The following is a 1,153,433-nucleotide window of genomic DNA, read 5'->3' as shown; positions in this document are numbered from 1 at the left end:
CAGCATTTCCCGAAACCAACATCAGCATCTCCTGGGAATTTGTTAGAGATATAGCCTCTTAGGGTCCCACCCAAACCTGCTGAGTCAGAAAATGAATAACAAGAAATGCCCACATGATTCCTATCTGTGCCCCTCAAGAGAAGCACCATTTGATAATCACACACACACACACACACACACACACACACACACACACAGAGAGAGAGAGAGAGAGAGAGAATCCCGTTACAACAAATTTTCACTGCAGGCAAAGTGATCCCTGAGGCTTTAGTGGACTTGGACCCCCCACTAAAGAGCAAAGCTGTACAAGCCCAGAAGATTCCACAGCACATCATTGTCAGAGGTCTCTTAATGAGAGACAGCATGATCATTTAAATGCCAAGACCTACCTTAGATTTGTAAATGTGTAAATATTTGGGCATCGTTGAGTTTGAAGATGCCAGAACCATCCACCTAAAAGAGGTCCATGTTTCTAAAGAAACAAAGAGTAGCTCCTATGTCTCCTGAAGATAAGCTAGACCAAGCTGGAGAGGTGACTTTGAGAAAGAAAGCAGAGGCAGGGCATACACTATGGAGGTAGAAAAGGAAAGTCTGCCACACTGGGCAAAGGCCAGGCTGCAGCTGAAGAATGGGAGAGAAAGGAGTTGGAAAAGAGCAGCGAGGTCTCAGATGACAGTCAGATGACCCAGAAGGCATGCACTGCCCAGAGTGGCTTCCTGCACTGCAAAGTCGGAAGCACCTAACATGAACTAACTGAAAAAAAAAAATAGCAGAAGACACCCCACTTCCTTCTTATGCACACATCAAATTTATCCCATGATGATAGAAGCTAATTAGATACATGGCCTTGTCGTTTTACTCAGATGAAAAGAAAAAGAGGTTGTATCATGTGTTAAGGGTGGAAACCACTGTTTCTGCTAATGTGTGTTTGAATCTACATTATCTGTAAAATATTCGTAAATAATCAAGCGACTCCATTCATCAAAATATATGGGCCTGCATGACTAACGGAGACCACTTCCTTCTGATCTTATAAACAAATCATTTTCCCTTCAAAGAAGCAGACCACAGAAATGACATCTCCTGATCTACTGTAGTGTAGAAATGTCTTCACGTGGGGGAAGAAATACTTGTATAAGGTTCAGGGCCAGGGATTGGAGAAAGGGCTCAGTGGTTAAGAGTTCTTACTACTTTTGCAGAGGACCCATGTTCACTCCTAGTACCAACATAACAGCTTACAAACTTCTGCATGTCTAGTTCCAAGGCAACTTCAGTTCCAGTGCCCTCTTCTGGCCTCTGCAGACACTTGGCATGCATGCAGTGCACATACAAACATTCTGGTAAAATACTCACACACATAAAATAAAAATAAATCCTAAAAGGAAACATAGTGAGACCTGTTTTATTTTTTTTAATTTTAAGTATAATTGTTATTTATTGCTACTTATTAATTATTGCTATTGTTGTCTTGCTATTAATATAGAATAGCAAGAAAACTTGACACAATCATTACAAGTAATGAAGTTTCAGCTTTATACGGGACAGGAGGAAAAGCCCCAATAATTGATGATTATTAATGAAAATAACTGATAATTATAATTTCAGTTGGTAGTTTTCAAGGCTAGTTGTACCTCCAAATAATGTGGGAGACATTGCTAAACTCCCATCCTCTGCCCAAGCCCGAGAGCAATTGATTTAACTGCAACATCTCCATATTGTGTGAGAGATTCTCTGTGATTTTTGAGATGTAGTTAGGGCTGAGAACCACTGAGCCAATACTGGAGGGCCCTTTCCCTTCTGCAAGGGAGGAAAACGGTTCTTGATGCAACAGCAGCCTTAATCTTAGACTCCATGGCTTGTTTTTCTGATTTCTGACATCTGTTTATACCTGGGCATGGAAGTTAACACATAATAAATGTCTTAATCCGCCAGTTTTACATGGTAGTGAAAAAGCTCTGTGGGGTATGTGGAATGGTTGATTCCATTTCTCCCAATTAAACTCCCAAGTGAGTTTAATTACTGTGCACCTGAGATCCTAATGAACCACCAGTCTGGATTGCAATTAGCTTGTCAACAAAGGCCCTTCGATTAATCTCAGTGTTGTAAAATGTGGACTTGGCAAAGGAAGAACAGCGCCCATGTAACAGTTTACAACCTCCTACATCTCTAGTTCCAAGGAATCCAGTGCCCTCTTCTGGGTTCTTTACATAAGCACTAGGCATGCATGCAGTGCACACACATACATGCAGGCAAAATACTCATATACATAGAACAAAAATACATCTTAAGAGCAAACATAGTGAGACCTGTTTTATTTTACATTTTAATTTTTAAAAACAGAATTAGTACCCCCCTTTTACTGCCTCCTGTCCTCATCTGGAGGCTGAGGGGAAAAGGAAACACTGACTGAAAAAGATGGAGACAGAAGCATGCTCCACCTACTGACTGCCTACTACCTCCTAAAAGTCCAGCAAGGCATGGATCCTCAGAGCTTTCTGTAGTATCATGGATATATATCATTCACAGGAACTAGATGCTATAGATACAGTGATAGCATTCTAGTGTCACTAATTATTATTATATTGTGGTGAGAGCCTGTATTACCAAGAGCTCACTTGTGCCAGGCAAAGTTATATGTATATGCCCCCTGTTTTATAGTTGGGAAAGTAAATCATACCGCAGTCTGTGTGAGCTTCTACTCTAGGGCAGAAGAGATGCCCACAGTGGAATTCTCATTTACAATATAGTGGTCCCCAAGACCTTGGATTTGCTTTAGAAGAATCACCAAAGTGGGCCAGTTCTTGGGGCTTACCTTATAAATTTAAACCCAGAAACCCAGTGCTACTTCTGGAAGGTGCTTATGGTTGGAATGGTCAGATGTGAGCCTCTTGCCCTACTGTCACGGGGCCAGCTCCTGGAAAATGACACCTGGTGATGTGAAAACTAAAGCCACAGAGAGAGCTGAGGTAGGTCATCTCTCAAGCCTTTGGTAGGTCATCCAGGACACCACTGCACATGTAAACCACAAGACCTTTGGAAGGAGATAAAGAAAATAGCCCCAGAGCAGAAGGGGAGTGGCCCAGCCATGACTATGTCAGGCCCCTCCCAGAAACTCTGCCTTCTGAAAGGGAGGAAAAGAGAGGAAGGAAGGAAGGAAGGAAGGAAGGAAGGAAGGAAGGAAGGGAGGAAGGAAGGAAGGAAAGGAGAGTGGAATTTATTTTAGTTCAACTTTTAAGGAGACAGTCCATCATGGTGGGAAAGTCATGGGGACTGGGCACAAAGGCAGGATTGAGTCAGGACGAATGCCAGTGCTCACCTTGCTGTCTCATTTTTATACAGTCCAGGCCCTCGGCCCATGGAATGGTCCTACCCACAGTTCAGGTGGCTCTTCCCACCTCAGTTAACCTAATCTAAATAACTCAGAGGCTTGTCTTCTAGTTATTTCTAGATCCTGTTGTCTTGACAACATTAACCATCATGAGACCAAGGTCTCAGACACAGCTCAGCAATGTAATAGCCACCATAGAAGCGTTCTTCCCATAGCAGTCATATTCAAGAAAACAGTCCCACCAACATTTAAAGCATCCCAGATAGGTCCAGATGGTCAAACTAGGTCAACTGACTAAGGAGATCCACAAAGGACCTCGCCTTGGTGGAAGAGAACGAAGACAATGTGAGATAAAACAGGTAAGATTTGAATAGGTCACCCGAGCCCACAATACAATGTAAATTCTATTAGGAACGAGCCACTTAGAGTCCCAATGAAGACCCTAGTAAGGAGGGTGAGAAAAGTATGTGTACATAAAGAGAGGTCCAAGTCACCAAAGATGACTTCATCGGGAGCACAAGACAATCATAGCATGGATCTACCAATTTTAGCACAAAACAGCCAGCAACTGTGACAGCTTTAACTAGCCACAGGTGGCTGAGTTGGTTCTGACAGCAGCCAAGAGAAAATCAGACAATCTCAGACTTTTGTCAAACAATGTATTAAGGAAGAAGAAGCCTTAGGAGGGAAGAAAGTCACTGGTGATGATGAATAACTTAAGTAACAATTTGAGACCATGCCCCCAGGCTGGTGAAGCAGGATTTATAGGCATCTTGTAATTTTGCTATGAGGGATAGGTAAGTCAGAACTACCACGCTGTTCCCGGTTCCCTTTGCCTGGACTGCTGTGGGAGACAGCCTGGGAAATACAGGTTATAGTGACTCTCTCCTCTTTTAGAAATGCCTTGTCACTAGGTGTGGTGCACACCTTTAATTCTGGTGCTCAGGAGGCAGAGGCAATCCATCTTCTATGATGTGAGTTCAAGGCCAGCCTGCTTCACATGGGACATTGCAGGACAGGACAGGACAGGCAGAGCCTACACAGTGCCTTTGTCAATGAAAGAAAGAAAGAAAGAAAGAAAGAAAGAAAGAAAGAAAGAAAGAAAGAAAGGAAGGAAGGAAGAAAGGAAGGAAGGAAGAAGAGGAGAGGAGAGGGGAAAGGAAAGGAAATAAGCTATATGCTTTTTCTTCTTGAACAAAAACTATCTTGTCCATTTAATACAGAACATCCATATAAAATTTTTATAATACTTTGTGAAATTTCACCATTGTGGCTCTAAATGAGACCTAAGAACTTGGTCCATGGGCCAAATGCCTTGCTACCCCACCACTCTCTTCCCTGTGATTTTTTTTTATGCTTTTTTTTCCCCTGACATTGTAGATGCAGACAGGTGCATTTTGCCTAAACATCGTGATGTATTTTGAGTGGGAAGAGAATTTATACTCTTTTGCATCCATAATTAAAGGTAACGTCTGATGTGAAAGCTCAAATAATTTGCCCTAAAAATAGCTAAGGGCTGAATGGAAGTGGGGGCAAAGATTAGTGTCGGCTGTGGTTTCATGTATCAGAAAGCTGAATGCCAAAGAATTCCCTTTGCTCGACCTTGCTTTGCCCTCTCTCCTGCCCTGCAGGGTCGGCGTCAGTCACAGAGAGGCTTTTTCTAATCAACACTAACCCATATTAATATACACGACGCAGGAAAACCTCAGTGCAGAATTAATTATCCTTAACAATGTTTTTCTTTCAAAATTGGCTGATTTTCTTTGGGAAACATGACATGATATGATTTTGTGGGGACTTATTATTTTTGGAAGCAAAACCAAATACTAATTATAGGCTTACTGCCAACAAACCCAATGTAACCTGCCGCATCTACTTCTTGTGGAAATGTTTCAATGATTTGGGCTAAATATATGCTGGTAAATGAAACCTTAAGTTTCCACGATGCAAATAGCTCTCTAAATCCTTCTCTCTATCTTTTGCAAAATTGGAGCACACATGCTTATTATTTAAGGAAACTGAAGAGCTGCATGAAACGCCCTGCCAAGGCATTCAGTACATATTATCATTCAGACTTAGCTAAGGTAAATAGTATGGGTTTAAAAGATTTTAATAAAGGCTGGAGAGACAGCTCAACAGTTAAGAGTAATCGCTTTTCCTCCAGAGGACCAGAGCTCTGCTCTCAACACACTCATTCGTTGTCTCACAATTGCCTGTGATTCCAAGAGATACTATGCCCTCCTCTGGTCTCCACAGGTACCCTTACACACGTGGTGTGTACACACACACACACACTCACACCACACACTAAATTTTTTTTTTTAATGTATCATTACATGCAGAGATTTCAGTTCTATTTCTAGCAGTAAAGTTATTTATCTCCTGGCGGATGTAAAGGTCATGGTTCTTAGGAAAGAACTTTAACCTAGCAGTTCATTTTGCCACTGGTAGAGGCAGGCTGGAGACACAGCCCGTCTTAGTTAGGGGTTTAGTGCTGTGAGCAGAAACTGTGGCCAAGGCAACTCTTATAAAGGACAATATGTAAATGGGGATGGCTTACTGGTTCTGAGGTTCAGTCTATTATCATCAAGGTGGGAACATGGCAGCATCCAGGCAGGCATGGTGGAGGAGGAGCTGAGATTTCTACATCTTCACCTAAAGGCCTCTAGGAGAAGACTGGCTCCCACATGGATAGGAGGAGAGTCTCAAAGCCCACTCCCACAGTGATACACTTCCTCCAACAAGGCCAGACCTTCTAATTGTGCCATTCCCAGGTCAAGCATATGCAAACCACCACACAGCCTATGATGCTCCCTCCAGAAACACAAGGCATTCTATTCAGAGACCACAGGCTAATGCCAGATCCTTTGCTGTAGAAATGAACTTTAGGACAAGCTAGTATAAGGTAGATTTGACATTTATTAAAAAGTGAGTTTCAATATAGATTTAAGCAAAAGGGTTAGTAGAGAGGTGTCGGGGAAGACGAGAGGATGAGTTGAAGCCTCCCAAGGGAAAGCCATACGTCACTGTCTTTACCACAGCCGTAAGAAGGATTTGGGTGGGTTTGGAAGGATTGTTAAGGAATGTAATGAGATCCTGGTGGTTTCTGAAGACTATTGACTTGTGATGAGTAACATCTTAGAGAGGAAAAAAAAAAAAAACAAAAAAAAAACAACTCTGTGAGGTGAGTCAGGATATCTTAACCATTTCAAAAGAAGCTAACCATCTTGACTGTAAGATTCTCAGGAACTATCTGGGAAAAATAACTAAGTCGCATATGTTTGGGCCTTCTGCATGGTTCGTTGCTATTTTAACATTCTTATCTAAATATCTCTGTATAAAAGAGATATTGTCTCTATGTAGGCAATCTTTACAGGCAATATTGGTAATTGTGCAGGAATTTTTGACTCTTAGCTGGGAGAGCCCTTGACTAGACTCCAGAAGGAGGGGCTTCTTTTCTTTCTCTTGCCACCGTGTCTTTTATCTTCCTGTCTTTTCTCCTGCCTCAATTTGAGTAGAATAAACGTCTTTGGAGAATTCTACTCCTGGTAGCCAGCTAGACATTAAACCAGGTACGTCATTAACTAAGTCACTCTAATAGCAGAGGAGGGTCCCAAGGTACATTTGCGTGGAGGTTAACATGTGGGAAGTAAACATACTTTTCAGCAGCGTTAACCTGCTCAGAGCTCAGGGGTAAGACACCATGTGAGAACGAACAGGTGTGTGACCCTCTTACTTTATAAATAGGAATATTCTAGCTGTTTTCCAGGTGCATAGACACCAGCTGCCAAGATGAACTCTACTGTCAAAATCACCAGGATTTGCGATTAAGGGGCTGAAAGTCCAGCAGGGCAGTAGTGGCGCATGCTTTTGATCCCAGCACTTGGGAGGCAGAGACAGGCAGATTTCTGAGTTCAAGGCCAGCCTGGTCTACAGAGTGAGTTCCAGGACAGCCAGGGCTATAGAGAGAAACCTTGTCTGGAAAAACCAAACCAAACCAAACCAAACCAAACCAAACCAAACCAAACCAAACCAAACCAAACCAAACCAAACCAAACCAAACCCAACTACAACAACAAAGGGGCTGAAAATCCAGCATCACAGCCTGGACATTTCTAGAGTCTCCATCTGCAAAGTTGCTGTAATCCGGGGTTTAAGTTCCAGTAGCCATTTCACTTTTATGATGATTCTTAACTTTAATGATTACCCATGTAGATGATTTAAGATCAACATAATGCCACCTAGCTATTTCTTCAGTTGTGATAGCTTTGATAAGTTAATAGGAAGAAAAAATAAAGCAATAAGATAACTGAAAGAGGCAAGCAGTTTCTTTTGCTTGCTTAATTTCTGAGACAGGAGCTCGTGTAGCCTAGTATGGCCTAGAGCATACTATGTAGCTGCAGCAATCCCTCAGCTTCTGATACTCTGACTTCCAGCTCTCAAATTCTGGGATTATGGGAACATACCGGGCATATTTAGGTCAGCTTCATTTTTTTCATATTATAATTTTGTCAAGGGCATGATTTGAAACTAGTAAGTGTTATGTAGGTTTTCAGGTGTGTGTGTGTGTGTGTGTATGTGTATACAGAACCTATTCCACCTTAGAGACCCATCCTAGTTTTTTCCCTTTCTAGGCTTGGGCCTCACTGAATCCTCTGTGGAGAAAAAGATGAGGCAAGGATAGCCTTAGCTCTCACTTTTGCTCTTCTTTCCTATCTGGTGTAGTCTCTCTGGGTCTGACAGGGAGAGAAGACAGGCTGAGGTAAACTGAAGGATGTGTTACTTAACTGGGCCTGTGATAGAGTCCTCTGCCCAGAGCCTCAAGATTACCCTGCCACCCTGTCCCTCCAGGCAGTTTCCTGCTCTCCCTCTCATCTCTCAGCCTCTAGGTGGAAATGTCCTTGGTCAACAGACAGCCCTCTGAGAGTACTGTATCAGAGATGCTACCCAAGGCTCTCAGTGTCCCCACGAGAGTGTAAGATATCCTTGAGTCAAGAACCCTAGGCATTGAAATCAATCAGTCGCAAATCCATCAGACTAAATAAAGACACAGAAGCAGACATGATAAAAGCCATGGGGCATCATTAAGGGCTTAACTGAATTTTATGCACATGAGAAAGAACTTGGCTTGATGATGGATGTCCCCAAGCTAGATTATTCAGTTTAAATCCAACCCAAACAGCCATGCACTACAACCGTGGATTGAGGTCTCAGAAAGAAAACCGGCCATGGAGGTATCTGTCAACATTTGGAAATTAAAGATGTACATCCCCCAAATATACCTGTTTATTTATTTTATTTGAAAAAGTGTGTGTGTGTGTGTGCACGCACATACATGTGCATATACCCCATATGTGCTGGTACCCCCTTGGAAGCCAAACGAAGGCAATGGATCCTCTGAGGGTGGTTTAAGCCACCCAATGTGAGTGCTGGGAACTGAATCTAAGAGTCTTTTGGAAGAGCAGTTAGTACTCTTAGCCACAGAGACATCTCTCCAGGCCCTAAATATACCTGTTTAACTTCTAGTGTAGATGAATAGGATTATAGGAGCCTGGGCTTTGGGCCTGGGAATAGAGAATCTTCTTCATGGAGAGGATGCAGAAAAAAAAGTGTTCTTCCCTTTTTCCTGGACCCAAGGCCAGCTTTACTTGGCATCCTCTGCTCTAAGGACTTTGCCTCTTCATTTGCCGGAGGCACCTACACTTTGGTGTGAGTGCCCTGCCTTTTCTAGGGCTCAACCCGTCCCCCACCCCCTTTCCTTATCTACTTTCCTATACCACAGTCCTTCATTGAGATTCAAAACACACTGAGAATGAATTAGCTGGATTTTTTTTTCTCTCTTAAGAAAGGGTCTCACTATGAAGCTCCAGTTGACACTGAACTCTTAATCCCCCTGCCTCAGCTTCTGGAGTGCAAGACTGCAGGCATTGGCTACCACAGGTAACTCTCCTCTTTGAGGCCAACCTGCTCATCAATCCTGACAAGGACCATATACTTCCCAAAGAATTCCCTTTTGCTCAATTTAGCCAGAGTCCTTTAGTTGTGTGAGATACTCACACAACTAAACTGTAACTGAGTTCTTACTCAGCATGTTACAGCTTCCTGCCAAGCCATCTTGCCAGCCCTTAAACAGATTAAAAAAAAAAAAGTGACAAAAAGTTAATGTCAGATAATGTAACTTCTTAAAAATCTGTTGTGTGTTCTTTATCAACTTCAGTTCAGTTGTGATTTGATATATTTGAAAAGTCTAATTGTTGGAATCTACAAAGAAGAGAAGGAGGTGGAAGGGGGCTCTCTTGAGGCCATCTTGGAGGGATTATCTTGTTTAACAAAGCTGCTGTTCCTCTGATGCCAGCGGTTGCTTGCTAACCTTTCCCTGTCAGCTCTCTGGCGAAGTCCTCAGGCTCTGTTGAGACAGGCATAGCACTGTTTAGCATTCTCCTGGAGCGTTTGTGTCACTGTACAGAGATGCTCTAGGGAAAGCAATGAGAATCTTTAGTTTTTCATGGTGGTAAAAATGTTCACACTGGAGATATATATATATATATAACTTGACATATTGCTGATTGTATACACTTCCTATTTGAAATGTATGATAATGAGCCAGATATGGTAGTGCATACCTTAATGTCAGCACTTGGAAAGTGGAGGCAGGAGGATGGGAAGGATGGAAAGTTCAAGGTCATTCTCCAATTCATAGTGCATTTGATGCAGGCCTGGGCTACATGAGATCCTGTCTCAAAATGTAAGCAGACAGGGCCTGGAGAGATGGCTCAGTGGGTAAGAGCATTTATTCTTACAGATGACCCTGGTTCAGTTCCCAGCACCCACACCACAAGCATCTGTAGCTCCAGGTGTAAGGGCTCCAGTGCACTCGTCTGGCCTCTGTGGGCACTGTGCACATATACTGTACCTAGATGCATGCAAACAAAACACTCATATACATAAAAATAAAAGTTACTTTTAAAAGAAAAAAAAAAGCAACCACCCAACAAAACAAACCAGAAATGTGTCCCCAGCCTGGGATTCTCAGCATCATCCCAAGGGCTGAGGGGGGAAAGGAAAAAGCCAATGGACCCATAGCATTTTCTCCTTTCTGCTACCTATTCTTCCAGGACGCCACGCCTCCCTCACCATGGGGTGGGGGTGGGGGGAAGTAACACAGTGGGGGAAGGGAGCTTGGGGAAAAGCCAATCTGAATTTCCAACCAGGCCGGGTGGTGGTGGTGTATGCCTTTAATCTCAGCACTTGGGAGGCAGGGGCAGGCGGATCTCTGAGTTTGAGGCCAGCCTGGTCTACCGAGTGAGTTCCAGGACAGCCAAGGCTATACAGAGAAACACTGTCTCTAAAAACCAAAAAAAAAAAAAAAAAGAATTTCCAACCATTTGATATCTTGATCACCAATGAGTTTATGAGGTCCCAGGTGAGTCACACAGCCACTCTGACCGGTTCCTCATTTGCAAAACAGGCACAATAATACCATCGTGAGGAAGTTTTGGGAGATAAACTTTTTACCTACACAAAGATAAAGACATTGGCCTGTAATATAGGACTGTGTGGGAGTTACTCTTAAAATTAGTCACGGATTTTGGAAAAATGCAAAGATAAATTATGCGAATGCTAAGCCGCCCACAGAGCGGATGCTCGGCTCGTGTCCAGGATTAGCTAGGAGCATCTTTCAAGACATAAGCGCCGCAGATAAAACACTCGTGCGCCCCAAGAACCTCCCAAGCTTCTCTTTCCTGATTTCCGGTATAAACTGGGTAACAAAGCATTCCTTTGTTTTGCATGCTTCTTTTTCTTTGGATTTTATTTATGTTCGGTGAATAAATACACCCGGAACATTGTCTGCACTATTGATAATTAAAGCTACTGGGAGAGGAAGACAAGAAGTAGGCGCTGACATAAGGAAGCTTCTAAGGCAACTCAGGAGAAGCTAACAGGCACCAAAAAGGATATGGTGTAGTTATTTCACCCTTCTGCTAAATCAAAATTGGAGAAATTATCTAGGGCGTTTGGCTAATCTCTGGAGGATGTAACCATTTCTTAATTACCCAACTAGAAAATGTACGCGCCCCTGGAGGGTTCTCGGGAAACATTAGGGAGAGTTTATGTGAACAGCTGCCCCAGAGTGATTTCTCTCACCGGAACTCAGCCTACAGATTTAGATGGCTCCATTTCTTCTCTCAAAGCCTTTGAGCTGCTCTGCTGGGCCTTTCTTTGACCAGTGGGTGCAGTAGACAGCATCCGAGCTCAGAACATGGAGGTAGGTTGAACTTGTAAAAAAAGAAAAAAGTTACTAAGTACCATGGTTAGGTGTATTTGTTCGTATCTAATGTGCATTTAGTAAGGACCTATGATGTACCAGGGACATGGAGTCACACAGAGAAGGGAATGTTAAAATTTTCCTGGAGCTGGCAAAAAAAAAAAAAAAGAAAGAAAGAAAGAAAGAAAGAAAGAAAGAAAGAAAGAAAGAAAAGAAAGGAAAGGAGGAAAGGAAAGGAAGGGAAGGGAAGGGAAGGGAAGGGAAGGGAAGGGAAGGGAAGGGAAGGGAAGGGAAGGGAAGGGAAGGGAAGGGAAGGGAAGGGAAGGGAAAGAAGAGAAGAGAAGAGAAGAGAAGAGAAGAGAAGAGAAGAGAAGAGAAGAGAAGAGAAGAGAAGAGAAGAGAAGAGATGGCCTCTTCCTGGGAAGTTGAATGGGGCCAAGGCAGGTGGAGTTCCCATGGCCTGCTGAGATGGTGGTTGCTGGGATGGTGGTTGCATGGAGGACTGGTGACTGAGAGTAGTTTGTTAAGGCTACCAGTGCCCAGGCTCTGAATTGAAACTCTGGTAACTTGAGTCTGCAGGCAGCTCAGAATACACCCTTTCCCCTTACACAGGTTTGTCCTCCAGGGTCAGCCTGGAGGTCACTTCCTCTGAGAGGCATGGTAGTCCAGACGTGCTTAGCCTCACCATTCACTCTCACAACACCTCATAGCCTTCTAATTCACACAAAAACCAAGTGTACCTGCAAACTTTAAGGGTGGTGAAAGAGGACTCATATCTGACCCGTTCACATAATGTTCGCAGAACAAAGTCCTACACCAGATAAATATACATAATTTGAAATACTCATGAATAACTAAGGATGGGTGTGACCATATTACTTTAGGCACTCTGCAAAAACATTCCAGAATTCAGAATGTATTCTCTAGTTCCACCGGGGCTATTCCTAGCTTTGCCTAATGGCAAACAACTTGATGGGACTCCCTCACTCTCCTTAATAGACACATACTCAAACACATACAGACTTATTTACAGACCATCCATACTCACAGGCTCACAGATGCTCACATATATACATACTCACTCTCACATACACGGTTGTAGAGATTCATGTTTGTCTTATTCCTTGTATGAAGCTGTTTCATTACACAGACCTCTTGCCCCTGCCTCAATTCCTCTGTTTAAATACAGAGCTCATAACAGTACCCCAAAGAGAGACTTAGGGTTACTGGTTCTTTTCCTGATGTGTTCATTAAACCTCTCTCTCTGGTTTTCACCACGTAATTCAAATGAGTTCTCAACAAGACTTCTTAACATCTTCAACTGGGCATCATCTGTGATCTCTCTCTGTATCCCCTGTCGTAGTTCCTCCTGCCCATCAACAAATCCCGTTCTAGGATCTTCCCAGTGTACCCAGATACTCTACTCGTATGTCCCGATCTACGATATCATTATCTCTCTCATATTGTTGATGGCTGTTTGGACGGAGGTATTGATTTCTGTGATATTAAAGCACGAAAAATCTGGCTTGGACGTTTGTGTTTCTCTAAAATTCACATTAGGTCTTAAATCCCGTGGTCAGGGTTTAAGAGAACGAGAGCTTTCAGTGAGGGTTGGTCATGAGGGTCTCCCCTTTATGAATGGAATTATTGTTCTTGTAAAGAGGCTGGAACTAATCCCAGCACTAGGAAGGCCAACCTGGGCTGCACAACAAAATCTCAACACAGAACAAACAACAAAGAAAACACACTTGTTAGAACACTGCCCCTCTTAAGAAAGTGAGAGGCCAGATTCTCCCCCCACCCCCAAGCCTGGAGGGCATCAGGCCACGCCCACTGCAGTGCTCCCTCTAGGATTTGAGTTTAGAATCTTTCAATTTACAGTCCTAAACAGTACCCTCTCTTCCACGCTTTCTGTCTTGTAGTCTATATTGAACTAAATCACGTGATCTGAAACTTTCTGTTTCCGCATAGGTTATAAAAGTTAGGTATTTTCTTTGTTCTAAGGATTTCTCTGAAGGTGCTTTCTCTTCTGCACCCCCCTCCCTGCCCTCCAACCACCGACCTCTTGTGTTCACCCCAATGAAGTTCTTTCCCAAGGCTTTAAGAGAAAGTCTTTTCCTTTAAGGCTCCGTTATGCTGTTTTATATGTAAAGGTGCTTTTTTTTCTAATGCTTTCACTCCCAGCTTACAGCCCAATTACAGCTTCAAGGTCATTTCTCCTAAAACACTTATTCCTGAGGGTAGTTCCTGAAGGTAGCGTCCTTTCACAAACCAAGACACGCACGCACGCACGCACGCGCACAGACAGGTGCAAGCACACACACATACAAGTACGTGAACGCACACATGCACATGCATGCACATACATGCACACATGCACTCATGCATGGATGCACGCATGCACAGCCACACAAGCAGACACACACACACACACACACACACACACTAGGCAGGGAGGGGCCTAGTGAATCTGGTCAGTTTTTAAATTTTGATATCACTGAAGTCAACATTCCTTTAACCATCATGAGGTTAGGCAACTTCTTTTTTTTTTTTTTTTTTAAGAATTTATTTATTTATTTTGTGTAAGTACACTGTAGCTGTCTTCCAACACCCATATGAGGGCATCAGATCTCATTATGGATGGTTGTGAGCCACCATGTGGTTGCTGGGATTTGAACTCATGACCTCTGGAAGAGCAGTCAGTGCTCTTAACCACTGAGCCATCTCACCAGCCCGGTTAGGCAACTTCTATGATGTGGCAGTCATTGCCTTCACATGAACATCAAAAAGTATTAAACTGGGGTAGAAAAATGGTCAGTGGTTAATAGCACAGGCTGCGCTTTCAAAGGACCTGGGTTTGATTCCCAGCATCCATATGGTCCTTAGAACTTTCTGTGACTCCAGTTCTAGGGGATTTGATGCCTTCTTGCCTCCGCAGGCACCAGGCATGCATGGAATGCACAGACAGACATAGACAATACATATACAATAGCAAAAATAATTTTTAAAAAGTCAAATGCCTAGGGAATATATTCCAGAGACAAGACTGCAAAATACTTTAAATTTTATGTGTCTGGGTGTTTTGCCTGCATGGATGTCTGTGTGCCATGTGCACACAGGGCCCTCAGAGGCCAGAGAGGGTGCTGGGATCCCCTGGGACTGAGGTTACAGATAGTTGTGAGCCCCATATGGGTTCTGGGAATTGAAGGATAGTTCTGTGGAGAAGCATCAAATCAAATGTTCTTAACTGCTGAGCCATCTTTCCAGCTCCTGGGACATTTTATTTTACATCAAGCTTTTTTTTTTTTTTTTTTTTTTTTTTTTTTTTTTAAAATAAGAAATAGGCAAAGCCAGCTTTCTTTAAAAAAAAAAATATGGAACACCTCATGAATTTGCATGTCCTCCTTGCACAGGGGCCATGCTAATTTTTCTGTAGTTCCAATTTTAGTGTAAGTGCTGCCTAAGCAAGCCCTGGAACATTCTTTTAGAAACTATCTTGGTTCAATTTCTTTTTAAAACAGGGCCTCATGTCTCCTAGGCTGCCCTTGAACTTGTGATATAGCCAAGAATGATCTTGAACTCTTGATCTTTTTGTCCCCACTTCCTGGGTGCTGCAGTTATAAGTGTGTCCCACACACCTAATCTTACACAACAATGGAAATCAAACCCAGGGCTTCGTCCATGCTAGGCGACCACTCACCCAAGTAGGCTGGACCACTCTGGACTTACAAGCATGGAAATTAATCATTATGAGTATAAAAAAAAAATCCTGAAAAACTGGATTCTAAATGTGAAAGAGGTTTGATTTGTTTACTTATTTATATGCATATATAAGCAACACAAAATAAAATCTCACCAAAAAACATCTTGAAAAGCCATCTCAATAAATATGGAAGGAAAATCCAAGTGGTTACAGCATGTTTGTCTCCATGGGACATAAACGTAGTCAATGTCAGGGTTAATCAAATATGCTAATTCTTTTCTAAATATTCTTAAACATGTATATCCTTTTTAAAAAGTACCCAGAGCTTCAAACATTTAAACTTTCACAACTTCTTACTTTAGTTTTGAGACAGGGTCTCACTATATAGCCTTGAACTTGCTATAGCCCAATCTAGCTTTGAACTCATACAAACCTACCTGTCTCTCTCTGTGCTGGGATTAAAGGTATGTGTCACCACACCTGACTACAATTTCTTACTGAAAAGTAAGTCTACTTCAACTTAGTATCTTTAATAAATGTTTACCAAAAACTTACAAAAACCAAAAGAGGGTACATACATAAGTCCTTTCCCTAAAAGAACTTTGAAAATCTGGCTTAATGATATTTCTGGACTGCTGGGTTGCAGTCACTCAAATACTTGGTTGAACAATGTATCAGAGCCTTCATTCATTCTCCACCTTGGTGGAAGGTGTCCCTGTAAACCAGAAACCCAAACCAACCCTTTCTTTTCTACTTCATTGGTGACAGCAAAAAAAAATCAACCAATGTGTATTTGCATCTTAGAATCTATGAGAAAAGGAATTAGAATGAAACACCCATTGTCAGGATATCTTTCTCTTCTCTCCTCTCCTCTCCTCTCCTCTCCTCTCCTCTCCTCTCCTCTCCTCCCCTCCCCTCCCCTCTCCTCTTCTCTCTCTCTCTCTCTCTCCTTTCTTCCTCCCTCCCTTCTTCCTTTCCTCCCTCCCTCCCTCTCTCTCTTTCTTCTTTTCTTCTTCTTTTTTTAAAACAGTATCTCACTGTACCTGGTTCTCACTGATTGGCTAAGCTGGAGAGTCAGTGAATCCCTGAGAGCCTCCTGACCTGCCTCAGCCTTCCTGCACTGGAGTTACAGCTCTCCCTTTTGTTTTTGCATTTATTTATTTATTTATTTATTTATTTATTTATTTGTGCACGCATGCATGCTTATATTTCCATAACACTGCACACAGCACACTCAGATGTTATGTGGATGCAGCAACTTGTTGGTTCTTGACGTCCACCATGTAGGTGTTGGGGATCAAACCCAGATTGTCAGACTTAATGGCAAGTGCCTCTACCTTTTATGTGGTCCTAGGGACCTAATCGTAAGTCTTTATGCTTGTGAAGTGCACTTTATCAACAGAACCGTCTCTCTAGCCAAAGAAAGCTTTTCTTACTTAGATGTGGCACACAAAGACATCCTGGCTCACAGGGAGATATGGTTTTTGGCCTTTCATTAAAACTTGATTACTTTCATAACCATAATCATCAGCCATGTGGATCTATTGCAGGAATATTCATAACATTAAAGACTGGACACAATTTAAATACTGCCAACTCAGGAAAAGCAAACCTTTCCATTTTGATGACTGCAGTCCAAGGGTATTGGGTTAAAGTCATTCAAACCGCAATGGTCTTCTCTTTATCTCTTCAGCTAGGAAGTAATTTCTACAGTTATTGGTCATTAAAAAGATTTTAAAGGCCATTTTAAAATTTGGTTTTTCATTGTAGGGTAAAGTCTGCCGAGCATAAAAACACACACATTAAAAAGTGTAAAATCCCAGTGGCATTTAACACAATCAGAGAGCTGTAGAACTGTTTCTACTGTCTAGTCCCCCAAACTTCACTGTCCCCCAAAGACACCCATGCCCTGCTCCCAGGTCTTCAGTAATCCCTTTCTTTATAAAATTGCCTGTTTTGGATATTTTCTATAAAAAATCATACAGCACAACATTTTATGTCTGTCTTCTTTTATCTTGTAGCCTGTGTCAATGTTTTGGGTTCAGCGATACTCCTTTGTGCAGACACACAAGCTTCTTATGCATTTGGGTTGTTGTTATCTTTTGGCCGTTGTGTCTAGTGTTCATGTTCAGGCTTTTGTTTATGGATCCGTTTTTCATTTCTTTGTGTGTGTGTGGGGTGTACATACCTAAGAGTAGAACTGCTCAAACATCTAGTGATTTTATGTCTAACTTTTGGAAGTAATGCCAAACCGATTTCCACAGCACTTGCAATGTTTTATAATCTTATTAGCTATGCGTCAGGTTTCAGTTTCAATGCATCCTCCTCATCATGAGGTATATTTCGAAAAGTTTTCCCAGAACTCTGAGACAGCTCAGGATACTCTAAATGATCAGGTTGCTCAGATGTCATTTTTACCCTCAACTTGGAATCACAGAGCTGTTAATATAGAGCAATGTGACTTAGTCAGGGTTTGTATTCCTGCACAAAACATCAGGACCAAGAAGCAAGTTAGGGAGCTAAGGGTTTATTCAGCTTACACTTCCACATTGCTGTTCATCACCAAAGAAAGTCAGGACTGGAACTCACACAGGGCAGGAACCTGAAGGAAGGAGCTGATGCAGGGGCCATGGAGGGATGTTACTTACTGGCTTGCTTCCCTTGCCTTGCTCAGCTTGCTTTCTTATAGAACCCAAGACTACCAGCCCAGGGATGGCACCACCCACAATGGGCTGGGCCCTCCCCCTTGATCATTAATTGAGAAAAATGCCTTACAGCTGGATCTCATAGATGCATTTCTTCAACTGAGGCTCCTTTCTCTGTGGTAACCCCAGCTTGTGTCAAGTTGACACACAAAACCAGTCAGTACACAGTGTTTCCCTGTCTGCACTGAGAATAATACCAAACACCCATTTATCCTGCAGCCACACCTGTTTAACTTTACAGCTGGCTTTTATGATCCATTTCTCTCCCTCCACCACGTAATTCCAATCTTGTGAAAAGTCCCATTTGCTCTTATCATTTCATAAATCTCAAATTTGGACCAAAATGTTCATAATAAGAGACAAGACTTGAACGTAAGTGCATTTGTGTGTATTGTTTTCATTTTTGTGATATCTAGGAGTTCATGAGTTTAGAGTGTAGAAATCCAAAGAAGTGGAGACTTGCTCTCCCACTCAAGGGTAAAGGGGTGCTCCATCTGAATGGGTTCCCCATTCACTGAGAAAGGCAAGCGTTTTAAACAGTGTAGTTAGTCTCCATTGTCACCAGAGGGCAGGCCTCAGCAGCCTGAGAGCTGGTACCCAGGATACGGTCTTGACACTTCATTGCGTCTCTGAGGGCCTGCAGGGGGCGCTGCAGCTCACATTAGCTGCCAAGGGCGTCGTCACCAGCTGCTGGCGGCTGGCTTTGCTGCGGTTCCTCACAAGAAGCTGGTGGGAAGAGTTCATCATCTGAGAGGCTGAGAGAGCAAAGGGCGCGCTGCTGTCTTCCTCGAGACACTGGCCTGCTGCAGACACCCGGGAGTTTACATTTTTGGAATTAAATTCGATAATCTGAATTTATCATGGCTACAAAGAATATAAAGTCAAAGAAAAAAAAAAAAAGAAAAAAATATGTTAAAGTTTTCCAGTGGCAGTGTACTTTTCTGAACACGGAACTAAAAAGAACGAAGAGTCGCTGGCTGGGGACAAGGTTGAGTGACCACCCCCCCCCCCCCCCATCAGCACCGCCAAGGGACCGTTTTCTTGCTGTGAGTCCCTTTCTTCAGGGAGAGCAAGAGATGGAAACTCCATTTGACGGACCGGATACCAACTTCGGAGTTTTAAAAGAGAACTCTGACACGTTTGGGCTAAAAGCCTTCTACTAGGAAGCGAGATTCCCAGCTCTGCACCCAACCCGCTTTGGTTCTGCAGTGCAGAGGCACACACTGGGGACGATTAGTTGCTTGGATTTTTAGGGTTTCTTGAGGTTCATCCGCATCTGTAACTAGTGTGTGAATTGTATTATTTCTTGGCCTATCATGTCTATACGCAAGCTATTCTGTTATAATAAATGAGGCTATTTAACTTCTTTTTTTTCTGTTTGCTTTTTTTTTTTTTTTAGTCTTACTCTTTAGCTCAGGCTGGCTCCACACTCTGTAACTCAAGCTGTCCTCAATCTGCTGACGCCTTCCCCCTCAGGGCTCAACCTCCCTAGTACTGGGCATATACTACATCCCCCTAAAGAACTTAACACTTCTGAGGAAGTCTTTATGTTCCTTGTTTTCAAAATAAGAAAGCTACAGCTGGCAAAGTTCTAAGTCACATAGTGAACCCCTGACAGAGGAGAAAATGCCACAAAATGGCTAATCTCCCTTCAGAGCTGTTGGCAGTTAGTGTTCTGGTATCAGACGATGTAATCACATTCCTCAGAAGAGGGCTGGCAGGTGAAAGGCAGGATACCCATTTACATTTAGATTTCTGGCAAAGAGAAAATACCCTTTAATCACACTCAAAATATTGCGCAGAACATGTGCACTTTCTGCATCCCAGTAGACAGTTGTAGAGGGCAAGACTTCCTCTCCCATCACTAGATTCGGAGCAGAGACAACAGATTAACAAGAGACCAGCATAACAAGTTGACTTTTTGTGACATGGAAGACTAGAAACAAAGGTCCAAAAAATGAGAGAAACTGCATTTATGCATGCTTCTGTGTGTGTGTCTGTTTGTCCGTTTCTGTCTGTCTCTGTCTCTTTGTGTGTCTGTCTCTCTGTCTCTGTCTGTCTGTCTGTCTCTCTCTCTGTTTCTCTCTGTCTCTCTGTTTCTCTCTGTCTCTCTCATTCTGTGTGTGTGTGTGTGTGTGTGTGTGTGTGTGTGTGTGTGTGTGTATGTGTGAAGGCAACTCTGAGTATCCAGTTGCCTTCTGAGGAAGGCAACTCTATTGCTGCTCCATTTTACTTTTTTGAGACAGGATCTCTTCACCAACCTGGAACTTGCTGTTTAGTCCAGATTAGCTGGATGGCGAGTCTGCATCTAGGTGAGATACAGATGCAAGAGATACGACCTCAGGCCCTCAGGTTTGCTTACTGATCACTTTATCCACTGAGCCACACCTCCCCCCCCCCCCCCCCCCGGCACTGAGATTCTGTGATCTTGAGAGCACTCATGCAGAGGTAAGATTGCTCGAAAGGATGTGATCTGACTGAGGTTGATAGGTTGACAGAACTCAGACACTTCTTAGTGGCCCTGGGGCTTCAGAGAGAAGGAAGAATGCCTATCAAATGAGGGTCTTCAGACCTGTTTCAGGGTGGAGGGGGTCACAGGGGAGAAAGATCTTCCTGTTCATGTTAGTTACTTTATCATTGCAGTGGCCAAATACCTTCTGGAAATAAAGAAGGAGGATTTATTTTGGCTCATGATTTCATAGGTTCCAGTCCGTACTTACTTGTCTCTGTCATAGCACCAAACACTTGAACATCATGTACCAGGAGTAGAGGATATGTTTACACCACAGAAGCAGCAGTAAGAATGTACCTGGATTGTGCGTGGCAGCTCATACTTTTAGCCCAGCACTTGGAAGGCAGAGGCAAGCAGATGCCTGCGAGTTACAATCCAGCTTGATCAACATAGCAAGTTCAGGTTACCCAGTGAGCACCCCCCTAAACACGCACACTCGCGCGCGCGCGCACACACACACACAACCAGAGATCTATATCCCCGGTGACCTATTTTCTTAGCTAGCTTCCACCCCTTAAGTTTCCACCTCTCAAAAAAGCTCCATCATTTATGGGCTGAGCATGCAAATCACTAATCTGTATTGTATGGGAGATTTCTCCATCAAACGATTTCTGTTGTTTTCTTAATGCTAAGATGCTATATTTTGTTGTTATGTCCTGAGCCCCATCACAATCCTACCTTAAACTACGAACCTGGGGTGAACCCACACTGCTCTTAAAATTCTACAGTGAGGTACCCTATGGGTCTATGATTAATTTATGTTGGAGAGAGATTCCTGAGAAAGGCCAAGGTTTCCAAAAAACACTAAACAGTTTTGCAATGAAAACAATTATACAGAAACACGAAGCAAATCACAAAGGAGAACAACGGAGTTGGTAATATGGAATTCGGTGGCGTGGTGCTTGGGCTAGCCAGGAGATACGGTGGCGTGGTGCTTGGGCTAGCCAGGAGATACACATATGGGGGCTTTGAAGGCGTAAGTAACAGGACAGTGAACTAAATGGGGCTTGTTCTGTTTTGGATGTTGAAGGTTCTCTAACAGGCTCAACCATGGCAAACATGGCGGCCCCAGGTCTTGCCCTCTCTTCTTCCCTCTCCCTTGTTTAATCTTTAGATTACATTCCTAAAGCCAGCCCCCAAGGTCTAGTTCCTTATTTGGCCACTGACTTATTCCTAAGACTAAAAATTACAGTCTAGCAAATCAAGATTTATTATTTGGCTGCCTTGGCTAATCTGTCCATCAGGACTCAACCAACGTACCTTAGCACAAACTTCCTCTTTTATCCCCCCCCCCTTTCCCATTCCTTCAAAAAGCACTTCCTCATCCCCCCACTCCCACCCCCCCAAACCTGGCTTGTACCTCTGGAATAATAAATCTCATTTGTGCTGAGATTTTGGTGTCTGGGTGTGTTCTCTACCAATTTTGAGGGGGTCCCTTTACAGATGTAATAATATTTCCGTGCACTTTTTGTGTGTATATTTTGTTGAAAGCAAAATGTCTAACATGGCTGGCTCAGTCGGTGAGGGCGCTTGCAACTAATGCTGACAATCTGGGTTTGATCCCTGGGACCCACAGGGGAGGAGAAAAATGATTTCCAGCAGTCATCCTCTGGCCTCCGTACACATGGTCCCTCATCAACACTCACGTTAAAATAAATAAAGATACAACAAGCATGCCCAGATCCTGGAACAAGACAGACACAGAGGATCCCAGCTCCAGCCTCTTGGATCTCTGGTTTCTTCATCTATAGAATGGGAATAACAATATGTAATTGGTAGCAATGTTGTGTGCTTTAAAAAGAAGTTGCGTTGATAACGGTTTTGGGGGTGTCAGAGTCTGGAGGAAATGATATTGATCTAGTCTCTGTGGGGTGAAGTATAAATTGCTTCTGGACTCCTGCATTCTTTTTAATAAAACGAGGCCAGGCATTTTTGCTTCCGTTGTCTGTGTTTGCTTAGCCACATCTGTTATTCATTAGTGTGTATTGAAAACCTGAAGAAATCACCTGAAACTTTATACACTTTGAATGTTAAAACTAAATTGCTGCCCTTTGAGGAAGCAAGTCTGAGCGAGTGGGTGATGCTTGAAAAGAGGAGTGGCAGAACAGAGAGACGAGCTGCTGTTATTGTCACAGCTAGCTTCGAAGCAAGGACAACGCGCAGAAAAACTGATGAAGAGCGGGCTCCTGATTGGAACGGGTGATAGTTTGCATTAACATGAAAAAATGCAGATTCTTTCCCCTAGTTGAACAGTCTCCAAAACCCCAACAGTATTTTAGCAAAATTTTGAGCTGTGGTTTTATTATTTATTTATTTGCTTTTTTATTATTTTTTATTATTTTTCCAGCTTACCCTTTAAAAAATATTTATTTATCTGTGTGTGTTCATGTGTGGTCAGAAAACACATTTTGGGAGTCCATTTTTTTTCTTCCTCCTTCTAAGTTCTCGGGTGATTTCCAATGATTGAACCAAGTTTTCAGGCTTGGTGGTGAGCACCTTAGCTCACTGGTGCCTTTGGCTGGCCCTGGTGTGTATTCTAAATTCTCTAAGCTCCTGAGTTATGGCACACTCCTGAAAACCCGGCGCTAGGGAGGTGGAGGATGACAAGACCATGCCTGAGAAAGAAACAAAAATCAAGAATGGCAATCACACTAGTATCTAAACCATCACTGAGGTTGGAGAGGTGGCTCCTGGATTAAGGGTTCTGGTTGCTCTAACTCAGATTCAATTCCCAACCTCCACATATCGGCACAGGACTTCCTGAAATTCCAGATCTCCAGGACCCAACACCTCTTCCGACCTCCACAGGCACCAGACAGGCGGGTGGTGCACATACATGCAGCTAAGACACTCATACACATGAAATAAAGTCAATAAACGTCAACACCCACTACAACAAAAGATCAATTATCACTGAGTCAAGAATTGAAATCTTGATGGAATATTAAAAATAAACTCTACATAAGTTACCATGTCAACTCAGAGGAAAGCAAACGTTTCTGCAGAAAAAAAAAAGATGTCGTATACGTTTTACATCAAGAGTTATCATGCCTGGGAACTATGCTTAAACTCACAAGTAACCTAATAACATAAATCAAAATATTTTTACCCTAAAATATCCACGCCCAGTGTTGCGCACCGCACAGTGAAGAGGGCACCTCAGCCCTGTGTTAGAAGACTAACCTGGAACGGCCTTCTGGAACGCCATTTGTTAGTGTGGGCTAAGAGTTCTAAACGCACTCATGTTACGCAGCCTTGTTCTATAGGACAAGTTTAGATGATATTTTAGGTCTCCGTTAATAGGAAACTAATTCCCATGTCACTTTGTGAGCCTGGGCCCACGTTCAGTGTACTGTGGATGAATAGTGATGAAAAGTGGATGAATAGTCATCCCATGTTTGGTTCCTTTTCTTTTTTCATTTTCATGTGTGTAGGTGCGCATGTGTGGGACTGCACATATGAGCGTGCGAAGGCGTGTGAAGGCATGTGAAGGCCTGAGGTTAATGCCAGCATCATTCTGGATCTATCCTCTACCATACTCATTGAAGCAGGGGCTCTTAATCAAATCCAGAGCTCACTGATAGGGCTTGTTTTGCTACCCAGCTTGCGCTGGAGATTGCAGTTCCCAACTTCCAAGGAGGCTGGAGTTACAGGCAAGCAGCCACAGCCACCTGGCATTTACTTGGGTTCTTGGAGATTCATAGCGCGCTCCCTAGCCACTGACTGATTTCCTAAGCCTTCTTGATTTGCTGTTTTTGCAGTCCTGGTAGTTGGATTCAGAGTAAGAACATGCTTGGCAGGAGCTCTACCATGGAGCTACATCCCCCAGTCATCATCATCATCATCATCATCATCATCATCATCATCATCCTCTTCCTCTTCCTCTTCCTCCTCCTCCTCCTCCCCCTCCCCCTCCCCTCCCCCTCCCCCTCCCCCTCCCCTCCCCCTCTCCCTCCCCCTCCCCCTCCTTCTTTTTTTTTCTTTTCATTTTTTTTTTTTTTTTTAGTTTGAGACAGGATCTCATCAAGTTGCCCAGACCGGTCTTGGATTTCTGATCCTCCTCCCTCCACCTCCACAGAAGCTGGGATTCCAGGCTTATACCATGATTGCAGGTAGGTAATGGTAGAAAATCGAGATGTCTAAATGTCCATCAATAAGGAAGGGTGCAGTAACTGACATGAGCTCGTACTGTAGAAGACACAGACATCGAAATTATGTTTACCATGATCTGAATAAAAACAGGAAGTACGCAAAATGCACAGGCTTACATTAATAAAAAAAAAAAAAGCTGTATATGAAACTATCCCAACTCTGAGAAATGTGCTTATAAAAACAATGGAATAAAACATAGCAAGTTGCCGGGCGGTGGTGGCGCACGCCTTTAATCCCAGCACTTGGGAGGCAGAGGCAGGCGGATTTCTGAGTTTGAGGCCAGCCTGGTCTACAGAGTGAGTTCCAGGACAGCCAGGGCTACACAGAGAAACCCTGTCTCAAAAAAACCAAAAACCCCCCCCCCCCCCAAAAAAAAAAACAAAAAAACAAAACAAAAAAAAAACATAGCAAGTTATTAACAGTTGTGAGCCAGAGAAATAACCCAGTGGGCAAAGGGCATCTGTTGCCCACTGAAGACCAGAGTTCCATCTCTGAGCCCCTCAGCGTGTGGGGAGAGGACTGTCTCCTTCAGGTTGTTCTCTGAAATCCGTGCCATGCTATGGAAGGTGCAGACATGTGTAAACATGTTCTCTCTCAACACACACTCACACACACACACACACACACACACACTGAATATGTATAGTATAAAATTGAAAAAGAAAAGAAGTATTAAAAGGGGGAGATCTTTTAGATTGTGGGATTTTAAGTGATTTTTGTTTGAGTTTTTCACTTTTTGTGTGTGTCTCTATTTTCTCCGATAAACACAATTAACATCATAATAATTAAAAGGGCATGCTACTGCCTGGGAATTCTTTAGTGTATTCCCATGTTGGTTATCTGTGGACTGACCTGTGTGCAAAGAAGAAAGGGATGCAATGACATCCTCGTGACAAACCATTTCATTTCCTCAAAGCTCACCAAGTGCAGTGCGAAACTGGAGACTTTCAATGTATTTAGAGAGCTCCAGTTGCCTGAGTTAAACAAACAAAATCATGTTTTGCACATTGGTGTGTGAAATGTGTGAAATTTTACGCCCTTGGGAGAGCATGCAATTCACAGTGTCTATTATTTTTACGTTACTAAACCCATCTTTGTTAATAAGATCTATAATTATCAGGCAGAAAGCATAATGAAGTTGGCTGGGTACAATGGAGGCCAAAGCCAAGTTCTTCCAAGTGTCTGATGATTCCTGGTGACAGCCATTGATTAGAGTCTTGCTTTTTTAAAATAGTTTTAATGAAAAAAGGAATGCTTATAGAACATTTATAGATGAATTTATATTGCTGAAAAGTTTTATAGTTCCTCTCTCTCTCTCTCTCTCTCTTTCTCTCTCTCTCTCTCTTGCCCCCCCCCTCTAGGGTCTCATTTTGAGCTCTGATTGGTCTGGAACTTGCTATGTAGACCAAGCTAGCCTCTAATTTATGAAAATCTGCCTGCTTCAGCCCTCTGAGTGATAGGATTAAAAGTATGTGCTCCGCTTGTTTCTTTTCTTAAATTATTAGTGTGTGTGTATGTGTGTGTGCCTGTGTGTGAGAGAATGCATGTGTATGTGTGTGTATGCGAGTGTGCATGTGTATGTGTGTATGAGAGTGTGTGTATGTGTGTGAGCATGTAAGTGTGTGTGAGAATGTGAGTGTGTATGAGAGTGTGTGAATGTGTGTGAGTATGTGTGTGTGAGAGTGTGTGAGTGTGTATGTGTGTGAGAGTGTGTATATGTGTGTGTGAGTGTGTGTGTGTGTGTGAGCGTGTGTGAGAATGTATGTGTGTATGTGTGTATGTATGTGTGAAGTCAACCCTGAATATCTTACTCCATCCTGCTTCATGTTACTTTTCTGAGTCAGGGTCTGAAGGTCAGAAGACAGCATCTGTGGAGGTCGGAGGATACCTGTATGGAGTCTGTGCTCTCCTGACCCCTTTCCCGAGTTCCAGGGAGAGAGCTTGTGTGGCAAGCACCCTCCCTCGCTGAGCTCTCTCACTGGCTCACTTTTCTTGTTTCCTATACAAAGTATCTTGCAAGTGCAACTTAAGAAAGGAAGTATTCATTTGACTCATGGTTTAACAGTCTATCATGTCAGGGAAAGTGTAGTGACAAGACTGTGAGGTGACTGGTCACACTGTGTCCACAGTCGGGAAGCAGAGAACAGCCAGGAAGTGGAGTCCGGCTATAAAACCTCAACTTACCCCCACTGTGAGCTCCCCATCCTTTATAAAGATGCTACAACTTTCCAAGACAGCGCCACCATCTGGGGACCAAGCGTTCAAGCACATAGCCGGTGTGTAGCATCTTACATGTAAATCACAGTGGGGTGGGGTTCTAAGTTTCCATGGCCGGATCTTGGTGCCCCAGTCACGGGGCACTGAACTGGGATCAGAAGACCTGGAAGAGAGAACTAGAGGACAGGTGACACAAAGAACGAGCGGCTTGTCTTTAGGCTGATCAAACCGCTGATTTTACTTTTTTTCACACAGGGGTTATATACACAAAAGGGCAGGATGTGGGGAAGGGGATGACGCAGGAGCATAGGTGTTCAGGGGGAGTACAGATATCTTCCAAAACAGAGTGTCAGCTGGGTGAAGGTTCAGGGGACAGGTCACTATGACTCCGCCTATGATTTACTTGTCCTTATCTAAGTTGGTACTATCCACCACGGCTACCCAAGGTCTATGACTGTCCACAAAACCTATGGCTACTTTTTCCTATCCAGGCTGGTAAATTTCCACCAAAGCTGCTTGTTTACAATATCTTATAGGTATCTGTTTCAGTGTTTTTCCACAGAGACCCAAGACCTGTGTTAGCAGGCTGACTTAGTTAGGCCTATGGCTGACTTTAGGCCTTCAGTGTATAAGCAAAGCTGCCCCTGACATCTTGGCATAGGCTATTGGTTACATGTAAGACCATTTGCAACAATAGATTCAGGCTAAGAAAGGCCAATCAGTGGTCAGCTAGGCAGACATACATGAGGGAAATATCACAGCTAATTTCCCCAGATGGTTTTCAGCATATGACATTTACTATCCCAAACAGTTTACTATTAATGGAAACGGTCATAAGGCTTATATGTTTATATATCTGTTCCTGCCATCTTTTGATCCTAGAATTGCCACACTGGTATATACCAGGCTGGCTTTGAACTCACATATCTTCCTCTGCCTCTCCAGTTCAGGGGACAGAGTGCTGGGATTAAAGGCTTGTGTCACCACGACCAGCTTAACAATTGCAGGAAGGTGTTTGTTGTGGCTTCTTTCTCTGTGTAGCCGTGGCTGTCCTCGAACTCACTCTGTACACCAGGCTGCCCTCGGACTCATACATCTGCCTGTCTCTGCTTCCTGGGTGCAGAAGGTTGAGTGCTGAGATCGAAGGTACACCACCATCATGCCAGGCTTTGATAGGATTTTAAACAGAAGAAAAAAAAGAGAAAAATTTCAAATTACAGAAACCCTCTCATCAGAACAAATTATATTTATCTATCTATCTATCTATCTATCTATCTATCTATCTATCTATCTTTAGTTTTTCTTAGTGTGAAGGTCATTTGTATCTAATTCTTATTATATTACTAGTCAACTAAGTTTACTTAACATAGTTCCTGTAACATAATACAGAATATCAAAAATGCTATTAATTTGGCGTGCCATCAGAATGAACCTGTTAACGAGACACTTTACACACACTGTTTTAATACCAAATCTGGAACCTGACACTCACAGTGTGGTCATTTGAATGAGAACTGTCCCCCATAGACTCAGGTATTTGAGCAACTGGTCCCCATTTAATGACACTATTTGGGAAAATGGTGCATTCAGCCTTGCTACAGGTGTATGTCACTGGGGCGAGGCTGTGAGAATTCATACTGCCAGCTCACTTCCTGTTCACTCTCTTGGCTTCCTGTGCGACAAAATGTGATCAGCTGGCTGGCTTTCTTCTCTGGCTCCCTGCTGCCATCGAACTCTGCCGTTACGAGACTCTCCTTCTGGAGCAATAAAACAAGAGAAAGTCATTCTTCCATTAGTTAAGTTGGTCATGGTTTATCACAGCAGCCAAAGATAGTAACTAAAGCACCTTCCAGTTTAGACTAGTCATATTTGGTACACACAGACATATGTGACCAGAGGCTGAGATAATTTAACAGTGTGGTTCTGTAGTTTTATGTAAATGGAGTTATGAAGAAAGCAGTCTCTTTGGTCAGGATGCTTGGTTCACAGGCTATAGTGGTATTGAAGTGTCTATGCTGTGGCCTGCTTTGGGATTGCCTTACTGTGGCTGCTGAATGGTCTTTTCTTGTCTGACGGGTAGATTCCTCTATTCCTTTCCTGCTTGCGGACATCTGTTGTGGTTTTCCTGAAAGGTTTTGGCTATCATAAATAAATCTGTTATGAATATTCATGCATGGGCTTTTGTGCAGATGTATGTTTTCACTTCTCAGAGAGAAATGCTCAAGGATGGGATGGCTGGGTCATCTCATGTATGTTTAACTTTTTACAACAGTGTCAAGCTTTTCCAAAGCAGCTGTACCACCTAACATTCCCACCAGCACTGGAAGGAGAGTGCTTCAGGTCCCCTTTAATACTTGGTAATGTGAGCCTTTTCAAGCTTAATTACATTTATCTGTGGTGTGTGCTTATGTATGTATGTGAGCACATATAGCTTAGAGGATATATTTGCCCGAGTCAGTTCTCTCTTTTCTTCAGGTGGGTCCTGGGAGTTGATCTCAGGTCATTATGCAGCAACCACCACTGAGCCATTATGCCAGGGCTTTTTTTTTTTTTTTTTTTTTTTTTTTTATGTTTTTAACTATATTAGTAGATGTGTAGTAAGTAGTAAGATTGTGATTTTAATTTTTTTCCTAGTGACTAATGATGCTAAACACTTTCACAAACTCTGTGGCTCTTGTGGATCACTTCAGTGTGTCTGCACCAATCATTTGCCATCTCACTAAGGTGCTTACTATCTTGTTCTAAGAATCGTTTATCCATGCTAGACCTCAGTCTTTTGTCAAATATTTTCTCCCAGTTTGTGGCTTGGGTTTTCATCTGGGGGAAGAATTTTAAATTTTGACAGACATACACTTTCATTTATAGTTACAACTTTTTATGTGTTAAGACACATAATATATATATGTAATATTTTGATTATTATAAGGCCAATTTAGGTAAAATATATCCCAGGCCAATCTTGAACTCATTATCCTCCCATGTAAGCCTCTCAGCTGAGATTGGAGCTATGTAAATTTGTTCTACAACTTACTCTGGAAATCAGGAGTCCCTTTTTCTTTTTAAATTTTTATCTTCTCTGTGTGTGTATGAATGTGGGCACGTGGGGGTCATGGCATGTGTAAGGAGGTTAGAGGACACTTTCAGGGGTTGGTTTTTGCTTTTCACCTTGTTGAGACAGAATCTTTCTTGTTTCTGATGCTGTGAGCAAAGGCGCTCGCTGCCAATCTCAATGATCTGAGTTCAATCCTAGAGACCTGCCTTGTGGAATTCTACATATATGACATAACATGTTGTCTTAGTTAATGTTTCTATTGCTGTGATGAAACACCATAGTCAAAAGCAACTTAGGGGAGAAAAGGGTTTACTTTGCTTACACTTTCATATCATGGTTCATCATGGAAGGAAGGCAGGGAAGAAACTCAAATAAGACAGGAACCTGGAGACAGGAGCTGATCCAGATGCTATGGAGGGATGCTGCTTACTGGCTTGCTCCTCATAACTTGCTCAGTCTGCTTTCTTATAGAGGCCAGGACCCAAGTCCAGAGCTGACCCCAGCCCTAATGGGCTAGGCCCTCCACCATTAGTTACTAATTAAGAAAATGCCCTATGGACTTGCCTACAGTCCAATTTTAGGGGGCCATTTTCTCAACGGAAGTTCTCTCTTCTCAGATGACTCTAGCTGTGTCAAACTGACATAAAAATCAAATGGCTTACATGTGTACACATGCAGCCCCCACAATCAATCAGTCAATAAACAAACAAATAAATAAAATGTATTTTTTTTAAAGGATGAATTAAGCATGGTGGAACATATCTTTGACTTCAGTACTCAGATGGCAGAGGCAGGTAAATGTCTGGGAGTACAGGGCCAGCCTGGTTTTACCTAGTGAGCTCCAAGCCAGCTAGGGCTACATAGTGAAACACTGCCTCAAAAAAGATTGCAGAAAGATCAAGAAGCAAGACCCAACCCATATGTTATCTACAAGAAACACTGTAAAGACACAAACTGTCCTCATTAGGGTTTTACTGCTGTGTACAGACACCGTGACCAAGGCAATGCTTATAAGGACAACGTTTAATTGGGGCTGGCTGACAGGTTTAGTTTTAGTCCATTATCATCAAGGTGGGAACATGGCAGCATCCAGGCAGGCATGGTGCAGGAGGAGCTGAGAGTTCTACATCTTCATCTGAAGGCTGCCAGCAGAATATTCACTTCCAGTCAGCTAGGATGAAGGTCTTAAAGCCCACACCCATGGTGACACATCTACTCCAACAAGGCCACACCTACTGTAACAGGGCCACATCTTCTAATAGTGCCACTCTCTGGCCCAAGCATATACAAATCATCACACAAACAGATTAAAAACAAATGGATAGAGGGAAAGGATACCATGCTGACACTACCCGGAAGAAAGTAGTAGTAGCTGCATTAACTTCAAACATCAGAATTCAGACCATTGAGAGTTACTAGGGATTCCAGCAAAGGAAATTGAAGTTCTTAATAGTTTGGGTTTTTTTTTTTTTTTTTTTTTTTTTTTTTTTCCTCCTCACAGGTGAGTGTAGCTTTCACTCTTTCTCAATGAAGCTTCTTTGGGCAGGATATGGCGAGCACAGAAGACCACAGCTGATCAAAACACAGAGAACAACTGCTCATGGTGTGCTTGTCCCCACTAACACATTTAAGACATGACCCCTATACTTAAGGTCAGGGAACACAGAGGAAGAGGGGGCAGAAAGACAGTAAGAGCCAGAGGACCAGGAAGTTGGCTGAGAGTTAGAGGACATGACAAAACTGGGTAGTGAAGACCTGGGAGGAGTTTCAGGGAGGACTGGGGAGTAAGTATAATCAGAATACATTATATGAAATGCTCAAAGAATTAATGGAAATATTATACCTATTTTTTTCAGAAGGGGACATTTTAAAAGGATCAAGGTATCAGTTTTCCAAGAAGATATAACAATCCTTAATGTGTATGGCCCATTATAATAACAGGAGCAAAACAGTGAAGCAAAAAAACCTAATAGAATTACAAGGGGAAACAGCTAATCCACTAATTAAAACCAGAGATTTTAATATATTTCTGTCGGTAATTAATAAACACAGCCAGCAGAGGACAAGAATAAAAAATGGTGTTCTATAAAACCAAGAGAGAGACGTTAGCCAATTGTTATAGTGTAGTAGGTTTATTATAGGCAGAAGGTTTATTATGCATTTCCCACGGCATTCCAGAGAGTATTAAAAAGTCATGTATTCAACGATGGAAATGTAATAAAATAAGTGACTTTTATTGCATCGTCAAGAGTGTTGTTAATTGTGACTTTCTCCTATTTCATTTCCTCTGGGCAAAAGTGTGGTCGTGAGGAACATGAAAACTGAGAGGTTGGATGGACCTGCCTTGATTTGCACTAAGATGATTTCTTACCTGTGTCAAGTCAGTGTAAAAGACAAATAGCATCTCAGTATTAATATGAATATCCTTACTGTAGGCGCTCTGTAAGAGTTTCAGGGGTAGCTCCCTATCCCAACCTCAGGGTTCTATGATCCATACTTTAAGGACAGTGGCCTGCATTCCTGGAAGGTGTCACTGAGAGAGAGGGGGAGGCTTACTTGGGGCTTAGTGGACACATGTGTAGGGAGGTCTGGCTCTGTGTCCAGGTAAATATCCAAATGTGCAAAGCAGGGTTCCCTCCTCACTTTTTCTTAAGCAATGCCATATGTAGGCAGGGGGTGGCGTTTACATGGAAAGACCTGAAGAGGGCGCTGTATGCATGAAAGGAGCTGAGAAGTTGTTCAAGTTGCTCAAGATGGCGTACAGTGTGGAATAATACAATTATTATTGCCTATTAGCTCCAGCACTCCAAGAAAAGTACGCCGAGTGGATTTTGGAGGCTTACATAGAATAAACGGCTGCTAACTAGACAACCTCACCTGTCAAGGGAAGAGATGATTTAATAGAGCAGATGGCCAACTAATTAAACACCCAGGTCACCGTCCATCCAGTCAGTCAGAATGGTCACCCTGGTGCCGTGTTTGCTCAGGGGACACAACTTTATGTCACCTTTAATTATGGATGCAGATGAGGACAAAGAAAGAAAGAAAGTAAGAAAGAAAGAAAGAAAGAAAGAAAGACAGAAAGAAAGACAGAAAGAAAGACAGAAAGAGAGAGAGGGGGGAGAGAGGGAGGGAGGGAGGGAGGGAGGGAGAAAGAAAGGAAGGAAGGAAGGAAGGAAGGAAGGAAGGAAGGAAGAAAGAAAGAAAGAAGGACAGAAAGCAGTCTTGAAGAGTATCAGACTTGTGTTGATATTGTCTGTGTTCAAACACAACTTCCCATGCCCTCTGTTCTGGTTAATCAGTTCTTAACAGGGTTGGGAGAGCAGAGAACAGCAGTAGCCATGAGTTTAAAAGATGTGCTTAAACGTTTACTGGATGTGTCTGTCTGTGTGCATGTGTACACACACATGTATGTGGCCCTATGTAGTCTTGTTTTCTACATGTAAACATTGACCCTTGCTGCTATTTCCTATTCTAAGTCTCCATCAACTGTTGCCTGGATTTGGGAAAGGGCTCTTTCATTTTCCCTCTAATATATTACATCCTGACCCTAGTTTTCCCTCCCTCCACTCCTTCTAGTCCCTCCTTCAAGCTCCTCTTTCCTCCAAATCTACTCCCTCTCTGTTTCCAAAAACAAAAACAAAAGCAAAAAATGCAAAAAAACAAAAAAACAAAAAAACAAAAAAACAAAAAAAACAAAAAACCAAAACCAAAACCAAAACCCAAACCCAAACCAAAACCAAAACAACAACAACAAAAGCAAACCAACCAGGCTTCCAAGGGATATCCACCAAACATGGTATAACGAGATACAATAAGACTAGGCACAAACCCTCATATCAAAGCAACCCAGGAGGACAAAAGAGTCTCAAGCACAAGCAAAAGTGTCAGAGACACCCCCACTCTTACTCTTGGGAGTCTGACAAGAACGCCAAGCTATACAATCAAGAGATATATGAAGAAATATAGCTCACATCTCTAAAGGGTCTGTGTTTATTGCTTCAGCCTCTGTGAGCCTCTATGAGTCCTGCTGAGTTGATTCTGTGGGCCATGTTCTTGTGATGTCCTCTACTTCTCTTCCTCCCCCTCTTCTGTGGGGTTCCCCTGGCTCTGCCTAGTGTTTGGTTGTGGGTCTCTGTATCTAATCCTAACAGGCCAGAGGACTTCCCTAGATGACAATTGGGCTAGGCACCGATCTACAAGCACTATAGAATATTGTTAGGAATGGTCTCATTGACACCTCTCCCCAGACCAATTAGACTCTTTTTTTTTTTTTTTTAAATTATCATCTTCAACACATTTTATATCCAGTGGCCACACTGACTTTTGAAAAGTATAAATCAGATACATGCCTGTTTCCTACCTTCCAATGACTGAACATTCTAGATAGAAAAGCCCTCACAGATCCTTACACTGTGCTACAAAGCCCTAGTAGTTGGACTTTGTCTCTTTGACCTCTGCTAACTCCCCTTCCTTAAAAACTACAGTCAAGTCACTCTGAACTTGTGTTCCTATCTTGGGGCCTTTGTACTCTCTGTTGTTCCTGGAAGGAATGCTAGTCACCCAATATTCAACATGTCTTCTAGATTCCAGCCAGTTAGGAGACACTCCTGGGGTGGTCTCTCTATGACTTGCTGTCATTTTGTCATTTCCCCCACCCCCCCTTTTTTTTTTTGTCTTTACCATAGTCTTTAGCTGTAGTAGCACCTGTAACATGGCTGGACACATAATACAACCCCATCAAACAGTTGTAGACTAATAAATTGATAGGTGAATAATGGTTACTTTCTAGTCACCATGATAAATTCTAACAGAGAAAATTTCAGGGAGGAAAGATTTCTTTTTGCTTCACAGTTTTAAGCTATCATAGCAAAGATAGCAAGGCAGGGTTCATGATATTGGAGTTTGTGGTTAAGGTCCCTTGGTGGGTCAGGATGCAGAGAGCTCAGACCAGAGGCATAGCTGAACCACAACCATCTAGGCCTGTCCCTGTATAACATTCTACCTTTGCCAGCCAGGCTCCATCAACTTCCCAAACGGTGCCACCAGCTGTGGGCTATGGGAGCAGGCATTAAAACACATGCATCCATGGGATACTTCAGATCCCTGTCATAACATCTAGCCCTTAACCCTAATTGGCTCTTGGTCTTCTCATCATGAAAAATGCATCTGGCCTAACTTTAAGAGTCGCTGTAGTCTTCAGAGTGCCAACACTACCCAAGTATCTGAAGTCCAAAGTTTTTCCTGAGACTCAAGGCATGCTGTTAGCTGTGATCCTTATACAATGAGAAGGCAAGTTACATACGATGTACAGTTTCACAGAACAAACATTCCCATGCCAAAGAGTGGATAACAAAAATATAGCAAACCAAAGCAAGACTGGAACCCATTAGGACAAACATTACATCCTGTAGTTCCATGTCTAGCATCTGGAACGTGTGGCCTTGTATGTGCTCTAATATGCTTGTGTAGGTTCCCTCTAATACATGTGGCCTCTCTCTTGGGCCAGCTCCACTTGTGCCTCCTGCTTTTGTCAGTGACATCTCATGTTCCTGGCGTTTCCAATATCTTGACAACCTAGGTTACCTTCAAGCACAACTCTCCCCAGAGATCCATACAGAGACTCTATTCTTGCTGCACATTGCCAGGCCTCTTTGAATTTTTCCTGGAACCTTAGTACAAGGCTCAATGACCAGAGGACTCTTGCATTCTGCATGCCTATACAATCAGCACCACATAGACAACACTAGGCTCTGCTAGCATCCTGTGATACATCCTGGTCCCCTTTCTAAGCACAGTGGTCTCTGAATTACAGCATGGCAGAACCTGAGGCAGCATTTGCTTACTGATCAGTGAGCCCCAGGCCTCTCCCCATGTCTGTTTCCTCAGCTCCTGGATTATATACACAGTCTTCTATGTGTGGCTACCTCTTTTTATGTAGATTCTGAGGACCGAATTGAGGAAGCTATACAGCTGCTGCTCTGCTGGTGAGCTATCTCCCAACCCCTCTCACCGTCACTCACAGAGTTGTAATAACAATGATGTTATTCTGAGAATTAGATTAGCACAAACACATCCATCTCATGTCCAATGGGTTGCACGCATCCAATGATATCTATGAATTTGGTCCAACATGTTTGTAGATGAGTCACACTGTAATGCCAAAAGTGTGGACATTCCTGATTTAGAGTTGTTATTTTTGGAGTCAATTTTCCTTCCCTTTCTCCACTTATCCTTTCTCATTTTCTTCTTCTCTCTCTTTTTCCCCCTCTCCCTCTTCCCCTTTTTTCCTCTTACCATCTTTGTCTCTCCACTTTATTGTAGGTTAGGGCTTTACTCCTTCTGAAAATGTATAGTGAAGATTTAAAATTACATGAAGTATGTGGATTTTTTTTTATAATGTTGAATGGTATTCCACGTGCCCAAACTTATACGTTAAAGTCCTAATACATTAGAATGTGACTTTATTATTAAGAATAATAGCTTTGTTTTGTGCATAGAATTGAGAAAAGTCATAGAAAGACAGGTAGTCCCTAATCCAGTGTGACTTTATTAAATGTGCACATTTATTAAATGTGCATCTTTATTAAATGTGGACATTTGGCTACAGGCACACACATTGAGAGGTTGCCACATAGAGATGAATAGAGATGGGCTTATAATCTCAGCACTCTTGATTCAAATGCAGGTGAGTTCAAGGACAGCCCGTCTACATAGTGAGTTCCAGTTCAGCAAGGGCTACATTATGAAACCTTGTCAGAAGGAGGAGGAGGAGGAAGATGAAGAGGAGGAGAAAAAAGAAGGGAAGACAAGAAGGAGGAGGAAGAGAGAAGAAGATGAGGAGGCAGAATGGATAATGCATTTTTGCATCTTTAACTCAAAGAATGGGGAAGATTCCAGGAAATTGCCAGTAGCATGATAAAGTCATAAAGTGAATTCTTCCCCATGATCCTCAGAAGAAATCACTTCTGACATCCCAACTTTGAACTTTTGGGCTTCAGGATAATAAGGCAGGATGACTCTACCAGGTCCTGGTGGAGCTTTTACTTAGCATGTGCAAGGCTTGGTCTTCACACCACATAAAGCCAGGCATGGGGGCACATGCCTACAGTCCCAACACAACAAGTTGGAATATCATTCTTGGCTGTAGAACAAGAGTGTGGAGGAATATCAGAAAGAAATTAAAGAAAGAGGGGAAGAAGAAATACTCCCCATCATGCCTTGTTCACTTTTAATTTTCTAAATCTGAAAGCTCACGGCAAATCTGCTGCTGACTGCCTCTGGCATCACTGAGACCAATAAAAACTATGCCACAGCTATGTGGAAGGACCCTCTTACCCTTAAATGGAATGGCCCAGGCCCAGTTCTCATATGGGGCCGAGAATTGATACACCTGTTTGATACCACAGAAGGCACAGCTAAATGGCTGCCAAAAAGATTAATGAAATTAATAGATAACCCCACAAAGCCAGGCCCAACTATAAATAAGATGAATAACAATTGACATCCAGGGAAGAGAAATCTCCCTGGAAATTTCCTTCTTTTCCCTTTCCAGGTAAGAATGAATCACCCATGGTGTCTGCTGTTAGAAGTTCTAATCCTGATGCTGGCCTCCAGACTTATACTACTCAGACCTTCGATGGGCCATTGACAAGGACACCAAACAGCTAGAGATTGACATCACTAATCTGAAGAAATCCCTCGTTTTGTAAGGCCCGACAGGTAGGGAGGAACTCCCTCCCTGCTCTTGGGAATTCACGGCCACCCCAATAACTGCAAAGACACTGAACTTGATGTAACAGCAAAAGGTATATTTCAATCAACGCGTTGAGGTCGCACTTCCAGCCTGTCCTACGCAGAGGCAAGCAGTGAAGTACGACCCCCACTTAGGGAAAAGATAGAGTTTTTATAGTAAGAACCGCAACCCAGGGAAACGAGGGGGAAATATCAAACACTATTCAATTTGTCTTGTGGTTCGTTTTGTTCCTGGTATCTAGGATGTATGGGCACACTGAGAACTCCCAACTCAAACTCTCCTGGTATCCAGGGTGCACAAGAACGCTAACTTGAACTCTCAGCTCAAACCCTATTCAATTTATCTTATGGTCACTTTTTAGTTCCTGGTACCCATAGCACTTGGTCACGCTATCTTGAACTCCCAGCTCTGAACTCTATTCAATCTATCATCTATTTTGTCTTGTGGATAGCTAGTTTCCTAGGACCCAGAACGCAGAACAAGCTGATCTGCACTCTTGACTCCATCTGTGGAAGGTTTAAAAATTTTTAACCCTTTCAGTTTCACTGTCTGAAGTGATCTCCAAAAATTGCAAAGGACTTTATTGGCCTTGATTTACTCTTTTACAATAGAAAAGACTGTGTACAGCTCTAGACTGTGTACAACCCTTAAAGAAGAATGTTGCTTTTACATAGACAAGACAGGGATGGTTAAAGAGAGCATGAAAAAGGTCAGAGAAGGTCTTGAGAAAAGACAGAGAGAGAAAGAGAAAAATGAGAGCTTGTACAAGAATTGGTTTTTAACCTCCTCATGGTTGTCAACCCTACTTCCTTCCATCTTGGGACCATTAATTGGGTTATTTTTGCCTATTTATTTTGGTCCCTAGGCCTTAAATAGGCTGAATAATTTTGTGAACAACAGATAGATAATTTGGTAGCAAAACCTATCCAGATACATTATCATAAGTTAGCTATGGAAGACCATGAGACTCAAGATGAGGTTGTTACTCTATCCAGGGTGTTCCCAAAACCCATCTCCACCCAATCTAAAAGAGGGGACTTCCACCCCTAGACCAAGCAGAGAGGGGCCACCCAGAACTCTCTCTGACTGGCAATCTGAATTCTTGCTTAGGCTGTGAGGCTAAGCATTGCAAGGGAATATAAATAAATGTTAAAAATATGTTTCTGGGTTCCCTGAGGGACAAGCCTGACTGCATAGGGGTTGATGTCAAAAGTATCCCCTCTCCAGGAAAAAGACATCGAGATGGGTATGGCTCTCATGCCTCACTGGACAACGACAGGAGGACCAGAGCCATCACAAGGTCCCCTTTAATTACTGGAGGTCAGGCCTCTATTCTCGCCTTCCCAAGATTAGAATCTCAACGGCCCTTCTATACTTGGAGAAGGGAGGAGATGTCAGGGGCAGCCCTGCTTATACACTGAAGGCCTAAAATCAGCCATAGGCCTAAAATCAGCAATAGGCCTGATATACATGCCTGCTAACACAAAGTCTTGGGTCTCTGTGGAAAAACACTGAAACAGATGACTGTTGTAAACAGTCAGCTTTGGTGGAAATTTACTAGCCTGAGTAGTCATAGATCTTGTAGATAGGTAGCCTTGGTGGATAGTACCAACTTAGATAAAGACAAGTGAATCATAGGCAGAGTCATAGTGACCTGTCTCCTGAACCTTCACCCAACCAATACCCTGTTCTGGAAGATATCTGTACTCCCCCTGAACACCTACACTCCTGTGTCATCCCCTTCCCCACATCTTCCTTTTTTGTGTTTATAACCCCTGTGTGAAAAAGTAAAAATTACGAATTGATAAAAAATTGATAAAAAAAGAAAGAAAGAGGGGAAGAATAAAACATATATCTTATAATATATCTTAAGAATTATCACAAAATGTAACCAAAACTATAATCAAGATACAACATGTTTAGGGGGACACAGAGGCAGGAGCCATGACCATGGAATTCTGGAAAAGCATGAGTGAAGAGATGACAATTAATATGTGACTTGTGAACAATTTCTAGTTGAGAGAAGAAAGAAAAAGACATGTTAGGTACATGGAATAGATTTTGGAATTTCATCTCACATGTAAAGAAAAGTATGTTCTGATGAAATAGGCATGTAGAATCACTATCCCCAAGATTAAGCGATTGAATTCTATGAGCCCCTCAGTATGTTTCTTACCCCATTACGAAACTAGGAAAGTGGTGAGATCATTTTCCCTATAAACTAAATCACAGGTAGAAATGTGATATTTGATAAAAGTACAAGTCTCTGTGGGTAATGTGGCACAGTGGTCTTCTATAGGGGGGCTCCTTGATCTCATTTTTCCTACCATGTAGGTAGATGGGCCACTTTAGGACCTAGAGCTATAAAAGGAAACAATATTGATGCTGGGTATACCTCATCTGTAAGAACGTTTAGTTAGCATGCATGAGGCTGCGACTTTGATCCTCAGCATCACGTGTAGCACACGCCTACAATCTCAACACTTGGGAGGTGGAAGCAGAAGGTCAAGGTCATCCTTGGCTACATAGCAAGTTGGAGGCCAGCCTGTCTCAAAACATAGCAACAGCATCAACAACAACATCAGCAACAATAACAGCAGCAACAACAGTATCAGCAACAACAGCAGCAACAGCAGCAGCAGCAGCAACAGCAGAAACAACAGCAATAACAACAGCAGCTACAACAGCAACAACAATAATAGCAGCAACAACAGCAACAATAGCAACCACAGCAACAAGAGCGACAGCAGCAACAGCAGCTACAAAAACAGCAACAGCAGCAACAACAATAAGAACAACAAAAACAATAACAACAGCATCAACAACAGTAACAACCACCACCAAAACACATTGCAAAAATCACTGCCTCTTAATCTGTAAGCAAGTGAGATGGGTGCTACTTGTCCCCAGCTTCTTTTCCCACAGCAGGGAGCAGGTGACAGACTGGAATCCCCACAGTTCTGAGTCCCTGTCCCCCCATTGGCTTCCATGGCTGATGACAGAGTGTCCCAGGGCTGCTCCTGCAGACCTGCTCCCACAAGTTAGCGGATTTGCTGGTGAATGACTGGCTCCAACCTGGCAGAGGTCACCTTGGTACTGGGTTGCTGAGGAGAATCTGGCTGCTTTGCTGCTTTTCAGTCTCCTTCCCAGCTCTCCTTAGCACCTTGGGCTCCCCCACTCTCCCTCCCCCTCACTGGCATCTCCTTCCGAGAATCCTGACTAATCCTGTCTTGGCATCAGGAGAAAATACAAGCTAATGAGGAGCTCATGGAAGGGAAACAAGACATCTCCATTATTCACATGGTTGTTTATTTCCAGATTAACACAAGCCTTCTAAAGTACATTGATATTGGTCCCATTTCAATAAGACTCATGGGAAGAGGACAGGATTCAGAAAGGGACCCCAGAGGCTCTGTTATATGCTTTTAGTCTACAAATTGATCAATGAAAAAGTAACAAAAATTGAAGTATGGACAGATGGAGATACTTGAATAGATTTTAAACAGCCAAAGAGGAATCAGAGAACAGTCCATGGAGACTGTTTTTACACCCACACAACCTGGCAGATCATTGCTTATACCATCTTGGTTGCAAAAAATACTACAAAAATATGGTTCTTTGAAAACATCTTCTGTCCCTGTATAAATGACATAAGATCCAGAGGCATTTCTGCAAATAATATGTTTTCTGATGCCAGTATATAAATAGCTTGGAGAACTGAGATAATAAGAAAGTTGCCAAGAGTCTTGCTACACTGACAAGAGAGGCAGCCGAGTTGGAACCTGCTCCGATTTTTGTGGCTAGTCTTGAAGTCTAATAGACAGAACACAAGGCTGGTTTCACCCCACCAGACATGAAGGAGGAAGCTGCTATCTTTGGCGATTGAGGCAAAGGCCAGCATGGGGTTTTCTCAACTTCCTGGCTCTTTCTCTGAGTTCTGCTTAGGAGATACGTACTTTCCTTCCACTGGAAAAGTGATTGATTGATTGATTGATGGATGGAGGGATGGATGGATGGATGGATGGATGGATGGATGGATGGATGGATGGATTTGTTCATTTATTGTGTTGGGGATTGATTCCAGGCATTTCACAGTGCAGATTAGCACTCCACACTGGAGATATGTCAGCCCAGTTTCGAAATGATGACTAGATCCAATCCTCACTGGCTTTGAGTGGATAACGCAATAACTCATTCATTGCCAGTGGTCCTCTTAGATTCGACTGTTCTCTCTTGACCTCAGGGTTTTTTATTTTATTTTATTTTACTTTCTGCAAAGACTTGTAAGAAGACACAAAAATCTTCAGAGATTCTCATCAGTAACCATCCCAACACCTGACTTTATGCCAGGATCCTTCTAATAAATTTGGACTTCCCACTTACCATTTGCAGGTGGTAAGTTTATGTGTTGGTGAGGCCAGCAAGATGACTCAGTGTCTAAAGACTCCTGCTGCCGAGCCTGAGGACCCGAGTTCAATCCTTAGCACCCACAAGGTGGAAGGAGCGAACCTATTTCTACAAGTTGTCTTTTGGCCTACACACACACACACACACACACACACACACACACACACACACACACACACTAACCTGGCTCTATCTGTGTGGGTTAGCTTTCTTCATAATGGTCTTACATACTTTTTAGTAGGCTACTTCTTGGCATCTGATATTTTTGGTGCGATTACACATGGGAAACTACCAAATTATTTTTTACTTTATATATTTGGATGTAAATATTTGTATCACACAAACATGTTAAACACTAGTTCTTACAATTCTCCTATGAGTTCTTATGCTCATCAATTAGATGCATTCTGTGACAGTTTCACGTGTGCTTGGTATGTTCTGCTTACTGTCACTGTGACCCTCCCTTACCTCCCCACTACCTCTGTCACACGCCCTCCTTCCCACCAGTTTTCTTTTCTCATACTTTCCTGTTTTGTTTTTCGACCCACTGATTTTAACCAGGATATCTGTGTGGCCACACACTTGGGACTACCCACTGAAGCCTTGTGGGCACACCATCTGAAACACAACTGATGGCAATCACTATCCCTCTCTAGAAACCATCAGTTTCTAATAATTCAGTGGGGAGGACTACAGTCCTATGATCTCCTTGCTGACACATGGCTTTCTGGTGAGACCTCATCTTGCTCAGGCCTAGTCCAGGCAACTGCGACGGCTTTGAGATCATGTTTTCAGCGGCTGTGTGATTTTCTGAAGACAGTATTTTGCAACCCTTCTGGGTGCCTCTTACAATCTCGCTGCCACCTCTTCCACAATGCCCCCTGAGCTTTAGAAGGTTTATAGAAGTGTCCTGTTTAGGGCTGGCACTCAACTGCTATTTATTCTTAAGCATCTTGAGCAGTCGTGAGTCTCTGTGTTCACTGCCATTAACTGCAAAGAGAAGCTTCTCTGGTTAACCTGAGAGTAACGTTTGTCTACGATTACAAACACAAGTATTTAGACTGTAGTTCAGTGTGTCAGTGTGTCAGTATGTCATGTTAACTCAGCTAAACAACAGTGGGGCCCATAACCTCCAGAATAAATATATAATTCTATTATGTGAAAACAATAATAATCTTTGCTTCTTTGACACCTCTTTAAACTTAAAAAAAAAAAAATACTATTCTGGTTAGGACCTGGTTTAATTTTAATATTTAGTAATGTCACCCAAACTGCCTACCTTGTTTTTTTTTTTTTCCTCTTAAAGGAAATACTTTTAAGATTTTTTTTATCGTCAATGTGAATTTTCCCCTGAAAATATTGAAAATAGGTAAGGGTGTGTGTCTGTGTGTGTGTGTGTGTGTGTGTGTGTGTGTGTGTGTATGAGAGAGAGAGAGAGTATCCACAAATGTGCGAGTTTGTCTGTGTCTCTCTTTCTCTCTCTCTCCATGTGTGTGTGTGTGTGTGATATTTAAGTAAAATGGATGTGTCCAGATTGCTTTTCCTGAAGATGAATTCATTCTCCTTTCTGTCAGTGTTTCAGCCAGTAATAAGCTTTACACACATTAAAAAACCCTCTATTTACTATATAGTAAGGTATAAAATGAAATCTAATTATTATTTTAATTTGCATTTTCTCTACAGCTCATAAGTTTCATCATCCTGTTAGTGATTTGAATTTGCCTTTTTGTTTTCTCATTCTTTTTTTCAACTTGGAAGAGATTGTTGTTTTGAACAAATCCCATATGTTTATATCTCTACATTCCTCATTTCTTAAAATTTTCCCCAAGACTGCATAGTTCCTATCTTCATTGTGAAATTATTGTCCTTTGTAAGTCCTTCCTTAATCGGGCAGTCTGACCTCATTTCCTTACTGATTCCATTTCTTCCTTTGGTAGCGTGGCGTTTTAGATTCTCTAACTCAGTGTTTATGTTGGCTGTTCCATTTCCTACTCTTATTTTAATTGTTCAAATTTGCAACATTAAATAATGTCAATGTACATGTCTAGTTCTTGATTTTAATAAAAAATAGAGCATTTTATCTTGTAGGATAGTATCTAGATTTTTGGGAATTAGTCTTTATTATATGTATTTCTTTTTTGATTGTCTTCTGAGGTTAACTGATAAGTTTTACCAATTAAGCTTCTCCATGTATTGGCATAGACTTTGGTTTTTCCTTTGAATTTGCTCATACAGTAGATTGTGTCAGTAGAGTGTGAGTAAACTGGCAAAGCCAAACTTAAAGCAACTGACAAAAGGACAGTCAGCCAACAGAAAGCTAAGTGATAAATCAGAGACCTCACACTCTGGCAGGAGGAGGTGATTGTTAGCATTATCTTGTCCTGTCAAAAAGAATTTCCACCTTTTTCAAAGGTGGAGAGAGAGGGTTTGGAGGTGTGAACAGACAGGAGAGTCATAGCTGTCTTGCACTACAACCCCCCCCCCCCCCACAGCATGCTTTTATCTTATCAGCTCCCCCACAGTGGCTTTAAACACACAGCCTGTCCTCCAATCGGTATAATCTCTGGCACAGCTCTCCGTGCATGTTTACATGCTGGACACTATATTCTCCACAGCACCCACAAGGTTGCTATTCCTACCTCACTATTGCCGACAATGAGAAAAGCCAAGGTTAGAGGAGGCGATTCAGCTAACTGCAGCCAGACAGCATGCAAGTGATGCAGCCAGAATTAAAAGATTCCTGCACGGGTAAAGCCTATATAGCTAGTGTGTGTGTGTGTGTGTGTTGTGAACATGTGTGTGTTGTATGAATGTGTGTGTGTGTGAGTTTTTGTGTGTGGTGTGAATGTGAGTGTATGTGTGAGTTTGTATGTGGTGTGAATGTATGTGTGTGTATGTGAATTTGTGTGTATGTGTGTCTGTGTCCATATGTGGTGTGAATGTGAGTGTGTGTGAGTTTGCATGTGTATATGTGAGTGTGTGTGTGTGTGTGTGATGTAACTGCAGCAATCTTGGGAGTCAGTTCTGCTCTCCGACATTTTTGAGAGAGGATTTTTCTCTTGCTATTTGCAGATGCTTATGCCAGCTGGCCAAAAAGCTTCTGGGAATTCTCCCATCTCTGCCTCCCAGCTTGCCATAGGAAATTACAGATAGATACTACAGCACCGTATACACCCAGCTTTTCGTGGGCACATTCAGCTTTGCATGCACTCTGGAGAATTGAATTATGGTGTTCACGCTTGTATGGCAAACACTTTATCCACTTGCCCTAATAGATATGTCTTTTATATCTATGTTAACCGACCAGAGGTTACCAGACTTCTTGGACAGGATCTTAGCCAATACAAGACAGGTGTCTAATAATATTTGTAGTTCTGGACTGATGGATACATTTTTTATAGCCCACATTATCCATCTTTCCTCACATGGAAAGGCTACCTGTCCTTTCAGGAGCTTCTTAACTCATCTGTGTTTTACAGACTTTCTTTGAGCAAGCAAACTCCTTCAGAATAAGTTAAGTCCCATTTAACATATAAACTTCTGTCCCCTGTGCTCAAGGAAATAAGTAGTCGTACAGAACCAGATGGTCTGGCTGAAAGACACTGTGAGCTCTCAGCCTCTGCTCCAGCGCCATGTCTGCCTGCCTGCTGCCATGCTCCCTGCCGTGATGATCATGGACCAACCCTTTGAAACTAAGCAAGTCCCCAGTTAAATACTTTCTTTTCAAAGTTGCCTTGGTCATGCTGTGTCTCCTCACAGCAATAAGACAGTAACCAAGACATGGCCCATACAACCTTCAGACTATGCCGAGGTGGATGCTACTGCCAGTGGTGAGTTCTGCTGAGCTGAGGGAGAGATAAGCACTAGAGAAAGATCATTGCATACCTGAGCTCCGTGAAGGTGTGTGAGAGAAGACAGAAAGGAGAAGAGAGAAGAGAGGGGATGCTATGATCTCTGGTTTCTAGAAGGCTGAGAAGTTCTTATTCTGATGCAAGTCTTTTTGAGGAGGAGACGAGGGAAGAGATGGAATTAAGTAATGCAGGATCTGGAAATGACTTTCTAAAAGGGATTGAGAACACGGAGAGTAACATATATAACAAGTTACAAGAAGAAACTAATATGTAATGAAGGACATGAGCAACAATACGAGCTTGACTAGGAAGCCAGACGTGAGGGAGGAACATAGAGAGCCTGCCATGGGGTTACAGACACTGGCTTGCAAGGGTCAAAGCTGTAGTTCAACAGAATAGTTCTAAGGACAAGAATGCAGACATATCCTAATTCAGTTTGTCCACGAGTGCTTGCACACTGAAGTAGCATAGAATAAAAATAAAGTTTTATTCTCTCCATATGATGGGTTTTAAAGAGTTCAACCTGATTTTGACCTGTGTTACACAAACTTTATTAAGTACTGCCATAGACCACAAAATAAACTTTACACTAGCACAGTAGACTATAACTCTATTTGAGAGAAATCTTTCTCAGACGTCCCAGTTTTCAAAAATTTGTATGTGTGAGACATTATTGAACTACGTGTTACATGGCAACATTTAGCTGGGCAGCTAAGGAGTGGAGAGGAGCATTTGAGACAACAGTGAGCAAAAGGAGGCTGGCGTGTTTCAGTTCCATTTCTGTTGTTGTGATAAGATACTCTGACAAAGACACCTTAGGGAGAGAAAAGGGTATATTTCAGCTTACAATTCGAAGCTATAGAATCTATCATTGTAGAGAAATCAGAGCAGGAACTTTCACATACACAGTTAAAAGAGAAATGAAAATGTCTGCTGCTTGTTTGTGCTCAGCTTGATTTCTCCACTTAAACACAGATCAGGATCCATTCAGAGCATGCCTAGGGAATGGTGCCACCCACAGTAGACTGAGTCTTTCTATATCAATTAATCTAGTCAAGCTAATTCCCCTAGACATTTCCACTGGCCAACACAATGTAGACATTCCCTTATTGAGACTCTCTTCCCAAGTGGCCCTATATCATTTTGACAATTAAAACTCACTCTCACAGGGGTAGGGGGATGGTTGGAGGTTGATAGAGTGCAGGCATACATCTGTTTTAGGCCTAATCATTTGTGGCCTAATCAAGATGCTTCACATCCCAAATCCATTTCCCGACGAAATGAGGATAGTATTTACTTTATAATCCTACTCTACTGGAGATGATACAGGCAAGAGTATCAGGAGCTCAAAGTCATAGTAAGTTCCAGGTCACCTTAGAAAAATCACACACACACACACACACTATAAAGCTAGGATGTAGCTCAGTAGTAGACTACTACATGAGTTCCCAAGTTCAATTATAAAAAAAAAAAAAAAAAAGAAAAGAAAAAGAAAAAAAGAAAAAAGAAAAAAAAAAGACTCTATTCTGTCTGTCTACACACACACACGAGAGTGAAGAGAATGCCTGGTCACTGATGTTGTTGACGAAACACCGTAGATTTTTGTCTATATTATTAGCTTATTCTTAGATCAATTTCTTATTGCTGTTGTCTCCTTAACAGTGAGACTGGTTCTAAGTGTTAGTTGTAACAGCATCTATTTCCTTTGTGCAAAGAACCATTACTCTATATTATATATTGGGTCCCCAGAGTTTTGTGAGCAAAATACCTGTGTGACATTTCCTGAGGATTCTATTTCTATTCACCAGGAGGTGCAGCAATGACAGACTAAAAATTAATTTTGTTCATATCCAACCTAACAGGATAACGTGTTTATTGGGGTTACATACAGGAGCATGGGTGAGGGACACTACGTGATCAGAAGCATCACCCAGTTGGTTGGTTGCCCCATTCTGGCACCCTGATAAGTCATGGAAGTTAAGGATCATCAGAGTTACAGCCTGGTGATCCTTTTGCCACCTGTATACCAGGGCAGGATTACATGTAGCTCGAGCGAGCAGCTGGTCGAGAAGGGCTGGAATATCTGGCGATGATCTGATGACCATGGGCCGTGTCACCCCTGGAAGTCAGAATTCCACAGTGTTGGTTGGGCACTGTCCTTGGGATAAGCATCTGTGAAAGGTGTGTCCAGAGGGAAATGCCAGACTTTTACAACAGCTTCACACCAGCCCATCCTCCTGGTAGTACAGGGGATTGGGGTGGCTCTTCAGAATGTTCTAGACTGGGCTGAGGTGGCCCAGACTGTATCCCACATCACAGTCCACTACACTGGGAAAGGCAGTGACTGTGTGGCTAGTAAATCCCACCAAACCACATCTTTCACAGAGTGGAGGTCTGGGCAGCATGCAGGGTATATAGCTCATATACCCTGTGAGAAATGGGCTTTTTTTTTTTCTGGTGGCCTCCTGGCTTCCAGACACAATGTGTCAGTATTGTTCACTTCCTTCTAATTCTTTTGACAGTAGTTTACATGGTAGTTAAGAGAGACCAGGAACAAAGGTCTATAACCATTTCCAAGGGGTCTGAAACTTTCCTTCTGTGTTCTCTGTAGCTACTCCTGGTCTTGTTGAGAGCTTTCATTAATCAAAGGCAAAGCACAGAAAACAGAGAGGAGTCACATGGTCCTGACCAAAACAAAACCAACCAATCAACCAACCCTGAACTGAGGCGTGGGTGGGCCGGTGGGAAAATGCACACCACGCAAAGACTGTGAGAGAGTTGGTGTCCATCAGTTTCCATAGGAATGGCCACATCTCAGCCGTCTTAAGATAACCTGACCAAATGTCAGCAGAGACACGGAGAGGACCCTTGAGCTTAGGAATTCAACTATAGACAGTACCCAAGTGGCAGAATACCAATAAAAAGACCTTTTCTGTAAAGGAAATGCTTTTTAAAAACGGCACAGGGGTTGAGAGGGGGAAGGGAAGATGCCTTCTTCTCTAAATTCTCCCTTCTAAAAGAAGCATAGTGCATTTTAGTCCCTGGAGATATTATTCATAAAACATACCTACTGTCTTCATCTTAAATCAGGCGAGCCCAAGGATGGCTCACACAGCTATGGTCTCCTGCTAAACTCATCTTATATCAACAAAAAGCAAGGGACATAATTCTCCTCAGGGTGTCACAGCTGAGGAGAACAAGCATACGGTGATTCCCCACAGAGGCTACTAAATAACGCTCCAGGGATGCCCACAGAACTGCTTGGGGAGATAGATGTTTCCATCTAGCCAAACCCACAGGGTCATCAAATTCCTCAGCCAAGAATTTATTTGAATGTCCATTTCAAGGCTGAGAAATCAATAATTCACCAGAGGGAGGAAAAGGGATCATAAACCATTTAAATCACCCTCTGAGATGAAATGCCACAGAGGGCTCTTGGCTTCTAGAACAGGGTCAAGAGTCTTTGCTAGGATTTGCTACTTTGAGCTTTTGACTATCACCACTGGTCAGCTAGTCTATCCACTACGTCGGGTTGGTAATTATGCCGTGTAGGAGAAATTCAGAGAGATCTGACAGAGGAAACAGTAGACTAGGTCCTGCCAACCAAATTAAGTGGCACCTGTCAAAACAACAATTTGTGTAAGACAGCAAAAGAAAATCTAATATAAGGCCTGTCAGCACACATCCCGATGATAGCGAGCTCACCGCAACCCCAGTGCTTCGGTTCATGCTTAAAATACCCATGTCTGGGAACGCAAGAGAGGTGCATGTTGAACCAGACCTGCCACGCATGCCACGCATCTGAGTTCCAGTTCGTGACAGACTAATCATGCACTTAACATGCTGCTTGTTCTACACAGACAGTCGTGTTCCTACTGTGCACCGCCTGTCATCACCGGCATGCATCCAAAGTGGAGGGGGTTTATTTCATTCTATTTGGCGGCACAGCAGTACTCTCCAGGCACCAGGACCATCTCTGCTTTACTCATTAAAGTATGTCCCACCAAAGGCAGGAGCCTCGAGACCACGTGACCCTGGACAGATACTTGTGATATAAGCAAAGTGGAAGGTGAAGAGAGTTTGAGATAGATTCTGGACTCGGGAGACAAAGATGCTGCCGATCCTGTTTTGATCCTGGAGGGTGGAGGAACCAACCAGCTGTTGAAGCTACTGAACAGGCAAGTTTGGGCCATTGGAAGTTTGTGCATTTTGTTTCTGGAGCTATCACATGCTCTCCAGAGGCCTAGTTAATGGAGAAACAGACACCTTGGAGACCTTTAGCATCATTCATTAACAGGAAAGCACAGGCACACACACAGGCACACACAGACACAGACACAGACACAGACATACACAGGCACACAAAGACACACACAGATGCACTCACAGACACAGATGCATTCATACAGTTACACATATACAGATACACACAGAGACACACAGACACACACAGACACACAGACACACACACACACACACACACACACACACACACACACACTGGTTCCTTGCCATATTCAAGTGGCAGTTTTTATCTGTTGAGCCTGCCAGGATTGTCAACACCCCACATCCTTTCGACTGTGTAGATGCAGCAAAAACGCCTTCACACATTTCCGGGGAGGCTCCAAAACTCTGCTATTCTTAGTCCCTTCCAGCTTCACTGCTGCACGCTCCCCTAAACACAATAGCCTCTTTCTCTACAGAATAATCACACAGACAGTCAGTGGTCCAAGATGAACTTCTGAGCAGCAGGAGGTGGAACTGCATTCAGAAAGGAATTGCTTTTCAGGGAACCATTTTTGAGAGGCACCACCAGCACTGGCTACTAAAGAAGTCCAAAGAACTTGAAAGGAGCTGAAAGACCTGGATGGATGTTTGGATTGGACAATTTTTCAGAGCAGAGGATTTCACATGTTTAAGCTTTGGTGAAATGCCAAGTCGGAGAGGTGCCTAGTAAAATGGAATCTTCCAGAACTGCAAGCCCTGGGACACAGCAGTTATTTCCTGCTTCCCAGAGGCAGGCCATCTCCCTGACTCAGTCTCCTCTGGACCCATTGGGTTGTTTTTCTTAAAAATAAGTAATACCACAAAGACTTTTAAGTCCACACCTAGGGAGTTGCAGACAGATTCATGGATCTTCCAGTAGGTAGCAACCCTTAAATATCAGCGATTCCAGTGGTTAGTCATGGACATGTGTGTGTGCCTATGGGTCTGTGTGTATACCTGTGTGCATGCACGTGCACGCACACGTGCGCGCGCGCGCGCGCACACACACACACACACACACACACACACACACACACACACACACACACACAGAGGCTAGAAGACAACCTTGGGTGTTGTAATCTATATTTTGAGACCCAACCTCTTGCTGGCCTGGGACCCATCAATTTGTCTGCATGGCCAGCAATCCCCTGGAATCCCCCAGTCTCTGCCTCCTGCCCTGGGATTGCAAAGATATGCTATAGCAGCTGGCTTTTTACATGGGTGCTGGCGATTGAACCCAGGCCCTCAAGCTTGTGCTATAAACAGTGCACCACTGAGCTACCCCGCAGCCCTTCAAATAGGTTTTTAAGGCAAAATCATCCTCATGGGCCATGAAGATCACATTCAGGAGCTCCAGTTTGGGAAACAGCTAATGAGTAGTAGAAAAGATTGGTGTGGAGGTTTGAATAGGAAATGGCTCTAATAGACTCATGCATTTTAATGCTTCATCCAAAGGGAGTGGCACTATTAGGAGGTGTGGCCTTGTCAGAGTGGGTGTGGCCTTGTCAGAGTGGGTGTGGCTTTGCTGGAGGAAATGTGTCACAGTCAGGGAGGGCTTTGAGGTCTCAGATACTCACTCACTTCTGTTGCTGCTGCGGATCAAGGTGTAGTAGAACTCCCAGCTCCTTCCCCAGCCCCATTTCTGCCGGCATGCCACCATTCTTCCTGCCATGACGATAATAGACTCTAAACTGTTAGTCAGCCCCAATGAAATGTTTTCCTTGGTAAGAGTTGCCTTAGTTGTGGTGTCTCTTCACAGCAATAGAAACTCTAATTAAGATGACCGGTGAACCCTGATCCTGAGAAATTCCGGCGTTTGTACTGCCATCAGTACTTCTTGCCCAGGCCATTGTCACTTTATTGTTATCTGTAAATGACCTTGGCCACAGCAGAGGTCATGGGCAGGTGATTTAACTCTTGAGACTTGGGAAAAGGTAGGAATGAACAGTGAGTTAGGCCTTTGTACTGGGCTGGGGAAAGGTACCCGTGTATCCATTCTTTATGTGAGATTCTAATAGAAGCCCGGTTCATCTCTCTAATGTTCAGCACTGACTGATTAAAGTGCTTGTGGCACAAGCATCAAGACTTGAGTTTGGATCCGTGGCACCCATGTAAAAGCCAAGCAGTATGTTAAGTGCCTACAAGCACTGAGTGGAGTGGGCAGAAATGGGTGGATCCTGGAGGCTTGCTGGCCAGCCAGGTGAGTGGAAAGGCTCCAGGTTCCATGAGAGTTTCCCCCCCCCACCCCCCCAATAAGGTGGAAAGCAATACAGGAAGACACCAGATGTTGATTTCTGGTTTCACATGCAAGTCCTCTCTCAACCTGTGTACACACAAACATATGTCTCCCTCTCCCCCTCCCAAATGCACACACACACACACACACACACACACACACCAGTATGTCTGGGTAATTTCTCACTACACTCAATTACCAATGGAAAGGCTAATAGCAAGACCATAAATGTATTCAGTTGTTCCTGATTTATCTTAGAACTGCAGGACTGTACTGTGTCGCATTACACTATTATGCAAACTTGGCCATGTTATGGGGCCAGATTGGTCCCTTGAAACATTTAGTAGTTAGGTATAGAAGAAGCCTTTTAAAAGCAGTGAGACTGATTCCTCCAAACCAGACTCACAAGGGGATTCACAGTTAGGTGTGCTAAAGGAAAGGGCTCAAAAGAACAGCCCACTCCCAGCACTGCCTATTTGCTTCAGGGACACAGCCCCACCTTCGGCCACTCGATCTCGAGCGTAGCTCAGGAGGGTTGGTAAGTGGTTTGGTTGCTAGATGGCTTTGGGTCAAATCCTGAGTCCTCAGTTTACTATAAGGGCAGTGGTTTAACAAGATCTTTAAGCTCGCCTTGCCTCAGTAGAGCAACTTGTAAAATGGGAATGATATTCACCCGGTGCCATTACTGTGCACTTTTGAAGAGAGAGGCTTGGGGTCTGGCACAGGATGAAGATGGACAGATGTGCATCATTCCTCAAGCAGGTTAGAGTTCTCACCCTTCTGACTTATTCTCCTACATTCGTATGTGTAAAGCCTATGGGATAAACAGGATATGTTGGCATCCATAGGTAGGGAGTTTGCAGAGGCTACGGAAGTCATTCAAGGACATTTAGCAAGTATTGGAGCCCATGGTCAGAGAAAGTACTTAAATCCACATTTTCCACCTCAGGATTCCACATCGTTTCAGACATCCGTGATGCTTTCAGGAGCCTCTGAGCAGAAAGAAGGCCTACAAACTGTTCCAAGACTTGGTGCTCAATATGCATGCATATATGATTATTTATGTGTGTTTGTGCGTCTGTTTGTGTGTGTGTGTACATCTCTCTGTGTGAGAGAGGGCACATGTGTGCCATAGTGCACATGTGGAGGTCAGAGAGCAGCTTGCAGGAGTCAGTTCTCTCCTTCTACCATGTGGGTCTTGGGATCGAACTCAGGTCATTGAGGCTTGGTGGCTAGCTCCTTTACCCACTGAACCATATTGCTGGCCTCCAAGGGAGCAAGTAGCCTGGAAGGAGTTTGTGCTCAACTTGGGACATAGCTAATGTGGTGGCAGCAGCAGTGGAGGCTACTTATGTGGAAAGTAAGGGGACTTCACTCTGGTCAAGTTATGACTATGTCCTGCTTTTATTCGTGGGAGTGGCCAGAAGACTGAGATGCAAGAAGGGTGTGTGACTATTCCAGTCGTGAGAGTTAGTGATTTGCACTCTAAATCACTGCTTTGGATGCAGAAATTTTATATTGGAAGGAGGCTCTATAGCAAGCTCATTGGGAATTGATCTTGAGTCATTTGTTTAGGACTGTATCTTAGTCTTAGAGACACAAATAGAACATTAGCTGGTCTGGATGGGCACCATTCCAACCTTATTGCAATCCAAATGTGCCTTCAGCTGCATTTGATCTGAGGTGTGTGTGTGTGTGTGTGTGTGTGTGTGTGTGTGTGTGTGTGCACATGTGTGTGTGGACGGACCCCTTTGCTCTGTTCCTTATATCATGGACCATTTGTTTTTCCTCTGGCACCCAGTCACCTTCATTCCTTCCAGCATCTGCTTACCCCAGGCTAAGGGCTTACTGAGCCATCTTAAGGCTGAGGTAAACACTGCATTAAATATCTCCCACAATCGTTTAAAGGGTTTCATTTCCTGGAGCCTTTCTATTGTCCTGAGGAGTGCTCTTCCTGCTGTCAAGCCGTGTTGGCAGGGGGGTGTGAATATGGGGTGGGCAAGTAAGTTTTGAACCATCTAATGTGAGATTATGTCCTGCCAAATCCTTCACAAAGATCCAGTACAGTATGTTAAAACACTTATGTATTGCTTTCCCTCCCTGCCAGGAGTGCCAGGTAAAACACAGGACGTTCGGTTAAACTGAAACATCACAGAAATGATAGCCATTTTACAAAGACAAACGCATCCCAAATATTGCATGTGACCTTATTCATACTAGCAAAAACTTCCCCATGTATCTGAAATTCAAATTTGACCATGTGTTTTGGGTTATTTTTCTGGGAAGTGTAGTAATTCTGTGTCCATAGAAAAGTGTCTGTCTTGGTCCAGTGAGTGGTGACAGTCTTAGGGTTTTCATCTTAATTGAGGTACGTAATAAATAGTAACAGTAATTTTTTTTTTTTAAAAAAGAAGAAATTAGTGTGTATAAGGCTAACTGTGGCTGAGAGAAAACAGCCTTCATGTTATATATTCTCTTTACAGTTTTGTTCTTGCCCATTTTCATTTTTTATAGCTGCGATATTGGAACAAAAACCCTGAGTTAATCCTTCACTTTGTTAACATTGCCGCAAGTACTTTTATAACGACTTTAAATGTCATCCACAGTGTTTTATTTTATTATTTATTTATGTGTGTATAGGTGTACATGCATGTGTGTGAAGCCACCTGGGGGAGGTCAGAGGGGTTTTTGGATCCCCTGGAACTGGAGTTATAGGAGGCTGTGAGCTTTCTGACTTGGGTGCTGGAAATAAATCTTGGGTCCTCTGGAAGGGGAGCAGGTGCTCTTAACCTCCGAGCCACCCTTCTACTGTTTCCACTGTTCTACTGTTTCCAGAATTACCTTCAAGGAAAGTATGATTTTCTACAGAATGGAATAAAATATTGGGGAAATTTGAAGTTTCCACTGAAAATCGGCTGGGATTCTGATGGATTTTCCTTTATTTGTGACTTGTGGCTTTTCTCTTGTACCTTTCAACACCCTCTCTTTCCTTTAAAAATTTAATTATATGTCATGGGGGATTCTTTTCTGGTTCTATTAATGTAATAGTCTGTGTGCTTCCTTTGTCTGTATGGGCACCTCATTCTTTAATTTGGGAACATTCATCTTGTGTGCCTATGATTTGAATATTGGTCTTTCCACAGTGTCCCATGATCCTTATGTGTTTAAGGTTTTCTTGAGTTTTTTTTTTTTTTTTTTCATATTTTTTGCTTGCATGGTCTAATTCTTCTGCTTATCTTTGCATCCCAGTATTTTTAATTTTACTTGACCCCTTCTACTTGTGAGACTGCTTAGTTGGGTTGTGTTTTTAATTCTGTCTTTATTTAGGCTTGGGTTCTCTTCAGTATTTTTGTCTTTGCAGCATTCCGTTTTCAAATTTCATTAAGCTGTATATTTATATTTTCTTGGTCATCACTCAGGGATTTATAGCTATTCTCTTTAAGTTCATTGAGTTGGTGTGTGTGTGTGTGTGTGTGTGTGTGTGTGTGTATTCTGTAAACTCTTTGAATTCCTTGATAAAGTTTCTGATTGTTCCTTTAAATTCTGTGTCCTGGGGATCATGCAAGTAATTGTAACTCGGGAACATTTCTAGAGGGCTGGTGGTTTTGGGGTGGGGACATCCTGTCCTGGCATTTCGTGTTGTTTGTGTCTTCTCTTTGTGACCTGGGCATGTGGACTTCTCTCACTGATGTGTGTCTGATGTGACTGCTTCAGGCTGGACCAGTGCAGGAGCTGTGTGTTAGGGTCCAGGCCTTGGAGTATGGAGGTGGCTCGAGAAGGCTGGGCTCTGGGGCATTCACGGTGTAGGAACAACAAGACTTGGGAATATGGAGATGCTGTGGGCAGGATGGCTCTGGGGAACTCACTACAGATCCTGACCCGTCTGTGGCAGGAATCTGAGAAAGTGCCTGAAAGGGGATGTGGGAATCAACTAGAAAAAGCTTCTAATTGAAATAATTTAAGCTAAATATTAATAATGATGGTATTATAACTTACAAAGTATATTATCTATGAATTTACACGGACATAAATAACTAAATAAACAGGTAGACAGCATCAACGGGGAGCTTTTCTTGGAGAGTTCTGATTAAATGTGGAGGAAGTGGAGAAGAGCAGTCACTAGGTAAACAGTATGGAATAGTTATTGTAGGTCCACGGATGGATGCTTACATCAGTGGGCGAAAGTTTGAAGAGGGGCTGGAATTAAGGGCACTGCTGCTTTTGCAGAGGACATTGGATCAGTTCCCAGCATTCTTGCTAGGTTAAAACTTTCTGCAATTTCAGTTGTAGGAATCTGACCCCCTCTTCTGACCTCTGCTGTACATGTGCTGCATAGACCAACGTATAGTCACACCTGAACACATAAAGAAAATTTTAAAAGTTTGAGGAATTGCAGAATATTATTCTAGACTTTAAAATTTCCTGTCAAGAGGCCCTGCCTCAAACAAGTTGGGAGGCAAAGATGAGCCCCATTCCCCAAGGTCCTCTGATTTCCACACATGTGCTCTGGTGTATATGTGTACACCCCCACATATGTGCACACACGTCACACACACATACCTCCTGTTAATTAAACATCAACCACAGAGAGAGTTTCCCAAAACATTGTATTTATCTAGTGTTACAAGAATTGCTTCCATGAGGAGACGTGAGCAACATCTACCTGCCACCTTGCTCCTCATCACATATCATAATGACAAACGAAAGTGTGGTCTCATCCAAATTCATCCCCTGGGAACTGGAGAAACGATTGGGCTTAGTTACAAATCATGAGTGAGTGGGTCACTCAGGAGGGGGTGACCCCAAAGTATCAACACTGCAAAGTCTTCCCCCAGGACAGATAACAGGTTCTCTGTAGTAGGATAGACGGATCCCTGTTTTTGTAACCTTTACCATATTCTGGCAGCTCCAGAGACCATGTGAAATTAGGGCAGAATGGCATTCAAATAGCCATTAGGAAGCCCTAGACTCTCAGGGGAGGGTGCAGTGTCTTCCCTATGTCCTTCGATGTAAGAATGTCAGTGGTTAACTAGCCCTGTCGTGATTGATGGACTCTTGCAGTCAGGCACAGCTGTTCTGATGAGGATGGGGATGGTTTTGCTTGCCCCACTATACTCTATCGCTTTTCTGGGGAGAGTCAATGATGTTGCCATGGGAACACACACGCCAAGGTACACTATGACAAGCGTCAAAGAGGTGGAGGCAAAGCGAGTCTTTTAAAGACAAGATCTGCGAATAACCTCATAAGATATTTTGAAACAATAATATTTAGCCACAGAGATTAAGAGCCCCAATCTAATCATAAGAGATGAGAGGCACTCGTGTGAAGCCAGCCAGCCAGCTGTGGGCAGAGGTCCTCGAGGAAGTAGCTTTTGTTCAGAGCTGTGGTAGCTGTGTAGAAGGCTGTAGCTTTGGAGGAGTCTTCTCTGGTCATTGCCGTTAGGCAGCCATATGTGAAGCTCTTTCCTTCACAACACTGTAGCTCCATCTTATCTTTCTTTATTGTTTGGAGATGACATATTGACTTCATTTTGATTCTGACAGTTTTCACACTACCCTCAACTATTGATCAATTATAAAGAAAACCAACTAGTGACTTCGCAGTGGAGAAACTTTCCCTGTGTCATCGAAGACAAGTGACCGGTATTTACATCACAAGTAATAAGATATTAACCTCGCATGGCCCCTGGTATAATGCATCGAGAAGGACTAGAATAATCACTTTTGTGATGATCTTGTCAAGAATTTAGAGCTCCAATCTAATCATAGGAGTCCATCAAACTTCGAAGGAAAGACATGCTGTAAGATTACAGACCAGCTTCCATCAAGGGTGCCAAATCTCTGAGAAATGAGGACTGTGGACCCATCTTAGATGCCAAAGAGTGAAGACAGTAAATGCTACTGAGAATTCTGGATTAAACAATGGAACAGAAAAAGGGCATTGTGGAGAGAAGGTGTGAAATTGGAATAAAACATGTTGTTTAGTTCATAATATTGAACTAATGATAGTTTCATTGCTTTAACAAGTATAATCTGATTTTCTAATTTGCTACCATTAGCGGATTTATGTGTATGAGTGCCATATGCATATGAGTACTGTATTAAGGATTTGTGTGTGTGTGTGTGTGTGTGTGTGTGTGTGAGTTCCCTCCTGTATGTGTATATGATTGTATCTACACATTCATGTGTGTAGATGCAGGTGCATGTGTGCCATAGCATGTGTTTGGAGGTCAGAGGTCAAACTTGTATGCCAGTCCTTGTCTTCCCATCTGTATGAGACAGGGGATTCTCTTCTCTCCACCTCCCATCTCTCTTTAGAAGTGCTGGATTATAGGCACTTATACTATGTATTTGAACTTTGATTAGATTCTGGGGACCCAGAGTCAAGTCTTCATGCTTGTACTTTTATCCAGTGAGCCATTTTTGCAGGTCTGTATAGGATATATTTTTTAAAGAAATGATTTGCACAATTCAGATTTTTTCAAATAAATTTATTTGTGTATATTTGGTGTATCTCTGTGAGCATCTGTACGTATGTGTGTGTACATGAGTGTGTGCATGTATACTATTCATGTGCGTACATGTGTATGGGTGTGTGTGCACATATGTGGGTATGTGCTAGTACACAGAGGCTAAAAGAAGAGTTCAGTTGTCCTTCTCCATCACTCTTCAAATATTCTTCTGAGACAGAATCTCTCTCTTGCCTGGAGCTCACATTATCTCAGCTAGCTGGAAGCCAGAAAGTTGTAGTCATTTTCCTGGCTTGATCTCCCAATTCCTAGTTGAGTTACAAGTCTGCACTGGACACTCAGCATTTTTATATGAGTGCTAGGATCTGGTTTCCAGTCTTCGTGATTGTGTAATAAGAATTCTTAATCTCTGAGCCACATCTCCAGTCTCTAGACGTCTATAAGTATATATTTGTACTGACGATTTTCCCTGAGAAGTTACTCTGCAGTTAACAGAAATGTGCTCAACAAAAATTTATTGAGACCCGCAACAATTAAAATGAAACCAGCATCTGTGAAATTTATTTTTACATGATAGTCCTGTGTTTTACGCCATTTCCCTTCCCTTCCTCTTTTTCTCTCTCCTCCCCTCCTTTCTTCTTCACTTCCTTCCCCTCCCTCCTTCCCTCTCTTTCTCCTTCCTTTCCTCCTTTTCCCTCTCTTTCTCTTCCTCCCTTCTTCTCCTCCCTCCATATATACGTATATCTTGAGACAAGATTTCACTTTATAGCTTAGGGTATGAACTCAGTGTGGAGCACAGGCTAGCCTCATGTTCTCATCCTCCTCCCCACCTTCCTGGGTGCTGAGATGATGAATGTGTGCCACCTTGTTCTGATCACCTTCCTCTGTCTTATTATTCAAAGCAGAAGTCATTGTGGTACCAAAGACTGACCAAAATCTTAGCACACTGAAGGTATTTATTCTAAGTCTTTTGTGTGTATCAATTAATTCTCTCCAAACTATAGCATAATAGTTAGTTGTTCTACCAAATTTATTTAGTTTTTAAAAGATTTATTTATTTATTTATTTATTCATGTGCATGTGTGCTCATATTCATGTAAGTGTCTGATGAGGCCAGAAGAGGGCAGATCCCCCGAGGCTGAAGTCACAGGTGGCTGTGAGCTGCCCTACAATGTGCTGGTGATTAAACTCCAGTGCTGTGGAAGAACAGCAAGTCCTCGTAAGCCCTGGATCTTCTGCCCAGTCCTTTCACAGAACTTACTGTGTCAGAAATGTTAAGCTCTTGTATGAATGTGTTTAACTCACAGGTTATCAAGTCTTTCATGAGTGACAGAAGAAAACAAGCCCCAGAGACTTTATAGAACTTGTTAAAGACCACGGAACTCAGGATCAAACAAAATTGAGGTTTTGGGAGATAACTGCTTTATCACTTTGGTTTTGACTGTTACAGGTCTTTCTTAATTATGTGTCTGACACAAGAACACTCCTTTGAATTCAAAGTCCTAACATCAGAGATGCCAGGCATTAAAGGAGGGGGGCTTTAAATCACTAGCATAGAACCACTGAAGTCATTGTCTTGTCTTTAGATAGTCTGTCTGTCTCTCTGTCTGTCTGTCTCTGCTTCTGTCTCTGTCTGTCTGTCTGTCACACACACACACACACACACACACACACACAAAGAGAGAGAGACAGAGAGAGAGAGAGAGAGAGAGAGAGAGAGAGAGAGAGAGAAACCTGAACCTACCGTAGCCATCCTGTACTCAAAGGGAGATGACTAACATTAGAGTCTGATCTTCAGTGATGTAACAGAACAGGTGAACTAATAATATGGAATCATCATAACCCTGTAATTGAAGACAGCTATCTTGCCATATAAGCCATTTGCAGTTTGGGTTTCTATACTTAGAGTCTGAAACATCCTTACCTAGACATACTAAAAACTCCATATTTTAAATATATCTTTTGTATTTTCCTTCTTTTGTTCTTTTTAGACTGGGTCCCGTGACTGGGTCTGGTAGTCAAGGCTAGCTCCGAGCTCACTATCACAGCAGAGGATAAGCCTCTTCTTCCGATACTCTTGCTCTGATTCTCAAGTGCTGGGATTAGAGTTGTGTCACCACTCCTGGTATCTGTTTCTGTTTTTTTTTTTTTTTAATTAAAAACAAGTCTCAACAGATAATTGAAACTTGAATATTAGATAATACAAGATAGTTGAAATGGCACCCTGCATTTTATCTGACCACCACAGATGAAAGGTGAACATCACCAACAACAGAAACAAGGGAATGCTTACAAACTCGTGGAAAATGACAACTCAGTACAGACTGAAAAAATGAGTTAGATCAGAAATTAAGAAAGAAATTTAAAACTTTTTAGACTCGAATAAAAATGAAAATGCAACAAACACAAACTTGTGGGACATAATGAAGGCAGTTCTAAGAGGCAAGTTCATAGTACGAAGTGCCTACATTAAAGAAATAATCAGAGAGATCTCATATTAGCAACTTAACAGCACAACTGAAAGCCCTAGAACAAAAAGAAGAAACCACACCCAAAGGGAGTAGATGGCAAGAAATAGCCAAATTCTGGATTAAATCAATAAAATAAAAACAGCTAAAACAATATAGTCAATGAAATGAGTTGGTTCTATGAGAAAATCAATAAGATTGATGAATTCTTAGCCTAAAACAAAGACTTGTAATATTTTCCTATTGTCATTCCTTGGCATGTAAGTACCAAGTTAGTATATCTTTGGATTGTATTGTGCTAGAATGTTTGTTGTTTGAGTTTCATAATGAATTGTCATATGAATTTTTACTGGGTCAGAATTTCCAAGAATTTCTAAAATGAGTGTAAATATACCACTACCATTTTGTAATACATATTTATGTAAAGTGTGAATCTCAGCAACGATGATTACAAAATCAAAATATCAGTCAACTCTGAAAAATGTTGAAGATTCTCAATGTCCTGCAGTACAAATATACTGATCAAGACTTATTCTTTATATAAAAATAGAGAACATAATCTCATTAGTATGTAAAGTTGGTTTAATAAATAGTAGAACTTATAGATAACAAAGAATTGTTTTAAAATAAGTTTCTTGAGGCCAGAGGGATGGCTCAGTAGATAAGAACACTTGTTGCCCCAGCAGAGGAACCATGTTAAGTTCCCATGGGGGCTCACAAGCGTCTATAACCCCAGTTCCAGGGGGTTGACCTATTCTTCCAACCAGGCATGCACATGATACACATACACATATGCAGGTAAAATTTTCACACACATAATAAATAATCTAAAATCTTTTCCTTTAAAATTTATTATCAATAATTGATTTTATATATGTTTTATATACCCAAACACCAAAGGTCACATAAACAGTTCTTGAGTGGAGGCTCTAGAAATGGCTCAGGGGTTAAGAGCACTTGCTGCTGCTCTTCCAGAGGACTTGAGTTCAGTTCCCAGCACCCACATTGGGTGGCTCAAAACCCTTTATAACTCCAGCTCCAGGGGATCTGACACCCTTCTCTGATCTCCATGGGCAGTGTACGCTTGTGCGTGTGCTCATACATAGATATGCACAGACATAATTAAGAATAAAACACACCTTTAAATATTTCTTGACTGAAAAAGGGTTCTTGATAGGGAAAGTGTATGAAGCCCTGTGTTTGATAACAAGGGACCAGGCTCACCTCTAGCAGAGGGAGATCAAAGGAGAGGTGGCAGAGTTAGCAGTCAAGCTGGTTCCTCAGGATTCTTGATCTATAGCTGATGGGTGGGAGTGGGAGTGTCGTGGAAGTGGAGGAAGACATTCTATTGACTGCTTTTGGATGCTTGCCTTACCAAGGAGGTAGTGTTGGGGCACATAGCTAGGCACCATTTTGCTGAAAAACCACAGTTTCTATTTCCTGAATTTATGAAGCAAATTTCTTTTTCTTTTCTTTCTTTCTTTCCTTTTTTTCCCCCCTTTTGAGACAAAGTCTCATTAAGTAACTCTAACTAGCCTGGAACTCATTACATAACCTATACTGCCTTGGACTCACAATGATCTTCCTGCCTCTTCCACCATGCCCAGGCCCAGCAACAAAGCAATTTAAAATGAAACTATACCTTCTCTCAGCACAAAGAGTGTTGAAATTCACTGGTGACATCTACCAATTGAGTTTTAAAACTATTTGGCACCCCTGATGTGCACCCTGATGAAACATCCTTTTTCATCAACTTTTATGGAAGAGGAGATATGATATGGAGTGAACCACTTTGCTGCATGTTATCCAAGCACAGAACATAGTAATTCCATCTTTCCCCCAGTTCTAGGAGGGCTGAGACCATGCACCTGTCTTCCCAATGGTTTCACCTTCCTTGTGTTGCTGATGTCCAGGTCTGATCTTAGGCAGCAGAGGAGGGACTTGGTACTGTGTGTACTATATGAAGGCCGAGTTGCCTATGGCAATTCCTAACATGTTCCATTGCCTTGAAATAGCTGGAAAAAGAACAGAGTGTAGCATTCTTCTACTGAGACTCTCTCTCTCTCTGTATGTATGTATGTATGTATGTATGTATGTATATACACATGTGCTCAATTACAGAAGTTGGCCAAGTCATCTTCCTAGGTTCTTTTCTTGACTGAGTAATGCTAAATTCAAAGTTTGTGAGCAGAAAGTCAGGGAAGGGAGCTTAGAAGAGCCAGTTTGAGAACCCCATAAGGTCAGGGTGAAACTATTATGTTGTTTTATTCTTTTAACCTTGATGGAAAGGGTACAGAAACCAAGGTCTTATACCATACTGCTGAATAAGAGCAAACCTTGGGGCTAGGTCAGTTGGTAAAGCACATTGCTTTGCAAGACAAAGACCCTGGTATAAGCCTAGCACTTGGGGACATGAAGGGAGAAGTATCCTTGGAACTTGCTGGCTTGCCACTCTAACGTGATTGATGAGCTCTAGGCCTGCAAAAGACCCTGTCTCAAAGGAGGTATATAATTATATAATTTTGTGACAGTCAAGGATGTGACCTGAGGATGACAGTCAAGGTTGTCCTTTGACCTCTGCCGCCCCCCCCCCCCATTAAAAAAATAAAACATTTAGCCCAGGGAATTCAGAGAACTGCAGGAAGGTAGGTAGGAAATGGTGGACAGAAGCAAGTCCAGCTAATGATAAACATCAAAGACATAAATGTGCGAATTAGCAAAGCAAGTTTATAGACTTACAAAATGGCTGCCTTTCTCCACCTCTGGGTGGGTGGGTGGGGGGAATGTCCTTCACTCTATCTTAACAAAAAACATAAACAAAATAGGATTCTGGGAAATGTAGTCTGGCCTCTCCAAGTTAACACAGTACAAAGGCAGGGCAATGGGTGCTGAAAAAGTCCTCTCTAGAGTCCTTGCTCTGCAATCCTAGAGTTGTGACTTATAGCCCACAAAGTAAAATTGGTCTTTGAAGGAATATCATTGTCCTCACTTCCAGCTGCCTTTCTGCTCCTCCTGGTGGACCTGTACTTATTTAGTTTAGGTCTTCTGAGAAGTAAGCATTCACAGCAGTTAAATATGCAAGACATTAATTAGGGGGAAGCCTGTGGAAGGACTGGTGGGAAGCTGAGAGGAGGAGGGAAGGAGTCTAACACTGGAAAAGGAAGCTTCGAATGTTGAATAGGAGTGGTTCAGACTGTTGTGTAAAGCTGCAGGGAAGAAGCCTGGAGACAGGCCTGCCTCACTATGCCGGCAGCTGACAGCAACCAGTGCCCTGTAAGAAAAGTGGCACAGAGGGCTTTGTTAGGAGACCAGAGTCATTCATGCTGGACTGAATAGTGGACAGAGCAGGTCCAGCTGTAGACAATCATTTTCATCAAGTCAGTAGTTTTTTTTAAAATCTCTTGCTCAGAATAAGAGAGACCTAGCCTGCCTTCTTCTTTTGCAGGGTGAAAGTAACTATCCTGAGGCCAGAGCCTTTGTGGATGGGGACAATAGAAGGAGAAGACAGTTGTGGGTGTTGAACAGAGTCAAGAACTGCTGCAGCCTTAAAAATGTTTCTACCTTGGTTTGGAGAGATGGTGCTGGGCTTATGAGCCTCGCTGTTCTTGCAGTGTTAGGTCCAAGTTGGGCCCCCAAAATGGCAGTGCTGGTGGAGACATCCTAAACAGCATTCCAGAGTGTGGACTACAAGGATTGGTATTAGGTAAGCAGAAACCTACACTCAGCATTCCCCAGGGATCTCCAGGCCGGTGGTTTCTGTTTACCGTGAAAACCACCGCCTCTATTATTTCCCTCAAGGTCAACTACCTTGGGCAAGGGCATCTAGTTCCCAATTAATCCCAGTTAATGCCACACACTGAGTCAAATCTTGCCATTGCTACTGCATGGTAATGTGACATAGACTTGGAGAGGATAAGGCAGCCTTTTAGGTCAAGCCAATGTAAATTCATTCATCGGTAGATGTATTAGATGTCACGGTAACTGAGAATACGATCCGAGCAGAGGCAGAAGGGCAAGGTCCTGGAGTGTGAGAATCCTTAAAGTGGGAGACGGTGAAGAAAGATTTTTCTGATCAGGGTTTTACACAACTGGAAGCACTTGGGTGCACTCGGGAGATGGTCTGCCTTACACACTGCATCAGCTCAGGGACCCCCCACCCTGACCATCATGTAAATTGTGTCTGCTTTCCTGCCAAACTAATGTCTCTGTTCCCCAGAGACAGCCCTGTGATTTGATTCGTCAGGTAAACTTTTTTTTTCTATCCAGGGAGTGGTCAAGTCCACTGGTTCTACTGTACCCTCCCTCTCACAGAGGATCTGAGTTGGTTCCCAGCACCCAAGTGGCAGTCAGCTGTAACCCCAGCTCTAAGAAATACATTGCCCTCTCCTGGACACACACACACACACACACACACACACACACACACAAATAAAATAAATTCAAAGTCAGCTGTAAAAGGGGGGATGAGTTCCAAAAATTCCAGATGTCTGCTGATTTACTACATTTCTTGACAAAACAGAACACAACCTGGGAAATTGATGTGAAGAGAAGTCTAGGATTTACTCTAGTTAGAGATTTGCAAAATATAGGCTGAGGCATTTTCCACAGCCTTTTATTCATATGTGTCTGTGCATGTGTATGTATGGGGAAACGGAGTAAGGCATAGTACCTTTTACCACAACCTGTTACCACTGCCTTCTGTTTATAGCAAAATAAATAAATAAATAAATAAAAATATATCCATAGGTTCTTCTGCCAATCTTTGTTCTCAGTTTCTAGCTGTAGGGACAGATGATGCATTTTTAATAAGCATTCACAGAATTATTTTTTAATTAAAGATAACAGGAGTGGTCTGATAGATCAGGAAGATCCTGCCTAACAGGAAAACTCAAAGGCACTACACACACACACAACACACACACACAATACACACACACACACACACACACACACACACACACACACACACACTGTATAGGCATTGGAAAGTTAAGAATTTGGTAAAACATTAACTTCTAGAAGGCAAGGATTTTTTCTTCCCCTCCTGAAACCATGACACTAATATACAACCATACAGAACAGGATTTAGAAGTTTTTTTAGTGACAAGTCTCTTGAATTTTGAGTTTTTCTAGAACTGCATAGCAGCTCATAAAATAAGATAAAATAAAAACCATACTGTTCCCTTAGAGTCAGGGGATGGGGTAGAACATAGTACCCCTTTACCCTAGCCTGCTACTGCTATCCTGTGTTTATAGCAAAGAACTCCCCATATTCCAGTAAGAGCAAAGGGTACTTGGACAATTCCACTCTGATGCTCGTCAGAGAGTTTTCTAGTGAAAACACAGAGGCCCGTGGGGATTACAATCCAATATAAAGGATGTATCTTAGGCTCTTCTGCCAATCTTTGCTCTCAGTTTCTAGCCATAGGTCAGATGATACACTTTTAATAAGCATTCATAGAATTACTTTTTTAATTAAAAATAACAGGAGTGGTGTATTAGACCAGTGAAGCCTTTATAGTATCTAGTAAATATATGATTAAGGATCATCAAGAACTTCCCTCCTGAGCCAGGCATAATGGAACACTCCTTTAATGTCAACACTTGAGAGGCAGAGGCAGGCAGATCTCTGTGAGTTCAAGGCCAGCCTTGGTATACATAGTGAGTTCCAGGACAGCTAGGGCTGTTGCACAGAGAAACATGTCTTGGAAAACAAACAAACAAACTAACAAACAACAAACAAACATTAGATTTCCCCCCTGGCCTTCCTGCCTAACAGAAAAACTCAAAGGCACATTACCTTTATGTCTTGCTAAGCCACGTGAGAGAAACAACAGTCCTTTGTGACTGGAGAGCCTGGAGACCATCGCATCTATCTCTAGGTAAGTAAACCCCACATGCTACTTAGGACACTGACCTTCTCAGACTTCCAGGTACTGAAAGACAACCATTCCTGACTTGGGCAATAGCTGTCTTGAAAAAAAAAAAAAACAAAACATCAAAACCAAAAAACCTGTTTTTCTCCTAATTTAGATCAGTCCCCGGGGCTTAGGGCTGTTTTCAGTAGCTTGGTAAACAATCTGTGCTGACACATTGCAGTTGCAACAGCTTCACATGGGGATCCTCACCAGGTCTAAAGACTGAGAGGTGAGTTCATTAGCTTCTCCCAGACAGAGCCCTGCACTGGTGCTGCAGTGTCAGGGAATGAAAGGAAGAAAATTTCAGAAACCTGATGAGAATGTCCACCTCGGTGCCTTGGAGAACTAGCCTTTACGGTCTGTCTTTTATAGTAATATCTCTCTTTACACAGTGTTGCTAATGTTTTAGCCTTCCTGACTAGGCCCCTCAGTTTTGCCTGTCACACAGTCAGGGCTTCCTGAGTGTGCTAGCTTGAGTCCAATGGCTGTAATAAGCATCGTATCCAAATACTGCTTGGGAAGGAAGGAATACATTTCAGCTTATACTTTACATTGAAGGGAGTTAGGGCAGAAATTCAAGCAGGGATAGCAGCCAGAACTGTGGAGGAAATTTTCTTACTGGTTTGCTCCAGGCTCATGTTTTACATAGCCCAGGCCCACCTGCCCAGGGACAGCACTGTCTTCAGTGTGCTCCCTGCCCCATCCTCCAGCAACTGAGAAAACACCCAACAGACATGGCTGGAAGGCCATGTGATAGAGGCTGTTTCTTAACTGATGTTCCTTCTAGGTGTGTCAATGGACAACCAAGATTAACAGTCACCCTGAGGTAGGTTCCAGTACTATCCCCATTGCTAAATAGCCACTGCTTAATGCTTATCTACAACCTTACACACCTCTGAGACCTTAGTTTTTAGCCATAGTATTTGAAGGTCTAAAATTCTGGCTGACTTGAACTTGGGACCTTTGGATGTTCCAAAATATGATTAAGCTAATGCTTTTGAGATGAAAGATGATGCTGGATTGTCTGGTATATTCATTACTTTTAAAAAATTGCTGTGACCAAATACCCAAGAAAAAACAACTTTATAGAGACATGGTTTATTTTTGGCTCATGGTTTGGGAATATTCTCCATCATGATGGAGAAGGCATGGCAGGGAAGTGGTTCTCAGCACTGGTGCTGGAGTGTGAGGTTGCATGTTTACACCTGAGTGGACCAAGAATCAAAGACCAGACATTAAGCAGGGATGGACTTCCTCCTGTGAAATGTCAGCCTAGAAGGGCTCTATAACCTTCCCAAATAGTGCTCCTTTCTGGGGACCAAGTGTTCAGCACATAAGCTTGTGGGGGTCACTTTACATTCAAGTCACACATCTGAGTAGACTGAATGTAGTCATGAACCCCTGTAGGGAGGCAGAGGGAGATTAACAGATGACATAGGGGAGAGAAGGCAGAGAGAGAAATGAACATAGAGATTTGTGAGTGTTGTACTTGAGAACCAGAGTGATATAACAACAAACCAACAACAAACACAGCCACAAGAAGGTGAAAGAAGCAAGAAGAGTTTCATGCCTGCAGCCTCTAAGGGAACAAAGCTCTTGATTTCAGACTCATGGCCTCCGGAAATGTTAGAGAATAAATTTATGTTGTTTTCAGCCACCCAGTTTGTGGTAAATTGTCACAGCAGCAGCTGAAGGAGCTAAAATGATACCACTCACCAAACTGTGTCAGCCTTTCAGTTAGCTTCTTGCTAACCCACTCTGAATGCAAAACTTTCCCAATCGTCTTTTGCATATTGTCTTCAAAACTTTGCATGATCTAGTCCTTTCCTACGGGCACATCTTCAGTCTCCATAAGTATTGATAATTATAGTAATCACTTAATGGAGTGCTGAGTACTGTGTTGAACAATTTACTGGTAATGTTATATTTCATTCTTGCAAAAACACATAGGTTAGCATTATATGATGAATCCATGGGTGAAAAAACAGGCCTAAAGAAAAACAACAAAACTCTGGAGATGCTTTCACCAGCTACGGTCTGTCCTGCCTTTCTCATCATTGTTATAAAACATCTGACAGATGCAACCTAAGGGAGGAAGGTTCAGTTTGGCTCACGGTTTGAGAGGGTTCAGTCCCTGGTTCCTTGCCCCCATGTTATTGGGAAGAACATCACAGCAACAAGAATGTGTGGCACAAGAATTTCTTTGCCTCACGACAGATAGGAAACATAGCCAAGAACAGAGCAGAGACCAGGCACAGCTTTCAGAGACACTTCCAGTGACCTACTTTTTCCTGAGTTGGCTCAGCCTTCAAAAGTCTCCTAAAATAGTGCCACCATCTGGTGACCAAGAACTCAGTGCATGAGCCAATGAGGAACATTTCACACTCAAACCTCAGCATCGTTACTTGAACATTCTTGTTCACAAGCTTTAATAGTTAACTTTAACACTGTTATTCTTAGTCTTACCTGGTTTTCCAAAACCTACCACCCTTTCTGGAATCAGAATATGGATTTCTTTCTTTCAAAATTAAATTCAAAATTAAGACAATAAAATGTCTTCTGGAGCAATGTATTAATTATTTTTCTTATTGCTGTGACAAAATACGCAACAATAAACATTTTTTTTTAAGGGAAGAAGGAGGCATCCTGGCTTACAGTTCAAGGGGATACAGTCTATCCTGGCAGGGAAGTCCCGACGGCTGAAGTTTGAGATGGTTGGTCACATCACGTTCCACAGTCAGGAAGTAGAGATTGATGATTGCTGTTGCTCACCTAGCCTTATCTCTTTTATCCAGCCCAGGACCCAAGGCCAGGATGCTGTCTTTTGACTTCCATGAGCCTAATGATGATAATGCCTTATAGGCATGTCTCCTCAGAGATTCTAGATCCGGTCAAATTGATAACATTAGCATCACAGAAGATAATAGCATGGCTTGAATGTGAAATGCTCCATACACTCTTGCATTTGAAGAACTGGCCCCCAACTGGTAGTAGAATTTTTTGAAGTAGGACCTGGTCAGAGGAAGTAGGTCACTGGCGACAGGTCTTTGAGGGGACTATTATTCTTGGTCCTTTCCTATCACATTATCTTTGTTTTCCTGGTCTTACTGTGGTACAATATGCTCTGTCACATGCTACTGTCACCATGTAGTTGCCTGACCATGATGGACTAACCTTCTGAAACTGTGAACCAAATAAATCCTCCCTCACACACATGCTGTCAGGTGTTTTGTCACAGGATACTATAAAAGAGCAAGATGTTTCTTCTTGATTTTTCAAGGACTTTCCAGTCACTGTAGTATATATATACATACATATATACATATATAGTTTTTATATTGTAAATATAATATTTTTAGGGAAAATATGGGAACCAAAAGCTTTCTTGTTCTTTAACATCTGTAGTGCCTGATCTTTTTCCTGTTACCTTTACTTTGAGTTACCAGACAAAATACAAAATTGAAAGTTTTTTTTTATTGTTTATGTCATACATGATTGTAATGTTTTAACAAATTTATCCAATTTTTCCCTTATCTCCTCCTTCACTTTCTCCTCCCAACTTTGAGTGCTTTAAAAAAAATCCACTGAGTCCATTTAGTGTTACTTGTATGTGCATGGGAGTAAGACAGTCTGCTGGAGCATGGGACCATCTCTTGGGTTTTTCTTCCCTTAGTAACCATCAACTGTAGTAACTCCTCAACTAAGAGTGGATTCCATAAGTCTCTTTCCCACCCACTTCCATGTTTTCGAGTTTGATCTTGTGCAGGTCTTGTGTATGCAGTCACAGCTGGTGTGATTTCATGTATGCTATGTATGACCCAGTTATGTTGGATGCACGACTTTCAGGTAAACAATGAAAATGCCTTAGAGTAAGTTTTCTCCACACAATATTTGAGACATACTGTCTTAGCTAGGGGTTTTATTGTTGTGAAGAGACACCATGACCACTGCAGCTCTTATAAAGAAAAACATTTAATTGAAGCTAGCTAGAGTTTCAGAGGTTTAGTGCATTATTGTTATGGCAAGAAACATGGTATACATGCAGGCAGACATGGGGTGGAGAGGGGATGAGAGTTCTACATCTTGGTCCAAAGGCAGCAGAAGGAGACTGTGTGCCTCACTGGGCATAGCTTGAGTATAGGAGACTTCAAAGTATACCCTAGAGGGACACACTATCTCCAACAAGGTCATACCTCCTAATAGTGCTACTCCCTGTTGGCCAAGCATTCAAACACAATAGTCTATGGGGGTCATTCCTATCAAACAACCACACATAATTTTAAAATATACTTTATTTGAAATTCAGAATCGGTTGCTTATTTGCTCTGTACTTTTGTTGGTTCAATTTGTCAATTTTACTTTACAGCAACTTGGATAGAAAAAGCCATAAGCCATTGATTGCCCCTGTCTTTTAATTCCCTGCCTCATTTTAGAGACAGTGTGTCATGTATACTAGGCTGGTCTAGAACTCACCACTTAGATGAGAATGACCTTGAACCCCTGATCCTCCTGCCTCTACTTCCCAAGTTCTAGAACTATAGGTACGCATCAACATGCTAGGCTAAGATGAAACCGTAGCTATTTCTGAATGATCTCTGATTCATTTTCTCCAGTGTTTGTCTTCTGGCACGGACCACCATAGTTGGCTCGAAACTCCTAAGGATAATACACCATTTTCTTAACTCACTGTGGAGTCTGATTTGTATTCTTTGGAAACAGTTACATTTTCTATCCTCCTTCATATTACAGATATTTTTTTCTTTATTTTTGTAACTTGAAGTATTTCTAAAAAAGTATTTTTAGGATTTTTGTTCAAGGCTCTCCCAAAGCTTGAGAAACTCCTGACTTCATAGCATATACTGGCATCCAGCCTTTCAGACTTATCCTCGGCTCTTTTCCTGTCCTTCTGTCCTTCCTGTCTGAGTATGAACTTCTTGAGAATATCAGACGTGCATTTATGTCTGTGAATATATAATCTGCAGAATAGTGTGTGTGTGTGTTTGTGTGTGAGAGAGAGAGAGAGAGAGAGAGAGAGAGAGACAGAGAGAGAGAGAGAGAGAGAGAGGAAGAAATGCTGGCTATAAATGATTGCATTGGGGCTGAATGCTAGGACTGGTCACAGATTTTTTTTTTTTAAAATCTCATGCATAATATTATTAAAACAACACACAAGAGTTGGCCGGGGGAAAACACCCCTCAGAGATAAAGATAATCTCTGTGATAAAGGTCCTCTCTGGGACTAGTTCCCTGACTTAAGGAGTGCTAACAAGACTGGAAGCATGAACCTTGATCTCAAGGCATGGTTGGACAATGGGTAGCTCGTAAAAATTGATCTCAATCCCTCGTATGAAGAAGACGATGCAGAAAAAAAATTCAATTAAGAAACACAGACTAATAGGCTTTTAGTTACTCAGAAGCAGGGTGAGACTCGTGTTTCATTTTGTCACCCTTGCTGAGAAGCCTGGGAGCATGAGAAAATAATTTTTCCCACTTTGCAACGAGTGACAAGGGTCCCCGCTGTTCAGAAGAGTAATGTGCCATCTTTTCACAGAGGCAAGAGGCCAGCGAAGGCTCCTTGGACTATATCCAGAGAGACTGCTCCAAGACAGAGTCAAGACAGGTGACTGACTTTGAGGCCAGGGGCCTGTTGTAGAAGGACTGCATTGCTCTTTGATGTGAGCCTGCAATCCAGTCACAAACTATCTCTGAAAACAAATCACAGTCTGGCTCTGAGGCCTTCACCCTCTGCAGAGCCAAGAGTTTGTCTCCTGTCATTTTCTTACAGTCTCTCCCTGCTCCTCTATAATTGTGACAAATAATTTACACATCTTAAACAGTTCTAGAGGAGCTGTGAAGAGATTTTCTTCCCTAACTGATTATATTTTAACTCAAACTTGTTTTCTTTAGGGCATTAATATAGTCTTTGAATTACCACCTTTTAGTTTTTTAAGTTCAGTCACATTTCAGGTGATTCTAATTACTTTCCTAACTTTCTTGTCTTTCTTTATCTGCCTATTAATATTTATTCAACCACTCGAGTCTTTCTTGCCATCTGCTTTCCTATGAGATTTGCTAAGAATTAAGCCACAGAAAATAGGAGACCAGCTCTCCATTTTTGAGAATATTATTTGGAATGACTTTCCCTGGAATTATTTTCTTTACTTGAACTTGAGTTCAGCCCCATCCCGGATGTTTAGTCTTTGGACAATGGTTGCTACCTCAAGGAGGTGCTGAGCTTCTCTGATAATTAAAAGGTCATGTGGTTTGAGGGTCTCAAAAGGACTTTCTCACCCCTGCTGGTAAAGTGCTTGCTTCGCATATGTGAAGCTCTGAGTTCAATGTTTAAAGCTACCATAAAAGGCATAAGTGAGTTTTTATAATTTCCCTATCTTATTGAGTGGAATAAATAATTTAACACTTGATTCTGGTTGGGAGAGATTATGTGAATTATGTGGTCCTAGATCACTTTAACATTGATTGCTGTCTTTCTTCCCATTGCACTCTCTGTGATTGTTCCTGTTGAGAATAAAATACATGCACAACAGAAAACTGATTGTATATGTATCTTAGCTCTAACCATCAACTTGATGCAGCCTAGAAGTACCGACAGTCTCAGCTGAGGGAACAGTTGTCCGGATCAGGTTGGACTGTGGGCATGTCAGTATGTGAGGTGCTGTCTTATTAATTTCTGTAGGAAGGCATAACGTACAGTGGACAGCACTATTCTCTAGGCAAGTGGCCATGGTCAATAAAAAACGCTAGCTAAAGCATGGGTCTTCAAGCAAGTCAGTAATCATGTCCCCCCATGGTTTCTGCTTCAAGATCCTGTTTGAATTCCTGGCCTGTCTTCTCTTGGTGGTGCCCTGCAACCTGTAAGATGCAATAAATACTTTCCTCCGAATAAATTATGTTTGGTCATAGTTTTTTACCACAGCATCACATTGTACCTGTATTAGTTACTTTTCTGAGTCTGTGTGATGACAACAACCTAAGGAAATATGAGTTTATTCCAGTTCATAGTTTTGGGGTACAGTCTAGCATGATCGGGAGGGTACATGGCAGCAGGGATATGAGGCAGCTGGTGGGACACATTGCATCCCAAGTCAGGAAGCAGATATCTGAAGTCAGCCTTGGTTAGTGATTTGAAGCCTGGTTAGGTTAGTCTGCCTGTCTAGTGAGCTCTCTAGAGTCCACCAGGTTCTGTCTCACCAGTACTGGGATTATGTGGATATACCACCATAAACACTTCTTAAGACATTCTGGGGCTCTATCTCAGGTTCTTTTCTTGCACAAGAAGACTGAGTTACTTCCCGAACCACTAGTTGGCTCTTTTAAAGACAAGTCTTACTATGTAGCCGAGCTAGTTTCACCTTCATTATCTTCCCTGTGGAGGATTACAGACATCACGCCTGGTGTATCGGCTTGTGCTCTCATGATAATTATGTTATCCAAAAACCTGTCTGCAGTGTCCCACTCATACCACCAAAGGAAGCCTGTCCCCAGTTGATCTTTGACTGGTTAGTAAAGTTATTGGTGGCCAATGGCTGGGCAGGGAAACAGAGGCAGGACTTTTAGGGTTCCCAGGAAGGGAGCACACTGAGGAAGAAGGAAGAGGAGATTCTGCCATGACAGGGGTGTAGGAGACAGACCATGCTGGAAAGGTGCAAGAGGGTGAAACAGACCACTTGTAGGTGCAGGGGGAAAGTGGCCCCAGGAGGGCTGCCCAACAGGATCCAGGGCAGCAAAGATGAAATATAGATTTAGTAAGTATTAACTCAGGAGTATAGGAGGGGAGTGTGTGTTAGCCACAGGGAGTTAGGGAGTGGCCCAGCCATTGAGATTTTGTTGTTGTTGTTTATAAAATAGATGACAAGTACACTGTAGCTGTCTTCAGATACACAAGAGAACATCTGATCCCATTATAGATGGTTGTGAGCCACCATGTGGTTGCTGGGAATTGAACTCAGGATCTTTGGAAGAGCAGTCAGTGCTCTTAACTGCTGAGCCATCTCTCCAGCCCCCATCGAGTTGTTGAAGGTATTTAAAATCTAAGGCTGTGTATGTGGGTCTTTCTTTAGGGAATCCAGAACATTGTGGCTTTAGTGAGAAGTGTGTGTATAACCACCGGGGAGGTTATAGCAGATTAACAAATTACTGCAGCACCAGGTGTAAATGTTTATAGTGTTCTTAAAAAGGAAATGTCTAACAAGAAAACAGTATTCTATATTCTATCCATAGGACAAAGTGTCATACAACTATTAATATATTTAACATTTTTTTAATAACACGATAAGATGCATTAAATGAGAAGTGGGGATCAACTCAATATGATTACAACTCTGCAAAAATGTGTATAAGAAAAACCCGAAGGGGATTTATCAAAACATTAATGGCATTATCTTTGGACTTGGGGACAATTGATGGCATTTTCCTTTATGTGTCTCAATCTTAAAAACAGTTATTATGAGCATATTTATTTTTCTACATCTTTCTTCCCCCCCCCCTTTTTTTTTTGAGCCAGGTCTTACTCTAGTCTAGTCCAAAGACCTAACTTTGTAGTCAATACTCTCCTACCCTAGCCTCTCAGGTGTCGAGATCACAGGTATGAGCCACGATGCTTGGTTTTAAACTATCTATCATCTATCTATCGATCGATCTATCATCTATTTATCTATTTATCTATGTGGGGTGTAGCTGTGCGTACACATGTGCCATAGCAGAAGTGTGCTATGCCACCTGGCCGTATGTCAACCTGACACATGAACTAGAGTTATCTGAATGGAGGGAAACTCAATAGAGAAAATGCTTCCATAAGTTCTGGCTGTAAGGCATTTTCCTAAACAGTTACTGATGGGGGAAGGACCCAGCCAATCCCTGGGCTGGTGGGTACTGTAAGAAAGCAGACTGAGAAAGCCATTGAGAAGCACCCCTCCATGGCCTATGCATTAACTCTTGCCTCCAGGTTCCTGCCCTGTTTGAGTTCCTATCCTGATTTTCTTCTATGATGAGCTGTGATGTGAAGCATAAGCCAAATAAACTCTGCTCCCACACCAACCCCAACTTGTTCTTGGTGATGGTGTCTCATCACAGCAACAAAAACTCTAAGATAAGTTGGTATCAGGAGAGGGGTAGTGCTGTGACAGACCTGACCATGTTTGTGGGAGAATTGTGGAAGGAGTTTGGAACTTTGAGCTAGAAAGGCCATTGGGAGTGTTAAGAGCTCTGTGGGATGTTCTGTAGGAGCTTGGAAGATAATGTTAAGAACAGTGCAGAAGATGGAGGTCTGGCTTGTGAAGTTTCAGAGGGAAGCAAAGACTCTACTGGGCTTTTGTGTGAAGAATCTGAGGTTCCGGTTAACTGGGGCTGAAGAATCAGCTGTGATTAACAAGATATCAGAACTACTAAAGTGAAACCTTTGCTTTGCTGGCACAATTGATGCTGGTTAGCTGGAGGTAGGAAATTCATGGTGGCTAAGAAGAGACCAGCATCACTGAGGCGAAATCTTCTGGGAACTGTTTACTGAGAGCACAGAGAAGGTATGTTCTAGAACTGGCAAAGGTTTTATTTAGTGCTGCCCACTGAACATGGTCGTGTAGGAGTCACCCAGGTGGTACTGGTTTGGAAGGCATGAAGGAATTATGGAGAGCAGCTGAGGCTTGACACTGTGAGGGGCCAGGAGAGGCCATTGGAGAAGGTGTAGCCTCATTGTACATTGAAGGCTAAGGATTGAAGGGGTCATGCAAAAAAGTTGAGGCTTGGTGTCATGACAAGAGTCTGTGTGAGCCTATTAGTGAAAGTCAGCCCAGTTGCAGCTGAAGACCTGAGCATTTTGGAGATGCCAGTACCATGGGATGATCACCAAGAACAACAGCAGCAGTGGAGTGGAGTCAGCAAGTGCTTAGAAGACAAGCTGTGTGTGTGCAGAGGGAAGAGCTCATTGGAGGAACTCCAAAGATTGTTGAGTGAATCCCAGGTAATTGGACACTGAGTTGTTTATACTGAGTTTGGTTTGGCTTGGTTCAGAGTGTGACTGTGCCCTGGCTCTTCCCTCTTTAAGAAAGGTATTTAATTTAATTTAATTTTGAACTTTATAGGAGCCTACAGCTGAAAGACTTGGATTTTAAAAGAGATTTTTGGATTTTTAAAATACATTGGATATTTTAAAGAAACTGAAATTTTAATGTGTTTGGATTTATAAAGACTGTGGGACTTTTAAAGTTATTTATGTTTTAAATTCGAGATCATGGTGATGAAGAAAGGTGTGGTCTGAGAGTGAAGTGTTCGTGTGCCGAGCTGACAAGGGGTCAGTTGTGCCGTCTGGTCTTATGTCAACTTGACACACAAACTAGAGTTATATAAAAGAAAGGAACCTTAATTGAGAAAATGCTTCTATAAGTTCTGGGTGAGGTGTTTTTAAATAGTGATTGATGGGAGACGGGCAGTTCATTGTGGATAGTGCCATCCCTGGGCAGGTGATCCTGGGCTCTATAAGAAAGCAGGCTGAGCGAGCCATGATGAGCAAGCCAGTAAGCAGCACCCTCTACAGCCACTGTATCAGTGCCTGCCTCCAGGTTCCTGCCCTGTTTTAGTTCCTGTCTTGACTTCCTTCAATGATGAACAGTGATATGGAAGTGTAAGCCAAATAAACCCTTTCCTCCCCAAGTTGCTTTGTGGTCATGATGTTTCATCGCAGTGATAGAAACCATAACTTCAACAATCAAGCTGGCTTTGAACTTGGGGCAACTCTTCTGGCTCTACCTACTGGATGTTGAATTTGAGGTGGGGTCTGTTTCTGATGAGAAAGGAAAAGCTTATAAATAAAACGTAAGAACTTTCATTAGAGTATCAAAAAGGAAATGTATACTGAAAAATCATCTATGACTATTAGAAAGTTTTATTTACCCCAACGATAAAATGGAAGTGAATATGTTTTAATTTCAGCCATGTGAATATTGGTTACATTTGCATAGATGTGTATACCATCTTGCAAAGCATTCTCAGTCTGCGTCTATCACTTCATTTGATCCTTTTTGTTGTCCTTTCTTTTATTTTTATGTGTATGGGTGCCTTTTCTTCCTGTATTGAGTACTCCAGAGTACTCCCAGAAACAAGAGGAAGGTGCTGAATTTTCTGGAACGGGAGTTATGTAAGGTCATAAGCTGCCATGTGGGTGCTGGGAACCAAACTAGTTTTTTTTGGTTTGTTTGTTTGTTTGTTTGCTTGGCTTTTTGTTTTGTTTTGTTTTCCCCTGGGTGAGCAGCAAATGCTCTTAACCACTGAGTCATCTCTTCAGTTCCTGCTGTGTGTGTGTGTGTGTGTGTGTGTGTGTGTGTGTGGGCGTGTGCGAGTGCGCGCGCGCACATGATGCAGGTACAAAGGAGAAGTCAGAGCACATCTTGCTGGAGTCTGTTCTTGTTAGGTCCCAAGCGCCCCCTTCCAAACCCTCCAGTGTCGGCACCACTGTCATTGCTGTGTGGTGGATTGCTGTCTGGGCTCATCTCTGGTTGGACTCTGACTTGGGTAAACATTCCACACTCCTCAGAGACCTGCACAGCAGGTATTTGTCTGTCAGGAAGGGTTATCAGTTCCCTAATCTCTCCCCACCTCTGGCAAATGGGGCATCTAGTTCTCTATGAGTTATATACCTGTAACACAAAGGTTACTGGTCTCTGCTGGACATTTCTGGCTTTCAAACCTCCCCTCCCTCCACTGCCCTGAACTTTCAGAGTCTTCTGGATAGCCAGCTCCTGACCCCCGGTAGTTACCTAACTCTTTTTAAATCCAGCAAGGTTTTGCCTGCCTCTTGCTGTTTTCTCTCCTTCCAAGAGCGAGCCACATGGCTGTTTCATTTCCCTGGTAAACCTTTCTGCCCACGGAGTGGCCTCATTCGGAGCCTCATGCTTACAGGTCCCTCTTTCTACCATGTAGCTTCCAGGGACCACACTCAGGTTATTAGCCTGGCAGCAAGGGTTTTCATCCTCTGAGCCATCCAGCTGGCCCCATTTGGTTTTTCAAACAAGCCTATCAAGTAGGGTGATGTTTTATGGGAAACAGTTCTGACTTCCAAGCGCAGTGAGAATTACACATAGAACTGAATACTCAGGCACCTCAGGCCCCAAGTGATACCCAGGCTTTGGCTTTCCTGTACTCAGGTCTCCTGCTCAAGGTCCCCCTTCCCTCACCTTGTAAAAAATAAAGGTCCTTTCTGTTCTCTAATCCCATGATCCTCAGACCCAGGAGGTCTCGAGAGACAATGAATTGCCTTGGAAGTCTTTAACCTTCTGATCCCCTAATTGCTCTCCAGAGATAACGGTATATATTTAAAATATTCTCTCCTTGTCGTCACTGGGCCCGTACCGTAGTCCCTGCAATATCTTTTTTATCTCTTTGGTAAATCAGCAGAGCTCGTTCCCCCTCTGCACAGTGGTGTGGAAACATGAGCACCTTCGTGAGTAAGGACTTACCACAGTGCCTCACTGAAGGGTCCAGAGCCAAGAGGAAAGAGACTCCCTGGTCTTCTCTCTGTTCTCAAGGCCTGACAAGATCTCTTCTGACAGCTGCCCTGCCAAATGGCTGCCCCTTCTCCTCCGTTATCCAAATACAAGAATCATAAAATCAAAAATAGACTAGAAAGTACCAAGGTGGGTTAGTCAGCTCCATCCTGCCCTTAGACTCACATTATCTTTAAGTCACCTCAAATGTCTCCCCCCTGTAGAAGTCCTGTTATTTGACAACCAATTCCAGAACCAGTGGAAAAGCCATTGGACTAGAAAGCCAGGGTCCCTCCCCACAGCCCGTTTGTGCCTGAGTATAAATTATGAAGGGCACTTTAATTCTGTGCCCCAGTTTCCTGCCGTACTAGGCCTCTAATGGATTCAGCTGAAATTACATTACCTCTGGCCCCATCACTTCTGCCCCGCTTCCACAAAGCTTGCCCAGAGCAGGCTGATAAATCGAGTTCTGCCAATCAGATCACTCCATGGGCTCAAGGGGACCTTTTAAGGGGCTTCTCTAAAACCTCATGTTCATTCCCAAGCATTAATTATGGACTTTTAAAGTGTACAGCAAAAGCTATGGCCCTTCCTTTCCCTTTTTCTCTCGTTTCACAGATGCTGATGCTCCCTACTTAGGGTGTGACAGATGCAGTTGAGACATGATGACGAATTACGGAGAACATCTGCCAAGGAGCTCACAGAAGTAAACATCAGGCCTCATGGGAGATGGGAGAAAGAATACAGACTTGCAGTTGGAACCACCGGGTGTGGCTCTCTGGCTGTGGTCCTTTAGTGGTACGACCTTGTGACAAGGTGTATCGTATTATTGTTCTGAATTATTTCCTTATGTGAAAGCTGGGGGGGGGGGCTGTGTTTGTGCATGTGTGTGTGCACATGGTGTTTGTGTATGTGTTTAAAATCCCCCTCAAAGGGAACATCAAGATGAAATAACATCACATGCATAAAACTTCTAATACAAACCTTGCTCACAAGTTGGTGCTCAATAATGGGAGTTTCCTTCCCTCTCTGGTAATTACAGTACAACATCTGCTCAACCATTTGTTATACCATAGTTGCCCAAGTAATCGTATTCTGAGTTGTATTATGTCTAGAGCAAGAGAAAATTAAGGCTCTGACCTTCTACTTCTTCAGTGTCTTGGGAGCAGTGTGGGGGGGACAATGGGACCATAGGATGTTAATGTCATAGGGTTTCATTGAGCTTACACGGGCAGACTCCATGAAAAGATTAGCCTCCCTCTATGGCTTCACACTAAGACTAAGCGATTCACGCACTGTCCTTGAGGGATAAGGAACCCACTCTGAGAGAAGTGACAACCTACGCTTTCAGTTTGGGATTTTGGCTAGTGATCAAGAAGGAGGGTGTTTTTGAGGTGGGTGATCAAACTGTCTTCTAGTGTCATCTCCTGAATTTGACAGGTCCTCCTGGAGTGAGTGAGCTCTAAGGATGCCAACAGTCACAGGGGATGCTACTGGAACTCCTTCTGTGGCCCAGTGGGATTGAGCATGAATTAGAGGAGAGTATACTTTCTCACACAAGTAGGAATGCAGGCTGGGATAACAACAGGGAGGTGATAGGTTGCTTCTGGGCACATCTATCAGAACGCTGAGGGAAGGAGCCTGAGAACACTATCTGAGAAGGGAAGGGACATCTATTTGTGTAGTTAACAGGGAGCCTTACACAGAGCTTAAAGACAATGCGGAGAGAATAAATGTTGAGAAAGAGGAAAGCATAGACCATTGTGGTTCCTTGGGGACACATTACAGGTACACAAGCAAGTTCTATAGGCAGAAGAAGGCAACAGAGTGAACCCGGTGAGCCAGTATCCTAACTATAGCTCTAGTCAAAGCTGAGGAGTCCTCTGAGGCCAGAGTACCTGCCCTAGGAGAGTCATGTGTGAAGGCTTTCCTGGGCTTTCCAAGGTGGCCTGGCAACCAGACTGTGTTGTTGACTATGTGTGGGACATAGGTATTTGGTGGAGTAGCAAGATAAAGATACTCAGAGAAGTGCCACTCTGAAGCCTTGTCTCAACATCTTAGTATTCCTCTATTTTCTAATCATCTGCATGCAAACCCCAGCATTCACTCCATGAAAACATATACCCATTGCTTGTCACTAGTTCTGCATAGTTCTGTTCTAGTCCAAGAGGCCATCTTCTTCCTACACTCTGAGTTAGCCATCCAAGAGGTCCCCAGACTTGCTCCTCATAGTCTTCTCTGTGTGCTTCTCTATTCAGATTCTTCCAATGGCATCACATCTCAGCCACAGCGCAGACCAAACTGTGTGGCCCGTGAGCCTCTGCATGATCTGGCCCTCTGTTAACTTGGATCTCTTCTCTTCTCACTTTCCTGTTCAGTCATGCCAGCTTCTCTGCTTGCTATCCTGCTTCAGGGCTTTGACACCTCATCTCTACTTAGATTATTCTTTGCCAGACATTAGCATGGCTCTTTTCCTCACTCTGAGTCCCTGACCAAATGACCATTCGTAGGGAGGCATTTCCTGACTATCTTATTTGAAATACACCTCTTTGTGGTTCTCATAGCTCCAATCCATGTGCCACTGTGTATGAATTTTATCATTCAAATGCATTGCCAGACTATGCACGTAATGAGTACTTGGCTTATTCACTATTATGTCTAGTTGCAAACTATTATTTACCATAGAACATATAACAACTCTCCCTGTTAGATCCATAGAATGCACCATGGGAATCTGCTTTAGACTTTTAGTGTCTGTTTTTGGGCAGGTTACTAAAGACTTCTTCCTTGACTCATGGGTTATTTGACACTTTCTATTGATGATACTCAACACATGTGTCCATACATGTCCATGTATTCATACATGTTCATTTTATACTAATGATACTCAAGACAAATATATATATACATATATATATGTGTATATACACACACACACACACACACACATATATATATATTCATACATGATATGGCCTGCCAGTTAATATTTACTGAGGCCCTATTACGTGTTAGGAACAAAGGTTTGAGAATCTGTGAAGTTAGTACTCTGGCTTGCTCTGAGCTGCTTACTCTCCAGGGACAGTTTGTAGTTAGAGGTAGGAGATGCCTTTATCATTTACCTGAAGGCCCTGTGTCTGGAAAGGGTAAAAATGCTTCCTGTCAGGTGGAAGAGCATAGTTAGAATACACTAACTGGGAGACGTTTAAAAAGTGGAGGTGTTGGGTCTCAGGTCATGTACTTACTAAAGGAAGGCGCTGAGAGCATCATACTGAGATTGCAGGCTTGTACCTCTCCTCCCCAGGATTCCAAAGTTCATTAACCTTATTTGAGCTGAGATGTAAGACAATCGCCCCGAACTCCAATCTTAGCAGCAGCACAGGTTCCAAGGCATCATTCTGCTACTCAAAGTTTCCAGCCACCTTTATTACTCCTTATACATTCAATTTGAGGTTTTGTTCTTGATGTCCTCTGATCTTCCTGTTATACTACACCCCCAGGAAATGGAGAAATTGTTTTCTTCTTCTTTTCTTCTTTTTAATGAGAAAGCTAACTTTCAATTTTCAGAGTTGAAAATGTTTTTTATAAAGTTCCCTTCGTAAACACATAGCAATACCCTTGACAGAACCTTAGCTCATTACGTACTCATGAAAGGAACACAGCATCCTGAGTGAGTCAAAATCGAAGATGCCAAACTATGATACGTGAACTCTTAAAGGAAAGTCGGAAAACTGAGCCAACTTTGCACCCTTGCTATTTAAGAGTGCTGGAGGTTATGAACATTGCTTGTTACACAAGGGAGGGAGTGGGGTCACACGTGCTCCCAGTTCTGGTTTACTGGGTTGGGAGGGCTTATGAAATAGAGGTGGAAAGTCTCCTGGTGGTACTGATGTCAAGTGTGCTTGGTGCCTGTGACTGACTGACAGGTGCCACCCAAACTGGTATGCAAGTGTAAATGAAGGTTAGTGTTTTCTTTAAATGCATGAGACACTTTGATGATTTAAAGCAGAATAACAAAATGTGACTTCAGCATTCAGAAAAACTTCCATCTGCCCTTGACCTCTATCTTGACTGCCAATATTTCAGTAAGTGTTCTTTCTGATTACAAAAATACTGGGGTAGGGACTTTGCCTTTTCCTCCATCTTTCCCTTCCTCTGTGGCCCTCCCTTCCTTCTTTTTGTTTCCTCCTATTAGTATATAGGCATGTGGAGGCCAGAGGTCAACACTGAATGTCTTCCTCAATTGCTTCTCCACTTTATTTATTTATTTATTTATTTATTTATTTATTTATTTATTTATTGATACAGAGATCACTGATTGGTAAGGTTGACTGGCCAGTGAGCTTCGAGGGTCCTATAGAGTGAAAAATTATAAAAACCATTTTATGAAATATATATAGGCTTTTTCTTTACCCTAAACCTGAGCAAAAGAATGCAAGTTCCAGAAAGCAGAACTGGATGTAAGATTTCAGGCTTTCACTGTCCTGGGACACATTCCGGGTGGAGGGCATTATCCCTAAATCAGAGGATACTTGCTGGATTAACATTTCTCTAGCCTCAGGGTGGGGCTATGGCAAGTGAGAAATAGTTAACTTGAAATAGTTGGTAATGACTGGGTAGGACACAGTGACATGCAAAAACTACATTCTTGAGAAGAATGAGTGTGCAGAGTGATTTTCACATGACTCTAAATCATTTAGGATGAAAATATTCCTCTGAAATGTTCCACTGTTCTTGGTTACCCCCCCCCCCACACACACACACTTGAGGTTTTTCCAGTGTTACAACCTGCTGATGTTCAAAATTTGTAAAACAACCAATCACGTGTAACCGTGCGAAAATTCCTTCCTTTCCCCACCCCATGCTATAAAAAAAAAAAAAAAAAAAAAAACCCTCAGCTTGCTGGCCTTTTGTCAAAATTCTGTTCCTGCATGGACGAGCAGTTTTGACCTTGGCTAGCCAACTCTCCCCAATAAACCTCTGCTGATTGCATCCAGGTATGGTTTCTTGTGATTTTTGGGTGGTAGTGATTTCCTGAGACTTGAGGAAGGGTCTCCCGAGTCTGGGAGTGTTCAGTCCTTCTGTCTACCTCTTCCAGTGTGTGATTACAGTTGCCCTCCATTGCATCTGTTTTTCTTGTTTGTTTGTTTTTGTTTTATAATATGGGTACTAGGAATCCAAACTCAGGTTCTCATGCTTGCTCAGCAAAGACTTTACTGACTGAGCCAGCTCCCTATCTCTGATAGGGGCTTCTCTGCATTCTCTATATCATGGCTAAAATGTAAAGGATTAAAACTATACACAATCAATTTGCATTTATTAACAATAATCACAATATCATGTACTACTTTCTCATGGCTACTCTAACAATTCAGCTGCTGAAAACCAGAGAACTTGGGTTTATTACAGCTTGGAGCTCCTATCAGGAGTGCTAGGGGAGAGTTGTTTTTTTGCCTCTACCGGTTTAGGTGACAATCAGCACTCCTGGACTTGAGCCCATGACATCCCAGTGTCAACGCAGTGAGCACATCACCTCCACTGCCTGTCTGATTTCCTCCTGTTTTTGTTTTTTGTTTTTCTTTTTTTCCTTACAAGGATACTTGCCAATGTACTCAAGTCTCAGCTTGTTCATCTGGAATGATTCCATCACCTCAAGATCCTTAACTGAAGTTCATCTGCAAATGTGCTTTTCCAAAATAAGATACATTCTCAGGTTCTAGGCGTTCAGTTGGAGGTGTGCCTTTATAGAGCCTATGGAGGACTACCGTTCAACCCGCTCTTTGCCTGCTATTTATTGTTCTCTGCGTTAAATCCGCCTTGCTAGTTGTTACAAAGATTTTCAAATTAGCATTCCACATGGAACCTTCAAGAATTATCATTTTCTTTGAGGACAGCTGCCAAAGGCAAGACTAGATTAAGATACTAAGAGAAGAATGGTTTATAGAGGGAATGAGAAACTCATAATCGACTGTTGAATCAGAGTCAGATGTTGAGCATGGGTTAAATTACTTCTGCCCTTTACTTTCCAGCATGGTCTTGTTTATTTCTCATAAGCTGGGGGTGTGGCTATTCATTTTTCTATCTTTTTCATGGTAGGACTTGAACCCAGAGTCTTATACATGGTAAACATTCAACTACCAAGCTACACCTACAGCCCTAGTTTTTGAGACAGAGTCTCACTATATAGACTTGGCTGGCCTCAAACTCATGATCTGCCTGACTCTTCCTCTTGAGTGATGGGATTATAGGCACATGATACCATGCCTGTCACTATGACATACCCATTTTAATTAATATTTCAATAAATAGAGAGACAGAAGCTCTGGAAGCTAGGAAGTATTCTCCAATCCTACTTCCTAGTAAAGGCAGAGTCAAACTTCCAAGCCAAATCCCAGTCCTTTTGTCCAAAATCTGTTTCCCCTTTGGCCACAAGAAAAGATATTTTTTGTACACCTGGGACCTTGGAGTTAGGTGTTCCTATCCTATGCTGCAGTTCTCAATGGGGAGAAGAACAAGGAGCCCCTAATGCTTTGGCTGACACTGAGTTCTCACTTTAGGCTATTTCTGAATTCTATTTTAGGGCAGAAGAAGTAAAAGAATGAGCAGTCTCCTACCATTTATAATCATTGTTATTATTTGGCAGCACCACTGCTGTATTTGAACAGGTATGATAGATCTGCAAAATTCAAACATAGTTTTTCCAGGGTGGAATTCTGAGCAATAATGTTGGAAAGTTCTAACACTATGCCAACTTAGTCACAGCAGGACAATCCCAATAAATCTCAAAAGCAAGTCCCCAAGAGGCAGTAAATGTGTCTGAAGACTAATCATGAGACTCAGAATTAAAATTGACTTAAAAATAGAAATTGAAAATTCAAGTATGATTCTTGATTCTCTCTTTGATGGAAAAGGAAGCTTTTTCATTCAACGACATAGAACTAGAAAATTCCTTCTATGGCCATAGGTACCCATTTTCACAATCCTTTTCACTTTATCTTTAAAATAATTCAGGAACACCAGTGTTCAGTCATTGGGAGATAGTTTCATTAGCAGAACAATACCAGTGCATCTTGGGGACCTAGGTTTAAAGAGAAGGCCCTGATAGCCCAGTGCTCCATTAGGGCATATCTTCCACTGAAGACAGAGGTTAAATGTTAAGAATTACTCAACAATTATCTCCTTTGCAACAGTCATTAAGCAGAGTAGCAGATTTTTAATTAGACTTCAATGGGTGAATCACTAATGGTTTAATGACAAACGTAATTTAATAATCAGGCCCTTCAAGTGTTCTGGAAAGCCCTGACTGCTCCTGGCATCCTCAATTCAGGCATTTGAAAGGGTGTCAGAGTTAAGATCTTAGAGAGGCTTTCCATAGAATTTTCTAGACATTGGCACAATTCATCTTCTATGTTTATGTACACATGGGAAGGGCAGTGGCTGGTGTCAGTGTTTTCTCCAATCTTTCTTCACTTTATGTTTTGAGTCAGGCTCCCTGTACTGAACTTGGAATTCACAAACACAGCTAGACTTTCTAGTCAATAAGCCTCAGAGAGACCTTCTTGTGTCTGGCTTCCCAGTGCTGGGGTTATAGATATGTCTGTGTGCCCTCACTCTGTGTGAGTTCTAGAAGACGGAACTCAGGTTCTCGTGCTTTTGTAGCAAGCACTTTAGCGGCTGAGTCACCTCCTAGCACCCGAATGGCTCTTTATGGGTATGATCCAGTGCTGATGCTTAAGTGGGTAGAGACCAAAACTAGGACAGAGCTGATAGGTTGGTTCCATTGCCTGTTCCCTTACCGCCTAGGTCTTACCCCTGAAAGCTTTGGCTTCTCATGTGGATGCTTGGAAGAGATGTTAACCACAGATTAGCCAATTAAGGTGGCAATTCATGTTGAGTGTCTAATGTCTGGGGCCCTCCAGGTATATTTAACTCCCACCAATGGATTCTTGGGGAGCAAGGACCTTTGAGAGGCAGAGATGAAACAGCACCAGAGGCATGACAGATGTGGGGTCATTACATTCTGGCAGGAGAGTCTGTTTGCCACATCTCATATGTCTTCCATGAAGGCAGGCTTTCGTTTTTTTCTCTAGAAACTGACAGCACTGCTGTTTGCAGAGCAACAGCCATGGCTATGGCTGAGATGACAGTTTCCTACATGCTCCGTGTATAGAGAACACTGCTAATTCAAGTCAGCTTCACACACAAACACCAGTGTCTACAAAGCCCAAAGACAGATAGTACTTGATACTATAGACCTCCCATTCTCTGTAGCTTTAGGATTTCTAAAAATCACTCAGCGTCAGACCATCTTCATTCTAGAATTTATAACTGTCAGCTCAGATGATGGTATCTTTCCAAGATGGAAAAAAAAAATGTCCTTTGGACAGTAGCCACACCTTTTAAATAGACAGTCCAGGCAGGTGTGTTATAAGAAGGCCATTTGCATTTAATATGGGTACATTTAGTGATTAAAAATAGGCAACATTTATGGAGAACTTACGGGAATTTATTCTTCCAACAACTCTATGTAGGAAGGGTTATTAACCCTATTTTGCAGGTAAGGAAACTTCGATGAAGACGAGTAACTGTGGATATTCACATAGCTGGCCAGTGTCAGAACTTCATCCCAAAGCCCACGCATTCAACCATAAACTAAAATCAACATGAATAACCCAGGTGCCCCTTTCAGTCACATGGATGAAAATACCGTGAACAAGGAGGGCATTCCGAACACCGGGAAGGGGTAGACTGTGCCAGTCCAAACACAGGCTCCTGAATCAGTTAGAAATAAGGACATACTGAGGCCCCTCCCTTCTGCCCAGCTTGGACAAACTTGCTGTCTGGAGACCTGTTTCTTTACCTGAGAAATCAAGACAATAATAGTACCTAACTCATAGCATTTTAATGTGGTAGCTATGACAACACCTACTCGTCAATACTTATTTTCCTCTCTACTGTGAGATACATGGGTGTGGTTAGCTTTGCTCTTTGCACACGATAAACATTTACAGTAGCTATTATTATTATTATTATTATTATTATTATTATTATTACTATTACTGTTGTGTGACTATGTGTCAAATCCATTCTGACAAACTTTAAGAGCAAATGTCTTTTGTTATACTGGAATTCTCTGACCTACTGAGTCCAGCTTGACATAGGCAGGTTACAGATACAGCCAGGAAATCTCTTTTGATATAAATAGAGTTTCACTTATAGTTTATTTTTCATTCAAATCTAATGAACAACTGGACTTGCTTTTAGAATACCACATTATATATTGTTTGATTATTCTCAGAAGCACTTCATCTTTGTCATACAGTATTACTGGGTTTGGCTAATTCTCCAACTTCTAGATCCTGATAAGCAGGCTCCCTTTTCTTCACAGTGTAATGGAGAGAATTACCTCAGAATCCAGATTTTTATCTGCAGTTTAGAGGAGGGAGTGTAGTTAAAGAAACTCATGATCAGTCACAATCCCCTCCTCACCAAAATGATGAAGGTGACACAGCAGTCACTGGTTACTTATGATCTGCAAAGCCATAGTGGAACTAACATGGCTGATTCTCTAATCCATTTCTCAAGCCATCCTTGGCAAGAGGCACTTTCTACCTTCCCACTGTCAGCTGCCTGGGCTGAGCAAATTGGGCATGGCTTTTTGATTGCACATTCGCTTCCTTCCCAGCTTAGAAAGCGATTTTACATTCCCAGCAGGATGCGTCAAGGGGAGAGCCATCTGAAGGCACCAGCCTGCATTATAAAGGTACATTAGGCTGGAGTCTGAAGCTCGGAAGCACTGCAGGCTTTCTGACAACACAGGGTGAGCCTGCTATTACCCATGCTCTAGATACAAAATGTGTGCTTGTCTGGTTGTCTCAGGACCCCGTGCCAATAGCCCACTTTATATCAGTGGGTGGTGCCTTACATTTCCAGGTCAGGAAGCCCAAATTTTGTGTTTATAGAACTACATATATTAACAAAAAAATCTAGGTTATTGTCACTATGATCCCAATTGGATTTTGAGACACCTAAGAGATCTGTAAAGCACAGTTCTGGGTGTGTCTGGGAAAGTGTTTCCAAACACAATTACATCCTCAGGTCTTTAGCCTAATGAATGGTTTAACCGTTCATGAATTCAAAGTTTAAAGACTCTCAGGAGGTGGTAAAACCGTGAACAGTGGGGCCCTGGATGAAGGAAATGATTATTGGAAATGTGTCTTTAAAGTGTGCATCCTGACTCTGTTTCCTGCTGTTTCTCTGTGCTTCTGGCTGCTCTGGAGTGAGCAACTTTTCTCTGCCATGTGCTTCCCACCATGATATACTGCCTCGACCACAGCCCCCCAAGCAACAGTGCCAATCCACCCCAAAGTGGAAGCCCTGAGACCGAAACAAACCTTTCCTCTTTTAAGCATTTGTTACAGAGGCAAAAATCCTGCTGAACACACTAACCAAACAATCAAGAACCATCTCATGATCAGAATGAATCTGAAGGCAGTAAGCTGGATTAATGTTAGCTGGCCTCCTGCTAATTAGTGCTTCTGTCCCCTCTGTTGGTTTGCCTGAGGCATAATTTGCACTCAGCACCCAATTCTTCTCAATTCCTTCTAGCAAAACCAACTTTCATGCCTTTTAATTAAACACAAGCATCATAGTACTCTCTACCTAAGGGTTCTACTGTTGGTCTCCTAACTCCTTGCACTACCTCAGAGACAAAATCCTTGAAGAAAGGGTCAAGATTCCAGTTGATAGAAGAACGTTGGATGAGCAAATTGGAAGTTAAAGGATTGGAATTTAGATGAGCTGTCTAGCAAGAACATAACTCACCCATCTGTTCTGGCCTCAGATTCTTTATTTGTTAAATGACGAGAACCAAGCCATTAAAAAAAAGCAAGCTCATCCGTGTCTGTGCCATATGCACATATGATGGAGGGTTTGCTGAGACCAGGAGAGGGATCGCCTGGACTTAGAGTTACAGGCAGTTGTTACCTGTGTGATGTGGGTGGTAGGAACAAAACTCCAGGTCCTCTGGAAGAGTAGCTCGTGCTCTTGCCTGCTGAGTCATCCTTTCACCCATTACAATCTAGATTTTTATATCTCAGGAGCTCAGGGATCATGAGTGATAGCCATTTGGAGAAGACAATACTATTATACCACCACCACAACAAAAACAATACAACAATAACAATGATTACTACCACCACCATCACAACCCCTCTATCTCTGAGGTAATGCAACTCCCAATATCGAGAAGTTGAATGTAAATTCACAGGGAGTCATTTTGACGGTGTCTCTCACCATGCCTGGGTATGTGCCTTACCACAGAGGGGTAGGAGGAGCTGGTGTGAGTTCAGTGTCTTCTGTGAAATGCACTTTCTGATATCTAAGATTCTCCCCACTGCTTCCCCCTCTCCTTCCATCCCTACTCACCTTTGTTAGTATTTCTTCTCTTCTTCTTTTTTCATCTCCTCCCTCCCTTCCCTTTCATTCCCTTCCTTCCTCTCTTTGGTTCTGGTGATTGAATCTACAGACAACAGTCAAGTGCTTATTGCTGGACAGCACCTCCAGATCACTCCTGATTTTAAAAGGAGCTTTGTAATCAAGGATTCAGGAAATTGAGCCTAGAAAGGACTTATGGAAGGCCACACAGATAGAATATAGTAGAGTGTATCAATTTCTCTAATGAGGAGGAAGACCCTTTTCATAAAATTGAGTGAAGAATAATTCCCAGGATTCCCGAGAGGAAAGTCTCAGCTGCTATACTTAGGTGTTTGCCAGCCTCTCACATTCTTTAGTGTTCAAAGAACCTGGGATTTTCTAACCTCCTAGTTTCATTCTGTTGCTGTGATAAAGGCCTGACAAAAGCCAACTCAGGGAGAAAAATGTTTATTTGTTTATATTTCCACAAGACCATGGAGGAGTGCTGCCAACTGGCTTGTTCTCTGAGGGCTATTCAGCACCATGACGCACATCTTACCTGGGTCAACTTCAGTTATAGATGGGGAGTAGACAATCAGCTAGTGTCATGAAGGAGGACTGGAAATGTACAGGGTTGGGTTGACACTCCACCTCTTCCCTGCTGGTCTCACCAACTTGTCCTAATTTGCCAAAATGGTCTTGGCTGTAAAACTGAAATTCCCAAGTCCAGCAAACCTAGATAGTTGTTTACCTGGAATTTCTATAATTAGGGGAATATAATTTCTATTCTATACAGTATAAAAATAAATTGCCTTTTGTTGATGTCACCTTATCAGACTTGGAAGTTATGTTTGAGATAATTTGATGTCTATGGAGAATTCAAAATTTGTTTGCAGACCTGTGGATAAGGAGACTTCCAGATGTCCTGAAACCCAGACACGGTAGGGAATCACTGTGATTATTAGTTGGGGGAACAGCGATATTCTCAAGAGCTAAAGCAGTGATCAATGGTTTCAGACCAGTTGCCAATAATGCTCCAAATTGCCGTGTTGATTTGAAAGCAAGCTAAGACTGAATGAGAACCAGGTGATAGTCACAGAGAGTTGTTAGTTCACCCAGGAACTATAGTCAGAAGTTTTAGCCAACCTGAAAAAAAATCAGTGCAAAATCTAGCTTAAAGGTAAATACACAATGCATAGCAACACACACAAACAGAATGGTTAGCCATGCCCTTGTTCTGAGAGAGGGAGTAGAGAGTATCAGTATTCACTCAACAGAAATGAGAACTTGAGAGAGGAGAGGAGAGGAGAGGAGAGGAGAGGAGAGGAGAGGAGAGGAGAGAGAGAGAGAGAGACAGAGAGAGAGAGAGAGAGAGAGAGAGAGAGAGAGAGAGAGAGAGAGAGAGGAGACAGAGAGGGAAGGAGGAAGGGAGGGAGGAAGGGAGAGAGGAAAGTGAGAAAGAAGAGAGAGGGAGGGGGAGGGGACAGGGAGGAAAGAGGGAGAGGAGATTATAATACATCATTTAATTTGGATTTCTTTGAATCTTCCTTGTAGTTGCTGTTCCCCCCAATACCATGGCCATTGTGTAGATGAAGAATCTGAGGCTCAGAATTATGTAAAGGTTTCTTCAAGTTCATGTGGCTGTCAAATGTTATCATAGTTACTTTTCTATCGATATGATAAGATACCATGCCGAAAGTAACTTATAGAAGAAAGAGTTTCCTCGGGGGCTTACAGCTTCTGAGGCTTGGAGCCCATGACCACCAGCAGAAAGAATGGCAGCAGGCAGGCCTGGCACTTGAGCTGACATCTCACATCCTGAGATACAACCTTGAGGTAGACACAATTGGGGATGTCATGGGTTTTTTAAATCTCCAAGTGTGCTTCCAGTGATACCTCTCCTTCACAAGGCCACATCACCTAATCCTTCCCAAACAGTTCTACCAACTGGGGGCCAAGTATTTAAATATAAGAGACTATGCGGGCTATTCTCATTCAAACCAGTACAAACACCATGATTTGACTACTGCAATAACTGGAGGCTGGTTGGTGGACAGAGTTCAGATTTCTTCAGTTTTTCAGAGGCAGGCCCAGGGTGTAAGATAACTATTAATTCTTATGACTAGGCAAGTCTATGACGGTAGGAAGACTCTTTAGCACAGCACTCTGTCGGGGGGTATACCATACGGATTCACATGTGGACACCAACGACCAAATGTGCTCAAAAAGCACCTCAGAATATCGGACAGTCCAAGAATCAGACTTCAAAGGTCAAGCAAAGTTTATGAGGCCCACAGACAACAGTAGGGGTTTCGGAAATAAAAGCGACTATACAAAAAAGAAAGGAAGGGGCTAACGTGAAGATCCACAACATATGGAGAAGCTCCTGACACCAGCACTCATCTTCACCATACACATGGATGTGTGCAGAAATGCATTCTGAGGGAGTGGCCAAGGGAGAACACTGAAAACCAGCACAGGAGGCTCTGGTTTCTTCTTGTAGGACTCGGATACTCAGGGCAATAGCATATATGAAAAACAAAATAGCCATTCTCCCTTCTGTAGGAAGAGGGCAAACAAGAGTCCCAGCAGACTTGTCAGCTGGGATGCCAACAATCCCAGCTATGGAAAGGTTCACATCATCACTGGCTTATGGCTCACTTTGCTCCCCCAGATACACACATCTTACTGTAGGAATATTACAAACACACACACAAAAAAACCATAACAAAACAAGGTAATATACCTGCAAATGATAATAATCTTCTAGCAACAGATTGCAAAGAAATTGCAACAGATGAAATGTTAGATGAAGCATTCAAAGGAATAATTATAAAAAGCTCAATCAATGCAATCCGAGAGGATGCAGTCAAATTGGTACATGAAATTAGCAGAACCGTGTAGGACCAGAATGAGGCAACCTATAGAGAAACTGAGGAGGAAATGAAGAACGCACTTAAACAGTGCGATAATAATTCAGTTGAAATCCTTCAGTAACCGTCAGATGGAAGAAGGAACATCCAAGCCTGAAGACAGGACAAGCAGCAACAAAAAGAAACATGAAGAGTCAAGGTCTTCAGGACAGAGCCTCTGAGATGGCTCAGCAAGGTAAGGCACCTGCTACCAAGCATAATGACCTAAGTTTGATCCCTGGACCTCACAGTGTGGAAGGAGAGAACTGATTCCTACAAATTGTCCTCTGCCTTCTACACCATGGTAAATTACAGCACCCCACTGTAATCAATAGACAGAGCATCAGCAAATCAACACCAGAATGAAAGTAGGTGGTAGGTTACAGGGGCTGATCAGACACTTAGAGGACCTGCACATCCAACAGCTGTGTAACATATGTTTTTTTCCTCAGTCCATGGAACTTGCCCTAGTTTAGACCACGCACTGGGCCATAAAAGTCATCCTAACACATTTTAAAGGAGTGAAATTTTATCTTGTATCTTTTCTGATCACAGTGGAATGCCATGGGAAGGGCATTTATAGAAGACTTTAGAACTTATACAAACCCTTGGCAACAGAACGGCGCTCTGAGAACCTTTTATTTTGTTATTATTGTTCTCTCCCACACATGGGACCTCAAAGTAGTCAACCAGAAAGAAGAAAAGTGTTCATGATGCATTGGGAAGGATGCTGTGGGGGTGGAGGTGAGTCTGGGGGAAAGGTGGCTGGGTGTGGTCAGTGTACAGTCTATCCATGTAGGGAAAGAACATACTGAATCCCATCAGGGTCAACGTGTGTTCGTTTGAAAAGGGGCAGAAATGGCCTGTCCCTGACTCTACCCTTAGAACTTCTGATTTGGTGAGTTTGAGGCAGGGTAGAGAGGTAAAGGTGTACCTGATCTGCCTGTTGCCTTATTTGGAAACTATGGACTGAAAAGTAAACCACAGAACCAAGAGAGTGAAACTCATTCTAGTCCTTTCTCAGCCACGGACTCACTTTCCCAGGACAACTCTTAAGAGCCATCTGTGGAGTGCACACAGATGAACTGCCCTGTGGTATCGACAGCATGGCCTGTCTTATCTCCATGCCTTAATTTCTCTAAATGCACAGGGAAGTGCTGTCTGAAAACACTTCCCAGAAACTGTGTGTGCTGAGGTTATTAAGTTAAATGCCTACATACAATCCTATGAGCTTTCTTCAGAAGAGGAATTTTTCTTCTTTGTTATTAAAACAGTCGATGCCTTGCTGAACCGGAAAGACGAAGTTCCTCTGGTTCTGGTTATCTCAAGAAGAAGATTCAGTTCTTCAGTCATACGACCCATGAAAATCTCTTTAATTACTGATCTGAAAATCACCCTGAAGCATGAGCATCCTCTTAAACTCAAATAGGAGAGCAGCTATGGAGTTCTTCCCCAAACACAGACTCGCTACATAGCTCATGGTTAGAGTCACCAACTGTTAGGACTCTTGAGCTCTGTTTCTCTCTCAGTAGCTCATTCACGTTAACAGAATCCCCTCTGCCTGACAGGATTCATTTCCAAAGTCCATTTGAAACCCAGAAAAAGAAAATACGTTTAAAGTATGGTCAGTTTACTCCCCCTCCCTGACATCCACCAAACACCATTCGTCCTGAGAGATACCCTAAAGTGTCAAGTGTAGGAGGTGATAGAACATGGCAATCAAGTTTAGCATTGTTTTTTATGGAAAATACATACACCCAAACAAATTTTCTCTCCTTGTGGAGAGATTTGGGTTCTAGAATTCCAGGCTCCCTCTAGGAAGAAGAGTGGGAACATGGGTAGTGAGTGTGTGGTGTTGTCCTGCCAGCTTAGGTGGTGAGGGTGGTTGAATCACGACGAGTAACCAGGAGACAGACTTCGGAGATCAGCATGGGTGGAGATCTAGTTCAATGTGAAAGTTCACTGGCATATATATGTACACCATCCAAGCAGCTAAGGACACATGGTGCTAATATCCAATGAGCCCCAATGGTGTGCAACCCAAGTCATGTGAAAGTGTACATGAGGAACAGCGTGTCCTGCAGTGTGTCTATGGACAAAGGGCAGGAAATAGGCAACGTTCTGGGCTGGTACCATTTTGTAGGTCTCTGGTGTGCTGGGACCCCATTATGTGTTGTCTAGGATACTAGAGACTCAGATCTGCTTGAGCAGCCTCGGGAGGCTTTGTGCTTCTCATGTTTCCTGTCTAAGTCTTAGAGACACCATCTGGACAGAAACTGCTCCCTCACAGTGGGGGAGAAGGACACTGTGCTTTGCAGAAAAGTCAGTTCCCCTTCTTACCTGGCTAAATTGTTCTGGGTTTTGGTGGTGAGATTAGAGCTTAGATTATTGGGTTTCCAGTTTGGGGAAAAAAGGCTTTCAGATCAGATAAAGTGATGCCCCAAGAGATGGGACTGGAATCCTGGGTCAAATAATGAATAATTTCATGGAGACAAGCCCAATGGAACCTGTCAACGTGAGATTATTTGGAAACGTTGTCTCTGTAGATGCAAGTTAAGGACGTGAAAGTCTCCTGGTTTAGGGTAGGACTTAACCCCAATAACAAGTGTTTGTGTGAGACAAGAAACTAGAAGAAGACCCACAGGAGAGGGTTTTGCATTTTATAGTTGCTTCCACCAGGCTAAAACATCTTCTCATGGGAGAAGAGGGAAGGGTAATGAAACTTAAAAGAAACTTAGAAGATGTATGGGTCCCCTCGGGGAGTTATGTAAGCAGTAGGCCAGTGCTGGAGGAGAGTCTTCAGAGGTATCACTGCCTGCAAGTTGCCCAGGGTACTCTCATGATGCAGTTACTCAAGTCACCTATGCTCCTGTAACACCCGAGAGATTCATTGCCTCACCAAGGTGGACTTAGATAAAATTATTCCTTGGGTCTAAGTGAGCTCTCAATATGAGGCGAATAGATATTTGTTCACATTACCCCAGGAAACGTGAACTACTGCTCCCAGGTATACCGGAAGCTGGACAGAGTCAAGGAAGGATCTCCCCTATGGCCTTTGCTGGGAGTGCTGCCCTGCTAAAACCTCAGCTTTGTACTTGAAGCTTCCAGCACCGTGAGTTTCTACTGTTGTAAGTAGCCTAGCTTATTAGTCTGTCAGCTCTGACAAGCAAATGCACAGTGGCGGGGGCAGAGGCTCCACTGATCCAATGCCACGAGACCCACTCACTCTCATCTTCAACTTCCCTTATTCATTTGTAAGAGCTACCTGCAAGTCTCTAGTGTGGTCAACTCTGCATTTCTAAAGCACCCGTCTTTCCCCTTGGAAGCACAAATACGAGAAGTGTGGTTATGCTTGTAAACCCATCCCTCACCCTTTCTGTTTTCTTTTAATAAGAAAACTGTGCTTGAGAATTCTATTATTTGTTACAAAGGTCACTATAGTGTCTTCATCAACCATCTCAAAGGACTTCTTGCTTTTTCTATTTAATATCTGAAGGACTTATTTTTATACCCATCTTTTAAAAAACATGCATGTGTGTATGCATGTGTGTGTGTGTGCGCACGCGCGCGCGCGCGTGTGTGTGTGTGTGTGTGTATGTGTGTGTGTGTGTGCTTGATTGGTGCCAATGATCACAGTGTTCTCACACTCTCTCTCTCTCTCTTTTGTTTTGTTTTTCTTATCTATTTTGAGAGAAGGTCTCATGTAGCCTAGCCTGACCTTGAACTCACAATGTAGCTGAGTATGTTCTTGAACTTTCAGTCCTCCTGCCTCTTAAATGCTGGGATTACAGACATGTACCACCATGCCAGGCTTCACCATGTATATCTCCTAACTAGGTTCCCAGGGATTCTTCTATGCCCTTTAACTTTCTTCCCACCCATGCTCTGGCCATATTCTCTGCTTTGTAGTTGTATCTCACTCTACCCAGCTTCAATCTTCCCATGTAACTTTATACTTTCTCTTCCTACACTGTTGGGTTTCACTTCAAGCAAATGACCGCCATGTTTCTGCTTGGAGTCCTAACTACCCCATGTCCACTTTCTCCCAGATATCTTCTTTTAGATTTATTAAGGGCCTCCTGAACACAACATTCCCTACCTTGAACCTCTTTTCCACCTACCCTGGTCTCCAATTTATTCATCTGGCTGAATGCTCCACCAACTAGTAAACAAGCCAGAAATACAGAAATGCCATCTTGGAAACCCTTCCCCCTTTTCCACTGTCACCAGGTTTAATAATTCTTTCCTCCAACCTAGTCTTATATCTATTCTGACTCAAACTCCTATTCTTTCCCATCTGGACCACTGGGATGATCCCTTAACTGATTTTCTACATGTTTAGAAAATTCTTTCCCTAAGGACAAGTAAACAGAATCCATCCCCTCTCCATAAGGTCCCAATGACCAAAGTTTGATTCTACCAAAGCTCGATCAAGGAACCAGTGTGCTTATCGGTCTTACATACAGCGCATGAGTGAAGGGTCGCTGATAGAAGTGTGGTCGACTCTATAGTAGCCACACTAGAAGGTCTTCGCCAAGCACGGATGATGGTTTCCTCGTAGCTATACAGATTCAGCCTCCTTTCAGTCAGTGCCTCTAACTTACACATTCCAGCACTTCCCGAGCCCAGAGGCTACATGTAGTTAGAGCAGAACTGAACACAGATGGCTGGAGGGGCAGCCACTTCAGGATATATCCCTCTACCCCTAACCCCTGCAAGCTTTCTATGTTGTCACCAGCATCTCACAGCTGCTAAGAGCAGCTGGAATCTCAGGTAAGGGTCAAAGGATCGTCCCCACCCTTCCTTAAGTAGAAACGTGGGCTGTGAGGGACTGTGGGAGGCAAGCTCTGCCGATCTGGTGAAGATGGGGGCTGTTTTGCACTGTACAGTAGCGTATCACTCCTCCCATCCCCCAAGAGTGATCATCCTGCAAGACAAAACTCCAGATCTCTTCTTCAGGTTGAAAGCTTTTCATGAGATTCTCTTTGTTTGAAGCAAGCAAGCAAACAGAATGTCCTCAACAGTGTTGTGACGTGCTGAATGGGTCCCCACACCCCAGCCCTCTTAGACCGTGCTCTCTACTCCTGATACTTATGGACTAACCCTGACTTCTCCTATTTACCACAGTTCTTTCTGCTAGAAGGCCTTTGCAAATGCTCCCCTTGCCCTCTTTTGACTTAGCTGATGACTATTTATCCTACAAAGACTTCCCTTTTCTACCTGACAAAGCAAATCCCTATTTAGTCAGCCCGGACTGCTGAAACAAAGTAACAGCCACTACATGACGCATCAAGAGTTCTTGAGGCTAGGAGGCCACCGCATCCCAACTTCCTCTTTCTGGTTGCAGCCAGACAGCATCTCGTGTGTCTTGTGGTAGAAAGAGAACTAGGCAGCTTGTTGGTGTCAAGGAAACCTTCTGGAAAGAAGCTGTGTCTTCAGACACTGATTGACTATTTAGAACAGCAGTGATGTGGAAAGACTGAGCTGCTGACAGTCCAGCCATTATCCTTCAAATCTGGCTTGAGAGGCAGCTCTCTCTTAGTCCTTAAAGGTTAGAGAGTTGACATCTTTATATAAGGTCACCAGTCCCCTTGGAAAGTCTTCACCATCACCAGAAGGTTCCACCCCCGAAATATCACAGCGGAGGTTGTGATTTCCACATAGGAAATGGTATAATCCTCTCTCTCTCCTTTAACCTTCTATCTGGCATTGCAGATACTTCTTTCTTAGCACAGGTGAGCCTTAGACACATTAAAGGGAACCTCACAGCTTACTGTAATCAGTGTCACTTCATAAACACACCATGAGGTGACTTTGGGAGGTTTTGTTGATGTGGGCCTGGAAATCACCACACCATTTCCCCACTCCCACCCCTCTAACTTCCTCTTTGGTATTCATAGAGACCAAATGGCATCCAGTTAAAACCCTGTGAGTTCCTGAGATGAAAGTCCAGAGAGTCATATTTGGAAGGAAGGTGCCAAACAGCTACAGACAGTTCTTCTGTACTCTTCCTTGTAGATGGGAGAGCTATGTAGGTTAGAGTTACTCAGGTTAGCAAAGAGAAAACTCCTCTCCAGAACTCAGACCCGTTGGCACGTTCAGGAAAATCATTATAATCAAGAAAACAAGCTCTAGCCCACACCCTAAAGCTTGGAAAATTTGAAGTTTGATGGAAAACTTTTTCTAATTTTATGTTTCTGAAAATTGATGTGTCCATAGGATATGGTCAGGCCATTTACAAGAGCACCATTCTATTTTTTTATATGAATGATATAATTTTGATTTAATGGACCCTGTCCAAGTAGAGTGAGGTGGTTGCAAGCCTTTTGGTGTTTAGGGGGTCTGTCATGGTTAGAGACCATCAGGAAGCCATCCCTTGTGAACAGGGGTAGTAGAGGCAAGCTAGGCATTCAGTGACTGTGCAACTATATCTTTCTTCCTAGACCTCACAATATGTCATCTCATTTGTGTCTTTCCTCGTCATTTGTGGTTTTGCATTTTATTTTAGTGTGTGTGAGGTATACACTTGTTTGATATGCATGTGTATGTGTAGGTTTGTGTATGTGTCTCTGTGCATGTGTATGTGTAGGTTTGTGTATGTGTCTCTGTGCATGTGTATGTGTAGGTTTGTGTATGTGTCTCTGTGCATGTGTATGTATGCCATGAATATGTGTGTGCTTGCATGTTCTCATGTGCATGTACATGTGTGTACACATGTGTGTGTGTGCCTATGTGCATGTGGAGGCCAGAGGTTGCCTTTGGTTGTAGTCCTTGGTAGCCCTTCACCATATTTTTGAGATAAGGATCTCGGTGAACTGGAGCTCTTTGATTTGGCAAGGTTGTATGTTCAATGAACTTCAGGAATCTGCCTGTCTCTATCTAATACTGGTTACTGATTTGGATCACTGTGCCTGGCCTTTTTGTGGGTGCTGGGAACCCCAGCTCAGATCCTTATGCTTGAATAGCATGCCCTACTGACTGAGCCATGTGGGTCTCCCCACTCTTGTGAATTGTCGGCTGATACAGTCCACAGAAGCCCTGTGAGTAAACCACTCCAGGATCACAGTCAGTAGGCAGATCAACTTTACTTCAGGTGATTGAAGGCTTATAAAGTTTTGGGGAACTGAGGATAGGGACATCCAGGATTGGCCAAGGTCATTGGCTGGGGTCTTAGGGTACCTGGAGTGCCTCATTAGCATAGGGAAGCCTTTCAGTAATCGCAGGTGCTGGTTTTGTCAGGGGAAAGGAAATTGGTCCTATAATTTAACTGAAGCTACATGACATTCCTCAGGAAGAGGCAAGTGTGGGGGTTTAGAATCCCCCAGACAAGGTCAGAGAAGGAGAAAACCAGCTAAAGAAGGGGATCCCCATATTGTACAGAGCCCAGAGGTCACAGGCAAACTGTGACCATAACTAACAGTTTTCCCACAGAGGCATCTCCCCAGCCTTTTGCATGTTGATCAAGTTGTTCCTTGCATTTCTTTTCCCTGCCTCCGAAACTATGTATTTTCATTTCCCCCTGGCATTTAATGTGGCAAAGGCTTTATAAGTAACGTAATGCCTTCTCTTCTTGCCCCCACCCGAAAAAAGTATATTTGGGGATAAGATGATTCCATTTCTGCATACTTACCTCAAAGATTCAAAATATTTGAAATCAATATGTAGAAAAGATAAGGGTACTCCTATGTTCTTTGTGGCTCTGCTCGTAACATTTATGGCGTTAACCTCAGTATCTATAATCATATGAACCGATAAAGGAAATGATACACACACATTCAGCCTTATTAATCTATCATTACAAAAGTGTGGAAGTAATCAAGGAACAGTATGTAAATGAAATAAACACACAGAAAGACAGTCACCACACCCTCTCATTTGCATGTGGTCCTATTGGGAGCTGGTGAAAGGTAGGAGTTAGGTAGGGTCTAGTTGGAGGAAATCATAGGGGATGTGTCCTTCCGGTGACATCTTACCCTGGACCCTTCCCAAATTCCTTTTTTCTGCTTCTTGTCTTCCATGAAGTTAACAGCCTGTGCTATAGGCTCCTGCTGCCACGTTGTTCTGTCTCGCCAGAGAACTTGCCATCATTGATGGATGCTATGAAACCATGAGGCCAAATAAGTTGTTTCTACTAGCATATGCTCTCTCTTCTCTTGATCGTAACAAACCCAAAGCCAGAGGCTTACAGATAGGTTAAGAAAGGCAACATAATGCAAGTTCCATGATAATCAGTCAATAAACAGAAGACGGAGCAACAAAGGCTGGTCAGTTAAAACTGTCGTCATGTCTTTGACCAGAACCAGTATCTGGTTCTCGACTATAGTTGCATAGTAGAACTACCCTTGAAGTTAAAAGATAAATCTACCACCTGAGCTCCAATCTATGGAACCTCAGCATGGGTGTTTTAAAGTAACCCTCTGCCTTGTTCTAATTATTATATTTTATCTCCAGAGAGGAAAATCCCCATGTTAGAATAATCCTAAAGCAAACTTCAGAGAAGGCTGAAATCCATAGTCAAAGACAGCCCGCTTGTCAGTTCAGGGTGGCTGAGTGCTCTAATCTCACATCTGTCTCCTCAGTTCCTCAGGACAGGCTTCAGTGTGCATGAAGCTATCGGAGTTTTCCAGTGGTTTTCCCTTCCCACTGCACAGTTGTTTCAGAGCTTTGCTAGGCCTCCCCATCACGGACTCTCTAGATCAAAAATCTGAAATCGGTAGTCAGCTACCTTTTCCAGTTTCCTCTTCCAAACCGTAACTTAGTAGGCTATTACCACAGAAACAGGTATGTCTACTTGAGATCTTGTGTCTTCAATCTTTTTCTTCCCCGAATTATTTTGGGTCTGGAGAAATGGGCTCAGTAGTTAAAAGTACGTTGCTACTCTTGCAGAGGACCCAAGTTGAGTTCCCAGCATCTACATAATGGGGTACACAACTGCCTGTAACTCCAGCTCTGGGGGATATGGCTCCTCTGTATGGCTTCTATGGCCATCCATATCCGTGTGATGTATGCTCAAACACACACACACACACACACACACACACACATACACACACACACGCATGCATGTATGCATATAGACATTTTACACATATGCATGTACACATACAGACATTTTAGGAATTTTTTACATGTGTGTGTATGTGTGTGTGTTTACCTGACTATGAGTGCATGCCATGTGCAGGTATGTGCCTGCAGAGGCCAGAAAGGGCAGTTGGGATCATTCTTAGGGGCAGTGCAGTGCTTTCTCTGAATTTGTTAGGGTTCATTTGTTGTAAGATACTTGTTCCTTCCTGGGAACAAGGGAACAAACCCTTCTTTGCTCAATACCAGGCAGATGTGATTTCAAATATGAAAAAGGATGCAGTCATTTAGATTGCTCAGTCCTCCACTTCTGACTGCTTCAGAAGCTGCTGGCAGCCCCGGGTAGGGGTCTGTACTCTACCAAAGAGCCATAGCCCAGAACCCAGATGGCTGGTCTTCGGGGTCCTTCTGAGCTCTCAGTTTTAACAATTTCAGAAATGCTTCCAGTGATTTTGCACTTGGGCCCAGAGTGACGGTGGAGAAGATGGAAATGAAGCAAAAAAAAAAAAAAAAAAAAAAAAAAATACCTGAAAAAAAAACCAAACCAACCCAAAAAACAACAACAACAAAAATCCACCAAAACCCAAGACCAAACAAACAAAGTGCTTGATTGCAACAAAATAGAAAAACGCAGCAAACAGCGAGGGGCGGGGCCTCTGAGTGACAGACAGGACTCACCGCCTTCGAAAGCAAAACTCAATTTTATTCCTAGTCCATACAGATGATTCACACTACCTGTGAGCTTATTCCCAGCATGCAACGGGCTTATGTTTTCTCTTGCGGTCTGGTCTCTCGGCCATTTTTCTAACTGCTGAGCTCCCAGGTGTCTGTGTGAGTCTGTCATTGCTGAACAATCTCCTCAGCTCTGCAAAATCCGCTGGTGCTGGGGTTGATGAAGGTACCCCTGCCAACAACAGCAAGCCATCCGCTCTTTCCTCTTAGGAATGATCTCCAACATTTTTCTCCTTTATGGTGCAATACATTTAGACCATATTTTTCTTCTGGAATGTTCTTTCTGCGTTATAGACTCCTGCTTTATAATCTATAACCAAGATGCATATTATTGAATAAAATATTGCCTCCATTCAGTAATGTGTCAAGATCTCCAAGCTCAGTCACGTGTGCCAGTGAGTGAACGTCCCCTGTCTATTGAGCTCTGCAGTAGGGAATGTGACCAGTTCAAAGGCGCTGAGGACAAATTCCCAACTTTCAGAAATCTCACCAACTGGGACTGTACTGGCTGGTTTGTGTGTCAACTTGACACAAGCTAGAGTCGTTAGAGAGGAAGGAGCCTCAGCTGAAAACAATGCTTTCCTGAGATCCAGCTGTAAGGCATTTTATCAATTAATGATCAATGGAAGCGGGCCCAGCCCACGGTGGGTGGTGCCATCCCTGGGCTGGTGGTCCTGGGCGCTATAAGAAAGCAGGCTGAGCAAGCCAGGGGAAGCAAAGCTTGTAAGCAGCACCCTCCATGGCCTCTGCATCAGCTCCTTCTTCAGGTTCCAGCCCTGCTTGAGTTCTAGTTCTGACTTCCTCCAATGATGGGCTTTGATCTGGAAGTGTAAGCTAAATAAACCCTTTCCTCCCCAACTTGCTTTTTGGTCATAGTGTTTTGTCCCAGCAATGGAAGCCCTGATTAAGACAGGAACCCATGCATAGAACTGGCTATGTACATCTCAAGGTCAAGGTTGAAGTGTGAGTTTACATGTGATTTAGCTCCTTGGCCAGAAGAACAGAAACATTGAACTGTTGGGATGTATGAAGATTTAAATAGCTTAAGTTTTGTCTACCCAGGGCTATGGGCAGCCGGGTGCATTCATAGAGCTTAGTCTCTTAGTGTTTATGTTGTCTAAGTGTTTCTGATTAATTCTGAATGATGTAGACACGACACAGAAATGGAAGTCAGCCTCCATTTGCTATCACAGCACTTCTATGTAAGTCGTTCTGGATTCCCTTTCTGAGTCCATGATGAGCCTCTCAGCGTTGCACATGGCAATGACAGATAGTACTCAGTGGTGATACAAGTGTTTGGAAGGAGTTGAAAGAGATCTAGCTGTGGGGTCTGTTGGGTGGGCTGACCGCTGTGGGATTGTGGGATTCTGTCTACTGCCTGAACATCTTGGCAGTGGTGGTGGTGGTGGTGGTGGTGGTGGTGGAGGTATCATGTCGACTTACCAAGTACAACCTACCAGCTACAAGAACACTTTAGAGAGTAATTCACAGGGAAGGCACAAGGCTATCATTAGTGTCTATTGACGTCTGGTGCTACGATTTCATTCATATATATATATATATATATATATATATATATATATATATGGAGAGAGAGAGAGAGAGAGAGAGAGAGAGAGAGAGAGAGAGACAGAGCTTGGCTTCATTTACCAGAAAAATAAAAAAAAATGCATTGATAAGATAAACACATACATACATACATACACACACATACATATCATTTCTTACATATTATGAAAAACAATCTGAAAGCTGTTGAAGGTTCTGAGTAGCATAAACCCGGACTATTTTAGTTTTCTGACCCACTCTACATAGAAGCCAGGTTCGCAGGGTGACAAGGCAGCTGCTCAGAGGAAGAAGAAGCCACAGGAAGAAGACAGAACTGAAGGCAAGAAGGCAGGTGGAAGCTAACATGGCTTCTCACTTGTAGTGCTTCATTTTAGGTGCTAACTTGACTAGGCCATGGGGTACCCAAATATTTGGGCAGATATTATTCTGAGCGTTTTTGTGAAGGTGCTTTGGATGAAGTCAGCAATTGAATCTATAGACTGAGAGAATCACAGTGCCCTCACTAATGTAGGTAGGCTTCTGTCAATCATCAGAAGGCCTGCATAGAGCAAAAGTCTGATGCTCTTTTGAAGTAAGAAATCATTTTCCTTCCTGGGGACGACCTTCAACCCCCATTCCCTTGTCCTGCCTTTGCTTGAATGAAAGCATCAATTCCTCTTGACGCCGAGGGCCTGCCATTCAGATCGAGACTTACAGCGTTATCTTTCCCACTATGATAACAAATGACTGCAGGCAGCAAATTCAGTTTGCCTCGGCTTGCAGTGTCAGAGCTCGCACCTGTGGCTGCTTGGCCTGGTTGATTTGGGGCAATAGATCATAGAACAGAAAGTATTAGCCAGGCAAGCTGCTCTTCTTGTGGCAGCTGGGAACCAGAAAGAGGAAGCGAACAGAACTGGACACGGTGGTCCACACTTAACCCCAGCACCTGGGAGGCAGAGGGGGTTGGATCTCTGTGTTTGAGATCAGCCTGGTCTATGTAGTGAATTCCAGGACAGTTAAGGCTACTGGACAGACTTTATTAAAAAAGGAGGAGGTGGAGGGACCAACAACCAACCTCCCACAATCCTCTTCAAGGGATGCCCCCAATGATATAAGAGTAGGAGACACCTCTAAACACTCCTCTGCCTCCCAATAATGGCAAGCTGGGGACTAAGCCTTTAGTCCATAGTAAATCTCTTTTACTATGTACATGGCTTCTCACTTGTAGTGCTTCATTTTAGGTGCTAACTTGACTAGGCCATGGGGTGCCCAAATATTTGGGCAGATATTATTCTGAGCATTTTTGTGAAGGTGCTTTGGATCTGAGCCATAGTACAGGGTTTCCAACTTGCTGACTCTAGGTCTCAGACTCTGTCAGCTCTCATGAGCCAACTCCCTAACTGAAGTATCTTCCCATCTATCGTCTATATATAGACAGACACATATCCTATTGATTCTGTTTCTATGGAGAATGCTAATATTTAAGGGAAAATTTTTCAAATGTACTGCTTAGGAAAACACTTCCAGATAAAAATCAAAGATGTTCAGTTACATTGGAATTGCAGATAAACCATAATTGTTTCTCATGGACTATTTGGAACATATTTATACTGAAAAAGTTATTGTTTTTCTGAAATTCAAATTTATCTAGGAATCTTATATTTTTATCCACTAATCTGAGAACCTTATATCTTAGGCTTATAGTGTTTCTGTTTTCATACCACTTAACAGATATACACCACGGCCTTCATTATTGGCAAGGAAGGCTGGGAGATAGGATGGCTTTAGCTGGGAATGCTGCTGCAGCCAAGAACACAGGCATCCTATTGATAAGGAAGATGGCGGACAATGGAGTTTGCATAGGGAATTTTTATCAAGACCAGGTAACCCTTTCAGCTCCTGTGAAATGAGAAGTAGGTTTGCAATGATAATATTATTATTGGTTATCATACATTGGTCTCAGGCTTTTTATTATTCATACATCATGCTAAAACCTTTATATATAATTTCTTTTCTAATCTTTAGAAGTCTTTTTTTTTTTTTTTTTTTTTTTTGTGGCAGAGGAGAAGCCTGGCACCAAGGGCAAGTCTAAGAAAAGCTTAGGAGATGCCTGAAGCCCCACAGCTGTTAAGGCTTTGGAGTCGGAGCTGGAATTCACACTAATCGATGGCAAAGTTAATGCTTTGGGTATTTTATTTTTCAACATCTGTTCTGATATAACAGTGAAGAGAAAAGGCAATGTCCTTGCCATAAGGGTTAACCTCTGTTATGGACTGAATTGTCTTCCTGAAACTCATACATTGAAGTTATAACCTTTGATGTGGCTGTATTTGGGGAAAAGAGCTTTCAAGGAAGCATTAAAATCTAACTGCTATTGTTAAGGCAGGGCCCAATGTGGTAACTGATGTCTTCATAAGAAAAGAGTATTCTCTTTCTCTCCAAAGCTGACCATGCAAAGGCCCTTTGAGAACACAGAAAAGTACCCATCTAAAGCGCAGAAGAGAACCTTCTCCAGAAACAAATCCTGATAGCGCCCAGACCATGGACTTTTGGCCTTCAGAGCTATGAGAAAAAATAAGCATCTGTTTGTTTGTTTTTTTTTTCAAAGTACCTTTGGTCTATAATCTTGTTTTGTCAGTTGGCACTAACTACTATTCTTCCCTACCCGTAGAGAAATAAACAAAAATGAGCCAATATATGATACATCAAGTAGGGTATTAGATAAGAGTAAGAGGAAAGAGGACACCAAAGATGGAGACAGCTCTTCAGGAAGGAACCTCAACACAGTGAGATGAGGCACGGCACTCAGCATCAGCGTCTCTTGGCACTCGACTGTCTATGTAGGAGGGTTATGAGCAGGAGTGCAGGGCTGGAGGACAGGTCCCAGGTGGAAAGAAAGATAAAGGGAATTGGGCTTTCATTAGCTATTTCTGCATCACTGTGATAAAATGTTGGGCAGAAACAACTCAAAGGAGGACATATTTATTTCCATTCACTTTCAGAATGATTTCCATCATGGCAGGAAAGGCACGGTGGTGGGAGTGGTTCTGTCCAGGCTGGTGGGAAGATCTACCAGAGAATCTCCACATCACAGTTGACCAGAAACAGAATACAAAGCAAAGGCAGGAATAGCCCTCAAATACCTGCTCCTGGTGATCTACTTTTGACACCCAAGATAGATATACTTCCTAAAGATTCACAGGCTTCAAAATAGATTCCAGAAGTTGGGGACTGAGCATTCAAAATCCAGTCAGGCTGCAACAGCATTCTATGTATGATGGGGGCATCAAGGGAAAGTTTAGGGCAGGGGAATGACGTGGGCTGATATGCACGTGTAAAAGATACGCCACTTCCATGTACTGTGAGAAACAAATGGAGCAGGGGAGCTGGGGAGACTGGGAGCAGGGAGACCAGTCACAAAGTTACTTCAGCAGAGTAGACCAGAGATAATGAAACTTGAAATAGCCAGATAGATGTGGAGGTGGTGATATATTTAGAGAGATATTTAGGGTATACTTTTAGACAAAGCAGCCAGTAATGATATGAGACAATAGGAAAGGAGAAATTATTGTGTACTTAGAAGGACTGGAGAATTGTGTTCAAAGACAGGAATTAAGAAGTTTGCTCAGGATACTGGAGAAGGCTGTGAAGGGGCCCTCAAAAGCAGAACCCCTCTTCTTTGCTCATGAAACAAAAGCAATAGAGGCTCAAGTCACATATTTACTATATCCAGAAGACAATTGGAGGTCATAAGTGACAGAAGGAGCAAACAGTCCCCTCCTTGAACTCAACAGGCTTGCATTATCACCCAGGGGCAGGCAATGTCATGTGGGGCAAGCCTAGTGGGTCCTAGAGTGCTCCCTGTGTGCTCCCAAGTGAGCATTCCTGAATTGTACTCATCAGAATGGTCAGGTGATGAAGGACTGAACTATCAAACCAGAAAAACGAAGCTTGGAGATCTGCTGACTAAACCTCATTTGCAGGAAAAGAATTCCAGGACTAGAAGAGTCATATTTTCTGATGAAATATGTATTAGTATCCAAGTGGAGGAGTGTTGGCTCTTTAAGTCTGGTGTTATGGTGAGTAACTGGGTCCATGCTAAAGACTTTGGACTCATTGTGACCTCTTGTTATCAAAAGTCCTGGGAAGAGGTTAAGAAACCAGGAAAGATTCTGGGTATTCTTACACCTAGAGGCCAGAAGGAGGCTTGAAGCTCAAGTGACAAAGAAGTGGCACAGCCAACGAGGCAGGAGGACAGCAGCAAAGATCAGTGAGAAGACACCAAGAAAGGGTGAGCCATTGTGCGCAGTGCTGCTGAAAGGTACAACCCCGTCCTTTGGCTCCGCGGCAAGGGGACTGTTGTAAAGAACTTGGCTGTCTTTGCCCCTGTTTCCGGGAGGGGTATTCTAACTTTCTGGAACTCCCAAGGAAGGAAGTGACTTTTACCATTCATGGGCAACCCTGTCAGTTATTACAAGAGACTATAGGAGATGTGATGAGATGACATTGGCTCAGTCAGTGTACTAAGGATAGTATGGGTCTATGTCTCCTGTCTTGCTACAGTAGACATGTGCAGAGCATTTGTTCCAAGACCCCAGTGAGTTCCTACACCCTGCATAGTACCAAACTCTATATACAATACTGGTTTCCCCATACATGCATACTTATGATAAAATTTAATTGTAAGTTATCTTCATTAAGGGATTGACCATGCTAATTTACTTTATACATTTTAGTGACTTCAATATCTGGTCTTGTTTTTTTTCCTCATTAAGTTGAGAACTTACTCTCCATCTTTGTTTTTTTTTTTTGTTGTTGTTGTTGTTGTTGTGGTACTTAACAAAGGAAGCATTTTATTGGCTTCTTTTTGGTGTGTCCAAATTGCCAGAAGATCACCTTAATTTAAAAAAGGTTACTTCGATACCAGCACTTCAATATCATGGGAGCCAATATGAGGTCAAGGAAGGGATAGCATACACATTACAGATACATGGGACAAAGGGTTGATCTAAATCCTGGGCACCATATCTCATTGTGCTACTCACATAACATACAGATTAAAACATATTGTGTCCCTGGCTTCCTTGACCAGGACACTATGAAACAAGACTCAGCAGATAAGAAGGACTATTGTTCTTAGTACGACTAGGTTATTACTTATTAGAGAGCACAGACTCTGTGGATGCTCCCTGAATGAATGATGCACAGAATGAATGATGTACCGAATGAATGATGCTTTGCTGATGCTATTCATTTGTTTTGTTTGAACCCTAAATGTCTCAAACACTGTATCTTAAGATCACCAATGCAAGATCTAAATGTCAGGACAATTGAGATTGGATATGGGAAGAGTTTGTGACTCCAAGCTGGAAGTCACCTTTGAAAAAAAAATTCTGAATAGCAAAAGCCTCACATGTTCTTGTCAACATAAGAGTCTTTGGCCACATGATCCTTAGAAAAGTCAAAAAAAATAATAGGTATGACCATAACTAGAGTGTCAGTGATTAATACATAATACTGACTGTCCCTTGGTGCTGAGATAGACAGTTGGATGCAGATGCATTAATTTCATTTAATAATGCATGTGAGATGTGAGATAGGTTTTGCCCATTTGACAGATGAGGAAACTGAGGTACAGAAAGAGTAACTTGGCAAGGATGTCCAGCCATTCTTGATAAAGTCTTAATGTTCACCATGTCTTAACTTCTCTGTCAGCTGTTTCTAAATATGGCTACACATTTAAGTCACCTGAAAGAGATTCATTCATCCATCCGTCTGTCCATCCATCCATCTATCCACCCATCCACTCAATTTTTATGCTGCTAGTTATCAGATTCAAAGGTTTACAAATATGAAGCACACACTTTCCCACTGGGCTTATACTTACCCATCCAGTGGATGTATAAATTTTCCCATAGCCGAGTTATACTCCAAGATGAATTAAATCCAGATGTGGGATGGGAGACAGGTGCCATTAATTTCAAACAGCTCATTTCAAACTTTGAGAACCAGTTCCTAGACTCCATTGTTCACTGTTGCTCAGACATCAGAGCATAGTCTACTTGTTGAGAGGTTGTACAGGGGAAATTACCCACCTTTCCTGCTTGCCTTGGAGGTACCAGGGCAGAGCATCCTAGATGGGACCCTCCTGAGCTGAGACGAAGGCCTGTCCTTTAACTACAGGTTCTCACAGATCTGGATGAGGACAAGCTGAGTTATTACAGAAGGGATGGCTACACCAATGTGATTTATTGTCACCACACTACAATTTAATTCTCCTCTCAATACTTATGTTCATTTTAATAAACTGAGGAGTGCTGTGGGAGACGGTTCTGCAACTCCCAGCGACTTATTAATTCATTGTTAACTGCCTAGACTGGGAGGGAAAGAGAGCACACGACCTTCGTTTTCACAGTAATCATTCTTGCGGGGGAAATTCCTGGGCATAAAGCTGGGTATTTCTGCCGAACATTTAGCCCATAAACCCAACCTGTAATTTACAGAGACCCTAGCAGGAGAAGCTGTAAACGACTCTCCCTCCATCAGCATGCGAGTGTGGGAACTTGAAGAATAGAGCCTGTCTTGACTTGGTGTTGTAGCAAGGCCAGGCCATCAATTACAGCCAATGAGAGGAAGAAAGTGGCAGTGTGAGAGCCCTGGAAGTTAAGAGCCAGTTGGTCAGCACCTCCTCTCCTCTCCTCTCCTCTCCTCTCCTCTCCTCTCCTCTCCTCTCCTCTCCTCTCCTCTCCTCTCCTCTCCTCTCCTCTCCTCTCCTCCCCTCCCCTCCCCTCCCCTCCCCTCCCCTCCCCTCCCCTCCCCTCTTCTTCTCCTCTCCTCCTCTCCCCTCCCTTCTCCCTTCCTCTTCCCTTTTTCTCTTTTCTTTGTCTCTGTCTTTTCCTTTTCTCTTTCTTTCCCTCTCTCCTTCCCTTCCTCTTTCCTTCTCTCCCCTCCTTCCTTCCTAATGGTGGCGTTGCTATATTTCTGGGACCTTCTTTGACAAGGTTAAGAATAGCAGTGAATGACACACATCTGTAATCCCATCAAGTGTTACATTGAGGCAAAACAATTATTGCAAGTTCTAGGCCAGCTTTTTTTCTTTTAAGTGAGTTCTGGGTCAACTTGTTAAGACTCTGCCTCAACCAGCGACATCAATTAACAATAAAAACAAACAACATGTGAGAACAACCTAGGACCTCAATCAGCTCACTGGACTTTGAGTTCAAAATGGAACCTGATAGCAATGGCTGATTGTGGGGTAGCACAGCACTTAGAACCTCTAGAAGAAACACACATATAGTTCTGTGGCAGAGGTATGCTCCCTTCCCAACCATGAAGATAAACAAAACCGCATCTCAAAGCCTCTCATTGTTTTCTGGATATAAATACTGAACTACATCTATAGTTCACAAAGGCAAGTGTTAGCCAGTCAGGAACAGGCATGATTAAATTCCTCCCTTATGTAAAAGTGATCAATCAAAATTCAACATACTTGTATCTGCCATTTAAAATTTTTCATTATCTTTATTTTATGTGTATGAATGTTTTGGCTGCATGTATGTCTGTGTATCATTTGCATGCCTGGTGCCTGAGGAGTCCAAAATAGGGGCCTAAGATCTCATCTAACTGGAGTGACAAATGTCTGTGAGTGGCCACATGGGTGCTCAGAGTTGAACTTGTGTCCTTTGGAAGGGTATCCAATGTTCTTAACTGCTGAGTTATCTCTCCAGTTCTGCAGCTGTCATTTGTATAAGGACACTGGAGTCCGGGTAAGAATTCCCTCAGTAGAAGCTACCAGATATTTGCACGGCTATAATCTCAGCAAAAGAAGGATGGTAAGTTCAAGGCCAGCCTGGACTGCCTAAGGAGCTTACTACCTCACCGTCTTTCCATCCCAAAATACAATAAAAATTGTTGCAGGATATTTGATCACATTATGAACGCCAAGGCTGTGAACTGGAAAAATCTCGTTGTGGTGTGGCTCAGCCCTAGCACACACCTTTCACCCAAGAGCTAAATAAAGACAACCCTAGGTCAAGAAGCAGAGCAAGCAACCAGTTGACAGGGAAGAGAACATAAAGAAGGAGAAAGGAGAGAGATTGAGTTGACGGGTATTTAAGACAGCCCAGAGAAGTAGAAGGAACTTTTTCCTTTTGGGACATGAGTGGAGTAGGAAGGTCAGCTGGGTATTTTCTCTGCCTTTCTGAGCTAGCAGGTTTTCACCCTAGCATCTGGCTCCTGAATCTTGTTTTAAAAACAACAACAAAATGCCCAAAGATTTCTGAGCTCCACCCCCACAGTCTGATTGGTCAGATAGGAGCTGAGAATCTGCATTTCTAATGAGGTCCAAGATGGTATGGATGCTGTGGATACAGAAACCACTACTCTGCTCTGTATCATGTGTTTATTCATCTGTGGGAAGTTCTTGCAAAGGGTTAATAAAACATCAAACTGTTAGTAATTTTACAGTGGACACTGATGGATTTGGCCCTGGAGAAAGTTCACTACAGTGAAGAATGACTACCAAGAGGAAAGGGCCAGGGAATTTTTCTCTAGGGTCATCAGTGACAAAGATTTTAAGATGATTATAATCGGGGAGGAAGCCATTTGCCTGTCTGCAACCTTTTTGTATCTTTAGGTTGACAACAGGGCAAAAGGTAATACCCTCAGCATTCCCCAACTTGACTTGGAAGTGATTAATTCCCAGGGCTCTTGGAATGAAAAAGCTAGGCCTGAGAGATGCAATTAAGACATAGAGAAGAACAAGATGCCGAGCTCGGCAGCGAGCTGGGATGCTGAGCTAATCAGGAAGAGAATACTGTCTGTCTCTTCTACAGAGACCACTTCACTTACAAGACACATCTGCCTTTGTGGTTCTGCCAGGCTCATAAAGAACAAGAGGAAAGGTGCTTACAAAGGCTATTTCCAAAATGTGTCTGTTTCTTTGTCTCCCTCTAGAAAGACCCTTCAGGAGTTACCAATAATACCAATGAGGATTTCAACCAGTAAAAAAAGAAACTGAGATTGGGTTTAAAGCCAGACATGTCTGGCTCGCCTGGTAATTGATTGAAGAAGGTAAAGGGCGTGGAGGAGATAGATACTCAGTGTGATTCATGAGTCTTATGTGGAGTCTGAAAGCATCCTGAGTTATATACCATCCAACCCTGTAGGGTCGGGGAAAGTAATTCCTGGTGCTATGTTCTAGGATCCTTCTGCTTTTCCTGAGTCTCCTCCCTCTGTGGCTAGGTAGATGCTCCAAGACATCAGGAAATGTTCTTAAACCTTTTTTTCTGCCAAATGAGCCATTAGATGGTTTAATACACACACACACACACACACACACACACACACACACACACACACGAAAGTTATTTAACTCCAGTAAATAATCCTGTAATGTTGGAAGAGAATGGAGGGGCAGAGAAAGAAGCTCTAGATCTGTAGATCTGACTGTCTACTTGTAAAAAAATAAAAACTAGTGGTCCATTTTCAAATGTGCTACCAAGTCAGGTTAGATCCAGCTACCTAGGAACAAGAGAACTGAGTCCCTGCTAACACCTGTTAGCTACCCTGCAACCCGCCCCCCGCCCCCCGCCCCCCAACAAGAGACCTTTAGAATATAAAGTATTAACATCCAGGCTTGCCTAGGAACTGAAGACATGATAAGATTGTGTGCCTGAAAAGCATTAAGATAAACAAGGTATAAAATGTAGAGATAAACCCACACAAAGGGTTTATCACTTAAGTGGCAGACGACAGACATGTAAGATCGTAAGCTCTACAGTGCAACTACTCAGCTAAGGAGGGACCCATATTCAGGGATCTGAGAACTGTTCTTTGAACTCCTGGAGTGCACGCTGACATTTTAAATCTCTGTTCGTGCCTGGGGTCTCAAGTCCTAAAGGCAAGTTGTAAACTTTCTCAGTTTTGCTGAGTTTCCAGTGCTTGTCGTGAGCATTGGTGTGTGTGTGTGTGTGTGTGTGTGTTCGTTCAGTGTGTGGATGACTCATAGGCAACTGTCTTAGGTTGACTGGCATCTTCATTTGTTTACTTGGCACACCTTGGAATCAAAGAAAGTAAAAGATACTAAATTTTGGTCCCAAAAATCATAGAAAAAAAATGTAGGTCAAGTTTAGAGCTGAGAGACACTTAAGAATAGACAGGCAACGGTCCATTTTGAGCCCATGTAGTTAGTTTAGTGTGTATACCATTTGCAGCAGAGCCAAACTTAACTGGGACCTAAACTGAGTACTGCTTCGCTCCAACCTCAGATCAACAAATACCGTTTCCCACGTCTGTCCTCTGGAAAATGTGTCCCTTCTCTACTCTCAACAGCTTTTATCGATTACATAACAATAAAACATCTAGCTTCAGAGGTTAGGGGGGTTAGCCCAGTGGGAAAGTATTTCCCTAGCATGTACAGGACCCTGGGTTTGATCCTCAGCACTGGAGAAATAAATATATAAGTAAATAAAAGGAAGGAAGAAAGAAAAAAGAAAGAGAGAGAGAGAGAGAAAGAGACAGAAAGAAAGCAGGCAGGCAAGGAAAGAGGAATGATAATATTCACTGGTTGTTTATTCTATACCATGTGCATAAATAAATATTTATAAATACCACTTCATATAATCCTTATTTTAATTCTATTAAGTAATATTGTTATCACTAAGTTGTAGGTGAGAAATTGAGGCACACAGGAATTAAGTAATTTCCTGAATTTTATGAGTGTCTATATGAATAAAGTCTATGACTCACACTCTTAATTTCTACATTGCATTTACTAATCAGCTCAGCTCTCTAGAAGGGGAATCAACTCATGGAGGCACCAGAGAAACACTGTGCCAGGCTACGGCACTAAAACCGCTAACTTTTCCACACTTCTGCACACACATCTTGAATGTGGGGTAGAGATAGTATTAGCCACTTGGGGTTGGTGTTGAGGACTGAGTGAAATAAGTTGTGTATGCCACAAAGCATCATGAAGGTCACACAGCAAATGCTATGAGATTCGAGAGATGGCTCAGGGGTGTAGAGCTCCTGCTGCTCTTCCAGAAGCCCCGGGATCAGTTCTCAGCTCCTATGGCTCTCAACCACCTGTAGCTAGTAGCTCCAAGGGATCTGACGCCCTCTTCTGTGCTCTGCCTGCCCACCCCCCCACCCCACAGAAATAAAGTTACCTATTTAAAAATTGTCATTTTTTTTCTTTGGGGAGTGTGTGTGTGTGTGTGTGTGTGTGTGTGTGTGATGCTATCATACACATGTGGAAGTCAGAGAACAACTTACTAAGTGGGTCCCAGAGACTGAACCCAGGGCATCAGTGTCTTTATGTGCCACTAACTCATGGTGGCAAGTGCCTTTCCATGCAGAGTCGTCTTGCCAGCCTGAGAACTCATTCTTCTTATTGTCAGCCAGTGAATTTTTGGTAGTTTCTTGCAGTAGCGATGAGAAACGGATCTGTTGCCCACTTGTAGTGACTTGACCACTCTCTACTCCCATTTTGATCTTCATTCATAACCCACTTCATCACACACATCAGATGACATTGTGTTCATCTGCTGGTCTGTCCGTTGCGAGCTATTGTCTTCAGTCTTCAGATGGGGTCTTGCTCTGTTGCCTATGCCAACTTCAAATTCCTAGGCCCAAGTCCTCCTGGCTCAGCCCCCAAGTAGCTAGGAGCATAGGTGCCTGCCACTGTGCACAGCTTCTCTCCACTGTTAGATGGAGTTCATTCCTTATGATGTCTCAAGAGCTCCAGAGCCTATCAGAGGACTTAGCTCATTATAAGTCACATAAACAGGGCCAGATTGAACTCATGTATGAATGGACATAAGTGTTTGTCCCAAATTATCTTGTACCTAACAGAAAATTTCTTACTCATCTTATCTTAAAAAACATTAATGACTGCCAAGAATACAGGACTTTAACCCTCTCATTTTACAGCTATGTCATGAATCCCTGATGTCATTGGTATGTTCTTGGTTCTGGTCAAAAGTCAAAGCTCTTCCATGCCATTGTAAATCTATGGAGAAGGATAGGAAGAAGAGAGAAAATGCATATATCTCCTTAGAGAAGAGAATTAAAGCCAAATGTAATTGAAGTAAGAAGCAATCAGAACATGCAACAACTGTTATTTTAAGAAAAATAAATTCATGAGATTCAAATCTCAGCATGACAGGAAAAAAAAAAAGGATTTTTTTCCTCTCACATTTTCCACAAGATGTTCAGCAAGATGAATCTGTCAAGAAATGGGGGTGGAGGGGGAAAGGTCACATGAAACCTGACAGGAAGTCATGGATGGAATTCATTCTGTCACGTGGAATCATCTCAATTAAAATACAGCTGGAAGATTGTCATTGAGATTCAATGTCTTCTGGGGATCTTTTATATGGAGCATTGACAGGGTTTGTTTATTTCATAGGAGCTTCTGAAATATTCCATTAGCCTGAGATAATTAATGTATGAAATGGTCTGTTGGCTTTATTTTGACAGGCGCTGTCTCAGATATATGGAAACTTGATCATAAATTCAGCAGTGAGTCCCTTGGGAGGTCTAGGGTCTGCTTTAGTCTACTGGATAGTACCATGTATAGGGTCCTGTCATCTGCCACACTGGGTAACAAAGAGCTGGAGGCCAGAGACCTAGGTGAAGACTCACCCAAGTGAAGGCCCAGCAAGAAACAACTGGTTGTTGGTAAGAACCGGAGAGGGTGTTATTAGTTATTATTCTTGCCTCTAAGACTAAATTCCTGACAAGAAGAAACCTAAGAGAGGTAGGATTTAGTTTGATGCATGTTTTGAGGTACAGTTCACTGTGCCATGGAGAGCATGGTGATGGGTACAGGCCTTCTCTGTGGCAGTAGGAAGCAGAGAGGGGGTTGCAGGCTCCTAGCTCATTTCCCCCTCTTTCTTTTTCCACAGTCAAGAACTGCAGGCTGTTGCATAGTACTACTTATATTTGTGGGGATCTTCCCCTTTGTTAATTTTCTCTGGAAATACCCCCACAGGCACAGCCAGATCAGGCTTGCCTCAAATTCCTGGGCCCAAGCAATCCTCCTAATGTCCTGGAAAGTCTGCCTGTCTGTCTGTCTCTGTCTCTGTCTCTGTCTGTCTCTGTCTGTCTCTGTCTGTCTGTCTGTCTCTCTCTCATTTTCTTTCCTTTTTCTTCTTTCTTTCTCTTCTTTCTTTTCCTTCCTTCCTTTCTCTCTCTCTCTCTCTCTCTCTCTCTCTCTCTCTCTCTCTCTCTCTTTCTTTTAAAGAAAATTTGTTGTTGTTCTTATTCTTATGGGGACAGTGTCTCTCTATGTAGCCTTGCCTGTCTTGGAACTGAACTTGCTATGGAGACCAGGCTGGCCTTGAACTTACAATGCATTTTCCCTTGCCTCTTGAATGCTGGGACTAAAGGTGTGAGCAACCACAACTGGCTAAAAAATGTTTCTTAATTTGGTCAAAGTGACAACCAAAATTAGTCATCATAAACAAACGGCTGGCACAGACAAATCATGTTCAGATGAGAGGTGAGAGTGTTGAGCATGGTGGAAGGCTGATCAATCTGTCCTTGTGGGTAAAGCTCTGAGTCATTAGCAGTGGTCACCAGTTGCCATTGTGTGGAACATTTCTGCCATGGTTGGTTGATTTCAATTAACTATAAAATATTTGATTCTGTGTACAGCAGGGTGCTGGGATCAGGCCAGTGTGTATTCTGGGAAAGCACTGTAAATACTAAGTTACTCCTCAGCTGCTGTGTAGTTATTATTTTAATTAAAGCATTTCTTTCTGAAAAGAGGCTTCTTAAGACTCAGAAAGTAAAAGAAACTTACAAGGCTTAGGAAAGCCCTGAAATATACAAGATTCACAAAGTGGTAGCAAGTGCTGGAGGGAAAGCACTCTCAGACAGGCAGTGCTGTCTAAGTGGTTTAACTAGTTCTGGGGACTTATCACCTATATTAAGGAGGGATTTTTGGTGATGCATTCACCTTTGGGTTACTCATGATCCTAAAAGGAACCCCTATTCATATTCCCAGAAGTAAACCTGAAAATTCACTCTTTCCCCAAGGCTAGTTGAGGTGCCATTATTTCATTGATCTGTTGCTGTTCTTGACCTATGGAAGTAGATGTTTGTTCATATCTCCTCAGAAAAAGTCATGTAACGTTGGCCCATATTTATTTTATTTTTGAAAATTCAACCACCAGCCATGGCAAGCCAGTACAAACAAGCTTCAATATGTCACTTGGTAAATAGATATTGTTCAAAACAGGTATCAGGGATCCGAGTTAAGAAACTGCAGGAATAGACTGTAGGCAGGCATGGAACCTAAGCTTATCTGAGAAACTGATAGCAACTATCCCTTCTTAAAAAATAACATCAGGAGTTTGGAGAGATGGTTATCTGGTAAGGGTACTAGCTGCTAAGCCTGACAACCTGAGTCCAGTCCCAGGATTATACACATGGTAGAAGGAGAGAACAAACTTCTACAGATTGTCCTCTGACCTGTACACGCACATCATGGCATCTATACCCCTAAGTTCTATACCAATACACACATACGCACATGCACACGCATGCACAACTATCTATCTATCTATCTATCTATCTATCTATCTATCTATCTATCTATCTTAAGATCAGGAATGAGCACTGTATTTATTTATTTGCTTACTTACAACTGTATCTGTGCATATTTATTATTTATTGCACCTGACAGGCAAGTGAATAACATATAACTAGAATTCCTGGAGAGAGTCAGGAAAGAATATGTAGACTGAACAGTAATAGTGCTGACTGATTTTTGACATCCTATTATGTCAAACATTGCATTTATATGCCCTACCTCTGACCTGCAGGTTGGGCTAAAGGGGAAGGAAGCCCATCTGACTAGAATGGGGCCTCGCATAGATTTCTGTGTCAGAAAGGGATAGAATTGGTATGTGAGAGCAGGTCACAGGAATGGTGGCTACAAAGTGATGGCTGTGTGGGTTTTCTTCAGTCAGCTTTCTTTGCTCAGTGTATTGAAGCTTGTTGTAAGGGAGCTGTAATGGAGACATCCTGAACTTCAATAATTACTTTAAATCATAGAGAAATGTGACATGTGATTCAGAGTTTGGCGTTTGTCTAGCTGGTTTTCTGTCTTGCTTTGGGGATTTCAGTTAAGGGATTGGATTCATCTCAGAACAGACTTTGAACTATGGACGTTTAACATTGTTGAGACTGTTAGAGACATGGGATGTTCGAAGTTGGACTAAATGTATTCTTCATTATGCTATGGCTACCTATGGCGTCCATAGACTCATGTGTTTGAACAAGCCTATAGGGGCCAGGGAGTGGGATGTACTGGATTGAATATGCTTGGCCCAGGGAGTGGCACTATTAGGAGGTGTGGCCTTGTTGGAAGAAATTTGTCACTGTGGGAGTGGGCTTTAAGACCCTCATATTAGCTGCCTGGAAGCTAGTCTTCTCCTAGCTGCCTTCAGAACAAGAGGTGGAATTCTTAGTTCCTCCAGCCCTGGGTCTGCCTGGACTCTGTTGTGCTTCCGCCTTGATGACAATGGACTGAACCTCTGAAACTGTAAACCAGCCCCAACTAGATATTGACCTTTATAAAAGTTTCTTTGGTCATGGTGTCTGTTCACAGCAATGAAACCCTAAGACAGCATGCTTATAAGGATGCTCGGCTTTGAAACAGCCCACGTCAGAATGAGATTATCCTCTGTATTATCTACAGATTGATTGCCAAAAGGGAGTTGGCTGACCAGTGATCCGCTTATCTTTGCTGCCCCCCACCCCCTGCTCCATGCCCTCCAGCTCCCCCAGTGCTAAGACTGCAAGCTCCCTGTCACCCTAAGACAGGCTTTCTCTGTGTAGCTTTGGCTATCCTGGAACTCACTCTGTAGACCAGGCTGGCCTACAGAGATCCGCCTGCCTCTGCCTCTCGATTGCTGCAATTGAAGGCATGCACCACTACTGCCTAGAGATTGCAAGCTTTTTAATGTGGGTCTTGGACTGTATACCAGTGGACAAAGGGAGCTAAGTAAGAAGCATGCATGCATTTCTCTTGACTCTTAACTGTGGTGGTTGTGATATGACCAGCTGTTTCAAGTTCCTGCTGCTTTGACCCTCCTGCTGTGATGGACTGTAACCTGGATTTATAACAATAAACCTCACTTCAAAGCACAAAGCCAGAGGAAAACCTTTGGAAAGGTGTACTTTCTTCTGAGGCACACCTTCAACGGGAATGGACGTCTTATCTCATTAATGTCTATGTTTAGTTAACCACCTATTCTTGAGGTGCAGGACATTAGTGGCAACCGACAGAAAAGCCAAGGTATTGTAATCCATAATGAAGACAACATAAACAGGGCAACTCTGGGTTTCCTCATTTAGCAATGTTGGCAAAGCCAGCACCTGAGGAATGTCCTCACCTCTGCTACCCTTAACAGGTACTCTTGCTTTCAATCTCCTGGTCTCCATGGAGATGGTAGCTGAAAACTCCAGACACCACCTATTCACCACAACAGCCAGAGGCAGAGAGAGACATTTTTTCATGAGTCTTCAAATTTAATCAGAAGCCTCCATAACTCTGCATAGCTCATGGATACAACAGCATCATATGTTCATGAGGACTCTAGGCACAGACAAAGGTGATCATCGTGATTGCCTGACATCAGTCACCCCTTGGCCTGTATTTCATGGGGAGGAGTAGATACTAAATAAAATGGAGCCTCCCTCAGGAATTAAGGAGATAATGACCTTTTACTCACTATCAATATTATCAGCTACACAAGGGCTCCCTGGGTGTACAGGGATATAATACAGGCATACAAATCCACCATTTGGTGATAATAAATAAAATAAATTTTATTTTAAAGTAATTCTTTGATTGGCATATAATCTACCATTTACTAAAGACGAAACAAATTTGCCTACTAAGGAGATAAATATACTTGTTTATTTTTATTTAAAGAATTAAATCTTAGTTGAATATTGGGTACTGTAGAACATATAGTGTCTTCGATACTGACTTGCACTTTTATTTTCTAAAAATGAGTGCTGAGGTCACCATGTCACATGAATACCTAGTATAAAGCAGCAGAAGTGTAGTTGGGGACATTTTGGATACTGTATCTTACTCCCTAGCCAATATTCATTTCATGATTTTTTTTTTTTTTTTGGTATGAAATTAAGTCAGCAACACAAACATCAATTTTTAGAAGCAAACACCCTAACACAACACAATGGAAATATAAGCTCATTTGATATCACATACTGAGGAATGCTGCTGGGAAAATATTAAGAGGTTTTGTTCCTATAAGAACAAGAAGCTTCTTACGTATAGCAGAAAACACTGCAATTCATCATGTGCGATGGTCTCAAACCAGAGCCAGGCCGTTTCAGATAGCAGTTGTTGGCATGATGACACACACAGCAAAGTATGCACGTTGTATGTTCAGAACATCTAAGTGCTTAGGGGCAGAGAGGCATAGAATGCCCGGGAGAAGAGGTATTTAAACACTCTGAGCTGATTCCAAATGGTGCATCTCCAGCCAAAAGACAGGGACCTGGAATCTTTGTGGCCCCAAAGGTAGATTAATAGAATGCCCTCTAGGAAACTGAGGTGACCTTGCTTGATGCCACATGATCCAGTGCTGCCACAATCACCTCAGATTCTTCCTGAATTTGATTTTAAGATTTTTTTTTTTGGTCATCTTGTTGGGGAACTTTTTATTACTCGTCCATTTTTACTGTCCCACATTTCGTTATGGATCCCAGAGTTTAAAGAGCTGCTTGCTACAACATGACTCTAGTATATAAAATTCTAGTTTCTAGCAAAAAAAGTGTAGAACTTTTTGAGATCTTTCCCAAGGAGCAAGTGAACCTTTTGCATCTCTCAGGCACATTAATTTAATACTGAGGCATTAAAATTAGTGACTGTAAGAACATCTCAGGACTGTAAGGTCCCCTTGGGTACATGAGGTACATGGTAGCAGTCATTAAGGCCTAGCCACCCATCTGTAATGCTCCCCCACTCACTGCTAGGTGAGTGCATGTCCATGGGGGCTAGGACAATCATTTCCTAAGTGGCTTGAATTGACACAAATGCATTATCTTACAATAGGGAGGTGGTGATTTAAAATGAACCTCTGTGGGCTAGAACTGGGGTATCTGTTGGACTGTGTCCCTCCTGGAGGCCCTAGGGGAGAATCTATTTTTTTCTTTTTTTAGCTTCCAGAACATTCTTCAACTGATAAGCCCTTTCCTCCATCTTTAAAGCTATCAAGTCACTTGCCACCTCGAACTGCTCTGATCTTGTCTTCTGTACTCCTGTACTTTGGGGGAGGGGGGGTCCTTGTAATTCCCATGCCCCACCCCCAGATGGACAGCTCCCTCATCAGAAGGCCACCTGATTAATGATCTTAATTCTCCTTTGTCATAAGAAACTCATAGCTCCTGGGATTCGAACTCAGAAATCTCAAGAGCAGGGAACAGTAGTCTGTCTGTCATAGCAGGTAGGAAAACAATTCCCTTTGCCTCTTCTGTAATCTTTTTATTTAATTGTACTATGGTATAGCATTTGGAACATTTCTGACCTCAAAATAGTCCTGCCTCAGTTTCCTAGAAACCATTTCATTAATCTCCCATGGCCTACACTGACTATCTGCTTCTGGTTTTGTTTTTTGTTTTTTCCTCTGAAGATGCACCATTGGGATCAGATCAAACTGTGTGAGCACCGCTTTTCCCAGGTTTTCTAAGCCTCCCTGTTCCTAAGCACTGAGGTTTCTATCCAGTCTTTTGTTATCGCCTCTCCTTTCCACTGCACTCCTTAGGGCTTGGACTATATGTGTTCATTTCTCTTTCGTGTGACTCCCTTGTCAGAATAAATCCATCTTGAAGCAGAAAGCATGGAGATTTTTTTCTCATGAATCTATGGAAACCAGGTGCTAGGATGCGATTATCCCAACTCTCTGCTCTGACAGGCTATATGAGATGCTGTTTCTATTATTACAGATTGTCCTAGGTTATTTCAGCAGGTTAAGAAGTGATCCTCTGGCTGGAAAGATGGCTCAGAGGATTAAGCACTGACTGAACACATGTAAGGACTTAAGTCTGGATCCCCAGAACCCACATAAAGCTGGGTATATTAGTGTGTATGAGTGATCCTAACACTTTTGAGGAACCCCAAGTTTGGAGGTGCAGATGGAAGAATCCCTTAGTCAGCCTGCCATATGCCATGGTAGATAGGAGGGCCTGTCTCAAGGAAGGCAGAGGTAAGAACTGTACCTGAGGTTGAACTTAATCTCTACATGCATCATATGTCCAAACATGCCCACAAACACATGCTGATACACACACACACACACATACACACACACACACACACGCACGCACGCACGCACGCACGCACGCACACACACACATATATAGTGATTCTCTTTCACATCTCCCCAACCTTTCTCACTCTCTGCCTTATTATTATTCCATAATTTAAACCAATCACAGTGAGAAAACTGAAGACTCAGGAAGGGTGCCATCGGGACAGCAGCTCATAAAGGGACTGAATACAGAAGGAGACTGTGAACAATCTGGCTCCTGCTCGCAGATTTTTCACTTGGCCTCTGTGGATTAGTGTTGGTCCAGAATATCTCTAATGATGTGGATACTTCCCTACTTGAGATGAGTTTGGTATTAGCCCTTAGGCACTTAAAACTGTCCACACAGAAGCTCAGTAAACTTGGACCTTATAGTTCGGTCTAAATATTCTTGATCTTTAGATGACTTCTGTTTAGCCAAATGTAGCTGCTTTGAAACTGACAATATCACAGGAAACCTCGTGGCCCTCAAGGGATGTGCAAGATGCAACTCTGATTGGAAATATATTTGTTTAAATTATGCTGATTTACCTGTCTCTGCCTCCCAAGTGCTGAGATTAGAGGCATGTGCCACCACGGCCGGCCGTTACTTCTATGCTCATGTGGAGAATGTGGGGAGATTGGGACGAGGCTGTCTTGTGTTTCTTATAAAGGTAAATATCCAGTCAGGAGGGATCTACCCTCTGGCCTCATCAATTCCTGATTAACTCCTTGAGACCTCATTTTTTAACATCAACAATAGCAGGTAGCATTTTAACACTAATATTTTGGGAGAACATTGGGTCCATGACAAGGTCAATGCATTTTTTTTTTTCTTTCCTTCCCCATCTTCCCTCCCTTCTTTTCCCTCCCCTCCCCTCCTTTCCCTTCCCTTCCCCCTCACTTTTATCTTTCTTTCCTTTCTCTCTCTCTCTCTCTCTCTCTCTCTCTCTCTCTTTCTTCTGTCTCTCTCTCTTTCTTTCTTTCTTTCTTTCTTTCTTTCTTTCTTTCTTTCTTTCTTTCTTTTTTCTTCTTCCTCCTCCTTCCTTTCTCTCTCTCTCCTCTCTCTCTCTCTCTCTCTCTCTCTCTCTCTCCCTCTCTCTCCCTCTCCCCCTCTCTCCCTCTCCCCCTCTCCCCCTCTCCCCCTCTCCCCCTCTCCCCCTCTACCCCTCTCTCCCTCTCTCCCCCTTTCCCCCTCTCCCCCTCTCCCTCTCTCCCTTTGTGGTTCTACTTCCTGAACTTACCAACCTCAGACTTCAGGGATATCCCGGGTCTCTAAAGCTCATTTCTAGCCAAACAGGAAAGAAATCACTTCTGGTCCCCCCCCCCGCCCCCCCCCCCCCCCAAGGCTGAACAAGGGTTTGAAAGGAAAACTCTAGATGGAGAGCAAGGGCGCTGGCATAGCTCTGAGCTGTCAGTCAAAGCTGTTCGAGCATTATGTTTATCATGTCCGCTCCACCATCTCATTTCTGAGAGCCCCGTAATTACACAGCCGTGTGCATCCAAGCTGTCAACAGGATCTTCCGAGTGAAACGTAGCTAAATAAGTGTCTGTAAATGAGGAGAGGCCCATAATCAAAGGTGGGTCTCAAGCAATCTCCTCCATCCTCTGGCCTGCCTCCTTCTCAGTAGACTGCTGTGAATCACTGTGATTTTTGTTCCAATGGGGGAGAGGAGGCAGAGGGAAGGGAGGGAGGGGCACTCTGCACTCACCTGGCCGTTTAAGTTAATCCAGAACCACAAGGAACCCTGTGACTGTGCTCTGGACTCAAGCTCCCTCACACAGTGGAGTCTCTCTGCAGCACATTTGTCAGAGTGATTTCTTTCATTTCCAAAGCTCATAAAACACAGTCTTGTTTGCCGGTGGATTTTGTGGTTTTCTGAGCTGTCACAACCTACCTTGCTGACGCAAAAAAGATTACTCCCTGTTCCAGGTGTGTGGTAGGTGGGATAATAGCCTCTCCTAGATGCTCGCATCATAATCCTCTAAACCCATAAACATATCACTTCACTGAACAGAAGGGATTTGCAGATGTGCTAAGGATCTGTAGATGTCCAGGAATCTGAAATCAGGCCCTTGGAATCATGAGGGTCCTTATAAAGAAAGGGGGCGGGGCGAGCCTAGAGTCAGGGAAGTGATTGACAGAAGTAGAAGTTGCAATATTGCAAATAGAGGTTCCGTTAGGCCTTTCTAGAGTGGAAAACTCCTGCCACCTCCCACCCCTTCCACCCCCGAGCCTCTGGAAGGCATGCTGCCCTTCTGACATTTTGAGAGTAACTCAGTATAACCATTTCAGAACCATACATTCACAACATTGTGTTGTTTAAAGTCTTTTATAGGTTGAATCAGATCTTTACCACCCAAATTCCTGTTGGGGTTAAATTCCTATTGTGTATTAGGCATAAGTGTCATCTGATGGTGGTGTTGAGAGGCGGGGCTAAGTAGCATAGAAAAAGTCATCAAAGTGTGTAGACTCCCAAGAATGAATCCCAGCGGGCTTTGAAAGGAGGGGTGGGGGTGGGGAAGAGACAGAGTAAATTAGTTTTTTCTTTTATGTACTTTATACCTTTCTTTCCTTTTCTCTCTTTCTCTTTCTCTTTCTCTTTCTCTTTCTCTTTCTCTTTCTCTTTCTCTTTCTCTTTCTCTTTCTCTTTCTCTTTCTTCCTTTTTTTCCAACAAGGACAATATCTTTAACATTATTGAATTAAATTTATTTATTTAATACTTAATTTAAATTTCCCACCAGTGAAAAAACTGCATGCTCTGTTCACTGTGAACACAAACTCTTCAGGTAGTATTTGTATCCCCTGGGACCCTGAGAGTTACAGCTTGGGGTATTTTTCTATATGGTTTTGGGGGGTTGAAGAGGAACCCTTTACCTTCTAGGCACACAGTCTACCACTGATCAATACCTCCAGTCATAACTCTGATTTTTAGATCTGACTTTAGTGGTTTGGAAATTTCTGGTCTCTTGGAATTCCCAACCTGAACCCACCCTCAAACCCCCCCCCCCCCCCCCGATAGCTAAGTATTTCCCTCTTTTGCATGCATGAGTTTTGAAAGTATAATTTGTTTTCTCAGCTTTCTGCTTCCCCTAAAGTGTCCTAGTTTCCAATCTGAGGACTTTAGTTTTTCTCTTAGCTGTTCCGTTTCCATCTTGAAACTGCTCCTGTGCTTTGGGGCATTAAGGATTCTGAGGAGAGGCTAAGGGAAGATTCTGTCCAGCTCTTGAACTCTGACAGCTTCTTTGTTCTAAGTCTTTGTCTCTTAAGGTTTTGCATTCTCATCCATCTTAAAGGTTACAATGACCTTCAGATAACAGCCAGCAGGCCAGTGAGCGAGTGAGCGGTGTTTCAGTTCCTTTTTCCAGCATTTCTTTATCTGAGCCATAACCTGAGTATATTGCTATGTTGTACCAGTCATTATTCTGTGAAAGTAAACATCAGGAAAGCCGAATTCAGTGGAGACAGTTTCACTGTGACTGTAAATAGCCATCCACAACCCAGGCTTCTCTTGTAAAGGACTTTGAAGTCTGTTCTGGGGAGACTAGCCTGCAATGACCTTCACATCCTGCTCCCTCCCTCCTTTCTTGTTTTGCTTCCCCTAATGTTAAATATGTCTCTAGACTTTTAATGGATTCTCTTTGTGTTTTGGGATAATTTTTTTTTATATCCTTCCATACCCCAAGAACATGCATAGTTGAAAACCAACTTTGAACTCATGAGAGCACTGTGTCTGGGATTTAGACTTTTCTGCTTTGCTCTTTTCTCTAGGCATTAGCAAGCCAAGGCCACCAGCTGACCCCAGAATGATCCTTTGTCCTCTCCAGGGTCAATACCATCATTTCATAGATAGGGAGGAAGATACTGGGAGAGTCAGGCAGACTAAATCTTATGGACGAATGGAAGTCTGTTAGCCGCTGGTGCATGAGCGTTTTCCTGGGGAGATGTGAATGGTGTCTACCCATCTCAGCTGGGGAAGTTCCTATTACAGGAGCACAAGTGGCCAAAATATCTGCACCACTGAAGCATCACCATATAATTGTGGATAGCAGCTACCCCATGGCTGTGTAGATGGAGTCCCGAATTTAGTTAATCGTCCGCCCTCTCTCTAAGCTAACACCATCTAGGGCCCCATGCAGCTGGGGCTGAGCTGGACACATCTGCAAGAGGGATGCAGGAAGGAGTGGCTGGGATCCTAGGCAAGGTTTTGGGGACAAGCCCGCTCTTGAGCATCTCTTATGGGTAGTCACAGTAGCTCTGTTATAAATGCTAATGGCTGTTATATTCAGAAGAAGCGATCCACAGCAACAGCCTACTTGCTCTACAGAGTTGAGGACCAGTCGAGGTAGCAGAGTGGCAAACACAAGCAGCTTTATGGATAGGATAGCATTATCGAGACAGTACATCTATTATTGGAGAATTATGCATGTTTGCCACAGCGCAGCTTTGTATAGATTTTCTTCTCATTTCTAATTTAAGAGCTAGAAACTCGGCTTTATCTTGGAAGATTGCGTGCTGTATCAGAAAGAACAAAACTGAGACTTAGGGGATGTGGGTACGTCTGGCTGACTTCATGAACCATCGTGTGCCGTAGTATGAGTGTGGTTGTTACTGTTACTATTAACAACAATAGCTGGGAAGCACATTCAGTTAAGTTTGTACTGTTTGTCTCTTCAGTCCTCATGATGACCCTGTTATTATCATCTTCATATAATAGGAAGAAAGTGAGGCTCTGAACTCAACCTCATATCTGAGTGACGATCAAACTCGGGTTTGTACAATCTGAGAGTGGACGAAAACAATCTCCAGTGATGTTAACTGTCATAAGGATGAGAGCAGTGTCTACACATTCCCTTGGTCATCTACTTCATCCCTCTCCAAACCGACAAGACCAATCATTTAACTCGAGAGTGAAAAGAAATCAGAACAGTCACCTAGTTCAGCCCCTTAATTTTCAACTATCAAAACAAAAGCCCCCCACTGTACCCTGAAAAAAGACACACTTTCAGCCTGAGTTGATGCCTTGTAGCATCTTGGGTCAGATGACGGCAGGCCTCTCTGAACTTTTAACAGAGACCAAATGTTGGATTTACATTTGAGGGTTATGTTGGTTTATTTGAGGGTTAAAGAGCATACTAACTAAGCTTCTACCACATAGTAGGTATTTCATGAGTAACACACCCATACACGTGTGCGCACGCACACGCACCCCATGTTTTTCTTAAACATTTATTTCTTTTTATTTTATGTGTATGAGTGTTTATTCATGTATACGCATGTGCACTATTGTGTGTGTAGTTCCTATGAAGGCTAGAAAAGGGCATCAAATATCACAGAGTTGGAGTTACACGTGGTTGTGAGCTCCTGTGTAGGTGCTGGGAACTGAATCGGAGTCCTCTGAGAGAACTCTTAACTGCTGAGCCATCTCTCCAGCCCCACATACACACTGTTTTAAATGAAGGAGAAACTAAGGATATTTCTTTGATGATATCATACAAATGTTAATTCATATTAAGTTAATTCTGTTTTCTGAAAAAAAAAACCGGAAATCTGTTGGTACAAAAATATAATAAATGGAAAATCAGAATAAAAAGTTACCAGCATGTTAAAAACATCCTAAGCAATTAAAAAAAAACAGACACATCAACACACTAATAGTGTTATATCAATTCAATAGAATGATAGGTTTTTATCATCGTGTCACACATATAATTGAAACAATATTTTAAACATAAATGTATGGAAAAAAGATTCTAAGATGGCTTTTAAAGTTTTCTCTTTTCTAAGACTTTATTTTCTAAGATTTATTTTATTTTTTGATTTGTGTGTGTGTGTGTGTGTGTGTGTGTGTGTGTGTGTGTGTGTAGGTACTCTTGGAGGTCATAAAGGCACCTGATCCCCTGGAGTTGGAGTTACAGGTGTTTGTGCACTGCCCACTGTGGGTGCTGGGATCTGAACTCAGGCCCTCTGACAAAACTGTAAGCCTGCCTAACCACTGGGCCATCTCTCCAGTACCTCCTTTTCCTCTCCTATGGCCACAGCGAGAAACCTGTTCCTGTCCTTTGACTGTCTGGTTTAGATTCACTGAACACTGAACTTTGTGACTGTCTTTGGTTTTGTGTCCTTTGACACATTTTCAGACGTTTTCCCCTTAGAGTTTCTCTCGCCTTTGTGCACACACTGGCCTTGACGTTAGTGCCTTTCTCTCTCCTCTGCACATCGACAGAGTCAATATTCCCTGCAGGCCTCTCAAGGGTTCCCCAGACTGGTTTTGTGGCTTAAATTGCCTGGCATTGATTATATTCCTTGCATCCACTTCGTATCTTCTCTTCCACAGTTGCCCATCAATCTTGTGTACCTGAAGGCTGAGAAAGACTTTCTGTTCATTAATTAATTGTCTTACATTCACCCACTCTCCTCTTGTCTGAACAAAACATTTACCCGTCTTTACACATCCTTAATAAGAATATTAAATACCCTCTGATTGCAGGGAAGGCTGAGCAGCAGAGGCAGAAGGCAGCTGGGAATCAACGGTGGCTTCAAGGTCATGCAGCAGAGACAGACTGAGGATGATGGGTGGACCTAAACTTTCTCTGTGCTTGTATTCTAGGAGAGGGTCAGGGTTGAGGGCTGGGGATCTAATGGCCACACCTAGCTTCTGAGCTCACACCCTCCTGCCATGGGTGGTGTGTGTGTCAGATCCCTGCTACCATAGTGAGAGCCCAAAATGATTAATTTACAAAGAGAAACCATTTGTTTTGGCTGACAGTTTGGGGGTTCTGTGATTAACGGGCCCATTATTTTAGACCTGGGGGGGGAAAGGTCACTTTGTGATACGAGTTCATAGAAGACCAAAACTTTTCACTCATGGTCAGAAGCAAAGAGAAAAGAAGGGGCTGGGGGTCCTACTATTCCCCTTAGAGCCTGTCTCCAATAACCCAAGGCTCTCCAACAAGGCCTCAGCTTGATTTTCACATCCTCTCGTACCTTGGGGAACCAAGGATTTTGTATAAGCCTTTGGGAGATCCAGTATCCAAACCACAGAAGATGGGGCATAGGCTTCCATGGAGAAGAGAGTACTGTCAAGACACATGCAAAGGACTGAGGGCCCCCACATAGAAATTAAATTCATGTCAACAAAGAAAGACAAAGCCAGTGTCTTCTGAACCTTTCGGGATAAGTTCCCTGAGTCACCCACACGTCCTTGGTATTGCACCATTATTTGATAGAGCACTCTGTCAAGTGGAATTCACCTACCCAACTTTGTGTTCAAGGTAAGATGGCAATGCCCACCTTCTCGTTTCTACAGCGACCTTGGCAGGGAGCTAGTGTGGAACTCTTCCAACTGTACTGACCTGGCACGTGTGAGGGTTAGCTTTTCTCTCCCCATAGACCTGCTTTTTCTGCACATTTTTCCTTCAACTGCTGATTCTCAGTCATGTCTCCCTTCTTGTCTTCTGTCAGTCCCAACCCAGCACACGTACTACACAGCTTAAATACTACCTCACCCAACTGATTTTCCCATTAAACCAAATGCTCCTTAGGTGTGGGCATTGTCTCCTGTGACACATTTAATACAGGCCAGCTGAGGGCAAGGGTGGGCATGTAGCACTTCTCTGTCTGTCTGTCTGTCTGGTGTTTTAAAGCAATCCTATGTTATGTATTTTCCAGAAGGTTTTTTCTTTTCAATAAAGACTGCTCATCAGCTGTCTGATAGGATTCATTTCCCGATGTTGTATATAAGACTTATTAAATCTGGGATGACTTTAGCAAATCACATTCCAATTTTAGTTCAGTAAAAGGCAATTTCTATGACTATTACCAGAGATTGTATATTAGTAAGGGGTCTCTAGAGTGGCAGAACTTACAGAACTCATGGAATGAATCTCTTAATACACACACACACACACACACACACACATATGTATGTGTATATGTACATATAAAAATCTCTTTATATATACATATATGTGTATGTATGTATGTATGTATGTATGTATGTATGTATAGAGAGGAGGCTACAGTCCAGCAAATCCAACAGTGGCAGACTATAAACAGAAGGTCCAAGATTCCAAAAGTTGCTCAGTCCACAAGGTAGGCACTGGAATTCTGAAGACAGGCTCTTATGCCAGTGAAGGAATGGACTTACTAGCAAGGCCAAGAGAGCAAGCAGGCAAAGAGCAAAGCTTCCTTCTTTTGTGTCCTTATAAAGTCATCCAGCAGAAAATGTAGCCCAGATTATAGGTGTGTCCTTCCCTCCTCAAGATCTGGTTCAAAGGCTTGTGTCTTCCTACCTCAAGCATCTGAACTAGAAGTGGATTCACTCACTTCAACTCCAGCAAAAATAATATCTCACAGGTGTGCCCTCCATTTCTGGATGGTAGCTTATGCCAGATGTAGTTAAGCTGACAACCTAGAATAGCAATCACAGATAGTCTACAGTTCTTGAGATACTATAAAAAGTCACCTGAGAGCCAATTTCTTTTCACAAAGATAAAAAAATAAGCCCCCAAGTGGATTTTTTTCCCCTGGCTAATTCTCTGTCTGTGGTATCATTTTAGTTTGGGGCATAGATGTCAGTAAGTGGGATTTTCAGTGTATGCAAAGTGTGAGTCTCTAGTGGTAGAGCAAGGTCTTTCTGCTGACTGCCCAGCCCCTCCTCACAGCCCCTCCTTTACAGAAGCCACCACTCAATTTCTGCCAAAAGCATTTTCTGATCTGAAGATTCAACACTGGGACCATTCCCAAGTCAAATAATAAAAGTGGCACCTCACCACTTTTTATAACAAAATTTTATAATAATCCTTTTACGCTTCTGAAAGGAAATGCAAAAGAAATATATAATGTACCTATACATATGTTCTTTTTTTTTTTTTAAAAGGAAAATAATATTCTAATTAAAAGATAAGGAAGCTATACAACAAGGAAGACTAGAACACTACCCAGGAGATCTGCATGCTGACCATGATTAATGTGAAAACCCCAAATCCTCTAAAGTTCAAACCTTTTGAGGGCCAAAATGATGTCACAAGTAAAACTTTCCACACTAAAGTTTATGTGAAGACTCATATTAAAAATTATTCACAGTCTTATATAAAATTATCTTTGGATGATGGCTCTAAATTATATGTGAAAGAAAAATGAAATTCTTTTTGTATAGACTTTGGTTCCAGTCCCAAGATATCTCTTTCTGAATATGTAAATATTTTACCTCTTCTGTTTAAAGTAACCTCCAAATCTGAAATACTTCTAGGTTCAAGCATTTTTGATTGATGGCTACTCAACATGTATCATAACACACACGGTACATTTACATTTTTAAATATTATTTCACCTCATTTTAGTTTTGGGTAGTAGAGGTTGAACCCCAGGACCCACACATGCTAAGCGTATAGTTTACCTCTGAGCTACATCTCCAGCTTTGTGCATCTCAATAAGAAGTGTGAAATGCTCACCACAGCCTCTGGGAAGACAGCATGGCATCATCAGATGCCTCACCTGTAGCATGTTGGTGTGCTGTGTAGGAAACAATAACTAACCCCGTTTAAATCCCAAATGGAAGAGGGTAGGAACTCCTCTGAGTCATGCAGCAGCATTGCTGGGACGTCTCCAATTGAAGACCATGTCAAACATTTGTCATGGTAACATGAAAAGTGAACAGCCCATCATGGATTCAGCGATATGTTTCAAAAGCCAGGAGGGATGTGGGTGTGAGTTCGGCTTGGATATGGAGTATTTCCTGCCCACTATGGGATGCTGGGCATTCCTGGGCTCCGTTTGCTAATGGCCAGGAGCACCTATACACAACAACTCAAAGCTCCAGTATCAACTCCAATGATGCCATTACAAACTTCTGTTTCAGATCCTATAAAGCTCACCCTTGGGAATACAAAATCCTTTTCAGAGTTGTGTCTAGATCCTGTGTGACTTGACTTGTGTCCTTGCCTTTGCAGGATTGTTCTGAGCAGTCTCCCATTTACCCATACGGGACCTGTCTGGGACATGGGACTTCCAGAAGGACATGTCCGGAAGCCATCCCCAGAAGCCGCTCATTAGAAACACTGTATGAGTGCCGGGCTACACAAACTTTCCACCAGATGTTTTCTAAGGACGCTTGGAAGAAATGGCTGCCTTGTACCTACCAGTCGCAGGAGGCATTCGATGTCCCTTGTCATTGTCTGTGAATAGAGCATGTCACAAACTTGATCATCATAGAACTGCCACATGGCCAGGTAAACACACGCAGCTCCCAGTTGAAGCACACGATGTCATCATTCATCTTTTATGAACAAATTTGCTTATTCTGGGGGTCTTTCTTATTTTACTATTTCCTTGAATATTTTCAATCATCTTTGTCTTGTTTTTTGGCTTCCTTCCTCCCTTTTCTTTTCTTTTCTTTTTTTTTTTTTTCTTTTGGTACTAGGGTTCAAACTCTTTACGTGCTTCACAAGTGCTCTAACCCATATTCTTAGCTTTTTTTTCTTTTTACCTTAGTGGGACTCTAATTTTTTAAGTTGGCAATTTTCTCTTCTTCTTTCTCCTTCTTCTTAACCCCTCTCTACCTCTTCCTTCCTCCCTTCCTCTTGTCTTCTTGTATCCTCTCTCTCTCTCTCTCTCTCTCTCTCTCTCTCTCTCTCTCTCTCTGTACTGGGGACTGAATGCAGGCCTTGTCATGCTAAGCAAGTGTACTAGTCCTGAGCTGTATCCCCAACCCTCTCTTCACTTTTATTTTGTTTTGTTTCCAGATCTATGTAGCCCAGGCTGGCTTCAAGTTTGCTATGTGAGCAAGAATGACTTTGAACACCTGTTTCCTCCTGCTTCCACCTCCCAAGGGCTGGGTTTGCAGGCATGAGCCACCTCTTTACTTTTTATGGTGAGACAGAGTTGTCCAGCATCGTGACTTGTTCCAAAGTTCAAAGCTTTGAACTTGCCATCTTCCTGCCTGTGCCTCTTGAGTGCTCTGTACCACTAGGCCTGGCTTCTAAGTTGCCTTCAGGAAAGAATTTAGCTTTGGTCTCTCAGGATTGCTGTTGGGATGTGTGTAAGGAGTCATACCTTGGTTGAAAGAGAACTGTATTAAGCTATATAGTCTCTGTATCCTGAATTCCTTTTTCCACCTATGTATCACTCATGTTAGTCAGGATTCTCTTGCACATATGTTCTTGTCAACTGGAAGTCCTGAAACTCAGCCTGTTTGGCTTTATATGAGGGCTTTATTATATTTATTATATTATATTATATTATATTATATTATATTATATTATATTGTATGGTATGGTTGACTAAATCATTCCATTGGCGACCAACTCAACCTTCGAATCTAGCTGACTCTCCTTTCTCCTCAGTCTTTCTCTACCTTAGCAGTTTTCCTTCCTCCTCTTGACTGTCTGGCTCTTTTGTTTTCCCCCACCCTCCCTGGCCTGGATGACTTGAAAGCCTTCCATTCATTTACAATATGACTTGGTTGGTTTCTTGTAACCATGGTATTTTTCTGGGAATACATTTCTTTTCATTCTCTCAACAGTTTGGTAATTGGACCACAAAACCATGGCGGCAATTTCTTGGTAGGTTTTTTTTTCCCCCCTAAAAGTATCTGTTCTAATATGTCATTCCTTACCTTGTTTCCAAGTTACATTTCATCTTCTTCAAGCTCAGAAGTCTGGAATCCTGGAGTAGCACTTGCAGCAGTCCCCGGGAGCTCACTTCAATGATACTATTGAATAAATGTCTCCCCTATAGAAGAGGGGCACTATATTTAAAACAAAAGAAGATGAAGAAGAAGAAGAAGAAGAAGAAGAAGAAGAAGAAGAAGAAGAAGAAGAGGAGGAGGAGGAGGAGGAGGAGGAGGAGGAGGAGGAGGAGGAGGAGGAGGAGGAGGAGGAGGAGGAGGAGGAGGAGGAGAAAAGGAAAAGCTTCCAGGGGAGGAGAAAATCCTATTCCTCAGTGGTGTAGAGAAGGTAAGTTGCCCTTGTTCAAGTAAATGACTCCCCACCCAGGCTCATGCAAACAACACTCAAATTTCTCCCTCAAAGACACAGAAGTAGGAGGGCCACCTGCTGGGAAGAGAGGGCTTAGTGGGAGGGAAAGGGAGAGAAATATGATTATGAGACTGCTGGAGACAATCAATACGTGCTCTGCTTGCTTATGAAACTGTGAAAGAATAAATTAAAAAACATAAAGATACGTTCCTTATCTTGAGGAACGTAAGGCCTTGAGGAAAGTGAAACAGCCAAGTAGCTGCTCTCATTTTGCAATGGGGGAAGCTACCATCACTACCATGTTATGTACTAAAACGTCCTTCCTTGTAGATTTTGGTGGTGGCACATTAATGACTTCCAGGGAGGGGTACTGAGGACCGGATCCAGAGCCTTGGACATGCTAGATAGACATTCCATCACTATACTGCCACTGCCTTTATGTTTCATTTTGTGATGTTTCATTTATTAGAGATGTAGGCTAGCTCTGTTGCCTAGGGTAACTTCTAACTTCTGAGCTCAGGTGATCTTCCTGTCTCAGTGTCCTGAATAGCTGGTATTATACAGGCCTGGGCCATCATACCCAGCTTCTTTGACATCTAAGAGCCGTTTTGTTATGGTTCGGATATAAAGTCTCTGTCCAAAAGGCTCATGTGTGGGCTGTTGCTATTTTGAGAACTTTTAGAACTTGTAGGGGGTGGAGCTTAATAGGTGTTTGGGCTTGTCCCTGGCCCCTCTCTCCGTCTGCCCCCGGCTGCTGTTATGACGGGTTGCTCTGTCTAATGCCTTCCATGGCTTGTGGAGTCTTCTTTCTGATGCTCCATCTACCACCATGAAATGAAAACCCTGAGACAGCAAAACAACTCTTGGCTAACACTGCTTATGTCAAGTGTTTTGATCATGGCAACTCAAAGTCAGACAGACACACATCTGGTCAGCACTATATTCTTTTGCCCTGTATTTTTAAGAGCAGAAGAGACTTTAGTAACTTAAGCCATGCCAGTGAGAGACTTCTCTAAAGCCACATGAGCAATTAGAAACAAACCCAGGAATGATATTGGGTACATTTATCTGTATTTCAGGGTCAATGGCTGAAATATTTACTTTGTTTTCATGTCTGAGTTTTAAAAAATTCCTCCTTTTTAATCTTGGGATTAGCCTTTCTTTTTTAAACTCGAAGTAGGGTCTTGGTATACTGAAGACCACATTTTGACCTTCTAAAATGTAAGAGCTGTTTAAAGGAAAGCAATGTTTGCTGATTCGACACTGGAATCCTTGCAGCTAAAGAGATGCCTCAAAACAGCACTGAAGTTGAAGCCGGACTGTAAGCCCTGCCTTGCTCATTGGCTTGGATCCTGGAGATGGTCTGGTTTTATGTTATTCTGAGGTACTTGACCAATGGATGACTTACTTTTCTCCTCATGCTAGTATAGGGGGAATGAAGAGAAGAGTTGAGATTCTTGGTGTGTGTGTGAGCGAGGGCTTCCTCCTTCTCCTTTCCGAGAGGACGCCTGGCCCTGTGTTTAGCTTCACACCTCAGGAGAGACACCAATTCATAATCCAGAAGTCCACTGTCTTACCCAAGTACCACCACTCTTAGTTGCCCAGAGGACCCCTTAGATGACACCTCTTTCAGTGGTCAGCCCCCTCTCTGACTTTGGTAGCTCTCTAAATGTTGGCTCCAAAAGCAAACAGCAAGCCTCTTCTTCAAATCCCACTCTAAGCAAGGAGAACACCAAAAACCCGAGTTGGCACAGTTAGCGGTTCATATGAGCTGCTAGCTTTTTATCTAAGATGGGATCTAAACGTTTTCTTATGATGTTTCTTCCTTTAGGCTCCGGGAAGTCTTACTTTCAAAGACACCAAGTTCGTTTGTTTTCCAAAAATAATGGGAGGATCTTGCTATGTAAGCAATAAAAAATATTTTCTGAGAGTGATTAATTCTAATACTGTTTCTAGGGTAACCAGGACAGTAAAATCAAATGAAGCATCAGCTGGAAAACTGGTGTGAAATTCTGTGTATTTCTTAAAAAATACCATTATCTTTTTTAAATTATAAGCTGAAAAACAATTGTTTGGCATTGGAGAACTTAACCCTGGATAATTTATTGTTGCTAGTTTGATATAAAAGGGAATATAAATTGGAAAGCTATGGAAGCAGATTATAATGTCTCTCCTTTTCTAAGCATTAACTTCTGTTGTAGCAGGTTATGCCAAGTTTCTGTGTCAGCTACCCTGTCCTTGGGCATGTTTTAGGGAATTATCACTTGAATAATACAATCTTCTTCCTTTGGTTTTTAAAGAAAAGAGCCAAACAATGGCTTTTGAACTTAGCACGTGGAAGGTCCAGTTAGGGAGAGTGTGAGTTCCAAGCTAGCTTGGGCTACCATGTGCCAGCCTGGGCTACAGTGTGAGACACTTTCAAAAACATATTAACCACATTAAAACTTATGAATGTTAATTTGTATGCAGGATTCTTAAAGCACACAAACACAATAGTTAAATGTAAAATGTATTAATAGATTACAGGTGGCATTAAAGGACTCGTCCATTTACAGTGAGTCAAATTCTTTTTTTCTTTTTGTTTATAAATTGGCTTTTCATTCAAATCATCTGTTGTCTTTTACTGCCTCTACAGATCAGTTCTCTCAGCTGTCTTTCTCCAGAAGGTGATCCGTGTGGGGTGAAACCTGTGACTTTTTTAAGTCTTTTCCAGATATTTCCAGGTAATGAGATAAAGTCCTGTGGTCACAATCAGGAAAGAAGTCCCGTTCTATGTTCTACGCAAAGACTCAGCCAGTGGCTCTGGGTTAGAAATCAGAGAAGGCTCCTCAGACAACACCAGGTTTCTCTGGGGTTGCTGGCAGGGAAGGAAAGAGTCAGAAGCCTGAGGGTTAAATAAATGCGGACTGTGTTGATAGAGTTCCGGTGCTTGTGTCTCCCCACTGCTCTGACTCTTCTGGTAACTCTCGTTTCTAGTTTCACAAATGTGGACAAAGCCTTCTCCAGCTGGGTGCCCATGAGTATCCCTTAGGCCCCGTTACCTGGAGAGCCACCGTCTCTTGTGGTGAGAGGCTCACCTGGCCTCTCATGCTGACCCAGCCCAGTCCCCTTCTTCAGAGTCATTCTCTCCCCTAGGGGAAACTCTGGCATTCTCTGCTCACTGAGTCATTGCCATATCAGCCAGCTTCCCACCCCCACTACAGCTACCTACCAGCCCCTTCATCCCTCTGATTCCAAGGTCAGAAAGAAGCTCTCAGGGTGGCCTACGTTGAGCTTTCTATGTCAGTGACTACTCTCAAATGACTTTGGAAAATGTTCTTCTGCTGACTACAGTGGTACATTTTCTATACGTTTGAAATCACCACATTTTAAAGGTACCTTTGTTGATCATTTTAAAGACATAAATGCAAAGCCAGGCACTGGATATGCTTATAAGCCTATCGTTTAATTGCCTAAGCTTCTTATCTTGTATTTTTAGGTCATTTCTATGCCCCTTAAAAAAAATACAATAGTGTTACAATAGTGAAATACAATAGTGAAAGAAATAAGTTTGAACCATTGTTATCCATAATGAAAGCTAGAGGTTTGGCTTTTGCGCATGCTCGCTAAGCTGCAAGAGAGCCCTTTGCTGCCTGTCAGTTATGGACTATTACTCCGTGAAAGCAAAAGAGGATTGATTTTTTTTTCTCTGCCTCAGAGTTCTTTCTAACCAGGCCCTCTAACTTTAGACGTGACATCTAGACGCTGACTTTTCTTCCATTTAAAAGTTCAACACAAAGTTTCTTCGAATGGTGTCAGGGTGCATTAGACCAAGAAAACAGTCATGAGGTCCATGAAGGGGCGTGGCTGATGGTATGAGGTTGTTACGAGGAGACAGAAATGGCAGCCGACAGAGCACTCGCACCTTCAGTGCGTTAAGGGAACTAACTTCTAGGTCTTTAAGAAGTTATCGTCAAATTCTTTCAAATAGCAGCATTCAACGATTGAGACGTTGGGTCCAAGTTACAATGTCAGTTAAAACGTCATTACATTTATCCAGTGGCTTGTATGTGTCTTTCAGTCTCGTACTTTTATTGTCTAATCTGATCCTCACAAATGATACTCCCCAAATGCATATAGAGTTCTGTTCCTTCCCAAGTTAGAGTCTTTTACTTGCCTTCCTATGAACCCAAAGTTTTCATCCCAGACACTAATATTCTAAGCCCCGCTGAGCTAGCTTCTGCCTCTCTCTGACTTCTCCCATCTCTCACCCACGCCTGTCTGCTCCGTGTCATAGCTGTGCTTGGCTTTCCCTCTGTTACGAGAGCTTGTCATGAGAGCACCCCTGTTCTAGGGCGACTCACAAACCGGTGCCCCATCTTCTTGCTGGCAACCCCTCCCCCCACCATCCAGGGCTTTGCTTGCCCTCCACCCTTCTTTAGTGCTCAGTCTGAAAGGAAATTCTGTCTGGCTCTTCTACCTTGCCTCATGTGACCTCATCATAGCCCCCTTCATGTTTTAACTCAGTCACTAAATACTGCTCCGTGTATTTAACTAGCATTTACACACTTTTACGAGGAGCCTGAAGTGGCGCTGAGTGTTTTTGCAACATTGGCCTTCCTATACTTCCTTTAGGCAAAGAAACGGTGATGTAAAAAAAAAATACCTTCAAGGTCACTTACTGCAGAAGGGCATAGACGCAAAGGTACTTGCTTTTGTATGAAGGTCTTTCTATTCTGTTGAACACCAAATGTTCATCATATGGAATAGTGCCTCATACTTAGTAAGCGCTCAATTAATGTATGCTGAATGACAGTGACCCCGAGTCTGACTTTCGGTTAGGTTATCCTGCATGTACCCTAGTATCTATATGACCCTTAATGTTACCCAGGAGCTGTCCTGTCTAGCATGTCCTGAGATATTTCGATGTCTTTAACCAGAAAAATATTTTAAGTGAAAACTTTCATCCACCTGGGCTCGCCACAGTTGCAACTAACACCCACGGGGTAAATGTAATGTTTCTATAGTACTTTCTGTATGTGTCTTGTCATATATGGAACAGTAACACAAGGAGAGAAATTATTCCTAACCCCTTCTAGAGATGGAAGTAGTTACTGCTGTTAGCACTCAGAAGTCACAGGAACTTGTATCTGTCTTAGTAACAGTAATTTTGAGTACAGCTGGATCTTACTGAGAAATCCATGTATGAGTTAAGAATTTTTTAAGGTGGGACAAGTTAGATTTTTTGGGGGGGGCAAGACCAGGTAAAACCAACTTAATCAAATAATGATGCTATTTTGATTTTACTGGGCTGGTAGGGCAGTTAAAAAGTAGAGTGTATATTAGTATGTGTGAAGTCCCAGGTTTAATCCCAGAGCAATAAGAAGAACAGATTGTCTCAGTCTTTTGGTTCTTTGTGGATCACTCCATGACAATGCTAACAGCTCACTGTAACTTTAATCTTTTCAAATCCTATTTTTAATGATGGTTCTTACGTGCTTTAACCTTCATTGTAACCCACCACCCACCGGGGTAGTGGAAAAGAAAGGATACAGGAGAAGTAGACCTGTTTAGAAAGGTTCTCTGCAGTAAATCCCATCTGTGATGCCTGGAAATCAGCAGTTCAGTTCACAGGTTAGCAGGTAGCAGCAGCTCAATCCACTCACAAACACCTCATGAATACATCAGCAGACCAGTTCGGTACAGTCGGGTTAGCAACAGCAGTGACACAACCTAGCAGAGACAGCCAGGCCTCAGCCTCAGCTCAAGTCAGCAGGAGGGACCCAGAGAGACACCAGGAGAAGTTCTCAGCTGGGCAGCAAAAATCAGCAAAGATGAGAGACCCACAAGCATTGCACAGCTAGCTGTACCAGCAAGCCAAGCTCTGTCTCTGTCACTCTGTAGAGTCCTATTTAGACACTCAAAATATCACATGTCCTCCACGTGCCTTGTCTCAGCACGTGCGTCCAATCAGCCTGAGTCCTTGGAAGCAGCAAGAAACTGCAGCACACCACTAGAAGATTTTTGGTACACTTCTATGGCATCCAGACAAATACAGCTCAACTACTCAATGTAAGGTGGATCAATACATATGTGTCATTAGCAAAGTATTCTTCATCACGTGTCCTTTCACGTGCTTGCTTTAGCAGAACATCCTCTTCTCTCCTGTGTCCCCTTCAGTGAAAGGTTCCTTCATGAGTCTGCCTTAGCTTTTCACACCTGTGTCCACTGTAATGATACATTCCTTCATGTGTTTGCTCCAGGAAAACACCATCCAACCGACTTTCCAAAGAACCCTCAAGTTCCCACTTCAGCTCACTCTGGCACCTTTCCCTTATTTCTCTTGATCTGACTCAAACATTTCCAACTGCTTCTCTACCCTCAGAAGCTCCCTTTCCAGTGCCCATTTACCTCATGGATCTGTCAAGCTGTCTGGAGATATTGGATGTGTTTCCTCTCTGTGTTGCTTGCACCAGCCAGCCTAGAGGCGTCTGAATTGCTTTGTGTCCAGTCTACAGCCTTTCTTCTGCTTATACACAGCTCCATAGTTTAAGCTGATATTGTGAGAGCTTAAAGGAACTCGCTTTGCCTCTCCAAGATGCTGAGAATAGTTGAAATACAATACATACTTGAGATGCAATTGATTCCTGGAAGTCATAAAGACATCTCTCATTCCACTGTCCTGAACTCATCTTCCTTTCATCTGAACATGGGTTGGCCATAGTTAACTGAAACTGTAGGGTTTTAAAACTTCTGGGCAAAGGGGAACTATGAGCAGTTTTGTTGGCACGTAGGAGAGTGAGAGACCTAGGAAATCTGTGATGGTTACAGGTGTCAGGCTCTTAGATGTCGGCAATTTTATACTCCTGGCTCCTGCTGCTCAGCCTTGGCATACTCTTTTGGACAAGGTTGCTCCATGCATGAGTCTGGGGAGGCTCTGGGGGTGGACAATGGCTAGAGAGCCTCCTATATCATCTCTCAGCTCTGTATTCTGTCTCTCTTCCCCATGGCCAGCCGACCACATGCTGTGGCAGCTATCTGTCATATTTAAAATGACAGCCTTGCAAGATAGGAAGAGCTTGGATCACTAAGTTATTGGGTAAAAGAGAACATAAAAGATCAGTTTCATGACCTGAACAGACTATTATTAATTAATTAATTAGTTAATTAATTAATTTTTGTAGTACCGGAAATAAAACCTAAGGCCACGTGCATGCTAGATGAGTTCTCTTTCAGTGAGCTACATTCCCAACTCTTATATTTTTAAAAACCTTTTTAGATTTTTTTTTACTAAGTTGATGGCATTAACTCTCAGTATTCCTGCCTTAGCCTCCTATGTATGGTAGTTTGAATAAAAATGCCCCATAGGCTCATAGACTTGAATGCTTGGTCACCAGGGAGTGGCACTCTTTGACATGATTAGGAGGTGTAGCCTTGTCAGAGGAAGTGTGTCACTGGAGATGGGCTTTGAAGTTCTCAGATGCCCAAGCCAGGCCCAGTGTCTCTTCCTTCCAGCTGCCTGTGGATCTGGATATAGAACTCTCGGCTACTTCTCTAGCATCCTGTTTTCCTGTATGCTGCCATGTTTTCCACCATGATGATAGTGGACTAAACTCTGAAAGTGTAAGCAAACCTCAATGAAAGGCTTTCTCTTACAAGAGTTGTCACGGTTATGGTGTCTCTTCACAGCATTAGAACACTAAGACATAATGCCGTCAGGCTTGGCTAAATCTGTATACTATTGAACAGTGGAGACCTGGGGATTATGTCTTATGGCAAGCAGTTTTCATGAATACAACTGATGTAAAAGGCTGAGGAAATGAAAATGGAGACTCCACTGTACATTTTTTCCCTTTTCCTCAGATACAGCAACTGGTCCCTAGTATCAGGATTTGCACATGTTTCATGGATTGGTTGTACAGCTCTTTGTTTGAAGTTAATGAATAGGAGAGAAGGGTACTAGGTTAAAACTCATGAATGGAGCATTCTTGTCCAGAAGCTATCCCTAGGCAGAGTGGTGGTATCCCAAGAGTATAAAATTAGTTACACCTAAGACCCTAACAATAGTAACAACCAGGCAACTGCTCAAGTCTCTTGCTCTCCCAAGTTCCAAAAGAACTACACACAGTTTTCCCTTATCCACAAATCCTAATTTCCTACAGTTTCAGTTAACTATGACCAACCCATTGTCAGATGAAAGGAACATGAGTTCAGGACAGTGGTATCTATTTTGAACAATCGAGCAAGGTAGTGAAAGAGAAAGAGTGAGAGAGACAGACAGACACAAAGATACAGAGAGGCACAGACAGAGAAGAAAGAGACCATATCCACATCCACATAACTTTTATTACTATATATAGTTACATATACTCTAGTTTATTGTCGGATGTTGCTGCTCTCTTACCATGCTGCATTTATGAATAAAACTTTATCTAGATGCAAAATATAGTAAAATGTATAGCATGTATAGGATTGGGTGCTTCCTGGAACTTCAGGCATCCACTGGGGTTCCTGGGGCTCCTAGAACAGGTTCCCTGCATATAAGGAGGACAGACTGTATTCATGTCCAATTCCCAAGAGACCTCCTTCCCCATTCCCATTTACAAAGCCCCATGTCAGAAACAAACATCAAACATGAGAGAGTTAATATGAGCCCCAAGAGAATGCTGGGAGTTTAAATGAGCTCAGAAGTCTCATCGAGACAAGGATTTTAAGTGTGTCTTAAAGCACTAATAAGGTTCTTAGCAAGTAATGAAAATGAACCCAGTCCCCACAGCAATGACCTAGAAGTGTGTCTTTGTTGTTTAAGTTATGATTACAATGTCCTGGGTTTTGCTGCATTTTATTAATGAGCTCTAAATGGAAGTGTTTATCTCAGGAGGAAGTACTGTTTCTTCCTCTTGTCCCCGGTGCCACACTAAACATACTAATTGATGAAAAGCTGATGTTTTAGGAGACAGGAAAGCCCCAGGGCCTTTGTCACATTGACAACTATGGCTAGAGTCATTTCGGGGCTTGTCAAATCCAGGATGGAAACAGACAAGCCTCATTTCCCAGCATCCCTGAGCACAGAGCTTTGCATGATTTGCCAGCCACTCTGTTTGTAGGAAAGAATATCCTTTCTTTTCTCAGGTTTGCCATTGAGTAGGGACCTCATGGGCCACTAGAACGTACTCCACTTCTTGCCATCCTATGAGAAATTTCCGAGTGCTTTATCATCTCCAAGTTCATCAGTGAAGAGAGACACTGACCGAAACATCAATCACCTCTTCAAAACTATGGTAAACTAGAACTGGGGTTGTGGCTCAGTTGCAGAATGCCAATTGAGCAATGCACAAGGTCATGGGGTCAATCTCCAGTGCTGCCAAAATATAAAATAATAATAATAAATAATAATAGTAATAATAATAGGTACAACTTTAATGGAAGACAAAAGGTTTATTCCTAATGCACAAGGAAAAATACCTGAATCAAGGACAAAATACTGAATAAGGTAATTGAAAATTCTGAGGACACTGAGATTGTTTCAGTGTGTCAAGTTGCCAAACCTGAGGACCTGAGTTTTATACATAGAACTGACATGATGGATGGAGGAAACCAACTTCCATGAGTCATTCTCTGACCTCTGTATATATCCCACATGTGTGTGTATGTGTGCACATACACATCTATCTACCCATCCATCCATCCACCTATCTATTCATTAATGTATTCATTTACTTGTGTGTGTATGTACACATGTATACACGAATATGCCTGCAGCATTCTGCAAGAGCCAGAAGAGGGAGCTAGGTCCCTTGGAGCTGGAGTTAAGCCTGAAGTAGGTGCTCTAGTCCGAAGTCTTTTGAAAGAGCTGCAGGTGTGTTTAACTGTTATGCCATCATTACGCCATCATTAACAAACATTTTAAAGTCCCTCCCCTACCCCTCAAAGTAAGAGGCAAACACAGAAATGTGAAATACCAGTGGATGTCTTAAATTAGCTTTTACAACAAGTAAAAGAAAATATGAGGTATAATATACACAGCACAAAGAGAAACAGCTCTTCATCTCCAACCAGATTAAAAGATTTACTTCTTATAGTAATGCTGCATGCAAAGCAGAGATCAGACAACTCTTTAGAAATATTTATCTGAGATCTTAAAAAGTGTTACTACATAGCATCCCTCCTAGAGATGAATTTCAAGGAGTCAATATGAGTATGTGTAAAAATTGATGTGAAGAGCACTTAGGACCGAATTATTTAAAGCAGTAGAACTGGAAAGTACCTAAAGTCCAACAGTAGGGAATGGGAAAAATACACAGGACATCTCCATAGACTCTAGTACAATGTGGACATGGAAAGCTGTGTTTTAAAACACATCAAGACAGGGGAAGCCTTTCTAATACAGGGCTAAATAAAGATGGCAGGTCATGAAACATGTTTGTACAATTTTAAAAAATAAAAAGCAAGCAAATATATGTATGTGGGAAAATCTTTAAAAAGGAGTGTCAAAATATTTAACGGTTACTATTTAAAAAAATAAAAATCATGTATGGCCAGTAAACCTATGAAGGGCTGTTTGATTTTACTGTAATTATAAGGATATACATCAGTCCGCCACAGAGATGCATAACTAAGGATGCCAACAACAAGCATTATAGGGTACAGTAGAACTCCCATACATACTGGTAAGCATGGACATACTCTGGAAAGCTGTTGGCATTACCTTGGGGAGTTAACTATTCACATACTATATAATCCAGCAGCTCTGCTCTGATGTACACCCTTGTGAATGTGTCTTAGGGATTCTATTGCTGTGAAGAGATGCCATGACCATGACAACTCTTAATAAGGAAAACATTTAATTAGCTTAGAGTTCCAGAGGTTTAGTCTTTTATGGTCATAATGGGAAGCATGGTGGCAAAGGAGCTGAGAGAATTCTATATACAGATTGTCAGACAGCAGGAAGAGAGTGATATTGGGCCTGGCTTGAGCTTCTGAAACCTCAAAGCCCCACCCTGGTGACACATTTCCTCCAACAAGGCGGCACCTCTAATAATGTCAGTCCCTATGGACCTGTAGGGCCATTTTCATTTACATCAGAATGGCAAGTAAGAGAGCAGGTAGGAAGAAGCTGAGTGTGGAAATTCAGGCATCTGGGCAGTGAAGATGGAAGATCAGACTTCAAGGCCAGACTTGGCTATATGGAAAGTTTGAGACTAGCCTTACTACAAGGTACTGTCTCAAAACAACAAACAAAAGACATAAATACTTTATGAATAACTTTGGGAATAACCCAAATGACCACTGAATGGAGAATAAATGTAAGGTGTAAACACACAGTAGAAAATTACATGCCAATTAAATAAATGAACCACACATAAATATGAATCTGTGCAATTTATTATTCGGTATAAAATGGTGCACCATAGAATATTAATTAAAGTATGTTATCCTTTTTGGCTATCAAGAAAATGTCCCCTGCCCCCACAGACATGCCACAAGCCTGTCTGATGGAGGAATTTGTCAACTGAGGTTTCTTTTTCCCAGGTGTTTCAAATTGACAACCAAGATTAGTCATCACAGTAGGTAAATACATTAAAAAAAAAAAAAAAAAAAAAACCTGAAGAGAGCCATGCTTGAACTAGCAATGAGGGTGCAGTAGAGAAAGAATGTTATTTTAGTTCCCTGCACCTGTGCTCCAAAGTCAAAAACTAGAGTAGGAAAAAGAAGGCAGGGAACTTTGGTTGGGTTTCTCTTCTGTTGCTGTCGTAAGAGATCAAGCCCAAAACAATTTAGGGGAGGAAAAGATTTATTTGGCTCACACTTCCAGGCTACAATCCAACATTAAGGGAAGTTAGGGTAGAAAGTCAAGATGGAACTTGAAACAGAAACTGTGGAAGAATGTTGCTTGTTTTATATAGTCCAGGACCACTTGCCTAGGGGTGGTACCGCCCACAGTGGGCTGGGACCTCCTGAGCCAATTAATAATCAAGAGACTCCACCACAGATATTCCCACAGGCTGATATAACTAGGCAACTCCTCAACTAAGGATTCCTCTTAGATGGTTCTAGGCTGTGTCAAGGTGAAAATTAAGGCTAACCAGGACAGCTTTTAAACTACTTTTGAGATGGCTCAAACATAGGTTCTGCCTGCCAGCAACTTAGAACCTCACCAAAATGGAAAGAATATAAAGAACACTACATGTTCTTCTAGCCACTCTCTTACCCCACAGAGAACCCAGAGACACCATCGGTATGAGTTCCTCTTCAAAGACAAATCCATTTAGAGTAGAGTCTTGATCTACAAGAGTCTTGACTGTTTTGCTTATTCCAAACAATTCATATTGTGCAGGAGCATTTTATTTTAGGAGAGAGCAGTCTGTTTCAGGTCTTTAATTCTAGGTAACAGCTCCACCCAGCTACGATTAGAAGCCCCTGGGTAATTAGCACCCCTTGAGAAGGCAATCAAAGCATTTAGAGGCAGTGCATTTCCCAACCCTAGAGGTTCAAGAACCAGAATGAAGGAGACATATGGAGGATGCTACTGAGGAAATTTGAGCCAGATAACCTTGAAGGTCTCTTCCAACCCAGAGAAGAGGTGGGGGTGGGGGAGCAGCTCAGGCTCCATTACCTTGGATGGGCCAATTAGAGCAGTGCCCTGTCTATTGGTTTAAGTGACAATTTAATTCTGTCCATTACCTTGCAGCAATTTTGTCGTAAGTTAATAGCCTGTTCATTAACTTAGATTGCAACACTAATTAGGTACCTGGCATATGGATATTTATGAGCCCTGAAAACAGAGGCCAAGAAGTCATAAGGCCCAAAACATTGCATGAGCACCCCTCTTTCCCTATTAAAGATTCCAACATTAACAGAGATAAAGTAGAAAGAAGAAATGTGGTCAGCATTCTTCATGTCTGTTATTATCTCTGAAGATAACAAACATCTTTAACTGATCTTGACAGCCAGAGAAAAAATTCATTCAATATATTTCATAACATTCATTTGATAGTTTATCAGAATTCCAGGCTTCTGCAGATGACCTTCTGATGAGCTGACTGACCTGGGGATATTGGTTACTAAAATTAAATGTATAAAGAGCTTTGGGTATTTTGTATTTTATTTGTTGAACAGAAAGTTCATGTCAATGGTCTTATTTTTTTAATTGATTCAGTTTTTTGTTACATACAAGTTTAAAGATGAGTCTCCAAGGATGTGGTAAAAGATATGTTTTCTATTTTAAAAGTTAATTTTGGAATATAGGGTAATTCAATGAATGTCCACTGGGAAGAGTGATTTGACCCATAAGAAAAGCATGAAATTGTCTCTGTTAGCCACTTGGAAAAAGAGCCAAGATTTGGGAGAGGAAGAAGGTATACATAGGGTTTAGATAACCAGTATTTCATGTCCATTTGAGACCTATCATTCTCTGATACTATAATGTTATCTTCAGGATTGAAATTCAGAGTGAAATCTGCTTTCATTTTGTTTTAATAAATTCATTCTGCAGACTCCTTAGTGACTGTTTTAGTTACTGTTCTATCACTGTGACAAGACACCATGACCAAGGCAACTTATAGAAGGAAGAGTTTATTTGAGGTTTATAGTTTCAAAGGGTTAGAGTCTGAACATCATGTCAGGGAGCATGGCAGCAGGCAGGCAGACATGGTACTGGATCAGTAGTTGAGAGCTTACATATTAAGACCCAACCATGAGGCAGACAGAGCTAACTGGGGGGTGGTGAGAGTCTTTTGAATCCTCAAAGCCCATCCCCGACCCTCCAGTGATATGACTCCTCCAACAAGACCATACCTCCTAATCTTTCTCAAAGACTTCCATCCATAGAGGACCAAGCATTTAATTGTGTGAGCCTATGGGGGAGGGGCATTCTCATTCAAACCACCATAGTCACTTCATATAAAGATAAGGTTCTGAGCCCTGAGGCTGACTGTAAAAAGATTGAAGATGGTTGTAGAAACAGAGTCTTGGATGCAAGCTACCTAGGAACTGAATGACAGTTTCAGTACATCTAGAGAAGGCAGGCATATATGAGGTGCTGCTAGGAGCCAACAAGCAGCCATGGAAATCAGACAAGACTTAGCCAGAAGGTTCAAAATGCTATATGAGAGGTGACGTCAAGAAAGTTTTTGAAGGAGAAGAATGGAGTAATAAACCACTTTGAGATTTCTTGCTGCTTCAGCGGGAGACAAAAAAGAAATAATTATGTGTATCCAGGCAACAGAACACATACTTCAAAGTGTTCTTTAAATGTCCTCTTATCCCTGATGAGTGTGCTCCAAGACCCTTACAGGCTGCCTAGAGCGCGACAGTATTGAGTTCTCTATATCCCATGTGTTCCCTGCCCCATGGACCCTGCAGTGTTGTCCAAGTATCAGAGTTAATATCTCCTCTCATATTTAATGACCTTGGTGCCTCTTTTGAATCACTATCCTTGTGGTTTGGAGCCATTATCAAGTAAAAATACGGGCACCTTAACACAAGTACTAGAATATAGAAATAATTGACCTGATACCTTGTTAACCAAGATGAGGACTGAATGACTAGTGGGTGGGTAATGTATACAGTGTGGGTTCCTGGTACAAAAGGATCACTCCTTAGGTGATATGGAATAAAAAAACAAGCTCATGACACTTCTCAAAGTAGCCCATGCCTTAAAAATGACAAATTGTCTGTTTCTTGAGTGTTTTCGGGTGGCAGTTGACTGTAAGTCACCAAAACCGCAGAACATCTAACTATGTAAGAGGGAAACTGACTGTGGTGGGTCATATTGTTTAAAGCCATTGAATTGATTCACACTCATATTTACATTGCTCTTGAGGTCTTCAGTATAACTGGTGAGATAACAAGAGGTATTTTATGTGGTAGCCTTAAGGCAATAATGTTTAATTTTTGTTTTCGTTTGGTAGCTGTTAGTCATATTTTGAAGGCTATCAACATTGGAACCAATGTCCCCTTCTCTATACTATGAGAGCTGAATGATTAAATATGGCATCTATGCTGACCACCGTCACCTCCTCTGAGGCCCTGCGGCACTTCCTAGGGACTCTTAGAAATAGGAGTATGGCAATTGGAGAAGCGCTTTCCTGAAAAACAAAATCTGCTGGTTTCCTCTGGAAAACAAAAGGACTGAATAATCGTTTTTTCTTCACTGAAGTCACAGGAAAGTCTCACGTCCGTATGCTCAAAGGAAGCATAAGCCTGTAATTATAGATGAGCTGGGAGCATAAATTTTAAAGTATTAAAACAGTTAATGATTAATGACTTGATTAGGGACAAATATTTGGTTTCTTCCAAAACCCCAAGCCCGATCCCATAGTGGATCAAAAACAAACAAACAAACAAACAAACAAACAAATCAACCAACCAACCACAAAAACCTTTCACAGAACAGCTGGTTGAAGGAGGGAACAGTTAGAAAGACTATTGTCCCCAGTGATTCTGAAAATCAGGTGTACCATGGTAACTGAGTCCAATTAAAATGAAAAATGGCAGGTTGTAAAAATATTTACTCTTCATAACAGGATAGAAAGAACACTTTAGAAATGGCTATGGTACTGGCTAGTTTTATATCAACTTGACAAAACTTAGAGTCATCAGACCAGGGAACCTCAATTGAGGAAGTATCTCCATAAGATCAGGCTGTATGCAACCCTGTAGGGCATTTTCTTAGTTAGTGATTGATGTGGGAGGGTCCAGACCATTGTGGGTGGTGCCATCCCTGGACTGGTAGTCCTGGGTTCTATAAGAAAACAGGCTGAGCAAGCCATGGGGAAGCAATCCAGTAAGCAGCACCCCTCTGTGTACTCTGCACCAGCTCCTGCCTCCAGGTTCCTGCCTTGCTTGAGTTCCTGTCCTGACTCCTATCCATGACGAACAATGATATAGAAGTGTAAGCCAAATAAACCTTTTGGTCATGGTGTTTCATCAGAACAGCAATAACGCTAACTAATAGAGCTACCCTTGAACTTTCCCTGTTAGCCATTTAAGGAAGTAGGTTTGCCTGGATTCTGCAGCCAAGCTTAGACCCTGTAATCAGTTTTTGTACAAAATCCTTGTGAACACATTGTAACCAGTCTTTGCTACTTTGTGGGTTCTTCTCTTCCCACCGTTTATCCCCTTGGTGCCACCCCCATCAAAGATAAAAGAGAAAGAAGGATAAAGGGCAGAGAGGTAGAGATCTGTGAATCAGATTTCTTTCTTTTTGTTTCTTCTTTGAGCACAACTGTTAACAAATCACCACCAACCCCTTTGAACCACCAACCACCAACCTCTCCTGGGGTTGCATTTATGTACTCTCTGAAAATTTCCCAGAATTCCAAATGTCATACAACCCCAGAAGCTATCTGGGCAAAACCATGCCTCTGCTAGAGCACGAGGCAAATCCTAGTCAGCTGCTGTGAAGTGGCCTTCTGTCCCCACACCTAGGATTAAAATGAGAACATAATATTTCTGTAGGGTTTTTTTTTTTTTTTTTGAAACCAGAATTCCAGAATTGTCACTACAGATATAGATGATAAACATCAAGATGGCTCAGGGAGGGGTTGGGGAGGCACCATGCAAACCTGACTGGGACCTTAGTTTAATTCCTATGACCCATTTAAGGGTGGAATCAGAGAAACAGCACAAAGATGTCTCTGACCTCCACACACATATATACCGCCATGTGCATATCCTCTGCACAAATGATAGTTTAAAGCATTTAAAAACATGTTAGATTTAGAAGCAACTAATTAAAAAAAAAAAAAGATGTTCTAGCTTGCCTGTTTGTTTGCTTGCTTGCTTGTTTATGTCTTCTTGCTATGCAGCCCAGGCTGCCCTGAGCGTACTTATAACCAGAGCTGGTGTAGACTATGAAATCGTTCTGCTTCAGCCTTCCAAGTGCTGAGCCTTTAGGTATGTGCCTCCATGCCTGCCATTTATTTTCCTTTAAATTTTGTTCACAACTACAAATGTCTCCATATTTCCATGTATCAGCTAAAGTGTATGTATTTAGAGGAACTGTCACTGTCAACTATTTAACTTGACATCGGCTCATTTTGAAATTATACTAGCCAGAACCTTGAGTCTCTAGCTCGTCAATATTGCTTGCAATACTTTCAAATTCATGGGTGCAGCTATTTTAGATGTGATTTTCCCCCCCTTAGGTTGAATTTCTGCTATATTTTAAGATGATTTTATTACATTCTAATTTATTTCTCTCTGTATACACATGTATGTGTACTTGTGTGTGTGCTTGTAGCTGTGCATGTTCTGTAATACTCATATGGAGGTCTGAAGATAACTTGTTCTCTCCCTGCATCAGTACAGTCCCAAGGATCAAACTCAGGTCATCAGGCTTGGCAGCAGATGCCTTTCCCTGCAGAGCCTTCTTTCTGACTTTCATCCTTTAAAAAAAATTAAATTTCTGTTTCTCCTCCCCATGCTGCAATCAACACAATGATATGGTTATAAGCATTATTATGCAGCTAATGATCTTATAACACAGTCATACTACAGTACAGTTGTACTAGAAAATTTAATTATGTCATAATCATGATCTCAGAGTCTTAAACTGTATTCAGAAACACTGGCTGGGGATTGATGTGCTCTTGGAGTGACTTACAAACCCTTTGTGCTTCAGTTTCTCTCTAGCTATAAACCAGAGGTTAATAGTATCTACCTTCATGCTTATTAGGAGGCATAAAAGGGACAAGGTGTGTAACAATGGCAATAAACTCGAAGCCCTATAAAAATGAATGGTGGGGTTATAAAAGCAGACACAAAGGCAAGTCAGGTAATGGCCACTCAGAAAGCCCCGTTGTCTTTGCTCTCACAGAATCTTACTATTCTGGCTCAGGTTTGGGTAACCTTAACGAAATGTGTGTGAGCAGATGAACTGGTTCCTGTGGTTTTGAGTGTAGCTCTTATGTCTTCTGCAAATGAGCAGCTTAGGAAAGCCTAAAACGTCCAGAATGGGTTTCTAGACAAAGTGTCTGATGTTTTACAAGCTTTGTGTAATAAACGCACACTGTTTCAACACAAACAGAACAAGCCACAATTCAATTTCTTTAGACTACTTTCCAGGGAAACACAATAAGCCATCTTCTGAGATTTTTATATAATGTCAATAGGACTGTCTCTCCCTTTCCCACCCTTTTTGGGCTGGCAAGAATAATGTCTTGGTCTGTGAAGCAAAACAATATTATTGACTTAATGTCAAGAATTCTGGTTTCTAATGTTTAAGATGGTTTTGAGTGGTCAAGGTAGTATAAACTGGGATCTTTTAAGAGAGTACAGGATGGCAAGAAATGAAAATAGAATAATAATCATATAGACGAATTGAATTCCCAGGCCTCTGTGTGTGTGTGTGCATTGCAGTGCATTCACAGGTGCACATGTATGAAGAGTACAGAAGTCTTCTTTGATCTCAGTCCACCATAGTTTGAAGATAGGGCATCTTGTTGATTTTGGAATTCATTGACTCATAAGGGCTGACTGGCCAGTGAGTTCTAGGGATGAATACTCTTCTGTCTCATTACAGTGGCTTTGCAGATATGTCAGATATCATGCCTGACTTGTTTTTGTTTTTTAAAAAATATATGTCATAGCTGGGGATTCAAACTCAGCTCCTCATGCTGTGAGGCAAGCCCTTTACTTACTGAGCCATTTTTCCTCCAAGTCAAATTTCCTGAGTTACAAAACCCTTGAAGCAGAGGCTAGGGTGCAGTTGAGCAGTAAGGTGTTTGCCTGACACAGTTCTGCTTCCCGTCACTTGCCCCTAGACTCAGAAAGCTTTAAATTTATTTATAGTGACTGTGGTGGTTGTCATGTAAGGTGGCTGTGGTCCTTTTTAGAAGGAGTGTGACTAAATTGGCCAGTCACTCTTAGACCCTTCATCATCTCTGAGTCTATGTTCCTGCCGTGCAAGCCTCCTCTTGCCTTCTCTACCCAGGAAAATCCTGCTATAAGACTCCATGCCAGTTTTCCCTGTTAGGACCACATGAACCAAGCACGGTCTCAGCTGTACTTAGAGCTGGGTGTGGTGGTGCATACTAGAAACTCAAGCACTTAGAAGGTTGTAGCAGAGGATCCTGAGTTTGAGGGCTCTGAGCTACATGGTGAGTGTCTTAAAATATCAACTGATGTGACCTAAAGGCTTGCCTTGCCTTGGTGTTAGACTTCAGAGCCACAGGCTTTTATGTTAAATAACACAAGGTGGTATCGTTTGGATCTGGGGTGTCTCCCCCAAAGACCTATGCTAAATGTCTGCTCACCACTCCCGTGATGCTGTTGGGAAATAGTGCAAGTTAGGAGGCAGAGTCTAGTGGCAGGAAGTTAGGCTGTTAGGAACTTGCCCTTTAAGGAAATACTGGAATACTGGCCTTCCCTCCTCTTGTCCCTCTCCCCTCTCCCCTCTCCCCTCTCCCCTCTCCCCTCTCCCCTCTCCCCTCTCCCCTCTCCCCTCTCCCCTCTCCCCTCTCCCCTCTTCTTCCTCTTCCTCCTTCTCTCTCTTTCTCTCTCCCCCCATCCTTTGTGGTCATCATGAGATAAGCAGTGTTCCATGCCAAGATCTGCCTTTCCATAGGCCCAAAGCAACAGAGCCAAGTGGTCACAGACTGAGATTCCTGATAGCATGAATAAAAACAAACCCTTCATTCTTTGAGTGTCTTGAGCATTTTGCTATAGCAATGCAAATACTAACTCAAAAGGTTCATTAATCCTCTTTGTTTTTAATTTTAGAAAAATAACTTTAAAAAAACAAAGCTGTTGGGCTGACATGCCAAAGCCCCCGGGTCTGACTTCCATGTTCACTGTTGAATTCCACCTTAAGTTTGCGAGCAGGTTGGAGTTAAAACTTCCAAGGCAAGCATTTTTCATCACTCCCATTCTGGTTCATAGGATGATAAAAACTAGGGTACTATAAAACACACCCCAAAATTAATTGCAACAGGGATATTTCATAGTGTTATTTTTAATCAAAGAGTTTAGGGAGAGCTTCTAAAAATCCCTGAGACTGTGAAGGTGGCTCCTGACAGGGGGCACAGGCTGTGCTGTGGGGAGGTGTGGTCAGCAGACCTGGATGGACACAGCCTGTGTCTTCTCCAAGTAGTAGCTGGGTCACCCACTTCTTACTTTTCAATCATCTTTTAAATTTATTAGTGTGTATTATGTATATGCCTATATGTCATGTAACATGTGTGTGCCTGTGGAGGCCAGAAGAGGGCATTAGATACCCTGGAATTGGAGTTACAGGCAGTAGTAAGTAGGCCACCCAACACATGTACAGGGAACCAAATTTCAGGACTCAATGAGCAGCAGGTGCTCTTAACTGTTGGGTCAGCTCTCCAGCCCCTTTGAAATTTTTTTTTTTTTTTAATTCTGCTGTTTCCTGATGCTCTTCCAGTTCCCATTTAAATCCAGATTATTTTTACCTTGAGGGTAGCTGTGTCAATATATTCAGCTTTCTGCTTTTGGAGAACTCAGTTTTTTTTTTCTTGCTTTTCAGATGCTACAGTTTCTGAGTCCGAGAATGGGAAAGGATTGGTTTTATCCTGCGTGATGATGTAGTCCTCCACCTATGGGGGCGGGGGGTGTGTGTGGAAACAACCTGTCCTGTTGTATTTAGAATCAATATTCTCCAGGATAGAAATGTTTTAAATAGACAAGTAGTGAGAGTCCTGAAAGAGACGGAAACTATTTTCTTCTTATAGTTTTTTTGAGATTATAATACAATTATATAACTTGGCATTTCACTTTTTTTTTTCTGTCTCCAAAGCTTTCTACCTAATTCTCCTCTCAAATCCATGGTCTCTTTTCTTTGAGTTGTCGTTACATACATATGGAGCCTACATTTATAAATACAACCTGCCCAGTCTGTACAGTGTTATCTGTATGGATGTTTACAAGGCTGGCCATCTGGTATTGAATGACCAGTGGTGTGCTTTGTCCTGGGGAAGACTACTTTTCCTGAGCTCAGTATTTCTTAGTTGCCTGTGTGTCTAGGGTTGAGGCCTCGTGAACTTTCCCTTAGCACGTTTGTTGATGTAGTCCTTGTTCAGATCATGTTTAGGCAGTCACGTTGGTGAGACATCATGTATGTGGCTTCTGACGTTTCCAGGGGACACAATCTTATAGCAAACTTCCTGCTCCTCTGGGAAGTCCTTCTGTCTCCCCCTCAGTCTTCACATCCTTAAGTCTCAGGTGTAGGAATTGTGTTACAGATGGATGAATTGGGACTGAACACCGAGGTTCCACATCTTAATCAGTTGTGACCGACTGTAATGGTTTTCATCTCTACAGTGAGAAGTTTCTTTGATGAGGGGTAAGGACTCCATGAGTACAGTGGCAAATATACAGGATGATCCAGGTAGGGTTTTGTACTTTAAGAATTCTCCCCCTCCTCGCTCCCCTTGAACACCATTTTCTTCCTAACTCCTTTTAAAACTTTAGTGCTCTGCTGTGTTTTCAAGATTTTCCAGGTCAGAAGATTTCACTTCATTTTCTGTCTTGGTTTTGATGCTCGCTAGTCCTTGAAATCAGAAAGTGATGGGGGGGCTCGAGCTCTTGCAGCCTGCCGGTGCCTGACCCCACTTGTCTCAATCCAACAGGGGCCTGGAATATCAATCACCCATGAAGATGCAGCTCATTTGTAGGAATCTCTAGGGGTTGATAAACTCTGCTGTGGGCCACTTTGTTTGATCTCCCTGTAGGAACGGAGTGACTTTCCAGTTGTATTTCCCATCTTGCACTGCTCCAACCTCCAGTCTGGTTTGACTGTTTCCGTCCTTGGAACATCCATCTCTTTCTTGTCCTTGTGCTATGTTCCTGCTGTGACTCCATCTGCATGCCCTACTTTATCTGGCCATCCAGATGTCAACTCCAAGAGTTTCCAGGCAAAAGAAGGACTCTACTTCTTTTGTCCACAGCTGTGTCATGAAGCGTGTCCCAGCTGCACCGCTAATAGCATATGCCTAGGACAGCATCAGGCCTACATTTATAGATGTGGATTAAGTGACATTGATAATGACTATTAAAATCTACCCAAACTTCAAAGTTCCTCCAGGGAAAGAGAAGGGCAGAGCCCATTATTCCTTCAATACAGTTGAATGACTATCTTTACCAGTCAACACATTTGCTCCATCATATGTGGGTGCTGGCCCCAAGGCCTTACTAATACTGAAATGGATGAATCCTCAGCTCCTCATACAAAATGGCATAGTGCATGTTACCAATAATACCCTCCCATATACCTTAAATCACTTCTAGATTATAATACTAAACACAATGTATTATGCAAGTAGTGTTATACTGTATTATTTAGAAGAGACAAGAAAACAGAATCATGTGTGTTTATTATTAGTATAGACAAATTTGATTTTCCTTTTTCTCTTTTGAGACATGATCTTGACATGTAGCTTAGGCAAGCCTTGAACTTGAAATCCTCCTCCTGCAGCCCTCCAAGTGCTGGGATTGCAGTCACTAGTGCTTGGTTGAGTCTGCTGATGCAAAGCCCCTGGTGTAGAGGTTGACTACTATGGTCCTGTATTTATGCTTCTGCCTCTGTTGAGTTGTTCCCGTGTCCACATTCATTATCTCCCTGAGGTAAAGACTGTGCATCCTGCAACTGTTAATGAGTGAAAACATGGAAGGCAAATCCTCTCATTGCAAACCCAGGTCACCACAAAGTAATACCTGCTATGAATATGAGTTTGGTCCATTTGGCAGAGCTGATTGTGGACCAGGTCCTGTCTTAAGGCTTCTATACATCTTAACGCATCAATACTCTTTACCCTCATGTACACTGGATGTAATCATTATCTCTGTTTTGTAAGTATGGATACATAGGAAAAGAGATCAGATAACCGGCCCAGCTAGCAAATAGTCACTCAATTAGCAGACCCAGGAGGATCCAGGCCTTGTCTAGCCTATGCTTTGGCCTCTCTGTCACATTTGATTTTAGGTCTTCTGTTCCTCTCATCTGCTTTTCACTGGAGGGCATAGCCTCCCCCTTCTACTTTTACTAGAAGACCATTCTATGTGCAAACACTGGTATTAAAAGTGAAAATTTCAATTATAAAAAAAAAATAAGGCAAAAGTAAACATTTTGACTGGGCGATGGTGGCACATGCCTTTGATCCCAGCACTTGGGAGGCAGAAATAGGTGGATCTCTGTGACTTTAAGGATAGCCGTGTGTACAGAACCAGTTCTAGGATTACACAGAGAAACTGTCTCAAAACACACTCCATTTTTTTTTTTTAAACTTAAAGGTTGTTTCCCTTCTGAACTCACACTCACCATGTGTCCTGATTGGTTTTTAGCATCAGCTTCCCACAACTTGAAATCATTTGAGTAGAGGGAACCATACAACCTGGAGTCATTTGAGTAGAGGGAACCACAAATGAGGAATTGACTCAGTCAGGTCGGCCTGTCATCTTGATTTATGATTGATGAGGGAGGGCCCAGTCTATAGTGGGTGGCACCATTCCTAGGCCCTGGGATGTGTGAGAAAGCCAGCTGAGTAAGCCAGAATGCAGTCCAGTAAGCAGCATTCCCAATGGTTCCTGATGTACTTTCTTGGCTGTGAGTTCCCAAAGTCTGATAACTCTTTGTGGAATAGCAAGCAGTCCTGCCTCAGGATCCCGCTTTGAGCTCCTGTCCTGACTTCTGTCAATGATAGCCTATGAACCGGAAGTAAAAGGCAACTAAATCCTTTCTTTCCCAAGTTGTCAAATTGTTTCATGACAGCAAAGGAATGAAGCTAAACCAGAAAAAGGTCTCTAAATCCCTTGTTTATGTCATACTTTCCTTTCTCCCTTTGTGTGACAAACACATCTGTTTTCCCTGTTAAACCGGAAACAACTTTAAGGAAAGCAAATAGGACTTCCTCATTTCACCTGTTCTCCCATGTTTTTTAAAAAAGAATATTTATAGACTGTTATTTTCTTTCAAAGCCAGTCTGCTCATAAAACTGAAAAAGTTTAAAATTCATCTGTCATATCGGAGATAGATTGTAGGAAAAATCAATAATCTGCCCCAGCAGTGGGAGTCGAATCCTGGAGGAGCAGCTGCAGAGCCCTTGAACGTTAAGGATAAGAAATCTCCAACATGTAAGGAATGTTGAAATTTTAGTGGCACAGCAGCCATTGGATAAAATGCTGTATTTTGGGAGAAAGACGAGTGTAATTTTAGAAGTTGGCTTCCTTTGTGTTTGGTTTTTACTACAAAGGAAATAAGATTTTTTTAGATATATTTATTTATTTAATGTATATGAGTACATTGTAGCTGTCTTCAGACACACCAGAAGAGGGCATCAGATCCCATTGCAGATGGTTGTGAGCCACCATGTGGTTGCTAGAAATTGAACTCGGGACCTCTGGAAGTGCAGTCAGTGCTCTAAGTGGCTGAGCCGTCTCTCTAGCATCAGGAAATAAGACTTTATGACCTTTGTATGGGAAATGCTATCTCAAAATGTCTCTTATCAGTTAAAGATGGTCTCAGACTCTTTACAATTTCTCCTTTGAGTACGGGTCTATTTTCTTTCTCCCTGAATCTGGGCCTGGCTTAATGAACAATAGAATACAGCTAAGCTGTGCTGTATGCCCAAGTCAGGAAAAGACTGTATGCTTCTCCCTTGACCTCTGGGGACACCCCCATTTGTGGTGCCTTCAGAGCTATGTCATGAAGAAGCTTAGATGGTGCATGGAGAGGCTGGTATGGTGAGGAACCCAGGACTTTGGTTGAGAGCCAGAGCTGAGGTCCTGGCCCATAGCCAATGCAAACTCATTGTTATGGAGGAGAGTCAAGGTAGAGTGGACCTTGCCTCCCAAGCCAGGCTATTTCAGCTGATACACATGGACTGCACATTGCATTTTCCACGGAAACATCTAACAATGCTTGTGTCAGAATTACTGTCAACAAAAGAAAGTTGTTTTAAAGCCACAAGCGAAAACATAGTAATAGGTATCACAACACTGTCAGAGAGTTGCATATACAGCCCAGTTAAGATATATATATATATATATATATGTATATATATATATATATATATTCCAAAACACACCCACTGTTATTACATATTTCTCTTGCCTCCCACCTGTGCCATGTGATGCTTTAGAAGAAAACTGGGGGCAGGGGGAGAAGTAGACAATAAACCAGAAGCGTATGGTCATTATTTTGGTTTCATTATAAAGAATTCAAATATAACAGTTGATTCTTAACAAAACTCAACACACATTCCAGGGTTTGATTGAAATCTTGAAATCTAGATGAATATGCCTAGATTAAATTGTTCCCAGACACGTACAGCTGCTACAGGCCCATCCTGGTTGTCTTCGTCATTGCTGTAAAGAGACGCCATGACCAAGGCAACTCTTATAGAAGAAAGCATTTCACTGGGGCTGGCTTCCAGTTTCAGAGGGTTAGTCCATTATTATCATGGCTGGAAGTACAGCAGCATGCAGGTGCTGGAGAAGTACCTAAGAGTTTAGCATCAGGATCCAGAGGCAGCAGGGAGAGAGAGAGAGAGAGAGAGAGAGAGAGAGGTGTGAGTGTGTCTGGGCTTTGAATGGGCTTTTTGAAATCTCAAAGCCAGTGACACACTTACAGGTAAGTCATCCCCATGATGAGACTTTCCTCGACACTTCCAAGCAGGGGCAGTCTTTCAGTGACAGAATCTCAGGCTGCAATCACAATTATAAGTAATCATTTTAAGGTAGAAACCGAACCTCCCTTCAAACAGTGATTTTTCCAGGACCTCACAAAACCAGACAAGAGCTAATAATCAACCAGACCACAGTTCAACCGAAATTAACTAATTATCTATTGTTCTTGCCATCTTCTCTTACATCTTCATTTAATTAGCTTACCAGAACTTATTTATAGCCTGTTTTAATTTGGGTTTTATTGCTGGGAAGAGACAACACGACCACGGCAAGTCTTATAAAGAAAAACAATTAATTTGGAGCTGGCTTACAGTTTCAGAGGACTCCATTATTGTCATGGTAGGAAACACAATGACACGCAGGCAGACATGGTTCTAGAAAAGGAGATGAGAGCTCAACATCTTGATCCACAGGCAGCAAAAGGAGACTGCATGCCACACTAGGTGTAGCTTGAGCACAGGAAACTTCAAAGTCCGCCCAAACAGTGACACACTTCTTCCAACAAGGCCACACCTACTGTAACAAGCCCATACCTCCTAATAGTACCCTTCCCTTTGGGCCAAGCATTTAAACACATGAGTCTATGGGAGCCATACCTATTCAAACCACACATAGCCTTATCATGATTTTAGTTCTTCAAAGGCGGGGCACATACACTGCTTATCTTTGTGTTATCTGTACTAGCTGGCTTTATATTCTATAATGAAATGCTGAGACATAAGTTACATAGGTGTCATAGCTTAGCTGTTAAATGTCCTGCATAGACTCATGTGTTGGAATTCTTGGTTTGTGGGCAGTAGCATTGTTCTGGTACAGTGTAGAACTTTCAGGGTAGGTGGTCTAGCTAGCAGAAGTAGTTTGCTTCAGGGTGAACCTTGAAGGCTATATCTGATTCTGGTTGTGTTCCAAACTCTCTCTGCTTCCTTTTTCTTTTCTTTTCTTTTTTTTTTTTTTTTTTTTTTTTTTTTTTTTTTTTAAGATTTTTTTATTGAATGTATATGAGTACACTGTAGCTGTCTTCAGACACACCAGAAGAGGGCATCAGATCCCATTACAGATGGTTATGAGCCACCATGTGGTTGCTGGGAATTGAACTCAGGACCTCTGGAAGAGCAGTCAATGCTCTTAACCATTGAGCCATCTCTCCAGCCCTCTCTGCTTCCTGATATGCCAAGATCTAAGATGTGGCTGTGGCAAGCTTTTGCTGCCATGGAGAGAGCCACTCCTCCATGCCTCCTTCACCATGATGTACTGAAACCATGAAGCATAATCAATGCTTCTTCTAAAAGTTACTTCTCTCAGGTATTTTGTCAAAAGCAAAAATGAAAAGAACTAGCGAAGTAGAGAGAGTTCTCATTTAGCTCACGCACAGCTTAGACGGCTCAGAGTTCAAGACTAGGAAGGGGAAGGACATTTGCTTAGTCGGTGGCAAAGATGTGGATGGTGACACATCATGACAGGAATCCTCGGGGAGGCAAACAGTCTCATCTCAAGCAAGAGCAGAAAGAAAGAAAGAAAGAAAGAGAGAGAGAGAGAGAGAGAGAGAGAGAGAAAGAATGAATGAATGTGTGGGGCCACCCTTGTTTGTTTCAAATCAACCCTCTTGAGAGAATTAGGGAGGTCACACCAATGCACCCTTTAGTCACAACATACTCTTGGGGACCAACTACCATGGCATCATAGAACTTGTTGGCGGTTCATTCAGTAGATTCAGTAGATGAATATGTAAGATGCTATGTGCAAGTATGTTACTAAGACAGGGTCTAACTTCTTGGGGTGCTTCTAAAATCAGGATGACAAGATATATAGATATGTGAGGTGGTTCAGAAGTGCCAAGAGTATATGCAGGAAATAACTGCAGGAGGGTGCTGGCCATTTTCCTATGAGGAAGGCCTTGAAAGGCAGAAAGGATCTTAGGAGCCAAAGAAGATGAAAGAAACCATGGAAAAATAGTGGCTTAGGAGATGTGTCAGTTGGTAAATTGCCTGCCATGCAAGCGTGAAGACTTGAATTCACATCCTCAATGCCCATGTTAGAGTTGGGACGGTGGTGTGTATCTATAACTGCCATGCCTGTAGAAGGAGGACAAAGACATGTACGTCCCTAGAACTCGTTGGTCAGCCAGCCTAGACAAACTGATGAGCTGTAGATCCCATGAGAGATACTAGGTCAAAAAATTCAGTGGAGGGCAAGAAGGGAAGTCACCCAATGTTGACGTGTAGCTTCCACACACATGTGTGCATGTGTGCATATATGTACCAACATGAACATGTACATACAATACACACAGAGGAAATAAATCACAAGAAACAGGAAGGCATCCATAGAGTGGCCCAGCACCATGAAAGCAATTAAAGTTGACATAATCAGAGGAATCAAAGTAAAACCTAGGTTTACTGTGTTTCTTGTTCTTGTCCCATTGACTGATCAGAAAAATCACCCTTTAGCTCATCACATTTCACACCTTAATGTAATTTCCTGGACCAATCCTTCCCATATAATATAAACAAGTGTTCATTATCACTTAGACTTTACACTCTATAGGATACAGTCTTTCCAACTTACTGGGGAGTTTTGTTTAGATTATTATTATTATTATTATTATTATTATTATTATTATCATCATCATCATCATTATCATTATTATTATTAGTAGTAGTAGCAGCAGTAGCAGTCTATTCAGTCCTTCTGTCAGCAACTTAAAATCTGCCCCACTCAGCTTTTTGCTTAAGATCAAGGGGAAGTCATTAGCACCCAAGGCTTTCTTCTCATGAATTACTGTTTAATTTTAACAATTATGTCTGTTTATGGAACGGGCACTTCAAAGGGCTCTCATCCATCTCTCATTACAGGAAACAGAGGGGAGGGAAAATATCTATTAACACAAAGGATTGACGGTCCAATCATTCCAGGCAAGGCTGGTGGCTCCTTAAGTAGTGTTCCATGATGGATTCCTTGCACATATCAATAGAGCCAGGCCAAGTTGGCCATCCTTCGGGAAGTAGACAGATAAGGAGATGCTTGGGGAGGGTACGAGGTGTTAGGAAGGGAGTGGATAACGTGTCCTGAGTGTCTGGGAGGGACTTAGGAGGAACTGGTCCAGATGCCTCTTTCATGTTACATCTCCATCCCCAGCATCTAAGTGCCCACTGGACTCTCAGCTTTATTAAGAAAGCTGTGTTGGATGTGCTGTTGATTGTTAGGCAAAGATAAAAGACAGGAATCACTTAACACCCAAAACCTATAATTTTGCAAACTCTTTAAACAATATTTGTATGTTTCATGTGTGTGTGACTGCACATGCATATCCTTAACATGTGAATGCACACACATGTATGGGAGCCAGAGGCCAACCTTCTGTGTCACTATCCAATCTGTTTTCTGTCTCTTTTATCTGAATAGCACCAATCTGGCTAGTCTGGTTGGAGGTGGAGCCTAGGCATCTGTAATGCCTCTAGTGCTAGGATTATAAGCAAGCCCTCACACCCTGTTTCTTTTTCTTCTTCTTCTTTTTTTAATGTGGGTTTTGGGAACAGAACTTGTCTAGCAAACACTTTGCCTACTGAGCCATCTCAGCCCTGGAAGCCCTATATACTTTCTAGTCTGTTCTTCCATGCACTCAGAATTCAGACGCATCCAGATTCTTCCTGTGCCTGCCTGTCTTTGACAACATGCTTGCTTCCCACTCATCTGGCCCTCAGCAGCCTGCTTTATGCTGAGTGTCATTTTCTCCAGAGGGCATCTTTCCTTCCCTGAAGGCCCCAGGGTCCTGCTTCTCCATCTACATGAAGCAGTGTAATTATTATGTTTCTCCGCTCAGTCACCTCGCTAATGAAAGCAGTTTTCTTTTCTTTTCTTTTCTTTTCTTTTCTTTTCTTTTCTTTTCTTTTTTCTTTCTTCCTTTCTATTCACTTCCCTTTCCCTGGTAGATAAGACTGTCTGCTGCATAGTATCTCTCCAAAGATATTTGCTGTTTGAATGGATGGTGAGGAATGGATGAACAGAGAGCAGACGCCCTGTGAGCAGGACTTGTGTCACTCTCTGTGTCTCTGATGCCCTGCCTTGAACTCTGAACAGAATTTAAGCTGTGTGCTCTCTTTCTTTATTGGAACTGGTACTTGGAGGAAAGGTTAGGTGTTCTTTTTTTCACTTTCCTCCTTCCCTCCCTCCCTTCTTCTGTTTTTCTTTCTATTGCAGGTACCACTGAGCTACACTAACTAATCTTAAAAAATTATTCTTTGAGACAGGTTGTCATTCTGTGCTGGGGACAGCATACAATGACAGGGACTGCCTGCAGTAGGCTGGGATGGAGATATCTCAGTAGCCTGTGCAGCTCTTTGTAAAAAACAGTTGTTCCCATTTCTCCTAACCTTAGCCCTGGATAACAGCTGTATACATTTCATTTGTGGATGACTTGTTCAGTTGGCCTTGGTGTGCATCATTATTCTATTATATCTGACTTTCTTACTTCTTTCTCCTTCTGCTCTGGTGAATTCTGTGAAACTAGATGTTCCTTGATGTAATGACTCTTAAACAATTAAAAAGTGAGGCACGGGGCCCAGAACAGCACAGTCCTAATAGCCCAGGTGCATGCTGTGTGTTCTCATCTGGGAAACAATGCAATAACTGCACAATGGTAGTTCCAGATTAATGCTTGACTTGCAAAGAGAGTTTGAAGAAATTATTAGAAAATGAAATAGAGCCAACACTGGGACCCAGAGAAAGGAAAAAAAAACTATTGATGTTATGAAAGAAGTTTTGTACAACATTTAAGAGTGGTTCCTGGATAAGGAAGTATAGAATGCATAAAATCTTATACTAGTAAAACTAAGTCAGAACACTGGGACTCTTAGAGTCATTGTGTGCAATGTATAGAAGCAGAAAGTTAGCAGAACTACTGAATTAAGGGTTAACTTGATTCTTTCTGGCCACTGCCTTGCAGCTTTGCCCATGTCATTTATCATCAGAGCTTCACAGGAAAATGCAAGGAGCTGACCTCGGAGCTCTGAGCTCTGAAGTATAATAAGTCAGAAGTTAAAGTTTAAATAATGATAAGTTTGCAATTGTTATTATTTTGGCTACAGGCCTGGGGATACAGGAAGTTTGACTTTGGGGAGCAACTGTAATTAATTCTTTGTGGGATGCAGTTATTCTTTTGAATTTGATTTGGCAATGATTATACAATGTCTTTTTTTCTACCTGCTTTGGGAGTATCAGTAAAAGACTGGGGCAAGAGAAAGACGAGAGAGCATGAGAAGAGCATGTGAGGAGTGAGTAAAGAGAGAATGTGAGGTGTGTATGGAGAGTGTGTGAGTGAAAGGAGAATGCATGTGGTGTGTGTGAGGTGTGTGTGAGAGTGAAAGGTGTGTAGGAGTGTGAGAGTCCAAGAAAAGCACACAGGGGAAAAGCAGAGTGGGCAGGAGAATGCAGAGTGTGTGCAGCCTGAAGCCGCGAGCAAACAAGCAAGAGAGAAAGAAAGCAGAAAGTGAGAGAGAAGAGAAACTTTAAGCCTTGAAAAGTTGCCTGTCAGCTTGTACCCAAAAAGTAGTCTGTGTATATTTATTATGTGCCTTTTAGATATCTCTGCTTCCAGCTGAGAACTCTGATCCTGTGTCGAGGCTGGACCCGGACAATTTTGTAGCACAGGCTGGTCAGGTACTCACTGTGCTGGAGCCCAGGCTGGTCTCAAACTCATGGCAACCCTTCTGTCTCAGCTTTCACATATCTAGGACTATAAGATTTGTTTCTTTATTAGTTGTACCTAGCCTCCCTCCCCCAAAGAGCTTAAAGTAAATGAACTAGGCTTGGTTTCCTTTTTATTCTTTTCTTTTCCTTTTTCTTCAAACCTTGCAAACTACAGATGGTTCTTGGGCACTCTGGGAAGGCAGCTGGGTTGGTTTCCGTTTTCATGAGAAGGCCCTTTATGGAGGAAAGGTAGGTGCAGTGTTTGTAGGATTTAGCTCTGGCAGCTCCCCAACATGAACATCAGATGACCTGGTAGCTTTTAACACTCCATCACAACTGCAGCTCTAGCTGGACACTCAATTAAAATATAATAATTGTTTGTTTTTTGACCCACTTCTAGCACCAGCATGCACTTCCCCTGTGAGTTTCGATTTATGGGATCACAAGGCAGGTCTTCCTGTGCCAGAGTTGGATCCCCCCTTAAATCAAACATTCTGATTTCAGTCACTAGCGCTGTCCCCTCCCCAGCAGCCGAGCCAGGACTTCCTCGGTTCACACCCCTGTGCAATTCTATTCCTCCATTTCACCCTTCCCCCACCCTCCTTTTTATCTCCATCCCAATGAAATCACCCTTTTCTCAAACAACCACCATGGAAAAGTCGTCAAAGTGGCCATATTTCACTTTAAAGATCACCCAACCCCGGGACACCCTGCTGTGTAGGACCAGATGTGCTGGCCCTGGCCGGCGCCAGCTCTTGCTATCACTCCTCCAAGGATGTTCTCACCTCTGAGTTTGTCACATTTCAAGAAGCTCTTTCCAGAGAGTTCTCTTACTGACATGGAGGCGGGAGGAGTCTCTTCATTTGTGCCTTCTCTGTCCTTTGATTTTAAACATCACGTCTGAAGGTGGGTGACTGGTGTTTTGTACTCTCAAAAATCAAATTTTTTCATTTTCTTTGTGTGGGAGGGGTGGTGGTGGTGGTGTGTGTAGGTATACATGTCTGTGTAGGTGTGAGTGTCAGTGGAGATCAAAGGACAACCTTAGCTACTGTTCCTCTTCCCTTCTTGGTTGTTTGAGACAGAGTCTCTCGTTGGTCTGGAACTCAGCAAGTAGTCTAGAGAGTCAGTGAGACTGTGGATCTTCCGATATCTGTCTCCACAGCAATGGGGTTAAAAACACACACCACAATGCCTGGCGTTTTCTACATGTGTTCTCCGGTATCGAACCCAAGTCCTCAACTGAGCCATTTCCCCAGCCCCAAGTTCCCATTCTCTGTCTTACTGGGATATGCCTAGATAATTCTGACCACTGTAAAGTGGATATAAATTGACCCTTGACACTCCTTCTAGCTGGGAGCCATCCTTCCTCAGTACCCATGCAGGGTTCTCCCAGCTCTCTGCTGTTACAGGATTGTGTGCTGGAGGGGAAAAAAAAAAAAAAAAAAAAAAAAAAAAACCAACTCTAATCTTTGTAGCTACTTGGAGGAAAAGGGTCTGTCAGAGGTCACATGAGTGGTCCTAATGCAACCCACTGGTCTCCTTTAAGACAGTAAGAGACAGAGATGTGCCCAAACAAAGCTCACAGGATGTGAATGCATATAGGGGGAATGGAGGGAGATGCTAAGAAACAGGAGCATGCAAACAGGGATTCACCCCAAGAACCATAATAAAGAATGTAGCAGAGATCTTGATTTTAAGCTTCCAGGGTCTAGGACAGTGAGAGAGAGAGAGACAGACAGAGACAGAGAGAGAGAGAGAGAGAGACAGACAGACAGACAGAGACAGACAGACTATTAGGTCATCTGGTCTGGTCTTTGGCTCCTTGTTAAGTAGCCTCAGGAAGTGAACACATCTCCACCGACCCAGACCCCCCTCACCACAACAGTCATGGCCCAAGAGGCTCCAAGATTGTGTCGCCCACCCGCCCGGAATCACACTTCCAAGGAAGGTCCTGGGGTCGATTTCCAACAGTGGAGTTTGAAGTCTGACAATCTCTGAGGTTCTTTTTTTATTGGGAAAAAAAATGGTGGAGGCCTTTCTATTTATTTATTTATTTTTAACAAGGAGATTAATTTTCTAGTTATCTGTTAAAATTTGTTTTATTCAGGTTAGTGAAGACAATACAGGTTTTAAGATGATGTTACACTTTAAATTAAGTCACTCAGGTGAGGGTTTGCAAAATACATTTTTCTCTTCACACAAAGGGCGGTTCATTTCCTCTGGATAACATCTGATTTTTAATGTGTGCATGTGTTATGTGTGCGCACACATGTGTGCATGGACATGATATAATGCATGTGGTGGTTAGAGGGCATCATATGAGAGCCAGATCTCTCCTTCCCTGTGTGGGTTCCAGGATTGAACTCAGGTCATCAGGTTTAGCTGCAAGCACCTTTACTTACTGAGCCATCTCGTCTGCCCCCATTCCTTAAAATCCTGAAGGAGATAGATGGTCCGAGTAAAGCCTGGTCCAGGAGGCCCTCTGGTCGGTAACTGCTGTTGAATTCCATTTCATTTGCTGTTCAAATCTTTCTGCTCACTTAAAACAGCTTTTCTAAATACCACTCTTCCTCGTCGTCCTCTGTAGAGCAAATAGACTCTGAGCTACTTTAAAAATCAATTATTCAGAGTCTTGGAGGCTAGAAGACTCAGCCAAGTCCTTGGGAGTATTCTGAAGTCAGCATCACATCAGTAATGAAGAGTTCTTTATGAAGAGGCTGGGGAGTGGGGCAGACACTGTGGGGATGGGCTGGATTCCAAACAGCTTCTCCCTGTCTGGACCATCAGGAAAATTAATTCTCCAACAGGGGTCTCGGTTCACCTGCTGGGAAGGCTTGTGGGAATCCTTAAAGAGGTTTTGGATTCTTGGCTCTGAGTCTGGTAAAAACATTCTCTGGTAAACATTTGTGTGTATCTCGTTTGGTTTTGTTTTTCATACTATTGAATGTAGAACACAGGGCCTCGTGTGTGCATGTAGGACTGTGAAAGGACAGCATGGTTTCTGGCTGAGCACAGGCTGGAATAGCTGGAGACCCCAGGTAATTCAGAGGGGCCCCAAGTGGGACCCAGGTGACCCTAAGCAACCGTAGGTGTTCACCACGCTCCCAGACTCCAGGCTCCCAACACAAGGCTGCAGATCTCCATAGAGTGGGGTCCTTCAGTCAGGTAGGACAATGGCCCCTACCCCCTCCACAGATAGAGGGCATGACTACAGGCCACAGAGCCTCAAGATAGATCTCCATATTAATGAGATACCTAAAGGCCAGAGGGATGTAGCCAATTAAACATTTCTTTCCAGACCTCCTCCTTGCAAAAGGTATTTAACCTGAGACCCACCCTGAGGGAAACGGGTGTACTTTTCATTTACTTACTGCCATGACAATAAACATCTTAAGACCATGGGCAAGTTTTTCTTCTTTGGGACCCGCCGTGGGGAACAGTGGAGCAGGTCTTCATCTACAGAGATGCCTGATCTCCCCCTGATGACCTCTCTATATTTCCAGCCAAGGAGACCACCAGCCACCAACCCAAGCAAGCAAGCCAAGCCAGCCAAGTGAGACTTTTATCCCTGCAGGATGCAGCAGGAGCTCAGCTCTCCCCCTCTCCCCCTCTCCCCCTCTCCCCCTCTCCCCCTCTCCCCCTCTCCCCCTCTCCCCCTCTCCCCCTCTCCCCCTCTCCCCCTCTCCCCCTCTCCCCCTCTCCCCCTCTCCCCTTCAGTTGCAGGCAAATCTAGTCTGTACATCCCCACTTCATTCTTGGCCCTTCCGAGGCCCCCAGCAGTGTCAGGACTGGGGTCCAGGGGCCCGAGAACCAGCAGGTTCCTGGCTGCCTTTTGGCCTGGGGACCCCCAAACCAAGAGCTCCGGCTCCCTGTGGAACCTCGGACTGTTCCCTCACCCCTGGAGCAGAGTCCCACGGCTTCACATAGCCTGGCGTGGGGAGAACACAGTCAACTTCCTGGCCTCTGCCTCTCTGAGTAGCAGCCTTAGCCCCTTGCGGTGTGGGGGTGGGTGAGGGACCCACACATCAACCAGCACACACTACAACCCAACACATGCGGGGCAAGCAATCCATTTCTGAGCTACATTCCCAGGCCCTGTATGTATTTCTGGGGAAGACTGTGTTTCCCCAGGCCTTCCTCCCACCATCTGGTCATCATGCAGCACTAAGGAAGATTTGCTCTCTCAGTTAAGACCGCACTGAGGGAGGTCCCCACGGTGGGCAGGGCCCAAGAAGGTAGGCCCACCTTTTATAGGCAGAGAGCCTTCTGCTGGCTGTCTGGCCCTTTCAGGGCTCACCCAGAGTGGCAGGCTTCATAACTTCTAAGAGCAAGGTTTATGTGACTAGCAAACAGTTCATAGAACAAGAAAGACTGTCTCAAGTTGTCCTTGGAGAGCAACATGGCTAGCCCAGCATTTATAATTAGCGCCCTCTGTTGTTTGGATTTCCAATACAGGCCGTTTCTGCTTCCTCTCTTTTTTATGTGCTGCAGAGGCCCCTCTTTTGGGTGTGGCAGCCATTACCAAGTTAATCAGAGCAGCTCTGGTGACCTGCAAGCAGCTCTCAACAAGGTCAGGCTTGGCTTGTTGAGGTTCCTTCATAGAAGGAGAGGTCATTCTCTCCTGTGTGCCCCTCCCAGCTCTACAGAATCCCACCCTGTTTGTGCCTTGTTTAGGGAAGATTCTCGAGTTTTTAGAAGGTGGAGACTTAGCCAGAATCAGGTGGGGCGGGGAGAATTACTTGGTGACTCCTTTCGTGCAGCTATGAGGAAGTTGGTATCCACTCTGGAGGAGACTCTTCAGTGAGGAAGTGGTTTGGTGTCTTCTATGGTTCTGAAAGGGACTCTTCATTCAAATTGCTTTTAGGTTACCAAATGAGTGCATTTGACCACCAGGCTAGACTTGAGTTGAATCTTTAAATTAGCCCACTGTGGGCTATCTGGAGTGAGTAGACATATGCTCACATCTCCCCCAGAAAACTGTAATGCACCATCTTCATGGGCAGCTGTGGAAAGTATAGCCAGCCGGGAAAGGACCTTAGGGGATAGAAAAGCTGTTAGGCTTGGCTGAGGGAGCAAGGTCACATCATTTTTGCCAAGCACCAGAGGGATCATTATAGGCAGGTACACACAAAGTCCTCACAGTGTGTATTTTTAAAATAACACATGCACACGATGAATTTATAGCATATTAAAATATATTCAAAAGCCAGGTGTGCTGGATACTTGAAACCACAGCTACTACGAATACTGAAGTAGAAGGATTGTGAGGTCAAGGTCAGTTTGCACAATGAGACTCTGTTAGAACAAAACTTATGCATGAAGAAGTAAAATAGAATGCCTTTCAGTAAAATAATTGCATGAAACAAAAGCAAACACCCAAGCTTTCCTTCCATGTGAGACTCTCTTCAGAGATGACAGACACGTCCTTCCAAATAATTATCTATGCACCGGCAAACCTAGCTATCCACCAGTAATCATATACTTGGCATTTTTATTACAGTTATTTAATGCATTTATGTGTGTTTATGTGTCTGATGCTGTGTGGTGGACAGAAGACAATCTGTGGACATGAGTTCTTTCCTTACCTTTTTTTCCCCCTTTCTATTTATTTATTTATTTGTTTAGAAACAGGGTCTTACTCTGTAGCCCTTGCTAGACAGGAGCTTGCTGTGCAGACCCACAGTGATCTGCCTACCTTTGCCTCCAAAGTGTTGAAATGAAAACTATGAGCTACCATCCCTGCCTCTGAGTGCCCCTCTTACGCCTGCACAGCATGAGCTGATATGTTTTAAAAGCCTTCGTCTTCTGGACACTGCTTGCACACTGTGCATACACATCTCTTCTCAGGCGAGCAAGCTTATTTGTCAAACATAGCTGTAAAAGAGGTGGAGCCATTAGTTCAAAGGTGTGTGCATCCTTCATTGAGATCAAGGCTGACAAATTGCTTTCTACTGAGAGAGAGCATGTCAGCTCTCCATCCCCCTCCCCACCTGTCTCTCAGCATTCTTGGCTAGATGGTGCATGTTTTTTGACTTTCTGAATTTTGCCAAATATGGAAGAAAACAAATACATCTCTCTTGGTTCTCTGCTGTCCAGCCATTCTCCCCTCTTCCTTGCAGTGGAACTATGGATATAACCCCATACCTCAGGCATGAGATTCTTCCTACTCCTGCATTTCTTTCCCCTCCCCCTCCCTCCTTCTATTTCCCCCTCTTTATCTTCCTCTTTCCTCCCCTCTCCTTCCTCCTTCCCCTCTTGCTGCTGCTGCTACTGTGGTTCATCTTACTTGCCATCAACAGAGTTGAAGAGCTTCCGAGTCACACGTGACCTGCCTTAATATTGTGACTGCAAGGTGTACGAGCTCATTCTTCTACAAATGATCAGATTCAGTGACTGAGATCTCATTCCTGACACCGATTTTTACAAATTAAATGCTACCACCTACTCGAATTAAATACAGAAGCATATCACTCATGGAATTTAGATCAAGATAATAATAGTAACTGCAAGTTAATGAGGGCTGACCATGGGCCAGACACACTGTGGATTTCATTACTGAGCTTCACCAGAATTCTGCAAAGTCGGGGATGATTACTTCCATTTGCAGATGAGGATGTGAGGTTTAAAGGGTAGAGGATTAAATCAGAGTCACTAAGTTTGGACGTGACAGAGACAGTTTTGGTCTACCGCAAACTCAAGCTTTGTTCCCCCATATCAGACAGCATCTCAGATAACGGCAGAGTGCAAGACACAGCATAAAGCCTTTAAAAAGAGTTTCCTTTATCTTATTCTTTAAATATGCCCCAACTCGTCATTTTAAGGAATATTTTTCATTAACTCTGAGTTGTAACCTTTGACACTTTAAACACAGTATTGAATATTATCAAGGAGTGTAGAATAGGAAGCTAAAGAGAGGGTTCAGTGGTTCTAGCATATACTAACTACTCTCATAGATGGTAGAGGGATGGTGTTTCAGATCCCAACACCTGTGTTGGATGGGTCACATCTACCAGTAATGTTGGCTTTACACACAGATACACATATAGATGCAAATAATTTTAAAATAAGGCAAATCTTAAAGCATAAAATACAAGGAAAAGTGAGTGCTTAAGGAAAGAGTAAGAGGGGCAAGCTCTATGTTTCTTTGAAAGAGGAGTGGGGAGGCGTATCTCTGGTGAGAGGATGCTTAAACATGGGGAAGGAGAGAATTTGTGGCGGTATCAGGGGTGGAAGCTGGGGTTTGTTCCTGGGCCAAGTGTTCTTGGCTCTGTATGAGCAATAATGCTGAATTCCAAGTAGATTTGAGCTATAATTTGAGTTGTTATTTATATTTGATAATGGATTCCTCTATATTCTTCTTAGAATGTTTATTATTTTTACTTTTAATTATGTGCATGTGTTCATGAATACAGTTTTCCTTGGAGGCTGGAAGCCTGGATCTGTAGTTACAGGGAGCTGCAAGTCACCTGGGTTTTGGGAATTGAGCTTGGGTTCTCGGCTCTTCGTGGCTGAGCCATTTCTACGGCTTTTCCTTTACATCTTAGAGAAGATATTAGCTTGGGCAAATTCCTTAGGCATACTTCTTGGGCTACTTTGTTGGTTTTTTTTATATCTACTACCCTTTCAACCTTTATTCCACCCCAGTCCCTTTCAATGCAGCAACACTAGGTAGGAGAGAACAAAGGTTAGAGAGGAGAGGAGGTGGGGGACTCTTTAGATTAGTTCTTACTCACTGGTGGTGTCAAGTTTCCTGGGGCAAGTCCAATCTTCATTGTTAGACTAGCTCCAACCAGCAATCCAGCAATAGCACGTACATACAGCAACAGGAACGGGGCAGCCACAGACCCGCTCAGAGCTTTCCCATATATACCTTCTCTAGAGTTTCCCAGAATACAGCTGGCAAAAATCACTCCCCTCCAGGAGCACGAGACAGTCTTAGTGTCCGGCTGTGGACAATCTCAAACAGCTCCATAGCCCACACCTGAGATAAAAACAGAAAAACATTCACACGACGTAACTGGGTAACTGGGTGGTTGTTTTGTTTTGTTTTGTTTTGCCAAAATTCTCACCCCAAGATAGATTCCCTTACACTCTCAAAGCCAGTGGTCTCTCTGTGGTTGTGGTCAAGGCTCTCTGTGCACCTCTGCTTGGCTCCTATTGACTCTGCAGGAGGTGCTTCTTCAGCACTTTCCCAGAAGCAGCAGCAGTGATGTGCAAGTGAAACTTGCCTGGGAGTGTACTGCTCTTCTGGGAAGTCAGGGACATTCAGCATGGACACAATCACATAAGCAGAGAGACCCAAGTCTCTTGTGTATTGGAAACAGGGTTCTATTGAACTCACATATGTATTTTTATATCACTCAGGGCAGGCTTGGGGCCTGTTACACCAAACACTTCACTACAGGGGACTACAGGAGATTTTCTAAGCACATAGAGGGGGTGGGGGAGGATGAGGAAGAGAGGGGGGAGGAAAGGAGAGAGGGAGAGAGGAAGTGAGAGAAAACAAGAGCAAGAGCGCACGTGTGTGCGCTAGAGAGAACCTCTGTTTTGTCTGAGAGAAGCCCATCAAAGACAGACAGCTGTAGGGACTGACTGACACCAGAGAAAGGGTACAGGATGGGTGGAGGACAAGAGAGGGAGAGATTTAGTGGACAACAGACAAACACAGCTAAATGTGGAATAGCACAATATAATGAACAAAACAGAGAGTTTGCCGTGCCAATGTGAATAAGTATCAATAGACGAAGGAAGAAATGGCAAATGGATTAGGATAAGACAGAGATTCTAGATGTACTAAGAGGGTCTAGAGACATGGCTCGGCAATCAAGAACTCTTCTTGCTTCTCTTAGCTAGGGTTTCTATTGTGATAAACACCATCATCAAAAACAACTTGGAAGGAGAAGGGTTTATTTCATCTTACAGCTTGTAGTCCATTATCCTGGGAAGTCGGGTTAGGAACTGAAGCAGAGGCCATGGAGGAGTGCTGCTTCCTGGCTTACTCTACCCCACAGCTGCTGTTCTCCTTGGTGGCCATCCCATACTACTGGCATCTCCAAAATGCAAGAATCTCTTGCAAAATACTGGCATCTCTTCACTGCAAGTGGGTTGGAAATTTCCCAATAACATAGTGTAAGCCTCAAGTCTTCTCCATGATCCCTTCGTTCCTGGGGCTTCCACTGCAAGTAAAACTGTACCTTTAGCAGTGGTATCTCCTGGTGTCAAGCCTCAGGTGCTCTCCTCCATCTCATTCATGCCTTCAAAATCAGAACCACCCGGTAAACCCTTATTCATCAGCAAATTTGGCTGTCAGAATAAGGTAAGGCCTTGAGCACTTCTGAACCATGACTTATACGTGCTGACCAGGAGGAATCTCTTCCCAGAGGATTTTGGCCCAATCATGTTTGTCTCTTCTTAATTACTGGTAATTCTCTTCTTGCAGAGGACAAGAATTTATTTCAGGCAGCTCCCAACCATCTGCAATTACAGACCCAGGGGCCTCTGATACCCTCTTCTGACTCTTCTGATCTCCATGGTACCTGCATGCATGTGCACATAGACTCTGCCCCCTCACACACACTTAGATTTTTTTTTTAAGAACTCTAAAAGATCAAGAGTGAAAAGAAGTATCACTCAAAAGGCTGTGGTGCGTTACCTTAGCTTTGGAACAGCCAATAGAACTAGAGAGATGTGTGGTTAGGGTGGGGGGAATTGCCCCCGCCCCTAACAGCCAAGCCTGCAGAAATAGAAGTGGAGCCAATAAGTTAGACCCGAAAGGAAGTTAAGTCACAGTCATGTTTTGTCAACTTGTTGTGTGCTGCTTCAGTTTAGCCGTATGAAGCAAGTACCATCTTCTGCAAGCAGCATGCTGCTCTCTATCCAATTAATCACTGAGGTGTTCTCCCAGGGGAACCATCTGTCAGGAAGATACATTTAGGGTGATGGGAGAAAACCACGGGCTATTAGCCAGTGGACGGATGTGAACTTTCAACTCACATCCAAGGTCTGAGAGAGCCACGCTTCAGACAGACTTGACGCATCTCACTTTATTGAATCTCTCTCTTCTTTTCACTTTGCAAACTTTATGGAAAATTTGCATAAGTTTTTATATGTTTATGGATTCTCAAAAAAGTTTCTCCTGGGCTATGGTTGACATAAACTTAGAGTATGCTATAGATGGAGACAAATCTGATAATAAAAAGTGACTCCTAGTGTTAGCATAGGTCATGCCATTGTGGCTTATATAGGCCTTTTCATTTGTGTGTGCAGCTATTTAATCATAGGATATTTAATTATCATGGCTGCAGCTCATGAAGGTTGAATTAGGTAGAGGTGAATTGGACAAATGTAGGAATTGTTAATTCTGTGCAGTACTGTGCTCTTTATCTTTCTTAGCTTTCTTTTCTTTTGCCAAGGAAGAATGTTCAACACTTCACACTGACCCTTGCTCTGTTTTCTGGGGGACCAAGTATCGAGAGCCACTAGCTTTCAGCCCCCACATGTTGTAGTGGTTTGAATAAAAATGGCCCACATAAGCCCATGGGGTGTGCCACTATTAGGAGGTGTGGCCTTGTTGGAGTAGGTGTGGTCTTTTTGGAGGAAGTATGTCACTGCAGGGTAGGCTGTGAGGCCTCAGATGCTCGAGCCTGGCCAGTGTTTGCACTCTTTTCCTGTTGTCTGCGGATCTGGATATAGAACTCTCAGCTACCTCTCCAGCACCATGTCTGCCTGCATGCCACCATGCTTCCTACCATGACAATAATGAATTAAATCTCTGAAACTATAAGCCAGTCCCAAGTTAAATGTTTTATAAGAGTTGACTTGGTCATGGTGTTTCTTCATGGCAATGAAAACTCTACTAAGACACATGTAGAACTCTAAACCACACAAAGACTCAATAAAAAGGAGGATTTCAGACCAATGTCCCTTATTAACATTCATTCAAAACTACTCAATAAAATACTTACAAATGGAATCCAAGAACAAATCAAAAACATCATTCACCATGATCAAGTAAGCTTTGTCCCAGGGATGTAGGGATGGTTCAATATACAAAAATCGATCAGTGTAATCCACCATATAAACAAACAGAAAAAAAAAAAAACCCACATGATCATCTTATTCGATGCTGAAAAGCCTTTGATAGAATCCAACACCCATTCATGTTGAAACTCTTTAAGAGATCAGGGATACAAGGTACATATCTAAGTACAATAAACACACTATACCCCAAGCCAATAGCAACATCAACTTACAGGGAGAGAAACTTAAAGCATTCCCACTGAAATCAGGGACAAGACAAGGCTGCCCACTCTCCCCATATCTCTTCAATTTAGTACTTGAAGTTCTAGCTACAGCAATAAGACAACTAAAGGAGATCGAGGGGATACAAATTGGAAAGAAAGAAGTCAAAATATTGCTAGTCACAGATGATATGATAGTATACCTAAGTGACCCCCAAAATTTTACCAGAGAACCCCTACAGCTGAAAAGCACCTTCAGCAAAGTGACTGGATACAAAATTAACTAAAAATCAATACTCTCTCTTAAAAAAGCTAACAAGGGTCCCATGAGAGCTGCATCTCTCCCAAGAGCATTGGTCCCAATGACTTAACTGCCTCCTGCTAAGCTCTACAGAATCCTCTGCTTTTAAAGATTGCCACACCGAGAAATAAGCTTCAACACACGAAGCCTTGAAGGACACTCTCAAACGATCCAAAGCAAAGAATGGACACAAAGCACACTGATATGCAAACGAGCCTTTCTGAGTACTGTGGAACACACACACACACACACACACACACACACACACACACACACAGAGAGAGAGAGAGAGAGAGAGAGAGAGAGAGAGAGAGAGAGAGAGAGCGTGATTTTGAGTGAAACTCAGGTTATTTTGATCACTCCGAGGAGTTGTGAAGAAAGTAAAGCTACTGAAGATAGATGAGATGAGTCAGGAAATGTGTGTTGCTTAGAAACCTTGAGGACGAGCAGTCCTTAGTGAGGTATAGTGAGCAGTCAGGTACAAGTAGGGCTAATAACAGCTACTATTACAACACTTTCCCCATGCCAGGTTGTCTTGTGTGTGCCCTACCATTACCTCACTTAATCTGTGCACATTGGGACGGTGCAACTGTCACACCCAGTATCCCATAAGAGAAGACATGATGAGTAGTCAATGGGGTGGTGCCTCTTAATTTTGGATTATAGAATCATGATTTTAGACTTAGAAGAGACTAGAAGTCATTAGTGATGGTTTGGGAGAATAACTCAACAGTACAACACTTACCTAACACGAACCTGGGCCTGGGTTCAAGCCTCAGAGCTACAAAAATGAAGAAAAAAAGATAAATGAAGCTAAACTATATTCTCATGGGCAGAGAAGGGAAGGATAGCTGTGAATTCAAAACCAGCCTAAGCTACATAGAAAACATCGTATCTCAATAATAAATAAGTAACATAAAACAAAACAGAACAGGGATGTGGCTGGGTGGTAGAAAGCTTGTTCAGCATGGATGAGGCCCTGGGTTTGGGCTGCAGCCCCTCCGAACACAATTCTTGTAATAGAAGATTTCAGTACTTAGGGTATGCCTAAGATTATTCAAGAAAATGCCCCCACAAAGTTGCCTATTGTACCAATCTAATGAGGCAGTTTTTTTCTCTTCTTAGACAAGAAGCTTGTATCAAGTTGACAAAAACAAATAAATAACTCCCCCCCCCAAAACAAAACCAAAAACAAACAAAAACCAAAACCTAGGACATGTTTATGAGGTAATACAACTTAGAATGACCAAGCATGTCAGTTACAAAGGTTTGCAGGAGTCTGTCATTGTTCCTTCATTTATGGGGCAACTATGCATTCTGTAAAGTAACATTTACCGAGCAATCGCTGTGTGATGCATGCTGTAATCTGTACCTGGATTCTTCTTTAGGGGTGAAAGACTAATAATAACCAGTTGTTGAAAATTCTCTGGATAAGGAGCCTTCAACTGTAGTTTTTCCTAAGGAAATTCCTCTAAAACCACATGATTATGCTGTTGAAGGTTTACCCACCCATCTCTCCAATGGCTGCGGTCTTCTCACAATGCATTAAGCAGAGACATAATTCCTTTTTGCCAACACATGACAGTTCTGAAAGCTCACCCCAAGCTCAGAACTCCCTGCAGGATCAGCCTTGGCTTGTAGCCTCTTCCCTATCCCTGTTCCCAGTATATTAAGTCATTCAACAAATATTTATTAGACATTTTAAATGTGGCAGAGTCTTCAGGCAAGAGCACATTGGATATATATATATAGTCGATATATTCTATATCATGTCTATATATCATGTTTATGATATAAAACATGTCCTCAAGGATGGAAAGCATCTAGCAAAATATCAATATTAATTTCTTCCTTAGATGTCTGCCAAGGAAAAAATGTAAAGACTCTCATTAAATTCTTATTTGATAGGAAGAAATACTAGGAAGAAATAGTATTAAATTAAATTAGTTCCCTTAGAACTAATGGGAAAAGGAGTTGATAGATACCATCCCTGAGATCTAATGGACTCATTTAGTTGATGTCCTAGATAACATTTGAGGTCTTCTATTTGCGTGGTATAAATCTTTTTGCTATATCCTATAAGAATGATTACATGGCTATTTCTAGCACAAAGTCAGAGTCATCTGAATGCTTATGTGAGCATATGAGGGGGATGCTGTGTGCTGTATGAATCTACAGCAGAATTAATAGTGAAACATGCCTGCATATGGTATGCATACCAAAATATTTTTAATTAGGTTATACATATTAATAATAAAAGGTAAATTCGGGTACAATGGCTCATGCTTGTAATCATAGCATTCAAGAGGTTGAGGTAGGAAGATTGCTAACTGAAGCCAGCTTGGATGACAGGTGAACTCCTGTTCTTCCAAGGCTACTGTGGTGGCTTTCACATTTATCCCTAATGTTTGTGATGTCCAGGCAAACTTGAGGTCAGTATGGGTTTCAGTGTGAGTCTTTGTCTCAAAGTACAAATAAGGGACTCGAGGTGAGATGGATCCTCGGATGAAGATGCTTTGAGGAGCCTAGTGACCTGAGTTTGATCCCTAGGACCCATATGGTGGCAGGAAAGAGCCAACTCTTGTCTTGTGGCCTCCAGTTGTATGTGGCGCACTTACACTCCTACACACACACCCCAAATAAATAAAATGAAATGCAAATTTAAAATAGAAACAAAAGCAAAATGAGTGGATGATAAAAATACGCTGTCTTTGAGCAAATTGTTTGCCGAAGGATAATGTCTTGCAAACATCCATGATCTTTTCCTGTCGGGATCCAGAACTAACTTTAGGTATTAACTTTAGGTTTTGTGGGTCACATCTGCATTGTCCTGTGAATGAATGCATGCCACTAGTGTGCACGAAAACTCATGTACACACACACATACACACACAAGCACACACACATACATACACACACAAATACACATACATGCATACACAACACATACACACACACACACACACACACACACAAGCCCATCCTGGATTTGACCCCTGGACTATAATTTGCTGATCTCTGATTTAAGTAACAATAGCAAATACAGTTGCCTGGAGTGTAGCAGGTTGACTTAAGTCTAGTGAGCTGGGGGAGCTCCTGTCCCTCTTGACACCACCTCAGCGTGTAATGGCCCTGGGAAAAAAGTGAGGCTTGTATAGCCTGATCTTTCCGGTTTTTCAAAAAATTGCCAGAGACCTGGATTTTCACCTCCTGGTTTTTAAACTTGCACAGTTAATTCACACAGCAGTGCCACACCTAGGGACTCCAGCAGAGCGACTTGGCAGATGGCTTTCGACCCTGCAGTGTAGCTTGTGTTACACAGCAAGGTTTTAAAATCAGCTCGTCTGCTCCAGAGACAGATGGGAGATTTCTGTCATCAATCTAATATAAGCGAATACCAAGCCGTGCTTACGTGGGAGGCATAGCTCTGGGTGTTTTGTATGTGGGTATTCATGAATTATCCTCACAGTAATCTTGCAAGATAGTGTACTTATTATTTGTATTTGTCTCATTGCTGTAAAGGAGAACCTGATAAATCAACTTAACTCAACTGAAGGAATAGTTTACTTTGGCTCATGGTCTATGGTGGTGGCAGGCGTGGGAGTGGCTGGTCACATTGTGTCCACAGTCAGGAAGCAGATGGGGAGATGAATGCTGGTGTTGAGTTAGCTTTTCCTCTTTTTATTCAGTCTGGGACCCCGGCACATGCAATGGTGCCACCCGTGTTACGGGTGGGTCTTTGTGGCTTCAAGCTTTCTGGAAACATCCACCCACCTGCTAATTCCCACACTCACCCACCTACTCCACCCTACCACACACACCGCGTGTGTCTGGATGACTAGTAATCCACTATCAAACTGATAATGAAAACATTGATCGGGAAAATTTACCAAATTACTTAGTACAGAGAATGTGCGGCAAAGCTGGGCCTCGAACCCAGGGAGTGATAGGTAGTGTCCCTCCACTGTAAAAGGCTTCCTATCACCGGCGTCTTTCCTCCTTAAACCGGCACTAAGTGCCAGCAATCGAGTATAAACCACAGACTTGTTCTGCTCCTGCCCCTCTTGGATTTGAGTTCCAGGATCACGGCCCTTTCCCTTCTACTTGTCTGTGGGCTCAGCTCTGGACTTGATGGCTCTGGGGGAAAGTCACGCTTGCTTTCTTACTTACTGAGAGGCAAACTCCGGAGCAAACGTTGGGTCACAGGTCTTCATCATTATGTCTATATGTGTATTTATTATAATTAATTATTTCTGGTAAAGCCCAATGCTTTGGAATTTACATTAGCTCTACATAACAATATATGGCTTAATTATTCATCCTGTTTTTTTTTTTTTAAATTTGTCCTAACAGGCTTCAAGCACACAACTTTAGATATATGTAACTTTTTTTTTCCTCTTAGAGTCACAGCAGCAATCATGGAAAAAGGAAATCAAGCAGAAATTAGAATTGGTTCGGAAGGACAGCGAAGAATCCGAGTCTAAGTTTGGGAAGGCGCAGTTTTTCGAGGGAAGTGGAAGTTTTTATTTTCTCTAGCCAACTTAAAAGACATGACAAATGAGGCTAGGGTTTGTTTTTCTGAAGTGCAGCTATGAGTTTTACTGTTGGTTTTGAAGATAACTCTGAAAAAGCAATTTCAGCTACAAAGGAAATGAAGAAGGCAAAACAAATTACGGCTTTTCTTTTTTTTTAAAGATGCAAATACCTCAGGGAACCCATGGAGCTGCCGGTCATGCTCAATTCAAGATGCAAGACTTTATTCAGCAATATTCCCTTTCTGATGCTCAGGGAAGCTGGTTCCTGCTGGGGAGGGAAAATCTGCCGTTTTGGAGCTCCGGGGTCATGTGAGGTGTGAGGAGAGAATGGATGTGGACTCGGGAGAGAAAGGTTTGCTTAGAATTGTTCCAGTTTCAAAGCGGTCACAGGAATGTCCTTAGTGTCAGACAGACCGGGGCACTTGGTGACCCTAAGTTCTTTGGACCGCTTCAGGAATCCCTTCTTTCTGTTCACACTTGCTCCATTAGTCTAAGCCTTCTTCATTTCTAGGAAGGTGGGTGTGGCTTCGGGGTTTTGGGCAGTCTCTTTAGGTGTCTTCTGCATTTCCTGAATGTTCCACAGGACCTAATTTCCCAGCATCCCCTGCTTCACATCCACAACTTTGGAATAGCTCCTGGGAGGCTGAAGTTCACCAAACCCAGGGTCGGGAGTCGGGGTGGGGGTAGAAGCGGGGGTTGGGGGCTGCTAGGGTTGGAGAAGACTGTATGGCAGAGACTGGCGCTGAAGACAAAGCAAGACTGAAGGAAGGCTGAGATAACAGGCTGAGAACCGGAAGAGTCATTTCAAAGCCCCTTCCCTGTAAGGCGAGTTCAGGCAAACAGAACAGTAGAAAAGTAACAGAATGAGTTAACTATTTAAGGTGATTCGCCACGGGAGGGTCAATCAGAAGAAAAGTCCTTATCATATCAGTTGGCTGGGACCAGTTCTACTGGTCTATTGTCTTTCTGTTTCTCAGCAGGTCGGTTGGAAGATGAGTTACTGCTTGATAACTGTTTCAGGGTTTCTAGTGTGACAGAACACCAGGACCAAAAAGCAAGTAGGGGAGGAAAGGGTTTATTTGTCTTATGCTTCCATATTCGCTTTTCATCACTGAAGTCAGTCAGGACAGGAACTCAAAGGGGGCAGAAGCCTGGAGGCAGGAGAGGCCATGGGGAGGTGCTGCTTACTGGCTTGCTTCTCATGGCTTGCTCAGTTTGCTCTCTTACAGATGCTAGGACCAATAGCCCAGGGATAGCACCACCCACCATGGGCTGGGCCTCCCCACATCAATCACTAATTTTAAAAAAATGCCTTACAGCTTGGTTTTATAGTGTCATTTTCTCAGCTGAGGTTCATTCCCTCCTAGCTTGTGTCAAGTTGACTTTGACATAAGACTAGCCTGCACAGTGACCTTTTAACATGAGTGACTGACTCCTTTTTTTTTTTTTCTAGTCCAAAAGAGCAAGCCCCAGGGAGGAGCTTCCTCCCAAACAAAGGCCTCTTAGAGTTTCATTAGCAAGCTTGGTCAGTCAGCAGTAGTCCACACCCAGACTCTCTGTTAGCCTCTGGGCTCCCAGAACACTCCCTACAAAGCATGTCTGGAGACTTCTACCCAGAGTGGCCATTTAACGGGGTCTGGTGCTTCCTGCCCTCCTAAATCTTTGGGACCAGCTTGGCCAGGGGGTTCTAATCATCTGTCACTGTTCTCTAACAGTGCCTGCCTGTCCGCCTGGAGCCAGGAGCTGATGCAGACGGCTGAGGGCACCCTGTCCCATTGCCCTCTGCCACTGGAATTGCCTCTGGTCACCCTCCACAGGCCAATGAACGTCACCCTTTCTGCCCACAAGAGATCCTACAGCATGAGAGGAATGCAAACTTCGACGATAGCCTGGGTGGGAGCCCTAGAGATGACTGCAGAGGCTGAAATCCCCAGTGCGACCGTGGCCTTAGTTTCTTAATCTGAAAAAGGGGGGCTCATCTAGTTTTCATTTCAGTGTGTGGTTAGAAGGACTTGAGAGCACTGTCTGACACATACTAAGCCCTCTGTAACTGCTAACTACTAACTCATCACTAACGTTCTTATTGCTGTGATTATTATCTTTAGCAAGAACTATGTGGAGAGAAAGGAAGAGATATGTCTGCTTATTATCTACCTGCCTCTATCTATCTATCTATCTATCTATCTATCTATCTATCTATCATCTATCTATCTATCTATCTGCCTAACTTATCTATTCATTCATTTACTTTGAAAGAAGGTTTCAGACAGGCTAGAACCTGGCCTGGCCCTAAATCATGGCAATCCCCCCTGCCTTCACACTTCCAGATGCTAGGTTTATAACAATGTTTCAATGATTTGTATGGGATTTCCTCTGTATCGTGAATTCTTATTTTGTTTTTATGAGATTGGGTCTTCACATTGTATATAATTGCTAATTAAATAGTTTTATTATGTAGCCTGGGCTGGCTTAGAACTTTCTATGTAGCTGAAGCTTCCCAGAACTCATAATTCTGCCTCTAGCCCTTACCTGCTGGTGTTACAGATGTGACCCATCATGTCTGGCTTGCACTTTGGAGTTTTAAATTAACGTCTCTTTCTTCTTCATGTCCATATCCTTCCTCACCAAGCCATAAGATTATAACAGCCATTGTTTCCAAATGAACACTGGTCTGCATGACCTGGCCTTACAGTGGGAAGGCCAATGATACCAGTGGGGCGTTGACTGTGCCTTTGACTTTGCTTAGAGGAGGAAAATTGGAGGCTAAGAATGTCAGGTAAAAATACACTGGGGCCTGGAGAGATGGCTCAGAGGTTAAGAGCATTGGCTGCTCTTCCAGAGGTCCTAAGTTCAATTCCCAGCAACCACATGGTAGCTCACAACCATCTGTAATGGGATCCAATGCATTCTTCTTGTATGTGTCTGAAGATAACTACAGTATACTCATATAAATAAAAATAAATACATCTTTAAAAAATGCACTGGATATAGGGAAGTGTTTTCAGAGGAAGGGGGTATCTATAAGCCCAGTCTCCTTTTCTGTGGTAAATATATTAAAAACCACAGGAGCTTGTTGTTCTTAACTAACCTTATATATTGAGCCCCAACAGGCTAAACACCAAAATGGAGTCATTCATGCCAAAGTCCCTTCTCATGAAGAAGGGACACACACTTTAAACCTGACTTCCTGAGAAGTTAGGTAGGACTAGAGAGGAAATAGACAAATGTCCCAGCAGGCCAGTATCATTCCCCATTCTAACCCTTACACAAAAGCTAACCCTTTCCTCCTGTCTGTCTCCCTGTCCCTGCCACACTCTCAAGTTTACCAGAGTTTGCTCTCTATCTGGAGCCAGTTGGATTGCTGTGAGCCCAGCCAGCACTTGGAAGACAAGGCAAGTGGACTGGGAATTCAAGGTCACCTTGGGAAGGAAGGAAGGAAGGAAGGAAGGAAGGAAGAAGCAATCTGTTTTTTATTGCTTGTTTCTGCTTTCTTTACCCACCCCCATTTTCTTTTCTTTAAACTCAGGCACAACCCATCCCCTAAAGCTTACTGCAACACCTACTTTATAGAATGAAGGCTGGCCTGACTCTAGAATAGAAAAACAAAGCCCGTTAAGATCTTGAAACAAAATTGTCATAATTCTGTCCTTTGACAAATCTCAATAGCCAACTTGCATCTGGATTTCAGAGATAGAGCCCATTGCTATGACAACCCCTGGCTGCGTCATAATTTGTCCCACGTCAGCGCCGGCATACTCTTCAAAGGGAAAAACACATTTACATGAAACAATTTATCTTTCATCTCATATCAAAGAAGCTATGCAGATTATCTTTGCCGGAGGAATCTGTAATTGGAGAAACCATTTTTCCTTTTAGCCTCTGCTCACTGAAAAACATCTTGTTTATGGTACTCACATGAAAGGCAAGGCCCTCTGCACATGAAGGGAAGCCCACTACCTCAGCAGAAACCCCTCAGAAGTGTTCAGACTCAGGAGGACAGACAGGCCCTTTGCAAGGTCAGGAGAAAAAAAGAGGGTCATCCTCACTGCTAATCCAAGAATCTCCTCATATGCACTCCACATTTAAACATGGTGTTGAGTTTGAGCCAGAAAAACCACCCTACCCCATAATGTTTATGTGTTTAAATATTTGGTCCCCAGCTAGTTGTGCTATTTGAGGAGATTGTGGAACTTTTAAGAGGTAAGACCTTGGGGCTGGGGAGATGGCTCAGTGGATAAAGCATTCATTTTATACTCCGGTATCAAGACCAACATTTGCATCCCAGTGTATAAATGCTAGGCCAGCATGGTGATCTGCCTGTAATTCCAGTATTTTGTGTATCTGCACATGATGTGAGCCCATATACATGCAAACACTCATGCACATTGCATGCATATCATACACAGACATATGCCAAGAAGGAGTGAGGCCTGCATGCAAAAATGGGTCACTGGGTCTGAGCTCTTGAGACTCTAGCTCAGGGACTAAAGAGATAGCTCAGCCAGTAAAGGCGGTTGCCACCAAGCCTCGTGGTAGAGGCAAAACCCAAATTCAGAAAGTTGTCCTGACTTCCACACACCCTTTGTAGCACCCATTCACCCCCACTTACACAGGCACATAACGGACTCTAATAATAGTTTTTTTAAAAAAATTCAGAGAGTGATAGCCCTGCTCTAGTTCTTTCTTGAAGTCCATCCTCCCCATTCACCAAAATCTTGCTACTATGGAGCCTGCCCTCCCTCCTGCCCCTCCTCACTGTGATGGATTGGTCGAATCCCCTCAAAAACCATGGGCAAAGATAAATCTCTCTCCCCTTCTAAGTGGCTTTGTCACAGCGAAGACAAATGTGACTGACATGCCTGATGTTACCATGTTCTTGACTTGACCTTCATCAGAAACATTTCTAGTTTCTAGTGTTTTCATGTCATAGCTGGGATTGCATGGGCATTGCAAGTGAAGGGCTGAGATACATCCATTGTAGCTCATAACTAACTTTCTTTCTTTCTTTCTTTCTTTCTTTCTCTCTCTCTCTCTCTTTCTTTCTCTCTTTTTTTTTTGTTCTTTCTCTTGATGAACCTTCAAAATAAAAATGACAGCTAATGCCAGTTTGGTAGGAGATTTTATTCATTTTTCTCTTTTGTTCATTTGTTTTATTTTAAAACAGGGTCTTGCTATGAAGTCCAGGCTGGCTGGTCCTCTTGTCTCAGCCTACCAAGTGCTAGGGTTTCAGGCATGCTCGACACTGGGCCTGAGGAAGCCATGGAGGAGATGGAAGAGTTTGGACTCATTGTGTGATGAGGCCTGGGAACAACACAGATTTGCTCTACTTCAGGTCAGGTCTCATGGATGGGGATACAGTGGCTGTCATGTGATACGGATGCAGTGGCTGTCATGTGATAGGGATGCAGTGGCTGTCATGGATGGGGATGTAGTGGCTGTCATGTGATAGGGATGCAGTGGCTGTCATGTGATAGGGATGCAGTGGCTGTCATGGATGGGGATGTAGTGGCTGTCATGTGATAGGGATGCAGTGGCTGTCATGTGATAGGGATGCAGTGGCTGTCATGTGATGGGGATGCAGTGGCTGTCATGGATGGGGATGCAGTGGCTGTCATGTGATAGGGATGCAGTGGGTTCATGGATGGGGATTCAGTAGCTGTCATGGATGGAGATGCAGTGAGTTCATGGATGGAGATGCAGTGGCTGTCATGTGATAGGGATGCAGTGGTTGTCATGTGATGGGGATATAGTGGCTGTCATGGATGGGGATACAGTGGCTGTCATGGATGAAGATGCAGTGGCTGTCATGTGATGGGGATGCAGTGGCTGTCATCAATGGAGATGCAGTAGCTGTCATGTGATGGGGATACAGTGGCTGTCATGGATGGGGATGCAGTGGCTGTCATGTGATAGGGATGCAGTGGGTTCATGGATGGGGATTCAGTAGCTGTCATGGATGGAGATGCAGTGAGTTCATGGATAGAGATGCAGTGGCTGTCATGTGATAGGGATGCAGTGGTTGTCATGTGATGGGGATATAGTGGCTGTCATGGATGGGGATACAGTGGCTGTCATGGATGGAGATGCAGTGGCTGTCATGGGTGGGGATGCAGTGGCTGTCATCAATGGAGATGCAGTGGCTGTCATGGATGGGGATGCAGTGGATGTCATCAATGGAGATGCAGTGGCTGTCATGTGATAGGGATGCAGTGGCTGTCAAGGATGGGGATGCAGTGGCTGTCATAGATGGGGACATAGTGGCTGTGTTCTAGGAGGAAATGCTCACAGCTCTGCTTGCTGTTCATGACACTCTTGTCAGTAGCTCACTAGCATTGGGTGTCTTTGTGCTATGCAGTCAGCTGTCTTCCACAGTGCCCTCCCCTTCCTCATGGTCCCACTGGAATCAGAGCACTTGGTTGTAGAGTACACTTTCTTCCTGTTTCCCTTGGTTGCTAGATTCCTTGCTGAAGACAGCTAGAGTGGACACCAGAGGATGATGGACTGGATAAGGGGAGTCAGGGTAACAAGAAAACACCTCAATCAAGTGGTCTTTTACAGGGTTCTCTCTGTTTCTGCTTAGGTGTGATTACCAAGGTCCAGCTATCAAAGAACTGAAGTCCAGTGATCAAAAGCCCCTTTTGGGTCACCTAATTAACATGCCCAACTAAAATTAAACACCTCATCCTAACACGGAGTCTCCCCCTTTACCTTAATAAACAAACTGCCATTTTCCTATATGCATTTCTGTCTCCTCTCTATCCAGAGGCAGTTCCTTGTTCTCCAGGACAAATGCCCCTTCCCCCCTTTTCCTTGTTCCTTTCCCCTTCTCCTTTGTTCTCTATTCTGTTCCTCTGGGCAAACAAATCTCCTTTGTGCTGAGAACTTGATCATGGGTGTCCTGAGATGACACTTTTCCTTTTGGGAAGAATTCCTAATGGGCTGTCATCTGATTATTTTGAAATCCACATACCCTGTTGCCAACTCTATTCTACCCTTGCTTGGATGCAAGCTCCCCTAACCCTTACCCCAGCTGTAGCGAGCCCAGGAAGCTCACTTAGTGCTTAGAAAACTCCAGAGAGAGTGAGCCCATGGGCAGACAACGGAGTATACACAATCCCAGAAAAAAAAAAAATCTCTACTGAACTCCAATCCCTTCCAGGCCAGACTTCCCTGTTGTGAAGTATCAGGCTACATGACTGAATCAGGAAAGGGTTGTTTTCATCCTGGAGCCTAATATGTGGAAGGGAACATACAGAAGAACAGAAAACAGGAAAGAAACCTCCTGCCACCAGTAGCCGAGTTTACCTTAGCCACTCCACCACAGTTAGCTTCCATCCTGGGAGTTTTAGGATGGAAGCCTGGACCTCGGTATCCCCATCAGAGTAGCATAGCTACCCATCCCCAGTTAAAAACCCAGGTAATGGTTCAAAATAGAGAAGGGGAAATCTATTCAGTGTGGTCACATTGGAGAGAAGAACCACAAAGGAATCTGGGAAAGTATAAGTCCATCTTCAGGGGTACTGGCATGGGGTTCAGGTATGGAGAAGACAAGAGATCGGCTTAGTTAAGTAGTCTGGTCAGTGTGGTCCTGCCCACCATTGACCCGCCTCACCACTGCTCTGTTCTGTCCAGTAAACCGCTCAGTACCATCTCTTCCTGGAAAAGGGTGCCTTCAAGGCAGGCACCAGGCATTCAGCATGGACTCCTGGGAAAGAAGAATTATTTGTGGCCAAAAGACTGGGCACCTAAAAATGCCCCCCTCCTGCCAGAATGGGTACCGTTCTTAGTGGGAAGCTGTAAGCTTTCTTTTCTTCTCCCCTCTCTTCTATGCTATAATGTGTGACAGTGACTAAGATTGCCATGCAGGAATTTGGGGTGCTCTTCTGAAAAGACATAAGCTCAGACCAACAGGAGGGGCTTCCACCCAGCGTCTGGGGTCCACATGGAGACTATCATTGCTTGACTCTCCCACAAGGATCTTTTTAAAATTTCAATTGCATTCCTACACTTCATTTTATGTGTGACTGTTTTGCCTACTTGTATGTATTTGCACCACATGCAGGTTTGGTGTCCAAAGAGGGAATTAGATCCTGGAGCTGGAGTCATGGATGGTTGTGAACCCCATGTGGGTGTGTGGAATTGAATCCTAGTCCTCTGCAAGAGCCACAGGTGCTCTAACCACTGTGCCATCTCTCCAGCCTCTCCCGCGTGGTTCTCAAAGGTCTCAAACCTCCAATCTTATGCTGATTCAAAGAATTGTATATTTTTCTTTTTCTTTTTGCCCTCTTTATTTTTTGTTATTTTATTCTTATTTATTAAGTTTTTCTGCTATGCCCATTTTACTGCAAACGGAAATTTTTAATAGGGCAGAAATCAAAGCTTGACTTTACTTTGAAGTATATGTGGTCAGAGAGGTCTGAAAATGTCCCCAGTTAGTGGACAAAAAGGAAATAGGACAGGCAGGCCACAGGGAAACACTCCTTACTTACTCATGGTCACGTCGCAGAAAGACTCAATCTGTTAGAAAGGATAAACAGATGCTGGAATGGATTGGAGATAAAGGCCATAGCAATAAACACTAATAACTGCATTTCTGTGGTTCTGAGCTGGGCACATTTTCTTAAGGTTTCCATTCTCTCAGAGATAGTGGGAAGATGCTTGGCTAGTCCAACTGGACTGAAGGTCTTTTCTTGAAAAAGAGGAGCTTAGGAAGGCAGATAAATCACCATTTTGCCTGGTTACATCAGGCACCAGAGCCGACTTTCCCTATCAGAGCCATATAGTGCCTAGTAACCGTGGGGTTGTCTACTATCGTCTATGTAATACCGTATACATGTAAGACCTCATTGACTCTCCCGGGCTTGGGTGTGGCTAAGCAACAGCTCTTCACATCTAACATTTGACCCAATCAGTTGGGAGTCAGGAGACTACTCTGGTTGACTAATTCAGCCAGCGACTTCTTAATAACAGAACTCACCCACTCATTCTAGAAACATCTGCTGAAGTTCTGCTGAGTGCTGGATGCTATGACTTGCCCCTGAGAGCTCACCTGATGAAGAAGACAAACCCAGACAATAAGGGGAAGCATGGCAGGGGGAGACATAGGCATCCCCAGAGGATCCTCTGATTCACCTAGGTATCAGTGTCAGGAAAGATGAAGGGGTTAGTGGTCAAAGCACCAGGGATGGGTATGCATGTGGTATGTGAGATATGAGTGTGTGTGTGTTTTGCAAGGTGTGGGCATTTATATGGTTATTTGAGGCATATCTATGGTTTATGTGTGTCTTTTATGAGGCCCATATATTTATGTATTTGTCTGTCTATATGTATTGTGTATATGTATGTGTGGTATGTAAGGCATGTGTTTATGTTTTTCAGAAGTGTTTGTGTGTGTTTCTTTGAGGTGCATGCTTCTCTGAGGTGTGTATATTGTTGTATATATGGTGTGTGTGTGTGTGTGATATATGTATGCTTCTCTGAGGGATACAGGTGAGTGTGTATGTGGTCAATGTGGCAGTAGGTGACATCTAGAGATGCTTACAGCCAGTATAGGAAGTGCAAACATGAAGGGGGGAAGAGACAACCCAGTCAATATGGAGAAGGAGGCTGTGTTGAGATGATGTTTCTCGGGGACCAACTTTCATCAGATGAAGAGGGGGACATTTCTTATCTCTGATCATGAGAGCCCTCCTGGAGTAAGGCAGGAAGTAGAGTAGGGTCTGGAAATTGTACAAGGGCTTCAAAGCTGAGCCAGGTAAGAAGGTTGAAGAGGGCTTTGGGTTACTCAGTCTCAGGCTGCCCAGTTAGAGCATGCCACGGCTGCCCTAGCAGCAAATGTGACTGGGAGAAGCTTCAAAATGTGACTGAGAGAAGCTTCGGGAAGCCCCAGGGAGCAGTTGGTCTTCAAGGCAGCTTTGTGATTCTCTTAAGTGCAAGTCCTACTCCCTGCACTTGTTGCCAGGGTGATCTGGGCCATCTCGTAAGGGTCTGTGAGAAGAAAAGCCAGCCAGTTATTGTCTTCGGGTGTTCTCCAGTGTGCATGTGTCGGAGGGTGTTGAGTGGTTAGGTTAGGTTCTTAAGGTGTGATTAGGTCATCTCTCATGGGATGGTTGATCGTCATCATCAACCTACTGGGTCTAGGATCGCCTGAGTTTGGTTTCCCCAATCCACATAGCAGCCTGCACCTGTTAACTCCAATTTCAGGAGATCCGATGGCCACCTCTGGCCTCCATAGTAGCATATGTGTGCAATGCACACACACATACATACAGCCAGATGCTCATACACATTAAATAAAAATACATGTCAAAAGAAACAGTTTTAATCAACATGAACTTAAACATATATAGAAATTTCTAGTCCAGTGGCACATTTTAAGCTTTTAATACATTTTTAAAAGTAGTCAAAAATCCACCGTTCTTCACACCCAAGTCATTAAACAGTTTGGGACTATTATTCTGGAGTTTCAGAGTAATGAGATTTGAAGTATTTTATGCAGAGCCAGAATAAGACTAATACTCATACATTTAGGAGATGCTTAGCACAGATTTCCCTAAGAAAAAATGGGAGGTTTTTTTTTTTTTCTCTAATAAGTTATCTGATTAGTTACTTTGAAGAAAGATAAGGAACCACGCTGCCTGGAATAAGACATTGAAATTACAAAATTCTGTTCGAATTTTGATATTCTTTGAAAAAGGCAATTTATCCCCAGAGAAAAGATAAATTTGGAGTGCCTTCTGGAAAAGGGCTGTTCTCGCTAACTGTGAAGGCCGCGCCATTTTAAGAAGAGTTGCTTTACTTCACCATGGCATGTGATTGACAGTTTGTTTAACAGAGAATCAAGCTGGGTTCGGAAAACAGCCTGGCATTTCAGCCTAGCTGGTTAAGCACCTACCGTGAGCCAGGTTATATGTTTAACCAAGAACATCAAAGGGTTGTGTTTACTACGGACTGCAGCAAATCATCCCCACATTTAACAGCTTATAGCTGTTCGATTAGATTAAATTATTGTGTGCCGTCTCCAAGGGTCAGGAATCTGGATGGTGTTTCTATCAGTGTTTCTCAGGATGCTGAGGTCCAGATATTAGTGTAGGGCAGAGCTTCCATTTTCTAGAGGGTTTCTAGGGGGCTGGAAGGTCCATCTCCCTGGTTCCTAGTTATTCAGGTGGCTGCTAGCTGCTTGAGTTAGATCATAGTTTACCTCCCAAACATACATGGTCTCAAAGTTTGGTCCTAGTATAAAGTATTGTTAGGTGGCAGCACTTTAAGAAGTAGACCACAGTACAGATTTTCACTCTCAGGAGTGAATTGTACTTTTTTTGATCCTGTCTCACACACATGCTTTTCTTCATGTGTCTACTTATCAGCCATGTCATACCACAGCTAAAGAACTCTTGCCAGACAGTACTATGTTGTTTCTACCTACTGGAATAGTTAGCCAGGACTTGGCTGTTATAATTGTCATCTGTGATGGCTTTACTTGCCAACGCACCACAACTTAGACTCACCTGGGAAGATAGTCCCCTTTGAGTAATTGTCTTCATGAAGTTGGGTCTGTATGCCTCTATATTCTTGATTGTGGATTGTACCACTGTGGGTGGCACCATTCTCTAGGCAGGATGCCTGACCTGCATGAGAATAGAGAAAGCTAGCTATGCATTGAAAAGGCAGGCAGCACCAGTGGGCTAATTTTGCTAATTTCGCCCTGCTCTTGACTGTGGGTGTGACTAGCTGCTTCCTTGATTTCCTGAAAATAACCAACTATGACCTGGAATTGCAGCTGAACAAACCTTTCCTCTGCTATACTGCTTTTTTTTTTTTTTTTTTTTTTTTTTTTTTTTGTCAGTAACAGAAATAAAATTGCAACAACACCCTGATGGATATGAGGTGGCATGTCATTGTGGATTTGACTTGAGTTTCCCTAATGCTTAGTGATATTAAACATTTTTTATTTCTTATGTACTTTCTGGCCATTTGTGACTCTTCTTTGGAGAAATGTTTAAATCCTTTGTCATATTCTGCCTTTTAATCATGTTGATTGAAGGAAGGAATTCTGGGTAGATTGGAGGCATTAAACCTCTTAGTGTTTCTGAAAGTTTTCTCTTATTCCACAGGTTTTCCCATCTTGATTGTGCTCTTTGAAGCACAGAAATCAATACTTTTGACATCCATGTGACCCTTTTTAAGGAAATAAATATAAATAAGCATGTTTGCACTCACATTCATGTATCTAATCTAGTTTAGAATATACCTACTTTACTGAGAGTCATGGGTAAAAAGCTGGAGCCATACACAAATAATTCAAGGCAGTGATTTTCATAAGCAGGTCGGCAAGAGAGAGAGTGAGGACGGACTCAAAGAATGGAGACCAGACAGAGTGTGTTTCAATCCCGTTTATTCTTCAGTCTCTCTTCCTCTAAGTGTCCCAAGTCCTAAGTTCCTAGTCCCTAGTGCCTCCAAGTTCCAAGTTACTTCTTCCAAGTTCTCTTTCAAGTGCCTGCTACCTAATGCCTAATTCCTACTCCAAGTTGTACTCCAAGTTGTACTCTCTGAAGTATCTCCTAAAAGTGTCTGATTCTCTCTGTCTGCCTCTGCCTTTTATATGTCTCACTTCTAAGCCATGCCTTTTGGTCACACCTTTAATCATGCCCTTAGGTCTTGTCTCTAAATCTGATCTCTACACTTCTAAGTCACACTCTTAAGTTACACACTTTTAATCTCACACACCTTTAATCTCACACACCCAAGGTAGCTAAACCAAGATTATCAGAGTGTGCTCAGCTGTTGTAGGCTATTGTAATCCAAGTTGCATGTCAGGGTATATGGCTCAAGATGGCTGCAAAGCTGATAGCCGCTTTCTGCTAAAAGTCGGCCCCCAACAAGAAGGTTTCACTTATCAGGTGCTACTAGACACATGTTCTCTCTCCAGTTTCCATCTAACCAAAGACAAATAAAGAGAAAACAAAATAAAGGTAGATGAGGCAGAAGCAGAGTGGTGTTTGTGCTGGCCCTGATCATGTGATCTTCTAGACAGGAATTGGGCCAGCTCCCAACAGGGCCCCAGCTGCTCAAGGTGAAGGACAGGCTACCTAGCTCTGAGTTTAGGTATAGGCTGAGAACACCTGATCTCAGCCTCCTCTCTAATGATTATCTTGTAAAACTTGCAAGCAAGGGCAATCCTTCCCTAGTTTCTCTTCTCTTCTTCTGAAATGTAATAGACTAAAGTGTTGTTTCTTTTATTGTTTCTCTGTTGTCTCCTGGCCTCTGGATGGGACAGTGGTTTGAAACAGTGATCTGGTTTCACTGCAGGGAAGGTAATTATTTCAACACATCCTACTGAAGTGCCATTTGGTGCCTTGATAGGCAGGCTTTTCCTAGGATGGCAGCTGTTAGTCCCAGGGCTATTCCCCAAGGGCAATCCCAGAGCCAGCTGGGAGTCATTCCTCTGTAACATTCCCCTCCCATAAGGCCCAAACCTGTTGGCACCTCTTAGAAGATTCAAATTTCAAAGACAGGAAGGCTTTCTGTCCTTAGGCAGCTCACCCCCAATTCCAGCCTCACCCCAAGCCACTTTTTCTGTGGCATGTGGTACTGAAGCACCCATGGACTCACAGGAGGCAATGGCACCAGTGCTATGCTAGGGGCGTGTGATGTTTGACCGGGCTACGTGACCTATCAGATTATACCACTAGTGTCTTGGGAGCAACAGCAATCCAAGTTATCAGTCAGTGCTACTATCACTTTCAGATGGAGATTGTAAAAGGAGGCTCCCAGAGCCAGGGAGTTCAAGGAACTTGTAAGCCCACCCATTGAGTTGGAGCAAATGCTAGAACTTGTTTCTGAGCCAAAGCTAAAGGGAAGCAGGAGATTAAAAGAATTCTGAGGATGTCACTCACCCACAGAAGGGAAGAGCACAGCAGGAAGACCTGGTCCTCTACTGGGAAAACAAAAGCCTTAAGACCACAGCACACTTTCTTCATTCCATCCACCCACATGCAGCTGGATAAAAGGTCTTCTGTTGCACAATCATGTTTCAGGGATCCTATATTGTGCTAAGGAGCCAGCACCCAAGACCTCAATTGATCCCTCATCAGACTCATTGGGTCCCATGGGACACTTTCCCCTGTACTCTTAATAGATATTGGTTCATCATCATCATCATCACCACCCATACACACATAATGAGGAAGAATTAGAATGGTTAAGGAAGTATTTGATCAATTGTATCTCCTATAATAGGACTGCCAGACTTACAAATAAAATTACAGATGTCCACTTAAATCCTAATTTCAGGTAAAGTGAAATAATTCTTAATAAGGGTATATTCTAAGTATTTGTATTTTTAAAGGCAATTTTCTTCAAGAAAAATAAGAACAGTAAACATTCTGGGGTGTTGGACTACTATAACAGTGATTACAGAGGAAGGTATGTAATAGTTTTCAGATTTGGTTCCTAAGGAAGAAAAAAACATATATATATATATATATTTGTCATTTTAGCTATGATAAGGTGGCCTTAAGTTTCTGATAATTAAGCTGAAACTGAAACTCTGATCTTGTGAATTCAGGTTCCAGCTTATTAATGACGATCTCTTGTACATCTGAATTAATTGACTATTAAATTAGGAGGAGGGCAGTTAATTCATCAAGAGAACTATAATTTCATTGTTGAAACATCTGGCATCTGGCTCTTTAAACACAGTTCTCAGGATTCACCTCTGCTAAGATCAAAACGTCCCATGCAAAAAATCGGGGAATGAAGCTGCCTACGAAGATTAAGAGAGACAGAAATATATGCTGTTTATACAATTAAGTGAGTTCTATGTGATCATCTCTATGGTAACCAGGGCATCCAGAGTGAGGAAAGAGCAAAGATTAGTGTAATAGAAGGTTTACATATGGATGTTTAGAAAAGGAAACTTGAATGCAACTGTGGTGTCTCTAATGGAAGACAGGAAGGCACGTAAGTATACTCAGAGAAGCATAGCTCTAAAGTGTTCAGCGAGTAAAACCCAAGTTTTCCTTAAACCTCGAGACAAGAAAAGTTCAGAGGATGCTGGCAGAGTATAGGTGATACCCAGAAGATCAGAGAATGGCTTTAAAGCCTGGTGTTTTATGTCATGTCCTGTGGGCAACTCAAAGGTATCCATCCAAATTGTACCAAGGCAATATACACAGCCATGGGGGAAGGTGTTGCTTTCTACCCAAGTGTCCTAATTAACTGTAACTGTTAACCTAACACAGTCTAGAGTCACCTGAGTTTCATTTGAGGGACTGGCCAGATCGGTCTGTGGACATGTCTGTGGAAGACTGTCTTGTTCACTAGTTCATTGTGGGCGGCCCCATGCCTAGGCAGGTGGTCCTGGGCTATGAAAGACAGCCAGCTCAGCAGGAGCCAGTGAGTCGTCAGTCAAACAGCGTTCTTTCATGGCTCCTGTTTTCTGGTTCCTGCATTTATTCCCTCAGCGATGGACTGTGACCTGAACTGTGTTAGATGAAGTAACCCCTTCTTCCTCTAGGTTGGTTCTGTCAAGGTATTTTCTCACAGAGAGGAGAGTGGAGGGAGCATCAGCTACCACCTTTTATTGCAATCTTAAGACCAGATGGACTTCACTCCAGGTTAGGGGAACACAGCAGGGAAACTCCACTTTGGGGAAGCAAATCAACAAATTGAATCAGTGTAGCCATGGAGACAGAGAGGGCTATCATTGGGCCACCAACAAGGTAGTGGAGATTCATTGATTTATCAAGTCAACAGGTATTCATTCAGTCCAGAGCCTCTGGGCTGGAATTTCTTTGTTCTCCTAAAAACTACAACCACCACCATCACCACCATCACCACCACCACCATCACCACCACCACCACCACCACCACCACCACCATCACCACCATCACCAAAACAAACAAACAAACAAACAACCTCCCTCCCCCCAAAACTCAGCAATCAAAATCCCTGCTATGGGGGAGGGACCACATTCTAATGAAGGGAGGCCAAGAGTCTAATTATTCAGCTCTTCACTTGGTAGCAAATAGTTCTTGGACCCTGTGTGCCAGGAATTACTATAGACTGGGATATATTACTAAGCAAAACATACAGTAACCCCATGGCATGGTGGATATAATACAGAGGCAGGAGATGGGTGAGAATCTTAACAATTTAGTAGGCAAATTCTGTATTTGTAGGTAAGTGCTGTTAGGATAAGGGAAGCTGAGTGTTAATTGGAGGTGGATGAGGGGATAAGTTTAGGTAACAGGCAGAGAAGCCTCAGTGAGCAGCAAGCATTGGAGTAAAAACCTAAGGAAACCAGGGAGGAAACCTCAGATTTCTTGGGCCTCTACCAGTGCTTACCAACAGGTATTACCAGAAATGTTGGGGAGTTCCATCAGTCACCCTATGATCTAAGGAAAATTGAGGTCCCCTCTTGGGGCTCCATCATACTAATGAAAGAATTTAAGAATAGACTCAAATGGGAACTCAGAGCAATTCTATTTGCATTTAAGAGAAATTCTCCAGGGCAGGCAAGGTGCAAACCTTGGAGGAGGAGAGGAGAAAAAGAAAAGAAGCTATGGCATGGGCTTGAGTCAGCTACAGGTTAAAAAGCTGCTCCACGGGAGAGTGGAAGCTCACAGTACCAGAGGAAAGCACACCAAGGCTCTGGCCGGCATGCAAAAAGCAGACTCCCCCCCCAACCCCCCACACAACCCTCACCACCCCCACAAAGTTCCTTACACTTTTTTGAGTCAGGATTCAGCTTGTTGGGAAAAGGAAAACCCCAGACTCTCATTAAAGGGCTATTTCTTCTACCTCTTTAGCTTGGCTGAAAGTGAACATGATCCAGATGGATGGTCCTTTGGCTGGTTGATTGGCTTGCCTGACTCAAGTAACTCTGTAAGGGAGGAGACAATGTAGCTTTCAGTACTTAATTAGCCTTCAGTACTTGAACTAGGTTTGCCAGCTAGGTGAAGCCAACAGGACTCTCTTGATTCCAGATTTTATAACCTAGGCTGACTAAACCTGCCACTTTTTCCCCTCTTGCATGAAATTAACCTTAAAGAAGGCCATTGTTTTACCCTAAATGTTTGCACAATACTCACAACAGACCAGGCTAATTTCAAAACAGAATCCCTCAGGCTAAAATTTCATCTTGGTGAAGTTGAAACTAAGCTGCTTATCTGACCAACCCTGTCAGAAATCAGGAGTAGAGAGAGAGCAACCAACTTTCCCAACAGACAAAATGAGCTGAGAAGGAAGCTTCCTGTTCCTTGGCCTTCATAACGACTCCAGGTGACCAGTGGAACCTACCTGTAACTGGAGCAGGCCAAGGCAGTGTGGCGTCGAGTTCAAAGCCAGCATATTGAGGTCATGTCTCAAAAATAAAACAAGACAGGTAATCGAAAGTAACCAGATGTTGACAAATCCTATTTTCCTATATTTCTATCTATCCGCATCTTGTAAGGAAAATAACTTTGAAATAGTTAATCTGCATGTGTTTTGTTTCTGCCTACAAATCAGCTTCAATAGCAATGAGAAAGCCACTCTAAAACATAACCATAAACCACCACCTCTTGGCTCAGCAACTCAGAACAGTTATTCTGTAATGTGAACTAGGATATTGCTCAGTTCTAGAATAAAAATAAAACCAGTCATGACTAATAAATCGTGTTATTGGCTTTTTCTCTTCTCTTTGTGGTGCTAGGGATCAAGCCTATGGCCTTGAAGATGCTAGCTCTTGTCTTACCACTGTGCTACGTCCAACTTTCTAAACGGCTGTGATTTTGTCCTGGGATGCCTAAAGCTACTGGGAAGTAAAACTTGGAGCTGCTAGCAGTCACACACGCCTTCTTTGGGAGAAAATAAAGTGGACTCCTGGGAATTCCAAGTCTACCTCCATCCTTTCCAGTTCAGTACTGGACCCTGCATTTTTTTTTTCGTTTGCTTTGGTTAACTTTGGTTGTGTGTTGTTGAATTTCAGACAAAGATGGTGACCCCAGAAAAAGAATTTCCAGCTATTCTGGAAGAGGGAGCCAGTGACACTAATAGTCTTTGTTGGAGATATGCCCATTAGTGTTCTTATGCCAATAAACTTTCTGTGCCTTGGATCCTGGTCACCCATCTTCTATTCGCTATGTGCCTGTTTGAAATCTACCTGACGCAAGCACCATTAGTGTTCTTTTTAATATTTTTAAAAGGAAGATAGGGATGACTTTATTCAAAGGGAGTCAGGGCAACAGGTATAGGAACCCTGCAATGGGGTCTCGAAGTATGGGAGAAACACAGGGTTCTGCCCCTCCTTCCCTTTACCTCTTGGATGCTCTAACCCACTAGCCTATTTCTGCAGACATCTACTCTTTAGTAGCTAGGAGAATGGAAAAGGCTGTAGGATGGACAGAAGAGAAATATCACCAGGAACTTGGCAATCGGGTGAAGATGGCTCTCTCAGTGTTTGTGTGACTTCATTTGCTCCATGAACTGTAAGGTCTGAAAGGGTGTGTGTTGCTCCTCTCCCCCCAGTGAAGTGTGAATGACTCATTCCCCTCTTCTCTGTGCGGTGCATGCTTTGATCAACTTACATATCACAAGGGCTCTAAACCATTGCTCATCCTCACTTTTGTTTTCCATCTAAGGAACAGGCAGTGGCTTCAGGTTTTCCATCTGTATAATGGGCTTTCAGTGCCTTTGTGCTGTCGGGTGAAGACTAGAGTGGTGTAATGGTAAAGCCCAGAGAAAACCTAACTAAAGCTTCTAATTGTTTCATGAAGAAGCTGAAGCCCAGGAAGCTGAATTACATCTTCCGGGCTTGCCCAGTAGAGAGTAGAGAATAGGATTATGTCCATCTGTGCCCCAACCTTACATCTTCTGATGCACATATTGCTGTGTGACAGTGGTTCCTCCAACCTTTGTTGTACAAAGAATTCCACAATGACAGTTACTTCAAAAGCTTTAATAAAGGATGGATTAAATAATGCCCCAAATTGCTGACTTGTCCACCTTCTGCTAACCCTCCACTCCCTCATGAACATCGAAAGGAATTCAGTGTTCTCTTTGTTGTCTCTATCAGGCAGGGCTATCTGAAGCAAGGGTTTTTAAATGGTGGGTCATGACCCCATATGGAGCTGTACAAATGAATTTGAGGGGTCATGAAAACTTCAATAGTAAAAGATTTCTGAACATGCCATCGCCAAACATTAATTCAAAGTCTAATGTGTAACTACTTTAGGGTGTTTCCAGCAGCTCTCCCTCTGTCTTGTATCGTGTGACTTATCTGCAGCCTTGGCTCTCAGTGGCACACTCACTCTGTACAGAACACGCCAGCAGGCCTTATTATACTGCAGAGAACTGTCCGAGACACCAAGGCTCAGATTTTGAGATGGCTGTTATAAACATCAGGGCTCTACATACAAGTTTTCTGTTAAAAGCATGGTTTGAATTGCTGATTTGAGTTTCATAAAACAACAACAACAACAACAAAAAAAACCCAGTCAATTAATTTGAATTAGGAATTAGGACTGAATTCCCAATAAGCTCTGAAATGTCCCTAAACCATTCTGTCTAAGTTATTTCTGCAAAGTGGCATGCTCAGTATGGATGAATATAAAATCAAAATGCCAGTCAACGCTAAAAAAAAAAATGTTGATGTTGTATGTCCTGCAGTATCAAATATTTGGTCAAGATATAAATCTTTAAGTTAGAGTAAAGAAACACACTTATCCCATTAGTATACATGCAAATTTGCTTTTGTCTTCAATAAATGATAAAATTTTATGTATATATACACATCCAAACAATTGCTTTAAAATAAATGTTATTATGGCTTGTTACCACTAAATGTGTGATTTATATTTATACATTATATACCTTATATATTCTGTCCAAGTTTTCCATGAATCCCATCCATGTTTCTCAGGTAAACATCCTTGAATTGCATGCAAGAGCCAAGAAAGTGGTCACAGAGGGAGAAAGAATAGAAATGGTAACCCAAGTCTGGGTGGTCTCTAGTGGGAAAGGTCCATGGAGAAGAGAAGACGCCATAACACTTCCTGGAAGTGGTGGGCCATGAGGTAGAAATCCAGAAGACTGGTAGCTAGCTGGATGGACAGAGGAATTTGTAAGTCTGTTTTGTAACAGTTTGCAGAAATGAGTAGCAGGCCAGCAACCACTCTAGAACAGGCAGGACTGAGAATCCATGGCTGTCCCAGGCCCCTGAGAGCTTAGGGCAAGGATGCTACGCTGTTAGGTTCAGATGAGGAGCATCCAGGCGGAAGCTGCTTATGAATTTATACTTTGACCTTTCCTAATCAGGTCGGACCTGGGGCTAGCAGGCTATGTGCAAGCAAGGATATATCAGAAACCAGACAGCTTCAGAGGAAAGGAAAAAGTTAACATTTGGATTAAATGCTCATCTCAACTACAAGATATTAAACTTGACTCCCCGTGCTGCTTGCTAATGCCTAAGTATCTGTCATCCCCAAATCCCCAAATGCAGAATTCTCAGTGGTCTAAGCTGTTTCTCCCAGAAGGACGTCGGGAGATGAAGGTCAGCCTCTCTCCTCAGCAACGAGTTATGTTGGCCTTCCATCTTCTTCCCTCATTTGTAAGAAATGGAAACTTTCACAGTGTTTAATGGGCTTCTTCACATGTTATTTCACGGACCATTAACATAACTGGATAATAAAATTGATGGTTAAAATCCCCTACCTACGTCATACAACGTGTGAATGTGCAGTGACTAACCTAAGTCAAAGAAGGGCGGGGCGGAAGAAAAGCCATTGGACACAAATTGAGGGTGTCTTTGAAGCACAGTGAACAGCTACCCATTGCTGGGAGGAAAATAGTAATAAAGTAGCTATGATGTATGTCCTGTCCTCATGGCTTTCCATCTTCCCATGTATGATGAGACGCACTGTCCTCACTTGGAGAGAGAAATACTTTTTAAAAGGTTTATTTATTTTTTTATCTATGTGAGTACACTGTAGCTGTCTTCAGACATACCAGAAGAAGGCATCAGATCCCATTGCAGATGGTTGTGAGCCACCATGTGGTTGCTAGGAATTGAACTCAGGACCTCTGGAGGAGCAGAGGTCCTCTTAACCACTGAGCCATCTCTCCAGCCCGAGAAATATTTTTTAAAGGCAGAGTCTTATTTTACCATGGAACTCAGATTGTCCCTGAATTCCTGATTCCCCCCTCCCTCAGCCTCCCAAAGACTGGGATTATAAATGTATGCTACCTCACCTGGCTCTGAGAGGAATCTTAACTAAATAGAATTATTACGTATCTTTCTGCCAAAAAGCATGTGTTTGTTTTATCTTTGGAGATTTTTTCCCCCCTGAAAAAGGTCCTAACCCCCAGGACCTACCTCAGTGTGTGAGGAATTAGGAATTGAAGGTAGACGTTACATAAGTGGGTCATGAGGGGAAGGCCATGGTGCCATGTCCTTAGAGAGAAAGCTACTGAAAGAAAGGGGAAGATAATTGTGCATGGTAAAGAGATGGCCGGCTGCATGCTGCAGAGAGCGGTCTGAGAAGAAGCCAACTTCCTAAAGCTTTGGTCTTAGACTTCCAGCATCCCGAACTGTGAGAAAATGGTTTCCATGGCAGCCTGAACCAATTAGTCAGGATACCATGTGCTCAGTAGGTAGCTGCTTGGAGGCCTCTGTGAAGCTGGTCTGCTTCATCCTCTGCTAAAGAGGTGGGGCTGAGATAATCATGCCTTGGTCCCTTTACCCATCTCTCCTTGTCCTTCTCTGATCAGGGGAGGTTGGCAGGCTCACAGCAATCAGATCTGTCTTTCAGGTTTGTGAATAATCAGAGAGCTGAGATGTGGAAGTCAAAATGGTAGAATGCCAGAGAGGTCTGAGGCTATCCCCATATTGGTCTGTGCCTGGAAAGTACAGCTCAGCCTTCTCTCTGGTGGTACAAGGGATTTGCCAAAGGAAAAAAAATGAATATATATTTATGTGAGAGAATGAAAGAGAAGGAAAGAATCTGGGAAGGTCTGGGTTTTGTGAGATATTGTTCAGCTTCTGGCCCATGGATCCTGGGGGCTTCTTTGTATCTTTCAACAAAATTTCTTTTACTTGCCTAGTTTGGATGAATTTCTTGCTTGCAACCAAACTGAGCCCCTTTCGTGGTTTGTCAGACTATTTGTGGCTGTGACATACTATTTCACACAAAAATTTAAAGGGAAGTGTTGATCTTGGGAGCCGACAATTTTAAACATATTCCTTGGAAGTTTACATTTAGAACCCCCAGAAGCAGTGGAGGTGTGTGCCAGTACCTCCTCCAGGAAGAGGGGACAGAAGTCAGCCAAGAGACTGGAGATCAGGGCCAGATAACCTTCAGAAGCAGGTCATAGAAGTAATTCATCTTTTTCTGGTTTGGCCCCACCTTCTGAAGTTTTTAGTATTTTTACAAAATTGAATTTCCAGCTGGGACCAAGACTTCAACAATGAGTTTTGGGGAAAGACATTTCACATTTAAATCGTCCAGGTTCTTCCCCTTGTGTTTGGTATGCCAATGGATGTCGCCAAAGCATGTCACAGCCTGGCGACATTCCTGAGTGCACAGGCTCAGCCTCATTCACAACATCTACATTAACTCCATAAATAATACAGATAAACAAGGAGACAGGGTTCTTTTTTACAGCTGAACCAGGAGGCAGGCTTAGCTCATCTCAGTAGGAGTAAGCTCTGTTGGTGAGCTGCCTTCAGGCCATAAACATCCAGGGGCGGGGGGCGGGGGGGGGTGAAGGAGAAAGCTATGGTGGACATTTTCTGCATATACTATCAACATTTACACTTGAATCAGGATGAATGCTTTGACATTTTCCCAAGGGTCTGAGGCTGTAGTCCTTGGCATGGTCACTCTTATGTCAACCACACACATCCATTCAAGACTTCGAACACTCAGGGTTTCTCCACTACCCACAAGTTGACTCCAATTAATTGGAAACATGGTGATCACATCCACCAAGTACCTTAGAAGAAATAGGCCAATGTTTGACTGAGCGGACTCGGTCCTATGGCTTAGCCCCATTGGCTCATAAGAATACTCATCCCCATGGCCCATGGCCTTCTGCTTCTAAGGAACCAGGGACAAGCTGATTGATAATGATTCTGTCATTAAGGTGTCCCCATCCAGGGAGGTGAACTCCAGTCATCACAGACTAGGAATCAAGGTGCTAATCACACTTCACAGATCAAGGGAGGAGGGTCAAAAAGAAAAGGACAGAATGTAAGTCAGACTTCCAAGGATCTAGAGAATTTTGGTGCAAAGAGTAATGGAAAGGAATTGCCAGAGAGAGTAGGCTGGGCCAGAGGATGTGTCTTCTTAAAGTCAAGACAAGTGTGAACCTGACTCTGGGAGCATCTGTACAAGCTCAGAGGTTTCTAAGAGAGCAATAGGTATGCCAAGAGCTGTGCTTGGTGCCCCTAAGAGAGGCAGTCACCAGGCATAGGCAGGGTTTAGGGTTAAACACTGTGGTAGCCAGATGTATCTATCCCGTACTTTTCTCATGGCTGTGACCAAACATCTGAGAAAAAGCTTAAGGAAGGAAGGGGCAACTCTGACTCACATAAATTTGAAATAATAAGATCCATCAGCAAGGGGATCTTAACCATCAGCATGGTGGCAGGAGGGAGTGATGGCTGATCACATGGCACTGATCACGTGGCACCCAGTCAGGAAGCCAAGGGAGCCGAATGCTGTTGCTCTATCTTTGGTCTCTTTATTCAACCTAGGACCCCATCCTAGGAGACGGTGCCCCACCACCACCACTTCCCACCTCAGTTATATCTCTCTAGAAACAAATGCCCAGAGGTGTGTTTCCATGGTTATTTTAAATCCAGTCCGTGTTTCCATCATTCATGTTGGCAGTGAAGAGTCAGTACTACAGAGCTATGCCTGATCAAAATGAGCCTGGAAATTAAGTGAGTTGGGCCTGAGGCATGGGTGAGACAGAACCCTCTCCACTGGGGATTGCGGACAGCTTATAGGACCCTGGGTTTAACAAGCAGCCTGTTGAAGAAAGATCTAGTGTTTGCAGCCTGGGGCTTAGACAACTTGAGTTATCCTTCTTAAGCAAAGAAGGAGGAAGTAGAAATATGGTGTAGGCAGAGGCTCAAACTAGTGGGGTATTCCAACATTTCATATTCCTACCCTGAAAGTTCTACTCTGAACACATAAATGTGTTCATTATTAAATGTGTCTATTTGCCTAAGTTCACAACACACACTACACACACACACACACACATACATGTATGTATATATATATATATACATGTATGTATATATATACATATATATATATGTATGTATGTATATCCATATATATATATGCTGATTTGGACAATTCTTGAGTTCTCTCTTGAGAAAATTCTGGAAAGTAGAAGCTTGTCTAGTCTGTGTGTTATGTACTAGTGGTTATGTGGTCATCGTCATCCTCCTCCTTATCATATCATCACCACCACCACCTCCACCACCACCATCACCACTACCGCCTTCGACATCGCCATTACCATCATCATCCTCATCATTAGTGTTAAAAGATAGGCAGGGGTTGGTTCTATAGGTTCTTTCTTTCTCCCTTTTCCTGGGTTCCTGGGATCAAACTCAGGTTGTCAGGCTTGCTCTGCAAGAGTCTTGCCCTCTGAATGATCTTGCCCACCCTACCATCTTGGTTAATAATCTGCAGAGTTCCTTTCTTATAATGACCCTTTAAAACAGGCTTGCAGAACCTGTAAAGCCCTGAACCTTATGAGAGGAATTTGACTGGCTACTGAAGACCCATGGCAATGGTGACAGAGGCAAGGGCTGCCAACGGGAAAGGAGACAATGACAGACAAAGGGCAGAGGAAATCGGAGTCAGCAGAGGGGACGGGAGACAATTCAGTCCACGTGAAGTTGGTCTAGGTGAGCTTTTTCTGCATTAGGTGGAAGATGAACCTTGAAATTAGGTAAATCCAGTTACAGGAGCTTAAATAGCTTCCCGTTTCTTGCTCACTCAACCTTAAGGCTTGTACCTGCTCTGTGTATCAAAATGATGACCACTTGTGTCAGGCGCCAGTACTGGGAGAAGGCAGAGATGACTGCCCAAGACTCCAGCCATCACACTGGAGACTGGATGAGTACATCATACGACCCGCTGGCTCATTATCAAAGCTGTGCCTGCATGCTCTGTGCCCAGCAGTGTGCTGTGTTTGAAGGGGGCAGGAGCACATTCAGGCAACAATCTGAGACAACTAAAAATGAGAAGGAGGGATGGAGATGTGGCTCAGCAGTGGGGAGTGATTACTTCACAATCGTGAAGACTAGGGTTTGGGTCCCAGTATCCACATTACAAACTGGGTCTCCCATGCACATCTGTAACATCGGCTCCATGGCAGGTAGAGACAAGACTCTGGCTGGCATTTGCTGGGGTGCTTCCAGTGTAGCTGAGAGAACCAGAGCTTCAGATTCAGTGAGAGACACTGCTTCAAAAAGTGAAAGGGGAGAGAGATAGAGGAAGACCCTAGGGATCTGTGTGTTTGCGCACGCGTGTGTGTGCACACGTGTGCATGCCCATACATATGTATGCATGCCTTATGCATGTGTGATGCCCATGTGCATGTATACATAAATAAATTTAAAAGCCCAAGTCTTTAGAGAGGAAAAGGAGAGAGAGAGAGAGAGAGAGAGAGAGAGAGAGAGAGAGAGAGATTTTGATTCTTTCATTTCTTATTCTTGGTGGGTTTGGTTGAAAGTTTGGTGCAGCCATTACCTGACCCCCTGGGGGGCATCACCAACATCTGGCCTTTGGTATCTGATCATCTTCCTTTATGGATACCTTATCATCACTACACTCTCCTCCTACTCCTCCACCCCATCCCCATCTTCACATTTTCTCCACTTTCTCTTTCCATCTGGTCCCTCACCGTAACTTCTTAAACAACCTCCAATGCAGCCACACATTGCACACACACCCGGGTGTCTCCTGCCATCCCGCCTTTGCTTACTCTGCAATCGTCTCTTCTAACAAGTCTGGCTTTCTTTTGCTTCTCTCAAACTCAACATCCTATTGCCAGCTGCCAGTAAAGCTCACATCTGGAGCCCAAGCTACTTTTTCCCTGTGCCTCCTTATGCTTCATAGGGTGTGTGTGTGTGTGTGTGTGTGTGTGTGTGTGTTGCTGCAGATGGAACCCAGGACCTCTCTCATGCTAGGTGATAAAGTGCTCTACCACTGAGCTGCCTCCTCAGGCCCAGATCTCAAACCTGCCATGTTCTTACAGTGTCTCAGCAAAACCACCCTGTCCAACTTCAGACTCCTTGAAAGAAAGGATGTTGTCTCATTTAGATTTAATATCCTCCACAGCCTCTCAAAATGACAGACACTCAGTACAGGACAGGAAATTTAGAAAACTTCCGGATACATAAATTGCTAATGGCATTCGGAGAAGGAGCAGTAGAGGCCCACACCAGGCAACAAGGTGACCGTGGCCATGAATTCTCGGGGGAGTGGGAATTAGTGGTTAAATATGATTTTAGATCTTGGTTTGCGAGATGTATTCTCTAAAGGCTGGATAGCAAATATTTTAAGATCTGTTTGCCATTCCGTCTCTGTCTCAGCATACCCAACTCTGTCCTTGTAACCATCCTGGAAGGAATAAGGACACTCTAAATAAACAGTCAGGAGCTTCCCTTTGCTCACCAGACTATTGAGACAGTAGACCCCTTCAAATTAGAATTTCTCCAGAAATTTCATGCTGGGGGTTGGGGGAGGAAGAAGCTGAAGCCCTAATGCCAGTCAGGGGAGGAACTTGTTTCCAGGAAGAGACACAGTTCTCACAACTTGTCAGAAGACCTTGCAGGAGAGCCTGGCACTGAGACAGTGAGGTAGGGCGGGGTCACACCCTGACCTTTAGCTGTGCACACCTTGTGCTTTCTATCTACTGCAATCTAAACTGTATATCAGCACCCAGAAGACAGGTCTTGGGGACACTGAGGAGGTCATCGGACCTCTTCGTTCCTCTTCCCAGCATGGCCACATTGAATACAATTATTTTTTTTTCCTGCTTTTCACTATTATTCCAATTGACTTACTGGGGATAGATGGCCAAGCCCAACTTGTTAGAGATGCCAGCGTCTAAGCTCTGACACTAACTCTGGCTATGTCCTTGCTGTCTGAAAGCTGTTGGAGGTAACATGGAAGCTGTAGCCATGGTTGTGCTCCAATGCAACTTTATATATACACGCTGGATTTTGAATGTCATGCAGTTTTACGATATCACAAAATATTATACTTACAATTTTTTTTTCCTTCACCACTTAAAAACTTTGAAAACTATCATTAGCTCACTGGCAGTAGAAAAGTGGGTGGGTGGATTTGGCTCGCAGGCCAGAGTTTGCCAAACCCTTATTTAGAGCAACAATTAAAATGTTGCAATTAAAGAAGATTCACATCAAAGTTTTTTATGTTGGTCAAAAGGACAGTGATTGAGTAAATTATGGTACAATTACTTGTGAAAATTCTTTATAGCCAATTAAAATAGTAGAAAGATTGTGGGGCAACATAGAAAATGCCGTGATAAATTGCAAGTTGAAGAAGCAGACTCCAAAATTATGTGTGTTCTGATTCTAACTATGTTGAATGAATCTTAAATAAACTCTGTGCAAATTATGTATTCGCAGGATTGAAAGGGAAAATGAAAGCTGTTTGATTTGTATGGGGTTGGGACTGTGGGGTAATTTGTTTTTACTTAAGCGTGAGTATCAAGCTGCCTCCTGAAACGCTCAGGTTGTATGATGTGATTTCCAAGGACACTCAGCTCAAGTTATTTCATCTGGCAAGGAAGGAAGAGGACGAAATGTAGGCTGGCTAGAGGTCAGATGGGTGGGAAGTGATGTTGCAGTTCACCATTGCTATGTGATAAATGGTCCCACACTTAATGTCCTAAAAGAACAGCACTGTGTGCAGTATGTTCTGTGCATTAGAAATGCAATCGGGACCCAGGAGCGATGTGATGTTGGCAGCCTCAACTGGAAGGACCTGACTGTCTACTTTATCAGGTGCCTGGACAAGGAAACGCCGGGATGGTGCGTTCCTTTCCTAAGGCTGTGAAGATGAAGTACCACAAACCAGGCAGGTTGACGCAGAGGCTCCGAGCTCTGGAGGCTGAAATCTCAGGTCAGGTGGTTGGCAGAGATGGTTTCTTCCTGGCCATGTGGGGACAGTGTGTTCCAGGCTTCTCCTTAAGCTCCCGAAGCTTGGCTGGTGAACTTTGGCATGTGGAGGCACCTCCCTACTCTCTGCAGTTGTTTCTCCAGGCTGCCCTCCCTGTCTATTTAGTTAACTCAGTATCCAAATAACTAAGTAATGTTTGGTCTTTTGGGATAGGTTCTCAACCCGTAGCCTAGGTTGTCATGAAACTCAATATATATAGTTCAGGCTTAAATTAATAGCAAGCCTCCTGCCTAAGCCCCACACCCAAATGCTGGAAAGACAGGCGTGGGCCTTCACACCCAGCCTAATTCCACCCATTTTATAAGAACACTGGTTATATTGGATTAGAATCGATGGTAATGACCTCCTCTTTACTTGATCTTCTGATACGTCTCTGTTTCCAAATAAAGGCCACACGCACAGTGAGATGGTTAATTTTTGCTGTCAACTTGATGGGGTTTAGAATCTCCTAGGAGACTGAGGCACATCTCTGGGTATGTTTATGAGGGTAACTTGGAGAGTCACTGAAGGGTAAGACCCATCAGAATGCATGAGGAGCCATTCCATGGGTTGAGCGCTTGGGTGGAATAAAAAAAAATGGAAAGAAGAAAGTGAACTGGGTACCAGTATATCTCTGTCTCTGTCTCTGTCTCTGAATCTCATCTCCACTCATCTCCTCTCCTCTCCTCTCCTCTCCTCACATCTCCTCTCCTCTCCTCTCATCTCCTCTCCTCTCCTCTTCTCTCTCCTCCCCTCTCCCCCCTCCATCCTGGCCTATGAAATGTGAACAAGCAGCTACTGCAATCTCCCACCTTAACACCAGGCCTTCCCAACATGGACTGTATCCCTTAAAGCTGTGAGCCAAAATAAATATTCCATAAGAGTGCTTTGGCCAGCAGAAAGGAAAATAGCTGGTACACATATAGGTACTGGGGATTTGGACAAGCATTTTAGGAGATTCAATTAACTCTATATTAGCTAGGCCCAGTGGAGATGACCCAACAGACTATCTGTACAGGCTGTGTATGCAAACTGAGGCCTTTGTCTCTCTGCCTGGCATAAGAACTTTTATGAGCTATCTTCTGAAGCTTTTACTCAACTGATAGAAAAGTTTACAAGGTTGTCCTGTGTTTCATTCTGTCTCAGTGATTAAATACTTTAACCAAAAGCAACTTGGGAGGGGATGTTATTGGGCTGCTGCTTCTTCTGCTTCTCCTCCCCCTTCCCCTCCCCCATCCAATCCCCTCCTCCCCTTCCTCCCTCTTCTCCCTCTCCTCCCCCTCCTCCTCCCCTCCTTCTCTTCTTTCTTCATCACAATCTATCACTGAGGAAGTAAGAGCAAGAATTCAAGGCAGGAATCTAATGGCAGGAACCATAAAGCTTGCTGGCTGGCTCTCTGGCCCCCTCATTGCCTAATTCTTAGCTGGCTTCTTAAAATATAACTCAGGACCACTTGCTCCAGAATAGAGCACAGCCCACAGCTTGCTGAGTCCTCCTGCATCTGTAATCAAGGTGGTCCCTCACAGACAAACCTGATAAAGAAGTCAACAAAGACTCTTTTCAAGTTCTTCTAGATGGTGAACAGTTAATACTTACTGGGAGATCCTGATTCAAGATGGGGGGCATTAGCCTCACCTGTGCATACAAGAATCAAAGTATTTTGGACATTTACGTTTTTAGAGCAGATTTAGGCAGGCAGCAAAATCTAGAGGAGAGTACGGAGGTGCCCATGTAACCCCCACATTCACTCTTGCACTGCCTCCTCTACAATCAACATCTCCCACCAGAGTGACACATTTGTGAAGACAGATGAACCCAACAGGCCACTGTCCTCACCCAAACCCTCAAGCTATTGCTTAGGCTCCATCCTGACGTCCATTCTTGGCATAAGGACAAGTGTGTAATGGCACGTATTCACCATTACGGTGCCCTATGGACTCGTTCCACTGCCCTAAAATATTCCTATTGGCAGCCATCTTTGGAAACTGCCACAAGTAAAGATTTTTATCCTAGAATTTATGAGTCCACTGGGAACCCATGGTTGGCTTATTAAGCATCTGTGAAGCCACGGGAGCTAAGCAATGCTGTCTGCAACCGTGTCCTTTGTTTCTGTGGTACCGGCCCTCATATGGCATTGTGTGTGCTCTGAAGGGTCTTTGACCCACAAATGATGGAGTTCTGAAAAATTGAGTCCATCTGCTGCTTCCAAACAGAACAAGACATGCCTTCCTGTAACTGGGGAAAAAAACATTTTCTATCTAGCTTGGCATCAATGATGGCCTTTCTCCTCCCCGCAGGCAGCTCCTACCATCTGGCAAATGGCATTGTTCTGTGACCCCAGTGTCCTTGAAGCCATCCAACAGCACAGAGTGGTCCCAGAATGCTCTAGCTTCTCAGTGGACAGTAAAGGAATTAAAAGGATTCTTTTTCCCCTCTCACTCTTCAGATTTAGGAAGCTGTGTGGCACCTCACCTACTTCCTAGAGTGGCCCTGGAGAGCCAGTGATCCACAACACTCAGTCAGTCCTTCCTGTCTTGATCACAGATTTAATTTATTTGTGTGCCCGACAATCTCTTCTTCTGCCTATCAAATGCCCCAGAGAACAACTATCTATTATATTTCTTCTTTTGTTAAAAATATCCAGTCTCGTTTTTGGGATAATTCATAATATGGTTAGTACTTTACAAACATCAAAACCAAGCTGTTGCAGGTCAGCTCAGATTGCTAGTACCCTGGCACTAGTTATTATCTACACGGTTAGAAACAGGGCCTTGGTAAAAAGGTCTCACTTGGGGGACAGTATCAGCTACAAGTGGACGATAATGGGATAAGTAGATTGAGAGGGAGACTGGGGGGGGGGGCTGAAACCTAGAGACCTCACATTGTCACTAGCATTGATGGGACGTTGGTCAAGATATTTCCGAGGACATTATAAAAGCTGAATGTGAATCATGGCTTGCATGTATTAGCTATGAGAGGGGTAGTCAGCAGACTGGGAAGGTTGCTGGCCCTGAAATCAGACTGTTGGGGTCTAGCTCATCCTCTGGCTGCCTGTGTGACTGTAGGCATTTATAAGCCTTTCTGGACCCCAGCTTCCTCTGTCAAGCACCAACACTCTGCATTCATCAGCCTTTCTTCAATGTGCTTGCACATGCCCAGTCCTGTTACAGGTATTGTGCCAGTACTTGGACAGGCCCTTAACGGTGTTAAGTTCTCTGTATTTGCACAATCCTCGTGACCTTATCGTGATTCTGCACAGAGGTTGTACTACACCCCATTCATCAACAATACAACTGAAACACCCAGCAGGCTAATTCTCTCATGATCATTTTATTGCCAAATGGTATACACCTGGGATGCAAAACAGGTAGTCTTGTTCCACAAGGTAAGCAACTCCTTCTTCTGTATGCAGCCATGGGATGAACACTCTAAAAATATGGATCAGAACCAAGCTCCCTTTGTTTCTGTCAATGATCACAGCTATATAAAAGAAGAACACACACAAAACGTAGGCACATCTGTGTTCCTAGTGTTGGCTTCTTGCTATAACAAGTGGATAGAGGAAGCCATTAGAGATCAAAATCCTACCTCTTTCTCTTCCTTCTTCTCTTTCTTCTTTTTAGCACCGAGGATTGATTTCAGAGGCTCCTCAAATTCTAGGGAAGTGATCTACCACTGAATCCAAACGTCTGCTCTTACTGCAGGCAGCGTCCTTCTTAGCCAGGGCAAGCAGCTGCTGCATAGGAAGAGAGTGTGCCTGACATCAGGAGAGTAACTAACTGCAGTGCTTTTCTTCTTAGATACCTGGGGAGAAGCAACTTAAGGATGGACAGGTTTATTTTGTCTCGTGCTTTAAGAAGGGATCTGATCTGTCATGGCAAGGACTGGAGGCAGGTGTCTCTTTGTGTCCAAAGTCGGGGAGTGGGGAACTAGAGAGGGGACAGGAAGCAGGGCAGGCTATAACAATTTAAGGCTCTCCCTCTGTAACCTGCTCACTCCAGTGAGATTCCATCTCCTAAGGATTTGACAACCTTCAAAAACAGTGCCACCAGCCAGGGACTAATTTCTGGAACACACAAGCCTGTGGGGGGACATTTCAAGTTCCAAGCACAGCAGGAAGGCTGCAGGTTTCTTTAGCATCCTTCCCACCTGTACCTGCTCTCTTTGCCTCCTCATGGAATAACGTCCAACTGGAAGCCCAAGAGAGGCACGAAGAATCAATTGGCAGAGATTCCATTTGAGAGGCTGTTGAGCATGACGAGGCCCGCCGGTACCTCTCCCCCAACCCAGGGAAGTCAGGGGCTGTATATCCATACGCCATCTTTAATGAGGTCAGTAAAATCCAGGGGGTGGGGGAGGGTGGAGCAAAAGTTTCAGAAGCCAGAGAAGCCAGAGAGACTCTTACAGAATAAAAGCAAGGTTAATCCTTGAATGGACGTTCAAGTTGTAACAAGAAAATCGCAATCGGCAAGAGGTGAGAGTCTAAAGGAAGACCACAAAGGTTTCTTTTACACCTTTGAGGAGAGTTTTTTTTTTTTTTTTTTAAAAAAAGATGGTGTGGGAAGAAAAGAGGCCAGGTGGAAAGATAAAGACAACGTATGTTGGTCAACAAGACCCAGCACTTGCCTACAGGAGAGGGCCCCCCCCAGTCAAATAAAGAACTTGTGTTAGATGAGTTAAACAGAGAAGTGCCACATTCCCATCTTGGTTTGCTCTGGCTTTGTTGCAGAAGCTCCAATACAAAATGGCTGCAGCTCAGGGGAAAGGCGACGTAAGAAACGGAAAGCAGAGAAGTGATTCAAGAAAAAGGTGTTTAGAGGTGAACCTGGCAGGCTTAGGTAAGGACCAGAAGGGACCCAGCCAAGGACATCACTCTGTTTCAGGTTTCAGCAACTGGGTACACAGAAGCTGTGGAACAGATGTGAAGAACTGGAGAAATGTCAGTCTGCTTTAGATGGTGGGGGATATAGTGGAGTGACACTGCACTTAGTGGCACTTAGGGGTCCCCAGCTAGTCACACACTTACAACTTGAGACCCAAATGGCTTTGGTTCCTCCATCAGCTACACTCCTCAGACTCCTGATTTCCCAACTGAGTCAAGCAGGGTGAGAAGAGGCAGAGCCCGAAGCCTCTCAGTGATGATGTTAGCAGATGTTGCTGACTCCGGGCACCAGCTGTCCCAGCCAGAGCTGTTCTAGTGCCACATCTGAACCCAGCCCCTATTATCAGGTTTTTCATCCTTCAGTTTTCTGCTTATAGTAAAGAGAACATTCCCCTTCAAGGGTAAATTCTGTAGTACTGTTCTGAAGTTTATTCCTAGATGAAGCCTAGGGCTTTCTTTATTCTTTTCAACCAGTTTTAAACACGGGCTTCCCCAAACACCAACAGAAGTCACTTTATATATGTTAAAAAAAAATGCCTAGAGTGGTCTGTGCTATTGATAACTCAAACTCAAGAGATACACCAATTGTGAGTTTGGTAGAATCTAAGACAGTCTGGTGCAAACCCAAGGATGATAAAAGGATCTGATTTGGGAGAGAGGACTGGGATGGCAAGTGGTAAAGTGTTAGCACATAGACTCTAAGGCTTGTGGTCATCCCCAGAGTGATATAGCCAGTGAAGGGAGAGAAAAGGATGACTGTCACCATGTCACTGCTAAGACTCAACCTGGATCCTCAATAGGAGGGACAAAGGCTCTAACCACTGAACCACTGCTTTCCAAACCTGTTCACAGATTTTAAAGTGATAGTCAGAAAGGCAAAGTAGCCATGGCAGGAAGATGGTCACATGCAGATGGTAAAATGGGGGAGGGGTGTTAATATCATAGAGATTAGTGGTAGCTTGTGATTCTCTAAAAATGGATCAATACAGCAAATGCTTCCAAGAGGTCAGGCAAGCTGAACACTGGTCATGCCCACATGATCCCTAGGAAAGAGCAATTCTGATTCGGCGATGACAACAGGGTTAAGATAAAAAACAAAAAGATCCCTCAGTATGAGCGAGATAATGAGTAGAGACCACGAGGGAAGACAGCAGAGGGACTTGACGGTCCTTGGAGGTGATACAGGATTAAAGGAAGGTCGTTTTATTTTTAAATCCTTAGGCAAGCTAAGCCACACTCCAGAATGAAGCATCAATAAGGAGCTTGGGAAGTGGTTTATAACATTTTACCCAAACAATGAACTTCTTTTATGTGAGAGAAAGAAGCGTCTGTTTGAATGAGGATAATATGAATCTAGGAGGCAGGAGAGAGGGAAGATAACAGAGACAGAAGGTTTTCATGCTATGTTTGTTGTAGGAGTTGGGGGCAGGAACACAGATGGGGGTGTGGCTTTAGACAGGGGAAAGAGCCCTGCTTTTGCTGTCACAAGAGGGAAGATGAGGCACCGAGAGCAGGTGTTTCAGGAGTTAATGGGCAGGAGTTTGAAGATTCACAGACTTGTGGTACCCACTCTTTTCATGTTGGAATAGAGTTTTCTTTCTGGGTTTATGTAGGATAAAGATCAGAGCTTTCTGTGGAGTGGAGAAGGTTATAATGGCTATACTAGGGACTGGAAGAGCAAACTCGTTAGATCACCACCCATGTTGGGGATCGTCTGGGGACTAATGAGCAGGACTTGGTGACAGCATCAGTCTGTCGAACTGTGAAATCATTCCTGGCGACATAACAGGCTCTTAGGGGGAATGATTTCTAAAGTCACCATCTCCTCACTTGGGCCCACAAGGTACTTAAGAAGCAGGGTGAAAGCTGTCACCTCTTGCCTTCGTTTGGTGTCTGTCGCCTTTGCTTTGCCTTAGATTCCTGTGTGGCCCTGCTTAGGCTTGTTCGTCACTTAGGGAACATGTGCCTGCTTAATCTATGCCATCCTCCTTCAAGGCTGAAAGCACAGAGATAAGCTGTTGTCCTAAATGTGAAGTCACCCTGGATGGAAGGGACGGCAGAGCCTTGTAGGACAGGCCACTGCTGAGAGAAAGGCACTTGTCTATGAAGGCAATCGTTACCTTGAAGCATAAATAGTTATCTTACCTAAGCTATCTCGACCTGGCAAGTAAAAAGGATTTCCTCAAATCACTTTTACATTCAGAACCGAGACAGCGATTATCGGACTACCTCAAGCAGGACTGTTTAAGTATGCATTCCTCTTGTTCCTTGTCCCAGTCTTCCCTCTACTTAAACCTAAAACTCATGTCATTCCCCTGAAGACAGACTTGGGGCTGCCGAACTCCCTTTATCTGCTCTTCCAAATAGATTGAGTAAATCTCCACATCTCTCCATCACTTACCCCTTTAATTGATGTCTCATGGTAAGTGGGCAAGCCTAACCTGTTAGAGCCACTGGAGTCTAGGCTTTTGCCCTAAAACTGGTGACAGCAGGATCTGGTACCTGTTCCCTGGCAGGGAACACCGGTGGTCAGTTCCAGTCCTCAGGCTTGGGGTATGTTCAGCTTGCTATGATGGAAGGACAATGGGCATATGTAAGTGACAAGAGACTAATCCAGATGTTCTATGGGTGTGGAGGTTGGAAGCAGGTAAGGCTGGTTTTTGGTTGTTACAAGGATCCAGGACAATATTTGGGTCAGGGATGTGAATTTGCCTGTGGTGTTTAGAAAGGAACCTCGTTACAAATAATCATCCTCAGCTATGTCAATCACAGTTCCAGATGGAGAAACCTCGAGCTGTAACTAGGCCCAATAGAGGGAAGAAAATCAACAAGAGGGGAATTGAGCAGGTCAAAGGACAGGAGGAACTGAGCCAATTCGGGAGAGACTGGACCAAAGATGAAAGACTGGGTGTGCAAGACTGCTGAAGTAAACATCGTGACCAGGTAGATAGTGGGTATCTAAGTCCTTGATGGCAGAGGTGATCTGTTCTTCCATGAAGGGAGACTCCCTAGTTTAGTCCTCTGAGGATAAAAGCCAAGATGATCTTCCATGTGCAGAGTCTTCACCTAGAGCAGACAACACAGGAGGGTGCATCTAGATGAAGGACTGACTCATTGGAGAAAGGAAAGGGAAGGCAGGAGGGCTGGGCAGGAGTCCCAGAGCAAAGTCCCTAGGTGCCACTGGAGTCCCATTGAGGGCAGGATGGCCAAGCTCTAGGTATCATAAAAAGGCATCAGAGTGAGGTACTTCCAGGGCTGCCACATAAGGGTGGCACAAGGCTCTAGGCTTACACAAGATGTCCAAGCTTCAGGAGAGAATGCTGCTGGACATTCAGGTCCAGAAATTCCTTGCCTCAGTTTCTCCATGTTCCAAAGATATTAAGAAACAGAGATTGTTAAACAAATAAACAAACAAAAACAATGTAGATATATTTCCAGTTCAACCAAACAAGGAAGTCCAATTCCTACCTCATGGCCCCTGTTCCTGTGGCCATCTTATGATTTATAAGAAAAACAGTGTTAAAATTCATGTGGTTACATGCAGAATAGTCGACTGATTATATCTGCCTAGACAGAGTAATCAGCCCTTAATAATCCTGCATCACTAAGGTCTGTCAGATGACTCTGGGCCAGAAGGCTGAAGATTTGATGCTCCAACGTTCGGTAGTATAGGGGCTTTTCAGGTGTTCAGCAGTCTCTATAAATTGGCTAAGTTTTAGAAGCTACGTTTAGTGCTTCCCATAACTTCAGTTAACTCTGTCATTCTGGATTTCTGATGGGGTTGAAGACCCATAGTCTCATAGCCAATCCTGTTTATTTACTTTGAGAGAAAAGATCTGAGTAGATGGTTTTCAGCTGACATTCATTCTAAAGCCAAAAAAAAAAAAAAAAAAAAAGCCAGGATCAAAAGTAAGTGTTTTAGTTAGAAGAGATGACAGAGGTTCTGGTTAGTCAACAAAATGATGGACTGGATATTAGGACTATCTTGTATCTCACTGGTACAATTAGGAATAAGTATGCTCTAACTGTATTTTGAGAGAAAAGTTTTACTTTAACAGGAAGAGTGATATGTAGGAGGAGCTAAGTGGGAAGGAGTATTGAGAGGAAGAGATGGAGTAAGGAGAGAAGATGAAGGAGAGGAGAAGCTAGGTGATAAGAGAGAGAAAGAGAGAGGGGGCATGGAGGCAGATGTTCACAGGTCTCCACCAGTCAAAGATAGTTTTTATATCTAGGTTGGGTATTGGGTTACGCCTCTGATTGAACATTATCAAACTTATAAATCCTTTGATTAACATTTAAGAAAAATTGTATAAAAGCAAAAAGGAAAGGGGGGCATGGGACAGGGGTTTTCTAGGGAGGGGAAATGTGGAAAGGGGATGGCATCTTAAATGTAAATAAAATATTAAATAAAATTTAAAAAAAACAAAACAAAACAAAAAAAACCAAAACAAAAAAACAACAACAAAAAAAGAATTCATGTGGTTGGTTGTGAGCCAGCTAACAAGCATGCTATTATACCTTCTGATGTTGCAAAAGACATTCTCTACAAATTTTTTGCTCAAGAGATGATCAGGCATTAAAGAATTATTTGAAAAAAAAAAAAACTCATCATGTTTTAGGTTTCTGTTTTGTGTCAGGCCCCACTCACAACTCTCCTGAGCTACTCAAGGCTTTAGCAGCTGGGCTTTTAGCAGGTCTTTTCCTGGAGGAAGGTGACTTTGGGTCCCAAGTTCTCAGCTCTCCATTATATTTTTAATTCAGTTCTGGGTTGAGAAAGAAAAGAGGGCCTCTAATATCTTCCTTAAAAAAAACAAAAGAACATTTAAAAAATAATGTTAGATCCTTATCTACTCTGGATATGGCAGAGTTCTTTATTCATGGGTTTATTGAGTGAAAGATTTGGAACAGGGGCTTCTGAATCTTTCCTTTGGACTTCACCTTCTGGCCTGCATTCAGGTTAAACACACTAAGCTATCTCACAGCTAAACCTACATGCATGCTCATGTTTCCTCATGATTTTCTTCAAATTATCAGATGGCCACAGGCATAGTAGACTTGTAATTCAACCCCTGTCTTCTGTCTTGGCTGAACTGTAAACAAATCCATGTTCCTTTACCATCACTGCTTTCTAATTTCTTTGGGAAATTCATGGGGAAACTGAGGCACAGGGTCATCGATTTGCATGTCGAGCAGTGTTCTCTCTTGGGTCTCGCGTCACTCACATGCTAGATCAGACACTCCTGTGAGGGAGCCCAGCATGTGCAAATGGAAAGGTGCAATCCTGTGATTGCCGAAGGGCTGGGAACCGGCATCTCTTTAGAATGTCTCCTCCCATCAGGGCTCCAGCCCGAAATCACAGTGAAAAGAAGGGATATTTCTGTGTCATAGGTCTTTTGCTATTTATAATATTGTATCCTTATCATATTGTATTAATGCCCCGTATTTACTGATCTAGTTGGCGGCATGAACCTGGGAAAGTGGGGCCTAAAAATGAGGTGATCTAATATCTCATGCACTTGCCAACTTTATTTAGAGCATCAGACAATTTATACTCTGAGGGTTAAGACGAGCCACCTGAAGAAAGTATATAATCACAAGGACATGAGTTTTCCATCGGCATATAAACAAATCACAATAGCCAGCTGTAATGATTAATCTGAAGTAAACCCACTTCTATCTTCTACACCTGGGAGGCACAAAAGCCCACTCCAAGAACAACCTGTGTTATGGAGGATGTGTTTACAAGACTCATCTGTTACTTTTCTCACACAGACCCAGAAATCTCCTCATAGAGCTTCTTTCATGGACCACGTTCTGACATCTTGTCCATTCAACCTGCCATACCCCAGTTTGTGAGAGAACCGACGTGTAAATATCAAGAAGCTATCAATAGCGCGGCCTCAGGTAAAGCCTCCCTCAGGGTCAGAGTCCAGCTGCATCGCTCACTGAGTAAGGTAGGGAAGTCATTGTTGGACCGGAGTGACGAGAAACGGCTCCCATTCTGTGAGCCATTTATATAACGTTTCAGGAGGAAGGCTGAGGGTCTGCAAGTGGTATCTGGTCCATATTAATCACTTCTAGTGTGATGATCCTGTCCCTCCTCACCGATGTCAAGGGGAACAGAGCTGTGCTCTGCCGATTGTACTACTTTCACTTTCTGTGTTAAACTCATGGACCCCCACAGTGATGAATCCTTACTCTTTTTGCTTTGAAAATATTTTTATTATTGCTTAATTGCTTAATTGCGCGTGCGCGCGCATGTGTGTATGTGCGCATGTGCACGCGCGCATGTGCGCGCGTGTGCACGTGTGCACGTGTGTACATGCACATATGCACAAGTTTAGGTCAGAAGACAACTTGGGGGAGGTTGTTCTCACCATGTAGGTCCCAGGGATTGAATGAGGACATCAGGGTTGGTGACAGGCACCTTTATCCTCTGAGCCATCTTATAGGCCCATCTTGCTCTATAAATCTCCCAGCACCATGGTGAGTGTTCAATTACTTCCATCATCCAGGCAGATAAAGGTGAAATGAGGCGACAGCTACCCTACACACAGCGACTCGGCTACGGCTTCTTGGGTGAAGGCGAGAATGGGAGTGAACTCAGGCAGGAGCAGTCTGAGTCTCACCAGTCTACATGATTATTACTGAGGATCCATGCCTTCTCTGCCAGGAAGCAGCAGCACCAGCAGCTTGCTTTCGTCTCGGAACAAAGCCTGTGCTTGTGTGAATGTCTCCAGAGAGAATGTGTTTGTACATTAGACTGGTAATTAAGGGCTCCCAATAAACCCAGTCTCATTACTCAGCTTAAGGAGCTGCCTACATGGTGTCTGGCACTGTGTCAAGTGTCTGCTTGTGTAACACTGAGGTTGTGTCTGTGTTGCCACTGGGGGGGAGGGGACAGTTGGCTTGTGGGGACCTCTGCTTCTGGGTCTTGTGTACAGTGGGCTGAAGGGACAGGAGCAAGTCTCTACACCTTTCAGGTTTTATTATTCTCTTATTCATATACTTGATAGGCTTTTAAGATAGAGCTGGGTCCACCGTCTGGTTCACTGAATATTGCTAAAGTTAATTGTCAGGATTTTGAAAAACCACAATCCCCAGGCAGGTCACACTCTTTCAGCCAGGGAGGAAGCTGCTACCCATTGCTCTTGTCAGGATGCAGAGTCCATCTGAGCCAAGATCAGCTAAGGACAAGGTGATCACCCTGGTTCCTTCTGCACAGAATTAAATGTGGTTTCTGCTTTATTTATTTCTACAAATAATTGCCTTTTTTCTTTGATTCTTTGTTTCTTTTTTTCTTACTTTTTTCTTTACTGTCTTATCAGGATTAATCGTAATATTCATGGAAGCCATTGCTACCACCAAAGAAGCTGATTTTTACTGACTTTTTCTTTTATTTTGTTATACCAGGAATTATTTTAGTTGAACTGAGGGGACAGAGAACATAGAGAAGCCAGAAAAGAGCACAGTCCAGAGTCTGCTCTGAAAATATTGCATTACCGGGGTTTTCCCCGGGGGAACTCATTTTTTTTCCAGCTCCTGGTATCTGAAAGCTGATTTTGGAGCTGGAGCAACGGTTTTTGCCAAGGACTGAGGCGAGTTCTCAGCATCTATGTTAGGCAGCCTGCAACCTCTCCGAATTCTGGTTCCAAGAGATCTGATGCCCTCTTCTGGTCCCCATAGGTACTGCACTCACATGCACACCTCCCTCCCCCCACCCCCTACATATAAGTATACTTTTAAAACAAAATCTTCTTTAAAAAAAAAAAAAAAAACTGATTTCAATTTTCTCTGTTTTAAAAATGGTTTTCAAGGCTTTCTGTGATTTTTTTCTATTCTCTCACATCATTCTGAAAGGGTGACTAATCATTAACACCAATGGGTCACAGCAGGTACCAAACCTAACAGAAAACCTCCAGCTCACTTAAACTGTCTGAACAGCCCAACAGGAAAGGATGCAGTTGATATTCCTGTTCTCTACAGGGGGCTGAGAAGATGACCTAATGCTCTGCCGGAGAGCTCAGAGCTGCTGAGTGGTGGGCTGAAAATCTAACCCAGTGCTCCTGGTCTAAGTCACCAGATGGACACCACATTCTTCTTGTTCAGCTTAAACATGAATTGACTTCAGCCATCCCAAAACCTCTTTGCTCTGTGAGAAAATATGAGACACTCAAAGAGGCCAGGTGGCCTCCTAAGGAAGCCATGGCTTAGACTTCAGTGTCCATGTTGACAACCTAAGTCCAGTGTAAAACAACCAAACCAAACCAAAACACAGCATATCAAAAAAGGTATCTATACAGAATTAAATATACTTAACATCGTCACTCAATAATTACATATGCTCATTGGAGGTGTGTGTGTGTCTTTTTTGAGACAGTCTCACTATTTAATCCAGGATGACTTCAAACTCAAGATCCTCTTGCCTCAGCCTCTAGGGTTTTGGGAATACCAACACGTGCTACCACTCTGACCTGTGTCTGTTCTTAACTGCTTTTTGCAGCTAGATAGCCGATAATTAAATTCCATTATTTTTTTCTCCATAGAAAGCTTTATTTTTCTATATAACCCAACAGTCTCAATTGTTTAATCTTACCAATTGGCCAGCTGTTCTCTGGGCCTTTGAGAATTTGCCTCCAAAGGGTGGAGCCCACTTTTCTAAGGTCTGCCTATACCTGGGCTGCCTGCCCTGTGCAATCTATTAGAATTGTTTTACAATTAAAAAAGACTCTGGGAGAGAGGGCTTTGCTTGGGAGCTCGAGCCTGGGTAAATGGACCGAGTTCTCCTATCTATGGCTTATTCTGGACAATAGAATGCAGTGTTATACTAAACAAAACAATGAGGCAACATTTCTGACATCAAAGACAAGTTGCTCAAGCTGGGGCTTTCTACAAGCTTCTATGGGAATCTAGATTATGAAACAAGATTCATGGCATTATCCCTGGAGACTATATCATCCACCATCTATCTGTTTTGAGAGAGAATCTCAAGTATCCCAGGCTAGCCCTCAATTCTATGTAGCCAAGGAAAACCCTGAACTTCGAGTTCTCCCACCTCCGGCTCCCAGGTGCACTGCCACACCTGGGTGATGATATGAGGTAGGGCTAGAACTCATGTTGAGAAGACACTACCAACAGGGCTTTACCCCCACATGCTCCCAACCCCACCCCTCACCCACACACACCATTTTGTGGACATGGCTGAAGCTTTATTTCTAACCTAATTAGAAGAAACATTTTGTAAATCTGCAGGGAAGTGACCAAGGTCTTTCCTTTTTATATAGAGAGGAGGATGTTCTTTTCCTGCACATCAGAACAACCAATCACATCCACCGAGGTTGCTTATGAACTGTTCAGGAAGTCTGGCCAAGTGCACATCCACGCGCCACACCGTACAAAGGCCAGGCATGTTCATATGGTCACATTTAATATGGCTGCTGAAGACATGGTGTCTATGAGGCTTGAAATGCCACAATTATTTCAGTGGTCCTATGAAAATAATCTTGAAATCACACATGCCAGAAGGGAGCCCGATTCCTGCGCCAGCGCATGCGCGCATTGCCACTCACATACATCGTAATAGACACAGATACCAAATCTCCAGAAAGCACCAGCACACTGTACTGTCTACAACTTTATTTGATCTAAAACCTGTCCGTTCTCCACCCAGACTATAGGTAACACCTCCCTATTCCCCACACACCAAGCTCCGATACCCAGTACCCTGGGAACTGAGAAGAAATTGGTTACTCAAGGATGGAGACAGGTTCTCTTTGTGAGTGTCCTAGCTATTCTAATTAGCACTGTACACGCAAAGTAAATGTTAAATTCACAGACGGAGGGCGAGTAAGGTCAGGCTTGAGTAGATCCCGTTGTTTTGTAAAAGGTTTGAGAACAGTGGGGGCGATGATGAAGAGCTCTTTATAAACGAGAAGTTCCAGCCAAGTGCTGTCTTCCCACCTCCTGAGGGTCCCAAAGGAGTCACCGTACCTCTCAACTGGCTTATAATCCACACAGGGGCCTCTCTGCTGAAGAAGGGAGAGAGTACTGAGTTGATTATTTTATAATTAAAGAAAGCTCTAGGGGAGAGATTTTGCCCAGGAGCACGGCATTGCAAACTGGGTCACCATGAGCGGAAGTTCCCATACCAGGCAGGTCCAATGTTCTTCTTTCTTTACTTCCCAGTTGGCTTTTACAGTGAGTTGTTAGCATCCAGAGAAGCCCCATAATGCCTCTTGTTTACACCCGTCCATGTTTCCCAGCTACCATGCTGGGGTGAGAGAAGAACACACACATCAGGGAAACTTCTGGATGCCTGTGGTTCTCAGTCCCGGAAATCACCCCGGAATCCTCCCAAATCCCATGTGCCTGGCTGAGGCTACGTTGAATTACATCTGACTCTCCGCTTTCTTAGCGAGAATGGCTGGTGGAGAATGTAATGTACAGCCTGGGCTTCTGCTTCCTGGTCCAGGATCTGAAAGTCCGGTTCTGACCCATCATTGCCTGAGAATTTGTTAGAAATGTAAATTCCCAGGTATCACCTGGGCACATGGAGTCAGGGAATGTGGAGTTGCCTAGCCTAGCAATGAGTGATCCTGTTTTGCTTTAATTTTTTTGTTTGTCTTGTTTTTCAAGTTATTAGGCTTAACAAATCTGAATAATTCTAATTATTCCATAATGTCTGAACTTAGTCACAGAATGGAATGGGGGGTGGTGTGGGAGCGGGTGTAGAATCATCTGGCAGTTACAAATTATTATTATTTAAAAAAAAAAAAAAAAACCTGACTCTTCACTTGGGCCACTAAGTGAAACAAGATACAGCCTGTTCTCTCTGCCCCCATTTTTATATCTGCTTCCTTTACCTGCTTACCTCTGCAAGCAGGAATCTTTTTGGTTTCTTATTATTTATTATTTTTAATCCTGTGTATGTGTCCATGTGAGTGCAGATGCCCCCACATGACACCCAGAGTCATTAGACACCCTATCCCCTAAACTGGGGGCAGCTGTCAGCTGCCCAATGGGGTTGCTGGGATTTGAACTCAGATACTCTGTAAGAGCAATATGGCTCCTAACCCCTGGACCATCTCTCCAGCCCCAGGTAGGAGTCTTTATCATTAGGGAGTAGTTCTCTAAAAACTAGTGCTACCCCTTCTAGGGTAAAGACACAAAGATAAGCGTAATTGAGGCATCTTACTGTCAGATCCTTACAGTGTTCTGCTGCATATCCTTCCCCCAGAGGCACAAAACTCCAGTGGTGTCTTAGACTGATGTTCACTCTGAATTCCAGGAATAGCCAAGTATTATGGGGCAGGTCACTTCCTAGACGAGGGCAATTATCTCTTATCTATTCCACCCTGTAGCAGGAGTTTCTGAGGCTCCAGCCATGTCAGGGATGAAAGCATTCCTAAAGGCCACCAAGTACTTGACAAGCTTGGCTGTTAATGTTGTTTTTTTATTTTTTATTTTATTTTTTACTCTAAAGTTTTAGGTTTCTTGGGGGTGGGGTAGCAGGGTAGGTGGATCATTGGGTATCATCAGGGGCCCAGTGTTATCCTGTCCATCTAAAGCTGAACCTCAAGGTACTTTTGGAAATGGACCATGAGTTTTTATTTCTTACAAGCAATAAGGATTTTTAGCCACCTGGTAGAACTAGACCTGAGACAAAGATCAAGCAGACCGCATTGAGTGGGACTTTTAAAAACATAATCAAACAAACATACAAAGAAAACAACCCTGTACTTATGTGTATGTACCTGTATGCGTTTATGGGTACCACCTGCATACTGGTGTCCTTGGAAGCCAGAGGGTCACCTGATATGGATGCTGAGAACTGAGCCGTGTCCTCTGCAAGACCAGTAAAGGGCAGGAGGGGAGTTAGTGCTCTTAACTACTGAGTCTTCTTCCAGCCCCTGACCAGGACTTCTTAATTACACCTGCCTCTTGCTCCACACCCTGGTTCTTCTTGTATTTAAATCCAAAGTGTGTATAGTGACCAGAAGATGAACTTGGGAATCAGTCAAGCCTTTTGCATGCTCCTCTTAAATCTCTTGACTCTGCTTTTCGCCATGACTTGTCTCTTTTAGTGTACTGGGATGGAAGCTCTCTGACTTCCCTATCTCTCCCTCTCTCCCTCCCTTCTTCCCTCCCTCCCTCCCTCCCTCCCTCCCTCCCTCCCTTCCTCCCTTCCTCCAGATATACACAGACATTAAGTTGCTGTTTTTTTCTTCCAGTTTCCTCAACAGCAGAAAATCTCAATTCCCACTTCCTGCCTCACCTGGGATATAAACTCAAAAGCCAAAGCCACTTTCTCACCCTCCACCCACCCCCCACCACCACCACCACCAAATGAAAGAACCTTATGAAGCGATGAAGCTGAATGACGACTCCCCTATAATCAGACCTGTGCTTTGGCATTGCTTGCTGGGGGTGAACCTTTCTAGTCTTTACCTATTGTTTCTCTATCTGTTTAGCTTAAAACTGCCAGGAAAAAAAAAATTATACCCCAGCAAGGCTTAATTAGATATTAGGTTGGAGTTCCCTACAGAGCTATGATACTATGGGATAGATGTTTTTTATGTTGAAGTGAGGACAGACACCCTAAGCTTCCTCTGACTAAACAGAGCTGAGGTAAACACTGGAGGCTGGTGGAGGAAGGCAGAGCTAAATCGATGTTTGGCAGCAGTTTGCGTCAAGAGAAGTCAAAAGGAAGATGACCTGCTGGCCTCTAACCTCTGGGGAGTTATTAAAGTTTCGGGAACTGAGATCTTTGGGACCAGGAGTTCCTGAGAAACGTTGATGATTCTTTTTTTTTTTTTTTTTATCAAGGGAACTCAAAGATAGGTCCTCTGCTGTTCTTCCTTCTGCTAAAAGAAAAATTCCTGAGACCAGTTAAATCCAGTAGTTGATTTGATGGAGCAAAAACAGAAACAATGGATGAAAGAATTGTGGCCCAGAGAGGGTTTCTGGAATTCCAACCAACTGTATGACCAGTCAGCATTTATAGAACAGGGGAGACAGAAGCTGGAGAACAGTCAACCGGCTACAGCTTCCCCGTCAACTGTTTACAGCTTTATCAGCGCCTTGCCTGCAAAGCTTCCTGCCACCAACCATACCCAGGCACTGTGAGGAAACTCCTCAGTGGTTTGATCTCTCAAACCCAGTGCAGGTACCCAGTCTGAACCCACAGCCAACTGTAAGTCTTTCTTAATGTCTTCAATTTTCAGAACTAAGTCACAGAGAAAGGTGAAAAAAAAAAAAAAAAAAAAAAAAAAAAAAAAAAAGGACTGGATTTTGCCATAAGTCTCTTATAATTTGGTTACCCAGGATGCAGTTTTTCCAGAGTCAGTAGAAGAATGATAGGAGACACTGCTCACCCAGAACAGCTGCCAGCACCAGAGTTCTCTCTCACCCAGGGACCTCTGTATATGTGAGGCTGGATCCCTGCCTCTGAAGTCAAAAAAGAATTCAGGATGAACCTGGATGAGCAGAGTTTTTAAAAAGGAGACTTTAAACACAGATTTAAACAGTAGCCAGATGTAGGATTGACCTGGGCTCCAGAGATACCTCTTCAAAGGCTTGCTAAGGAGTTCAGATGAGCTAATAGAGGGTTTCCTCTGGTTCTTTAGATAGAATTACAGTCTGTAAGACGATATCACAGTTGTTCAGGAAGTTAGCATGTTTCCATTGTAAACAAGCTAATGGTTTTGTTTGTGATGTAGCCAGAAAATATCTGGGAAAGGAATAAGGCCTTATATGTTCAGTCTTGACTCCTGGTTTAATGCAATTTAGCATTTAATACCACTATCAGAAGTACTGTCCCTATGTAGGCAACCTTCACAGTGCACGGTATTTGTGCTGAAATTCTTGACTCTTAGCATTGTGAGGTGTCAGACAGGACTCTGGACTCTAGAGTGAGGGGCCCCCTTTCCTTCCCATGTCTCCCTAAGTTCCTTTGCCTTTCTATCCTCCAAAAACCAAGCATGTTGGGTCTACCAGGTGGTAAAGTAACACTTGATGATATTTTAACATTCAAGGGATTTTAATCCTTATAACAATACTGCGAAGAAAACATCTTTGGTCCCCATTTCCAAATAGAAAAGTGAAGGCCAAGTGGTTTGCAAGCAGATTTCAGATCTGCAAGCTGAATGACAGACTCAAGTTCTAAAGAAGATGTCCTCAGCTTTAAGGCCTTAGTGGGCTCCCTTGGTGAAGTAGGACACACCTTGGAGCTTAGACTTAATGTAATCAGCCAGCAGCTTTGTGTCCAACTACACACAGATAGGTTGGGATGCTCTATCAGCGGCCAATTCTCTGTGATGTCTTCTACATATCTCATGATAGCATCTATCCCAGATTACCTTCTTTAAGAAATATTTGTGTAGTGAGCAACTGTGGAGGAGAAATGTCCCTAGTGAAGACAGCAGAATTTTTCCTTCATTAAAATGGAAATGTCACCATCAACAACATCATAATCTTCTACTCTAGAGCAAAAGCAGGGCAAGCTTGGTCAGACCTCTATCATAAGTTTGAAGGCTTTGTCTTGTGGTTCCCTAGGCAAGACATAGACATGCCATGCACAACGTCCACCCTCCTGGGCCTACATCTTCCTTGCCCACACAGGACTTGCTTAGCAAGGGGAGCCAGTGTGACTATGAGTAGTCATAGCCTTTACCTCTGATCTAGGTGTCTCTCATCTTCTACCAAAAGCAATAGAGCCCCATATCAGGTTCAACAGGGAAGGAGAAGTCTCTGAGCTTCTACAGCTTTACCAAACCAGGCCTCACACCTTTGCATGCATGCCAGCATGGCCTATTCCCTTGGATATCTCAGCTGTCTGCACACTGACCCAAGGCACCCAAGGCACCTTGAGGAACAAAAGGAAAGCCACTGTAAGTAGCTTTAGATATGTGAATGTGGCAAACTTTTTAAAAGGACATTTTGTCATTAACATCTCTTTGATGGACACTCCTACTAAAAATCAAAATCAAATGACTCAGGACTTTCCCCTCTCCGCCCTGACCCCCATCCATCATGATTCTTCTCTCTAAGGATGTACACACTGGGATAAACCCCCACCCCCTTAGTTATCATTCCCCTAACTGAACTCTGATAGCCCCCAGTTGTTTGGGACTAGACTCCACCTCCCTTTAAGCATGACAACCAGACCGGTCACATTCGTAGGCATTCTTCATCTCTCAGTTCTTTAAAGATGAGTTTGGACCAGGTAATATCCCCCATGCAGTACACAGCTCAGAAGAGACAAATACATGTCCTTCCCTCAGGGCTTTCCATTGCTGCCTCCTCCCGTCCCTCTCAGCATCTATCTCCTTCCTTCTGAAAATGGTCTTTACAGGCAGAACACACAATATACAAACAAAACCTGGCATCATTTACCATCCCAAAACCAGCTCTGTGATTGTTCCCTTTTGGCCAGTCTGTCAGGAGAAGACATTAAAAGGTCAAGTTTTAGCCTCCAGGTCAGTGATTTGCCTCAATTTCCCAGCCTGGCTCAGATTACAATGTCTAATGAGCAGTCTCTTGTAACCGCTGTTACAATCGGCCATTGGAGCCTCTCTGCCCATGAGCTGTGGCTAGGTCCAGTCTTATAGCAGAGTGCCGTGTAGCTTGTTAAGTGAACTAGCTTATAAAGAATGGGGGAAACTATCAGATGTGTCCAAACTGAAAACATATCACAAGGCATCACTACACACTGCTACACAAGGGGCGGAAGGGAGAAAAATAAATACATGTGTTCAAACTATCCTCTGATGCATGCCTCTAATCCCAGCACTGGGGAGGTGGGGGCAAGAGGATCAGGGGTTCAAAGTCACCCTTAGCTACATATGACTTCAGAGCCAGGCCGGACTACAGGAGACCCTATCTCAGAAACAAGCAAACAAACGAACAACCCAAAACAACAACAAAGGCTAGCCTCAAACTTTCAGAATTTTAACTTTGGCTTCCTCAATGCTGGGATTGCAGGCTGCAGCCACCATGCCTTGGCTGCTACACATTTTTATATCTATAGATAAATAAAGGGCTTCAGATGTTTTTCAAGTGAATGGATGACAATATCAATGTCTGCTAAGGCCAGAGATATTGGATCCTGTGAGCCACCAGATATGGCTGTTGGGAGCCCAGCTTGGGTCTTTTGTAAGAGCAGTACACACTCTTAAGGTCTTAAGAACTGAGCCATCTTTCCAGTCATGGTTTCTTTAGGGTGAAGTGTGGAGCTTCAAGATAGGATTTTCCTGTGTAGCCTTAGCTGTCCTCATCCAGGAACTGCTCTGTAGACCAGACTGGCCTTGAACTCAGAGGTCCCCTGCCTTTGCCTCCGGTGCTGTGATTAAAGGTGTGTGCCGCCACCACCCAGTCCTGGCTTCTTAAAGTTTACATGAAGTTCATTGTTACCTTTGCAACCTCTCTGTTCCCCCGACTCTACTTCATATCAGCTGAGATTCAAACTGAGAAACAGAACTGCCAAGGTGACACAGACTAAGGGATTTGTTCTAGGGACTTGGCTTTTGGCTCTTGTAGGCATCTGGTGTTTAGAGTCTAATGATTTTAGGCTAGGTCAGAGTGGCAAGATACAGAGATATGGAGAGCAGGGCTGCCTGGAATCTCCGTCCACATCACCTTTTCTACTAATTGGAGCCTCTCGTGGCCAGGTTTTGAGAGCAGCAGCAGCAGCAGCAGCAGCAGCAGCAGCAGCAGCAGCAGCAGCAGCAGCAGCAGGCATCTGGCTGCTATCTCTAGGAGCTAGCAGACTAACAATGGAGCACAGTTGCCATGGTGATTCTGCTCCCACCTTTAAATCTGCCCCTTCTTAAATCTGTTGTAAAATGTCTCTCTGGCTTCCTTTGTTGAGCACCAACCAGGAGAACCAGGAGGAGTTCAAGGCCAGTATGTCTGTGTGTGTCTACTCAGAGAATCAGAGGCTAGCCTCGACTATCTAAGACCCTGTTTCAAAATAACAAAGACGATTTATAAAAAGAATGTTTTCTGATAAGGTGGGACAAACCTCATCATTTGAATCTACAAGAACTTTCTCTAATTGGCTGTGCCCCAAGTTTGTATGGGTAAAGGAGTGTGGAGGTGAGGAGCAAAATTGGCCAAATGCTGTAGAAATCCAGGTAGGTTGAACCTGGAGCAAACCCAGGCTGGAACAGAGTCCCTAGATGATGCAGATATTACTGTTCAGGTGGAGGTTCCTCTAAAAGCCCAAGGTCAGGAGCTAATGGGGTCAGGGGACTGCAGGTAGCATTCTAGGGGAGGTCAGTTTTATTGCTGGATCTTCTTGACTCCCTGTACCCCACAAAGACCTTCCTTCAAGATATATGAGATAGATGCCCCCATCCATTGTCCAATCACAGGAGACAACCATCAGCTCTTAGTCTGATGGTGTCTTCATCCTTTATCATATTTGCAAATCCCAAAGGAATAAGAAAAAAGCCCTTTACAGCACTAACACACACACACACACACACACACACACACACACACATTTACACGTTGGTTCGGGCAATTGGTCATTCTTGATGACCCTCAAATGACCTTAATACTAACCATCCAAGATTCTCTCATGTCTTATTGTTGACTAAAAACTAATTGCTAAAGAAATTCAATCTGCTTGGCACCTTTGCCAGGGAATCTTGTGATAAGACAGATATGGGGGACTCCTATTAACTTCAACCCTCCTTTCTAAAGGCTCAGCTGTCTGAGACCCAGTGCCAGCTGTTCCCTTTGTTGAGGTCTGAACTGAACCAAGAAAGCTGTTTCTCCAGAGCTGCTCTGCCTACATCTTTTTACACCACTGTACTAGAGCCTCAAGGCCCGATTCTCTTGCTCAACCTGCCTGGTTGACCCGATGTGTTAGATAAGACTTATCAGTGCTTCTTGCAGCAGGCCCAAAGTTAGTTTTTACGTAAGGTTCTAAGGTAAATCTTTGAAGGATAAAGAACAGGGAGGCAAATGAGAGAACACCAAAATGAGAGCCTCCTGGTAGGGACACAGTCTGTCAGAAACTTTCATCTTGTTTTCTTAAAGTCAACAGCCAGTATATTTATTCCTGTTCATCCACAGGAGAAAACTGAGGCTTTTCTTTGAGATCCAGGACTAGTCTGTAAATTAATTGGCTAATAGTTCTAGGGTCAGAAAAACTGACAGGGATTGGAGCAGGTCTATCATAGCATTTCTCCTGCACTGATGCACATGCCAGTCTTGTGGGAGGTCTTCTTTAAATCATGCTTGTGCTGGGGTCCAACATTCTCCATTTCTAACAAGCTTCCAAGGAACAAAAGTGCTGTCTGTGAGCTCAGGGAGGGGGAAGGACATGTGGCACCCGAGTAAATTTTAACCATTGGTGGTTCTATCAGGGCCATGGCCATTGTTAGTCACTGAATTGATGTTTGTGTCTCCCCAAAATTCATATATTCATTTACTGAAACCTTAGTCCCAGTTGTGGCTCTAAGTAGTTAAGGTTAAAAGAGATATCAGAGAGAGCACACTCCCCACCCCCCACCCCCGCTCGTGTGCGCGCTCGCGCGCGCGCGCGCGCTCACACACACACACACACACACACACACACACACACACACACACACACACAAATGCAATTTCTTTTAAGAAAAAGAAAACACCCATACTCAGTTCTCACTTCTCAGAGTTTAGCCAGACTCTCTTGCAATGTAGCTTAGGATAGCTGTGAATATGGCCCAAGACAATATTGTAAACCTAATACATTGTGAGGGTTGGTTGTCTTTGTTTGGGGAAACTTGATTGCCTAGTTCTTGAGTGTGGACTCTGCTGATGCTAATGCCATTTTGCCATGTCAAAAGGTTGGACAAGCCTGGTAAGGGTGGCCTGGTGTTTGGCTCATCTTACAGCTGATTTCCAAGCTACCAATAGCCAAGACAGAGAATGATTGCCCAAAGTAAGTGTGTCAGGGACATAACAAGGGGAAAGATCAATGTGCTCATCTCATTGTGTGTCTTTGTAGATGTTAAAAGGCTGTCAGTAGCAGAAGAAGGTCTGCTGACAATAGCTCTCTTTTTGGAGATGAAAAGGGACTTTTAGTTACGTTATCTGCCTGTAGATGTCCTGACCCGATGTGGAGTCCTTCACTTCCATGCTATGTCCAGGAATCTGCAAATCAGGCTGTAGAACACACTTTTTAGGTGAAGAGGATGAACCTTCTGGGGAATTCAAACCAGAAGTAGAGAAGACTCCCCAGAGGTTAATGTCAGTATCCAGATCTGCAAACTCTTGTTGTCTTTTCTTGAACTCAAATATCCCTGCAAAGTGCTGAGTTGAGCTAACGATTTCAGTCAGCAGTGCCTTGCAAGTGTCTCTCTTTGGAAACCCGAGTTCCCTTTCCCTCTGCATCTCTACTCAGAAGCCCCTCAAAGAGGAAGTCTGAGCAGGCAAGAGTCAACGGCATTGTCTCTTCTTCCTTCAGGTGTTCGTCTAGTTTGTGTTCATTTTTGTGGTTGGTGTTAAGCTCCATTCTTCTGATCTTGTCGCAGTATGCTCTCTTCTGGAATTGTGCTACAGTTTTAGCCATGATGTATAGGAATCCAGTAGCCATTGGTGAAGACTCTTGCTCCCTATTTAATTTAACCAATCTACTCAAAGTCCTTAGATGCACACGGTCATGGCCAGTGGTGCTGGGTGAAGCCAAGCATCTAGGTGGTGGACCTGTCACTGAACAGAATCAAAGACTTAACAGCAGGAGGCATCTCTGATTCTAAGGCAGTTTACCTCCCAGAAATTATATATCTAACATCAGATATTGTAAACAGTCTACATATTCTATCCAACTTGGTTCCTCTAGAAACCCTGTAAGAACAGATGTTCTTTAAGAACCAGGTTCTGAGATAATTGGTTCAAGGTCTGAGCAGTGTTAGGAAGGAGACTTATACTCTAGCCATTCTCGCTACTGCTGCTGGGAAAAGTCTGCTCATTTCCATTTTATGAGAGCTAGAATGAGGCTGGAGTCTAGTTAACCTGCGGGAGGTTTCTGAGCAGGAACATTGCACAGCTGGCTGGCTGCTCTATGTCTCCCTACAGACCCTGTTTTGTTCTGTTATTCCTCTTCAAGACAGTCATGAGCCTCATTGCACCTGGCCAGCATCCTATCATCTGTGTGATCTCTTAGTGCTAATGAATTCATTTCTGGGATTCCCACAACCATTGTTGGGCTTTAGAACAGAGACCCCCTTCCTATTTCTTTTCTTCCTTCAAAGACCTTTTTAGAAAGCAGTTAACCACCAGCCTAAAATTACATAGGCTATCAAAGGGCTTTCATAAAGATATGGGTTTTTCTCCTTTTCTTCCAGAATTTTTTTCCCTTGCAATTTCCATCTCTCTCTCTCAGCAGCCCCTAATAATTTGTATTAACACGTGGGTGACTGGAGTTTCACACTAGCTCATCATCATTGCTGTCTAAGAACATACTAAAAGGACAGTGATCATAAGGTCATGTTACCTAGTAAAGGATGGTGTTTCCATCCATGAATAGACCTCCTCAATCCAGTGCCTTAAGGGGATACTTGACTTTGCTTAGGCTGTAGCTGGTGGGTTTTGAGTGGCCTCTGACAAGATATAAAGTCTAGAAATAATAGACTGGGGTCAAATTTAAGTCTTGGCACATTAGCAATATAATTGGTTTAATGCAGTTAATCAGTGGGTTTTGTCCTAATGAAATTGGGACCTTCATTTTGTCTCTCCTCAACTCCTCTGACTCCACATATTCGATGAAATTCTCTTCAGCATCTGTTTGCAAAGGCTTCTCTGTGGTTTCCACTTTTTTTTTTTTTTTTTTTTTTTAGCATTCCCTCCAAGGACGGAGATAGAGTTCTGTTGAGAGGGTCTAAGGAAACTGTCAAGATGCTTTTCATCAGTATACTCTAATTAATGAGAGTGGGCTTCCTAACTTTAGTTATGGTTAGCAACAGTCACCTTAGTAACCCTAGCAATGGTATTGTGAGTTGAAATGCTTTCAAAGACTCCTGATACCTAGTACCTGAAAATAGGGCCATATTTGGTGATAGGGTCTTTGCAGTTGTAACTAAATAAAGATGATGTCATTTCAGAGCAGACAAAGACTTAATAAGATTACAGTTTCATAAGAAGAGTGGGCTCAGTTGGTAAAGTGGTCAAATTCAGATCCTCAGAAGCCACATAAAAGCCAAGTCTGGTAGTATGCTCCCGTGGCCCCAATGCAGGGGCTTGTCAGGGAGCAGAAGCAAGAGGATCTCTGAGGCACCTTGACTAGCCAGTTTGGCCTTATCGATGGGGTCCAAGTTCTGTGGGAGACTCTATCTCAAAAACACTAGAGTAGAATGACTGAAGGAGACACTTGACAATAGCTTCTGGCCTCCATACCTGCTTGCACTTATGTATGCATGCAAATGTACACCCCCCCCAACAAAATACCATCAACTATACACATATACCACACACACAAAGTAAGAAAGTGTGTGTGTGTGTGTGTGTGTGAGTGTGTGTGTGAGGTGTGTGTGTGTGAGTGTGTATATGAGAGAGGTGGGGGGAAGGTATATAAACTTAGAAAAAAGCCATGTTGTATCTGAGGCAGAACTATATCCATAAGCCAAGGGATGCCAAGGATTCCTGGCAACAACTAGAGTTAAGAGAGGGCATAGAATAGGTCCAAGACTATGAAAGAGTCCATTACTGTTGTTTTTAAGCCACTCAGATGAGGGCAAGTCATTATATCTGGTCTAGGATATCCATGCAGATGGGAGAGAGATGCTGGCCCTGGTACACAGACTCCAGGCTTCCATGGAAGTGGAAAGCAGGATCTGTCTGCCCTGTTGGCTGTAGAGCAGAGGCATGAGCCATCAGTATCTCCGTTTAGCTAACATGTCCTCCCTTGTGGTCATTCCACCTGAGGGAAGGACCTGGGAGCTAGCCTGAGTTCTGTCAGTGCTGTTACCCTAAAGATCAGCCTGGGATCACTGAACAGAATTGCACTTTGAAGAATCAGGTGCTTGCTTGGCTGAGTGCCAAAGAAAGAGGAAGCATTCCAACTTCTGCTCTTTCACAACTCCACCCAGAGCCAGTTTCCCTAACAGGAGGCAACACATATTAGCTCTTTCTTATATGCAATGCAGAAACTCATTGCCCAATGCCTGCTCTTGCACAACCCTTCCTAGGGTTCACTGCTGATTTTTTTTCTGCCTTAAGCTTTGCCTGCTTTCTATGCTTATTACTTGCCAGGAAGATAATTCAGGGAACCAACCTAGTTGCCTTTCATCTGCTAATCCACTGGGTACTCAACAAAGGTTGATACATAGATTTTTTTTTTTCTCTGCAAGCAATGGGGGATGCCATATAGGAAATTCCCAAGACTTGGGTACAGATTTGTTCTTTTTGGTTCTGGGAATGTTATCCACAAAGACTTTTCTGGAGCCTTACACTCTCTAGGCTACCCACGTTTCAAACGAACTGCTTTAGCCAAAGTGATGTCTTCCCTGGGCACAGCCTTCATTTAATAACTGCTCAATGTACGAAAGGCCTCGCCCCCTCAACTCTTATCACGGTATCTCAGAGAAATCACCTAGATTCAGAACTTTAAACATGATTGATGAGGTCTCTGTTATACCTGCATGGAGTGTGTGGTTGGGCTTCTCCACTGACTAATCTCTGTCCCATCATGTCAGTTTTGGTGTTAAGAATTTTTACATCCCAGCAAACATCCTGCACACAATCTGTTTGAGAATCTAATTTCCAGGCATCCTGACCCAGATGCTCTTCCACCTGATGGTATTTAGAAGAGAGATACACCAAGCACATTTCCATACACTGACAATGAATCTGAAACCCGTGGAGCAACATGTAGAGAAAAACAAAGTCTCTGTGTAGGCTGGTGGCCAGGTCATTGAAGACTCACGAGTATCATTCATTTCCTATCAGCCTTTCATTGGATAAGGTCAGAGATGTGGCCACGGAATTTGACTTGGTCCCGGAATGAGTAAATTGAAAGAATTTCTTCCTTGTCTCTAATAGGAAGAATGGTCTTCGTAGAGTGCACGAGCTTCCTTCTCATTGTTGTGACAAAACAACCTGGCGATTGACTTAAGGAGGAAGCGATTATTTGGGCTCACATTGTGAGGGTAAAGGTCATCATGATGGAAAAAGTGTGGTGTCGGTGGCTTTAACTGTGGCAGCAGGATAGTGAGGCAGCTGGTAGTTAGGGAGCAGAGAGCCAAGTGCTGATACTCAGTTGTCTATTCCTTTTTCTTCAGTCTGGCACCCCAGCCCATAGGATGGTGCCACCCACATTGGAATTGGTCTTCCCTCTTCAGTCAAGCCTCTCTGGGAATATGTCACAGGCAAGCCCATAGCTGTATCTCCATGGGGATTCCAAACCCAGTGGAGAATGAAGATGAGCCACCGCAGTCATGTTCATTAACTATGTGCGTCTTGGTTATGCGTTGGAAAGGCACTTGGCCTCTGGGGATCTTCCTCACAAAACTTCTAAGTGAAAGGAAAGCCCAACACATCCCAACCAAAGGACATTGTACAAGCTACCTCACCAGTTGTCAATCCTACCGAGGCTATCAAAAACAATAAGCCTGAGAAAGTGTCACAGCCAAAAGAATTCCAAAGACAGATGACAACTAACTGCAGTACCCTGATGGAACCCTGGATAAAAAAGCGGCTACTAGGTAGACACAAAGGAAATCCAGGCAACCAAATTTAGTTCATAGGAATCATCAATACTGGGTCAATAACTGCTCTAAGTGACAGGGCATGGTGGTGGGTACCTGTAATCCCAGCATTCAGGAGGTTGCAAAGAGAGGATTATGAATTCAAGGCTAGTCTGGACTGCATAGTAAACTCAGTACCAGTGGAGGTTATATAGTGAGATTCTGTCTCAAAAACAAGCAATCAGTAATAGTAATAAGTATATTACCCCCATCTAACTTAGTCACAGTTAAAACTAGGAAAGGGATACATGTAAATTCTGTCTTTGTATTTTTACATATTGAAATTCATCTACAATAAAAAATATTTAAAGTTTGAATTTAAAAAGGTCAACCAACTTTCTACAAGCATTAGTGGTTCTATCTTGGGCTCAGTACACACACTTGTGTCCTCTCTGGCCTTTAGTTATCAAAGTCCTAAACAAACACTGGAAAATAATTATGGCAAGTACAACACGCCTTTGTCTTTAATCTATGTCTCTAAGTCATTGTTACTTACATGCTTGAGATTTTTTATTCTAGGCATACGTTTAGCCATCTCTCTGTCCGTCTGTCCATTATACATGCATACATACATAATACATACATACAGTGGTCCCCAAGCTTCCTGAGTCTAGATAGCTCTACAAATCAGTTCTTAGCTTAGCATCATATGGAATTACCTTGAAAGGACTTATCTATCAAGCCTCACCTAGCTGCCCAGGTGACCCCCTATGCAGCTATGTGCTTCACCCAATGGCTGTCAGCTATGATATGGTTGGTCCTAGTTACAGATATTATCACCTCCAACTCTGCCCTATACTAAGTGATTCTCTTTTTTAACAACTTGAGTATAGAATCCCCCTTTCCCCTTTAGCAGATAGTTTTACTTCACAGCTATTTGAGGTTGAAAGGCAGAGAAGGGTTTCTGTAAAACGTTGTGAAGCATAGTTAACCACTCTGTGCTTCCTATTCTGGGTCATATGCACGCCTGCCCAAGAGCTACCTGGATTCTTAAATGAAACACACACACACACACACACACACACACACACACACCAGTTAATCTTAAATGTCTTGGTTAGCTTAATGCCTGGGTGTTTCTAATCCTTCCCACTGCTAGCAAACACTTCCCTCTGGTACTCCGGCATTAACATCTTTTAAAATCTATATTTCATCTTTGCAACCCCAAACACAATTGGGGAAGTGGCCCAAGGTGGCCACATTCCCTGATTCTTAAATGTTGGTGGCCCTTTAGGTCTGGTCTTCCTTCTTCCCTGTCATGGCGATCTCTGCCTCCTTCCTCTCTCTGGGTTCCTCATCCTCGAAAATCTCAGTCCCAGTTCAGTCTACCTGCCTAACCATTGACCATTGGCTCTTCACTAATTGATCAAAAACCAATTGGGGACAAGGACCTTCACCATTTGGACACACAGATTCCAGATTTTGGGGGCCAGATAAATTCAAAACATTAGAACCAATCCCCAATACTCTGTTTATCTCCAACAGTGATCAGTGATAATCGTAACATGTAGCAAATAGCAGCACTGACCAGGCAGAGCACTGGTGGGAGGGATACAGCCGATAGGTGCTTATTGGCTTAATATCAATCCTGCCTTTTCTTTCTCCAGCTCAGTTTAACTATAGAATAAAGAGAAGTACGTGTGGGGAGGAAAGGAAAAAAAAAGCATCATTTTTTCCCCCTGAATTTGTTTTCAATGTACTGGGAGCTCTGGGCTCCCTCAAGGGAAAAACAAGAGGTCACCAAGTTATTTTGCCCTCTACCAGAGGGGCTATGTTATAAGTTTTAGGGAGAAAGCTCAGTGTCCAGCAACCCCAATGAACTAGAACAGGAATAGATACAGGGGTTCAGTAGCTCTCAGCTTCATCTTCAGGATACCAGCACGATAGAATAAGAATTGGGGGAATAGGGAAAGAGATGCATAATTAAGTAGTTACGGTATAAGAGCAGTAGAGTCTGGTTGATCATTTCTCAATTCTAATTCAAGAAAATCTTTCTTGCTTCTTGAGATGGCCATTCTCTGAAGAGGGAGGGGTCCTGTCCTTCAAGGCTCTGCTGTGTATGGAATTCAAAATGACCACATACTTAAGACAACCCCTAGAGGCATTTAGATGCCTTTAAGGGGTTCTAAAATAGACCATTATAAATAGTTGACAATAAGAGGTCTCAGGTCTCAGTTACTCTTTGTGCTTTCGTCTTTGAAGGGGAACGAGATGGGTTATATACAAGCAGTTTCCAGAAAGACACTAATTTAATAGCATGCCCATATACAGAGATGAACAGCTAATCCCTAGTAAAGCAGGCAGATACAAAATGAAGACAGAGATGCCAGGCTCTCACCTTGCTCTTAGTTACCTCATGGGCACAAGAGAAGGAGCTATAGTTCTTAGCAAAAACGGCTTCTAAGAGCCTGTCACCCACCATGGGGCAACTGGTGTGACCTCAAAATTTTAAGAAGGAAACTAGACAGAAGCCACCCCACCCTGTATTAATTCTTTCAAGGTGTTCTTCCACAAGATAATAATTTCTGCCTCCTTGAAAGCTCTTGTGTAATTGTTGTCTCCAGAAAATGAATCTTTCAAAAGTCACCTTTGCTGGGTGACAGCATACATGTTGAATGCAGAGACTCACCAGTTTCCCTCTCTAGTGCAACACAGGAATAAAGAGGTTCAGAGGACAGGTCTTGAACTTTTTAAAGCTGGGCCGCAGAAGCCAAAGGGCAGCTTGCACAGGCTTGTCCCTCACCATTACTGGTCAATTGCTTTGACCTGTTGACTTTGCAGCTGGCCAGGCGCTCCATTACTGCGCAGGCAGGAACAGCATGCCCCAACAGAGCAAATGTTGACTTAACCTATTGGTCTCCTGATGCTGTTATAAAGTCCACTCCATTGGAATGTTTATTCATCACTATTCAAAGAGTGTTTGTACAGCACTAGAATAGTGTCACTCCATGGGGCTCAGTATACATTGGGAGTAGGGAAAGTACATTTTAGGAAAGGCTGATGCTCCAATCCTCACCATTGTTTCCTGTTACATATTTAAGGTATTGTTCTGCCCATTCACTTTGCTGTGATATAATATATACCTTAAATAATAAAAGCATATATTAATTGTACCTACATAATAGCTTTTTTTTTTTTTCTATTTCAAAGGGTTTCCTTTTTAAAATGACACCTCTCTGGGCCAAGACTTGTTCTGTTCATCTCTCTTCCCTGGAGCCTTCTTAAAATTTTTGATGAAATATAAATATGCTTCAAACATTAAAAATTCTTAAAGCTCTAAAATCTAAAATGAAGTATGCCAACAAGCTAAATATATCATTTGATCCACTGGGGGGGGGGTTGTTTGTGTATTTAAAAAAATGAAGTCAATCCCTGGTTTCAACCCTCAACTCTGAAAAATAAACTAAGTGGCCAAGGGCATAGTTTAGTCATAGAGGGCTTGTTTAGCATCTGTGGAATCCTGGATTTGATTTATAGCAACATGGAGAAGGGAGACGGGCAGGGAAAGGAGAGGAGGCGAAAAATGAGGAAGAGGAGAAGGAGGAAGCATGAGGAAGAAAGGAAGGAACAGGAGAGAGGAAGAGGAGGGAGGAAGAGGGAGGCATTGGTGGAGGAGGGGTAGTTTCCATTGTCATCTGAACAACTGTAAAAATGGCAACAACTGGTAGCCTGAACTTTTCAGTATCTCCACCACTTGCCTGAACATGCCTGCTGACCTGCTGACTATAGTTGATAGTAATATTAATATAGTTGATAGTAATAGTAACTCTGATTATCACACAACTTTTCTTTCACTCATAGTTTTAATTTGGAGAAAGAGCACTTTCTGTAGCAGAAGGACAGTGACAACGTATTTGCATAAAACTTGTGTATCTTCTATTTCATAGTGACTGTCTCTGCAAACTCAGCCAGCGGCAATCTTTTTACTGTCATTTGCTAGTGAGTCTTTGAAAAGAAGGAATATTTGGAGAAGTGATTATTTATGTGAGAAATTGGTTGTTCAGAGCTCTCTGGACCTGTCCACAAAATGGACTATTACTTGGCTATAGAGAAAAGGACATAAAATTTGCAGGAAAATTTATGGGCTTAGAATGTAAAATATTAAGTGAGGTTGCCAAAACTCAGAAACCAAAACAAAGCTTGCATTTTCTTCCTTCATATGTAGATCCTAGCCTGTATTGTATACATGTAAACAGGTGTATGCATGGTGCATTGTAACATGTACAAAGGACACCAAGAAGGGGTGCCTTGGTGATGAGAGGCATGGGAGTAGGCAAGGAATCCATGAGTGTGAACAGGAGCAGGAAGCTAACTATTTTTCTGGTTTCTGCTCTGTCATAGTTTTTCCTTGGTTATGGTGGATGCATCCACAAAATTGAAACTGAGAATGAAAGTGTAAACTGTAAACGAGGCTCCACACCTGGGAAATGGCCACTCATGGATGCTCACTGAGGTTTAGATTCTGAGTCTGGACAAGTGTTTAAGTGGTTGCCTTGATCTATCTCCATGTTATTTTCATTTGTGAGTCCATTACAATCAACGTTTGTTTGTTTTTTTAAAGAAAACTCACAATATTGTTTACCATAAATGAACCATTTATTTTTCTTTTTGCATATGTATGTGTGTATGTGTGTGTATGTGATGTACATGTATGTAAATACACCTGCAAGTGGGAGCATGTATGTGCACAGCTGCTAGTACACAGGGAGGCCAAAAGTTGACATCATGTGACTTCCTGAATTTCTGCCCATCTTATGTATCAAGTCAGAGACTCTTACTTCTACCCAGAGATCACTGATTTGACTAGCTAGATAGCCAGCTAGGCAGATAGATCCCTTGTATCTGCCTCCTGAGTGTTGGGATTGCAGACAAGTAGCCATACTTGCTTTGTTTTATGTGGGTACTAAGGCGTATAGGTAATGGGTTACTTACAGAATTATGGACAAGTTAAAGACAGCTACATTACTCATATCAACATAAACAACAACTCATGTAAGCTGGAACCCTGAAGGTCTTACTCCAAGATTTGCTGGCAGCTTGGCAGTTGGAGAATCTCACCTCAGCAATACTTACTGCTTATGTAACCTTCGTGAGGGAGTGGCCCTGTACATCTGGCCAGCTTCAGGGACTTCCTGAGACTTCTAAGTTGTTTACTCCCCAAGTTTTAATGCTCCCCCTTTAGAACTACTTAAACCCTCAAGATTTTACCTGTGGTGGAATGTTTTATATTACCACTATACAACAGTATGCTCTTGGTTCTATATATGGCTCTTATTAATGTTTCCATATATGTTTTAATATGTCTGTTTATGTATATGTGCATATTTAGGGGAGGAGAATTGTAGGTTAAAAGAGAAGTATATGGTATATGAGGTTTCTTTTAGTCCATATTCAGATAAATTTGATGCTGATCTGTCTTGTCAGTCTTTGTGGCCCTTTTGTGAGATGTGTAGAGATGTATTTTGGGTTTAATTCGAATTTCTCTGGTAACTTGCAATACTGATCTTCTTTTTATATATTTATTGGGCACTTGTCCTTCCCACATTCTGTGAAATGTCTGTTCAAATCTTTTGTTTTTTTCCCCTGCAGTTTGGAATATTTCTTCCTTAATATGTATAATAGACTTTTATGAGCCAAGTATTGAATTCCTGTATTAGTTAACATTTCAACTGATGGGATAAAATACCACGAACAAAAGCAACTTATGGAAGAGTTTATTTTGGTTTATGGTTCCAAGGGGATTAGAGTCTATTATACTGGGGATACATGGGAGCAAGCAGCAGGCATGTGGCCAGAGCAGGAAGCTCAACCACAAACTTTCAGTAGAGCAAACTTAAAGTTGAGCAAATCTATGAACTCTCAAAACCCATTTCCAGTGCTGACTTCTGTGGAGAGTTGGTCTGGTGCTGCCATGTATCATCTACCTTCTCTGACTGGTTAAAGTAGCTGGCAGGCAATTACTGGGTAGATGGGGCTCCAATTAGCATGCTGGAGATCACAGATAGGGACCACGAGAAAGTGAGAGAATAAGAGGGGGGCAGGAACTGTGTGAGTTAGGTGTGGTAGTGCATGGCTTTAATTCCAGAGGTGAATGCCAACAAGAACCAAAAGCATAACTGGGCATGGTGATGCTGTCTTTAATCCCATGGCGGCAGAAGTAGAGGCAAGTGAATCTATGTTAGTTTGAGGCCAGCTGGGCTACATAGCAAGTTCCAGACCAGCTGGAGTCATACAGTGAGACTCTTGTTTCAAACCAAGCAGCCAAGCAGCTAAGCAGTCAAGCAACCAAACCCACCGATCCACTTACCCACCCACTCACCAACCAAACAATCAACAACCAACCATCTCATCCACCCACCAGCCAACCAAGCAACCAACCAACCAAACATAAAACCCCAAAAGGATTATTATACTCATGATTCTGTATCATTTTGCTATGTCAGTAATAAAATCGTTTTAATTTTTAAGATTTATAAAATTTACACTTTGTTTTATATCATTTACCATTCACATAGTTGATATTTAAAGCTCAAGTTAATGAAGAAGATAGGTTTGACACTATGAGGGACTATATTTCTAAAAAAAAAAAAAAAAAAAAAAAGCAACAAAAAATAGCTTAAACCCTATATTCTTCTAGAAACTTGTCACCGTTCCTAGCAAGGATTGGAATCATATCAATTTTCTTTGAGCCTCAAAGGGATTTTGTTGACTATCCTGCTTGATGGAGTCCGGAAATGATGCTTTCTGTCTTCTTACTCTAGGTCATAAGAGCAATTTAGCTTCTACCCTATCCATCCTTGGGAGATAGAGTTTTGGAGCCCTGAGCCATCATAGAGGAAGTCCCACTAGCCTGAAACTGTCATTCTGGAGAAACCATATTATCAGGTCACACCGATGTGGAGAAAGTGCCCAAAGCTACCTAGCTCTGTAGTCTTCCCAACACCGGCACCAGATGTGTGAGTGTAGGAGCTGTTTGATTAATCTAGGCCCTGCCACCATTTAACTCCCATATCACTTTGAGTCAGAAACACAGTTGAGCTGTTTCCAAATTTTTTTGGCCACAGAAGCTATGACCAAGAGTAAATAATTCTTGTTTTAAGCCATTACATTCTGGGGTGATTTGTCATGTAGCAGGATTGCTAAAACACTTACTGTAAAACCAGTTAGTGTGATTGAGTCGATGGGGGAAAATAAATGAACCTAGTTCTATTTCATTAAGCGTGTGCTCCTTAGAGAAAAATATTTGCCAAATGAAAGCAAGGCCATGTCTCACTCCAAGTACTCAAATCTCTACCATATCTTAGTATCTTAGAAGAATTTTGTGCAGCTAGATTGTTTTACAGGCATGTCTGTGCAGAAAACAACCTATAGTGGACCGCCCAGTTCCTTCCTATACTAGCTCAGTGACATCATCAAAGGGTGATGACCCAAAGCTCGGTGCCTCAGCCTCTTATATATATGATATATATATATTGATATATATATATATATATATATATATATATATATATATATATGATGGGACTAAGCACACAGTCCTCATAGCATCTTTTGGTAAGCAGATTAAACAATCTATTGATGGCCACTGGTAGCAACTGTTCTGGGACAGTCACCTTGTTATTTTGTCCTTTCCCAGATAATGAAGTTTTAACCTGAGTTATGAGGTGTTTATAAGTTTGAGTTTTATTTGCATAACTTTCAATCCTAGCCTCTGCCTTAATCCTAGCCTCTAGATTTCAGGGAGCATGGCAAAGATTAGAGAGTACATTAAAAAAGACAGATGATGGGCTAGTGTGACTATAACCATGCCCTATACTCTTACAGCAAAGATTTTACAGCCTTTTTTCATTTATTCCTTCAAAACATTATGCTATATGCAGTTTATGTGTTTATTAGACATTTATCCAATAAACTTCCCTCCACATCCCTGCTATGGGCAGCAATGAGAAACACAGAAATTATTATACAAACACAGATTGGAACTGTGTTCCAGTCCAGTCAGGACAGGCTTCATGAAGGAGGAAGAGATTGAACTGAGTTCCAGGATTGATGGGATGTCACCTTATTTGGAAGAGGTCCACATCAACCCAGGACATGAATGAACAGGATGGTTACAGAATGCCAGAGGGAGGACTCTGGCTATACACAAGGTACTGACATGCTGAAAAGCAGCTCAGTTACCTCAGATACTGATCTCCGGCAGTCCATCGCCTCACCCCACAGACTTATGTTTGGACTGCTGAGGACTATCATTTCAGGTGAGATTCTGAATGAGATTTCCTCACAAATCTCATTGAAACATTGAAGTAATAAGACAAGGAGTCATATGCAGAGAGAAGGCAAGAAAGGCAGAAAGAGAGGCCCATGCTGGGAGAAGGCAAGAAAGATGAGAAGAGAATGTTTGGTGACCACTGTGTAAGATGGAGACCCAAGGCCTACTCCAGTCTCACATCATTTGGAGCCTATGGAATCAGGCTCGGCCAACGGAATCTGGGAAGAGCATTACTTTTGTGTGCAAGAGTCTTTGAAAGATGGTAACTGCCTTTGGTATGCCATGATGAACAAGCTTCTTCCACTGTGCTGATTATTTTTTGTTGACATCATAACTGGGTGCCTAGCTAACTTTCTCCCCACCTCACCCCCTTTTTATTCAATCTATGACCAGAGCTTCAGGGGATACTGTGGACCACCTCCAGGGGGTTCTTTCCTTCTCAATCCCCTCTGGATATACCTTCAGACACACTCAGAATGAGACTGTTCCTTAGGAAGGAGAAAAACAAGGAAAAATCCCTAATAGGTTGTAGAGCTGTGTGTAATAAATGGAGCTGTTCATTTTTCTGCGAAAATTTGGGTGAGTTTCTGACTTCTTAGTTGGAAAGCCTTTCTGTGACTCAATATAGTAAAAGAAACGATCAATAAGCCTGTCTAAGGCTACATGAAACCATTTTCAGTGGCAAAATATGCCACAAGCAAAGTCAGGAGACAAATGACCAACTGGGAGAAGCATTTGCAACTTTCATCAGGGAAGGCTTGAACTCTCTCCCAGTTAGGTAACACTGTGATAATAAATCAGCAGGCCTGATAGGAAACGGGCAAATTGTGTGTGTGCATGCACACACACACACACACACACACACACACACACACACACACAGAGAGAGAGAGAGAGAGAGAGAGAGAGAGAGAGAGAGAGAGACAGAGAGAGAGAGAGAGAGAGAAACAATTCACTGGGGAATAGGAACTAGCTTTTAAGCAAAATTAAAAAAAATTCAACTAGACTTAGAGGAAGAATTCTGATTAAAAATATTCTAATCTATTTCTCACTCACAGACTGGAAAACAATTCCGAAGATGAACCAGCCATACATTCTGTTGGCTCAGACACTTCACATAAGGATCCCATAGAGATGGAGACATAAAATCTTAATGCATTTGTGGTGGTTTGAATGCAAAATGTCTTCTATACATCATGTATTTGACTTGGTCCTGAGTTGGTGCTGTTTTAGCTCTGCGGACACACACACACACACACACACACACACACACACACACACACACACACCCCTCTGCAAACATCGGGTGAGGCTACCCATAAGAACAGTGTGCTAAGTAGAGCAGTGTCCCAGGAACATTTGCCTGGGGACCTGGAATAGAAACCTAGTCACCTCTGACCTATATATCATCTCTCTTCCTCTTCCCCCGACCTTTATGGGAGTCATCAGAAACTATTGGGAAGGAGTTTAGATTCTTGGCTTGCTTCTCTTGTGTTTAATTTAGTTTTTGAGTTTTGACTAAGAACAATGATTCTCAGTCTGCAGCAGGGAAAGAAACCTGCTCAGAAATTTTCCCTGAAGGAAATTCAAGTCTTTGAGCTCACAGGGGCTGTAACTAGGGACTAGACAAAGTTCCTCATGCCTGTGATTTTTGTCTTAGAGAAAGGCAACGTGACAGAGTGAGTCACTTGGCCTATGAGGGATGTATGCATGTAACTCAAGTGTATGTGTGGGGATGCATACAGAGGCTGCCCACTGGTCTTGGTTTCAAAGTCACTTCCAGGCTGATAATCAACTTGTAGATCTATTTAACTTATTAAGATAAAATGAGACAAGAAAAAAAATTAACCCCTACCCCATATCCACCTTCAAATCTGGACACAACTATGAAATGTTTAAGTAACTCTTTCCTTAAGCCAGGTCATTTCTTCCTTCCTTCACACACTCACTCACTTATACCACCAACTCTCACACAGTGAGCACCCAGTACACTAGCCTGTGCTCCAGCCACAGAGAAAAAAGGGAAGTGTGACCTTGGCAGCCTGCATGCTTGAAAAACGAGTCAGAAAAGCTCTTAAGTCTCAGGGTCATCTTAGGTCAGCCTTCAGGCTGTAGATCAAGGAACCATATCCAAGACCATTCCTCCCCCAACTACAGGTCAGCTACTTCAGAGCGGACCCAAGAAGAAGCTCTGGTCCTCCCTCACCAAATCCAGTACCATTTCCATTATAAACTGCTGCTTCTAGATCCCTTCTGCAAAGTGTGGATGAGCAAGAAGGCTGGAAAACATGTTCTACCCAGAGAAGTAAGCTGATGACTTAATTTTCCTATTTAAGATGCTGGAAGAAAAGCATTCTTCGAGGACAGGTGCTAAGTGGGTGAGGAAAATGCATTTAATTAATCATTTTGTGATTCACTCGCAAATATGGGCTTCTTGGGATAATAGCCCGTAAGATTTTGAAGGAAGCCTCCAGCATGCTTCTCTGTGCTAATAGTGAGAGATGAGTAACTTTACTGTCTTACATATTGGTCTCCTCTTCAAAATATGTCTCTGAATTTAAAAGGCCTTGCTGTCGTAGCTGAACTTGGATTCACTTGGTCTCTATGGCAACTGTGAGCGAATCCCCACAAGTCACAAGAAAAGGGCACTTGACATCTTGAAGCACAAGAGACAGGCCCATTAAATCAGATCCATTGCTGTCGAGGTTGCAAGGTAGAATAAGGGTGGGTGTGTGGGGGGGGGGGGACATCATCAAACACACATTCCAGAACCATAGGACTAAATCTCACTGTGCTTGGCCTGAGTCTTTGTGCTGCTGCCGAGGTCAAGAGCCATTCATAAATACCACCGCCTACAAGTGACAACTCTCCACGATCCTTGACACTCTTCTTGCTGTACTCACGCCCACGCAGAGGAAAGACCCACTTGTCTCCAGATGCATCCGACACTAATCTTGCTCTGCTCTATGGATGATGCAAATGAGCAGTGGCTTCAACAGTCTGTGTAAAATGTCCAGGGGAAGGTAGCCCTGTGCATCCATGGAAGCTCCCCAGAGACCCCAAGAAACAGGATTCCTTCCAATAAAGTACTCCACCATCTTTAGGGGATGGCTTTTTGCCATTAAAGCCCCATTCCACGTAAGAGAAAGAATGGTGCAGAGGGAATTACCTCTCAGGGAAGCTGCTGCATAGCATTTGTGCTAATCACCATCATCATCACCACTACCACCACCATCATCACCACCACCACCATCATCACCACCACCATCATCACCACCATCACCGTCACCATCACCACCACCATCATCATCTCTAGAACCTGATCCCAAAGTCTCATGTGTGTTAGGGTAAGCCTTCTACCTCTGAGCCTCACTGGACCATCAGTAGGAAAGGCAGGGGAATATAGTAGTCCTTATGCCTGATGGCCATGTGCACCTTCCTATAATCTCTGCACTCTGAGGGCTGAGGTAAGAGGATTCCGAGTTTGAGGCAGCCTGTGCTGTGTGATGAGAATCTGTCTCCAAAATACTAAAACTGAACAAAAAGTAGGAGTTTTCCTGTGAAATTTGAAAGGGGGGGGGGGGGGAACTGGAGTTAACTTTTAATGACTCTCTCAAACCAGGCTATCATTTGATTTTGGCTCCTAGCCTACTGGCTGAAATGAAATATTTCCTTATGGTAGTGGACCAATGATCCTGAGGCTATATAGCATTGGTGGAAAGAGAAGCCACACAGAGGCAGCTGTATAATGACGTCAACCAAAGGGACCTGGGGACTCAGATCATGAGTATGTACTGAGAACTATGGAAAGATGTTTCCAGATAGATGTGGGCTCCTTGTATCTCAGCATGCAGGGAGCAGGATGGAGCAGGATGGAGCAGGATGGAGCAGGATGGAGCAGGATGGAGCAGGATGGAGCAGGATGGAGCAGGATGGAGCAGGATGGAGCAGGTTGGAGCAGGATGGAGCAGGTTGGAGCAGGATGGAGCAGGAGGATGGAGCAGGTTGGAGCAGGATGGAGCAGGATGGAGCAGGATGGAGCAGGATGGAGCAGGATGGAGCAGAAGCAAATATGGTACAAAGCGGAGGCCGCTGCCCACTTTGTGTGGACATACTGCTGAAGCCGCTGGGTGTTGGCTTCCATGCCAGCTGCAGGGAAAGTTGCTGAGGCAGCTGCAAGCAGCTCCTGAAGGCCTGCAGTGAACCCAAAGGCTCATCACATTCATGGCAAGTTGCATGCAGGAACATCTTCCGTTACATATAACTGCTAATCTCACACCAAGATTAGAGCCAGTCATATTTTTCAGGCAGTCTAGACGCAAGGCCTCAGGGAAAGAAAACTGTGGAAGAATGACTTCAGATCAGAATATCCCTTGTAGCTTAGGAGGTTCAGAAGAGAAGTTTGAACTCTGCGCAGATATAATGGGTTATCAGAACCGGCTTTTTGTGCCTTGGTGCCTGGCTTTGGGGCATTAAGAAGAAAAGGTTCTGCATTAAGCATAGATTTGAAGGAAATGCTTCAAGGTTAGGAATCAATGTTTCTGGTGCTTATTCCCGTCTGGGGTCAGAGCCGAGAGCAGCCAGTAGAGATGGTGACAGTGGGGTGGCCCTGCTGCCGTGGGCTCAGTATTGATGAGAGGCAGGGTGCCATGATTTTGAAGTTCAGGACCCTGCATGGCATCAAAGACTCTGTTTTCTGTTCTGCTGTGACCTGGGAGAAGAAAGGAGATCTGACAGCCTTGTGCTCAGAGAGGTGGACCTCAGATGGTTTTGCATAAGCTCCCTGGAGCCCACCAGTAGAGCTGAAGGATACCAGATGTGTCACCCCAAAACATGCTGCACTGGAAAAATGATTTCATTTTGCTGAAGGCAACTGAGGACCAGAAGTGAAGAGAAGGTGTCCTTGAACCAGAGGTGGAGTGGGATGGGGTTTCACGATTGGGACGGCACACAGTAGCTACATATGCTAGCCTTACTGAAGTAAATTTTTATCTTTCACCTGGCTCACCTCACCCCATGTCCAATTTATCTGCCTTCTCATATCTACCTACCCTGGAAACCCTATCCCTTTGTCTCATCTCATTCCCACAATACATTGGTTGCTCTTTCTTATAAGGGTATCAAAGCACCCGAGTCTCACCACTATTTCGCATTTTGACTTCCTGTTTTAAGAGACCCTAGTATACCCATACGAAGTATTAAACTATGAAAGTCAAAATGAGTATGGTCACTCTTGTTGATCTCTCTTTGGTCCATCTACTTTGCAGGGCCCCAATTACTAAGAAAATAGCCTAAGGGATGCAGTTCTTCCCACAAGACAGGACAAGGACAGTGGCATTTGCTTGGGGACTTCAGAATGGACAAAGTAAGAGGCTGAACGGTGGAGGGTTGGAGACCATGCAGTAGGGACATGGGGAGCGCTGCAGTCAGCAGTTCACTGGCAGGTGAACTGGCCAGTGTCAGCCTGCACACAGGCCAGTAGGTGTGTGTGAGTATTCTCTAATTCTGCTAATTTAGCTGGCAGGCTGAAGTCTTAAATTGAAAGCGTTCGACATTGAAGACTGAGAAAACTGTATAAACAAAGCAAGTCATTCCAGTCTTGGAAAACATTTGGCCTGAGCCAAAAGCGAGTCCCGTTATGAAAACACAGAGAATGTTACCAACTTGGCGGCCTTGGATTCATTTCTATAAACTACATATCAACTTAGCAAAAATGAAAACAAAGGTATTGGACTTTCTATGAATGCACCCATCAGAGATGTCTAGGAGATCTTGTGAGTAGAGAGAATTACTTCTTATAAATAAAAATAATCTTTTATTGACAGTGGGCCACATTGATCTCATGCTGTTTAATCTGACCTTATTAATATTTATACATGAACAACCACACAGAAACCTTTGTTAGATGGGGATCTTCCAAGGAAGAAATAATGGGCTTATCATGGTCTCCCTGGAGAAGTGTTGTCTTCCCTGCATCTCTTTTCCAATCATCCCCAACCTTACTGGTTGTCTCCCATGACAGGTTCTACTGTTCTTCCTGGAGCTTCTAGGAGTCCCCACAGTTTGATTCTGTTTGTCCTTCACAATATCTTGGGAGAAGCTGGGTGCCAGTCCAACAGGATGACTATGGACACAGTGTTGGAAGATAGTCTTACTGACCATGTGCTGGTTCCTCACGGTGGTACTGTCTGGCATTCTCTAGCCAAGCAGTGAGTGAAGATTCTCACCTGGTCTTCCATGACCTGAGGACTCTGCCCCTGGTCACTTAGTTAGGAATGGCTCTTCCCTACTCACTGGCTGTGAAATTCAGGCCTATAATGTCACCTCTTTTAACTTCTATCTTCTCAAAGCATAAAATTGGGACATTCATATTTCTGCCCAGAAATGTCATAAGAATTGATATAAATTATTATTCTTTCTTTATTTGGGCACATGTGGGGAGGTTGGAGGATTGTTTGTAGGAATGAGTTTTCTCCTTCCTCTATGTGGATCTCAGAGACTGGCACCAGAAACCTTTGTCTGTTGAGACTTCATACAACTTCCATTATTCTTTCTTTATCCCTTCCTCGATACTTCTGGAATGAAGTACCCTTGAGAGTCTCCTCTACTCCCAGCTCCTATTGGGATATCTAATAGAATTTTCTGAGGGTCAGCTATAACTGGTGCTGCCTTTGGTCACCCGCAAACTCCTATATCCATCCACTGATCTTTATTTTTAAGCAGTCTGAACATTTGACCTCTCTTCGGGAGGAATATTGGGAGGACTTGATTATCTCAAAGGGAAAAAAAAATGATCTGTCAGCCAGATAAGTGTGTCTAAGTTATAGAAAATTGAATTGACACACAAGAGCCCATTGTTTCTATGGTAGGAATTGAATTATGTTAGAGAAAGATCAGAGAGCTGTTGCTGACTTCCCAGTGGATGCTAAAATTAGATAAGATGCCGCAGTTTTGTTATCTGGCGCAGGGGTAAGGAGACTTTAAAGAAAGCATCTAGCTGGGGCCTATTCAAAGTCAATCAAGGTTTACTTAAACAAAGGACAACTAAATGTAATGAGTTCATTGAAAGGCAGAGGGAAAATAATCAAAATCATTTTCTATACTGGCTATTAAAGTGAAAGACATGGGGCAGAAAATGCCATTCAACAAATACAACACAGAATAAAACCAGAGGCTGTAAAATGTTGATTGTCTTGGAGTCCTTTAGAAAGGAGTCAGTCATTGACTTTATATTTTCAAGCAAAGATTTTCTTTTAAAAAGGATTTTAAGTGGATGGTTTCTAAAATGGTTGCATTCTTTTACAAATTCTCAGAGTATGAAGAATACAATTTAACCCCTTTCTGACTTGGGGTGTCAATGAAATTATATTACTGTTAGTTGTTGTAGACTCTTCTGTTGATATGATAATGCCCTGCTTAGGTGCTTGGAGCTGAGCTAACTGGCTTTAAAGTGGCCCCAGACGTCTGTGGGTATCATTTCTCTCTCTCTCCCCAGATGCTGCTCCTGACAGCCATCTGTCTCTAGTGTCCTTCATCACTTGCAGTGATTGCTAAGTCAGGACCAAGTTTTTACAAAGCTACTTGTAGACTGTTACATACAATCTGAATGTTAACTTGGCCTCACAGGTTTACACATTTAAACAATTGGTCCCCAAATGGTGACACTGTTACAGGTGTCTGTGAAACCTTTGAACATGTGTCCTGGCTAGTACAAGTGGGCCACTGTGGGTGATACCCACTTCTGGTTCCAGTCTGAGCGCTGACTCCTGTCGAGTGCTACAGTGTGACCAGCTACCTCATGGTCTCATTGCCATGGACGGGAGCCAGTCCTGGTGGCATGTCTTCCCCACAATGATGTACGGTACTCTCTAACTGTGAGCTGAGATCAAACATTCCTTTCCCTGGGTCACTTCTGTCACACATTTTGTCACAGCAATAAGAAAAGTTATGGATATATAAACTAAATTCTAAATGAACATTTGAGGGTTTAGGTAGAATAGATATGGGACTTCATCATTTTTTTAAAAAAAGATATTTCAGTTATTATCTTTTTATTCTGAACAATGCCTATATTAGAAAGAGTATTCCAAACATAACCAGTAGATGAATATCTACTAGAAGGGAATTTACTAGATTGGTTTGGGCTCTATGGACTAGGTAGTATCTCACACTGGAGAGATCGAGAGCCAGGTAGCTTCTCAGTCTAGGCTGGGTGTCAGCAGTACTAGCATGACACTGCAAGCTTGGAGGATTCCTGAAGAGATCCTGGTCTTTAGTTCACATTGGACACTTGAAGAAGCTGGACTCTGAAGTCAGCAAAGAAATGCAGCAGCTGCAATAGAGCAGTTGAACTTGCCAGCAAGACCAAAAGCAAGCAGGCAAAGACAAAGCTTCCTTCTATAACCTCTTTGAACCTGCCTGACACCAGAAGGTACTGCCCATGTTTAAGTAGGTTCTTCCCACTTCAGGTAACCCGATAGGGAACATCTCTGACAAGTGTGCCCAGTAGCTTACCTCTTAGTTGACTCCAGGTTAAGTTGACTACCAAGATTGACCACCCCCATGCTTTAGTATCAAACAATGCCTCATATAAACTTTCCACAAACTATAATTGTTATTCAAGTATGAAGAAATGTGGTATTTTCAGGGATGGCCATCTTCAGCTGGCACATCCCTCTACACACTGGTTATCTTTATTACTGGGTAAACTTGGGGAGATGGCGCTGGCAGTGCAGAAGATACTGAACCTGGATCCTAGGTCTTCTATTCAGGAGTCAAAGTTGCCTAATGACTATGTTTTGCAGGAAGTATAGTAAGTCAGCTTGCCTGCTCAGCTGGCTCAGACACCAGGCTCACTGGGCAGGTTGAAGTATGTATTCACCCAAAACTATATAACCTTCCTGGAGGCCAGTGGGGCTTGGGATACCTGACCTTCAGGCCAGTCTTCTGCCATAAGCAGGCTCTGTGTTTTATCCCAGTCTGCTCTCCAAGTCTCGTTTCTATGTGTGTACACCATGGGATAAAGAATACTGACTAGCCCTGTGTTGGGTGACATACTGAATCATAAAGTCATGCTTACGGCTGTAGGCAGCTCATTTCCCCTTCAGCTGTTATTGTTAGATATGCTTTGCTGAGAGTGCCATACAGCTGGGTGACAGGAAAGTTTGCTCTCATGGAGCCACTAACCTGGATCTAGCTACTTGGCTCTACTATGAGAAACATTTTAAAAGGTTCAATTTACGAGTTCAAGTTGTGTCATATATATATAAATTTAGTATTCTGGAATGGAGGCAGAGGTAGGAGGATCACCAGGGCACGGCCAGTCTGGGTTATGCAATGAAACCCTGCTTTATTTTGTTGTTGCTGTTTTGAATTTTTTGTTTTTTTTTTTTGTTTGTTTGTTTTTTTTATGTATTCGTTCAATGTTTCGTTATGGAGCACAGACCCTGGGATAAACTCTGAGACACCAGAATGAATAACATGGGCAGCCCGCTTCAGTGAACTTTGAAGGTACAGAGATAATCACAGCACAAGGCAACGATGCGAGCACCTCTTAGTTCTGACCTTCAAAGTGGAAAACCCTGTCTAATCCTTGATCTCTGGTTCCAAACAGGACACTAACACAACCTGGCTGAGGCCTCAGGCTCTCTCATCACTTCCTGGAGGGTGTGGGGAGGGAGAGGGATTTCGTGTATCTTCATTAGAGCTTACTCACTGGACAATCCCCACATCCTGCCAGCAACCTTCAGTGTGGGGCTCCCAAGCTGCATTGACAGCTAACATTTCCCCCCCACAGCCACAGGGCAGACTTGTTGATGGTGCCTGTCATCCCGACGCTTTAGATAAGAGGATAGACACAGAGCATAGTTGTTGTGTCTTTCTGAGCCAAAACATGTGCTTGGCAGCTTTGTTTGCTCTCCACCAGGACAACATGCCTCCACAGAAGACTTTCCTCTCTGATGGAAACCGAGACTGTTGTTCAGAAAGTTCAAGAACGAGAAAGATGGAGTCTTAATGTCTTTTCCCTCAGTATGTTGTAAAACGAATAACTTCTGACCTACAAGAATGGAAGGAAGTTGAGCATGTAAACAAAGCCACGTCTAAGGAGGCAACATGATTGGCTTGTTTTGAAAATACAAGAACGTTCTGAGCTTCCAGAGGAAATGCCTGTGTACGCACAATTTGAAGAGTGTCGTTTCCTTCTTGGACGAAGTGATTGGAAACTTCATTCCAGAGAAACTTAAAAAAGCTTTGTCTCCCCGATACCTGTCATCTTCAGAGTTAGTTGACTCAACTTCCTATCCAGTAAGAACTACAAGTAATGCTGGCACGTTTGTCAGGAACCGTAACAGATGTCTTGATACATTATCTTATTAATCCAAACTAGAGTGTGATTATTGTGAGCCAAATGTTATATTTCTTGTGTCTTTCTCACAAACATATTTTATTGCAGGATAAAAGATTCAAAAGATACAAAAGGAAGACAAACAAGCTATTTCCTAGTGCAGAATCTGCCATCATGGGTTGTCCTGGTAATTATCTGAATGGAATGACTACCTTTGAAAACATGCTCATTACTCTTCTGAACAGGCATACTGAGAGTCCACGTGACCCAAGATTGGAAAGCATGTTTGTCTTTGTTCAGATCCTGCTTTATGGGGCCCAATATCAAGGCAGCAGTGAACTCAGGTCTCCCAGGCTGAACAGAGTGTTTTACAAGATGAAGATGTTTCCTCATTGTGAAAAGAATATCATAGTTTTGCCGTGAGAATTTTGGTGCCCGGGATATCAAAGTAGAGGTCTTCTTGGATCAGTGACTACTCCATGCATCCAAGGGTTCAGGGAAAGCTCAAAGGCAAGAAGGCAGCTGCAGTAGTCTGCCTTTTCTCTGCCAGGGTAGCCAGCTTCATGCACATTGATCCCATGTTTGTCCTTTGGAAACTTCACCTTGTCATTTACTTCAGTGTCTTTTCACCTGTTGTAACCTCTGCCTAGAATTTCTTCTGCCTCAGCTCATCTTCCTTTTCTTTAAAAAAAAAAAAAAAACAAAAAAAAACATAATTATTTGGTTTGTTTGTTTTTTTATTTGTCAGTGTGGGGGAGGGTGTGCCTGTGAAGGTCAGAGGACTGTTTCTGTCAGAATGTCCTTTCCTCCTTCCATGTGGGGTTCAGGCATTATCTCAGGTCATCAAGCTTGTCAGCAAGCTTCTGCCCCCACTGAGCCATTTTTCTAGCCCATCAGCTTTTGTTCAGCCTGTTCATTCTCATATTTTCTCTGTCTTATCCATGGCCGACTCCTAGTGGTCTGAGCATCTATTCTAATCCTGTGCGTTTATACTCTCCGACTCCATTGCCTGCATGTTATGTTCAATGACATTGGGGAGAGTCTGTGTCCCTCTTGGCCTGGATGGTTTCCTACTGCACATGGTCATAGCTCATTGGATATATGTTGAGTAATTTGAATAATTAATGAATGGGTAACACTAAAATGATTCTTGTCACCTGTCTTAGTTACTTTTCTATTGCTAGGACAAAGCACCACGACCAAGGCAACTTTTAGAAGAGAGCATTTAATTGGGGGCTTGATTACAGTTTCAGAGGGTGAGTCCATGGCCATCATGGAGGGAGCATGGTGGAAAGGTAAGCATGCATGGTGCTGGAGCAGTGTCTGAGATCTTACAGACTGATCTGTAGGTAGGAGAGGTGGGAGAGGGGGAAGGATAGATGGATAGATGGATAGAGGGACAGGAAGAAAGGGAGCAGGAGAGGGAGAGGGAGAAGGAGAGGAAGAAGGAGAAGGAGGAGGAGGAGGAGGAGGAGGAGGAGGAGGAGGAGGAGGAGGAGGAGGAGGAGGAGGAGGAGAAGGAGAAGGAGAAGGAGAGGGAAAAGGAGAGGGAGAGGGAGTGGGAGAGAGAGGGAGAGGGAGAGGGAGAAAGACTGGGCCTGGCATGGGTGTTTAAAACCTTAAATCCTACTCCTAGTGATACCCCTCCTTCAACAAGGCTACCCCTCCTAATCCTTCCCAAACTGTTCCCGGAAGTGGGGAAAAAACATTCAAATATGTGAGCCTGTGGGCACCATTCTCATTCAAACTCACCAAGTTAAGAAAATGAGATAGTATATAATAATATATGATCCTTAGTACTGTTGTTTCTCAGAAGTATGTCCTCTGAGAACGCAGTATGTGATGAGAAAGTATAAAAATGAGTTAGGACATAAACAGCAACATGAAATCCAGATGTGTTGGGGCCATACCTGCAATGCCTGCCAGCACTGGGAACCTAAAACAGGAGGTTCATAGCTTTGAGGCCAACCAGCTTGGGCTACAAAGAAGACTCAATCTCAAAACCAAATGTATCAATAAGTAAGTAAATAAATAAAAAGCAGAAGTAACACTGTGAAGATAGTTCATTTACCTTTGAAACAGGATAAGGAAGTCTGTCTTGAGTCATCTTTAAGTCTTAAAAATATTTCATCTACTAAAATCTTGTCAGTCTTCAGTTGTTCCCCCAAGTCAGTCTTATCTGGAGAAAATAGAAATGTCCACCCACATTCCTGATGGCCTCATGTTTCCCATAAAAATTAAGGCTGGAGAGACTGCAGAGTGGATGTGGGGAGAAGGTATTTAAAGTTTCTTTCAAAAACTGTTCTCAGGGGAGAAATTCCTGTCCCCAGTCTTAGACTTTGAAGTCTACAGTGATGTGCGACAACTTCCAGGAAATGAAGCCATGACGTATAATTCTAATTTGGATGGAGTCAGGGGGTTGGTTTCGGAGCTCCCTGTGGGCTGTAAGATTTTTGTCAGAATACAGCAGAATCTGGGTGATGAGGGGAAATGTCATGAGCCTGGAGGAAAATCCCCTTGGGATTGTGAAGTTGAGGGGAAGAAAGGAGTGCAGGCGGCACTGTTCTTGGAACTCCCTTTCTTGGACCCCAAGCTGTAGCTAGCCTTTGGAATTCTCCAGAGCTTGAAGATAAGAGGTGTTGCTGTCCAGAGTAAGAAATGGCCCCAGCTGTGCAGAGAGGAAGATGCTGGTGGTGTGGAAAGTCCTTGTCTCCACCTGGATAAGGTGGCATGTGACTCTCTGCTACCACACCTGCCTTCTCTGGATGTTGGGGTTCCTCCTGTCCCTTCCTCTTCCTCTCCCCTCTCCTATCCCTTCCTCTTCTGCTCCCCCCTCCTGTCCCTTCCTCTCCCCCTTTCTTCTTTGGTGAGGCTGGAACCTATGGCTATGCACATGCTAGGGTTCTTTATTCTACCATTGTAATACATTCTCCATTCTTTCTGCATATTGTAATTTTGAGACAGTATCTCACTGACTGGCCTAGGCTGCCTTTGAATCCATTCTGTGGCCTAGACAGACCAGTACTGGTGATCTCTTTCCCCAGCCTCCCAAGTGGCTGGGTCTGTAGACCTGTGCCACCAGATACAGCTCTTGTCTCTCCTTTTAAATGGCTATACTTTTCAGTGGAAGACTCCTGTAGACCAAGGCATCCTCTCAACCAAAGTGGAAAGGAAGCTAGAGACCATTACAGTCAAACTAGACGAATGGTTTCTCTCCTCTTACCTCCAAAATGGGGGCCAGATTATGTCCAGTCTTCTATTCAAGGGTACTGGCTTACAAACTCCAACAGAGAATAGGAAGATGAGTATCTCTCCCTCCCTGGCTGATTTTCCCCCACACACCCTTTCCCCTTCCAATTCTGTGCCAGACGTAGAAAAAAAAAAAAAAAAAAAAAAAAAACCCAACCCCAAACCAAAAGCCAACCCTAAGCTATACCACCCCATAGCTTGCTGGCGTGCATGTTGGTGGTCAATGAGAGCAGGATGGAGTCTTGCTTTATGCATCCACGAGCAGGTCTTGTAACCCAGGTTCCTGCTCAGCAGGTAGGTGCATGGGACCTCCTCCAGCCTCGCTATGATGCTTTTTGCTGATGAAGAGACTAAACTCTAGACAATAGAGGCATTGCCCCCATAGATACACAGTAACAGAACAAAGACTTGAGGCCGACGTGAAGGACTTATAGGGGAATCTGAAAGGGAATCTCTACAACCCAGGAGAGGGGTCTAGGCAGCGGGACTTTCAGCTTTGCCTAAGTGAATCACCCAGGGAGATTTTTTAAACTCTCAGGGTCTGAGTTAAAATGGCTTCTCTACAGGTGAGACCCAGGTACCAGGATGTCAGATGGTGTACCCAGGTACAACTTCCTAGGTGATGCCAGTGTGTAGCCATGGGCTAGCGGCAAGCTCAGTTGTAATTGTAAAAAATAAAAACGTAGTCTCCCTCTCTCCCACCCCTCACCCCCCCCCCTCGCTCCACAGTACTGGTAATTTGCTATTTATTTCTTCCTTCCCTGACCACTCCAGAACAGTCGTTTTTTTCAAGATAAGAAGTAGGGTTAAATGGGTCTAAAAACATGAATAAAATCGAAAGTAAATTGCCAAGTGAGAAATAAAAGCTATGAATAATGTAAAGAGGGGAAGAGCTGGAACAAGTAGGGCAGAAAGCAGGTCCATGAGAAGATTATAAGCAGGAGGCCACTTGGGGAAGACGCTGTGGGGTTGGAATACAGATGCAGGAAGGAAAGCTGATGTACAAACCCTGCCTCTTTTGAAACGCAGGAGCAGTTAAGTACCTTGGACACCTGGGGGATTTCAGCTCTTACAGATGATTGGCAAGCTCTGGCCACAGGCAGCCCGAGCCTCCCCAGGACCCTCAGAGCCTTGGTCTGCTCAGCATGTTCAGAACCGAGAGGCAATGTCACGAGAGCAGGAGGACTCAAGAGTCACAGTCCTTTGCTCAGCTGGGAGGTGTAGAGGAAGGCAAAGGTATCAGAATCCCTTGTCAGTTTGGAGAAACTGGTGGTTTGTCAGGCTTCTTGCTCTTGCTTTTACTTCCGGGCCTCGGCTGCTAGGATAAGAATTACTGTCCTTACAAGACCACCCGTGAGGTGGATCAGCTTCTCTGTAGCTCCCAGGCCACCGGAAGTCACATGAGCAGCATCTTCCTCATGCTTTCTAGGCAGTTATCTGAGTGAAGACTGCCCCTAGACTTGATGGTTGGAAGAGATGGCAAATCTCTGTCACCCCATGACTGTCACTGATCTCCGTTACAGTTGCTAGCGAACTTCCCAGGAGCGATTGTCTGGTCGTGCCTTTTGATTGACAAATACTATTTTCCCCAAGAAGATTTGCCTCGAACCAAATTCTCAGCAGTCTTGGGTGGAGAATGATGGATTTATTTTTTTTCTTGTAAACGCAAAATATTTCATCTAACAGTACCCGTGATTTTGCATAATGGTTTCAGGATAATGCATTCTCTCTTAGCACACAGCTTGGTTCTAGGCTACAGGCTGAAGAGGAGCATGCCCCTGCAGGTGTTTGTTTGTGGGGCAGCTGGCAGGTACTGAGTGACATCTGTGAAACTACGCTTGACCAGGGTCAAGGCAAGTGGCCCTTTGACTGGACTGTTTGCTTTCTGATTTTGTAAAAGCTAAGAGTGTGGGCTTGCCCATCTCGGTGTATTTTCCCTGCAATATCCTTCTTGAGAACAAGGGAGTTCTAAAGAACAAGTAGACACAGCGTTATCAAAAGCCCTGCTCTGAAGATTCTGGTTTCATTTCTGTGGTGATGAAACTGACTAAGTGCTACTTAGAAGAGGACATGTAATTCCAGGTCAGAGTTCATCACTGAGGGAAGTTAAGGTAAGGAGTTTGAAGGCGAGTCTGTTTGCTATTTCACACAGCTTACTTCCAACCAAGGGACTCACTTTACAACCAAAGAACTACAGCAGGAGCCGTAGGGGATGTTGTTTGCTTGTTGGCTTACATGTGGTTTATTTTCAGTTTGTTTTTGTTTAGGACCATCTGCCTAGGGATAGTACCTCCCACAGTGGGCTGGATCCCTCTAATTAACAATCCTCCATAGACAATCCCACAGGGCAATCTGATCCAGGCAATTCCTCAATTGAAGCTCTCCTCTCAGAAGAGTCTAGGCTATGTCAAGTTGACAGTGAACTCTATCAAGGGCATTTAATTATAGAATAAATGGCTATTACATGAATATGTGTGAAAGGGAAACATTTGCATGGAAGATTCTCTCTTTAGTACATTTCCATTCACCCTTAAGTACCATCTTTCTATGCTTTATGAAATGAAATATTCTAGAATGTTCCCAAAGCAGTGACTAGAAAAGCAGACATCATTATCAGGATGTCCAAACAGATATCCACCCTCTCGTTGATGCAACAATGTTACTATGGCTTCCTGAAAGAAGAGGAAAAAGTTCTAAATTTGTAGATTGGCAGATATCATGTATAATGAGGTTACTTTTTGTTCGCCCAGGATAGCAAACTTGCGATGTGATATGAAATGTCTTTCTGAGTGCCTTCATACCCGTGAGTGTGTGAAGCAATGTCCTGGTTCCAGGCACTGTAGAAATTGCCGTAGGCACAAAACTCCCAAATAACTCTACCAAGCTAGGCATAGTGTTCCCATTGAATAGTCTTAAATGAGTTCTCTCTGTGTTTGACACAAAATTAGTCAAACTCCACTTCTGTGTGATTACATCTCTGGCAGAGCTGCCTCCAGAACTAGCGTACTTTCTCAAGCATGGCTGATGGTGTGTCTTCACTGATGGGAAAGAACACCTTGAATCTCTTTAAAACACGACCAGGTTGGAAAAAGAAAAAAACAGGAAGAAAAAAAAAGTTGATTGCCAGACAGATAAAGAACAAGTCAGAGAGTCAATAGCTTGAAAATTTGGCCACACCCTGGCATATATAGAATTTCATAGCAAGAAAAGTCAGAGGGTTTGGAGAAACAGAGCAACTGTTAAGTGCATTTAGCTCTTCTGAAAGACCCAAGTCTAGTTGCCCAAACCCATGTACAATGAGTTCACAACTACCCATAATACTAATTCCTGGTGTCTACAGGCATCCCAAGAGAGGCACAAATGTGTGTATGTGTGCATGCACACACACATACACACCACACATACATGTACACACACACCACACATGCACCTATGTACATACACACCACACACACGCACACACACACACACACACTATACATAGCTATGACTGTACTATAACTCACTTTGTAAACCAGGCTGCCCTTAAACTCACAGAGACACACCTGCCTCTACCTCTGAGTGCTGGGCTTAAAGACATGCACCACCACTCCCTGTAAGACAGAAATAATTTTTAAAGGAACCACATGGTAAACCTTGTTTTAAAAACCTTTGTAGATCTATAATGTTTATTGCAACAACTCAGTTCTGTCATCAGGGCACAAAGGTGGCCACGGGCTATATGGAGACAATTGGAACTGGCCCTGTTCTAATAAAACTTATAAAAAAATTTATAAAAATGAGATGAATGCTAAGTTTACCATGGGCTGTAGTTGTCAAAAGCCTCCCTTTATAAATATAACTGAGAGTGATGTGTATGCATAGAAAACAGGTGACCAAATTGTAGAGCACAGATTTTAGTGCCTGTCTTAGTTAGGGTTTTACTGCTGTGAACAGAAACCATGACCAAAGCAACTGTTACAAGGACAACATTTAATTGGGGCTGGCTTACAGGTTCAGAGGTTCAGTCCATTATTTTCAAGGCAGGAACATGGCAGTGTCCAGGCAGACATAGTGCAGGCAGAGCCGAGAGTTCTGCATCTTGATCTGAAGGCTGTTTGGAGAAGACTGACTCTCATGTGGCTAGGAGGATGGTCTCAAAGCCTATCCCCACAATGACATACTTTTTTCCAACAAGGCCACACTTACTCGAATAAGACCACACCTCCTAATAGTGTCACTCTCTGGGCCAAGCATGTACAAACCACCATAGGGCCCATTTAGAATGTGAAGAAACAGATTCCAAACTCAGATTCTGACATTTCCAATTGATACCTGGGTAAACTTGAGTATTTTGTTAAACATTATTTATATTCATCTGTAAAACCTTGTTTGGCTCAGCTATACAACGACCAGTATAACTCAATGTAATATGTTGAGGACATTACAAAGAACCCTGAGGAGAAGACTTCTGTGCAAATGGTTTCTTCGAGATGAGATCCCAACATTTATTAATGTAAAGGTCACATTCGTTGACATTTAAACACATTTCACCCTGGCATGGTTTGACACAGTAAGTAGGTACAAAAAAATATCCCACTGCATAAACTATTTTGTGTGCCTATAGGGAAAGAGGGAAGGAGGAAGGGAGGGAGGGAGATACTGCATGGTTGAAATTCTGAGTGTATTTTGGTTAATATGAGCTGACCATGTCAAGGACCAAGGAGTCTGACCCATGGGAAATGGGCAAAGCCTTCCTCTCCAGCTCAGGTTCAGAAAGGTGAAACCCTCCTCTGTCCAAGCATGAGTGTTTGTGAATGAGTGTGTGTGAAAATTAGCAGCTGCAGCTTCCTGATCTCCAATGTTCACAGCCTGAGACTCACTCACCTACAAAGACCTCCTACAGGGAATCCTCTTCTTGTGCTGTACCTAATAAACATGCTGAGATTCCAGGTTGATGTGGCTGCATCAGAGCACACATAGCTCACCTGATGGCAGCTTTTCCAAGTCCATGTGTCTGATCTTTTTGCATTTCCTCAACCCCCTCATCAGGGTTCCAGATCCAAGCCTCATGGGTTGAGACTTGTTTCTCAAATTCTACCAAATGTTTCTTCTTCTCACCTGTGCCTTCTCCTGGATGTTGGGCTGGAAAGAAGTGGATTACTTTCCTCAAATTGCTGTTATATCCCTTGGAGCCCAACCTTCCCTATTTACAACTTTCCTGAGACTAATGTCCATTATTCTTAGCTGATCAGGTATCTGCCACCATGTTTCTACTGTCACATTTACATGTGGTTTAAAAGCTCATATGCACATTTCTCTCTCTCTCTCTCTCTCTCTCTCTCTCTCTCTCTCTCTCTCTCTTTCTCTCTCTCTTTTTTTTTTCCTGGATGGTCTGCCTGCTGGCAGGCACAGCCTTAGCAATGTATTGTGAAAGACAGTAGAGAGTAATCTCTGATCCCAGGTAACCCAGACAAGGCAAAAACATAGTAACTCTGAGGGCTGGGTCTTTAATGTCTAAAAGTTGCAGGTGGGAGATGAACCAAATGACTTACCAGGGCACGGGGCCGCGAAACAATAATGGCCAAGCAGGTTGCTTCTGGTTTCAAGGACTCCTTTGTGAAACCCTCACAAGGATCCTAGGCATGGATCAGTTGCTGGAAGAATATACCTGCCAACCTTTTCTGAGGGATCAAGGGAATTATTCCAAGGGGTAAGAGGAAACACTGTATCTCCTATTTAACCCCACCACATATCCATGTCACTAAAGTAGAACAGTAACACGTGTCTCACTCAAGATGAATTTTATCTATAAGAATTAACTGAAAGTAACTGAAAATCAAAGGGAATTAAATATTCCCAGAAGAAGACTGCTAAATCTACGGATTCAAAAGATCCAGGATCTAGACTCACTCTGTTCTACCAACCTTCATGTACCACCTCTATCTCCAGCTGCCAGAGCCTCCCTTGGCTGAAGTTGGCTGCTCTCTTTCTTCACCCACAAACTCAGCCACAGCAGAGGAGGAAGAGACAATGTCTTCATGGAGGTCTCTTTCAGGGGTGAGGACCTTTCCCAAAGTCCTTCTGGTGTTCTTGTCACAATTCCTTAGCTGCCAACGATAGCAAGTTCAGTCCAACACTGATCCCAGGCAAGAGGGAATAAGAAGGACCACCATGTTGGCCTAGATGGCCTAGAGTTAATCCCGGAGTTTAGCTGGAAGTAATGTTGACCTCGTTGTGTCATTTGAGGAGGGTGTAGACATCAAGCAAAATCTGGAGCTATGCCAACAAGGAAGACAATACTTAGGATGTTGGCTGACAATCAACAGCAGGCGTTTGGAGATATGGTTAAAGCCCACTTGATGCTCTTAACCTTCCCCTCCCCCACCACCTTTCCTACCAGTCTTCGGTAGGCAGATGCCTGAAACTCATTTGTAAGGATAAGAGGCATCATATTTCCATTTCAACTGCAAAGCACAAAGATATAAGGATGGTTAAAAAGTGAGAAGTGACTGAGTTTCTCCTAACCTGGGAAGCTCTTTGTAGAAAGGAAAGGGATAAGGATCAGAACAGTATGTGGGATCCAAGCACGGTGCTATAGACATTATGTACATAAATACACTATAGTAATTACCTTGCACTGTGGATCTTTAAGTATATGACTCTTGCCTACTCTATTCTGAGCCTGCTGTAGGCAGAAGACTCTACTATTCCTCATAGTATTCCAGCAACCAGGGTAGGGCAGTATCTTTTCCTGTCTTGCTGCACAACCCTTATGCTCACTTTGGTAGATACTACAACAAAATCACTCAGCTCAATCCTGCTTTCCAGAGGTGAGTCTGGCTCATGGTGGTCCAATGGTTCCCAAGCAGATTAAGGACCCATTCTTGGTCCCCATCCTTGAAAATAGTCTCTTGAAGGGGGGAGACAGGGAGGCAGATATTCATGTATCTCTACCAGTCAAAGATAGTTGTTATATCTAGGTTGGTCAGTGGGTTACACCTCTGATTGAACAATTCCAAATTTATAACACTTATGATTAACATTATTTTAAAACAATGTATAAATGCAAAAAGGAAAAGGGGACATGGGATAGGGGTTTTCTAAGGGGGGGGGAATGGGGAAAGGGGATGGCATCTGAAGTGTAAATAAAATATCTAATAAAAAAAATTAAAAAATTAAAAAAAAAAAAAAAAGAAAGAAAATAGTCTCTTGAGAGGATTGGTCAGTTCTGGTGACCCTCCCTCCACATATGCCTGACCCTGAAGCATTCAGTTGTTTCTCCCCAGCACTTTCATAGTCTCTCATTTTAAATCTCCATCCAGCTTGAAGTTCAGAAGACATTTCTCTGCTTTGTCTTTGATCAAATGTCGGCCTATAGATGCTTTTGACACATAATACCACAGTAGTGTTTGCTTGGAGATGAGTTTGTCATTTCTTCTTACACCTTTCCACAGCATTTTCCTCACCCCTCCTGACCTCAGATCTCCCTCGTCCTGTTTCCGCCAGTTGTCCCCTTACAGAGAAGCAGCTACCAAACTCCAGTTCCCATCAACATGCAGAAGATGGTTTATGTATCCAGGAAAAGGGGGACAAACACAAAAGCGCCTGTCCTGGACTTGCAAATGCTTCATACAAATGGCCAGTTTTACACTATTCCTCTTCGCCCACTACCCCTGTCAGCATATAAACTAGGAGGCTACAAATTGCATAAATCCAACAAATGCTTGCAGAGGCCTGCCAAGTGGAAGCCTAGTGCTCGTTTCCCTTCTACAGCCGATCCTCATTTGTACCCATGCAAATGGATGCTGGTATTTATATAACTTTAAAAGACTTAGAAAGTCCACAAAAGACTCTGACACTCAAATTAAAGTGGGATCCTTAGATCACCTCACTGTGCAAAAACGGTTGGGAAATATTTGGTGAAGTGAATCCCCATTTGGCCACATCCACAGTAGCTAACCAGAGCAGGAGCAAATGAGAAGCATAAATTCCAGGCATGCCTTATTATTTATTTGATATATGCGTTTTAAGCTAAAGCCTAAGCATGCACTATATATTTGATTTTCAAAATAGGCTCTGGAAGAACAAACTGAATATGGCAGCTCCATTGCTGTCTCTGGGGCTCCTGGATTCTCAGATTCTTCTGCTTTTTTGTAGTCACATGAGGTTAGATTATATATATATATTTTTTTTTTTTAAATGCTCTGTAATAGTGCATTTATGTGGTAGGTACTTTTGACCTCATTTCAAGGACCATGATGCAGGCCGTGATGACTGTTCCCAGTGATTCCTTTGGGACCTGAGATAGCGCAGTGAACAGAGATGGGGTGTTGGCACAATTTTAGGGTTTAAAACCTAATAGTGAGAATATGTGTTTACAGGAATACTTAGTAGTGCTCCCTATGGGAGTCATTATAGGCTGCCATAGATGCTGCTTTATAACCTGCAAGGTTGTGGATTTTTAGAACCACCTTGGTCATGACGGATGTGCCTAATTCTGCCCTGGGTTTACAAAAGACCCATGTCCAGCATTTGTTGCATTGGTTTGAAGTTCAACAAGGGCAGAAGCTCCCTGCCCTTGTAGAGGAGGCATACCCACCAATTCCTTAGAAACGAGGAAAAGAAAGCCCATCCTCTCTGAAACCTTAAGTTGAGCTTCCTTCCCCCACTTCCCCCACACACACACTTTCTTTTATTTTCCCTGAGATGGGGTTTCTCTGGGTAGCCCTGACTGTCCCGGAACTCTCTCTGTGGACCGGGCTGTTCTTGAACTCAGAGATCTGCCTGCCTCTGCCTCCTGAGTGCTAGGATCAAAGGTGTGAGCTGCCACCGCCTAGCTGAAGCTGATCTTCTAAAGGTCAGTGCTTGCACTGGGAAAAGCGTGCACTGGGGAAGCCTATCTAGAGCGGTTCCAAAGCAAATGACTGGGGCGAAATGGGAACTAACTACAGGATAATGTAATGATGCCTCGCCAAGACAACAGGGGCATAAAAGGGAACCGTGGACTCATGAGCGTAGAGCAGACTCTGCTCTTTAACTGAAAAATGAATTTCTAATGAGTCTCCATGCTATTCCAGTATTCCTGGCATTCTACAATAAAGCAGGGGGTATTTTTAAGTTTGCCTTTACACTGCAAATCTCTCAGGGAAGTTCTCGTGAAGGGTTTCATGATGCTAGTGAATGGGTGCTGATCTGTCGAGGGAAATACTGACTGGATATTCAGCAATGTCAGGTCTTAGACACCAGCAGCAATAGTCACGAAAGTAACGTATCTCGATAAGACTGCCTGTCTCCCCTGAGGCAGGAAGAAGCAGGGTGCTGTGGGTTGGGTAAGAGAGGAGGGCTTGCTCACCCACTTATTCCGTCAACAAGAATCCCTGGGCTTTGCGGAGTGTTGTGTTTAGAGGATACAACCATTTTTGAGTGTCAAATGTTTCCCATAGGCTCCCCTGTCTGACCACTTAACGGCATAGTGGAACCGTCTTAGGAGGCGATAGAACCTTTATGAGGTAGGACCTGTAGATGGAGGAAGTGGGTCACTGTGGGGTGGGTTATGTGGCTTGTAGCCCAGCCTCTGTTCTAGCCTGTCTTAGTTAGGGTTTTAGTGCTGTGAACAGACACCATGACCAAGGCAACTCTTATAAGGACAACATTTAATTGGGGCTGGCTTACAGGTTCAGAGGGTCAGTTTATTATCATCAAGGCAGGAGCATGGCAGCATCCAGGCAGGCATGGTGCAGGAGGAGCTGAGAGTTTTATATCTTCATCTGAAGGCTGCTATGAGACTATTGGCTTCCAGGCAGCTAGGAGTGAGGGTCTTAAAGCCCACACCCACAGTGACACACCTACTCCAACAAGGCTATACCTACTCCAGTGAGGCCACACCTTCTAAAAGTACCACTCCCTGGGCTGAGCATGTACAAACCATCACACAGCCCAAGCTCCCTTTGCCTACTACTCTACCTAAGTTATTTCCATCATGTTTTCCATCATGCTGTTAAGAAATCTGACACAGCAATGAATAAAATTGTCCTGAGGATATAGTCCATCGGTTGAGTGCTTGCCCACTGTGTACTTGGACAAGGCCTGGGATTCATCGTCTGGAACTTCAACAGACAAGCAGGTTCATTTCCTTACTCCTATGGGGCTTAGCATCTGGCAGAGAGGGTGGATAAGTAAGTAAGACATGGCAACAGAATGTGAAAATTTACAAGCAGGCAAGTCCAAAGTGTAAGGACCACATGGAAGGATCATCTAATTCAATCTTAGGGTGGTGCTAAAGCAAAGACCAGAGGGATGAGGAGTGAAGCAACTATCAGGGCTGGAATGGTTGCCTCAAGGACGTGGCTGCAGACAGGGAGGAATAAGAACACTAACGGAGTCTTGCTGTAAACTGGGAGGTGGATCTGAGCATTCAGGTCATATTCCTAGGGCGATCGGACAATAACCATTATCCTGAGTGGTGATAAATAATTGAAAAGGCCGCCAGAAGAATGAGGGCACGGAACACACGGGATGCATCGCCTGTAGTTTGGGTTATTCATCTCATTACCTTAGGCATTCCATTTGCACTTGAGCCTAGTTTACTGCATGAAGCAAATGAAATGTACGTCATGATACGTGCCAGTGACCATAAGCATATGCCTAGTTTACTACTGAACTACATGGCAGCTGAGCTTCAATAACTACAATCCACTGTGTTTTCAGAGTTAAGCCAGTTTTTTTTTAATTCTTTTTGTGAGCACCTAAATATCTATTATGGTTGAAATACCAACATCACCTTATTATGTTAAGGTGATCTCAAGCAAATCAGAAGACAACAGCTCACTGCTTTCTTTCCCAGGGCGGAAAGCTCCTCATAACCCTCTGCAGGAGATATCCATGCTGGACTAATGTGTATGTAGATGGCTCCAGTACACCACGTGAGCACCGTGTAGCTCAGTGATAAGTAGCCTGAGACAATGGCAAGTAGACAGTAGGCACCAGTGCTTTGAAGGAGTCATGTCTGTGCTAGACAGTATAAGAACAGCCAAAGAAGAAAGGGATTCCAAGGAAAAGGTGACCAAAATGCCTGACAATGAGCAACTTGGTGAAGGGAGATTTCTTTTGGCTCATGGTTTGAAGAGATACAGTCTGTGATGGCCAGAAGGCACAGTGGCAGGTGGGCCCATGGCAGTAGGAGCTTGCAGTAGCTTGCTCACATCTTGACAGATATCAGGAAGCAGAGAGACTAGAGTTGGTCTGTAAACCACAAGGCTTGCCCACAGGCAGCCCACCTTCTTCAGCTACCATCACCTCCTAAAGAGTTTACCATCTCCCAAAACAGCATGACTAGCCGAGGACCAAGTGTTCCAACACATGAACCTGAGGAGGATAGTCTTCAATCAAAGCATCACACCCTTCCAATGAAAACAGGATTTACATACTAAGGAGCCTTTGTAGCCATTCTGTCGGACACAACTTCCCTTTTTGTGGTCACTTTCACACAAAGAGAGTTAGTTGTGTGAAGCCTTGGCTGCCTGATCTCACAGAGCTCTGCCTGCTTCCCTGAGTGCTGGGATCACATGTATGTGTATGTACCATGCCTGGCACCCCTGATGATCTGGTTATACTGTGTGAATGGCAACACCAACACCTGTCAGAGAAAGTATTTCTTGCCTTTTTTTTAAAAATCAGTTTTACTCAAGGCATGGGTTGTACATCATGGGAAAAAATGTTCTAAATGTAGACTTTTGGGTCTACTTTTGTGTTAGATCCACTAACACAAGCCTGTGTTTTAACAAGATCCACCCACCACTGGTTCCTATGCTGTGGAAAAGCCACTCTTAAGAATCTGAAGTGTCTAAGTGACTCAGAGAAGTACCTGTCGTCACCTTCCAGGATGGAACCAGGAATGAATTCTCCCTGCCTTCAGGACACTGATCACCACGGGGGTGGGGGTGGGGGTTGGGAGGACAGCAGCATGGAATGAAGTAAACCAGAGAAGAAACTGGAAAGGATGTGGAGAGGACCCCAGCACACTCAGAGGCTGGCTCCCCATGAACTGATGGGTGAGCCAGGGGGAAAAGAGCACTTACAAATGTTCTCTGGGCTCTGTGACAATTTGTAGTGATGCTTTTGTCTACTTTATGTCACCAGGAGGCCCAACAGATTGTCTTTTGAGCTTGCTGGAGGTAACTTAGCTTTGGTTACAAACGACTCTTTGATCCTAAGAAGTTTATACTTTTTTGACTTTTACCACTGCTTCCTGTTGAGGAATGTCTTAGTTAGGGTTATATTGCTATGAAGAAGCACCATGAACAATGACAACTTTTATAAAGGACAACATTTAACTGGGGCTGGCTTACAGTTTCAAAGGTTTAGTCCATTATTGTCATGGCAGGAAGCATGGTAGTGTGCAGGCAGACATGGTGCTGGAGCTGCCAAGAGTTCTACATCTTGATCCACAGGCAGCAGAAGGAGACTGTGAGCCACACTGGGTGTAGCTTGAGCATAGGAAACCTCAAAGCCCACCCCCATAGTGACACACTTCCTCCAACAAGGCCACATCTCCTAATAGTGCCACTCCCTATGGGCCTCAAACACACGCATCTATGAGGGCCATTTCTATTCAAACTACCACAAGACCCAAGTGTCCCTCATTTTTGCTAGAACAAGTTGCAAGTTTTATGTGTACCCCTAAACCATTTTTATGTGCCATTAATGAGCTCTCTGTCACCCTACCTGGGCAGAGCAACTAAATTCTAGGGACGGTAACCTTGCTGGGTCCACCATGCTTGGGGACACAGTGGCTCTCACTGATCCATCCTCCCTATTACTGCTGATGCCTCTGAGCAACTGAGTCAGGTGAAAGAGGTGTTCTCTCTGTCAAAGAGCTAGGAGAGATTGCTTAAGGCCACATCGCCTCCTTGGAGATACGTATTCTCTTCTACATCAAAGAACACTCATTTTGGCCTTGGCAGGGTTAGTGGCTCAGAGGGAGGACTGGTGTGGTCATGTTATTTACTGTGAATACATTTTCATGGGTTTTGTTTGATGAGGTCTAGAGAGCTAGCCCAGTGCTATTTGATCTAAGAGTCTGAGGATTTCTGATGGCGGCAGGATATAGGCTAAGGACGATCCTATTGTGACTTCATGTGCCTGATTGATCACCAGCACTGATAGGGCTGATCCAAATGACTTTGCTCATTTGTCTCTATGAGACCATTCCTATTTACAAATGACAGCAATGAAGGGAGCAGATCCTTGCCCAGGCTCTTTCCTGGCCTTTCTGTGCCCTCTTCCCTTTGTATCACCTGCACAGATTTGATTCCTTTGATTGCCTGACACAAGTGTACATGTCATACACACACACACATCCCCACAGAATTGCCGTTCATTGACACAGGTGATTGCGCTTTTATTATTACCAATCAGGCATGGAAGTTTGACAGTGACGTTTCAGAAAGCTCATACGCAACAGTGGTGTCGCTTTCTTCTGATTTCAAGCTCCAATTTCCAAACATATCATGATGTCACAGAACAAAATATCGGTATCACAGTCAAGTATAAAACAACCTAGGAAGATGGCTCACAAGCTCGAAAAACTATCTGAATTTATCGAGAATCATGTCCATGCACTAACTAGGTTCCCTTCCACATTTTCCGGCTTTTCCACCCAGCCCTTCTCTGTTCTTCTTCTGGTTTCTGTTCTGCAAGATGATTGGGCAGAGACAGGAGTATTGCCCATCTGCAGCTCGGTTGTCCCAAATTCCTCTACAAAATTCATCAAGGAAGGTCAGAAGAAGGCTAGGGCAACAGTGAAGTTGTCTTACTGAGGTTATTCTAGAAGCTGTGAGTCATAACTGGAACATTTGGGAAATGTGCTCCATCTTTCTGAGCCTGAATTGCTCACCTAGCAAAAAAGGGATCCTAGTATCACTCAAAAGGGATCCTAGTATTACTCAACAGGGTTTAAGGAAGGGTGTAAAATAGTGCTAAAAAAAAAACCCAAAAAACAAAAAACTAACTATTGCCTGGTTCTGATGCCACATTATTTGTGAGAATTCTCTCTTGCCTCTTAGCCTATGTGTATCGTTATGACTTGGTTATTAAATATTCCCCACCAAATAGTGTGTAGATGGTTTGGTCCCCACCGGAAGCAGCACTCAGGGGTGGGGATTTGGGGGAAGTGACTGGATCATGAGGGCTCTGCCTTTGCCAATGGATTAATTCATTGGTAGATTAGACTATTGGGTGGTGGGAGAAACTTGAGGCATAGTTAGAGGAAACAAATTACTGCAGAGGCGACTTTGTAGGGCATGTCTTTGCACTAGCTCCTTCTCTCACTGCTTCCTGTCTGGCATGAGGTGAAGTCTCCCTTCTCATGTGTCCCTGCTGCCATGTTCTGTCTCACCACAGCCCTGAAACAAAAGGAGCCAGGTGACCACGAACCAAAACCATGGAAACAGGGAGCACACACACACACATCCTGTCTCCTTAAGTTGTTTCTCTCAGATATTTGTCATAGCAAGGAAATACTGCCTAACTGATGTGCACATGGGCTTACCTATATACACACATAATGGCATTAAGTACAATATATATGCTATACATGTAATATATATGATTATATATGATAGTAAATCATGCTGTACTATATTATGAAATATAATATTATGCTATATTATAGTTCAAAGTGTGTAATGTTGTATTATATAATATTAGCCCATTTTCTGAACACCATAGACTGGGTATATTATAAAAATCAGATAGTTGTTTACCTCATGGTTCTGACGGGAGGCGTCTAAGAACATGGTGCTAGCATCTGCTTGACAACTGGTGAGGGGACCCGTTCTGTATCATAGCGTGGCAGAGTGCACCACATGAGGAGTCTGAACAAGTGTGTCAGAAATGGCTCCCATACAAGCCATCCCTGCAATAGCCTGTTAATCCATGAATGGTTAATCTACTCATGAGGTCTGTGTTACTATGACTCGGGAACTTCCCACAGGTTCCACTTCTTAATACTACTCCATCGAGGACCAAGTTTTCAGCACATGAACCTTGATGGACAAATCTAAACCATGGTAAATATAGCACTTTCCTATGGCATGCTTCATTACTTAGTATGCTTGGCTGTTATAATCTATAAACTAGAAATATCATGTCTGTATTTGCACATTCTCATTCTTCCAAAGGTCTTAGTCCACAGACTCATAACTGCCAGTATTTGGTAAGGGTATATGTTGAGGCCCACACTCTGCCTCAACGCTTTTGCCTCAACGCTTTGGGGCTAAGTGCTCTGGTCAAGAGAGAGAGTGGGGCTCTTGGAGTAAGAGACTCGAAGAATGGAGACAAGACAGGGTGTGATTCAGTCTCTTCTATTTTCTCAAGTCTCCCTTATTGAAGGGAATTCTGAGGTATTTATATACACAAGCAGGAGAACACAGGTGAAAACACTTTACCACGTGCACCATACAGCTGAGGTCACTAAACAGCAAAACAAGCTATGTGGGATAAACAATATATTTATCAGAGTGTGCTTCAGCTGTTATAGGCTTTTGACAACCAAGTCTTTCATCAGGGTATATGGTTCCAGATGGCTGCAAAGTTGATCTAGCCGCTTTCTACTAAAGTCGGCTCCCAACAGGTCTCCCTTTTTAAATTTTTTTCAAAAGGGAAGGCTGGGAAAACTTACGGAAACCATGCCTGTCCTAGGTTGGAGCAAAGGACCCCAGCCTCACTTAAGATGGTGAGGCCTCCCTTATTTTAGGGGCAAGGGTCTTGATATGCTCTCTTACCCGTCATTGGCTAACCGGCTTAGCACGCAAGTTAGGGGTTAATCCTCATCAGTCTTGATGACAGAGGTTTCAGAGTCCCCTACTTCCAGCCTGTAATAGCGGACCTGTATGGGTTTCATTTGTTATCTGTTGCCGTACCAAAGCCATCAGTTTGAACAGCATGAACCTGAGAGACAAGAGACTTAATATCTAAACCGTTGATATAAAAGCAACACTCTTTAAGGCAACACACAACTTCCCCTGTTGGAGAAGTGAAAGGTCTAAGCCTTGTACCCACAAATTTATACCAATGAAATCCTTGAATTTTGCATCAGCTTAGTAACAATTATACAGATAAAGACAGCCTAATATTAACCACCTCAGTCCCCAAGTCCAGGGAATTGGGGCACCGACTCTTCATTAACTTCTTCAAGCTGAACATGGGCGTTGACTTTTAGAAGAGGAATGAGGGGAAGGGTACATTGATAAGCATCTGAAGTCTGTCTTAACTGCATCCAGCTGGAAGTCCAGGGCATCAGTGAACATGCAGGTGATAAGATTCATTCTCCAAAGCTGTGTATTCTGCAATATACAAATCTCAAAACAAGGTTTAGTATCAAGATAATTATTTTGATTCTCTGAAATCTAGTGTTCTGGAGGCCTACCTCTGTCATGTCTGATCCATATAATTCTGGAAGACATAACTACTACCTTAATGACCTCATCAGAAAACACATAGAAAAACCTTTTTTTCCAAATTAGCCTTTCCTTAAGCCAGTAACCAGAAAAACCTTTACATTGAGTTTTTATCCAGAAAAATATAACTATATAACTCAGAATCACACCCATTTTGAAAGTTAAATCAATTAACATTATCATTCTGCTTAGCTCTCTGTCTAGAGCAGCCTTCTATTTATTCCTCGCGTCTTTAAAGCCTTTTTCATCTGTTTTTACTCACTTATTTCTTGCCCCATTTTCGTTACTATAACCTTTATCTATTTATCTGGCTCTCTTGACTCAGAGCAGCCTGCAATTTACTCCTTGCATTTTTAAAACTTTTTTCATCTATTTCTGCTTATTTTTTTCTTGCCCCATTTTTGTTACTATAACCTTTATCTATCTGTTTGGCTCTCTTGACTCAGAGCAGCCTGCAATTTACTCCTTGCATCTTTAAATCCTTTTTCATCTGTTTCTATTTACTTATTTCTTGCCCCGTTTTTGTTACTATGCAATCACCTTTGTTTTACTTCCGAATTCAGCCAGCTCCGTCAGTCGACTGGTTCTCCAGCGCAGGGTGTCTTCCACTGTATCCTGCTTACTGGAGTTCAAACGTTGAGGCTCTGTCAGTCGAACTGGTTCTCCAGCGCAGGGTGTCTTCCACTGTATCCCACTTACTGGAGTCCCTGTTCGGGCGCCACTGATGTTGAGGCCCACACTCGGCCTCAATGCTTTGCTTCAACACTTTTGGGGCTAAGTGCTCTGGTCAAGAGAGAGAGTGGGGCTCTTGGAGTAAGAGACTCGAAGAATGGAGACAAGACAGGGTGTGATTCAGTCTCTTCTATTTTCTCAAGTCTCCCTCAAGTCTCCCCTTTGAAGGGAATTCTGAGGTATTTATATACACAAGCAGGAGAACACAGGTGAAAACACTTTACCACGTGCACCATACAGCTGAGGTCACTAAACAGCAAAACAAGCTATGTGGGATAAACAATATATTTATCAGAGTGTGCTTCAGCTGTTATAGGCTTTTGACAACCAAGTCTTTCATCAGGGTATATGGTTCCAGATGGCTGCAAAGTTGATCTAGCCGCTTTCTACTAAAGTCGGCTCCCAACAGGTATAGGATGGAAAAATAACTAACAATACTTATTTCAATCTTTTTTTTTCTTTCCATAAACAGAAATAAAATGGCCCCCAAATGAGAGATTTGGGGTACACTATAAGAATATCTTACCACTGAAATATAATAAAGCCCTTTACTTAAAAAACAATCTTAAACTGATCCAACCAGAAAAATTCTGCATCTAATCCTACTAAGCTCCCCAGCCAGGTCGCCCTAAGCAAGTTTAATCCAAATAAAATTGGAAATGTAAAAAGATCGGTGCATAATTTTAGTAGTTGGTAATCAAACTATTACTTGACTTTAGCCACAGGATGTTTTATTTTGTCCAAAATCTAACTGTGAGACTAGCATCCCTTTTGGACTCTGTTCTTTTCCCTCGTGAGTGCGTGGTAGAATGAACACACTTTTCTATGAGGTCCACCCTTTGTACCACATCTGGGCTTCTGTGATCTTCTGACAGACAAGGCATGTGTTCCCTCTCTTTGTAAATACACTGAACCCCCGTAACCAAGAGTCAGCTCTAAATATCTTATTAGTTTTCTAGGGGGAAAATATCTGAACTCAGGAATGTTAGTTATACAATCAAGTAAAAGAAGGAAGTTGTCCACTTTTGCCAGCCCTGCCTATTCTGCCTCCTTATTTGGAGTTCCTGGTGTTTCCTGGGAGCAGAATAGTCCAGGTTGCTCACCCACTGATACCTGATTTTCCCCAAATCCCCATGACCTTTGTCTAGGGCATACATCCAGAAGGCCATAGGGTGGTATTTAAGTGAATTTAAAGAAACTGGAATGGCAGGCGAAAAGTCCCTGGTCTTCACATTTGAGAATAGCTGCTTGCTTTATTTCCTCTTTCTACATTAGAAAGAGCTATAACCAACTAACATTTTAATTTCAATTGAACTAATGATCCTGTTCTCAACCTTCTATGCAGAGACCTGAATAATGAGGGGTTAGCTTAGCTATGAATATAGCCATTCGCTATAGCCATAACTAACATTATAGTCTCAGGGGAAAGCACTAAAAATCAAAAAGAATGTAAGGTCCATGTGTAGGGACCGAGACATAATTCTGTGGGATGGATTAGGTGTATGTGTGTATGTGTGTATGTGTTTATGTGTGTATTCATATATTCATATATTTTCTGCCTGGAAAACTGAGTTAGAGAGCAGGCATTCAGGGGGTCTTACTTCCCAGTGGACTTGAGTTTCACTAGTCTGAGCATAGATGTCTCTTGTCTCCACCAATGTTTCCATTCCAATTACCATCCCTCCAAACTTACCACATCTGTCTATTCTGTTTAATAACAATGTTCCATATTTTCTAGTATTTGGATCTCACAATGTTGATGAAAGCACCTTTTGATGATTCCTCCAAGCCTTTAAAAGGATATGGAACATTTATCTGGGTGTGGTGGCACACCCCTGTAATCTCGGCACTTTGAGAGCTTTGCTAGAAGGATTGTGAGTTCAAAACTAGCCTGGGCTTCTAGTGTGTTCAAGATCAGCTTGGGCTATATGACATGACCCTTGCTTGAACAGTAAAAATGAGATAAAGGAAGGAAGGAAGGAAGGAAGGAAGGAAGGAAGGAAGGAAGGAAGGAAGAAAAAAGCCAGTCCCAAGAAACATGGAAAATTTCCTGAAAGGCGAAATAATTGTAAGCTGCATGTTTTAAATGATCATAATAAATAAAATGTCATACACACAAGTGCATGTGCATGCTCGCATGCACACATACACACATACACAAAGGAATTTTTAAGAACAAAATTATGACACTTGTGAAATGGGTAGAACTAGAGACTATAATGTGATGTGAAATAAGCCAAACTCTGAAAGAAAAGTCTCTCTAGTTTCTCTTGTATATGGAATAATGTATATGTATATGATATATATGTATATATATGGCATCCATGTATAAAAATGTCATAGTGAAGTCCATCCTTCTGTACAATTTTGAGACAGTTTAAAATATTTATTGTACAATAAGGATGTTGTTTTCACCCTGTTGAAGAGAGACGGAAGGTTGGTAGGAACATAGTGTGGGAATGGTTGGAGACCTTGGGGACCATCTTAATCACACAGATGTGAAACTGAGGTCAGCAAAGCACTTGTTAACTGTCAGAATCACAACTTTGACCCCAGATGAATGGGTGATTCAGAAATAGAATATACTATTATTATATCATGTAATGACTGATCTGTGGATATTGTTTTAACAAATCTAAATTTATTGGCTGTAAGTAGCAATTAGTAAATGACATGAGTTACCTTATATGCTTTGACAAGACTAAAAGCTCAAAATCTGCATTATCACATGAAGGCTTCCTTCTGCTCAGAAGTCAGACCTGGCTGGACAGATCCTCAGCCGTTGGCTTCTCTTCATGGTCAAAGCAAGCAGAAATGTCCAGCTGCTTAAAATAGCACACCATCTTATTTGTTTTGCAAAAAATAAATTATTTATTGAAGTAACTTACCAGAAACTTTTTCCACATCAAGATGTCACCTGTACAGATAAACTGTTTTTATAAAGAACAAATATTCAAAATACTAAATTTGTAGACTTCTACTTACTATTACAGGACATTTTTCAGAACTCTGAAAGAACAGAATGAAGGCTCCCCCCTCCCCCCGCCTCCACCTCAAATCTGGAGAGAAAATTTCATTTGTCCCTTTCATGAAAGCTATAAAGTATTTTAAAGGTTTTGATTGTCTCTGATGAGGAAATGAGGTGACCCATGGAGGGGTAAGTGATGGGTGACACCCTAGGAGTGTAGGGGAGGAACAGAGGGTGGAACATGGAGCCGACCAGCAACAGCTCAAGGGCTCACAACATGGCTCCCCTTAGAGGAAGCAGGGTTGGGGTGCGGCTGAGAGGCAGGAACACAGGTTCCCCGGACCTCAGCTCCAGCTCCTGTTCTACTATCTTGGGCAAAGCCTCCTGACCACAGGTTCTAGTCATGCACGGCAGGGTTGACGGGATGTTCTGTCCATGCCTCCAACCCCTCAAGCTACAGCTCTGGTTCTTTGTTGCCTGTTTTCTTCCAATAATGGAACTATGAGTTTGAGGCAGCTGGGAGATTAGGAGGTAGAGCTAAGGTTTGACTAAGCCTTTCATTTAAAAAATTATAACAAAGGCTGCCATGATGAGAGTCTCTGTGAAGGTGCTGTCGAACTCCCTGTTGGAGAAGTCTGTCTAGTTTTAGGGCCCTTGCTTTTAAAAGGGGGAATCTATGCTAAACATTCAAAAGCCTTTCTAAGTTCTGAGGGAGCTTCTTCTCTCCTCTCCTCCCTTCTCTCCCTTCTCCCCCTCCTCACCCCCACCACTCTGATTGGCCATGATTTTAAGCAGCGGAGGCAGCAAGGGAAGTGGCTGCTATTTTTAGAGCAGAAGGAGACATGAGAGTTTTCTGCTCTGTCCTCTGTGATGTAAAGATGAGTTCGTGGGAGCTCCTGAATTACAGTTCAGAGAACGATTCAGTGTCCTCCTCTAAGCTCAGTGTCACTATTGCTGGTCCCGGGCACTTTTCCATGTAAATCATGGTTCCACTGATCACTAACTCCTGGGTGTCTGGAACATTTGTGGGTGGGCTCTGGAAGAAACAAACTTCCAAATACTCCGCCCCATTTTTTATTCTCATCTTAATGTTAAGAGTTGTTTCAGAGCTTGAGGAAGTTGTGAGCCATCATCAATAAGGAGTCTCGAGGCCCAGATGTGCTATCATGAAAGTTGTAACTGCGGACATCCGGAGCTGAAAAGAATGTGACAGAAATGAACTGGACTTGGTCTCTCAGCTTCCATACTCCCTAGAGACCATCAAAGGAAGTGAAGTCAGGTGTTAGACCTTCATGTTGTCAATTTCAGAAATATAAGAAAGCCTGATATTGTCCTTTGAGAGCGTGTTTGGAGGTTCTAGGAAGTGAGTGCACCCCTCGACTGAAGGCTGATCCTCCTCTATTAGAAGAAGGTCATCCTCTTCAACTGAGGGCGTGGCTTCAGAAGGGCAGTACGTGGAGCTTTGAGGGTGGAAGGGAACACCCACCTAGCCAGCTAACCAGCCTAATCAACCCAGGTGAGGAATCCTGGGGTGGCAGCAGATGCTGCAGCCTGATTGCCGTCACATCCGAAAGCTTGACATTGTAAGATGCCGTAAGATGTCTGTTCCCTCCAAATTTGTCTCTAGTTTAAAGTAACCCCAATCAAAATCCCAACAAGGTTTGCTGTCTTTTGATGTGTTTTTAGAAGAAAAGAAACATACTGACTCTCAGAGTCTGTTAGCAGATGATAAACATGGGCAGCTGAGGAAAACTTTAAAAATGTAAGCGTGGGTAGGCCCAAGCCACCGGACATCAAAGCTGAATGTTAACAGAAAGAATGCGATGTGGAAATCTGAAAGTGAGTGTCAAACCAACGGAACACAATAGAACCAGGTAAATGGCCACTTGAGTTTTAACAAAAAATAACTGCAGAAGAGTAGAAAAAGATTGGTCATTTCAACAAATTATGTTGTCTCAACTGATGCCCATTTTAGGTTGTAATATAAGCTGTTATATAAAAATTTTCAGCCACTGATTGTACTGAGATCCTGAACCAACCTCCAACAGAAATCAGACCACAATGGAGTCACTTGAATTGAAACTCCTTATCACCAAAACAACTCCAGGTTGTTTATTTGATCTCTTGAGAAACCAGGGAAGGGATAACAACTCAACCAGCTCGATAAATTCCCTCTACTCAAACGCAAGTGGAACCAAAGGAATGCAGTCCTAGCTGACCCAATTTCTGTTTCCTGAATCTGCTTTCTTTGGTGTATGGGTGTGCAAGAGCCGGTAGAGTTCAGAAGAGGACATCGTATTCTCTAGAACTGTTGTTAACGATGTTGTGAGCTGCTACAGGGTTGCTGGGGACTGAACCTGAGTCCTCTGCAAGAGCAGCAGGTGCTCCTAACCACTGAGCCACCTCTTCAACCTCCTTTTCTGCTGTTGAAACCAACTTTCTCTGCTGAGCTCATGGGAGTCTCTTTTGCATTTGTAGAGGAGATTCTGTAATTCATGAGTTGCAAATAAAATCCAATTAGATGATTTCACCATGTTTGCTGCTGCACAATTTTTGTCTCTTGAGAAAAAGCAAAAATAAAGACAACAGGTCTTTCAGGTTCCTCCAACAGAATGCAAAAAATACAGCAGACAGGAGGAAGAATGAACTGAAGGAGCAGGCTGGTGTAAACGGGAACTTACCTTCATCACAGGCTGCAGCGGAGGGAAAGGCAAGTGACAGTGTCAGGGTGTATGTGTGGAATCCTGACATAGATACAGTATCTTCAGCCCCTAGAAGAAGACAGGACAACTGTCCAGTACATATGGGGACAGACATATTTCACTTTGGTGGCTAACCAATCTCCTCCCCCAGGATCTGCTCACTCATGAATTTAAGTATTATGTTTGAAACCAAGAATCTGAGCTCTCACCTATAATCCCAGCATCTCAGAAGTAGGGGGTCTGAGGGTCAGGAGTTCAAGACTGACCTGGGCTACATGAAAACCTATCTCAAAGGTAGAAAGAGACTTTGAACATGGAGAGAAAACAAAGACAAAGAAAAAAGCAAAACAAAGCCCTCAAGTTACTTCCACCCTCCCGTTTTACCACCTGGAGTTTTATTTCTGTTCAAATTTTGAAACAATGAAACGGAATGCTAACGGAGAGGTGTAATTTTGTTTGGTAAGTACCAATTTTACTTCATGCATGAACTATTTTTATTGTTATAATAACATTTTAGCTCAAATTTATAATTTTTAAACAAAGGACATATAAGGAAAATGATGTAATTACTTTTAAAATCAACCAGGCCACATAAGCAAAGTGCCATATGAACATCTCTAGAGAGGGAATACTTTCAATAAAATCACCTCTACCCAAAATATTATAAATTTTATTGAGAGACATTATAGACTAGAGTAAGCAGAGAGACATTGTGTTAAAAGATTGAAAGACAGTTACAGTAAAGCTAATTCTCCCCAACTTAACTCAGTCATAAGAACAAATCAAAATACTAAATTCTTATTTTTATTGATTGATTGATTGATTGATTGATTGATATGGGGTCTCTCTGTGAATCTCTGGGTGGCCCAGAACCTGTTATGTAGGCTACACAAACCTGGTGACCAGAGTTCAGTCCTTAAAACCTGTGGTAGAAAGAGAGACCTGATAGGTTATTTCCTCGACAGTGAAATGAGCCAGTTCAAGCCAGATTAGATTATATTAAATGCAGGGCTTTTGGAAATGCGCTCTTGGGTGAGTTCACTGGCTCCCAAGGACCAAGGCCAGGGAAATCATCATGGGGAGAGAAGTGGGAAGAAAGGAAATGAGAGACAGAAAGGACATGCACAGAGGGAGACGTGAGAGGGGAAGAGAGCCCAAAATGTCTAGAAGAGCCTCTGGGTGAAGGCAGCTCAATTCCTGGGCTGGAAAGTTCAGGTTGGAGGCAGGGTATGCCATGTAGGGACTGAGGAATGCTGGGTGTCTTCATTAGGGTTTTACTGCTGTAAACAGACACCATGACCAAGGCAACTCTTATAAGGACAACATTTAATTGGGGCTGGCTTACAGGTTCAGAGGTTTAGGCCATTGTCATCAAGGCAGAAATGTGGCAACATCCAGCCAGGCCTGGTGCAGGAGGAGCTGAGAGTTCTACATCTTCATCTGAAGGCTGCTAGCAGAATACTGGCTTCCAGGCAGCTAGGGTGAGGTCTTATAGCCCACACCCATAATGACACACCTACTCCAACAGGACTTCTAATAGTGCCACTTCTTGGGCTAAGCATATACAAACCATCACACTGGGAAAACCTGGAGGCCGGGTCTGCTTTGATATGTAAAATAGTCTCTTATCCCCTTCCCCCCCCCCCCCCCAAACCAAACAAGAACCAACTCCTGAAACTTGTCCTCTGGCCTCTACATGTATGCTGTGGATTCAATTTCACAAAGGCAAGAGAGGCTTTGAATGAAGTTCTCAACATCCTATATGGATGATGCATTGGATAGACATTGTCTGGTCTAATGGGTTGCAAAGTCTAAATTCAACTAGATGCCCTTTAAAACTATTAGCTCATGAAACCAAACATAGCAAAGATATCCAAGTCACTTTGCAGGAACATTTTGAAGATGAATTCCCATTTTTAGCAATTGTATGAGCAGATTTTATTTAGTGTTCATTAAGTTTATGGACTAATATTATTTATGTTTGAGAAGAGGTAGTATAGGCGATTATTGCATCTAAAAATGTGTATGTCATAATAAAAGCTCATAAAAATCACCTTGTATACCTCCCATCAGTTTTTCAGTCTGTTTTATTAGAACGCTTCGTATTTTCCTATAAATAAAAACCTATCCCTTTCCTCTTTTTCTTTTTCCACATCAAAATCTACTTCTTCTGCATAGATGGAATGACCTACTTCGGGCACTTTAAACAACCTTGAAATTTTTATATTGATTTTGTGTTGATTTTATAAATGGCAAATGACCATAGTGTTTGGGACACACACGACTCAATTGTTGGATGGGTTGTTTTAATCCAGTTTCCAGTTGACATGAGGGTTTTTTGGCAGAATATAAGGGGTAGGGGTATGAAGGACTCTTGTTAAATATTTTAGTCGGGTCTCAATAGTATGTGTGTGAGCAGCACAGCAGTGATAATAATGAATGATTAAGGCCGTTCTCCAAGGACTTAGTGTAGTGGGTCATTTTTCATCTTTATTAAATCTTTTGTCATTTCTTTAAAACACACACACACACACACACACACACACGGTGGCTTTTCATGTTACTTTATTTGAAATGTTTTTCCCTTAAGATTTCTGGGCTGCTGCTATAGCAAAAAATACTGATGAAGTGAAGCTTTACCTAATGTTCCTTTGCTCCTGAATTTCAGATGAGGAGCAGTGGGTGGGGCCCTGTCTGTGTTTCTCATGCTAACGGCAGCCGAGTGTTCATGGGAGAGAAGATGGTCTATTTATTCCAGACATCACTGATTTTGCAGCTGAACTCCCACCTCACCGTTCCTTCCTTCCATTTCCACTGAAGAATAAAGTTTGGAGCTGAATTTAGATAGTGCTAGTTAGATGCTATTTCTCCTAAATCTGGCCCATGCCGTCTGCAGAGTGCTTAGGAATGCCATTACAGGGTGGGCAAGGAGAGGTAGCAAGGGTGTTTCTCGCGCGTGTATCCATACGTTCCACACCTATTTGTTGTTGGTATGGTTTGCTAGGCTAAGGGTACGGTGTGGTAGAGAGAGTTGTTGGGCCATGCACTCAGCAAAGCGAGGGGTTCTTGTTAACACAAAAAAATTATACCAACCAATTGCACCAATGTGTTACAAAGGAGCAGAGCCAGGTACTATGGGAGCATACTTGCTTTGGGTTACAAGAATCATAGAAGGCTTCCTTTAAAATAGATGGTGGCTAAGTCTGTTCCAAGGCCCAGAACCCAGGAGAGAGGATCAAATGCTTCCTCTGGAGGGTGGATGTCAGGGAAAATATGATGCAGGGGCAGTGTGCAAGATGGGGCTAGAAACATGGACAGGAGCCAAGGGCTGGATTTTGAAGGAATTGATTATCTGGGTGCTAGGAACCCCTTGCAATGTTTTCCGAACATGCACCTAAATTTGCTGGGTCTAGAAGTTGATCCTGAGATACAGAGTTCTGCTGAGTAGAAGTGACTATCTAATTCTCACCCCACTGGAATCCATATGTCTACCACTCAAAAGCTTTTGAATATGCATTACTGATTTAGTGTGTGTGTGTGTGTGTGTGTGTGTGTGTGTGTTTGTGCTTAGGGGGAGGAAGTTGTACATGTGTGTACATGTGCCCAGGTATGTGGGGGGGGGGTCACAGATTAACCTCACATGTCATCCTTCAGGCTCTATAGAACTTGTTTTTTGAGATATGGTGTCTCAATAGCTCGGAGGCTTGCTAATCAGTCTAGGCCAGCTGGCTAGAAAGCCCCACATACACATCTATGTGTCCCTTTCACTACAGTGCCAGGATTACAATTGCACATACCACATCCACATCTTACGTAGACTCTAGTGATTGGATTCAGGTCCTGACACACGCATGGCAAACACTTCATTCGCTGAGCCATGTCCCAAGTCCCTTCTTGATGGATTCAGCTGGTGGAAGACCCTGTGGCACCCTTAGCTGATGGCTGGCATCAGAAAAGGGCTGGGTAGTGGCCAACATGACTTTGGCACTCTTTGTCTTTGCTCAACTGGAGATGATCTTTGACGCTCATCTTGAGAGTGAACTTGGAAGATGGAAACGAATTATTTGGCTCTGTACTAGGAAGTTCAGTACACTGGACAAGTTGTTCTTCTTGAAACATCACTGGAAGCTGCTAAAAATAAGATCAGAATTTCAAAGAAGGGGGGAAAAAGCTCTTTGTACAGCTTGCTTGCTTTCAGTCTCCTGATACTGAGTGGACAAATGGTATGAGCAATGAAACAGATTGATTTGTCCTTGTCTATTTTCCCATGGATTTGACTATAGTGAGATCTTCACACAGTAAAATGAACCATGGCAGTGATGGGCTCTGCTTTTAAAAATATGTAGTATGGTTAGGACTGAATTTAATGAAGAACTTAGTCTTTCTCAGCTTGGATAACTCTTCTCTCTGAACTCCAAAGAGACAAACTCTTCCTGTGACATTATTTGACAAGCCCTGTTTCTCTGAGGCCTGTTTGACTCCCCAGATATGACAGATCCAGTGTGCCTCCCTCTCCATGATTGGGAAGAAATGTTGTGACTTAGGCCAACAGCTTCCATCCCACATACCATGGGGCATTGTGATGATCCAGGAATGAGTGGGCCTTTGCTCTCTCTGAACTCTCAGCATCTGTGATTACACCAGAAGATTGGGTCCACTAATATTCATCATTGGGATTTTCTCCAAGGACATACAAATAGTTAACGATCTCTAGGGTGGAGTAGACTTTTGTTTTCAGAAATGTAACTCTCTCTGTAAATTGTCTACGTTCCTATAAATAACCTCTCACCCATATTCTGTGAATGACTCCATGAACTAATTCGCTTGCCAGTTGGATATGCTGCTTAGCTTTTTGTCAACTTGACAAACAAAAGAGAGTGTCCTGGGAAGAGAAACCATCAGTGTCCCTCAGGCAAGTCTGTGGAAGCATTTTCTTGATTAATAATTGATGTGGGGTAGCCCAACCCAGTGTGAGCAGTGTCATCCCTGGCCAAGTGGTCCCAGGGTGTTTAGTAAAACAAACTGAGCAAGCCATGAAGGTAAGCCAGTAAATAGTGTTCCTCCATAGCCCTTGCTTCAGTTCCTGCCTCTAGGTTCCTGCTTGAGCTCCTGCCCTGGCTTCCCTTCTTGATGTGTTACATAATGTCTGGTGAAATAAACTAGCTCCTCTCCATGTTGCTTTTGGTTGTGGCATTTATCACAACAGAAAGCAAACTAGGACCCTAGCCTTGGTGGAATTCTGTTCTGTTGTTGGTGCCTGTATTGAGTATGATGATATTATTTCCTTCAGCCCGGGAAAAGTTAACATGCGTGCTAATGGTGCTTAGAAAGGAAAGGGGTGTATTGGGGAGATGGCTCCGTGGATAAAGAGCTTGCTGTGTAAGAATGATGATGAGCCTTCAGAGCCCACATCAATGCCAGGTAGGCACGGTCGCCTGCCTGTAATTTCAACACAGGTTGGAAAGACAAAGACAGGCTAGCCAGGCTAGCCAAATCAGCAAGCTCTGGGTTCAATTAAGAGGGTCTGCCCTAATGAATTGAGTAAAGAGCAATGCAGAAAGACTCCCTTTATTAAACTTGGACCTTTATACATACTAAATGGCACACGTGTTATTTTTTTTCACACACGTGTGGAAAAAAAAGAAGGAATTTGACAATGATGAAGGTTAATGACACCAGCAATGGGAAGACAAGATTGTCATACTTTAGGATCTGGGTCCTGTTCACACCACTAAAATGTGTGCGATTTTAATGGTAGGTGTGGGGAAAAGCATGGTGGGGGCAGGGAAGGAGCTGTACAACGGGTGTGACCACTGGGAGTGAAGAAGTGTGAAAGATGAAGAACATCAAATAATATGAACATTCATAATTCTCTGCAAGCTCCTCACTAAAAATGTCCAGAAGCAATTATTCTAGCTTGTTTTTGTTTTTTTTTTTTTTTTTTTTTTTTTTTTTTTTCTTTACTTAAATCTTTCTCCAAATCCTCTGTCCTCTCTTTCCAGGAGCTGTGGCAGACAGTTCTTCCTGAGGGTGTCATTTTCCTCACAGAGAAAGCCCGCAGTTTCTAGTAATAGCCGATCACAGGCATTCGGGATAACCAGCCTCAGTGTCTACCCTTGGACTCTCTCTAATTAGGTGATCACAGCCATCTCTCTTGACAAGTCTGTGAGGCACGGGAGCCACTTGGCAACAAACCTGTCAGTCACACAGAGAGCACAAATGGGCTAGGTCAAAGGCAAACCTCGCCTTTATTCCATATGACTTACCCAGAAGACACAAAATGTCATCAATATATAATGCATGGGAGGCTTTCTGTATTGTATTCTAGGTTAAGAAACTTGAAATGTGAGTTCTTCCACAGTAATAAAAATGACAATGTCCACAAGAAGTACCAAGAGAAGATATAAATAATAAATTCACAAGGTCAATATTATTTCGATGTGCTAGAGTAACTCATGATTTTTTTTTTAATTCTGAAGCTTATACCTGTACTATGAGAAATTCAGACATTTCTGTACATTTTAAGTTGTTTAACGATCTCAATATCCCTGGAAGTTGTACGCTCTGACCACGCCGTTATATAAAACTTCTTGTGGTTTGGGCAGTGGTTGTTGCTCTCATCTGCCTTCCCCGGGTCAGTTAAGCTGCCACAACAAAACAGAATGAACACATAGTAGGAAAACACAGTGAGGAACACATAGGGGGAGCACATATTGGGGAGCACATGGGGGAACATATAGCAGGGAACACATAGCAGGGAACACATAGCAGGGAACACATGAGGAAGGCATGGGGGAGCATATAACAGGGAACACATCGGAGAACACATAGGGGAACATATGGCAGGGCACATAGCAGGGATCACATAGCGGAGAATGTCCTACTTAACTATCTCCGGTTAGGGCTCCGTTATGCCACAGCAGTTCCGTCCACAGGCAAACCACACACAACAACCAGAGATGGTCTGTATCCAGGGTTTCGGGATGCAGAAGATAGTGAGGTCTCTAGGCCACGTAGGCATGAGCCACTGACGTCTTCTTCCCATCAGTAGAGGTATTATTTTTCCAAGTCAGGGCATTTAAGAATGTTTCCTTCCTGGGAGCACTGCTGGGGAGAGGATATTTCTTGATAGCCAAGACACTTTAGGCTCTAAAGCATCCTATAGCAAGGTCAACTTCTTTCAGAAACTCAGAAACAGGGAACATAAATGCATGCCCAAATCCCGCACAACTTTGACTTTCAAAGAAAAGGAGTAACAGTGTCATATAGAGCTGTCGCCACGCCAAGGCTGCAGCTCAAGTCACACCCCCGGGCCTATCTAGCCATGCTACGGTGGGTATTGTTGCAAACGGGAAACTGGAGGTATTTGAGGTTAAACTATTGCTCGTAGTCATGACTGCCCTGTGATAATGGTAGAATTTTAACCTAGGATCTGGCTGTCGGGATGATGCTCCAAAATTTTATAAGTGTATTGGAGCTGGCATTGAATGTAGTTGAACTCTGAGCAGGTTTTCCTGTTAGATCCCTTCCGAGCGTTCTGTATCCTTATGAAGACCCCAAAGGCTTGCTAAAAAAAAAAAGTGTGTGTGTGTGTGTTGCTTTTTCACTCTCCTAGAATGCACTGCAAAGTAGCAATTGCTGCTCCTCTCATAGCCTATTTGTGTCCCCTGGTTTTAAAGTATTCTTACTCCTGATGGAGTCTTCATTTTCATCTGTCTGGAGGCAAGGAGATGAGAAAGGATCCCCTGCTGATGCCTGTCATCATCATTATCCCTTGCTACTTTCTCAGGTCTCTAAATTAGCCTTTAAGAAGAGCAAAGAGATTCCAGGTACAAAGAACGTTCCTTCTGATTCCATTTTTTTTTTTTAAATAAACCAAACAACTGTGTAGTATCAAAGCATACTAAAATGCGTTCTTAAAATGTATCGTTAATGTTTGATGCTTCCTTGGGTACCATTATTATGGCACACGACGCTTCGAGGTGAATACAATCCCCGGTCTTCTCAAAAACACACAAGTGGTCTCAGAATGCTTCTTGTGCTCAAGCCACTAGGGATGCAAAGATGGATAGGAGATCAACCTTCACACTGTCAGAGAGAAATTAGTAGCCACTCAACTAGCTAACAGTGCAACAGATATACTTTCATTTTTTTAATCTTGTAATCGTTCCATGTTTATTCTTCCCCCAACTCCCCCTACCCTCCTTTACCAGGCACACCTCACCTTTTCTTGCACTCTGTGTGTTTGGAATGGCTACAGCCTTTCTGAGCTTCCCCTGTCACTTCCCATGAAGACTTTGATTGTTCTACAGCATCAAAGTTACTGAGCTTTCTCAGTATCTGCGTCCCCAAAGGAGCAGGTCTCATCCAAAGCAGTGCATTGCTGATTGTATTAGTTACGTTTATGTTGCTGCGACAAAATACTTGAAAGAACTTAGGATGTGAAGGTTTGTTTGAGGTCACAGTGTTAGAGGATTCTCTATCATACAAGGGATGCCAAGGCAGAGCAATTAAGTTTATATTGTGATGGGCCAGAAAGCAAAGAGAGGATAATCTTGACCCTCCCACCCTGGCTCTCTCCTTTCCTTCCCTTTGCATCAGTCTCCTGCTGTATTCAGGGTAGATACTCCCTCTGTGTTCGTGATGTCTGCAAAGGCCTTCAGATAAGCCCAGAGCTGTGCTTCTATCTGCTAAGTGATTCTAAGTCCGGACAAGTTGGTAATGGAGGTTAACTACCACATTAACACAAATTGCTTGTCAGCAATAACCCACATCAGCTAGTATTTTACAGGTAAGACTCTGAATTACTGCTGGAAAAGGCAAGACATTGAGGGACATGGACACATGGGTAAGAAGCTGATATCTGCAAAAACTGTTTCTGCGTGGGCTTTGTAACACAGGGCTTTCAATCACACAGTTTCTAATTTGAAATGGCCACCATTTATCTGGGCCTTCTGGAGTTTTCTTCACTCTGAATGTAGTTTAGTGAGGGATTCTATTTTCCTCCATAAAGATTGATGTTGTTAGTCAAAAACAGCAGCAGCAAGTTTAAATTTGCATTTTAAATTTAGGATGATTCATTTTCAATGAAAAAAATACATGGCTGGCTGCCCCAACAGTTAGCCCAACTCTGACTAAGAAATTACAGATTGATATTGAAAGATTATCAGAAATGTGGGCTTCCCTAGAGATGGAAGAATGGTAAGTTTGGCTTCATAATTTTAAAAAGCTGCGTATGGTAAAAGATACCATCAACAAAATGACGTGGTAAAAACAGATGTTAAAAACAACAACAACAAAAATAATTGCAACACACATAATTAAAGATGTGTTACACAATGCTAGCTAGCATCAGGTTTCCACACGCTCCTAAAACTTACAGAACACAAAGAAAAGCACCTGACACATACGGAAGAAACAGTTCCTCTTAAGTCTAGCTTGGTGAAGCAGCGAGCTTGATTAGATTTACTTATGGAAACACAAGTAAGGGATTGTTCACACAGCCACGGGCAACTTACAAGTACCTACAACAGTGAAGAAGGTGTCTCTCTTTTGTCCAACAAGTGTTAGCTGCTCATATATCCTCAGGGAGGGGTGGGGCTCCTGAGCAGCTCCCCACTTTCATGGTGGAATGTTAATTGGCCCTTGTGCTTGTCGCCTACAGGCAAGCACAGCTGCTCAGTGTTCAAGAGAATAACAACAGTGTCATGGCCTCAGGACAGCATTCCAAAACAGTGCTCAACACAAGGCCAACGCCAGTTACAGAATTCGGATGTCCCCAGTGGGGTCAGGAAATTAAACGTTTATGTCAGATGCTCTAAATTATAATCTTGTATTTTACATTTTTGTGTGTGTATCTTAAGTGAGTTTTGCTGAATATTAGTTGGCTTTAAAAATACCACATACACTTCAGAATTCTATGTGAGAGTCAAGTGTTACAGTTTGGATATAAAGTTTTCCCCCAAAGGCCCACATGTTAAAGGCTTGGTCCTCAGCTAGTGGAGCTAGTCACTGAGAACAAATTGGTCATGAAGTCTCTGACATAGCCAATGCATTAATCCTTCGGTAGATTAATGATATAATAATTGGGAGGTAGAAGTCAGTAGTGTGTGGGCCTAGCTGGGTGAAGAGGGTCACTGGTAGTGGAGGGTTAGAATGCGGGGGTGGGGGGGTGGGGGGTGGGGGGGTGGGGGGTGGTAGTTGTATGAAGGTTGTCTTGTTCCTGACTGTCTTCGTTAAGGTTTTACTGCTGTGAACAGACACCATGACCAAGGCAACTCTTATAAGGACAACATGTAATTGGGGCTGGCTTACAGGTTCAGAGGTTCAGTTCATTATCATCAAGGTGGGAACATGGCAGCATCCAGATAGGCATGGTGCTGGAGGAGCTAAGAGTTCTACATCTTTAGCTGAAGGCTGTTGGTGGAAGACTGGCTTCCAGGCAGCTAGGATGAGGATCTTAAAGCCCACACCCACAGTGACACACCTACTCCAACAATGCCACACCTACTCCAACAATGCCACACCTACTCCAACAGGGCCACACCTTCTAATAGTGACACTCCCTGGGCCAAGCTTATACAAACCATCTCACTGACCCTTACTTGTCTCTTTGCTGCTTGGCCACAATGAAGTAAACAGAGGTGCCCTCCTGTCACCATAGCAACAGATCAAGGTAATTAGGCATTGAAACCTCTGAGCTCATGAGCAAAAATAAATACTCCTATTTAAACTCTTTATTCTAGAAAGCTGAGCCACCCATGAGAACTCTAGCATATATAGATAAAAAGAATAAAAAGTGCAGGAGGGGATTGAGTCACCAAATCTAGGATGTGTGAGCTGACTGGAAAAGATTAGCATCTGGTGTTAATCTTGACAAATAGCCCTGTCAGGGTAGAACAGAAGCCTTAACTGGCCTGATTCTGTAGAACAACTCAATATTTATCAGAAATATGTAAAATTGTGTATTTCTATAAATATATAGTTATATAAATATGTCATTGTATAAATTATATAATATACAACTGGATTATATAAATTTCTTTTGACTCAGTAAATTTTCCAAGGATCTGGAAAGCATAAATATTTGAACAGTGGACAAATGTATATTCAAAAATCTTAAAGGCAGTGTTGTAACAAAGAAATCTGGGGAGCCATCGCATGATTCCTCAATGAAGTGAGGAACATCCATATTGCAGACACACAACACCTGAAAAATAAACACAAGTATTTACATGAAAAGCTGGCATCTCCCTTATTTTTAAAGTTCTAGCACACAGTCAAAAAGCACACTATTTACATTTTTTATTACTTTTATTTCTTTACAGTCCAGTCTTTGCACCCTTCCCACAGTTCCTTATCCCATTACTCCTCCCTCCCAACCCTCCCCTATTTCTCTAAGAGGATGCCCCCCACCCCTGCCAGGCCTCCCCACTTCCTGGGGTCTCAAGTTTCTCAAGAGTTAAGCACATCTTCTCCCACTGAGGTCAGACCAGACAGTCTTCTGCTGTATATGTATTGGGGGCCTTGAACCAGCTCTTGTATGCTGCCTGGTTGGTGGTTCAGTGTCTGAAAGATCTCAGGGGCCCAGGTTAGTTGAGGCTACTGGTCTTCCTATGAGGTCTCCCTCCTCCTCAGCTTCTTCCAGCCTTTCCCTAATTCAAGCACAGGGGTTCCTGACTATCTCAGTCAGCTGCTTGGTGGGCCTCTCAGAGGACAGCCATGCTAGGCTTGTCTGTAAGCACACCATAGCATCAGTAATAGTGTGTAAAGAATTTTTATTCTGCTCCTTACATAGTGTCAGACCTTGGAGCCTCCCTTTTAATCCACAAAACCAAAAGCTGGTTTTTTGAGAAAATCAACAAGATAGATAATCCCCTAGCCAAACTAACTAAAGGGCACAGAAATAGTATCTAAATTAACAAAATCAGAAATGAAAAGGGAGACATAGCCGGGCAGTGGTGGCGCACTCCTTTAATCCCAGAACTTGGGAGGCAGAGGCAGGCAGATTTCTGAGTTCGAGGCCAGCCTGGTCTACAGAGTGAGTTCCAGGACAGCCAAGGCTACACAGAGAAACCCTGTCTCAAAAAACCAAAAAACAAACAAACAAACAAAAAAAGGGAGACATAACAACAGACACTGAGGAAAAACAAAAAGATCATCAGATCCTACTACAAAAGCCTATACTCAACAAAATTGGAAATTCTAGATGAAATGAATGACTTACTATTTACATTTTAAAATAATCGGAAATGCCATAAATACATATGTGGATATAGTTGTTAAGTGAAAATAAATCGATGATTCAAAGGAAGTAGTTTGGGGTTGAAGTTGGGAAGTGTGTCCGTTTTAATTTTTATTAATTTCTAAGTTATATTTTAAGACTCATCCTCATTATTAACATAATAATTTTCTCAATTTCATTTTCTGTGACAGAATATGTTGATGAAAACATTTAGCTGGTAATTCCAGGTTCCAAGCAATCTTTATGTGGAAGTCCAGGCACCAGGTACTTGAAGTAACTAGTTACATCACATCCACAGTGAAGAGCCTCAGCCCTCTTTCTCCACTCTCCTATAGTTCAGGATCCTCTGCCTAGGGAATAATGCCACTCACAGTGGGCATATCTTCCCACCTCAACAGATGCAGTCAAGATAACTCTCATAGACATAATCTCAGGATAACCTGATCTTTGTAATCCTTCATTGAGAAATCATTCATTTCTTCCCAATCATTCTTATGTCAAGTTGACAACTAAGACTGTCAGACCAAAAAAGACAAGAAACAGTTAAAATGATTTTCATGAAACTATGTGCCAAATAGCCACATTCCATTATGATGACGTTGTTTTCTGGAAAAACTTATCTATTTAAATGCCTCTGTTCATAGTGGACGTTTATTCGAACTTCCCACTGATTACTTAAAAGTCCAGGAGGAGCACCATCTTAAATGTTGGGAGTATATGAGAGAGCTTGACAGGAGGAAATGGAAGAGGAAAATTTTGTAATTATAATCTCAAAGGTTTAAAAATGTTGGGAAATGTAATTCTAGTTCCAACTGTGTTAGATTCTTTATGTCTGTCTGCAGACCATAGTTTTACTTCTGTTCACATCTAGAAAGTGGAAATTGGCAAGATTAGTGGTTTTCTAATTCTTCTTCCTGAAGATGCAAGGATGTGTGTTCAGACCCCCCAGCTACCCACCTTCCTGCTTCTCAGTCACAGCAGTGCTGCTTCCATGCTTTGACTGTCTAGCCAACCAATGGTTGATTTCTGGAACAAGTATCAGGTGAACACATCCAGTCAACTTTATTTGAAGGTTCTTTACAGACCAGTAATTCTTGAATCTGTAAGATGTAGGCTTTGGTTAGAGGGTAAAGACCTTTCTATTAACCCTAGCTGGAAGCTGAAGTCACCTGTTCTCTTCCTGGCCAGAAGAACAGATTTATATTTTCTCCAAGGCATAAAGTTGTGTTATCCAAAGCCACCATGGAGATGAATGAGAGGAACTGAGTGTACGTGTCAGAAAGCCAGAGAGAAGATGAGCGGCTGGAGGAAATGGAATCCTTGATCATCACATTTTAAATGGCTATTGAGCCAGGTGACACTTTGCAACAGGTTTATTAGAGGGTGAAGGTTTCTCTGCGGTTCATGTCTCCTTGAAGGGAGACTTCAACTGAGTGAAACAGAGTTTAAGCAGAAGTTTATCTAGCAAAGCAAAGGACAGTGTAGGATTGTGGGGATGGGTGGGAAGAGGGAGGGAGTGGGGAGAGAGGGAAAAGGAGAGAGAGAGGGAGAGGGGTATGAGCAGGCTGGCTGACCCCTGGACAAGTAGCAGTTTATTGGGTTCTCCACTGTTAATTTTGTGTTTTTATAAATATTTATAAGGTGGTTGTCATTCACAGGGGTACAATGACTTCTGTTCTCCTTAGAAAGTCACTATGAATTTGATCTCATGATCTTCTTGAAAAGTTCACAAAGAGTGAGACTCAAAACCGTAACATGAATGAATGATATTTTTATTATATTTTTAAAAGTTATGTATATGTGTAAATCTATGTGTGGGGGTTTGTGTGTCACAGCTCATGTGTGGACATCATAGGAAAACATGTATGAGTGATTTGTGTCCTTCCACCATGTGCACTCAAAGATAGAACTTGGGTCATCAGGCTTGGTAACAAGTGCTTCCTTCCACCTACTTTGTTATTTCCCAGGCCTACACAAATTACAATGTAATGAAGACACAGTAGCTTGCACTTGTATTCTTTCTGTTGGTGCATATATTTGGACATTGGGAAGGCATGTTGATATTTGGGTTTCTGATATAGTGTGACAAACCTACCTCAGCTTCTGTTACTAAGGGACATTCAGACCACCTGGTTACACAGCTACCAAGATACATGGTAGTTTCTTTGGCTCCCTCATGTCTAAATTCCCTGTGTGATCAGGAGACAAAGATGCCAAAATTCAATGCCTTGGCTACCTTGTATCTAACTCATTGTCTACCAGATCTCAACTTTGCTTTTGCTTATGGACATATTCTTTTGAGAAATAACAGTTGACAGAATGGCACTGAGAATATTTCCACAAGGAATTGCAATCTATTCCATTCTGTAGAAGCTCAGACTAGAAAACCACCCTAGAACTTAAGCTAACAACTTCACTGGCAACCAAAAGAAAACAACAAACAAGGACTGACCTCCTCTCAGCATCAGTCCAATGGAAACCTTGTATTCTGAGTCACTACTGCTCACCTTAGGAAGGTGGGTGCAACCAAACAGTATGGCCTTTTCTTTGATTTAGTGGAAAAGTAAAAGTGAGAGCTTCCAGGGAGTCCTCACAGATAGCAGATACTACAGAATTAATCTGGGCATGACTATGTTGTTTCTAGCTATCCCACCTTCCAGTGTATAACATACTAAATACTTTTTGTAACATTTCTGCTGCTTCCCAACAAGATGCAAGTCATCATGGGTCACACTTCCATTTCATAACCCAGCCACAAGCTGAGGAGAGAAGCACATCAACCAGGCATTTAGTCTGTAATTACACTTTCCCCATATGGAAACTCTTAATACCATATTCAGATATCACAGACCAAAGCTATGTGACTCCAACCTAGTCCTTGAAGTGAATTCTTATCACTCAGGTATACGAATCAGAGGGAACTCTGTCTCCTATTTCTTTTATATCTCCTTTGAGACCCAAGTAAAGTGCTAAAAGGAGACTAAATGTGGCTGATATTCTCTTCTGTTAAGGAGACTAGAAGCAGTGTGGATGTCATTTGAAATGTGGCAAATTGAAAAATATACACATTCATTTAATAGTGTACCTATGTTAGACACCACCAAGTAAAAATTCAAAGAAAGGGAAGAATTGATAGATGGGCAACTGTCTCTTATTTAAATAAAAACCAATTTGAATCATCAAATGGCTGCAGTAAACAATTTTCAAACGCCTCCTATGTGCCAAGTTCTGTATAAGTTACTGACATGATAACACTGGAGCATACGTCCCCATAACTCAGTGGCCTAAGTAAGACATTGACATTTAGTGCCGTGGTCGGAAGATTAGTGATGTGGATGGGTTCATGTGGGTGGCTCTTTTCCTTGATGCCTGACCCACCCTTCAGTCTGGAGGTTCACTGTTTGTCAGCCGTCTGCTGGGATGTTCAAGGTTAACTGGGATCTACATTTTCAGCCTCCAGAAGGCTAGCACCAGCACATTTTCATGGTGTGCTGAAGACAGAAGGGAGGCAGAACAAGTCCCAGTGTTAGTTGCTTTGCAATCCTCTGTCTCAAAGTAAGTTTCCTGGATGGACCCAGAGGTAGAGAGTACGAGGGAGCATTGCAAAGCTGCAAAGAACATGAATATTTGAAGAAATAAAAATTTCAGGCTGTAAACACCATCTTCTCACAGGTCGTGTGCCAATTCAATAAGTGCTACCTCATGCTCATCGAACCTCACAATATCATAGAAGTCATTACTGTTGTACCTATTCAATAGTAGTGAATATTACTGACCACAGGGGAAATTACTAGTGAGCTGGTAATTAGCAGAATTAATAGTTCCTATATTATAATGGACTCCCATGTCCAAATGGTTTTGTGGGTTTTTTTTTAACATGCATGCCTCTCTCTCTCTCTCTCTCTCTCTCTCTCTCTCTCTCTCTCTCTCTCTCTCTGTGTGTGTGTGTGTGTGTGTGTGTGTGTGTGTGTGTGTGTGTGTGTGTGTGTTGGAATCCTCAAAAGACCAGAAAAGAGTACTAGATACCCTGGAGAGAGAGAGAGTTACACAGAGCTGTAAGCCACCAGATATGGACTCTAAGCCTGAATCCTCTGGAAGACCCATAAGTGCTCTTAACCACTGAACCATGTCTCCAGCTTCCATTCACTCGTTTATAAAGATATGGAAATTTTTGAGAGGGTTTGGAAAAGAATGGATGGAATATAACAAGAAAATAATTTGTTCTTATTCTACTTAACTCTGTCCATAATTCTTTTCCAAAAGAGATGGGTCTACCATATTTCAGTTGTGCCCAAATAAAAATCAAAATTAAAAAAAAAAAAAATTAGTCTTCCTGACTCAAATACATATGTGTGCACACACGCGCGCACACACACACACACCTTTGAAAACTGGGATGGAGAAGAGCTGAGATCAGCCTACAAAACAAAAGGAGAAAAAAGAATATTCAGGAATATATTTTGGGAAAAAATCAGAGTACCGGAAGATTATTTGTCTTTCCAGATACCTCCACATTTTATAAAAGAAAAGTAACTAAAAGAAGCCAACATTGTCACACAAATAGACACATCGGCAGAGAATTAGACAATAGAGAAGTAGGTCAGAGTCCATCCAAGAATGCATCCTCTCATTACGGTGACAAGTCAGGTCAGTAAAGAAACAATAAGGTCACTTAACAAACAATGTTGATATGCCCAAATAATCACCTAATAGGTTACTATATGCTTTCAATAGCCTATACTACAAAATTCCACATCTGACAAAGATGTAAAATCATAAAATTAGGAGAATAAAACATGAAAATACTTTAAAAACTAATTATAAAATGGAGGAAGATTTCTGGTCTTATGCAAAAAACCATGTCTGAACAGGAGCCAGCTGAGAGACAGGAATGTGGCTCACAGTTGTCCCATTGAGGGGAGGGGAGGCTAGCAGGATGAGGAACTTCCTGAGAACTGCGCTTGTGGAGGCTCCTCCCCGGGCAACAATTCACAGCTCTTTGACTTTATTAATTCCTTCACAACAAGCTGAGGGACCAGGACAGCACTGGGGCCATTTGATGATTATGGAAGCAAAGCCTTCCTGTATATTTCATTGGGTGGAATAGTGAGAGACCACTCTCCTTCACAATGCTTGGCTCTGTATTTATGAAATTCAGCCAGAGGAGAAACAGTACCACGCAATGGCCTTTTTCTTAAACTCTAGGGGACATATTTTAAAATAATCTCCCAAATTAAAGAAACTATAGACTGTCATCCAAAGCTATCTTACCATGCTTATGGTTTACTTCCCTAGGTGATAGACTTGAAGTAAAGCCAGTGAAAGGCAATGTTGGAGAAAAGCTTCAGATTTTTTTTTTTTTTTTTAATGATGAGGGTCAGAGGAGAGAGTTGCTTGAATTTCTTTTTGGACAGTTTTAATTACACTTATCTTATTTGTGTATCTGTCTGTCTGTTTTTGTGGATCAAAGGACAAGTTCTGGGTATTGGTTCTCTCTTTCAACCATGTAATGCTCTGGGCTCCAACTCATGTCATCAAGTTTAGTGTCAAGTGCCTTTACCTGCTGAGTCATCTTGCTGGGGCTTCTTGAATTTCAACTTTGCTCATACTCAGCACCTTCTCTATGTAGCCCCGGACTGCACTCATGAGGGTTATATGGCCATAGGTGGAAGCATTGTGCTTCTTTCTTAACAGAAAATGCAGAGTAGCAAATTGCTTTTCACTTTGAAAAGGATACCTTGAATACCTTGGCCTCTGAATTTTCATAAGAACTACCATTCACCTTCTGATGCAGATATGGTTTACACAGATGTCTGTTACTGGCTACTCTTTGGTTTGGTTTGGTCAGCACAGTGTAATCAACATAATGGAGCTGAATGATGACCCACAGAGTGATGAACTGATCAAGTCTCTATAAAGTAGTTTTGTTTGTTTGTTTTGTTTTGTTAAAAAAAAAAAACAACAACAACAACCAGGAAGGGTGCCTGGCATTGAACCCAGGGCTTGATGCATGCTAGGCAGTAACTCCACCAACTTAACTACACCCTCAGCCTCACATTCCATGTTCTCTTGTTACTGTCACACCTTGGCCAAGGCAAAGGGGAAGAAGTCAAATGCAGCTTAGAAAGCATGGCTGCTTCTTTGCACTGTCTGTTCTTGCTAGGGTTTAATTGGAGCCCTAGACTTTATGAAAATGGGACTCTCCAAGAGAGTTGTTGACAGTTAACACAGAGCCTTTAAGGGAATGGGAATCAGAGTATTCAGTGGAAACAGGAAGAAAGAGTGGGTGGAAGGGGCATCCTTTAGATGGCCAGTCACCCTCATGTATTAAGTCCATTCTCGAAGATGAACAGTTGCCATGGCATTCTTACCGCTATCTGTCAGTCAAGTATGCCTTGGTCAGGAACTTCACCTCCTCTGGCTTTGTATCTTTCTGAACCTTAATGCATCTGTAATATTGGAAGGATGTAATTTAAGATATGTAACCAAGAATGGAAATTTTTTTTCTGGCCCGAATTCAAGGAGAAGAGAATGGAGAAGCTGCTGGAAGGAAGAGGGTTCTCTTGGAAAAAGAATTTAAAAAGCATTTTTAGCAAAAAGATCCATGTGGGGTGCTGAAAGTGGATGACTTAGGAAATTCCGGGTGTTGTGTACAGTGTGTCTCTTTATACCACTATCTTTGTTGATGTTTCAGCAGAATCCATACTGCACAGATTGGCACAGACTCATAAATATGAGTAGTTTCTCTTTGTCTCTATGCTGCAGTCACCCAAAGAACTTCTAATCAATGGCCACTGTGCTGGTTCAGACCCCAGGTCTTCTGTGTCTTAAATGAGGCTTTAGCTGCAGTGTGCATTAAAAGTTCTCCACGTGATCTGAGGCTTTGAAACCACTGGTCCAAGGTCTGGAAGAGTGAGTTTCAATCACCTGGTCTAGCACCATTACCCAGGGAGCTCTTAAGGATTTCAGAAGGACCCACCCCCCCAGGTCAGACCAATTTGTTTAGAATCTCTAGTCGTTGGCAGTTTCTAAAAACTTTCCCAGGTGATTCTGATGTAAGCTCAATTTCAAAAATCACCATTGCTAGAGGAGACTGATACCAACACCATATTTACACCTTAAGAGACAGAGTGAGAAACATGAAGACTGTTTCTTAATAGCAGCCAGTAACCAGTTTCCCATAAAACCTCACTCTCAGAATATATTTACCAGATTTCATTTCCGTGCTAAGGCAAAAAACAACAACAACTAAAGCTGCCCAAGGCTAAAAGCCATCCTCTGAATGAAAAAGGAATAAGGGCCGGAAAGTTGTCTCAGTGGGTAAGGATGCCTGCCACCAAGTCTGATGACCTAGGTTCCATCCCTGGGACTTATATGATAGAAGGAGAGAAGTTAATCCCAGAAGTTGTCTTCTACCCTCCACAAGAACATCATAACACACAAGCACACACACCCACACAAATAATAATAATAGTATTAATAAGAATAACAATATAATAAATAGTTTAAATTTTCAAGAGGGAGTGATATGTGTTTGGATAAAAACATTTAATACAGCCTTTACTTATGACATTCATTGGTTTAAATTTAGATTTGCTAATTAAAACATTTCAAAATGGGAAACCCTAAGAACTCTGATTTAGAGTCATATAACATGGAAAGAAGAAATTGTCTAATGGAAAACCATGAAAACTATCACTCTTCAGCAAAAAACAAAAACAAAAACAAAAACAAAAAACAAACCCTCTTCCTATCTTATCACACTAGTGTGAGGCATTGTTCCTTGCTGACATGTTATAGGCTAAAGTTTATACACATAGAAATGTACACATATACGCACACACAAACTCAAAGCATGTGGAACACCTGTGCATATACAACAGTGCACACACATACAAAAACAATTTCTTGGCTATATGCACATGTATATGAACACATGCAAGTGCTCACACATATAATCTATTTCAGCTGATCCTGCATCTTGTCATGTTCCTAATATAAGAGAGCAGCTGACCACAGCTACAGAGACCCTCCCAATGATTAGGGCAACGGCATAGGGTGCCTACAAACCGTAAAGGCTCACTAACTTAAATGCCAACACTTTGGATTTGGGTGAGATTAGTTTCCTACTTTGTGCAGGGCCGAATGGCCATGATTTAACACCCCTGTCTTTTTTTTTTTTTTTTTTCTTGCTGAAATCACAGGCATGCAATGCACTTAAGAAAGTAACACTGGGCTCAGGAGGTGGCTTAGTGGGTAAAGTGTTTGCTTTGCAAGCATGAGAACCTGGGTTTGAATTCAGAGTACCCACAGCAAAACCTGGATGTGGTGCTTTGCTCCTGCAATCCCACAGCTGAGCAGTAAAGACAAGAGGATCTTGGGAGCTCACGGACCAGCCAGTCTGCACAAAGACAAGATCCACTATCAGTAAGAGATCCAGCCTCAGAAAGTAAAGGTTAGAGAGCAATAGAGAAAGGCACCTGCTGTCAATATTTGTCTGTTAAGTACACACACACACACACACACACACACACACACACATACACGGTGGAGGTGGGGTGTTGGGGGAACACAATCTTTCAAATGCTTGAATTGGAAGGGAGGATGGGTTCAAAAATTTTCATGCTCTCTTTTTCAGTGTGAGAAACAAAGCAGAAGTTAAATCAAGAGCAAGAAAAACAAACAAACAAACAAACAAACAAACCAAAGCAGTTAAATCAAAGAAGTTAAACCAAGAGTCTAACTTTGAGAGCTGAACAGAGTGGGAGCCTATGGACCAAGAGCCAGAGCAATGGAGGTCGTCGCCATCATCCTGGGGAATCCTGGGCCCATCCCAAAGACCAACCCCCCTGGTCACAATGGTGCTATCAAATGACTGGAATCTGAAAAAATGCCTTTCTATTGACACATGGAGGATAATTCAGGCAGGGTTTGTTTTGTTTTATTACAGTGTAACTAAATAAAATGAAACCCTTCATTATGATACCAACTGCCAGTATAGACTTTTTAATTGGTTAGGAATATAATGGTGGAGTTTTATGCTATATTTTCCCCCAGACACTGCCCATATTAACTCAGCGATTAGGGCGGATTTGTTTCCAGCACTGCTGTACTTTCCCTTTGCTTCTGTGAGTGAGTCAGAAACAGACAGCGATGAAGTCAGCATCAACTCATTCAATATTTACTGACTGGGCATCAGGGAGAGGGAACTGGCGTGGAGGTAGGGATGAGCACATCCATGTGGAAAGCAACGTGACGGGGGCCCTAGAGAGACCTGGGACCTCCTGCCAGAGATGCAACTCTGGAGAAGAGACTGGGTTTGTATCTACCAGGGTAGGCATTAGAAGGACCAAATGAGTTAGCGCATGTGAAGTGCTTAGCACGGCCCTTGATAAACGTTATTTTCTCTTAGTCATCTTTTGTCTGCTTCCTCCATCTGGCTCCCTGCCAAATCCCATGGATTCCATCTGAACAAGATCTTATCCATGGATTACACCCCTGCTCTCCATGCCTGCTGCTGTCCTGTACTGTAGAAACTCTCACACCGGCCTCCTCACATTCTCTTTTCTGTGTCTTCTATCTATATTAAGACAAAATTCATTTTCTGGAATTGCACTTCAGGCCATGTCAATGTGCAAAGCCCTGTGAGGGCCTAGTTATTGCCATACTGGTTTATTTGCTGGTGGATGTGAATGCATACACTTTATTCGGGATGAACTGGGGATTAACTACCTTTTGCAGGAAGGAATGTCTAGGAAGGGAAGCTCATTGGTTGAATGCTTGGGGCTACCTAGATACCTCGTTAGCATAGAGAACTCCAGGTGTTTATGTTATGTGACCCAGTGCACATGGTCCTCAGTGGGTTGTTGTGGTTATGTGTTCCAGAGCAGGTAGAAACAGGTAGGGAATAGCTCCACTCCTGACCACTCTCAATTCTGAGATTCCCAGAGTTTGAGTTCATTCGGCCTTCCCATTGTTACTGCTTGTCTGGTAACCAGGTCCCACATGCCCTACAAGAGGTGCTTGAAATGAAGTCTTAAAACATGGGAGGCTAAGACTTAGAATTTGAGAATGAGAGGGATAAAAGAATATAGATGTCATCAAGCACATTTTATGTGTGTGAACTTGTGAAATAATAAATCATTTGAGAATGGATTTCAGCACTGACAGTGCCTTTTGGCATGTGTGTTATTGTGTAGGCAGTGTGTGTGCCCTCTCAAAGCATATGGAAGGTATCCCTTATGGAACTCTCTGTCCTTTGTCCTAATTAGTAATGAGGTTTCCTGGGCATGTGTGTTATTACTAGAGAGTAGACTGTTCATTAGCAAACCCCTGTCTTCAAAAAAAATGCACACTGGCATTTTCTTTTCAGTGGGCTTGTTAAGATCTCATGTAATCCAGGCTGGCCTAGAATTAGTCAAGGATGATTTCGAACTCCTGATTTCCCTGCCACCAAGTACTAGGTTACAGGTACCTATTACCATGTCCAGTGATAAATTAATAAGTTAATAAATAGATGTTTGACTTGGAAATCAATAGGATGTAGAATCCTCTTTAAGGTCCTGAACCTTGCTGGTGAAGTGCCAAAGACTTCTAACAATACAGATGGCTGAGACTGGGTTCTGTACTAAGGTCCCCTCAAAAGGCCACAGAAGGAAAACTGAGAGACCTGAGCCAGCCAACAGGTGGGACAAACACTCTTCAAGGGCCCAACTGTTGTCTTCAAATAGGTCCAACTGCTTCCTTGTGATTTCCTGACTCATTCCTCTCCTTCTGGTACCATCTCTCCAGCCTCCTGGACACTGCTCAGGGTTTGGTCTGAATCTACAGGAGAGTCCGTGAGAGTGGCAGCCTGTTTCTGCAGGTTATAAAAAGCAAAATCTAATGAGTACCCTCTTCCCCCCTGTGCCTCCTATCTTTTTCTTAAGAACTTAGGGCTTCCTCCTGTTCCTCCTTGCTCTGATGGAAACTTCCCCACTGTCTCCCCAAGCTTGATTTGCTCCGGTTAGAGCCTGAATGTCAGCCGTGTGTATCTCCACGCATCCGGCTCTGCTAAACTGTGCTGTTAAAGTTGTATATATCAATATGCAAATTTATGCAACAACTAATGCATAACTTAGCATTTTTCCTTTTGAACCAAATGATGAAGCAGGATTACTCCTAACCATTTGGTGTTCCCCCCAGGAAGTTTTGGTGGCATAAACATACATATTGACAGCATGTCTGCTTAGCCACTGTCTTGGTGGCTCTTGGGGCCACTAGAAGGAAATCTTGGGGGATGTAACCAAAAGGGTAGAATATCTTGGAACTAATTATAAAAAAAAAAAGCAAAAAGAGAGGTGTGCAAACTGCTAGCATATGGAAGCCAAGACGAGAAAGTCGAAGCTGAAGTCAGCGAGCATAATCACTTTGAAATGGCATAGTATGAGCCAGAGGATGTTCTGCTAACCAGTCTTTAGAGAATTGCACTTCACACAAGAAATGAGGAAATCAATAATCTTCAACGACCTGAGAAGAAAGCAAATATGTGGAAACACTCATACACCCCATAAAATTAATGAGGAAAGCAAGCTCAATTTTGCTATATGGGTCTACACATGCTTAGAAGAATAGATTTTTCATGAAAGTAAGGTCATGGTATTTCCTATTTATTTTATTATACAATAAATCAAGAGACATAAAGGGGCTAGATATTTGGGAGGGGGATTATATTATTTAAGAGATACCAAGAAGGTTCTTGTTTTTCTATTTTCTGCCCTTGCTTTTCAAAGATGGTTAAGGTCATTTCTCACTGCTAGGACAGCCCCACACTGAGTGGTCAGACTTGTAGGTTAATAACTCAAAGGTTATCATTTCTTGTCAAGCAGCTTCCAACTCATGTTTTAAACTGTTCTCAGAAGTCTTACTATTTGAGCAATATGTTTAGAGTCCTCAAGGAAATTAAGCAGAGGCCCAGAGATGCTTGAATATAGGGGTTGAGAGAGCCTCAGATTGCCTGGCTATATTCTTATAGATAAAGAGTAAGAGAGAAAGGAACACGAGAGGGGACCTCTGACCATTGTGCAGGCATCACTGCCTCCCCTTCTGTTCTTGGCCTCGAGAGGTGCTCAGTTCTGGTGGGTGCCAGGGTTGTGTTGGGCCACAGTGTGTCGTGTAAGATGACTATGGGTCACATGACAAAAAGCCATCTATAGAGGCTTTAGCCACCTTAGGCTTTAACCCTGTTGTCTGAATAAAAAGTCCAAATGCTGCCAGAGCAGAGAAGAGATGGAGATGGTGCCAAGGCTTTTCAACCAAGATCTTTCCAACTTCTTACCCTATGGTTCTTGCCAGGTACTTGGCCATGGTGGTTATAAGAGGAATATTGTGGCTACTTCCTGTAGTCGATCCTCCTAGCAGGAAAAGAATGTTGAAAGGAGTGGAATGGGCACACAGTCTGCTCTTTAATGGGATGCACAATAACTTTCCTGGAATCCCCTTCCACAGTTCACAATCATGTTGTCAGGCTGGTCACATGGCTACTCCTACCTGCATAGAGCATCTCCTACTGAACAAATTCACTTTCTTTTTGTTAAGAGAAGAATGGAAGGGTAGGAGACGGAGGATGAAGGAAAAAAAGAGGAAAAAAATAAAATATTGACTTAGGGACTCAAGATGGCTCAGTTCGTAAAATGTTTGCTATGCAATCATGAAGACCCCAGTTTTAATTCCCAAACTCAGTGGAAAAGCTAGTAGTGACAGTGTGCTTATCATCCCAGCGGTAGAAGGTGGAGACAGGCCCCGGAGCTCACTGGTCAGCCTACCTAACTGATCTTCAAGCGCTAGGTAAAAAAGTGAGAGACCGGAGTGCTAGCATGAGAACCAGAGTTTGGATTCCCAGAGCCAACGTAAAAGGCACGTGTGACAGCTCTGGGTAAACTCAGGTAAACTCAGCACTCAGGAGGTGGGAAGGACCTTCAGAACAAGATGACTAGCTAAACCAACTAAACTGGTGAGCTCCTAGTTCAGGGAGAGGAGCTGCCTCTTTGAAGTGTGATCAGGAAAAGCACCTAATGTTTAGTTCCAGCCTGAATTCACACACACACACACACGCACACGCACACGCACACGCACACGCGCACGCGCACACACACATACACATACACACATACACACGCACACACACACTCACACACGGGAATGTGCATGTATATGTTCATGTCACATACACACATACACACACACATGCATCCACACACTTGGGATTGTGCATACATTTGTGCATACCACACACACACAGACACTTACTTACACACATATATCCACACACTTGGGAATGTGCAAACACACGTGCACATCGTACTCACATACATGTGCAAAAAAAGTGAGGGACTTTGTCTTAAAAATATGGAGTATAAGTGAAGAAGATATCTGAGGTTGCCCTCTAGCCTCCATTCCTATATGCACACACATTCGCAGCTCAACATACATGTGCATCCGCACACACAAACAGACCCAATTTCCCCTCCCCCACAAAAAAAATCCAGTGTCTTAGGATTTGTACAATTTGATGCTTGTAGTTGGCATCGGGAAGTCTCCAACTTTGAGACAAAGAGATGCAGCATGGTAAATTGGCCTTCTCAAGTTGTTTAAGATGTAACTTCAGGAGCGAAATATTATGGAGTTTGATTCTGCATCTTGTCCTGATCGAAAGTAAAAGAAACCAGTAACAAGTGCTACTTAACATCCTGTGGCAATTATAATAGAGATATGGCATAATCACACATTCACAGTAGAAGTCTCAACCCAGCATGGTTATTCAGACTCTGCAGTAAGGGCTCAGTCATTTACACCCCACTAATTCAAGGTGGAGCTGAGCCTGTACCTCCAGTGAGGAATTTATGAATGAGGCTTGGGGTGGGCCATTTACCTTCTTAAGAAGCCACCATTCCTTAGAAGCCCCAGTCTCGTTTCATAGGCTAATTACAGTAAAGCTTGAAAACTTCATTCCCTAAAACTGCTTATTTTATTCTTAGTAATTTAGTGTGGAGGGAGCATACTCATGTTGTGGGACTTGTGTGTGTCGTCAGAGGATGACAGAAAGCATACAAGAATTGGGTCCTTCCTTTTACGTTTCAGATTCTAGGGATCAGATTCAGGTCATCAGGCTTGGCAGAAAACACCCTTAACTGCTAGGCCAGTGTTTCTCAACCTGTGGGTTGCGACCCCTATGGGATTAGATGCCCTTTTCCTGGGGGTCGCCTAAACCAAGCAGAACACACAGAGATTGAGGTTACGATTCATAACAGTAACAGTTGCTACGAAATAGCAACAAAAATAATTTTAAGGTTAGGGGGTCACCACAACATGAGGGACTGTATTCAAGGGTCGCAGCATTGGGGAGGCTGAGAATCACTCACTGCTCTAGGCTGTCTCACCAGCCAATCGTGGCTCAATATAAAACACGGTGTCTAGTGAGTCAGAGCTCACTGCTCCGTTTGAGATTCGTGAACTTCATATTTTATAAAGATCCAATTTGACCTCATGGTTTTGACTTTTTGACTTTGCCTTTCTCTGGGGACTAGGAATTCCCTCCGCTCTGTTGTTCCTATGTGCCCATCATGAGAAGGGGCTCGCTGGCCGGGGATGGCCTTTGAAGCTCTAGTTTGGGCTCAGATATACACAAGAGAGAATCAGATTGTGTCGTGTGGGTTCACTGTCCTCAGAACAATGCTGATCTACCTGTGATTTCTTCTTGGGCCAACTTGCTTACAAAATGGCGTGCGAAATTCTCTACTTCCAGCACATCTTTGAAGACGACTTCTAAGAGCCTGGCTCATAGCAACTGTCAAGCTCCCACCTGATATCTGGCTCCTTGGGCATCTGTAACTGATTTTAAGCAGCGTTGTGGATTCTTCCCTCCCAGTCCCTGTGGCACCAGAGCTTGTGGGTTTTCCTGAGTACAGTTCACAAGCAGGCATTTGCTCTGTTGTAAATCTGCTGCACCATTTGGTCCCCTCTATCTGACACTGGCTTCAACACTGAGTATGTACACCCTGCACAGTGATGGGGCTAATCTAAGAGGAACTCTGGAGCTAATTGCCCACTGGGCCTCAGAAGCTGGCCAGTCAGCTCTTTTTAAATGTCTTTGATGATGACTGAACTAAACGGCACCCACAATCATAGTGGGGCCTCAAAGAGAAGAACAAAGGCATGTTACATCATCCTGTGAGTACTGGGTAAGAACTAAGTAGCTCATAAAATCAAAGGCCATCCCTGGGAAGCAAACCCCTTCTTATGAGAGCATACACGAATAGCATCCTGCAGGGAATCCCTAGATCCCAGAGAAAGGCCAATCAAAAACACAATGAAATACCTTCCCACAGGCAGGGAGAGGGATGGGAGGGTGTGGCACAAGAGAGGAAGAGATGGGGAAGGGTATCTAACACTAACCATATCTGGAAAAGCCATACGGAAACCTACTGTTATATAAGCTTCCTATATACAGAGAGAGGAAGTGGGAGAACCAGAATGGGCATCAATTGGAGTTATCCAACACAGAAGACGACATTCCTTCAACAAAACCAAACCAAAAGCTTAGTGCCAAATGTGGGATACCATAACTCCTTAATCTGTGGGTCAGGTTTGTTCACCAGAACTTGATGGAAAAATCAAATTGCTGAAGACACCACATACTTTTGGTTACAGGACGTGAGGACACCAACCTGCAACTAACCAGGAAGTTTCCTCCCTGCTGGCTGGCTTTTATAGCACTAGATTCTGGTGACTAGAAGGTCTGTGCAGACTACTGTGGGGGAAAAGTCATGAATGGCTTTACCTGCCCATGAACTCTGGCAAAATAGATGCCAGTGGGCTAGCCATCTGCTTTCTGCTTGGATTTAAGGTCCACTCCTGTAGGTAAAAAACTGGCTGGTGCAGAATGCAGAGAGATCCTCTAGGACAGGCTGTTGGTAGTCGGCTGGGAATGCCCTGGGTTCCTCCAGCTGGAAGTTAGGCCCGGCTGCTCACTAACTAAAGGCCTCTCCACGGTTCCTCACGGCTCTGCCCCAACACACGAGGAAGTCCTTGGGTTTCCAAAACGGGTTTATTGGCATGACGGATGGCAGATGGATCTGGAAGTGCACCCCCTAAAACCCAGGGCAGACCTGAGTTAAATAGGGAAGGGAGAAGGGAGGAAGGGCTGGGGAGGAATACTTAATTGACTCCACCCTCTGGCCTTCAGATACCTCATTAGTATGTAAATCTCTCTAGGGCCTGGGGCCTGTTCACACCCTTCACCTGTGTACCTGACTGAAGGGTAAAGGTAGAATGGAGATTAGACCTCGTGTTAGGCCCGAAACACACTCCCCAGGAGAAAATGAATTTCTGGTTCTGAAGATCTGAACAAGAAACCATGACTTTGGAGCTCCCTGGCCAGCCCCAGGGGCAAACTTACTACCACTGTTCTGCTACAAAGACAGAGCAGTGAAGTACAATCTATCATCTCTATACCCATTGAGTAGTAAAAGCTTCCTCATTAGAGCAAGTTTCTTTGTGCAGTAAATAGCGCTTCACAGAGACTCCTAACCGGTGAATACCTAGAGAAGAATCATGGGAGTTCTCAGCCGTAAGTGGGACATCTACATCATAGTGTTCCCTCACCCCATCACCCAGACTCAGGGAGCATCATGGAAGAGAGGACAGTTAGATTATAAGACAGTCAGATGGAGGTCTTGGAGGACCAGGATGTTTTCTGAACAAGGCAGAACTGCTACACTCATGAATTTACAATAACCATGATCACCTATCTGCTCAAGGTCAAGGCAGTCAACATTCTAGCATGGCAGGGCAGGGTCGCAACCCCCACCTCTAACCAAGGAGCTACCAACAGATGATGGCTGCTGGGGAAGAGAGTCTGTTTACATTAAGAGCACAGCCCCAAGTAGGTCAAGTAAGCTCCAGCGGATGTCCCCACACCCATGGGTATCTAGAAAGCACTAATTGAACCCAGAGGGCTATATAAAAAAAAATAGCAGATGAAATTGAAAGGGGGTGGGGTGGATATGAAAGGAGTTAGGGGTGAATGTGATCAAATATATTGTATGCATATATATGTATATGCATATATGCACATGTTCATACACACACATATATATATGTATATATGTGTGTGTGTGTGTGTGTGTGTGTGTATATATATGAAGAGAGAGAGAGAGAGAGAGAGAGAGGCATTGTGACACATATCTTTAATTCCAACATTCTGCCACGAGGTGTATAACAAAACACATGCACACACACACAAAAGGAAGGAAGGAAGGAAGGAAGGAAGGAAGGAAAGGAAAGAAAGAAAATGAAAGAACCCCTTTAACCCCAGCACTTGGGAGGCAGAGGCAGGTGAATCTCTGAGGCTTCAAGGCTAGCCTGGTCTATATAGCAAGCCCCAAGACAGCCAGGGCTACATAGAGAGACCCTGTCTCTAAAACCAAAATAAATTTAAAAAAACAAAAACAAAAAAATGAAAGAGCCAGTGAGTCGACACTGTAGCATGGAGTAGGAGGGGCTGAAAAGCCTCCACCCTTAATCTGAGAGCTAGACTGGCCAGTGGCTTCTGGGGGAGGGGTCAAGAGTCAGTGTTCTTGAAGGGTGGGGCTCCAGAGCTCCAGAGATGTCCCACACTCAGAGGGACAGAGGCAGAGCAAAGAGGAATCAATGGCTATTTTTTTTAAAAAAGAAGACATAAAGTTTGGAAATAGGGAGGTGGGGGATGGATCTCAGAGGAGTTAGGAGAAGGAATATGGAATCAAGATGATCAAAATACATTGTATTAAATTCTCAGAGAATTGACAAAATGTTTTATTTAAGACAGAGAGAATAAAAAGAGATACCGTTTTATACTCTTTAGGAGCTATATAGAAAAAGCAAAATGAAAACTACAGCTGACTAGATGGCTCATTGAGTAAAGGAGTCAGCCTGAGGAGCTGAGTTCGATTCCTAGCACCCGTGTAGTTGAACTGACTCCCCCAGATTGTGCTCTGACATTCGCATATGCACCATGTCAAGCATGTGGCCACACATGTACACACTAAGCAAACAAACAAATGAATACATGTAATTAAAAAAAAACAAACGAGAGTAGTTAGAGTTAGCCAGGATGTAGACAAATTGGAATCTATAAGCATTGCTGTTGGGCATGTAAAACTGTGTTCTGGAAAAAGAACTCAGGATAGTGAATGACTCAAAAACTAAATGCATGATCCAGTAATCCAACCCCTGGGCACATACTCCCCCAAACTGAAAGAAGGACATTCGTACATTAATCTCAAAAGCCCTGTTATGCACAGTAGCCAAAAGACAGAAACAAACAAATGGTTGGATGGACGGAACAGAGCATATGCTGGCGATGGAATGTTGTCCAACACTATGTAGAAATGAAATTCTGGTCCATGCCCCACCATGAATGAACTTTGGAGACATTACACTGACTGAGAAATGCTGCCTGATTCCATGGTTGGAGGTACCTCAGTGGTCAGATTCACAGAGACAGGAAGTAGAAGTAGAGTTAGTTAGGCGGTTACAAGGCATATAGAGAAGAATGAAGCTGCATAGTTTAATGTGTACCGAGTAACAGTGTGGAATGATAAAATGTTCTAGGCATCGGCAGATGGTGGTCATGAAATAATTTTAATGTACTTTGTGTACCATTAAAAGTAGCTAATGTGGTCAAATTGATAATATGGATATTTTACCACAATTCAAAAGAATACAGGGTCAGGGGGATAGCTCAGGGCTAGTGGTATATCTCAGAGAACAAAGGTACCTGCTGCCAAGCCTGGTCACCTGAGTTTGATGCCAGGAACCAATACAGTGGTAGGAGAGAACTGACTGCCACAAGTTGTCCTCTGACCTCCACATATGCTATGGGATGTATAATGTGAGAGGGGGGGAGGGAGGGAGGGAGGGAGGGAGGGAGGGAGAGAGAGAGAGAGAGAGAGAGAGAGAGAGAGAGAGAGAGAGAGAGAGAGAGAATGGAAAGGGGAGGAGAGGAAGAGGGAGAGAGAGAGGGAGAGGAAGATAAAAAAAGGAGGAAGAAGAAAAAAAAGAAAGAAACCTCTTTAATCCCAGCCTCTAGGGGCAGAGGCAGGCGAATCTCTGAGTTCAAGTCCAGCCTGGTCTATAGAATGAGTTCCCAGACAGTCAGGGCTATACAGTGAAACCCTGTCTCCAAACAAACAAACAAACAAAACAACAAACAAAAACAAAAGAAACCATCGAGAAGGCTTTAATGGGATTTACTCCCTTTGCACAAAGGCAGCCACAAGACTGAAATGCCTCTTATCTGTTTCTTAAAGAAGTGAAAAGCTAATCTCCATTTTACCTCATTAAAAAAAAAAAAAAAAAAAAAAACCTCCCCACATGTATGTTGAATCACATCTTATAAAATTAAGTGGAACTATCTAGAATTTCAGAACATTAAAGTAAATTGCATACTATCACGACAGAACAAGTTTAAACATCAACTGTGCCGGATGGTGTGAGCCTGCTCTCAGGGGCAGTCACCTCCAGAGGAGGAGGAAGAGACAACACCAAGCCAGGAGACCAGGGCTGTGCAGAGCTGACCGTGGTCTTCCTGGGCCAACCTCCAGACTTGCATGGAGTACAGGAAGAAAACAGACACAGACCTAGTACCCAGAGAAGGACCATAATGAGGGACACTGTGTAATTCTGGGGTGTCCCCGGACTTCTCTGTTAGGAAAGGCAGACCAAGAATAAACTTCAAGGGAAAATGCTGTCTCCAGCTTGACTCTGAGTCTCTCAAGCGAAGGGAAGAAAATTATAGTTGAAAGCTGACTTTTGTGGAATTCCTGCCAAAAGCCCCTCTCCTTTGCTATCTTTAACCTTCAAACTAATTAGTTTTAAACCGCTATGATGTGGTCATGCTTCCAGGAGCCTGGAAGAAGCCAACACATTAGCTTCAATTCTCAGTATCACAGAAGAACGGGGGGGGGGGGGGGGGAGGAAAAAATAATTTATAGAAAACCCAGAAGGAATTACCCATCGCTCCAAAAAGAATTACTACTAGTGACTATGAATTTGAGTCACAAGCCATAAAGAACAAGCCACCACACCCAAGTACCACTAGCAACAAGGCCTAGAAATGTCAAATCAGACTATGTTTAAGCATCGGTGACACACGGGGGAAAAAAAAGCGTAAGGTTTAATTCTTTGAGGATATAAAAGAGAGATTTAATATCTGAATACAAGAATAAAAGTAATAGACAAAGGCAAGAAATATCTCAACTCCTAGAAATATCATAAAACGTGAAGGCATTCCAAACTGCAGCTTAAGCCCCAATTTAAAATGGAAACTAGTGAGCTGAAAAATTGATTTGAAGAACTGACTCCAAATGCAGAACTGGGAGACAAAGAGATGGAAACTATGAGAGGTTAATAAATGTCCCGGAGACTGGGGTGAGGGGTCCCCTCTACATTGCATTGCAGATTATTAATAGAGAGAAGAGAGAATGGGAAGATTTAAAGAGATACACCTCAAAATTGTTGCAAGGTACTCCTCCAGTCAGACACCCAAAGGCAGCGTGGTGCACATGACTGAGATCCAGTTTGTTCTTGCCTGCAGCGTGAATGCAATGTGCCAGCCATTGTAATCCTAGTTTATAGAAGGCAACCTGATTGGTGAGATAGGCAAATGTGTGTAAGAGTTTTACACCTTTGTAAAACTCAAGGTGACATCCTTCCTCTGTGCCGCATTCTGATACAAAGCCTTCGTCTAGCTGCTCCAGGAAGGACTCAGTTCATTTGAGTGACTTGTGAGTCGATTCCTGTTTATAATTTGGGTCACTTTCAGGTTGAAATTTCTGTCTTGATTTTTTTCTCCAGCCCTTCTCCCCAGAAGTGTCTGTGGGGAGGGAGCCATTGGCTTCTGGAGATATATAGATATAGATATAGATATAGATATAGATATAGATATAGATATCTATATATCTCCAGAAGCTATATATATAGATAGATATCTAGATATCTAGATATCTATATCTATATATCAGCAAATATCCCAGAGATTGGGATTTCTACGCAGTAGCAGCAGAAGCTGCCATGGTGCTTTTGGAAGTTGCTCAAGGCCAGGCTTCTCTCATATACATATACTGTACATGTATGTATATAGGATAGATAAGAGGCCAGACATCTGGTTTTTGCCGTGGCTGTGGTTACAAAAACATAGTATATAATTACCTGGCATTCCAGATTCGTCTAGTTTTTACAGTCACATGAGAGTATCAGTCTCTAACCCACAATTCAGATGTGACTCACAGATCTTTCCAGCAAAGCATGATGGTCTGTGTTAGAAGCAACTGGGAGATGGAGACAAGGACCAGGAGTAGCAGGCCAGCCTTGGCTACATGAGAACTTGACCTTTGTTAAAATTTGTAGAAACGATTTTCCAAATCGTGTTCTTTGGGTTGTTTGAGGCAAGGAATGATACTGGATCATTTCAGCTGTCTATGAAGGCTCTTGTTTGAGGGTGAATGATATAGTACAGCGAGAAGAGGTGGGGAGAGGGAAAGGGTTTTCATATTCCAAATATAATGTGAATATTCTACAAAGAGAAAATTCATATCCTCCTGAAGATCCACAGGAGTCAAAACCCCAGTCTTCAAAGTGGAAGTTCTGGAGTGCATCTCCTTAGGAGGAATCCCATCTGCTGGAGGGTACTTTGCTGTGCTCATTTCTTGCTCAGCCTGGGAGGACAAGCAGCCTGGTGAGGAAGCTGTGTTGCCTTAGGGACTCACATTTAATTGCAGCAGACAGCAGAGCTTGCCTAGCTCACGAAAGTTGCTACACTGTCACATAGCAATAGAGATGGCTTTTAATATAAGTTTTCATGACATCAGAGAAATAATTTGGTCACAACCTTCTCTTTACTACAATGCACTAAGGGTTTTTATTTTTATATTTACTTAATGTATAAGAGTGTCTTTCTTGACTGAAAGAAGAAGAAAGAAACCTCTTTAATCCCAGCCTCTGCACACTGCATGCATGTCTGGTGCCTACAGAGGTTAGAAGAGGGCATCAATTCCCCTGGAACTGAAGTTATTGTTGATTGTGAGCCATCACATGGGTCCTGGGACTCGAACCCAACTCTTCTGTCAAAACAACAAAGGCTTTTAACCACTGAGCCACCTCTCTCGCCCACACCAAACGGTTTTGAAACGTTCAAGATGAATATTTAATGTGTTAACATTGCATTATGATCATGGTTGGGTCCCCTCCGTGGTTATGGACTGGGTGGTTATGATGTCACATGTCACTCATATGTGTTATGATCAAGAATGATACCTGAAAGCTGGCAAAGAGATGCATCCTCTACACTTACATCAGAGAAATAATTTGGTCACAACCTTCTCTTTACTACAATGCACTAAGGGTTTTTATTTTTATATTTACTTTACTTAATGTATAAGAGTGGGCGATGCAAGAGTTCTCAATGCCCTTCTTCCATGGTCATGCAGCTTTGATAAATGCATGTCATGATCAAGAGATTTCCTTTGGAGGAATTAAAGAATTTTCAAGCGAAATGAAAACAAGCAGGTGTTAGTGCCATGGGCACTGATTGGCATTTAGAGTCTGAATTAGTTTCTTTTCTCAGCACTGGGACAGACTCCCTGGGAAGAGCATCTAAAGGGAATAAGGTTTATCTTGGCTCTAGGTGAGGGAGGCGTGGTGACAGCCATAGGAGAAGCAGCTGGTCACACTGTGTGGCAGCCAAGAAACAGAGAAAGGTAAATGCAGATTCTCTGTGGGATTGCTCCTTTTGTGTATGTCTGGCCCCTAGCCCAAGGAATGGTGCAACCTCATTCAGGTTGGGGTTTTCCTCCTCAGCCCAATGTCTCTGAAAACATTCTCACAGACGTGCCTAGGGGTTGTCTCCTAGGTGGTTCTGAACTCTGTTGAGGTCACGATCTGGATGACTCAGGAGAGATGACAGAAGAGAGGTGGCGAGCTAGCTACAAACAGTGAGACCCTGAGGCTATGTGATAGGCCCCTGCCCTTTCCTACATTAAAAGCTAGAAGGAAACACAGACCGACTGCTGTTATGGTTGGTGAACACTTCCCAGGCAGCACCTCGAGAAGATTAAATGATTCACAGCTAGATAGAAGAACCGCAGCACACCCGGCCTCCATCACTGTGAAACCTATATGCTTAATTGTGACAGTTCCATCATGGCTGCCATACTTTCATATACGTCCTCTACCTACACTTACTGCAATGAATTGACGTTGTCTACTTATACTCCCATGTATTCTCCTAGAATGTAGGCTCAGGAGCGACTGTGGTGCTGTGTTCTCAACAGTTAGAGCTGACTCCTGTGCGGAACATGTGCTGGAACAAGGCTGGCTAAATAAAGGAATGAGGAAAGTATGCTTTCATAATGAAAGCTAAAACTGGATGGACTACCCCTTAGGATGCTCTCATCGTCCTATCAGAAAGCTGACCTTCAGGAAGCTCCCACGTTGATCAACGGAGAATACCCTTGTGACATAAGATCTCACTCTACCCGACGTGGTACTGAAGGCAGCCTTTTCAAGGTTTCAGGGGGAGCATCCCTGGAGGAAAGATGGCTGCATGGTTTCCAGCTTAGCTTTGGAGAGAGAGAAAGCATATCAAGAGTTTCTTTCAGCCTGACTGGGCCAGGAGGCACATGCCCAACCCTTGACCTCTCTGGGAAAACTTATGCCTATGTTCCTATAGCAACTACAAACCAGACAGTAGAAATGTACAGGGCAGATGTGTAACTGCTTTAAGCTGACCAAGGCCAACTGTGCAACAATGACCAACTCTTCCTTCCTCATCCCTCTTACGCAATGGAAGGATGAAGTTGAGGAATTGGCCACAAGCTGCTATAGAGATTTAGATGGGTCATTAATTTTAAATTTTAAAATAACTGTTGATGTGCTTTTATTCTGTCTCTGGTATGGCTGGAGTGTCTTTTTAACTATAAACAGTATCCATATCAAATACCTGCACAGCTAGTATCTATATCTGCCTCATATCCTCTCTTTGTCTCAGCTACTTGGGGATAGAGGCCATGGCCAGACTTCATTACTATTGGTGTTATGTCTGGAGCACAGAAACCAGGTGTCATTTCATCAATAGATACAGAAAAGCTAGAGGACAAATATTCCCTCTAACAGTTTGTCTAGATCAGCAGTTCTCAACCTGTGGGTCGCGCCCCCTTTGAAAGTCAAATAACCCTTTCATGAGGGTTGCATATCAGATATTCTGAATATCAGATATTTACATTATGATTCATAACAGTAGCAAAACTCAAGCTATTAATTAGCAACAACATAATTTTATGGTTGGGGGTCACCACAACACAAAGAACTGTATTAAGGAATTGCATCATTAAGAAGGCTGAGAACCACTGCTCAGGATGGTCAATGTTGAGCAAAGAACAGTCAGATAAGGACTCTGTAGAGCAAGCTCAAGAGGAAAGCTTGGTTCTTGGAGAAAGGTATTCACAATGACACACACAGGAGAGAGGGATGGGCAGATCCCTGTAGTCCCAAGGAGCCTGTAGCTGTCATGTCTGAAACAAGGAGTCCCAGAGTAAGGTGGCATCTGGCTATCTCCCTGTGAGCACACCAACCTGCCCATCCATAAAAGCAGCCTGGGTGTGTGTATGTCTCACTGCACACAGAGATGTGAACAATGTCTCCTCCCTTATAGAGTGGGCACAGAAAGTCTTCTCCTTAACACACATTTTTAAGTGTCTGAGAGATATTACAGATTAATTAATACTTAGCACCTAGTCATCTATATTAACATACACACCCTCGTTTCTCCCTACCACATTCTGCATGCAGGGACTAAGACTGCCCATTTTGTACATGGAGAAAGCAAGTTCCTGGGCAAGCCTAGTTCTACACATTTCACAAGCATATGCTTTTGTGTCACTATATTCTGAAGAAGATAACCAACTGTCCACATTTGGGATGGGGCAGGAGAGATGGCTGGGTCAGTGAAGTGTTTGCCTTGGCAATCATGAGGTAATTCCTGAAATTCACTTAAAAAAAAAAATAAAGTCAGGCATAGTGGTGAATGCCTGTAATCCCAGCCCGTTGGCATGGGGGTGAGGAACAGGGGTAGGGGGATCCCTGGGGGCTTCTGATTCTAGTAGAACCAACAAGTTCTAGGTCCAATGAGAGACCCTCAAAATTACAAGAGAAAGAAGCTGACCACAAGGGTCACCTTGCCTGGAAGCCAGCTGCTCAAAGCCACACATATGGACCAGCAATATCTGTGTCACTTTGGTAACACTGTGGCACCTCAGACACTACCAGACCTAGTCAGTCTGAATGTGAATTTTTGTTTGTTTTGGTTTTGGTGTTTGTAGATACAGAGTTCCCATTCAGTAGCCCAGGTTGGGTTGGAACTTACCATATAGCCCAGGTTGGCCTTAGAAGTTGCAATATTTCAGTCTCTGCCTCCCAGAAGGCATCTGAATGTTAACAAACTCGTGAACTGACCTGACATCACATGCAACTGTGGGAAATACCGAAACGTTGGTCTGCTTGGAGCATGGCATCTACTGGAGACAGGGACGAGGGCCATCCAAGAGGTAGAGCATACTGCAAGGATTATGTATTGGTGACCTTGAAAATTAGGTGGGGACCGGAAGTCTGTGATGGTCACTCTTAGAGAAGAAGGCCTCCTGTATCAGGGTTCTCCGTGGCCAAGAGCCTCGAGCTGTGGTTGTTGCCTAGGCTGACAAGCACTCCCTGCAGAAGGTCCCTGTCATGCTGGTGCAGGGCTGGCTGGGTCTAGCTCTTCAGGCTCTTTTTAAGTCCTCAGCCTTTCTCATGCAAAGTCCTTCACTCTAGAGGAAAAAAAAAAATTTGTAAGGATCAAATTCTGAGAAGCAGCTAGAAAAGATTTTAATTTTATTTATTTTTAAGAGATGTATCTTACTCTATTGTGCAGGCTGGTCCCCAAACTGGGCTCAAGGAATCCTCCTGCCTCAGCCTGCTGACGGGGACAACCCAAGTATACTGGACTTTTCTAAGGAAAAAAAAAAAATATTTAAATTTCCCCAACCCTAGAAAATGTTTGATTTTTTTTTATTAATTTATTTTCTCATAGTTTATACCATGCAGTTCCCCCCCCCATCTGCTCCCCACCTCCTCCTCACTTCCCGCTTCTTTTCTGTTTCCTATCCAAAAAAACAATGGCATCAACCAAACAAGGTTGCAATATGATTAGGCTCCTCCCCTTATGTTAAGGCTAAATGAGGCAACCCAGTATGGAGGACAAGGGTCCTAAAATCAAGTTACATGTCAGAAACAGTTCTCCTCTCCATTCCCCCTCCCCCGCTCTGTTAGAAGTCCCACAGAAGAACCAAGCTACACAACTACATATACAGAGGGCCTAGGCTAGATTGTGCAGGTTCCAAGATCACCCATTCAGTCCCAGTGGATCCCCTATGATCCTGGCTTACTGATTTTGCAGGTTTTCTTGTAGTGTCCTTGATCCCTCTGACTCTACAATCCTATCCTTCCTCTTCCTCTTCCTCTTCCGCAGGTTTCCCTGAACTATGCCTAATGCTTGACTGTGGGTCTCTGCATCTGTTTCCTTTAGTTACTGAAGCCTCTCTGAGGACAACTGGGCTAGGCAGCAATCTATGAGTCTAGCAGAATATCATTAGCAATCTGTCCAGCCCCTGGTTTGTAGCCCTCCAAGCAGTGTCAGTGGTAGGCTCCGTCTCATAGCATGGGTCTCAAGCTGGACTAGTCATTGGTTGGCCACTCCCACAATTTTTGTATCACCTTTACCCCAACACAACTTGTAAGCAGGACAGACTGTAGGTTGGTGGTTTTGTGACTGGGTTGGTGCCCCACTCACTCCCTCCACTGGTTTTGCCTGGTTACAGGAGATGGCTGGTTCAGGCTCTTATCCCTCATTGCTAGGAGCCTTAGCTAGGGTCACCCTCATAGATTCCTGGGAGTTCCAATTGCTTCTCTCTTGCCTCCAAATTGCCCTGGAATCCAGTTGTTTCTCCCAGTACTCTCTCCCTCTGTCCTCTCTCCTAGGGAGAATGTTTTTATATCCCAGGAAACTTACAGTATACAAAGTAGACAGAGAAAGAATACTAAACATGAAGATAAGTCTTGCAAAAAAAATTGATTTTTAATCTGTGTTTTGTAAGGCTGGCACCGTGATGCAAGGCTAGCGAGGACCCACAGAAACCAGTGAACCAGAAGCTAAGGAGTACTGAGTCTCCTCAGCTATCTTCTACCTCACACCAAGAATTGTCTCTCTCCTTCCTTCCTTCCTTCCTTCCTTCCTTCCTTCCTTCCTTCCTTCCTTTCTTTCTTCCTTCCTTCCCTCCTCTTCTTTCTCCCCTTCCTCTGTCTCCTCTCCTCTTCCTTCTCTTCTTTTTCTCTCTCTCCAAGCCATGTGACCCTGAGCAACTGATTTATTATCTTAAATACAACCCTCTTAATCTTTCTTTTGTATTTTATAGTTTTGTGCTTCAGGGAAAAAAAACTCTTAGAAAAGACAGATTTTTTTTGTTGTTGTTGTTGTTAAATAAAGAAAAGTCTTCTTCCAGTCAAAGCTTTTCCCTTTTATTTCCCTTTCACGGTGCTCCTCACCCTTCTGTGCCTTGTCCTAAAATCTTATAAGCCAAGATTGGGCTCTTTTATAATTCATGGCATGTGATGCTCTGAGCCCTTCAGTTTTCTTTAGAAGATGAATGGCCACACCACTTATTTTTCCGGCATGGGGCAAGGCATCTCTACTTTCTATGAAAGCCAGGGATTTGGGCTTTTTTTTTTTTTTTTTTTTTTTGGATCAAGTCAGATGTCTGTGTACTGCTGTTTCAGAGCAGAGCCAAGCAGAGAAATGTAATCAAATGTCACTTTTATAAGAACTAACTGGGTGTGAAGCCAGACTAAATCAATGAAAAGTTTTGAGTTATGGACTCCACTTCAAAGAAATCCAATTTTTACCTCTTTCCAGTCTACAGGAACTCAAGATAGGCCAATCAGGTGTTGTATGACAAAGGCCCTTTGGGAGTTTCCTTTAGCAAATAAACAAAAGTAATTATCCCAGTTGGCTGACTAATCAATATCCTTTGATACCACTGATTTGTTAGCTCACCAATACCACTAGGTTTATTTCGGTGTGGATGTGGGGGGCTCTGCCCCCACACGTCTGTACATTCATCTGGAAGCCAGAGGTAACCCTCAGGTGTCTTCCTCAGTCGCTCTCCATCTTGATTATCCACACAGGCTGCTTTTATTTGGACCTCACAGATCACATGACACTGGCTGGCTGGGAGCCCCAGGGACCCACCCACCTCTGCTTCCCCAGTCCTAGGATTGCACTGCACAACCCCACACCAGCCCGTTTTCCCATCTGCCTTCTGGAGATGGAGCCTTTGATCCTCATGCTACACCCCAAGCAGGTCAGCAGACTGGCCAGGTGTGGTGGCACACACACCTTTATCTCCAGCACTCAGGTGGGTTTCCGTGAGTTCAAGGCCAGCCCAGTTCACTTGGCAAGTTCCAGGCCAGCCAAACTGTCATAGTCTGAGATCCTTCTTAAACTAAGCAACCTGAGCTGTCTCCCTGTCCCCCTGACTTCTTTTCATTTCACAAACGATGCTCTTACAGCTGACTTCCCAAGTTTATTCACTTAACCAACTTAAAACCCACAATTGGGTCTTCTTTACATTTTTCGACTTGCTTAATAAAGTTCAGATTCAATCTTATTATCTCAGAGCCAAAGTTTAGAGAAAATCCAGGATGAGCAAGGTCTGAAGCTAAGTGAGACCTAACTGTCCCAACGATCCCTTGCAATCAACTCTGGTTTGGTGAAGAAATAAAATTAAAAGAAGACCAGGATCTGGGCTGAATGACTTCCCTTCTGAGATAGTTCATTTTGGTTCTCAATTTGATTAAATTCAGAACCGCCTGGGGCCTGTGAGATGGTTCAGTGGATAACAGCACTTGTCACCAAGCCTGATGGCATAATGCCCACATCGTGAAGGAGAGAACTGACTCTTGAAAGTTGCCCTCTGATTGCCAAACTTCTATGTGGGCACATAATAATAATAATAATAATAATAATAATAATAATAATAATAATAATATAATGTGTGTGTATGTGTGGTATAGTGTGTGTGTGTGTGTGTGTGTGTGTGTGTGTGTGTGTGTGTGTGTCTGAGGAGTTATTTCCAGAAAGCATTTATTGAGCCAGGAAGACCAATTCTGAAAGTGAACAGCATCATCCTGGTAAGCTATAGTTCTGGACCAGATAAAAAGAAAGACATGAAAAAGCCAGTAGTATGCCAGCCCTCCACTTCCTCTATTTCCTGATCCACCAAGATGTGAGCAAGCAGCTTCATGATCCTCCTGTCTGAGAGCCACCCACAACATGCCTCCCTCACCAAGATGACTCTACCCTCCAGCCCTGGGACAGAACAAATCTAGTTGCTTCTTGTCAGGCATTTGGCACAGGGATGAAAAAAGTCACTACCACATCCTCCCCTTTTCTTTAGATTGGGGTCGGTACATACTGAAAAGATAGTGTGACAAAACAGGCTTTGCAGGATGTGAGCTCCTGAGTTCTTTGTGGACAGCAACATTCTTGCTTACGTGGGGTATGGATTTTTCTGATACTGGAGTAATGAAGCCCATGTTAATGAGATGAAGACTTTTTTAAATGTATTAAAAGAATTTGTTCAGTCAGATTTCCTCTGAAAAGTATCCTGCTTTGTGAATGAGGAAGGTCACTGGAAGTCCCTAGAGTTTTGGTCTGTTTGAAAAGTACAATGTTTATTAAAGAAAAATTTACCTCTACTTGGGGATCCAAATTAAGATGTGCTTCTTCCCAAAGGACCTGCTATGGTTCATCCCAGTGGTTTCCCTGTCTCCTCTCATTGACTGGAGCCTGTCCCTGGATCAAATTTGCAGAGTCAGCACTGAAAATGCCCCAAGGTGAAGATATTGGGGTACACTGGGGTAGAGTGGAAGGGGACAGGATCCAAGGTGGGGGGGAGCATCAAGGACAAAACCTACATAGAAAATCTATATGGTATGTCTGGGGAGTTGTCTTGAGACAACTAGAAGCAGGAATGGGAATTTGGTGTCTGTGCCTTCCTTTAGTGGCCATCCATCTCCTTTCTTTCTGCTGATGTCATAGAGGTAGGGAATTGTCCTTAACCTGTCCTCTTCAGTCACCTTGGCTTCTCAGAGCACCCAAACCTCAAAGGATTGTTCCTACACTTTCCCAGAGGAGACAAATTATCCATGAGGGAGACAGTTTCATCCTAGAGCAGAATTGTCTGAGAATCAGCTTGTCCTCTCCGGCATGGACTTCTTTAGGCCACCCTGAATGCCCAGAGTCAAGACCATGGTCATCAGACCCGACCTTAGCCAGGATTGCTAACTATGCACGGCTCCTCCACCTGTCCCAGCTCTTCCTTTACTTAAAGTTCATAGAGGTACCCTGAAGACAAACTTGGGGTCACTGCACCCATTCATCTGTTCTTCTTCCCAAGAAGGCCACATTGGGTAGTCTCCATTATCTGCTTCTCACCAGAGTTGACTCTCTAATTTGCATATCAGGACAGGTAGGGCTGCCAGAGCCCAGGATTTTGCCACAAAATCTCCAGTTACACAGTGAGTCTCTCAAGTATGTGTACTACATGTGTGCCTGTTGCCCACAGAAGTCATAAGAGGAAATCAGATCCCTAGGAAGTGGAGTTGTTGGGACTTGAACCTGGGTCCTCTGCAAAGAGCAACTAGTACTCTTAACCACTGAGCTATCATCTATCAAGTCCAGAGTCATGATAGATGAGGGACATGTGTTGAACAAGGCAGTAGAAGAGACAAATAGTACTGACTAGAGCATAGAGATAAAAGACTGGGTGCATGGAAGTGGGAGGTTCTGACCCGGAGCAGCAAAGTATGCTTCTCGAAAGAGAAGAGATTATTGTAAGCTGTCTCAGGTTTGGAGAAGGGGTGGCTTTGGACAACACAGGGTTGATCAAGGAATCTGAATCTGAATCTGAATAGATATACAATAGGGTGCCCTAATGAACTGAATAGAATTCTGTATCCCTAACCTGAAATATAGTTAAAACAAAAGCAAAACAAAAAAATCCAAACACTATTCTCCAAACTTGGTATGGTGACTCATGCATGTAATCCAGATAATTTGGGAGGTGAAGGCAGGAAGATCAGGAGTTTCAGGTCATCTTCAGCCACATACCAAACCGAGATCAGGCTGGATATCTGAGACCCTGTCCTGAAAAACAAACAAACAAACAAACAAAAATGCTGTTTTTTTACTTAAAACAACTCAATCCAAATTCCAAGACTAAATCCACTAAGCAATTGGAAAATTCCATTGAGGCCATGAACAGCCAGTTCCTCATCTCTAGTGATGCTTATGGCAACCACAGAAAATGGAGCCAAAACCTCTGTCTGCCAGTCAGTCACAGTCCTCATTGAGAGCCATGGCTTGTATGTCTGAGTAGCCATACGATGGCTTTGTATTTTCTAGTCAAGAGTAAAGACCTTGTCTTGTTTCCTTGGCTGGGCACACCAGGGCTGGTGGTCAGCCTTTGTGCCACCTCTCACCTTCATGCAGTTATTTCTCCTGGGCCCCAGAGCTTACCTGGGATATAGGTGGTATTCTATATATAGGACATCTATCTCCTTTCCATGTTGGGAAAACCACCCTTCTACCCTTGGATGCTGTAACCTTTCACCCTCCGCTGCCTCCATTATTCCCTTATCTATCTAGACTGCTGTAGCAGAGTAACTTAAGCAGGAGATACTGCTTTCCCCACAGTTCTGAAGTCAGCAGGTAACACATAAGGTACCAGCACTCTAGTCTTCCATGAGGTACATCTTGCTTTCCAGCTTCTAGGTAACAAATCTCCTTGTCACTTACTCACATGGCCTTTCCTGACTGAGCCATGCTTGCAAAGGAAGAAAGCACCACCATAGCAAAATCAATTGTTTCTTTGTGTTCTCAGAGAAGGTCCTAACCTCATAATCTCCTTTCAACCTAACTGTCTCTCAAAGGCTTCACTTCTGAAGACCATCACATAAAGGTTAAAGATGTGAAGCAGATGTTGGGGGGGAAGGGGCAGAGAGCTCTTCAGCCCCCAACAGTGATATATGCAATAAGCATGAGATTTTTGTAAATGGCAAGAATGCTCTTGACCTTGCAACCAACAGTGAGAGGCATGGCTCTCTGTTTGAAATAAGTGGAAGGAAAGGTAGAAATAGAAATCGAAACTCAAGAATAATAGCATCTTATGACTTCTCGGATAACTGTATCTCCGACACCTCTTTATTTGGGTCTGGTTTTCAACCCTTCTCTATCGTGGGTGTCTGGAGGCCAACCAACCAGTGTGGTGTTACATCATTTTAGATAAATTTTTAAATAACATTTACACTTAGGCAAATTGGATGATCAGAGAAAGCACTCAGAAATACTTGGTGAATGGCAAGAAATGAATGTTCTCTAAGACCATGTAGCTTACTTCACCAAGTGGAAGGGAGTCCATGGCTTCTTGTGAATAAACTAGTCCCAATCATTGGAACACATGTGCACGCATAAATATGCACATGGAAGCATGAAGCAGACATTCCAACACACACACACACACACACACACACACACACACACACACACTTCAAGGACTACATAAGACCTCAAGATCCCAGGAGACTTTTGTGTAGAAACTGGTTTTTTGTTGTTGTTGTTGTTGTCTTTGAGTGTTTGTTTGTTTGTTTGTTTTTACTACTGGGTGATGGAGAATTTGTCAGGCATTAACACTGCAGGAAGTTGCAGTTTTCTGTGTGACCTTCTTACAGGCAACTTACCCAGTATATGAGACATTGGATATGGAAGAAAGGCAGCTTCTCATAAGCCACACTTCTACAGGTTGGTGTAGTTGAGAGACATGAGAAGGCAGCAAGATGGAAATGTCTTCATCATCATTATAATCAAGCCAAATGGACTGGGAATGCAGCTCTTGGGGTAGACTGCTTGCCTGGTGTGTGTAAGGCTCTCAGTCCAGTCTCTGGCACAGGAAACGAAGGAAGGCAGAGAGGGAGGGAGGGAGGGAGGGAGGGAGGAAAGAAGGGAGGGAGGGAGGAAAGGAAGGAAGAAGACAGGGGGCAGCAAAGCTTCAGTAGTGCTGCCATGGCTTGAATGATAATACCCCTCCATAGACTTATATATTTAAATGCTTGGTCCCCCTGGACCTGGTAGAACTGTTTTAGAAGGATTAGGAGGTGTGGCCTTGATGGAGGAGGTGTGTCACCGAGGGCAGGCTTTGACATTTCAAAAACCTAAGCTGTTCCCAGTTAATGATCTGTCTTAGTTAGGGTTTTACTGCTATGAACAGACACCTTGACCAAGACAACTCTTATAAGTACAACATCTAGTTGGGGCTGGCTTACAGGTTCAGAGATTCGGTCCAGTGTCATCAAGGTGGGAACATGGCACAGTCCAGGAAGGCATGGGTCTAGAGCAGCTGAGAGTTCCACCTCTTGTTTCAAAGGCAGCTAGCAGAAGCCTCCCTTCCAAGCAATTAGCATGAGAGTCTTAAAGCCCACACACCCACAGTTACACACCTGCTCCAACAGGGCCGCACCTTCTAATAGTGCCACTCCCTGGGCCAAGCAGATACACACCATCACATGAGCCCCACTGCCTGGTACTTAGGGTCAGATGCAAACTCTCAGCTACTGCTCCAGTGCTGTGCCTGTGGGCCTTGCAGCCATGCTTACCACCATGATGGTCACGAACTCTAATCCTCAGGAACTGTGAGCATCCATTAGAGGCTTTATTTTTATAGGTTGCCTTGCCCACAGTGCCCGTCACAGCAGTTGAAAAGTAATCAAGACAAGTTTCATAAGCAGAAGCAGATGTATACACACATGGAAAGGCTAGAATCCTGCAGGATTATTAGTTTCCTGTGGCTGCTATAATAAATGACCATAAACTTGATAGTAGCCGAATTTTATCCACTCAGTTCTGAACTCCAGAGGCTCAAAATCAGTATTGATGAGTCAAATCAAGGTACCATGAGGGCAAGGTTTCTTCGGCTCTAGGGCAGAGCCATCCTCTCTTATTTAGCTGTAGCTCTAGGTTGCCTAAACTTGTAACGTCATCACTTGAAGCATGGGCATGGCCAGCATCTTCAGATCTCCCTCTGCTTTGTCATCCTGCTTACTTCTCCCCTTGAGAGTCAACGCTCCTGCCTCCTTCAAACAAACAAACAAAAAAAGTACAGATAAGCACACTTGTGGTTTACTTAGATGCTCTAAGGCGTTTTCTATCTTAAGAGCCTCAATTTCACTCGCACCCCGCCCCACCCGCTTTGCCCCACACTTACAATCCTAGATTAGGGCCTGGAAAATGGCTGATCTTGGTTGTCAGCTTGGGATGGTGGGAAGACAGCTCTGTACATGACAGCAAAGGTGTTCTCAGAGAATTTCAGCTGAGGAGGGAATGTGGATAGCACCATACCATAGGCCAAGGCCCCAGGCTGAATTTGAAGCTGAGTGTTAGCGTGCACCACTCTCTGTTTCTCGGCTGTGGACACGATATGGCCAGTCATGTGATCTCCTGCCACCATGACTCTGGGAAAGTGACCTAACTCGACTATTGGGAAGGGACACCATTCAGCCTACGGTAGAGCTGTTTTTATTAACCACCTCTGATTGTGAGTGGATGGCTGTCTACCAGATACACTACTGGGGGCTTTAACTTTCTTTCTCTGATTTTTCTCTGGCCTATTTTTGACCTCATTATCCTAGGAGTTGAGAAATGAACTCGAAGAAATCAATTTAACAATTACCGGCTCTGGCAAAAGCTGATGAGGAATTAATTAATTGACTAAAAGGAAAATAATATTACCTGGGATTTGTTTATTCCTTGCCCAATTTAACTCAGATAATCAAAAATCAATAATATATGGAGAGTAAAGAACCCAGGGGAAGATCAAATGAATTCATTTTCTTTGGGCTTTTCTACCTCCAGTTTAACAAAGTACAGATGAATGACCCGTGCAGAAGTAGATTATGAAATCTGACCTGGCAGGCTCTGCTGTTTCTCACTGTATACACCGGATTCATTCTGCCGGTCACTTAATTTCACTGTGGAGAGACCGAGACGTGGGAAGAATGATGACTTCATTTTGTACTAGGATTCTTTTAAGATAATGTGTCTACGGACGCACTCTGGAAAAGGTGTGCAAGGCAGGTTTTCACTTCTTTTTCTTTTTCCAATGAAAAATTTAAGACTGCAACTCTGTTTCCAAGGTCACACAGTCCCTTATCTGTTCATTTGTCAACTATTTATCATTTACTCGGTGCCAGCCGTCTGTCTGGGGCTGTTGGGGTTGCAGGGCCACCAGAAGTGAGAGCCAGCATAACATAGCGCTCTTAGGGCATATCATGAATGCCTCAAAATCTAATCTAATTACAATAACTTGATTGGTCTTCTGATGCCCTAAGGAGGAGGGTATTAGAGACATGAGGATCAATACTGGTCCTCAGGGGCTCTCCTGAGTCCCAGGTAGCCCTGGCTATGCTGTGGTGTGGACTCAAGCAGCTTTTTGCAATTCCTCCTTAACCTGACTTATCAGAGAAACAAAGGCTTTAGGTCTGCGGGTGTGGTGGTTTTACTAGGAATGCCCCCATAGACTTCTGTGTTTGAACACTTGGCCCCATAGGGAGTGGCACTATTAGGAGGTGTGGCCTTGTTGGAGGAAGTGTGTCTCTGTGGAGGCGGGCCTTGAGGTCTCCTATGCTTAAGCTACACCTAGCGTGATTGTCTCTTTCCTGCTGCCTGCCCATCCAGATGTAGAACTCTCAACCCCTTCGCCTGCACCGTGTCTGCCTGCATGCTGTCATGACAATAATGGAATAATGTCTGCTGTTTTTCATTTGTATACACTGGATTCATTCTGCCCATCATTTAATTTCACTGTGGAGATCCTCTGGAATTGTAAGCCAGCCCTGGTTAAATTAAATATTTTCCGGTATAAGATTTTCTGTTACTGTGGTGTCTCTTCACAGCAATAAAACCCTAAGACAGCCCTATCCCCAACTAAAACATAGACTAAAGGCACTCCCTCCCTCTGATATGGAAATAGAGGAAATAAAGATCTGACCAATTAGGCAGCTGATTAGACTGGTGAAATTGTTTATAAAACCCTCCCTCATTGTAGAAAGAAATTCTTTTTTACTTATTACTCGTTAACATTCTCTGACATGTGTATAATGTATTAAACATTTTCACCTCTATATATTTCTCTCACTCCCCCCCACTCCCACTCAGTTTGAACGCCTTCTTTCCAACCACCTCCCCTCCTATTTTCATATTTCTGTTTGTGATCCACTTAGTTTAATTGGAGTTGCTTGCAGGAGCATGCGTTTTCTACTGGAGCACGAATCAAGAAGGAGGTGCCAGGACTTTTAGGTTCAGGCAGAGTTGAGTGGGGGATGTTTCCACCTGTTAATATTACATAAAGAACGCCAAAATATTTCACCCACTGAGGCCTGCCAGTTTCTCCTTTGAGAACTTCAGAGGGGGTGGGGGAGGGAAATACTGTGTTCCAGCACAGCTGCGGTGGATCTGCTGGGATTTCCTCCCTGGTATACCCCAGGCACAGCAAGTGGTTACTTAAGGAGTATATTAGGGATATTTCTCTTTTTTTGTGTCCAAATACCCGGCTGAAGCAGTTAATGGAAGAGAGTTGGGCTCATAGTTCCCGGGAAATGTTTCATCCTGGTGTGGTAAGCACCATGATTTGGTTTATGGCCATGGCACAGCATGAGGCAGTTGGTTAAATCATGGGGGGTTGGGGGGGGAGGGGAGCAACCAAGAAGCGGAGAACTCAGGCTTAAGGGGTAAGGCTGTGACGCTCTTGAGGCCCCATATCCTGCATGTTCCAAAGCCTCTCAAAACAGCCCCACCAGATGGGGTTCACGCCTTCAAACACATGAGCCTGTTGAAGTCATTACATATTCAAACTACGACAGGTGGCATCGTTTTTTGTGTCCTTTTCTTTCAGCCCCTTATAGATAGCTGTCTGTGTCTGTGTATAAAAAGTACAAAGAAGAGGTGAGCCATGGGTTTTATGGAAACCTTTTCTCTAGCAAGCCTACCCTTCTCTAGCAGCCCCACCCCTTCTCTAGTAACCCCACCCTTTTCTAGAAGCCCCACCCCTTCTCTAGTAACCCCGCCCTTTCTCTAGTAACCCCACCCTTCTCTAGTAACCCCACCCTTTCTCTAGTAACCCCACCCTTTCTCTGTTAACCCCACCCCTTCTCTAGAAGCCCCACTCCTCTAGCAGCCCCACCCCTTCTCTAGTAACCCCGCCCTTCTCTAGTAGCCCCACCCCTTCTTTAGTAACCTCACCCTTTGTGCTGAGTTAGCTTCCCTCAGTGAATTCAGCACAGACTCTGCATTTTCCTTCTAACAATTCCATAAAGGCACACACTTTGCCTCACTCCTCTTTATAGTGTTACTATCTTACCTAACACCTGACAATTTATAGTTGTTGTATAAGAGTACATAAAAATAAAATGAAATAAAAGAATGAGATACACACTAGACGGCTAGTTCTCTTTTAAATACAAATATAGTCGAAGTTATGCATTCATGCATGTATCAATTTTATGTTGAGAACTTTTAATATGAAAGGATCCACCCCTTTCTCCTAAATTTCAAATACATAAAATCGTCTGGTGAGCTGATGAGGAAAAATAAAATTGAATTTTAAAGTGACCTGTCTATGGTAATTAGGCATTTTAAATGCCTCTTGTTGCAGATCGATGCTTTGTCTGTCTGTGCACAGTCCTGCGCAGATATGAATGTGTAATGATGTTTCAATCAGTAACTAAATGTTTCAGTCATGTATAACTGTGTTTCTAAGGACTATAATACTCCATTCCCCTGTGTATAACTACACCCCAGAATGTCTCAACAAGGTCAAACTTACCTAACAGCATGTTTCTCAGAATGTGTCTGTCTTGTTAGGGAGCATGCAACTCAGAAGACTGCTTCAGCCACTCTATGTTTAGATCCTCCAGGAGAAAGCCTCCTTTTGGGGAGACACTACCCTCTGTTACAAATGATAAATAGTACCAGCGATAATAATAGCAAAACTATAAAATGACTAATACTTCCACAACACCTACTGTGTGGTATTATTCTAACCACTATCTACTCAGTAAATCACCTTGACCCAATGAGGTAACTAGTGGCATGTGACATCCTGACTTGTAGATGAGAAAACCAATGTGAAGTGGCTTGGTGGGAGAGCCACATGGGATGAGCAGAGGATCGGGGGTTTGAACTCAGGCAGTTTGTCCTCAGCATCAAGGTGCATACCAGCCACACTCTAAAGGCTCCCTAGCTTCAGTGCTGTAACCAGCATTGAGGAGGGAAGCAGCACATGCCTAGTGAACACCCTCAAAGTAGGAAACCTTCTTAAATAGGAAAGGTGGACAGCGACACCCTCATGCCCCTAGCCAGTCCACCTCCCTTTGATGAAATAAGAGACTATTTGATAATTTCATTTTACTTTCTTTATATATCCTTTGGTGCACAGAAGAGTGATATTCTCAGGGCACAAGCGTATACTCCACAAATGGTATTACTCATGGCCTCTTCACTTTACATTGGATTGTTGAAATTTAAGTAGGTGTCTGGTACAGTTTGACGCTCAACCGCTCTCCTCCTTGGTTAACCAGTATAAACCTAGCTGGAGTCACACAGAAATCCTTGCTTCCTGTGTAGACAATACAGTGACTCGGTGTGGTGATGCCAGTGTCATGACTTCACTCTCTGTTACCTAAACACTTCAGCTTCAGTTCTGTCTTGTAGATGGTTGTAAAGCCAAATGAGATGTTGTCTGTGCATGGCTTTCTCCTCTTGGATAGAAAACTACATTATAAACAGTAGGTCATCTAACTACACATCATAGCTTGTTGCTGCTACGGAGCTCAAGATTACCCTACATGGACTATGATTTGACTGTCTTTGCATTTATTTTTGGAAATGGCAACCTTCTAAAGTTATAAATAGAAGCTGATTGGTAAGAGTAGACTGATAAAATAGTGTTTTCCTTTATTTAAAATTCTTCCCCAAACTAACCCCATCTGTCTGTCTGTCTGTCTCTCCCCCGGCCCCTGTGTGTGTGTGTGTGTGTGTGTGTGTGTGTGTGTGTGTGTATGTGTAATCTATTTCTTGTAATTCAAACCCATGACTCCTGATTTCAGTAACAGTTCAATCACTCTATGACCAGGGAAGGATGGCTTGCGGCTATTACATCTGTGAGGTGGCTGTGTCTAAACCACTATGTGTTTCAGTCATGTGCCACTGCCCTTCTAAAGACTGGATCACCTCAGGTTTTATAGCCATCTCAACATATGTAAATATTGCTACCATGACAAGTGATCTGTTCCCCCAGGTTCAGCCTATATTTTCAAGAGAAATTGATGAGTAAGCCAAGGTTTAGGATAGCAGAAATTAAAATAGTAGCACAAAAGCCTTGTAACTGTCTAACCAAATCAGATAGGCAAATTGGTAATTGCCAGCCACTGTTGCTGGGCCCACTGAGCCAAGATTGTTCAGTACCCTAGAGACAATGTCTTGGGCATGTGGCACAATTGACATGACTGGCCAGTCAAGGAGGCCCTGGGATGCCTTATCAGAGAATGCTGAAAGTGGGAAAGTAAAATATGTACCATCCATAGTGAGCAAAGGCCGGTCATATAGAAGCCCGTATGGATTCAGTAGATATTCTGTGGCCATGCCGGCTGGCTGCTATGCCTACCTGTTCATGTAGAGTCATTCACTCCTTAAACTCGTAAGGAGCCACTTGACCTTGACCTTTGGCTAGATTATTTTGGGCAAACAGAAGCAGCTGTATAGTCATGTGTCATAATCATTCACATATGCTATATAATTAAATAATAACAATAATGTCATATAGCTACATAAAATCTGGGATTTAATATTTGTTCAGGAGACATAAGTTATCATACCTGCCCTCCTGGGATTTTTTACATCGATCTCTCAGTTGATTTTGTTTAAACAGAACCAAGGCCACCTCAGGTAGGTCAGAAGAGGAAGCTGACAGGGTGAAGTTTATCTTGCAGATCTAGCAGGCCAATGTTGGTGACACTAGCGAGACAGTCCTATCTGCAGGCCAAAGGTCTCTGTGTGTAAGCTAGGGAGTCCTGGTACTCAGTATGGGAGGCTCAGAGGAGTAAGAGATTCCAGCAGAGCTTGGTCAGCAAGAAAGGTTATTGTATCCTGTTCTCAATTTGAGTCCAGATCCAGAGGTTATAAAGAAGAAAAATAATGAAAGATAAAAAATAAAAAGGTATGGATGGAGCTAAGCCTGAAGATTATAACTCTGTTGTCTCCTAATAAATATAGACTGTCTTACTGGAATTCCCAGGAGGAAGAAAAGAAAGAGGGTGACGTGGACCCTAAACGTTCAGATGGTTTCATTTTATAGAATAAGGGTATTTAGTTGAACACTGTGAGATTGCCATCATGGCTTAAATTATGTTGCTTAAACTCACGTTTCTATTTAATGCTGATATTTAATCATATCAATATTAACTTGCTTGTTATACTAGAAAAAGTGAATATATGTATATATATATATGGGGGGGGGGGAATAGACGTAAGCATATGGTGTTTCCGACTCAAGGGAATTGTTAATAGAATGACTCCATAAAGTCACCTCCTGAAGCCAGGCAAAACCACATTGAGAATTAACTACTCAGATAAATATAATTTAGGGTATGCTTAAGAGCACAGTCCTGAAAACATAAAGAAAGGGTAAAGCTCACCCAGTTCTGGGATCTTTCACATGGCATTTCTTAGGAGCCATTGAGTTCAAATATGTCATTAGAAAGCCATTTGTATGTCATAGAAACTTGCCAACTAAAAGGAGCCTCCCGGTGATTGAGAGAGCAGATGAGACACTTGTTTACTTTGGATCCAGAGCAGGAGAGAGGCAATCACTCTGTCTTTGAACCTAAGGAGTCCTTAACAAAACAACTGTTGGTAAATTAAACACTCGCTTGGGAGGAAACCCAAGGGAGACTCCTGGCAGCCTCAACCTCATACACTAGGACACGTGACCAACTGCAGCTAAATGGCTGCTGCAGATGGCCTGGAGTCCTTCCAGTGTGTTGACTCAGGACTCAGTCCAGCTCAGCCCTCTCTTTCCAGCAACTGGAAGGAAACCTGCCTGAGTCGTCCATGTTCTTTCTCTTCTGAGTCCACACTTGGCCAAAGCGTGAACGCCCAGATCCCAGCTAGACTCTCATCAGAATACCCACAACTCTGCCAGAGTGTAGGGCCGCAGAAATTCTGGAAAATGGCGTCTGTGGTCGGAGCAGGAGCTGTGAGCCCATGTTAACCTTTTCTCTCATTAGTCATTTCTGTCTGTTGAATTTAGTAACAGGGATGAGGAAAATAATGACTAAGGAAGCCCTTTTCCATGACCCCATCGCAAAGGCTCTGCAACTTCCCAAATCCAACGGGGTCAACTGAGGACCAGCTATTCAAACTCTTGAGTATGTGAGGAACATTTTCACTTCAAACTGTAACTTCTCCTGTTACCTCAACGGACTGTGCTCTGTGAAAGTCTCAGACAGACAAATGGCTGAATTGGTTACTGCGGTGGTTTGAATACACTTGGCTTAGGGAGAGGTACTATTTGGAGTGGGTGTGCCCTTGTTGGAGAAAGTGTGTCACCGTGGTCATGGCTTTAAGAGCCATGTCCTAGCTGCCTTTAGAACAATTGGTGGAACTGTCAGCCCCTCCAGCCCCTTCTCTGCCTGGATGATACTCCTGCCTTGATGATAATGGACTGAATCTCTGAACCTGTAAGCCAGCCCCAATGAAATGTCCTTATAAGAGTTGCCTTGGTCATGGTGTTTGTTTACAGCAGTAAAACCCAAATTAAGACAGTTACCTCTCAGGGGCCCTCTGATACTTCCAGACAACCTTGGATACTAAGGCACAATTTAAAAGGGGGCCAGGACAAATAAACAGACAGTCAGGTGCCTGGGATAAATAGACTTGTATTTTCAATTTAGGGAATTAGAGCTGTCTCAGCAGTTAAAAGCACTGGCTGCTCTTCTAGAAAACCCAGTTTTGATTTCCAGCATCCACATGGTGGTTCAAAACTGTCTGAGACTCCAGGACTCCGGTTCCAAAGGATTTACATCCTCTTCTGGCCTCTGAAGGCTTTGCATGTACATGTCACGCAGACAGACATACAGGCAAAACACCCATACACATAAAATAAAAATGATAAAGAAATAAACACTGGAACATAAATTTCCCTGGTAGCTTGCTCCACTGTGGCATGGTTCTGTATTCTTTAACACGTATCATGACTCCACTTTTAATGTCTTTTGTTCCCATACATATAACTTGCCATGTTTATTACCCTTGTCTCAAAATGCATGATGAATATGGTTTCAAATTATGAACTAGAGTTTTCAGAGTATGCTTCTTATGAAAGCACAGATCACTTCTCTTGTGGACTGCAATCCATTCTCGTGAAGGTGCGGGGGGAGGGGGTCTGTTTTGTACTCAGAATGAAATCCTGTGAAAATGATGTATTATAAATTCAAACAGAGCTGCTGCCTGGCTTTCACTGGGCTGACAAATGCTCCTTTTACTTCTTCCTGCATGTAAATTTTTATAGGAAAGAGGGAAAAACAAAACTTAAGACCTAAACAAAACCTTAACTAATTAGTAGCTTAAGTGATTTTGTAACTGGTTTTAAAAATATTTACAATGCTTGATTAGTCTCTCCAAGACTCCAGGAGTGTGACTGTGAACAAAAGGGACGTGGAAAGCACACACCCGGAATCCTAATATCTGGGCAGCTGAGGCGGGAGGATCGTGAGTTCAAGGCCAGCCTGGGCTAAATAGGAAAACTCTGTTGCAGAAAGGAGAAAGAAGCAAGGAAGGAAGGAAAGAGAGAGGAAGAGGGGGAAAGAAGAGGAAGAAAGAAAGAAAAGGGGGGAAATGAAAATAAGGGAGAAAGGGAAGGGAGGGAAAAAGAGAGGGAGGAAGGAAGGAGGAAAGAAGGAAGAAAAGAAAAAAGCAGGCTGGAGAGCTGCTTTCACCATTGCTGTTGTTTCTCTTACACTAGCAGTTTCTATCCATGTTGTTGCATTTACTAGGGGCTGGAAGATACCTGGCATCAGGGTGTGGCAGTTTCTAAATAGCAAGAGTGATGACAGGGGCAAAGCCACTGAGCTGCTAACCACAGTCCTTGGTTCCTCTTCACCTGCTCACTTACATTCAGAGACTCCATGCTTACATTCATAGATTGCCTTCTGAGGGCCAGACTCCACGGCCCCATGGCCATCATACTGTTGTGAAGAAGATGAAGAAGAATTTAAATAAGTGAGTTTTAGAGACAAAAGGAAGGGATTTGAAGCAAAACACACCCAGGTACACAGGACATTGATTTAGGGGGTGCACACTCATGTAATCTTACATGTCACTGAAGTAGAGTGTTCAGCAGAAGATGAGGCTACTAACAGTGTGTGTGTGTGTGTGTGTGTGTGTGTGTGTGTGTGTTATACACCCGTTGGTGATCATGTGCAGGTACACACAAACCTATGGAGGTCAGAATCGTTCTTCCACCATTTTTTATTGACAATTTTTGCATACAGTATATTCTGATTATGGTTTTTCCTCCCTCAGCTCCTCTGAGATTCTCCCCAACTCCCTACCCACCCAAACCCATCTCCTTTCTCACCGTCTCTCATTAGAATAAAACAGACATCTTAAAAAATAATAAAATAAGATAAAATAAAAGCAAACAAACCACAGCAGGACAAAACAACAACAAGCAAACAAAGAACCAAAGAAAAAGCAAAAGAAACACAAATAGAGGCTGAGTTAAACATTTGTACACACAGAACACCCATAAAAACAAAATAAAAAACCATAATACTTAAGCAAAAGATATTTAAGGTAAAAAAAAAAAAAAAAAGCAAATAACAACAAAAAAAAACCTTCCCAAAATATCATTGAGTTCATTTTGTGTTGGTGTATTGATGGTCATGGGACCTGCCCTTAAGTGTGATTTGTACACCCAGTGAGACTCCATTGGCAAAAAGTAATGTTTTTCTTGGTGAGCAGTTATCAGTTGGAAATAGTTTCAGGATGATGGATGGGGACCTGTGTCTCTTCCTCTCTCCTTCCCCTCTTTCAATATGGAACCTCTCTCGTGGGAACTGTGCTTGCTCGGTGCAATCTGTCCTAGAATAAGCCGGTTTTAACTAACAGCTAGGACTGTGGCAAAGGAGAGATCAAGCATCAGCTACTCAATGGAGTATGGACCAGCCATTTTCTCACAGAGCATGGCTGAAGCAATTAGTGTGGTAGAAAAGTGGGGTGACCTGAAGCAGTTCCAGTCCCTGTCTTTTATCTAATATGGTAGGCTAGCCTCACATTCCCCCACAAAGCTGTAAGTTTTCTAATTTCCAATAAGAGAAAAAACAATTTGGGACCCCCCTCCCCCATGTGGTTAGAATGTCTCTTACAACCTAGACAACTCCTCAGGGGCCCGTCAGTGTTTAGATTGTTTATTCCCTGCCAGGTGAGATAAATCAACCCAGATTGGTTATTCTCTGTTGGATGACATAAATCCCCCCATCGTACTTACATGTTAGCATACAGACTTTTATTTTAGTTACTGTTCAACTGCTGTGAAGAAACACCATGACCAGGGCAACTGATAAAGGAAAGCATTTAACTGGGGCCTGCTTACAGTATAAAAGACTTAATCTATTATCATCATAGCAGGGGGCATGGTGGCAGGCAGGCAAGTATGGCACTGGGGCAGTAGCTGAGAACTTACACCTGATCTGAAAGATCACACACAAACACACACACACACACACACACACACACACACACACACACACACACAATTTAAAACATTGGTGGGATTTTACATTTTATTATTTAATTTAGTGAGCAAGTTTGTGGGTTCTGGGGTGCATGCCAGAGTTGTCTTTTTCCTTTCATTGTGATTTCCGTGGATCAAATTTGGGTCTTTAGGTTTGTACCACAAACTCTAACTGATGGATCCATCTTGCAGGCCCAAGTTTACAATTCTGTGTTTGGCCGTATTCATAGCTGGCCTTGCCATATGCAGCCCACCAGCCATAGGCTAACACACCTACTACAACCTCTAGCAAAAAGAAAATAAAATGAAGGAAAAAGCTTCTTAAAAACTGGACCCACAATTGCATCTATACCTCCTCTGCTAGAACTCAGTGATGTGACTTTGCCAAGTTGCAGAGGAGCCTGGGAAATGTAGTTCAGTGATATAATGACACTGAAGAGGAGCCTGGGAAATGTAGTCCAGTAATTTAATGAGCCTGAAGAGACATGGATATGAGGGAAACATTCCACAGATTATACCACATAACTACTCCAGATGATACTCAGCCAACAAGCTACATAATTTTATCCATAGAATGTGTTCAGTCTGCGATTGCAATGCAACCAAAGACACCACTCAGGGAAGCTCAGAGTTTTACCTAGTCCTAAATTCCAGCAAACTTCATTGCTCTGTTTAGCTTAGAAATAGTTCAGATACAGCAAAGACACACAATTGTTGCACAGGACATTAAATACAGGCTAATTAAATTCACAGAGGTTACTGTGTGCATCCACCTGGCCACCCAGAGGCAAAATAGGACTGGTTCTTACTGCAGTAGAAGAGATGGTTTTCAGGCCAAATCTTACAAGCTCTATTTATACACTTACGGTTTTGGCGTTTTGGCTTCATTTGGCAGGCAAATGCACTCAGAGTTAGAGGCACCTTCAAGGGAATATCAAATTGATTGTTCTTTTGAAACTTATTAGGGGCTTGATGAGAGTCTAAGACCATCTGCAACGGAGGCTGAGCATCATTCAGGGTTCAATGTGTCAGATATTTTGCACTACATTGGTTTACTGCCCCCATAGCCTTTTGAGTGGCTTTTCAAGTGTTTCAGTGAAATCATTCACATCTCACAGAACATGTATTGGGTGTGATTTAAAATGTCATTCAAACAAAGACATGGAAACATATCACCATAGTTCTCTGAGTCTTCCTCATTCCAAATCAGATTCCTCATTTCCTTCACCATTTTTTTCTGTTTTCTCTGAAAGTCCCTAAAAAATAGTCATGCTCTGACACATACCACACACACACATACACACACACATACACACACATATACACACACACATACATACACAAATACACACACATATACATGCACACACACACACACATACACACACATATACACACACACATACATACACAAATACACACACATATACATGCACACACACACACATACACATATACATACATACACATACACACACACATACACACACATACACATGCACACATACATACATACATACACACACATACACACACAAATACACACACACATATACATGCACACACACACATACACACACACATACATACATACACATACAAACACACATACACACACATACACATGCACACATACATACATACATACACACACATACACACACAAATACACACACACATATACATGCACACACACACACATACACACACACATACATACATACACATACAAACACACATACACACACATACACATGCACACATACATACATACATACACACACATACACACACAAATACACACACACATATACATGCACACACACACACACACACACACACACACACCTCAAAACAAATATAGAGGAGAGAGCGGTGGTCTGTGGAAGCACAGAGCTGGAGTCTCTACCCAAGCTATGCCTGCTGTGACCGGGGCACACTGCTGAACCCAAGCCCTAATCTACTCTTCCAGGAGATCTGGGCAGCTCTACGGCCAGGCACAAAGCACATGCTCAAAAATAATGTCCCAGTGTCACCAAGACTTGTGACCTATGGACAGACTTTAGTCTCTTAATTCCACCCTTTGATCTGTAAGCATCAAAGAGAACTGTTCATCACTGTCCTCTTCCTTGCTCTTCCGTGGGAAGAGGGGAGCTGCAGAGCCTGGCCTCAGCCTGGCTCCAGGGCAGGGTGGGTTCACTGCCTGCAGTTGCATAGCAAAGCAGCAGAGGCTAGGTGACTTCAAAGACCAGAAGTCTTCTCTCCCAGCCCTGGAGGCTGGAAGGCCAGGATGAAGGGCTTGTTTCTACCTGAATCTCTGAAAGGAAATTTGTTTTGGGATTGTTTCCTGGTAGCTGCTGCCAGGTGTTGGCATCCTCAGGCTGGTCACCACACCATCTTAGTTTTTGTCTCCATCTTCCCATGGCGTTCTCCCTCTTGTGTGTCTTCATTTTCTCTTCCTTTAAGACCAACAGTCATGGGGGCCAAAGTCACAGTCATAGGACAGGGGTCAAAGTCACAGTCAGGCTCTGTATAGCTTCTTTTCAAGACCTGAACACAGAGATGGCAAAGGCGTGGCCATGTTTTCTAAGTGATTGATATTCCTCAGTGCCTGGAATTGCTTCTCCTGTTTGCCTTTGGACAGGGTGTGACAGAAGAGAACATAGGGCATGAAGCTGAGGGCATAGCTCCAGTTGGTGGCATTATTTGCCTAGCGTTCATCAAACCCTGGGTTCGGTCCCCAGCACCCACAATTGGGGAAAATGCCTCCATAAGATCGCTGATAGGCAAGTCTGTGGGGCGTTTTCTTGAATGGTTGATGTGTGAGGACCCAGCCCAAGTTCTAGGTGTAAGTAGGGGGCTGCCTCCCCATGGCAGAGAGCAAGCCTTAAGGAGCAAACCTGTAAATTAGGACTCCCCTGGTGGTCTGTTTCCATTTTTTATCTCCAGGTCCTGTCTTAAGTCCCTCCATTTGACTCACCTCAGGGACTGGATTACAACCTGAGAGTTGTAAATAAACTGAAATAAACCCTTTCCTTTCCAAGCTGCTTTTGTTTGTGGTATTCTATTACAGCGATAGAAACCTTAACTAAGACAACCCTGTAAATTGGACACAGTAGCCGGTGACTGGGGGAGTGGTAGCATCAAGTGAGTATTTCCAAGGAACCTGTGATCACTTCACCCTTAACCCACAGGCAACGTCACTAGGGCCATTTCCCCTTTAAGCACACAGCTGCCCCTGACCATGTCTTAGATAAGAATGTGTTCTATTTTGCCTTGAGAACTTTGAAGAGGAACCCAGTGTCCTCCATGGACTATCTCCACATCTCTCTATGTTCAGTCTAGACTCTATCCCAAAAGATTGTGACAAGAACAGGTAGAAAACTGTCTCCACAAAATAGCTAGCTGCTTTCAAGTCTGCCCATGGCAGCTAGGGAGGCAGTCAAGGGCTTTAGTAACATGGTATAGATATAGAAGCTTGTTCAACTACCCAAGCTAAAATGTTAGGTCAGAATGGATAAGATTTCTTGGTTATACTTATTAACACCCCATAGTTTAGGGTGGGCATGTGGCCTATAATCTCAGCACTTGAGAACCTGAGGCAGGAGGATTGATAATCTGAGGACACAGTTAGTTATACAGCAAGTTATGGAAAATCCTAGACTATAGATGAGACCCTATTTCTGAAGGAAAAATAAAAACAAAAAAACAAAATCCCCATGGTTTAGTTACATTGCCCTACATCAGTTCTTATGTCTTCCTCATGGTCTGTTAGACTTTTCTGTGTTTATCACGAGAAATAAACATTTGGAAGGAAAGATATACAGAACATTAAAAGATAAGGTTATTTGCATGCATGGGTCGTGTCGAGGAATGGTTTCAATTCCAAAACTGTGAGCCTATTATGATACCCTGGGATGGGAAACAGGTGCTGGCTCCAGCTGTTTCCCTTCTGCCAACAGCAACCGCAGCTCAAAAGCCCAAGACCACCATGCTCCCTGCAAGCTGTCTGATATGATAAGGAAGTAAGAGGGGCCACTCCTCACATTCACCGAGGACACTGTTTAAATGGGTTTTGACATGCTTCTCTGTTCCAGATAGCCAATGGAAAGGAGACCCTGGTTTGCCTTCCTGGTTTGCTCAAATGTATTACCTGCTTACCCTTTCTTTATGTGTTTGAGGCAAAAGTTGAGGGCACAAGGTTTTGGGAAACAATGATGCCTGTGTATTTCCCATGTACTAGATTATTCTAAATTGCTCAGAACTGAAGAGGGGCCATATGCATGTGCAAACATTTTGACCAAATCAAGGCCTAATGCTCTATACTTGCTGAGTTCTGTCAAACAAGAATGGAGTCAGCCTGTACTTGGTTAAAGCCTCCAGGAGCACAGCTGCTTCCAAGGTCAAGCTGAAAGGTTAACAAGCCTAATCTGACAAGGTAAAGGGCTTGAGATATATAATATACGGTGACAAAATATTTACACATACATTTTTATACTTTGTTTATATGTCTCTGTGTGTGTGTCTGTGCATATGAACACTTTTGTGTGGTGGGTGACTGTGATGGTTGGCCAGAACAGGGTGTGTCCAATTCCCTGGAGCTGCCAAAGTTAGAGGCAGTTGTGAGTTGTCACCTGATGTGGATCTTGGGAAGGCGACTCAGGTCTTCTGGAAAAGCAAGTACTATTCACTACTTAGTCATCTCTCCAGCCCCAGGAACCCTTTGTCTAAGACTTGTCCCTGCTCAGGTTCTCCTGTCTTTGATGACTATAACAATAAGATCTAAAAGTGGAGTTTCCACATTGCTATTGGAAACTTCTTGGGAGAAGTCTCTTAACTCTATTTTAACCTTCAGAGATTTTAAAATATAATACTAAGCAGAGGTTGGTGCCTTACACCTGTAATCCTGACACTTTGTGGGTTGAGGCAGGATGAATACCATAAGTTTAAGGTTTCACCTGGGCTCCATCGTACATACATGATGAGTTCCAGGTCAGCCTGAGCTACCAAGTGAGACTCTCCCTTAAGAAGATAATACTGGTGGCTTTGTTGTTTATGCCAACGTGGGATGCTAATGGGAAGAATATTAAATCAAGTTCTGTTTGGTACAGAGGAGACTAGACTATTGTTGTGTAAGATGTTGGAGCATGTAAAATAACAACTTTTTTTTAAAAGGAACAAGTGGTTTCTTCTGGCTTCCATTTCAGCAGTTCATTCTGGTGGGGAAGCCGAGGCAGCATGAACTTGAAGTATTTGGATACACCACTTCCACAGTCAGGAGCAGTGAACCAGAGATTAATGCATGCACACCAGCGATCAGCTATCTCTCTCCATTTGAGTGTATCTAGAAACTTCATGCATGCATTCTATATGTTTTGATCATATCCACTCTCCTCTTTCTACTCTCCAGCTCCCCAGGCCTCAGCTCCTCTATGCATCTGCCTCCTAACTTCATGTCCTCGTAAAGAAAAAAAAAAATCCCTGATTTGAATCAGTGCTTCTTACATGTATATGAATATGGGACCATCCGGTGACAGTAGGCAACCTACCATTGGTCACACCCTCAGCAGCCATCAGCTGCTAATACCTTCTCGGTGTGAAAGGCCTGGGACTCCCCAGAAAGGAGGTCCACTTAAGTCACAGGATAGCATGCACCCAAAGGACACACGAGAGACCGTCTTGCTGTAAAGCACATGAGGTGGTTTATTAAATCAGAGCTCTGGGCCAGCCCATATCCCCATATCTCACATAGGGGATAGAGGGACTGACCTCGTGGCTCAGTGGTCTAGAGCTTATATATGGGCGGGGTGGGAAAAAAGCAAACTTTCGAGTGGGTGCACAGGATTGGTTGTTTTACTTTTTTTTTTTTTTTTTTTTTTTTTTTTTTTGAACACTAGTAGGCCGTACCATGGGGGCAGAGTATAGTTCCTCTCTTGGCCAGTCAGTTTCTGGGATGTTCTTAACAGGCCTTTGTCCTGTAACTCCCCCTCCTCTGTAACTAATTAGATGGACCCAAACCTGCTGGCAGGTGCTTTTCTGCCCAAGGTCTAAGGCGAAAAAATTTACACATATTTCATAAAATGGCCTTTATAATTTTTCACTCTACAGGTGCAGGGTGAGGCCTCCTAGTGAACCTCTTCTCCAGCCACACTGGCATGTTGACTGATTTGACCTTGTGGTTGCAACCGCAGCTGTTGTGGGTTTACAAATGTAAGTTTACATGTGGTTTCCAGAGCCCAGCACACCTCCCCAACCTCTGTCTCATTCTTATTCTTATTCTTACTCTTATTCTTATTCTCTTATTCTTTCTTACTCTCTTATATTGTTTCTGTTCTTTCGTCCTCAATCCTGCCTGAGCCTGGGAGGGCAGGGATTTGATCTAAATGTTGTGTTTAGGGATAAGTATTCATGGTTGTTTATTCTTAACATTTTGACTACTTCTAAGTCACTATATTAACCACAGCCCACTGTAAAAAGAAGTATTTCTGGCTAAGGATGACAAGCTTCACTAATCTGTGGGTATAAGCTTAAATATTTAGAAGGCAATTTGACAGCATGCCCATTTACAACAGTAGTGAACTATCCCCTAGGTCCTATGGTCTCTCCAGCCATGGGGTTTCGACAAGGTTTACAGAGTCAGACATGAATTCTCCTCTTTTGGGCAGGCCTCAAATTCATTCAGAAAGTGTTTGGTTCCCCTTATGACAACAATGCCACTATCACACCAGTGAGCATATTTCGCCTGGCAGGTTGGTGTTGTAGCAGCTGTGGGGAAAATCACTGATGTCTTTTCTCTCCCGGTGGTCTCCATTGTACCTTCCATCAGTATGAAACTAGCCAACAGGGAGGACGTTTCTTGGTCAGTTCTAGTCTGAGTTCTCCATGTCCCACAACCAAAGTGTATGATGTCTTTAGCAATTGGGTCTTTGCATCTGGTTAGAAATCATACGGCTTATAAGTAATGAAGTAATGAAGCATTTAAAATCATAAACACCTCTTCCCTTTAAACTTTTTAATACTAAATTAGAACACTGGACTGTTTCCTTAAAACTGGATTGCAGGCTGGAGAGATGGCTCAGCTGTGAAAAGCAAGGATTACAAACGAACAATAAAATTGAATTGCTTCCTTTTTCAGTCTAACATATCATTGGTAAAATTTAAGGTAGAACAGGCTAAAAATTAGCATGCAGAAAAGTATGAAGCCTTTTCATGTAACATGGTGTATGCCCAAGTGCACTTGCCAGGTATACATATTTGAAGGCCAGAGGTCAGAATCTGGTGTCTTCCTCTATGGTTCTCCACCATATTCTTGAAGCACAGTCTCTCACTGAGTCTCAAGCTCAATCATTTGGGTAAACTAACTGTCCCACAAGCCCCAGAGATCCATCTGTCTCTACCCCTTCACTGGTGTTACAAACGCACACCACTGTCCTTGGCTTTGGCGTGGGTGATGAAGATCTGAACTCAGATCCTCTTGTGTTTTCATGGCAGGCACTTTGCCCGATGAGCCATCTCCCCAACTTACCCCAAATATAAAATAAGCATTTAAAACTTGCGTAAAGTTTAAGCATTCAAAACAAGCTTTTAAAATGTAGGCACCAAGTTTTCCTGAGTGTTTGTGTTTTCTGTAACAAATATATAGTGATGTATCACATGGTGATAAGCAGTCAATGAAGATAACATTGTATCTGTATTAGCTTTTATAAGTTCTCTCAATGGTGATTTCATTATAACAAAATTGCCTGATAATTAATTCATTAAAATGTATCTCTGACACTAACCTATATGTGGTTATAGACAGATAGATCAGTGCTATTTGATGAAGTAAACATTCCTACCTGAGCATTAGATACCTTTAATTTGCTACGGACTTGGTTAATGAATTATAAGTATCAGTATTTTCTGATACTATAATAGAACACCTGAGACTGAATAATTTACAAAGAGAAGAGGTTTATTTTGGCTTATAGTTCTGGGGGTTGGGCTGTTAAGCTGTACCTGGCAAGCCTCCTAAGTTGCATTATCATGTGAAGGATGGATGGATGGATGAATCATTTGTGAGGGTGGGAGTGGGCATGTGCAGAAGAGCAAGAGAAGACAAAGGAGCTGACCTACAGCACAGCAACCTGTTCCTTTGAGTATAAATTCATTTCCTGGAGATATAATCCAGTCTCCCAAGAAAGCCATTCATCCTTTTTGAAGGTTCACCACCAACTAACAGTGCTATATTGGCAAACATAATTCATCATGAGTTTCAGCAAAAACAAAATCACAGCACTTATTTTATCAACCATCACAATACCTTCCGTGTCAGTTCTGGGAAAGGCAGAAGAAAATCTTTCTTTAGTCGTCAATGGTCACAAAATGCCAAATAGTTCTTCTGTAGAATGCTGCCTTCTGAGTGCCATTCCAGGCAGAGCATCTCTGATTACCTACTAGAAAGCCTAAGGTGGAGCCTAAAGACATTCTCTCATAACAGGAGAGGATGCAGATGGCCATCAGACCCTCACCTGAGATGTCAAACACTCCTTCTGTGCCCCAACCCCAAGCTGTGTGTAGTTCTTCCCCGGCTACATGTGGTCTCAGGAGCTGATGTAGTCTATAAAGGATGGGAGGTTAAATGAACTGGCCAGGACTCCACGGATGCAGCTGAGGGAAGTCACCCTTCATGTTGGGTCTGATAGTTTGGTGATTCAGCTGTTTTGAGCACATCCATAATCCTAAGTGACCTCAATACATTCTTGGGTTCACCAAGCTAGACTTGGATGGGATCACTGGTCTGTCCTTGGTGCTCCAAGTGGAGTTTATGTCTGCCCAGGAAAACTACTAATTATAACAATTACTCGCCTAACAACTACTGTCAGCCAGAACTTGTGATACAAGTACCCAAACACGAGAAGTGCACCTTACTTATTTCCGTTTCTCTTTTCTGTACTGTTGGTGGAAAGTAGCAGCCTTGACAGCCAGCCATCCCCCTCTGACCTCCATTCGCAGATAATCACCAGGCATCTGGAATAGCAAGTGACAAGCCACTTGCTACTCAGGAAGCATGGTCTGACTTCCAGTGTCTCTCTGTGTGTCTGGGCTCAGCTCCTAGGAGCAGGCGATCAAAGAGTCTGGTCCCAGTGGGATGCAGTTTTGACACCAGATGCTGGCATTGTTCCTCTACAGCGTTTTATGACTTGCCATATCATCTGGTAAGCCTTGCAGTTCTTCTCAATAAACAATAAGAAGCTTCATTTTATTGCTGGCCATTTGAAAACAATACTACCTGTCAAGAAATCCTCTCCTTCATTCCAGCCAGTTCATTTAAGTATCTGTAGGTGCTAACCTCTTTAATTAAATACAAACCATATTGGGGAGTAACAAGGATAGAATCCTGATGAATCCTTTGAGTCCAGTAAAGGAAATCCAGTGAGAAGACACAGACATCATGCCAGAAACCTGATAGGATTGAGGAGCCCTCTGTGACAAGGATCAAGGTTTTTCCTGCCAGACCCAGTGTCCCCTAGATAAACACAGATTAATGAAGTAGTGCACAGGACAATTTGCAGAAAGGCACCAGCCTGATTTGTCCATGGTGGGAAGACTGAGTGTGGCCTAGATTCCAACGTGAAAGCATAGCTTTGCTTATGAGCCACTTAGATTGGGCTCTCTGAAGACTAATTTGCATCCTGTCCATAGTGCTGGGAGCAGTAGGCCTTCTGCTAAACTGCTAAGGTCAGACTCATATGCACAAATGAAATGAATGCACAAGACAAGTTGGACGTCACCACCCATTTGTGTAACTTTTACTGTGGAAACAAGGAAAAATTCACCCCATTTAGATTCCAAGGACAGGACAAAAAGGCAATTCCCCTTAAGTTTGGTTTGGTGAAACTCAGTGAGTTTATTAAGGTTACTTACAAGAGCACAGGTTAAAATAGGAGGTGGAGCTGGTGGGGTGGCTCAGTGGTCAGGAGCGCTGGTTGCTTGTAGGAACTGGATGTAGTCTCCAGCACACACATGTTGGCCACAACTATCTGTAACTCCTGTTCCAGTGAGTCTGGTACCCTCTGCTAACCTTTAAGGGGACCAGGCAAGCACATGGTACACAAACAAAATGCCAGCAAAACACTTATGAATATAAAATAAAAATAAATATTTTTATATTTATAATTTTTTTTTAAAAAAAGGAGAGAACTTTAAACCTTTTCTAATTCTCTTACTGTTTGATTTTAGACTCCAGTAAGCCAGCCTTCCATTCGCTGGTCTTATAACTTGAGAAATGATCTGAGCTTCAGTTTCCAGGTAATTCTGACCTGAGAAGTCTCCCTGAAGTCTTGGTCCTGTGAATGTGGTATTATATTGAAGATGTCTGTTTTCGCCACGTCTGGGTTTATGGGCCTAGGGATTCCCATCTCCCAGCCTCACACAACTCCAGGAAGCTTCTAGGTGCGAGCTATGGTTTCCTCTTCTCTTTTGATCTTAAGCAAACCAAAGCACTGGTGACAACTATTTATTTCCAATCCCAGCATACCTAAATATGGTGCAGTAAAAATATTTAACGTGTGTGTTTGTCACAGTATCTGTTATATCAGCCCTCAAGTTATATTGAGCATCTGTCACAAGTCACATTTGTTTTTCATGTAAATGGAACTTAGTAATGTGCCTGTTGTGTATCAGTCACACTCAAGGTGGGTCTTCCTGTCTCAGTCAAACCTGTCTGGAAGCACCCTCACGGACACGCCCAGATATTGTCTTTGAGGTGAGTCTAAACCCAGTCAAGTTGACAGGGAAGATTAACCATGATACTTTTGAAGTAAAGTTATTTTAAACCTTGACAGTTGTGTTATTTACCTGTTATAGAAGTGCTTATAGTAGTCCCTTGTATAGTTGGAGTACTTTGCTAGACCATGGATATTTATAAAAAGAGGAGAGGAAAGATGAAGGGGAGGCAGTGGGAAGGGGGGATGGGGAAGAAAGAGAAAGAGGAGAAGGGGAAAAGAGGGGGAAGGGAGGAGAGGAGAGGAGAGGAGAGGTAAAGACAGCTAAAGGCTTTCTCAAGGAAGCTCTCTCTGATAGGCACTCACTCTGTGTAATGTGGCTTCCGTCCCATTTCCCTCAGAAGCCCATCCTAACTAGCAGGATGCAAGGAGAGTGTGAAGCTCTCTCCATGTCTTCCCACCAGGCTGGGCTGCATTCAACACATAAACTGTGTTGATGTGGATGGCTAAGGTCAGATCGTAAAACTGTGATTCTGGCGTGTAAAAAAAGGAAACATTTTCTTTAATTGGTCTTCTCTTGAGCACTTAGAATGATTCATTTTTGTCAACTGAAAAGTGACAAATCCCTTTAGCGCCTCTTGCAGAAACGAGAGCGTTGGGCCCGAGAGCGCTATCTTTAGTCAGGCCTACGTGCAAGGCTAGCCTTTGGCTAGAGGCTGAGAATTTGGATGTGGAGACAAGAACAGTTCCCTGTGCCTAAGCTGTTAGTGCAAACAATATGGTCCGTGCCAAGCACCTGCCTTCCTTCTGGGGTCTGAAAGTTTTATATGTGCCAGGCAGAGGTGCCTGTGTGACCAGATTTCTGCATAAACTTTGGGTTTCCCCCAAGTCCTTAATGAGCTTTCCTAGTGAACAACACTAACATTGTGGCCATACTCATTGCAGGAGGAATCAAATATGTCCTGGGTGAGTCCAGCAGGAAAGGCTCTGTAGGAGCCGAGCATGGCTGCTCTGGTCTGGACCCCTGGTTTCTTCATTCAATATGGGTTATGTTCGGTGCCCTCCTGCAATAGCAAATATCCCTGGACCAAAAGTGGCTCCGGAAGTCCCAAACATGCTCATCGTCACTCACGAGCTTCCATGTGCCAAGCACTTCCCTAGGAGTTTTGCATATATTGACGAGCAAAACCAAGTTCCTGACACATGGACCAGTATTCTCTGGAGGACAGGAAGGAACCAGGTAACACAAATAAGTCAGTTATGCAGTGTGCCTGATGGTGAGAAGGGCTTTGGAAAAAACTGAATCAGACAAGGAGGTATGGAGTGCTGGGTTGGGGGCTTGACATTTTACACAGGGTTTCTTTATATGTTGCTGTGATAAAATACTCTGATTATAGCAACTTAATGGCCAGTGAGATGGCCCAGCAGGTGAACACCCTTGCTGACAAGTGTGACACCCAAGTTTTATCTCCAGAATATACATAATGGAAAAAGAGAACAGATGTCCACTGGTTGTTCTCAGACTACAAGTGTGTCATGTCACACACACACACACACACACACACACACACACACACACAGAGAGAGAGAGAGAGAGAGAGAGAGAGAGAGACAGAGAGACAGAGAGACAGAGAGAGACAGAGACAGAGAGACAGAAAGAAAGACAGAGAGAGACAGGAAGACAGATAGAGAGAAAGAGAAAAAATAAATAAAATGTGATTAAAAAAAATCAAAGTAAGCAAAGGTTTATTTTAAATCACACGTTCAGTCCATCCTGGTGAGGAAGGCTGAGGAACGGAAGTCTGAAGCAGCTGTCACCTGACATCCACAATCAGGAAACAGAAAGATGTATACAGTGTACGCAAGGCGTAGTTCAGCTCTGCTTTCTTTCTTCACTTACACAGACCAGGACCACAGCTCGGAAGCAATACCGACACAATGACATTAATGCAATCAAAATCATGTGCTTGCATGCCCAGAAGCCCATCTCCCAGGCGAGTCTAGATGCTGCCAAGGTGCCAGCCCTAACCCTCACAGTATCTTTCATGCTTAATCTTTGCCAACTTCCTGGACTAGGAATTACCTAGGAGACGCATCTTTGAGGTGTACCTATGAGAGTGCTTTTGGGGGTGTTTAACTCGAAAAGAAGTCTTTGGCGGAACCTTCCCCTAATGAATAAAGATTACAAGGGACCAATCACTAGGCGAGTAGGCGGGACTTCCTAGACAGGAAGAGAAAGAGGGAAGGCCAGGTAGAGTTTCGGAGCTCTGAGTCGGAGTCAGCTGAGCTGAGAACAGGCAGGCCTGTCAGCAGTGCTCAGCCGGCAATATCGTGGATTTGGTTTTTTAATATTTCTCGCAACAGAAGTCCTGCCTCAAAAGTGAGCGGTGCCCTCCCTGAGGCTGAGGTCTTGGAATGAGTAACGATGAAAAAGAAGAAAAGGTGAACTGAGTTTGAACACTGGTCTCTTAGCAATGACTCCTCCTAACATTGACCACAATGGGCAAACTGAAGAAGGAGGGAGAATCAGGAGTTTGGTTTTAAATATGCTGAGATGCTTAATAGTTTCATGAAAACATACAGTCGACATTTCCTTCTCATAAGGAACCTGGGGCACAGAGAGGTTAGATGGTTTGCTGGAGGCCACGTACGTGAATTTCAAATGTCTTGGTCTAGAACATAAAGGCATACTAAAAGAAGGATGGAGACGTGTAAACAGGACACAAGGAGCAGCGTGAAGAGTGTCCATCCGCCAAATCTCATACAACGTAAACATTTACATAAATAATGAGCCAGACACTCTGGTAATGCCAGCACTCAGGATGCTGTGATAGGAAGACCATCAGGTTTGTGCTGGTCTGGTGGACACAGTATCTTCAATAACAAACAAGCAGGTAAATAAAGCAGCAAACTAAAGTTCACTGAACAACATAAGAACTCATAGTGGTTTTTGTCATCTCGTCCACAGATCCTTGCTCACCCGTGTTCATTACCACTCTGTTCACAAACGCCAGGAAACAGAAACAACACAAATGTCCTTCAGCTGGTGAATTAGTAATGAAATTGTGAAATACATACACCATGGAATTCTATTCAGCTATAAAGAAAAAATGAAATAATAGTGCTGGGAAGATGTCTCTGTGGTTAAGAGCATTTGCTGCTCTTCCAGAGGACCCAGGTTCAAGTCCCAGCACCCACATGGTAGCTCACAACCAACCCCTTATACTTCAGTTTGGTGGGGGGGGGGGGGCTCATGCAATTTTCTGGCCTCTGTGGGTGCCAGGCATGTACATGATGCACAGGAATACATGCAGGCAAATCACCCATACTTACAAGATACTTTTTAAAAGAGATATGAAGTCATAAAATTCCTGGTGAAGGGATGGAACTAGAAAATATCATACCAAGTGAGGTGACCCAGACTTAGAAAGAGAAACTCTGCATGTTCTGTCTTATCAGTGGGCCATAACTCCAATTCTCTAGATGTGGAGAAACCAAGAAAGTAAAAAGGGACCACGGCTGAGAAAGAAGGAGCTCTGGAGAGGAGGATAGCAGGGAAAAATGGGAAGATGGGAGGTTTCACTGCCAAAGAAGGAAGGAAGGAAGGAAGGAAAGAAGGAAGGAAGGAAAGAAGGAAAGAAGGAAATAAGGCAGGCAGGCAGGCAGGCAATGCAGAGGGAGAGCAAGAGAGGGAGAATAAAAAACACTAATGATATTTGAAAAAGCCACAGGGAAACACTTTATGTTTACTTTAAAAATGCATATATAAAAATACATATATAATATTTATGAGTGTACATGTCTATATACATATAGTTTAAATGAAATAATGCCATTTGGGGTACTAGTGCTCCCCAAGAGTCGTAGGCTATCTAAAACACCCCAGTTCCAGGCATGGGAAACTTCCCTTTGTGTTGTTTGGGAGCCAAAAGACTCCCAAAACAATAGACCATTACAATTGCCTTTGGTTTTCTCCAAGAACTTGAAGGTAAAACCTTATCGCTGAAGACACCACACACTTCAGAGACAAGGCTTGAAGGACTAGAGCTGAAACTGATCTAAATGTCTCCTCCCTGAAAAGCAGCTCTGAAAGGTGCAGTGCAAACTGCAAAGCCAGACAATCAATCGATAGTCCTACCCAGCTCTAAAGCCTATAGGCCTCGACAAAGACCAGTCCACCCAGATATCCCCAGGGGTACAGCAGCACCTGGGTCTTAGCGCCAACCAACAGCTGTCTAGTTGGACTTAAGGCCCACTCAAAAGAGGGGAATTCCTGCCGGGTACTGTATCCCTAACTAGCTAGCTATGGCTGGTGAGGTCAAGGACCCTAGAGAAGAAACCACCATTTTAACTTTCCTAAACCAGTATAATTTCTAACACCATTCTAAAAACTTACCCTTATACCCACAGAGAACTGGCATCTATCCTCAAAGAAGCTCCTGTCTACAACAGATGGAGACCATTACTAAAACCCACATCAGGTCAAAATTCAGAGAACAACAGATTGTGGGGTGCTCAACCTCAAGATGCAAGTCCTTCTTCACCTAAGGCTCAGGGAACATCTCAGAAAAAAATGATGGAAGGATTGTAAGAGCTGGAAGACCAGGATGCCTGCTACATGAAGGAGTCTTTTTCACATGACAGGGAAGCCTCACCCGTGAACTCTCAACACTATAGCTGCCTACACAAGACCTACACAATGACAACACCAGTTGACACACCAACTCAGATGGGGAAAACATCACAGGGCCCTACCCCCTAGATGGAGAACCACAGGCAGCTGTTTGTTGCTGCCTTAGTTAGGGTTTTATTGCTCTGAAGAGACACCATGACCAAGATAACTCTTATAAAAGAAACCATTTTAATTGGGGCTGGCTAACAGCTTTAAAAACTCATTCCATTATTATCATGGCTGGAAGCATGGCATCATCCAGGCAGACTTGGTGCTGGAGGAGCCAAGAGTTCTACATCTTGATCCAGCCAGGAGGAGGGTCTCATTCCATACTGGGCAGAGCCTGAGCATAGGAGTCCTCAAAGCCCACTTACACAGTGACACACTTCCTCTAACTAAGCCACACCTCCTAATAGTGCCATTTCCCATGGACCAAGCATATTCAAACCACCATAGTTGCCTAAGAGGGAGGAGAATCAATATCCTCCAGGGATGAACCCCTGACAGTTATCTAAACCCAAGTAGTCAGTCCTAAATACATCTGCGTATGAACAACACTAAATGGGCTCAAGCAGACTCTGTGTGTGTGTGTGTGTGTGTGTGTGTGTGTGTGTGTGTGTAGACACACAGATGTGAATGTAATAATAATTGAAAGGAAGTGGGGAGACAAGAAAATATGGACGGGAGAGAGGGAAGAATGGACTGACTGATGAGAACATATTATACATGAAGGAAATTACAGCCCCACACAATTTTTTAAATTTAAATTTTAAGAATCATAAAAGAGAAAAATGCTTTTTTCTAAATCATAGAAGAGGAAACGCTTCTCCCTAAAGTAGACCATCAATAGATAAGTGGGGAAGAAACGGTGGCGTTAAGAAGTCCGCTCTTGACAAATAGCACATTTGTGACTCATCGAGCAAGGACTAGCAATAGGACGTTAAAACTAATGGGTGAGACTGTGTTTCTATAGGTCGTCCTCAGTGGAACTGGAACGACTCCGCGGGTCTCTGGTCCTACCAGAAATTGCTGAAGTGTTACAGTTCTCAGAAGGGAAGCCCACTCAGGACAGATAGCCGGGGTCCCAGGTCTCGCCTGCTACCTTGGCAGCACCAATGTTAGTAGCAGGAGCAGCAGCGACGGTGGGCTTCGGTAGTGGCTATGGCAGTAGGCAGCTGGGGTATGAGCTGGTCGAGCCAGGCAGGTCCAAGGTCCAGCGATGAATGCTTGGGAGAGAAAACTCTTCCCCAAAGCGTTCCAGCTCTGTAAAACAACTACTCTCAGATGATTCTCGGCGAAATAATGTGTGCGCTGTATTCCATGTGGATCGGGGACTTGATAAACATTGAGAGGTAGGGTGGGATCCAGGGGTAGATGCTTCCATTGGCTCAATTTGAGATGCTAGTGATGCTCTATTTGCATGGGGAAGGGCTCAGGTGTTTTCCCCATGTGACTGATTGTCTAGGTCCTCTCAGTGGGGTGTCGCGGTTACACATTCCATAGCAGGTAGAGTTAGAGTTAGGCAGGAGTTGGCCCCATTCTTACCATTCTCAACTTTGAGTTTCACGTGGTTTGAGCTCACTCAACCCTACCAGTTCTTTTGTCTGGTGGCATGGTCCACTTGCCCGACATCTATACGGTCCCCACAAAGTACTTAGTAGTGACAAGGAGTGAAAATAGATCTACAGAGGAGAAAACAGCTAGATACTACCTCAACTAATTGACTTGAGCTACCATCACCCACAGTGGTATAAACTAACATTCTCTCCTCTGATTCAATACACTAAGACTACATTGTATCCCTGCCAAACATGTAGGGCTGTGCAATTGAATATGAATACACGTTAGTCATCAATTAAGAGATATTTTATAAAAATAAATCATCTAGACTTGTCAAAAACATCAAGGGTGTGTGTGTGTTATTATAAGATGCTAAAGAGATTTGGCAATGTGTGATCCTGAATGGACCCTGCACCAAATTGATTTCTTCCTGTATTTTATCTTAGTTTTGTCATAAAGGACGTTATTGAGGAAATTGACCAAGTTTGAATAAGGTCTGTAGATTAGATAATAGTATTTTATCAGCACTCATTTCTGTTTCAATGGATTATTGTGTTGCTATTTTAAAACAATGGCCTGTTGCTGAAAATGCACCCTGAAATATTTAGGGCTGAGGCAAATAATCTGCAATGTAATCCCAAGTGGCATAGAAAAATATCACATGGCAGGAGCGTAATTGTGATAAAATGTTAATGATTGAAGCATTTGAATGCAAGGCCCACAGAAGAACTTCTGTCCAACCTGCTTTTTGTACTATTCTTACAGCTTGCTGCATATCTGAATTTTCTCAAAGTGCTACAGAAGCAACTTGTGTTTATTGTAGAAAAGCACACACACAAAAATAAACATAAAATTCACCATGAAAAAAAAACCCCATAAAATCAACCACATCAGTTATCTTTCAGAGTAAAGCCAAGCAGTGGCGAATACATTCACATTGTTATGCAATTGATCTGAGTATTTTCATCTTAAAAGACTGAAACTCCATATTCACTAAATGTGAACTCTTTAGCTAAACCCAGCCTAGCTTCTGGCCACAGGCTATTTCCTATGTCTATAAGTTTGATGTATTTAAAGACCTGATGGATATGAAGCCAACTACCTTTCTCTTTGGGGGTGTATGTTTGTGTGTTAGAAGTAAGTGTACAGGTAGACTCACCAGTTGGAAGGCCATCTCTATTAGTCTCCGCCTCATTCCCTAGAGTCAAGGTCTCTCATTAAGCCTGAAGCATGAGAATCTCGTTGTTTGAACTAGACTGGCAGCCAGCAAGCTCTCAGGGTCCACCTGTCTCCACCTCCAGGGTTGTTTCTACATATGCCATGACTTTATTCTTCTTTGTGGCTGAATAAAATTCCTTTGTTTCTGCCTACCATGCTTTCTTCATCCTATCGTGTGTTGATGGACATCTAACTTAGTTGCACTTACTAGCTACTGTGAGTACTGAAGCAATAAACACGGTTGTGCTTGTGTCTTTGTGGCAGGACTTAAGAGTCCTTTGGGCACATGACTGGGAGCAGTACGCTGGGTAACACGTAGCTCAATCCTTAGTTTTGTAAGGAGTCTCCTTTCTGATTTCTGTCATGGTTGTGCCAATTTGTAATCTTCCCAGCAGTGGATACAGGTTCTCCTTTACCCACGTCCTCTCCACCATGTGTCAACATTTGTTTTCTTAATAACAGCCATTCTGACTAGAGTGAAGTAGAATCAAGTCATTTTCCCAATGGCTGAGAATACTGGGGACGTTTTTTAAACATTATTGTCTATTTGTGATTTTTTTGAGAGCCATCTATTCATTTCTTTAGTTTGTTGATTGGAGATTTATACTTTTGGTATTTGATTTTTGCAGTTTATATATGTACTAGATATTAACTGTATCTCTGATTTTTTTTTTTTTTTTGCCCGCCCATTCTGTAGGCTCCTTCTTTATTCTGTGAAGAAACTTTCTAGTTTCATGGAACACCATTTATCAATTCTTTGGGTTAGTTCCTGATGTATTAGAGTCTTTTCCAGAAAGTTTGCACCTATACCCATATCATGAAGTGTTTTCTCCTACCAATTCCAGTATCTCAAGTCCTACATTAAGGTCTTTGAAATGTTTTTCATTGATTTGTGTGCAGAGTAAGAGGTATATATCTAATTTCATTTTCTGTGTATGGTTACCCAGTTTTCCCAACACAATTTGTTGAATGGGCTGTCTTTTTCCCAATGTATGTTTAGACAACTTTGTCAAAAATGAGATGGCTGTAGTTATGTGAGCTTCTTTCTGGGATCTATACTCTATTCAATTGGTCTATGTGCCTGTTTTTGTGGTGGTACCATCTGCCTTTGTCACCATGGTTCTGTGGTCTAACTCGAGGTCACATATGGGCTCTCCAACATGGTCCTTTCTACCCTCCTGTTTTGGTCATTTGGGTCTTTTGTGTTTCAATATAAATTTAAGGATTGTTTTTTTTTTTTTTTTTTTTAACTTCATTTTGTGAAGAATGTCTTTAGAATGCATTGGGGAATCACCTTGAATCTGCAGGTTATTTTTGGAAATATACCCATTTTCTTGATACCAATTCAGCCATCAGTGTGAGACCTTTTTCCATTTTCCTGTGACATCTTTAAGGACTGCAACCTCAAGGGCAACCTCAAGGCCTGTCTGAGTTACAGAATAAGCACAGCTCAGTGATAGTGTTTGCCCAGGGGCGGAGGCTCTAATTTCAATCCCTGGTACTACAAACACACACAGACACATATGCATACACACATGCTCACACACACACACACACACACACACACACACACACACACACACACACACGTATGTGTACAATGGAGGGGAAAATTTGAAAACTGTGGCTGAAAGTATAGATAACAAAGCTATAGACACAAAGTAATGGTCATTAATTGTTCCATTCAAGACCCAAGTTCTGAAGAATATTGACTATCATGATATTGAATGGATGACCTGTAAAAAAACAAAAACAGGCTGAGACCAAGAAGAGAAGGCCCTGTTTATTGACCATTAGGTTCTATTCACAAAGTTAGTAGAAAGCAGGATAGCTCCTTTAACCCCATGTGACCATCACAATGATCAAATGCCATGTTTTCTCTTGTGACTTTAGACGGGATGTCAGTACAGCCTGTAAAAAGCCCAGACAATGCATAATCAAAGTCTCTGCCAGGAGGGTGGAGGCCTAAACAGGAAGCATCATCCTTTCATAAGATAAAAGATGAAATATATAAGTATATATTATAAAACTGTACTTTATCTTAAAATCAGTTCTGTGTGCTTGAGGGGTTAGTTTGGTGCTGACTGCTAATGTGTGGGGTGCCTTTTTCTTTTCTCTTCTGCTTGTTTGTTTTTTAAGATAGGAGGCTACCTAAAAACAAGGGTCTGAAATAGCTAACATGACAGCTCAGTGTGTTAGTATTTAGATAGTAAAAACTAATGCCATTAGAAAGACCCCTCGTTAGGGCTGCCATCTTCCTTGCTCATCTCCAGGCCTCACAATTGAGTTATGTGTTCTGTGTATATCTGCATGTGTTCTTCTGCCAGCCCCTACTGCATTCTGAATAGGAACTCCCCAGACGCTCATGTGTTAGATAATTGATCACCAACTTTGGCACAACTTTTGGAGGTGATGGAAACTTTAGGGTGATGGATTCAGGACCTAGGTCCTCTAATTTTGGGAACGAGGAGCATGAACAATTTTCTACAGTACTGTACAGTTGACATAATTGTATTTTTAAAAGCCTTATTTTAGTCAATTAACTGATACAAATTTATACTCCCAAATCTTATGAATTCAAAATTTAAATCTCTCCAACCTGGAGTTAGAGAAGGGGTAAAGCATCAGATGGAGAAGTGTGGGTTAGCCGCTCAGCATGGGAAGAGGAGGCATGTCTGGAAGTGGGCGGCACTCAGAGGCAGCTGTGTTCTGAAGCAGAGTTGATGTTATGAACCCTTCTCTGTGAACAGGCAGAATGCCACTGTCATGGTAAGAAGATGGGAGTCAAGGCTTGGTATAAAAGGAGTTAGGATTTCACCAGGAGGAAGAGGTCCACACAACCTCTTCTAGAAAAATACCAAAAAAGAGATTCCTTCCCCGCTCATCCTAGAGACCAGTATTACCCAAGCCAGATAAGAATGTCAGAAAAAGCCGATGGTCACTTGGCTTTATCTGTGTGTATAAGTCTGCTTTTATTTGTTTTGAATTTTCTTTTTTATTGTTTTCAATACCTACTCCCTCTTTTAAATCATCTGTACAAGTTTTTTTTTTTTTCCCCATTCACATTGATACATGCCTATAGTTCCACCTGAGGTGGGGAGGAATTGTAAGTTAGAAGCTACACTGGGCTACATGATCCTGGGGGGGGGGCAGGGGAAGTCACAAGCAACAAGAGCAACAGCGATGAAATACCGTATTCATGTCTTCTATGATGTAGCCCCCCCCCCCCATTTGCTTTGAGCCAGTGACAAGAGAGAGGCAGGCTCTTCCTGTCATGGCCTTCAATGTTGCTATGTAGCTGAGCAGAGCTGACAGGAAGGGCTTTGCATTCTCTATGCAATTCTTTGTAATTGTAAAAGATTTCTTTTAATTTGAGCATCCAGTGTAGGGTCAAATCATATATTATAGACTAACGATAAGGTCTGGAAAAGTAAAAGATTTATACATTAAGGCTTATCTCATTATAATTTGCTCTTTATGAAATTACTCCTTCCAGCTGGCACAGTGTCACATGCCTGTAATCCCAGCACTAAGGAGGGTATAACTGGGGACCAACCTGGGCTACACAGTTAGACACTACCTTTAACACACACACACAATATACACATATATACACATGTATTCATGTATATACACATACATAGGCATACAAAGACATACTCCCACATGCACATATCATACATACACACACACATATATATACAGACATATACACATGCATTCATATACATACATACAAATATATACACACATACTTGAATGTACACACATGCTCATATACACAGACATACACACACATGAATATACATATCTCACTCTTGCAAGCAAAACAAGATCTTTTGAAGACCTTATCACTATGGTAACAGCTGAATACTAACTACTATTTATGATATTTATAAAAAGATGAAATAACAAGCACTTACATTAGCATGTCAAAAGAATAATCCCCAAACTGTAATCCATATAAGTATCACATAAACAAGTTTAATTACAAGAGACTTTAACTTACAGCCAAGATGTAAAAAAGCATTCTTAAGCTAATCACCCCAGGTTCATTTAGACAGAAAATAGCACTAAAAATACTTAATATTGTTCAAAGGATAATTTTCAAATATAAACCCATGAAAAATTAGCAACATATATGGAAATCAGATGATACAAAAGTTGAATGCAGCCCATACTGGTCATTAAAGCTGTAACCACGTTCAAAAATCACGGGACAAATAGTGCTAAAAACAGTGCCATTTTTTAGAGGCAGGACACTCAATAGCAGTATGGATAAGAAGTTATATGACTTTTAAAAGAACAATCCATAGATTTTGATGCTGTTGCACAGGGAGTAATTTTAACAGTTATATCCTTTTTCTACATTACATACTTTAATCCTCTAAACTTTAATAGAAAATCATGTCCTCCATTGCATGCTAAGCAAAATCTGTTACAGATGTGGATGACGGTGTCTGTTACCCATGCTAGTTCTGTCTTCTAATAACCCAGTGTATACAAAAGATAGACAGTTTCCCACTTTACAAGTGTTAATGTTGAGCTTCTGGTTGATACTTGTCGCTGACACCTTGCCAGGCCAGCACTAGCTTTTCATGTATTGTCTTTTGCTCCGTGGTAACGTTTGGGTTTGAACCCACAACTTGACACAAGTTAGACAAATGCTCTACCACTGAGCCACAGCCCTCAGCCCTCAAAAGACCATCTATCAATCCATGAAGGCATTTGTGGGATCCCTTGAGCTTCAGTTTGGAAACTTACAGTGATCAAATTTCCATTAGCCTTAGGGTCAGAGTAGGAACTCTTGAGGCTGTAAACAAATGACCTCCAGTTTAATCTCACACCTAAACATTTAGAAAAAGCATTATTCCATTTCTCTCTTGAAGCATCTCAAACATTATCATGTTAATAAAAGTATGCCTCATTTGCATATGTAGAAAGACACACCCTTCTGGTTAAAGGGGGAAAAAAGTCTTTGGCATGACAGAACTTGTTCTGGTTAAATTTGTTCCTGTCTGGCTACCTGAAACACTAGCCTGACAGGAGAATAAATGTTAAGTAAAGTTTCACCTTACTGTTTGCCTGGGGCTGTGGGATGGCATTATTCTAATTAGCCATGTTCAAAGGGTTTTCAGTTAATTAGAATGTACAGTGCTTAGAAAAACAAGAAACAGGCATTTAGTAAAATTTAAAGTCAACTAGAGTTCCTTAGTCCGCTTCCAGTAATCTGCTTGCCCAAATAAAACTACCTGCTCTACATGATTTAGGAAAATCACCTGGATACTTAATTAGTACCTTAACTTGACAGAGTGGGAGGAAGAGTGTTCATCCTCATTCTTTGAAGTGGAGCTAATGGGGCTGCCTTCCACTCACTCTGGAGTGCCCTGTCAAAGTTTAATTCCATTGGTTAGTTTAAAATAGCTCATTAGTATTTCAAATAACGCTCAAGAAATAATGCGTTTGATATTTTTTTCCAGAATTATTTTTAGGCCCATTCATTAAAATAAATTTGTGATATTTCAAAAGCAAATCAAGTGATTCTTTACCCCCACCCCGCCCTGTCTCTCAGGGAGGCCAAGCAAATGACACATCTCCAGTGCCTCTATTTTTTTTTAATTGCTTTTATAAATGTCTATGGGTCCTAAAGAATCTCAACCAACATTTTAGACCATTCCCTCCAGGGTTATTCTTATGCACAGATGTGGTGTGTGTTTTACGTTTCCTTAATAACACTCTGGTGGCTCTTAAATTTGAATCAGAGGACAGAAAGAAGATAAATGGCAATATGGCCCCTGGGGCACCTCAAAGATTCTCTCAGCTTGCTGTTCTCCTCCCGTGTGATTTTGGGTAAGCCTGGAGGAAGCTAAGCCTCTGCTGATGCTCTCCCCAGAGGTCCGCAGGAGAACCTGGCTCTTGAGTGACTCATGGGGACAAAGGTTGTCTAATTTGCAGTAAGCACCTAAGCACCAGAAAGAGTGACTGGGCATCTTGGTCTGAGCTACTGTTGCCATGAAGAAACATCATAACCAAAAGCAACTTCGGGAGGGAAGCATTTATTTTGCTCACAGTTCCATAGAACAGTTCATCATCAAAAATACTGAAGGGAGGAACTCAAGCAAGCAGGGCAGGAACCGGGAGGTAGGAGCTGAGACCCTGGCCATTGGGAGAGGGATGCTAGTTACTGGCTTGCTCAGCCTGCTTTCTTATAGAACCCAGCACCACCAGCCTAGGGCTGACAACACCCACATGGTCTGGGCTCTCCCCCACTGATCACTAATTAAGAAAATGCCTTAGAGCCAGCTCTTAGGGAGGCACCTTCTCAGTTGAAGCTCCCTCCTCTCTGATGACTCTAGCTGGTGTCAAGTTGACATCAAACTAGCCAGGACACTGAGTGAAGGAGTTTGAAAGCAGCCACACACAAGACTTGTCTCCTTAATGACATTGGTTCTCCCTGCCAGTGAGTCAGAAGGACACTTACTTCATTTTCCATTGCCTCAAAGGGCAATGGGACTGAAAGTGGAACACAAACAAGGAAGCTGAACAGCAGCCCAGGGTGGCATCCACTGACCAGACCCTCATGCTAGAGAGGGCAGGAGGGCTGTTTGTTTAACCAGGATCCCTTAAGCAGGTCCCTCTTATTAGCCCTTTTTCTATGTGATTGGGGGAGGGGAGGAGTGTGTGTGTGTGTGTGTGTGTGTGTGTGTGTGTGAGAGAGAGAGAGAGAGAGAGAGAGAGAGAGAGAGAGCCTGGGCGGGGGTTGCATGCACATGAAATGTGTGTATATGTAGCAGCCAGAGAAGGATGTCATATGATGTCATCTTCCTTGTCACCTTGAGATGCTCTCTCACTGAGCTGGGAGTGCACATTATGGCTATGGTGGTTGGCTAGGGAGCTTCTGGAAGGGTCGCTCATCTCTGCCTCCCAGTGCTGGGGTTAGAAACTCGCATGGTTACACCTGGCCTTTTACATGGCTGTCGGGGAATTTTAACTCAAGTCCTCATGATACAGAGTGAGTGTTCTTAGCCACTGAGCCACCTCCACAGTTTCCCCTTTTTAAAATTAGTTTTTTTAAACATTTATTTATTTGAGGTGGGGAGAGGGAGAGAGAAGAGTGTGTGTGCTTGTCACATGGCACAAGTGGAGGTGTTAGCTTTCTCCTTCCAGTGTGGGTTCAGGGGACTAAACTCAGATGTTCAAGTTTGAGTCATTTCAAGGTCCCTAGATGCCCAAGAAAATTTTACATGACTTGTGTCTAGCTATACAGATAAAACGTTTACTGATAATAAATCATAAATAAATTCTGCTTAGAATAATTCTTTGGTATACATGTAATTTTATCATTTATTTACAATGAATACAAATCTGTATGCTAATGAGTGGTTATGACTGTTTATTTTTAAATAAAGAACTAAATCTTGGCTGGATATTTGATGCTACAAGACACAAAGCATATTCAGTGCTGCAGAGTTGGTGGGTATTTTGGTTTTATTATCATTAATGCTGAGAACCTCACTTCACATAAAAACATTGTACAAAAGGCAGTGGTATAAGACTGTTTCAGAATTTGTTGAAATTCTGTCCTAATCCCAAACCAAAATTAATTTGCTCACTTCCTTCTTATGAAAGTCAAGGCATTCACTCAAACAGAAATTTTGAAAAATCAAATGTGGTAACAATTCAATCCAAAAGGATGCTAATTTGATATTTACGAGAGAGAGAGAGAGACAGACAGAGAGAGAGAGAGAGAGAGAGAGAGAGAGAGAGAGAGAGAGAGAGAATATGAAAATTCTTTGCTTTCCTTAACGAAACCATTACGTTTCTATGAGAGCAGGAAGAGTTCCCTGGACCGTCCAGGTACACTGACACTGTGTGGCTTGTCGGCATGAGAAATGCAAAATGCTCATGTTGTTTGTTAAAAACTAGTTGTAGTGACGTCTTATGAGGCAACCATAGTTGTCTCAGTGAAAAATGTCCCCCACTGGTGCCGTTTGGGGAGGTTTGAGAGGTGAGGTCACTAGGGACCAGCTTTGAAAGCTGTGGACCTATCCTTGCTCTCTCTGCTTCAAACTTGCTTTTAAAGCTGTGAGCTCTCAGCTTCCTGCTCCAGCCACTGACCCCTGCCACACCTCCCCGTTCATAAGAGACCCATCCTTCTGGAGCTGAGAGCCCAAGTAAACTCTTCCATGAGTTGCCTCAGTCATATTTTTTCGCAGCAACAAAGAAGTAAATAATACTGGAACCCAGGATAGCACTTCCGGAAATCCCTTGGGTTCTCTGTGCATCAGAGTTTGAGTTAACTTTTGGTTGCTGTACATTCATAAACTTTCAGTCCTGCCGAATTATTTTCACAGCTCCCATACTCAGTTATGAAACCCTCTGTGGGGCACATGACCCATAGTTTAAAAAGCTGTGGGGGAAAAAACTGTGATGGAAATAGAAAATAGAGAAGCAGGTTAGCGACACTGATGGGTTCTAGAGAACGAGGAAGGGAGTGGCAAAGGGTAGATTTCCTAGTTTCATTCATCTAGTGTCAGCATACACCAAGGACATGGAGCCTTGAAAAACCTGCAGCAGGAACGAAGGCTCAGCCAGAGGGGAAGGGCCAGCATCAGCAAATCGGCTTTCTATCCGGATCACTGGGGTAGAAACGGGAAGGGGAAGATGGTACTGCAGCTAAAGGCACCAGTGCTCTTCTCCGTATGACCTCAGGATACAGTTCCAGCTAGGAAAGGCACATAAATGATCATACAGACACAATATACTTTGATGCTTCCCCCGTTATCCTGTTATCTGTCCCCTCCCCCGCCTATCAAATGCCTTCTTTCCATCAATCTCCCTCCGACTTTAATGTCTTCCTCCCCCTCCCCCATCCTGCTGTAGCTGTATTTTATTAGTATTGCTTGTGTTAGAAGGAGTTTGAGAGGAGATTATTTACTCGAACAAGGGTAATTTTCCAGTGACTACACCACTGAGGAAGATGGCTTCTCCTCTCCCAATAACCAGTAACTGACTATGGCTTCTCAAGAAGGCACCCAGTCTTACCTGCGATGGGTTGTTAATGGGCTGTCTTGTGCAGGTAGCCAGTACTGCTGTAGCCCCGTATCCTCCAGCTCTTAAATTCTTTCTTTTCCCTCCTTTAAAATGTCCTCTGAGCCTTGGAGCGGGTGAGCTAGATGTCCCATTCAGGGCTGAGCCTCGACAGTCACTTATGCTCAGCGCATTGACCAGTTAGAAATCCCCACATTGACCGTTGCACACAGCAAACAGGAGCTTCTCAGACCAAGACTGAGGGCTTCTCCAGTGCATGGGCATGAACATGGCTACTCAGAAAGCACTTTGACACTGTGTCTACTTAGGAACACAGTACAAGTAGGTTACTCCCATAGAAGGAGGTTTGCTTCCTTTAATCAGCCTGTTCGCTTTTGTTGTTTGTTTGTTTGTTTGTTTGTTTGAATAGACATGTTACACGGCTGTATATGTCTTTGCTTAAGATGATAACTCTATAATTCAGAGATAGACCACAGAAATTAACTCCTCAAATGCCAAGGCCACTAAAAGCAAAGACCAGATGAACTGTCCCAGGTTAAGGGATGTTAAAGAAACCTGAACACAATATTCAATAAGGGTGGGTTTTTTTGGTTTTTGGTTTTTGTTTTGTTGTTGTTGTTGTTTTTCTTTTGCAATAGAAGACATTAATGGACCCACTGGTGGAAAATGAAAAAACTAAAATATGAATAAATATTATATCAATGTTTATTTCCTGATCATGCTAATTATTTAGGATTCTATAGAAAACATCTTACTTTTAGATTTATAAATTAATACTAATCTTGAAACATCTGGCTTCATGTTTAGGTTTCATGCCTAAAATCTAAACATTTCAGAAAAAAAAAAAGGAAAATCAACATGATAAAATGTTTGTGGTTGAGATCACCAGTGTAAAACTACATAATTCTTTGGGATATTGTTTTCCATGTTGGATTAAAAATTAATAGTGGAGGCTTGGCATTTATTTCAGTGATAGAACTCTTGAAAACACGTGATGTCCTGGGTTCAGCCCTAATGTACCACAAAACATAGTAATCATTGGATCCAGTGTCTTAGTTAGGGCTACTATTGCTGTGATGGAACACCATGACCAAGAAGCCACTTGGGGAGGGAAGGTTTCTTTGGCTCACACTTCCACAGCTCCGTTTATCACTGAGGGAAGTCAGGACAGGAACTCAAACATGGCAGGTGTTGGGAGCTGACTTTAGTAGAAAGCGGCTGGATCAACTTTGCAGCCATCTGGAACCATATACCCTGATGAAAGACTTGGTTTTCAAAAGCCTATAACAGCTGAAGCACACTCTGATAAATATATTGTTTATCCCACATAGCTTGTTTTGCTGTTTAGTGACCTCAGCTGTATGGTACACGTGGTAAAGTGTTTTCACCTGTGTTCTCCTGCTTGTGTATATAAATACCTCAGAATTCCCTTCATAAGGGAGACTTGAGAAAATAGAAGAGACTGAATCACACCCTGTCTTGTCTCCATTCTTCGAGTCTCCTGCCCCAAGAGCCACACTCTCTCTTGACCAGAGCACTTAGCCCCAAAAGTGTTGAAGCAAAAGTGTTGAGGCAGAATGTGGGCCTCAACATTAGTGGTGCCCGAACAGGGACTCCAGTAAGCGGGATACAGTGGAAGACACCCTGCGCTGGAGAACCAGTGGACCGACAGATTCTCAATGTTTGAACTCCAGTAAGTGGGATACAGTGGAAGACACCCTGCGCTGGAGAACCAGTCGACTGACTGAGCTGGCTGAATTCGGAAGTGAAACAAAGGTGATTGCATAGTAACAAAAACGGGGCAAGAAATAAGTAAATAGAAACAGATGAAAAAGGATTTAAAGATGCAAGGAGTAAATTGCAGGCTGCTCTGAGTCAAGAGAGCCAAACAGATAGATAAAGGTTATAGTAACAAAAACGGGGCAAGAAAAAAATAAGCAGAAACAGATGAAAAAAGTTTTAAAGATGCAAGGAGTAAATTGCAGGCTGCTCTGAGTCGAGAGCCAAACAGATAAATAAAGGTTATAGTAACAAAAATGGGGCAAGAAATAAATGAGTAAAAACAGATGAAAAAGGCTTTAAAGACTCGAGGAATAAATAGAAGGCTGCTCTAGACAGAGCTAAGCAGAATGATAATGTTAATTGATTTAACTTTCAAAATGGGTGTGATTCTGAGTTGTATAATATTTTTCTGGATAAAAACTCAATGTAAAGGCTTTTCTGGTTACTGGCTTAAGGAAAGGCTAATTTGGAAAAGGTTTTTCTATGTGTTTTCTGAAGAGGTCATTAAGGTAGTAGTTATGTCTTCCAGAATTATATGGATCAGACATGACAGAGGTAGGCCTCCAGAACACTAGATTTCAGAGAATCAAAATAATTATCTTGATACTAAAACTTGTTTTGAGATTTGTATATTACAGAATACACAGCTTTGGAGAATGAATCTTATCACCTGCATGTTCACTGATGCCCTGGACTTCCAGCTGGATGTAATTAAGACAGACTTCAGATGCTTATCAATTTACCCTTCCCCTCATTCCTCTTCTAAAAGTCAACGCCCATGTTCAGCTTGAAGAAGTTAATGAAGAGTTGGCGCCCCAATTCCCTGGACTTGGGGACTGAGGTGGTTAATATTAGGCTGTCTTTATCTGTATAATTGTTACTAAGCTGATGCAAAATTCAAAGATTTCATTGGTATAAATTTGTGGGTACAAGGCTTAGACCTTTCACTTCTCCAACAGGGGAAGTTGTGTGTTGCCTTAAAGAGTGTTGCTTTTAAATCAACGGTTTAGATATTAAGTCTCTTGTCTCTCGGGTTCATGCTGTTCAAACTGATGGCTTTGGTTCGGCAACAGATAACAAATGAAACCCATACAGGTCCGCTATTACAGGCTGGAAGTAGGGGACTCTGAAACCTCTGTCATCAAGATTGACGAGGATTAACCCCTAATTTACGTGCTAAGCCGGTTAGCCAATGACGGGTAAGAGAGCATATCGAGACCCCTGCCCCTAAAATAAGGGAGGCCTCACCATCTTAAGTGAGGCTGGGGTCCTTTGTTCCAACCTAGGACAGGCACGGTTTCCGTAAGTTTTTCCAGCCTTCCCTTTTGAAAAAAATTTAAAAAGGGGGACCTGTTGGGAGCTGACTTTAGTAGAAAGCGGCTGGATCAACTTTGCAGCCATCTGGAACCATATACCCTGATGAAAGACTTGGTTTTCAAAAGCCTATAACAGCTGAAGCACACTCTGATAAATATATTGTTTATCCCACATAGCTTGTTTTGCTGTTTAGTGACCTCAGCTGTATGGTGCACGTGGTAAAGTGTTTTCACCTGTGTTCTCCTGCTTGTGTATATAAATACCTCAGAATTCCCTTCATAAGGGAGACTTGAGAAAATAGAAGAGACTGAATCACACCCTGTCTTGTCTCCATTCTTCGAGTCTCCTGCCCCAAGAGCCACACTCTCTTGACCAGAGCACTTAGCCCCAAAAGTGTTGAAGCAAAAGCGTTGAGGTAAAGGCCTCAACAGGCAGGAATCTGGAGACAGGAGCTGATGCATAGACCATTGAGTTGGAGGGGAGAGGATGCTGCTTATGGGCTTGCCCCCATGGCTTGCTCAGCCTGCTTACTTATATAACTCAGAACCACCAGCCCAGGGGTGGTGCCTCTTACAATGGACTGTGTCCTCCCCCACCAATCACTAATAAAGAAAATACCCTATAGGCTTGTGTCAAGTTGACATAAAATTAGGCAGCACACACAGATATGGTGTGTGCTAGCACTTCCTGCAGAAGCTGGAAAGATGCCATGGATTGAAAGCCAGTCTGATTTACATAGTGAGATTCAGGTCAGGCTGGAGCTACATAGTGAAACTCTGTCTCAAAGATGCAAAAATTAAGGCTCTGGGAATGGCTTGTGAATAAAGTGTTTGTTGCTCAAATGTGAAGAGGTAATCCCCAGCACAATAAAAAAAAATCAAATATAATATCATGCCTTTATAGCATCAGCACTAGGAAACAGAGACAGGTGGATTCCTGGGGCTCTGTGGCCAGCCAGCCCAGTCAAATTGTCAAGCTCCAGGTTAAAGAGAGAGACTCTCAAAATACAAGGTGGACTGTGTCTGAGGAATGACATCTGAGGGTGATCTCTGGTCTTTACATGCACCCACATACATGCACACACACAGAATCCTACACACTCATACACACAGACTCACACACAAACATACAGATACTCACACATACACTTACACACATATACTCACACACACATACACACAAATACACACACTCACATAGACATGCACACACATACTCATACACACTCACTAAATTTATACACGCAGTCACAAATATCTCTTTCAGGTATATGTACACACAAGTATATATAAACATACAAAATTTTAAAACCTAAAATAAAAGTAAACATTAAAAGACAGCTTTTTTTAGTGTTACTATGTAAGGTTATTTTGTTACTATCACATAGAGATATAAGCAAATACTTAGCACTCTTTTTTAAGTATTGATAATGTATGTTTTAATTTTAATGACACATACAAAATCTCTAATGGAAAAATATTTTATATTTTTATGGGGTGATCTAATTGATCTATCTCATAATATGTCACTTGGAGTGGTAAATTTTGCCAGTCATCCTCCAATGAGATTTGTCCTGGAAGAGAACTGAATGCCTCTTAAGTGAGCTGACAAGGAGGGTCCACAGCACATGTGAGCAGTTATAGAGGGAAACCATAGTCTTACCACAGTTCATTTTCTCGGTATCTTGCCCGAGTTTTCTTTCTATATTTTGCCTGTGTACACCATTTTAGTCTTGCAGTTTTTCAAGGAAACATTCGCAGCTTGATGAGATCCTTAAAAAAAAAAAAAAAAATGAAGCTGGTTAAAAACAACCACAATCTGAAAAAGACTTCTTGTTGTCTAAAGTGGGACTAAAAAGTAGGAGAAGGATTTTATTATTCTTCAAAGTACCCAGAAATGTTGACTTGCTTAATTGATATAGACCATGATCCTCAAATCTAAAAACTGCCCCAAGCAATCTGTCAGTGATAAATCTAAGTATCGTTTCCTTGTGACAAGAAGACTGATAGCGACCCAACTGTCATCTTGTTTTCCTGAGTATGTATTTGTCCTAATCATTTATAGTTCAGCTAATTATAGCTTCGTATTACAAGACTTTCCATCTAATTCAGGCTCCAAGATAAACAGATTTGCTATTTGTCTTCCTTGTATATATTTAATCTGGTTGATGAGTTATTAATAGTCTTTTCCCCCAAGGACAGTAATATATATTTGAACTTGCCACTGAATGGGAAATGCAATAAGATAAAAAAACTGAGTATACATGTGTACAAATTTGCTGTCTCCCAGGGGAACAAAATTAAAAACCAGATCATTCAAGATGAGAAAGAAGAGGTAACCAATCCTGAGTTTATTAGGTGGGCTTCTCATCTTGCTTTAGAGTTATGCTCTAGGTTGCTGGGCATGGCAGCTCACACTTGCAATCTTAGAACTTGAGAGGTGGAGCCAAGAAGATCAAGAATTTGGAGGTCATATTCAGCTACATAGCAAGTTCAGAGCAGCCTGGGACCACAGAGACTGTCAAAAACAAAAACAGAAGGGAGAGAGAGGGGAGAGGAAAGAAGGGAGGGACAGGATGAGGAAGGGAGGGAGAGACAGACTCTCCTGGAGTTATTTACCCTCTGGTTTGAACCTTCAGATTTCTACTTACTTTAAAACTCATCAGGGCCTTGAAGCCAGTATTCACTTACACTATGCACATAAAAGACCAATCACTATTCGGCTGTTTTTACCAAAGACAAAGGGCTAGCCAAATATAATAAGGCACGAATCTGCTGTTTGGCTATGCTTTGCTCTCCTATGATTCCTATGATGGAAGCTTATTCTCCATGGTGGTTTGAATTTGTAGAACCTTTAGCAGCAGAGTATATTAGAAGGTGGTTATGTCTTGGAGTCACCATCGTCAGAGGGATAACGCAGGTCTTGTAGGATTGGATCCACTGCCGTTATTATAAACTGAGTTCAGCTATTTTATGTCATTCTCTTGCAAAAGCATGCAGAGAGGGTCTCTTATAAACATCACTTGTCAATAAAAAAGCTGATGGTCAATGAGCTGAGTCAGGAAATAGGAGGTGGGACACTAGCAGGAAGAGAGGATTCTGGGAAAGAGTAAGAAATAAAAGAGAGCCCCAGGAGATCCATGGGAGATGAGATGGGAGACAGACTCAGAAGACAGCAGGTTGATGATTTTGGAGAGATGCTGAGGAAGACTCTGAGGAGATGAGAAGGAAGAAGCTGTCTGGGACTGGAGGAGAGGTCACTAACCAAGTGGTAGACATAGAATAGTTTAAATGGTTAAATAGGTTAAGATCTAGTCAGGGCATGAGTCAAAGCTTATGGTCTAGTCATTTAATAATAACTAATTAGTCTCAAAGTTGTTATTTCAGGGCCAGGGCTGGGGAGGGAAAACTTGAATTTTTTTTTTTAAACACAAATGCCCATTTTCATTTCTCCTTCTATTTCTCTACCACACTGTGCACCCAGAGAGCCTTCATCAGGATATTGGCAAGATGTACTTTAGACCCTCCAACCACCAGAATCACTTGCTGAAAATTTATCTATACTTTATAAGTTACCCAGCCTCAAAAAAGTCTGCAATAGCCTAACAAAATACACCAAAACATTGTTGCTCAACTAAATGTGGCAAATCAAACAGTATCTCGAAGCTATAAGCATCACTCAGAAACAAGGAGATCAGAAATGTAGCCTTTCTGGGCATTTTAATTGTCAGGGGACAAATAGAAGAGAAGTAGCATTTGATTTAAAAAAAAAAAAAAAAAAAAAAAAAAAAAAAAGAGGGACTAGAGGGATGGCTTAGCCACAAAGAGTGTATTAGTTTGGCAAAAGGCCCAGTTCAATTCCCAGCACCCATATTAGGCAGCTTACAACCACATGTAATGGCAGATTCAGAGCATCTGGAGCCCTCTAATGGCCTCTTTGAGCACTTGCAACCATGTGCTTACACATACACATCACACACACACACAGTTAAAGTATAATTAAGTATTTAAAAAAATAAAGAATTGAGAAACTATAATAGCTGATGGTGTGTGTGTGTGTGTTCTTTCTTGTTACGATTTTTCTAATAGTCGAGTTCATCTCAATATCTTGATATGTTTACATTTTATAAATTGCTATGTGTCACTTATGTCACAATATTTACTTCTCTCTCTCTCTCTCTCTCTCTCTCTCTCTCTCTCTCTCTCTCTGTGTGTGTGGTGTTACATGTGCCTCACCACACAGGTGGTGGCCAGAGGACAACTTGCAGGAGTCAGTTCTCTCCTTCTGCCATGTAGGTCCCGGGGATTGAACTCAAGTTATCAGGCCTGGCAGCAAGCCCCTTACCTACCCTGAGCCATCTCACTGGCCCCACAGTCATTGTTTAGAGCACAGTGTATGCAGATGAAAACATCCCATCGATTCTAAGCAGAAAATCCTGATAAAATGACATCCACTTTATTTCCCTCTGTGCACTGTTCTCTTTCAAGTAATCTGTCACTCGAAGTAACTATTCCAGTAGCTCGAATGGAGAAAAAAAATCATTTAAATGGTTATCCAATTAAGACAATGCTACTTCAGATCACCCAGTTTTTATTTAATACAGGAACTCTTCCTCTGTGCCCTTTCCCCTTTTAACCAGCCGGCTCCGGAAATGAGATGCTGTGCTTTGATGGTAGGCACCGATCAAATTAAACTACTGAATTTCAGGAGGCTAATATTTCAGATTAGAGATTTCAGCTCAGTCAACTTGTTCTAACACACTTATGCCTGATGAAGCGTTACTTATGTGAATAATTAGCTCGAATACTGTGTGAAGGCAAAGGGACAGCTTTCAAGCAGTAGATAACTCTTCTGGTGACGCTTGTACAAATAAATGCAGAGAGGAAGAGATGGGTGTGGCAGGTGATCCAGACACCTCTCCCAAGGGCGTTACCTGAGACCCAGTGCAGGGCTTCTGCAGCCTTGCATGTAATGACGAGAATATAATGAACAAAAATAGGTCCACAGTCATGTTGAGCCGACCACACACTCAGCCAGGAGAATTTGTATGGACGTAACCATTGCTCTACATTACATGTATTGCATGTACCACTCTTGCAACCTGGCATATGAGACAGAGAAGAAGTCTATGTTTGGGTCTATTGGAATAGCCAGAACTATAGTGTCTTGGTTTGAATATGCTTGGCCCAGGGAGTGGCACTATTTGGAGGTGTGGCCTTGTTGGAATAGGTGTGTCACTGTGGGCATGGACTCTTAAGACCTTCATCCTAGCTGCCTGGAAGTCAGTCTTTCACTAGCAGCCTTCAGATGAAGATGTGGAACTCTCAGCTCCTCCTGCACCATGCCTGCCTGGATGCTGCCATGTTCCTGCCTTGATGATAATGGACTGGACCTCTGAACCTGTAAGCTACCCCCAATTAAACGTTGTTTGTATAAGAGTTGTCTTGGTCATGGTATCTGTTCACAGCAGTAAAACCCTAAGACATGTACTGAGTTCATCAATTCTGCCACTTTTAAAAACTTTTTTCTAGTTTTTTATTTTGATCTCACTTTTAATAATCTACATTCATGCAGGCCATATTTTCTACTATGCTAGCTAAGTGTAAAGCTTTATTCTTTTGGTTGGGGGGGGTGCGGTGGGGAGAGAGCATCTCACTCTGTAGCCCAAGCTGAACAGAACTCAATTGTAATCCAGATTGGCCTCAAATTTATGGCAGCCTCCCTGCCTCAGGCTCTTGGGTGCTAGAATTACAAGCAGGAGCATCATGCCCGACTTGAGAGCAAAGGAAAGCAGACGGCAAGAGTGTCTTCCCTGGTTTTAATCATGACTCAATCCGACTCAACCTCCGGACCTGGATATTCCGAGTCTCTTATTTTGGAGCTAGACTCAACTTGAAACTGGCTCCAGACGTTCTGTAGCTTTAGCAGATGGTGAAGTCTTCTAAGAAGCAATTCTGCGGTGGGTTTTTCTGTTCCCTAACGGAGTCTTTTAAACATAATATGCTTTCTCACGCAGCCTTCCCATCTCTTAACCAGTCTCTGTCTTATCACAGGGAAGAAATGGCAGGAGGGAAGAGACAGCCGCATAGCCTCCTCCTCCACGTGCACCAGGAGAAACCCGGATCCTTTTCTTCCCAGACATCAGGAGTTCTTTCCCTTTACCATGCCTCCTGTTTTTAACTTTTTTTTTCCGGGGGTGGGGGAGGGGGACGTAGTTGTTTTGTTGTTTATGCTTCTCTGTGTTTTATGTGTGTTTGCTCACATGCTCCATATGCACGTGGAGACCAGGGGATGTCAATAGGTGCCAATAACACTCTTCACCTTTTTGAATTTTTTAGTTTTATTTTTCGAAAAGCAGAGTCTCTTACTAAACCCGGAGCTCATTGATTGGCTAGACTATCTGGCCAATGAGCCCCTAGGATCCTCCCTTCTTCTCCTCCTCTTCAACACTGGAGCACCCCCCCCCCCCAGGCCCTGCGTATTTATGTGGGTGCTAGAGATCTGAGGTTAGACCCTTAAGGTTCCACAGCAAGCTCTTTATACTCTTGATTTTTTTTTTAAGACAGAGTCCCGCTATGTAGCCCAGGCTGGCCTCAAACTTATGATCTACTTACCTCAGAGGCCTCCCAAGTGTTGGGATTCCAGGCATGCATGTGTACATGTGTGTGCCACAACACTCAGCTCATAGTTTTAATTAGTTCATTCACTAATTCATTTTTATTTATTTAAATTTATTTTTATTTAATTAATTTGAGGTGTAGTCTTTAGCTAAGGCTGTCCTCAAGCTCCCTACTTAACCTACAATGATCTCCAGTTTCTGATTCTTCTACCTCTACCCCACAAGTGCTGTTGGGATTGTTAGCCTGGTGTCACATTGTTGCCATTACACACAATGGTGGCACACTGTTGCCACCAGAACCAGTTAGTTGATGGTGCTCCGGGTTAGGCCGGCACTTTGTCAACTGAGTTACAATCCCAGCCCTTGAACTCTTTTGTAAAAACCATTTCTTTTCTTCAATAGTAACTGGCGATGCCTTATTCTAATTTTTATATCTTAGTGTTCATGTATGTAACACGTAGTAGAGGTCAGAGTACAACCTGTGGGAGTTGCTTCTCTCCTTCTACTATATGGGTCATGGGATTCAGGTTATCAGGCTTGGTAGCAGGTGCCTTTACCCACAGAGCCGTTTTAGTGGCCCTTATCTGGGGATACTTGGTTTTAAAATGTTTAGCTCTTGACTGGGGATCCCAGAGAAGGAACTCAATGGATACAGGTTAGAGAAATGCTCATGTCAATCTTAATCATCCAACTGGTTTGTAAGTAACTGATGGTTGTTAAATTTTTCTTAATTAAAAAAAAATTTAAACCTGACATTTCCTATGCTTCTACAAATTATTTAGCTGTTCATATTAAAAATATAAATATAGAGTCATTTCTATGAAAAATAGCCATTAAAAAAATCCTAGCCAAAACCCAAAGATACTTTTAAAGATAATTGCTCCACAAAATAGAAATGTTTCTGTTTTTATTTTCTTGTCTTGTTTTTGTTTATTTTGTTTGTTTATTTTTGTTCTTTTCTCAGCTCCTTTCTACTCCCAGTTTCTAGGAATTCCCCCAAATCTGTCCCCTAAATTCTCACTTGCTTAAGCTGGTTAAGATTTGGCCTTTCAAAAATATTAACCAATACCACCAATTTCCATCTTGCCTCCTAGGTCCTTATGCTGACATTTCCAGTGATGGGCCACAGATTAGACAGCAATAATCTAACTGTTATCTCCCAGATACACATGTCAGATCTGCTGCCCAGAAGGAAAGGAAAGAGCAGTAGACAGTTGGACGAATGCAAGCATACACTGGTTCTGCAGTGCTCTAACTGTAGCGTGTGTTCATGAAACACAAAGCCGTGAGCTTGCACGGTTCTCTCCGCGAGGGCTCTATTAAGATCTCAATCCTTCTCTGATACTTTCCCCTTTGTCAGAAATAAATATCACTGAGCCCAAGTAAGAGGTACACCGCCATCTTGAGTTATACAACAAGACTTCATCTTAAATACACAGCAAACAAACGGGACAGAGATAGGATCATTGGCAGGCACGGATGGCTGGATTGCTTCACAGCGATGTTCAAGGAAGGTCCAAGAAAAATAAAAATAAAAATAAATAAAAAATCTAGTCTTCACTCTACTCTGAGGACATTGAGCTTCAGAGATGTTTTCCATGGATCCAAGACTGAAACTGACAACACCTGGCTTATCTTATAAATCAAAAGAGACAGTATAGGCCAAGAGAAACAGGTAGTAAAAACATGAAGATTGTCTACCTTTAACTACCAATCGCTTGTATTGTGATACCCCTTCTGCCAGGTCCGGAGGTGAGCCTGTTACCTTTAAGATGGGGTAATGTCTGGCTGTCTGAGAGAAAGGACAGGGAGTGTATGAGGTGGTTAGTGAATGAATTCGATGAGGTAACAACTTGCTAAGGTGTTTGAATTTAACAGAACCCAACGCATAGAAACCCTTGATGCGCGTTAATGTAAGAATGGTGCTTGGATCAAGTTACCGACTTATTCTGGGTCAACTGCAAAAACTTTTCTACTCAGATTGGTTTTTTTGTTTTTTGTTTTTTGTTTTTTTGACAACCCACGGTGGCAAATCCCATCGGAAAAGCCTTAACTTTAGGCTCTGGCTTGCTCGCTCCTCTCTGGGCTTTCACAAACCACCTGGTTATTAGAGTAACCCCACGCAGGAATCCTGAGAACCGTGGCATCGCGGGAGCGTTTGATCACAATTCTCTCAAACCGGGACAGAAAGGCGTCCCTTGGAGCTGCGGGCGACAGCGGGATGGGAGGAGCGTCGCCCAGTGGCAGAGGCCGCCACGGTACCGGGGATTGGGGAGAGGATCGGCTCCCACCTCCCGCAGCTCCACAGGCGGTGCCGGGAGGCTGGGCTTCAGTCTATCGAGACTGACTATTGGCTGGTGGAGCTAGGGAGGAGGGGAAAGCACGCCGTGATTGGCGGAGGCCGGCGCCGGAGGGGCGGGGCCTCTATAAAAGACGCGTGCCTGTAGCAGCGCAGGCAGTGGGGCTGTCGGAGTGGCGCGGCCGTGTAGCTCTCAGGAACTGGCTGTCGTGGGGGTGGCGGGGACGCGAGTGGCGGCTGCGTGGGGTGCAGGGCGGGTGGCTGCACAGCTGCACCTTCCTCGCGGAGCTCGGAGCCGACTTGGAGCAATTGCGGTGAGGCGACAGCCCCGGCGCACACCCGAGAAGAAGCGGCCGTGGCAGCGGTGGCGGCGGCCCCAACCATGCTGTGCTATGTGACGAGGCCGGACGCGGTGCTGATGGAGGTGGAGGTAGAGGCAAAAGCCAACGGCGAGGACTGTCTCAACCAGGTGAGGGCGGTGATCGGAAAGGGGATCCCTGCTTGTCCCGAGAAAGCCTCGGAGCTCGGGGATGCTCCTCGGGAGCAGGGCGACGTTGCAGCAGCGGCCCGTGGAGCGCTCCCGGGACGCCAGGCTCCAGCCTCCTCCTTCCCGCGAGCGTGTGTGTGTGTGTGGGGGGGGGGCGCATAGAGGACGCTTACGGTGGGGGATCCGGGGCCTGGAGACCAGGACACTGCAGGGAACATCCACCCTGTCCGCTAGCCTGGCACTTTTCTCTAAAGAAGGTGGCCCGGCACACCTGCCGCAGGTGTGTGTGATGCCTCCCGTGGAGTCCTTGCAAAGCCCGGCAGCGCCACCCGCGTCCCGGGATGAGGTGGCTGCAAACGGTCGCTGGCCCGGGGGTTCCCTAGCTGACCAGGTGGGGCCCGTGTCTGAAGCTGCTTCTCAGGACTGTTCACCTGACATTTCAGGCTCGCTAGGGATCCAGAGTATCCTAAGTAATTTGTGGTTCTGCAGGCCTGTCTCCTGCTTGGGGTCTTTACAGGTGTGTTTTATTAAGGGTGACTAAGGCTCTTAACGGTGTGTGCATAATGGATCTGGCAGACCCATTTTGACCCCTTGAAACACTGTGCCTTCGAGACCTGTCGACCTGAGCTGTTTGGAAAGCCGCTTGTAAAGCTTAGCTGACACTTGTGGCATGCTTCCTCAATGCGTTTGTGGTTTTGGAATCCAGATGGTTAAAACTGTCCAGATAATCAGCTGCCAAATCAGCTGTGCAGACGGTGCTGGTGGAGGGAATTCCAGCGATTGGAATGAGAAATAAAGCACCCTGTGGGTTCTTCTTCCTCAGCCTTTTGGGAAGTCTGTTTTGGGGGACTCCTTTCCCTGTGCAATTGGTCAGACCCTAGAAACAGTCAAGAAGAGCCAAGCCTCCATTGGAGGGCTGCGTTTTGACTTTGCTGTTACCTTAAAACCTTGTTTTTCCGGTCTACCAACGGGCATTGCAACAAGATAGAACTTTGGAAAAAGTCAGTTCCAGTCCTTCACACGGATGGAGCCCTTGGGTTTGCATTGCTCGTATCCCATACCTTTGGTTTTGTTTTTTAGGTGTGCAGGCGTTTGGGAATCATAGAAGTTGATTATTTTGGGCTGCAGTTCACGGGTAGCAAAGGTGAAAGCTTATGGCTGAATCTGAGAAACCGGATCTCGCAGCAGATGGATGGGCTGGCACCTTACCGGCTTAAACTGAGGGTCAAGTTCTTTGTGGAGCCTCATCTCATCTTACAGGAGCAGACAAGGTAAAGCAAGGCGGAAACAAACCAATGTCAAGTACACCTCTGATTCCATCCATTTAAAGGTAGCTATCATGCCCTCCCAGAGATGTTCCCTGGCAAATTTGACTGGGTTAGAGGAAGTTCAGGAGAAAATTAAATTCGTGTTTCAAAGCACAGTTGGCCTGGGTGGATTTTTTTAATGCTTGTTTTTTGTTGTTGTTGTTTTTTTTTTTTTTTCTTTTTCTGGTATTGTATAATATTAGTGGGAGAGCAGGGTTAACTTCTAACAAACAGAAAGAAAACCCGACACGACTTCCTGACAGCTTCATCTAATGCCCGCTAGTAACCCCGCCTCAGCAGTGTTATTACAGGTCACTGTAGACTGTTCTAACTGAAAGCAGGAAACAGTTCCTCTGGGTAACTTAAACTTGGTCAATCTTCAGCCTAGTGTCAGATTACAGTGTGTGTGTGTGTGTGTGTGTGTGTGTGTGTGTGTGTGTGTGTGTCTGTGTCTCTGTCTGGCCTCCTGCAGATTTTAAAACTTTTTTAAGTTTCACAAAAACTTAATAAAAGAACTCGTTGAAGGCCACTGTAAACTGAATTCCAGCCTACAGATATATTAAACATGATTGTTGGGCAGGAGGTTTTTCTTTTTCCTCCTTGTTAAACAGAGGGCCACCAACCATGGTAGACAACTGAAGCCTGTGGGTGTGGTCTCCCTTTTCAAACAAAAATACACACACACACACACAAACACCACACACACACAAACACACACACACACACACATTTCTCTCTGAGCTAACTGTAATACTTTTCTCAAATATGAACCCAAATAGGAAGGCAATGTTTAATATTTATCACCAAAATGCAAGCGACTACAGTGGCGTGTTGAAAAAAGGCAAATGATTGCTTTGAAAACCACAGCAAACTTTGGAGCCCAGCACCGATGTTTTCCATACTCCTGTGGCTTGGAAATGTGCCACGCATGTGAAAAATGCGATCCTGTAGATTTCAACTCCTAATGGAGAACAGGCCCCTCGGAGAGATTTTAACACACCAGTTTTTGTTTATTTATTAAACGAATGATGGAAACATTGAAACCTACCATGCATTTGCATTTGGAGTGTCCACTTTGCCTTGCTGTGGCCTTTTAAAGGTTGAGAGAGATTTTGTTTATGAAGGAAACTGGCATAATATATTTTTACTGTTTCTGAAAATACCTTACGAATATCCATGTAAAGGCATGCTTACAGATGCTGAACTGTCTCTGTTAACCACAAGAGGCTCTGTCCTTTTGGAAACATTTACTCTGTGTCTGTGTGTACTTGTGTACGTGTGGAGGTGAGAGGACAACTTTCAGAGAAGCTTGTTCTCTCCTTCTACTGGGTGGGACCCGGAGACTGAACTATGGTTGTCAGGCTCAGCAGCAAACATCTGAGCCATCTCACTGGTCCATAGAGAGACAGACAGACAGATAGACAGATGGACGGACAGATGAGCAGACCTACAGAACTGGTTTGTGAAACCTTCCTTAGTTCAGTAAATGGAAAAAAAATATACATGACCCAGTATTTGTGTGTGTGTGTGTGTGTGTGTGTGTGTAGCAGTCACATTGTGATGCCACAGTGATTTCAGGGTTTCCAGGTGCAACCCAATTCTAGTGACACAAATTTATTTTTGAAATCGGCTAAAAGTTGAGGAAACAAATAACTTCATTTAAGTAGTAGAAGGATAATAGCAAATAAACCATATCAGGAATGCCATGCTTTATGACTGACTATGAGGTGGTTTCTACTGCGATGAGCTCTCCTGTAATTAGGTCAAAACCTATGATCAAATCTACTTTATTCATATAAGAAAGAGACGTTTGTGAGTGAGTACTTGAATCAGATTTCCTACATTGGGTTTTTTCGCTATTGACTCAGTGGTCTTTGGCTCTTGGGATTTATATTTAATGACACTCCAAGTATGTACCTTCCTGGCCCAACTAGGATATTTCGGCTGATGTGCTTTCCTTCTAAGAGACCCCATGGAATGGTTACTGTAAGCTCGGCTGGATAGGAGGTTTGTAACCCCAGCTCCTTGGGAGGTAGAGGAGCAGAGATTTTGAGGCCCATCCTGCTGGGTTACAGTGTGTGTCCAAGTCTAGTCTAAGAACTTAGCGAACATCTGTGTCAAACTAAAACATAAACTGAGAGCTGAGAACACAGTAGTGCCTGTCTGACTTGCCCAGAGTTCCTCTTCTGAATAAAGAAGCAAGGGAGGTGGGGTGGGGTTGGGGCCTGCGTGGGACAGGGGAAGATTTTTGAGTTATATTTATTATTTTGGTGAATTTTGCACAGTTTTGTGGAGTTATCCAAAATATAAAACCTTTAAGAAAATGCCTAAGGTTGATGGCCAGGCTGCTTTAATGTCTTCATAAAGTAATATCTACTTTGTGTTTGTAGCCTTTAATTGGGATGTCAAAAATTGTGCTAGGTCTAATTTCATATTTTTTAATTATTTATTTTAAGTGTGTGGGTGTTTCGTCTGCATGGTACTAAAGAACAAAACTATTTTTCTTTAGTGTTATATTAGCAAACGAAAAAAGAAAAAGAAAAGAAAAAAGAAAACTCACACACACACACACCCAAGCCTGTAGACAATCTTTGATGTTCCATTGTTGGCAATAAGATATTCATGTTAAATGGTATGGTTCTACACTAGAGCTGTTTGTGTAGTGAGTGAACAGAGCTTTGACAATTCAGTCTTAAAAGATGGCTTTACTGAGGCAAGCCATGAGGCTGCATTCACTGTACTGAGGGTATCTGGGTACTTCAGTAAGAGGAGATGGCTGGGCACAGTTGCCCTCTGCAGACCACTAGGCAGCAAGCTCGTAGCAAAGCTGGCTTAATGTGGAGGGGTGGTTAATATACTGCTTAGTATCAGACCAGGCAGGCTGCCAAGAGGGGTGTAGGCAAGAAGGCCTAGGTCCCATTGGGAGACTCTAGGATCCAGGAAGATGCCATCTTTCTGAAGAGGTGCACTGGCTTGGTTCAGGTATTACCATAGATTGGTAGATCGGGCTAATCTGGTTTTGGGTTTAATCTTTCACTTGGAGCCCCTACCGGATTCTTCCATTTGCTCTTGAATGGAGGGCCTGGAGAGGAGGGTCTTGCTCAGCCGGCTGGCACAGACTAGAGATGGAGACAGCAGGTATTTTCAGCAGATGTTTGCCATGCTGTGGATTGAAATGAAAAGCGAAACAAATTAATGCGTTCTGGAAGTAAATCTGAAATAATAATCATCTTTGTAGAGACTCATGCCTTTCGGGAGCTCTCAGTTCTTCACGATGAATTTTGCTAACGTTTTCAAAACCAGAGATTAGGGAAGTGTCCATTTCATCCCCCACAGTGGAGACTATACCATCCCCTGCTGGCAGGGGCTTTGTGTTTCTCCTGGCTTGGCCACATTTCCAGAGCTCTGTGGTCTGTTAGGGATAGTTCAGTTTACTTAAAGTTAACTAACATCTGGAATTTTTCTCGCCAGAAAACAGCCCCAGTACATAAAACTCCATGAGCATTGAACTGAACGTTCAGAAAAATGCCCTTATCTTGGACATGGCATCTCCTCAAGAGTTCTGTGTGTTGGGGCAGCAAGGATCTAACCTCCCCAATTCCTAACCCCTGCTCACCACTTTCTAGCATGGCCTGGGAGACTGCATTCTCCCAAGACATCATCTGTCTTTCTTTTAGAGCATGAATGTGCTTCTAACGTTCTAGCTACTTATGTTCATAGCCAGTCACTCCAATAATGTAAATTCCAACCAAACTGATCAGCACCATAGCCTCAGAATCTAGTAAGCATGCACTGTGTAGATACCTTGTTAATCAATAAATTAAGAATTTACAAGTGCAGGGAGCTGGAGATGTCTCAGTGGTTTAGAACACTGTTGCTCTTGCAGAGGACCCAGATTTGATTCCCAGCAACCACACAGTGGCTCACAGCCCCCTAAGCTCAATTTCCAGGGACCCAACCCCACTTTCTGGCTCTGAGGGCACCAGCCATGCACATAAAATAAAAAATAAATAAAGTCTCAAAACAAAACCCAAGAAAGCTCACAAAGCCAAAAGCCACAGAAAAACACAAAGCAATTGGGATGTGGTCATTTCAAACCAACCCTGGTCCAGTCAGACTAGTCCTAGACAGGGTCTCGAAGTCATGTTCAAAGTCTTGCTTAACATCATTTTGGGTGAAGGTTGCTTACATAATTTACCTCTGCATGATTAAGGATGAGTGCATTCTGCACGGAATTGCATTGCAGACTCTGCGTGTCTGTTACGGAGGCTCGTGTTGCTAATACAGGGGTCCATGTATGTTCTTTACACTGTATGTGGAGTATAGCAGAATCAGCCTCCCTCTCCCATCCCCACTCTCCCTGTCTCCTTTTCTCTTCCCTCCACTCTGTTTTTATTTGCCAAAATATAAAATAGGACCCAGGAAAGTTAAACAAACAAAAAGTAAAAGCATATATTTATAGTATTCCCCTCAAAATTATTCATTGACTTTCTGAATTCTACTTAAAGTTTTCCTCTTTGCCACATCTAAGTGTTTGCATTGCTGTGTGGTGTTTATTTTGAGAATCTGAGTACTTCTGGCCCATACAAAGAGCATTTCTTAAAAATGGTATTTCACAGATTCATTTTCTATGTGCTAGAAGCATGTTATGTATGTATATATGTATGTATATATGTATGTATGTGAGTGTGCAGGTGCACATGTCCACGCATGTGCATGCAAAGGCCAGAGATTGTCAACTTGCTCACACAGACACCTATTGCCACGGGTAAGGACATTCTTTAGAAGTGCAGACTTCTGTGCCTTCAAGTTACAGTATTCTGGCACAGGCTGCCATCTCTCTTGGGGCTGGTAGCCTTCCTGTGGCCCTCCTCATATCTTAATTGCTGTAGGGCCTAAGGAGGAACGTCTTTAAGAGTGGTTCCATTCGGGGCTTGAAAAAGATCCCCATAAGCCCACGTAGAGACCTGACTTAGTAACTCTCTGATAGTCATCTGCCTCCGTGATGTAGGCCCGATGGTCTGACATGGCTGGAGCTCTTCACTGGCATTCCAAACCTGAGCCCTGGTGTTATTTTCTCAGCCTCTCGAAATGTTTCAAACATCGAGGAAAATTGAGGGGTTTTATCATGAACACTCAAGTAGTGCGCCCCCCACCCCCAGAACTTACTATTAAGTTTAATATGCCTACTTTGTTATATAGTTAATCATTTATTGTTTCCTCCAACCATCCATCAACTGGATTCCCTTTCTCTTTGAGTTAACATTTGCATAGGACAAAACATATAAACCCTAATTATATCTCTTAATGAGATTCGATGTGTGCATGTTTAAACAACACCTCTGCTGAGGTTAAGGACAGTGACAGCATCTACTATCTTAGGAAGTCCCTCATCTGTCTGTAGCCCGTGTGCAAACACTGCCCACTGTAACTACTGACTGCTGTCAGCCTTATGGGTTTCCACTATGCTGTGCCTGTTTAGGTTGATGCACGGGGAGTCTTCCAGTAAGTTCTGCTTAATGTCTGCCTTCTTTTATCCATCATAGCTTTTTATGAGATCCACTCATACTCTTGTATATAGTTGTTACTTCTGCTTTCTATGTGGTTTGCTTTTGTGCTGGGGATTGAGAGAGGCCTTGAGTGGTCTAGGTTAGTACTCTGAGCTAAGTACAGCCTGCTTTGTTTCTCTCTACCTCCGGACAGTATTCTGTACTGTTTGTTGATCCACTGTCCTGGCGGTGAGTTCCCTTTGTCCATGAATAAAGCTGCTATGAACATTCTAATACAAGCCTTTTTTTTTTTTTTTTTCTCGTAGACACATGTGTTTTCATTTTCCTTGAGTAAATACCTGAGAATACAATAGCTGGGTCCTATGATTGTCTAGTTGTATAAGTTACTGCCAGACCTTTCCCCCACAGCATCTGTACTGTTCCGTTCTCCCACTCCCACAAAGAATGCAAGGAAGCCGAGTGTCTCACGGCCCTGCCAGCCTTCTGGTGCATACATGGTGGTAGAGTGTTGTGGTTTTAATTTGCATCTCTCTGATGATTAATGATATCTGTCAGATTGTCATGTGCTTCCTGGCCTTTCCTGCATCTCCTTTGGTGAAATGTCCAAGTCCCCCGTTTTGATCACTTGCCTTTTGCTCTTGAGCTGTCCACATTCCTTTTGTATCCTAGATACCAGTTCATTGTAAAATCTGAGGTTTATAAATATGTTTCTCCTTTGCCTTTTGGTGAGTAGGAGTTTTTCATTTTAGTGAGACTTAGTTTATTCTTTTTTTTTTTCCTGGAGTTTATTCAGTACATTCTGAAAAGCCTGTCTCCCCCTAGCCATGAAGGTACTCCTAGGTTTAGTTCTCAAGCCAGTATGGTTTTCCGTGTAGGACTGTGCTCCATCCTGAACTAATTTTGTTTTATGAGAATGTTACTCGATTTAAGACAAAAAAAAAAAAAAAAAAAAAAAAAAAAAAAAAAAAAAAAACTCCCGTAGCAATTCCTGTTTCCATTTGGTCGTCCTTAAATATAACTTGGCAGTCGGAGTTTGGTTTAAAATAAACCGATGCGGTTAAGTGACTCACTGGACAGAGATGGGACGCTTGATTGTACCGGGGCTGCCTGAGGTGAGTGGCCATCCAGACAATACCTCCCGTGCATATGCTTCAGGGGGAATTATGGTTCAGTTATTGGTAACCATGTTTTTGAAAACAGCTACTTAGCCATTCTAAAGCCGTGCTAGATTTACTGCTTACAGTCTGAACATGAGGCTGAATCTAGTTCTCAAAAGCTCTTCAAGGTGGCGTAACTGGCAAGGTTCCTGGGGAGGCTGTGGCCAACAGTAGCCATTTTAGTTACCTTTTCGTTGCCATGACCAAGGCAATTGAGTAAAGAAACATTTAGTTTGGGGGCACACAATTCCACAATCCCATGACCTTCGCAGCAGGGAGCATGGCCGTCGGCAGACAGGCATGGCCCTGGAGCAATAGCTAATAACTTAACATGCTGATCCAGGAGGTAGAGAGAGAGAAGAAGGGGTTGATTACTGGGAATGACATAGGCTTTTGAAACCTCAAAGCATATTCTCAGTGAGGCATCTTCTCCTAATCCTTCCCCAACGGTTCCTCCAACTGAGGACCAAATGTTCAAACTCAGGAGCCCATGAGGGCCGTTCTCATCTAAAGCATCCCAGTGATCTATACAGGAGCTTCCTTCCACTTGGCTTCTGGAAAGTTCTGTTATGACTACTAGAGGATTTTTCTATGAGATTGTTGGTCATCAGACAAGAGTCTTCTGATCGCGACTTTCCAGATAAATGGTTCTTGGTATTCCTTAACACCATGAAAAGGCACAGCTTTTATTGTTTATAGATTAAAAAACAATTAACCTTATGTGTATGAGTGTTTGCCTGCATGTATGTATATATGTATATATGTGCACCACATGCATGCTTAGTGCCCATAGATCTAATCCCTGGTCCTCTGCAAGAGCAACAAGAGCTCTTAACGGCTGAGCCATCTCTCCAGCCCCTGTAAAGGCAAAGGTTTTAAAAGAGAAACTGATGGAGAATTTTGAAGCAAAACTATATTGAGTATGTGCTTTATGGCTATTCAAGATGGCTTAGTAGGTAAAGGTGCTTGGTATCAACTTGGCCCGAGTTCAGTCTCTGAAGACAGCATAGTGGAAGGAGAAAATTGACTCCCATAGGTTGCCCTTTGACCTCCAAAAATGCACTGTGGCACTCACCCACAGATATACAATAAGTGAATACATAATTGTAATTTTAAAAGATGCTTCTTTTTCAAAATTAAAATTTGATGTCTTAAATTTCGCCCCATTTTTAAATTTTATTTTACTTTGTGTTTTGCCTACATGTATGTAACTGGGCACCACATGAGTGCCATTGCCCATGCTATACGATGGCATCAGATCCCCTAGATCTGGAGTTATAGGTGGCTATTAGCCACCATGTGAGCACTGAGAATTCAACCTGGGTCCTTTGAAAGACCTGCCAGTGCTCTTAGGCGCTGAGGCATGTCTCCAGCCCCTCACCCTATTTGTATAGCATGTGTGAATTCATTTGTACCTACAGTGTCAACACGTGACTTAGCTAAGAATAATACACCCTGGGCCCCACAGTGTGGTCCATATACTAAAAAGATACCCAATTTCTTAGTAACTGGGTAAAGCTTTAAAAATTCATTTCTAAGTGTAATCCTAGGACGCATAGGCTTGTGTTCATAAACATTTGCTTAAGACAAAGCAGGGATTTTTTTCAAAGCCTTTCTTTTGTGTGTGGTTCCTTGTTGTAAACGATATGGAAGGAGAAAGTTATCCACTTGTGAGAGATACTTTTAAAAACTATTCTCTACAGGCCTGACTTCTTTGACTACATCTGCTTGTTTTGATATTATTGGTAACCTTTGGTCACTTTCATTAAGAAAAGGAAAGAAATGAGGAAAAGAAAGAAAGAGTAAGGGGTGGAATCAGGAGGGAAGATGATAGTTTCCAAGCCAGATGGTTAAGGTGGGAAGCTAATGAGTCCTCAACTCAAAGCCACTCACAAATCCTGAGCCCTCCTGAATTCCCTGTTGGAAACCTGCCTTTGAGCACCACCATCCTCCCTCTTGGAAGGAGCACACTGATAGATCTTTGATAGTTCCTCAGAGTTGGTGACATTGGCTACCCCTGTTCCGTTACACTGGTACCTGGACCCTTGTCACCCAGAGACCCGCCTGTGCCTGGAGTCTTTGATATGTTCATTTCCTCCAAAGACTGTGGGTTCCATCATCAACAACAACAAAACCCAACAACTATCAGACATGTCCATCCCATAACCCCAGTGTGGGGCGGGCATGGAGGCAGGGTGTAAGCACTCTTTATTCACTTGAAAGGTGACCATAAAGCCATGAAAACTGCAACATGCAGAAAGAGGCCTGCAGAAGAGGAGGAGGAGTGGGGGGGGGGGGGGGGGATGGGAGTGGGAGGAGGAGTGCCTGTGCCTGCTGGATGATGCTGAACACAGTTCAGTCTCAACTGGCTGGAGACCACCAGTGTGTCCCACACCCATGCCTTTGTTCCAGTTCTCAGCCACTCCTGGGGAAGGGTGGGCATTGCTCTAGGCTCTTAGCCACCTGTTTACGATGGGTTACCATTTCTTTGCTTTGCTTTTGGCAGCTATCCCTCCAGAAGTAGGCGTAGAGAGTTTGGAAAAAGAAATTGAATAAATTTGAAAAGTCGTCTTTGGCAGCTCTCAGTACTGTTTAATAAAGCAGGAAGCAGTTTCAAACTTTATGCTAGGAAAATAAGTCGAAAGAGACCTTTACGTTCACAGTCATTAAATCGAGAAGGCTCAGTTTGTGGTGCTAATCTTAAAATCTTTTGGCACATGGTGTCTTCTTGAATATAAGCATAGATTCCAGCTTTAGGGCCCAGAAAACATACCCTGGTTGAACAGGCAGATGTATGTTAAGATTCCATTTTCCCTGTGAGCAACACCAGCATTTTGAGAATTTTAGACCTGCATCTTCCTCTTCTTCCTCCTCTCCCTCCTCCTCCTCTTCTTCTTCCTCTTCCTCCTCTTCCTCCTTCTTCTCCTCCTCCCCCCTTTGAAGACAGTGTCTCACTATGTAAACCAGGCTAGCCTGGAACTCATAGAATTCTACCTGTTTCTGCTTTCAGAGTTAAGGGTGTGGAATACCACACAGGCTATCTGTAGAGCTATTTTAAAAGCAGTTTATTTTTCCTGTGGAAATTCCTTTGCCCCAGCAGGGCCCCTTTCTCGGTGCAGCAGTATGGAAGAAATACTCTAAAGACAACCAGATGTCTGTGTTAATAAAAACTGTGTCTGTTCTCTTTGAATGCTACTATGCATCTTACAGTGGTTTCTTCTTGGGGGCTTGGAGCATAGAAAAACTTGAAACCTTTAAGAACATTTTATCATTTTAAACTTTGTCATCACTGAAAATGCAAAAAGATTGAACTGATTATTTCTTAGTTTAGAAAGACAAATGGTTCTTGTCAGCCTGGTAGTTTGAGATTCTCAACACAGTCCCTTGCATTTGTCACCTCTCTTGTCCTAAGTCCTCTTCTTACCTTTCTCATGCTAGCCCCTTGAATGACAAACTCAGGCATGCAGCAAAGGCGGAAGCAGAGTTGACAACTGGGACAGTGAGAAGCTTATTCGGGGTTCAGAGCCTCACCAATGGCTGGAATTCATTATTGTGCCTTTAAGCACATGGGAGAGACTACCACGAATCATCAAAGAGACAAAGTTTATCCTCTGGCTTCTGTGGGGACTCAGATAACCTTTTCAGAATTTTGGACAATAAAAACAATCTCTGAATTTTCAGAAGTTTCTGTGGCATGCCTACCTTGTAGTGGATGTAGAGTGGGATGTTGTGTGTGCTAAGGGTAGGCTCGAGTAGAGCAACCCTGGGGATGGACTATAAAATACACACAAACGCATGGTGCTTTACTCGGATTTATGGAGTGCTCTGATGTTAGAGGCAATTAAGCCAGCCCAGGTGCAGCTAGGGAAAGAAACTAGATGTTATAACTTGTTATATAACGTAACCAGGAAATAAGCGGGCTGTACACAAGGCAGATCAAAAGGTGACTAAGTGGAAGGACAAGGCAGAAGGCCATCAAGGGCAGGTTGCTGCAAGGCCGGATCTTCCAAGTAGAGGCATGGTTCCTATCCAGAGCACAGCAACAGGAGGTGTGGTCAGAGTCAGCTGCTAGGGAAGCCTCGCTTTCACCCATCAGCCATCCCTGGGAAGGACTTGAGCAGAAAGATGGAGCATTTTCACGGGAAGCAATGACAGCAAGCAGCTTGGAAGGTGGGCTCTCTGCAGGGAAAAGGGGCCCTGGGGTCACAAAAACTCTTGCCACTTCTAAGCTGGGAGTAAGACCAAGGAGGCCCAGAAGGCAAGAATAGACTGCGTCTGGAGAATTCTGAGAGGTGGGGCTGGGGAAAAGGCTCAGAGAGAACTGCTTGACTGGCAAGCATAAGGACCTTAGTTCAATCCCTACCACCCATTAAAGAGTGCCTTTAAAACATTATAATGCTAACTTGCTCCATTTCTACAACTTAAGTTTTTCTGACATCTTATTTACTGCTTTGAAGAGGGAGCATGCCACGCTACACACTTAGAAGTCAGAAGACAAAGGGTGGGGAGTCTCCTTGCGCTCACTTCCAGGGCCCAGGGAATAGAGCCAAGGTCTTCAGCCCTGGCTGCATGGTCCCTCATCCACTGAGCCATCCCTCCATACCTGCTCTCTTTGCTTAAAAAAAAGAAAGTGATTGACTGTAAAATTGCAAAGCTAGTTGAGCTTGTTTGGTTGTTTTCTGCAGCACTGGGGATAAAACTTGGGTCCTTGCATACACTGTACGGATTGCTGTATCTTGAGCCACACCCCAGCCCAGCCGGTGGCCTCAGATACTGTTATCCCAAGCCTCAACCATTCTCTCCTTCTCTTGCAGGCATATCTTTTTCTTGCACATTAAAGAGTCCCTCTTGGCAGGCCACCTCCAGTGCTCCCCAGAGCAGGCAGTAGATCTTAGTGCCCTCCTGGCGCAGACCAAATTCGGAGACTACAACCAGAACACCGCCCAATACAGCTATGAGGATCTGTGTGAGAAGGAGCTCTCCAGCTCCACTTTGAACAGGTGAGGCCGCTGCCGCCTGAGGCTAAGCATGCTTGTTCACACCCGCAGACTTGATAAGAATCAGGAAAAGGCCTGGTGGTGTCCTGATGGAGTTTGAGAGGCAGAGCCCAGGGCATTGCCCGGTTTATCCAGTCATTTTCAGAAGATTCATGTGCCTTTTAATTGAGAAACTTAACTAACACAAAACTGCCCACACAGATAAATGCCCTTATATGAAATACCATAAATAACAAGGATCTCAAAAGTGCCTGACCTTTTAAATATGCAAATCTCCTCCAATAGAAGTCTAGCATGTTTATTGGTGTTTGCTTTGTCCAGGCAAGAATTACAGCAAGCAGCCTAACATAGGTGGCTGGCTCAGTTACCTGTTCCTGTGTAACAAGCTAATGCCCGACTCTGCAGCTTAAAACAACAGACATTATCTGATGATGCTTGGGCAGGGACACAGCTGTGGCTTGGAGGCAGACCAAGCCCCAGAGATCTGAATCACCTAAAAGCCCAACTGTGGGAGAGGCCTCTGGGCCCACAAGACTCCTGTAGCTTCTTTGCCAGCCTCCTTCTTATGCCACCTGATCTCGGGGCTCTTTCATGGTATGGTAGCTGGTTCACCCAGTGTAAATGGTCTAAGAGCAAGAGAGAAGAGCCAGGAAAGAAATCAGACCCCGAGGACTCAATCTCAGAAGTGAGTTTTATGCCAGGTCTTCCACCATTTTCTGTTCATTAGAAGCCAGTCATTAATCCAGACCACACTCAAGGGAGGTCTACACTGGGAGGCCAGATCACCAAAGACCACAGGAGAGACAGCCTTGTCACAACAGAGAATATAGAACTATGTTCTCAATTGCCAATAATGTAATCAGGCCCCTGTGGTGCTTGCTATCAGAAAGCTTGTGAAGTCTGTGTAGATAAACATATGAGGGGATCTAGCTTACATGTTTGTCTTATGTGTATGTTTAGAGATTTTCCATAATTCTTTTCCCAAATGATGCGTTCTCACTATTTGTTGAGATCTTTTTAAAAGTAAGTGTGTGTGTGTGTGTGTGTGTGTGTGTGTGTGTAAGACAGCTGGTGTGAGTGAGCGCCTTCCTTCTACCTCGTGTGTCCCAGACATCAAACTCAGGCTTGGAGAGAGCACCCTTACCCATGAGCAATCTCACTGGCCCCAGAGTGGAGCTCTCAAGTGTGTCTTACAAGTATTTCACAGTGAATTCGATTAGTAAATGAAACAGGCAAGTGTCATCTGGTGCTTTTGTGGTTCGTAAATGACCACATCCCTATCATTCGCTTGTGGAAGTTCACAGCTTTAAGGAAGTTGTAAATTGATCTGTGTAACCACGTGCCGTTGCGTGCCCCACAGCATTGTTGCGAAGCATAAGGAGCTGGAGGGCATCAGCCAGGCTTCTGCAGAGTACCAGGTTCTGCAGATCGTGTCAGCCATGGAGAACTATGGCATAGAGTGGCATGCCGTGAGGGACAGCGAAGGACAGAAGCTCCTCATTGGGGTTGGACCTGAAGGCATCTCAATCTGTAAAGAGGACTTTAGCCCTATTAACAGGTAACCCGAGTCTCCAATACACATTCATATACATATATACATGCATATATGCATACATACATTCCTACAGTCCTAAGCATGTATATCCAGGTAACCCAAGTCTTCAATACACATTCATATATACATGTGTACATGTATACATTCATAGAATTCTAAGCATGTATATTCACCTGTTGCTTTTTTTTTGAAAATAGAAAATGGGCAGAGATTCACCAGACACCTCTATGAATAAAGTGATTCGTTTTTAATTAATTCATTAATTGCATTCAGAATTATTGTTTTTCATAAGGTACTCAGGCCATAAACCTGTGTCTGCTTCTGCATACATGTGTGCATGTGCGCACACACACACACACACACACACACACCACATACACACATACATGAGACTACTCAAGCACCTGTTTCCACACCACAACTGCTCGTCCTGCTCAGGCTCAGTGCTTAGCCTCATCACAGAGTTCACCAGGCTGAGTGTCTGGCTCCCTGCGGGATCACAGGCTGCCCTGTAAGCCAGGTCAGCACCATGCTGAGTTCTCCCTTCTGAACTTGCTCACTTTTCTCCTCCTGCCTTTCAGGATAGCTTATCCTGTGGTGCAGATGGCCACCCAGTCAGGAAAGAATGTCTACTTGACCGTCACCAAGGAGTCTGGCAACAGCATCGTGCTCCTGTTTAAAATGGTCAGCACCAGAGCAGCCAGTGGGCTCTATCGAGCCATCACCGAAACACACGCATTCTACAGGCGCGTACCACCATGTGTCTCCTAAGCTTAGGTCACAGCATAGTGTGCTTGGGTGGCTGGCAGGTTTCTGTGATTTCTCCTAGCCTTGAGTCCACAAGACTTGTACAGAATAAGGGAGAATAGCTACTCTGAATACCTCAATTTGCAGAACTAGTGGAGCCCTTAGCAGCACAGAATTGCGTGTGCCTGTGCTTTACTTACAGTCTCCCACCTAATTTCCTCCCAAACCACCTCCCAGCACCAGCCCAGGGGTTGGGCATGTTCTGCCAAGGTGGCATCCTTTCCCAGAACAGTGGCACAGGTCTCTCCCTGCTGAGAAAGACCCTATCCTGAGCTCTTACTCCTTAAACAATCCGGATACTTATTAAATTGAATTTAATCTGACTTGGTGTTTTTTGAGACTAAATCTCACTGTGTGTCCAAAGCTCACCTGGAATTCACTATATACCTCAGGCTGGCCTCAAGCTTAAAACTGCAATCCTCCAGCCTTGGCTTCCCGACTGCTGGGATTGCCTACATGGACCATTACACCTGGCCACGGTGAAGATTTTTAAATAACACTGCAGACTCTAGAGGGTGCTTTTCAAGCTGAGTTGTGATTAGGTTCCTACTTCAAAAAAAAAAAATTAAAGCCAAAAATGTAGTTGGTAGGAAGCCTTCAAATGTTTTGTGTTAAAGTCGACTACAGAGCAGAACAGAAAGTGTGTAGACATGCTTAACATGAAAGCCACGACTTCAAAGGACAAATGTCCCTTTGCTTCCACAAGCTGCTGGGTGGCAGCTCACAGCCCCGGGGAGCTGGGGTGTCTCATCTCCATATTTACAGCTGCTTCCTTGAAAGTATTTGGAGACCCCCGAGAAGCACAGGGGTAAAGTCACCGAGCTACCGAGCATATCAAATGAAAAGTTACCCTCAGATATGCACAAAAGAATATTAACTGTCGTGGTGAGGGAGGGGTGCAGCTCCATCCGTGGAGTGGCGGCCTGACATGCATGAGGCTCCACATGGACTGAGCATGATGTACATGTATGTAATCCCAGCAGCACCCGGGAGGTAGGAGCAGGAGGATCAGGAGGTCCAAGTCGTCCTTGGCAGCATAGTTCAAGACCAGCTTGTGTCACATGAGACCTTATCTCAAGCGGAGAAAAAAAAAAAAAAAGCTGGGTATGGTGGCATATGTCTTTAATCACAGCACTCAAGGGACAGAGGCAGAGGGGTCTCTATGGGTTAAAAGCCATCCTGTTCTACGTGGGGAGTTTCAGGATCTACATAGTGAGATCTTGTCTCAACAAAATAACAACAACAGTATTGAATGTCCTTTAAGCCAGGCATGGTGGCACACAACTGCGATTCCAGCAAGCGGGACTGTAATTTTCAGGCCAGCTTGGGGTCCATTATCTCAAAAAGCAAATAAGTAGGGAGGTAGGTGGATAGTAGACAGATGTACTATCTAGATGATGGGTAGATGACAGTAGGTAATAGAAGATAGATTGATAGATGGATGATCTAGATAAGAGAGAGACGAGATAGAGTACCAAATGTCTGTTGATATACTGTTTTTATTGATAGCAGCATCTGATAGTCTGAAATATAAAGCGCCCTAGGCTTTTCAATACTAAGTCAGATGTTCACTCTCCCTTATGTTCAGGTGTGACACAGTCACCAGCGCCGTCATGATGCAGTACAGTCGTGACTTGAAGGGCCACTTGGCATCTCTGTTTCTGAATGAAAACATTAACCTTGGTAAGAAATATGTCTTCGACATCAAAAGAACATCCAAAGAGGTCTATGACCATGCCAGGAGGGCTCTGTACAACGCCGGGGTTGTGGACCTTGTCTCGAGAAACGACCAGAGCCCTCCCGGCTCGCCTCTGAAGTCCTCGGACAGCAGCATGAGCTGCGGCAGCTGCGAGGGCCTCAGCTGCCAGCAGACCCGCCTGCTGCAGGAGAAGCTGCGCAAGCTGAAGGAAGCCATGCTGTGCATGGTGTGCTGCGAGAGGGAGATCAACTCTACCTTCTGCCCTTGTGGCCACACTGTGTGCTGTGAGGGCTGTGCAGCCCAGCTGCAGGTAAGGACTCATGCTCCTGCCCGTTTGGGGTCCAGTAGGTATGTGGTACCTGTGCAATACCCATCTCCACTTGGAGAGGCCTTTGGGGTCAGTGACTCACATCACTGCACCCTTTAGAAACATGCCCATCAGCACACTCTCGCCACTATTTGGTTTTGGATATGAGGTCCAGACCGATGAATTAATGCATCTTGAACATAAACCAAGAATCAGAATCCAGTCTTGCTTCTTCCATTTTTTTGTTGCCTCCTGATTTCTGGTACCACTTACTAGGAATAGCTGTAGTTTTTGCCCAAAATTCAAGCTAAAGAATACATACATTTTTGGATTATTGTTATTGGTGACTTATTTACCGTAGGTATTTGTGATTAATTTATCTTTTTTATATTTGCATTTTTGTGTGTGTGTGTGTGTGTGTGTGTGTGTGTGTGTGTGTGTGTGTGTGTGCGTGCACATGTACCATAGTGCACACATGGAGGTCAGAGGACAATCTGCAGGAGTCAATTTTTTCTTTCTACCATGTAGTTCTGGGAATCAAAATTGGGTTGTCATACTTGGTGGCAAGCACCCTTACCCACTGAGCAATCTCACCAGCCCCTTAATTTCCTTTAATAACTGCTGATACTTTTAGAGGTCTCTTCTATTGGCTGTTACTTGCTAGCAAGTCAAACTCATTTTCATAGGAAAAATAAAAGCAACTCATATATAGCATTTCTCCTTCTTGGACCTTACATTTCCTCATACAGTAAATTTTTACTTGGTTTCACCTCCCGAAAGTTTCTGCTAAATGTCACTGTGGGTGACAACCTTGCATGTCACCTAGGCCTCACAAGCTACAATTACAGAGCTAACCTTAGGATTGAACAGTAGCTCAAGACACCTGTGCCTTCCCAGAACACAGCCTGTGCTAACGCCAGGAGGGGTTCCCCTCCAGAGTCCTGGCTTATCCTTTCCTGCCCATGGATTCTGACTCTGTTGACTGTTTGCCTAATAGCCAATGAAGGGTGTGTGCTAGCCAAAAAGACACTAGAGGCTTGTTGCCCCTGGCTACAAGGGCATCTACCCACTGACACTGACCCCAAGATAGTTGAGCCAAGGTCTATCTACAGACATATCTTCAACACGGTGGCCAGAGGTGTAGTGACCTCCTATATGCTTGACTCCAGCCTGGACAGAAGGAAGGCTGAAGCTAACAGAAGGGCTGGGACAATGGCTTGACTAGTAAACTCTCTGCTCTGCATTGCAGGGCGCAGGGACCTGAATTCAGCCCCAAGAATCCGTCTAGTTAAAAACTAGCTGTGTGGGAGGGGTTCAGAGGTTGGAACAGTTGCAGGAATTCTTAATCCTAGTGTTAGGAGGTAGAGACAAGAACCCCAGGGCTCACATACCAGCCAGACTAGCTTAACCAGTATTCTCTATGTGAGAGACCCTGTCTCCAGAAAGAGGGTGAAGACTCTGAGAACCAACACATGAGGATGACCACAGGTGTGCACGCGCATAAACACACACACACAGAGTCATGCACATTTTTATAGAAAATATAATTTTCTTCAGTGGATGTCTTTTCCTAACACTCACTGTTAGTCTTTATAGAGTAGAAATATTCAAGCCCATTCCAGAGTACCTGAAAGCTTAGAACTGGATCACAATGGCATCTTATCTAGAAAACTGACTGTTGGGGTTAAACAAAGCTGAACTCCCAGGTCCGTAACCAGCAGTGGCTTCTTTTCCAGTCATGTCCGGTCTGCAGGTCACGTGTGGAACATGTTCAGCACGTCTACCTGCCCACCCACACCAGTCTTCTCAATCTGACTGTCATCTAACTCGTCCTGCGCTTACTGGACAAGCCATGTCCCCACAAGCTGCAGAGTTGTAAACTATGAGAAGAATAACTTTGTGAAGAGATATCTCACTCTCAACACCCATCTGCCATGAGACATTTTCAGAAACAAAGAAGAAAGGAAAAGCAAGGATGCCACCACGCCTCTTCCCTGAGTAGAAGCAAGAGCCCCCGTGGCAACCAGGACGAGCTCTTGGACATGGACACATTCCTTGGACTTTGTATTTCTGTTTTTGTTTTTTTGTTTTGTTTTGTTTTGTTTTTTAAAATAATCAAGTAAAGGAGTAGATAAAATTGTCTTTGTCAGTCAGTCAGGTGGCAACATGGCCCAACAGTGGGCACCTTTTAGGAAATGATGTCATAAGTCTCCTTCACTTTTCCCGAGGCAGTAGATTTTGTAAGAGTTTTAAGGTTTTTTTTGGTATGGTCATGGAGCGCTGAACATTTTTAATAGGAAATTTTTTTTTTCTTAAAGAAATAGTCCTCACTACAAAGTCATTTCCGTCTTTATAACTCATTCAAGAACAACTGGAAAGCTGGCAGACTGAAAAAGCCATCCTGTAACTTCTCAAGGGTTGACAGCAATGTTGTCAGATTGGAACTTGTCTGGCTGAAAGCCAACAGGTAACTCACCGTGGGTGACTTCCTTCCTAGCCCTTCTGTCTCCCTCACTCCTCACCCCACGCCTTTCACTGAGAAAAATGCTACCAGTTTGGTTAAAAGACATACATGGCATAGAGAAGCACTCCCTGGGCTTTGAGATTGGAAAGCGAGAGTGGCTTCCTTAGAAGGAAAAAGCTAAGAGAGAGAGAGAGAGAGAGAGAGAGAGAGAGAGAGAGAGAGAGAGAGAGAGAGAGACCGACCCAGTGTGCCCAGTGGTTCTTTACTTCCCCATGTACTCCCTGCCGCTGCACCCATGGGTGTCGTCTTGCTTGAAGATCAAACTTTCTAAAGCCTTATAGGTTTCTGGATAGTGTCTTTTCCTGTAGGTCTTATTTCCCTTTGTTCATGTCTTCCTAAGTCAGTGCTTCCGTATTCATTGTACTGCCCCCTCAGGCTTCCAGAGATGGGGCTACTTCATTATGTTTCCATGTTCTTAATCCTGTCTTCATCCCCCACTTGGGCATTTTGGAAGCTAGTGAGCTAGGGGGTTTTCTAGGGTGTCAAGAAACCTAGCTGACCTCATTGGGTGCAATACTAGCTAAGTTAAAGCTAGAAACCTACACTGTCACTTTACTGAGATTTCTGAGTCTACGTTTCATATTGCCTTAATGTAGCAGTAATGTGTTTATGCATTTGTTTCTTTGCACAGACATTTTGTCAGATATTAAAACTCTACTTTTTTATGGCACATATTAGCATATAAGCCTTTATTCCAAGAGGTATTTATTTTTTCACTTGTAAAAAAAATAATGTTTCCACATTAAAAAAAAAAAACAACAACTCTGTTCTATCCTAGAGGACTTCTGTCTTTTATACACAGGATAATAAAGACTTTAAAGCAAACTGAGCATTTGTGTTCTCGTGGTCATTGTCACTTAAGCCGTTTTTGCAGTTGAGTGAACACTAACCTCGAGGTCGGGAGATTTAAGATTTTAAGGTGTCTTCATGGAGAGGATCTGCCTAGCTCTTCTTTCATCTGACTTTGGACATACAAGGTTTGAAGGTAGGTGAATATGGTGCTGTGACAGACATGGCGGACAGAAGAGATAGCTTGGGGAGGAGAGAAGCAAGATGGCTCACCCATCCAGTAAAAGTGCTCGCTACACAAGTCTGATTACCTGAGTGCTGATCCCTGGAACCCACATGAAGAGGAAGAGAAAACAGCCAACTTAACGAAGTTGTCCTATGAAGGCCACACACGGGGCTCACAGGGCTGAGTCATAGCAGAGACATACTGTGGTGTCCTAGACTGCCTTCCTACAGTGCCTCTGCATGCAACTGCTGGGCCTTAATGGTCTTTTGTGCTGGTATGTGCTCATCTGTTTTAAAGATGCTTTGTGTGGTAGAGAATATTATAAACTATCTCTATCAGATACCTTTAAAATTGGGAGACAGACCCCAACACAGCCTCCCATTGGTTTCTAGGAATCAGTTCACTTATTCAATGTATTTATCAGACACCAACTAAATGGTTAACGAGTCCTAGAACTTTAAAAAAAAAAAAAAAAAAGGTAGTCAAAACCACAATTTATCACATACCCAAAGCAGCAGAATATCAGTGTCTTTGTGATTTACAACATGTAGTGCCTGTGACATGAATGGGTGCTTCTGTATGGGTGTTAAATGATGTTCAGATTTGTATGCATGGTAGTCTCAGAATGATAACCAGGACGGATGGGTGGATGCCTGACAGGTCAACAAATAACATTGCTTGTACTCTATGGGCCAGGAACTTCTTAAGCTTAGCAACCAGCATGAAGCCCCATGTATTACTTAGTATTCCAGAAGCATAAAGGATGACACACTGTTGAGCATAGATACTGATTACCTCTGCTTAGGGCTCAAGGTAAATATACTTCAGAAAAGGACCTTTGAACACAATTTTCATTCTGTAGTTGCGAAAAGACCACAAGGCCTCTGTCAAGACTTCAGTGCAGCCTGTGAGTCTTGCCCATGCTCAACTGTCAGTGCAGTGGTAAGAACTTAGGCTCTGAAGGAATGTGCGGCATGGGGAAGCAGTGGATAGAAGCTTCAATTCCAGGTTTGACTTTGGTACTCTACTGCCTTCAAAGCCAGGAACTGGTAGGGAAGGAAAGCTTGTACAACAACTAATGCATGAGACAGCTCAGTTTTGATTACATATTGACATGAGGAAGACAAGGAAAATGGGCCAGGGAGATAGATGGCTCAGTGGGCAAAGACTGATAAAGTGGAAAGAGTTGGATGGAGAGATGGCTCAGCAGTTAAGAGCATTGGCTGCTTTTGCAGAGGACCTTGGTCAGATTCCTTGCACCCACATGGTGGCTTACAACCAACTGGAAGCCCATTTCCAGGGGATCTGATGCCCTCTTCTGGCCTCTACATGCACCAGACATGCATGTGAGACACAGACATACATGCAGACAAAATAGCCATACACATACATTTTTTAAAAAAGAGGTGGGTGGAGAAAGATCCGTAAAGTTGGCCCCTGACCTCCACATGCTCCCTGTGGCACGTATACACACACACACACACACACACACACACAAACATACCATGCACACACACACACACAATAATAATGCTTAAGATTTTTTTAAAAGGATAACGCAAACAAAAAGACTTGATGAGGCATGTCATAAAGACTGAGAACAACTGAAAGAAGAATCAATAGGAGGAAGAGGTTAGTGACTCTTCACGCTATGACCAAATACCTGACAAGAAGAAGCCTGGGAAAGGAAGGGTCGATTTTGACTCAAACTTTAAGAGGAGATGCATATACTCCATCACAGAGGGGGAAGCATGGCAGCAGGCACATGAGGTTGCTGTTGCATTGTGCCTGCCACCAGACGTTGGACAGGAAGTGGGCTAAGCTGACGCCAGAGACCCACTCTTTTTTTAGCAGGGCTTCTCTCCCTTAAGATTTCACAATCCTCCAAGCCAGCACCAGCAGCCGAGAACCAAGCATTGAGACACATGAACCTGTGGGGAACCTTTCACATCCAAACCATAGTAAGAGCGACCCATGGGAACAGAAAGGAATTTGCTTTGGGTCCTGGAAGGTTAACATTTTGGAACATACTTGGAACCACCGGGAACCAGTTGGAAGCCAGGGTCGGGACTTCCGGGGGTCAGCACTTCCGGGGTCACTACTTCCGGGGTTAAGAAAGAAAGAAGGACTTTGTGTTAAAGATATGAAAGTGACAAAAGAAGTAGCTGGTGCCCCAGAGAAGGCGGGGCTGAAACGTGCTCTTGGAAGTTGTTTTTGTTAAAAAGCAACCATTTCTTTTTCCCTTGGACCTTTAAGATAACTAAAAGATGAAAGCCGAGCACATCTGCCTTCTTTTTGTCCCTGTCTCCTTTTACTTTGGCTGAAGAGACAGCGACAGAAATCAATGCCCTTAATCTTTCCTGCAGAAGTCACCTTGGATTCCCAGCACAGCAGAAGACCATAAGACAGAGTGGCCACTCCCAAATATGAGGATGATTATCCACAAAAGCCAGGTTGTACCCTAGAATGATTTTGTGGGGACCGTCCTTTAAGCAATGACTGCCATATGGAAGGACTTCTTCGAAACACTTCCCTAAAATAAGACTGAGGCAGAGACCAACTGATACATTGATTGGATGTTTGATTATGCACACCCCTTGTTCTCCTGCCTCATTTCCTCCTCTAATTAAATCCAAAGCTCATGCCAGTACTGAGTGAAGGAAGGGAGGGAGGGAGGGAGGGAGGGAGGGAGGGAGGGAAGGAGGGAGGGAGGGAAGGAGGGAGAGAAGGAGGGAGGAAGGAGGGAGGGAGGGAGGGAGGGAAAGAAAAAGACATGACTGCTCCTAGGTATGGTGGAGGAGAAAGTTTATTATAGATGTGTGGGAGAGCATAGCCAGAGGCAGACACATCTGGAGGAGTCCAGAGTGGTCGTGACCCTGAACCACATGGGGAGAGGGGGAGGGAAAGGGAGAGCCTGGAGTGGAGCCAAGTAGAGCAGCCAGGAGACCAAAGGTACAGAGGAAGGGGCAGGTAACCAAAATGTCTGGATGATATAGGGAAGAGACTCTGGGGGCGGGGCAGCCCAGCCCCTGGACTGGAAAGTTCAGGGTAGAGGACAGGGTATGTCAGCCATATGCTGTAATAGGTAGGGACTGAGGGATGCTGGGAGAACTTGGAGGCCAGATCAGATTTGATGTGTTAAATAGGCACCTCAGCAACTTGTTCTGGGTCTGAAACTTAACAAGTACCCCAAAGGTGCCCTTTATTCTTCTTTCCAGTGTCATCACATTGAGTAAATCTGTTTTCACCATTACTTTTCTCCTTAGTTGACAAATTGGAGCCTATACAACTCCACTATAGACCCAGAAGTGTTCTGGTTCTGTGGTTCAGATGGGAGCACGTGGGTCAGCAAAGAAAGAGAAATAAACAGGGACTCCAGGACCTTTGAAACCCAACTGGCTGATGACACTTGGGGCTGATAACTCACTTTTCAACACTTGAGGAAAAACCCTTCCATCCCTTTCTTGAGGGTTGCAGAAATAAGTGGAAAGCAAACTGCGTTTCCCCACCTCCTTCTAGCACACTGGTCTTCTGATTATCCTTGCCATAGGACGAGGGACTCAAAGCCAAGACCAGTTCATTCTGGGAGCTGTTCCCATACCATCCACTGAAAATGAGGAAATCGTGGGCCTCATGGGAGAGCACGTGTAGATAAAACCTGGACAAATTTCCACAAACAGCTTGGGAAAGAAATATTGCATAGAATAAAAATTTGTGGAGATTCCTGAACCCAGGCACTGAGATAAAGTGAGGTGTACTTACTGTTGCAGCACAAGGGGCTGCAAAGGATGCTTGTGGGTTTACAGCACTGAAGAAACCAACAGGACTGGCGGTGTTTGTTTCCAATAAACTGTGCCAGCGTATATTAGTTGCTAATTAGTGATGAGTCTCGATGTGACATTTTTCATATATGTGTGGGATGTAACTTGATCACATTCACATCTCTTCCTCTCTCGTCTTCCCTCTTCCCGTAGTGCTCTTCCTCTTCCCCAAACAGTCCCCCCGACCTTCAGATTTTTATTTTAACCTGGATTCCAGGTTGTACTGTTCTGTCTATACTTACATATTGCTTAACCTCATAATCTCACAGTTTATTGTGGTAATGGTTCATTTTAGTTTGTTTTTTGAGACAGGATCTCATGTAGACAGGATTCCAGGCTGGGTTGACACTCCTGGTCCTCCTACCTTTGCCTCCTAAGTACTAGTTTTACAGCCATGCACTATCATGCCCATTACTGGCTTGCTACTGTAGAAAAGACCCTGAGCGGATTTTGAGCACAAACATTGAAGAAAAAGAAAATGCCCGTCTTTCTGTGTTTCTTACTGGGAGTGTATCCCATGCCTTCTCAGGGAAATCCTAAAACATTTGTAAACCCCTTCTATTTCATATTTGTTTGGATGAATTTTATTCTAAAAACTGTGAGTTATTAAAGAGTTCTCCCTTTGCCTCTCCAATGCAAATCACAGATTGAACACATCTGCCAGTTACTTAAAGCAGCGTGTGCTTCAAGCAAAGCCAAACATCTGTTCTTACAGCGCACAGCAGTAGTGACAGGAAGAAAAGCTTGGGAGGGCGAACCCTCCCATCAAGGCTATTCTTGAGCTAAGAAGAAAGTCCACATGTGTGTTTATGAAACAAAACCCTAAACAATAGCGCTAAAACCCAAAGCAATACACACACTCATGTGTTCATCCCCAAATGAATGCGAGCAAGTGGCAGAAGGCGTTCACAAGAAGTTAGAGTCTTTGTCCTGAAGGAAGCTGAGAATTTGAGTGACAGGAAAGGCAAACAAAGCATGAGAACAGGGAAGTGGCCAGAGGTCAAGAGCAAGAACACAAAAATCTGACAAAGGCAGAACGAGGCCTAGGCTGCTCCTGAGGAGTCTCCATGGCGGGAATAAAGACTTCAAGTTTGATTTGATGGGTGTGTAGACACTACAGCAAGATGTTGGCTCTGTTTGTTTACCATTGTGAATTTGATCTGTTTGGATTTGTATTCATTAATTTGAGCATTGCTTTGTTACCTCAGCAAATATTCATTAAGCACCTAGGATGAGGCTGTCTGTTAGTAGTGGTAACATGTGCATGTACCACCACGCCCAGCCAATACAGCACTGGGGTAGTGGTTCCAACTGGGGGCAGTTTCTCTCCCTCCTCTCCCCCCTTTTCTCTCCCCCTCCTACTTCCCTGCCCCTTCTCCCTCTCCTCCCACTCTTCCCCTTTTCTCTCTCCCCTCTCCCCCTTCTCCTTCCCCTCCCCCCTCTTCCTGTGTTTGTAAAGTGTGTCCCCCAAAGATATTAGCAATGTCTGAGGACCATTTTTTTTTTTTTTTTTTTTTGTAATTGTCACACTGGAACTCCATTCTTGTTTTGTGGACCAGCAAATTGTCCCAACCTGGTAAAAGCCCTTGCTGTCAAGCCTGCTAACCAAGTCTTGTATACTTTGTCCCACACAGAATAAAGGAAATGTAATGATATTTTTAGGAAGCATTTTCTTGCCTAAAAAGCCAATATTAGTACAATTGTAAAGCCTTTGGATAGAGAGAAGAAATGTCTGAAATGAAGTCCTTGTCTTCCGTGGAACACCGAGTAGAGATTGCAGGCCAATCTTTCCAATCCACTGAGCTCCACAGCCGTAGGGGCAGTGGAAGACAGAAGACAATGTCACTTGCTTTGCTTAGAGTGAGACAGTTTTCTAGAGTCACATTGGCAGAGGTTCTTAAAGGATGAATCAGTATCCCTGGTGAGAAAGGTGGATGGAAGGAGTGTGTTGAAAAACACGGCATTATTTGGAGACCAGCAGACATGTCTAACCAGAATATTGGGTACATGACTGGATGCACAGAGGGAAATAGTGAGATAAAGGACTGAGAAGTGACACTGGGACACTCCCTAAGAAGGTGACATAGGTCCTGGCAACCCCTATTAGCAGCCTCACCGATAGGAAAGCTGGTGTCTGATGCTGGAGAGGTAGCTTGGTTGGCAGAGTACTTACCTAATAATACATGAAGATCAGGGTTCGGTTGCCAGTGCTGTATCGGCTGGGCGTGGTGGTACATGCATAAGCTCCTCTGTATTCAGGAGGTGGAGGCAGAAGGATTAGATGCTCTAGGTTAGCCACGTAGGGGCTTGGCTGGGCTATGTGAAACCCTGTCTTTGGAAAAGGTGTCAAGGTTTTTTAAGGTGTCTCTAAAGATCCATGTGTTGAGACTGGATCTCCTGCAGGCAGAAGGGCTAGAGCCTTTAAGAGATTAAACCTAGCAGGATGATGTTAGGTATCTGGGGCATGCCCAGTATCTCTCTGCTTCCTGACTACCTCGATAGCAGATAGCAGTGTGCTCTCCCACTTCCTTCCACCATGACAAGCTACTTAGCCAAAGACCCAGAGCAGCAGAGCCAGCAACCGGGCCTGAAAACTCTGAAACCATGAACCCAAATTGACTTCTCTCTTTTCCAGTTGGCTCGTCTCCGGCATTTGTTGCAGCAGTGAGAAGCTGAGTGTCTGAATCCAAAATGGTCGTGAAATGAGATCAAGAAACATCTGGGTTCCTGTGATTCTCTCCACCACCCTCTTGCCCAGGGATCTGACTTCGGATCCCAGACTTCAGTAAATGTGTGCCCTCTAAGGCTTGAGTATAGGCAATAGCGAAATGATCCCTAACTAAACATTTGCCCTAGAGACGGAAGCCGTCAGGCAATCATCTCCATACTCCTTCATGTGATGAAAATGGCAGGGAAAAAAAAAAAAAAAAAAAAAAAAACCGCAGCATGGCTTATTAGTAACAACTTACCCATTTTTTCCCTAAACGGTTAGAACATGCTGCCTTTTCCGCTCTTTACATCGGCATTACATTATTAAAGCTGTCTATTTTTCAGCGCTAAATCCTCAAGGGATTCTCCCCCATGAATTTAACATGACCGAAGAAACTTGCTTGGGGGTAGAACCTGGCTGCAAATTATCTGAGATAGGATTCTTAATAAGGGAAACCAAAATGAATCATAGCATTCTCATGGTTTCAAATGTGGTGTCTCAGGCTTCCTTCATCCCCACCCCTGCTCCCCGGTGTCGTGATTATTCATAATGGAAATGGGACAGCTTTCGAACACAATTACATGCAACAAATGTCCTTTGTGTTCAACACTGGAAAAGGGCTGCTACTGCAGGCCAGAAGAATGTGCGTGTCAGGGTGCTGTGAGGAGAGCAAGCTTGTAAAAAGGCCATTGTGGCGGCTGGAGAGATGGCCCAGCAGCTATAAAGACTGGAGTTTGGATCCCTGCACCCATATAACAAGCCAGGCATCCCTGAAAATGTCTGTGACCCCCAACTCTCAGGGTGGGGGTGGAGGAAGGAGGATTGCTGGGTCTTGCCAACTTCCAGCCTAGCAGAGACAAGAGTCTTACATGCAGGAAGATACTCCTATGTCTCAGGACTAGACGGTTGTGGAAAAGAACGCCTGGCACCATCTTCTGACCTCTGCCATTGCACCGGTGCGCACAACTTCCACAAACATGCTTACCTTCATGAAGACATATATACATACACATAAATAAATAAAAACGCAAGCAAGCAAATAATTTTAAAAGGATGGAGATGGTAGAGAAGTGGCTCCGCAGTTCAGACCTTGTGCTGCTTCTGCAGAGAACCACCTATAACTCCAGCTCCAAGCAATTCGGGACCCTCTCGTTCTCTCCCAGGGCCTGCACTCATAACTGTACACAAACTTGGTAAGTATGTGCAAGCACAAGTGCACACATGCACACACACACACACACACATCTCAAAATAAAACATTTTTTTAAATGCCTTCTTAAGATGGAAGTGATAGTATATGCCTACAACCCCAACACTCCAAAGGCAAAAAAAAAAAAAAAAAAAAAAAAAAAGGGGGGAAGTTGTCTGCAAGTTACCGACAGCTCGGTTCCTGTAACACAGTCTAAGCCAACCAAGGCCATATAGTAAGACTCTGTCATCAAAAACAAAAGCAGACAAACAGAATAACTCACAGACAGTGCTCATAGGAGGTAAACAGCAGATAGAACACCCCTAGAGTTAAGAATTAACTCCATATCCCTCTTCTGTCCTCCACAAGCATCCACACGCATTGACTGAAAATAAATAAATAAATAAATAAATAAATAAATATTAAGTCAATTTCTCCCTGTGACCCATGGATTCCATGCATAGGGAGCCCTAACTACTGCACTGAATTCTAAAACAAAGGGTTTTTTTTTCCTTCCCATCACTTTCATGTTCAAAAGTTCATTTTCCTTCTGAGAAGTAGCAGTTACGCCCTACCCTGGTTTCTTTCCTATTCTGTAACAAAACATCTGAGACCAGAAAATTTATAAAGAACTGAAGTTTAATGGCTCCAGCATTTGGAGCCCAAAGTCCCAGCACTCAGCACCAACGTCTGCTCATGGAAAAAAAGCCGTGGGGGTCTCACAGAAAGCCAGAACTACCTGCAGGCCTCTCTGTCTCCCTGTATCTCTCCTCCCCACCCTTCTCTTTTATAAGACAGTCCCTTGGTCATCATGGGGACACACCCTCATAACCTCATCCTATCCCAGTGACCTCCCAAAGTCTGAATCTCTAAATGCCACTCCCAGGTGAATCAGGACAGCAAATCCCCCGCACACGAGGTTCTCAGAGACACATCCACCCCATAATAGTTGTCCACAGAGGTCCAGTCTGTGGGCTCTTCAGTCACTCAATTGTAGTCATAAAATGGAAGGAGCTGTGACTTTATCCAGACCCCTGTTTACTGTCTTTGACTTTGAATTTCAGAGGCTCAGGCATGAAGAAAAAATAAATAAATCCTGCTCCAAAGAAGACCTGTAAAACCACAGAGGCATCTTGTTACCTTGAGTTATTTGAGCAGTAAGACCAAGCTGCCTGTTTCCTAACAAAATCCAAAAACTCTTCTTGCGTTGGGGCCAGGAGGTGCCAGCCCCAGGGCCAGCCCGCGCTGCAGGTGTCTCTCCACACCTGGAGAAGGCTTCCCATTGCCAGCTCTGCCAGCTGTATAAAACATCTGCTTCAGCCTAATAAAGCCATCTTGCCTTGTTTGGTTCTCTTACAAGAAGAGTCTGAATCTTACTTATTTCCTCCCTAATTAGATTTAGCAATTAGGTTGTCTGAGAAGCTAGAGTTCTTCTGTTAGAGTTCACCTCCCAAGAAAGCAGAAGCAAGGGCTATCTGGAGACAGAAAGGGGATCTGCAAGGGAGGACAATGACCTGGAGGGAGGAGGGGGACAAGGTATAATGGCATATCTGTGTGATGATGCCAGAACCAAACCTATTACGAAACCTATGTTAACTTTTAAAAGGAGCGATAAAATCGACAGAAGTTGAGATAAGACCCATGCCATATGCAATGGGCACTTGCATATTTAATAAAATGTGAGGCTTGGGCCTCGGCCCACTTGGTAGTTTGCTCGGCAATGCATGGAATCTTAGCATGTGCCTATAATCCCAGCACCCAAGAGATGGAGACAGGAAGATCAGAAGTTGAAGGCTACATAGTGAATTTGGAACTACCCTGGGCTATGTGATACCCTTTCTCAAAACAAACAAACAAACAAACAAACAAACAAAAAATAGAATTAAGGAAGTGCTTGTTAATTACATTTGTGGCCTGGGAGGATAACCCAAATATCTCTATAAAGAAAACTCTGAAATCAGGACATCTACGTGTGTACATCAAAGAGAACTACTCTTTTATTCAAAAAATAAAGACAAAGTAACAAGGAATAAACGTAACTCTGACAGTGCATGGGGCGCCACCTGTTATCCAGTACTAGACAGGCAGAGTGAGTTCAAGACTAGCCTCAGCTACCTAGTAAGTTGAAGGTCAGCCGAGTCTTTATGAGACCCTGTCTCGAGAAACTAAAGCTAACCACTACAATTACTCTCTGAAGAAAAAAAAAAAAATAGAATTCATCTTTAACCCATCAAGTCTGCAACAGCATAGTAGGGCAACAGCCACTCACTCCATGCACAAAACTGTAACTTCCCCGATAAGCAGAGATCCACTCTGGCCGAAGCCTGGCAGACGGTACCCACAGACAGGACAGTGGTTAGAGATCGCCAGTGTTTACTAAGCTTTGGTTGGATGATCAGATAAATGAGGTGTGGAGACCTAAATGCCCCCGAGTGTCTTGCTCTGTGCTCCCTTCACCTCGGAGTAGCTGGCAAGGAGATGCAAGGAGGTGCTTGGCACTGGGTACCGGCATCGGAGCAGACAAGTGCCAGCCACCTGGGTAAGGCTGTACATATCTAGTGTGCTCTGAATGGATGTGAATTTAGCTGCCAATTAGGCAGCTGTGGAGCTGTAAAGCAGGCAGACTCTGAGGAAGATGAGACTTTTACAGGAAAACTTTAGGTTAATGGGTAAACCCTAATTGCTAAATCTAATTAAGAAGGAAATCGGTTAAATTAAGAATCGTTCACCGGAAGAGAAGCAAACAGGAAGCTGATGGGCAAAAAAACATTTCAGTCTTCATTTGTTCTCCTCAGCTTCCTCTGAGAAAGAGCCAAGCTAGCCAGACTTCAAGGAGGATGTTTTACTCAGCCTAAAACTCTGGTCCCAAGATGTCAAAGGCCCAGAAGAAAGAAAACTGGTCCGGTCAGCCAGCGCGTCTCTTTGGCTTGTACTCAGAGGAAGCTGACATGTCGCCTCACCAAAGATCTTAAGGATGATCTGAAAGCTCAAGCTTTTAGGCTTGAAACTCTGCCAACCATCTTCCAATTTGGAGGGCTGGCCCTCCTAATTGAGCAAAGGCCAGCTCGGCCTGCTGAGAAGCAAGTCGGCACCATGCACACCGCCTCATAGCCAAACCAGTCATTTGCATGCTTTTCTGTCTCTTGGTCTGAAAAAGATGGGTTTCTATTCGCATCTGCAGTTTGTAGTATGTTTACCTCATCTTCTACAGAACCCCCAAGGGTCTTTGAGCTTCTCCTTTCTCCTTGAGAAACACAACAGTGTGAATTTAAAATAGAACAACTCAAGAGATGTCCATCACATTCCAACAGAATGTGGAATGTAATCAGCCAAGAACGTACATGTATTTAGAAGCGTGCGCCGAGGTGGAAGAGTGTAACCTGAGCAGTGGCTGTCGGGAATCTAGGTGGGCAATGTCACTGGGTGGGTGAATTAGGGCATTACATACAATGTTTAATCTTGGACTTCTTTGCTTCCAAAAGACTAGGGGCCACTGAGACGAAAGTCAGTGGGTAGAATATGCTTGAGGCTCATGTCAATGGCTGTGTCTGAGCCCCAGAAACTATACTGTAGAGAGAGACCTGACTCCTAAAAGTTTTCTGATCAACACACAATCTCAATCTCTCATAAACATACAATAATAATAAATAATAATGACAGTAAATAGACAGAAAAATATAAACATAACATTTATTCACAATTTTTGGTGAAGGAGATAGGGATCGTGGAGCATGCAGAATACTCTAATTTAATAACCACCCTGTAAGCTGCTGGAATAACTGTGCTGACTGCCCACTGTACCACCCCTATGGAACACCATTCAGAGCTCATGCCTCAAGGATTTGCAATTGATTGCCTATGACGGTTTCATATCACAACGATATCCAAATAGGTAGAAATACAGCATTGCAGAAAGTGCAAGGACGGCTTTCCCTGCTTTGCATAAAGGCAAATGCTGGCCCCGGGCACTCGAGACAAGCATTGGCGCCAGCTCCCTGAAAGAAAGCCACATGGCTTAGATACTGCTGTTCAGCTGCAGGCAAGCTCATTCAAGGGATGGAGACACTGTGGTATTGTAGAACGGGCGAGCTGCAACTCTTTCTGGACACTCCAGTGGTTTGTAATGTGAGTTGCTGTGCTGGCTGTCCTTCTAATAATTAATATATTTTTTTGAGGCAGAGTCTCTCTCCTGTATCCCAAAATGGCCTCAAACTGGCTATGTAACAGAGGCCTAATAATCAAGCTTTGACTTTATCATCTCCCCTACAGTGTTCAAAGAGAGTCTGTCAAGTTCACAGAAGTCATGTGCACCTGTCCTCTAAATAGCTTATCAGCAACATTCTACCTGCTAAAGGCGGATTCTGAAGGCTAGCCGGAGCTAACTGGTCCTGGCTGAAATGAGATCTGCAGATTCTACTCCCCCCCACCCCCCTTCAATGCAAACACAACCTGATAAGAGGGACAGAGGACAAGAACATCCAGCCTTGTGAGCTGAAGGACTGGCAGGGTGAGAAAAGTCAAACAAGAGTCTGGGTCCTTGGGAATAACTGGGTCCATAAGGTCAGCCACAGTGACTACAAAGACAAACATTCAATTGGCCTCTTGAACAAGGTGTTCTGGAAGCTTCCAGTGGCCATGAGGATGAGATCATAGGTAGAGTGAATCTCTCACTTCAAAGCCAATTAGTATGTTCTGTGTCTCCCTGTATGAAATTTTAGATTGACCGGTCACCAGCCTTTGTGGACTCATAAAGAGGAAAGAGCACAAGAACGACACACAAACACACACACACACACACACACACACACACACACACACACCTCTGCCACATTTACCACACAGCATTAAATCCATGCTAACTGATTGTAGACATGGTCACCAAGTGTCCCTAGGTAGCCCAGGCTGGCTGCAGACTAGTGATGATCCTCATACACCACACCCAATGTCCTTTCGCTCTCCTAGTACATTTTTCTCCATCCTGGTTGTTGTGGCAACGGTTATACAATTCTATGGACTTGACAAAGTTCACAGAACTGGATCCCACAGAGTTAGCATTGTTGCATAGAAGAGAGGTAATGGGAGAGATGTGACAGAACAATAGCCTAGCATATAGAAGGCCCTGGGGGTCTATCTTCTGAATTTTAAACAATAGACAGACAGACAGACAGACAGACCATTGGTGCCCTCACTGTCTTTTTTTTTTTTCTAACAACAAAACTCCAATCTTTTTAGTCCTTTTTTTTTCAACTTAGGAAAGCATGCCCTGCCAATTCAGAAGCATAACTATTTACTAATCCTTCTCCTTCATTCTACAGCCTGAAGGCTTAAGACACTCCCTGCCCCTGGTGCCTTGCAGGCAGCATGCCACAAAGACCATACACACATCAAGAAGCCAGTGTTGATCGGAACTCAGCCTTTCATTTGTCTCTCACGGACACGCCTAGCAGAATAATTTGTTGAGTTACTCAGTAACTTAAATTGTTTTGAATTCAATGAAATTTAACTTTCACAGTCCTCGTCAGAAGGAACACAGGTAACAGGCACGGGTTCAGGCTTTTTTACACCATATGGAAAAGAACATCCAGTCTGTTAGCATCTTGAGATGCCTTCAGTGCCAGCTGAATACTTATAATGTGGATTAATTAGTTCTAGTCTATTGCTTCATCTTCTGCTCACCCACAACTCTTGCACATTTCATTTTAATATGGAAAATATCATTGTAAACAGGGTATAGTGAGTGGTACATGCCTGTAGTCCCAGTCAGTTCTTGGAAGGTAGACGCCAGAGGATGGCAAATTTGAGGACAACCTGGTCTAAAGAGTAATTTCCAGGCCAGCCAGGACTTGAGAGTCTCTCAAGTAGTAAAACCAGAATACAGGGTATAGCAGCTTAGTTGGTAGTTTCCCTTGTGTACATAAAGACATGGACTCTATCCTCGATGTTGGACAAACTGGAATACTGGTACATGCCCATAACCCCAGCACTGCAAAGATAGAAGCCAGGAGGTTCAGAAATTCAAGGTCATCTTCTGCTATTGAATGGCTGGCTAATCTTGGTTGCTAACATGACATACTTGGAGAAAAAGGCCTTCAATTAAATCATCGCCTCCATCACTTTGGCCTGTGAGGATGCAACTGTAAAAAATAGCTAGCTGAGCAAGCCAGAGGAAGCAAGGCAGTTTGTTTCCATGCTCCTGCCCTGGGTTCCTTCAATGACTAACTATAACCTGTCAACTAAAACAAATTCTTCAGTTCCCAGGTTGCTCTTTGTTATGTGCTTATTACAGTAACAAAAAACAAAATAGTTAGGCTAGCCTGGCCTACATGAGATGCATAGATAGATAGATAGATAGATAGATAGATAGATAGATAGATAGGGTATATATGAAGTATTTATTATATATCAATTAATTAATCAGTTCAGTTCTAAGAGTTTGACCCTGGTTAAAAGTTTGGTGATGTAGAGAGTTTACAGTTTGTGAGTCTTACTTATCCCTCCTCACTGGGGAATTGGGAGAGAGTAGAGTTTGTGTAAAGATTCTCAAAAGGCCTGTTCAGCACAATGTTTACCGTCACAATAAGATGACAGACAGCTGTTCCAGAATTTGTTACTTCTAGGGTTGATCCTAGGTCTTCACCCATGGCTACTTCAAATTGAATTTCATGCAGTCGCTTGTTGTCATCTGGTGGGTCAAGCACTGGTCGGGAACCTCAGGATAAACTAGTGAACAAAACTCACACTCTGGTGTAGAAGATGGTGGAGCGTCATAAATCTGCAAGCTCAGGGAGACACTGTTCTGTTTAGATGAATGAGGTTGGGTTGGATGTTGTGATGCCATCTGAGCCAAGTTCTTACCCTTATTTTACCGTTTTTATTTTTTCATTTTATTTTGAAATAGAGATCCATGTAGTCCAGGTTAGCCCCCCGAAAAGTTGTTATGTAGCCAAGGGTGACAAATAACACCTGATCCTCCTAATTCCATCTCCCGTGTTCTGGGGTTAGATGTGTGTGCCACTGATCCAGCTCAGCGGCACACACTGAGATGGTATACACAGAGATGCCTGTGAGCTGCATGTGGTGGTGTATCCCTGTAATCCTAGCATTATGGTGGCCAAAGACAGCCCACATTAGATAGCAAGACTCTGTCTCACAAATTATTTCAAGCCTTTTTACTTTTATACATTCCTCAGCTATTGGCTTCCTTTGTTCTGTAATAAAGGGCTTCTTAAACATTTTCTGCTAAGAACCCCTCAACACACAAGAAATTTTGATGTGACCACAGGTACATAGATATATGAAATAGGTACACAGATCAGTTACTGATAATAAAGAAATGTATTTTAGAACAGTTTTTGGCATATGTATAATTTTACCATTTATTAAGGATGAAATCAAGTCAGCATACTGACATGCATATGTTTATTTTTACATAAAGAATTAAATCTTGGCTGAATATTTGATTCTGCAGGGAGTCAGGTTATCTTTAATATTTCTGAGTTGATCAATATTTTGATTTTATTGTCATCAGTGATGAGACTACTGCTTTACATAAATACTTACATAAATAAATACAAAACGGCAGCATGGTTAAGGGCCATTTCAGAATTTGTTAGAAATTCTCTCCTAATCCAAGCCAAAATCTATGGAATGATTTTTTTTTTTTTTTTATGAAATTCAAGTCAGCAATTCAAGCCTCAGTTCTAAAAAATCAAACATTCTGGGCTAGCAAGATGGCTCAGTAGTAAATGCACCTGCCAATAAGAGCGATGGTGTGCATTAGATCCCAGGGATCCCCAAAATAAAGTGTAAGAACTGACTTCCCCATATTGTCCTCTCTCCTCAGCCAGAACTTTCTACCTCCACACAATATAAATAAATAAATGTTTGTTCGAAATCAGACATTCTAGCACAATCCAATCCAAAGAGAATTAGGCACTTGCCTGCTGGGGAATGAAGGTAAGAAAGTATTAAGTCAGTGCTTCAAAATTAGAACTTTGTGTTTCTGTTAGGAGCAGAAAACTTCGTATGCACAGTAAAATCGCAGCAACTCCTAACACACAGTGGCCTCAGATCTGAGCTGAGGTGTTGCAGACTGTTTACCGTGGCATGGGTGGTGTGGTGATGGTGTGCCTATGGCAAAGTGAGCAGTCAGTGGGTTCAGTCCGCACCAGGGCTGCAGTGACCACATGCAATACTCCTCGGGATTGCCAGGGCCACGAGCACCCTAGATCCATTCATATTTGATTCTGATTAATTTTTGATTGTTGCACATTTGGAGAGTTTGCGCTGTTGCCAGTTAATTTTTTCCCTTCCCTGACGTGTGGTTTATGTAACCCCATATGGGGTCAAGACTCACAGTTTAAGAGGATGGACACCACAGAACATAAGAAGTCCCTCTAGCCGCAATTAGACTTTCCAACAATCCCCTTCTTTCTTTTTATATCAGAAACCTAGGAGTTCAGTCCTGCTTTAGCGAGTGTATCTGTTGGATTACTTTACTATGTAAATTTCTGAAAGGGAAGTGGCAACAATTCTGTTGTTAGGACCTTAAATTATGAAATGGGACTCAGGCTTCTTGAGGAAGTGCAAAAGAGCTGGAGATGTACATTCTACGTGTCTTACATTGTTAACAAACAGTACCAAGAAGGGCTACACAGGGCAGTTGTGACCTGCCCTCTTAGGAAAGGTTTAGCAATTCAAAAGAAATAGATCCACAGAGACATGTGCTGGGGCAGCCAGATCTGATTAGGAGAAACAGTCGCTAAAACTGTCTCCTCAGACAGAAAGGAGGACACACCTACGTAGTTGCAGACCTTGGGTGCTCATTTTAACTTGGGGGTGAAGTTACTAATCTTCACAGCACCCACAGCTGCCTCTTCAAAGTCTCACCATGTTACCTCTTGGTTAATAGTTCACAATCTAAACTAGATGACCTAGTCTCACATTTAATCCTGCCTGTAAACCACAGAGAAGTGAAATGCTATTTTTAATCTAGTACATATGTAAAGGGAGAAAATCTGTCTCCAGAGAACGGAAAGCATCCAGGCCTCTTCCATACATGCTCCCATTTGGAAGATTGCAAAAGCAGCTTCTGGGGAAGGCAAGCTCCAAAGCTGCCGTTTGAGGGCTAACCCATGCACTTTGGAAAAACCAAGACAAAGGGCTTTGTTCTGAAGCTCTTTGCCTGAACTGAACCTCGTGGGTAATAATTGCTTTGTTCTCTGTGGAGGTTTCAAAAGAGCACTGAGTCAAAGTTGGCCTTTGGAAAACAATCTGGATAATAACTGCCTGTAATTATATAAACGTTTAGATTACCACTGGGTTTTAATTGAATTGAACAGGGCAAAGCCTTGCACATCCTCACCCAAGGCCTCTGTGCACTGCCTTCCAAGTAACTCGGAACCTGGCATCCATGCAGTGAGAGCTGGAAAAGTTATAACTGGATCAGTAAGGGATACCTAAAAATTGTGCTGTGTTTGACCTCGATATAACTTTTTCCCCTAAGTTTGTCAATCGTTATTTTTGAAGTGTACTTCAAAGGTGTTATTAATATGGAAAAGTAATGAACACCAACAGTGATCACACTAGTTCCTCATCTACCACTCTGTGTCAACCTCCTAAATAAATTCCCGTCCTATGGCTCTCCAGACAGGGGTGCAGAGAACAAAGCCAACTGGGACGAAAGGTAGGGCTTCCTAAACTGAGTTAAACTCAGAGTAAGTTTTAATGGCCCCGGGGCCCACCCTGCAGTCTCTGTCATGCAGAATCTTTCCCTGGTGACTGCAGGCTTGTTCTGTCAAAGCTGGGAGCCACAGCTCACTCTCCAGTCCTCAGGGTCAACCAAACATCACCTCACCCACTGAACCCACCCCAGAGTCTCAAAGTCAAAAGTGTCTTAAGTGTATTGGAGGCAACTGGAAACAACCACATTAGGTGAATTAAGCCAGTATCAGAAAGGCAAATATGTCTTCTCTCTCATTGTTCGTTTCTAGATTTCATGGTTACATAAAATCATATATCTGTATTTAAGTAGAAGTAGAAGCAAAATCGTCCAGGGGATCCAGAGAGGTAAACAGGAAGGGGGTGGGTATGAGAGAGTGGAAGAGTGGGGGAGGGGGATCGCAATATATAATATACTCATGTGAAGAACATCTTTAAAAATTAAAGAAGTTTAATTTAAACTTACCAGGTATAGTGACAGAAACCCAGCATTCAAGAGACAGAGACAGTTAGATATGTGTAAAGCAAGCAACTTTACCCCGAGTCTCTTGCTGACCTCTATTTTCTTTTTCTTGTCTACTTGTATTACTTCTAATCCAGTATTAAATAGTAGGCATTCAAGTACTGTTCTCTGTTTTAACGCAGTCATTAGTACTATCAAATTGACCAAGAAGGTAAGCCTTATACTACAGTGTACACACACACACACACACAGACACACACACACACACACACACACACACACACACACACATTGTATACCACCCTTTCAGTCAGTAGTAGACCATATAAAAGATGATAGTAGTGCCATGTCTCCCAGGTATGTGACAGGCTATACCATCATATAAGCATAGTCTATGATGTTCATGCAATAATAAAATTAGCTAATTCGTTTCTCGAAGCACACCGTATCATGAAGTGACATGTGACTGTATACATAATCATATATTTACAGGTGATAAAGTTTATTGCAGTGATCAGTAGTTCTCCATTTATGGACTCAACAAACTATAGATAAAAAATGTATTCAGAGCCCAGGTCAGCCACCAATGCCTGACTACCAGTTCAGCTCGTGTGCTTTATTAAGGGGATAGAAAGGTTTATTCTTTCAGCTGGAGATGGGAAATGGAACCACTGAGATGATAGAGATTCTTGGTGAAGAAATCTCTGGAATCACAGAGAGAGTTGGAAGAAGAACATCCAAGGCAGGCATCACTCGTGCACTTTATGATGTAGACAATGTCACAGTCCTTTTGACCTTGAACTTGACAATAGAGCTGTGATTATCAGTTAGATCATCTGTCTTTTACCCTTAGGGGTTACTTCACATAATTGATCTTCTTGAATTTTTTATGATTGTAAATGACCTACATTGAAGACCATTAGAGGAGCATGCTCGTGTTAGAAAGCTCTCTGATGTCCCGGTGTCTCATTGTCTCTTGGGATCTCTCTCCCTGACTGTAGATATTTTAATCTGCAATTTTTTTTTGGTGGAATTAGTGACTGACAATTATCACACAAGTGCTTTTATTTAAAAAAAAAAAAGAGAGGAGGGAAGACTTATTACTACAGTATACAGTCTGAAACCAAGAGTAAGGAACTAGCCTGGAATAAAACAAACCAAAGAAAAAAACTAAAATTAAAAGGATTTCATAAAACTATGTTTGCACTGAACATCTACAGGCTTGTGACTATTCCCTAAATAATACATCAGAGTTACAGTTTATGGTCCATCTACAATAGACTAGAAATCATGAGTAAGATGAGGGTATGTACAGGTGATATAACATTATGCCATGCTATTTGAGGAATCCGAGGATACACAAGGGTCCAAAAATCAATTCCCCATAAGTACTAAGACTTGACAGTATGAATACACATCATTTACATGTTGTTATAGTTTTAGCCTTTCCCTAAAAGGCTTGTGAGTTGGAGATTTGGTACCCAGATGGTAGACCACTCCTTGAGAGATGAGCAGATCATGAGGCCTTTGACCTAGTCAATGGCTTCATCAACAGATTCATTTAATGGGAGTTGATGAAACTCTTGCCACTGGAGTCTGCTTCGAAGATGTAGGTCACTTGGACTTGTCCTTGAGGGGGATGTGCTTTGCCCTGGGGCTTTCTTTCCTAGCTACCATGAGGGAACAGCCCCGTTCTCTCCTGTCTTTCAGCCAGGAGACATTTGCAGCTCCACTACCCTCTGAAGCAGTGGACTCAAGCGACCCATGCCTGACACTGTTTTCTCTTGTCTATGACCAAAAGCTTTCTGACATCTAACTCCGTGAAGCATCTGACACAGGAGCCAAGTATGTTTTCATTCCTCTTACATTTCTCTCTTGGGTATTTGCCACATTGATGAAAAAGTCTAATGCATTTGGATAGTACAGAATAAAATAGAAAAAAAAAAAAAAAAAAAAAAAAAAAAAAAAAAAAAACCACATGTCAACAAAAAGAAATGCCCATCAATTGACATTCTACTGAGTGCTTTCAGTATGAGTGAATGTGGCCATGACTGCATGGGCTCTCTTTGGCCCTCAATAATATGAAGGATATTATTTGTCTAACAATGACTCTCTTGCTTTCTTACAATAGAGTCCATTTGAAACCTATTATTCCTTCATTTCGAGGGGGATAAGTGTGTGTGTGTGTGTGTGTGTGTGTGTGTGTGTGTGTGTGTGTGTAGGGGTGGAAGTCGACATTGGATGCCTTTCTCAATCACTTTTCATCTTATTTTTTAAGACAAGAGGGGGTTTTTTGTTTGTTTGTTTGTTTGTTTGTTTGGTGAGGGGGAGGCTCAACCTGGAGCTCGCTAATACAGCGGGACTGGCGGGCCAGCGAACCCCAGGGATCTTGTTATCCTCACCTCCCCAGTGCTGGCGTTATAGCTACATATTATCAAGCGGGCTTCTTCCATGGGGCCTCATGTTCACGTGGTAAGCACTGCAGCAACGGAACAGTGCCCTTTTTCAGTATGGTCACAACCTCACTTCTGCAGGAGGATCCAAAAGCAATGCTGGAGGACCATATTAAAGATGAACCCAGGATAATAAACAAACTAACAAACAAACAAACAAGAATCTGACTCCTTTAGCAACTGAAAGTTAAATAAAAGGAAATGGACACAAATTACGCCAGTGAAAAGAAAAGCAAGGTTTCTTCTTTGAGAACAAGGAAACAGCATTTATGTACCGTTCACATTTATGACTTAAAATAACCCATTGCTGATGAGGAACGTCCTATATCTCCCTGGATAGCAACTATAATTAGAAATGATTCACGCACGCACCTTCCTTTCATCAGCTATTGCCAAGCACGCCCTCAATTTCTAAAATACGTTTCTGTTCTTAGCAAAATAAACAGCAAAAGTGCTCACCGTGAATGGCGGGTGAGCATTGGGGCGGGGCTGCACCTGCGCAGTGTGATTCTTGCCTTCTAAAGCTGGGTAAGGGGATGGACTTTGAAGGAGACAGAAAAACAAACACCAGAAGCTTGGATGAGAGAAAAACTTTCCTTCTCAGAACCCCTAATCCCGAGAGCAAGAATGAGAAAACAGCCTTCGAGGCCTGTCTACAAATCCCTGGCTAAAATGCCTCAAACACCCCACAGTCCACAGAGGCAAAGAAAGACAAAGAGGAGAGAGGTAGGTGCCAGGCAGGGCAGCATGGGACCCAAGAGTGGCAGATTACTGGAGACTAGCAAAGTCACTGAGTAAAAACGAAGATTGTTAGGGACTGATGTGATAATATTGAATGTGACCAGTGGATCATACAAGCCCTGATGGAGATGTGGGTGTGCAGGAGGCGGGAATTCTGAACAGGCCTAACTAAACTATTCTAAAACTTAGAGATCATATTACTAACTTACTTACTTACTTATCTGTAGTCCAGGCAGGACTGCAACTCACAGTGTGGCTCAGGGCGGGCCTCAAACTCATGACAAATTCTCCTGCCGCATATTCTCAAATTCTAAAATTACAGAGTCACAATGCCCAACAAAAGTCCATTTTTATGTGACTTTATATTGTATTGATGGTTGTGTGTGTGTGCGTGTGTGTGTGTGTGCACGTGTTCTCAAGTTTATTAGTGTTATAGTACTGGGGATGGAACCCAAGGCCTCACACATGACAGACAAGAATTCCTACCACTCCACTCCCAAAAACGCTTATTTTTGAAAATACTAAAAACTTTAAAAGATCAGGGACACTTTTTCCTCAGGCACCAAGAAAAGTAGAAAATTACTGTTGGGTTCCCTATCTGTGGTTTTCAGACTCCCCTTTAATGGCAGCTGGAGCACAGTTTGCCTTCCCTCTTGGGAGAGCATTTACAGTGATTTGGGTGAAGGAAGGTGTTTGGTGGACCGAATGGGAGAAAACCCAAGATGGAGAATGAAGGCTCCAGGGTGGGTAAACAGATGAGCCTTGTAGGCCCTAGTTAGGTGACTGTTATTAGTTCTTTTTTTTTTTGGGGGGGGGGGGAGAGTGTTGGGTCAGGCCCAGCTTGTCAACTAAGACAAGTATAAGTCAGATGTGACAGTGCACACCTGGAGTAGATGGAACCCAGAAATCAGAAAGCAGAGGCAGGAGGGACAGTCGGGGATACATAATAAGATCCTGATTTAAAGAGAAGGAGAGAAAGAGGGAACGGGTGAGGAAAGAAAGAAAGAAAGAAAGAAAGAAAGAAAGAAAGAAAGAAAGAGAGAAAGAGAGAGAGAGAAAAAGGAAAGGAAAGAAAAGAAAAAAGAAAAGAAAAGAAGGATGGAAAGACAGAAGGATGGATGGAAGGGCCACCCACGACTTACAAGTTAAAAGGGAAGACCGAGGCACGAGCAGTGGCTCCATTTTGTAGCCCTCTCTTCATTGTTAACAGCAGCCCCTGTTTTCCAGTCAGTGAACTCTCCACTCTGGTCACCGAGTCCAACATTTTCCAAGACCTGGGCTTTTTTTGCTGTGTAAGGAGCCTGGAATCCTCCCTCCGTAAGTCATTCAGTCTTCTACGTCAGCTAGAAAGAAGGAGCAGGCCCAGCAGACAGGTTTCAAAGGCGTGAAGGACACCCTTGCTCTTGGCTGCCCCAGTGCGTGGCTCCTGCTCAGAAAAGCTAAGTCGTTTTACCTACAGAGCCTGAGGAGAAAGACACCAGCCTCCTGGCGCTGACCTAGATGTGATCAGCAGTGGCCATTGTGGAGGCAGACAGCTGCTGGGTCTGGCTGTGGCAGGCTGCCCAGTGGCTGGGCAGTGCAGTCCACTTGGCGTCTTCACCTTGGCTACAGAGTGGCCTTTTTATGCTTTAGTTCCTTCTCGTTTGCGTTTGGATCCCCTTCCCTTTCCTCTGACCACATTTTCTCTGTGTTGATTGAAAAACAAGACTGTTGGTGGTTGTGGTTTAGTTCTGTTGAGTTTGTGGGAGAAACAAAAATTATTTGAAAATGGACTCCTCTTTCAAGTACCGGGGTGGGGGGTAACCATCCAATGCTGGTGAGCTTCAGATCACGGGGCAGATTACAGCAGGAACCAACAGCGTGGTCTCATTGTTATGCAGGAGTCTGATTGGTCCACAAATACCTCGATCCGGCCAATCTCTTTGGATTCGGATGTCCCGCTACTCCCCACTTTCTGAGCACCCTTCTTTCTGGATCATTCAGAAGCTGCTACAAGACATTGTATCCTTCCAGGCAGAACTGTTTGTAGACAGCTCTGAAAGATTAGGACTCATTAAGAATATTCTGTGACCCCACCCAGCAGTCTTCGACGTGGTCATCTTCTACTGAATGCTGCATTTGGTCCATTCCTTCAAAAACACCCTTTGCCTGAGCTCAGACTTAACCTTGAACTTACAATTCTCCTGCCTCAGTCACCCCAGGAACTAGGCCTTTCTCAAGAATTACTTTTTCTATGTGTTATGTATTTTTGTCATTTTAATGTGGGTCAAGATAAAATGCAAATAGGACAGTCGGTTACATCTCTGAAAAGCTGTGCTTTCTCCCCCTCCCTCTGCGTGCTCCCTCCTTCCCCCTCCCCCTCCCCCTCCCCCCTTCCACATTTTGGAGCATTATTGTTTGTTTGCTTGTTTGCTTATTCATCGTAACCAAGATGATCTGGAATCACTCTATGTCTCATACTGGCCTCAAAATCATAGCAAGTCTCCTGCCTCAGTTCCTCAAGTTCTGGGATAACAAGTGTAAGCCACCCAGGTCTAGCTTCTGGAACTATTCTTAGTTGTTATGTTATTTAACAAACAATGGCTATATATCCACAGGGAATAACATGGCCCTTTGATGTATGTGTGAATCATCAGTACTTCAAGACAACTGAAGGCTTCATTCACCACACTTTCTTAACCATGTTAGCAAGAACAGTTAACATTAGGTTGTTTGATAAACTTTGAAATATACAATGACTGTCGTTACAATCTTCCAGTTGTCAGTCAACTTTCCTCCCACCCCTCCCCCCACCCCATGCCTCATGTTGGAGGGTCATTTTCCGTGTCATGCCCACCTTTCTGGGGACCTTCAAAACTGCAGGTGAGTGCAAAAGATGGCAAGATACTCCTTCAGACGTTACTGCAGTTTGGAAGAAGACCGAAGATAGAAGTTATAAAGGAGTTTTCAGGTAATTTTCCAAGACCAAGGACCCATCTACAGAAGCAACATGCAAATCTATAATTAATATGGCTTCTCTGGGGAGAATGCACTTGTTCATCTGTTCCCAAGTCTTCTTCTTGAGAGTGTGTGAGGCTGCACCTCCAGGACAAGTATAGGAAAGTAGAATTTACTTATTTCCATTTAAGCAGAGGCCTGTTGGGGTCAAGCTTTGCTTAAATGATTAAAATACACCATTTATATGGGTCTCATTAAGCCTATAGCTTTATGGCTTTAAGAAGTCTATAGACGCCGGGCGGTGGTGGCGAACGCCTTTAATCTCAGCACTTGGGAGGCAGAAGCAGGCGGATTTCTGAGTTCAAGGCCAGCCTGGTCTACAGAGTGAGTTCCAGGACAGCCAGGGCTATACAGAGAAACCCTGTCTCGAAAAACCAAAAAAAAAAAAAAAGAAGAAGAAGAAGAAGAAGAAGAAGAAGAAGAAGAAGAAGAAGAAGAAGAAGAAGAAGAAGAAGAAGAAGAAGAAGAAGTCTATAGACATATATGTTAGACCTCCATCAGGGCTGGAGCTGTACTCAGTTGACAGAGTGCTTACCTAACCTGTAAAGTCCTGGGTTGAATCTTCAGCCCTGCACAAAGTGTGTGTGTCAGGGGAGGGTGGCACATGCCTGGCATTCCTACAATTGGAGGTAAAGATGAGAGCTTCAGAAATTCAGAGTCATAGTAGTAGTAGTAAAATTTTAAACACACACACACACTCACACACACAAACACAGCATCACATCTTCCACTTTCCCTTATCAGAAAAGAGAGACAAGAACAAAACTGAGTGCTTAACTGAGTATCTGTGTACCTGAGTATTGTTGACTGAATACGTCTGTGTACCTAAGTGCTTAACTACGTACCTTGCTGAGTGTCTGAGTGCCTGGTGGGTACCTCCTAAGAAAAGATGATGTTGTCCTAAGGGATCATCAAACAAAAACCTGAAACTGATTTCTTGCCAGGAATCCATTTGTCAGCCAAGAAATCTTACTTAAAATAAGGTCCATAAGAAACTTAGTCAGAGGCAGTGGGTTAGCATGCTGTGATTTAATCTTAACACCCAGCCCCAGGGCCCATGAGTGGAAGTCTTGGTTCCTAGCCTAGGCCATACAGAATCTAGCCTTCTTCCCCCCGCCACTCCTGACTCTGTGTGGCTTCTGGGCCACCATAAAATAGACAGGCCTCGGGCATACATTTCCTGCCATGAAGTCCTGCACCGCACCAGCCCAAAACCTCGGGGCCAAGTGACACTGTGAGAAACTTGTGAAACTATAAGCTAAAATGAATCTTTCCCCTTTAAAAGTCAGCATAGTACTTTAGCCCAGAGTCAGTTCCCGGCCATGGAAGATTCCTGCTTTGTTGTGATGACAAATGAACTCATACACAAGGAAATGTAGCTGTGGTATGGACCTGCAAACACAGCACCTTGAAGGCTGGGGCAGGAGAATCACCAACTTCCAGGGCAGCCTGAGACCTAGGTTATATAGTTATACACATGCATACCACAATACATGTGCATATCACACATATACACATGCACACACTACACATACACACACATTACACACGCATGGACATCATAGTACACATCATACACACATACCACACACATACACACTATCCACAAGCATGCCATATACATACACACATATGCACACACACCACATGCACACCATACACACCCACACACATCCACACCATACGCACACATGCACCCAAAACACACACCACTTGCACATCATACACACACATGCACACACACATACACCCCACACAAGCACACCATACATACACATATGTGCACATACACACACACACACCTTTTCTTCAATGCTTTGTAGCTCATGGTATCAGTGAGTGGCCCCTACATTAATTCCAGAGTCAGCTGCTCTGACAGCCTCCTCTGCAAGGGTGTGGATGCGGAGAAGAGCGAGCAGTTTCTCAGAGTAGCACGCCCACAAACAGTAAAAAGCATGGAGCCACGCCAGTCAACACAACACATACTCCATTGGGATTGGGCTAAGTGGGAACAGAAACTACATTAACAGGCCTCTAAAAAGGGGGACAATGAGTTATAGCCAGCCTCAGGGTAGTAAATGCTCTGGGAAAGGGGAATCGTGGAGGTTTTACTCAAAATGGTTGGAATTTATCCAGTCACATTAATGTTTTAGGTTAGATGTTTGGTTCATTTGTTTAGTATGTATGTGTAAGAGAGGGGGGAGAATGGGGGACAAGGAGAAGGAGAGGGAGAGGAAAGGTGGAGGAGGAGAGAGAAGGGGAGGAAAGGTGGGGGAGAAGAGAGAGGGGGAGGAAAGGTGGAGGAGGAGAGAGGGGGAGGAAAGGTGGGGGAGGAGAGAGGGGGAGGAAAGGTGGGGAAGAGAGAGAGGGGAGGGCGACAGGGAAAGAAGGAAAGGATGGAGGGTGGGGGAAAGGAAGAAAGAGGGGGAGGGGAGGACAGGGAGGGGAAGGGGGAGGATGGGGGGGAGAGAAGGCCAGGGAGGGGGAGGGGTGAAGGGGAGGACAACTTGTAAGTGTTCTTCTACCATACAGGCAGCTAGAAAGAACCTTTACCCACCTAGCTGTATTGCTGTCCCTACATTGGTTTTATGAGCCCTATATACCAAGTGTAAATCATATTCTTTACTTCTTTGAGGGAAAGTGATAAAATTAAAAAGAATCTACAACTAGAAAGCACCAGTCTGGCCCTCACCACCCAGCAGAGTACCTTGTATACAGTGCTTCCAGCAGACATCTGGGCAGTAAGTTTCTCAAGCAGCCATTCCATCGGCAATTGCGGCTAACAATACTCACCAACTGCTGGCTTGGGATTTTTGTTTGTTCGGTTTTTAAAACGAATATATGTTACTGTGATCTAATTGAGTAGCAAACAAGAAAGGCAGGTGTGATAATCTTCTCAACTTTAAGGAAGTTATAATCACCATGGAAACACGCTCCTGCGTGTGTCTGTAGAGATGTCTCATGAAAGAAATGTTCACTGAAAAAGGAAATCCCTCCCTAAAGGTGGGTGGGTGGGTGGGCGCGATTCACAGGTTGGAAACCCGACCGAATTAAAGGGAGAAAGTTGCATGGACCGCATTTATGTCTCTCCCCTTCCTAGCCATGGTAAGATGTATCTGACCTCCTCTCTAGTTGCCACCGTGATGTTGCGGACCCTCAAGCTTTAGCCAACAGAAAACATTGCTTTCCTTAAGTTGTTTTTTATCAAGTGTTTTGACACTGGGCTAAGACACATACTAATGTGACAGGTGAGGCCCAGTAGCCAACAGCGTAGAGTTTTGCTGCAGTATGCTATCTTCTGAGCGTTAACAGCCATTACAGAGCAGCTTTGATTACCCACAATCGCCCCTCAACAAGATCCAGCCTGTTGGTGCTTCCTCACAGGGGGGTGGGGTGCAGAGGGTTGGCCTGCCCTCCCAGAGATTCTAGCCCATCATGCCTGACTGTAGTTGCCTCCCAGTTGTATGTAATTCTTCCTCATCCGAACAGTTATATCGGGAGGTACTAGAAACCGTACTATACAGTGCCTTAAGAGGCACCAGAGGCAGGACTCCATGATGTAGCTTCCACAAGTCAGCAGCCATGATGGGGTGGCCCTTCGCAGGGACGCAGATGTTCACGAGTCACCTCTCATCCTGGAAGTAGCTCCCTGTCCCATAAGCTCGATCAACTGATTCACCAAATTGGACCTGGGTGACATTTTTTACTTCGGTTTGGTGTCGGAAGAATCACTACTATGATTCATCCTCTGTGTCCTATCTGAAATGAGAAAACCTGTTCCCCAGGAAAAGTTCGTATAATAGGTGCTCTTCAGCCAGACCTACAATGGAGGGTCATGACGAACACCATATGGCTGTCCAGGCAAAATAAGCCTTTTCCTTTCTTACTTCTCCAGGTATTGTGTCCCAGCAATGGGAAACATTACTGCTTAAGTTTCTTCTGTCTAGTCTTCTTCAGATTAAAATTTAAGAATAGGAACACGCATGTTATGAAGGCCCTGTTACCACCTGGCTTTTGGAAAACTTGATTTGGGGGAGCAAGCAGTTCTTTCCCAGCATGCGTTTCCTCTTATGTTTGTTTTGTTGTGGATTTTGACTGTGTTGTTTAGGAAATCCAACCTTGCTTCTTACTTCTACTCACTAAAATGATGCCAGGTTAATGGGAGTTATTGACCAAACACACTTTTCCACTTAAAACCGGAGCGTGTGTGTGTGTGTGTGTGTGTGTGTGTGTGTGTGTAAATAAATTAAAAGTCGAGATTCTTGGATTTTGCTTGAAACTCATTGCCCAATGCAAGGGCTTTTGAGTGACATCTGAACTAGAATAACCTTATCCTGAGCCTTGCTTCTACTTTCATGCTCGGCTCTCAAGAGTTCCTTGTTTGCACAAACCACCTGTGACTGCAAAATGGAGAAGCGGGTAGTTAAAACTGGAAGCACACACTTCACAGAAGGGTGGGGTGGAGAGGGTTGGTTCCCCCACTCCCAGAAATTCTAGCCAATCACTCCTAACTGAGGTTGCCTCCCTTGGTCTAAGTCATTTTCAACAGACTTGTCACCTAATGCTGGAATATCCTGTGAAACAATGTACAGGTTTAAACCAGCCAAGGAACTTGGTTGGGGTCTTTACTGCCACCTGGGGGTTATTGAGCTGAACTGCAAAGATAAAAATTAAACTCCCAGGCATTTTATGGCTTTTCCATAACTAACTAGCTTAATAGGAAATCCTTGAGAAAAGAGGGAATTTCCATCAAGGAATGAGCCAACAAGAGCCAGAAAAATGGGTTGTTCCAAAAATCATCCCTCCTGAGCTAAAATGGCTATGCTTGAATCAGCAGCTACACCTTAAAGCTGTAGGCTCCGCAGGGGAAGCTGTCAAGCCCCCATGTGGCTTCCCAAGGAGGAGGGCTCAGGAAACAAGTAGGAGTGAGTGTGCTGGGTATTTCCTGGTTGTAGAATGAATGTTAATCATGTTGAGGGGCTTCTGCCACCATGAGGAAACAACTTGAGAAATCGGGTCCTTTTGTGTGGCTGCTGACTTCACAGGTTTCAGAGCAAGAAACCTTGGTCATGGGCCTGTGGTGAGGCAGTGAACCATGGCAGGGTGTGTGATAGCAAGAGGCTGCAAGCTCCAGCAGCCAGTGGTGCAGAGACACAGGAAACAGCTGGGCTCCTAATTTATCACCTTTAAGGGTGTGCCTGGGACCCAACTTCCCGGCTCTGGGCCCCACCTCCTAAAGATTCCAACACCCCTAATGACTCCTAAAGACACCTGTGGTCTTTGTGAGACAGTTAAGATCCAAACTGTAATACTGTTTATCATCATTCTTTATGTCCTAAAATCCAGACTTTTAGCCTGTTCTTTGAAGTCTTTAGACAAGACACATGTAAGATACAACACCAAAATTTAATGTTCCCTCATAATTTTATATCCAAGGGAGGGCATTCCCCCTCCCATATTTTAAAAAAATGCATCTTAAAAACCTCCCCATCGGAGACACTGTGGAGGAGGGAAAAGGATCGGGTAAACTGTATTTTCCCCCCATGTGCTATTTTAAAAGAACTGTCATCTATGATTGAGATTTTGCTTCTCATTAGGGTGTCTGTCTACTTTGCTTTGAAAAGCTCTTGGTTTTCAATGCTCTTCCTGTGTGTCCGAAACTGACCCTAGACTCTGATGACCTTCTTCTTGTGGCACTTGGGGAAAGGGTTAATTCTTAGCTGGGGGAGGGGGGTGGTTACCAAGAGGCCTCCCACAGCCAAATGAACCTTCTGTGGGGAGTTTTAAGATGACCCCTTTCTGTCTCACATACTAGAGCCTGTGGTAATGAACAGAGCTGTTTTCTGTATCTTGCCAATCCTTACCTACTAGGGCAAAAGATGATCAGAGGACCAGTTCATTAGTGCCAACTCATGGTTTGGCCTCCAAAGGGCAAACTGTCTTTCACAAGCAAATATGAGTGTTTATGACAGGAGCAGAGAAGGGAATGAATGTCCTCATGGGTGCTGTGTGTGATACAACAAAATGGCTGGGATAGCATCTGGTGTCATATAGGGTTAGTGAGCAAACTTAACAGGGAGATTGTAAGTCTCGGTCTTCTCCATCGAGTGTTTTGATTATGCGGCATCCCCTACTTTTGTGTCTGGGACTGCAATGGGATAGCCTATAATCTTCTGTGGTTAGGTTTCTCCTTTTAAAAGTGATGCCAGAGGCATCGCCGGCTCCAGAGATCTGAGAATATTTCATGTTTCCAATGCAAGAAAACTGCCTTATGTCCAGTGCAGTCCTTTGAAACTCAAGGACAATAAAGTTCACTGAGATACTCTGCCTGTAATTAACTGCCCTGGGGCCCAGGGTACTCAGATAGAGCTTGGGTCCCTTCTTCCACTTACAGGGAAGCCATTCAAACTGTCTTAGATGAAAGCAACCAGAATTGCCTGTGGAAAGAATTAGTATGTTTTAGAAATGAGAGCTAAAAGCAACAGACAAGTAAGTCTGAGGCGTGGTGTTGATGTTATTCAAAGGAGAAGGCAAGTCAAATGGTGGGGGAGGGAGGTTCACGTTGTGTGCTTAGAGTAAACTCTGCTTCGGTAACAGCAGGATAACAGGACAGGATGGCATCCCAGGAAGTCAGAGGGATGCCACATGCACATCCATGGGAATTTTGCATCACTGAACACTTGACGGTTGGAAGCGTGGATTGGGAGGATAACAGAAGTCAGGTTAGACCAAGAGTGGGCATCGACCAGTGGTAAAGTGCTCACCTAGTAGGCACTGGCTTGTAGTAATTATTTTTAAAAGTGGCCGCCGTTAATCCGACTGTCTAGGCTGCGGCGTCTCTGCCTAGATCGGACGCCATGTTCCTAGGCCATGAGGCCACATGCGCGCAGCAGCTAGAAACATCCAGCCAGAGATACCAGCCCTGCCACCCACGAGATGCCAGCATGGGAGATGGCTCTGCCAGTCTTCCACACTGTCTCTGCAAGGCTGGACATTGCCCAGACTATCCCTCCAACCACATGGGCTCGGTACAGATGAGACTCTAATGCTTAGATTATCTAAAGGCTTATATATTTGGTAATGATCAATAACAAGATGCCCATACAATCAGAAGTGTGACCCAATACCCAGCCTAGATGTACCAACTACCTTTGACTGCTACAGACAATCGAACATCAGCCTCCATGTCCCCCTCTCTCATTCTCCGTCTCCCTCCTAGCCCCTCCTCTTCCTCTCTTACTCCTCCTTTTCTTCTCTTTTCTCCTCCCACCTTAGCTCCTCCTACACTGGCTCTGGGATCAGTCCCCAACACCATTATTGTTTCAAGAGAAGAAAAAGAAAAGAAAGAAAACTGGGACCGCTGAAACCTCTGGAGAAAGAAGAGGGAAAAGAGGAGAGCTGGCCTCAGCTGACCCACTGACCTGGTAGAAATTGATCCCTCCCCACGTCAGGGCTGAGCATCAAACCCAGGACCTTGTATGTAGTAGGCAAACACTTTACCACTCAGCTGTATCCTCAGCTCATTGGCCTTAAGAAAATTCCACTCAAGATGGCTCTCCTTTCCACAATCACTCTTCATAACTGAGGTGGGTCCCAGGTGGTGCGTGGTTCACTGGGAGAAGTACAGCATAGAATCTACCTAAATCTAAATGATAATGTGAATATGAATTCCCAGGGCTCCAATGTATAAAGGTTTGGGTTTAGGGGTTTGTTTAGGGTTGTTTTGTTTTTGTTTTCTGAGACAGGGTTCTCACTATGAATCCCTGGCTAACCTGAAGCTCGTTATGTACACCAGGCTGACCACGTCATAGAGATCCACTTAAAGGCATATGCCAGTACACCTAGTGAGGTTTACATTTAATAAAATGAGTCCTTAATCCAACTTAACTTAAAATCTTTATGCTTTTCTTTTTCTTCTTTGTCTCTTTTCAGATGGTTGGGGATAAATAGAAATCTCCCTTTAAAAGTGTATTCCACAACTGTGATAGTACGTGGATACAGTTCTAAGACTTAGGAGGGAGAGGCAGACAGCTCAGGGTCACCTTTGACTACACAGTGAGTTGGAGGCCAACCTTGGCTACAAGAGCTCCTGTCTCAAAACAGACAGACAAACAGTTGTGTTAAAAAGAAAATAATACTGCATCTATTGTGGGCATAGAGCTCTAACAGGAGCTTCAGAATGACACTCTGTCTCTAGAAAAAGAAAAAGGGTCTGGGAAGATGGCTCTGTCAGACAAGTGGGTGCTGTGCATGAGGCCAAAGACCTACACATAAGAAAAAGATGGGAGGCAGGCAGGAAGGATTTTCTGGATAATGAACCTTCCTGAGTCAGTGAGTCCCAGGTTCAGTGAGAGATGCTGTCTCAAAAATATAGGGTAAAGCAAATGAGAAAGATGCCCACCTCTGGTCTTCATGTATATATACACACATCCTTGTAAGTGTGCACTCGCACGCGTGCACACACACACACCAGTGTGGCAGCACTTGCCTATAATCCTAGCATTGGGAGGTGGAGTTTAAGGTCATCTTCAATTATTTCAGAGTTAGTCATAGCCAGTCAGAGCATAAACCCTCTCTCTCAAAACATAGTACATGGTACTTTCTGACATTAGCACTCAATGAGTTTTTTGGGGGGTTTCAAGTGTGAGATTTGATCTTCTATGACCATAATCATTTGTTGAGATTGCTAGGCACAAAATCAGAGCATCAGATTGAGGGGTCCTGTGGCAATGCCACCTCTAAGGAATGGTGGTCAGATTGAGGGGTCCTGTGGCAGTGCCACCTCTAAGGAATGGTGATCTTATGAGGCTTTCAACCACACCCATCCTCAGATGTGCCTTTAAGAGGAGCAGTCAGAAATACTGTTGCTGTGCTCACACACACACACACACACACACACACACACACACACACACACACTAGTGTGCACATGCTTTGTTAAGGGAAGAGATGCAGAGGCACCTAGGGTGTCACTCAGCTGGAGACCTTGTCACCACTGAACAAAGCTCTCTCTCCCTGCCCTACCCCTTCCTGTGGCTTCTATACCCCAGAGCTGGTTTTCCTGTGGAATTTAAATTATGCTGGTTTGGGCCTGGGCTAACCTCACAATAGTGAAATGGCCTAGTCGTGACCTTTGCAGGGCAGTAATCCAGCTTGGACAGGGCTTGTGCCTGGCTTTGGTTTGTCTAGATGGCTGGTTGGTTTGAGTGTGTTTTGTTTTTGTGACAGGATCTCACCCTGTAGGGCCAGGCTGGAACATTGTGCCTGCAGGATCTTACCCTGTAGCCAAGGTTGGAACATTATGCCCATGTAGACACAGGTCTGAATGTGTGTCGCCTCTGAAAACACCAGATTTCATGACCATTTTTCCATTCTTCACTTGGTTAACTGACCTTTTATTTGGGACTTAGAGGTTTTTGCTTATTTTGTTGTTGTTATTCTATTAATTTTTATTTTACATGGTGTGTGTGTGTGTGTGTGTGTGTGTGTGTGTGTATGTATGTATGTATCCAAGAATCAAAGTGTGTGTGCTGGGTCAGAGGGCAACCTGTGGGAGTTGCCTCTCTTTCCACCATGTGGTTTCTGGGTTTTAAACTCAGGTCCTCAGACTTGGCAGCAAGCACCTTTACCCACAGCTCACTAAGTCCCCTGCCACCGTGTGTGTGTGTCTGTGTGTGTGTGTCTGTGTGTCTGTATGTCTTTATGTGTGTGTGTCTGTGTGTATGTCTGTGTGCATGTCTGTATGTGTGTGTGCGCGCGTGCGTGCGCATGTCTGGGTGTGTTTTCAGTAAGATCCCATTCTATAACCCAGGGTGATCCAGAACTCACTATGTAAACTGGCCTCAAACTCAAAGCAATCCTTCCTCGGCATTCTGAATGCTGTGAGCTACCTTACCTGGCTTTAACAGTCCTTTCTGCAAGATCAGCTTCCCCCTTAACCTCCTCCTGACAGAAACTGCAAGAAATTACAGATTCTTTCACAGGAATAAAAAAGTCAAGAACAAGTCTTTGATTTAGAATTAAGCATCTTCAGTTTGAGGCTGTTCTACTTCCAGGTAGCCTGACATTGCTCTGCTCGGAGACCTGATAGCAAATGATATCAGGTGAAGACTGACCTCAGCTCCTCAGAACAGGTGCGTGAGACAAAAGCCGCACCACGGCCAGCTCACACTTCTTGTTCCTGACCTATAGAACATCCTGGCGGCTTACTGTCCACAGCTTTACACACTACTGTCAGAGCTGTGGACAGGCGCTCTGGCCCTGCATTCATTGTCTGCCTTCATATGCTTTCTTTTGAAATTTAGCAGAAGCCTCCACAATGCTATAATTTTGCATGCCTACAAAACTAGTATCCCACAGACAACACTAATGTCTTCTGGCAGCCGGAGAAGTAGCTTGGCCCCTTGAACCAGTCAATGGCTTCTGACCACAGTGAAGCATCCTGTTTCAGCAGGTACCCAGGAGGGCACTCTGCTATAGAGAAAGTCTTCCCAACTAGTTTTTCATATACCAGAAAAACACTGAAGGGTGGGGGTTTGGCCAATCCCCTAGAGGCTCTCAATGCAACTTTGCTATTATCTGTGTAAAGTACTTTGTTTCTTTTTGATGGCTACAGACTCTTGAGAAACTATATCCTCCTCGGTATCAACTTTATATATGCTTCCTTTTTTTAGACAAACAGGCAATCCTATTGGCATCTGTCCTGAAATCCCATGGGAATCTCCTCCATCATCTCTGATTGCAATCCCTCAGGGCTTCTCCAGCCTGTATCTCCAAATGTTTCCAAATTCCCCACCCCCACAAGTTCCTGAAAGGGGGGGAGAGAGAGAGGGAAGAGAGAGAGGGATGAGGGAAGAAGGGAGAGAGGGGGAGAGAGAGAGGACTAGGGATAACCTTCAAAGGAATTCTAGCAGTGACTACTCCCAAGTCTGGGCACATCTTTTAGGGTTTCTAGATGCCCCAAAAGTAATGTTGTAGACTGAGGACCAATATATAAAGGTTTGGGAACATTTCTCATGTTTTTTCTTAATACTTATCATAGTGTCTTAGAGTTACTATTGCATGACCAAAAGCAATTTGTGGAGGAAAGGGTTTATTTGACTAATACTTTCACATCATTGTTCATTATTGAAGGAAGTCAGGATAGGATCTCAAACAGGACAGGAACGGGGAGGCAGGAGCTAATGCAGAGGCCATGGAGGTGTGCTACTTATTGGCTTGCTCATCACGGCTTGCTCAACCTGCTTTCTCATAAAACCCACAATGACCAAGGCAGGGATGGAACCATCCACAGTGAGCTGGGCCCTCTTTCATCAATTACTAATTAAGAAAATGCCCTACAGGTTTGCCTATAGTCCAGTCTTATGGAAGCATTTTCTTAATCAATATTTCCTCCTTTTAGATGACTGTAGCTTTTATCCAGTTGACATAAAACTATTCAGCACACATAGCAATAGAAAAAAAAAACATACTGGAAGCAATGAAAGTCCCCCTTATCTGTGAAGGATGTATTCTGAGACTCCCAGTGGATTCCAGAAATTGCAAAGAGCAAATACTACATATAATGTGTTTTTTCTATGTCTGTACACCTCTGATAAAGTTTAGTTAAGCATAATAAGAGATGAACTACTAATAGTAACATAGAATAATTACAACAATATATTATATGTTAATTATTTTAAATGTATGAATTATCTATTTCTAGAGTTTTCCAACTAATCTGAGCCAAAGTTAACTATAGTTACCTAAAACCTTGGAAAACAGGAGACTAGATACAGGGGCTTCTCTATATCTAAAACATGATAACATGAAACCTTTTCAATTGTCTTTACTGGGGCTGACACTTCTGGCTCACAAAAGGATTTCAAAAGACTTCCATATCAAAGGAATCTTGAAGTTTATAAAGAAGGAAACTTTTGGAAGCAGGTCATGCGTTGAAGAGCAGGCTGCTCCTTTTGATTTTGAGTGGAATCATTTTCAGAACACAGACCAAGGTGATGAAATAAGTCCTAGCAGTATGTACGCATTGAAAAGATTTTCCTACTCAGAGACAGCCATGTCTCTAAACATGAAAGTAACATAGCCTGCTAGGATCAACTTTTAGCCTTCCAGAAGGAGGCCATTGGTGGCCCAAAGTCTAGGCAGAAAACCAGAGTACACAGTTGGAAGCATCTTGTAACATCTCCCTACAGATGAATGAGCTGCACCTCTGGCCTCTACCCACCGGCTTGATCCGGGTCTTTGGTAACATTTATTGAATCCTGGTACCATCCCCTCAACACGTCATACAAGTGACACTGACTCATAGAAAGGGGCATCTTCAAGTTTAAAAGAAATGTGCTTGGTCTCCACTGCTGTGAATGAATCCTGGAGAGAATCAGCAAGGTCAAGGTCAACCTGCAATTTTTTTTTTTTTTTGTTATCTGCAGCAAGTGAAAACCAAACGGTCCTAGGCCTGGAGATCACTTCAACTCTATACGCTGTGGATGCAGTTAATGATTTGCCCATTGTATCAGCTAAGATCGGTCAGACTTAATGAAGACATTTAATAAATATTAGATGAATAATGTGTGGATGAATAATGCATGAATGGATGATGGATGGATGGATAGATAGATAGATAGATAGATAGATAGATAGATGACAAATGGATATAGATTTTACTTAGGGGAAATCAGTCTATATTATAACTCCCCTGTGGGTTTTTTAGGAGGTGTTTGGATCCATTTTCTTTAAGCTCCATGGTAACAAGCCTAACAAGTAGATGTATCTTATCCCAGGACAATAGCCAAATGAGCTTCTAATAAGAACACCAGATCTGTAGCCACTCAAAGAGAAGTGCTGGTCCCAGTTTGGCCACATGATTGAACTCTTCCAAGAAATGAAAAGTTTCTTGACCAGGATCCTAGGGCCAATGACCAGGAGAAAGAAGTAAGATTGTTGTTCTCTGTGCTCATTCAAAACTTCTCTTCTTCCTAACTTCTCCATCCCCGCCCCATTCCAAGCATTTGAAATGCCTGCACATAAAACCCATGCCTGCAGAAACCTGCATGCTCTTCATTGCCCCATGGACTCCTCAGCCTTAAATTACTTCATCTGGGTCTTCACAGTGTCTTTGTATGTGTTGGTACTTAGATATTGTCTCAGTTAGGGTTTCTATTGCTGTGAAGAGACATCATGGACAAGGCAACTCTTGTAAAGGACAGCATTTAACTGAGGCTGGCTTACAGGTTCAGAGGTTCAGTCCGTTATTATCAAGGTGGGAGCATGGCAGCATCCAGGCAGGCATGGTGCTAGAGAAGCTGAAAGTTCTACATTTTGTTCTGAAGCCAAACAGAAGACTGACTTCTCAGATAGGAGAAAGGTCTCAAAGCCCATCCTCACAGTGACACACTTCCTCCAACGAGGCCATACCTCCTAATAGTGGACTTCCTGGGCTAAGCATATTCAAACCACCACAAATACGTCTTCACACTCAGACTGCAGGTAAGCTTGTCTTATCCATCCCCCAAATAGAAAATCTGGGGGAAATGCATCAACTACCAATACTAACATAAACACACATATATACACACACTACACACACACACACACACACACACACAAACACGTACATGAGCTGGTTATGAATACATATGCTGTCTTGGGTTGCCATTGCTGTGAAAAGACACCATGACCAAGGCAATTTTTATAAAGAACAACATCTAATTGGGGCTGGCTTACAGTTTCAGAGGCTCAGTCCATTACATTATGGCAGAAAGCATGGCAGTATCCAGGCAGGCATGGCACTGGAGTAGAGCTGGAAGTTCTACATGTTGATCCAAAGGTAGGCAGAAGAAGACTGTCTTCTGCAGGCAGCCAGGAGGAAGATCTCTTCCACACTGGGCGGAGCCTGAGCATAGGAGGCCTTAAAGCCCACCTACACGCTTTCCAACAAGGCCACCCCTATTTAAACAAGGCCACAAGCCCTAATAGTGTCACTTTCCATGGGCCAAGCATGCTCAAACCACCACACATGCATATTTACATATATTATCTATATATTTACATACATTTTCTATATTTATGTTCATGAATCAAACATATATGCACACTTTTATATTAGGGTTCTATAGGGAACAGAACCAATAGAATACACACACACACACACTTTATCATATACTCATCATGCTACATAGATATGGAGACTAACGAGGAGAGAGTCCTCCCACATGATACACTTTGAACCACTCCTGTTTCCCTGGTAACACTAGAAAGAAAAGCTTCACAATTGCTCCTCCTTGGGGGAAAAAAAAAACCTGTAAGAAAAGATGAAGATATCAGAACTTTGTTGAGGCCCATTAAAGGGAAAGATACTTCTCCTGATCAAAAGACTGTGATCTGAGTTCTCTCTCTGGCCCTTGGTGGAGGAGGCAGGACCTTCTGAGCAGCTCCAAAAAAAAATCACAATATTACATACCATTGTCTTCTCCCTTAAGAGATAATCCAGCTGGGCCTATGAATCACCTGGCCAGGAGACCTGCCCCCCAGGAAATCCAGTTCATCTGAGGAAGTGCAAAGCAGGGGAGGAATAATTAAAAGAGATAACAGACTTACACCTCTCAGGAACCCCAAGCCCTTGCCTTGATAAACAGCTGCCACCGCAAAGCACTGCTAAGCTTGACAGGTTTTCTGAGTTCTTACCAAATAAGTGTAATCTTTTCTTTTCCTTTCTATCTTTTATCCAGATTCTGGCCAAAAGCTTAAGCATGCTTTACTTTCCCAAACGCTCTGCCATCTCTCCCTTGTTCTCTGAAGCTTGTCTCCCGACAACAAGATACAAAAGTGACTTACAAATGGATAACATCTCCATAATCCCATTGAAATATATAATTCAGACCCGCATTGAATGGCCTTAACTACAGAATGTTCTAGCCTAGCGACGCGGCACATTAGATAGTGTCAGTCGTTTCTCTGCATGATTTCATGGCTGACTGGCTGCTGCAGCTGGATGGCACTGCCCAGCACCGTGAGAAAGGACTGGGCTGCAAGTTACTAACCTAAAAAGACATTCAAATGCAGAACCTGAATGGCAGCTTCTACTCAATGCAGGCCACTTTCTCACCATTGTTTGTTTTTTTTTTTAAATATATATATATATTATTAGAGGAAGAAATTTTGTGGGGGAGAGGATAGGGAGGGGACAATGATTGGAATGCAAAAAAATAAGTAAATAAATAAATATATTGGATTTGGTATATGCATGCATTCATGTAAGAGTACATATATACATATTACATTTATCAATAATATCATCATTATAGCTACTCAAATCTCTTTTGCTTGCTACATACAGTCTCGGGAACACAGTATGTTAATGCATGTTAGCTCAACGCAATGAGTGCCAATACCTAGCCCAGGGAAAGACCCAATGGAACGTATTTCCTTGATATTTACTTCTGTAACCAGGGTGCCATCAGGGCTCCCTGCCCTTAGAGACTGGATACACTGACCTAACATGATTGTTAGGGCCTGGGACTGATAAAAGTTCCGCAGGCTCCTGAAAGCATCTTGCTTCTTCCTGCCTCCCTTGATCTCAACCTCGTTTAGTTGCCGGCTTCTGGTTTGCCAAGCTGTCACTTGGCTTGCTGCAGCGAGATCAACTGCAGGAAGGGCCTCCCAACTCTTTGTAGCTCTCATTCATAGGCCTGGCTCCGCTGTCTCTCCCTCTTCCAACCTCTCATCGTTCAGATTACCATTGTTTTCTCTTCTGTTGTTGAGATAGGGTCTCATTATATAGCCTAGGCTGGGCTCAATAAAAATCACAATCCTCCTGCACCATCTTTCCGAATGTGGGGATCACAGGTTTTTCCCACCATGCCTGGCTTTCATCCTAGAATTATGAATGAGTCCCGTCTTCCTTGTGTTATACAAGCAACTGTGCCGGGCCATAGAGATTCCTACCTACTACACTGGATGGCTTGGTTAAAGTACTCTTGGCAGTGTTCTTGGGAGAATTCTGGGTTATATTTTCTCTGTTCATGGTCTGACCATCTGTCATTGTATAGAACATGACATATGCAATGTGTTTGGACATTCCACGATTTTCTGAATTCCTAGAGGTGAGGTTGAATCAAAATTGGTCTTTTTAGCTTTTCTTTGTCTTCCTGTTTCCTGGTTGTTAGCAACTAATTCTAATTATTAATTATATCTATCTAGTCCTTCTTTCCTTCCTCTTTTTTCTTTCTTCCAGAGACAGTGTCTTCCTATGTAGTCCAGGCTAGTCTGGACTTTGATATACCTGGTTAGCCTTGAACTCACAGAGTTCACAGATATACCTGCCTCTGACTCTCAATCACTGGGATTAAAGTCATGTCCCACAGTCCTGGCTTCTTTTCTTCTTTTATTTATTCAGCTGTAATACGTTTGCTGAGAGCCTGGCACATTCTATGTATTTCTTTTACAAAAACTAAATAAGTAATAAGTAAGTTAATCTGACTCCCTTTCTCAAGGAATCTAGTCAAAATGCAACCCAACTTGCCTACCTGCTTCAGCCAGCCCAGGGGAAATAGTTGTGGTGGTGTTGCCTCTTACACTAAATAGCTAACTGGCCTGTGACAACTAAAGATACAGAAACCACAGTCTTAATGCCTCCACCTTTAGTAGAAACTTGGTCACACTGTGGCTCTAGTCCCACAGGTTAGCAGGAGGCATTAGTGATAAAGATAAGCAAATACCTAACTGAATTTAGACCAAAGGAAGTAGCTGAAATTCAAAATAACTAGCTAGAGAATGATCCAACATCATCAATCCTTTTGGAACGGATGGCTGCACTCTGAAACAGCACCCCTTTCAGAGCCTTTGGGGGCTCCTGTTAAGGCCCAGTCGCTTTCTTTTTCTTTGAATACACTCTCCTTTAGGGATCCCCGAAAAATGTCTGAGGAACATTGAGAGCCAAAACACTATATACCTTCATTCAAAACCAGAGCCAAGTGTTTTTGAAATGCTTACAGTACTTTTAAGCTGCCACATTAAGGATCTAACTTATACTCTGAGTTATGGAATTATACACAGAGGAAAGCAGGGTTGCTCTTTTCTGACACTGAGGAAAAACACAGGAGAACACTGATAAATTTGCCTCATGCCAAATGTTAGGTGGGCATCAGAGGTGCGCTTACCTCCAATCCTGGAGAAAATCTCCTTCTGTATACTGTGGTGCCCCCCACCCCCCACGTTAGATACAAGGAAACTGGGGCAAATAGTTAATTAAAATAGACGTAGTGGTGCCTGATTATAATCCTACCATTTGGGAGGCTGAAGCAGGGGACTCACCATGAGTTCAAGGTCAGCCTGGACTACTTTTACTTTGCAAGTTCAAGGCCAGAATGTGCTATCAAGACCTTGTCTCAAAAATTAAAAAAAAAAAAAAAAAAAAAAAAAAAAAGGCTAAAAAAGAATGAGTTAACAGCTGAGACTGGGAACAGCACCCTCCCCCAACACTCAACGGCAGAATTCCAAAGAGGCTTTGTCTACAGATCATTAACCTTTAACCCATAATTTCACAGGCAGCTTTGTTTGTTTCAGGATTTATGGTTCGTACACTTTCATTTGCTGGAGGAAAACATGTAAGAGATAGCAATCAAAGGGCAAAGAGCTGTGGACCCATGTTCTAAGGTCTTTGGGGTACAATCTTACCACATTGTTAAGTATCACCCGTAACAGCTGCAGATAACATCTGTCCTTTTAATGCAGAGAAAAGTCATCCTTGTTGGTCGGTACACAGGCTCCATGAGGTTGGCTTACAGAGTGTACGTAAAACACTGGACCTCTCCCTAGGTCTTCTTTCACAAATGCTTCAAGGAAAGACCCTGGGAATCTGCATTTTAGAGTTTCCAAATTGATTTTCAGATAGACAACCGTTTTAGAAGGGTTTAGTTTCTTTTCTCGTTGCTATGACCGAATAGCTATTTGGGGCAGGAAGGGTCTATTTTTGCTTACAGTCTGAGGATCCTTCCATCACGGCAAGGAATGTACTGGTGGTCAGAGAGGACACTGCAGAGCGCTAATAGGAACTGGTTGCCAAGCTGCAAACTTGGTAGACCCTCCATGACCTACCTCCTCTTCAGCAAATCTGGATCGACCTCTTAAAGCGCCTACAACCTTCAAAAGCCATGCTACTAACTGGGGACCTTTCATACCCAAACCACAACAGGAACCTCTGATCTAAGTCTGTCTTCAACACAGTGGAAGCCTTTCCTTCAGCACATCCTGATAGGCAGGCAAACACTCTGCCCTGGGACCCAAGCAGATGCTCCTGCCTGGGAATTACCAATTTTAAGAAAGCATGGATTTCATTGGGGGTTGTTTTGTTTTGTTTTGTTCTGGTTTCAGTTTTTTTTTTGTTTGTGTGTTTGTTTGTTTTATGAGTTAACACAATTAGTTGGAAAGTCCTTTCTTAATTTCACTTCAACTGGCTCACAGGATGGAAGAACTTTACTGGACAAGCCTAATGACCTGATTTTAATTCCCCCAAACCAGGTGAAGGTGGAAGGCTAGAACCACCTCTCCAGAGCTGTCCTCCGATGGCACACACCTCAGCACACAATCATTTGCAGTTTTACACCTTACCTGTACACTTCCATTCTCCGGCCCACAGCATCTCACTATATAGAATAAGGTGTATAAGATTCTCCAGATAGACGACCAGGACTTTTAGATATTCAGAAAGGACTAAAATATTTCCCCTTAAGGTTTCTCTCTTGTTTGCTAAGATCATTGCTTTAATGTTTTAGGACTGGCCATAAATTCAATAACCTTTGTCATAAAAATAAGACTTGTAAGGGCTGGCAAGATGTTTGCCACCAAACCTGGGGACCTTAAGTTGGATCCCCAGCACCCACATCATGGAAGTCAAGAGCCAGCTTTGAAAAGTTGTCCTCTGACCTGCACACTCATGCTGTGGCAAGCATTTGCTACCCCCTCCCCCAACACACACACACACAGTTAATGTAAAAACAGTTTAATGAAAAACACTTTATAGAAGATCAGACTCAAGGGGCCAACAAATAAAAATGGACAAATAGAAAACTAAAATAGTAATGTGCAATTATCTCTTTGAAAAGCACCAGAGTGTTTCTTACTGATGCTAATGCAGGGAGAATATATTTCTGAAAGCGTGTGATCATACAAAGTTGTTAGAAAACAGCAGGTCGCATCTGCTTAAGTTAAGTACATATGCATTTTTGACTCAGTAATTTCACTTCTGAGAATATGTTCCTAAAAGTAAAAACCTTAAGTACAAAAAAAAAATGATTTTTAAACACACACACACACACACACACACACACTGTATGTATGTGTGAGTATATGCCTGTGAGTGTAGTTGCCCTTGGAGGTCAAAGGCTCTCTGGAGCTGGAGTTGCAGGCAGGTGTGAGCCATCTGACTTGGGTGCTGGGAACCAGACTCAGATCCTCTGAAGGGGCAGTGTACTCTCTTGACTGCTGAACTCTTTCACTGGCTCAGAAAATTGACAAGTGTCTTAATTACAATTCTATTGCTATGAAGAGACACCATGACCAAGGCAAGTTATAAAAGAAAACATTTATTTGGGGATTGCTTACAGTTTAAAAGGGTCAGTTCATGGTCATCACGATGGGAAGCACTGGAGTAGGTATGAGCAGCGGTTGGGAGTTTACATGAGTTGGAGACAGAGCAAAAGAGACTAGGCCTGGCAGGAACTCTTGAAATCTCAAGCCCTACCTCCAGGAACACGCCTTCTCCAAAAAGGCCACACCTCTTAATCCTTCTTAAACAGCCCACTAACTAGGGATCAAGCATTCAGACATACCTGCCTGGGCGTGTTACTCTCATTTACATAATCACAGCAAGTATTGGCAAGACTGTGGAACAAAGAATCCCTCATTCATACAATCACACGGACAGTTTGTTTGTTGGTGTCTCTGAAATGGACACACGTTCGTTCACATTACGATGTAGCGGCAACACCACTCTTGGTTTGTTCCATTCGAGATGGGAGTGCGCATTTCGCTGGAAGAGATGGAGAAAAGTGTTGAGCGTTCACGCAAGCTGAAAAATAAAAGTGAACGGCCATGGTTTGGATGCTCGTTCCCTGTAAGACCTCAGATAAAATGTAACTGCCACTGTAATGGCATTGGGTAGAATTTTAAAATGATTCCATCTCAGATGGGATCCAATAAATAGAGGCCAGGCCTTTGCCAGGTACCCACCTATAGTCCCTTTTATCTCAGACTTCCCCACCTCCAGACACATGAGAAATAAATTTCTGTTCTTTCTAAACTCAGGAATCCTGTCACACAGTAGCACAGAATGGACTAAGATGTTACTCGGGCTGTAATGAGAACAGAAGAAAGAATTGTCACATGCACTTAGTAACATTACACGAGAATAAGAACCACTAACTTAACTCATTGGGATGAGTGGATCCTAGGAGATAATCTCAGCATGACAAAGTACAGATTTAATAATCACAACAAGTGTTGGCAAGACTGTGGAACAAGAATCCCTCACTCATACAGTCACACCGAGACTTTGTAATTACAGATTAGTACAACGTTCTCTGTTTATATTTAGCCCCTGAGCACTCGAAAACTCATAGAAATCAGAAGGGTGGCTGCTAATGACTGCAAGGGGAAGCGTTTCTGGAAGCAGGTGATGTCCCCTTGCCTCTCCTGAGTTAGTGTATGAAATCTATTCGCCTCTAAAGTTCACTGAGCTGCGAGCCTCCGATTTGTGCACCTAGCTGTCCCCAGAACAATCACATGTGTCGGGTTGTTAAGCAGTTGCTTTTGTAGAGATATTTTCAAATAAAGCAAGCACTGCACAGTAAAGAAATTAACTACATTGTAGGCATTATGCATTCACTAACACAAACGAGTCCATTTTGGTAACAGCAAAATTCTAGAGAATATCCTATTTGGGGACAGAAGTATCAATTAATTCTTTGACAAGTTCATATATGTATATGGTATATTCTTTGGCACACACACATACTATATATATATATATATATATATATGTGTATTATATATACATTATATATTATATATTTTATATATTATATAAAATATATATACACATATGTATTATATATAAGTGTATATATATATTATATTCTGAAGGCATAAATTATTTTTTAACAAGGGTTTTAAGCAAAGTTTGCTTCAAGGGTCAAAGTTTGCTTTAAAGACATCAGTCCACTTTTGGTTTTTGCTTTTTTTTTTTTTTTTAAATCAGGTTTGTGAAGGTAAATTTTGTTACCTAATTCATTGAAGTATGGAGCTACTCACCAACCCTAAAACAAAACCTGGAAGTCTTTCTAATCACCCGTTTGTTTATGCTGCAGCAGAAGAAAAAACAAACTGGTTTCCTACTTCCTCTCAAAATCCTAGCCTGAAAAGCCTGTATTTCTTCAACACACTGCTGGATGAACACTATTTAATCAGACCCAACCATTTGGAATTTAAAAGTTGCAAAGTAATTATATTTACCAGGCCACTGACTGAGGAAGGAGGCTGCATTGGCTGATGAATTTGGATGCTGTGAAATGGGTCATGGCAGCAGATGGCCTTCCAAGAAAAAAAACAAAACAAAACAAAAAAAAAAAACAAATCTCTGGCATGGGCTGTTCTTTCTCCTTGGCCTCCTTAATTGAATCCCACCACACGACAGTGGAAATGCTCAAATCAGGTTGCAGAGCTCTGGCGTGTCTAATCAGAGAGGTTATGAATTGTTAAGGAATAATATTTTAAATTGAGATCGCCATATGTTGGGACCTAAATATAAAGCCAGGGCTCGGTTGTAAATCGGTTGTAAATCGCCACCATGATTTATTTATTAAGCGCTCATGTCACAGGCTGCATACACACTGGCTTATTTGATCATGACCCATAAATCTGACAGTGGGGATTAGTATAATCTGTACTTTACAAATGAAAAAAAGAGATTCAGAGAATATACTGACCAAGTTCAAAGTGAACCCAAAGATATTTTGATGAGATATTTAATTGAAGTGTGAAGATGCTTTGGCTTTATTAAGCTCAAAGTGAGCATATTTGGACCATGGTTTCCTTTTGTTTAGATTTTTTTTTTTTTTTTTTTTTTTTTTTTTTTTTTTGGTGCTGGGGAATTAGCTCAGCACATGCCTTCTAAGTATACAGTTGACTATTGAGCTATACTTCTGCTACTGGTTTGTGGCTGCTAAATCCATGTCCTGTAAAAGAAACCAGGGCACTTTGGAGAAACAAACAACTCCAGAGCTAGGGATGGAAATATACAAGATGAGCCCAGAACATCTCATCATACCAAATATAGTCATATTATATATAATATATATTTATTACATATAACATATATACACATGTCTATAGCATCTATATGTATGTATTGCATATATGTACCTGGAATCCTGTCAAAGCTCTCAGAGCTCTTACTGAACAAACAGGAATAATTTGAACATCACTGAAAGTTGATCCTTAAAATGAATGTAAGCACACACAACAGTCTTAGCTTAAATACACAAAGAACATTTAAATCTATCAGTTCACAATACTAAACAGCAACTCACTGATCTTCTGAGACTCTGGGGAGTCAATAACTACCGTGAAACTTGTCAAACAGGAGGAAGACTCAAGAGCTCCCTCTACTTCTAGAGTTAAATTTGCTCTTAGTGTTTTACTATGCAGAAAATTTAACTTTTTTTTTTCCCCCCAAGACAGGATTTCTCTATGCAATAGAGCCCTGGCTGTCCTGGACTTGCTTTGTAGACCAGGTTGGTCTCTGTCTCTCGTATGCTGGGAATTTAACTTTTAATGTGGCTAAATTTGGCCTTTTCTTCTATAGATTACACTTGATGATTTTGGAAACTATTATACACTTAGATAATATAAAGGTGTTCCTTTTTCGAACAACAACAACAACAAAACCATTTTGCATGCTGATGCTCAGGTTATTATTGCACCCGGAATTGATCTTGTGTTTAATGTTTGCTGGACCAAAATGTGTGAGTCATAGTGCATGCAGCAGTGTATGCCTGTACTTGTTATATGGGCAGCTCCTGCAGGAAGTTACTAGCTATGGGCCACCAAGGCGACACAGTGAGACCCTGTATGAAGGAGTGAGAATAATAAGTTTTCTAAAGAGAGGTAGTATCTTTTAATTACAATGTTACTAATTTATAAAGAGCAAATGAACACAAATAATCATTTTTCTAATCAAAAGCCATCTTTGGGAAAGTATTAAAAATTCTCATTAGTGTTACCATTTAAATAATAACAACAGAATAAACATATGGGTATGTTGATACCCTCTCACAAGTGTGGAACAGCTGAATTACTCTGAGTAGTCTTTAGTTAGAAGTTCTACATTGAAATGCATATTTTATGATGGCCTTCATTTTTGTTTTGTTTTTTGTTTTTTGTTTTTCGAGACAGGGTTTCTCTGTGTAGCTCTGGCTGTCCTGGAACTCACTCTGTAGACCAGGCTAGCCTCGAACTCAGAAATCCGCCTGCCTCTGCCTCCCAAGTGCTGGGATTAAAGGCGTGTGCCACCACCGCCCAGCGATGGCCTTCATTTTTGTGTTCTGCCCTCTCCTTATTCAATATACACTTGATTCCAATGTCACAAAATGAAATAGGCAACTTTGCTTTTGAGATTTTTTATTATTATCCTTTAATTTTGTAAAAACAGACAGTGTTTTTCCCTTAAAGATTTGGAAATGCCCCCTATATAAATACCTGGCATCTTTGGTTTTAATAAAGCATTTTGACTGCTGACATGTGTCTTTTATTCCATTAGTTAGCTGAGGTCCTGGCATACACCTGTAATGCCAGCATTTGGGAAATAGGGAGATCAAGAAAGATCAGAGTACAGTCAGTCCCAGCTGGGTAGAGAGTTCTGGGCCAGCCTAAGACACTACGTCAAAAATCAAAACACACGTTTCTTAATTTTAGAAAGTACAGATACACTAGTAATTACTACTTAACAAAAATCCTTCAACTAATGACTTAAAATAATACATGTCAACATAGTCTTGCAGGTCAAGAATCCATTCTCTTCTTAAAGGTTTACTTATTTCTATTTTATATGTACGAATCTTTTGCCACCATGTGTGTACAATGTCTGCAGAGGCCAGAAGAAGGCATCAGAATTTTTGGGACCAGAGTTACAGATGGTTGTAAGTCACCACGTGTTCTGGGAAACATGTGGAAAATTGAAAGAACAACCAGAGCTCTTAAACACTGAACCCACAATTCAACTCTCAGAACTCATTTTTGACCTTAGCTTGCTTTACTCTGATTCTCTCACAGGGCTGTAGTCCAGGTACCAGCTGGGGTCATATTCATCTCTGGCATGACTGGAGATCTGTTCCCAATTCAGGACTGTAACTGGCATCTGGTCTAGACAGTTATTGGTTGGTGACTTGGCTTCTTGCCATTTGGACTTCTCCATGTTGCAGTCCAAAAGACAACAGCTGGTTTCCCACTTATTAAACCAGCTAAAGAACAAGACTGGACAGACCAGACAGGAGCTGCAGTGCTGCTGTAATCTAATCTGGGCTGGCAACTGTCTTAGGTAGGGTTTCTATTGGTTTGAAGAGGCACCATGAGCATGGTAACTCTTATTAAGAAAAGCGGTGAATTGAAGCTGACTTACAGTTCAGAGGTTTAGTCCATCGTCTTCATGGTGGGAAGCATGGGGGCACACAGGCAGACATGGTGCTGGAGAAGGAGCCAAGAGTTCTTCATCTGGATAGGTAGGCAACAGAGTTGGGGAATGGGGTAGGGAGAAGGAGAGGGAGAGGGAGGGAGGGAGACAGACAGACAGACAGACAGACAGACAGACAGACAGAGACACTGGGCCTGGCTTGAGCACTTGAAGCCACAAAGTCCACCTGCAATGACAGACTTCCTCCAACAAGGCCACACTGCCTAATAGTGACACTCCTATGAGGCTATGGGGTCTGCTTCCATTCAAACCACCACAGCAACATACCTTAAAAGCTGACTGGTTTTAGGTCTGCCGCTGCTTCTTCAGTCTACTTTGGTGAGTAGTGTGTTTCTATATAGTAATTAGTCCACCTAAGCTTTCTAATTATTCCTGTCAAGTTCTCAGTTTTATCACTTCCAGTAGTATACAGAAGCTATAACCGCTGTCTTTTAACCATGATAAAAATACATTTCTTTTCTAACTGCTCAAGCAAAAGCAATCCAGGGCCGACCTGCTGACTTCATGGTGCTAAGAACAAGACTCACTCATTACCCTGCTATCTTCAGTTCATGGCTTGTATCTTGTGGCTTACCTGAGTCTGTAGGAATCCATTTGGCATGATAAAAGCTGGGGATCTTGGGGATGACTTAAATTTTGCTCAGCAGGTTTTCCAAGCATCAACGAATGAGGAAAGTTATTGAGCTGAGCACACTATTCCAGCCATTGGTCCCTGGCTTGTGTCTTAATTGTCATTAGAAACATCAATGGTTTGTGAGAAAAGCCTCTTCTGAGTGGCGCGTATGGATGTGTTGAATTGTAGCCAAGAACCATGGGCAAGATTTATGTGTGCTGTTTCTGGGCTTGTCCCCAAACCTCCCATGTACAATATATGCTTTCTGCTTTTACTCCTGATCATTGGGTGGATTTGTGTGCTGTTATTTTGGGAAGAATCAAATAAAGAATTCCTCAGTGTAAATCTACTAGCTTCAAATTGCTCGACTAAGTACATGTTTTCTCCAAGCCCCTTAAATAACGTGTGCCATTGTTGGGCCAGTGGCTAGTTCTGCGGTAGTCCCCAAGGTAGTTTGTCTAAATCCAGCAGTCACTCCCAGTGAATATTTTACCAGCTTCAATGGAAAGCCAGTCCTTCCATCCCTTGTTTTATTCGGAACTGAAGAGGCCTGAGTCATCTAGACTGTGCCCAGCATCATTTTCCCCTCATGACTTGAACATATGTTTGCTCTTCCGTTTACACACTGTGGGATCTCAAGAGCGTACCAAATATGTCATCCAAGAGCCCTGCTTAGCAATGACAGTGTACCAAATGCCCCTGCCTGTCAAGTCAGATTTGATCACAGAGCAGTTCCTGCTGGGTCTTTTGAATCCAGACTCTCCCCCCAGACACTCTCTCCATGTCGTTGGCACCACCACCTGCTCTCAGCAATGATTTGGTGGCCGTCTCCAACTGAAGCCTTCCCCTTCCTGGGATGTGGTTAAGGCGAAGCAGGATGGATGTCCACATGGACTACATAGCGGGGTCATTCCCAACGTTTTCTCAGTAAGTTCTGTTTATTTTTACACTTTACTTTTCCCGTTTCTCTCCCTTGAAAGCTCCTTTGCGACATTGTTTCTTTGTCGGTTTATATGTTTGTTTCCTGTCTATCACCAATTCAGGAAATTCTAGTCAAGGTCTTCCAGGAGGCTGTGTTTTGGTTTTTGTTTGTTTTTTGTTTGGTCCTCTTTGCTTAGCTTTGCTTCTTTTCTGCGGTGTTAAGGGTCAGACAGAGGCCCTGAACACTTCAATGTACTGAACGTGCCGTCTCCACCGAGCTGAAGCCAAACCTGTGCAGATTCTGAGAATCAGGCCCATATATTGTACATGAACCTCAAAGTTCAATGGGACCAAAGACGTTTAAGGACTATTACTGTGGTCATACTAGTTGGTTAATTTGTTTGTGTTCTTGACACTATATCATTTTGTGTTGTTTTGTTTGCTTGTTTGCTTGCTTTTCCTGCAACTTCCTGAGACTTTGGGGTGAAGGGTCTTAAAGACAACTATTTTAATTTAGACAATCTTGAGTTTCGTGGCTGCATCTGTTAAAAGAAACAGTAAAACTGCTGGCTATAACAGGGTTGGGCTATAGCTCAGCTGGTAGACTGCCTGCCTAGCATGCACAAAGCTCTGGGGTTTGTCTCTAGAACAGAACTTGGTGGCACACATTTATAACTACAGCCTTTAGAGGTAGACACAGGAGGTTCAGAGTCCAAGGTCATCTTCAGCTGTACTGAGAGATATTAGCCACCTGGGATGTGTGAGACTTTAAAAATTACTACAAATATGTGGCTGGATAAATGGCTCAGTAGTTAAGAGCACTGGCTGCTCTTGCAGAGGTTCCAGGCTCAGTTTCCAGCATCTACATGGTGGCTCACAATTATCTGTAGCTCCAGATCCAACAGATCCAACATCATGTTCTGGCCTCCTTTGGTACCAGGTGTGCACCTGGTACATATTTACACATTTGAGTAAAAAATACTCATATACATAAAGTGAACACATCTTTAAAATATAAATTAAAAATAAAATAGTGTCACTGAGCTACCTGATGTCAGCCTGAGAACCTGGGTTTGATCCCAAGGACCCATACGGTGAATTGTCTCACTTATATTTCACATACATACACATATACACACACATACATACACACATACATGTGCATTCACACACACATACACACACATACACATGCATTCACACACACATACACACATATACACACATACACATGCATTCACACACACATACACACATATACACACATACACATGCATTCACACACACATACATACACACATACACATGCATTCATACACACATACACATGCATTCACACACACATACATACACACATACACATGCATTCATACACACATACACATGCATTCACACACACATACATACACACATACACATGCATTCATACACACATACACACATATACACACACATACATACACACATACACATGCATTCATACACACATACATATACACACACATACACATGCATTCATACACACATACATATACACACACATACATACACACATACACATGCATTCATACACACATACACACATATACACACACATACATACACACATACACATGCATTCATACACACATACACACATATACACACACATACATACACATGCATTCACACACACACATAAACACACACATAGGCACGTAAACACATATACACATACATACATATATACACACATAAACACATATATACATATACACATACACACATACACACACATACATACACACACATATATACACACACATACACATATACACACATATACATACATATACCCACACACGTACACACATTACAGTGAAGACAATAAAAACAATTAAATAAAACAAAAATTTCTGGCTCAAATGGCTCTACTAACAAACTCCATCAAACAATAAAGAAATAATACCAATTTCTATTTTTAAAAATAATTTATTTTATTTTTTTAATTTATTTTTATTTCATGTGCCTTGGTGTTTCGCCTGCATGTGTGTGTCTGCATGAGGATGTCAGATTCCCTGGAACTGGAGTTACAGGCAGTTGTGAACTGCCATGTGGGTGCTGGGAATTGAACCTTGGATCCTCTGGAAGATCAAACTTTTAATATGAATCTTTATCCCTGGGCCATCTCTCCAGCCCCCAATTTCTATTTTTAATGCTGGATATTTAAACCAACAGTTCTGATCGTTGTCCACTGGATGGAGGGAGGGGCATGAAGAACAGGCTTGAGAAGTTGATAATGAAGTATAGTTCCTGTTGGGTTGTTCTGTTTGCTACTACTAATGCCTGGATTCTGAATTTAGGGGTCAGCATAGAGGGAAACGGTGATGGGAGAGAAGACATGTCTTTGGAAAGCTTAGTGTGAGTAATTTAAAAACCTATTTTCTGGCTTAAAGAATAATTGTAGTCATTTTAATATATCCATTTTATAATTAAAGCACAAGCAGCGGCCACTAACATGGAAGGCAAGAGAAGTTAATGAAAAGATAAAGCTACATAACCACCAGCATAGTAATGCGAAAGAAATTGCTATTTTCAGAGAGCTTCTATTAAAGGAATATTTGAAGTCACAGGACCCTCCTGACACTGGTTTTTGAGAGGTGACCCCATCCTCTGATTATCCAATTTTCCCTTTGAGTAATGAGTTCATTTACCATTTTTATGATTTTCCCTCTGTACCCTGCAGCTCTCCATTTTTCCCTCTTCCCTCTGGACATCTGCTACCTTTTCCAAATCATCACAAAATCCGGACAAACATGGTACAAACCTGTTATCCCAGCCCTCAGGAAGCCGAGGCAACATGCTTTGTGCAAGTTCAAGGGTAGCCTGGTCCTCATAGTGAAACTTTGTCTCAATAAATAAAATAATTTAATATGTTTAATTTAATTTAACAGGATTGGGATGGGGTTCAATTAGTAGAATATCTGCTGTGCAAGCCTGAATCTCTGAGTTCAGATCCCTAGAACCCACATAAAGAGCCACATGGCAACATACTGCCCAAGGCCAATACTAAGAAGGAAGAAGGCAGGGACAGGTGGCTCCCAAACACTCACTGGCCAGCCAGCCTAGCAGAATCAATGAGCTTCTGGTTCACTGAGAGATCCCTGTCTCAAAAAATACAAGCTGTGTGCACAAGATCAAGCCAGTAAAAATTCTAGCCTGGATGTGGGAGAGGCCTGACCTTCCCTCACACCTTCTTGGAGGAGCCATTGACAATCGATGGCTGCCAGAGGAGGAGGAAGGAAGAGTCTATCCCATTTGGTGACACAGTCAACTGCAGGTTGCACATGCCCCAGTGGGTGGGCACACACCCATGTATATATAGGTGTCACTAATTGGAGTTGGAGTTATTGATAACAAAGTATAAAGATAAACATAATTAAAAACATATATTATTATATTTATATTATATATTATTTTATATCCATCTTCAATTATATATTAAATATATTTAATAGCAGCCAGGCATGGTGGTACATGCCTGTAATATCAGCACTCAGGAGGCAGAGAAGCAGGCTGATCTCTATGAGTTGAGGCTAGCCTGGTCTACATAGTAAGTTCCCAGGACAGCCAGGACTGTTACATAGAGAGACCCTGTCTCATACACACACACACACACACACACACACACACACACACACACACACTATATATATATATATATATATATATATATATATATATATATATATATATGCAATTTGGAGGGAGGTGGGTAGGGGCAATAGAGAGAATTGAATCAGGTGGATGTACGTTGCACGATTGTGTGAAACTTTGGGTGTGGGGATAGCACTGGCTTCTGTATGGCTTTTCCCAGTGAAGCCATCGGACACTCCCTCGCCCTCGTCCTAAGAGAGACCCAAGACACCCCAGCCAGGGAACAAAGAACACAGAAGGAAAGGCCTCCTGCAAAATCCAGATTCGACTTTAAGGAAACTTTGTTCTCTTACCATGAGCCGATAGCATTCAGGCATGACTAGCATGTGGCGAGGTGGTTTTAATTCTTGTTTTCTACTCTCTACTGAGAATTAACAAGACCACAGTCAGGAAGCCTTTAAACAGGAGGACAGGCCCTAAGCCCGAGAATCCTTGAACTGGATAATCTACCTATGAATAACAGCCCCGCCCCACCCCATTACCAGGAGCCAAGAGCAAGTCCCCACCAAAACCTCTCCCTGCTGGAGACTTTAGGGCTCCTTCAGCATGCTAGCCGGTATTCAAGGCCGGACAAACAGCTCGCCATCAGCTCAGACATGTCTGTCCTCAACGAGGGGAGAACGTTCTCGACCTGAATGTGAACGCAGTTTGGAGTTTATACAGGCTTGCTCGGTGTCTCTCGGAGTTTGCGCCAGTGAACAAGGGTTTGCCTCTGCTGGCAAAGGCCGGCAGTGACACTGGGAGACAGGGGCATTTGAAACCACATTTTTTGGCTCATTAAAGCCATTCTCTCCGTGTTGCGCCCGTGCCAGTCAACCTATTCTCAAGGCGTTTTCTCAATGGTGCACTTCAGGGAGGTTGGGCATGGATCTTGCAAGGCACTGGAGACGGTCCAGAAGCTTCATCGAGGCGAGTTTATATTCTTGGGCTCTGGCAACCTTTGAATGGCACTTCCACCTTTGAGAACTCCCACACAAAGCTCCCTCTGCACAGTTTACCCACGGACCGAGAAGTTTGTTTCATCTTGCTCTGAAGTCTGGGGCGTCTTGTTTCCACCACACAGCAGCCACCACAAACAAGTGCAAACTCACACATCTCTTTGGAGGTCTTTCCTACCCTAGACATTAAGAGGTGCCAGAGGCAAGGAACGCTTCAAAAGTAATGGCAAAACACGCCTGAGCTGAGACTGTCCTCATTAATTAGAATGGCTTATAGAACTTTCTGCGCATGAAAATAAAACAGCTCCTTGTATTGATAGACCAAGAAAAAAAAAGCAGTGGTTTCCCTTTCAATATACGCTGCCATGGCCAGTGTAGATGGTATTAAGGTGCTGGGAGGTTGTCCAGTCCTGGCTGTAGTTCTGCCTGTGTATGATGTCCAGTATTTGAAAAAGAAAGAAAGAAAGACAGACCAGACAGACACACAGACACACTTGTTTTAACTTAGCTAAACACATTAGTACCCAGTTCCTAAGAGTTGCTCTGCTCTGCTGAAATATGCCCTGGGAAGTCTGTCTCTCCTGATTTGGGTGGCACGATGAATGTTAAACACTAGCTGTCTGGTTCAAGAGCCGGAACATCTAATTCAGAGAGGGCTAAATAAAAACAAAACTAAACCAAAAACAAAAAAACAGCTTTTCGTGCAGCTGTCATCTGAACGGTCTTCAGTGAGGTAAACGGGCAAGCATGACATCAGCTAATCCAATTGGAGAGGGAGAAATTACCCTACAGTTTCAGATGATATCATCTATTACAAAGATAAGTTCTGACACATCCACTAAGCACTGTTAAAACTAACAGGTCTTTAGCACGGTTGCCAGATAAAAGATCAATCCACAAAAAAATCAATGTCTTTCTATGCAGTAGCAATAAATAAGCTGAAATGACATTAGGACCCGGTGAGATGGTACAGCAGAAAAAGCCAGAGGGTAGGGTCAACTCCAGCACCCACCCAGTGGAAGGAATCTGCCCCCTCAAGTTATCCTCTGATACGCCACTCCTGCAACACACACATGAACAAGTGAAGAAAATACTCAGGGACCAATTAACAACAACAACAAAAAAGTATATAGCCTAGTTTTGAAAGTATAAAATGTATAGACAGAAAAGCTGTTCTGAGCTCATAAATTGATACTTAGTTTTAGCAGACAGCTCTCCAGGGCAGCCTTACCATTCCATCACTGCAATATTCAGTGTACAAACGCTCCAAGATGTCCGCTCTCTTCTTGACATTTGTTATTATCTGACTAAAAAAAACCTCTCTAGCAGCCACCCTAATGGGTGGCAAATGGTATCTAATTGAGGTTTTGATGTCTCTTCTCTGATGACAAATGATTGTGACATTTTCTAGAGTGCTTCTCCAGCCACTCAAGCGTCTTCTGCCTTTGAAAACCAACTGCTTATGTTTTTGCTCATTTCTGTCCTCTATGTTTGGAATGTTGGGTTGTAATAGTTTTCTGTGTAGTCAAGATTCAAGTCCCTCATCAGATGTTTTCTTTGCAAAGCTTTCTGTCTCCTTGGCTTGTGTTCTCATCCTCTTGGAGGCTTCTGTCTTTATATAGCACCTTAGTGTCTCAGCTACTTACGACGCAAGTGTTGAATGTGGGAAGTGAAACTCACCCAACTTTGTCATTTACAGAAAAAAATATATGTACACACACACACACAGGATCTGTTATATTTTGATATTAATTTTGGATTATTTTCTAAATTTTTGCCAATGGGAATTTGATAGGAACTACTTTTGATCTTATCTGTCAAATTGTGAATATTTGCATTTTAATTCTTTCCTCCTCTTTTAAAAAACTCTAGCCAGGCTCAGTCTAGCATGTGGAGTCATGACAGGGCATTGATGTTTCAGGGCCCCCAATTAACATGCACAGCTCAGTCTTTTTGGTTTGCAGAAGACCCCACTGGGTCTTTCCTTGGCATGGTAGAAAGCTTGCCTGTTGGTAAACACAGCTTCAGGAGGATGCCTTGTTCCTAGACGGAACATCTGTAGCATTGACTTGAGAGTGTGGCCCCAAAAGATCAGCTCAGCCTCGTGGACACAGTACCTAGTTGAGATGGGCTGGTGAGGCAGCTCAGAGAACCGAAGTGTGGGTCCCATCAATCACTCAGGGCATCTTGCAGCCACCTGCAAAGCCATTTCCAGGACATGCAATGCCCTCTTCTAACCCCTAAGGACACTGTACTCTTTGGTACACACACACACACACACACACACACACACACACACACACGTACACATAAATAAAATTAAGTCTTGTGAATTTTTTTTTTTTGAAGAATGCATGCCAGTCTTCTCCTAAGGCATCATATAAAGTGATGAAATTAGGGGTTTTTGTTTGTTTTTGGCTGGCCTGGAAATTATCTTTGAACTTGCTAGAATCCTCTGACCTCTGCAGATGTTGGAAGTTTTAACTAAAGAGTGACAGGTAAATGTGGGGGTGCAGTATCTCGGCTGTGGCTACTGTGTGTCTCTATTAAAGTCATTAAGGGTGAGCTAGAGGCAAAAGGATCAGGAGCCAAGGCCAACCTGGGCTACACAGCGAAAGCCTGTCTCAAATATAAACCACCAGCAATAGCAACAACTATGAAAATATTCTTACTGATGCTGAATTTTTACTCTAAAACTCTGATATACTTTTCATCCCATTTTAAAATTATTCACCATACTGAACACATAGCTCACAGTAAACAACTTCTCAAGAGTTATTAGGTCCTCTGGGGAAATTCTCATGAAGTGAGGAAAAAAATTCTCACTCGATAAGCTTCTTGAATTATACATTTGAGATGTGTATGTATAAATTTTAATTGGGCAGGCTGATACTTTTTAAGAAGACAAATGGCCTTCACTTTTAGCTTAATTTTTTTTCTTTTGAATTTGGGAGAGGCAGTACTTCTTTACACCCCAACCCCACCCCGGTTCTGAAAACATCCTCTGTTCCTTCAAAAGCTGATGAACTCAAAGAGACAGAAATTTCTCTTGCATGATACAGAAAAGGCCTGGGTGGGAAGACTTGGCCGCCATGCGGCGGGTTGAAGGGGCAGCTGCGCCTTCCGCTGCCCCTGTGTGCAAATGTGCGCTCTGGTTTTGCGCCAGGCTCATGGCAACTGCTTCTTGTTTTCAAACTTCTCACTGTTGTCTGTGCCTTTAAATCTCTCTTCATGTGTAGGAGACTCATTTTCAACCACGAAAGGCCAGCGTTGACGTGACAGTTTCTGTTGTTTTGTTCTGCAGGCTAGCAAGCATTCATAGACTGGCCAACACAATGCTTGCTGGACCTTGCTTCCTGTCTGGTGACCCAGCTCCCCTGAATCTCAAATAAATGTTTCTGTCAGGAGACTGAGCGTCCAGCTGTGCAAATTGGTCACAGATGTAATTGCATTTGCCCTCTGCCCTGGAAGAAAACATGCCTGTGGTTGGGGGTTTAGATGTCTGCAAATGAAACACATTACTCCTGACTTTGGGTAACAGCCGTGACGCCCAAAATAAACTGCCTCAAAGACGCCATGGTGTCACCAGATATCCTGGATTGTTGCTACCCAGAATCCAGACTGGTCACCAGTTACCAGAACCGGACTATTTCATTGGCTGGTCAAACCAAGCTTTCCCATTGGCTCCTGTAACTCCCAAACCAGACTGCAAGCACCCTCTGGCCCTTGCTGGCATCCACAGAACATTTACAAAGCGCTATGATACCAGATTCCCGGAACAGCATGCCAGGGCAGCCACAGGACAGCCACACTGCCCTGCCAACCCTCAGCAGCTGCTGGAATCTAATTAAAATAAACACAGCAGTATCCTGCTGCACCCCGCCCAGCACCTCAGGGTTAATCCAGCCACACAACTTTTCTGGAGAGTCTGGCACAGAAATTCAACCCCAGAGACGACCTCATGAAGCACTGAATCTAAAGCCAACCAGGACAGAGGGGTTGTGTCTATCTGAACCTCTCTGGGTGGGAAAAGGACAAATACTTGTCTGTCTCGGAGACTGCCGTAAGAGAATCTTACCTCTTAGCGGTTTCTATGTGGCTTTGCAGATATGGAGAACCAGGCACCTGGGCTGTGTGTTTAGGAGCTGCTGGGTAGCCGTTCTCCCTGAAACTGAAGATTGGCAGAAGTCATTGAGCAAAGTTCATGGAACTTTCCAGAGAACTGGCCAAGGAATACGGGCATTGAAACAGAACTGGATTTTCCTGTGACACCTAACATGAGGAGCTCAGGCCAGCTGGCTTTAAGTGCCAATCTACCCTGTTGACTCTGTCACTTTAAGAGTTACGCACCTGTGCTCCTCAATCCTCCTCCTCTTTTCTTTTCCTCCTCTTCCTTGCATTCCCCCACTCCTCCTTCCTTGTTTTCTTTGTTTTGGTTTGATTGTTCAAGATGGGATGTCACCATGTAGCTCATACTGGTTTAAAAAAAAAAAAAATCACAGCTATCCTCCTGCCTCAGCCTCCCAAGTTCTGGGATTACAGGCATGTACCACCAAACCCCGAGTCAGTTTCTTCATTTGTAAATGGGAAAATAAAAATCCATAGTTTATAGTGTTTCAGGGAAACCAAGAGGTAGTAATCCTAATTCATATGAGGTGCTTGTAAGACAGCTTGGGAAACAGGAGATGCGGGGCAGGAGAGACATGGAGAGGAAAAGAGGAAGAAGCGGAACGCTTTTGCTGAACGGTTTAGCCCAGAGCTAGTGTTCTCTGGAGAAAACGGAACAAAAGGATATATGATAACACATGCAGAGATTTATTATGAGATACAGGGTATGTACATACACACACATACATACATACATACATACATATACACATACATACATGTATATATACATATATACATATGCATACAGACAGACACATACATATGCATATACACACATACAGACATGCATGCACATACATATACACACAAACACACATGCATATGTACACACACATACACACACACACACATAATGGGACACCATTCAACCTTTGCAAAGTAGAGAGAATTAGAAAATTGTCCAATATGAAGTGACCTGGGTAAGCCTTAGGTTATTACGGTAGATGAAATAAACAAGTCACAAATGTGTGATACTTTTATATGAAGTAACTAAAATAATCAAATGTGTAGAATCAAGGAATAGAATGTGCTTGGCAGGGCCTGGGGAGGGGAACATCACTGTGAGTTGTCAAAACTGAAGAAGCTCCCCAAGTCTGCTCTGCAGTGCTGTAGCTATAGTTATCAATAGTGCAATTCTCCTGCCTCAGCCTGCTGAGCATATAGATTGCAAGAAGGCAGCATCATACCTGGGCTGACATTATTTGCTCTTTCATTAATAACTGAGGGTAGTGGAGTGATTGGGGGATGGGTGAACAGAGTGAGATGCATTTCTGTGGGGGTGAGACCAGGTGAGGGGCACAGTGACAAGTCAGGTCTGTCTGGCAAGAACATACTAAATGCTGACAGACTGGGTGAGGCTTCACATTTGTATATTGGGGTAAACAAGAAATTAACAGCAATTGCTTGCATTAACATTTGAACAAATTTCTGCACTGCTGTGCATGCCAATATGGCCAATTTTAAAGACGGAAACTCCTTGTTTCGGAGATAAGCTTGAAGAAGAAAGGTTGAGGAATTCTGGGAGCATATGCTGAAGTCAGGGCTTATGGCCAGATCTGAATAAGTTTCAGTGTCTTCAGAGTGAATGGGTAAAGGCTTTGCTTCTCAGTGGAGTCTATTTTATCCCCACCAGTGGTCCTCAACATCTTGGCCCTCCATGTGCTTTGAGAGTCCTCACCTGTGTGCACCAGGAAGCAGGCACAGCCTCGCCTCTCAACAAGTAAGACAGACCGGTCCTTTGATGAAGGACGGAGTGAACCTCTTTCAAGAGCTTGCTCTGGTGTCTCCTCAGTTGTGCAGAGAAAAAAACAAAACACACATTTGTTTATTTGTTTATTTGTTTTGAGCCGGGGAAGTTTTTGAGAATACATCAAAGATCAGCTTCCTCATTTCAAAGAAAGGAAAAGACTGGCTCCCTCTTGGAAGACAGAGAAAGAAAAATGTGCTTTCCCTGCCATTTCTGGTAAATGTGGCATTACATCCTCAGGGGACGAAATGGCAACAATTCAGCTTAATGGCCTTAATTGGCTTTATTTTCCATTGAGGAATTGAGAAAAGGCTTTCAGCTGTAAAAACAGAGCAATGGGCTGAAAAAGAACAGAACCAAAACCTAACCTGGATTAAAGGAAGAGGAAGCCACTTTCCTTATAAGGTGATAATGGGGGAGGGCTACAGAGAGGCCCTGCAGAGCAACAAGCAAACCATTGGTTGGGTAGCATCACATGCTCCTGGGACCTCAAGTTGAACTAAGGAGTTAGGCAGGGGAAATGTTATTGTCACTTGAAACTTACCTGTTTGGGACCTTTGGCTGCTGGGTCTGATTTATTGGCACTGATTTTTTTTTGAAAGATTAAATTAGATAAATAACTTAGTTTTAACTTGGCGACATGAAACATTAGCGTAAGTTAGTCCATTTTGATTTTCATCCTGGTGTGTGCAAGAGCCTCTCCTTAAACAATGGTCCTGGTAACATTGGCTCAGCAATACAGATGTTTGTTATATGCATATGATATGTACATATTTTAGTTATTTTTCTTGTTCCTGTAACAAAACTACCTGACCAGAGCAGCTCCAGGAGGTTTCTGGCTCACGGTTTGATGGTGAGGCCTCCGTAGCAGGAGTATGAGGCTGCTGATCACGTCACGTGCAGTCAGGAAACAGGGACATGAATGCCGGTGTGCAGCTCGCTTGCTATCTTCTGTTCATTCAGCCCGAGACCTTAGTCAGTGGGACAGCATACCTAGCTGAATGGCAATCCCCTCTCATGGAGGCCTTGAGAAGCTGCAGGACTGTGACAAAGATCTAGAGGCAACAAAGCCATGCCACCCATCCTGTACCTATTGTCAGTGGATGGAGACCACATGGGGAAAAGTCCCTGCCTGCCTGGGTGCTGTCAGCAGGGGCCCATAGAGCAGAGCAGTAGGAGATCCTATTGTCCTGGTTGGTTGGTTGGTTGGTTGGTTGGTTGGTTGGTTGGTTGTTTCGTCAACTCCACACGAGCTAGAGTTATCTAGGAAGCGGGACCTACAATAGAGAAAAGTCTCCATGGGATTGGCTGGAAAGCCAGCACGTGGGACATTTTCATGAGTAGTGATTGGTCGCCGGTGCCCGCCATAGCAGGCAGTCCTGGGGTGTTTAAGAAAGCAGGCTAGGCAAGTCAAGAGGAGCCACGCTGCTTCAATAGTCCTCTGCTTCAGCTGCTGCCTCCGGGCTGCTGCCTCCGGTTCCTGCCCTGGCTTCCTCAGTGATGGATGCGGCCTGAGAGGTGGAAGCTGAAACAAACCCTTTCCTCCCGAGTTGTTTTTGGTCACCGTGTTTATCACGGAAATAGAGATTACCACATCTTACTTACCACATCTGCTAGCAGGACAAAAGGATAAGAGAGAGATCCAGGGGAAGATATTTGCAAATTGCAAATCAGACAAAGGATGAAAATATAAAATGATTAAGAAATCACAACTTCCATGCTTAAAAAAAAAAAAAAAAACTTTAGAAAATGGCTAAAGGACTGGATCAGATATCGTACAGAGGAGGAAGATGGACAGATGACAGAGGAGCATAGGAGAATTTGTTCAACACTATTAGCTATCAGAGAAATGCAAATTCAAAGCATAGACCATCCACCCAGACAGCCAGCACTGGGGCTGGGAGTGCTTGCCTGGAGGGCACTTCACCTCTGGGTTTGATCCCCAGCACTGAATAAACTGTTATGCCCAAATTGCAGGTACCCAAAGACAACCAAGGAGCCAATTACAATGCAAAACACATAAGAGTCTTTACTATGGGCACTTGAGCAAACTCTCTCAGACTGTTGCTGTCACAGAGGGTCAGAGTGAGAGTCTAGGGGTTCAGGGTTTTTTAATTGTGGTTACAGCAAACTTGGGGAATTTCCATATAGGTCAGCAAGTTAATATTTTAAAAACTGCATTTCTGGTGTAATCTGCGGGAACCAAACAGGAGAGCAGACCCACTTGACAAACAGGATGGTCAGGTTATCTATTCACTGCAGGATGTCTTAGGTTATCTGTATGTACCTTGACCCTGTTGTTGTAGCCTGACTGGCTGTTGCTAAGGGGGGTGGTGCCATAGGATGCTTGCTCAGGAGGACTCTGTGATTTCTGGAATCCTTGGTCTCGTACAAAATGGAGTTTCTTCAAAAACAGAGTTGGTTGGGCTTTATAAAACCAGGTGTAATACCTGTACTTCCTTCCAGTACATGGGAGACAGAGACAGAAAGACCAGGAGTTCAAGGCCAGCCTGACTAGAGACTTTGTAGGAACAAGAGATGTTAAGGATGGGAGGCCTCTCTCTGATCAGTCAGGATTCACTGAGAGGAAAATGGAAACCGGTTCAGGCGCGCTCAGGAAGCGGGTGGATTCTGGAGAAGCTCAGCCACCTCTTACAGAATTTAGCAACTGTTGTATGGTCTAGTCATGCTGATTTTCGACATTTATACAAGGAAATGAGAATGTATGTCCATGCAAAAACCTGCATGTGGATGTTCAGAGCATCTTATGGAAGACATAAGTCTGACCAATGCTAGCTGTAGACGAACATCTATCTGTTCAATTCAATTCTTTAATAGAAGGTTGGGCAAACCGTCCTTGGATTTACTTCAGACATAAAGTGTTGGATGTTATGCAAAGAAACCTCTCAGGCTTAGGGAAAGTCACAGGAAACTTTCCCTGAGCTGTGCCACTTGACAGGCCAAGGAGACAGATTTTGAAGGTAGATTGTAACCCCTACTATGGTCTATGGGAAAAGCAGCCCAGACTAAGATCTGAAAAGTAGCATAGAATTTTTGTCAAGGAGCCTAGGTGAGAACTCCAGCTGGAGGTAGAGACCGATGATGGAGCGCTTGCCAAGCACTCGTGAGGTCTTAGGTTCGATGCCCAGAGCAGAACAATCAAAACTGCTTTTGAGACAGTCTTACTACATAGCTCCGTCTGACCAGAAACACACTATGTAGACAAGGCTGGCCTCTAATTCGTAGAAATCTGCCTGCCTCTTTCTCCCGAGTGCTGGGATTAAAGGTACGTGCTATCACAGCTGGCAAGCAAAGCCATTTTAATGAAACTCTCATGTTTTTTCCTGGAGCCCAGGGTCCCGAAATCGTAATCTATGGGAAGGAGAACTCGAGGCAGGAGCTAGAGACGCAGTCCGGTCACTGGCCCACCACTCGAGGACTTTGCTTTCCCTTTTCCTCTTACTATAGTGTGTGTGACTATGTCTCCCTGCCAGTGCCTCTTCTGATGATAGTCATCTCTGAGGGAAGCAAACATAACCCTCATAAACTTCTGATTCCTGCTCAGGCTTGGCCTCAGGGCATCCAGGATCCCATGCAAGGGCAGGGACAACAGTGGTGACGGGGAGCCTTTAAAACAGAATGTCCTTTTCCTCTCTGTCATGATCAGAGATCTTGTTACCCAGGTTTTTTCTAGGGACAGGGACATACATGCTATACATATAGACAACACATTATATACATATGGACAATATGTGATATACATATTGGTAATACATGATATGTACATAAAGTAATACATTATATATATAGGTGATACATGATATACATATAGATAATATGTGATATACATGCTAGACAATACATGATATGCATATAGACATATATGTAAAAATGTCTTATGTTTGATAAAAGACATGGGTATTCTGAATCCTGTGTCTATAGAGTCTGAGGTCCTCTAGCATATGCTAACTGCAAATTTCGTTCTATTGTAGGCTGCAGCTCATCGCTTCTGTCTGGGTAACTCATACAGTGTTTCTGAGTGCTTTCCATATAAGTTATGGGACTGAAGCATAGTTTCCCAACTCTTCTAAGTCGCTTTCTGATCCTTTAGACTCCTGCCCACCACTGGTCAGTAATACCTTCAATTTCTCCTTGATTGGTTAAACTCTGTTGTAAGCCCCATTGCCACCACCAGCTAGTTTTTGTTAAAGGATGTAGTGTGTCATTGTATGGGCAGAGCATTCCACTAGAGCCATGACAAGATCGTAATTCTACAAGGACATAGCCATGGATAAAGACAATTCCTATTCAAGCCCATCTGAAGAAGTGTAAATTCCAAAGCCAGTGTCCGAGCGCCCTCTACTGGTAGCAATGGCACATTACGCCCAGCATTATTTTCCAGCACAAAGAAACTAAATTATTGATATAAGTCATTGACTTGGGGTATGCTTGAATTTCATTTTCAGTTTCTTCCAGAACCCCTGATGTTGAGACAAGACATGACATATGAAGATGTAAGTTAATTAAAAGAAGCTTCTAGCATCTAAGATGAGGAAAAGGCGAGGAATACGGAGAGGCTGTGTAAGATGGAGTCGTTTCTGTTGGATGCTGGGGATAAATAGCATCCTTGGCGATTCTTGCCAGTCTGCCCAGAAAAATGTGAGTTCCAGCAGCAGTTTCTCAAGTCAGCACTGACAGAACCTGATTGCTTAATGATTTATGGCTTTTATTACATAGTGGCCTAGAGCAAGCCCCTCTGGTAAGTCACTTCTTCAATTTGGTGACAAGAAACCAGCCATCAGGAATGATGTATGTCCTTCTAAGTTCCATGAGAAAAACAAGACTTTTCCTCTGTGTTTCTGTGTGTGGTGTTTATGCCTGTGTGAGCAGGTACACAAGTCTCTCTCTCTCTCTCTCCCTCTCTCTCTCTCTCTCTCTCTCTCTCTCTCTCTCTCTCTCTCTCTCTGTGTGTGTGTGTGTGTGTGTGTGTGTGTGTGTGTGTGTGTGTGTGTGTATGTAGATGGCAGGGCAGGCATCAGGTTTCTCCCTGTATTAGCACCACTGTATTCCTTTGAAACAAGGTCTCTCCATGAACCTGGGCTCTCAGTTTATGGCTAGGTTGGTGACCAACAAGCCCTAGTGATCCTATTGTCTCTGTCCCCTACTTGGGGTTACAGGACTGCGTGAGACCACACCCAGTTGTTGGGTTGGTTCTAGGTCAAAACAAAGGTCATCATGGTTGTGCCACAAGTGCTTTTAACCACTGAGCCATCTCTCCAACCCGTCCTTTTTCTTTCTACTGTCTTTGCAGTTGCCCTCATTATTTGTTTGCTTGCTACAGTACAGATCTGTTGTGGAGAGCCCTGGGTTTGTATTTTGATGCTAATTCCTCTTTCCTGGAAGGGGCTGCAGATGAGGAGTGAATCAGTATACAGGTGACTTGCGAACCTTCTGTCCACCTTAATTTGTAGAATAAAGGCTAGAGCCTGTGATTGGGCAGTAGAAGGGGAGGTGGAGAGAAGAGTTTGGGGAGAGAGAGGAAGAGGAGGATGAGGGAGGAGGTAGAAGGACAGTGGAGGAGAAGCACATGGCCTGGAAAAAACCAAAAGTGATAAGTGATCTCATGGGTGAGGATAGAGTAGTGTAACGGTAATTCTCTCAGTCTAGGCATGCAGTTTGTACTTATATCATTTGAGTTGTGTTTTTATTGATCGGGCCTTCTTGGGTTGGAAATTTACTACAACAGAGATTAAACAGAGGACTTCATGTTGCAATTTTATTGCATTTCATTTCAGTTTTTATGGTATAAGTAATGTGGCGGTTTGAATGAGAATAATCCCCATAGGCTCATATATTTGAATGTTTAGTCATGGGGAGTGGCACTCTTTGGAAAGGATTAGGAGGTGTGGCCCTGTCGGAAGAGGTGTGTCACTGGGAGTGGAGTTTGAAGTTTCCAAAGCCTGTGCCAAGTGTCTCTCTCTCTCTCTCTCTCTCTCTCTCTCTCTCTCTCTCTCTCTCTCTCTGTATCTCTCTCTTTGCCTCTTTCTCTTCTCTCCCCCTCCCCCTGCCCTCTCCTCTTCCCTCTCTCTGCCTAAGGATCAGATGTACCTCTCAGCTTCTCCAACACTATGCCTGCCTGCATGCTGTCATGCTCTCTGCTGTGATAGTGGAGAACCTGGCTGAACCTGTAAGCCAGCCTCCAATTAAATGTTATATTTTATAGGAGTTGCCTACCAAGGTAGGCACCAATGGTGTCTCCTCATAGCAATAGAACAGTGACTAGGAAAGGTAAGAAGTCTGTTTAATTTCTTTAATATCCTAAAAGCCTGCAGAAGCTATCATGATCTGGGCCTTTTGTTTTTTAAGTTAGAAACATTTTATTTAAATGTGTCAAATAATCCCCGTGTTCTCAGACCATAAGGTGTGAATACATTCAACAAGAACATATGATCTCGCTGCTGTGATTCACAGAGTAACAGTCAGATGGATTTGGATTAGATGGTTAAAGATCCTTCCTGGGTTACAGTTGGCAGACATCAACAGTCTCTTGCAACTATGTGAACAAAATAATGTTAACCCAGTGTGAACTTGAGAACTTCATTACCTCAGATCCTTCATTTCTGCTTGACTTCCTGACTGGAAATGACTTCGTAGACCTGGACATGGTTTGTTTGAAGTAATATGGGATTCGAATTTTATTAGCAGTTTTTGCTTTGTTTGGAGACAGGGTCTTACTATGTTGTTCAGCCTGACCCCAGACATTTGTGTTCAAGTGATCCTTCTGTCTCAGATTCCCAAATAGTGGGAACCACTGATACCTGTGATCCAACTTTGTTTTTTGTTTGTTTGTTTGTCTGTTGTGTATGCATGTGCAAGTGTGTCTGTATGTGTGTATGTGTTTATGTCTGGGGGGGAGGGTATGTGTGTGTATGTGTGTTTATGTCTGTAGGGGAGGTCTGTGGGGTGTGTGTGTATGTGTTTATGTCTGTAGGGGAGGGTCTAGTGGGGTGTGTATATGTGTGTTTGTGTCTGTAGGGGAAGGTCTGTAGGGTGTGTGTGTATGTGTGTGTGTTTATGTCTGTAGGGGAGGGTCTGTGGGGTGTGTATGTGTGGTGAGCCAACAGAAGGCAGCTATCATCCTTGCAGCCATCTTGAGCCATATACCCTGACAAGAGACTTGATTACAATAGCCTACACAGCTGAGCACACTCTGATAACATCTTGTTTTAGATACCCAGGATTTTCCCTTGGGTGTGTGAGACTTAAAGGTGTGTGACTTAAGGGCATGACTTAGAGATCAGATTTAGAGACAAGACCTAAGGGCATGACTTAAAGGAGTGACTTAAAGGCGTGGCTTAGAAGTGAGACAAATAAAAGGTGAGAGGCAGACAGAAGAAATTATTAATAGGTATTAGGCACTTGGCACTTGGAGGAAGAACTTGGAATTAGGTAGTAGGCACTTGAGACTCGAGACAGGCAACTAGGATTAGGCACTTGTACTTGGAAGAGTAGATACTTGTACTTGAGACAAGCACTTGGGAAAAGACTAGTGACTGGGAAGGAGACTAACAACTTGGAACTTGAAGGCAGTAGGGACTAAGAACTAGGGACTAGGAACTCAAGACTTGGGACTTAGACTAGGAAGAGAGACTGAAGAATAAACAGGATTGAATCACACTCTGTCTGGTCTCCATTCTTCGAGTCTGTCCTCACTCTCTCTCTTGCTGAACCCCGACCCGCAGACCAGAGCAGTTTGGGGCAGTGCGGGCTCTAACAATTTAGCCCCCAAGGCTTTTGGCAGTGCAGGTTCCAACACTGACAGAGCGGTCTGAGACATTTTGGCCCCCACACATGGGGTAGCTTGGGCCGCAACATGTGTGTGTGTGTGTGTGTGTGTGTGTGTGTGTGTGTGTGTAATGCCAGCACTTTGGAGGCTGAGAGCAAATAAGCAGGAGTTCAAGACCACTTTTGGCTGCACAGCAAAGTTGAGAGCAGATTGGATTATATCTGATGTCCTCATTCAGAAAACTAAAACCGAGTAAAACAACAGCAGATCCAAAGACGCAGGTGAGCCAAGGTGAATTGTATGAAATGGCTACCTCATGGGGATGTGTTTGTTCCCCCCTGGAACTACAAAGTATAGGGCAAGAGAGGGAGAAAGAGAAGGAGACAGAGATAAAGACAGAGATAGAGAAAGCAACGGCTCTAAATGAGAAAAGACAAAGAGTTACTTAGTCATTTCTGCCAGATTAAAATCTTCATTATGGAAGTAGGCTCAGGAGGCCCGTGAACTCACAGAAAGCACAAGGCACCTCTCTGGGGTTGTATAGTAAAGGGTTTCTAGGTTGTGGAGACTCTTTGGGGAAGTGTAGACATACCCCGCTAGCCATTCACAGTCCCGTCCAGATCGCAGGTGTCTCTCCTGAGCAGGGCAGGATACGGATGCCTCGTGTGGGGTGGGGCATGAGGAGCAGCCAGTTTGCCTCTCTTGCTAACTAGAGAATAGCTGAGGAGAACGAGCTGGAAACATCTCCATGAGCAAAATAACAGCACAAAGTCACTAGAGCTTACAGGCCCAGCGCTTTGTGCGCACATTCTGAACATCCATTTCTACCAACCGATCATGTTTCAGAGTAATGGGCTATTTTATTTCTTCAAATAGAAAGTTACTGTTGACTTTCAAAATAATTTTTTCAACATACCTTCTTGTAGCACCCAGGACCACACTTCCAGGGGTGGCACTTAGTTGGTTAATCTTGCCTACGGGCTAATTTTATGGAGGCCTTTTCTAAATGAAGATTCCCTCTTCTCAGGTATGTCTAGGTTTGTGTCAAGTTGATAAAACCAGCCAGCACACTATCACTCACTTAAACAGGGATTCTCCTTTTCTGTATGGTGGGGCTGTGTGCATGATCAAGTTAATCACCACGTTTCCATATAAAGATGGTGGTCTGAGTCAGGACAGGAGCCACAGTGAATTGTTTTGTTTTGGAAACAGGGTTTCACTGTGTAGCGCTGGCTGTCCTGGAACTCACTCTGTGGACCAGGATAGACTCAAACCCAGAGATCCACCCACCTCCAGAGCACCTCCCTAGTGCTGGGATAAAAGGGGGTCTGTCTGTTTGTCCTTCCTTCCTTCCTTCCTTCCTTCTCTCTCTTTCCCTCCCTCCCTCTCTTTCTCTCTCTCTTTCTTTCTTTCTTTCTTTCTTTCTTTCTTTCTTTCTTTCTTTCTTTCACCACAGTGAATCATAACTATGTAAATACACTAAAAGAATTTATTTGGGGCTGGGGTAATGGCTGGGTGGTTAACAACCCTGGCTGCTCTTTCAGAGGACTAGGGTTCGATTCCCAGCACCTACATAGCGGGCCACAACCATCTGTAACACTGTTCCCAGAAACTGGGATTCCCTTTTCTGGCTTCTGTGGATATCGACCATACTTGTGGCACACACACATATGTGCAGGCAAAATAGACATACAGAAAAAGTAAATTAAAAAAGCATATAAAAACAGTGAGTATATGTCACCCAAAAGAGTAAAGGTTATATGTGATTTGGGAAGAAAAGCCAGGCTGTTTCCTCTCTTGAAACAAAGAAAATAAGGAAATATATGAACACTGGCAAATGTTGATATTTTCCCAGGAAGATGTCTTTTGGCTCAGTGTCTGGAGGTGTTTGCCACCAAGGCTGCCAACCTGTGTTGGATACCCAGAATACATACAGTGGAAGGAAAGACTGACTCCTGGAAATTGTCCTCTGATCTGACCTCACATCACATATGCTATGCTACATGCACACACGCACGCACCCGTGCACACAGTAAGTCGATGCATAAATAAGATGTGACAGAATACCTAATGAAAACAACTTAATGGGAAGGGTCAGCTTTGACTCCCGGTTTGAGCAATCAATCCATCACAGTGGAGAAAGCATTGTGGCAATGGGAATGTCATTAACAGTTAGTTTGTTCCTTCTTGCTGTTCCGGGACTACGGCCTTTAACAAATGCAGCTATAGAGATGTGTCACTGTCAACGTAATTTATAGGAAAGGGGTTCAGATGAGTAAGCCGCGTGAAAACACATAAACACGTTAAAGGTCAAGCATGAACCTTCACGTGCATTCCACTCTCCAGCTGGCCCCCTCAAGAACAGCACCTTCCACCCGGTAAAGGCCTTGACATGGTGACAAAAGAGACAGCACTTATAAAATAGCTTCCTCAAGGGCAAAGGGTGGAGGCAGCTAGTTCCATTTTATCCAGTCAAAAAGCAGAGAGCAGTGAATGATGGTGTTCAGGGTTGTTTTTTGTTTTGTTTTGTTTTGTTTTGTTTTGTTTTGTTTTGTTTTGTTTTTTTCTCCTTTTCATTCAGTCTAGGAGCCCAGCCCATGGGGAGTTAGTCTTTCCTCTTTGGTTAAACCTTTCTGGAAATAACTTCACAGATCTGCCCAGAGCCGTGGCTGTGGTGATTCTAACTCCAGTCCAAGTTGAGGTTGTGTGTGTGTGTGTGTGTGTGTGTGTGTGTGTGTGTGTGTGAGTGTGTGTGTGTGTCTGTCTGTCTGTGTGTTTTTGTGTTATTATCTCAGTAGATCCTTTTGGGAAGGTTTCTAAGAATAGATGTGGAAATTGCCTCAAATGTCAAAGCTCAGCTTCGATCCCCAGTGTGTCCTCCAAGCAACCAGCCTGACCTTCAACTCGAGGACTGACTTGTGACAGAAGGCCATCAGAAGCTTCCAGAATACAACTATCCACCATCTCACTATCTGTAGAACCACCATGCTCTTAAGAGAATGGAAATTTAAGAAAGCATTGCAAGATCCCATTGAGGTCAAAGGGTTTTGAAATTGGCCGTGAGCAGTCACTGATGCTTCTAAGTGTGTGAGGGGAAAGTTTGTCTGCGTCAAGGAATCCACTCAGATGGAAACCGCAGACTCTCAAGGGTAGGTCAGATATTCCCTCAACACCAGGGCACCCAGGCAGTAGGTCAAGCCCTCAGATCCTGGACTTCTGTTTCAGACCACAGACAAAGCTTGGTGTTCCTTACCAAGGTCACTGATGACATGCCAACAGGTCCTCAGCCAAGTTTCTCCTTGTTGAGCAATCTATCTACAAGCTGGAAAAACGTCCTAAAATAAGTACATGGCAAGATATCACAGACTCAGTATTTGTGCTTCCACCCCCTGTAGTCCCCAAATTCATATGCTGAAGTCTTAACTCCTACAGTGGCTTTATATGGAGACAGGAAGTAATTAAAATCAAATGAGATTGTAAGGGTAGTACTCTGAATTCATAGAAATGGTGGTCTTATGACGATAGTTCCCAACCTTCCTAATGCAACGACCCTTTTATACAGTTCCTCATATTGCAGTGACCCCCCCAACCATAAAATTACTTTAGTTGCTGCTTCATAACTACAGTTTTGCTACTGTTATGAATCATGTAAGTATCTGTCTTTTCCAATAGTCTTAGATGACCTCTGTGAAAGGGTTGATCAACCCTAAAGGGTTTGAGACCTATAGGTTGAGGACCACTGTCTTATAAGATTATAAGAAGAGACACAAGAGAGTTCACACCTCTCTCTCTCTCTCTCTCTCTCTCTCTCTCTCTCTCTCTCTCCCTCTTCTCTCTCTCTCTCTCTCCTCCCCCTCCCCACATGAGGACTCAGAGAAAGTGGTCATCTGCAAGCCAGAAAAGGCCCTCGCCAGGAGGAAGATCAGCCCGAGCCTCGCTCTCAGACCTTCTATTACATGAAACATATTTCTGGTATCTGTGTTGCCATGGACTCAGGTGGTAAAATGTAACACAGCAGTCTTCAATTCACACTGGGGGTTATGCAAAAACACTCAAAGGAAAGGACTTAGGTGATTTTAAAGGGTTCAATTTTGATCCACACTCTTTCCAAAACCTGATCCACCTCAGGATGACTGATGACTGGCTTCCCTTTTTACATCCCATTAATGAGTACTCAGGAAAGTATCCCTTCTTCCCAAGAGAAAAGTCCCTCTCCTGCCCACCTGATAGTGCCCTATACTCTCCGAAACATTCTTGTGGTGTTAAGACAAGTCAGAACTCTTGCCATTGAGTACAAGTCTCTTGACAACTTTGGCATTTCTGTCTTTGTTTTCAAATCAACATGGCTTCCATGATGTAGATCATTTGAAGTTAATGCTTATGACAAATCATTCTTCAGCCTAGTAAATATACATTTTTTATAGCAAGCTATTGGTTTGGACTGACCTTCTGACCAAGGTCCAACAGACTAACCCAATGTGAAATCTACTTATGTGACAGTTGAGTGGTACCTTTCTCTTATTTACTTACCTAACATTCCAAGAAGTCAAAAGAGAATGAGAAATAATAGCTGAATTCATAAGGAGGTCAGTCTTAACCAGCATAATTAGACATTCAATTTGCTCTAACATTGACCAAAAAAGTAACATTGAAATACCTAATATGATTTTTGCTCTTTGTTTTTTGTTTTTCCTTTTCATTCCTACTTTTTTTTTTTAATACCCCAGCCAACCTCACATGCCCAGCTCAGCTCATCGTTGTGTTATCTGATTCTACATCAACTATTAAAAGGTAGTTCACTTGTTGATTTTTAAATGTTGGGCAAGATTCCTTTTTCTCAGGTAACGTGTCATTTTACAGGCATTTAGTGTATTGCTCAGGAGTTCAAGGAATTGAATGGCACTGCTATAGTACAGCATCATATATTTAATTATACAAAATAGTTTAACATATATTAATTATATGTATTAGTTTAATATACATTAATTATGCATAATAATGGGTTTTATTTTGAGATGGATATATGCTGGTTATACTCACGATCCATTACCCTCTCTTATTTCATCCTAGTTTCAATGGCCCCTTTTCTATTCCCAGCGAAGCTCCCTTCCACTTTTTGTGAGACTCGATGAGTACAATTATGGTTATTTATATGAGTATGTGAGAAGAGTTATCTACAGATACAGGGAACATCTTACCTGCGGTTACACCACTGAAGGAAATGCCGTAATAAAGTAACTTCTATTTTCACCTCTTCATGTGACCACATAGTCTCATAACTTCTGTCTTTAAAGGAAAACAAAGGTTAGGAATGAAACAGTGTTGAACTCTGTGTCTTCGCTGCAACAAAGAATACTCACCCGTAGCTCTATGAACTAATGTAGGGTTATGAGAAATATCCCACGTATCCATGTAGGAACTCATATGAATTCCAGACTCTCTCTTTCTCTCTCTCTCTCTCTCTCTCTCTCTCTCTCTCTCTCTCTCCCTTCCCTCCTTCCTTCCCTCCATCTCTCCCTTTTTCTTCCTTTCTTTTCCACATAGATCCTGGTACTTCTCCCATTCCCTCTGGAGTTAGACGTGGTCATAGGACTCTGTGTTAGTTATGTTCTTCAGAGGAATAGAGCTGATGGTGTGTGTGGAAGGGGAGGTGTGAGATTGGCTTGTGTAACACAGTCTAAGTAGTCCAACAATGGCTGCCTCACACTGGAGAGCCCAAGAACCTGACACTTTCTCAGTCCACAAGACCGTAAGTCTCCTGGATGTTTGATGCCATCACTATCTTGAGACTCAGTAGAGAGAAGAACACACAGGAAGGAAGGTCCTCAGCAGATGCTAATGTCACATCTTTGGATTTCCCAGTCTCTGGAGCTGTGAGTCCAGCAATACTCTTGATGAATTTCCTGGCATGTGTGATCCATGTACAGCAAATGGCCTTTTCCTTTTGTCTCAAGCTATTGACATTAAGAATGCTTGCTTGTTGCTGCTGCTGTTATTATTGTTTTGTTGCTTTGTTTTGTTGCTTTGTTTTGTTTTTTGAGACAGTTTTATGAAACCAGATTAGCCTGGAACTCATGTGTTGGAGGCTGGTCCTGAACTCCTATTCTCCTGCCTTGGCTTCCTGGATGCTGGAATTATAGGATTGTGCCACAACATGAGTTATGAATGATTTAGGGTGGAAAGAACAGAACTTGGAGACTGGGCTAATGAACAAGCCAGACTCCTTACCACTCAGAAGAAGGTTCCAGGAAGGGACTCAGTGGACCATCTATTCAAAGATTCCTGGATAGGTTATACAGTTCACCAAACACGCGCCACTCAGGGCCTTTGTCATTCTGGCCTTCTTGTTCCATGATGTTTCGGGTTTCTCTGTGTAGCCCTGGCTGTCCTGGAACTCACTCTGTAGACCAGGCTGGCTTCGAACTCAGAAATCCGCCTGCCTCTGCCTCCCAAGTGCTGGGATTAAACGCGTGCGCCACCACCGCCCGGCACCCATGATGTTTCTTACACTAGCCCCGGACAAATCACAGAGACTTGTTCAAGATGGAGAAATCAAATCAGATTGTAGTTTATTTGAAGTTCTTAGATGCGGTGAAATGAACCAGCAGAAACAGAAGCAAACATGGAGTGGCGCTAATGTCACCATAAACACTGGTGACAAGGAATGAGACCTGCAGAAAGCAGAACAAGAAGCGGACTTTCATTTATGCTAAACTTACAGCAAAAGAGAGGTATCAGTCACCCAAAGGGATCATGACCCACAGGTTGAGAGCCACTGTTATAGAGGAAGGCATGTGATCACTTTTGGTGTTGTATAGTAATACAGAGACTCGATGTGGTAGAAAGACTAGCCTCAAACTCCTACTAAGCTGCTAGCCTGAGCTTCTCAGGTGCTGGGATTATGTTATATATCACCATGCCCAGCCTTGTGGACCATACAACTCCAAAGAAATACTTTAAGAGATAGTGCTGGCTGCCTGGTGGTGGTGTCGCATGCCTTTAATCCCAGCACTTGGGAGGCAGAGGCAGGTGAATTTCTGAGTTCGAGGCTAGCCTGGTCTACAGCGTGAGTTCCAGGACAGCCAGCGCTACGCAGAGAAACCCTGTCTCGAAAAACAAAACAAAACAAAACAAAACAAAACAAAACAAAACAAAAACAAAGGGCTGGAGAGATGGCTCAGCCATTAAAGGCTAGGCTCACAACCAAAAATATAAGAGATGGTGCTGGGCTGGGAGATGACTCGAGGAATAAGCGCTTGTCATGATACCACAAGGACCAGAATTTGGATCCCCAGAACCTTCATAAAAACCTGGTGGGTGTGGTGACCTCAGTAATCCCAGTGCTCACTGGTGAGGCCTGAACTAAGCTAGGAACTGCACAGTTGGCTAGCGGCAGGCACTTTCCATGTAAATGGACACTTGCGCGGGGTTGGATGTGTTCATGTGTTGAAGGATTGCGACCCCTGCATGGTGATATTCAAAGCTGGGAGGGCCTTTGCAAGGTGGGCTCAGTAGGCCATTGGATCATTAGAGGTGCTGAAAGGAATGAAGGTTCATGGGTTGCTGGTTAGTTATTATGAAAGAATTCTTATAAAAGGGAAACTTGCCATCATCACTCTCTAGCTTCCTGTCGTACCATGCAATCTTCCTGTATTTTGTCCTTCCCTCCATGGTATCATCCTCACCAGAGCCTGGCTGATGCCAGCGCCACACCCTTGAATCTCCAGAACTGTGAGCTACAGAACCCTCTTTTCTTTATTCACCACCAAAATGTCCCAGCCTTGGGCATTTTGTTATAGCAGCAGAAAATGACCTCATACTACCATGCTAGTAGTTAACAGGACAGCTCAGAGAAAGCAACTTTGTAACTCATAAGTATCACTCTTTCTTTCTCTCTCATTGGACCTGCTTGCCTTAAAATTGGTTCCTTAAATGAAATCCTGAGGCTAGGTTGAGAACTCTTCTCACTTATGGAAAAAGTTTGGTCATTTCAGTCAGCAATCACTATCTAAGTTGTAGACTTGAGTCTGTTCCCCTTACAGAGTTGTTTGCCCTGAATTGTGCTGTGGGTTTACATCCATAGTGGGATGTTCTGAGTCCTGTGAAATTCTCCCTGTTCTACTCATTGAGATGAGTAGGACTCATTGAGACAGTTCATTCTACTGCATGTTTGTCTATGCACATGGTCTTATGACAGAAATGTTTTGCAAGTTTCAACCCAGAAGCAGGAAGAAGTAGAATTTTGCTTCATATTTCTGAACACTGAATTCTGAGACATTCATTTTTTTTAATCTCATGATTTGCATCTTTAGAATTCAGAGTGTCAGGGCTGGGGAGATGGCTCAGCAAGCATGAGAACCTGAGTTCACATTCCCAGAAACCATGTTAAAAGCTGGGCATGATGTGGGCTCTGTAACCCCTGTGCTGGAGGTGTAGGGAAGAGACAGGAGACCACTGGGGGTTGCTAGCTGCCAGCCTAGCTCCAGATTTAGTGAGAGACTGTCTCAGGGGAATTAGCTGCAGAGTGACAGAGCAGACTCCTGATGTCCTTGTTTGGCCTCAGCACCTGCCTGAGGCATGCATCCACATACACAAGTGTGCAAGTGCAAGAGCACACACACACATACACACATGCACACACAGCACAACTCCCAGACAGCTGTGTAATCAATCACAAGGAAACTACACTGGACAGTGGACTGTGTTGTCAAGTAGGGTATTGGGACTAGAGAGATGGCTGAGCCTTAGAAGGTATGCTGTAAATGTCTTGTTTAGGGGTGAACCATTGTCTATCACTTATTCTCAGCATCTTGGGCAGTCACGAGTCTTCTCTGTATTCACTCTCATCCTAGGAAAATAGATTTTCTGATTGGGGTTGAGAGTAACCTTAGTTTAAAGGTATAGAACTATGAAACACTTCCTAAATTAGACTATCATCCTTGCCTAGGGAGCCACACCCATCTATTCTGTATTGTTACAATTTTAGTATTTATCCTACAAAAGCAAGCATGGAATTGCTACAGTTAAGATAGTCAACTTGACCCAGCCTAATATTCCCTGGGGAAAAGATGTCTAGATTGAGTGATTATTTTTATTGGTCTGTGAGGAAATGTTTCAATTTTTAATTAATGTACAAGTGCCCTGTCCACTGTGGGTGGCATCATTCCCTGGGCAGGTGCTTCTTGAATCTATAAGGAGGCTAGCTGGTCATGAGCCCATGAGCCGGCTGTGAATGAGTTCCCTGACTGGATGCAGTACCTCAGGAAACGGCAAGTAGATCTGCTTTCCATTCCTGTCTTGTGTTCCCGCCTCAGCGTCCCTAAATGATGAACTGTGACCTAAAAGTGTAAATCAAATAAACCCTTCCATTCCCACATTGCTTTTGGCCATAGTGTTTTATCGTAACAAAAGAAAGCAAATTAGAACAGGCTTGGAATTCTTGGCCCAGATCTCTGCTCAGAAATGAAGGACAAGTCCCCTGCTCTTTGCAGTGCTACTGGCAGACAGCCCAGAACAGTCAGGCTCTGTGGGGATTGCCTTGGCTAAAGAGGAAAGCTAAGTCAGAGTCATGTCCAGGGAGGTCTAATGACAGGTCAAGGCTGGAGGACAAAGGTCTAGCCCATTTGCCTCAAGATGGACATATCTAAAGAGTTGTGGAATCATGTGTGCTCTCTGCTAAGGTTGAGCCCTGGCTTAACGTCTCAGTCTTACTTCCTTACTACCTCCTCTTACGAACTCCAGAACATTCTTTAAAGACCTCTTGGAGGCTGAGTTCCAGCTCAGAGGTGCTTCCCAGGGTACCCAAATTAAAACAGAATCAGTCAGTGCTCATACAGAAGAAAAGGGAGGGAGAGAGGGAGGGAGGCAAAGAAGAAGGGGAACTGGGGGAAACCGAAACAAAAGAAATAAAAGTGTCAAAAAGAAATAAAACACTCAAATAAAAGTATTTGAGGGTGATACAACCATAATTTTAAAACATCTGCAAGAAAGTCATCCAACTTGAAGACCGAATTCAACAAGGTGACTTGATGGCAAAAAAAAAAAAAAAAAAAAAAAAAAGATTTCTATTATCAACAATAATCAGTTAAGAAGTAACCTCTAAATCAAAATGGTCATCACAAAACTGAAAATAAAACAAAAACAAAATTTGTATTGAAGTACCAAAGACCAAAAATAAGTAAAATAACTCTCTTTCAGAATAAGCAGTACTAATGGTAACAAAATAACATATACCTCATCTCAAAGTGTATCATAGAGCCATAAAACAACAACAACAACAACAACGACAACAACAACAGCAACAACAACAACAGCAACAACAACAACAACAACAACGACAACAGCAACAACAACAACAGCAACAACAACAACAACAACAACAACAACAACAACAACAACGACAACAGCAACAACAACAACAACGAAAAAAAAAACCCGAAACCCTAGCATGGTGCTGGCACAGAAACAGACACATCAACCAATGGAATAGAATGGGAGATTCTGAAATAAATGCACACAGCTCAAATCACTTAATGTTTGACTTTGGAGAAAATAGAGGCTCTTAAATCCTTTGGGAAAATTGATAAAACTGGATGTCTGCGTGTTGAAAGGCAAAACTAGATCCATAGATCTTACTCTGCTCCCAAAGCTTTAAAAATGGATCAATGACCTTATGGATCCATTTGAAACTGCTAGAGGGAAGCAAAGATAAAAAGAAAACTGGAACACTTCAGGACAAAGGCGTTGTCAGAGGCTCTGGGGAAAGGAATCCAGCAGCACCGGAGTTTATCTCAAGAACTGGCAACTTTGAGGCCATGAAATTAAGAAGCTCCTGCATGACAAAGGAAACAATTACTACAGTGGAAAGAGACAGCCTACAGGAGGGGGAACCACTCACCAACCGCACAGCAATACGGGATTAATAGCTATAATATGCAAAGAACCCCAAAGTTAAATACCCGACCCACCCCCCAAATCTTCCAGTCAATAGACTAATGAACCAAATAGACAGTTCTTAAAAGAAAATAAATACAGATGACCAATATATACCTGAGAAAGGGTTCAACATCCTTAACCAACAGGTAAATGCATCTTAAAACTGCTTTGAAATTCTGACTTGCCCCTGTCAGAAAGGCTAACACAGAGAAACATATATGGGCATCTATGTGGGGATCAATAAAGAGTTCTTCAAAAAGCATAACATAGAAGCACCTGGCCATGCCACCTCCCTCCCCCCCCCCATGTGTAATTAGGTGTCAGCCTGCTGCAGAGATACTTGCAGGTCCCCATGTCTTTCTACACGAGTCACAACAGCCAGAAAATGGAACCAGCCTAGAAGCCCACCAACGAATGAATGGACCATCAACATGTGGTGCATGCACAACAAACGTTCTTGCATCCATAAACAGAAATGAAATGATGGCATTGCAGGAAAGTGCATGCAACTAGAAATCACTAGGTTAAGCAAAGTAGGTTGGTCAAAAAGACAGATATTGCATATTTTCCCTAATGCACACAGAGCCTACATTTAAAATGTAGTGTGTGTGTGTGTGTGTGTGTGTGTGTGTGTGTGTGTATGCACACGAGTGTATTACTAGAAAGATTATGAGATAGAAGGAAAGACCATAAGGGAGGTGAGAGGTAAGGAGGGCACTGCACTAACTTGGGAAGAGAAGTTGGGAGGAGGGGTCATGGAGAAGGCAGTGTGGAGTGGGGACAAATAAGAATGAAGTTGGACAACACACACACACACACACACACACACACGAAGATGGCGCCGTGAAACTCATTACTTTCTCTGCTGGCCTAACACTTTACAGAAATACAAATAGGCACAGAAAGTTTGATGTTTGACTTTGTGGTCAGTTTTTTTGGCGTGTGTGCCATCTTTCATGATATATGACAATTGACTTAGTTTATCTTTGCCTTTCTGCTTCCTAAAACTCCTGCAGCTGTGGCCTCTGATGTCAGAGCAAAGTTGCCCTGAAGGACATCCACACATTGTTCAAGGCTGACTCTTCTTGATAATCATTGGTAATTAGGGTTATCTTTGAATCTGAAATGTCCTTCCTCGGCTCTTGTGTTTGAATATTGCTCCCCAGCGAGTGGCGCTGTTGCAAGGTTTTTGAATCCTTGGGATGTGGGGGTCTATCTAAAAGTCAGAAGGGGGCAAGGGCAGTATCCCTCTTCTGGATCCTGCTAGCTCCCCCTGCTCCTTGATCCAGTGATACAAAGAGCCCCTGCCACATACTCCCGCTACCATGAACTCCTCCGTGCCTTCTCTAAGATGGACTGATACCATTTAAGCTGTTTCTGTTAGGAGTTTTGGTGACAGTCACGAGACAGGCAACTGATTCAGCGATTGAATTTTGGTTGGGACATGAGAAAAACAAGAAGAAGACATGTCAGACCATTTCTGAATTTTATCTACTTAGGATCACTTTATGTGAACCGAATCTCAGGGGTGTCATCCAGAACTGTGTTAGAAGGAACAGTTAGCTTTCAGAATCAGAGAGTTGAGGTCATATTCTGACCTACCCAATCCTACCCCAGTTCTGTGTCTCACTGTGTAGCCCTGGCTGTCCTGGAAGTCACTATGTAGACCAGGCTAACTTTGCACTTACAAAGAATTCCCCACCTTTGCCTCTCAAATGCTGGCATTAAAGGCATGCACCATCATACCTAGCTTTAGTTACCCTTAATGAGCCTCAGTGTCCTCATCAGTGTAATGGGCACTATAGTAACTTTGTCTAATGGTATTTTATTTTATTATATTAGTGGCCTTTTTTGGTGTGTCCTTCAGGGAAGTTTTTGTGCACTGAAAGACAATCTTCACGTTGTACGTCAGTCGGCTTTGCGGTACTATAACAAAATGCCTCTAACAATCAAGTTAAAAAGAAGGAACAATTCTTTCAGCTCATAGTTCTGGAGGTTTTAGCCATGGGTGGGTTGGTCTTGCTTTTGCATTGGTGGCAAAGCAGCCTGTGATGGCAGAATCATGTCAAAGAGTGTGCTGCTTGCCTCAGGCCAGTGAGAGAGCAAAATGAGAAAGAGGAAGGGCAGCTAGCTGCTCAGTGTCACCATCGAGATAACACTCCAGTGACCCCCAAAACCCTCCCCTGGGCCCTGCTGCTTAAAGTGCATCTCCCCACCTCCCAGTAGTGCCAGGGTGAAGATCAGGCCTTCGGTCTGTGGGCCTTTAGGGAAATTTCAGATCCAGATGTTAGCAAATGATTAATTTTGTTGTGGTAAATGTTATGGGGGGTGTGTTCTATTCCACCTTTGATCATTCAGTTCCCAAATAAAAGACACAAACCTACATGTTTATAATAAGCCTTAAAAACATCAGAGCTGGGCACATATCTACTTTCTATGCTAGTTTGTCTATTTCCTTGTTAATAACCCTGTGATATCACTTCTGTTGTTCTGCTTGGGCCACTCCTACTCTGACAGGCCGACCTTCATGACTACATGTTCTCCATCCGCTTAACCCATGGCGACTCCTTCCTTTTCCTCCTCTCTCTTCTCCCTCCTCGTGGTCCCTGCCACAGATTCCAAGCCTGGGTACCATACCTAAGTCCCTCCTACCCCTCTTCTGCACAGATACAGGATGTAGGCATCTCTATTAACCAATCATGGATAACTTTGGAGGACAAGGTTTACACAACAAAAGCTGCCATACAAGGATCTTATCCTCTTATAGCAACAAGAATTTGGGGTACAGAGTTTAGCATTTGAATACAAATGGCATCAGACCAACCCACTACATAGTTTGATAACTAATCTGTAATATTTTTAAGCTAAAACAAAACAAAACACCTCTTGTCTCTTGAGACAAAATCTCATACTGTGTCAGGGGCCAGCCTGAAGTTTGCTACAATAGCTCGGAGCACTTGAACACTAGATGTAATCTCTGGAGTGTTGAGATTACAGGCACAAACCACCATATCCAGCCAAAAGCTATTTTTGAATTTTCAAATTTATAATTCTAATTATACTATTCTGTTTAGTACAGTCTGACACTAGCAAATCTATGAAAAATGGCTAGTCCTCTCTGTAAATTAGATTACTCTCAGCATAGTTACCCTGGATATTTAAATTGAATATGATAAGTATTGAATTTCCTTTTTGTGCTTCAGTTATCTGACTTAACAAATAAGCTACCCCCATGTGTTTAAATAACTCTTATAAAATCTAATAAATTAAAGCATAAATATGTTGAAGCCTATGTTCTCTTATGCACTTAAACCTGTTAAGAAGGTTAACTTAAAATAGCAAATCTAATTTAATTGTTCAACTTTGTATTTTAAATTAGAGTCAGTGGGCCAATCTATTGCTCCAAATGGCCACATTCTCTTAAGTATAGCAAGGCATCTAAGATGCCAAATATGAGCAGACACTGAAAACTATGGGGTGGGTACTCTCAAGTATATCTCTAATTCTAAATCCTCCCAGGACAGAGGAGCGATTTTCAGATCTGGAGGACTTACCATTCTATACATCTACCTGCCTTATTCCTATGCAGCCTAGTGTTTGCCTTCCTAGATTACTAACTTCCTTAAGAGCCAGAGGCCATGGTCAGGGCACCATGGATTCTTGTTTGCTCAGGAAGAACACACTTAATCCTGTGTCTAATTGCTGAGCAGGGCTCATGACATCAAGGGAAACATGGTAATTAATATGTTTTTTTTTTTTTAAGTTTAGGAGTATTTTGCCTGAGTGTGTGTGTGTGTGTGTGTGTGTGTGTGTGTGTGTGTGTGTACAACCTCCATACAGTTCCCATGGAGGCCAGAAGAGGACATCTGATCCCTTCTTACTAGTGGTGCAGATAGTTATGGGCTGTCATGTGGGTGCTTGGAGCCGGAGCTAAGAGCTACAACCTGATCTGCGAGCAGAGCAAGAGCGAGAGCAAGAGCAATTGAGGGAGAGAAAGAGGTAGGGGAGCAGGAGCAGGTGTGTATGTGTAGATGTGTGTGTGTGTGAAAGAGAGAGACAGGGAAGAGGAGAAAGGAGGAAGGCGAGAAAGGGGAAGAAGGGAAGGAGGAGAAAGGAGAGGAGGAGGGAGAGAGAGGTGCTGACCTGCTGTGGACTTTTGAAACCTCAAAGCTCAATCTTGGACAGGCTTCCTCCCACAAGGCCACACCTACTCCAACAAGGCCACACCCACTCTAACAAGGACACACCCACTCCAACAAGGACACCTTCCCCCCCCCCCCCCAAATCCTTCTCTTCCTTCTCAAACAGCAGGACTCCCTGATGACTAAGCATTCAAATAGATGAACCTGTAGGACCCATTCTTCAAACTACCCCAGAAGTCAAGTTCTCAGTGGGACAAGCATTGTCTGTGTTCTTGCAGAGGAGAACCTAGGCTGGCCTAGGAAGGGTTGAGCAGGAAAGAAACAGCAAACAGTCAAAAACCAATTCACCAATTCGTAGAGATCCTGGCTCAAAAGATTCAGGTGTTAGAATCCATAGGTGAATTCCAAGCAAATATGTGTAATTTCTTATGGTCAGAGCTTATATTGTCAAGTAACACTCCCCTAGTGCCTCCCAACTTCTTAAACTTACCTTGATTATATTAGTATATTATATATTTATTGATTGTATATATTTTATATGCATTATATATCAGTGGGGTTCAGTATGGTATTTCAATACTTATGTATTGTCTAGCACATGGCGACCAAACCCAATCTTTAATTTTTTAAAAATGTATTCTTTAAATTCCATAAACCATCATATAATTAGATATAATAAGATTGTTTGAACAAAATGTGTCTTAGGGATTCTCCTTTCTCTTTAAATTATTTTATTTATTATTGTTCTTTTGTGTGCATGATGCATGTGTATATGCACCTGTGGATGTTGGGAGGCAACTTTTGGGAGATTTTTTTTTTCCTTCCATTGCGAGTTCCAGGGGATCAAACTCAGGTTGTCTGGCTTCTGTGGTCGTTATCAGAGAGCCCGTCTCAGCGGTCCCAATCTCTCTTCTTCCACCCTGGCTCCATATACACTCCTCTCTCAATCTCTCTACAATTGAAAAAAAAAAAAAAACAAAACACCTAGTGCCACAATTTATTTGCAGTCCGGAACCCATGCTCGCTGTACCTCCTGTGCTTTAAAGATAGGCACTGAGCAGCAAAATGCTTGGGCTGCCTGGGGGTGTGCACTCCTGGATGGAACAGTCACTATTCTGCCTTCTTGTTTGGCAGTCATCTTGTAAGCAAGCGTCTCTTCATAGTATGCTTAGTGACGGTTTGGTTTTTTGTTTTTTTGTTGTTGTTGTTTTTCTTTTGACCTTTGTGCTTTCGTGTGAGTACTATGGCGGTAAGGTTTCCTTAAGGATCGTGCTGAAGCTGGCAGAACGTCCCTGGGGCGGAGAACATTGTACTATGCCTGAAGGAGAATCTATGTGTGAATTAGACAGGCTCAGTTGGGGCAGGAGCGCTAGAGCCACAGACTGTGATTCAAATGAACCTACCGTTTCTCAATACATGAATCTTCCTGAAACACAAGCGCATGTAAAATAAGGCCGTGTGTGATTGACTAATTAAGGATGCTATGGATATTCTTCTTGCAGGTGTCTAACCTGATGGTTCCCGTAGAGCAGGTGCCTCCACTTTTGCTATCTTGCTTTTCAGTTACTTTACAGACTGGGCCCGCCTCCGCTACCAAGAATCTGCTGTGATTGGAGAGAACTGCTTTGAGTGACAGAGCGTTTTGACCAAGCTCCCCTAGAAGTCAAGCTGGCTGGTGCCCATGCAGCTCTCTTAGCAGGAGTCATGACAGGCATGATACAGGCAGGATATAAGAATGTAATTGGTTCCTTGATACGCAGGACCTAAATTTGGAACGGAAAAGAGCAAGGCTGTGGAATCAGCAGTGAAGCCTCACAGGTGCTATTCTGAGCAACACTTTAAGAGTCGAGATGACCTCGGAATAAACCTGGCTGGAAATAGCACTGCAGTCGACCTTCCCATCAACCTCCATAGCTTACGAAGAAAGGGATAATAATACTTAGGATAGTAATCTAAAGGAATATTTGAGGTTTCAGATGTAGCTCAACAAATAAATGCATATATAACGTGAGCTTCCCAAGCCCCACCTTTAACATGCCTAATAGGGCAGTGGGGGTTGGCATACACGTACAATGGCGCTAATATGAAGGTCAGAGGGCATTGGATGCTATTTCCTGCTTTTACATCTTTTGAAACAGGACCTTTTGTTGTTCAATGTTAAGCATACCAGGCTTATGAGCCTTAGAGAACTTCCAGAGAGTCTCTTGCCTCTGTTTCCCAACTCATCATGGGAAGGCTAGGATATCACACACACACACACACACACACACACACACACACACACACACACACACACGTATTGTGTTAGGTGTGTTAGTATTAGCCAGGGACATCCATAGTAACAAAACTTACAGAATGACTTATATAGGCTGCAGTCCAGCTAATCCAGCAATGGCTGGCTATAAATAGAACATCTTAAGAATCCAGTAGCCGCTCAGCCTACAAGACTGGATGTCTCATCTGATCGTCAGTATATTCTAGAATCCCAAAGAAGTGGCCTCTAATGCCAGCGAAGTAATAAACGTGCTAACAAGGCAAGAACAAGCAGACAAAGAGCAAAAGTTTCTTCCTTCTGTGTCTTTATGTGGGATTCTAGCAGGAAATATGGCCCAGATTAAAAATGCATCTCCCCGTCTCAAAGATCAGGATTAAGAGTGAATCTACTTATTTCAAATTAAGCAAAAACAATTTCTTCACAGGCATACCCTCCATTTTTTGATTTTGGTTAATTCCAATAGAGTCAAGCTGACACCAAGAAGAGCCATCATAATTAGGCTTTATGTTGTCTCTGGGGATCTGAACCCAGGTCTTCATGCTTGTGTCGTAGGCACTTTTAGCACTGAGGCATCTCCCCAGACTTCGTTTTCTTAAGTGTATAGTATATTATAATCCCATAGAGGAAGAACCTCTCATCTTCAGGGATTTAGGATTTAGTGGTGGAGCTAAAGAGATGTCCTGGGGGCTGGAGAGATGGCTCAGTGGTTAAGAGTATTGGCTGCTCTTCCAGAGGTCCTGGGTTCAGTTCCCAGCAACCACATGGTGGCTCACAACCATCTGTAAACAGGACCCGATGCCCTCTTCTGGTGCGTCTGAAGACAGCTACAGTGTAGTTATACAACTAAAATAAATAAATCTTTAAAAAAAAAAAAAAAAGAAAAGAAAAAGAAGAAAGAAAAATGTTCTATCTGACAATTCCAGTAGCAGCACAGGGGTGCTCTGGTGTAGAGTCCAGTGGTAGACTGCACGCTGAGCATGTATGAAGCCCTGGGATCTATTCCCAGCACACGCAGGAAAAGGTCACTGGCCCACAGTAGTAAAATACCAGTCACTCTGCCCATTTTTAATAAAAGATTTTATTTAATGTGTATGAATGTTTTGCCTATCTGTATGCATGTGCACTTTGTGTGTATATGGCTCATGCTATGTGTGTTCATGGCTCATGCAGAAGCCTGAAGAGGATGTGAATCCTCTGGGATCTGAGTTATAGACAGTAGGAATCCTGCATGAAGGTTGTGGGAACAGAATATGGGTCCTTTGCAAGAGCAGCAAGTGCCTCTTAACCACTGAACTATCTCTCCAGACCTCTAGCCATGCCTCCCCCACCCCCACCCCCACCCCCAATGACTTTGTGCATCAATTTCTTTTGTGGTCATTGTGTGAAGAAATACCCTGAGAAAAGCAACTTGAAAAGAGAAAGAACATATTTTTCAGTTTCAGAATACAGTTCATCATTGTGGGGAAATCACAGCAGCAGAAGCCAGAGACAGCATCACATCCTTAGTCAAGAGGCAGAAATGGATGGATTACTGCATGCATGCTAGTGCTCGGCTCCCTTTCTTTCTTTCTTTCTTTCTTTCTTTCTTTTTTTTTTTAGAATTTATTTTATGCATATGAGTATACCACCATTGCTTTCTTCAGACACACCAGAAGAGGACACCAGACCCCATTACAGATGGTTGTGAGCCACCATGTGGTTGCTGGGATTTGAACTCAGGACCTCCGGAAGAGCAATCAGTGCTCTTAACCGCTGAGCTATCTCATCAGCCCAGCTCCCTTTCTTTATTCTTCTACAATCCAGGATCCCCTGAAAGGGGAATGGTGCCACCCACAGTGGGCAGAGCTTCTCACTAACCAAGACAATCCTCCACAGTCATGCGGCCCACAGACCAGCAGAATCTAGACAATCTCTCATTGAGTTCATTCTTGTTTACATACACTTGACAGTTAAAACTAGTGAGAGATCACACCTTGATCTCTGTTATGATTTGAATCTTGAATATATAGTATTCAGTGTTCAGAGCTTCTGGTCCCTAGCTTGTGGTACTTTTAGAAGGCGGTGGCACCTGAAGGAGACTTATTTGGTGGAAAGTAGATAACAAAGGGTAGGCCCTGAAGGTTGTACCTACTGTGGCCTCATTAAAAAAAAAGGGGGGGGGAGGACAATGTTCCTTCTGTTTCCATTTTGTGAAATAATTTGAGTATTGGCATTAACTTTTTTTTTGAAAGTCTGGTTGAATTCTGCACTAAAAGCCCTATGCTTTTTTTTTTTTCCTGCTTCTAAGGCTTATAGGTCTGATCAAACTGCTTATCTGGTCTTGATTTAACTTTGGTAAGTGGCATATACCAAGACAATTATGCATTAATTTTAGATTTTCTGGTTAGTGGCACAAATTCGTTTCTTCGCTTCCTTGTATTGTTTTTTGTTGTTTCTTCCATTTTATTGATTATAGCGCTGAGTTTATTTTTAAGCCATCTACTCCTTTTTGGGTGTGATTTATTCTTGCTGTTCTAGAGCTTTCAGATGCATTGTTAAGGTACTAGTGTGAGATCTCCAATTTTTTTCTTCTTCGTTTTTAAAGATTATTTGTTTATTTTATGTATATGAGTTCACTGTAGCTGTCGTCAGACACACCAGAAGAGGACATCAGATCCCATTACAGATGGTTGTGAGCCACCATGTGGTTGCTGAGAATTGAACTCAGGACCTCTGGAAGAGCAGTCAGTGCTCTTAACCGCTGAGCCATCTCTCCAGCCTGTCTTCTTTTTTTAATGTAGACCCTTAGTACTAAAGACTTGCTTCTTAGAACCACCTTCATTGTGTTCCATAAGTTTGGGTTTGTTGTTGGGTATTAATTTCCATCAAATTCTTTAAAATCCTTAATTTCTTAATTTTTGCCCTGAGCCATTTTTCACTCAGTAGTGAGTTGTTCAGTTTCTATGAGTTTGTAAAGTCTCTGATATTGTCGATATCCAGTTTTAACCTGTGGTCAGATAGGATGCAGGGGGTTACTTTAATTTCCTTGTATCTGTTTAGACTTGCCTTATGTCTGAGTGTGTGGTCCGTTTCCAAGAAAGTTCCATGAGGTGCTGAGAAGAAGGTGTATTTTTTTGTGTTCTGTAAATATCTGGTAGGTCCGTTTGGGTTAATACATCTTTAGCTCCGACATTTTTCTGTTTTGTCTGGATGAACTGTCTATTGGCAAGTACTGAAGTCTCCCAGGATGAGTTGTGTGAGGGTCAGTGTGTGATTTAAGCTGGAGTAGTGTTTCTTTTATGAACTTGGATGCCCATGTGTTTGGTGTATAAATTGCAATGCTCTTTTGGTGAATTTTCCTTTAATGAGTGTGAAGTATCCTTCCCTAACTCCTCTGGTTAGTTTTGGTCTGAAGTCTATTTTGTCAGATATTAAAATGGCTAGCTACTCCAGCTTGCTTCTTAGGTCCATTTGCTTGAAATATCTTTTTCCATTCATTTATCCTGAGGTGCTGTCTATTCTTGATATTAAAGTGTGTTTCTTGGATGCAGCAGAAGGGTGAATCCTGGTTTTGCATCCATTCTATTAGTCTGTGTTTTTATTGGGGAATTGAGCCATTGATGTTGAAAAATATCAATGAGCAGCGCTGGTTATCACTGGGCCACCAGTAAGTTCTATTTCGTTGTTGTTCTTTCTTTTTCTTACATACCTACTTTTAGGGATTCAGTCTATGAAGAAGCATCCACTTCAACCAGACCTTAGATCCAGGGCTGAAAGTAAAATTTATGATCTAAGGAAATATGGAGTCTGGTCCATCCAGGATAGAGGTGTCTCAGATTTCTCTTTGTCATAGACATCTTTGGACCATTTCTCAGGTTCGTTCTCTTAATCATGCAGAAACAAATACAGTTGCAGATCCGCAGTTTAAAACTTCAAAAGAAGACTTTCTAAAAGTTTGGCTGTAGCTATGAATCTGAAAAATGATGCTTTTAAAGGCATAGAGTAGAAAATTGGAAAGTACGAAAGAAACCAACTGTATTGAAACACAGACAGGCATTAGAGTGTGAGCAGAGTGTGAGGTAGTCATTTGAGTGCTGGTTACTGAATACACTGGATGGCAAGCTCTCCTAGCACAGTTAGTACATGCTAATATTAGAATTTGAACTGAGGGACCTCAAGAATTGTAGTGAAGTGTGCAAATATCCATCCACAATCCTCATAACAGTGGACTCACTAACGTCAGTCCAGCTATGTCTGGCAGCGTACATTCCCTGTTCAATTTCAATGAGAAGTTATTGAACTGTCTTATTCAAGAGCCAGCTAAGATTCATAAACAATAAGGCATTGGAATAACACAGATGTCCTGTGACACAGGCTATGTCAGTGGAGCTGTACAGCAGGGGACAAGGCTATCCTTGATTTTTTAACTCTTACCTGTCCAGTTCCTGTTTGACCCAAGTGAGTTTTGTGAGCCTTCGTTTTCATGTTTGTGTATATGAAAGTGATAAGGACCAAGGAGATAATGGCGTAGGGTTTTGTGAGGATGAGGCCAGAAAATAGAAAACAAACAAACAAACAAACAAACAAGCAAACAAACATGCCTGGCACACAGAAGAGTTGGTGTTCGTTAAGAGCTTTTGGTGTCTGAGAGGGAAAGTTTTGATTCATTCACAGAAGTAGCCATCTGGGCACTCTGAATTGTTTTTTTTTTTTTAAATCACTACTTAATTATAATAAATGTACATTTTAAAATTTGTTTCTTTATTTAGGTTATTGCTTAAATATCTAATTTAGAGGCTGGCAGGATGGGTCAGTGGGTAGGGCATACTTGGTGTCAGGCATGATGACCTGAATTCAACCCCCAGGATCCACATGATCAAACTGCCAAAGCAGGTTGTTCTCTGCCCTCCAGATGTGCCCACCCCATTGTTTCCACATAAATTAAATAAATGTGATTTAAAAAAACTGTACCATAAAGATAAAGCAAATGCAATGAAATAGGTCTTCTTCCTAATGTACTAATAATGTGATAATGTGACTTCTGGCTAATGTGACTTCTGGTATTTATAAAAGTTAATAAGTGACTCAGGATAGCTGGCTTGCTAGGTAGCTTCCTGTCTTATGAAGCACAGTGATCACCAGGAATCTGGTGATATGAAAATTTTACTTCAACAGTCCTGCGTGAGGTCCAGCTTTTTGAACCTGTGTTTTGAACAAGGCTGTGGAGAAGCTGTCCGTGTGCACCAGATAATGAACACATGGGTGTAAACTTAGATTTTTCAAAACCTACTTTAAGAAATGTTCTTAAACACTTCAACCCCCCTTCTCACCCACCACCCACCAGAGGTAGTGGGGAAAAAAAACGGTTAATAGGAAATGGGGCTGGTGAACCTGTTCAGAAATAGTTCTTTAGGGCTAGCCCAATCTTCGTCATTAGTCCAGCCCTCTAGCAAAACACCAACATGAAACATTAGTGACAGTTTGATCCAGAAGGAACCGTGAGGCTCGGCCAATGGGCCCAGAGTCATAGGGAGAGGCAAGAAGCTGGGCAAGGCGAACCAATGCCAGAGCCTCCTCCCTCTGTCTGTGGGGTCATAGTCTTCCTAACCGTCACATGCCCATTTCAGTAAAGCATTCTTTTACCTGTCTGCCACAGCAAAACGTCACATGACATAACTGGGTTTCCAAAGAGACCAGAAATTTCTACTTCATATGGGTGTCCATAAGGCATTTAAGACACAGATAGAAGCAGAGTCCACGATGGTGTTTGTTAGGGTAATTTGCTGGGGAGTGTATGTCAAAATCCAGCATGGTAAACCAGTGAAGTCAAGACCTTACAAACAAGAGTGACTCAAAATCAGCTACATTGTGGAAAAGTCCCACCCAGAACAGGCAATACGGCTCCTGTAGGACTTGCAGAGAGCTATGTGATACTTGAGTCCCCTCTTCTCCAGTGATTACACATAGCCTCCATAGCTCAAGAAGGGGCCTCAAGTGTCTTGTATGTTTCCTGAGCTCCTAAATCTCCTCTTCTCTCCAGAAGGGAATATTTCAATCTGGAGGAAACAACTCTACCAATGCGTGGGAAAGAATTAGAACCCATACTGAGTTTTTAAGGAACATGATTTTATGTCTGAGGAGAATAGAATATTCCAGAAAGAAAAGGTATGGCAATGCCTACTGCAAACTTCTGCCTCTTTGGTACCAGAGAGTATCAGAGGACAGACAGCCTAAGTCGGCTTTTCCTTTAGGACGTTGACTATAACGGAGCAGTCAGAACTCGCTTGTTTCTCTCGTTTCTGGGTTGGGCTTCCACAGCTTGCTGGCTGGACTGATGGTCCTAATGTTCAGTCTCTTTGGTAAGTCTGATTTCCTTCCTTCCACTAACATGCGTGAACTTCCTGTGGGGTAAAGAGAATGAGAGCACGTGGGATGGGCTAAGACCTTGATCGTTTGATGGTTTGCAGATGCTTTTGTTAACGTAACTATTGAGCAACAGTGTTTCCATGGTCAGCTGAACCACGTGCTAGTTCACAAAGAACCGGTGAGGCTGCCGAGAACAGGAAGGAAATGGAAGTTACTCTGAGCAGGATAGAAAGATGGGATATTACAGAAACATGGGGAGGGAAAGGACCCCCCTCACTCTGGCTGAAGCTCCTCTTCGGCTTGACAATCTCAGCATGATGAACATTTGTTGTGGAAGTTTGAATGAGGGTGGCCCCCACAGGCTCATGGATTTGAATGCTTGGCTGTCAGATGGAGGAACTGTTCAAGAAGGATTGGGAGATGTGTCCTGTTGAAGGAGGGGTGTCCTTGGGGGTGGGCTCTGAGGCTTCCAATAACCCCATCTCCAATTTCCCCCCTCCCCCATCAACTCCCTTCCCTCCCTCCTTCTCTGTCCCTGCCTTGTGCTTGTAGATCAAGACATAATCTCTGGTGCCTGCCTGCCTGCCTGATCCTGCCTGATCCTGCCTGATCCTGCCCCATCCTGCCTTGATAGTCATGGACTCTAACCCTCTGAAACTGTAAGCCCCAGATAAACTCTTTTTTTTTTTTCTACAAGTTACCTTAGCCATGGTGTCTTATCACAGCAGTAGAAAACTAATTCAAGATATTTGTTTAAAATGTTTCTCCTTCTCTGGCTGTGAACCTGCAATTTTCTATAATACCTAAAACTACCTTTATAGTAAAAACAGCTTTTAGGATTGTCTTATCAGATTGTGGTCACAGGCAAGGTGCGCTATAATGTCACTTATTTAAAACGGGGGTGGGGGGTGGAGGCGGGGAACGGAGAAGGAGTGTCTTAGCACTCCTCTGAGATGTGACTTGATGAGCCACCAAGATGGTGTACGTATATGGTTAGTGCTGAAACAGTTTACTGGGACAGCTGGAAGGGACAAAGTGGAACTATGTCTGTCTTCTGCTACTGCTAACCATTCCTGCCTGGTGCAGTTACCAATCTAGACTCTACAACATAAGGAACACGTGACTCCAAATAGCTACTGCTAATTTTTTGTCAACTTGACACATCTGGAGTTGTCTGGGAAGAGACAGCCTCAGTTGAGGAATCGCCTCCATTAGACTGCTTTGTGGACATGTCTGTGGGGGCATCTTCTTGATTGATAATTGCTGTGCCAGGGGACAGCTCACTGCGGGTGATACCATCCTGGACAAATGGCCCTGGGGTGTAAGAAACTAACTGAGCAAGCCATGGAGAGTGAGCTGGTGAGCAGAAGCCTCCACAGTCTCTACTTCACTTCCCTCCTTGGCTTCCCTGAAAGCAAAATCAGCCCTCTCCTCCCCAGGTTGCTTTGGGTCATGGTGTTTTATCACATCAATATAAAATAACTAAGACAGCTACCATTGATTGGAAAATGAATATAGAGCACTTATGTGCTGGATAATTTTATGCTGACTTGCCACAGACTAGTTATCTGAAAGAAGGAAATCTCAATTGAGAAAATGCCTCCATAAGAGATGGATATAAGGCATTTTCTTAATTAGTGATCAATGGGGGAGGGCCCAGCAGATTGTGGGTGGTGCCATCCCTGAGCTGGTGATCCTGGGTTCTATAAAAAAGCAGGCTGAGCAAGCCACAAGGAGCAAGCCAGTAAGCAGCACCCTTCCATGGCCTTTGTATCAGCTCCTGCCTCTAGGTCCCAGCCCTGCTTGAGTTCCTGTCCTAATTTTTAGATGAACTGTGATGTGGCACTGTAAGCCAAACAAACCCTTTCCTCCTGAACCCGCTTTTTGGTCATGTTGTTTCACTGCAGCAATAAAAACCCTAACAAACAATTAACTTTCCTTTTCTTTCTTTTTCTTTTTTTTTCTTTCTTTTTCTTTTCTCTCTTTCTCTCTTTCTCTCTTTCTCTCTTTCTCTCTTTCTCTCTTTCTCTCTTTCTCTCTTTCTTTCTTTCTTTCTTTCATGGAGACAAGGTCTAAGTAGCTCTAGTTGTCCTGGAACTCACTATGTAGATGAGGCTGGCCTCACAGAGATCTGTGATCTGCCTGTTTTTTCTGAGTGTGGGGATTAAAAGCTTACGCCACCACCATGCACTAACCTTTCCTTTTAACCTATGAAAATACTTGAGTCAGACACCCTCAAGGTTACCCAATTGGAATGTGACCAAGTTTTCAACTTAGGCAGAAGCCCCAAGACACTTCATTTACGTAAGCCTTGTTTTTTCTTCTTTTTCCCTCCCCCCCCCCCCCACTTTTCTGCTATAGCTAGAACACTGGGCATGCACAGTGCCACTGACTGACACCAACAACACCCCCCTTTGGATAACCTCCCAATGGGTTTTTTCTTGAGCATACTAGAGGCCTGTCTCAACACTTGGTGGGCACACTGAGAGTGGAATTAGGGAAGCCAAAACTTTTAGCCTTTTGTAAGTAAGGGCACAGTAAAGAAACTACCAGGATGATGACTGTCCCATGCTTCTGCAAGTTTTTGTCTTAGCCACTGTTCTACGGCTGTGAAGACACACCAGGGCCAAAGCAGCTCTTATAAAAGAAAACATTTCTTTGGGGCTTGATTACAGTTTCAAAGGCTTAGCCCATTATCATTATGGCAGACAGTATGCCAAGCATACTGGGCCTCAAAGCCCACCCCCTAATGACACACTTCCTCCAACAAGGCCATGCCTCCTAATCCTTCTAATCCCTTCAAACAGTTTGACTCCTGATTACTAAGCATTCAACTATATGAGCCTATGAGGGCCATTCTTATTCAAACCACCCACTTTTTATTATAGACAAGAGAGAGAGAGAGAGAGAGAGAGAGAGAGAGAGAGAGAGAGAGAGAACAGCCACAGGCATCTGGAAGAGTACAGAGTAGAAGAAGGCTGGTCATAGCTAGGCTCTTTGTGGACTGGGTAGAAAAAATAGCGAGGGGGGAAAATAGCAAAAACTGATGAGTCTCCTGCCCTTTACGAGGAGGAGGGAGGAGGGCAGGTCAGCTGGAACAGCCTGGGAACTAGCATATTGGAGGAGGAGTTGGGAAGGTGAGAATCAGAAGGCTATCTATCACAGGGCCTTGACATTTATTACAAATGTGTGTTACCAGAGACCTGAGGATCCTGGAGGTTGGCTTTGGGCTGTGATATGTAATCACGGGTATATGCCAACGAAGGTGGCCCTTTCTCACAGATTCCAGAGGAATCCTACATGTGTGAGCTTTGATCTCCAGCAATCTTTTTGTTTACCCTGCCAGCATTCAGTCAATGGGCCTCTCTGCTCCTCCCCCCTTAGAGGGGGTTTGGGAATTCCCTTTGGAACACATATGAAGGTCACACTCTACAGCCAGAATTAGTGGCTTCTGTCTTTAATCCCAGCACTCACTCAGGAGGCAACACTAGGGAGGCAGAGGCAGGCAGATCTCTTGTGAGTTGGAGGGTGGCCTGGTCTACATAGTGAGTTCCAAGACAGCAAGACCTACATAGTGAAACCCAGTCCTAAAACAAAACAAAACAAAACAAAACAAAACAAAACAAAACATCCACTCTCCTGGTCTTCTAGCCTTCTCTTTTGGTCACCCCTAGGAGTAAGATCAGGAGCTCTAGAGTGCTGCATAGTAGATTCCAGGCTCACAACTAGGATCAAGCAGAAGGAGGTGGGGGCCGGGGGCCGGGGGGGACTTGGGGTTAGGTAGAGAGAACTGGGCCGGCTAAGGAGGGGCTCAGCTAGGAAACCGGGATGTGGGCGGGACCTGGGAGCCGTGGGCGGGACTTGAAAGCCCGGGGCGGGGTGAGCCCCGGGGCGCCAGGCGTGGAGGAAATTGTGCTGGGGGCTCGGGGCACACGGGTATAAGAACACGGCGTGCGCACCGGGTTCACCGAGCACCAGTCTGCGCACAGCCATCCCGGCGCCGCTGTACGCACGCGCCCCGCAGTTCCCGGCTGACGACGCCGGCCTTCGCACCGCCTCCGCCGCAGGAAGCTACCGCTCACCGCTAGCACCATGCCCCGCATAGACGCGGACCTTAAACTCGACTTCAAGGATGTTCTGCTGCGACCTAAGCGGAGCAGCCTCAAGAGCCGATCCGAGGTGGGGCCGCTGGCATACCGCCTTCGGGTTGGCAAGGGGGAAGTGGGTGCAAAGGGAGGCACAGGGTGCCTTATCTGGGTCCGAGGCAGGGGTGTTACACCCTCTCCCCCCTGAGAAAGGGGGAAGGCCAGTCGGTTTTCTCTTACACCTGGATTGTCTATAATTAGGGTCAATGACAAGGGGGCCTAGTTCGGGCCTGGAATTATAAATGTGTCTGCCTACCGGTGGTGGGCTTGGGGAAGTTCACACTGACACAGAGGAGCTAAGATCAACCAACGGAGTGACCAGTGACTTTAAAAGGAATGGTCTCAGGAGAGGCGCTCGGGGAGGAGAGGTTAGGATGAAAGAAAGAGAAATGCAACTGCAGATTCTTGGAATTTGGAGCAGTGTCTCCTGGCGCTGGGACCTGCCTCTGCTGATTTAGCGTCAGGTCCTGTGCCTGCGAACCAGGCGGAAAAGCCGGGCGCTCCTGGCAGGCACTTCAGTTCAATTTTTTTTTCCCCCCTGAGTTTAAATGGTCTTGCAGGAGCTGAGCTTGGGGACCTGCTTCTTGGTGGCACTCTGCGGTACTGGACAGCCTGCAGTTCCAGCCCAGAGTGAGACAAGCGAACGGCGCTGGGGAGAGGGTCAGTCGTTTGGAACTTAGTTGTACCATGATCAGATGAACGCTTGGGAACAGGTGGAGACAGGAGACGTTGGCCGAGGTCAGACCTTGAAGGATAAATAGTTTTCTAGAAAGGCGGAGCTTGCTGGAAGAGTTGTTCCTGGAGCGTGGCTTTGGTCTGTGGGGGAACTAAGGAGGAAGAGCCTGAAAGGACACGGGGACGCTAAGCCAGCCCGCCCGCCCCATCCCTCTTGCTCAACAAACAAGACCATAAATAAATCCCCTCAGCAAACAACTCACTCTGGTGCCCAGGCCCGACTGCAGTGTCTGCAGCTGCCAGTGGAGGGTTGGTATGAATTAGGGCTGCCTCCTGCGCTAGCCAATGAGAGAGTAGAAGCAAGTCACTTTCTCTAAGCAGGGGTACTGGCTGCTTGGAGGCAGAACTGGACAAGACAGGACTTAATAGGTGGGATGGGGGAGAAGTGATGGACCCTTATCCATCCAGATGAGATGCCGCTAAGCCTGCCCTTCATCCTGTGCTTTCAGGTGCTCAAGAACAAGGGCAAGCCCTTGGAACAAAAATAAACACTAGAGAAACACCCCCTGGAGTGTTGACTAGAAACTGGGAGCCAGTAAGTTCCTAAACCTAGGTCAGGATGAAGTGTTTGCATTCTAGGCTGACTAATAATTTGATGGCTTCAGTGTTTGTCTGGCTTTTTCTCCCTTAATGTTTGTTTAAAATTTATTTAGACGTGAGCCAGTTATTTATAAATAAATACATATTTATCCACACAAAGCAAGGCTCTATGCATCTTCTGAACTAGGAAAGCTCTTGAGAAGGGGGCAGTGTTAATATTTGTATGAGCAGTATGATGTCATGGTTTGGGGCTGATGGCCACTCTTAATGTCCCAGCCTGGGTTGAATCTTGGAGTCTGTGAATACTTGTCCCAGTGAGAATCGGTGCCCTCGAGGACTGTTGCTCATATTGTAGCTTTTATGAGAGAGCTACTTGGCACGGCTGTTCCAGTTGTTTGTGATCTAGCCTCCTGGGGCTGGCTCCTGCTTGGCGGACGAGCTTCACTTGCTTGCCTGGCACTGCAGAAGGAGCTACCTTGGCCTCTCTAATGTTCCAGCTCAGTTTTTCTTGTGATATCTGGCAGGCACAAGCAGGGGTTTGAAGTGAGTTCACCCAGGTAGAAATAATATCTAAAAGCAGATTGGAAACTCTGCAGTAGATAGCCGATTAACATCTCAACAGCTTTGAGGGGGAGGCACAGGAGAAAGTGGATACCAACTAGAACAGAATCTGCCAGGGAGGGGTTTTACCAATGCAACAACAGTTAGCTCAGAACCAGGCCCGATTCACCATCTTGCAGAAAATGAAGTTTGGTCCAGAGGCAAGGGACAGGGAGAGTTGGTGCAATGAGGCATGCATTTATGAAGGAGCAGGCTGGTCATCTCCCAAGTGTCTAGCTCAAGGTACCAAAGATTGAAGTGCCACAGGATTTGTTGACTGAGTTAAGGCTTTTGGATTTATCTGAGACACATGGGACTTCCATCATTCCATGAGGCCCAGTACTGGCTTTACCACCCCACCCCAGTTCTTAAGTAAGATTTTTTTTTTTTTGCTTGTGTGAACATATTCATGTATGTTCCCATGCACACACATGTGTGCACAGATGCACTAGTGGTGGCTAAAGGTCAGCCTCTGGTGTTATCCCTCAGGCCCTCAGGTACTGTTCACCTTTTGAAAGATTATTATTTATTATTATTTTATTTTTGATGCAGGGATTTTCGCTGGCCTGGAACTTGCGGAGTGGTCCAGTCTGACGGCCCAGCAAGCTCCATGGAGCTCTGTCCGTTTTCCCCTCCCCACCCCCGAGGAGTATAAGTGTGCCTCTACACCCTGCTGTTTAACTTGGGTGTTGGGAATCAAACTCAGATCCCCACGTTTATGTGGCAAGTGCTTTAATGGCTGAGCCATCTCCTCAGCCAACAAGAGTGTGCTTGTCCTAGGACACGGCAAATGCAAATGCCCTTCCAACTGCTTATAACACTGTCATGATTATTGGACCACCGAAGAGAGATGGGGCTAGCAGCCCTCGTCTGTGACAGGCTGACCCACAGGGGATAGAGAATAAGACTCCATTAGTCTGAGTTCTGATACTGTTTATTTTATGACCGTGGCGTTGTGTCCTGAGCTTGCTGTAACAGGGAACTACAGAAGAGGTGGCTCTAACAGGCTTGTTTGTCTCCTGGTTGGGCAGGCTGGAGGGCTCTGATCAAGGTGTGTCTATGGGTTTCTTTTGAGAGCTGTTTACCATGCAGACAGCACCCTCCATGCATGTCTCCAGCTCTATGCTGGCTTGCTGGCTACTTTTGACCCTCCTTGACATGTAAACCCCCAAATCTAGTCCCTAACTCCATCTCCATAAGCTGTTCTCCTTTGTGTGTGTGCCCAAATATTTCCCCCTTTGATAAGAACATTATTAAGGGCTGTTATGCACCCTAGGTGACCTCAACTTAACTTGGTCGCCACTTTCAAATAAGGTTCCATTTCACAGGTACTGCCGTTAACACTTCAGTGCCATTTGGAGGAGCCACAGTTCAACCCCTAACAGCCTATGTAAACTGTATTTTGTGGCATTAGAAGGCCTGCCCGGATTTGTTATTTGTCACGAGTGCCCGGAATCACCTAGGGAGACACTCCAGGATATACAGTTTCCAACACCGAAGTTTTGACTGGTGCAGTTTGGAGCAACGGTCTTGAAATGTTTGCTGAGACCATCAAAGGCGGCCTTTACTGTGTGAACCATGGGTGCCGGTTCTTCATGCCCTTTGCACTTAGGAACTGCACGGCTCACAGTGGTGCTAAGCTATGCATGTGCATTTCAGAAGCACAAAAACCAGTGGAGAAACTTCTTGGGGTTACATCAGCATCCAGAAGGTCTGTTCCAGGTAGTAAGGATACTGGAATTCCCTTCTCAAGTGACTGTCATTTGATCCTGAGGTCTTTGTGGTCTACTTCCCAGAATGTTTGCCCAAAAGGCCAACCATGCTTCTAGGGCATCCTCTCACAAAGGAGTCGAATGGCAGTTGTTTCTGACCATGTGGGTGATTGTCTGTGGAGCTTGATATACAGGCATGGTCTCATGTGGCCTTAAGGATTTGGGAAGAAAGTGTGGGTGAGAGGCAGGGCCTGTTCCCTCTGTCCCATGTTGGTATTTTTTTTGGGGGGGGGGTAATGTAGCATATTTCCTGTAGTGGTTCCTCATTCATGACATGGAACTGCCCATAAATATGGCAGTGTGTATTTTAGACCTGCAGAATGCTGGGTAATGATAAGACTGACCCACTAAAGACGACACGAGTGATTTTAGGGGGTGAAGGGGCAGTTTGCTACTTTCTGAGTGGGGGTATTGGGGGGTGCTGTAACTGGGGTATCTAGCAGCTGTGGCAGAGTGAAGAAAATTCCTGGGAGGCTGGAGTAAAGTATTTATCTCTTCATGAACAAAAGAACTGTGTATGTATGTGTGTGTGGGTAGATAAGGTTAGGACAGATAATTTCACTTCTCTTTCTTAGAACTAAATATTGGGAAGAATCTGCCTTATATCACTTGGGAGGGAAGGGTTTGCTGGCAGAGCCTCGTGTATGCTGAACACAGGTTTCACTGGTGAATCACACACCTCCAGGGCCAGGAATCTGCCTTGCAGAGATAGGAAGCCAAGGGTTCATTGTCAAGGCTGAGTGTGTGTGTGTGTGTGTGTGTGTGTGTGTGTACATGCATATGTGTGAGCATACATGTATGCATGTATCCATCCGTATTGCAGATAGGTTTTGGTATGCCAAGAAAAAAAAACCATTGTGATCTCAGCTGGGTACAGAGTGCAGAGGCTCTTTCCTTGTGTACATGTTGGGCAGAATTAAAAGAGTATTTGAGACCACGAGTTCTGACTGTTTTAAGTCTGAACCCAAGAACGGGAGGGCCATAGTAGTACGGAGCTGAGAGGAGTGGCCTCCCTCAGACATCCTGCAGGGTGTCAGCTTGACTTGTTTTACCAACAGAGGAAGTTCTGTTAAGAGATGAGACACCATCTAGGAGGTTCAGGGAATGACAGTGCCTCACTTCCTCCCACCGCCCACTGTTTAAGGCTAGCCTTCTGGATTTGTAGAAGCAAGAGAGAACAGAAAGGCTAAAGGGTCTGGGTGGCAGCACAGTGTGCTCCGATTTCACTCAGACCGTGAAATACAAGTTAAACAAGATGGAAAATCGACGCATCGCATCTGGAGGGGTCGGGTTGAAGATTCCTGTGCTCGGGAACCACGGTGCTTACAGGGCTACACTTCCAGCTTCTCCTTGTCAGTTCACCTTGGCACACAGTCCAGGGAAAGCAGTGAGTGATACAGAGTATTTCAAAGAGGGAATTTATTAACATATAGTGTGTGTGTGTGTCCACACACACATACTTACATGTGTGTAGTGTGTGTGTGTGCACAGTGTACCTATGGAGGTCAGAGGACAACCTTCAGTATGGATCCTTGGGATTCTCCTGTCTTGTTTGATACAAAGTCTGTTGTTGGCCTGGAACCTCACCAAATTGGTCAGGCTAGCCTGGCCTAACAGCTTTAAGAAATCCACCTGTTTCCACTTCCTGTATCCTCACGGCAAGCATAAGTGTAAAAGGCATGCACCTGGCTCTCCTGGAGTTCTGGTGGTCCTAATTTCCGTTCTTGTGCTTGCAAGGCAAATACTTTATTGACTGAGCCATCTCCTCTACCAAAATTTCTCCTGACATCGCTGAGAGATTGGCAATAGCAATGGATGAGAGTGGGAGGGACTGGATTCTACCAAGAAAGCTGGAGCTAGAAATGTACCTAGATCTGAAGTGGCTGCCCTATAGAAGCTGTGTGAGGAAGAGGGAGTCTGGATCTCTCTTTCTCTTTGTCCTCTAGCTTCTCACTTGGTATTTTTCTTTAGCCAAGCCCAGACAGACATGAATTTGAGAAACAGGATATTGGGAGTGGCCGTTCTGTGATACGCTGAAGCACAAGACTGTCCTGGGTCGCAGGAGTAATTCTGACTCCGCCAGCTTTTTGTGAGGACCTAGCCCTGGCACATGATTCTGCTAAGTCCACAGTCCTGACTGAGCATCCTACTGGATTACTGACAGCCCATAGTCACATGAACACTCAGGTTAGAGTCAGGAGTTCCAGGCCCTCCCTGCAGCTGTCTGCAAGCCAGAGGAACAAGTGTGTCTCTGCAGAAACAGATGGTTGCATTGTATTTCCCCAGCACTCATAATTACAAAGCCGCTGCCAGAGCTGAAAGGCAAAGGGATTAAGGAATTGTAGCTCAGTGCTGGGAAATTTGTAGCGTGGTTCAAGGTGAACAGGGAGATGAGAAGGACCTGACAGGAGGAGGAAGGAGGGTGGGTCACTGTTGTTGGGGAAGAGTGGATGGACTTCCCTAGAAGAGAAATGGACTCTCCAGTGCTCAGAAGTGGGGGTGGAGGAATAATTGCATACATGCATGTGTTCAGGGTCAGCGTGAGACAGGATGAAGAGAGAAGGTAGCAGAGGGATTGGAGAGGCTGATGGAGGGGGAAACCTCACATAGATCATGGGCTTCCTGAAAGATTATCTAGTGTCTTAGTTGGGTGTGTGGGGGCAGTGGGGACTGTTTAAACTTCTGGATGTGGGTATAGCTCACTACTGGGTTTCCTTGGGGGGCTGTTCTGACCTTGGAACACTGGTCCTAAGAGAGTCTAAGGACTGAAGGGTAGACTTATCCTTGGTATCCTCCCTGCCCACTCTGAACACTGGGAATTCTGCCTGTGTTACATAAGACCGACTCATTTCTTTCCTTTTTTCTTTTCTTCCTTCCTTCCTTCCTTCCTTCCTTCCTTTCTTCCTTCCTTTCTTTCTCTCTTTCTTTCTTTCTTTCTTTCTTTCTTTCTTTCTTTCTTTCTTTCTTTTTTTTTTCCAATAGGTGGATCTTGAGCGAACCTTTACATTTCGAAACTCAAAGCAAACCTATTCAGGGATTCCCATTATTGTGGCCAACATGGATACTGTGGGGACATTTGAGATGGCTGTGGTGATGTCACAGGTGAGAGCACAACCACTTTCCTATATCCTTTTGGGAGAATGGGGGTGTCAGGTGCCTGAACTCTCTCACTCTTTGCTGAGTCCGACTGTTGCAAGGAGCATATCTTCCCTGCTTCTGTAGTCAAAAGATAGGTCATGTCCGAAACTCTGTGAGATAGCCTAGATCTGGCTCTGGATCTTCTGTGAAAATGCCTGTGATAGCTTTAGAAATTAGGCTTTCAAAAAGAAATTAGGCAACAGGATGAATGCCATATTGGAAAGGGCCATCCCTTTAAAATGAAGACAGTCGCTTTGCATGTAGTATTTAATACATTGGAGAGCGCTTATTGTTTCAGCTTCAATGTGTCTCTCAACTCTTATCATAACTCCATGGGAGTAGGCTCCTTCTGCAGATGAGGAAACTCAGGCAGACAGAGAAAGAGATGGGACATCTTGCCCCAAGACCTTCAGTCAAGTAGAGAGGCAGGACATAAACCCAAGTTGCCTCCCGAAGCTGCAGGATACATCTCTAAATTGGATGGATTCCAACGGAAGTTGAAGGTTTCTTTTGACTAGTGCCTTGACCTCAGGACAAAGTGGAGGGAAGGCCAGCCAGCTGTAGGTATTTGCTGCCTCACGGACCTGTGCGTCAGGCGTGAGAATCTTCCACATCGGAGACTATAGGGTCTCTGGATGATAAGCACAGAACTGTGGATCTGTTTTTGCTGGTCATGTCTGCCAAGTACAAAGCTCACTGCAATTAGCTGGAAAAGCATCTCCCTGTGGGTGGCAGGTCTGAGTAGCCAGATTATGAGCTCTGAAAGTGGAGTGGGGGGGGGGGATATCCACCTGACTGAGGATTGGCTGTTTGTCTGTCAGCTCTAAGCCTCTGTCAGAAGGGGGTCTGAGGCAAACAAATGAATCACTAGAGGAATGCGACTGATTTTCCCCCCTCCGAATCTTTTCCTTGTTCTGTCGTTAATGACTGCTTGTAATGAATTTTTAGTGTATGCTGTGTTGTGAGAAAGTGTCCCTGACAGCCCATGTGTTAAAGGGTATTTCTCAGGGTGATACTTTTTAAGAGCAGAGCCTTTAAGAGATGGGGTCTGAAGGAGGTCTTTAGGTCATTAGAGGTGTGGCCTTGAAATGGGAGTGTGGGACCCCAGTGTCTTCCTCTTTCCTTTACTCCCTTGGCTGGGTATAAAGTGAATAGTTTTGATCTGCTCTGTACTCTTGCCATGGTGGGCCGATGTGCCACAGTCCCAAGAACAATGGACTCTTCAATAGACCATGCCAAAATGAACCTTTCCTCGTTATAAGTTAATTACCTCAGATTCTTTGTGATAGCGACAGCAAGTTAAAAGGGTAAGAGGTTCAAGGAGCAACACAGAGATAGCCTGGTTTGTCTGGATACTTGCTATTCATTGAAGAACCTGGAACTTGCTATGCCCTTCCCACTTCCATGGGAATATTTCCCAGGAATGCCATAGCCTGCATTGGCAGAGATAACCATGGTTGGGTTTTATGAGGTCTCTACTTTGGGGATCCACAAACAGTGTGAATTAATAGAGTCAGAATTTTAGAGTGGGAATTTGGAGGTGTAGGGCAACTCAGAAGTTAGAGGAAAGGCCACAGAGCAGAGAAGTTTGAAGTCAGCCATTGCTATAAGCCATTGCTAAATTGGTTATCTCTTCTTCCCCTGCCTCACACCCCTTTGTGAGGTAGGGTCTTGCTATGTTGTGGCTGGCCTTCACCTGCCACCAACTCTCCAGCCTCAGCCTCCAGCATACTAAGTGATGGAGTTTTAGTCACGTGCCACTCTACACAGGTTTGCTATGTATTTCCTAAATTTCTTAACCCCCATTTCTGCTCCTAATGACAGTGATTCTGTTCAAAGTTGTTCTGAGACTCCAATGGTGTTTGCAGTGCCTTGGCCTGATGGTGGTAAACTCTGGTTCGGTAGCCAGAGAGGTAGGGTTATTAACGTAACACCCTCTCTTGGTGTTGCTTTCAGCAAGAAGTATTGAGGCTGTAAATTGGGGGAAGCTTTGGATGTAAGGCAAGGTCCTTTGGTTAGGTGAGCAGAAGCTTGGATCAGGATGGTCACTCTCCTGGTCTAGGGGATCTTCTACAGGTGTGTTCTTGACCTGCCGTGGGTTGTAGGCAAGAGCTAGGTGGGCCAGCTGAGTGGAGACACTCCTTTATTCTTTCTCTTGCCTTTTGGCAGGGTTTCCCAAGACTGAACACACATTATCTGATCACATCAGAGCAGGAGATCATTTGTGATTCATTGCTTCATTGCATACACCTTTGTTTGATTTTGCCTCCCAGGGACACATTCAGAGCAAACTAGGCATGAAAGGCAGCTGCAGATGCTTTTGTCTGTGGCTTACCAGCAGGCTGGGGGCGGGGTGGGGGTGGGGGGTTTGGGCTCCCCTGGCTCGCTCCTGACAATCCAGTTTTGTTTCTTAGCATGCCATGTTTACAGCTGTTCACAAGCATTACTCCCTGGATGACTGGAAACGTTTTGCTGAAAACCACCCTGAATGCCTGCAGGTACGGTGACAAGTTTTACAGGACCAGAGCTGAGGGGGAAAAGTCTGCAGCCGTGTCAGGAGCGTTTGAATCACTACAGAGGATACTAGTCGGCTTTGCTAAGGAAACCTGCCACAGGCACGGTATTTTAGAAAATGCCAGGAATTACCCATGAGGTCAGCTTCACCTTGGAGCGTACACATCCATACCTACAGCCTGGGGAAGGTCTTGCTTCCTGCTAGGGGTTTCCAGGTGAATCCAATCTGTTTTTTCCTGTCTACAGAGAGTGCATCCTAATGATAACAAATTGAGCAGAAGCTTGCTTTAGGATTATCTACACCTGCTAGGATAGCAGTCATTACAATGATGTGAGAATTGTTGAGAATGTGGAGAAACTGGGATGCTCATATATAGTTGGGAGGAATAGGTGCTGCCTTTTAAACGACCTAAGCATGGTTTAATGTCAACCTAACACAAGCCATAGTCATCTGAGAAATACCTCCTCTATAAGATCAGGCTGTGGGCAAGTCGCTAGGGCATTTTCTTACTGATTGCTGAGGGAGGGTCCAGGTCATTGTGGTTGGGACGACCCCTGGGATAGTGGTCCTGGGTTCTTTAAGAAAGCAGGCTGAGCCAGCCAGTAGGCGGCACCCTTCCATGGCCTCTGTATCAGCTCCTGCCTCCAGGTTCCTTCCCTGGAGTTCTATCCTGATTTCATCTCCATGTTGCTTTGGTCGGCGAGTTTCGTCACAGCCATAGTAACCCTGACTGAGACACTCAAGAGAGGAAGCACAAGTTACCAGATGACCAACAGCTCCATTTCTAGGAGAAATGAAACCACATATTCACACATGCACTGGGTCATGAGTGCTCATAATGTTTATAATAGCCCAGAAGTAGGAAATGCAAACTAAACAACTCAAATGTCTAACTGATGGACAGATACATAGCATGTATCAATTTGATAGACTGTTGTCCAGCCACAAGAGAAATGAAATACTGACTTCTTACAGTGTGAACAAACCCTGAAAGCATTTTGCTGAGTGAAAGCCAAACACAAAAGCCGCAAGTGTGGTCTCCTTGTCACTAGTTGCCCATGCTGGACACATACATGGAGATCTCACACACATGGAGACATAGTTATCTGGGCCTGGTAGCAGGAGGAAGGAGTCAGAGAGTAATGTATAAGCCTCATCCGGAGCCTATAATCTCAGCTACGTAAGAGGCTGAGTCAGGAGATGCTCAGGATCAAGGACAGCCTGGGCAACTTAGCCTGTCTCTCAAATAAAAAGGTAGAGAGAAGTTTGGGTCGTAGCTCAGCTGGGATTTACCTGTGAGGATTAGAAAGTGTGTGGCACCCTAGCCTCAGTACCCAGTGCTATCAGAAAGAAAGAAAAAAATGAAGGGGAAAAAAAAGAGAGATAGAGAAAGAAAATAAAAGTCTTTCTGGGAACCAGGGAAATGTTCTTTAATAGTGGCATAACTAAATAATCTAAAATAACTGTGTACTTAAGGTGATGTCTTAGTTTAAGGTTTCTGTTGCCGTGATGACTCACCATGACCAAAGGTAACCCCGGGGAGAAAAGGGTTTATTTCATCTTATGGAACGTATAGTCTGTCATCCAGAGAAGTCAGGGCAGGAACTTGAGACAGGTGGGAACTGAACCAGAGGTCTTGGGTGACTGCTGCTTATGGGCTTAAAGTTTGTTTAGCATGCATTCTTATATCACCCAGGACCCCCAGTCCAGGGGTGGCACTGCCTGTAGTGAGCTGGATCCTCTCACATCAATCAGGAAAATGTACCACAGGCTTGCCCACAGGCCACTCTGGTGGAGGCACGTTCTCAATTGAGATTCCCTCTTCCAAAATGACTGTAGCTTGTGTCAAGTTGACACGGAACTATCCAGTAGAGGTGTCTTACATGCTGTGTGCTTTGTCTCAGTCGCCCTGCTCCACTAAGTAAATGGATGCTTTAAAATGATATCATAAGCCTTCCCGTAACATGACTGAGTTTCCTTCCAGTCCATTCTACTGGTTCTAAGCCAAATCCAGCAGTGAGATCTGGGCCTGTCTCTTTGTGGGGAGGTCGTTTGTAATGAGATAATGATTTGGAGATGCTGGTATGGCTGCTGTTGATTTCATTATGATTTAAATAGTTAGGTATGGCCTTTTACTACAGTTGGCTTAAGAGATAAAATAATTCTGGTTCAATATAAACCCTTTCACCTTTGATATATTGTTCAGAGTAGTACAGATGTCTCTTGCTAGCTGTTCGAGCCTCAGGCTCCTTGCAGATGCCAAAGTCCTTGGTTGCTCAGGCCCTGTAGTAAACCTACATATAACCTATACATAGCCTTTTGTAGGTTTAGATCATTTCTATATGACGTGTGCTGCCTCATACAGTACAAATGCTATGTAGCTGATTGTTGTGTATATATCATATGCATAAAAATAAAACAGCAAAAAAAAATTCCACATCAACATGGGTGTAGTTTTTAAAAGACTTATTTTTGGTGTGTTTGCTCACATGCTTGTATGTGCATTACATGTGTGCCTAGTACCCACAAAGGCCAGAGAAAGGTGTTGATCCTCTGGAACTGGAATTACTTACGGTTGTAAACATTTGTGTGGATGCTGGGACCCACACCTGGGTCTTCTGTGAGTGCGGTAAGCACTTTTAACCACTGAACCATTTCTCCAGCCCCTGGTTTTATTTATTTGTTCATTTTTGAATATCATGTCTTAGTTTTCCACCTCTATTTCTGTGCTGAAATACTCAGACAGAAGCAGCATCAGGGAGTATTTATTCAAGCTCACAGTCCAAGAATATAGAGAGGGTCATGGTGAAGAGTCAAGGTGACAGGAGCGTGAGGCAGCTGGCCATATGTGTCTACAGTTAGGAAACAGAGAGTCATACATGCATTCTGCTGCTTGGCTCCCTCTCTCCATTCACATTCATCCTAGCATCATCCCAGCATCCCAACACCCCACCATCTTACCATCCCAGTATCATCTCAGCATCATCCCAACATCAACCCAGCATCCCAGAATCATCCCAGCATCATCTTAGCATCCCATCATCCCATCATCATCCCAGCATCCCAACCACCCCACCATCTCAGCATCATCCCAGAATCATCCCAGCATCCCAGCATCATCACACCATCCCAGCATCCCACCATCCCAGTATTCTAGTATCATACCAGCATCATCCCGCATCCCAGCAAAGGAATGGTGCTACAGGTCTTCCACCTCAATTCACTCAATCAAGGTAATCTCCCAAAGGCATGCCTATAAGGTCTGTCTCTCAGATCACTCTAGGCTATCTCAAGTTGATACTAACCATCACACAGGTATAATAATGTGGTTCAGCTGGCCTTGAGCTCAGTAGAGAATGACCTTACGAATGATTCCCAGTGAGTCACCTTACACACACTTCCCGCCAAGTCATATCTTAGCCACACATCTCCTTAATCTGTAAATAATTGTTGCCCTCACTCATTATTTCTGAAAACTTCTTATGTTGCCCTTATGTGAGTTTCCACATAGGACACATCTGCACCAGTAGCTCCACATGCAGCACAAAGTTCTACACAGCAAGCTTGAGAAAATGGAGTAGAAGCCAAGGGCAAGCTCTCCTGAGTATTTCAGAATCTGTTTACTGTGAGGTTTTGTTGCCAAGACCCAGGTTCAAGAACGGGTGCAAGTCAAGGGTCGGAAAGAAAGCATGAATTTAGATCATGGAAAGAGCAGGTCTTCTTTACCTCTACTGTTGTTTAAACAGAGCCTCTGTGTTTGCTCAGGGTAGACCTCGGAGGGTTGCCGGAGGGAGGGAGGGTCTTCCTTTGAATCCTTGTTCATGGCTATTGTCTGTGCTGCACTTTGCCACAGCACATAGCCGTGAGCTCCGGCAGTGGGCAGAACGATCTTGAGAAGATGAGCCAAATCTTGGAAGCTGTGCCTCAGGTGAAGTTCATCTGCCTGGATGTGGCCAATGGGTATTCGGAACATTTTGTGGAATTCGTGAAACTGGTCCGATCCAAATTCCCCGAACACACCATCATGGTAAGTATGATGGGGTGCTCTCATGATGAGGGAGCTAGGAGACATTGGGTGCTAGGGGTGAGGTCTGAACCCTTCCATAGCTTTTGTTGCAAGAGTAGTTGCAAATCCCCAGGAAAGGGACAGGGGGACAGGAGGGAAGATCAGAAGAACTAACGTTCCTCTAAGACATGCATACAATCCTGATCAATGTCATGGCTGTTGGTCCCTTATTTTTGGTAAATAGCATCTATTGTCTGTTACCAGGTATAACCTGTAAAAAGGAGGGGAGGGGATCTTCATCACCCCACAATAGAGTATATTTATTTTAAGAATGAAAGCACATGCCAAGGTTTCAGTTCAACATGTTGTCCTACATCCCACTCAGGCTTATCAGTAGGTAGTTGTGCCACTAGGGCTGGACTCGGCAACATAACCATTTTGTGGGAGTCAATTAATGATGGCAGGTTGGTTGAGATGGTGTCATATCTAATACCTTTGGTTTTTTTTTTTTTTTTTTTTTTTTTAACTTTTCCTTCCTTTTTTGTATTTTCCCAATGACGAGCACCTTTACTTGCTAAAGGTATGTTGACTGCTCACAAGGGTGAATTGACTGAAAGGAAGGGGTAGTCATTCGAGTCACAGTTGGGCTTTGGGGGGAAAACCCAAACTATTGTATTTATTCCTGTCTTTATTGGTCTAAGTATGGCATATAGAGAATGACCAGTTCATGACTCAGCCCATGACACCTCTGTGATGTCAAACCCGTTTGCCGCACATTTTCTCGTCAGGAAGTGGGCACTCGTGCGTGGAGTTCAGTTGTCTCTTTAGGGTCCTTTCTTTACTTTCTTGGTCATGGTATTTTATCACAGCAACAGCAACAAAAATAAGTAATGAGAAATTACCTCATGGGAGTAAAAATGGGCCCCCGCCAAGGTATTCCTCTTCCAAGACATTCCCGTCGAGCTATTTTCTTCTGTGAGGCCTTATGGAGGTCCTTTATGCAGCCTGTTTCACTCTGAATGCATCCATGGATCAATCCATCAGTGAAGTCAGTACCCTCATGATTCAGTCACCTCTCAGCTGAGAACTGAGTCTTCAACACGTGAACCTCTGAGGGAACCCCTCCACTTCCAGGCCTGTGCTTCCTGAGATAGGCTTCCTAACAATAAAGCACTAGGAGAATCTTTCTCTGTTGAGAAAAACTTGGATTCCCAACACGGCTCTGCTTAGGACTTATTCTCCCTTGAACTAGATCTTCATCTGACTTCTCTCTATCCTTCATAGCCGTTGCTAAGTTAGAAGCCAGCCAGCGTGTGTGTTTGAGTCTGTGATTCACTCTACCATTGAACCTTGGATGTTGAAGCCAAGCCAGGAAGGAGCTATGTAGTCTACTGCTCAGGGTTGGTTTCTGAAGCATGAAGCAGTCTTAGGGGACAGAGCTCAGACCTGTGGGGATCTGACACTATATCCAGGTACCATCTGAACTAAATTGCAGGACATTCTGTTGGGAATTATGTAGTGCTTGGAAACACAAACCTATGTTTGTTGCATGTGAGAGTAGGAGTTTAGCTTTCTTGTATATCCACAAATACTCTGAGTATGTCAGGGAGATGCCAGTTTCTTCTCTTGTTTCCAGCATCTCAGTAAAGACTAGGAGCACCTATCTCACATTTATTGCAGACCAGGAGTCTAAAACTCTGACTTGTTCTTAGGTGTGGGCGCTTATTATAACACCACATTAACACAAAATAATGAAACCACTTTTGGAAGGCAGCCCTGATGGTAAAGACCATCCCTTACATGACATATTTAGACTTGTTTGTCCGTGTTCACCTGCCACTGGACAGGATCAGTGAGAGGCACAGTACCTTGGTTTCTACTTGGGAAGGCCTGCACCAGAGCAGGGTGAAGTTGCTATCCCTTCCTGTGCTCAGCACCACTCATGTGTACCTACTTCCAAGCCCCACCTGATGTTCCTGCCAGTCACCTTCGTGGTAACTTTCTTTCGGGCCATTTAAAAGAGGAAAGAAAGCCCTGGAATTCCAGAAGAACAGAAGCCCCAGGTCCTGATCGGGATGTGGTAGCCATGAATAGCACTTGACCTTAAACTTAACTTCTCTGATTTTCTGTCAGGCATGTAGAAATCTCAACATGTGTTTGTTGGAGCTATGGAGCCCTTCACGGATTCCATGAGAAGGGTGAGGAGAGAAGGGAGGACCCAAGGCTGCTATGGTCTACAGCAGTTCTGGGGGTCTGCAGGGGTCTTGGGGTCTGCAGGGTGCTTGAAGTCTTCAGGGGTCTGGAAGGGTCTGAGGGCCTCTATAGGGATTCATAGGGGTCTGTAAATGACCGGGGGCTCTGCAAGGGTCTGCAGGGGTTTGGAGAGCTCTGCATGGGTCCACAGGGGTCTGGAAGGGTCTAGAGGGGTCTGGGGGGGCTCTGCAGGGGTCCTCAGGGATCTGGACAGGTCAGAAGGGTGGGATCTACCTCTCCTGTCTTAGTTGCTCTGGAGACAAGGAGGGTTAACAGCTGAGAGCCTGTTTACTGCCCTCACGGCGTGTGTTGCTTACAAAAGACTAATGGGAAATGACACAGGCTTAAGGAGATGGCTTAGTGGTTCTGCATCACATCCTCGGTAACATTCTAAATCATGAAAAGTGCATAAACAGGGACGTTTAACAGGTAGTTATAAATCTTACTCCAGCAACCCTATAGCTCCCTCATCCCCGCCCCCAACATACACTTTTCACCTCAGGTTTTCTTGGCAGCCCTGGTTACTGCTCCCCTCTTGGCAGCTGTCTGGTGTCAGTGCCACTTACACATTCCTAAACAACACAGCTTGGCATGCTCCAAGCTTTCCATGAGTGGTCAGCCTGCAGGTGTGACGTGCCAGCTTTTGCCCTGTGGTGCATTTGACATCCTCCCTGCTGTTTTGTCAGCTGTGTTTGTGACTGAAAGCCATTGCTGTTTCCCAGGTGTCTTGCTCAGTCTCTCCGCCCCACTCCCCACTTGGTAGCTAGTTGTGGCACCATTAAACTCACCAACTGGGTGCCTCCCTCCAGGCTGCTGCCAAAATACCATAAACAGGGTAGCTTATAAACAATGGAAACTTACTGGAAGTCCAAGACTATGGTCTGCCAATGTCTGGTGACACTCTTTCTTTATAGGTAACTTGTAGGTATGTCCTCACATTGCAGAAGGACACACGTATGCTCCCCCTGCCCTTCCCTAAGGAATAGTAATCTCATTCCTAAGAGTCCTCTTAAAGGCCTCATCTTGAATCTTACTACCCCATTGTTTAGGGTCAGGCTATAAAGTTTACACAGACATTCATTACCACAGCGCTCCTGAAGTCTGCCAGTGTAAAATGATTATTAATATTCTGTGTCTATTAATTCATGCTAGAAATAAACACAGTGGCAATTAATTCCTTAACCAGCTAGCTCCCCAAATAACCGCACAAAGACCTTTTTAATATTTCAAAGCCTTAGGCTTTAGCTAGGCAGACTCTCAACTAGCTCATCTAAGTTAACCAGATGACCTAGTCCCATCCAGCCACTTGGCTAGCTAAACCTTCCAGGCCCATAGTCATATCCTTCTCATGTCTCCTGGCAAAAGGACTTCCTCTTTCTTCTTCCCAGAATTCCTTTCTCCCTCCCAGGAAGTCCCACCTTCTACTTCCTGCCCAGCTAATTGGCCATAATTTTTATTAAAGCCAATCAGAGAATGCCTTAGGTAGGTGAGGAAGGACAGGGATACAACTTCATACAGTGTACCCTAACATGTCAGCTCATGACCTGAGAGCCCTAGGGAGATTTTCTTGACTCTTGTGTTCCTTGCTTGGGAAAAGGAGTTTGAGGATGTTAAGAAAAGGAGAATAATTATGGTGTTCACATGTGATGTTGTCTTATTACCCTACCAGTACTGTGTGCCCTAACAGTTGCTCAGTCTCTTTTAGGCATTCAAAGCATATGCTCTGAACACTGAGTCACAGAAGAAAAGAGGGATCTATTTTTTTAATTGTTTTAAGAAGTAAGAGAAAGGATGGAGACATAACTTGGTTGGTAAAATGCTTGCCATGCAAGCATAAAGACCCAAGTTTGATTACCAGACCTGTGTAAAAAACAAAAACGGGCACATGTAATCTCAGTGTTGGGAGGTAGAGACAGGCAATTCCCTGGAGCTCACTGGCAAGCCAGCCTAGCTCAACTGGAGAGTTTCAGGTAGAAAGGAGAGACCCCATCTCAAAAAACCAAGGTGAATGGTGTCCTGGGGAACAACACCCAAGGTTGACCTCTGGCCTCCACACTTACACACATACAACATGTGTTCTCTCTCTCTCTCTCTCTCTCTCTCTCTCTCTCTCTCTCTCTCTCTCACACACACACACACACACACACACACACACACACACACACAAAAGTAAAGACAGGCACCACTTTTCAAGATATTGTATGCATGAAATGGCTGGTGCTAAGGGTCACACTTGGCCTGTTTGCCAAGTGGGGTGAATTGTGTGCCATCCTCAAGAACAAAAACCACAGGAAATTGAGCAGTGCAGGAAAGGGGTGGGGGCGGGGTGGGAAGCAGAGAGCCTAGGGAAAGTGTGTGCTGCAAGTGCAGAGCCAGGGCTTGTTAAGAGGGAACAGGAGTTCCCACAGGCCTCTGGGCGGCCTCCAGCAGGGAGGGCCTCTGCAGTGTCTGAGGCCCCGCCAGGAGGTGTTTCATTGCTCCCGTTGGTTTCCCCAGCAATAAACTAAAGACTCTGGCAAGGTAGATGTTTATGCCTAAGCCATTCTCTGCCTGCACTGACCCCTGAAATCTGTGCTTCATTCAGAAACCTCCAGTAGATGCTCAAGCCTTTGGTTCTTGGTGGTTTTGAAAATGTTAATTTCTCTTCTCTGGCTGTCAGAGGCACTGTACAGAGGAGGAGTTAGCCTTTACCCAGCGTTCTCTGAGCTGAAGGATACTGGGTAAATGAATGCCTAGTGTTTTTAGCATCATTGCAGAAGCTGGCGATTCCTGGTCTTTGCACCAGGCCAGGGTTCCTCTGAACAATCTGCTTGCTGTTCACCAGCTGGGGAAGGCAAAGGTTTTGGCTGAGAGAAGCTTCTAACCATTCCTAAGTATGGCCTGCTGAAAAGTCTAGATACTCTTTTAAGTGGATTAATACAGACCCAGCATGTCTGTTATCTTCCTCCTCGTCTTTCTCTTCCTTTTCATGATTTTCTTGTTGGTACTGGGAATTGAACATACAGCCTCAGATGATTATACAAGACTGTCTCACCCCATCTTCCCTCCTCCCCTAGGGACTGAACCCTGGGCTTTGAACATGCTAGATGAATGTTCTTCCAAGCTACACCCCCAATCATCTTTTTTGATTTTAAGTTTGAGACAGGGCCTTACTAAGTGGTCTACACTGGTCTTTTGTCATCCTGCCGCCTCAACTTTCCACGCTGCTTGGACTATTGGCACGTGTCACCATGCCCAGGAATCATTTCTTTCTGGACTAGGGCCTTGAATGTGGAACTTAGTTTGTTTCTTTGGGTCCATCAGTCTGCTTCCTGACAATACCTGAGAAAAAGGAAGGTTCATTTTGGTTTCAGGTTTCAGAAACTGCAGTTCATGGTCATGTAGCTCTGTGGTTTCTGGGTCTGTGTGGAAGTGAACATCATGGCAGGGTGTATTTGGTAGAGAAAAAACATGTACCTCATAGGAGCAGAGACTGGGAGCTGAAGATAGTAGGAATAAGACACACCCTCCAAAGATACACCCCCCAGCTGCCACTTCCTCCAGCTGGGCCCCATCTCCTGACGTTCCCACCCCCTCCCAAGAGCTCATGAAGTTAGGTATCCATCAATGAATGACCCTCACGATGCAGTGGTACCCTCAACTCCCCAAACCCAGTACGGCTGCCCTGTAGACCTATCATTTGCCTATGAGCTTTGGGGACATTTCAGATAGAAGCCATGCCACTGGGGCAGTGGGGATGCCCAGCAGAAACTGCTTCCTGTCTGTGTCAGTGTCTCAGATTAGGGCACATGGTTTTTGTCTGGTCATGGCTGTCCAGGAAGTGAACACGCACAAACCATAGTGACAGGGCCTGTCATGCTTCCAGGGGCTGTCTCACCCTCAAGCCTGTATCCACTCCCTACACAAGATGTTTCATGCTGACAGAAAGCAGCCTCTTTGCTTAATCACCCTTGACCAGCTCCTCCCTACCCACAGACCTAATTCCCGTGGCTAGGGGCCCACCTATGCAGAAACTTCACATCAAAAGCTGAATGGTGCCTTTGTTTCTGATTAGGTCTTGTCCTTTTTTTTATCTGAACTGGATCTTCATAATATCCCGCAGAACCATTCCTGTTGGAAAAATAACGTTTTTCACTTTGCGAATGGCACGACGTCTCTGTGTCTAAATCTTTGACCGTGCTTGCGGTGGCATCATTGGGAGAGAGTCTCAGAATTCATGGGACGAGTGACAAGCAGACTTTTGAGGTTCAAATTTCTTTTCAAGAAAACTTGTGCTAGAAAAGATATCCATCCCACCAGTAGAGAGAGTTAATGTGTTTTTTTTTTGGGGGGGGGAGGAGGAGGACTTAGTGTTTATAACCTCTGATGATTTGGTAGGTGAAAGGTAGATTCTCACTGGCATATAAAGTTGAATGCATTAGCCATGTCTCTCTCTTTGTGTTACTGTCTCTTTTTTTAATGGAGCTTATGAGTTCTCCGTATATTCCAGCTGGTCACCCTTTGTCATAGCTAAACAACCTTTTCTCTAGCTGGCTGCTCGTTGATTGTATCATCTCCTTGCACGCCCATCATTTTTGTGTAGATAGCTCTAACTGTGCCTGTACACCACCCTGCTGAGTTTACGGGGAAACAGCTTGACCTTTAACCCAACTCTTGTCTTCCATCTGTGACATCTGTCATCATTTTCTGTTGACAGCTGGTGCCTATAATCAAGTACCTTCACACTGGCCTCATCACCTCTTTCTAACAACCTTTTCTATGGAGTTCAAGTGATTTTGTAGAAGTTAAAAATAAAAAAAAGAATATTTCCCTCGGGGAATTAATTCATTGAAAGGACACTTAGGCTTTGGTGGGAGTAGAAAGAGTGAGATATGTTTTGCAAAGTGTGACTTTGCATGGTTGTGAAAACCCAGTGGAGGGCATGTTGCCAAGCATCCTGGGTACCAGCTGAAGCATCCTGGGTACCAGCTGAAGAATCCATGGGGCAGCGAGTTGTAATAAAAGAGCTATTTTTGCTCTTTCAAGCTCCTGCAGTCAGAGAGCTTGTACTATTTCCAGCATAGATGCATTCTTGTGGTTGATGGATTCTGCCACTTCCTGGCTTGCAGGTCTATTCTTAGGACTGAAGCTCCACTCCATCTGCAGACAGAGCCTGTGCCAGTGGCATATGGCCCATCATCAGGCCGATCAGGGCCTGCCTGCCCTTTCGTACCAAGGTGGGAAACCCAGCCTAGGGCCAGACACTTGGGTATTTTCTCAACCATGAGAAGGTCAGTTTTCTAACTGTGGCTTTCCAGGTTCTGTAGAGATACTCTAGGGTTTTTACAGATGCCTAAGGAGCCTTGTGCCCATTGCTAATGGCATTTTGATCATCTGAGTGTGCATTATTGCTTGTGGATTTCAGGGCCCATAGAAGACTTTTGTTTTGACCTGATTGGTGTTGAGCTGTTCCATGAGCCCTGACCTGGACACTCATGGATTTTCTGTTTCTAAAATTCTACTTTTCAGTAGCTTCACATGCAATTACTTCACCAAGATGGGTCTCTGGTATCAGCTTCTGTGCTGGAATTTAGTAGAAAACGAAGCTGGGAACACGGGCATCAATTCTCAGACCTAAATCAACTTCAGAATTGGGTGCACTGTTTTCTTTTTGTCTCCTGGAACATTGGTAGCCTCAGTACACACACGGCCTTGCAGTCAGGAATGAAATTCCCCACTGGCCACTCCATGACCCCCATACCTGCCCAGAGTCATTTCTGGTGATGGAGAGCCCTGTTCTTCCTGTTGCAGGCAGGGAACGTGGTGACGGGAGAGATGGTGGAGGAGCTTATTCTTTCTGGAGCAGATATCATCAAAGTGGGAGTTGGACCAGGTAAGACCTGTCAAGATCACAGTAGAGCTATGACTTGGGGCTCCTGGAAGGAGGATACATGGGAACCTTAAAGTACTCACCCAGAGGTTCAAGGCACATTCCTTTGGAAAATCTGATCTTCCCCACAAAGCTCCTGAGATGCCACTGAACCGCTCTCTGATGACCCCAAGCAGTTCCTACCCCAGCAGACATGTGGCTGTGTGGTGGGGATCTGATCAGAGTGTTAGTATGGGAGAGTGGATTGCAGAAGTCACTGATGACCCATCCACTTTGAAGAGAGAGGTCGGAGAATCCATGAGAACAGTTAATGAACGAGAATGACTACATCCATGTGAATGTTTGAAGGATGCAAAACACTTGTGGCTAAGAGGCCACATTTGAATGTGACCTGTGGCCCACTGGTTCCCCACCTGATACTAATCCACTGCTCAGGCACTAGGGTGAGCCACAGGCCTCTTGAATGAAGGAACCAACTAGAGCCAGTCCAGCCTTAACCTGTGAGTTGCAGTTTCTATTGGGACTGGCTGGTGTTTGCTTTCTTCTTTCCCAAAGCCAAGCCTACATTCTCACTGTTTTAAAATTCTGTCCTGGACATGCGTTATTACCCAGACACTAGCATCAGAGAGAAGAAAAGAAAGACTCTTAAAAATAACAGCTGATCTCTCTCTCTCTCTCTCTCTCTCTCTCTCTCTCTCTCTCTCTCTCTCTCTTTCTCTCACACACGCACACACACACACAGCAACAACCTTCTACCCAAAAGATAGTCTTTTAAGAAAGGAGCAGACAAGAAGCTCATTCGAGGACCTTGCAGATAGGTGCCGATGTAGGAAGAGGGCCCCTTGTGCTGTGACCTAGCACAAGGAGGAGACTGTGTGAACTGGCTCAGCAGTTAAGAGCACTGAGTGCTCTTCTGGAGGTCATGAGTTCAAATCCCAGCAACCACATGGTGGCTCACAACCATCTGTAATGAGATCTGATGCCCTCTTATGGGGTGTCTGAAGACAGCTACAGTGTACTTAAATATAATAAGTAAATAAATAAATAAATACCCACAAAAAACCTTTGAGCCCGAGTGAGTGGGGCCAGAGTGAGAGGGAGAATGGAAGAGAAAAAAAAAAAAGGCCCCTTCTGCTCATAGAACAGGCAGGCTTTTAACCTACAGGGGATCTTCAAGCTCTGCTGTTATGGTTTTCCTCATTGCCACCCACTTAGTCAGTTAATAACTCTCTGAGCAAGAGAAACAGCATCCAGGCTGCCCCAGAAGCAGCACTTAAGAGACCCCACATGTCCTGCAGAGGTGAGGAGTGGCGGAACAGGAGTGACTGTGACTCACCCATGCTTGGGTTCCTGCATTCTTTCCATGCTATTTATAGTGCCCTTGTGCATGAGGCTGTTCTCAGCGTTGGGCAGACAGGAGTGTGAAACCTCCAGAGCTTACTACCCAGCAGGGAAGACAGTTCCCAGCTTTCCCACACAAATAGTGACTGAAAAGGCTTCTCAAAAGACAAGGCGCTGCACTGCATCCCTGGGGCAGTGACATTTAAGAGGAAGCCTGAAAAATGGGGAAGGTTTGGGAGACAGTTAGTTGGGGAAGGGAGGGGGAAGAGGAGAGGGGAGGAGTGGAGAGGGTAGGAGAGGGGAGGGGGAAGAAACTCAGAGTGCAGAGAATCCCTGAGTCAGGAAGAAACTTGCAGAAAAGTCAGTAGTGAGTGCACAGGGAGAAAGGAGCAGACAAGAGAAGAGGCAGGTGGGGCATGGAGGTGGATACTCACTTGCTTTGGGGGTAAGATTAGAAGTAGGGACACAGGACATAGGATTGGGATACCAGTGTTCCCTTGGACCTGAAAGAACACAATCAAGACTAAATGGGACATTGGGGCAGGAAGAGGCAAGGGAGGAAGATATCCATGTGTTGTCGTGGTTACTGAAAGCCGAGTTGACCTCAGAGTCTAGGCCAGTGGTTCTCAACCTATGGGTTGTGACCCCTTTGGAAGTCAAATGATCTTTTAATGAGGGTCACATGGCAGATATCCTGCATATCAGATATTTACATTATGATTCATAGCAGTAGCAACTTACAGATATGAAGTAGCAATGAAATAATTTTATGGTTGGGGGTCAGCACAGCACTAAGAACTGTATTAAAGGGTTACTGCATTAGGAAAGTTGAGAACCAGTGATCTAGACTGAGCAGGGGGACTGAGTGGGGACTCAGGCCAAGGAGATAGGGTGGAAGGTATATAGCATGAAGTTAAGAAAAATGGAAGCTGGGTTGTGTTTGGCCCAGGCTTGAGTAATAGGAATACAGTTGTATGGCTTCCTCATTCCAAGGGTTTGTAAAGGTCAAGCCCTAGGACAAGCCTTTCTTTGCCCTAATGCAAATTCATTCCATTACAACCACACCAGGTGGGTATTGAGTTTTCAGTCCCCTAGTCTGGGCGGTGAGGTGCAGAGGGGTGAGTAACTTGACAGATGGAGGGGGTGAGAAAGCTAAGAGCAGGCTGGGAGGATTCTGGGTGACCCCTGGAAGTTGAGTCTCCATATGTGGAGGGAGAGGAGGCTTCCATGCTCATCCATTGCAGGGGTGTAGACATGGTATCAGGAAGGGCATTGAAGGTTGTGTGGCAATAATGTGTAGGACATTTGCCCTTGATGGTGAGGACTTGAGGGGCTCATCTGGCCAGTGGGGTAGTGCATAGTGAGGCCATGTGGAAAAGTCACCCCTTCACTGGGGCAGGGCCATATGATGGCGAAGGGCTATTATTTTCTATTGTGTTCAATCCGTGCAGAACCTTCCATGAGTCCGCCACTCTCTCCTTACAGGTTCTGTGTGTACCACCCGAACCAAGACAGGAGTGGGCTACCCGCAGCTGAGCGCTGTAATAGAGTGTGCTGACTCTGCCCATGGCCTCAAGGGGCACATCATCTCTGTGAGTATTAGGGTCTGAGAGCCTCTGGAGACCCTGGGGGAGATCTTTGCCCTGGCTCTGAGGGATCATGTTGCCCTCAAATACCCTATTTCCAAAAATAACACATTTACAGGTTACTAGGGATCTGGATGTCAGTAATGGATTTGGGAGGGGCAGGCTACTCTTCATATCTCAGATTCTGGAGTTGGGGACATGATAAGGAAATGTGGGGGTTTGTTACCGATGAGATGACAGAAGGGAGCTGAAGAACACGGTGTGTGGGGGGGGGAGGGATAAAAACGCAAAGTCACTGTTTGGAGTGGGGATGGGGGAGAAAGGGCTAGAAAAGCAGATCACAGATGAGTTCTTGAGAGTGTATGTGGGGTGGGAGGGCATGTGAAAAACTGGGGCTTTCTTCTCAGCCCAATGGGAAGTTATTGACGATGTCAAATCAGGAGGATGCAAGTGGGTAGATGGCTTTTCAGCAACCAACTGGCTGGCTCCTCTGGGAGGGAGTAAGGAGCAGGACACCAGTAGGAATCGTGTTTGGGGTACAGAATTGAGCTTTGACAGTGGAGTTGGTGTATGGGGGGGTGGTCAAGGAGGAAGATTCCGCTTTGGCCTCATGGGCTGGTTCTGAAGAATGGCCACGGAGGGAAAAGCTCACTCTGGATTTGTAGGTTCGTGTTGGTTTCTGAGGTGCATGTCAGGCACCAGGGTGGATTCATGGTTGGAGACCTGGCAGCTAGAGAGCCCAGTGGCCTTGGGAACTTGTGAGCAGCTGAGGAAGCTGAGGGATGCACAGGTGGGAGGTGAACCTCAGATCTCGAGTCAGCAGGAGCTTCTGACAGGAAGGAGGAGTGAGCTGAGGCAGTAGAATGCTTCCACCTCACCTGTGACTTGTTGAGGGCAGTATCAGTCAAGGTGTGGGAGAGAGGGAGTTGAACATGGCACCAGGATTCTGACAGAACTCCTGGGATGATCATCAGCAGCCCATCAGATGCACGTACTCCATACACATCATCCACAGGACCGCCATGTGGATCGCTGCTCACTATGGGGCCCATGCTGTGGTAGGCATGGTACCTGCTTGGTTAATTGAGATGATGGATGGGTGGATGCATGGATGGGTGGATAGATGATGTGCCCAGTTGTTCCTTGGTACTCTCAAGTGATGGAGTCCAGCACTCCCATAGGAAACCACAGTCTACAGAGGTTCGTGTCTCTGTGTACAGTGGCTTGGTATTGGGGTATAACCTTCATACACATTCCCATATACTTTAAATTATCTCTAGATTACCTGAACAGTGTAAATGCTAGGGAAACCATCACTATCCTGCATTGCTTTGGGGATAACAAGAAAGTCTGTGCATGTTTTGTACAGGTGTAGGTTTTTTTTTTATTAAGTATTTTTGTCTGCGGTTGGTTGAATAAACAAGTGGAAAAAAATCATAGCTATGTAAGATAGTGTCTTAGTTAGGAGTTACTGCAACGAACGGACATTATGACCAAGGCAACTCTTATAAGGACAACATTTAATTGGGGCTGACTTACAGGTTCAGAGGTTCAATCCATTATCATCAAGGTGATAACATGGCAGCATCTAGGCAGGCATGGTGCAGGAGGAGCTGAGAGTTCTACATCTTCATCTGAAGGCTGCTAGCAGAATACTGGCTTCCAGGCAGCTAGGATGAGGGTCTTAAAGCCCACACCCACAGTGACACACCTACTCCAACAGAACCACACCTTCTAATCGTGGCACTCCCTGGGCCGAGCATATACAAACCATCACAGATAGGCTATCTACCAACTTCCCTTCTCTCCCTTCCACTTTCTCTCTTCTTCTCCCCTCCCCCTTTCATCCATCCATCCATGTACATTTGTGTGTGTGTGTGTGTATATATATGTGTGTGTGTGTGTGTGTATATAATTACATATTGCATATATTCAGAGTGATGATATATTTTTAACAGTTCATAACAGTGCTGATTTGACTTGTATGTATCAAATGTATCAAACCTTCCAATCATTTGACTCAGGTGACTGCTAGGCCAGGCTTCCACATGAACTTACTGATAGATTCTCCTGCAAGTCCAAGTGTGAGAACTTACGCCATCATCACCGTGGAGTGCTTGCCGCCTTGTTGGCTTTGGCTTTGAGCCGAGGCTTGTGGAGATCTCACTCTCCCGCTTCTATTTCACTGGACCCTCACTGTGGTATTCTAGCCTTGCAGGCTTTGCTTCACAAGCGCTCAGAGCCCCTAGGTGCCAAGTGTTAACTAGTACTGCAGATGGCTTGTCGACCCAACAGCTAGGATCCAGGTGTTGGCTCACACTGCACATGGCCTATGCTCCTCCTGTGTTTTCATTCAGTTCTGCTCACCTGTTCATTCAGAAACTATCTATAATGTCAGTGGTTCTCAACCTCCCTGATGCTGCAACCCTTTAATACAATTCCTTATGTTGTGCTGACTCCCCAACCATAAATTTATTTTGTTGCTGCTTCATATCTGTAAAGTTTGCTGCTGTTATGAGTTGTAAAGTAAATATCTGATATGCAGGTTATCTAAGACCCCTGCGAAAACGTTGTTCAGTACCCAAAGGGGGTGTGACCCACAGGCTGAGAACCACTGTACTATGTGCTATGCACAAGAATAAATAAAAAAGATTATGGATAGTTCTATAACACACACACACACAGCACTTTTTCAGGTTTTGCCCCACTGGGAAGAACACACGTTTATTGAAGTATGTAAAAAGGCCGACAGAACTGTGAGTCTGTATTTGCAGGCACGGGCACTTAGTCTAGCTGGAGCCACCCAGGAATACCGGGCTCTCCTTGGCCAGTGGCTGTCCAAGTTTCTGTCGGGATCTAGCTCTGAGAACCTCTCCAAGAAGCTCGTGTTTACACATACACACTCCTGGCTTGTATCCCAAATGAATTAATGATTTCTGAGGTTAGCTCTGTTGTGTGACTTTTCCAGGGGGAAAAAAAAGACACTAGACACTGATGCCTGGACAAAGAAATGATCCTATATGATCCCATCCAAATGCAGGTTGATGAACCAATAATTATTGGGGCTTACTTCACAAAGAGTAGGGGTGAGGAGTTACAGGTGTGTGTGTGTGTGTGTGTGTGTGTGTGTGTGTGTGTAATAGCTGCATGAGTGCACACCCCAGCATGAGTGATCCACTCACGGTGCTGCCTGAATGCAGTTCAACCACAGCCACCTTCCATTATGAGCCTACCCCACATGCAGCTGTGTAGGAAGGTGTACATGGCCGGACTCTGCGGGGTGGGTCTGATAACCGTCACAGCTCTGACCTTTCAAGGGTCTCCTGTGCAGGCCATCATGGCTGCTCCAATTTTGTGACATCTGGAGGACAGAGTTGTGCCAGAGCCCCAAAGAATCAGGTGTGATTGAGAAGCCATCTGGGGTCTTAGTAGCTCTGTGTCACATACACATCTGGAATGGCTACTGCTGGCAACTGGGGGGAGGTCATGACCTGTTTCTAAGGTGTGGATGGGGGAATAAGTGAGTTCTCTTAGCCAGGGAGAGGCACTTGGGTTTGAGTTCCTTCCTCCCCCTGCCCCATGCTTGCTCTCACCATCCTCTTTTCAGAGGCCTGAGCCACAATGTGTGTCAGCCCTCAGGCACTTTCTACCTTTGTTTGAGACATAGTCTTTCATTGGCCTGGAACTTTCCTCCACAGGCAAGGTTAGTGTGTGGCATGAGATTCATCTGTGGCAATGTGGAGACTATTGGCCCGGGCTGCTGCAACCAGCTGTTAACATGGGTTCTGGGAATTCAAGCTCAGCTCCTCACTGTTAGGAGGCAAATGCTTGACCAGCTGGGCCATCACCTCAGCCCCTAAGCAATTATTTTTAATCAGAGGAGGCATGCTGAACCACACCACTCCTATCGCATATTGCATAATGCCTTTTGTCCTTAAATATAACACTAACCATGTTGAATGCTTGTCGATTCTTGCTTTGCATATTTGCCCAGGACTCATTCGCCTTACAATTTCTTAGCAGCTGACTGTCAGCATGTGAAGGTGGGTGTGTATCTTAGATGACAGGAGAGTGCCCTATGATCTGTCTTCCGAGAGCATGATGGGATTCCTTGAACAGTGCTCAGAAATTACCTGTAAACTGTAGAAGGTGCCAATTTCATCCTCTCGACATATCGCGTGAAATTGCTTTACACTCAAACACCTCTTGTGTTCTGGCCTGCTGGATGTGTGTCACCCATTTCATAAGAGAACAGATGACACCGTGGATACAATATTCTCTCCGTGGTATTATGCAGCCACATTAACCAAGGACTTCGGGTCCACTGGAAAATAGGCTTCCCCCTCCCTCCCCCCCCCCCAGACACGGAAGGAGGCAAGCGGGAGCGAGCAGGATTCGAACACACACACACACACACACACACACACACACACACACACACACACACACACACACACAGAGAGAGAGAGAGAGAGAGAGAGAGAGAGAGAGAGAGAGAGAGAGAGAGAGAGAGAGAGAGGAGGGACCTGCGCCCTTACGGGCTGCGCCACCGCCGGTTCACTTTGTTTTCTTTTTTAATTTACAAAACTTTTAATGTATGTAATTGTTTTTGTTCACATGTATCTGTGTACCAGATGTGTGCCTGGTGCCTGTGGAAGCCAGAACTGTGGCATCAGATCCCCTAGATCCCACAGTAGTAAACCGCTGTGTGTGGGTGCTGTCAATTAAACCCAGGTCCTCTGGAAGAGCAGTGTGCCTATCAGCTGAGCCATCCCTCCATCCTGAAGCATTTCTTGAGGTCTCAGTAACACAGGGTTTCTGAGACAGGCTTTAGTCCTGACCACCATCCTGTAATTTTTGGGTGCTCACATGATAAATCCTAGTGTAGCCCCAAGCTACTTAGGATTGAGCAAAGAGTATTCTGAAGTCACATTGTTGGGGGGGGGGGCGTATTAATGGAAGCTTGAGTTTATGTAATCTGATTATGGTTTGAAAGCCTGTGTGTAGAACTGGTTGTTATTTTTGTGTGTCTATATAATCTGAGCACGAGTGGAGGTCCTTTTGGAAGTCCGTTTTCTCATACAATGTGTAGCAGTCTTGTTGCTGTGTTGTGTACCCCAGGCTGCTGCCTCTTAGCCTTTTCTTCCTGATTCTTGTCTCCACATCTCTTCAGAGGAATGCCAGGGTCACAGGTGTATACTGGGATTACAGGTGCATGCTACCACCTCCTGCTTTTCATGTGGATTCTGGGGATGGGATTTGGACTTACTTGGGCATGGCTACCACTTCTACCTGATGAGCTGTCTGTCCAGCTCCTGGAGCTGGTTTTTATCTAAGATAAAACTCTAGAAAGCGAATGGGGTAAGCAAGGGATGTGTGAAGTGGAAAGAAAACATTTGGAAGTGAAGAGAAACAAGCATGGCAGAGCCTGGAAGCAGTCACATGGTTTCTATGACATCACATTGAGGGCTTTGCCCAGATACCTTGTCCAGAGAGTCTGACTCTCAAATAGTCAGGCTTCATGGAAGCCACTGAAGAACTGTGCACTTGACTGAGCAAATAATTACCATTAGAAATGTTTGGAAAGAAAGACCAAGTCTTGGACACCTCCCCACTTATCTATCTATCTATCTATCATCTATCTATCTATCTATCTATCTATCTATCTATCTATCTATGATAACTGTCTCTGATTGCTGAATCAGAGGGGTGCAGGCCTATAATCCCAGCACTCAGGAGGTTGACATAGTGAGACTCTCTCCAGCAAAACAGAAGAGTGTTGAGCTACAGAGCCCAGTGCTTTCGGGTGGGATGCTCTTTGCAAGGGGACTTTCCCCTCTTGTATATAAATGTCCCCACCTCCAGCTTGAGAGGTGTGGTTGTCTTGCCAACTTTCACCCAAGTTATCCCAAGTACTATGTTCTCTGTCCCTAACCCTAATGTCCAGCTCCATGAAGATGGCTCCCACTTTTTGAAGACAGGCTCTTCCTCCTGAGGTCTTGGTGTTTGTCAAGCCCATGCTGTGCTTGGCTACACCCCTGTCACTTGGTTCCCCTGTCCCCACCTCTTCGTTTTGCTTCCATGGCTGTCCTGTGTTTTGCTGGCACTCCAAAGTATTATCACCCTCCTCTTCCTATATCACCTAGGCTCTGCTGGGATAGCAAATTGCAGCCTGGGCGTTTGGGGTCTCGCTAATAAGGAAACACGTGAAGGCTGTATCCTGGGGACTTTGAGGCAGTTACTGTAACCTAAGGTTGCAGCTTATTCCGCTGCCCATGAGGCCAGCCTGTGCTGTGTGGGCAGAGTGGATGTCAGCAGTGAGCACTTGCTTTTAAGGACGTCTGATGGACTGGAGACGAAAGGCAGCTGAGAAGATAAAGGAGCCAGCTCTGTGCCCTTTTTCTCAGCTCTTAAAATAATCTAGCGCTCAGACTAAATAAATCTCACCTCTTTACGGGGAGGGAGGGGGAGGGGTTGGCTTCTGAGGGGGAAGGAGCAGAGAGCAGGGAGTGGCTGGGCATGTTATGTAATGGTCTAGCATAGAGCAGTGGCCAGTTTGACACATGGTCCTCCTCCCCAGACATAGGTGCTTGAGCCCAGAGGGTGGATGGGCAGAGGTGACAGCCTCTGACCTTCAGAGTAAAGGTAGAGCTGGGGAACTGAAGGCACAGTGTGAAGGGTACTAAAAATCCTGGAAAGCCAGCCTCATGTCCTGGCTGGTGGGCCAGCTGCTTGGCTAGGGGTGGGACGTAGGCTCCTGTTTACTTTCTTCTTAATGGTGGGGCCTGGTTTGGCCTGTTCCCACCTTGCTGATATTCTCTCCTTCCTTTCTTCGAAGGATGGAGGCTGCACATGTCCAGGAGATGTCGCCAAAGCCTTTGGTAAGTACCAGGGACAGCCCTGCCACTTGGGGAGAGAGGCTGACAGGGAAGGAGGAGCTCTGGGCAGCTTGGAAGAACCAGATGGAGAAGGGAACCCCCGAGGGGCTTCTGAGCTTATTAGGAGTTTCCTTTGCCTGATTTCATTGCTGTCTAACACATTCCTGGCTCAGTTTGGCTTGGGTCTGTAGCTGAGCAAGCTGGGAGCTCAGAATGTGGATGCGGGGTGATGTCATTCGTTCTAGGAGTAGGTAGGATTATGATGTTTTCATTGAGAGAGAGGAATACCCAGCATTCCTGTGACACTGCACAGTACTTGCTCTGCTGTGCAGATAACTCCAGGATGTTTTGGCTTAACCTGAAGCAGCCCCTACCTCATCCTAGCTGGATCCAGTCGTGGCTGAAGGCTGACCAGGCTGCGACCAGGCTGCTTCCCACTAGAGGGCAGCAGTGTCCACTGTAACCCAGCAGGGTCTCTGCTGTAGGGCCTCTGGGTTCTTAAGAGTGGTCAAACAGGACTGCTGAGTTCCTTGTGTGCTGCTCTCTTTCCACAAAGAGAGCATATATAAAGTTCCATATAGAAAGTGGAACTAGCTGCCCAGCCCCAGATTGTTAAGTGGTACCCTACACTCAGGACACGACATACACATTGTCGTAGAAAACTTTTTGTCTTAGTGATAACAACAAAAGTTCTGTTTTTAATATTTGAGTTACATTGTATGTGTGCATGCATGTGGAAGCCAGAGGTCATTTTATAGTAATCAGCTCTCTCCTTCCACCATGTGGGTCGGGGGGGGGGTGTGCCTCTGGTCTGGTTTTTTTTTTTTTTTTTTTTTTTTTTTAATAGTAGTGATAGAGAAGGACCTGGGCAGTGTTCCTGCTGGCACAGTTCCTTAGCAACCCAAAGTATATCATAAAAAAATAAAAAGGTGTGCCCTTAGACCAGCTGTGGAAGGAAACACAAACCCTCTTCTATCTTGCCTGTCAATGGTCCAGGGGGTGACAGGGTCACAGTCTACAGTTAGGTGCAGGGAGAACTCCAGTTCTGTAGTAGCTATGGCCTTGACCTTATCCTTAAGCATTTCTTAGTGTGGGCTTCCTCCTGGCACCCCTCCCCCACCATGGACCACAGCACTAAGCAGGAGCTAAACACAACTAAAAGCTACTGTCCTTCAGAAGGTACTGGGCTTGGGGCTGTCCGTTGGCTCAGCTTTCCTCAGACATTTGACCCGCTCTGTTAATATGTAGTCCTGCATGCACCAAGGAAAGAGAGAGGGACCTCGTCTAGGAAAAGCCAATTGGGAAACAATTTGAGTGTTGAGAAATAAAAATCACCAGGAACCAGTTTAAGCAGTTGTGGGTAGTAGATCTGTGCTCAGGGTTCCTGCTGGTGACTTCCTTCATCTGAAGGTCTGGCCAGACTAGTTATTCCACTGCCTCCTTAAACATCACAGCAGGGGGGGGGGGGGTTAGCATTGGTGTCTGGGAGCTGCTGGTTGCACACTGTAGAGTCCATACCTTGCTTACTGAGGGCCAACTCCACTCAGCACTGCCTTCTAACAGATGGAGCAGAGTGGAACTGATTCAGTGCATACCCTGGGTGTGTGTGTGTGTGTGTGGGTCCTTATAAGTGTTCAGATGACCACAGCAGAGACATCCAGGCTGCTTCTCACCTGCTATTGGCCAGTCCTTCACCTGGATTACTCAGCACCCTGTTGCAGGATATTTGATCACACCATGATCAAAAACCCTGAGATTGTGTTATTTACTGGAAAAAACCAAAACTGTTTCTAATTGTGGTGTGGCTCAGTCCTTAGCACACACCTCTAATCCCTCTGGATGGAATACAGACAGACTCTCAGTATACATCTTTAATCCCAAACACTGAAGGTAAATCTAGTTTGTAGAAGGAAGCAGCCATGTTTGAAAGTGATGTCTAATTGAGTGGCAGACACTGTGATGAATCAGAGAAAGATTTGACAGAATAGGAGATGCCCAGTTCTCATGAGAAGAGAGGAATGAGAGGCAGCATAAAATGGAGCTGTACAGATGTAGAGAGGCAGGTCACAGAGAGAACAAGCTAGACACAGGGGAAGACTAAATGAGCCAGAGAATGAGAAGCAGCCAGAAGATTGGAACAGATTTTCAAGGATCTGAGGCCAAGCAAAGCAATTCAGTCAGAGGCCCAGAGAGAAGCCAGATTGAATCAGTCAGCTTGGAGAGGAATTTTGAGTCAGAATAGCTGAGTGAACCAGCCAGCTAGAGTTCAGGAAGAAGAAGAAAGGGCGAGCTTGTTCACCAGTAAGTCCCAGAGGCTGAAAATATTCTTGGCCTAGATTAGATTGTTCAGAGGCTAGAAGCTTCTGGGTCCAGGCCTAGGTTAGCAGACTGAGGCAATGGGTCTCAGAGATGACAATTACATCAGGCAAATAAAAGATACTGTTATACCCTCTTATGGACCAGTTTAGTTCCAAATGGAACCCTCGGTGACTCAGAGGGAGAAATCATTGCTAGTGTCTCACTTCTTAGTCTACTATTCAGTTGACAGAAGTTAATTTGGTTCATGGCTGAGGAGATGCATTGGTACTTGCCTGAGCCCTAGAGAGAACCTTTTTGCCTGCATTGAGAGGCATTGGTACTTGCCTGAGAACCTAGAGAGAACCACAGCCTGACCCAGGCATCACATAGGGAAAAAGCAAGTGTTATGTCTGTAAGCTGCATGACTTCCCTGATGCCTCACCTTAACTTGCAACACATGAAGTCAACTGTAGCACATCATATTTGACACCCATAGTTACCCAAGGACAGCATAGGAAGATCACTTGAAATTTTGTTGAATTGTTCTTGGTTTTGAAATAAGGTCTCAAGTAGCCCAGGCTAGCTATATAGCCAAGGATGATCTTGAGTAACTTCTTGCCCCCCTGCCTTCACCTCTCAAGTGCTGAGATTACAAGCAGGTGCTACTATGCCTGGTTTATGCTGGGATCGGGGCCTCCTGAATGATAGGGAAACACTCTACCAACTGAGCTATATCCCCAGCCTGCAGTCATAGTACTGCATTCAAAGTCAGGCGCTATGTTTTGTAAGATGCATGCAATTTTTCATGCCTTTCTGGATGTAAAGGAGCAAGACTTGTTTGGAAGTGTTCATTGCCAGTCACCGATCCCTTCAAGGCAGTGAGGACTGTCCCTCCACCTCCAACTGTCAGTATCCCTGACTCCCTGCAGTCTCCAGTCTTAGAAGGATGCGGAACCATTTTGTACTTACAGTCAGGGAGCGCGAAGCAGGCAAGACCTTCTCTCCTGATGCTATATTCTCTGAGCCTGCCTCTGCCCTGTCCTTTTGTTCATTCATTGGCATGTAGGAGCTGGTGCAGACTTTGTCATGCTAGGAGGCATGTTTTCAGGCCACACTGAGTGTGCAGGAGAGGTGATCGAGAGGAACGGGCAGAAGCTGAAACTTTTCTACGGCATGAGCTCAGACACAGCCATGAAGAAACACGCGGGAGGCGTCGCTGAGTACAGGTATGGCTGCCACATGGCTTAGGCTCTGTCTGCCAGTCTGGCTAGAGCTACTCTGTATTATTGTCCTTTATGGGAGGGGCTAGAAAATAGACCCAGCATCTTTGTACAAAGCACTGGCTAGCATTTATGAAAGCAAGCATGGAGAAGGTGGAGGTCTAAGCAAGGGAGGGGATGACCCAGCCCCATGGGGTTATACATGAGTCCTGCCTTGTCTCAACCTCTGTTGCCCTCCATCTCTGGCCTAAGAGAATTCATTCTCTGGGGATGAAGAGTGGTCTTTCATGGGTAGCAAACAGACAGGAGCTTTCACAGAGGATGCTGTTGTCTACAGTATTTCATTTAGACCAGTCATTTGCCCCCAGGCTCTGACAGTCAACACAGGCTATGTTCTCAGCTGGTTAACTGTATCACGTGACTTCAGAATCGAGACTCTAGGATGATGCGTGGTTTTAAAACCCACAACCTCTCCAAGGTCACCTGGTCTTTTCCATTCACTTCCAGAGTAGCCTCCTGGATGTTTTTTTTTTAAAAAAAAAAAAAAAAACAAAATCCCGAGTCAGACCAGACCTGGTACATTGCCCTGCCCCAAAGATCTTGTCACTGAAGCTCCTGGGAGCCAGCTCTGAGAATGGGCTGCATTAAGGACATGGGGCAGAATGTCTCACATGCTTAAAAAACGCTGGCTTCACCCAAGGATGAGAAGCCTACTCCTTGCTGGCTCATACTCTCTGTGCCCAGACACTTGCCCCACAGTTCCAAGTTTCTTCCCAGGGTGTGGGATTCTTGCATATTGTATAAGTAGAAGTCATACAGCTCCACTGAGTGGCAGCTTTAGGTGGTGTAGGAAGTTCTCGGAGTGTGACAGGCTGACAGCAGTTGCCATTCCCCCTAGTCACCTCTCTTCAAGTGGGAACCTTGATAAACATGGCAGGGGGAGCCAGGTGGGCAAGAGGTATGGGGTTGTCCTCAGTGAGAAGAGCACAACCCTTACTGTCGCTTCTGGGCTCCTTCCTGTCGTCATGGTTCCTGGAATCTCCAGCCAAGCCCACTGTTTATCCAGCAGCCACAGTCACCTCCTGAGGGCCATGTGGAGACTGTGCTGGGCCAAGATGACGTTGAGCCACAGGGTTGAGTGGCCGCTCCATGCTCCATCTGAAGTATGTTTTCCCGCCTTCCAGCTGTTGCAGAGTCTCCTCTCAAGAGAGCAGTGGACAGAGAAAAGCAGGGCAGGCTGCAACAATACAGATGCCGGGAGCTGAGGGAGAAGCCCTCTGGGGACATGCAGCGGGGTGGAGGTGTCACGGAAACGCTGAGACTCAGTTTGGGAAGTGTGTTCAGATCTTAGGGGTCTTCATTTAGGATGCTGAAGGCAGCAAGACCTCCACCCACAGTTAGCCAGCGGCCCTGCCTGCTGCTGTCTCTCTCCCACTGGAAGCCTTACCATAATGTCACATGAGTTCAAATCCCTACTCTGACCTCGAATTTTACTGCTGCCTGATCATTATCACTGTGCTAGCCTCTTGTCAGTCATTAGCACTTACTTGGGTGTCACAGGTGAGTAGATTTTTGGGGTCCCATGGTGGATGACTCATAAAAAATGGTATCACCTTAGCAAAGAGGAAGTAACTTGGGAAGGTCATGAACCATCTGCGGTGGATGTGCACAGGTTTGTGCCTCTCAGGTCACAGAGTTCTGAGATCTGAGCTAGGTTAGATGTGTCAGATGCTCTGTCCTAACCACTAAGCAGCCATCGTCCAGCCCATGTTTGAGGTGCTAGAGTTCATGCACGGTGTAGGAGAGCACACGTTAGGAGGAGGCAAGTTCACATCCATTTTACATTCTAGGTGATGAGTTTTAGACCGAGTTTCTATTTTCTAGTTAATGACTAGGGACAGAAAGTTCTAGAACTCTTAGGTACTTGTTAGGGCTTGCCTGGGCCTCGCCCTCTGCAATGCTTCTGTGCAAGCATGCTCAGAGCCAGTCTCCATTTTGCAGGATCAAGGTCTGACCTATGACATAAGGTGTTTTGTGGTGTTCTTGGGACGAAGGACAAGGGGAAAGTTAGTGTTTGTGCATTAGGCCCGGCCTGAGTTTCTATGTATGGCTCTGAAGATGTGGAGCTGGCACCTGCAGTTCAGAGGGTTCTCCATGCATATGTTCTCGACTGCGACTCTGGGCGATGGGTGTGTGAGAGACTGGAGCAAATGAAACTGCCATGTGGTGGAACTTGGTGAAGGTCATTCTTGGCAAAGGACAGGCAGGCTGTGGGGGCACAGTTACTGCACCATCAAGGCAGAACCTCATAGGTCCTAGGCAGGCCTCTGCTTCCCATGGTCTTTCCCCTAAGGACACATAGCATCCATAGAGCTGGTGCTTAGGAAAGCAAACGCCTGTGCTTTTTCTATCAGCCAAAATGGATGGATTGAGGGGCTGTGGTAGGAACTGGTAGTGGGGGGCAGCCCAGAGGGTCTGTTTTCCCCAGGGAGGAATTAGGCTATTTGGTGGTTGGTTCTTAAGCAGGAACCATAAGAGTGGAAAAATATGACTAAGGAGAATGTCATTGTTGGGGACTGTGTGTGGAGAGCTCTCTATCTCATACTGCTAACCAAGACCTCGGTGAGCAAGGAAGTTCCTATAGGGTGGAGGAGAACATCTGCTAGGATCTCTGTAGGGATGTGGGAGTGGGCAAGGCACCACCCTGTGGGTATAACATTGCTGATGCATTCCCAAATTCACCAAAGCCTTTGTTAGCTGAGTAACACTTGCCCCTGGATAGGGGAGGGCCGCGCAGCACCCCACCCCACTCCGAGGAGCTATGGGCAATTCATGGTTGTCCGGGGAGTCGTTTTCTTCAGTGGCATGACCACTGGTGAGGTGCCTGTGCTCTAAGGACATAACCCCCATCCACTGAGTGAATCAACTCAGTGGATCACAATAAAACAAACCAAAAGGGCAGGAGAACGGGGGTTGGGGGGGTAGGGGCTTAGTGGGTTGAGGGATCGTGATGAGGAAAGGAAAGTAATGCCAACACTCCATTCGAATGTATAAGATGGTCAAAGAAGTAAAGGCTATATAGCTTGGAGAATTCCATCTTGGTTATTCAGGGGGAAGACGTAGATTGATCCTCCATGCCCCTCTTCTTTCCCTCCTCAGGGCCTCTGAGGGCAAGACGGTGGAAGTGCCTTACAAGGGGGATGTAGAAAACACAATTCTGGATATCCTCGGAGGACTGCGGTCTACCTGTACCTATGTAGGGGCCGCCAAGCTCAAAGAGCTCAGCAGGAGAGCCACATTCATCCGGGTGACCCAACAGCACAACACAGTGTTCTGTTAACCTCGGGGATGCAGACATGTTGAGCCGAGTGGACGCCTCCTTTTGCCATGCTTCGCCCATCCCCTCCTTATCTGCCCTCGCAGGCTGGCTGCTATCACAGATGCTGAGACTGAGTCCTTGTCCTGATTGGTGTAGCCTGAGACCTTGAGGCTTGCCCTAGTGCCTGTGTGGGGCCCTGGGTCAGCACCTAGAACTCACTGGCTCCTGGTTTCAACCAGCCCTTGCACCCTCCTTTTCGTCTGCCTTTTTTTTTTCTTTCTAAAGGACAATGGTTTCACTTTTAATATAATGCTATGATCTTGACTGAGTGCTGGAGTTTGCATGTTCAAGAGCACAGTCCCATAGAGCCATAAGCATTGGGAAAGCCTTCCCAGTCAGGTAAGTGACCCTCAATGGTTAACACACAAGGCCCCTGGCTGGGGAGGGAGTGTGGTGTGAGGCTGAGCAAGAGCCCAGGTAGCTCACACTCCACTTACTGCCACCTCCAGCTTTTGCTGCTGGGAAGAAAAAAATGTCATGAGAGGGTCGCTGGACATGAATTGCCCCACCTCTCAGCTTGTCTCCCTGCCTGTTTGGAGCTGCTTGTAGCTAGCAAGCCTGTCCTGTCCTGGATTTTTGTGTAGTATGTCAGACACACAGTTCACCTCAACTTGTCAGGCTGGCCCCTCTCTCTCTTTTTAAAAGTCAGGATCTGGCTATTAGCCCAGGCTGACTTCGAACTTGCAATCCTGCTTCAGCTAAGCTAGGCTGGCCCCGCTCCAAAAGGTTACAAACCATTTTGAAGGCTCACAGATGTTTATGAAAAGGCCACGAGGAAACCTTGCTGAAAGCCAGGTGCTCTGCAGCCTAAAGAGGCTTAGGATGTGGGTTAGGGAAAGTCCCTTGTATTAATACTAACTAGGAAGGACTGGGGAGCTATGTAGAGGGTGGTCATTATTGGCTGGTAAGAGAGACTGTCTTGGAGAAAGGCCCTACTTAGCCCCAGGAGCTGCCCTGCAGTGTCAAAGCACTGGCATTCAGGTTGTTTTTCCCAACAAGGCTTATCAGCAGGCACGGGAGTGTGTTTTCTTTGAAAAGGCAAATATGACATTCGTGGGGAAAGACTGGTATTGTCGTATTGCTGAGTGAGGGTCCATTAATTGTCTGGCGCCTACAGGAAAGATCCAGCTATATCAGTACATGGGGGATGGCCAGCCCATTTCCAGTCTGGTATTATAAGACTATAATAGTTTGAGAAGTTTACATTCTGAACCCTTCTCCAGCTTCCCTCCCAGAGCCCTGAAGAATTGCTCTGATACCTGTAGAAATATGACTGGTGTACGTGGGAAGGCGGCATTCTAGATGAGTCCACGGCTTTTCCCATCGCAATGACCAAATACCTGAAAGAAGTAACTTAAGGGAGGAATGGTTTCTTCTGGTTAAAGTTTAGGTGGTGCTGTCCATCACCGTAGGGAAGGATGGGAGTGGCTGGCAGCTGTGACTGGGAACACAGGGTTGCTTGCTTACAATCTCGCAAACCCGGAAATCAGAAAGGGGAATGCTGTTCCATTTGGTTTCCTGCCTCCCCTGCCCTCACTCTCTTTATCCAGTCCAGGTCCCCAGCCCAGGGGATGGTGCTATTCACTTTCTCAGTTAATCTTCTCCAGAGGCACCCTAACAGACACACCTATAATTTTATCTCCTTTGTGATTCCAAACCTAGTCTGCTTGGCAAGATTAATCATCACAAATGTCATTGCAAAAATGGGTATTCAAGGCAAACAGGATGTCACACTTGTCTAGAGGACCTTCCTTCCTGTCCACCCTATTTGTGTCTAGTGTCACCCTCCCTTGGTACACCCTATGGAGCATGTGTTTCATATTTAAGCCCTGAAGACAGCTTAATGAACCTAGAATGAGTGAGAAGAAAAGGAAGTCTTAAGACCTTTCATAGTGGACTGGCAGCAGCAGGTCTGTTCAGACCTGTGCCTTTCTTCCAAATTCGCAATATAACATCTCAATAGCTCAATACAACACCACCGACCTGGTCCCTGGTTAACACTGCAGCATGCACCAGTGTGGGGACATTGTCCCAAAGGTGCCATAGCATGTGGTCAGCACGGGTGCTGCTTCAGCATGGTCTTGCCCTGGGCTTCTGTTGTCCTTTCCCCGAAGTAACAAATGCCACTCTGCTCTTTCTTCCGCAAGGATCTCTGCAGACTGGTGGCTTTATGCAACCAGAGGCGGGCTGTTTGCTCTCTAGTTCTAAGCAGATGAAGGCCAAGCTCTTGAAAAAAAAAAAAAAAAAAAAAAAAAAAAAAAAAAAAAAAAAAAAAACAAAACAAAAAAACAACCCAGACACCAGGATTATCTTGAAGCAGAGGCTTCATAAAAAGAACACACATTTCCCTTTGCTGGAGCAAGTGCATGGTAGGAATGGTAGAGGACCTACTGTGAGAGCATCCTTCAGTCCAGGCAAAGATAACACGGACAAAGAAGGCCCTTTGCTCATGCACAGGACTTCCTTTGATGGAATGGGAGCTGTGGTGGTGGAAGTGGCCAGGGTTATGAGAGGCTGCCTGCTCACATCTCTGCAGACGGGAAGCAGAGAGATCAGTGTCCCCATTCACCTATTGGGTAATAGGTATAGGAGGGCATTTTCTTTGTAAAGGCAAGTACAACCCTGGAGCAGGGGAGCATGAACCTTTTGGTCTTGGACTGGAGCAATGCTTCTTAGAGTTTCAAGGCATGCCTCAGAGTATCACAGCAAGCTGTGTATTTTTCCTAATCAGCCTTTTGAGTTACCCTAGCCATAGGATAACTGTTAGCCATAAATAGTCTGTTATTAGCATCTAATCACGTGAGCAGGCTTGCCCATTGCGTACCAGGAACAGCTCTTCTAGCCTGGTCCACAGAGGCTTCCTGGCTTGCTACTTACTTTCCCACACACTAAAATACAATATCTAGAACCCCAAACCCTTGTTCCAGGAGCCACGTGCTACTATGTAGCCTAGGCTGCCTGGTTTGTTGGGATAAGTCCTAATTGGATAGCTCAAAAATACGATGGAGAAGAAAATAGAAGCAAAGAGTCCCCATTCTTCCCTGGCCAAGTGAGAACTCTCAACTATTTCTGGCATTCTTTTTTTTTTTTCTCCCCTGTGTGAGCTCGGCTTTCAATTAGAAGAACACCATCGGCATGTGTGGAGGGGAACAGGGCATACCTGGGGGTTGCTGCTACTGGAGCCGTTCTTTTCCGAAACCACCACCAAGCCACACCTTCCCAAAGCTGAGCCACACACCAACCTGTGCACAGTACTTCCGAGAGAGATGTGGAACAGGCTCCTTGTGCCAGAAGACCTCTGCTCCACAGGTTTCTAAGAAGCATGCGCTGCAGGAAAACTTACTCAGTAACCACAGATCACTCACCAGTTGGAGCCAAAATGAAGACTGTACTGACAAATGCCACACAAGGTGCAAAGCTGCCAATCATTTGAGAAGAAAGACCTAGAATGTTGAGCAGATAGGAGATGGCAGATTAGGGACATCCATGCCTCATGTTACTGGTCTCCCCAGGGTGCACTGAGGTGATGTGGATGGGGCAGTGAAGAGGGACTCACCTCTCTCAGTCACTGCTTTCTTTAGGAATCTGACAGACGGCAAAGACACAGGTTTGCAATTGGCACTGTTATTTTATTATTAGTACGAGTATTATACAATAAACTTGTACTGGTATACAGACAATTTATTTAAAACAATTTTGTTCAAATTTTGAATCAAACATTGTTTTATTATAATAATGAAATAATTTCTACCTAGAAAACCTGCAAGCACCATCAAAGAAAGGGACCATAAAATTCAATAAACAGACTCGAGTGTATCCTACAAATAGACACACCACGATTAGAAAATAGAATATGAATTCTTCCATTTTTTTAATATTTGTTTTAAAAAAGCTAGTGCAAGTACAACATTTTACACTGGAATTACAGAGAGTATGCACGCATATGGAAACGTTCTCCTGTCACGATAAAAGCTCTTAACTATGTATGCACTTAAAAGTTTCTTTTCAATAAGGTGCAAAAAACCACTGTTTTCCCTAGTTCTCCACATCGTAGTACCCTCAGCCCAAGTTTTGGTGTCTGCTTCAGCTTGGCCTGTGGGAGGCAGATGAATGGAAATTGAGGGGTCTGAGAACCTGCTGTTAAAACCCTTCAACTGGCACAGAGCTCAAGTTCTTTAGGGCCAAGACTCTACTGGTTAGAGATGCAGACTGTTTTATTGAAAGGCCACCAAAAATACTGACAGGACTCCTCCACCACCCCCTTTCAGCTGACACTACCTGGGGTTACACTTGAGCAGTGTGGGTTGGGGAGGGGGCGGTAGTCACAGAATGGGACGATGATGGGTTGCCATGGTTACGCCTCATTGACTCAACAGTTCATCCCACCCTTGGACTAGAGAATAACTTCAGAGTAGGGGGCTCCTGTAAGAACTGGAGAAAACCTATGCACCAACCTTCTTAGTAACTGGTCTTTCACTCCAACAGTTCTGAGCCAGTGTCACCTCAGCTCGGTAGTCTAGGGGGACAGTATGTTATCTTGGTAAGGGTTACTGTAAACAGTGCTTCCCACACAGGCCTTCAGATTAACCATCCAGACAGCAAAGGAACAAGAAGACATGAGTGGATGGAGTCTCCAAGTAATCTGTAGTGGAAGACTTTACTCCTTTCAGTTAAAAAGTAATAGGGAAGTCCTTAGAGCCTGGTATCGTGTAGATGGTATCTATTGGCCAAACACACTTCATGTGAATACAGGTCAAGTTCTTGTATGCAAGCGTCGGGATGTGGGATGTGAAGCTGAAGCTGCTGTCTCCCTTCTGCCTTTATCAAGGTGAATCTAAGCCATAAGAACTTGCACAGTAAGGGAGGGGACGTGAACCCAAATTGAAACTATCAAAGCTAGGGTCTGTTTACTGCCCCGACGCTGTCCGGTTTGCACCACCCAGCTCAACTGCTGAACAAGACTATTAACTCTGAGAAACTGCTCCGCATTTCGTCTGGCCTCTGCTTGAGAAACATCACAACGAAAGCCAAGCATTCAAGCCAAAATGGATGTTTTACCCCCATGTGAATGAGGTCTGGGGTGGGAGGCAGAAGAAAGGCTCAACTTGTTGTTTGTTTTTTGTTTTTTGTTTTTTTCCTGTCTACTGGGAAGGAGGATCCCTTTTAGAAACACTTCATGTTCAGGATTATATTCTTTGGGTTTAGAGGAACAGGAAGTGCTGAAAATGTCAGACATCATCCAAAGTAAAGTTGCAATGGCTTAAGAAGGGAACTTAGGGAAGTACTTCCGGCCTAGGAATGGACAGTATCCTTGAATAGCGGAATACAGCGTTTCCCATCCTTCACACAAGAGCCGTGTGTAACAAAAACAGAACAGTAAGCATAGGTACGGTATAGTTGAAGAGCCTCTGATGTCATAATTCTTCCAGGCCATAACCATACAAATTTGATCATCAAGACAACAAATTGCTATATACAGGAAAAAAAAATAAAGCCCCCAAACATGTAACTTTCAAACCCTCCTCTGTTTTGTTTTTTTGTTTTTGTTTTGTTTTTTTGTTTTTATTACACACAAAATATGAAACTCATAGTTTCAACAGATCTGTCTCTTTCAAACACTGAATGAATCATTTCAACATTCATTTTTCTTTTGTGCAATTTTTTTTTTTTAAAAAATTATCTGTAACTCCCCAAAATGAGTGCCTCAACCCTCCCCAAACCCCCACCCCGGCTGCTCAAATTGGGTGTACTTTAAAGAAAAAAAACAAAACAGAAAACTTCCCACAAGGTATAGTGCTACAAGAAGAAGCCTATCAGAAAGGTAACATTTGAAGCGAGGTCATCTATGTGGAAGGAATCTCAGCTCCAGAGTAGAGGTGTGCAAACTGTTTGGAGTTGCCTTAAGAACAGAAATACAACACTGTTCATGGACAAAGGAGGAAACCAACCCAACTCAACAGGTCATATGCATGTGCTTTATAAAGAAAAAAGTAGATTCTCTATAGTTATTACTTGTTTTTTTTTTTTTCCTTAAATTCTCTATTTCGGAAATCCTGGCTTCAAAACACAACCGTGGAAGCAAAGGCCTTTGCTCCACTTTTAAAACAACAAAGAATGATTCTCTTGCCCTTCATCTCAACCACCAAAGAAACTGGATTGGACCCTGGAGACTGGAGGCCCTGTATTCCCCTGGAGTCAAAGGGGGTGACTGGGAAATGGGGAGCTCAGAGGGTTTCAGGAGAGAGCAGACCAGTTGGTTGAGCGGCTTATGGCTCAGGAAACAGTTGCCATGCCAACCAACTCAACTCAAAAAGTCTGGCTTTCTATCCCAAGAGCTCTGCCTCCTCACCCGCGTCTGAAATAGGTGTTAGTGTCTTCAAAAGCATCTACAAAATAGGTTTCCTTAGTAGTCACAGATGTTACAAGGTATTGTCAATTGTTTCTTTAAAAGAAAAAAGAAAGGAAAGAAAGGAAAAGGTCCATAGCTAGAACAGAAACAGATTTTGGCAACATATTTCAGTAAAGATCAAACTATGTGCAAAGCATGGATTTTTTTTTTTTTTTTTTTTTTTTTTCTGATTACGAGGAGCTACTGCTCGGCTTGACCGTGCAGCAGCAATATATTGCAATCTGTGCAGTAGCTAAGGAGCAATCCACACGGTGCGGGGAGATCCAAACATTCCTTGAAATTGTACAACCCTACTCCAGAGCAGTCCAAAGTGCTGTTACTGAACACATTTGTGTTCCACACACACACACCAGCCCCATCCCTGAGTAAGAGGTGTGGAAGGTTCTGCAGGGTTCCTTGCAAGGGAGAAGGAAGGACGCTGCCACTTCCTCATGGGGTAAGCGGGGCGGGGAGGAACCCAACAAGCTCACCTAACAGAAAACATACAAGGTCAGGGTTCAGGGTTAAGGGCGTTCTGTTGCCACCACCACAGAAATCAGGCCATCCCAAACTGAGTTGGATGAATTGAGAAAAGCAAAATGTGACCAACATAGACGATTATCCTGCAAGTCCCCCCTCCCGCCCTCCCCCAAAAACAATTTGGACTTCCACTTTTAAAAAGATTTGAGGTAAGTGGTATCCGTGGCCTTCTCTCCCCTGATCCCCACCCCATCCCCCTGACCCCAAGGTGGCCCAGACAAACTGAAATAATTCTAAGTTAAACAGTCTAAGGAGCGGTCACTCTGTGTATTTAGAAATCCCTAGAAAGAGGTTCTTGTTTGCTGATTTCCTATTGGTAATATTCTTATGTTTTCTTTTTGCCCTGACTAATTTCTTGGTGATTGTGTTCCGTTGTAAACACAAAAAAGGCCTGCTGTTACATTGTTTTAAAATGGTAAAGCAGGAAAGAAGAGAATGAAAGACGGCTGTTGGTAACTATTGCAAAGAGGACAGGTACAGAGGCGCGTGGCTGATCCTTGTCCGATGAGGGCACTGCTATCACCGCGCTCCCTATGCAGTTGACCACAGGTGCTCTGGGAGCTTGGAGGGCCCCACCAATGTTTGCAAATCAGAGGTGGCTCCTGCCTCTGTGTGCTCGTCCTATTTGAAGAGAAAGCTGTCCCGAGGGAATGGTGATTGTGGTTGCCTGGTGGTCCCCTCCAAAGCCATTGGTGGGCATGCTCAGAACACACACATATGCGATAAGTTGCTTGTGTCAAAGGCAGGGATCAAAGTCTCAAGGACTCAGAAGAGACTGAAAATGGGTTCACTGAAGACCACATCGCTCCAGAGTGTGTCCTAGGACCCAGTTTGCCTCCTCGCTCCATTCCAGCTTCAGTACAGATCGAAGGGCCAGGTGCGGTGATGGGCCTTCAAGGTGCTTCCCTCAGGTCTCCTTGGTTCTCACTGTGTCCTGGTGACAGACACACAGGCTTCCATAGACTGCCTAGCCTAGCACTCTGCATCCCTTTTAAGGGGAAGGCGAGGAGGCTCGCCTCTCCTGGCTCAATCCCCCCAGCTTTTCTCTGGCCAGCACGGGGAAGAAAGGTCAGCCCACAGAGCAAGGAAAAAGCCAAAAAGTAATGACCTTTAACCAGATAGCACACTATTGGCACACAAAGTATTGCACACGCTAACGGAGCTGGAGAACGAGGTGCGACAGATGCTTCAGAAGAGCCAATGAGTTGTATAATTCCTATACCTGAAATAGAACCACAGAAGTTATGATATTCCTATTGCTCTGAGCCATGTGTGTTTACCTGTTTTAGTGTCGGCTTAGTGGATACAGTCAGTTCAATCCTCGGAGTTAGCCAGAGGGGTGTGTGTGTGTGTGTGTGTGTGTGTGTGTATGTGTGTGTGTGTGTTTTCTGAGCTCACAGGGGTGGTTGTAGATAAAGCGCCCGTGGCAGCCTCCTAGTCCTCTCACCATCGAAAGTTAAAAAATAAAAATAAAAACAAAAACAAAAACAAAAACCTAGTAAGTGCCAGTGCCCTGAGCAGATATAGGGAAGATTAAGCAAGGTCTCTGAACAGAAAGATTAAAAACTAAAAGAATCACAGCAGTAAATAAACGTCTGATTGTAAGAATGGGTTCACCCAGCTCTGCTAGCTTGTGGAGCAGGTGATGAAGTTTAGAGAGAGGCCAGCTATTTTGGACCTAATCAAAGGTTTTTGGTACATCCCAGAAAATGGTCTGTAAAAGGGTCATCAGTCCCAACCAAAAGACTGGATAGCCAGCATGTGGGTTGCCAGGGGATAGTCTTTTTTTTTTTTTTTTTTTTTTTTTTTTTTTTTCTATTTTGAGAAATGGAAGAAGTTTGGTTTTTTTTTTTTTTTGTTTTTTTTTTTTTAATGGTTAAAAAGAAAAGTCAAATAAGTACTTATTTAGGTTAGTTGCAGCCAGCCAAGTAAGAATGTTTAAAAAACTTCTCCCTATTTATAAAACTTGGTTTAAAGTACTTTAAGACATACTCAGAACCCACAAATGATATTTTGACCTCTGGGAATGAAAACTCGGGACTTTATGAAAATACCCTTTCTGGGTTTTTGTACCAAACATTAGATCTTTGTTTGATTTCAAATAGAAACCTAAGTTTCTAAAAAAAATAATATTAACACTTTTTTTCCAGAAATGAAAAATACTTGCTCATATAGGTAAAATGTCTATGTGGAAAACTCTCAATGACTCTGAAGAAGACTCTCAGACCTGGCTTCTGGTGATAGATGTGGTAGATGACAAAAATGAAGTCTCAAAGGGACAGAACCTTCTAAGAAGGGCCTAGGGTCTAGGCAGGTTAGAAAGTAATTTTGCTACATTTATTTATGTTCTTTCAACCCTCCCAAACCTTTCCCACAATGTTATTAGGTAAAAATTGCAGGAATATCACACAAATTATAAACTCAAGATGTGCAAATCGCAAAGTTCTTTAGGAGTTCACCCTAAAAACACTGGACAAAAATCGAGTGTCTTTTCCTCGGCGTCTCTTCTCAGTTTCTCTGCTGCCAATTCTGCATATGCCTTTAACTCTTTCTCCAACGTCAAAGTGACAAGTGCCTGCCGTCAGGTAGTACTCGGTGGTCATATATTGTCACGGGCTAGTTCATAATTCACATTCATCCCTTTAAACCAGATTGGAGCTTTCGATTGCTGACTTGTGAGCAATCTTGCAGAGCTGAAATGTAGTTACAGTGTTGAGAAGAAAAACAAAAACAAAAAACAAACAAAAAACAAAACAAAACAAAAAAAAAAAAACAAAAGCAACTTAGGTTTGTCTTTTTTTCCCAAAGAGTCGAAAGTGAGATACAGTACTTTTTGAATGACAGACCAAGATGCTTGGTTAAGAAGCCTGCACGGCATTTTTTAACTGCTTACAAGGTAGTAACAGACGAGCATCTTCCAGATCTAATTCCTCATGTCACACTGGGATAGGAGAAAAAAGAAGTGGCACCCGAGTTGTCCATAGTCATGAACAGTACTAGACCTAAAAGATAGAAAAACTGCTGCCAGCTCAGCTCTGAGAGCCGCCTTGCTCTCTCGGGAGGGTGGGGAGGAGAGGCTTGTTTTTTCCTCTTGGGAGCAAAAGTCAATGCAAATAACCTGATTGGTTTCCCTAACACTGCACAGAAAACAGTGTGGGTGCTCCCTCTGTTCCCCAACCCCACTGCTACCTGCCTGACCAGGAGTGACCTGAGCAAGGACTTTCCCTGCCCACTGAGACACCTGGTGATGTCACCGGACTGGTAAAGCAGAAATGAAATCCCGAAAGTGGCAGCTGTCTGAAAAAAAAAAAACAAAAACAACAAAACAAAACAAAACCTCAGTGCAGTCAGGCCCCATGGGGGGAAATATATATATCTATATATATATATCTATGATTAAAAGTTGCTTTTTTATTGTAAAATATGTTGGAGAGAACCACGTTCTTTGAAACTAGTTTTCCATCTGCTGTCTGCTGCCTCTCTACAATGCCTGGAAGCTGAGTTCCTGATGACTTTGCATGTGGGAAACCCAGGTCCCCCAATCCCATGAGTGAGAGTGAGCAAGTGAGGGAGACAGGGGCAAAGAAAGAGAGACCCTCACTCACTGCCATCGCACCCATGCACCCCTCCATGAGGGATGCACCCAGACACACCCTTGCAGGTTACTTCCCACTGAGTTTGCTCTTGAAACCAGTGGGAACTGATGCCCTTCGACTCTGTGCTGCTGGAGAAGGCAGGTGCTGATGAAGCCACATTCAAGGGCCACCTAGGATGCCCTGGAGCGCCACAGCCACAGTTCTGACCACCCTCCCCCTGCCAGCTCCTCAGCAGACACTTGCAGACAATGCAAACGCACCAGTCTCCTGCCACACACCTGTTTGACTCTAATGACAAGGTTAGAATACAAACCTAGAGAGGATAACATGTAAATACTGTGTTATTTAGCCTACAGTACAGTAATCTGGATACAGACAGCAAAGGAGGCCCTGGCCTCCGCTGCCCGCACGGTCTCTACTTGCCCACGTTAGATCGGCCTTCGATGCAGATCTTAACCTCCTGAGGAATGAGCGAAGGCTTGGGAAGAGTCAAAGGTGGCTCGTCCTCCGACTTCTCCAGTTTCCGGGTTTCCGGGGCCGACCACCTCCTCTTCCTCGTGGCTGTGGGCTTGCTCGGTTCTATTTTGGTGAGGAAGGATGCTGCAGGCAATCCGATTTTTTCTGGAAACTTCAGTTCGCCATTCTCAGAGAGCACCTGGGCGCTTCCCTGGTTGATTCCGTTTTCCTGCTCCACGTATCTGTGTCTGCTGCCAGCCAGGCTGTCGGTCTTTGCGTGCTTCAGCAGGACACTGGCAGGGTCCACAGGCTGGCCCTTTTTAACAGAGCCATTCTTCAGGTTCTTGAGGGTGAGCGAGATGCAGACGTCTCCAACGGAGAGTTTGGAACACGGCAGATCAAAGAGCTGGCTGGTCCGCTCAGGACAGCAGGATGACCAGCCCTGTCCAAATACAAAAAAAGGATACTCTACCAGAACTTCAACGCTGACCTGTGAAAACAGAAGCAGAGGGAAGAAAAAAGGAAGGGACCATGAGAAAACAGTTCATATGTAGTTTTTAGCATGTATGCACGCAGAGGCTCAACCTCGGGTGTGAGTTCTTCAGAAAGCTACTTTGTTTTTCTGTATTGGATAACCCACTAAAACCATGTGGTACTTAGTCTCTTTATGTGCACAGGTGTGGGGCCATCCATTGGAACACGGGAAACTTAACAGTGGCCATACCCCTACTACCAACAACGTAAAGGTCAAAGCATTGAGACTAAAGACCGAGTGCTCAGCCTTAAACAGGACATCTACCCCCTCTCAGAGGCTCAGGAGGCCTCATGGTAGGGACCCCTGGGCTGGGTGTGTGTGGGGGGAGGGGTGCGGGGGGAACATAAGAGACAGAGGCTGGGAGAAGCTCTGAGAAATGCTAGCTTCTAGACAGGATACTGTGATTGCCGCCATCCCCCCCCCCCCCCCCCCCCCCCCCCGCTTTTAAGTAGGATCTCTCAATGGCCTGGAGATCATCAAGTAGGTGAGGGTGGTGGCCAGCAAGCCTTGAGGATTCTATCTCTGCCTCCCCAGTGGGTGCAGCGATTACAAGTACATGCTTCCACACTCGGCTTTTTAAACATAGTTCTGGGGATCAAACTCAAATCCGTCTGTTTGCATGGAAAGTACTTTACCAACAGAGCTGTCTCTCTAGGTCCCTGTGAGTGACCTATTTTACTTAACACAGATACACGTGAGCTGGATAAGAAGAAACAACCGAGTTTGTTTATAGCAATACTCTGGACCGAGGGTGCTAACTGCAGCCACGGCTCTACTTATCATATGCAGACCCTGGGCAGAAGCTAATGAGACAAACAGAAAGTCCTTGCATCATTCAGAACATTTTACCAAATACCAGGTGTGTGTGTGTGTGTGGGGGGGGGGGGGGGGGGTGTCTGGTAAAACCACTTACTGGTCGCCAGCAGCCACAAACTGCGCACCTGTGAGGCTCTGCAGGTGACTCAAAAGGCCAGGCATAGTCATGCTACATAGCGGTCAGACCAAGATGCTAAGTAAGCTCTGTGAAGAAAACCGTGAACCTGTTTGCCACTGGATTCCTGAGCATAATGCTTGGAACCAATGAACTTTAAGTGTTCAGTAAATTTAAGGAGGGCATCATCTATAAGGGCTGTGACCAGTAAGGAGGTCTTTCTTGGGACCCTGAAGGATGGGCAGTATTGGAGGGCTGTTGTGAGGGGACAGATATGGTCCAGCCACTAGGTTGTTTTGCATGCTAACGTCTCATGCTCCGCCCCCGGGTTCATGCTCCGCCCCCGGGTTCATGCTCCGCCCCTGGGTTCATGCTCCGCCCCTGGGTTCATCCCATTATACAGGCTTCTTGAATTACTGAGCTTCCTTTCTTTATGGATCCATAGAACAGGAAAGGATGTTTTAGAAAGAAAAAAAAATCACAGCACATGTTCTTTACAGGGAAATCTCATTGCTCTGGGCTATTTTAATCACATTAAGGCTGCTAAAATTTTTCTGCTCTCTCCGCAGTGGCTAGCGGTTAATGTGGAGACTCATTAAACTCGTTAACATGCTGAGAGGAAGTGTCTATGGAGCACTTGGCCTTAAATACGACATTTATATCAACCCCCTGCCAAGGCTCTGGGACCATCCCAGAAGAGGACAGAGGACAGGCAAAGAGACAGTAAGAGCTGGGAGATGGGAGGAGTGCTATGCTATAAAGTGCCGTCTTTGGGACAGGACATGGCCATTGTACTTACACATTCCTGTCAGCTATGATCAGTGCACAAAGTCCAGTCAATGCAATTGTCAGTATTAACTGGACTTAGTGAGTTACTAAAAAGAGAGAGAGAGAGAGAGGAAGAGAGAGAGAGAGGAGGTAGACAGGAATGTGTTGGGCATGTGAATGATCAACATGCATTGCTTACATGTCTGAGATTGTCAAGAAATAGGTAAAAGGTGTCCTATTCCATTTTCTGAGTGCCTACCACTTGTCAAATGCTCTGACTCGCAATGGTATCTTTTTAATGCTTGTAGCACACTAGTGAAACAAATAGTACCATTTCAGCTTTCTAAAGGGATAAGTAAAATCATCTTCTTAATATTATAGTTATTAGTCAATGGAATTATGATTCAATCTCAGGCCCCTCCTCCCAAACGTTCATTTTCGTCTATACCCTCCTGAATTTTACCTACAGGACATTACAATATGGTGAAGAGAGGTGACTTAACATTCCAGTGACAGACAGCAGTTTCAACTAAGCACAACCATGAAAAGGGACTTGCATAAGACAGAGGTCCTCATCTTCTGGAGACCAGTATCTTCTTGGGGCTTTACAGGTTAGATATTGGCTACCTGTTATCTGAGTATACATGAATTCAGATGTCTCTAAGAGAGACAGACCTCCTGACAGTAGCTCCTTCGCTCCCCCCTCAATCCCTATTCTTCAAGCTGTTCAGTTCCAAACCCCAGAAATCACAATGTCTCCTCTTCCTTCTTTCCAATACCTACATCCAAATCTCAGACAAACTTTACTGGATTCTCTTCCATAACATCTAGGCAGTTTCTCATGATGTTCACCACCTGCGTTTTGGCCAAGCCCAGCATGTCATTTGGAGAAAAATGTCACCAGAACAAGCTTCATAGGACTCACCTGATACTGCTCCTCACTACACACAGGAACATTTGTGTGTGTGTGTGTGTGTGTGTGTGTGTGTGTGCCTATCTTTAACTCTAAAGACACTTGCCTCCTGCCCAGTCTGTGCACTTCAGACAGAGCCTTCCTGACATCCTATTTCAGACAGTGCCCCATCCACCCCTAACTGAGAGCACTGTTTAAGACAATGTTGAAAACACTTTAATTAATTAATTTATTATTATATTTTTACTTTATTTTTTTTTTTTTAATTTTAAACCACTGCTATCACAGTAGCCCTTCCTCTAGGGCCTATGTCTGCCCCATAAACAGCTTTCTGGGCTGGCCCATCGCTAACGCCCTTAGGGTTCCTCTGCCAGATACTAAGGGGATCATAATTTCATGGGATTATGTTTTAATTTTTCTTTTCCTCTCTCCCTTCCTTTCTCCATCCGGGATGCAAACATTTTCCAGGATGGTCTTGATTAAGCCTCTAAAGACAGCAAGCCTCTTGGAAGGAGTATCTGTCAGTTTTAGGGGCCTATCACCTCCCACCTGCCCCTCCCCCTCTCCTTTTCCTACTGTTCCACTTGAGACACACACACCAACTTCCCTCCTGCACTCACTCCACTGAAATCATCTCTTCCAGTTGTCCATCTGGCTGGAGAAAGCCAGACTTGGAGGCAGCGAGGCCGCACTTCCTGGTTCATAACTGTGCATTTACATCACGGTTAAGGACTAGCTTTTAACACTGCACTTAGCTCTTCAAAGTGAGAAACCCCATAAAATCCCGGTAACGAGTTAGTCAACAAGGACTGTATCTAAACACTATGCACACATAGATAGCTCTGCTGTTTGATTGCATATTTCAATCTTAGATTAGTACTGCATCCACACACACACATATGGACATTTCACCAAAAGCAGGGCAGAAGGAAGAGAGAACGTCTGTTGTTTAAACACGTTTCTTCTTCCTTCCTGAGACTCCCTGTTTTCACACATGTGAAGGGTGTCTGCTTTACCAATCGTGTTCCTCTCTGCCCCCAAGTTAGCACCATCTCCTCCTTTACCTCCTCCCAGAGCCAGGAGCCATCAGTTTCTCTGAAGCTGCTTTTAGTGAGTTAGTCTTGCTTTGGGTCAAATTATTGAGCTTGGAGCTCCCGATTGCCTGCGCAGTGAAATTACAAAATCTTTTTTTTTTTTTTTTTTTACCTGTTCTTTTCCTCTGAAGGATCTGCAGGACTACGTGCCTAACACAAAACAAAGCAGAGAACTCCACAGTGAGGATGAAGGGGCTGAGAGTGAGCTACTGATTTCAGTGTTTAAAAATCATTAATAAAAACTCTCAAAGTGTGAGAGGACCTGGAAGCATTCTATTTAAAGTATCTAGTCCACATGACTTCACCTTTTGTGGAAACATTTTGGGGCTGCTCAGAAAACCCACATCCTTGCACTGGGATAGCGTCAAGCACAAACCCTAAATCACAGGTCAGGGCATGGCTTCCAGAACTCTCCAATGGGAAGATCCATTGGAGGCCCATGTTTGGCTATGATGGACACTGACCAATCAGTAACCACACAGATGATGCTGTGCCATTCTAGACTGGATGGCTTACATAGTTTCTATTCCCATGTGATTTAGCATTATGGGTTAGAAAAGTAACTTGGTGACAGTGTTTGCTGAACATGTATGAGGTCCTGGATTCAATCCCTAGTAAAGACACACACACACACACACACACACACACACACACACACACACTCACACATTCACACATTCAGTATCAGTTGTGGTAGCTCATGCATGCAATCCTAGCTATTGGAAGCTACAGCAAGAGGTTCACAGGGGAGGCTACACAATGATACCATACTTCAAAAAAGAAAAAAAAAAAAGCCAACAAAGACAATGATAAAAGAAAAGTCTCATATTTAGTATTGAAACAAAAAGTAAGAGCAATCAAAGCCTTAGCGGGACACATGGAGGAAAACCTCAGACACATGCTGTCAAGTGACAAACGGCACCCTCTGTGATCTCAACTATAGAATGCCCTGGAAAGAGGCAAAACTAGAAACAGTGAAGATTAGTAGATCTTCGTGCTCTGAGGTGTGACATTGGGAGAGGGGTAAACATGAAAAGCATATAGGATCTTTAGAGTGGTTAAACTCTTCTGGATGGTACTGTAAGGCTGGCTACAGGGCCCACTGTATTTATTAAAACTCTCAAAAGGCACAAGTCGGAGTAAACTCTAATTCAAACTGTGGGCTGTAGTCACTAACAGCCTAATGATACTGGCTCAGTTATAATAAACTTACTACACTGTGTAAAGGTTTTTGATGTTTGTTTGTTTGTTTGTTTGTTTGACTGGGTTTCTCTGTATAGCACTGGCTGTCCTAGAACTCACTCTGTAGACTAGGCTGGCTCCAATTCAGAGATTCACCTACCTCTGGCTCCAGAGTGCTGGCATTAAAGGCATGTGCCATCATTGCCTGCCTGGTTTTATATTTTAATTGGGGGCTGGAGAATTGGCTCAAGGATTAAGAGCATGTACTGCTGTTCTTCCAGGGGCCTGAATTAGGTTCCTAGCATCTATGTCAGCTTCAACTCTAGCTCCAGGGACATCCAGTGCCCCATCTGGATTCTGTGAACACTGTACTCATATGTATGAACTCACACATAATTAAAGTAGTAAAATTTATATATTGGTTTTTCAAGACAGAATTTCTCTGTATAACCCTGGCAGCCTTAGAACTCACTATAGAGTTCTACAGGCTGGCCTCAAACTCACAGAGATCTGCCTGTCTCTGCCTCCCAAATGCTGAGATTAAAGGCCTGTGCCACCACTGGCCAGCTAGAAATCAAAATAATTTCTAAAATTTATTTTTACAATTATCTGTCTATCGTGTGTGTGTGTGTGTGTGTGTGTGTGTGTGTGTGTGTGTGTGCGTGTGTGTGTGTGTGTTTGCATGCTTTGTGGAGAAGTCAGAGGACAACTTGTGGAAGTTGGTTCTCTCCTCTTACCATGTGAGTTCTGGGGATTGAACTCAGCTTGCCAGGCTAGGTGGCAAGTGTCTTTATCTACTGAGCCATCTTACCAGCTCCCAGTATAAGATTTAATGAGAGAGAGAGAGAGAGAGAGAGAGAGAGAGAGAGAGAGAGAGAGAGAATGAATCCAGAGAACAATCTTGGGAATTTCTCTGGCTCTGTTCACCATTTGTCTGTCTGTCTGTCTGTCTATCTATCTATCTATCTATCTATCTATCTATCTATCTATCTATTTTTGAGACAGGGTCTCTCACTGATCTGGATCTAGAGCAGCTTAAGCTGGCTAGCCAGTGAGCCTCAGGGATCCGTCTATGATCTCGGCACTCAGAAGTCTGAAGCAGGGGGACTGCCAAGAGTTTAAGGTCAGGTTGGATGACTCATTAAGACACAGTGAAAAGTGAAATAAAGTCAAGCCACAATGACCATGGTCTAAAGCCACTTGTCATCAAGACTAAGGCTATCAAGTAGGGTATACTTACATCCCCAAAACATTGCAGGGCAACAGATTTCTTCTGTTTTGATGGCTATGATGCCCAGGCTCCTTCAGACTTTCAGGCTCAAGTAATCCTCCTGCCCAGGTAGCTAGGACTATAATCCTATGCCACCTCATGGGTCAAAAGACACATACAAACAAGAATGGTTTGATTCAGTTTCCTAGAGGGAGCCTTCTGACATCAAAACTGAGAAAAAGTAAGGTATCTTCTATAACTGGTTCATAGACCTGGCACATGGCCTTCACTCGGGCCACTGACCATTTGCGTTTTGATGAATTTGGTTTTGTTTCTATCAGCCTGAACAGTAGATACCATTGAGCACGCTTCTCTTGGAAGCTAAGGGACTGACTATTCGGGCTTATTTACTGCTTGCATGAGTGCCTACACTATTTTTAGGATCCAGCTAATCCATAAAACATTGCCACCAGTGACTCAACAGTCCACAGCAGTCAAACTGAGAAATAGTGGAATGAAAGAAAAGCCATCAATCCACACACAGCGAGCACAGCATCATAGCCCGCCAAAGGAGCGTGTGCACCTGCCCACGCTGGGAGAGGGAAACGAAGGAGCCGCCAAGGAAGCAAGGGAAGCAGTCACCTCAGGAGGATCTGGGAAGTGACAGACGGCCCTAATAACACAGAGCTCAGCATTGAGGAGAGCAGCAGCCAGAGGGAAGCAGTGGGCCAGAGCACTTTACAAATGACACACTTTACAAAGGTGCTGCTGAGTGCATCCTGGGCACTCTTTAGAAAGCCTGACGTCTAGGAGCCCAGGACAGAGATAGGCAGGTCGCTACCACAATGAGACACTGAAGTACAGACGCCAAAGGCAGCCAGTGGTGCACTCTTGAACGGGAGGGAGCTTTCCCAGTGGTGAGACGACTGCTGATTTCTCACAGGCCCTCTCTTTATACACTGGTGCTCAGGCTGCCCTGAAGGGGTGGACTTCCGGTCCTCCCTCATGTCTAGCTCCTACTGATGGCTGGATACACATACTCATGCAAGCTAGCATTCCTTTTTCTTTCCTTTACTCTGGACCCCATAGCTGAGACATGCCCGAGGCTTATGGTTCAATACTTGGAGAACAGGAAGTGGGTTATATTTGGGAACAAACCCAAAGAAAGAAATCTGATGTCCTATGGGGCTCCCAGGCTGAGCCAAGGCACAGCAGGAGCAGGAACACTGTCCCTGCCTTTGTGGAATGTGTTACTTGTCCACCTAGAGAGGAAAGAGGCTTGCTTTCCTCAGCAAACACAGGGATAAGGACTAATGCTTATAGCCTTCCCCTTAGCGCTGTTCTATAAGGGTGTAACAGAGCTCTGTGCAGCAAAGCCAGAGACAGTGGGCGACGAACACAGAAAAGCATTTTCCTTCTATACTATTACTACCTCATCATAAACACCCAACAGAGACCACACTGGAGGCATCTTTCCACAAGAGAAGTCAGGATTCAGCTCCTTAAAAATAGTGGCCAAGGGCATGGGAACATGGCTCCATGGGTAATGGTACTTGCTATACAAACAAGAGGACCTGAGTTTGAATCCCCAATACCCACATAAAAATCCATGGTGGCTGTCTATGCTTGTAACTCCAGCACTAGAGAACAGACATTTCCAGGGCTTGCTGGCCAGCCAGCCTAGACTAAAGGAAAGAGTCGCCATCTGACAGGAGTAAGGCAGGGAGGTAGAGAGGTAGACAGCCAACATCCTTCTCTGGCTTCCTCATGGGGTCTTGCTTTTGCACCTACACTCTTATACATATAACTCTTCTGCACCTCTCTCTGTCTCCCTCCCTCCCCTCCTCCCCAGTCATGCACATAGACCCCTACTTCTTTTCCTACAATATCTATGTCTGATTAGCTGGATGTCACTAGGAGCTCCCCTGAATATATTCTTAACTTTTGATTACTGAAGCAAATAAAAACAACCAAGTTTGTTCTGGAAGACAGGAAATCAAAGGCTTAAAACAAAAACAAGCAAACAGCTGAGGAAGGTGAAGGTAAGAAAGCTTTAGTAGTACAGCTTTTGTCTGGTTATGCACAAAGAACTAGACTCCAACACACACACACACACCATAGACACACACATATGTACACTACACACACACATACACACTATAGACAGACATAGACACACATACACCACAGACACATTCATACACATAAACTCTATAGATAGACAGATAGACACACATACACACACATATATATCTCATAGACAGACAAATACACATGTACACTATAGACATACATACACACATACACCCCATAGACAGACAGACAGACAGACACACACACACACACACACACACACACCATATACACACACATACACTCCATAGACAGATACACACATACACACACACCATTCACACACACACTCCATAGACAGACAGATACACACATACACATGCATATACCATAGACATAAACATATATATATATATACATATCACATAGATACACAGACACAGACACACACACACACATACACACACAATTGAAAAACCCAAAACAACAATGAAAGACAGAACAAGCGGAGAAGATTGTCTTTACACAGCATCCTTAGATTAGTCTGTTTTAGAGAACAGAAAGCATCAGCTGGGGGGGAGGGTGCATTGAGAAAAGTCACCTGCCCCACACAAATGCATGTCTGGCTAGCTCTCCTCGACACCCCTCAGTGTTCTCTTGGAAGGACCTTGGAGGTTGTCTGAAGCCAACCATCCTGGCAGATCTCTGCTCCTGCAGGATTTATGTCTAGGGTCACAAAGCTATTTCTGTCTGAGAGAAACCATCTTTTCCCCACAAGTTCCCTAACTGATTTTGTGATTTTTGCTTCAGAAGTTCAACAATTTGCTTATTTCTTTATTTCCCCGTGGGTGCTGCTGTGAGCTATATCTAACTAGTTGTAGAGACCTGGACATCTGCTCAGGCTAGGGAGGAAGGTCCTCTCAGAGATACCAGAGACCGAGGTCAGCTATTGCAAGATCCATTAAGTCTGCTGTCAGTCTCTCCCTTACCAGGCTCCCCACCTCTCCCTTTCTCTCTGGCTGGCTCTGTGATTCCAAGCCTGCTATTCGTGCAAGCACTGCTTGTGGAGCATTTCAGCTGCAATGATGTCAGCCGATCTCTGATAGGCTTCTAAAATAAAGCCACAAATCACTGGTTGGGTCTGAGTCTTGGACTTTTATTGCTGTGGCCCCAAACCAAAGAAGTCTCATTAGCAGACCACAGGCCTCTGGTCCAGCTTTGCAATGGCACTTTCTATCACAGGAGAGACACAGATGGTCTGTCTGTCCGTCATGCTGCTGGGAGCCCTGCTGTCAGGCAATGGTGTGTGTGTGTTGGGGGCTTGGGGGAGCAGGGTCTGACATCACAGGGAAGCCAGTCTCTTCGTGGTTTGTATTTTCATTTTGAGGAGTTCAGAGCAAGGGCAAACACACAGAGATTGCTGGGTTCAATTCCCAGCACTGTAAAAAACAAATCAACGCTTTGCCTTACTGCCTCTGGTCAGAATCTCACTCTAAGGACTAGAGCTGAGGAAGAATACAACTTGGTCTGTTTCCATGATTCACCTAGGGCGTGAGAGGCCATTGTGCTGACGCCATTTCACGTGAGAAGTGAGCAACAGCCTTATATGCTCTAAACAAACATGCCACAGTCTTCTCCTCAGAATCAGAACTTCTCAGAAAACTTTCTCGGTCTTAACAAATACTGGATGACTGTGGCATTTATCCATAAAGAACATTCTAGGTTAAAAGGCTTCAGGGAAGCAGGGCCTGTGACCTTGACTAAGATCCCACATCTGGTCTTTTGGGAGATGTGCCCATGGAGGGAGGCAGTCGGGGGTGCGGGGTGGGGGAAGCTTGGCTGTCGCTCAGCAATGTGGTCAGTAAAGCTGCTGTCCTGCTGTTCTATATAAATAGGCTCTGAAGTAAATGTTGGCCGATGATTTAAGATTCTGGAAAGGAGGCTGAGATGTAGCTCAATCAGTAGAGTCTTTGCCTAGCAGGCATAACTTGATTCCTAATACCAAATACACTGGGCATGGTGGTACATACGTCTAATCTCATACCTCTGGAGATGGAGGCAGGAGGATCAGAGGTCCATGGACATGGTTAGATACTGTAAAGCTGAGGATGTACTGGGTGTCTGTGTTTTCCTACTTTGTAACTTTGGTCATGTGGTATTAAACCCCTACCTCCTCCTCATATGACCCCAAACCTATAAGAACAGGAGCCCCACCCCCTGACACATCTTCAGGACCTGCCATACTATCTGGGGTGGCTCTCTCTTAAGGGAGTTCTTCTTCAGTACTGAAGGGCCTCAATCTCTGGGTCTCTGCTTCTCTCTCTCTCTCCATACACACACACATATCCAGATCCCCAGTTGACAATAGGAACCCTACTTGCCAAAAACAATCACCTTGCCAGAATGGGGATAGGTCCCCCCCCCCCCACCTATATGACCCTGGTGAAGGTTACCTGGGCTCGGTGTTCACCAACAGCAAACTGTATCACGGCCACACCGGGGCTGTGGCTATCCTCGATCCTCTCCACAGTACTGGAGTCAATCTTGAGGTCACTGCTAATCTCTGCACTCTGGATGAAATCTTCCGTCTTCAGGTCCTCCACCTTCTTCAGCTCCCCGTTGGCCAGCTGGATGATGGAGCCTTTCATGAAATATGGCGGCAGCGTGGGTGACGCTGTGGCAGGGGATGCCACAGACTGCACCACCGGCAGGTGGATCTGGGCCTGTACCATGGCTGGGTAGGCAGCCTGGGTGACCAGAGCCTCCGGGTTGAAGTTCTCGCTCTTGGGCAGGGCGGTGGTGACAAACGTGTGAGGTACTGCAGCAAACTGGGGTGATGACGTCACTATGGCCGAGGCTGCCCCAGGTGTGTCCATATCAGGGCTGCCCACTGGGATGAGCAGAGGCTGGGTACCTGGGATCACCAGGTGCTGGGGCAGACCGCCAGCGTAGGTGATTGCTTGCTGCTGGCCGCTCAAGTAGCCGATGACAGGAGGTTGAGTGCCAGCATAGAAGGCCGTGGCTGGTAGGCCCACCGGGAGAGGCTCTGATGCACTGTGTGTGGTCTGAATGACCGTGTGGGGGGACAGCGCATAGGACCTGTGGCTGGGCTTCCCTAGGTGCAGGCCGCTCTTGTCATTGAGGGTGGATGGGGAGGCCTCTCGATGCGTGGCCTGCTGTGCCTCCAGGTCTGCTGAGGATGTGCTGCTGTTGGGCAGGACCATCACAGATCCACGGACCCCGGAGGTATCACGATTGCTGTAGTCTGCTGGGCTTGGGTGGACCACCACATGCCTGGACTCATAGGGATGAGGCACTGACTTACTGCTTGCCTTCCCCAGGCTCAGCTCCACAGAAGATGATGCCCCATACCTCCGGCTCTTCTCCATCTCCCCATTCAGGACCTCCTTGGCTTGCATAGCCTGCTGCAACCTGCTGCTCTCTGCTTTTTTGGTGGACTCTCGAGGAACAAAGTGGCCTCCAGCATCACTGTATTGCACAACCACCTGGGATGAAGGCCCCAGGGTGAGTGTGTGCGGGATCATCGTCTGATGGGGATGGAGGTGGACCGGGATGGGTGGAGGAGATGTTGCCCGCCCGGAGCTCTGTGGCGAGCTGGAAATATGAATGTACTGGTTCTGCTGGGTGGGTGGAGGGGACCCTGGGTTGACTAATCCCGCAGCCCTGCTGAGGTGCTGCTGTGGAGGGGGCTCAACCTTGTGTCCTGGTGCCTGGCTCAGACTGCCCATGTTGGCCAGCAGGGTGGAATATGCCTCCAGCTGGGAGCGCTGTGATGGTGTGGTGGCCCCTGCAGCGGAGGCCACCGCACTGGTGACCGGGTTGCCTGGTGGGGAGATCAGCTGAGAAGGGATAAAGCCTGCGTAAGGCCCACTGTATTGGGAGGACCCAATGAACTGGAAAGTATGAGAAAGGTGGGCATACTGCACAGGAGACACTGGGGTCCCTGACTGAGGAGGAGGGTACACGGTGGGCAGCGTGTTGGCTGTGGGGACTGACCTGGGGGCACTGGGTGGGGAGTAATCCAGCCCTGCGGACAGTGCTTTATGTAAACCCATTCCTTGTAAACCATGCTCCCCAGAAGTCCCTGCTGGCCCATGCCGCCCACCCCCATGGCTGCGGCTGCCAGGGGTACTGGGGAGCCATGCCACACCCTCCACGCAGTGGTTGTCGCTGGGCAGAGCAGTGGCCTTCTCCTCAGAGGGCCGGCTGGTGGCGGGGATCTCACGTTTCTTGGGAGGCAGGCATTCATTACTCCGCTCTTGGTTGGATTTCATTTTTCGCCGTCCCCCCTCCACGGTGGCTGTTTCACTGTCTGGTTGCCTCTGGTTTTAGTCTGATAAACAGAGAGTCACATTGGATTTCTGTAGGGGATCCAGGCCCTTCATGAGGAATCATCTCCCCGTGGGTTCTCTAGGCTGGCAGTAGCAGCTCCGGATTCTGAGGAGGAGGAAGAGTAATCAGGAGTCGGGGATGGAGACAGGAAAGAGAGAAGAGAGGGGGAAAAATCAAAACATCAGCTCTAGGGGAGAAACCCCACCAAGCCAAACCAACCAGTCAACCCACCAACCAACAAAAACACTATTACCAACAAGACTAAGAAGAGACCCTCTCAGTTGGAATTCCAAAAGCAGATTATGGCCCAAGTGTTAAAATAGATAAAATATTACCTGGTCTAAAGAGCTAGAAAGAATCAAGATAGTGACTGAGTTTAAGGGTCTACTTTTCTTAAACAGTTGCTTATTTGCTTATGATTTATTTATTTGTACATGTGTGTGTCTGTGAGAGTTTATGTGTACCACACATGTGCCATTGCCTACAGAGACCACAAGAGGGCATTGGATGGCACTGGAGTTACAGGCAGTTGTGAATCACAGTGTGGGTGCTGGGACCTGAACTTGGGTTTCCTACAAGAGCAGTAAGTGGCTGTCTTGACCACCTGCCATCTCTTCAGCCCAGGTTTTATTACTTTCTTAATAAAATAGAGTAGGCAACTCAGCAACCCAAACATTTCTCTGCCCCTTCTCTCCTCCTCCACCCCTTCTCAGAGGGTAGATGGTCACTTTTTTCTTTTCTTCCAGCATCTCTTGTTGCTCAGGCTGGCCTCATATTGTCTATGCAATGAAGGCTGGCCTTGAATTCATGATCCTCCTGCCTCAGCCTTCCAAAGGCTGGGATCACAGCTCCCGCCCTGACCCCCATTTTTTTGTTTTTTGTTTTTTGTTTTTGTTTTTTTGGGTAGATGATGCATTTCTGTAAGTTGTTTTCACAGAAAGATTGGTACCATTTCCTGTCATTTATTTACCTGAGCACCTTTCTCTCAGTCAAATAGGACCCCAGGAGCTGGGCTTTGTGGAGGAGCAGGTTTGGAATAGAGACGCCCAATGAGTCTTTGGGCTATTTCTTGATGCCAGAAGCAATACTCTTAAGATTTCATCTGGCTTCAGGGCTACACTTAAGCTATGGTAGTGCCCCCTATCTTAACATTGCCTCCCACAATATACCCCTGTTACCCCAACTCAGCAGCAGTATCCCAAAATAATTCTTCTCACTATAAGTCTGAAGGGAATTCCATGTACAGTCATTTATAAGGAAACACTAAGACATCTTTGAGACAGTTACAAGAACTATCCTAGTTTTTTTTTTTTTAAATAAACCAAACACAATATGTAAGATGAACCTTGCCATGGTGGCCGAGGCAGAAGAATGAGCACAGACTTTAGGCTTCCATGTGCTACAATATAAAATGCAGTCTCATAAAAATGATGCATAAGTAAGTACATGAATATGTAAGTGAAACAGAACCAAGGCTTTGAAAGTTTCCTTAATAAAAGTTAGGCACTTGCTTCATCCATGTGCCTTCTTCTCTTCCAAGTTTGTCCCTGAATATTCTCTCCCCACCTCTCCTCCTCCTCCTGCCCCGGCTGGCGGGGCCCTGCTCACTATGAGTAGGAGATGAAATCTTTGCCAGACAAATCACAACCACGTGTCCAAACCCAGCCATGCAGTGATGCCAGGAACTCTTACAGAGCAATCCCTGTCTCAGCCTCATAGAGACACTGAATTCTGTGTCACCACCCTTGTGTGAACAACATTGACCTGGCATGGGGTAGACTGCCAGGGTGACCAATGTGAAACATGCTAGCAGCAGGAGATAGGAGTACTGCCCACAGGGAGAAGCTTCAGAGGGAAGCAATATCACAGACTCTTATTTGGGGAGCTGCGTTTCTGGGGTTGGGACTTGAATACATTTCCTTCTCAGATTCTTTTCCCTATGATCTGACTTTAAAACAGGACCCCCCCGCCCCCAAACTGGGTATGGTCATGAGTGTTTGTAATCTCAGCCTGTGGGAGGCCAGGGCAGGAAGATTGGGACTTTGTAGACCAGCCTGGGCTTTATGGTAAGTTCCAGACCAGCTTGAGCTACAAAAACAAAACAAAACAAACAAACAAACAACCCTGTTTAAAGGGGAAGAAAAAGTAAGGAAGCAGGCAAACAGACAAAGAAACAAACAAACAAAAACTGAAAACTCTAAGCCTTTACCAAACAGAACCAAACTCCTACTGTCAGCTCTGTCTTTAACAATTCAAGCTGTGTCAGTGTTGAGTCAACAGCAAGATCCACAGCGAAGCATAATAACCCTTTGCTCAGCCCCTCACCCTTGTATCACACAACTCCAAACTGCTCTCATCCAGTTTATAGTGTGTGTGTGTGTGTGTGTGTTAGCATGTCACAATGTGCATGCAGAAGTTGAAGGACAACTTTAGGGGTTGGTTCTCACCTTCCACCTTGCTTGAGATTGCGGGGGGGGGGGGGGGGTCTCATCACTATTGTGTAAGCCAGGCCGGCTGGCCTGCAAGCTTTCAAGTATTCTCTTTTGTCCAGAATCCATACAGTCAGAGGAATGCTGGGGTCATAGACACATGGTCTTCTGTTCAGCTTTTGCATAGGTTTTGGAAGTGCAAACTCATGGCCTCACGATTGTGTGACTATGTGGTAAGTACAGACTCTCCAGACCCCACTTTCCAATTTCCACCTGGGGCAGGGGTGAGGATGGTTTAATAACTCTCATTTGTTTTGTCTCAACATCACTAAGAAATACCAGAGCAAAGTGACAAATGACACAAAAAGCTGCCCCTCCCTCCTGAGTTGGATCAGGCAGATAGAACCTGAGAATGCAAATGTGTACAGGGAAGTGGAGGTTTGGACATTCAGTGTCTGAACACCAGAGTTATTTCAATAAGAAAAGGGCCCCTTACACTGACTGGACAACCACTAAACATGGGGACTGGAAGAAGTCAAAAGACTTAAGTTATTCATGCTGACGAAATTAAAAATAGCATGTACCTGAAGATGTAGAAAAACTGAAAGTGGGTATGGAATTATGTTTTAAATAACTTATTCTGGAGGACTCTCTCCTATTAGGAGGACAGAGCATCATTTAAACCCAGTATTTATAAATCCATATTAAGGACAGACTAAAATAAAACCCCCAAAGTGTCAAAAGCATTGTTATTTTTTGCTGTCTTAAAAAAAAATCAATGCCAATCTTTTATCTCTAGACTTGGAGAATTACTCTTAAGAAAGAGGACTACTAAGCTCTAACTTTAAAAAGACTTAGTTATTTTATCTGTATGAGTGTTTTGCCTGCCTGTGTACTACATGTGTGCCTGTTGCCCACAGAAGTCATAAGAGGAAATTAGATCCCTAGGAAGTGGAGTTGTTGGGACTTGAACCTGGGTCCTCTGCAAAGAACAACTAGTACTCTTAACCACTGAGCTATCTTTCCAGTCCAACTCCCGATTTCTCATACCAGCTGGCAAGGAAACATAATCATTTAATCATTGCTGAGGTCTACTCAGAGAACCGGTCCATGCGCCCCCTGCTGGCAGCACAGGTGCACTGCCCCATAAAACACCGCAGGATTTCATTAGGGATGTTCATGCAAGAGTGATATGTCAGAATAGGAAATGAGAGCATTTGCATACAGTAGTAGTCCCAGCCATCAAGGGAATAGGTTAATTAGCTCAAGGCAGCTCGAGGGAAGAAAACGCAGGGGGCATGAAAGTCCTTTCAAACCCAAGTAAAATGTCAAACACATTCAGGTCGACTCTTTAGCAACAGGCAAACAGAAAACTGTCTGAGCACGTGACTGCAGTATGCAAAACCAGCAAGCTCCCATGAAGGCTGAAATGGTTCTCAGAGGCACAAGGATTTATTTATACTACTTATCTGATAGAGGCTGGCTGGCTCTTCAGCTCTGAATACTAACTGGGCTGAGCTTCTGCTAATGAACTAACACGAGATATCAACTCTATGTATTTATTTTTAGGACCAAGGATCAGACCCATCACCTTGTGGATGCCCAGCAAGTAAGTACTCTCCGGCTTAGCTCTATTTCTCAGCATCATATATCACCGCTGACAAATTCAAACTCATCCTGAAATAGCATCCACTGATAAAGAGCGGCACCTTTGCTGGAAATTAGCTTTGATAAAACAAGAATGAAGCAATTAATAAAGATGCAGGAGTGTCCCAGGCTGAACTGAAGCAAATCTCAGGCCACCATCTTAATTGCTTATATTTTAAAAGTTTATAACTAAGACATTTATTATTATTATTATTATTATTATTATTATTATTATTATTATTGACATGGGCTGTCAGCATGCATGTGGCAATCCAACAACAACACTGTGCAGCTGGTTCTCTCTGTCTATCATTTGTCTTGGAGACTCTGACTCAGGTTGTCAGGCTTGGTGGCAATGCCTTTTTCCACTGAGCCATCTCTCTGCTTAGAATGACAATTTTTAACAGAAGAGGGATCTTGCTACGCTGTCTGGACTCAAGAGATTTTCCTGGCCACGGCTACCCGATTGCTACCATTCTAGGCATTCTCCTAAATGTGAGTGTTTACCATGCAAGACAGCCAATTGGAGGTGATGGGGTTTTTTCTCCGTTCTACTAGCTCTCTGAAAAATGTCTGCATCTTCCACAAAGTGGTACTGGATCCTGCTGGATTCTCACTAAACCACTAGGGGCACCATGGAGCACACTGGTATTTTCATTACACATGTTACCATTATATTTTATTCTATCTTTGAGTTCTGTCCTTCCTTCCCTCCTAACTGGTCTTCTTCTTTTCACAAAATACTAATAGTTTTTTCTTTTGTGACTCTCATTATCTCAAAATCTATACAGAAACGTGATTTAAGTTTGTAGGTCTGTCCAGCTGTTTGACATTGTGACATGGCATTGTTACCTATAAAGTTCACACTTTAGAACTGCTCAATGAGATTTTTTTTCCCACAATATTTTTCCCCCAAATAAATCTGATGATGTTTTAAGTAAGTTTATAATTTTGCATCGGCCACCTTCAAAGGTATAAGGGTCACCCGTGGTCTCTGCAGGTTGGGCATGTCTTTAGGCTATTATGCATTCTATACAGGTCACATGATGCTTTTGCTCGGTTGGTTCCATTTTTTCCCCTACTATTCTGGCTGAGAAGTGGCAAGATTCTTCTGTGCTGGATCTTCATCTTCTATGGAGATGGATGGCCACTGATTTTAAGGTCTGTAAATAACAACTGGCTGCTTAGGAATAGAAGGCACTTCTAGAATTTGACACATACAGCCTTTAAAAAACCCATTTCAAGGGTGAGGATTAAGTAGAGATGCTGTTTCTACACACACACTCCTGACATTCTCGGTGTGAGTGAGCTGGACGCGCCCTCTCCCCAGCCCCCAGGCTTTCACAAATAAGAGGAAGAAATGTAGATGGCTCATCAGGGTTAGGGCAGGTTCAGCACCACAAACCTGCAAATTCCAAACACAAAATGTTCCACAAATCCCCAAGTCTGTGAGCAGCCACAGGACACACGGGAGAAATTCCACACCTGGCCTCACATGGTGGATTGGAGTCACAAGGTAGGTTCACTAAAAATATTACATAAAACGAAGATGATTTTCTCCATCAGTAAAGCTCAAACACACGTTTGGGTCCCGTTCTTAAGATCTCATTTTACATGTACAAGTACTTAAAACTGAGAAGGTAGTGAATGAAGAACACTTCTTATCCCAAACACTTTGGATAAAGGATACTAACCCCCCTAGGAGATGGAATCCTTGGCGTAATGACAGAGGCCATGAGGATACCGTAAGACTTCCTGAAATCCTCACCTCGAGCCCTCCCATTTGATTTTATCACCTGAAGAAATTCTGTGTGCTAAGGACAGTTTGGTTAACTTTGAAAAACAAGTCCAATCCTAACATCCTTGGAGTGTCCAGGAATGAGGCAATTGTCTTAACTAGATATCCTCAGGGTTGACTGACGTGGCTTGCCTCGCCGGAAGTGGATCAGTATTCCCAGGCTTGCCTCAGCGGAAGTGGATCTGTATTCCCAGGCATGCCTCAGCGGAAGTGGATCTGTATTCATGCCCCAACCACTTTCTTCACTTTCCCTCTCTTCAGTGGGCCTTCGCTGCTCAGCGACAGCACAGGGCCCAGGACGGGTCTTCTCAGCACTATCTTCCTTCTGCTCTGTTCAGCATTTTATTAGTGTTTTGGTTATCATTTTTAGAGGTAGCAGAAGGCTGGAAGGGATATTTAGTGTGTTGTGATTAATATGCAAATATATCCTCAGAGGCTGGAAGTGATGGCATAGAACCAAGAAAATTAAGATTAATGAGAATAAAAATAAATGCCCAGCCTTGGTTTTAATAGCTCAATTAGCTTAGTTGAGGAACTATGGGTGAAGAATAGTTTAAATTAAGAAGTCTAGGACTGGTTTTTTGTTTGTTTATTTGTTTGAGACAGGATCTCAGGTAGCCTAGGTAGGTTCACAAATATGCAATGTAGCTGAGGATGACCTTGACTTCCGAATTCTCCCGCCTCTCCCTTCTGAGTGTTGAGATTACAGGTGTGTGCATTAAGTTTGGGACTCAACTAACTCAGTGGTGATGTATGACACACTCTACAGCTGGAAGCATTGTTGTTATAATAGTGTGTTGACAAAGAGTGGTTCCCCACCCACTGTGTGCTGAATGGAAAAACAATGCCTAGACATAAATGGGCTGAGAATGTTCCAATAAACCTTGTACTATATGAAAACTGATCAAGGACTTTAGTTTTTGTGACACTAAGTGTCATGTATTGGGGTGACAAAAGAAGAGAAACCAGACTGTCTTTCCTAGGCAAGCAATATGGCTGCTGATGTCTCAGACCCAGCCCCCAAGCTCAGTGTGACTTGGGCCACTGTAACTCCTTCCCTAGTGGGGCAACAGCATGTCTTCTAGGCAAGCTCTCTGCGTGTCTGGCATACCCAGGCTAGGTGTGCAGGCTCACACCTGTAAACCCAGCACTGTGGAATTGGAGGCTGCAAGACTCAGTCCCAAAACAATAGAAGCAGCCTAGAAAGAGAAAGAAGGCCTGAGTTTCAGTGTGCATCCTACACAGACCCTCCTTAGCTGGAGGCAGCTGCACAGTGTGGTGCCTTTGAGGAAAAGCGAGGCTGGGAGGCCGTATGACAAATGGCGGTAGCCTTGGGGGTCGGTGGGGGTGTCGGGCAGTGGGGGTGTCGGTCAAGGTGAAGCAGAGGAAAGGAGGCCTATTGTTTAACAACGTGGACACTTTTTTTGGGGGGTGCATATTTGAAGGCACCCAAAAATTTTTTTGGGGGGGATAATGAATATGACTGAATTTAACACTTGACATGATTAAAACATTTAAAGCCTCTCTAAATAGCAGAAGTCCCATTTGGGTGCACAATAGCTAAGAGAAGCTATGTTTAGGGCAGAGTGGTCCTTCTGATTAAAAGCCTTTAGGATAGCCAGCCATGGTGAAGGGTTCCTTAGATGCTCTGGGTGGTTGGCCTTCCCCCCCTTTCCCTTTTTGAGATAATATAATTGCATCCCACCACCCACCCCCTTTCTTCCCTCTAAACCGTCTCATATATTCCCTCTTGCTCTCAAACGCATGGCCTCTCTTTTCCACCATCAGCTATTGCATGCATGTATCTGTATGTCTGATACATATATATCCCTAAATATAACCTGCTCAGTTTATATACTGTTACTCATACTGATGTTTTGGGAGCTGACCAGTTGGTATTGGATAACAAACTGGTGGGATGGCTCCCTTGTCTTGATGTCCTTGATAGGCAGGTAGCCTAAGCCTTGCCCTGTTTGTCTTTCCGTGGGACATACTATTTGCTAGTATGTGTCAGTATGACGGAGAGGCAGTCTTCATGAAGGCTTGGATGAAGCTGTCCTTAGGCTCAATGCCATTTCGGCCCATGTGGTGATAAAGAACACTGGGTGGGGGTGGGGGTCTGGAAACATCTCAACAGCTGTCTTATGGTGTGGATACACTACACATGTCCCTGGCTCTCATGAGCCCGGGAGCATGTCTGGACCAAAATGGAGGGGACAGGGTGGACATCTGCAGAAGCTGCTCACATGGAGAATGGCTGGAGCTCAGTGTGGCCAGTGTCCTCTGGCTGCCTGCCCACGCGCTGGAATTCCTGGAAAGGCTCAAGACAGGAAGATGACCATCTGGATCCAAACAGGTCTCAGAGAATTGTCCCACGGAGGTTGAGTCAGAGTCTTTGAGAAAAGCTGGAAATGCCTTTCTGTCGGGACTTTTCCTGGTTTCAGTGCTTAAGCAAAAACTGTTCAGCTTCCCAGTGCCCCTTGTGCCAGAACAGCTCCCTGAGATGCCTGCATGGCTGGTGATCTGCCACTTGGGCTGGATGGCTGGGAAGAGTCACGGGGACCTTCAGGGATCTTGATCTGGTCTAATGCAAACTGTTTTAAGGACAGGGAAATGGTGGCCTTCCATGTGGCTACAGCCCCGAGGCTGCTGGGACAAGGCAACAACTGATCAGGGCAGTGTTGCCAGAACGGGGAGGAAGTGACCCTGCTGTGTTCAGCTCTTGACAATGTCCTGTAACATAGCTTCCTGTAGAGTGCAGGAAGCATTTCTCCACAGAATATCAATACAAAATGTTAATGTTATTGTTATTAATAATAGGAAGGTGATACAGATGTGATTTGACTGTCTCTTCCTGTCTTTCTGTCTCCCATCTCCACCCTCCCCCCATGACAGGTTTTCCTGTTGTTCAGGCTGACCTGGTTCTCCTTATTCCCACAAATGCTGAGATTGCTGATGTGTCCCATCACATGTGGCTGCTACTGATGAAGAAGGACCCAAAGATGTTCAAGAACAGGCTGCGGTGTAATGACAAGGGACATGGCAAATGGTGGTGTAAGGTCAAGGAAAGGGCAGATTCCAATTCTAGCTTTACTTCTACCTGACTACATAATCTTCTAAAACTTCCTTTCCTCCTAATGTAACTTTTATTTTACTTGAATTATACATTCACCTTTAAGGAGATAATTACTTATCCAACATGTAATTCTATCAGTGATTTCTCTGCTGATTGAAAGGGGGGACACTGATTTGCACAGAGCCTGGCATAATGTCCATGCTCGATCAATGATAACCATCATACATAGGATTCCGCAGACATCCCTTCACTGTTTCCCAGCAATCAGCCGCCGTTCTCTGTTGCCTGGGTTTCCTGGTCCTGTGATGACATCAACCTTCCCCTTTCTAACTACCCAGCCCGTCAAACAGCTGGGCTTTTCTTTTTCTCCCATCTGCATGGCTATTTGAAAGTGTATTGCCTTTCTTTGCCTAACAGACAGGGCTGCATTTATAATCATTCCCAAGCCTGGATTCCATTCACTCCAAAAAAAAACTGAGAGTGATTTCACACAGGGAGAATACTCAGAAGGGCTGGACGTGAAATTCAAGTGTGACATTTCTTGGCAAGTGTTAAGCTCAATGTTCCTGGTCTGATTCTGTCTTCTCTTTTATACTTTTTGGATGAGTAATTCCCAAAAGGCATTGTGGGGAGATGGAGAATCTCCTTCCCCTACAGGGAGGGCTGCCAGCAGACTCACACATGCACGCTCTTGATGCTTCTCTGCACGCCAGTAAGCTAAGTGCCCTGACAGGTATATCCTGTATCCTGCAATATGGGCCACCAGGGGGCTGTACTTCCTGAAGTTAAGATGGACCAAGACTTCTAAGAGTTGAGGATGTAAAAATCTCTATCAAATTAGAAGATTTTTTTTAAAAGGAACTAAAGCATTCTGGGAGGGATTTAAGGTATCCTTGGCCCTTGATGGGAAACTTCCAGATAATTCTTAAGTTCATTTGCCAACTCTCAATAAAGGGTGGTCATATACTGGTTTCCGTTCTGTGTGGTTTTCTAGGCTATGGGTAGTATGGTTTGTGTGAAACCTGGAGGTTCACATTTTAGAAATGCAACCCCTAAAGCAACAGTGTTGGGCAATAGGAGAAGGTCAGTGGGGAGGGCTCTGCTCTGAAGAATGACCACTGTCACTATTGCAAGTATGGGTTAGTCATGGCAGGTAGGGGTTAGTCAAGGCAGGTATGAGTTAGTCATGGCAAGTATGGGTTAGTCATGGCAGGTATGAATTAGTTGTGACAGGTATGAGTTTGTCATGACAGGTATGGGTTAGTCGTGGCAGGTATGAATGAAGCTGGCATCTGATAAGGTCTGACAAGAAGTGCTGATTCATGGGTACTTGGGTTCAAGCACCTGGAGTAAAGCTGGTGGTGTTGTTTGGGAAGGTTGTGGGACCTTTAGGGAGAGGGAGACCCCCACTAAAGTACATGGGTAACAGACTTTAGGTTTTATACCCTGACCCTCTTCCTCTGGGCTTGCCACTGCCCTGACCATGAACCTGGGATAAGACCAGCTCCTGCGCCTACTTTAACATCTTCCCCACTACAAGAGACCTTCCTTCTTCAGTTGATTTTGGCTGGGTATTTTAGTTACAGAAATGTGAGACATACCTAGCAGGGTTTATATTAGCCAGTGTGATCACGCTTGGGTGGGAGCTCCACAGTAGGAGGTGCCTGTTCACAGTGTTGGAGAAACTCGGGCAATGCATCAGGCAACTTGATCCTGACGTGACACTCTCTATCTGTTCAGTATAACCAATGCACCTAGAAATTTTCCACAGTCATAGGACACTGAACATCCGAACACAGAAAACCGGACACTGTAGGAAGCCGCAATATAATTTGCCACCCCAAGTTGGCGCTAGAAACAATTATCTGTGCAGATGCAAGGCAGAGAGCCTGCCAAAGTCACTGAATATTGGGTGGTGAGCGAACAGCCAATCAGAAGTGAATAAGTCACTCTAGACTGTATTTAAGCCAGGCCCCTTCCACAGCTCAGCCCTTCTGCGTTTTCCACGTGTGTGATACAAAAGAGTAAAAGTCCTCGTTTTGCAGTAACTACCCGATCTCTGCGTCTCGTGTTTTATCTTCCACAGATGCAAGGCTCGGGGGTGCGCGTTAGACAGTTCTAACCCTTGGTTCTCCAGAAGTGTGAGGATGTACTTTTCACATACACATATGCATACGCATACACACAGGAAACTGCATACGTGCCTGATACAAGGTCCACTGAGCCTGTGATCTTGCTCAGTGATGAACACATGGAACATAGCCCTGAGAGACAATATAGGCTTGGAGCCTTAGTGTTAGGCCATAGCCTCCTTGTGTGCAGAATCTGGAACTAAATGTTAGCTGCACATTACACTCCCAGAGGAACTTGTAAACACAAGTCCAATGCTCTATCCACTCTGGGACAGCTGCCATCAGAATACCTGGGGTGGGGACTACAATAGGAATTTATTTGTGTGCTCATGTATTTACTCATGTTTGTTTGTGTATGTGCATATGCACATGTGTACAGCTATGTGTATATGGGCCAGAATGCAACCTCTGGGGTTCCTTTCCCATTTCCATTTTAAAGACTTGTACTTTGGCTGGCCCAGAAGTCACCAAGTAGGCTGGTCATCTGGCCAGTGATTCCCCAGGGATTCTCCTGTCCCAGCTCCGTCCCCTTCCCCACCCCAGTTCTGTCAGTGTGCACCTCAATGCTTGGCGTTTTTATTTGGGTTCTGGGGATCAAACTCAAACCTTTGCATTTCATTGACTGAGTCCAACGGCTCCCTAGCCCAACTACCGGAATGTAAAAGGCATACACCAGGTGATCCTGATGGGTGGCCAGAAGTGGGAACCCATGACTCAAAACGCCTCCGGGTTGCCTTTAAACCCCACCATTCCTTACAGTACGTCTCAGCAACTTTAAATGTAACTGCCAACTATCTCCATCCCGCCGGCCAACACTAACAAAGCCTTCTCATCTCTCTGACCGAACTTTAAAGATGAACTGACATGTCCACTAGCGAGGGGCCAGTAAGATCCATTAAGATTGTATTGAACAACCACATTAACAAACAAGGACAAACAAACAAAACAGAGATGGGAAAAATAACAACTGCTGGTGAGAATGAGGAGAATTCCAAGGGTTCCTGACGCTAAGACATAGTTTGTCAGTCTCTAAAGAGTTAAACACAGACTTGTTCCATAATCTAGCAACTCTGCTTCTATGGAATACCTCTGGTGGTGTTAGTCTTCATTGTCAACTTACTGGATATGGAACTACTTAGGAGACACCTTTCTCTGTGTCTGCTTCCAGAGAGGTTTAAGTGAGGAAGGACAACCCAGACCAAATGTGGGTGGCATCTTTCCATGGTCTAGGGTCTCAAGATGACTGAGAAGGAAAAGGAAGAGGCAGTCAGCTAAGGACCAGCACTCATCTGGCCCAGCTTCCTGAGTGTGAATCATGTGACCAGCTGCCTCACGCTCCTGTTGCCATGGCTGGAACTTCTCTGCCTTCCTTTCCATGGCGGACTGTGCTTTCGTCAGGCATTTTGTACCAGTGACAGGACAAGTAACTAGTATAGTGCCTAAAAACCATTCAAAGAAATCAACTCAATTAGACACTGGAAACCCAATGTTCACAGCAACGTTGTTTATAATAGCCAGAATCAGTGTGCCAACCCAAATGTCCATCAACGCAGAGACCGAGGAGCCATCATGCCAAGGGAAAGGAGCCATACCCAAAAGAGCGTTATCTGGTTTGACTTACAAGCACTACCCAATAACGGTAACATTCAGCAGGGGCTGTGGAGAACGGACACTTTATGGTTGCAATACTTCGTGAACAAATGGTAATTGTTTTTGAATGACACCAAAGCCTTGCCCACTACCTCGATTCTGTGCAGCCACACAGTTCCCAGAATACCTGTAGAATTTGTCTGTATCTCATGGCTGAGCTTTGAGGGCATCCCCCAAAACCAAAACCCACTAAAAACTGACACAGGGCTGGCAAGATGACTCAGTGGGTAAAAGTACTTGCTGTACAAGTACGGCAGCCCAAGTTCCATCCTGGAAATCCACTAGAAAATGCAAGGGAGAGCTGACTTCACAGAGCTGCCTTCTGCCCTCTGATGCCTTCTGTGGCACGTGTTCTCATAGGCCACATATATATCGCGCATGCGCATGCACACACATGCATTTGCCCACAGCAGGTCCCTGTCTACTATTACATCCTTTCGTAACAACTCCAGAGATCTCGGCAGAGCTATTTCCACCCCGGTCTTCCTTGGTTCTGGATGTTCATGGCAGTGTAAACCCCGCCTCAGGCACCAACCGGATGTTGTGACTCCGGTCTTTGTGGGTACCCTGTTTTACCCTCTCTAGCGGATGGATGGATCTGTGGATTCTAACTGTGGTACCATGCTGGATGACAATCTGGAGGTCACAAAAAGCTGCACCTCTAAAGAATCTGCCGTGGAAATTCCCTTTCTAACACGGACCCACTAGTGAAATGATGACCTTGAGACGGCCCAGATCAGGCAGTGCCAGATCAGGCAGTGCGGTAGACTGTCCGAGGTGCTGTTGCTGGGGCCCTTTCAGGAGGATCTGACACCATCACCCTCTTAGCACCAATCTTACTGAAACGCTTCAGAAGCCTTTAGATTTATGGGAAGGAACAAGCTGTTACAAAGACAACAGTTTTATTGAAACCAGCCTAAATCAAGTGGAGAAAGGGTAGCTGTAAAAACCCGCCAAGGTAAGAATTCTCTCTGAAACAAACGTTTGCTTTAGAATCAGGGGTGGGGGTGGGGGCGGGGGCGTATGATTCACACTTCTGTGAATGGATGGCTGCGTTCTGACCCTCGGAAGATGAATGGTTCGTTTTGAAAAGCTCAGCAAGTGCAAAACCTACTTTCTACCTCCGTTCATTTCAGAGCGAGGCTGCAGAGTGGAGCCTGCGATGCCTGGGTCGTTTCCAATCACCAGCAAAACCGACAATGGGCTGACCCGCTACCTGCAGCTGTTTTCAATCAGAAAGCAGAACAATTATGGCAGCCTCTCCCGGGGCTCACATGCAGGACCACATGAAGCCAAGAGAACATTAAGGATGTTTGAACTAGCTCCCAGAAATCTACAGTGTTCGCCTGCCAACCGCTCGTCTTCACCCTGGCCGCGTATCATTAACTCCATTCAGTATTCATTCAACAATCAAAAATCTACATTCTTCCTGGATGAATGGAGATGTCCTCTGATCTAGGTACACTGTCACAATGACTGCACTACATGGGAGATGTCAGAGTATTTATATAGTCTTCAGCCTAGTTTTCAGTACTGGTGTCTCATGGAAGAAGGGGATACTCCACTCTGAAACCCTTAGCTGTGCAGTGGTAAGACTGTCGGATGATGAGCCTATCAGAGACTAGAGGGAGAAATGCCTTGCTAAATCCTTGCACTTGAGACTCACTCTGGAAACCGTAGTGCTTACTCGTGGCTTGAAATACATGGCTAGCTTTGTGTTACATAAGACCTGGGCTAGCTTCCTAGCTTCGGGGCTTTGGCAATTGGTGCCTTTAGAAGAAATCATTCAGTATTGTAAGGTTTACTTTGCTCTTTAAGAAAATGGAGAGATGGATCGATGCTTAAGAGCATTCATTGTTCTTACTGGGGACCCAGGTTGGTTTCAAGAATCCACATTGGGCAGCTTACCTGCCTGCAATTTCATTCAGAGGTTCTGATGCCCTCTTCTGGCCTGTGAGCACCTGCATACATATAGTGCACACACAGACAAGCAGGCAAGCACAATACACATTTAATAATAAGAAGAAAGAAAGTGGAGATGGGCCAAGGAGACAGCGTAGGCAGCAAAGTCCTTGCCTTACAAGCACGAGCTCCCGAGTGTCATCTGCCAGAAGTCGTATTAAGATCCTGGTGTGGAGTCACATGCCTGTAATCCTAGCACTAGGTAGGAACAGCAAGGTGGGTCCTTGGAGTTCACTGGTCAGTAGGCCTAATGTACTTGGTGATTTCCAGGGGCACGAGATAACTCTGCCTAGAGCAAGGCAGATGGCACATGAGACACATCAGTCACATGCACATATGTGCTAAGCATGCTCAAGACAGACATACATACGGAGGATGAACACGGAGACGGTCATCAGCCCAAGCTGTTAAGAGAATTGTGTGGGATGAGGTGATGCCCAGGACACAAAGAGTGCCGGGTCACTTCAAGTAACATTCTGCTTTCAGTTATCAAACATCCTGTTGCCACTACAGAGGGAAGACACTAAGAGTCCAGATTGTGTGAATTGTTAACACTGGCTGACTTGATGCCCCTGCTGAACGTTAGTCTCTGGTGCCTCAGTTTTCTCATCTCTGAAGTGGGAACAATACCAGTGCTAACCCATGCTCAATACAAGTGCTAGCTTGCTGTAAGTTCACACAGAAGAAAAAAGACTGGTCAGGGCTGGAGGGTGGGAAGCCCTAGGAATATCAGCAGCTGCTGTTACCTCCTGGGAAGGGCTTGCCTCTTTCTGGCTTTCACTTGGTCTCTATTTTCATCTGTGTTAAAATGTCCTCATTGTCTGCCTAAGCTTTCCCAAGGTAACAAAGTACATCATAAGTACCAGTCAACTCTAGAAGATGCTTGGTGGAGCATCTTCTAATTAGAAGGTTCCTGCCTCACTTCCCTTAATGAGACACCTCAAATCTCAGTTCAGAAGCTTACCAGGTCTTCAAAACCATCTTCTACAAAACATTCTGTGTGCATATGTGTATAGCCATAAATATACTGACATACAGATATACATGCACACATACTATACTCACAGATATACACACATACACATACAGAAACGCACACATGCATATACTCACAGAAACACACACACACATACATATACTGTGTGTTTCAAACTGGAATAAAACTCTGCATAACAAATGGTCAATTACATCTGTATTCAGACACAAAATCCAAATGTTTGATATTTTAAATCTGCTCTTGTCTGTAGTGTTATTTATTCCTGGGGTATAAACAGAAGCTTTTGGACTTATTTGAACAGTCTTGACACAATTACTCATTATAAATTAAATTTGTCCTTTTTCTCTTTTGCGCTGTGCCATGCCCACAGTCTGGCTGGAATTTCCACGGCATTAGACAAGCACAAAATCTGGCTAGGTATCGACTGTGTTGGAGGCTTTAAGAGCAAAGGAAAGACCACAAAGGATGACGGCGTAATTCAACGACTGCAGTTTGAACAGGCGGTAAGATGTTCAACAAATAGAATCGTAAAAAAGTGACAGCTCCTGTTTGCAAGGCTCATCTTCCTTATTAGCACTGTGACCTTGGAAAATGTGCATATCGGTCCACCTAGTGTTACTCTAATGATGTGCCTGAAGAAAAGAGGTTCATTCAGCCCACGGTTTTGGAGGCTGGAAGTCTAAGGTCTGTCTGGCAGCCCCATCGGTTTGGACTCTGGTGAAGTCTGAATCACAACTCTTTCCAGGAAACCAGCTCTCCATTTCCCAGTCAGGGCCCCAGTAAAGCAGGACCTCTCACTAGCCCCTGTCTGTTTAAGTGCCATACCATCTCCTGACACCATCACCATGAGAAGCAAATCTGCAGCCTATGAACCCCTGGGAGCAAAGTGTGGGAGCACTCTGACAGCCAATCAGCGTCTGTATGTGAACATGACAGAAGAGTGTTTTTGAGAATGCCAGGTCATGAAAATGAGGTGGTTTATTACTTCCAGTCAGTCAGTCTGTCTATCTATCTATCTATCTATCTATCTATCTATAACCTATCATTTATCTATCATCTCTATCATCTATTGACAATATAATACTATCATAAATACATTGTCTTTCCTGAATTTCAGCCTCATAGCTCAATCACAGGTCAGGAGTTTTCCCCTTGGATACACCAACATCACTTTATCGTTCCTCTCAGACCGACATGCACTTGAGAACTATATTTATGCTAATGGTTATGGATTATTTTCACAGGGTCATGGCCAGAGTACTATGTTTTGATATGACTGTATCACTTAGATCTCATGGGAGAGGGAGGACAGTGAGTCACAGCATACGTGACTCCTACCTCAGTCTTCTCACCTTAGAACGGGTCAATAGCAGCCACTCCGCAGGTGATAATTCAATGTATACTAACCACTTGGTGTAGTGTGCATTCAGTAAGTACTAGCTGAAAGATACCATGTGTGTGTGGGGGGGTTGTCTTTAATGGCTGTTAAAGCACGGATAGAAGAAAGGATAAATTGGGGAGGAAAGAGGTAAAAGCAGTGAGTTCTCTCATGCAGAATCTAGAGTGTATTTAGTGGGAGGAAAGGCATCAGGGAGGGGGGGTAGGCAGCAAGACAGAGTCATGGGCTACAGCAGTGACCTGGTCTTTCCATGGTCACGTAGCAAGGCCTCCCCATTCTGGCTTTGCAAGCATTCTTTTGTTTAAAAAGTAAATAAATTATTTGCCCCGATTGATTTAAATAAAATAAGTTCTGCCTCATTCTTGAGTGTGTGGGATCGATAATTTATTTTTTCTTGTGATTATTTCCAACAGTGTGAAGGAAAGGGGGTGTTTCCTGTTTCTGCTCTCCTCCACCAGCATCACTGCTGATTCCAGGACAGAGGCTGTATGCAGCTTAAGAAAAGAGCTGGGGCTAGCTTCAGTCAGTCACATGTGTGAGCACCTGCGCTTTCTCAGGGAATTCACATTGGACTGGAAAGGGAGAAGGCCTTTGTGTCCACAGAGATAATTTTTTGCTTCCTCCCTCCCTCTATCCCTTCTTCCCTCCTTCTCTCCCTCCCTCCTTCCCTTCTTCCCTCCCTCTCCTCCTCCTCCCTTTCTCCTTTTCTTGCTTCTTGTCTTCTTTTCTTGCTCCCTCATTCCTTCTCTGCCTACCTTCTTCTTCTTCTGTCTTTCACCCAACCCCCACACTTTTTTGTGACAGGGTCTTCTTACTCTGAAGCCCAGACATGACTTGAATTTGTGACAGTATTCCTGCTTCATCCTCCAATGAGCTGGCATTATAGGCATGCAAAACTATGCCCAGCTATTAGAAGATAATTTCTTGGAACAGCTTAATTTTACTTTCTCTACTATCTATCTATCTATCTATCTATCTATCTATCTATCTATCTATCTATCATCTATCTGATAAGAATGTAAATAGCAAATATACAAGTGTGTTTTATCAATACACACGTTTTTTTAAATCTTGTTTGATAGTCTTGTGTTTTCTCCCCCCCCCACACACACACAAAATTAGGATTTCTTGCTCTTCAACAGTTTTGCACAATCTATATTATCTCCATTTGTCTCATGGGCTGGTAGGTAGGAAGATGAGAAGCAGCCATAAGGTGGGGGCTAAATCTGTCAGGAACAACTGCAAGGTGGAGGGTAACAGGAGTCCATCACATGCATATGCACCAGCCACAGAACTGCAACTGGGCAGAAAGCTCCTGCCTGGAGATCCAGAAGGAGCCAGGAGCTTATGCAAACCCAGGTGACATAAGCAAGCCAGGTGACAAGGTGTAAATACACACGTTTTGTGTCTTCTTTTAAGGACAGTGTAGAAGATGACTATTTCAATCAAATGCATGGCTTTGCAAGTTCCAGACCATACCACCTCCCAGGGACATGGTTTGAGACAATCCATCCCAGGCCAGGGATGGAGCCTATAAAGAATGACTCTGAGATGCTTAGAGGCTTGGTGACAACATTACAGTCAGATGACAGAGGCAACGGGCACTCAGGCAGATCTAGGATTGGGTTCTAAGAGAAGGCTCCCACTAAAGCGATTATCTCAAGATGTAAAGCAAGCAACTGCCAAGCACAAACATGATGGGGAGGTAGACAGGAGGAGGCGCGGCAGTGGAGGACACTGTTGATTGGTTGGTCAATGGCTTTAAATGGCTGTGAGCTATTTATTTAAAGTTACAGGTTGGACATCCCTTATCTAAAGAGCTTGGGACCAGAAGTGTTGCACATTCTTCAGTTTTCCAGATTTGGGGATATTTGCATCCATACATTGGGACACCTTGGGGATAGAAAACAAGTCTGAATACGACAAATATCCAGCCTCAAGGTCATTTGAGATGGTATTTTTAGTGTGCTTGGATTTTGCCTGAGACTCACCACATGATGTCAGGTGTGTGCTTTCTCTCTGTGCCCATGAGGTCAGCACTCAGTGAGTTTTAGATATTGTAGCAGTTCAGACTCAGAATTTGGTACATTAGGAATGCTCAATTTGTATGGACTCCTTGTCTATGTTAAACTCGAACTTGACAAAGGGTTTGACCAGCACTGTAAAGAGGACATGTGGTACTACACAGGCGTTATCCCAGCACTAGGGAGGGGGTAGGAAGTTCAGAAGTTCAAAGTCACTCTCAGCTACATAGGGGATTTGAGGTTAACCTGGGAAAGAGATTCTGTCTTAAAAAAAAAATCACCATGGAAACACATCGCTAAGATGTCCCTATCTATGAATATGCTTTCAAAATTTAAGTGAGGAGGGTCGAGCCATCCTGAATGTGGGTGATACAGCGTAGGGTCCTCATACTAAATAAAAGAGAGGATGCAAAGGGAACACCGGTGTCACCCCTCTCTTCTGTGAACAGGGTCTCACTGTGCTGCCATCACTTCCCAGCCGTAATGAATATATCTCTCAAAATCAAGCCAGCATTAACTCTGCCTCCTTTAAATTGCTTTTGTCTGGTGTTTTGTCATACCAACAAGAAGAGTGACCAGTACACCAGGTTGATGGGAGACTCGCTCTAATTATAAGGATCTCTATTGTGTATAGGGAACAGCTCCACTCTAGGGCATCTGGATGCCCGTTCTTTCCCTTGGATTGACCCAGGCTCATTTCAGTGTGCGGAGGGCAGAATCCTGATATTATGGTTGCCCAGAGGCTTGTCTGCTTTTCCACAACCTTGCATACTGAGCACCTACGATCTGGGGTGCAAAGTAATGGTAATTTAATCATATGGGAATTTCAGTGGTGATTGGCTGTCACTCCTGTGTCCCTCTGTGCTAAGAACTCCTAGTGACAGGTGACTCATCTGCCACTTTTCTACCATGCTCTTCTGAGTTAAGACACAACAAAACAGCAGTGCCTCCCTGAAACATGAACTTGGTAGGGGAGGCCAAGCCTCGTACATGGAAAGGGATGATTTTTCTCTTCCTTTTGCATCTTCTTTCCTCAAACTACTAAATATTTATCCCATCCCTTGGACTGCCCCCCTTGAACTGACCTCTCCTGCTTTTTCCTGTAACCATACAAATCTGTCTTGTAAAACATCAGAGGAAAGACCAAATCTGGCTGTCTGGCTGTTTCATTGACACAGTCTAATCCAAGGTGTGTGTGTGTGTGTGTGTGTGTGTGTGTGTGTGTGTGTGAATGCACGCACACCTGTGCAAGTACACATGTATGTGGGTATGTTGGATAACAACCTCAGCTCTTTCCTACTCAGACACCACCTACCTTGTTCTGTTATGGGGGCTCTCACTGCCTTTGAAATAAGCCTGACCAGCTGACTAGTGATCTCTAGGGATCTGCCTATACCCACCTCTACAGTGCTGAGATTAAAAGTGTCCAACATTTTGGGGGGAGGGGAGGATTTAAGACAAGGTTTCTCTGTGGAGACCTGGCTGTCCTGGAACTCACTCCATAGACTACTAGGCTGGCCTTGAACTCTGAGATCCACCTGCTTCTGCCTCCCGAGTGCTGGGATGAAAGGCATGCACCACTATACCCAGCTAGCTTTTTATTCTTTTAACTATCATATATTAATTAGTTTTTCTATAGTAATAAAATTGAAAAAAAAAAGAAGCAACTTAAGAAAGAAAGGATATGTTTTGGCAAATGGTTCAAGGCTATATAATCTATCACAATAAGGAGATCCTGGCAACTGGAGTTTGAGGGAACAGGTCATGTTGCATCCAGTCAGAAAGCAGAAAACCAAGACTGCGGTGCTCTGCTTTTTATATAGTCTAGAACCCAAGCATGGGGAATGACACCGCCCATTTCTAGAGTTGGTCTTCCCACCTGAATTAATTCATGTAGTCCAGGAAATTTCTCACAAGCACCCACAGATCCTCATCTCCTAGGTGGTTATAGATCCTTTAAAGTTGGTAATCAATGTGAACCATCATGTAGGTTCTGACAGAATTCAGATCTCTATGTTTGTAAGACAGGCACTTTACCAGCTTCTCTGCCCTTCATTTCTCCCTGGCAGCCAATCTCCCAGTCCTCTCCCAAAGGCTCTGGACTCATCAACAGAGATAAATACACAACGTAGGCACATCGCCTGGGATGCTCCTCTTACTGACACAGTTGTGTAATTGAGCAAATGAAATGCTTGAAATGCCTTCTCTGAGGTCATGTGTTCCAGATCCACACGTGATTTCTTCCTTCCTTCTCATTTCTATTTCCAGCCCACACTGTGCAAAACGTGGACATGTTTCAGACAGAAGCCTTGGTGACTAAATGTCAGCAATGACCATGGTGACTGCCTCTTCCCAGCTTACTCCATGATTTAGAAGGCTCAAAGGGAACATTTTCCTGACCTCACTTGGCTCAAATTGGGAAAAGAGTCCATTGCTCTCTCACACCAAGTTTCAAAGCACAGGATAAATGAACAGGGCTGGACTTAATTCTGGGCATAAGCTCATTGCTGTTGGTCTTGTCCTGGGAATAGCAATGTATTCTGCCCATTCATGAATAAAAATTTCAGAACCTACAGTCAAGGTCCAAATAATCGCTAGATTATCAGTATTTCCCCTGCAGTATTCAAAAAACAAATAATCTTTCCTTGAGGAAAAGTAGATTAAATAGCAGTCTCTCTGTTCCTCATGTGAGCTGCCAAGAAAAGAATGATGATCCTGGGACTAAAGGATCCCCATAAGAGATGAGATGACATCAGGACAATGGCCCGCCATTCTTCAGGGGACACATCTCATTCTGGAGACTTCTTTGAATTATTTAACATTCTATTTTATTTTGTCTGAATGAGTGCTTTGCCTGAGTATACATATATTCTCTACCTTTGTACCTGGTGCCTGAGGGCAGACGAGTGTGTCTGATGCCCTGGGATTAGAGCCGTTTTGTGGGTTCTGGGAACTGAAACTTGCCCTCTGTAAGAGCAGCAAGTGTTCTTAACCACTGATCTTCAACAACTGATGGTTTAAATCCCAGTATTCTAACTGCTTACAAACTTCCTTTGGGTTAGGTCTCTCTCCTAGTAGTGACTCAAGACAGCAAGCTACTTTTTAAATTAGGCATCTGTCAGACATTTTTGGTAACAGAAGTCCTGAGCAGACCAAGTTTTGATTATAATTAAAAGATAATAAAAAGAACTCTTGGAGGTATAGACAAAAACAAAGATCATGGAATTGATCATGGAATTACAATATGTGTGTGTGTATATACATATATATATATATATATGCATACATATTTCACAGAAAAATGGCTCGAGGATTTGAATGACGGTAGAAAAGAGTATAGGCTGTGAGCACTCCGTCTGTTCTATTGTTCACCAAACATTTTTGGCTCCTTTTTCCTCTCTAGTCTGATGGTCCTCAAACTCAATATGTATCTGAGGCTGGTCTTCAATTCCTGATTCTTCTGCCTCTACCTCTGAAGTGCTGAGATTACATGCATATGCCATCATTTAAAGATACAGGTCCACACAGAGGTCAAAGGAAGGCACCTCATGCTGTGGAACTGGAGTTACACGCAGTTGTGAGCTACCACTTGAGTGCTAGGAATCGAACCCAGGCCCTCTGCAGGAGTAGCCTGTGTTGGTAACTGTCACAGCATTCTGAAATACTTGTTTCAAGCCAATATGAAGAAACCTAAATCTCGTTGGGATTTATGCAAATCCTACAGAGTTTCAGCTTTATTTATAGTTCTTCCATTTATAAAGCCAAGTATCCTATAGATAAGACTGAAGTCCAGAGAGATGATGTTTATTGAAAAGGGCCCGCAGCTTGGAAGTGTTTTCAGTAAATGAATCATCAGGCCCAGACTCACTCCCAGTTTCACAGTATGCTCTGTGCAGAGGAAGGCTACAGGGAAAATCAGCTTCTGGGGAGTTGAGACTTGGGAAATGGCAGTGAATGGGGAAGAGAGCTAGAGAGGAGTAGTAGGGCCAAGAGATGACAAGGACCCAGCTATACCAGATAAATGAAATGGACAGGATGTGATTATGAGGAAGAGATACCAATGACATTTAGGACTTCAGGGGTCTGGGAAGATGGCTCAGTTGGTCAAGTGCTTGCTATGTAAGCATGAGGACCAAGCCCAGATCTCCAGAATATGAAAACCAACCAACTGACCGACTAACCAACTGAAGACCAACCAACCAACCAACCAACCAACCAACCAACCAGGAATGGTAGTTCTCCCTTGTAATCCTAGCACCAATAAGAGAATCATTGGGGCTCTCTGCCCCACCAATCTAGCCTAGTCAGCCACAAAGTGGACATTTCCTGAAAAAACAAGACTCAGGGTTGTCCTCCAGCCTCCACATGCATATGCACACACAGATAAGATTGTAGAGATAATATTTTTGTTAATTTAAAACATACATATATTTATTTACTTACATATGTATGTGTGTATATGTGTGTGTATGTATGTAACTAGGTATATGTATATATGTATGTATATATGCATGCATACATGTCATGGGTACAGGTGGAGATCAGAGGATAACTTTTGTGAGTCGATATTTCCTTTCTACCCAACTATGTCCTAGGGATTGAACATGGTTGCTGTGTGTGGCTGAGCTATCTCTCCAGCTGAAATTGTTCAGCTTTATGACGCTTTCAGTAAAACTAATGTCAGCACTTTTGACTGAGAGGTGAAGGTCTCATTACACAGAAAGCTCTGGACCCAGGGGGGAAACTGAGGCTAGGAGACATCTATGAAAGGCAGCAAACAAAGCAGTACATGTCCCTCACATAGCTTTTGTTAGGACAGGAAAAGTGATTAAAACACCATCAGCTATATTACATAAAGCTGAGAAACTGAGAAAAACACTAAGTAAGATGGGACCTTACTAGACAGGCAGTTCCCAGTCTCCCCTGCATGGCTTCTGTGTGATTCTGGGCCACAATGGTCACTGCTGATCACTGGACTGAGCTGTCTGGCCATGATAACATAGGAGGACAGTTCCATAAATCTTGCTTGGAAAGAGGGGGTCTTATGGTATCTTACATGTGCTTTCCACTCTTTGGACTCAATTCGTACATGTGTAACATTGATGTCTAAACTTACACTTGCGTATGTCAACAGGAAATAATGTACTCCCGTTGCATATTCAGCATTTGAAAATGCCCTGCCTGAGGTGACATTGCTGAGCCTCCTACATCCTCACACAAATGCTGCAATAAACACACAGGCTTCATGCAAGTTCCCCAAGAGCCAGGGAACGGGACTATGTCTCAATCTAAGGCAAGTAAATCCTTCTTCAACTGGTTGTTAAACCTAGGGTTCATTTGAGAAAAGGACTTTAGCCAGTATCAGCTTCTCTTAAGGTAACATACTTGGTGAGAAAAGGAACCCCCAGGAGGTCATGCAAATTGTTAATAGTATAGTTGTCCCCCTTTTTTTTGTATCCTTAGATGTAACCAATCACCGAAATACCTTCGTGTGGGTACATACCCATGTTCATGAATGTATGTGCCCATGCAAGTCTGTCCACACATATATTTATGCACATGTACACTGACATCAGAGGAAAGTCTTAGGTGTTGTTCCTCTGGTACCATCTGCTTCTTAGATTGTTCTGAGACAAGGTCTTTCACTGGCTAGGTGGGATAGGCTGGCTGGCTTGAGAGTCCCAGGGATCCACATGTCTCTGCCTTCCCAATGTTGGCATATTTGTATTGCAAGTACTTTACTGAGCTGTCTTCTTGGATCCCAAAATGTTTTCTAGTAAAAAATGCTCATGTATGAACATGTACAGGATTGCTGGTCACTGTTCCCTAAACAATACAAGTAAGAATGCTAACACACAGCCTTTACTATGTTCAGGTATTGTAAGTCATCTACAGGTATTATAAGACACATGGCAAGGACATTCATAGGTTACGTTGCATGAAAAGATCACAGTGTTTTATACAAGGAACATAAGTCCTTACATTGTTATAGCCTGGTATGGGTTGGGGAGACAATCCTCTGCAGATGCCAATAGATAAAGGCAATATGATTCAGGAATTTCACATATGAAGAGATCCAATAGACATATGCCCATGCACATGTATGCATATGCATGTGGACATACATGGACATGTGCACACACAAATCACTTTCATCCCTATATGTCTCTATTATTCCCTACAGAACCGCAGGGTCTTCCTGTAAGTGCACCCACTATAGTCTAAGAATGAATACTGAAACAATTTGAAGGCATGAAGGGTTTGAAAGACAAGAAGAATCTGTGTTAGGTGGATGGTTTTTATAGGCGTTCCTACTGAGAGGCATTAGTGTCTGTCATAAATCCAGCAGGAACAGAGAGGCAGGGGGGCTGGGGGGGGGAAGGGATAGAACTTCATGTTTCATTCACATTCTGTTTTGAAACAGGATTCAGAAAAGATACTGTACCATTTGGCATTCGTTATTTTGGTTCTTGCACATGGCTAATTATTTCTACAGCATTTGTGATCTTTCTTAAAACAAACATGCTTTGTGCATACACACCCATTTTTTAAAACCTATGCCTTTTATCCTCCCATTCTAGAGCCCCGGGGGAGTCGCTGATGGATTGCCTTCAGGGCAAGTACTCTGGAACTAAACGTAGATTATATGCTCAACATGTAACTTGCCCCTAAAGCTTGTCTAAACAAATCAGAGGAAAGAATGGAACAGCGGTTGCAGTATAAATAAACTGTCTCTTAATTTTACTTGCATGTGTTTAAAAATATTTGGTAATAAATCTTAGGCCCATAACTGTGTTCTGTCATCTTTCTTCCTAAAGATCTTCCATGCTCCCATAGTTTCTTACTGTCAGACCCACAAGTTCAATCGACTTGTTTGAGTGCACTGCACGAATCACTATACTTGATTTTTTTTTTTTTTGGTGACAGCATCCGTATGAGTGAGGGCATCTTTGAGTGAGGACTGCTAGCCCTGCAAGGTCTGTGTTCCTGGAGTCTCAGGCATCATTAGCTGCAAATGTCTTATCATCTTGAGGCTGTGCTATGAAGCATAGCCATAAGATGACACATGGTATAAAGATCTGGCACATGGCTTGCTCCCCATCCAATGATCTAGGACGTTCCATAGGGTTTCTCACCAGAACTTCCTGGTCTGGTATATAAATGGCCTTAGTTTTCCTAGTTGGTTAGCCTAGTTGGTTAGTCTGTTGGTATAAGACTGCGCCATGGTGTCTTACCACATCAGGAGGTCTACATCACTGCCAAAGCTCAACTCACAGCAAAAATCAGCAATGGAGAGAGCATGCCTATCCCCCCCTTCATATTACTCAGTTCGTGACGGAGGAGAGATGGGTGCTTGGCTCTTCTCCCAGGAAGATGTTTTCAAATGTTCAGCATCATGGAATCAGTTGCAAATGCCTAGAGCTTCCTGCCCCTAAAGCAAACAACTCATTCCAACTTTGGGACTTAAGGAGTTGTGTTATCCATTTCAGAGCAGGAGATTACTGGGCAGTGACCCGGATGGCAGGACATCGGCTAGACACACACATTCCCTTCTCTTCCCTGCATCCCTTTCACCCCTGTGAGCACTGCCACCACCAGCATCACTGGATTCTCTGTCCTATTATCACCTGATCCCTCCACAGGGAGACAAAGGAGACATGTTACCATGGCTCTGGATGCTGGCGGTACTATGGAGATGCCGCTGCCAGCTCTGTAGATAGATGGAAGGTCTTGTTGAGCCAAGAAACACTTTTGAAGCCAATCGGGTGAAGCTAAATCTGCAGATCATTTTTCCCGTCAGAGCATAATGCGGAAACCTTCCTCTTACTTGTACTACAGAAGGCCCCCCCTTCATATAGATTTAAGATCCAGTTTTTACATCCAGGCTTAAATGGCAATACTTACTGTGATATACTCGCATGATTGAACCTGCTATCCATTATCTTTCTTAAACCATTGCTGGCTGCCCCTCTACGAATTACAGGCCGACAGTAGGAAAACACAACTAGCAACTGTCTAAGAAACGTGTATAGCTTAGTGTTTTACGTGTGCACCTCATTTGTGAGAGTGAGCTTTTTTGCAGCTTCGCCAGAGATATCCAAGATCATCCATCGAAAATGAGAAAAAGTTTATAATTGGCTTACATTTCTTCCAGACGTTCAACAGCATCGTCCCACTAAGTATTCTGGCTGGCTGCCATTATGTTAGCAGATTAAACCAGAGGACCCACAGACACAAATGTGGGGCTAAACTCTTCCTCTTGGTACTTAACTTCCTTGTTTTCTATCTGTTCTGTCCACTTCTCCCACCTCCTTGTCCATTCTGTATTCTGTTTCCTAGAAGAGACTCCTTGAAGCAAAGGACACTGATGAGGTGCCGGCCGGCTGTTTACCGTTTACAAAACCACACGCAGAAAAACTCAGAAGACAGAATCTGTTAATGCGATGTGTTGGACAACAGCTAGGTCTTCCTTCACTCCAGCCCCCGAGGTCTACAAGCAAATTCCATAATGTTCTGTGACATATTACAATTACTCCTCAGTGTCTAGTGTTTGCTAACTGGGGCTTTCTGCTGCCTGCTCTGTGGAAGGATGCCACATGAAAGGAGAGATCGATTCAAGGTTGCGCTGAGAGTAAATAAAGTGTGGGGTGGGACTGGGGCCACAGTCTAAATAAATGGAGCTGACACTCTTTAACATGAATCAATCTCTTTGGCCTGATGTAACCACACTGATGAGCTCCCTCCGAGAGTTTTGAAGTAGAGGATTGCCTTCGCCATTTAGGACCAGCAAGTTTCTAATGCAGCCTCCAAATGTATCCCCTATCTTCCTCTCAAACATTCTGCCCATTCTAGACTTGTGAACTGTGAAATGACTTGGGTATGATATGTGGAGCACAGGAAGTTTATGAGCCTTGTATCATATCTGGGTGAAGAGAGTGGTAAGTTTTTATCACTGAGCTTGCTGGGATGACCACCTGACCCAGAGAGAAGTCTTTGTTAAGTGCCTTAGAATGTGATCCTGACCTGAGATTGACATCTGAGCAGGAAGTGCCTCAGGGCAACCTCACTCAGCAGCTCTGAGAGTAAGGATGTTGGAGAGCACATGCCTGCTTTTAGCTTCTAGGCTTGGGGCTGACAAGGGTCTGGTTCCATAAGTTTTCAGGCTGAAGTTCATGAAAGGTAGACCCTGAAGGGTGCTTGAGAAGCAACCCCCACAATGGAGTTCTTAATTTTATTTTGAGATAGAGGCTCACCACGGAGAGCATGCTAACTTTGTACTAGACATCCTACTGCCTCAGCCTCTTGAGTGCTGGGGTTACAGGCATGTGGTACCACACCCTGCTTTCCCATATCTCTGTGTCTGTCTGAACCCAGGGCCTTACACTTGTCTGGTAGGTGTTCTACCACTGAGCCATATCTTTAGGCTTATTACATTTTAGTTATGCTAAATATTAACATTTGGGGAATGATTAAAACTGAGGCCAGAACTTAACATCCGGAACACTTCATTTGTACTAAGTCCCCAAGCTGAATTGTCTAATTTGACTAAGTGTGGGGCACCATTGCTAAAATGACTTCATCTCAAAATTCTAGACATTTTCATCAAGGCAGAATAAGGCCTTGATAGAGGACAGGGTGGTACATGTCTGCAATCCCAGAACTCAGGAGGCTGAGGTAGGTGGATTTTGAATTCCAGGCTAGACAGAGATACATAATAAAAAAAACAAACCAACAAATGAAAAAACAGACCAGTGCAACCTTTTAATACAGTTCCTCATGTGGTGGTGATGCCCTCTCCCCATAAAATTATTTCATTGCTACGTTATAACTGTAATTTTGCTACTGTTATAAATCATAATAGAAATACTGTGGTTTTTGGTAGTCTTAGGCAACCCCTGTGAAAGGTCATTCCACCCCAAAAAGGGGTCTTGAGCCATAGGTTGAGAATCTAGCTCAATGCTAGAGTATTTGCCTAGCCAGGGACCCGGATTATTGCAACAGAAAGGCATAGCATAAGGATAGATGTCATGTTGTTTATTAACATAATAATATAATAAAGCAATATAAGTAGATTTAATTCCATTTTATTCAACTAAAAGTGATCCATTCATTCTGATTATTCAACAAAGGTTTTTGTGTTAGGCTCAATAGTTGTTAGTGGGGGCCTGAAGCAGAATTTGATCTGCTGGCCTGTCTCCATTAGCTTTACACAGGGACAGGAACACACTGAGCATCCTGGGTGTGACGTGTCTGCTCTTGTCTTCCCAGCAGGGTGGTGGCACATATACGGCTGATATTTTAGGGGCTTACACGACCCTAAGCCTTAGCTAGAGCTGTTATGTTAGCAGAAGGAGATGAGGGCAACAGTCATGGGAATTCTTTTTGAAAGATCTGGCCGTGTTGCCCAAGCAGACCTCAAATACTAGCGCTTGAGGGAATCTTCCTGGCTCAGCCGCTGGGGGCTACCAGGTTGCTAGCATACTTAGTACACGGGTCTGCTTTTTAGTCAACTGAAAACTGTTTAGAATGTTTAACTAAGACAATGGGAAACAACCTGCAGTACCTTGGTTTTCAATACTGACCTTCCCTTCTTCTTCCCTTCCCTTCCCTTCCCTTCCCTTCCCTTCCCTTCCCTTCCCTTCCCTTCCCTTCCCTTCCCTACCCTTCCCTCCCCTCCCCTCCCCTCCCCTCCCCTCCCCTCCCCTCCCCTCCCCTCCCCTCCCCTCCTCTTCCTTTCCCCTCCCAGCTTTAGGGATGCACTACTGCTCATTTACATAGGCCCATCTGTGACTACCGCTCTATACCAATTGCTTACTGATGTGCCCGGATGTGATGGATCTATTTAGACACCCTCGATATTTTAATCCCACATACTGATGGGGGCATTTTCTTTTCTGTTTACTTCTTTTTATCTCCTGTGTTTCAACTTATTCTGACCTCAGCTCAGCGATTTCATTTATATTTGTAGCTCAATCTTGGTCAGACCAACAGTGAAATTTAGAGAAGCAATCTCAGATGTCTACGTTTTATTACTGAAAAGGTCTTCTGATATACGGCAGAGGGACAGAGATGACAAGCTTTCTGGGGACATGGCCACCTGTTAAAAGTGACAGCTGTAATACCATCAGCACCTTCCTGACCACTTGAACTCATGGAGGTGAGCTGGATGCAGGCTGTTTCCTAGGTGATGGCATCACTCCGCAAACACCATGTTAATTCAGGACCCACCTTCCAGCTCACCCTTAGTTTTGCTGACCTATCACCTGGCCCCTTAGCTATAACAAAGAACAGGCATGAAATTAAGATGAAACAGAAGGGACTTGTGGGTTTTGTCCATTGCTCAAGAATTTGAGACACTAAAGATGATATACATGTGAGACAAAAAACACACAAAACTCCTGCCTGTGTATAATATTCACAAACAATCTCACGGGAGATGTTGGCTCATAACAGAGAAATCCTGGTTTTAATTAGATACTAAGCTGGGGGCCTTAAAAAATGTACAAACATGTGATTCTTTTGTCCTCTTTGTTACTCAAAAACAATCTTATACAGAGCCCAGGTTAAAGGTTTGTAACATTCCCTGCCCATACCTGTCTTAAAAGAGAAAGTCCTGTGGTTTAACACACAGACCCTAAGGAAGCTTTACAGTAAATTAAAAGTATACATGCCCTATTATACAGTGGAAATGCAGGGTTAAGTGCCATTTATATTGATTCAGTGAGGAGGGGAGGAGGGACTAGCACCTAGAAACTGTGGCAGAGTTATTAGATGAATATACTTTGCAATAAAGACTGCCTCCTTTACACATGCATAAAACCAACCTGAGTTCTCTAATCTAGGCCTGAAAATATAATCATAGGTTTAAACAAAAAGTAGAAGCATAACGTGCTGAGGAGAAAGGTTGATAGGTAATGTGCATGCCTTGGAAGCACAAGTACCAGTTTGATTCCAAGGACCCACATTAAACCAACCAACCAACTAACCAACCAACCAGCCAGCCAGCCAGCCAGTCAGCCAGCCAGCCAGCCAACCAACCAACCAATCAACCAATTAACCAACCAACCAACCAACCAACCAACCAACCAACCAACCGACCAACCTAGGTGCACATTGGCAATCCCAAAGACAAATGGATCCCTAGGGTTTGCTGGCCAACCAGTGTAGCCTATTTGGTGAGCCCCAAGCTAGTGAGAGGTGCTGTCTAAAACATTAAAACAAAAACAAGTGGATTGCCAAGGTTGATTTTTGACCTCTATAGTACATAGGTACACACACACACACACATACACACACACACACACACACACACACACCACCACCACCACCACCACCACCCCAGAAAGAGGGGGAGGAAAAAGGGAGATGGAGAAGGATAGTCTCATGTAGTTCAGGCTAGCCTTGAAATCCTTATGTAGCCTGCTCCCTCCTTCCTAACCCTCCTTTCTGTAACATGGAACTGAGTTGACTCCTAGATGTACGTTACTGTCCGGCCTTAGAAGGACTTCATTTTTACAGATAAGGATACTAACAACTTTGATAATTTTTACAGATAAGGATCAACTTTGATAATGTCTCAACTTTGATAATGTCTCAATCCCGGAAGCAGTGTTGGCAAATTAATTATTCTTCTGTTCAATCTCCTCCTCATGGTCGATGGTGGAGGCTCTATTCATGCCTTTCAATACCTGCTAAATGAATGCAGTTTGGTATTTCTCATCTGTGAATTTCTGAACCTCTAAGGTCTTCCAATTGGGACACCTAATCCCAAGTCACACATATTCGAGGAATAAGCTATGAGATAATTAAAAAAAGGTAATGAATAGATGAGAAAAATGTCTTTCCCGTGAAGTTCATTAGCTTTCACATGGCTTTGTCTGCAATCTTAGTACATAAATCTATGAAGTGCTATTAATTTGCACTGATGTTTTAGGAAGTGCTAAATAGAGTTTTTTATTTTATTTTTTTAAAAAATTTGGCAGTGATTCAGTGTTGCAATGTTCAAAAGGTGTCTTTACTTCAGTATGTGTATGAGATAAACAGAACACTGTAGCTATCAAACCCACCCTGAGATGCTTCTGTGAGTTCCCAAACACCCTAGAAACCGATGGAAATGAGTGAGCTGACAACACACTTATTAAATCTAATTAATGGGGACATGGAAATTAGCTTTCTCTCCCTGGTGCCTCTCTGTCTTCCCTCCCACAAATCACCCACGGCCATTCAGCGGCTGGAAGTTTTGCTTGCCTTTACAACAGCAAGGTTGAGGTAGGAATGTCCCCCCTAGCTCACATGTTGAAGCTTTTCCCCTGAACTGATAGCATAACTGGACAGTGTTACAGGTTTTAGGGGGTGGAGCTTGATGGGAGGAAGTCAGGTTTTAGAGGCATGTCCTTGAAGGGACTATCTGGACCCCAGTCCCTCTTTCTTCCTGACTTCCATGAGCAGGTTCGGTGCATAATACAATCTCTGCAGTATATGCTGCTTCACCATGGGCCCAAAGCAATGGAGCCAAGTGACCACAGGTTGATGTTCTTGAAGAACTCTTTTATCTATTCCATCAGTTCTATCAGAGATAGAACGATAACCCAGTCACATAAAGATATCCGTCTTCTCCTTTGTGCTTTGCTCTGTTTAAGACAAGGCTTCTTATAGCCCAAGCCTGTTTTAAACCTCTTGTGTTGTTAATGATCTTGAGCTCTGGATTCTCCTGCCTCCAGCTCCCAAGTGCTGGGGATGGAGCCCAGAACACATGGTGTGCATCGGGTAAGAATTTTGCCAATTCAGCTGTGTCCCCCGCTCACCAACCTTGTTTTCTACGGCTCCCCTATTTTTTCTTTTCACGATGATTATGACAACAGAGGGGTGGGCAGATGTAGCTGTCCCACTCTCGCTGCCCCCCCCCCCCAGTCACTTTATTTTTACTCACTTGAACAAATACAACTAATATACACCATTGGCTCTTTCCCTCTGGCTGTTAGGCCTCAGAAGTCTGGAAGTCAAGTAATTTTTAAAGAAAGGGTCTGAGATGTGGAGCTATAGAGTGATAGTTTCACACCAGGTGATCAATTTCCCTCATTTGGAGATTGTCCATGGATAGGGTCGTCATCCAGCATCTACGTAACCCTCTCTTTCCCTCTTGCCCCCTGGTAAGCACACCTTCATGTTTAAAGACCATAGTAGGACACAGAAAGGTCTGCCTCTTTAATACTCCCTGAGCACACCTCTAAGTGTCTTTGATAACACCCACCACCTGTTTGAATCCTAGCTTCTCTTCAAGAAATGCCCCCTTCTCTGGTTCCTTTCAGTCAGACACCTTGACTTGAAACTGTTTGTCCTGAAAAATTTGTTGGCCCATCCTGCACAAAGGATGCTGTGTCTATGCCCCGGGAATGTTAAGAGAAGGCAAAATGATTACCTGTTGTAACTGCAGCTACTGGGTTGGGGATGTAGCTCAGGTGGTAAAGTTCTACGCTCACATAGGCAAAGCCCTGGGCTCTAACCTCAGCACCAAAGAAACCCAGCATGGTGGTCCCTGCCTGTAATGCTGGTATTGGGAAGTGCAGGCAGGAAGATTAGAAATCTAAGCTTATTCTCAGCCACAGAGTGAGTTTAGGGCTAGCCTAGGCTATATGAGGGAAACAAATATCAACTTTGCTATTCATCTTGTAACTCCTCATGCTGGAGGCACTGAATATTATAACACACACAAGAGGGGACTGCTCTCAGTTCAGTGGTACACCCCCAGGGGCCCAGATAGAGCCCAGAAGAGCCATGGTCTTGGCTTCTGGTGCAGCGGGCTTCACTTTCCACATGGAACCCAGGATATAATTCAGAACTGTGTCCTACTATGGGCATGCTCTTTTCTAGGTTAATCACTCAAGACCTGAATGGTCCATTGGTAGATAAGAGAAGCAACTACAATTGTTTCCCCATAGGCTTTACACAGTCTCAAGGATGAACAAGAAACACAACATGTCAAGACCCCAGTCACGTAATGAAAAGGCTGATGAATGTGAGGCAAGAGAGCAGAGGATAAGAGAGGAAATGACTTTCTCCCCAGACTCAGAATTATCTGACAAACTAACATTGTAGCGCACAGGTAAGCCTTTTTTTTTTCTACTTCTAGAGCTAGGATGTAGGTTGTACCTACTGCTCATTTGATCATGTTCTAGTCGTGCAAGCATCAAGACCTGAGCTTGATCCCCAGAACCCACAGCTGAATATGGTGGTAAGTGCTTGCAATCCCAGTGTGTGTGTGTGTGTGTGTGTGTGTGTGTGTGTGTGTGTGGTGTGGTGTGTGGTGTGTGTATGTGTGTGTGTGTGTGTGTGTGTGTGTGCATGCGCGTGTGCATGCACGGACCCCTAGATAGGTTGATCCCTGGAGTTCTGTGGTCAGCTAAAGGAACTAGCAAGATCTAGTTCCTAATGAGAGATTCTCACCTCAAAACTTAAAGTGGGTGGCTCCTGAGGTTAACCTTTGGCTTTCACATGCAGCCCACCTAACACACACACACACACACACACACACACACACACACACACCTGCACATACCGTGTATACACAAAAGTACATTCATATTTGGAAACATACTGATCATAATCTCTAGATCTTCTAGTTACATATAACTCATATTTAGTTTTATTTATATCTCACAAGCCAGATATACTCACTATATATTTTATAATATCTATATATAGATATATAGATATAAAATGAACCATATGAATCTGATGTAGAAAATATTTTTTAAGGCTCACATATACTTATGTAATTAAATGTTGGAATTATTTTGAGTGTATAATTTTCATTTCTACTTTATGCTAACATTGTATTGTAATTTGATTGACAAGACAGATCCTATGTGTGTAGTCTAGTAATCTACTTGTTTGTGTTTCTGCCTATTGAATATAGATGTGCAGAGGCTAGAGTTGACTTCAGATGTCTTTCTGAATTGTTGTCAACTCTATCTATCTATCTATCTATCTATCTATCTATCTATCTATCTATCATCTATCCATCCATCCGTCTGTTTGTCTGTCTCTATTATTTGAGACAGAGTCTCTTACAGAACCTGGAGCGCACTGATTTTTCCAGCGGTCAGAGCTTTATTTGTCTCTATGCCTCTACTCCTGACACCTAGGTTCTGGGGTCACAGATGTATGTCACCTATCCTGGCTTTTACACACTGATGCTATGATTCCAGGAACCTGAACTGACATAGTTGGGCTTGCTGACTGAGGCAGACACATCTCTAACTCTCAACATAAGAAAAAAAATTAAACAAAAGAAGAATAAAAAAACAACTGCATAAAATATTAAAAGTCAGTTTTTACTGTCAAATGCAAAATAGTGCTGGCATATAATAACATTGACATATAAATTAACAGAACTAAGTCCTCCTGAGTTACTGATTGGGCTAAGCAACTAAAAACAAAACAAAAACAAAAACCAAAGCAAAGCCAGGTCCTGGGGTGTGGTGTCAGGCTCACAGGGTCCCCACTTGTCTAGGCAGAGAACTTATACTTAAATGCCTCAGAAATTAGGGAAATGTAATGAATTCTAGCAGAGCCTGATCCGTTTGCTTTCACAGCACCTAGAGAGAACTTTTTTTTTTTTTTTTTTTTTGCAAGGCAAATGAATGGTGTATCCCATACTCTAAGAATAGCATTTAATTTACTTACAGGAAGGAACATCCTAATTGCTTTAAAAATACCCAACTGCACGCAAATATTTTTGTTAATTAAAGAAGAGTATCTGTTCAGAAACCTATAGGCTCCCCATATGAGCTAATACAGGTCATCAAAACCAGGGTAGCCACGTGTTTGTTTGTGGTTTTCATTTCTCTTTGGAGATATGCTCTCCTGTAGTCCTGGCTGGTCCTTGACCTTGTGCTCCTGATTCTCCTGTTGACTGCTGGGATTACTGGTGCCCTGTCAGGTTTTATGCATGGCTGGGGATAGAACCCAGGGCTTTGTGCATGCTAGGCAAGAAGCCTACCAGTTGAGCTGTATCCTTGGCTCTCCTAAGCTTTTCTGTAATCAGACCACGTGCTCTCTTGCATGTGAGTGAGAATAGACTATGCACCATAAAGGATATTAGGAACTTCCGAGGTGTTTTAAATAGCACGAGTCGCCTATTAGCTGGCTGGGTAAGCAGAACACAAGAGCAGAAGACTAAAATGCTAGCCTCCTCTTCAGGAATATAAAACAGTATTTGAGCCACGTTAATAAGTTTTTAATTTAAATGAGTCCCAGGTGCCTAAAGAGAAAGAAATGTGTTCGTTTCTTTGAAGTCTTTCTCTGCTGGACCATGTGCTATTATAAAATTTCAGTCACATAGTGATTAGTTGACGAAGTTGGGGGCAAACGTGCGGATACAAGCAGCTGTCTCTATAGAATATTGTTGATACATATTGTTCAAATCACATCTTATTTATAAAAGCAGATGGAATTGGAAGCCAGGAAGCAGGGCAGCTCAATGAATTCCAAGTAGGAGTCTACGCCCAGGAGGACAGGTTGCAACCAGCCTGCCTGCAACAAACACTAAAGAGACATTTGTGCCCTCTCCCTGCACAAATAGACCCCAAGATATTAGAACATCCCCGGGCATCTCCCTCAGAAGAGGCAAAATGGCTGAAGCCAAGGAGGCAGCTGGAGAAGAAACTTGTCTCTCAGAGAAAGACTTATAACTCATCAGATGACCTTACAGGAGAAATTGGTGTTGGAGGACAGTCTAGGGGCAGAAGCCATGGTGGGCAGGAGACCATGTCAGGGCTGGCTGCTTTGTAGTACTGTCTCTTGGCTTTTATTTAAACTTCACCATCATGTCAGGATTCTGAAGAACATGGCATGATGGGGTAATAGTCACCGAATCTCTTCACCCCTCTCTCCAATGTGGTCACACTGGATACATCTTTTTCTCTTTTTCACTATTAGCTTGGCTTTTAAAATTGGCTTTCTGTGGAAAGGTCACTGATCTACTGAGAAAAAAAAATGCAAAAAGGAAAGAGGAGGAAGACACACAGGTATGATAGATGCATGAGTTAGAAGGAAAACTGTCAACCAAGTGAAAGTTTCCAGGCCTGAAGTAGTGACACTCAGCCTAATAAAGTGAACTCCATACACAAACAGCTGGTAATAGTGGCCATTTCAGAAATGTGAGGGTTCAGGTGTTTAATCTGCTGACTTCTTTATGTTGGTACACTGATCTGGACATTGCGATGGCTAACTTTGACTGTCCTCTTGATTGGATCTATTAACTAATAAGCCGCTGTGTGGGTCTTTAGGGTTGTGCCTGTGTTATCCCAGCACTGGGAAGGCAGAGAAGATCCACCCCTCAGACCAAATGCTACCTTCCAGGGCTGCATAGATATGCAGAAGCCCGGGAGAGCTGTTTCTTACTTCTCTATCTGCCCTTACCCCTTCTTGCTAGAGCTTCTATCCTGCTGCTGCTACAAACCTGGCTACCACCACTTGCTGATGCTGAAATTCAACTTCTTGGCCTTTGAGTGTGGACTAAAGACTAGGAATTGCCCAGGCAGCTTGGCTCATGGACAGAACAGATCCAGACCTCTCAGCTTCTCCACAGTGTAGACAGCCATTGTTGGACTGCTCAACCCAGACAGCATACGTTATCCTGGTGAACCTGCTTTTATAACATAAGTTTTCTATCATCTGTGATTCCATTGAGGACTCTGAGTAATACAGATGTTTTAAAGAAACAGGAATGTATGTAGGCAAGGCTGCTATGTGACTGGGGACACGAGTCTGAGCTCCAGTGGAGAGGGACCCTGGGCTGAGTGGATTAGATAATTCTTACATTAGGAAAGTCAGGACACTGTCTGGTCACTGTAGCCTGAATAACTCTCATGTTGGCTTACTCTGTCCCCAGGAGTCTGTGATTGTTTTTGTATCTGGCAGTATGATGCTGCCATGTGTTTTGGCGCTCCCTTACAAATGGGTGAACATTTCTGGTCTCTATCTTAGTCTCCCCATATATGAAGTCTTGTTGAATATTCTAACCACACCAGGCACATGTTAATGTATGTGGTTAAGAGGCAATGACTTGCTGACAATTGAAGACAAATGGAAGGAGGTCTTTAGGTCACTCCCACAGATGCTTCTTGGTGAGGGAATTGAGGATGCCCAACGTGCAGTTCGGTGGTCACATCTTTACCAGGCAACAGCATCACATCTGGATTAGTCTTTTTGACTACATCTTCTTTCTACATCTGTATAAATCTTACTGCACTTTTTCTATTGCTAATAACACATTGGCTAAAGATCACCATATTCTAGGGATGCATTGAAAGTCGATGTGTTACATGAACACCCTTAGCATAGAGCACATGATCACACATGTACCACCTTCTGAAAATGAAGCAACCACTCCATAAACAAATTCTCTAGCCTCGGTCATGTCTATTCAGAATGTTAGTGGAAGCTTTTGGTTTAGAGGCAGGGAAAAAATATTAAAGCTGGATGGGGAGGCCAAAGGCCATAATTCTAACACTTAGGATGCTGAAGCAGGAGCATTGCTTTGAGTTCAAGGACAACCTACAGAATAAGACTTTGTAAAAAAAAAAAAATATATGCTGGGGAGACAACTCAGTTGACAAAGGGCTTATAATACAAGCACTAGGGACTGAATTCAAGTTCCAGAACACACATACAAAAGGCAAGCACCGTGGTACATGCTCGCAGTCCTAGCACTGGGGAGGCAGAAATAGCCAGCCTAGTTTACTTGACGAACTCTAGGCCAGTGAGAGCTCCTGTCTCCAAACCCAAGGTGAAACTCATTTAAGGAACAGCAACCAAAGTTGGCCTCTGGCCTCCACATGCACATGTACCTGAACATGCACATATATGTACATACATTTACCCACATACCTACAGACAAACAGAAAAGAGGCCAGGTATGATGGTACTTGTCTGTGATTGCAACACTTAGGAGGCAGAGGCAGGGGGATCACCTTGAATCGGAAGCCTGTCGGGGCTACATAATGAGTCAAGCTAGTGAGAGTTATAATGTGAAACCTTTCTCAAATAAATAAATTATTACATCCTGAAAAAAAATTTTCCATATATATATGTATGTATATATATATGCATTATATAATACAAATATGCATATATACACAATATATATGCTTAATATATATTCTTACTTAAAATATATAACCTATACTTAATACACTTAATATATAAATTTAAAAAGCATATCCAGTTTGGCTCATACATTAAAAGAAAACGAGGGACAAGATCATATTTAGTTAAGTGTAAAACTATACAATATGCTCAATTAGCAAGCTGGATGGTTTATTAGAAATAAAAGCAGCCTAGTAATTTTTTTTCCTAACTCTTGGAAGCCATAGTTCAAGCCTGTTTAAACATCAGATCTGGTTTCCCACAACTGATTAACCTGAAAATGGTTTAGTATAACACTAATCCTTTAATTTAACAATCTATAAATGCCCTCCATAACAAGTTCCTCAGAGCCTCGTCTTAGATTCATAATGATAAGCCACATCTCCCACGCAATCCGGCGTTCGTGTTAATGAGCACCTCTGGACCTTAATGGAATAGCTCTGGTCCAAGTGAGCATCAATTAGAGAGGAAATGTCTCCAAAGGTGGAAGTGGCGACACACCCGTCATGCCATTGCTGCCTTGTGTCATGCTGCTGAAAGGACACCTGTGGGGCCAGAAGGCTTTGCAAGGTAAGTGTGTACCCCCAGGATCAGCAGCTCCCAGCCCTATCTGACATGGAGCTAAGCTGGTACCTAGGACATATGGAGGAAATGCCAGTACTTAATTATGATGGTGATGCTATTGGCAAGGGAATGCTGAAAGAACAGAAGTAGCTCAGAGGGACACAGAGTCCCTATAGCCTGTGTGCTTTCTGGTAGTTTTCCAAGGATGAGCATAGGGTATCCGGGTCAACCTGAACCCCTGACAACGTCTAATTTTGCAGCAGAGCAAAAAAGAATTGTTCTGACCTACCTTGCTACAGCAGCTGATCCCTGCTAACTTGTCTTCAGAACTCAGCTTGGGCTGACAGAGCAAAGACACCCACTCACACACATACAGGCTGGGACTTTGAGAGGAGAGACTTTGAGAGGGAGCTCGTGGATAGAGTCAACATTTCCTGCCTCTTTTCAGTCACACAGAGCCTAGCTGAGCTCAGGCTTCAATTGGCACATTAAAGGGCGAACACCAAGGAGAAAGAGGAAGGAGGCCATGGCATTGCCAGGGGGCAGAGTCAGAAGGACTGTGTTATTGCTAGGCAGCATCAACTACCTTTCTAAATGCTGAGACAAAACATCAGACAACGGAAACCCAAGGATGGGTTTGTTGCCGTCCTTAGTTTGAAGGGATACCTAGTTTATCCTGTGCTAAAGTGTGTTGCTTCTGGAGTCTAAAATCCTTATGCAGAATGGGATACAGCTCAGCTGGAGAGGTGTTGTTCATAGACCTGACAAAGTGAGTTGCTTCCCTGGGTCCCACAAGGTGGCAGGAGAGAGCCAACTCCTGAGAGTTTTCCTGTGATTCCCTACACATATACCTTGGTACACAACCGCCTGTGCATATAGATCGACATATATACACAATGCATAATACATACATAAAATAAATAAGTGGGAAGCAGACAACAAACCAGGCAAGGCTATAAAACCTCAAGGGCTTACCCAAGGGGGCAATTTCCTCCAGAAAGTTCTACCTGCTAAGTGTTCCATAACATTTTGAAACAGCACCACCTGCTGGGGATCACATGTTTAAACACAGGAGCCCATGGGGGACATTTTACTTTTAAACAGACAAGTCCCTCCTTCCCTTCCTCTACCTCTCTCTCTGTCTCCCCATCTTTCTCCCTCCCTTCCTACCCCCTTTCTTATACAAAACAGTTAAACATTAATAATTACAGTCATGGTATGCAGAGTGATTATTAAATATTTTCAGGAGAAATGTATCTGAGGAAACAAGTGTGTCAACTGCTCAGCAATGTCTGGATCTCCCACAGATACTAACACACTGCCTGAGCTCACTATGTGACCCTTGAACCATAATTACAAAAATCAGGGAGATCCAAAGAGCCCACCCCTCTTTCTCTATCCCTGACAATCATGCAAGTTTCTGGGGATGTGGGCTGCTGAGCTTGTAACCACATGTTGGGGTGGGAGGAACTCTGGACTAACTTCTTGTCATTTCTAAATGGAAGCTGTTCTAATCACTGATAGTAATGGTACCTACTGCTCTCCTGTGCAACTAACATCAGAATTCTCTCTGACCCACAATTTAGTTGTCTGTAGCTACCAAAACTGCTTTGAGAATCCAAATAGTCTCAGCTATTTGTACTGGAGGAGACATTTCAGGTGCAAGGCTCAGGGTCACTATATAGCCTGTTGCCATAGAAAAGAGACAGTTGAACGCAGACAGGAGGGAGGGGAGAAGCCCAATAATAATTGATTAGATGTTCAATTAGATACAGATGTCCCTCCGGGCTTTCTTTCAGAAATCTGTGCCCCCTTCATGCTATGAACAACCCCTGGCACTAATGTCTTCCACCTCCACAGCCTGGTTGCCTGCAGGAGAGCACCCGGCACGCTAATAGCTCACTTATTCTTAGATTTTCTGCATGGTTACATAAGCCCACAAAAGGGGAAAATGTAAATGATTCAAGAAGATATTCTTCACGGGGTTCTCATAAAATCTTTAATATCTCAGGACTTAGGAAGAACCCTCCTGGCAAGATACAATCAATTTTCATGCTTCATTAGGAGAAAAAAAAAGTCTTTTGATAATGTTAAAAGGAAATGTCTGTGGGGCCAAAGAGGGGAAAATTACACTCTGTACCAAGCCAGAGCCCAGGGACTTCTGGGTTAAGTTCTTTCTTTGTGCCCATGGTATATCTGAAATGAGAAGAAACTCTCTTTGGGGGTATGTAGGGGTTGCATTAAGAGCATGGTGTGCACCCACAGATTTATATCTAAAAGATCTGGTATCAATCAGATTTGAAGTTGGTTTGTTTAATTTTTCTTGTTCTCCCCCCCCCCCCTTTTTTTTTTTTTTAAAAAAAAGTCTTGCTACATATCCCTGGCTGGTCCTGAACTTACTAGGTAGCGCATGCTGACCTCAAAACCTGGAATCTTCCTGCCTAGGCCTCCCAAGTGAGGGGTATAATGACTGAACTGCCAAACCTATGTTAATCTTTTTTTTTTAAACTAATTTTGATGGCTTGTAGCCTGCACCAAGCAGCGACTACAAGCACACGGTGATGGCGGTGAGGCTAGCGCTGGTGTGCAAGAGAGAAGGTGTGGACAGGAGAATAAGATCAGAGACAGGCTGAGCTAACACTCATTTTCTCAAAGGCAAAAGGATAACGTGTCAGCCTCAGAGTCACCTCTTAATTAAAAAATTATCACGTTTCAAAATAGTTTCTCTTTCTAAGAACACAGAACACAAAAAAATAAATGTCTCAAGCATATAATTTACATCTCCTCTCCCAGAATCTTGAATAGTTGAAAAGTTGTGAGGGTCCTTTAAAAAAAAGTTGATATGCAATTGAGGTTTTTGGTGTCAAAATCATCCCAGTTTTGGACTGTTCAGTTTAAAAGCCTTGTCACTTTAGATACTTAAAGAACTCAAGGAAGTTTGTGCATGAAGAGACCTGCTGCTGTTTGTGAAAGATGAGTCTCAAAATATAGTCAAAGGCACATGGAGCTCTACAAGGTTGGGGCTAGCCTGGCCTACATAGCAAGTTCCAGGCCAGCCAGAGCTACATAGCAAAACACTGTCTTCAAATAATTTGTAAGAACAACAAAACTAATCAATATCAATTAATTAATAAAAGAGCAGCACCTATGAATTTTCAGTATCCTCAAGAATTATACTACAAGATCCCTGTAGCTTTAACAGGAAAAAAAATAAGCCAAGACAAACCCTATGTATTTAGTTACTTTTCTGTTGCTGTGTGTGACCAACACTATGGCCTATGGCCCAAAGAGTAATTTATAGAAGGAACAGTTTATTGTGGTTTGAGGTTCCGGAGGGATGACTCCAACATAGCAGGAAGGCATGACATCAGGAGACAGGCATGTTGCTAGGAGCAGGAAGCTGTACCTCTTCATACACCTCTGCCACACTCGCAAAGCAGAGACAGTGCACTGAAAGTGCTAAGCAGCTCGAAACTCTCATCCTCAGTGACATACTTCCTTCAGCAAGGCCACGCCTCTTAAACCTCTTCAAACAGTGCCACCAACTGGGGACCAAGTATTCAAATACTTGAGCCTATGGGGGTCATTTTCCATTTAAAACCCCACACTGTAATTTACCATTTCTGTTAGTAGACAGCATTCCCCCCTCCATTCTCTCTGTCTTCTGCATTCTAAATTCTACCTCTGTTCTAGTTCTAACCCCTTAGGTTATAGCACTGGGAGGTAGTTAGACCATGGAACTAGTCAGCAGAGAAATAGGCTCAGTTCCCAGATAAAAGTGGCCCTGTGGAGTGCTGTCCTCCCTTCTACCATGTGAGCAGAGTGAGGAGGTGACATCTATGAACCAGGAATGGGCCTCGTTAGACATCAAACCTTTTGCTGCCTCGATCTTAGACTTCCATGGGATATACATTTATTCTAAGCTACTTGGTCTACAAAATTTCATTATCACCCCACAAATGGACTAATGCCAGCTGAAGCCAAAACTAAGTCAGAGATAGGAGCTTGAAATAATTCCATTGGATTGAACAGGCTATCCCTTCTAAGGTCTGGAGAATGGCTCCTGATTGGCTCCTGTGACTTCAGTGTCCACCACACTGTCTGTATGGTTCCCGGTAGTGATTCAGATATTGCTCTTCCTGATAGCAAAGAGATGGGCCAGCTTTTCTGTGTCAAGAACACTGAGTTTGTAGCAGGAGATTTCCCCTTTCTCCCTCTGTTCCCTTAGTCACTGAGCATACGCATAGAATAAGAAATACACAATATAGCAGAATCTACAGGGGCAATGCTGAGCAGGCTGGGACCTACAGTTTCCAGGAGACAGAGATGCCAGTGGAACCATCACACTATACAAAGAGAGAGATCTGAGAGCAAAAATCTGAGAACAGAATATGTGTTTCTCTCTCTCTCTCTCTCTCTCTCTCTCTCTCTCTCTCTCTCTCTCTCTCTCTCTCTGTGTGTTTAGGTACCAATGGCTGAAAGGAATCATTCTGATCAACAGTGAGGAGTGTGCGCAAAGCAATAACAGGGGTCCAAGCATGAAGGGTGTCCAGAGAACAGCAAGTGGCTTCCTGAGGCTTGAGTCTTGCAGCAGCATTAGACAAAACAATCACCATATGTATGGACCATGACTGGCGATCTAGCCCAGTTTTGTGAGTTGAAACACCTTCTGCCTACTCCATGATATGCAGAATGATCTCAGGTCCCCTTAGCTTCCTCCAACAGCGATAGGGCACATTCTCCAACCTTCCCACACACCTGTTCCTCTAGACGCTAAGCCATTAAGGCTGCCCTCCCTCCCTCTGCCCATCTAAGATGGCCTCAATTCTGCAAAGTGCAGGCCAGCCTCTAAGTTCTGAGAATGCTTACTTGCCCAGCACATGAGACTCACTCAGAAACAAATGATGTTTCCAGTCCATTCCACCCATGGACTGATCCTGTTTCAGATACCAGCTTGTGCTATGTCAATACCTGTGTTTCATACAATATTCTCTCATGGCGCCTTCATGTCTGTCACTCCCTTATACTTCCTCCAGTAATTCTCTGAGATAAGCAAAAGGCCTCTTTTTGGGTTATTAAACCGAGGCTCAGATCAGGGAAGGTAAGTAAGTCTTGGTCACAGAATATGCATCCTGCGACTCTGAACTGGGGCTGGAAACTACTGAGTCTGTTAAGGGTGCTTTTCCCATTATACCATGGTGGTTGGAGGTGGGGGGAGCCTCTTCTTTGCTTACTAAGTAAGTTCTTTTATAATGACATCAATTCTAGTTATTTGCATCTTCTAGGACACTTTAAGAACGGTGTTAATGAAGAAGAAAACAGGAGCTCATTCAGTCATTCAACAACTGTGTACCAAACACTGAGTAAGTGCAAGCCAGATTCTGCACAGGGTATTAGGAAATCAGAAACAGTGAAACACAACTGAGATTCACGTCCTGCTGGATACCTGCAGAGGCTGTTACAACACAGGGCAAGCAAGAGAGCTCTGTGTAAAGCTGGAGGAAGGAAAGAGAAGGCAGTACCCAACTCTGTCCACCAGGGTGCGGGGACGCCTCCAAATGTGTCATTCTTGACGCAGGCCCAATAAACGTTTTTAAAAAGCAAGGAAAGACAGTGGGAGATGAGAAATGGTGGACACTTTCTCATAGACTCCAGCTGACACCCCCCACCCGACAATCAGGCTATGTCTCTCCTGCCACTCTGGTCTCTGCATTCTGAGGCGACACTAGGGATTTATAAACATTGTTCTTTCTTACCTTTGCTGCACTGAGCAAGCAACTCTGACATCTACCTCCAAACTGGGTTTGTGTGGGTCACTGCTAGGCTCCCCCAACACCTGGAAAAATGTTAAAAAGGTTAGAGGCTTTCTCTGAAGAGACTCTTGTGCCTGTTCAGATTCTCTTCCCTGTTGTACAGGCCAGCTACTTCTCTTACTCTTTCTCTTCAAGCTGTCTTCCCAATATTCTCCTATGTGTGTAATGCTCTGTCAGACCAAGCTCTAACCTGGCCCCTCCATACCTAATGGCTGTGAGGTTCTCTCTCTTAATGAAGTTTATTCTGCAGGGTAGCTGGTCTCAGCTTTCTTTGCCCCAGGCTTGCACATTTCTGTCTTTTATCTTTTTCACAGTCATAATGATGAGAGTAAGTGGGTACAGAAGGCTTCTACCGCCCATGAGCAGGCACTGGGTTGGCTATGGGATTTCTTCAAAGGAAAGTCTACAACATAATAGGGTGGGTACTTCTTCACATAGGTATGGTCAATGCCTGCCAAGCAACTGTGATCTGCTCTCTATGGATAAGACACCAGAAACCAGGCAAGTCTCCTCTTCTAGAACAAAAGCTAAGAGAAGGGGAGGGACTTGGAAATCATGCTTGGGGATTGCACTGTTATTTGTTCACAAACTGGAAAACAATTATTTCGTTTACATGTATGAATGTTTTGCCTACCCACATATATGTGCACCACCTAATGCCTACTGCTCTCAGAAGCTAGAAAAGAACATTGAATCCCCTGAAACCAGAGTTACAGCATTAGTGGGAATTGAACCAAAGTCCTATGCAAGAGCAACAAGTGCTCTCAACCACTGAGCCATCTCTCCAGCTTCTGTTCACAAAGTTTTGTATAGTGTCTACTCCAGGCTGCACAGAGCAACAAGATCCAAGTTTAGTAATCCTTAACCATCACAATACTGCATGCATCAGTTCCCAGGATCTTGGAAGACTGGTTATCTATGATCTAATATTGCTGTGGGTCTCTGTGTTTGGACTCGCTTAAGGAGCTAGTAAGGAACTGACACCCACGTGATGTTTCGGAGCGGTTTCTCTACCTGAAAGTGTCAGGCCCACCTCCCATATCAAATCAGTTGTGGAGCTGGAGGAAGGGGCAGCTGAGTTACATCAGTGCTCCTAAGTGGGTGGAGAATTCTGTCTGGCTCATTGTCTTTTCTGCTTGAACACATTCAAATGTTCACAGGCTTGTGGGCCATAAATAGCTCCTGGGGGAGTATGAGATTACATCACATCCTCTAAGGGCCTTGTTACCTGAAGTCATCTCTTCAGATAGGTCTCTGGCTGAATGCACAGCTAATAGGCACATGGCCACCTCCCAGAATGGTCACCTTGGAGGCATTATTCATATATGCCTCCAAATGTATATATAGTCATACTACCCTCTGGTGCTGTCCAGTGTGACCTTATTAGGAAGTAGGGTTATTGCAGATACAATCAGTCAAGATGAGGTGCTGATGCAGAAGGGTATGCCCCTAATCCAATGGGTCTGGCATCCTTATGAAAAGGAGAAATCTAGATATAGACTCAGGCCACCAGAATGATGGTGTTGCAAGCCTGGAAACTTCCAGAAGCTAGGAGAGAAGGATGGAGTGCATCCTTTACTAACATCTTCAGAGGGAGCTTGGCCCTGCCAACATGGTGGATCTCTGTCTTCTGTCTTCTAGAATAGTGAGACAGGTTCTGCTCTCTAAGCCACTTGTCTTGAGGTGTTTGACACGGCAGCCCTAGAAATCTATTGTAGTAACATGACATCATTGTCCTGTGAAGGGATGGCCTGGAGGGCAGTTATGATACAGTGACAGCAATGGAATTCCAGTTCTCTCTTTATCTGTTGTGGCTATTGACTTAAACTGCACAATCCCCAAGGCAAGCTACAAAGCAGAAGGAACATGCTCCACATTGTTCTAGGCTACCCCTCTTCCAGAATGGATCACCACGTTGATCTGCTTATCTGCATTTCTGCTGTCTCACAAGCAGCCCGGACACACTCCCAACCTGCTGTTTATGGGGAAGCTGAATAGGCACTGGAACAGTTCGGCTCCTATTCTGCAGGCTCAGGTAGGTCAAAGGCTTTTAGGCATTTGGCTGAATTTACATGATGATTCTTTAGTAGTGCTGGTTGAATGGCAAAATTCAATCCCTTTCACTCTCACAAAGCTGCAACTATGCTTCTACTACATCTGTCTTTCCTGAAATTCTATATACGTCCATGTCAACATTTCCAAAAATACTCCCTCTTTGATTGTTCACATATGAGCCCATGGCGGGGGCTGGGGGTGGGGTGGGGTGGGGGACAACAAGGAGTAATTACGACGACAAATGCTGAACACAGAGTTCTCTGAAAATACTATCTGGCCTACTTTGGAGTGGTGTAACCATGAGACGTGGCCTGAGGGAGTGGCACAGATGACATAGGTTGCAGTGTGCGGCATCCCTTTATGTCTACCCTCACTTAATTGTTAAGATTCCACCTATTTGATGAGTAAGTTTCCAGTGCTTTCCCTGATCTATACTAGAGGCATCAAATAGATCTGAAAGACAGTTACCAGTGTGCAAAGACACAAAGAGAGTAAGCTGAAAATCCTAGAGTTTTATGGGTGGGAATCACAGTCTGGTTCAGTGAAACCACATGGAGAAAGTCAAGGTCGGCTCCCTGAAGGCGACAGCCATATTGCATTTGAAACACACACAGGAACTGCTATATGAAACCAGGAAGAAAATAGCTCTAGAGAGAGGATGGAGATTATGTGAAGGCATGTGGAGGCACAGAAGGGGACGTACCACATTTAAGGAAGTACAGACATGGTATAAGGAGGGAAGGAAGTGGGTAAGTAGAGGCCCCTTCTACCCAAGATGTCTCTTGAAGGCCAGAGAGACTGTTCAGGGTTAAATAGGGCCATGTCCTCGTTTAGAAGGTGGTTGAGTTCACAGGGAGCAGAAAGGATGGAAGGGATGTATTCCTCTAGTATGAGACTCAGTTTAGGGGACTAAGAATGGTGAAGGGGCAGGAGAGGACCACACTGGACACACTAGAGCTACAAAATGGTTGAACACAGGCTCAGGAGGAAGCAGGATATAGATACCTGCCTCAGTTGGGACATGCACATAAGGGATGCTAAGAAACACCAGGACCAACTTTTCTTTAGTCTCTTTTCATCCTTCCCCTTCCCTGTTCTACCTCCCTCCAGTCTTCCTTTTTGTGTATATTTGCACTCATGTGTTTGCATAGTAATGGGTGCATGTATGCAAATGACTATGCATGTGGGATGTGTGTGTGTGTGTCTGTGTGTACCTAAGGGTTCTCCTCAATCACTCCTCCACTTCGTTTTCTGAGACACTTTCATGTTGAACCTGGAGCTCACCATTCAGGCTAGCCATTTATCTCTAGCTACTGGCCTGTTTCCACTTCCCTAGCAGTGGGATTATGCATGTGTTCCATTTACAGATGTGCACCATGCCTGGCCTTTTACATAGGTGCTGGGGATCTGAACTCTACAAATACTTTCCCAGCTGAGCCATCTCTGCAGGCCCAGGATAGCTCGTCTCTAACCCATTGCTTTCATTTCCCAATATAGCTCCAGGACAGAGTTAAGAATTGTCCAGTTAGGACTGGAGCTATTCCACCGTACCTTTACCCTGTAGGAACCCAGTACATTCTAGCTGATGTGGTGACAGAGACAAGCAAAACCAACTCTCCCCATCTGACAACATATCAGCGTCTTCTGATTCCAGGTTTGGCTCACTGGTGTGCTGCTATGAACGAGGAGAAATAGCTTGTAACTTATTCACGGAATGAGAAAAGTGCAAGCGTTTTCCTGATAATGTGCTAATCTCAAACACATTTTCCATCCTGATACGGGGCTGTGGGGCATCCATCTGATTAGTGCCACCAATCACTCCAGCTCCTCTGGGTTAGAGTCTCTGTCCTTTTCTTCACCTTTGAGGCTATGGATCCCCAAGAAGATAAAGAACTAAGAAGTGAGACAGATGCCCGAGGTTCTGAAAATCCAAGGGAATAATGCTCACCCATAGCCCACACTTCCAGGCACTGCAGCGGCGGCCTGCAGTGGCACAGCCTGCAAGAAGACACAATTCAGAAAATTCATGCTAAACTAATTGAGGGCAGGTTGCTCTACAAGGTCCCATCAGTCACTCAGCATTGCCATTTTACCCCCACTGTGGTGACAATGTGTCAGCTGCTTCCAATGCTATCTCCATCGAGGTCTGCACACTGCACTTGCTGCTATTTGGAGATGGCTAGATAGTGGTGACAGCCCGTTAACCATGAAAAATGGGAGCTGGGGACCGGAGGGGGCTGAGAAGAGCCGCGTGTACTTGCAAAGGCACAAGACTGTTAGCACAGTTATGTTGAGAACTTGAACATTTCCTCACAGATCAGGCTGAGCTGTCAACCTCAGAACTTTTACATAAGAGAGATAAGGGGGGCTGAGGATGTAGCATTGACGGAGTGCTTGCCTAGCAGACAGGCATAAAGCATTTGGGTTCAAACCCCAGCACCACATAAATCTGGCAAGGTAGCACATTCAGGAGGTGGAGGCAGGAGGATAAGAAGCTCAAGATCATCCTGGGCCACATGGGAAGCATGAGACCCTTTTTCAAAAAAAAAAAAAAAAAAAAACTATCACAAAACAAAGCATAAGAGAATAATGAGTAGCCTGGTGCCATTCTATCTGCTGCGTTATGAAAGATACGAAGTTTAACAAGATAGTCACTGGACCAGATGGCACAATTCTAGGTCCTTCTGTATTCAGTTCTTTTCTCTGCATCAAATATCAAACTCAGCTTATTGGAATTCTCTCTTAAAGGTCTTCTGTCTGTGTATGTTCTCAATAATATTAATAACTACAGTTTACCGAGCCCTCATGTCACGTGTAGTGTATATCTAACACAAAGTTAGGTTTTAACCACAAGAAGCAACAGGAAGACCTTTTCTTTGTGACAAATGGAGATGGAAACTCAGCCAAAGAGGAAAACAAGCATCTGACCACACAAGTTCCCATAAGCAGAAGAGTGGAAATGTGAACCTAGGATCTTCTGACCCTAAATCAACGGACGTGATCAGTAAGCAATGATATTAGTTTCATGGTAGGTAATACATCAAGCCTGCAAGGTATTAGGCACATGAAGACTCAGAAGGTCTGAACATAACTTGGACTACTAGGAGAGTCTCATACACACAAGAGTCTTGGTGGCATGCCTTCTCTTGCAGGCCCTGGAAGCATTCTTTCAGTTGGCGCAGTGCATGGCTCCCAAAATGTACGTGGCTGGCTACCTTCTTGCCAGGATCTCCACTCCCAAAATACAGAACAGTGTTGAGAATATTTCTTTACCTAAAAATACATGAAGGACTAAAGAGTTAGATCAGGCAGGAAAGCGCTTGCCTTCTAAACATGAGGGCATGAGTCTGGATACCCAGAACCCAGTGAAAAGCTAATCATGGTAACATGCGTTTTTAATTCTGTCAATGGTAAGATAGGTGGAGGAGTCAGGAGGATTCCTGGAGTTTCCTGGTTAGCTAGCATAGCTCACTGGCCGAAGTTTCAGTCTAATGAGTAATCCTATCTCAAACAAAAGGTGTGCGTGTATGCATGTGTGTGTGTGTGTGTGTGTGTGTGTGTGTGGTAGATGAATGTGAATGCCCACAGAGGTGTAAAGAAGGCATCTTAAACGCCTAGAACTGGAGTGACAGGTGGTTGCGAGCTTCATGTCAAGGGTTCTGGGAACCAAGCTTAGGGCTTTGGGAAGAACTTAGGGCTTTTGCTTGTAACTGCTGTGCAGTTCCTCTCTCCAGGCCCATGGGTTAAAAAATCAAACCCAAGATCATCTGCCTCTGACTGCATCTGCATCTGCATCTCCTTCATGGAGATGGTTGCAGATGCAGATGAAATGATGCTGTCTGTTTCAGTGGGCTCTGGGTGGCTGATTAGACTCAGTTCTCCCCCATGAATGTTTTTAGCTAGAACAAGAGATTTTCTCTCCTACTTGGACACCTCGGCAGTGCTAAGCCAGTTTACTAAACTGCTACATACCCTTCTCCTTGCCTATCTACACGACAAAGACAACAGCATCCCTTAGTAAATGTGTAGACAGCTTCCACATATATGGCTCCAGCAGTGACTGGTGGAGGGGCTAGCTATAAATGGCAGGCATTGTGTGCTGCATTTATATAGACTCCCTTCCCAACCTCACTTGACTTCCTTCTACTGTGAGAGCCCTTAATTTTCTTGTCTCTATTAGGCTGGTGAAACTCGTTCGTGAATGGAGGGGGGCGGGGAGGAGAAGCAGTCTGGGTGTCTGAGCTCATCTGAAATCCTTTCATAACAGGAAAAAAACCCGCCTCAGATAACAAGCAAGTGTGTCACACACTTTCTGTCCATTTTCCATCCAGAGAGATGACAAACAAAAGGGCCCAAGAAGAAGGTCAATGGGAACCATTAACTGAACATTCTGGAGCCCAATGACTAACATGGGTATTGTTAGCTGTGTCGGCAATAAGTACGACCAGCCATGAAGCTCATGGACTGGTGGTGGGTTCATACTGCTGTAGCAAACGGTGCAAGCTGTTCCTTCCCCAAGCAGGTATCACTTGCAGTGACATGGCTAGCAGGCTAGCACAGACTTGGTGCTGAAGGCTGTGCACACTCACCTGGAAACTCCCCCATCCCCGCTGCACTGCTGAGGCACAGCCCTTTTCCCTATTTATTTGCCAAAGATAGATTTCCTTGCTGCAAGGCATGCATACAGATTAAGCTCCTAACTCTTTACAAATGAGGAAGGCAAGGCTTGTCCAAGGTGACGTAAAGTATGTATGCAATGTCTACCGGGTGGGGGCTTCTAGGCTTTCCATTAGTAACCACCCACACCTGGTACTCCTGAGTGCTTTGACCCACGGCCACAAGTTTGCTTCACTGCCCAAGCATGTTTGGCAATGAGAGATCTTCCCTCTGGTCTGTGGTGTTTTCAGCGCTGTCTTCAGTATCTGCCATTGCCAGGTCTCCTTCCTGAACTATCTTTAGCTTCCTGTCTAGTGTAGTTTCCACTATTCCATCTTGTTGTATGTTTGAGAGAGGAAGGGAAAGAGAGAGAGGAGAGGAAAGAGGGAGGGGAGGAGGGATGAAGGGAGTGACTTTCTCTTATAGACTAAGCTGCTTTCCTATGCATGATGGGAAGCTAGGAATATAATATTAATATAAAACCCCTATCTGTTCTCTCACAGAAGCAGATGTACCCAGGCCTTGTGCCTAGCTTAGAACTCACTCAGTTAGACCTCTGGGAGCTGTCCCAGCCCACGAGCAGTTTCATTATCTGCCCCTACTCATGCCTTCATCGTCCACAGTGGGGAGATTGTTCATTATTGAAAAAGATGGAAGAGTTGAGGAATAAAGGCTCTCTCCTCTGTCTGTCTGTCTGTCTGTCTTACACACACACACACACACACACACACACACACACACACACACAGAGGCATGCACATGCCAACAATGGAGTATTGGAAACTAAAACTATACAAGTCAGGAAGCTTCTTGAGTAACTCCAAAGACTCATGTGTTAAATGGTTGGTCCTAACTCCAAGACACCATTTTGAGAATGCTTCAGAGGTGTGACCTAGTTAGACTATTGGGGTGTGTACTTGACGGGGAGACCTGGGACTCCCATTTATTAGCTCCCAACCATCTTGAGATGATCAGGCCTCCTCCTACCTTCATTCACTGTCCTGCCTCAGGCCTAAAACAAGAAGGCCAGATGATCATGGACTGAAATCATAAGCCCAGACAAACCTTTCTTCTTCTACATTAATAGTCTCAGACATTTTGTCACACTCAGAAGAAGCTGACTTCTAAAGAGGGGTAGGCTGTAGTTCTGATCTCTGTCCCATAGCTATACCCAAGAGACAACATATTGACTCTGATAAATGTCCTGCCTCTCCCTTCCAAAGAAAGTTGGGAGGAAAATAATTATTACAAAGGTCGTTTGAAAACAAACAAACACTATGCAGATTGAAGCTGTTATAGTTACGGATTACAATTTTTCTTTAAAACAACATGCTTCTCTGCGAAGCACATCAGGGCCAAGGCTCCATTCCAGTTGGGCTATGAAGTTGTCAGCTGTTCTTGGGCAAGGCCATGCATCAGAGTCACCTTTTAGGCAATGCATATTTGCACATAGTCCCAAGTTCCGATGGAATTTGTATTTTCTGGATCAGTGCAATAGCAATTGGTATATAAAAACCAACCAACCAACCAACCAACCAACCAACCAACTAACCAACAAGCCATCAATACCCAACCAGACCCCCCAGGGGATTCTGTTCAAGTAGGTTTTGGAATCATTCTTTAAAAAGAACAAATTTTTCTGTAACAGGAGAATTCTAAGGGTAAATATGATCTGTTTGTTGCTAGGATCTGTTTGTTGCTAGGATCTGCTTGTTGCTAGGATCTGTTTGTTGCTAGGATCTGTTTGTTGCTAGGATCTGTTTGTTACAGCCTTTCAAACTCCACCAGAACCTTCTTCACTTATAAAAGAAGAGAAGTTTCCAGGAAACTTAGCTTTGGAGGGCACTGAAAGGTTAAGGAAAATGAATGTTTTCTATGACCTAGGCTTACTGTAGGCTTGGCAGAGGGGTATGGGGTAGAGATAACTGAAGCCTTCACTGCAGAATCTGTGACTGTTCTGTAATGTTTCCAGTGGGAGGGTCTGGGAGGCAGAGACATGGAGCTGGGAGTAGAATACTCTCCATCCTGAAGGAAAACTTATTCTCAGAGGAGACCAAGAGCATGCTGAAAGAGTTCTTGGATAGCAGTAGAAATGTTATTAGCTAGCACTCACCAGTGACATCGCTGCCTTCTTCCCAGATGGGCTATTCACTGTCAGAGACATTTCAGTATGGCCAGCTGAGAAATGGCATGAGGGAAGGCTGCCACAAACCAAGGCAGAACATAATCTCTCCTGCCAAGGCTCATGAACCCTTTAGGAAGCAGACCTTCCACTATCCTGTGGAACCTGAGCTGAAACCCTCACAGTGAACCAGATCATCCTTTCTGTCCTCCAGATCAAGCCTGGTAGCACTTGAGACCTGAGTGACTTCCACTTATAGATTATTTTTAAACTGGCCTACCTTTTCCTTCTCCTTAGAATCCTGGGTCTGGCATGGTATTACTGATCACTTTAGGGTTCCTAGTTGATTAGACCATTTTTCAACCCACTCGTTATCTAAAAAGTCATAAGTTAATGTTTTGCATAGTGTGATCCTTGGACCAGATGCATGTGAGCTAACATGGAAACTGGCTATGAATTCAGATTCTCAGCACTCATTCCAGACCTGATTAAGCACTTGGGCATGGAGCCCAGTAATCTGTTTTGACAGCTCCCCTAGTGATGCTGACAGGCTATTCTATGATGTCCCATAGTGCTGGGATGATGCTCTGGTTTGCTTTCTGTTGCTGTGATGAACATGACCAAAACCAACTTGGGGGAAGAAAGGGTTTATCATATCTCATAGGTTAAAGTTCATCATTGAGGATTCCAGGACTGAGGTTCAAGGACAAAACCTGGAGACAAGAACTGAAAATTGACAGGATTATTGATCTTGGCTTGCTCTTTTACGGCTTGCTAACTTTACTTTTTATACACATCAAAACCACCTGCCAAGAAGGATGGGCACTGCCTACAGTAGACTGCTCCCCCACCAATTATTAACTAAAAAAAATTTCACAGTTTCGACCACAGGCTAATCTTATAGAGGCATCTTCTCAATTAAGGTTTTCCTCTTTGCAGATGACTCTAGCTTGTATTAAGTTGAGAAAAAACTAATTAACACATATGATGTCCCACGATGCTAGGGTGATGACTCATGATGCTAGGATGGTGACTCATGATAAATCATGGTGCTAGAATGATGACTCATGGTACTAGAATGATGACTAATGATGACTCATGGTGCTAGAATGATGACTCATGATGACTCATGGTGCTAGAATGATGACTCATGATGACTCATGTGTTAGAATGATGACTCATGGTGCTAGAATGATGACTCATGATGACTCATGGTGCTAGAATGATGACTCATGATGACTCGTGGTGCTAGAATGATGACTCATGATGACTCGTGGTGCTAGAATGATGACTCATGATGACTCGTGGTGCTAGAATGATGACTCATGATGACTCGTGGTGCTAGAATGATGACTCATGATGACTCATGGTGCTAGAATGATGACTCATGGTACTAGAATGATGACTCATGATGAGTCATGATGCTAAGTTGATTACTCATGATGCTAAGATGATAACTCATGATGCTAGGATGATGTCCCACAAAGTCACAACCCCCCAGCATCATCCTGCAAGACCCTTCAAAATCTTAAGCATTTTATCTGAGAAAGTTTACAAACAACTAATCTCATACTGACTTTCTTTCTTGATGAAGACTATTTTTTAGGAGAACTAAAGAACCACCAATTCCTCCAATATAGAACAACACGTATTTTATAAAGTGGCAGAATCATGATGTATTGCTTTATTTGTAAATGAGATTCTACACAATTATTTATCTATACCTACTTCTACCTAATTCACAGTATATGACCAGAATGGGCTTAAGACATTGCTAAAAATTGGTTGGGTTTTAAAACAGCATTAAAAAAAAAAAACTTCTTTAATACAATGCCATATATTTTCAATGTGGGATTCTAACAAGGAACCACCCCTTTTCCTGCAATTCACAGTCTGCTCTCCTCAACCCTTAACCTCTGCTTGGCCCCAATATCATGGCATTTCTTTGACTTAAGCCAACTCTGAAATATTGTTTTGCTTGGCTTTCGGACCCTTTGACAATGTTGATTATAAAGGTTGCTTGTTGTTTGGTTTTGGTCCAGGTTCCTAAACAGGTTTGTGTTTTCTGAAATTCTCCATTGCTGAAATGGGGCTGTCAATCAGAGACCAGACAGCCCATAGATCACTGGTGATTAGGGAAGTGGCCACAGGCCATGTACAGGTCCCTTTCCCAATATTTGAATCACAAAATGTCTACTTTGACAATCTTTTGTTTTCTACTTTCTCTTGGTTTCAGAAAGAAAGAAAATAAAATCTTCTTTTTTAAAAATTATTTTACAGTTTTCTCATGACCAGTAAAGAGAATGGATGAGCCTAAGAAATTCAGCTTTGTCTACAGCTTCATGATGAAACAAAGCTCCAAAAAATTGGCTCCACGAACCATTTTTTCAATAATCATTTTGTTAGCCAAAGAAATACAGGGGAGGATGTGAAATCTCAAGTACATAGCTCATCCAAAGTCCACAGAATAAAAGATCATTCAGAACTGCATTTCCCACACTGGCTCTCAAGGGTGGCCCTGAATTTGGTGAGCCATGCTATGGTCTTGTACTTTTATGGTGCCAAAGAGAAACGGTAGCATATTGAAGGTGACGTATATTGATATGTGGGAACACTGTTAAATTCACAATGTGAAGGAAAACACAACTATTATAAAAAAAAACTAACCTATATACATTTCTAACTAACTAAATCAGTTCATAGTTATTCAGTGGAGATTAATTTGTATAGTGACACACAAACACACACACACACACACACACACACACACACACACACACACATTAGTATTGGTGTAGCACCTGCATGTTTTTCCAAAACTGTGTTGGTGATGTCATAATGGCTGGCTATAATTTGTCTTATTGAGAGAAGTCACTTCAGAGAAATATATATATAATATATATATATATATTATATATATATATAAATATAATAATTATTATTATTATTGAAAAGCTGGTCAATTTACCATGACTATAGCTCAGACACATACCATTAAGCCACATTGTGCTGATCATGGCAAATTGATCTATTCCTGAATCCTTTCCATTGTCAGCCACTGAAATCATTCTGACTCAGAAATGTGTATGCCTGAAAGAACGCTGACAAAAATACTATCTTTGAAGGAAAAAATAATTCCTTGGCACTTGTGCGATCCTTCACCAGGCCCACAGAATTTGATGGATTACCTCATTCAGCTCTGGTAACCACTGTTGCATTTCCTTATTCTTATTCAGCAGATGAGGACCGGAAGAGGAAGTGTTCTGTCCAAGGCCACATGGCCAGAAAGCTGCCCAGCCAGGCTGAAGTCTGAAGGCCAAGCTCAGTGCTTTTTAGCTTTTTAGCTTCTACCACAGATTACTGCTTTATGTAATCTGTTTTAACAGTGTTTGTTTGTTCATTTATTTTGTTGTTTTTGAAGACCCATGTCTAGGTTTTTCTCCTTCCTTTGATCAGCAATGTAGCCAGTTCTGATATAGCTACATCTACATTTATAGAAAGCAAACCAGGAATTTCTGCTCTTTCCTCACCACAGGCAGAAAGTATGTCCATACTGCTGTAACACCTTAAATACACCAGAGCCTGATACTCCACCTCTGCTCCTAAGAATGCTGTAGGTGTGCAGGCATATAGAGTAACTTATGCACTTTGCATCTAAGTATTTCAGATCCAAAGAGAAACATCTAAGCTACTGAGCACACATTAGCAGTCACAATGAAAAATGAAGACAGTAGCTGGCCCGGCCTGCTGCCTCTGTGCCCTCCACTTCTACAGATGGCACATCTATAGATTCAGCCAAGCACAGGTCCCTCAGAGGATCTACCCTGTACCTACATAGGCTTTCTTCTTATCATTGCTCCTTATCCAGCATGGTGTGACAACCATTTATACAGCAATATACTGGATCAGGTAATACAGACCAGCTAGAGTCGGTTGGATGTATGGAAGTTATATGTAAATTCCATGTCATTTGTTATAAAGGATTGAAGCCTTCTTTGGTTTTAGTACCCATTCAGGGGCCATAGATACAACTCAAGTGAATACGGAAAGACAAATGTAGGAATGTGTGTGTGTCTTGTGTATGTGTGCTTGTGTGTGGTGTGTGTGCATATGTGTGTTGTATACATTCTCCATGATGGAAAAAACTAGTTACACACACATATATATATGCATACACATAAGCTTTTTTGCGTTAAAAAAATATATACATACTCCTCATGGAGGGGGCAACAAGCTATACACAAATAAAAGAACATGTATGCACACATATACACAATACATATATGCACACATTGCACATACATGTTTTTGTGATTTATTTTATACACAGTCTCCATGGGAGGGGGAGGAAGTAAGCAACACACATGTGGGAACATGTGTTTTATGTTTGTGACTAGATTGCTTTTTTTCCTCCTCAGGGCTTCACATATTTTTTTTTTAAAAAAAGCCCTCATTTCTCTTTATTAAGTATGTACCCATGTTATCCTTGCAGTATGACTATGGTGGCTTTATGACTTAACCCCAGGAAGAATGCAAAGTATGCTTGGCTGGATACAAGCTTTCCCTGGACAAACACAGCACTGCTCATGACTCCCAGCACTTGGAGATGTCTTTTCAACATGATGCATGTTTGTTGGAGCTCGAGACAAAAGCCTGCCCAGATGTTGGTTTTCATTGGCTTGAGGAGAAGGTCCCACTGATTGATCGATAACAGCCTTTGGGCCCCGTGGCAAGGGTTCACTTCAGTCCCAAGACCTCAGCTAGAGTTGAGCCCCCAAGATGTTTTCTCAATATGCTGAGCAGAGATAACTGTAAGCAGTGACAGATAAGAAACCCATCTGTCCCCTGGTCTGGCTTTTTGAGGCTTGTTATGTGACTGACCTCATAGCTGGAAAGTGTTTTGAAGACCCTGGAAGGAAACTTACTCATGGCAGTGAAGTGCCACAGATGAATTCTTAGGGGTTACCAGTGGCTATCAATACTGTCATCTTCACATTAAAGGATGGTACTTCTGGTTGACCTCAGGATACTGGTGGGTGTGTGGTGACATTTAGAGTGAGCAATACCAGGTTCCTTGGACAACATGTTCTTGGGAAGAATGTTCTTTGACGGTCTATTAAAATTTCACATTAATGGGTCTGATTGCCAGTCTCCATGGGGACACCTTAAAGCTGTCAAATTAAAAGCCAAGCAAATAGTTTCTCTGCATTCTAAAGACATAACTAATGCTGGGGTGTGTTTCACGCACTCATGAGTTACCATTCTGCCTCATGGTTCGGGAAGACATGTGGAAGAGCTGGTGACACAGGTCAGTTCAGTCCCTACCTGCTCAACTGTGCTGTTCTTGATCGGAAGGTTTTATTCTTTAAGGGATATTTGGCTGTACTTCGGTTTTGATTATCACAACTGCAAGATGCTACATTACCTAGCTGATGGGCAAACAGTCCCATCCTCTCCACCTCCCTCCCCCCTCCCTGTATGGGTGTGGCTCTGTGTTTTCTCCTCTATCCATATTCACAAATCCCTTCTTTCCTGGCATTAGATGGCCATGCCTGGACCACACAGCCATTCCTAAGCCATTGTCTGACTCCACAGATGGTCTGGGCAGGTAGCCTTCCTCTCATTTCTCCTCTAAGTGGAATTCCTCAGTGAATACGTATTAGGAGGTTGTTAGGGTCAGAGACTGGAGCTGCATTTATGCCTGCCTTTTGCCAAGACCCCAAGACAGACTTGGAAAGGTGTCACTGGGTTTCTTTGTTCCTCTTCCCAATGTGGCCACATTGAATAAATCTGCTTTTCACTATTGATTGTGCCTTTAATTGCCCTAATGAGTGTGGATGGCCAAGCCTGGCTTGTTTGGGCTGCCAGGGCCCAGGCTCTGACTCTGACCATTGTGGTAACACATACAGATGGGCATTCCACATAAGGACTCCTGGGTATTTAACCTTTCCTACAGTCACTTTCTTCTCACTTCAGAACAAGCATTCATTCATCCAACAGTAGTAGAATGTCTCTTTCATATCTGATTCTGGGTATGAAGATTTTTAAATGAATATATTTCCTTGTTCTCAAAGAACTTCACCTCTAGAAAAGTGGAGGTTTTCATTTTGGCTCTAGAAGTGTCTCCATGTAAACCAGCATCCAGTCCCACAGGGCAGAGAAAGTTCAGGAAAGTCATGGACTACAGGTTGCCATTTTTGTTGACTAAGCACTCTAACATGTGGGTCTGAGAACAGGGACTGAACCATGGACACAAAGGAAAATGAAAACATCATAGTAGTCTCTCCTACTTTTACCTGTTTTTCCCTCATTCCAAGTATATATTGTTCTTACTTTGGCATGGTAAACTGTCTTTTCTTTCTTCCAAGTACTGGGAAAGTTATAGTAGAGGGAAGGCATGCCTCTGTGAGTTCTTATTAGGAATCCTCTTTGTTCTGAGAGAGGGTCTCACATTGAATCAAGAACAGTCTAGAGTCACCTAGATGAGGTGGCCTTGAATTGTGGCAATCCTCCTGCTTCAGCCTCTCACGAGCTGAGATTAAGGCTTGTGCAGCTCTAGTGAGTCCTATTCATTTTCTTAAAAGTCTTCTCAAACTCTAGTGTGGTGACATTGACTATGTAAGAGGTCCTTTGTTTGGCAATCCCCCTGCCCCTGCACAATGAGATCGCTTTCCCTGGGGACTCTGTCCCTTGTTTATTGCCTTTCTACCAATTTTCCTGGTCAGTTGGCTCCATCTTGAGACCAATTATTGGATGCTAAGCTGTGGGAAGGGTGGCACAGGAGGCTGACATTAATGAAGGCTTGGGTCAGAAGGGCCCAGGACAGGCTCAACTTCTGTTCTCTGGTCTCCTGTCGTTTGACAGGCGCCTCCATAAACTCGCTAGACTTGTATCTCCTTTACTCCCCCTCCCCCCCTTTGCAAATGTTAAGCTGCTGCCCTTGCTCTGTATCAATCCGTTTACCCTGAAATCAGCTACCAGTCCCTAGCCTGGTGGCTTCTGAGTCACCGAGCCTTGGTGCTCTCACTTGGTTGCCTGTCTCCAGGGCCCTGAAACATCCAAGCCCAAACCCAGTAGCTTGCTCTCCAAGACCATGCCATCTCCTGTAAATCTTACAGCCATGCTGTGTTTTCAGTAGTGAAGCTGAAGGCTATTTGCTGAAACAGGCCCACAAAACGGAATAAGTACACTTAGAAAGAAGCCGCGCAAGCAAAGGGATCATTTAGAAACGTCTTCGAGGTCAAGAAGCTCAGCATCTGTGCTTATATGTATGGGCCTTTTTGTTGTTGTTGTTGCTGGACAAGTAACTTCATTCTAGAAATCTGACTTTCAAACTAGACTCTAATGTTGACAGACAGTCCCCTCATCCCTGGATGTAAGGAAGAGACAAAACCATTTTGTGAACAGAAAGAAAGGTGCTGGATGAAATTCTAAGCCACGAATGGACTTCTAAGCTCCCTCCCTCTAAAACCTTTGCAAGGAATCCTAGGAATCCTAAAACTCGGGTACCACAAGGATGTGAAAATAACTGTTAAGTAATCAAGAAACACATCGGCTGCTCGCAGGAAGCTTACTGCATCAACGGCAAACTGTTGTGTGCAGGCGCTGATCCTCATTTTATTAGTCCTGTGCAGCGTGTTCTTTGGAAGGTTATTCCTTCTTCCTCCCAGCTGGCAAGGGTGCTGACTGAACTCAGCTGAGAGTTTAACACTTCACATACCAGCGCTCGTCATCCACTAGGCTGCTTCTAGGATGTAACACTGGCATTTTCCAAAGCCCTTGGAAGAAGGACCAGAGGCCGTGGGAACTTGCGGGGTGCTGTTCTCCATACACATTGGCCACCCCCTTTCCTTCTCATCCAACCTTTGATGGTGTTTTATGACCCACAGGCAGCACATATCAGTGGTATGGTTTTATACTTCCCCTGCCCCTAAGATATCTGATAAAAATGAGAGACAACTGTCTTATAGACATTTCCTGGTTAACAACACATACATTTCTCAGGGCAGGAGATAAGGCAGAGAGAGCATCCTACCACGTATGAGATCCTCCTCAGCTCAGAATCAGACCTACAGTGCACCAGGGCTTGGCTGGAATAATTAGGACAGCTGTCTCTCCTTTCAAGTGAGAATCACAGCTCCCACTGACGATCTGCAGGGACAGGGGAGGTCTGATGTCCCAGCCCACTTGTGCTGGGCCCACAGCCCTTGATGCACTGAGACAGGATGGAACAATGAGGACAATTATGGGGGCACAGGAAAGAAAGGAAGCCTTGGGGTCTGGCTGAAGTCTCTTGCTAGCTGAGAGTTCAGAACAGCAACACAATGAGCATTTACTGTGAAGACGTCTACATGACAGACCATATTCCTTTTACATGGAGATATCCCTTCCAGGATTGTGATCTATGGTTTTTTATCAGCCTGTATACCTATCTAATAAACTCCAGTAAATACCCTATGTTACCATTTATAAAACATTGGTAGAATTATTGACTAGCATGTAAGAGACCCTCACTTGGATCCCTGGCATCTAAAAACTGGACACGATAGTGTGCGCGCGTGCGCGCGCGCGCACACACACACACACACACACACACACACACAGAAAATTCAAGAACATGGATAAATTTAAGGTTCTGCTTGGCTACACAGTGAGTCCAAGGCCACCCTGGGATTCATGAAACTCTGTCTCAGAAAAAAGACAACCTCATTCTGTATGGTGGTTACGAAGATATTTGAATGCAATGTTTTTGAGAAGCCCACACCAATACTAGGCTATGAACTTCTCTTCTCCTATGTACCTCTTTCCATGAGCGCCATAAGGTATCTATACTGACCTGTCTTGAAAGTTGCTTTCAAGGCATAATCAAGAATCCAGGTTTCATGCAAGTGCAGGTCTCTGAAAGAACGACAGGGGGCAGTGTGGAGCTGCAATAGACTCTGTCCCTGTCTCTAGCTTCCCCTATGACTGACATCATTGAGGAACAGTGGATGAGGCCTCAGGGATCCTAAGCTGAATAAAATCAGGTAAGGGTACAACCTTTGTGCCCATCAGACATTAGCTGTCCTCTCAATAATATTTCTGTGGTCATCCAAATGGGGGAGATGGTTTTTAGCCCAGTCTGAATCCAAATTTAGAATTAAAACAACAACAACAACAAAAAAAAGCAAACAAAGCCCACTGCTAAAACAATCATTTGTAGTGTGAACATCTATGGATCATACACATGCATGCCCTGGCATCAAAGGGAACTAGGACACTCTTGCCCCAGACATCAAAATCCACAGGTACTCAAATCCTTTACAGAAGCTGGTGAGGTGTTTATATATAACCGTGCAACCCTCGCCCCTATAATTACAGTCAACTGTCGATTACTTACAATATTTAATACAGTGTAAATGCTATGAAAATAGCTGTTATATTAATTATAGAATAACAAAAATAGTCTATACATGCTCAGTGCAGATGCAAGCTTTGAAATAAAAAAGTTCTAACAGTAGCTGGTTGAATTTCTAGATGTGGCATTTGCAGATATGAAACACAAGGACACAGAGGGTCCACTATATACACATATTTATCTATCTGTGTGCATGTGTGTACATATCTAAATATTCATATTATATATTCATATCCACACTGCAGATACAAGCATATGTGTATACCACAAAAGAATGAGACACTATCATGAAGCAGAACACTGTGTGCATGTGTGTACATATCTAAACATATATATTACATATGAATATACACATTGCATACACAGACACACATGTATACCACAAAAGACTGAGACATTATAATGAACCAGACTGGGGCTGGAGTTCAACTGTAGCAAAGTAACGTAGACCTTGGATGTGCATGGTTGCCTTGACACCAGAAACAAAACCACAAAAGACCTTTGATGCTGCCTCATATGACAGCGCTGGCCAGAGGCAGCCCCACAGAAGCATCAGGCTTCTTCCAGTTTCTGAGTAGAGGTGTCAATGTCTTCAAGGTGAGCATCTGTCTATCTATCTATCTATCTATCTATCTATCTATCTATCTATCTATCTATCTTTTTTTCAAACATGGTCCCACAACCTAGTGCAGCCTGGCCTTAAACTCAAGAGATTCACCTGTCTCTGACTCTCTGGTACTATGATTAAAGGCATGCACCACCAAACCCAGCTATTTATTTATATTTTTTAAAACAGAGTTTCAGGTAGCCCAGGTTGGTTTTGAACTCTTGCTCTTCCTGCCTCCATCTCCCAAAGTGCTGGGATGCCAGTCTGTGCTCTTACTAAGCATTTCCATCCTAAGTTACTGAACTGCCTTCCCTGCCACCCTCACCAGTGTCGCCCTCTCACTGCTGCTTCTGCCCTTCTTATTTCTGAAGTCCTTGTTCAAAAAGAAGGACCAACAAGAAGTGGGGTGGGGTGGGGTGGGGTTCTCCAGGTCATGGAGCCACATGTGATATTTTTGGGTTTTGCTCAAGTTCTGAAAGCAAAGGTAAGGAAAGTAAGACATTCTCCCTGTCATTGTTATAGAAAATTCTTATAATTTTTTTTTTTTTTAAAAACTTAAAGTAAATAAAGAGACACTGGAGGGAGCCCTAAACACCTAGTAATGGAAACCATACTGAAAATACGTACTCAAAAAATCCAATACAGAAGTTACCGCTTTGGGGATGACGGGATGAGCTGTATCTTTTATTGGCCAGTTTGGATTCTAAACAGCAGGGCCAAGGCGATCAAGTATTACATGTTACATGTTACATGCAGGATTTGGGGAAGGGAGGGACAAAGTAAAACATCCCAACCTTGGTGTTCCTTGGCCCACAAAGGACGCTGATTATTCTTGTTTCTCATATGACCTTTTCAAAACAGAACCAACACTTTCCTTGGAGAGCCACCATGGTTCCCTTAAGCAGGAAGATTGGAGAGACAGAGTGAAGAAACGAACACAGAATCAGACCAAGTGGACTTTGTTCTGGCCTTGCCTGATTTTCCCATGTCACACTAAAAGGTGCCCTGCCTTTAGGGAAGGATCAGCCTATCCTTCCTGTCCTAAAGTCTCATTGATCATGGAGTCCAGGTCCCTACATAGGCACAGAAAGCTCTGATGAGGAGACCTTGTGACATATTGAGTCAGGGGAACATTTTTACTTTCTTGGGGGACCATCTTGCCCACCTTTCTGCCACACTTTCAAGGATAAGCTCGTTGGCACTGGGCAGAGCCCTGCCTCCTTTCATGTCAGCAAAGGCTTGCTCTATTCAAGCTGGGTCCCAGCCCAGCTGTCACGTGGGCAAGCAGTTTTCTGTACAGGCTCCTTGCCAGGCCAACCTTCCCTATTTCTTAGCTCACCTCTCTCCTGTAGGAGTCTGGCTGCAGCCAGGCATTATGGCTTGAGTGTTGTCTCCCTGCTTCCTGTTCCACTCAGATGTGAGGTGGTGAGGTGTCTCGGTTTCACAGCGCCACTACCTTGGAGCACCCAGTCACTGAGCTTCTCAGGCCACAATGGACTGAACTCCCTTTGCTGTGAGTCAGAATAGAGCTTCTTTACCTCCCATAAGTTGCTTCTTGTCAGGTATTTTGGTCGTGGTTATAAGAAGAGTAATGAATACATGACAAAACCTTTAATTTTCCAGTCTACTTGCTTCAGTTCCACTCAGTAACTTCCTTGAAGTTGACTATGTACACGATGATAGCTGTGATCTAGGTTACAATGTTACAATGCAAAACTTCCCCGGGGAGTTGTAAGGGAGGCCCACTGGTAATACCGGAAGCTTCTACCTTGAAACAAAGTCTCTTTTCTTATTCAATCTGTACTCCTCAAGCTAGCTGGTCCTTGAATTTAGCGTCTTCGGTCTCAGCCTTTCATTCCTCCATGGGACTGCTGGATTATAGATGTTTACACAGACTACTGTACGTGCCCTTTGCATGGGTCCTGGGGATCCAAATTCAGGCTGTCAGGCTTGCAGGACAAGTATCTTATTCACTGAGCCATCTCTTCAGCCCTGGACTTCTACTCTTCTTGTAGAGAGCCCACAGTATACTTGATGCTTGGTCTTGTCTGATATTCATGACTGCCATGTACAAAGTATATTTAATGTCCACTATAGAGCTCATGAAACCAGGGCATAAAAAAAGCATTAGATACAATGAGAGATAAGAAAGTTCAGAAAAGCTAGGAGGAAGAAGTATGTGCTTCTTACAGGGGAAGCATTTTCTCTGTCCTACACTGTTTCAGGAGGTGACATCTACCAGCCTAGCCACTGGGTGGCAGGCCTGGGAGGCAAGCTACCCTCCCAGGTCACAAGGACCTGGGAGGTCTGTCACATTTGGGATCTGGTAATAATTTTTACTACTCAGGAACAGAAGGGGTTAATTTTCTTACTGTACTTAGCAATAGAGATAAAGGCAGGCCAATCAACAAACTTCATGGAGTCGCGGGGTAGAAACGGGAACTGACATGACCTTTCTGAAAGGGATCAGGGGACCTACGGAAATAAGTGACTTAGAGTAGCTTTCCAATTAACTATACTTTGAGCAATGGCTTTCCTAAAGCCTGCATTCACAACCAATCATTCAACCTCTGGATCCAATCCATTATTAAAAAATAGAACCCCATCTTAAAGACTTCTTCTTGCAATAGAAGAGTAGCCCAGAAAAGGGATACATCTATGAGGGAGAGACGCTGAGTTTATGATGTGTATTTTGTTACCTACTTTTACAATCATCCCATGGTTTTAATGAGGAGGAGATAAAAGACAATGTGGCTAAATAACTGGTCTCAATTCTCACAGCTAGTGGGCAGCGGAGGGAGAGCATGAATCCAGAATGGTCAAATTCTAACATGCACTCTACCCCAGTTGGCGCTTAGAGTGGTATATAAATCGGTGCTTAATAGAAAAAAACTGGTAGCCAGAGGTAGGGAGATGGTTCAGTGGGGTAAGGCCCTTGTTGTTTAAGCATGCAGACCTGAGTTCAAAGGCCAAGCAGCCACAAAGAAAGCCTGTAGCAGGCCTCTAACCCAGCACTGGAGGAGAGGATAAGAAGCTCCTGGAAGCTCATTGACCAGTCAGTCCAGTGGAAAGGCAGAGTTCTAGACTCAGAGACACTATCTCAACAATAATGGTGGAGAAAGAGATGAAAGAAGACATCTGATACTGACCTGACCTCTGGACTCTATATGCACATACACGTGCAAGTGCACACACACACACACACACACACACACACACACAAAGAAAGTGGCTATAGCAGATACACATATTGTGACACTTAGTCAACCAGATGAGCTCACAATAAGCTTGATTGTAAATTGGTTAAATATCCCTTAGTCCTTTAATATAATGGAAATGGTCATTATAACCAAGCAGGATCGATACCTGTTGTGAAGGAATACATGACTGTCACTTGCTTTGACATTTTCCTGGAGGCAGCTCTGCTCTTGTATTTAGCATCTGCATAAGAAGGCTTCCTGTTTACAGAATGGTGCTTGTATTTGCCCCCCTCCCTCACCGTAAAAAGCACAATATAAATCTCTCTCTCTCTCTCTCTCTCTCTCTCTCTCTCTCTCTCTCTCTCTCTCGGCGGCATGGTCATTGTTGTCATGGGTATCTGGTTTTTCAGTCTTAATAGGAATTTGGCATGTGGTTTCTAATTCATCTGTGAGATTTATATAAAGTCATGTAATTTAAAAAGCTGGGGTATCTGGTTTTATGATGCTCTTAAGAAAAATTTAAAGGCTCTCAGATGTACAGAGGCCTAGGCTCCTTTTTGCTCCACTTCACATATGCTATTGGTCTTTAAAAAAAAAAAAAAAAAAAAAAACTTGTTTTTTTTTTTTTTTTTTTTTTTTTTTTTTTTTTTTTTTTTTTTTTTTTTTTTTAAGTAAGTATAAAGTTTTGCAGTTTTGTGAAATTCTGCTCCCCCTGCTGGCTACCCATGAAAGCTGCCCGAGCTTACAAGATGCTGGATGTAAAGTCAAAGCAAGGGATAGGTTTATGCTGTTGTAAAGCATTTAAAAAAAATTAATGCTCGAGACTGGGATGGGACTTAGGAATGTTGTTTGGCCTCGAAATATGGGAATCAAATCACTAAAAGCATCTGAAGAGCTTGACATGAATCACGGAGGTGGCTGCTGTAAGAGGGTCTAGCCTCTGCCCTAGTCTCACTTCCTGTGACCCTGGGCAAGCTGCAACCATGACTGACCCAGCATTGCACTTATGATTACTTCCAAGTTTGAAATACTACATTTTTGCCATGAACTTAATTGACATTTCTTCCCTGAAGGGATTTATAATCTGCTTGATGGTAAGAGATGAACTCTGGTAAGCCAATTAGAGAGTCCACGTGCCGAAAGCCATCACGGAAAAGGAACCTGGAGTGGCCTGTGGAGATGTGAGCAGCAGGGGAGGGAGTGTTCTTCTAAAATGCTGGCACTGGGAGTTCTGAATAATACTTACTTCATCAGCTATGCTGGGCTTTCCCTCACGTTTTTAATATTTTGAAAAATACAATTTAACTAGTGAACCATCTAAACTTACATGAGGATGGTCTCTGATTTACTTCTTTTGTTTGGTTTGGTTTTTTTCTCCATGTTTTCTTGGCTGTCCTTGGACTCACTTAGTAGATCAGCATGACCTCAAACTCTGAGATCTGCCTGCCTCTGCTTCCTGAGTGTTGGGATTAAAGGTGTGCACCACCACTGCCCAGCTTCTGACTCATTTCTTACTTCATGTGGGTGTTAACAGGTTTCAAATCCAGAGACGTAAAACAATATTAATAGTCCCTTCAGTGAATTGTTCTTTTTTTTTTCCCTCTAAACTTTCGGTGTCCAAATAGTGAACCTTCAGTGAACTGCAAGTCTATTAGAGTCCTAGATATTCAGGTCATAATTTGAACAAAGCCTCTTATCTATGCAACAGTGTGTCTTTCAAATGAGCGTGGCCACCCCTAACGATGGGAAGTATTCAGGAAGAAGAAGCTAAAGGGGTGTGTGGTAAGATTAGCTACTGGCCTATGCTCTTGCAGAAAATGCCAAGGTGATTGTACATTATCAATAATAATAAATAACTCATTTCCATGTATTACTGACTTCAGGGATTGGCTGTCATGATTATTATCAGCACGTTACTTAAATATTAATACTGGTGTAAATCCAGTGGTTTTTAATAAGTTAGTAAGCACTGCACGCAACAGTTGGAAACTTAGGAGCCTTTTTAACAGGGAGGACTCAGTGGAAGCCTTCTGGGACATGGCAGCTGTTCCAACATAGCAAGACTTTACACACAACTGTCATAACTATTTTCTAGAATCTTCTATGTGTCTTCTTGAAGGTAGAAAACAATATTGTGGGATAAGGTAGGATTTAAGATATTTGACAATGGGGCAAGGACAGAAGAGAATGAAAAGAGGGTCTAAGCCCATTGATGGCACCCAAGGCTAATACAATCCTGCCAATAACTAACTGTGAAAGAGAAGGCTGGTATAATGCACATGCTGCTGGCTTTGTGTGTATGGAGGGGACCAAGTTCCTAGCCATTCAAAGCCCTGCTGAGATGTAGCTAAGGCCTTTGTAAATCAACAAATCACTTGAGGTGACACTGTTGTTTTTCCCCGTTGTGTTGAAGTTGTTTTTTACACAGGTCCTTTAGGCGACTGTCAGTTCTTGAGGTTAATTTGAAAACCTTAGATTATTTCTCCATCTCTAGATATCTTGCATAGAAGGCACCTGAGGTATATTAGTTGGATATAGGATTGAGTGTGTTACAATAGAGTTTGGCTGTATCAGGGTGGTAAAATGCATAGCATCCTGTAGGGCAATCCTGAGATTAATAAGATTACTCTGTAATGAGATCGACATAAATGCTGATCCTAGGGCGAGGGAGATGCATCAGTGGGTAAAGTTCCTTCTATGTGAGGATGAAGACCAGCATTCAGATCCTCAAAATCCATGTAGATCCATCCATAAGGCACAGCAGCCTGCCTATAGTCCTAAGTGCCCTGGAGTTGGAGACAGAATACCTTTGAAACAAGCTGGGTAGCCAGACTAGCCAACCAGTGAGCTCTGCTTTGAGTGAGCCCATGCTTCAGTAAGAAAGGCAGAGAGTGATCAAGAAAGATTCCTGGTGTCAATCTTGTAATCTTCGCATAAATACAGACACACACACAGACAGACAAACACACACACACACACACACACACACGTAGATGTGCATATGCATATAATAAGAGTAAGATCTTTTAAAAATGTTGATTCCTTGAATGGTACACTATAGACTATGATCCCCATATTCTTACAGCACTTAATAGCAGAGACTCTGGCAGGAGCATCTAGCCTTTTGACATTATGACAAGGTGCTGTGATCAATAGATTATTAGGTCACCTTTGTAGAAATCCTGATCCACAGGTTAGACATGCCTGATGCATTCCCAAATTCAAAAGTAGGAAATCAAACTAGAGATGAGTATAGTCTCAACCTCAGTCTATTAAGATTAATTACTACATGGCTTTAGGCTGCTGAGGAATAACTGCTGGAAAACTTTGCTGTCTTATCTCAGAAACCCACACAGCTCAGAGGCACACCATCTTTCTTTCTTTTCCTCAGAATTATCCTAAAACAAAACATAAAAAAAAAAAAAATCCCAAAGAACTAAACTAACTTCCAATGTCCATACACATCTGTCTACAGCAACATCCCCCATCTCTGAGAAACTTCACTCCCAGGGTCCTCCACCTCCACGAACAGCAGAAGTAAACAGGCTTCAATGATGCCAGCTTCAGCATCTTTCAAGGCATTAGTTAAGTCTTACTTATACCCTAGGAAATCCAATGGATGGGTAAAACCTAAATACAGCCCAGTCCCATCAAAACAAAAGCCCTTGGTATATAAAGCTTTAAACCTTCAATTTGTCTCTCCACCCCCCCCCCCCCCACACACACACACATACACAGAGTAGTAATTCCCCAAACTTCCCAAAAGGCACAAGCTTGGCAATGGAACACAGCATCCCTAGAGCGACAGTCCAGTGAGAGTTTGCACCTAAGCATTCTGTGGGGCCCGGCTTCTCTACTGGGAGCTAAAGGCGTCATGAAAGCGTGCAGTGGCTGAATGCAGAGATGAATACACTCCCTGGGGAGCTGGTGACACTACAGATACCTGCTGTTGAGAGTCATGAAACCAGACATTCTGGCTGCAAGGTGCTGCCCTAGGGACCGTTAGGAGGGAAGTCCTGTGGCTCTCTGGCATCGGGGTGACAAGGTTTCCAGCTATTTACAGTAAGAGTAGATGAGCTGAGCCATTGCAGGCATAAGGAGCAGGGCAGGCAAGCAGCATTTGATGAATATTCTGTGTAAATGTGGCAACCGTACTGCTGCATGTTTTCTCCTTGACTCTCATGCCACCACCCCACAAGCAGAAATGACTACTTCATTTAGGAGCAAACTAAAGCTAAAAAAAAAAAAAAAATCTTCCTCAAAATGCTAAGCAGATATATTACAGATGTAGGACTCAAACCTGGGCCTGTCTGGTTTTTAACACGTTCTTAGCACACAGCACAATGCCTTCCATAAGGCAAATTTTTTTTTAGGCCTGAAGATGTAACTGGCCCACTTTGAAGACGAGGCTTCAGATCCAATGTTTCTGTTCAAGGTGTGGGCTATACCACTCAATGTAGTTTGAGCCTCTGGCACTGAGTCATGTCTGTACTAAGAAAGCATTCATTTCCTAAGGCCTATCTGATGTCCACATCAGCGATGTTACATTCAATGGATTTTAAGAAATGGGTTGAAGGAGTCGGTGTGTGAGAGAGTAAATGCATGCATGCATGCATGCATGAATGAATGAATGAATGAAGCTAAGGCTGACAGGCTCATTGGGGACTCAGGCAGCAATGTTGGCTTAGTCCATCACTATATCCCATACCTGAGAATCTCAACTTCAGCACAAGCAAATGTTTTAATTATCATTGTTCTGAAGGCCCTGGTTAAATATCAAGTGACCTTAATAACCTAGGCTCTGGTGACTGTGGAATGTGGTGGTGGCATGTAATAGAACAAACCACTCAGCTCACAAGCCAGCAAGCAGAGAAGAAAAAGAGACCAGGGTTCCCCCATATCCTAGCATCAAGGGCATACCCACAGTGCTCCTGGAACCTTTGCTGTGCAGCATTACCCTCTGAGCCAAAGAGCGGCCATCTTTATTATTGTTTCAGTCATGCTGCTTGCCAAAGATCATCTCAGCTGGGCTTGTTGACTGTTGACGCTCCCTCAAAGAAAGAGAAATGCGGAGGGTCATGGGACTCTCTTCTCAACCAGCTGTATTTGACCTGATTACATTCAGCCTCAGGGTCTTGGCAAGAGACTAGAGAGACTAGAGGACACAGACTAGGGAAGACTCTGGGAAGGGGGTTCCATCTATGCAGCTATGGGGAGGCCCTCATCCATGATGGGGGAAGACTTTTCAGTGCAGCTGAAGGGGGGTCACTCACATTCCCTCTTACACCCATGTTCTGTAAGACAGCCCAATATATTTATTGGTTCCTCAAGGAGACCTTTGGTGGGGTCAAACTTTGCTTTATCACTAGGACTCTAAAGAGGAAGGAGTGAATACTCCCTAGTCTCTTGTAGGGAGAAAATTCTCTAAACAGGCCCTACCACTTCTTAATACTGTGTCCATACATGAAGCTCTGGGAGACACACCTCTAAGCCCTAACACTCATATGGGCACCAACTAGTCAATACCGGCCTATAAAAAACAGGAGGATACGGTTTTGAGTCATGTGGTGTGATATTTTGGCATCTGGGGAAACAGCCTTGGTGTGCCGCAGGTCTGAGCTTCTTTGGTGGCAACGGCCCACCTAAGGTGATGCTGATTTCTATCTGAGAACTGAGCTCAGTCGGAAGCCAAAGTTTCCTTTGGAAAGATCCAGCTCAGAGGAACAGATAGGAGAGTGGGGGTTTTATCTGGGTCGATGAGAGTTTCTTCACATTTCTGTGATGCAGGTTGAAAACTGAAAGGTTCTCAAAGTCAGAAATAGCAAACATTGCCGCACTTTCAGCTTTGAAAATGAAACATTGATTGTTTGCAGAAGAGATGCTTAATTTGGGAGATAAGGAGAGAATTCCTTTCTACAGCCTAAAGGAGCTAATTAAAAAGTGTGGAGGCAGTGATTATGTACTTAGAGGCATTGGGTAGGCCCTTCCTGTTCCACGGGCAGATAATTACATGCCCAGTTTTCATTTACACAAAGTGTTAGACACTTGGTTCAGAAATGCACTTCTGTCTTTCCCTCTCTTACTGCTTAGGGACTCTGGTCAATCCCTTGGGGTCCTGCACACTCACAGAGGTGCTAAGACATCAGGTAATCAGCTCAATGACGAGAGACAGGTCATGTGGTTCACTGGTCATGATTAAAACCCACCCAGACTTCATCTTGGTTCTGTCCTATAGCCCTTCAGGGCTGGCCAACACTCACCACTCAGAATTCACTGCAAGCTTTTATAAGGGAACTAAACATAAAACATCGTCTGCATAATGAAACACTAATCCCAAGAGTGTGGCGCCCACGACACACACGAATGCTAGACAGAAGATAACCAAATGTCTAGACTTATTCAAACCTGTTTTGAGCAGTTCAAATTTGCACTAGCAGCTTTCTCAGCCTAAGAAGCAGACACGAGCTTGAAGTACAGACATACATAACTGAACAACAGGCTAGCCCTCTGGGACTTCCTCACCTAGGTCTTTCTGAGTTTACCCGTGCACACACAGTAACAGCTTCTTAAGCTGCCATCAGCTTTCTAAAAATACACACTGTTTGAAGCACTCTCAGGAAAGGGCCTTAGCCCTTCCTTCGATTCACTGCATTGGTGGGCTGGAGTTTTTCTAGTGGATCCACTCTCCAGCCTTTTCAAATTAAGTTGCCAAGATTGTATAATTGAAGGATCTATGAATTCGTGTCTGTCACAATGAGCTAAAAGCATGGTTGTGTGATCCTAGTGCGAACAACAGTTATAATGAGCCAAGGACCCACAGGTCCTATGTCTGAAGGCTCTCCATCCACGGATTAACCAGCTACAGATCAGAATTATTTTGGAAAACAATCTGAGAATGTCCCCTGAAAAGCAAAACGTGAATTTGCCACACACTGAACACTGTGTCAAAAACACATGGCTGGAATGATGTCACACCCTGACATTGGGCATTTTAAGAAACTTACATAAAAATATATGAGAGATAGGTTACATTGAGTGAGTATACCTCTCTTTTTTAAGTGACTTAGTCAACAGATTTGGTAGTCATAGGTGGACACATCAAAAGACAGCTGTTCTCCATGTCAGGCTTTGTACAAGAAACTGTATCATTACCTCATTCGGTTGCTATGACAACCACCTGACAAATCCAGTTCCTAGTAATGAAACCAATCATGTGCCAGGACACCTTGGTTCCTACAGTTAGATGCGGTCATTTTAAAACATGAGGGATTTAGTGAGAAGGTAGTGTTAATATTATGCTCCAAAACAAGTGCTGGGTTTGATTTCACTCATGAGCAACTGCTGGGTTCCTCCAGGCAGGTGGGAGACAGAGCTTGGCAGAAAGCGTGGAGGCGCCAGAGTCAAGAAGTCACAAGTGAGTCTCGGATCCCACTCACCCCACCTTGGGAAAGCGTGTGGACGCCTCATGTGACAGTTTTACATACTTGATGCCCACATGCTGGAGTAAATTGAGGAACTTGGTTTTTTCTCTTTCTTTTCCTTCCTTCCTCTCTCTCTCTCTCTCTCTCTCTCTCTCTCTCTCTCTCTCTCTCTTTCTTTCTTGGGCTGGGAAGCTCTTTATAGCAAAAGCAATTGCCCAACCTCATGTGCTCTGCTGATGAAGGGCCCACATGTAAAGAGGTTCTGAGGACTCCCTGCACTTCTGTTGGAGGCAAACGGATCTCAAGGCAGGGGCACAGAGAGGAAATACTTAGCTTCTCCTTTTCCTTCTTCTAAAATGGGAGTTGCAAACCATAGGAAGGTGGAGGCAAAGACCACAGGAAAACAGCTCCATTTATCCATAAAACCAACATTTTGTCAGCTTTCCTTTACTCACATCTTGCCTGCAGTATGGCCTACAGCCAGTGTTGGGTTTTCTGGTTTCTGTAAAATGATGTTGGTGGGTTAAAAAAAAAAAATAGGTCGATAGCTTATATTGATTTAATTTTAGTGAGGACTTGGAGCAACACGGCTTCTTTTCTGGAAGAACCCCATAGTTTCATGTAAAATGACTTCTCCCTAAACTCTCTAAATTAGAGAGATTTTGCTAGCTCAATAATTAATACTGCATCTCATATCTTCCTTTCCCTTTCTCCTCTCCCTGGGGCCTTTTGAAGGAAACAGTTTGCTGTAACCATGGAGCACGCAACAGGGAAATCTATAAAATATAAGAACAATATGTACTTTATAGGGTTGTGGTGGTGTTGGTGGGGGGAGTCTAAGAAGAACATCTGAAAAAAAACCACTCAGTAGAGTGGCTAGAAAATGTTCAATATACATAAATGTCAAATATGATTATTAATTCTCTTAGGTCATGAACCTAAAGCAATTTCCAACCTAGCTTGCTTGAATACCTGTGCAATCCTGGCACATAGTCTGAGCCTTCCATCCCCCCCACCCCCCCCCACCCCCCCGTTCACTGTACTTTCCCTGGGCATCTGGCATCGTCCTCTCTGCAGTCTGGCAATGCATGCACACATTGGAATTCCTCTCTTGGACCATTTTCATTATCACTGGATACCCAGTAGAATGTGGTTCACACCTCACATAATGCAGGTTTTTATTAAATATTTATTGGACAAATACATGAATATAAGCAATACTTGTATAAGTGAATAAGTGAATACATGACAGAATGCGTCCTAGGAGTGTAATACCTGGGGCCTAACAGATGCCTGCCCCACCTGGTAAGTGTGCATGTGCACGCGCGTGTGCGAATGCATGTGAACATGCTTCCAGGGATGAGAGCTGGGGTCTGTGAGTAGCAGGCAAGCACTCAACCACTGAGCCACACCCTCAGCTCTTACAATACATAATTCTATACAAGTATCCTTTTGTAAGCCCCCAATTGATTCTCTATAATATAATTCTTTTTAAAGGATAAACTGTTAAGGGGTCCAGTTTGTCTGGATTACTCTGTCCTAACAGAAGCCTATGAACCACCTTGGGCCTCTATCAATGCTGCATGCAGACAGATCATAAAATGTAGGCAGATCCCAGAATAGAAACATTTCAAGGATTCAGGGGAGACTTTGGTCACAAAGGCAAGGCAAACGTCAACATTAGTCTAGGCTGCAGCACTTAATAGACAGTAAAGGGGAATCACATTGCCCTACATTCCTACCCCAATGAGCAGCGAAAGGAAATCACAATTTTTGTAGAATACTCTGCATTGCAATTTATGAATATTACAACTATCTCCCAAACAACTCTGGGCTTCAAAAAGAAACCCAGGATGTGTTCTCAAAGAGGCCCAATAAAAAACAATCAATGTCGAGGCTGCAGAGACAGCTCAGAGGTTTAGAACACTTACTGCATTTGCAAAGGAGCTGAGTTTAGTTCGCAGCATCTGCATGGTTGTTTACGACTGTCTATGACTCTAGTTTCTGGGGGATCTGATGCCTTCTTTTGGCTTCCATGGGTACTTACTGTGCACATAGTGTATCCTAGTGTGTGTGTGTGTGTGTACGTACATACATACATTCTGGAAAACACTCACCATAAAATAAACAAATCTCTTAAAAAGATGTTCAATGTCTTACCCTCAAGGGAAATTATTTCCCATCGATCAGAACTCGGTATAGAGACCAGAACTAAATAGAAGAATATGCTTACCTAAACAACACTGACAAATTTCCCGCTGCCCAGTGCTGGAATCGTCTACCTCTCCAATCCCGCAGAGGGCATGGGGCGTTTGTGAAGAATGGAGGAGCTGCTCAGCTTGAACATCTTTTAAAGGATAGGTCTCCATTCTTTAGCCAGGTTGGCCATGATCGAAGGATCTTTCTCTCTGTACAGAGAGCCATGGGATGGGTTATAACCTAACACCCATGCAGCGTATCACCTGGTGCATAGGAGATAGTCTGCAGATAAATCTGTGGTGGCATCACTAAGACACTACATGAATGATCGAAAAGTCACATGCTATTTCAGTCTGTCATCTTCACTTATGGTGTGCCTGCAGTGGCATTCACTACAACATGAAGGTTCTGTGGTGGTTTGAATAAGAATGTCCTTCGTGGGCTCTTGTATTTCAACACTTTGACCCTGGTTAATTTAGGAACTGTTTGGGGAGGTTTAGGGGGTGTGGCCTTGATGGAAAAAGTTTATCATTGAAAGTGGGATTTTTTTTTATTCCAGTTAAAAATTTTTAAATAAACATTTTAATTAAAATAGAATTATATCTCTTCCCTCTTCCCTTTCTTCCCTCTGGTCCTTCCTAGGTACCTTCCCTCCATTGTCTACCATTCCCTTTCCCCAAATCAATAGCCTCTTTTGTCTTTATTATTTAGAATATAATATGCATATAACATAAATGCAATGATTACAGACATGTGATACCATACCTGCTTTATGCAGTGTTGGGGCTCATGGACCCACTGCTTAGAGCCAACAAGGTAGGTACTCCCTCAACTCAGCCCCAGCCCCAGCCCCAGCCCCAGCCCCAGCCCCAGCCCCGGGATAACATTTTAAATAAAAGATAGAATGTATTTACTGTCTGCTTCATTTAAGAGGTTGAAGATGGAAGGGTCCACAAGATGGTTCTGTGGGTAAAGGAGCTTACTATCAAGCCTGACAACTTGAGTCTGAGCGCTAGAACCCACACAGGAGGAGGAGAATACCAATTCCCTCACAGTGTCCCTAGGTTTCTACTTGCGTATTACAGCATGTGCATACAAACTTGCACACACACAGTAAATGGATGGATGGATGGATGGATGGATGGATGGATGGATAGATGGACAGACAGACAGACAGGTGTATCGTAATTTTAAAAGGATATTGAGGATGGAGGTGAAACACAACTCCATAAACATTTGCATATTTTCATTAAAAATAGCTTAGCCACTCCCATTCAGGACATCAGGAGGATCAGTTAGGATGTGATGCTGGTGTTTTGTTTAAGTCTACACAGCCTGCCTAGAACCAAGCCTCCAGAAATAATGTTTCTCTGCCTAAAATGGATAAAGTCAGAACCAAACGATCCACATTCACGAGTACCCTGAAGCCAACTCTCATCTGTATTCACTTTACTCCAAGTGACAAGGCTTTACTCTAAGATCTGAAGAAATTATTAGAAAGTGAGAAAACAGACATTACTTTGGGGAAGCTGGGAGACGGTTTTATAATCTAAGTTGTCGCTAGATAGAATGGCCCATAAAAATAACCTGGAGGACTGTTCCCTTACAACAGAATATATGAAATCTGTGTCAGTCTCTCTGTCACTCTGCCTCTGTCTGTCCCTCTCCCCAATCCTCCCTCCCTCCTAATTTAATTAAATATTTAAGCTGATAAGAGACAAAAGGCCCCTCCAGTTTGGCATCTGACATCCCCATGAGTCTCTGGCTTATGTGTGATATGATCGTGTTTCCTGACTTGTGGCAGGAAACACACTGGCTGTGGGCTAGCATTCTCCTTTCTGAGTCACACATGAGCCCTCAGGTTACCAGCTGGAACGGAGTAGGTGCCACCTTGGATTATCAGGTCCTTCCGACTCAAGCTGCTCTGGCCTTTCTGTTTGAGGTTTTTTCTAAGACAGTGAGAAATACGAGGTCACATGTATCACAGGGTGAGGCTGTTCAAACCGAAACCAAGAAACCAACGTCACTGAACCATCCAGTGTCACTTTAACAGCAGCAAGAACACTGAAGGGAACCAAAAGAGCTGGCTGCTTACATGTGCATCTGTCCCCTCCCACTTTGGACAAATGATGACTAAAATATGTAATTCTTAGATAATGTGTTACTTCAGCTCTGTGACTGGGAGCTGGAATCGAATGTACTCTGACAGTTTAGGCTTGAGTCTTTCCTGTTTCTCCGAATGGACATATTTAACAAAAGTATCTTAAATGTAGAATTAAACTCTGGGCTGCCTTTTACTCCATAGGGTTAGACTCCAGCTCAAGGGTGAGGGCAAGACATGGGGACGCACCTTAGCATTTGTTTGTGGCATGATGCTCCTGTACATACTTCCATTTGCACACTTGTGGTAGGCAAGTGTAATTGCAGACAGGTATGCAGAGGAGAGTGTGCATTTATATGCAGATGTGGGGATTAGGACATGCACACAAATATATATTTATAATATATGTTATATATAAATATATATTTATAGTATACACAATTTATGTATATACTTATATACTTATATATTTATATATTTATATATTTAAGGTTGTCCTGATTACTATGCACTTAGTATTAAGTTAAAGTCACATTTGGAAGCACAAAGAGATGTATATAACCCATAAAGATGAGAAACATGTGTGTATACTCATGTAGGCATGAGTGAACACACTTGTGTATGGTTGTGTGTATTCTATACCATTAGACCAAGTGTGTGTTTCTAGTATGCATGTGTGTGTCCAAATGTATGGAGTGAATGTGCAACATTCTAACACACAGGGGTAAAATGTATACACACATACACACATGAAAGAATCTACATCTATGCAGTTGTGAATGTATCCTTATGTGTGAGCAAGCAAACATGCAGGGTTTGAGAATAGATGGGCACAGGCAGGGATGTGTTTGCATGCACATATGAGCAGTGTGGGTGCTGTGTTCACACAGAGTCGCTGAATACACACAGGCACATTCCTGAATACTAAGTGTGTAGTAATCAGGGTGACCTCAACTCTGAAAAACAAAATCAGCCACAGTAAAGTCCCAAACAGATGTTCCCCCCCGACCCCCCCGTGGAAGTAAACACCAAAAACAAGGCAGGTGGGTGGAGTTAAACATTTAAGCCCACTTCCTAGCCACAGTATTTTTTTAAATTCACTGATGCAGTACCTAAGTATGCTAATACTTGCTGCAAAAGACAGTCCAGAGAAGGATGTTCAACATCTAATGTAAGGATAGGTATGCGTTTTACCTTTGTGTGCTGAACCAAAGGTGGCTGAAGCATTTTAATTTTTTTCCACTCCTGAGTTAGAGAACAGCAGCCCTATTGCACCGCTGAAGGCTATCCTTTTGAAGTTCCAGAGACAGTCGGGTAGACTACCTCAAAAAATATCAGACACTCAGACAGCTCAATGACAGACTATGCAAAGGTTTTCGGCAACACAGGTTTGGGGGTCGGTGATGGAGTGAAACCTCCAGGAAGTGTGACACACCACTGTTCACTTTCTCCTTTCTGCCTGCCCTGATGTATGTCTATCTTCTCATCCCTAATGCCTCGGTGGCTTCCAGAGTCTTTGCCTGAAGGGTATGGTCATTTCCGGGGCAGCTTTAATTGCTTTTTAGGGATCTTACTACTGTTTCTCTGGACCAGTTTGTGTTTTCTTGAAGACACTTGGACAACAGGCTTCTGAAGACTCGCTGAGCCTGCCAATTTTGTGATAGCAGATCCTAACTCGCTTCAGCGGGAGTGTGTCTCTAAGAGATTAACTGGCAGCCAGAGGAAGAGGTCCTGCTCCTGGCTCAGGAACTTGTCCACAGCCCAGGAATCAGCCAGCCAGGCACTGTCTCTCGTTATGAAGACCCCTTGGCCAGTCTTTCTCCTCCTAGGACAGCCTCACAGGTTAGGAAAATGTTACTCCAAAGAGACCTACAGCAGCCAAGAGCTCTACTGTCTACAGACTGGTAACCCTTTGCTCTGTCACCTGTATTTTCCTGACCTGGAAAAGTGTGGTCTAATTTTAGTTTTACATTTTTGCAAGTCAGAAGGCAACCAGGAATGTTGCCAATACATTACTGAAAAGTAGTTTCAATAATGTGCTTTAAAGAAAGTAGTATTGCCTAAGATGGTTGATCTGAGTCAGACAAGAAATTCTGGAGACCGAATTCTAAAATGTACTTGAGTAAAAAGTCAGTTGGGGGATGCTTGTAACCCCACACTAAGCTCTGGAAATCACAGGTTACTTCTTAGCCCCTCATTCTGAAAACTGAAGTGCTACATCTGGCCTGCACCTGTGCAAGTCTGAGCTGAACGATCCTGAAAACCTTGTCATCTTGCATCAGGCAATCTCTCAGTACTTCGGCAGCGCAACATCCCGTCTGTCTCTTACTAAGCAAGCTCTCATCACCTGTCAGTCATGGCTCCTGCTGTTCCAAACATGCAGACGAGATGAATAAAGGGATGGCTGAGTCTTAAGCCTATCCTCCATACCACCCGTGATGATTTGGAAGAAACGAGCCCAGTGATGTCATTCCACGGTTTGCTAGCTCCAAACACCCTGACTACCAAGGGCTCTCAGATATTCTAGCCTGAGAAAACAGTGGTGTTCCTCCACATGTAGGCTTTGGGGTACATGTAAAAAATTTGCATTTGTTTGCTGCATCCCTGGATGGAGAGTTGCTCACCAGAAGGATGGAAACCATGAGAGAAGGGAGGGTGATCTAGGGTGGGCAGGGCCTCACCTGGTCTATAAGCTCTCAAAAGGTCAACATGGGAGGACAGGGTGGGAGAGGAGACAGGTGGTGATGTTTTATGAGTGTATAGACATTAAGTAAAGAGGATTCCACACAAGCACATAGCTTAAGCTGCAATCAGGAAACTGATGGGACCCAGCCTCCTGCAAGCCTGCTCAAGGACAGATGCTTGCTGTGATATATGATAGTGTTTTCATGAATCATTTGGCATTCATTTCTCTAAGTGGTGGGGATGGAACCCAGGGCTTCACACATACAAGGCAAGTGCTCTCTAAGTGACTACGGCCCTTCTTTTATACTCTGTTTTGAGACAAGGTCTTACCGAGTGGCCTGGGATGGCATTAAACTCACTCTGTGAACCCATGATCCTCCTGTTGCAGTCTCCTGGGTACTTTGGATTATGGGTCTACACCATCAGATCCAGTTGAGTCACTTTTCTTAACGCAACAGACCTAAGCAGCTGCTATCATCAAGTCAGACTCCTTATCTAGATGAGCCTTCTGAGCATGCTCATTCTCATGGCCACTGGCTAGGCACACAGAGCTTTGCAAGAACTCATTATACAAATACCCTATAGCTCCTGAAAATGAATTTACATCCCTGGGATCTCCTGATCCTTTGGGTAAAAATCAGGGCCCAGGGGAAGCAGTTTGTCCTAACCCAATAAAGAACAGATGGCAAAGTGCAGCCTGCAACTCTGAACCATGGCTCTCAGTCTCTTTTGCCATAGTAACGGCATCCACATAGCAAATGGAATCAGAGCCATGATAGCAAATGGAAGGAGGACAACTACTGAAGCCGGTGTATACATGCATTGGGTGGCGCCAGCATTCAGCATTCAGTAGCTTGCAACTATAAGGAGCTCATTTGGAAAATTACAGGAAAAGAGGCTTTCCAAGAGTCCCACCTTACCCTCTCAGTTTGTCCTGGGCTGTCTGGTGGCACTAGGTCCACATTAGCCAGCAAAGCCTTGGCTTTCATTATTAGTATTTGCTCAATCTACTCGAAGGCAGTGCCAGTGCTTGCCCTGTTGGACACATTCAGAGAAGTTCTTGCCCCACCATACAGTGACCGTTGCCATGGGAAACAGAATGGGATTCTCCTCTTGTCCCTGTCTGTATTAGTATCTGTTTCACTATGATCACAGTATCTGAGAGATACAACTCGAACGAGGAGATGTTTGGGTTGGCTCATGGTTTTAGAGGGTTTTCCACCATTGCGGGAAAGGCACAGGCAGTCAGTGTGGCAACAGATGGCAGAAACAGAGACGGAATGGCAGGGTAACAAACCTCCAAGGAGCTACCCCACTAACCTACTTCTGTCGGGATAACACCCCTGCCCCCGCAAGGTCCTACCTCACCAGCCTACTTCTTCATGCTAAGCCCCACCTCCTAATGTTTCCACAACTTTCCCAAATAGTGCCACCAGTTGAGGACCAAGTGTCCAAATCATAGCCAAAGCATAACTCCATTCTCCCTTCCATTCAGAGCACTGATTTGATAAACATTTGCAGGAACTTTTGGAAGCTGCAGTTAGCAAGGGCTTTCATAGGGAGGATCTGCTGTGACCTCTGGATGGATCAGAATCTGAGAGGAAGGGGAAGGAGAGGAGCTTGGAGAAGGGAGATGTGCTGTGCTCCAGGGCTCTGAAGGACATCTCTGGGATGGGGCTCTTAGAAGCTTCAGGAGCACTCAGAACAACTCTGTTCACTGCTACAAACAGCCTCACTGAGTCCTGAGGAGCTTCTAGGTTCATCTGATAGCACTAGGTCTGTGTTGGTGACTCTGCAGCATCTTGTAGCCAGGAATCCACATGGCCAATGGTTTCAGACATACTTGCAGACTGTTCTAGAAGGTGCCCATTGCTCACAGGCTCAGCTAACACCAGGGCCATTTCCTAGTTGAACCCCCTTTCCCTTCTAAAATGTCACCTCATAAGAGATCTCCAAATTCTTTTAGGAAATGTTGGCTTTGGAGTTCTGTGTGACAGAATGAGACAAATGTCCTTCAATGTTTTATATTCGAAATCCTTCTGCAAACATTAGTTCCATATATGGGAAGAAGGGGGTCCCCACTTCATATCATAAAGCCAAAGTGTTCACCCAAAGTGTGACTTGACAGTCAAGACTTAGTAAGAGTCACTTGGAAAAGCTGTGGCAGAAACAGGATCTTCTAGAACGGCAGTTCTCAACCTGGGGTGGTGATCCCTTCGGGGGTCAAAGGACGCTTCCACAAGGGTCGCCTAAGACCATTGGGAACACAGATATTTATGTTATGGTTCATAATGGTAGCAAAATTACAGTTAAGAGTTAGCAACAAAAATAATGTTATGGTTGTGGGTTGCCAGAACATGTATTAAAGGGTCAGATCATAGGAAGGTTGAGAGCCCCTCCCCCTCACTCAGAGGCTTGTCCTATGGTGCCTTAACTATGGGGACAGTTGCAACTTCTGAGTCACTATTCAACACCTGGAGCAGACAACCCTCTGATGCAAAATTGTGTGTGTGTGTGTGTGTGTGTGTGTGTATGTGTGTGTATGTGTTTGTGTGTATGTGTTTCTGTATGTGTGTATATGTGTGTGTATGTGTCTGTATCTGTGTGTATATGTGTGTGTGTATGTGTGTGTATGTGTCTGTGTATGTATCTGTGTATATGTGTGTATGTATGTGTGTGTATGTGTGTGTATGTGTGTGTGTTAGTGTGTATGTAGTCAGTACACTGTAATAGCATTGTGATAGCAGAATTTGACTTCACTGCCAACCTGATATGAACCCCTATCTGCCACAAGCATATGGTACAAGCCAGGCTGGAGCAGACATGAAGAAAGGCCCCATGGCATATTTGCCCACAACACAGCTGCAGTCGGGACTTGGGGAGAGTGCCAGACAAGGCGCTCATCCATGGCTTCACCCTGGAAAGGGGATCATTTGGGGAGAGAGAATATTTTCAGATCTTTTGAAAATGGTGGAGGTATTATTGTACTGAGGATGAAGTCGTTTGAGGAGAAGGCAGTGGAGTTTGTCATTCACTTCAACAAGGTTTCTCAGTGGGACGGGGGGGGGTGTGGGGGGGCGGGAGGAGCGGGAGAGGGCCATGGATATCTGTACAGAGGAGAGAGAGTTGAAGCTAGTCAGGCCCACGACCACAAGGATGCATAGTTGCAGACCTATGGAAGAGCTGTTGATTAAATACCCCGACCAAAGGCAAATGCTGATTGGACTAGATTTCTGAGGGAAACAGACAGTTCTTCTGCAGACAGATGGAGGACACATCTCTAGGAAGAGGCTATGTTGTTCATGTGTGAAATGGTCACAGCCAAAGAGTAATAGCACCAAGCCATGTATGTAAGCAGACACCACCTGGCATGCATGATGTGTGTGTGTGTATGTGTGTGTGTGTGTGTGTGTGTGTATGTGTGTGCACATGCGCGCTGTTAGATAGGCATCAGTAGGAAACTGTTGCATTGGAAATTTTGGAAATTCAGGGCCATTACATCACGGGAGACTTCATGTTCACATTTCTAATCCCTGTCTCTGCTTCTTTTCTGTTTCTTGCCTTTCTCTCCTACCTAACTCCTCCTTTTGTGTTGACCTGTTCCTCACCTTTTAGAGACATCTTACTCAGTAGGAGGCAAGACATAGATCAAAGTAACCCAAAGCAGGGGCTTTAGAGATGGCTTTGTTGGTAAAATACTTGTTGTACTAGCGTGGGGATCTGAATTTAGATCCCTGGTACTCACATGCAGAGACAGACATGGCAAATGGTGCATGCCTGAAATCCTGGCACTGTGGAGTAGGAGGAAAGAGGACGATCCCTTGGCCTTGTCATCCAGACAGTCTAGATGAGTGCCAGGTTCAACAGAGACCATGTCTCAAAAAATAAAAGGCAGAATGATTGAGGGAGGCACCCAATGTCAAACTCTGGTCTCCAAGTGGATACTGTACCTATACAGGGCCAAAAGTTACCAACTCCCAGAAGACTAAGTCAGAAGAAACTCTTCTGGGTTCCTATAAACCCATTCTGTGTCCACGGCTGATATGAATCAACTAGGTTGAACTGGGGTAAAGGAGAAGTTTTGCACAAGTGCATGCCACAGAGCCAGAAGTGGAGCCCTCTAGCTCTCTCCAACATAGATGTGGCAGTCACTACCTGCCCAGAAAGTTCTTTTGTACATCAAGAGAAACCAGCCTTTCAACCGCCATGATAGTGAGGTTTTGAGCAGAGCAGTTGTCTGGGGGTGGGGTGTCCTGTGAGCCCAGAGTGCTCTTAACAAGGTTCATTAGACACCTGCCTTGTGCTTCTTCCACAAACTTGACAAGCCAAAACCATCTCCAGACACTGCCAAGAGCCCACTGTAGGTGATGGTCAAATCATAACCCATGACATCAAACCAGGTGAATTTTACATTAGGTTATCTGCTTCCAAACAGAAAACTGCCCTCTTGTGTTGTGGGTGTGAACCTGCATGTGTGAGCTACATTTAAGGCATGGTGCCTTGCAAATGCTTTGTTACCAAGTTGTGGGGTAGCCATGAAGTCTCTGACTTGTATTTTTAGCTCATCACATTTTCATGTGTCAGTGGACAGCAGCGGTTGTTTGCGGGCTTAGTCACAGGATGGAGTTCAGGAGTTTTTATAACTGTGGTCCACAGTGAAGTTTTACAAGAGGAAAAATGGAGTTCATTTCTGTATCTATTTTGGTTGCCAAATTATGCACAATCTATTCTACCGATGAAGAGCAGTTACAGAGACAAACTTACAACCCCAGCATTTCTTCTTCCTGAAAGACATTATCTGTTGATTGATTGGTAAGGCAAGGGTTTTCTTTGTGGAGGCCAGAGGCCAACCATGGTTGGCTTTCCTTAGTTTCTGCTTATATTTTGTTGTTTTGTTTTTTTTGAGTCAGGATCTGTTACTAGTCTGGAATTTGCCAAGCAGGCCAGCAAGCTTCAGGGTCTACCTTGTCCCTGCCTCCTCAGCCTTGGTATTACAGGTGTCCTGTCGTGGTCATGTCTACTGGGGGTCATGTCTACTTAGGCCCTTCCTTACTGGCTGAACAATTTCCTCAGCCCCACCCTCTTGTGTCTTGCATGGAAACAAAACATGGGTATGCTTGTACATGCCCACTCTGCCACCTTCACCTAAACTCTATTGTAGAAACTCTATTGTAGACACAATGATCCTTGTTTCTGATTTTTTTTTTCAAATTTTTTTTTTCATATTTACCTTGTTGCATTTTGCTATACATGCTTCTCAGGTTTGGGCAGACCATCAAAGACAGCCATTGCCAGTGCAGTCTGTCCTAACTCCAGGGCTCAGGACTCCCGAAGCCGAGCTTAAACTCTCAGGCAGGGGTTCCCAAGAAACAACACTGCACACAGATACATGCTGTATAATTAGGCTTAGCTAACCTTTTGCACCACGAAGAGAAAGCAGACATTGAAAGACTATTGAATTATATTCCACAGGGATGGAGTGGTTTTGTAACACTCTGATTTAGAAACACATGGAAAATTCCTCACAGTCTTTCAGTAACAAGGGTGAGGCTTTGCTGAGCGCTCAGTTATTTAACGGGTTCAAGTGAACAGGTCTTTACATTGATAAATCTATCTGATGGGGAAATAATAGTGTTTGAGGGCTGGGACTTTCCTTTTGGGGTAAGAATATTGGTTCACTAACCCATGCTTTGTGGATGCTGGGCAAATGCCCTGGCACTGAGATACACCTGCACTTCTCTCCTTACTATTTATTTTGAGGCAGGATCTCACCAAGTTTTCTAGGCTAGCCTTGAACACTAGCCCAAGACAGACTTGAACTTGTGATCTCCCTGTATCTACCCACTGTGTGGCAAGGATTACAGGTCTACCTCACCAGGTCTTGCTAGACTGGGTTTCCTCTATACATAAAATAGTCACAAGGCATAAAAGGATGAGTAAGATGTGACCTCATTTCTCTTGATATACCAGGAACACCTGAGCTAGCTCTCACATGCTTGTAAGAGGTTTTTTTTTTTTTTTTCCCCAATTCTTTAATCTCTAATATAGCTTGGTGTGGTGACATTTTTGCCTGTGCCTATGTGTATTTCATATTGTGTTTATACATGTTTGCACGTCTGTAGGCATACGTGTGTGGGTAAATGTGTACAGTGGACATATGTCTGTGGCTGATGGTTACATTGGGTACCTTCTTTGATACCTCTTTGCTTTATTTATTGAATCCAAGGCTTGCTTACTTAGCTAGTCCACCTAGCTAACTTACTCAGGGGATCCTCCGTCTCTACTTGCAACCTACTGGGACTAGAGGCAAGTCAACTACACTGACCGACATTTAAGTGGTTTCTGGGGATCCAATCTCTGGTTGAGGTTTGAATGGCGAGTTCTTTACTCAGCTCCAAGACTATTCTTTGACATTTTGACAGTGCTAGGAGTTGACCCCAGGACCTCACAGCATGTGAGGCAGACACTCTACCAACTGAGCTACATTCCCCAAGCCTTTTTGTTATTCATTAGCCAAGATTATACAGGAGGAACTAGACACAGAGAAGTGGGAGAGAGGGATCTGTACGTCAGTCAGTTCATACCAGGTAACACCCAACCATCTTTGTACAGTGCTACCCTCCTCGGCTACACTCGCACACAGCTAACCACACCACAGGGGGTGGGGCGCTGCAGTAAGTGCTAAGGCAACAAATATTGAGAACAATCAAATGTCTGGAAAGCTGAAAGACTCTGTGGAAGAGATGTGCTTACGTTAAAAATGAACCTGAGAGTATGGGGAGGCGGATGGCAGCGTGTGTAGGAACACAGGCTGCCAATGGAGAAAAGGGGATGGGGCTGAGGCATGGCAGAGGGCCCCTGATGAACACCCTGGTGACCTATGGTTTGAGTGTATCCCTTGCCCCATAAAAATCCAAGTGCTGGGGACTTAATCCCCGAGTTCATATACTAATAGTATTTGGCATCTTTGGGAAGTAATTATAAGTAGATGAAGTCATGGGAAAGGGGCGGGGTTCCAAAGTGGCATCAGAAGTTTTTGATGTATGTGTGTGTGTGTGTGTGTGTGTGTGTGTGTGTATGTATGTATGTATGTATGTATCTATCTATCTATCTATCTATCTATCTATCTATCTATCTATCTGTTTCTTCAGACTGGGTTTCTCTGTGTAGCCCTGGATGTCCTGGGACTCAGTTTTTAGAACAGACTGGTCTCAAACTCATATAGATCTGCCCGTCTCTACCTCGCAAGTGCTGGGATTAAAGGTGTCAGACATGGTTTTGAAATAAGGGCATTGCGTTTTCCTCTAATAATTTGTCTCACTGTGTGCTGTTATTTACACAGATATCTATAATTGTTCTGCATATAGTTCACCCATAGAATGCCCCTCCCCAATTCCATCCTTTGGGAAACTTGTACTGCCTATGGAAGGGAGGAGGGAAGGTCTGGCCTTTTCATCCTTTCTGGGATGATGCTAGGGATAAGAGGGGCTTGTGTATGAACGAAAGATTCCCCGCCCTATCTTGCCAAGTGCATTTTCTCTAGCTCTCTTTCCTGAGTCATTCCTGGGGGATTTGGGAGTAGAGCACTCAGGGTTCATTGTGGTTGCTGGAATGAGACACTATCAAAAGCTTCCCTCTGAAAAAAAGGGCTGAGTATTTACAGAAGGAAAAACAAAAGGCAGGAGAAATGGATACATTCAAGATTTTCCCCCTTTTATTTTCATGCCAATCTTTACAACTGAGAACAGCAGAGCCCTCTCGTGTGACCTTCCCTGAGGCAGCTGAGTACATACAGGGAACCATTCTGCTTGCTTTGTCTTCTGGAGACCAGAATCTGTCTGTGATGATGTGGGTGTTTGGGGATGTGGAGTGGGGACGGGAGCTGTATATCTGGAGAGACAGAGGGCTAGGGAGACAAACCCCAAGCAAGCTGGACTTTTAGAACAGAGAAACAGCTGGCTGGAGAGACAAGGATAGAGGAGACGAGCAAAGTAAGAGAAAAAAAAATATACATCTCTTTTTATTGCAATTTCGCCAATTGGGAGAACATTCTGCTGGGGGGGATGTCTGCCAAGGACTTCTAATTCAGTTTGTTCCACCCATTTTATTTTTAAACCTGAGTGCAGATTTTATTCCTGGGATGTTATAGGACCAGTGTGGGCAGGAATGGGCAAATTGACTTCAGAAATCTTTACAAGTTGAAAGGGGACCCTGTCAAAGTCTCCAAGTGAATTTCAAGGGGGTGAATCTCATTTCCTTTTTCTTCAGAGGAATGTGACCTTGATGTTACAAAGAAAAGCTTGGTTAAAGTTTGGGAGGCTCTAAGAGCTAAGACCACTGCCAGGCAGGATAATGCACACATTTACACTGTTAATCCTCCACTGGAGTTTTGCTTACAGGCCAAGAACAGAGTCCCTCTTACTCATCCGCATTTATGGATGAGATACTAAGGCAGGGAACCTCTGCCGGACTTGGGTTCAAATCTAGGTCTTGACAATGTCAAAATCCCTTGTAGCCACTGTGCAACTATTCAAGTCTACTGGGTCAGCAACTGGCCATACGAACGAACACTTAATTAATTAAACATCTTGGCCACTATTATAACATGATGCGCAAAAACAGGTTCCTTGGCTCGCATTTCTGTTCATCTTAGGATGAACAAGGGTTTACAAATAAAGGACCAACCTCTGGGCAGGAGTTGTAGTGGTAGCAATAGGGTATCAAGGTGGTGGTGAAACTGGTGGATGTGTGTGTGTGTGTGTGTGTGTGTGTGTGTGTGTGTATACACACACACACATATAACATTATATATATAATGTCTATGTATGTATGTATGCATGTATGTATATGGTCATGTGTGTATGCTTATGTTCAGAGGTCAGACATCCACACAGCATGGCCATGTTGTCCTCAATCATTCTTCACCCTTTTTTTTTTGAGACAGAGTCTCTCATTGGTCTGGAGCTCACCGATTGGCTAGACTGGCAGGCTAGCCAGCTTCGGGATCTTTTTGAACTGGCTTTTCCAGAGCTGGAATTACAAGTGCATGCTACTACATTCTGCTTTTTATGCAAAGAAGCTGGGATCCAAATCAGGCCTTCACGCTTACACGCCTTTGACTGGGCCATCTCCGCAACCCCAGTGGACATAGATTTTATCATTGCCATGATTATCTGTGCACTGGGAAAGGAACATATTGCACATGCTAAACAAGGACTCTTGCAGGCAGCTGCACTCTCAGCTCTATATCCCTTCATCGATCTGGACTGCATGAAGTGGTGCTAAAAGGTTCTCTCTCCTCCTCCAAAAGTATTTACTTCAAAAGTCATTTTCCTCAGCTTTTATTTATTACTGCTTTTTGCTCAGTGGTTCTGAGAAACCGCACAGACAATCACCATGGAATGGGTGCTAAATTGACCCTGTAGGGTTGGTTCTGCCACTAAGTACATGCATCACCCCAAGAGGGGAAACGAGCCAGTGTGCCAGGCTCATGCTGAGAATATCATCATGAAACCAACAAGGGTATGCAAATCTGTCTCTCCCCTAGTTCATTTGCATGGTGTTTCTTTGGCTTTGTGGAACCTGGATACTAAAATATCAATTTCCTTTTCTTTCCGAAAGCGTATCAGCTTCATGGGATGTTTATGGCTTGAAGAGCAAACAGGCTTAATAGTTAAAAACATTTAAACTATACAATTAAAAGCATGAGAGGAGTGGGGGGAAGGCGCTAATGCAGATCCATCACGCAGACATACTTGGGCTGTTAAAATATGCTTTCCAAGTTTGGAAAGAGGCAGGGGGTGGGGGTGGGGGGTGGGGGCTCGTGCGTGTCTGCACAAGCATAAGTACCGCCACAAAATTTGCTTAACCCATTTCTGTTTTCTTTCTTTCTGTGTTGTTTTTTTTCACCCTTCCCTCTTGACAATCTCAAAAACAGAAAAGTTTTGCTTATAAATGATGAAGGGCCTGAACTTAGTCACCGAGTGTACATTTACAACGGAGTCTGAATGGAAGCTCGCCAGTCCTGGGCTGGCGTTCAAGCATCCCACGACTTTCAATGTATTTCTCTCTCTCAAAATGAATGTTTTTAAACTCTGGATTTTTTTTTCCAGAGGCACTACAAAGTTCAATCCTCACCTCTCAGTTCAGAGAAAATATACAGCAAACAATATTTTGCGGGAAAGATGTATAAAGAACCCCCTTCACTGTGTATCAAGTTGTCTCTGACACCAACACAATGCAAGCCTATGATGAGGTTTGTACCAAAACATTTCTTGTTGTGTATCAGATTCAGAAACTTCATGGGGACAGCAGATTGGTAGAAACCTTTTAAACGTCCATAAACACTGAAATATTGATCATTTAAGTAGCAGACCATACCTTATAAACTCACTTTCTGGAATAAATGTGAGCTTTGTATTTGGAGTGACAGTCCAATACAGTCTCGGCAGCTACTGGACATCAAGCCAACAACTCTGCTCAAGGCAGCTGGCAATCCCCTCCATCTGAATATGCCTTTAATAGCACAATTAATTGATAGGCTTGATTTACCTGGACCCCAGGAAAAACAACTGTTCAATGTTAAATTCCCACAGGGTTGACTTCAAGGTATGTGGGCAAAGCAAAGCAGAATGTTCTTAGGAGATTCTGGAGATGGAAAAAGCTAGAGCCCTACACCTACAGGGAGAGGTGTCCCTCCAGGCTAAGCATGTCCTTGTCATGTGCAGAACAGGAAGTTCTGATAAACAGGCATTTGAAAGGCTTATTAAAACTGCTGGGGCTGTGGGCACATGGATGTCTGGATGCAGTCAGTGGTACAGCCCATGTCTACACAACCCATTTCTATTAAAGAGTCCCTCCCCCTTTGACAAGGCATAGCAGCATGCATCAAGGAGTGTTTGGGGACAAGAAACCAAGATGTGCTCAAAATAAGAGCAGAAATAGTAAAGCCAGAGACCGAGAGTGTCTGCAGACCCAGGTGTCAGGCTCTACAGAGGATCCCCCATGGGGCCCTGGAAAGCCTCTTCTCCATTGGCCCCTTGCCTCCCTTTCCCATTTGCTAAGTCAGGGTCATCTCATGACCTCAGGCCTCTGAACCCAGAAGCTTTCAAAGAGCATTCAGCAAACACAGATGGATGCCAGACTCACTGCTCAGCGTGCCCTCATCAGACAGAGACCAGTGAAAGCCCAAATTAATTTGATATCGTATGCCCCAGGTTACAGATTCCAAATGCCCTCAGAAATTGGCATGGATGATAATTTTGAGCTCATCTTTTTCCACGTATAGAGGAGCACATGCACACATCAAACAGACCTAGCGAAGTCTTAATTATACAGGCAAAGATGATCCACCATTCTCATTGTTGCCCACTTTTGCTGTTACCCATTTTATAGCCGCCCTGGCAAGTCTTCCACGGCTCATGAAAGGAGTGGCATACAATGTAACGTACCCCCTCTTCTTAATTTCTGCTATTCTACTTACCTGCACACTCACTCAGCCGTCATAGAGAGGATACACACACTACTGGAAAATGTTGTGGATGTAAAATATATATTTACATTGTTGGGAAATGTGTCCTCAAAAAAACCTGATTTTTATCTCTTTTCACCTTCTAAAACTTTGCTTACTGAAAAGAAGTTTCTCAAAGATGTTTACTTATTTCAACATGTATGGATTTTCCTTTTAAAATGGGGGCTAACTTTCACCTTTCCTTTCTTTTAAAAAAATATTTAATGTGTATGTGTGCTTTGCCTGCCTGCATGTCTGTGGACCATGTGCATGCCTGGTGCCTGGAGAGGACAGAAAAGAGCATCAGATCTCCTGGAACTGGAGTTGCAACTGATTGTAAGCTGCCATTTGGGTGCTGGGAATTAAGTCTGGGTGCCCTGGAAGAGCAGCCTGTGCTCTTAACGGCTGAGACATCTCTCCAGCCTCTTTTCTTTGATGGCTAAATAGAATCTATGACTATGCATTCATTAGGGCACACTACCACATAGTACAGTTTTCTATCTACTTCAGGTGTGTGTGTGTGTGTGTGTGTGTGTGTGTGTGTGTGTGTATTAACACTGTTACTATGTGCATACATGGCGAACATGTGTAGGTCAGAGAACAACTTGCAGTAATGCCTACTCTCTACCATGTGGGTCTTGAGGACTGTGGTCTGTGGGTCAGGTTGTTAGGCTTGGCTGCAAGTGCCTTTACCCTCTAAGTCATCTCATTGGCCCAGAGCTAGTCTTTACTCTTCCAGGTTCCCATCTGTTATCTGATGCACTCCATTTGATTAAATCAAGCACTTGTCAGTTAGGTACTTTGTTGCTAGGAGTTGAAGATTGAGTGAGGGAAAACAAACTGCCCCTCACTCTCAGTGAGCTTCCATTTCAGTCTAGACACAGCTTTGGACACGGATATCCCCACTCATACATGAGATGTCATCTGAGACCTCCAGTGAACACCTAGCTCCAACCCCATGCATACTATATATTTTTCTTATACATATATCATCTATGACGAAGCTTAGCTTATAAATTATGTGCACTAAGAACTCACCAACCCATACTAAAACAGGGTTATTATTATAATATACAATAACAAAATTTATGTAAATATGGTCTTTTTCTCTTAAAAGAGCCAAGACAAATATATCTACATATATTGCATTTGTCCACAGGTAACTGAAACTGTGGGAAACAAAATTCAGAGAAAGATGGGGTACTGCATTTCACTATGTCCTGACCCATAGCGTGGCGTGAATTCTAGGCACGGTCCCTGAAGGCATGAGATGTTGCTATGTTCATAGAATTAGCTGTAATGTGGAATAATGCAGGAAGCTGGTGCAGGTGGTGTGAGACAGGAAGCTTCCTGTGTATTGAAACATGCTGTCACAGACTGCTGCCAAGGCAGGGAGCGCTATGTAATTATGGCCATGCCACAAGGTCAGATGACCTTTGGTTAGAGACCAGAAACCTTATGTCTGCCACCTGAATAACAAAGAAAGAAAACAGCCATCCTGTTGAGGGATTTAAACACAGACGAAACATTCTGGGGTGGAGAGATGACTCGTAGTCTAAGAGAACTGACTTGTCCTGCGGAGGACCACAGATGGATTTCCAGGCATCAGGCAGCTCACAACTGCTTGTAACTTCAACTCTAAAGGATCTGAGGCCTCTGAGGGCACCTGTATTCACACACACATAGGCACACACACACATAGGCACACACACACACACAGGCACACACACACACAGGCACACACACACACACACACACACACACACACACTAAATCTTAAAAGGGACATAAATATTCTGCCTGTTTTCTCTTTTACTAATATACTAATATTACAGGTGTAACGCATTCATGATGCTGATACCAAGCACATCTGAGCCAGATGATACCTGCTGAGCCAGATGTCCGAGAAGCTAAAGGTGACACCCACTCTCACCCATGCAGACAGTCACCTTTAGCTAGACATGCAAAATTCTACAATTTACCTTTGTAACCCCACAGACGGTCAGCAAAGCTGCCTTCCTTCATCACATAGAGTTCAACGACTACTGGACTTACTGCTTCTATTTCATCTAAGGGTGTTCACACTTAGAAATCCAGCACGGAGGAGGTTGGAGGGATGGGACAGCAGTTAAGAGTGCATTTTGCTCAATGAGGAGACTGAAGTTCAAATCTCAGCACTCACACCGGGCAGCTCACAAACACTGTATCCACCTCTACATGTACATAGCAGAATATATATGTAATATCAAGCAATAAAATAAATATTGTTTAAAAATATAGTAAGGGTTATACCCGAGAAAACCTTATAAAATAGATAGAAATTCAATAATTTAATGATGGGACCTCTTGGGTCAGTGGGAGATCCTGGAATTCATATGATAACAGAATGGGGGCGGGGGGGAGGCTGGTGGTCCAGTACCCTAGCCACCACAGCTTTGTACATGGAAGCCATTTGGTAAACATAGCATGATTGGTGACTTGGAAGCAAAAAAGAAACTGAGGTTCTAGCCAGGAGTCTCATGTAGTCATGGAATCAGGTCTAACAGTTGCTCTCGTTACTTGGCAAGAAAAGCTTCCTAAGGAGGAGTCTCAAAACCTCCCCTCTTGAGACTGATCCTCTGCAGATCCAAATTCAAACTGCTCAGGGGACAAGGCTCTTTGGCAAGAGGTGCAAAAAGAATCATAAATAAATAACCGTGAGCTGTGCATCTGCTGACCCTGCCTTCTGTGGGGACCTGAAAGGCTTTTAAAAGGACAATATAAAAAGTTGTGAGTTCCCTTTTCATCTCACCAAAAATGGTGATGATGATGATGATGATGATAGAGATCGAATATCAACCCATCAATGACTACCAGACAACTCTATTTCATAAGTTACAAAGTCAATTCTCAGAGCAAGAGACAGCTTGGGAGTCAGGGAACTCGGGGCTTAGGATGAAAAGCATATGGGGACCTAGGAGCCCTGACTTGTCCAAGCTACTACAACACATACAAGAATGACCAGGGCTGCCACTTAGAGTTCACAGTCCCATAAGACTTCACTTACATCCTTCCATCTTCACTGTTTTGAACTATGTTAATCTAGAAAAGAAAAGTAATGATTTTTTTTTTTTTTGGAGACAGGATCACTGGATGGCCTAGGCTCGCCTGGAACTCCTAGCCAGGATCCTCTAATGGCCTCCCAAGTGCTGGAAGCATACGCCTGTGCATGCAGCACCAGGCTCAGCTGGAAGTGTTTAAATGAAGAAGTGATGAGGAGCAGCAGGGTGCTTTGTTTTGCGAAGCATGTTGTCCTTTTCCTGTTTTGTTTTCCCCAATAAAATACTAAAAATATATGATTGAAACCAAAGCTTTCACATTTGCAAGTGTTTTCACTTGTGTTCAGAAGGCTGGCATTTAGAAAAAACAAAAAAACAGCTTCCCCAAACCCAGGAAAGGCTTCAAGCAGGGCATGGGGTGATGGTGTACCCTGGCCAAAGGTGGAGCAGATTGCAAATCTTCCCCAATTTTCTCTGCCCTCCTTCTCCCTGCTGAAGACAATAACGATGGCAGCAGTGGCAAGAACACGGAAACTGGAGACACATGAGCAGAAGGTCCATGGATGACACCAAGCCAGAAAGATGTGAGTATGTAATCCATGACCTAGCATCAGGAATGGGTGCAACTGAACATGGCTACTGCCAGGAAGAAGGCGTTTAGAGCATGAGACCATGGGGACGGAAGGGAGCAGGTAGCAAAAGACGTGGGGCCAAAGAGTCCTCAGAAGGTTGGTGAGCAGGTTGATTAGCAAAATTTTAAGGACAGCAATGGCAAATTGGCCAATGATATAGTTTAAGTCATCGGGCAGGGTGGGAGTGAGTGTCCAGGTGAACTCTTAGTCTGCTTTGTCCTGTTTTAAGTATAACAGGATGCTGGACAATGTTTAAAGAAGAGAGATGCATTTGTTATGCATCTTCTGGGCAGTCCAATCAATGTCGAGGACACTCCCACCTGGGGAGGAAGGGAAGCGGTGAGGGCAATTATCTACCTGCTCCCCAAATAACAGCATCCTGGTGGTACCTGTTCATGTCAACCTGACTGGATTTAGAATCACGTCTCTGGGCATGTTTGTGAGGGTGTTTGTTGGGAGGTTAGCTAAGGAAGAAAGGCTCACCCTGAAAGTGGTTAAGTGGAGAGCACCATTCCATGACTAGAGTTCAGACCGGAAAAATGGGAGAAAGTGAGCTGAGGACCAGCATTTGTCTCTCTCTGCTTTCTGACTGTGGATGCCACGGGACCCGCTACCTCTCGCTTCAGCTGCCCAGCTTCCCTGCCATGTGGGGCCATGAGTCGTGTTTGTCAGGTACTTCGTCATAGCAACCACCAAGGTAGCAATATAAGCATGAATCTATACATAAGCCTTCATGACTGATTTACCTCTTAAAGGTCCCACCTCTCCACACTGGGGCAGTGGTGCATATGTAGTGTGCATGTGGCATGCCCTATGGAGGACCCATTCATGAGACCTGCCATAGATGGCATGGTGCACATAAACTCTCAAAACCAATAAAGCTAAGCTCCCACACACAATAAAACTACTTTAAAAGAGAAACTTTTCTTTTGAGGTGTATTTATTTTTATTTTGTGTGTCTTCATGAGTGCCTCCATGTATGCTTGTATATCACGAGCCTGCCTGATAGCCATGGAAGCCAGAAGAGGGTGATGGATCCATTGGAACTGGAATAACTGGCATCTCTGAGTTGCCATGGGGGTGCTGGGAACTGAACTTGGGTCCTCTACAAGTGCAGCACATGCTTTTTCCTGCAGAGCCGACACTGCTCAAGCTCATGGAGAAACACTGGAGAGGAGAATCAAATGCTACTTGACAGTAATAAGGTGATGCTATGATCAAGGGGAGGGAGGGGGCAAGCCAAAATGAGAGATGAGAGAGATGTAAGAGTGAACAAAGCACCGGAGCTTTGGAAGAAACGAAGTGAGGAACTGTGGAGGGGCCCTGGGGCTGGAACTGGTTTTCTAGTTTATCTGTCCCACCCCCTTCAAAAAAATGCAGGAAAATTCATTTAACTTAAGAATGAATAACAAACTAGGATTGTGGTCAAAGTCAGTGCTGTTATTATGAGCAGAAAAAAAAAGAATTAGACTAACATTCTCACCACAAAGTCATGCCCACAACACAGATGGAAACCTAAATACTTCAAAAGAGCTCAGAGGACTGGGAAAGGAGAAGATAGGAAGGAACGGCCCAGGGGACGGAGAGGCTTGGAAGTGACCGGAGAAACGCAAGGTTTAGATCAAGGGAAGCAGAGCCGTTGGCACAGGATTTTAAGTAGAAGGAAAAAAATTAGAAAAGATGATTAAACAAGAAAGAACACAAGGCAAAAGCTACCCCCCCCCCCCAGGGAGTTAGAGAATGGAAGGGAAGAATGACTTTATGACCAAAAAGAAAGGAGGAAAGAGAAAGAACATTTTAACAGAAGCCTCAGAATGTTTAAGTCAGGAAGAGGAAAATGAAAGAGCCTTCAACAAGGAGCCTGGAACAAACTGTGAGTCCAGAAAGCTATTACAGAACAGGACTTAGGAGGTGGGGGCAACATGATCAGAAATTCAAGGCCATCCTCTACTACATCATGAGTTCAAAGCCAGCCTGGGCCAAGTAAAACTCTGTTTTATACCATCAGATACAACTATGGTTGTACTCAAAGAACTCGGCTCCTCAGCTGCCTAGACTCCCAATGGCCAGAACTGACATGTTTTCAAGAGCCCGAAGACCAGTCACTGTTAGGGATCCATCTGTGAGTCCGCAAGAAGACTTTTAAGTCATGGTGACTCAAGAGAACACTATGAACCAGGGCCATGATAAATAACAGGAAAGCATCAAGCATTTGTATAAAACCTGAAGCATCGACTCAACAAATTTAAGACGTAAGGGGCATTTGTTTTCATGAACAATGAATCCCACAGATAAATGAAGAAGGAGCAGCAGAATGAGGTTATAGTGGTTGCGAAACATCCTCTTAAGCTGGAGAATGTGGAGCAAGGTCTTTGTGCTCTAGAAGTCAACAGTAAGCAATCCCTCCTGTGGTAAAGACGACATGCCAACCAGCAGCCGCTCAGACCAAGGCTGGCGAAGTGGAGGAAACAGCACACAGCTTCTAGAACTCTTAGTGAATACCAGAGTGTGCAGGAAGCATGGGAACAGGGCTACCAACACCACGTGGATGCAATCACCAAAATCCAGATGGAGAGATCTCACCAGACAAACAGTCTTGTTTCCCAACTGAGAGAGAGAGAGAGAAAAAAAAAAAAAAAAACAAACCAAGCAGCATAAAAGGATGACGGAGGTAACAGAAGTGTACAGGACACTTAGGACATGGAAATGACATTTATCATCTATTTGGATTCTTAGTCAAAGAAATGTGTGTGTGTGTTTTTCTTACTTATTGTGTGAGTATGTGTTCATATGTGTGTGGGTACGTGTGTATAGGTGCATATGCATGTGCAGTGAATTTGGAGACAGGAGATTAACCTCAGGCATCATCGTCTAGCTATTTTTTTTTTGAGACAGAGTCTTAATGGCCTTAGTATGCTATGCTGGGACAGGGTCTTAATGGCCTTAGCATGCTATGCTGGCTGGCCCCAGTGCACACCAGAGCTTAGCTGAGCTCCTCCTCAGGGCTGGGATTCTAGATGCACACCAACATGCCTAGCTTTTTTTTTTTTTTTTTTTTTTTTTTAGCTTCTATGTCTTAAACTCAGGTCCCTGTGATGTGTAAGCACTTTACCAATATAACCCCCCTCACAGCCCCCATTCTTACTTTAATTATCATTATTTTTTTAAACATGAAAAGAAAATATTGTGGTTTTATATAGAAGAGAGATCCGAGTCTTTTGAGACCTAAACTATCTATGGATGGCATGCTGCTTGAATTTAATTCAAAGTAGCCTTGATGCAGGCATGGGGCAGATGAGGTAACATTGCCTGGGCTGAGGTGATGAGGCAGAAGAGTGTGTCTTTCCAGGCCTCTATGTTTGGACTTAGTTCATACGTGCTGTGAGCACAAGGCTCACACTCTTCTGGGAACTCGGTGGTGTTTCTCAAATATCCATTCCCATGGCTGTCACTGGGGTAGCTATTAAAATTCACATTCCCATTGTCAGCCTGCTTGGGATACTTATTAAAATTTAAAGTCTGCTCAGTCCACACTTCTGGATCAGAATTGCTAGGAATGGAGCCTAGAAAACTCCATTTTATTTTAAATACACTCCACAGGTGGGGCTTTTACACATGCCGTTTTGCTTTTCTTTGGCATGCAATAAATAATTTCCACTTTTCAAAGGGCTTTAAACAATTTAACCCTAAATGTGTTTCCCCTACAATAGCCTAAAATATTCTTCACATGTTATTGTTTTCTTTCCATAAAATACATCCTCTCGGGGTCACGTATCAGCAACCATCATAAGTTTATTATGGGGAATCAGGTTTGGTGACACAACTGTAACCCCAGCTTGAGCTACAGATAGAAACCCTGTATGAAAACCCAAATAAAAATTTTATTGTGGCAGTAGGGAATCTAAACACACTGTATAAAGCTTGCTGGGTACCTGTGGCTCACAAACTCAAGGCTAGAAGTATCGCGCATGAAATTACAAAATGTGCCCCCTGTGTGAAAGGCAAGTCTGATGTCAGGGAAGGTGTACACAATCTTGTTGTGTTGTTGTTTTTAGTTTTTTTAAGAAAAGGCCTCATGCAGGACAGGTTGGCCTTGAACTCACTATGTACCTAAGGAGGACTTCTGAACCCCCATCTTCCTGCCTCCACTTCTTGCATCCTGAGATTACAGGTATGCCCCACCATGCATGGCTCCAGATATATAAAACTCTTAAGAACACAGGAAGTGATCCTAGGCTCCCCTGGAACATCGGTTGATAACTTATTTTTAAAATTGAAAGAATTATGTGCTACTTCCCACAAAAAAAAAAAAAAAAAAAGAAAGAAAGAAAAAAAAAGAAAAAGGAAAGAAAAGAAACCCTTAATGTTTAAAATGAGTCTTCTGGGGCTGGGGGTCTAGCTCAGTTGGCTGCATGCCTAGTTAGCACGTTGTGTCTCCAGCACCACACAAAATAGTTATAATGATATAGGCAACCCAAGCACTTGAGTGGCAGAGGTAGGATTATTTTGACTTCAGCCTTGGTACACAAAGAGAGAGTTTGTTTCAAAGTCTCTGTCTCTCTGTCTCTCTCTCTCTCTCTCTCTCTCTCTCTCTCTCTCTCTCTCTCTCTCTCTCTCTCTCTGTGTGTGTGTGTGTGTGTGTGATACTTATTCCTAATGGTAATGTGTATTATTAGAAGCCAGTGGTTTTTAGGTGACTCAGTTTCACTGGTTAGCAAATCTAACTTATCAGGATGATTGACAAGACTCCAGCATCAACAAAGGTACCAATAAAAAAGAGTGGACAGCAGAAAGGAATAGAATTGGTACCCAGCATAAGCTTTACAAGGTGGTAGTTGCACACTTAAACATTTTACATATAAGACTTCTAATTTTATCTTTATGAAAGTATGCAGCTTTTATACTTGCTTAAAACTCCCAGAAGACTCAGGGCATCTGCATTTTATTTTTAAATTGAATTTTCACTACTAACTGTCATTTCTAAAAAGCCCCTATTTGTCACATAGTAGAAAATCGCTTAATGCAGAAGTTAGTTTATAAAAGTTCCTGCCCAAGTGTAGAGTGTGGGGTCAAAATCATCCTTGTGATTTTAAAGTCGGAATCAGGGCCAATCTGTCTATTCACACACTTTTGCAGCTCTTACTATGCTTGTGACAATACCTACTATGTTTGTGAGAACTCCCACTATGTTAATGTGAACTCCTACTATGCTTGTGACAACCCCTACTATGCCTATGTTCAAAACACTGCTGGTTCTTATCAAGGCCTATCAGCATCTACAGAGTCTGATGCTGACTTTCTGCTGTCACACCTCTGTCTTATTATCATTTACTTGTGACTTTTCAGTCAGCGCACTGAGCCCTAGGTTTTCTTTTGCCTCCCAGGCCCAGTCTTCTCTCTGCCTCAGAATCTTAACCTTGGAGATGTACAAAACATGTCCATGTAGGTTCCCACTAGTGCAATTATCCATATCTGGCCAACCCTCAGTGTAGTGTGGGGACAGACACCTTCAATCCCAGCAATTGGAAGGCAGAGGCAGAAAGATCTCTGTATTTGAGGTTAGCCTGGTCTACATGGTGAGTTCCAGACCAGCAAGGGCTACATAGTGAGACCCTCTTTTAAAAAACAACAAAGCCCAGTCTTCCTCTTCCTTTTGGCACTTTGATTCCTACCCACTGTCTTTACATGGTCTTGAGAGCCCCAAGACAGGTAACGTTGCCAGCCTATTCCTTGTTATATATCTTTTATGCTAGCTTGAAGCTTCTTGAAGGCAGGCAGGCAGGCAAGAGACTTTTGGTTCAGGGCCCACAGGAGTCCCGAAAAGATGGCATGCTATGCATTTGTTGAATGACTAAAAAGTCTCTTAAAATGCACATCAAGGATAGTAGTCAAGGTCTCTCATGAAGTGATGATCCTGCAATAAACTCTGAAAATCACTAGGCTGGATTCCAGTCCAAGAAGAGAAGCCTCACCAACCAGATGTCTGTCAGTCCCGTTCAGGATATCTTCAGCAGCCCTGATGGACGGAATGGGTTTCATCTATTGCATTCTGATGGGAAGTCTCTTGTTTTCTAATACCCACTAGCTAACTTGTATCAAAGAAGTCTTTCAGAATATCTGTTTCCTTCACTGTCTAGCCATCTAAGAAGTCAATGCTAGCTTCTACTCTGTCACTGTGGTGACCGGCAACGGCCACCTCTAGCCAAGTTTGCTCAGATCAGAAAGCTTCCAAGTCATGGTCTCAGTTGCACACAGCTGATATCCTCTCATCAGAACAACTGTAGCTCCATTCTCATGTTTCCCCCTTTATAAACTCTTATATTCATTCGTATAAAATGTCACAATACCACCATGACCAAGTACACCACAGACAGAGGCAGCCCCCCGTGCTGCTGGTCATCAGTGGATTTTCATGTATAAAAATAACTCCATGTGGCATAAACTGGTGTGACTGAATTAAATCGTTGGCTTTGGACTGCCAAAGGTACCCTGCTAATGGCAGCCAAGCATCAGCGAGAGAACCAAGGTTAGAATTACCATCACTGGGCTCAGGAAAGCAAGTGCAGAAACTTGAAACCTACAAGCTTTTCTTAGGACATCCATGAGAGGCTCACTGATGTTATAACCAAACATTTTCTACCTCTAAGAAGACTTAGGGTACAGGAAGCTAGGCTGTGCCCCCTTAACTGTATAGTCACATCAATTAAAAAGGAAAAATTCTTTTTTGGGGTCCAGGATCAAGACAAGGTTTCTATGTGTATTCCTGGTTGTCATGGAACTCACTTTGTAGACAAGGTTGGCCTCGAACTCACAGAGTTGTTCTTGCCTCTGCCTCCCAAGTGCTGGGATTAAAGGCACGCACTGCCACCACCCAGGAAAGAGTGAAAATTCTTATAGCATATTGAAGATTTTGACTTTAAAGTAACATTTCCCTCCTCTTCCTTGTGCTTTAGGTGCATAAGATCCAAGCAGGGGGAAAATTCTTAAGATGACATGTCACTAGTTTAGTAAATCAAAATCCCCTGTTATTAGTTGCAGTTCCCCATTTCGGTAAAGCAAGTTTTTTTTTCCCCTCAAGATTCTGCAACATTAAAATAACAGCAAAAGGAAAGAACTCAAGAGCCGCAGTTCAGAAGGACTACAGACGCCATCCATAAAACTGATTTCAAATTTCTCCAGCTCATCACATGCTTTTATTGTCAAATAAGTCAGCATTATACGCTGACGTCTAGTATATATTATGCTAACACAACTCTCTTTCATCAATTTTGTTATGTTGAAGCGACACAGGAGATTGTGCTTGTAAGAGGAGCTGGTACAAAAAACATTTGCAAGCCACCAGGCAAGGCAAGGGAGGATGTTTGTAACCCATGGGTGATCACTGCTGCAGTGACATAATGTGGAACACAGGGAATAAATGAGGAAAGACACCGGGCATGGCTGCTCTCACCTGTCATTCTAACACTTGGGAGCTGAGGCAGAAGGATGGCTGTGAGTTTGGAGACAGCTCAGGTGATATAGTGGGTGCCAAGCTAGTCTGGGCTATCAGGTCAGATCCTGTTTTAGAAAAAGAAAGAAAAGGAAGAGAGGGGCACACAGAGGAAAGGAAGGAAGGAAGGAAGAAAGGAAGGAAGGAAGGAAGGAAGGAAGGAAGGAAGGAAGGAAGGAAGGAAGGGAGGAAAGAAGGAAGGAAGGAAGTTTGTCAGTCAACAGAATCTGCCCTTCAGAGCTGTCTGACATATAACACTCAGTTCTGGATGCAGACGATACATTTATGACTCCATTGGCTTTCTTCTCCCTTTTCCCGTATGTTTGGAGTCAAGCAGGCAAGCGATGGTCTCAGCATTGAGACAACAGGTTATGACACCCTACTTCTTTGCCATGTACTGTTCTACCTTGAAGGAAGAAGGTTCCCTAGCACAGAAGATACAGGTCTATCACTCAGAGAGACAGGTGCCCACTCAGTGTGTGTACCACTAACATGTCGCTAAACAAATCACTTCCATTCCAGACAACACATCTGCCGCGTGGAGGTGGGGAAAGATTGTCATGATTTCATCCATTGAAAATCCGAACATTTAAAACTTGCCTGGCATCCCATAATAGCTAATCAACAAATGCCTCATTCCTTGGGTATCCTGCAGACATGCTGCCCAGGCTGTTCCACCACCAAGGTCCAAGCTTCCACTTTGGGGACGGGAGTTTGTGCTGATCACCTCTTGAGTACCACAAGAAGCCCAGCCTATTTTTTTTTTTTTTTTAGCTTCTCTGTCAAAGCCCCTTCAAGAGAGAATAAAGGGATCGTAAATGGTGAAAGGGCTGCAGGAGACCCAGACTCTTCCCAACCCGACCTGGGAAAGCAAAGTGGTGCCTGAGTTGATTGCAAGTTACAGATCATCAGACCCTCTTGAAGTTTCCCTTTGTTTAAGTCAATCTTTCCCCAGCATTGAAGGGGGGCGGGGGGAGCACCTTGTTTTCCCATGGCAAAGCGAGCGCTTACCACACTTCAGCTGTACAAATTATATAGGATTGAAAATAGTATAGCTGAAAGAAGCTCGAGGTTGGTAATTAGAGTTCACACTCCCCCTTTCTCCATCTTCCCTTCTTCCAGACACACAGGAACAAGCTGAGCTGAAGTATGGTTGTTTAAAAGGTCAAAAGGTTGTCACCCCCTCCCCGATTCTATCTTTAGCCTCTCTTACTCTGCCTGAGATGCTGAAGATACAAAGATAGGCTTCCTCTACGTAGAGAAAAGATTCTCAGTCAGCCTGGAAGGAGTAGATCTGTGGTCCTAAGCTGTTAGGCTGAGATAGGAGGGCTGCTAGTTTAGGCTCTGCCTGGGATATAGGATGAGCTCAAGGCCAGTTTGGGTACTTAGACGATGTCTTAAAATTAAACTTAAAAAGGCTAGTGCTCCATGTGTCTGTCTGTGTGTCTGTCTGTCCAGAGGCAGCCAGAGGTAGAGCATTCACCTAGCATGTATAAGGCCCTGGAATCAATATCTAGTGTACATGGGGTGGGGGAGCAGAGAAAAAGAAAAAAAAAAAAAGAACCATTCTAAGTAGCACCATTTTGTTTCTGAAGTCATCCCTGGGACAACCCCCTCAAGGAAAACCCCCAACATCCAGCCACCTGGATTCCCTTTCCTTTCGCTCTGAACTCACAAGGTTGTAATGTGGCTAATGAAGAAACTAGAAGCTTCGGTAAGCAAGCAACATTCAATTACAGTCATGCGAGAGAAATTTTGGGAAAGGAAGAAGTGAGCATCAGAGTTAAGACTCTGAGCCTGCTGAGGGAAGGGTGAGGTTCTCTCCAGGAGCTGTATGTATTGCTGACATCTAGTAAGTGTCTGGAGTTTTAATAAACACAGCGATTACTATGTGGTGTCAAGATTACAAAACAACCCCGAGTCTGTAAGAATCGCATCTTGTGGGAAAGCAAGATTTTTTCAATCTTGTCGTTAGAGTAAGAATAAATTCAACAGGCTGAATCGGGGCAGATTCCATGTGCCATGATTATATCTGTGTCTCTGGTCAGAGCATCAGGGATATCTGGCAATGCAGTGTCTGTGAAGCCTGCACAAAGCCCTGGCTTCTATCCTCAGCGTCATAGGAAACAAACAGTAAGTAAATTATAGTATATAGATATATAGCATCTATCTGAACAGGAAGTCAAATGGCGGGGTATAAGAGGAGAAACATTGCAGACCCTCCTACTATGCCCACTAGCACACGGTCTAAAAATTATTACATTTATATTTATTTATTCTCTGTGTATATGCTCATGTAGGCACACGCACACATGCCAAAATGTGTGCGTATAAAAGCTCCATGACAACCTGTGGTAGACGGTTCTCTCTTTCTACGATGTAGGTTCTGGAATCGAACTCAGGCCATCTATCTTGTAGCTATCTTTACCCATAGAGACATTGAAGTTGGTCCTGGCACAAGATTTAAAAACATCTGTTCCTGTTGAAAAGTTGCTGTCAGGGTCAGGGAGATGGCTCAGTGGCTAAGAGTGCTTGCTACACAAGCATGAGGACCTGAGCTAAAAGGCCCAGAAACCATGTAAAAACCCAGGCATGGGGGGTGGGGGGGGGAGGCTAGAGAGATGGCTCAGTGGTTAAGAGCACTGGCTACTCTTCCAGAGGTCCTGAGTTCAATTTTCAGCAACCGCATGGTGGCTCACAACCATCTGTAGTGGGATCTGATGCCTTCTTCTACTAGGCAGGTATACATGAAAATAGCGTATGTCTATGTATAAACAAGTAAATCTTAAAATAAAAAAAACCAAACAATCAAGGATGCCTGCAAGTCTAGGGCTGTAATAGGGGTGGGTGGATACAGAATCCACTGGGAAAAAAAATCAGTGGGTACAGCACAAAAAAATCATGGCTTTCAAGTTCAGAGAGAATAAATAGGCAGACCATACGGGAGTGTTCTAGTAGTTAAACTTTTCTATATGAGATAGCAATGAGAAAGACATGCCTTTGGACATTTGTCAAAGTATAAAGTATAAAATAAGCAAACTCAAAGGTAAACTGTGTCTTTTGGTTAGTAACAGTACGTCAGTATTGATCCACCCATTCCAACAAGCATACACTGTAGGGTATTAAAAGGAGATACTGCATGTCCCGAGAGAGGGAAGTCAGGATGGTGGGAACTCTTGGTACTTTCCAATCAACTTTCCTATAAGTCTGAAATCATCCTAAAAAATGTTAAGACTTATTAATTAAAAAAAAAAAAAAAAAAAAAAAAAAAAAAAAAACGAACAAACAACCTGCACTCTTAGCTGTTTTGAGTTTTTCCTCTTCCAGCTACAAGACAAAGTCAAGTGGAATCAATCAAGAAAGAGTCCATAGAGATGAGTCCCAGCCAGGTGTAAAGATGAGAGGACCAGGGTTTGCTGGCCATGCAATGGGATGAACCTTGAGTGTGATCACAGACCAGGGCCTACACAGATAGCATGCCCTGGGAGGTGAGGTTGAGGAAGCACAGCTTGATTGGAAGACAAAAGCTGCAAGACCTGAAGGTGCTGACAGGTATGTCAAAGGGAAGATGTGATCAGGAGTCTAAGGCGGACTCTTGAAAAGTGAGTGATGTCATTCCAGACAGCTGGGAACGTTTGTAAAGGAATCCAAAGCACCCAAGCTGCCCAAGACTGAGAGGCAACTGCAGATGCTGAGAGCCATCAGTATGGAGAGATGGTATGGCAGCCACAGGGGTGCTCCGGGAAACTGACATTTCCAGGAAACTGGATGATGGGCCAGGCATGGGTGGCACAAACCTGTAACCATAGCACTCGGAGGTGGACACAGGAGGACAAGTTCTTAAAGCTAGCTATAGCTATATATTGAGTCCAAGGTCAGCCTGGGCTACATAAGACCCTGTTACAAGCAAAGAAACAAGATATGAAAAATAGGTAGAAGATAAAAATTTCTTAAAAAGCCACAAGTCTGGAGAAAGAATCCAATGGTCAGGCTCTCAGAGAGGGTTTCTAGGTTTTGCACCATTCGAGTTACCATTAGAAGGGATCATACAGTGGATACCAGTAGAGCACCGAAAAAAAAACCAGTAAGGTGTTGGGGAACACATACCATGAGCAAAGTTGCAAAACTTTCATTTCTCTATCCAAGCACTGAAAACATGGGCCACAACAAAGAGTTTAAAGACTTCATGTGTCAGCATAGTTGACATCCTTCAGTATGGGAAAGGAAGGCTTGGAGAAATACAGTTAGTGGAATCCCATTTCTGCAAAGATCCAAACTCATTTGTTCATGTCCATCCACCCACCCATCCATTCATCCACCCATCCTCCCATCCATCCATCCATGTACCCACCCACCCATTCACCCATCCATCCTCCCATCCATCCTCCCATCCATTCATCCTCCCATCCACCCACCCTCCTATCCATCCATCCATCCATCCATCCTCCCATCCACCCACCCTCCTATCCATCCATGCATCCATCCACCCACCCTCCTATCCACCCACCCTCCCATCCACCCACCCATCTATCCATCCATCTATCTATCCATCCATCCATCTATCCATCCATCCATCCATCCTCCTATCCATCCATCCATCCATCCATCCATCCATCCATCCATCCATCCAGACCCCTTTTCTCTTTGAAAATAAATCTGGGGTCATCAATGTGGCTCAGTGGGTAAACATGCTTGACACTAAGTCTCATGACCTGAGTTCAATCCACATGGTTGAAGGAGAGAACATTCTGTACTCAGTGGTGTGACTCATACCTGTCTTCCAGGACCCAGGAGAATGAGTTAGGAGGATCTCCTGGAGTACAAGGCCAGTGTGGGCTACACAGGGTTCCAGGCTAGCTTGGGCTACAGAGTAAGATCTAGCTAGCACAACAAAAAAGGTGAAGAAATAAATGAAAGAAGGAATAAAGGAAGGAAGAGAAAAAGAGAAAATGGGAAAGGGGTGGGTGGAGAGGGAAGAACGGGGAGAGGATGAGGAGTGGAGGGAGACAAGAAAGGGAAGGAAAGAGGGAAGGAAGAAAAAGGAAGGAGGAAGAAGGGAAAAAGAGGGAGAGGAAGAAGAAGAACAAAGAGAGACCAAGCAAGGCAAGAGGAACTTTCCAGAAGGAATACACTCACAGGCTAATAATGGTGACTGTTTACTGCAGCAACAACCTGTTTGTTCATTTTGAGACCTGGTTTGTATTTCTCTAATCCCCATCAAGCTACTCCAAAATCTCCATGTGAAAGGCTAATTTCTTTCCATGAGAGCAATTTCTTTCCACCTCCATAACTCGAGTTTCCAATAGCACCCTCCTTGTTAGGGACAGAGTCAGCTAGTGCCTGACACAGAAGCTAAAGTCTGCCTTAGATCAGCATGGTGCAGCCTCTCATTACAGAAATGACTTCAACAGCCACATCCTGAAGCATCAGGGGAAAAAGGCATGGAAATTCCAAACAGCTAACGTCATCTGAAGTAATGGCTGGCACAGAAACAAAGCAAAGCAACCCAATGCAAAACGCCTTGGGGAGAGAGGTCAACCCTCAACATACTGCTAGCCTCTATCCTCCCCGCTTCCAGGGAGTTCTTGGTTGGCCTAGTATTAAAAAAAATGATACATGTATGTATGGTACTTTGATCATATTTATACCTCATTACTACTTTTTGTCCTTCCTCTTACTGGTTTTATGTGTTTGTCCTTTATCTTTTCGCCCAGATATGCACACTTACCAAAACTAATCAAGCCAGTGCTAAAAGGGCACCTGTGTTGCATGTAAGTTAAATGTAAATAAAGTTTGCAAATAAGGTACAACAAACCAAATGAGAACAGCAGAGTCTCAAAACTAAAAAATTAAAAGTTATAATAAAATAGAATAACATACATGTAAAAATATAATAAAAAATACAAGTTAAAAATCAAACAACAATAATAAAAATATTCAGGCTACAAATACCATTAAATACACAAATATACAAAAACATCTCATGATATCAACCATTCACTTCAAAGAATGAAGTAGCATGGACTGGAATAACTGCACAGCCAGGACCTACCTACCAGTACACTAGATGAGAGAGTGGTCCAACTGTCAATGCCAGGTTCAGACGCTTGATTGGATAAATGCAGCACAAGAGGCATGGTGGTCCTTGGAGTATGGGAAGGCACAGCAGAAAAATACTTGTTCTATCAGTTTCCCTCAGACACAAGTTCACCTTACAATTTACTTCAGGAAGTACCTTCCACCCACGGCCATTTGCTTCTAACTCTCTCCTTTTATTGGCATGAGTCCCCTGTAGCTACTTACCAGGGCTCCTGAATCATCCCAGCACTTTTGGGTTTACCATCTTGTCCAGGATATAAGAAGGATCAACTTAAGGCAGTAAACTTTAAACTTTATTACCTGTTAAGAGCCCTGTCGAACCCAAGAGCCCTGTCGAACCCAGTTAGTTGGGGGAAGTGGCTGAGCTATTGCCTCAAAGAGGGATAAAAGATTGTCTGAGGAGTCTACTTATCTCTGTTTTTCCTGTCTGTATGAAACATGGACGCACTCTTGGTGAAAAGCATCCCGCGTCTGCTTCCATCAACCACCCAGTGAATATTCTGCACCTCTTCTCACCCTTTACACAGGGGATTGTAGCAAAAATCATCAGAACGGCACTTAAAGTCACAATAAGAGGAGTAAAAACCTGTCAGCTTTTAGCTGTAACAGCAGCATCATTGGAGCTGGAGGCTCAAGTGATAATTCAGCTCAGGGCAAGTTGTTACCTCAGAAGGGGGAGTTAGCATCAAATTGTTCTCAGAGTGACTGCTGTTTCCAAGATAGCACCCTGGGATTATGGGACAGTCACTAATCCGGTGATAAAGCATGTTGTCCCTGGGCTATGAGCTTCCAGTAGACCATAGGGTATCCAACTGTAAGCCATCACAAAGCATCTCCCCTTTCTAAGATGGCATCCAGAGATGGTGAACTAAGATAACAAGTCCATGGCCACGCCTGACCATGGGTGTACACTTCCAGAACGGCCTTGCCTGACCACAGGAGCATTGACACTGAAAGCAATTCTGAGAGTTCTCTTTTTCAAAGAGAAAAGAGGTCTACAAAGATGGATGAATGGGAGGATGGATAGATAGATGGATGGATGGGAGGATGGATGGATGAATGGATGGGAGACTGGATGGATGGATGGATGGATGGATGGATGGATGGATGGGAAGGTGGATTGGTGGATGGGTGGATGGATGGATGGATGGATGGATGGATGGATGGATGGATGGGAGGGTGGATGGATGGATGGATGGGAGGGTAGATGGATGGATGGGTGGATGGATGGGTGAGTAGATGGGTGGGTGGGTGGGAGATGAATGAATAGATGGGTGGGTGGGGGATGGATGGGTGGATGAATGAGAGAGTGGATGGACTGATAGATGGATGAAAGGAAAGTGCACCATCAATGCAGTCTTAAAACTGGCAGAGACAGAAAGTTGTTAAATGCATTCTATCATATTATAAGATCAAGAGTGGCCAGATGTGACTGGAAAGGAAAAGAAAGGTGATGTCTGCTGAGGGGTCATAAGGGATGCCCTGAAATCAAACTGTTTGACTTTGAAACTTTCTGCATTTCACAGATGACCTCTGTGTACAAGCCTGTTTCTGTTTTCTCATTCTAACCCATTCCCCTCTCACTGAAAGTCTCCTCTCAAGACAACAAAAATGGTAACTAAAGACTTGAAAAGGGGCTTGTCACAGAAGAAGCACGTTTCCCACTAAGCAATCCAACCACAACAACACAATTTAAAAACAAACTAATTTTGAGTTTTCAGGTTTTTTTTTTTTTTTTTTAAAGATTTATTTATTTAATGTATATGAGTGCCCTATCTGCATGTATGCCTATATGCCAGAAGAGGGCATCAGATCACACTGTTGATGATTATGGCCACTGTGTGGTTGCTGGGGATTGAAATCAAGATCTGGAAGAGTAGTCAGTGCTCTTAACTGCTAAGCCAACTCTCCAGCACTGAGGTTTCAGTTTTATAAACAGAGCTATGTGAATAAAGTTAGGCCAAAAGGAATGAATAATATAGTTGGTATGGTACCTGAAGTGTCTGTGTTCAGAGGTTAGGTTTAAAGAAATGAAATGTAGCCAGGCAGGACAGTAAGTACATCCTATAATCTCAGCACTTGGAAGGTAGGAACAAGAAGATCAAGAGTTCAGGGCCATCCTTGGCTACCTAGTGAGTTAGAAGTTAGCCTGGGCTACATGAGACTATCTAAAAAAATGAGCAAACAAAATATCCAGGAGATCTAATTCTCTAATGATATAACAGGATAAACAAACAGACTAGATAGACCAGAAGATTAAAGAAAATCATAGCTCATAACTGTACCATCATGCCCAGATTGTAGAGTAATACTGGGAAGCTTACTGAACGCAAATTGTCTTGTTTCCTGGTGTTCTCTCAGCTCTCTGCAGCCAAGAGGGCTTCAGCAGAGAATGTCTGGGGCATGATGTCTGTGTGTATGTATCTGTGTGTACATGAGAGAAGGGAGAATTCACCGTTGTCATAACCAGAGAATTTGCATCAGAAGGGTGAGAGAGCCACATCTTCTCACGGGGGCAGCCCATCTTCCTTTTGTAAGACACACAGAATACTTAATGGGTATTCATCAACCTCACACCATCTGTCGAATTACGATGACTACCCCATATACTAATCAAGGAGGCAATCAAGTGTGGTTCTGCGCAAAGTCTCACTCTTTCAGACTTAAATGTATGTCTTCTTCTAAGGAAATAAGTGCCAGGAGGTATTTAGCAGGGTCGTGGTACTGACAGAAGCAGGCAGGATGGGTAAGTGAAGAAGATGAGCTAGCTCAGTCTAACAACACGCAGGCAGTGGACTCCACTCACTGGTACTAGTGCCTATCTTCCAATAACAAGATTCCATGTCCCTCTACAGACATCCATGCCCTCTGGAACAGTTTCTGTAGTCACTAACATCGTATGTGAAATGTCACACAAGGTTACATGTTTGAACGGCGACAGGAAACACAAAGGTGGCAGTTTCTCCAGTCCCCTACAAAGCCAAGTTCCTTTATCCCTCTGGCATTGGTTCCACGTGCTGTTCTGAAAGCCAGGATGAAGTGAGCATGGCAAACCCTTTCTTCCCTTTGGTATGGAGGGCAATGAGTCAATGTTTATGCATCGGGCCTGCTATTAAAGCAAATAAGCAGAATCAGGCATTCCAAGCCATTCCTTGTTTTTCTTTCCAGTTCACTTGAGCATGGAGCTCTCCATATTTGGGCACTTGAAATTAGGAGAGGGATTTACCCCTTATCTCGTGCTTCGTTATCAGTTCTCTACATAAGGCTTTCACTGAGACTCTCTGATAAAAAATGTCTAAAATGCTTGCTCTGTTGCTCAGCAGTAAAGGATGCCTGTGGGCTGGGACTGCACCCAGGGACTTTTCAAACTCTGTTGTCGACGAGGCATCTCATTCAGCAAGCGGCATGTAGAGGGGCTGAGCATCCAGCCACCACTCATCCCCACCAGCCCCTGACCCTGGAACATGCAGGGTAGTTCTTTAGTCAGTCGACCACAAGATAAAGACAGACCCATATCACCAGGTGATCTTTCTAAAAGGCTTCTCAAGCAAGTGGCAAAACATCTGAATCTGAGTTAATCAAGTAGCCTGCCCCCAAATAGAGGACCATATCCAGGCCCTAGGGCTCCTTAGCTTCTCTCGCTTCCCACTTAGTCCCAATATTTACTATGAGACTAAGAGAGCAGGAGCGACAGGCCATTTGCATGGGCTCTACATTTCCTCTTCTTAAGCAGAAAAAAAAACTATCAAGAAATATGGTGAATTATGTACGCCATGCACATGTAGGGGCCCTTCCCGTTTTTTCTCCATCACATTTTAAACACAGGAGTTACAATGCAGAGAGCTGAGAAAGAGTCTGTGATTCCCACCCACCCAGCATCAGCCAAGTTTCAGAGTCCCAGACTATACTTACAGAAACCACAGGTTATTCTCACTCTCACTTTTGAATTTGAATTTATCGAAATGAAACACTCATTTCCATTCTAGTATGTTTAAGAGCTAACACTGAAATGTATATTGTGGGTCATATTTGGAAATGAGTGGGTGAACACTGGTCCAATCCAAATTTAGGGAGCATTTTTTTTGAGAGAGAGAGAGAGCCCTCAGGCCACCTAGGGTACGCCGTTTATTTTGAGCATAAGAGGGAAAAGTATGTTGGAAGGAGAAGGGTGGTCGGCTGGATTGACCTGTGACAGTAATAACACAGGCAGTCACATTTGAAGAACATCTTTGAGCCAGTACTCCCTTGGGATCTATTGACAATCTATAGTCAACAAGGGTCTATGGGATTTGGTAAGAGCTGGGCCAAGCCCCTCCTCCATGCTCAGCACTTCCCCTGGAATCAGACTGTGAGCAGGTCCAGGGGCTTGCTACTCTCTGCTGTGCTTTGAGAACCCCCAACCTCTCTTCTGGTTGTATTGTTTGAAATGTGCACTTGTGAGCTCTGCACTACCTCTGAGTCTTGCTAGTCCTGTTTGCTCTTAGCCATCCTTGGGCTGTCTTTCTGGGAATGATGCTAAGTGCTTTTAGGCTTTGTGTTGCTAGGTACCCTACCAATCATGTCGGCATCCTGTGTAAAAGCTTTAAGTGGCTATTCGACAGTATCTGAAATATGCTTCAAGCCAGGTGTGGTGGTGCAGGCCTGAAACACTAGCATTTGTGAGGCAAAGGCAGAAGAATTGCCACCAAATTTGAGGCCAGCCTGGTCTACGTAGGGGATTAGTGAGCTCCAGGCAAGCCAGGGCTACAGAGCAAGACCTTGTTTCAAATACATACATACATACATACATACATACATACATACATACATACATGAACTCTGACTAGCTTACCAGATGATAAGAGAAATCAGAGTGAAAACAAGCTGCCCAAACTGAAGATCCCTTGTTCCTACAGCCTGTGAAACTTTTTAACAACCATTCTAGACTAATACGTCACAGCCTAGCTAGCACAGAACAGAATAGTCAAGTGACCTGTAGAATTACTATACAGTGTGTTGTTGTAAGCCACAATGTGTTGGAATCACTTGTTACATGGTATATGCTGACTGATACACCCTAGTGTTATGGTTGACACCTACTCACACCTCAGGTATGAGTATGGATAAAGGCCTGATCCCGGAAGATGTTATGCTGGTTTGCATCCACAGGATGCTGAAGGTACCATTGGGAGAACGCTGTTCATGGTATAGAGAGTTGTTTATTTTCTTATTTCCATCCCTAGTGATAGAATACTCCTCAGCTGTTGTAGATGCCCAGCTTTTACAAACACTCAGTCAATATTTGCTAGAGTTAGACAAAAGAATACAGTCTTTAATGTCAGGGCATCGATTTTAGACATTTTTTTTTCTATACTGCTACTGTTAATAATATCTCATGTATTGTCATGTGCTTCCGTTTCATAGTTCCACTCATACCAAAAGTTACTGGGAATCTCCCTATGCTTTATATAGGTAAAACTATCACATCTCTTCACTATACCTTTCAGTTTGACTAATACCAAAAATTCACCTAAAATTCCAAGTGTCCTCAGCTTATACACACAGACAGTTCTGACAGATGCTCTCACTCCTGGGCCACTGAGAGCCCTCTGGATCTGATGCTGTAGAATGGCAGTGGTAACTGTCTTTGGAAGACAGGGAAACAAAGCAATGGGCAGGTAGCTTGTTCATGGTTTCAAAGAGAGAGAGGGTGGGAGGGGAACTCACTACCCAATTCTGGCCTGATATCTCCTATGAGATAGAATCCAGGGCACCCCATCCTCAGTTATTTAGTTTATATACCCGTGTGGTCTACAATGATAAAGAAGAGACGACAGGCTTATTTTAAAAGGGCCTCCATCTACCATGTGTATAGATAGGGTGTGAAATATATCAAGCCTGAGTTTTATGAGACTTACGTTGGTTATCACTGACCTCATCAAATTTCTTTTTAAAAAAACAACCATCAGGGCTAGCAAATGACCCAGCAGGTGAAGATGTTGCTGTTAATCTGGATGACCTATGTTTAATCCCTAAAATCTACATTGTAGAAGAAAAGAATGGATTCTCTCTCTCTCTCTCTCTCTCTCTCTCTCTCTCTCTCTCTCTCTCTTTCTCTCTCTGACACACATATGTGATTTAAATAAGGAGCTATCATCAAATCTGGATATTGTTGTCTTCTAACTGAAATGTCACTCTCAGTCATTGTTCTGGATCATGTCAACATGAAGGCGCTGTCTTTATGCTGGTGAGCCATTAATGGTAATGAGTACTTACACCATGTATTCAATTAGGAATTATAGAATCATCTTTTAAAAAAAAAACCACCCCTCCTATAGTACAGAAATGCACTTTAAGAGATATTATTATTCCAGGTACACAAAGTGTCTTCTATTATGTTAATCATTTAGAATAATGAGTACGCTGTGCGTGCTACACACTGTCTAACAAATCTGCTTTACTTGACTTCTTCGTTGCTCATTTTGAAACAAGGTCTCATGTAGCCCAATCTGGCCTTAAATCCACTATACAGCCAAGAATGACCTTGAACTTGGGATCTTCCTGGTCCTACTTCCTAAATCCTGGGATTCCAGGCCTGTGCCACCAGTGTTAACAGACCCTGTTAAGCAGTGTTGTGGTTGAAGCTCTGGACTTTTATAGGCTAAATAAGTATTCCAGCAGCTGAGCTACCTCCCAGCTTTACTGCACAGGAAGCAGCTAAACTGTGAAAGTGCTAGCCTTTCCTTGAAGTTCCCTTTTTCACCCAAATCATCTCTCTTAATTCAAGTCCCAGGTCTTATTAAATTATTTATCCCTCTTCTGGCCCTGGAAGAGGATCTGATTGGTCACTGGGAACAGGAGGGATACTAGCCTCTCCCAGTTAGATCCGCGCCAGCATCATTACCATGGTGAACAGAGTTACACACACTTGCCTCAACTGTAGTCATTAAGAGAAACAAACAATCACTAAAGCAGAGGAACTCTGTCTTAATGAAGACACAGGGAAGACGGAAAGACGGGTCTTCCGTGCCCCCGTGCATCTCAGATGCCCTAGGACAGCCCTATCCTTAGGTTTCTTGGATTCTTCATCTCCTTGCAAAGGCCCACCTTCAGTCTCTCTCTGTTTAAAACAAAAAAAGCGCTTTGACATCTTTAGGGGAAAATGTCAGCTAAACTCACCGGCCACAGCTTGCACAAAGAAATGATTATGGAATGTCACATGACTAATTAGTTTCAGACTTAAAGGTTGGCCAAGTCTGGGCTGAAGCAGTGATTCTGTGGATAAGAGCGCTTGCTGCTCTTTCAGAGGACCAGAGCTCAGTTCTCAGTACCCAAATCAAAAGGCTCACAACTGCCTCTAAGTCCAGGCACTCGAATGCATAGACAGACAGACAGACAGGCAGACAGGCAGACAGGTAGGCAGCAGATAGACAGACAGGCAGGCAGGTAGGCAGACAGACACATAACACCCTTCCCCCGCCACCCCCCCCACGCACTTTTTTTTTTTAAGTGAGGTCAAATAAGGCCACAGACTTTTAGGATTTTTCTATTTGTTTGGTTCCAAGTCAGAAAATGGCAGGCGTCATTTGATGCCAGTTCATTGTGGTCTAATGGGAGGAGGAGAGAACTGGGAGGGCAAAACACAAGGTGAGCAGTGTTCTGCCTTAGGGCTGGGCATGGAGATGGATTACTGGGGCCCAGTAGGAAAGCTCTCCTTACACTGGGAGCTTTCAGGCCAGACCCGTCAACAGGAAACAGAGGCAAGATCAGTGGTTTTGGTGTTCCCTTCATTCTTCCTCCACCTCCTGACCTCTGGTTCTTCCTAGCTCACATCTCCAACTCTGAACACTAGTGCTGATTATCAGCAAAACATTAACCCATTCTCTCTCTCTCTCTCTCTCTCTCTCTCTCTCTCTCTCTCTCTCTCTCTCTCTCACACACACACACACACACACACACACACACACACACAAACACACATACACAGTACTATCAAATGCATTGAGATCCCAAACATCCCACACGCTGCCCGGATGATCCACTAGCTGGCTAGCTACTAGTTGGCTTGCTACTCTCCCTGGGAAGGTATTTATGCCAGCCCAAGTACTGTTTGATCTTCAGTAAATGACACTCCCATGGTCTACCTAAACAAGTGACATCCTGTTCCTGGAGGTTGGCCCAGATGAAGGAAATGTAAAATTCTTTCTGTGCCTGGTAACTGCCAGCTCCATTCTGACCCCTCAAGGCCACCCATGTCCACTTCCCCACTCCTTTGGTTGTCTTCAGGGGAGCACCTGCCAACAGGTTGCTATGACAACTGGCAACACAGCTGAGGCACAGAAACAGATCATCAGGAGAGCTAGGAACACGAACCACAAACCCCAATGAGAGCACTGAGATCCCCACAGCTAGCTGTTCTGACCCCCCAAAAGGAGCATCAGAAAGGGGACTCCTTTCAGGTACAGGATAGTGACTCTATTCCAAATAATGTGTTCCAGTAGCAGCTAAGCGATACTTCACTGTCATTAATACATTTTGTTTAGTAGTCTCCTGAGAGCCCAGGGAGGAAACCTATTCAGAAGTTCAAGTGTGAACAACCAGAGGCAGGTAGAAAAACCGAGGTGGTTAAAGAGGAGAAAATCTGCTTGCACAAGTAACAGTGGCCTTTAATAAAAACCAGCACCCTATTTGTACTGTCCCATTCCTTGGAGAAGAAAGAAAAGGCAAAGTAGACTAGAAATCTAGGGTTGTCGTGGTGGAGAATGGAGAGGAGAAGCGTTGTGGCCAGCGCTTTGTTCTCTGGCATGGGACTTTACAGTGCTTATAGAGACCCAGGCATGAAGAATGCATTATCGCATTAAAAAAAAAAAAAAATTCACTCCTATGCAAGCAACAAAGGTTCCAGAAGGGGGAAAATATCAGAAATGAAGAGAAACCAAAAATGATTTTAGCAAGGGGACTTAAGGTCAGTAAAAATGAGGTGTCCCAGTGTTGGTGAAGACGGTAGACATTCTGACTGAAACAGTCACATATTTTACCTAGCTTGGGGACTTGTGCTGTGGCCACTTCTGCCCTTATCACCAGCAAAAACATTCAACTGCCAGGCACTTAAGAATGGAAGGGAGACAGTCTTAGGGACTTGTGCATATATGCTCAAGAAAGAAGGAGAATTTACAGGTAAATGTTGGTTAAGGGCCTGACAGGCGTGCTCTAAAGCAAATTCTCGAAAGCTGAACATGTTGGCGCTTTCCTAGACTTCCAGAACTTGGCACGGAGATGTGGGAGGATCAAGAGTTTAAGATCATCATTGGCTATATAAGAGTTTGAGGCCAACCTGAGCTATGAGAGACCCAGTATCAGCAGATGAGCAAACAAATAACAACAATAACAAAACCTCAAAAGACTGTGAATAAAAATCACCACTTGTACGCCATCCTGTTTCTATTTCAATTTTGGTGACTGAACCAAGAGGTCAATTGTTTCAGGAACAAAGACTTACTTGCTTCAAAATAGGCTTCAAAGACTGTAGTTTTCTACCTCATCTAAAGGGGTTCTGTATTTCTGCAAACCGCTGTCACAGAATTGTAATATATTCACCCAGATGAAAAGAAGATAAATTGGTTCTTTCTGTCTAAGATTCTTCTTTGTGATAATCTACTATAGAGTAAAGCATTAGATCCTTGGTCCCACAAACCTCTAATGAAAACAGTCTGGCTCTGAGATCTCACATAGCCTGGCTCAAAAGCACCTAATACAAGCCTTATCTTTTAGTGTTGCACTTGTCCCTTGCCTTCTCGGGGCACACATGTATGGGTTGACCTTATCCCCCTGCTGGGAGGTTTAAGGCAGAGGCTCCTGGAAACCTGGCTCTGAGTAATTCTGCCCAGCACCCCTCTTGGCACATCTGAGCGCCTTGGCATCTCCATCCCCAGCAGAACGCTCTTCTGAGATAACCTCCCAAGGGCAGTGAACAGAGATGGCTCAGTCCTGCACCCTGGACTGAGAACTTATCCTGGTTCATAACCTTCTTTTAACAAATAGTATTCTAAAGGTCAGTTAGAAATCACAACACTCGGTTAGGCTGCTACTCCCTTTCCTCCTCCTCCCCCCATAACACAAATATGGCAGGAGTTCACAGACTCTTTTCTTGTCATAGATCTTTCCTTCTGTGAGACTGCTGGGGGGGGAGTGGAGGGGTGGAGGGAGCTACACACTGGGGGAAGAGGGTACTGAGGAGAGTGTCTATGCCTGTAATGGCTGAACCTGGTCAACCAACTCAGAGAGCGACGGTTAAGTCTCCTCTCAGAAAGAATAGCCCATATTCTGGTCTCGAAAAGGTTCCTTCTCCAGATAACATACAAGGGAAGTGGCCTGAGACTAATGAGGCTACCAGTAAGTGAGGTTTGAGGAAGCTGGGGGGAACGATTCAAATGAGTAAGACAGGAAACTCTTGTAGAAATCTTCACACTCTTGCATGGAAACGACAGAGCCTCCTCACCTGTCATCCACAGGTCAATGTTCGACTTCAAACAAGGACTAAACACACGGAGGGGAACCCCCCTCCACATACACACACAATAAGCTAATAATAAACCGTCCCTCCTCTCTCAGACCCCCTTACCTAATTCAGAGTGTTTTTATGACCATCTAGCAATTGGTTTCTCAGACGCAAACCTACAAACTCCGACCTGACAGACACATAGGGAAACCACTCGAGTGCTCTTAGAAGAATGTGCACACACAGTTCTCTCACTCCCAGACCAGAATTCACATCCCTTGTCTCTGTGCTGTTTGAACAGGCAGAGTGGTGTTTGGTTTTGCCTGCTTCTTCCTAGGCTCACTCTAAGTGGTATTCTAAGCAGTTATTCTGATAAAGGATTGGAAAAACACCCAAGCTTCGGGACACCTTTGTTCCTGTCATCCTCAAAAGCAGGGCAGTATGTTGCCTTCCTAAACTGGCTTCTGGTTGCTTCCTCTCCTCCCAAACATCAGAGAGCAGAAGCTAAGCCTCATCTGAAGCAACCCACCATTTCTTTCCTCTAAGTGGTGTGCCAGAGGGGAACGTTCCCTGCGACCTTGTACTTAGCTAACTTCTGGTGTCATGCAGCACTTCCGGTCCAGCGCCACGCCAGGAATGAAAGGGATCGCAAATGTCAATGAAATGACAAGGCTGTAAGAGATAAAAACAATGCCATCGGTAGACAGTCATGTGTAGGCTTGCTCATGGACAAGAAGCCACAAACCACTCAATTGGAAAAGAGGAGGAAATGTGTCAGGTAGAATTTTGCTTTGTAAGTATCCGAAAACCCCCAGGCTCACTAATAGTTAACACTGTAACATGATGTCCTTAAATGCTTTTCCTACCCACATTTATATCACACATATCACAGACATTTAGCATCTATTCCTACACTGCAGTGGATAAGACTGTGATTCTCCAACACCTACATACAAAGCTAACCATGGCCATGAGAACATGTAACCTCAAAGCCGTGGCAGGGCATGGAGACAGGAGGACTGCTTGAGATTGCTAGCTGTCAGTGCCCCCACACTGCCTAGCTTCTATTAGCCTGTAATTCCAGCTGTGGGGAATCTGGTATCCTCTTCTGGCCTCTGAAGGTATTCTCATTCATATACATATACATATACATATACATATACATATACATATACATATATATAATTAAAAATAAGAACATCTTAAGTTATTAGATTTACTCACTTCTGCGTGTATATGTATATATCTGGGTATACACACACCATGTTGAGTATGGGGAGATCAGAGGATGATTTGAAGGAGTTGGTTCCCTCCTTTGATCACGTGGGGCTGGGGGATTGAATATATGTTGTTGGAACTGTTGTGAGCACCTTTATCTGCTAAACCAGTGGTTCTCAACCTCACTAAATTGGTGAGCCTTTAATAGGGTTCCTCATGCTGTGGTGACCCTCCCCAACCATAAAATTAATTTCATTGCTACTTCATAACTGGAATGTTGCTACTGTCATGAATCATAATGTAAATATCTGTGCTTTCTAGTGGTCTTAGGTGACCCCTGTTACAGGGTTGGTTGATTCCCCCAAAGGGGTCAGGACCCCCAGGTTGAGAACTGCTGTGCTAAGCCATCTTGACATCAATGACTACATTCAGTGCATTAAACCAAAAGCACCTGAAAACTAGGTTGTAGCAAATCACTGGTCTTTAAGGAGTTGATGAGGGAAAAGGAGGATCTGATCTGCTTCGTCAGATCAGAGCAACGTCCTGGTGACACTCAACACAAAAGCTACAACTACAGAGGTCATCAACCTCTATTTGTTTTGTTGTCCATCTTGAAATGTGTCACCAGGGGTGCTGAGACCCCAGTTACATGGCCACTTGCCACGTCGAACACAAAACGCAGGTCTTCAGACTCCTCTTTCAGCTTTCAGTGCCTCTCCCTTCCTGTGCGAGGCTTGATGCCTCTCTGCTCTCTGAGAGCCAGGTGGAGACACCTTCATGGGTAAAGGCCAACTGTTAGGAAGAGTGTGACAGAAGGGAGCTGCTGTTAATGAGATAGGCAGAGCAGTAAACACACTGAGTAATCCGTCTGAGGAGTAGTCCAAAGGGGTTGATGAGACCGGGCTGCTTTGCCAATGATGCTGTGACTATTGTTCATACCTTGCAATGCCCACACTCACACCCATTTGCGCACAAATACACATTCCCTGGCGATTCCCGTTTGTAACGTCCTTCCTAGGCACAGGCATTAAGGCTCTCAAAGTGTGAGGACTAGTTGAAAATAGAAACTGAGGGTTAGAAGGTGGAGCAAGGTTTAGGAGAGGTTACCGATACCATATTTACTAACGGCTCTACATTCAAGTGATGAAGAGAAAGTTCTTGGCATGCCTGAGGAGGTCACTGGAATTTCACGTTTTCTTCCTCTCAGCTCACTCTGTTTATAGAGGGATTTTTCAAGTGCCTTAAAGTTGGTCATGTGGCATCTCCAAATTTACACTTCAGGACCTTTGAGAACTTCACATAATGCCTGAGGTCTGATATAAGCCCTTCAGAGCGACAGTATAAAAGGCAAACCCACCATGATAGTCAGAAAGCTGGCCTGGACCACAGTAACTGTTCTCATTTAGACTGAAGCTAGGCCTGAAAGTGACTTTCTGTAAGACCTATGCTTCCCAGGAAAACAGCACCTTAAAAAATCATGATGCCAGCAAGCAACCTGACCAGCAGTGTTTGCAGTGAAACATCCTAACACTTCAACCCAATAGGGCCCCAGAGTAGTCCATGAGCATGACAAAAACTTTTATGAGAAAATACTTATACAACTCTCCTCCCATGGTACAACCCTAAACCAATGTGTCCATTGCTTAATGAATAAGAAACATACAGAAACCCATAGATTTATAAAATAACACTTTCTTTGGTGGTGATGGGGGTGGTGACCTGCCTAGGGTCATCAATATACTTGATTTTAACAATACGACTAGGAGTAGAAGCCATGGCCACAGGTGCCAAGGCAAGGCACAAACTTCTAGACACCACAGGATCACACCTACCAGTGAAAACACACGGAAACAGCTGAGCCTTCCATCAGCTACAAGGAGGCATGGGGAAGTTTTAAACTTAAAGATTTAAATTTTTAAAAATGTGTATGGGTTCCATAAGTGCAGTTGCCCATAGAGGCCAGTAGAGGGCATTGAATCTCCTTGGGCTATAGTTACAGAGCATAGTGTATTTCTCTGATGTGGGTGCTGGGAACGGAACTCTGGGCCTCTGGAAGAGCAGTATGTGACCTCAACCTCTGAGCCATCTCTCCAGTTCCAGAAAGTTTTAAACTGAACAAGTTAATTTTGACAATACTATTAAACCACTAGGAAATACGGATAAATATCTTAATATAAATCAGAAAATGCTTTTGAAAATTCTTTTGACATCAATACTCTTTCTCTCTGATATGTGCTGTGTCTATCTCAACTTTATAAAATCTTCTAGGCAGTCATAAAGAGTAAGTGATAAAAGACTGAAAAGTAATTATGACTGAATCATGAAGAAGTTCAGTGGGTAGGGGCACTGGCTGCCAAGGCTGACCATTTAAACTTCACTGAAACCCATAGAGAATGAGAACCTACTTGGAGGCTATTATCTGACCCCCCACATTCAACCTCTCTCCCAACACACATAATCAATAAGTATAGTTTTAAAAAAGACTAAGAAGGTTCGAAACTTATATGTTATAAATGTCCAGTTACATGTACAGCATACTAACAGATGATACTTGAAGTTGAATTTTTATATTAAAAAACACAAAGATATTATTACTTCTTTTCTCAGAGGTGTTCACTGGCCATCTAGAACTTTCCTGTGGTTATATTCTTTTCTGGTCAACAGTCTCCTAGATTCTGTGGAGTGTGTGTGTGTGTGTGTGTGTGTGTGTGTGTGTGTATCTGTCACAATCAAATGGCAGATCTAGGCAAACCCATTTCAAATTTCACAGCAAATAGGCTCCTTGTGGCTCAGAGTAGGCCACTTTATCAACTACCAGACACTGAAATTTATCAAGAGGCTTCATCTGACATGAAGTACAATTTACTAATCCCAACAATCACCCTGATAAAAGCCAGTAAATCAGACAATTCTGAATCAGAAAAAAGCAAAAAGCAAAAACAAAAACAAAAAAAACCCTAAATAACCATTCTTCCATACAGGTCTGACATTTTGAAGGAAAAAAAAAAAAAAAAAAAAAAAAAAAAACAGAAACAAAAACCAAAACAACCAACTAACCAACAACAATAAAAACCCAAAACCAAATCAACAACAGGAATAGCAGCAACAAAAAACCAGCAACAAACATTCTGGTTAAGTGAAAGAAGCCCAAGATAAATAATAACATTAATTACGCATGGAAATCCAAGCCTTTAATCCTCATCCCATTCATCATCCTAGAAGAACAGTGGCGGACACTTCCCTATACAGTTGATACCACTGACTGTGCCAGTAACAAGAGAATAGAACCCTGTAATTCACTTTTGGTCTACAAGCAGGCCACCAGCTCTGCTCCAGGGCAGCTAGGGGAAAGGCAAGTTTGTAGTTAATAATATAATAGAACCTCTTCTGAAAACAAGAGATCTGAAAACTGGGTGATCACCCAAAGCTCACACTAGCAGCCCCTCACACCAGGCTCACACTGGGCAAACAATCACCCAGGGCTCACACTGACAGCCCCTCCCACTGATCACCGATCTTACAAGGCAAGTCTGCAGACAGTTGCTCACTTACAGCATTCACTACGCTCTGCTCCCAGGAAGCCTCCCTTAGACTTTACCATGGAAACTTCCTTCAGTAGCTGGGCCGCCCAGGCTCTGGTGTTGTCTTTCTTTCTTTCACAGAGAGGTTAGAAATACCTGGCATGGGAACAACCCAGAAAGAAAAGAAATGATGAGTACATTTATCTAATCACGTCTTTCAACAATCCGGTCATCTGGTCAACCAAAGTCATAATTCAACAAAGACCATTTACCAGGACCTGTTTTAGTTAGTTAGTTTCTATGCTATTTTTTACTTGTTTGTTACTATATGAAATAACCAACATTTCTTTTTCTTACTCTTTTTCCCTCTCCCATGAGGCTGAAGCCAATTCTAGGAAACTTCAAACCTAACACCAGGTGAGATACAAACTTGCTCAAAGGAAGCCACTGTTTGCTGGAGTGTGTCTTGTGTGCCTGTAATCCTAGCAATGGGGACATAGAAGCAGAAGAGCTAAGTCAGCCTGGGTTATAGGAAACCCTGTCTCAACACCAAAGGCAGCAAGGAGAGGGAGGAGGGGAGTCATAAAGAGAGAAAAAAAATGCTAGAGGCACATGTAGCTCAGAGGTATAACACTTGCATAGCACCCCGGAGTTCCTAGGCCTAATCCCCAGCACTGGAAAAACAAACAGGATCCCCAAATAAGTCACTTGACTTAACTCTCAGGAAAAGGAAGCAAAGACTACAATCTCTGGCCATTTTCATACCTCCCAGCGAGACTGGGAAGATCAATAAGTGCTCTTGAGAAGCACTCGGAGCTCCCCAGAAGACAGACACTATGTCAACAGAAGGTGTTATTATTGGTCACAGCCTGCTACTGAGCTCTCTGAGCCAGAGTATAAAACCTAGCTTTGGCTGAGCACCAAGCATCAGGCTCTCCCTGGGGCACTCGAACATCCACACAACCCCTGTGCTGCTGCGGTGCAGGAGGAAAGAAGAACAGAACCAGAGATTCCTGGAATCTCCAGGAGAAATTTAAGAACATTAGGAAGGTGTAGGACTGGGAACGAAAGCTGGAAAGTGCACAGGGCACAAAACAGAGCCAGGCAGGAGGGTGGTGATTTGGGCCACAGCAAAGGGCTGTCTTCAATTGCAGATTCGTGGTGTTCCTTGGGCCCACAGTCCACAGGGCTGTGAAAGTTTCCACTTGCCTCTCTGCCATGTCTCCCCAGTGACTGTAACACTTACATACACAAAGGTGCTACAAGGAGACTCTTCCTGGGAAAAGGACTGGATCCAGCTGGCTAGTGGCTTTAATACAAAGACCTGCTTACAGCCTGGTAGAGAATGTTCTACATCTGGGATTTCGTGTTTTCACCTTCTTTCTGGCAGTCCCATGGGAACAATCGCTTCCAGGCCAGTATTATCAAACTATTTTGACTTCTGCACTGGGAGGAGCAACAGTAGAGGGAGATGAATGAACGGGTACCAGTGGCTTTGGGGGACAATGGAGGCATAGGGTTACCAGCTCCATTCAGTTTCTTTCTTTCTTTCTTTCTTTCTTTCTTTCTTTCTTTCTTTCTTTCTTTCTTTCTTTCTTTCTTTCTTTCTTTTCTCTTCCAGTGTCATGAGCATAACCTGGGACTTGTACTTTTAGCATTGTGGATATGGAAAGAGTGATTTCCAAGAGGAACAAAACAAAGTAGGTCTCTCAAATAATAATAAAAATAGCAGTGATGATAGGAATGATGATATGATGATGATGGTGGTGGTGGTGGTTGTGGTGGTGGTGGAGGAGAAGGAGGAGAAGATGGAGGAGAAGGAGGAGGAGATGGAGAAGAAGAAGGAAGAGGAGGAGGAAGAGGAGGAGGAAGAGGAGGAGGAAGAGGAGGAGGAAGAGGAGGAGGAAGAGGAGGAGGAAGAGGAGGAGAGTGAAATAGTATCAAATCTTAGATTTGGAATTGGTAATACTGATTAGCAGAACTCAAAATAAATTTTTTAAAAGGAAGAGACAAAATTAGTTCAGAAAGGAGGAAGAAGGTGTCTGTTCTCCTGTAATTAATCATGGCTTTTATAGTGGATCCAGCTTATGGAACACTTTCGTATTAATTAGCACATTCAGAGGACAGACTTTCACTTAATGCCACTATACTCAACCAAGGCCAGAACAGTGAACAAGGGAAGCAAGGACCACGCTCTTCTCACACCCAGAGGGATACAGCCTCAGGGAACTGCACCAGCGTGTTTTTAAAATGTGTAAGAAGAGAAACACAGACAAGCATCAAGAAGGGACAATAGATGCTGTGATTGGGAGTGTGGGGCCCAGGAGGGCTTGCAGAGAAGTAAAAGGAAGAGCTTAGCACAGGCGAGGCTGGAGGTGCAGCTCGGTGGCAGAGCCCTGGCGGAGATACAGGCCTCGGGTTTCAGCCAAAGGAAACAGGCTGAGCATCAGTGAGCCTCTCTAGAATTGGTCTCCTTTCTGTTACTGGTTTGATGGAGTTCCTTGTTAGTTATTTCTTCATCAACTACTTCAGTGACCTCAGAGGAAGCAATTCTTACCTCTGAGTTAATAAGTACTGATAACGTCTGCCAGGAGGAGCCATTCCATGGAGGTATTATACTTCGTGTGACAGGAAAGGAGGTTCTTGTTCCCTGAGGTACCAAAGGTTACCCCAATGTAGTAGTGAATGGAAAGGCTGTCTTATCACAGGCTGGTCACAGCTGAAGAAAATCCACTCAAAGGGGGCTAAAGCCTGTATGACAGTGTATGCCTGCCATCCCAGAACTTGGGAGGCTGATGGTAGGAGAATCATGAGTTCCAGACCAGCCTGAGCTACATAGTAATTGTTAGAATTGCAGGTAAGGTTGGGCCTATAAAGGGAGGCCCTGTCTCAGAAACAAAACCAAATCCAAAGGAAACAACAAAAATGAAAAATATATAAAAGGGCCCAAACCAGTTGTTACATACAAAGTTCTGTGTGTGTGTGTGTGTCTATGTGTGTGTGTATGTGTGTGTGTGTGGGTATGCGTGTCTATGTGTGTGTAGGGGCGGGGTTGACAAAGATCAAAAACAAAAAACTGGTACTTTCCTTTAGGTTTCAAATGTCTGGCTTCCCCTTGATTACACACACACACACACACACACACACACTCTCCTCTCTCTCTCTCTCTCTCTCTCTCTCTCTCTCTCTCTCTCTCTCTTTCTCTCTCACACACACACACACACACACACACACACTCACATGTACACATGCTTGCTTGTGTAATTTTTAAAAAACGTCATCTCTCCTGTACTTAAACAACATTCATGTCCAACTTCATCAGTACTACTCCTTGCTCCTGATTTGTGGATTGGACTCGGCTTACCTACCCTAGGGGGGAGGGGCTTACCTACCCCAGGGGGGAGGGGCTTACCTACCCCAGGGAGGAGGGATGCATGCACAGAAGCAAGCAATGGAGAAGCTCTGTTCGTCTCCACTCTTTTCCTGTCCCTATCATCCCAGATCTGGTTCAACTTAATTCTTCCATTAAGGAAAAAAAAATAAAATAAAACAGTATTTAGTGTTCTCCAAGCTGATGATATCCGCAGGCAGGCCCACTCATGTTCTCTCTCTGAATGGAGTCAATCTGAAACAAATATGTCCAGCTGAGCCCGGAGTCTCTTCCCATTTAAGATAGCCAGGATACAATATGGCTCTATTCCCTACTAGTTTCTCACAAAAACAAAAATATCAATACCATTCCACCTGCAGGTCTCGGAATACTCCTCGCTCTGACAGTTACACGAGCCTTAGCAAACCCAGAAAGAGGAGAGAATGTGAAAGTCAAGACTCCTTGCAGTCTGGTGGCCCTGTGTCTTTGCCATCAGACCTGGGGACATACGCCAGGCTGATAATCTCATCCTCCATTCACAGGACAAAGGGACACCATGCCAGCTTCTCCTTCCCTTGACTGCCCAAAGCACTTACAGTCTCTGCTGCACATTTTGACCCAAGGTCATTTTCAAGTCAGCAGCCTGGTATATTGTCTTTTTATCCTCCATTGGATTTATTGAAATCTTGAAGGCTCAGAGACTTTATAAGCTTCCTGAGGACTGAGACCTTGCCGTGGCCTTCTTACGCAAGCTCCAAATAGCATCTAGTGGGGAGAGTTTTGAACAGAAAAGAAATGATACAAGGCCCAAGCCTGATCTAGAAGAATTTAACTCTTACCTGCCAAGGGCTTACTCCTTCGTAGCTACAGTTTAATTTCTTCTCTGCAGAGGGTGCTCCCTTCCTTTCTCTATGTATAGGTACACTTTAACGTGTGAGTGTGTGTTGAAGCCAGAGGACAACTTTTGGGGTGTCATTTTTAATAGGGGTTCTCACTGGCCTCAGACTCAGCAAGTAGGCTAGCCTGGATGACCATCTGATCATCTGTCTCACACATCCCAGTGCCGGGATTACAAGTCCAATTTTTTTCTCCCCCTTTGAAACAGGGTCTCACAGTGTGGCCCTGGCCGACCTGGAACTTGCTATATGGACAACATTGTCTGTGAATTCACAGAGATTTCATATGCTTCACCCTCCCCAGTACTGGGATTAAAAATATGTACCATATGCCTGGAATACTCAGAGTAGACGCTGGAGGTTGGAATGTGGGTCCTCATCCTTGCAAGGAAGATACTTTATTGAATGAGCCAGCTTCCCAGCTTTCCAGCTTCCCAGCTTCCCGGCTTCCCAGCTTCCCGGCTTCCTAGCTTCTTCCCAGCTTCTTCCCAGCTTCCCTTCCCAGCCCCCCAGCTTCCCAGCTTTCCAGCCCCCCCCCAGCTCCCTGGCTCCCCCAGCTCCCCCCCCCTCCCCGCACTCCTCAGCTCCCCGGCTCTACAGCTTCCCAGTGTCTTCACCTTTCTCTGCCATCCAAGGACTTGGAAGTCCAGTGCTTCCCATTCCAATGAAAGTTTCCCACAGAAGTGAGAACAGGTACACTTGGCCTTCTCTTTCCTGGTCTTTGAATCCATCCATTTTTTGTTCATTAGTGGCCTCTGGAAAACTGCTAGCTCCTTCTCAACCATTCACACACACACACACACACACACACACACACACACACACACACACACACACACACTCCAATTATCTAGACCCTTGGTTCTCACAGCATGTTTCCAAAACCTCTGCTGTTGAGACCCTCATCCTGTGTGGAATAGACCTGGAGCTCTCTGAGGGGATAGATGTCAAACTGAAACCCACCCCAGACTCAGAGAGAAGCCATCCCTAGAACTGCTCATTGGGAAAGCGTGGGTGTGGGCCAGAGTATCTGTAGTCCCCAGGAGAGACTGATACTGCTGCTCTGGGGTTCACACTCAGAGAAGCACACTTCTACAGGAGCAATCTTAAAGCAAGATAGAAGCGGGTGACTCTTACTCACTCTAAGATAGATATATTGGAAGGGATGATAATAACATAGTCCAAAGAGATGCCAAATTACCAAGTCCAACAAACAGACTAAGCCCCCACACTGTTAAATGTAAACATGAAGCCCTGGGAAAACTTTTGTGACCTTCCTTCATTTAATTTCTTAATCTACTATGATACCTCCCGACCTTCCTGAGGTCAACTCTCCTTCATCCCCTTTCTTTCCTTCTCAACTATTAACACTTTCCCCCAGCCTATAAGTATGTTGTCCTTTATATTTCCTGAAAGGCATCTACAGCGTCCTGGAAGAGTTCCAAAAGGCTGGCCCCTTTATCTGATTCACCGAGGAACAGGTTAAAATGAAGTGCAAATCTCATGTCGGCATTTCAACAGTAATATCTTAAAGCCTGGGAGTTGGATTTCCACCATGATTTTTGCAAACTGTTTTTCTCATTTAAAGGTCACTGTGGCACCTGCCTCCCAAATACAGTGACCTTTCCCGAGTCTTCAGCCTAACTAGTGTCTATCCTAATACCCAGTTCAGTAGAGCTTCATTCAATCTTTTTGTTGTTTGATAGGCTTGCATCTCCTCCCCCAACTCCCACCCTCCACTCCTCCTCTACCTCTCCCTCTATCCCACTGCCATCTTCCACCTCAAGTTAGATTTCTTCCCAGAGCTTTCAGTTATAGTGTGACACACATGACCCTCTGCTGGTCTCCACAAGTGGCCTGCCCCTGATGTACCTACGCATCTCTGTGTAATTCAAGGGAACATTTCTCCACATCTGGATGCTGTGAAGGTATTTTACATCTAATTTAGATCCCAAACCACTAAGCTTAAACTATGGGGATTACATATAGCGGGCCAGATCTGATTGGGTAGACCTTTCAAAGGGACATAGCTCAACACGGGAAAGGACACGTTGGCAGGGGACAAACCACATGATATGAAATGAAGGAGACCACAGGAAGCTGAGAGTAGCAACCACTGCACAGCCAGCAATGGAACAGTGGCCCGGAATTAACAACCACGAAGAAACAATGCCTTCAAATAACCACCTGAGCTTCAGAAAGGCCCTGAGCTTCAGGTGGGAAAGTACCTCAGGATAACACTGACATGTCAGTCTTGAGAAAATGGGAACACCGGAGCTAAGAAAGTGATAGATGAAAAAAGACAAAAACCGGTGCCTAAGAAACAGGTTGTAAGTCACTGTCCTTTGAGCAAATTGTGTACAGTAGCAGAAATTAATACATGTGTTACAATGAATTCTGATTGTTTTTGCTTTGTGTGTGTGTGTGTGTATGGAAGAGTGTGTGTGTGTGTGTGTGTGTGTGTGTGTGTGTGTGTGTGTATGTGTGTGTGTGCTTTAAATGAGACAATGACTTAAGTAGCCCAGCCTGGTCTTGAACTTCTGACCTTCCTGCCTCCACCTTCTAAATACTGGGATTACAGTAATGTACCACCATGCCTACTGAGCACTTCAGCTTTTACTTTCTACTTCAACCTAAATAAACTAATACTTTTCATTTCTCTGAGAGAGCATCACACTGGAGTTTTGTTTTGCTTCTTTAAAAACAGCATCTTACTATGTAGCGCCGATGGTCTGGGCCTCAGTGCATTGCCTATTCTGGCCTAAAACTCACAATAATCCTTCTGCCTCAGGCTTGTGAGTGTGAAGACTGAAGGAATGTACCACCATGCCCATCTAGCTCCTGGAGTCCCCTCCTGCAATTCATTTTTATCCTGAGCTGTATTTCTCCTCCCTAGTGCTTTTGTCACTGTTCCATGGCTGTGAAGAGATGCCATGACCAAGGCAACTCATACAAAAGAAAGCATTTCCCTGGGGCTGGGTAATAGTTTCCATTAGTCCAGTAGCATCATGGTGGGGTGCATCGTGGCATGCAGTAGGTGCTGGAGCTGGGGCTGGAGCTGAGAGCTACATTGTTGTGACCTGAGCTGCCCCACGCTTGGGGGCCAGAAATGTTGAGAACTGCACTACCCCACGTTTGGGGGCCAAAATGTCTCAGACCTTTCTGTCAGTGTTGGAACCCGCACTGCCAAAAGCCTTGGGGGCTAAATTGTTAGAGCTTGCACTGCCCCAAGCTACTCTGGTCTTCGGGTCGGGGTTCAGCAAGAGAGAGAATGAGGATGGATGTGAAGAATGGAGACCAAACAGAGTGTGATTCAATCCCATTTATTCTTCAGTTTTTCTTCCTAGTCCAAGTCCCAAGTCTTGAGTTCCTAGTCCCTAGTGTCTCCAAGTTCCAAGTGTCTTCTTCCTCAATGCCTAATTCCTACTCCAAGTTGTACTCTAAGTTGTACTGTCAAACCTAATTCCTAGTTCCAAGTTGTACTGAACTCTTCTGTCTGCCTCTCTCCTTTTATATGTCTCACTTCTAAGCCACGCCTCTATGTCACACCTTTAAGTCATGCCCTTAGGCCTTGTCTTTAAATCTGATCTCTAAGTCACGCCCTTAAGCCTTGGCTCTAAATCACACCTTTAAGTCTTACACACCCAAGGGAAGATCCTGGGTATCTAAAACAAGATGTTATCAGAGTGTGCTCAGCTGTTGTAGGCTATTGTAATGAAGTCTCTTATCCGGGTATATGGCTCAAGATGGCTGTAAGGATGATATCCGCCTTCTGTCGGCTCCCCACACTACATGTTGATCCATAGAGAAAGAGAGTGATGGAGCAAGAGTTAGAGAGAGTAAGAGAGAAGGGGAGGTAGAGAGAGAGAGAAAGAGAGAGAAAGAGAGAGAGAGAAAGAGAGAGAGAGAGAGACTGGTGTGGACTTTTGAAATTTCAAAGCCCACCCTCAGTGACACAATTCCTCCAACAAGACCACACCTCCTAATCCTTCCAAATAGTGCCACTTCCTGGTAACCAAGCGTTCAAATATATGAGCCTGTAGGGGCCATTCTTATTCAAATTCATCCCTCCCAAGCTACTGGACTGAATATAGTGCTAATCAGATCAGCTTTGCTTCAAAACCTCCCACCTCCCCTCACCCCTACCAAACCAGTTCCTATTAAGTTTTCAATCTGTTCCATTGGCACTGTTGTCTTTCCTTTCTCCCATGGTCTGTTGGCTGTCAACTCCTAACTGTGTCCACTCTATTCCCACAGCCCCATGCTAGTCCTGACCTTGCTCCTGGTAGCAGTTCACATGGCTCTGCATACCTTCAGCAGTCTCCAGCCAAAATGGGTTACCCTCATAGTTTCTAACCCCCTGACATAGCCATTAGGCAATGAGGCTTCTTCTTGTTACATGCTATCTTCACTGGCCCCCTACAGCTACTGGAAATCTTCCAAGACCCCTTGATTTGAGGGGCACAGTTTAAGACAGATTCTCACATTTTGGCCTCAAAAATTTGTACCACAGCAATCCTCCTGCCTCAGCCTCTAACAGTAGAGTTTCAGACATCAGGATCAGTCCAAATTCCTCATCTGATGTCTAAGGACTTTAAAATGATTCATTTTGTATGTGTATGTGGGTACACAGGTGCCATAGAAGTTGAGGGCATAAGAGGAGAGCTTCAGGTGTCAGTTCTTCTACCACATGGGTTCCAGGAATGGAACTCAGGACATCGGGCTTGCTGGCAAGGTCCTTTACTAGTTGATCCACCTGACCTAATGTGTTTAGGACTTTCCCAAGCTGGCTTGTTCAATTTCATTTCCTACTTCTCCGCTCGAGGGTGTTTTTGTTTGTTTCGTTTTGTTTTCCTGGTGGTGCTAGAGACAGGACCCAGAGGCTTGCCCATGCTAGACAAGGCACAGCTGCTGGGCAACAGCTACAGTCCAGCTCACATGCACTGGGTCAGCCACAGGGAACCAGACTTCCTCCCTGAGAGTCCACCACTATTGCATGCATCAAAATGCAAGACATCCCTTCCTGCCAAGCCCACGCCCAGCCTTTCCCTTGCTTCCTGGCATCCTCCTGTGCTGTGACTTCTCAATCAGAAGTGCTATGATTTTGTACATGAACTCTGGCAGATTGTATTCCTCTTCCTCAGAGGTAGTCATCACTTTATGCCTTCTCCTAAGAGTTGACACCTTCCTGTGCAGATTGTAATAACATCCACGAACACGAGTCTGCTCCCGTCTGCTTTTCTTAAGCTTCCAACAGCCTTTTTTTTTTTTTTTTTTTTTTTTTTTTTTTTTTAAAAAGATGTTTTATTTGAAATCGTGTGTATATTTCTGTCTGTACAGGGTTATGTGGACATGAGTGCAGTTGCTTATGAAGGCCAGAAGAGGGTATCAGGCCTCCTAAAGGTGGAGTTATAGACAGTTGTGAACTATCTGAGCTGAGTGCTAGGAACTGACCCACGGTCCCCTAGAGTGCACGCTCTTTATGGCTGAGCCATCTCACAAGCCTCTGGAAGGCTTCTGTAAATCAAAACTCCTTGATAAATCCCTGTTGACTAGCTGGGCATGCTGGCATACAACTGAAATATCAGCACTCAGGAAACAGAGGCTGGAGGATTACTGGGAGTTTCAGGCCAGCCTGGTCTGTGAGGCAAGCATTAGGACAGCCAGAGAGATGCAGCAAGACTGTTTCTAAAATTAAATTAAATTAAATTAAATTTAATTTAATTTAAAAAATCACATATGAATAAAACGGAAATTCTTTTTTACTAACTGTTTGTATGTGTGGTATTTTGCTTTGTCCTGTCTTCTAACCTCCTTCCTTGGTGGTATTCAAATGAGCTCTCTCTCTCTCTCTCTCTCTCTCTCTCTCTCTCTCTCTCTCTCTCTGTGTGTGTGTGTGTGTGTGTGTGTGTGTGCGTGCACCCTGGAGAAAAACCACTACATAACCCAGCAAGGAAACTGCTCAATGAATGAGTAAGAACCTCTCCTTCCAATGTGGGAATAAAGCTGACTTCTGAGGAAAAAGAAGAAACCAGAGCTGCCAGGAGACAGAAGCTGATGTGAAACGGCTCAGAGAGGGGGGCCTGGGGCTGCACCAGCTCACAAAGGCAGGCAAGGTGCAGTCGATGCAGGGCACAGAAGGGCAGGTTGGTGTGAATCCTAATATTGAAGGACCAGGTTTATTCACCAGATCACACATTCCCCATGTAACCAACAACTAACAACCAGTGTGGATTACAGTCTGTAAGGAAGAACCTTATAGACTGGCCACCCTTGGTTATATGTGGGCTGTTAACTGGTTGGTGTGGAGGGGACTCAGAGCTGAAATTAGCTAAAAGCTATCCAAATAACATGAAATCAGAGAAATAAATGTTTAAAAATTTCCTCTGATCAAAGATTTAAAATACTTTTCTTTCATATCGGTCCATGCTACGGTTTCCTGTTATTAGTGAATCTCATCATGAGTGAGGGTGAAGCTTTCTTCATGTGGTATCTGCTCTGTAGGGGTGTGTGTGTGTATCTGGGCTGTGACTCCTTTCTGGCACAATGCAAAGTTTGCTATAAAATATAATGATACATCCAGGGAAAAATAGGTCTGTGTGACAAAAGTAAAGTGCCGATAAGAAAAAAAAAATCCTGCGGATACTTACAGGATACCTGATTGACAATTAGATGAGTCTAGGGGAATCAGTTTAAGGACAAGATAGCTTGTGTTTCTTGCTGAAAATTTATTCTTGGGTTTATTTGCTTCACTTCTGGTCTCACAGGGACTGCTTAGGTCCTACAGAAGGTGGTACTGTGTCCCAGGAGACAGTGAATATTGATCTAGAAGTCTAGAGACCACTAAGTAGTCTCATGTTCCCTAGGTTACTGGTCTTCTTTCTAGTTGGCATGAGTCACACATACCTTCTCTCTGGAGAACAGTGTATGTGTATTTTTTGTTTATTTGTTTTTTTAAGATTTATTTTATTTTATGTATATGAATACACTATAGATGTCTTCAAACACACCAGAAGAGGGCATCAGATCCCATTACAGATGGTTGTGAGCCACCATATGGCGTCTGGGAATTGAACTCAGGATTTCTGAAAGAGCAGTCAGTGCTCTTAACCACCGAGTCATCTCTCCGGGCCCTGGAGAACACTTTTATTCATTTGTTTTCATTTAAAAGTTTTTGGGTCTCAGATAGCTCAAGTCAGCCTGTAACTTGCAATGTAGCCCAGGGTGACTTTGAACCTCTTGCCTCTATTTCTGAGTATTATGGGGTGTATGAGCATGAAGCATCACACTTGGTGATGCTTTATACAAAAGCTGAGGATCAAACCCATGTTAGTGTAGCAGTCCATAGAGTTACAAGCCCAGCCCCTTACACATCTTTTCAACCATTCCAGGTACCCATCTCCTTGCTACAGTATTATGACTTTCTGATGCAATAAAATGTTCAGTGTTGCAAGATAAAGACAGCATTCAAATCGTCTTGCCCTTTGAAAGAGGCTTAAGAACATGATTCTGGCTTCAGAACTGTGATTTCAATGGGCTTAGGCATGAACACCACGTAACAGGAATGCTACTTGGCATGGAGCCTGTTGAAACACCAAAGGTTAGGAGGACTTTGATGTGGGTTCCTGGGTGCCGGGTAAAGTGCTAAGACATGCCGTTATCCTTTCTATGAATATGGACTTGAAAACCTGACGCCATATTTGGACCAAATATTCATGGTGGGGAGGACTGGAGGGAACGTGGGGGAGTGGCTCTAAGTGTAAGCATACACACTCACAGACCAGGATGAGCCCCATTACAAGTCACCATGGGAGTAAAAGACTATGTTCTATCCACTATAGCATTTGAAACAAATAAAAGGCCATCTCAACCACTGCTTTCTGAGTCAAGGACCCTGACAAGATGCATTTGTAAACTGCCTTTGGGTCAAGAAGTTCAATGAAAACACCTGGTAATCGTAGTTCATTAAAAATCCCAAGAACTTTTTTTTTCATTATGAGCGTTCTACAGGGTTCTCACTTCCCTTTTAGAGTGGAGCATGATGGTGCAGTTCTCAATTGTATCATCACTTAGGAGGTGCAGTCATGAGGCCAGGAGTTCAAGGCCATTGGCTACATGCTCAATTTGAGAGCAGCCTAAGCTATACATGACCCTGTCTCAAAAATAAAATAAAAAACAAACAAACAAACAAACAAAAATCAAACCTTAAAAGCAAAAGAAACAAATGTAACAAATATAAGGATTTAAAACCCTTTTAAACATTCCACATTGGTTTACCACCAGATGTTTCTAGAACATGTTCTCAAGGAGGGGCATTGCCTTCTTTGTATCACAAAAGTGACTATGGTGGGTTCTTTCTCTGCCTTCATCTCCCATGCTTAAGAGTTTATCCTAGTATAGGGCTGGGGGGGGGGGATTCTCTCACTTACAACGCTTCCCGTATCAAGAAAGGAGACAATCTCTCTCTCCCTAATTGTTTTGTCGAGTGAGCTCTCAAAAGTTCATTTTTGTTACCCTTTTTCAGGCAAAATAAGAGGCCTTTTACAAAAATTCTATTGCTAAAACAATGGAATTCTCCCGGGAATGGCTTCGTTATGGAAACGAAATGACAGCTTCTTTTATGCAGCCAGGCAGAAAGTGTGCGCGTAGAAAAGACATCCCAAGCACTCAAGTGTGTGTGTGGGAGGACAGAAGATGCTATTTTTAATTCCGATTGCAGCATCTCTCTCTCTCTCCTGCGGGTCTTTCAGCATAATCATAATCATAATAAGACTGATCTAAAAAGAAAAAAAAAGGAGAGATTTCCATTCCTGCTGACCCCAGCAGAAAAAAAGAAAGAGAGAGAAAGAAAACGAAGAGAATGATTAGTACAGTTTTCTTCTGCTCTGAGACATGGCTGAGGGCTCAGAGATGCACCTATAAGATGCTTAGAACAGAGACTCTCCAAGCTCAAAGCACTGAAGTCCCGATCATAGATCATAGCCACCTAAAGCTTTTGCACATCCATCCGCACTCAGTACTTGTGACTTTCTCACAGTATAGAGTTTGTAGGAATCATGCAGGTCTGCTGGGAAGTCATGGGTCAGCTCCTGCATTTGTGCCTAAGAGTTACCATTTGGTAAGTGTGAACCAGCCAGGTAGAAATACCACATGGGACACCCAACATCTAATTTCAATAACCAGACAGCACGAGGCGCCCAAGGTGACAAGCATGGAGTGTTCTAGGCAGCTGTAGAAAGTGGAGTGATGAACACAAGGGGTCCATAAAGTGTGAAGGATCTGCAAATCTGTCCTCAGAGGGGAAAGAGTCCAGGAGGAAGATAGAATTACAAAGGCCGGCCAGCTAGGTGGCCAACACGTTCATGCTAGCTAGTGGCATTACTGGAGAAGTAAGAGGTTGTTTCTTTTTACTAGAAGCATGATGTAGGTGTGATTAATATTGACTGTCAACACAACAGTATTGGGGATCACCCACAAAACAAGCCTCTGGCTATGCCCATGTCCACATGCCTAAGAAGGATTAGCTATATCATAGAAGCCCCAAGCAGTCTGTGAAGACTTACAAAGAATATGCTAATTAGGATGAGCGGGATCTGAGAATAGAATATGCTAATTAAGGGGGAGGGAAGATGCTACCTGACCTTGGGCAGCTTGATCCCATGGGCTAAGGGCTCAGACTCAACACAAAGGACAACTCGAGCCAGCACCAGTCTTTATCTCTTCTTTCTTCCTGATGGTGGGCACAATGTGACCAGCTGCCTCAAGCTCCTGCCACTAAGATGTCCCCACCATGATGGAGCTGCAAGGCTAAATAAACTGTCCTTCCTTAAGTCACTTTCACTAAGGTATTTTGTCATAGCCACAAGATAAGTAACTGGTAAAACAGGTCAAGTTCACTCTCATAAAATTGGTCATTTAAACCGTTTTTAAAGTATACAATTTGCTTATTTTCAGTGCATTTACAATGCTCTGCAATGGTCACCATTGTCTAACATCCAAAGACTTTGGTCACGCCCCATGAAATCCCCAAGTCCATGACATAGCCCTTCTCCATTCCCGCTCTTCTCAGACACTGGCAATATTTGTTGAACCTGCTCTCTGGTCTATACAGAGCAGCCTGTGGTAGTTACACATAAACAGAATCATGCACTGCAGCGATTCATCTGGTTAATTTTGCAATATCTGCAACCATTGAAGAGGCATGGCACTGGGTGAGTCTGTGAAGCTAAGTACTTCCAGGAAAGATAAATTAAGAATAAGCAATGCTTCCTCAGAGTGTGTGGCACCTCTCAACGGGTGACCCAAACAGAAAGAGGCACAAGGCAAAATTGGGGTTGCCTGGTTCTTGCTGGGTGAGTGTGTCTATTGCGGTTGCTGCCAGCACTGTTTGCTGACATCTGACTCCTGCTTCATCTGACCTCTAACATGGACATGGACCAGAGATGGCCTGGGAATCTGCAGGCCTTCATTACCAGATTGGGGCTGATGAGATGTTCATCTGTGTTGACTGGACAACTCCCAGTTTTGCAGTCTCTCCAATATGCAGATGGGCCTTGTTGGACTCAGCCTTGATCCTGTAAGCCAACCTCCTGAATGCCCTTTCAGAATATAGACACATTCTATTGGTTCTGTTTCTCTGAAAAACCCTGTCAAATACATGTACTATGTGGCCAATAGTGACTGGCAGAGTGCTTGTGTGTGTGTGTGTGTGTGTGTGTGTGTGTGTGTGTGTACTGTCCCATGACTATCATTTTTTCTTAGCAGGTATTTCAAGATTCATCCATACTGCATTATATAACAGTATTTCACTTCAGTTTTGGCTGAATAACATTTTATTGTTTCAATATACCATATTTTGGCATCTTTCATCAGTGGTAGACAATTATGTCAATTCTACTTTTGATATTTATGAACATTCAAGTACACTTGTTTGTCACCTGTTTTCAATTCCTTGAAGGCATAAGACTTAGGAATGGAGCTCTTGGGTCACACGGCAATAACATTTTTAACTATGTGAGAAACTTCAAAACTGTTACCCACACTGGCTATATGATAACAGATTTACTCTCATAATTGAAGGTTTGGGGATACTAAGGCTGTTAGCTCAGTAGAGTGCTTGTCCAGCATGCACAAGGCCCTGAGTTCAACCTGCAGCACCATGGAAATTGAGTGTAGTGTCACATGCCTGTAAGTGGCACTTACCAGGTAGAGATCAGGGGATCAGAAGTTCAAAGCTGAACTATACTATATGAGACACCAGCAAAACAAAACACAGACACACACACACACACACACACACACACACACACACACAGAGAGAGAGAGAGAGAGAGAGAGAGAGAGAGAGAGAGAGAGAGAGAGAAAATATAGAAGATAAAGATTTCAACTGATCCACATCCTTGCTTCTTACTTTTTTTTCTTCTTACTATCACCACTTTACTGAGTGCATGGTTTTAATTTGCACTTCCTCAAATGTTAATGACACTCAGTAGCTTTTTGTGGAATTCTGGACCAAAAGTGTAACTACTTCAAAAAAAAAAAACAAAAACAAAACAAAAAAAAAAAAAAAAAAACAAAAAAACGGTCTATTGGAGGTTTTCGTCCATTATACATCAGATGAATAATAATAATAATAATAATAATTATATTTGGAATTCCAGGAATTTTCCTTGTGTTATACAACCTTGACTTTTAGCAAAACCATGCTTTGTATGTATTTTTTTCGGGTCTGCGGGTTACCTTTTGACTTATGTCCTTTGAATTTATATAATTTTTTTCGATTTTTACTTTAGTTTCTTGTGCAAAGCATCGTAACAGTCTCATGCCAAATCCAAGTTCACAAATTATCCCCTTCTCTGGTTCTTTGCAGTCTGAGATCTTACATTTAAATTATTGATTTACTTTAAACTTTTTGTATACGGCCGAAGTAAGGCTCCAACGCCTTTTCACATGAGTACACCATGTGTCTTTTCCAAGTGGCTCAATTCCATTTGTTGAAGAGATGTAAGAGCAATTTTGAGTAGAGAGTGACTGTAGTCCTGGATCTTGAGGAAAAACTTTTGTATGCGTTACATGCACGTGCACAGACACACACATATATAAGCATAGATATGTTTACACATACATATAAATAGAAAATTATCTTTAACTTATGTTTGGATGCAAAGTGCTTCTCTTTAGCATACAGTGAATATATAAATGTTATTTTTATCCTCACATTTTTAAGCTCTAGTCCATCCTTCAGAACCATGATCCTCCAGTCATGAACTTTCAGAGAGGCCAACCAACACTTGGGTGGTCTGTTTACAAGGACCAGTTTCCAAAACCAACAAGGAGTTTGAACTTGCTTTGTTTCCTAGTTCTTAAGTTCCCTTGCTCCAGTGCTTCCTCCTTCAGTGAACTCCCATGCTCCCCCCGCCCTTCAGATATCTTGAAACATGCATGTACGCTCCCATTCATAGTCTCTCATTAAAACTCAATGATCCCATTCATACAACATCATGTATGAAAATGAGACATTAAATAAAATTGTATGATGCCTAAGTCTCAACTTTTAGGAAAAAAAAAATTTAGGCTGCGGAGTTCCAGGTTTCCTCCACACTCCCAAAGCATCAGTGTACAATCTTGGCAGCACATTATAGTCCCCTGAATAGGTTGAGAAAATGGTTCAGCCCAACTGATGAAGTTTTGAAAAGGCTCTGGGGGGAGGGGTCTAATGTACACAGAGGTAGAGAATTATCCAGAGAAGTCAGTTGCCAAAGTCTGCTATTTTTCTCAAAGGTAAGTGGCTTTTTGCCCTTGACTCCCACTTAGACAGAGATGCTATCTTTGTTGAACACTGTCTGCAGACAGAGACACCTTTGCATTTGAAAACTCACAAAACTTGAACTCAATGTATCAACTCTCATTCAACGTGCCCCCAAACCTCGTGAAAGCAAGTTTATGAGTTTCATATAACAGAGGAGGAAACAAACTGAGAGGGCAGAGGAACCTGAATGTCGCGTACCACTGACTCACGTACAAGCCTTCCATGTGTGCTCAGACCAACATCACATCAACATCATCCATCCGACATCCACTCTATGGAAAGGAGCTGCGAAGTACAAAGACGTTCCTTTGCTTACAATGATGCTACACCCTGAGAAACCCCTGGTAAATGGAAAAATACCACAGTTAATGCCAAGAACCTAGGATAGTCCAGCTCAGCAGGAGGTCACCTGTAGAGTGTCTGCCATTTCCTCTTATTATCACAGGGAGGATTGGAACTTGACATTCACTACTGATGTCTAGCACTGGGCTTCAAGGGAATATCTGAATTCAGAAAAACATAGCATTACTCCCATAACAAAACTGAGGTAGGGTTTTCAGATACCGAGGAAGGGGGATCTCTTTTTGGTATATGATAATACTAGGACAGCAGGTTATAAAATATCTTATCATGGTATAAAAATAGCAAACACCAAGGAAGCAATCACTGGACTTATTTATGAATCAGCCCAATGCCTAGATGTCATTATGAAGCTTAATTAATGAGAAATGGCAAGACTGAAAGATATAAAGCCAGAAGCCCCACTACTTAAAGGCGCAGGTTCTAGAATAGAATAAGGCACAACTTCCACCTGGTCAAATCTTGCTTTTCAAAGCAAGAGGCGTATTAACAAACTGTTATCCAATACTAAAGTTAGAACTTGCCGAACACATCAACAGTGGCATTAGACACTGGGAAGGAGTCATTTGTTCCTCTTCTTTCAAGCCAGTGAAAGGAATGTGCATGCTTGCACACACACACACACACACACACACACACACACACACACACACACACACACACACTACCCTCAGCTGAGGGACAATTCCATCTCCATCCTTTCGGAGGTCCATCTTCCTTCCAGTGTGGAATGGAGGGGTGTGATGGGGTAGAGAGATAGGATAGAGAATGTGATGCAGAGGGGAGTGCATGGTGGTGATGGAGTGGAGGCATATGATTGGCTGTTGTCTGTGACTCACCAAATAAGGCAATTGGATAGGTTTCTATGCATCAGCCATTAGCAGCCAGCAAGATTCAGAGCAGGGTGGGGGCAGGAGTCAGGGGAGTGTGACTGGAGGTTTGCTTAGGCTGCCCTCAGAAGTGGGTTAAAGGAGACAAGTGTTCACCTGTGAGAGTTGTAACTGTTTGTCTCCTAACTGGAGAGGATCTGTCAACTTTTCTCCTAGTGTATCAAGACTTTCCTCTTCAAAGCCGTTCTCAGTGCGCTCGCAATTGCCGTACTTTTAAGTTAACTACTTCTTAAAGTGCCGTTTAAAACCTGACATCTTCAACCATCTCTCAGAATGTCTCTAACTCTGCAAAGTCTCCCCGGTTCCTCAAGAGTGCTACTTAAAAAACCACACTTGACAGCCAATCTCCCGAACGTGATTTGTACAGAAAATCATGTTCAAATTACTTTATATCAAGACATTTTAAGAGAAATGTGGTTTTTCTTTGTAATAGGCTAAAAATAGTCATCTCCTTTATCTTCAGCTCAACGTGTACATATGCTGTCTAAACTGTTACACTTAAACAAATTGAAAAACAGTAGGGTTCTGGCTACGGGCCACACAGAAACAAACCTTGTCCAGAATATCATCTGAAACATTGAAAAAGCACAATTAACTGTTATTTTCCATGAAGTTTCAATACTGCACATAGACTTGGAATTGTCAGCCAAGCCCAAGACAGCACCTAATAAATCCTGATGCCTTGTAAATGGACAAGAAAGCTGGAAAGAAATCAATTTAGTTCAGTGTTAAGTAGGGAAAAAAAAAGAGAGAGAAAGAAAGAGATTGAGAGAAATTATATAGTTTACATATCTACTACTTCTTGAGTTATAAGGCAATATAATATTGAAATAAACCCTTTTGATGATTTTTCCTAAATATCTGTATACCATAGTCCCAGAGTGCAACTCCATATTTCTTTGAAGACTTAACATACAATGTATTATAAGATAAAATGTAACCCTTGCTTTGAACATAGAATATAGACCCACTGATTTTGTGTGTGTGTGTGTGTCTGTGTGTCTCTGTGTGTGTGCATATGAAGGGGGGAGAGAGAGAGAAAGATGCATGATTACATGTGTGTGCATGCACAAAGAGGTCAGAGGTCAATGTCAAATGTCTCCCTCTATTTCTCTCCACCTTATGTTTTGAGACACAGTCTCTCACGGAACATGGAACTCACCCATTAGGTAGACTATTTGGCCAGCAGGCTCTAGGGCTCCTCCTGTTTCCACTTCCCTAGTGCTAGGATTACAGGTACACACATCACCATGCTTGGCTTCTTACTTGAGTGCTAGGAATCCAAACTCATACCAACTGAGCCGGCTTCCCATTCTGGGAGGTTGACTTTTAAAACACTCCTCTGATTGTCCCCTACTGTGATAATTGGAAATGAACCTTGTGGTCAACAGAAGGGACTTTCAAATGTACATTGTTTCAATCCAGAACCCGCCTTTAAACAAAATCCTTTGCAGAACTCTAATACACAGGGAAGTAAAGTTGTAGCTGTTGATTGTGTCTAAACCATTGTCTCTTCACAGCCTCATTCAATAGCCAGCTACTTCAGAAGTCAGCTTTAGGGATGCTGGGGGCAACAAGAAACCATTAGGACCTTAGGGAGTATGACCTATCTTGCCTCTATGTGCACTCCATATTTCTTTTTATACTATGTTTTATTTATTGTTGTGTGTGTTATGTGAGTCTTGTAACAAATGTAACATGGCACAGGTAAGAAGATGAGTTTGGGAGGGGGGATCAGCTCTCTTCTTCCACCATGAGCTCCAGGGATAGAACTTAGGCCATCAGCCAGCATTCTGCAAACACTTGTACCTGCTAAGCCACCTTGCTGACTCAACATTTTTTTAACTAGTGCAAAGTCCTCTCATATGGTACATAGTGCCCTCACAAGGTGAAAGCCTCCTCTACGACTTGATTCTTTATTTCAGAAGACCCTAAGTTTGGTGTTTCCTCAGACTCATGACACTCAGGCAACAATGGAGAAGTGACCATTAGCAGCATAGGCCAGACTTTGCCACATGCTTTCCCTCAACAATTGAGACTTCCTGTCTCTCTTCTACTTAAAAAATGCCAAGATATCCCACAATTCTGTATGGCTGGACAATGAATAATTCCATAGTATGTTGATTTAAATTCAGTCTTCTTTTCTGGGTGGTGATTCTCATTCATGTGGCTTTCATCCAAACTAACCCCGATGGATATAATCTTACAAGCAAAAGGACCTGAGTTCAATACCCAGAACTTACATAATGTAAGCCAGATATAGTAGCACATGTGTGTAATACCTCTGCTAGGGAGGCAGAAACAAGGTGGATAGATCCTTGGGGACTCATTGGCCAGCCAGCCTAGTCTACTTGGGAAGCTCTAAGCAATGAGAGACTCTGAAAAACAAGGTGGATGATTCCTGAAAAATGACAACCAAGGTTTAATTTTGGTCTCCATATTTATCTATATGCATGAACAAACACACAAATGAAGGAATGAATAAAATTAGTCAACTAGAAGATGTATGTAGATAAGTAGAAGACATGACAAGGCAATTTTAGCAAACCTTCAGGATATATACGTATACACAAACACACACACATGCATGTGCTTGTACATACATGTGCACACATACATATCACATTTACTATCTTAAGTATTTTTCACTCCTTTACATTTTCATGTGTGGATACATGTGTGTGCAGATGTGTGTACCCACCTTAGTTTTTGAGACAGCATCTCACTGAGCCCTGGGTTTGTTGTTTGAGCTATGCTGGCTTGACCCAACTCTGCCAAGATTACAAGTGGATGCCATTGTGCCTGGCTTTTTGGGTGGGTGCTGGGGATTATACTTGGTCCTCCTGCTTGTGTGACAAGAACTTTATGGAATGAGTCATTTCCCAAGCTTTGTCATAACCACGTTAAGTGTGGAGTTCAGTGGCCCTAAATACATTCACAGTATCGTATACAACCATTATCCTTATCTAATCCAGGACTCTGCATTTGGCGAAGCTCCAGTTCTTGAACATACATCCATCTAAAAAGCTGTTCCTGGTAAGCAGTTTAGAGTCACAGAGAGCGGTGACCACACTGCTTTCTCCTGTTCCCAGCTGGTGTGTATATTGTGCCTATTACCCACCCCCAAAATTGGACATTCTTTATTGAGAAATGTAACTGTGGTCAAAATGAGGGGGGCGGTCAGTGAAACTTGTCTACTTACTTAGCAGTGTGCTGCCAGCTTGGGGTTGCTCAGAGTGTCACTTTCCTAAAGCCCTCACTGATCCCTAACCCTGTGGATCCCCAGAAGTCAGCCTTGAGCCCTGGGATTGCCTGGGCTTCCCAGAAAGCACTGCATTTTAAATAGCAAAACTTGTGTGAAATAGCCTGACTGGCATGTGGCTGTTCCCTCCTGGAGTGAGATGGGAAGGAAGCTCACAAGGACTTTGGGGAACTTAGCCATCTCCTCCAGAGAGACAGATGAACAGGCAATCATCTTGAGGGGGAGGAGACTCTTGCTGAAGCTGTTAGGGAATGATGTCGGGGACTGAAGTGATGTGGTCCTCAGGAGTCATTACCTATGCTGGGGTGGGTAGGAGTCTCTTGTCCTGTGACTCACCCCAGTGGACTTGCTGCTTCAACAAGCTAGACTCAGGTGGAAGAGTATCTTTGGTCTGCTCACGATGCCCGTCTAGAGTGGATGGACGGACATTCATTTGTTCATGTTTCCCCAGGAAAAGGCACATAACAACTCCCAATGCTATACATACAGCCTGCATATGAGGCCACACGATTTGCTCATTTCAACACTGTGGAAACTAGGATTCATTTTATATATGACACATATATAAAAGAGCAGTAATACCCTGCCCCCATGGTAGAAAACTAATCATTAAACGCTCAGTGTAGCTTATCAAAATTGCTAGCCCCAGAAACCAAGGAAGCCTGCATATAGTGCTTAAGCTTGCTCATGATGATGGAGTCTTACTTGTAGTCGAACATAAAGCAAAGAAGGAAAAGGAACTAAAAGGGCCTGAAAATTGTTCTGAAGAAAGGAAAGGCGCAGGCAGAAGGAAGGAAGCAGATGACCTGGACACCAACCAGGTCTGGGTGTAGTAGAAACTGTTCCCCCAAATTTCTCTACTACCTTTATCCATGTTCAAAATTACAGAGTGGTAAAAAAGCAAAAATCAAACCAGGCTGTTTGTGACACCCCTTCCTGGACCAACAGGGAACTGCTGTGGTTCTGAAGCTCAGGAGTCCTCAGAGAGGAGAGTAGATGAAGATTCTACCTGGGGGTGGCTGGTTGCATCCTATAGATCAGAAGAGCCTGCTTCCTCCTGTGCCCAATGGTCCTGCTTTGAGTTCCATAACTTAAGCTCTGCTTCTATTTTACAACTGAAACAATCACATCCTAATTCATACCAGCATGTGACACCCTCCAGAAGCCTAGACCATTGAGAAGGGGGCCAAATTTAGCCAGACTCCATTGAATGTTTTGGTGCTGAGCGTGTAGTTCAGTTGGTAGAATGTGTGCCTAGCATGTATAAAATCCTGGTTTGATCTCCATCATTGTACACCAGAACAACAACGACAACAACAACAACAGCAACAGCCAACACAGCCTCTACAACCACAACAACACACAGGCACACACACACACACACACACACACACACACACACACACACACACACAGCAAAACACACACACACACACACACACACACACACAGCAAAACAGGGATGATAGCATATGATTGTATTCCCAAGACCGGGAGGTAGAGACAAGATGGTCAGAAATTCAAGATGGTCCCCTGTTATAGAGAGAATTCAAATCAAGCCTGGGCTTCATGAGACCTCATCTCAAATAATATAGATGACTAAACAAATCTAAATAAACTTCTGTGCCTTACCTGCTCACACACAGGATAGAATCACTTAAGCCCTTGCCTGTAATAAACACCATATCTATAGCCCTGACTAATCTGAACTAAACAGCCAGCCCCATATACCACATTTTTTAAGAGGAAAAGGTACCTGTGGGTGGGTGGGGGCTTCTGGCAGAGAGGTTTGACACCAGTACTGTGTTTGCAGGTTTGGCTATTATGTCAATCCAAAGCTTTAAGTAGTTAATATGGGAAAGAAAGCATAATAGGCATTATTTAGGAGGTTAAGAAGCCTGGCAGCCTAGAAAGAGAGATTGGTAAATGCAGCCATGAGACAGCTGCCTGTGATAAAGGAGGGGGATTAATATATTAATAACACAAGACAGGCCTTCTAAAAAAGAAGTGGTCTTAGTCCTGGAAAAAAAAAACTCTAGCTGATGATTTCTGCAGAATTAATTACTGAAATACTGTGTGAGGAGGGACTCATGGGTATGGTTAGGAGGTTCCTACTCAATAGTATGTTTAAGGAAACCATGTGCAAATAAGACATTTAGGGTTGCTGCAATAAGGTTACTGAGAACATGCACATGTTGGTTTATTATTATTATTAATTTATTTATTTATTATTTTACAGTAGTGGTGATTGAACCAGGACCTTATGTGTGTGCAGTAAGCACTCTACTATGGAGTGATATACATGCCAGTCCCACCTATCTTGTGTATGTGTGTATTCATATATGTTCATGTATGTGTGCACATGTGTGTGTGTGTGTGTGTGTGTGTGTGCTTGCGCGCGCGCGCGCGCATGCGTGTGACTTTAAGTTTGGAGGCCAAAGGGAAATTTGGGTGTTGCTCCTTTGTTACCAACCAACTTGATTTCCCAAGATAGGGCCTCTCTATAAACCCAGAACTTGCCAAGTGGGCCTTGCTGACCAGCTAGTGAGCATCAGGAATCAACCTACCTTAGCCCTCCTGGTGTTGGGGTTCTAAGTGTATATCACAACACCTAGTTTCTGCTCACACCAGTCCCGGGGATCAAACTCAGGTCCTTGTGCTGGAAGGCAAGCCATTATTATCTGTGCTGTCTCCTCAGCCCTTCTGTCTTTTAAATACACGAGTGATGCTTGTATTGCTTCACATGCTAAACCAAATGATTTGTGAAACGTCTGTGTCCACACACCCGAGGAATGATGAACTACGTACAATGAATGTCACACGGTCCCATTTCCTCCCACAAGACACAATTCTCTTTGCAATGACCCATTTCACTCCATCCAGCTTCTGTTCACACGGAAGGAGGCCCAGGCTGAGTGCATTTTGGCTTCAGCAGGGAACTTGTGGAGAATCTTGGCGTGCAGTTTCCCAGAAGCTGAGCTACACAGGAATGGGAAATCACTCCCTGGAAGTCCCCCAAATGAACTATCCCTAGGACAGCATCAGCGATTGATCTACTAGTGGGAACCTGTTTTCTACAAAGCCACAGGCTGTGACTCTTTGCCTTGGTGACACAAAGCAGGTGGCATTATTTCAAGCACATTGTCTTATTGTACACTCAATCAAAGGAAGGATTTTAAAGAAGACTCACATGGGGTGGGGAGGGAATCTAATTATTTTCTTCTAGTGGGACCCTATTTAATATGCTTGCATAAGCAAAGCCAAAGAGTCCTCTCGCCTCCCTGATTTTTAGTTCCCAGAAAAGAAGACATCCTTGGGGAGATCCAGCCACCACACAGTACTTCAGAAAAATGTGATCTTTGCTTCAACCCATCTCTTCACCCCATGTTTAATCATAGTCAAGACATTTGAATTCCCTGGAAAACACAGACTCCATTTATGTGATGCGTTCAGAGACACTAACGTCATTTTCCAAAGTGTTAGGAGAACTGATCAGTTCATGTCGGTAAATCGATTTGGTATATACTAGGTTAGAGATGTCAAATGGGCATTATCACCATGGGTTTCTATGGAGACTCCTCGGATAACAGTGGTTCAGTGAGTCTGATTGGGACCCAAAGCTTCTAACATCATGTTAAGAGAGGAAAAGGATCCCTTGTACTTCCTTTTGCCCAGTTCTTAGACACGCAAGGAGAATCAGCTCCTTACTGTTATCCTGTAGAAGGGCTTTATGTACAGAGGTAGCTATTTATATTTTTCTCCCAAGACAAGTTCATTTGCTAATATATACCCAAGTCAAAGATAAGGTAACATAAGGTTTTTATTTCCCACAGGCAACCGTTAGAAAAGCCTACGTCTCCTTAATGTTTGAAGATCTTGTAACGATTGTCCTGTGATTCCTTGTTCTCTTAAGCATTCATTCTTCTTTGACCAGCATATCACTGTCGATGGGAAGCACATCACCTTGAAACTGTCTCCATTAGGTCTCACATACTTTAAAAAGTCACCCAACGGTGGTGCTTACTTTTCTTTAAGAAAGAAAATACGCTTGCCTAGTAATTATTTTTTGAGAGTTTGACTTTCACAGTCACAAGTACTAGATGTCACTATAAATAAAACGGTATTTTTAAAGATGGCTTTTAAAAGCAACTAAGTCAGTGGTTGAGTTGCCTGGTGCATGAAGAAGTGCTCATTGTGGGCATGGTGAAAAAATTCTTAGTGATACTGCTTGGCTTAATGCTCTGGAGTGACCAACCTCCTTACAGACTCCGTCTCTGAAATGCACGCTCACACTAGCTGTGCAACACTAACAGAGCTCAGAAATAAATAAAAGGAATGGACACTGGCGGCTTTCAAGAAAAATTCTCCAAATAGCATCCGATGCTGACTCAAAGTGCAATGTGCTTCCAACAATTCTGGAATGTGGTTTGGATGACCCTCAGAGAGGGTCAAAAGATGAAAACAATTCTGGTTTTATAGATAAAGGCATGATTAAATTGCCTCATATGAAAGAAAGCAAATGAAGAGATCTTACTAAAATGAATACATATGGTTCCAAGCACGTATGTATAATCAAGTAGTTTAAGTATAACACTGATTATTTAGTGTGTATGTGGTGTGTGTGTGTGTGTGTGTGTGCGTGTAAGTAAAAGTATATGCACATGGGTGCAAGTGTCTGGGGAGACCAGAGCGGACTTCGGATCCCCTGGAAATACAGGTAGTTGTGAACTGCTCAAGGCTGGTGCGAGGTCCTTTGTAAGAAAGGTATGTACTCTTACTTGCTGGGCCATCTCTTTAGCCCCATCTACCTTTTTTTGCTGTTTTATTGTTTTTCGAGACAGGGTTTTCTCTGTATAACAGAGCCCTGGATATTCTGAACTTGCTTTGAAGACCGGGCTGGCTTCAAACTCACAGAGGTCTGCCTACCTTTGCCTCCCAAGTGTATCTCTTACTAGCCTGGAGCTTACCAAGAAGGTCAAGCTGGCCAGCTATCAAGCTCCAGTGATCCACCTGTCTCTGCCTCCCTAGTGCTGGGGTTACAAACTTGTACCACCATGCCCAACTTGTTTACAAAGGCCCCAGTGCTCCATCTGAAGCCCCCCCCATCCGTACATAACAAATACGTCACAGGCTGAACTAGCAACACGGGCACAATACGAGACACACTCTACTGTAAAGCGGCTGCATAATTACAGGCAAATATGAAGAAGTTCAAAAGTCCTCAGAGGGCACTACAGACAGCTGGTCATCAGAGGACATTAATTTGTGAATCAAATGGTCTTGACCTCCGTAATTCAAATAGAAGACACCATGCCTGCGAGGGGAAAGGGCAACCACCTCATGTTTTTAGCCTCTCATAGGCTGGGGACTTACACTAAGATACAAACAAGCTCCTTTATGGCTTAATTCCATAGACGTTTCAGGAAGAATCCACACTATGGTATTATATGCAGACCTGGTGTTCACATGGGATAATTCCTTTAGCACACTCAATTCTGACCATTCAGATGTCTACAGCTTTTACTATCCTTCCTCCCTCAGCATCAAGCTAGAAACAACAGGACTGAAGCTTTTGCAACCTCCTCCGAATAGCCTGGTAGTGTTCTACATTCAAATAGACCAGCATTCCTCTTCCCCCTTCAGGAAGGGTATTCCCTTCAGGAAGCAGGAGAAATAGACCCCATGTTGGAAAGAACTAAGATTTAGGGTTTAGGGCTGAGGAGAATCAGTACAAAGAGCCTGATGCTCAGTTCGAAGTCACAACACTCCTTTAGTGGTTGCCTTAGCAACCAGGTAACTTGCCAGGTGGCTTGGCTTCCTCTGCACCTAAGCAGATAATGGCAAGGCTCTGATCCCACCCTGCCTGAGTATTTCCCCTTGCCCAGCCTCTTAAACTTGGCAATTTTCTGGGGAGGGGGTGGTTAATAATGAGGTAGGACACCCTTAGGTAGTCAGGTGCCAAGCTGAATGCCCCCATCTCAGCCTCACTGTGAGGATCTTCAAAGCCAAATCCCCACTTCCTCATAAAATATCATGTCTAAGGGTCTGTTAATAACTCTGCCAGAAGACAGACCATTTGCTCCCATGACTTGGAGCCATAGGATTAACTATAATCACAGAAATGGATGTGGAAACAGACACCTCTTAGATCACCCCTCAAAGAGAGAAATGCATTTCAAATTAAAAGCAAAGTCATTGTGCTGCTTCCTGTGCCCTCCCTGCCAGGAAATCTGCGCTCCCAAGGTAATGTCGGCATACCCATTTTTCAAATAGTAAATGAAAAACAAATAAACAGAACACGTGTTTGCAAATCCTAGACAGGAGATTCTCTTTGAAGATTTTGGAATGCAAGCTCCTTATTCTTTCAAGCCATCAAAAAGCAAAATGAAACAGAATGGGCTGAGTTGTGGGTACCTGGCAGTCTGGTCTGGTTTTGCAGAGAGCTCAATCCACAGATTTGGGTGCATTTTGAGATGCTGAGAGCAAGAAGCAGTCATGCAAGAAGCAGTCTCCTGCCTCTTGTGTGAGAGGCAGAGTCAGAAGCAGCTTCCTATATTTTAAAGGCAGTGGGGGTAGCATTAAGTCCTCTGTCTGTCCCTGTCACCCTCTGACCAGGACCAGGAAAGTAGCATCCCCTAGAAATTTATGAGTGGCTATGGTGACGTGGGCTTCTTACATTCAAGGGGTTTTCTTGACCAAGGATTACACAGGTCAAGATGTGGGTAAGCATCTTGCTCAGGACTTGCTGTTGAAGCCAAAGGCCTTCTAAGGGAAGTATCTGTTCGATTCTTTTTTTTTTTCTTAGAACAGGTTTGTTTGTTTGTTTGTTTGTTTTGTTTTTTAAATTTGGGCAATGGATGGAAAAACATTTAGGGCATGGGAAATTCCTCCACACATGACTCCTTCAGATCCTGAATTGAGAAGACATAGGAAACATCCAGAAACATGTGTAGCCTTATTCAACAGGGGATGTTCCCTCAAACAAAACCTGTCAGGACAGAGACTCATGTTCATGCTAATGGGAAGTGATCAAAACCCCCTACGATTCTTTGGTAAGTTTACTCCAAAGCCTGTTTTAGCTTTCATTTCTAGGCAAAGTACATCAAAAGAGTATTGCCGTCACACGAGATTTGAAATGCCTAATGTCTCTAGTACTAGTGAGAACCTATAGGGAGAGGGGAAGAGAACATTAAAGCTGGCTTCCACCTCTTCCTTCCACACAATACTTAACAATCTATAAATAGTTTCGCCTGTCTGTTCGAGTATACACCTACTCCTCCGGAAAAGACAGAGGTCCCCCAAACATCTTGTTGTTTCAAAGGAATTACACACACACATACACACACACACACACACACACACACACACACTCACACCAGTCAAGTGGTATTATGGGTATGTGGAGGGACTGAAACAACCAACAGTGCCGCTCCTCTTCCACATCAAGAAGGATGCATGCTTCGCCATGCTTGAAGAACAGTCTTCACAGACAACAGCAGACAGAGCAAGCACCGGGTGGGAGGTCTGGCCAATGACAAAACCAAGTAAATTAGCAGGCAAGAGATGAAGATCTCAGGGCATCTGTCGCTTCCAGCTGTCCTAAGACACCTCCTTCATACCCCACATAGGAAGAGAGGGAAGGCAGCAATGTAAGGACGGCTCTTTCCAGTCCTTTCTCTCATACTGTCTCCCGGATTCAGGGCAGAGAGACTTTGGGACACACACATTTAGAATGGGAGCCCGGGCATTTGCTGTCACCCCTTTGTGACATGTACATCTTTGGCCTCTCTCATCAGACTGTTCTTTGCCACAAGAAAGAGATGTCTGTAACAGTGACACCACTAGTCAGCTTCAGAGGGAAAACTGAGACTATTATCCATTCCTCTTCTCATCCACCAATGACACCGTTCTTTATCCTTTCCCCCTGATCAAAACTGGCTCCAACTTGTCAAACTCAAAAGGCTGCAGTGCACAATGCCTTCTGGAGCTAAAGGGGAAAAGATTTCTGGTTTGTAAGATTTTTACCAACTAGCAAGATACTGCCAACTCATTACCCAGAGCCACAGGGAGGTCACAGCTGACAAGAGGCTTGAGAGTTGGACAGATCTCCTAGTGGTGAACAGAAGGCTCTCTGACTGGTGTGCAGACTCAAGAACCTCTGGGGTTTTAATTCCCCACTCTCAGCCAAGCCTTCTTATCTCTACCAGAATGGAGCTAAAACTTGAGACAATTCTGCTGCTAGCATAAAATCTGACTTTAGGCCCTAGAGTACAGGAACTAAGGAGCTGGGAACAGCCCAGCTGGTAAGCTGTTTGCTATGTGAGCATAGGGACTTGCGTCTGGCTCCTCATTACAAACACTGTGTGCCTATAACTTGAGTTTTTTGGGAAGTGGGAACAGAAGGATGACTGGGGTTTGGTGGTCGTCCCAATCTAGCCAAATCAGTGAGTTCCAGGTTGGGTGAGAGATCTTGTCCCCCCAAAATAAGATGGAGAGAAGTTGGAGAAGTCACTGACTTAGACCTTTGGTCTCCCACAAAGATGTAGATGCACACATTACATGCACACACATGTATATAGATACACATGCACAAACATGTGCATGATCACACACATGCATGTGCACACCTACACATACATATCATAGACCAAGTTTGATCTTAAACCTTAGGAAATTTAGAAGGAAAGGGTAAATAAAAACACTAAGGGTGAGGCCTGACTCAGTCCAAGGGTATTTCCAGATTTTTTCTAGAGAAGCCTCAAGTACAAGTGACACTGTTACTAAAAATAATCTCAAAAATAAACCCATGATAGTTGACTGCTATGCAGGAATTAAGAGTATGGTTCTTTCCCATTCCTAGCTTTCCCTCGTTTGTGTGCAAACAGATACCCCATTTTGATCAAGGGACACTTTGCAGTCACTCCTCATCATGTCATTGTCCACAGAGGTTTTCAGTAACTCAAATTGTCAGGATGACAGCAGCCTTCTCAGACTGGCTCTGTCTCTCATTTTTCCACCACCTCAAGGTCATGGGCTCCCAGAGATTGGTTATATCACCAGCCTACTAAAAAGTCTCCCAGTGATTCTCAAATCAGGCTTTCCCCACTGCCCTGTCCCCTTCAAACAGTGAGAGCAGAGAAGGAGCAACACCTTTCCATCACCACTTTCCACAGAGCAAAAATGAGTAAGCAAGTTTTCCTAGTCTCAAGATGTAGGGGGAAAGAAACTAAACTCAGGTCCCAAGACTACCCTCTACCCACTCTCCCACTCCACACACCAATTATAAACTGTAAGTCATTTTACTTGTGGTATTGATTATCCAGCTATAATGGGGGTTCCTCCACCCCCTTGTGTTTGATTAATTTGATAGAGTGGCTCATAGAATTTGAAAGAATAATTATCTAGTTCATCACTTTTCTCTCATGTGTTTGTGTGCTATGATGGTGCATGCTCACATGGATATGCACCACATGGGTGGGTGGACTTGTGCACCTGGGCATGGAGGTTGATGTTAGTGGTTCCTCTCCATTGATGGCCACTTTATTCATTGAGGCAGGAGCTCTTGACTCAGATTATAGATAAAGGTAGTACACTCTACCAGTTTACTTTAAGGATCTCCAGTCTCAACCTTCGGAGTGCTAGAATTACAGGTGGACCACCATAGCCACCTGACAGTCACATGGGTTCTGGGAATCTGTGCTCTGATCCTCATGCTTAAAAATTAAATAATTCCACTGAACCATCTCCTAATCCCAGTTCCTTATTTGCTTGTTTGTTTATAAATGAAGGATGCTACAAAGGTCGAGATGAAGACCCGTAAAGAGGCAGCTATGGGGAGGCTGGCAGAGCCTGCAGGCACATTGTATCCAGTATAGTGTATTCCTTTCTCTCCAGGAACTTTACATTGTCTATGCTGACTCAAGCATTGCTCTCCACAAACATGGACTCTTCCAGAAGGTTCTTGCTAAGGAACTGGAGCTTAATACTGCCTACCCCCAGGTCCTCGGGATGCATGTGCAGGTGTCAGAGGACCTAACAATGGAGGAGATGGTACAGGGTGAATGGAATCATGAGAACATTCTGGACAACCTAACCTCAGTGAATCGAATTTCTGAAAGGAGGATGATTTCTACCTCCCTCAGAAGTCACGAGGCTAGAAAGAGAAGCTGAAACCACATAGCATGACTAGTTGAGTCTTGAGATATTTAGACAGTAATGTGACCAAGTAGAGAGTATGGAAGCCTAGTCTTTTATAAAGAGCTCAGCTGCAAACTAACTTGTATTTGATCTTCCTGTGTCCTTATGATTAACTAGTCACCATGGCTAATTGTCTTAGTTAGGGTTTCCATTGCTGGGAAGAGACACCATGACCAAGGCAACTTTTATAAAAGACAACATTTAATTGGGGCCGGCTTACAGTTTCGGAGGGTCAGTGCATTATCATCATGGCAGGAAGCATGGCATCATCCAGGCAGACATGGTGCTGGAGAAGCTAAGAGTTCTACTTCTTGATCTGAAGGCAGTCAGGAGACACTGACTCTTCTGCCCTGGGCGGAGCTTAAGCATAGGACTTCAAAGCCCATCCCCACAGTGACACTTTTCCTCCAACAAAGCCACACCTATTCTAACAAGGACACACCTTGTGGGCCAAGCATTCAGATGCATGAATCTATGGAGGCCAAATCTATTCAAACCAGTATAGTAATTAACCAGTCATAGCCTTAGTTTTATAAATTATATTGGTGCTTCAGCCATTTACCAAGCCCACAACTGCTATGATTCTTCCAGAAATGAGTGTCAACCTACTCTTATGTCTATCCATTCTGTCACCTTTCACATATCACTTGAGTACCTACTGTGTGCCAGAGGCCAGGACTGGGACACAGTGAGTTGTCTCCAAATCAAAACTCAATGATCAGAACACAGTGGGTGATGCGGGAACTTTCCACGCTCTACCTTTGAAGCATTTAACTGTGGAAGCAAGCTTCTAGTTTCCTTCCCTTTCCTGTGATCATAAAGAGAGCTGCAGATGGTCAGAAGAGCTGCAGAGGTATGCTTGGAAGACACCCATCTAAGAGAGATACCACGTAGGTGACACGGCATGAGCAAGGAGTAAGCCTTTATTTTGTGAAGCCACCAGGAGTTTAGGATTGACTGTTTCTGACACAAACCTGTATCCTTCCCTGACTAATACAATAGCTTCCATTTGCTCTATTGTCATCCGTTTGGCAACGAGTCTGTGAAGAATACCTAGTGTCACTTCTGCAACCGACTGCCTTTCATTCCTTTTCATTCCTTTAATATTACCTGTAATCATACCTTGCCTCTTCAGCTAGGCTAGGGCGTCTTGGGGGCTGTGACCTTGGCTTTAACTTTCAGAGTACTCTTTACCCTCTAACTCTCTCCCTCCTCTCCCTGAATTGCCCCCCCCCCCCCCCAGATTCAGGAGTGAGCTTTGCATATACACAACCGCCTGTTGTTGACTTGGCACAGCTTTGAATACTGAGCTACGGGAGACAACAGGACTGACAAGGCTTTTTGTGTCCACTGAGTAGAGGTGACTAACCAGTCCCCTAAAGAAACACAGCAAACACAAGAGCTATGGGACTGGATGAGGTGGTAGGACCGAGCTGGGAGGTCAGTCTGCCTTGATGGGGAAGCAGAGGGAAACCGTGTATCGAAGCAGAAGCATCACATACCCCTGTCTTTTAGGCTTCCCTGGCTCTTTGTTCTGCCTTTCCCTTCTCCAGGATGGGAAGTGAGCTATCTGGCTAGGCCTGAATAGAAATGTGGCCTCACCCTCCTCTGGGTGAAAAGCAGATTCTTCTGGGTAGGAATAATCAAGGTAAACGTTGACCTCTTTCTCCTTCCCATAGACAGGGCTCTGCAAACTCAAAATGGCTCCAGTTATGACTACCAAGGGCTGCACTCAGGAACTAAGGGCACCAGGGAGGTGGTAAATCCATTTGGCTCTTACTCAATAACTGTAGTAGTATCGTAAGAATCCTGGCTTCCACCTGCATTCTGCTTTTGCCTTTTTTCCCCCATTGGCTCAGAACATGGAAAGAGAACTCTCAACTCTTTTAAGATAAAAGTCTTCACATAAAAACCTTCTCCTCCTTCCCCAACAGACCTCAAAACAAAATTAGGAATCACTACCCTAATCTATCAAACCTGTCACTTTAATGACCACCCCCCCCCCCTTCAAATCTCTGATTTAACGGCTCCAAAGATAATTGCTAGACTGAGAGGTTTGGCCCCAAAGGCAACTGATGTGACAGTGATGGAGGGAGATGAGGGTAGGCAAAAAGTTTATCTTTGTCCTAGTGTGAAACCTGGCACGGGGCTCATGGTCAATATCCACAGTGGGGGGAGGATAGTCTTTGGACACCCCTCTTTGTGACTTTATAGCTACATTTAAAAACTATACACCGAGACTTCCTTAAATGTGCCTTTTCTTTAAAAGATATAAAAGAATACTTGAATCTATTTACACACATATGTCACAGTCCTTGGGGGCCAGGATGAGATTGTGACACCATCAGCAACCAACAGCGTGGCATAGGTACTACCCCCTCTGCTTAGCTCTGGGAATGAAGGGAGATTCAGAGAGAAGGTGTGTGGGAGTGGGGGAAGAAGTGGTTACTGATTCTAATATTAAATGGCTTCCTCTCTGCCTAGACAGATGTCCAGACCTCCCTCCCGACCCCCTAGTACTAATCAAAAGAAGAAATGCAGGATAGATGCTCAGTGGGTAACAAAGAAGTTTTGAAAATGCTTCCAGAGGTTAGTGGTGGTGGCACTCAGCCGCAATCCCAGCCTCTGGGAGGCTAATACGGGACATCTCAAGTTTAAAGTCAACCTGTGCTACTGCAGGTTAATATCAATTATATTAATTGATGTGGGAAGATCCATTCTGACTGTGGACAGGACTAGTCCTTGGGCAGAGAATCTGGGATAGTATAAAGCCAGTGGTTCTCAACCTTCCTAATGCTGTGATTCTTTAATACAGTTAGTTCCTCATGTTGTGGTGACACCCCGCCTCCCCAACCATAAAATTGTTTTCATTGCTACTCTATAACTGTATTTTCTACTGTTATGAACTGTAATATAAATATCTGACATGCAGAATATCTGATATGCAACCCTTGTGAAACTGTGAACCAGTACTTTGACCTCCTGAAGGGGTCACGACCCACAGGTTGAGAACCACTGCAAAAGCAATGGCAGCCCGCATATTGTCATAATGCATCTCTGCATGCATTCATGGACCTCTCTCTCCCCTTGCAGATGTAACGTGATCAGCTCCCTCGAGCACGTGACACCTAGGCTTCACTGCCATTAGGGACATTTGCATTTTGAACTGTGAGCTAAAACAAACCCTGTCTTCTTTAGGCTGCTTTTGCCAGAGTATTTTATCACGGCAATGGGAAGAGAAACTATGACAGTTACACAGTAAATTGTGGGCCAGCTTGGACTAGAGTATGAGACCCTGTGGGTTCTAGAGTTTGTAGGGAAAGGCAACTTAAACCAGAGTGTTCCCGGCATATGTAAAAGACAGAGAAGACAGGAGACATGGAAAATCTCCAAGGGCAGAGCAATGATACAACTTTGGTTAGGATTTGTGCCTCTGGATGGAGCTTCTGGAAGGAGAGAAATGGGTACCATTATTTCCTTTTGGAGCTCTACTGTGCCCCTCACACAGGTCCACAGTGTGTAACACAAGCTCTCTGCCTCCCTGGCTATCCCACGGCTTCCTGTCACTACCTCCCTTTCAGCTAGAAGGAGCTGACTACAATATTCAGGGATCTCAGTCCTCCTCAAGTCACCATGACAGAACTATCCTGCCGCAGAGACAAGGTAAAGCACAAATTACCTACTCTCTCTCAAGTGCTAAGGCTGGGAGGTTCTCAGTTCTGCTCAAGATGAAATTACAGGCATTACCTTCCTCCTTCTCCAGCTGCAGACTGGGTAAGAACACAGGCAAGTGCTAACAGACAAAGTGCAGATTCCCTGTATTATCAAAGGCCCCAGGAAAGCAAAAGGCAGAGGGAGATAGGCAGGAAAATGAAGGAGGCATTACCGTAATCCTGGGTCTGCCCAGGATACAATGGCTGCTGCAAGCATTACACACACACACACACACACACGAATGATGTGGACATGAAGGTATGTTGTCCTCCACAAGACCCAAAGGCCTTTGTAGAGTCAGGATTTTGACTAGACTAAACCCAAGAGACCACTAAGAGGGGAATGGCAAACTCTATATCTACACTGTATTATTCTTTGGGTAAAGAATGAAGTTGTAGACAAGGATCTAAGGCCAAAAATCCAAATGAACAACTGTAGAAAGAGGCAAGCAGGACTCCCCAGAGCCCATAAAGTGTAGCTGTAAACAACTTGCTCCATGCTGGAGTCAATCAGTAGTTTGCCCTTGGCATTTGGGGGAATTAATTATGTAAAATATCATAACGCGTGTGCACAATTTCTAGGAATATGTATTGATTTTCAACTTGACGGGATTTCGAATCAACTAGGAGGCACACCTCTGAATGTATTCTGGAGGATATTTCCAGAAAGGTTTAATGGAATAGGGAAGGCCCACTAGAATGCAGGCAGCACTGTTTAATATGCTGGGCTCCCAGACTGAATAAAGCGAGTGAGCAGAGCAATGTCATTCCTCTCTCTGCTTACTGACTGTAAATATGATCTAGTCAGCTGCCTCATGCTGGCTCCTCACTGCAAAACACATGTGTTGCCTACTCTCTGCCTGTGACAACATGCATTGCCAAAGCACTGGTTTGGAAAGAACGTAAAAGAACATATACAATTGTGCAGTTATTCAGTCTGAGTTCAGATATCCCCCCTCTCCAAAAGGGAAGGAAACCCAGGGACTCAGGAAGCTCACTAAACTTACAGAACTCACAGGCCCCTTTATGAGATTATATCAGCAGTAAGCAACTGCTGAGTGACGAGAGACTTCCCAGGCACTTCTACACTCCCTGCAAGCAGGGAATGCTTGAATTTCACCCATGCTGGAATGGCTTTTGGATGATACGAGTTGTAGACTCACCCGTGTTCCTGCAAAGTATCCCCGTCTCTGCCTTCCTCTATTCTGGGAAACTCTCTAGTCCACTAAGCTTGTGTGGACTAAGCTTGTGTGTGTGGATTCCATTCTTTGCTGTGCCACTGCTGCCCTCTCTGAGATGAATGGCTATTTGTTTACACCTTCCTGGGCAGAGTCATGCAACATATACCCCTGCCATTGACAACTACATCAGATGGTTTCTGGGCACACCTACTCTGTCAACCCTTCTTGGTAGCCTAACAACTACAAAGCCAAACAGCACTACTTTAGCATTTACCTTAGGGTAACAGGCTATTATTATTACCTTTCTGGTACTTTATATCAGTTGAATTATACAAATTAATTTATCCCCTTGGAAATAAACTGCGAGGTAAAAGCAATAATCTATCCACAGAACCACACAGCTAAGAGTCAAATGCTGTTCTCACGCCCCTGGCTCTGCTTCTGTCTATGATGTCACAGGTCTCTTGGAGCCTGCCGGCCCCCAGCTATCACATCTGCACACAGGGACTTTCCCAGATAGCCTGGGAGGTACCACAGACTGTTCATAACCAATTGCCCTTTCTTATAGCACTCACGAGACACAACCATGTGAACTAGACAGAGAGTCTCTCCCTGCCCACAGGCTTATCTCTGTGCACCAGTCATGGAAGGAAACATGCTCTCACTGTTGGTCTCTCTGCAAGCTGGACAAGAAGATATCAGCCACAAGGGCAGCTCAGGAGAGGAGATGTGGGGACAGCAAGAAATGTGGAGAAAAGTCTCTGAGCAAAACCTTCTTTTTTAGGAGTGGCCCAGGGAAATGAGGTAGAGGGCAGAAAGAGTGTCTTGACTCCAGCTTGAGACCACTTATCAAATGCTTGATCTCAGGGCTTGTGGCATCAAACACCAAACAGATGGTACATTTAAAAGTTCACTCACCCTCTGCCAACAACAGGTTCGTTTCTTCTCAAGAAGAAAGTTTTGGTCTATTTTCTTTGGAAAACTGAAAGAAGAAGAAGAAGAAAAAAAAGGAAACGAAGATTTAGAAAACAGCTTGGAACTCATTTTCTGAATAGGCACAGGTAGGTAGGCCTGGGGAGGGCCAGAATGTTAGGAGTTAATAGATACATATGGTGATATGTGGCTGACAACATGTATTTTAAACACCTATCAACAATCAATGTACAGAAAGTCACAACATACATGGTTTGTTTACCATGAGTTATGACAAGACACATACATTGTGGTATGTAGAAAATATTTGTAGGTGGGCCTTTTGGAACTTCCCTCTCTTCTTCTTTCACTGCAGTTTGTTCTTTCCCCCAGATGCCACACCCCTGAGTCTTGACCCACAGCCTTCTGTAACTGGGTTTACAACAGAGACTGGGCAAGAAGTGGATAGCGGCCTCCTTTTAATCCCACTGAATAACATCATGCAGTGGTCACAATGTTTCAAGTGCTGACTGGTCCAGTCAGCTGTGGGAAAGAGCCAAGCTAACCTGAATGGCCAGAGGAAGGCTGAACTGTGGAGGCCACTAACACTGAAAGCAGAAGAGTTCCAGCTCCATCCCAGTTCAAGATGAGAGCTTTAAAAGTCTCCAGAGGCTTTGAATGGAGCTCCGTGGGTCTAGAGGGGATGTGGGGGATATGAAGCAAAGCTATCCCAACAGTTTCCATTTCACCCCCGACTTCATCCTAACCTCTTCTGAGGATCTCTTGAGGGTCAGCAGATGGTGAGAGAAGCCATGAAGCCATGAAGCTATGAGGTCATGAGGCCATGAGGCTGTGAGGCCATGAGATGAGGCCATGAGAACATGAAGCCATGTGGAGAGTTTTTGCTGAGGGTCCCCACCAGCCTTAAGGTGGATTCTCAGATTTGGGAAGGCCTGTCTCAGCATGCCTGAGAGAAGACTGTCCATGCTCAGGTAGCATCCACTCCATAGGACTGTCTCTCAGTCCCAGACCATGCCATCTATATGTAATTTTGGGTGCCAAGAAGAACAAGACCTAACTGAAAAGATGGCCAGAGACAGTACAAGTGGTGGACTCTGGGAGACACCCTAGCCACACCTCTGACACAATCTTTAAAAGCAGCAGGTTATAATTCACTCACTCAGGAAGAACCCTTTTATCCTCAAAACAGACAAGAGGATTGCAGGAAGAGTGACAAGGCTTGAGAAAGCCAAGTTCAGAGTCTGCCCCAGTGTGCTTCTCAGCTCTGCAACCCCTGACTGAGTGATTCCAGCCAGGGGAGTCCTCTGCTTGTCTTCCTCATTTGCATAATCGCTGTGATCCTGCCAGCTGCTGGGTGCCTCTCTGGGAGGCTTACTTTGGAACTAGACATGCAGGAGAGACAATAAAAAGAACAGCCTTGATTACCCTTTGGCTCCACGCATTGATATATCTGTGAGGAGGGGAAGGCTGTAGAGACAGTTTAAGAATCTATCTGGATGCAAGTACCTGAATTGCACTGACCATCTCCCAACTCCCCCAATCTGATGACACAAGTGAAGACAGACCAAGACTATTTACTGTAGAGAAATTGGATGGTAGAGATAGAGGGAGGGATTCAAGTAACAAAAATCAGAAACAGTCTCTTTGAGAACCAGTATCAATATTTTCATTTACATGCCAGTTTCCTTCCCATGCTCATGGATACAACCAAGCATTTGAAATAGAAATAAACCACATACATATATACATACATACATGATTATTTTTAACATATTTTTAGGGTATTCATATCATTTTGCCAACTGATATTTTATAGTTGATATAAAACCCTCTTTTAACATCAATAAATTTATCTACATCATTTAAAAAAACAGAATATTAGGTAGCTCAGGCTAGCTTTGAACTTGATATGTAGATAAGAATGATATTAAATGTAAAATCCTTCTGCATTTATCTCTAGAGTCATCACCACACCCCAGTTTATTCAGTTCTAGGGATTAACCCCAGGGCCTTGTACAAACTAGGCAAGCACTAAGGGACCTACATTCTCAGCCTTATATCAGAAAAAAAAATGAAAGGACTGCAAGAATATTGCTTTGGAAGAACAAGGCAATAAATATTTACTTGTTGAACATATAGAATCCACCCGAGTATCCACATTCATCATAAATGACTGCACACCACAGAAGCATGTGTCTTCTTCCTCTCCTCTGTTTTTCAAGATTGGAAAGGCAGATTGCTTAAATATAGTAAGTTTTAACAGCAAAAAGAAAATTTGTTTGGGTTTGAGTGGGTGAGCTCAGAAGAATACAAACTGGCACATGATACCACAGGGAACAAACTCCCAGCTCATGATTTTCAGCTAGAAGGTGTTGAAAGGGGGCTAGAGATGACAGACAAAAGGGATGCTTACTGAAGCAGGAAATCATACATCTAACGTTAAGCGAACGGCCCCGCTGATCACCCCAGCTTGGCTGAGAAACTTCATGATACAGAGGAATGTGAACTGAATCCTGCTGAGTCCTGAGTGGCTCTGTCTTTGGAGTTCAGAATCTAAGAAAAGGACCTTGGAACATTCTACATAAAGATAGGTATCAAACGTGGGATTATGTGAGCAATGCCAGTGTTTCTGGTCTAATCTCCCCAAGACAAGAGTTGTTTTGATGAAATATATATATGAGTGGGGGGGGGGGTCACAAGAGTCATGGATCACATGACCACCTCTGGTTATCAAGGCTGTGCCATGACTCTAATAATGATAGAACAAAATTCAGAAAAAGGACACTTTTGAGAGAGGCTAGGGAGCAAGTATATGCCCCCAGTTGTCCAAGGGTGTGAAGATGTTTTTGCCAAATGTAGTCAGTCCTTTCAAGGTGTTCCTGACACTGTTTATAACAGCAGGCAAGAAATGGGGGTGAGGGATTAGGAGGAAACAGTAGAAAAATAGGGTACACTGAGGCAACAACAACAACAAAAAAAAAAAAAAAAAAAAAAAAAAAACCAAAAAAACAAACTAATGAGAAAGTACTATCTGTGAAACCAGAGTCCATAGGAGATGACAAGTGAGAGCCAATGGCGTGAATCCCTCTAACAGATGTACAATGGATGATTCATATTGTCTGCAGGATAGGTCTAAGAATGAACCAGTCATGCCATAGTGTTGCTGTGACCACATTTCTAGGAAGGGCGAACTTGGGGGAGAAGACGCACCCCAAATGTGGGTGGCTCACCATCCTATGAGCATGAGTCCTGGTCTGAATAAAAGGGGAAAGAAGGAAAAAGGTAAATGAACACCCAACTTTCTCTCTCTCTCTCTGCTTCCTGATCCATGCCATATGAACAAGCAGCCTCACACTCCTGAAGTCACACCCAAGAACCCTTCCCTCCCCCTGCCGTCCTCTCCTGGCTACGATGGCTGGGCTCTCAAACTGTGAGCCCATATATAAGCCCTTCTCCCTTAAGTTGCCTCTTGTCAGATATTTGATCACAGCAGAGAACACTGGGTAGCATGAGATCATCTCCCCATGGTTTTTAATCCCTGTTTCAGCTAATGCAATCTGAGTAACAGTTGCCGGGTGGTGGATCCTTTTCTCGGAGAGACTGCCACTCTTCTGTTTCGGCCAAAATGCCAGGCCAAGAGCCCAGATAGCGTGCACTGGACAGAACCTCCAAGAGCCTCTCTTTTGACAGTGGACCCGAGGACTTACTGAATCCTGGGAAATGGTCTGAAGTGTCTCTGACTTCATCTGAAAATGGCTGATGTAATGTGCTCCACAGCTGCGGTGAGTTCGGGGTCTGCCGACCTCTGAAAGCACTGGCTTATATCTGCTGTACTGAGGACCTTAAATGTTCTTAAAGTCCCTCAGATGGAAGGGTCAGTCCCCAGAGTCAGGCTAAGGGGAGGTGATCAAGCCTGAAGAGGCAGGGATTAGGAAAAAAAAAAAAAGTCTTTAGGTCACTGTCACCCTACCCTAGGAGAGGACTCCAGGACCCTCCCCTTCCTTCTCCCTTTGCTCCCTGCCTGTGAGGTGAGCAGATCAGCTCAGCCATGTGCTCCCGCCATGAAGTTTGGAGTTGCCACAGACCCCCAAAGAAGGAAGTGATTGATCACGAATTGAAACCTCCAAAACTCTGAGCCAGCCTAACCCCTTTCTCTTTAAAAGTTGATTGTCTCATGTGCACAGTACAGTGATAGAATGGTGTTGACATATTATTTCATGTGGCCTGAGAAAGCTCAGATTCCTCACTGTTGGCTATTAACATTTAATGCGCAGCTGATTCCTGCTGACAAGGTTTAGCTGTCCTTTCCAGCCTGAACAGTCTCTCCACTAGTAAGTTCTATTAGTCCCACTGCACAGGGAAGCAAAACAGGGATCACAAAAAATGGCCCATCTGGGCCACGTAACACTAAGTTTGTCAGCTTCACACCAAAGGGAAAAGCTAAGCACTCCTGTTCTCTGCATATGTTTTTTTTTTTTTTTTTTTTCCTTCTTCAATAGTCAAGTCTCCACACACTAGCATTCTGTCAGACACGGAAAGAACCAGCTGCCACTAAGTCGGCAGACAGTCCTTTCTCAGGTAATTATTTTTGAGGGTAAGCAAACGAGAGTGGCAAGCGAAGTTGTCCACAGCCCTCAGCGAAGAGTCTCCCCTTAGCAGCTAGGCAAGCGCTCTTCAGGCAGAACAACGGGGCCTAAAGTGCTGACAGTTGCTTAGACACAAAATGTAGCCCTGGCAAGTGAGTCTAACAATTACTGTGCATCACTCTGATTATGAGCCACAAGCATGCAATCAGCAGCGGAGAGACGGTCCTAAATGATCTCCATCAGCATTTTACTTCAGCTATCAAAGCGTGGCGGAGGAACACACTTTCATCTGACCTAAGCGCGATGCTAATAATCCAAACACAGAGAACGCATAAGAATTACGACAGTTCGAGAACACTGACCATGGTGGGGGCGGGGAGTGGGGTGGGCACTGGATATAATGAATACATTTTGGTTCATTCAGTTCTTTCATTTAATACATCTGGGTAAATACATATTATTTATGTGCTTCTCATCTAATCGATTCATTCACACAGGCAACCCAATTTCAACTGAGTAAAGACTCTCTCTCCCCCCACCCCACCCCCCACGATACACTTGCTGTTGTACCGACTACAGAAACCTATTTTCAAAGAATTTCTTCCCACCATCACTCTATTTCCAATGCTGCCATTTAAAAACTCAAGCTGGGAATGGTATTTTGGGAGCATTTTTTAAGAAAAATAAGTAAAAAAAAAAAATTCACCACATATCTAGCAAGATCTGGAAGAGAAATCGTGGCTGTTGCACTGTCGTCTGAGGTCAAGCGTGTGACTCAGTCACCTCTCCTGGCATCACGTCAGTGCTCAGGAAGCTTTGAAAGTTGCAGTATTAGGAATGTTAGGCTAAGAGTATTGAAGATGTACTAACTGACGACCATGGTTTGGGAAGACAGGACTGGACAGGGTATCCTGTAACCTAGGCTGGCCTCAAGCTCACTATAGTAACAGAGGCTGGCCTTGAACTCCCTGGTCCTCCTGCCCTCACTGCCCCTGATTCTGAGACTGCAGGTATGAAGCACCATCACAAACACCTGCATGTGTATATATGATCTTGTTCCACATTTTTTCATTCAACCTAAGTGACATTCTTGATTTCTGTCTTTAACCTCTTTTTTGCAAGTAACTTCACCCTCTAGCAGGGGAAGGGGTAACTGTTGCTACTGTGCTATCGTCTGGTTGTTAAGAGGCATGTGGCCAATGTTTATTAATTAGCAGAAGCCACTAGGAGCTAAGCATCAGGCTCTGTAGAGCTTGGGACCCCATTTCCACCCCTCAATTGTCTTTGCTGTGTGGATGGATTTCAGCCCTTGTACTCACCATGATCAACAACATACCATTGCCTCCCTAGTTGATAACCATGTCAGCTAAAGGCTCACTTACGACACAGTCTACTTCTTCTGTAATTCCCATGCGTTTGCTCGCTTACATTCTTATCTGGTCTTAGTTATCCAGGAACCTCTTTGTGTTTGTCATTAATTGGCTAATTCCTTTTTAAAATGTTTTAATGAGTATATATTAATTGCGCATAACAACGGATTTCAATATGACATTTTCGTGCCCGTACATAATATACTTTGGCCATATTCATCTCATGGTTACCCTCTCTTGGCCCCCTCCCCTCCCACCAATCCCCTCCCTTTTCTTAAGTTACCCTTCTACTTTCAAGGCTATTTAAAAATTTTTATTTTCTTATTTGTTTATTTTGGTGACCTGTGGATGCCATGGGCACTGCTTAGAGAAGAATAGTTTTTGATTGTTGCTTTGTACATGTGATGTAGTGTTTCATCCTATAGCCCAGGCTAGCCTGGAACTTACTATACAGCCCAGGCTGACCCACCTTTCATCAATGCTTTAACTCCCATCTCCTTAATGCTCCTAGGCCACCATGCCTGGCTAATTTCATGTTTGTTTACTTATGCATTTGTTTCATCTTTTTTTCAAACAGGGTCTCGCTAAGCAATCCTGACTGGCCTAGGACTGACTATGTAAACCAGGCTCTGGTTTTCCTGCCAACTGCTGCTGAGTGTTGAGATCAGAGAAATGTGCCATAACGGCAGGCTGGGTCCTTTCAATTTTCATGCGGACTTTTCTCCAGCTAGGAGCTAATTAGACAATATAGAAGAGGCATGCCCCACCCCTTCTGACATCAGTATCATGCTGTTATTATCTCTTATAAAAGTCAAATCGAAAGGCTTGAGAGACAGCTCATTGGTAAGGCACCAAGCATCTAGAAGGTTCTGGGATCCAGAACCACAAAGCAAAGATCAAGTCTCTTCAGGCCATCCTTGAGTTGAGATGCTTGACAAGCTTCTTAGCACCCCCAAATGCTAAAGCTGTCTTGACTATCTCCTTGCTTTTCAAGCCAGCAAATTATTGCCCTTTGCCAACTGCCAGAGGATATGAGTGTTGAATTCTGCCAAGGCGATGCCATCCAGAGCGAGAGTCAACTCAGCTTGCTTCAAGAAGGGCTACAGTGTACCAGGAGTTGTATATTCATATGATTCCATAACCCCCGTGCAACTACAATGCAGTCAAAAATCATACTTGTGATTTAGGGAGTAAAAAAATGCATTCTTATTGGTATTTGCCAATAGTGTCAAATGCTGAGCTCAGCCTGCTGTGTCCCAAATAACCCTGCTTGTCTGTCCTCTTCCCTCTCCTATGCCACTCTTTACCTGCCACCCACTGGAAGTCTTTCCTCTGAAGCCTTCCACCTCTTCCACTATGAATGAGGCCAGGCCAGGCCAGGCCAGCAGAAATACTGTTAGATAGTCCAGAGACTCATCCCAAAGCTGCTGGTTTGGGGCAGATTAAAGGAAAACCTTACTGTGCCTTCCAAGGCTCCTTAAGAATAAGGAGATTCATAGGCACATTTTTTTTTATCTCTTTGTTTACCTCTCTTGTGGTAAACATCTTTTCATTTTTTAGCTCTGCCCAGGTATAAGGAAGGAAGGGAGAAAGGGAGGGAGGGAGAGAAGGAGGGGGGAGAGAGACAAGGAGGAATAAAAAAGGAGATGGGAGAGGAGGGAGGAAGGAAGAAAAAGGAAGAAGGAAAAGGAGTGGAGAGAGAGGTGAGAGAGAGAAAGAGAGAGATGGGGAAAGGAGGAGAGGAAAGAGAGGAAAGGGGAGGGGAGGGGAGGGGGAATGGGAGGGAAGGGGGAGGGGAGAGGGGAGTGGGAGGGGAGTGGGGAGGGGAGGGGAGGAGAGGAAGAGGAAGAGGAAGAGGAAGAGGAGAGGAAGAGGAAGAGGAGAGGAAGAGGACAAGCAGGAGAACAGCCCACTAGCTCCAAGGTCCAAGTGTTTTACTCTGAACTTCATACTGCCAATATTATGCAGTCATGGCAATTTAGAGGAAAAATTGGAATCTAATGAAAAAAGATAAGAGAGGAACACAGATCAAGGGAGTCCTGGGAATCAGCCCCAAATTGTGCCACCAAGACCTAGGGGTTCTCTGAGCTTAATAATACAAGCTACCTTCCACTGGGGGCATGTGAAGTGATTGCAGTCATTTCCTTAAAACCATTAGTCACCCTTACATGGACTTACCTCTAAACAAGGGCATCCTGTAACCAGGGATCCGTCTATATGGTTTTATCACCTGATAGGCCTCAAGGTCAACAGTTAGAGTAACTGTAACTTGATAAGAATGACCTCAGCCACTCACTATAGCACAGCGGTGTCCCTGATCGATACAGGAGCTCTGCATAACATCTACTCAGCCTTCTCCAGGGAGTTTCCTGCACAGATCAGAGGCAAATTATACCCTTAAAGGCAGATGACACACCAAGACAGAAGGATGCTTTCTGCAAAGTGAATCCTTTGTTCCCTGTGAGGGGTGCCAATCCAGCTCAGGATAGGGAGGGAGAACAGAGAATCCACATGAGGCAAGTGTGGCAGGAGGGGGACTCTCTTTTCTCCCCCCAACTTTCCACTTGAGTGCCTGGGCGGGGGGAGGGGTTGTTGATCTTCAGCACCACACAAGTCAGGTGTGGTGGAGTCCTTCTGAAATCCTAGCATGTGGGCGGGGAAGACAGGAGGACAGGAGTTCAAGGGAACCTCTGGCTGCCTGGTGAGTTTGAGGCTAATCTGAGAATACATGAGACCCTGTCACAGAAGAAGAAAAAATTAAGTATAAACACAAACGACTGCCATGCTGATCACTAAAAAACAGACCCCTCCATTTAAAAATTTGCCCCACAACATTGACCTCCGTTATAAAGCAGGGAAAATGTCAGTAACGGTAACGTATATCATATAGTGCTTCCCATATGGTAGACTCTAGTCTATTAACAAGTGAGAACAGGCTTAGCGTTTCCAACATTCGAGGGAAACAAGATTGCATGTTTAATGTCCATTGAACAGCTAGGGACACCGAGGCACAGAGGCTTGAGCAAGCTACACCTGAAGGAGATGCATGGAGGAGAGGCCATAGCTGTTTTTAAACCCAAGAGACTAGACACACAATCATTAAACTGTCTAGTTAACAACTGCTGCAACCTCATTGATGCCGGGATTTGTAGCTTTAAAAACTACATATTTTTGTCTCCGCTTTATATATCAGTTTGAAGTAAGCACTCTGCATGTGTAATCTCTCTCCCCATGGAGGCTTCTGTAGAGATCCACGCATGCTTGTGTGTGAGATGAGAAGAGGATTTGACAAGGAGCTGCCTTTAAGTCATCCCACCAGACAGACCAAGAGCCCCAGACCAGCCTCATTTCCAGATAAAGGAGATGAGGTTTGAGGAAATCACGTGACTCATCTAAGGTCATGCTGCTTTGCACACAACCTCTCCCACTGCTCGCATACCTTTGGTTTTCAAAAATACAAAACCCATGGCATTTTTCTTTTGAAAAATCCTTTATATAACTGTGACGTACAGCGGGGCTAAATAAGCAGCCGATCTAATAGAGAGTCTGAAGGAGCCTGAAGCCTAAAAACTTACGGGGGACAGGAAGAATTTGTAGAAAGACACCGGGGACTGTGACAGCATCCTAGATACCTCTAGGACCCCTTATCCACAGCAACAAAAAATAGCAGAATGGCCTTGACCCTAACTCCACTGAGACTAGAAGACAGAGGTAACCTGTTAGCTGCCTTTATGTCCTCTGACATCTGTCCACTGATCCCCATGGCACCTGCTTCCAGCCTCCCTGCTCTATCACTTCTGTTTCTTTCTAAGGATCTATTCTGTGTCTGTTCCTTTCCAGCCCTGAGGGATTTTCCTATTGACCTCCAGAAACCCACAACCTTTGGTGACCTAAATTTTCATCAGCAGTTGGGGTGGAAGTCAAGGTGTGACCATAGGTTTTGCATGCTTGTTTCCCAGGGCTGGACACCTTGAACCAAATCTGAGCTCTTTTCAAGGAATAAAACGAAAGTAGGACAGGAAGATGGAGCAGTTCTGCAAGATATACAGGTATCAGCGGCTCATGCTGACTCCCAGCGGGCCCAAAGCCATGGAGCTTACAGAAGATCAGAGAGGTGGGGACTGCTCCCCCCCATCCCCTGGGAGTCTTCAGCCAGCCTCCACAATTAAACAAGGAAACCATGTCCCACCCAGAAAGAGTGCCTTGGCCAAAGTTGCACATTGGCGTGGCTGAGACTAAAGGTTTCTGACATCTTGCCAGTGAGCATCTAAACTCCAAGAAGAAGAATGAGAGTATGAACCCACAGGGGCAACCAAGGAAGGTTCTGGCAATGTCAAGTGATGTGAGATAGTCAAATACTCTGATTGAAACTGAAGTCATATGTGCTTCTATGTAAAACCAGCTTTTACGGGTCTCCAGGGGGAAACCCATCACCTGGAATCACTTGAACGCTTGTCAAGTGCTTTAAGGCTCTACAAGGAGAGGTGTAGTACTGAAAGACAGGAAAAGGGGGCTAACCTTTCCCCCACAGATTGAGTTCTGAGTTCCTTTCACATGTCTAGTGGGTGAGGGAGGAGGGGGGGAGCTGCTTCTGGAAGGGAGGCCCTGTGCACGCTCATTAGCATACGCTATCCACATTCACTTCAGATGAGATTCCATCACAGAAACCTATTTATGCATTCCTTAATATAAATCTAAATTGCTCTCTTCAAATAGCAGAGAGAGAGCTAAGCTTCAGTAAGGGGAGGAGAAGTGACGGCATTAGGAGTCAGGCTGCATTTTTGTCCTGCCTTCCACCCATCGTCATCCCGTCATCCTGTCTTAACAGCCTTACTTTCCACACCTCACTGAGCTCACCAGGGACTCAGGTAAACAGGCTTTCTCCAGAGGGGACTCTGAGCAGTACTCAATGCTCTGGAGCAGTGGAGGAGAGGTTCATTGTTAAGTCTTGTGCTGGGAGGGCCCTTGGGTATTGGCAGCAGAGAGATACACTTTAGGATCACTAAGTTGGTAAATGACCTCATGCTCTGCCTTATGCTCTGCCAGCATGAGGACCTGAGTTTAACCTAGAACACATGTTTCAAAACCATCTAGGTGCAGTAACACGTGCTTGTAACACCAGCATTGAGGAGGCCTGGCAGGAGATTCCCTGGGGCTTACTGGGCCACCAGCCTAGCCACACACACACACACACACACACACACACACACACACACGCACACACACGCAGGCACGCACTCATGCATGCATGCATACATACATGCACACATACATACACACAAGAACACAATACACACATATACATAGATACAGAGATATACACATGAAAACACACATATATACACATTTATACAATATACATATACATATATTCATATACATATTTGCACATACATATGTACATATACTAATGTACACACATACATATGCACATATATACACAGACACACATTCACACACATGTATACTTCGGACAAAGAATGCCAAGCCACACACCTTGCGACTTCTGAAGTATAAACCTAGCCTAATTCACCAGAAGCCGCACACACTCTTCACAGAAATGAAGCATTTATTTAAACACAGAGGATTTGGGATTGAAAAGGTGGGGAGTTAGAAATATGGGGTTAGCAATGTACACCGAGTGGAGCTACAGCTTCAGTTCTGCTCATTTCTTCCCATGTCCCCAGGCCACCACATCATTCCGGGACAGGGGTTGGTGGGGGGAGAGGTAAGCGGGGAGGCAGCAATGGCTTGGTGCCTATTTCCTGAGGAACAGTCATTTATGGTGCTTTTTCTCACATATGGAAAAACAGCAACACTGGAACCTAAACTCAGATGCAGAAGCACTGGTTCTGTTCTTTTCATTTGGAATGGGGCAAGCCATTCATCATCAGTAAGCATCTGTTTACTATAGTGAAAAGTTCCCATGAAAGCACAAAAGTCCAATATCACACCCTAAACCAAGGAGGGTCCTGTGAGCTCCACAGGAGAACATGCCAGGAGCAAAAGAATCATCACTTACCCATGTGTTAATCTTCTAAACAGGCCTTGAGTCACAACCCTGTGGCAAACATTATCTAGGCATTGACTTTAGTGTTCTGTGCATCACTATTTCAAGTATTAGTTTTTAGATTCTTATAGAGTATCTGCTTGCATGCAGTGCCCGAGGAAGTCGTAAGAGGGCACTGTATCTCCTGGAACTGGATTTACAGCCGGTTGAGAGCTACCATGTGGGTCATGGAAATTGAACCCGGATCCTCTGCAAGACTAAGTGCTCCTAACTGTGGAGCCTTCTCTCCAGCCCCTATTTTGTTTTAAACATTCTCTTTTACATTTATTTTATGTAGAGGTGAGCATGTTTCAACAGGCATGCGGAGGTCAGAGGACAATTTGGAAGAGTCGTTTCTCTCCTTTTTTCATATATATTCTCAATTTTGAACCCAGGTTTGGCACCAAGAGCCTTTACCAGCTGAGCCATCTCTCTGGTCCTCAATTATTTCCTCAAAACCCCCAAATTCAGGCACAGTCATACACAGTCTAGAGTATATGCCTTCTCAAGCATTGCTATCTAATGCTTTTAGAGCTTTGTCCTTGAGTTAAGGCTGGTTGCTCGCCTCTGGGCTTGGGGCTAAACACCAATAACTTCTCAGAAGGTCACTAGAGACCCTGTGTGCTAGTCGGACCTGTGCTTAAAGTATCAAGAAGCTTTGGAACTGGAGGACTTGATTGTGGCATGGGAACTCATACAGAAATTTTATTTCCCTGGGCATATTGGCTCATGCCTGTAATCCTGGTACCAAGGAGGCTGAGGCAGGAGGATCTGAAGTTCAAAGCCAGACTGATTTAAGAGCGAGACACCGTTTATGGTTTGAGTGAAATGCCTCTTGTAGGCTCATGTGTCTAAATGCTGGTTTGAATCACGTGATGCTGCTTTGGGATGCTGTGCAGCCTTTTGGAAACTGATTTTCAATGATGGAAGTGAGTCATGGTGGCGGGCCTTGTGATTTCATTGCCCAGTCGCACTTCTGGACTGCTCCCTGCTCCCTGGTTGCAGACACAACATGATCAACTATTGTGCTTCTGCTACCATGCCTTTTCTGCATGATGGTCTGTATCCCTTCCTAACTCCTTCTGTAGGCTACCTTTGTTAGCTATGTTATCACAGCAGCAAGAGAACTAACTAGTAAGGACCCTATCCCAGCAGGGGTGAGAGAGATGGGAGACAGAAAAACCATATCAATAATTTCTTTTTTTTCATTATCAATTCTAGCACATGGAAAATGACTAGAAGAGTAGAGGGCATTAGGGGCTTTAAACCTTAGTATGCTGTGCTGAAAGGGTCACAGAACAGCTTTGAGCCTTGCTTCCAAACCAAGAGAAACCAGGAGTCAACGGCTTGCTCAAACCTTTTGCCTTCCCCACACTCTCCATCCCACGCTCCTTGGTTCCTTGTCTTTCCTTGCCAGCAGGGACCACGTGTGTTAAGAAGGCAGTGCCTTTGAGCCCTGAGGAATCTGACAATGGCCTTCCTCATATTGTTCTCACAGTAACCAGAGCCAGCTGTCCAGGCCAGCCAGCCAAGTTGTGGCTCAGAATCATACACAACAGGACCTCTGCTCAGGGAGCTTCAGCTCCCAGCTCCCACTTCCCTGGAACTGTTTCTTCAAGTCAGCACACTCCTGACAACCCACAAGTGAGTCCGTGATCCTGGGAGCTTCATGTCTAGAATACAGTAAGAATCGTTTGACACTTTTCCACCCATGATGGCTGGAAGATCCTGGGACTTTAACATCTTCGAACCTATACACACAGTTCTGCAGTGCCACGGGGCCCTCATAATATATAGACATCGGGTTTCCTCCAGGCATTTTGTCACCTCTATTACCATGGAATAGATAATGGAGCTTGGGTAAGGGTGACCATCTCAGGGGAGAGAACAGGAAACTTGTAAAACACAGCTCTGAGCAGTCAGGATAATGAAGGGTTCCCTTTCGCCAGCAGCTGAACTATGCAATCCTAATAAGGGAGGCCCCTTGGAAAGCATTGCTTGTATTTTTAGCTTTTCTAAGGGAGGAAGGAGTTTTTGAATGGACGAAATGGAAAGGAATGCAGGGCAAGGGTGTGGGAGTAGGGTGGGGGGTGCAATGGAAACGGGGTGGGAAGATCAGGAAAAACCCAGACGTCGGGGACAGATAGGCAGCTTCCTCCTTTCTTGACAGATGAGCACAGCTGGGCTTCCTGACTTGTGTGACATGATGCTAAGGTCTTCTGATCCAGACACCAAATGAAAAAGGAATTGGAGAAGGGAAATAAGTTATCTGAAAACATGGCCAGTGTATACCACCTATGTGTAGCTTTGATTTGAACTTCCCCATTTTTGAGACAGGGTTTGACTGGATAGCCCAGGCTAGTCCTGAATTCATTATATAGCCCAAGATGGCCTCAGACAACAGCTTCAACCTCTTGAGTGTTGGAATTATTTGTGTGAGCTACCACACCCAGTCTTAATAAGTTCTATTCCTGAGACAGCAAAGAAGGTCGGTCATGGAAAGAGCTTGACAACTGAGATTGATTCGAATGAAGTTCTAACTTTCATATTCTCAAAGAAACACCCTGTCTAGACTAACAGACATCAGAAATCAATTACAGATGAATGGATTCCGCCTAAGTGACCTTATTATGTTCCTAGGGAAGTTAAGATGCCAGTCTAAGGAAAAAAAAGATCCCAATGAACTGAAGAATCCAACATGTGTATTCCTCAACTCATGGGGACTCATAATTGCTGGAACTTGGAGTTCAGATGCCATCCAGTCTGTAAGGACCCTTCTAAGACACAAACCCATTGCCTGCTAGTTTTTAAGGCAAGATTACAAACTATGCAAGCAAACAGCCTTGTGGTGTGGTTAACACAGGCCCAGAGCTGATGAGGGAACACAACAGTTAGTTTCCCAACTCCAAAATAGGACTCAAGGACTGTGTGCTACCCGGGAAGAGTTGCTGTGTTTTGTTTAATGGAACTAAATTTATGCCCATTTACATTGGGAGCAGGTGGCACTGGGTAGCATAGAAAGGCCTGAAAATATTCCCATTTAGTGAATGCAGTTGTATGTATAATCAGCTGAGATTTATTTTAAAGCACTCTTATCTTCATACTCTTTTGTGCAATTCAAACTGGTGAGGACTAAGGGGGGGCTTTTGAATTTATTATAAAAGTACAGCCATCCATCATATGATCTGCTAAGAAATAAAAAATGAGGCAAGGTATTAGGAGGCCTCCCAGTGTATATTATTAGGCTCAGACTGAAGGGAAGACTTTCAGAGGAACGAGTCCATTGCTGTTGGGGACAAAGGAACAGGCTGAACAATGGAGTCAAGGGGAAGATAAGCCAGGAAAGAATCGAAGGTGCATTTGAGAAACCTAACATTTGTTCATGTGAAATTTCAAACAAAGCTTCACAATGGAATGCCAAATATCCCTTACCCAGCATCAGTGAAGTGCTGACTCATGGCTGATTCTATGCCTCCAAGTAAATTCCTGGCCCTTCCCTGAATTCCTCAGTATTTCAGTAGGAAGCATACAACTGTAAACTCACTCAGCAGCCTGAGGTCTGGGACTCTAGGCTGAAGCCTGGCTGAGATCCAGGTCTTCTCATTAATGAGTTAGGGGCTCTCTTCCAAGTCTGCCATGTTCTTCTCTAGTTACCCCTCATGCCTCTTCTCTCTTTTGGCCCTCCCTCTGGTCTTTAGAATTGGAGCATGGTCCTCAGTATTAGTTCAAAAAACACATATTACAGAGGTTGGAAATCCTGAGTTTTGATTTTAACTTTGTCACTCTCCCCAATCCTTTTTGAGGCCTCCCAGTCTCTACTGCTAAACAAGGACATGGAATTCCTGGGACAAGACACAATTCCTTTAGTTGACTTTCACCTTCTAGCAGATTTTCAAAAGTGTTTTCATGGGCTTCACAAAAAAAAAAAAAAAAAAAAAAAAAAAAGTTCTCAGAAGCCATTAGAAGAAAAGAGAAGAAAAGAAAAGAAATGCTTTCTGTGAAATAGGATGTCATATGTTAATGAGTCGGGGCACACATGATTACATAACTTCTCTCAACAACTTTGCATGATGAGTTTATTTTTCCCATCTAAATTAAAAGCAACTATCTCAACATGTTACACTGAAAGTTTCTTTAAAAAAAAAAAAAAAAAAAACTAAATGTTTCACATAATATAAATTAACATTCCCCAAAGAGAAGGGAGACAAGATTTTCCCTGCTGGGGAGGTCTTAGCATCCTTCAGAGAAACAACATGCAAACTACACACACACACACACAGAGAGAGAGAGAGAGAGAGAGAGAGAGAGAGAGAGAGAGAGAGAGAGAGAGAGAGAGAGAGAGAGCGCAAAAGGAAACAGGCTTGCCAAACTCCCCACGAAAGCAGGCTTACAATAGATGCCAAATCTTCACAAGAAATGCCCAAGCCTGCAGAGAGAATCAGAAAATGAAGGGCTTTACATAAGTGAGTTTTAAAAGTCTGCTGCTCAACTGTCCTCCTTCCACTCCTCAAACACTCAAAGGTGTAGTCCTAGGGGAAAGGACGATGGAGTGAGGTAATTATAACATGAAGAAGCCCAGTTCTGAATAACCCCCAAGGCTTAAGATTAGACTGTAATGCATTTGCTTTCAGAAGCCAAACCACAGGAAGTATCATCTCCTGCAGTGCACGCTGCCAACTCCTGCATACCATGTGCAGGCTCACCCATAAAGCCACGAGTCAGGGGGCCGAAGTTGGGTACAGAAAATTGGCCAGCCAACATGGGCTGATTTCTTGAGGTCATAATGAAGGGCTGCAAACTACGTGGTTTCAACAATGGAAATGTATCGTCTGATTGTTTTAGGAAATGGAAGTCCATAATGAGGTCTCAGTAAGTCTGCTCACCATGTACTTCCCGGGAACGAGGAAGACTGGGAGGTAGGCTGTTCCATGCCTCTTCCTAACTTCCATGGTCTTCTTGACATCTCCATTGTTCCAAGACACAGGGTAGCCTGATGTCCTCCTTCACATAACATTGTCTCTGAGTGGCTTTCTCTGTATCCAAATTGTCTCCTTTCATAAGAACACAGCTCATACTACATGGGTGTCACGTTTACTTGCTTGGATTCGAACACTCTACCTCCAGAAAGACCTCATACACAGTACTAGGGATGTTGAGGGTACTAGAGGCTAGTGTTCTAACAGTTTAGCAAGTGACACTAGTTCATTTAAACTTATTTTAGGACTGGAAAGCAAGGAAAGCCAGTTCCCATGGAAATGAATGTTGCTCCATGGAACATGTCACCAGTGCCCAAGGGAGTCACCAGACCTCAGTGGTTGAACGTCAAACTATAGGTAAGGGCACATCCTAGTACATCATCACCTGGCTTTTATAACATCAAACTCATTTATACTGTGTCCCTCCTAGATCCCTTATCGATTTTGGCCATGTAAACATCATATAATGTACATGGCAACATGGTTCCTTCTGAACACAGTCACCTGCTGGTTATATACTCTCATCATATGTTCAGTCCATCTTGTTCCTCTTGCTATTGTATCTCGTGCATTTAGGGGAAGTAAAAAATTAAAAAGCTCTTTTAGAAAGAATAATCAAAATATATTTTGACCTATGTCTATGTTTGGGACAATTGTTAGTCCATGGAAGAAACCATGGTTATCACAAGCAGGCACATTTATGGGTTCAGTTACAGTTTCTTGTAGCCTAGGCTAGCCCTGAATCTTTATGCAGCCTGAGAGTGAACTTGAACTCTGATCCTCTTGCCTCCTCTACCTCCTGTGTGCTAGATTACAGGTATAGCTCACCATGGTCCGTTTGTGAGGTGTTAGAAGTCAAACCTAGGGCTTTGTGCAAACTAAGCAAAGCACCTACCAACTGAGCTACATCTCCAGCTTCACTAGCAGTTTAAAATTTTTTGGGACTCATAACTGCAGAGTGAGTGTACTCAGCTATCCCAGCAGACAGCAACGTCACTGTTCTCAATTCACTGGAAAGCATACAGAAGCTCACAAAGGTTAGCTAAGTCAGACTCAGCCATGCAGCTGCTAACTCCAGACACAGAATACAAGGTAGGACATCCCACTCTACAAATTGTTGTTTTATGACTGTATCATTACCACTATGTAGCCCAGGCTAACCTAGAATTCATGATCCTCCTGCTTCAGTCTTTTGAGTTTTGGGATTATGGATGTGCACCACCACACCTGACTTAAGGTTTCCATTTTGAAAAACTACAACAGGAAGGGTGGGGAAAAGAATAAAAATCAAACAGGATACAACTGGGCTGGGGAGGTATGTCAGTGGCAGAGCACTTGCCAAGTAGGATACAATCTGTCAGATCAACAAGCCAGACTGAAAGCATTTTTCTTCTTAACTATAATCAGCAGGGGAGTAATAAAAAACCCCTCGTGTTTATATTTTACAATTAAGTATATTTTTCAAAATGTCTTAAGTCTAGGCTTTATTTAACCTTACAAAAATAGGGTGAGGTTTTCCCAGCTCCATTTTCGGGATGATAAACTAGAAGGGAAACTGTAACATTCCTACATAAACTACTGAGCTGAAAGTGGGGTTGGAAAGAGAACCACCCTGCCTTAATTCTAGAATTGGCATGACTTTCCAGAGAGAATAATCCAACACCCCGTCCTTGGAGACAAATAAAACCAGAAAGAGAGTAACACACATATCCATCGTCATGGCCGCTATAGAATCCTTCATTCGTAGGGTGGAGGGAGCAATCAAGATGGCCTCCCGTATCCCTGAGAACAGGAAAAAGGCTGTTCTAGGAAACACTCACAAGACTCCGGACTTGGGAAGGCAGTTAATATATTTTCTACTTTATCACAGGCCTCAGAATTCCCTCTGGTATTCCACAACTGGAATTCAGAAAACGGTTTCCAGAAGGAAGCAGCGTCTGAGCTGCTTAACTGCTGGAGGGCTATCAGCTTGAGAGACAATGTAACAAACATACTTGTTCCCAAAGGGTTTGGAGAGCAATGGCGGCAGGAGGTGAATGGGAAAGCAAGTAGAGGTCAGAGGTCATGGGCAGAGGCTATCAGGCAACTTCTAAGTTGACTCTGGAAAGTTTAAAGTGTTTCTGAAGCTTATACAGAGGAGTGTACTTCTCTGAAGTATACTGTGTCCAGTGATTGGCACTCCCACATGTTATAGCTCTGAACTCCCTTTGAAGATTTACTGGTTGGTTTGGTTTGGTTTGAGATGCCTGCTCATCTCCTCTACATAGAAACTGCTATAGCACTTCCAATGGAGTTAGAATCCTATTGTTTCTTCAAGATCTGGCCTCTGGTTGTAGAAAATGTTCGAAGTCTGGAAACATACAAGGAACTGAGAGAAACAATACTCCGGAGGCAATATTTTTGAATTGAAAAACAAACAAACAAGCAAACAAAAAACCCAAACAACAGCAACCACAGAAACAAAGCAAAACCAGATCTATGTCAGTCATTGCTTTCTAGTTGTATGCAGGATTTTAAAGTATAAAATGCATCTGTGTATATGTATCATACACTGCATGTGTGCATGCATAAGGTTCATGTGTTGGGAAGCCTGGGAGGTACTTCTAAACCAGCTTTCAAGGACACATGCTCTCACTGGCAACCAGAATGTCTCTCTTGCCACTCAAAGCTGCTACCTTGCACCTTGACTTGCTCTCTAAAAGACAAAGTGGAGAACAGAACAAGAATCATAACTTACTATTTTTAGCATTCTATGACACTAGATTCAAAGTAATCCATACACATAGGGGGGTGGTTCTGAGACTAAGGTCCTGTTCCCCAATTGGTTCTTGATCCATCAATAAAGATACTAGTGACCAATGACGAGGACTGGGGTGCCGGTGGGGATGGGGAGGGGACACTTAGAGCTACACTGGAGTATGCATGAAATTGGGAGAACTGGGTGGTGGGGGAGGAGAAGGAGGCAGTAGCTACAGGAGATAAAGCCAACCAGTAATATGAGTTTTCCATTGGAATGGCCATGGTCACTCTATCCAATTATATCTGCAGAGGATTAGGCGTGTCCAGTCATTGAGTTAGCAAAGACATTTTAATATTAAGTGGGGTGTGTGTGTGTGTATGTGTGTGTATGTGTGTGTGTTGTTTTTTATCAGTGGATCTAAGGGAATCTCAGTGGGGGCTGCTAGTGCAGCCATTCCCAGAGCTTAAGGCTGGGTAGCAAAAAATACAGGCTACACATACACATCTTTCCCAGGCTGGCCTTACAGTCACTATGAAGATAACCTTGAACTTAATTATGCTCCTATGTCCACCTCACCAGTGTTGGGAGTACATATTGTACATGTGCAGTACAAGTAAATATACATTGTACTTGGTTTGTGTGGTGCTGAGAATCGAAGCCAGGACCTTGTGCATGTAAGTACCCTTTCTTCTCACTGAGCCACACTGTCAGCCCACTCTGTGCATCCCTTTTGTAAACAGCACAATATGCATCTAACAAGACAGTCTGGCCTTATCATCGTGGGGTTATATAATGGGGGAGTTCTCTGGCCTTAAACAGTGGAAGATCAACCAAGATGTCTACTTTCCAAGAGTAAATGTGTTTTGGGGTCAGGCTGTAGCACCCAATGTGAAAACCTGAGGATTGGAATTCAGATCCACGGCAGCCACACAAGTGCTAGGTGTGGCAGCCCGTCTCTAATCATAGCTCCAAGGAGACAGAGACAGTGTGTGGCTGCCTTGATCCAGGTAGCAGGCTAAACTATCCTTTAGGTTCAAAGGTGAGAGACCCTGCTTCTGCATATATGGTGAAGAGCAAGGAGAGCATACCTGATATCAACTTCTGGCCTCCACGTATACATGCACATGCACTGATATATTCACGTGTGCCCTCACACGTGAGCCCACACATACACCCAGGCACATCACACACATGCAGAAAAGGAGCAAATGTGTTTTGTGTGAAAGCCTCCTGGCTGCTTCATAAGTAACAAGATTTTGCAATGGCTGGCTTTAACAGAGGTGAAATGAAGCTGCAAATTCCATTCACAGTGTGCCTTCTGTGTCCTTTCCAAAAGCAGTAAAGTTCTCTTCTCTTCTCTTCTCTTCTCTTCTCTTCTCTTCTCTTCTCTTCTCTTCTCTTCTCTTCTCTTCTCTTCTCTTCTCCCCTCCCCTCCCCTCCCCTCCCCTCCCCTCCCCTCCCCTCCCCTCCCCTCCCCTCCCCTCCCCTCCTCTCTCCTCTCCTCTTCTCTGGATGGAGCTCTTGCTATGGTCTGGATGTGTCTCTTCCTCACAAGGGTTGCTATGTTGTGAGGTAAAGTCCTCAGTGTAGCAGCATGGAGTGGGGTGAGACCTTTAAGAGGTGCAATGTAATGAGAGGCTTCCTGCTACCCTGATGCTTTCTGCAATAGGTAACCCTTTCAGAGGGACACTTACATCAGAACCTGCACTATGCTGGTTTCTGCAGGTGCTCCCAACTCTCCCCTAAAGTGTCCACATGTGTGCAACTTCCACTTGTCCTCATACGACATTCTAGTCAAGGATAACTTAGCCTGGGCTCTTCTGTCTGACGCTGTGGTTGTTCCATGTACTCGAGATGACAGAATATTAAGCCACTGAAATCCCAGAGAGCCAAAAACCTTGGGAGGCTGAGCATCACCTGTATAGACAACTAAGCAAACATCAGGACTTCAAATACTTTTGGAGATGCTGCAGAGTTTCCATTTTCTCTTAGCCCACTGTTCTTCAGTATACCAAGATGCTAGGTCAACAATAGTTTGGGTCTTAAAAAATTACCAGTGTGTGTGTGTGTGTGTGTGTGTGTGTGTGTGTGTGTGTGTGTATTAATAATAATTAATTATATATGGATAATATATAATTAATATATATATAAAACCAGTATATATACATATATGGATATCACCCCCTACATTTTACAATAAAATCGGTAATTTGGGAGGAGCTAATGTGGGAGGAGTAAGGAGAGGAAGAGGAGAAGGAAGAGGTGGAGCTAGAGGAGAGAGTGAAGAGATGTAGCAGCCATGGAGAGCTACGGATGCATCAAGAACAGTCCTGTGTAATAAATTTTATCTAAGGTTAGGTATTGAGTAACAACTCAAATTGTGTTGGTGTCTTGTTAATTGGACATTTCCAAATGTATAAAGCCTTTGGATAATAATTAAGCTTCAGAGTCTCATTTCTACCGGGTACCGCATGGATAGTGGGTATTGTCTGGGGTTCAGCCAAACTTTGTGGAGACAGCCTGGTAGATTGGCAGAGCCATCTCCCATGCTGGCTTCTCGTGGGTGCCAGGGCTGGTGCTTTGGCCGGCCTGAGCTGTTTCTAGAGCTGAGCAGTGGCGGGAGCACGCCACCGCTCTTGGCCTCAGGCCTTGTCTAGTAGGGAACATGGCAGCCCCATAAGAACAAGCAAGATTGGGTGCTGCCACACACACACACACACACACACACACACACACACACACACACACACACACATCTTCATTCCAGAGTATAGATGACTCAAAGGCTATTTTGATCACTTAGTGAAGATGTACAACAATCCATTTTTCCTTTGGATTACATCATTATCTCTTTTGGGGATTATTTTACACCCCACCTGCCCACAAACTGTCTAACATACATTAGCTCCTGGTCTTGTTTAGGAAACTTCAGGGTCATGGCAGCACAGACTAGGGTCCAAAAGGAGTGCCTGGTGTCTCTCCAGATGTTGCTGTCATTCTGCCCTTCTCTACTTCACAACCTAGTTCAATGCACTACAACTGGATAGTTGTGTTTTGTCTTTGCTACAGTAACTAAAATGCAGTGCACTGCGAGCCATATCACTCAGTAGATAAAAGGCAGTTGCTGCCAAGACTGATGACCTCAGTTTCTTGATGACGCAGGACCTACATGGTGGAAGAAGGGAACCCAATACCTACAAGTTGTCCTTGGACCTCCCTACATACACTGTGGCACACACACATATACACATATATGTATATAAATATATGCATATATAGATATGTGCATACATATCTATATAAATTTATATATGCATATATATTTATATAGATATATATTTATATCTATATATTTATATAAATATATAAATCTATATATTTATATAGATACATATCTATATATGCACATATTTATATACATATATGTATATATGTATATAAATACAATGTAGATATGTAGATACATATCTACATATGTATATAAACATACTTAACTATATATCTACATATATACATATATAGATAAACATACATACAGAAGACAAAAAAATGAAAATAAATATAATTTTTAAAAATACTCAGGACACATGGCTTAGGACCATATATAATCCTGTTTACCTTAGTATGTAGTACTCCATCTGCCACACAGAAGGCTCTCAAAAATAACCTCTGATAAACTGAAAAATGGATTCATGGTTCTACGTAAGTGCTCATCACTCTCTGGTCCATGATGAGCACATCCCTCATCCCATCTGACACCCCAACCCCATATGAGGGACCTCTTTTGACTCTTGATAGCCTAGGTCCACAGTTACTGATTCTGTCCATATCGTTAGGCATGCAGCCTCATCCCCAAGTGCTTCTTTCTCTGCTTGGAGGTGGTCAGAGCTAAAAGCTTTTAGAGTTCTCAGAGACAGGAGGCTTGAAAACCTATTACCACGAAAATTCTCAAATGCTGCAGGTGAGGCTCAAGCACTGAGGCTTGGACGAGTGGTTTTATTCCATGATTTCTACCCATAAGAAGCCACCTTGGATACCAAGGCAGCCTTGTGGAGCTGGATTTTCCAAATATGCTGGGCTCAGATCGCCAAGAGCTTTTTGAAGATACCAAGCCTCGGGCAGTAAATGCCTCATAGATTATAATATGTTTATGTTGTTCGCGTAACACAATTTGGTAAGAGACCGGGAGTGATCTGGTGATCTATTCCACACAAGAGGGATCAGTTAATGGCAAAGACAAAGGAACCACAAAATAAACAGTTACACCAGAACAATAACTCTTGTACAAGTCCATCAAGGTTTTGGTGATTTTTTTTTTCTGAAAACCTGCTGCTACGTGCTCAGTGTTCCACCAATACTTGGAGGGGAATCAGGACAACATCATTACCCTGGCTTAAAGTTCACTTCCTCCCACAAGGCTCTAATCACACACCCCACAGGCAACATGGTTTATCCAAAGTGTTCTTTCATCTTAACAGACGTTAATGGTGTTCCACCATCCAACCGCAGCCTAAGCAGCTATGCGAGGCTCACTCAATCCCAGGCAGGTTGAACTCTCCTGTGCTAAACACTAAAAGCTCTCTCCACCTCAATAGCTCGGAGTCAGTCATATTTTTTTCACTTCCAACCTGTGCTTGTTAATCTTCCTTGTCAACTGGACAGAATTTAGAATTGCCTCTGCAACAAATCTCAGTTATAAGCATGTGAGGGCATCTCCAACAGGTTTAACCTAGGAAGGAAGACCTACCCTGAATGTGGGTAACGCTGTCCCAGAGACGGGCATCCCAGATCAAAAGTAAAGGAGAGAGTGAACTGGGTACCAGCATTTATCTCTTCCTACTTCCTGATTGTTGATGCTTCACGTTCTTGTGACCATGTCCTCTCCACCATGGTGGACTGTACCCTCAAACCATGAGCCAAAAGAAGCCCTCCTCTCTTCCTGAAGTTTCCTCTATCATGTATTTTGTCAGAGCACTGAGGTAAGTAATACATTGGGGTTTGAAAAAAAATTCCTTCAAGCTCAAGCCTTTGAAAATGTCATCCTTTTCTGCTAGGATGCACTTCTCCAGAGTACATTGCTCGCTTGTTCTTCACGACCAGTCTCAGGCATCTCACCCATTTCCTATGACTGCTCCTTCATCTTTGGCCATCACAAGATGCTCTTCTCATTTACAAATCACCGAGTACAAGAGACTGGGATTCTTCCTCTTATCTCCTTCCATCCCTTCTGCTGGCCCATCTATGCACACTTTGTTGGTCTCTATGAGACTCTGCCAGGTGCCCTTTGCCTACAGCATCTCTAATAAATGCATGTGACCCTTTTGACTCACAGACAGTACTTGTAGATGAGATACTAGGGCTCTGAACACTTCTGCATGTTGGTCAAGTTCACACATCCTCTGGCTCCAACGCCTCCATGTTTTCTTCATGTGTTCTCTTTCTAATGAATACCTCCAAATGCTTGGCATAAGAAAGAAAGGTTTTTAATGGTTCCTGGTTTGAACTGCCCTTCATGTTGGCAGGCATGGTGGCTGGAGTGTGAGATAGCCCATCATACTGCATTCACCGTAAGGACACAGAGATGAATGCTGATGCTCACCTGGTTTCTATGACAATTTTAACTAATCAAATTAACAATGGAGATTAATCATCACAGTCTTCAATATACCTTCTAACGTCATACCTTCAGGAAGATTCTCCCAGTATACCCTCCTAGAACACAGTGATTCATGCTCTGTGTGTGTGTGTGTGTGTGTGTGTGTGTGTGTGTGTGTGTGTGTTCATGTGCACATAAGAAGGTTGCAATATGAGATCAGGTGGTGAGGGCACAGGTGTGGAGGTCTGTTGGCTTTTTGGGGATTTCTCCTTATTTTAGTCTGTCATTTAGGTGGTTATTAGTAGTTTCCAGACAGCTTTTATCAATGTCTCTAATTTACAGAGTCAGCCTAAATGCCTTTTGTTTCTAACTGCAACACACAGGGTCTTTATGTTAGACAATTTAAACAAGCATCAAAGCCTCTGTTGATACTGTCTCTCCTTTTATTCTCCAGTTTTGCTAATACAAGGGACAGCCTGTCCCAGTAATTATTACCAGGCTAATGTCAGGTTCAGCTTAGCACATTAAATACCTCTTCAGTGTAGCTTTCTTCGCAAGAGATCAAAACATTTTTTTTAATGGCAACATCAAACAGAATCAACATGTAAACACGTTTCAATAAAAATTCTTTCCTCTCCAGTGATTTCTTAATATTTGGAACGCTTTATTAGTTCCCTTTGCTTCCAAATGGTAACACAGCACATGCTTTTTTCCTCTTACCATCTTCTGAGACTCTATCGCATTTACTGACAGTGAGTGTTTTGTGCTATATTTTCAGTAATGTTCTAAAACTAGTCAAGTTTGTTACATGGCTTGACTTTGGAGGTCAGGAAGAAAAACGGCGTACGTTTTTAATATTAGACTGTCTTCCCCTCAATGTCTCTCCCTTTTTCCTATTTTTCCTTTGCAAAGCTTTACTGAATGTCTTGGGACCACCCACCCCAATACTTTCCCACCCTCACTTTATTTGCAAAAGGATGGCTCGGGATTAAAACCCAATGGCTGGCTCTTCCTTTTACAGCATGGATGCCCCATGCATACACTTCTAACCACAAAACAATGAAAATTCAGACTATTTTTCTCACCATGGGGGAAGCAGCCCAGCATGTCTTACCTGTCTGCATCCACGGGATCTGGCATTTCAAAGATGCTCTCTGCTCCTTAGAAGCCTTGTGAAAGCCACTTGGATAGAGAGGTAGTGGGCCCCACAGGCTGCCTTCTTGTTAATGCAGAACATGAAAAGACCCCATTAAAGCCAGGAGCAATACAAGCAGGCATGCCCCAAATACTGTTCCTTAACACTGTTCAGGTAGAGCTGGCCAATTTAATTACATAAGAAGAAAAAAGAAGAGATTGTTATTATTATTGTTATTGTTGTTGTTGTTGTTGTTTAAAATGAGGAAAGAGGCAGCAAAATTATCAGTTTTCTTGTAAATACTAAATGACTAAAATCTGAGCAAGTGAGATAGACCACTTTTATCTGAGAATTCTGCAGAGGAACAGAACAAAAAGAAAATAAGAAAATGATCTTTTCTAAATGGTAGTCGGTGAGATGATTTATCCCATTTTTAATAACATTAAAAATACAAAATACCTAGGGATACACTTAGAGAAATAAGTAAGATTCTATATAATTAAACACTGTTGATGGACAGAGAAGACAGACACGACAGCAGATGCCTGCCCTGCCCTGCCCTACAATAAGAAGTTAGCACCAGGAAAACAGTTCTTCCCAAGTTAGCATATAAACTTGACACAACATTTAAATACCTGTAAGGAAGGTAATCCTGAAGCCCAGAAAAGACAAACAGGAAGGAGTGCTCATAAAGGTAATGTGAAAAGAAACAACGAAGGGTTAGCTTACTAGACATTGATAGACGGGGTACCTCTGAAAGTAAAACAGAGTGTCCATGAGCCAGAGGGGCGAGCTGGACCAAGACAGTCCAAGTAGACCCCTAAACAGACTGCACTTTGTGCATAATCAAGTTGGCACTGCATTTTATCAGAGAAAGAGGGACTTTCAATAACAAAGGACTACCATCTAGGAATAAAAAAAAACCACCATAGAGTTATATCCCTAGTTTACATCCTACATGGAATAACAGCCAGACGACCAAAAATTCAAATGAAAAACTGGCAATATAAATATTTGAGAAAGAGCCTTGAACGTGTTATGTCAAGTAGAAAAAGCCAGTCCCAGGATGCTTCACACCCCCTAGCAGTTCCCTGTGTCTATGCCATCTAGAGCGGGCACAGGCAGGAGACCAGGAGCAGATCAGGGCATGCAGCAGGCCGGGAGGATAAGGACACAGTGAGTGACTACTTGGTTGGGTACAAGGTTTCTCTGGGGGATAATAAAATATTCTGCCATTAGACTGTGGTAATGGTTGTATAACTACAAATAAAAAAAGAAACCACCAAGTCAGACTACAGAGTAAGTTATATCCCAACAAAGTTATTATTTTAAAGGTACTAATAAGATGAGGCAATTTTAAAAATATAATTATTCAGTGGAGAGGGCCTAAATATGTCAAAAGCCATAGAGCCCAAAGGAATCTGACAACATAATTTTTAAAGAAAATCCCGCATGAAAGAGACATGAAAAGTGAAGTGGGGAAAAAAAAATCCCAAGACAAACACTGTAATTTTCTGCGTTGCTAAGTGACCCTCCAGACCCACAGGCAGGAGGAACCCAACACCCTGCGGAGAAATTGGTCAGCTCCAATCAGAGGAGCCCACAGTAGAACCACAAGAAGTGAGTGGTTTCTACCTCTCAAAATGGCAAAGATTACGGAGCTTTATGGCATCACATCCAGAGGACAGACACACTCAAACAGAGTTAGCAGGAGCCTGGCTACCAGGCCTGCCAAACTGGAGGCTGATTTGGCAAGGCCTGTCAAGATGAAAACTGCATAGTCCTTTTGATCCAACAATATCCCCCGGGGGTAATTTCTCGTCCAGAGAGGCTTGCTGACACACTTGCTATTTTTAAGAAGTTATTCACTTGAAGCATTGTTCATAGTAGCAAATGACTTCAAACAATTAAAAACAGGTCCACTAATGTGAGAATGAATACATTATGACAAAGCCTATAGGAAAACATTTAGACACCAAAAAAGTAAAGCTTCTGCTATGTTCTGACTAAGCACGTTTGATACACTGTAAAGAAAAGAACATTGTGCGAGGCACATGAAAAGTTACATTTCTTCTAAAAGTGAGAATTCAAAAGAATTGTTAAAGTTTTTGAATGTTTGGGGTGTGTATGTGTGAGTGAGTGGGTGTGTGCATGTAGATGTAAGTATGTGTATGTGCATGCATATGTATATGTGTGTGTATGAATGCATGTGGGTGTTTGTGTGTGTGTGTAGTTTGTGTTTGTGTGTGCGGTTTGCTGGAGTTTGTTCTCTCCTTCCACATGTGGGTCCCAGGGATCGAACTTGGGTCATAAGGCTTAGCCCCAAGTGCCTTTACCCTCTGAGCCATCTCACCTGACTCAAACCCAGAATTATTGATTATATTGTCATAAAATATCACCCAACATGTCTGCAAAAAAAAATAATTACTGCTTGCCTCTACATAAGAATAAAATAACAGGAACATTTCTTTCTTGGCAAAAAAATTTCATGTGCTATTGGATTTATATTGATTCAAGTCAAAATTGTTTCAAAACCAAAACCAAAAAAGACAGTGGCATGAACACAGTGAGCTGTCTAATTTTGGATAGTCTGTTGCTTTTGACACTAGGATATTTTAGAATGTTTATAGCTTTTCTGTTCAGGGCCTCACTTCTGTTCTTGAGATGGGGGTCTTATTCTGTGGCCTAGGCTGGCTTGAAACTCACTGATACAATCCAGAATGCTACCCCTAAATCCATAGAAATCCTCCCGCCTCAGCCTCTTGGGTAACTGGGATTAGAGACACGCACTACCTGACTGGGTGAGCATGTCCGTGCTAACCTTGCTATGTGGGTCAGGCTAGTTTGATTCGTAATTGATCTTCCTGTCTCTGTTTCCTATGTGCTGGGATTAGTGTCCAGCAATAATAGTGTGTACTTGGATGGGTGATGGGCAGAGGAGGATCTGGGAGGAGCCGAGAGAGGAGAAACTGTAATCAGAATTGTATTGTATAGAAATATAAAATTCTATTTTAATAAAAACTAAGTGCCCTTTACTAACCAGCCTAGAATAAAGATTTACTATACTGGTGCTCAAAATGAAGTTCTGAAGAGAAGGAAACAGAGACATGTTTGCCACACCAGCCTCTTCTTGGCCCCTCAACTTTTGGAGACAGGCAGGGAGCAATGGCCAGGGCCCAAAGGTCATCGCTGCTTAAAGATCCCTGACTCTTTCTATTTTAACTCTTCCAGAGATTCTTGTAGAAAACCTCCATGTTCCTCAGCTCTTCTGTCAAGTAGGGGCCAGCAGGAACCTCTGAAAGATACACTTATCACCACTAAGCAGGTGGCAGGGGTTCCCTTCCAGTCATGACCTTCCTGGCTATTTTTGTTGGCTTTCAGGGTGCTTTTCTGAGATTGGAGAACAGGCATAACTGAAATTCAAGGGTGTAGTGTTTTCCAGACACAGCAGGGCAGCTGCACATATGGACTCAGTTGTTGTGACAGCACACACAGGAACTGTTCAAGCCCCGGCCAGCCAGAACCTCAGCGGAGAGACAGGGGCAGGCATGGAGCCCCACTCCTAGCTAAAGAAGCCATTGGCAACCAATGGCTGATGGGAGAGAGAGAATCAGCTTTCTTTATCGGCATGGACTCGGATATGACATAACTCTGGTGCATGGCCACACATCCAAAACCATGAAGGTAGCACACATCGGACTCAATCTTCGTCAGTTTATCTCGAACTAACCATTCCTTTCTCCGCTATGAACAAGGGGGAAGGAATACAGAAAGGGTTAAAAACAACGTGGAATGGGGCACAGAGTTGGGTGGGTAGGGAAGGCAGGCATGGATCTGAGAAAATTTTCAGAAGGGAGTAAATAAGAGCAAAATACATCTTATAAAATTCTCAAATGACTAATAACAAAATAGAGAAAAACTAAAAAATAGATAAATAAAAAATAAGGCCAGCATGCTGCTAAAGTCCTCTATTCCCAGATATTTGGGAGGCTGAAGAGGTGAATTGTCCTGAGTTGGGACTAGCATTCTGGGTTATAATAGTGAGTTCCAGGCCAGCCTAGGCTATAGAGTAAAACCCAGTCATTCTCATATATATATATATATGTATATATATGTGTATGTGTATATGTATATATATGTATATGCTTATGCATATGTATATGTATACATACATACATATATGTATATATATGGTTTATTTTTTAAAGAGACCAAATTGCCTGTACCTGAGGATGACTTACAACTTGCTGTATGGCCGAGGATGACCTTGAACTTCTGATCCTCCTGCTTCTACTTCCCCTGTGCTGGGATTGCAAGCATACACTAATGTAGGGGATTGAACTCAAGGACTTGTTCGTTCTATGTAAACACTGCCACCAGATGAGTTATACACATCCAGACATCCACCTCCAAGAGTTTTAAAGAAACAATAAAGGAAGCTCAGATTTCCTGCTTAGCTAGCCTTCAAAAACTTCCCCCTGACTCCTGTGCATCTGGGTATAGTCTCTCTGATAGAAGAGCCTAGAAGATTCATGGCTTGGTTCTGAGCTGCATATTGCCACCTTCCTCATTCCTATATTTAGAACTAAAGAACCATCTAATACTTTCTTAAAACTAACTGACTCATCACAAGAGCGATGGTCATACCTGCACAACCATGGCGGCTAATTTTGGTTCAGATCATGGAGCCAAACTATGCCCCTAGTTTTGCTTTTCTGTATTGCTCAGCCAAAAGACAGCAACACAAGTTCATTTGTTAAGAACACAGCCATATTTTCCTTTTTTTTTTTTTTTTTTAGCATATACTGACCAATGACTTCCCACATTGAATATACTTTAGAAAAGTGGTATTTTAACAAACTGAAAAACCTAAAACTAAAGTAGATCTCATTAAAGTGGTACGGGTAGACAAAGACATGCTTATTTCCTCCTGGGGTACTATAGTTCCTGTAGTAAATGTCCCTGGAGGGTGCAAAGTTTGGATAGCAAATGTCCCCCAAAGCACATCCATATTCCTGGCTGACATTATTGGGAAGTGATAGAACCTATGAGGCAGGGCCTCGTAAGAATTTTTCTACTCAGTAGAATTTTCTCTACTCTACCTCTACTTCTCAAGTGCTAGGATTATAGGTGATCATCTGAAGCTTCTAAGCATTTTCTCTTCATCTGCCTTTGCATTCTGGCTGGGGTGGGGTAGCTTTGTTTAGCACCTATTCTCGGAGTAGTATGGCCCCTCACTCTCAACCAGCACCAACTGACTACAGACTGTGTACAACTGACAGAAAAAAAAAGACCCTTCTCAGACTTAAGGTTTGCTCAACAGGAGGAAAATCATGCCTGGTATTGGAAACATAGCAAACTACTCCAAGAGAGTGAGGTCATGGATCTTAGAGTAGAGCTTACTGTTGCCACTGTCATAAACCAACATAACTACTGACTAACTACAAATGAAATGCTTACCTTATCCCCACAGGTTAAGTGTGGCTCTCACTCATCATCAAAGAAGCTTCTCTCTTTGCAGCAGACAAACAAAACAAAACAAAACAAAACAAAACAAAACAAAACAAAACCCACAGCTGGCCAAAATGCAGAGAACAGTTGCTAGTGGGAACCCAGTCTCCATGGATGTACCTTTAACACAACTCCCATCCCTAAGGCTCAGGAAGCACCAAGGAAGAAGGGGTGGGAGTACTGGAGTCAGAGGAACAAGAAGTCTGCTGTGAGATTGTGTCTCCTAGAAATGACAGGGGCCCTTCACCTGAGGTACCCTAACAATATGGCCACCTAAATAAGACCTGGAAAAGAGCAACACTAATGAATAGGCTAACACAGAAGCACTATAAGCTGTTAACAATTGCTGGTAGTGGGAGAGTTATCCTAGGGATGAGCCCTAACTGTTATCAAATACTAAGTAGTCACTCAAACACACACACACACACACACACACACACACACACACACACACATATGCAACACTGAGTGGACTCAGCAATATAGATTCATCCTCTCTATAGATATCTAATATCTATACAGCTATACATCTATATCTATATATTAGATAGAGATAGATATAAATTAAAGAAAAAGTAGACATAATTTGGGATGGAATGAGGGGTAAGAGGCAGGGACATGGGAGGAATTGGAAGAAAAAACAGGGAGGGGGAAATGACATAATTATATTTTAAATAAAAAAATAAGAAGCCTTTTTACTTCATCTACTGGTTATCTCTGGACTTCATTACAGCCCTGGAGAGCTAAGACCCGGTGTAAATGCTGTCCCCCATGGGGAAGGTAGAACTTGATGCTGTTTTAGCATCTAAGCATATAAAAAAAGGCAGAGATGGTATGCCCCCGTACAGGACAGGAGAAGGAATCTCAGAAGCAAAGGGAATGAATGGAGTGAAATTCAAGGAAGGCTTGGAGAGTCTGCAGGATGAGGAATCACAGACATGGAGTACTGAGCTGCAGTGAGCTAGGTTAAGGAAGGAGACTAGAGTTGATTCTCTCAGTACAGCCTCAGTACCAGAAACTGCCAAGAAGAGAAGACAGCACAGGTAATGAGCCCAGTGCATTTTTCCAGGGCAAGTAGGAAAGAGACAAGAGAAAACCCTGAGGGGGGAAGGAAGAGGTAGAGAAAAATGAGAATAAAGACAGCAGATGCTTTCAAGAAACTGAGAACTACCAGCAGTATGGTCCAGAAAGCTCAGGTGAGCACTGACTAGCGGACTCCTAATTTGGTCCAGCAAAGAGCCCAGTGTAGATGGTAGGAAGAAGGGTTCCCAGAAGTCAGGAGCTATAGACAATAGATCTTTAAGCTATGCACTGAGATCCATGTTGGGTGGCATCTGTGAACGTAGGGGTGGGGGAAATTTGACAGGAATAGAGGGTTTCTGAACACACAATGACAGGAAATGAAATTCAAGAGCAAAGGCTTAGTGAACCCAAGGTGTTTCTCTTGGGTGTTGTATCCTGGGACTTCACCGCAGCCTTGGTTCTGAACACACAGTGTGCACATTTTGTAGGGCACATACTGTCAGGCCACAAAACACCAGCAAACGATGTCAGAGATATCACAGCTTAGATTGGAGACCACTGCATGTAATGAATTACCATGTATTGACTATAAATCAACCCCCCTCCCCCACTCTTATAGAAACACAGTAGCTTCATTATGGAAAACAAAGTCTTCCAATTGCCATGCCTCACCATGTAAGTCTGAAATTAGTTCATCTTGGGGGTGGATTGTGTATAATACTTGATTTGAAAAACTGCTGTTTGAAAGCTGACTGGGGTTTCATACAAAAATTATTTGATGATTTGCTAGAGACAAGGCCAGAATGTCTAACAAATCTGAGACGCTCTACCCATATTTCTGATAAGCTGTGCTCAAAGCATTGATTTATAAACTTACAATAAAAGTCAACTCTGAAAACCTTTAAGATATTCTCTATTCCAAAGCATCAGATATTCAGCCAATATTTCATTCATCCATCTCATTAGCATGCAAACTTGTTTTAGCTGTAATAAATGGTAAAATTGCATGTGCACCAAAAGACCGTTCAAAAATAAAATTTTATGATTTACTATCAGTAGGGTTTTTATTTGTATATGTCTTTTATATACCTATATATTCAGGACTGCTCTCTCCAGTGAAAGTATTCATACTTGGAAAACATTTAAGATGATCTGGAGATTTTAGTGGCCCAGACCTCAGTAGTAATACTGATTCGGAATGAAGAGAGAGAGCCTGATTTCAGAACAATTGGAAATTAAGGGAACAGTAGAGAAGTGAACAGGGTTTAGGGATAAGGAGTTTAAAGGAAGGTGTCCACTGTTTTTTAGAAGGAGGTCAGTGGGTGTAGTAAGAACTTGAAGAGAAAATTTGAGGTTAACGTGAAGATAATGAGAAGGGAAGAGGAAGATAATAGTCATGAGACAGGAAGCAAGAAGGCAGAGTCCAGACAGTCAGGCACAGAGGCAATGGCCCCGTGGAGGGATATGCTCTCTCCTCTGAGACCAGTGAACAGGGAGTAAACATATGGACCTCTAACACTGCAGAAGCAAGGACACAGCACCAGAAGAGAAGAGAGGTGAAGCATTTCTTGCAGAGTTCCGAGGAACCGTCAAAAAATCAAGAGGAATGATGTCCCTCCGCAGACAGTGGGCATGAAAGTAAGTCTCGAAGAGAGACTGGCTCTGGACTTGACCCATGGCAAGTGTGACTGACATCTGCTGGAGAACAGATAAGAATGCTGAGCAGCTGCAGAGTTGTTGACAGAAAGGATGGTGTGCCTCTGAATTACCAGAAAGGAACAGAGACATTTCACTCCCATGAGATCTGGACCAGCAGGAAGACATACACCCAAGGGGCCAGGAAGAATAACTAAGGGGCCATCAGAATGACTAAGGAACAGGAGCATGACAACTCCAGGAGAGTGATCCATGGGTTATACAAAAAAAAGGGGGAAAGCCCGCTTTACATTTTATGAGTTATTTCAAGATAGGAATTCAAAGGTTCCAGATACAAAACTATGACTGTCATATAGTCATTCATATTTTGGCCAGCACTGTTTGCATGCATGTATTGAAATGGCATGTACCCAATAGCTACAATTATTATGGCTCATCGTTTCTTTTGCTTTGTTTTTGAGACCATATCGCATGTAGTCCATGCTGGCCTTAAACCTGGTGTATAACTGAGGATGGCCTTTAACACGTCTCTACCTCCCAAGATCTGGGAATACAACCTGTACCACCATGCCTGGTTTATATGGTACTGGAGCCTGAACCAGGACTTTGTTTGCTACGTAGGTGCTCTACCAACTGAGTTACATCCCATCTTCCAGGTTTTGTATGTTAATCAGATTTTTTTTTTAAAAAAAGAAATATCCTGGGGAGGGGGAAGGTCGGTAGTTAAGATCAGTCACTGCTCTTGCAGACACCCTGGGCTTGCTTTCCAAGATCCACATCTACCAGTTTCAGATCTGATGTCCTCTTATGGCCTCCAGGGGCACTGCATGCACATGCTACACACAGAGACAAGTGAGTACGCACACCCACACACATCAGTAAAACATAAAATGTTTCAGGATACGGAAATATTAACCACTCTTGTTGGATCCTTTAGGCACCCTGTATAGTGAATATACATCGAATTATCACATTACAGTCCAGACATCTGTAAAAATAAAAGAAATGTGCATTGCGAAAGGAGAACTTGGTGACTTACTAGAGAAATTTCAGGTTTTATGACTGTAAGATTTGAAAGTCCTAAGGAGTGTTAACACACAGGTCCTGTGCGTGGTGGGGTCCATGCCTGCCATCAAGGAGAGCAAAATGGATGCTCATAACAGGATGACTGAGGGGCAGTGGGTCAGAGGAAAGGATCGGGATAAGCCCCCTATGCTACCCCAAGCAGGTGATGCCCCTTACTCAAACAGAGGGGAATGTTTCCTCATGATTTCATCAGAAAGGAGGAGCACAAATAGCTGCTTCCAGCCAGAGGGCAACATACAGATGCCCTGAATCACATTCTTTACTTTCCATCAAATTCAGGCCATTGTCGTAGATAGAAGAGGATTCTCTAAGAGATGAACAAGGTGCATGGCCTGAGGTCATGTGACTCCTTGAGAGGCAGCAGAGTGGTCTGGCCTTGCAGAGCACTTAGAACCTCAGTCCTGTCACAGCGACTCCATCTCTTATAAAGTGACACTAGGCTTTCCACAGCCTCTCTAAGCCTTAGCCTCCTCTGAGGAGTGTGGGCCGGCTGAGAAATCTTAACGTAGCTGCTCCATGCCTAGCAGAGCATCTGGTGCTTAGTAAAAAGTTAGAGGATGCTATTACTCTTCTCCAGCCACCCAAGATTATTTTGGGGGAGAGATGAGAAAGGCAAGCAGCAGCAGCTGCAAAGCAAATAAATGTGTAAAATTGAGGGGGGGGGCATTTACTATCTTAATTTATAACTGCTTAAAAGTAGGCTACACAGAGAAACGAAAACATGTCTAGATTAGAAATTAGTCCAAGGGGATTGCAGAGATGTGAAGAGCAGTCTCTGCTCACGCAGAGGAAGACATGAACTCTATTCCCAGAACCCACCATAATCATCTGTAACACCAATCTCAGGAGGTGCAATGCACTCTTCTGGCTTCTGGGGTAAGTGGGCACACATGTGATGTATATGCATACATATATACATACATACATACATGCATGCATACATATATACATACATACATATATAAATACATACATGCATGCAGGCAAATACTCGTATTCATATAATAAATAAATTTAAAAATAAGTTAAAGGAACTAATCCCTGAATACTCCTCCAGAAGAGTTAAGAAGTAGAGACAACCTAAATGCCCATCACCTGGTATTCCATTGCAACCAAGAAGAAAGGGGGTGGAGCTTGCTGCAGAGCACATCCGCCTTGAGAACAGCAGCTATGGAGAAAGAAGGTATTCACAGGAGTGCACGGAGCACAGATTCTATTTGTGTGAAATGACTGCAATAACCAAAGGTATATATAGCAAAAGCAGATTCGTGGTTGCCAGGAGCTGAACATGGTAGACTGGAAGAAAATGAGAAAGGACAGCTAACGGGTATAGGATTTCCTTTAAGGGTGATGGAAGGTTCTAAAATTTACATCCAGAGTTGCTCTGCGTTATACTTTTTAACTTATTTATATATTTTAAATGATCCTGACTGCTCCCACTACTTCCCACTTCCATTTATTGAAGGAAAAACATTCCTCTTCCCTGGGAGATGAGGTATACAGTGTGGGATTCCAACACTCACAAACATCCAGAGCCATGTTTTATCCCATTGGGGATATTCTCACATGGATTCAGAGTTTGTCTTTTCCTTTCTTTGGCTTCTGTCAGCTTTGCTCTTTCACCCTTCTTCCTTACATAAGCCTGACAGCTCAGTCTCTGTTGGATAATGGCAAGCAAGCACCCTAAAGTGGATGAGTCTTTCCTACCCATTTTAAAGCAAGGACCTTGAGGGGCGTTTCTGATGCACTGGTTTTTCACTTGGCCATATGACGAGGACCAGATTCCTGGAGGAAAAACTTAACCTAACAGGTAATGTCATTGTTTAGGGGACAAATTACAAGGGGAATACTGAAAAGCCATCCCTTATGCCCCAGCAGAGGTTTGATTTATCTGAGAAATTAGTTGCCAATAGTTGCATACAAAGTACCTCTAACATTCTACTGTCAGTTGAGTTCTAGGAAAACAAACTTCTTCAGTAAAACTAGCAGTGTCTTTATGGGAATGCCAACTTTAAAAAAGAAGGCTAGTAGTTCAATCCACTTGCAAAAATAATTATAATCCCAGCCATAAACATCGCCAGATTAATAATTCCTACATGAACTAGTGGCTCTTGACCACAAGAAATAGAAAGGACAATAAAGGATTTGCCTTTGTTATTGGAAGCCTCCAGAAATCAAATGTGAAAGCATTCTTCAAGGAATTTCCAGGTAAAGCATTTTTAACACGCAGGACTCATAAAGGTTCTTTGACCGTTAAAACCTCTTCATAAAGTACTCAGCCCTGGAGACCCCCAAACAGATGATAAAGCATCATGCTTTATAGCGGTTTATGCTGGTGGTCAGCAGAGTGTCAGCAATAAAAGAGACACTCCAACAGAGGCGAAGCACATTCGGAGGCCGTAAAGGAACCCACTGGGCCCCATTTCCATCAAGAGGTGTCGCCTCCATTTGATGGGTGTCATCTGCAAGTGAACCGGAGCATCAGCACAGGGACGGCCATGGGATTCTACAAAGTGCTTGTGGGGGATGCTTCTGAAAGAGAAATGCAAGCATCCAAGACCCAGGAAATCAAGGATTCCACATATCTCCAGATGTTAAAATAGAGATCATAATCATAAAATTAAAATGGTAATAATAAAGGCCTTTGGCTAGAGAGCTGGCTCAATGGCTACACTTGCAGAGGACCTGGGTTTGGTTCCTAGCTTCCATATTTTGGCTCACAGCTATCTGTAACTCCAGTCTCTCACAGGATCTGACTCCCTCTATGGCCTCTGTGGTCAGAGGGATATATGCAGTCCATACACGTAAATGCAGGTAAAACATCCATACACATGAAGTAAAATTTTAAAAGTTTTAAATGAATAAATATGGCCTGGAAACTGGTAAACTTGAGGTTGTTATAAAATATTAATCTATATGGCTTAATGATTAATATGTTATTCTTCATATTTCATGGTTGGTTTTTTTTTTAATCCAAATATAAAATACAATGCCCTGTTTGGTTTGTGTTTAAAACGAGTCAGAAGACAACTCATGGGATTTAAGTGATGACTTTTCTCATTTAAATTATGTGCATGCGGTAATAAGCACGCGTATACAGTAAGTGTAGCAGATATGCCTGTACAGGCACGGCTGTCTGAAGAGGATATGGGTATCCAGATCTATCATCTTTTCCCCTTGAAATATGTTCACTAACTTGGAGCTAGGTTGCTAATAAGCAACCGCCAGCAATTATCCCAACTTGCAGCACTGGGGTTATAATGACTGTGATGCCACCCTGCTTTTTACTAGGTGCCTGGGATTTGAACTCAGGCCCTCATGCTTGTGCAAAATAACATTCGTACCCACTGAGCCATCTCCCCATCCCCTAAATTTTCCCCTTAATCAATGGATGCTGTTGGAATTTTACAGTTTCAGGTCACACCAGTACACCAAGATTACTTTTACAGCAGCTCTGAAAACATCATCAATGTAGTTAAGAGAATATGTAAGCTGTCTTGTATGTGCTTTAGCATCCAGTGCACAGGATACCATAAGAGTATTTCATTATAATGCCCCACTTTAAACAGCACATGAAGTTGCTTTCAGCTCATGCTCATGCATATGTATGCTTCTTTGTATTAAGTCACGCCCTCGCAATTCAATTTCTGCAAAACCCTTTACAGAGGTATTTGCCAATTAATGAACATTAAACACAAAGGTGGCTTGCAATTGGAAAGACAGTGTGCAAGGATGATTGCTGATTGAAGATGGAAGAGAGCTGTTGACACCAAAATTATCCTCACAGTTCTGACGGTAACAATGAGCCATCAAAGGATACAACAAAACACATCAAATTAGATGCTTCTTGCACAGGCTTGTGGTATTGTTTTAAATACAGGGGAAAAAAGGCCATTAAATATGACTTCTATTCACTAGATTTTTAACTACAGTGGCTTTATAGTCTGACTCTGCCTGCGCAAGTCAGAATAACAGGCGGAGAAAATGTTTCTTGCCGCTGGAGGGGTGCAGAAGGTGGGGGGGTACTCTTTGCAACATGGAAGCACCATCTCTAACAGCCTTGCTCTCAGACAAGCTTGCATCATCCCTGCCTTCTCTTTCCACCTTTGCCCAGAACCGTGTCAGCAACGTCTGTGATCAGACTCTGTCAGCTGCTCTGCTAACAGTGGGGAATTTTGATTTGTATGTGGAGAGGAAATTTTCTAAGGGGAACATCCCCAGAACCAAGGTTCAACACCATTTTACTTTATAGTCTGATGCAGGCAAGAGGCACACAGATCGGGGGTAAACAAAGTGTGTATCCTGGACATTGACATCAACAGACTCACGAGATGTGTAAAAACCAAGGGAAAAGATCCATGAATTGTGTCTCCATGTCAACCAACTATAAAGATGCTCAGAACTTTTATGTTAATTAGCTACTTTGCTTTGATGGACTGTTCTCCTTCTACATGCAGAACACATAAACTCATGCACACACACACACCACCACACATACACTCACACACTCGCATACATACCACCACACGCACACACACACACTCACACATACACCACCACCACACACACATACACCACACACAGGCACACACACACACACCATGCCACATGCACACACACACTCACACACACATACACACCACACACCACACCACATGCACACACACACACACTCACACACACACACCACATACTACACACACACAAACACAGAATTATAAACTTCAGAGTTCTTTAACCTTTTATAATACTAGAAAAATGCCCCTTTTTTCTCTTCCTTTTTTCAATAGCTTGCCATTTTTCTACAGTTTCTCCTTTGCCTGTGTATAAAAGCTGCTCTTAGCTGTGAGTCCTACTAAAGATAAATTGCAAGATAAAATGAAATCACTATTCCGATTCATGAGAGCATTTGAAGGCCCTCCAAAAGGGAATGTTTCTCCAAACAGAAAGAGACTATTAAATTTTAAAGGCAAGGCTATCATCAAAATGAGGGCAGAGGAAAGTACACATAAGTCAGGTTGACAAGCTCATATTGATGAAGCACAGATAAATGCTATCTCTGAATAACATGCCCGGGACAGGCCGGCCTCGATTTATGAATGAGTCGTGGACGGAAAGTTCATTTGTAGCTCCAGTTACTTGGAGCTCCAAGCTCATTTTACAGGGAAACCATGCTGTAACTGGTGCCTACTTCTATAGGAAGCTGATTTAGAGACGGTGAATTTGTATACAGGTGTAGCCCTGGACCAAGATCTCTCAAGCACACTGCTCCTGTGCATGCTACTCCTGTGCTGATCAGGGAGTTCGAACAAGAAACTCTTTGCCAGACATCCACTGGTCCCAAAGGCTAGTCAAAACTTCACATCAGTAAAGACTTCCTGCAGTTTTGATGGCAGATACAAAGAGGAGACTGGAGGTGAACCCAATCCTAAAGCATAGGATACAAATACTAACATTGCAGATGCTAAGGACTGGGATAATGGCAGGAATTCCATTGGAATATAGTAAACATGACTAGGAAATGGGTCCAGGGCTTAACGGGAAGAGGAGAAAAAGGAGGAAGAGAAGGAAGAGGATAGAGAAGAGGAGAAAGAGGAAGGGGAGAAAACAAGGAACAGGAGGAGAAGGAAGAAAAAAAGAGAAAAAGAAAAGGAGACAGGGAAGAGGAACAGGGAGGTTCCTGACCAACAGGAGAGGTAGAGAACAGGAGGGCTAGATAACAGGCAGGACTTCCCTCTGACGCCAGGATGGTCATGGGACATGTGTCAGCAGTGGCATTTGCAAAAAGCTCCTCTGTATGCAAAGCTGCCATGACTGCTTGTCCTTCCCTCCTGATAGAAAATACTGAGGAGAAGAGGTTCAGATATAGAGGCCTTGAAAGACGGAGAATCCTGGCTCCATAGAAACAGAGTGGGCCCCAGATGTACCTGGAATAGAGTTGTGATGTTCTGAAACTTGGTCAGTGGGTGTGAATTGTATTGGGTCAGGAAGTTATCTGGTCTTGATAGATGCTGGTGAGGTGTCCAGCAACCTGACTTCCCCAGTTTCTTTGATATACAGCCAGTATTTCCCAGCTTCCTGTGGCTAGCTACATCCATGCGGTTAATTTCTGCCAATTCCATTATCAAACCTTTATTCCCTCTCTCTTCCTCCAGCTGCAAAAGATGCTTGAGTTCTCCCAGCACCTAAGGAATGGCTGAGCAGAGCCATGACAGGAAAGGTCCTGGGTCTGGAAATTGCTACCTCATACATGTACCTCACTGTGGCTAGAAATACGCCCCCCCACCCCAAGTAAACTATAACATAACCAAAAAAGAAACCTATCTTGTCTTCATGTCATCAAGAGCTGGGCTGTTGGATACTGCTGTCCTGGTCCCCACCACTGCAGGAAAACATCCTCTGCGCTCAGCTACTTTGAATGACAATAAACCCTACACGGATGAGATTTTATAATTCTGCTTTGTTCTTGTTATTGTATATGTGCCATATACTAATGAATGTGTCCACACATATGTGGGTACATGTGCACACATTTGCATACAATAAATGCTAGAGGTAACGGTCATGTGTGTGCACATGGCATATGTGCACATACATATGTGGGTACGCTGCACACATCTGCATACATATAAATGCTAGAGGTAACGGTCATGTGCTTTCCTCATTTAAGTTTTTGAGACAGGGTCTCCCACTGGAGAGAGAACCTGGAGCTCACTCTAGTTCCTCAACTAGAGGAACTGGCCAGTGAAGCCATTGATCCTCCTAACCCAGCATCCCCTGACCTAGAATTCAAAAGTACGCTGCCATACCAACTGGATGCTTGGGACTGAAACTCAAGGGTCCCCATGATTGAGTGGCAAACCTTCTGCTAAGCCACAGCGCCATAGGCCTCCTTATTCTTGTGTCTTGAGACAAAGTCTCATGTTCATGTATCCGCAGCTTAGTTAAAAAACTACAGTAGCTGAGGCAGTCTTGAACTCCTGATCCCCTGAACCCAATGGGCTAGAATTGCAGGTGTGAGATAACACAGCTATTTTATACATGCATTCTACTTCCCTCATGGCTAGAGAGCCCTGCCAATCTTTAAACTGGCTATGAAGCTGTGAAACTATGGATTAAATCATTAACTTCCCTGTACAGCCTAAGCCAGTAGGGTTCTTAGTATCTCAGACATCTGAAGAAAAATATAGGATTTTTTTCATTGCTCCTGGACATTTTTCTCCCAGCTATTTCCCCTTCCTAAAAAGTCACTTTCCTATAATTTTCAGATTCTACAAAAAAATTCAATACTCAGAAATATTTGGTCTCCAGAAGAAAGCAGGTCATATCATGTGTGTGGTGTGTATGTTGTGTATGAATATTTATGTGGTATGTATATATGTATGTGTGTGTGATGTGTATGTGTGTGTTTATATGTGTGGTGTGTATATGGTTTGTGTGTGTATGTGTGTAGTATGTATGTGTGTGTTTGGTGTGGGCATGTGTGTGTGGTATGTGGTATTGAGTTTATCCACATAGTGTATATGTGTGTGGTATGTGTATATGTGTGGTGTTATGTGTGTGCATGTGGTGTGTATGTATGTGGTATGTTTATGTGTGTATATTTGTGTGTATATGTATGTGTATCTATTTGTGTGTGATATGTGTATATGTGTTGTATGTGGTATGTGTGGCATATATATATGTATATATATATGTATATACATATATATGTGTGTGTATGTTTATGTAAATACACAGATGTGGCATCCCATGAATCTGAGAGAAACTAGCTTGTTTGCTTCATTCATTTATATTGTTACTAACTTATTTAGAGCCAGGGTCTGTCCCTCACTGGCCTGAAACTCTACCTAGACCAGGCTAGCAACTCTCCATAGACTAGGCTGGCCTCAAACTTGCAGCAATTCTAGCTCTACCTGTCTGTTTGGATTGAAAGCACACACCGCCACGCCCGGGCCCATGTACTTTCAAGAGAAGAAGAAAGAGACCCAAGACAGACAGATGAGAGCAAAGAAGGGAACATGGCAACTGGCCCAGCCTTGGTCTGTAACTACCCTGCTTAGATCAGTGCTGAATTGTCAGGAGGCACAGTGAAAATTCTAAATTAAAACACAATTGTAAGTGGCTTTAGTGTAATTCTAAGGCAGCTTCTGGTCCTTTCTTGCTCTTCCCAGTGCAGTTTTCTGGTGTTCTCTGCCCTTGGATCATTATTAATTTCTAGAAGAATTCAAGGCGTACCTTGAGGACGTGCCTCTGTTTGGTGACCAGGTGCCATCCTTTTGTTAAAGGATGGGCTCAGAGGCTTGCTGGTCCTTACAAGCTGGATAGATATTACAAGGTGATACTTCTTTGATCTCTAACTAGTAAAGTCTATGGCAGTAACTCTAAACCACTTCCTTGAATCTTTAGAACCTGTCTTGTATGTGCTTCATCTTCTCCCAAAGTAAACAAGATGTCCACTGTAACAAATGCACTATATTTACAAGGCACTTTGAGACAAGAGGGAAACTGACAGCCTTCAGGGGACCATGGAAAGAATGCTTAGACAAAGCCTTTTCTATAGAAATTTTACAGGGAGCCACTGACTGCCATTACGGCTTGAAAATATGTTCCCTATGAAAAAATACCGAACCCAATACGTTAGTTTAAAAGCACATAAAGGAGTCTTTATTCTGCCGGTTTCCAACAATCTGCTTCCACAGGAAGACTGGAGGCCATTTCACGGGCTTGTTTTGCAACTGTCAATGTCCACTTCACAAAAGATATGAATCCTTTTTTACCTGGCTCACAAAACATCAATTCACATCATATTGCACAACGTTGGCTTGGCCATGTTTTAAATACACCCCAGACAATGTGTGGCTCATGGAGACTTCACATCATTAAAAGGGTGGTTTTTTTTGATGTTGACGTTTGCATGTTGTAAAGGTTGTACTTGGTGATCAAATTCTGGACAGTGTTAGAACTTCTCTAGAGCTATCTACAGTCATGACACCCTAAGTGAACCTGATCCTGAAAGCCACTAAAGCCAAACCTTGCTAGCATTCGCATGAGAAAGACCTCACAATTGAACTTTTGAAGAAAATATTTATTTTTGTTTTTTAAATTTGTGTGTATGTGTGTGTGAGATTCTGTGGGATATGTGCATGTAAGTGCAAGTACCCAAGGAGGCCAAAAGAGGGCACTAGATCCCTGTAGCTGAAGTGTGTGCTGTCTGATGTAAGTGCCAGGAACCAAACCCCAATCTTCTGCAGGAGCAGTATGTGCTCTTGACAGCTGAGCTATCTATCCAGTTCCCCCTCCCCAGTTTTGTACTTTTAAGATTATCAAGCAATTTCCAGTTTCCAGAGCTAACTATAGAAGAGGCTAATGTCCTTTCAGTTGTCTGTTGTCAACAAAAATGTTTATTTAGCATAATTGAAATCAAGTAAGGCAAAAGAATTTTATTGCCAAGGAGAAATATGATGTGGGGAACAGAGTGGAAAGTCTCAGTCACCTTTCGAAACCCTCAAAATGTAGACCCAATCACTGTGACCCCAAATCAAAGTCAACATACCCCTGGTGCTACCCAAGGCCTGATGCCACCCGCAGCGCCCAGCCATTTGTTCTTCAAACTAACTCTAATTATGTTTGATAACTTCTGCTGGAGCTGCTTCTAGCTTGTCACAGAGATTAAAAATAACTATAATATTGTCATCCTCATGCTAGCACTGAAACTTATGACTGACAAAAACAAGAGGTCAAAGCTACAGGGAAACTTCCTTAACAACCCAGAGTAAGGGACACCAAGCAATCAGAAAGGGACACAATTAACCGCACCCTGAACACTGTTAATTAGGAATTTACCTCTAGGGAAAGATTATAGAAAACAAGGTCAAGAGTCACCACAGTGCCTAGAGAGTGGGAGCTTCAAACTTAAGCACATACACACTCACACATTTTTTTTTTCATCTGTTCTATTTCAAAAGCTAGAGATACAGCATTTTAACATGCATGTTTGGTATGTCTAGGGCCCTGGGACTGAGACCAGTATGTTAGGGGAATATAAGTAAGCTTTTCCTAAGTAGAACAGTGATTGCACCATTTCTGTGTCTGCTTTATGTTTGTATGGAGAGCTCAAGAATAGACTTGACATCTCTATCCATGGAAAGAAGTATCAACTTGAAAGATAGTCTAATACTCCTCCTCATGGCTGCTATTAGAAGCAGAGTATAGAAACCTCCTCCCTTGCCTTTTATTTGTGGGGCAGGGATCCAGTAGGTCCACCTCATTGTCCTTCCAACTGAAACCATGAACTTTCTGATCCATTTTTATTGGACACCACACACACACACACACACACACACACACACACACACACACACTTTGTAAATGTTCACCATCAACCTATATCACTCATCAATATTGGTACTCACATATCTGCTGAACATATTAGCCTAACCATGAGCACAATTTTCAAGACCCAGGAATTATCTTTGACCTCTCTTCATCCTTCAAAACTTCCAGTCTTAAAGTTCTGTGTGTCCACTTCTTTCAAATGTTTTATGGTATGTTGCCTCTTCAGCCTTTCTTAGTCCATGCTCCAGGTGAACAGGCTGTCACGAGCTCTTCTTAACTCCTAACTCACCCATTTCAACTCCACCCCAACTCTCCCCGTACAGCAGTAAACAATCCACACGCCACAGTATGTCATGTTAGTAACCTAAGATGCCCCAAAGATTAGGTGGATTAAGTGGCTCTCAACAGTGTTTACCTGAATATAGGTTAATTGGGTTTACCCCACTGTAAAGCAAAGACCTAGGTCAGTACCATTTCCCTGTACCACTTCCCTAAATAATAATCCATCACACTTCTCCACCTGTCCATTGTTGCTGAACTCTTATACCATGCTATTTAAAAATTCTTAGACTTACTCATTTTTATGCTATGGGTGAGTATTTTGTCCACATAGATGCATATACATCACATGCATGCTGGTTGCCCACAAAGGTCAGACAAGGGCATCAGATGCCCTGGAACTAGAGTTTTGGCTGGTTGTAAACTACCATGGGGGTTCTGGGAATTGAACTCGGGTCTTCTGCAAGAACCAGTTCTCTTTACTGCTGAGCCAGCTCTCCAACCTTCTTCTACCGAGTGGTAATGATCTTCTGCCTTCACACAGTTGTGGACCTTTTTTCCCACTGACCTTCAGCAAAGCACAATCAGTCCCAATCTTGAAGATGTCTAACACAGACTGCCTCCCCCTTCCCTAACCCTTTGTCTCTCCTGCCTCTACAACATGAGTGAGGGTCTGCTCTGCCCACAAACTCTACCTCCTTGCAAGGGGAGCATATAGTTTTGTCTCTCACAGGAAATGGGTCCAGGACTTCCATTTCCTCCCGTTTCTCATTCTTCTTCCTGTCAGCTGCATCTGAGGTGTTCCTGCCCTCGCCAGTTCCCTGTCATATATAGTTACAGCCTATCATTATTTCTTAGAAAATGGTTTTCATCGACCCTTTAACTGTATTCCTCAAAACCGAGGATGGAGATTTACCACAAGATGCAGAGTTACCAGAGCCCTATTAGGCCCTCCTGAGACTCCCTGCATGTTAACATCAACATCATAGAAAAGGGATCAAAATTGGAGAGTTATCCTCAGTCAGTAATACACTAGCTATACTGACGGCATCGCTAGGACGTTATCAGCTCTCGTACAGGACAGGCTTCTCTCATTAAAGACCTGTCCAGGGGTTCCCTAGACTGCACTACATGGTCATGACACTTTGTCTTCCATTCATTGGCAGCACTTTTCAATTCTTCCTTTAAAAATATTCTATATATGGAGTTTTGCCAGCATGTATGTATATATCTGTATAGAGGGCCACTGAGGCCAAGGAGGGGGTGTTGGATCCCCCAGAGCTGGAATTATGGTTGTGAGCTACCACATAGATGCTAGAAATCAAAATGGGAGTCCTTTGGAAGAGCAGCCAAGCTTCTTAACCTCTGAGCCCTATCTCCAGTCCATCTTCATTCTTTTTAAAGACTGATACTTTGGAGCATGCATTATCAGTTATTTTTTTAAAATGTCCTTTCATTTGGCTCTGTCTATACCCAACCCCAACACACACACACACACACACACACACACACACACATACACACACACAAACACACACACACACACACACACACACACACACACACAATAGGCTCACATATAACCAAAGTTGATCTTAAACTCACTGTGTAGCCAAGGATGACCTTGGACTGCTGGACCTCCTGCTCCTATCTCCTAGTTACTGAGATTATAGGTAGATGCTACTGTGCCCAGTTTATACAGTGCTAAGAATGGAACTCGACCCAGGGCTTCCTTTATGCTAGGTAAGTGCTTTACCGATGGTGCCACATCCTCATCCCTGTCTGGCATTTTCTTTTGATTCTCCATTACTAGGGAGGATACTGTGGGTGGCCTTATAGAGCTCTTTATGCTTCATGTCAAGAGTTCACTGTGCGTGTGTGTGTGTGTGTGTGTGTGTGTGTGTGTGCGTGTGTGCGTGTGTGCGTGCGTGCATGTTTCTCTGGTGATATATCTCACCCCATAGGGCTCAGTAAAGGCCTCGTCTGTCAGGATACTCCACAAGGAAGTGATCCATTTCTCTGTGTGCTGACTCTGCATTTGGGGGAGAGATGACTTGAAACTCGTCCAATCCACACATACGCACCTCATCTCCCCCAACTAGAACTTTCCTGTGGGAATTACAACCACCACAGATGCTGAGTGATCATTTTCTGGCTCCTTCACTCCATTTTTAGGAAGTGGAATTCTTTGGTAAGGACCAGTTGTCCTATTTGCCACACTTTGAACTCTGTCTGAAAGACTTGCAGCAGGGTAAGCTTATGGACATTTCCCTCTGTGCTCACATGTACTTCGTGACAGGTTGTTCTGAGCCTCAGCTAGGCTACTGGTGCCTTTAGAGCAGAGGTGACCACATGTTATGTGTCTTTCTATAACTGTCCCTTCGTGTTCACCATAACGATGCACTCATCTTCCACATATTTCTTTAACAAGCCACGTTTGTATCTTTGCCCTAGGCATTAAGAGTCACAACCACAGCTGAAGTAATTCCTTTGTTCATGTGCTTTACAGCCTCGTTAGTAGACCATCGTACATCTGCACACAACCACAATGGTCCAAATGGGAACACTGTCAACTCTACTTGAGCAAAGGGCTGGTACACAGGTAGGGCTGCATGGATAGGACTGGTACATGGATAGGACTGGTACATGGATAGGACTGGTACACAAATAAGACTTTCTTGAGACCGGAGAGTGTTCTGTTCTCTTTACTCTATTGCTCTATAAAATAAGTGAGTGTGGAACACACTCAGAGACAAACTAATCAGATATTTGGAGATGAATGCCCTGTAAGCGCACACCACTCCTGCATTTTAGAAAACTGCATATTAAAATTTAACGCCGCGGGCAGGCTTCAGAAGCATTTCATGTGAGAACGCAGATTCTTTACACAGTACTAATGAAACTTGAAACAGCTAAGGTCAAAAATGCCCAAGTAGCCATTCGTCTTAATCCAGTTTTTCAAATCCAATTTCCTAGTTTTTATTCCCTCACAGGAACAATGGAGATCAGGTAAGAAATACCATCCATCAGAGATGGACTCTCCTGGTGTCTTCTCTTAATTCAATTTTCCTGTGCTATTTCTACCGTAATTTCCACACACAGCTGTTCTCTTCTGAGTGCGATAGCTCAGCCCTACACACACATCCCTGGGAATAATAAACAAACAACCAGGCACAGTGTCTGCCACGAATCACACTCTGCAGCAGTCTCCACCCAGAACACCGCGAGTTGCGAGCAAGCAGGCACACATCAGAAACTCGCAGCTTTCCCGTACAGGCTAGAGGATCCACATCGGGACATTTGAACGCGTCCACGCTTAACTCCCACTGCTGTTCCCAAGAATGAGCAAGCAAGTTCCTGCTGCTGCACACTGTTACATCATCCTTGCAATCAACAGGCAATGCCCAAAGTGCTCTTCTATCACACCTCCTAATTAATGTCTCTTCCATGTTAATGATGCCAGAACACGTCTGAGGGCGCTCACTCACATATACACATATTCATGACCGAACTACCAGATACACTCCTGAGCACACAGCTCCAGCTTCCCATTAGGTCCCCGTCTATAAATAGAATGTGTTCCACCCACCCTTGCATACAAATATGTACAAGGCACAGATAATCCAGTTGACTTCCTCTCCTTGGGTTCTTCAGGAGATTAAGATGAAAATCTTGGGAAAATGAAACACAAGCAGACACTTGGTAGAGTCTGTGACTAGGGGGCAGAAGCTAGACAGCTTGAGGCATGAAGGGACCATAACGGCCACACACTTGGGGAGGTTGCTTTCCTCCCTGCCTTCCTGCATGGCTCAGAGTCTCATTGGGGACTATCTCATTCCTTGCTCCTCTGTCGGTATCTTCCCAAGTTAGGATTACTAAATGAAGGAAGACTTCTCTTTAGTCTGTTCATGGTGGTGTGCTCACAGACAGTATTTACTCTCGAGTAATGTCTCCTAAAGCTCAGTGGAGGGTGGTCAACAAACTCTGCAGCTTGCCAGAATGCTTCAGAAAAACTCTATAAACATACAACTTCTGAGCCAGGAAAATAAGGAGCAGAAAAGGTAGTAGTTTGTGCATATCTTATAATTTTTATGGGATAGGCTTTTTTTTTTTTTTTCTGTGTGGATGACTCTGTACACTGCTCCTGTCTGTAAATTCCCAAGCCTTACTCCTTACCATAAAATCAAGACAGGTTTCTAGAACTATCATAAACACCAGCCTCTTTAATTCACAAAATATATCTGAATATATTATGTTGTTTAATCATCTCAACACCCCGAGATAGATATGATAATTACATCTATTTTAAGATCAACAGAAGAAAAAAAATAAAACCTTCTCAGATTTTAGTTGACTACCCTAATGTCACAGGGCTAACAAATTACAGAAGTAAAAGTATTACTATTATCATGGTTATTTTGGCAATGTTGGATTAAATCTAAGGGCCAAGGCAAGTCTTCTCCCACTAAGTTACAGTCTCAGTCCTTAGATCTAGAATCTGAAGCCAGAATTTCTGATGCCAAACGTCATTTGTTTCCCACTGCCTGCATCTCCTGCCATTTTTCTTGAATTCAGTTTTTCCCATTTTATGATAGAACCATATTTATAATTTTATGTGAACCTTGCTCATTACCTAAAGATATGGTTCTAAATCAAATAAAACCTCCTATTCCTGAATTCTATTCTAATGTTCCCTTTCCAGGTTAGCTAACACACGGGGAAGCTTGTTAGCATTTGCGAACACTGTTTGCTAGAATCTCCCTTTGAGAAAATGTAGGTCCTGTCTCTGAGAGTCTGTTCATTTCTCCCTCCCTCTCTCCTCAAACATACTCCTCCCCCCCCCCCCCGCTGTGTTCAACACTCAGTACTTCTCCTTTAATCCACAAAGTCTATGTCCCTGTTCTGGTACTTATTACAACCAGCACATGCATTGCAGAAACTCTAACTGGTTCCGTCTTCACACAACCACAAGTACTTGACTGCAGTTGTACACTGCAGTGTGGGGGAGCTGGGGTTGGACACAGGGCATCTTGTTTGTGAAATTCCACTGAGCAGCACCCCCAGTCATAGGGCATTTTTCTAGAAACTTCTTTCCCTGCCATTGTTATTATCAAGATCCGTGGATTCAGATAAGAGTTTTTGTCCCTGCAGAGGCAACCCCAACATGCTCCCTTCAGCTTAGTGATAATGAGGACATACCTGTGACATTCTCCTGCACAGGGGTGAAGTCGGGGGAGGGTCTTTAAAATAACAGACCTAGGACTAGAGAGGTCTCATGAGTGTGGGAGCCTGAGTTCAGATCACCCAAGCCACATAAAACCTGGTGTGGTGCACATCTGCAATGCCAGTGTTCCTGAGGTGACATGGGAGACAGAAACAGGAAAAGACACAGAGGCTCACAGATCATCTTGTCTGAGCAACATGTCCTGTCACCAACATGATCTAAGGTGAGGAACAATACCCTGTCCTCTACTCATACTCAGTGGCATCCATGTGCTCACACTCAGAAACACATATGTAATCATGGACATGCATATGACTGCACGTGTATGCACACATGTTTTGAAAAGTAGATCTCTGTGTACAACAACACAGTCTGATATTAGACCACTGGAAAGAGAGAAAAGCCCCGGATGGCATCTCAACAAGACATGTGAGCCTCCTGCTCAGATGTGTTGGGATTGGGCTGTTTTTCTAGATGTAACATGGGTTGGCGTGTGTGTGTGTGTGTGTGTGTGTGTGTGTGTGTGTGTGTATGTGTGTGTGTATGTGTGTGTGTGTGTGTGTGTGTGTGTGTGTGTGTGTGTATGTGTGTGTGTGTGTGTGTGTGTGTGTGTGTGTGTGTGTGTATGTATGTGTGTGTATATGTATGTATGTGGGTGTGTATATGTGTGTGCATGTGTGTGTATGTATGTATGTGTGTGTATGTGTGTATGTGTGTATGTGTGTATGTGTGTGTATGTGTGTGTGTGTGTGTGGTAGACAGGGTATAGAGGTGTGCGTCTCGAGTGTGCACTCCATCAACAGTGTATAGTCGGGCTCTGGGGCAGATCTTCTTGCCTTCTTGTTGCCTAACTGCACGCTGCCTGCTGTTGTAATTGGATTATTTTGAAATCCGCTATTTCCGTCTCACCCCTTCTCCCCAAACTGCCATATCAGCCCTGCAGTTTGACTGTGACACAGCTGCCAGATTTCGCTCCAGAGATGGCTCCATCTCAAAGCCAAGCGACGTGAAGTGATGGTCCCTCTGCTCCACCTGGAGATCAGCGGAAGGGGTTAAGCATCTGGAAGGGCTTTGCCTCTCCGTGACTACCTCCTTTCCTTTGATCTTGTTTTACCAACATCTCCAGAGGGGTAGGGAGGTCGTTAGCTCCACCTGAGCACAAAAGAGGACACAAACCAAAAAAGCCACTAAAACTTAACAGGACTGGATAAACAGAGGCTGTGGCTTTTCATACATATTTTCTACAGGGACTTCAAAGTCTCAAAGCACCAAGGATTTAAGGTGACATTTTTTTTTTTTATTTTTAGAAGTGGTGGAAGCCTCAGAGGGTAAACCTACTCATGTTCCAGATGGGCACTCAGAGGCACAACATCACTGAACACCCTGTCAAAAGCTCTCCTGGTTCACAAGTCCAAGGGCGATCCACTTGATCGTGGGTTCTTCCACAGACACATGCAGGGGAAGACTGCATCTCTGACGGTGAGGCCAAATTTAGCCCCAGCTTTAAAAGAACGGACGCCAGCAAGGCAACTGTGCTTCCTTCAGTTCTATTTACTTGTTTTAGATACTCAACCCAGTTAACACTAGGAAACAGAAAGGGAAAGGAAAAGGGGGAAAGGGCACAGCAAAAGTAGTAGCAACCAGTGTTGAAGAAGCATCAGCCATGTGCTGGGCTGGCTAAAACTGCCACTCTGAAGAGAGCAAAGTATGACTTGCTTCCTCCACTGTGAAGGGACAGAAAGGACAAGAATAATAAAAAAAAAATTTCTGAAAAGATGAGGGACAGGATATAACTCCAAAACCATAAAAAGCACATCCCAAGTTTCCACAAACTATTGATTGAAAATGCAAATAAATCCCAACAATACAGTCCTCACTGAAGCCTAGATGACACACTATGTGGTACAAACACGCTTCTTACTAACTCCAAACCATACTCTATGCACACTCGCCCATTTTTATTTCATTTTTGGTTTTTGTGTTTAATTGAGATAGGCTTTCATAGTGTAGCCCAGGATAGTGCAGGTTCACTGTGTAGCCCAGGCTGACCCTAAACCCTTGGTAATCCCGATGCCTCATCCTCCCCAATGCTACCATGCCACCACACTGGTCCCCAAGATGCTTTTTACACTTTTTTTCTAAATCTTATAAAAGTTTCAACAAATGAACACTTCATAAAGGACACAGACTACAGGAAAGGGGTAAATGATACTGGTGAGGCAGGTCCTGAGTTCAGAGAGAGGGCTTACCTCTTCTGCACGTTGCTTCCTTCCATTTCTACTAGAGCATCAAAAGCTAGAATCCTCTCCAGATCCTAGAGATTGCATTAAATGTCTCATCTTACTTGACAGCCTCTAAGAAAAAGAGGAGACATTATCTTGAAAAAGACCAAAGCTTGTGCCATGTTAATTATGCCTCCACTTCCCGTGTTTGCTCCCACTTGGGATAGGCCGTTTCCAGCATCACGAGCATCCCCAGTGGGCTGGGGTGAGATCTCTAGAGTATTAAAGGTTCCTGTGTGGACACACAATGGTGAGCTCTAGAATCAAACCTTTTGTAATTTTTTCCCCACCAGATACCAGAATAGTCCATTGTATCATCTCCAAGCTATGGGAATGTCTTCACACTAACACCGTAAGTCACGTTATTTATAAAACTTATTAAGAATAAAATGCTTCATAAGGAAGGTTGGGAAATCATTTTAGAAATTCTAATGTGCTCCAAAACAGCCTTAAAAAGCTATGTCGACATAAAATACTGTGTACTCCTAAAGCTCTTGACCATACATGTTTTTCCTTTTGCCACAAAAAAACAGCACTAAGTGTCTCAAAATGATGCCTTCTCACAAGCAGGGTATGAATTATGGATGCTACCTCCAGATTGAAAGGCATGGCGTCAAAATGGGAGAACATGTTTATGATGAAGGATAAAATTGAGGGAAATCTTTATTTTAAATATTAAATAAATAACAAAATGGTCTCCTTCGCTGAGAAATATGCATTATAAATCTAAGTGAAAACATAGGCCTGTGTTCCAGAATGCACTGTATGTGTGTGTCTATGTGTGTCTGTGTATGTATGTGAGTGTATGTCTGTATGTGAGTGTATGTCTGAGTGTGTATGTGAGTGTGTATCTGTGTGTGTGTCTGGGTATGTATGTGAGTGCATGTGTGTCTATGTATGTGTCTGTATGTGTCTGTGTATCTCTGTGTCTGTGTCTCTGTGTGTGTGTCTGTGTGTGGATATATCTCTGTGTGTATCTATATGTGTGTCTGTGTCTGTCTGTGTGTGTATGTGTGTGTCTATGTATGTGTCTGTGTATATGTCTGTGTGTGTCTGTGTATGTGTGTGTCTCTGTGTGTGTGTCTGTATGTGTGAGTGTGTCTGTGTATGTGTCTCTGTGTGTGTGTCTGTATGTGTGAGTGTGTCTGTGTATGTGTCTCTGTGTGTGAGTGTGTTTCTGTGTGTGTGTTTCTATATGTGTGTGTCTGTGTGTGAGTGTGTCTCTATGTGTATGTGTGTGTGTGATGTGCACTCCCATTCTTGCCTGCGATGTGTAGATCTACTAGTGGAATGTACAGCTAGACTGGGCTTCTCAAAAAAGAGAACAAAACATGGCAGTTCATATTTTATGCTGGATGCTTACAACCCATTAGAACAGTCATTGAGGACAAATGATAGTAAAAACATGTCCATCAATGATAGTGAATCCCCAACAAAAAGCATAGCATTTACTTAACATCCATTAAAGGCCAAAGGAGAGGAATCTTTGAGTGGATATAACTGCATAAAAGACTGTTACAAGCATCCAGGGATGTAGGGAAGTTGGAAAGAAGAACCATAAGCCCATAAATGCTGAGAAGGACATCAATATTAGAATGTCCAAGATGAGACAACTCGCTTTGATCTGGAAACTTTGTTAATTAGTCACATATATCTACCTACTCTCTCTCTCTCTCTCTCTCTCTCTCTCTCTCTCTCTCTCTCTTTCTCTCTCTCTCTCTCTGTCTGTCTATCTGTCTGTCTCTTTCTCTGTCTCTTTCTCTGTGTGTGAGAGAGAGGGAGAGAGAGGGAGAGGCATCACACATACACACACACACACACACACACACACACACACACACACAGCTGTAGCTCATAAAAGAGTAAAATAAATGCATCCCTGTGAAGCAATCACCTCAAGTCTTCACTGTTAAAGACAGAAATTAAATCAGTCTCCAACTATTTAAAGGTTTATTTTCCATTGTTTTAGTTGCCCAGGTTAGCGCTGATTTGAAAATACTAAAAAAGAAAATTCTAGAAACATATAACTGACAGATTCTGAACAGCATCCTGAAATCTCATGCTGTCCTACCCATTCCTACTTGAGACATGCATCATCCCTTTGTTTTGTGTGTACACATGGTAATTGCTACCCTCCTGTTAGTTGCTCAGCAGACATCTTGGTTTTCAGTTTCACGGCTATGGTTTTGCAGTTGCTTATGTTGAAGAGTCTTATTTTACTTAATTGAAGCCCCAAAGCACCGGTTTATCACAACCTATTGTCATAACTTATATTTTCAGTATTATTGTGCATAATTTAAAGAAAACTTTTGTCATGCATATGCATGTATGGAAAAACTTAGTATTCATTTGCTTTAGAACTATTCACATTTTCAAATGTGTACCTTGAAGCATCTCCTGTGATGATGAGGAATTCTAGGGTATTAGCATACACCAAGACAGATGCAGGGATGGCATCTATGCTTTTAACGTGGTATATATTCAACAGGAAGCAGAAGATTCACTGCCCAGTCTCTCAGAGACTGGCAAATTGTGAGAGAGGTGTTCTGCTTAAATCACTTCCATTGAGAGATGGGTAAGTGCACATCACGCATGACCCAGATGGGTCCATGGGAGAGAATGTTCATATACACTCCTGTGCCTGTCTTTATCATTTTCCAGTTTGGAGTTGTTGCCAACAGCCCTCCATCCATCTCCAGTGTCCATCTACTCTGGTTGTTTCTGCTTCCTACCTTCCTCACCCACAGGTCCTTCTTCAGTCTCATCCCAGGCTCCCCCTTTCAACAGTCCAATTGGTCTCCCTGTTTACTCCAGCCACTCTCTGTGCTTTCAATAGTATCAACCTAAGTTTGGACGGCTCCATTAGGGCCTGCCCATGTCTACCCTGATCACTTCCACGTTTACAATGCTTAACACCATATACACAAATCTGTCAAATAATGAATGTGTGTTGAATGACTGCATGAGACTCCAACAGGAAGACATGGGCCTCACTTCACACAATCCAAAAGTCATAGCTTCATTCCGCACTGGCCACACCCTAGGGTGCTCTAAGTTCCATAGGGGACTTTGAGGATTAGATTTCAAAGATGCTCGTCTATGTGGCTATGGGAGAAAATGGTTTACATCGCCATACCAAACGAACAGAGAACAGCAAAAACCTGCAGGATCGATCTCAGCTCTGAATTACCACAGCATTAGACAGAGATACCAGTGCCTGTTCCCCCGACTCCCTGGAGGATCAGCTTCTGGTAAACTTTGGGCAAATACCATGCCTGCACTTCTGCATAGCAGCCCAGAAGTCATAACTAAAGGCTCCTTTCTTCTTGTTTGGTGACAATGAGGAGACTAGGTGCTATCCAAACACTACATGTTCCATATGGTGCCATCATTACCATCCGTACAGCAGCTCCATGCAGAACTTCCTACCTACATGCACGAAGTGTCTCATCTGAATCTGGTAGAGCACAGAAAACTCTCTGTTTAATGTATAGTTGTCAAGGCACGTTCTGTTTTGTCCTCTCTCCCATGAATTTCATAATTCCTTTAAGCCCAACATACACACTTGCCTAAAATACATGTTCTGTCTTCTTATGCAGTCTCACTATTACCTAAGAGAAATTCACTTATGACCATTAAAGAGACAGCCTTCAGCTAAAATGCCTTAATTGGGGATTTAAATGTTTCTCTTCTGCTAAGTACAAAACTATGTGAATGAGACTGAAAATTAGGGCCCCAGTGAATACAGTACAAACAGACACAAACCAGCCATAGAAGGGTCAGTGGAAGGCAGCAGCTGAAGTCATCCAAGTGGCCCTGTGTTTGTTGTAGTTGATGAGAAATTACTTTGGGCTGTCTTCCTCCCATTTTTTGTTATTAATATGTGGTCAAAGGGGGGAGGGAGTCACAGCCAAGCTTACCCCATCTCCACCTCTATCCTTTGTTTGTTTGAGATTTTTCGTATTTTAATCTTATGTGTATGAGTGTTTTGTTTGCATGTTTACGGTTGTATACTAAGTGTGTGCAGTGCCCTCAGAAGCCAGAAGGGGGTGTAAGATCTCCTGGGACAGGAGTTACATTGTTGTGAGCTACCATGTGGTTGCTGGGAATTGAACCCAGGTCCTCTGAAGAGCAGCCAGTGCTCTTAGCCGCTGAGCCATCTCTGCTGTTCATTTAGCTTCCCCCTGTGCGGCTGTAGGCTAGAGTGCACACAGTCATGAACCAAGGAGGAGGAAGTTCTTCCCCATATCTTTCCATTCATTCAGTTCATAAAATGAAGCTTGTTTAGGAGGAGACGAGCCAAGTGAATCAGCTTACACATGGCTCCAGAAGATGAGGGACCCCTGCTGTGGGTTCACAAAAGACCTGACACCTTCCAGGCCTGAGTCACTTTCTGTACCATGGCAAGGCAACCTGGGTAGGAATGAGAAGCTATTACACAGGTTGGTCCAAGGCAGCCTGGCCAGATTGATACTTGGGTGCTCAAGCCAGCTAATAGAGTAGCAATCTTAAGCCCTGGGAGAAAATGGATCTCTTCCGTACAGATGTTCAGTAGACAGTCTCTCCTGGACAGCATTGACTTGGAGCATGCTAATAATAATAAACCATGAAATTCCTTCAGACACTGGGGAATGAACCAGAGGCAGAAGAGGAAGATGGAAAACCATAATTGCATAAGGCAGATTTCCACTGTTGTAAGCACTATAGTATAGTGTTGTTAGCTCTTATCATGGTCCTTTTTCTTTTAAAGGACTTATTTGTGTGTGTGTGTGTGTGTGTGTGTGTGTGTGTGTGTGACTGTAGTATACACATATATAGAGGTTAAGTGTGGGTATGTGCCCACAGAGGCCAGCCAGAGATATCAGGTATCATCTATCACTCTCCATACACTCCTTTGAGGCAGCGTCTCTCCCTAAATCTGAGGTTTGCATCTTCTTGACTTGAAATTCTGCCTCACCCCACCACCCTCAGAGCTGAAACTATGGGCATTTCCCAGAACGCCTGGTTTATTATATGGATGCTGGGATCTAAACTCTGGTCCTCAGGGCAGTAGAACAAGTGTTCTTAACTGCTGAGCCAACCTAACCTGCCCCCACTTTCTTTTCTGTGGTTGTTTTCTCCTCTGCTCTCTTGAGACATGGTCTTAAGTGAGGCAAGCTGACCTTGAATTCCTGAACCTCCTGCTCCTGCTCCTGGCATCATAGGTGTGCACTTCCATACCTAACACATAGCCAATCATTCTTTAGTGTCAATAACTGTTCTATCAACATGAGACTTTAATGAGACTAAACTTGCCACACACAGTCACATGAAGCATCACCTCATGCAACAGGCACTATTTTTATCTGCATTTCACAAATGCAAACTTTAGAAAAACCATCCCTGAGAAAAGAGCAGGGACCCTGTAGTAATCTCAGGGATCAGTAGCCTCTATGTCCTATATGGCAGCCAATGTTCTGATCCTGGGCACAGCATACGTACACATGCTAGATAGTCATAGACACAAGAACATTCTTAATAATGAGAAGTCCAACTTCAGATTGCTTCTCCTGAAGGCTGATTATGGAATACCTCCTTATTCTTTTTCAAGCAGTGAAAAAAACTCCACTTTTCACTGGAAAATGCTGGCTGTTCAGTGATTTCACAATTGTCTAAAAATACTTGGCTGGAAAGAAAGATCTCAGAGCTCCCCAGGGCTCTCACACTCCTCCTTGATTTAGTATTATTTCTCAAATGTCCAAATCTGGCAAGTTTTCAGTGTGCTTCTGTCTACAGAAGGCAGGTTCTAAAACACAGCATGATCTGCAAGCAAATCCTTTCCTCTGCATGCACACGTGTCCCCTCACACAGCACACACGGACATACACAGACCGTTTCTCACCATCAGGGAAAAAAAAGCAAACACCTTTTCAGCATCCAGAACTCTCGGCATCCAGGACTTTGGGAATAGAAAACTGTTTCTGTGTGTCTTCTGAAAACAGAACCTGCTACTGTTTGGTTGGAAAGTCATTCAGAAACATGTATTGAAACTCTTTAAATCTGAAAGCTCTCTCATTCAGCAGTTTACCAATAGGAAATTGTCTCAAGGAAGCCATTAATAATAGGAGCTACTATAGTTACAAGAGTTTTCTGAGTGTATATATACACTCAGTGTGTGTGTATGTGTATGCACACATACACACACATACATACACATACAAATTCAATTCCAGATGAACAAGGTCAAGTAAAATAATGTCTGCTTGTTGGCAAATTACTATAATCAGAGGAAGTTACATGGTAAAAATACTTTGCTATTGAAAGATTCTGATTGTCAAGAGAAACACACATTAGACGAGCCTATAGATCATATTGTACTCTCTGCAGTCTGACACTTTTTAATGCAAGGATAAAGGATCAGAGTTCAAACCCCTGAAGCCACATAAAAAGCAGACGGGTAGGGTGACCCACTTGTAATTCCAGCTGAAGGCACAGACAGAGGTTCCCCTGAGCAAGCTGGCTGACTACACCAGTCCTATTAGCTCTGGGTTCAGTCAAGAGATGCTACCTCCATGTACAGGTGAAGGTGAAGGTGATTGGAAGAGACCTCCGATGTCAAGCTTTGGGCTCTACATGCACAGAAACATTTGAACTCACATACATGTGAGTATGCCTATACACAAGCATGTACACCACATATGTGTGTGTGTGTGTGCATAAAAGTAACAGTTCTCTTTCATTAACAGACTCCAGAAAAATAAGTAGAGGGATAGTATTTAGAAATATAGATATATATATATATACTGTTCCTGTATGTATGTGTGCCTATGTTTATATACATGTGTGTATATATGTGAGTGTACATGCATGTTCATGTATTAGCATGCATACACATGTACATCTTAGTGAAGAGCTACTGATGAGCCCCCACTACTGTCTCAGGATTTTCAGGTGGTACAGGCTTTAGATCTGCTCACCTGTACCATTTGCCTTCATCACAGTGTAAAGCTGCAAGCAGCCGCTTCTTTCGTGGGAGAGCTTTTCTTGAAGATTTTGCTTGAGTAGAAAGGGTGGCAGTAGAGAAACTCAGTGTAAGAGGCCTGAACCTGTGAATATATAACCAAGACTGGTGGTTAGGCAGCTTGGTGACCCTAATTAACATAATCTGATGTCACCAAAAAGATAAACACTCCCCCAACAAACACACCTGCATGTATACACATACATGCACTCACACATGTCTGCCCACACCTGTACAAACTCATACACATACACACTCATGCACACACGTTATAATTTTTAAATTAAAATAATTTCTAAAATAAAACAGATTAAATTAATAGATAACTTTTCTCCTGCCTTAATTCGGATATTTTGGGGAATCAAATACAAGGTTGTTAGCTCGGTCTCAGAAGCTACCAGGTGAACTGAAACTTTTGGATTAAAATTCTTCCCTTTTAAAAGGTTGATTTATTTTTATTTTATGATGAGTGTTTTTGCCTGCATTTATATGCAGTGTGTGTGTGTGTGTGTGTGTGTGTGTGTGTGTGTGTGTGTGTGTATGTATGTGTGCAGTGCCTGGAGAAGCCAGAAGAAGGCACTGAATGCCCTGAGACCAGAACTATAGATTGCTGTGACCTGGCAGGCCAGGTGAGTGTGGGACACCAATCCACTGCTGGCCCTCTCTTCAGATGCTGATCTGCATTTCAGGCAGGCAGCACCTCCTGCACCGGCCTCCATCTCCTGTTTGATTGTAACCCTCATTCCCACATACCCTGAGTTCTTACCCACCTTGAATTTGTCTGAGACTAAAGTGTCGAGGCTGTGACAATCCGCCTGCCTGTGTACCTGTGATATCACTGTGTACATGCTAACTCCTGCCTCACTGGTTCCAAAAGCTACATGTTGCTCAAAAAAGGAACTGTGAGCTGCCAAGGAAAAACCTTTTCATAATAACATCTTTGGCAAATGACCCACCTCGGAAGCATCAGTCACTATTGGGACAATAAATACAGATTTTTCTGAGAGGTCACAGAGCCTGCTCTGGTGGATTCTCTTTCATCCACACTGCAAGATTTCCTAAGGCTTTAAGCAGGAATAAAGGCAGTGTGGCTGTCCTATGCAACCCACTCCACAGAGCTCCCGGTGTCGGCCTTTTTCTATGGCCTCTTCCCAGCAATGAACCTGGGGACTTCACTGTGAGATCAGAGCTCCTACCTGCTCCTGTGTGATCTCCAGATACTGCCTATGAACAGAAAATGATGAGGGCCAGGAAGACTGCTTCGTTGATAAAGTACTTGCTGTGCAGTTACAAGAAGTCTTAAGTCCCACCCTCAGAAACCATCTGGCATGGTACATGATCATAATCTCAGCGCAGGGGAGGCAGAGCCCAGCAGATCCCTTGGCTGGTGCTCAACTAACCACGGACCCTTTCTCAGAGAGCAAGGTTGGTGGGTCCTAAAGGACAACACCGGAGTTTGATCTCTTTCCTCCGCAGGCTCATGCACGCATGTGCACCCAAACACGTGCACACCCATATATGCATGCACACAAGGGACTATTAAACGCAATAGACAAAAAACACAGGGAAAATTCTGACTTACTCTAGAGCTTTAAAAATATTTGTCCTGTAGAAAACTTGAAGCCTGACAAAGAATGTCTATAACAAATATATCACCTTTGAAGTTCAGCACAAAGGATTGACAGAGACTTTACTGCCCAGCTGGGGACTCATCCCATTTATTGCAGGATATGATTTTAGGGTTTTTTTTTGTTGTTGTTTGTTTTAAATAAATACAGGTTCTCCTGTAGCTCAGGCTGATCCCTAACTTACTGCATTAATGTTCCTCTACGTAATCATTCTCTAAGCTCTACATTCTGCGTGCTGAGATCATTGACATACACCAGCCTATATGGATTATAGGGCTTCAAGAAAGCTAGGCAAGAACCCTACCGACTGAGGGATACAGATCCTAAAATACAGTGAGTAGTTCCATCGTGCTACATGCAGTCTCTGATAGCTAGATCCCTACTACGTTTTTGTTGAGATTTACCAAGTTTGTTTTCGAGTAACTTTAGTTTGCTCACTTTGATTCTATAGGATTCCATTGTGTCACTAAACTGAATCAGCTTGGCTTAAACTTGGCTTTGCACTAGGGTGGTAAAATGTGGCCCAACACAGCTTTTGCACGTGGTACAACTGTATCCCTAAGTTGATATATAAACAAGTTATAATCTATTCTAAGAGTGGAGCATCTAAGGCTCAGCCAATCAATCACAAGAGTCAAGATTTGGCCAATCATAGGCTGCCAACTGATCAGACCATATCTACATAAGGCCAATGGCAACTAGAGCCAATCACCTCCTGTTTGCCTGTCACTTCCTTTTCTTAGGCTATTAATATAACCTGTAAATGTGGTAGGGTGGAGCCTTCCAACCCGTCTTTGTTCTGGAATGCTGCCCGGTTCTAGAACCTTTTTTCTGCGCTTAAGTAAACTTTGTTAAATTTAACTCATGTCAGTTTCTTTTAACAGTTTCGCAGTGTGAAAATATGTGTGTGTGTGTGTGTGTAATATATATATATATATATATATATATATATATATATATATATATATACTATTGATGGACTTTCACAATTTTTTTCAGCTTCAATTTTTTCCCCCTGTTAGAAACACACTATGTCTATTGGAAGCAGTACACACAAGCACACAGTTCTCTGGGGTTCAGCCTGGGAGTATGTGAACATACACTATTCTACGATAGCATCAGAGTAGTTTCCAAAATGAATACATCAATTTTCATTCCTCCTGGCGGTAAGCTGCTTATGTTTTTAAACTGACCAGTCATTTCAGAATCAGAAAGATGGGCCCCATCTGCAGCTGGTGGATTTGTTTGCTGAGGGGAAGTTTTGAGCACATGCTATGCCTCTTTCTCACAGTAATGAGTTTACATGTCATTCACCACTGTTGAGTGGGTTACTTGCCAGAATAGGTAAGTGACATTAGCTAGTGATTTGGATTGGAGTGAGAGTAAAGATTTTGAAGGTCCCACATGGCTTTGTTTCTCAGTCATTCAGTTCTTAAGGTGGTGCCAAAGGACATTCCAATAGGTGGTTCGGGTGTGGAATCCCAGCACACAAAATGTAGAGGCAGAGAGATCAGAGGTGTAAGGATATTTTAAGTTACAACATAGGTTCCAGGAAAACCTGGGCTATATGGGATGCTATCTCAATAGCCATCAAACTAAACCAAAACAAATAAACAAGTAACAAAGTAAATAAAAAGAATGTTCTAAGACACAAGGAGGTTCTAGGGTCAACACTGTCCACTGAGCATATATATATATATATATATATATATATATATATATATATATATATTATATAATATATTTGTATTAGGTATTATATTATATAATAATAAAAATGAAATGATAAAAATTGAGGCACCTCTTTATGTTTTCATTATTAGAGAGGAGCTAAACAGTGGGCCAGATTAGATGAGAAAAAACACTTTTGGTTTTATTTTAGAAATGCGAAATTAAAGATCTTGTAATTATGTTTTGCTGGGCACAGGCTTCATGGGAAAAATCTTCCCTCTGCATAAGACCAAAGTCAGAAGGTAAGGCTCCTAAGCCTTTGATGCTGGTTTAAGGAGAGGCCCCCTGAAGTGGGCTACTTTTACAGGGCTCCTCCAGGTATGTGGTAGGCCTGGCTGGGTCTGAGTCAGAGGTAGCAGATAAAGGTTTAGCAAGACAAGATGCACTGATGGTCACTGGTCACCATCAGCACTAACCAACATAAATCATCTCATGGTCCTTCCTCCCCTGTTAAGTAGTCTGCCTTGTGGTTCTGAGTCCCCTTCTGCATCCTGGTCTCCTTTTGACTGAAGCCCTAATCTGACAGGAAACGTCTGAATCACAGTATCATGGTAAGGGGAGAAATGGCTAATTAATGACTTTGCTGGAACAGAGGATATTTCTGGAAAACTGGGTGTTGAGAGAAACTAAGAAAAGCAAGTTATGGTATGAAATGCTTTTACGTTGTCTGTTTGGGGTTTCTTGGCAATTGCCAATGAAGTCACCTCTGTGTAGGCCCCAGATTGTGTTACATTCAGGGAGATCTTATTTTTGTGGTTGTTTAAAATGTATTTACTTATGTATTCCATTCATTTGTTTATTTGCTTACCTCACGTGCCTAGGTGTGGAATACAGAGGACTATTTGAGGCAGTTAGTTCTCTCTGTCCCCTACATGGGTTGCTGGAATCTAATGTTAGAAGCCATGCTTGGGTTACAGACACCTTCATCTGCTGAGCCATCTCACTGGACCACAAGCCTTTACTTCGTTCACACTTCATAGACTAGTAAGCTGGAGCCCAGGCAGGCATCACTCGGTGAGCTCGTCCTTCCTGGTGAGGGAAGCTTTAATTGCCTTGTTTAATTTCTATTAAAAATGTGATTTTAAAAGCCACCCTGGGGCAGGTGTAACACATTTGGCAGAGTGCTTTGCCTAGCTTATACAAGCTCTGGATTTAATCTCCGGCACCACATATAATAGCCATGGTGGTACATATACCTGGTTTCCAAGAACCTGGAAACAGGAGGGAGGGAGGAGGATGAGAAAATCAGGCTCATCCATGATTATACAGAATGTCGAGGTCAGCCTGGGATACATGAGGCCCTGTCTCAAAAGAAACGATGGGATTTAGTGTATGGTACTAGTGCATGGACACATGTGGCGGAAGAAGGGGTCTGTGACTTCAGGTGACAAGCTAACAAGACCATTAAAATAGCCATACTGTAAAGGAGACTTGTAATAGTGTTGTAGAAAGACCCTGTTTAAGTACACCTATATTCCACAAGTTAAAAAATCCATTGACAAGTGACTTTGTTGTCTGATATGATATGTAAGTAGGTTGGTTTGTTATCCCGTGACTAGACTGTCTTTGGGGGAGAGTTACGGGGTTTCGCTGAAGTGCTTAATGAGCAGCTAATTAATTAGCTTCCTCCCTCCCCATCTGAACTCATGGAATATGAGGTCAGAACCCACTTCCCACCCAATTACCTTTTGGAGACTGTATCAAACCCACCAGCAGCCTTTGCAACAGGGAATCTCTTCGCAAAGACAATACAAGCCTAAAAATTCTTCATCAAGGGCCCTGTCTTCCACAGGCCGGCCCTGCTCACCAAAAAGCTAAGCATTTGTTATAAACTCTTGCAAGGGAGCTGTTGAGACAAGCTGGGCCAACCAGCCAAGTCTTGATGACGTCAAACTGCCTGTGCTCTCTGATTGGCCGCTCTCGCCTTCACTCATCTATAAGGGGAGGGGGATGGCAGACTAGATGCTTGTATGACATCCCACTTCCTACCCCATTAGCCTTGCCCACAGCAGAAGAGCACAACCGTTCTAGGACAGCAGCATGGCAGAAGCAGAGCTTCTCAAGTTCTTCTCTGCCAGAGGCAAGGGAAGCAAACTGGGGTTTCTAAGCACCTCCAAGTGGAAGGAAGATTTGTTTAGGCTTTATAAGGGAAGATACACGCATGCGCGGGCCACCCATATTTTTTTTTTCCCCCCAGGCACTATTGTGGCAGCAATACCCATCCAGGAAAATATTACCTTACATGCTCAAAGAACGCTTCCCACCTTTGAGACCACTGCGGGTCCCCAACAAGCTGCACAGAGCTGTTCTCAACACAAGAGGAAGCATTTCCCTGAATGCTACCAGTATTGTGAAATCCAAGGTGGGAGAGAAGGCCCCCACGGGAACTATGTGGGCTCCCAACACAGCTTTGAGTTTGACTAAGTGGGGAGGTGCACGTCTCTGGGCCGGAACAGCAGACAGAAGCCACTAGGTTCTAAGCTGTGCTAGACGTAGACTTTGAGAAGCCTAGGACAGAATAAAAACAGCTGAACTAGGAAGGAACAGTAATACACGCCATGGAGCTCACTCGTCACGGGTTGTAGCGATTGATGATCACTGTAGCATATTTACAAGACAACCTTCCGATGATGACTCGGGCTACCTGGACCTCCATAGTTAGAGGCTGCCATTTCGTTTTGTTTTCCTCTCCTTCTTGTCTACTCCTTTCTTTTCTTTTCTTCCTCCTTTTCTTCTATCTCCCTTGATCTCCTTCTCTCAGTATAACCCCTCCTCCAGTTCCTCAGAATGGAACACTCGAATATTCAAAATAAATACATGCATTCCTTTAGCGGAGATAACTGCTTGCTGGCTTGATTCTCAGGTTCATTAGTCATTAAATGAGACATTGATGCCTGTGGAGAAGGTTAGCATTGAGCTGGGTTCAATTATATAAATAGAAGTCCATGGCCCAGAGTGCTTGTCTAGTGTGCAAGAAACCGCGTTCCATCCCCAGGACCATATAAAAACTCTGCAAGGTGGCTGGCACACAGCAAGAATCCCAGCACCTGGGAAGTTCAGGTATCTTTTGGCCACGTAGCCTGGCCTAGAGAACCTGCCTCAAAATAAAATAATAAAACAGAATAAATCCATGTGTGCGTGTCTCTTCTCTCAACCAGCTACTCAGAGCAGATCTGAAAACAAGGCCGATGGTTTCCTGAAATGGCCAGCAAAATGGGGCCTTGTGATAATATCTGTTCACAAACAAGGTGGGACAAGCTCTGCTAAATGCCTTTTAGCTGCAATGTTGTCCTGAAGAGAAACTGGCCTCTACTCTGGAGCCACACCCTCCTTCTCTCCCTTGTTTGCTGTGCAGGTGAGGAAGAGGAGGTATACTGGTGTCTCAGCACAGCCGAGGCAGAGTCATGCCACAGGGACAGAAGAGGAGAGGGATAAGGAATAGCTGCCTAGCAGGTGACTGGTGGGCAGTCCAGTAGAAGGCAATGATGAGGGTACCGTGCACCTCTGCCCAATCAGAAGCCAAAGATTCCGAGGTGTCCACCCACCTAACAAGATTGTCTCTGTTCTATCCAATCTCGAAGCCAACAGTGTGTAACACATTAGCATCCCATGCTTCCTTAGCTTTCAACAGCCAATCACCATTGCCTATTCAGCGCTAAGCAGACAGTCTCACCAATCACTCAGCAGGAGGATGCACAGAGAGCATGGATCAGCGCAGGGGTGAAAAGCCCTCATGGTTAGTTGATAGAGAAATATGTGCCGACACCAAGGAGACTCAAAACTCTGAAAGGCTTCTGTGTGAAGCTCCTTGTGGCCATTTATTACACTAAAAACAAGCCGAGGGTCTAAAGGGCTAGCTCAGTTGGTAGCCTGCTTGCTAGGTAATCACAAGAGCCTAGGTTTGATCTCCAGGACCCGTGTAAAAAGCTGAACATGCTGGCACATATGTGCTGGGGTGGCAGAGAGATCCTGAGAGCTTGCCTCTAACCAGGCTGGCCCAGTCAGCAAGCCCTGGGAACCAATGAGAGACTCCTTCTCAAAATACAAGTTGTACAGCTTCCAGAGAACAACACCTGGGGTGAATCTTTGCCCACACACACACACACAAACACACACATACATATACACATATACAAACATACAAGCCCAATTGGTAAAGGGCAGCTGATATCTTTTAATAATAAACAAAAACAACTGTCACAATGAAAGATGGCATTATTTATAAATATTAGTATGTCCAGATCTGGATCCTTTTCTTCCCCAGTGACTTTTCACAGGGAGGGGACATTTTGGGGATCACTGAAATGACAGTGCTCATTGCTAAATGTCACTGGAGTGGTAAATAAACAGATTTACTTTTAGGAAACTTTAGTGGAGCAGGATAGCACATGCCTGTAATCCCTCCCTCCTGAGGCAAGGGGATCACTGAGAGTTTAAAGGGCACTAGGAGATGCAGATTAAGACCTTGTCTCAAAAGCAAAACAATCTTCACAATGAATATCATGTCATACATGAAAATCTTAAATATGATTTATTTGGTTGGGTTTTTTTTTTTCTTATGAAACTCTAGTAAATGAATCATGGTTATTTTCTACCAATAACTGAGATTAATAGGACCAGAAAGATAACCCAGTTTGTAAAATACTTGCCTTGCAAGCATAAGGTTCCGAATCCCATCTCCAGAGCCCATGCTTTAAAAAATGTCTTTAGTGCCAGCTGGGGTAATACTCTTTTAACCCTAACACTGGGGCAGCTTGAAGGTTAGCCAGCCTAGACTAAGTGGCAGGTTTCCAGGCCACATAGAGACATTGTCTCAAAGAAAGAGAGAGAGAGAGAGAGAGAGAGAGAGAGAGAGAGAGAGAGAGAGAGAGAGAAAGTAAGTGGAGGGTGTCCTGAGGGATGCTACTTGAAGTTGACCTCTGGCCTCCACATATATGATCACACACAGGCATGTGCACACATACTAACGACATACACTTCCACTCATAGCCCTGAATGACATGAGTTGTCTGCTATCGGCGACACATTTTAGAAAGCCAGCTGACCCTTCCTATCTTGTCTCCATTCTGCCTGCCTGAACTGCATCCACAAAGAATGCAGTGTCATTTGCATATCTAAGCAAAACCACCCAAAACCCCAAAGCATCCTACAGTGCTCCCCAATGCCAGAGGAAATGATCTTGGAGTATACACGCCACTGATTACGCTACATTAACACAGATAATTAAAAGTTGCCTGTCTAATAATATTAGGCAGCAGACACAACTTTTAGAAAATGTCTCCCTGGTATTAGCTATGCAAAAAAAAAATCCCCCGAGTGAACGTTCCTCACTAATCAAATCCATCTCCTCTTAAGAGTGGGTATAATAAATGGGTAGCCTAGAAGGAATGCTTTGAACAGAATGTCTCACTATTGTCTGATTATTCTAAATTTAAAACTCCAACAAAGGCAGGGATTATTCTCCTGGAGGTTCAAGATTCATGAGAGTTTGCTAATGAAGGTTCCTTTAGGAGGCGCAAATCAAAAAATTGCTATCTGCAAGCTGCCAGTGTTTTATGCTTGGGTGGTGTTTTTAAATCAAAGTCACTATTCATTCAACAACAAATGTTTGTCTGGAATAAATGAATGAGAGTAATGGCCTTGAAGTACTTCACAAGCTTAATCACCTCTAAGCTATGAATCAGGAAACAGCTTCCATCCAGCCTGAATGCACATGTCAATCAGAGCGAAATGGCAACCATCCTTCTGAGGGATGAAGTGAGATGAGGAGACTGCAGCATGCCTTTGCTGCCTATGAAATGACTTATACTGGGGGTCTATTGGCCTCTGTATTTGCTTTTCTGTGCAGTCTGCATACAATTTGGAAAGCTGAAATATCTAGGGCAGATGAGATAAGATTAAAGCATCATGACAAAGCGTGGGTAGTTGTGAGATCACAAAGGGGTAAAAATCCCTCCACCTTAATATTAAAGCAGGATGTTAATATGTTGCCCCAAGGAGGAACAGAGAGCAAAAGACTCACCCAGAATTTTTCTGATTCCACAATACGAGAGACATGTGCCTATAGGGCACAGGATCAATGATAGGATAGGACTCCCTGAGACTTCTGGCTCATTCCTATTCCAATAACACTGATAAAAACCACCCTCTATCCTCATTCTGACCTCAGATCAGGATGTAGCCAGAGAGCTAGAGAGCTGCCCAGTTACTTAATGCTTACCTGTTTGCAACTCACAGGCAATGCAAGTAGAAAATTTGTTTTGTTTTTGTTTGTTTGTTTGGTTGGTTGGTTTTTTTGGCAGGTGGAATCTGTTCAGTGAGTAGCAAATCCTCAGGCATTTCGGGGTTCTTCAACATCTTACAGCTTTTCCCAATCCATGCCAAGGGAATTAAGATCCTGTTACCCCCATAGAGAAACGCCTTGAGTGTACTCAGGGTAAGCAAAGTACAACACGCCTCCCACAGGTCTATTTTGGCCCCAGGGGATAGATGAGCACCCTCTGTCTTATGCAGACTAAAGGGGAAAGTGAAGTTTACTGTGGAGATCTTCTCTCTTTCCCCAAAGGGGCCCCCTAAAGCTCCTGAGGTCTCCCTTTCCTAATTCCTCTCCACCCTTCCCATCCTCCCAAGCCATTAACAGTCTTGAATCACCCTATTGTCTCCTTAGGAATACACTTCACTCATTGTTTGCCTCCTTAAAAAGAAAAAAAAAAAAAGCTACTTTTAAACCTTTTAATTTTTAAAGCAATCATCAAAAGCTTTCCTTTCCTCTCCTTTTTGGCATCAGGCAGCAGTGGATGTTCTGAATGGGTAAACAGGGAAAGTCATGCTCTCTACTTTCGAAAAGCCTGTTTCGGTGCATGTTAAAGCCTGCCAAAAGGGAGGAAATACTTTGAAATCGCCAACCAGGTTCATGTTCCAGACAGTGCCTGAGTGAGCGTTACTCAGTTACAAATTAGAAGAGGGGAGGATGCGGTGTGATGTCCTCAGTGCACCAGTTGTGAGATAATGATACATCCTGGCCGGCCACGCCGTCTTAAAGACCACTCTCGGGAGACAAAGAAGAGCCCAAATGCAGGGAATCACAGGAGCCGAGGGGATTGACCGACTACTTCTGCTAAGGCTCTGTACCCCCAGCATCAAATCTAGTTCAGGAGGGACAACCCTATTATAGCAGTTCTGGAAGGCCTGAGAGCTTGGGTCCACCCCAAAGCCATGCGCCCCTTACAGGCAGCTCTGAGTATTGTTCAACTGCTAAATCCCACCTAAAAGCCTAACTCTGCCATTCTCCTTTCTCTCTCCTCCCTGTAACCCATTTGCCAAAGAATGGCTCAACAGTACAGATAGGATGCCATCCATTCATCCCAGAACCCAGTCTGAGCCAGCTACAGATTTTCAAGTCAAAACTGTGAATGATCCTAGGTAGAGTATACAAGGCCTTAATTAACACTGACTGCCAGAGAATGGTGGAAAACACATTCCCCTGATCATGGATGGCATCCCCCACCACCCCCATCCTCCACCAGGTAAATAAGAGAAGAATATTATATAAGCAAACGTAGGTGTTGAGGTAAGCAGGTGACCAAGAAGGTAGAGAAACACACAGCTCCCTCAGTGCCCAGCATAAGAGAGGTAGTTTGCAAAAACCTAGTGCTGACCCAGGCTTCGTTCAGAGGTTGAATTTTAAAAACCAAGTATAAATGAACAAGGAGTGGTGACATTACACAAGCCCAAGTAGGAAGAGGGTTAATGTGAGTTCAGTGTCAGCCTGGATCACATAGTGAGTTTCAAGTCAGCCTGGGCTAGAGTGAGGCCCTATCTCAAAAGGCCTCACCCCTCTAAAACATCAAATATATGTGCTATGGTTGAAGTTTAGATAGGCAGGGTGAGGAACATGGGGGAGTGGGGAGGGGCATTAAAGACATAGGTGTGGATGTGGCCATAAACATCCAACCAGGAGGTAGAATGAGTAGAGTAGCCAGAGTATTAAGTAGGAATAAAGAGGCAGCTTGGTGGGGAAGGGAAATGTGGGGACCTAGAGGTAAGATTCACTGAAGGTAGGTAAGCCTGGAAAGATGGCTCAGTGGGCAAGGGTGCTTATCATTAACCCCAACGACCTGAGCTTGACCACTTGGAACCCATGGAGTAGAAGGAGAAACCAATCCCCACAAGTTCTCTGCTCTCCACATGCCCCATGGAACGTGCTTGCCTGCTCCCACACAAGATGAACACATCCTAAGTCTTTAGAAAAAGAATTCATAATGGCCTTGCTTCCATTCCCCCAGGAGTCTCTCTGGGTCACAGCAGGAGGTGGCATGGGGAACAGAGGACCCAGTGCTAAAATCCCCATGTCTCTGCCAGGGTTTTCCAGGTTGGCACCAGGAGTACAACCCCACCTGGAAGAGCGGAGGGATGGTGGGACAGGACATGGAAACTCAATCTCTTAGGCTAGAAACTTGTAAAGGGGACTTCTCGTAAGGTCCTCTGCCCAGGTCTGAGCATGGGCAGGCAGCAGTGGGGATCTGATATAAGCTATGCCCTAGACCCCCTCCAAAGGCTAAGGGTGCCACTCAATGGTAAAACATCTGCATATGATTGACCCAGGCTTGTGATCCTAGAACTGAAGATCAAATATCAAAGCTATGTCGGTGCTGAAGTTAACAGCAGTCAGCAGAGCCTCTTCACTTCCACCCAGCATCTCAAACACCTACCACTGTGCCCTCCTACCTCAGCAACCATGTTCACCTGCCAGAAGCCAACTCTTGAAGTACAGTAGTGTACCAGTTGGGAACAAGGAGACCTTCAAACAAGCGTACTCTTGTTTGTACAAACTATGCCCTTCGTCTGTAATGACTTTTTTTTCCTCTCAGTTGTCACATCTAGCCTCTAAATATTAGATCACCTGGTTAGTCCCAGGTATGCAGCTCACACCACCTGTTTCTGGATCATCCATGCATTGGCTTGAAAGGCTCATAGCCTCCTAGTGTGCAGACACAGCCCCTCAACCATGGCAATACTATTGCCATCTACATCTGTCACCTGTCCCAGCCCTTCTTATTTCAAATTTTGCATTTTTTTTTTTTTTTGAGACTCTGAGATAGAGTCTCATAGAATCTAGACTGGTCTAAACCTTGCTATGTATCTGAGGATAAACTCCTCTTCTGATCCTCCTTCCTCCACTTCCTAAGGGCTGGGATTACAGGACCGGCCTCACCCCTCCTGGCTTGGAGTGTCTACATTAGATAGAAGGCAAGAGAGTAATATTTGAAACTACTATGTGCAGAACAAGAGCTACTAACCTCATATTCCAACTGAATATCTACCAAGGGTGGTTCTACACAATCCTGGCAGCCCTGCCTCTGTTCTCTTGACTTTCCAGTCTTGACTTTCCAGTCTCTTGACTTTCCAGTAAGCACTCCAGTCAGCAGCGCCCCTCCCCAACTTACACAAGCATGCAATGGACACCAGGTGCTCATACAAGCCTTCTTCTTCTCAGTCACTTTTATTGACAACAACTGCCTCTCGACCATCAAGAAAAGAAAACACAAGACACTGAATACGCCTTGACCAGGTTCATTAAGCCTGTGACCCTCCCACTGCCTGCGCGCACTTGACCTCCGTCTTATTTTGTCATTTGACTGCATTGTGTTCCAACGTGAAGAGAGTTGTTTTGTTCACTCTTACTCAAAGACATGTGATGCTATTGTTCTTTGTCTCCTTAAAAAAAAAAAAAATCTGTTGGCATCCTTGCCATCCCCAGTAAGAGAAGGGCCTGTGAGATTTGCTGAAGCTTCTGGGCTGAAGCAATTATCTGCTGAACAACCAAAACCCAGCTGCAAAGGCCATGAGGAAAAGTGCAAAGGGCAGCTCAGGCCACGCTTTGAATCGTAAACATTATTGCGGGCAGAGTGGGTTGCTGCTGCCTGGTATGTTTTCCGCACCTAATTGGGCCAGATAGCATGGCATTCCGGGGACCATCACAGAGATACAGGTGTGGCTTCCATGCATAAAAGTTGTGTGTCTGGCAATCCGGGCATGAGCTTACCTTCTACAGACTACTTTCTGTGCTAAATGTTCTGGGAGAGTTCATTATTCAAGAGGATTGTATCAATGGTTTTGTGAATCTGAAAATCTCTCCGGTTGTGTTTTATGAACGCCTAGCCCTGAGCTTTGAGTGCAGCTTCTATGAATTCTTCAGAACCACAAGAATATGAGTAGGGAACAGACATTTTTAACGTGGAGCTATTTTGTTACAGAACCCAGAGAAATAATCACACAAAAGGCAAGACCAGAAATGTGACACTTGACTCTCTATCTCAAGAAGGAGAATAACTAGAGTAATCTCAGTCTGGAAAAGTGCAGGCTGAAGGGGTGGGGGTCTGCAATGGGGGACAGCTTGGGAAGCAAGAGGGAGACTGGGTCACCAGCATTTGAGTGGCTCAAGCGTCAAAATCAACCCTGTGTACTGGGACTATCGGGTAGAATGAAGGATGTCTTTTTAGATAGTAGGGGCATGTGTCAAAGGAATCCATTCACAGCTACTCAGGCAGCAAGCAGAGAGGCCTGGATCCAGGAGAAATTCAGACTCAGAAGACTCTCCCTTGTATGGTGATCTCATCCATCACCCACTGAAAGTCATCTACAACAGAGAAAGGCAGAGATGGTCCAGTACTCCAGCTTCCTCCTGGGCTTGTTTGTCTGTTGGCTCTGGCATTGGTCTTAGAACCAAGCCTCCAGGCTGAGTATAGCCTAATGGTTGTCTGAAGACACAGAGATCATTTGGGAATGAATTCCATACCAAGGAAACTCTCTTGTCACTCAGTCAGAGGCTCACCCAAACAGGTAGCATGAGGACACGCAAGGGTCTGGTGACAGAAGGACTCCCAAGAAATCAAGAAAAGAGGCTGTTCTTAGGACTAGAGGATACCATCCATATTTTGGAAACTGAAGGAGAATGAAGCTCAGGTGTGGACGGACATAAACAGCAGAGGAAGAGAACAAAGGCCAACTGACAGGATCACGAATTAGAGCAGGGCAATAAAAGTTCACACAAATAATGGATAATATGAGAATGTGCATAAGACAACTTCAAAAGGTGGACCTTAAATAAATATATAAAAACCGGAGAACTCCAGCTAATGATGCGGGTAAGCTAAATTAAAGAGAAAGTGGACTAAAGCACACACGGTAACCTTTTAGTAAAAAGTTTTGTTCAAAGGTCGGTTGTGAGGAGTGTGACTGTCCCTGACATGAAGACCAGTGGGAAGGGAAGAAACAGGAACCAGGAGGGAAGTCAGCTCAGCAACGTGAGAAACCCACTGGGGAAATGATTCTAAAATGCACGGGGGGGGGTGGGTGGGGGTGGGTGGGGGGGTGGGGGTGGGGTGGGGGAGAGGCATCAAGCAGGAGAAGACAAAGGAGGAAGCCAGCACACAGGCATCTGTGGTTCAAGACATCAGGGAAATGCATACTGAAGAAGCAGCCGTTAAAGAGATAACTGAAGAAAACTTTTCTGAAGTAAAAGAGCACTGTATTCCAGTATTTCAGACAAATGAATAAAGACTTCAATCTATATAAGAGAAAACTAATGAAAATGGATATCTATGCATGTGTATGTAAGATAATCAATAAACAGGAAAACAGCATGTGCTTATTTCCTGAGAAAATGTGAATTTTGAGCTCAGAGAAAAAATGTCGGAAGCATTCAGTGAGTAGGGCCATGAAAGCGGCTAAGCAGGCCACTACGACAAAAGCCCAGAAGAATACTCCGGGCAACAGAGGAAGGAAGTGAATGTGTGTCCCTGGTGACACACAGGTGAGTAGAGAGTAGTCACATTTCTACTGCGGTATGAAAGTTGAAAAAACAAAATTCCAGGTGATCTAAAGGATCTAAAGGACAAAGAACTTCACACACACTCACACACACACACACACACACACACACATTAATGTGAAACATTTCTCCAATCAAACAAAATTTAACTTATAAATGTAAGAAAGGGGGGGAGTTTTAAAATATTTCTTATATGCAATGAAACCATACACATAAGAAATAATAAAAAAAAAATAACAGGTTATCCAGACAATTTTCAATAATGTTTATATTTTAACATTATAGATATGTATAAATAGATGATAAATAGATAATAGATAGATGATAGATAGATAGATGATAGACATATAAACACATATATGTCTCTCTCCATAGATAGATAGAGATACATAGACATACAAAATATCTTTTTAAAAAATTTTTTTTAAAGATTCATTTATTTTATGCATATGAGCACACTATTGCTGTCTTCAGACACAGCAGAAGAGGGCATTGGATCCCATTACAGATGGTTGTGAGCCACCATGTGGTTGCTGGGAAGTGAACTCAGGACGTCTGGAAGAGCAGTCAGTGCCCTTAACCACTGAGCCATCTCTCCAGCCCCGTATTAAGTATCTTGATTATACCCAGTCCCTACTTCTTCCCAGTCTCCCTCACGCCCCAGCACATCTCTCTTCCAAAGTTAAACCCTCTTTAAAAAAAACAAAAAAAGTCAAACAAACCCGAGTCTGTGGTAGCCATATCACATGGGGGTAAATCATCTCTGAAGAATAGAAAACCTACCAGTTGCAACCCTTGCAAAGAAAAATGACTCCCTATCCCAGAAGCCATCAGCTGCCAACGGCCCCTCAGCTAAGAGTGAGGCCAAAGGAGTCCCAAGCCCGTGCATGTTGGAATTCTAACTGGCTTAATTTTGCTCAAAGTGCTGAGAATAAGCAACTGTGCCTGCTCAACCATAGACAGGACATCAATATATCAGCCCTCTCCCGCTAAGGCTCAGGGACCATCTTGGAAGAGTGAGAAGAAAGGGTGTAAGAAAGATGGGGGCTGGGAGAAGAGCTGTGCAAGGCTGTCCCCTTGACATGGCACAGCCATTGCCTTTGTGAATTCACAGTAGCCGTGTCTACCTATGTTGAGTCTGCACAAGAGCTAGACAGTTCTTAAAGGGAACATTCTGTGTCTACCATTATCATCACAGGGGACAGGAAAGCTGAGAGAGGAACAAAAATGTGCTAACCTCATCTATACAAAGAGTGGCTAAGGTCTGCTCACACAGATGTGTATGTCCCATTTACTCAAGCTAAGAAGACAGCCAGGAGATTAAACATATACAATGTACAATGTGACTATTGCTACAGAATAACACACACACACACACAGACACACACACACACACACAGAGACAACATTGAAAATGATGGGGATATCAAGGAACCACAAGAGCACAAAGAATGCCAGGCTGTCCTCACACGTCTGTCAACACGGAAGCCAGGTGGTATTCATTCTCTTTTAAGAAGTGAAAGACTCTCAGATGGAGTTATAAATTAAGAACGGCCTCAAAGCATTTTTGAGAAACATAAAAGTTAAAGGAAGAGACATCGGGGCAGAGGGATACCAGGAAGCTTTGTACTTGAAGGTGACAGCTACAATGTTTATTTACAATCAGAATTAAAGAGCTAAAATGTTTAACAGGGGTGAACTTCTTACAGACAAAGGTGTCTTAGAAAGAAAAGTTACTATCTGACCTGCCAAGTTGGGGTGGCCTGACATAGGGCTGAGGAAAACAAGCCCAGATTCAGAGAGAGGAAGGTCTCTTCCATATGCTTTTAATAATTGGGAAAGTAGTCAGATAAAACTTTAATGAGGTTCTAGACAAGGTGACATGATAAACATGGCTCACATGCTAGCAGAAACCCTGCATGTATTCATATGCATTTCTGCAGTATTCAGCGTCTGCATAGAACTCAGGCAAGACCATCAGAAGCTGTGTATGGGGACATCTGGGAAGTTTAATTCATCCCAATGCCGATATGAATGACCTAGCAGAATACAACCCACAAAAAATCAGAAATGTTATTATAATCAATTTGTATATTTAAAAAGTCTTCAAAACACATGTAAGGTCTTATGAAGTTTACAATTTGCAGATGGAGAAAAACTGAAACAATTTGTGTGCATGTATGTGTGTGTGTGTTTGAGAGAGAGAGAGAGAGAGAGAGAGAGACTGACTTTGTTAGGAGAAGCCACCTTATGTATTTTTTTTTATCACTCATAGTGTGTGACTGTGTGACTATACCTGAACGTGTATACAGCAACACTGTAGAGCACTTAGCACAGTCTCTGGGTCATAGGAAAAGTTCACTAGATACCAGCATGTATTTTTGGCAGGATCCTATCTTTCACAATATGGTGAGGATCTGTGAATCAGTGTGTGTGTGTGTGTGTGCGCGCGCGCGCGCGTGCGCGCATGTACACGCACATGTTAATGTGGTGGTTTCCACAGTCCACTTTGAGACACGGTCTCTCACTGGTCCAGGATTCACCAACTAGGCTACACTGTCTGGCCAGTGAGCTCCAGGGAACCTCCTCTCTCCACCTCTGGAACACCAGGGTTATAAGCATCCTCCATCACACCTGGCTTTTTCACAAAGAGTCTGGGACTTGAACTCAGGTCTGCAAGCTTGCACGTCAAACATTTTACCAACTGAGTCATCTCTTCAGCCCTCCCCTGGGGATTTCTAGTTTCCTCTTGGACACTAGTGTCAAGGTACCAAATATCAAAGAAGATTCTCCCTTCTTCATGTGGAAGATCAATGAGGAGCTGAGGGAACAGGAGACAGCAGGAATTGTCAACATAGTCAGAGTCCACAGGGAAAGGCCGCGGCCTTGGTTGCTATTTACTGAGGCCTTATTAATAAATGGAATTTATAATGCAAAACTATTAATTATAGGTAGATGTTAGAGAAGGACGAAAGTTAGATAGATAGATAGATAGATAGATAGATAGATAGATAGATAGATAGATAGAGATGGATAGATAACTTTTGATTTTAAACTTTTATAATAGAATGGACCCATGGCTTATTTCATTGTCAGATGAAAGTAGAAGTCTTCAAAGGCCAAAGGTATAAAGTAGTAAACACAGTTTTTTAAAAACCTCTCTCTCTCACACACAGAGACACACAGACACACATACACACACAGACACACGCACAGACACAGACACACACACAGACACACATACACACACAGACACACACACAGACACACACAGACACACACACACACAGATACACACACACACAGAGACACACACACACACACACACACACACACACGCACGCACGCACGCACGCACGCACGCACGCACGCACGCACGCACGAGCGCACGAGCGCGCGCGCCAAAATGGAAACTTTCATGTCTGGGTATCCCAGGATCCTGAGAGGTGTGAACAGCATAGTAGCTCAGTAGCTCACACATGTTATCCATACACTTGTGAGTCTAAGACTGAGAAGTAAGTCTAAGGCAGGAGGATTGCCACAAGTGTAATAGAAACCTGGAATACATAGTGAGTTCAAGGGCAGCCTGGGATGCAGAGTGAAGAAGTACTTTGTAAGGAAATAAAGGGGGCTAGACAGGTGGCTTGGCAGGCAAGAGTACTTGCTGCTCTTCCAAAGGACTCAACTTTGATTCTCAGCACCCACATGATACCCCATAACTATCTGTAATTTTAGTTTCAGAGGCCCTGATGCTCTCTTCTGGACCCCCATGGACACTGCATATAGGTGGTACCCAGTCATTACAGGCAAAACACACACAGACACATACACACATCTATACACACATTATATATACATATACATGACATACATATGTACACATTATATACATACACATACATTATGTACAAATTATGTACATATACATACGTAAATACACATGTTATGTAAACATATACATATGCACACACAGACATATATTCACACACATCCTATATACATAGACATACACACACACACGCACACACACACATATATACAGGAAGAGAAGAGGGAGGAGGAGAAAAGGCAACAGATAAGATGAGGCCTTTGACAGAGCCACTCTGAATACTGTTAAGTCAAACCAGGTCCAAATAAGTGACTGACAGAGAATCCAGGTAATGCAAGGAAGCATGGGATGCTGACAACCAATCTGCTAATGCAGAGCTTTAGAGTGAGTTTCAGCATGCAGGCAATAGACAGCTCAATTGCTACATGAACAAGGGGACGGGCAGTGTTTCTCAACCTGTGGGTCACGGCCACTTGGGTATTATATCCTGCATATCAGATATTTATATTACAATTTATTAACAATAACAAAATTACAGGCATGAGGTAGCAACATGACGGTTTTATGTCGGGGGGGGGGGGGTCACCACAACATGAGGAACTATATTAAAGTGTCACAGTATTAGGAAGGCTTTGGACCACTAAGTAGAGGGAGATCACTAGGCAAAGAGAATGGGCTCTGTCAAGGGGCCTGGGTTTGGGCCTGGGCTGGGACTAAGTGATCTAGAATTTACATAGCTCCTGTCAGCCCCTGGGTCTGCCCTTCTGCACCAAATCAAAAGGAGCCAGGAAGGGATTTAGTACAGCCCTGTTAAGGGCTCCAGCATTTATCCAGCCCACTGGCCAGCTCTGCAAACATTCCAGCAGGAGTCTTTGCAGTGACTCATCCGGACCTGAGGCTCAACTATAAAGGGTGACCACCTCAGCTTCTAACAATAGTTGTTTTATTTTTAACTTCAAAGCTGGCCCTCGTATCCCAGAACAAACAAAATAGAATTACAAGAGTAAACGCTGCATGCACTGCTAACTGTTTCCAGACATCCAGGAGAGGCCCTCTGCTTTTTCCTTTTCCCTGTTATTTTGGTATCTCTCACAATGTAGAGAGTAACAAATGAGCACGGGTCACAAGTCAGCACCCGCTCAGACCCAAGGTCATTAGATGCCATTAGACGCCGCATGATACTGCATGCATTGCGGAGATAATGCTGCCCCGTGGATCACCTGGAGAAGCTTCCTCCTTGAAGCTGGTCTGCAGCTTTCACATAGCACGGGAGCTTTAGAGCCCAGACAATGGCAGGAGCCAGCCTTGAGTGAGCTGCAGAAGGCTGACAGCAACCTGGGCTGGAAAAGCGGGGAGAGGGAGACCTTTGAACGTACAAAAGAGAAATGATTCTAAACAGAACATGATTCTGTGCTCTAAGGATGAATGCAAGAAATCAATCAAATGATGATTTGATTGTATGAAAAGAAGATCCTCTATGCAACAGCAAATAACAAATAGCAAAATGGGGCTGTTGGGCCAATGGCCTTGATGTCAGGCACAATGACTTTGAATTATAGTCCCCATTCCACAAAAGCTGAGCAAATACAGGCAAGTTATTACACATTGAGCCTCTGTTGTTGGACTCTGTAGAATGTAAGTAGTATTGGCACAGAGTTACTGGACCAACTTAATTGCACATATACTTGGTGTATAATTATTGTGCCTCCAGACACACTAGGTCTAGATCCAAACTCTGGAGATACCGGTTTGAAAGAAATCGGTACAGCCTTGCTTACACAGACTGTTAAGCTTCTCTCAAATGAACGGAGATGAACCAGTCTCTGTCCGTGCGGCAGAGAAAAGGCTGTGTGTTAGTTAGTGTTTTACTGCTGTGAACAGACACCATGACCAAGGCAAGTCTTATAAAGAACAACATTTAATTGGGGCTGGCTTACAGGTTCAGAGGTTCAGTCCATTATCATCAAGGCAGGAGCATGGCAGCATCCAGACAGGCATGGTGCAGGCAGAGCTGAGAGTTCTGCATCTTTATCTGAAAGCAGCTAGTAGAAGACTGTCTACCAGGTCTACCAGGCAGCTAGGACTAGGGTATTAAAGCCCACTACTACAGTGACACACCTGCTCCAACAAGGCCACAACTCCTCAATGTGCCACTCCCTGGCCCAAGTATATACAAACCATCACGAGGTGTAATGCTGGAAACTGGCAGAGGGTGTTGCATTCGAGTAAGGCAAAGATCATGCATCCATTAAGTAAGATATTTATATAAGACATTATGTCAGAACCCAGAAAAGCATGTGCTTTGGGTGATGTGCTGATGCTGGTGATGCTGGTGATGCTGGTGATGCTGGTGATGCTGGTGATGCTGGTGATGCTGGTGATGCTGGTGATGCTGGTGATGCTGGTGATGTTGGCTTAGGTGATGCTGATGGTAATGGTGCAGATGTTGATAGTGGTGCTGATGTTGATAGTGGTGCTGATGGTGGTAGTGGTACTGATGGTGGTAGTACTGCTGCTGTTGGTGGTGGTGATGGTCGAGACACTGGTGGTGGTGATGTGTTGATGAACTCATCACAACCCAACAGGCAAATAACAGAACTAGAAAAGGCGTGGCCCACATTAACTAAAGCCGTGAGTGACATGATCAGTGCCGAGCCCATAAAGCACTGATTAGGACCCTAATTTTAATTTATTAAAGCTTGCAGCTCTATTATTAGATACAGCCTTCAATCTACCATCATTCACGAAAAGCTCCTCTCCAAATATTCTATTTCAGGAATGAATGTAATTTTTTTTTTTTAAAAAAAGATAAAAATATTCTGCATGCATGAGTTCCTTTTTACCCAGCCATCTTTCTGTTGGTTTGCAGCCTGCCAGCAGAGTACATGTGATATTTTAGAGACTTTCTGTGCAGGGCACTTGGAAAAATTACATGTGAACACTGAAATGGCAGAAATAGCTGGTAGCTTTCATTTCTATAGATATTCTCAAAACAGAGGGATATGAATTTTAATGGAAGCCGCTCTAAGCTTCTAGGCTTTTCTTACCTGTCTCAGGGTGAAAAGTGAGTTGTTTAGTCACATATATGTATATTCACAGTGTAAAAGACTATTTTTTTTTTTTTTTTTTACAACTTACATCTTTGTGGCTTAATACTGGCTTCTTGTGATTTTTCTGAATTGCTAGCTACAGATTATTTAATGTTAGTATTGTATAGTATCCTGTTATTTGATTGTATATCATAATGTGCTTTTGAATGTGTTTCCTTATTTGTTTGGTATGTACGTGTGTATGTATGTGGATACACAGGTGTCACAACACAGAGGACAACTTGGGGCAAGCGGTTTTCTTTTTCTCTCATGTGGGTCCTGGAGACTGAATGCTGGTCTTCAGTTTCATAGCCTTACTTGCTGAGCCATCCCAAGGCCACAGGCTTGGATTCTGTTTACTCTGCTCAACACTCAGTTTGGCTCTGAATTCTGAAATCATTAACATAGTTAAGACTGTAATGAACACCCACCATGGCTTGTAGCACACACACATAGTGGTTTTTTTCAAAGGAAAAGCCTACTAGGAAAACTGTAAAATTAAAATGCATATGTGCACACTTACCTTTCCTGGAAAATGCTCACTTTCCTGAATAACGATTCCAACAGATACTTTTCCCAGAAGCAAGGAAACATAAAATGACACTTTTTTTTTTCCTTTTTAAAATTACTGTTTTATGTGTTCGTCTGTTTTAAATCTTTGAGGCAAGGTCTCTCAGCTTAGGCCTCCTGCCTCTACCTTCCAAATACAGAATTACAGGTGTGGATCACCACACCTATATCACACCTGGAATCATTTTTCACATAGAGATCAGTTTATTTTACCAGAATTATGCACCTCAAATAATTCATGTACTAGTTTGCCCAATAGTTCAGTCAAATCATGTAGGAGGTACAGAGGTTCTGTGTTCATAGATAAACTCTAAGGGGAACCAGGAATGTTAACACACAGACTGTCACCTCAAAGGGAGAGATGTATAACCTATTTTCTGCCCAGGAGGCTGGAAGCAGATATGGTTAATAGCCTGGTGACCTTTATGCTATCTGTGTGGCCAGGCCATGCTGGATCCTCCCAAGGACCCTTATCTTAAGCTTGTTCATCTCAGTCTTTAGAGCCTACCTTTCTAGAAGATGTCACCTGTACTTTATAACGACTTTCAACATAGCCATGTCTTAAACTTTGTGGTGCACATGGGATTGAGTTAATTATTGCCAGGAAATTATTTTTCCAAATTGTCCTATGCTTAAATATGCCTGAAATAAACCACGGAGGTCAGCGTCTTGAAGTTTGAACCAACACCAGCTACCGAGTCACGCTGAACCTAACTGCCTTCTTGCTCCTTGATGATCAACAGTTTTGCTGGCTGTGGTGTTTGCAGAGACCCTGGCAAATTCAAATTCAGACCTTGTAGATGAGTCCCCAGAGCTCACTGGCCAGCCAGGCCAGAGGTCACTTGACATCAGCCAATAGTTTCCACAGCATATGCACCATGTACACATGTACCTATGTACAGGCAGACACTACACACGCATCAAAGGCACCACTGAAACACGCTGGGACAAAGGAAATTCCTATCTGTTGATTCTCTGGCATACATATCAGAGCAAGTTGTGAGCAACAACACTGTCACAAGAACAACAAGAAACAATTACATGCCGCTGGCTGTGGGGAGGAAGATGGCGTCCCTTGAAACTCGTAAACCAAACATCGTGGGGCTCCCCGAATTGATTAGAATAATGTGAGCATAGTCTGATCATTTTTTTCCCTCAACCTTCTACTCTTGTTTATTTCCTAGGTTTTTTTCTAACTGGACTTGACAGATAGTAATCATATGTTCAGGAGATATGGTTCACTGGGTAAAACTGTTTTCTGAGCAAGCACGAGCACTGGAGTTAAAATCCCCAGCATCCACAGAAGAAGTCAGATAGGGTCCTCTGCACACCTGTAACTGTATCCCTTGGGGGGGGGGGGGTTGGCCACTAGCCTATATGAAGGCTCAATGAGAAAGTCTGTCTGAAGGAAATAAGGTTCAGAGTGATAAAGCAGGGAACCTGGCATTCTTTTCTGGCTTCTGTGAACCCATATAAACACCTGAGATCACCACACACACACACACACACTCATGCACACATACACATGTCCTACACATACACACCATATAAACATCACATACACGTATACCACACATATACATACACACACCACAGCATCCATAAACATGTCACACAAATATATATCAAACACACATATACCACACATACACCACACATCTCAAAATGAACACATTTACATTATATCAACAAATCACATATACAGACACCATATATATATATATATATATGTATATATATATATATATATATATAACAATTGGCATGCCCCACACATACATACACTATGCATATAAATACACACACAGAGAGAGAGAGAGAGAGAGAGAGAGAGAGAGAGAGACCATGCATCAAACACACATTATCTTAAACAGTTTAAATAAAGAAAGAAACAAACATGTATATTATTTTTGGAGACTACAAAAAAGAAGCTAAAATTACTAAAAAAACAAATTACTTTTAGTCATTTATAGGTTATCTCCTAATGAAGCTATTTCCAAAAATACACCAGCTAAGAAAAATAAGCCAGTATGAAATGACAAAACTATTTGATTCACACTGATTTTTAACACTTATTTATAGTTATTTCCTGTGTATGTGTCTATGCACAGATGTGTAGGTCAGAGGATAGTTTGCAGGAGTGGACTGTCTCCTTCTACCATGCGTATTCCAGTTGTCATTCTGAGGTCAAGTACCTTTACCCTCAGCCATGTCTCAGGCCATTTGATTGACTCTTTTGAGTGGTTAATATCACAGAGACAGAAAGTTAAATAGTAGTAGCCAGGAACTGAGCAGGGTGGAGAAGAATAATTACCAAAAATATAGTTTGATTTTGCAAAATTAAAATGGCTTTTTGTCTTACTTTCTTCTCCTGTTGATTTGATATAACACCCTGACATAAGCAATTTATGGGAGAGAGGGCTTATCCTGGTCACAGGTCCAGGTATAGTCCATCACAGCAGGGGATTCCTGACAGCAAGAGCTTCAAGTAGCTGGTCACATAGATCCACAAAAAGGAAGCAGAGAGAGATAAAAACCTTGTACATAACTTACTGTCTCTTTTGTAATGCATCAAGTTCCTAGCCCAGGGAATGATACCGCCCATAGTAGAAAGCTCTTCTTTTTTTTTGATTAGTCTGATGGAGGTAATGTATGCCCACAGGCATACATTGAGTCCATCTCCTGTGTGAGGCTAGATCTCATCAAACTGATATATGAATCAGCCATCATATTGCTGGAGATGGTGGTAGTCGTGGCCGAACAGCAATCTGGATGCATTTATATCATTGATCAGTTTAAAGACAGACACAATAGTAAAGTCCATGGCATTTACATACCATCCAAATGCAGAAGCCACTGTTTTGTGTCAGTATGAAGTCCCACTCAGGCAGAGACCTGTCTTTACATCATATAGATTCGGCACCACAGCTTGAGTAGGACAGAGTTTTTACTTTTATGACAATATTGACCCTTGATCCACAAACGTTTTAGCAATCTAAGATGACAAGAGTCAAGAAAGCTGAAAGTTACAGCTCATATGTTGACCCTGACAGAAAGACTTTGCAAAAACAAGGGCTTAAACTTAACACAATCTGCCACAGATTCAGAACATGCTACTGCCGCGTACCCTAGGGGATCGGGCACATTCGCCATTTAACTTGAACTCCTGAATTTTTTTGACTCCTGTATATTTAAATTCCCATCAACACTGGGACTGCCAACACCACTTCCGCTCTTGAGCACAGAACTCATCTCTTATCCTCTGGCAGAACCGCTCCCATGAAAACGCTTGTGTTTTGAACATCCTGAGGTGCCGAGGACACTTTGAAAAAAAAAAAAAAAGTTAAACAATAAAAACTGTCAGCGATGACTGGAAATGGAAAACCAGCCAAGCCTCTTTGATGGCACTTTTTTTTTAATGCCTGAAACAACCTTCCCACACCCACTCCCACATCTATCACGCAAGCGCCACCTCTCCTTTTACCGTTTACCTTAAGTCACTTCTCAGTGACTCTTAATGAAGGCAGAGGGAAGGCAGTGTGAGGGAAACAAAGAGTAGTTGCCACCCCACCCCCACCCTGGGAGCAAGGCTTGGGGGATCATCTATGCCCAGGGCCCCAACCCAGTTATTATACTCATTTCATGGTTTTTTTTTCCACCCCACTCAATGAGCTAGTGTTTCCCAATGCACATCTCTGTATTAACCTGTGTCTGCAGTACCCATCTTCACTCTGAGAATCCTCAGTGGTTCCAGGATGACTGGCAAGAGGGGGTTGGGGGTGGAGATGCTGAGTCAGGCAGGCCAAGTGTGATTCACAGCACTCCTGCTGAGAAGCTTCTTCTTGGAGAGGCAAGGGGTTTGTCACAGAGGAGTCACACACCCAGCAAGCCTTTCCATCCTCACACGTAATTCAGCAAATATTTACCAAAGACCTACTAAATGCCAGGCGGGCATAATGCCAGAAATTGGGGACAAAAATATGCCTAAGACATGGACCCAGGGAAGAAACAGCTGGTGCTGCCTATAGCAACCACATTCTCAAGGAGTCATCAGAACACTACTAGGGGTAAAAATAGCAGCTTTGCCCAAAAAAAAAAAAAAAAAAAAAAAAAAAAAAAAAAAAAAAAAAACCACAGAGTACGCATACGTCAGCCAGCTCCTGAGCAAACTACACATTGGAAGGACAAGGACAGATTTACAACAGGCCTGGTGTCATCTTTGGAGTCTTTCCTCTTCAGAACTCCAGTTATCACATACCTCAGATGCGTAAATAGCCCAATGTCCCCTAAGAGAAAAAAGTCAACTCACACCTATGTGAATGTAAGCCTCATGGATCTACCACCATGCACCTGGCGCTCACCCATATGCTATGCTCCACAAACCTGGCAAGAAGCAACTCTCATTTGCAGAGGTTACCCCAGTACCTAAGCACAAGGCTTGGCATATGACAAGCAGTTAAAAACATTTTCGGCACTGAAATCGTGATTTAGCCACCTGCATATTACTGTAAAAATTAACAGGTGAAGAGTCTGTTGTAGCGCTTCTGAAGCAACAATAAACCCTAACTCCTGGTCCTTCAACACCCAACCATTCCATCCTCCTTTGGGATCTGGGGAAAGACAGATTCTGGCCCCTTTGATGGATGGAAACTAAAACCATAGGTGTCCAAATCTTTTCTGTTACACTGACATAGGATTTGCATAGAACCTACACATCCCCTGGGCTGCAGAGATGATTCAGTGGTTAAAAGCATTGCCTGGCTCTTTCAGAGGACTCAGGTTCCGTTCTCAGCACTCACATGGCAGCTTACAACTATCTATAACTCTAGTTTAGGGGATCTGGAACTTCTTCTGACCTCTGTGAATTCTTGTATACATATGGCGCACACACAAATTCTCAGACATCTCCACATACACATGTAAAATAAATACTATTTATTTAAATGGCAAATTATTTTTAAACCTCAGCTGGTTGAATCAGCATATGCGAGACCAAAACATAGAGAGTGACAATCATGTCTCTTGGACATTGTAAGAGGGATTTAAGGTAAACTGAGGTTGTATGGGTGGTCCCTAACCCAGTATGACTGGTGTCCTTGTAAGGAGAGATTAGGATAAAACACCTGAGAAGATGACATGAAGACTCAAGAAGAATTCAGTCCACAAGTCAAAAAGAAACATCCCAGAAGAACCTGGTTCTGCTGACCTTTTGCCTCAGACACCTCGCCTACACAGTCACAGGAAACAAACGTCTCTTTCCAGCCATCCTTGGGGCATCTTGTTACAGTAGCCCTAGAAAACTGACACAGAAAGCCAACAAGACCTTATTGAGGACTGAGGTCTGGACTGGGAGACGCTCATTTTCAGAAAGTCAGAGTGAAGCAGCAGAAAGCTGGGCAAGAAAGAGTGAGGAGATATTTGCCCACTTATGGTCACAATCTGACATCATGGTTAAGCCTGTTCTCCGCTTTTCTCCTTTAAACGCAGACATTTGGATCATAAGAACGTCCAGGGCCAGGGGACCTGGAGCTTTATATCATTCTCCATAATGAGCTCATGGCTTCCTTGGGAAATAGCTATTTTTCTCTGGTTACAATGAGTCATCACAGGAGGCTCCTGAAGTTTCCCATGAATACCCTCCAACATCCTACCAAAGAGAGCATCTTCCGCTGGCATCTCCTACCACATGGACATGTGCCCCACAACTCAGCTCCACCAGACTGTCACAGAGCTGAGGGACTTCACCTTGTGGGCATCGAGCCAAGTAAAGAACAAGAATAAATTAGCAATCGAGTCCATGTGTAGTGTGATCTCAGCATTCTCCAAGCAGAAAAGGGCCACTCCAGAGTCCAGCAAAGAGAAATAGCTACAATCAAACATTAGGCACCTTAAGGGTTTCTCCAGTAATATTAGCACTAATGATTACAAAATTTCCAACACTGGCCCAAGTAAAGATAACATAATTCACACTCTTGGTCCAACCTCTGTAGGGATGGACTGAACGAGGGCCAGGTTCAGCCCTCGTTAGTCTGGACATTGTCTGTCTATGTGCTTACTGCAGTCTGGAACTAGACTGTTGCCCCAAAGCTCCACGTCTTAGCTTGGTCATTAGCACTTTGGGGAAGTTACAGAACACTGGAGAAATGGGGCATGTTTGCAGTTCCTCAGGCCATTTGGGTCGTGCCCTGGAAGGAGACTGTGAAACTACAGCCTCCTCTTCTTCCTTGCTGTCCTTACTAGCCATGAGGCGAGCAGATCTTGTTCTTGCCATGATACATAGCCTTGATACATAATCCCGAAGGCAATGAGAACACAGAATATAAACCAAACCCTCCAGGACGTGAGGTGAGCGTGAGGTGAGCGTGAGGTGAGCGTGAGGTGAGCGTGAGGTGAGCGTGAGGTGAGCGTGAGCCAACCCTTCCTCTTTAGAAACAGATTCTCTCACTATTTTTTTTTTCCTAGTAGTGAAAACTGATTAACACATGACCCCAACACCTGAGGTGCTAGACATTTTTAGATTCAATTTGTGAGATTGTCTACTCACTTTGTCTTCATTATACATAACCTGAGGTGCAACTACTCCTTTCCCTAAAATTCATGGGCCACCACTGGGCACTTATGAATGTTCCTCAGAAGCTGATCTAGTAGGATTCATGGACTGACAGCAGAGAAGTGCATATTCATAGGTAAAAGAATATTTCAAAAGCAGAAATAATAATAAGATTGTCTTTACTTAATTTACATATTATTTCAGCCAGACCTGGTAGCCTAGACCTATAATCTCTGCTACACACGTAGCTAAGTAGATCACAAGCTCAAAGCCTGCCTGGATCACGGAGTCAGTTTGGAGCTACATCAGGCAACATCTATGAAACTTTAGATATAGCTCATTGGTAGAATACTTGCCTAGCCCTTGGTTCAATCTTAGTACAGCCAGCAAGACAATACAAAGCGTATGATAATATTTTGCTTTCCTGTTATTTTTATATTTGTCTGATCTAGCTGGGCAGGCCGTACAATCTTCTTATGGAAAGGGCAAGTTTTAAAGATTCATTCATCTTTAAAAGTTACACTACAAAAGTTCAGATGCAACAGAGGGAGACTATTACAGAAACCTACAAATACAGGTGCAGAGCTGTGGAGCCCAGTTGCAACGGGTGCACCTACAAAACACTTCCTGTACCCAGAGCGCAGGAAGCATTCCGGAAGAGTGGGTGGAGAGACTGTGAGAGACAGAGGGTTGGGGTGTTTCTTGTTAGACTGTGACTCCTAGACATGGCAGAAGCTACATCTATAAAGTCTCACCACCATGACTACCTAAGCATAAGCTGAGTAAGGATAGCATCAGGAGACATGCTAATGAGGGCTGGGAAAAAAGCCACCACAGGTCTTAGTCCTACACAAAGGACCGACTACAGGCAACTAAGGACTGCTGAGAGCCAGAGAGATCCCTTTCCCTAGGGAAGAGCCACCAATTGTTCATCCAATACCTTAATGGTCAGCCCTGAAAAAAATATGCACAAGCAACAGTATGCAGATTTAAACAGGTCATACTTAAGAGTACATGTTTATATAGATATGCATTTATAAGCACATATGCCTGCAATGACAAGGATTGAAAAGAGATGCCATAAATTTCAAAGACAGCAAGAAGGGATGTTGGAAGGACTTGGAGGGAGGAAGGAAAGGGGGAGTGATGTAATTATAATATAATCTCAAAAATAAAAGAAAGAAACAATTTTTTAAAGTTATAATGAGAAAGTTTTCCACAAAAGTGTTCTGTGTGCTTGGCTGTGTTCTCTCTCTCTCTCTCTCTCTCTCTCTCTCTCTCTCTCTCTCTCTCTCTCTCTCTCTCTCTCTCTCGTGTGTGTGTGTCTGTGTATATTTGGGTGTGCATGTACCACCACCATCTAGGTCATATCTGCACATAGACAGGCTCATGGAGGTGAAGTGGCTTTTAAAATACACCTCCAGGATATCATCCGTCACCCCACAGGGATTCCCTCATCCTCATTCATGCTAAAAGTTCTCAGGCCCTTTTACACTTGTTGACTCCCTTGATAGACACCCCAAACAAGCAGGGAAGACCTGTTTGCACTCTTCTGAGGGGATGATATAAACCATGCTGTTGCCACACTTACACCAGTAGGTCCATTCACCAGTGACCCTGCCCCAACAATAGAGTCACATCCCTTAGGAAACCCAAGGGCCCCAGTGAGTGAATGAACAGATGGTGCACATACATGTACAGCCACATGCTGACATCCTCAGCAGCTTGATTCTCAGTGTCTGTCTGTGGAAAAGCTAAGAGAAGTGATCCTTTTCATGCAAAAGATGCCAGGAAAGCATGCTGGCTTTAGAGAACTCAGTTCTGCAGGCTCCGTGCAGAATACATACTGCCTACTCGGCTGTGACGCCACACAGCAGAGAATAAGACGCGTCTTTCCTCCCCGGCCTTGACATAAAAAATGACACATCCTTTAAAAATGAAGTTCTCAGGCTGTAAATGATCAAGTTAAGAAGCCACGAAATCACGAACACTTGAATATGAAAGTAAGTAGATAACGATACTTGTCAGCAGATATTAAGGCACGGCAATAAAAGGGGCCTGTTCATAGAGAGAATGACTCTAAATACAAAATGGTCAGATTGATACTTCGAAGGCTGGCTATTAATAGAGAGAAACTTAGAGAGGTTTCATTATGTAAATGGCTCATATGTCTGCCAGAAATGTATCCATAATACTTTGCATTTTCTCTGCAGCAGAAATCTCAAGGTATTTTACATTGGACCACGAGGTGCACCATGTCTTTTAGCACACAGTAAAAAGAATGTTTACCTGTCCTCTAAGTTGATCATTAAAATAAGTCATAGGTACTTGTGTATACCAGGCACAGTGCTGGCTATTTTCCACACAGCAGTCCTTTGAAGCAGGATTGTTATCTACACTGTATCATTGGGATCTCAAAGGGTGAAATCAACTTGCCCATCACAGGTAGCAGAACCTGGATTTGAACTCATGTCTGTTTGACACCAGCCCATTCTTCTCACTGTAGCATTAATCTAGTTGTCTAGTACTCTGAACACAGTGCCTCAGACAGTTGATAGTTATCTTATGAGTAGGAACTGGTTTAGAAAAATGGGCACTTTGAGTCATCCATGGGCACAAATCTTAATACCAAATGATATCCGCATTAGTTCCTTAGATAGTAAGTGTCACACTTTGATCAGCTCTTAATCTGTTCCAAGGCATTGACATCACATGGGTGTCATGAACCTAAATCCTATAACTCTCCAATGACAGATTATGAGTGACCCAATCCATCTGAAGTCTAAGGAACATTTACACACACACACTTTCTCTCTGGTGCCTGCATGTGGTGACAGTGTGTGTAGAGACCAGACTACAATCCGAGTGACATTCCCCAGCCTTCCTCCCCAGCATGGAGTGCTCTGAGAAGGTTAACCTCCTCGGTACCCAGGTTATCAACAACCCCTGAGATCTGCCTGCCTTCCCCTTCTCAGCACATGCCTTCTCATGACTGACATGAGGCTTTTCACACAAGCCCTGAGGACTGAACTTGAACCCAGGTTCAGTAAGTGCGTGGCAAGCACTTTACTAAGCAATCTCCCCGGTCCCCCTTCATCCATTTCTAAAGTCTCCAGGATCCCTGCCTCACAGCTCCCCTTTCAGGGCTTCAGGACTCTCCTTTCATTAGTTTTAAGTGGTTGAAGTCAGTGTCCCTAAATCCCAAGGTGACTTCAAACTTCCGCCCCAGCCCCAGCCCAGCCCCAGAATGGCTAGTCAATAACTATTCTCATTCGGATTCCCGACATTAGACATCCCATATGCTCTTGAAGGTAATGTTCAGTTTTTCACAGGTAAACTACATGCCAAGTCTCTGAAGGACCATGAGAAAGCAAAGATTGTCTCCTGGTACTAGGTCCATGTTTGGAAATGAGCACAGGCCTCACTGTAGCTGCCGTGTAGTTAATGAATGACTGCTCCCAATGAGAGGCTCTTGCTTTGCTCACTAACCTCTTTGGTCAATGCCCAATGGCTTATGTGCACTATTTCTACTCACACCCATTCACTGTTCTTTTCTCAAAGAAGCTCCTGCCCCTGGCCCTGTGTCCCATGTGTTTGGGGACACCTCAGTGGCAAAGGGACTGAAGCAGTGTGCTCATGTGAGGGCTGCCTGCACTGTGGTTCACTGGTAGGTAGCACTACACATTTGTTGTAAGGACCACTTCTAAGAATCGTGTGTGAGCGTCTGTCACGTGCATTACAAGTCTGTCATGGTAGCATGGCTTCAGACTCACAGGAAAAAAAAAAAAAAAAGAAAAAAGACCCATTGCTCTCTGATGGTTTCATTTAAATTCATATCTTCAGATTTTTCCCAATGACTAAGAATCTATTTGATCTTCCAGGCAAGCAGGTAGCCTAGGACAGAGGTGCTAGATCACAAAGACCCTTAGGATGGTGGTGTTATGGTTGCCGAGACAGAAAAGGCAGTCTCTGTACCACACTACTGTACTCCCAAAGGCAGGTGGAATCTTAATAATCAGCATAAACAACAGAACAGAAGGCTTGCTATGCCAGCTTCCCATGTCTAAGGTTTCACACACAGCAACCTCTATGGAAACTTCTAGAAAACAAAACAAAAAAAAGTGCTTGCCTATGTGAAGTTTAACAAACAAGCACATTGTAAGAGTGGAAAAATAGATGATTAATAATCATTTTAAAATTTGTTTTTGTCTTAAAAAAAAAAAAAAACAACCAACCACAGCCACGGAGGAACCTTACATAGAAGGTTCCCAAGCTCAGGATGTGCCTGGACTACAGACTGAGCTAAAAGCTAGCCTGGTCAACTTAGCAAACTCAAAACTATCTCAAAAACTAAATGGGGGATGGGGGGTTGGAGGTGCAGCCAGTAGAGTTCTATTACACACAGAAAGACCTGGGTTTAGTCTGAGTAGAGAACAGACAACCTGCAAACCAAATAGCTCCTCCTATTTCCAAAGAGAAATCAAGATCCTTGTTCTGTAAGGTTCTCATTTGACAGACTGTAAATCTAAGATGCTGCCATATTCCAAACAAAGAGCATTATATACAAAATAATCTGGGTTAGAAGAATGACTCAGCAGCGAACCAGCGGTGGCGCAGGGTTCGAATCCCGCTCGTTCCTGTGCGTCTCCTCCCGCGTCTCATGGGAAAAAAAAAAGAAGAAGAATGACTCAGCAGTTAAGGACATTCTTAGCTTCTGCAGAGGACCCTCTTCATCCGATTCCAAGCACCCACATGGCAGCTCACAACTGTCTCTAACTCCAGCTACAGGGCATCTGCTACCCTCTTCTGGTCTCCTAGGGTATTGCATGGATGCAGTGCATAGTCACACATTCAGGCAAACACTCCCCATACATATACAGGAAAATGAAAACAAAAAACTAAAAATAAAACTTAGAGCCAGGCATGGTGGCATACAATTGAAATTCAGTACTTCTGAGGCAGGAGGACTGCTGGGAAGTTCTAGGCTAGCCTGACCTGCACAGCAAGGACCATGCCAGCCAGTGAAGCCAGGAGAAATCTCTTCGGATATTTTGTTTTTCTTTTCCTGTTTTGGAAGGAAAAGTCCTTGAAACAAAATGCTACTACCTTCATTATTCCTCCTTCACGTCATGTGCCACCACACCCAGGTCTACTTCTAGCCCAAGTTAGAGTCTGTCAATGGTTGTCAGCCACCTGCCATGATTACACATACAGTCTGCTAATACTTGCCATCACCACTGCTCCTTCCAGAGGCAGCTGCCATGTATGTGGGCCACGTGCTGCCAGTGCAAAGCAGAGTATAGAAAAAGGCACATCTCCACGCTGTCCAGGAGGGCGGGCACCATACATGTCCTGAACTCTTTCTACAGACTACAGACCAAGACTCAGAGCTAATTAACGGGAACCCAGGGGAAGCTGGTGACAGAGTGTGAAGCTCCTGCCACTCAGGGAAGGGAACCCAAGGAGAAGTGGCCTCGGGGGCAGGCTACTGGTGTGACAGTTTATTTACTTTGCAGACTGAGGCATTAGAATGAGATTTTTTTTTTTTCCCTAAGGTTCCAAACTTGCTACTAATTACAGCAATGCCTACACTGGAGGCAAAGGAATAATTTGTCACTTTTCCAGTTATACCACCTGGATGTCATCCTGCGGCAGGGACATTCCTCAGCTCAATGAAACAAATCTGCAGGCAGAGGTAGGGAATGGGGGAAGGCAAATGACCTGAGCTAGGTGGTTCTTAGTGTTTAATCTTCACAACCTAAATATAGCTCCTGTTCATGCCTGTCTCCCTCCCTCCGTCTCTCTCTCTCTCTCTCTCTCTCTCTCTCTCTCTCTCTCTCTCTCTCTCCTCACATTATATTTGTGAAGCAGGCTGCCCTTGATCTCATCGCTTCCACCTCGGGCTGGCCAGGACCATAGGAATGTGCTACCATGCTCAATGCATGCTATGCTGCAGCTAGAACCCAAAGCTTCAAGCATGCTAGACAAGAACTCTATTTACTGAGCCATACCCTGCCCTGCTTCTTTCTTCTTACAAAAATCACTTGATCCCATCTAAACAAACCTACCCTACGTAGTTCTGGATTCAATGTCATCAGTAGATGGGGTTGTCAGTTAAAAGCAGCTGGGATTTCTCCAAAGCGTAAAACCTAATCCGCATGGGCCTCCTGTTTAAGCTTGAGCAAATGACTTCTCTGAGCCTCAGTTTCCTTATCTGGAAAATGGGGATGAGGGAATGAGTTGTCATAAGAATTAGACATCTGGGACCTATGTATATGAGATGCATATAATAAGTGCACATTATGTACACTCAGCACAGTATTCAGAAACACAATTAAGGATACAGAAAATGTAGGCTACCAAGAGCTCAGCACAATATGTGGATACATACAAGCATTCAAAAAAAAATGTACAGTGCTTTTCTGACCACTAGTATTCACACTGCTTGTCTGTCACTTGGGTTTAAGTTTCCATAGATCTCCATCACTCCTCATTAAACTCTGGAGGTACGGGGCTATTCTAATGTACTGTCCAGAAAAGGGGGCCAGCAAGAAGTGAGTGGTCACCTGGCTAAGACTCAGAGAGTTTCACCTCAAGCTCAGCTGCTGCTGACACCCCTCGTTCAGACGTGCAGAGCTCCTGGGAAAAACAAATATAACAGGGCTGATTCTTTATGCGGGACCTTGACAAGATAAAAGACTGTACCGGGATCCGCAAGAGAAGTCAACTCAATGGGACTTCAGAGTGAAGGAGACAGCTGACTGTGCCCCTGGGCTTCCAGAAACATCTGAAAGACAGGAGCAGATGTGGAATGGATGGAAGCAGGAAAACCAATCACACACAGAGGATGGATTAAGGAAAACCAATCACATACAGAGAACAGAGTCAAAGCAGAGGCTGTTGCCATGGGCAAGGAGCAAGAGCACGGTTATGGATGGAAAATATGGTTCCTAGGGAAGTGTTTTGAAGATGCAAGCCAGTTCACCTGAACTCAGACTGGTATGTAAAAGTCACGGATCATAGAAAGAAATCATTGCCTGTGTGAGTTCTTTAAAAAAAAAAAAAAAGTATGTGTCTAGGGAAATGTGATGGGTATGGGGATGTGGGTACATAGATGTAGATATTCTGCCTTATTGGGAGTGGTGGTGACACGGTCTCTCACTGGGACCCAGAACTCATCAATTCAGCTAGGCTGGCTAGCGAACCATTAAGCCCTTGAGATACACCTAGCTCCATTGTCCTAGAACTTGGGTTTACGGGCATGTGTTAACATTCCTGGCTTTTAAAGGGGTGTTGAGAATCTGACTCATGTCTTCACGCTTTCTTTCTTTTTTTTTTTTTTATTAGATATTTTATTTATACTTCAGATGGCATCCCCTATCCCCATTCCCCCCCCACCCCCCTTAGGAAACCCCTATCCCATGCCCCCTTTTCCTTTTTGCATTTATACATTTTTTTAAAATAATGTTAATCATAGGCTTTATAAGTTTGGAATTGTTCAATCAGAGGTGTAACCCACTGACCAACCTAAATATAACAAGTCTTCACGCTTTCATGGCAAACAGTTTACAGTCTCATCCATATCCCCAGTCCTACCTTGGGATCTAGGCCACCCTTAGCATCACCATGGTCCCACTGCCAGCCTCATTTACACTCTGATCCAGTCACCCACATGAGTCTGCTCTCTTCTGCCTGAGACACACAATATTTCTTTTCTTGAAGGGATACTCCAAGCATCACCTGGAGACTACAGCCTTCCTCTTACGAGGGAGGGCACAGATTCCAGAGAAATGACTACCTTTCCCAAGCTCAGAACGGTAGAAGCGAAACAGGAACTGAAAGCCACACAGTTAACCAGCTCCTTCCTCCCACGCAATCAGGTGTCCCACTCTCTGCTGTCTTGTCTTCCCTGTTTCTCTCATTTCCCAACCCTGTAGGGTTTCTAAATCATGGAGAAGTGTTTTGTTGCCAAGCAGGCTACTGGGGCTGACTTACCTGGGGTGGACAAAGCATGTGACCAATTCTCTTGGTAGTCAGTCCCCCCTGTTTCCTATCACACACAGGGCCTGCTGCCCACACAACTGTCACTATTCCTCATAACCACGACACCACATAAGCATGGCTTGTGCATTTTCACCATCAGGAAAAGATTCGGTCTTCTGATGCTTATAAAGTTAGGGAAGGGGTTGAAGAGACCTGGGTGGAGGTCTTCCAAAGCAACAAATATTATCATAAAATCCCTACGGTTAGCTAACATAACATTTAATTGGCTGGTACATGGTACCACTGATTCATTTATCATCTTTTTATAGACAAATACTTAATTCCATCTTTTGAAAACAGGTTTATATTTTCAAAGTGTTTTCTCTTCCAGTGTTGCTCCTACAGGAAATGTTACTTTTTGATTATTGGGCACATAAAAAAAAAAACCAAAACCCTACACTAAATTATCTTTTCTACCAAACAACAAATTAGGAACATTAAAGGAACTCAGGGGGAGAAAAAAAAAGGAAGAAACTAATTCTGCACACTAGAAATCAACAACTCTTCCACAAATCAGTCACCAGCAACAAGTGGTTTCCTAGCAGGAAAACCTACATCCAAGTTACCATGTTGAAGGACAGAGAAATAATGTCTCACACAGTAGCAACTAAATTAATTTTTCTTGAGGTGGGACAAGCTGAGGAGCTACCCAGTTCGATTTTGCTCAACTCCTAAGCAAGCCTGCCAGTCTATACCCGACTTGAACTGAGAGGAAAGTCAGATGGGGGAATTCCCTTGAAAATATGAGTCATAAATATGATTCACAGGCTTGGAAAATTCAGAGCACAATCACTAAGAGTTAAATACAACCGTGTTATTTGCTAAGTACCTAAGATACATGTTTCCTTTGTAAACGCCTAGTGGAGGGAGACTCCACGCGGCCCTTTTATTTTCCTATTCTGCAGGCTTGCAAAAAAATATTTTTTTTTCTAAGTTTCACAAACTAGTATGAAAGAAAGTTGAATATATTTCATTAGCATATGCGTAGGCACGGGCTTATGCATATTCATCATCAGGGAAGGATTCAGACTACCAGGCCTGAAACTTACAAAGTTAGGCAAGGGGTTGAAAAGTGCCAGGTAGAGGCAGGCAGTCTTTGGAAGCAACAGCTTACAAAATTATCATAAGAATCAGCCACAGGGTTTCCAAAGGGCCTGTGCAAGGATTTGGAAGTAGAGGAACCCTAGGTTCAAGGTTCTGCCCTGCCCAGGTCTCAAGGATAAAGATCCCTCTGATGATCAAGATCCCCCTCTGTTCTCATTGTCTCCTCACTGCAGCTTAGTAACAGTAGATTCTTTAGGATACATTTTTGTTGACCTCAAGTGGACAAATAGAAATATTTACATGCAGTTTTAGCTAAGCTGTTAATAAGTGACAGTATGTAGCTTGGTAACCCATCAAGAAAAACCTATAATCCCACGCCATTTGTTACATAGCCAATTGTGGAGACCTGTCTTCAAGTTCCTTGGAGAGTACGTTGGATTAGCACTGTGGTCCATCTAAGGCTGGTGGCTACAATGAGAAGCAGAAGTGATAGGAAGGCACACAGAAGCCCTGAAGTTGGTCAACGTAGAGGAGAAAGCCCTGAATCTACGTCTAATACCTGGAATCAGATCCACTTAGAGAAGCAGTTCTCAACATGTGGGTCACGACCCCTTTGGGGGGGTCACATATTATATTTTTATATTATGATTTGTAGGACTAGCAAAATAATAGTTATAAAGTAGCAATGGAATAATTTTATGGTTGGGAGAAGGCTCACCATAACATGAGGAACTGTATTAAAGGGTTGCATTATTGGGAAGTTTGAGAACCACTCGCTGGCATAGAATATGCTAGTACATTATATTTCTATAGTGGTGGAGATCAAACCCAGGACCTTGTGTAACTTAAGCAGGTACTCTACTACTGAGCTATGTTCCTAGCCTTCTAATACATTTCAATAGTGACTCATAGAAGAAGAAGAAGGGGAAGAGGAAGAAGAGGAGGAGAAGGAGGAAGAAGAGGAGGGAGAGGGGGAAGGGAGAGGAGAAGGGGAGGGGAAGAGAGAAGGGAGGGGGAGGGGAGGGAGAGAGGAGGAAGAGGAAGAAGAGGAAAAGGAAGATGAGGAGGAGGAAGAAGGAGAAGGAGAAGGAGAAGGAGGAGAAGGAGAAGGAGAAGGAGAAGGAGAAGGAGAAGGAGAAGGAGAAGGAGAAGGAGAAGGAGAAGGAGAAGGAGAAGAAGAAGAAGAAGAAGAAGAAGAAGAAGAAGAAGAAGAAGAAGAAGAAGAAGAAAAGAAGGAGGAAGAGGAGGAGGGGAGGGAGAGGAGAAGGAGGAGGGGAAGAGAGAAGGAAGAGGGAGTGGGAGGGGAGGGGGAGGAGGAGGAAGAGGAAGAAGAAGAAAATGAAGAAGAAGAAAAAAGGAGGAGGAGGAGAGGAGGGAGAGGGGAAGGGGAAGGGAGAAAAAGGGAGAGGAGGAGAGGGGGAGGGAAAAGGAGAAGGGAGAGGGAGGGGAGGGGAAAGGAGGGGGAGAGGGAGAGGGAAGGGGAGGGGAAGGGAGCAGGAGGGGGAGAAAGAGGAAGAAGAAGAAGAAGAAGAAGAAGAAGAAGAAGAAGAAGAAGAAGAGGAGGAGGAGGAGGAGGAGGAGGAGGAGGAGGAGGAGGAGGAGGAGGAGGAGGAGGAGGAGGAGGAGGAGGAGAAAGACCACCTCTGAGGAACAGCATGCATGTCAAAAACACTTGGAAAATCACAGACTGAGGGCAGTCCAGTTGAAGCTCTGCCTTGTTGTTGCAGAAAATCATACCAATCTCATTTACTTTCAGGAAGTAGAAGAGACCCCTCTGGGTTCTTTTCCTGAGGTGTCTTAGAGCTATGGTATAGGGGAAGCTCAGTTTCAACCAGCAACTGCTCTCATGGACATCTGAAAATAACAAATTCATTCTGACACAGTGATTCACACTACTTTTAATTATGGCTCATAAAAGATGTAAATAGAAAAAAACAGTGTACACCTCTCTACAGATGCACTAGCAGAGAGGAATCCTTCCTCTTTGAGTCTCATTCGCAACAGTAGGGAAAGGTTGTGATTTACCCATTTCCAAGGGTAATATCATGTGTCACTGCCCATTGATAGACAGAGACAGGTCGACAGAATGGTTAGTTAGAAAATGAACGCAAAGGAGAGTAAAAATGGGTCATGGAGAAGATGGTATCTAAAGAACTTGGAACACTTTCTAGAAGGCATTACAGAAATGCAAGCCTGCTTGAAGAATACTACAAAGAATTCAGGCCAAATAGGGGCTAAAAAATGAGAGGAAAACAGAGCCAAAGTTGAACAGGAAGGAACACGAAACTGTGTGGTGTTGTTTTCTTGAGCTAACAAGGAGAAATGTTGAGGTGCTTCCTTCTCCAAGATTCTAATAGAATCTGGTTTCTGAAATTAGAATGAGATTCATAATGTATTAGTAATTATTTATATAATCAAGTACTGACAGCACATGCTCTATAAAATAAAACCATATTTTAAATACTGCATTAAAAATACTGTATTTAACAAGTAAGCCAAAAGTCAGGCATAGTGGCCTGTGGTTATAATCTTAGCACTCAAGAAGCAGAGGCAAAAGAACCTGAGTTCAAGATTAGCCTGGGATATACTGTGAGTTCTAGGCTTGTGACTCTGGATTAAAGCATAATAGCAATGAAAGTTAGGAGCCAGACCCCCCCAAAGACATGTAGTGTATCATTTTGAATGGTATCTTTAAAAATCAAATGCATAGAGACAGCAAATTGAATAGAGGACCCAGGTATGTTACCCATACCATTAATCTTAGCCCCCTAAAAAACCCTAGAGGCAGAAGCAGGTAGATCTCTATGAGCTCCAGCCCAGTCTGGCCTATATAGAGAGATCCTGTTTCAAATAAGCAAATAGAAAAGTAGAAAGAAGAGAGAGAGAGAGAGGCACGGGGGTGGGGGGGGGGTGGGGGGGGTGGGGGTGGGGTTCTCTACTTCTTTAGTAGCTAGAAGAGGAAAGAGTAGGAAATTCGTGGTCCAACAGGTACAGTTTGTGTTTGGAGCAATGAAAGCCTCTGGAATGGAGAGTAAATGATGAATGCCCAACACTGGAAATGTATACAATGCCACTGAACTGTATATTTAACAATGGTATGAATGGTGCGTGTGTGTGTGTGTGTGTGTGTGTGTGTGTCTGTGTCTGTGTATGTCTGTGTGTGTATATGTGTGTGTGTTTAGTTGGCTTTTGGTATCCAGGCAGCCTGCTTCCATAGATTCAACCAACAGCAAACAGAAAAGATCTACAAGGAAAAATGTTTTTCTGTATATATTTTCTGCATAGAGGTTTTTTTTTTTATCATTATTCTCTTAACAATGCTAAATAACAATTATTTTCATAAGACTGAGATGGTTTTAGGTATTATAAGTAATCTAGAGATAGATTAAAGTGTATGAGGGGATATGCATGTAGCATCTGCAGATTCTGTGTGATTCTATTCCGTGAAATGGGCTTGAGCACCATATAAGTTACTCTTGTACATGTCTCATCTCCTTTCGTCCTCACGGGATGTCTTAAAGACAGGTATTTAAGTTATATGTTATTATAATGGCAGGTTCTGTTGGGACTGGAGAGGACCCTAACCCTAACCCAGCTTATAGATGGTGAAGCTAGGATTCAAACTCCAAGTCCTAGTTTGCCTGCTGTTCTCAGTCTCCACACAGTAGTTTCTTCTCCTGGCTCAAGTTCTTGTTGCTAAGCAGGAAGCCTCTTGCTCTCCACTGAAGCCCTGCAAGGACATGATCGCCCTTGCAGAAGTTGATGGGAAAGAAATTGTTTTCAACTGTCCTCAGGACCAGCGTTAGTCTAAGTGATGCTGCTGGCAGGTGGCCATTTGCAGGAGGCAGTCAAATTAGCCACTGGTATGAGCCCAGCATCCTAGACTGAGCCTGCAAAGAGAGTTTGCCCTTCACAATAAATAGATTTGGGAGCGAGTGCCTAGCAGGAGCCCTGGATATTTAAGGCAAGCACTTTGGTTCCTCCATCTGATTGAATCCAGATTCATTATAGCACTGAGAAACATAGCAGAGATCAATGCAGTGCTGGCCTCCCAAGGCTGCCTGGTTCTTATGGAGGAAGTTCAATTTATAGTACCCAAAGCCATGGCCAGTCAAGCCACAAGAAAATTATTGTGCAAACTTGACCTAAATTTATATCAGATTTATATTATATTTTACTGGATACATTTTGGGAGTTGTCTGTGCTATGACAATCTGCTCTAAGATTTGCAAAAATATGAAATTGTTTGAATGTGTCTCATTTGGGAGTTGTGAGTGTTTTGCAACCATGCTGGACCCAGTGAGTGGCACTATGAAAGGTGTGGTCCTGTTGAAGTAGGTGTGTCACTGTGGGTGTGGGCTTTAAGGCCCTCATCCTGGCTGCCTGGAAGGCAGTATTCTGTTAACAGCCTTCAGATGAAGATGTAGAACTCTCAGCTCCTCCCACACCATGTCTGCCTGGATGCTGCCATGTTCCCTGCCTTGATGACAATGGACTGAACCTCTGAACCTGTAAGCTAGTCCCAATTAAATGTTGTTCTTATAAGAGTTGTCTTGGTCATGGTGTCTGTTCACAGCAGTAAAACTCTAACTAATACGTATAGTAATTGGGTAGGAGGATGTGCCAAGGGCCTTTTCCAAAGTTTTGTAGGGAATGCACTGGGAGCAGGCTCTTCCAGTTTTTAATGTTGCTGTAAGTAGCTATTCATCTATGTTTGCATGAGGAACCCAAATAAGCTCAGCGGCCCACTAATCTAGACTTCCATGGAGTTGTTTCTTTAGGCCATTGTAGGCATCCTCTCTGAGTGAACGGATACTTTCCCACATCTCAGAATAGCTTCCTGTCATCTTTCACAGTCCCCTCATCTGCTCTCTGTGTGCCCATAGGTTTGCTTCATCTTGCCTACTTGGGCTCACTCACTCCATTCCCTGAGAACAGAACCAAGTTTGAAGAAAGACACTTGGGACAAAGTGGACATTTTTATTATGAAGCCACTAACTGAGCCCCCTGAGAATGTTAACAAAAACCCAACATTTTGGGAAAGCCTTACATCCCTTACCTCAGATGGATTTTTAAAGCTCTGGTAGGTAAAATGTCTTATTTTTTTCTTACTTTTAAGATGGATAAACTGAGGCTTAGAGAGGCTGCATGTAGTAGCTGGCTCAACATGAAGCATTAAAGTACTCTAGTCTGTATAGAGACTGCACACTTACTCTTGATTGCCAGTTTGCCAGGAGCTAGAGTCACCTAGGAGACACACTTCTGGGTATGTCTGTGAGGATGTTTCCAGAGAACCTTAAATGAGGTGGGAAGACAGCCCTCCTCTGGGAACATGGCTGGCACCTTTCCACAGGCTGGGGTCCTCTTCAGGGGCCTCAGGGAGAGTGTGGGTAGAGTGCTAGTTGCCATCTCCTCAGCTTGCTGACTGGATGTAGTCAACTCCTGTTGCCCTGGCTTTGAGTTGACCCAGCTGCTAGACCTTATTTACCATAATGGGCTGTGCGGCCCCCAACCATGAGCCAGATTAAGCCCTTCTGCCCTTAGACTGATTTTGTTAAGTACTCTGCCACAGCCATGAGGACAGTACCTCATATAGAGAACCTCGTTCACATCTCTTTCTTGCCTTCTCTAATCGAAGCTACTACAACAGGGATTTTAAGGAGGGAATTCACTGGAGATGGAAGTCAGGATCTCATCCCACCCAGAGATGCCTCTGTCTGCGTTAACCAATACCAGGCATTCTTGGATCACCTACAGCCACAATGTCACCGTAAGGACTGGTCTAGACAGTCTATGGAGGGCAGTTGTGGATAAGAGCCTACTATATTGGTTAGCAGCTAAATCTGTAATGAAAATGGCAGGGGCCTGTTACCTTCCCATGTGTTCATCATGAGGTATTCAGAATCACGAAAGGGTAGCGTAAAAGTCAGCGCCTCCTCAGACATGATGAATGGTAACAGAAGCCCTCAGCCACTGGACAGCCATCAGAGAATAACCAAGGAGTAATGTGTACATCTGAGCTCATTCACCTCAGCCAGGCTGGATGTCCTGAGCCATCTTTGAACCAAGTTAAAGGTCTAGACTTGAACCAAATGCAATGCTTGGGAAAGAAAAGTAAGATGCTTAGGGCTGGCAACAGGGCTCAGTAGGTAAAAGTGCTTGCTGCCAAGGCTGATGACCTGAGTTCAGTCCTCAGGACCTATATGGTGATAGGAGAGAACTATTCCTGCAAGTTATCCTCTGACCTCCACTTCAGAGCTATGCTGTGCACAATTTATAGATAGATAGATAGATAGATAGATAGATAGATAGATAGATAGATAGATGTGTGTATATGTATATATGTATATATGTGCATGTGTATATGTATTTACACAAAATAAATAAACTTTAATAAGAACATTGAGAAAATAAAATGGAAATGTTCGAGTTTTAGTACTTCAACCATGCAGGACAGACAAGTGTCAGATTCTATGGCATGCTACAAAATGGTGTGATATTGTATGTGTCCAAGTCAGTCTATAATCAGCACAGGAAGACTGACCTCTTAATGAGTGCAGGAACAGACCAACTTTTGTCTTGATTTTAAAGACAAAGAGACTGGAGGTTGCATGAGAACATCATGCAAAAACAAAAATAAAAATACCTGGCAAGTTTCAAGGTGAAATTTAACCTCTCCCACTTAATGATTTAATGATGCAAAATAAAGAATCAATAGGAAAAATATGTGAACTGTAGAATTGAACCCCCCCCCCCAACATGAAAATATAGCTTAGGAGACATGTAACTGGAGGCTGGGAAGATGGTTCAGTGGTTAAGAACACTTCCTATTCTTCCACAGGACATGAGTTCAATTCCCAGTACCTGTATTGGGGGAAAGGGTACCCCCAATTATCTGTAACTCTAGCTAGCTCCAAGGACAACTACATACATGTGTACATATATACACATAAATAAAAATAATATTTAAAAAAAGACATATAACATACCTCACAGACTTGCTGATAAAAACAAAATTATTTGATTATGATATAAAAAGTGAGGTTTTTGAGTGACATTTTTAATGTATTTTTTTTCTTTAAAAAATATCCATCCTGCTTTCTTTTACAAAGGAACTCTTAGGGAATAAAAATTAATTTTGGAGATGACCTTTCATTTACTTAAGCCAAGATTTTTTTCTCTCTCTTTTGGTATTTTAGCCAAATAGAATTCTTAGAAGTGGAGGGAAAGAGAAAAAAAAAAAAAAAGCAGCAAGCATATTCCTGGAGCAGGGTAGCCTTTCAACGATGAAAATGTTACGTCAACCTTTTTAATGTTATCCAGTCTTGACTTTTTCAATTCGCTTTGAAAATCCCACACAGTCGCGCAATGCTGCCAGTACAGCAAGTACCATTAGCCTGGATTCCCCCATTTGGCAGGTATCATCCTAGATGTCACAGACCAGCTAGAAAGGAAATTTCTAGTAACTTTACAAAGATGGTTACACCAGAGCAGACAGGGTTTTATCTGTTGTTAAGTCTTCCAGGACCAAAGGTTCAACCTAGGTTGTTTAGTTTAAATAATTTAACATTAAATCCAAGCACTTTCATAAAATGGTTTAGTCAGAAACATCTTTTAACAGTTTTTGGGAAACTGGAATAAGTTCTGGGATCTGGTCAGTGGTCTAATGGTTGCCTAGTGTATTAGGGAGCCCTGGGTTTAATTCTCAGTACTACATAAAGGCAAGACAAGATAGAGAGCTGGAATCCCAGCACTTGGGAAATAGAAGCAGAAGGCTCACAGGTTCAATGTCATCTTTGGCTTCAGAAACATCAGGATGGTGGGCAGCCTGTGCTCCATCAGCTCCTGTCTCAGGGCACACCAACAGCGACAGGAAAGAATGCTCCTTTTGGAAGATGCCACAGGAGCCCAGGCAAGCTATACTGAAACCTGAAATGATGCACGGGCCAGGGAGTGGACAGAGGCAGGAGACTGCAAATCATCCCACAGGAGAAACCACAGCTCTGTGAATGGATGAAGAACAGGAAGACGGGATGCCCAGCAGCAGACTGGGTTCAAGTTGCCAACTGATCTGTATCTCTAAATGAGAAGGCAGTGAAAGTGAGGATGATAACTTCAACTTTATGCTTAGCCCCAAGTTCAGGCTCAAGGGGTCCATGGGATTTCTGACTGGAGCCATATGAAGGGAGTCTGGAAGGAACTGGGTTCAGGATCTGAAGGGATGGGAATGTTAATGTTATTCACTGGCAGAGTGGTGAAGTCCCCTGCCACACAGCACACCACACACAGAGACACAGACAGACAGACGGATAGGGACACACACACACACACACACACACACGCCAAGGAAAGCATGTGAAGTAACAGGATGTGACTTTCCCATTTCTTTCAACAGTATCTGCACTGGCAGCAGTAGTTAAAATTCTAATTTCTTTGGATGTACAGAAAATACCTCCCTTCAAAGCTCTCAAATTGTCAGTAAAGAAGAGGACCCATCAAATCAATCAGCACCTGCTGATTCCCGCTCTAAGTAAATCCATCCCATTTCCTAAAGTAGTATGCTTTTGCTCAAAGCTAGACATAACCACACAAGCTTCTCAGAGGGACTTCTGCAATTAGTAGCTTGTGATGGCATCAACTAGAAGAGTGAATCCTATGTCAAACAGAGTCTGGGTCCTGCTCTATAGAACACTAGCTTAGGTATGTGTGGAACCAATCTCCTCTAAGCTAGAACACTTCTAGAACTTTCTACAGATGTCTGTAGTAAGAGCAGTGAGCATGCTGGCTCTTATTTTGTCTTTTGAGTTTCTTACACTATAGCCCACACTGGCCTTAAACTCACTATGAAAGTCCAGGCTAGTTCCAAACTCATGGTAATCCTCCTAGCCTTAGTGTTCCAAATGATGAGATTATAAGTCTACTTGGTTCCCAGTAGACTTTTTTTTCCTACTAATACCAATTTTCCAAAGAAGTACCTAGTATGTTACTGCTTAGAATTTGGACAAATATCAAGGCTGCTTTGTGGCTAATAGTCTGAGCCACATGGGTTCTAACTGGGCAGATGCTCTGCTAATAAGATCAGCTTTTCTTTTGCCCTCCTATAAAGAAATGTGACTTCTAAGAAGGAAATATTCCATGTACCATTAAAGACCCTCCAACTCAGGAATGCTAGCTAGCTATGGTGGTACCCACCTACAATTCCATCACTTGGTAGCCAGATGCAGATGGAGAAGTTTGAGATCAGCAAGGCCTACATAATGAGTTCTAGGGCACTCATGGCTGGCTACAGCCAGAGCTTTTCTCAAATCATCTGATAGTAGAATAAAACCCCACATTCTACATTTTCTTTAATTGGTTAGTCCTCCTCTACCTGAGAGCCTTTTAAGAAAGGCTCTGAATATGTCAGACTCTGGCAGATCTCTAAGGAGACAGCTATACCAGGCTCCTGTCAGCATGCTCTTCCTGACATCCACATCAGCTTCTACCTTTGGTGACTGCACAAGGGATGGATATTCAGAGGCAGATACTCAACAGCTAACCATTGAACTGATCAAGGGGTTCCCAATGGAGGGGTTAGAGAAAAGGAGCTGAAGGAGCTGAAAGGGTTTGTGGCCCCATGAGGAGAGCAACAATACCAACCAACCAGAGCTCCCAGGGTCTAAATCACCAGCCTGGGAACACATGGGGAGGGACCCATGGCTCCAGCTGTATATGTAGGGGAGGATGACCTTGTAGGGCATAGGTGGGAGAGGAGATTCTTGGTCCCATGAAGGCTGGATGCAGAATGTGGGGGAATGGGAATTTGAGGGTGGGGAGGTGGGAGTGGGGAGTGGGGGAGCACATCCTCATAGAAGCAGGAGGAGGGGGATGAGATAAGGGGTTTCTGGGTGGGGGGAAGAATGGGGTAAGGGGATAACATCTGAAGTGTAAATAAAATATTCAATAAAGAAACAGAAAGGCTCAAGTGTATGTATGCAAACAGCCATACATTTCTGTCCTGCCGATGGCAACCAGGGCACTGCTTTTCTGCATCAGGGCTCTCACACCTACACCCACTTGAATGAGAAAAGCCACTCAGAGAAGTCCAGCCAGGTCTCCATGAAAGTCACTCTCCAGAGTGGCATCTGCTGTTAGCTTTGTTTTGGGAATCCATGCCCATTTGCCCATACTTAGAGAATATCCTGTTTTCACTTTTTGCTTTCTAATCTCCTAGATTGAATGAAAGGACAAAAAGATGCATTTCAATGGCAGAATACCTGTTTAACATGTACATGGTCCCCGATTCCATCCCAGCACCAAAGTGAAAGCTATAACAGATACCTGGGAGTATATATTTTTCCAACATCACACTTAGGTGTGTCTTCTCACACAAACTTAATTCATGAACAGCCTGCCTTCTACAGGCAAAACTGTGGATAAGTAACAGGTGAAGAAAAGAAAAGATTGTAAAAAGAGATTTTTTTAAACTTGATCTTAACTAGATAGCCCAGGCAATCTCTGTCTCAGTTTCCTAGAAACTGGGATTATGGGTATGTAGCATAACACCAGCATCGAAAACAAATGAGATGCATTTGGTAAACTATGATATTGTGAAATATGCCTTTGCTATTTGTCTCCATTTCCTGGCTTACAACATTTAAAACTCTTAGAAGTAATCAATGTCCTTTGATACAGGCATTAATTGACTTGGTACCCACAGAGCTTCAGTACAAGACACACCAAGGTTAGATTTACAGGTTAGGTCATTTAGCCTATCTCCCAATCTCAGAGGAGCCAGAGATTGAGCTGAGTGTCTGTGGCCAATGAGGTCATAAGTGTGCTTATGCAATGAGGCTTCCATAAAAATACTCAAAGGGCAGGGTTTTAGGAGGATACTATAGGTTAGCCAGCCCAGAGAATGCTGAGGCTCTGCATCCTCCCTCTCCCTCCCTCCCTCCTTCCCCAGCTCTTCATCCTAACATCCACCCTCTTCTTTGCAGTGCCATTATAACATGTCAGTAACAGCAGTGGTACACAGCAGTGTTATCACAGCAAAGAAAGGTATTTGCTTGAAATCTGCGACTCCATCTAGCAAACTCATGCAAACCCAGGGAGGAGGTGCAAGGAACCCTGCCTCATGTCTGGTGGGCCAAGAAGCCCACGTGAAACAACCTAACTTTGTGACTTAGGCAACACTGCAGGACTGACCCCACCTGACGTCATCAGAATAGGTTGTTTTGCTTGTACACATGTTCACCAATATGTTCTGCCTTAGAACACACAGTAGGAGAAACTGAGTTTGTTTTTCTCAATATCCGGTCAGCAATGGCTATCTTAACAGGTTTGCCCATCCCAATGGCCCCATTAGCTGTTCAGAGAACAAGGAGGGTATTATACGTTCTGTTAGACCCATCCACCAGGACTGCACTGCATGCAAACCCCTGAGGAGTTCTGCCCGAAGCAACGGACACCACAGGTTTCTTTGGAATCAAAGCAAAGCCAGGTTGACTGCCCCGTGGTTCCAGGTTGGGTGGCAGAGCCAAAGGAAGAGGAGCCAAATGTCACCACTGTAATTCGTTAATATCAGACTCAAACCCAGACTCTGCCACTGTCATTGTGGAGCTACAATGTATAGCCACCGGGGCTTAACATTGTCTTTTTCCATAACAGGATAGCTTTCCTACCACTCAAACTGACCACCTGAAAGTCCCACCAGCTGAAAGAAATACAACTCAGAATAAACTGCTGAGGGCGGCTGGTTTGGCCTTGGGAGCTGGCTGCTCTTTTGTAACTCTCCTCCAGCTGCCCAGCATAGAGCGGATGTCCCCTCATACCAGACCTCAACAGGAGCTACTGCTGTTACAAGGGACAGAAGAAAGAGACATGGGAGTGTTTTCCAAGAGCCTCTGGCCTGGGGTAGAGAATGCTTTGTGTTTAGCTGGAACTGGGTTTCTGAGAGTTTATATATACTGACTTCCTATCCCCCAAAAGGTGGATAGGATTCCTCAATTTTTGTCATTAAAAATTGATAAATCAAAAAATAAATATGACTCTCATGGTGAATATTGCCTAGATCAATAAGGGAGCACTTCACTGGGTCCTTCATTGTACTCAGACCTGCAGCTGGACAAGGGAAATATTCATAATTAGTCTCTAGACCATTGTTTGAAACTCAAGTAGGCAAAGAGTTAGGTGGGGCAAGCCATTCGAGTTTCCCCATACCCCCCCCCCCGAAAATTCTGATTCCTTCAGCCTGGTGTCACTGTGTCTTCAACCTTAATAACCACATCCTGGTAACTCAGATGTAGAAGGTCCTGAAATGAGACCACCATTGAGAAACACTGGCCTGTGATGTCGGTCTGTCCTATAGCAGGCTACACCCTAAATGTGGTACTAGCAAACACACAGCTCTAGGTAGTACCTGAGGGTCACAGACATTCATCAAGCGGGTCTTCTTAGTCATTTGAGAACTCAGGAAGAACTTAGAAATGACACCCTGCATTCTGGAGGGCAAGCCTTGTTCACAGGGAACCCCCAGCAAATGTCTTCAGTGGGTTTGTGATTCACTATGGCCCACCGAACACAGTAGACATATGGGGGGATACTCCATACACCAGACAGGAAGGACACGCTCCTCGGGACACTCATAAGCTGGTGTCTCCAGATCACACCCAGTCTACAGTGCCACTCTGCAAAACTCATGTGGTTTCCTGCTCCTCATAATTTAGCATTTGTTAGAGAGAGAAAATGCTGTTATGAAACCCAAATAATGTGCCACTCTGAGGCAGACAGCCAGCTGCTAACAAGAATGACATGTGACCATCATTTTAACTGCTGTTCACAGCTCAGCTTTCAGGAAGGAGATGTTTAGTAAGAGAGAAAAAAACCAGAACCTTCTTCTCAATGGAAAACAAAGTTTGAGGCTCCATGGAGTGAACGGGTTTACACTCAACCAGTCACACAGAGATAAAAATCTGGGACCTCAATAGAAAGGAAAAAAAAAGAGGAAGGACAAAAATTTAAAAGACCCTTGCTTTGTTTATTTTAATACAAAATTCATGAAACATTTCTTTATTAATGTCACAAGGGAATTAAATTATTAACCACCGAATCTGAATGTACTGCTTCACCAAAAGACAATAGAGATGAGTGAGTCCCTTGGGAGCTGGACCTTTTCTTCTATACTTGCTCACAGGATGACCTCCCTAGCTCCCTGCAAATGATAGTTTGCCCCAGGCACACAATGAATTCCACCAGAGAGAATGGAAGATCAGGGTTATTTAACTGTACTAGAAGGCATTGAGTTTTCAATTTGCAAGAGGCTAGAAAGATCATGAGGGCACATCCACTTTTACAGGCCAGTGCTATGCTCTCCCAGTGCCCTCTACCATAGGCTCGAATGAACAGGCTCAAATCTGAGGATTGCTTCCAGGAATAAAGCCAAAAAGACATGCAGAAGAACCTATGTTGTTTTAGTATATAGTTAGGATTTTTTTTAAAAAAAGAATATGTAATTAAAACTTGGAATTCTTAGACTATAACTCAGGCAAAGGTGGTCACTCAGGGGACCAAGAACACCAATAAACAGAATGACCAAGGTCTATATTCTACAGCCAGGAGGGTCGCTTATATTTCACAACAAATATATGATACATATTAGAGAAAAATGGAAGTGAGAACCAAAAGGTTGCCAACATGAAGAACAGAGCAAAAGTCTGAAGAAAATACTAACTTGATCATAAATTACACACTTCTTTCAATTGACCACAGTGCACCTCATGTTTACAAGTTACACAGGAAGCACTTGTGGAATGTGCTAGAAACTACTGATGCTAGCTTCACCTTACCTGCTCCAGTACTGACTACAGTATTGTATAAGAGTATCACCAGATAGCTAGACCTTCTGTATGACTCATTAATCCCTTATGAATTTGACTAAAATAGAACTTACAGACCACACAGATTATTTATTGTTTGTGTGTAGACTTGTGTGGGCACTTGTGTTTTTGTTGTTGCTAGTCTTTGTTATTTTTTGGTTTTTGTTTTTTTGTTTGTTTGTTTGTTTGTTTGTTTTGTTTCATTTTCCCTAACCACAAGTGTCTTGCCCTGAGGTCTTATTGCTTAAGCCATGGGAAAAAAATTAGCTATGTATCTTATTCACTAAAATATCACAGCACATCAAATAAATACTCCAAATGAAATTTAAAGCATGTAAACACCAACCCAGGGATGACTTACCCCAAACCATTCCTGTTTCAAGCTCATTCGTGCAGGCTGGAGTCCACTCTGTTTTGCTCAGGGTCTACTGTAACCTTACTTTTGCCGTTTGAACACAGATCCTTTCATTCTGTTCCAGGACGCTGCAATCTAACAAAACCAAACAGCAAGTCAGAGTGGAAAATGCCACTTCAAGCAGTTGGTGATTATGCAGGGGAAATCCCTGGGTGTTCTCAATGTCTATCTCATAATGTCAAACAAGCGTGTCAATCACCTAAAGGAAGCTATCACATATCCTCTACAGTGGTGCCCTAAAATACTGGAAAGAAAGAAAGAGAGAAAGGAAGGAGAAAAGAAAAAGAAGAGAGGAAAGAGGGAGGGAAGGAGACACATACACACACATGCAGAGAGAGAGAGAGGAGAGAGGAGAAGAGAGAAGAGAGAAGAGAGAAGAGAGAAGAGAGAAGAGAGAAGAGAGAAGAGAGAAGAGAGAAGAGAGAAGAAAGAGAGAGAGAGAATGAATAAAGTAAACCTATGCTGGGGAAGATAGTATTTTCCAATAGGCAAGTACTTGCAAAATATCAAATTTACTAACTGAATGGAATAAAGGAAAGATTCTTTAGGTTTGAATAACTAAACATAATAACTTCTAGGTACTAAGGGTAAAAAGTAGAGGAAGTTTTGTTTTGTTTTTGTTTTAAATCACTCGTTCAGCCTGTTACAGTCTGAGACTGCTGTGTGTGATGATGCTGTATGCCTATAATCCCAGCATTCAGGAGGCAGGAGGCTTGGGAGTTCAAGGCCAGCATAGGCTACACAGAGGCCTTCTGTGTTTAAAAATGCCTTCCCCTCAGGTCTTACTATTCTGAAATGGTTTAGAGATGAACATGATAAGTTAATTTGGCTACTTTCCTGGCTCTTTGTCATGAAAACATTTTCAAAACTATGTTATTGCTTGAGCTATGGGGGGAACTGACTATGCATCTTATTTACAAAAAATATCCCAGCTCACCAAATAATTAATTCAGACGAAATTAAAAACCTGTAAATGCCAACTCTAATGGGGTGACTTACCCTAAACCATTCCTGTTTTCAAGCTCACTCACGCTTGAATGAGCATCCATCTGCTCATTATATTATATTTTTTTTAAATATAGAGCTTTTAAGATAGAACAAAAGACCAATAGCATGCAAGAGAAAGGAAATTTCCATTTTGCACTATACAGGGCTAGTTGATGGATTTCCCCCTATCTACCTCTTGATAAAGTTGATAAATACCATCTCCTCCCAGGATGGAAAGTGCTAATTACAGTACATGGTAGGTATGAAAGGAACAGTAAAGGTATTCATGACTCCTCACCCTGACTGGGAACAGCTGAAGCCTACACTGGAACCGCCTATCATATGGCCATTCTGGAAAGTTCTTTTCCTTCATGAGCTGTATTTAAAATTCTTTTGTCCCCAGCTAGGGTACCAGTTCCTCCTGAACCATGGCCAAACCCTACTGTTCTGGTTTTTGATAGTGGCCTCTTGAGAGTTTGGAAGCTGACTTGAAAGGAGTCTGTCTCCCTCCACTTTAATTTTGTAGCTTTGCAATACTTGTCTCCTATCTATCTTGAAAGCCTGTGGGAGGGTTGTCACCCAGTTCTGAGGATGGTGGCTACATCAGACTGTAACTGTAGTTCTGGATGTTGGAGGAGAGAGCCTGAAAATAGACACTTTGCCCCTCCCCCAACTTTTATATTAAGACTGAGACAGGAATTAGGGCTGAAGCTGACCCCCCCATAGGAAAGACACAAAGGCTAGGCATGGAGATGTATGGCTGCAGTCCATACAGTCAAAAGGTCACCCCAAATACAAGGCTAGTAGAGTATACATTGCCAGTTGGGGGTGGCCAGGGCCACATAGCAAGAGAACAGAAGGCTACCTCAAAACAGTGGCAACAACAGAAAGAAAACAACAACAACAAAACCCAAGAGGGTCTCAATGACCTATTTTCTTTGGCTTGAACTGAAATAAAAAAAATGGTCTCTAACACAGAACAGAAGCAACCAGGGCCAGCACCTCCCCTCCCCTGATCATCACATGAAAGGACCTCTTAACCTATGTCAGCTCCCGTGTTTTGGTCTTCATGTCATGGCTCCCCACAGGCACAGTATAGGTAAATGAGATTCTTTCCAGCCCTAGCAGTTGTCGAGAGTATAAACAGATCTGTTTTTCGTTACCAGTTTCCTTTTTAGAGTATAAGGAAGCAAGGCAATGCCTGGTGACCACATACAATGCTAAATAAACGTTAAGAATCTCAGAAGGGCTTCTGGGATGACCAAGAAAGCTACCATCACACCATCCACTTATAAAGTGTAACCTTTCATGTACATCTAGGTCATTGGGATAACTAACATTTTTATTTGTTTTCTTGCAGCAGGGTCTCAAGTATTCCTTGAACTTACTATGTAGCTAAGGATGACCTTGAACTTCTGATCCTCTTTCCTCCACCTGCCTAGTGCTGGGATTATAGGTGTACACTACCTTGCTCAATCTATGCTGTGCTAAGGAGCAAACTCAGGGTATCTTGCTTACTGAGCAAACACTCCCAACAACTGAGTTACAGCCCCAGTCCGTAACTGACCCTTTGAAAGACTTTACAGGCTATTGCTTTACAGAACAGTCAGCATTTTCTAAGAGGAGTTCCAGGGGTTTCTGGTTATCTGGTTAGATTCATGTGGACCATTCCAACAGAAACTGCAGGGATCTTGGCCCACACAGTAAGGTGAATCGGCTTCAGTGCCATGCAATGAGTGTCCAGTCTGGAAGTGCGTCTGACAGGAGACAGAAATGCCCTTTGATTTTTCTAGAGGACACGGGTACCCACAGAAGATGGGGTTTTAAGAGCACCTCTCTTCGTCTGAGCAGTTTTCTTGAACTGTAACTTACCCCCTTGATGGGGGCAGTATGTAGTAGTAACAGTAACACAAATCAGGATAAGCCTCCAAGTTCAAAGAAAACCTGTCTTGGGAAAGACAAAATTCGGAGGAAACAGGAAGGAGAGCCTTTATCTCGAAAGTTATTAGTGGTCGTCAAACTTTTTTTTCTTGGAACTAAAAATAGCACCTGTTTTCCCCCCCCCCCCCCCCTTACAGCCACCAACTTTCTACCTGGGTCTTTTAGAATTGGACAAGTTCTCTGCCACTTCATGAAACTTCTACAATGACTCTCCCACCCACCCTAGAGAGAGCCTTACACATCGTAAAGACAGAGGAAGTGAGTCAGGACGCTGACTAGACTTTGGGTTGAACTCTTTACGTTAATTGATTCATTTATTTCTTTCACTTTTATTTTTATTTTGAGATACAGTTTTGCCTGATAGCCCAGGATGGCCCCTGTCTCCTAAGGTAGCCCAGTGTACCTCCCAAGCACTGGGATTATAGGCATGGAGCACTGCCTTCAGTTCTCTTTGACTTTTAAAGAATATTAAAATCATTTAATGCTACGCAAAGTGGCTTTAAACTAAAGGAGCTCACCAGTATCCTAAGGTTTCTATTAAGGCACGGAGCTCAATGTTCAGATTTGCCTTTGTCCTTAACAAAGAAATTCCTTTCCAGATTATATTGCTGTCACCTGTCTATGAGCAAAATCCATTTGTATGTTGAGAGAGCATGGGGGACTGGGGTAGTCAAAGGGGAGGGGAGTTTCACTGGCTGAAAAAGCCATGCGTCTGGAGACTGGAGAAGCAGTGCCCATGGTATTTACAGAGAAAGAGAGAGACAGAGAGAGAGAGAGAGAGAGAGAGAGAGAGAGAGAGAGAGAGAGAGAGAGAGAGAGAGAGAGACAGAGAGAGAGAGAGACAGACAGACAGACAGACAGAGAGAGAGAGAGAGATCCAAGGAAACAACAGTTTCCATTTTTCCACATCCCAGTGAGGATGGAGTTAAAAAGGACTCATTTTGTGATTCCCAGACGATCCTCAACTACATACACTGTGATGGGTTACAAAAGAAAACCACTAGCTGGGCAACGTAGTACTTACTTATAATCCCAGAAATCAACAGGGAGGCTGAGGTAGGGCTACTGTGAGTTCCACTCAGTTCTACCTTTGTAGTCATCTTTGACTACAAAGTGATTTTGAAGCAAGTATGATACATGAAGCTTTTTCAAGAAAATGAAGAAAAGCAACAATAATACAAAACAAAAGGAAACACAAATATGGTCAGAATCCCAGGACTGGAGGTGGGGGGAGGAGTGGAGAAGCCCATCTGTGGACATGCTTGAGTATGTGACTAGAAACCATGAGTATGTAAATGTATCTCTAGTGTGTGTTCAGATTTCATAGGCATTTGGGGGATACTTTTCTGGAGGGTCATAACCAAGGGGTGCTATGTCAAAATAAGCCAAACACAATAAAGCTTGCCACTGTGAAACTTGTTTGCCACCCTTGGTCTAGCTGGATAGATATTTTTCAACCAAAGTCTTAGCCTCCTAAGCAGAATTAATTCCTAATGTATCCAATAAAATTTTCTAAAATTAACTGTGATTTCTAATTCACATTGTTTTGCATATATTTGAATATCCTACCACCAACACAATCTCTACAAATACAACTGGATCCTTTGTGACTTATCTGAGCTAGTAGGTATAGCTTTACAATGTAACAATCACACATAGACAACACAGGAAGAAATTAAAGGATCCATGGTGGGATCTTTCCTCAGTGGTGAAAGGGTCGTTCATTTAATAATGCTACTGGGGAAAGTAGCTCCTTATTTGGAAAGAGAAAAAAAAAAAAAACCTTTATTATATACAGAACGGGAAATAAACTCTAAAGCTGATATGCTGGCATGGTCTATAATTCCAGTACTTGAGAAATGGAGACAAGAGGACAAAGAGACCAATGTGTACCATATAATGAGACTGTGTTTCAAAAAATAAAGTAAGACACTGGAGAGAGATGGCTCAGCAGTTAAGAGTTCCTCCGGCTCTTTGAGAGGACCCAGCATTCATTTGGGATCCATTACAACTATCTGTTAACTCCAGCTGTTAGGGATTGGATGCTCTCCTCTGCCCTCCTTTGGTACCCACACATGTGGCACATATTCACACAAAACACACACACACACACACAAATAAAAATAAATATTTAAGTAAAAAAAATAACTGAATTCTAGATGAACCACAAAACATACATATCCATACTATCACAGAGATCCACACTTGTGATATTTCTTATCTATAAATATGTTTCACAAAAATTTAAAGACACAGAAATAACTTTACAAGCATAAAAACTCCCACAGGCTACTGAAAAGACATTGAGTTTTACGTTACGGAGGAAAGAGAGTAGAGGCTTTGCATGGAGTGGTATGATGTCTTGTCTTATACGTTCAAGGTCATTCCATCTCTTACAGGAAGAGCAGTCACAGTGCATGGCTGAACACAGAGCCATTTACTACAAAGAGTCATGAGAGCATCTTGGGGTGCAGACCTAGAATGATAACTATTTGTAAAGCTAGGGTCTCTTAATGAGAGCCTGTCTAAAAAGGAGGTGGGGTGGGCTGGCAGTGCATCTCAGTGAGAGAGCCCTTGCCTTGTATGTGCATGGTCCTGAGTCTAGAACTGGTGGAGTTCTGCATCCATTCACGGAGTCACGTTGACAAATTGTGTGAGAGGAAGAATCGGAGCTTCCTCCTAGCTCCTGATCTAATCATGTCTGAGAACTGTGCTGCCTCTAAGCAGGCTGGGAAAGACTACGGAAGATCAGGGAAACAGTTATACATATTCATGGGCACAGGATGGGAGACACAAATCATAGCACCTGTATTGTCACAGGCAGCCTCCAAGGGGTCTCCAGTGGCTCCACGTCTTGATATTCACACCTTGCTGACATTTTCCATTTGAGTGCTGATTAGAGTGTGTGACTTGCTCCAATAGTAGAATGGGGCAAAGGTCACGGGATGTCATTTGGGTGCTATGGTGTGTGTCGGAAATAGACTCCATAGATGTGAATGTTTGCATAGTTTATTGCTATCTGGTCATGCTATTTTGGAAGGTTGTGCAACCTCAGGACACAGCATCTAGCTGACAGGTGGAAGACAATCCTATCTATTATCTAGAATGCACACGTTTGAAGTTTTGACTTTCCAGTACAGAAGGTGCTGCTAACTCACCCTTAGCACAAAGGATGAGCTTGGCACACACATCTCCATCCTATCGACCTTCCTCGGACCTCTACATTTCTTCTTAGACACCCCTAAACAACATGTACAGGCTATGTAACTGTCAGAGAGGATGAAGGGGACATTTCTTGCTGTTGAAGAAAATCCTTAACCTGGCACATCGGGCTCCATTTACTTTACTGGGCTGGATATAGGACAGTTTGCAAAGGCTCTGCTGTGTGTTCCACCAGGCTGTGTCCTTCTTTATATGTAAAAGTTGTTATTTAAACCAGAGAGTACTGGGCCCGAGAGTTGGCTGGGCCTGTAAAATATCTGGCTTGCAAATAGAAAGACCTGAGTTCAATCCAATTTCCAGAATTTATTAAAGCAACAACAATCCAATCAAACAAAAAGCAGGTAAAAACTGTACTTCAAACCCCAATACTTGGGAGGAAGGCAAGCAGCTCCCTAGGCACATTGTCACATAGTATAGCTTACTTGACAAGTGCCAAGTCAGTGAAAAATCCTGTGTCTCAATGACACTAAAAGCTAGTAAGTGCCCCAAGGAAAGACAGCTGAGGTTGTTCTGGGGCCTTCACATGCATGTATACACACACACATACATACACACACATACATACACACATACATATATACACTACACACACATGTATCTGCATGCATGTGGACACACACACACACACACACACACACACACACACACACAGTCCCATGTATCTGCAAAGGCCCCATTCCAAGACCCCCATTGGATGCCTGAAACTGTATGCACTGCCAACACCTATGTACAATTCTTATACATCAGCACACATGTGTTGTATTTTCTTCTCATATTGTGCCATTTAATTACTAGGACCAAAAGAATTTAATGAGGAAAGGGAATAAAGGAAACCTTCAGCTCAAAGTTCAGGGGATAGCATACCATCTTGGAAAAACTGAGACAACAGAAGCTCAAGGCAGACAATTATATCATGTCCACAGTGGGAGGAAGAAAGGAATGAGGGCAGGCAGCAGCTTAGTTGCCTCTCTTCACTACAGCAGTCCAGGATCCCTGTCCAGGGAATGGTCCTTCCCATAATTAAGATGGGTCTTCCCATATTGATTAACACAGTCAAGATAATCCCTCACCAGGGTTCTCAGAAGTCATCTCTCGGGCAATTCTACTTTCTGTCAAGTGGACAATTAACCAGCCAACACAGGATGATGATTTAAATTTATGAATTAGGTGCAGTAAGAAATTAGTGATAACTAATAATGCAATAGAACAGCATGCTGTGATAAAACTTGTTGGAACCTTTGAGTTATTTACTTCTGGAATTTTCCATTTAATTTTTTTTTTCTCTGTTGACTGAAAGTAACTGAAATTACAGAGGGTAGAATCGTGGCAGGGTTGGGGCTACCATGCTTAGTGGTGAGAAAAAGTGCTCGAACATCAAGGGAAGCAACCACCATGATTTGTTTGGATTTTTCTGAATAATAAGTAGGGAAAAAAAATCCTTAGTTGGTAACAGAGAATTCAGACAACATGGTTTCAGTAGAAAGAAGAGAAACCAAATTGTTTTCAAAGCCTTTGGATTCTATAAAATGCAAAGCCTATTGTCCCTCTAGTTATTGAAACGAGTGAATTAAGACATCGCCATTGTTCACTGACACAGACGTATGCAATACAAAAGTGGGAGGCATCCTGTCTGACTTCTGCCTCAATTCAAATCCAGAGTGGTATTGTGTCAGAAGGAAAGCATTTCTGGTTTAAAGGTGCAGACTTCTTACTCTCAGTAGGGTAAAGTCCATCACAAAACAACTAACAGCATAGTTTTGATCCATACTAGCAGAATTCAGCATCTGTCAGCTCCGAGTCCATGGGTTCAACCAAGAGAGGACCAAAAATAGTCATGCAGGGACTGAGGAGATAGCTCAGCTAGCAAAGAGCTCCCCATGCAAGCATAAGGACCAAGGTTTGATGCCCAGCACCCATGTAAAACACTAGGCATGGGAACACACTCTCAACTCCAGTGTTGCAGAAGCAGACACAGAAGGATCACTGGGGCTCAAAGGTCACCCAACTTAGCCAAACTAACCAGCACCCATTCTAGTACCAGATCCTGTCTCAAACAACAAGGTTGACCTGTGGCCTCCATGTACATGTGCACACACATATATGCACACCTACATCTGCACCCACATGAGAATGCACACGCACACACACAGACACACACACAGACACACAGACACACACACACACACTTGGGAAAAATATGCTCTATATGGAAAATATACGGATTTTTTTTTTTGGTAAATGTTTTCTGCAGTTGCTCTATCTCTAAGCGATATGACACAACAGATAACGGAGTGTTCACACTGCGTGTTAGGCAGTATGAGCAATCTCAAGATGATGTGAAACACAGGACAGGAACTGTGTGGGTTTATGCAAACACTGTGCTATTTTATTTATAGGGGATTTTGGTATCTCTGAAGGTCCTGGGACCTATCTCTGCAGACACCAAGGAACTGGTTCACACTTATCGTGTTGGGGTAGCACCCATAGTCAGAAGATACTAGAATTAGAAAAAAAAAAAAAAAAAAAAAAAAAAAAAAAAAAAAAAAAAAAAAAAAAGAAGAATCATGAAAAAATGCAACAAAACCCACTGCCATTTATAAATCATGCTGTAACCAAAATCGGCTAAGCTTTCCAAAGTCCTGAAGCCTGACCAAAGGTAAGTTGTTGCCAGTTAAAAATAACCAACAGTAGCAACAGCTTAGACAGCAAGGATGCTTCCACTTAACCTGCAATTTGGACACTTTGTAGAAGGAAAGCACTGTTGTCTTCTGACATAAGGAGCAGATGCTACTAATTAACACACAAAAATGTCTCAAACAGCGTTAGAAAAACATATGAGTTTGGAAACATAAGAAGAAACAGCTTCGGAGAGAACCAGCCAGACAGGATAATGCAATGGAGGATAAGGGTTGGATTTTTTTTTTTTTTTTTTTTTAAAAAGACAGTCAATCAAGCTGGTAAGCTTGCATAAGCCTTCCTGTAAATAAAGTATGGATTTAAAGGAAAGTGCCTGATAAATATTGCTTCTTATTTTTTCAAAACAGGGAGAAGCATGCACCATCTATGAGCCACAGTGTTCAGTGGGAGGTTATATTCCATTAAAGAAGAATCCTAAGACAGGGATGAGAGGAATTTAAAACGTTGGGATAATTTCAGGGAATACCCTTGAGGTGCTGACTGTAAATTACAGGACCACACTTGCTAGCTGCTATGAGGTTAAATTATTAAGCAATAACCTTGGCCAAGGCTGGATATGTAGCATTGTTGGCTTGATCTCCAGCATCCGATGAACCATGGTGATGTATGTCTCACTGACCAGGACTAGGGAGGCAGAGGCAGGAGGATGACCACCCAAGATCATCCTTGCTATAAAAAAAAAAAAATCTAGGCTGGCTTGGGATAAATGAGATCCAGTCTTAATAAAAGACAGAACAAAAAATAATACAGAATATTTATCATGTAAAATATTTATCACGTAAATCTAGTTCATTCATCCTATCTATACACAAACATACACACACACACTCTCTCTCTCTCTTCTTTCTCTCTCTCTCTCTCACACACACATGTACTCTCCCATATACTTTCATACACTAATGCACACTCATATACACACACACACTCTTACATACACACTCACACACACTTTCACACACACACACTTTCATATACTAATACACACTCACATACTCACATACACACATACACACACTCATACACTAACACACACACCATAAAGCTTGGGAGCTTGTGAGTGCACAGTAGGCACTCAGCATCTTATAGTTGTGCTACAGCCCCAACTCTTGAGTCCTTTTAATACTTTTTATGTTTGTCAAGGACCTCAAAAGACTTTTGATGAGGCAGATTATATTTAACCACAATGCATTAGAAATTCAAATGGAATTTTAAAACACTTGGAAATCCTTTTCTACCATACTTGTGGGGGGGGGCATATGTGCCTGTGTGTATGCACATTTGGATGTGTGTGCACATATTCTACAAGTGCAGTGATGTGCGTGTGTGTGTGTGTGTGTGTGTGTGTGTAGAAGCTGAGTTTGATGTTGAGAGTCTTCCTAGATTGCTTTCTACCTTATTCTTTGAAGCAGGGTCTCTCAATTGAATCCAGAGCTTGCTGCTACAAGTATCTAAAAGTCCCATCTGTGCCCCCAAGGCACCAGAATTACAGGCTTGCCCATGGAGCCCACCCTGCATTTACGTGGATTCTGGGAATCTGAACTCTAGTCCTCACACCTGTACAGCAAGAGCTTTCTTTCCCCACTGGGCCATCCCCCAGTCTCACTCAAGAGCCACATTTCCTGGATGTGGTGAAGCTCAACCTTTTGATTCTTCAAAGGTCAGGAGGACAGAACACTGATAAGGATGTTATATAAATGCAATCCAGAGCACCCTCACTGCCCGCATCCCTGCTTCTCCCTCTGACAGAACGTTTATGAAACAAGGTCAGAGGAAATGTCAGTCACCTCGAAGGTGCTGTTTCCAGTGCTTTCCAAACCTCTGCTCTCTCAGGGCAGTTGGCTCAGCATTATTCATCCCCTACCTCTCTCTACCCCCTTGTCTTTCATTTCTCTCCCTACAGGTGCCTTTCCTTGCATTACCCAGAGCCCTGAAAGATATGTTGGATACCTTATAGACTAGTCTTAATTCTTGGCTATTGCCCAGCTCCAGATACATTCTATCTGGATCTACTCTGTCTCTCCCTTTCTTCCAAAGTGTTTCTAGCATGGATCCCATCAATATGGCCTCATCTGCATACCCTCTGTCTAGGTGTCAGGTGGCCTCCTTCGTGTGGACATGTCTCTCAAGACTATTGGTAGATAACCGGCATCTTTATGATTTCTGGTGACTTGGTTTGTGACAGTGCTGAACAAATGAAAATAAGCTTGCTCTCATTTTGTTTTTTCTCTAATCAGTTGATGACTAAGAACCCAGGCATGAGGGGTAAGAGGATAGCCAAGTTGTAAAATATGGGCTTAGCATGTGTGAGCTCCAAGGTCCAGCGAAGAGAAGGAGGAATTAGAAGAGAAGATAGGGGAGAAGTCAGAGGAAGAGGAGCCAGGGAAGGACAAGCTGGAGGAGGGCAGGAGAAACTAGGGTCAGAAGAAACAGAGGAGGAGGAAGAGAAGAACGAGGACATAATTTTTTAATGTGAATTTTCTTTCTAAAGTTCCTTCCCTTTAGTCCTAAGATTCAACAGATTAGCAATGTAATTCTTCCAAATGTTTTAGATATTACTAAGGAGGCTAGCGTTCTCTATAGTACAGACAGCAGGATTCTACGAGGCGGTCCATGCCAACTTCTCTGGAACATTCTCAGAAAGAGAATTAGTTCTTTCCTAATGTGAGCTAACATTAGGGAAAAGTAGGGCAGTGCATTAATGTTTGGCAAAAAAGAACTTGAATCTGGGGTGTGTCCAGCCATCTACTGCTTATATCTTGCCTATTTTAAATACTCAGCCATCCTTAATCTCCGCCCACCCACGCCCATTGCCAGCAGTCCCATGGTTGTTCAAGAGTTCTATATCTAACTCTGCTTCCAACAGGGCTGCCACCAGCAAGCATAGGTCTCTTTAATGACTATTGCCATTTGGATCACAGCATATAGGATACAGAGCCAGAATCTGTCCCATTTTCTTGGCTTCCTAATTACTCTTTGGAAATGATGCTACACCATTTTAATTGACACGATACATATTCAGTGGTAGCAGGCCTTTCTGGGTACTTTGCCTTCAAGAGGCAGACTTTCTCCTCCTCCAACAGTCTTTCTCTTAGATAGAGCAAGTAAGTTGAAGACCTATGCACTTGCCATAGGAACATGGCCAAGAGCAGACTATTCAGTGTATTGACCATCTATGTAGCCTGTAAGTTAAGAAAGGTGCTTGAATGGCCCCCACTGTGTAACTTCAGTAAACGTTCCTACCTGATTGCTGTCTTCCCACCTGGAAGGTCCACCACCTAGGTGGGGTGACATAGTCGCCCACAACGCTTGCTGTCTTCTGATACCTACACTCCCACTCTCATGCTTCTTTCCATGAATCATTCTCAATGGAGATGTCCAACCACCACAAAGGTGGGGGAGGGGCATGGCACAGTTGACCTCTTAGTCCCACTTCCTGACACTGCCATTCTAGTCTACTTCAAATATTTACTTACGGGAACGCATAAGTAATTACAATTTTTGAGGCCCAGTTCTGTTTCTGTTTCAGTGGGCCTCCTCAGTGTGCAGTACCACAAAAGACTGTTTTCCCAGACTTTGTTCCTAAACAGAGAAGGGATGCCATACCAATTTGGTGAACACCAAACTCTGCCCATTGTTCTTAAAAGTCCAGATGAGCAAGCTCAAAGCACGTTAAGCTGTTGGGACAAGGCTATCCTAACTCTGTTCCTTTGCTGCCCAATTTTACACCAGTATTTTAGGTACCTTGAGCTCACTCCTGAGCCCTAGATACTACAGACTACCCCAGGCCAAATGAGGGGATGTGGGGTCCTGGCTATAATTCCTAACCAAGAAGGGAAGAACTAAGGGACCATCAATAAAGCAATGGCAGCTGCTAAGAGGGGACCCTGGCAGCATGGTGTCTATGGGTTCAGTCAGGCTGGTCCTCATACCATCACATCACTGAATGATGCAATCTGGACATACCAGAGTCACTCCCTCTGCTCCTTCTGAGCCTCCCAAGTGAGCAGGTCCCAAATCCTGTCAACTCTACTTCCTGGTTTTACCATCTCAATAATTCCCCTTTCCTGCCTCTACTGACATTATACCCTTCCTGACAAAGGTCTGACAACTCATGTGTTCCTCTGTCACCTCTCTACAATGCTGCCAAACCTGGCTCTAGAAAGGTCTGACCTCTGTGTAACAGTACCCCTTTACACTGCCCCCTTATTTTTTACCTTTTCTATGGTTCCCGTAACTTGAGGTCAACTCTGATCTGCAGATATTGATGGAAAAGCTCCAGAAAGAAGCAATTCTTAAGTTTCGATTTGCACACCATGTCGAGGAGCGTAATTAAATGTCACGCTGTCCCACTCTGCCCAGAGTACAATAGTGGTGATGCGGCTGGTTTGAATAAGCCAAAGAGAAAAAAGTGGCAAGCAGGGAAACTTCGCAAAATCATAAGAAGGGAAACCATATGCTGAGCTTGCTCAGATCCACAGAATAGTAAGAGACCTTGAGAGAGTGAGTCGCGTAACATCTTTAAAGGATTTTATTATAGCTGTTCTACGTTACCAGTAGCTACTGTTGCTAATGTCTCCCAGTGCATAACTTCTAAATTAAACCTCACTGGACAGATAATATAGATGAAAGAATCAGGATATGTAAGACTTGATACTCTGTTGTCTCAGGCATCTACTGGAGGTCTTGGACTGTGTCCCTTGCTGATAAATATTGACAACTGTAGATCTCAAACTGAGACCATAGATAGTACTGGGACAGCGGTGTGCTGTTCAAATGATCACATAAAGGGAAAGGGGTTCAATCCCAAATACTTAAAGCAAACTGTCCCACGTAGCACTGCCAAGTTGTTAGGATGCATTTCCCGACTGCTTGAAAGGTCACATATTTAAAACGAGATTAAAAGTCAAGCTAAATAAAATAAAGTGACTTGGGATAATTTTCAGGCAGTTATAAAAACAGAAACAAATGTTATTTTTAATCTTTGGCTCGTTGGAAACCGACAAGATATGAATATGAATTTGGTCAAGCAACGCCTAACTAACTGCCGTGGCTCACCACGGCCACGTGCCAGCAACTCCACTTTGTGGTCTGTGCCAAGGTTCCACGTGGAACATATCATCTCCCTCCCAAACTGTCCTCATTAAAGTAAATTTACTGTAGCTGATTCTTGAGGGGATGACATCATGGTGACTCACAAAAGCATAGTAAATAACTCTTCCCCAGTGAGCCGGCACAAACGTCCTTGGGAAGTTTCACACATCTCCTTGAACGTGAGACACTGCCTGTGAGTTTCTAAGACAGTGAAGGCACCAGTAGTTTCACCAACACACAGTTTTGGGGAGATAGTATACCAGCTACCTGTCCACAGGAAGGGGGTGTGCTAGGCATGGAGGCGTGTGCTATGAGTAGGGGTATGTGCTTTGAATGGGGGTGTACTTCGAATGGGGGTGCATTATGAATGAGGGGTATGCTATAAATGGGGTGTACTATAAATGGGATGTGATATGAATGGGGGTGCTATGAATGGGAGGTGTGCTATGAATGGGGGGTATATTTTGAGTGGGGGGGTGCACTACGAATGAGGGGTGTGCTATAAATGAGCTGTGATATGAATGGGGGTGCTATGAATGGGGGCTGAAATGAATGGGGGTGCTATGAATGGGGTCTTTAATGAGTCTGCGCTTCAGCCAGAAAGTATGCCCAGAGTGGCATGATTTCTCTGCAATTCAGAGAATGAGAGAAAGACAGAGAGGCTGTGGAACAGCACAGGGGAAACACGATGTGCAAGAGAGCCTCAGATTGCTCTATGAAGAAAATAGGTCTGAAGAAGCACAAGGAGGGGACTGCTGAACTCTTTCTGGTTAGGACTGATTGAAAAGAGATCCAGAGAGTCTATTAACTTGTCCACAGGTCTTTAGTTATTAACGAACTTCAGTTATTAACGAGCATTAGTCCCCTTTGTATCAACAAGAGCTAATCACAGAGAGATGACACTGTTGTAAATGAACCATCAGAAGTCAAAACCACTAGATTCAAAATGTGAACATGCCTTAGCATGACAGGGGTTGGCATCTACCAAGACATAAATCTTAGAGAGATAAAAGATAATACCAAGAACAGATGTATATGTCTATTTGAACGCTAATATCAGCATTACACATGTTCTATTTTATGTTATTAAATTGCAGTTCTGCTTTAAAATAGGAATTCATGAGCCAGCTAGATGTCTTAGCAAGTAAAGGCACCCGATGCTGAGTATGATGACCTAAGTTTGATCACAGGACCCATGTGGTGGAAGAAAAGCAACTGCCACACATGATCCCCTGAACTCTGTTCATGCTGTAGCATATCCAAGCCTCAACACCACATACACATATACAAAAATATACATGTGCACATATATACATACACAAACACATACATACATACATACATACATACATAATACATACATGCAAATACATGCAAACATACACACAAATAAATGCAACATATCCTAATATATATATATATATATTTCTACAGCAATATTTCTTGAATGTTATATCAAGCCTTTCATGCAAAATAAATAAGAGTACTCATGATATATAAAATCCCAGGATTAGAGGTACAACTCAGTGAAGTTTACATTCAACATCCAAAGTCTACACCTTTGACCTATCAGTCTCCAAAATTAGCCCCACCCTTGACCTACTTAATGTTGTTTTTGGGGTTCAGGAATCAGACTTTTCAACAAGCTACTTCCTTACCCCCAAGTGAGGATGAAGCTGTCTGTCCAGCTGCTAGAGTTGGTGCAGCCGTTCTCAGCCGATGGGTCATGACCCCTTTGGCAACCCTCCAGTTCCCAAAATATTTACATTACGATTTGTAACAGTAGCAAAATTACAGTTGTGAGACAGCAATGAGAATAATTTCATGGTTGGGGGTCCCACAACATGAGGAACTGTTTTAAAGGGCCGCAGTCCTAAGAAGGTTGAGAAGCACTGCCTGGCGTGTCTTCACCTCTTTCCCTCTCCCTTTTGCCTTCTCCCTTACTGAAAAGTTTTAGCCAATTAAAGCACTTACTTTCATCTCCATGGGTTTTCTGTCACTGTATATCAACTAGATAAAATATCCTTCGGAGAGACTAAACAGGGGCCTTAAAACACATACACGTACACACACACACACACACACACACACACACACACACACACACGTTTTAAATACTCTTTCTCAAGGTAGTGAACAGAAGCACTAGGCAGTAGCCACACACCTTATGGACTGGGATAAGCAGAATAGTGACCTCTCCCCTGCAAAGATGTCCATACCCAAATCTCTAGAACACAGAAATGCCTTTCCTGGCATTGCATTAGTTATCGTGAGGGGGAAGGGTATCCTCAGCTACACAGGAGGGACAAAGGCTTGAAAATGGAGGAAGGAGAAAGAAGAAATGTCAAAAAAGAAGTAACCACAGGTACAGTGGAAGCGCTGACTTTGAAGATGGAGGATGACGTCACACAGCTTAGAGTATACGTGGCCTCCAGGAACTAGAACAGGGTATGAATTTCTCTCTGGAGCTCCGCCAAAAATAGATACAGCCCTTGGAACTGCACTGTGCTCAGATCCACCTTGGCTTTAGGATCTAAAGAACCTTAAGTCAAGACACTGTGTCTTTTGACGCCACAAGGTTTGTAAGAAACTGTTACAGTAGTAACAGAAAACTAATACAAGTGCTTTGAGGAACATAAACACAGGACTCAGCTCTAACAAATAAGCCATGGCCCAGCAGACCACACTTACACCTTTTGGTCTCTTCCCAAATGCATAAAACAGAATCTAAGATAACTGGTTCAAATTGTGTATGGCCTCTTCTAGTTTGTCTCTCTGTTGCTGTGATATTAAAAAAAAAAAAAAAAAAAAAAAAAAAAAACCAGAGAGGATATTTGGCTCATTAGTTCTGGTTCCGAATCAAGGAGCAGTGTTAGGACAAGAACTCAGAAACAAAGCTCAATGGCAGAGCCTGGAGGTAAGAACTGTTGCAGAGACCATAGACAAATGCTGTTTACTGGCTTGCTTCTTTCTGTTTGCGCTCAGCCAGCTTTCTTATGTAACCCAAGACTACCCACCCAAGGGTGGCACTGCCTAGTGTGCTTGGTCCTTCTATATAAACTAACAATTAAGAAAAGTGCCCCCGCCAGGCAGTGGTGGCGCACGCCTTTAATCCCAGCACTTGGGAGGTAGAGGCAGGCGGATTTCTGAGTTCCAGGCCATCCTGGTCTACGGAGTGAGTTCTAGGACAGCCAGGGCTACACAGAGAAACCCTGTCTCGGGGAAAAAAAAAAAAAAAAAAAAAAAAGTGCCCCCAGAGGTATGTTCACATGCCAATCTAATGGAGGAAATTCCTTACTCAAGGTTCCCTATTCCCAGGTATGCTCACTTGACCGTGGAGATTAGCCATATTAACTTCACCCTTTGTCAAGTTGACACACAGATAGATGACTGTTTAACTATAACCTTTCCTTTCTTGTTTATCCCCCAAATCTCATGTTAATATCATAAGACAAAATACAGTGCAACTTTTAAAAGTCCCATAGTCTATTTTTTTAAAGTTCCAATGATTTAAAAGTCTCTTTAAAAGTCTAAAGTGGGGTGCTATAAAATCAGAAACAAGTTTTATACTTTTTTGTGTCAAGATAGAGGAACCAGGGTATAATTACAATCAGATCGGAAAAAAAAAGAAAGAGATGCCCCACAATGCTATTCTTCTCTACTCTCTACTCCGCCTATAGCTTATCTACTAAAACACACTGGAAATGAGGGAAGGGAGAAAGTTGAAAGGAGGGCTCTTAACTCCAGACTCAGTGGCATTTAGGGCCAGATAATTTGGTGGTGGGAGACTGTTCTTTAAACTGGCAAGTATTCAGCAGGACCTCGGGACTCTATTTGGTGCCAGAGTTAATACCCCTTAATTGTCCCCATTGGTGACTATCAAAAATGTCTTCAGATGTCTGGGTTGAGATCCATGGATCTAAGATGTGTGCCAAATCTTCAGGAGGTTTCTTGCCCTGAATGAAGGCTTAGGCAGGGATATAATGGCTGACCATCCTGAATAGGAAGTGCTTGGAACTGCAAGTGATCCAGGTTTGGGAGTTTTCAAGATTGAAAAATACTTGCATATAAATTAATTGAGTATCTGATGGATAAGATCTGAACATAAAAGCAAACCTGTATTTCACTTACAACTTGTAGCACACCTAGCCCGAATGTCAGTTTTATATAACATTTTAAGTAATTTTTCTTCACCAAACAGGCTTCAGTGGGATTTTTCTACTGCAGCAGGTTGCCGTTCTAAAAGCTTCAAATTTGGGGATATTTCAGATTTTCACAGTAGGGATACATATATACACTCTTAAGTTACAGCTGGTCTCATTCAAATGAGTTTCCCAAGAATTCAGGCTGTTTGGCATTTCAAAACAGCTTTAAGTCAAAAAATTCAACCACAGACTTTTTTTTTTTCCTTTAAAGGCCCCACTAAACTTACACCCAGCCACAAGCAAAGGAAACACAGCTTTGCTGTAGCGAGCCTCAGCTCAACCCAATGAAGCTCTCCCTCTAGACATGGGCAGCGGAGGGTCAGAGGTCAACATTTCCTAGAGTTAATGTTATAGCTCAGTACTTTTTTTTTTTTTTTTTTTTACTTTGATGTCATTAATAAAACTCCTTCAGTCAAAAGGTTCAGTGGAGTGCAAACCCAGAAGCAGTGGATAGGCTGGAAGCCTGGCTCTGGTTATCAACAGATATCCTAGAATCTGATCCTGGGAAATGGCTGCTGCCCTGCAGTTGAAAGTCAAAGCTACTAAAGAAACAGATTATTTCTTCAATGAGTTCTCTCCAAGAAAATGACTTGAAGATGCTAACAAGCCTGTTTTTGAGTAGCTCTGAATTCTGCCCTGGCTTTCGGTTTCAATTTCAAAATGACAAAGCAAGGCAAGAAGATACTAGAAACATTAGCTCCTGTTTTTACTGAGATCTTAAGCAAAACTGCAGTGTCCAAGGCTGGGTGTGAGGTGTAAAGGCTTAGGATGGGTCCAGGGGAGAGCTATGGCAGACCAGAATTGAGATGGGTCTTGATGGCTGTGAGTTACAAAGACTGGTGACTGTGCAGAATGTTCTTCTAGGAATGTCTGCCCACATCCTTGGTGACGAGAAATAACCAATGGCTTTTCAACACAGCAACTGTATTTCATCCTTTGGAGATTAACCCGCAGTCAACCGTGGCCATGTTGATCATTTCAATGATGATAAACCACATGTTTGCTCAGAGGTTTTTCCTCTCCTGAAACAAACCCTTAAAAGAAGGTCTATGACTCCGAAGAACTAAGGGCCAGGGTCATAAATCAAAGGCACTCGTTACAGATTCTCCTCTCTTTCATCTCTTCAGATAATTTACAGTTAAAATGAAAGAACGACATTTGTGGTAGTCAACTTTTATCACATGCATGAGCATGAAAGAGGCAGGGATAAAGCTCTCAGGACTCAGCAAGTGGATAAAGACGCTGGCTGCTGTGACCAACGTCACGAGATGGACCCCCAAACACCCACGTGATGGAAGGAGAGAACGGCCTCACACAAAAATTATCCTCTGACCTACACACACACATTAAATAACATTAAATAAATGAATAAAATGTAATAACAAAATTGTCTTAAAGGGGTTCTCAGGGAAGGTAGGATGAATTTTATGAATTTAAGTTGGGGTGTAAGAGACTTCGAGGGATGATAACAATAGCGGCAAGCATGAATGGAAAGAAACACATATATCATTAGCCATGTCTCCCAGATGCAAAAGTCTCCAATTCCCAAGCATTGCACTGTGGTATGTTAACATCACCAAGCACATCTCCAGCCAGGTGGCCTGTGCTAGCACCAGAGAGATGTGTTAACATTATAGACACGAGCACAGTTGAGTGCAGGCCTTAGTGAAAGAACACATAAGCTAAGGTTTCTAACTGATGTTTAACCAACCTATACTTGCCCCGTGTAGGTGGCTGGTTGAAAGGAATAAGAAAATACCCATATATGGCAATACTGACTGCAAGAGTTACGTCCCCTCTTTGCTGGACTGAACATCCTATAGCTTTCGAATTGGAATGTAACTCACGCATACATTCTTGCATAAGGATAATGTGCAAAATAGCACATCATTACAAAGACCAGCACCGCCAGCAATTGCAACCCAACTCTAGCTAGGTTCTGCATGAAACACACACATTCTAAACTGCTAGAGAAACGGAACCGTGTTGTTAGAGTTTCTTTCATTATTGGCTGATTGCCCACACGGGCCCAGAAGATGCATACGGATAAAATACAGCCCTGTGCTTTCTGTCTAGGGATAACATACAAAATGAAGCCACAGTGGTGCTATGAAAGAGCAAACCCATACACATGGGAGAGTGGATACCTTTTCTAGAAGAATGTAAACTTTCTGAATTTGATTCCCAATTCAAAAATTGTTCCCGGCTGTTTGTGGTAACTGAAGAATTTCACTAGGGTTATTCCAGGATGAAAACATCCCCCTGACGGCTCTCCCTTCGATACTGATCTCTACTCCAGAACGTTTTGCTGACAAGGGAAGCTCTACACAAGCATTAATAACTGGTTTGATCCCAACCCATCACAAGATGTGGAATAGCACTGTGTTCATATCCTCCCATGCTCAATACACCGTATGATATTTTGTATTTATTTATAACTATAGGTTTATCCTATTTAGTTATCCTATTTATTTATTTATAACCTATTTATAGGTTTATTTAACCTTTATTTTTGACTCACTAGCATTTTATATTTTTTGCTTGTTTTTGAGACAGGGTCCCATTTTGGCAGGCTGATCTCAAACTTGGTACCTCCTGGAGGATAACCTTGAACTCCTGTTCTCCTGGTTCTCCTGACTCTACTTCCCAAGTGGTAAGATTACAGGGGAGGGGGGCAGTTTTGTGTGGTGCTGGGAACCAAATCCATGGCTTTGTATATGGTAAGAACTTTACCAAATGAACTACAGCCTTAGCCCCCTTGTACTTTTCAATTAAGATCTCAAGTTAGACATGGACTATCAAATGCGGCATTTGTGGTGTATTACGGCAATATCTATGGCATTTTAATATGTCTTTATACTTTGTACTGATGAATGACATCTATGGCCACAATATGCAAAGCACCATGGGAAATGTTAAAAGGAACAGGAGGCTGTTGTCCTTGACAGTACTTTCTAAACTTAGTCAGGGACACACCAATAAACAAACCAAGCCGTGTGATTCAAGGACAGTGTGGATGGGCACTGAGGACCGAAGAGACAGGAACTTAGCTTACAGGCAGGGAGGTCTCTGATGAAAAGCAGGCTTCAATTAGGTGCTGGGCGTTGGGGGTGCTGTTTTCACCCCACACCCTCCAGAATAAATACAATGTTAAAACTCTACCTAGATAAGAGGAAGAGGTCTATCAAGTTTGTGATATTAAAAAAATAAAAAAGAGAGAGACTAACCTTATCATGCCAATTGTTTTAGATTTGCATTTGTTAGTTAATTACTTTGTATGCAGGGGGTTGTGCCTCAGAGTGAGTGCAGTGGAAATCTGGGAGTTGGTTTTCTTCTTCCACCTTGTGAATCCCAGGGACTGAACTCAGGTCATCAGGCTTAGAGGAAGCGCCTTCACACTCTGAGCCTTCTTGCTGGTCCCCATGTGAGCTTTGTACTAGAGATGCTACGTGTTTCTGTCCTTGGCCTCCTTCTTTTCTGCATTCATCCTTGGGTCCTATGCTTGTTTTCTCAACATCTCTGAATCTAGAAATGAGGGTACCAGATCACATTCTCTTGGCCTGCGTGGCTCACGGGAACATGTATCATTTATGAAGTAGTCTGGTGAAGGCTGCCCTCTGTGTAATTTTAGTATGAGTGTTCATCCTCAACTGAATATTTGCTGGTGTTTGCGTTTCATTAGATAAGTAGTAAGGTGAGTGGGATACAATTGATGGGGTTCTGAGAGAATTCACAACTTCTTGATACTGCTCCTAGTCAGGTCTGGTTTAGTTAATCCTCACACCTGCTTTCTATGTATACCCTGCACTTTAGATTTGCTGCACATTAAAAAAATAATAATAATAATAATAATAAAAACCTCACTGGTTATTTAAAAAAGCATCTGGACCACTAAAAAGTGATTGTTTTCCTTTCACCCTTGGTCAGTGGCTCCATACCAAGATCTGTTCCTCTAGCTTGACTCCTTTGCCCTAAATTCTAACAATCTTCTGGGGCGCATTTTATTCTTGCCACTTAGCTTTAACAGCGGAGAAGACGACGCTGCCTTTACTGAATGGAATCACCAGATGTGCCAGTCAGGCAGGGTAAAAGTAAGGCCAATGTATAGAAGCCATGTAGTAAAACAGGTAGTAGCCTAACTTAGAGAGATGCTCAGGGCCCAGAGCCGGAGGCAACCACAGTCACGCTTCTCAGTCCCAGTCTCTTTCCAGTTCTTTGGTCTCGAGTTTTATGTCTTTCATCTAGAGATAATACACACATCTTCACCAATGTGAAATTCTTAGACTAATGAGATAGTTCAGTAGATGGATAAGGAGATGTCAGCAGAGGAAAGAAGACCTGAGATCATACCTTAGAGTATGAGCCACATACAGTAGTGTGCAACTTCGGTCCCTGCACACCCACAGTAGTGCACATCTGCAGTCCCTGCAAGCCCACACTGAGATAGGAAGCAGAGGCTGGAGAATTCTCAGAAGCCTGTTGGCTGGCTAGCCTGGTATACACAACACAGTAACAAACAAGAAAGACCCAGTCTCAAACAGTGTGGGAGGTGAAGACTCACACTGCAGGCTGGCTTCAGGAAGCTCCACACTTGCCCACACCCTCACACACCAACAGGCACACGGAACACTCATGAACATGCAAACAAACACACAACATAAAGAAGTTGTAAGTAACCACCGAGGATCTTTTTAGGCACATCTTGTTTCAAACACTTTCAACCAATGCCAAGTGTTCTGCTATGACAATTACTATTGTAACACTCTCTTAGGCTGCCTTTTAAGACAAACATGCTTCTTTCTTCTTTACAGATGGCTAGACGGGCTCTGCTCAGAGAGAACCTGGCTGTCTTTTTGGCAGGGGCTCTTTCCCAGCTCAAAGTGAAAAACCAAAGACAGAAAACTGAACAGGAGTCTAGAGGAAGAAGTTCAGGCAGATCAAAGAGTACTTTGATTAGTTATTTTTATAAAAAGACATATAGTTAGCACACTAGCAATGTTCTTATTGAATATAAGTAGACCCCATTACTTTACAAACACACACACACACACACACACACACACACCACACACACACACCCCATAGGAAGCCAGGCGGTGGCAAACTTGTAATATCAGCACATGAGAGGCAGAAGCAGGAAGACCACAAATTCAAGGCCAGACTGTTCTATTTGTGAAGTTCCAGGCTGACAAGGGCTACATAGTAAGACCTGCCACGAAGTAAAAATAATAAAATCGCTGGCAAATGGTGGTGGGAGCATAACTAAACGCATTATGGAAATCAGTGAACCTACTACGTGGCCCTGCTATGCCACTTTTGTGCCTATGCCGAAAGGGCTCTACATCTCTTCAGAGATTCTTATGGTTCATGTTTGCTGTTGTTCTATTCATAATAAGGAAATAATACCTGAATGGGTAAGAACAAGAGTTCATACACACAGTGGGGCTGTATTCAGCCATAAAGAAAAATGGAACTTATAGAAAAATGTATGGGACTAGGGAATATCATATTAAACAAGGACACCCAGGCCTAAAAAGACAAATGTCATGTATTCTCTCTAGTAGGTGTTCCCTGGCTTCTAGTTTTCACATACGGTCCACTATGTAGGCATGAGCATGGGCGGAGGCCATGGAACTTGAAAGAGGCCCATGAGAGCGAAGAAGATGCTTTCAGGAAGGGATGTGGGGGTAACCAAATAGATATGACATGAAAATGAAAACAGAGAATACTGGGGGCAGAAGGTGCAAGTGGGAGGGGAAAGGAAATGGGGGAGGGAAGGTGGAGGGGCCAGAGAGTCCATATGAATATGCCACAAGAAAATTCATTACTTCATACACTAACTAAAAATTCAGAACTAACCTACCAAAAGGAAAAGAAAAATGGATGGAAAAGAAGATGGATGGATGGAAGAACAGGACAGAAGACAGGATAGACAGGAAGGAGTGGATAGAGAGAGTGGAGAAACAGGGAAGAGAACAAGGGGGAGGAAGGGGGAGGAAGGGAAAGGGAGAGGGAAAGAAGGAGGGAGAAAATGAGGGAAGGAGGGAAGCAAACGGGAAATGGGGGAAGGAGAGAGGAGAAGAGAAAGAAGGGGAAGGAGGGAGAAAGAGGAGAAAGGGGAATAGAGGAAAAAAGAAAAGAGGGAGGGGAAAGAGGGAGAGGGGGAGGGGACGGGATAGAAAGGTAGTTAGGTTCTAAAGTTCTGAAAAAGTCAAATATCATCCAAGCTCACTTTGAAACACCCTCAGTTTCCCCATAACTATTGTAAACATGAGTCTGTGTCTACAACACAAGCTTTCACTTAGTCAGGTCTGAGGACTGCTAGCCTACTGCAGAGAGCTGAGAGGGAACCAACCTGTAAAGGGGCACACAGTGGTGTGCCAGGGCCTCGGCTTGCAATCTGGGGGATAACTAAAGAACAGTAAAGCACTGTGAACCAGCAAGCTCCACTCCACTCTCTAGCCAACATTAGGCTTCTTTTCATCTATTTTAATTAATTTGCTTTAATACTGGGGATCGAACAAGTCAACCACTCTTATCCCTGAGCCACTAAGCTTTTATAAACAAAAACAAACTTCAGTGAAGAAAAAGTTTATCATTGTTGTAGTTAAGAGAATCCTATCAGGGGTTAGTCCAAAACAGGTGATATGAAGGGGACATAGGGAGGGGAGGGTTAGGTGAGGTAGATTGGCAGAATAGAGGGGGGGCTTAGGGAAGGAATGATGTTATAGATTTTTGAAAACCCATATGGAAACTATTTTATAAACTCTATATACACACACTGAGAGAGAGAGAGAGAGAGAGAGAGAGAGAGAGAGACAGACAGACAGACAGACAGACAGACAGATAGACACACAGAGAGAAAGAGAGAGAAGGGGAGAGAAGAAGAGAGAGATGGAAAGTTAAGTTCTACTGGAGTCATCCTACAAAAGGAATTATGCCTCTCTAAGAAGTCATAGGTTGCCAAACAAAAAGCCAGAGTCAGGTGTGAGATACCTCCCCTCAAAGTGTTGGTCAAAGGGATCTCTGAGATCCCACCCCCCAAACAGTAGAGGCTATCACCACTGTCCTTGGTTGCCTACCAGAACTTGATGGCGAGAATCTATTATTAAAAACATCACACATATTGGTCACAAGACTTTGAGAAATCAATTGTTACTGACCAGAAAGCTTTCTCCCTGATAGCTATAACTATCATATCACCAGAAGATGCTATGAAGGCAGCTGGGGGAAAGTCCTCAGTAGTCTTACCCAGATGCAAATCCTGTGACCTTTTAATAATGACTGGTGTAGTAATGTAAGCCAATAGGCCCAATAGGGCAAAAATGGCATGGCAGTGACCAATTTATTATCTGATCGGATTTAAGGCCTATTCCATGGGAGGAAAATTAAGCCTGGTACTGAAAATCTGTCCAGGAAGCTCATGGGGACCTGAAGGTCAACTTACTTCTATTATTAAACAGACATGGTATCAAACTGCCCTCTAAATACATCTCTCTGTACCACAGATCAGTGAAGCCCTCTGATCTCAATAGCTAAGTTTCTTTGTGCAGTGGATGGTAGATAACTAAGAAACCCACAACTGGTCAAACTGTAGAAGACAGTTAATTGTGGAGTGCTCTGCCACAAGCCAGCTGTACCCCTACATTCGCATCACACCCCTAAGGCTCAGGGACCACTGTGGAAGATGGAGCAGAGCGATGGTAAAGGCCAGAGGCTTGGGAAGGACCAGAGTGAAACAATGTCTTCTAGACCCAGCAGGAATTCTATACTCAAGGATTCACAGTGGCCTGCATAAGACTTGTACGTCTTGACAACTACTTCAACATCTTCAGCTTCCAGGAACGCCACCGGAGCAAATTCCCTTCCCCGAAATATCCCCTACTTTTTCTTCCCCTCCCCCTTCCTTACTCCATAATATTCTAGGCTCCAAAATGAATCTCCCCATCCCCCATTTCGTTTCCCAGCCTCTTCTGCTGAAGCTGGCAGGGTTCTTGGAAGACAGCTTCCAAGTTCTTCCCTCACCAGCTCCTTCCAAAAAAGAAGGGCTCGGAGCTATCCAGACTTGGGTTTGGGGAATGAGATGTCAGGCATGACAGTGAGGATCAGGCATCAGTAAGGACTGGGAGCTGGTGACTGTCCCCTGTTCCAATGGCTTAAAAGCCAGCCAAACAAATGAGGGGGATGAGTGTTAGTCACGGTGATTTGCAACCATTCAGAAAGCACAAGAGTCACACGAATGTGGGACAGGAAATGTGTCTTGAGGTTTTTTTTTTTTTTTTTTTTTTTTGAATTGAATGATGCATTTCATGAATCTGGAAGGCGACATCTTCCGCCTCACATTATTGTTTTTTTTTTAGCAAAGTTTTGAAATTATGAACCAGAGGTTATAGCTACTAGAAAATAGATAATTTCAACAATATGTATGAAATTGTAGTGATCCAGCCAAAGGATGGGAAACTGGGGAAGAGAAAAGTTTGAATGGAAGGGACACAGGGCTTAGGGGCTTTCTAACAAATTCCATAAAAGGAGCAAGTGTTATTTCCTCTCCTGTCTGGGCACTGCTCCAGGGAGTGGGGAATAGGGGGTGGGACTCCTGGATCCTTTTCTGGATGCTCCCTCCCTCTTGTCACAGCCTTCCTCTTTGCTTCTCAGCCTGATGATTTGGAAGGAAACATGCTGCCATGGATGAGAGCATAGGAATGTCTGTCCATCAATGGCATCCCAAAGTAAGCCAGCTAACCCTACTGCCCATCTCTTTAGAATTCCATCCTAAGAATGCAGGACACAGGACCAGAGCCACAGCATAGCAGTGAGTGCAGTGTGGGGTGATAAAGAACTGCCTCTCCAAGACTGTTTCAGTCAGTGTTCACATGGAAGAGGGAAGGGGAGGTGTCTTAATTCATATAACATGTACATCAGGGAAGGCCAAGTATGAGCTGAGTAGGGCAGCCCTCAAGCATGCCTGCTCCATTTCCCATCAATGAGAAATACAGCATGGGGCATGTGGAACACCCTGGCTTTAATACATCACAGCTGCTTCTGCACACCTCCTTCTTGTTCCCCTTGGCTCAACCTTGTCAGGATAGAGGGAGCTCCATGGATCAATTGCCTGCGTTTGAACTGTTTGTATATTTTGAAGTCCCGATTACAACATCAGTCTCTGAAAAGACTTCTTGGTCACTTAAAGGAACGGTCATTATATAACTTCCCAAGAACATATACAGAATACTGACAGGAAGGCCCCAATGCCAGCCAAACATGCTGAGATTGTCAGCAACAAATGAAATCTTTGTGTGTGGGTGGTAGATAGACACAGAAGTTGGGGGGGGGGGGAGATCCATGATCAAATCCAGGCCAGCCAGGGCTACATAGACAAAAACAAAATATGAATGTCTGATCTGAACAGAGCAGACACCTGAAAAATGAAAGGTCTCCTATACAACCAGTAACTATCACTGACCAGCTGTGGACATCACCTTTCCCTGCACTGAATCATCTTCAGGAGCCTTGAGAGAAGGCAGACCTAAGTAAATCCCAAGCCTTCTAAGGGCTGGTAGCTGGTCCCTTCCAAGCATCCCCACACCTGCCAAAATCTGCATCTAAACACGGCTCATGTTGAGTCTGACGTGAAAAACCCCTTCTTCTCCTTTGTATGACTCTGATTTTTCAGCTCCAAGATCATAAAAATAATGTATTATATAGTTGAGGGTTTCCCACCAGAGGAATTAAGAATGTTAACAGAGGGGGGGGGAAAGGAGGCCACTGAGACAGCTCACTGGGTAAAAGCATTTGCCACTCAGGCCTGACCATCTAGGGTCGATCTCTGGAATTCACGTGAAGGAGGAAGTAAGGAACCAACTCTGCAATGCTGTTCCACGAACTCCAGAGGAGCAAGCTGTGACATGTGCACACACACTGGCATGTACACACACACACATGCACGCAGGCACGCACAAACACACATTTTTTTTTAATTAAATAGTTGAAAAGAACTGAACATTATTTTCATTTTCTTTCATCAGAATTTTAAGCAAACTCACACACTGCTTATGAGACACAAGTAGTTTTGTTTAAGAAAACTTGCAAGGATTCAGTTAGTCACACCCTCCAGAGGAGAAATGGGAAATAATTGGACCACCAGGAATATATCAAAGTCTTCTCATGTACTGTAAAGTGTTAACCTGGGGAAGAGCCTGTTAAGGAGCATTTTAAAGTATTTTTCATGGCGTGAATGCTACATCCTGGTCTGTCGATCCTCTCTTTCCTACTTTCATTCATGGACTTTATATTATTTATTTTTTAAGTTATATATTTTAGCTGAACTTGAAATGACATTTTTTTTTAGGAGGTTGCCAACCTGGGTCGGAAGAGCCTTGGAAATTCGGCTCACAGTTGCATAGGCACTGAGAGCTTGATCAGCAGAAGCAAGAAGCCAACAAGACCAGCTTTCTAATATGTGGGGAGAAAGCATCTTTTGCTGTCTTAGAAGAATAAAAAAAAGAGCAAAGGAGGAGGAGGAGGAAGAGGAGGAGGAGGAGAAGAGAAGAGGAAGAGGAGGAAGAAAAGGAGGAGAAGAGGAGGAGGAAGAGGGAGAAGAGGAAGAGGAGAAGGAAAAGAGGAGGAAGAAGAAGAGAAAAGGAGAAGGTGGAAGGAGGAGGAGGGAGAGGAGGAGGAGGAGGAGGAGGAGGAGGAGGAGGAGGAGGAGGAGGAGGAGGAGGAGAAAAGGAGGAAGAGGAGGAGCTAATTGTGGTTGCAAGGAGAAAGAGCAGTTACTCAGCTTTGGCGCCTTTCAGGTTATTTCAACTTTCCACCTCTGTTAGTTTCCCCGAAGGAACTTTTGGCCCAAAGCCCTTCTTCATGTTCCCAAGGCAGAGATGCTCAGAAGAAAACTGCCTGAGTCCCCCTTGAAAGAGCTGAAGGCCTGGGGTGTCCTCTGTTCTCCACATTTTGGAGATTCTAGTGAAGGGGCTTGGGAAGCCTGTGTTTCCTGACACACAGATGCCTGGCTTTAGGCTTGGGAGAAATCAACCTTTCCCACATGAGGTCCAAACACAGGCAGTGCTCTGTCTGGATTTCTGAATCCCATTCTAGTACAAACATGTTTGGCAATTAGTGCCCAAAGGCTCACCAGTGTTCTCTGCTTGGCAGCCAGCTCTGCTGTCACCACGGGTATTACCAGCTCAGGATTCCCACCACTTCCCCTTCATCCTGTGCTCTGTTCTCCTTTCCACTGAGATGTTATGTGAGCCTGAGCTGTAAGGGCTGAGCAGCAGGATGCCAGGGAGCTGTCAGTGTTTCTGCCAAAGGCAGGGGTCATGCTTCAGGCCCCTCTGACTGGTAACAAAAAACAAAAAACAAAAAACAAAAACAACAACAACAAAAAAAAAGTCACTTCTTTCATCATTTGTTTGGTATTCAGAGGCAAGCCACAGAGACAGTGGGTCCAGCCACAGATCATACTTGAAGGTGTGAAGACTGTGACAAACATCCCTGGAGTATGGCAAAGACTTCTAGCTCCTCCCAGGGAGGAGGGAGGGAAGGAGGGATGGAGGAAGGGAGGGAGGGGGAGGGAAAGAGAGGGGAAGGGAGGGGAGCAGAGGGAAGGGAGAGGAAGGAGGGGAGCAGAGGGAAGGAAAGGAGGGAAGGGAGGGGAAGGAGGGGAGCAGAGGGAAGGGAGGGAGGGAAGAGAGGGGAGCAGAGGGAGGAAAGGGAAAGGAGGGAAGAGAAGGAAGGATTTTGCAAGTTTCAGGTTCATTCCTTTTGTAAAATCCAGACTTGTCTGACTGGGGACAAGCAGTAGCCCATGGGGAGGGTCACCCCACTGAACCCTTCCTGTTTTAAAGTTTTCCATACTGGTTTCCATATGGTTTCCAAGACCTTTCCCCTTACTGTATCACTTCCTACTGACCAAGGAGGACTTTCTATATGAAACTTAAGGTACAGAAATGACTTTCAAGAGGTCCCAGAAATAAGCATGCCTAAGAGCTTCCTCTTGCGATAAACACTGAGCATCCTTTATCCTGTACAATGAACATCTGGACTCAGGTCTAATGATGAAATTCATTTGGCTTGTATGCACGTGTCACACAGACAGCCTAAAGGTCACATAGTAAAACCTCTCCAGAGCACCAGTGCTAGGAAACCTGTGTCATTCATCAGTGGAATTTTCCACTTATGTCATGTTGGTGCTCAGAAAGTTCCAGATTGTGCAGCATTTCACATTTGAGGGTTTGGAATGCAGGGAGACTCAGCTTATACTGATTTCCACCTCTACGTGCCAAGCCCCATCCCACCCTGCTCAAGTCCTAAACTGATTCCAGGGAGACCTGTTGAAACCCCTGAGCATTCTAGGGGTTTCTGGAGCCACAGGTGAGAACCTGCCAGTAAAAAGCCTGCTTTCTCCTGTTCCTGATGCTGAGAGAAGGTCTGACGACAGAGAGAATGTCTTCTTAAGGAATCTGAAATTAAGTCTTTATGAATTTATTATATTACCTGCACATCTCAGATGAAGCATCACTTTCCCTAAACCATGAGTGGGTTATATTTGTAAAGAATCTTTTAATATCTTCATCTATTCCTCTGATATTCTAAGAGTGACAGAGATAGAGCAGAAAATAAACCAGAAACATCAATGAGTAACATTTGTCTTAGGGAAAGAAAATAAAAGAAATGATCAATGAATTACACATGTTTACAATGTCTACAAATTACACATGTACACACACACACATTCAACTTTTGGCCCCAAGAGTGAAAGTTTTTGTGTGGGAACGATTTTAATTTGCATTCTCTGTTAGACCAAACAAATTTGTGGGTATGCTGTAATTTTGGGGGGGTGGGGTGGGCTAGTCCTCCATTTTGACCATGACTGCTACTTATATGCTGCTTCACTATGCATACTAATACAGTAATGTACCTGCATGAAATTGAAGAGTGTCAAGATTGCTGCTAAGATCTCACCAATCTCTCCAGACCCCACACCCCACCCTCAGCATGCTGGGTTTTCCCTTGCTGGGGAGGAACGAGGGAATGAGTAACTTGTAAGGGCACCTTAGGTGGTTCCCCCACCCACAGATCATGAGGCATCGTGTGCATTTTGAAAAGAAATGCACAATATTGCCACTGTACACACACACACACACACACACACACAAGAACAACACTCTGAACATCTTTCTTATATAAAACCCAGTAATACTCCTTAAGAAGATACTATTTATTTTTTTTCTTCTGACCTATTGAAGAGATAGCTTTGTTAAACTGAATTTATAGAGCTTACATTCAATGTTTATAAGTCATAAGAAAGAGGTTGGCACCTACTCTGAGGTCCAGAACCTGAGTAAAGACACTCATCCTTCAGTCTTTAAACCGTAAACATGGAAACACCAGACCAAGGAAAAACACGATTCATAAGACAGTGGTATTTAATTTCTCAACAAATGATTTTTAAAGCAGGAAGAATTAATATTTTTACCATTCATTTGCTTATTGTCCTTCTTGTACACATAAACTTTTTGTTCATTTTGTTTTTAGATGGAGTCTCACTACCCAGCCCCGGCAGGCCTGGGATTTGAATATCGGAATTTATAGATCAGGCTGGCCTGCAACTCTCTGAGCTCTCCCAGCCTTTGCCTTCTGAGTCCTGGGAATAAAGATATGTGCCACAGCACCTGGTACGCAAGGTAGAACATTAATAATAAATGTTTACCAAACATAAATCTAAGTAATGTATGTAGTTTTATATACTTAAAAAAATTAACAAATGAAATATTCTCTGGGACAACTGTATTTAAGACATTGTGACTAGACTCACTCCACACAACCTTCTCTCATCTTCCTCTACCTCTGTCAATGCTCTGTCTCCCCTACAGATTCTTTTTCTAGTCTTCATGTCCATTTGCTTTGCTTTGTAGTATGCCATACTTAATCAAGGCCATCTGTGAGACAAGAAGTACATTGGTGCTTAGTAGGCTCACTAGCGGGTACAGATTCTGATGACAATGGTACCCCTCTCTCCCAGTCCAGTCGGTAGCTACCCTTTCAGCAGGGCTTCCCAATCCATGGCTGACTGTTGACAGGGCCAGTCTTGTGCAAGACCATCTAGAATATCCTGATGTATATGTTTGTGTTATTAAAATGATCGGGTGTTTTAAAGTATTTTTGAGTGATTCTTTTGAAAGAGGAAATTGGTCGAATGGTAATTTAATGTCTTAAAAGTCATAAAATTTCCTAGAACTCAAAGACAGAAATAGCAACTCTATCATTGTTATGTGAAATACAAGCCAGGATTGGCAGAATTAAGACATATATGGAGGCCCTCTGTGTCCCATAACCATGGTTACAATGTTGACATTGGAGCGATTTGAAAATCAGCACTGATGTCCTTCCGTACTTGATTGTCAACTCCTTAAGGGAGGGTTTTGTCTTAGCTTTTGCTTGTTTGTTTTTTTGAATTTTTTGCTCTATTTGACTTATTTTTAACATGTTTTTAATTGAGATAGAATTATAGTACTTCCCCTCCTCCACTTCTCCGGCCCCTCCTGAGTAACTTAGTTTATGTGTATGAATGTTTTACCGGCATGTATGTATGTGTATCACACGCATGCACTCGCAGAGATCAGAAGGTACTGGATCCCCTAGAACTGGAATCACAGGCAGCTGGAAGCCAGCCATTCCTCGAGTTCTGGGAATCAAACCCCTGTCCTCTGCAAGAGCAACAACAAGTCCTCTTAGCCACTGAGCCATCTCCCTCTTTCTGAACTTTCCGTGTTTAAAATAATCCTCCACACATGCATCTAAATTCCCACAAGATATGAAAATTCCAAACAATTACATGAATGACACTGACTCTGTTTCTCCACACTGAGTCTTTCAGGGAAGAGTGGTACAGAGCAACACGTCTCCAGAAATACCTTGTCACAGAAAATATATAATCACACTAAAACTTAGGAGTCTAAGAAAAGCAGCCTGGTTTCTGTCGGTGTCTCTGTGACTTCTCATAGATTTGCATGTGGACGACAGGCACTTGGATGTCACTCCTCAAAAAAGCCAGCCCCTTGTCTTTTTGAGACAGGTCTTTTTTTGTTTGTTTGTTTGTTTTGTTTTGTTTTTTGTTTTTGTTTTGTTTTGTTTTTCTGAACTTGTAGCTCACCACACAGATGGCCCTGGGAATCCTTTTTCTGCCTCCCCCAAGTGCTATGATTTGAAGTGTGTACTACCACACCTGGCTTTTCTATATCAGTTCTGGAGATCAAACTTGGACCCTCACACCCGAGTTGCATGGAATGAATTTTTTGAACTGAGCTTTCTCTGAACCCAACAGAGACCATTTCAAATCTGGTAATGCACCACAAACTACTGGATCACCCTGCAGCAGCTATTGTATTAAGACCAATAAGAAAGGCATCCATCAATAGTATAATAGATTACCCATGGTTCTGGTTGTGCAATTATTCACCTCAGAGGGGGTCTACCTCAAAGGCCTGTGACAAACATTACCAGGGTTATCTTGAAATAAGACAGTAACGCAAGGGATTACTTAGAACATACCATGCAGAGTCCTCTGACCTAAGAGCCACTAAATATTATACTCTTAACTAGAAACAGAAAATTTTGAATAAATATGCTTGGTTGAGGAGCCAAGTTTCCCACCAAGCAGGAAGGAAAGGATGTATTGTTTGGAAGATTTTTTTTTTTTAAATGCCCTACAAATAGTCAAAGACAATCACTATAGATATTTTTAAAAACAGAGTTTGTTTTTTTTTTTTTTTTTTAAGATATAAATAAAGTCACTCAAATAAACAAGAAATAGTTACTGAGAAACTCCTGTGTGGCCTGGGTGAGGTTTCTTAGTCTCACGAACTTTCTGTATATTTACAAAAGTATTTAACGTCACAAAGTGTTTCAATAAATAATGCAGTCTCCCAAAATGTCCATGGTACTGTAATTCCGTCTAGCTTCTCTGATACTCTAAACCTTCGGTAGGACACAAGCTTAACATGAACAAGCAGGGTGTGCTCCCTGGCTGGCTGGGAGGACCCATGATGGATTCAAATCCCGAAAAGAGATGCACCAAGCTATTGGCATAGAATTACAATGAGGAAACCAAGCTGCCTGCTATATGAGAAACATTCGTTCAATGCATAGACCATCTCAGCTGAGGAACGTTTTTCCCAGGCCTCCAAAATTAAACTTTATTTTTATTTTTTTAAAAGAATGTGTGTGTGTGTGTGTGTGTTCACGCATGCAAATTCTGTCTCTATCTGTCTCTGTGTCTCTGTCTCTCTCTGCCTTTCTCTGTCTCTGTCTCTGTCTGTCTCTGTCTGTCTGTCTGTCTGTCTCTCTCTCTCTCTCTCTCTCTCTCTCTCTCTCTCTCTCTCTCTGGTGTACACTTCAAGTGTGTATGTGCAGGTATGCATGCCTGTGGAGATTAAATGTTGGCATCCGTGGAATTCCTAGATGGCTCTCCCATCCTATTCTTTAGGCTAGGATCTCGAAGTTGGAAGCCCAATCTCCCACACATCAGCTCTAACTAACCAGCTTGCTCCAGGGACCCCCCCCCCCAACCCCACTTTCCAAGCTTTGGAATTACCAGCAAGCTGCTCACTCATCAGGTGTATATGTGGGTCTGGGTGTCAGAGCACTGGCCCTCAGGCTCACAGAGTCAGCGCACTGTATCCATTTGGCTATTTGTCCCCTACCCCCCAGACTCGCTATTTGCATAATGAGAGAATTTTCACAAGGTTCTACGCTGAGTGACAAGGTGGCAACAAGATGAGCCGGTTAGACTCTGGAATGCCCACGTATCTCCGAGTACCCATGCACACATATCCGGAACTTACCGCTGCAATTTAAAATATATTAAGAGCCAGGGAAAATGTTCTCGAGAGGTCTATGACATTGCTGACATTGCTTCCAGGACAAGCTTGATATTCATTAGCATGCAATAAAGCAACATATGTGTAGAAAAGGAACTCAAAGATTTATGTAGAGAGACTAAATTCAAGGCGGTTATAAAAAATGAACTCAGAAATGGCATGCAAAGAGAAAGTAAAAGACAATGACTCTATGAATCAGCATTTTTCTACAAGCAGCCTAAAATAAAAGTAAAAAAAAAAAAAAAGCATCCAATCATATAATACACAGAGAGATGCAAACATACTCATACATACACGCACAGGCTCCATAACGAATGAAGACAAAATACATACAAGTTAATCTATGTTTTTATATGTAAAGTTTAAATGGCTTCTGTGATCTTTTAGCCTACCTAACTATTCCTTACAGAAGTTTCTCAAAGCTCTGTGAAATCATTACAGTTGTCCTGGCAACCAAGACACAAACACACACACACACACACACACTGCAGGAAGCCTCATCAAACAGAATGCAAGTTAGAGAAAAATCTCAGAAGGCCACTTTTAATATAATCATGCTTTTTTTCTATCCCAGGACAAGGTCTGGAGCCAGCGCCTGGAAACAGTTCAAAGGAGCTCCTGAGATTTATGCATCACTGAATTCCTGAATTACCTAAAACCGAGGAGTTACTGTAGGCATCGACTATGTAGGGCATCTTCCAGCTTTGGGGACTTATATGCACTGTAAGTGGTGGGTACCCAAGTAAAAAGGTGAACTGTTGGTAGGTTCAGTGAGATAGAGTGGTGAGCTTCCAGAGCTCCAAGAGATGCCGTCTAGGGCTTTGCTTAATAAAATAAGTCTCTAGTTGAAAACAGACAGCCAGGGACTGGTGCAATGTTTTTGTTACTTCCTGCTATGACTGGCACACACTAACTACCAGGAAATAAGAAATAGTTCTGACAGCTCTGAGGTCACGGGAGGAAAATGAGAGAGAGTTACATTCAGCTCCAGTGTTCACGGCTCCTCATCAAGGGTGTCCAGGCCAGTAGCTCACAAGACTCCTGACTTGGGCCTTCTCCACAGAAGTTCAGCATGGTTTGCCAGCTTTTCACAAGCTATGACATCTTACCAGTGAGATATAGTCACATAGCTATGGCTCAACACAACTTTGCAAATGACATAAAGGTGACAGCAAACTAGGGAGTACTTCCTTTGCCACAGGGAATTCTGGGTGATATCCAATCTGCTTTCTTCCTGCTTACAGGAAAGCCACCTAACCTAAAGAGCAACAACGTTTTTGTTTCCATTTTTGTTTTGTTTTGTTTTTACATAAAACCTATAGTTTTTCCTTTAGTGTGTTACCCACTATAGAAAAGGGAGATCAAACTCACGCAAGAACAAACAAAGTAAAATCATTTTGGAGTCCCAAGGAGCATGATGGAGAAGGGGGCTTCCTTTTTTTTGTTTGTTTTTTTTTGTTTTGTTTTTTTGTTTTTGTTTTGTTTTTCCTTCTAAGTATTGTCTGTGCTCTAACTGGGGGACTCTGGGAGAGGACCGTTGTCAGGAGGGCGACTGGTGGCTGTCATGTGTGACTCCGCAGCAGCCCGACCTTCTCTGGTCTATGTGGCCAGTATTATCCTTGCTCCACTTAGAGACTAGATACAGGCGAGCCAGGTATTCATGTGCCAAACAAGCTAACGTTAAAGCTCTAAGGCCCGCACAGGTCTCTCCCCCTGGTCTTCCAGTCTTCGCAGGTAAGGCCCCTCTTGCAGGGCTGAGAATGGCTGCAGTGTTAGAGAACCCAGCACACGGACAGTGAGCTCTAACCCACAGGGAGAGGACAATTGGAAAAACACATCGCCAGGTTTCCTGCCAATATATATTTCCATTTACCAAAAGGAAAAGGCCCAAGTTCAAGTGTTCAGAAGCATATGAATCAGAGACCCTTAGCCCTGGCCATGCCCTTGTGTCATCTCTCTATTCCACTTCTTTGAACGATACTGAGAAAATGGAGGGAGAGAGACTGAGAATGACCTGCCAAGTCATACATAGCTACTCACCCATCGCAATTAAGCCAGTGTCCCCAAAGTGAGACCTGTCTACCAATGGGGCACATGCTCTCTCTGAGCCCCTTCAGAAATCATGTTGGTGTACTTCAAATATCTCAACTGTGTGTGTGTGTGTGTGTGTGTGTGTGTGTGTGTGTGCATGCGCGCACACACAAGTGTATGTGCATAGGCAAATATTCTATGCCCCACTGACCTTAGATCATTCTAGAAAAGGATTGGGAAATACCATCTGAATTCTGAAAGGGGAGGAGCAGATAAAAGAAAATGGGGAGATAAGAATCACCAAACACCTCTGTGTCTACAATCGCTACTCAGCCTTTGCCCCATTCACTCAATTACCTACTTATTTTTACTTATTTGTTTCATAGTACACAGTCGCGAGCCCAGGGCCTCTCATGCCAGCCAAGTGTTACCAGGAATTAAAGCCCTAGCTGACCATACTGTTCTGAAATGTATGAAGGAGCCTGGTGCAGCCTCCATGTACTGTACTGGCAAGTGTAGCTTTTCCTCTTAGAATTTTATTCTAGATATCAAGGTATATTCCTTTATAACAAGGTCCCAACCGGTCATTCACTCCTGTCATTAATGCCACCCTATGATACTGGCGGATTCCTTTCCCTCGGGGGGACCTCAGCCTTTTTGTTCTCATAATCCTCAAACCCTGGAATAACATGGAGCACACTCAGCAGGTGAGGATTGAGAGGAAATGTATATAGTTTAGAAATGTTTATACTGTGCTGGGCAAGATGGCTCAATAGATCCCTGGCAAATAACAGTGTAGCCTTGAGGCCTCTCATGGTAGGACAGAATTAACTATCTACCAAGTTATCCTCTGACTCTACACATGCCTGCACACACAAATGTAATTTTTTAATTATAAAAAGTAATGCATATACAGTATACTTTTCTGTGAGGTAAAAATAATTAAAAAAAAGACCTATGTAAAATTTGCATAAATTATAAACGATCACTGCAAGCCATGTAAGGCTGTAAAGCATCCATGAAACAGTTATTATCAATGCCATCTACAACAGAGGAACCACTGGCTAAGCTAAGGGTTTCTAGTTTCTAATGCATTTATAGCCCGAGGCATGAAGTTCAGAAAGTATCTTTAAGGGTGATAAAGGATCACGGAGAAGATATCCTGAAGAAATAAGTTTAAAGACAAAACAGAGGGTTAAGAGATGGTTTGGTTGATATGGTGCTTGCTGCGCATGCAAGAACACCTGCATTTGATTCTTGGTACCGTGTAAAAGGGCAGGCGTGTGTGTGTGTGTGTGTGTGTGTGTGTGTGTGTGTGTGTGTAGTCACAGAGCTGGAGAGGCAGACACTGGTAGGTTGCTGGGTCTCACTAGCCAGCCAGCCAGCCAAACCAACTGATACACCCTAAGTCCCAGTGAGACGGACAGTCTCATAAAATGAAGCCAACAGATCCTGAGACCACGATACTCAAGGTTGACCTCTGGTCTCCATACATGTACTCACACACACCTGCACACATGTGACCATATATGCATAGTCATATATGGTCACACACACACACAGAAAGAGAGAGAGAGAGACAGACAGACAGATAAACAGACAGAATAAATGGAAGCTTTATGCATTTAGAATACCAGAGGCCATTGTGTGCTCTATAGTCTGAAAATCTGTGTCTCTCTAACATGTGCCTTTAGCTTTGAACTCACAAGGTGACTGCATGGGAGGCGACAACCTTTCAGGGCTGGTCAGATAATAAGGTGGAGCCCTGACAAGAAGCACCAGCAAGTCCAGTGAGTAAGATCCATCTATGAAATGGAGAATGAGTCCTCATCAGACACCGCATCTTCTGGTGCCTCATCCTGGGTTCTCAGCTTTCAGAACGGAGGGCAGTAAATTTCTCTCTGGCCGCTGTCCAGTCCATGGCATCTTGTTACTGTAGCCCAAATGGACTGAGAAAGCATGATACCAATGGACTCTATGCGGTTTACCTCGGTAGTGTTGAACTGATGGAAATCCACTTTAGTCTTCCGGCTTTTAAATGTAAACCCGTTTTAGCAGAAACAGTGCAGTTAAGACTTAACAGGACGAACACTGGAGAAATGGCTGAGCAGTTAACAGTTCCTAATGCTCTCATACAGGACCTGAGCTCAGTTCCCAGGACTCACACAACAGCTCACATCAGTAACTCCAGTCTTGGGGAGATCCAGGACCCTTTTCTAGCCACCTTGGGGAACCAAGTGCACAAAGCTAAAACACTCATATGCACAAAATGAAAAATAAAAAATCTTTAAATTTTACTCTTACAGCTAACAGTTTGGATGACTGCTCTCAGTTTACACATAACTTGGTAACTGCTTAATGAGATATAATCTTAGCAAATGAGTATAGGGAGGATTGATAATGTTATAAAAAATGTAATTATCATACTTTCCCATTTTGAAGCAGCAGGCCCTTTCACCATGTAAGAAGAACCCATGAGAAGATGCTATGAATGAATGACTGAAATAATACCCATACATTCATTAAATGGATGCAAATACCTAATTGTTGGAATGTTTTCTAGTAACATTATTCAGTATGAATATGTAATATCAATACAAACAGTAGTGATAGCAACTTCTTTAAAAACTAAAGGCTGTGACACCTCACTGTATGAGGGACTTGGTATGGGGTTCACCATGTTTTCACCAAAACAACTAGAAGCTCTAGTCTCTCAACTGTCTGTATCTCTATCTTCTCTATGTCTCTATATTGTTGTATCTGAGATATGGAAACTGAAGCTCAGGGGGATGAGTAGTGGATCTAAGATCTCAAATTGAAACCTCCAAGTTGCACGGGTCAGACAAAATGATCACAGACAGAAAGACCTTTGTAGATAGGAAGCTACCTGAAGGCAAGTCTTTCTCAATCTGCTTAATATATGTGTCTACACTGGGCAGCCCTGTGCTCCTCCGTCAAGAGTGAAGGCCTTGGGTCCTGATGTCCTGAGCTCATACTGGAGCTTTGCCACTCACTAAGACATGCCTCAGTGTCCCCATCCCTACACACAAAGCCATAAGAACCGGAAACAATCCACTCAGAGCAGCTGTGAGGACCGAGTCTCTGTCTACAGCCCAAAGCACACAATGTGTGTTGATAAACTTCACAATACCAAACTAACAAAACCCCACCCAATTTGGAGTTCAGTGGCCTCTGTCATTTGTTATGTAACTTAGGCAAGTGACCCAAAGTTTCCACTCCACTTCCTCCCCAGGAAAGAAATAATAGAAAATGTTGCAGGTGAAAGTGTTTCTCAGACTAAAGAGGACCACGTAGTACAGCTGACATATGAATTACCATTAGTCCCACTAAGCCAAAGTTTCCTGCGCTCCATTCTCTGCCATCTGATAGCTTAACATGGAACCTCAGTCCTGGCTAGACCCCCTGTAATAATAGACCAAATGTCTAGTCACTCAGGACTCCATCAAACAGAACACTGTTCACTCCATCCTCCTGCACACACCCACCTCTAGAAGATAATTGATGTTCGTCGTGACCCCAAAGCACTCTGAGACTCTGAAGTACCTTCAAGGAAATATTAAATTATGTTCAGCCCAGTTTATGAAGAAGTGTATTTAATTATACTGAGATTCTTTGAGAATGCATGACCCAGGAAAAGCACAAAGAGGAAGTCACATGCTGTCTAGAAATCTGAAGCCTCGCCTCACTGGCCTCCCCCCAGTCACCTTTGTCAGAGTTAAGTAAAAAATACAGCCAACCCAAGAACACGATATGTGGGAATCCAACCCGCCACTCATACAAGTCAAGAAGGTTGCCCTGTAGAACCTTTAAAGACTGCTCTTATGGAGAGGTAATAAAGTCAAAACACTGAGAGCATGAAAATTTCAAATACTGCAAGACGCCTATAGAAAAAAGCCAGATTCAGAAAGGTAAATATTGTATGTCTTATCTTGTATATAGAATCTAGAGACAGAAAGGGACACTAAAGCGCAGACGACAGATGCTCAACCATAAATGAGACATCTATGTCACACCTCCTCCCCTTCAAGGGTCAAGAAATATCTTGAACGATTGGAAGGAAAGAGTGTAAGAGCCAGAGAGATCAGGGAGAACCTGAGGAAAGTAGTGTTCTCTGAACATAAAAGGACCAATATGTTCATTAAGTCACTGAAGCTTTGATTGCCCACACAACACCTGCACAGGACCAAACCAGTCAGCATTGGCATGACTCATCGGCCCCTACCTGCCTGGCTGAGGAACTAATGACAGTGGCCATCTGCTAAGGGGGGGGGGAAGGGGGGTGGACAGCCATTTTTTGTTAGGATCATGGTATCTGATGGATGGACCATGCCCCAGTGGATGGCCCCATACCCACGTGCATATAGGCAGCAATAGCCTGACCTAGTGGGCTATTAAAAGTGGGTCCTATGAGATTACTCAACTGCTTAAAGTGTTTATCAAACCCAAGGTCTTGAGTTGGGACCCCAGAACTGCCTAGAAGAGAGAACTGGTTGAGTTTTGAGCTCTACAGACTTAATGTGATGCAGGTACATACACAGCAGCAGACAACAAAGAAATGTAAAAGAAAAAAATAGGATAGGAAGTTGGGGAATGGGCCCAGGCAGGGTTGGGTGTATGGACGTGAATATGATGGAAATATATCATATATATGTATAACTTTAAAAAAACAAAAACCATGGTATTTTAAAAAGGGAAGTGTCCTGGTGAGCAACATAAGAATCAGGGAGAGGAAAAGGGGCTTAGAGAGAAAGAGGGTGGGTCATGACCAAAGCATGTACTATACATACATAGGAATGTCATGAGATGTATTATTTAGTACAACTCACACATATCAATAAAGTAGAAACAACATGTAAAGGTGCCAACATGCTTCAAGTAAGAATTATCTCTTACGTTGATAATGCATCTGGAAGTTTGAACGAGAAATAACCTAAACGCATCGCTGAGGACCGTCTTACTGATACTTGAAGGAATTAAAACACAGATGTTAATTGTATGTTCCTTTGAGTGGAAAACCACCACTGAGTTTACTACTTAGGTTTCAATCCTGTTCTAAAGAATTATGTACATACAGATAAAGAATACGATATGTAAAAAGTCACACTATATTAGGGCTGAAAAGTTTGGCTATTTACCTTTGTTTAAATTATTTCAGAGATGTTAAATTATCTGTATTAGTTTTTTTAAACATCCCCCCAGGGGGCATAGGAGTTCAGGGGACAACCTCAGATGTCTGTTCTTATCTTCTGCCTGGTTGAGACAGAATCTCTTGTTCACTACTCTGAACACCAGGCTAGCCCATCCAACTTCTGGAGATTCTCCTACCTCCACCTCCTAACTTACTGTATGAGTGCTCAGATTACAGGTATAGACTACTGTGTCTGTCTTTGGGTTCTATGGGGTGTTTTACTTACTGAACCGCCTCCCCCCCCCCACCCCCCAGCCTTCTATAGTATATCTTCCAGTTAAAAACTGTGAAACAATAGAAATCCTAATCAGGACAGTGTTAGGAGAGACAAGAATTGCTGCCTTTTCAGAGTTCTTGCAGCTTACAGACCCTGGTACCAGGCTCCTTCCAACCCTGCTTATGTGTCCTGAGTGACAGCGCTTCCATTAACAGATCATCATCTTTTTCAGTTTTGAGACAGTCCTGATTGATAGAATATTTTTTCCTCAAATGAAATCTTACCCTAATTATAGTTAGCTTACCTCCTTCATTCTCAAATGGGTCCTTTGGGACCAATTTTATAACTGACTTCATGTCCCATCAGGGATTTTGAGGGTATCTCTCATTTTATTACATGGCAATCCACTTCCACTCACGTTTTTCACTGTTAGTCCCCAAACCACAATGACTGCTCTTTATAGCAACCCCCTAGTATCTGCTAAAGTAGCTCATGGGGGAGTGGGGGGTGGGGGGTGGCTTCGCGGACAGTAAAGTAGGCATAGGCCTAAGGTTATGAAGGATTTTTTTTGGATCCCAGCTATAAAATGCAATTTCTATGAGATTTATAATCTTAGTTTCAAAGGGCAGACTTAGAATCTTTCTGAAAAAGAATTAATTTATAAGTCACTTCTTTGTATGTGTGTGTGTACATTAGGGGTGCTTTTCATAAACATTGAACTGTAGTTTATCAGCCTGTTTTCTACCAGTCTTTTGAGCCAAGTGTTTGGTATGTGCACAAAATCTCCCCAGCTCTTCCTCCTTGGCTAAAGCATGCAGCAATAGCAAGCCAGGACTCATTCTACCCCATCAGCATGTCTGCTGCTTCCGGGGAGAGGCAGAGCAGAGGAGAAAGGTCCCTGACTTCCCAGAGTCACGGGGCTCTGCCTCCCACAAGACATGTAGGGGCAATTCTAGACTTCCAGGCCCAGCTTGGGAATAAGAAACTTCTGAAACTTCCACTTCCTTAACAACCTCCCTCTGTCTTTGCTGTGTAAATACCGAAGTCCCATCTGTAAAATGGTTTCTTGGTTGGGCACAGTGAAAGGACACGCTGAGCATAAATTTATTTGTATTATCTTCTCTTCTGCCTAGTTGGGCTATTGCTAATTTTTAAGATGCTGTACACACTGACAGCCCTTACTTTCTATATTTGCATCCAAATTAACCTCAGAAAGTTCTCCTCAGATGTCTCACTCTCCACTCCCCAGAGCATGGCCAGGAAGGCCAGGGACAACACGAAGAGACGAGGAAGATGAGAAATTAGAACTCATGTGTAGGGCTCAGCCTCATTGTGGTTTTGTAACTTTGGCTATTTTTCTCAGTTTCCTTTATGTTTACAGATACTAGGCAGGTACAGAGGGACCCTCGTGCCCTGCAAGCAAAGAAAGTGGGCATCAAAAGTGTGACAGCATCAAAAGGATTGAATTTCTGAGACTCGGCGGTTCTGATAGGTCGGTACTGAGGTGTCACAGAGACAGTAGTGGCTGTTACTGAAAGAATATACTATGCTCTATTCCACTTAATAAAAGGGAAGCCACATCTTACAACTATTTCTGTCCAAATATGTTGAGGGTTTTTTTTTTTTAATTCCCTTTGTAATAATATCAGCATTGGTTTCGTTTAAATATTCTGAGTAATTCAAGTGTGGTGGATCAATCCCAGAACTTGAAAGATGAAGGCAGGAATCTCAGGAGCTCTAGATCAGCCTAGGCTACATGAAAACTTGCCTCAGTAAAGTAAGTCTGAGTGTTCTAAGAATGACATGACCATCTACGCCTGGGATGTAAATGAGTGGCACAGTGTTTGTCTACCTTGCATGTGACACTAGGTCCAATCACTAATACTGGAAGGAAAGTGTGAATACACTCTCTGAAGGCAGTAAACCTCAAATATATTTAGAATTAAATACTGAACACTTTCCTAGGGTTATTAGTGGGGAAAGAGTGAAATACAATTAAGGAGCCCTCAAGAATGAAGACTTGAATAGAATTTACCCTCTGACCTATTGGCCAGGGGTCTGTTGCCCATAAGGCTCTGGTGAACACAGAATTTCTTCCTCTGCCTCAAAGACCAGTTTGCCTTCTTGTTTCCAAAGAAAAGATAACAAAGAAGAAGAAACCAAAATGAACAAACAAAAACTAGAGACAGGATTTATGTTGTACTTTTAAAATCTTCCACTCTCAAATACCCATGCTTTGGGGACATGGTACTTCTAACAGTTTAAGGAGGACTCTGGAAAAGTCTGGTTACAGCTATAGACCACTATGACGCCCCCCTATACACCAGCACCATCATGTAAAGAAGAAACACCTCTGTGGAACAGCCCACAGTGGGAGCCAGAGCTCCTCCAAAGAAGAGGCAGATGCACCAACATCCTGTTCTACAAAGGCTGCCTGACTGTCTGGAACTTCTCCAATTGTGAAAGAGATTGGACTATTGCAAGTCCAAATCCAGCTCATTTTGGGCTAGCCTGGTCCCCTGAATAGCCATTTATTGTCCATTTCTCTGTGCAACTTAATATCCTATGACTATTAGGTTCTTTGGGATGTATGAACCATAGCTGCCACTAACCCAGAAGGGAGAAATATGTCATCAGGTAGCCTCTGAGGCCTACTACAGAAACGTCTTGCTTTGTTGTAACCTGCCTGCCTGGTGGTTCTGCCAGTGTTTTTGAAAAGCATCTTGACTTAGAACTTTTCTTGTTATTTTACTATAAAACATGTATCTTGTTGGGACATAGAATTGGAGGTAACTTGCATCTGTCTTGGCCATCCTCTTATTAATATCCTCTTATTCCTATGAGGTGTGAGCTGTATTTTTAGCATTGGTGATAATATCTGTATCAACAAAACTAAGACACCTGTTGGTGTGGGTTAAATACATTTCAGTAAAGGCCCAAAACTGAGCTCATCTTGCTTTTGATTATGAACTGGGACAATTCCCTAGCCAATTAGCATATTGACTTAAAGATGGAAAATTCTATATATGAACAAGTAAGATTGTTGTTGCCAACTTCTGATTCCTCCTTGTGCTTCCTCTCACCAGCCATTTGGGGTGTGTGTGGTCTTGCTACATTATCCAGTGTGTCCTAGATCATATTGGGTCAGTTTGTGGAAGGCTGGAAAAGCAGGCATGAGTCACCAGGCCATCTCAATCTCTACTTCTCTGAATTCCTGTTTATGCTTTCGCCCTTGAATTTATCGAAGTTCATTCTCTGGTCTTCTCTCCCCCATTGAATCCCGTTTCTCGGGAGAAGCTATTTAAACTATGTTGTTGGGGCTGGGGACACAAGTTAATGATGGAATACTTGCCTGGTATGTGTGAGGCCTGAGTTTCAATTCTCAGTATGGCAAAAAATAAATACATAAGTTAGAATGCAGAGCTGGTTCTGCTCTGACCGAACTGTTCTCTTCTCTTCGGTACAAATATAAAAATATGAAAGAAGAGAAACAGCTTGCTTCAGTTTTCCTTTTCCAAAACTCTCTTTTGAGATGTTTTATTTGCCCATGGTTTGTTTCCTTTCCCCCAAATTTCTCTTAAAAGGGACAATACTCTTACTAGGCTTAATGCTCAAATGTTTTACATTTAATTATTTGGTCTTCTTCTTTCTAGCTAAATAGCCAACATGCCTTCCCTAAAGGATCAAACATGTCTGCCTTCCAAATACACTTAATACTTCTCTAAAAGACAAATATAGATTAAATAGCATTAAGTAAGCCTCCTTGCAATGGCCAAATACAAATAAATAATAAAGTTTCAGTAACCAATGGGAGATAGAGACTGTTCTAACCAATCCAGTGCCATACCACCCCTCTTCTCCATTGAAGGAACAGACCCACCCACATGCACAAAGCAAAGCTCTGCCCCAGGAAGCTGAACGAGGGCGCCTCCCGAGACTGCTGACTTGCCATTCTGCACACACCTCTCATCAATACTGTTTTCCTGTCGCTGGAAGCACCAGGAGCCTGTCTGTGTCTGTTTCACTCACCCCTACCAGAGGCACAGCAAGAGATGACAGAGAAAACTGGGCAGGGAGAAGCTTGGTAACAAGTCCTGGGTCTCAGGGGTTAACTTTTCACCTGCACTGCAAATTAACCATGCTTCCTATTGCTTTGAGAGCAGCACCTGAAGATCCTTCAAGTCCAAACACATCACTGTATCATTAGTGACGCTGCTGAGGAAGGGCTTCACTGGCATCTGGCTGTCATCCATCACGGGAAGAGGCTGCTGGGAACTGTCCTGGTGCTAAGTACCAAACCCCCCAAGCGTCCCACCCTCACCCCCTATGCCCATCTTCTGATGCTTCATTATTCTCAGCTCATACTGAACTTGGCGTTAGAATTTCCATCAACAAATAACCCTGTCTAGGAAGTGGCTCAGAACATCTAAATAGTTGTGTGCACACTGTACTTTGCACAGCAACTGTGTTTAACTTAGGAATTCTTTGTGCTTTTTGAGATAAAAAAAACTTAAGTCAAAATACTAAATTTTCAAGGCACATTGTTCTCTTTAAGAATTCCAGTTATTTTCGAAGATCTCATTAAAGCTATAGACCTGTCCAGGGCATGCTTCAATGAGTACATGGACAACATGAATTAGACTCCTCCTGTTTTTCTTTTTTGGGTTGGGGTGATGGGGAGCAGGGTGGGAGGGTGGACCTGGGAGGAAAGGGAGGTGAATGCAATCAGGGTGCGTCGTATGAAATTCCCAAATAATTAATAAAAATACTGTGATGGAAGAGAAAAAGAAAAGAACTGTCCAATAAAGAGACATCAAATTAGGGATCCAGAGAGCAAATGTTCATCCTCATCCATCCAACATGGGGCCTGTGAGCTGTAGGATTTGTTACTTACTGTACCTCAGATTTCTCACTGGTAAAAATCAGAGCATTCCACGACATCATAGATTGGCAGTTCTCAGACCTTAAAGAGGTCACGTAGACTAGTTCTTATTATATCAACTGATTGTCAGCTCATATAGAAACTTGTGATCTGTCAAAGATCACAAAAAAAAAAAGTGCAGAGAGTAAAGTCTGAGTGGCGTGGTCAGTCATGAATGGAATGTCTTTATCACAATCCTGCCCACAAGGCTCAGGGGCCATCGTGCAAAAGCTGGAGGTCAGGTTGGACAGGAGTCAGGTAATGTCATCAGGACATACAAGATGGCTGCCACAGTGAGCTCATGGCAGCTGTGCTTGCCTGCTCAGCATCAACACAAGATCAAGCGATTCAACATTTCAACATGAAGGGGGAGCGGTGTTTGGAGCACCTAGCCCTAACTGAGGAGCTATTGATGGCTTCTGAGAGAAAAGAAAAGTCAGTTTCTTTTTCTTTTTAATTTGCTTTTATTATCTTTACTATATGTAGGTGTGTATGTGTGCATGTGCTCTTGGAGACAAGAGGCTCAGATGCCCTGGAGCTGAGTTATAGTTTTGTGTTCCTGAGATGGATGCTGGGAACCAACAATGGGTCCCCGCCCCCGAAAGAGTAGTAAGTACTCTTCATCACTGAGCCACATCTCCAGGCAACAGGATTCAGTTGTCTTACCAGATGTGGCCCCTGGTAGATCAACCAAGCTCCAACAGATAGCCCAACAATCTGAGTATATTGGCAGCACATATTAGATAAGGTAGATTATAAAAATCAATTCATCAATTAAAACCAAAAGAGAATAGGAAGTTGAAAAGGGGTCAGGCCGTAGGGAATGGATTTGGGAGTAGTCAGACCAATGGTTTGCAACCTTCCTAATGCTGAGACCCTTTAATCCAGTTCCTCTTCTTGCAGAGTGCTCCAGCCATAAAATTATATTTTGCTGCTACTTCACAACTATAATTTTGCTATTGTTGTAAATCATAATGAAAATATTTGATATGCATGATATCTAATATATGACCCCTGTGAAAGAATAATTTCAACCCTTGTCCCCTGCAAGGGGTCGTGACCCACAGGTTGAGAACTACTGAATTAGAAGTTTAAGTGAGAGATGAATCCAGTAAAAAGACATAAGGTATATGTGCAAAGTTCTCAAAAAGTTACTGTAAATACTATATTTAAAATTGGAACATTTAGGATATTTTAAATGTGCTTGGTCTCTAAAATTCTGATGTCTAGGGTTATCTGTCTGTCCAAGTCCATAAAATGAATTGTGTGTAATACTGCAAGCTTTTTCAACTAGCTAACCCTTCAAACAAACAGAAGTCAAGCTGGGGGTGGTGGATCACACCTGTAGCCTCAGCACTCTGGGGGTTTAGGCAAGAGAAAATAAAATGTTCAAGACTAGCCTAGACTACAATGTAAGACCTTGTCTAGAGAGAGAGTGAGCCAGAGAGAGAGAGAGCAAGAGAGAAAGAGAGAGAATGAGAGAGAGAGGAAATTTTAAAATGAAAGCAAAGGCAGAAAACTCTCCAGTGTCAGGAACACAAACATTTCATATTCAGAAAAGAATATGAAAAACATTCACTTGTATAACAAATAGCATATTCTGAAATAAACAGTGTTTTTTTCCAGGGGTTGGAGGGGGGTGTCTTATTTTTGTTTTCTGTTTCTCTGTGTTAGGTGTGACACTAACAAATCTACTATGTGCCGCTGAAGTCCATCTGTGTATGTTGGTCTGTTTGATTCAAGGACTCAGAAGCTGCACAGCAGAAATAGCTATGACTCATTCTTCAACCAAAAACCATCAACAACAACAACAACAAAAAAAAAAAAAAACAGCTCAAAAAGAGGCAAGTAAACCTTGCCATAAACTGTTACAAAATTCAGGCTAATCTCAGCATCTTTGACCACACCAAGGAGGCTTTACAAATTGAGTAATTTCCCTGTCTCCTAAGCACTCAAAGAAAGGGGGGGAGTTGCCGGAGGGTTGGGGGGATGGGAGTGGAGATGGAGGGCCAGCAGAGATAAGCAGAATGCTAGTGAGCTGGGTTTGAAAGAGGAACCAGTAGAATTAGCTGAATTCACAGCCAGGTTCCAAGCAGGTTCGGGCACAGGGAACAAGCCGCAGTTGGATAAGTGGGGCTGTTGTGCCTTGTTTATTTATTTATGATTTTACTTTAGACTCATCAGAGCGAAGGCTGAACACTGTTTGTGGGTCATAGTAAGAGGGTTCAGAGGCACAATGTGATTCTCAGGGAGACACAGCCATACCACAAGGCATGTGCTTACAGAGCAGATACCCACAGGTGATAAGAACAGGACCACTTGTTTTTTATTAACAGAAACCCTTACCAACTTCCGTAGACTTCCCCAGAATGAAATGTCAGCCTCCAATGAGTTTGAGGAAGAATCATTTTGCCCCTGAGAAAGAGTAACTTTCAAACCTCAATACCCATAATAAGTTATTCTATGCACCAAAGAGATTTTTAGCTTTGAGGAAAAAAAAAGTGCCTTCCCTAGTAGGGAACTCTAGAATATAAAATCTGTAATCTGCTAGGGATAAAATAACAGCTTAAAATAAGCAGAATGACACCTAGGCTGAATGGGAAAGCTATTCCAAGTGGCAAAATGAACTATTATTAAGCTACAGAGCCTCGTTCTGCATCTTGTTCCGTTTTTCAATGACATTTTATGAAAAGCATGTGGTAGGTTGCTCATGCTTTTCAAAAGCAGAAAGAAAGAAGGGTGCAAAACCCTTTCAAATAATGCAATTATCACACCAAATGCTTCTTGGATTTGCCTCTCCTTCAGTTCCTTCCTGCTAGTGAGACTGGCAATTTTGGAGGCTTCCTGAGGTACCACGCTCAAGTCCTGGGTGACTGGCAAGAATACAGCTAGGGGTGTGTCCCTGGGAATACAAGTGCTTGCTGTCTGCTCTGCTTCTGTAGACCTTCTGTTTCTGTTGGGGGGGCGTGCACCTTGAGCTCTGGATTCCTCCATCCCACCAGCTTCTAGCCCTGGTAGACAGTATGCATGCAGGAGAAAGGCTATGAGAGTCACACTTACCAGCTCAAGAATCCTGAGATAGGGCAGAATCCCGGCCATCTAGAGAGCAGCTAAAACTAGCCTTGCTCCTTTAGTGGTTCCAGTTGCCATGGCCAACCCAAACACTATTCCCCATGATCCCTCCCCTGCAGCTTCTCAGCCACCACCTACAGACCTCCCAAAGCTGGCAGGAGCAGAAAGCTGAACACTCACAGGGATCTACAAGCTGAGGAGAGGATGGGAGGGAAGATGCAGAACGGCCCCCAACCAACTAGCAGGCAGAGGCTAGAACAGATAGGCTGTTTGTGGCCATGTTTTGCTTCTGGGAGTATGGGAGTCTTCAGCTCATTTCTAAGTGAAACAGGAAAAAAAAACTGCTTGAGTCTTCTCTTGGAAAATGGGCATCATCTTTAAACTTTGGGTTTCCTACACAGTGGCAAGTGGATGCAGAGTGGGAAAGCAACGTACTGAAGAATATCCTTACATTGAACAGAAGCAGGATTTGGGGGGAAGTCAGTGTGAGAACCATGAGTAATAAGCCCAGAAATGGTTTTGATGCTTAAATAACAAAACAAAATTGAAAAACACTCCCCCCTTTGAAGATACTATTTTAAAAAATCATGCATAAAAACCATGCGAAGAAAGAGAAAAACTGAAAGATTAACCTAAAACTAAACTATCAATTGTTTTATGATGCACTTTGGAACCAGGAACAAGCCCAGCAGAGTGGGAGACTCTTGAGTGGAACTCATAAGTAAGTGGGCTGAGATAGACCAATGTCCCCAAGGCAAGCCATTACTCCTTTTTAAAGGCTGTTTGTTTGGACACAGTGACCCATGTTTAAACTCTCTTACAAGTCTAGAATTCTCATGGTAGTCTGTGAACCGTGGTGCAACTTGGTGGGAAGCAAAGCGACACAAACAAGAGAAAACATTTGGAGACTCGTGACTTCATGCTCACAGTGGCTATGCTGGGCTGCAGGGTCAAAGGTGCTGGTTCTCTATTTGTTCAGTTAGAAGATGACCTGTAATACCCATCTATGTGGTGGTAAAAAAAAAAAAAATAGTGGTATGACACTGGTAATGTACTAATGAGCAAAATAAAAATGGTTATGATAGTGACCCTTGTGTTAAAGATCTAAGGCCACAAAATATCCAATCTATAAAGGTGATGAGAGGAGGAGCAACCATGAGTATTCCTTAAATACCAGGCTAAAAATATAAACACTGGAATTAATTTTCATTTGCTATAAGTCTCTCTCTCTCTCTCTCTCTCTCTCTCTCTCTCTCTCTCTCTCTCTGTGTGTGTGTGTGTGTGTGTGTGTGTTTGTGTATGTGTGTAAGAGAGAGAGGAAGAGAGCCCAAGCATCTCCCAATAGCTTGGTACCCACCAAGCAGGCAAGGCTCCCAAGGCACCAGCCAGTCCTCTCTCCTCAGCACTAAGATCACAGCACACACATGCCACACACTCGGCTTATTCTCCATGTGTTCTGGAGAGCACATGTTCTGGAGAGCACTTGGATCCTTGTTCCCATAAGTCAAGCACTTTACAGAAAGAGTCACCACCCCAGCCCTGCCGTCTGCTTTCACTTTGTGCCTAGGGTCTCCTGAGCACACCTTCCACTTCTGTGCAGGTCAGAGAGAAAACAGATGAAGCACTGTTAGAAAGGGATCTCCCAGCCTCCTCTGCAAGCCCTCTCCCCTCCCCCAGTACAAGCTGGATGTCACTCTATGAAATCAGTCAAGTGCCACAAACCAGTCCTGTAAGCAGCCACGTGCTGCTTTCTTGAAGAATTTGTACAGATCAAAACCTCAAATGTTTACCTGCCTGGGACTGCCATAATTTGAGGTGTTGCATCCTTGAAAGAGCACAAACCAGATGCTCCAAGCTGATGACAGACCGTGCCCTTAGGACACATTTCTTTGCAGCACTTGAAACTCTTACTAGGAGAAATAGTTCCCACACTGCACGCCTATTTCAGTGCTTGCTACTGTGTCTTTGAAGTCACAGAGCAGTGGATTCTCAACCTGGGGCAAAATGATTGAAACCTGACAGTGAGCCTTCAGAGGATACTTCAAGAGAGGGGGCTAGCCCAACTGAAGGCTGACACCCAAAGACCCAGTGTCCCTGCATCAAAGTGAAGGTATTTACTTTCTTCTCAATAACCTTGACCTTTGTGTGAAGTCTCCAAGTTGCAGACATGGGCTGCCATTTCCAAACGTTTGCACAAATAGACACATTTCAGCCTGCTCGATTCTGAGCAAGTTGGCAAAGTGAGTGCCAGAGGGGGAGGCACGGCGCAAAGGGGACCAGATTGGCTCTCAACCAAACTGACCATCAATCTGTATGCCACACAACTTCCCCGGTCTGTTTCTGTCATTTGTTGAGTACAGTTCTGGCCCAATGATCCCAAATTTCTTGCCAACTGGAGCATTCTGGGTGGTCACGTGATAGGAATACAGAGAGCAAGCCAAAATAGAGAGTGAGCTCACAGTGGGACTTGGGAGAAAGAGGTACCAAGAAAAGGCAGATACCAGCAGGTAGGTACTGAAACCAGTAGCCATCTCTTTCAGATCTACCGACAGTGAGTCACAACTTGGCTGGTTTGCTCAGTCAGACATGAGCCTCTGGGGAGAGACCTTCACTGAAGTGTGGTTCCCCAGTCAAACAGCTCAACAGAAAGCGAATTAGAGTGGACCATGCAACAGGACAAAACCAGGTGCCCATTCACCGGACAGAGAAGGCACAGAAGCCTGAGGTCTAGACTCTTTCATGGGGGAGGGGGTGTTGATGAAGTGTCTGAAACCAGGATGTCTGCTCGCTTTGCTCCTGATGTCCCCATCACAGTGAAGTGTGTCCTTTATCCACCCTGAGCCTTCATCAAAAACCTTTCCCCTCATTTGCCTCAATGTCTAATTAGTCAGGAAGTCTTCTAGAGACTTCCTAGTGAACCTCCCTGCAATCTGCCCACTGCCACTCCCTTGCCACCATTAGATCCACATGTAAGGGATATCTCATATTCAGCAATGGAACAGGTGCTCTGTCCCTGTTAAACAAATGTTCCTTTACCGCCTGCATTTCTGTAACTGCTTTCCTCTGGTTGCCCCGTCCACCACACCAAGTGAACAGCCCTAGAGAATGATTTCTGAGACCTACACCTGGTCTTTCACATCCCTGCTTCAAATCTGTCCATGGGCTTGCACTGCATGCTGGGTATAAGGCAGTTCCCTTGGTTGGGCACACAGATCCCTTGCCATCTGTCCCATGTCAATTATATCCAGCTGTGCGGTGCCCATCAGCCCATACACACATGTCAGTCGTATCCAGCTGTGGGGTGCCTATCAACCCATACACAGATCATGCTGCTCCTGTCAGGCCATGCAGAGAGAATTCTGCAATTTGTCTTTGGCCTTTCTTTGCTGTGTAGATTTCTTTACATACACTTGTCTGAACTACACGCTATCCCCCAAGGCTCATTTTGAAGCGTATGTGTTCTGAAAGTCTTCTCTCCCTGTGCAGCCTTAGTCTCCCAGTCTGAGCTGTCTCCTCCTCTGTGGACCTAAAACACAGCTCTGGCATCGTAGAGAGCAACAGTCCAGTATGTTACCTAGTCCCGATGCTACCCTCAATACTGAGAGTAGAATTTGACACACTACATTCAAAGGCCTGTGCTGAATGAAGAATGGAAAGCTCTCAGGGGGAAAAGAGGATCCTAAAATGGTGACATGGTTTACCCAAGGTTCCATACATAAACAGATGAGTAACAGACGTGAGATTCAGACTTCCCATTTCTTCTGCATGTCTTCCTCCATATCCATCAGCAGGGGACATGGTGAGGCAAGCCTGTAATCCCAGCATTTGGGAAACTAAAGCGAGAGGGTCAAAGGTCAAAGGGTGTGCACCTGTTGGAGACCAGATTACTCTCCATAGCAAGTTCCAGGACAGCTAAAGCTATGTAGGGAGTCCAGCTCAAAACATTTTTTAATAAATTCAAAATGAATGAATCTGTCCCCAAATATCTCCTCCTACTTTGTCAGTCCTGTGAGAACAGTTCTTATGGTACCATTTGCGACTCTCATATCTATGGTCTTCCAGTCTGGGATAGTCATCATTATCCAGGTATTCCACTGGCAACTCAAATTCAAAACAAGAAGAGATGAACACACACACACACACACACACACATACACACACACACACACGTTCTTCTTCCTAGGCCCCAACCTCAAGTCACCTAACATCTAATTTTTTTAAACTGGTATTTACATACTAAGATTATATATATATATATATATATATATAGTCACTAAAATTCCTCCCCAGGGGGGAGACATGACAATGACAATGCCTCCACCTCCTCCTAAGGTCCCAACAACAAACCAAGCTGCCATTCTACCAAAGTTTATTCTAGAGAACCAATGAGTATATTGTGCTTCCTTACAGAGTGAAGTGAGGGAGTTACTTACAGGATTTTGCATACTTGCCCTTTGAAAGTCTACACCAGAAAGTCTTTACTCAGCTGGTTTAATGGCTTTCCTATAGCCACATGAAGCCCCCTTGCGTAGTTGTCTCTGGCCCATTTACTCTAGCCCAGCCCTGAGGCCTTGGGCAACTAAGAGGGCGTTGTATACAACAGGTCATTCAGAGCATTTAGATGCTTAGGTGAGGGTCCCGTGACCTTCCTTGCCCATCTAGCAGTGGTTTGAAAGAGTCCAGGGGCCCAGGTGGGGTGAGCCTTTGTAAGTGAGCACAGCTGAACTCCCTAGGACAGGGAGGCTGTTAGGCTTGGAGAAAAGGAATACATTAAGTATGTATTTTACACAATTTTGGATTCTTGCAAACAAAACTCTAAAGGAAAAAAAAACAAAGACTAAACTCTGAAGGAAAAAGAAAAGACTAAAAAGAAAAAACTGCATTAGATCTAGAAGGGAGCAGAATAAGGTTTAATTTTTTTAAGGGTCGAAATTTGATATATTTGCCATTTGTGCTCAGCACAAACACGCACACTTTTCTTTGAACCTCCCGATCAGATCATCAACTCTTCCTTCTGCTGCTCCCCTCTGGCTGCCAGTGTTCTAGCCTGACCTCTAAAGTCTCCTGGGCTGCTGCAGTGGGCCACTAGATGGTCTCCCTGATACCAGGGTCACTCCAATCAAGCCAGTCCTTGGCTTTGCCCAAAAATGAGTACATACACGTTGTGTCTAGTTTCAATCAAAGATGCCCATTAACTACACACAACTCTCTCTCTCTCTCTCTCTCTCTCTCTCTCTCTCTCTCTCTCTCTCTCTCTGTACATCATGTGGCAAGATGGGATAAAGCCAGAAGGGGGTCATTATAAGTCTTTGGGTGAAGTCTGAACAGCAAGCAACCATGTGATGATGTAGTTCCCCTACAGTGGGCATCTATACAGTTATCAGACAAAAAGGACCATCTTGTTATAATTAAAGGGTATACTCATAGAAAGATATATCCATCTTCAAGGTATAAAGTTATGCAGCTCAGATTGAGCCCACAAATGAAGACAAAGAAGGAAATGAACCAGATAGGGGCAGGAACCGATGAAGTGGAGAATAAAATGAAGTGGAGAATAAGTCTTAATGTACAGCTTAAATACAACGAACACCTAGCAAGGTCAAGTGTGAAGAGAAGGAAATGAAATTACCAATCTTAGTAACGAGAGGGGCGTGGCCAAGATTGTGGCTCAATGGTAGAGCACTTCTCAAGCTTGTGCTAAGTCCTGGGTCTGATCCCACGATTGCAAATAAGATGGTGATGATGGTGATGGTGATGGTGGTGGTGATGATGATAACAACAACAACATGGAGAGGAGATACCACTACAGATCTTATTGATGCTAACAGATATTATTTCAAATAAGTTAGACTTTCATTTTTAATAGAAAGCATGTGTTGGCAAGATGGCTCAGTGGAGAAAGGTGCTTGCTGGAATATCTGAGGACCTGAGTTCTAATCCCAGGAAGCATTATTGGGAGAAACCAGCAAATACACAGAGGTTATATTTTCAGACCAGGAAGGTGGGTGAGATATGGAGAAAAGTAGAGAAGGAATGGAGAAAAGTTAAAATGTAGAAGTAGATACGAAAGGTGTACGCTAAATATTCCAATTGTGTGAAATTCAAGAACACATAAACCTCGTTTAGGATGAAAGAAATTCAATCAGAGGTTGACTAAAAAGAAAGGTGGGAACTGCCAGGCACAGAGGACAGGCCTCTCTTTGGGGTCCTGAAGTGCCCTCCATCTTGATAAAGGATTCTAGGTACAGTCTTGTGCATTCATCAAAACAAACTGAGCTGTATGCATAAGATCCGTGTGTTTATGGGGAATTCTCCCTGAAGGGAAATGACAACTCATTTAGTGATAACCAGGCTTTCCTCCTGTAGGGGCACTGAGGGGCAACCTCTAATCGGTGCACACTAGGGCACAGTGGCAGATGCTCTACAGAAGCAACAGCAAGGGAGCAAGACCCCCAGGCAGAGGAAGAATAGTGGGGTGGCCCCATGGCCCAGAACAGCACAGAAGAAACAGCAATGAGACTCAGAAGAGGAAGGTACCAATAAACAGGAAGATGTGAGGGAACCACACGCTGAGAAGGAGAAAACAAGAAACCAAGCATTACATCCAAGCTACCCAGATCGTGCTGCTGTGCCTCAGTGGTGTTTTTCTGTGGAGAACGTCTTCCTCCCTCAACACCTGTAGATCAAGCGGGAAGCAGAACAGGGGCATGCAGTAAGGAAGTATTTTTAACTGCTGAAAACTGAACCCAGAGCCTTGGGTATGCTAGGAAAAAATTACCATCCCTGTGTTCCATGCCTAGCATTCAAAGGTTTGGTTAGCAAAAATTTCAACATGGAGGATTAAACCAAGGATCCGCTGTACACTAGGCAAGTCAGTACATTACTACTCACCTGGTTTTTAGTAATTGTTCTCTTCTAGGGTGAATGCCATGACTATGGCACCTGATGGGAAGCTATATATATATAATTTGTCATTTATATACTTTTACACACACACACACACACACACACACACACACATGGCTGGTGAGAGGAGGTGCAGAGGGGAATCAGAAGTTGGCAACAACAATTTTACTTGTTCATATATAGAATTTTTCACCTTTAAGTCAACATGCTAATTTGCGAGGGAATTGTCCCAGTTCATAATCTAAAGCACACAAACTTTACATCTTTCAGACCTGATCCCGAGCCCCTGAGAGGAGGCATCCTAGTCTACATGGCTCAGTCTGCCCTCAGGAACTAGCACTTCTCTTTGCAGTTGAATCCTAGCCGGGAGATGTGACTCACCCGAACTTGATGAAACAATTAACGCCAGCTCTCCTTCTCTTAGTCACTGCCTCCAGCGAGAAAATCAAGTCAAATAGTATAAAGTCATAACCAACACACACACACACTCTCTCTCACATACTCACATCTCAGGGTGACAGAGACCATCACAGCAAGTTCGACCTTAGCTAACAATGGAGTAGGGTTCTGGTCCACATTATAAACTTACACAGACCAGAGCAAGTTTCAATAAGGCTGTGCCCATCCTCTCTGCTTCCTCTATTTTAATTTACAAACACTAGGTTTACAGGAACAGCTTTGAGAGGCATTCCTATAAACCAGCTTACTCACTGAATTATTATTTTAAAGGAGAACAAAGCCGGAAATCATTGTCAGCCTTTGATTACCCATGTGTGTGAACAAACTGTTTTGCCAGCGTGGAAGGTCTCAGGTGGGCTCAGCTCTGAGGGTAATGGCCTGTCTTTATTGACCAAAGTCTGAAGGCAAACTATTCGGTGAGAGGAAGGATGGAATGTGAGTTTCAGTCTGGTGATTTCAATGTGTGGGCATATGTACAAAGAGAAAATGTAACTGGGTGTGTCCTCACCCTACTTAGAGTCTCCCTGCCATGGCCCCTCCTCCCCCAATCAATCCTTCCAATGTGGTCTCAGGTTATCAGTGACAGTCCACAGTGCCGCCTATAGTGCAGACCCTCATGCAGCGGTGGGTAACAGCTTGCCATGCAAGCCAAAGGATATGAGTGTGGATGGCTAGAAACCACAGAGAAGCCAGGCAGCACGGTACAACTGTAACTCCTGTGCTAGGCAAGCAGAACCAGGCAGCTCCCTGGGACTTGCTGGCAAGGAATTCTAGCTCCCAGTTCAGTGAAAAAAAAAATTCTGCCTTGAAAAATATCTGATATCAACCTCTGACCTCCATGTGCATATAAATGAACAAACAGGAAAGGTGGGATGGGGGAGAGATGGGGAGACAGGGAGAGAGGCAGAGAGATACTGAGGTTGATTCTCAAGCTCCACCCCAGATTGATGAAGCCAGAGTGCTTGGCACAGGTTCAAATACTTGGTTTTAACAAGGAACCCCTAATAATGTATCATTACACCCATAGATCAATGCAGCCCTCAGTTCTCATCTAAGAAGCTTCTATATGTTTGTATGTGTACACACACACACACACACACACACACACACACACACACACACACACACAAACCACCACCATTTACCAAGGCTCAGGGATCAGAAGAGGGGATGTAATGATTTAATAAATAACCTGAGGTAGTGGATGAATACAGGGAAATTACTTCTGCTACATTCGTTCAGCTGTGCATGTGAACTCACAGTGGCTGCCACAGCATACCCCAAACCCATGCAAACTCAAGCCAGATCAAACTTCAGCCTGGAGAGAGAGTTGGGCACATCGTTTACCCTAGTAGTGAAACGACAGGCAATTGTTACCTGATGAGAAAGAAAGGGTCAGTTTTCTCTAGGAGTGTAGCCCGTGATAAGCTGCCCATACTACAGTGAAAGATCTCGCATCCATAATGTGTGAAACTCTTAAAGAACCAGAGAGAGAGAGAGAGAGAGAGAGAGAGAGAGAGAGCACCTACAAGACTTTCAGGTAATTCTGCACATGCCTGACTACAAACCAGAATGCTCACCTTCACCGGTGCAGTTCCAGTTCTACTGCTCATCCCTCAAGTACTTGGGGTAGGCAAAGAGCTAAGCTTGCCCTGCCTGGTCATTCTAGTCCTGTGGTCTCTAGACCCATAATCTGGACTGTAGCTGACATGAAAACAACAGCCCTCCTGCACACACTACTTCATACCCCATGAGCAACTTGCACAGGAACCCTGTGAGGACATCAGAACTCTGATGATTACCCTGAATTCAGAGATGGAGAAGGTAGAATCAGAAATGTCAACCACTTTGGTCAAAACCATGTTAACAGACCAGAGAACAGCCTGCCATTGCCTCACACACACATCTGCCTTCTGTCTCTGTCTCCAGGTGTAAGCCATCAGATCGGTGTGTTTGTGTGTGTATGTATGTGTGTGTGTGTGTATAAATTTGAAGTGATGATAAATTACATGAATGTCATGTCACAGTCTTAGCCCAGGCTCGAACAGTTAAAGATTCAGGAAAATCCATCCAATATTGACCAGCCCCACTTACTTGTGCATAAGACTGCAATACCATTTCTTACTTTGACCAGGCTTTACCTCACTAGTCTGAGTAGAGGACTGGCTAAAGTGTCACTGGAGGGGTGGAGCAGAGGGCAACCACCAGGCTCCATGTCACAGTTCCCCCAGAGGAGGACATTTTATCCAGCATGCCAATTCAGTCCTGCATACAACAATTTCCTTAGTGCTGAGACTTCTAAAAAGTATCCTGAGCTGCAGACGAAACTCAGGGGTAGAGTATTTACCAGTCATGTGTTAATGCCCTGGGTTTAATCTTTAGCACTACACATGTAGACACATACATACATACATGTAAATATACATATATACAGAATATGTGTATATCTATGCATGTATATGTGCATTTTGAAAAATACAAAACTAAAACTGAAAATAAAAGTATCTCAACTTTCAGTTACTGTCTTAGCACAGATCCAGTAATATTTAGTAATGTACATATTATGTAACTTTCTGAAGTCCAAGATATGTCAAATGCTGTATGAGTACTTCTCTTTAAGGTTCCACGGTAGTATGTTCTCAACAGTAAGTTTCTATGATATCAAAAGGAAAGAGACCTCATAGGCATGTTGTAACTTGATTTCATGGGTTTTGATTTTACGTGTATCTGCATTGGCCAGCATGCATGTGTACCATGTACACGCTTGGTGTCCTAGGAGGCCGGAAGGAGGCACTGGATCGCCCTAGAACTAGAATTACAGACAGTTGTAAGCTGCCGTGTGGGTTCACAGGACCAAATCCAAACCCTCTACAAGTGCTCTTAGCCACTTAGCCATGAATGTCTAATATGTACCTTGAGTGTGTTCTAATCTAGATTAACTTCAAAAATGATGAGCTGTGTAATTTTCCAGCATTCGTGTCTTCTGTGCCAGGAAAAAACAAATCACAGAGGCAGGTTTCAGTAAGTTCAACCTGTCTCCCAGCTCTGGGCATGCCTGAAATCTAAAATGGTCTCCTCCCTCTCACCCCAAATGCAGACCCACTTCCCTCCTCACTTAGAAAACAACAGGTTGGGTTATTCTCCCATCTGAACTCATCTTTCTCAGGGTTTCAGTTGTAAAGTAGTATATCTGCATCAGTCAAAGTAAGGGGAAGTTAACTTAGTGAGCCATGCCCCCCACTGGGCACTGGGCCCATGCATGCTACATGCTTTTCATAAATTAGCATATCTTTATAACAATCTTCAGAGGAAATGCCATTAGAGACATAAAATAACATATTCAAATCCACACAGCTGGTAAGGTTTGGAGCAGCTTAAGTCCAGAAGTTATTCATTTGTATTCGTAAAAACAAACAAATAAAAATAACAAACAAAAACCAAATACAGCATGTCTACCACCCATAGCAATAGTTTTCAAGGGTTTTGGTTTGAATAAAAATTGCCGCAGACTTGGTACAATAAATATTTTTCCTTTAGTAGCGGATGATTAAGAAGCTAATACTCGCAGAGATAGCATTAATTTAGCATCTTTAAATGGTTTTGATTGATGAGTCACAGTATCATTTAGCTGTGTACCTGAAAGAAAGCTCGTATTTCAATCAAAAGGAATCTATGGCAAATGATTGTAATCCTAGCTCCACAGGCAGAGGCAAGGAGGGTCAGATGTTCAAGAACAGTCTGAACTACATAGTGAGTTCAAAGTCTGCCAGGGTTACATTGAGAACCTTTTCTCATAACCCAATCCCCTGAACAGAGCTAGGGATATAGCTAGATCATTTATCTAGCACAAATCCCTGGGTTCAATAAAGCTACTATATCTATATTTGTGATATTTTCTACTCCACCCATACAGAATGCTTGGCATACAGACAAACATGTAGGCTTGCTCTTGTAAGTTCTGTCTTCTGGAATCCACAACTCAGATCCCCCAGACTGTAACTTCCATCTGTATTGCTTAGCAGCCAATGCCCTGTCTCAGGTCCAGTTGTCCAGCAACGTTTCCTGTTATGTCTTCATCACCACAAACCCTTTGCCCTACCTCTGCTTGAAGTTTCCCAAGTACTGGACACCCCGCATAGCTGGAGGCCTCAGCCCCTTCTGTTGCAGTTTCTCTTCCAGAATGACTCTAACCTCCTTGGGATCACCATTTACCTCTAACTCTGTGGAGATACTTTCTGACTTCCTCCCCACACCAGGGCTGTACTTTATATGACTACTACTTTGAAAGGGATGGGGGATTTGAAGTAGGGTCTTGCAATCCTCCTGCCTCCGCTCCCTGAGTGCTGAGATTACAGGTAAACCTCACCATCCTCAGCTTGATCACTGCATTCTGGATATAACCTCATGATGGCATGTAACACAGTACAGGGAAAATGGCATACAGTTAGCTCCCTGCCAGCATCTCTACAACAAATATCATGAGCTAAAGGGCCCTGGTCCCGAGTCCAGGCACTGTGTAGGTAATGTTCATCATGTAAATAAGTGAGGGTTGGAGTAAAAACCCTGCTGTGCAAATGTAAGAGTCAGAGTTTGAATCCCAGAACTCATGTAAAAGCCAGATATGTGTCAGGAGTCTCAGTAATTCCAGAATCCCTAGGGAGAGACATGAGGAAAAGACAGGACAATCCTCAAAAGTTCTTGGACCTAATTAGTCTGACACAAACCGACTCTGACTCAAACAAGGTGGAAGGTGAGCACTGACACTGAGGTGATCCTTTGATCTTCCCAGGTGTGCTATGACAAGACACATGTGACCCTTCCCCCCACAGGCACACCACACACACACACACACACACACACACACACACACACACACACTGGATTCTGTGAGCATAGATGCCAAGCTGGCTGCTGATCTGGCCTGGGAAAGTCAGTTTGCAAACCATTCCTGCCACTGAAATAAGCCTTATTTGAATCTGATGTCATGGCTGGACATCTGCAAACCACAAGGCTCACAATATCCCTCTGCCAACAGAAGAACCAGAAGCACAAAAGGAACTAGCAGGCAGGTCCTGCTTTCCAGCCAACCAGTCCTGAGACCGTGGCAGTCACTTTTCTTCTGGGATGCTCCCTTGGCTAACTAACCCAAGGCAGTAGGTAAGGGACTTCTCCCTGTGCTTCGGTGACTTACACATCACAAAGATCAGCTAGTACATATGGTGGGCTTTGTTGGACCTCAGCCTATTCTGCAACGAGCCAATTTAATACAGCCAAATGTGTTAGAAAAATAGCTGCATATACAAGACATGGCTGTGTTCTAATAAAGCTTTATTTATAGAATCAGGCAACAGGATGGACTGGGCCAATGGAATGTGGTTGGTTGTTCCTCCTCTGTGTTGCCCAGAAGTCCACATAGCTCAATGCAGGGGAACTACCATGATACATGTACCCCAAAGCCTCTGAGTGACCAATCAGGAGTACGATGAGAATTATATACCCTCAACCAAAAACTGAAAAGTGATATTAACTACACAGAAGTTTATGAAAATGAATGTGTGAACTAACTGACAAAAGCTAATTACCGCACCCCTGCCCCAGTCAGCTACTGATTAAACACATTCCGGTTTGGTTTGGTTTGGTTTGGTTTGGTTTGGTTTGGTTTGGTTTGGTTTGGTTTGGTATGGTTTGGTTTGAGAAAGAATCTCATACAACCCAGGCTGGCCTTGAATGTGCAAAGTAACTGAGGATGTTCTGATCCTCCTGCCTCCACTTCCTAACTGCTTGTATAGGCTCATACTACCATAGTGTATGCTAAGCAAGCATGATACAAGTTGAGTTGCATTCCCCAGACCTATATTAACATATTAAAGAGAAGACTGTGCCTTCCAAAGGAAGCAGAGACTGTCCCAGACTGGTCCATACTGAACAGAGGCAGGCAGTGTCAAGGTGGCAGTGGGGAGGGTGGCTTCTCACAAGGCCATATGCAGGGTGGCAGCCCATGGCCAAAGCTTTCCTAGTTTGGCTAGAAAAACCATCCCTCTCTTGACTTAAACAGAGCAGCAGGCTACAACGGTACATCCTAATGTAACTCACTAATGCCAGTCCCCTGATCCCCAGGCAGCCAGTTGACCCCATAGGGACACTTCTAAGGGAGCATGGGCACTGTGACAATCACTGAGATCTACAGCCAACATGCAGCTGTCTCACAAAGCAAATAAAGAGCATAGTCAAATCCAGCTGTCAGATCCATCCCCCATCACTTAGCACAGAGAGAACATGCAAACAGTGTAGCCCAAGAAACTGCTGGTGATGTTCCCTGCCAATTTAACGCCCTGACATCACAGCATCCATGCGAGCGAGCGCCTCTGCCACTCAGCTCAGAGTCAACATGGAAAACCCTGAACTCAGACCTGAAGCCACCTCTGAGCTCCAAAGCAGGGCAAGAGAGTGTCAGGCATGTGTGGCTCAACCGACTCTCTGATGTTACAGTTCATACAGTACACATGGGTTCAAGCTCTACTGACTTTAGACTCATTTCCACATTGCTTTTCTATAGGCAGAGGACGACAGGATGCTAGGGGACACTGTTTAAGGGATCTCCGTGGACACACAGGGCAGGGAAGCTGGCACCAGCTCCAACCCAAACACCAGAGTAAAGAAAAAAAAAAAAAAAAAAAAAAAAAAAGACTAGCTAGGGCCAAATACCCAGGGCAACAACTAGTGCCCGGTAGTTACCACAACAAAAGGCAGTAAACAGTGGAAGGACCCAAGAAGACTAAAAGGGGGCGGGGCCAGGGGAGGGGCCAGAGTTATCCAGAAAACCCCAGATCTTTTGCCCTATTGAGCTCCAGCACAAAGGTTTAATATAAAAGTCAGAAAACTTTTACACACACACACACACACACACACACACACACACACACAAAGAGAAAAAGAGAGAGAGAGAGAGAGAGAGAGAGAGAGAGAGAGAGAGAGAAAGCAATGAATGCTGCCTATTAATAAAAGGCTTGGGGTAAAATAAGAGTATTCCAGAAAGTCAGGGCCTGCTTGCCTAAATTCTGCCAGGATACACAAGGGAAAATAGCCCCCAGACCAAGGAAATAAAACAAAAGCCCCTGCAGAGGAACAGGACGGGAAGCACCTCTGTTTCCATTAAGTCTGTGTCCACACAAGAGCCAGCAGTGCTGCCATTCCTGAAAAGAAGGGCTGCTTTCACATTAATTCAGCTTCTCACTGGCAATGGCAGCTGGTTAGTTGCACAATCGAGCCAGGAATTCAATATTCCAGGCTTTCTGGTAAATTACCAAAATGTAAACCAACAGCTACAGCGGAGACTGTCTGAAGTGCCAAAAGTCCAAGTGCTGTGATTTCAGTGAGAGACTTTATCTCTTTGCTATTTGGTCTTCAGCCTGGTTCATCCTTGACTGTAATGTGCTCACAGAGGCATGCAAAGACCACCATCGTGTGTGTGTGTGTGTGTGTGTGTGTGTGTGTGTGTGTGTGTGTATTTCAATGGCAGATAGAGAGCAAGATAAAATTGCCATTTTTTTTTCTAGTTTTTCTCCCCACCAGACTTTTGAGGGTGGCTTTATTACGTTAACCACTTCAATTTCCTTCCTTCAATTTCCCCATAGCAACACACTGGTGTGGATACAAGGATTCAATGAACATATGTTTAACCATGACTAATCTCCATGATTTTTAAACTCAATTAAAATGAATCTGACCTTTCAGGTGAATTTACAGCATAAATACAATCACACCTAACAGGAAAAATGCAATGTTCTGTAGTCCTGAATCCCCCTGCAGAGAAAACTGTTAAGTACCTCTACATTAAAATTTTTCCAGGGCAAAATATAAACACGTGCATTTTCTAGACACCTCAAATCAGTACGGGAAGGCAAGAACAACTTTACTTCATTTGTACAAATTGATAGATCACCTTTTGAATTCATGCTGAACAGCTAAATGTAGCAGCAGACTGTCACAAACTGTCAAGTGAAAGAATTATTGATTGGTGCATTCAAATTAAAAATGAATGTAGGTTAATAAATGAAGTTGGCTTTGAAGAAAAAGCATATCATCTAAACCAAGAGGAATCAGACAGTGGATCTGCCAATCAGGCTGGTTGGGATGAGAACAGAAGATTGGAAAGGAAACCAATGCTAGTAATGAAATAAAAATTAACCCACAAGGGTTTCTGTGATAGCCCATGACACCTGAGGCTGGTCTTCCTGGTGGTCCACATCCCCCACACATGTGCCTTTTCAGGTCATGACATAAATGCCAACAGAGGGTCAGGGATGAGACTGAAACACTTGGTGCCAGTGCAGTGGCCTGCATAGCAATGAAGAACTGGAAAGCTGGCTCAGTCAGTAAAGTGGCTGCCACACAGGCATAACAAGTGGAGTTCTGATCTACAGAATCTATGGGAAAAGCTAGTCTTAGTGGCACATGAATAACATAAGCACCCAGGAAACAGAAGACTAGAGAATTCTTGAAGTTCATTGGCTGGTCAGCCTTGCTGAATCTATGAGTTTGGCTTTAATCAGAAAACCTGTCTCAAAAAATAAAGAGTATTGACCTGTGTACCCATACATATTCATGAGAATACACAGGCAAGTGTATACACAACCATATTAACAAGTAAAAATGCCATACAGAAGAAAAAGAGGAGGAAAAGGAGGAAGAGGAGGAGGAAGAAGAGGAGGAAGAGGAGAAGGAGGCAGGGGAAGAGGAAAGGAAGAAGGAAGAGGGAGGGGGAGGAAGAAGAGGAAGAAAAAGGAAGATGAAGAGGAGGAAGAAGAGGAGAAGGAGGCAGGGAAAGAAGGAAGGAAGAAGGAGGGAAGGAGGGGAGGGAGGAGGAGGGATGAAGAGGAGGAGGGGGAGAAAGAAGAGGAGGGGAGGAAGAAGAAAAAAAAAGAAGAGGAGGAGGAGGAGAAAGAAAGGGGAGAAGGAAAAGATGACAATGACAAGAGTCATAGTCCGTCTCACTCGGGGCCCCAAGCTGTCTACTTGCCTCTCTCTCCCTGCTCCCAAAAGATAAGGGTCCAGTCTCCTGGCTTTAACATCAGCATCTTTAAGTCAACAACAGTCAAGTGTATGTACCCATTGATCTACAGATCCACACATCTAAACCCAAGCCTGACATCCTTACTTCCCAATGTTCACATGGACATCACCACTACTGCCCAGCTTTCCCTTTGTCACCAAAGAGCACTGTCACCCACACAGCAGACACCCCATGTTTCCTGCTTCATATTTTATCTGCCTGTCTCTTCATCTCTCTTCACATCCCATCTCAGGAGAGACACCACAACAGCCTCCCAAATGACCTCCTGGATTGATGCTCTGTGTACCTCCCACTTCGTTCCATAAGGCACCACACCATCCCTGCTTCAGAACCCTGACCACTCCTCCAAATCAAATGGTGGCTTCCCCCAAACCTACGCCTACATCCCAGAAACTATGAATGCGCTCATATATTGAAAAGAGAGTCTCTTCGAAGTTGACTAATGATCGCATGTAAGCTCATCCTGGCTATCCATGGGCACTCTGTATTAGTTACTTATTTGGCACAGTGACAAAGGCAGCTCAGGGAAGGCATGGTGTATTGTAGCTCATGGTCTAAGAGGACAGGGTCCATCATGGTGAGGGAAGGTGGGAAGAGCTTAAGGCAGCTATTCTCACTGCATCTGCAGTCAGAAAGCAGAGGGAAGGAGGGAGGGAGGGAGGGAGGGAGGGAGGGAGGGAGGGAGGGAGGGAGAGAGGGAGAAAGAGAGAGAGAGAGATATGCTTTCTTGTTTTCTCCTTTGCATTCAGTCCAGAACTCAAGGGGTTAGGCAGCCCACAGTCAGGGTGGGTCTTTCCTCTTCACCTAATCCTCTGTATAAACACTCACATACAGATGTGTCTCCATGGGGATTCTAAGTGCAGCCAAGTTGACAGTGACAATGAGCATCACAGGTCCTTACCCAGAGCCCAGTGTCCTTATAAGAAGCTGAAAGGACAAGGTCCAGATACACAGGGCAACAGCATGAAGACAAAGGCAGAGAGAGCCTAGAGTGACACATGCCAAAAACCATCTCAAGGAGCAGGAAGACACCAGGGCCCCTGCTCCCTAGCTTCTGGGGAGACTGTGGCCTTCCCCTGCTGACACTCGGATTTCAGATCCTCAGAGAGAACAATCATGTATTGGTTTAAGGCATCTTGCTCCCCTCTAGCCTCTACCTTGACTCAGAGGTCATTTTCTGGTCTCTAGAAGTTTCCTTGGCTTCTTTCCCTACCCCTGCAATACTTCTTACCTGATTTCCAAAGATCTTAAAAATCTAGCTTTTTCTACTCCCGTTATTTGGGTAGAACAAGGGTACAGAACACAGGTCCAAATCCTTCCCCTGTAGACATGTGGCCTTAGGTAAACAATTGTACTCCTACAGGTATAGGAGACAACGAGAAGATTTGCCCTGTGGACATCGGAAAGGCTTCTGGGAAAACAAGCCAAGATAAGGCATTGGACGAAATAGTTCTCAGGAACTTCTGAAGGCCAGACATTCTGCCTGCAATGTCAGAGCCAGAGCCAGATACCATGGCCTTCCTAGCTGTTCTGCAGCTGCCCAGCACTCTCTGCTGATGTCCAGGAAGCTGACCAGGTTGGGGGGGTAGGGGAGAATAGCCACCTCCTCATTTCTAAGTCAACCTTGTTCCACAAACCTCTTCATTCACACAAAGAAGACAGGCTAACTCAAGATGGCGGTTCCTCTGGAAGCCACCCTACCACATGTTTCCCTAAAGGTTCCTCATTGTCTTGTTCTGAGCAATCTCGAATGCAAATAAAAGCCAGTAGCTGCAGCCAGGTGTAGCATCTCACCACTCCAAAGTGTGGGTAATAGGCACCCCCAAATTATTTCATTCGTTCTTTCAAGGCAGTATGTTTATAGCATGCACCAGGTATGTCTGCAACATCAACCTAAGTAGATCATAACAAGGTCATGCCATGGTCATTTTTAACTGAATAAAAAGGTGACTGACTGATAGCTTGCTTCCCGTAATTAGGTCTGCATCAGCATCCCGCAGAGCAGTTTTTCTCAGGCACCTCTGCGTCTTGGTTCTCAGTGAATGGTTCTTACAGACTGTCTTAAGAGACAGAAAATCCTTTTAAAAATCTCATTGAACTGACTACCTTCTCCCTAGAATCATCTGAACATCCGAGGTAGTAGTGAAGTACCGTTTCCAAAGATCTTGGGACCTACTGGAGATAGGAATCCCCAGAGCAGGTGGCTAGCCAGACTGTCTGAAATAGTGAGCTCTAAGTTCAGTAAAAAAAAAAAAAAAAAACCCTGTCTCCTCAACATGTAAAGTGAAAAGAGATCAAAGAAAGCAGCTTCCATGAACTTCAGGCCTCCCTGTACACACACACACACACACACACACACACACGAGCACATACACGCACACACACACATACACACACATGAGCACACACACCCACATCCACATGCACTCACACACATACACACACACATACACAATACACATATACACACATACACACATGCACATACACACACATACGCACACTCACATACACATATATACACACATATACTTTATTTGTTGCTAGCAATACTTCAAATACTTCCGGGCTACATTGTAGCCAACATTTATGCAAACTTCTTAGAAATAAAGGAAAATTCTACTAAGGAATGCAAACCATTGCCCTGCTTTTCAAAAATATTTCTACTACAGACCCTGAGCTCCTGCAAGGTGTGTGTGTGTGTGTGTGTGTGTGTGTGTGTGTATACATATAATTTTTAGTGGGAGCGGGAGTTATTTCCAGAGGCAATGGCATACAGTATTATCGTCTTGGCTTTTGCTTTAAGAATCCAGGTACTCCATCTCCAGACATTTACACGCTATAAAAAATGATTGTTATCATCTTTTTTTCAAACAACCTTCCTTGTAGAGTTAAAATGAGTTCAATTTCATACAGTCAGCTTGCATATAACTTAATACTATAAATCAAGCCCAAGAAGTGAGCTGCAATTATTATTTAATCCTAAAGAATGAAGAGACCGAAAGCAAACACCATCTTTCATAGATAAAATAGAATTGTGTTATTTATGACCCCTGCAGCTGAGTCTTTTACTTAGATGTCGAGCAAACCGCACTGCGTAGGCTAAATTTCCTTAAGCTTTTCTGGACAAATTCCCTGCATTCAACAGAATAAGTTCCAATGTTTAGTCACAAAAGAATCTCTCCAAAGCATTAAGATAATTACACAATTTTAACTTCTAAGTATATATATATATTTTTTTCAAATTAATAACAGTGCACTGCCTTCCTTACAAGGAAATTTGAATTACAAAGAATCTCTGACTTTTCAAAATTCCTGAACCCAAAAGCCATTTTTAAAAAGCCCATGAGCCAAGTAGCTTCACTAAATATTTATCACAGGATAACGTTTCTACCATCTGAAAGCTTCTGGCAATGGTTCAAACTTAAGTTCCTGACCATTTTTTTTTTTTTTTTTTAAACTCTCGTGTTTCTCTGTATCAAACCAAAGCATGTTGGTTCTAGTACAGCTCATGAAAGAGCCTCTGAGGACGGTTCAAAAGAACCTCAAGCTTGATGACTTCATATTCAGAAGAGTCTTCTCATGGTAATAACATTTAAGTCTGTGAGTCAGAAGGCTCAGTCTGAGGTTTTGCTCCATCAGCTCTTCCAGGCAGGTGAGCTAAGGGTTCTACTGTCTCAAATGCAGTGAGGCAGTTTGTCTAAATATGGACAGACTTCATGAGAAGCTGAAATGGGGTGGTGACTACGCCCAATTCCTCAGTATAAAAAAAAATCATAAAATCCCACCCCCAAGTGTGTTTGTGTGCATGTGGTGTATGTGAGAGAGAGAGAGAGAGAGAGAGAGTGTGTGTGTGTGTGTGGTGTGTGAATGTTAATTTGCATGTGTAAGAGTGTATGTGGTGTGTGTGTGTGGTATGCATAGTGTGTGGTATGCATGTGTGTGTGTGGTATGCATGTGTGTACAAGAGTGTGTGTATGTGAGTGTGTATGTGTGAGAGTGTGTGTGGTATGTGTGGTGTGCATGTGTCTATGTGTATGAGTGTGTGTGTGTGTGTGTGTGCTGTGTGTGTGTGAACCAGCACATGCTCAGGTGCACAGAGAAACCAGGAATCATTGTCTGTCCCCTACATTGCTCTGTACTCTTGCACATTTTTTTTTTTTTAAAGACAGAGTCTCTCATTGACCCTAAAGTTCTGATTCAGCTGGACTGGCTGGCCAGGAACACCCAGGAATCCCCCTGTCTCTGCTTCTTCAGAAGTAGAATTACAGGCACACACTGCTCAGCCTTTTTTTTTTTTTTTTTTTAAACAAATTTAAGGAGCCAAACTCAGGTCCTCATGCTTATATGGCAGGCACTTTACTGACTGAGCCACTTTTCCAGCCCTGCAGATGTCCTTAATCAGTAGAACCACAAAGACCAACGGCTCACTTCCAAGACTGCACACTAGGAAGGAGTGCCACCTTTTGTGACAGTGCTCTCTCATCAAATCCATTCCCCAAAGACAACACACTCAACCAGAACAAGCAACCCCATGAACAGAGCAGAAAAACAGAGGCTCTCTGTACACAACGTCCTTTTGGCTTACAGATCTCCACAGGCCATCCATCCAGACCCCGGCCATATGCAGACTTCAGAGACAACCATTCAGACACTAGCCTTATGTGGACTTGAGGGTTTGAAAGGACAGCAATCAGTCATAGAGCTGTTGAGATCCTACCAAGGTGTCTCATAGTTGTTTGGAAACATACACACACACACACACACACACACACACACACACTAAACTAATCCAGAAGTTCACACTAACATGAGATTCCCAAAGAAATTAGACACTATTTTAATGTCATACCTGCTACCTAGATTATAGTCCACTTGAGGACAGGTGGATCAGACAGCCAAGAAAGCAAGGGTCTATCGATGTAGTTTTCCAAGGAGATCACTTGAAGCATGGCAATGAGAAAAAACCCGCGATTCTCCCTTCTCTCCCCACCCCCTTCTGTCTCTCCTTCAGTTGTGCTTTTTACTTGGCTCTGTTGGGCTCAGACTCCTCCACAGCCTCCCCAAGTCTGAGAGCTATTGACTCAGGCTCCCACAACTGCTGTTTATTATCCTACTTGCTACAGGGCGTTTGCATCCCAGAGGAGTGTGATTGTTAATTTGTTACTGTGAGTATCTTAAGGAGTCAAAGCAGACAGAGAAGAGCCTGAACTACACACAGCAACGAAGGCTAGAAAATGCCTCAACAACATGGGAAGTGACTCATTGCTAAAGAGATGGAGGCTCAGGAAACCACTTTCCCGTTCAAGTCGGGGCAAATATGCACAGATGAAACCAGCCCCAAAAGAAGCTCAATCTAGTTTGCATCAGAAGCCAGATTTAGACAATCACCTCGGTTGAAATAGTTTTCAAATTTTCCTCCCTTTCTTGGGTTGCTGAGATCGGTAATGACTTGCACTTGTAGGCACTTACCTAGAACCTACCGCCTCATTCTCTCCTACGTCAGCATCTTTTTCCAGGTATGAGAAGGCATCTTCCCCACAGGCTGACTATATCTGTCCCAACTCCTCCCTGCTGGGTTTAACTGAAAAGGCAGTAGCAGAACATTTAAGTAAACCATAAGCACTTCCGTAAGGGAGGACTCGGTGAATACGGATATTTTCAATTTCCTCAGAGCCAAGAACATGAGAACACAGCACATGATGGGAATGACTAGCAAAAGAAGCAAGCTCCTATCTCCCCGCATGCCCCATTCCATGGTCCCCTCGGCTGGAGTTAGGTTTCTGTTGCTGTGATAAAATATGGAGCAGAGCAACTGGGAGGATAGGGTTGTTTCGGCTTGTCAGGAGCTCAAGGAAGGAACCTGAAGGCAGAAACTGAAGCAGAGACTCTAGAGAAATGTTGCTTACTTGCTTGCTTCCTCTGGCTTGTTTAGCTCCACCTCTTATATTACCTAGACCCGCCCACCTAGCGGATGGCACTGCCCACGCGGGGCTGGACCATCCTACACCAGTTAGCAATAACGAAAATGCTCCACACACACACATGTGCGCCAATCTATGGAGGCAACTTCTCAACTGGGCTTCCCTCTTCCCAGGTGACTAGTTATGTTGCTAAAAACTAACAAGCACAGCCTCCTTAAAATACAGGCATACAGAGGTATTGTTTCCTTCTGGTCACAATATGGAGTTCGATAGTAAGCTGAAGCTTCAAGAAGAAGCATCACGTACTCTTGATTGTTAAAAACTTGGGTGGGGGGAGAAACACAGTTAAATCCACTGATACTGAATATCTTGTATATCTTAAGGGCACTGAGGCAGAATACAACGTGTGTGTGTGTGTGTGTATGTATGTGTTAACATGTGTGGAGGTGCACACCTGTAATTGTGTGCACACAGGTGTGGAGGCCATACACTGCCTTCAGGTGTTCTCCTTAATCATCTTCCTCTTAATTTCTGAACCAAGGTCTCTCACTGAACCTGGCACTAGGCTGGTCAGTCAAAGGCTTCCAGAAAGCTGTCTCTTCTCCAGTGCTAAGATTGTAGGCACATGCCTCCATGCCTAACCATTAAGTGGATGCTGGGAAATTCAAAGCCTGGTCCTTACACTCAAATGGCAGACACTGTATCCACTGAGTTATTTTTCCTCAGTCATTATTTTAAAGAAGCAAACTGTTAGGATCTCTTCAACTCAATTGTGGGTGGCACATAATCACTTCTTAACAGAGTCCCACTTCGGGTGGGTTTTCCCGGAGTTTAAGCCATGTGGACTGAATTAGACCCTTTCTCCTAGGTCCAGACTGATAAATATTATGAATACCTTTTATTTCCAGAAAACAAGAATAGAATTAAAATCATAATGACTTATTATTAAAACTCCTCCTCAATTACAAAGTCGCTGCTCTGATGTACAAAGATGCTATAGACGTGGCTGAGTCTGCCCCCCAGGCCCCAGAAAATTAAGTAAATTATACTCAGTAAGTTCTGAATCTCTCATAATTGTTTAAAATTTCCATTTATCATGATAAAAGAGCAATTAACTTGGGGTTCAAGGATAGTTATATATAATTATATTGTAAGACTAATAAATGAAATACATAAATAATTCCAAGGTGTGATGTGTGCTGAAAGGATCAGGCACCATTTCTTTAGGTCTACATGACATAAAAAATTGATAATGCCCGCTCAGTAAATAGGGCTCGAAAATATAGAGAAGAGAAAACAACTTCAAATTGTGAAGTTTTAAGAATCATACATTTTCCGTGTGTGTGTGTGTGTGTGTGTGAGAGAGAGAGAGAGAGAGAGAGAGAGAGAGAGAGAGAGAGAGAAACTATGCAGAGAGGGCATGGATTTCTCTGGAGCTGGGCTTACAGGCAGGTGTGAATGGCTTCATGTGGCTGCAGGGAACCGAACTAGAGCCCTCTGCAAAAGCAGCAAGCTCTCTTAACCTCTGAGCCTTTTCTCTGGCTCCCAATAAGAAAAATAGTATTAAGTACTTATTGAAAGCTTTCAACATGGTCAATGAATTACATCATGAATAAACCGAAAGAACTGGAGTAATTATTTCACACACTCCTATAGTGGAACATAGAATGCAGTACATGAAGAGACTCCAAAGTGCTTTTAAAAGCACATTTTTTTGTGTGTACGTGGACTTAACATTTATTTTTCTGTGCTAGTATTTGTATTGCATCTTAGCCCATGATTTTCAGACAATGACTAGTATAAATATTGATGAGAAACAGAATTCAGGTTATGAAAGTGTTAAACAAGTTTTCTGTCCAGTGAAAGTAAAACAATATGCCTGTCCTCAGACCATTCCTTCCATCTATTACATAAAAAGAATTGAAACCACAGCTGAACCGCTTGAAACCATCCATCAGTCCACCCATCCATCATCCCATTCATTCATTCATTCATTCGTTCCTGAAACTCATGTTTACATATTATCTAATATTATATAAGGAAGTTGCAGAGAATCAGTGTGGTGATCACTTGGCCTTAACCCTTATTTTTATTAAGAAGGCTCTGGGGCTTGCAGAGCCTGGAGCACTCCAGATTTATTAAAGAGGCAAGAGAGATGAAGATGCCATTATTTTTCTTTTGCTACTTGCTCTATTGCTACCCAGTAACTCAGAGAAAGCAAAGACCTTGAGTCATGAGATGTCTGCCTGGAACCCGAGCTATGTGAATGAGCAGATGAAACACAGAATGTCCTGCTAGAGTGCCCTGTGCAGACAAGGGCTTGGGAACTCAGTGAAGGGGGGAGGGAGGCTCACCTGGGCTCTGCCCTAAAGAAGCAGAGGCTCCTAGTGGCACGGATGGTAGGAAAGAATATGGACAGGCAAAGGGATTGACTTATGAGGCTGGAATGATGGCTCAGCAGTTAAAATCACTAGATACTTGACCAAAGGACCTGGGTTCAAGCCCCAGCACCACATTGTGGCTCATAACTGTCTGTAACTCTGGTCCCCAGGGTATCTGATGCCCTCTTCTGGTCTCTGTGAGCATTGAACACAAGACAAGCAAGACACTCAAACCTGTAACATACTTTTTAAAAAATTTAAGGGAGGGATCTGAGAGTTACATCGGCCAGTCCTGATGATTAGAAGGAAACACAGTATACCCAGGCAAAGTCTGAGGAGGGAAAAAAGCAGGTACTGCTTCTCTTTACAGTTCTTGGCCTGCCTCTCCGCCGTCCACCCACCACAAATGTTTGTCTTCCTCTGAAGCTACCCAGGTCCATCAGAAAGCCAGAAAATGTTAATAACTCCTGTGAAGAACCCACAGCCCCCCTTACACCTGCTATTTTATTGATTCCTGACACTGATGATCATTCTTGCTCCTCAGATGGCAGCAAAGCACAGACCTTAATGACTTGGTCATGACTGTACGGAATAAGGCCATTCGCAGAGACACAAGTGATGTCATAATCTTGAAACAGCCCAAGGACAAATGAACACACAGACACAACCTTACAACAGGGATCCACTCCAGCTTTGCAGTAGCATGGAGACCCTTTCCTATCATCTGGCTTTTCTTTCATCTCAGTTCTTCTGAAACAGCTAAGGGTCCTGTTCTAAAACTATATCCAGGTCTGTGGTGGTGCACACTGTAGTCCCAACACATGGGAGGCTGAAGGAGAAGGGCGGGAAAGCTTAAGGATAGCCTGGGCTACACAGTGTGACCCTATCTCAACAACAACAACAATAATATTAATAAAAAAACAGTTATAACGATAGTGCTGGGCATAGTAATAATAACAATAACAACAACAATAATAATAACAAAACAGTCACTATGGCAACAGTGCTGGGTATGATGGTACATGTCTAATTCTAGCACTTGGGAGGCAGAACCAGACATCAGGAGTTTGGTGTCATCCTTAGATACACAGGGAGTTCAGAGTCATCCTGGGCTGTATGAGACCCTGCCTCAAAAAGGACAATGACAACACTGATAATAATAACAGGTATTTATTTTAAGTTGATAGTGGGGCACCTGTGACATTTCCATATACGTAATTGCTAACAATTCTCAGACCTCCAGGATTACTTCCAAAGCTGGTTAGAGCCAACGTCCATAGAAGGTTCTTGAATCTCCATCGATTCCACCACCTCACAGTCCTGAGAAACCCTGGGACAGAGCCTTCTACAAATGACAGCTACAGACAACTGAGGATGGACTTTTAACACTCACCCCTTACACAAAATACCTGGTCACAAGAGTTTGTTATCAGCACAGCAGGCTTAAAAAATGTGTTTTCTGTTTTGTTTGGTTGTTTGGTTTGGGTTGGGGTTTTTTTCCTTGTATTTATTCACTTAGTTTGTAATGGCCTTTGTTTTTTTCCCATTAATTAATTTATTTATTCACCTTACACCCTGATCAAAGCTCCTTCCTCCCAATCCCCCTCTTACAGCCCCTCCCTCCACTTCCCCTCCCCTTTATGTCTGAGAAGGGTGAGGCCTCCCCTGGATACCAACTCATACTGTGCCCTCTGTCTTTTTCCTCCTTCTCCTCCTTCCCCCACTGAAGACATTCAGAGCAGTAAAGGGACCTTCTAGCAGAGCCTTCCTGTAGGGGTTAACAGTGAATGAATAACGACTGGACTGAGGGAGCAAAGAGAAGTAGATCTAGGAGACTGCATTTAACACAGAAACTTTCTCTGAAATGTTTGTGCCTCTCAAGTCAGCTCTGTGAGTATATGCAACTGGGACCCCGTCCTGTGTAAAGCCAATATTCTTTTTGCTCAAATCGGAAGCATGGCAGCTTAGCACCTAAGTCCTCTCCACGACCATGAAACCTCACTGAGGCAATAACTGAAATGCCTTAGGCAGGGAGTGGTAGTTTTGCAATCACAGTACCGCTTTGGGAGGCTGCCAGCCTGGAGGGATCTGCCAACACTTGGTCTACGAAGGTCTCAAACCCCTCAGCTATGAGGCACCACTTTAGATGCTACTAAATTAAAGGCCCTCCTCCTTTCAGCCATCTGTAGCACTAGGCATATTTCATCTTCTGTAATCTGGCCTTGGCAGCTGAGCAATAGGGAAGCCAGGGAAGTGGGGACAGGGAGAGGGGACACAACACACAAGACTCTTTAAACATAAATCACATAAGACATGTGCCCAGCACACAGTAGGTTTTCCACAAATATTGGTTACTTCCCCCCCCTCTTCAAATAAATTAAAACAAACAAACAAACAACAACAACCAAATAAAACACACCAGCCAGGTGACCTGGAAAGGTAGCAACAGAGCAAAAAGAAACTTCTGAACAACTGACTGGAATTGCCCTTTGCACGATAAAAATTAAGTGTCTGAATAATAAAGGAAACTCAGTGCTGCTTGATTGCAATTTTAAAGGATTTATTTGTTTTATTTATGTATAAATAAATAATAAATAAAGCATAAGTCCAGGTGCTCAAGAAGGCCAGAGGAAAGCATTGGAGTTACAGGCAGTTTTGAGCTGCCTCACATGGGTGCCGGGACCCGAACTCCAGTCTTCAGCCAGAACAGAAAGTGCTGAGCCATCTCTCCAGCTCCCCCGACTGCAGTTTACATGGTAATAATATAAATTAAAAACTCCTTTGTAGAGATATGTGATCACGCAGCTTTCTGAGGTTAAGAATCAGCCAATAAATAAAAAATGTATATTAAATATATTTTTTTTATTCTATAAAGCATAGTAAGGACTGGCTGTGGCTCAGTCAGGAGGGTGCACTTAGCCAGAGAAGTGCCTTGCTCTGAGGACTGCACGCATGCCTACAGCTTTAATCTAGTAAGAAAGATTTCCTTTTGCTGTGAACCTCCTCCTAGAGGCAGTAAACAGACACACATATCTTCCCTGAGCTAATTTCACAAAGCTCAGAGAAGCTAAATATGACTCATTCAAGGCCAACTCCCAAGTCAGTGGAAAAGCCATAAATACACCCTTCCCTCTGCTTGGGGTTTCTAGGATTGAGCCAACCTACTAGGGAGAAGTTTTGAATGTTGCTAGTTGGTTTCAATGTTCCCTTGGGTATTTCAAAGCAGCTTGGGTTGACAGACTAGACGTAAGAAGCTTTTAAATAAATTTTATTAACATTGCACAATTTCACATTCCTGGACCTCTAACATGTGCCAATTAGCTTTTAACATATGCATTTAAAATTCCCTTGAAGTCATTGGATAATCGATTCAAAACTCCCCTCTTATGCAAGGGGGCTCAGTAGCCTAAAATGGACCTGATTTCCCCCCCTTGTTAAATGCAATGGAGACACAAGTCAAGATAAAAAGAAAACTCTCCATTTCAGAGCTGCCTGTCTTGCCCCAGACCCCATTCTTGGATCGGACCCAAATACACAGTGCCAGAGGACACACACTGAAAGCTACACTGGAGATGAAGGCCGGTGGGGGACCAACATAGGAACCACTGAGTTGTATTTAAAACAAGGGCATTAGGGGCTGGAGAGATGGCTCAGCAATTATGAGCAGTTAAGTCAGCTGCTCTTCTAGAGGACCCAAGTTTGATTCCCAGCACCCTCATGGTAGCTAACAACCACCTGTACCCCCAGTCCCAAGGGATCTGATGCCCTCTTCTGGTCTCCCCAGGTACTGCATTATGTGGTGCGCAAACACAGATGTAGTCAAAACACCCCTAAAAAACACAAGAAGGTGTAGACAAAGCAGATAGCAAGCACTATCTAAAAACTAAAAAAATACATAAATAAGAAGGTCATTCATCCTGCTTTGAGGACCTTGAAAACTCAATTAGAGGAGTCAAGGGCTCAAAAGCTCTGACAGCCGTGGTGAGGACAACCTCCAGCCATGGAAACCTAACCCGAGGGAGTTGTTTGGGCTTTGCTTTCTGCCTGCTGCCACCACCCTCAACGGCGACTTGATCAAACAAACGGTCATTTATTTCCCTGGCATCTCCGTATTCTGACAAACTTCATTTACCATTTGGCTGCGAATGAATCATGGCGGCTGTTTCGCTCTCTGTTCTGCTCATGTCTGCCTCCACCCCACCCACCCAGGCATTCTCTGTGGTCAAAGAATGTTTCAGTATTAGTGTTCAATACAGCAAATGTCAAGTAAACACCCGACACATTTCCTGAGCTATTTAAAGTATCCACAGCAATCATTTGCTCTAACGTACTAAACTGTACATTTTCTTCACTGGTGCCAATCCCTATAGTAATAGCTGTCAGGAAGCAGTCCCTGGAATACTCACACACACACAGCTTGGAAATCAGTGGCACTTGCATGCTGACTCTGCCAAGATTTTCCTACTTTCCATATTTTTATGGCATGCTTTTGAGACAATGGACAGGCGGCAACAAAGTGTCATCTGTAGTTTTTTTTTTTTCATATTTAAAGCTTAATAGACACATTGTCTCAACACAATTTTTTTTCCCTCTAGGCAAGAAGATAAGAGGAAAGAGACACATTGAAATCACATTGTACTACAACTTATTACAGACCAAAACCATGACCACTAAACACATGCATGTGAGAAAACTCAAAACCATATAGCTGGGGCAGAACATAGTAGCATACTCCTTTAACCCCAGCACTCAGGAGCAGAGGTAGGCAGAGAACTCTGTGAGTTCAAGGCCACCCTGATCTACATGGCAAATCCAGGCAAAGTAACCAGAGCTACATTGTCAGAGTCTATCTTAAAAAAAAAAAAAGATATATTTGGTTCATAAATGTGTCCTCCAGCAGCAGCTGATAAAAGGCATGCTCTATATTTACGCATAAAAATGCAGACAGCACCAGAAAATCATGAGCCAATCCAAGCATACATTTGTAAATGTGTACATAAAATGTCTTGTACACATACATATTTATATACAGAAGACCTTATAAGCACTTGAATGTTCTGCTAGGATATCCTTCATCATTCTCTTAAATCCATAAAATATTCCGGGGCCAGGGAGATGGCTTAGCAAGTAAAGGCACTTCTCACAAGCCCGAGTGCTTGAGTTTGACTCCTGGGACTCATGGTATAAGGATAAAACTAACTCCTGAAAGTGTCCCCTGACTTCCAAACTTGTATTGTGGCATCCACGTAGATGTAGATCTATTCTCTCCCTCTTCTTCTTCCCTCTCCCTCTCCCTCTCCCTCTCCCTCTCCCTCTCCCTCTCCCTCTCCCTCTCCCTCTCCCTCTCCCTCTCCCTCTCCCTCTCCCACCCCTCACACACAATCTTGAAAATAAAATCTATTACATATTTTTATAATTATATGTAAGCAATGTAAGAGAAACATAGTTCTAAATTCTAAATGCCAAGCTATTAAGACAGAGTTGTTTTAAAAACAAAACAAACAAATAAAAACCCCTCTTATCAATAATAACTGAACATATTATTCCTATACCTTCTACAGCAAACGGAAGAACTCTGTTAGTCTTGCCATGGTCAGAATTTATTTCAGTTTACATATGTGTGTGTGCGTGCACGCGCGCGTGCGCGCACACACACACACACACACACTGCTACTTGCTGAATGACTGCATTTGAAACATTAAGAGACAACAAAACCATGTTATCTTAACATGTCCCATTCAAGGGTTTTCAATTGCGCTGCACAGTGCCCTTCCACTGCTTATGAAAAATGCATCGCTATTTTAAGTCACCCTATTGAAAAGCGCATCTATAGAGCTAATGTTGGCGAATTATAACCTGACAAGCCTGTGAGAGTGCTGTCAGCACAGTTGACTTAAATAACACATCTCACTTGGCCCCCTTTTGTCTCAGCCCCCTCGGCTGCACACCTTACATGGAAGAGGACACAGTCATTCAGACAAGCCTGAGAATCTGTCGCCTGGATGAGAATCCCCAGCGATGGTCACTGCACTTGGCCTGAGTGGGACACTGGGCATTCTCCTTGACTTCCTAAAGCAGAGCAAACACTGCTCTTTTTGTGTTAGATAATTGTGTGGGAGAGGAGGAAGATGCAGAGAGTTTGGCAGAACACAGAGATGGCAGAAGGGAGAAAATGACCAGTAAGGCTGTCCTTTTATTTATGTGTCTGTGTGTGTGTGTGTGTAATCGATATAATTAATATAATATATAAATATGTATTAAACAACATATATTAAACAAAAATATTATTTTACTATATATATATATAATAAATTATACATTATATTGCAATATATTACAGAAAAATAATATATTTCTATAATGGCTACTTCCCCATCTCACTCCACTACCCCCCCCCCATGTTGAAAATTCACCCCAGGGCCCTGTGCATGCTAAACAGTTTACCACTGAGCTATAGTCCCAGCCTGTTATAGTGCTTGAAGGTGAAAAGTAACAGATCAGAAAGTGCCACACAGGAGCATCAACTTTGTGGTAATTTAAAAATCTGGCAAGAGAGTCAGAGCGAGCGCTTACTGGGTGATGTGACTTATATAAAGGCCTTTCTGTATGTGCAATATTTAGTTAAAAAAGATTGCAAGTGCTTCCCTGTGAGAGACGCTAAGAGACTGAAGTATCATTCATTCATTACCAGCCTGGAGGCTGAGATCCGGATATTGTGAGCTGCACCTTCTTCCTGTTCCTTCCCAAGCCTTTCCATGACCTTGGGCAATCTACTAACCCAGTGACCTTCTCTGAGAGTGGTGATAATGAGAAGTATGTGTAGGTTTACCATGAGGATTAAGTGATTAGTAGGGTGACTAACTCCTCCTAAATCCCCTGGCATGTTGGCTGGCTGGCATTATTAGAAACAAAAAACAAAAACAAAAAATTAAAAAAAAACAAAAAAAACCACCAACAACAAAAAATGAAACAGGCTCTCTGCACCGGGGCCTGGTTTGAGCACTTCTCCCTGTGCTTTCAATTACAAATCCATAAAGCAAATATTATTAACAATGTTCTCTTAAGTCAAAGTATCAACCATCAAGTTCTGCTCTTCCAAGTGTATTCTAGATACACATCTTAGGAATAAGTTACATGACCCAAAGAGACCAAAGCTCACAGCTCCATAATAAATGGGTGAAGAAAGCAAGCCAATGCCCAAATGCACGGTCAGGTGTCTTCTTAACATTCACATCAGTGGGCTTGTCTAAGAGAATAGAATGGTGTCATAGGACATAATATTAGCCTAACATAAAGTGTGATGAGAATTACTAAATAAGACAGTGGGGGAGGGGCACAGCTGCAATCCCAGCACATGGGAAACTGAGGCAGGACTATTCAATCAAAATAAAACAAACAAAATCATCTATTTTCATATCTATTCGGAGTTTACAAAATACAACTGGACAAAGAATGATAAATTTAATTTTTCACTCAACTTTTGTGGTGATTTGAAAGAGAAGTGACCCAATAGAGCACTTGGTTCCTTACCAGTGAAGATGCTGGCTAGAGAGGCCATAGAACTTTTAGGAGGCAGAGGGGAAGGCTTTAAGGGTTCATAGGTTCAGCCCACTTCCTGCTTCTGCTCTCTGCTTCTTATGTGTGGATGAAAATCTGACCACCCAGCATCAGCTAAATCAAACTTTTCTTCCTTAAGTTGTTTTGGCCCTAGGGTTCTTTCAGGTTTTTTTTTTTGTTTGCTTGCTTTGTTTTTTGTTTTTTTGATTGATTGATTTTTGTTTTGTTTTGCTTTTATCACAGCTATGAAAAAAAAAATAACGAATACACTCTTGTTAAAAGCTGTCCCTTAAGTAACACAGGAAAAGAAATTAAAGATTGATTTGTTTGAAACTACAAGTCCCACGTACCCAGCATTAGCATGCTCGCCCAACCTAGGACTCAGTCAGCAGAGTTACAAGGAATTATACGACAAAGTCGAATGTCAATAAAGTTGAACAATGAGATGCTTAAAAAAAACTCTTCTGAGTTGAAATATCATGAACGAAAAGTTACCTGAATACTCGCAGTTAGCATGAATAGAGCTAGCGTGGATAGACTCGAGATTTCCCTGCTCTGTCAATCAATCAATCAATCAATCAAACAAACAAACAAACACAAGACCTGTGACCAAAGCAACCTAAGAAGAAAAAGTTTAATTTAGCTTACAGTTCAGCAAGTAACTGTAAATAAACTGATCCAAGTTATTCCTTAGTGATTAATTTCAATTACTGCAAGCAAGTTCAAGCCACAGCTCTTAATTTTATTAACTCATAATACCAATAATACGAGAAAATACATATCCCTTTTTTTCAGATCCAGAGATGCAAGCATAAGGCTTTTCTTCTCTAACCTCTAGGTTTACGACTCAGGCCAGCGGTGGACTGCTTGCCTGGTATCACTGAGCCCCCGAACCATCAAACAAATAAACACATAAATCTTAATCTCCCTTCCTTTTGCTTGTTAAGCATTAATTATTAGCTTAATACAACAACTGTTCTGGGAAAAAGAAATCAACCTTAAAACAAGACTTCTCCAGGGATACAAAAAAAAAAAAAAAAATCACTCCAACAATAACAACAAAAATACCAGAAAGCAATAATATTTATATCATACCTTAATTTAAAGCTATGGCCAACAAAATATTTTAAAGTAATTCTCTAACTACGGAACTGGCACCCAAAACTGGATATATTTAATGCAATGCCGAATACAAATAAACCCGAAGACAAGTCCAAGTTGAAGGATTATGTTCTCTGAACCAGCTCCTTACACCTCTACGCTGAGGTCACGCTGCATTTGAGTCCCAGGCATAAATCCCATTCCCAGAGACCAGAAACTCCTTAATCTACCAAGAACTCACCAGTATCTCATGCCAATCACTACAGCCCCCAAAAGCTATTAGCGAAGGTAACTTTTGAGTAGAGAATCCAAAGACATAAAGATTTCAAAGTCCCTAAAACTTTCAGTGAAAGAGAGAAGCACAGGCAAAACCATTGCCCCTCCATAGAAAGGGCCGGAGAAATGGCTCATCCAATCCAGAGCTGTCCTGGCAAGTGTGAGCACAGGAACTTGGTCTCAGGAACTCCGTGTTCAAAAAGAAAAGCAAAGAAAAAAGTTGGATATCGTGGTGCATGCTTGTAACCTCAGTGTTGGAGACAGGTGCTCACAGGCTGGCCAGTCTACTTTTCTTGGAGAGTTTTGGGCCAGTGAGAGACCCTGTCTCAAAACCAAGAAAAGTAGAAAATAAATGGGAAAGCTAGGTGTATCTGCCTCAAGCCTATAACCCCAGCACTCAGAAGGCGGAAGGAGGAGACTTGTCAACAGTTTGAGACCAGCCTGGGCTCAAAATGCTTGGTTTTCCTTCATGCATGCATGCATGCGCGCACGCGCGCGCGCGCACACACACACACACACACACACACACACACACACACACAGACACACACACACAGATACACACACACAGACACACACATGCATGCAGGCATACTCCATTAGCTGACAGTCAAACAGCATTCAAGGAAAGGAATTACACACAGACACCCCTGCACCACAGAGAGCCAATGTGATGTAAAGATCACCAACTATCGCCTTAACCTGGCACACAGATGTTCTATTGCCAACTGCCCAGTTCAGAAACTTCACTCTATTTTTAATTATTTGGTTCAGAGGACCCGTTTGTGATTAACTTCTGAGTTGGATGGCTAAGCAGGTCAAGTTCCTGACCCACAACAAAGAACACACAGAGAAGCTTAATCATTTTTTTTTTTAGTAGCAAGAGTCATATTGTAAACCACGTGTAGGGACAACTGATTTTTTTTTTTTTTTGGTTTTTCAAGACAAGGTTTCTCTGTGTAGCCCTGGCTGTCCTGGAACTCACTCTGTAGACCAGGCTGGCCTCGAACTCAGAAATCCACCTGCCTCTGCCTCCCAAGTGCTGGGATTGAAGGCCTGCGCCACCACTGCCCCTGGAGACAACCGATTTCTTAAAGAGCTGCTCACAGTTGCAGTTCAAAGCTGTGAAGTGAATTGGGAGACGTTAGAACTCTAAGTGTGCTGGAGGAAGTGACAGCAGAATGAACTAATTAATGAAAAGTAGATTTTCCTCTGTGGAAATAACGGAACACAGGAGAGATGGATGGTGTCGTAAGGACCTATGTGCAGGGAGCACCAAACAGAGTGCTCACGCTTACAAAATGGACTCAGATGCGATGAGAAGTTGAACAAAAATGCAGACCCTTGCACTTGCTGGAAGAAATCCTGGAGCAAAATTAAAGAGAAACAACAGTCTGGTGCTAAGACAGAAAATATGGCCGAGGTAGAAAGAATGAGCCAATCAAAGCTCTATATTGCCATGGGAATTAATTAAATTGTAACATTTTAAATAATATTTATTATGTGTGTGAACATGAGATGACGTCACGCGCTGCCATGTACATGTGAAGGTCAGAGGACAACTTGTGAGGTTGGCTCTGTCCTTCTGCTTTTACATGGATCCTGGGAACCTAACTGGACGCCAGGCCTGAGTAGAAGCAGCAGTAGCCACTAAGCCATCTCGCCAGCTCTAGATAGGAATTTTTGTGTTGTTCTCTGTTATAAGACAGGGCATCACTCTACAGCCCAGGCTGTGCTTGCTTCCTGCCTCGGCCTCCCAAGTGCTGGAATTATAAGCATGAGCCACCATACTTTGGTAAATGCATCTTTTTTGTCTTTTAAAAGTTTCTGTAGACTGGGGTGTGGCGGTTCACGTCTAGAAGCATGGCTGGAGGATTATGAGTTCTAGGCTCGCCTGGATTATGTGAGGCCAAGTCTCAAATCAACGTCAAAGTCATGGAGGAATAATAATAATAGTAAAGTATTTTCAAGATGAGAAGAACCACAAACTGAAGAGTAGACTAACACAAAGAAAAGAATGGAAATTAAACATAAGACACACAACCAAGAGCCGAGGAGTTAGAATACAGAGAAGAACCCAGTTGACATGATTGCCACAGGAGCTTGGTCAACAACTCTAAGTGTTCTAGGCTCTCCTTTATCTAAGTTCTCAACCTCTCTGAGAAACCTGAGTCTCAAGAACCACAGGCCACTGGGTGCTGAGAGCTTTCGGGTCGATGATGGATAATAACGGCAGTTACACTTGCATTGAGTCCCAGGCCAATGCCAGAGGATCTGAGCTTTCAAAACCCAACACAGAACAATCCACCATCTGCTACTAGGGTACAGAGTGGAGGTCTGCTCAAAACTTGCACTTCAGAACGTCCTTACTTCTAAAGTGCAGCCCCGTCGGCCACAAGCACTGGTTACGAGCCCTCTGTGGTATCTGTCAACATGGAAAAGTCACATTTGTGGGTAATTATGAAATTTCCACTATTGGAAACAATTCCGGATGCCATTATGAAGGAAAAAAAGTAATCTTTTTTTGCAGAAAAACCAAAATAAAGATGACATCTATGATTGCACATATATATGAATATATATTCATATTCGTCCCCTATTATGCAAATAGGTGAAGCACAAATAAAAATTCGTGCTGGCAAGAGATTAGAATTTTGTTTTAAAAAAAGATTTCTACACTTCAGAAGAAAAAGCACATCTACAACTGAATTATAACTGCAAATGGTTTTCATATCACCAACTCGTATCATTACCGTAGGCTCCGGCTGAGGCTTAGAAATATTTGTATTTCACTTTAGAAATGTTTCTATTTGCTGTCGGAGAAGCCACTGTGATGCGATTTGACCCAGGTCTTTTGTTCATAAAACAATCCTCTCAGATATGTAAACAGGGATTTGATTTTCTTTAAGTCGAAGAAAGCCAAAAATACGGCTGTCAGAACAAGCGCCTCTTTCTGTGGGATCCTCTAGTTAAATGAAAGCCATTCAAGTTCTACGAACTACTGTCTCCACTCTCAACAGACAGCAGATTTATATTTCAGAAGGTTTTGACCGAGAATAAAATGTAACTGAAATATCTCCGCCATTCCTTTTTCCTACAGAACATTCCATGGGCTGAACTCCCAACAAGGGCCATGGGGTTGTCAGCTTCTGTCTGCATTTCTCCAGTCTAGCCTGCCCCTGCTGCCCATTTCCAGTTTTGACCCTTTCCTGCCCAGACAAAAATAGACATCTTTTGGATCTGTTGCAACTTGTCATTAAAAGAAATGAAACCCTCTTGCTTTTATTCTGGGCTACCTTTAAGCATCCGTGGCGTTAAAAAGAAATAAGCCCCGTTGTTTAATTCAGTGATGGGACATTTTTAAAAAATACATATATGCTTATGTAAACAACAGAAATCCAGGGAGAGAATTCTTCCAACAGTCCACACATGTCTATGCAAAACCAATCACTGGTGTTTTTTGAAAGCTCAACTTGTGGTGAGAGACAGGCCAGAACCAGCATGAACAAGTCTGTGCAAGACGAATTTAGCCTCGACTCCAGGTTATGCTGCTGGGCCAATGCCAACATAGAAAGAATGACTGTATGCACTGTGTCTAGCAAAGGAATGGGTAGTGTTGGCAGAAATGGACCTCAGGAGCTCAAGAGAGACTTAAAGCCCTACGGGAAGCAGAGGGAAGCAATGTGACATTCTGGTGTGTCTGGCCATCAGTGACTAAGCCTAGCTCAAAATGAGTGGGAGACCAAGCCCAGACAATGGGATGGTTAACACATTGTCTGACAGGGATGATGTCCAAGAGGATATCTCTGAAGCTAGACATCATCCATTAGGGTGACCCAGAATAAAAATGGTGACCCATTATCCCTCATGGAGAGTTCATTAAAGGCACCAAGTCCTGCGAACTCCCAATGAAGATCTTGGGGTGGTAATAAGTGATGTCCACTAGCATTTTCTGTTCCGGAACCTGTTAGAAACATTCTTAGCTACACTGTCACCAAGAGAAGCTCCCTGCCAAGACAGATCTCCTTGACTTCTGTAGGGGACAGAAAACTGCAAAGAGACAGTGAGGCGCAAACAGAAGTGATTCAATTCTGGGGGTGTTACACCTAGCAGCATGGTAGCCTGTCACCAGATGATTTCTAAAAAGACAGGAATAATTGCATTATGAGTACAACACATGCTCCAGGGTCATTGAGATGGATAGTGACAGCGATTAACCACAAGATATTGTCAATATATAATCAACACAGAAGCAATCTGTGTTACTGAAGAGTCGCCTGTCTTGCACAGGGTCCCTCCTGCTCAGCAAGTACCAGATAGATCCAAGGGCAGCTGGACACACTTCTGCTAACCTCTTCTGTAATGACCAAGAGAAACACAATAGAAAACTATAGACAGGAAGTTGACCTGACTCCATCTTCCCACCTACTGAGGAAGGGACTTCTCAAACTTCAGGATTCCAAATACAAGATCGATTTGACTTCCTGGTGTTTCTAACCTTGCTGACATTAAAGGAGAGACAGCTCAGCCATAAAAGTGCAGTGGTTATAAAAAGGAGACACTTCCTCCCACCCCCTCAATCCATCAAGTGGAGTCCTGGGCACTCCCAACACACCTAGCATCTAAATGAACAAAGGAATATCCCAGGATTGGAGAGAAACACAGCAGTTTAAAGTGCTTGCTGCTCTTGCAGAAAACTGGAGTTTAACTCCTAGCATCCATGTTAAGGGGCTCACAGCCATCTGTAACTCCAGGTCTATGGAACTGAACATCTTCATCTGGCCTCTGTAAGCACCTAAAGGCACACGTGCGCACACACAGACACACAGACACACAGACACACACACACACACACACACAGACACACACACACACACTCACTCACACACACAAATATTTAAGAAAAATATGTCCAAAGGCAACAAAGGTTGCTTACATCCAAGAGGCTGAATTCTGGAACTGCTTCCTTATCACAGCAGGTCCAAACTGCTCATTGGATCAACTCAATGAAAGCAGAAAATGTCCTCTTGTTTTATGAATTCAGAGGCCTACCTGCATAAGGCTTAGGGGAATCTTGGTTATACTGGGGGATGGAGGAGAGAGAAAAACTGCAGGCCAGAAAACCCAGGCTACAGATACAACAATTTAGTTACTTATTAATTTTTTTTCTTGCTGTAACCTAGTATCTGATAAGAAATAACTGAAGGGAGGAAGAAGGGCTTATTCTGGCTTACGTTTGAGGGGAAGTGATGGTGCAGCACCAAGTGGCTCTGAGCTGCAGCAGCAGAAGCTGAGGCTGCTTGCTCACATCTAGATGGGTCAGGAAGCTGAGGACATGAAGCACTGTGATGGTTTTCTCTTTTGTTCCTTTATAGTCAATCGAACAATGACCATGTAAGATGATACTACCCATATCCCGTGAGCAGCCCTTTCCTCCTTGTGTAAAACTCTCTGGAGACTCCCAGAATTATCACCTAGGGGATTCTAGAGCAGTCAAGTGATAAATGAAAGTGACCTATCACATCACTGGAACTCCAACCTGTGTCAGAGCTGCTAGGTTCTGTTGTTGTTGTTTTTAATGATGATGACGGTGACAATAACAATAACAATGACGATGACGATGATCTTTTGGATAATGACCATACTCTCCACTCAAGGAGTCATCCTGACTGTCTGCTGAAGCAATTTACCCACCATGCTTGATTTAATTCTTATGACACTGTAATCATGATACACTGGCCACCATAGTGCGCATAGCTGTGGTTTTTAAGGCCTAAGCTACTAACTAAATCAGAATGTCTGAGCAAAGTACCATCAAGAGATAAGGATAGCTCTGACTCATTCTACAAGAGGGGCAGGAAGCATAGGACTTGTATGCCATCAAAGTCTTTGAAGACTCTGGACATTTAAAATGGAAAATTTTAAATAATAATTATAATGACAATGATGATGATAATAATGAAATAATTTCAAGGCTTTATGACAAAAAATTACCATTCAGTACATCAGTCGGAAGAAACTTAGAGACCAGTCAAGCCACGTGATGTTCTCTGCTCAGCAGCACAGCAGATAGCTATTCATTCCTTTTTTCCAAAGATGGGCAGCCATCCTCTCAGGCTGACCTAGGATTTGAACTATATTATTCCTAGGGTTTGGTCTGGTGCTGGCGAGCAAAATTTTGGTCAGGGGCAGCCCATGTTTCAAAGCTCACATTCAGAAACATAATTGTTGTCATGTCGAAGATGCTCCTGACTCACACTTGCCTATGTTAGTCTGTAGGGCAAGTGAAACAGATGCACAGTGTACCAGGAGGGGGGGAAGTGGCTTTCTTCTTTTATATGTTTATTCAGATTGTTAAAATAGCACTGTTTATCTGGGTGGTTCCAAGATGGAAAAAGACTGCCTACAGCACCTTCTGAAGATTACAGGACAGAGGGCTGCAGAGGCTTCGGTGGGGCAGGGCATCCAAACTAAAACCCCCACAGTGGGGCTAAGATGCCATTATCACGTTCCTTTCAGACTCCACACAGAGCAAAGTCTCAGGAAAGAAGGTAGGTTTCCGCTAACCCGTTTGACAATTCCATGCACGTATATAATGCATTAGAGTTATTTTCTCCTTGTAGCATCTCCCCTTCCTCTCCTACTCCAGGTGACCCCCTTTCTTCTTCTCAACAACCTCCCTCTACTTGCATGTCTCTTACTTCATGACCCACCCAGTGGGATTTACTTACTGGAGCAGGGGGAAGTTTCCAGGTGTGTATGTATATCACTGCAGGATTTGACTTCGATCCCCCGGCAATCAGTAACAGCCACCTCGTGATGGAGCCTGGAGCCTCATAAATCCCTCCTCCCCCATTCTTGAAGGTCCAAACATTTTTCTAAATAGGTTGTTTTTTTTTTTTTTTTTTTTTTTTTTTTTTTGTTTGGTTTTCTGTTTCTGAAACAGTCTTCCTATGTACCCAGGGCTGGCCTCAAACTCACAACCCCTCATATCACATTTCAGAGTCCTGGAACTGTGAGTGTGCACCACTGTGCCTGGCTGATGTCTACGTTAGTAACGGGATCCTCTTTGCTTCTGTCTACACAGTAGTTCTATGCTTGTCTGATGAGGCTGGGAACATAGGAAGAACAAAACTGAGCTGAATGCCTCAAACTTCTGTCTCACTCTGGAGCCTAGGCTGGCCCGGAACTCCAGCATTCCTCCTGCCTCAGCCTTCTACATGGTAGGATGATAGGCACGAATCACTGCCTGGCTTCTAAAAAGACTTCAGTAGGAGACCAAAGATATGGTGAGAGTAGGAAGGATTTCTTTCCAGGTCCTTATGTGAAAGGCACCCCCCCCCCAATACACACACAGAGAGAGAGAGAGAGAGAGAGAGAGAGAGAGAGAGAGAGAGAGAGAGGATTGTATATGCAAATACACTTCTCTATGCCTGGGTTCAGAAACCCAGGAAGCCTCAGATGTAGACTGGATCTGAGGCCTGAGAAATAGGAGGAGAATTCAGAACAACATTCACCCAGATTTCCTTCTGTCCCAGTTGGAATCTCCCAGAGCAGAACAAGGTAGGGAAGCTTATGGTTCCCTGTAGGCTTGTACACTAGACACTTGGTTCTTGGTATCAGGATTCCATTTCCACCTGACACGCAGTCTAGTGTATAGCATCTCACCCCCAAACCCCAGAAATGGACACCATATATCTGTTAAAGGTTTCTCTATCTATGGCAACAGTGCTTCTCCTAGACAAAATCATATGTAAGACAGAGGAGGCGTCTGAGCCACCCGGTGGAAGAGGCCCAGATTCCACCTTCAGATCATTCTTCTGCCTCCTCAGTCTTGTTCCTGATGAGACTTGTCATGTATACAAAGGGCTGCTTCATTGTCCCAAGCTCTGGCATGGAGCTCACAATTCCACACTGTGCTTTATCCAAACCTGAGCAGCCTGACCCAGAACTGTAGACATTCTTCCCTTCCAGATAAACATAAGCCCCAGTGTTCATCAGAGTTGGCAAATGGGATCCCCAGAGCTTGTAAGGAAGACTAATAACCAAGACTAGGGAACTGATGTCAAGACACCTGAACCTCACTGACGTCCACTCACCCCTGTAACAGGACAGCTGTGCCTTCACGGGTCATCGTGAAACCAGAACCCAACAGGAATTCCTTTGCAAAGCAAAGACAATTTTAGATGTTCAAAAGATTCTTTTTCTGGATTGAATAAGTAGTTGACTCAAAACTGAACAAACCCAGCGTTCCATTGCAAGGAGCTTTCATTCCAGAGTATTCTCCCAGTGAGCACTCCTTTATCCACCCTTTCTCTTTAGCATAGTCTTCTGGAAAATTCTTATTCCTTTTGTCACCCACTATCATGATACCCAGTGCTACTGTTACAGATGTCATCATCTCTACTGTGGCCCTATCATGACTAAAGTGGATCCAAATCACAGTTTTGTTACCTTGATCCATGTAAAGAGAAGGGCTCACATCCAATCTGTTACATAGAGATTCATAGGGAAGTCCCTGTACATACCGCAGGCATATATAGGCCAGATGTTGAGTGTGGTGCAGCAGGAAAGATGCTCTTATCTCTGAGTTGAGGAAAAGTTTAAAAAATGCTACAAAAGGGTTGGATGTGGTGGCTCACAGTTGTAATCTAAGTGTGCTTAGATTAATCTAAGTTTGGGAGGCTGAGCCAGGAGGATAGCTACATGTTCAAAACCAGCCTTGTTTACAAAGTGAGTTCAAGGCCAGGCAGAGTGGCATAGTTCATACAAGCAAGAGCTACAGAAGAAGGAGGAGAGTATGAGAGTTCAAATAGTCTCCATCTAGCCTAGCCTAAGGGCTCCCTCAGGAAGGGACAGGAAGCTGAAATGTTATGTACTAGAGAAAATTAGCCAGGCAGGAGCCAGGAGTCACCGATCCTAAAGAAGGAGGAACAATACGTTTGTACACAAAACAGAACTCAAAGGGAAGTAAGTACTTAATGATTGAGACAGGCCTACATGACTGACCTAGCTGGAGGGATGAGGGGCATCCCAAGCCAGGGAGCCAGCTTGGAGATGCCGAACTTCATCCTGCAGCTGAGAGAACCTACAGTAAGAGGCGTTCGCCAGGGCAAAGATGTAAGCGGATTTCTAATATTCAAAAGTGTTTTCTCGGACTTCAGAGAGCAGAATGGGATGGACTAGAAAAACAGTATGTGTCATGCAGTCAGACATGTTGGCACATAATGCCTGAAATCCTAGCATTGGAGAAGTTGAAAGAGGAAGGTCACTGGCAGCTAAAGGTTAGCAGCTGGGAATATACAGAAGGAGGCTGTTTAAAAAAAAAAAAAATCCCAACACTTAAGTGGGGAGAACAGAATAATTTGTAGGTTTGTAGGGTATGCATTGTTTCCATATATACATTTGACCCTTTATATTCACAGATATATTCAAGATCTACCCAAGCTCCAGAATTTGTCTCAAACAACAGAAAGAAAAATATCTAATGTCTGTATAGAAAGTCCATCCAGTAGACATGTTAGATGCAGAGACATCCCAGCCTGGCTGAGCCATAAGCCCAAATTCAGATCATGAAACTTACTTTCCCCTTGACCTCGAAACAGAGGAAACCCATGCCAACCTTTTTGCCCAGAGAGCCATCTATAAGGGACAGCTACACCGTGCAGGGAGGGAGAGAAGATTCATGTCTCCAGTTCCAATATGGATGAAAGTCAACCCAAGTAGTTTCTTCAGCCTGGCGGGGAGCTAGACCCAACCACGCAGGTCAAGTCTCCAATCAACCAACATTGTGGACAACTGTTATACATTTGACATTCCGGCTTTGTCCCTTGAGGCCCAAGTGAGGGAGTAGGCCGGACATACTTCCACCCACATTCCCAAGACAGGAAGCACACAGGTCAACCACAGAGAGCAGGGAGACCCAGTGCAGAGGAGAAAAAAAATGTGACAGCCAGGATGGTGGCCTGGGGGGAGGAAAAGGCAAGACGGAAGAGCAGGTGTGAGGAGAAGTAAGGGGGGGAGCTTTGGGAACATACAGCATTGAGCTTTTAATAACAACCCATTCCCAAGAGAAACAGTAATAGGAGAGAAAGAGGGAGAGAGGGAGGGGAGAGAGTAAGACGAAGAGGGAGAGGAGGAGACAGAGGGAGAGAGTATCATCCTGGTAGAGCCAGATTGCTGGCTGGCTTGTACAAAGGCCCAGGTGCCCCTTCTCTCTTGTCTTCCTTCCAAGTGGGTCCACAACAGAAACTAAAGAAATGAACAACCCATTGTATTTAAAACCTTGAACTTCCATGCAATGCAACAAAAAAGTATGGCTGGAAGAATGGCTCAGTGGTTAGGACTGTATACGGCTCTAAGGAAGAACCCAACATCAGTTCCCAGCACCCAGGTCAGGTAACAGAACCACCTGTATGTGGTTTTGCAGTTCCAGCGGCTGACAAGCTCTCTTTCGGGGAGATGCCTGAACTCATGCTCACACACTTATACACAGATGCACATGCATATGCATAATCATTTTTTAAAATAAATATGAACATAAATATTGCCTCTGAAATAAAAATTGGGGTGTGTGATAGATAAAGAAGATACGACTTTTCAAAACACAGTGCTATCTAGAACATAGGAAAGACTTGTCTTCACAGGCTAGCACACATAGCCTCTCTGCTAACTGTGTGAAGGACAATTAGTAAGTAAACACAGAGATTTGTGCTATCTGGAGTGAGATCATAGCAATGCAAATCTGAAAACCCAGGGTTCAGTTAAGCTCACCAAAGAAAAAATGGATGTATCTCATCCTGAATCAGGTTGAAGCAAGACACGTTTCTCCATCATTAGCAGCAACATAACTCAGAGGAGGCCTTTGGAAGCGATTCAGGACAAACCCCTTCTCACTCAGCAATCCGCCTCCCGATCTGTACCCTGAGTGAAAACTACCCCTGCTGGCAAAGATAGCTGTCCTAGCTTCATCCTAAGAAACAACAGAAACAGACCAAGCATCCCCATGACTTCACACAGAAGTATTTGATAGACTGTAGCATATTCCAGGAGATGGCATTGTTATAGTCTAGGCAGCAAATGAGACTGTTTACCAAATTTAAAAGAACAAGATGAAGGGGAAGATGAGAGTGATGATGAGAAGGAGGAAGAAGAGGAAGATGGGGAGAAAGAGAAAGAGGAGGAAGAGGGGGAGGAAGAAGAGGAGGAGGAAGAGGAGAAGGAAAGGGAGGAGGAAGAGGAAAAGAAGAGGAGGAGCAAGAGGAGAAGAAGAGGAAGGGGAAGAAGGGGAAGAAGAAGAAGGTATATTTTAATTTGTCAAAATCTGGAAGACAGGGAATGGTGAATGTGGTCCTCAGCAGGTAAAGATGATTGCTGGCAAGCCCTGTGATCTGCTTTTGATCCCTAGAACCCACATGGAGGAAAAGGGATAGCCTTCTCCTGTGAGTTGTTCTCAGACCTACACACACACACACACACACACACACACACACACACACACACACTACTTTAAATAAACAAGGAGCACATGACTTAAGGACCTCAATGGGGGAATCCATGAAAGAGCCAGGATGGCACCAGGGCCAGCCCAGGCTGTGTTTCCACCCCTCAGTGGTGGTAGTCACTCTTCCATGGTATAGCTCCACCTGCTGATGCCATCACTTCCATACACAGGAAGTGAATCTGGTGCTCCCAAGTTTCAAAGATCCAATTAGGATTCACACTTACTCCTCAAAGACCCAAAGGGCATCCTCTTTGTCCTGAAACAGCTCCACCTTTGTTCTTATCTGCTTCCCTCACCTCTAAAATGCCCTACCTTCCCCTTCATTTATGCATTTGTTTTTTTAATTCTGAGATTCCTCCCAGTGAGGTGATATAACCAGGGCATGTGTACTAGTTGTTTTTTGTTTGTTTGTTTGTTTGTTTTTGTCAACTTGACACAAGCTACAGTCATTTTTGGAACAGGGCTCTTCAATTGAGAAAAATGTCACCAGCCTGTGAGCAAGCCTGTGATACATTTTCCTGGCTGGTGATTGATGAGGGAAGCCCCAGCGCACTGCAAGTGGGCAAACAAGAATCAATCCTCCATCGCCTCTATTTGAGTTCCTGCCTCCAGGTTCCTGCCTTGAATTCTTACCCTGACTCCCCTTAGTGATAGACTGTGGGACCTAAGAGTTATAAGTGAAATAAACCCTTTCTTCCCTGAGTGTTTTATCATCGTAATAAAAGCCCTAAGTAAGACAACATGCTTACCATGACAACAATCCCTTGAGACAGGCATTTTCTTCCCCATTCATTAGATGAAGAAGTTGAGGGTCACAGATTTTAAGAGATGTGGGTCGGGAGGGCCACACAACCACAGAGCTCCAATCAGAATCTAAAAAACTCAGCTTCCACTTAGGGGGGGTAGGGGGGAAGTGGGTATTCAAAAAGCTCCCAAATGTCATCTCTTCCATTTGCATTCACCTGCCGAATGAAACTATTAATAATTGCAACCCATCTTGAGGCATCGGCATGAGCTGCTTATAAATGAACTAAATAGGCGAGGCTGCAGTGAGCACGCTGATTGCAAGAGTCAAGGCAGAAGAGCAAAAGACTTACCTGGGGACTGCCACCTACACCTTCGGGTAAAACCAAATGACATTAAAAAAAAAAAGATGTCTACTCACAAATGAAAAGCAGGGTATGGCCCTAGATACGGATGCTCAGATCTAAGCTCCAGTGCACCTCTTGTAAGAAACAATGCCATAATTAGCTAGAAGATTCTTTTGAGTTATAACACAATCCACCTCTCTGGAGAGGGCTCTTCTTTGGGGCACACACACACACACAGGAAACTACTGCAGTATGAAACTAATATAGATATGGTGATAAATGACTGTCCGTACCACTGATGACTTACTCTCTAAATAATGACATAATAATAGCTAAAATATAAACTCTAATTAAGTACCAAACCTAACAAAGTCAAACAACAGCAAATGATGTTTGACAGAAGCAAAGGTCTTAGGGGAGGTGAGGGGAAGAATTCTAATAAAATCACAGAACTTGGCTGTGGAGGGAGATGGCTCAGGCTGGACGAAGCCGCATGCCCAAGCATGAGGACTGGGGTTCCATCTTCAACACTACGTTAAAAAACAAACAAACAAATAAAACTGGACATTATGGTGTAACTCTAGAGCTGAGTGGTGGGGTGGCTGACACAGGAGGATCCCCATAGGTTGTTGGCCAGACAGTCTAGCTAATAGGTGAGAGACTTTGTCTCCCAAAGTAAGATGCAAAGCAATACAAAAAGACATGCAATGTTGACCTCTGGTTTCTACACACACAAAATCTCAGAATTCTACAAGGTCAGCAAAAGAAAAAAAAAACATGATAACATTTTTTTTTTCAGTTTCTCATAGACGGGTAAACTGAGGCCCAGCAAGGTTTAAAGGTAAACCTTCCCGCTGATATAGCAAGAAAGCAAGAAAGAGATCAGATCTTCAGGCTATCAGTCGGACAGAATTCTTCCTAAGCCGCTCCTCCTCATTCCACTGTGTGCTATTCCACTCCGAGTTGTATTTTTAAAACAGCATTAAACATTCTATAAATATTAAATTCCTTTTTAATAATTTTCTAATGCACAGGGGCATATTTGAAGAAAGGGGGTCTGGTTTTGATTCCCTTTGGAAAACAGAACACTGCTCAGGAGTTTAACCTACTATTGAGTGAAATATTAACAGGCCATATAATGGTTTCAGTGTTTCTTCAGGAAAGCCAAACAGAACTCAAAAAAGCATATCCCCCGGGGCCTTCCAGTGGTGGTGTTTCTGGAGCGCACAGTCAACTCCACGGTCTACTCCACAAGCCCGTCACTGTTAAGTAACTCATCAGCAAATAAAGAGGAAATTACCGAAGGGGATTTGCCAAGCAATTAGTCCTCTGAAGCAGATGACATACAACTGTTCTGGGGAGGAGCTTCCCAGATAGTCATATGTCAGACTTAGAGCCTAGTAATCTGTAAATAAAAATGCACAGTGCACGAGTACAGCTGTGGTGGAGGCTGGAGCTGCCAGCCAAGCTCGTCGACAGCCGATCTCAAGACCTTTCCTACTCCCTGTGTTTGTAAAGGGGGAGACATTGCCACCAGAGATAAAAGCAATTCACAATAAATCTCACCCAACATCCAAAAGACAACCATGGTGGCTACGCATCACCTGGACACAAACTAGCAATGATTCGCTGGCTGATCCAGGGAAGGAGAGCGTAGGCTAGACCTGGAAAAGCAAGAGCATGAAGGGCCATGAGACCTGCACTCAGGTGGCCACCTGGCTACAGCTGACGGCCTCTGGCTGCACGTTTTGTTCTTAGCCTGTGCCCTGAGTGACACCCCACCACCTATCACACTGAGAGATAAATCGCTATCTGTCAGGTCGTGCAAGCTGAGCAATGACCCAGTGAAGCTCTCCAAGCAGTCAAAAGTTCAGCAGCTCCCTGGGACTCCGTGTTGAACAGCATCTGGAGCCAACTTAAGCCAGTTCCCCCAAAGCAGATAAGCAGAGTGCCGCCGTCATCAGTTTCTCCAATTAATAATTATCGAAAGCATGTAGGACTCTCAGGGCCGCACAGGGGAGAACAGGAAAACAGTTATAGGCAGCTTGAATCAGAAGCTCATGGGAGTCTCTGATCAGAGGGGCAAGCTTGGAAATAGGGAGCTTGTGGTCTCAGAACCATCCCCTGATGGTTTCTGAGCACACACAGTGCCTCAACTGCAAGTGCATGGAGTCACCAGAACCAGTGTGGAAAAGCCGGGTGCTGTGGCACACCCTTGTAATCCCAACACTATGGAGGTAGCGACAGAAGGATCCCTGGGGCTCACTGACCTGCCAGCCTCACCGATCAGTGAAAGTCCCTGTCTCAATGAACAAGACAATGACAACTGAAGAACAATATCTGGCGTTGATAGCTAGACTCTACACAACACAACCGTACATGTGCACCTCAGAACACGCATAGACATGCACAGAACTTCTTGTTTTTAATATTGTTATTTTTGTATTTAATATTTTCATTCTTAGCCACTTGAGGGCAATACGAAGAGCTCATGTAAACAACTCAAATCAAAACAAAACAAAATAAAAAAGAATATTAAACAATCTTCAGGCTTTTCCTAAGTTCATGTAAATAGACTGCTCATTCACACAAAGATAATTTTCAAGGATCTCCTGCCCTGTGTGTCATGGACTCTTAGGCTAATGTTCCCCCAAGAACCAAGGCTTAACAATGATATTTATTTCAACAGTGTGTTAAGTAGCCTAAGCTTGCTTAAGCTTACTGTGGAGCTGAGGCTGGCCTTGAACTCCCGACCTGCCTGCTTCCAGATCCTAAGTGCTACAATTACAGGATATACAATCATGCTCAGCTCCATTTCATATTTATTTATCTATATTTTTTTTATCTTCTATAGGATATTAAGTGAGAAGCTAATTTTTTAAAGAGCTGTGTCTGGTATGGTTGGCTTTTCATACATAACGATATATATATAATATATGTATATATATAATTATATATTATATAATATATATGTGTATATTTATGTATACACACACACACACACACACACACACACACACACACACACACATATATATATATATATATATATATATTCTTACACATTAAAAGATCCTATAGAAAGCCTCTAGGAAATCATCAAAAATTATAAAGCACACCCATACTAATATGATTTATCAGAAATACAGTTACTGAATGGCCGCAAATGAACAATGGCTAAGTTGTTAAGTGGCTGACACAATGAGATTCACGCCTGTCAATCAACGGTGGAAAAGATCAAAGAAATGCTGGGATTCTTGCTAATAGGTACGGGGTACCCTTCGAAAGTCTTCAGAAAACCGCTTGGAGGAAAGTACAAATGATATTTGTTTTAAGTGAAAAGAGACACCGCATGGGCTGAGCGTCGAAAGCAGCATTCATCTTTATACACACGCGTATTAGAGCTAGCTAAAATTAGCTCCTCTATCTATTTTACAAAGGAATAACTCCATGGCACTGAGTGAAACACAGAACTTCTAGGGTTCTGGAGCTCTAACAGAAGAGATCCCCCCCTCCATGATTTACCTCTGCATCAACCCAGTCCCCCTTTGCCACCCCAGCTTATGAAGAACTGGCAAACAAAGACTGGGTCATGTAAGCCTTCAAGCTCTGCTCCTCACTGCCTCTTACCTTCTCCCTCTTCATTCAACACCAGCTCCAGTGTCCTCAGATTCAGTCAAGTCCTGAGTGTGAACAACCCTCTGCTAGGCCGAAGACTCCAGAGGACAAGTTCAAAACCCTTTCTATACCAGTGATGCTTCCAAACTGCTTTTTGGACTGACCTCTCCCCTAGCCCCATACCCCCACCAGTCTCCCTGACTTCTGAAACTCAGAGCACCCCCACTTTCAGCCACAGTTGCCCAGCCTACATCCTACATACAAGCAGGCATTTGCCTGTTGACCCAGCCACTCACAAGACTTTCCTCTGCCTCTCTCCATCTCTTCCCGCAGAAGTGCAATCCAGCCTTCAGAGACCAAGTCACGTGATCCTCCTCCTCCTCACAGTGTTTCCTGAACTCCCACCACCTTTCTGAATTCCTTCCGGGTCAGAATGTACCCCCTAGTAAGTACAACCCAACCCTCTCTCGGCATTGTTAGCTATTTCTGTACATTCCTTCTTTCCCTCGCCTGGTCACGAAGAATGGATAATCTCCGCTAGCTCTTGCTCACTCTCATGTCCAGAGCACCATGAAGTAGTTGAAAAGAAAATACACAGAGAATATATGAATGAATCACTTCTTTATATAGATAGTAGCTGTGAATAAGTTAGGTCATAACTGGCTTAGCTGTATCATATTCATAAAATAACAAGAGCCAGAAATAATAATCCAGATTCTCATTTAAAAAGAATAACTTGAATATATCAGAAGGCAAGAGGATACTCTCTCCCTGCCCACATACAGCCATCAACTGTGCGGACCATAATGAGGTCATTTTGTATGCAAGATGTTTAGCTAATGCATATATGTTTCTTTTCAATGCAATCAGAGAAAATATCAACGGCCTAATGTTCAAGGTGACACTGCACTATTTTGTCAGTAAGACCTTGAATATCCCCATGACACTTGTTTCTGAGGCTAGAAACCCCTGCACCTCAAAAAGCAGGCTGTGCTGCCCAAGATAAGACTCCTGGCTGCCTGTCTTGTTCGCAAGAAAATTCTTGAGATACCTTGTGATAGATAATGACTCTCTTCAAATACCACAGGTTTTAAAAAGAAAAGAACACCTCACCCCATATGCACCTGAACCATATCTCCTAAGACTTCAACATGAGGATCTTCTGCCTGGCAAAATGGGTTCCCCTGAACAGGGAGAGCAACAGTAAGACACCCCACCCTGCCCGTTAGTGGACACCTGCAGATCCTAAGAGGCATCACCTTGCAGTAACTAGGCATCACTCTGCTTCCATTTACAAGAATGGTTCTCAGTCTTCCTGATGCTTTGACCCTCTAGCATAGTTTCTCTTGGTGTGGTGACCTCCACCCATAAAATCATTGTTGTTCCTACTTCATAACTGAAGTTTTGCTACTATTACGAATTGTAATGCAAATATCTGTGTTTTCCTATGGCCTCTGGCCACCTGTGTGATAAGATCATTCAACCCCTAAAGGGGGTCATGACCAACAAGATGAAAACCACTGATTTAAAGGGGAGCCTCTCAAATACAATCGATACAATCAATCAATCAAATACAATCAATAAAATATAAAGAACTCATTTGCATAATTCAAAAGAATACGATGCTTGCTTGCGGCATGCTAACTCGCTCCCTCTCTGCTTTGCCCCGCTGAGGTTTCTTAGATCCTTCCTTCCTTTCCTTCTGTCCTGGGAATTGAACCAAGAACGTCACACATGCTAGCAAATGCCTTTCCATTGAGCTATATTGCCAGCCTGCTAGCTATACTTTCTAAGGCTTCTAAATAACTGTTAGTCATGCCTCTTTTTAAATATATTCAAACTGCAAATAACTCCATGCATGCATTGCTATTCACTGCCAGTCTATCTTACTACAATGCAAAAAAAAAAAAAAAAAAAAGAAAAAGAAAAAAAGAAAAAAAAAAAAAAAGCAACCTACCACAGAAGAGTTAACATAAGTTCAGATTTAAACGTCAGAAAACATAAATAGAACCCTTATTGGCTTTGGAGAGCCACAAATACCTACAGGGTTGGTCCAAAGACCAAGGTCTAGGCATATTTACTTGTTTCTAGTCATGTATAATCCAGGAACAACCACGGGACAACAAAACCATTATAATCACCCTGTCTAGAGATAAGCTACGTGCTAACAGTGATAGCTTATGGCCATAAGCCATATGCCAGGTGGATTTAAAACACACGTGCATTTTTTTTTCTCCCATTCCATCCTCACAGGAGCCCTCTGCTGTCCCCATTTTGTATAGAGAAACTGAGGCATGATACAAGCACGACTGGGGTAGCATCTGGAGGTTTGAAGTCCAGACACTCTGGCAAGTGACAGAGCTTCAGGCTCTTACCTCAGAGGCCATGGAGTTCATTCTTGGCTTAAAATAAACAGGTTCTGGGGTGTCAACACAAAAACCTGGTGAATTTGCTTGGGAGTTGTATTTGGTTTGACTTTTTGAGACAGGGTCTCAGGCTATAACCTAAGCTACTTTAGAACTCACTAAGCAAGTCAAGAGAGCCTCGAACTCTAAGGTCCTTTTCCCTCAGCTCTTTCTATCACATGTTGAAATTACAGACACGAGCCGCCATGCCCGGCTCCACTGGATCGTTTTTTAAATGAACACTTTTGGTAAAGCCAGTCTCTACCTTTTGATGCGTGGGTTTTGAAATCCTCGATTTGGCATAATGTGGTTTGGTAAGAGGATCTTCTGCTTCCTAACCAAGAAAGGAACATTCCAGAAACACTTCCTTCATTCCAGGAGATCAGAAGGGAACATTCAGATTCAGGAGGTCTAGGGTGGAGCCCAGATTCTGTCTGAAAGTCTCTAAGTGAGCCTGTTGCCCAGGCAGCCTTCGGAACTTCTGGTGGGGCCTGGCTTCATCACTTCAAGTAAAACTTCTCTCAAGGCAGAGGAAATCGATTTCCTATTTTCTATTTCACAACCCCCCTTGGTTGTGTAGACCAGTGTCCCCAAGACCTTCCAGCCCCACGTTCTGGATGAATTTCATTCTCTCCGGATTTCACAGAAAGGCAGAGGCCTCCTGTCTGCTCTTTAAAAGAGAACCCTGAGTCAACAGTCCTTGCTTACACACTGTTTCAAGACTCTCTCAGCCAGAAAATTTTACTGTATATGAGGAAATCAGGAAGTTGTAAAATCCAAATAGACACAAAGAAACTCAAGACTCAACAACTCTTGGTTGCCGCTGACACAACAAACAGTTCTGTTTCTCTGAAAATGTAGCTTTCTGTAGTAAGAACCTAAAATGTGAGAACTGACACTCAGGGCAGCTGGCAGTTTAGTGTTCTTAACCGATTCAAGGAAAAGGGACACCTAAAATAATCAAGGGCAAGCCTCAGGCAGTAATCATTGATACAAATTCAATGCAGATTTCTTCCCAAACCAAGTAGACCATAACTATAGATGGTTTCACCCAAGTTTAACAACACAGAAACACAACACACATACACACACACACCCCTGGGCAATTTTCCATATACTATAGTTTCAAAGAAAATTATATTTCACAGTTAACAGAGTACACAGCTGGTGAGCAACCATCCCAAGTCAGACTTTATCCTCAGATGGAAAACAGAAAACGTTGTAAAACTCTCACCTGACATGTGATGTCCTTCCCTGTGGAGGGAGTGGAGGAAGAGACTGTTGGAGAAGGATGACAGACAGATCTGCAGCTTGAAAGGACCACCCTCGGGACTTGTTGCACGGTGCAGGATGCTTCTACCGTGGTCCAGGAAGTACAGAAGAAATCCAAGATGAAAGACCAAAAACAAAGAGAGAAACAAACAAAAAAAAAGAATAAATCGCTTTCTACAAAGGTCTATCTTAAGATGTCTGCACTGAGGGCTGGTGAGATGGCTCAGTGTTTAAGAGCACTTATTGCTCTTCCGGAGGTCCTGAGTTCAAATCCCAGCAACCACATGGTGGCTAATGACCATCTGTAATGAGATGTCTGAAGACAGCTACTGTGTACTTATATATAATAAATAAATAAAAATATTTTTTTTAAAAAAAAAGATGTCTGCACTGAAATACAAATCTTAAGAACATCACCTTTTGAATTTTGTTATAGAAGAGTTACACAGACAGCAATCAATTCAGCAGAACAGGTTTGGTTTTATTCTGCAGGGCTCAGGGGAGCCAACATATGAAATCTAGGCCATCCCTTCAGTCAAATGAAAACCCTGGTCTCCATGTTTGAGACAGCTCCTGTCATTTCCTCAGGCACCCAATAAGTAACCACAAGCCACTCATCACAACTAGCATCAGGTAGGAATGGGAATGGACTGAATAGCAACTGAGCCAAAAGCCTAATTTTAATCTAGTATACACTGTCTATCCACATGCAACTCGAAAGACAATCATGACAGAATGTAGTTATTAACACACTAGTGCAAAGGTGAGTGGAAAATGAAATGAAGAAGAAAACAAGGTCTGATTATGAGAAAAGGTCTCATGTACCCCAGGCTGACCTCAAATTTGCTATGTAGCAGAGGATGACCCTGAAATTCAGATCTTCCTGCCTCCAACTCCCAAGCGCTGGGAATACAGACATAGCCCACCATGTCCAGTTTATGCAGTGCTGGGGCATCACTTTCTGTGAATGGTAGACAAGCACTCTTACCAACTGAGGTCTGTGCCCAGCCGTTCAAAATTTTAAATCTGTTGAACAGACATTGTCTTCACTTTCAGTTTGCCCCAAGAGTCAATCTAAGTCACTCACTATATGATGAATGTATGAATGGATAAGAAGAAATGAATGACCTCTTGGTGCTTGTGAGATACTTTTGTGAATTAAAGATGTGCACACAGAATCAGGAGAAGTAGAGGGCCTGATCTGCAAGCACACATTTTTATCCTTAGTCATTAAAATTATTTACTTAAGTGCTGGTGGTACCCAATTAGCAACCAGATTACACCAAAAGAATCAGCCATGCTGTTGGGATAGAAGGAAAAAAAAATCAGTCAACTAAGTGAATGCTGAACTGATTCTTCAGTCAGAGCCACTGGAGCTGAGCTGCATATGTGTTTAGGCTGATTTTAAATTTAGTCTGGGTTTCCTAAGCTCTCGCCAGGTAACAGTAGGAAGAAGAAGGCCCAGAATTATATTGGGTGTCAGAGAGAAACTATTCTGGAACAGGAATATGATCTCCAACGTGAATAATCTGTAAACAGGTAAGGAAGCCAATTATCCTTGGGTACATGGCAACTCATCTCAGTAGTCATAATTATTTTCAACCATACACACTCGCTATTTTTAAGAGCACAGCCCAGCTGGAAAGGAAAATAACTTCCATTTCTTTCCAGCACTTTGCAAAGTAATGAATAGTAGCCAAAGTATTCTTCCTTCTAACGAATCCATTCACCGTCAATTTATTTAAGCGTCTAGTACGTGCTTGGGTCTGCTCTGCAAAAGAAGTACTTTTTATCAGTCTTTGGTTTCCCCGTATGTAATCCATGTGCGGAGAGAAAAGCTAAGTGGAATATCCCATACCCTTACAAAAAGAAAATAAATCACCATCTTTTTACCAAAAAGGCTGTTGGTTTACAAACAGTGACCAAGTTCAACGGGAGTGCATAAAATTCTATTTCATCTTAACACGGCATTTATTTTAAGGACAAGGGAAGTTTTGATTTTTATTTGGTAACATTTCAAAGGAAGCTTCAAAATACTTAATAATCATTTTCCCAGAAACTCCAAGTGCTGGGGACTTGGGTTTGCTTGTACATGGATTTGTGTGTACACAAGGCCCTGTTTACATATCGCCTGGCAGATAAGGCTTGATAGAGTCCAAATTACAGTCTCCTCCCATTCTGCTGAAGTACACAGAACAGTCAAATGTGATGCAAATGCTGTAAAATATTAATTTACTCTAGCACTGGCATGCCTCCTTCTTTCAAAAAGCATTTGTCCTGCTATTCTCGCCAGAGTAATAGTTATTTGTTTGCTGTATCCCATAAAAAAAGAAGAAAGAAAGAAAGAAAGAAAGAAAGAGAGAGAGACAGAGAGAAAGAAAGAAAGAAAGAAAGAAAGAAAGAAAGAAAGAGAAAGAAAGAAAAGAAACGAGAATAAAGGCAAGGCCACATGAACTCACTGTAAAAAACACACCAACAACGAGCAAGATGATAAACAATAAAACACTGCATACAGTGACACACACTGAAATTGAGATCTTTAATATTTCAAAAGCACAAAGCAGAGAATCACAATCCTATTAATAGTGAAAGATTACCAAGCAAGTCGGCCCAAATAACTGAAACTGAGATGGTGTATAAAAACGAGGAGGGAACACAGTAGCCAGGATTAGGGCCTAGGGCACGAAGAAAGAAAGTCTGCCATACACGGTAGCAAAAAAATGCCTTCTCTTTCTGTAAGAAGCACACATACTTAAAGGTTGGCAGCTGGAATCACCACTAAAAATACCTGATAAATAAGTCACTCTAAACCTTAAACCCATCACACTGAACAGGGCATTTCAGGGAAAGCAGGTTGAGTCCTTCTCAGATCAAATGAAGCCCTGCAACCATCAGAACACCTACCCTGTGAACCCTGAGGTCTTTTTACACCTCCAGTTTTCTGAAAAGGGATTTTGGAGTAGAACACCATTTTCATTTACATGACGGTGATTATCATTGCGTTTTCATTAGCCCACAAATGGTATGCATTAAGAGTTGTAGAAAAAAAATCAATGAGTCACTGGTGCTAATGTCAAACACGCCAAACAAAAGAGGACATGAGTTGCTATGTTTGTCTGTTATAGCTCTGAATATGCTTTAATTCATGTGGGACTAGTAATAACAGGAAGTATAAACATTTATACTAAATTATCCTAAAGGGTTAAGGTTTATAAGGGCTATAAAATATGCCATTATGCGGATTAGAGTAAAAAATACATAAAAATAAAATTAGAAAAGAAAAAAAATAAAAATGCTGTTTCTACAAATAAAGATAAATTATCCCACAGCATCCCTTTTCTTCCATAATTTTAAGTATTTATTTTTTTAAAAAAACTCAATTCAATTACAATTCTTACAGCCAATATTTTTTCAATTATGTATAGCTAGCATCCTATGTGCACATCATCATGTCACTGCTTACAGAATTGGGATGAGTGAATTTATTGTGCTAAATGAAATTAAATGCAACTGAAATAGTATTACTGGTGACTCAGAAATTCAAATCTTAAGCAACAAGCCAAAGAAAAACTGCATGGTAGTCCTCAGGTAGAGACTGTAGCCTCCGCTGACATTTCTACAGTTTTCTGCTTATAACAAACATTTAACAAAACAAGAAAAGTGCCCGCTTCTATTTCTCGGGTTGGAAATATGATGACAAGGATCAAAATCTGTTCTTTGAAACAATTAAATTAACTCTCTCTCCCTCTCCTCTCAATCTCTCTCTCTCTCTCTCTCTCTCTCTCTCTCTCTCTCTCTCTCTCTCTCTCTCTCAGAAGCCAGTCATTCAGACTTGCATGCCACTCTGAGAAGATACAAAGCCTGTAAGTCAGTCAACCCCAAGCCCCTAAAAGATGACAGACTGTCTCCTGAGAAGGCTCTTTTCATATGCAAGTGTTTAAGCTTTTCGGAGTCTTCAGATGACTACAGTTCAGAGAAATTAACATTCACTCCTACACTCAGCTGCTTACATGAGCTCAGGGTTTTGGTAAAGTACATTTATTGACTGACTCCTAATAGGAAGCAGAGCGAACTGCTACAGTCTATTTGGCAGGAGAAGCTGTCTAACAAGGTATGTGCAGGAGCAAAATCCTCTTGACATTTCAACACGGGAGAGAAAACAAAGTCACATTATACAAAAGGAATGTGAATCCTTAAACTCTAAGGACAACCAGACCTGGGAGCCATAGGAGTGTTGACTAGCGTTTTTAGTACTTTCTTCACACTGGACAGTCCTCGTTCCTGGGACTCTGGGTGCTGGAAATTTTTGGCCATCTTCTGCTATTTGATATACAATCTGATGGCTCAAGTCTTTCTTTAATTTTTCTCTCAAAGGCAACTGGGAGGCCTGAAGTCTCTTTATACTATTTCTAACAAAATACTATTGCTTGCCAAACCCTCTTAAAACGAAATGGGGGGAGGGGAAGGGGAGATATGATGCCTTTTCCAGTTCTCCATCAAGCACAGACACTTCTCGTATTTATTTTGGCAAGGGCTCATTTGTACACTGAAAAACACAGGCGCACATTTAACTGCAAGTCAAGCCGTTTCCCTGTCTGTTGCAGAATAGAATCGAGGCCCTCCAAGGTGTATATTAAACTTAAAACTTCTGTCCTCTTATTTTAAATCCTGGTTTCACATGAACTTACCTCTCAGAAATAATAGCTCATTTTAACCACAATGATGCTACAGGACCAGGCCACAATAATGTACTCACCACCTAGACTCAGTAACCAGGGGAAACTCATAACACTCCCCCCCCCCCCCGGAGAAAAATTGGGCAACTTTGTCAGTCTTGGCACTGGAGAGGTGAGAGATTTGTGTGTGTGTGTGGGGGGGGGGGTGGTGTTTCTCTCTATGTCTTTCTCTCTTCTATTTTAACCGATTTAGCTACTTCGGCCCTAAAACTATAAACTGACTGGCAGGGTCACAACTAAATCATGTCACATCCAAAGTTCCTAAAACACTCCCCTTCATTTGGACTATCTGAACAATGTTGGGCTCCAGCAACTAAAGATACTTTTCTGTTATCTTTTCGGTCATAATATAATCTTTCTGGCCTTAGTAGGCTTAAGGTGGTGCCCAAATATAAACACTGGACTGCAGCTCTCTAGACGTTCATTAAATTATACTCTAAAGTAGCATACAGACTGTTTACCGTGCAAAGCTCCGTGCAATAGACTGGCTTGCATCATCTCTAACTTATCTGCAAAAATATTTTTCAATTACTTCTGAAGAGCATCAAAGATCAGGAACAACAGATCCAAATTAAGAAAGATAATATTCAGAATGCCTGCCTACTGTCAGCATCTGTTTTTATAATGTAGACTGTAAAGTTTAAAAATGTAACAGTGGGGATAGGCTTTCCAAATAAATCATCTCCTTTTCGTAAACTATCTAGAAAGCCAGCCAGCACTGTCAGCAATTTTAAAGTACGGGTGTGATGTTCTCTCATACTTGAAAGGGTTAAGTGTCTGCAAGGCCAGAGGCTCTAGACTGCAAAAGAAATGTTGCTTTAGTCAGCTCTGAAAGGTTTCTAGCAAGTATCAAATACTTGTTGATCTGCTCACAATAAACACCAGCAGGATTGTCAGGCTCCTTTCTCTGTCTGGGGAGATGCATTTACATATTGTACCCAGTAGGAACAGCGTGTTGGTTTCCTTTAGAAAAGCTAAGTAGTTAGAAGCCTCATTCAATGTCTCCTGTTCAGATGACTGAAAGAAGATGCAATTGAAACAGTGAAGTCTCTCCTTTCCCGTTAGGGCAGCTCAAATACTGTGCATAAAACACTTGGAGTAGTTCAGGCAAACCCACCTGAATGGGCCAAGGAGCACTGTCTGTTGCCATGGCAGCCTGATCTAATTACATGAGTGATCAGGGCTGGAGTAAGTGCACAGAAAACTAACACCACCGACAGTATCTATGATGAGAGAGGCAGACAGGCAGGAGGCTTTTCAGCCTCGGCTTTATGTGGAAGGTGGCATTCAAGCCCATTTATTTGCAAAGCTGCTAAAATATTGACTGATGCGTGGCCAGTTAGAGGGCAATCAGAGGAGATTTAACGCCACAGCTAAGCTGTTATGGTGCAATCCCCTTTCCAAGAGTTCTTGCGCATGTTTTTCTTCTCACTGGTGGCTACCTCTAGCTTCCCCTGGCATAAGCTTCATTCAAAAACAAAATTAAAAAAAAAAAAAAAAAAAAAACCTCGGCTATCAAACTGTCTTAGCTACCCACCCACCATCAATAAACCAGGGGGTAAGCTTAACTAGAGCTTCTAGGAATGACAGGACTCTTAAAAAAAAAAAAAAAAGCCAAACAGAAATGGTTTAGCAAACACTATTGCAAAAAGTAGCCAGCTGCACCTAAAAATACCCAGCATGTAACTACCTTGTTGCCTACGATCTATAGCAATGCTGTTTTAATATTAAGAAGAGCTCGCATTATAAAATAAAAATGTCACTGAGATGGCACTACTAGGTTGCTACAGGGAAGCATAGGGCATACACACATTCCCCTGCACGCCAGGCAGGATGTGAGGTGAGAACTCTAAAACATTACTTTTTTATTCTGTAGGTGCTGTGGGGTCTTCTAATTCTGCTAATTGTATCCTGTGTGTGTCTCTCTCTGACAAACTAAGAAATCTCTTCGGGGACAGAACCAGTTTGGAGGAGTTTCTACAGCACAACATACGGTAAACAAAATAAAAATAGCTTGCCTTTCTTGTTAGCCACATAGCGCATTATATAACCAGCTTCCGACTGGCTTTTTTTTTTTCCGCCCTTACTACTCTTCAGCAATTTCCCAACGTTCCCAAGTATTTATATTACCCTCTTATCTGTAGGATTATACAGCAAGAAAGCAAAACAAAACAGGACAGCCACGGAATCGAACTAAAACCCCATCGTCTTAGAACCTTGATCGTCCCCCAACCCCCACCCCACCCCCCGCGCCCCTGGCAGAGTCTAGATCAGCACCCTACTTCCACCCACCCCACCACCACCACTAAGGTCCTTGCTCAATCTCCCTAGAAAACCTGAATTGTTTCACCGCTTGCAGTCAGCTCTCTACGTGGTCTGAAATAAAATGAAAGCGCACAAGCCACAGAGTTGAAGGAGATGGCTAAAGAGAGGTCGAAGCGCTGCAGAGTCAGCCAAGGGACCACCGTGGACCCCCTGCCCTCCCCATCGCGATGGTCCTGGCCCCCGCCCGGCGCGCGAACACATGCACACATACACGCACCTCCACACTCACACGCACTTACTCCCTCCTCTCCGACCCCGCCTCACCTCTCGCTCCGCCCGTCCGGCCCCTTCCCTGCCCCCTGCGGGACCGGCCTGCGCGCTCGGCTGCAACCACGTAGGAGGCGGCGGTGGCGGCGGCGGCAGCCCCGGCAGTGGCGGCGTCTCGGGCCCCCGAGTGAACGAGCCGCGGGGCTCCGGGGCACATCCCAATCCCCGCAGCGCCTCCTCCGCCGCCACCTCCTCCTTCCCCTCCTCCCGTCTTCATTCACCCTCCCTGTCGCCGCGCAGCAGAGCAGTCCCGGCGCAGGGCAGCGCCCGCAGCTCCTCCGCTACTGCCGCGGGCGCCGGCAGGGACGCCGGGCCGGGCCGGGCCGGGCCGGGGCGCTCGCGGGCTCCCGGCTCCCGGCTCCAGCTCCGGCGGCGGCGGCGGTGGCGGCGGTTGCTGCTGCTGCTGCTGCTGCTGCTCTGGATCAGGAAGCGGCCGCACCAACAGGGCGGCGGTGGCGGCTGCAGCTAGGGCCGGTCCCCGCCGCCTCTCCCGCTGCGCGGCGATGGCCCGTGCGCCCTTGCCCCTTGAGCCGCCACCTCTCCGCGCCCCCAGCCTCGCGCAAAGTCCCCTCTAGGTCCCCTCCTGGCCCCGAGAGGCTGGCCTGGGCGGGGAGACCCCAAGCTCGGGGTTGCCTCTCTCAAGCTAGGCGACCCCGGGCGGGGAAGCCCAGCCCTCCCTCGAGCCCCCGCAGCGCTCACCGCCCCCACCCGGGAGGGGGACTGTAGAGGAGTGAAGAGGGCAGCGCGACCCTCCGCGCCTGCCGCCTCCCCCTTCGCCACACGGAAGGAGGAGGACAGGGCTCTATGCGCTCGCCGCCGCCGGACCAGCAGCAGCCGGAGAGGGGCGCCGCCGTTCTCCCCACCCGCGCCCCCCGCCCGGGCGCGCCCCCCTCTCCTGGCGGCCGCCAACCCAGCCCCTAGCTGCTCCCCTTGCTAGCCGCTCATGCTCCCAGAGGGGGTCCTGAGTCGGGAGGCTGGAGCCGGGCACTGGTGTATGTACACATAGATACACACACACACACACTCGCGCGCGCGCCTGCACACACACACACACACACACACACACACACACACCAGGACGCGTCGGTTTCCTTAGCTCCTCTTCCAGCTGTTTTCCGTGCAGCCCATTGAGACTGGGGGAGGGGGGGTGTATGCTGGATGTTCTTTGGCCCCTCTCCGGAGAGAGCGGCTTGGGGTGCGGGAGGAGGTGATTTTAATCTAAATCGGGGGGAGGGGGAGGGGGAGAGAAAGAATCAGAGGAGGAAAAAAAATAGCCACTTACTGTAAAGTGTAAATGGATCTGGGGTTGCGTGGGGAAGGGGGGACAGAGGGAGAGACACAGTGTCCTGCGGCTGCTGTAGCTCTAGCTGCGGCTCCACAGGGCTTGTTTTGGATCCCCCTGCAGTGAAACAGGTCCTGTACGGCTCCTCCACTGTAGTAGAAATGATGTCTGCGGTATACTCTGCTCTCTCCTCCTCCTCCTCCTCCTCCCCCCTCCCCTCCCTCCTCCCTCCGCCCGCCCTCCCTCCCTCGCGCTCTCTCTCGCGCTCGCTCGCTCGCTCCAGTATGTAAATGTGTAATAGAAGCCAAATATGGAGCAGTTGGCTGCCGCCGCCGCAGCTCAAGGATCCGACTTCATGGGGGGGTGGGGGGGGAGGCACCCTCTGGCAGGCGGCCCGGCGAGCCGCACAGAGCACGGCGAGCGCACGGCGCGGCTGCCGGCCCGCGCCCTTAACCCTTATATGCACCCCGGCTGGAGCAGCGCTCGCTCCAGGGGAGGTCGGGTGTCTCTCCCCAATTGCAGCTCCGGATCCCGGACACCGACCGGAGGGGACTATGCCTTCCAGGTTTGAGAAAGGGGAGGGGAAGTTGGGGCGATGAGGTCATTGGAGTGGTGACCGATCGGTGCTCGCGCGCCTCCCCGGCTCCCTGCAACCTAGTTGGAGGGGACAGGATGAGTGCAGGGTGCAACTCCGGCAACCTGGGAGACTCACAGCAGCGGGTGTCAGGCTTTGGCTCCCACCTGATAAAATACCCAAGGGGGCGGGGAAGTCGGCTGATTCTAATTAGGAAGTGCCCTCGGTGCCCTCGATGCCCTCGGTGAGCGTCTTAAGAGGACTTATTGTATCCTCGCGGTTAACCCTCCAGCCCGCCAGCCCTGCGCCACCCGATGCTAGGCCCGCGCCTACTGCCTCGATTTGCAACTCGGGAAAGTTCTCAGGCTTCTCAAGCTTGCACCCGCACCCTCACCTTTCCTGCCTGGACAAGCTGGCGACCTCCCGGCCCTTCTTTCAAATTCTGCTGGTCTCGAAGTCTGCTGTGAGCATCGAACGTCTCAGCTCTAACCCTGGTAACCAACCGACCTGCTCAACTCTTCACAGCTAACTGAGGATCATTCATTTCATCGCAAGTGAGGTAACCTGTGCACTGAGCAGTCGATGGCGGTTCTCGGGAATCCAAGGCGAAGGAACTTCCCCCCTCCTTGTCCCAGTGGCTAAACGCAGACATGGTGTCCCCACCCGCCCCCTCCAGCTACACCTCAGTCTGGTGTGAGCTCGGTGGGAAGGAATCTTCTCTGGAGGAGTGCATCTTGCCAACAGGTGTGGCAACCGAAGGAAGAGCAGGCACATCCCCCACGAGGGTCGCTCGGCGCCGCGTTCTCTTTGCTGCAGATAATTCTCGAAGACCAGTAGGTGTCAGGCCAGCATCTGACCTCTTTCAGGTGCTTAGAACTAAGAGCCTGGAAACTCGATCCCTTGGTCTCGCTGGAAGCCACTACTATTGACTGTAAGCCGGATTTGAGAGACCTTTTGGCTCCGTCTACTTATGACCTAACAGTTAGTCACTGTCTGAAGCTGCGTTACAGAATCACCAAGAGAAATGTGTGAGCTTTTAAACTACTGGATTGTGGAGCCAGCACTCCAGAAGTTTAAAAAGAAAAAAGAAAGAAAGAAAGAAAGAAAAGAAAAAGGCCGCGGTGTGCACGCGCGCGCGTGTGTGTGTGTGTGTGTGTGTGTGTGTGTGTGGTGTAAGACACACATCTATTCTCAGATTTTGAAATACCGTGCACACATCCACGGCTGCTTAAATAGAACTACAACTGTTCCCTCTCACCGCCCCCCCGTCACTCCCCCATAACTGTGTTGTTCACTTGAAGATCCGTGATTGTTAGACTTCGTATGCTAAAGTGACATTGTTGGTCTCCTTACAGCCTCTAGTGGACGGTTAACGCGACTGTCCTGTTGAGGCTCTGTCTAGTTTTGTTTTCCATTCTGAGCTTTATCCAGGTGAAGGTTAAGAGTTCAGAGCTTAACTGACCGGTATCTTTCGCTCCCTCTTGGTAAAGCTGTCTTTGAAATGGAGCAGAAGCTTGCTGCCTGCGTGTGGAAAAGGCATCTGCTTTGTGCTACAGGTATTGTTAACTGCTGGCCTGTGAAACCTACAGAGCTTCTGTTATTCGCTTCAGTTGCAGACAGCTTTCATTTAAAAAAAAAAACAAATTTAATCTAAAATATTTTTATAACAGAAAATATTGGTTGCCATGTTTTTGGCGTAACCGAGATATTTTTCTTCCAGCTCATAATCTGCAAACTGTCCAATCCACCTCCACTCTATTTTTAGACATCTTACATTTAGAGAATTTACAAGGGGAAAAAACCCTAATATTGTAATTATTACATTGGTGCAAGCAGTTAATAATTCGCATTATTTTAACAACCTTAAACATATTAAAACACATAATTCATATTAGACTTAGTCGATTAATTTAAATGTTCCCGGAAGAAAGCTAAATGTGTACATTATCCACACAGTAAAAATAATTAATAAGAAATGTGTTGTTTACTTTCCTAGCCATTAAGATTAAAGCCATAAACTGTCACACACACACACACACACACACACACACACACACACCGTACAGCTATTGCTTCCTGAGAGGTCCAACACAAACAACATTCATGGAGCATTTTCATTACTTGACTACTGAGATGTTTCCTTTCCTGAAGACAAAATGTCAAGTGTACCATCCGAGAAGTAACAAGAGAGGTTCTTTAAAAGCAAAAGTTCTCATGCAACTAAAACCTCAGTGGAAAAAGAACAGAGTTCTCAAGGTGGTAGTTGTATGGCACCAGTCCCTAAACCCAAATCTGATATTATATTTGTACAAGACTCGGCCAAGCTTTGTAATGGAGTAAATTTGAGGAAGGAGCCTCCCCCCCCCCCCCCACCAAGCCTGACTCCTAATCTGTGTTATGCATTATAATGTTAAAAAAATTAGTGCCTTATTTGATTTATTTTTAAGGATATATAGTAAAGATATATATCTTAAACATATTAATATATAAGATGTATTAATATATTAAATATATTTAAAAATAAATAGAAGATACTAACCTCTGTGTGTGTGAAGGAGACAGAGAGAGAGAGAGAGAGAGAGAGAGAGAGAGAGAGAGAGAGAGAGAAGAGGGTCCTCTTACCACTTTTTGATTATGCCTTAGAGATAAGATCTCTACCTGAAGTTAAGGGTCATATTTTCTAGACAAGCCTGGAAATCAACAAACCTAGTCTTTGCCTCCTGTCTCTCTTCCCCCTCCAAGTTGAGCTCACATGTCCATGGGATGCTCAGCTTTAAGCAATGCTGAGGTCCAAGCTCAGGACCTCCCTATCCTACAACAAGCACTCTCAAGTCGAAAGCTATGTCTCCACCTCACCTTCTCTCTGTTTTACTGGTTTTGTCCAATCTAGTCTTGAAAGGTTAAAAAGTTCTAGCAACTATTTATTAAGTCACAAGACTCTTCTGTCACACTTCTGCATTTAAAAGCGTGGTAGTTCATGTAGCAGCAGTTTCTGCAGCACCACCATCCAGGGCACTTTAGACTTTCAGAGCCAAGTAGCCTTACCCCACACTAGGCAGGCAAAGTCTGCTTTTCAACTGAAGACTGGCACATCCCAGCATGAAAAACACTGGTCTGTTCTTTGGGACTCTGCCAGAGTATATTTGGTTCCACATATAGAACTTAATTCTCCAGTGAATTAATTACCTTTATACGAATTAATTTTACCAATAAAAAAAATCATACTGCATGTGGACCTCCATATCCTCAAATTTAATCAGCTTCTGGTAGGGAAAAATATGTATATTTTAAAAAGTCATCTGTACTGAATACCTGTAGTCTTTTTTCCCTCATCATTATTCTAAGCACAATACACAATGGTGAGTATTTCTGTTGTGCTCGGTGTTGTGAGTAACCTAGAGATTACTGATAACTTAAAGTTATACTGTAAACTCAAATGACTCATGATGTGAAGCATGTAAGAGGATGTTAAGTACACTGTATCCAAATGCTTTAGTGCAGTATAACATTCAGGTGTCTCAGAGGGACCCTAAAACTAGCCCTCACATTTGAAGGTGACCATATACATATGCATGAAGGAAGTAGCACTCCATCCTGGAAGAGCCTTGTTTCACCAATTATGGAAACTGCTGAGGACTGAGTGTACCGGGGTCTTGGCTATGAATGTGTTCTCTGAGGCAGTAGAGGGAGCACAAGAGTACACAGGGCCCTCTGAATTGTGACAGATTTTAAATTATAGTATATGTTTGCATTGGAAGTAGCCTGTTATGTCATTCAGAACCAAACCAAACCAAACCAAACCAAACCAAACCAAACAAAACAAAAAAGCTAACAAATGTTCACTGCCTACTAGATTACAGCAACTAAATAATTGAACAGATTACAAATTATATAAAACAAAAGATACACTCATCTTGAGTTCTAGGCTTGCATTCTTCCAGTGGACTTCAGAAGTCATTGCTTGGAAAAGATACCTTATTGCCTGGAATGCACAAAAGCTGTTTGGGTGCCCAGCACCTCACTGGGTGTGTCGGCACACACCTGTAATCCCTGCAGGAGGATGGGGAAGTCCAAAGCATCTTCCTGAACTACTTAGAAGTTCAAGGCCAGCCTAAGATACATGAGATATTGTCTTAAGTAGTTAAACAACCCCCACCACCCCCACCCACCATCAAAGGACTCCCTGACCTGGTGATATACCTCAGGTTCTTGAGGAACCAAGTTCAATTCCGAAATCCATGTGGTAAAGAACAGACCAACTCTGGCAAGTTGTCCTCTGACCTCCACAGTACCCCCTCTTGTACACCCACACAGTAAATGAATGAACATGGTAACACTTTGTCAATAAAAGGCAGAGAGTTGTTAGTTTTCTCTAGTCAAAAATAAGAATTCTTCAGAATGAGACAACCCTTCCTGAGAGAAACTAGTGCATAACTAAAAAAGAATTTGGTTCATCAACATTAGATTCAGTGAACTGATTTCGAGTCAAACACACTGGTTAAAAGTTGATAATTTTTTGCCACACTTCCAAAAAATTCTTATTTTAGGCTATTTCTAATGCTTGTTATAACAGCTGTCTATGTCTTCATTATACTTATATAGTGTTTCATATTGTTCATATATACACATATATTAAATTTATAATTATAATATATAATATTTATATATACAACATATATATGTTGTATATATATCCTTTATATATGTATATATTATGTATGTATATATAATCATTATATATAATGTATTATATATATATAATACATATATATGATATATGTGTGTATATATATACATATATATATACATATACATATACATATACATATACATATACATATACATATACATATACATATACATATATATATATATATACTTCCCTGGGATAGGCTCAGACACATGTCAAAAGCCAACACTGAAATTAGGAAGCTACACAGTGAGAGAGACATCATTGATATTGAGTAAGTATCTATTTATTAGTTGAGGGCAGATTTCATTATGTACCCTAGGCTGGCCTAGAACTTCCAATCCTCTTATCAGAGCCTCAGGATTGATGGGATGACAGCCATAGATCATCAACCTCCAGCTGATAAGTAGGCATTTTGGTACGAGATTAAGAATAGAGTACCAAGCCTGACCTAGAGTCTTGGGCCTGTAGTCCCAGCACTTGGGAAGTGACAACAGAGGGACCTGGAGTTCAAAGTCAACCTTAGTTACACAGTGAGTCAGAGGCTACATGGGACCTTCTAATTAGAAACTGTCTTAGATCTCAGGCTGCTGTTTGTGTCCTTGTGTCCTTGTCAGTCCCCAGCAGCTATCTGTTAGCATCTACTATACAATACACAGGCCCCGCCGAGAATACACAGTGAGGAAAACATACCCATCTACAAAGAGTTTAGAGTATTACCAGTCTTATCTTCCGAAAATGTGATTTTTTGCCAGGGTGAGGTCCAGATGCTCACAGCTGGCTGACCAGTGCCTCGAAGAAACACACCATGCAATGCAAAAGACACTAAGAGTCAAAGACTACACTGGTTGCAATGTTGAGAGGTAAGAGGGCAGTTGTATAACTCTTGAGCAAGGTTAGTCTTACAAGCTGATAGTACCCTTTCACCTTTGTAAACCAGACCAAATCTAAAGACAAAATATGCCATATCCAAGTGCCTCACCTACCAAAGACCATCAAAGTTGGAGTGGTAAACATTTATTTATTTATTTATTTATTTATTTATTTATATCTCTTTAGAATTGTTAAAAGTCTTTTCCTCCTATGGTAGGGAAGTGCATGCCAAGTTTCTGCTTGGAACAATTTGTTATGGCTATGCGAGAATCCTGGAAAGTTTGAATTTTTAATGGAAATACTGACGACAGACTGTGAACCGTGCTCTTACAAAAAGGGTGCTATCCGTTATGTCCTTTAAAAAGCTGAGCAAGCTGTGGTGGTTACGGAACACATACACTTGGCTAAGATTGTGCTCCTAAATAAGCCTGGGGAGAAAGAAGCCAGAGTAATAAAGCAAAGTAGAAACGAAAGCGAAAGCTGCCCATACAATAGACTCTGGGGTCAGCGGGCCACACCCTATCTGAAGTCCTGGGGCTGTGTACAGCCTACAGACACCTACAGACCTACTTCAGCACCATGTGCTTGGTCTACCAAACTGCAGCAGCACAGGCTTCCTGGTGATATAATGACATCACCAATATCCAAGAATGGAGTGAAATCCCGGTGAGGGTGAGGGGTGAGGGGTGGGGGAGGGGCTTGTGAGGAGGGACTGAAAGGAGAGGGTCTGTAATTGGGGTGTAAACTGAGTAAGTAAATTAATAATAATAATAAAGTGAAAATGAAGTATGGAATACAGCTCTGTGGCATCGTCCTTGCTTAACATCAGCAAGGCCCTGGGTTCAATTCCCCAGGGACAATGGTTAAAAGCCATTGCATTTTAGTATCTGCTGCCAGTTTATCATTCAACAGAGCACATATCTGCCTACACTAAACAAAACAGCAATTTTATAAACAACTAAATGAATGCTTTAATATAGAGCCACACCGTTCAGTACAGCCCTTAAGCTCTTGAAACTTGGCTAGATTAAATTGAGAGATATTTGATATGAAATATACTTCAAAATTTACAGGCTTAGTTATTTGTGTGTATGTTATATTTATATGTATGTGTATGCATATATGCAGTACCTCAATAATTATTGTATTGATCAAATGTTGAGATGAAAATATGTATATTGATCATGCATTGGGATAAATGAAACATTAATAACATATAAAACATGTATATTTTATAGGTGCATATAAATATACATACATGCATGTAAATATAAGTGTATACATATACACAAGCAATCATATACACATAAACACACACATATATACATATGTATAAGTAGATATACCTTTTTCTTTGTTTGCTTACTGTGTAAAGAAATTGAGCCCAGAGTTTCAGCAGGCCAGGCAAATTCTCTACTCCCTCAGCCCCACAACTGAATGTCTTCCATAGCCAGCCACCAAGAGCATAGATGAGGAGGCTGCTGAAACCTGGGATTAGTCTAAAACAGTCCACAGTTGAACAACTCAGGATCCTGGATGGCTTTCTGCAATAGTGCAGTAGATAACAGCTGATGCTCTCCCTTCATCCAAGTGCCCTCCTTCTCCACGTGACATGGACTTTAACTCCTGTTCTCGCCGAGTCATCTGAATACATTGTCTCCTTGGTAGATCTACTGTGGGCCCGTAAAGCACATTATTAGGTGTATCTGTGACTCAGTCTTTGTGAAGGGTGCTCAGACCTGGTGGAAAACCTCCACTGTGTGTTTGAAAGCCAAACCTTTCCAGCATTGCAACTGGTTTGGGGGGTTTGTTATTTGTGGGTAAATGGTTTGGGGTTGGTACCTTCTAGAGACACCTGGATTGGGGGATTAATAATGAAAATTATATTATGGCTTGGTGAGTACTTGCTTCAAAATGTGAGGACTCCAGTTGAGATCTCCAGCATCAAAGTAAAAAAAGGGGGTCTCCTGATCCATACCCGTGATTCCAGTGTTGGGGAGGTAAAGATGGAGGCTCCTTGGCATCTGCTGGCCAGCCAATGCACCTGAACTCATGAGCTCTAGGTTCAGTAAAAAACGAGTCAGACTGTGGGTCAGAGAGATGGATCAGTTAATCAAGGTGTCTGCCACCAAACCTGATGACATGTTCAACTCCTGGGACCTACACAGTGGAAAGGAAGAACCATGGAGTTACTTCTTGTCCACACGTGCACTTGGTACATTGGAACACACACACACACACACACACACACACACTACCACCACCATCACCACCAACAACAACAATTTAAAACAATGTTTTGTGATAAAGAAAGTGAAGGAAAACACCTGACTACACACAAGAGAGAGAAAGAGAGAGAGAGAGAATGAATGAATGAGTGAGTGGATGAATGAATGAATGTTATTTTTAAAAAGATGCAGAGTGACTCTGGAAAATACCAAACATTGACCCTTGACCTACACAAATACACAGCTACACATGAATGCACACACATGAAAATTATATACTTTTTCTATCTAACTAGAAAGCGCACCAAGTCTATCAAAAGAAAATCTGTTTTTAATGTATAATAAATCCAACCCACTGAGATTCTTCTAAAGAAAATTAGATGCTTTTTTAAAAAATTTAAACCATTATTACTTTGTCAGCAAGCTAGAGATCAACGGCACCAATGGCACTCAGAATAAGATTGAATATGAGAGAATGGCTTGATAACTATCATAACTTGTGACCGTAATCATCTGACGAGCACAACTCTCTTCATATGAAAAGAAGACAGGCAACGTTTTATGGATGAGAACACGTGGGTTAAACCTTACTTGCTATTGGCTGGGAACTTTTGGGACTCTATTTTTAGCGTTTCATTAACAACTTAAGTCTTTTTTTCCCCCTTTTCCTCAAAAGAAATTCATTTTCTAAATTAAAATCCAAGCCAGAGGCACCATCCTTTGAACTTAAGACAGTGGAGATTGATGGGTTATACTTGTGAAACATAGGGTTCATCCCAAGCGAACAGGGGACCACGTCAGTGTGCAGAAAGAAATATCGGCTCCTTAGGGAAGGTACAGGAGAGTTCTTTGTCCTTCTGACTTCATGACCGGAGAATACATTGCTGCAAGCTCTCTTAGCTACTTCATTTTTCTTGAGTAAATACTGGCCAGGACGAGCTGATCTGAGTTAAGGTCAGAGTTTAAGAACATCCCTTTGTGAGGAATTTACCAAGCTTGCCCCCAAAGAGGAAGCATTGAAGAAAAGTGCATTGGCAAGATTTCCTTTTTTTATTTTTTGACAAAAAAAAAAAAAAAAAAAAAAAAAAAAAAAAAAAAAAAAAAAAAAAAAAAAAAACCCTAACCCAGAGTTCATAGAAGAAACTGTCAACGTGGGGGTTTCAGAGGGGGGATTGTCAGGTAGGTTTGAGGCCCTTTACAAAGGAAGGGGCTGGCAGCAGAGGCCAGGAGTGGGAGGAGCCTAAGACTCTCTGGAGGCTTGCTACTGGAGGTCCTGTTTCTGCTTTATCCGTCCTGCCACAGATTACCTTCTGCGAGAGCGGGGATAATGGCATTCGGACTAGAACTATAAATTACAAACACTCTCTTCTAAACTACAGAACGAACATGCAGAATAGAAGACCCCGTTCGCTGGAATGCCAGCCAACCAAGTAGAAGAAGGCAAATTACTCACTCATCCCCCTGCAGACAAAATACTATTCCGCCAGCTATGCGGGGTAGGGGGGGTGGGGTGGGGGGTTAAGAGGGACGGGGAGCAGGAGGAGCGAGTAGGGAGAGCTTTGCTTTTTTTTTTTCTTTTTTTCTTTTTTTTCTTTTTCTTTTTCAGGTATTAAGAGAAAGCAATTCATTGCAATTGTATTATGGACGCGGAATCCATTCTACTGCAATGGGCAACCGAGTTGTGAGAACTGCTTCTCAATCCAACCCCCTCTCTGCTTTAGAAGCTGAAACTTAATTATCAATAGTAGGAGCATGGCTCCCATCACTCCCGGGCTAGCTTTCCCTGAAGTCAATTTCATAATTGCGAGGCTCCACCCCCTCCTGCTCAGCACTTCCTTTCCCCCAATACCCTCTCTCCCCCACCCAGCCATGAATCATCTTGCCTTTAAAGAGACTGTGATGACCCCGGGTGAACTTTGCTGGCTTCCTGTATATCCGTAAGTCAAAAAAACAAACAAACAAACAAAAACAAACAAAAAACCCGGGGTGGGGGGTGGGGCGTGGAGGGAGTTGTTCTGTGACAGAAACCTGGTCAGAGCCAGATTCAGGCTCAGAGGCCACAGGCTAGGTTGCTTCTCTGGGACAAAGAGCAAGAAGCTAATTTTTTTTTTTCCTAGAACTGTGGAGATGATTTTGAATCCCATATCTTGGTCCACAATCAGGTTTGTAAGAACCCCGTTAGGCCCTTTGTGCAGAATGAAATATATCAGAGGGGGGAAAATGTTCTTGGATCTCATTTCTGCAGTCAGGGCAGAGGAATTTCTACCACATTCGGTACTTTGATTTCTGCAGATCTTGCTGAGAGTGGGGTTTCCATATTTGTGCTTTGACAAATGCACCCAATAACTGATTCCTCCTGATATGTGTTCTTAGTGTTATTGGTCTCTTATTTGTGCATTCATTAAAACTAGAGACATGTTTGGCCTTCCTTCCCTCCCACTGCAATGATGGAGTGAAAGAAACCCTGGGTCCTGTGATCTCTAGGCAGGTGTTCAAACACTGGATTGACCCTCCAGCATCATCTCCTCCTCCTCCTCCTCCTCCTCCTCCTCCTCCTCCTCCTCCTCCTCCTCCTCTTCCTCCTCCTCTTCCTCCTCCTCTTCTTCTCCTCCTTCTTCTTCTTTCTCTTCCTCTTCTTCCTCCTCCTCTTCCTCTTCCTCCTGTTCTTCTTCCTCCTCCTCTTCCTCCTGTTCTTCTTCCTCCTTCTCCTTCTTCATATTTGAACACAGCATTGAAGCAATGCAGATAACGTTGACAATATGGACCATGAGATGTGACACCCTCTTAAAGGAAGTCTCAGTGTAAGCAAACTAACTTCATTTTGGTGAGCCCCCTCCCCAGCCCCACCTCCTTAGCCTAGAGACTTACTCCTCATCTTTTAAGATCTGGCTTGAGGATCAACACTTCAGTGAAGTCTTTCTTGATGATCCCAAGAATCTGTAGCTTTGCCCAATGTGTGAGTCACAGCAATAGTATATTCTTATTCTTTTTATTTATACAGTAGTTTTCAAACCACTAACAGAAGAAGGAGGAGGAGGAGGAGAAAGAGAAGGAAGAGGAGGAAGAAGAGGAGGAGGAGAAGGAGGAGGAAGAGGAGGAGAAGGAGAAGGAGAAGGAGAAGAAGAAAAAGAAGAAAGCTTCTGTTGCATGTGTGACCATTGCTAGGTTCAGCCTATGAACGTTTCTCCTTTGTTTGTTGGTCTGGTTAAAGGACACTCCCCTTCCCCATAGGCACTATCCCTGGCATTTCCTGTTTCTCTCTGTTGGGAGTTGAACTCAGTCTGCTCACAAGTATATTGAAGTCAGCATCCCAGTAGCATATGACCTGATTTGGGAGTAGGGTTTGCATGTCTAGTTAGGAGGAGGTCTTCCAGATTGAGAGTGAACCCTAAATCTAGCATGAATGTCACTTTCATTAGAACACAAAATATCAACTCAGAGGCAGCCTAGGGCCAATAACCCTGAGAAGATGGAGACAGAGATGGGAAAGACACTGTTGTATGCCAAGAGTGTCATGTCTTTTCCAACAAACACCAGAAGCTGCAGGGGAAGGAAGTCTCCTTCCTCACAGATTTCAGACTGGGGCTGATCCCATGACACCTAATTTCAGACTTCTGACCTTCAAAGCTGGGGGAGCAAAACCTCTTAGGCTTTAAGCAAACGTGTCTAGTCACTTGTTAGGATAGGCTAGACCGGGAATCCATGCTCCTGGATCTGAGGTTTCAGGACTGTTGCTTCTTTCTTGTTATTTGTGTTTACACTCTATCTCTCTCCTCTTTAGCTATTCATCAATAATCTATCTTGAGTGTGTATTTGATCTGGTATCCACGACAACATCAGTAAACAAAAGACCACAGGGGACAGATCGATTACCTAGAGAGCTCTGGAGTCACCTGCCCATCTTTCCAGAAGAGGTTTATTTGTTGGCTCTGCACTGAAACACAGGCTACCACAAGGGGTCTCAAGGAATGAGACAGCCAGGTCAGTGGCCAGGTCCTCCACAGGGCTTCTCAGCTCCCTCTGTTGGGGACCAACACACATAGCAGCTAGCCTCTAAGGAAGTATCATGGTAGCTAACAGTGAAGAGTAGACAAACAATAAACTAGTTAGGCATACAATCAGTCAACCTCAGGGGTGAAAGAACCCTTTTCATAGTAGCAGACATCTCCATCATCAGAGAAGAGGAATTAGTACAGCCAGGCCTTGGATTTCTCTCCAGATCTGGCCAAGGGTAGAAGCTTTCTTGTCTTTCTTCTGGACTAGATTAAACGTAGAACCTCATGCATGAAAGGCATCTACTACCAAACCATGTCTCCAGCATCGACTCACATTTCTCAAAGAGCAACTGCATACTCCCTGTGAGGGGTTCTCGCCAGCAGGCAGGAGACCTTACCCTCGGGGGCCCCCAAATCCTGAGGAAGCTACTGCACTGCAATTGCTGTGACATATTTTCCAACACTCTCACATCTCAGGAAACAGCATCTATATCCTTTCAGTATTCAGCCCCTAACCAGCGGTGTTATCTTAGCTGCTTTCTCATTGGTAGCTTGCATCCACACTATCCATTGTCTTGAGCTGGCTGGACCTTCTAAATACATCCAGAGGCTACCAGAGGCTAGCCATTTCTCAGCACTGGGATGGCCACCATTAGAGCTAACCATCATCAGGAGATTGCAGTAGCCTCTTAGTGTATCTTTGATGTCTCTGCTACAAGGGAGTAGCCCATGTCTTGGTCCATTGCATGAAACCGGTGAATCTGTGCTGCTGGAAAACCTCATGGCTGCTTTCTATACCCAGACTCAGGTCACAGCAGTTCCATTTCTACCAGACTCCCCATGATCTCAGCTCTTCTGACCTCTGTCACCATCATTGCCCCAATACATGCAGCCTCCCTAATCTCCAAAGACACCAGGCATGTTCTGCTGTGGGCCTAGGCTTTCTGCTGCTGTTACAGGCTCTAGAAATGTTTTTCCCTTAGACAGCCATACCTGCCATGGTCCTGCCTTCTGCCATCTTTTTTTTTTTCCTGAGAAGCTAAGACCAGGGTGCTATGTTTTGACCACTACACTCTAGCTGTTTCCTTCTGCCTTCCTTATTATTGCATGAATATGTTATCTCATGATATCCTACTCCATGAAGTGTTTGCTATTCATTTGCTGTCCAGAAGGAAAGGATCTTTGTCAGTATCAGCTGGGATTGTTCTCAGTAGAGCATTCTGATGACAGACTCACACTAAATATTCACCAGTTCCTAAATGAATTCAGGAAGCAATAAGTAATATTTCCAGGGCCTACTATGAGCAATCGCCAGCCCTACCTAATGATTGCATCATTCGAAGCTCATCCAGGACTAGATACAGAGCTCATCGGTAGAGCTCTTTCCTGGCACGTGTGATATCCTAGGTTCAATATCCAGTTCCACCCCAAACAACAAAAAGTAAGCTCAAAACAGATCTACTCTGTCTAACCTATTTGTTTGCTCTTTGACTCAATTCTATCAAGTATGACCATTAAAGCTGAGTATGCTGAGATAGCCCTAGCCTCGGGATCCGGTTTATAAAGATACTTTAAGAGAGTCCAAATTCAATGCCTTTAATCCCAGTCCCTGGGAGGCAGAGGCAGGCAGATCTCTGTGAATTTGAGGCCAGCCTGGTGTATAGAGTATGTTTAAGGACAGCCAGGGCTACACATAGACACCTTGTCTCAAAGTGAGCGCGAACACACACACACACACACACACACACACACACACACACCACCACCACCACCACCACCACCACCACCAAAAGTCAAAGCCAGGATCTGAGCAGGTATATATCTCAGTGTTTATCTGGCATTCAACATCCTTGTCTTCTATCCTGAGCACCCAGGAAGCCAGGCATAGGTGTTAAAATTCCCTGTAATCTAATACTCAAAACACGAAGGCAAGAGCATGAGGAATTCAGGGGCATCCTCAGCTACATAATGAGTTGGAGACCAGATCTGGATACATGAGACCTGGGTCAAAATAAAGCAAAACAAAAGTCCAAGACAATCTATAATTATAGCTGTAAATGCTTCTACTCACCCAGCTCTTGCATGAGACAGGCTCCACATTGAAGGCTTTGCAGATGTCATCTTAATTTCCCAACAGTTCAGTGAGGTTGAGATCATAATCCTCATTTTTTTAGAGTTTAAGAGTCCCACCCCAGACTCGATGTTTTCTGGGTCAAGTTAGGCATTACTAGAGCTTAGGAAATTTTAACACACCACTGCCTGAATGAGCTAGGATAGTCAGAGCAATACAGATACCATGTTGGGCTATTTCAGCCAAGGCCTCATTTCCACTCCCTGTTAGGGCTCGACTATGAAAGGCCCCACCTGTAAGCTCATTTGTTTGAACAATCTGCCCCCCAACTAAGGACACTGTTTGGAAGGTTGTTTGTGGAACCTTCAGAAGGTGGAGCTTCCATAGAGGAAGTGGATCACTGAGGGTGGGTGAGTCTTGAAATCTTACAGCTCCATCTAGTTCCTGTCTGCTCTTTGCTTCCTGATCCTCCGAGATGAGATGGGAGACAGATGGCTCCCTCCACTACATTCGGGACCACCCTAGGTGCCAAGCCTTCCATTCCATGGGACTGTACACTCTGAACCCATGGGCAAAGAAACTTGATCCTGCCACAACAATGAGGAAAGTATCTAATATGTTTCTTTTGTTTGTCTTTGAAACCAAGACTCAGACTGTAGCCTAAACTGACTTTGAACTCATGGTGATTCTCATGCCTTCATCTCCTGCTGGGATTACAGGTGTGAGCCTCCATGGCAATGAGTCGGGCTCAATCTCTAACACATGTATCCCAGAAAAGAAAACTAGAGGCTCCCAGTGAGGATGGGAATATTTGTCCAGATCAACCTACATCATGTGAGGCTAACAAAGTGAAATTTCAGCGTTTGGTTTTTGCCTGTGGAGTGCACAGCTAGAAATTGATCATACTTAAAGCCCCCACTTTGGTCCCCAGTCAATGGTGTGTTTTACCACAGCAGTCTTCTGTGATGAAGACTGAGTCCATTGTAAGGGGCCGATGTGAATCCCCAAGCTTCATTTCAATAGACAATCTCATTTAAGTAGACTTTGTTCCACCCCTTTCTTCCAGCTCTATCCCAAACTTTCCAGAGTCCTCAGGTACCAGAACCTAAGTTAAAGGGTCTAGAAGTCACTTAAGTATAAAACACTATACACTTTCTGTAGACTCTTCTATTTATAGTTAGGAGACATGATCATCAGTGCTGGAATCGTTCCAGAGTTTAGCAGTCTTGGACAGGAGGAGGGAGAGAGGGAAGAGAAGGGGAAGGAGGAGGAGGAAGAAGAAGAGGAGGGAGAAGAGAAGGAGGAAGAGGGGGAGGAGGTCTCCAAGAGCCCAGTTCTCTTAAATCGGAAGGAAATGCAAAGACCCTATTTGTAGCTGCAGGAGAGGAAAAGCAAAGATCCCCACAAGGAAACTACCAGCAGATGGTAAATACATTTTTAATTCTTCTGTCATACTGTGTGGACTTGTGCACATTTGTCCTGCTGTGTTAGGCTCCTGAAATAGCCGCCATGGACCTGCAGAAGAGTGCCACAACAATCAGGAACAATCAACTCAAGAAGCCATGAGAGCCGACAAACCAGAAGGGTTAACCTAACAAGGTGGCTTGGCTCCCAGTCGTCGGCACTTCCTCAAGGTGCCTGCTGTCTTTCTCAGTGCAGGAACATTCTCTCCTATGCCAAGTTTCATGGGTGATGCTTCAAAGCATACTATCTCAATCTCTTCTCCATGCTCTGCTTGCAATTATTACATACTGGCACTATTTATATCATAGCTCCAAAAGTTACAGGGACCAAGGACCATAGATTGACAGGTCCTAAGTCCTCAAGGGAGTGTCATCAATACCTATGGTAGTCCACACTTCTTCACCTCATCCTCTTCCAGATTTCAATGGATAGCATGTTTCCATGTAACACAGTAGAAATTTCAGTTCCAGAAAAAAGGAGCAATTTGGTCATGAGCTGTCTGTCAAAGAACTTCAAAAGGTAGTATCCTAACCTACTTTCTGTGGACAGTTGGTTCTAAGAGATGCTGGGAGACCATCACCAGGAGTGAATTAGATTCCCAACCCCGACATCATCACTCAGGGTTCATCAGTGGAAAGGAAAATGTGTTGATGAACCTCATTGGAGGGGGGGGACAATGAAGCATGATTTATAACTTAATCACAGTCTAAGGAACAGAACACGATACTGTACCATTAGAACTGTAGCCCTAGAAAAGCCAGTCTGATTATTCTTTCATTTAATAGACATAAATCTGGGCCAAAGAGATGCAGAAAACTGGCAAAGATTGTGCAATTAGTGACACAGTGATGACTCCATCAGTAGAGCCCAGAACACTTCTGTCTCCCCATCCCATGTTTTATCTACTCCAGCACTCAAGGAAAGTTGGTTTGCCTGTGACACCCTATATCTGAGGCTTGGTGATCTTTGTCACAGCAACCTTTGTGGTAGGGTTCTTATAAATCAGGATGAAGGAGTCTGTGACTAGTCTGGGGCTTCTTAGGGGAAACTGACTGATAATCTTCATCAGTAAGGCAAAAGGTAAAACACATTTGTTAATTTCTGCCCTAGACCCCTGTGGATTGTGTCTGGGTTATGTAGTTACTACATCATTGGGCACAGCTGGGCTCCTCTTTTCATGAAGTACCAGAGAATGTTCTTAGATAAGAAAGAAAGGCATTGGCAAAGAGAATCCAACACTTCCTGCATAGTGGCTTCCTGGGCAGGACCTGGTTGGTGGGAGAACTTCTGCCACCTCCTGTTGGAGGCAGGAATGAAAGGCACTTACTGTCTTAGTCACAGAAAGCATAGCAAGACCACCCTAGCTCTACTCAATCAAAGGAAATCTTGGTCTCAACAGTTTAATTCTCTTGGAGACTAAACAGGTTATCACACAGACAACTTATATCCTCATAGTTCCTGGGGAATGCCTCTTCTTAATCAATGATGCTTCAAGATGTTCTTTTCTGTTTCCATGCAAGTTAATCAGTACCATCCCAAATAGCTAATTGAGCAATGGAGTTCTTCCAAATCTTGCAACTTTATTCTGAAATCTGATTTTGCTTTTTATCTGCATATGATATCAGCAATACTTTCTCCTGTTTTTTTTTTTTTAAATCTTTTAACTAGTCTTGTTTACATAGGGTATTCTTCTTTGCTGTAGAAAATCAGTGTGATCCTTTGAGTAGTCCTACTAAGTTTATTGTCTACTACCATGAGCATGGGGAAGATCTGAGGCTGGGGGAGGGAGCAGTGTAAGAACCATTTGACTAAGTTATTTTCCATTGAACAGTAATGAAGGCACACTTTAACTTATTTCATGCCTGCAATTCAAATTTGATTATCTAGCTAATATCACTGGGGACAATTGAAGCTTTAATAATTACACTCAAGGTCTTGAAAAAGAAAAGAAAATTGTGTTTAGTACATTCGTTCACATACAGCCTGGCAGACTTTTGGTCTGAGAACCTGATTACCTTAGAAATGTAGACCGATCCTAAGACTCCATCTTGAGATCCAGTTCAGTTGATACTATTTCAAATAAACTAAACGCTAGCTATAAACTATTGTTTCTTGTAGAAAGGTGGGGTGGTTATTATTTGAGTAAGAAGCACAGGCTTCATCTTTCCTTGTGGAAGACTGCTTCCCTCACAAAGATCCGAGGCCAGGATTCTTACTCCCAGTACAGGCTTCATTATGAGACAATGCAGTAATGAAGTCGCCTCGAACTGTAGGCCAAGGGCTCATCCCGTGGCCAGATTCCATATATATCCTCGGATTCCCATGATCCTCAGAAACGAATCACCTTTCCAGAGAAGCATAAATCCTGCCACAGCTCTGACTTGTATAAAAGCAGATGTTCTGAGAACGTGATACTGCTTAGCATCCTGGGTAGCTAAGGGGAAGAGAGAACTTGAGTGGAGTCACAGTTAACTCACTGTCAGAGGGAGGCTTGGGGGCTGTTACAGACACACACCATGCCTTGGGGTCCTACATAGGTTCTCCACTTAAAAGACGGGGGACACAGTCTGTGGGTTGAAGAAGGGACTTGATGAGTTTCCTGAGGCCGACACCCATGTGTTAAGGCTTGGACTGTGGTATATATTGCTAAATACTGGCCCTGGTTGCCTCAGAGATGAGAAAATCTTCAGATACACTAAGTGATGCTAAGTGACCTTGCTCCTTAATTTAAAACTGCTGGTTGAATAAAGATGCTGACAGCCTATAGCTAGGCAGAAGAGAGGTTGATGGGGTATCAGTTCCCAGACCTGGAGTTAGAGGAGGACCACAAGGGAGAGGGAGAAGGTGGAAAGAGGAGAGGACACCATGGGGTAGATGAGTCATGAAACTGTGGCCATGAGGGCTGGGTCAATTGGAGTAAAGGGCGGCCCACGTGGAACATGGCAAGTTATAACTTGGGGTTGTTGATAGGGAGTAGATAGTAATAGCTTAGAAGGTAGATTCTGCCCAGCTCTAGTGCCTTAAAGGCTTATTATGAATGTAAAAGTTGTGCATCCTTTATCTGGGAACTGAATGATCAAAGGCAGGGTAGAAGCCCGAAATTCAATAGTTACTACAACAGCCTTGCTTTGCTTCAGGAAAGCAAAGAGACTACCTCAACAGGAGTGCACAGATGACCCGCCCGGTGTTGGAAGATGGGTGACTGGACATAAGGTACTATAGGCTATGTTGTTTCCATGGGTAACAAGTCCAAAAGCATCCAAAACTCTTGTGCTGGGGGAAAGTATGCTGTGTGTATTTTCCTGGGGAGACCCAGCAAACACCTGTTCACCCAGATGGCAGAGAGGCACACCAGAGACAATGGCACTCAAGGCTAGCTCGAGGAACTTGGGAAGTTTCTTGGGGTTCCTTACGGGAGCATGGGTGACTCAAAGGCAGCTGCCTTACCTAATACAACCCCAGCCTGAGTGACAGTTCACAAACCCTCACCCCTGGAACTCGTTGTACGGCTTGCAGTTGTGTCCATCCAAGACAGTCTCTTCCTCCAGTGACACTGCCCACACTCAAAAGGCTCTCATGAGCAATGGGGAGGGATGTGTGAATCTTAGAACTTTTCCCAAGCCTCTGTGTCTGTAGTGTTCTGGGGATTACGTACCTCCATTCCTTCTCCTTTGAAAGGTCGTGTTTCGGTTTGAAAAAAAATGGCTATACAGAAAAGTATAACCATTTTCCTTTGTTTACAAAGTAATTTGTGATTGAAGGCTTTTTATAATGTTCAGAAGCTCTACTTTGATCTAGGGGGTGCCCACTGTGTGATAACCCATTAAGCCGCGGAGGTGTGATTCATATGTGTTTTTCACAAGACTGAGTTGTTTCAATTAAAAGGTTCAAAAAGAATATCTCCCAATGGGCAATATAATTCTTAAAAGGCATTAGAGTAGTATTTTTCTTAATTAAATAAATTGCTATTTATTAAAGAGGAAATGGAAAACTTGGGTTTAAAATCAGAAGACAAGAAAAAGGTGGCACCCACCCCCATTATAAAGCCATGGAAACTCTCAGACACAGGAACTGCTCCCATGTGCTTAGTATACTGTTATGTATCATCTACTAAGAGGAGAGATACCCATATCCAGTGCCTGAGATGTGTACCCCAGGGCACAGACACACCATTGAAATAGTGCTCCCATTCATAACAGCCCAACATTGGAGACAGGTGAGAACAGCCATCAGCAGTAGCTACTACACAATGTTGTTTATCCAGTTTGGGAATATCACACAGCACTGCACGTGAATGGAAGAGAAAGAAAAAGAAAAGAAAGAAAATAATTTTTTATATTTCCATACGTTTACTTTTTTTTTTTTTTTTTTTTTAAATGAGGGAGCTGGGGATCTGGCTCAGTAAGTTACAGCACTTGCCACTTAATCATGAGGACCTGAGTTCAAATCCTCAGAACTCATGTAAATCCTAGATGCTTAGTATATGCATCCACCATCATCACACTCCTGTTGGGAAAAGAAAGACAGGGTGGGGGTTGGGAGGGAGAACAAGAGAATCCCAGGAAGCTCACAGGCAGCTGGTTCAGGATTCACAGTGCAGTGGAGGCTTAGGAGAGACTCTGTTTCAGACAAGATAGAAGGTGAGGCATTACAGCTGCAGTTGCCTTCTGACTCCCACATGTGAGGACTGGCATGCACACACACACATACACATATAGTTGATTAAAAAAATATGAAAATATATTTTTTTGCCAATGCATACTTAACCAGTAATATTGTAATGCAAAAAGAAACAAAAAGAGGCAAGAAGATTAGCTTAAAAGTAGGGAAGGTGGACGACTTGGGGGTGGGTTGTCTTTCACTTTCTCTGTAATCACCTGAATGTCTAGAATATATAATTAATTGATTAATTGTTATTATTATTAATTTATCAGGTTGGACTTTCTGTGTACATTTCACAACAAAAACGTATGTAAAACGCTCACGTGAAACCTAATGGCATGGAGACAGTTGTCGTTGTAACATATTGCTATATCCATACTGCCAACCCTCCTCTGAGGTGGTATGTAGATTCAGTCCGCATTCCTTCCTAGCCTTTCATTATTCCCCCGTTAATGGCATGCCCTCCCCGAAGACTTCCTCTTTGAGTTTTTTTTTCTACCCCATTTCCATTTAATTTTAACTAAGAGTAAATACCATGCAAGCGGTATGCCTCTCTGGAAGCCCAGAGCCATGGAATGGCTTCCAGGAAATTAGGTTGCTTTAGCCTAAGCTACATTGATTCACAAACCAATCTGCAGGATTTTGCCATAGCTCATGGGAGACATTTTCTTCTCTGCTAATAATGTAGCTGCTTAAAGATAAAAAAAAAGGGGGGGGGGGCGGGGGCTCCTTTCCACATCATCAGGTGCTGTAGCTTCAAAAGGAAAGACAAGTGAGTGAGTGGGGGAGGCTGCCGGAGTAGAGGTGGGGGGCTTGAGGAAATGGCAGAGTTCAGAGTGATGTCCTCACTCGCCTTGTTCACTCCACCTTGATCTCAGACTCAGCCGCTTCACTTTCAGCAAACACCATGGAGCAGGTTCCTGATGGTTAACTTGATAGGAGAAAAACTGGGCATGGCTGTGGGGGGGTTCCAGATTGGGTTAACTGAGGTAGAGAGATTTTCCCTGAATGTGGACAATACTGTTTCATGGGCTGGCATCAGGGACTGATTAAAAACGACAAAGGTAGTGGAGGGCCAGCCATCATTGTTTAAAGCTGGACACAGTGTGGCCAGCTGTCTCATGTTCCTGTTGCCCCAACTTCCCCAGGGTTGATAAGCTGCCGTCTCAAACTGTGAGCCAACACAAACCCCGCCTCCCTTAAGTTACTTTTGTTAAGTGTTTTATCCCAACAACAGCAAAAAAAAAGGTAACAACAACGAATAACCAGTGCAATCCCAAGGTAATTCTATGGCTTTTCCTTGGCCTCCAACGGTGCCCTGGTGCGTCCTTCTACCCTTAAAAGCTCAAGTCACTTGACAAAGGAGCGCACATTTGGGTTTTACCATCTCGCTCGATCTATTCTCTGAATCTAAGTTCTTTTTTTCCTGGTGTTTAGTCTGGAAGGAACACAAAAGGCTGTCATACAAAGGCATCGGAAGAGAAGAAAAAGAACAGAAGCTGATGGTCAGATGGATCTGGACCGGAAGAGGTGGGCAGAGAACAAAGGTGTGTGGGCCATGGAGGTGAAAGTAAGGAGTGAGGCTCAGAACCCTGCTGCTTTAAAAAATAGGAATCAGCATCGGTGGGAAGCCTATGAGAACTTCAGAACCTTGTCCCGGGACTCATACCCAATCGGAGTCTGAATTTTAACAAGAGTTCCGGGAGTTTCTGTACATGGTTGTGCCAGGGCCAGGTCTGATTGATACCACCAGCCTTGGGGATATTAACAGAGGGGACTGGTTTGGCTGCGGAGGGACCTGGCATTCCTATTGATCCTGGATGACTTCCTCTTCCAATATTCTCTTTAGCACTGTGAGCAAAGCCTGTAGTTCTAATCCGTCTTGGTTTCTCTGATCTCTGATCTCTGTAGACAGCCTGTGGACCTCTGCAATCTTGGCTTGTGTCTTGCGTCTCTCCAAACTGCTAAGCTTCCTGTAGAAAGTGGATGTGACCACCTCTCCTTTACAGAGAGGTCAGTCATGGCTGGATTGATAACCGGAAGCCGTGATTGATTCTGACTCTTGTCACCCAGGCTTCATTCAACATTGTACACATCTAGCGGATAGGATTCCAAATCACCAGCTCACCTGGTCTACCCTGAATTAAGCAGGTACTGCACATTGGGCTGCCCAAGTGTCCCTGGAGGATGGTCAGATACTGTACTCAGCATCCCTAGGTGACAAGTATAAAGGAAGAGAGGTTTAGTCAGACTCATTATTTCAGAGATTTCAATGTACCATGGGAAGGAAGACAAGGTAACAGACAGCTGTTTACAGAGGCTGGAGTGGGAGGTAGTGATTGGCCAACAGAAGACAGAGGATGCAGGACTGAATTAGAAACAAGTCAATGGCCCAAGGTCCCAAGGGTCTACAGTTTCCCCCAGACAACACTGCCAGCTGAGGACTGAGTGTCCAAACACATGATCCTGTGGGTCACACTTCACATTCACACTGGAACAACTGGTATCACTTTTGGTTGCTGAGTATTAGGTTTGTCCTTCTTGCATTGGCAGGTGCTACCCTTGACGCCATAGGCTCTGTATGCAATGCCCCCTACAAAAGAGGAAGAGGCCAGGAGAAGCCAATAGAAACAGGTCAAAACAGCACTTCCCCGCTCTTAGTATCAGTGATTCCAGGATCCCATGTGCCTCTTCTGCAAGACCACACAACTCCAAAGATGGGCTTTTCTACCCTTTAAGTTAAAAGCAGCTTAAAAATAAAAGAGGGTATAAAACCATTTTTTATGCAACAATTTTGCATAGCCGCTGTATTCTGTTCCCCACCCCCCACCCCAGCCTCCATCAAGGACTTTGTTGCCTGATGTATTTTATAAAAACAGTCCAATTCGTGCAGAAGCTTCATAATTTCTCTGGTTGCTACACAGCTCGTTCATTCCGACTGCTGGTATTTACCTCCCGCCATGCTCAATTTATAGCAGTTCGTAAATTACATCAAGTACAGTGTGCATCTGCTACTGCGGTTTAAGCCAGGACCAAATGGCATGAACGGCTCAGTGAGGCTGGCAGTTAAGGAAAGGTCCTTTCAAATGACTATTACTGCCTACTAATGAATAATATTGAACCTACTGGGTTGTTCTTTTTCCTTTTTCTTCCCCTCACTGTATGTGGGCATGTGTGTATGCATGTTTCTGTGTATGTGGGATCACCTTTGTGTGGGTACATGTGCACTTGTGTGCAAATGTCTGTGGCGGCATGAGATTTATATCAAACATCTTCCCTGAGCCTTGATGGCTCTTCCACCTGAGTCTTTGAGGCAGTCCCTCAATCAAACTCAGAGCTTGATGATTTGGTTACTCTATCTGGCCATCTTGCTTCAGGGATCCTCTGCTTCTGCCTTTCAAGGCTGGAATTAGGGGCTAGCATGATGACCTGGCATTTATACAGGTTCTAGAGATCCGAACTCCCGTCCTTCTGCTTGCACAGGGAACACTTTTTTTACTCCTGAGCTATCTCCCACGTCTGAATCAACTGTGTCTTTAAGAATGTTTTATCATTTCCCTTCCTAGGAACTATTCTGGTGATTTAAAAAAAAAAAAAAAAAAAGGAAGAGAAAGCAAACAGAAGTGTGGCGGCACCCCAGTAGCAAAGCAATGGTGTGGGTGTTGTTTCCATTACTTTCATACATAACGCTTTTCACAGAATCCAAATGTCTTACAAAAGAAAGCACAACACAAATTCCAATAAAGACGCCGCAACACAGGGAGCTACAAAGACAACAATTACCCAAGGAAATGTAAATCTGGTATAAATCATTTGCATAGAAAGAATGGGTAAGTATGCACGGACTCAGTCTGCTTGGCCAAACGCACTCATGGGGCAGCACTGGTACATTTGGAAAAGAAGTACAGCCAGTCGGCCCTCGGGAGCTGTGGGTTCCATTCCTGTGTTCAACCAAACAAAGCTAAAGTTGCACCTGTGTTGAACATGTTCAGACTTTTGTCTTCTTGTTACTCCTTAAACAACACAGTGGAACAGCTTGCAAAGCAGTTACATTGTGTGGGGGCTGTAAAACTCAAGAGATGGTTTAGCATATCTGGGAGGAAGTAGTGGCTCCATGCAAGTGCTAAACAATGTGATAAGGAGCGCCTGCAGACTTTGCTGTGGACAAGGTCTTAGACCCAATGCCCCAGTGATACTGAAGAAAGATTATAGTGTCAAGACAGAGGTAAGGTATGGTAACGAACTAAATTACCTGTGTCTAAAAAATCTCTGAGTAAGAGAGACATGCTTTGTAATGAACGTACTTCAGTTGCTAAAGTTGCAGACAACCTCGCTGAATTAGCAGATTAGCAAAGAGGAGTATATGTGTGAACGTGTGTGTGTGTGTGTGTGTGTGTGTGCTTGTGTGTATATGCATGTGCCTATGTGCATGTGTGTGAGTGTGTGTGCATGTGTTTGTATGCGGGTGTGTTTGTATCTGTGTGTATGTATGCATATGTGTGTGTGTGCACATGTGAGGACATATGTGTGCAGATGTTTATATCTGACATACATAGAATTTTCCAAAAGACACTCTTGGCTGAGCAAAATCAGAAACCCTACAAAGATTAGTCCTAGACTAGAAGGACCAAATGGAAAACTGATACTTTGTCTTTATCGGTGTATCATTCTTGTGGCATTTTTTTTTTCAGGTCTAAATTCAGGACAGTCAGTAGCTGATACATTAGCAAGAAACTACATGTGAAGTCTGCCTGAAAATCCTGGTTTGGAAAATTATCATGGAGGCTCCCCTTCAGTTTCTTCAGTTTCTTCAGTTCTAAGCGGTCTCCTGTATCATCACTTGAACAAGCTTGCATTTGACTATCCAGGCTTTCAGGAAAAGGGACCCGCACTATGAGATGCTCCTAGGAGAATTACAAAAAATGCTACAGAAGCTTAAAACATAATAGTCTGCAATATAACTGCACATTATATGACAGCCAAAAATATTCAGAATTATAATGTATTCATCTTTGTTTCACAAGTATCCTAGTTAGGGTTTTATTGCTGTGAAGAGACTCTTGGAGAGCCAAGAGTTCTGCATCTTGATCCAAAGGCAACCAGGAGTAGATTAGGAAGAGGGTCTCATTCCACATTGGGCAAAACCTGAGCATAGGAACTCAAAGCCCACCCCCACAGTGATGCAATTCCTCCAACAAGGCCATACCTCCTAATAGTGTCACTTCCCATGGGCCAAGCATATTCAAACCACCACAAGTCACATGATACAATTAACACATCACCTCTCTGAGGATTCAGTTATGGAAAAAACATCAGCTTGCTCATCTCAAGAGCAGCTATTATTAGCTGACTCTGATTCCCTCCCAGGCTGCATAGCCATGCTTACTAAACTGTGTGTTCCCTTTGTGGCATCCATCCATGAATGTGCAATGTGCTCCAGCGACACCCGCAGGTGTTGGCCATAAGCCTTCCCAAAAATTAAAGAGACAGGGGCCTTTAAAACACTATTTGGGTAAAATGATGTGCATTTTCATAGTTGCAAAGATATCAAACCTTTATATACAGAAAATATTATAATGTACCGAAACTGGATTAAATAGTGATTTCCCTCCTCCCTCACACCACCAAAATTCATTACAACTAAGAACCTGCACCTATGACCTTATTTGTAAAAAGAGCCTTTGCACAAGTGCTGTTAAGGTATTGTCACACCACACTCTGGTTAGACTTGATGCCGTAACTGAAGTATTTATAATGGGACCCTATAGAAACATACTAGAGAAGATGGGCATGTTTAAAAATAAGCAGAAATTAGGAATGGCACAATGCCTGAGAAATGATTGATAAAGGGCTTACTATGCAAGCAGGTGGACCTGAGATTAGATACCCAACATTTAGGGTTTGTTTTGTTTTTAAATGCATGAAGTAGCATGTGCCTGTAATCCCAGCACTTGGGAGGCCAAGACAGACGGACTGTTAGACCTTGCTGGCCCACTAGCCTAGGCAAATCACGGAGCTCTAGGTTCAAAGAGGGACCCTCTCTCAAAATAATAAGATGGAGAACAATTGAAGAAAATACTAATGTCGACCTCTGGCCTCTACGTACATGTGCCTGTACTTGTTCACTATATGAACATGTGAACATTTATATACCACAAACGCTAAAAGAAAAAACCTGGTCTGATAACAACTGCAAACAATTCAATGGGTGATAGTTATGATTGTCCATAGCTTATATTAGTGTTTCCCTAAAATTCATATGTTAAAAATCCTAACCTTCCCAGTGAAATGGTATTAGGATGTGAAGCCATTGGGAGATATTTACATCATGAGAGAGTGGATCTCATGAATAAAATCAGTCTTTCTGTTAGAAGTGACCTAAGAGACCTAAGAGGAATTATTTCTATCTCCACTGTGTAAGGATACAAGGAGCTGACCAGGTGCAAACCAGGCATTCAACAGATATCTGACTTGTTAGACTTTGGTCCCTGAGCTTCTAGCTTCCAGAGAACCTCAAGAAATTGTTTAAGCATCTGGTCCATCGGATTCTGGGGCAGTATCCTTACCTGAGACTAGGATAGTGTAAAATGGATGTTAATTTGGCTCCTGCTAAGGAAGCATGGCCCTAATTCCAGACTCCAGTTTCTAGAGTTTGAAAAAATGCATTCCCATTGTCTTCAGCTTGCTAGTTTGTAGTATATTACACCAGTCCTGAAAACAAATGCAATGTCCAGTATCCAGACATGAAAGTAAATACAGCCAGGCTGGTGGTGCGGTGCAGGCTGGGAATGAGAGCTCTTTGGAAGACTGAGGCGGGAAGATAGCAGCTCAAGAGAGTAAAATCTATATTTTACTGTATTAGAGAGTAAAATCTTGACCTTACTGGCTCACTCAGTGGAACCCTGTCTCAATTCAAAAGTCAAAAGAGTATTAGGGATCCAGCTCAGTGGAGGAGCACTTACCAACTATATGAAAGACCCCCAATTCAGCCTCCAACACTGCCAAAAACCCCAAAGGAAACAACCCAGAAACACAATCTGATCCTTTCCCTAGACTATAAAACACAAGAAGGAAGAACCTACTTGTCACAATGACCTGTCAATCATGTGCCAAAGCTGGCTAGAAGTGGGTCTCTCTACCTTTGTACCTGTGAGAGGGCAGGTACAAAGAGGAAAGCTTCACTAACAAATAATTGCCTCCTCTTTGATCTGACTTCTCTTTTATTCTTTAGTCTGAGATGGGGGTCTCATTATGAAACCCAGGCTGTCCTGGATTCATGCTCCTTCGGGTTAAGGCATCTCAGGTGCTGAGGCAGTAGGCATGCAACATCTTACCTGGCCCTAGTTATCCCATTTTAAATGGACACAGGAGACTCTCACTCTACAAGAACCTGGGGCTAGAAGTGTAGCTTCGTGGTAGAGAGTGTGCTTAGCATGCATGAGTTCCTAGGTCTAATCCCCAGCACGCCCCAGCAAATGCAAAGGAGGTTGTCAAAAATCTGATTCCGTGGCATTCACAGCCCTTACATAAATTGAACATGCATTGAGATGTGGGAACTAGGGGTGAGAGAGGAGGGCTGTTTTCTAGAAATAGCACATACATGGGGAGGGGGGTATTTCTCTTTTCTCTTTTTGAGATCATTGTGGGGAATGAGAACATGAGGCAACCACTGGGATCTGACAAGGGTCACCTGGGCAGAGGGAACAGAACTCAAAAGACAGAAGTTGGAGGAGGTAGAGATTCCTGAAAGCCGAGGGAAAAGCAAATGACCAGCCATGTGGGGATCTTTTCATTCCCTCTTAGGAAAACACAGATGATAGATGTCCCGCTCTCAAGAGCTCCCGATGATCACCTAAAACACCAGTGAGGGAGGTGCTTTTAAATATCAACCAAGGCCGGAGAACAGCAGTATGGGATCTTCAAAGGCATACCAGGCAGGCGACAAGAGTCCCGCTTCTCTTCCCCACTTCACCCCCAAGTTTTCCCATTCCCGGGGAGTATGAAGCCCCCACTTCCCCAAGAGTTAAAGAATAGGAAATAGGGAGAAGAGAGAAGCCATCACTCTTCAAAACCAAGCTGATGTTGCATTGTTACACAGAGCTTTTTGCACCTCAGCTTCTGGCACTATGCTTATGTTATCTAAATATCTGGAAGTGACCAGAAGAACAAAATGTTTGCTAAGTTTTCTTTAAGAGCTGAGCAATGTTGAGTCCATCGACTAAATTTGATGGGTTGCTTTATGATGGACTACATCCTATGACTCATGCCTCTTCAATGGAGCAGTTACGTAACTACTTCTGGATGCACTTGGAGGGAGCAGCTCTCCGTCTCTTCTATATATTTTTCTTTATGAACACACTGTTTCTGTCTGAACTCTGAAAGATTATGTCAAATTATAGAGAATTTCGTGCCTCCACTTCCTGTGTAACAACACTTAGAAAATATCTAAAATGAAACCCATCTGGTGCTTGCTGACCATCAGAGGACCAATAATTGTTGAACTAATCAGCAAAGGAGTGATCGGTTAACGAAATAGATTGCATAGACTCATTATAAACCTGGCTGTACCCAAATCATTCTCTGCTGAAATAAGAAATACCCCATGCTTGTGATTTCTGAGCTATTCCTACAGAGGGAGTGATTTAGAATAATCCCTTAGTTTTATTTAGGAAGACTGTATTCATGACTTATTGCTGCTGTAACAAAATATCTGACAAAAGTTACCTTAAGAACGGGTTAATTTGGGCTCACGGTTTTGGTGGCTATTGTCTGCTGTGGTGGGGAGGCACAGCAGCAGCTGAGGAGGCAGGTCACATTCAGAGGGAGGACAACAGCGCATGATGGTCCTTAGCTCGCATTCCCCCCTTTTTTATTTATCTGAAACTCCATCCCATGGAAAGATGTCATCTATGTCAGGGTAGGTTTTTCCCATCTCAATTAGCCCAACCTAGAAAATCCCTCACAGGTGTGCCCAGGGGTTTGTCTCCTAGGTAATTCTAGATCCAGGCAACAGTAGCAACCATCACAGAGGCCTTAAGGAGCTTAGTTATTTGACTAGGTTCATATCTTTTAGTAGTGGGGCCCAGGAAGCAATACTTGGCTCACCATAGGGACATGTTCGGCTTTCTGGGCTCCTTATTGGCTTATCTTTGAGTGACAGCTTAAGTTCGCCTCAGTAGTTTTCCCATCAGTAAGTAAAGAAGCTGTCAAAATTGACTAGACTCAGTAATCACAAAGAATCTTTCTGTGCTAGGAATGGAACCCTGTACCTGGGGAAAGAGAAGAGATAGGACAGGCTATTGCTTCTGAAGAACCTGTGGCCAGGTGTAGTAGCAGGCAGTAGAAAGGAGAACATAAAGCTGCAACAAGGCTACATAATAGGAAAGGATAGGAAAGAGACATCTAGAAAAGATACCTGACACAGCCGCCAGAGCCACACAGGGCTTGTTAGAGGAGGTGATGTCTAAGTTGAATCTCAAGAATGAGGAACATTTAGCATGCATTTTAGATTCAACAAAGTCTAAAAAAATGAACTGTTCCGAGCCCCTCCGTGTCCCCTTCGCTCTCGAAAGAGACACGTGAGGCAGTGTTCGGGTGGTTACCACAGCGAGGCTTTATTCTTGTATCAGCAGAAGCGGAAAAGACCCCAAGCCCGGAAAAGGCACTGCTATATGTACCCTAGAGTGGCGTGTTCACTTCTGATTGGCTGTTCACTCATTACCCATAATACGCCCCGGGATGGGCAGTGACTTTGGCTCGCTTTTTGCCTTTTACACCTGCGTAGTTAGTTGTTTACTTGTGGAAGGACAGGATGCCCGTGCCATCTTGTAATGGCGAATGCTATCACACTCACTCGGCTCCTAACAATGAACTTGGAGGTCTAGATGCTGGGACAAGTGTGAGCTTTGATGGTGTGCTCAGGCATGTAGACTTAATATAGTCAGTCAGAATATAGAATAGCGACTTGACTTAATGTCAGTCAGTAGCTACTGAAGCATATTCTGTAGGATCATATCTCTAAGTCCTGTTACAGCGTGGGTAATGGTTGTGCTTGGAACACTGTAGGCAGAGTCCACAAAGATCCTTTCCTGTTGGGAAAGGATCAAATTCATGTAAGGAAAATGGCTGTGGCCATGAAAAGGTCCTAAGAATTTCAGAGTAGTGTATTATAGACTATTGAATTATTTCACACTACAGACTCATTCAAGTCCTAATATTGAATATATTTCCAATAGGCCTTTGGAGATGATTAGATTTTGATGAGAGTGAAATCCTCTCATGATGGCAATAGTGTTCTAAGAAGAGACTCAGACAAACTCTGTGACAGTTTGTAAACTTGACACATTCTAGAATCACCTGGGCAAAGTCTCAGTGAAGAATTGTGTAGAGTAGGAGGGCCTACAGGTATGGTTGTGGGGAATTATCTTCCACTGAGATGGGAAGACCTGAGGCCTGTGGAACTGTGGGCGGCATCATTCCCTAGAAGGAGATCTTGGATTGTATAAGTATGTAGAAAGTGAGATGAGCACTAATGTGCATTCACTAACTCACTGCTCTCCACTCATAACTGTGGCTGCGATGCAACCAGTTGCTTCGGGTTCCTGGAACCTACAATTCTTCACAATGATAGACTGTAACATGATAAATTCTTTCTCAAGTTGCTTTTGTCTGGGCAACAAAATTGAACTATCCTTTTGTTTTCTTGTCACATGAGGATATGCCCACAAGTCATCCAGCTACAAGCCAGGAAGAAAACCCACAGCAGAGACCAACCATTCTGAGTCTTTGGCCTTGTGTTCCTAGCACAAGAAAGTGAGTTGTTTTTAAACTAGCTAACTGTAGTAATTTGTTATAGAAGCATACTCTAATAAACAGTGAAAGTGGAGTCAAGGTTTGGGTGAGAATCTAGGCGGATTAGTCAGGGATACTGTTCAGTCATGCCCTAGTTTCCGTTCCAGGTGCTATGACAAAAGACTGTGAGAGAAGCCACATAGGGAGGAGGGGAGTTCATTTCAGCTCACAGTTCCAAGTTACAGTCCATGCGGGCAGGGAAGTGGCAGGGAGCTTAAAGCAGCTAATCACATCCACAGTCAAGAGCAGAGAGAATGAATGAACCCAAGTTTACTCCTCAGCTCACCTTCCCTACTCAGTCCATGACTCAAATCGGAAATGCTGCCACCCATAATGGGCTGGGTCTTCCCACATCCGTCAGTGTAATTAAGATAATCTGCTGCAGACATGACCACAAACCAACTGAGCTAGGCAATTCCTCCTTTCTGACACTCTCCACAGGTGGGTCTAGATTGCCTTCAATTGACAACTAAAATTAACCCTACAATCAACCCCATCTCAGACAGAATGAAAGACAACAATCAAGAGAAGACAAAAGATAACTGACATATGTCAAGAAAAAAAAGTATATGACCAAGATTTCAAGGTATAACAAAAACCCTTTAATGAGGATCATTGGAGTAAAACAAACTTAACGATGGCCACTAAAGTGCTTGTTCTGCAAACCCAACTATTTGAATTTGTTCCATAGATATTCATAGGTAGAATAAAGCTAAGAGTTTGTCACCAACAAAGTGGAAAACTCTGAGGAAAATGTTGTTTAAATGAAGAATAAAATGGTATATAAAAACTTGGATAAGTATAATACAGTCTCCTCTCGTTCTGGGTTTCCTAAATTATGTGTGACAATGAAAGCAAAACTCATAGCATGGCCTGATATGGTTCTAGATAACATAGAAGAAATAACTAAGACACTTACTATTTCAAAATGGTGACTTAGAGAAGGGCTTTGTCTGAGGGTTTGAATTGCTGTGATAAAGCACCATGACTAAAATCACCATAAGGAGGAAAGGGATATTTCATCTGACAACTTGTAGTCTATCATCCAGGGAAGTCAGGGCAGGAACTCAAGGTAGGGATCTGGAAGCAGGAACTGATACAGAGACCATGGAGGAACGCTGTTTACTGCCTTGTTCTTCCTGGCCGTCCCAGCCTTCTTTCTTATAGCACCCAGGACCAGAAGCCCATGGCTGGTTCTATGTACATTGGGCTGGGCCTTCTCATGTCCATTATTAATCAAGAAAATATACTACAGACTTTGCCAGAATTCAATCTAGTAGGACAATTTCCTCAGTTGAGGTTTCCTCTTTCCAAATGTCTCAGTTTGTGTTTAGTTGACATAAAATTAGGCATTATAAAGCTGTTCATAGTCCACTGTAATTGAACTGGCAAAACAATTGCACTAAAGACTATGAGAAGTTATAAAAATACAATAATCACTTCAAAAGTCATTATGTCCAAAAATACTACAAATGAATAAAAGAATAATCCTAAAACAACATTATATAACAAAAGGTCAAAAAGAAAATTAATAGGTAAGTCAGAAAACAAAATAAAACAAGGGCCTAACATATCAGTAACTACACTAAATGTAAATGGACCAAATATCAATTGATATAGTAGATTAAAACCATAACTCATTATAAGCTACCTATAAGAAACTCAATTCAAACTGAAGGTAAAAAAATTAGAACATTAATTAAATGAAAGAAAAATAGTATATTGACATCAGATAATGTAGTGTTCAGAATAAAGAAAATTACAAATGACTGAGAGCCTTTTCAGTTAAATTCTTGACTCATCAAATAAGTTTGAATTTTTTACAAGCTGAAGACTTTAATGGAGAGGCATTTGCTGTTGAGATATGTCTCCTATAGTCCTGTGTGGAGTGAGATGTTTCCTTTTCACAATTGCAGACTTTTTTTTTTTTTTTTTTTTTTTTTAGCTTCCGTGTTGGGTGCAAACTAATTTGCCTAAACAGTTTTCCTTCTCAAAAAACTTCCCATCTTTTATATCTTTCTGCTCAATTTATCTATTTATTTGCTATTTTCACCATAGACCTGGATAAGTACAATAAAATCAGACACAGCAGAGCTGGAATACTCTCCTTTTGAAATTTCCCCTGCCAAAGTCGTCCACTATTTTAAAATTCGACTTCACTCAAATTTCAGGACATGGGCATATTCTTAGGCAAAATAACACATAAATGGTCCCTCACTCCATTCCTGATAGAGTCTTTACTCTTCACTGAGACCTTTGAATCAGTCCACCACTCTACAGATCTCATTTGTCTTCCAAGCTTTCACCAGAAAGACCCATTGATCTCAGTTCCCACTATCACGGCTTTTCTAGTCTAACTTACCAAACTCTTCTACATTTTGGCCACAAATAATTCCAAAAACCTAATAACCACACAGTCAAGTTGATCATAGTAAAAATATCCATTTCTGGTACCCATTTTAAGTCTTATTCATGTTTCCTGTTGCTATGAAAAATTACCCTGGTGTGAGTAACTTAAGGGAGAAAGGGTTTAGTTTGGCTCACAGTCTATTATGATAGGGAAGTCCTGGTACCAGGAACTTGATGGGCTACTGGTCACAGCACATCTGCAGTAAGAGGCAAAAGAAGATGAATACCCGTGATCAGCTGCTTTCACCTTTTAAAATGCAGGGGACCCCAGCACAGAGGCTGTGCCATCTATATTTAGGCTGGGTCTTTTCATTTCAATTAATAAAATCAATGCAATCAATCATGGATCTTCCTAAAGGTTTGTTTCTTAGCTGATTCTAGATCATTTTAGGTTGACAATCAATATTGACAGAGTTTGGAAGAAGGAGAGAAATTGGCCTGCTGTAGAAAGGCCAACACAAAGGATCCTGGGTTCCTATTTTAATTGTTAAGAAAGTCTTTGTTTTGATAATATGCTATTGTTTTGCAAAAATATCACCACTTGTGGACATAGGCAAAATAGCATATTATTCATTGTAATTGTATGAAAATCAAAAAGTATATTAAAGTAGAAAAATTGAACTAAAAGAAAAAATAAAGAGACTTGATAGATTGTTCCAACATATGCTGATATGCTAGGATGCCAGAAGAATCTGGGATTTATCTGTGGCACACTTTTGGTCACTGTCTGCAAGCTGTCACTACTTGCCAATGTGGATGGACTGCCAACCCCAAGGACTATATTCTCTAAGGTTCCCGTGGCCTAAATCTGAGACAAAGAGGCCATTATGGCTAGAGCTTCTATCTAAGTACGGCATGCTAGCCAATTATGACACCAGAGCGCTGGAGATGGAGACATCAAGGCTGAGGACAGATGGTGGTCAGCATCATACCCTCCAAGGACGGCCTCCAGACAATCAAGGTTGAATTCAGTACACCTTAGTGACCGCTAGTAGACATAGCCATCTTGCTTTACCAGGTTCCAGAAGAAGACTTTTGATGGCCCAGAGAGGCTTGCTGTCTCCTGCTCTGAGAAGCTGATATGCTGGCCACATGACTTCAAGTTTGTCTGTGGAGTCCAAGTCACTCCACACTGATAGGGAGGTAAACTTTGACATATAAACTGTGTAAAGGAATAAAGATGCCATCTTTCCTTTGCACCCCTCAGTGAATAAGTACTTGCCAGCCCTATGTCATTCCTAACCTCATTTGTTGTGACCTTCTGTTGTACTAGTTACTGTCCCAGACAAAAATACTTGATTAAAGTAACTTAAGGAAGGAGAGGCTTATTTGGACCACAGTTTCACAGGATATCATGGTAGTGAAGGAGAGCTCCTGTGACTATGGGGTGGCTGGTCACATTGTGCTCACAGTCAAAATCAGAGAACAATGGATGCTGGTACTCATCTGGCTTCCCCTTTTCTAATCCCCACCATCGGATGGTGCCACACACATTCAGGTACATTTTTATCGCTTCAGCCAAAGGTCTGTAGAAACACCACCAATGATATTCTGAGACATTTGTTTCTTGGGTGATTCCAAATCCCAGCATGTTGACAATTTAAGATTTCATAACTGTCTTTCCCCATTGCAACTTCATTATTATGATCTCCCCACTTTGAGAAAACACAGTAGAACATGAAGCTGCAGGGTCTTCAAGATGGTTCATCAGAGAAGGGCCGACTGCCAACACCCAGGGCCTGAGTCAAACCCTGGGACCCACATGCTGGAAGGAGAGAACCAACTCCCACAAACTGTCCTCTGACCTCTACAAGTACAGGATGACACAGACATGTTCAACCTCTTCTTTAGTCATGTATGCGTGAGTAAATCTGTGGCTGCAGTTTTTATCTGTGAAATGACACATTTTCAAAAGATTCTAGCTTCCTGATATCCTGCAAAACTGTTATTTATGTTACAATTCAGAACAGTAGCAAAACTAGTTATGAAGTAGCGACGAAATAATTTTATGGTTGGGCGTCACCACATGAAGAAACATATGAAGGGGTCTCAGCGTTAGGAAGGTTGAGAACCATGGTCTACATGTTACCTTGCTCTGCTGTCATTCCCTCTCTTCCCCCCTGCATTTTTCTCTACTAAACCACTCTCTTCACTGAAAGTCAATGTCCTTGTTTCCATTAAGATCAATTGATGCAAGCTCTCTGAGGCACACTTACTATTAAAGTGCTTGAAGAGATAGGGTTACAGACTAGGAATGTGTGCATCTTAAAATTGAAGATAAGCCTTTGCTGTTTTTATAAGTGCCTTAGGCTCCCGACTTGGAGATGCACTCATTCTTCCATGTTAAAGCCATGTCTTCTCTTCTTGAGAAGGTTGGAGATGTGTATAAATCCACGTCTCATTACTACAATAAAGGAACAGAAGCAGGCTGGCCTCATAGCTTTGTAGATGGAAAGTCCAACATCAGCCTTTGGCGAAGGTCTAACAGTTGGTGACATCACAGGAGAGCCCCTGAGAGAGGGAGAGGTCACCACATTGAACAGGAACCCAAGAACCATTCAGGGTCAGACCTGCTAAGTGACAACTTGATGTCACGAGAGACTAAAATCACTTCCAGGAGTAGGGCTGCCAAAGACAGAGCCACCTTCCTTGTGTTACACTCTGTCTCTTCATTCTTATTATACGCTTAAAAAAAACAAACAAATGACGTACTGTATTTCACTGTGGGATTGTCATACATACTTTTTTGTTTTGTTTTGTGTTTTATCCTTGTTCCCCTCCCTCATCCCCCTGTCTGTCTCCTGCAAGTCTCCTTCTTTCCCCCAATACTCCCTCTTCTGCTTTTACATTATATGTTATTACTCCCTTTTTGTTCTTTTCCCTCCCCCTAGGCTCCCCTAAAACTCTTTTTTTCTCCACTCATCATTCCCTTTCTAGTTAGTTATATGACCCACATTATACACACATCAAAAGAATGAAAACCTCTGATACCTGGCAAGCAAGCTTATTGTGTGTGTGTGTGATATTTTTTAAAAATAATATTTGTGTATGTGCTCATAGTAGCATGTGTACACCCACGAACATGCACATGCACATACACATACTTGCCCACTCCTGGCATTGGATCCTTTGGAGCTGGAGTTACAGGTGACTCTTGGGAATCCAGTTCAGCTCTTAACCACTGAGCTGTCTCTACATCCCAAACTTAACCTCTTTAAAATTTTCTCTTATATCCATACAAAAATGAAAATCTAGGGTCCTTGAATGAAAGAAAGCATGTGGTTCATTTTGCTTAACATAACTACTATTATTAACATAATATAACTGGCTATTTCCAGTTGTATCCATTTCCTTCCAAACACCATGGTCCAATTTTTAACTGCTGAATAAAATTTTACTCTGTGTGTGCACCACATTTTCCTTATCTATTCCTCTGTAGGTGGACATTTAGGTTGATTTTATTTCTTAGATACTGCATAGATATTCATAGAGCAGCTATGGGCATGGGTGTGCCAATGTCTCTGTGGTAGTATATCCAGTCTTTTGGGGTTGTGCTTAGGAGTGGTTTAGCTGAGCCATATGGTGGTTCTGTTTTCTCTTAAAGGTCCCTTTGCCTCTCAGCACTGCCTCATTTCCAAGTTTGCAACACACAACCTTTGAAGGATATAGTCAAACCACAGCAGGGATTTACTGGCTGTTTTCTGAAGCTGGGATCTGGGCCAGTCTCCCTAGGCATGGCAAACATCTGTCCTCCATGTCCCGTTCCCTCTTGGAGAAGTAGAAATGTCTATAAGTCGTTCTAAATCCTGATCCACCCACTGCATCACACTCTAACCAAGTTTTGTAAGATGCTTACCTTGCACACCATCACGTATATTTATTTATGTATCTGTTTTACATTGTCTTCTGGATGGCACACTCTTTAGAAACTCTGGCTTTATGATGCCAGACAGAGTAACTATTCATTGGGAATTTACTAAATGGAACTTGCTCCTCTGTCTCTCTCCTTAGTTCTCCTTGAGTCTTTCAGGGGGTGAGTCACTCTGTTGATACACTGTAAGTAGTAATAACAATGAATAACAGTAGAATTTCTCTGCAAAGCTTACACGTAGGAAACCATCCACACGTATCAGGGTGGGATACAGAGGAAAGCTCGACTACAAGGTCTTTCAGAGTGTTTTCTAACTACAAAGATCTGCACAGTATCTGCTTTCACCCTCCACATCAAACTGTACAGCCATTCCGGGGAAAGCTGTGTGAACAAACTCTACCCTCATGACTTCTATTATTTGGAGATAAAAGGCTTAAAGCATAATGTGAGCTTTTTTTAGGGACGAGGTTCCGTATGAACTTCGTGTAAGTAGCGTGTTGTTAATTTCATATTAATGCAGGGTGCTGGAGGAAGTCAGCACAGCTCCACAGGAAAGTAGTCCGCAGCTCTAGTAGCTGGTGGCCAAGTGTGAGCTACTCGCTCTCTTCTCTCCAAGGAATGACCATCCCTCTTCCTAACAGTGCACTCAGTATAGATCTTTGCCATTCTGGGCCACCTGTGAATGGTGATCCTGCTGCAAAACCAGGGCTCTGTGGCCTGTGAATATGAACTTCCTACTAAGCATTAGTTGCTGTTTGAACTCCATTCCCTGGTTCTTGTAAATGAGCCCTCTCGCTGCGGACGTGTGTCCCCACCTATGCACACTGGCTACAGCTTCTGGCTGGGCAGGTTCATGGTCCTGGGAGGTAGGCATCACGAGGTACTATTGCTGAAAATCTCTGTAAAAAGTTGACAACATTATGCTCTCCACGCTAATGAGCTCCCCTCTGTGGAAGACCACGAATGGAAACTGAATCCCAACATATTTCAGGTGTGTTCTCCCGTTGCTTTGGAAGGCTTTCACAAAATTTATGCTGCCGATTTTAAATTAGAATCATTTTCTTGCTCATCATGAGGTTTTGTTGGAATAGAAGCCTGTCACAAGGGTTGCCAAGGTATTCCTTTGTGGGACCCATTCTTATCTACCCAATTACTTCAATCCTGATGCTAACAGTGGCTGTTCCACGTTAGTCTCCTAGTGACCGTTTCCTTCACTTTTGATATGGGGGTGGCACCCATCCACGAGCAGATGTGTGCACATAGGCGAAGCCCAAAGATGGTGCCAGGTGTCTTCTTCTAGTGCCCACCATCTTGTTTTCTGAGGCAAGGCCTCTTCTTTAACCTGAATTTTACTAGTTGGCTGGGCTAGCTGTTGGTGGGATGGATCCTCCTGACTACATCCTTGTTGTTGTTGTTGTTGTTATTGTTGTTGTTGTTTTATGTGAGTGCTAGGTGTCCAGACTCAGAGCTTCACACTTACATGGAAAGCACTTTACCCACTGAGCCATCTCTCTAAGCCTGACTATATGGTTTTTTAAATAGGTGATGTGAAGAACAGGAATGAGGGAGAGTGGGGAAGTGGAGTAACTTGGTACCATGGGGACAGAAACAGATTGTTAATGGCCCACCAGCCTGGTTGTCTCTCTTCCACATTTTGGAAAATTCCAAGACAGAGAGAGAAGCAGAAGAATGTGTGGCTGCAGTAGTGGGGGTGGGGCAGAGGTTGCGTTTTCTTCAGGAAAAGAGTGGGTATCCGAGGTAACAGGCAGGGCCCCAAATCATCTCCTTCCTTTGCCCTTCTCTCCTTCTTTGTATTAATTACTCTCCTGGATAATGGTGCAATAGTAAAACCAGCTCCTCTAATTAGAAATGTGCATAGGAAAAAAAAAAAGAAAAAAAAGAAAAATCGCCGGGCGGTGGTGGTGCACGCCTTTAATCCCAGCACTTGGGAGGCAGAGGCAGGCAGATTTCTGAGTTCGAGGCCAGCCTGGTCTACCGAGTGAGTTCCAGGACAGTCAAGGCTATACAGAGAAACCCTGTCTCAAAAAAAACAAAACAAAAACAAAAACAAAAAAACAAACAAACAAAAAAAGAAATGTGCATAGGGCTTCACTGGAAAAAGGAGAAAGAGAAGGTGGCTCCACCATGGTCAGTGTGGCTTTCTCCTCTGTTGATTTTGGTAGATTGCATTAGGGTTGCACACTCATTTTGAATGTATCCATATGTATCCATATGTATCCATATGTTTCAGAAGTCAGTATCAGTGAATACACAAAGCCTAAATCATGTGTTCTGTATCAATATGTATACATATGTTTCAGAAGCTAGTATGTATCAGTGAACACCCAAAGCCTACATCATGTGCTGGACCTAGAGAATCGAAACAGCATGTGTTCTAATTTGGATATGAAGAGTCGCCTTAAAAGGCTCGGGTGGTCAAGCCATGGTCCTCAATGCAATGTTCAGAGGCTTCTGGTAAGTGGTTGGTTCATGAGACCTCTGACCTAACCAATGAATTAATCCATTGATAGGACATAATCTGATGGCGTGATTGAAAGGCAATGGAAACTAGAAAATGAAACTTAAGCAGAGCTTGAAGTAGGTCACTGGGGGAATGCTTGGAAAATGTACCTTGTCTCCAGCCCTTTCTTGTTCTGCTTCCGGGCCAGCAACTCTGTTCCACCATACTCTTCTGCCCTTATGTCATTGTGCTTCACCACAAGTCTATCATGATGGGTCCTGCCCACCATGGACCAGAGCCTCTAAAAGCATAAGCCAAAATAAATCTTTCTTCCTTTAAGTTATTTTTTTTCTGAGTTGATTTTCCATAGCAACAGATGATGACTGGCAGGGAAGGCACTGTGGGGGAAACAGCATGGATGGTTTCACTCAGCCACCATCTCTTTTCCATCCCATCCAGTCAATCATACATCCTACAGAGCCCTGTCTGCCATAATGACTAATGCCTAGTTTGGTACCCTGGCTGACACATACCCTCCTAGCTGTCATTCATGATTGGTTCTTGTTTTTGTTTGTTTGGGGTTTTGTTTGTTTGTTTGTTTGTTTAATTTTTTTCTAAACTGGCTGGTTTAGAAACACGCTTAATTATTTTTATTGCTATTCCCAAAGAACCATTTCTATCCCAGGCTTGGTTCTCCGCTCTTATGTTGCTTCCTTAGAGGCACTTCGGTCTTCTTGTTGGTGGTCATCGGGACTTTGACTCAGCTGTTGTGTGTGTATACATGCATTGATGTGGAAGTATGCACAGGTATATGCATGGTTATTTACTAGCAAGTGCATGTGGAGGTCAGGGGTTGCTGTTGGATGTCTTCTACTGCTTTCCATCTCATGAGACAGAGTTTCTCATCCAACCCAGAGGCATTTCAGCTAGATTGGCTAGCCAATTAGCTCTCAGTATCTCCATGTAATCCACCCTACCCAGTTCCAGGGATGTAGGTGTACGCTACCACAACTGCCCTGTTCATGGATGCTGAGGATCTGAACTCTGTTACTTAGGCTTGCACAGCAAGCACTGCTCCCAAGGAGCCATCCTCTCGGCCCCTCATTCAGCTTTCTACACCAAAGCCTGTTGCCAGGGACAGACATGTGTAAGTGATCCCACTGATGGAAATTGCTGGCTCCCATGTTGCCTCCATTCTGACATCTGTTAGCCAGAAAGCTGCAGGATGGCGGGTTAGCTACAAAAAAAGAAGAGCGAGAAGGGCTAGTTTGCCAAAGATGATGTGATGACAATGGATTGGCCCATATTGTGACCCATATTGAGAGTAGGTCCAAGAACTGCACCGCGTTTCAGGGTGACCATTCCATTGCCAACCTTCCATGGGCTCTCTCCCTCTCTCAAGCAACTCTCTATAGCCCTCAGATTGATTGTATTCCATAAAGCAGGAGCCTTTGGACCAGAACATGGGACAGGGAATGGATGGTGGGCTTCACAAGACTCCCTGTCAACAGAGAGGAAGCTGGGGGGTGGAGACTTAGGAAGAAAATGTCATTAACATCTCAAAGATCACATTAACAACTGGATGTTCTCTGGGCAGTAAGTCAGATGTTCCGTGTCTGTTTTTCAAATGAGCCTTTCAGAAAAATCTCGACTGTTCCATTTTAGACTCAAAGATGAGTTAAAGTATAATTGCCCTTTTCCTTCATATTTGATAACAGGCCAAACTAGTACTGATGTTACTATTATTATTACAGGGCTGGGGGTTGAGCTGTTGGCCTTGCACATGTTAAGGCACATACTGTACCACCTAGCCACTCTCATCCGAGGCTAAGCAGATTGAGAAGGCAGGGACTATAGTTCTGCAAGTGTCCTAAGGGGGCTGACAGGCCATCTTGCCTTCTCCTCAAGCTTGTACAGACAAATACTTCACCCTGGGAAGAGTTGTATCAGATGGTGGATGCTGAGAATTGTACCTATTCTAAATTCAGAGCAGCTGCTCCAGGGAGGACTCACTTAAAAGCCGATTTACAAGTTCAGATAATTTCCCTAGATCCAAAGCCAGCTTCCGTTCAAGGTGGGCAGTCCTGAAGCTAGGGAGAAAGGGTTATGGAGGCTCACCATGACCTACAGCGTCAAGGTCACATCCTTTCCAGGATTTCTGCCCTCTTCCTCTCTCCTCCCTTTCCTCACTCCCATGGACACCCATGTGGGTTTTAAAAGCTAGATATATAGAGAGATACACAGGCTGAGCAGAAGCCAGGCTTTGCTAAGGCTGCATGTGGGAGCCAGAGACAGGCTTGGCCACTGATGGCTGATCTGGAATTTGGCCCTGTGTCGTCCCCACTTTGCCCTGGAAAGAGCACTCTCTAGGACTGCCCCTGGGAACTCAGCCTGCAGTCTCTCCTTCACATCCATCACTACTTCAGAGGTTTCCACGGGGACACAGGGTAGAGTCCTGCTCTGATTGGCTGCCTTTCTCTGACTTAAGGGACAGCTCCAGCCAATCAATAGCCTGAACTCCAAGAATGTAAAGATGAATTGAAAGGGCAAGGCCTTTAAGGGTAGGGGAGAGGAGGAAAAAAAGAAAAAGAAAAACAATATAAGCACCATCAAGATAAAACCATGCACACAGCTTCTGCAGGGACTTCCCAGAGAACTGCTGTCTTCTACAGCAGCCTTACAGGCAGGCACCAAAGCACCCTCAATGTCTTGGCGTCTGGCCAAGTTCAAACCATTTGTAATGTAGGTCATTGGAAGTCACATCAAGCAGAGGAGTCGGAGGTGGGGGTGTCAGTAAGGACTTACAGAGCTGGAGGAGGCTTCATCCCTGCAGCAGAGAGAAGAGGATACAGAAAGAAAAAGCTGATGTGAGGGGCTCCCTAAGTGACAGGTTGTAGCAGATCCAGTCTAGAGGCATTTACAGCTGGTCAGGAGATCAATTGCTTTGCACAAGCCTCCGGCAGGACTTGGATGATAACCTTGAATGAAAATGCACTCTAAGGAAGCTGACGTCATCTTTATTCAGCTTTTTTGCTCTACGTGTTCAGAAAGCCCATTTCATTAATGAGGGCTTTTCTAGTGAAGCAGCTGGTTCCCTGCCCTCGCCCTGCAGAATGCAATTAAAAATACCTAGATGCATGCAAAATTGCCCTAAATAATAAAAGGAGAAAGATGCATATAAAACAAATGATATACCTCCTACCTGCTCTCAGAGATAAAACACATGCTATTCTTACTCATGCAGATGTGGGTCAGAAAAAGGAACTCCATTTTCTTGATTACAGAGATGCAAAGACACAAGTGAAATAAATACTTGCAAAGCACCACCTACCTACAAGTGTCCCCTGAAAGTGACATTTGCCACACTGTTGTGTTCTCTGCCCCCAGCCCCCCAGCCCCCCACCCCCTTTCTGGTACAAACTAATCACCTTTCAAGATTACCCTTAATTTTTTTCTTTTTAAGAAACCATATCTGGCTCCCTCTAAAACCATGAGCCCCATCCCTGGGGCGGTTCCAGGCTGGAGAGGGGCGGTCCCAGGCTGGAATGGGCGTTCCCAGGCTGGAGAGGGGCAGTCGTAGGCTGCAGAGGGGAGGTCCCAGGCCGGAGAGGTGCCAGATCCCCGCAGCAGTAATTGTAGCCAACTCGCCCAGGAGTAGTTTGCATTTGAAGTGGTTGCCGAGGTGGTGTTGTGCCTTAGCTCCTGAAAAGCACGGGGTTACGGCTCAAGCCTCGACCTTCGACCATCCAGCAGTATAGTTAGCCCAACATACTGCTTTCAGGGCGGTGAGAGAAACAGAAAGGAGAGAGAAGGGAGAGAATACACCTTTACAGAATGCCCAGTGGGTATGATGTGAGCTACGGTGCAGTTTTCTATTGATTTTTTTTTCTTTTTTAATTTAAAACTCATAACAGCTCCTGGGATGGAAGATTTGTTCTCCACTGTCTTAAAGATAAGGAAAGAGGCTTAGAACTGTTACATAACTCACCCCAAAGCAAACAGCCAGCACCTGGTTCTCTACTTTCTATTGTCAGCTTTGCCTGGGGAGGTTTTTAAAGTGTCCAGGGCAGGGCTGGGGAGGTAGCTCAGTCGGTAAATCCCCTTGCCACTAAAGCATGAAGGCACAGACTTTGATTCCCAGAGCCCACTTTAAATGCCAGGTGTGGTGATATGGCTATAAGCCCAGCACTGAAAGGCTGAGACAGAAGGATCCCTCTAGTTGGCTGGCCAACCAGTCTAGCTGACTGATAAGCTCCAGGTTCAGTCAAATCTTGTGTTAAAAAATAAGGTGGAAATGATAGAGAGGCCACACCTGATGTCGGCCACACGCCTCCACATGCACTCACACACACATAGGCATACCTACACTATACATGTATACATATATGAGCATAACACACACATGCACACACACACACACACACACACACACACACCATTGCTAGTCAGGTGTGTTAGTGTATGTGTTAGTGTATACCTGGAATCCCAAGAGGCAGACGTAGGAGAATCACCATGAGTTTGAGGTAGCCTGCTCTATATATCAAGTTCCAGGCCAGCCAGGGCTTCATACTGAGATCTCTGATCGACACAAACCAACACAAAACACTTCTAATACAAAGGTTTACCCTTGAAGACTTTGCTTCTGGTTTCTAAGCTCAGAGTATCACAAAGTGTTCACTGTATTACCTGCTCTGTGGTGGCTCAGGCCCTGCTTAGAAGAGTTACCAGCATTTGTGAAACAAATGAGTGACTCTAGTCTACTTAGCTCAGTGTTCCTCAGGTCAGGGTCTCCTGGCCAGAGAATTAAGCAATAGTGCCTCTCTCTGCCCCTGCTCACAGAGGTTCTGACACAGTTGGTTTCAGGCGGAGCTTCCTGACAGGCAGCCCGGCTTGCTGAAGCACCCTCAGTTATCCACATAGGCGATTCCTGCCAGAACCATCTGTCCAGAGCGAGGTCAGACAGCATCTGCAGTATTCAAAGCTCCACACAGGTGATGCCGCACAGCAGGGCTGAGAACAACCGCCTACACCGTGTCGCCTCTCTCTGAGCTTTATAAATGGGAAAGCATCACTTTCTAAAAATAATCTCGTCAACAAGGATGGGAATGATCAGCCGCGCACAGCAGTGCGGGCTTTTGGGGGATACATTACAGACGAAACAATGGGGCCCGCGGTCTCCTCTTGTGATCTTAATCGGTTCTGTGGTAGCTCGTCCTTTGATTTGTGTCTGTCAGGGGCTGCTTGGAAAATGACTTATGAAGCTAGTTGATGAGCAGCTGGGGGGGGGGGGAGGGGGAGAGGGGGGAGGGAGAACAAGCATCCTGTCTACCAAGCTAAGGGTTGTCTTCTAACCTCCAAGAGCTTCCGTGAGAAATGCATGCGAATGTTTGAACACCTGTGGTGGACGTGTCCCATCACGGGAACAGGAGGGAGAGTGGGGAGAGACACAGCAAAAGCGGCAACTCTCTGAGAGTTTCCAGAGAGCGGCAAGAGGGGGGAAGTAAAAGAACGCCTGTAGATGTACCTCACACATGTTTAGTCATGCTTCTAACGACCTGGAAAACAAAGACAATTACACGCAACGGGCTTTTGTGTTGCTAGCTTTAAACGCTTTCAAAAGTACATTACCCTGACTGTATCAGAAAGCAGTTTAATATTAATGAGACAGGTTCTTATTATTCTGTGTAATAAGCCCAACCAAGAACCCGTGCAAGAGACATTTCCTTCGGAGTCATGTTGGCGTTACATAATTATTGTGAGCCCATAACCAGCAGCCACTGTTATGAATCAAGAAATGAAATTGCTTTAAAGAGCAAATCATTTCAAACTTGGGGGGGAAGTGAACCCCTTTTTATGCACCATGGCATTTGTATGCAATTAAAAAAAATAGGTGACGTTTGCTGTTTAGTTCTGTGCCTGGGAAGCCTTTGGTTTTCTTTCTCTGAATTCTCATTTCCCCAAACCATAACAAAAGCATGAATTAGGGAAATCTTATAATCTCCCTTCACATATCAAAGTGGGGCACAGAGAGGCCAAGTCACTGAGGATGCACAGCTAGAAGGAGGAAGTAGTATGGACTGATGTTCAGGCAGGCTGGTTTCACAGCCCATCCTTTGAACCAGGACAAGCCAGAAAACTGTTTGCTCTGCACTGATGTTGTGTTGTTCTAAGTAATTGCATCTTTTTGTTTCCCATGCCCAGGCAGATGGCAATCAGAGAAAACAGATTTCTGGAGGGAAAGCAACCATCACTTCATCCCAAATTTAACTCTGCATCCCCTCCCTCAGTTTCTGTGAGTAAATCCAACGTCTGGAATGCCTGTCTTGTGGGATCCAGAACAGCAAAATACGGGCTGGGAGTGTGTGTCATGCAGGCTTGGGAAGTGAAAAAGCCAGCTTCATCTTTAAGAGTCTCTAGATGGGCAGGAGAGATGGCTCAGTTGGTAAACTGTTGGATGTGCAAGCACGAGGATCTGAGTTCAAGCCCCAGAACCTACCAAAAACCAAAACCAAAACAGACACACACACACACACACAGACACACACACACACACACACACACACACACACACACAAATCCAAGCATGGTGGTATTTGCTTTAATCTCAGCACTTGAGAAGAAAGGACAGGTCGATCCCTGTAGCTCACTGGCCAGACAGACAGCCTAGCCTGCTCAGTGAGTTAATGGTGCCTGTGAATGGTACCTGAAATTAATTTCTGGCCTCCACACGGGAACACACACACACACACACACACACTCATGCACACGCAAGAATATCTGAGAACAATGCAGGCAGATGTCTGTATTCCTGTAAAAACCCTGTCATGAATTCCTTTCGTCTTGTTAGTAGCTAGTTAGATGCTTGCAGGTTTGAAAGTCATTGGTGACAGACTTCTGCTCCCTCATAAACAACATGTAAAACCAGGATCTGAAATCTCACGACTTGGATTAGTGGTAAGAAGAATGAGATGGGCACATGCATTCCCGTCCTCGAGGTCATTGATGGATAGCTCTCTAAGCTCGACTATGGTGACTATCTGGCTGGAGGCTTTCTGGTATAGAGTAGGGGTGTGTCACTTTCTCCTCCTGTGTGAGTCTTCCAAATGCACCTGCCAGTCCCTGGACAGGAAGAAGGTTCAGAAGTATCATAAAGCTTGCTGGGCCATAGATGGACATACCGGTCTCTCTGGTCATTGTCTACTCTCCTTATCCTCTAGTGTCTTCCACTTCCCTCTGTGGTAAACCCGCCTGTCTTCTATCCCGTGCTCGGCCTGTGACCTGTCAGTTTTTTCTATGGCAATGACAAATGATGAAAGGGAGTTCAGAGTGAGATCTTGGTGACAACCTGTGTTCCAAATCACTATCCTTTAAGGAGAGAACGGTTTTGTTTTGGCCACTCTCCAGCCTGAGACCGCCCCTCTCTAGCCTGGGACCGCCCCTCTTCAGCCCGGGACCACCCCTCTCCTCACAGTTTGGTGAGCTTAGGTCTTCCTCAGCTTTCAGTCTTCCAGTGAGCTCTTTCTTTTATCACACACACACACACACACACACACACAGAGAAAGAGAGAGAGAGAGAGAGAGAGAGAGAGAGAGAGAGAGAGAGAGAGAGAGAGAGAGAGCTCTTCCCTGCCTGCCTTTCCTGTAGTTGGAAACTCCTCTTCATGCTCCAAGTAACCGCAGTCCAAGCAGTACTTTCTCTGGAAATCTTTTCCCGGCGGGCAGCGGCTGAGTCCTCTAAAATCTCTCACAGTTTCTTTGATTTTCCTGCCTGTGATACTTACTTGTACTAATGTTTGTTCAAGGGCTGTGTCTCCCATCTGTTCGCCAAATCCAAGTGGAGGAAGGAGAGTGGGTCTTACACTATTCTCTGCACCTAACATGGGCCATTCTATGATACAGAAGACTCCTAATATCTGTTTTAAGATACTTTCCTCTGTTTATATAGCATCTGTCTAGATTGCAGGGAAAGATGGCTCTGCTATAATGGGTCCCAGGATTCTGTGCATCTTTTGTTTTTCCTCCACAAGTCCCCAAGACAGGCTAAATTTCACATGTCATTTGTATTCTGCTGTACCGTAGCTATGTACATATATATATTAAAAAAAATATATATATATATAATTTATATCATATAATTATATATATCATTTATATATATCACTCATATATTTTATGTTATATATAATTATATATCATATATAATATTTATATATTATTCATATATTATATTAATCATATATATATATATATAAATTAAATGGGTCAAAACCAAAAAAAAAAAAAAAAAAAAAAAGAAAAGAGAAAGGAAAGAAAAAGAATGGTTTAAAGGCATAGAAATAATTGAATATTCTTAGAACTCATTTGAATATTTTCATCTAAATTTCTAAACATCACACAGCTAAATATTTGCCTGAAAACAAAATGCATATTTGAAGAGTCAATTGCTATCAGATAAGTTATATATTATTAGGTGATTTAAAAGCACAAGTTGGTTTTTGTGAAACAAGCTCCAAACTAAGCCTAACCAAAGAGAGAATCTCAGTGGTCCAAGAAGCTCTCAATTCCTTTCACACCTCTGCTCCCATGCATCTCTCTGCTCCTGCATCCCCTTTTCCTGTATCCCTGACCCCATGGCATTCATCTCACCTGCATCCGTCTTCAGCATCAGTGCTCCTCTTCATAGTCCTCTTCTTCTAGGAGAACAAATGAGAACTGGAAGGATGGTATGACCATTCCCCAGAACTATCTGCCAAGCAGAGATGCTACTGAAGAAGCTAGAAGAATGGCAGAGCAGGAACGAGGCCTTCCAGCTTTCAGAAGAATATTGTACCTCACTATAGTTAGAAACCAGTCATTCCTCTCCTGGACAAACAATGTGTCTGCCACTCCCTTACCTGAGGGGCTGTTGGAAGGCAGCTCTCAGCCCCTCATAACCGTATTTATAGTAAGAGCCCAAGGGGGCTGCTTCCCTCTCATTCTTCATACAGACTGAAAAAATAAATAAAACAATGAAACCAGTTCTTCCATAAAACAATAAGAATTATTTCTTGACAATCTAGGGGGACAAGAATCTGAAATCAAAGCCTTGTCAAGCTTGTGGGCTCTAGGGGAAAGCCCTCCCCTGGCTGTCCCAGAATCTGGTGGCTTCTGGCCACCGTTGGCATTTCTTAGCTTGTAGATGCTTCATTTGATTTCTGCCACTGTTAAGCCAGGCCTTCTACCTTCTGTGGCTGCCTGCCACCTTCAGTTCCCTCTCCTTACAAGATACAAGTCATTGGGTTGGGAGCAGTGCCTCACCCACCAGGCCCTCATTTTTACTTGATTATTTTTGTATACAGCAAGCTTGGTCATTTTGAGAGATAATAGGGTTTATGACTTCCTCACAACTTTTTCTATGACACTTGACACTTATATATATATATATATATATATATATATATATATATAAAGTGTGTGTTTATATATAAATATAATATACATATGTACTTAAATATATACTTATATACTTCTACTTTATAAATTCATGTATACTTATACATTTATACTTATACTTTATATTTATATATACACATATTTATATATACTAATATTTAAATATAACTTATATATAAGCATATGTGTGTATAGCTATACTTACATATACTTATATATACCTATAAATACTTAAGTACATTTATATATATAATACATGCTTATATATAGCATATATAACTTATATAAGCTATATATAAGTATATATAAGTTATACTTAATATACTTAAATATAACTTATATATAAATATAGTATACTTATATTGATATAAAATATATAATCAATAATTTTTCTTTTTGTGCCTTTTTCTATTCTGTATAAATAATTTAGGCAGCTGTAAGAGCCAGAGATGGTGGATTACCCCAAGGAAACAGTGTCCTCCAGACGCAACAGGACTGATACACATATGAACTGATATACAGAGGACTGATGTCACAGAGACTATGACAGTGCACACAAGACCTGCACGGGAGTTTGTACCAGATAAGATCCCAGAATTAAGAAGGGGAAGTAGACACAAAGTCACACCTTTAACCAAGAAGGTATTTTCAATTATATCTGCTGGAAAAGAGCAAATCAGTTTTCTCCAATGGTGTCAGTTCAGCGGGCTTATCAACCTCACTGTAGAGCAGGCCCCGTGCCTTGGAGTAGCTCAGTGACAGAAAACGGACTCCATAGTTTTGTGTATGATCTCTTTCTCTCTCTCTCTCTCTCTCTCTCTCTCTCTCTCTCTCTCTCTCTCAGACTACGAAGTTGGGTGAGTAGGAAGGTGTTGGGATTCTGTGAGAAGTTAAGAGAGGGAAGAAAATATGATCAAAATATTGTATGAAAAAGGTAATAAAATCTAAAAACAAAACTATAAATGGCTGGCTGAGTCCCCCTCTTTGCTTTGGACAATCTAACTACAGGTCTACCCATTTTGTTAACATGTCTTTGGTTTTTATGTTACAGTAGACCCAGTTACGATTGTGAGGAAGTGGATGCAGATTGAATACCTCCCAGCTGTGACAGGTGGGGTTTTGTGCATTTGGTTTTTAGGAACAGAGGTCAGGGCAACTCCATGGTTATGGTGTTTAAAATAGCTGCAGGTTCCTCTCTTTCCTCTCTAGTTTTACACGTTTTCATGGACGTCTCTTCACGATGACTGGCTTTTCCCATAGTCGGGCTCAGCTTGCTGGCGAGCCCATCGAAGGCCTTCGTCATCTCCCCTGATGATTTTGATTTCTATATTTCCATGTTTGATTCTTTCTTAAAGTTCCCATTTCTTTACTCGACCCAAGTTATTTTTGAACATTGGGTCTGGTCATTTCCAAGTCCCTGACACCTGACATCTCCGAGCCTGGGTCAGTGTTGCTGGCTTTGTGTCTTCGGGCTATAATGCTACATTTTGCTGTGCCTTATACTTTCTTTGGTGAAAGCTGAGTGTGAGTTGTAAGGCACTGTAGCAGCAAGGCTCTCAGTGTGAGCTGTGTTTGTATGGACTGGAAGAGGTGCCAGAGAGAATGCATGAGCCAGAGGATGGTTGTGAACTGCTGTGCCCTGGACCACAGCAGCTTCCAGTGGTTACCTTCACAAGACCTGCGCAAGAACATCCTGGCATTACGAGTCAGCACACAGAGCTAATTGGAATCAGTGGGTCACTCCCTACAACCAAGCCTCACTGAGGTGGAAGAGGACATGTTGACGGGTGACAGTGGGGGCAGTGGGTAGGGGAATTAGGCTCCAATGTGATCAAGTAATCTATATACAGCTATGAAATTGTCAAAAAATTTAACACAAGATTAAGAAGTAAAAGGACAATAAAAATTAAGAACACTGAATGTTGACCTTATAATGTCTAGTTTATACATGTGTGAAGCCCTCCCCAACACATGAGCACGCACACACACACACACACACACACACACACACACACACACAATGACTTGCTTCAGGGCTTTTGAATATTATTTACAAACCATTTACATTCTGTTCACATCAAGCCACATCTCTGGGCCTCCCTCCTTTCAACCCACCCCACCCCCAGCTTCCCAGACTACCCAACTCCAAGGTTTAGCCTCACCATCTTTTTCTACATTCCCTGAGGTCTGATTTTGACATCACTTCCTCTCTTCCTCTGAGAAGCCTCCCACCCTCTTCTTATGTAGACAGAATTAACTATCCCATTTTGTGTGTGTGTGTGTGTGTGTGTTTCCTGAGGCTCTCGCTTCAGACTTGACTACAGAGCAGCTGTAGTTGAGTCCACATCTCCTTTCAGCGCTGATCTCCGAGAGCAGACACCAGACTGCCCTCATCCTCCAAACTACCTTTCCTCTCCAAACTCAAGCAAACAGTATGGAGCCAGCATTAGCTATTTAAAGGACTTCTCTTGTTCAAGCCCAGTTGGAGATGCTATATACATCCTGAAGATAACTGCTGAGCTGATTAGGGAGTGAAACGGTTTGCTATTGCTGTCATTGTCACGTACTTCTGGCAGTTCCGACGACGATGACGGTGTTTCAGCAGGGCCTGGCCATTGGGCTCCTGCAGCTACTCTTACTTGCCTGAAAATGGCAATTTGTTCACTGCAGGCAAGAGCTGGACATGTTAAACAAGAGCTATCTGAAGCTTGAAGAGTCCCGGAAGAGGACCCCTTGAGACTTTCAGATGAGGAGACTAAGACTGGGTGGTAAATGGTCTCACCAGAGAAGATGAAGGGAGGGGAGAGCTCTCATCCCAGGCAGGAGCCTCTCATTAAATTAGAGCTTTGAAACTCTGAAGCTGTGACTAAGACCGCTGTTGATTTAAATTGATCTTTTTTCCTCAGGTAGAGGAATTAAAGAGCTGTAGCTGCCACTGCATTTGTTTCTGTTAGCGTTTGCAAGTTGTCTTAGAATATGCGGCTCCACTCAAGTTCAGGTGAAAAAAGATCTGAGGATCTGGTCTCACCACCTGTCATCCAAGGATTCTGGCAGCCCTCACAGAAAAAGCAGCGGCCCCTGAATGTGGGATAGCCAGGTGGGACACACAATCCTCACTGTCGACTTGACTGACTTTACAATCACCATGGAAACATACCTCTGGGAATGTCTATAAGGGTATTTCTAGAAAGAGTTAGCCACGGGAGGAAGATTTGTGTGTGGGCAGCACCAACGGGCTCTGGTCTGGGCTGAGTACAAAGGAGAAAGGCAGGAAGTTCATCCTTCTCTGCTTACTGACTGCAGATGCAAGGTGACCAGCTGCCTCAGAGTCCTACTCCAGGATGTCCCCTACTTGCTAAACACACAACACACAACACACACACACACACACGCACATGCACACATATAAAAGTAGAGTGAATGAGTTATGAAATCCTGGACATGGGAAAGTTATACAAATTCCACGATGTTTTATGATTTAGAATAAATCTCTAAGGCTGATTGCATGAAGGTTTGTGCCAATATCTAAAGTGGTTTGGGGAGGGAGCACATCTTTTAGACACATATTTGACTTTAACTAATTGCAGAAGATTTTTCTCCTTGCAAAGGGTTCAGTTTAGCAAAGTTGTTAAGGCTGTTCGTCGTTAATTATCCCCTTTCGGGGATAATTTCCAGAGACCTTAAGAAAGTTGCAACTTTACACTAGAACCTTCTTACTTGAGGTTGGTGATCTCTAAGCATGAAAAGAAGACCTCTGTTTTGTAGATGTATGTGTTTATGTAATTTGCAAAATATAACGTCCAGTAAATTATGGTTCTGTTTCTTGCTACTTCCAATTGTTTGTTGAAGAGTGGAAACATTCTATTTGAACATATATAACCTTATTTCCAAATAATCTGAAGGTCTTACTTAATATAATTATAGATACATAAAATGTGTATAAATGTGTGTGTGTGTGTGTGTGTGTGTGTGATGGCATCTTGTCAACGTGATGGCATCTGGAACCTGCATGCCCATGCAGGTTCACCAGTTAGGTTAATTGAGTGGGAAGATAAGCCCACTGTGGGTGGCAGCACTATTCCTGGTCTTTGGTCTTGGACCTCTTAAAAAACAACAACAACAACAAAAACAGCTAAATACCAGTAGTCATTGTTTAAGCATCTGACTGTGGACACTGTGTGGCCAGCTGATCTAAGCTCCTGTGCGCAGCCCTTCCCCAACATGACCCACTCTCTGAACTGTGAGCCAAAATAAAACTCCACTCCCTTAAGCTGATTTTGTCAGAGCGTTTTATCACAGAATATATAACAGGAAATTATAACGAGTCAGTGTGTATCAGAATCTCAGTATGCTACCTCTATTCTAGGTGCACAGATCAAAACTGTTGTAGATTGTAGGAGAAAGGGAGGGAAGGCATTGAGGCTGAGAAAAGCATAAAGTGGTCCACACAGAGCAGAGATTCATTCCCTTGAGCCAACTGACACCTCTTTCAAGTTCAAGATAACTGTCTTTTTAGACCTGTGATTTTGCATAATCCGCTGAAACTCTCCGATCGCCATTTTTGCCGTGAGCGATACAATATCAAGAGACAGTTCTCTCTTCTCTCACTGAGTTCTGTGGCACTCAAGCACACGAATACTATTCAGGTGCTTAGTATTCCATAACAAGAAGGCCTTTTAAAAACTAAAACAAACAACTAAAGAGCCTATGAACTCTTTGAAGTGCCTGGGTCATTCTCAGTGCTATGCTTAGAGACCTCTAAGGAGGAGGTCTCACTTCTCACAACACCAGTTTGTTCAGTGTGGGCTCCCCACATCGGTGGCTCCCCACATCTGTGGCTCTACACTTGCAGACTCAAGGGTGATGGATTAAACACCTTTGGGAAACAAGTCATATCTGTAAGAAACATGAACAGACCTCTTATCAATGTTCCTAGAACAATGCTGTACTATAGGATATGTTTACACAGCATTTATGTTGTATTAGAAACAATCCATAAGAGATTTAGTATGAGTGTGTGTGTGTGTGTGTGTGTGTGTGTGTGTGTGTGTGTGTGCGCGCACACACACTCATAGTGAGCCAGGGACTGTCTTTGCTGCGCCCACGGGAGCCAGAGGAGGATGTTACCTGGTGTCCTGTTCTGCTTTGCTCCGGTGTATTTATCCCTTAAAGACAGGGTCTTTCACAGAACTTGGAACTAGGCTGGTGACCATCAACCCCAGAAATCCTCATTTCTCTGCTCCCTACAATGCTGGAGTTACAGGCATGTGTGGCTGTGCCCCACTTTCTGCACAGGTGCAGGGAATTTGAAACCAGTTCCTCATTCTTGTGTGGCAAGTGGCACTATCTGATGAGCCATCTCTCCAGCTTCGTACTCTACAGATGATTTAAAGTATATGAGAGTGGATTTGGCAAGCCAGTTCAGTGGGTAAAGGTGCCCATCCCTAGGCCTGAGCACCCGACTTTGATTCCTAGGACCCACCTAGTAGAAGGAGAAAGCTGACTTCCGTGTCCTCTCACAGTCCGACACTCACTGAAGTAGACTCTCACCAACCCACCCGAATACGCATAATAAATAAAACAAAACGTGAAGTAGATGAGGGAAGGAACCTGGAAAATATGCAAATACCACGTGTGTATCATTTGCATAAGAGAGTTGCATATATGCGAGTTTGGGAATCCATTGCCAATTCCCCGCCCCGTCTCTCGTAATATAGCACCTCCCCCTCTTGCCTCGCTTCAGCTTTCCTTTGGCTGCCTGAAGCTTGGTGAAGCCATATCAATCCTCAGAGCTCAGCTTCTGGGCTGCTAAGGTGCCTGTGAAACCAGTCAGGCACCTTTGCACTTGACTCCGCTCCTCCCATCTCGGTGGGGTGGCACTGTGCACACAGGGGCTCCGCAGCCACAGAGTGAAAAAAACAAATTAAGCTAATCTTTAACTTTTTTCTTCTACTTTCTCAAATGTGCCAGACAGTGAACACAGACTGTGACCTCTCTATGAAAACAAAGTAAAACCTGACAAGACACCACTCCCAGGCAGTCGCCCTCAGGGTTGGAAGTCTGGGTACTGTTGGAAGTGTGCCGAGTTCCTCTGGGTACTGTAGGATGTTGCCTAGTCCTTCTCAGGGTGCTTTTTCTTCCTCTTGGTTGAGTCTTGTGGAAGAGTCCGCTCCTAAGCCATCCATGCACTGCTTAGTTTGAGCCGTGTTCTGAAATATTCACACTTCCTCAGCCAACTCAGAATCTGGAACAGAGTTTGTTCTTAGTATTCTACTGTCCGTATTGATTGGATCAAAGAGAGATCCATCTGGAACCCAGTTGAAGTCCTTCCAGATGGTAAGCTTGCTTCCAGATGGCGTGTTTAATAGGAGAAAGATGGGGGGGGGGGGAAGCCACTACATACCAGCCTCCTGGAGCTAAGCAAGGCCTTATTTCTGCCAGGCCTTTTCCAGATGCAGAATGATTTCAGGTGCTTCAGAGTTTCACAAAAATTCTTTTCCTGATTTAGTTCTGGAATTAGGAGGGTCTGGGTACTCTCGATGTTTAGAGCATGCTTGCCCGTGCTGGTACGGTTCTTCCTCTTTTTGAGGTCTGGATGAGTTAAAATCCCCTCAAGCTCCAAGAGGCATCCAGGAGCTGTTAAGGAGTCACCTACCAGATGCTTAAGCTCAGCTGACTTTAAAATGTGGATGGCTTTCAGCAAACCTGAGTGTCATAGAACGGATAAACCATTACGCCCACCCATGACATAAGTAGACTATCACATGGCTATGAGATCCAAGACAGAAAAACCATAGTGGGCTCCCTTTCAGACAATGGGTAGACACTGGGTATATGGCATGTGGACAGCGAGGCAAACTTCCTCTACAACAAACACACTCTACTTCCTTTACTTTACCTTCGTAAATACCCTATGCCCTAGATGTCTCAATACATGCCTTTCTGTGGTCTAGAATTTTCTATTTGTTCAACAAGCCAATATTCACATTTTTTTTCATTCCCTTGTGTTCTTAAGGGCTTTACCAAGTACAATTCCTGAGCTTGAAGCTAGGGACACAGTGCAATAGCAGTGTGCAAACTATTGGCGGAACCCAAACTGTTCAGCCCAATGTCCTTTCCCTAGGACACTCTTCTGGGTCAGTGAGAGTCACATGATTGCACCCAAACCTCTGCCTTCCATGTGCTTATCTGTGCTACCTGAAATCACCAGGCCAAGTCAATACAGGGGTCATCTTGGGGCAACCTCAATTGACCATACCAGCTACGTGCATCTACTCACTGGCTCGCTGGCAGCCAACCCAGCAACCAGGAATGAAAGATCTGGACCTTGGCTAAAGTTCCTGTAGGCCTGGGTTTATACTCAGAGTCGGTGACTCCTTTAATTCTGTTTGCTTTTCTCTTGGTCAGTTTGCTTGTGGGGATACATTGGAGGCTTAGCGGCCAGCTGCACCATGGTTCGGGTGAAGAGGTAATGAGAGGTCACAGTATACTGATAGCGTTAGGCTGCTCAACAGACTGGAAGCCTGGGACCTCAGGGTTCCTGGAGTGTGTGTATAGTGAGGCCCTGCAGCTTGCAGGAATGCAGAATGGAGAAACTTGATGTAACTTGGATAGGACCAAAGTTTGCGTTTGAAATATCTTCGAAGATAGTGTTCTCTACCCAAACGCTAGGCAATGCTATCTTTGTCTATCTAGCCAAAACTAGGGGAGCCCCGAACTGCTAAAAACATGCATGCTGATAAAGGAATACAGGCTTTCAAGAACTTGTGACTGTCTCTCAACACCCACTCAGCCGTTTACAAAATCGTGTTCATGCTTTTAAGGCACAGTCTCCCCATGCTATCTTGGATGCCTTGGAATTCACAATGTAGATCAGGCTGGTCTAGAACTCACTGGCTGTACCCCTTGCCTCTGCCTCCTGAATGCTGGGATTGCAGGCATGTGAAATCTGGGGCCGTGATTGGCATGATACCTCAGCAGCTGTATTTTCATTGCTTCATGCCTGACTTTCTTTTCTTTCTTCCTTTCCCTGTCTTCTATATTTGGGCATGTGTGTATGTGTGGGAGTGGTAACAGGGTCTTTTTAGACTTGCTGTGAACTCCTGATCCCTCTGCTCCAGCCTCCCGAGTGCAGGGTGTGTGTGCGCTGTCACATCCTCCTGTATGTGTTCTCCAGCAAATATCTTAAGATGTAAGGCTATTTAAATTCTTTGTAGCTAACAGGGTTGGCTTTGGTGCTCTGGTTGCAATAAAGCCTGTCTCTCCCCTAATTCACATGGGCTCTGCCACTAGCTCTTGCCCTATTATTCTGAAATTGATGAGCCTGTACTGTAGTCATGGAGAATCAGAGCATTTGGAAGGTGTTTGAGGTCATTTAGCCTCTGGGCAGAGCTGTTCTTAGAACCATTTTAGACCCATGGTGGCAGATACTACTATCCTGTATCCTTATCATCATTTCTATTAAGCAACGCCACCCTACATATATCAGGCTTTATTTTTGCTAAGTTCTCTGACCCTCATTGAAATTACTCCCTCCCTGGTCCTCACGGGGTGACCTTCTGCTATCCAGTGAGGAATCAGAGGCAACTCGGGGGCCATGATTGGCATGATACCTCACCAGCTACTCACTGTAAAGTGGGAATGGAGATTGCCCATGCAGCTCATTTAGAAAACGCCCAGACACTCTTCTCAGTTGTAACTGCTGGCTCACAGGCACTTCAGAGACAATGGCTGCCTCTCCTCTTGTGCACAAGACTTGGGAACACATTTTCTTAGGTTCTAGAAGATGTCCCAGTTTCCAGAACACTGTCCCCTCCTGTGGACATGGAAAACTCCAAGCAGGACGGGGAGAAAAACAGGGGAGGAAGTGGAACGTAGGAGGGACGAAATAGGAGGCATTGCTTGTCTGACGCCCTTGTTCCTGCAGAGTAGTGGCAGGTGCTGTCCGTAGGCATCTGCCTCACTGTCCACTCAGACACAGACCAGTGCAGCAGCGGGCAATTATTTCAGTGGACCTGAGTGCTGGTATCAGAAAAAAAAAAAAAAGCCCATTCTTGTGTGCTTGTTAAATAGGCAACGTGCTGGGCACCATCTCCTTTCATCCTCACATGAACCATGGAGGTCCTATTACTCTTTCCAATCTGCAGAGAAAGAATAGAAATTAGAAAGATGGAAGCCACTTGCTTCGGTCCCCACGGCCTATGAACCTATCTGACTGCAGAGTTCGTTCCCCATTAGTGTTCTGAACTCCCTCTCCAACGATACTGGGAGTAATGCAGCAAGAGCTTGGACTTCTCAGTGCAGTGCTGGAGGAGATGGTTGTGGCAAGGGTGTTATATGCAAATGAGGGTTGTATTTGCATCAGTTGACAGCACAGTGGCAGATCCACCACTAATCACAGGGCCCGCAGAGGGCCCAATAGAAAGCCCTGTGTTGCACCAACTACTGACTTTTTGCTGAATTACTGAGGAAGCAGCAGAGTGATTAAGAGTATCTATGCTGTCATCTGGAGGTCACTAGGGCTTGTCTTGCCTAGATGGCTGCCTTCCAAGGCTGACACAGGCCTTCTGGAGTAGAGAGACCTACTGCTCTTGATATGCTCAAGTCCATAGTATTTTAGAAGCAGTCATTTAACCTCTAAGTGACCGTCCCAACCATTTGAGTTCACAGTAGCTGTCCCAATGTCAACTCCCTGCATTGTTCGCATGTCTGTCCCTGTTTGTAGTTTCGAGTCTTAGTTTTGTTTAAGAAGGAATGTTTACTTGCCTAGAGAGCCTGAAGCCTTAAATGGGCATGCAGTAGCATTCACGGGAACTCTTTTGACATGCCTGTTGGCAGAACATAGAATCACGAATTTCATGCTCTGAAAAGGCTGTCAAAGCTCAGTGTTTAAAGGAGTGAAAAACCACTTCCTCTTGAGTTTTTATTCATTCCCTTAGAAACAATTATCACATGAGCACACACTCTGTGCCGGCTACAATGCGGAGCAGGAGACACAGAGAGGCTTAATTTGGCCCTTGTCTCTTTTAACTTACTATCTAGGACAGTGGTTCCTAAACAACAACCTCTAACTGTTCTGTAAATAAACCGTCATTGGAACATAGCCATATTCATCAATTTGCATATTGCCTAGGGCAACAGAGTTGAGTAGCTTTGACAGAGATCACATGGTTTGTATGGTCTAGAATGTTTACTATCTGACCCATTATGAGAAAAGTTTGACAATCACTCTTTGTGAGTCAGATCGGTGCCTTTCTAGGTGACTGGGACAGAGGTTAAACATTATTAAATATTCTGATCAGTGGTAAAAGTTGTTGAGAACGCCAGTTGAGTTTTTATTACACTTTTTCTTTTGAAAGAAGCTGTTGGAATAGAACTTTGACAGATCACTCTTCTGCCCGGAAGCCCCGAGAGGGTGACTGTCATCTGAGCACCTAGCCTTGGGTTGACTGACCAGACTCACAACCACAGTCCGGCTGCCTCTCCACAGACAACTTAGTAGGCTCCAGGAGCAAGGCATTTTGTAGCTGAAGCTGCAAGTCCTGCTTCAGGAGGTCTTGCCGTGGTCACAGCTATTCCAGAAACCCCATGCCAGCCTTGGGAAGGCTGCTATGTAGTCAAGACAAGCCCTGGTGGACTCTAGATAATCTCAATCGCTCTGTTACTGCCTCGGTAACTCAGAAAGCTGTGATTGGTGAAACGCAGGGCTTGCTATTGGTCCCTCTGCAGGGCCTGTGATTGGTGGATCTACCTGTGTGCCGTCACTGATGCAAATGCAATCCTCCCTTTGTATATGGCATCCGGGCTACCAAGATCTCCTCCTGCTACTCAGTTCACTTTTTAAACCGGCTGAAAGAGAACTCTCATGTGTCACCCTCCAGAGGTGCAACATTAAGCCCGGTAAAAAGCTTATCTGGAATGATCTTCCCTTGCCTATGTGAGAGTTGTATTAGGGGCAGAGCCGCCTAAGGTGGTAACACAAAGATGTCAACGGTAGAAGAAGCGGCAGCTGCTGCCTGGATGATGCAGGAGCATTGGTAGCAGTGAGAAGGCAGCAGAAGAGCAGAGAACCAACAGAGAGCAGAAGGAACTGAGGTGATGAAAGAAGCTGGGAAGAGGCAGGAAGCCAACGCCAGAGAAGGCTCCAAAGAGCCGAAGACAAGAAACTGCATGTTCACAACCATTAAATGGTTCCGGGGAGCAGCTGAGACCCAGGAGCCAATGATCAAGATATCCAAGATGCAGGGGTTTTAATGTCTCCACTCTTAGGAGTAAGAGTCTCATTCAAGACACCTTCAGATGCTACAGAGATATGATTGATAATTACTGAGCACAGGGCCATTAAGAGTCAAGGTCCAGAACAAGAACCATCAGCACCCAGAGCAGCAAATGTCTCTGCTCATAGTGTCCAGTTGAGGACATAGAACCACAAGTTTCTGGTCCATTACTCTAGTCCATGTATGGGACCTTAGCACTCAAGAGCCCAGAGCCTCTGACTCTGACTCAGCCAGCCTTTGCCTCTTTGCAATTAATTCTCAGTATGGTAGTGCAAAAGATTCCCTGGCCAGATGATTGGTCAAACTGGAGTCCTGGACTGGAGGTATGGCTCAGTAGGTAGGGTGATTGCCCCTAGCATGGAACAACTAGAGATTAATGGTGCCTGTGAGCCCAGCACCTTGGAAGAACGGGAAGATCATGAGTTCAAAGCCACTGTAGATACATAGGGATTTCAATGCTCTTCTGAGCTATTTGAGACTCCTGTCTAAAAGAGAGAAAGTACATGTGATTATTCCCAAATTGGTCAGCCATGTTGGTTTCTTAATCATAAGAGTAAAGTCGCCATTAACATTTACTGGGGGTTTGCTACCTGTCAGGTAGTGGTCCACGTACTGCCCACACATTAATACAGATTGTTCCGTAACCATGCCTATGACAACCAGTACTACAATCTTACTTAGTTTTGTTGATTTGGGATACTGAACATTGATTCCAGGGCCTTCTGAATGCTCGAAAGTGAGCTCCACTCCAAACTCCTGATATCCCCATTTTGCAGCTTAAGATTAGTTGAGCAAGCTGAGTAGCCCAGCCCTGGCATTAGGGTATGTGGTCTTCTCTGATACCCTGAGCTGGAAAAGGCATCAGGGTGAGGGCTTTGCCCAAGCAGATGGGAGGAGAGGGAGAGAGGGAGAGAGGGAGAGAGGGAGAGAGGGAGAGAGGGAGAGAGAGAGAGAGAGAGAGAGAGAGAGAGAGAGAGAGAGAGAAAGAGGGAAAGAGGGAAAGAGGGAGAGGAGAGGGAGAGAGGGAGGGGAGGGGGAGAAAGAGAAGGTGAAGGAGAGAGGGGAGAGGGACAGAGAGAAGGAGAGGGAAAGGAAGAAGGGGAGGGAGAAGGAGAAATTCACCCGGGAAGTGACCAGGCAGTGCTGGCCTAGCATCTGCTGGGCCTATTTTTAGTACTAAGAAAATCCTGGAGGTTGGATCTGATGATGCAGGGATGGAGCGATGTCACTTGGCTCTCTAGGTCTCCCTGTAATTAAAGTGATGCTGAGACCCAGATGCAACCAACGTCTTCACTGATGCTGAGGCATGGGGGGAGCTTTGGAACTCAGTAGAGATGAGAAGAGAAAGCATGGATCCAATTTGCCCGTGGTTGCCGTGGGGAGGGACCCTCTTTGGGGCTGATTTCCACACCATTTCTTGGAGAATTCCAAGACCCTAAAAGTATATATTTCTATCTGCACCACCCCCCTACCCTATCTCCTGCTTCCAACCTCACAGCTAGCACAGTATCTCCCCTTCCTTAACAAGATCTTGCCAGGAAACTGGAGGCCTTTCATGGACCCTTGGTTGTACCTGTGTGTAGCTACAAACACATCTGTCTCAGATGTCAGATGTTTCTGTGGTACTGACTGTACCTGTATGTTTTGCTTTTGTTTGTTGTTTGGGTTTTTTTTTGTTTTTGTTGGACTTGGTCTCTCACTGGCCCTGTGATCTCCAAGCAAACACAGATCCCCGCCTTGTTTTTTCCTTCCCAGCTTTGGCATTACAAGCTCAACATGCCCAGATTTTATAGATGTCTCCTGGGGGATCCAATTCAAGCCCTCATGCTCGCAAGGCAAGCACTTTATGAACTGGATTATCTCCCCAGCCTCCCCTTAGTACATAATGTTAAGAGCAGAAAATATGCTATCTGAGTAAGTCTCCTGTCTCAGCATCAGTGGTAGCTTACTCAATTTAAAAGCAAGGGGACCCAAGCCTCAGACAGCTTTGTACCTGCTGTGAAAGCATGAGCCCTGGTCACCGACTTTCTTATGGGCCTGTCATTAATTTACAATTGTCAGGGAAGATCAGCTCACACTGCCGATGTCCATGAAGCACCGTTGGTTCAGTCCACAGGAACTCTGGTCGGTGTTTTACCAGAAGACTATGCTCCGGTTCTTGTCTTAACCTCCCATGTACCCAGTCAGCTGGAAAATGATATGTGGTGACGGGTGATATGGGAACTCAGAGCCATGTGTAGAGGCTGCCCCACTGCGGGAGTCTGCATTGCTGAAGCCTCCTCTGAACATGGCACTTGGTACTTACCATTCCATGTAGCCAAAGCCCGAACTACAGGTCTGTGAGCACAAGGAGTTTCCCTTCGTATACTGTTTGTTGCAGAGGTTGCCCTGAGCCCTTGCTGTAACCCTGACAAAACATTTGCCCAAGAAGAGAATGTGCAGAGCCTCTGAATGCAGCACGGGATTGCAACAAAGCCAGAGGGACAAGCTATTCACCCCGTACGATGCCGTACTCACAGCAGCTCCCTCCACAAGTGTTACCGGCATCTTATTTGTGGAATACCTAAATAGCCTGTCTCTATAGAATTAGCTAGACAGACAGGATTGGAGAACTTCGAAGCTAATTATGCCTCCCGTAAAATAAAGCTTTGCTCGATCCAAGGAGGGAGAGTGCCAGGTGTAGTTTTTCTTTTTTCTTTCTTTTTTTTTTTTTTCATGCGGTGTCTGTCTCATGCCAAGACACATTCCAAGCTACCCCTTTGTTCACGTTTCTCTTTCATGAAATGACTGCATTTGCCCACAGCTCACTAGTAATTTGCGCATTAAAGATGCAGAGTTAACAGACAGTTCATCAGTTAAGAGCACATGTTGCTTTTGCTGAGGACCAGAGTTCTGTTCCCAGCACCCACCTTGGGCAACTCTTAACTGCAATATTCTTTTCTGCCCTCTAGGTCACCAGCACTCACATATACATGTCAACATGTCACACACACACACACACACACACACACACACACACACGAGAGAGAGAGAGAGAGAGACAGAGAGAGACAGAGAGAGACAGACAGAGACAGACAGAGACAGACAGAGACAGACAGAGAGACAGAGAGACAGAGAGAGGAGTGGGGAGAAGGAAGAGGAGAGATTTGCTATCCCCCCAAATTTTATTTAGGGCTTGACTGTATGTATCTAATCTATTTTCAGAGTTTTTAAAAGCATAATGGTTTTGTCATGTCTTTGACCCCTCTCTGCTTTTTTGAGACAGGATCTCACGCATATAGTCTAGGCTGGCCTAGAAATACTATGTAGCCCAGGTTAACCTTGAACTCCAGAGTCTCTTGCCTCAGTCTCCCTAGAGTAGAGATTAGAGGTGGGACTATCATGCCTGGCTTCTGTTTTGTGTTTAATGCTCAACAACAGCAAACTAACAGATAGAGATGAGTCGAGCTTTCTAGTTTTGGATTTGTGCCAAACTGATTCAGCGTTAACATACTTTGGAAAGGGCTATCTGATTAAATGTCATATGTCTCTGGCTATTGTGTAGTGCTATTTCAGATCTCTGCTACCCTAGTAGGGTTTTGTTTTGCTTTTAAGAAATAAAGGCACCAGGGTGCAAGAAGGCAGGAAAAAAAAAAGGAGGGGAAAAAGAATTAGAAGATGAATTAAACGTCATTATGTCGTATCTTTAACATTAGGTACTTCAGGGTTGAGGTGATAGCTTAGTGAATAAGAAAGCTTGCTGTGGAAACAGGACAATCCACGTTTGAATCCCAAGCACCTACACAAAATCTATGCATGACTAATTTGAAGAACCACATGTTCCTCCATGAAAATGAGAAAGGGGAGCCCTAGACTAGCAGGATTCTCCATCTTTCCTCATCTCTTCTTCCTGACTGCTGTTCTAAACGTCTTCCTCTTAGGCTCTGCCTTTGCTTTCTGGATCATCAGATATTTAAGGCCATCCCTCCAACCCACAAAACCTTCCCCTTGGACTCTGTGCCCTTTCTGCAAAGCCAGGCAATGCTCACCTTCCTTTGGGCACTTCTGTGCCACTGTCTGGCATGTTTATGTTTTCTTTGTGATCTGTGCAGCTGGCTGAAACTATCACTGGGCCAGGCACCTAGGACCCTTTACCTTCTGTGAGAGCCAACCAGAGAAACTGATTTCTCCATGAAATAACTTAATTCTTCATGGCTCACCATCCAACTTTCTGCTATTGCTCTGAGCTTATCTTTACTCTCAACCCATTTGCTTAGCAGAGCTGATGATCAGACTCCATTCAGTCACCAAACAATGGCGCACCCAATAGGTCACTTGAACTATGCAAGGTTTAAAGACCAAGAGGATGTGACTACAGTCTGTTCCCTACTCTCGGGAGTAATTGGGGAACAAGCTCGTCATAGAAGTCCTAGTTCAGGGCAACAGATGCATAGATGGAACCATGTGCCATCACACTGAGATGGAATTGAGGCAGGAGGATGTGATTAAACCCTGTGCCTAGGCTGAGATTGGCAAGCATCCATGTTCCTCTAATTTGAGCCTGCAGATTCCTATTCATTCCTGTTGGACCACACAACACTGATTGATGTATTTAGGGATGATAATAAATAGAACAGAGGACCATATTCTCAGGGCAGAGCGTTGCACTGCAGTTCGCCGTTCAGGAGTAGGGTTCCAGTAAAATGTATAAGATTTAAGTAAGAATGAAGGATTTGAGGGGCAGGTGGCTCAGCACATAGGACTGCTTGCTGTGCCAGCACGGGGACCTGAGTCTCAATCCCTAGCACCTACTACACAGCAGGGCATAGTTTGTGTGTGTGTGTGTGTGTGTGTGTGTGTGTGTGTGTGTGTGTGTGTGTGTGTGCGCAAAACCCCAGCACTATGGCAAAGATAGGTAGCCTGCTGGGGTTTTCTGGTTGCGGGTCTGGATCATTGAGAGACTTTATATTAAGGTAATAAGGCAGACAGTGATAGAGCAGGGCAGCCAATATCCTTCTTTGGCCTCATGCACAGACTCACATATCTCCACAAAAGTGTGTATATATCCTGTAATATCACAAATACCTTCATACATGCAAATGCACACACACACACACATACACACATGTCTATGCATCAATGCCGAGAAAGGAGGGCAGGAGGCTGAGAGGTTGAAGGGGAGGCCAAGAGTTGTCAGCTGATAAGACAGTTTAGTTACCATGGGCAAAGGTTACCACACAGATCACTAGGGACACAGCCACCAGTAGGGACCTAGGCAAATAGAGGCCACACAGAGGTAGGCACTCAGACCTAAGGACATACACACAGACAGAGACAGAGACAAGCGCACACACACACACACACACAGAGAGAGAGAGAGAGAGAGAGAGAGAGAGAGAGAGAGAGAGGGAGAGGGAGAGGGAGAGGGAGAGGGAGAGGGAGAGGGAGAGGGAGAGAGAGAGAGAGAGACAGAGAGAGAGAGAGAGAGAGAGAGGCTCAGGCATCTGACCTCAAGGCCATAGTAATACAGAGTCATACAGTGATGACATTCTGCCAAAAGTGGTTATGTAACGGAATGTCACTATTTTCCCTGGGTTCCCACTGCACATTCAGTGTTAGCCATATTTGATGTTTTATTTTTACATAACTCATACCAGATATCCGTGTGTCTAAATATAAACCTTATAGCCTTCTGCTTCCAACACCACATATTTGCACACACACACACACACACACACACACACACGTGCACACATGATCATATCTCAAGTGCGAAAGGAGCTGGGCGGTGGTGGCGCACGCCTTTAATCCCAGCACTTGAGAGGCAGAGGCAGGCGAATTTCTGAGTTCGAGGCCAGCCTGGTCTACAGAGTGAGTTCCAGGACAGCCAGAGCTACACAGAGAAACTCTGTCTCGAAAAAACAAAAAACAAAAAAACAAACAAAAAAACAAACAAAAAAACAAACAATCAAATGCGAAATGAGTGAGAGGAGCCGGGTATCATATACTTGAAATTCCAGCACTTAGGTGTGTGAGTAGGCCATCCTGGGCTACTTAGTGACTTCCAGGTCAGCCTGGACTACACACTGAGACCTTGTCCCCCACCAAAAATCAAAACAAATGAAGCAAGACAAAAAACAAAGGAAAGGAAAGGAAAGGAAAGGAAAGGAAAGGAAAGGAAAGGAAAGGAAAGGAAAGGAAAGGAAAGGAAAGGAAGGAAGGAAGATATTCTTGATTTTAAGAACAATAGAAACAGAGCTGGCTTCAGACGGGGAAATGGGGTGAGCCAGATGGTGAAGGACCTTCCACAAGTTGTAGGCTGAGCCCACCATAACTTTATAAAGAGTCTCCCTTCTTACCATATGTTGGCCAACTATTACGGTTTAAATGTGAAATTGTCCTTTGCCCTGTGTGTTCCAGACTTGGTTGCCCACTGAGTGCTAGTGACAGGTGATTGGCTGCAGTTGAGGCTAGTGACAGGTGATTGGCTGCAGCTGAAGGCTAGTGACAGGTGATTGGCTGCAGCTGAGGGCTAGTGACAGGTGATTGGCTGCAGCTGAGGGCTAGTGACAGATGATTTGCTCCTGAAAGCTTTACTGTCTTAAGTTCATGTGCTGATGGGTTCACAGCTGGATAAGATTATCAAGACATGTCCAGCTGAGGAAGTTGGTCCCCTAGGGTGTGGCTTTGAAGGGGCTGTTTTGCCTCTAGCCCCCATCCCTATGCCCACCCAACTCTCTCTGCTTCCTGGCTGCTATGAGCAAGCAGCTCCTAGACTTCCTGTCTCAACTTGGGCCTAAAAGTAATGGAGACAGCTGTTTATAGATGACAATGAGCTGAAACTTCTTCTTTTAATTTGTTCGCCTCAGGTATTTTGTCACAGCAACAAAAAGTCTGACTGACATACATTCTAGCTATTACTCTTTTTCTGGGGCCACATGGACTGAGAAAAGATACTATCTAGGAACCCTTGCTTTGGCCCCACACAGAAAAGATGATGCTCAGGGTGGCCATACCAACCTCAGACCAGAATACTAGCACTTCAAAGTGCTATGGTCAGCAGAGGGAAGTCCAAAACACCCAGAACGCAGCCCCTTGAGGGCCGTAACAAAGCAACCCTGTCATTATTCCCACAAACTTTCAACCCTTTCTGGGAAACAAGATGCTTCAGTCCATACTGTGGATGCGATTAAGTCAAACTCACGTAAATAGAATTCTCTCTAAAACACACCCAGGAGAGTTAATATTCAAAGGCAAAAACACACAGTTGTTAAGAGGACTAGTTTTCTTGCATCAAAATTGTTTGATAGACAAAATATTTCTTGAGTACCAGCTTTCTAAAGCTGCCTGGGAGGAGCCTGTGTGCTTGGAAGTTTCTAGCTGTACAGGACATTCTGGGCACCTCAACCAGTTCCATCCCCCCTTTCCAGCTTCTCCTCTCAATATGCCTTTCCTGGTCTATAAATCTCTCTTTCTCTCTCCCTCTGTGTGTGTGTTTGTGTGTGTGTGCATGTGTGTATGACTGCATGTGTGTGAGTGCATGTGTGTGTGAGAGACTGTATCTGCATATGTGTGAGTGCATGAGTGTATGACTGCATGTATGTGTGACTGCATGTGTGTGAGTGCATTGTGTGTGAGTGTATGTGCATGTGTGTTTATGTGTGTGAGAGTGTGTATATGTGTGGGTGTGTGTATGTGAGTACATGTGTGTGTAAGTGCATCTGTGTATGTGTACATGTGTGTGAGTACATCGGTGTGTATGTGTGAGGGTATATGTTTGTGAGTGCGTGTGGGTTAGTACATGTATGTATGAGTGTCAGAGTACATGTGTGAGTGAGTGCATGTGTGCATGAGTGTGTGTGAGTACATGTGTATATGAGTGCATGTGTGTGTGAATGTGTATATCAGTTAATGTGTGTATGTGTGAGTTCATGTGTGTGTGTAGGTATGTTTGTGTATGTGAGAGTGTGTGCATATATGTATGAATATGTCTGTGAGTACATATGTAGGTGAGAGTGCATGTTGTGTGATGCCTTCATGTTCATGGGCATATGTGCACACAGGTGCATGCATGCATAACTGCATGTGGAAGCCAGAGATTGATTTCTGGTGGCCTCCTCAGTCACTCTTCACCTTAACTTTTGAAACAGAATCTCTCCCTCAACCTGGGCCTTAAACAATTGGTAGGACCAGCTGGTCAGAAGGCTTTGGGAATCGTCAGTCACTTCCTTGAAGAGGGCTTGGGTGGGACCCAAACTAAGGTCTCATGCGTACATGGGAAGCTGTTTCCCACTTGAGCCATATCATTTGTCCCCTGGTCTGTGCAAACATTACACATAACAACCAAACAACAAGAGTTTCCCGTTCTGAATCCTGATGTCTCATATGATATTCTGTATATAAGTAGTAAGAGTGTTTAGAAGATTAAGAATATATATATATATATATATATATATATATATATATATATATATTAATATATTCTCAAACATTAAGTAAAGACTTGGGGTCAGCTAATAGCTTCAGTATCCCATGTCCAATACTCCCAGGGGCTCTACAGTAAAGGATTGGAGACAGTTTTAGTTTGAGATGTCTTCTGAGACTTCCGGTACCCACTTAACACCTTGCTTTGTACTTGATCTATATAGCTATTGGAGAATTTGAAACCATATGTGCATTCTGTTACTGTGACAACAACCTTAGACAATTCCCTTATAAAAGGGAAGGAGTATTCGGGCCATCGTTTTAGAGCTTCTATTCCCTAATGACTGATTAGTCCCTAGAGTTTTGAAGCTGAAAAAGGCAAAAGGATCTCATGGTGGAATAAACTGTGTTGGAGGAGGCTAGGAACCCACAATCTCCCTGGAGAGTGAGCGCCTAGTGACTGGAAGGTCTTCCAATAGTTCCACCTTCTAAAGCCTTCACCATCTCCCAGCACCACAAGCCTGGGTCCAAGGCTTTCATACAGACCTTTGGGGGCCACCCAAGATCCAAGCTATGGTCTAAGTTGAGCAAGGCTTGGAACAGCCCAGTGGCTCTCAACCTGGGTTGTGACCCCTTTGTGGGGGTTGCATATCAGATATCCTGCATATCAAATATTTACATCGCAATTCAGAACCTTAGCCACATTACAGTTATAAAGTAGCAACAAAAATAATTTTGTGGTGGTGGTGGGGTGTCATAACATGAGGAACCATATTAAAGGCTCACAGCATTAGGAAGGCTGAGAGCCACTGCTCTAGTCACTTCAGTTCTTCTCTAAGCCCCAGCATGGAAAAGATTTAGAGAAGAACAACTTCTCCGGTCTTGGAAAAACAGTTTAGGAGAGAAAGCTAAAAGAAACAAGATACCCCCGGTTGTAGAGAAAAATGCTAGTGAAGAAAGACCTGTAGTAGTTTGAACCATGGCTAGCACAGTTAATAGAAATAATAGCATCTATTTAGTAGAAATAATCACAGACTTTCCATCAGCCACAGACGCCACCAAGCACACAGCAACAGGCAAAACTGTTCTTATCAATGTGGCATGTCACTCCATGACTCGGAAATGTTATTTCAATATAAAGTCAACTAAAAGGATTTTTAATAAGATAGTTTACATTCATTTATTTTGATTTTTTGTTTCTTCTGTAATTACAGTTTTATTGTGTGTGTGTTGTGATCGTGAAGGTGTACAAGTGGTTAGTGGACAATTTATGGGAGTTCTCTCTCTCTCTCTCTCTCTCTCTCTCTCTCTCTAATGTAGGAATGTAGGTTCTGGACATCTAATTTCCGGTTGTCAGGCTTGGAGGCAAGCATCATCCTTACCTGCTGAGTCCATCCTCCTGGCCCTTTGTTCCCTTTTCATTTACATTTACTCTAAATATTTTATATGTATAAGTTCATTATATAAGTATAACATATGTGATACACACACACACACACACACACACACACACAAACTAAATCAGTGTGTATTTGCTACCAAAGGAGCATTTCAAATTGAACAGCTGACCTGTTTGACCAGGTACAGAAAAACAAGAAGGAACTTAAGTTGGCTTGGTGACAATGTCCAAAAAATAAAAAATAAAAACGAAGGCTTGGATCATCTCCTTAGAGCCCACCATAGCAGTCTTAGTACAGGCCTGGGCACTTGTATTTTTATAGCACTTCCCAGCAGATTCTGATATCCCAGGGCTGGGCATGGGCAGGAATGACCACCAAGCAAGAGTGCACACAGTTGACAGAAAGCTTTAGAGAGGGCCTGCCATCTCTTGAGTCAAAGTGGCATAACAGGAAGGAGAGCTAGTTATCATGGACTCTAACGTGTCTTATAGATCACGTAAGTCCGGGATTAGGTGTTCCCAGGAGGATTCTGGTCTCATGTGGTCAGTCCTCCCCTCTCCCTCCCCCTCTACATGATTGTGTTCTCTCTCTCTCTCTCTCTCTCTCTCTCTCTCTCTCTCTCTCTCTCTCTCTCACACACACACACACACACACACTTTAATACTTTAATACCCACTGAGTCTACTTAGCACTGCCTGTATGTGCATGTGTGTAGGGACCATCTACTGCGACATGGGCAGCCTCTCTGGACCCACTGTGAAAAAAGCTGACTCACTCACTCATGCTAGAGGGTGGGACTTCACAAGACCCTCCCAGGATATGCATGGGGTGGGGGGAGGGGCTGTGGATGGTTTCATCTTGTCCATTCAGTGCCAGTGTCTGTGTTCCTGTACGCAACTGTGTGTTGTTGTGCCAGCAAATACTGTTTTGGCTACAAGTATCCATTCCTCTGGTTCCTCTTTTCTTAACACAGAGGGAATTTGCAAATACATCTCACCTGGTTGAACTTAGAAGGGGCAGCAGACTCTTGAGCCACCCAGTTACATCTGCACTGTGAGGAGCCATGGTGCACCTGCAGCAGGAACTTCTGAGCTCTGCTAGCCCTGGTTTCATTGCTGTTTGTCAGTGGTCTTGTCTGATTCCCCATTTGAGACCTGTCATGGTTGGAATATGCTCTGCCCAGGTAGTGGCACTATTCGGAGGTGTGGCCTTGTTGGAGTAGGTGTGTCACCATGGGTATGGGCTTTAAGACCCTCAGCTGCCTGCAAGTCAGGTTTCTGCTAGCTGCCTTCAGATGAAGTTGCAGAACTCTCAAGAGTTGCCTTGGTCATGGTGTCTGTTCACAGCAGTAAACCCTAACTAAGACAAGACCCTTCTTCCCATTTGTTGAAGCACCAACGGGTTTAGATCTGTGGACAGGATTTCTGGCCTTCACCATAGACCTGTTGTATGTTCATGAGTTTTTATAAACTCTTGCCAACACAATGCATAGTTTCCCCCCAAAAATAAAAGTATTTAAAATTTGTGGGCTAGCAAGATGGCTAGCAATGGCTCAGTAAAGGTGCTCAATGCAAAAGCCCAACAACATGAGTTCGATTCCCAGAGCCCACGTAAAGGAGAAAAGAGAGAACCGATCAACTCTATAAAGCTGACCTCTGACCTCTACACTTGCACTTTGGTATGCCCATATCCATCCTCTTCCACATACAATAATAATAAATAATAAAGTTTTGACAGAAGAAGTACAAAGGCATCCTCCACTGAAAATTCAGAGCAGCCTGATACAGGGGACATCTGGAGTGTATGGCTTTCTGTGGAATCTCAGAGAGAGTTGAGGCACAAACAAACACTGCATTGTGTGATGAGAACGGGAGAAACACTGTTATCCCACCTAGTATGATGCAACACAACCTCCCCTGGAGCTGAGGGAACAACTTTCTCCTGTCCCATACCTAGACCCTCGGAGCTTGGCCTGTGACCTGAAGGCATTCTCTCTTGCTTGCTTTTGTTTCCAAAAGTGGGTCACTCTCCAGCTTGCCTTTCAGTTTCAGGGAATGTCGCCTGCCTTCTATACTCTTGCTTAGCAGCTTAGGTCAAAGCGAACAAAAGAGACAGAGCCTGCTTACTTGGGTCACAGAGTGAGCCTGCTGGAGTTTTGTCTTTTGCTCCTTGAGGCTTTGAAATGGGTTTCTATGGGGCCAGACTTGCTCCAGGAGGGCCCAGGAATAGCTCATTGTTTCGCTTATGTTCCCTGATTCTAATGGGTCTATTAACTAAGAATCTTCTCTAAATTCTGAAAGAAAACCCCAAAGCAGCTGTAATTACTATGTGGAGCCCCTTCCTGGGCATCTGAGAGGGGACTGACTGCTGATCAATGCTGGAACCCTGGAACAGAACAAATTGGTCCCACAAGCTGCGAGTGACAGCCTCTCTGAATGCAGCTGCTTTCTTCATTAGGCGACTAAAAATAGCCCCATCCTCACAAGCTGGTTTGCTGTGAGACTTCTGCCACATCTATTTGTCTGTTTCATTCAGAGTTTCGGGACGTCTCTGACACCCCGGTACTATTTCAGATGAAAAGTCCACTGAAGACACGTTTCCCTGCCTCCCCAACATCCCCACCCCCAGTTCTCCAGGACTGTCCAACACTGTTGTGTACTAGGGAGCCTCTCTGAATCTTCCTGCATCTTCGCCATCCCCATCTGCCTCAGCCAATTTCTAGCAAAGACCTATAACCGTTACTTTATTTTCCCACCAAGGAAATGTTCATTACACATGTCCTTTTCCTTTTGTTTTTCTCATGGATGGCTCCTGAAAAATTGGGCACAACTACCCTACCCTTTCCAACTGACTTGGGGTTATATTAAGTTTTCCACTCAGACTTCACTGAGAAGAGACGTGGCTTCTTTGTCCTTCAAGGGTTGGGTGTGTGTGAGAGACCAGTGCCTCGGCCTGTTTCCGTGTCAACATCTAAACATGATATAGGGGCTGAGGAGGTAGCTCTAGATGTCTACAGCACTTGCTGTGAAAATGTGAGGGCCAGAGTTCGAATCCCCAGGAGCCCTGTTGAAAAAGAAAGCAAGATGCAATAATGTGAGTCTGTAATCCCAGTGCTCCTGTGGGGAGATGGGAGGAGGAGAGAATTCCAGCTAGCCTGGTGTGTAACAAAAGAGAACATGCCTCAAACGAGGTGCTGACCTAGGGTTGGTCTCTGACCTCCACACATATGTTATGGCACCTATGCATCCCCCCAAATACATCACATGTGTGCAAACACACCATACACATAACACACACACACACACACACACACACACCTTTTAAAAAAGTGATAGTGAAACCCAGTGTGGAGCCAGCTACACAACTGTGTATGCTACGGGCTATCTCTGTCTTCCCCACCTTGCCTCCTGGAAAAGTTGGCTTTGTATTTTCTAGGAGGTGGCACCATGGATTGCAGGAAGGTGGCTTCCTAAGGCAGTCCCTAGCAGCCACATAATTATCCTTCTCACTTTCAGAATCCAGAGCACAGAGGAAACAAAGGCAGAAAAACCAAGAATGAATTAAATCAAACCGCTGCTTTACACTATCCATTTACCCAAGGCTCCTCTTCCCGGACCCCCATAGCACAGGCCTACCCACCCACTAGCACAGGCTTACCCACCCATTAACACAGGCCTACCCACCCCCGATAGGAGGAATTACTTATAATTAAAATGCGGAAAATAAACCTCCACCTTAAGTTCAGCCACACTGTATGCACACTGGTATATATAACTGGATGAATTCAATGCCTTTAATAGGACTGAAAATCCTCAAGATGAGAGCTAATGTTGCCATGGAGACATCGCATGCCTTGACTGCAGGACTCGGTTTAAATTTGCAAACTTAGTACCACATTAGCTTTTTTCATATTGGGTTCCTGGTTGATCTTTTTGGAAGATAAAAGAAAAAAAAACAACATGTCTTGCTAGTTGCTCTTGTTACACTCAAAGCTAAAGGAGAAGCTAGTTTGTAATCATCCATTCCTTCCCTACAGATGCATATATATATGCATGTATATATATGTTATATATCATATATTATACATTACCCATATGTGATACAGACTTCTCATAAATTAGCCACATGATATATTATACACACACACACACACACAAACACACACACACACAACCTATACACACAGAAGGAAGCCTCCACAAAGAGATTATGTAAGAATTAGACAGGGTGAAGGGTTTTGTAGCCAAGCAAGATTAACTCAGTTCCAAGGTTTTCAAAAATTCCCATGATTTTCTTGTTCTCCTAGAATTATGTGTTCAAAGCTTGGCTCAATCACGAATGGCTCTTGCATTGAAAAGTCCTAATTTTCCAGCGCTCAAGGCCCTTCAGAGAATCACAAGGCAAGAGCAGGAGAGCCCAAAGGGTTGCTGTTGCCTGCAACCTCGTGCTCATTCACGGACACCATGAACTCTGCCAACAACAAAATTAGGGCCCGCAGAAAAGCAACAAGGAGAGAGTGCCATTTGGGAAATCAAGTTATTATTCAGGAGGTAGAGTATCAGTGTCCCCACCTCTTCTCCAGCCCCTGCCTGTTGCTGCTGCTCTTAGCCCAGCTTCACTGTGATCACTGGCAGCTCTAACAAACTTGAACTCTCTGGGCTTTGGGCTCAGGTGGGTGTGGGGGGGGTCAGAGTTCACGTTAACGACCTTGCGCCTCTGTGTTCCCACTAAGGGGAGACAACCATGCTCACCCCACATGGCTCTTGCAAGAAGTGATTGAGAAAGTTATATGCAAACCCTCGAGTACCCTGCCCAGAATCAAGAGGTACTTCAACAAATCATGCTTCCCTGCAGGTGAAAATCCTGTACTGTCAGAATCTTTGGGGACACTGGAGAAGCACGCTGGACTTGGTATGTGTCCACTGAGTCTTTATGGATTCACAAATGCCCTTTCTTTTCTCACCCCGCCCCCTTGGTTGGTTTTGCTTGAATTCTGTTTCTAGTCTACTTAGTTGATTATTTGTCCTGAAAGCTTCTTTTCTCCTAATGTCTTAGTGGCTACCACAGGCCAGATATATTATACATACTTAATTGGTGTGAGAGTGAGTTGGGGGGGGGGAGGGTAGGAGGTGTGCATAATTTTACAGAGTCTCTAGGCTTTTCTTAGAATTCAATACAAAATTCTGTACAGAGCTTAGCGGAGTCACTTGGCATCCTGAAGCCCAAGCTTTGGGGATTTTAGACTAGACCCAGCTTTGTCTGAAAAAGCAAGCAGGACCCAGATTCATCATTTATTAGTCATTTCTAATTAACATTAGCCTGTGCTTTACTGTGACCTCCAGCTGAACTAGCTTCAGCCCGTGGTTCAGTTCTCTGCCTGCTTCAAGTCCTACACTAGCTCACCTTAGATCTGCTTCTTGAGATACTGACCAGAACAAGAAGCCATTTCCCTCACGAGGTGTGTCCAGCCACTGTGGAGTGGACCGTCAGAAGGCTTTGCAAGCCACAGAGAAAAACTAGAACCTGAGTTTCATCAGTGATAATCCATTCACTAGCCTTCCAGGGCTGTGAAAACTAAATTTCGCACAGCCTGGCTGACTCAAACATCGCTTAATTATTTCCCAGAATTCTTGAGGAGCCTTGGGAGTCTAAGGTCTACGGCAGATTTCTTCTGGTGTCCTCAGGTGGCCTTTCTTCTGTGTGTTACCACAAGGGTAAGATTACTTTGCTGTCCCTCTTCTTGTGGACCAAGGCCTTGCTGAGTCTGTGATCTTCTTTTGTATTGTTTATGTTCAAATGGCCTGGTGATCAAATGGTTTCACCAGAGCTTAGAATGCAGGTCTACTGCAGGGAACTGGCTTCCGGGGGGGGGGGGGGGGGGGCCTGGTTCAGGTTTGCTTCCTAGCCTTTTCTACCTTTTCCTGGCCTCACTTGGCTTCTCTGCTTCCTTCCTTCTCCTTCCCTCTCCCTCCAGCTCTTCTCTCCACCCTCCCTCTCCTTCCCTCTCCGAGAATCTCCCCCTCCCACTCATCCCTCCCTCCTCCTTCAATGGTATATATACCTAAACACAGCGGTCCCTAGTCCTTTTAATGGCACTCAGTATCTGCGTCTGATTTCCACAAATTGAAAGGGTTGACTAATGGACAAAGAGCAGAAAAAAGCAAGGAGAGCAGACTCGACTGGGAAGAGGTGTTTGTGTGAAGGTAGGGGGCCATGTTCAAGAGAGGTGGTGTGTTACACAACTGTAGGAAAGGGGGAACACCCTCCCCATTGGATCAGAGCCCTGTGTAGAGTAAGCAATACCTCGTGTAATGTTTTTTTCTGGTTCGATTTTCTTATCAGCACACAAAAAAGAGAAAGCAGAAAAAGCCTCCGAGTGCTCCCAATCTCTGAAGTCCTGAGCCGTCCGTCTACCTTATATTACAGGGAGGTGGCATCGATAAATAACATTACTTCTATACCTTGCTAGAAAAAAAAAATCGTCATGTAAATTAAAAGTATTGCTCAAATTAATTCTAATGAGGTTCAGAGGGTGGGGTAAAAAGAAAAAACAAGTAACAACCAAAACTCTTTAATAAAGTGTTCTAAAAAGGAAAAAAAGAAAAAAGAAAAGAAAGAATTATCGCCCACTTCTGCACTTCCTGCTTTTGGCAGGGACTGGGAGTGGAAGTCTGAAAACACTGTGAGACAGTCTGTTCTCATGGTATTTCTAGCTGAGAACAGGAAGGAGGGGAACTCTCTCTGTGAGAGAGCCTGTTTTGCAGTGATTAGCAGGCCAAAGAAGTTTCACTGGGCACCCAAGCTTGACAACCCCTGTGAAATCTTCACCTTTATTGGGTCAGCCTAAGAGATCTTTGCCGGAAGCAACGGCAGCAGAACTATCACCAAGGAGACAAGCAGCTCGTGACACTACACTCCTAGGTGGCCACCTCTCTCTAGCTAGAGTTAGACACCAGAGACGGAGATGGAACCCATGTGACCCCTACCCTTCCCTTCTGGAGCATATGAAGGAGTTGGAAGGATAATGTATCCATAAATGAAAAATATTTGGAAATCGAAACAGTGCACACTCTGCTATACCAACTGGGCAGAAAATGCTAGGTTGGCGCCCTCCTTGCGCTGCGCAGGGCTCCTCGTGGTCTTGCATTGGTGCCCCACCCCACCTCGGTATTCTCATTGCTGGAATATTCTGCACCTTCCGGCAAAGCTCGTTTCTCGACTAATTGTCTTGCCCATCTCCAGTCACAACAGACTTCCCTGTGTGTGATGCCGATGAGTCACAGCGGCTGAGTCACGTTTGCAATAAGCACGAGATGATTAATGCCTATTGATTGGCTGGGCGTGCTGGGACCAGAACGATTCCAAAGTCTAGACTAGCTCATACTGTCCCCTAATTACCTGCGGAGGGTTATGTGCTCTAGTGTCTAGCGCTGCAATAGGCATTCCAGGGAACGCCCTATGGTCACTATAACTCCAACTAGATGGCATAAATCCCCTGAAGGCATGTATCAGTGATGTCTTTACAGGCAAGACCAATCCAGGACTTCGAGGGAGAGGTCAGCCTTTTCCACCAAGCTCTTTCTGCTGCTGAAGGAGGAAGGAGGGAAAGGGAATGGGATTCCCCCTTTCTGAGAGTAGTTCTTCACTTACCATTGAGAATAATTCCTGGGAAAGGATTTTATTTGGTTTTCTCTTTGATGAAATGTAATGATAAAGACATTCTCCTAACAAAGGATTCATATTTCAAGCTTGGCTGAAACAGCCATTACTATGCTTAATTAATTATTTAAACCCAGATAGTATTGCTTACACAGTGAGAAAGATAACATTTGCTAAGGGCATATCTGTTAGACTGTGCCACTTTGGGCCCGTCACAATGAATTTACTATGACTTTTATTTTGTGTTTTTGTTTGTTTGTTTGTTTGTTTGCTTGCTTGCTTGCTTGTTTTTAAAGAGTTTCACTGTGGAGCCAAGGATGGCCTGTTGATCCTCCTGCTTCAGCCTCCTTAGTGTTGAATTTATCCAGTTTACTATGATATTTTAACCAACATGGCTACTTGATGTACCCAACCAAGCAGGAGGATGGAGGAAGGTGTTCAGGGTTAGGGTGGATTTCAGGATATGTCTATGTCAACATTTCCCGGGTCTCTGTGTAAACCTAGGGTGGCTTCATGACATTTTATCTTTCATGCTGGGGATATTGTAACTCAGAAGATGCACACATGAGACCACCATGCCTGTGTCAGGCAGTACATTGAGTGTATACCCAAATGGAACGGGGGGGGGGGCGGTGAGAGTGCACTGTGGAGCAGATGTGTATAAAACCTGGCGGTCCTTAGTATCCCAGATCAGACTGCTGACAACAGGACTGGCTTGTTTGGTGGGTTGGTTTGGTTTGCTGTTTTAGAATAACATTTAAAAAAAAAAAAAAAAACCATACATGTTCATTGCAATAGATATAAAACAGACACTGGCACAAAGGTGAATGTCAATGTCACTCAGAGGTGACCTACCGATCTTTATCACTGAAGTCCGTTTTTGGAGCACCTTATGCATGTATAAATAACAACAGGATCCCTGTGCATTGTTGGTCTTCACAATCTGCAGGTTCAGCACCAACAGATTTCACCAACCCTAGAAGGAAATGTTGGGAAAGAAATTGTGTCTGCACACTGAACATGCACAGACCCACTCCCGCCCCGTCATCTCTAAACAATGCAGTATGACAAGTGTTTGCATAGCATTTGCATTGTATTAGCCATTGTGAGAAACTTAGAGATTAAAGTATGTGGGGAGGCTAGAAACTCAGTTCAGGGGCAGAGGAGTTACCTAGCATGCATGAGACCTTTGGTTTGATTCCCAGCACCACACAGACACACACACAGACACACATACACACTTACACACACTCACATACACAGACACACACAGACATAGACACACTCACATACACAGACACACAGAAACACACACAAACACTCACATACACACACATTACACTCATATATGGGAGAGTGGGGAGAGTGATTGTGGCGGTTTGAATAAGAATGGCCCCTATAGGCTCATAGATCTGAATGCTTGGTAACTAGGGAGTAGACCACTTTGATAGGATTGGAAGGATTAGGAGGTGTGGCCTTGTTGGAGGAAATGTATTTTGGGGAGTGGGCTTTGAAGTTTAAAAAGCCCATGCCAGGCCCAGGTTCTTTCTCTGATTGTGGATCAAGATATACCTTCAGCTACTTCTCCAGCACCATTTCTGTCTGTTGCTATGCTCCCTGCCATGATGATAATAAACTATAACCAAGTCCCCAATTAAATGCTTTCTTTAAAAAGAGTTGCCTTGGTCACACTGTCTCTTCACAGCAATAGAATATCGACTAAGACAATGGATGTGGGTTATATTATATTAAAAAAACCAAACCACCTTGTCAATTTATATACATGACTTGAGTATCTGTGTACTTTGGTATCCGTGGAATCTAATTAGATTTAACCTCCTGTAGATATGGAAAGATTGACATCTATACTGGTTTACAAACCTTTCTTTTTGTCAAACAATATGCAGTAAGACACCCTGGGATTCTTTCCCTACACAATTTGAAGTCCTTCTGTGAGCTGCTTTTTAATGGTGTCATAATGTACTGTCCAGTGGCTACACCACATTGCATTTGTCCAGTCTCCTAGAACAGGAATGCAGAGTTGTTTTCAGTCTTCTACTAATATGCACAACTTTGGAATAAACACAATTGTCACCAAATAGTCACACATCTCATCGATGATTTCCTTAGGAAAGACTCCAAGAAATAAAACTGCAACATTATAGGTGTGGCTATCAGACTGGGTAAATAAAAAGTGATCTATATATTTAAGCAATGCTTGTGATTCGGTTGTAAGGGACTTTTATATTGCGTAAATGTTATTACTGGAGACAAAGCATTCATCACTTTGAATCTGTGAACAGAACATCTTCCTAGATTTTGGTTGCCATTTTGTAAACACTAGGAAATTTACCCTGAAAGGGGCAGCTAGAGTAGGAGAGAGTCGCCTGTCTCTAAGATGTACAAACAGATCTTCACTGCCTTGACTTTGCTGCCTTTCAATTCCTTATTATATTATTGTCTCACAGAGCCAGAATTACAATTTAGGGCTGATATTTAATCAAACTAAAGAGCAAATGATGAGTTCGATCTGGTCAGTTTGATAGCTTTGGTGACTCCTAGTCATCTTTTATCCAAAATATTAATAGGAAATTTTCGGAAAGTAAGAATTCATGTTTTAACTTGCAATCATTCTTAGTAACATGATGGAATTATGAATCATTGACTGCATCCTGCCTGGAACAGGAGTCATAATTTTTGTCCTGCATATCTCTGCTGTATATGTTGCCAGTTTGAGTAACTTAGTGGTCTTCTCAACTTCTCAAGACAAAGCATCATAGTATCTCAATGGTGGTAACTGTGTAATATGGCTCCAGAGTGCACCAATAGTAAACATGGTAACCAGAATGCCTAGCTGTGCTTTCTCTAGAGGAAAGGTAAAGTCACTTTAAAAAGACAAATTGTATATAGTGCAGTAAACTATTTTGCAGGAGAGAGCACCATTTTCATTTCTTGTACTAGGGTACCTGAAGAGAAAAACTTACAAAAGTCCTGAATAAGTTGAATGAAGTCTTTTATTAACTGGTGGCAAGATTGTCCCAAGCAGATTCATGAGAAGTAGCCTCAACCTCTAGTTAGTTCAAGTTTTTAAGGGCAAAACCATAACTGTGACATAAACAGAAGGGTCTAGACATCTGCGGCAAGCAAGCATTGTTTACAGAAGCTGAGATAGCAGTTAAATAGTGAGGCAGTTAACCTTTAGTTCAGGGTCATATTGTATGGCAATTAGTGGCTGGTCCAGAGGCCAGTTTACTATAGGAACCTATGGCTTGTCTTAGGTCTTAGGTTCTTATTCTTAGGAATACTTTAATGAGATGGCACAGCTGTAGATAGTTCAATATCTCACTGCATACTAGCTATTGTTAACTTATTACTGTTTCTAGTTATAAAGTGAGCTTTATCAGGAGTTTGCATATGTTTATAGGATAAAGTATGGTAGGTACAAGATTCAGTACTTGCCATGTATTTCAGGCATCAACTGGGGACTTGTGAAGTATACTACATAGAGAATGGGGTTGTCTTTGCATCCATGTGTCAAAATATATTCTGTCTTAGCTATATACAAGGCATATTGCTTTGAAAATGTGAGTTACAACTTCCACTAGAACACTCCATCTTAGAAGTTATATTTAGGGTTAAAGTGTCACCTCGTTGTCAACTGATTGTCATAAATACACCAGGAAGAATGCCTCTGAAATGACATACCACAGGTACTAAGATTGTTCATCCATCCCCTTTCCTTCAACTGCTAGCTACTGAGTATCTACTCCAGACTTAGACCAGAACTGGCCCAGGGCCCTCAAGGCTCAGAGCATATTGCAAGAACAACAACCTCATTAAGTAAGTGCTAACCATGTGGCAAAGGTAATCTGTGCCAGTCAGTCTCTCTCTCTCTCTCTCTCTCTCTCTCTCTCTCTCTCTCTCTCTCTCTCTCTTCCTTTCTCTTCCTCTCTGTCTCCCTCCCTCTCTCTCTCTCTGTCTCTCTGTCTCTCTCTGCTTTGTACTTTTAAAAAATCTTCTGTTTCTCTTCATTTCCTTCCTCTCTATACATCAGAATTTCTGGAAAAAGGTCCAGGTAAGGGGCAAAATGTCAGCTGCGGGATTCTTGGGCTGCATATGCTGGAGCACATGCAATCAGTCCTAGGGATCGTAGAGCCAGTCCAAAGTACATACCAAGGCCACTTACTATTGACTGAAGTATATGAAAGCTGTAAATCAGGTTTATAGGTGTACTGTTATTGTGGGTTGTATAACGTATACTCTTGTTAGTGAGATGCTGATTTCTCTATCCCACGCTGTTTTCAATCTGGACACGGCATTGTGATGCTTATGTTAAGAATCTCCAGTCTCAAGCTTGTGACTCAAGTTTGTGTGACCAAATGCTAACCACCTGTTCTCCACCTTGTCAATAAAAGCTGGAAAAGTCAATAACTAGGCAATAGAGAGAACAGGGTGTGACTTCCACCAGCTAGGGAGGAAGTGAGGATTCTCCATGAGGAAGGAGTCCAGAGAGACATCATGAGGGAGCACACCACCTGAAGCCCAGAGAGCTAGACCAATACAAAAATGCAAGTATCTCAGGGATTTGGGCAGAGAGGTTGCCAGATTAGATCAGAGGGTTAGAAGAGAATTATAATGTCTAGTTACTGTGCTTTTAAGTTGCAAATAAAGCTCGGCCTCTCTGTGTCTGTTTTCATTATTGGGAAACTAGCTAGGAATAAAGAAAAACAGCCACTGTGTTAATTTACTGCATACATTTATAAGTGAAAAAACTAAAGCTATGGGTTTTATGTGCTGGGAGACTGTAATGGGCTGTACTGAATATTCCCGTCTGGGGCTTTCTGGAGGAGCTGGATGAGGGTGGAGAAGAACAGGATGCACATTTGCCTGCCCCAGGGAGAATGGAAATAGTCTCTGGGAACTGGGTCCAGTGGCATGAGTCTCTCACTCTCAGATAAAATTGATTAGATAAAATTTTTAAATGATGACATTATGTAATTTTATATTCTGTCTGACTTTCTCTTCTTCAAATTTCCAAAATAATCACCTGTCGCTTTGTTCACTTGAATGCAAATTAACTAGAAGGAAAGAAAATAAGAAAGCTGCCTTAGAATTAGAATGTGGCCCCTTAAGTGGGTTTTCTAGAGAGGTTAAAACTGTATTTTATCTTTTTTTTTTTTTTTAGCCTTACATGATATATTACACAAAATTAAAGACCTCACTAAAATTTACCTGAGAACCTTCAGGAGGGAACAGGAGGCTCACTCAGTCACCACAATAATTACAATGTGGCATGTAGGACATTGGTTTAAAATGAGAACATGCCCAGACATAGAACGTGTCACCTGGCCTCCTTATTGTTGTTGTTTTGTTTTTGTTTTTGTTTTTTTTTTTGAGGAAGGGTTTCTCTGTATAGCTTTGGCAGTCCTGGAACTCACTACACAGAGCAAGTTGGCCTAGAACTCATAGAGATCCACCTGCCACTGCCTCCCAAATGCTGAGGTCAAAGGCATGTACCATCACCCACTACCCAGCCAAATATTTATTTTTCAATGACCTTGACATTTATGATGCTGGGTGTATAACAAGATGAGTTCTGTTATTTAAAATGCTTCTTGTCAGCTCCCTCACTCTATATTTATAGGGAGCTGGTGAGAGAAGATGCTCTCTCACTGTCCAGGTAAAGGCATCGGGGCTTCAGGAACTAAGATTGGGCCCATGTGTCATGCACAGTGAGGGCCTATGGGACAAAGATCCAAGCCTAGTTCTCTTGGCTCTTTGTCCTGTTCCCTAGACTATGAATACACTTACACGATGAATTTTCTGGAATTCCCATTCATTTCTCAGAAAAATTTGTTAATGTTCCCAGTGGCTTTCGGGTTTTTTTTTTTTTTTTTTAAATTTATGTTTTTTGGGACACATATAAAAAAGCTGCCAATGTTTCTGAATGAGTCACTAAAGGGTCACCAGAACCCTTTTAAGAGATGATCAACACTTATAAGTAACTCATAGGTGAGATCATTGTGAAAATGCCTAATTACTTCTATAGACCTTTACAGACACCCTCTAGGCTAATGTCCAAGGGTATACCAAGTAGGGAAGAAATGACCATGACAGTACCCTCAGGGACTCCACTGATTTCTTATGCTGATTATAAACTATAGTGCTTAAGACATGCATAAATATTTGTGTTCTTCCTATGGTAAGCACTTAATTTATCAGTTTTGGCAACTGCCACTGCTAATGCAATAGTCAACAGTTGACCCATATTATAGAAAAAATACACTTGGTAAAGATAATTTGATGTTTTCTTTTTGATAATATCTATGATTTACACGTAAACCCTTTTAACTTTCAGAAATGCTGTAGTTTAAAATGTACTTTAAATAAAATGTAGTTTAAAATACTGTAGTTTCCCCATTGGGGCTGGTGCAATGGATTGGCAGTTAACAACACTTGTGTTTAATTATGAGGACAAGAGTTTAGATCCCACAGTCCATGCCTGGCAGATCACAACTTCCCATAACCCCTAGACAAAGGCACACAGATAAACCTTTAACATGTTTCCAGCTATTTATTAGTAAGATAGAGTAAAGATCAAAGACTTCCCACCTGTATCTCCCAACACACAAGCCAACAGCTATGGATACTTGAAGCTGTGCTGTCACTGTGACTCAGAGTGATAAAACAAAAGCAAAGCTCTCTGTAAGTGGATTTACACATGGCAGAAGCCACCAGTGGGTTGAATATTAATAGATAGCTACTAATACGTATAAACTTTAGGTTGCATGCACTGGACCAAAGGAAAAGAATTGCAAGCACCCCATTGCACTTACTTTGTTTAATGTTAAGATACACCTGAAAGCCTGGAATTTCATGTAAAAGTTTTTGCTCAATTAAACAAACAAACAAACAAACAAACACCACTCCCCCCCTCCCCCCCGCAAAAAAACCCAGCAGTATAAACCCTGCTTCTTCAGAATAGGCAAATAAACAAGTCCCCAAGTCAACAGTGTCTCTGCTTTACTCAAAATAAGTATGTGTTTGGTCCAGTACTTAGATCCATCACTGACATATGTTGTCTTTAATAAAGTGGAAAAAAATTGAAGGATGAAAGATACTGTTTCAGTCTTAATAATTTCACAGATTACCTCATTTTTAAGATCTAAACATTCTTTAGTCATGGTAGAACTGTGGGCCAGTGAGGATCTGCATGCTTGCAGGCTTAACTGCTTCAGCAAGCAATATCCTTGGTATCATAGAAAATCCAACCCTTGTTATCAAATCACAGTCTAGGAAGTGTCTCTCAAACCACTGAACTTAGTTTACCATTGGTTACTGCCTCTCTTGGTCAAGGCTTTTAAGCTCACTGTTGAGTCACAAGGAAGACTGTAGCAGGATAGTTATTCTGCTACATTGTATTCACAATGGAGCTCTGTGATTAGGCAGTACAAAAGGAGGTGGAGCTGGGAGAGGAAAAGAGGAAGGGGAGGGGAGAAAGAGAGGAAAAGTAGAAGAAGAAGGAGGCTATCAGCCGTGGAGAACCACGGATGGGTCGAATGCTGTCCTGGTAGCAACTTCTATCAAAAGGTTAGATATTGGGTAACAATTCTAATTGTGTGGGCATCTTGTTGATTGAGCATTTCTAAATATATAAATCCTTTAGATAATATTAAGCTTTAAGAGTCTCATTTCTATCAGGTACTGCCAGGATGGCAGATACTGTCTGGAGTTTAGCCAAGCTTTGTGGATGCAGCATCGGGTATTGGCAGAGCCATCCTCCATGCTGGCGTCTTGTGGGTGCCAGGGCCTATGCATATAGCTAGCCAGAGTCCCGGTCAGAGCCAAGGAGCAGCGGGAAGATGGTGGCTGCCGGACTGGGCGCCGTTTTCTAAATATCACTCCTACAGAAGACAAACACAGGATGAACAGCAAAGATGTCAGAGAAGTGCTTGAGCTATGTGTCTCCTCATAAAGGTCTGAGAGGATGTACAGAGTAGGTGATACCCACTGCAGTGCTGAAGAATTGCCTGAACTTCAGAAAGCTGGAGTTACCTGAGTGAGATCAAGGGGCATGCTGGAGTCTCCAGAGTGCAGATACCTACTTGCATCTGGCTACAATGCTCAACAAGGAGAAGGGCATCCCAACAGTATTCTGATCCATCCACACTTCTGTGTTCTGTGTGGTTTCTCCAGCCTGGGGCACTGGCTGTGCTCTTGGATGAAGAATAAGAGAACAGAAAGAATTCCCTACCTTTCAGAACTCACACCCTGTATCCCTCCTACTTTACAAAAGCCTCTCTGACCTCTCCTGCCAAGATGGGAATAACATCTCAATAACTCCCTTTGACTCCGTTTCCATTGACTGAGGCATTCTGGGGTACGCATGTGCCCTCTGTTTGTTTATAAGGATGAACAGTATCTGGTATTGCGATATCACCTCACTGTTGCCATGGTTGGAGATTTAAAAAGCACAGACATCAGACCTTGTTCTCTCAAGGGCAGAATCCTACGGTGCCATCAGCAAAGATGTTTTCTGCTGGTACATTTCCTTCATTTTCAACTTTAGCACAGTTACATTGATACACTAACATAATTAACCTGTCCTCATGGAGAAATGAACAGATGTCTCATATTGAGATAAAAAGGAAGTGCTCCCCCCATTTCCACCTCCCTCAACCACAGTAGCAAAAATAATTACAGTAAAAAGCTGGCAGCAGATCTTAGCATTCACAGTGGCGGGTCCTAACTGAGGCAGAATTGTTAAGGCTGGTGAGACAGAACCTTTGGCCAAGTTCTGACTTTGAAAACCTGGGGACCAGAGTTTAAGGCCCAGTGCTCAGCCAATGGAGTAGCACATGTTTGTAATTCCAGTACTGAAGAGACAGAGACAGGATAATTCCTGGGGCTCTCTTGCTGGCCAGTCTAGGCTAATCTGTAAGCCCTAGGTTTGTGACTGATGTGAACTCAAATAATTACTATTATTATATTACAATATCATAAATATAACATTACTCTTAACATCTATAATTCATAATATATTTATAATAATTAATTACATTATATATTTAATATAATAAAACATTACATATAATATTAGTAATTTATGATGATGATGGTAGACAGCCCCTGAGGAATAACACCCAAGGTTGACCTCTGGTAGCAATCAATGCACACATACACAGACACAGACCCCCCCACACACACACACACAATCCTTTAGAGAAATTTCATGTTAGCTTTCCACCACCTACAATTTTTGTGTAACTCTGGGGAGTTATTAATGCATCTGTTACTTTAACTAGGCACCAGCCACTCAGCAAGCTAAATGCAGTTATCTATATCTGAACCTTTGAAAGTTTTCTTAGCCATTGACTCATGCTTAATTCTCTCAGTTGATGGCAACCTGATTTTAGCCACACAAACAACATACCGAGATGTGTAAACAAAATTGGTCCCTCTCAGTTTTATAGCTGATGGATAAATTTAACAAAATCTATAAATTTCCACGGGCATAAATCTCTAAGCATGGCATTTGGTCTGTATAAAAATCTAATAGTATTGGAGTTACTTCTCAGAGCAGGCTATAAACCTAGACAGAGTTATTTGGGCAGAGCAGACACAGTTTGCAGGGAGATTTAAACATGATTACGGCTCATAACTGTCAACAAAGAACACAACATTTTATTCCTTAGCCAGGACATTCGAATTTTAGGTGTTGAGGTTTGCAGGGTCTAGGCAGGCACATCAGTGCGTTCTCCCTGAGTTCTAGAATTTCCGTGTAGCCGACTTCCACATTTAACTGGGCAGTGTGGAGGATCTGGCAGTAGCATAAACTAGCAGAAAAGGGAGGGACTGTTTCTAATTTCCTGTGAAGGTGCACAGCATCTTTCCCGGCTTGATGGGAGGGGCTTCGTTCTCCAGCCAATCCATCTCAAGTGTATGAACAAGCTTGCTATGCAAATGAAGAGTCAGAGGTCTCATTTCCAGCTCTGCCTCTCATTGGCCCCACCCACAAAGGTGCTCTTTGGTGAAATACTAATACATATGCAACTATTGGCAGATGACCCAAATCTTAACCTTCTCTTAGAGTTTCCTAATGACATATGGCCACAGAATAAGCCAGACTCAGTCATATCCTATGCATTAGTAGGGGGTAAAATCTAACTTTAAATTATTAATTCGCCTGAGCTGGGAAGCTTGCATGCAGGGTGATGGAGACTGTAGCATTGCCTTTGTACAGACTCAGTACAATTTATTATATAAGTGAGTCATGGGTGCTGACAAGCTGTGTACAACTGTAGTGAATTAGACACTTACATACCTATCCTCCAGGAGCTCCCAGGAGCTATTTGGGGAGAAGAAGGAAGGAATTCTACAGCATTGTGTGTGTCAGTGTTAAGGAATGTTCCTTGAAAAAAGCCTTATTACCTATGTTGAGAGCGCATGGATTGATTAAAACTTAGTCAATATGGAAAGTTGGAATGTTGCAGATCAAGAGACAAGGTTACCATGGGCTATCATTAGTCTCCTTAAATAGCCATTTACCATCTGACCTGACATCCTTTGGAATGTGTTATCTTAGGAGATTATTGGCTTCAAGCAACACAGATCTTAGAATGTCAATAGTTTGTACCTAAAACCAATATTAGAGATTTCTCTGCTCTGCTGGAACCTAACCACCCAATTTGCCTTGATTTATAACTTCCCTTTGTCCCATGTCTGCAAAGTTTGTGTAATAGTTTCCTCTGGGGAACATGTCACTTGGGGCAACCTGAATCTGTGTTCTCTGTCATGGTTATTCATATTTGGCTCAGAATAAATTCTCTCATTCTCTTTGAGCAAGAGCTGTGTTTTGTGTTAAAAAAAAGTTATAAAGTTAAAGTATCAGACCCAGGGGAGACACAATCAGCCATATCAGGCATACAGAAACTGGGAAGACGTCCAGAGAAGCCTCTGGAAGCCAGATCCTGAAGCATGTGTAGGTGTTGTCAACGAGACTTAGGCGTGTAGGAAGTACTCCAGATAGAGGAAGGCAAGGCTTGGAGGTCAATGTTATGCAAGTCACACTACAAAGGGCACTGCAAAGTCAAGTCAAGTTCACAGGACTTGGCTTTAGACTAAAGAGCATTAAGATCTAAAACCAGTGATGACCCTAGTGATGACTCCAGGGTGAACCCACCACTATGATTCTGCTAAATGGATGTAGCAGCAAACTGTCCTCTTAACTCGCATGTTTCTGTGCCCTCAGATTAATGCAGCTCTCAGACCTAAAGAAGCTTCTTTGTGTAACAAATAGTGATTAACATGGAGACCCACAACTGGCCAAGATGTAAAGTACCTGTGTCAATGAGGTACTCAGTCCCAAATGGGATATCTCCATCACACCCATTCTGCAAGGCTCAGGGATCATCTCAGAAGAGGGGACAGAGAGATGGGAAGAGCCAGAGGCCCAGAAGGACTGGAGGGAAAGAGTCTTCTGGACATGACAGGACCATTGTACTCATGAACTCACAGCAGCAGCTATGGTCATCTGCACAAGATCAAGCCAGTCAACATTAAAGTGTGGAATGGTGAGGAGCCAATGAGTCCCAAACCCTCCCCGAGGAAATACGAGTAAGTGATGCCTTCTGGGTGGGGGAAAGAGGAAAGTCAGTTTTCTTTAAAGGTGAGGTTCCCTATTGATCCCAGTGGATGACCTTGTATGCAGAAGGATATGGACAGAACAAATTAAAGTCCATGGGTTATTAAATTAAAAAAATATTTTTAAAGAGAATATGGCTGGGTGTGGTGGCACACACCTTTAATCCCAGCACCCAGGAGACAGAGGCAGGCAGATCTCTATGAATTTTAGGTCAATCTGGTCTATAAAACAAGGCCAGGAGAACCGGAGAAACCCTGCCTCAAAAACTAACTAACTAACTAACTAACTAACTAACTAACTAACTAACTAACTAACATAAAGTTGGGGGTGTGTAAGACAAATCTGGGGGCAAGAACTGATGGTGAATATTTTATGTGTCCTCCCCTGCCCCCCCCATAATACATTCTCAAAGAACTAATAAAATATTTTTAAAAGATTAGTGAGATGTTTAGGTCTGGATTTCTGAACCGTCCTACACATGAAGCTACTTTCCAACACATGTCAACTCCTTCCATTGCCAAAACATGGCCACCTTGAATGAGTACGTTTTTGTCTTTCTCACCACGGGAAGACCATTGTTTTTAATATGCCAATGCACACTGTCCAGTTTTAGGTGAATACAATACATAAACAATAGTACTATCAAACACACATGTATCCAGTGATTCCTGGAGAACAAGGAATAATCTAAGCGTTCAGAAAACGCTCTAACTTAACTCCTTTGAAATAACTCCTAACACCATCGAAAAAGGTGTAAGCCACCCTCTCAGGTCCTGTAGGAAGGAAGCCATAGTCTCAAAATTGCAGTGTTGACTGCTCGCCTCACCAGAAACAGACCACAGATCTTTCTCTACATCACCCTTCCCTTGCAGCCCCTCTGCTACCCTCAGAAGGAAAAAAAAAAATAAATGATCTCATCAGAAATACTCCTCCAAATTAATTAAGAAGCGCTTACCCCAGAACAACTGACTTAGCTTTCTAAAACTTTGTCTCCACTGCCAGGCCTTTAGAGGCCAAGCTTGACTGTGGATACCATGAGCCAATTTGTGTGAACAGAGCAAGTGGACATCAAGTTGGTCCCTTGGCAGATGGGTCAAAAGTCGTATTTTGGTGCAGTGGGTTTTAGGAATTCCACTCTCAACTCCTAGAGAATGCTAGTAAGACACTTAGAAGCAGCAGCACTGGATTGTTTCCATCTGGATGAGACTAGGAAAGGGTGAACCCAAACTGGAGGACAGCCTGTGAAGCATGGAGTACAACAATAAACTTTCTAATACCTGTGGGCTAGGGTGGGCTCTAGAGGACTGAGCCATGGACGGATCTGACCTATGTAACAATGCCACAAGCAGAAATGGAACTGTGTCCTGGTTAAACACCCAGATTTGCTTCTTCAATGCATGCTACCTCCCTTAAGCAGGTTTTACTACCACCCGTCTTGATTTGGAAAATTGCCCATCTGTTCCTAAGCTCGAGTGTGACGGAGGGTCAGAGGGAGATAAGACCGAGCAATCCGTAATTGCATGCTTTTTGGGCTGACATTTCCAAGCCCATGCAGAGAGCCCACACCTTTAAGAATATTTCAGCCCAGCTCCCTGAGTATGTAACTGTTGACACACTAAATGACTGGGCTGAGTCACTCTTTACTCTGGAGCCAAGGCTATATTCTTAGTTGGTGTTGCTTTCCAGGGCCTGGGTATCCTTAAGAAGAGTCCACCACTTCTTGAACTCCAGGGACCTTCTCCATCCTGTCCCTCTGGAATCTGGGCTGCTGTTGAGACAACTAAAAATGGTGTGTGTGTGTGTGTGTATGTGTGTGTGTGTGTGTGTGTGCAATGGAAAAAGAAGCCTGGAAGGCTAGAGAAAGCAGAACACCTTTCTGACAGTCCTGGGATTAAATGTCTCACTCATGGGACAGACTTGAGCTGGAGGAGAAGGTGAGGATAGCCTTGTGCCCAGAGACCAGGGCCACATGCTGCAACTGCAATCACCAGCGGTCCTGCTGTTGGTGGCTTGGATCCTAGGCATATGGTGCCCACTCCTCCCCTCTTCTGCTTGTATTGAATGAAGCCCAAGTCCCAAAGACATTGCTAACATTTCAGCACATTGGGTACAAAGACAGAAGCATGAAGGACAAGGGGGTGGGGTTTTCAAACCAAATTTCAGGACAAGTTCATAAAAGCAGACACCACCTGTGGGATTGTGTTCCCAGGCCTCACTGGGAAGAGAACAGGCATTGTATCTAGAAAGGAGTGTTAGGGGATCATATTGTTACTACGTTCCAAGCTGAAATCTCTCTTTACCCAGCTCAGTCTGTAGGTGGTGTGAGAGTCAGGAAGGCAGGCCACCATCTTTGATCACTTAGAAGATTCTGTTCACTGAAGCTCTAGTCACATGGATTCAGAAGCACGTATTTATTATATTTAAGAGTTTGGGGCTGGGGTGTAGCTCAGAGATGGTCAAGCACATGCCTCACATTCAGGAGGTTCTGGGTTCCATTTCCCAGCAAAGCAAAACGAATGAGTGAGTGAATGAATGAATGAATGAATGAGTGAGTGAGTTAATGAGTGAAAGCAAGTAAATAAGCTTGGCCTGTTCATTTGTAATGATTCATGACTTCCCACCTTCCTTCCAAAGCTTTTATCACCGCCTGGAGGCTGCAGGGCTGGGCCTAGCTCTTCTCTTCTCATGATCCGTGTGCAAAAATAAATAAATAAATAAATAAATAAATAGACCCTGTTCGTTTTCTGAGCAGCATTTTACATTTCTATGGCACAGGAAAAGGACTGCTCCTTCAGGATGCCTTTACAGATGATCACTCTCATTGTTTAACAAGCTTTTCATTGTTTGTGATTTTCATTTCCCTCTATAGTTCAGGGCACTTTGGAAAAAAAATAATTCTATTCAGCACTTTTTTTCCCCGCTCATAATTCAAGCAAAAAGAGTCACGCGGCATAATAAGGATAATTAGCGCGGCTGAAAATAATAAGCCTTGCGACGCAGAGGCCCCTCCGAGTGCGCAGTATCCATTTATCGGTTTTTTTTTGTGTACTCCCTGTCAAGGCTAATTACTACTCCTGTAATTAGTAACCTGTTGAAAGAACAAAAGAAAATGCAATGCTGTCCTTAAATAAATAGCGCCATTTCTTCTTATATCATCTCAATAAAATCCATCTGGAGCGGGAGTCCGTCCTCATAGCCACACAGTGAACTGCGGCCGTTCGCACTCAAGAACACAATTAGCTCTCAGAAGAACGATTTTAAGTGTGCACGCACAGGAGGAGGGAGAACTTCTCTAATAAAGATAGCTGGAAGCGAGGATCTCATGTTTAATAAGGCTCAACGTTCATACCACACTCATCCTTTTCATTAATTTGTTAACCCCGGCTCAGTATGGGAGCAGGCTCTGTGTAAAAATGGCCATATGCTTCCCCTGTTAATATGTTTCAATCCAGATAAGCAGACATCATCTTCCTTCTCGGAGGAGAGAGCTGCTGATTATGCCCAGCCAAGAGTGCAGAAAATAAATGTGTTTCCCTTGCGTGCCTACGGGTGACGTGATGCATGCTGGGAAGGATTCAGACAGGTTCCGGTTGTCATCCGTGCGGTTTATGCCTCTACCTGTGGCTAATGTGGAGTTTTCTTGCCTGTTGAGGCTCTGGACCTCAGCTACACCTGACCATTTGGACCAAAAGAACACGGTGGTGGATTCTGAGTTTTCAAGATTATAAAACAGCTGCCCCGACATCCCTCTCAACTGAATTCTGGGGATCTCAGAAATAAATAACAGGCTTACAGTGAAGGGATTCCATACCTGACACAGTTAGATGCCTGTCATGGTGTATGTGTGTGGGAGGGGGGCAGGAAGGATAGAATCCCCGGTCTACCACCGAGGTACCCCCCTACCCTGTTGTATCGGTTCTATTTTGAGACAAAGTCTGGTTGACTACCCAGGCTGGCCTCAAACTAGCACCCTCTGCCTCAGCCTGGCGTGTAGCTGGGATTACATGTGTTGTCCACCAGGCCCAGTGATTTCAGCTTTGCCAGCCGAGTGAGGTACGGGCCATAGACACGGCACTATGCTGCCATCTATAGCAGCTGGAGAAGTTCTTCTATGAGCCATTTGTTGTGGTGGCTTGAGTGGGTAATGTCCACCTTAGTCTCCAGCACTTGAACACTTGGTCCCCAGTTAGTGGCACTGTTTGGGGAGGTTTTGGTGGTACAGCCTTCCTGGAGGAAGGACATCACCGGAGATGGGCAGGGGGAAATTAAGATGCACTCTGACTGCAAACTAACTATTGTTAGTGAGATTCCGCAGGAAATCACAGGTTTATGCCTAGGCAAAGATTAGGCCATAGATGCTTAGGTTTTAGCATCCATTGTTATTTTAACATCCTTGTTTAAATCTCTCCAGGAAAAACAGAGTATGCCCCTTCCTCCCCCCCCCCCCCCCCCCGAAGATATTGCTGAGTCAGCGAGGAGTCTGTAGAGAACAAGGAGGATCCAAACACTGTGGCGGGGCGTCCTTCTGATTATCAGAGCGGGATGGACCCAGATGCTAGAATGGATTATTTCTGTGAGGATCAGTCTTTTTGTCAACAATGGCTAATCCACCAAGGGCCGGTGTTCTACAAACCTCTCTCCTCGTGAAACAGTCTCTTGCCCATTTGCCCAATCCCTGCACATCAGTCATTCTTGAGACTGGACTCCATGATATCCTCCCACTTCACACTAATTGAGAATTAGCTAATTGTATCAGATTGGGAAGTCAATGTTCCACCAACGGGGTAAGCCAAAGTTACCTCCCTGTGTTAGGATCAAGGTAAATGAACTGACAGCCCCAGTGTGCTCGCTGGTCCCATTTGGGTTATTACACAGCCATTTTTCATTGTGTTTTTGATTAAGAATCTCATAAAATGGTACTGGAAAGATGACTTGGCAATTAAGAAAATTTGGTTTTCCTGAAGAGGACCTGGGTTCAGTTCCCAGCACCTGCACAGGGACTCACAACCATATAGTTTCAAGGGATTCCAGGGTCTTCTTCTGGCCTCTATGGGCACTGCATACACACAGTATACATACATTCAAGCAAAACATGAATACACATAAATAAATAAATTTGAATTAAAAAAAAACCCTTCTAATCTCCTTTTAGAGAACACGGTAAATTATTTGCCGAGACTGGATATTGGGCACTAGGATTAATTAGTACCTAGAAATATTCAGAGAGAAAAGAGAAAGAGATGCAAAATGGACCAACATTGACACTCTATGAAAATCAACAGAAAAGACCATTTGCTCAAAAACGGTTCTTTAAATAGATAGGTAATCATTGTGTGGGAGGCGAGATGGACTGTGGAAGCAACAGGCAGTGTTTGGGTTAGAGAGAAGGTGAGAGGGATTTAGCTCCCAGGACTGTCAGTGTGATCCGGAGGTACAGTGAGCTCCTTGGGAGGCCAACTGAGTCTCCCATTGCTGCCTAAGCTATAAGCAAAAACGTAAGCACCAGAAGGGTATCGGCTAATAGGACTTTTGTGGAATCTACTTCACAGTAGACTAGAATTTTATAGTCTGCATTGCTTTGAGACTTGTTAAAAAAGAATGGCAGATTTCCTGTGTTATGCCCAGCATTGCCGGGCCACATGACTGCAGCAGGGTGTTTTCATCTCAGCAGACTCTCTGGCCGGAGCTCTCGAAATCTCTCCACCCAGCTTGCTAGGCTCCATTGGTGGGTCACTACCACACCAGCCCCATGCTTCAAAACCCCCACTGCCTCTGTGGTGCACATCTGGCAAACCCATGCTTTGCTGCTGTACCTTTCTCTCTGGAACACAATCAAGCCACCGCGTGAAGAAAAACACCACACAAACTTAGTTCAGGAACAATGGTACCTCAATCTCTGGGCGCAACATCTAGAATGCTAATCTTGTAAGCCATATTAAATCTAAATCCTCCCGTGGCAAATCCTGACGTATCTGCCATTGAAACCAGGAGACACTAGCAGCTACATCTTGTCCTTACACTATCCCCATCCAAAAAGGCCTATCTCTAGCTTGCTTCCTTTCGTCCTCCATCCAACCCGGAAGTCCCTCGTACTTGCCCAGTGATTGGCTCCTTTATTCATTAGGGGATGGTTTATAAGAAGTCACATGACTCACTCCTCATCTGCAGCCCCTCCCTGGAACAAGGAATTAACATCAGAATAGAAACAGTACCAGGACCATCCACAACACTGTGTAATCTCATTCTTGTCTTGAATCCTTCCCATACTATGAAACTGAGGCTCTGTCTCAAACTAGAAAGAGCTCTGGGAGGAGGACTGGGCACACAGGAAGAGCTCTGGGAGGAGGACTGGGCACACAGGAAGAGCTCTGGGAGGAGGACTGGGCACACAGAAAGAGCTCTGGGAGGAGGACTGGACACCCCGTGAATGAACATGATCTAGGGCTCTTGGGGAGGGACCTAAAAGGAAAGTAGATAACTATATTTTTGATTTTAAAAGATCACGAAGGTTTCTAAAATTATCTAGAAAAGAGTTTGTGGAAAGAGGAAGTGGAGGGATAGCCAGACCCTTGCCAGATGCAAAGACTGGAGGTAATCTTAGTCACCTTTCAGCATGAGCATGGATGAGTGGACAGACACCTACCATTTGAGAAAATTTCGAGAGCACTTACACCTTCATCTTTCAGAAGAGGAGCTTGCGTCCCGGAGAGGTGTCCCACTATTCCCAAATTCACAAAGCAGACTTAGGGCACAGCTGCATGAACATTCTGTAAGCCTTCTGTCTCCCAGTGGCCTTGGTAGATAGAAAAACACAGAGGGATAAATAGTTGTCATAGAGATGTTTACTCTGTACATGGCATTGGCAAACTCTGCACTCTGTACGCCCTTCCCATTGCCCTAATTCCCATAATCCTTGAGCTGTAGGTAGCCATGAGCCTGATGTGATGTGTTTTCCCTTTGACTCGCCAGCCTGCCTATCTATGAGTTTGAGATAGCCGTCATCACAATACTAATTCTTTTCCTTTTCTTTGATTTTATCTCAAAACCATGCTAGATGCTCCAGAGTCCTATCATGGCCTATCTGTCAAAGAGGCAAAGAGACTCATAAGGAGAATTCCACATTCATTTGCCCATGTGCTATCAGGCTGTGGTAAATGCCTACAACAGGATGCAAACAATAGGCGCTATACAGATACAGCAGACTACCTGGGTCCTCAAGGTCTAGGAAGCCATCTTCAAGGTAAGAATCGGATCAAGCCACTAGAAGAGGTCACAGAAAAGGCAAGCCCAAGGAAAGTATACCTGTGTGGCTTGTGAACCCAACAACCTCAAAATACAGCCATTTAGTTGCAAAATGGCACAGGCCCGCAGCCATCTGCTTTGTTTACTGTGTGTAGTCAATGTTCTTTGTTACTCCTCTGTGGCCCACTAAGCTGAAATGGGCCCATTTTATATAAATGAGAGTTGGCTATAATTGTAGGAGGCTTCCAATAGGGAAGCCAAGGCTAGGTGAATCAAAGCAAGGTAGAAACGTTGATGAGAGAGTAGACACAGAGGTAGTTTGTGTCTGAGTTGAAGTTGTTAGGCATAACCTCAAAGTCAAAATCAAAAGTGAGAGGATGAAACTCAACAAATAAATGGGAACTTATTTGCTTTGAGAATTAGCAGTCTTGTAAATATAAGATGCTGGTTATCTTAGGACAGTTAGTCTTCCACAGGTCACATATGAACTTCGTGCCAGACCAGAGCCTGGGAAGAACTGAATCAACCAAGTGATAAAATAGATATCCACAAGCCACTCAAGAGAGGAAGCAGAATTGGCCCCATAGCTGTGGCTCTTGCATCTGTGGGTTCAATAAGCTGCAGGCAAAAATATTTGGGGGCGTTGGAGAGATGGATCCACGGTTAACAGTGTGTTCTGCGGCTGCAGATCATCTGGGCTTGGTTCCCAGCACCCACATGAAACCTCACAATCATTTGTGACTCCAACTTCAGGGATTCACTGGCCTCTTGTGACCTCTGTGGGTTCCTGTACAGATGTGGCACACAAAACTCATACAGGTATTCACATTTAAATATGAATTTTATATACATATACATTACATATATATATCCTATTGCATTATAAACAAAATCAACTTAAAATATTTGGAAAAAATATGTCTGCTCTGAATATATCCAAACAATGGATATTTTTTTTCTTGTTAAGTTCTAAATAGTATGGAATTTACATGATAAGTGATCAAAGGAAGGTAGGCCATGTGAAAATTCTAACCCATTTCACATGAGGGAGGACCAGACATTCCTTAGGATTCAAGGGCAGATGTAACAAGATTACAGGGAAATTCATGGGGGTGCCGCTGAAACTGTGTCGGGCTGTAAAGAGCACTTTCTGTTTTTGTAAAGATTCTGGGTTTGTGTCACAAGGCCTACCTGGTGGCTCACAACAGTCTATAATTCCAGTTCTGGGGGATCCAATGCCCTCTTCTGGCCTCTAAGGGCACTGCATGCATGTGACATAACATGCACATGTGCAGGCAAACACTCATATGTAGAACAGAAAGATAAATAAACATTAGAAAAAAGAAATGCTTGAAGTTGGTGGTTGGGAAAATGGCTCAGTGTATTAAACACTCTTCTTGAAGGTGAGGCCCCCGAGTTCAAATCTCCCATAAAACTGAGTATAGTGCTGTTCATTTGTAATCCCAGCTCTCCTTCAACAAGACAGGAAAATCTCCAAAGCTCTCAGGCTGCTAGCCTAACACATAGCACTAGACCTTATCCCATAGGATGGGCATCTGAAGTTGTCTCCTAACCACTATAGGTTCACTGTGGTATGCAGTACTCACAGTTGCACACACGCAGACCACAATATGCACATACTTGTATCATCACACAGACAGGTGCATGTGCGCACGCACGCACACACGCACACACAATCTTTAAAAAAAAAAAACCAAGTATGCTCTTTATATTAAACATGATTTTATGGGTTTTAAATAGAATGCAGTTTGCCCAGTACAATTTCAGCTGGTAAAGCAAACTTGGCTTGGGTAAGGAGGACTTGGTCATCATGGTCCTGAGACAGGTCATCTGGAGAACCTCTAGAATGCTAAGCTCTGATCTAATTAATAAGGGGAGCACAAAGACCTACTGGAATTTCCAGGTCAGCTTTTCTCATGTCTCTAATTGTAGCATAGAGCTTCTTCAGTGCAGAGAAGCTTGTGATTTTCCATGAATGTGCTCATATAAGACCTTTAAAAATCCAAGACCTGTGCGTTCTTCATGAAAATGCAAGAGCCCCTGACATTTAGGGTAACAGAAGGAGTTGCTCTGATATTCTTTGCTAAATTTACAAGATTTGGCTGAAACCCCAAGCGTCTGTCCTATCGCTGAGAGCATTAGTCCTTACAGCTTTCTTTAGCTTACTGTACTCTGGGCTGTGTGCTAAATACTGTGAACTATGTGACTGGTAGGCACAGAAATCACCCAAGCATGAGTAACATTTTAGGAATTGTTTTATCTTATATGTAAGAGTGTTTTGCCTGCATGTATGTCTGTCTGTGCACCACATGTGTGCCTGATTCTCATGGAAACTAGAAGAGGGAGTTAGATCTCCTGGAATCTGAGTTATATATGGTTGTGAGCTGCCATGGTTCTGGAGACTGAACCTGGGTCCTCTGCAAGATCAGCAGACTGGAACAAAGCCATCTCTTCAGCCCCTTGAGTATATTTTTTATTTAATTATTGACTATATAGAGTCATCAAGCCAAGCTGCTGTGGGATCTGATAGCCTTCGTGGGAGGACAGGGAGACCCAGCAAAGGGGACCATCATGGTCATTTGAGTTAGAATAGTCTTTTAAAGATGGTGTATTGTGACATTCTCAAAACATTTTTCCAATAGCTCTGTGAGATGCCAGTCTATCACCAGCAAGAAGTTTCTGAGATCACATAAAAAGGACAGCCAATTAAGCAAAGACAAACTGTCTCTACCCTAGAACTTTGCAGAGATGTGCATACCCCATTTTGGATTAAGAATCAAGGCTTAATTAATTCACCAAGACCTTTTCCTCATTTCAGACATTCTGAGAAGAAAGGAAGGAAGAGCCAGAGCCTCAAAAGGAATTAAGGTGAGGAAACTACTACAGTTATGTAGGAAACCATTTCCCAAGGAGGGCAGTCAGTGCTATACCGCCATTGAAAAAAATCTGAGAAGAGTTAGGGGTTCCTCAAATTTGAGGTTGTGGTTTTGTTCATTTGTTTGGGTTTTGCTCTTGTGTTTTAGACGACATCACATGTATCCCAGTTGGTCTCAGATTTGCTATGGAACCAAGGCTGACCTTAACCTTACAGTCTGTCAGCCTGCTGAATGTTGGGATTATAGGCGAGTCACACCATGTCAAATTTTATATGTGCTCAAAACATAAGCTCAAGTTTAGTGTTTTGTGCTTGGTTGGCAAGCAGTCTACTAACTAAGCTAAGGTTCTAGCCCCATATTTAAAGGTTTTAGGTGCATTTGACACTTAGCCGTGGGAAACGTCAGGGAGGATCATGATCATACTGGATCAGAAGGTAGGACTTACCAGGCCATACTGAGCCCCCAGCTACCAGAGAATCTTGGCATTTGCCATCTTCTTTGTTGATGATGCTCCCACAGACAGGTCAGTTTTCCAAAGGGAGGAATTGAGGAATTTCAGTTAAAGCATCATCTCTAATAATGAACATTTCTGTTGGTTTATCAAATTTCTGGGAACTACAGAACATGGTGTGTGTGGATGATATATTTTTGTTTGCTTTAATATTTGGGCTTGGATATTTTTCTGGGCACATTTGTAGAAGCTCTGTTAGAGGGACTTTTCTTTCCATTAATAATTTTAGGAAGCGGAGCATATAGTAAGATTGGTGACCCACAGATCCCTAAGTGTTGCATAAATAATCCAGGAAACTGCAAAATGGTCTTATGTAAAGTCACTCCACAAACGCATGTTTAATTAGCACCTACTAATGTAACAGATGCATTGGAAATAAGTGAGGGTGACCTGTACTATTCTGAACAATACAGTATCAGCTCGGAGGGGCCAAGGGCACTTAACATAACCTGTTTTTAATTGAGCAACTTGTCACCCAACAAAATAAGAGACAGCTTGTGTTTTATATGTTTCTCTACTGCATCATTATCCAACAATAAATGCAAAAATAAATTAACAAAAAAAAAACCCTCTTGAATTTTTCAACAGAAAACAAAAATTTAAAGGCACAGTTTTCTTTGGATTTAGCTGTTGGAAGATTTTATAAGAAAATAAGTAGACCTATACCTTGCTGCTTATTTCAAAAGCAAAATTCTAATGTTTCAAAAATTGATTTCAGTGTGTGTGTGTGCTTGTGTGTGTGCTGTATGCACATGAGTGTGTGGTTGTGCACATGTCCATGTACAGAGGAGGAGTCCAGAGCAGGAGTTCTGTTGTCCTCCTCTATTTCTTACCCTCTTCTTGTCTTGACCTAAAAGATCTCTGTTTCCAACAGGCCACGTGACCTGCAAGGTCTTGGGATCCTACCATCTCTGCCCCGCCCCCACAACCACATTATACTTGATATAAGAATGACCTCTGAAGTGTAACCCAGAAAACTGAGAGTTATGACCCTAAACTTTAGAATTTATTTCAATTTTGTGAAGATACTTTATTGAAGCTTGCTTTTAGTCAAAATCAGTGTTTCACCAACACACATAGATATACACGCATACACACACCAACAACACACACACACATCCCACACACAAACCAACACACACACACACATACACACACACACACACAGAGAGAGAGAGAGAGAGAGAGAGAGAGAGAGAGAGAGAGAGAGAGAGAGAGAGAGAGAAAGGATTAACTGCCAAATTGTTGAGAAAAATAGCAAGAAGACAGAGTAAGACAGGATTGCCATTGCAAGTTTCTGTGTATGAGATGCCCTGGGATCTCTCAGTGAGGTGCAGGTTATTCATTTTCGGCATCTGTAATTCTGGTGATTAAAGGAATATCAAGGACAGTCATGGGAGGGGCATAAACCAGAAGAGTATTGCTGCTTGGGAGATAACTATGGAAAGGTCAAAGGTCTAACAGTCCTTCTCTTCCCTAGAGCCAATTCCAGGTCACTGTGTAACTGTAGTTTATTGTGCTCATCTGACCCCCATATATTTTATTTCAGGAGCAGCTGTGTCCCCTCCGTGTCATCCAGTAACTTGTCTCTTCCTCTTGCCCTATCTCTCTGTCGTCTTGGTTTGACTCTTCATTTCTATACCGCTAAGGGTACCAACCCACAGCTTCAAAATGGACCCTGAAGCTAATCTGTTGCTGAAACCCCTATAAATTCAGAATTGAAAAAGGGATTTGTTCATTCCTTTCTGGGAGCAAGATTCAGGCTGTTCTTTGGGTGCCTGCTAGGCTCCTGGTGTTGAGCAAGGCACTATCAGGTGAGATCTTGTCTTCCCTTGAAGCCATGACCGCCTAACAGACATCACAGTATGAATGGGGCCAGAGTGAGCTCTAGTCATTACTTTCAGAGGTGTGACCAGCCCTATCATCCAACAAACCAGCTTGTTTGAAAATAGTTGAAATCCTAGCCCGATTGGAGAATATTCTGACACTCTTCTCCAGTTGGATGTAAATCCCTTCTCATGTTGTGTATGTGCTTGCCCACATGCGTGCACATTGCATGTAGAGGCTGGAGGATAACCTTAGGCATCATTTTTTTTTAGGCACTATCCACCAAGTAGACTAGGCTGGCTCCTATGCTCCAGGTATCTTTACTTACTTGTCCCTGCCTCTCCAGTATTTGAATTCCAAGCACACATCATCACTTCCAACTTTTCACATGGGTTCTAGGAATTGAACTCAGGCCCCTGTGCTTTTGAGACAGGCACTTTTCTAAAACTGAGCTACTGAGACCCTCTAGTCTCTGACAGGCTGTCTGCAGTAGAGTGGTTGATGTCATATCTCGACATGGCAATGGCACACTCACATATTACACAACAGAAATTATGTATTTATGTCCCTCTTATAGCTGAAAGGATTGAAAGTGCCCTATATAGAAAATCTGAATCTGGAGTTTATCTACAGCAGCATGAGTATATTCTAAATGCAAGAGACCCACCACTTAAAAGAATATAATGATGAATTGTTTTGTAAACTGAAAAATACATTTAAAATGTAAATGTCAGCTTCATAAGTTCTCTGCCTTCGAAGTCCAGATTTGTGTATATTTGGTTCTATAAAATATGATATACACATGCATATTTCATAGAGGAAAAATCCTAGGACTGGCTTACGACTTTGCTTGCATCCCGAATTTCAAAGAAACTTGAGATACTTTCCTTATTTTCCTTGGCCTTAAGCTTTTAAGTTTAAAAACTTATTTAAGTTTTTTTTTTCCTTACACACCAAGTCTCTATCTAAGCTTCCCTAAGTCCTTTTAATAACTAGATGGGGCACTCATTAATAAATAGGACACAAACTGCATATCATATCTCTGGACACTACCCTTATGTTGTTATACCAGCCTAGGTACCAATGAACCCTATTTGGTTCTGTTAAACATTTATACCATAAAACACTTGTGCCATTAAAAAAAATTCACTAGCTAAGTACAAGTTGGACTCTGCTCGCTTAGTGACTCATCGGGAAATCCTTCTATTAAAGATCAAAGTTTTTTGTGACCCTCAGAACCGAGATTCTGGAGTTAGAAAGATGGATCAGCAGTCAAAAGTAGTCATTGCTCTGGCCAAGGACTCAGTTTGGTTCCCAGCAACCACATGAGGTTCACAACCATCTGTAAATCCAGTTCCAGGGGGATCGAATTCCCTCTTCTCACTGCCATGAGCACCAGACAATGCACATGGTATAAGGCACACATGCAGGAAAACACATGTAAAACAAAAACAAAATGTTCTTTCTAAGGGGACATATTGTTGCTCTTTAAGCCACCGTTACCATGTTATGCTGGAAGAGTATCTTTGATGTAACTTTTTGCCCATGAATATGAAAATAAGAACACTCTAGGCTGCCAGCTCTGTAGCCTCCTTGAACACCAGAGGCCGAGAAAACAGCATTGTCAAGCCTTACACATATCAACAGAATAAAATATTTTGAAGATACACTAGTCACATATGGTTATCCCAGAATATCACCATCCACGAATATGGGTGTTATTGTTTTTTTTTTTGTTCTGCATGAAAGCTTCACACACTCTTTCACAGATATGCCAAGTATAGCTTGACTCATGATACATTCATAATAGACATTGAGAGTTGAACACATGAACTGCCTGCAAAATAGTTAACCGCATTTTCTTTGCTGTCAACAAAACTGGCAGCATTCTCTTTTGACTTGAAGTAGAAATCAAGACAGCTATTAGTCTGAAGAGTTTAGGGAAATTTGAAATTGGTGCAGCAATGTAACAAAGTGACTTTGTTGTGTTTTTATTTTGGTGGTCCTTCAGTTAAAAAGTTCAGTCACCACTCAGTATATAATAGTATAGGGTGATTGCCTTCAGGATGCCCACGGTTATGAAACTTTAAGGATACTCAAGTCCATTATAAAAATGGCATAGCATATGCTTAGAACTCACACACACCCTCCTATGTGTGTGGAATAGTTAGATTACCAGGCTTCCTGATTCTCACCCCCAGGCATGCACCCTAAAGAGTCTGAGACAATTGTTGTAATTCCATTCATGCACAGCATTCAATAGGATGGGGGCATTGGATAGAAAGGGGGCTCATGATGCAGGTAAGCCCATGATATCAAAGAGAATGTTGATTCCTCTAGGTATTTCTTTGTCCTCAGCAGAGAATGGAAGGAGATAGTCTCCTCTTGCTTTGGACCTTTTAGAGCACAGATGAGATGCTCAGTAACACTGTCACTTTTTACTCTCAACTTAAGGATGAAGAACAAGAAAGAGGGTGGAGCCATGAACACACACAAGACCAGAGACTTGTGTTAACCTCAGTTGTCAACTTGAGAACTAGACTCACCTTGGAAATGGGTATGTCTGTAAGAGGTTATCTTGGTTACATTAACTTAGGTGGGTAGACTTGCCCGCCATGACTTGTACCATGCCCTGGGTTCTGTCCTGGACTGCACAACATAGGAAATGTGGCTAAGTAGAAGCATGTATTTATTATTCTTGGTTTTCCTATCATGAATGCAATGTGAGCAGCTGCTTGCTGCTTTGACTTCCCCATAAGGAACTGAACCCTTCAACTGTGAGCCAGAATGAGCTTTTTCTCCCAGAAGTTGCTTTTGCCAGGTATTTTTATTATAGCCATGTGTGGTGGTTTGAATATGCTTGGCCCACGGGAAGTGGCACTATTAAGACGTAGGGCCTTGTTGGAGGAGGTGTAGCCATATTAGAGGAACTGTATAGCTGTGGAGGTGGTGGGGCTTTGAAGTCTCATATACATGCTCAAGTGTGGCCAGTGTGATCCAGAGTCTCTTCCTGTCTGCCTTCAGATCAAAATGTATAACTCTTGGTTCCTCCAGTATCATGTCTGTCTGCACACTGCCTTGCTTCTTCCCACATGATATTGGTCTAGACTTCTGAAACTGTAAGCCAGCCTCAATTAAATATTGTCTTTTGTAAGAGTTGCCTTGGTCATGGTGTCTCTTCACAGCAATGGAAATCATAACTAAGATACCATGAGAGAATTAACTAAGGCAGAGACGCGTCATATGGAGCACCTTACCCGCCTTTTGCTTTCGTCTACACGGTCATCTGTGAGTTTATAATTTGAGCACTTGTTCCACAGATTATACATACTGTGGGAGATTTAAAAACCTTTATAAGCTGGGTTATGGCTGGTAGAAGTAGTTCACTAGTGACAGATCTATGGACTTGGTCTCAGTCCTGTTCTCTGCTTTTTTGCTTGTCATCATATGAATACTCACTATTCCATAAAATTAGTACATCTAGACTTCCACTTATGTGAGCTAATGCAACTCCTTATTCAAGTCACTTGGCTTAGGTTCTCTATCGTTTGCAATTAAAAGCATATTATCTGTACGATTCCTTCATTCCTGCAAAGTGTAATTCTACAGGTCTGTATTAGTTACGTGTGTGGCTATGACAGAATAGCTGATTGGACTCTTAAAAGGAAGAATGGTTTATTTTGGCATACAGTTTCACAGGATTTAATCCATCATGGATGGAGGTCAGTGGAATTCATTATCACGGAAGTCAAAATGTGCAGGAAAAGGAGACAGAAAGAGATGAGGGAAACTATACCCTCAAGGACATGCTTCTAATGACCTACTTCCTTCAACTAGGCCCGAACTTCCAGCTTTTCAAACCACCGCCCCCCCCCAATAATGATGATGAGTAAGTAAGCCACTCATTATATCAGAGTCCTCACATTCTTGCTGTCTCTAGAAATATTGTCACAGACATCCCTAGGGGTGTGCTCTACAATTGTCATGATTTAGTCACCAGCAAGTTGGAGTGCAAGTCACGGTTGATCAGAGACAATTCACAATAATATGAGGCCCACTTCAATTTTTGAGACACTTGGTTTCCAGCACTGGCTCTGCTACTCATTATCCATCTATCAGTGGGAAAACTACTTGGCTTCTTTCCAATTTCATGCTGCTTTAACAACCAAATGAAATTCAACAGAACTAGAGACAGCACTTACTTGTCTGGCATTGTCCTAGTCACCAGTGATGGAACATTAAGACGTGATTCCTGATGCTTTAGGGCTGCTCCTTCCAGACCAGCTAAACCTGTCCAGTGCATGAGTCTGGGAACTGAGTATAAGGACTGGTCCTGATGCTGTCTGCATGAGGCCTGATTGAGATTACTGGGGTTTCTTGGTTTGAGTGGAAGAAATGAGAAGGTGGTTTACCTGGAGAAACACAAACAGGTGTAGGTGTAGACCTCACCCCCAAGTTTTAAAGCTCAAAATAAGAAGTGTAGAATAAATCATTAATTCATCACATTGGACTTGGGTAGAATAATTTCTCTGATCTGTCATTTGTATCTTCTCTAGAAAGAATGTACATTTGATCATGTCTCCCAGGTAAAGTCACACATCAGTTTGTATTTACTGAATTATTAGTACTCACTTTCGAAACAGGTTTGCCTAGAACTTAGTGGATGGCCCAGATCCATCTCAAACTTAAATCCTCTTGATTCGACCTCCAGCATAAGAAGTGATTCTCCACCTTTCTTCTTTGTATTTTCCCTGCCTAAGATAACCAGCCAACGTGCGGACTATGGCTAAAAACTTTCCTTTCCTGATCCCTAATCAGTGCAGAATGTTGGGAGCTCTGTGAACTATAGAGCATCCATGGCTCTTGGAGGGGTTCTCAGGGTGGATGAAGGTCTCCTATCTTAGCCCACAGGAATGTCTGCCACCGTGTGGGCAGTTTGCATCATTTTCTCTTGAGTTCTTGTCTCTGCTGGCTGCATCAGAGATTTCCTGTGAGACAAACCCAGGTGTGATAGAAATAAGGCAAACCATGGAACACAGCTAGTTTGAATTCCTTATGCATTGTGTGATTTGGACCAGTTTTTTTCAGCCTTGGGACCTCAATTTATATGCCAACGGTCCTAGGTCCACGTCATCCGGTTTTGCACTCATGGATTCAAACACTCATAGACTGAAAATAACTGAGGATGTTGCTTCTATCATGAGTATATATAGGTTTACTTCTTGTTTTCATCATTCTGCCCTAAAAACATTGATGGCAGCTATTCACAAGGCATTTACACTAAATGTGGCAAGTCTTCTAGAGATGGTTTAGAATAAACAGGATGACGTGGGAAGGTGATAAGCAAGCAGTCTGCAATTTGCCAAAAAGGACTTGGACAGCCTGGGGTTTTGGCATTTGTTGGAGAGGCTCTAGAACCAATCCCTCCTGGAAACCAAGGGATAACTACATAGTATATATAAAATAGGCAGAAGTTATACCCCAAAGAAAATGCCCAAGAAATCCTGTCTTCCTTCTTTCTTCCCTCAATCCCTTTTATACCTGGTCATTTGGCTATGATTGAGCCTGTACTTAGTCACTGGATGCCATTTTGCTGAGAGAAAGCCTTGGATGTGTTCTTGTGAGGAAATGACCTTCTAAAAGGTTGATGGAATGAATTCTGAAAGCTGTATTTAGAAATCAGTCCTGGCTGTCAACTTACGATGCACCTTTCCTTCCTGTCTGCTGCTTCCTCCTGTTCTTTCACCTCCTCCTCTACATCCACCTCCATCCTCTACTTCCTCCTCCTCCTCCTCCTCTTTCTCTTCCTCCTCCATCTTCTTCATCTTTTTCATAATACCTTTCCCCAAAAGGAGTCAGTAGGACTCATAAAAGTCATCTCTTAAGACCTACTTGTTTCTCCATAAACCCTAAGTGGAGTTTAATAGTAAGCCATCTTGACTTAGGTTATAATTACACAGGAATTACTAAGTTTATGTCAAAGTTGCATTCAAGGAAAGGCAGAATAAAATATGAGTATAAAATATTCTCTCAATGTACAAATTAAGCCAGAAATAGCACAAATAGTATTCTGCACCAATATGGCAAAGCAAATGTTTTCATGTATTGATTTTATTCTAGCCTTTGTCAGGATTATATTACATGACCCAGCGTATTATACTATCTATCTTCTGCTACAAAAACCACAAAAATGGATACTATTGTTAAAGAATTACAAAGCAAATGGTGTTTGAAACGAAGCAGGCTTTCCTGGAACATTGGTATTCTGTCAGGCTTTTTTGGAAGTCTTTCTAGTGAATAACATTTTCGACTGGTAATGGCTTTGCAGTGCTCACTACAATGCTGTAACCTGCAGGCGCTTCTGCTTTTCCATATTTAAAGTATGGACAAAACAGTGAGGCGTTGAGTGTTAGGACTCAGGGTCGGGGTGGGGACGGATGTGATCCCACTGAGAGATGGAAAGCACATTTGCCTTTATCTTATGACACAAAGGGATTATATTTCACAGGCAGACACATTATCGGCAGCACCTGTGACTATAGAGAGAAAGCTCTCCATGGTGCATTCTGGAGAAGAAACATGCTACGATGAGTTGACAGGTTGTCAGATCTTAAGATAAAAATATTGGAAGGGTAATCAGATTGAAGGAAGACTGGAAGCGGTGAAGTACTGAGTTTATCCTGCCATTGGTGGTGGCGCTATTGGCAATTGATATTTGCCAAGGGAGGAAGTGTCAGTTTTCTTCAGGGCTATGACTCCTGGTAGGGTCTCTGTGTTCCAGTGCGTAGTCCCACACTTGTGCACATCCAAGTAGCGCTAACTGGACTCCGTAGGTTTGAAAAACACCCAAACAAACAAGGACAGGATGTTGGCAGGGGCAGGGGCAGGGGGTGTTAGTAGGAGGGGCTTGGGTCGAGTTGTGGGAGGTGGATATGATCAAAATACGTCATCTACACCTATGACATTCTCAAAGAAGAAATAAAAATACATTAAAAAATATCACTGGACTTGTCCTTTCTGCCCACTGCCCTACAAGTTGAATGGAGATTCTACTTGATCTACCTTCACCTTGAAAACTCAAGAGCGCTACATTTGTTTTTTGAAAAGATCTATTTATTTAATGTATATGAATAGGGTATCAGATCCTAGTATAGATGGTTATGAACTACCATGTGGTTGCTGGGAATTGAACTCTGGACTTCTGGAAGAACAAACAGTGCTTTTAACCACTAGACCATCTATCTCCCCAGCTCCCTGAGTGCTACATTTATATCTATTTGACATCTCCAATTCACTGTAAGAATAAAATCAGATAATGTCTTAAGCTATTGACAATTTTCCAGGAAGTAGAATTAAAAATATTGAATTTATCTATGGAAAGATATGTCAGTAGTTAAATATACTATAATCACAAGCACTCAAGGAAACGTTAAAAAAAAAAAAAAAAAAAAAAAAAAGCTTCCAGTAATGGGTGGGAACTAACAAAAGTACAAATGTGTGAGATTAGGGGGAATGAGAAACATCTTTCTAGGACTCTGAGCTGGCTGACCCCACTTGGAGGGAGATCATGTTGAACCTCAGTCCACTGTTTAATTCCCAGTAGGCCATGGGTCTTCTCACTTCATATGTCTTCTCCCCTCACCCCCATCCTGCTTTTGATTTGCTCCTTGCATCTCCTTTTCTGAAAAACGAGGAAAAGAAGGAAGTACCAGCCCTATCTCCCCGGCCTCAGATTGTTTTCTATAGTGTGCAGCCTTACTATGTAGCCATAGTAGTAAGAATACTGGGCGAGTTGTAACGTTTCGCAATGAAGATGTTAATTTGCTAGGGCAGCAACAACAATAATTCATATTTTAGTGGGGGAGAAAGAAACCCCCAAGGTGACAATTAGTCTGTGGTTTCTCACACTCAGGAATTCCAGGAGTTGGTCGCCTCTCCTCTAGAGAGCAGAGGACAAGAAGGAAGCTAAAGGAAATGAATGTGGTGCACAAGAAACTGCCCATTGAGTAAAGATCCCTCTTCTAATATGCTGCCATTGGCTCTTACCTACCCATCCATCACAAGCCATGATACCTCTGTGATCTTGGCTTAACCACCAATGGCCATAGCCCACGACACCAGGTTAAATCCTTGCCTGCCCTTCTCCAGCATTTCTGAAAGCCTTGTAGGAGCAACCAAGGCTGACACTGAGGTGCCAAGGAATCTACTTTTCTGCTGTCTCACCCATGCTGGTAGAGAGTGACCTTCACACAAATGATTGTCATGAGTTTACAGACAAACACACTTCTACAACAGGGTCGCTGATGCTCTTTAGGGGGTCAGAGTTATTTTCTTCGAAGGCCTAAGATAAATGTGATATTGTTTGTCTTGAGAGTGTTGTTCAGACAGTTGGAAGACAGAGTGTTTTTGTTCTAATGCAAATATAGAACCCTCAGCATGATAAAAAAAAAACACTTGCAAGAATTTAAAAGATGAGATAAGAAACTTTTTAAAAGTTCATGCTTGTCTCTGCTTGTTTTAAGCTCTGATTTTAAACCTCGAGAGGTATTTTCTAAAATTTGGGTCAGAAATGTCCCTCCCAGTGACACGTACTGAAGGTCATCAACTTGGTGGTTTAGGGAAAGTGGACCATTTCGGGGAGTGAGGTCTTTGGGAGGAAGTTGGGTCCTGGGGTACGTGGTTTGAAAGGGATGATGACCCTTCTCCGTTCTCTGCATCCTGGCTGTCTCAAGTGAACATATCGTCTCTGCCACATACTCAGTCACTAAAGTACCATGCTACCATGGGCTTTGTTCTTTTAAGTTATTTACTTTAGGTACTTTGTCCCAGTAACAGAAAGTTTACAAAGTTATCCTTTTATTCTTGTGAGTCATTGGGGGATAAAGCAGTAGATATTTAAAACAAAAACCAAACCCACTTCCCTGAAAAGCACTTTTCATTTTGATACCACATCCATCTTTCCTGTAGTTGCAACACCTAACTCATCCCCTAATTAGTAGGTGGAGAACCATTGCTGAGCTGTTCTGACCACAGCAGCAGGCTTTGCTTGTTTCCCACCATGGATGGTGGAGTGGGGCGCAACACAGTGGGGAAGTCTGCCCTTTACTAGCTAGGAATAAAAACCCACATCATTAGTGTGAATAAGATCACACCTTGACTTCTTTAGGGAGACCCTTGCGGTAGAGCCTGACATCTTCCATTTCTGGGAAGTGAAATTAGCTTACCATGTTTAAACACTTCATAGGAGCCTCTGTAACCTGCAGAAGCTGGAAGGAGGGGGTGGCAGGGACCCATGTGTATTCCCCTGGTTTATCTGTTCTTTGTTTTGGTTCTTAACTGGGTCATCGTACTGGCAGGGGGCCTTCACTTCAAACTGTGTCTTTTCACAGTTTCTAGTCATTTCCATTGAAGGAGAAACTTCTCTCTTTAATGAAGGCTCCCCACAACCTGTTATCTGGAAGAAATCTTAGTTAGAAATGGGTCATCCTTAGAAAGAACCTGGGGGGAAAGTGGGTGCAGGGAATGAAGGACTCTCTGAAAGGAGGTCGCTTTACAGTGGTAACAATCAAAGTCCCAGGGAGATGAGTTGTCTCCAAGAATCCTTCTTTGCTCCTTAACCCAATGATCTTCATGCCAGTCCCAGCCACAGTGACATAGAGACCTGCAGTGTCACAATCGACACTAGAAACATCTACAAATATGTGTGCATACTGAAATATTTAAAATCAGAAACCTATTGGGCAGGGGCCACCTGTGTGACTTTTTTTGTTATTGTAACCAAGTGACAAAAGTGACTTAAGGGAGGTGGGATTCATTTTTTGGCATATAGTCCATTGGGGAAGGCAAGGGATGGCAGGAAGTGGCTCTAAGGCATGGCAGAAGTGTGCAGCTGAGGCCAGCTGTAAGACCTTGATACCCACCTCTATAGACTCATTTCTTCCAGCAAGCTTCCTCCTCTTGAAAGTTCCACAGCCTTCTCAGACAACTTCACCATCCGGGGACCCAGTGTTCAAACTCGTGAGCCTAAGGAGGATACCCCACATTCAAGCCACGGCAGCAGGGTCCCACCCATAACATGAGACATGTAAGCAACAGACTCATGAGATACTGGGCACTCAGTAATGATCACCAGCCTGGACTTGGTGGTGTTCACAAAGAACTGAGAGGGTGCCTTCCCTGGGGGCCATAGTGGCTTAGACTGACTGAACTGGCATCCGTGGTCCTCTTCTGCCTACCTCGTTTTGTTCTTGCCCGTTAGTGCGCTCTCGCTGGTTCCAGCAGATTCTTCTTATTCTCATTTTCTGACACTCACCCTTTCCTGGCTCACAGCTCTTACTCTCACAGTCCTCAATCTCAGGTACAACCCCCCTATGGCATTAACTTCTGTCATTTTTTTTCTCTCCTCATCAGGACTGTTTTCCCAGGGAAGCCCTTCCTGATCTCTATAACACTGTCTCTCATGGTAATCCAGGGTACCATCATGTGCCGTCTCATGGTGACCACCGTAGTTGGCAAGTAGCTCTCTTGATACAAAGATTCAAGGACCCACTTTGCAGCTTGGCTTCATTGCTGCCCTTATCCGACTGGAGCATACCATGTCTTCAAAATCCTAACCCACAAGCCTGCTCACATTCTGAATGGACTTGTGTGCAGGAGGAAAGATGTGGAGGGATGTAGGCTCGCCGTATGTTTGGGGAAAAGAAGGAATGGACATCAGCGGATGTCATGGTCCTCTGCATAAAGTTTGTCACACAAGCCTTCTCTGCTAATCTATGTGACTTCCTCCTACTTAATCTTCTAAAAAATATTTACTTTTACTTTATGTGTATTGGTGTCTTTCTTGCTTGTAAATCCGTGCACCATGTGCAGGTGAGCACCTGTGGAGGACAGTAGAGAGCGTCAGACCTCTTGGAACCAGTTACTGATGGTTGTTAGCTAACATGTGGGTGCTGAGAACTGAGTATTGGTCCTTTGCAAGAATTTCTGGGCTATCTCTCCAGCCATCCATGTAACCTTTTTATGCAATTTATTCAGACTGCCCATTATCTTATTAATTGATTTTCTTTCTTGTAATTATTTCAGTTGTTGTTGTGGTGGTGTAATCTCCTTTTATCAAAATTTCAGTTTTGTGAATAAAGTGATCTGTTCTTTCCCCATTTTTAATAGAGTAACTGACGTCCTGTAGACAGTGAAAATTTTTTTAAATGAATGAAGAGATTTATGAATGAGAAAAGCCTTAACAGGTAAGAAAGGAACATTCAGGAATGTCCTGTGCACCTGTGTGGTGCACATATGCCCATGTATATATATGTACAGATGCATATGGACATCTCCATAAATGTTATATGTGGGCCTGCACTCATATGCCCATGTGTACAGGTGAAAAAAGGACCCCCAAACACATGAGTGTTTGGACATGTGTGTTCAGATGCACACTCAGTGTGTGTGTGTCTGTATGTGTGTGCACGTGCGCGTGCACATATAAACAGAGGCTAGAAGTCAACATCAGATGCTGACTTCTGATCTTCCTCAGTTGCCCTCCTGTTATTCACTGAGACAGGGTCTCTCCTTGGACCCAGAGTTCTCAGAGTCATCTAGTTTAGCTAGCCAGCCTCTCTAGCCATCCCTGTACCTGTCTCCTGAGTACAGATTTAAGTGCTCAGATTCTGTGAGGATGCCATACATGTCTGGCTTTTACCTGACCGCTGGGGAATTGAACTCTCATCCTCACATCTGCCCAGTTAGAGATTTATCCACTGAGCCACCTCCACAGCCCTAAGAGGGTTTTTTTGTTGTTGTTTTTTTTTTTTGTCACAGTGACATGGAGATGTAACATACCAGAGTATGTGAGCAAAACACATACAACACACACACACACACACACACACACACACACACACACACACACACACACACACACACCAGAAGAGGGCTTTAGATCTCCTAGTACAGGAGTTACAGGCAGGAGAGATCTGCTATGTGTGTGTTGGGAACCTAACCCAGGTCCTCTGCAGGTCTGTTTTCTTAACCTCTGAGTCACTTCTCAAGCTGAATTCTCTTGCCTCAAAGGCCTGGAGAGGTCCTTGCCTTTTGCGGTATGCTCTGGGGGCCTTCGATGGCTCCACTGACCTTTACACTCTGTACTGTTGCTTCTCTGACTTTCTGTCTTCCTGCCGTCTTCATGTGAATCCCTCCCTTTTCTCTGTTCCTTCTTTTAAGAGCATCTCCTGTCACTCATCCTCCAGGACTTTCTTTGCTTCCTCTATCTCCAGTCACCTCTTCTTCCTTAGAGGTCCTTTTTATATATTTAATGTTGATTAAAGAAATGAAAATAAATAAAGCACATATACACAAAAAAGCACATGCCTAGACTCTCCTCTAACTTTCTTGTTTCCCCTGGCAATTTCATCTCACTGACAAGTTTTTACTTCCCTGGAAGTCCGGGCTGTGTCTTAGACTTCTGCTCTGAATGCTCTTCATGCATCCATTTAATGAACTATACCATGTGTCCAAGAGCACAGGACTGCAGGTGTGATCTGTTAAGTCCTTCAGTGCCCAGATGTGCTGCCAACAACAACAGATGTAGCAGATAGAGTCTTGTAGGACAGAGTCTCTATTCTTGACATGTACACAGCCTGATGGCAGACATGGGTAATGGCAGAAATAGTTACAGAAGAATGGAGAACAGTTTCCTTCAAATTGAGGTCTAGGGGGTATGTGTCCCAGCCTAGAGTCTAGTGGGGCACTCAGCCACGTGTCACCCCTGACCATCTTAATCCTATGGGTAGAAAGAGAATTGTTGGAAGTCTAGGTAATGGCCTCACTCACATCGCCAAAGTGTTGTTTTAAGGTTTTCAAAGGAAGTTTAGATTTCACTTAAGGTCGAGAGAACAGGTGTTAAGACCAAATGCAATGTTTGTTTCTTTATGTGCATATGACAAAGACAAACAAACAAACAACAAACCACCTAAAAATGATAATCACTAATTACTACTCAGTCATAATAGCAGCATAATTATATGATAATATCTACAAACATGTCCATAATCATCGGTGTTTAACTGTCCTTCACTGTGGTTCTTACTTGGAAAGGATTGGGTTTTATTTTTTCATTTGGATAAAACTCGCTTTAGACTTACAGAGAACGTAATGGGTGGTCCAGTAAACAGGAGCTTAGTCAACCTGTTCAGATCTTAGTTGCTTTAGAAGACAGTGAGGACTAGAGCTCCTTATACAATGGGCCAGACACCCTGTTGCATTTGGTTTTACATTATAAACAGGTATTACATTTTGTCAAATGCTTTTGATGTCTCTATTGAAACACACATGGTTTTAGTTTTCTATCGTTTGAATGGTGTTCATTATCATCATTGGCTTTGGGTAATATAACCTGTTGAAGTTACTGTTCTATTGCTTTGAAGAGATACCATGACCAAAGCAACTTATCATTGGAGACTTGCTTGCAGGTTCAGAGGGTAAGTCCATGACCATCATGGTGGCGAGTAAAGTAGCAGGCAGGCATGGCACTGGAGCAGCAGCTGAGAGATTAGACCCATATCTGCAGGCAGGAGGCAGAAAGAGAGCTAGACTTGGTTGAAACCTCTAAACTCATCCTCAGTGACACGCCTCATCCACCAAGGCCACAACTTCCAACACTTACCAAACACTATGACAATTGGAATCCAGAAATTCAAACATTCATGCCTGAGAGGGGCTGTTCTCATCCAAACTACCACATAACCCACCCTATGTTTTCGTCATAAATCCTGCTGGGTTGTAGTGTGCATCTCTCTTTATATCCCATTGGATTGGGTTTGCTAGAATTTGGGCGAGGATTGTTGAGTCCTGAGTCACAGACATATTGTGCTTTTTCTTGGGCTATCATTGTTTGGTGTTGGCAATTTTGTCTCATAGGCAGTTGGGAAGTGTTGCTTGTCTTCACAGTTTGGGGAAATATCCTTAGTGCATTGATGTGGACTCTTATTGGAGCACTTGGAAAATGGATTCATGAAGACATTTTGGTATAGATAGCATTGAGATTGCTAATTATCACTTCGCTTGTTGTAAGGCTGACCACACTTCCTTTTCTTAAGTTTTAAAAGTTTGTATCATTTTGGGATAATTTCTTCCATTTGATGTAAATTACTAAATTTTACTATATAATATTATCTTATATAACTGTATATCTTATATAATATTATCTTATGACATTTTTATTCTGGTATAGTCATAGTCATGGTCCCTCTTTTATTTCTGATTCTGATCATTATGGTTTTTTCTCTGTTCTCTTTGTCAGTTCTGTTTTTCTTTATAAAGACCCAGTGCTAGTTTTTTTACTCATTTCCATTATAGATTTTTCTATTTTACTTGAAGTTTTTCTATAGGACTACATCAATTTCTATTCTAAGTCCTAGTATTTCCTTTTTCTAGTTGCTTTTTGATTAACTTGTAATTTCATTTTTCTACTGTCTTAAGGTACAAAGTTAGGTTATTGAGCAGAGAAATTGTATATAGTTTTAAAGTACAGGCATTTATAGCCAGAAGCTGTTAGTAAAATATTCTGTGTCTTCATTTTCCTTTTATTTATCTTAAGACAGTCTCTAATTTTCCCTTTTCAGACTTTTCATCTGTTATTGACATCTAGCTTCATTCTGTTGCTGTTGAAACAACACTGTTTTATTTCAACCTTTAAAGTTTATTGTGATTGTTTTGTGGCTGAAATATGCTATATATCATCCAATAGCATGTGTACTTGAGAAAATGTACATTCTGATGTTTACTTGTGGAATTATGCACACACACACACACACACACACACACACACATTAGTAAAATCTTTTATTTTCCTTATTGATCTACGTGGGGTTCTACTCATCCCCAAAGGTCTGATACTGATTTTTCTCATCATACTAGAACTATACACGTCTCTTATTACTTTGTTGGTTAGTTTTAATTATCAATTGATATAACCTAGAGTCACTTGGAAAGGAAATCTTAATAAGGACTTATGTAGAGTAGGATGTTCAGTATGTCTATGAAGATTATCTTATTACTCATGTTAATTGATGTGGAAAGACCCAGACCATCTTGGGTGGTAACATTCCCTAGGCAGGGGATCTCAGGCTATATAAGTATATAGAGAGGAGTGAGCATGAATAAACATGCTGCCATTTATTCTCCCCATACTCTTGGCTGTGGGTATGACTAGCTGCTTCCAGTTCCTACCTTGACCTCCACACAGTGATGGATTGTAACCTTGATTTTAAACCAAATAAGACTCTTCTCCCCTAAAATTGCCACTGTTAGGATCTTTTATCACAGCAACAAATGTGAAGCTAGGATAATTCCTCTTAATATTTTCCCTCTTTTGGATGGTTCTGTTGTAAAGTACATACAGGTTCACCATCTTGCTAATAAACTGCCTCCTTTACCAATGTTTTTCTTTGTGTCTTCTAAGAGTGTCTTATTTAGATTTCATTTTGTCTCATGCTATTATATTTTACCCAGATAGACTTTTGGTTCCTAGTTCATACTTCGGTTATAACTGATTTAGCTTGGAATTTAAATTATGCATTTTGTAAACTACATGATGTTAAAATTGGTAGTTTTCATCCTCTCTAACAACCTCTATTTTAATAAGATAATTTAATTCATTCCTATTAAGTTAGTATCCTCATATATCCCTTTACGTCATTCATAGTTCTCATCTCTCCTCTTTCTAACTGGCACCTTATGTGTCAGGTAAGTATTTTGTAACATTTGCATTCCCCTAGACACCTTCTACTCTTTGAATGGTTTTCTTATGATCACTCCAGGGTTTACTATTTGGGTTTAAACATACCAAAATCAGCTTACGATTTATGTTAACTTAATTCTGCTGGGCTATAAAGACATGGCTCCTATATCATTCTCTTTCCTCTCCTTACGTTTCATATATCACTATTGTACATATTGTGTCTATAAGTGCTACAGAGTCAGACATACATTGTTAACAATGAGTGTTTTAAGGAGTTAAGAAAATCAAAGATAACAATTACGTAGTTGTGGCTTCTTCGATATTAAACTTCTTATTTATAATTTGTTCCTGTGGTTTCGAGTTGCCATCTGGCATAGTTTCTTAGCTCAATGTAGCTTTGTTCCTACCCACATCTTTTTTTTTCTTGCTCTTACTGGCAAAGCTAATACACCCCATGCCAAAGGCTCAACAATGCACTATATGCTCTCCTATGAAGTTGCTTTCACAGCAGCAGAGCGAAGGCTCAACAATGCACTCTATGCTCGCCTATGAAGTTGCTTTCACAGCAGTGGAGGGAGCGAAGGAGAACTTTGGAATTTTTGTGTTTGCTTTTGTAATTATGCCATTACCTTTACTGAGGGTCTTTGTTCATTAGTGGGAACTCAAGTTATTTTCTGGTGTCATCTGCTTTCAACCTGCAGTGATTTCTTTAGTGTTTTTCCCTCTTGTATGAAGCTAAAATAATCTACTTTTACTAGTTTGGCCCCTGGAAGAATATTTCCATGTTTGTGCACTTCAGAATTTCTTTGCTCCCCATTTCATTTTGGAATGAGAACTCATTTTGTTGATGCCCCTTCTCTCTGTCTGTCTCTTCTGACTTTATCTATCTGTGTCTCTATCTCTCCAATGCCCCCTCCACACACACACACACACACATAGAGGACTCTGATAAATACAGGAAAGAACACATAGCATTATCATTGTTGACATGTATGCATTTTCATGATTCAACAGTCTCATTCTACCACTGTACTACTGAAAACAGCATCTTCCTATGGGTACCATGTTGGGCCATCTAGGCACATTCCAATCTTCTTTTATATTTGTATGTATTCATGTTCACATGTGTAAACACACACACACACACATGTAAGAAAGTAGACATAGAGTCCAAAGGTCAACCTTGGCTTTTCTTGTCTGAATGGACTAGTATGGCTCATGATACCTTAAGACCAAGTTCTCAGCATGAAGAAGATTTATTTGCCTCAGAGGTACAAAGGGTAGAGAATAAGAGAAAAGGATAGGAGATAGAGGACAGGGGGAAGGGGAAAGGACCAAGGGAGAGGAGAAGTGTGTTTGTACCAGGGGAGGAGGGGACACAAAGGACTGTCTCTGGGTAGAGAGGAGAGAGACACGGCCCATAGGCAAATGGCAGTTTATAAAAGTAAAAGAAGAAACACCATCTTAGAATGAGGTGTTTAATTTTAATTGGGCATGCTAATTAGGTGACTCGACGGGAGCTTTTCCTTGCTGGACTTCAATACTTTGATAGCTGGATTTTGGTAGTCAGCCTCAGGAGGAGGAAGTGGTCAAATAAGGGACTAGACCTTGCTGGCTGGCTTTAGGAATGTAATCTAATGGTTTTTATCAAGGTAAAGGGACTTGAGGTGGGGGGTGAGGGAGGGGAAGGGCAAGGCCTGCCAGAGCCGTGTTTAGCATGCCAGGGCTGGCTAGGGTCCTTCACTGTCATCTCATGTTATGAGATCAAGTCTCTCAGTAGCCTGGGATGTCTGATCAACTTGGCTGGGTGCTCATCAAGCCCCTGTCTCCCCCTGTTTCTGCCACCCCAGTGCAAATACTAGAAATGTTTGTTGCCACATTTATTTATGTGGGGACCTGAACTCAGGTCCTTATCCTGGGATTTCTCCTCCCCTCTATCTTTTTTTTTTTTTTTTTTTTTTTAAAGAAGATTTCTTTTCAAGAGGGGACTTCCTTGATTACCAAAATGAAATAAGCCTTAATCATATCCTCATTCTTCACCTCAATGTTACATTCAAACATGTTCAGTTAAAGTGTACAGATATTATAGATGAGTATCTGTGGGGAAGACATTAAGTTCTGTGTCTAGACATTGCGTCTTGAGAATTAAGTCAGTCTTGGTTTAAATCTTTGGAGGAAATGGCAGTTGAGAGCAGCATTTTAATATTATGAGCCTCTGTAAATACAAGTCTCTGTTGAATAATTTCTCATCAGCATTAGCATGCTGACTTCCTGCTCCCTGTCTGCTTTGTATTGCATCTGCGAAGACCCTATTATCTGATCCTACAGAGATCTTGTTTATAGTACACAAAACTCCCCTGGAGGGCTTTCCACTTAAAGGGGAGGGAGGAGCTCAGAGCAACAGTACTCTGGAGCAAACCTCTATGAGATGTGAAGCCTACCATTGAGTGTGTGTGTGTATGTGTGTGTGTGTGTGCATATGTGGTGTGTGTGTGTGCACATGCTTGTGTGTGTATGTGTGTACATATGTGTGCGTGCTTGCATGCATGAGTGTATGTGTGCATGTGTGAATGTGTGTGCATGTGTGTGCATGTTGGTATCTGTATGCATGTGTGCTTGTGTGTGCTTATGTGTGTTTGTGTGTGTGTGTATATGTGTGCATGCATGCGTGTGTGTACATGCTTATGTGCATGAGTGAATGTGTGCATGTGTGCATGTGTGTGCATGTGTGTATCTGTATGTGTGTGTATGTGCTGGTGTGTGCTTATGTGTGCTTGTGTGTATATATGTGTGCATGTATGTGTGTATGTGTACATGATAATGTGCATGAGTGAATGTGTGCATGTGTGAATATGTGTGTGTGTGAATATGTGTGTGTGTATGTGTGTGAGAGAGAAAGAGACATGTGGTAATCACCTGTTTGCCAGCTGCAGTTCAAAACCAGCATCAAGGCAAAGCCAAGAACAGGAACCGCCTTCTGAGCACATCAGAGAAACAGCAGCCTTTGCCCAACTATCTATTTTCTGCCCATTTTTTTTTTTAAAAAAATTGAAGGCTTAGGCAGAGAACTGACAACATTTTTCATGTGAAACTTATTCAACATTTCTGTGTTGCTACAATTAGGCATCTCAGAAGCATGTGTTGCCATTCCATTCAAACCCTAGCGTCCGCTCTGACAGGTCACAGACTAAGAACCAGGATAATGGCATTCTATCTTGATCACAGGATCCAGACGCACCAATCTGGTATGGATCAAAAAAAAGAAAACAACAACTCAAGCGCTGATTTAATTTCCTTTTCCTCAAACATTGAGTTCACATCGAAACAGCATGCCCAGTGTGAATTTCGTTAAGAATGTAGCTTCTTAGCAGTCTGTGAAATCTACAAAAGTCTCAAGAAATTTAAAGTCCTAATACATGAGTGCCCATGTTCATTTCTTTCGCTAAGCAGTCACATACCTGCATGGATATTTTCATTCAAAAGGGGTAGATGAGAAGATCTTCTGGGTGGTTTGGAATTTTAAATGACTTCTGTGTATCCAGAAAGTTGTGGGATGAACTATGCAAATTAAAAAAGAAACTGTCTGTATGGGGGCCTATGTGTGCAGTTGCCCACAGAAGCCAGAAGAGGGCGTCGGATGCCCTGGATATGGAGACACAAGTGGTTGTGAGTGGCTCACTATGGGTGCTGGGAACTGGACATGGATTTTCTTCAGGAGAACTACACATTCTTAAGCAGTGACCAACCTCTCTAGCCTGACAGGCTCCATTGCCTTGAGCATTTCTTTAATCCTATTAGTTCATTTGTAGTTATCAGTTATCCAGTCTTAACAGTTGCTTTGGAGATACAGGGACCCCACTGACCTGTCCCTCTTTGGATTGAAAGACTAGTATTCTCCTCTCAGGCACAGAGGTGCCATTTCTTAACTTTCTCTGACACTTGCCTCACATTTGACCACTCTCCTGCAGACACAGGAGCTGGAAAGATGTGTCAATCAAGTGGCCACTACCAATCTTTAGCCAGCTGCTCTCCTTTGAAATCTTGTCTCTTCTCTCTGTAAGGTACATTGTATTGGTAAATTGTCATGTGCAGCATAGTTGAGGAGTAAAGAGGCACTCCATTGTCTCTGTCAAAAGTCCCTGTCTTGGAGACAGGCTGGCCTCCTAACTGTAATAAGAAGAAAGGAAAACAGTATACTGCTATAAGTATTATAATTATGTGGACTCGAGAACAAATAGAAAGTGAACGATTTCCAACCTAGATGATGGCTTTTTATTCCATAATGTGAAGACACCAGCCACAGGACTCTTCTGCGCATGCATGGGGGGGGGGGGCATGTGCGTGCGTATGTGAGTGCACATGCGTTCTGGGGGAGGGGGGTACTCAATTAGGAACCTCAACCTAGGGGCTCAACCACTCCACTACTCCAGTTGTTTTCTGCTGGATGATGTGAGCGCCTGGTTTGATGATGTCATGTATTTGCTGACTTTTGTTCTTTTCCTAGCATGCCTTATTGGGGGAGGCTGGGAGTGGGAGCATGAATGATGACACTCTGCTGACTGTCTCAGTGGGGCTTCCCCAGGGAACTTCTGCCATATCCCCACTACGATTTGATGGTAACTTTTGTCTGCTGGGTGGCTCCAGCCATCTCCGATGTTGGTACCTGGTTTGAGATGCTCTTTGTCTCTCGGCTTCTAGCTGCTACACTCAACCCACTCTGTAACTTTTTGCTGGCTATGTCCTCAATAAACTCACTCATCCAAAACAGAAAGCATGCTATTCTAGATGATTCTCCAGACCATACGGAGCATAATTAGCACAGTCTGCAGGAACTCTGTTAGATTACATTTCTATATAAAGCAATCTAATAAATACCCTTTAACAATTCACCATTGTTTTATCAATTCTTTTCTTCCAGAGAGCTCTGAGCAATAGCAGACATCCACTCCTTATTTCTAGCAACATAAAGATGGTACCTCCTGGGACAAAAGGACCTTTGCAGATGTGATTGTTAAGGGCTCCAAAATCTTAGACTATGAATGTGTAGACAGACTATCTGTGTGCAGTGTAACCCCAAGAGTCCTTACACAAGGGATACAAGGGGCTTGGACAAACAGAAGGAGGAATATTGAAAGCAGAGGTTAGAATCACTAAAGAAATTAAGAAGCCTCTACAAATTGGAAGAGACAAAGAAACAAATTCTTCCCTACAATTTTCAGAGCAAAGACAGTCTCACTGAACCATATTAGGCTATGACTCCCAGAATTATTAAATAATTAATATGTGTTGTTTCGAGGCTCCATATCTGTAAGAATCTGTTACAACTCAACAAGAAACTGATATATCCCACTTCCTCATTTCAGTCTTAGAGAAGGAACACGTTCACTCAGTAACTCGTCCTGGGTTTCTTTCTCTTTGTTCTTCACGGCAAGATTCTTAAGGTGAACTAGAATGTTGTCATGGTCAGGGTTACCGTTGCTGGGATGAACCACCATGACCAAAAGCAAGAGGGGAAAGGGCGGGTTTAGTCAGCTTACATTTCCACATGTGGTCCATCACTGAAGGAAGCTAGGACAGGAACTCAAACAGAGCAGGGTCCTGGAGGCAGGAGCTGATGCAGAGGCCATGGATGGGGCTGCTTATTGAATTGCTTCCCCTGCTTTCTCAGCTTGATTTCTTATAGAACCCAGGACCATCAGACTAAGGATGACACCATCCACAGTGAGCTGGGTCCTCCCCATCAGTCACTAATTAAAGACATGCCTACTGGCTTGCCATATCGCTTGATCTTATGGAGGAATTTTCTTAATTGAGGTTCCCTCTGCTCCAATGGCTCTAGCCTGTGTCAGACTGACATAAAACTATCCATCTCAACTGTCAATCAGCCTTCTAAAATAGTATTTACAGTTTTGTGTCATGTGCATTTTTCTTTTCTGGGAAAGGAGCCATGGATTATATGAGCCATAGAAAATGATCTATGATCTCAGCACAGGAAATGTCAGTCTTGACTGGGCACTCTCTACTTCCTGCATTATCCCCAGCAAGAGTGTGATGGAGATAAAAGAAGAAACGGGTGGGCAGGAGGATGGTCATGTTCCTTGTTGGCAGTCCTTCCTCCAGTCACAGGGAGGAGGCTGGGTGAGGTCTCGCTCTAAGATGGCGTTCCTCTGTGTCCTTCAGGAGCACATGCCAAAACTAGTCCTCAGAAGGCTGCCATAGCTACCTATAACTTTACTGAGCATGGGTCTGGGAGATTATGTTGGACTTCTCTCTGCTGTGCTGGACACAGTGGCATTGAGGCTGGTAGTGTACGTTGGTGGTGTCCTGAGGTCCTAGCTTCACTCGGTTTTTGTCTGTGATCACAGGTTATATCTTGACCTCTGTGTGGAGTTTAAGGGCATCTCGGTGAGGTAGAATCCTTTTCCTGCTGGTAAGGATGTGGGCAGAAGGAGGGTTTCCTGCCGGTCTCTCATGTGAGCTGTTAGCAGTACCCTCTCATGAGCAAAGAGGGAAAGATTAGTCATGCTGAACCAGAGATACAGAACTGTTTGGAGACTGTCATTGCTCTCTCTCTCTCTCTCTCTCTCTCTCTCTCTCTCTCTCTCTCTCTCTCTCTGTGTGTGTGTGTGTGTGTGTGTGTGTGTGTGTGTGTGTAACATACTCACAGGCCAGAAGACAGCAGATCCTCAGGAGTTAGAGTACCAGGCCCTTGTGAGCATGTAGCTAGGACCCGAACGAAAGGCCTCTGCAAGAACACTGCATGCTAAGCCATCTCTCCAGCCCCTGGCTGGCTTCCTTCTGAAACAAAGAGTGTCAACAGAAACCCAGCTGTAGCTTGCTTTCAAGAAAGCTGTAAGTGTTAAAGAAACTGGATGGATTTTGTTTGCTGAGCAAACTGGAGAAGAAACCATAACAATGACTTGAGAGAAGATATACAGAGAATGCCAGGATTAAGAAGAGCTTTCCTCTCCACTCCATGTCATGCATTTGTATCATATTTTAGACATTCAGAGGGTCCACATTCTCCCTCTCCTCAGAGACAGTGGGAGAATAAGGAAATGGCAGATCCAGACACAAAGCCCAGTTATTCTACCTCTGAGTTCAGCTATCCCCTTCTCCCCAGAACCTACAAGGTCTTTCTCTCTCACCAGCCAAGAAGGTTCAAGCAGCAGGTGTGAACCCTGGTGTTGGCACCTCATTCGCTTTCATGGGGATGCGGCCATGAGACTGTGCTTGTGTTGTTACCTTTTGCACCTGTGAAACATTTACAAAATACGATCTCCAGATAGACATGTCCTCGTTGACAGTTAGAATACTTAAGTCTTCTAGGTAAGCACTCAGTTGAAGTAAACTAATTTTTCTTTGCCTGAGAAGGCCTTAGGAAACAAAAAGCAGGGCAATGTTTTCTAAAATCGAGTTTGGCCTTTAGACACCGATTTAAACATTTAGAATCAATTCGACTTACATATTTACTCATCTCAAATTGTATATATGACAGTTATTTACACAATTGCACCTATAATCATACAATAAATATATAATTATATGTAATTGTACAATATATGTTAATTGTACATCTACCCAAACACATTATATGTAATACATACACAATTATACATGGAGGGAGACTGCGATCTCCAAGTTCCCTAGAGCTCCGTGGAACACGAACAGGCATATGGACTGTTCCCCTACACCTACTCCTCAAGCCTGAGTATTGAAGATTTATATAGTTAGAGACTATGTGGTGTAAATATGTATAAATTTATATTGTGCTAATTTATGGCATGCGGTACAGAAGGCTGCTCGCAAGTTGCAGTGTATTTCTTCCCACGTTTCTGCTGAAATATTCATCTCTGGGTTCCTTCCCCATGCTTGCCTTTGTCTCCCCGCAGATGTTTTTGTTTTCAGGGGAGGGAAAGTCTGCTGACTGAACGTGTGTCAGGTGAAGAATGTGCTGTCTCATCTAGGATGCAACCAAAGGGTGTCCCCCTCACCTCCAGTCATGCCAGCTTCTGTTGGGAAGGCAGTTGCTTCCAAGTAGAAACATTCTTTATAGCTGCTGTCCCTGTCCTAAATCATGACAGTGTCTTATTTGTTTGTATGTCATAACAGCGGATATGGAAAACCTGAGATTGTGATGTGACATATATATATATATATATATATATATATATATATATATATATATATATATATATTTGTTTGTTTTACTTATATATTAGACACAGGAAGAGACTAAAAGTGACAACTAATAACAAAATAATAGTTATAGCATACTATGATAAAAATTATTAAAACCAAAGAATTGTTTATTCCTGTATTCCTGGAATCTTCCATTTAATATTTTTAGGAATATGGTTGGCCAGAGGTAACCTAAACCGCAAAAATAAGGGAAGACAAGAGGAAAAAGAGTGTGTACATAGAAGCTGCTTTGAGGGCCAATACACACACACACACACACACACACACAGGTGCACACACACACACATGAGATGGGGAGATAGAAAGAAAGAGATAGACAGACAAACAAATAAACAGACAGAGAGGCAGATATGTAGGTAGGTGAATAGATAGATAGATAGATAGATAGATAGATAGATAGATAGATAGATAGAATAGACAGGGGACTTTATGTTAGAGGCACCATGGTCTGATCCACCGTTAGTTATTTGTGGCTGTACCAAAGGGGAAAAGATGGCCGGAGATGAGAGGTTCACAGAGGGCTCACAGACCACACTCCACCCACTCTTGCATCCGTGTAGGTTGCTGAAAGTACTCCTATTGACCTGCTTGAGTTAATCAATGTCTCTTTTCCCGGTCCCTCTACCTGGAGGCATGTTCATGGGAAGTGGGGTGACTGAGGAGGTAGTGGTCAGGAAGAGGAAGAAAACCAGAGCCCCAAATTGATTAAATGGCTTCCAGATGATCGCCACCTTACAGGGAGATGGGAAGAGGTTTTAAACCCCCATAGCTCTCCGTAGACAAGAGTCTCCCTCTCCCTTCACAGGTCAGATCCGCCTTTCTCAACACAGGAAAATTAGTGAGCAGCTATTTTTGGATTGTTTACTTCTCATCTGTTAGAATGGTGCTGCCTGAGGAGTTTGAGAAGAGTCGTATTTGTGGTACTAATGAAAACACCTATTGATCGTGCAAGGATTCGAGAATTGGAACCACTTTGCAGGTCTTTTAAGCATCATAAATTCACCAGTTCTCTCGCCGTGTTCCTCAACGACAAGCTAACATTTGCACGGATCTTCAACGTTTTGGAACCTTTAAAAAAATGCATGCTGCCACATGAGTGCTTCGTAATCATCTTCTCAGTCTTAAAGTTTTTGACATGAAAAGAAAGAAATTTTAAGTGTTTATAAGCAAGAGTCTTAGGGTCACTTAGCTTGGAAATATTGCAGACATAACACAACCATAGTCAGCCTTTTCAAGACAAGGGGGGTAGTAGGTCCACTTGGCTACATCTGTTGAATAAACAAACAAAACCCCTCAAATTCTGCATCTGAAATATTTACTGACATGCAAGCTTTGCTAGCCCTTCTGACACTCCTGTGTGATTCTTCATCATCCCGAGCTTTCTGGATTTTGCCATTCCATGCTGACCACACCCAGTGAGAGGATCGGCGGCCATACTTAGCTAAAAGAGAAACTCCGTGTTGAGGAGAAATAAATAGAAAATTTGTTTGTATAGGTTGTAAGGGCCTGGTAGAGTGTAAAGTTTAGCAAGTTGGGGGACCATGGGAACACTGTGGAAAGTGAGGGACCCCTGCTGAGAGTTTCCAGGGGAGCCTTTCCTAGGCCATCTTTCCTCCTCCCTGTAATCTCTCAAGGAAGGTGAGACTTTGTTACTACCCCATTGTTATTTCTCAGGTTTGGAGATGGTATGGTTTTGCTAGACTGGTTATTGTCAAGGTTAAAACTGAATCTCTGATCCAAGCAGTAAGTGGTTGCTATGGCTGATGTTGATTTTTCAATTTGACAGGATTTGGAATCACCTAAGAGACAGGTCTTCCAGCACACTGGTGAGGGATTATTTAGAGCCCTGTAGTCTCTGGGCAGGCCTGTGAGGGATTTTCCTTGATTAAGTTATTCAAAATGGGGAGAGCCATCGCCATCCTAAAGTTGGGCTTGTGTCCTGGACTGCATAACAGAGAAAGGAAGCTCAGCACAGGTATTCACCACCCTGTTCCCCGGCTGTAGATGCAATATGACCAGCTACCTCAAGCTCCTGACATCCGTACCTCCTCACTGTGGTGGAGGTGTACTGTACTTTTGAACTGTGTTCAAAATGATAAATGATATCCATCTTCCCAGATACACTTCTGCAAACCCCTCCATTCCATCCCATCACCCCTCCCCTTTGCCTCTATGCAGGTGCTCTCCCACTCACTCACCCACTCCCCCCTCACTGCTCCAGCATCCCCCTACACTGGGGCATAGAGCCTCCACAGGATCAAGGCCCCCCCTCCCATTGATGTCAGATAAGGCCATTCTCTGCTACATTTGTATCTGGAATCATGGCTCCCTCCAATGTATACTCTTTGGTTGGTGGTTTAATCCCTGGGAGCTCTGGGTAGTCAAGTTAGTTGATAATGTTCTTCTTATAGGGTTGCAATCCCCTTAAACTCCTTCAGTCCTTCCCCTAGCTCTTCCATTGGGGTCACAGGGTTCAGTCTGATGGTTGGCCATGAGTATCTGCATCTGTATTGCTCATGTGCTGCTAGAACCTCTCAGAGAACAGCCATACCAGGCCCCTGTTCGGCATGCGCTTCTTGACATCAGTAATAGTATGGGGGTTTAGTGTCTGCAGATGAGATGGATCCCTAAGTGGGGTGGTCTCTGGATGGCCTTTCCTTCAGTCTCTGTTCAAAGGAAGAAAAATCTTTTAGCAGCAGCTGAAGAAATCCATGCAATGGATTTGAAAGTTAGATATCTAAAAGGATTAACTCCCAGGACAATGGTTTGACTTGTTATGAGTCTCAGTGTGATGAGAGGGAGGAGGAGATGGTCTCTGGAGCTAAAACCAGGTGCCAAGCCTCCATGAGTCTCTCTCTTCCTCTGACAGATCCATGAGTGATTGACTTCATTTCCCAAACAGGCTGAGCACAACGTAAAATTATGCTACTCATCTGAACTGAAAAATCTCCTCTGTTTTCCTGCATAGTCTCAGAGCGCCATGTGTGAGAGAACACGACAGAATAGAAACTGATTATGCAAAATGAGAGAAAGAGAGAACTGCATCTCTTGGTGGCATGTGGCAGCCTGGAGGGGAAGGCAGAGCCCAGGGACACTGATGCTATCTCTGACGACCATGTGTCATAAGCTGAGTGGTATGATGGAGCTAGGATGTGGGCCTGTATGTCCTTCTATACAGTCCTCTATGATGTGTACAAAGTACACCCAGGTGCTACTTACACTTCCAGAGAGGCATCCTGAGGGGCCGCTCAGAGACAATACCCACATGAAGGTAAGGAGGAAAACACTATTCATTATTTTTTTTTCCTGATGTGTGGCATTCTCCCAGGGTCTCCACTCTGGTCTTTACAGCTCCTTCTAGAGATTTGAATATTCCTTAAGCACCCAGCTCACTCTGCACAGTGATCCCAAGAGCTTTGGAGAGGATGGAAGAGGTTGCTTGATTACATAGAGAGATGATAAGGTGGTAGGAGCACTCTGAGACTAGATAGAACAGGGTATCAAACTCATGTTCCAAAGATAAGCCTGGTTGTTCAGCATATCTACCAAAAGGTGAAAGTCTAGGAGCTATCCAGGGTCCTGGGTTCCTCCTGCCACACCTGAGGTTCTTGCTGAGTAGGAGGCTAGATCAAGTCTCTGTTGTGGGCTTTGCTTCAGCTTGAATTCATTCCAGATTTCTTCCCTTTTCTGTGTTCTGCTGGACCTCAGTGATCCCAGAACCAACCACTTGCAAGCATCAGGCTTCATCTGATTTGGATAACCAGCAACATATCTGATGCCACCTGCACTGTGGTTTTAATTAGGAACAGGCTGTTTCCTGGACATTTCTCAGTAATGGTATACACACAGGGACACACACACACACACACACACACACACACACACATAGAGGTGCTCACATCATTAGGCTGTGCTGTATTTTTAGATACATTTTTGTGTAAGCACATTGAACTCATGTACAATAAATAGATCATGCCTTACTTTAAGATTACCTGACCTCCCCCAAAGTTTGTCTATAGATATGTATATACATATGACTGAATCCAGACACTAATAAAACTCAGCATACAGAAACATGTGTCCTGGAGGAAGGATTGAAGACCTATGTAATGAAATCTGCATACTGATGCCTAAATGCAATCACAGCTACATAGAAGTACCATGAAAAAGTGTCATGATTTCAGGGCTGGTACTTTGACCACAAAATCATTTGATTCTTTGCCCCTTTATCACCTTCAGAATTGACAAACAAGATTCTTAGGACTATGTCTCAGAGCAGAGGGACTTGCCTTATTCAGATCTTGGAAAAATCTAAACACTAAAGTAATTAAGCAGAGTAAGAGACCACAAACCACTGGGGGAGGAGATTACAAAACCACGTGTCCATGTTGATCCCAAATGGGAAGGTAATTCAAGGAGAAGAAAGCATTCTTGCTTATTGCCGAGTATCCAAGACCAATTGGTAAACACCAGAATATCATCATTTTGTAAGCATTATGTTAAAGACTCGAGCAGACAGAAGTGTCACTGAATGCTAAATCTCATGGGAAACTTTGAAAAGCAGGATATTTTCACGGTTTAAAAGTGTGCGTGTGTGGGAAGAAGAGTTTTCTGAAATATAGAAATGTTGGCTGGCAGTACCAGGAGCAGGTTGGCCATACCGGGCCTGAGGGAAAACTGGGTCGGCCCCAGACTCCTTCATAATCTTAAAATACAAGAGATATTGGAAGCAAGAGCCAAAGGCTGTAGAGAGGGTGGTGATTCATGAATTCTATATGAAGGCAGAGCATTGTTCTGAGAAGGGAACATAATGCTATTTTAAGCTATGCAATGACTTAAAAAATATACAACTCATGTATTCTTTTTGACAACTACTCTAGGTAAGTGAGTGACTAACCAAAGAAAACACTCAAGAATGCAGACATTGCTGGCCCAGAAGTGCTACAGGGAGCATTTAAACCATCTAAACAAGAGTTTCTCTAACGCTTTGAAAGATCTTTGAGGGAACCGAATATAAGAAGATGTCATTGGTACGTCCTAAAAAAAGAATTCTCGGCATGAAATAATATTGATGGCACTGATGCTGTTTTAAAACTAGGAAATAAAATATACATTTGCATATTAACTCACCAAAATTTGGGGATTTAAAGGGAAAAGAAGTGAGAAGTATATATTGATCGCAGTGCTTGGTGGGAGGTGGTATGAGTCACGAGACTGACAGGAAGAAGATAGCTCGCTCCCGGGCTGTAACTGGTGAGAGTTTGACAAAGCTGTGGTTAGGGTCACATGGGACCTGGTAAGAGATGATGAAGCACTTTGGCCATGGTCACAGCAGGTGACTACAGCTAACTCCTAGGCCCTAAAGCAGTGATTCTCAACCTTCCTAATGCTGTGACCCTTTAATACAGTTCCTCGTGTTGTGGTGACCCCCAACAACAAAATTATTTTTGTTGTTACTTCATAACTCTAATTTTGCTACTGATGTGAATTATAATATAAATATCTGATATGCAGGATATATGATATATGACCCCATGCAAAAGGGTCATTTGACTCCTCCCAAAAGGGTCAGGACCCACAGGTTGAATCCTTAAAGGGTCTCAGGGAAGGAGAGATGGCTGTAACTACGGGACCTGTGGCTGTAGCCATGGCTGCACAAGAGCAATCACCTTACGAGCCATCTTTAGGAGAAGAATATGGCATTACCTACCCAAGATCCTTCAGGAAGGGAAGTAGGAAGAGGTTACACTGGGCTTCATTCTTCAGAGTCTGCTACAGTCTACCAGTGGCTGAATACAAGGGGACCCTGTGGTTGGCGAAGCCCTCCTGAAATCCCTAGAGGTCAGTCTCTGAGCCATCGGGATCTCAGGAGTAACCACAGGACATTCAGCATTGACAACAGATATACCTTTATTGGGGCTATCATTTTACTAAAGATGTAGAGGACTCCAGCCAGATCAATTTGTCATGTGGTGTATTTCCTACTTTAGGAATCTAAAATTCATCCAAATTCCAAAATGCGTAAGAACTTCAGTGAAAAGTACATTTAACCCTATTCATCTCAGATATCTGAAATGTATTTCATGGTAGACTATGTCATGACTGACAACTCTTCATACCCATGGGTCTTTGGAGAATACAATCCTAACAAGTTCAAGAATGTACTCTGTACTTTACAAATCACAACTAATAAAAAAAATCTTCATAAAGAAAAAAAAAAGCAAATGACGCTCTTAAATTAGAAAGCCTCATTGTGTTAAGCCAAAATACTCCCTTAGTGAAAAACAAAATATGCTAAAAACTTAAATTCCTAAAGAATGGGGTCAGCAAAAACTATATTTCAAATTTAAAAAAAAAAAAAAAAAACCATACGTTTTAGGAGTCTGTGCACATGAAGGATTACTATTCGGGAGTTTACCAGTGTCTCCTGCTTTGGGGTTTGCCTTTGCCTGGGCATGAAGATGTTCAAAGGGGATGAAAAGACCGTTGTTGAAGTGGAAGAGGAAAATGAATGCTGAATCTCTAACATTTTCCTCTAGGAATTTTAGCTGTGTTGCTAGAGAAAAGCATTACACTGTCCTTACACATCTCTCTCCTAAACACAGCAAGAGGAGGAACTGGTGGGTCATTTTCACACTGCGCTTAGACCCCAAAGAAGAAGCATTTAATACAGAGGGAGCACAAAGACAAAAAAGGTTCTTGGTTCCTCAAAATAAGGAAGAAAATAAGGGTGGTAGAGACATGAGACTTAGGTGGTACAAATGTGTCCTGAGGCTACCAAGGCCGAGCACCAATTTAGAGAGGAGTTGGTAAGGGGTTAGGGATTGAGACTGTATCTCCCTAGCAAGCTGAGGGAGACCCACAAAACTAAATTTAGACACATCGTGTTGGTAAACAAATGAAGGGACTTAGCTCCATAGGAGTTCGTGGGTTATGGACAGGATAGAGAGTTTCCAACATGCCCCGTGGAGAGATGCCACAGGTAGTTAAGTTATTGTGTAGGGCAACCTGCCTCACTGGGCCTTTCTTTGTACTATGGCCTCCTCTTGAGGAGTGTGAGGCTAATGGCCAATCCTGAAGGAAGAATGGGAGTCCTCAACAGAACACTTAGTCGTCTTGGGCCAGTGGGAGCGTAAAGCTCCTCCATCAAGGGCAGATGCCTACCATGTTTCAACCGTAACACAGTATCCAGGAGACATCATTGGGATCACTGTTCCCTAACTCTGAGCAGTGATAATTCCATAGTCATCTGATCCCTACCTTCACAGCCTTTACGTTTGTGAAGATGTGGCAGACATATTATGCACTCAGACACTGTTTTGGAGTGGACATGGAAGGATATAGTGGCCAACTATCCCCATTTGCCTGGGGCTGAGTGGTTGGTTGGAATGTGGGGATTTTAGTGCTCATACAGAAACACATATGAATAAACCAGTATAAGCCCATTGCCCCACATGGGTAGCCAAAGTCTAAAAGGATGGATGCTATTTTCTCATATAGACTTAGCTTGAGCTGCTTGGAGACCATTTGAACTGATATATTGGCGTGATTCACCGAAACTGGGCTAAAATTTACTTGCTGGTCTTCCTGTTTCCCTCAGCTCTTCAGTGCTGGAAGAGCAACTGCAGACCAATGAATGACATCACACAACTGAAAGCAGTAAGATAGAGCATGCAAAAGAAAATCCGTCACCGCAATAGCAAGGCTAAATAAATAGCGTGACATAAAGTATAAGAACAGCTTCTGGAGGAGGAATTCGTACAGAATTCATTATCCACCATGACAAATAGAGAATCACAGCTAAGATGGGTGGGTAACGTATGGGAGAGCTGCCTTTAGATACTGAACAACAGGGAGTGTCAGAGTGTGGATTCCCTAAAGCATAGCTATTCATACATCCCGAGACTTCCTGAGGTTTATAACCTGGAGAGGTTGGCTGGCCAGAGCACAGCAGCATAACTCCAGCAGTTCTCCCGAGAAAACCAAAGGTTGGAGACTAGGGATAATGAGGCAGATCCAATTTGTAGGACAGATGATGAAAGAAAGGTGATCTGGTTTGATTTTACATCTGTGATGAAACACTCTGACCAAAAGCCACTTGGGGGAAGAAAGGGTTTATTTCATCTTACACTTCCTGGTCATAGGTCACAGTCCATTTGGGAGGGAAGTCGGGACAGGACCATGAAGCAGAATCCATGAAGGGACACTGCTTACTGGCTCACTTCTTAAGCTCAGCCATACAACTGAGGACTCCCTACCTAGTGATGGTACCTCCCATAGTGGGCACAGTCCTTCTATATCAGTTAGCAGTCATGAAGCTGTCCTACAGACACTCCCACAGGCCAACCTGATCTAGCCAATTCTCCAGTTGAGATTCTTCTTCCCAGGTGACTTTAAGTTGAAATGATCTTGACTACAAAAACTAACCAGGACAGGACAGAAAGTCAGCTACTCAACGATATTCTCAACCTTCTTAATGCTGCGACCCTTCAATACAACTCCTCATGTTGTGGTGACCCCCCCCCCAACCACACAGCTATTTTTGTTGCTACTTCATAAAAATAATTTTGCTACCGCCATGATTCATAATATAAATATCTGATACACAGGATATCTGATATGCAGCCCCTGTGAAAGGGTTGGTTGATCCCCCAAGGGGTCACGGCCCACTGGTTGAAAACCATTGCCTAATGTCTCAGCAGTAAATAAAATGGTAATAAAGAGTGATGGAAACCTTCGAAGCTTACACAAGGCTGGAAACAGAGCACCTCTCCAGCCCTAAGACAGGAGTAATGCTGTAAAGAGTGAGCACCACTTAGTAATCAGAAGGGCTTAGCCCTGGTAGTCAGAGTAACATTTCTGCTCTTGTCCTAGACAAGGTTTTGAAATCATAAAGGATCAAAATGAACTGAAGTCTCTTAACCACTTGTCATAAAAAAGCCATACAGGAAAGGAATACAACCCAGTACCCAGGAATGGAGCATTCAAAATGTCCAGTACCTTACAAAAATATCAATAAGAATTCAAAGTTTTGGGAGTCGGTCTCTTCAGATTCCATATTCCCACTGTTCTGTGTCTCAGCTAAGGGCAACTATATTGACTCCCGGGAGCCCTCCCCACTCCAGTCTGCAGCTGCAGACTTCCTTTCATTCTCCTGGCCCTGTGGTCCTCTCTCCTGTTTCTCCCACACCTGATCCTGACCCCCTCATTCCCCTCCCTGTCCCCTCTCCCACCCAATTCTTTCTCCCCCTCCACCTCCTATGATTATGTTATATCCCCTTCTAAGTGAGATTCAAGCATCCCCACTTGGGCCTTCCTTCTTGTTTAGTTTCTTTACTTCTGTGGGATATATCATGGGTATTCTGAATTTTATGGCTAATATCTACTTATCAGCGAGTAGATTCTATGCATGTCCTTTTGATTTTGAGTTACCTTATTCAGGTTGATATTTTCTAGTTTTACCCATTTGCCTGCAAAATTCATGATGTCCTTGTTTTTAATAGCTGAATTGTGTACATGTACCACATTTTCCATATTCATTTTATGGTGGATGGGCATCTGGTAAGTTTCCAGTTTCTGGCTATTATGAATAAAGCTGCTATGAACATAGAGGAGCACATGTCCTTGTGGTATGGTGGAACATCTTTTGGGTATATGTACAGGAGCAGTATAGCTGGGTCTTCAGGTAGAACTATTTCCAATTTTCTGAGAAACTACCAGATTGATTTCCAGAGTGGTTGCACAAGTTTGCAATCCCACCAGCAATGGAGGCATGTTCTCCAAACCTAATGAGGTCACCTTCTATAGCAGGACCCCCAGCAGAGGGATAAGGACACCAACCTACCTACAAAACTTTTGGCCCCAAATTTGTCTTGTCTAAAAGGCATGCAGGAACAAAGATGGAACAGAGATTGGGGGAATGGTCAGCCAATAACCAGCCCAACTTGAGACTCATCCCATAGTAAGCACCAATATCTTTGACTGTTATATTTGCAGACAGGAGCCTAACATAACTGTCCTCTGAGAGGCTCTACTCAGCAGCTGACTAAAATAGATGCAGAGACCCACAGCTAAACATTGGGCAGAAGTCAGAGACTCTTATGGAAGAGTTGGGGGGGGGGAGGATTGAAGGCTCTGAAGGGGATAGGAACTCCACAGGAAAACCAACAGTCAACTAAGCTGGACCCCTGGGGCTCTCAGAGACTGAGCCACCAGCCCAAGAGCATACCCAGGCTGGTCTGTGGCCCCCAGCACATATGTAGCAGATGTGCAGCTCAGTCTTCATGTGGGACTTCCTACAACTGAAGAGGGGGCTGTCCCTAAAGCTGTTGCCTGTCTGTGGAATCTATTCCCCAACAGAGCTGCTTGTTTGGCCTCAGTGGGAAAGGATGTGTCTAACCCTGTAGAGATTTGATGCCCCAGGGTGCAGTGCCCTCTCATAATACCCTCTCAGAGGAGAAGGGCAAGGGAAAGAAAGTCATAGGGAAGCACCACTCATAACAAGAAGAAAATGTCATTAGTAGAAACAGACACAGAAATGACAGCTGATGGGATTACTGGGGAAAGACTTAAAGCCACTATTAATGTTTACGTTTTATAAATATGGCCAAACATCTTAAAGACATTATGTACATGATAAAGAGAGAAAGTTTAAAAATAAGAAAATAAACTCTATAGAGATAGGGGAAAACTACTTGTAATAAATCATAGTGAATGGGATTTATGTGGCAGCAACCTTGGAAACAGCAAGAGAAAGTCATCCAGAGAAAACACGGCATTTTTATAAAATCAAAGACGGTGAACAAAGAATTAGTGATCTGTGAGAAATTATCAAGAGGTTTGATATACATGTAATTGAGCTCTAAGGAAGAAGGAAGAAAAAGAATACAGATTTTCCTATTTTCCTGGATTTACAGGTTGCTATCACAATAAATGCATGTAGAAGTTGAAACTATCATTCGGTCTGAAGGGTATTTGGCTCACTTCTACTGCATATCATATCTGATCCCACAGTATACTGATTAGAGCTGTGTTTTACAGAATCTCTGGGTCCTGTGAGGGGACTGCCCTGCACTAGCATTGGAAGAGCCTAAATTCAAGACTTGACATACAGTTTCCAGCTAATGCCGATCACTCTGGCACTATTCAACTGTGAGCAACAGATGGGAGAGCCTGTGATGACTCAGCTGGTTCCACGCATCCAGGCTTCGTCAGGTAAGAGTGCGGAGCTCTCGGAGAAGGAAGGGCGAGGAATTTCAAAAGCACAGGCAGCGCAGGCGCTCCTCCACATGTGAGGTTACATCCCAATAATTTATCATAAATTGAAAATATGTAAGTCAAAATGCACGTATGTGTCCAACTCCCTGACAACCGGAGCTTAGCAATACATGCTGTAGAGCAGTGTCTTTCAACCTGTGGGTTGTGATGCCGACAGAGGTCCCGTATCAGAGAGCCTGCATATCAGGTATTTAAATCACGATTCATAACAGTAGTGAAATTGTAGTTATGAAGTAGCGGCAAAATTATTTTATGGTTGGGGGAGGGGGTCACCACAACATGAGGATCTGTATTAAAGGGTGGCCGTGTTAGGAAGGTTGAGAACCACTGCTGTAAAGAGTCCATCTTTTCCTCCTGTGGCCAGGTGATTGGAAGCTGTGACTTTCTACCTCCGTTGAGCATAAGAAGGATTGGAGGACATATTACTAGCCTAGGCAAAGGTCCAAATCCCAATTCCTGGCCACAGATTCTGCTTAATATGTATGGACTTTGTGACTGTAAGGTCCCAGACATCATTAAGTCAAATCATTGTGACTTGATGGTCCTGGATATAAACCCCCAATGTGAGATATAGAATCTCTTGGGTCTCTGCAAAAAAAAAAAAAAAAAAAAAAAAATGAGTATTAACACCACCAGTTCAGGAACACACCCCTGAGCTGAGGGTAGAAGAAGCTAATAGGACCTCTCATTCTAGTTTGAAGGTTTGATTTCTGCCTCTTTTCTCATTCAACATCACAGAAGGAATCTATTTGGGGGTGCTATCTACTGTGACAATACTTCCCGTGGCTGCGTCAGCTAACTGAACTCAGAAACTCTGTATTCTCTCATGCTATCTAATTGTTACTGGGGGGTTGTCTGCCCACCCAGGGCCCACAAGTTCCAGCCTCTTTGGATTTCAGTGTTGAGTTGAGATATCTGAGTTCCTCCCGGTAAGATGAGAGGAAGTGAGGTCAACTGCAACCTCTCATGTGACATCCTGCACACTCGCTTCTGGTTTGCTGGATGCACTCCCAGGACTCTGATGCCATGAGAGAGCCACGATATGGAAGTAGCCTGTGTCCCCTGGATTGTCTTGGTGGAAACCCTTCGCATCTGCTAGAGAAGCCATTATTGGGCTGGTCAGGGAATAATAACTAGCTCTTGCTGCATTAAGACACTGACACTTTACAGTTTGCTCATGGTTCCTAACTCGACAGTACTTGCATCCCAACAAAGAGTTGATAGAATTCTGTCTCCACCTAGCATTCCAAATGTAGCCCCCATCTATTGAACTCCATGATCCATTGGATAACAAAGGCATGATGCATTCCTCCTGCCCAGGCTCAGTTCCTGTCATACTGCTGCTTAGAAACACTGAAAAACCAGGAAGTGGCCTCCATTCCCCTCCACCCCCACAAGAAGATATGACTAGTGGGGGGAACACTTCTTGGAGCCGAAACTAGTACTGCGACTTTCCAGTGTAATTCGGTGGCATTCCCAGTACTTATCCTTATTCCCACAGGCAAGTGCAGCTCTCAACACCTCATGGAAGAAGCCTCTTTCTGCAGCAGACAAAGCCCAGAAGGCCACAGCTAGACAAATGCCAAGAACAACTGATTATGGAGTCCTCAGGCCCCACTGACGCATCTACAGCATACCTCTACATGACGGAGGGGATGAGGATGGGAAGACTGTAAGAGCCAGAGGACACCTGCTGTAGGGCTGTGTCTTCTAGAAACCACAGGAAGCTACAACCATGAAATCCCTGAACGATGACAGCACCAGTTGGCATGCCAGAGTGGATGGGGCTCACAGGGCCCTGCCCCTAGATGAAGAGCAACAGGCAATTAATGACTACAGAGAGAGCAGTCTTCCCCAGTGATGTGCTCCCTAAATGGTCAACCCTAAAATACATCATATAAGTAACACTAAACAGACTCAGCAGGATACTAAATCTCATATATGTGTGTGTATGTATATATATGCATACATAAACATATATAATACATACATATATATATATGATTTAGTATCTGCTGAGTCTGTTTACATATACATTTATAATCGTGTGTGTGTGTGTTTGAAGAAAAAGAGGCCATGAACTTGAGAGGAGTCATGAAGGAAATGGGGGTGGAAGAAGTGATGGAAAGGGGGATACAATATAGTTATATTTTATTAAAATAGAATAAACTTTAAAAAAGAAAAGGGAAAGAAGTACAATGTCAGTAACCTGCAGAGTAAAGGATGGGGAGAAGCAGTTAGAACAACTTCTTAGGGACTACAAACCTCTCAGTCACTAAGTCTTTTGTTTGCTGTAGCACTGAAAACCAGAGTTGAGAAAAAGGATGGATACAAATGTTTCTCTGTGACCTAGGACCTGCTAGGTCTCCTGAGACTATGCTAGCTAGAAGAGTAGAGCAGACCTACTGTGTGTTGAAAATGTTTACTTCGTTTCCTGTTTATTGAAAATGGATTCTTTTCTGGAATAATATATCCTGATTACAGTTGCTCCTCCCTCTACTCTCCCCACCCCAACACCTCCCCTACAATTTTGATCCACTTCCTTTCTGTCTCTCCTTAGAAAAGAACAGGCTTCTAAGATATAATAATAAAATATAACAAAATAAAACAGAATACGATAAAACAAAAACTATCACATCGAAGTTGGATAAGGCAAACCAACAGAAGGAAAAGAGCCAAAGAGAAGGCACAAGAGTCAGAGACCTATTTTTCCTCACACTCAAGAATTCCATAAAAACACTAAAGTGGTCCATATATGCAAAGAACCTAGTGCAGCCCCTGTGCAGGCCTTGGGCGCTCTGCTTTAGAGGGCCCAGAGTCCTTCAATCCCTCTGGCTCTTACATTCTTTTCATCTCTTCTACCACGGGATTCCCCGAGCTCTGGGAGGAGGGATTTGATGGAGACATTGCATTTAAGGGCTGAGTTGCCAGGGCCTCTTGCTCCCTACTTACTGTCTGATTGTGGGGCTCTCTATTTGCTCCCATCTGTTGAAAGAGGAAGCTTCTCTGAGGATGACTGAACAAGAAACCAATCTTGGAGCAGAGCAGACTATTATAAGGGGTCATCTTTTGTTGTTATTGTTTGGTTTTTAGAAGAGTAGTATCTGGTTTCACCAGCTCTGGGTCACCCAAGTAGTGTCAGGTATGGGTTCTATGTCATGGAGTGGGCCTTAAGTCAAATTAGTTATTGGTTTGTTACTCCTTCTAACTTTATGCCACTGTTGCCCTAAGGTATCTTGCAGGTAGAGCACCGCTGCAGATCAGAGGGTTTATGGTTGGCTTGGTGTTTATATTCCTGCTTGTCCAGCATGGTAAGCAGCTCCCCATACCTCAGACACAGGAGTGAAGGTGCCATGTGGGCACCCGCTCAACTTCTCCATGTTCAATGAGTTGTGTAGCTGTTGTCTTCAGTAACGGGCCCCATCTTGCTGTTGGTTCATGGAGAGCAACCTATTGTCTTTATAACAGCCTGGGTGTTTTGAAAATTCCTGAGACCCCATTGGCCTACAACTTGCCTAGATGTAACCCAGTTCAAGGACTGGAGGTTTCATTCGGTGGCTAGAGATGGTCAGTCGGGACTCTGTCTCCCCCATGTTTGGTGATTTCATTAAGATCGCCTTTATATAAGTATATATGTTACAAAGTCACTACTGTGATAGGTTTCCAGTCTACCTCTCAAATGACCCATAATTTCAACTGTCTCTCCTCCTGGTCCCTCCCCCAGCCTCCTTTCCCTTCTCCACTTGATATTCCTGTCTCAGTTCTCCCCACTCATCCATGATTACAGAATAGATAATAGAAAGCGTTCACTTGAAAAGGTCAAAGGTAGATCGGCAGGCGGAGGATGGAATGAACATTGTCTGAGTAATTTCACAGGCTGATACCTGATTCAAAAGGAGTCTACCGTATAATTGACAGGAAACAGCCTGGAAAAAAGAGAGGGGCAGAGCCTCCCTCCCAGTGAGGAGAGAGGAACCAGGTGGCTTCTCCTTCTGTGCCACTCAAGGGGCCTTGCTTAGCTCTGACTGTTCTCGGTGTAAATGGTTGTGTCCTAAGGTCCATTTCATTTATTCACTCTTTCATCCATGTAATAAATGTTTCTAGTGCCTTAGGAACCAGCAAAGTCAGAGTTTCAGATATAAAATAAATAGGATGAAGGCATCGCCCTGTGGGACTGAGCATCCTGCTCCTTATATATAAACAGCTGTGACTTAAGAGAAAGTGCATTAAAAGTGTGAAATCTGGTTGTTTGCAACTAATACATTTTACATTAAGAATAACATTATTGAAATGGCTGGAATGTAAAGCCTGTTTAATACATGTTGCAACTAAAACTGAAAAAAGAGGATTTTTTTTCCACCTACATTTTCTTATCATGTATCTTACCATCTTATTGAAGTTCACAAAAGATTAAAATATCGTTAGTCAGTCCTGAGTAATCTATCTTCTGGCTTCATTTATTTATTTTGATTTTTACATTGCTCTCATCCATCTAGTTTTAAAACAGTTTCTTACTCTCTAACCCAGCCTGGCCCACTCACTCTGAAGTCCGAAGCAGCTTTGAATTCATAGCAATCCTCCTGTCTCATCCTCCCAGTTGCTGGGATTTCAGGTGTTAAATTGCCATGTTCACCCTGTTTCAACATTTAAGTCAGATAAACATGCATAAAATGAAAATAAATTCATTGTTTCTCTTATACCGTAAAACAAGGTAATTGTGTTATAAAGAACTAGCCACGTTCTTCAGCCAGGCAATACTAGCCCTCACATCCATAGGTGGTGGGTGTGGAACTTTGCCACCTAGAAGTGAGTCTTCAGACACCTTTGAGGTCAGAGTGTTCTCCCAGCTGATGCAGTGAAGATGACAGTAAGCGACTGTGTCCTTGAGGTTTCCAGCCGAAAGTAGATGGCACACATAAATGGAGCCTGGAGGAACTCTTTTGAGGGGTTATTTTACAGTTGTATTGATGAAGCCTCAAGAATCAACATGGGATCAGCTTGGAGGTTGGTGCCATGTCAGGCTCTAAAAGGATGAAGTCTGAACACATGCACATGTGTGTATGCGTACGTGTGTCTGTGTCTGCACATATGTCAGACGCAGTGGAATTTGAGTACAGTGTTTCTGTCCCTGGCATTCATTTCCCTGCCTGGTTATGTCACTGGTGATGTTTCCTAACTTGTTTGGTTTGTTGTGTATACCACTTCCAACATTTCTATCATTTCTCCAAACTCAGATTCCTTTGCCGAAACAGTCTTCTATCTTGCTAATGTTTTTGTCCACCTACCTGGTATTTTTCCTCCATGTTGATGACTTTCTTCATCCTTCTGCGTCCTCTTTGAGGTCACCAATCATTTTCACTAATAAACAGTGGAAATCTCTCGCTGGAGTTTTATTTTGAATGCAGTAGGGAAAGGGTTTGATTGCTTAGAGGACTCACCCTGCCTCGCCTTTTCCTAGCTCTTGTGTTTCCATGATGCTATGCACATGTCTGCTGTTTGAATATCTCTTCTGGTTTTATTCAGGGATCTTTTATTTAGCAACCTATTCTTGAGGCTTCGGTGCCAAGTCCCACTTAGTGAGGAGGAATCGAATGCTGGAGCAGCGGGTCCTGCAAAGCACAGATGTAGAAATACACTCGGAATCGATTACAACCTACCGATCCCACCATTGGCCATAAACTAGGTAGCAGAAAAACAGTGCAGAACGTGACACGTTAAAAATGATATAGGGTCAATGCAAAAACCGTAAATGAATGAAATGCAGGAAGGAGGCAGAGAAAAGGACGCGGAGAGGAAGAAGGTTAAAGAGAGTAACGGGGTGGAGAGCCCGTGCTAGTGGGGAAGGAGTTATAAGAGATTAGAGAAGGTATTTTTAGAACAAGAAAAGAGATCTTCCCAATAATGATAAAGTTCAAAAGAAAAATCAAACAAATATAAAAATAGAATTTTTTTTTTAAAAACAGTGAAATTGTTTTTGTGAACAAGTTGAAAACAAATCCATCTCGGTAAGATAAAGTCAAAATATCACCAAACATATGGAAGAGATAGAGAAGGGCAGGAGAAGACAACCCAGAGGCAAAAAAGTGGGGGGGGGGGATATAAAAAATTACTCAATGATGAAATGTGTAAACAGAATTAGAAGGCTGTATAAAGGAGAATTTTAAAAAAGCATGATTTTTAGACACTATACGCTAAAATATACTGCTAAAACAATTTTGAGGCTGTGTAAGCATAAGAGGCAAAAATAGATGAAATGTTGGAGTCGCTTCTTTCTTAGACCTCAGAGGCATAAACCTCCAGTACATGCACTGGAGGAAGGTAGCCAGGGGTGCTTGAACTTGCCAGCTTTCATCATCTTTCCTGTGGTTTAGCTGGACATGGGTGTGGCGTCCATCTGAGCTTCACCAGCCCTTTCGCTTCTTTTCTTATCAGGGACCACTGCTGGTTAAGTTTAGCTATGTAGTTTATAGGCTGGGCAGGTTCATCCTCCTGCATCGCCCTGATGGTACGCACTGGAATGGATAATCCTTAGCTTGGGTGGGGTGTTTTCCAAGTCCGTTGGGGGATAAGAGAAGCAATCATAGCACTGAGTCGTGTGCAGGCAGAGAGAGCCTGTCTTCATATTTTCACGATTTAAATATTGGCCATTCGGCTGATGGATGCAGCCAGAGGAGTCAAGTTGGTGATTAGAGGTGCTGAGTTGAAAGGCTCCAAGGAAGTGGATGGTAAATCAGAACTGGATTGCTTCCTCTCTCATTTCTCAGGTCTATCAGGCTGTGGGGTAGCTGTTGATGAGAGCTGCTCTTGATAACTGAGTTTGGGATTGGCCCTTCCCCCTGCATGTCATGGGATTGGCTCTTTCCCCCCACCCCCACCCCCGCATGTCATGGGATTGGCCCTTCCCCGTGCATGTCATGGGATTGGCTCTTCCTCATGCCTGTCATGGGATTGGCCCTGCCCTCTGCTTGTCAAGGGATTGGTTCTTCCCCTTCAAGTCACATCACTGCCTGTACAGAAACTCCCCACCTCTGCTTGTCAGTCTACCTCCCCTGCCTTCCCCAAAGCCACCCAGTGCCATCTCTCGTCTGGGGGGGTGAAGGGGGGGCTGTGGCAGGTTAAATTTGGGTTCCCTTGTGATTGTTCCCCATTTTCAGGTCGCCAAGTAGCAAACTTTCAAACAATGGGCTCTTTCTGGAGAAGGTCTCCAGCCCTTGCCCTGTAAGTCATATACTATGACTAATGGGCTGCCTGTCGACTGCTGACCCCCACCAAAACCCCACGGGAGGAATCATTGTCTCATCCAAATTTGAAACGTTTTGAAGCTTGTGAGATCTCTAAGGTTGCCCCAGGGGTAAGATTGCCTGTCTCATTTCACCAGGGCTACCTGCTTCCTTTTTGAAGGTTTCATCTGTTAACCTATTTCCCTGTTGGGAAGCCACACAGCTGGAGCGCATGCAGCCCAGCTTTCTTTCTATGTATGCCTGTCTTTTTCTCTGCACTTTCAGGCGGCTATCACTACTTTTGTGAATTTCTGAATCAATTGCTTGGTCTCTGTCTGTATCTGTCCCTTCTGTTTCTCTGTCTCTCTCTCTTTGCTGTCCCTGTCCCTGTCCCTGTCCCTTCCTCTCCCTCTCCTTCCCTCTCCCTCTCCCCCTCCCTCTCCCCTCCCCCTCCCCCCTCCCCCTACCTCTCCCCCCTCCCCCTACCTCTCCCCCCTCCCCTCCCCTCCCCCTCCCCCTCCCCCTTCCCTTTCCCCTCCCCGTCTCTCTCAGTGTGTGTGTGTGTGTGTGTGTGTGAGTGTGTGTGTGTAACAGAGTATTCTCTACCCTATATTTTTAAGGCAGTCTCTACTCTGTAGGCTTACCCATAAGTCACTAATTGAAATGTAAATAGATTTTACCAAGAAAATCTCACAAAGCTGGGAACAAAGTAATGATTGGCTAAATGCCTAAGTACCTGTAGCCTTTTAGAATTGACATAAAATTCATCACAAAGGGCAAGACCTGAATAAAGTAACCAAGCCTCATGTGACCTGATCGGTGGGTCTTGGGAAAGCATCTGTAGTTAAGAAAGAAAAGCTGTGGATGGTGGCACATCTGTATGATCCAAGCACTAACAAGGCAGAGGCAGGAAGATCATTGTAAGTCTAAAGCTAGCCTGGGCTACAGGGCTACAGAACTGCCCAGAGAGACTCTGCTTGGAAAAAAAAAAAGTAGAGTCCAAGCCAAGTATAGTGGCTAATACCATTTAGGTATCTGAAGCAGAAGGATTCCAATGAGTTTGAAGGCATCTTGAACTTTGGAGTGAGATTCAGCCAGCCCAGGCTACAGAGGGAGACTGAGTGTTTAAAAAGCTGAGATGGCGAGTCTGTGGCTGTAAGGGCAGGGGAGAATATAGAATCACTCCCCTTTGTGATCCACTCCACTGGGATCTCCTGACCTAACACAGCCAAAGTTTAATTGACATGGATGCAGAGTGGTGTCCTCACTGGGTCAAGAAGGGGTTAACTTTAGGAAGGGCTTGGAACAGGTGAACAAAAGAGACACATATGCTCATCGAGGGACAATAAAGGCATCATATCGTGACAACGCCCAGGCTCTTCTGGAAATTCTTAGCAAGTGGAGTCCTGGGGGAAATCTGTCACTTTGGGCCAGTGAGGAGTGAGGATGGGTAAGTTCATTATAGTCGTGGCACCAAACAACATTAGGCACTGATATCCCTCATACATATTTGGAGCATGTCAGATGCATGTGGATTCCATGTTAGAGATCAGTCATTCTGAAGACATATATGTGATTTCCCTGTGAGGCTGCAGGCTCTTACAGGGCAAAGATCATCCTTACACGTCAGTGGTTCGTGGACATGGGAGATGCTGTCTAAGTATGTGCTGGAGAATCATTTCAGTCTCTTTCCTTTGAACTTAGTGGGGATGGATAAAGTTCAATATAGAAAACCAAGAAATGTCTCATGGGGTCAAGTGGAATCATACAGGAAGATTTTTCAGCATAATAGGTAAAGATAGTAACTAAAAGCTTATTCATTCAACAAAGGTCTATGGAGACCTACATTTTCCCACTGGGCTAAGAGACTCTTAAGATGGAAATTATCTTTGGATTTTCTTTTTTTAGAAGAAAAAAAAATCTATTATACATAAGTAGCATGAGCTACTCAGTTTTATGGTATGCAGCTGGCCAGTTACCATACAACTGATGAGAATAGCCTTATATAGTCCAGGCTAGCCTAAAACTCACTATGTACTTAAAAATCTCCGTCCCCCTACCCCTTCCAAAGTCCTAGTGCTGGGATTATAGGTGAATTCCACCATGTCCAACAGCCTATAAAGATTTGAATCAGTTAAATCAATCCTGTGTTTCCATAACCCACCTGTATAACAACCATCCTTCATTTTGTGAAAGGTACACCCCACTGAGGCCAAACACACTCCTTGGCAAAGTGTGGGCTTTGAACTTGTGCAGCCAGTGAAGCTGAATGCTGTATCTCATTCTCAGAACCGCTGAGCACAGGGCCTAGTGGACAGGAATGGTTGAGATAGAACATATCCAGAAAGCAGCAAACCACAAGACAATCAGACTTTCTTCAGCAATATTACACGCCTGCATACCCTCTGTGGAAGCGTGTTTCCTGCCTGCAGCAAACAGGGGCCCTACCCACCAAAAGCCTCCTCCTGAATTTCATGTCAGTGTCTTGCCTCACCCACCACAAAACCTGCTATTGAGCTGAGTGGGATTTCTTTTCTTTTTTTTTTTTTTTTGTCAGTAATTTTTTTATTAGATGTTTTATTTACACTTCAGATGCCATCCCCTTTCCCCATTCCCTCCCTTAAAAAACCCCTATCCCATGCCCCCTTTTCTTTTTTGCATTTATACATTTTTAAAAAAATAATGTTAATCATAGGCTTTATAAGTTTGGAATTGTTCAATCAGAGGTGTAACCCACTGACCAACCTAGATTTAACAACTATCTTTGACTGGTGGAGATACATGAATATCTGCCTCCCTGTATCCCCCCTCTTTCTCTCTTTCATCACCTAGCTTCTCCTCTCCTTCTTCTTCTCCTCTTCTTACTCCTTTTCTTCCTCTCAGTACGCCTCCTACCTTAGCTCCTCCTACACATCACCCTTCCTGTTAAAATGAAACTTTTCTCTCAAAATACAATTAGAGCATAATTATGCCAATTTGTACCAGTGAGGTACAAGATAGTCCTAATACCCAGTCCATCCTTTTGTTGACTAACCAGCACCTCTGTCATCTATCCTAACTAAAACATTTAGTTCTGAACCTGGCTTTAGGATGAATGTCAGCTGACGACCATCCACTCAAATCTTTTCTCTTAAGGTAAATAGCTATAAGTTTTCAACCCCATCAGAAATCCAAAATGACTGAGTTAACTATAATTGTGGGAAGCACAAAGCATAGCTTCTAAAACTTAGCCAATTTATAGAGACCTCTGAACACCTGGACACTCGCTCTACTTCAAAACGTTGGAGCATCTGTTCTTCTGCCTTCTGGCCCAGGATCATCTGACAGACCTTAGTGCTGCAGAATTATTAAGGGCTGATTACTCTGTCTAGGCAGATATAATCAGTTGACTATTCTGCAAGTGTGTCCTTTTCTGGACAGTAATTTGTCTGTAGAAGGAAAGTGGCAACTCTTGCCTAGTGGCTGTCTCACCACAACTGGAGTAACTCCAAGGATGCTCAATTTCTTCTTAGAATTCAATATAGGAAGCTGTCCGGAGCAGACAGGTCTCTAATGAAAATGAACATTAATACTGAAATGTTTGTCATGTCAATTCTAAGGATTGCTGATGTTTTGAAAACCAACTATCCATGTAAGGTAATCTGGACTGTTGCCTGTTAACTCCAGAGCTGAGTGGGATTTCTTTACAGAACCAACACAGCAGCCCCATCTTCTGACTTCCTTTTCCAGAATCCCATGCTGCCTACTCTACAATGCAAGGAAAAGCAGATCTAGGCTCCTGCTGCTTGTGTCAGATACTAATTCTTTTATGTTGCTCCATTATACATGTTTCTTATACATTTTGAGTCAAAACTGTGAAATATCAGCTCTTGCCCCACCATTTTGCATTCTATTACTGGATTTAAGCTGTGAAAAGTCTTCTATGGGACCTTGGTTAGAAGATTATTATTTTTTAAATCAGGTTAAAATAGAAGTGTGTGAATTCTTCACAGAGGCTATGCCAGTAGTCGAACACCCGATGTATCTTTAAAGATCAGTTTTATTTTATCTCAAAGTTGTAACAAGATGAAATATATATTTTTTCCAAAACAAAACTTTATGTCCCATCTACAATGGAATCTGAGATATATGAGAGTCACCCAGCCTACATCAACCAAAGATTTGTCTGAGTGGAGTCAATATGAATAGGAAATTGGTTGGTTTTTGAATGTAGGATCACTAGCAATATTTTCAAATTAATTTGCTGATCTCATTAAATGAATTTCTCGTTTAGAAATCAAACTAATAGTGATAAAAGGTTTTTTCTTCTCTACTTTAAAATTTGTTGACTTGGAAAGCACTGGTTTTGTTTTATAGACACCTATTCATAAGTTGGCAAGTTATAAGCTTTTGAATTGGCAGGTATATTTGTTTTTCACTGTATGGCCAGCCCACATACAGTAACTAACATTTGATAAATGCTTCATAAACATTTGTGGAATTGAATTACTACCTTGTGAAAATGATATTGCTCACTAATAGAACTAAAATATGTAATAAAAGATAAATTTGGAAAAGCAAATTTGGAATGGAAATTTGAGCAAACCTCTCGGAGAGGATCATGAAGAACATAAATATGTAAATAAAGAGAAAATAGATTTAAAGAGAGTAAAAACATTCTGGTAATAAAGGGAAAAAGAAAAATAAACAGGATGCAGTGCCAATCAAATTGAACAAGAAAAAAATTAAATATCGAACAGGCTGCATTTACAGGTTAAAATGACCCACTGAGAGAGAGAGAAAACACATGTCAAATTAAATTACTTTGAAATCTCCGAACTTGACTCAAGAGTGGGCATAAAGACTTCTAGAGAGAGGAGAGTGCCACAGACTGGCGATGCCCTGTACTCACATGGAGCTGAATTTTTTATTTTTATGTTTATTATTATTATTATTATTATTATTATTATTATTATTATTATTATTTGGTTTTTCGAGACAGGGTTTCTCTGTGTAGTCCTGGCTGTCCTGGAACTGACTCTGTAGACCAGGCTGGCCTCGAACTCAGAAATCCACCTGCCTCTGCCTCCCAAGTGCTGGAATTAAAGGCATGTTTCACCTCTGCCCGGTAACAAAGCTGGATTTTAAAGGCCAAAATTAAAATCCAGAACACAACAGAAATCTGAGGAGAGATGGTTCAGCCAACAAGTTTACACAAGGATGACTTACTTGACATTGTGTACAGGAGAGCTAAAGGGCGAGGTGTGGCTCTGCATGAAGGCATGAAAGTTACAAGGCAGTATCCTGAAACAATTGTCTGAAGTTCTCAAAAAGAAATCAAGGTAACTGCAAACTTTAACAGAAACAAAAAAATTGTTCAAAAGAATAAGTGTCAAATTCTGTATCTCCATTCTGAGCAATTTTAATGCAATCATGTGCCCATGTCTCCTGTTTTTGGTGTTGTAGCAAAATATCAGAGACTGGGTAGTTTATCATAATAAAAATCTATTAACGTCAAGGTTCTAAATAGCGGGAAGTCCAAAGTTGAGAGTTTGACTCTGGTTAGAATGTTCTTACTGTGAAGAGTCTGGTAGAGGCAAACTGGCTTTTACTATAGACCTGCTTTTGGGATAATCAATAGCCATGGAACTACTGATGGCTTTCTCTTTTAAAGTCTTCAACTGGTTTCACACTTAGTTTTTCACAATGAGGATCAAATATCATAAGATCAAAGCACAGATACTGGAAGGTGATAGATAAGAAAGCGTTGAACATATGTGTCTATAAGATAGAAGTGTAAGAGAGCCAACTGTTATTGTCATGAAAGAAAAACTAGAATGGTTAAACAAAAAATCATGCATAGCCTTGTAACTTACTCTTTAAAAGCACTGTGGCAAAATCAAGACACGTGAAAGTGTTCATTTAGCTAGGTGGGCAGACCTCTCAGGATGGTGGTTGTGGAGCTGGGATAAAATAAAAATCAAACCCAAAATCACAACCTGGCTCCTTCAGACTCATGCATCTGTTTTTACATAATGAATATTTTTTGAACAAATTCCTAAAATGTGCCACCTAACAACGAATATTTGAAACTCATGTCTGAATTACATCAATAGACAAATCTCGAAAATTATTATTTACTACTTATTATACTTGTTTTTAAAAATAAGTCAGAATGTTTAAACATTAAAAGTTATAGAAAGCATTACCTTACAATTATATAAACCATATTAAGGATTATTTGGGAACATAACATTGACAATTAAAATGTAAAATCGAAGCTAAATTGAACATTGATTTGTGCTTTACGTATGCACAGAAGGACAAATTATTATTTTAACTTGGAGAGAAGAAGCACAGAAGTTAAGATATGGAGGTAAAATTTTCTTGGCATTAAGTTCCCAGAAATATGTAAGGCTTATATTATTATAGAAGACACACCACCTAACTCGCATCTTTCAAATGAATTCAGAGACCCAAGCTAATCCTTTTTAAGTTTTCTGTGTATTTTCTTGTCATTTCACACTGTCATACTGTCACTGTCTTTGTCCAAGATATTGCCATCTAGGTGTATTTGTGAGCATTTGCATTAGTTTATGTATGCTGTGTGTGTGTAGGCACCCAAAGACCCCAGAGTATGTTGGGTCCCTAGAAACTGCAGTTCCAGGTAGGTATGATCTACCTGTAATGAGTACAGGAACCAAACCTGGGTCTTCTGCAACACCAGTCAATGCTCTTAACCACGGAGTCCTCTTTCCAGCTACAGGTCCTGTCATGTTGATTAATTATATCATATTAAACTCGGGTTAATTTTAGATTGAAAAGTGGCCTTCAAACTGTATCTTATTCATCTATTCAGGGGAAATTTCAAGACATTGAAAATCAACTAAAAGATCGATAAAACTTTAAATCAAGACCACAAGAAGGCAAAAATGCAAAGATACAGGAAAGCAAGCTTAAAAGGCAAACACGCTTCAGCTCTGGGATCATTGATGATCCACAACAAATTGCTGCAAGTTTTGCTTTGTGGAAGCTTCACCCATGAGCACACACAGACATAAAGTTAATGTGAAATAACACATTGGAGAGAGGATAGTGAAGCTGAAGTGTCAAGGTTCTTGTACTTCTACAAGAGAAGTGTGGTAGTGTGTAACACGTGACTACTGCATATAGTAAGTTCTTAATGTGATTTCTAGGGAAATAATTAAAATCATAAGAAGTAATATGGTAAAAAGAAATATTAAAGTGGAGCTGATCAATCAAGATGTAACAAGGGAAGAAAAAATAAGACACTGAAGAGTTGAGACAAGTAGGGAAAACATGATACAAAAGTAATCTTCAACACAAACTCAAGACCTTGAGTGTTAACATTAAATGTAAACGGCCTAAAATGTCATAGAAAGATAAAAGGTTGTTAAGAAGCATAATACATAAAGATATTTTAAAAATCAGAGTGAAAGGGGGTATGGAAGAAAGGATGACAACAGTGGTGACCGCAGCAGCAGTGGTGGTGGTGGTGGTGGTGGTGGTGGTGGTGGTGGTGGTGGAGAGGAACAAATCTTGGTTAGATCATAAGAAAAAAGTATTGTGCTTAGAAAAGGGAAGCTGTTATTTGTTCACAGATGTCATTACTAATTTTGTAGTTATGCAGAAGACCTATAGATAATAATTGAAGCTATAAATAATATTAGATTAAGAAAGCAACTGAGTTTTGGCATACAGACTATGAACAAATAATAGAATTTTTAAAAATATTACTTGTTATAAAGTCAGAAGAATGTTACGTTTAGATTTAGGAATACATTTTTTTAAAATGTGGAAATTTAAAAATATTCTTAAATAAGGCTTTTAAGATGTGAAATTTTATAATGTACAGAGATTATAGAGTTATATATTATAAAATGTTCATTTCCAAGGCTAAAGAGATGGTTCAATGGTTAATAATGGGCACTGCTCTTGCAGAGGGCCTGCATTCTCTTTACAGAACCATGTCAGGCTGCTACTAACTGTAACTCCAGATTCAGGGGAATATATGAGCGCGCGCGCGTGCACACACACACACACACACACACACACACAGACACCTAAAATAAATCTTTGAAAATTTCAATTTGCTTCATAATGATATAGAAAGCAACACAACGCCAGTCAAACATCTGAAGACTGGGTTAGCAAAGTGGCCAAACAGGAAATCACAAGTCTTATAACTTGAGTTTGATGCTCAAAGTCTAAATAAAGATGGAAGGAGACTGTACAGAATTCTCATCTAAATTCCATACACACTCTGGCACATATACAATCACCATGCTGGCTAACTTTATGTCAACTTGACACAAGCTAGAGTCCTCTAAACGGAAAAAAAATCTTCAATTGAGAAAACTCCATAAGATCAGGTTACTGGGCGTTTTTTAAATTGATGACTAGTGGGGGAGGGCCCAGTCCATTACAGGTGTGTTATCCCTGGGCAGGTGGTCCTGGGTTCTCTAAGGAAGCAGGCTAAGCAATCCTTGAGCAGCAAGCCAGTAAGTAGCACCCCTCCATGGCCTCTGCATCAGCTCCTGCCTCCAGGTTCCAGCCCTGTTTGATTTCCTGTCCTCATTTCCCTCAGTGATGGACTATGATGTGGAAGTGTAAGCCACACAAATTCTTCCCTCCACAGCTTGCTTTTGGTTATGGTGTTTCATCATAACAATAGTAACTCTAATAAGACACCTGTAATATACACAGATCTCCTTCTCCTCCTCCTTCTTCCTCCTCTTCCTCTTCCTCCTCCTGCTCCTCCTTCTTCTTCATCGTCGTCATTGTCGTCATCATAGTTTTAAGTTTGGACTATTTGTCTATCCTATTGTCTTTTTCAGAGAAAAAAAATCAACTAACTTTATACAGGCATGACAAAGATCAAGAATATTGAAACTCTCTTGGAGAACAAAATATCGAGAAGCCTGTCTCTCCCAAATATCTTAATGTAAGAAACTATTAAATAAGCCCCATGGTACTATGCTAGATCAACGGATCAAGTGAAGAACTAGTAATAATCAATATAAGGACACTCAAGCTGTTAGAAATGGCAGGGGTGGGGCAATTGTGGGAGAGGAGATTGTCTCAAAAAGTAGTCCTGAAATTCCGCTAAATTATTCAGAATTGAGCCATATTATACAGTTTACCCAAAAATCAACAGCAGGTGAATTTTCAATCTACAAGGAAAAAGCTAATGACACAGTAAAGAGTTTGGATACCTCAGCTAGTATTTTTTATATTGTTGGGAGCTGACTTTAGTAGAAAGCGGCTAGATCAACTTTGCAGCCATCTGGAACCATATACCCTGATGAAAGACTTGGTTGTCAAAAGCCTATAACAGCTGAAGCACACTCTGATAAATATATTGTTTATCCCACATAGCTTGTTTTGCTGTTTAGTGACCTCAGCTGTATGGTGCACGTGGTAAGGTGTTTTCACCTGTGTTCTCCTGCTTGTGTATATAAATATCTCAGAATTCCCTTCAATAAGAGAGACTTGAGAAAATAGAAGAGACTGAATCACACCCTGTCTTGTCTCCATTCTTTGCGTCTCTTGCCCCAAGAGCCACACTCTCTCTTGACCAGAGCACTTAGCCCCAAAAGCGTTGAGGCAAAGTGTTGAGGCAGAATGTGGGCCTCAACATTATATAATGGATAAAGTGAAATATTCTTAAAACCCACTTACCTATTGCCTTTTCTTTCCATTAACTATGGCTGCTGTATAATTAAAAATGTTGTTTGAGGCTTGCATAATTTTTTATTGATTCCTTGGTCTTTGAGAATAAGAGTCGTGGTTAACATTTGGCACAATGTTAAGCATAGAATCATAAAGTAAAAAAAGACAATAACTATTAGTATTACTATTGATCAAAATAAGAGGGTTTGAATAATTTAGAAATTTATTTCTCACTAAAAATGTTCAGAGATAAGAAAGTTACGGATTATTAAGTGGCTCCCTAATTTTTTTGGAAGATTCAAGGCCCTCCTGGTTTTCTCTACTTTCACCTGATTTTTAAAAAATGATCAATTATCATATATTTAATTGCAAGATATATCAAAACAGCCCACAGGTGAGTATGTATTTACCTCTATTGTAATTCATCTCAGCACAGGAGCTTCTGCGAGAGGCTCATAGAGATACCTTGTTTTTGAAATATTTACATTTAAGCAAAAAACATTTAACTTAGGTACCTAAAGGAATGAGGAGTTAGTTTGTATTATAATTTCTCCTTCAAATATCAGATGTTGTAACTTAGCGTTTGCCAAGCACTAGAAAGGGAGGCAGGCCTGCAGTCTCCGGGGAGTGCCTGAGATGCCTATATTTTGTGTTGTTGATTAAAGAGAGCACCATATGCTTGCGATAACAGGCGCACAGGTGGCAAAGCCTACATTCTGTTGTACAAATTTAGTATCCTGACTTGTATGCTAGCCTAAAGAGGGCTATTCTAATTGTGCACAGCAATCAATAAGTGGGTATGTATACAAAGCCAGACTTTACAAGAAGGAAGAAGAAGAGAAAGAAGAAGAGGAAGAGGAAGAGGAGAAAGAAGAGGAGGAAGAGGAGGAGAAGGAGGAAGAAGGAAAAGGAGGAGGAGGAAGAAGGAAAAGGAGGAGGGGGAGGAGGAGGAGGAGGAGGAGGAGGAGGAGGAGGAGGAGGAGGAGGAGGAGGAGGAAGAGGAGAAGGAGAAGAAAAGGAAGGAGCGAGAAAGAGAGAGAGATTTAAAAGAACTAAATTTGAGTCATTTCATCAGGAAACTCGCTCAAAACTTACCCCATGTGTTTGTGGAGTTTCAGATCAATTTGACCCTTCCCACCACAAAAAACCTAAGGAGAGTCTAAGCAGAAGAATGATTTTGATAAAAGGAACATCCCCAATAAATAAGCTGCAAAGAATATTCTAAGATTTGGAATAAGTCAGTCTGACTCGAAAAGTTTCCTTGACTCTTAGAGCCTGCCTGCAGTGACAATCATTCTTATTAATCAATACTTATTAGCCAGATAGCAAATTTCACTTCGATTATTCATTTTGATGTATGGTATAAATCACTGCGGTCATTTGGGTAAAGTACTTGCCATACAAGCCTGAGAATCTGAGTTCTGATGCCCATTAGCCACATAAAGCTGAGTGTCATAAAGCTTGTCTGTAATCTCAGTGTTCCTCTGGGGTGATAGGAGGCAAGGATTGGAGACTCCATTAAATCTTGCTCCACCTAGCCTGGTGTACACACTGGCTAACACCAAAGACCATGTCTGAAACAAGTCAGAAGGTGAGCACCAACATCAGAGGCTGTCCCTCTGATGTCCACACAAGTCATGTGTGCCACCCAAACACAAAAACATGTATGTGCACATACGTGTGCATGCACGCATCATATACACTTACACACATACATGCACACACACACACACACAAAGAAAAAAGAAAACATATGAATTTCCCATTCTTGGTTCTCCATGCTGTTTTAGTCTACTATGGAGCACTTGCTGATATCTCTGTAACTAGAGTCCTTTCTCAAATTTAACCACTAAGGACCAAGATAGAGTGTCCCAGGCATCGTTGAAGATAACACTCTGGGTCGCTTGGTTTCCATTTTGTTACATAATCCCTCTGTTGGCCGTCAAGGATGACATCAGTATTTCTATCTGAACTGTATTTCTTATATATTCTGATCTTTCTTCTGTTAGATCTCTGGAGGGGGGGGCAGATGAAGGTCCTTTACTTGGGAAGGCAAGCAAGGAAACTGCTCTGAACTTCTTAAGGACAAAATAAATTGCATTTACTGAATCCCAGCAGTTTTATGGTCGGCCCACGTTAGCTGTCTAGTGGAGAGTAAGTCTCTTGAGAGCAGAGACCATGTTTGTTTGTTTGTTTTCCCACTATATCCAGGACTTTAGGAAACTACTTTAAGGACTCAGTAACCAACTATAAACATTTTTTGAATGAACAAATAAACCATGAAAAATCTGATGCACACAAGTGGACCTTATTAGTCTAGGTGAGTTGTGCTGGTCAAAGTCCAAAGAATTTTCTCTTTTGTCATGTTGAAAAGAAAGCCGATGTTGACCCCTGAAAAGAGGTAAGGTGGCTTCTGTCACTGTGACCAATACCCAAAACAACTTAAAAAGGAAGGATTGCTTATTTTAGCTCACCAGGTCCAGACCTCTTCAGTGACAGGGACAACTCACCAGTACCATGTATAATTACAATAAGATATGACAAGGCAGGACCAGCTTGTTCCATTAGAGGAGACCCGGATTCTGTCCTCATGAATGGATTAATACATTTGTGTGATTCATGGATTAAAGGGTTAGTAGGTTGAGAGTGACCTGACACTATTACTGGTGCTTACAGACAGAAGCCTAGCATGGCTGCCCTCCAAGAGGCCCAACAAGCAGCTGAAAGAGTCCAATGCAGATACTTACACCCAACCAATGGACAGAAGCTGGGGATACTTCCGGCTGAACTAGGGAAAGGCCAGAAGAAGCTGAGGAGAAGGGTGAGCCCATAGGAAAACCAACAGTCTCAACTAACCTAGACTCCAAGATCTCTGAGAGACTGAGCCACCAACCAGGCAGCATACATTAGCTGATATGAGGCCCTCAACACATATACAGCAGAGGACTGTCTGGTCTGGCCTCAGTGAGAGACTTGAGGCCCCAGGGAGTGGGGAGATCTGGTAGGGTGAGGGTTGGGGTGAGGACATCCTCTTGGAGATGGAGAGGAGGAATGGGATGAGGAACAGTCGAAGGGCAGACCAGGAGGGGGATAACAACTGGACTGTCAAAAAAAAGATTAAATAATAGTAGTAATAATAATAATGATGATGACAAGAAGAAGAAGAAGAAGGAGGAGGAGGAGGAGGAGGAGGAGGAGGAGGAGGAGGAGGAGGAGGAGGAGGAGGAGGAGGAGGAGGAGGAGGAGGAGAAGGAGAAGGAGAAGGAGAAGGAGAAGGAGAAGGAGGAGAAGGAGAAGAAGAAAGGAAGAAGGAAAGAAAAAAAGAAAGAAAGAAAGAAAGAAAGAAGGAAGGAAGGAAAGAAAGAATAAAGCCAGCTTGATGAGGTTTCCCACGCTATCCTTTTTGTTGTCTTTACAGATTATGATTTGCCTCATGCCTCTGCGAACAAGAAAGCCATCATCAGATAAAGTCTTTCTACCTGAGGTCAGTGTGAGTCCAAATAAGCCACTTTTCTTTATAACATACAAGGCAGTGGGTTTTTGTTATCAGCTGTGGAAATGGGTCTAAAGCAGACTCTCTCCAGGTTATTTCTTACAGTGGCATTCGGACCCACAAAAATTCCCCAGAAAAGACCAGAAAAAAAATGACACACAGAGAAAATTGTGACGGCACTCATCAAAACTGTCAAGATCCCTAAATCGGGGGCCCCCAGATCTGATGGGACTACAGTAGTTATGGCTTATTTCTGGAACTTTCTCAGCTTTCTATGATACAGCAGATGCTTGTGATGGATTATTTTTTTCCAGAGTCAAAACTGGGATTCACAAATGTTAAAAGATTATGAGAGATTTAAAAATAAAGAAAAGGAATTCATAAATTGTCAAGAAAATCTGGCACATCTATTTTTATCAAAAATTTCCAGTATTTAGTTATCTGCTTATTATTTTTATGATGAGCTCCTTGTATTTTTTGTAATTGATTTATACTTCTACTCCCTTTTTGGCGGGAACTGTGTTGAAGGTGATTACAGCTCTCTCTCCTTTCTCTTCAGCCCGGACAGCTAAACTTCTTGTGTACGAAGTGTATACAATCCAGGTGCGTATATTGTGAATTACATCTGTCTTCCCTTACTTTGTGCTGCTAAAAGTCTACAATATATAGGATGGATCATTTACCCCAAAAGAACCATCCTGACATGTTCCGCTTCATTACAGTTTTTAGTTATGTTGATTGAAGTAGGTCTCGTCGGAGCCAATTTCAAGCCTCTAGCTGCATGGTTTTCTTACCTGGTAATCTTATGATTTTTTCCCCCTTTTATCTCTTTTAAATGCCAGTACTGAGGACATAACCTGTGTCCTCTGGTGTGCCAGCCAACCACTGAGCTCCAACTCTTCCCCTTAGCTCAGAGTCTTCAACATCTTCTACTTCTGTGTGTAATTAGATGATTCAGTTTGAAGATGTCTTTTGTCGAAGTGATCTTCTGATGGCACTGTTGGAGCATTCCCTTCAATTAGATTGCACAACAAAGTCAACGTTTCCATGTATTTATGATATGTTTTAACACTGTCAATATGCACATCCACTTTTTCTCTATCTGCAGCAATAGTATTGCTAGAATTTTATCTTTAAGTTTTACTGCATATACTTATAGCGTAAAAGTGATGTTTGAAGGCACACACATATATTATAAATTGACTAAATAAAAGCTCCAATTTAAAGTATACTTTCTCACTTCACATTGAACTTTAAAAATACTTTCACTTTTGTGATTCATTTATTCATTCAATTAACATTTTAAAATTATCAGTAAGCAAGTGCTTCTGTGATCAGGGCATTTTAAGTGGAGACTATGGATATCTAAATCAATTTAAAATACTAATTTCAAGGGCTGGTCATGGTAACACATGCCATCAGTTAGCCCTTGGGAGGCAGAAACAGGCAGATCTCTGTTAATCTGAGGCATGCTTAGTCTAAATTGTGAGTTCAGGGCCAGCCAGGGTTACACAGTAAGTAATATTACAATATAAGAATAGCAAGGATTTCTCAATAATAGGTTATGTCACCCTTGATTAGAGATGTAAGTAAAATTGACACCAAAGTCACCCAAAATCTCATCATGGAGTCATAATATGTACTCACCAATAGATGCAGACATTCATTACAAAATGACCAAGAAGGAGAAACCACCACAAATCTTATTTTCTGTGGATAGAATTTTTAACAGAACCATTGCCAAGCCTGTCAGTCAATTTTCCCACAAGTGTTCAGTAAGCTAGCATATGCTGAAAACTGTTGAAAGTGTTTCCACACACGAAAGGAAAGCGTGTGCCCATCAGTAGGTAGGCTTTCTGTAACAATGACAGACCAGCAACATCCCGACAAGACGCTGAGCGAAGAGGGAGTGTTAACTTTTGCTGTCAGAATGAGCTGAATCATGTTACCTGGTATTCCATAAACTGGCCCTCTAACAACGGCAACAGTCCACGTAGCTGCAGCTCCTGCTTTCACTGGGATTCCCTTGCCTTGCAGCTTGCACAGAAAACAAGCCAACTATTTGGAAAAGAAGCATTTGCTGAAACACTGGGCTGCAGTAAATGGGTGATGTTAGAGTCAGAGACATTGGGAGTCAGACAATGCTTGCCTTTATGCTCTCGCTTGGCCTAGATTATAGGAGAGATGGGCCATTACCCTCACTGTGTGGTACATGCTTAGATACTCTATAGTGGTAAATAAAATAAAATAAAATAAAGGTAATATTTCTACCCCCAAACTTGGCCTCAAATGGCTTACTAGTTGTTGATCTGTAGCTCGTGAGGCCTGAATTACTCAGCCCACAGATGCCCTTACGAAGGAAGTCATGGGGTCTGTCAGGGACACGTGAGGAATGGCAGGCTTGCAAAGGAGACACAGCAGATGGAGATCTGGGCTTTTTCCAGTGACTGCTGAGAAAGAGATTGGCTAAGGGGTCTGGTGGTGCTTTCAGGGAGGGATGAGCAGATGAACAAGTTGCCTCAGAGTTTCTGCTGATAAAAACACAATTGCAGAGTTTACCTCTGCGAATCTTGGTTATGACCTCGGCCATCTTGCTTGGATCGCCTTCAAGGTGGGAGGTAGCCTTTGGCTTGCTTTCATGAAGGTGCTCAGAAGACTTGGACCTCGTCATGTCTCCTTGACTCAGTCTCACTCAGGGGAGATGAGCTTAGCATTACTCGGATGTGAAATCGGCGTTCTTCAGAGGGCTTCAGCATGCTGCTTAAATTCTTGTTTGTGTAAGGAAAGACTGCATGCTTTACAAAGAGTAGTACCCAAGCAACATCTTCATCTGTCTTAAAGGTGCTCTGGGGTTGCTGCCATCCTAACTAAGTTCTTTTTGTTTTGCACAGTAATACAAGAAGGTACGCTATTATGATGATGATGCAAAAAGTTTAAAGTTGAGGTTTAGAGAGAAGGGATTTGGTTTTCCAGGGTTTTGTTTAAATGCTGAAATCTGTTACATGGGTTCTGACAGCACTGTGAACTATGTTGAGTCCCTGGGACTGTGACCACATAGTCTAGTCAAAATAAAAGTCATAGGATGTACATAAGGACTAACACATTTTGTTTGTGAATTCTTATAATATGCTTCTTTCTCAATGTATACATGAACATACTAGAAATTAAAGATGATGGTGGGAATAATATACACACAAACACACACATACACACAGATACACACACACAAACACACATACACACACAGATTCACATACATACATACACTCACACAGAAACACACACACATACACACATAGACTCACAGACACACACACATACACACTCACACACAGATACACACAGAGACACACACAGAGACACAGAGACACACACAGAGACACACACACATACACACAGATACACACACAGATACACATACAGAGATACACATACATACACAGAGACAGATATACACACATATACACATACACACATACATACACAGAGACACATACATACACACATACATGCACATATTCACACAAATACACACACATAGACATACAGAGACACACATAGAGACACACAAACACATAGACATACACTATACACTACCCATAATGCATTTTGAGCCATTTACGTACCTTCTTCAGGTAAGAACTGATAGGCCTGAGTTATAAAAGCAGTAAGTTTTTCAAAAGCTCCTCTGAGCATCTGTTGCACATGGGCTCTTATTCACCTGGTGGGACTGAAGGAGGAGCTATAATTTTTCTTTCCAGAAACTTTCTTTTACTTTTAGCAGGATTAGCATTTCCTAGGGGACTACCGTTTTCTCTTAAAAATTTAAATTATGCATTCTTGTTATTCTCTCTCTCTCTCTCTCTCTCTCTCTCTCTCTCTCTCTCTCTCTGTGTGTGTGTGTGTGTGTGTGTGTGTGTGTGTGTGTGTTCATGTGTTCCAAAGCTTGATGGAGCTAACAATGGTGTGTGCAGGGGTCAGAGGACAACTTGTGGACGTTAGACCTTTTCTTCCACCATGTGGGTACCAGGGACCAAAACTCCTGTCATCAGGTTTGGCTTGCAAGAACTTTTACCTGCTGAGCTATTTTGCCAGACCAGGGATACTAGTTCTATGGCTGAAGGCTCTTTCTGATCTGTTATAAATGTCTATTTGGATCTGCCAGAGCCAAACAGGTCTCAGTTCACTAATAGCAATAAACGGGCCCAGACACTAACATCAGCAAGTTCTATTGGACTTAAAACCAGTCATTAATCAGACAAACAGTTCTCCACAGAGCAGGTTTCCATGGCAGATGAAAGTATTTGGATGAGGCCTGCAGTGGAAATCTGCAAGGAGCTTGATGGTTGAGTCCATAGATGTAATTAAAATGGAGAATGTTCAACCCTGGAAAGGAAAGGTAAGTTACTGTCTAAGAGGAGGTGGATGCCCGGGCCTCTGATTCAGCTGTCCTTTCTCTTAGGACAGCTGTGTTCACAAGCAAGCGTGTGGTTCTCCCTTTCCACTGAAGACACCTCCCATGTCTCCCTACTCCATGGTTACAAAAGCGTCTTTCTTCTGATCTGTTTTATAGATTCAAGGTTATGAGGCAAAAATTTGTTGAGCAAACTTCCAATAAAACATCGCTTTTATTGAGCCTGTATCCTTAAAATCCTCAGAGGTTTTGCATAGCAAAATTTGTCCTTTCTAACTTTAAGATGTGCTAAACTCGAGCTGAGAATGAGGGCAGTTTTTTCAACTTCTTTAGAGGCTACAAGAGTGGTAGTGTCAAACTGAGATCAGATTCAAGCATTTAAAACCATCCTCAGAAAATGAAGGTCTGGGACTCACAGATCTTCACAAAACTAAAGTGATGACTCTTTGTTGTTTTCTAGTTATGAGGGCATTATGTGTTTGTTGTAAAATAATTGCAATTTTAGAAAAAGATAAAACAGTTTGAATTCATTTTCAATAGCATCTAAAATAATAAAGTACTGATACATAAATATAATAAAATAAAATTATTGAAAGCTACAGAACATTGTTGAAAGAAACAAAGAGACTCAGTTGAAGGAGGATGCCCTCTGCTCCTGAACACTCAGCACTGCTGGGGTGGGTATGCTCCCTGACTTACTTAAAAATGCAGTGGTTCTCAACCTGTGGGTCCTGACCCCTTTGGGGGGTTGAGTAATTCTTTCACAGGGATTGCCTAAGCTAACTGGAAAACATAGACATTTACATTATGATTCATAACAGTAGCAAAATCACAGTTACGAAGTAGTATTGAAAATAATTTTATGGTTGGGGTCACCACAACGTGATGAACTATATTAAAGGGTTGCAGCCTTAGGATGGTTGAGAAGCACTATGCAGACACAATGCAAAGCTCTTATGGAGTGACAACTACCATTTTTTAACCCCTAAAATTTGTATGGAAACCTCAAAGTACCCACAGTAGTGGAAACCATCCCAAAAAAGAAGTGCAAACTTCATATAGAGACAAGAATTAAGGTGTGAAGTGTTGACATGAAGCTGGGCATTTAAGTCAGTGGCGCAGGACTGAGAATGTAGAATCCACCTTCACATTTATGCTCAGCTGACTTTCAAAACAGGACATCAAGGCCATTCAAGAAGGACAAGCCACCCTTAACTCCAATGCTTACTCTCTAGGATAGGACACAAGGGAAGTTGGGCCCTGCGATCACGAATACTTTCCACTCAAAATTAACTTTAGGACAAAAAAAAAAAAAAATAAGAAAAAAAAAAAAAAAAAAAAAAAAAAAAAAAAAAACAAAAAACAAAACTAATGATTAAAGTTTCAGAGGCATCCATTTTAGTGACCTTAGAAGAGGCTGTCCATTTGTCAGATGTGACAGTCAAACTACAAAAGAAGAATGTAAGGACTGGTAGAATATTTGCTTCATGTGAATGATGCCCTGGGTTCCAACCTTAGCACCACCTAAAGCAGGTTGTAGTGGCGCATGCTTGTAATCCTAGCACATAGGAGGTGAAAACAGGAGGGGCAGAATTCAAGGCCATCTACATCCTCAGCTACATAGTTAGTTCAAAGCCAGTGTGGGCTATATGAGACGCTTCAAATATGAATGTGTGTGTATTTGGAATTAGTAAAATTTACAGGATTTTGTGCTTCAAACATACAGTCAAGAAAGTAAAAAAATTACAGAATAGGGAAAATATCACACTACACACACATACATATATTCAACAAATTCAATATATACATATATATGACTCATATAACTAATATTGTATGTATGTATGTATGTATGTATGTATGTATATGATATAAGGAATGTGAGTCCAAAATATACAAAGAGCTCTTACAACTCAGTAATAATAAGACACATGAGTGCACGTTCTGAATGCGGATTTGTCCAAGGAAGGTAGATAGGCAGATGAACCCATGAAAATAAGTTTTAGTTAACTGGGAAATGTACATTAAAACCACGATGAGATGCCATTTCATACTCATAAGGAAAACTGAAGTTAGCGCAAAGTAACAAATTTGAAGAAGAGGCAGAGAAGTTGGAGGCCTCTATGATGGTGCATGCCTGTAATTCCTATTTGGGAGGCAGAGGAGGTCCCCACACTCCAGATGACCCTTGGTCATTACAGCAAGCTGGAAGCCCGTATGAATTGCATAATGAGATCCCACCTCAGAACCCAAAGCAGAAGGGCACCTGTACAGACAAATCAATGAAAAACTGTACCTCTGTGTTTATAGCAGGTTATATACAGTAGCCAAAAGGTAGAGGGGCGAGGGTGAACAGCAACAGATGTCCAGACAAAATGTGTGATGTCCCATCTGTGACCTACAGGAAAGTCCAAGGCACTTTAAAACACAAGCAACAAAGGCAACAGCCTTCACAAACTATACTAAAAGGGGAAGCCAGTCACAAACGCAATATTGTATGATTCCATTTTCAATAAAAATTCCATTTTAGGCAAATCTACATATACACACATGCAGAGAGGAAGACACACACACACACACAAAGAGAGACAGAGACATGGAGAGAGGGAGAGACAGAGAGACAGAGAGAGAAAAAAGTTTGGTGATTTCTGAGCAGTGGATGGTGAATGTGCAGAGCAGTGGAGAATACTTGGTAATGGTCACACAGTTAGGGAATGAAAAATCATAGTAGTCCCCAACTCTGTAAAATAAACAAATAAATAAATAAAAAGCCCCAAACCACCGAATTTTATAATAAAAACATTGAACATTTTTGGCATGAGAATTCTATTTCAATATGTTGGAGAGGTGTCTCATATTTTTCTCTCATATCTGAAATACAGGAGGGAAACAGACATGGAATTGAAAGAGAGATCCTCAGAGACTTGGAGGCGAGAACTGAAACAGAAGGAAAGATAAGAAAGAGTAACCGAGCAGGGCGAGCACGATCAAAGCACACTGTGAGCCTGCACAACCCTGCAGTAGTGATTTTTGCAAAATTGATATGCAGAGGCAACAGCCTTCACAATCTATGCTAAAAAAGGGAGCCAGTCACAAAGGTGATATTTTGTATGATTCCATTTTCCATTAAAAAAAATCCATTTTAGGCAAATCTCCATATACACACATGAAGAGAGAAAGAGACAGACAGACAGACAGACAGACAGACAGACAGACAGGCAGGCAATGCAATGGCTGGTGAGGTGCCTTAGTAGATAATGGTGCTGGCCACCAAGGTTGATGATCTGAGTTCGACATTCAGGACCTACATGGTGGAAGGAGAGGACTCTTCCCCACAAGTTGTTCTTTGGCCTCTATGCATGTATCATGGCACTCAACTCCCCTACCCTCATGCATACACACAATAAATAAATAAAATGTAAATAAAAACTTTATTCATAGGATAGGAATGAGAACTAGCTATGGCTAGTCTCTGAGTAATAGCATCTCATTGACCCATGGAGAAATGTGATTTTCTAAAAGGCTGTTTGTTCTAAGAAGGAGAGATTTTATAACCTCAATTTTTCCTTTCTGTTTTCTGTTTAAAACTATATCCAATCATCCTATCATGGTATGTATAATTTATAAATTGCACTTCTGTTGACAAGTATGTCTTAATATCTTGTTCAGTAGTCCTGAGTGTTATAAAAATGAATATTAAGAAGTTGGGTTATGCCGGGCAGTGGTGGCACATGCCTTTAATCCCAGCACTTGGGAGGCAGAGGCAGGCGGATTTCTGAGTTCGAGGCCAGCCTGGTCTACAGAGTGAGTTCCAGGACAGCCAAGACTATACAGAGAAACCCTGTCTTGAAAAAACCAAAAACCAAAAACCAAAAAAAAAAAAAAAAAAAAAAAAAGCTGGGTTATATAGTAAGACTGCTCTCTCAGTGAAGTTTCTGTTGCTTGTGATACAGCATCATGGGGCTCAGAAAGGAAATGGTTAATATCATCTTTCACTCTCACATGGTAGTCCATAATCTAAGGAAGTCAGGACAGGAACTTAAGGTAGGAACCTGAAAGCAGGAACTGAAGCAGAAGCCGTGGAGGAACATAGCTTACTGGCTTGCTCTTCATGGATTCCTCAGCCTGTTTGTTTGTTTGTTTGTTTGTTTGTTTGTTTTTAAAAAGCACAGAGCCTGCCCACAGCAAGCTCCAATATCAATTGTTAATCAAGACAATAGCACCATAGACTTACCTATAGGTCAGTCTAATGGAGGTATTCTCTCAGTTAAAAGTCCCTCTTCCCAAATAACTCTAGCTTGTGTTGACAAAAAGCTATCTAGAACAAATCTATTTGATTTATTTGAAATTTTCTAGAACTATATCAAGAAGTATGCATTGTGTGGGGGGGGGGCAGGGGATTTGCATGTGTGTGTTCATGGTTCATGCATGTGTGCCTGTGTATGTGCTGAATCATACTACTGGCTCCCATGATGGTAGTATATTATCGCATGGCTATACCACACTTCTGTCTCTATTGATAAACCAGTTGTTTGTTTGTCCTCAAGAATCGTTCTCTGATGAGCCTCTCTGTGGCACAGTTGAAATCCTCTTGGTTATGATCAGCCATGATTGGTCACTGAAGCTAATGAAGTCATCACTTTGAACTATCCCTTAAGACCTTATTAGTGACCACTAGGGGATGCTTCACTCACTTTTCACACCACTGTGGCAAAGTGACTTAAGTGTGGCAAAGTGAAAGATGTATTCTCCTGCACAGGTTCAGAGGCATCAGTCATTGTGCTTGGGTAGAACATAGCGGCAGAACTGTCATTACCAACCAGGAAGCACAATGACTCAGGGAGAGGCCAGCCAGCAGTAATAGATCTCTGTGAACCCACATTCAGTGACTTACTTCCTCCAGGTAGACTCCCCTGTCCTTCTAAAATTCCCAGAACCTCCCCAAATAAATGGTGAACCAAGAATTTAAAATTTGAGTCTATGGGGACATGTCATACTCAGACCGTAATGAGATCACCTTTTAAAAGTACTAATTTACCGGATGTGTGTTCTTGATTGTATTTCACGCTGTTTGTCTTCATGAAGAAAGGCAAGACACATAGGCACAATGAATCAAACCAGTCCCCTTCATATTCATCCATCTCACGCCCACAGCCTACCTCTACCATGCAGGATCCACAACAGTGACCAGAAAAACTCAGGATTTTTTTTTCCCACAAGACACCTGTCGCTCTCACTGTTACCTCATGGTCTCATCCTTCCTTCCGTATCTTTTGCATCCTTTTCCAAGTAAAGAGACAGAGAACCACAGGCCTATTTGGGATTTTTTTTTTAAATAGCTCTTAGAAGGATAAAATGCCTGGGCAGTGCTTGAAAGACGGCACTGTGCATTTAGAAATAACCTGTTTTCAGGAAACGCAGAACTAGCTCCTGCAAGTTATGCTGGAGATAGCCGATTTCTCTTTCAGGGTCACTTGCTTGTATTAATAGAAATCCATCTGCATAAAGTGATAGTCTACGTTCCTGTTTCCCCGTCTGTCACCAGATGGAGACTTGGTCAATGTGGGATGCTGTCTTCCACACGGATGCCAGCATATATAAAAAGACAAGTTATTGGTAGAAATTAAAAGAAATGGAGATGAGGGACCATTCTAAAACAGGCTTGGATCTCTGCTTTTGACACAGGAAATGTTGTTTACGCCATTTCGGTGGGGTTGCCTAAAATACATCAGTTCCACGATAATTACTTACACTACTTACTAACGGATAATACATCGCTCCAAGCAAGTGTGAAAAAAATAAAAAGAAACTTCTTCTCAGGAGTTAATTAGGTTTTAGCTTACCTTTCCTTAACTTTAAATATCTTTATGAAATAATTAATAAAAGTAAGTAAGTAAGAAGAGGCTGGGTCATTCTAGGAACATGGTGGTAGGAGCAGGGTTCTTCCCTCTTGGTCTCTGCTCTTGGATGCAGAAGCTTTTGCCATGTCACCCAACGACTGACACTGTGGGCAGCTGGATGGAAATCAGCATGAAATGTGACCAAGTCTGAGCAGAGAAGATGATAATGATGAATGTAGATGCGTGATTTATTTCTCATGACCACGGAGAACACGCAACCGGCATTAACCTCACAAACCAAGGACCCAGAATTTCACCTATCCTGGGAAAAGTGAGAACTAACCTTTCTTCCAATTTTATGTACAGCTTAAGCAACTCTGACTTGTTTTTTTTTGTTTGTTTGTTTGTTTGTTTTTTTCTCACTGAATCCTTCAGTACGGACCAGTGATTTTCAGGTATGTCCTGAGCACCTGAGACACGCTTCTTTGCAGCATCAGTTCATTCAAGTCGTCTCCCAGAGTCTCCTGAAATTTTATGGCTCATTTGATGCACCCCCTAATTCAGCGGGATCATAGCCCCTTGTCCAGAAACTTGAAAGTGCTTCATTTATGCTATCTGAGGCTGAGGTTGGAAGACTCTGGACTGGTCAGGGTTGTCTTTGACCATAGAGGTTTGACCATGGTGGTTCAGCTAAGCAAGAACCACTATTTCATGTGAGAGACTCTCCAGGGGGGGGGGAATCCATGCATTCTGCTTAATGTCCTATTCTGACATGCCAGTGTGCAGTTTACAGACAGAGTACAAGATGATTCTTCTACCCCTAGGGTGTCCAGGCAGCTGGAAGACTAAAGTCTAAAGATACAAGATAGCAGAAATGGTCCTTAAATCCTCCTTCTACCCTACAGTGATTTTCAGAAAATATCACCCAAAGACTTGCTTTCAATCTATTGATCAACAGTAAATTGCATGACCACATCAATATCAAAAAAGATAGAAAGAGGGGTTTTTGAGTTTTTTTTTAAGATTCATTTATACATTTATTTTTGTGTGTGTATACGTATATGTATGTGTAATGTGTATGTATGATGCACATGTGGTGGTCACATTCATGTGTAAGTGCCCATGGAGTCCAGAAAAGGACATGAAATCTCCTGAATGGATCTAGAATTAGAGTCTGGAGGTTGTAAGCCATGTAATGAGTTTGGGGAATTGAACTAAGATCCTATGGAAGAAGAACCAGCACTCTTAACTACTGAGCTATTTCTCCAGCTGAAGAGGGTTTTTCACTGGACACACTATAGTCCAAACTCTGAGTTGTGTTATCAGAAAGGAGAGAATAGATATTCAGTAATGATGTAACTAGCCATGTCTACCACAGACCAAATTCATTGAAGAAGCTGGGCACCTTAGAATGCTGGTCCTCCCAGTGAGCTGACTACCTGTGTCACCTCCACTGTGCCACCACCACACATGAGCTCCTGTGTCCACCATGGGCCAGGATACTCATCTTCCTAACATGGGAGATGGGTCTATGTGCCACAGTTGTTGATGGTTGTTGCTATAGCTAGGCAAAGTCTTTGACGTGGCCCTCTCTCCATAGGCATCTCATGTCAGGCCTGTGAAAGCTCACACATCGTGGCCAAAACTTTCAGAGTCATGATGATATAGAGTCTCAAAGGGAACATGGTATTGTGAGGACTGAGAGGGTTAGGGGGAAATGTCTATTTCTTTATTTAGATGTTATAGAAATATCAGGAATAAGAAAATATGAATGGCATGTAAAAGTCTCCATCTTCCCCATCTCCCACCACCCCATCAGTGGATGCACATTGTTGATGCTATTGTTTATTCTTGGTGTTTGCATTCAGAAACTTCTACCTCAGTGCAAACGTATACGGTAGAACCTTTGTAAGCTCGACATGAGCAAGAGTACCCTGAAGAGCCATAACTTGGTATTTTCAGCAAACAGTATATCTTGGATATTCTCCTCTAAGGATGAACCTGATGTGCTTGAAATTGCATGATTTAGATGTAGCAAATGTCTTAAACAATTTCCCTACTGTCCAAGTTAGCTTTGGCTGTCAACTTGAGATACCCCAGTGTTAAGTGAGATAATACCTCCATGGGGGGCGGGAAGAGGCTGCCCAGAACAGATGAGCCTATATCCATGTCTACAGAGAACTGTCTTGTTACTGATTAACATGGGAGATCCCAACTCACTGTGGGCAGTACCATTCCTGACTAAGTAGTCCTGGGCTATAGTAAGAAAACTAGCTGACCTTGAGCCTGGGAGGAAGCCAGTGAGCCCTGTTCCCTCATGGTTTTTGCTTCACTTTGTGTTTGACATCTCTCGGGAGTGAATTATGACCTTGAAATAAGCATAAACCAAATAAATATTTTCCTCCTCAAGTTTCTTTTGGTAAGAGTGTTTTCTCATAGGAGCAAACAAGTTGAGGAAACACATACTGAGAAGTATTTAACTTGTTCCCATTTCTTTGATATTTATTTTATTTATATGAGTACACTGTAGCTGTCTCCAGACAGAGGCAATCGGATCCCATTACAGATGGTTGTGAGCCACCATGTGGGTGATGGGAATTGAACTCAGGACCTCTGGAAGAGCAGTCAATGCTCTTAACCACTGAGCCATCTCTCCAGCCTCTTGTTTCCATTTCTTTAGGGTTATCCATAATGCTGCAGTGATGAACTTTCTATGGTGGACTTCGATACCTCTGTGGAGACATGATCTGGGAGATTTCCTAAATGGATGATAAACCTCACATTTTTTGAAAAGAGTCAAATTAGGATTTTTGCCACAAATTCTCAGTTATACAGACAGAATAATTAAAACAATTTTCCATTCCTAAACAACCAGGTCGATCTAAGTGAGATGTTATGTTCCCCATTCACCATAAGCTACAATTGAAACCTCGGAAGAAAAGTCTCCTCTTCTGGTTTTTCCTTGGAAAGTTTCTTATTTAAATGGTATTCCTGGCCCAGAAAAACCCACAAGTTAATTAAAAAATATATAACATTTTATTAGTAGTATTATGCTTTTGCAAAGTGCATAGCTGGCTTGGAAGTTTGAATAACTCAAAAAACACAACAAATAATTTGGTCCTAAAATAGCCAAAAGAGTAGACAGAAACAATTGTAGGTTTCTCTCCATGTTTTACTATACTGGAGGGTATCATTTTAAAGATTTATTTCTCGTGTGTGTGTGTGTGTGTGTGTGTGTGTGTGTGTGTGTGTGTGTACCAGCTTACCACATGTGTGCAGGTGCCTGAGGGGGACAGAAGATAGTGTTGGGTTCCCTGGAGCGGAAGTTAAAGGTAGTTGTGATCCACCTGATGTGTGTGCTGGAAACCAAACTCAGGTTCTCTGGAAGAGCAGCATCCCTGAAACCTTGGAACTTCATTTTATTAGAAAACTTTGAGATGGAAACACTATTTTAATATTAAATGTCTGTATGCAATGGTGTACAATTTAAATTTAGCATAAAGTATTAAGTGATGTAGAGCTTTTTAAGGGACTTTGTCCTTGCCACTGGCAATTCTGTAACCTCGAGACCTATAACCTTGTGTCCTGGGTCTCTTACACAATATTGATGTGATTAGTAGTATTTTCACGACAAGGGGCTTTCTAGACAAACTCAGGCATTTTCTTTTCACTTAATAATATATCCAAATATACTCACTGGCAGATATGACAGAACAGTAGGAAGGCAATCATGATTGAGTACGAGGAAAAAAGCGGAAAGCACTGGTAATGTTGACTCTTGTTCAAATAATGCACTGCTTTATACTGCTTTGTAGCTTTATACAGAGTTCAATAAACACTGAAGTCTAAGCTAAGCTCTAGTGGTAGCATATATAAATATGTGTGTGTGTCTGTGTATCTGTCTCTGTGTGTGTGTCTGTCTGTGTGTGTGTGACACAAAGACACACACACACACACACACATATCCAGTAAAAAGGGGTAGGGGTAAGGCAGAAACATCATTGTGATTTCAAAGCCAGCCCTAGGTACAAAATGAGATGCTGTCTCAAGTTTAGGGCAGTAAAATTAGATACATACTTTCAAAGTGGCGGTTTGCTTGCTTGGTGGCTGATCTTAGGTCAACACACAGACTAGGCTGCAGCATTTGGGAAACTTTTTAAATAAAAAATTTGAAAGAAGATGACGAGTAACACTTTGTGTCTCTATCAGAAGGACTTTCATGATGTCTCCAAGCATTTGTTGAAACTAGAAACTGCATTCATTTCCTAGGCGCTTGCCTAAAGCTTTGCATTTCGTTCTCGGGCTCCCGGCCTGAGGAAGAAGAGCTATTTCTTTCCCTTTCCCAGCTGTTATGTAAAAGCGAGCTCTTGCCTTGTTTGTCTTTGTTCCTCTGTCTCTTTTATAAAGATGAATGATGACCTCATGACTTTTGAACATCAGTGGTTGGTTATTTCCAGACTTTCCCCCCAACAGATCTGCCTCCTTCTCCTTCTTCTTCGAACCTTTCATCTATTCTGAGTTAAGCACTGGCAGTATCACCTTGGCCCTCTTTCTTTGGAGATGACTAAGAAAGAAAAAAAAAAAAACAACTTCTTAAAGATAATCTTTTTAGTTTTTTTTGTTTTGTTTTGTTTTTTTGTTTTTGTTTTTTGTTTTTTTTTTTTTTTACTTTTATGCTTAAAGCTCCTCATACCCCCTTTCTGCCCCCGCCCCCACTTTTGTTTCTACTGGAACCTGGAAGGTTTCACTTAGTAGCCAGTTGATTTGTAGCCTACCTTTGTATCCATGGCGACTAGACTTTCCAACATCATTTTACAAGTGAAGACGCCGAAGCGCTGAAGGTACTAAGGCAGTTTGCCTTGTTCTTGTCTTGGTTTTTTGATAGAGCTGAGATCAGACACGCACTTTTCGGTCCAACTCTGCTTCTCCTCTTGTTTCATAACCAGCTCCCTCTGAACTCTTTGGTCTTTTGTGAGATGGGTTTATAAACTCTGAATAGAATAAGTGGGTGGTAAGGGAGGAGTGGCTGGTGCGCCCAGCCACGGGTGCGCAGGAAGAGCTTGCTGAGTGACAAGCCAACTTTCAGAAAAGCTGCTTAATTTTCTGGGAGGAGATGTCGGCCACCACCCAGGCTTACTCCACTGGACTCTGGTCTAACAGTCTCCTGGCCCACCTGTACCTCAGTCAGCACCTCACACTCAATACCATATTAAGGGAAGCATGGACCTCAGACAATCTGGATGGTCTGGATTTTAGTTGAGGTCAATTAGTGTGGTCTTACAGAGAAGGTCTTAAACTCTCAGTGTTTTTACTTTGTAAAATAAGGGCTCGGGCTTTCTGTGTCTGCCATGCTGGGGCTCAAACCTAAGGCTTCCTGAGTGTTAAATAGCACTCTATCATTGGTCCAAGCCCTCAGACCAGAGTTCTCATTAAGTATTCTGCAGGTAAAGAAAGAGTTCAAGGAAAGGCATAAGAGAGAGCCACTTGTTCACATACTCATTAACCTTGCAAAATTACAAAATTGGAAGCCATAATATAAACAAAGGACCTACAAGACATATACACAGACACAGACACACACACACACACATACAGGATCTGCAGGTTAAAAGATATAAAAAAGATTTTTAAAAAAGCATTCTTTGGTTCTTATGAGCATAAATACATTAAAAATATAAGAAATAACTAGAAAATATCAGTGCATTTATTTTTGCAATTTTATATCATTTGATAGAGTTAAGGATTGTTTTAGTGATCTTTTCTTAATTACAAACAATTCATATTACTCTTTATGATTGGTAGTATCCTAATATATTTAGAGGAAGCAAAAGTCTCTTTTTTCCATTAGTTGTTCTAAAATGAATGCCTTTACAATTTTGAAGACATTTATTTAACTGTGTGGGGTTGAGGGGCTAGGGCATGTGCATGCCTCAGTACATAGGTGGAAACCAAAAAAAAAACTCTTGGGAATTAGTTTTCTTTTACTACCATGTCTGGCTATAACTCAAGACACCAGTCTTGGGGATAAGTACATTTCCTGACTGAGCTATCACACCAGCTCCAAAATGAATGCTTATACATGACTTCCATAGACCCTGCTTCTAAGCTGAAGATGAGTGGTACCTCATATCCTCAGGTAACATAGAGTGCACAGGTACATGGCCAGCTAATGCAAATCAAATGAGTTTAAGGAATTGATCTAAAGATTCAATGGGTAAATGGCTCTCGGTGCTTTTAGTAGGAAGGTCTTGGAAAGCTTTATGGGCAGGGTCAGTTCCTCGGTACATTGGAGGTTTCCAATACATTCTTTTCTATAGAGTGAGTGAGACTGAATGTGAACCAGGCCACTGAGTTAATCAGGACTTGATTACATTGAATCAGGAGAGCATGAGACAAAGGCCAATGGAGCTGTGTGAAGGAAGGTGAGACCCTGTGAACGTGTTTGAGGAAGAGCTTGTGTCCAGTCAGGTCTGACAGCCCCAGGACACTGCTATCCTTCAGCTGTGGCTGTTTGACTGATACTATTACCATTTCAGGATGGCCTCTCAGACTGTGTGTGTATATGGCGGGGGTGTGGGCATGCTTGCCCTTTCAGATCTGTCAGCCTGACATTCAGAGTGCCAGCCAACCCTCCATTAGCGGCCAGGGCATCTTTCCTCTCTGAACTCACTTCTAACCTCCACGTTTCTGTGCTACTTCCTGGTCCTGAACTGTATTTCTCTAATCCACCTCCATGCTAAGCTGTCTCTTAGATATGAGCTCTGAAAGATTCTTGGGCTTTCAACACATAAGACATTAATTCACTGTCTCCTGACTGCCAAGGTTTCTGATAAAGCAGTCACAATTCATTGGCACATTATTCTCCCATCTGTAATATTTGCAATGTGTCATTTTTTTCCCTAGAAGGCTCTAGGTCACTGGTGCTATCTATCTATCTATCTATCTATCTATCTATCTGTCTGTCTGTCTGTCTGTCTATCTATCTATCTATCATCTATGTGTATGTATACAATATATTATACATAATAAAGTAATATATAGAGAGATAGGTAGGTAGGTTACAGATACAGATAGATAGATAGATAGATAGATAGATAGATTGTTTTTAACCTTTGATTTATAGCACTTTATTATATATCCAATGTGGTTTCCTTTGTGCTTAACCTGATGGCATTCACTGAATTGCTATGATTTGTAAAGCTACTTTAATCTTAACTTATCTCTTTCAGGGCTGACAAGATAGTTCAGTAGGAAAAACCCCTGCTGCCAACTGTGAAGACTTGTGTTCCATCCCCAGAACTCACACAGTGGGAGCGATGTCACTCCCATAAGGTATCGTCTCACCCACTCGGATGCTCCATAGCAATCACATGCCCATGTATGTGCATCCCATGCATGTGCATCCCATGCATGTGCATCCCATGTATGTGCACATGCACATAAAATGCATAAAACTGTAGCTAACTTTGCATACGTTCCCTTTCTTCAATAGTAAAAGTTTTCAGCTCCAATCTGGTTCTCATCATCTCTTTGTGAAATTCCAGTGGCATGTATGTTAGAGTGCTTGATTGTTTTTTACAGTCCCAGAGACTTTCTCTTACTTTCATTGTTTTATCGATACTCTTGTTATTATTTTTTTTGTCATTTCATGTCGTCTCGTGGACTTATCTCAGTAGTTTTTCAAATTTCAGGAGTTATGTTTTGAGTTCTACTGTCACCAGTTTGTTCTTCTATGCTTTCTGCCTCTCTGCAGAGATCTCATTTCCTTTCATCCTTCACATGGCTTTTTAACTGTGCCTCATGGACCATGGTGATAGTGGCTGCTTTAAAGCATCTGCCTGAGGATTTTAACATGTGGGTCATCTGTAAATGACACATATAACTGTTCATTTCCTTAAAAATTGGTCTTCTCGTGGTGTCGGCAGTGCAAAGACTCTGCCTTAGACCTTGTGAATATCATTATATAAGTCTCTGGGAAGTGTTGGGGTTCACTTTAATTGATGAGGTAGTAAACTAAGTGAAGGTCTCACAGAATGCTCTTCTGGCCTCTGTGGATGGTGGTTCAAGTGCATTCAAGCCTTGCAAGCCCTTGGCATGCCTCACACATGTACATCTCCAGAATTAACTGAAAGATGGCTGGCTATTTAGAAACATTTCAGTTTTATAGCCTTTGCTGTGAGGGTTAGGCCTTGCACACAGTAGGTCCATAAGCAGAACTGTAGGATTCTCTTCTTATGCTCTCTCCTCTACTCATTTGCCAGCACATAATGACTCTTTTTCCCATCTCTTTCGTTTAGAAAGTTGGGTATTATCTTGATTTTTTAGTAGCCTGAACAGCAGACCTCTTCTAAGCTTTGCTTGTGGCTCCCCCAGGGTAGAGTCATAATAAGATAATAAGCAAAAGACAATTGGAAAATTAATTGTCTTATCCATTATCGTTCCAAGTCTCAACATCTTTGGCTTAATTTTTAAGGAACAAATGACTTTGATTATTGCATCTGTCTAGAGTTTAGAGTCCAAATCAGTATGAATGGGGGCGGGCCCTAGTTATAGAGACTAAGCTTGTGTGGAAAGTACATTTTCAAGGGTTTTAGCAAGGAAAGGAAGGAGAGAAACAAGATGGTAAGGAGGCAAGAGAGAGAGAAAGATGTTTCTAGAAAGGTGTGGGTGGGTCATTTGCTTAAAGGCCTAAAGCAGAGACCCCAAGAAGAGGTTAAATGAGGGTGTCCTGTTTCCCTCTGAGATAAAGGGATGCTACACTGGAAAGAAATCTAAAAACTAGGTCAAAGCCTGCAGACTGTGGAGGGAAACTGAAACTTGGTGAAGTGACTTGCAAGAAATGAAATTTCCCAGGTGTCTGTTTTTCCCTTCCTGGCTTTGCCCTGTGGGTGGCTCCAAGCACGGAGCTGGGGAGGTGCAGGCAGCTGAGGATGCAAAACAACCCCAAGGAATCAGACAGTACGGTGTCTGTAGGCCAGACAGAGGACAGAGGAAAGAGCTATGAGAGAAAGGATTCTAAACTCCTGTGTCAGCCCAGACAAGCCCCTGGGGGAATCATATTGCTAATTAGAGAAAGAAAAGATGGTTCCCAGGATGCAAACCCTGGTTACCCAGAACGCAAATGCTGGGTACCCAGGATGCAAACCCTGGTTGCAGCTTACAGGAGACTAGAGATGGAAGGGAAGAAGTGGTGAGGAAAACAGTTCCTGCAACTTTTGGGGTACACAGAAAGAAAGTTGACTTAGCAGACAGCTAATATTCTGCTACAGTTCCTTGGTAAGAGCAAGAGAGGTGTGGGGCCTGGACCCATGTTTGGTCAGAACCTCCTGGAGTAGAGAGGGAGCCCAGTCCACTTGCAAGGTTGTCATTCATTCCTTTTGGACTGAGGCAGGTCATCTTTATATTCCCTGCACACCCCTGTTGTTCCTGGAGGAGCCATTTACCAGCAAGACACTGTTGCAAGAAAACTGGGTCTAACCCTGGGTAACATGTGGGCTGCATATTCTCTCAATTTCTTGAGTTGAAAATGGCTTTGAGGAAAAAAATCCCCATATAATTATAATATGTGGACCAAAGAAGGAAGAAGAAAAGTTAGCAATGTTCTGGGAATGGTGCCCAGCTCTTTTATGATTCTGAGTAGTAAAGTCTCAGAGCATCACAAGCAACTTACTGGCATTGTATAGGATGAGGCAAAGCACAGGCCAGGACCCTCACCATCCATTTCCTCCTCTTCCTCTTCCTCTTCCTCCTCCTCTTCCTCCTCTTCCTCCTCCTCCTCTTCCTCCTCCTCCTCCTCTTTCTCATCCTCTTCCTCCTCCTCTTCCTCCTCCTCTTCTTCCTCCTCTTTCTCATCCTCTTCCTTCTCCCCTTCCTCCTCCTCTTCCTCCTCCTCCTCTTCCTCCTCCTCCTCTTTCTCATCCTCCTCCTCCTCTTTCTCATCCTCTTCCTTCTCCTCTTCCTCCTCCTCTTCTTCCTCCTCTTTCTCATCCTCTTCCTTCTCCTCTTCCTCTTCCTCCTCCTCCTCCTCCTCCTCTTTCTCATCCTCCTCCTCCTCCTCTTTCTCATCCTCTTCCTTCTCCTCTTCCTCCTCCTCTTCTTCCTCCTCCTCTTTCTCATCCTCTTCCTTCTCCTCTTCCTCCTCCTCTTCCTTCTCCTCCTCCTCTTCCTCCTCTTTCTCATCCTCTTCCTTTTCCTCTTCCTCCTCCTCCTTTTCCTCCTTCTCTTTCTCATCCTCTTCCTTTTCCTCTTCCTCCTTCTCTTCCTCTTGTCTTTCTCTCCCTCCTCTTTCTCATCCTCTTCCTCCTCTTCTTCCTCCTCCTTCTCCTCTTTCTCCTCCTCCTCTTCTACCTTCTCTTCTTCCTCCTCCTCTTTCTCTCCTTCTTTCCTTCTTCCTCCCTTCCCTTCTCTTCTCTTTTTCTTTTTTTATTTTTATCATTATTTATTATTATTATTACTATTACTATTATTATGCCTCTTTGTCATCCTCCTCCTCTTCCTCCTTCTCTTTTTCTTCTGGGATACAGGGGCATCAAAGAGCCTTCTCATAGATTTGTGTTAGTTCTGATGCAACTGTCTATTATCTCTTTCAAAATCTCTTTCTTGCTGTTTGGAGCCCTTTCTTCTTTCCACTTCCTGAAACCTGACTGAGCACTCTGGACCTAGATGCCTTCAAACTGTCCTATGAGATCAAATTTCCTGTCTCTTGGCTCTTTGGAATCTCTGCTTCTCCGATAGAGAAGAGACATTTAGAGTTGTGATGTTGGTTTCATTTCTATGAAACATGAGACCTTACCAATACTTCCTCAGGCAAAGATACAAATGATGCATTCCTTTTCAGTGTGTGGTTTGTGAGTATTAAATTTTTTGTTGAAACATAGCAGAGTCTACTTCCTGTGATAATCACTGTTTTGTCATTAGATGATGGAACTGTATGTTTCCATGAAGAATCCCCTGGTCTGGGACCGATTAAAGAGTCACCCTGATGTGTCATGTAACAGAGAGTCTCAGATAAAATTAGAAAATCAAGAAAGGAGAAAAGTAGCTTGGAAGTGGATTTCCAACCATAAACTGCGGAGCTGAGGGGTTTTAAATCAATACTATATGTTGAATCAATTTCAGGGTAGACTCTTTCTTTGTGTCAATCATCCAGGGAGTTGTGACCTCATTGGGAGAATTCTGATGATAGATGAGGATAGGACATGCCTCTCACAAATGAGTTTTAAGCTTCTAAGTCAGGGTCTCATGGATGCAGTTGGGAATTCTGAAAGAGGTCTGAGCTACAGAGTCTCTGAAATTTATGGATAAAAAAAAGAGGGGGTCAGAGTGATGGCTCCATGGTTGAGAGCAGTTTCTGCTCTTGCCAAAGGCCCTGGTTCCATTCTGAGTACCCTCATGGCAGCTCACTGTCATCTGTAACCCCAGGTCCAGGCATCCAGCTCCCTTCCGTGGCATCCATCGACACTGTACACATGTGGTGCATATACATATACACAGGCAAAACCATACACATGCAATAAACATAAAGGCATCTTCTTAAAATGACATCATCTCACACAACTTCCAGAAATAAAAATATCAGAGAAGTTTAGCTACCCCGTTAAGGTCACACAGCTCTGACTGTCACGGCTACAGCTCAGAGCCACAGGTGCTCATTCCTGGACATCTTCTTTCTGTGTACAAAGCTCTGAGGATTCTTGCTGATTTTCTTTTTTTTTAATTAGTATTGGATATTTTATTTATTTACATTTCAGATGTTATCCCCTTTTCCCATTCCTCCCCCAGAAACCCCTTATCCTACCCTTTCTCCTCCTGCTTCAGTGGGGGTGTGCCCCCACCTATCCACCCACTCTCACCTCCCTGTCCTTGAATTCCCTCACACTGGGGCATCCAGCCTTCATGAAATCAAGGACCTCCTCTCCCACTGATGCCTGATAATGCCATCCTCCACTATATATACAGCTGGAGCCATGGGTCCCTCCATGTGTGTTCCCAAGCTGGCGGTTTAGACCCTGGGAGCTCTGGTTGGTTGGTATTGTTGTTCTCCCCATGGGCCCACAAGCCCCCTCAGCTCCTTCAGTCTTCTCTCTAAGTCCTCCATTGGGAACCCCATGATCAGTTCAATGCTTAGCTGCGAGCATCCGCCTCTGTATGTGTCAGGCTATTGCTGATCCTCTTACCTTGGCCTTTTCTCTTTTGACTAAAGTGCAGAGTGGCAGGAAGGGAAGAGCTATAGGAACTGCCTTGAGAGAATGTCAGTCGGCTTCTCCAAAGGAAATGGCGTGAGGACAACAGTGATAATGTATTACAAGGTTTTCATTCAGAAAGAAAAAGAAATACAAGAAACAAAGATGTGTCCTCCTCGTTCGTGAAAGAGCTCCAAGGATCTAGAGACTTCCAAAGCCCCCTCCCTTACAACTCTCAGCAATACTTCCAGACCAGTGGTCTCTTGAGCTCACAGCATGGGCAGCTTCTCATTGTTCCCTGAAGACACACATCCTCCCTCCCACTAAGGAGGCGATCGAGCAGGGCTGACCCTCCAGTTGGGAGAGACTTCTCACGAAATGAAAGTCAGGAGATTTTTCCCTGCTATGAAACTTGGTTCTCTCAAAAAGCTTCTCTTCTAAACAAATCCCCTAGTCAACGCAGCTGGGAAAAGTGCTAAAGGACCTCCAGCAAACTTGGAAATGTGGATTTTATTTAGGTCTTGAACAGCTGCTCTTTCTAGATGCACATTGGTGAGCCAGTCTGATGAAGGAATGAACAGTCAGCGGAGAGTCTCAGACGTTATTTTAAAAGCTACACTAACCCACGGCAGTCAAATTGGAATAGGCAACAAAGTGTTTGTTTGTTTGTTTGCTTGCTTGCTTGATTACTTGCTTTTTGGTTTTTGTAGTTTTGTTTTGACTTTGTTTGTTTGTTTGTTTGTTTGTCTGTTTGACCAAGTAGGGCTAGAGAAGACAGAGCCCTAGAAATTCAATCTCAGCACATGGTAGCACCAAAGTTGAACTGGGCTCTCCAAGTCACTCATGACCCCCAGCAGGTTCTGGCAGTAGACAGTGTCTTCTGGAATTTCCTGAGCACTGGGCCTCATGTCTTCCCCCAGAGTCCTCTTCCTAGAGTTCAGGAACCATTATATGACACTGGGGCAGTGACTCTAAGAAACAATACAATTCTGTACACCAAGCAAAACAGTGAGACTCATTTACAAAGCAGGCAGCCGACCCCTACCTTGGCTAGGGTTGCCCTTCCTTCCTCTAAGCCATGAATATATGGTGGGTACTCTCTTATTGTTGCTGTTTTTCAGAGCTGCACATTCATTGTATGTATGTATGGGAAACAGTGCGGTGTTTTCATATGTGAAAATAATGCGTAATAATTCAAACAGAGGAAGGAGCCGGCCCATCGCTTCAGCCCTGTGTGGCTTCTTCGTGGTGAAAGTGTTTGAAGTAGGCTAGTCCATCTATTCTGGAGAATCCTATACAATACTGTTAACTACAATCACCCTATGCCTTGGTAGAACACAAGAATGGATTCTTCCAGTCCAGCTGTAGCCTGGTGGCTATATACCATGCTCCCTCGGTCCTCTGCTTTCTCCTCCCGAGCTCTGGCAGCTAGCATCCTCGTCTCAGCTTCTGTGAGACCATCCTCTTCAGATTGCACACAGCAGTGAGATCACACAGGATTCATCTTTCGGTCCGTGGCTTCTTTCTCTCGATAAACTATAGCACTCACTTTTGAAAGCCCCAGAAGATTTTAAAACAGGAGCCCAGGACCCCCAAGCCCAGTATAAACAAAACCATCACCAACTAGCCGTAGGGCCCAGGGAAGTACGTTCTACTGTTGTGTCTACGCATGCAGCCTCCTCTTAATCTCTAGATTCATTTTCAATTTGAGATGTTATCTTTGTTACTCTTGTCTTGCTGCCCTTCCAGTCATCCTAACTTTATCCAGCTGGAGCCTAACCCCAACTCCGTTTGGTATCTCATGCTTCCTCTTCTTACTCTGGAGAGTTTCCACAGGCCATGGCCAATGCAAGCTTTTTTGTTTGTTTGTCTTCTGTTTTGTTTTGTTTTAATGCAAACCTCAAGCCCTTCCTCAGAAATCAATATTTAAACGTATGACCCCTGTGCGATTGATGCCAACACTTAGCAGCAAATGGAACTGTACTCCTAGCAACAAAGTTTGCCTAACACTTTTCATCAACCTTGTCGAGGAGGGGGTGTCTGTCTATTAAAAATGCTTGTTTTCTTGTCATTCATATATATATGTGAATAGCAGACTGTATGAAGGTCATTCCTATTTAGAAAGCCATTTCTTCAGTAACGGGTTAAATAACACTAGCTTTTTCGATCTATTCTTCTATCTCCTGATAATTAAGATGGGGGACATCCACCTTTATGCTGCACACAGCTTTATGCTGTGTTCTGGTTAAAGTGCACGAGCTGGGTCGGGACAGTGCTTTCTGTGTGAGTGAGCACAAGGGACCTGAATTCAGATTCCTGTCATCCACATAAAACCTGGGCCAAATGGCATGCTCTTGTAATCCCAGTGCTGAGGAGGCAAAAACAGGAAGATCTCTGGGGCTTTGGGGAGAGCCAGATTAAGCCAAATTGATGAGCTCCAGGTTCTGTGAGAGACCGTGTCAAAAGTAAAGTAGAGGAACCAAGACACTTGACGTCTCTATCTCTCTTCCATATGCATGTGCACACACACACACACATATGTACATGCACACATATGCATGCACACATGTATATGCATGCACATGCATACACAAACATGTATACCCATTCATATGCAAAAGATATAAACAACACATTCATCCTTTCTTTACTGGAGTTTACAGTGAATCCAGTGAGAAATTCCCGTTAACTAGAGAATCTTTCTCCTCCATCTTGCGTCTCCCCGGGTCTCCAGCTAGAACAATAAAGTAAATATTCAACAAACGGTCTTAAATTAAAACCACAATAGTGAAATGCGTGAACATGGCTTGACTAATATTTTGCAATTGTCTGAACTGTTTGGACAAAGCCCATCAGAAAGCTGAGAAGAATGTGGCTAGCTTTTAATTTATTCCATTTCTTCTTGCACTATCAAAGTCAGAACAGTTTGTCAGGTTTTGTTTATAGCATGTAACTTTCCTAAAGCAATGTATCCATGTTTCTCATTATGCATGAATAGTATTTGGTTAAATATGGTCTACGCTGCTGTCTACCTAAGGGGTAGAAATGATTTCAGCAGAAAAAAAAAAAAAGCAAGATGTGTGGTTGGAACGTGTTGTCTTCCCTCTTCCCCCGCTCTCTTTAAAAAATTTCATATTGGTTTTGGCCTTCATTTCAAGATATTTGTATCTGAGAGGAGATTTCCTGACAACAGCCTTTTGACTGAGTGACACGAAGCAGGGGTTACAGCCTCTCTTGTCTTTAATTCCTCCCAAGTTAAATAGAAAGATGAAAGATAATTTGGCTCCAACAATGATTTGAAAATGTCTGCCTAGAAAAAAAAATTGGCCAGAAAATAGAAAGCTCTGAGAAAATCAGAGTCAGAAGAAAATGTAGGTAAAGCTTAGTTTTGTCAGAGAAAGGGTGGGAAGGGGGAGGGGAAGCTCACCTCCATTTTACAGACAAGGAGAAAGAAACTCAAAGGGAGAGATGACTTATTTAAGGCCAGTTGAGTTTTATTGAAATAACTGAAATGATGCCCTTAGCTTGTACATAAGTTCCTGTAGTAAGAGTTCTAATAGATCTCCCAGGTTCTGCTCATGTATTTCCCTGTGTATGTGAAGGTGTTTGTATGTTTGCATGTGTGTGAGCACACACGTCTGCAGGTGCATGTGCACATGTGTGTGGGGGCCAGAGGCTGACATCAGATGTCCTTATCTGTCTGTCTCCTCCTTATAGACTGAGGCAGAGTCTCTCACTTGAACCCAGAGCTGGCTGATTTGGTCTGTCTACCTAGCCAGCTTGCTCAGGAATCCCGTCTCTGCATCCTGAGCCCTGGGGATTGATTACAGATGGGCAAACTATGCCTGCCTGCTGGAGGTCCTTGTGCTTACATGGCAAGTGTGTTAGACGTGTCACACTCCCCAGTATCCTTTCTTTCTTTCTTTCTCTCTCCCTTCCTTTCTTTTTTTTCTCTTTCTTCCTTCCTTCCTTCCTTCCTTCCTTCCTTCCTTCCTTCCTTCCTTCCTTCCTTTCTTAATAACTAGATGACTACCTTCCTATTGGTCCATATATCCCACAGCCTTAGACATTCATGTTAATTACCCAGGTATATAACAAAAGCCAAGGAGAGATGTTCCAAACATTTCTGTTCTTTTATTTATTCATTTTCACATTACTGGGGGGTCTTTTCCTCATCTGACACTGGTTGATTCTGTCTCCCAGTTCAGTCAACCCCTGGTGTGTTCTGAGGTCTCTGTGCACGTATGTGTCTGTTTCCCTCTGAAGTGCTGTTCTCTCGCTCTCAGATATTTTGAAAGTCTCTTTCCATTATCGTGTAATTGCCCGCAGTTGTCTCTACTCTTAAGCAGTCTTTACCTCCTCATTGTTCAGTGCTACTTTAGTCACGGTTTGCATGCATAGATCTTATATTTTGGCTTTCAACTTGTTTGGGGGTTGGAACTATGTTTATGTTGAAGTGAGTTTTGTAGCCAGATTATAGTTTGGGCCCCTCTTTTTAAATCTACTGATCTCTGTCTTTCAATTGGTTTATGTGGCAATTTACGTTTGAGAACATTTTTGATGTTATTGCATTTAAATCTGTTTTTCTTTCTGCTTTATCTCTCTGCTCTCTTCAGCTTCCCCTTCGCTTTGAGTTACTTGAATATTTTCTGTGCCATTGAAATTCTTCTATTGTATCTTAGATTATGTCTCTCTTTTCGCATGCTTACATTTCAGCAGTTGCTCTGAATAATAATAAAAACTTAGACATTGATAGTAAACTCTGGACCAACATTTACCCTTCTCATAGGATGTAGCCTTTTTATCACTACATAGAATCCTTTACCATCTCCCATTAATGTTGTGCTGCTTGGTGACAATTGACTTTAAATGTCATCTTGCTAGAACCTAGAATCATCTGGGAAGATAAACTTAGTTGAGGAGCTACCCAGGTCAGGTTGGTACATGGTCTTGACTGTGAGAGGTTGTCTTGCTTGTTGATTGATGCAAGAAGATCCACTCAGAATGTGAATGGCACCATTTTATGGACTGGACCCTGAACTGTACAGAAGAAAGTGGGCCGGACATAAACTCAAGTGTGCAGATATAGGTGTTTTCCTTTCTCTCCGCCCTTCTATGATGCGACAGTTGCCTCATGTCCTGGCTTGGATTCCCTACAGTAATGGACTGCAACCTGAAGCTGTGGGCTAGATCATTTCTTCCTCCCCTAACACTGCTTTTTCATCGGGGTGTTTTGTCACAACAATGGAAGAAAGTAGGACGTGTCCTATTATGTTCATATATTTTGAAATTATAATTTGTCCACAGGTGGCATTTCCAGAGAGCATTGTCATGTGTGAGGGTAACAGATGGGGATGGGGTGGCACCTATCCTGGATGGGCACAGCACCTTTGAATGCTCCAGAGGGAAAGGGAAACTGGAAGCAAGAAATCGAGAGCTGGCAGGTATCTTTATCTCTGTGTTCTGTCATTGTGCCATCCACTGCCATCCAGCAGTCTCTGACTTCTTTGTTCTTATAAAGTGCCTGCTGTTTTTTGGTTAGAAACCTGCTTTTCTGCCTGTCAATCTTGCAGATTTCCATTGTTGGATGAAGTGCCTGTGAATCTGGCAACTCAAGGCTCTCCTCTAGAAAAGCAAGCTAATTGTCAACGGTGTTCACCTGCGTGCCTGGCATTTCTGTGCTTCCTCTTTTATTCCTACTGCTTCCAGTTTCATGTTACTATCGTTTCCTTCTGTCTCTTTTGCCTTGCATGAATATAGCAGGTATGTTAGCTAACAATGCCCTTTGCAGTGTGCTCTTACCATCAGGTTGTGGGGCAGTGGCAGCAGTCTGTGATGGTTGAGGGGTCTTTGAGAACCATTTAGCCAATGACTCAAAAATATGCAACTCATTCCTGGTAGTGGCGGTTTTATTTCATAGCATATGGTGTTAACTTGGGGCATTGTCTCTTTATCAATATTACATTTATTTCATTCATATTATTTTTTCTATCCCAGCTCCTTTCAGATCCCCCCTCCCTACCGATCCAACATCATATTTTTTCTGTCTTAAAAAAAAGCACAAAACAAAATGAAAAAAAAGCACACACACAAACTCTCTCTCTCTCTCTCTCTCTCTCTCTCTCTCTCTCTCTCACACACACACACACACACACACACACACACACACACAAATAACAACACCAATAACAAAGCAAAGCAATGCAAAGCAAACCCAAACAAAACAAAAGCAATCATGGAGTCTGTTTCCTGTTGGCCAATTGTCTCTGATCATGTCACCTGCCCTGGGAGGTTGATACACCAGTGTTGTTAATTGAAGATTTTCTGATTTTCTCTTTCCCATCATCTGTTAATTGCAAATAGCTTATTGGTTAGAGGTGAGGCTTTGTGTTTATTCCCACTTTTCCATGCTAGGGTTTTATCTGATTTGAATTTGAGCAGATCTGATGCACGTCTCTGTGATTTCAGATTTGTATGAATTTGGTTGTGTCTAGCAAACACTGCTTGCCTGGAATTATCCACCACTTAAAACTCGTACAATCTTCCCACCTCGTCTTCTGCACAGATCCCCGAGCTTTGAGGAGAGGTAATGTAATGCAGGCATCTCACTTGGGACTGAGTACTCCAGGGTCTTTCTCTCTCTGTCCACTTGCAGGTTTCTGTGTAAACTCCTATCTGTTGTACAAAGCAGCTTCTCTGATAAGAGCTGAGCAAGGCACTGATCAATGAGTATAGTAATATGGTGTTAGGAACCATTTTTTTGCTATGTTTACTTGGCAGAATAATTTTAGTAGAATTTTTTTTCCCCTAGAGACGGTCGGTAATCTATCTAATCTCAGGTTCTTGGCCCCATTAACAGTATCATGTATGGAGTAGGCCTTAAATCCAATTTTAAAAGGTTACTGGTTGCAGCTGACTCAGACAGATGCAGACACCCACAGCCAAACAGTGGATGGAGCTTGGGGACTTCTGTGGAAGAGTAGGGGGGAAAGATTGCAGGCCTGAAGGGGATAGAAATGCCACAGGAAGACCAACAGAGTCAACTAACCTGGATCCCTGGGACTCTCAGAGACTGAACTCCCAGCCAAAGATCATACACAAACTGGACCTAGGTCTCCTCACACATATATAGCAGATGTGCAGCTTAGTCTTCGTAAGGGTCCCAAATAACTAGAGCAGGGGCTATCCCAAAAGCTGTTGCCTATCTATGTAATATGTTCTTTTAGCTGGGCTGCCTTGTCTGGCTTCAATGGGAGAATAGAGACTTGGCCCATAGAGACTTGATGTGCCAGGGTCGGGAAATACCCAGGGGCCCCCCTACCCTCTCAGAGAAAAGGGGGAAAAGAGGATAGGGGGAAATTGTGGGAGGGGGTGACTGGGAGGGAAGTGAGTGGGAGGTAAAGTGAATAAGGAAGGAAGAAGGGAAGGAAGAAAGGAAGGAAGACAGACAGACAGACAGACAGACAGACAGACAGAAAGAAAGAAAGAAAGAAAGAAAGAAAGAAGAGAGGGAGGGAGGAAGGAAGGAAAGAAAGACAGACAGACAGACAGACAGACAGACAGACAGACAGACAGAAAGAAAGAAAGAAAGAATGAAAGAAAGAAAGAAAGAAGTGTCTGGTTACTCCAATGACATTGGTGCCACTAATGCACCAGTACGTCTTGCAGGCAGGTTGTTATTACAGCTGTTGTTGCAGCTGTTGGGTAAGACTCTTAGTTATTTTTCTCCTCTAGTGTATGATTCCTTCCAGATAATCAATAGGGAGGAAGCTTCTAGTGGAGTGCCAGCTTGAGCTCTTCATGTTCAATGATATACACATGTGGTGTCTTCCATGATAGGCTTGCTAGGAAGATATGCAGGAGAGAAAGAAGTATGGCCAAAATATATTCCATAAAAAAAATGAAAGAAAAATAAAAAATCTTTTGAATTCCTTCTTCTGGGGATATCTTTATTTCTATTTCATGACACCCCCCCCCCACACACACACACACCCAAACCTCCTCTATTTCTTTTGTGGACTGCAGGATTCTGGGCTGAGAGTTGAAGTTTGCTTTTAGTACTTAAAAATTGTCCTACCACATCCTGAGGACTCCATTTCTTTTCATGAAAAATTTATAGTCACTTAAAAACTAACATGCTGTTTTATCCCATTTTTGTGGTTTCTTATAAAAAGAACCAATCACTTGAATGCACCTCACTGTGAGCAGACGGGCAGTGGGGGTGGGGGAAGCATGTGAGAAGGCTCAGCAAAAGGGAAGAATTGAGCTGGCAAAATAGCTTAACAGATAAGGGCAGGCTGTCCTCTCACCTCCATCCAGAGTGGTGCTGTGGTCCTGTGCACGCTCCAACACACAAAATAAATAAACAGAACAAAAACTTCTTTAAAACTAGAAAGCACTTGGGTGTTTCATTATCTTACCAAAATGGAGATAATCTGATTAATCCAAAATGGTCTTGAGGCTGTAATGGAAACAGACCTTCTTCCAGAAAACCCTGGCAGTAACAGGTGGGCAGAGACAACCATGGGCAAGTTCTAGAAACCTCTGGTGACTTCTTTCTGCACATGCATACAGAAGTTTCACTTCCCGATATAGAGACCTTGTCATTTTCCTTATGCCTCATTGAGCCTAAGAACAAAGATGTGTGTGTATGTGTGTGTGTGTCTTGTATTGTATATGTGCAGATGTGTGTGTGCATGCATATATTATGTTAATATATATGTATATATATGTATATGTGTATACATGTAGGTATCTTGTGTCCGTGTGTACAGAGGTTTACAGATGCTCCAGCTGAATGGCTGCTAGACACTTGGAGTGTGTGCATTGTGAATAGCAGTTTTAATTCATGTGCACTGTCTTATTATCTAGTGAATTTTAAATTAATAAGGATCGTCTCCAGGGCTTCTTAAGTTAAAAGACTCACGTGGTATTTTTACTCATTTGGTTCCCAAAATGCACATTTAACTTTATTTTATTTTTCTGTCTATTTCTTCCCTTCTTAGCATTCTTAAATAAGAAACGGGTGCTTCTGTTCTAAGTGGAGAAGGTCCTGGCCTCCTTCTAAAAGGAAACCCATCATCGTATTTCTGTTTTTGAGAATGAGCTCTGCTGTTGGTCTCTTACACAGCATCTGGCCATTTATTAGTAGGACTAGCTCGCTGGGGTTTTTGCTCCATCATGTAACATTGCCCATGCCATAGGCAGACCCTCTAGAATAAAGTTAATACACTTTTTAAACCCTCACTGTTGAAGTATTCACAAGCTGTAAGTGTTCACCAGGTTGTGTGTGTAGGGGACAGCAGGGAGGCGGTGTCACCCCGAGAGGGTCAGTGAAGACTATCAGCACATCTAGGGGAAAGGAGGGTAGCTGTGGATTCTCAGATGGTAAATGTCAATATTTCCCCAAATTCAGATTTAACGTTCAGAGCAAATCTAACTTCTGTCGCATCTTTATGGAGCACTGACAAGCTCCTTATTTAGTCATTTCTGACTTTCAGCCCACAGACAGCAGCGTTTGCTTCTCTGTCACCTGCCCCTGGCAACGCTGAGTCTCAAGGCTTCAGCTCCGGCAGACAAAGGCCTTTCACGATCAACTGTGTCTGGCAAAGTCGTGCCACAAAGAACTCTTGGCTGTGTGGCTCAGTAAATAGCTCTCTCTTACTCTACCTCACGCTCAGATGACAACATGGTTCAAGCGGCGGTTCTTCAAAGTGATCCGTGACACAGCTATCGCACGCCAAAGGTTTTCTTGGAAAAGGTTGCATACGAAGCACTGAAAATCCTCTGCTTTGAATTTCACCCAACTCTGTGTAGAGTGCACAAGAAGTGGAGTTGGCTCCCGGTATTTAACACCTCTATCAGGCAAGCTCTTCCCGCAGAGGTTAGGGCAGGATGCTCGGCTTTGTGTGAGCACCAGATTGTTGTGGAAGAAAAAGCAAATGTGCCAGCTAGGTTTTGATTTTCATGTTCTAAAAGTGTAACGTGGTGGGCTAGGAGGAGTTGTGTCTGGAAAGGAAAAGACAGATGTCCACAGTGGAACCCACCCATACCCCTGTGGATTTCCCACTCTGTGGTGTTTGTCCTGCCAAGTCTACAGTTTCTTAGCAGATAATATGGAGGAGGTATTAAAAGTCGGAATCAACTAGGAGCAGCCTTGGGCCTCCCATTTAACTAGCTAGTCAGGGGCTGCAGCTCTCTGAACATGCTTCCTCATTTATAGAAGAGGAGAAAACCCAGTGGTATATCATGGGGATACACTTTCGATCATAGTTCTCAGAAGACTGAGCAGAAGGGTCAGATGTCAAGTGTGAGGCCAACCTGGATTTTAGAGTGAGGTACTGCCTCAAAGAACTAAAATAAAACAAAACAGGAGAAAAAACTCAAGCTCGAGGTCATCACAATGATAATGAGAAAGGTCTTAAAGGTTATTATGACCATTATAAGTTAATATTAACTTTTGACTCTGTTCCTGTGTTTACGCACATATGTGTAGAAGTTGAAGCCAGAAGGCAATGTCTGGTGTCTTCCTTGATTGCTCTCTCTACCCCAGGTTTTGAGATCAGGGACTCTTGCTGAGCCTAGATCTTGCCAGTTTGAGCTAGATTGGCTAACCACCAAGTTCCCAGAGATGCTCCTGTCTGCCTCCTTGGCCTTGAGATTACGGATGCATGCTGCCATTCTGGGCGTGTGTGTGTGTGTGTGTGTGTGTGTGTGTGTGTGTGTGTGTGTGTGTGTGTGTGAATTCAGGGCCTTGGGCTGCCACAGCACTATGCTAACTGAGCTGTCTCCCTAATCACTTCACTTTACTTTTTGAGATAGTCTCTTACAAGAGCTGGAGTCACCCCATTCCTCTAGACTCTCTTGACCAACAAGCCCCAGAGATTCCCTTGTCTCCACTCGCCTAGCACTGACTTGAGGTACATGTCACCATACCCAGCTTGTTACACAGATGCTGGGTGGGGAACTAAACTCAGATCCTCGTGTTTACACGCAGAGCCCTCGGCTGACTAAGCCATTGATTTCCCTAGTCCATGTGTCAGCATTGTGATAACACTGAGCTCTCTCAAGACTGCTCCATGGTAAAGGGAATTTCACTAATCCTAACCACCCAGATTCCATCCCTGGCCTCACATGTTGAAAAAAGAGAAGCAACTCTCAAACCTTGTCCTCTGACCAACACACATGCTGTTTCACGCATGTACTTCTGTGTTCATAAAGTAAACAAATGAATAAAACCATAACTAAGCCACTTTTAAAAGTGTTGAAAGCCATATGCTCCGAATATTCTATGATAATAACTGTTAGTAATGATACTAAGTCTTAATAATGGTAAACATTTATTGAGTGCTCACAGCACGCTGAACCCTTTTCATATTTCCTCTGGTGCGTGGTTATCATAGCGGGACAAGTCCTCAACACAATGGCTGTGACTCAGCAGAGACAAAAATCACATGTTTGGAAGAATCTCTGTTGTTTTGAGGGAGAATCTGTGGTTCACAATGGTGGACTCACCCCTGCCTCATCTCAGTCACCTCACATCCAAATTCACGTGTATATATTTTTAAAGACCTCATGCCCCGACTCCGAAGGCAGAACCCAAGTCTCTCCTGGCCACTGGTATATTCTGATCAATAGTTCTCAACAAGAGATGGTTTGCCATCCAGGATCTGTTTGGCAACGTCCAGAAGCAATTTTGGTTACTACAAAGGCTAGAACTACTGGTGTCTATATACTTCATGGTAAAGGAGCCACTCATTGGCCTCCTGTGTCTGGGACATCTGGAATTTGAACTTTATGGCCTGCCAGCACTGGTGAGCTCAGAGACTATGATTTAGGGGAACAAAAATACACAAATAAGAAAGTCCCCACCAGTGCTGAGCTATATGCCAGGATGAAACATGCTTTGTGAGTTTCATTCTCATCAGATGGAGGCTCTCATCCCTTCACAACCCCACTTCATCATTTTATATGTGAAGACTTATCTTCCATCAAATTGTGTTTTGTCCAGTTCAAGGACTTTTCTATTTAATAACACATATGCAAATACAAATATTGAAAACCAAACAACAAAACTTTGTTTTTCTCCATCCTGTATAGATTGAATGGGAATCTCTGAGGCCAAGGTCTAAGCATCTGACATGCATGTCCCAAAAACCTATGTCACCTTCTGTGGGGTTAAACACTTGAACTAAAGTGCGTGGGACGTTATTTTATTGCTGAGAAATGTAAAACCCAAGCATACCATAGAAAAGGCTAGAATTCTAGGTCCTACTAGCCCATCTATGAGTTGACTTTTGATTCAATGCTGTTGTTTGATTCAGGATCATGGATCCAGAAACAAGAAGTAAATACCATGGATACAGAGAGGATAGCTCTGGGAGTGTCTCTAGTTTAAGCACAAACAGAAGAAAAATCTAAAAACTCTTTCGGGTACGTTATGACGTATCACATAAGAACAGTTAAACTAACACAGATAAATGACAGAAATCCAGCTCACCTAAAATAGTCAGAATTCTGTTTCTATAACAAAATACCTGAAACAATTTATAAAGAGAAAATGGGCTTATTGAATCCAAGGTTTTGGATGCTCAAACACATGGTGCTTATATGTGCTCAGTCGTAGAACACTGCCTGATGGCAGCACACTGGGATAGTAGCATGTGTCAGAGTAAAAGGGTCACATCTCAAACTGAAGGAGGGACAGGAACACATATGAGGTGTGTGGAGAGGGGTCAAGAAGGAAAGGAAAAGAGAATGGGCTCTTACTATCCAATCACCTTCAAGGGCAAGCCCAATGACCTAAGACCCCCCACCCCATAATATGGGATTATCTGTGGTTTTATCTACCTCCCAATAGTACTACCTGGAGAACAAACTGTTAATTTAGGGCCTTAGAAGGACAATCACAATCCACACTATACCACCAGCTATTCTTTAAAAATCATTACCCTTCCCTGTCCTCAGGTCACTTTTCTGAAACACCCTCTTGGTATGGGCCTGGCCAAAGGAAAGTTAAGATGACAGACATTTTGTTGTCTACAGCTCGGTACTGCACTTGCTCCAGAAACTTCTCTGTGCCCTATATTTTGTGTCTGACATACTCTCTAACCTGATGTTTATTTTACTTTCCCCAAATCATTGATGCTTAATGAGATCCCTACTCTAGCCAAGACAATAGGTTGTTCTTCACAAACTGACAGCAAGGTAGGGCCCATTGCTGCAGACAAAACCCACACAATTGACTGAACACAAAGAGGCTGAGCCAGTGCCTGCATAGAACTTTCACTTCCATGTTCTAGTGTCTAAGACATGGCAAGATATTCTACATATTACCATAAGAGGAAAGTAAATGCCAACACAACCACAAAGCCTTTGAGCTACAATCTATCCTGAGTGCAGAAAAGGTAGGGGAATGGTGGCACAGACATTATGAGAGTAACCAACCAATCTCTGATTTGACTTAAGGCCCACTCCATGAGATGGAACCTTTGGCCAAGGAGCAGCCTCTAGACATCCCAGACACATAGGGTAAAATCAAATACTACTGCTCTAAAAAAAATAGTAGCAATAAAATGACTCCTAATGACATTCTGCTATACTCATAGATCAGTGCCTTGCTCAGCCATCATCAGAGAAGCTTCCTCCTGCAGCAGAGGGGAACAAACACAGAGACCCACAGCCAGACATTACACAGAGAGTGAGAGACCTTGGGCTCAGTTGTAGTACACTGCCCGATGGCGACAAGCTGTGATAGTGGCACTTGTCAGAGTAAAAGGGTCACAGAGTAAAAGGTCTCAGACTAGAGGAAGGACAGGGATGCAAATGGGGTGGGAGGAGAGGGGTAAAGAAGGGAGAGAAGGGAGAATGAGATCCAGAGAGAGAGAGAGAGAGAGAGAGAGAGAGAGAGAGAGAGAGAGAGAGGAGAGAGAGAGAGAGACTGACTCAGCTCTAAACAAGATGTCTCCATCAAACCCTTTCCCTCAGAGCTCAGGTCACCCTGCTGAAGAGGAGGCAGAAAGAGTGTAAGAGCTGGGCTGGAGAGATGGCTCAGGGGTTAAGAGCACCGACTGCTCTTTCAGAGGTCCTGACTTCAACTCCCAGAAACCACATGGTGGCTTACAACCGTCTGTAATGGGATCTGATGCCCTCTTCTGGTGTGTCTGAAGACAACTCTGGTGTATACTCATATAAATAAAATAAACAATTAAAAAAATAAAATGTAAGATAAAATAAATAATTAAAAAAATAGAATGTAAGAGCCAGAGGGGATGGAGGACACCAGGAGAACAAGGCCCTCTAAAGCAACTGAGCAAACTCCATGTGAACTCACAAACACGGAAGCAGAAATCACAGGGCCTACAGAGGTCTGTACCCAGTCCTCTGCTTATAAGTTAAGTTTTCAGTTTAGTGTTTTTATGAGAGTCCTGAGTGTCTGGATGAGCACGTGTCTGATTCTTGTGCCTCCTCCTGGGGATGTTTTATTTTTCTGTTGGCTTGTCCAACTTCAATATGATAGTTTTTGTTTTCTCTTAGTATATTTTATTTTGACATTTTTGTTGTTATCCCCTAGAAACCTGTTCATCTCTAAAGAAAGACCCCCCTCCCCAAGGGAATGGATCTAATGGGAGGGGAGCAGGAAGTGGGAGGAGTAGAGGGAGGAGACCGTATTCAGATTATATTGTATGAGAAAAGAACCTATGTTTAAATAAAAGGAATGATACCAAAAAAGAGAGATTGTTAATCATTTCTAGCATAAGACACAGTATAAAGAAGTAAACTCATACAGAAAGAGTTTTATCAAGTCAACATTTCTCAAACTCTACACTTTCTGCATTTGTATTTTTTGGGTAGGCTACTATTTTTTTTCCACTAGGAATCACCAATCTAGCCTAAATTGTGAGAGGCAAGCCAAAACAACATTTGATTTCTTTGGTAGAAGGAGCAGGGGTGCAGGAAGGAATCTACAAAGACCAGAAGAACTATAAAGGCATTTGATTCACTTTAAACATTTGTGGTGGGAATGGCTCAGTGGTTAAGAACACTGACTGGTCTTGCAGAGGACCTGAGGACCTGGGTTTGATTCCCAGCACCCATGTGATGGCTCCTAATTATCTGTAACTCCAGTGTCAGGTGACCCTGTGCCCCCTTTTGCCTTCCAAGAGCACCTACCAATCACATGTTGCACAGATATACACACGGGCAAAACACCCATGTGCATAAAATAAAAATTAATTAAAAAAAAACAAAAAAATTAAGTAAAAAAATTACAACTTGGATTAACAAATAGAAAACTTTATGTGTATGTGATGACATATTATGAAAGAAATTGAGATAGTTCAAAGGAGGCTGAAAAAAAAGACAAGATCAGTAGAGGAAGGAGTTCTGAAGGAAGAGAAGGCCGGAGGGTAGATGAGGTGGAGCCCCCTGTTGTACTCTCTGCCACATCCACCCCATGTCCCACCTCACCAAAGACTCACTCATTTCTTAGCAAACAATTCCAGACTTCATGGTGGGAGTTTAACAATATAAAATGAGATGATTTTCTTTGAAACTTCTTTTTTGAAGCTTAGATACTCTGTTTAAAAGTTCCTGGTAAGTTATTTGCTCTTTTTTTTTTTTCCCACATTGGACAGTAAATATGTAAACACTCATAACTCTCTCATTAAGGGCTCTTCTAATCATGTTTATGTCACCAAGAAGAAGTGCCTTTGACCAGCCAAAGATGCATTTAGCTCTTGTAAGATTCTGACAGCCAACACTTTCAAAACAAGGCACAATTTTACTCTTACACCAAGTATGCAACATTTGAAAAAGATGACAGAGAAATCAGATAATACTTTGAGGGGGAAAAATGGTCTATGTATCTTATAATCACGGTATAGGGAAATTGTGATATGCTTTTAGAAAATTAGTCATCTTCTTGTGATGATCTTCTTGTGATGTCAGGATGGTTTTTATTTCTCTCACCCCCAGACATGTGCCAGTAACCTAAGGATGCGCAAAGAATACCACTCATCAGTGGTGCATTCCCCGGGGATAAAACATTGATACAACCAAAACATAGCAGTAATAGTAAGAAAGAGCACAGACGTCATCAAAGGACATAGCATTGTTTCAACCAATGAAGAACTACATACACAGTGGTGGACCTCTAAGACTATATTGAAACTGGGAAACTCTTGGAGCTTCATGACATTAATATCGCAGTACAACGTATCATGTGTATTTGTGACCATGCTTATGAGAACTAAAGCACCCATCTGACAGTTATGTAAGTGTACACCATAAAAACTGTATACATATGCAATACTTGATAATGATGATGTGATGCTGTCCATCACTTCAGGGAAGTCATGACGGGAACTCACACGGCTAACCACATCACAGCCACAGTTGAAGACAGACTGAATCTCATCTGCACATGCTGCCTGCTTACTTGTGCTCAGATAGCTTTTTTCACTACTAATTGATTCAGGGCTAAGCCTATGAAATGGTCGCACTTGTGTTCAGGGTGGACTTTCCTATCTCTGTTAATAATCAAAAACAAATCCCCCACAGACATAGTTGCAAGCAACTTGGTCTAGATAATTCCTCATTAAGACTCTTCCCAGGTGATCCTAGGTTCAAGCAGATAGTTAAAACTGACCAGCACAATTTATCTTATTGGGGGGGGGGGGACCTTACTGTAAATACTCTGTGTGAGTCTCCAGTGGACCCTTTCACTCTGTATTTATGTTTGCAGTGCATGTTGATAGCATCGTTCTCTGGTGCTTGATTTAATCTCATGCTTTGTTCATCCTGGACCCTAAATATAAAAATCCACTGCTAATGTTACTAGCAAGAGGTCACATGGAGTAATTGACCTGGAAATGAAATTTAAAGTGATTAAGGGCTATGGAGGTGGAAAATCGATGATGGTTATTGCTCTCCAATCAAGCATGCCCCAGTTTGCAGCTACAGTCTTGAAAAATGTGTACAAGGGGATCGAAGCTGTTTAAGGATCTGATTTGTGGAAGGCAATAGAGACTGGAAGCCGAGGATGGTAATCCTAGCACTTGGGAGATAGAGACAAGAGGATCAGAAGTATAGAGTCATCCTTGACAACATGGGGAGTTCAAGGCCAACCTGCACTCTCTGAACCCCTATTTCTAAAAACTAAAAACTACCTAGATGGGGCTCTGTAAGATTTAGAGGAACCGGGAACAGCCTGGATCAAGACCAGACTGAACTACAATGTATCTATTTCAGCAGCAAGACAATCCGGACCAATTGCTACATTGAAACTGGATCCACCCACAATGTTGAGGTTCCAAGTGGTTTGAGTTAGTCAAGGAGTGTTACTTTGTTGCTCAATGTCAGAATGAACAGTGAGTCTCCCGGGGATGGTGGCTCTTGGATACTCTGGGGAAGCTGATTGTGGGAGGGAGCTACTCATAGAACAAGATTCTTAGTATGGACTTATACCTCTCTGTTCTGGAAACGGAGACCTGAAAGCAGTTCCATGCGTAGGGAGGTAGAGTTGGTGGTCACTTCAAGGCTTTAGGGCAAGGTGAGAGTCTTTAAAAGCAGTGTTGTTACAGGGCTGTAAATCAAGGCCCTTTGCGACCTGGCATGGTGAGACCCCCAGGACCTTCCAGCATGGCCTTACAGTGTATCAATGTACACACTCCCAGTGGCCTACAAGAATAGAGAGAGAGGGCAAAGACAACCCAACTCTGCTCCCAGGTGTCCACTGACTCGCTATGCCAGAACAAGAAGACCATTTGGAAAACATAGTTTTCTGATGATTTGCTTGTATAGATATGTGTACACAAGCTGATTCAATGATGTCCTAAGGGTGCATTTCAAACTCAGTAACATGTGACTATACTCTGGACCTGCACCAGGCACAATTCCAAGTACTTTGTATCTATCCACACCTGTGAGATGGAGACTATCAGTCCCATTTTAAATGTGAGCAAACTGAGGTACAGAGGGTTTAAGTCATGGCTAATCAATGTCAGAACACAGGGAGTCCAGCTGCTCATGCTCCTGAATAGAGCCTTTTGATCATCATGCCTTTCCTTTGAAGTTTGCCAGTAGGTCTAAACGCTACTTTAGAAACTGCCGGGGGCACACTAGAGCTTGCTTTTAAGGGTTTGGCAGCCAGAACTTCGCTCATCCGCACTGTGCTAGCTCTCTTCCCAGCATCTGTATACCTTCTGAGTGTTTATAACTGACACGGTCACCTGAATCAGTCACTCTCAACTTCCATCAACATTCTGCCCCCAAATGCCCACATGACACCATGCTAGGCTCTTAGCTATGCAAAGCACCTATTATCTGAGCTAGAACTGCCTGTATGTCTTCCCTTCCCACCCATCTGCAGCATTAGTCCAGTCTTCTAACTTTCTGTTTCATAGTGCTCCTTTAGTCTCTCAAATATGATCTGATCACTGTACCTTAAGCTTGGCCCATTTGCCAGGGCTTATTATGCAAAAGCCAGTGCTGTTTTTAGTACAGAGCCCAGCTCAGAAACTCCCCAAGGATCACAGGAATGGCATGTGTGTGGACATCTTTCTTCATACATCACCGATCTGAGGCATAATCTGTAAGCACACACATACAATGCGCTCACTGGTCACATGTTCCCCTTCCCACTTCTGGAATACTGGAGCTGGGGGAAAAAAAACATTCAGAACCTGAGCTGGGCTCTTCTTGCTGGTGAAGCAGAAGATTTCAGGTGAGCAGTGGGCAGGCAGAGAGCAGAGGCAGTGACCTTTGTGATTTGCAGTGTTTTCTATTCTTCAGCTTGCACGGCAGGGACCCTGACATCAGAAGCGCTGATGGCCCGAGGCTGTGTTGGAGAGAAAAAGAAATAAAGACAGCCTGCCCTACTTCCAGCTTGTCTAGTAATCCGTGTGCAATCGGGAACATGGGCCAGGCAAGACTGTGTGGATGAGCGACCTCTAGTGGCTGCAATTGGGAAGTGCTTCTCCCATTTTGAAGGCTGCAAGACACGTTTGTGACCACCCTCAGCTGTGTGATAGGAGGATTTCGATGAAATATAAACATGCGAACTTAAGGAGCTTATCCTGCAGCCCGAGGAAGTCAGGAAAACACACAGATTCTCTACTGAGGTGATTGTGTAGGAAGTACTGAGGAAGCAAAGTAGGTAACTCAGAAAGCTAAGCCCAGAGGGACAAAGGAACTTTAGAGAGCATTTGGAAGACCATCGTTGAGTAGGAGAATAGCCCAAAGCAGGCGGAAGAGGGGGAAAATCCCTGGTGACATGAAAAAGAGATTTCAAGTGAAAAGGATCAATTCCTCTGTGGTAATTTGGGTTGCCTGTAAAGTAAGCCTGAGCTGGGGAAACAGTTCTCTCACCGTGTGTGTGTGTGTGTGTGTGTGTGTGTGTGTGTGTGTGTCTGTCTGTCTGTCTGTCTGTCTGTCTGTTGTCTGTCTCTGTGTCTCTCTGTGTGTGTTTGTGTATCTGTGTGCCTGTGTGCATCTCTGTGTCTGTGTGTCTCTGTATGTGAATGTGTGTGTCTGTGTGTGAGTATGTGTGTGGTTTTGTGTGCCTGTGTGTGCCTGTGTGTGTGTCTGTGTGACTGTGTCTCTCTCCATGTGCCTGTGTGTGTGAGTGTGTCTGTGTGTCTCTGTTCCTGTGTGTGTGAATGTGTGTGTCTGTGTGTGTTTGTGTCTCTGTGTGTCTGCGTGTCTCTGTGTGCCTGTGTGTGTGAATGTGTCTGTGTGTCTCTACATTCCTATGTGGGTGAATATGTGTGTCTGTGTGTGAGTGTATGTGTCTCTCTGTGTGTCTGTGTGTGTGCCTGTGTGTGTCTATAGGTATGTCTGTGTATGTGCCTGTGTGTGTATCTCTGTAGGTCTGTGTCCTTGTATATGTGTATCTGTGTCCCTGGTGGGTGTCCATATGTGTCTTTAAGTGTGTCTGTGTGTGTGTGTGTGTGTGTGTGTATTCATACACACACGTGCTCAGCAGCATGCTTACGGAGATCAGAAGATAAATTATGAGTTGGTTCTCTTAGTCCTGCAGTGAGTCCAGGGAATTAAACTCAGATCATCAGGCTTGGTAACAAGAGCCTTACCCCAGAGCCACTTCACTCATCCCCGTGGGCTCTTTGAGATGTACCCTTCTTGGATCTCCACTGTGGGAAACTGTCTTATCTCCCAGTCTGGGCAACTTCTGTGTCCCAACTGTATGTGTAGCACATTTTGTTCCAATGACAACACCACCAGGGGTTGTGAGCTCAACCCCACTGGGGCTGAACAGTTAACACAGGTGAGTGAAATAGACCACAAGGAAGATTAGACTGTCCCTAAGATAACACAGAAGCCACTTAGGCTGTTGTAAAGCAGTGACAGCTCATAAGAGAGTTTTATAGCTTGGAAGCAATGCTCAAGATTTAGGGAGAAATGGGTCTGGGGTAGCAAAACAGGAATTCTAGGGGATATGGGTGAAGCCTGGCTCAACAGATGCCTAAGGGTCTCCAGATTATAAACTATAATCTTTCTTCCCAGCATTCTGGGAGAACGGCTAAGTATCTTCTTTCTCTGAAGAGCTAAGCTGACTGTTTAACTTTTCCCAGCTTCAGGTGTTTATCTATATGTGGATTTTGTTTTTTTGCCCTCTGCAAAAATATGTGTCCAGCAGTCAGCAGCTCTAGGGAACTGTTATAATCAAGAGCACAGATCTGGGCTGGTGAGCTGGCTCAGTCCACACAGGCACTTGTGGCCAAGGCTGATGATCTGAGTTTGATTCCTGGAACCCATTTGGTGGCAGGAGAAAACCAACTCCTGAAAGTTGTCATTTGACCTCCTCACAAATGATACATGTCCACCCACATATGTACATCCCATAAATAATAAATAAATAAATATAACATCATCTTAAAAAAAAAAAAAAAACGGAGCACAGGTG

At 43.4% G+C, this 1,153,433-nt stretch overlaps 3 protein-coding genes, 5 long non-coding RNA genes, 1 other non-coding gene and 1 pseudogene across 31 annotated transcripts; 6 read left to right on the top strand and 4 right to left on the bottom strand.

Annotated features, from left to right (window-relative positions):
• Positions 1-14,962: 14,962 nt before the first annotated feature.
• LOC117714490 (U6 spliceosomal RNA) lies at positions 14,963-15,062 on the bottom strand (annotated as a pseudogene).
• A 367,277-nt stretch (positions 15,063-382,339) lies between these two features.
• Positions 382,340-403,363, top strand: Mylip (myosin regulatory light chain interacting protein). The gene is made up of 7 exons (XM_034510580.1): positions 382,340-382,653; positions 383,752-383,942; positions 395,460-395,645; positions 397,003-397,200; positions 397,779-397,943; positions 399,593-400,013; positions 401,747-403,363. The coding sequence occupies exons 1-7, from the start codon at positions 382,567-382,569 to the stop codon at positions 401,834-401,836; spliced, it is 1,338 nt and encodes a 445-aa protein (XP_034366471.1). The 5' UTR covers positions 382,340-382,566; the 3' UTR covers positions 401,837-403,363.
• Positions 403,364-447,207: 43,844 nt separating this feature from the next.
• LOC143443284 (uncharacterized) lies at positions 447,208-463,210 on the bottom strand. Of its 4 annotated transcripts, none has more exons than XR_013112110.1 (5): positions 462,632-463,210; positions 452,314-452,378; positions 449,151-449,228; positions 447,870-447,991; positions 447,208-447,708 (listed from the first exon to the last, which is right to left on the bottom strand). It is a non-coding gene; the product is annotated as an uncharacterized LOC143443284 (long non-coding RNA). The 4 variants fall into 4 exon arrangements; XR_013112108.1 differs by having other exon boundaries at positions 452,314-452,405; positions 462,632-463,209; XR_013112111.1 differs by lacking the exon at positions 449,151-449,228 and having other exon boundaries at positions 462,632-463,205.
• Positions 453,830-538,492, top strand: Gmpr (guanosine monophosphate reductase). Of its 2 annotated transcripts, none has more exons than XM_076939111.1 (9): positions 453,830-453,925; positions 506,728-506,847; positions 509,298-509,381; positions 513,252-513,425; positions 521,448-521,529; positions 524,353-524,459; positions 531,292-531,334; positions 534,696-534,855; positions 538,009-538,492. In XM_076939111.1, exons 2-9 carry the CDS (start codon positions 506,803-506,805, stop codon positions 538,187-538,189), a joined length of 876 nt encoding a protein of 291 aa, XP_076795226.1. In that variant the 5' UTR covers positions 453,830-453,925; positions 506,728-506,802; the 3' UTR covers positions 538,190-538,492. The 2 variants fall into 2 exon arrangements, with proteins under 2 accessions (XP_076795226.1, XP_034365956.1); XM_034510065.2 differs by lacking the exon at positions 453,830-453,925 and adding an exon at positions 499,802-500,132.
• Positions 481,159-481,266, bottom strand: LOC117714503 (U6 spliceosomal RNA). The gene has a single exon (XR_004607572.1). It is a non-coding gene; the product is annotated as a U6 spliceosomal RNA (small nuclear RNA).
• A 3,344-nt stretch (positions 538,493-541,836) lies between the features above and the next one.
• Atxn1 (ataxin 1) lies at positions 541,837-952,230 on the bottom strand. 18 transcript variants are annotated; one of them, XM_076939095.1, is made up of 10 exons: positions 952,035-952,230; positions 943,387-943,508; positions 839,331-839,459; positions 786,753-786,881; positions 725,931-725,994; positions 688,367-688,491; positions 684,126-684,268; positions 607,853-607,932; positions 560,368-562,372; positions 541,837-549,698 (listed from the first exon to the last, which is right to left on the bottom strand). In XM_076939095.1, the coding sequence occupies exons 9-10, from the start codon at positions 562,207-562,209 to the stop codon at positions 549,168-549,170; spliced, it is 2,373 nt and encodes a 790-aa protein (XP_076795210.1). In that variant the 5' UTR covers positions 562,210-562,372; positions 607,853-607,932; positions 684,126-684,268; positions 688,367-688,491; positions 725,931-725,994; positions 786,753-786,881; positions 839,331-839,459; positions 943,387-943,508; positions 952,035-952,230; the 3' UTR covers positions 541,837-549,167. The 18 variants fall into 18 exon arrangements, with proteins under 18 accessions (XP_076795210.1, XP_076795212.1, XP_034365952.1 ...); XM_076939097.1 differs by lacking the exon at positions 607,853-607,932; XM_034510061.2 differs by lacking the exon at positions 684,126-684,268.
• LOC143443283 (uncharacterized) lies at positions 550,215-554,638 on the top strand. 2 transcript variants are annotated; one of them, XR_013112107.1, is made up of 4 exons: positions 550,215-550,602; positions 551,244-551,397; positions 551,912-552,053; positions 553,581-554,638. It is a non-coding gene; the product is annotated as an uncharacterized LOC143443283 (long non-coding RNA). The 2 variants fall into 2 exon arrangements; XR_013112106.1 differs by lacking the exon at positions 550,215-550,602 and having other exon boundaries at positions 550,679-551,397.
• On the top strand, positions 564,782-573,315 carry LOC143443282 (uncharacterized). Its single transcript, XR_013112105.1, has 3 exons — positions 564,782-564,929; positions 566,266-566,305; positions 571,037-573,315. It is a non-coding gene; the product is annotated as an uncharacterized LOC143443282 (long non-coding RNA).
• Positions 575,605-579,862, top strand: LOC143443281 (uncharacterized). The gene is made up of 3 exons (XR_013112104.1): positions 575,605-575,957; positions 576,136-576,458; positions 578,329-579,862. It is a non-coding gene; the product is annotated as an uncharacterized LOC143443281 (long non-coding RNA).
• A 174-nt stretch (positions 952,231-952,404) lies between the features above and the next one.
• LOC143443280 (uncharacterized) lies at positions 952,405-966,148 on the top strand. Its single transcript, XR_013112103.1, has 4 exons — positions 952,405-954,164; positions 958,054-958,161; positions 962,006-962,336; positions 963,401-966,148. It is a non-coding gene; the product is annotated as an uncharacterized LOC143443280 (long non-coding RNA).
• Positions 966,149-1,153,433: the final 187,285 nt, after the last annotated feature.

This window comes from Arvicanthis niloticus, chromosome 8 (genome assembly GCF_011762505.2).
Source record: "Arvicanthis niloticus isolate mArvNil1 chromosome 8, mArvNil1.pat.X, whole genome shotgun sequence".
Classification (NCBI taxonomy): Eukaryota; Metazoa; Chordata; class Mammalia; order Rodentia; family Muridae; genus Arvicanthis; species Arvicanthis niloticus.
Note: the sequence above shows the minus strand (reverse complement) of the source record. Positions and strands in the feature narration are given on the sequence as shown.

Bases quoted from the DNA above. Each gene is read 5' to 3' on its own strand.
- Mylip (XM_034510580.1), top strand. From the start codon at position 382,567: ATGCTGTGCTATGTGACGAGGCCGGACGCGGTGCTGATGGAGGTGGAG. The intron at 397,201-397,778 runs GTAACCCGAGTC...CCTGCCTTTCAG, and splicing joins GACTTTAGCCCTATTAACAG to GATAGCTTATCCTGTGGTGC. The intron at 397,944-399,592 runs GCGCGTACCACC...CCTTATGTTCAG, and splicing joins GAAACACACGCATTCTACAG to GTGTGACACAGTCACCAGCG.
- Gmpr (XM_034510065.2), top strand. From the start codon at position 500,046: ATGCCCCGCATAGACGCGGACCTTAAACTCGACTTCAAGGATGTTCTG. The intron at 500,133-506,727 runs GTGGGGCCGCTG...TTTTTCCAATAG, and splicing joins GCCTCAAGAGCCGATCCGAG to GTGGATCTTGAGCGAACCTT. The intron at 506,848-509,297 runs GTGAGAGCACAA...TTTGTTTCTTAG, and splicing joins TGGCTGTGGTGATGTCACAG to CATGCCATGTTTACAGCTGT.
- Atxn1 (XM_076939095.1), bottom strand. From the start codon at position 562,209: ATGAAATCCAACCAAGAGCGGAGTAATGAATGCCTGCCTCCCAAGAAA. The intron at 549,699-560,367 runs GTAACCTTCACC...CTGTTTTCACAG, and splicing joins TTGGTGAACACCGAGCCCAG to GTCAGCGTTGAAGTTCTGGT.